The sequence below is a fragment of the Thermobia domestica genome, chromosome 3 (assembly GCF_964235325.1).
Source record: "Thermobia domestica chromosome 3, izTheDome1.hap1.1, whole genome shotgun sequence".
Classification (NCBI taxonomy): domain Eukaryota; kingdom Metazoa; phylum Arthropoda; class Insecta; order Zygentoma; family Lepismatidae; genus Thermobia; species Thermobia domestica.
Window position 1 is genome coordinate 41,982,501 of NC_137456.1, and position 1,137,239 is coordinate 43,119,739.

The following is a 1,137,239-nucleotide window of genomic DNA, read 5'->3' on the forward strand; positions in this document are numbered from 1 at the left end:
CTGTTACAGTACAACTCTAAGCACCAGGTGTCCAGGATGACCCGCGACACCATTCTACGCCTTGGATGTGAAATACTATTGAATCCGACATACTCCCCGGACATTGCACCATCCCATTATAGCCTGTCCCATTCCTTGGACAATCACCTTAGAGGACGCCCGTTCAAATCCATAGTAGAGTTGCAAAATGCACTTGATACGTTCTTCGCTTCATGGCGCATAAAGTTACACTGAGAGAAAAATTGCTGAATTTTAGTCTAGAATATCTGGATTGACGAATTTTAGAAGGATTCTGTATCACACAAATGATTTTCTGCACCTAGGTACGTATTGGTTTGTTGCTTAGCCACGACCAATCTGTACGGCCGCCAATAGACGTAAATCATGTACGTTCCCCGTCCGGACGTGCAGGATACAGAAAGTAATGTGTGTACACAAGAACAAGAGTCTAGTTTTGTCAAGACATTTCACAGTCACAGGCATGTCCCATAATGCTCCAGATTTTCCTTCTACAGGAAAAATGCAAATGGCGGACGTGTAACAAACAGTTTTCGTCTCGTTAATTTTACCTTGAGTAATTTTATAAAAGAAGATTGAACACTGGCAAAATTAGTAACATTGTGAAAGTGAAGTATGGCTGTTGACGAAATTCTACGGAAGTGGAACTTCGATCACCTTATTCCCATATTTGCAGGTATGTTTTATCTACATCAGCTTTATTGTTTTCGCTTGGTACTGTACAAACGTACGTTTTGTAATAAAGAATACTGACTAAAAGATACCAATGAGTAGAAATAGCCTATACTATTACAGTCAATCTAGCATGTGACATTCAGTGTAAAACAGTTTTCACTTTTAGCGCACCATTCGATATTATTGTTGAAAGAGTAAAATCGTTCCGCTAATTTCCTTATTGTCCCCTAGAACATCAACGGCGGGCGACATGAAAATTTGTCACTTAGCATATATAAAATTTAAGAAGGCCACCAGAAGTAATTATTGAAAAATTACATTTCTTTTATGATTTGCGTATAAATACGGCTTCCGAATGTATGGCATAAACACTATATTGCAAAAAAGTCGACCTTTGTTTCGCGATAGGAAGCCAGCTTTTTCACCTACCTTTTTGCGATGTTCTCACATTTGGTCATTTTATGATTCGATACGTTAAATTAGGTTAGGTTACCAATATTTAATTCACACAGTATTGCCGGACGAGCGTCAGCGAGTGGAGATGGGTTAGAACCCCGCAGGGTACGTTGTTTTCTATCTTTGTTACTAATAGTTTACTTTCTTTGCAATATGTTTAGTACAAGGGGTCCAGAAGCACGTAAAAAGCACAAAATTTACAGGAGAAATGAATGATGCAAGTACTTAGACGTAACGGAATGTAACCAAATCTAACCTAAAGTAACCTAAGCTAACCTAAACTAACCTAATAGTAGCAATAAGCGAAATTCTATCATTTTTGGAAAATTATGCTGGACCCATACACTATTATAACATAAACTAACCTAACAAACTAATCGAACCTTACGTAGACTAACCTAACCTACCCTATTCTAACCTAATGTGAACAGAAATTACCAAAATTATAACATTTTTTAGAGGAAAGAGCTGGACCCCTTCTGCTAAACATAGGCCCTTTCTTTTTCCACATAAGCTACTTCTACTTATCTTTACAGTACTGCAATCAGAAAATTGTGTAGGATATATTCTTGAGTAACTGAACATCGAAACAGCAATATCAACTAATGTGTCCTGCAAATCATCCTGTTTTTATCTAATTTCCCTCTCCCCCTCCTAATTTCTGGCAACGTGTTACCAAAAACTCAAACCAACCTGTACTAGGTGGCCACTAGAAAGTACTAATGCAATCTAACCGATTCAGAACAGGGCGAAGCTGGTGGACATGGGCGGGTGTGTATCCGAAGGGAGCAGGCGCGACAGCGATGGTAGGTATACGCATAAGCAAATGCAGTAAAAAATAAAAAGTTGAGTTTTGGCAATGGTATGAGTTTCAGTAGCACTTGTCATGGGTTCATGTTAGTAACGTTCCACTTATTAACATAAAATACAGTTCTGCACATTGTGCAGAAACAAACCGCAGGTTGAAAATAGCATTTAATAGGGTCATCTTTCATACACACACACTTATTTTATCCGCCGTAAAGCACTTGTAATGATTTTACACTGGTAACCCTAGACATGTTAACCTACAATTCAGCTGTATTGCTGTGTATTTAATTCTGTCGTCTGCAGAAATTTGTTTCTTATAAATATGTACTTTTATACAAAGTATTCCATTTTACCTATAAATCTTCGAAAATATGCTGCGCTAACACTACGCCAGCAACATTACTTGTATTCATGAAACAGTATCAATTGTATTTATAAGACAGACAAAAAAGGTCTGCACAACAGAGTGCGATATCTTGAGGGAATGGGTGAATAAAGTGAAATAGTGTCAGAAGTTCGCCAAACATGTACAGTAATTCGGCAGAGGTCTAGAACACTGACCCCGCTCTCCACTGAGTTATAATAAATATAGAAAACAATGTGCCCTGTTGGGCTACTACCTCGCTATCACTCGCTTGGCAATACTGTGTGAATTGGGTATTGAGCTTTGGTACAGAAAGGAACCGACCTGACTACTAACCTATATGGGGGGAGGGGGCAGCGTTCTAGAACCTACAGGAATTCGTGGAGCTCCTTTTTACTAAGCAGTTAGTGTACGCACCTTTGGAGGTAAAGGCCTCGGATTCGATTCCCGCTGGGAGCTCATGTGGTTCGGATACCACGTTAATAAGTAGGTCCACGTCTCATATAGCCTCGCTGCTTAACAGGACATTAAACTTAAAATCAACTCAACTCGGGTAATTCGCATATAATAAAAATGGGCAAAATTTAACTTTGGGTCGCTAAGTAACTTGAACCGATTGTTGGAAGTAGAAAGCTAGAGCCCTGTGGCTCAGATGCAAACGGAATAGTGGATCAGAAGCTGTAGATTCTATTCTTCATCATCCCACTGTTGCATAAGAATGCTAAAACCAAACAAAATTATTTCTTTCCATATGTCTTCTAAGTAAATAAAGTAATTTAGGTTAATGTGGAGTTCGGTCTCGACCTCGATAACTGACCACAACTCAGTACCACTTGAGGTCGAGGTTAAACTAGCTCTTTTTCCGCACATTCGATGACTTTCATTTCAAAAGTATGCAGGCGCTGGCGGTTATCTACTCTTAACTGTAGCTATGTAAACCAGATAACCTTTAAGACGTTTACGATTTTTACCTCATATTACAAATGTAAAGTAGGTTTAATTTCGTGGGAACAATCACCTACAAAATCAATCTGAATATTTGACTATTTATACTAAATTGAAAATATCAAAATCTCATATATTAATTTCCATAACTCACGGTCCCATGTTCAGAGGCGCTGCATCATTTGGTTTAGATCAAGCCTGAGGAATGCTGAATGGGCAGACTATAAATAATTCGTGTTCTACTGGTAAGTCATTTGTGGAACTGGTAGGTCTATACGACCTCGAATTTGACCGAGCTGCGGTCACTTCTCGAGGTCGAGACCGAGCTCAATTGAATCAGCACCCTCAAATTATCTTTATTCATTAAGAAAAAAATAGAGGTTACGGTTACTCCGCTTTAAACTAACGTTAAAAAAAAAAAAAAAAAAAAAGCCGGTTGAAAAAGGCAACCCTGGCTGTAGACACATGCCTCATATCACCAGACTGCTATAAGAGGTAGTAATCTGCAGTCGATTTAATATTAAGATTCCCTTATCCACTATTCAGTGAACTAGGAGTTATACTCAGTTGCAGTGGTGGCTCATGAGGGAAGTCTGTATCGGTGAGGATTATCATTTCTTCGCTATAATCTTAAAGGAAAATATTGCATTATGTACTAATTCTTAAAGTTAGTAACCTCCCTTTGTGGACCGGAAGTAGTTAGAATTTCGTAAACTTACAGGAGAATTTGAAGCAGTAGGTTAGTTTGTAAGCTGAAGATCTTGAATTGCATCGAGTGTCCGGTATCATATTTTTTAGTCTGTTCATATCACATTACTGCAATATATATGAAGAACGAATATTCATTTCATATTTGCATGCTCTTTTATAGAAAATGATGTCGATGTGGAAGCATTAAAAGTGCTAACAGATTCTGATCTTCAACAATTAATTCCAAAAGTTGGATTAAGAGCGATATTCAGAGCAAAATGGAACGAGTGGTTGTCTTCTATGAATGACGAGGTACCTTCCAGTATTGTAAGATTTATTTTATTATGATGTGTATTGTTATTACGTCTTTGTTGGTCGTTTATTGTTACAAATCATTTGGTGTAATATTTTCTGGAAATGAAAATTATTTTTTGAATTGCAACATCTCCTTGATTGCACGGCTTCTGACTTATCTAAAAGAGTCAGGGAATCCAGCGTATGAATATATGCATTTTCCACGTATAATGTCTTAAACTTACGAGGAAGGAATTTTGGAAATTCGACGGCGAAGGAGTTGAAATACAGGTAACAATCATTTTAATATGAGGGCGGCGGTGGCTCAGTGATAGTTAGTTTACCTTTATTTCGTGGCGTCCCTGGTTCGATCCCAGCTGCCGTGAAGTGAGTTTAGTGGTGGACAAACACTGCGTGCGTGGGTTTTCTCGAGCTTTTTCCAATTCCTCCCACTTTCTTGTTCCACCATTTATTTCATTTCTCATCACCACGGTCTCCCTTAACTTTGGTGCATAAACATGGAACGTTAAACTAAGCACTTCATTTCAGTAATTTTATTGTTATCTATGTCACCGATTCCCGTGAGAATAAGACTTAAAATTTTGTTTTTGGACTTCTCTTTTAAAATAATTTGACCTGTGTTTTAGGTTTTTTCTAGTTTTTATTTAGATATGGGAACAAAAGAGGAGAGGAGATATCAATTATGAAAATAGGATACTCTATCTCAGGTTTATTTAAGTGACATGGAATTTTCTATTTAGACTTTATATATAAAAATAAGTTGGCACTGTTTCTTCGTTTTAGTATTAGGAATTATATTTCTGGGCTTTCGGCATCTACGGCCATTTAGCTCGTCACGTATAAGGAATGATATCCCTTGGCGAGCACACTATCCGGGGAAAGGGAAGGAAGAAAAGATTGGGGAAGCAAGGACCTGTATGGTAGGTACTATCCCGGCATTTGCCTGGTAAGAGTGAGGAAAACTCCATTCAGGATGGTTGGCCTGAAAAAGCCTTTTACACTTTTTCGACTTAGTGGCCTCACCGGGAATCGTACCCGCGACCGTTCACACTAAAGGCGAGAGCGTTTGCGACTACGCCACACGGGGCCACTGTTGCTTTATTGTGTCATGTTTCAATTACAAGCGGAAACGAGACAGGCATGGGGATTTCAATTATTATAATAAGGTGTTCTATCTCGGGATCCCTTAAAGACAGAGACATAAGATTTAGTAGGTAGAATTTACGTAAAATAATTAAACTTTTAATGTTTTTTTTTTTTATTTCACCGTAAACAACGATTTTGTCCATTGGCCACTCAGTCCAAAAGTACTTTTCGTGCAACTACAATTTGTCCAACGTATATTTTCTTCAAAGATATTTTTAGCATTTGTATTTCGTGATTGTTGTTGTGGAAATTACAATGTGTTTAGTAATTTGTTACTATGTTTGAAACACCATACATAAGCAGATCATACTACTAAGCGGTCTACTTAAAATTATGCTGATTAAAGCACGAATATGTATAAAAATTGACAGTACGTTTCAGTGACCTTCTCATCTTCATCATTTTTATAAAGCACAGAATTGTATATGTGATTATTCATTTCACTACAGAAGTAAATTAATTTAGAACTCCCTTGAATCACTGCTATAAAAATTGTTTAACGAAAACCACTCCTTCCTCCTGAGTATTTTTTTTTTCAGAACACAAACGACGTATCTTCGTGTTAATAAATAATGATGTTCGGTGATTATTCAAGAAACTTTTAAATTATTTCTACAGTGGAAGCAAGTGATCAGATATACAGTTCTACAAGGAACGTAATTAAGAAAGAAGAAAAAAGTGAAGAAGGTGACAAAAGGTCCTTGAAACGTAGTGTTAATTATCCAACATTTGGGTGCTTTAATCAGTATAATTTAAAAGTATGTATTAATATTCACCTTATTACATCATGAAGTAACAAGGGGGCTCAGTGGTAGAGCGTTCACCTCCGGTGCTTGGGGTCTCTGTTTCGATCCCAGCTCGCGCCTTGTATACTTTGTGGTGGACAAACACCGCGCTCGTGGATTTTCTCAGGGTTCTCCCGTTGCCTCCCACTTTCTTTATTCCACCATTTCATTCATTTCTCATCATCACTGTCTCCTTTAGCCTAACCGGCATGAGAGTGGGACGTAAAACTTAAAACGTTTTCATTTCGTGAAGTAACAAGAAACACACTTGTAAAGTTGTCTTCTCAGCGACATATTGATTTTTTATTTCCCCTTAAAACGTATGCAAAGATTCGCTAGGCATTCTCGTGTCCTTAGTTTTATTAAACACATTAGAAGGATGCTACGCAGATATTTTTTTAAAATAAATTCCTGAAGAAAATTAAGTTGTAGACTTATTTTCTTATTCCAAATGACGATTCAATTTGTTCAAAGAAGTTAATGAGTGTTTCACTATCAATATTTAATAAGCGGGGGAAATACAGTGAATAAACCTACATTCATTAAGAAGAACATGAAGGCATAATACCCTCTTCCTGAATTTGTACGTAAACAAATTATTCAAGTAGTATTGTCGATTTTAACATCCAGTATTGTCTTGATTTCATACTGTACTTGTGCTGGGTAGTGTAGTAACTATTTTGGACCATTATTTCCGATTTACAACTCCACTGTACATTCCACAACAATAATTAGAAAATACAAATACTGAAAATCTCTTCGGAGGACTTTTAATTTGAATACAATTTACATTGGGCATCTTGTTAGCCTAAATGAGAAAATTACTAATAAAAGTAAAAATAAGGTTGAATTTAATGAAATTAAAAACTGAGAGAGAAAAACAACGAAGAAACAGCAAGCAAAACTCGTATCTTGTATACATTACTTCATTAACCCCTTACCGCATGCCGTGCCATATATGGCATATACCCTTTTTTCACTAGATTTTCTGTGATTTATCAAAGGCATCAAATGACTGTTTTGTTTGCTGCGTGAGATATTGACGTGTATGAAGAAGAGATTTTGGTGTCATCTGCCCTGTTCTTTGTGAGTTGTAAGTGTATCATATATGGCACTTACTTATTTCTCTTCGGAATTAAGTGCAAAATCTCAAATTCAAGTTTTAATTCATTTTTCAAGTTCCCATATGAGGATTTCCAATACTGATTATTTTTTTTCGCTAAAAGAAAAAAAATCATGCAGAAACGGGTTAAAGAACACGATTTTTGCAAACCCTTTATACTTATGAATTCGACTTACATATCTATGAAGCACAATGATAAAATGATAAGCAAAAGAAATATGTATTTCTTATCAGGTGATTATTTGAAATTAAGAAACATTGCCTCAGTGCTGTAATTTTCTCAAGTCAGTCTGTAGTTTCCTCTTTGATTAATCTTTTATTATTTCTTTTCAAGAAGTCTTCATATATTTTCGAGAGCAATAGTGATGCAGACATTGCTGAACTAATTGCGACAGCAACAGAAGAAGAAGCAACTTCACGTGAATCAATCGAAATTAGTTCACCTGAGTCGAATGAGGTGTCACTTACATATGAAACGAAAGAATCAAGAAATGGAGATGAAAAAGGACGCACTGCTTTGCTAAAAACCCATGGGCCTTTGGATTGTTGTACATCCATTAGTAACAACCTCTTCGACAAAAATTACGTAAGTTGAGCTTGAGATTATACTGAGTTCAGCACTCAAAGATACAAAAATGTACGCTACGTTTCACTGGCCCTTTTTCATATTTATGCATTTTTTTATTGCGCTCTATATAGAACTACATATCTGATCAGTTTCTTCTGCTGTATAAATATTAAAAGTTCCTTGAATCATCGCTATATGGATTCTTTAACGGGAACCACTCTTTTTAAAGTCGAGATTAACCCTATATGTGCCAAGTTGGGTTTCAAAATCTCAACTGTTAAGAAAAACACATAATGATGTTTCTTTAGTATCATGTCATAACTCAGATTTTGTGTCAAAAGTAATGAAAAGTTTATTTTGTATCTCAATATTTTATTTTCCAGAAAAATAACCCACAGTTTATGCAAAAGGTTTCGTCGTAGACACAAAGTACCCTCCCTTGGTATAAACTGTCACTATACTACATGGAAAAACCAACGCAAAAACAAGATTATTTGATTCAGACTAACCAATAATGACTTTTGAAAAGTAAAATAAGACAAAATGCTTACTCTGTAGCTTGGAACAATAAAATAAATTTATATCTGTAGTACCATAACATTATAATTGTAATTCGGGAAATATTTTAATAGCATTTCCCTAATGTTAAAGTATATTGTGAGAATAGGAAATAGCAAGTGGTACACCACGTAAAGGAGTTTAGTTTTTATGGTGTGATATTTGATCAGTTAACATTGAAACCGGGAGTTGTATTGGATTTGAACCATTTCCAGTTGTAGTTGAATATTGAGGATGGAGGTAATGGCCCTTATGCAGAGTCGTTCTGACGCGTGATTACTGCCATACTAAAGAGTTCGACTAACATTTGTTTCCAGCAGTAGTCAGATCTTTAGAATGACGCTAATCATACGTCTAAACGACTCTACATAAGGTGAAATATGTTTTTGAAATGCTTGATTGATTGCAGAAACCAGTTGCTCGCTATCTATTATAGTTTTTGCTTTGTGGTGATCAATGGTAAACTGAAAATGGCTAACTTCACTTCCGGTTTGAATAGAGTGTTCTAACTTTTGTCTCTCTACCATTTTGTAAAATTTGTTCATGATCCATAAAATAGTTCAGAGATTTCTAACCCTCCCTCGTTTTACGGTGTTACGTGACACACGTAGGGTTAAGAGTAGCGTCCTCTCTAACCAAGTCAAGCAATCCTCAAACATTATAATACATTTTCATGAACATTATTTGCGAGGCTATGTGAGAATCCCGTGTTCCTACACCAAAAGCACAGATCGACAAATAGATGGATCCATTTGATGGAACGTTTCTTTTGAAAAGAGCTGATATGTTAGTAGTAGAAAGATAGTTTAATTGCATCTCGTTGAGTTTTCCTGTCAAGCAGTTCGACAATATGGAAGTTGGTTTCCAGTTGATGTACTTTGTATCCCTTACTCGGATCTTTCTCTCATATTGTGCAAATGCATTATAGCAGAACACACACACACAATATATATATATTATCCTTTAATAGCGGTAGGTGTAAACTTCAATAAACTATTCTTACACTAGTATTTTCTTAATTATGCTTAAAAGCTTATTTATTTAGAAAGTTGGTATGGAAATACAAATACGAAAACTGAAGGACGTGACCATTTATTTGTATTAAACATTTCGGAACCACGATTACCTTCTTCGTACATGCGTAGTGCTTCTTTTTGGAGAACAGTTGCTTCAAGTGGAATTTATATTACTTGAACTGCCGTTTTCATGCTTATTATTACTTACGTTGACATTCAGTAACTTCTTTTATTTCATATAGGTGTCAAGTATCCTTCTAGGATCAATCGATGGTAGAGGTATTCTGAAAGTAGGTGAAAAAAAGGGAGGTCTCCTTGAATTGGCTGACAGACGACTTTTAACAAGACTTATTATCTTACACATACTTACTGTTCACCCAGAGAAGAAAATTGTGAGTGCAGAGTTTGCCGAACTAGCTTCTCAGATTTCCATAATCTTTCCCAAGGAGAGCCCGTCGTTATATTTTACTCCTTCATTGCCAGCGACACAACACCAAAAAAAGAGGAATGCGAGCGGATTATTATATGAAGCCTACGTAACTCGTCGTAGAAAATTGAGAGAAACAGAAGTCAAGTGCCCAAAGGATCGTTCGAGTCCATCTTTACTTCCCTGTACATCGAGCACAGTATGCGAAAATGACGTAGGTAAGTTATATATAGTTATTTACTCTCTTGCTTTTTATACTCTCTTTTACTTTTTAATTTTGACTTTTTTCGTTGTAATGTCGATTATTCGTGTTATCAGAAACGAAATAGAATGGAAAGTAGGCTCTAGCGACAATGTTATAATTGTAAATACTAAAATTCAGTATCTATAGCAGTTCATTCCTTTTGTGAGTCATCTGTCCTTCACTTGTATCTGACAGATATGTGCAAAGGGACATGAATAGATATAGTAAGGAATTGACAAGCAAGTTCATTCTCATATTAGAATGTAGGTTCAGCTAGTTTGGATTATTAAATATACGTTTCAATGCTAATATGTTCTGGAAATTTGACGTTTCATTTGAAGTAAATAATTTATGCTGATCAGGGTGTTTACTGATACTAGAAGTGTTTGAAACACTAGAAATCTACTGGAAATTTGTATTAATACTTGAAATAATGAAATTGTACTGGAAATTGTTGTGTACCAAACTAGTTGTTCTTTTTATTCTTTCATTTGGTTTTGAAATGAAATGAAATTAAATAATTAGTTTAACGTCCCACGATTATGCAACGAGGCTAACGGAGGCTGTGATAATGAGAAATGAATGAAATGATGGAATGAAGAAAGTGGGAGAAAACTGGAAAACTACGAGAAAGCCCACGCGCACGTGTTTGTCCACCACAAGGTCAAGGTCAGGTCAATGATATGTCGTATTTATTAGAGCTTTTTTTTTTAACCTGATTTCTTTTAATGTGTGCAACTTAGAGATTGAAATATTTATGCCGCTAGTGTTTTTAATAATTATGTAAATTCAATGTAGCCCGTGGCATCCATTTAGTGAAACTATAATATAAGTGTGCAAGTGCAAAATTTATTGTTGGGTACAAGGTATGTATGATCGTTGTCTACTGTTCCGACACGGGTGCCATCTGTTAGCCTTCGCTCAATGTTATTGTTTTGTCTTTAATAGAACCATTTTCATCAAACTTATGCGGAGAGCATAAATAAAGGTCTTTGGTTACTTCGAGCTACGAAGTTTTTCATTTTCGTGTATTATGCTGTTGTTGATTTGATGTAGGGATTTAATCTTAACGTGTTGGGAGTGTGTTAGTAAAAGGGAAGTGAGTGTAGAAAAGGTATAAATGCGTTACTAAATTTAAGAAAGGAGTGCTAGCAAATCCAGTGATTTCGAGATTGCAGAAAAGTGAGTGTGTGTTTTCGTGTTGTAAATGCTAACCATGTCATTTACCTGGCTAACATTTACTCACTTACATATTTATTTTAGAAAAATAACAGTGTAGTTTCGTGGCGGAAATTTTTTGCAAGGGGATCCACATGTGTAAAAATGAATAAAGTTAAATTGTGTTTGACTGTGTTGTGGCTATAACGTACTATAATGATAATAAATAAATATAAATACAAATAATTTATCGACGAGTAAGAGATTTTAGACATTAAAATGTCGTGACCCAACACCAATGATAAATAGCCCCATGTTATTTTATTTCAATATAGGCTACGGTTAATGTAAGTACATGTGTAATGATGAGTGCGTGTGAGATTTCGACGTCTTGCGATAACTGTATTTGCTGCTGACGAAATTGAACAAATCGGTACGTGTTGAGAGCGAAAAGTTATTTGGTTCGATTATGTTACAAGTTGCAGTGAAGGAAAGGTAGTCTTTAGATAGAAACCAACAGCATTAGTGAACGTTAGTAATGGAACAACTGCTTATTATTCAGATGTAGTGTTAAAGTAGTTTCTCATCAGTATATACTTGCATGTACATGGATTTTTTTTTTTTTTTTGTTTTTACCCTACTACGTTCTTTATGCACAACTGAATGATAGTATTTCACTGATGCGGATAGTATTTCAACTAAAACTGTTTCATGAAAGATATAACTTACACTTAAGTATTTCTTACTGCCGAACGGCAAGGAAATCTTTTACCCCTTAAGTCCAACAATTATTTCAAGTGGGTGACTTGCGTTGTGTGTGTCTGGTGTGTAGTAGACAACGTGTTGTATGTATGAGTGTGTGTCTGTGTATGTGTTGATTTGGGAGGATGCAATATTTGTTGTTTTCTGCGATTTCGTTTCCGCACTTTCGGAATCTGTTAAGTGCAAGGAGAAAATCAATAGAGACGATATTCAAACTTTTATTATTGACTTCCCACTACTATAAGATAACACGCCTCTCCCTTTACATATATTTCCTCTTACGTTCTAGAAACGCGGCGCATATCTGTGGTGAGCATGTCTTTGTGAGCTCATTTTGGGATTTTGGCAGTTCTTTTTTTTTTTTTTTTTTTTTCAGAATGTCGGAATTGAGGGCTATTCCCGAAGAAGGGCACATAGACCGTTTCCGTGAATGGAGAAAAAGAGCCTTAAAGATTTTATCAGAGTATATAACAATAACATACGCTTGCAAATACCTATAACAGGTTTTTTAATAAGGAAGACCTATTTGACTAATAAATAGGCTGTATTAAATGAAAAAAAAATACTATTTTACATATTTATAAACGTATTTGTATAAAATGTTATGTGCCCTTTTTTTCGAAAATCCTGGTTGGTTGAAGAAACAGCATACTATTAATGCATCACATTAATTACTTTATTCTAAAATAAATCACATAAGCTATTACACATGGTAATAAATGTGTTATGGATTTAGTCCTGTTCGTGCTCATTCAATATGCATTGAATCAGGTCGCTGTCTTCAGCTGACAAAAACTTCATTAAGGGCCGAACATCTTTCTGTTTATGTTCGCTCACTCCAACGAAAGGGTACTTTTTGAAAGATAATAAAATGGGATACATGTTGGCATGTACGTGTTAGAATACAGCAGAACGCCTGATAGAGTGTACTTCATCATTACCGTACATACTGCATAGTGGTATACGTTGGAGTTTTTGGTGTTGGGTTGGAACGAAAGGAAGGAGCAAGAGCTGTCTCAAAATCCTTAATAAAATTTTTATCCGTTGTCAGTTCAAAAGGAGATGGATTCTGTCGAAAGGTAATGATGGCTTTTAACCATGGCATCGATAGTTCTGACCGCAGTCAAACTCCAACACTAAAGGAGATGCACTTAGTTTACCTTCACTATTAGTTGCCTGTGATTTGGAAATAAACTCGTCCTTCAAAGTTTTGCGTCTATCATCTTTCCTTTTGTGAACTTGATAATGAACTTTACGTGAGTCACTAGGATAGCTAATCTGTTTTTCGTCACATTCAGCACAAAAGTCACACTTGTCAGTTTTAGATTTCAAAAATCCATATCTAAACGGCTGCTTAAACATCAGGGTGTCTACTGACCTGGAAAACCTTGAAAACCTGGAATTAGCCTGGAATTTACTTTTGGACCTGGAAAACCTGGAAATAGCCTGGAATTGGACGAGGAACCTGGAAGTTTTAAAATTGATTTTAAAATATTGTTTTTGGGATTGGTATGGAATATTTTTTTTTTTTTTTTTTTTTAATGCAAGAAAGTTATATACTACAGCATAGGTTAAAAGCCAATAATAACTTATTCAGTGGAGACGTAGTTGAGAAAGACAGACGTGAGCAGAGTGCAGGCGGTGAATGTTTTTGGAAAGTATGTTGAGGGTACAAGAAGAGACTGAATAATATTTTATTTGTTTGGCATGGTCGTTGTGAATAACAGTGGCTACAAAAAGAGCTAAATTAGTTGCCGATGATGAGAGTAAGGTAATTGAAAAAGTTAAATTTTATGATTATTAAATTTGTGTCTTACATTGAGGGAATACTGGCATACAAGCCAGAAGCTTTCTCTGTAGTTGCTGCTTATTTGCATAGTATGAATCAAGCTTATTTTCTGCTTTGTGAAGACATTGGTTTACATGTTTCTGTAGCAAGAGTAGTAGACAGGTCTGGAACAACATTCCGCTTATACTCCTGTGCCGAAGCTTTTTAACAGGAGTCCAAGCCCGTGGATGTCACAGTGAACACCATTCCCGGTGGCCGAAAGGTGTATCACCGGAAAAAAGTAAAATTGCCCACATCTTAATGGAATCACTTTTTGTATTTAGGTAAACATTTTACTAGTCTTGCAATAAATCCTGTTACACACTAACAATTAACATTTTATTTTTTAGCCATTAAAATGGGGAAAAGTAAAATTAAATTCCAGGACTCGTGGAAAGGCCAGTGGAAATGGGTTATTAGGTCCAACGATCCATTTAAAGCAGGTTGTAAACTCTGCAGAACTGATTTTGACATTTCAAATATGGGAGCTGGATCATTGAAATCTCATGAAAAAGGAAAGAAACATCAAATAGCTGTTAAAGCTCTTAACGCACAATGTTCGATCGTAAAGTTCTCAAGCAATGTTAACAAGGAGCCTTCCTGTACAAAACATTCTACAGCGTCTTCCACTTCAGTGACTGGCACATCATCTACTCCAGTTGTTCAGGGGAAAAATGAAAGCCTAGCAAAAACTAGTGGCGTAATAAAGAGTTATCTTACCAAAGATCAAGTGACGAAAGCAGAAATAATCTGGACATTGCACAAAGTTACAAGTCATGCATCGGCCAGAAGCCAAGCGAGTGCAACGGGTTTGTTTCCTTTAATGTTTCCTGGTGTGTGATGTCGCTAAAAATATGCAGTTACATAAAGACAAAATAGGTTATGTCATCACTTTTCGATTGGGTCCATATTTCCAACAGACGTTAGTTTGTGAACTACAAAATTGTGAATCTTTTGCAGTATCGTTCGACGAAAGTCTAAACACTATCTCACAGAAAAATTAAATGGACTTAGTAGTTCGTTTCTCGCATAGTGACGAAAATAAAGTTTTAACACGTTATTTAACATCAGTATTCCTCGGACATGCTACTGCCCAAGATTTGTTAAGTGCATTTATAAATACTTTCAAGGACAAGAGTCTCGATTTTTGTAAGGTACTTCAGGTTTCTCTTGATGGCCCCAACGTTAATTTGAAATTTCTGAGTGATTTGAATCCCTTTCTGAGTGAAGAAAATGGTGAAGGTCCACAGCTTTTGGAGACAGGAACGTGCTCTTTACATATTGTTAATGGGGCTTTTAAGACTGCGCATACCAAAGCTGGTTGGAATGTGACAGAATTTTTGAGAGCGTTGTACTATTTATTCAAGGACTTCCCTTCAAGAAGAGCAGATTTCCCTCTTAAATTTTGTTCTATTGGGTGGGTGGAGAATTCTAAAGTTATCATAGTGCCATAACTATGATTCCTGCCTTAAAAGTTTATGTTGATGCAGTGAAAACAAAACCTCCTGGAACATCAAACTCCTCTAAAGTAAAAGCCCACATTTCTGATGTACTGTTGCCTGCTAGATTAGGTTCCTTCAGTTCGTATCTGTAGAACTAGAAGAATTCCTCACTAAGTACCAGACAGACAGTCCATTACTACCGTTTCTATGGAATGACCTAAAAACGTTGATTCGTAGTTTGTTAAGCCACTTCGTGAAAGATGTCTTAAAGTAGCTTAAAAAAAAAAAAAAAAAAAAAAACTCAATAGATGTTTTTGATAAGGACATCTTAAAACCACTTAATCTAGTTGATGTTGGATTTTCTGCGATTACATCGCTTAAAGAAGTGAAGAATGTGAACATATATTGAACTTTAAGAAAGAATGCAGAAGATTCTTACAAGAACTGTGTAAAAAATTTATGCTAAAATGTCCTTTAAAATACAGTGTATCAAGAGCGCAAATTGCTTGTCTCCAGAAACTATGACCAACAAAACCCTTCGTGAATCACGCATCACACTTGCTCTGGAGACATTTGTCTAAATACTGATATGGTGAATTTGGAATATTTAAAATTTTGTTCAGACAAGGACACAGCACGAAAACTGTCAAATTTCAGTTGCAAAAATGACAGACGTTTTTCTCCATGATCTGTTAAGTAAAGAAGGTGTCTCCAATGCATTTAAAACATTCGTGCTTAAGATATGTGTACTTTTCCATAGCAACGCAGCAGTGGAAAAAAGTTTTTCCATTAACAAAGAGTGCATTGTTAAAAATCTCCAAGAGAAGTGCTTGATTGCCTAGAGAAGTGTGTTGGATGCTGTGCGTGTTGCTGGTGACATACGTAATATGAGTATCACAAAGAGTATGATCCAGTATGTGAGGAATGCATCAAGCAGAAGAAATGAATATCTGAAAGACCGCGGTGAAAGAGAAGACAGAGCAGCTCGAGAAAAGAAAGAAATTAAGAAGAAAATAAGAGTTGGAATTAAAGAAGAAAAGAATACTAACTGACGCCGAAGCAGAAGTAGATGCATTGGAAGAACAGGCGAAAAAGTTAAAAGGGATGTTGAACTCTAGAAGTTAAATGTCAAAAACTGTTCACTGTGTGAAAGTTGTTTTCTATATTTGTTCATATAATGTGCGTGGTTCCATAACATTTTCAGTTTTTTAAACTTTCATGTTTCAATACATTTTTAAATAAAATATAACTGATGGCCAGTCCCCATCCAAGAAGAATGTGCAGTAACATTTAACAATATGGACTACTTTGCGTTAAAAATTTGTATTATATATGATCATTTTCTTTTTACTTCTAAACTAATACTAGTTTGACAAAAATGGCGGAAAATAGCTTACTCACCGCTAAGTCCTACCAGTACTTAGCATAAAATACCACAAGAATACTTTAAAGGGGAGTGCTTGTAGTAAAATACTCTTGTAGTATTTTATCCCATAACTTAGCGGTGAGTAAGCTATTTTCCCGCCATTTTTGTCTTTGTTCATCAACACTCATGTGCTACTACTATAATATTAGTTTATTTGAAGTAATGTTTTTGACGGAAATTCACTATTATACAGGGTGAACCTTAACTAAACCGATAAACTTTGGGAGACGATTCTCGAGCCCGAAACAAGAAGAAAATTCCTCTTAACTTTTCTCCACGGTACATAGTTTTGGAGCTACAAGGTGTCAAAAGTGTGAAAAAATGAACTTCCGAGTCCTATATTTCCAAACCTATCCAACGAAGAGAGTGCAGCTTAATATCTCTTTAAGGAAGTCTTATCTGTTCTGAACATATGATTTCCTTTGTGAGATTTTAAGCAGCACTCTCTACTTTGGATAATTTTGGAAATATAGGCGTCGGGAGTTCATTTTTCCACACTTTTGGCACCTTTTAGCTCGGAAACTATGCGCCCTGGAAAAGAGTTAAAGAGGATTTTTTTTTTTCTTTTCTTGTTTGGGTGCCGAGAATCATTTCCCGAAGTTTGTCGGTTTAATTAAGGTTCACCCCTGTATAGTATTCCTACATTAGGATATTTAAAGCTACTGCACATTTTTCTCAACCGGCCTTCTGGTAGGAGATATTTTAATTAAACATTTTCTTGTGTAAAATGTTTTGAAAAACTACATTTCACTCAGTTTTTTCTTTTCATTTTGTCACTTGAAGAAACTATCACTTGCCATATGCATTCTCAAATTATAACCAGTTTTTGTTAAGAGCTATATAAAATTGTATTAACTTATATGTGTTACAATAAATGTCACTCTACTGAATAGACCTGGAAAAAAAGGAAAAATAAACCTTGAAAACCTTGATAAAACCTGGAATTTGAAAATGAACATTTAGTAGACACCCTGAACATTTTAAAGTACTTCACATACGATAGTGTCAATGCTTCATCGGTTTTATCCTTATAGTATCCTTGAAACATTGTGTACAATGCCGTATTGTTAAGCTGTGAGTTTTCAAAATATTTCAGTTTTGATTTATGTCCACAATAATGACTGTAATCACTTGGAAATAACTGCAGGTGACTCTCTATCACTTCTTAGATATGCTTCTTTGATTCTTCACGTTTCAAATTCATGTTACTATAAACTACACGCGTCTTATACACAGGTTTACTTTCAGTATCCATTTTAAATTACTGCCACATTTCTAGGTTAATAATATAGCAAGGAGCACAGTAATAACCGCTGCTAGAGCCTGAATGTAAGCTGTGCGCCAAAATTGTGGTGCAAAGGCTTACAAAAACAATATTGCCAGGCGGCCAAAAATAATGATATTGAGATGAAATTTTCACAGCACCTACAGTATAACATGGCGGTTCGTTTTAAATGATTTCCGGAAAAAGGGCATAGGCCTATGTGCCCTTCTTCCGGAATAGGCCTCAATTTTGAATTTATTTATTTATTTTTGTTAATTGTTTGGATTGGAGTCAGTTCCTTACTATTTTTCTGTCTTCTACGGACATTTAAAACTACCACGAATTTTATTTTGTTTTTAGAATATTTCAAAATTAAGCAGACAAACCACTCCTCCGATGTAATGGGCCGTAACCGACATGGGCGTATCTAGCAGATTACAACGACTAGGGCGCAGGGAACCTAAAGGTGGCGCCTAGGGCGTTTTCTCTTTGTTTTCCATGCTAGGACACAGCAATTCCAGCGGTCATATCGGGACATTTCAATCCGCCCGATGTTTGTTGGCGGTATTCTTTCAGAGTTTATGAAGTAGTTTGGATATTCAGCGAATGTTTAAACGCTTGTTTTTGTTAGCATGGGGAACTAACAATGTCCATTTCTGCTTCTTCATACCCTAAAACTTATGCTAGCGATATTTTGGAATAGGGGTTGGCGTTTAAAACAGTTGCAAAGATTAAAAAAAAAAAAAAAAACGACTCGCAGTTTTCGTTTACTCTTAATTAACTAAGTACGCCTGAATTTCATTCGAATCCTTACTCTTTCTCGTTCTACCTATCTCCTTATTTTAATATCACCCCCCCTCCATTTTCCCAAACATAGTAATATATCGACATAAAAGTTTGAGCGTCAATTCGTAGTGGTCGTTAACATCTTTCTAGCTGCTTGTATGTTGGTTTGTAGTGTACACAGATTATATGTACATATGTCTTTATTTTCAGTTGACGAGGTTATACTGGAAAAACTGCGATGGTTGGAGACCAACGTTCAGCCGTGGACACTGGTCGAACTACACTGGAATGAAACCGTTAAGAAACGAATGCAAGATATAGAAGATAGTGAGTGTACCATTAATGATTATCTCACACGATTTCCAGCATTGCAGCAACCAGAAGGATTTAGACTGGTATGTAAAGCTATAATTGACAATCTTATTAACTTGTAAGAAAGAGGCATTTTACCATTGTTGGTTGATTTAAACCAATTGTTTTCGTTAAAAGAAAAGAACTAATTGGTTTAAAAAAAAAAAAAGATAAATGCCATGCTACAAATCGTGTGAACTTCATTGTAACTTTTGCGTATAACTCAATCTATCTTGGTTAATTGTATCTACTTTCAACCCTGTACTTAAGGGGTCCCATGACCGATTCGCGGTGGGGTCGCGAAATTTATCTACGGTGCAAACTGAGTAGCAGTTCGTATGTTACTGTAAGCAGTAGATTCCGCCCTTTATAACCTCGCTGTTACATAAGAACGTTAAGGTAGATCATTTTTTTCCTACCTATATGTAATCTAAATGAAGAAATATATTTTAAAAGAACCGGGTTAAACCCAAGGCGTATCTTTAAAGAACATGGTTTCTACCAACCTGCATTTTCGTTTGTGCTGCAGTTTTTGAAAATTTACATCAGCTCCGTAAACCTAAATCAACTTAAGGGTCATATGCATAGTCTACCACGTAGGGGTCCCCTAAACAAACTGTGGGATACCTCAACCTTCTTAATTGTGCAATGCAGAAGGCTTCCAAAATGATCAATCAGGTACAGTTAACACTGAAGGCTGGTTGGTCTAGCCACACCTCGGGCGAAGCTAAACTTTTGTTTAAAAAAAAAAAAAAAAAAAAAAAAGCATTAACATTGCAAGCAGCAACTGCATAGATAACGTATATATAAAAACTTAAATAAATGTTCGGAACTTTGTTTTTGAAATATAAAATCGTAGCGGAAAAATAAACGGTGTATATTAGGAATAAGGCTCTTTTTTAATTTTCAGGTAAAGTCTGTTAACTATCAGAAAAAAATAACTAGCAAACCTGTGAAGCTGTAGCTTTACCATAGAGATCCCACTAGAAATAAATTATACATATTGTGCCTTCTTGACAAAATCAGCTTATAGTATTTTCGAGAATATATTCTCTAAACAATTTTCCAGTAAAGGTTAACCTTAGGAGGGCATAAAATGTATGTTTATAAATACGGCTTTTGCTAGCAAAATGTCATGCAAAGAGCGTGAAACTTATTATCTACTTGTGCCTAGTGTTATCAAGTTGCATACAATTTTATAATATATATAGTGAAAGCCACAAGTCTAAAAGCCATGCACCAAACTTTCCAAGGTGCTTAATGCATGTTATTTTTGCATCTATGACGGTTTATGCCAAGGTGAAGCTGGAGGGCTATAGTCGAGGTGCATCCACAGGGAACAGGCGAATTTGTGATGGTGGATATACGTGTAAGCGAATAAATACGAAAAATATGCACCAATCTGCAGTACGTGGTCACTACAAGCTAGTCTTTCATTATAGTTACATAATTATGAACCATACTTTTAAACTGTTTCTATAATTACAGATTATTTATATGAGTAACGAATGTATTTTGAGCAATTGCAGTGCAAAACAGAAGGATATTCCATACTGTTTTCCATACTTGTCTTTCTTTATGCACACACCACCATAGCTAACGTGCCTAACTTCCGCGGACAAAATCACGCGCGATCCCTTAAATTGTGCCGTTCTTGAAATCGGAATGAATGCAAACGTAGCTTTTGTTGGCCACTTAGCACAGATTCGTGCGTGGTTTTCTCACTTATTATTTATAACATAAGTTACAAGCATATTATAAATGTACGCAGCTGGTGGACATATTAGAAACTAAGAATGCAGAAGACGTTCGATGATCATGAGTGAAAAAAATGGATGATAGCGCCCCTCAACTTTACCTGTCCTAACTGGGAAATGTAGACAAACGCTAACAGGGAAAAGGATGTAACAGACATTAAAATAACATTTTCACGATGAAATATGTATAATTGCAGATTCAATTTTTCGCATCAGTGATGATTCCAAACTTTTTTTTTTTTTCCTGGTGGTGTGAAACTTTCTTATACTGGAGATGAAATGTATTAGTAATACTGGAAATCCACATTGAGCGTAATAGGATATATGGTTCCGAGGGAATTTCATGGCTCTCGAGAAGAAACTCCTCCCGGCCGACCCCTGAAATTACCATTGGTCCCCGTTATTCTCAAGCTAATCTAAAATATAATCTAACCAATGTTCCAACACCAAGTATCACTAGCTTATTTTACTTCAGGTAGAATTTATTAGTCCATTCTTTGATATTGTGTTCAATATTTGTACTAGCAGAAGCAAAATATCTTGCAATCTTATTTCAAGAATCGGGATATATTTTTAAAATGCTTACCACAAAATATGTAATTCATTATCGCTTAATAAGCATAAGAAATTCGATAAACTTATTAATATATTGAAATATTTGGTTTGCACGAAGCATACGCATTTTATACAACAGAAACTGCTGTGGGCTAGCAAATGACGCGTTGAAGCACCCCCAGTCATCTACTCGACTTCCGGGAAGGTTGCGGGCTTATTTAACCCTGCGTTAGAACTCTGCAACGCAAATTATCAAGTGTCCCGAACGTAGCCCGTAAGTAGCCTGCAAAATAATTATGCATAAGATCCTAAATGTACGTTTGTACGTATATTAGTATAGACAGTATGTTGATTGTGGTTTAAGTCGGTCTTTGCTAAATTAGGAACATCCGGGCTTATACGAGTATATTCCTGGGAAAGGTTACACAACTTCTTTGTATCAGTAAATAAGAAATAATGTAAAAACAGTGACCGAAATATTCGTGAGTTTTTTGTGCTGTTACTGGTCTTCTTTAAAAACGTAATGGAAATCTCTTTACAAATGCGAAGTTTGCTCTTGTTTTCATTCCTATTAGAGAGACATTCCCTTACTACTGTAAAAATATTGAAAATAGTGTGTAAAAGTGATTTGAATCAATTCACTTAGAGGAGAAACGTATTCAAGTTCGATTACTTTTGAATAGTTGAATCACCACAATTTAGTTGTAGTCCTAGGTTTTTCTTCTTCAAGGAATGTGGGATCAAATTAGGGTAAACGTGACTATATATCATACTTGCTAAATTAGTACATACATGCAGCATAAATGAGGGCATTTTCCCCACACTGATGGAAGTAACTGCATAATCATCTGTACATTCATTTTGACCACGACATTAGACATTTAAGTAGAGTTTGTATATTGCAACTGTCTCACTACGCATATATATGTAATGTTTACTTTTTTAAAAAATTTTGTATTTTTAAGTCTGATTCTTAATATTATATTCGTATGTTTTGCATAATGTTCTTTCCTTCCTTTATTTTAGTTGCTTCAAGATTTCGGTTTCTTGTATCCTGGAAAGGATAATTGCCTCTTCTCAGGTATTGCCCAGCTTCATAGCAACATTATTCAACTAGCAGTTGGGAAGAGTAGGGCGTCGAGAGATGATCAGTTCAAGAGGGAAATTGAGTCGTACATACATTTGATTAAAGGTAAGACCGAGCAAAAATTCTGAAACAAATTTGAATGTGCAATGTTGAACATATATATACCCCTTATGTCTTTAATTGAAAGCATGGGAACTAACAGCAACATACCATACGTGAATTACGACAGGCATTCTAGAAGGGATAACATCCAGAAAACAAACACTTTTTTCTTTCGATTTTCACCCACTGGTGTTTTTGCGTTCTTTTAATTAATATCGTAGTATGTAGTTGTATGTGGCACTGAGTCAACTCCAATAGACACACTGTTGTAAGGTGCACCAGAATGATATCGAAATTGCTTACTTCAGTCCAAACAACTGAAGTTTATTAGCTCTGCCCAACTGGGCTCATAGCTTGGACCACGGTGAGAAATCCTGAGATTGGCAGAAACACCTCCACATAAAAAATTTGGAAGGAAATTTCCGTCCGCTAATAATTTACTAGGGGAGAGTGAAAAAATTAACAGTTCTAAATTATAGTAATTCATATATCTTTCATATATGACTAATATGATATATGAGGGGCCGCGGTGGCTCAGTGGTAGAGCGTTCACCTCTGCTGCATGAGGTCCCGGGTTCAAACCCTGCTCCCGCCAAGTGAACTTTGTGGTGGACAAACATCGTGTGCGTGGGTTTCCTCGGGGTTCTCCCGTTTCCTCCCACTTTCTTCATCCCACCATTTCATTCATTCCTCATCATCACTGTCTCCTTGAGCCTAGCTGGCATACCCGTGGGACGTAAAACTCAAAAATTTCAATTTATTTTAATATATGAGTTTGTTTTTTAAATCTCTCTTTCTCCACTTTTTTACAACGTGGACTGCCCCATCAGGTCTGAGGAGTAAAATCCGTCGATTTTCGTTACAAATTTGTTTATAAATTAAAATTATTTAATAAGAATAGAGTAGGAACCCTATGGGCAAGAAATGAGCGCTGTACCACTAACCCACTGTGGTCCCTAGTGTGGCACGTGAAGTTGGGAACTACGCTTTCACATTTCTAGGTGTGTAACACGGCGCCATGTCGTCGTGAAAAATGTCATCTCGTGTAGAAAACGATGTCTGGACCACTAGGTATACTTGCATACACCTGCTAATCAATTTCATATACAGCAACAATGGGACCAAGGGAATTCCAAGAGATTAGGTAGCTAGGTGGGCACTAACAACCTGCCATCTTTGTGAGTCGGAGAGGTCACACATGTTCACTCACCAACAAAATACCAAGAAAGTACGAATCAACTGAGGCCAGGTGATAAGTAAACACACGCACATACACACAAAAGGAAAAAATCGCAACATGTGACCGACAGCACCCATTTAAAAAAATGCTACCTTAATACTGTTGTTTACATCATTTTCTCTACGCTCTGCACAATCTCAAGCATAATGTTTTGTCCTTAGAACTTTTCCCCACTTCTATTACACACCCATATTGCTTATTTGATCATATTTTGCAGCGTGTGACATTTATTAGGATATTCCCACCGCTTTTTGAAACATTTCTAAGAATGATACACTGACGTGTGATGATGTATTTCAAATGTATCAACTGTTCCTTTTATACGTGATTTTCAAACAGTTAATACAATGGAGAAGCTATAGATTTTTTTTTTATTATTATTATTTTCAGATGATGATCCTGGCACCAGCTACTCAGTAGCACTTCTTCTCTTACCATATGTGCTTACTGTTCCTCCGGCTAGAAAGTGTCATGGGAAGCCGCTGTGGAAACCTTCAAGAAGTGAAATAAAAGAAGCGTTTATTCTTCACGTGTTTGCAGAATCACAAGTACAGCCAGCTATACTAGCAAGAAAGAAAAAGTTAGAGCAGTTGGGAAGGACATTTCAACCGCAAGTCATCGTAGTTGGAGAATCACCAGTATCACCAGTGTGTGCATTTTGCTGCGTAAACAGTATATACTACAAGGTAGGAACATTACTAGAGGCCGTGGACATTACGTTCAAGATTTTCCAAGCAACAGGAGCTAGTTACAGCTATGAAGCGAATCACGTATGGTTAGTAGTGCAGAGAGCACTCTACCAAATTGTAACGCCTCATGATCGGCCGAATCAGTCCGTAAAAAACTTACTTGCTGATATCGGGGTTTTAAGTTAATTCCTCGAGTGAAGTTTTTTTTTTTTTTTTTTTCATATGTCCTATTATTTCTTTTCCATTATGATCGTTTAGTGTGTTAAGTAATATTTTGAAGGTTTTATATGTTACATATTATATGTATATCTATTTGTTATACATTGCGATAGATCATTTAGAGGAAAATATTTCATGTTTCATTCATACAAGGCAACATGTACAGGTGCTACGGTTGTTCACTGACATTTGCAACAGTTTCCATGCTAATAAAACACATTCGAAATGCATGCCCGAAATTAGCTACTTCCAGTGAATTTCACTGTGGTGAAGAGACATGCTGTCGACATTTTACAACGATAGCTGCTCTTAGAAAACATTTGAATAGAATGCATTCAGCCGAGGCTTCCACCTCTCATTCTGTGTGTTCCTCTTCGAACCCAAATCAGTTTCAAAGTGACACCGCTTGCAGTTCAGTTGAAAAGTCGGTGGACCGAGTTACTACTTGTGCCGAGAGTGAACTTCAACACCATGTAGCATCTTTTGTATCTTCACTGTATGCTAATCCGACTATACCGCGTAACACGGTGCAGTTTGTGATAGAACAACTTGATAAATTTTTGGTTATTTCAAAAAACATGTTGCAGTCCAATTTGCATGAAGTAATTCGTAGAGACCATAATTCACCCAATGTAAAGGATGGCGTAAATAAAGTTTTATCTGACTATGCTGACAGTTTATCAGTAGTCAAATCTGAATATAAACGAATGAAGTTTTTTGAAAATAACGGAACATACATACCTCCGGTAGAAGTCACTATTGGTCAACGGATGGATTCAAGAGGTTCACATATTGGTGGGACTTTAGTGCCAGTTCCTTGCACCATGCAAATCATTCCAATCCGGGCTGTGCTGGAAAAGTTCATGTCAGTGAACGATATAGTAAAGGATATGTTTGAACACCTCCATTATTTGAATAATATTGGTAATAGTGTAGAAAACATCATCCAAGGAAAGATCTGGCAAAATATTGTTTCTCAAAATGCTGGGAGTCATTTGAATCTCCCAATAGTAGTTTTTTTTGATGATTTTGAAGTTAGCAACCCACTGGGCAGTCACGCTACGATTCACAAATTAGGGGCAATTTATGTATCCCTGCCTTTTTTGCCTAACCACTATGTCTCACGCTTGAATAATATTTTCTTACTAGCGCTATTCCATTCATCTGATAGAATAACATTTGGTAATAAAGTTGTATTTCAGAAAGTCTTTGATGAACTGAACGATTTACATTATACTGGTATTTCTGTAACAACTAATGTATTCACAGGAGTTATAAAGTTCCATGTAGCATGTTTAACTGGTGACAATCTCGGTTTGAATGGAATTCTAGGTTTTGTAGAAAATTTTAACGCGAATCATTATTGTAGAATATGTATGGCTAATAGACAATTGACACAGCAAATGTACTTCGAAGACATGACTTTGTTGAGGAATTTGGATAATTATGAGACATCTGTCTTGTTAAATGATCCATCAGAGAGTGGTATAAAAGAGAGATGTGCTTTCTTTGGGTTACATGGGTTCAACCCCTTTGAACATGTTTCAGTTGACATCGTTCACGATTATTTAGAAGGATGTTGTACTTACGTAATGACTTACATTATACATAAAATCGTACAAGAGTCCAAACTTGTTGACATACATATTTTGCTCGCTACAATATCTACATTTGACTATGGCCCTGATTCTGGTTCAAAGCCTTCAAATATATTATCACATGAAGGTAGCACGATCAAACTTAAAGCCTCTGCATCGGAAATGCTGACGTTCGTGAGATACTTTGGTTTAATTGCTGGGTACTATATACCTAGAGAACATAACATATGGCAGTTATATATAGCTCTTCGTAGAGTCTTGGACAGGTTACTGAATCAGAGAGTTAGCACCGAAACTATTTCGCAATTGAAATTCTTCATAGCAGAATTGAATGAGTTGTACCACAATCTAACGAAAACTTCATTGAAACCAAAATTTCATTTCCTTGTTCACTATCCAGAAATGCTTTTAAAGTATGGGCCCCTCACTCAAGTTTGGACGATGCGTTTCGAGGCAAAGCACAGAATCTCAAAAATTGCAGCTAGAACGTCTTGCAGCAGAATAAACATATGCAAAACTATTGCCATAAAAAATCAGCTGATGGTAAACGATTTTCTTTTTTCAAATAGTACCTCACGCGTACCTCACGTTACCTATGGAAAGAAAGTAACGGTTAAAGAGAGAACTACCCAGATCATTCAAGATCAGTTTAGTTTGAATGGCACAGTTACAGACTTATTTTCTGTACGATGGGTAAAGTTACAGGGTGCTAAATTGATGATTAAGTCTGTTGTGACAGTTGATCTCGATATCACAACTTTTCTACCTGTGTTCGCGCAGATTCTAGAAATAGTAGTATCTAATGATGAGCAGGTGTTTCTTTTCTGTTCCATTTTTGAAACTATTGATTTTGATGTTCACTTTTTTGCGTTTGAGGTTCGCAAAACGAGTGAATCGTTTTGGCTACGAACTGAAAAACTTCTGACACTCATTCCCAATACGTTAACTATTCACAATGATGGTATATTATACGTTACACTTCGAATGCCTTTAGATTAGATTTCATGTGAATAAAGTTTAAGCAGTCATTCCTGGGCAGCTGAAGGATTTTCATATAATGTTATTTCACGTTTTTTATATGTAAGAAGTGGAATTTTATATTTTCATAAAGTTAAGTTTGTTTTGTCTGTTACAAATTCCATAATAAATTGTAGCTCCGAATTTTCAGACATCATTGTGCCTAAGGCAGGTTAACATGTAATGAGTTAAGCGCCCTAAGGACATAAATACTTAATGATATAACAGGATATATACGAATACTTCATTGAAATTATATTAAATTAAGTACCCAATTGTAAACAAATAATGTACATTTCAGTGAACCCTTGTCATCATCTTCATGCGTGTGTTTTTTAAGTGGTCACTCAAAAATTACTGGAGACTTAAGAGCTAATTTTAAACTAGGTTTTAGAGAAATTTTTGTATCACGGTTCAGTGACTGATTTATTCAAATCAACAGAGATTGGAAACGTCGGAAAATAACACAATTTTTATTAGCACGGGGACACGTCGTTCAGATGCTCCAGCATAACCTTTAGAAGAGTAAGGAGTGATTATCGTTAAAGAACTCTATAATGCTAATTCAACGAACTTTAAATTTATTCGATCAAAATATGTAGTTCTATATTAAAAAAAAAAAAAAAAAAAAAAAAAACGAATCATTGAAACATAGCATCTAGGTCGTAATTAAAATAATAATAATAATAAAAAAAACGCATGAGGAAGACAAGGGGTCATTGAAACATTGCATCTATTTTTCTACATATAGGGTGTTTCATTTAGTGTAATTTCACTACAGTTCCCTACTATATGCCACAGAAGAAAGAATATCTAATGAAGGTTTTTAAACATACACAGAGTGGCCCAAAAGTAGGTATACAGACCCACATATATAAAACATACAGGACTGTATACCTACTTTTGGGCCACTCTTGTATATAGGCTTACAAAACAGTCTAAAAGTAAGTCTTGATTTTTCCATTCTTTAACTTGTCCGCATTCCTTTTCCATCCAAAAATGTTTCGTAAATGTATACTAAGTTTTTGTGTAGCATATTTTTTGTTTTTTAATGTATCTGTTTCACTGCTGTATGAGTTTAATGCAAAAAAAAAAAAAAAAAAAATGTAATGTTACATTATTTCTTAAGAATAGAAAGTATTCATTAACTACACAAGTCTCCACACAATACACAATGTAACTTTTTCTTTTGTCATGTATTTATTTCAACTTTGTACAAGTTTACTTTGAAATAAATGTAAGTGATAATGTCAGAATATCTTGCTTTTAATGTTAACCACTCAATTCGTAATTATATATATTATATTCGTAATTATATATAAACCTTACGTATGTGTTTATAAGTAGAAGTGAAACTTATTAGGAAAATGATAATTACAGCATACTATGCTAATATCGGTGTTCCTAGATCTTGTATTCTCCAGTTTCAGACTACTATTCAAGATGTTTCTTTTTGATGTTATTCGTTTTCGTGCTTATGTTCGTTTGGTAACATAGATTAATACATAATGTATTCCTTTAATATAGTTTAGGCAAAATCTTAACACCCTCTTGGTCTGTTCTATTCATTAGTCTTCGCCTTGACCTGGGGCGGCATTCGGCTCCAGAATCCTGCTGGCTCTTAAATTTTCGAGGGGTAACTGGAACACCCATGGCAAAATAGATTATACTAGGAGACAATTGAAATGTGATTAGCCTCTTGTGGCATGAGAAGGAAGTGTTAAGATTTTGCATGAATTTCTGCTCCACTGGTTTTAAATTATTGGGCGGTTTCAGAAGACTATATTTCCACTATTACTGAACATACGTGCATAATTTTAGTGTCATTAGAAAGAGAATTATTTCGCTTTTTACAGTAACAATAATATCATGTATTCATTTTCTATACTAGTGGAAATACAGCCTTCAGAGATCGCGCAGTAGTTTGTAACTACCCTGTAGCACTCGGAACACAAATGCAATCTTCTTTCCAGGTTCTGCTATGACGGTGTGGATTTTTGTTTGAAGTTCCATATGTTATACATTTCGCTACAGATTCGGTACAAATTGTGGACGGTAGTCTACAATTTCTACATGATATCACAGATTTGAGACGACGGTACTGTTCTTTCTGGATGAAACATACATATACTTGCATACACATATACGGGATAATTCATAAATGAGGAATCACTTCTACATCAGAAAGAACGATTTTCAGATTCGCCTTTTTATCATGATGTTGCTGTGATTCCATATTTATGAATAACTGCTTGTATATATGCATGAAGATGTATGTAAGTTACATTCGGAAGGAGCAGTAATGTCGTCTAGGACAGCTGTGACACCATGCAGAAAATCTGGACTACCATCCACACAACATGTAGCACACTCTAGAAAATCTAGACAATAGTCCAGGCATTCAAAACCAGTGGTCTAGAAAATCTAGACCGGCATCTAACAAATATGTAGCACAGTCTAGAAAATCTAGACAATAGTCCAGGCATTCAAAACCAGTGGTCTAGAAAATCTAGACCGGGATCTAACAAATATGTAGCACAGTCTAGAAAATCTAGACTAGTGACCAGGCATTAGCAAGCAGTGGTCTAGAAAATCTAGACCAGCATCTAGAGAATATGTAGCACGGTCTAGAAAATCTAGACTCGTTTCCAGGCATTAGCAAGCAGTGGTCTAGAAAATCTGCACCAGCATCTAGAAAATATGTAGCACGGTCTAGAAAATCTAGACTCGTGTCCAGGCATTAGCAAGCAGTGGTCTAGAAAATCAGTAGCATAACCTAGAAAATCTAGATCAGCGTTTAGGATACCAATTGTATATACCTGAAATTCTAGACCAGCACCCAAACAATCAAGACTACCATCCTTAAAATCTGGAGTAAAAATTGCGCCATTTTTAACGGTCAAAATTTTCTTGAGTTCCCTCAAGAAAATCTTGTGCAGTGTCCTGACAAGCAGAAGTATCATCCAAGCCATCAGTACAAGCACCTAGAATATTCCTGGGCAACGTGGAATTCATTGAGAAAATCTGTATGTATCCTACGTACCTGGACGTAGCACCATCTAGAAAATCTGTACGGCGTATGTGTGCACCATCTAGGCTGGCATGGCCTTGCACCATCCTTCACATTACTGAAAATCTGTACAAGCGTCTAGTTTTCGCTGCTACTGCATCGGCAGGAGCAGGTACAAGAAAGCCGCCTGTAACCGGAGTCTACGTATTTTCCTTCTAAATGCAGCTAATTTTTCTCTCCGTGTATCCTGCGATGTAATCCATGGCCTTCTAGAACGTTGGCAGAAGGTCATCGATGCTAATGGGGAGTCTTTTTGACCTTCCAGATACGTGTTAGGTGACATATAGATGTTCGAAGATGGTGGGCGAAAAAGCTACAAAACGTTCTTGGTTACCTTTATACTTTTTGAAAAAAAGTCACGTTGTTTTACTTCGATGATCGGAGCATTTTCCCGTAAACTATTTGCTGTTTAAAACAAGCCGAATTAAAATGCAGAACGTATCCATTAACCAATGGAATTCTTTGTAGGTGAACCAGCTAATATAACAACATTTACGTAAGTATAGATCCAACACATAACTTTTTTAATAGTCACTTTTCGTAATTTGTTTAATTTTTCAGAACGTGTTTGAGAGAAGCTATTTTAAATAGCCATTTGAGACTTGAGATTTTTCTATTTCCTTTTGGAATTAAAAATATATGCCGCATTATGGCCTAAACCTGAGCTAAGAGCTCCGGAAATGGGAGGATCAAACTTGAACTTTGCAATCGAGGTTTTTGGGCTGTATTTGATGTCTTAGCATATCGTAATTTCGTATTCAACTTCCTAATATTCTTAAAGTAATAGTTTTGTTCATTATATTTTTGATGTATCGTTATTGATAATTATTTTATAAGACAAGTTTTTTTTGTTTTTATTAAATTGTTTAACATTTATATTGCTTTGTTGGTTTAAATGTATACACATATTTATCATTTGAAAATGAAATATTACAGTTATTTAACCACTTCCCGGTCCACTTTATCCGAAGAAACCAGGTCCTGGCGGAGCAACCCCAGCTATTAAGATTTCCGCATGTGCTTCAATTTGGACCAGGACGAGTAAGTTAGCACTTTGTTTCGTCGACCGTTCTTTCGTGATCTATTGCGAGATATTTCGTGTACAACATAGTCACATTTTGGAAGAAAATTCGACCAGAACTGACCTACTTAGTAAAACGAAATAACTCGGGTTAATCCGGGAAGCGGTTAAATATAGAGATAATGTTACATACAGGCCCGTATCCACGGGGGTCTGGCCCCCGCCCTAAATTTTTCCTGCCCCCCTAAAATTTACACGGTAGGCTTGCAAATGAACTATAATATGCTAATCAACTATAATGTGGTTGGATCGGGACCCCTTAACTTCAGCCAGCCCCTCCCCCCTAAATATTTGGGCTGTCTATCGTCCTGTGTTACAATTTCCTATTCAGATACTGTTCAAGAGCTCCTCCGTGGCTAAGCGGTTAGCGTACGCGCCTTTGGCGTGGGAGACCCGGGTTCGATTCCCGGCGGGAGCTCATGTGGTTCGGATTCCACGTTAATGAGTAGGTCCACGTCTCATATAGCCTCGCCGCTGAAAGGGACGCTAAACCAAACTCAACTCAACTCAAATACTGTTCTTTACCGTCGTAGTGTTTGTCTATGGTTTAACGTTATTAAATCTCGAAAAATCCTCTAATCTGCTATCCAACAAATATATGTATGGGGAACGTTTTTTAAAATCAAAATTCCACTTCCTTCGTAATTTATAGCATTGATTCGACCTTGAAACTGTAACATATATTATTTATTGAGATGTGTCTCATTCTTAAGATAGGCATGAATGTTTTCTTCGAATAAGAGAGCTTCGAGGAGCGGCTTGTCCTATGAATATGTGGACACGCAATAGCAGTAACGGGACTTTGTGATCACTCTGTAGAACGCTGGAATATGTAGAACACACTGTACCGGTATGTTGGCGTGGAAAATTGCCTTGGTTGCTACTGAACGTGTTAAGCGATGTGGTTACGTATGAGTGGGGCTGATGTTTTGTAAGGGGAAATTAAGAAATATGATAAGTTCATGGACAATTACAATCTGTTATGGTGTTCACTGCACTGAAACAGTTCATTTCGCTACAATAGTTATTAAACCTATTACAAAGAAAACTTAAAGAACTGAGGCTTATGTTTAGCAGAAGGGGTCCAGAAATTGTGTCTAAAAATGTTAAACTTCGATAATTTCTGTTCATATTAGGTTAGTTTAATTTAGATTAGGTTAGTTTAGGTGAGTTTAGGTTAGGTTAGCTTATGTTAGTGTAGGGGTCCATCATAATTTTCCAAAAACTAATAAAATTTCGATTATTTCTACTAGTATTAGGCTAGTTTAGGTTAGGTTAGATTAGATTTGGTTACGTTCCGCCTTATGCAGAGTCGTTACGACGTATGATTAGCCCCATACTAAAACACTGACTACTGCAGGAGACTTATGTTAGTCGATCTCTTTAGTATGGCATTAATCGCGCTTCGAAACGACTCTGCATAAGGCCCGTTAAGTCTAAGTAGCTCCTTGCATCATCCATTGCTCCTGAAAATTTTGTGTTTTTTTACGTGCTTCTGTACCTCTTCTGCTAAACATAGCCCAGAACTGAAACAATTCTTTATTATCGCATGTTCACAACTACCTAATTTTAACTTCCAAATTGTATTATTTAAAATGTTTACAAAGAATATTACTTTCGATTTGTAATCTTGTGCCAAACTTGCAATCGACACGCTGCAGAAGAAACTTTCTCGCCAGCGCCATCTAGTAGTTACTGCCATCAACATACGACATTCCAACAGACGAAAGTCAGAATGCAATACCCACACGAAGCAAGCTGCTACGTGAACATTAATTCTATATATCACCCATTGAATGCAGAACATTATTTAGCTTTAAAACAGAATATAGCCCAAAGGATGCTACTATTATAATTACCACGGAGCTTATAAAATAGAGGATCTGCCCTTACAACAAAATCCTGAAACCATACGTCACAGTTTCGCCACCCCTACTCTGCAACTCCGCCCAATAGGATCGCAATGTTTTGAGCCAACAATCATGGCGGAAATGAAAGTAGCCAATCAGGCAATGGCAGAAACGAGAGTAGCCAATCAGACGGGCCGATGCTCGGTTGTTTTTTGGCTTCATCGATTTAATAGGATGAAGATACATATGGTCAGATCCTCTATTTATAACATCCTTGATAATTACTCATAATAGTAGAATACTACAGTATTAAAATATGCATAGAATTTCTGACACAACTTTTAGAGGTTATTTATGTCATATTGGGGCGTATAGATTAAATACAATATATGTGTTCAATTAACCCTGGAGCGGTTGGGTTGGGTCTGTGAGACCCATCTACTTGTATTTTAAATAAAATTTTCAACTTCAAGTTACCGGTTTGAGTTGTAACTTCGTACATCTTCCTGAAACGCCCGATAAGAGACGCTACTGTTGCAAACCAATTTTATTTATTGTTACTTTGCTTTCATTGAATCTTGCGTGGGTTTGTCAGACCCAGCTCGACCGTTCACGTAACTTTTTTGCTAGTGTCAAGAATCTTGGAGGAAGTTACTTTTCTATTGTGATTACCTCTTCGACATATTTTGAGTGTGTATATACGAACAACATTTCAGTTCATATTTTGAGCAATTTTAGAACATAACGTGAAACAGTTTGTGTCAGTGGCGTATTTAAGGGGGAACTTCCGGGCTTAACCCCCCCGAAATATTACTTACTATTGTAAAGTAAATGAAATATCTTGCAGAATTTTCACATTTCCAGACAAAGCTCCCCCGAAAGTTAGCAAAGCCCCCCGAAACAAAATCGTAAATACGCCACTGGTTTGTGTGACTGAAATTCATGGAATTTTATATGATGATGAAACATGAGAGTGAATTGAATGATTCCGATGCAGATCCTGATTTTGAATTATTTAGTGACCATGACAGTAACAGTGAGTGTGGTGAAGAACATGATAAGAGTGCAGAATGGATATCTCCACACATTTTTTATTGTTCTAAAAAGAACTTCAGAGCTAGCTGATTACAGAGAACACTTCCTTTCGTTCATGCGATGATTCTAACTGGTTGAAATTTGCGATTGAATTCCGGTCTGTTACTCGTGCGCTTAAAACAATGACCACCATGTTTGTACGTCACAGGTCGGTACAGGAAAAATGTCTGCGCCGCTCACTAGGCATTCGCCCGGGTTCGATGCATGTTTTTCAAATGTGTACGACGTTTCTAATAACACAGAGAATAAGAAAAGTAACAGAATTTAAAGTTTCTTTGAAAAGAAAGCTACTTGTCTATTTATTTATTACCAAATATTTGAATATATTTGAATTTCTTAGGACAAAGTTGTAGTGCTATATTCTGGACATTGTTTGCAGCCAAAGGTAATAAACTTATTAATATTATCATATTTCGGTCACCGGCCGATCTTACGAAGCAAATTTTACTCACTCTTCAGAAAAAATCAATATAAAAGCATACTTATTTGACAGTAGAATGCAAATTTCTTATATGCAAGTTTGTCGTGGATTCGATAGTTATTCGCTCAGGGGGGAAGCCCAAGGAAATTAATACATGAAAAAACATTTTCCCAAGTAAAAATAACCTAAATTCTTTACTGAGTTCAACACAGGGACGCCCAAACTTACAATGATAATCACATTCATGAGCATTTCTGAGAATTTACTAATGCTATTATCGAACTACTTTACACATTAGCAATATTATTTCACCATAATATCTTCGCGCTTACTGTCGCTTTCAGTAGCTCATGGAAGATACTCGTACTTTGCTTATATTAGTCCATGTGAACATTTACAGATTGACTGAAATGTTTTGAACACACGAGTTAATATTCAAACCAATAAATAAACAGATATGATCTAACAGTAATGGTAACAAACTAGTTACCTTGGTTTATTACTGAATGAAACAAAATATTTTTATATTTCACGAATATGCCAGGGGCCGCGGTGGCTCAGTGGTAGAGCGTTCACCTCTGGTGCTTGGGGTTCCGGGTTCGATCCCAGCCCCCGCCAAGTGAACTTTGTGGTGGACAAACACCGTGTGCGTGGGTTTTCTCGGGGTTCTCCCGTTTCCTCACACTTTCTTCATTCCACCATTTCATTCATTACTCATCATCACCGTCTCCTTTAGCCTAACCGGCATAACCGTGGGACGTAAAACTAAAAGATTTCATTTCATTTTCACGAATATGCCTTATAGGGAAAGAGAGAACGGGTAATTAATGAGAGTGAATGATAAAAGAATGGGTGGAATAGGAGTGGAGGTGAGGAGAGAGAACGTCACGTGAGAGGAAACGTCCGAGTCGCAAGAAAACCCACACATACTATGGGTGTCTATCATAAACTTCTATGGCCTGAGTTCGAACCAGAAACCCTTCACACCTCACATTGGGAGGTGAGGGCTGTTTTTTTTAAATAATGAATGTTTGTGATGTCATGGCTAGTAATGAACACAATAGTCTGTTCCAGTGAAGTTAACAAGATAAGAGAAGTCAATCTACCGGACGAAACTTAACAAAAGGTTGAACTCTTCATTTTTTTTTTTTTTTTTTTTTTTTTTACTTATAGACTTCGGAACACAAAACGCAATACTTTCACGATATAATCTTTTGCAAATGTACCACCATATATCAAACATTAATCACCCCAGAACTGAGGGCAGGCCCGCAGCCAGCCCAAAAATGTCGGGGGAAATCGGTAGAAGTTAGGTGCGTCCAATCCAACTATATTATAGTTTATTTGCAAGCCTACCGTGAAAATTTTTAGGGGGTCAGTAAAAAGTTAGGAGGCAAGCATGCCGTGCTCCCCGTGGATATGAGCCTGGCTGAAGGTGAGAAAGAATATAAATAAACTTATGTTGCTATACTTCGTACAATATTTTGTGTAAGGTTATTGAAAAGTAAAAGTTGAAGTTTCAAAGTAACGACATATGTAATACGTAAGGAATTTGTTAATATTCCCCTTGTTCAGGCTCGAAAAATTCTGAAATATGTAAACAATAACAAATATTTTTTAAAAAATAAGCGAAAGCACCAGTTTTGAGCTGAAATGCATTTTTCTGTTTTAGAAACACTTCTGATTACATAAAAGTATCTTTTTATTAAAAAAAACTATTGATTACAAATTAATTAAGCAATTTTTATTTTCTTCGGTCTTGCAAACCTACCCCGACCCTTTATGAAACTTTTTTCCTTCCGAACATTGTAGGGTTAAGAAACTAAATTAAAACAATGTTTATAATTGATAGTACGTTGAATTTAGTACTAGTAATATCAAGGAAAATATTGTTGAGATGAATGAGTAGTCGCTAACGCTCTCATCTTCGGTGCGAGCGGTCCCGGGTTAGATTCCCGGTGGGGGCACTCGGTCGGAAAAGTGTAAAACACTTTTTCAGGCCAGCCGCCCTGAATGAGGTTTTCCTGGGTTTTCCTCATTCACACCAGGCAAATGCTGGGGTGGTGCCTAACTTATAGGTCCCAGGCCGATTCCTTACTTCCCTTTCCCCGTGCACAATTTAATTCAATTCGGTGCTCCTCTTCTTGCCTTTTGGGCTTCAAATTTCAAAATTTTGGGTGGGGGCTTTTGTCCTCTAAAACCATTTTTCGGCAGAAAATAAAAAAAAAAAACATGTTCATTTATTTTTTGCGTATTGTCCGTACACAATGTTTCGTTGCGATTCTTCATGTTCTTTACACACATCTGACACACTTTTGATATTTTATGATCAAAGGTTTGGAGGGGTCAGTGTCCCACCTGACGATTTTTTCCAGGAAAATACGAAGCACGTATTCCCTCATTTTATGTGTACAATATATGTGTACAATTTCGTTGACTTCGGTTCATTTGGTTTTGCCTTTCGGGCGTCAACTTTTAAAATTTTGTGTGTTGCTTTTGCCCTCCAAAATTGTTTTCCTGCAGAAAATAAAAACACGTGTTCGTTTATTTCATATGTAGTATCTACCTGCCAAATTTTACCAAAATCGGAGTGTTACACTTGGGAACTGTTACTTGTAAGATGAATCTTAGTTGTTTGGAGTGTTTTGCCCAATGAACATCTTATATCACTGACTTTATATAATTGTTTGTGTAAAGTATTTACTTATTACATACTGCATGCAGGAAGAAAGAAATCACTGATCATATACCCTCTTTCTAAAAGAATATACGTATTACGAAGAATTATTTTGTTCAAACTATCGATCGCTGCGCCTCAGCTCGGCTATTGGAGAAACGAATACATAGTCTAGTTTATATTAATAGCCGCTAGATGTCAGTTGTCTTTTGTTTTGCTTGGTAACCGTCATATATTTAAAATGGCTACTCCGCAGCAAAAATTATTTTGTGTTCTCGAGTTTGGGAAGTGCAATTCATTGCGATTCTGTTACAGTGCAAAGACGTTTCAGGTTGAGGTACCAAATTGATCCTCCGAATGGGTGGAAGATTCGTAGATGGTATCGACAGTTTGTAGATACAGGATGTGTATGTAAAGGAAAGAGTCTTGGTCACCCTCGTGTTCCTGAAGAAAATGTTGCACGAATTCAAACTGCTTTCCAACGTAGTCCTTCAAAATCAACTCGTAGTGCCAGTCGGGAGTTACAAGTGCCGACAACAACAATTTGGCGTGTTTTGCGACGTTGGTTATGAAGCCGTACAAGTTACAGCTGTTACAAGCTCTGCGTCCTGATGACAAACGCAAACGTGTGACATTTTGTAACGAGATTCTGGATGTTATTGACAATGATAACACTTTTGTACAACGCATCGTGTTCAGTGATGAAGCGACTTTCCGTGCTAGTGGTCAGGTAAACAAACAAAATGTTCGAATTTGGGACCTTCAGAACACACATGCAGTCATTGAACATGTACGAGATTCACCCAAAGTCAATGTGTTTTGTTATTTCCGAGGCTGCAGGAAGACAGCTTCATTTTTCAACAAGACGGGGCACCCCCTCACTGGAGTCGCCAAGTGCGTGAATATCTGAATGGAACTCTACCGAACCGTTGGATTGGTCGTCAAGGAGCTGGCGACTAAGCATATCTTAGTTGGCCTCCACGGTCACTGGATCTGACACCCTGTGACTTCTTCCTGTGGGGTTTCGTTAAAGACAACGTTTATGTACCACCACTCCCACAGAACTGGAAAAGTTGAAGAACCGGATCCGTACTGCCATAACGTCAGTTACGCAGGACATGACTGCCCGAGTATGGGATGAATTTGAGTATCGATGTGATATTGTTCGTGTCGCTGATGGAGTACATATTGAATATCTGTAATTTAAACTTTGAACTTAAGAGGTTCGTAAATATGTGTGTAAAATTTCATATTCGGATGTCTTAAAGTTTAATAAATATATGCATTCGAAATATATTTATGTATTCTTTTAGAAACACGGTGTACATGAATTAGAAACTCTAGCCTGAAATAAGGTCAAATCTTGCATTCGGTGCGAAATATTGAAAAAATAATCGAAAAATTCCCCCTTTATGGTAGCCCTTGCCGATTTTTATCAATACGTCTTTTGCTTGTGTCTGTAAAGGGACATGTACATATGTTGTGAGGAATGATAAGGAGAGTCATGCTCATACGCGAATGCTGCGCTGTGTAGAGAGCGAGGTTCAGCTAGTTTTCATTAAAAAGGATTTAGGCATCGCTGTATGGTGTTTCCATTTCATTATTATTATTTTGTCTGGAACATGAGAGAAAAAAATGAAAAATTAGAAACATGCAGTGCATTGTCAGAATACAACACATAGGTGAGAATTAATAGAACAAGAGAATTTATCTTCTGTCCAGGGGAAACTAGAAACGTAATGAAGACAAACGTAATGTGTCTAATAAGACACAAGATTCTTACTGTGCAAACAATGAGGGTGCAATATAATGAGAAATGATAGGTTACGAAAAACCTGCAATTGCGTCCAAATCCGGATGATCAGATTTGGAGAGTATGTGTATGATGTATTTTTTGTTAGGTAAAGGATTAGGTTTGCAAAATTTCTTCAGTCATATTTTTGTTCATCATACTTGACTTTATATCAAAATAAGGTAAATGGTTAGTCCTCTCTTTGGCAAAGTTTCCAATACATTTTGGTGGTGCTAATAGTTATAATAGGGAGTGCTGATATTAAAGCGGAGCATCTGCAAGGCATCATCTATGGTGTCACGATAGAATGGATGAGCTTTTGTAATGCGGGATTGAATATACCTTATCCGGAAGGTAGTAAGATGATCGAAAATGTTTGGAAAGTCTCGTGTTCGTTAGTCATGCAATAGGGACATGGTACGCAAATTCGATATGCCAGGCGAATAACATGGCGTTCCATAACGGTTAGTTTCTCGTAGAGTTTAGGTGAAGCTTCGATGCCAGCAATGTGACCAAAGTGAGAAGAGGTCGGAGAAACACTTTGTATGTCTAGTAAGACATCCGCACTTATTCCCCAAGTCGTGCCCATAAGGTTATGTAGAAGATTTAATCTGGTTGATAAGATTCGTACCAGAGGTTGTTAATTGAAGGAAATGCCCGTTAATTGATACGTGAAGATTAACAGGATTTTGGTGTGTATTAGTTCTACTTTAGGTGGGAGGAAAAGGAACTTGTGTTTTCTTAGAATTGATAGTTAATTTCCATTTCCTTCGCCAGGTAAGAAAATTGTTAATTGTCTGTTGTAGGTTTCTGCTGATCTGAAGCATAGTTTTCCCAGGTGATAAAAATGCAGTGTCGTCAGCATATTCGAAAATATAGACATTATGCGATGGTCAGGACATACCTGAGGTATATGAGATATATAATATTGGACTAAGTGCGGAGCCCTGAGCTATTCCTATATGAGAAAAAATAGATCTAGATAGACCCTCCTTACTGAAACATAAGCATTGCGATTACATACAAAGGAAGTAAATGAGACGGATATGACAAGTGGGTAGTCGGAGTGACTGGTTTGTGCAGCAAGCCATAGTGCCATACATATCAAAAGCTTTTTCTAAATCCATAACGACTAAACATGAGGGAAGTGCTTTATTGTACTGATTTGTGAGAACAGTAATCAGGTGTATCAATTGGTCATTAATAGAAAAGGTAGACCGAATGCTGCTTGATGTGTCGGTAACAGATCTTGTTCGTATAGATGAACATGTAGTCTGTTGACGAGAATCTTTACAAATAATTTACTAAAGTCAGAAGTAAATTGAATGAACCTACATGAACAGACATCATGAATTGATTTGTTTGATATATGAAACATACACAGTTAAGATACTTTCCAATGTAGTGGATAATAGCCAGTGTTGAAAATGAAATTAAAAATAGACACTAGTAAAGAAATAAGAAGGGCGGAGATTCTTTCAGTATCCCATAAGATATACCATTCATCCTTGGTGCTGTGTTAATTTTCCACCGGAGTGCGCAATGCAGTTCGGGTGCACTGATTGGTCTGGTAAGAGGATGATTTATGTCAATTTGCTCTGATATAGAGGGTTGTAGAGAATGTACATTGGAAATATCAACACGTTCGCTCAGGCATGGAGACTCCGTTGGAGTGAATACTGTTTGTAGATGGTCTGCGAAAGCAATCACTTTATCTGCCTCTGAAAGAAATTGAACACTATTGAGATTGAGCGTTTATGTTGTAACAGTACTTTTCCCGTTAATTGGTGAAATTTATTCCAGTATCGGATAGGATGTGATTCGTCTCGCAAATTATTGCAAGCATTGATCAAGTGCCTCCGTTTATATGCAATTAGGTAGTTTTTATCTGATCGTTGCCATTGACTGTGACAATGAAGATGTCTCTCGTTTCCAGTACTATGATATTCTTGAATGTACTGCCATGCCCATTTTACAATGGCCAGATATTGAGGCTGTAGCTTTGGTCTATGTAACCAGATTTTTCCACAGAGATGGATGTTTCAGCGTTAGTGGTTAAGGTATCTGTAAGACGGGAAATAGTGGTACTGCGAGATTTGTAATGTCTTTTTCAGTGGTTGTTCTATATGTTTATAATCAGTTTTTATCATAACGGTTAACAGTACGCGTAAGAAACATTGGAGTAATATTGCAGAAACAGCCCTTATTGAACATTAGTTTCACTGGGAAGTGAACGCAACCTATTTTGTCAAGAACCTCGATAGTACAGTTACCGACTAGATTAAGTGGTGTAATTATAACCTCTGGTGTCGTTTGGCTACTTGGCCAGGTATGAGTAGGTAAGTCATGGATATGCAGATGTATCTGTTGAGTTAAGAAGTTTACAAATTATTGTTTTTCTCGGTCGATGCGACTATGGATAATAGGGTGGATCGAAAAAAACTTTTTTTGAAATCGATAACTGCGCACACGGGAAAATTTTCCGACCCATAACAGTAGTTCACTGATTTTTTAAAAACATTTTTCGGATTACGTCTTCTGGTGCCGCAATCGGTCTAAAGTTTTGGAAAAGTGAACATAGGCAACACGCATTACACCGTATGTAGACCGTCTATTTTATCTTCCAATACAGTTCGGAAGTAGCATATTTCTCTACGTGATCGTTCTTGAACTTTATGTGCTGTACTGACATTACCAATATGTGCAATTCTTTGCTTATTTTAACTATAAAATGGCTTTTTAAAAAACCAGAGCTCACTACGAGGAGGTGACTGCACATCGAGCTCCGCGTATCCGCCCACTCAGTAGACAATAGACATATTGTTAAGGCATAAGCTTTAGATGACGAAGTGTTGTTTCGACTCAAAAGTGGGAATATTTTTTCTGGACAGCAGTTTTGCTCGAATGAAGCCGTCTCTTTCTTCAAATCCACATTTCTTCTCGGACGCTGCAGTAACTTTCCGTACCATCCTTTCCACGGCCTGCATATGAAATGGGAATTCCGTTATCGACTTAGATGCGACTGCTGCACTTTTTATGTTTTCTTCTCTTCTTTCGATGTAAGTACTCTAGTCAAGGGTGGTTCGGTAACTTTTACGGAAGACCAGTTTATCATATCATAATAGTTTTCAGTTTCAAAGTTAATGTCAGACGTGACAAACTGTCGAATAGATTTCTTGGATGTCATGGCGCTGGCCTTTTTTATTCGTCTCCATCCAAGAGTCCGAATAACTGGAGAAGAGTCGGTGATCATCGCCAGCAACATATTTTCAGGATGTGCGAAAATGCCGTTTGTTTGGAGCACCAAAAATACTATTTTCTTCAAGTTATCCGGTATAATTGCTGACGAAAGCTGGTCCATATTCCACAGGTGTCGCGCCCCGTCACTGCAAGAAGGATGCCCTCGAATCGCGAACCACAAGAGTGTAGACCTTTACAATGAATTTGACAAGCCAAACTAAAGAAGGACTAGGCGACTCTTCGCTTACTATGCGTATGCGTCGTCAGTCACCGGGAATAATTTACGGAGCCGGGCTTCAGGTCACGTAAACTTGGTGAGCAAATTCCCGTCGACACAGCTCTGCACGGTTCCATCAAGTTATTTTGGTCAGTGCTAAGATCATCTTTTACTTCGTCATAATTGTCCAGGCAATCAAGCGGTACTGCCTGGTAAAATCTTATTGGCTTACTCTCGCACGAATTGAATTTTTACAATATTAGACCTGAGTAAGCCCTCATATCAGTGGTGTCTCCCTCCAAATGTTGAAACAAATGGCGCAGTAGAAGCTCGTTACAATGGAGAAGACATACTAGCCACAGAATTTCTTTTCGAAGTCGTTTTTTCGATATTCACAAAGCTACCAATGTGTTTACCGGTATTGCTTGCAGTTCTATTGCAGCCCTCTGCAACCGTTTTTGACAAGTCCGCTAGTTTCGCCTCCAGAAAGTCGGTTATAGCTGTTGCCGTACCAAATCCGGTACCTGATGGTGGTGTGACAAACAGAATGCAACTGCGCACACGCGAATCACACACTTTTAATCTCAAAGAACGTCCGCTCCGTCAACACTTAACAGTCAACACGTTAATTGTATCGCAGGCGACACTGCACTAAAGCAAAGCACATCCCTTTCCATCAACTCAACCTCCGTTCATTCAACATGAACTCGCCCACTACCAGAAACAAACACTAAGTGTATCTCTATTCTATTCTATTCTATTCATCTCCCTCGCGGGAGATTTTATAATTAAAAGTCACAGCACTAAGGCCAAGTTGACTGCTTCACTAGAATTGTTTTAAATCTTTTTGTTGTTATTATAATTGTAGAAGATGGCCCGTTCCAAAATGGACGAATTGGCCTGTTTTAAATAGTTTTGTTTCCACACTAGTTTGTGAATTAAAAAGGAAGGCAGAAGCGTAGAACATACAAAAAACATATAAAACACTATAAAAATTGTAATACACTAAATTATGTCCAAAATTGAAATTGTTGTTAAAAATTAAATTGAAATAATTGAAGAGCATGACGCTCCATTGTGTAGAACATTCTACGCCATCTTGCCAACAACCAAGTGCATCTCTTTGGGCTGATGCGCACAACAATAGAATCGGGTTTCCATTAATCTCAAAGTACGTCCGCTCCGTCAACACTTAACAGTCAACACGTTAATTGTATCGCAGGCGACACTGCACTAAAGCAAAGCACATCCCTTCCCATCAACTCAACCTCCGTTCATTCAACATGAACTCGCCCACTACCAGAAACAAACACTAAGTGTATCTCTTTGGGCTGATGCGCGCAACAATAGAATCGGGTTTCCATTCATCGTTAATATTCTTTTCGTAGGCTCGACGGACTACACATATTAGTGATATTAATACAGCACATAAACTTGAAGAACAATCACGTAGAGAAATATAATACTTACGAAACGTATTGGAAGATAAAACAGACTGACTACATACGGTGTAATGTTTGTTGATTATGTTGATTTCTCCAAAAATTTAGGCCGATTTGGGCACCGGAAGACATCGTCCGAAAAATGTAAAAAAATTAAGTGAATTACTGTTATGAGTGGGCAACTTTCCCCATGTGAGCCGTTATCGATTTCGAAAAAATGTTGTTTTCGATCCTCCCTAATGGATATTGATATCAGCCATAAAAATATTTCGAAAAGTTTGGGCAATGTAATTGAAAAAATCAAATGGAATTGAATGTAAGTCGGATATTGATTTTAGCAACGTTGAGAACAACGGAGGTCTAGTAAACAGACAACATAAAATGTTCTGGATGATTGAGAAAAGCCTGTAGATGTTATTATCTGAATGGTAGTTTTGGTGAAAGTACTACTGGAACCAGGCACGTAGCCAGGATTTCGTAATAGGGGGGGGTCCGAGACAAAATATTGCGGTTATCACGCCAGGGGTCGATCATTCTGAACTATTTTACTTTAAACATATATTGGTTCGTTTAGCCAGGATTTCGTAATGCTGGGGGGGGATAACATGAAATACTCTGGTTACACACCAGGGCCTCGATCAATCTAAATTATTTTAGTGGCAACACGTATATTGGTTTGTTAGGACAATAAAATGAGGATATGCTAGTAAGTATTTCAATAATGAACTATCTGTCGAGTAAAAGAATAAAGAATCTCGAGTAAAAGAATATAAAAAAATATATAATATTCCGAGTTTCTTAAGTTCTTCTTAGAGTCTATTTGATCGGACCGGTTTCACGATCATCATTTGTTGTCCATAGGATTAGCATGGAGCAAGATGGAATTTGGAATGCTCCGTTACAATAATATTCATTTTCAACTTGATCCCCACCCCCACTCACAGTTTCCTCTACACAAAGCTCCTCATAAGAAAGAGTAACTATACGCTTGCTGTAGCTTTATATTTTTAACGCTGATTCTTCTTTTTCTCGTTTCTCATTGTTTCATCCTTCCTTAATTTTTTACATTTCTGGTTCCGAAGGGGAAGGGGGTCCGGACCCCCTGGACCCACCTCTTGGGTACGTGCCTGCTGGAACTCTACCTTGACCTCTGGCGGCAGGTCCTGTGTAGTCATGTCGGTGAAAGAGATAGCCTGTGATGCGTATCGTGATATTAGGTGTTAGTGTAGTTTCATTGAGAACAAAAATATTTTTTACCTCGAGTAAGAGATATTCTAAGAGAAGTTTGTGCTGCTGGAAAGATAGGACATTAATAAAAAATAAGAAAAGTTTGTGCTGCTGGAAAGATCAGATATTAATAAATAATAAGTTTGTCTTGCTGGAAAGATTCGATACTAATAAATAATAAGAGAAGTTTGTGCTGCTGGAATGATCGGATATTAATAAATAATAAGAGAAGTTTATGCTGCTGAAAAGATCGGACATTAATAAATAATAAATTCATAAATAGGATCAGAAATGAAACGAATTTAAACGATGGTTTCAAGAGGTGCAATTTAAGAATGAATATAATGTATTGAATATGTACTATGCATATTGATGTTAAAGAAAGATTTTGCAATGGCAGTATTAATGCAAAGTATATGGAAGGGTCAAAATGGTAGCACGTTCCGGAGCACTATAGTAAATTAACGAAGAAAATATTCGATACTGAACGGATGCAGAGTAGATTGAGCTAGAGGTGTAGGTTTATCGGAACTTCTAATGGGTGCAGTAAACTCCGGGCTAGTAGGTTCTGCCTTGGCTTTGCTTTGCAGCGGTAGCGTGCATCTTTCCACATGTAGAGCATTTTGGAGGTTGTTGTTGACTTTGATACAATTTAGATTCATGTTGGTTCTCACAATATCCGCATAACGGTTCATTAGATAAGCTGTTAGTGAAGTGATATTTATAGGATTGACATCTCTCGTACCTAAGAGGTACTGACCCAGGATTTTTAGAAGGCTGAACCCTATGGATTGTCTTATTACTAGGTGCATCATACGCCAGAAGGTTATAAATAGCCTGTTGGTTTTGAGATAAAACGCGAAGCACATGTGTTGGTCCGTCGTTGTTTTTTATGCGTATGCATTTTTCAATGTTAATGCCCTCTTGAATCAGCTCTTTGCACACTTTGTCGTCCGTGATATCTGAGAGAACACCACAAATAACGGCAGATAACTTTGGCGACTTCTTAGGAGGTAATGGTTGTTTCGGACTAGAATCAGACATTTGCTTGTTAATGTTGCGTTTTTTTAAAAAGATTTCGTAAGATGCTTTATTACGTAAATAAGTTCCAAAATTAGGAGATTTATTTTATTTTATAATGTATCCATTTCTAGTCTGGACTATTTGCTCAACATTAGCAGGTGGAACATATTTAAGGATCTGTAGAAAGATCATCTATGGATGAGTATATTTCGTGTCAAAATTAGTGAGGAGAAAATTGTGAACGGGATCTGTAGTTATGTTATAAATTGCAGATGATGATTCTGAACGTAGCGATCCAGTGTCCATGTTATTGTCCACAAGAATTGTTTGGATGTTAGAAGATTGAAGTTCACTGCGAAATCTCTTTGCAGACTGATTTCAACTAGTGGATAGATGTCTCTCTTTAGAGGTACTCGCTACTGGTTAACTTCCCCAGGAAAAGTGTCGAGTGTGACTTGTAGTTCCAGTGGGTGAAGTTTGGGCACGTGGACTGCTTGTATTTGTAGGAAGTGAAGCTGGTAATCCTATGTGTCAACCGCGAACCGATTGTCCGATAGTATTGTCAGAGTAAGCCATCGCAATGGAGTGTCCTAGGGCTGAAGCCAAAAAGAATGTGAAAATGAATGAAAAGATCATGAGGTTCAAAATTCAAGTTGCCCTTCGAAAGTGAAAACTTCCGTTAACCCTCTAAGCGTACGCGTGCTCTGCACACAAATTCGTATTACAACGCTTGGTCCTAGCTAACACATTAACTGATACAAAAGAGGTTAGGGTCCTTGATTCAGTATGACGTTGTGTATGGTGCAAGTAGTTCCGCTATTTATACACTATTGCTTAGCCTTTATATAAAATTCCAACACAGTGCTGACACTTACTGGTTATTCTTCAAATTATGTCTATCATAAGAAAACAATAGGGGCTACTTCTAAGTTTCAGATTTTTTTTAGATTTCTTTTGACTCTTACGCTATCAGTGCAAGACATACCGAATTGGCCGAAATATAAGTCGCTTTCGTGTGTAAGCCACAACCACAAAAATTTTTGGAAAAGTTAAAAAAATATATGGTATCCGAATATAAACCGACAGAAGAAAAATGTTACCAGTAGTAATTTAGATTTAAATTAAGGAATATATACTTAACTACTACTCCTTCTCTGCATTATCCTTGATATTGAGGACAGACCAGTAGATGCACTTAAGTAGAAATGAATACCAATACAAATTTCGAGAACAACAAATACTATCTCAATGATGAACTCAATGAGTACATTATACCGATAGTTTCAGCAATGCTTTTGTTAGATAACATTACGACATCTGCATTGCAATTGTTTCCTTATTTCAAAATAAAAGTTTAGCATATTGTTAACTGTATATAATGATACGAAATACTTTGTTTTATAACTAACTAACTCTATGTCCTATGAAACTAAGAGGTTCAATACCGCGTTCACAAGAGCTCTCCATTGACTTCTATCCTCAGCCAACTGTATCCAGCTTCTACTTTGTATTCCTATTTCTGCGAGATCCATCTTAATATTGGCGTCTTCTTAGTAGTCGTTTTCCGATTGGACTTACAGTTAAAACTTTGAAAGTGTTTCTACTTTCTTCCATTCTGGCAACATGACCTATCTACACGCACGTAGCTAAGGGGTGGTTCCGGGGGGTCCAGACCTCCTCCTTCGAAACCAGAAATAAAAAAAAATAAGAAAGGACCAATCAAAAAGAATTTCTAGAAAATTTCTTGAAATATATAGAAAAGTTACGGAATTCTCAGAATTTCTGCTACTAGTCAGAGAATTTTCAAGCTTTCGAAAACATGGTACTGTTCTGTAATAGTATGAAGATTTTTTATCATAATTTTTCGTCATCACGTCTCTGCAGTATCAAACATGTTATTTGAGAAACAGTTTTCTATTATTCCTTTAACTTGTCATTTGGAACAGATAGTAATTGACTGAATAATAAAAACAAAATGTTATGTAGAAAGAAGGTTCTGTTAATATTTGATACAACAGAGAAAGGAATGTAAATATTGTAAAATATTTTACAAGACATTGTTGGATATGGACTTTTTATAATGGGGAATGTATGCTTTTTATAATAGTTGAGGTCATAATGAAAGGAAAATTGTTATATTTGAATGAACAGAGGAAGGAATGTAGATATTGTAAAACCTTTTTCTTTACTTTTTATGTTCTTTTACTCGAGATTTCTTCATAGTTTTTTATTAAAATACTTACTAACATATCCTCATTTTAGTGTCCTAATAAACTAATATATGGTGCCAGTAAAATAGTTTATATTGATCGAATCCCTGGTGTGATAACCATAGTATTTCATGTCAGTCGTCCCCACCCTGCAATTACGAAATCCTGGGTAAATAAACCAATATATGTTGCCAGTAAAATAATTTAGAATGATCAAGACCCTGATGTGATAACTACAGTATTTTATGACACGGACACCCCTATTACGAAGTCCTGGCTACGTGCCTGCTACCTACCTGAGCCTCCTAGATTTGATAACCATAACAATGCTTGCTAAACGGTATAATTTATGTAGTTCCTCGTTATCAAGTTTCTGCTATTCCCCATTCCCATTACTCTTGGGCCCGAATATTTGTCTCTGGCTCTTGTTCTCCAATACTTTCACTCTCTGTTCTTCCCTCAGAGTAAGCGACCATATTTCGCAACCATACGGAACAAAAGACATTATTATTGTTTTACAAAGTCGCGAATATAAGATGCATTCATTTCTTCTTTTACAGTTGAAATTTGGACAAAATGTGCGACTTATACTGAGGCTAATACGGTAAAGGCGGATTTTCATGCAAGCGTCCGTTGTGTTCCTTGCTTGTGATGTGGCTGAATAGCCAATTGAGAAAGTTGTTCAATTACGGTTCTACGAGTAACACAAGTTTCTGTTGGCTATATATAGAAATCGCAAGCAAGGGACGCTTGCATGGAAATCCACCCTAAAAGAATAAAACACAGAATATAATAATTTTTCTCAAATACATGTAATCATTATTAATTTAATAATTTTTCTTACAAGTGCTGTGTGCTAACAGACATGGCAGTGTATAACTTCATTTTTGTTGGTCATATGATATGCAATACCACATGACCTATATGACTATTCATTTACACGTCTTTTTTGTTTGTCTTATCTTCTGGGATTGGGTAGAATAGGAATAATTTTTTTCTGGGAAGATTAAAGGAAAAAACAGGGTTGTTTATGTAACTCTCTTCTTCATGTTTTTTAAATCTGTCTATTTGGCAGTTCTTTCACTAAACTGAGCACATCACAAAAACTAAATCCTTGCACTCAACAATTCTTCTTTGCACTTCATTCATTCTGAATTCTCACTGTTTATATTTTCTTCGTGGTTACTCATTGTTTCCGGGTTAATTATGAGGTATCCGTGTGCTTGCAATAGTCAACACTGTCCACTGTGTAGAATCACTGTCTGTTGTTAAAAATAAAATACATTTCTTATACAATAAATCAAAACATATTTTTTTAAAAAAATGTTATTAAAACAATGTTTACAAGCATTAGTTCTAAAATCTGAATGATGTACAGATCCAAAAGAGTACAAAAAACGAGGAATGTCGCAAAAATACTGTTAAAAACAAATTAAATCATACGAAGGCTCACGTATCTTCGTTTCTACTATAGCGAAACAATGTCAGTTTTATTTCACAAAAGTACTGCTTACGATTTCACTTTTCCACAGTTGTTTCCGAAACCTATCACCAGATAACAGGTATTTCTCTGTTATAACAGTTTGTAACTTTCCTCGTTTTTCTCCTACATTGTCAAATAACATTCTCGAATGACATATTCAAGAAAACAAGTATTTCATATCTTCACTTTGAAATAATTCTGAATAGATAAATGTAAAATTATACGCGAATTGTTAAAGAAATTAATAACAATTTCCACGTTTAATTAAAGCTAGTATAATACATATTACTTTCAGCCAAAGGTGAAATATCCAGTGCATATTTCCGAAACCTACCACCAAATATCAGGTATTTCTCTGTTATAACAGTTTGTAACTTTCCTCGTTTTTCTCCTACAGTCTCAAATAACATTCTCGAATGACATATTCAAGAAAACAAGTATTTCATATCTTCACTTTGAAATAATTCTGAATAGATAAATGTAAAATTATACGCGAATTGTTAAAGAAATTAACAACAATTTCCACGTTTAATTAAAGCTAGTATAATACATATTACTTTCAGCCAAAGGTGAAATATCCAGTGCATTTTTCCGAAACCTACCACCAAATATCAGGTATTTCTCTGTTATAACAGTTTGTAATTTTCCTCGTTTTTCTCCTACAGTCTCAAATAACATTCTCAATAGACATATTCAAGAAAACACGTATTTTATATCTTCACTTTGAAATAATTCTGAATAGATAAATGTAACATTATAAGCGAATTGTTAAAGGAATTAATAACAATTTCCACGTTTAATTAAAGCTAGTATAATACATATTACTTTCAGCCAAAGGTGAAATATCCAGTGCATTTTTCCGAAACCTACCACCAAATATCAGGTATTTCTCTGTTATAACAGTTTGTAACTTTCCTCGTTTTTCTCCTACAGTCTCAAATAACATTCTCGAATGACATATTCAAGAAAACACGTATTTTATATCTTCACTTTGAAATAATTCTGAATAGAGAAATGTAACATTATAAGCGAATTGTTAAAAGAATTAATAACAATTTCCACGTTTAATTAAAGCTGGTATAATACATATTACTTTCAGCTAAATGTGAAATATCCAGTGCATATTTCCGAAACCTACCACCAAATATCAGGTATTTCTCTGTTATAACAGTTTGTAACTTTCCTCGTTTTTCTCCTACAGTGTCAAATAACATTCTCGAATGACATATTCAAGAAAACAAGTATTTCATATCTTCACTTTGAAATAATTCTGAATAGAGAAATGTGATATTATAAGCCAATTGTTAAAGCATTAAATAACAATTTTCGCGTTTATTAAAAACTACGGCGTAGTTTCAGCCAGAGGTGGAAACTCCAGTGCACGTGAATATTTGGCACGTGATTATTTTCTACCATATGAAACACACAAGCGCGGGGCACAGTAACAGCAAAAGTACAGATTAAAAGCTCTTTACTGGTGCGATTAGAACTTTTGTTTGTTTGTTTGTTTATTTTTTATTTTATTTTATTTTTTTATTTTTTTGAAGTTTAGGATTCCTTTACAGCATCAAGGCTACATAAACCTTCAGTTTAACGTGGAACCCGAATCACCATAATACTTTCAGAACTACCAAAATATTTTTCTATTTAATTTTGTTCAATTTCCTTCTTTTCTATAATATTACTGACGTTTTCTTTATCACAATCAATGTTGCTTTCAAACATGTTTTTTTTTTTGGGGGGGGGGGGGACAGTGCGTCCCTGGAGTTCTGAGATTCCCTCCCGGAGGAGATAAGTTTAATACGAAGCAGAATAGTACCAGCAGTGGGAGATAAATAGCTTCCGAATACAATGAATAAATAAATAAGCATTTTAATGTTGCTAATTCACAAGTGGTACTTTACAAGTAATACATTGTGTCTGTAACTGCCAACCTACAACAGATACTGAGTGACAATTGAACGTCTTGTAGCAGGTAATTCAGAAAGACAAGTAACTGTAGGATTTGCTAATACGTAGTTTTAGAGTGTCCACGCCTGGAACAAGTTTTCTGAAAGAAACACTGTTCACATTTATTCACTTTAGGTTGATTACTAACTGCATTCTCAGACTCTCACAAAGTTTCATAAATAGCATATATACATCTGTAGGGTGCGCAGAATTTAATCAAGTAAGGGAGTTCCCAATATGAAATCCTATCAGGATTTCTGTATTTGTATCTAACAATGGAAGGTGTTATTCTTTCATAATATTTTGTTGAAGAGGGAAGGGCTGAAACCTGCAAACCCTACTTTGCATCCGCTACTGGTCCAAGTAATGCCATTACTTTTCATTTAATAATCTCCCGTTTGTTCTCTAGCTTTATTCTGTTTATACATTTGTATAGGGCCTATATGTACATTGTTTTAACTGCAGTTTCATTCCCATCTGAAGATGGGCGGGTCACAGAAGATAACACCTTCTCTGGAATCATAAGCATTAATTTACCTTTAGCTCTATTTGAAGATGGATATCAGATGGATTTTATTTATTTATTGTATTTGTATTAACGCATACATAAGAAGATTTTAGCATGCATGTAATGTGACCGATGAAGTGAAGAGCAGGTAGCGGAATACAAGGACGTGAAATGTTAGGTGCGACGAGGATGTTAATTATCTTCTCTGGGGCTACTCAGAGCCAGTGTTTCTTCCAGACCTGTTTTTTTTTTTGGAGGGCACTGCCCCCCGGAGCTCTGAGAGTACCCCCCGAAGCGGACCAAAATAATACGTCTATGATATAATAATAAATTGAATAATAATAGCAGTGCCCCCCGGAATAATAGGGGTGCCCCCGGAACATTTTTTCTCAAAGAACGACTGCTCAGAGCGGTTTAGATACTTAGCGCCCTGTTAGTTAACGACAAAGGGGACGTTGATGAGGTTACATGTAATAAATGAGGGGTATATTTACATACAGCATTATACCTTTTATCCGAAAGGACTAAATAACTTTCTGCTTAAAACATAAGATAAAATTAACCCTTTCACAGAGGAAGTCGACTTTTGTCTACAGAACCAAATTTCCTTAACATGCGAATGTCGACTATAGTCGACGTGTTAAAATTTGTTTGTCCGTATCTTGGCTTTGTCGAGAGTAGTCGCCAAAGTTGTACCGTTCATTTTTGTTTGTGTTCTATTGTTTTCGATAAACAATAGAAATCACACAGAAAACCTTTGGCGACTACAATCGACAAACCCAAGATACAGACAAATTTTAACACGTCGACTATAATCGACATTCGCAGGTTAGGGAAATATTTTTCCGTCGCCTTCCACAGTGAAAGGGTTAAGATAAATTTTAAAAGCAAATGTCTATTGCAGTACATATTTAATTGTGACAGTCTAGAGGAATAAATAAACGCAAATCTTTCCTACTCTGCAAATGCTAAATCAGTGTTTGGATTTCTTTTTAAGAAATTATGGTTGGTCATTGCTTAACGTGTTCACAAATCCCCTAAAGTGTTTTATCACTGAACAAAATGTACAGAATGCCTCGAAACTATGGTTAATAGGAACTTTCCAAGCATGTTCAAAATGTACCTGGATTTCTTATGTGTTCAATGAATACATGAACAGAAACAACTAGTAAACATGTAAATAGTAATGTGTAAAATATCCTAACACTGTTTAATAGTCGATGTGCCCGTATCATATACTCATTCCATATATAAGAAATTCAGGTACATTTAGAACACTCAGAAACTTCTATTAAGCACTGTTAGGACATTTTTGTTTATTAACAGAACACTTCAAGGCCTTTCTGGACATGTTAAACCGGTCAATTTTTTTTAAAAATGTGCAAATCATGATCAAATATTGATTTATTTTTTGCACCGTACTAATAAAGAATAATGACACCTTATGTCATAAGATAATGCTTTACTCTTTCCGACACATTAATAATGGACATTTAAGCTCCAAACAATACGCAAACCTTAGTAATAATTAGTTGTAACATAGACGTGTGTACAGAAGTACGGGTAATAGTATGATATTTTAGTAAGACCTTTTGGTAATAGTATAAGAAGGAGCTATGAAGAATATGAATTTCAGTGGCGTTCACAAGGAGGTTGCAAGATTTGAGCAACTCTTAAGCAAGATAGCGAGGGGTATATATACTGATCACCAGTTGAAATAGACAGAAAGACAGTTGCAGAAACCGCCCCACAAGGCTCCACATTGCATGTGAATGAAACGCATCACGCGTGTACTGCTGCCGTGTGCTTCCTCTCTTAGTATCCGTGCCAGTGCAATATGTGATGTGCAAGACGAAGGATCTGTGTGCATTTGATTGTGGACAAATTATAGGGGATAGAAGACTGGGTGGCTCAATTTCAGAAGTTTCTGCGGCACGAAGACTTTCAAAGGCACTGTGTCAACAGTGTGTCGTGAGTACCTGACTTCCGGTAAAACCGCACCCGCACAGGCAAATTACTGCGGTCAGGAGGGTATAGATAATAGGGGTAGGCGCCGACTGGCCCTCATCGTAACAGCCGATAGATAGGCCACACTGCATCAAATCGCGGAGAGGTTGAATGCAAGACAACAACATCGTGCTGGCAGCCACACAATCACAACCACCTAATCGCCTTGACATACAAAAGCCATCGGCCCACGTGAGTACTCTTTCTAACTGCACAATACAGAAACGGTTTAACGTGGACAAAGGATACCGCCACTGAACGGTGGAAATGTGGAGAAAGGTTACCTGGACAGATGAGTCATGTTTCACATTTTCACATACCGATGGAAGGGCACAGGTGCGTCGCCAGCCGCACTTGGCAATGGATCCATCGTCCCAGCAGGGAACTATATAGGTCGGGGGTGGTGGTATTCTCATTTCGATCATGTTTACGTGAGCTGAAATGGGTCTTCTAACACATGTAACACGGTCCCTCACAGATGAACGCTACTACGATCTTCTGGATTACTACGTAATATCGATTGCTCGGCTTCAACATTCGGATGGTGACCGCATCTTTCAGCAGAACAATGCGCCGGCCCACCGTTCAAGGATGGCAGCAGACTAGGTTTGAGTGAGCACTCTTCTGATCTGACAACACTTTCCTGGCCATCACGGTCAGCGGTCCTCAATTCCATCAATCACATTTGGGACGCCATGGAACCACAAATTCGGGCTGTGGACCCTCTTCTAACCAACGTGTGGACTTTGTGGAAGACTTTGCACCAGATATGGATTGAGATGTCACAACAAAACTTCAGGCACCTCGTGGAATCCATACCCGGCGATAGCCACTGTTATCAGAGCAAAAGGTGGTGCTACACGATATTAGGTAGGTGTTTCTAATTCAATTGGTAATCAGTCTATATATTCAAACATCACGCTTGTCCTAAAAGGAAATTAAATTAAGTATGTGAACTCCCTAACCAAAATTAATATTGTACCCATTGATGAACTCAAAATAAATGTTAATGAGAAGAAAGCAATGATAATTGAAGCAAAACGATTGATATTGTCCATAGAAGATGAGGAAAGAAAGTGTAATAGTTGACTATTCTTTAGTTACTTACATGACATTACAAGTGAAAATTTAAATTGTAAATGAATAAGAGAAATGGAGAGAAAACGACTTTAAGAGGAATCAAATTGGAATTTCGACTCGTTTGACGAAATAAGTTACAGTACAAAAGACTCATCAAAATTTCTGAAAAAAGTATTGCGTTGCGCGGAGCAGAAATGTTAACACTGAAGAAGAAAATTAAAATGAAATGAAATGTTTAATTTTTACGTCCCACGCTTATGCCGGTCTAAAGGACACGGCGATAATGAGAAATGAATTGAATGGTGGCATGAAGAAAGTGGGAGGAAACGGGTGAACCCCGAAAAATACCACGCACACAGTGTTTGTTTACCAAACACTAAGGAAGAGCAACCAATAATGAATGGAAATATTGAAAATGTGAGGATGAAAAACAATAGAGAATATGGATTTTATGTAAACAAATAGCAGTGAGGAAGTGTTACAAAAAATTAAAAAGAAAAGAATAATGTATGATATAAGCAGGGATAAAGAAACTAGTTAGCACACTAGTGCTTGAGAAGATAATAAATTTATTACGCATGTAATATAACTTGAAGTAGACGATTAACCCCTTGCGTATCAGCAACATCCATGTGGATGTCATGAAAACGTATCCCTTGTTAAGTGTCATATTAATCCTGGAGATGATGAAATCTGTTAGTGGATGCGAGGCCAGACTTTGTTCTACTATTTCTCCCTAGGTGACAGCACCTTACTGAAAGAAAAGACAAACTAATGTTTTGTCCCAGTAAATGGCAGGCCGAAGGGAACATTCAATTACAACCCACATGTGTTTGTTTTGACGATAAACAATGAATAACTTCGATATATATTTCGAGATCGGAAAAGGGAAACTTTGTCTTTGATCTCTGCTCAGTGTTTCCACCCAGAAGCTGCATAAAATCCGTTCAAAACATCAGAATTTCCCTTTTTCAGTCCAAATGTTTTACAAATGGTAATAATTGTTATTTATCAGTAATGTGGATGTTCTTCTCACGTGCGCACAATAACTATGCCCTATATAACGGTCTACACAGTTTCCTAACAGTAAATGAAACCGGTATTACATCACGCACATAGGAAAATGGCACCTGGAACTCAAGGGTTTAAATAAGATGGAATGAAAGATATTTCAGTAGCCAGATAGTATTATAAAGATTAAGAGACTATTGAAATACATGAAGGATTTATTTCAAATTATTTATTAATTATGATAACTAATAATTATTATTTATTATTATTATTATATATATAAAACTTTAGAGTGGCTTGTAAAACCAATGAAATATATATAAATACTTGACGTACCATTGCTTTGTTTTTAATTGGATCCCTTTACAAGGACGATGTCATCCTGCGGAGAACTTGCCACTATTTGAAATGAAAAAAATTAACTGAAGGCGAACGACGTTGTGTTATTTCCAAACTAAAAAGAAAATAAGAAATATAAAATTATAATTTCAAGTGTTCACGATAACTGTTTAATGTTTTAAACAATAATAATAATAATAATAATAAAATAATCATAATTTAAATAATATTGTGTTGTAGTGTTATTTTAGTAACAGCTAGCGAATATTTGTTGTAAAAATACAATTATCCCAACGATAGAGCTTTGTATTGTTCGAACAGCTATCGTAGGTCTGTAAAATTCAAACTTTCTCTCAGAATAAACGATGTATGTTGCATGAATTTAGAGGTGAGATTAGGTATGATCAGTAGTACTGTAAAGAGATTATAAATCTAGAGCTTCCTTCCCTTTCGAAAGGATAATAGAAGCAGTTTAAGAAGAAGAAAACTATATTTTGAGCGTTAGTGAAGGAAGAATAGCAAAACCGGTTGAGTTGATTTTAGTTTAGCGTCCATATCAGCAGCGAGGCTTTATGAGACGTGGACCTGCTGATTAACGTGGAATCCGAACTATATGAGCTCCCGCCGGGAATCGAACCCGGGTCTCCCACGCCAAAGACGCGTACGCTAACCGCTTTGCCACAAGGAAGCTAATAACAAAAACGGATTAAATAGACAAGAAGTACTGTGTAATATGGAACAAAAATTGAAATGCTATTTAAAAGGCCACAGAAATATTCATTATAGAAAACATTTGATAAAATTAGCTGAGTGAAACAGGAAAAAAGTAATAAAGGAATGTTTGGATAGTAATGAAGAAAATGAATATATTTGAAATAATGAAAATCAGGAAAAAAGATTGATTAAAACACTTAGTGAGAGGAAATTGTATTCAGAGGAGTGTAATGGAAGGTATGATTAAAAACAATTCAGCAATGAGGAAGTATCTAAAATAGTAAAAGAAATTAAATATATTTTGAGACAAAGAAAGTGAAAGAAACTGATGAGAACACTATATGAGAAGAAATTGTATTCTGAGGAAAATAATGGAAGGTACGATGAAAGAAAAATTAACCATTGAAGAAGAATCTGATATATAGTAAAATAAATTATATATGTTGGAAAGGGAGAGGAAAAAATAAGAACTAGAGAGGAAATTATAGAAGAAGAAATTGTGTATTCGAAGGCATGTGATGGAAAGTGCAATGGAAAACACTTTTACCAACGAAGAAGTATTTGAAATAGTCAAAAGAATTAAATATATTTGAGATAATGAAGAAAAGGAAGAGAGATGGCTGGAAACACTATATAAGAAGAAATTGTATTCTGATGCATATGATGGAAGGCACAGTGGAAGAAAAATTAACCAATGAAGTAATATCTGAAATAATAAAAAATAAATAAATATATTTGAGATAATGAGAAAAACAAAGAGAAATTGGTGAGAATAGGAACTCCCGCAGAATGTTTTCCAAGGTGGACAAAGGACCTACGCACAAGCAAAGTTTGAATGTACACACCTTAATATTTACGAATAATTCAGGTAAAATTATTATTATTGACGCACAAAATTGCAGAATTTTATTAACTACAGTAAAGATATTAAATATTGTAATGTGTAAGTAAACAAATCTGAAATGTTTTGACAAGCATTTCAAAGAACCGAATCCCTTTGAAATATCTAGAGGTGGCAATACCCTCGCTCTTGTCCTCTGCTACGGGATTCCTTAGTTGAGAACATTGTATAAGAAGACATAGTATTTTGAAGAATGTCTTCAAAGGTACAGTGGAAGAAAAATTAATCAATGACAATGTATCTGAAATTATAATAACTAGTAATGGGCCTTTCCGGTTGCAATGATGTGAACAGACTTTGGTACAGATGTTTGAAATTCATCTCAAATGTACAAGAGACTATGTAGATCCTATGTTTCAAAAGTAAAGTTTCCTAAAATGGATGGAACATAATCAAAAAGGCACGAAGCATGAATATTAAGATCAACAAAATAAAAAAAAAGTCTTTCACATATCTCAGAAATTATAATAAGGAGATGACTAATTAAAAGCTTATTGCTAAGACATAATGAAGAGCTTAAAAACAACGTAAAAAGCACGTTAGGTAAATATGGATAGAACATTGTCAAAAGTCAAGTTGTTTGATTAAAATCGACAATAATGAAGGAGTATATGCATTTTGTGCTAGTTACCCAGGGCGCCCCACGCGGAAGTTACGTGCTTGCAATATCTCACATCAGGATTTGGAATCTCCAGATTCGATTTAGGACACAACGTGACTTTTAACCTAATCACGTGACACAGCCTGCTCCTTATGACAAACTGGATGGAGACTTTATTGATTATTGTAATTAAATTATTTTAGGAACGTGACATACAAGCTCTTACACATCGCTGGCATAACGACCGGTTACGACTGAGTGGCTAAATGACTGTAAGTATCTGTAACTTGACTTATTCTACTACGCAATTGAGTTCCCTGTAGCTATAGTATTTTACATAAACAAAAAATAAAGACATTACGTTCGGAATGAATGTTTTACTTTTTAAAAATATTTTTTCAGGAATAAAGAGCAAATATGTTTTAAAATTAGTAAACTAATTTCCCACTAATTCTGTAAAATAAATATTTAAAAAAATTAAGTTTTTATGAAGTTGCCTTGCCGACATTTATTACCACAGCACACGAACTTAAATGATGGCTAAAAGGCTCGGTTTCATAAGTTAGAAATTATTTTTTTTAAGAAAACATTACAGAAAATATATGAATTATTTAGAAGTGAAGATATGAAATCATAAATGTTTATGCATTCATTTGTCATAGAAAAAGAACGTTCACAAAATATAATATAACTTAGATATTGAAATACTGATAATCAATAATTAATTTTTGATAGACAATAGCTTGAACACACGTTAATTATTCTTTCTTTGCATACGGTAGTTCATCAAAAACCTTAACATTACCAAAGACCAAACTAAAACCAGTAAATCGTGATACCAACATGGAAAGCAAGTTTTCCTCTAAATTACGTCTCGAAATTCTTCCAAAGTTGCTTAAAATCTCCCGATTTTAAACTGAAAATATCACCCCTAAGTTCTGTTTTTATAAGCAAGATCTAGGATCTATAAAAAATAATGAATGCGTTTGTGTATTGTAAGGAGGAATATTTTTTTTAAGTAGCTACTACACTCTTAGGAAAAAGTAGTCTAACCACATAACATGAAGGTATCTCGGGATTAAATAAGAATTTAATATCGAGAAAAGAGAGAGAAATTTCCTGAGAATATCTTGCTAAAAAAAAATTGTTTGTCCTAAATGTTCTCCTGAACCAAACATTTATCCCGAAATGTAGAGAAATTTCCCAAGTTGGTAGCACTTCCAGTAAACATTTAATATCAGATATATATAAAAATGACTTAAAACTTCTAATTCAATATCAATTTTTAATTATTGTAATATTAAATTTCTAAAATTATATTTAACTGTAATACATAATTTGTAACACATAACGTATAACAGATAACATACTTAAGCACTTTATTTTCTTTTGTGTGAGATTATTTCCATGATTAATTATTTAATTTCTTCTCAGAAGGTGAAAAATCCGATGAATGCATATTTCTAGTAATAAGATAAAGCATTTCTCATTTCCAGGAGAAGCGATTTAAAAAAAATAAAACTTAGCATCGATACCTTTAAAAACGTCAGTATATGCTGGTAAGGAAGTATAAAGTAACCTTTATGCAATTACCAAATACTATGTAGTGCAGGTAGTATATATGCTAGATGGGTCAAGAATCGTAAAGCAGTCGAATAAAGTGAAAAGTACGCAACACACAGGCCTCAAACGTCAATGCGTGTTTTAGGTGAGGGGGAAAATGTCACAGAACGTGCCGCGTTTCTAGCGGCCATCTTGAAATCTGTCATCATGAGTTCAAGTTCAAAAATTCAAACGGAAGGGCGTGTGTGACATATTATCGAGTACCAAAATTGGCTCAGGATATCATGCGGTTGTATTTTATCTTCCTCTAATAGTATTTCTTTTCAAGTTTGTAATCCTTTTTCCGTTAACTTCCGTTTCAGGTTCACTAATTGAAGATGTTCCTCACCAAAACTGAACGCATGAAGATTGTTCTGATGTCAGGTGAAGGAAGTGTGAGAGTCATCACAGATTATTTCAACCATCGCCATTCTGAAAGAAATCCTATTTCACCAAACACAGTCTATACCCTCTTATAAAAATTCAGGGATACAGGAGCTGTTAAAGACTAGCTGTGTATGAGTAGGCCTAAAACGGTTATAGACAAAGCAACAACAATAGTGGTGTTAGCGTTCTTCCACAAAAGCCCTCGCAGGACCACACATCGTGTATTTATGAAAAGTGGCGTTAGTCGTACCTCTATAAGGAGAATCTTCAAAATAAACATATAGTACTATTGCAAGTTGCAATTCTTGCAGAATCTAACTAAAGACCACCCTGATCTTCTACAAGACCCTATTCGTCGAGCAGAATTTTCAAAGCGCGCCAATTAACAAGTTCAAGAAACACCACGTTGCGCAAACCAGATACTTTTTTCTTTCAAAGGAACTTCATATTTACTTGAATGCCAAAAATTAAGCAAAACCATTTAATATTGGTTTGATGGAATCCATATTGGATAGTAATCGCAACAGGATGATAGATTCACATAAGATTATAGTATGATGTAGGATTTAAGGAAAGTGAATTTTAGAACCTTTCATCATTGAGGGGACTCTAACAGCAGATGTTTGTACGCAGTCACTGCAGAAGGATATTCTGCCATTACTGTTATCAGAGGATGATAGTTTTCCCACACTCTTTTAAGAAGATAGAGCCCCGTCTCATTATGGAAAGAATGTGAGGATCTGAATCAGCAATTTTCCAGAAAGTTGATTTGACCAGAGGAGTGTCGAGTGGCCACCACGATCTCCTGATCAACCGCCTTTAGATTTTTTATGTATGTGGTCACGTGAAGGCGTTAGTTTACTCAATCAAAAAATGGATATTGAGCATTTTAAGACCCGAATCCGTGAAACCTTGACTTGTATCTAACCTAATGTGCTGTCCAGAATGCATGCAGAGTGGGATTACATATTGTCATTGACCATTGAACATCACGGGCAGCAGGTAGAGCACACGTTGGAAAGATAAGTGATTTAAAAAAATCTCGAAAACTATTAAAAGCAGACAAAAAACGCAGAATAAATTCCTTAGAAAATTTTGGTTCTACATGATGTGTCGCACAATCTGCTTTCTATTTGAAATTTAGAAGTTGAATTCAAATTAACGGATTTCAAGATGTTGCTATGTTGCATGTTTCTTCAACATTACATTTATTAGTCCGCTTCCCTATTATTCTTCTGTTTACGCCACTGAGTGAGGCAAATGATATTTGATATTGAGATAGTATCGTCAGCGACTTGAAGATGTACTTGAATCAACCTAATTTCCCCAACGATTTGCGTTGCTAACCGCAATAGTGAAACGTTAAAAAGTTTAAACTTGAGTTTCAGTTGTCATTAGTGTTATTGTTATATCCCAACGTCCGCAGTAGGTAGAAAGTGCTTTTAATTGTCAAAGAAACAATATGTTGCTTGTCCCAGTAACAGTGTTGACGAAAGAAGTATTATAGAAATTTAAATCAAAGATTCTATTTGTAACTGTGACTTTATTCTAACACATTCCCATGTTTACCGATATCATTATGTTATACATTTATCTTTTGTAATACATAACGTAATAAATATTTACTTATTAGTTTAAGTAAAAAAAGACCCAAACTTCTGTTATCGAGCGTTAAGGAGGGAATATCCAATCATGGCACTATTCACGACTTCATTATACTTCTTAATGAAAGGCTATGTTAACAACACTAACTTGAAGCAATGTACAGTCCGCAGCAAAAAAACTGTAACATGAGCATGTAAATTTATTGTGAATCTACGCCTAACAACCCAGGAAACCAACATAATCAGGAAATTTAAGTGGCACAAATCACGTCAGGACAAACCTCGGCGTCTTCCCCTGCACATTTATTTGGGAACAAAAGACTTTGTCGTTTCGCGATAAACTTACATGCTCATGTTGCAGGTTTTTTTGCTGCGGACTGTACAAAAGAAATATATTTTCCGATTGCTAAGTTCTTCCGGAAACATTGTTGCTCTAACAAACAAACATATTGCTTTTATTTTTACACTTAAATGTACTTAATTTAAATTTCTTAAAAATTTTGCTAGCAAGCAATTGTGCTTGTTGGCTGAAATTCAATGCAAATACAACTCGTTATCGGCTTAACGTTCGGCTGCAGTAATTAATCCTAAAAATCCACATGGGTAGAATAAAGGTCTCAAACAACAAGACATTTCTTTTTTCGAAAGGCAGCTTGAAATTGTAATACGTATAAATTATCATAATACCTACTGTGTATCGTAAAGTATAGTGTTTAAAATTTTGCAAATAAATTACGACTGGCTAAAATTAAGGAAATTTTATTCAGTTTAACATCCCAGGATTAGGCTGAGACGTATAAGTAAGGCATGTAACGGGTGATGGAAAAATTGGTGAAATAAACATGTGGAAGGAAACAGGGGTATCCCAAGAAAACTCACACACATGATGTTTTCAACAACCTTACTTGGCCGGGAATCGAACCAACCACTCGACGTATCAAAGATCGGAGGTAAGTGTTCTACCAATGAGCCAGTGCCCTCATCACTGGCTAGAATATATATTCTATATAATTATGAAATTACAATAAACTGTAAATGCATAATAAATGGTTATTATAATTGTAAATGCATATTATAATTAGGCTGATTTTAATTTATATTATGTAACAATACTCTCCATATTGTAAGACAAAGAAATTGTATTCATGTTTTCAAAACTTATTATAAATACTTGTAAATATAAAATATGTATCCTAAAATATATGCAACACTGGTTACAAATAAAGTACTAAATGAGTAAAAGTAAAAAAAATAGGCTGATATTATACTTTAAGTATATTTTTAATTTAGTAATAATTTATTCTCATTCCACGAAGTTCATTTTTAAATTATATTTCTGTATTTTAATTTTTAGATTTTTTTTTTAAAACAGATATTTATAATAAATAGTGTTAGGATTTAGATGATTCTACATCTTTTTCTCCAATTAATAGATACATTGCTCATTATGGTATAATTCTGTTTCATTAATGACTGGGTAATTTAAAACACATTTTTCTTTTGTATTTTGTTGCATATTACACCAATGTCTATACATAAATGCATCTTTTTACATTTTGGTATATTTACGGGAATTTATAGTATTTTTTCATTATTGTTAGCTTTAAAACATTTAACAGGATTAAATATTTGTAAAAGAAACTTCATTTGTAAAAGAAAGAACACATTGAAGTTTTCCTACTTCGAATTTTGTGTAGTTAACAGTTCCAAATGTATGAATCATGCATTTCCCTTTACACATTCGCCTACACCCATGTGGATATATATTAGATCATTTGTTAGATTGGTTAACTGTTGAGGCCGACAGTTTTGTACAGCGTGTAGCTTTGGTATTACAAAATACATAAAGTTTAAGAAGTACATCTTCGAAACTCAATAGTATTGTATCTGAGTTTGGTGCTGGAAAAGCTTTTACCACAAATGGCTCTTTTTTTTTTACTGTGAAGTGTGTGATATGGCAGTTGTAACTGAAATAAAATGTACTGTGGAACAGCGTGTGCAGAGAGAGAAACACAAACGTGAACCTAAGAAATAATCATCATAGGTATTCTGTCATTATTGGCAGGTCATTTGCCGCGACTGAGAAACTTCCCTCTTGCCACCATACCCTCTAACAGGTCCTCCAAGATACAGTTTCTTCTTTGCCGATATCCCAACCAGTTTCTCTTCCTCTTCTCAGCAACATATAAAATTGTTTTTTTTTTCGCCCACTATTTCTAACAGTCTTTCGTTCGTTTTCCGCTCGACCCACATAATTTGCTCTATTCTTCTCCACACTTACATTTCGAGAGCATCTAGTCGTTATTTTTTATCACTTTTGCGTAATGTCCATGACCTGCCCCATACAGTACATTACTCCACATGTGTAAACGAAGACAATGATCTGGCTAACGTATTTTTGAGTAAAGCTGTCAATGTTAAAGTATGCGCATTTTGAAAAAAGAAAATATGCTAATATATCTTCCAGTGATTATTTGATATTAAAGAAGAACCATGTGAAAAGGTGTTTGAGAAAAGAATGATGAATGTTAGACATGAAGTGGAGGGAAAGAAAATACTTGTGTCTGTGGACAAAACATGTGATTTGCAAGGGACACAATATTGCAAATATTGTTATGGGGGTGCTGCAGCATGGGGCAATTTTACGACGGTGATAAGACGGTAGAAGTGCTTTTAAGGTACTATCACGTGTAAGTGCTTTTAATTCTGGACATCATGATCTCCCTCTACTACTCAGCTCAGTTTTAACCGGTCGGAGAACCAAAAAAACATCTATTTAATAACATAAAGTGCGTTATTTTCTCATGGTTCTCCAATTTCCGCACACGCACTCGTTTTCTCTATAATAAATAATCATTACTTATCGCCCAGTAGTCTCCTTTGGCCTTAGTAACATAAGTGTGACACATTAAGCTAAAAACATGTTTAAAAATTATTAACCAAATATTTTATTTACTTATTTGTTGTAACATATTAGCTTTCAGCAAATATAGTTACTATTGATAATTTTATTTTCATTACTTTTAGCTTGACATCACTTAGCCTAGCTTGGTTAAGTATTTTATTGCGTCTTTTTAGCTTTTAAAAATCAAAATAGTTATTAACTGAAAACCTTGATATAAATATTTTTCTAGAGTTATTTTGCAGGTATAAGCAAATTTGAAACTTTTTGTGTTGTAATTGATATTTTCGTTCCATTTGCACGTCAAGATGCACCCTCTTTCAGAAAATAAAAATAGGAGTATTTTTATTAAATACTTTGTTTTCAGTACTTGAACTTTGTTAGCTTTCAGAAACCGTAAACATTATCTGAAATCAGTGGCGTATTTACGATTTTGTTTCGGGAGGGGCTTTGCTAACTTTCGGGGGGGGCTTTGCCTGGAAACGTGAAAATTCTGCAAGATATTTCATTTACTTTACTATACTAAGTAAGATTTCGGGGGGGGCTTAAGCCCGGAAGCCACCCCCCTAAATACGCCACTGTCTGAAATACTTTGTTTTCATTACTTTTCTAATATAACAATATATCTGAGCTGTTAGGAATGCAGGACAAAATAATGTTCATTTCTTTTTTTTTTTAAATCAAAACTTCATAGCTAGTAGGAAACTCAGACATTATTGCTGAAAGGCGTTGTCATAGAGAGAGAGAGGGGGGAGAGAGAAAGATTTCTTTATTATAGTTTATTAAGATTTCAACGAAGTTAATAACTGATACAATATTTTATTTCCATTATTTTTCTATTATAGTTTAATAACTTTCAGGTACCTAATTAATTGTTTTTTTTAAATAAAGATATTTATTTTTTATCTTTTATGGTTTATTAGTTTAGGAAACTTAAAAATTATGAATGAAAATACATTGCTTTCATTACTTCATTCTATAGTTCCGAAAAAGTTATTTTTATATCTTTGTTCTTTGTTTCTATATTTTATTTGTTCTATTTTTAAAAAATCCCAAAATGAGTTTTGATTACCAAGATAGTATTGTACGTTTTAACGTTTATTATTTTTATGTTAGCCATTGGCAAACATTTTAAAGATTTTTTTATTAAGTTAATTTTTTCACAAAGTTTTCCCTAGTATTAACCTTTACAAAGGGCACAGGTTATTTTTCTAGTTTTCATGATTCATTAAATTACCAAACCTGACCACAGCAAACACTTATTATCATCCTTTACGATTTATACCATTGTCCTCATCAGACTGATTTTCTTTCATCACAATATCTCTGATAAAGGCAATCACAGATTGCCGAAACTTTAAAATAAATTAATAATAATAAGTATTTAATTTAGTGAGATTTTATTTGAATTTAAATAACACGTACAACCAGTGTTAGAATGTTCAATATCTTATAATTCATATAATATATGGCCTCATTCAGTGGTGGTTTGCATCAATGCAACGCAAAATTTGGGTTTTCGTATGGGAGAATCGAAATCACATACTGAATTTGGGGTATGAGATTAATAACCCAGATTTTGAGTTTTCATATCAACTATCCTTTGCATTTTTTCCGCACAATCATTACCACCAAAAGTTCTTAACTCATAGCTCGCGTTGCGTTGTAGTCCTCAAGTTTGCAAAGACTGCTACGGAATGAGTTTAATAGATTTTAAATAGATTTTAATCAGCTTGTTTTTAGTGGTTACATAAAGGTTACTTCATACGTTCAGGCTACTAAATTCTAAACTTTCACAGAGAGGACTAAAAGTTAATAGGGCTAGATATCCTTGGGTTATCTTCTATTTTCTTTACTCGTTTTCTTTGGATTTCATATCACAATTCTTAACCAAGAACTTCACTGACCAATTCACAAAATGTTCACATATATTTTGTATTCAAAAGGCATGGTTTTTCAGAAGAAAAACAAATAATTACTCTTAGTATAAAGTTGAAAAACAGCAGCATAATATGTTCACTCACTCATAAGTTATATCGGAAAAATCAAACGTTCATTCTCTTGCTCTGCACTCATTGTTTATACATGTTACATTTACAGCATCTCACTCCATTTTTCAATTTCATAACAAAACAATTTGTTCTTTCTAACTTCTACAAGATTTTCTTTCCTCGACATGTTTTTTGTGATAACATAGAACTTAAGTCAGAAAAAAATCACATACATTTTGTTTTGTTTATAAGGTAACTCAAGGTCATGAAGTTATGGCCAGTTAGTCACGTCTGGTTGTGAACATTTTTTTTCCATGTATCAAATAACCACTCTGAAGTACCAGAACTGACTACTTGATCATAAGTCCCCCGATTTCTTTCAGCTTCCTTATAAGTAAGAGTAACTCATTACATACATCCATACAAAGTTTTGGCTCATACTTTCTTCCAGAAACTCGCATACAATTCACACATTCTTAAACATTGGTCACCACATAACAAGAAATAAAAATTATTAATAATATTTTATATTTTTTTAATTACTACTCTAACTTAAAAATTGGCACTGGGAGTTTTTCCTTTAAATTTAATTCCAATAAAAATTATGTAAACCATACTTATGATATTTTTTTCTGTCTTGAAAAGACGTACAGTATACGATATATATAGTATGTATATTAATATATGTAATATTTATATATAATACTTGTCTGAAGGGCAAAATGGGGAATCTGTAATTGTGTATATACAAGAGAGATAGGTAAAAAATGCTATATTTTTTTCTTTTTTTTTGTTAAAATCTTTGTTTGTTGAGGTGTTTTTTTTTAATCTGAAGCATCTCTATATCCTGATATAGTACAATACATCCATAGAGATGGTTCGGCAGCACCGGAAGTACAGTATAAATAGATCTTCACATAGTTTTTTCTTTTGCATTAATTATTCAGACATGAACAAACAACTGGCAACAGTCGAAACAATGGAACAAACAATTCAAACAAAATAATATTGTTTCTCTTTTTTTTCTTGTTCATTTGGCAGTCGTACAGCTTTTGGTTAATTTGTTTCCTATGTTTTTGTTTGTATCCCACTCCATATCACTCTATAGTACTGGCATCTTTTTACAATAATACGCAACTTTTTTAAAAGTTAGTTGGCTTTTAATGTTTCTTTCTGTTTGTTTGTAACTACACTCTTTTATGTTAATTAGTTTGTTTCAAATCCGCACATACAGTCCTTTTGTCGTAAATACACACATTCTCCCACACATACACACACATCATTTTTCTATCCAAATTTTGTTTCATCTAATAATTCAATAAGCAATAAATAATATAGTCTTTAATAAACATTGTTTTTCTTTGTATATACATAGCAATTGTTTCCTGTAGACAACTAATTCAACTATGATAAAACAGCATAGGTATTTCTCTTATACTTCCCCTCCCCCTCGACGACTCCTTCCCCAAATATTTTGTTTTCCATAATTGTGTTACTCAATGCTTATAGAACACCCGTTATCTTTAAAAAGCAATTAAAGAAATACATTGTTCTGTACACATTAGTTTCTTAGCATTCCTTCATTTTCTTTATATGTATATATAATATATTACATTATATAATTAATTCTTTCTCTTATAATAAATTAACAACTGTCTGTGGAGCACATTTCTTACGTTTTTGTTAATTTGTTTTACTCATATCAACACGAACATAATATATATTTATATATGTATATATATAAATATATTCGTAAAAGAGAGTCTTGGCTTTAAGTAAACCCCGCGAAACACGCGCGGATAAGGCACCGGTAGATCCTGCAGACCACTGATGTCTATACTAAGTTTCTGCATTGTTTGTTTGATGTTCTTGTTTATGATGATATTTTGTTTATGTTCTTGTGCTAAATGGATCTGACATTATTGCTTATTAGAAGGTCAAGTGAGAAGGTTAGTTTTTTTGTTATATCTCTAAACATTTATATGTAATATATCATACTAATAAATTAATACGTAAGTTAAACCAAGGTTACTAGATCACATATTCACATATTTAATAGTAATGAAGGCATCTTAATAATTTTGAACATGGCAATAATGATAGTTCTGCAAAAACGAGCATTTCTTAACCAAACCGAGAAATTAAGGAAATTCTTTACTTCCCAAACGATAATTATTTAATTTATAGTTAGTATATTTTAATTGATTTTGGTAGATGGTAAATAGAAGAGATATATTCATTTTTAGAAAACATTCGTTTTCATGAAATTTAAATTTAAGTTATTACAAACGTAACTTAGTTTTATTCATCTGTCAATGTGACTAAATAAATTCTACGTCAATATTTTCTGAAAGTTTCGACTTTGAAAAATGCTAAATTTACAAGACATAATAGGGTTCCTACTGACCTGGACAAATTATTTCAATGAATTCTCCCTGACTTTCATGACAGGTGTCGGATGACGTTCATAAGAAATAAATAACAGTGAATCTTTATATATGGGAACATTTACTCTATAGAGAAAAATGGTAATCAATTGCTCATAGGTACATTCCACTTATCTCCCATAAAAATCTTAGCAACATCCCATACTGTGATCATTTGTAGCTACCCACAAACGTCTGACAATCAATTACTCTGAAGAAACGATATTTCTTATGAATTTATTTAGCTGATAATGACTGGCTAAGGTGAAATTGGTGTACGATTAATGCTTGAAGAAATATATTTTGCAAAATTTCCTTGACTTTCCCTGATTTTTGGTATTTTCTCCTGAGCTTTCCTAACCTGCACCATTTTCCCTGACTTCCCTCACCAGTAGGAACCCTGTATAATTATGTTTAATGTTACATTGATTTTCTTAAACAAAATTTAATAAATTCTTTTATACATATAGTAGAAATCAAGTTGTCATTCCGAAAATTAATAATAAAATCACTCAGTTCGAACACTCGATCTTTTCATTTGATTCCCTGTTTGTTATTTGTTTTCCCGTATAGAGCATGAAACCTTCTCCATTAGGCTTCAATCTCGTTGAAGATCAAACTCTACCGTAGTCTGTTGAATGATCCTTTTTAAAAAAGTCATATATAATTTATTTTCTCGGAGTAACTTTTCATTTTTTTATGAATGAAAACAGTAACGTAACTTTCCTAAAATCATATTTTGCATGTTATGTATAGTATCATATCTATTACGAACATCTAAAAAATAGCTAATAACAATATGTTGCGTGCTAGTCCTTAAATTTGTATTTCGCTGAAGTGTTTAGAAAATGAGTTTTTAATACTTTTAAAAACTAAAAATTAAACATAGAAATATGTTGTGCATGTTGAGGTAATATGAGAAAGAATCTATTTTACCCTTATCACTTTCTACGAAACAATAAAAAAGTTTAACTCTGCATAAGTAGCAAAACTAATTATATATAACATGCTTGTTGTTGTTGTTTAAATAGTCATAGTACGTTCGAATTGAGTTAGTTCATTTTTAGCTCAAGCTTTGAGTGAAACTATATGATCTAAGCTCAAACACAAATATAAAATTTGAAAAGGGACTGGGTTAATATGAATCTCCCTTTTCGTGAGCTAAATACTTTTATGTTTACTGACATGAGAATCGTGAGACTAAATTTTCAGTAATCTATTATTTAATATTTGTAATGTAGACTTCATACCCATATCTATGTATAGCACTTAGAAAGTAACATAATACATTGAGTGGCATGTGTGTTATCTTATATCTGTGACACGGTAGAAGGTTCAAGAACTATGATGATATATATACACAGCGCATATAACATAAATATTCAATATTATTTTAATGCTATAAAATTTTTAAGCTTAGTTGTATACACTGCATATGATCATAATATTCAAACCTGCTATCACACAGACAGAAGATTGCACGCGTGACATTTAAAGTATTATGTTAATTTCTAAGTGCTATACATAGATATTATGGAATCCTAAAATATCTCGGAAAAAACCTTTCGTCGATACACCGCACATATATTCATCAATAGAGCTCTTCCAATTGGAAAAATGACATGTTTGAGGGTAGATTATCTTGTGTAGTGTTGTTGAATATCGACATAAACTATGTGGTTAACGTGAAAGTTTGCGTTGTGCGAGAATTATACTAACTATTAAGGACACTCAATCTAAAATATACCACCATCGACGATTTCCTCCTATTAGCGAAACGACGGTACATTCTATAATTATCTTAAAATAATTTTAACTTTTGTTAACAAAAATGTAGTGTAAGCGTAATATTCATCGAAAGATTCCTTAAGCTTAAAAGAATTTTAATAATCCATCATATATCAAAAAAGATTACATTAAGTGTAAGAGTAGAAAATTAAATTTGTGCAAAAAGTGAATAAAGTTTGACAGACATATTTTAGTACTTCTTGTTATGATATGAAATTATTGATTTTGAAGTTATATTAAATTTAACTACCGTACGCAAATAGCCACTATGTTTTGTTGTTTTCACTGTCAATTGTATAATCAACCAGTTAATTTCATAAACTGTAAAAATAGATACTGATGTATATTTATTCAAATGTATGATAAATTATTATTTATTTATTTTTCCAAGCGAGAGTGAGAATGAAAGTAATCCTACATTCTAAAAGAAACATGTTTGGCCTTTTTCTATTTTGATATTATGGATATATATTGTATAGTGAATTGTAAACTTTAAATATTGGTTGTGCTTCTGGGTTATGGGAAGCTCTGTATATCAATTCTGCATTGAATAGTTGATTAAAATTTATGTAACATTATTCATACTATCATATTCCAAATTTTGAGCTAGCTACCTATGTACACTACGTCTACTAATATGCAACATTATATCAACAGGCATTTCACATATAAACACCATTACGACACTTGAAAAAGCAGTGTTTCTGAAAGGATTTGACCCATGTAAGTAAATCGGCAATACTCATTTCAGTCAAGAATTAAAAAGAACTCTATCTATTTAAAAAAAAACAGATTGTCCGTTATAAAAATATGAAAATGGCAAAATACGATGTATGTAGTTGTGTTTGGCTACACTGCAGGTTACAATTTTCTACTCGTCAGAACTTTAGTAGAATGTATTTGTTATGACTTCATTAAATGCACTGGTGACAGTTATTAACAAGGTAATTAACTAGTGGTAGTTGTAATATTTAAACTAGTTACCAATGTTATTTTCTTTAAAAAACTATTAGTGCAAACTCAATATTTTTACTATTGATTAATAGAAAGCTTTTATTTTAGATTTTTTTTTTAGTTTTTAGGTGATAAATATGTCTTTAAAAGTGAAATTTACAATTTTCATAAAGCTTTTACTTCTGGGTTAGTGGAAACTGTTGTTTTTCAGGTTAATTTCTATCGTTCTTTATGTAAGAATTCCTGCAGTTGTATTTTCAGTTCTCTAAGCGATTGTGACGTATTTTAGCGCTGTATCTGTATTGTATTACGGTATTTTCACCTCAATATTTCACAAATTTCTTGCTCGTGGTTAATATTTTGAAGCATAATTCACAATTTTCAAATTTTCGGAAGTAAACTTATTAACTGGGTAACATATTGAATTTTCTGTATTGTTACAGAGGAAGACGAGAAGTTGTTCGAAACGTTAAATGACGAATTAGGGGGACGAATGACAAAGCTAGAAAATAATTTTAGAAAAGAAACTATAGGACATGGAAGAAATAGGAGAAGTAGGATTATAATTACCTTTTCACTTTAGAATCTTTTTTCCTAAATATTATTTCAAGATATTTTATTGTCATGTATGTTTCTAACTTACGGAAAATCTGTTGTGGTGTTCTAGCATAGAACTATGTAAAGTAAGTTGCGGAATATGACTTTCTATGCTGGTATACTTTCATTTTTTCTAAAGCTTTTATGCAACACAAATTACAGTTTGCCTTTAGGTTATGGAAAGTCTCCTGTGGCATATTTTAATATTTTCTTAGAATTGTATTTCTAACAATTCTATATTTCTAGGAATCTTTGTTGTTACCTATTTTACTGTTTTATTTAGATAATGGTTCTAGCTTATACAAAGTCAGTTTTGACCAATTTTGTTTTAGTACTTCCCTCTCCATCTCCAGTTTCTTGTGTTTTTGTCTAGTAGAGGAAACAATAGAACTAACAGTAGCAAATGATAGGCCAGCAAATTGCTAACGTTAAACCTTACGCTTTCCTTGGGTGCTTTGCAGGTTATCTGTCAACCAACTCAATTTACGAACGTAATTCCTACAAAAGAAGAAACATTTGTGAATAGGATTTGCGAGGTCGAAATTGTTGGGGAAATGACGGCGAATTGATGGCCGGCCAATATAAACTTATACTCCGCTAGGCAGAAGTATGTTTCAGTTTTACTTCTGAAATTACATATTGCCAACCATTAGCCGACCATTTATATACGTACGGTCTACCAAATTAACTTGTTGCTAGAGTAGTTCATGTTTCATCAGTTACTCCATTTAACTTCTTAGTTGTTTTTCCCACTTATGCAGAGTTTTTGGGGACAAATATATTACGTGGCTACAAAACAGAGGGGACAACAAAGTCTGCGGCGTAAAGTCTGCTCAATTCTAAAGCTACTTACACTTAGTGGGTTAAGTCTTGTGAAGTGTTACGTCATAAATGGCACTGTTGTGAATGGCATGTGCTGTTGGACGGCAATAGGAGGGAGTGTGAAGTTTGTATTTTTGTAATGTGTGTGTATGTGATTGTGTCTGTGTCTGAACGAAAACGATGAAAACATGTGAAGAATGAGAACTCACATGGATGATTTTTTTCTTTCAAGACAAAGTCTATCGTAATGGTTCTCATTCTTTACATGTCTATTGGTTAAATCAAAGTCTCAGAAGTTTTATTGAATGTGATAGGACTCACACCTTCAATTAACAATATTCACCAAATCAAACAAGAGGAAATCCTAGTATGCATACCTTGAAAGAGCGAGACATATTCAAAATGTCGGTCCAGATTATTGACACAATTTGTAATGAAATAAATGTAATAATCTGAACAATACACCGATCTCATAGTATACTATGGAAAGGGGAACAAAAATTCAAATTGTCCTACATACTAAGTAATACACTTTTATGTAAATTATTTTCGCCAATCATCCTTCTATTTGGTGAAGAAAATCAACTTGACGTGATTCTCCGATCACATCCAATGAGCCTTCTACATGTATAGTGGGTATGTATGCAGTATTGAGCATTGCTTTCTTACAAGTTACCGACGTCAGTGGCCAGCTTGGCGATTTCACGGGGGAAATGGTAATTTTTTTGTCACGAGGGACTAAAGGGGATTTGAAGGGTAATTATTAAGAAGGTATCACACTGTAGTCTCTCTATCAACATGGATGTACTCCACAGACTGTGCTTTATGTCAGGAACCCTGCTCATGCGGGTCAATGAGCAATTCTTCTGTGGGGACACGTCTCGCCTCCTGCTTCTTGCGTCGCCTTACACGGAATTTATGAATTCCAGTGATACAGATGAGCAAGAAAAGGGCGGCAGTGGCGCCTCCACCGACATAAATATAAAGCTCCGGAATAGCAAACCTGGCACAGTTCTCCTCGGATTCATCGTAGCCACTGGGGCAATTCTTCCGCCCATCGCACCAGAGGCTACCACTTATACAAGCATTGAGCTCAGGACATTTGAAAGGGCATTCAATGGTGTCATTAAGCTCAATATGGTTCTCAAGGAGAAGAGGCTTACTTCTGGAGATCTCCAACCAATTAAGAGCATGGATTCCTGATTCTCGACCTACAAACTCTACAAGAAAACTTGGAGGCCGTGGAGGCTGGAGATAATCTCCCTGGATTCCAAACCAATCATCTGAAAATACTTCAACAGCGAAGAGTTTTGAATTTGGCGCAGCAGGACATATCACTCTCTTCAATTGTGTGGGTTTCCCAGAATATAAAAGAAGGCGGTTATTCGTTGAACACCTATCCTCCGGCGTTGGTTCCGTTGGTAAAATGGTTCCCCATGTTAATAGGAACAAGCTTCTGTTGGTATGAGCCTCCACAAGCCAGGGAAGGCCCTCACAATATATATCTTGCCTCCATCTTGGTGGACTTCTAAATTCAATTTCTCCGCCTGAACCACGCAGACGTTGTCTTCTAGTACACTCCGGGACTTTAATAAACTCATATTTGGCGTTAAAATAAAAATCAGTAAAGTCTTCAGTTATGTTAAGGTAAGTAATGAAAAACCTGAGTTCTACTATCCTCGCTGCTGCCAAATAAGGAAGATTCAAAGCTGTTGTATTATCACACACGCAAAGCTTCATAATACGAATGTCTCTCCAGGGTAGTTCCCAGATTTGAACCTCGGCAACTTTACTATCGGATTCATGATGTATGCATTTGTGACGACCCGTGTGAGAATCGGCTTCCGTGTTACAAAGTCTATCTGCAAATGATGCGTTTAAGATTGTAATGCGCACTTTCTCAGCCGGTCCGGCTTCGAAACGAAATGTGCACGAGAGGTTTTGTGCTCCGCCTCGACCGTATAAGAACACATTTTTTGGTGATGAGAACACGGCGGATCTTTTTCTACCACCACCTCTAAAAACACGGCTGCACTGACCACGACGATAAGGTTCTCCTGCAATTCGAGTGTCTACAAATTCATATCTCATTTCGAATGATGTCGGGTGCAGAGCTGTACCGTCCTCCGAGTGATGTTCAACAGTCAATTTTGAACCCGAAGATACGTAACTTTCTTGTAACGAACAAGGGCGAGTAACTCGTGTAAAGTTACTGAGCTGAGCATGATCACATAATCTTGGCGGATCTGAATCACAATGGTCACCCAGGATACTGCCGTCTCCTTCTTCTTCACCAATCACCAAAGGTCCACCACCGTCCCATATTCTCACTCGCGTGGAACAGTTCGTATCAGATTTCCCAGCATCCCTTAACAACTGATGGGAGTATGATAAGAAATATAACCATACAAGGTCCCCTGGATTGCCCTTGAACCTGTATATACAAGTTGTATTTGGCGGAAGTGTGTGTCGCGGACTGACTACACGACCTGACCTCTCATCGGCAGTGCTGTTCACTATAAATTCACATTGATTTGGTTCTCTAGCATAATCTAATGATTTGGAGTCTACAAATATAACTTCAACATCAAGCTCAAAGCCACGCAAAGGGGAAGGTTCTCTAGAATGCAAAGGAATGCTGAAGGGAGACGAATGGAAGGCTACAAGCATCTCAGGACCACGAGATACTACTTTGGGAAGCCAATCACCACCACAAAATTTCACTAACACTGGATCATTAGTTGAGCTACCATCATAAAAAATTAGATGATCACGTTCACCTGTGCAGTCCTGCCAGGCTCTGAGAACACGTTCAGTCTTGTTAAGACTTGCAAGAGCGGCTCGCTTTATCTGCATTTTGTGCTCACTCTCTTGTCTTACAGTTATCATCGCATGCTTGCAAGCTGGAACAGTCTTCTGCCTTACTGTCAGGTAACAAGTAACGTTTCTTGGATACATACCCGGATAATTAGGAGATTGGAGCTTACATTGCTTGCGGTAACACTCATAAAAATTACGATCACAATAAGTATTTGGAACTGTCTCTCCGCGCTCCAGGAGTGCCCCAGGGGCACCAAATCTCACCACAGCTTCGTCTTTATTCACAAATTTATAACGGAGTTGGAACTCAAAATTTTCATTGGGGCGGGAGTGGAATAATTTTAAGGAGACGGTAACTGTAGTTGATTCACTGTAATAAACTGCATAGCCAGTGGAAGATCCGCACCATGAACCACCTGTGAATGGCTTTTTTATTTCAGAGAGTTGCATATAACCATCTGGGCATCCGTTTAACGCTGCGGATTCGTAGCGACCAACATGGAATGCATCGAAAATCAACTGAAACGAGAAAAGGGGAAGAGGAAAAAATTAATTAATGCCTTAAGTTAATTGATAACATATACATATTATACCATCTTACAAACATCAAGAAAATAATGCATTAGTACCTTTCCATCAAATATTTAGTTACACGTATATTTTGGGAAGCGTAGTGGTTAAAGAGAAATGCATTCATCTCTTGTTTTAATGGATTAAATGGAGACAATGTTGCTGATTGTATGTAATTTTTGACACTATGTCCGCAGTGATTAATATCCATAGTTACATTACAAATAAAAAAGGAATAAAACAGTATTGTGCTTTTTAATCAAATACGCTATCCAATATGGCAGTGTACCTGGTACACGGTAAATATACACTATGGTATATTCAGCTTTTCTAGATTAAAATAAGGTATCTTAGATTAAAATAAGGTATATATATATATATATATATATATATATATATATATATATATATATATATATATATATATGTGTGTGTGTGTGTGTGTGTGTGTGTCACCGTCTGTAAAAGAGTACTGTAGTAAGAAAGCCCTCCTTAGCAGGAGGGTGAGACTCTTAAGTTAGGCATCTTGTCCACAAAAGTATACACAACAGTTAAATGACAAATACTATTATTTGCAGAGAAAGGGGAAGGCTAAGTACTACCTAGATGAAAGCGAATACGTACGAATACGTACGAATACGAATACGAATACGTTATGAAAATTTACAGTAAATGATGAAAATGATTATGAAAATTTACAGTAAATTTACAGTAATTTACACTTCCGTCTTGCTGAAATATCACAATTAATTAGATAATTAATAGGGCAACACTCATTAATGAGAAGTGACAGAAGTAGATTATGCCCAGGGGTGTAGCCACGGTGAGGGGCATCGGGGTCAGGCCCCCCAAATGAGTTCTTGGCCCCCCCAAATGACCAGCTTATAAAACATCATCGTAAGATTACCTCGAGTCAGTCACTTAAAAATAGCAAAGTTTACATATGATTAATAATTTACGGTAAAATAGTATGGAAAATACTATTTTACCATACCGATCGAAAAATAGTGTGGTGTCCAGGGCCTTCGTTAAAGGGGGTATGGGTGGAGCCCAACCCAAATTCTCAATTTCTTAACAAGTTGATAAATTAAAATACCTAGTTGGCAATTTGAAGAATGCCGCTTTGTTCGTGCTGCAAATCATTATCACCTCTTTTATAGACTTGGCATAAATTTTGTGTAGCTCCCTATCTTGAAATAAATTGATATATTCGTTGAACGCTTCTTTACTTTTTGCAAGTGATCAGTGCCGGATTTACTTATAAGCTAAACAAGCTATAGCTTAGGGCCCCACTGTCTTGTGGGCCCCGAAAAACTGAAGAAAACTGTATATCCATTTCCAATCTATAAGAAAATCAATCAATAAAATAAAATTTACATATACATAGGACATAGCAACAGTGCTTCCTGTTGTGTAGGCTACTATGATGTAGGTAATGGTGCCCCTTTTGCTAGCCTGCTTCCTAAAATATCATTAGTTTATCCATTTCTTTATATAGGGTGCCTACGTTCACCTGGACACATAAAAAGCCCCATTACCTTCAACAGCTTAGGGCCCCACTAAACCTAACTCCGACTCTGCAAGTGATCACACTTCACTTTTGTTCATTTGATATTACTAAACATTTTGAAGAATCGTTAATGAAAAATCAGGAAATTGTACCGTGACAAAAGCTGAATAGAGGTGGCGTGCAAAATTAAAACAAAGACAGACAGAAGAAGCGTTTCGGTTCCAGCTAGAGCATTGGACGCAAAAGCATTTGATACAAGAGCGTATACAAGACAACACGCAGATTGTGGAGATTAATAAGAATTAATAAAATAAGAACAATGCAGTGACTGGTTAGTATAAACTTTGTACTATGTATAGTATGTAAATTTGACAAATTTAAGAGTTTTTTCCCAATAGTAAAATATCAAAGGGAAGTAGATTTTGATACCAGAGTGAATATATTGTGTAATCGTATCTGCTTTGTGTGTGAATAGAGCTTTCCCTTTGAACGAAAAGTGATCATATTAATACGGAGGAAAACATTAGATTATTTCAGTTGTTTTGCAGCAAGACTCTATTTACAGGGCTTTTCGAGTAGGGAGAATTGAACAAAATGTGTTTTGAAAATGGTATCACAGTAGATTTCTGGGGGTGTTGTTCGGTGGGGAGTGAAGCTACAATGGATGTTAAGCAGTGCCATGCCTTGGGTTGGGGCGAACGCCCCGGGTGCAGATGTAAAGGGGCACAAACTTCGGGAGGAAAATGCATGTGCGTACACATGTATAAAATGCAAGGAAGAAAGTAATTAGAAGTGCTCAAAATCAAGAAAAAGCAGGGCTTAATTTTGAAAATTTTCTACCGCTTTGCGCCAAGCATGGCGACGCTTCGCGGCTGGTCTGTCAATCTCACCCATATGTACGGGGGCACCGTCGTATACTCTCCCCCGGGCGCTGAGTTACCACTGCACGGCACTGGAGTCAAGTCTTTTCGTCGCTTCCGCTGTGAACCTAAGTGTAAGATTCCAAAAGTCACATTTTGGGGTTCAAAACAATACGTCTGCTGGGTGAAAGCATAGACTGGTGTGTATTTCACTCAAGGATGTTATAAAATAGAGGATCTACCCATGCGTATCTTCATCATATGAACTCAATGAAGCCAAAAAAAAAAAAAAAAAAAAAAAACAACCGAGCATCGTCTGAGCCGGCACGTCCGCCATTGGCTACTCTCGTGTCCGCCATGATCGTTGGCTCGAAACATTGCAATCTTAGTGGCGCGGAGTAGGCAGAGTAGGTGTGGCGAAGCTGTGACGTATGACTTCACGATTTTGTTGTATGGCAGATCCTCTATTTTATAACATCCTTGGTTTCACTTCATTTTCATACAAATGTGTTGCCTTTCCTACCTTATTTTTAATCCCGTAATTGCTTCTTTCGAAATTTAAACAAAAATTGCAATTCTTCCTTTCTTTATAGTATTTGTAAGTCAAAGCATTGCATATACTGCTGTATGTTACCTATGTAGCTCACAGGGCCACAACTATGGGGAGGAAGCGAGGCACGTGCCCCGGGAGCGTGGTTGAAGGGGCGCCTAAAAGGGAGGTTATATATTAGTGTTTTTCCTGCTGGTATTTAATATATTTCATCAGAGTGCGAAATCTTGAAATCGAAGTGGGAGGAGACGAGGACTGAAGGGTTTAAAAAAAAACTTTGCCCACTCTTATGCTTCAAAGTTTCGATATAGAAAGTTCACGTATTTGAGCATCCAGAAGTAGTAAACTATCCAAAGTTAGGTATTACGAGTATACCGCTGATCACTAGTTCATCTAATAATACGTTGATTACATATGAATTACGGTAATTACTTTGGAAACTTCTGACATTATTTCAGTGTATTACCCCCCCCCCCCCAGCAAGAATTTAGTGAGGGAATTTTATCCAAACATATTCAGTGGAGGGAATTCCCCTGTTCCCCAAGGATTTTACACCCTGTTTTTTACAATAAATTTCAATATTTCAATTCGATAATAAATAATGAATTTAATGTAGAATCAAATCTCATATTATAATATGTATTATAGTGCATTTTCCTCTTCTCTAACTACATACATTATTCATTTTGGTAGAAAATCATTCTACAAAGACATTCTCTCAGGCTTTCTCCCACTTCTCTGCCAAAGCCTTTTTCTGCACCCTACCTAACAAGATCCGCCGTTTTACCAAACGTCCTTAAAATATGAAGTAGATGAGTAAGGAGGTATTTGTGTACAGGTTAGCCTGGTCTCTCACTGAACCTCTCAATTGAATGTTTATGTAAATTATATGTCCCTATATCACAAACAGTCAATATAGCCTACCTTATTCTACATTTTTTAATGCATTTCTACAACAGATTATAGCTTTAGAGGTTCTCGTGAGGATTGGGTAACGCGGATTATCTAACCTAGCCATAAGTTGTCAAATTAGCAGTTTTGCATCGTGCATGGTGATAATGATCCTGAGTTGAGGTGTAAAATTGCACTCGAAAGCGGAACAAGGGCTGTTAAAATTCGTATCTCAGACGAGGCATGGAATGGGACGAATATGAAAATAAGATTGCTGTAATAGATTTCCACAGGGTTGATAAAAGTGAGACTTAATAAGACTTGGCAATTTTTAAAATCAAGATTTGGCAATGTCAATTTTCATCCCCCCCCCCCAATCTTGTAATGCTCGCTACGCCGCTGATGGTATCTCTTCCTTATCCGATAGGAAAGTAGTATGGTATACTTTTTTTTTTGTGACAGCTGATTACACAATTTACTGCGATTTATATTTCACAGTTTGATGACAAACGTTTTAACAAGGTACTATAAATACTACCGTAAAATATTGGTACTAAATTAATTTGTAAGTACATTATATTTTTATATGCTCTATCTAGTGTTTTATAAAACATATTTTTTATCTGTTAATAAAATAATTATATTTGTTTAGTCACGAATAATAAACAAATATTTTGTTAAGAAATCTTAAAGAAATTAAGTGAAATTTCAAAGCAAATCAATCTTATGTAGATAGGTTCTGTGTACAAAGGCTTAAACTGAAATAGTTACGCACAAAGATATAACATTTAGTCCGGGACAGTAGTTCTGGGTTAAATATAATAAAAACTATCTGGAATATAATTTATGGAGAAAAAGTAAAATAATAATAATAATAATAATAAGCTTAAAAAGCAGTGGTTTTAGTTTTCCGAAAGGAAACAAAATTTTCCGGTCTTTTTCAGGCCTCAAAAACATTAGCTGCAACACTTTTTTTTTGGCTTGGCCCCCCTTCAAAAACGACAGACCCCTCCAACATTAACCTCCTGGCTACACCCCTGATTATGCCTATCACTGACAAGATACATTCCCGAAGTGTCCCCTCGGTTTTCGTGTAAAATTGATTCAAATGCAAAGTTCTCCGCGGCCCAATGTGTATTGTACTAATTTTAGCGGCCCATATCGGTAATTTGCATATTTAGGGACCTTCATATATCCAAAATTCAATCATACACTACTATAACAAAAAGCGCTTTTAGTTTCTTTAGATGGAATTGGACATGAATGTGGGCATATGTTAAACAAATTGGATCAAGTACTGCTTCTCTGACACATGCTACGCACTCCCGCCGTCAACTTGGATCCGCCATATTGGATTTAACTTTCGGTTTTTCAAATGGGAATAGATGCAAGTGTACATCAAACTCATGCACAATTTTCAAGGAAATTCATTGTTGTAGTGAGTTTTACCTTAGCTTAGATCATTTGCAGTTAAACGTCAGGCACTTCACGAATATTGAACCAAATGGAAAGTTGTGAGGGCCCCGTGTACGTAATTTGTTGTTGACGAAATATTCTCTGAACATACATACGTACATAAAGAGACACATACGTGTATACAGAAATGATAGCCATTCACCCAAATCTGGTCGTATCTGGATTTATATTAGGCATTTTGACTGTAAGACTATACTTCCTTGTTATACTATAACAAGGAAGTAATAACAATCACTTACAGAAATGTAATGGGATTATGACATCAATGTTGTAAAGAGTTTGTTTATAGGTACAGTATTTTACCAGTTAGAATTTTTTTGATATGTCAACATCAAAAACGTAAGCATAACTTATATTACTCTGCGATGCTATTCGCGAAGTGACTGGAGGGATTTATTATACAATACCTTCCAAACGGTACAAGCTACGGTAAAATTCACTACACCAATGAATTCCCGAGAAAATGAATTTGATGTATCACTTGCACCTATATCCATTTGAAAAACCGAAAGTTGAATTCAATATGGTGAATCCAAGATGGCGGCAGGGGTGAGCAATCTGTCAGAGAATCAGTATTTGATCCTATTTGTTTAACATATGCCCACATTCATGTCCAATTCCATCTAAAGAAACTAAAAGCAATTTTTTGTTATAGTAGTGTATGATTGAATTCTGGATATATGAAGGTCCCTAAATATGCCAATTACCGATATGGGCTGCTAAAATTAGTACAATACACATTGGGCCGCGGAGAACTTTGCATTTGAATCATTTTTACACGAATCCCGAGGGGACACTTCGGGGATGTACCTTGTGAGTATCTATAACTAATGAAGGTGGAATTTGAAAGAAAAGTTTACAATAATAATATTAACTTATTGTATGTTCTCGAGGGCAACTGAGACCTTTGGAGCCCCGAAAAATTCCTGAGGAAAGGTTAGGGGAAGATAATTTAAGCCTGTAACTGTCCCGGCTTAACCGGTACGTCTGGGAGCCCTACACCAGTACGAGTATTAACGTTTCCTCGACTGGTCTAATAGCTATCGTGTGTTCCTTTGGTGCAAGTGGTCTCGGATTCGATTCCCACTGAGACATCATAAAAATTTAATTTAACAATCATTTACTTTCATTAATAATCCGTCTCTTTTCACATAAAAGGCATAATCGTAATACGTTAAACTAAAAGAAAACATTTCAAGATGTTTGTATATTCGCGACTGCGGTTTATGTCAGACTTTGCCTCCCCTAAGAAAAGTCCTATGGGAGTCCCTAATTACGAGAAAGAATCAGAAACTAACTTTACTAGGCCGATATTTGTGGATTATACGTCTGTTATAGAGGGATGAGGAGTGTACGGTAATTTTAATAGATGGAGTTGGCAACTGTGCAAACGTTCAGCCACCCACAACCTACGGTGCTAGTTGTGGGTAAACACAAATAGCGACTCGTTTGGAAAACTGGTTTCTCGAAGAAAGCTGCTCAGTTGTTCGATTTCTGTGGGCGAAACACGTAAACTCAGATCGATAGTGTGAGACCTTGACACGATTGCGCGAAGCAATCAGGTGTAAATTGCCAGGACTTCTCACCGAGGGCGCCATCTTTCTTCAGGACAACGCGCGCTCACATACAGCCCAGAAGACCACCACACTTTTGAAGCAATTTCACTGGGACATCATTGACCACACTTCCTACAGTCCGGACCTCGCTGCAAGCGACTTCAATCTGTTCCCGCATTTGAAGAAAGATCTCGGAGGCTGTCGCTTCGCTTCAGACGAGAAGGTGAAGCATTTCGTGATAACGTGTCTGAACACGCAAGGATAGGATTTTTACCAGGAGGATATATTCAAACTCATTCCACGATGCGACAAGTACCTAAACAGATATGAAGACTGTGTCAAAAAATAACCTAATGTATGTACTATCTGTTCGCTGTATTGGTTGTATGAAATAGTATATACACGTTTCACTACAGGTTTTGTAACCTTACTTTTTGATCACTCCCTCGTATAATGCTCATCCATTCAGTGTTCTACATACACTGTGTTTCTTTCTTTTATTATTAACATTTTCGTTATATTTTGTCCTCAAAAGTTTATTTTTAAACTCAATATAATTATACAGTAAAACAGCAATTATAACTAGTATGCTTCAGTGAATCATTGCATTTCCCAATTTCATTGTTTATTCAACTAGAATAATTTAAAACGGTAGAAACAGAAAAAAATTACACAATTTCAACTTAATAAATAAATAAATAAAATTTGATAGAAAGCAATTAGATATATATTTCCTCCTTTATTTAAAGAAGAAAAAGACATGAGGAAATTACTAAGAAAAAAATAACACAGAAAGAAGGAAAGACAATTATATACAAAGACAATTATTTTTACTTTTTATTTTCTCTGTTTGTTTTACAAGGACTGATGAAGCAAAAAACATAAGACAAAATGGAGAAGAAAACGCCTCCGTAAAAGGGAAAACGAAAAAAGTGAAAAAGAAAACAAAGATTGAACAAAAAGAATTATGCTAATGAGATTCCTAATTTTTCTCTTTAGAAACTTTTTTTTTAGCTGTTCCTTTATATATCTTTGAAAGTTTTTTTTTCTTTTGAAGTCACATATTTCTTCTGAACATGGCTACTCTGTTGATCTTTTAAGCATGAGGAAACGAAAGTGCAAATAGAGTAGTTTTAATTGGAGGATAATTGTAAAGGCATAGACTATATGTAATTAATTAACGTGTAAACATACCGACTACTTTGCTTTTTCACTTCCATGATTGGAATCTCAATGCCTATTTACGAAAATATTTCCAAAAAGTATTTGGTTTAATACCTAAATATAGCGGCGCTAGTAATAAGCTGTTCCAGTAATAAATAGTTCTAGCAATGCCTGCTGTATATGACGATCTAATAGGTTCCTGTAGTATTTTAATATAAATCTCAAATTTTCGCAATGACCAAGTCACCGTTGTTGAACTATAGACGAGGGTATTACCAGAAGTTTCCATCCTGATCCTGAAACCAGGACCCCCAACCACCAGAGGTAAATGCTTTACTATTGAGCCAGCGCAGGTCAGGGACATATGGACAAACAGCATAAATATATAAATGAGTTTTATTTGGTTTTGGTTTTTGTTGGCAAATTGGATGAATTTTGGTTAGGAAACTTCTTAGAAAATAACTTTCGTTGCACGAGAACTTAAAAATTACTCATTCAATCAAACATGCACTTCCTAGGAAATAACTTTCATTGCACGAGAACTTCAAAATTACTCTTTCAATTAAACATGCACTTCCTAGGAAATAACTTTCATTGCACGAGAACTTCAAAATCATTCATTCAATCAAACATGCACTTCCTAGGAAATAACTTTCATTGCACGATAACTTCAAAGTCACTCATTTAAACAAACATATACTTCTTACAAGTAAACCTTACGTTTGGGTGAATCGAGTTGCTGACTGAGACACATATGAGAAAGTAATACTAAATGTGGTCAGTATTTCAGTGAAGTTGTAGGTGCGAAGCTCCAGGGGTTTAGGAGATACAGCTACCAGAACATCACATGGAAGTACAGAATAGTCTTCATACAGTTGGAGGTAAAAGCTCTGTAAGACCTCTTGTAACGACAAAAGAGGAATAACAAATACATGGGTACATATTAGGACTAGGGGGAAGTCATATAGTAAGAATATACCTGACGGCGGCCATCTTGAAATCCGCCATTTTGAATTAAGGTTAAGTTCTTAAAATAGGAATAGGGTCATGTGATACATGATTTAAGGCTCAAATTTAATCAGAAGAACAATGGTGATGTTAATTTTGATTTACGCGCAGTTGGTAAAAAGTTACAGGGAAATTAAATATTGTTGCAGTATATGTGTTAGTCCTTTACCCCACCTTGTAAATTGTGTGTTAATGATAATAATTAAATAAAAAGCAGGTGAATAAATATTAGGTCAATGGTAAGAGTTGCCTTGATGGCGGCCATGTTCAAATCCGCCATTTTGAATCAGACAAAAGTTTTAAACAAAATGCATAACAGTGACACCTTATCAATAGCAAATTTTACCATAACTCCAACGGTATAACCATTTTGCTTTATCATTAACCAGCACAAAATTAAATGGATCGCTCCTTACGACTACTGCTTTGACGGAATTGTTAACGAAAAATGTCAAGTGTAACTCGATTGAATTTGCCAGGTGTGCTCACTGTGAGCAGAGCATTTGTGCAAGTCATGCACCCTTTTCTGAATTACATATTGATTGTACTAATTGAGGACTTTTCTGGAAGGAAGACCCAAGTTCAATTATGACTCAATTCCACTTTGGTGATTTTCCCTAAATTAGAAACTTGTTTATGCGATAACAAATGCTGGTTAATGATAAAGCAAAAATGGTTATACCGTTGGATTTATGATAAAATTTGCTATTAATAAGATGTCAATGTTATGCGTTTTGTTTAAAACTTTTGTCTGATTCAAAATGGCGGATTTGAACATGGCCGCCATTAAGGCAACTCTTGCCATAAACCTAATATTTATCCACCTGCTTTTTATTTAATTATTATCATTAACAAAATTTACAAGGTGGGGTAAAGGACTAACACACTGCTTTGACGGAATTGTTAACGATACTGCAACAATATTTAATTTCCCTGTAACTTTTTACCAATTGCGCGTAAATCAAAATTAACGTCACCATTGTTCTTCTGATTAAATTTGAGCCTTAAATCATGTATCACATGACCCTATTCCTATTTTAAGAACTTAACCTTAATTCAAAATGGCGGATTTCAAGATGGCCGCCGTCAGGTATACCCTTACTATATGACTTCCCCCTAGTCCTAATATGTACCCATATATTTGTTATTCATCTTTTGTCGTTACAAGAGGTCTTACAGAGCTTTTACCTCCAACTGTATGAAGACTATTCTGTACTTCCATATGATGTTCTGGTAGCTGTATCTCCTAAACCCCTGGAGCTTCGCACCTACAACTTCACTGAAATACTGACCACATTTAGTACTACTTTCTCATATGTGTCTCAGTCAGCAACTCGATTCACCCAAACGTAAGGTTTACTTGTTAGAAAATAACTCTCATTGTACGACAACTTTGAAGCCACTCATTCAATCAAACATAAACTTCTTAGAAAATAACCTTCATTGCACCAGAACTTAAAGTCACCCATTTAAACAAACATATACTTCTTAGAAAATAACTTTCATTGCACGAGAACTTCAAAACCACTCATTCAATCGAATATAATTATTTAATTATCTTCTCATATTGTAGTCGTAGTTATATCTCTTGCTGGCCAGGTACGAGGCGTGAACTTAAAATAAAGGCTTACTTTATCATAATTTACACTGTTATTTGTTTCGTTATTATCACTAATGTTTTATTATAATTACAATTACAATTATAATCATAAGAATCGCTGGATTCTACGGATCAGTTCTCGTAAATTCACTTCATGATTTTTTTTCATTTTCTTAACCAAAGGAATGGCTGTTTCCACAGTTGCCAAACTTTGTACAGTGATAGTAGATATCCATGGTTGTGTTTTAGAGTAAAGAAGTCGGTGGTTAGTAACGTTCTTGAGAGATGATTGCTTACAAACTGTATTTTAGGATGTGACATGTTTTTGTTGTTGTTGTTGTTGTAGGTGAATGTATTTGTATGTTTTGGAGTGTGTACAATTAATAACAGTGCCAAAACTCTGTCACTAGTATTTGTAGCTTTTGTTTTCCTTCATTTCAATCATATTTTCGATTGCTTTCCGGATATTCAGTGACAAAAAATAATTTAAAGCTAAATTTTTCAGTTTAGCACTAAGTAATGTAGTATATACACCTTAAATTAAAAATTGCATTCGCATACCAAAGTAAATCATCTGTTAAATTTAACGATCTCTATATTTAGGTCAATAGAAAAGAAGGTATTCAGTCTTGCAGCAGGGTTGCCAGTTGACTGGTATTTTTATTGATAGAGCAGAAAATAATTTTACTATTTGTGGCGGGTAAAGACTCCTTACTGCGCATATACGCGACAGGTATTTTAATTTTTGTTCGACATTAGCAAATAAAAAATCAAAATATTGATAGTAAGACATCCATGTTACTTAGAAACTTTCATTTCTTTCATCTTTTTGTCAGACTATACATTATAATTCAAGTTTAAAAGACGATTATTCTTCATGGGGGCTCAGTGGCTCAGTGGTAGAATGATTACCTAGCGTGCCTGGGGTCCTTGGTTCGATCCCAGCCAAGTCAGGTTGGGGTGGACAAGATCGTGTCCGTGGGTTTTCTCGATTTCCTCCTACATCTCATTCCACCAATTCTTCAATCATCATCCACTTGCTTTAATCATTGGCTTTCTTAGCCTAACGTCCATAAAATTTAGACGTTAAACTGAAATATTTCATTATTCATAATCTGTTTTGAATATTTTAAAGGAGTATAAAGAGTACTTTAATATTAGTGGAAATATAATAAACTTTTGAATAAGCTGAGCTGTTTCTAGTTTGTTTCTTTGTGTACATATTATTCTGATTAGTGGATTTACAATGCCTCTTTTTTCTGTTTCAAATTGTGTGTACTGAGGACGCAATTGATGAAGCTTCAGAGAGTTGGCAACCTTATTTGGTAGAGTAGTGCAGCTAAAAATATATTTGAAGTATGTTTGAGTCAGGTCTTGGAAGACAGTTAATGGGTGATATGCATAAAGATGAGTAAGTACTAGTGAGCATAATCTCACCTCTTGAAAGAGATTAATCTACAAGTAAGTTCTTACTCGTAATTCGTATGCATAAAAAAGAACGACTAGCGAATGAGATTGTTCTCACTCTGACATGCAGTTCCGTCTCATGTGAACTTGGCTCTGATGACGTTTCATACAGAAATGACTTAATGAAGGCAGGGATGTTTATTTTCTTTGCTTCTCTAAATTAGGAATTCACACGTATGGAGCGAGTGAAAACATTTTATAAAATTAAAATCAGTAGAGTTATTTATCAGCATAAAAGCACGATTTTTGTCTTCTGTTGGAGTACAGATTAAACTATGGCTACTTTCGTTTAAATATTCCAGCAATATAAACAGTGACAATCAACTTCTCAGCACTATACAGCTGCAACTCAGATTCAGATTTAAGGAGCAAATTAACATTGAACTAGCGTCAATTACCTGCTTCTGGTAAAATAAGAAAAAATAGCAATATGTTCCGTTAGTCAGTTACTTTTTACCATTATCGAAGCGGTGTTTGATATCGGTCATTTTCGATTATTTTTATATATCTTCTCCTCTCCCTCTCCCAAGCTGTGGGACTGAATTTGGATTTAAACGTCATCACAAGTGTCAATGTTTATCTCAGTAATATCGAAAACTATCGATTCGACACTAATATCGGTCATTTTTATGATTATATATATATATATCCCCTCACCATCCCACATGTGGGGAATGGCATCGCCAGTGTCACTGCTCATTTCAGCGACCCCGAAAACTATAGATTCAACACTAATATCGGTCTTTTTTCGTTCATTATTAAATATCTCCATCTCTTCCTCCCCGAAAGTTGCACTGTCAAAATGATATAAAAACCATCCCAGGTTCGAACCTCATCTATGTTGAAAATTCGGTCGAGATCGGTTCAGTGGTTCAAGAGTGATGAAGTCACAAAGACAGTTATTTTCATTTTTATTTTTAAAATACAGTGAAACCTCTCTAAAGCGGACAGCCGTGGGGAATCAAAAATTGTCCGCTATAGAGAGGTGTCCGTCTTAGAGAGGTTTCGATATTTTCTTACGTAAATTAGTAAATAAGGTGATATGTAATTACAAACTACTGAAGATAATTTATCAAACCGTTCTATGACTGTGGGCATGTCGACATCTGCGGATTCTCCACAAATCGCTTTGAAAGAAATTTTGTGTCTAATCCGAAACTTCTCTAACCACTTGTTCGAGACCTTGAAATCCAAACATTCATTTCTGTTGCTACCTCCAAATTCTTAGCTTTTAGCATCGACCCTAACACAGGAATTTTTTTTCATTCTGCACTCTACAAAAGCATTCACTTGCACACCAACTTTGTTCAAAGCAATGGGACACTATTTTCATAGTCATTTTCACACCACAACTATATTAACTTGTCTTGCTTTTATTTTATATTTATTGCTTGTGTTTTACTGATACAAAAATTTTCAGCTATGCTTCGCACACCTCAGTATTCGAAAATTCAATCAATTCGATTTTAACATTACCGTTTCTCGTGGCATTTCGAAAGCTCCCAACAACTTACACCTTAATGCTTATTCGATGCAGAATGACTTAAAAAGATTTGCGTCTACAAATAGAGGCAATAAGACAATATGCGAATACGCGGACAAAAAATACCAAACATGTCTCCTGCTTGATTCCAGCGGATCAGTAGAATGACGTGTCATCCCAAATGGCAGGCAACTGTCAATCACTTTTGATTCTAAAACAGGTTGGGTGGGAGTGGAATGCAAGCAAAGGAGGGAGTAGTGTTGTTAAACAAACACGCTTCATCTGAGTTTCTGAACAGCCAGTTGACGAGGAAAAATGTTATTACAATGCTTCCTTGGTGATACATGTATGCATTTCTGAAAATGTATTTTTTCTGTACGTTTCAACTTGTTTCTAGAGAAAGTGTCCGTAATATGGAGGTAAATAATACCTATAAGAGACAGAAAAGACTGTCCGTGTCCGTACTAGAGAGTGTCCGCTTTAGAGAGGTTTGTCAACATAGTTTTTTTCTATTACAATATTTGGGGATTACAAAATATGTCCGTTATGAGAGGTGTCCACTTTACAGAGGTGTCCGTTAGTAGAGGTTTCACTGTATATTTCACCCCTTCCCCCATAAGTTCTAACGTCAAAGTGAAATGATAGAAACTATCCCAGGCCAGAGCCTCATCTATGTTGAAAATTTGATCGAGATCGGCCGGCTGGTTCAAGAGATTAAGAGTACAAACATAGTGAGTTTTAATTGTATATATATAAACATAAACAAGGGAATACTTTCACATTTGTGATGGGTAAACAAAACACAAGTGCTAACTCATGGAACGGTGTTAGGAGTTTCCGGAGATTAAAAGAAACAGCTATCTCGGTTTTCCGAAAACGTCTAGAAGAACTGGAGTCAAAGGTTTAAAATAAGCAGAAAAAAAATTGAGAAGCTCCAAAATTATAAGAAATAGAAAAAATAACCAAGTGCAATCTTTTTCCTCATAAAAAGTTACATCTATTCACACAGAGAGAGTACTAGAGCGCATATGTTGAAATCGGAAGTAGACAGGGCGCCGGTGACCCTAAGATAGTGTTCATTATAAGTTGCTAAAGAGCAAGAAGTGGTTCCTCCTTATATCATCATTTATTTATTTATTGTATTTATTTTTAATATGTTATTTTTATTTATTGAATTTATTTATCACTGAAAGTGCAACGTGATAGGTTTTGCCATTCTAAGCACTGCGTTGTTTCTCCAGTTGTTCCAACTTCCATTATCTGCAACCAACGTACAGTACTTACGCACCTTCTCATTATTCAGAGCCAGTACATCCCAAGAAAATGGTGTGCCATTCATTGTAAATTTTGTAATTCAAACCTATATAGACCTTAATGATCATGCACATCAGAGTCTTTCCGAACTTTGTACACATTTCTCCTTGGCTCCACATCCATAAATTCAGTAATTTTGATCCAACTCTCACACACTGTGAGACAAGTGAAACAAGTACTGAGGTGGTTCACGAAATTTGTAGATTAATCTCAGCTAGTTGAGATTATACTCAACTTTCTGCATACAAATAGTGAGAAATCACAATTTGATTCAAAAGTTCCAAGCATTAGCTCAGGTGCCTGAGATTATACTCAAATGAGGTCACGTTGTCTGACATTTTATGCATACAACCTTGAGATTAATCTCAAAGTCTTGAGCAAAGAGTAAGATTTCATTTTTACGCATACCACCCAATACCCTATAGTCTGGGAATTAATCGACCAAATGAATACAGGTATAACAAATTAAGTACAGTTAATCAATACAATGTGTTAACTTGTTCGTTGTAAACTTCCTTATTTCAATTATGAATTTAATCAAAGACAAATCCGACCGTAATTATAATTATTTACCTTAATATTATATATCTCATCCTATGAATTACTTACCTGTACAAGTTCCCCATACATGTTTCCATTGGCGGTGAATGTAAGTTGACAAAGAAATGGAAGTCGATCGTCCCTTGGTTTGTGCAGCTCCAGTTCGTAAGTCTTCCCAACGTCCCCGTAGTACGTCCGGTTGCAAACTAGAAAGAACAGAACAGAAGATATTCAGCAAAATCCATAAAGTACGACTCTATAAATGGCAAAATAAACATAAGAAAACAATCAAAAAGGCTGTAATTACTCTGGTGGTATCTCCTAGATTCTAATCGTCATATGTTCCTTTTTAAATTTACAGGTACTCAATAGATGGCGTTTATTTCTTACCTATCCTCATATTTTTGGCGCACACTATCATTGTATTAAAATATGAATAAAAATAAGTATTGTCACTTTTGGCAATTTGCGTTACTTGCAAGGGCTTCGATTTTTCTGTAACTTTAGGGTGGCCCATTCAGATGTGTGTTTGGTTGCGAACAAGGGTCTAAGAAGGCATATAAGACAAATTGAATTCAAATTATGCCAAACATTGTATATTCACAAAAAATACATGTAACAACAAAATACATATTCATAACTTTAGCATTGGGGCCCCGGCCAATCGGCTCCCCCAATTCGGCGCCTTTAGATGTCCTCTCTCCTCCTCATCTTTTAGGTCCAAAATTGCATCTTCTAGTGAAAAAAAATCTTTCATATCTACTCTATCTCCTTTTACTTTAAATTTGTGTCCTAAGCTCAGAAACTCAGAAAAGCGGAGGTAATAGATAAACAAAGGGATCTTGTAAGGAAGAGGAACTTTAAAAAAAGAGGAAAAATGGGCTTAAAGAGATTGAAGAAAAGAAAAGCTATTCTTATCGATAAAGCGGACAAAGAAGATGAAGTGGTAGTAATGCAGAAAGAATGGTATGAAAGAAAATTAGATGATATTTGTGACAAGAATTATGAAATCCTAGGAGACAAGAAGATGAATAATAAGGTAATAAAGGAAGTGATGAAAGAAAGAAATAGACAAGGATTTAAGAAGTGGGTAAAACAAGAAGGCAGGATTCAGAGGATGAAAAGTTCACCGAAGAAACATAAAGAAATGTTAAATTAAGGCTAATATTGGATTGCAAGAGCAACTATCTGGAATCATTAGAAGAACAATTAAGAAAAACAGCAGAAGAGATACAGCTAGACCAAGAGAGCCACAGAGTGAGGAATACAGAAGTGGAAAAGACGTTAGAACGAATAGGGAATAAGAGAGAAAAAAATATGTTTAGTATGGATGTTAAAGCAATGTTTTCTAGTATTAAGAGAGATTATGTAACAAAAGTCAAGAGTGAAAGAGAGGAAGATAAGAGAATTGAAGAAAGCAAAAATAGTGAAAGCCTTATAGGTGTTGTGGGATAATAGCCTTTCTACAAGAGAGAACAAACTGGTAAAAATAAAAGAAGGCTTAAGCATAGGTTGAAGAGTAAGTCCAGTACTACCTGAAATAGTAGTGAATAGATGATAACAGAAGGTAATAAAAGAAGATGGAAACAAACTATTAATGTTTTGTAGATACGTAGATGACTGATTAAGAATATAGAAAGGAACAAGAAGACTACTAGAAAAGTTTATAAGGAGCAATGAAGATAAAGAGAAAGGTATAACCCTAGAAACAGAAGTAAAAAAGAACAATATGATATATTATCTAGACATGATAATAGAAAGAAAAGAGGGAAGATTGACTACAAGATGGTATAGAAAAAGAATGTGCGGCAGGTCTACTATCATAAAGGAAGTGATGTGAATAGTAGCACGAAAAGGAACTTCGTAAGGAATATGGAGAAGAGAATAGAAGAAATGAAATAGAAAGAAGACGTGGAGAAGTTTGTAACGTACCCTTTTATGGTACCTCACATTACATTGTTGTTTTCTGTTGTGTTATTTGAGTGGCCCCCGTTTGGTATAGTCGTGCCATTAGTTCAAATACACGTTTTATTTGTTTTTGCGTGTTAGCTATTAACGTTAGTTATTGAAATGTTTCTTTTCTATTAATACAAGTCACTGGATGGCAGGGTTATTCTATAACCGTGCACTATATTCACATATAACTAATATTAATCACAAATAATTTCTAACATTACATTGAATTCTTTTAAATTTTCTACGTAAAAACGTACGATGAATGTGTTAACATGGTAATATTAAAATTTTTATTATCTACATTTACTTACGACATTAATCGTAAACATTCTGCAGCCAATTAGTGATAATTTGGATTTCCACTGTCAAGTGCTGGTGCATTCTAGGTAAAACAGCCAATATGGCGCTGACCGGAGTTTTGGTAAAGAAAGGGTGGGGGTCGGTCATTGGATTATCTACACTTGATGGAACTGAGAAATTAGGTGATATACATAAATATTTTGTTCTTAGCTTGAGGAATCATTTGTGTAGTTAAATATATCATATATATTAATACTTCATTGAGTTTTAAAATTTTAGGAAATTAATTATGATAAAATGTTAGTCTTTATAATACAAAAATATTGTGTAGCCTGGGTTATGTAATGGCCAGGTATTGCATGACGCTTTCATCATGGATGATCGTCTAATATAGGCAACGCCGTCAGAGTCTCAGTAGAAAAATTCAAATTTTGTTAAGCAGAAATTTGCTTGATCAGGCCAACCTTGATAAAAATTTGTTTCTGGGAACATCTTAAATATTTGAGATTAATAATAGAGACTCTGACATCTAAATTAAGTATTAATACCTTTGGGAAAATGCGTTGCCGTATCCAACCACCTACGAATGATATAAGGAATATGTGGCAGGTGGTTTATGAGTTGTTGGTGTGATCTGCAGTGTTCCGGGTTACGCAATTCCATTTGTTGATGTAAGGGCGAAGTCCGGAGGAGTGTGGAGGACACAAACAACGCGTCATAAGGTAAAAATTTTCCTTATTTATTTGTTCTGAACTACCCAGACTGGTGACAACAGGATCTTTGATACCATTTGTGCGAAAAAAATCTAAAACTTTGGAAATTAACGACCGTTCACGAAATTTTCATCAGTATATAATAATAGCATGACAAGCATGTGTGAATAAGAACTCGTGTTGCGTCACGCATCTCATGGAATTATCGTAGTACTTCCACTAATACTATTATTAAAATTTTAGTATGCATTCGGTACAATTATAAATTTAGCTTCCGGTACAGATTTCTAATTACCTGATGTCCTGATGTAGTTTTAAAGGTTAGGTTAGTCCAATTATACTCAACTTGTCGCTTTTTCCTTGAATATATTGATCCATAGAGTAAAATGTCATGTTCGTAGTATAATCAGCAAAGTGCTAAATGTTGTAGATGTATTTTTTTTTTCATATTCATTTGTATATATATATTTCATATTCATTCATATTGATAGTCAATGTAGTGTTTGTTATGCTGTAAGAAAATGTGACCCAGTGTCATAGAAACAAATTTATAATATGCTACAAAAATATAATTTATGGAATGATACCTAAGGAGGAATAATAATAATAATAATGTAGTATATAGGAATGGAGGTGACACAAGTGGGCACATATGCAATACGTGACGGAAGTGCACGGAACATCTTTCTTCTTCATATTTTTTTATTTATTTATGACACTTTCCTGAGTCTCGAGTGAAAAATGGATGGATCAATGAATAATTATAATTAATAGCAATGTTCCATTGAAGCGTAATACTCTATGTTAACCTGCCAAAGAAGCTACTAATAATGTATCATCTATATGTTTATTTTTTTCTTTCTTCTTTGTACTGGCAAGCTATGGATATGTAAATCATGCTACAACCGTAATAATGTTTATCGGAAGTTATGTATTGATCGAATGTAAAACTGAAACAGTGCAAAGAATCAAATTTATTTTGAAACGATAATTCAAAATTTTATAACCGCCTTCTTAAGTTATAATTCGATATTTTTTTATTGAAACAATAAATGATAATTTCAATTTTAATCTATGATTCCATTTCAGAAATTCATATTAAATATCTAGATTATATGATAATAGTAACATAAATTGTAAGTTCATGTCTAACATGTGCTAGATGGCACACTTACTAAGATCTCATTGTTGGTCTACCACTTGACAAGAATCTGCGATTGCTTTTAAAATTCCGTTGCGCATGTAAATTAGAAATTGCTTTCATTCTGAATTTTTTTTATTATTTGTACTTAGTATACAAAATTGGCTTAGTTCAGTCTAAACCTTAAGGTTAATTAACTGTGCAAAATTTAGTCGATTACAAAATTGACGATCCAATCCAGGATTTTTGCTTGGTATGTTTTTACTTAATTTTATGACGTGAAATTGAACGTTACAAGTTTCACAATCTACTAGAGAAGAACTGGTATAACGAAAAGAAGATAAAGAAAAGCAGAATAGGACGTAAAGGAAAGAGAAAAGAGCAAAAGGAAGAGGAAGAGAAAATGGCACGTGATAGAGAGCATTGGAGAGTAGATAGAGATACTGAAGAACCTATTAAGAGATACATGATTGTACAATATTAAAATTTAAAATTATATCCATTTCACTTCAGCAGATGTTTCATCAGTGACAGAACGCAGCCGCAATGAAAAAACGGAAGGCGCTTGTTTGGGATTTCACCCTGTGCAGAAACTTACGTTTCTTCAAATGTACTAGATACATCGACTCGAGCAGGGCTGCTAGCAGCTCGAAGAGAGGTTGAGCAAAGAAATAAATATATCAATCTATTGGACAAATATTTGTTTGTTACAATAGCAATTGAACCGAGTGTTCCATGGGGTTAGGAAGGGTTTAATTTTATCAATGACGTTGGCCAACGAATATCGCTATCCGAGCTAGAGTATTTCTCATATAATGGATTAGTATAACCATTCAGCGAGGGAATGTGCCAGCTATATTGAGAACTTTGTCAACCGGAAAAGAATTAGAATAGATCTTGCTATTGCAGGCAAATTTATGAACTATTCGGGATAAAATTTTCGTCACTTAAATTAATAATAGTAATACGAAGATGATGAAGAAAAAAAATGTTAATAAATAAAAATTTGAATGTTACAAGTTTGAATGAAACCTTAAGTTACAACAATATCCGATTGTTAAATTTGAAATGTAAAATAATTAAGCAAAAATTTAGTGATACCTAACAAGGATTTTTGGGTTCCGTGGAGACAGTGAAAGTGTGAACATCTCAGATAGTGAGCTGCTGAAGAGGAAGTGGATAAAGTGAAAAATATTCATCATATATCATCTACACTCATCACCAGTGGCGTATTTAGGGGGGGGGCTTCCGGGCTTAAGCCCCCCCCGAAATCTTACTTACTATAGTAAAGTATATGAAATATCTTCCAGAATTTTCACATTTTCAGGCAAAGCCCCCCCCGAAAGTTAGCAAAGCCCCTCCCGAAACAAAATCGTAAATACGCCACTGCTCATCACATTTAAACACGAAAACACTTAGACACATTTACAATTACTTTACACGCATTCATTTGATCTATATTTCACTTTATTCAATATTTTCACCCCGATCAACCGGGTAACTGGCTCTCTTCCTCCCACTGGAACTCCTTCCCGATTTTGACTACATTAATACCTAACTAAGACATCATAATTATTACCTGGATTTGACATATTATTACTTTACTTACCTCATCATACTTGACGAACAATTAATACTTTAAAACATATTTAATACTATATGTAACAGGAAATACGACTTGAAAGTCGACCAGAAAAAATGCAAATGGCGGCACACGCCATTTGCAAAAATAGTTACAATTACAAGAAAAACGTTTCAATTTTAATACATTTTTAGCATACTTGGCGAATAATGCTGATGCTTTTATTTAAAACACCGATAGTTGGTGAAAGAAGACAAGACAAGACAACAAGGATTTGGCAAACTTTACTTCTACGGTAGGTAACAATTAATATTTTTATAATGTTTACAATAGTCATCATTATTGTTTTGTCATATATCTATTTGTGCCAATATGTTTATTTTCACTTATATGTACCTTATAACAATATAAATATTATAATGTATGAACTCTTTAAAAAGCAATTGTTATGTTTAAAATATAACATCTGGGATGTGGTAGGTGTTGATATAACGTCCGTATATTATATGTGAATGATGAATACAGATTAGGAAAATCATGTACTAGCAAAAAATAGGTTGAGTATTGTAGAAATGTAACAATTAAAAATTATATCATAGTAATAACTTAAAATGCTATGGAGATATCTCTTCCAGCTAACGTCTGATGAAGATAACGATAAGTTACAGAAATTGTTACACCATAGTTTAATTTTCATAAATAAGTATATATGTTGGGCAGAAAAGTATTAATTATTTAAGTACTAGTTTTAGAGTCATGACGGATAAAGTTATATTCATCTAACATTTTTTATTGTCAAGCATATACTCTCCTTTCAGTAAATTTCCGAAGAAACAAGAGTACACGGGGGTACATTATATTTATGAAAGTAGTCGAGCGTATACCTACTAAAAATTTCTAGCATAGTGTTACTTGCAGAAGCGCTTATGGTACTGTTATCCAGAGAAATATCTTACTTCTATCAGTTTTGCCTATGCGTTCATGACATTTCAAGGTTCTGAAAATCCTTGTATTTCCATGAGCAATTAACTTGTATGTATTGTACTGTACTGTACTGTAATTAACTTGTTTCGAATATATTTTGTTTAGATTACGTGCCATGGTAGATCAACAATATCATTAAAATATAGCCAACATCACTGCAAGAATTGGGCATAAAGGAGAGAAAGATATGCTTATAGTGTAGTCAAGAGATTTTAACACTTTATGCAACGAAGCAGCAAAACGTATTGTAAAGATTTTAAGCCAACGGTGAAAGTGTTAAATTTGAGAATATCAATTTATTTTAAGTTGTGCGCTGGTGTTTGGAAATATTATGCTTACTTTATTTTTTAAATTCTACTAGATATACATTTTGTTATAGTTATTAGGAGGTTCTGTCAGTTTTAGCTAGATCCTATAGGTTATTTAACAACTTTCTAAAGAATTCTGTTGGCAACACTACATACGTGTTGTAAAGTTTTCTATACGTGTATGATTACTCTTATGTGGCTGCCAACACTTTTCAACGATTTTCTTCCTCTGTGTCCATAACCAGTCCTTCCAAATAATTTCAACTTTATGTCTACTTATTGCAGGTATTTTCCTTATGTGTTAATTCGTAAAGAATGAAAAACCGCCGATTCTCTGTAGAATTCAGTCATTTAATCGAATGGAAACCTCCAACGAGGTAAATACTCAGTACTTTACAACGATGTAAGAAGTAATGTTATCTTTTAATTTCTAATAGAGCAGGGATTCTCAACAATTTTCCACTGGCGTACTACCAAAACGTAACAATTATTATTATCGATATAAATCGTGTGGATCGCCACAGGTACAAGTACGTCAGGTTGAGAAATCTTTTAATAGAAGTTTCAGAAATATCACAAATTTTCTATCCACGGAATTATACGCCAGAAAATTCTGAATTAAACAGAAAACGGCCGAACTGAAAAAGTTAAATATTCTGTACATTGTAGAATGTCTGACCACTGACCGTATATTTTTCTGGGATTGGAAAACTTGCTGATTATGGTAGTCTTAATTTCATACCAATGAGAGAATACAAACGTGAAACCACCACCTCTTTTATCTTATGGTAGTGTAATTAAGTTGTACAGTGGAAGTTGCGAACCAACATTCAGCAGCGCTGTCCTCACTTAATAAAAATATAAATTATTGAAAGAAAACTTTGTGCTAACCACGTCTGAGAGTTTCTTTATACTGGGGTCGACGACAACATTTGACACGCCCGTGGATAAAAGTATTTGTTTATTAATTATTTATTTTGAACTTCCATCCCACGCACTCGCTCTTAATTGCGCTCACTAGCCTCATTAGGGGTTTGGACTTGTCCTTAAAATCACTCACTAGCCTCATTGGGGCTTTGTTCTTGTTATTAATCGCATTCACTAGCCTCCACGAGTTTTCATTTGCTCTCAATTGCTCTCACTAGCCTCATTAGGCTTCATGTTCCTTAATATCACTCACTAGACTCTTTGGGGCTTGCTCTCGCCCTTAATATCCTCACTAGCCTCAGTGATGCTGGCTCTTGCTCGTAATCGCGCTCCCTAGCCTCCATGAGGCTCCCATTTGCTCTTAATTCTACTCACTAGCTACATTGGGACTCACATTTGCTCTTAATTGCGATCACTAATCGCTTTAATGCTTGTATTTGCCTTAAGGTCACTCACTAGTCTCTTTAATGATTATATTTGCCTTAATATTACTAACTAGCCTCTTTGGGGCTGGCTCTTGCCCTTAATATCGCTCACTATCCTCATTGGGGCTGGCTCCTATCTTTAATCGCGCTCAGTAGCCTCCATGAGGCTCGCATTTGCTCTTAATTGCACTCACTAGCTACATTGGGACTCACATTCGCTCTTAATTGCGCTCCCTAGCCTCGTTAGACTTGCATGTTCCTTAATATCACTCACTAGACTCTTTGGGGCTTGCTCTTGCCCTTAATATCACTCACTAGCCTCAGTGACGCTGGCTCTTGCTCGTAATCGTGCTCCGTAGCCTCCATGAGGCTCCCATTTGCTCTTAACTGCACTCACTAGCTACATTGAGACTCACATTTGCTCTTAATTGCGATCACTAGTCGCTTTAATGCTTGTATTTGCCTTAACATCACTCACTAGCCTCTTTAATGATTATATTTGCCTTAATGTCACTAACTAGCATCTTTGTAAATCAATCTTGCCCTTAATATCATTCGCTAGCCTCAATGGCGCTGGCTCTTGCTCTTAATTGCCCTCACTAGTCTTCATGAGGCTCGCACTTCCTCTTTATTGTGCTCACTAGCCTCATTGGAGCTCGCACTTGTTCTTAATCGCGCTCACTAGTCTCATTTGGACACGTACTTGCTCTTAATTACGCTCACTACCCACACAGGGCTCGCACTTGTTCTTAATCACGCTCACTAGCCTCACTTGGACTCGTACTAGCATTACACTGCACTCACTAGTATCATCTTTCTCTTAATTGCGCTCACTAGCCTCATTAGAGCTCGACTTGTTCTCAATCGGGCTCACTATTCTTATTGGGGCTCAAACTCACTCTTAATCGCACTCAGTTGCCTCGTGGAGAGTCGTAGTCGCTCTCGATCTTGCTCACTGACATTATTATACCTCGCACTCTGGCTTACATGTCCACACTGGCTTGCGCGCTTCTTTAGTTTAGAAATAAAAAGAAATGCAAATATTTACATGTAGCGTGTGTCGAGGTCATTTTCTGCTAGTAAATCACTTCCAACGATACAAGCAAAGAAACAGTCATAAATTCGTAATGGTTAATCTAGACCAAAACTATAATAGTATTATTTAGTTTCTACAAAACTTAGCTATTAAAATGACACCCCACATGCTACAGTTTTCATAAAAAAAACAATTTCCCACAATTCAAGATGACGTGCGTGATTGCGATGTTCGCTTAACATTTTCGCATCCCTGTTCCGGACCTACATTATTACTTTGGTTATATTTTGCAAAATTTAACTACTTATTAGTGTGTTTACACCTTTTGACCACCCTTTAAATCAATTTTCGACATTACTTTAGCTAAACAGGACCCATGTTTAGAAGTTAATTATAATTTGGACTATTTCTCGTTAATCATACTATCACCTTCCTAGTGTCATAATGAAGAGGTTGACGAGGGTATACTTCAGTATAAGTTTCACCATAATAGGTTGCCGAGAATATACTTCAGTATCAGTTTCACCTTAATAGATTGGCGACGGTATAATTCAGTATCAGTTTCACCTTAATAGATTGGCGAAAACATACTTCAGTATCAATTTCAAATTAATAGGTTGGGGAAGGTATACTTCAGTATCAGTTTCACCTCAATAGGTTGGCGACGGTATAATTCAGTATCAGTTTCACATTAACAGATATGCGAAAGCAAACTTCAGTATCAGTTTCATCTAAATATGTTGGCGAGCATATACTTCAGTATCAATTTCACTTTAAGAGGTTGGCGAAGGTATACTTCAGTATCAATTTCACATTAAGAGGTTGGCGAAGGTATACTTCAGTATCAGTTTCACCATAATAGGTTGCCGAGAATATACTTCAGTATCAGTTTCACCTTAATAGATTGGCGACGGTATAATTCAGTATCAGTTTCACCTTAATAGATTGGCGAAAACATACTTCAGTATCAATTTCAAATTAATAGGTTGGCGAAGGTATACTTCAGTATCAGTTTCACCTCAATAGGTTGGCGACGGTATAATTCAGTATCAGTTTCACATTAACAGATATGCGAAAGCAAACTTCAGTATCAGTTTCATCTAAATATGTTGGCGAGCATATACTTCAGTATCAATTTCACTTTAAGAGGTTGGCGAAGGTATACTTCAGTATCAATTTCACATTAAGAGGTTGGCGAAGGTATACTTCAGTATCAGTTTCACCATAATAGGTTGCCGAGAATATACTTCAGTATCAGTTTCATCTTAATAGGTTGGCGACGGTATAATTCAGTATCAGTTTCACCTTAATAGATTGGCGAAAACATACTTCAGTATCAATTTCAAATTAATAGGTTGGCGAAGGTATACTTCAGTATCAGTTTCACCTCAATAGGTTGGCGACGGTATAATTCAGTATCAGTTTCACATTAACAGATATGCGAAAGCAAACTTCAGTATCAGTTTCATCTTAATATGTTGGCGAGCGTATACTTCAGTATCAATTTCACTTTAAGAGGTTGGCGAAGGTATACTTCAGTATCAGTTTCACCTTAATAGGTTGCCGAGAATATACTTCAGTATCAGTTTCATCCTAATAGGTTGGCGACGGTATAATTCAGTATCAGTTTCACCTTAATAGATTGGCGAAAACATACTTCAGTATCAATTTCAAATTAATAGGTTGGCGAAGGTATACTTCAGTATCAGTTTCACCTCAATAGGTTGGCGACGGTATAATTCAGTATCAGTTTCACATTAACAGATATGCGAAAGCAAACTTCAGTATCAGTTTCATCTTAATATGTTGGCGAGCGTATACTTCAGTATCAGTTTCGCCTTAATAGGTTGGCGACGGTATACTTCAGTATCAGTTTTACCTTAATACGTTGGTGAGAGTATGCTTCTGTATTAGTTTGATCTAAATAGGTTGGCGACGATATACTTCTGTATGAGTTTCGCGTTAACAGATTAGCGGAAGCATACTTCAGTATCAGTTTCACCGTAATAGGTTAGCGAGCGTATACTTCAGTATCAGTTTAACTTTAATAGGTTGGCTAGGGTATACTTCAGTATAAGTCTCACTTTATTAGGTTGGCGAGGGTATGCTTCAGTATCAGTTTGATCTTAATATGTTGGCGACGGTATACTTAAGTAACAGATTAGCGAAAGCATACTTCAGTATCAGTTTCACCTTAATAGAATAGCGAGCGTATACTTCAGTATCAGTTTCACATTTTAAAAGATACACAAAATCGATTCATAAGGTAATGGTTGCCAGATGACTATATTATAACAACCAACTCTACTATATTTATAAACAGAATACATACAACACAAATGGCCCCCAGCACGTTATTGGCTTATTGCATTAGGGGCTGTTAAGACTACAGTTAAATTTATTCAAGTTGAGCTCAAGCTGTAGAGGTAATCTTTGTGTGCTTAGAAACTCCCCAAATGCATTTTCAAAATTGATATGACGTACAATATTTGTACATTAGAATGCCGAACAACAATATGTGTACAATACAATACAATATGTATATGTTTGCCAACATTGAATCTAGGGATATCTTCAGGACCATCATAAAGGTGGTAGCAATCCCGACAAATGGGGATCCGGACCTTCGGAACGGGGCGTAATATTTTTTTTCTTTTAATATTTCAGAACTTTCTTAGATATTAAATTATACAAAATTAGATTTAAATATAAATTTTTTAAACGTCTTTGGTGAGAGGAAGGAAATTTGGCCTATTGATAATTAAAAAAATTAGTGATTTTTGTATTATAACTTGGTTATTTTCCACAGAGATTATTAAAGCCAACAAAGATTATTAAAATACACGGATGAGTAATCCCTTTATAGCCTTTTTGAAACAAGATGGAGAGTGCACGAATCGGAATGAATTTGAGTTAAGCGTCAAGCTCAGCAGCAGACTTGAACCGTCACCTTAACATGGAATCCGAACAACATGAGTTTCTACCGGTAATAGAACTCGGATCTTCCACAAAAACAAACGCATACACTATCCATATAGCCATAGGGGAGCCCATTGTACGATTTGAAACAATGAAACCTATGACTGAAGTAAATGGGCAGATTACGTATCTCTAAGGTTAAACCATTAATTCTCTCGGATCTTTGAAGGTAAATTTTAGACTATATAAATGTAATAAGTTGAATCCTGTAATCCAAAGCTAACTCATTTAATACTGAAACACTTCCAGAAGAAATCGAAGAACAATTTAAAATATTGGTCTTTTGATGTAATTGTAACTTTGAACTTCGTAAGTTGACATATATATACTTGTGTTACAGTCGGTATTTTGTTACTTTTCCTGTTCTTGTGACCGCCTGAACTATTATACACACACACACACACATATATATATATATATATATATATATATATATATATATATATATATATATATATATATATATATATATATATATATTTTAAGTATATAGGGACAAAGGTGACTCAGCGGTAAAGCATTCACTTCTAGTACTTGGGGTCTCTGGTTAGATTCCAGCTCGCGCGAAGTTTTAAACTCTATTAAAAGAAGAACATGTACTTATATCAATTTTCTAAGCTATTGTACCTAGGTAATGCTAATGATATTTTGTGTTGCTTTGTTTGGAGCTTAATGTTTTCTTTCACCAGCGAGTCTAATGAGATATATCTCGTCCCAAAGGCAAGAATACTTACCAATCGTTCCAAGGGATCAAAAACAGAGGTGCCTGGCAACCCTTCTTTTTCTCCAGGTGTGTGTGAATCTTCACGATAATGAGATCTGATAAAACTGGAACGCAATATTGTGGCAAAGTCGTGGCAAACAACACGAAAATCCAGTTATGGCAAACGATATCGTGGCGAACAACACACCACCATGAAAAGAAATACTTGTACTGAAATTACTAATAAAGATTCCAATCGTAAAAATGTATATCAGTATATCCCTATGCGAAATTGTTTTTGACTATTAGATGATAAGATAGGAGATGATTATGAAACAGATGATGACACTGTTTATTTTTAACGTATTTTACAGCTAGAATACATATTAGAATTAATGATGTAGTTCCCAAAGCTTTAATTGACACCGGTGCTACTGCGTCCCTGATTTCTTATTCTTTTTGGGAAAGTCTAACTAAAGATATTCCTAATCCTAAATTGCAAATAGTAGACAATTTGATTCAGGTTGGTTACACGGCTAAACATGAAAAGAAGCTTATGGGGAAGACAAAAGAAATGATTTCTCTACAAAATTATGAAATTTCTCTGCCGATATTAGTTATAAATGAATTGAAAGAAAATATCTTAATAGGTTTAGAATTTCTGACACAATTACGTGCTATGCTGGATTTTAAAAATAAAACTTTTTCGGTACATACATTTCATGACAAGATTTTATTGGATTTAATCCATTCAACTAATACCTTTGCTTGTCAATTTCAAACTTCTATAAGCAATGTCAATTTAAATATATCCGAGATATATGCAGACAAAAATCCTAAATTATCAATTCTATAAGAAAGAACATGAGAGATTCATATAAGAAGATGTTTTATAAACATGTAAAGGTGTTTTTTTTTTCAAATACATTGTTGTTGTAAAAAAAATTCACGTATGCTATTGAAGTAGACACGAAGATTACCATTACTTTATGTCTCAATGCTTGATTATGCAATATTTCAATACATATTCATATATTATAGCAACAATTTTAGTTATATCTCTACTAAACATAAATAAACAGGCACTTAACAAGAGTACCTTAGTAACAATATTATTTTATATCCACTTTTATTTTATATATCATTTTTTTTTGTTTTTAAACTATGAAGTTAGTGCTTGCCAAAAAAGCGATTATGTAGCAAGTAATAGGAAAGACATACAACATTATCGCTGCAATAAGTTGGCGAAGATATACTTCAGTATCAGTTTCTCCATGATAGGTTGGCAAGGATATACTTCATATGTTTCACCTTAATAAATTGGTGGTAATATACTCCAGTATCAGTTTCACCTTAACAGATTGGCGAAGATATACTTCATTATCAATTTCACCTTAATAGGTTGACGAGAGTATATTGCAGTATCAGTTTCACCTTATTAGATTGGCAAGGATTACTTCAAAAGGTTGGCGAGAGTATGCTTCAGTATCAGTTTCTTTTTAATATGCTGCCAAGGGTATACTTCAATATCAGTTTCTACTTTATAGGTTGGCAAGGATAAACTTCAGTATCAGCTTCATCTCAATATTTTCGCGAGAGTATGATTCAGTATCAGTTTCACCTTAAAAGGTTGACCAGGATATACTTCAGTATCAGTTTCACCTTAATAGGTTGGCAAGGGTGTGCTTCAGTATCAGTTTCACCTTAATAGGTTGGCGAGCGTATACTTCAGTATCAATTTCACATTAATAGGTTGGCGAGGGTGTGCTTCAGTATCAGTTTCACCTTAATAGGTTGGCGACCGCATACTTCAGTATCAGTTTCACCTTAATAGGTTGGCGAGGGGTATACTTCAATTTCAGTTTCACCTTAATAGGTTGGCGAGGGTGTGTTTCAATATCAGTTTCACCTTAATATGTTGACGAGCGTATACTTCAGTATCAGTTTCACCTTAATAGGTTGGCGAGGGGTATACTTCAATATCAGTTTCACCTTAATAGGTTGACGAGGGTATACTTCAGTATCAGTTTCACCTTAATAGGTATGCGAGGGGTATACTTCAATTTCAGTTTCACCTTAATAGGTTGGCGAGGGTGTGCTTCAGTATCAGTTTCACCTTAATAGGTTGGCGAGCGTATACTTCAGTATCAGTTTCACCTTAATAGATTGGCCAGGGGTATACTTCAGTATCAGTTTCACCTTAATAGGTTGGCAAGGGTGTGCTTCAGTATCAGTTTCACCGTAATAGGTTGGCGAGCGTATACTTCAGTATCAATTTCACCTTAATAGGTTGGCGAGGGTGTGCTTCCGTATCAGTTTCACCTTAATAGGTTGGCGAGCGTATACTTCAGTATCAGTTTCACCTTAATAGGTTGGCGAAGGGTATACTTCAATTTCAGTTTCACCTTAATAGGTTGGCGAGGGTGTGCTTCAATATCAGTTTCACCTTAATAGGTTGGCGAGCGTATACTTCAGTATGAGTTTCACCTTAATAGGTTGGCGAGGGTGTGCTTCAGTATCAGTTTCACCTTAATAGGTTGACGAGCGTATACTTCAGTATCAGTTTCACCTTAACAGGTTGGCGAGGGGTATACTTCAATTTCAGTTTCACCTTAATAGGTTGGCGAGGGTGTGCTTCAGTATCAGTTTCATCTTAATAGGTTGGCGAGATTATACTTCAGTATCAGTTTCACCTTAATAGGTTGACGAGGGTATACTTCAGTATCAGTTTCACCTTAATAGGTTGGTGTGGGTGTACTTCAGTATCAGTGTCACCTCAGTAGGTTGACGAGGGTATACTTCAGTATCAGTTTGACCTTCATAGGATGCCTAGGGTGTGCTTCAGTATCAGTTTCACCTTAATAGGTTGACGAAGGTATACTTCAGTATCAGTTTCACCTTAATAGGTTGACTAGGGTGTGCTTCAGTATCAGTTTCACCTTAATAGGTTGGCGAGCGTATACTTCAGTATGAGTTTCACCTTAATAGGTTGGCGAGGAGTATACTTCAATTTCAGTTTCACCTTAATAGGTTGACGAGGGTGTGCTTCAATATCAGTTTCACCTTAATAGGTTGGCGAGCGTATACTTCAGTATCAGTTTCACCTTAATAGGTTGGCGAGCGGTATACTTCAATATCAGTTTCACCTTAATAGGTTGACGAGGGTATACTTCAGTATCAGTTTCACCTTAATAGGTTGGCGTGGGGTATACTTCAATTTTCTGTTTCACCTTAATAGGTTGGCGAGAGTGTGCTTCAGTATCAGTTTCACCTTAATAGGTTGGCGAGCGTATACTTCAGTATCAGTTTGACCTTAATAGGTTGGCGAGGGGTATACTTCAGTATCAGTTTCACCTTAATAGGTTGGCAAGGGTGTGCTTCAGTATCAATTTCACCTTAATAGGTTGGCGAGGGTGTGCTTCAGTATCAGTTTCACCTTAATAGGTTGGCGAGCGTATACTTCAGTATCAGTTTCACCTTAATAGGTTGACGAAGGTATACTTCAATTTCAGTTTCACCTTAATAGGTTGGCGAGGGTGTGCTTCAATATCAGTTTCACCTTAATATGTTGGCGAGCGTATACTTCAGTATCATTTTCACCTTAATAGGTTGGTGTGGGTGTACTTCAGTATTAGTGTCACCTCAGTAGGTTGACGAGGGTATACTTCAGTATCAGTTTCACCTTAATAGGTTGCCTAGGGTGTGCTTCAGTATCAGTTTCACCTTAATAGGTTGACGAAGGTATACTTCAGTATCAGTTTCACCTTAATAGGTTGGCTAGGGTGTGCTTCAGTATCAGTTTCACCTAAATAGGTTGGCGAGGGTGTGCTTCAGTATCAGTTTCACTTTAAAATGTTGGCAAGGGTATACTTCAATATCAGTTTCAACTTTATAAGTTGGCAAGGATAAACTTCAGTATCAGTTTCATCTCAACAGGTTCGCGAGAGTATGCTTCAGTATCAGTTTGACCTTAATAGGTTGGCGAGGATGTACTTCAATATCAGTTTCACCTTAATAGGTTGGCGAGCGTATACTTCAGTATCAGTTTCACTTTAATAGGCTGGCGAGGGTATACTTCAATATCGGTTTCACCTTTATAGGTTGGCGAGAGTATACTTCAGTATCAGTTTCACCTCAATAGGTTGGTGAGGATATACTTTAGTATCAGTTTCACCTTAATAGACTGGCGAGGATGTACTTCAGTATCAAATTCCCCTTAATAGGTAGCGCGTAGAGAATCAATTTTTAGGTTTACAAACAAATGTATTTTTCTTGATCTTCTCGAAAAATACGCATGAGGTTTCAGAGTCGTCGATATCATTTTGTTCAGCTTAACGTAGTATATTGATCGCTTTTGCGTTAAACGTTACAGGTGTTGTAGAATTTAAAATTTAACGAACCCCGTTAAGAAGTCAACCTGTACCTAGGGGTCGACCGGGTCCAGACTTACTCGAAAACTTTGTAACCCAACTAGCATTTCTACACTTTCTTAGCATAACTATTCTGGTTTAATAGAGAAGAGTTACATAACTATCCATGTAACCTAAAGATTTGTTTTTACACCTCCCTTTCCTAATAAAAAATAATCTAGTTCTGTCAGATTTTATGAGATCCCGGGGGCATGAGGATGGAAATGTCCCCTCCAATCTTGGAACTGGGGGACTGTTCCCCCCAATAATTCGATTTGAAATGTGTTTTTTGGGGAGAAATGTGATGATTTGGGTCCGATTGCAACAAAGTAAAATGAGATGATACCGATGTCCCCCAGAATTAACCTCAAATCTGCCAATGTTGAAGGCAATTCTGCTCCACTAATCCCCTACAGCATTGGTTTTCAAGTTTATAAATATTTTGAACATCGTTAAAAGATATTATGGAAACGGACTTAACTGTCCCCTCAATGTTGAAGATAGTTTACGCCTCTGATAGAGGGCAGTAATTAAGAATTACTGATCGTCTTGTCGGGTGCAGAATAACGTAGGTTTAATACTAAATAGACGAATTGGACTTAAAAACTTTGGACCGCCCCTACAAGGAATTCTAAGTGTGCCCCTGCCTGTACCTAAGATTCAATACCTCTGGTCTAATGCATTTAGAGTTATTACAAACTATTTTCTAAGTCTATATTAGAAACAGAGGTAATAGAGAAACAAAAGTTACTTCATTAAAATTTGAATTACCTAGTAGTCTATTTTAATATTTAGATTCTCGAGTACCCATTATCCACGATGAAAGATGGGTTTATGGTTTTGGAGGCGAAAGAAGATTGAAGGTTGAAGCTTAAGTTAAGTGGGGAAAAGAAAAAGGTAATAAAAAAAACAAGGAAAGCAAACTCAAAGGGAAAAGGCAGAAAGACTGTGGGATTTCAGACTAGCAAACAAACAAGTGAAACCTGAACGGGGTAGAAAAGAGAGATTGGGTTCGAAGCTAATGAGTTTTTAATATCTTTCCGCCGCAGAAAAAAAAAGAAAGAGAACTCAAAACACCCGTCTGTTACATGTCATGTAAATGCAGTGAGTTTATACTACAGCAGCATGACGTTTCTTTCTTTCTCTCACACTCTCTACCTCATTGTTATGTGTGTGAAACTAGAACCAGAAATAAGGTAAAGAGACTAAGGGATTATACGAAAACAAACAAGCAAATAATGAACAGTAACAAACAAGTAGTGAGTTTTGGTTCACAATGTAAAAACTATGATAAACATTCCAAACTACACAGAATCAATACCGAAACAGGGAATTGTAAATCTATATACCATCAAGTTGCAAGACTGGAACGAAGTTGAAAATGGAAATGAGTCCATATGAAAAAAAAAACTGTTTCTCGCTATCTATTACCATTTTCTCACTGTGGCTGATCAATGTTGAAACCGGAAATTGTATATGATCATTACTTCCGGTTTGAATAGAGTAGATAACGGTCGAGACGAAACTTTAGTGTTGTAACGTTGAAAGCATATCTAAAAGCCGTTTCTCGCTACATTTTATACTATTTTGATCTATGGAGATCCCTATTGAAACGGGAAGTAATATTTGCTGTATTTAGATCCATATTGAATCCTAAGTACTATTTGCTCTATGGAGATCTATATTAAAACCAGAAAGGTAGTAATTTGCTTTACGAAAATCCATTTTGAAACCAGAAGTCTATTTAGTCTATCAAAATCCATATTGAAGCCAGAAGTACTATTTCCTCTATGGAAATCCTTATTGAAACTGGAGGTACTAATTCCTCTAGGGAGATGCATACTGAAACTGGAAGAGCTAATCACTCTATGGAGATCCATATTGAAACCGAAAGTACTATTTGGTGTGTGGAGGTCCATACTGAAACCGGAAGTACTATTTGGAGTATGGAGATCCATATTGAAACCAGAAGTACTATTTGCTCTATGAAGACCCATATGGAAACCAGAAATACTATTTACTCTATAGAGATCCATATGGAAACCAGAAGTGCTAATTGCTCTATGGAAATCCATATTGAAACCGGAAATGTACTATTTGCTCTATGGAGATCCACATTGAAACCAAAAGTACTATTTGCTCAAAAGAAATTCTTATTGAAACCGAAAGTACTAGTAAATTTCAACCACTTTCTGTTTCAGTAGAAAAATACGGATCGGGATATATAAAATGTGTTCTGGGGCTGCTGAATCGATTTTTAAAAATCTGCTTCTTGACATTTATTACCGTTTTAGTTTATGTTGATTAATGTTGAAAGTAAATGGTTGAATTTGTACTACTTCCGTTTTCAATAGAATGGACAAGGTGAAAATTATTCTCTAGGACGCTGAATTCATTTCAGAAAACCGCTTCTCACTATCTATTACCGTTTTTGCTCTGATAATACCTGTCGATAGATAGACAAACAGACATATCCGTTCTATAAGACTTGTCGTTTCTCACTATCTGTACTCTGATAGTACCTGTTGATAAATAGACGACGGATATGTCCGTTTTATAAGATTTCGCATTTCTCGCTATCTCTGCTCTGATAATACCTGTCGATAGATAGACGAAGAGATATATCCGTTCTATAAGACTTGTCGTTTCTCACTATCTGTACTCTGATAGTACCTGTCGATAAAAAGACAGACGGATATGTCCGTTTTATAAGATTTCGCATTTTTCGCTATCTCTGCTCTGATAATACCTGTCGATAGATAGACGAACAGATATATCCGTTCTATAAGACTTGTCGTTTCTCACTATCTGTACTCTGATAGTACCTGTTGATAAATAGACGACGGATATGTCCGTTTTATAAGATTTCGCATTTCTCTCTATCTCTGCTCTGATAATACCTGTCGATAGATAGACGAACAGATATATCCGTTCTATAAGACTTGTCGTTTCTCACTATCTGTACTCTGATAGTACCTGTTGATAAATAGACAGAGGGATATGTCCGTTTTATAAGATTTCTCATTTCTCGCTATCTCTGCTCTGATAATACCTGCCGATAGATAGTGGAACGGATATGTTCGTTCCATAAGACTTTGCGTTTCTCGCTAACTCTACTCTGATAATATCCCCATAGAATGGCTTTCTCCAACGTTTTGTCTATCGACAGGCATCATAGCAAAAAAATGTTAAGAGTTATCGAAACACGGTTTCTAAGCAATCGATTCAGCGTCCCAAGAATACACTTCCGTTAACTCACTATTCACTCTGATAATACCTGTTGATAAATAGATAGACGGACATATCCGTTCTACAAGACTTCTTATGCTTAGGCACTATACATAGTATAGTTTGGAAGTCGAGAAAGATAATACAAATACCTACTTATTTTACTACAACACGAGTAACACAAACGGTTAAAATGTAGATTATACCTCTTAGTCTTATGGCCTCGTGCTTCCCACTTAACTGTACTTGTACTCTACTGTATATGTATACTTGAAAGAGCATGAGTTTGTAATGTGAAACTGGGAGGCACTTTCTCCTTTGTTTCGTTTGTGTATATTATTCGTATGCATATACGAAAGGTAGGTTACAGTATTTGTAGTAAAATGTCTTGGGAGAACACACAGACGCAAAACAGAGCTAGCAACAGAGAGAGAGAGAGAGAGAGAGAGAGAGAGAGAGAGAGAGAAATACCCAACAAACAGAAAAATTAGTGAGAAATCTAATATAATGTAATGTTGTTTTACATACTACTTAAGTGTTCTAATTTTGGAAACCTTGCGCGTTGTTTCATGGATTAAAATTACAATTTAGGGAATTGTTATGAATCCCTGGAACATAGAATTACACACACACTGAGTACATTTTCTGTTTCTAGAACAACACGTTGGTAACTATTTTTGGGGGGGGGGTAAAGAAGAAAACTAACCTACTTCAAGAAAAAGCAGTTCAACTAATTACAATTTTCTGATCACATACAGGGAATGTTAAAAAAACCGTTCTTACCCGAACTACATGAAAAGAGTAGCTGAAAGTGCAAGTAAAGGATTACTTTCCAATATAATGCCCTGACAAATTAAAAGCACTTCTTACATTAATGTTCAAGTGCGTTTATGCCTCTGACAAAAGAAGATTCTGCCAAAACGCTGTCCACCATATCATCTACAATATACATGACGTTATGGATTTGATTTTTAGCATCCCGTCCATCAGCAAGACTAATGGGACGTGGACCTACAGTTTACCGGCGGGATTCGAACCACATGAGTCCCGCTTCTTCCACGCCAAAGACACGTACTTTAACCGCTTAGCCACAAGGGAGCTCGCATGACGTTATCATCGGTATCAAAATCTACACCTTCGAATTTCTTTTTAGGAGTTTGGGAACAGTCAGAAGGTATATCGTTTGTTCATTGACATGTAGTACCCTTTTCAGCAGTAAGGCTACATGGACCTACAGTTTAAAGTAGATCCGAACCAATGTAAAGCAAGGAATAGAGTGAAGTAGATAACCGAACACTGGCCAAATTGGTTATAGTCTGGTTCTCCTGAGGCAAGGAACAACTCAGAAGGTGGTTGAGGGGCCTATTTAATGCTGCCTTATGAACTGCTGTCATAGAAATGGCCGACTTGTGTCTTGGAACACTGCCTTGATGAAAACGGCCGTCCTTTGTTAGCGTTAAAGATCTTTCTCCCAGATATGATCATGCAGCTTTCGTAGAAGGTATGCATAATATTATAATGTCTAGTTACTGTTTGTTCCTTTGAAAGATAAACTACTATCACCACTCTTTCCGAATCCTAAAAAGTAATAGCATCACCTTTTGCACTGACGGTGATATCTTATTCTTCTTCGGAGATGGAGATGAAGGCTGTTTCCTCTGTTTGAAACTTTATTTTGAATCCGATTGGTACTGGCGGACCCACGTCTTATCTGCTGTTATGAATTGAGTTAGAAAGAAAACTTGATTTACCAGGAAAAAGGTGGCGATTATTCCTTGAAATGTAGCATCTGGTCATTTTCTTGTTCAAGGGCTAGAGGTAATTATCTCGCGGAGACTTTCCTCATTTCCAGATACAATGTCACTATTCTGTCAATGTCTGCAGTTGAGAAGCCTACTGTTGTAGCAATCATTTGGTGATCATTTCATGCATTTTGTCAAAATTTTCCTGGATTGCTGCTTAAATGAACATTTCTGGTTTTCAAAGATGGTTTTCCACTTGCTATATTCTGCTATCAATTTCTTCACTGTGACATAGAAAGGGGCAATTATTACCTAATGTAGTAGGTATGTCAGCGTAGCTTCATTTGGTCAAAAGTCAAAAAGAAAGAAAAAAGCAGAAAAGAAAGAAATTAAACTGAATATGGCATGGCATTCTTTGAAGGTAATAAATATGTCCTAAATGTTTTGCATATCTACCAATATAATTCATTAATTAGGCTTAAAACTTATGTAACAACCCTCGTATTTATCGAACAGAAACGAAGAACTTAACTCTTTAACTGGCACTGTTTTCTGTAAATATGTACTGTCAGATGGCACACGTTTTAGTACGTCGTAACCACAAGAACCGCAGAACTATGAAACAATGATGTATGTTTCACACAAACAATAACAGCACACAACAACAACAACAACAAAAAAAAGTTACAGGCATGTCCCCGCCTCACCAAGACGTTTGCTACTGTTTTGAAATACAGTTTCTCTTTCTTTTGTTACAGCAACAGCAAAGGTCTTCTTACGAGCAACAATGTGTCATCTGTTATTCCGAAAGCCAATGTTATTTGCGCATTATGGGCATTCAGAGCCATCTATTTATTTGTCTCCGAGTCAAGTGCAAGAAGAAAAGTTTTCAAGAGAGACCTTCGTCATTGTCACTGAACATTAGTGACTTTTTAGTCAAGACGTAGTACCACGTCTTACATGTTAATCGTTTCCACTGCATATATGGGACGCGAACTTTATCATAATGATGAAATAGCCAATGCTTTTGCACAGTATTTCTCGTCAGTATATGTGCCAGATACAGGTTTCACTGACATTCCTACGAACAATTTATTAACTTATGTAAGTAACAAACTAGAATCACTTACCATTGAGGAAATCACTCAATCTGAAGTAGTAATGGCAATCAAAAAATTAAAGCCCAGAACTGCTGTTGGCCCTGATGGAATACCTCCATATATCATAAAGGGTTGTATAGATGCGTTTACATATCCGCTAAGGATTGCATTCAATCTCGCTTTAAAAACATGCGTTTTTCCGGATAAATGGAAATCATCTATAGTTTGCCCAATACCAAAAACCAATGATAAACACGAAATAAATAACTACCGGCCTATATCAATTTTACCTACTTTTGCAAAGATATTTGAACAAATCTTATACCGACGGATAATTGACCACATCCAACCCGTAATCTCACCTTATCAACATGGCTTTATCCCACACAAATCAACAACAACAAACCTTGCACTTATCACAGACTTTATAGCAAATTCGTTAGATGTAGGATGTCAGGTTGATGTAATATATATAGATTTTGAAAAAGCATTTGACAGAGTCAATCACAAGGTATTATTACATAAGCTAGGCGAATATAATTTCTCTTCTCCCTTGATCAAGTTCTTTTCATCATATTTAAATAATCGTAAACAAACTGTTATCTACAAGGAATATAAATCATCTGATTATATTGCATATTCTGGAGTTCCCCAGGGCTCTAATCTAGGTCCGTTATTGTTCCTTTTATTCATTAATGATCTCCCTGATCATATATTATTAAGTAACAAATTGCTTTTTGCTGATGACCTCAAAATATACGGTAGGATAAAGACCATCCATGACTGTCTCGATTTACAACGTGACATGGAAAATATTGCTAATTGGTGTTCTCTTAACAAACTTAATGTAAACATAAACAAATGTAACATTTTATCGTTTACCAGAAACAAAAGTCAAATAGAGTTTGATTACTCAATGAATCAGATCTTACTAAATAGATTAAATTCAGTCAAAGATCTTGGAGTTATGTTTGATACGAAACTGACATTTAATAACCATGTAGAGAACATAGTTAACGAATCTCTCAAGATGTTAGGGTTCATAATTAGAACTGGAAAGGAATTTAACAATAGTACTACACTAACAGAAATGTATTATGCCTATGTCCGATCAAAACTGGAATATGCTGCTGTGATTTGGAACCCATCACAACAGCAATACAGACACCAAGTGGAAAAGGTCCAATCTACATTTATCAAATACTTGATGTACAAGACAACTGGAATCTATCCATATTATGAAAATTATCTAACATTAATAGACAACTTCTGTATCCCTACACTTGAGCAAAGGCGAAATGTGACAAGATTTGATTTTTCTCCATAAAATAGTACAAAACGAATTTAATTGTATGGATCTCATATCAACATTAAATTTTCATGTCCCGACACTTAAAACTCGTGCTAATAACTCTGGTCTGTTTTATTGCAAAAAAGCAAGGACCAACGTATTATTGAAATCACCAATTTGGAGAATGTGTTCTACTTACAACAAAATATGTATCAAACACAAAGAAATTGACATCTGCAATATGAACTCTATGTTTAAGAAAACTATTGTAAATGTATTATGTAATACCCAACACTATAATTGGGCTTATGCCTGTTGTGTTGATGGCAAATAAATAAATAAATAAATAAATAAATAAATAAATATGCCATGACGTAGTACTACATCATAACCAGTTAAAAGATTAAATTCAATAGCATGTTTTCAAAAACAGTTTTATCTTCTTCTTCTTCTTCTTCTTCTTCTTCTTCTTCTTCTTCTTATTATTATTATTATTATTATTATTATTATTATTATTATTATTATTATTATTATTATAAGGAGGATTAATGCATATAAATCTTTGTATTTAGTATATTTTGGTTCGAGTTTTCCTAAATGAAAGAGATTTCACATTCAATTTTTTAAAGCACATATTGTAACAAGAAATGTATATCCTATAAATAATATTTATTGAACTTTATTCTAACATTTATGCTCCAAGGTTATGAAAGACGGTGATGATGTTAATGAATGACAAGGAGGAATGAAAAAGGCTGGAGGAAATGTGAGAACCTCCTGAAAACTTCCCACGCATGGTGGTTGAGTATCACAAAACTCACTTGGCGCGAGTTGGAATCGAACCAAGGATCCCATGCACCAGAAGTGAATGTTCTGCCACTTTTTTAAAATTTTATACAATATACAAAATTTATTCTATTTTCAAAAAGTATACACTTACAGATAAAAGATGTAGATATGTTTTAAGTACATAATTTTAAAATAGGGGCCCAAAGAATTAGAAAACTTTGCTAGGGAACCCAAACACGCGTACTAATGCTTCCCTCCAGAAAAAATCTGTTACGGCGCTGATTTTTCTGGATGCGCTTAGCGATCGTTTCATACAGAACCGGTAAAATCTATTTCTGTTCTTTTCTGGATTATTTACCCGAAGGTTGGGTCCGTGGTTGAAAAATAGACTTGCACTGTTTTTCTTTCCAAATACGGATTTTTGCTGCCGGACTGGTCATCTCGAAAAAAGGAGGGAGATTAAGAGAGTTTCCTCACACTCTGACATTGTTTTGGGGTAGTTTTTCACAACAAACCCACGTCCAATTTACGTCTAACCATTTGACCCTTTGTCTACACTAACGTAAGTGAGAAACGAATTACATTTGAACTCATTCCACTCAGTTTGAATTCTGATCCACTAAGGTGTTAAAGCTTTAAAAAATTAATACCCAAAAAATACAATAAAATAAAAAAAATATGGAAGGTCGTCTTCTAGCATTTGGCATTCCTTAATTTGACGTGAATTTGACAGCAGATGAATATAGCTTCCATTCCATATATTACAGAAAAGGGAAAGAAAGATGAAATTTCCCCCATCATTTATACGTGTGGGGGCATTGTATTCGAACGTATAGATTTAATATCTCAATAAACTGCCGGACGCGGACACTCCGTTTTCCATTTTTGAATCACTGAAGAAGAAAAAAACAAAAGAAAAAAAAGCAGGATTCCTTGCGCCATGTCAAAACTCTAATTCAAAATAAGGGCTCTAATTCAAAGATATTGAACATTAAAATCGCATTCATTATTATTTACGATGCAATGACGTCATTTTTTAAATTTTTTTTTACAAATATCCTACGCGTCATCACGTAGCGAAAATTTCAGAGATGCTTCGTTGAACGATAGGAGGGAATGAGATAGATAGATAAAAAGAGAGAGAAAGAGAGAGAATGGAAGATAAAAATGGAGACAGGATGGATCATTGAAGGATAATGGTACAGCTTATAAGCATTTTCTATAACAAAACGAAAAAAGAACAGAGGAATTCCAAAAGTTACGACATGTCATTTCGATAGAAGACGATGGTGAAAACGTTGTGAAATTTCATTTTTTTAAAAATTTTTTTTACTCTTACTTTTTTTTAGTAAGGAAAAGAAGGAGATTGTATTGGCTATTCATATCATATGACGCATGATTGAAGCACGATGTTATCTTTAGAAATCGTTTTACCTTCCTATTTTTAGATGGTATCTTCAGATGAATTTCATGAACAAATTAAAAATTTTCCCGTTTCTCGTAATTTTTTTCTTTTTCCGCTTTTGCCTTTAAGCAATAGCAGAAAATAACGTTTCTCGCCGAGAATATTGCCACGCCGGAGTAAATAATGTTGTAAAAACGAAATAAATTCCATATTTCCTAGAAGGTGTCATTCCATCGTTGGTCAGCTAAGGCTTAAAAGTAAAAGTGCTAAAAATTCCTGCCAAAAAGATCTAAAATATCCTATTACTAAAATAGAGTTGAATGAAAAAGTACTTAAATATGTGTCGGAATGGTCTAAAGAGGACCTTCTGATTTTTTATGGAAGTTAAAACAAAAATGTACTAGCCTTCCTTTCTGTTTAGTTACTAATGCGTGGGTGTTCCTTTGGTCCACGTGGTTCTCGGTTCGATTCCCAATACAAAAAAATACAAAAAATATTTTCATAATCATACGTTTTCCTTAATCATCCGTTTCCTTTAGCCTAAAGGGTATAATCACAAGTGAATGGTGATAAGTGAGTCGTGATAACGGTATCCCAAGTAAGATGATATTGTCTAGGGCGCGCTCTTGTTCCACATTTCGATTATCTTTTATCTGTTTGAAGATATCACAGAATTACTGTAAAATTGGCGGTATTTTAATTTTGCCGGGATGAGGCCTCTTAATTTTGAAACCGAATTAAGAAAATACTCAAATCCTCGTCGACATGACCTAACACAGACTTTCTTATAAGAACTACAATTAATAAAAATAACCATAAAATTCTTTTCAGGATAACCTAAAGCACATTTCATTATTAAAACAGGAGCAGAGAAAAGTTTACTAAAATTCTTCAGGATGGTCTAACGCACACCTTAATACGAAATAGAAATTGCAAATGGTGTTTGTTAACGAGATACTGAATAACGATAAATTAAAATGAAATGAAATATTTCAGTCTAACGTCCCAAGATTATGCCGGATAGGCTAAAGAAGATGGTGGTAAAGAGAAATGAATGATGATGGAAGACTGAGAAAGTGGGAAGAAACGGGAGTTACCCGAGAAATCCCACGGACACGATGTTACCCACCAAAAACTTACTTGGCCGGGGATGGAAGAAAGGACCCCACATACCACCACCACTCTACCACTGAGCCATCGTGCCCCCATCCCCCTGCGAAGAATGAAATATGAACAAAAACATCAAAGCCGTTTTCGACAAAAAAAAATGTTCAAATTTTGATTGCCTTATTTTTGGGGATTGATAGAAAATTCGAAAAACACCTCTGAAGTATATTATAAAATGTTAACTATAGACGAGTTAATAAGCTGTATTTACATTGGGAAGGGTGGATGGATGGAAATATGAACAGAATCCAAAAATTCGATTTTAGGGGCCATGAAATGTACAAATCTGTTTAAATGTCGAATTCGAATCTTTTCTTTTTTCGATCACAATATCTTCCGCTCTTCTGTCGACACTCAAAAATAAAAATAAAAAACTAAAATATTATACTCTTGATCATAACGCCAAATTTTGAAAAATAATTGAACTCTGTAATAATAATAATAATAATAATAATAATAATAATAATAATAATAATAATAATAATAATAATAATAATAATAATAATAATAATAATAAAATTAAAGTTCTATTCATAACCCACATGTTTTACACAAATTGTGTGACGTTGGTCGTAATTTTCCGTACCAAAATGGTTAAGCAGTAGCTACATATGACTGTGAATCTTGGTTGTGTGCACATACCGCAAAAACTAATAAATTAGTGTTGTAGAATGCGGGGGGGGGGGATGACACTCATGAAGCAACTTGGTTTGCCACTTGCTTGCAAGAAGAATCCAAACAACTAAAGTTGAACGAAGAAGTTTTTATTAAATTTTGTGTCCTTCAAAGAGGCAAAGACGAACAGCGGCTACATTAATGACAACACTTGTCTGTGTGCGGTTTTTAGTTTTAATAGCATCTCGGCAACAAAATACTATGAAACACAAGACTTTCAGAAATTGTATATATATAAGATGACGATATTGTACAGTACTCTCTAAATGTCATTAACTTAACATTTTTATTATGATAATGCTAATAGGAATCATAATCTACTAATATTAGTACGTACCTCCGTTACTTCACATTATAATCCTTAAACGAAAGCGACGGTAATGGCGACTTTAACTGTGGCTATCCGAACCCCATTGATTCCATTTATTTGATTTAATTTAGATTAGATCGTGATTATCGGAGATTTTGAGTTTAACGCCCCTTTTCAGTAGCCAGGTTATATAAAAGGGGACCTACAATTTAGCATGAGCTCCCTCCCGGAATCGAACTCGGGGGTCTCCCACGTCTTCATCTGATCTAGCGTCCCGTTCAGCAGCGAAGGTATATAAGACGTGGACCTACAGCTTAAAAGTGGAATCCAAAACCATGTGAACTGCTTCCGGGAATCGAACCCAGCTCTCAAACGCTAAAGGAATGTACGTTTACCAGTTTAGCCTCGAGGGAGTTATCTATTTGGAAATATATTATACTAGAGGTTAGATTTTTGAGCGTTGAAAAGTAAAATATTACTTTTTATGAGGTTAACATTTTTTCCTGTGAAAATGGCAACAGAAAATATTGATATTAAAACCTCACATAAGAGGGCATATAAAGAGTATATGAAGGTTATAAAGGGTATTGGAGAGTATATAAAGGGTATGCGAAGGTATATAAATGTTATAATAGGCTATTTAAAGGGTATAACGGGTATAGAAATTATAAACTGTATAGAGACTATAAGGGGTATAAGAGGATATTTAAAGACTGTAAGAGCTATACCCGGATACATATATATATATATATATATATATATATATATATATATATATATATATATATATATATATATACGAAGGATATAAACAGTATGAAAGGTATGAGAGCATATAAAGAGTGACGAGGGTATATAAAGGGTATAAGAGAGTATATAAAGGGTATTTAAAGGGTATAATGGGTATAGGAGGATATATAAAACAAAGAGTATTGTTGTTGTTTGGCAACAGTTGAACTTCAAATATAAAATTTATTTGTTAAATTTCAAAATATACTGGAGATAGAAACTTCTTGTACTTGAGGTATGAGATAATACATAATACTGAATACTTCAACAACCAGCATGGATTAATTCATAAATGTAACTTCCGGGTGATTAATTCACTGTCTGTACCAGAGATTCTTTTTCCAATAACTTGGACGTGAATAGAACCAGGTATTTCTGAAATATGTGCATAATTTTCATTTTTTTTCGAGCTTCATCAGTGTGCATTTATAAAACACTTCACAATACCCTAAAAAATCTTTTAGTTTAATAATTGACAGATGAAATAATAGAACATACATATCCAACATTACTAATATATATGGTTCTATTAGATGATGATAACTCACAATTACTACTCGTCCTATCTAAAAATAAAAGCAAATTCAATCGAAGTACGTTACAAACTAGGTGAAAACATTAACAAAATTAACTTTCAGTCAACTGGTTAAAATTAATTGGTATGGACTAACAGTGTTGCCAACGTGACATAAATATTGACTTCAATGTCTAAATTTTCTACCGTACAGTAAATTGAAAAGTGAACTTAGAATACCAACGAATCTATCTATATGAATTAAAATGAAAGTGGCTATGTTTGTGATTTAATAACTCTTGAACCACCCAACCGATCTCGATCAAATTTTCAACATAGATGAAGTTCGGGCCTGGAATGTTTTTTTTTTCGTCATTTTATTTTGGCGGTGATCGAAATGCAAATGATCGAATATATACAAATTATATAAATGATCGAAAATAACCGATATTAGTGTCGACTCCGTAGTTTTCGGTGTCACTGAGATGAACAGTGACACTTCCGATGCCATATAAACCCAATTTTAGCCTTGCAAATTGGAGAGGATGAGGTGGGAGGTATATAAAAATGATCGAAAATGATCAATATCAGAGAGCGCTTTAGTAATAGAAAAAATGACTGATTAATGGAACATAATACTATTTTTTTCTTATTCTAACCCAGCAGAGCGGGCAATTGACACTGGTTTTAAATAATAATTAAGCAGACAATGATATAATAAACTCATCTATTTATATACAAACTATCATTCAATGTTTACTTTCGCGTTTACATAAGAGTACAGAGAAGAACATGACAACAACTTTAGATCTATCCTAAACGAAGCGCTTTCGACTCGATGCTTTTGCATATATATTCTGTTGCAAAATGCCGTTTACATCGTTTGAGGGATATACACATGGAAACAAGCTAGAAAGTCTATATGTATAAAAATGCTGTAGAGTGCGTCCTTTCCAAGTTATGAGCTGCCGAAATATCGGGAAAATGAACTTTGGGGTGCTATAACGCAAATACCAAGGATGTCAGAGAAAACAGGGTTGTTAATTTTACAGGATGTGATATCTTTCGTTTAAAAAAGAAATTTCAAAACCACGACGAATTGAAACTTGCACACAAGATTCTCCAAAGAAAAGAGTGGATTCCTGAATACTCTGAAAGTAAAAGTAAATGAGCGCATTCCTATGTAAACGAACTAGACAAAGAAACTGTAAGACGTAATTCCTTACATCAAAAATTACAAAATAATAAGTTCACATGGGCAAGTGTGGCAAAGTACATCGTCTCGAAGCTAGAGCCATCTAAAAGCATGGAAAAACGCATCTTAACACACGTTAATTCGAACACGAATAACCGTGGAGTTGGAGTTGAGGTCTATATTAGCGTGAAGGAAATCACAAGCACCAACCAAAAATTACATATTTCAGGACTGTGCAATGGAAGGAGAAAGAATTACCCACAAGTCATATAGAATTCACAAACGAGCTCATATGTAAAATTTTGGGTCCAAAGGTAGCAAAAATTAAGCCTTGATAACAGTGAACATTGAATCCGTCGGCTGCTCGGCCAAACTCAGAATTAGGAACCTCGATTAACCAGCTCGTTTTAACTATCATGATTTATTTGTCAGGGTATAGGCTCAGTTCGTTTGGTGGAGTTTAAACTAGAAACTTATCTATGTTGTGAATATTTGTTCGAGCTTGTGTATATAATTAAGGAGCTTTCTATATGTAATTGATATATTTGGTCTCTCTATCTATATCTGTGTGAACGTAAAATAAAAGGAAGAGATGAGAATGGCGAAAGAAATCTTTAGGAGGAAGAAAATACTATTTTGTCGGACGTTGAATAAAGAATTGAAAAAAGGACTCATCAAATTCTTCGTGTGGAGTATATTGTACTGTATGGGTCAGAGACATGGACATTACGCAAAAATGATGAAAACTGATTGAAGGCTTTCGAAATGTGAATGTGAAGAACGGAGAGAATTAATTGGGTCGACTGGAAAACGAATGAGAGGGTATTAAAAAGGATGGGAGAGTGAAAAACAACTTTAAAAATTATTAAGAAGAGGAAGAGAAACTGGTTGGGACATTGGTTAAGAAGAAACTAAATCATGAAAGACGTGCTAAAGGATATTGTGGCATGAAAGAGGAGGAGAGGGCGAAGGAGCTTACAATGAATGAACGATATCAAAACAGAAAAACCGTACGTGAAGACAAAGAGGTTAGTGGAAGACCGTGGAGCATGGAAGCTTCTCAGTTGCGGCAAGTGTCCTGTCAATAGTGACAGAATACCTATGATAATGATCATCTACATCTATTGCTTCAATAGCGTCTTTTAGTAACAAATCTCGAACAGGGACGCCCAAAATTAGCAGTAAATTTACATTATTTATCACCAATGAGTAAAAACATAGCTTTCAAAATTTCTTGATGGTCAAAAAAGTAACCACATTGCTTTCAGATAAAAAAGATCCTATCATTCATTTTGAAATATTTCAAACAAATAAAGTATTCGGTTTCATTATTTTTGCTTTAAAACAGTGAATAGGAACACTACATTGTATTGTATCGTTTCTATATATCGTTCATCGTTATAATTGGATTCACTCCTTAATAATAGTCAACTCACGTTTGTTTTCCGGAAGATAACCTAATAACCTCAATTATATCAGTTGTACACTAACATAATAAACGCAATTAAATTTCCAGGTCACTTCAAAATGTCTTCTCTATTTCCAACTGAAGTTTCTTTCGAGGAAATCTATACCGTTCTCTGTATATATATATATATATATATATATATATATATATATATATATATATATATATATATATATATATATATATATATATATATATATATATATATATAAATTCAGAAGTAAGGTTTATTTGAAAGCTTATACGGCAAATTCAGGGTCTGAAAGCTGCAAGAGGGAATATTACTTGCTTAGAAAGCAAAGGGGCGAAGAAAGTTTGAATTTGCTAAGCAACTGGCTGTTGAAAAGAACTTATTACGCTCCCGTCATGCAATAATTTTCCAAGAATAATGAGAAGGATAGAAGCTACGAAGAGAGAGAAAAGGGGGAAAATATGATCAAACTTTTTCCCATTCTTTCTTTTTTTCTCGGAGAAATTCTCTTTAGGAAAATTCGATTCAAAATGTTTCTCCTTCTTTCTCTCAGTTTCCATCATCACAGACTTTGCAAAAGCCTTCGACAACGTCTGGGGTTGGGAAAGGAGTATTCTAGTAGTATAAACTTGTTTCTGTTTCTTTATTTGTTCTCTCTCTTTTTCCCTTTCACTCTTTCATATTGCTTCTTCTTCTTCTTTTCTCTCTTATTCGTTTGCTTTTCGTAGCGCTACGTCATAATTCAATATATTTTCTGACGAAGGTGGAATGGTAGGGGGCCGAAAAGTCAAGATGGGAAATTGGGGCAAAAAAATCTTCTGAGATGGGATAAGACAGACAAGGAAGAGAGCTGAGGAAAGGAAACTAAGACGTGTAGTTGGCTCGAATTTAGACAGCAAAAGAGATAGAAAGAGAAAGAGTAAGAGAGAAACAGAGAAACGAAGGATGAATATGGTAATGCCACCGAAAGTGCAAACTACAAAAATTTTCTCTGAAAAGGGCGTCGCAGGCAGGATGGAGAAACAGTGGATAAAGCAGAAGAGAGAGACTCTTTGCATATATGACGCAGCATATTACCGGGATTTTCTAAAAGCAACACGACATGAAGATAGGGGCTGGTGGATGGTAGTAATGTTACATTGGCTTCAAGAGCTCTCAAAGTTAGAAATACAGCATCAAGCCATCTTAGCGCTTTTTGAAAGCTAATTCAAGGGAGCGCAGACGAAAGACATATATATACACATTCCATCCTCCTTTTCACACTTAATTACGCTCAAGAGATGTGTATACAGTATGTGTCTTAATCTTAACTTATTACTACCAGAAAGCTGCATGTTAGTCCCAGGTTTATTATTTAATCTTAGAGACGTATATTATTATGAATACAACTTTATTAAAAGTTAATTAATTTTTACTGAGTGAATGTCTTCTTGCAATATAGAGGTCCTGAGTTGGATTGCAGATATCGTGGCAAACAGTTACTAGGGATTTTCTCAATTTTATCGTGCGAAGAACAGGATAAGTTTTCTCTTGTTGATTACCTTGATAATATTCCAGCGTAAAGGAATTACTTACCTGTATTTGGAACTAGTGCTAATAAATAGAGACATACATACGGACAATTTCAGTTTTCCAATTTTCATCGAATTTACGAAATTACCTCATTAATTTATTAAAAAGTGATATATATATATATATATATATATATATATATATATATATATATATATATATATAAGAATGAAATCGTTTGCATTAGAGTACAAATGGAAATGTGAATAATGGGCTCAAGAATAGAATTGTTGCTCATGGACCAGAAATGGAGTTGTAAGTTGTCGGGCTCAGTAATAGAAATTTGTCTTGGAGCGCAGAAAATGAAGTAAAGGTAGATGTTGGGCTTAAAAGTAGAGCTGTTGGTAGGGTTATTCAGAAAGTGAGACGAGACAGAATTTTCGCGAAGAGACTAATTTTTTTCCCATAGAAACAGACAAAATATTCGGAACGAGACATCTCTTTCACTACAGCTATTCGAGACAAAGTAATGTCATCCTTTGTCTCGTAGCAACCTTAACTGTTACCGACGGAACACATATGGAAATGTAGATATTATAATTGTTTGATAAAAAATATATAAATGTTGACGTTGGAGTACTAAAGGACAGGCACGTAGGCAAGGGGTGGTCCGGGGGTCCTGAACCCTCCCCTTCGAGACCAGAAATGAAAAAATAAGGAAGGATGAAACAATATGAAATGATAAAAAGAAGGATCAGTAAAAATAAACTACAGGAAGCTTTTGGTTACTCTTTCCTATGAGATTTGTATTACTTGCAATACATGGTGGTGATGTGAGCAAAATATCGTGGAAGAGTCAGGGAATTTGAAATTTCTAGAAAAGTTGCGAAATTCTCAGAATTTCTGCTACTAGTCAGGGAGATTTCAAGCTTCCGAAAGCATATTGCCGTTGTGTAACAGCGTGGACATTTTTATCACAATTTTTCGTCATCGCATCCTTGCCGTACCATACATGTTATTTCAAAAACAATTTTCTACTGCTCCTTTAACCTGTCATTTGGAACAGACAGTAGTTGACGGAATAATAAAAACAAAAAATTATGTGGAAAGAAAGTTCTATTAACATTTGATTCAACAGAGGAAGGAACACAGATATTGTAATATATTTTACAAGACATTATTGAGTATGTACTTTTTATAATAGTGAATATGTACTTTTTATAATAGTTGAGGTGATAATGAATGGAAAATTGTTATATTTGAATAAACAGAGCAAGGACGTAAATATTGTATAATCTTTTTCAATACGTCTTTTTTATTATTATTTTACTCGAGATTTCTTCATAGTTTATAATTAAAATAGTTACCAACATATCCTTATTTTATTGTCCTAACGAACCAATATAGGATCTATGTTGATAGTAAAGTAGTTTAGATTGATCGAGCTCCTGGTCCTAGAGAATTTCATGTCACCCCCACCCCCACCCCCGTTACGAAATCCTGGCTAAACGAATCAATATATGTTTTAATAAAATAGATTAGAATGATCGAGCCCTTGGTGTGATGAACACAGTATTTCATGTCACAGACCCCCCCTTCCTTCACGAAATCCTAGCTACTTGCCTGTAAAGGATATGATTTCGGTCACAAGAAGTGATTTGAAAGCTCCAGTTTTACACGTACGTCTAACAAATATTCCGTAGTAGGCTAAAGAAAACAGTAATAATGAGGATGAATGTAATATTGGAATAAAGAAAGTGGAGGAACCCTATAAAACCCACGCACACAGTGTTTATTCACCAAAAAGCCCAATTAGAGTGAGCTGGAATCGAACCATGGTCTCCACACACCAGACGTGAATGTTCTACCAATGAGTTGCTGTAAACCTGTATTTAACACAAGATTTAATAAAAATTTGCTTATTCACCTCAGTAACAGAAAAGTTGACATTGAAGCACAAATGAATACCTGGTACTGCATACTCAATAATAGGAATGTTGCCATTAAAAAATAAATGAAAAAGTTGGTGTTGTGCTCAATAATAGAAATGCTGCCATTGGAAAATAAATGAAAAAGTTGGTGTTGTGCTCAATAATAGAAATGCTGCCATTGGAAAATAAATGAAAAGGTTGGTGTTGTACTCAATAATAGAAATGCTGCCATTGTAAAACAAATGATAAGGTTGGTGTTGTGCTCAATAATAGAAATGCTGCCATTGTAAAACAAATGAAAAGGTTGGTGTTGTGCTCAATAATAGAAATGCTGCCATTGTAAAACAAATGAAAAGGTTGGTGTTGTACTCAATAATAAAAATGCTGCCATTTTAAAACAAATGAAAAGGTTGGTGTTGTACTCAATAATAGAAATGCTGCCATTGGAAAATAAATGAAAAGGTTGGTGTTGTGCTCAATAATAGAAATGCTGCCATTGTAAAATAAATGAAAAGGTTGGTGTTGTACTCAATAATAGAAATGCTGCCATTGGAAAATAAATGAAAAGGTTGGTGTTGTGCTCAATAATAGAAATGCTGCCATTGTAAAACAAATGAAAAGGTTGGTATTGTGCTCAATAATACAAATGCTGCCATTGGAAAATAAATGAAAAGGTTGGTGTTGTGCTCAATAATATAAAAACTGCCATTGTAAAACAAATGAAAAGGTTGGTGTTGTGTTCAATAATAGAAATGCTGCCATTGTAAAACAAATAAAAAGGTTGGTGTTGTGCTCAATAATAGAAATGCTGCCATTGTAAAACAAATGAAAAGGTTGGTGTTGTGCTCAATAATAGAAATGCTGCCATTGGAAAATAAATGAAAAGGTTGGTGTTGTGCTCAATAATAGAAATGCTGCCATTGGAAAATAAATGAAAAGGTTGGTGTTGTGCTCAATAATAAAAATGCTGCCATTGTAAAACAAATGAAAAGGTTGGTGTTGTGCTCAATAATAGAAACGTTACCATTGGATCACAAATAATAGCATGGGTTTGGGGTCAGAAATACCCTTAGACCCATGTTGGCAACGCTAAAGCTTGGAATTGAAGTACTTGACACAGAAGCACTTGAGCGTTTAGTTCAAGAACAGAATTTTTTGGGTAGTGGAGCGCTAATGTATTTATTATGCTCAATAATTGAAATATTAGCATTGGAGAACAAAATAGACATGTAGGCATTGGGCTCAATAACACTAATGTTCAGAATGAAGTATCACTAGGGGAGATGTAAGTGTCGGGTTCAATAATAGAAATATTCGTATTTGAGCCTTAAAGATAAATATTTATATTGGACACAAAAAACAGAAATAGGGTTGTTGGCTTTAGGAAAATAGGAAATAAGAAAGAAGGGTTGACATTGAAGCTATGAATAAAGTATGTTGAAGAATGGAAGTTTTGAAAGTGGAAAACAAATGCAAAAGTAGCAAATGTGGGTGTTGATGTTAGGCATAGATATACGAGGACTAAGAGATAAGGAATGCGATTATTATACCTGCAAAAAGACATAAGAGCAATAATAAGTATCGGGCACACGAATAAAAAAAGAAAACATGAACAACGTAATACAAAGGAAAGTGCAGGTATGGGTCTCAGAAAGAGAAATTTGTAGTGAATTATAAGTGAAAATGATTGTTGATCCCATTAGTGGAAATCGTAAGATTGGATTCATTAACGAAAATGTTATAACTACAATCAATGCACAATACAATCAAAATGTTATAACTACAATCAATGGAAAGGTGAGTAACAATATAAAATTTTGTACATACAAGTAATATACTGAGGAAACAGGAGAGAACATAACCTCAAGAATATGCTTTGGTAACAAAACGTGAAACTAACATTTATGTGGACCTCTCTCGTGGCTATATGGTGAACGTACGCTTCTTGAACGTGGGAGAGCCAGGTATAATTCAAAGTGAGAATTCATGTGGTTCGGATCCCACATCAGATTCTTTGCATAAGAACCTTGAATCCATTACGTTAGTTTGGATTCCACTTTAAACAGTGAGCTCCTTCGTGGATAAGAGGTTAGTGTACGTGCCTTTGGATTCTCGATGGGAGCTCATGTGGTTCGGATTCCACGCTAATCAGTAGGTCCACGTCTCATATAGCCTGGTTGCTGAAAGGGACGTTAAGTTCACAATCAACTCAACTCAACCACTTTAAGCTGTATGTCGACATCTTGTACAGCTTTGCTGCTGAAATAAGACGTTATACTAAGGTAAATAAACATCATTTAGTTGTTTTCTTTAATTTAGAAATAAAATTAATAGAAAGAAACGTAATGTGACGTGTTTAATCTTGCTGTTTTGATACTTATTTAATGACAATTATACAGTTTACGTCTGTATTTAATTAAATATTTTGATAATAAATAATAAATATTTATTTTACCAATTGTAGTCCTTAAAAATCATTTCTGATAATTATTTTAACATTAAATAAGGTTGATTGGAATTTTCTGGGATCATTAGCAGAGTACTTTTGAGAGTATAAACGCGATATTAAATTTTCTTTCCTTCAAATCAATTTCAAATTTGCGAGATGAAAGAAAAAATTATAGAACGCGAGTCTAATTTTAATCTCCCTCTTGGGTAAGCGGATAGCTTACGCGCCTTCCGCGTAGGAGGTCGGAGTTTGATTTCAGGTTGGAGTTTCAGGCCGGTTCAAATCCTACGTTAAGCTGTAGGTGCACGTCTCATATAGCCTCGCTGTTGAAAGAGTTGCTAAACTACAAATTAAACCAAATCGAGTCCAATTTTTTTTTAAAAAAAGTTTTGCTAGCTTTTAGTATTTTAGGCTCAAACACATTTTAATATATTACTGATGACTCTTCATGAAGAAGACACCAGAGGAAATATTAGGATCTCCATCATGTCTAAAATTCTTCACACGTAATTTGTACTCGATTATTTTGAATAACGTTATAATTCGGATTCATTGAGTGGAAAAGAAGTCAAGGAGGTTAGTTATCGCGATAGACACATCGACGTAGGCAGAAAGTTCTCTTTCGACGATTTTTAGAAAATTTTTCTATCTCAATTGAATATTATATGATGTCACAGTTTGTTGCTTCAATTCTTAGGTCACAAGGAGAGTGGAAAGAGCTGGAGTATACCTGATATTGATTTTAAAAAAAAACATTGATTACAGACCAAGAAGAACATTGGTAGCGTAGTCGATGGTTTTGCAGAGTACTACTCGCTTGGATTCGAGACTGTGTGTACACTGCCAACACATGATCTTCTATGTCATCCATTCTTTTCTCCTTTTTTCATTGTTCTAAATTGTACACTGCCAACACTTGCATTCCAACGTCATCTTTTGCACTCCTTTCCTTCTTGTTCCAGACTCTATACTGCCAACACTTACGTTTCTAAAATAATTGTTCGACACAGACTCTTTGTATTTTGAAAAAAAGAAAATACAGATAAAAACGACCAACCTGAATATTCTATTCTATTCATGAAATCTCGTCAGCTTGTTTAGTTCTAGTACATTTTAGTCTAGCACTAAATTCAAAGTACTTCCACAATTGTATTGGATTTCTGATACTCCATACTCTTAGAACATATCTACATCTTTTTTTCAACGAAATCGTAAGCTTTGCGTAAAATGCTTCACACTTCAAAAATTGTCTGTTGGACATTTCCACCAGAACGAAGCTACATGCCACTGTTTCCGGACCTACGAGTATATGGCAGAAACAGAATCTTTTCTCGAGTTTTTGCAAAGTAGATATCTTCTACTTCCTTCTATTATTTCCTTTAATAGGGTTATTTGAAAGATCGAGTTTATCGAAAACAAAATGAGAATGCATCCGCCGGCATTGTAGTCAAAAAATATTGAAATAATTTCACGAAGTTTCTCGGAACACGGTAGCCACAGCTTTCTAGTATTTTGTGCGTATTTTCTAGTATTTTCAGCTGCATCTTAATACCAGCGGTAGCCCATTCCCACACATAGTGAAATAATATTTGCTTTCTTCAGTGGCGGCTTGTAAGGACATAGGTAAAATCACAACTTATTGCCACAACTGAAGAGGAGGAAACTTAGCTAATGTCCTAATTTTGGTACACGTAATATGTCAAAATTAGAACATCAGTGCAGTTTTTCCTCTTCACTTGCAGCAATAACTTATGATTTTTCCGGCGTAACTCTCCACACGAGACGTCACTGGATAAATCGTCGGGATAAGATATCTCGACGTGTGCGTGGTATCTCTACGTGAAAGGCGGTAAACAGTAAACGTACAGAAATAGGCAAAACTGGGATTGAATAAGCCCCCTCGGCAATGCCTGACGCTCCTGGATTGGATTGGACTCTGCCGGGCTATGGTCATTATAACGAAATACTTTAGTTTGCATAATATTTACCTGTACCGTGGGCAAAAAGTGTTCATAAATATGTAATATACTTAGTAGAATGTTTATTTTAAATTAACAGAAAAGAAGAATGTTTTTAATATCTGTAAGAGAGATTATTATGGGATAGTTGTGTCTACGTACATGTTATGTGTTGACCTAGTCAAGTGAATTTATGTATTTTACGGTCTTAAAAAGAATATTAAGACATATCAAGCAATAAAGGTGAGACTAATAATCTTTAAATATCTGAGTTGATTTTTGCATTGAGAAAAGTAATTATCGCTTCGTAATTTATATGTTACAAAACGAACCAGGTTGACGACGCTTTTCTATAGAGTCGTTATAAAAATTTGGTTTACCAAACCCGGGACTTTTGAAAATTCAGTTCCCGAAGAAGGAAAGTAGGGCTGAATTTACTTGGATATTACCATTTATGAATACGAACTTAACCGTATTACGAAGCGGTAAGGTCATCAAAAGAAAAATGGATAGTGAAATAGTGCAACAGGAATCTAATACCAGTAATCCAGATGAAATTAGTGCAACGCCAAGTTTGTCATCTGAAGATCGACTTTTGTTAGCTGTGCAGCGACAAATTATGCAAATGGCGACTGAGATAAAACAAACCATGGAACAGAAGCTCAATGAATCTAACGCAAACATGGAACAAAAGTTCTATGAAGCTAACCAGACCATGGAACAAAAGTTCTATGAAGCTAACCAGACCATGGAACAGAAGTTCTATGAAGCTAACCAGACCATAGAACAGAAGATAGAATTGAAATTCAACGAAGCTAGCAAGCAGTATGAGGAATTAAGTAAACGAATAGAACGGATAGAACTGAAATCAGACGATACGAAACAAACAATCGTTCAGGTGATGAACGACATATCCTCGCAGTTTGAAGAGAAGTTAAAAAGGTTAGCCGATGAATGTCAAGAAAAGCACGATCATCAAAATCATGAAATCTGTGCTGTAAAAAAGGATTTAACGTCAATAGAATCTTCCGTTAAGCATCAAAAGATCCAGTTGGCTACTATGCAGGAAGAAATTAAAATGTTACAGGCTAGAGATAACATCTATTGCAATAATCTGGGCAGTGATCGCTTCGAGTTTCCCCGATCACCGGATATAAATACGCCTTCGCCGGAATCTGAGGAAGATATTATATTAGAGGAAAATTGCCCGAAGATCACTGATGAACGAAATATAAATGGTATCATGACACAGCACGCTACGGACCGGAACAATCACACCACAAGAACAAGGAGTGAGAAAAGAAAGGTTAAGTTAAGTGTCAAGATGAGCGAAATCAAAACCATGAGTAAATTTAGTGGTAAGTGCAATGAAAATGCTAGTTCTTTCTTAGAGAAGTTCCAAGACGAATGTAATATAATGTCTATCGACCGATCACAATACATGAAATTAATACCCCATGTATTACTCCCACCTTGTTCCTTATGGTTTAAGGCAATACGTGATCATATTAGTACATATGAGGAATTTAAAGCGGCATTGATCGCGAATTACGAAAATGACTTTTTGCTGGCAAACAGAGATGCCACTCTTAGAAATCAACATTTCAATCCTCGATTGCACAAATCTATTGTAGAGTTTGTTGTAAATGTCTATAATGAATTAAAGGTTGTTAATCCCTTGCAATCGGAATCAAGAATAATTGCATCGATTCGCAATTTGCTTCCATTTAAATTACAGCAGATCTTATTTTCCACACAGTGTATGAGTTTCAGTCATTTATTAATGCTTGTACAATGCTACGAAACTCAATATCATGCTATGAATATAACCCAACCAGGAATGAGTAAAAATAAGAATAATTCAGATCATTTGGTCCCTGTTCGGAATTTGAATATCCGAAGTGTGAATAATAATGAACCGAACCTAAGACGAATATACTCTAGCAATCAAAATGAACAAAATAGACAAGGTTATGTAGGGAATCCGCCTAACCTAAGCAACCGAAGTAGACACAAAATTAATAGAAATACATATCGAAATCCTAGAGATGCTACCAATCCTATGCATAGATATAATCATTGTTCACGAGATGGTACTTCGTATCCAAATTCAAATCACGATGAAAGACATGTACAACCTAATGTAGAACCTAACCACGATTGTGCGGTACAATGCACTTTATTAGATTCATATGTCAGTGCGAATGTAACATGATTACCGTTAACGAAATTAGGTTACACCCATGTTGATTATAGATTCTTGTGAATTTTCGTTTTAAAGTTTGTGTTAATATTAATAATGAAAACGATGGTTATAAATATTTGAAATGCATCTAGTTAAAGAGTTAGTATCACCCAACATTCTTGATCAAATAAATAAGAATGAAAAATAACAATAATAATGAAAAATGTGTTCATTTAATAACAAAAGGGTGTCTTTTGTTTCTTGTAAAATAAATTTATTTACTTCCATTTGATTATTCAAACGTAGGTTATGTTTAATTTTTATTCTTTCTTATTAATATGAAGAATCATAATTCAATTTATAATTAGTTAAAGACAAAAATTATTTTATATTAGATTGATTTGTGTTTAATTATCAAAGATTATGTTAAGAATAAGATCCATTCTATAAAATCAATTATTCAATGACTACCTTGAGTGAAATTCTTTTTTTTTATTTTGGACATCTTAGTGCTACCATGTATACATTACAATTGCAACATCTAACTTATTTGTTATACAATGCGCCCGAAAAGAACAAATATTATTTGTCATATCATCGTTTGTAATAATGATCGAAACTAGTAATCTTGATAGTTTGTATTTCACCCTCGTTAATTATATTTATAAGCGACGATGTTTTTAATGATAAAGAATAAATAATAATGTAATAAAAGAGAAATATTAATGAAATCAAAGATTTATTGTAAATGTATTTATGTGAATGATAATAACTAATATTTTATATATATATATGAGGGTTAATCAAAATGTAATGTACGAGGTGTGATCGAAATATAAAGAACATACGTAATGTATAAACATTAATCTAATCAGACCAGTGGTTCTTGAATATAAAAGCCAAGCCCACTCATGACTTTTATATTCAGTCCCTTTATCGGGCGACATTTTCTATAACGAAATACTTTAGTTTGCATAATATTTACCTGTACCGTGGGCAAAAAGTGTTCATAAATATGTAATATACTTAGTAGAATGTTTATTTTAAATTAACAGAAAAGAAGAATGTTTTTAATATCTGTAAGAGAGATTATTATGGGATAGTTGTGTCTACGTACATGTTATGTGTTGACCTAGTCAAGTGAATTTATGTATTTTACGGTCTTAAAAAGAATATTAAGACATATCAAGCAATAAAGGTGAGACTAATAATCTTTAAATATCTGAGTTGATTTTTGCATTGAGAAAAGTAATTATCGCTTCGTAATTTATATGTTACAAAACGAACCAGGTTGACGACGCTTTTCTATAGAGTCGTTATATCATACCGTGAAATTCGGTAGCTTCTGTGAGCTTATCCCAGGAATCTGGGTACCATGCCTAGAGAGCATGGAAGGATTGGACTCGCTAACAGGATAGTTCCGACCAATAAGTCAACTAGTAGGCACTCAGGACTTCGGTCTGGTCACGCAGTGTGTGTATGCCACTCCCATAGAAAACAGGGGTAACATCGCTATTTGCAAATCAAGATAAAGGGACACACCTTAACGGTGCACCGCGTCCAGAAGAACAAGGGGCCACGATTGAGGAAGTACAGGCCGGATGCATCTAGCAGTACCGGTTCAAAACTTAGGCCGAATGGCCGCAGTACATCTTACTAGCGTGCGAAGTATGGAAGTAAACTACTTGATCTAATACACAATATGTACAAAAGTATTAGGACTTATGCAAGTTCTATTATCATAGGTTGTGGCGGTAACATTGTAGCTTTTACCGTTGTAACTTTCTTTGTGAACCAACACTAGTTTTCTCACACTCTAATAAGGTAGACCTGTTAATTAAGTTGCGATATCTATATTAGTGTTCAAGTTACTAAGAAATGTCTGGTGTAAAGTAGTAAGTGGAACACTCTGAATAAAGGCAAGTAAACAGGAACTATATGTTTTCCCGCGGAAGAATCTAAATTAAGAATGTTCTCTCTTTATATTTTGTGTAGAGAATTTATTACGCCGCTGAAGAGCAAAAATCAATCCACTTAAATTGTTTTCCAAAATCACACACACACACACACAAACAAACGCAAAGGGAGAGAGGGGGAAAAGAATAATAATGTTGAAGCAGTCAAGGTAATTAAAAACTAGAGTCAAGCAATATTCCCACACTTTATATCGTATTATTACGATAAACTCTCTCCCCTCTTTTCCTTATATATATACAGAAAAGGGAAGTGAAAGGAAGGGAATGAGTGTTAAAGCTAGAGAACTTACATAATTATCTGCGCTTCGCTTGGCGATATTCAATTTTTCGCCCCCTTAAAACCTCCATACCGTATCTTCACTTGCTCTGCTTAACTCAAACAATATTAGATCTAAATACGTATATAGAGGGCACTCGAGTCGCTAGAGACACGTTAGTTATTTTCTTTTTCTCTTTTTAAACAACACCAACCCAAAAACAAGTCTCAGCTGTGTTAGAGCTGGTAATTCGTTTCTTCGCCTGTCCCCCCTTTTCCTCGTGGTTCCAGTTCCTAAGGATTTTAAATATCAGAGCAATGGAGGTATACAGCAAAATAGGAAAAAAAACTGGTTTTACTGGTTTTGTTAGAGTTTTTCACTTTACATGTAGTTAGTGTTTAGAAGCTTCGTGGCCAGTTAAATTCATTCTACCTTGGAAATCGAATTAGTTAAAGAATGAAACTATAAAGAATTAGAATAAGCTAAAAACATCAAGTTGAATGCCTGATTGAATTTAGCTTTTTTGCTGTTAATTGTTGTTACTCTATACGAGAGTTTCTCAATCTAGGAGTCGCGAGATTGTTTCATGGGGATAGCGAAAATAACCGGAAGATATAAATATAATTATAATCTAATAGCGGAAAATATTTTTATATATTATTTTGAATTTTATTCTGATAGACATATTTTTAGTTTTATACATACTGTTAAGAACAACAAAAGAAGGTTTACTAAATATTTTCAACAGTTTTCTTTTATATATCATATGACCCAAAATTAAGGGAGTTAACGAAGTTTTAAAATTTTCAAACGGCCTCCATTTTGAAACAGTATGTCGGACCAGATTCGATATTTGTAATATGAATGAACCTTCTAATATGACCAAATTTGGTTTTAATCCATTTGCTTTTAGAGAAGTTACTGTAACCACTATATACAAGAAATGGATTCTACTATTATAGAAATAGATTAATATCATAAGATCTCCCCAATAGGTATATTAAAAATTCCACACAAGCTTATTACAAAGCTGGCAAGATGATGTGATAAAATGGGGATTATGATAGAAATTAGGTTGAGAACCACTGCTTTATAATGATTAACGTTAAAACCGGAAGTGGTTGATTTATGCCACTTCCAGTTTGAATACGGGATTATCGTACACATCCTTAGGACATTAAATCGATACCAAAAATCCGCTCCTCACTATTACTTATATCTTTTTTTTTTTTTGCTCTGTAGATAAATATTGAAACCGGAAGTTGTAGTGGAGTTCTACGACTTCCGGTTTTAGTATAGAGTTAAAAGATGGAGATGAAATGTATTCTTGGGACGCTTAACTGATTGCGAAAAATCGCTTCACGCTGTTAATGTTTTTGCTGTTTAATGATCAACGTAAAACTCAGACATGGTCTATTTCTACCACTTTCGGTTTGAATATCTTCTCCAAAACCAACTGTAATTCCTAACTTTTGACTCTCTACATTCTCATATAATTTGGTGGTGATCGATCTATAGTGATCGCACGTAGTCGTGAAGCTTGACCCAGATCTACCATGTCATAAACGTATAGAAAAATGAGGGTGTGTCCAAGTCATAAACTCCCATTCATGAAATTTTGCAGGTATCTCCTCTCGCGCTGTACGGAGAACATCTCTTGAGGACACGCTGTTGTCGGATTGCCGCAAAGTTGCGTTTTGTGTACTTTTTTTGTTGTCGTTGTTTTATATTTTTGCTATTATTATTATTACTCTTACCATTTAAATCGAATAACTGTTAGTGTTAGCGTTATAGTTCTTTAAGTCCTTTTTTTTCTTTTTCTTATCGGTCGTTCACCATGTCTTTTAAATTTGGCAACATTATTAGTGTACCTCTGCTGTTTCATGTTTCCTCAAGTGTGCGTTCGGCAGGCAGCTCCACGAATCGTACCGAATTCTCCCGATGCATCACACGTGAAGCGAGGCAGTTCTATGATTAGTGGAGAGTCCATGCTTCTTGAGTCATGGCAGTCACTATACTAGTTCGTGCAAGGATGTTATAAATAGAGGATCTGCCCATAGGTATCTTCATCCTATTAAATCGATGAAGCCAAAAAACAACCGAGCATCGGCACATGTGATTGACTACTCTCGTTTCCGCCATCGTCTGATTGGCTACTTTCGTTTCCGCCATGATTGTTGGCTCAAAACAGTGCGATTATTAGGCGGAGTGGGCAGAGTAGGGGTGGTGAAACTGTGACGTATTACTTCAAGATTTTGTTGTAAGGGCAGATCCTCTATTTTATAACATCCTTGAGTTCGTGAGATATTTTGTCTCCCGATTGTACCAGGGGCGGATCCAAGGGGGGCGATCCTCCCAGTAGAGGAAACGTTTTAATTTTATATATAAACTAGCAGCGTTCACCCCGCTTCACTGCGGTCACCCCGGAACGCAATAAACTTTGTTACTTAGATAATTTTTACTTTTTCGCTTTCAAGTGATATGATAAAAACCATAGAAGATTGCAGTAAATCTTAACATTATATCGCCTGTCATTTATGTTAACCCGCCCCGCTTCGCTGCGGTCATCCCGGTGCTGGCATATTGTAAAAGTGTCTGTAAAAATAAGCAAATCAATTAAAAAATTTTAAACAGAAGATTCAAGCTATTTTCCGCTGTATATCGCCTGTCATTTATGTTAACCCGCCGAGTGACACGGTCATACGGGTTGCATATAAATACGTTTATTTTTACCTATGATGAACTAATAACAAAGGATTTGTACGTTATGGACACTTGAATGGTCAATTATCTCAAGACACTGGTAATTAAAAATTAAAGTGATATGATAAAAACCATCTAGGGTCCAAATCCTAATAACCCCCCAAAAATGAAAGAAATTGGTTCAGCCGTATTAGCGTGATGAGCGGACAAAGGATTTTGTACGTTCTCTTTTATATATATAGATAAAACCCATCCCAGAGGTTGGAGTTCTTAAAAATAGCTCTAAGTAGCAGTATTGCAACCCACCGCCCCCCAGAAGTTCGTCCTGGATCCGCCTCTGGATTGGACATACGGACAGGGTAAACATATCTAGGTACAAAGTACTTTTTGTAGTCAAACTTGTTTAAAATAGTCTGTTATATCTGTTGCAGATTATATCCATTGCCATATGTCTTTAAAGAAAACACCCATACTCTTAACAATGACGTATAGTCTTGCTCAAATAAATTTGATCACCTAGCTTACCTGTCTTTGAGAATCTCTGGAGTCTTATCTACAGTTGGAATTAAATCAAAGTAATGTTGATTTTGTTTTCATACATGAGACCTTTATTTAAAGTGTAGGGTAGAAAGAAAAGTGTGCTTTCTCCATCGCGTAACCGTTGCAAACAGTGGACATTCGCAATAATGGCGCTTAGATCGGCCAGGCTTCAAATTTTCGAATGTGTGCAGCGAAGTTTGTGGAAGTTAAAGAAGTCGCGGGGTTTTATTTGTTTTAAGTGCGGGACGCACCCACGGAGGGGGTCCACCGGATTGGGATCCCCCTACTCAAAAATTCCTAACTCAACACACACTTGCATTGCATATTTTCTCAATAAACTTGTGCTTTTCTAACAGGAAATGATATAGCATGCAAATTTGATCTTATACTTCATTTGCATCCTTTCTGTTATAAAAGAAACCTAGTTCTTTCATTTTTTCTGAAAATATAGATGAAAGTATTTTACAATTGCTTATAGTCTTTTCGGGTGCAGAATAATACCCAATCAGTCCTACATGAACGTAGTGGCTTGTAGTATTGCACTTGCCAAACCTTGTACCACTCCCAACAAAAATTTCTGTGTGCGCGCCTAGTCTCTGTGTGTTCAATTGGTTTTTATTAATCTCCAGTGTGGGTGATACATTTTTTTAAAATTTTGTTTTTGATGGTTTAATCTGTCAAATGTACCAACATGTTTCGTTTACGGTCAGATTACCATGACTTTAGAAAACCTAAACACTTCTTTACTCCTCCCATTGTCGAGACACTATTGTTATCCCACAAAAAATTGAAAGCTAAGCAGTATCGCATTAGGATCTGTGATTTACACTTCACGGGAGAACTTATTGTTAAACCTAATAAATGGAGAAAAAGTTGAATTACCTAGAGGGGGAAATGGAAATTAAACCCTGGCGCAGTTCCTCATATATTTCCTAATCTTTCCAAGTATGAAGCATCCCTATCAAAGGTTGACAGCCCTCTTTTATGAATAGGCAGTTAGGAAATATAACAAAGTACAAAGAAATTGGATCTGACCTGCGGGATTCATTGACAAGTTCTAATTCATCTCAATCTTCACCTGTTTCCTCGGTTGAAAATTATTAACGCTTCAGACGCTTGTAAGACAATTGTCTCCCTCAAAATGCAAATGAAAACTCTCGGCCGAAAATTAGCTACACAAAAACGTAATTTATCCTCAGCTAGAGCAGGGATTAATTTCTTTGGAAGAATTCATAGTCATGTCAAATACAATGGCACATATGGAAAACATTTAAGCAGAAAACATAAGTTAATAACAGATACGGTGTTAAAGGTTTCAGGTGAATGAGGTACACTAATGAGTTTATATTGGAGAGCTTGTTAAAAACTAAATCTCCGAAAGGGTAGCTATAAATCTTGTTTAAAATAATGTTTATATTATTGTCACTTCCATCACTGAGTCATTTTAGAAATCTTTGTAATAAAAACTTAAATGCACATATGGAAATAACTCACATGCACTGAGGGCAATAACGGAATATTTCCAAAGTTAAAATGATGAAAATAAACAGCTAGAAGCTCTTATTTTCGATTAAGTTAAGCTACAAGAGAAAAAGGAGACTTCAATTTATAGTCTCTTAAAGAAGATTGGTTCCTTCAGTGATGATTTCAAGGAGTTACCTCAAGAGAGGGGCATTTCCAGCGAAGCCTGATGATTTCAAGGAGTTACCTCGGGGAGGGGGATTTTCCGCCGAAGTAACGAAATTTCTCCAGGATGATATAACGTGCTCAACGTAGACTCCCAAATTCATTATACTACTTTCATTCAAAGTGTATTGAAGTCTCCTGCCGAAGAAAATCTTAAATCATCACTGGATTCGTTGATTTATAGGATAAAACTCCAGACCTTTAGACAAAATATCACCCAAGAACGCTTTTGTATTTACGCATGTCTTCTCACTTATTAACGGCTGGATTCAATCAATTGTTGTATATGCTAATAGAAATGCTTCCCTGGCAATATTCTAGAAAAAATCTTAATTCAGGTAATATTGTTGTTGGAACAAGCTGGTGCTGGAGTAATATCTTTCACTTATCGGTCGAATAATACAGCAAGAATGTCATTAGTAGTTAGTGGATAAAATGAAAAACAAAGTGTTACCAATAATCAACGAAAACCATAGACAATTTCAGACCCTGTACATATGGACGTATGGAATTATTTCCATGATAAAGATAACTTTGTTATAAAGATACAGCAATCAATCTCTTTTACTATAGATTCCTTTATGCACTAGATATCTCTGATGAATCTGCATGATTTTCCCTAAATCTACTGCACTCATATAGACCCTAAACCATTTGAAAGGACGAATGCAAGGATCGCATTTCATTTTTTTCAGGGACGTTGCTGGTAGTTTAATATTTCTGCGTGAACTTGGATTGCAGGATTTCGAAGATTGCCAAGGTACTGAACTGTTCATAAGGGATTTAAATGGCCCTGCAGATACTCATAATTCTCGTGTTCCTACGAAAGCTTTGTACAGACACTCACATTCCACACCGACAACGCTTTTGTCTGTTCTTAATATTACCAAGAACACTCCGAAAGAAAAATTGAATCTTTGCGAGTAGCAATACAGAGACTTTTAGAAACGTTTCAGGGGTTATGAGGTAGTGGATATAATTATGTTTTAGCTGGGAAGTTTCATGAAGATGCATTAGAGTATCGTTGCGGAAATATTGAAATCTTTAATCTGCGGTGACAATACTTTCACAATAGTTCTTCTTGAGTCATACCTGCTGCAATATATACCTAGGTACATTCTACCAAACAAACATTGACATAAAAACGAAACAGTGAGCCAAAAATTGAAGTCCTTCTAACCACTTTCGTAAATGGAATGCGTCTTCCAGCCAATGAAATAAATTAAAAATAGATTCACTAAAACTGCAGTTGAAGCTTTCATTAAAGAAAATATTATTTTTGAAAAAAAAAAAAAAGACACCTCATGTTCCTTTACTGGGGATGTGGAGTAATTGAAAGTGAAGAAAACAGTATAGTTAAGTTATGCTCAGTCCATCACGTACTTGGGTATCTGTATATTTTAAAATATTCCTCACCATCTCATGTTTAGTTTGCAACAGATCCCTCCGCAGTGGAAATTCACTAATAAAATGTTACGTCTGTTACTAGGATGGAAGATTACAGATCTGACAACGTCCCACTTTTAGCATATCCTTAAGAAAGTCTCTATCGCATTTTCCTCCAAATAAAAAGAAAAAAACTTAGAAGTTGCGATGCTCTTTGAGGGTGATATTTTTCACGAGTGTCTTGACAACATAGGCAATATTTTTGTAGATTGTAGGATTGGACTGTTGTCTTGACCGCAGTATGGATATATTACCTAAATCCAGGAGCGCTTCCAGAATTTTTTGTTTGTTGGAAGGAGCCCAATCTTTGGGGGGGGGGGGTCAAATACTACAAGCAACTACGTCTATGTAATATTGTACGGATATTATTGTGCACCTGAAAAGATGATAGGTAATTGTAAAATACTTCTACATATATTTTCAGGGGAAAAGATAGAACTAGATTGTGTATATGCTGTATATATGCGAGAAAGAGTACAGATGAAGTGTACGATCAAATTTTCATGCTACATCAATCATTTCCCTGTTAAAACAAGTACGCTTTTATTGAGAAAGTGTACAAGTATATGTTGAGTTAGAAAGTTTAAGGCGGGCGGACTCGGTGGACCCCATGATACGGCTCTGTCTAAATCATTGATTCATTATATAAAGTACAGAATCTTTTTTCATACAAAAAAAATTACGAACGAACCTTATTTAAAAAATTGAAATTTTGCGAAGTCAACCCGGAAACTGTCTAAGATGGGTGGAAACTAATTATAGTGAGTAACTTGTTACTGGATATATGTTTTGTTTATCTGAATAATTGTTTAACACCTACATACGCTGTAATTATAAAGACATATATAGTATAGAGGTAGCTTACTGAAACTTTTCTTTACTTAATGAGCAGGGCTGGATTAACCCATCTGGAGGCTCGGGGCTAGTGAAAATATGTGGCTCCTGCTGTCTTCACATAATGCATTCCTGTGAAAGTACAGTAGGAAAATTAAAGGAATATGTTACATATTTTTGATCATATTTTATTTTATGATGATAATTGTAGCTTTATGAGTCATTTTAGATAGCCAGGTGAAATTCTGATCAGAGTGGAGGCCTCTGTTCACCTGGATATCCGGGGCTATAGCCCCCTAAGCCCCCTAAATCCGACCATGTTAATGAGTAAATGAAAGAAAATAATTTCGTTTCTACACTACATAATAGACGCATAGTTACATTATGAGACCAAAGCATTACTAGTACCATCTAAATGACTGTCCACTGAACTACGAAGAGTAATTCCACCAGGCTTGCCAACCATACGATAATTTATCAAGATAGACGATAATTTACGCCTTAATGATGTATACGATACTGCCTTTTGATAATAGGTCAATATACGATAATTTTAGAACCCACATTTTTTTTGCAGTTTTTGAATGTGCAAATATATTGTAGATGTGCATTAAATAATTATAAAACACACAAGCAGAGGTTTTCAGAAGTCCTTCCCGCTAAAATAAATGAATATCAATTTCAGAATTGGCCGGTGGCAACCCTGCATTTATTCTTTAAATTCAATTACGATTACAAGACGGTACAAATATTGTAGTTGTTCAGAGTAGTGTTAATAAGAATTTTGAAAAAATGGTAAGGACCAATGACGCCAATTTGGAGTTCAAAACTGAAGATTACTACATAAGTTTATTATATATTATTGCTATTATTAGCAATATTATATTTATATTTGTATTAGTAGCATTATGTTATTTTGTGTGACCTGGAACAAAGAGTTGAAGAAAAGACTCACAAAGTGCTTCGAGCAGTGTTGCCACAGTCCTAGCTCTAGAGTGGGCTGAAAAATAGCACCAAATTTATACAAAAACGGCTGAATTCATTATTTTATATAGCAGTGTAATGCATTGCTCTATAATACGAAACTAAAATAGGTAAAACTCTAGAATAGTCCCTCCCCCTCTTCCAAGAGTCCTAATCAAGAAAGTATGCTCTTTTTAAAAGCATCCAAATTGGAGGACCCTGAACAACCGTGGAAGTAGATGAAACTTTTCTCGCAAGTAAGAAATACAACAGAGGCCGCAAATTAAAAGGGAAAACAATTATCATCTTCGGCATGTATTGTAAGGGAAGAAAACGCACCTCTATTTCAAAGTGATTAAAACACCAAAACGATATTAGTGCCTTGTATGAAAAAATATATAAAACGAGGAACAAATCAATCATTTCCAAGTTCGTGTGCCAACAGTACGTTATAATAAAATATTAAATTATAAATTATTGCACTTTATTCTCGCTTATTTCACGACTGAAGGAGAATAATAGAATGTAAGAAGAATAACACATGGGCTGAAAAGTCCCGGGCCTAACACATAGATGGCGCTAGTTGTATTGCAGTCACCTTGTTTTCAGTGAATACTAACCTTCACAAGACAGCTGTGAGAATTTCATGATATTCTATTCATTCGTCTGTGAGTTATTGTGCTAAGAGTGATCCTACTTGTGTTAGTTTCAAAACAATGGATCAAAAACAATTTCGTGTTTTAATTTTACACTGCTTCTTGATGGGAAAAAATACCGTTCAAGCGAAGCAATGGCTTGAAAAGTGTTATGGGGACTCCGCTCCATCAGAAACAACAATAAAACGTTGGTTTGCTGACTTCAAACGTGGTCGTAGAGACACCGATGATGCAGAACGCAGTGGACGTCCAAATGAGGCAGTAACATCAGAAAACATAAAAAAAATCCACAAACTTGTTTTGAATGATCGAAAAGTGAAGGTGCGTGAGTTAGCTGACATCGTAAAGATATCAAAAGAACGTGTTGGCTTTATATTGCATGAGCATTTGACTATGAGAAAGCTCTGTTCAAAGTGGGTGCCGCGTTTGCTCACTGTTGACCAAAAACAAGAACGTGTTGATGCTTCTGAGCAGTGTTTGGCCATGTTTAAACGTAACAAACCGGAATTTTTGCGTCGATATGTGACAATCGATGAAACATGGATCCATCACTTCACTCCGGAATCAAAACGATCGGCATCTGAGTGGACAGCAACTGGTGAACCGCGTCCAAAGCGCCCGAAAGCACAACAATCGGCTGGCAAGGTTATGGCCTCGGTATTTTGGGATGTGCGTGGTGTAATCTTCATCGACTATCTTGAGAAAGGACATACCATTAACAGTGACTATTATATAGCGTTATTGGAGCGTTTGAAGGCCGAAATTGCAAAGAAACGACCGCATATGGCAAAGAAAAAACTTTTGTATCATCAAGACAACGCACCGTGTCACAAGTCAATCAAAACAATGGCAAAACTACATGAATTGAACTTCGAATTGCTCCCACATCCACCGTATTCGCCAGATTTGGCTCCCAGCGACTACTGGCTGTTCGCAGACCTGAAAAAAATGCTCGCCGGTAAGAAATTTCGCACGAATGAAGAGGTTATCGCTGCAACTGAGGCCTATTTTGAGGCAAAAGATAAATCGTTCTACAAAAGTGGTATTGAAATGTTAGAGCGGCGCTGGAGTGATTGCGTTGCTCTTCATGGAGATTACGTTGATGAATAAAGCTAATTTTGAACCAAAAAAACGGTGTTTTCTTTGTTAGGCCCGGGACTTTTCAGCCCATGTGTTATACGTTAAGTAATCTGACATTTTTAAGAGTCCAACACACAATATGAGTAACGTGAAATGTAGGAAAAGTCTTACAGACACTTTAGAAAACGAGACAAGTATTTGTTAAATGGTGATGAATTGGGTAGAATTGTACCAACTTTTTCACAAAAGGGGCTGGAAATGCCAGTGTGGTACCAACGGACTGAAAAGTGACAAAAAGGACTCAATTTGGTACGATTGTACCAAGTGTGGCAACACTGACTTCGAGTGCAGGGTTGCCAGATTACCTAATTTAAGCGGGTGCCCCCCCCCTATTTTCAGATCCTATATTCGTCCGCCGCTTAATCATCTCTTAATCATGAAAAACCACCCGCTTTTTCGGATTGGAGAAAAATTTAAGACGACTTTGTTGATAAAGTGTTGTTATATTCAACGTAAACCGCTACATTTATGTGTCAGTCTCAATCGCGATTGAGTTAAATTTGGACTCGCACTCAGGCTTATGCTGTGAGCTATTTGCCCAGTGCAAGTGCACAGAGCCGTTTGCAAATACAACGCACAGTGGTTTTCCTTGTGTAATTCATGTGTGTTTAATGTAATATACTGGAGGTTGTATACGAATGAATATTCACTTCTGGAGGTTGTGACAAACATACTCGAATTACTTTATATAAATTATTTTATGTTTTTAGAGAGCAAACCGTATGAACAATATCTGCCATATATCGGTTTTTCTTTTTCTTTTTGTTTCTTTCTTTATTTTATTTATTTATTTATTTATTTATTTATTTATTTATTTATTTTGAAAACTTCCCTTACAGATATTCTTTTTACAATTACAGATATCATATTGTAATACTTACTTAATACTTACTTTACAATTCGAGATTCACATTTGCTGAACTTAATGAATCATTAAAGGCAGAAACTAAATTTACTTTATGTCAGTTTCGTTAGGAAAGTAGTCCTTAACAAAGGAAGTGTCTCTTAACAAAGAAATCACTTTAAAAAATCCGAAGAATTACGGGTCAGTATTTGTAATACACAAATTCACATCAGCACGTACGGTTTAGAATCACCCACTTTTCTAATTTTAAAATAAGATACACTATTCGAGTGGGGTATTGTTCTGTATGGGTCAGAAACATGGACATTACGCAAGAATGATGAAAAACGACTGGAAGCTTTCGAAATGTGGTTGTGGAGAAGAATGAGAGAGATTAGCTTGATCGAGCAAACAACGAACGAGAGAGTGTTAGAAATGGTGGTGGAAAAAAGAACAATTTTAGATATTATTAAGAAGAAAGAGGAAGAAGAAACTTTCTGGAACATTGGCTAAGAAGAAACTGTATCCTGAGGGACGTGCTACAGGGTATGGTGGCAGGAAATCGAGGGAGGAGATGAAGGACAGAGGCGTACGCAGAGGGTGGGTCTTGGGGGTCCGGATCCCCCTTCCGAAATACCGACTTTTTTGTTGAATGTAGTCTATTTTTAGGAGCAAGTTTAGTATTTTTTATTATAATTAAGCCTTAGATTGTATTTGGACCCCCCAAAATGCTTTAGACCCCTCCCGAAATAAATTTCTGCGTACGTCCCTGCTGAAGGACACTACAATTAATGAATGATATTAAACAGAGAAATCGTACTTGAAGCGAAGAGGTTAGCTGAGGACGTGGAGCATGGGAGCTTTTCAGATGCAGCAAGTGACCTGCCAATAAAGACAGAATAATTATGATGATGATGATGATGATGATGATACTAGTATCTACAATTATCACTTCCATAACGAATATACGCTGATTCTTTTAATATAAGATAATTTTAAAGATGAAAATCGATAATTTTGATCTCTGAGATTGGCAACTTTGTATCAAACTTTATCTTTTACATATTCGCTATGGAAAAAGTATTAGAAATTTCTATGTAAGGTTCTGTACCAATATCGCCTCCTAAAACAAGTTGCGTATCCATGTTTTCTGAACAAGACTGTACACTCATGTCCAAAATTATTGTCGCATGTCTATAAATATGTTGTTGTAGGAATGTAATTTGATAACGAATTCGCCCGGTATTTCTTACAATGTTAGTACGTGTATAATTGGCAAAGACATGTATGTGGCAAATTTCATGTCAAAAGAGCAGTAATTAAGAACAATAAAACAAAAATAAAACTTTCTTGTCCATTTAGCAACATTTTGTTTTACTCACTCTAATTTTCGTATTTATAATTCTATTCCTGTGAAATTTGCCACAAATATACATTTCCCGATTATACACATAGTATCAGTATTAAAAGTATCCTGCAAAATCATTATCTAATTATATTCTTACAAGAAGACAGTTATAGATATGCGACAATCATTTTGGACATGAGTGTACATACTAGTCGTAAATATACAATAATTACGTTTATAAATGTAAAGAAAAGTTACGTATGAAATCCCATGTGCATTAACTGTAGGAAACACATTTTAGACGAATACAAAATTACTATTTGAACCATTCCTTTTGAAAACTGAACATTTAAAAAAAAATCTGTCGCTACAATTGGTCTGGCAGTGTTTTTGGTGTCAGAGAGGCAATTAGGAAAAGGCGGTTTCCCATTACAACTGTCAATGACAATGAAAATGATAATCAAAGTGGTGTTTGTAAGGGATATTCTGGGGGGATTTTCGTATCCCTCGCCCTTCTCCATATCAAATCCCACACACACACACATTCTCTCCCCTTTTCGTTTCTCCCCTGTCCTGAGCTCCTGGTCCCAATACGGTGTGCGTATTAGTGTGTCATTCTTCCCGTTCAAACTAAATGCCATTTAAAGCTCCCCTTGTTAGAGAACGACAATAACAATCCTCACGAGAGGGCGAGTTTGCGGAAGAGGGAAGGAGGAGGGTGGAGAAAATCATCAACTGTTAACACGTCAGTACACGCCCCCCAATTGTAACATGAGAACACGCCATGACGGCAATTTGCTCACGAAAGTTTTGATAGTTAATTTCAGTATTTGTACATTTTTTATTGAGAGTGAGAAATTTATTCTATGAAATTTTGGCTTCTTAGCTTATTATAGACACTTTCAGTACCTAAAAAAGATTAACCTAAAGATTTTGAGAAAATTTTTGTTATGTTTTCACAGTTTTTGAATTTTCTATTACTACACGAGAACACGCCACGTTAGCATATTGCTGCACTCTTTGATTTACAAAGTATCGTCAGAACACGCGCTGTGAGCAAATTGCCGCATTAGCTATTTAGGCTATAGGAAATTTTCTCCGTCATATTGACACACGTTTTATTATTACAAATACAAAAAAAGTACAAAAACATCATTGATGTACTAGAATAGTGATGTTATGAAACTAGTCCAGTGAAATTTAGAACGTATATTTGCATGTCACCTTCTCCGTCCTTATCGTTTGCAGCTAGTCCTTGGCCACCCTCGGTGCAGTTTGTACATGATGGTCTTATGTTCCTTGCATTTCGGAGTGTTGCAGTTGATGCATAAGACAGAAATTTTCTTGTTCTTTCTACGAGGGCAGATACCGCGAACTCTATTGTGACCTCGCTGATCAGGAGCTGCTTGAAGTTCTTGCCTAATTGGCTGAAGTTGGAATATTTCAACTAGCCGGTCCTTTATTGACCTTTCGATTGGATAGTTTGCAGCTATTCTTCTTTGCGCATGATCCAAAATAAGCTGTCGGCCAAGTGATTTCAAGAAGTCTTTTCTTGCAGGCTTGTTGAATTCATTATCTCCCATGTTGTTGGCTTTCCAAATAACAAACGAATTTATTCCACCAACATTCAATTCAAAGAAAAACATTGTTAGTGGCCAGCGATTTGATACACTCGACAACAACAACAAACGGCCCTTAAAATACAACACTTAACACTAGAACACGCCCGTTAGCAGCCTGCTCACAACAATCTTTACGTGGTCACACGCGCCGTTAGCAATTTGCTCACGGTGACCAATACATACCCTTTAACTCCCGAACCACGCGCGTAACTGGCAAAACCGGTCAGGGCCAGGTGGAGGTGGGGTGGATAGGGGATAACTCGGCCCCTCCGCTCCTATTGTCTTAGAATAAGGAAAGTGCAGGTGTTTTTACAAAACTGCGGCAATTTGCCGCGGGTGCGTGTAACGACGTGTTAAAATAAAATACGTTTGTAATGAGGACTAAATGGTTTAATGGGAGCGTTTGGACCACGTATTTTATTGTTCTGGAACGAAAGTAGTCCTTCGTAATTCCTTTAATAAAACTAATGTTATATTTTTTCATCTTATTGGTAAATTACTTACTGCAATGTATATAAAATAAACGAAAATGGTAAATCCTTTACGAATATAGAAAGAAAATCTTTCAGCTTAACGTCCCATGATTATGCCTGTTAGGCTAAGGGAGACGGGTTATTAAGGCAAATGAATGATAATGGACACATTGGTGGAATGATAATGTGGGAGGAATCGGGAGTACCCCGAGAAAATTCATGTTCCCCGAGAAAATTCATGTGTTGTCCACCACAAATTTACTTGGTCGGGGATCGAATCAGAGGCCTGAAACACCAAAGGTAAGCACTCTACCACTAAGTCATCCTCCCTTCCCCCAAGTTTACGAATATAGAATCTCTGTAAATGTGGAGGGAATTCTATATTATCAATGTTTAACGAAAAAGTACTACTCGCAAGGGCATCGATTTCTCTGTAAATTTGGGGGAGCCCATTCAGATGCAGAAGGCATATATATATATGAGGATTTTAAGACAAATTGCATGCAAATTATGTCAAACATTGTATATTCATAAATACAATAGGGGCCCCACATGAGCTTTGGGGGGCCCAGATCCCCAGGATCGGCGCCCTTGACCACTCGAACAAAGATGAAACTTATACGAATCGAAAGTTCCCATCCAGCTGAACAAAATGATATATCTGCTGGTAATTTCTTGTAGAGAAAATAAATTTTAAAAAGTGGTCATTAACTTCTCACCAACCCAAGTTACCCAAGTTACAAAAAATCTGATTTAATCTACATCCTGAAGAATATTCTAGCCAATAGTCATATATCACACTATCCACATATGGTTCATAATTTTAAAAAAAAATCGAATCTAAGACGGCGGCTGTCTGCTGCGTGATGTACTCCTAAAAGTGTCCCCCTGGACCCAATGTGTATTGTCTAGTCTCACATTTACTAAAACTACACCCATGTGTAGTTTAAGAGTATATATATATATATATATTCAAAACAATAACGACAACGTCTGGAAGGTGATTCGTGACACAAAAAGTATGGACCAACCTGGATGCACAAATGCTTCCTTTCGGAGTTATAGGCTGCAGAAAACATGAAAACCCTAAATTTAAGGTCCATAGCTCCAAAACTATGGGACCTACCGTAGTGGGGTGAAAACCTTACTTAGGAATTAGTATGTGCCCTATCCAAATATCCATGTTTCAGTATCCCGCGGAACTTCCTCAATAATTTTTTTATAGAGTTAGTTGGTGAGTACTTCAAATGATATGCCCGTAGCCAAACTCCTACAAAAATTGTTGCGTGAGTACCTTGGGGTTCTGAAATATATATTTTTGGATAGCGTACTAATTAGTTCCTAAGTGAAACCTTGACCCAATTACGGTAAGTCCTATAGGTTTGGAACTGTGGACCTTTAAAGTTCATTTTTTCATGTTTTCGACAGCCTATAACTCCGAAAGGAAGTATTTGTGCATCCAGGTTGGAAACACCCTGTATGTGAAACTAAAACTGCATTACAAATTTAAGATTTTCCGATAAACAACACATCTGGCTAGTTAAGATATATTGGATTTGAGCTTAGCGTCCCGTTCAGCAGCGAGGCTATATGAGATGTAAACCTACAGTTTAATGTAAGACCCGAACCATATGAGCTCCCGCCAGAAATCGAATCCGGATCACAAACACACCCAAGGCGTATACACAAATCTCACAGTCACGAGGGAGTTCTAGTTAAGATATGCGTATGTTGTGTAAGTATATTTTGAAATCATCAGTGAGCAAAGCATTTGGAGTACTGCACACAATTTGATCTAATTACCATTAATTATTTTGATTACTTTCAAATTAGCGTTATTAGGTTAGGTGGTTAGAGGTTTGCCACGTGTTTGATATGAATGAAATGAGCTCTGCTTGGAATATATTACTTCAATATCTGTAATGCGAAACTGATTTATTAAACAAATAACTATTTTCAATTAATCCGGTAAAATATTCGCTAATAATAGCTACGTATTTATTTTTCAATGTAGTTTGTTTAGACGTTCTATAGGAGCACTGTGAAAAATTACTTTGAAGGGACTGTATTTGGTTTTTAAATTTGTAAGTAGTATCGCCGTAACCGTTAGAACTATCAGAAGTATGTGTGTCACCGTTCGAAGAGGACACAATATTAGAAAAAAAATGCATTAGCAGAATAAATAAACTGTCATTATTTATCCAGCCACACACACACACACACACACACACACAAATGAAATTTCTGTGCACTACACCCCAGAGTATGAATTCGATACATTTGATTACACAGAATCCAAATTTCGAAGCCCCAGGGAGGTCAGTCGTGTCAATTTTTTGTTATGGTCGAAAAACTTGAGCGATTTTGGATAGGGAAGATACACGTAAGACAGCTTTACCAAAAAAAAAAAAAAGAAAAAGAAAAAGAAAAAGAAAAATTCTGTGTAGCGGACCAAGGTATGGATTCAATATAATTTCTGACACAGAATCCAAATTTGAAAGATCAAAGCACAGTTCTTGACTTTAAAGTACAAAGAACTAATATCGAAGAACTGACCAAAAGATTGCTTTAGACATCACTGTTTCTACTTTGAATGTTTCTTCATTGTTAATTGAGTGAACGGTGGCTTATTCGTACAGGGGCATGGAGGAACTGAACTGTCGTTTGCTCTGCCATTGCGTACCTCGTAAACACTAGATAGTTAAAATAATTTTAAGAGGCACGTCCAGAAAGTAAGTTACCCCAAAATGACAGGAGTAATAAGAGTAGGACGCAGTTGCGTAGAAGTGGAAAAGGAACACGTGTCTATCACCTGGCGCGGGCGCAACTGTGTTAAGTCAGTGGTGAGTGATCTGCGATATGGCAAACAAATCCAGGCTAAAAAGCGTTTTATTCAGAGATCCACCGGAAGTTGTGTAAAGCGTATGGATCGGATGTCATGAGTGAAGGTATGGTCAGAAGATGGTGCTGACAATTCGTAGAAGGCGGCATCAACATGCAGGACAAATATCAGTGTAACTGACCGTTTATGAATTTGTGGAAAGTGCAAAGACTCCTACCTGAAGCTATTTCTGGCCGGACAACATTTAGACAGCAAACTGAGTTGCAGCCGGTCATTCCGGCAGAATTCTTTAAACCAAGTACACAAAAGATGCTCCCATGACTCCAAATGACTTCACAAGGATGATGCATATGTATCACTAACTCCACAGTAAGAAAATAATTTTCTTCTGATACTCGTGTTTCATTTCAAGCTCGTTGCAACATCTGGATATGTCTCGTATATTACGACTAAACATTAAGGTTAAACGCTCTGCCTAGGTTATTTTAACGTGCAAATGCATGATAATCAATAGTTTCTCACCACGGCTATTTCCGAGTTGTTTAATTGATTTAGAATTTAATCCGTATCAGCACGGAGGTTAAATGAGACGTGAGATCCAAACTACATCAGCTCTCACTGGGAGTTGAACTCAGGTGGTTCGCATTAAAAGGCCTTATTAGCGACAAGAGAAAGCTATTCCGGGTTGTTAGATCATAGTTTCCTTCTTTGCAATGAAAGTGACTCTCCAATTACCTCAGGATCTAGAAATAAGACAGAAAATTTGTCATCATGAAGAGTCAAATCTGGAAATTCGTAAGTCAAAGGCACAAATACTAACCATTATTTTTTATTAAAGAATAAGAAGCTTTATTTATACTATTTTCCCCGTCTTATTTCTCTCCTTTTGCTACTTCTTTGTTCCATCAATTAGGTATACGTTTGCCTTCAAGGCACTGCATACAGGGCACGTTGTTAACACAAAGCTGATTTCCCCAACTGTCATTCATCGAGTAATTGACCAGTAAGAGCGGTACTTGTGTTCAGTGATCTAAATATAAACATCAAGATTGACAGGACTACACATGAGCTCTATTTTTAGAAATCTTGTTTTTTTTTTTTTTTTTTTTTTTTTTACTTGCTGTATAAATGGACAACATAGTGTTTAAAACACCAGTTTGAAAGGTGTAAATACGATTGTTTACGAGGCAAGAGTTGGGGCAGGAGTTCTATTGGAAATCATGCGTCTCGTAAGCTGTATATACCTATGTTTCTATTAGGAAACCTGCGTCTCGTATAATATACATACCTGTTTCTATTGGGAAACCTACGTCTCATAAACTGTATATACATATGTTTCTATTAGGAAACCTGCGTCTCGTATAGTACACATACCTGTTTCTATTGGGAAATCTACGTCTCGTAAACTGCATATACCTATGTTTCTATTAGGAAACCTGCGTCTCGTATAGTATACATACTTGTTTCTATTGGGAAACCTACGTCTCGTAAACTGTATATACCTATGTTTCTATTAGGAAACCTGCGTCTCGTATAGTATACATACCTGTTTCTATTGGGAAACCTACGTCTCGTAAACTGCATATACCTATGTTTCTATTAGGAAACCTGCGTCTCGTATAGTATACATACCTGTTTCTATTGGGAAACCTACGTCTCGTAAACTGTATATACCTATGTTTCTATTAGGAAACCTGCATCTCGTAAACTATATATATGTGTGTTAGTGTGTGTGTGTGTTTCTATTGAGAAACCTCTGTCTCCTCTTGCATCTAATCACAAAAACTTTATTTCATGCCGCCTTGTGGACAGTCTAGGTATGGAAACGCCAGTTTAAACTAGAAGACTATGCTAGCCGCTTTGAAGGTTCCAGCCACCAGAATGGCTTGCTGGAATCGAACTGTGTGAATTTCGCAACGACAAAGGAAAACGCCCTAACCAATCATTATGTTGATTCTTTCTCTTTTTTTCATTTCGTTACATAAAAGCACATAATTTTAAAATTCTTATATGTTTTATTTCTCACTAATTATGCGTTATTAAGAGAACGTCAACCAACTGAGAAGGTTGGATAAAAAAAAAGTCTTCATTTCTTCAGCAGAAGTGGAAAAATACGTGAAGCTAGACTGACGCAAGAACGTTTTTCAGCGAACAATTTGTGTCATGGCGCTGCCACGAAATGTTAAGCTTCATTCATAAAATGAGTGAGTAACAAAAAGAACAGCAAGAAACATAATATGAACGTGGTTAATGTGAATGCACCACAGGAATTTTTTTTAAATAAATGAAATGAAATACAGTGAAAACATTTCTTTCTCTTAACCATTCTTTTTAAAGGAAGAAGGAGGCTGTCATATTCTGTTTCTTCCCGAAAGACGTCAGGCCTAGAGATAATGAAATTTTGTGACCATTGCACTTAGCTAATGGTGTAGCCAACACTTTCTTTTTCCAGATAAACACAGACACAAAGACAATATGTAACGAAAATAGAGAAAAAGAACATTCACTAAACCATGAGAAAAGATGGTTTTCGTGTTATATGGATGGGGAAAGTTCGAAGTAAAGGATTTCTTATGCTGAAAACGAAATGAGCCTTATTACAACTAACGATATCACATCACGGCATAGCACCTTTCACTTTCATCTTCATAGCGTTATCATAACTAACAATCTCACATGATGGCCATCCTGTTCATAGCACCTTTTCAATTGTGTAATTCTGACAAGGGAAGTTCGGAAGAAAGCACTCGCCTGCAGAGAAACTAAGAGTGCCATTTAAAAGACCAATTCACGCTGATTACAACAAGCTAATAAAATTCCTGTATGGTTGAAAACTTCGAGAGATTCAACTTGGAAGTTTATATGAAAAAATGAGTAGTATATATGCGAATTTAAACGCGTTAAGTACAACATTATTAGCAACGAATATTGACATACGAATTGAAATCTACCGGAGGTAACAGAAAAACTCCATTGCATTAAATAATGAGTTTCTTACTTAAAATTAGTCATTGTACTGTTCAAAATAATGATAGGTTAAAGATAAAAAATTGACCACTGTTGTTCTTCTATTCTATGAAGAAATGATGCAAGGCAAAACACTTCCTTTGCACCATGAACATTTTATATGTGCAATTGCGTTGCATCCGTCAAGAGAATAGTTCGCATAACCAAAACGAAAAGCAAATTCGATAGATAATTCAAAAGGTATATAATTTGTTCGGTAACTTGCCTTGTGGAACGCAAACTGAAACAGTCAAATGTATCGAGGTGATCGGAACTGATTCATTAGCATGGATACGATCTTTATTTGATTGTTTAGTTGGTACATCATAACGTTCGGATGAAGAAGTTTGATACTACGTACAAATATTCTGCCATACTTTTTGATTGATCGGTATCCAAACACATCAAATGGTTGTACATATCGTGCATTTAACGTTGAATTCTCTCAAAAAGTTCTCGACAATACAGGAATTTTATTAGCCTGTTGCAATCCACATGAACTGGTCTTTCAAATGGCATGCTTAGTTTCTCTGCAGGTGAGTGCTATTTCCCGAATTTCCCTTTGAGCCGTATCGTAAGTAACTATTTCACTTGATGGCCACCCCGATCATCGGACCTTTCACTTTCATCATTCACAACCTTATCACAAGTAACGATTTCACATGATGGCCACCCCAATCATTGCACCTTTCACTTTCATCATTCACAACCTTATCACAAGTAACGATTTCACATGATGGCCACCCCAATCATTGCACCTTTCACTTTCATCATTCACAACCTTATCACAAGTAACGATTTCACATGATGGCCACCCTAATCGTTGCACCTTTCACTTTCATCATTCATAGTCTTATCACAATTTACGATCCCACATTATCGCCACCCTGATTATCGTACCTCTCACTTTTATCATTCGGAGCCTTATCACAACTGACGACCTCACTTGATAACCTTCACCCCTTATCCATATATATTATTTCTATCATTCAAATGCTCATCATAATTAATAAATAATTTTAGAGGACATTCACACTGATTATCGAACCGTTCATTCACTTTTACGATTCACGTTTCCGTCATTCTTAAATTTATACATTACTAGAAGTGCCCTCTCTTCGCACGACTTGAATAATATGCAACCCACAGCATAATAAAGTAGTTTGGATTGTATAACTTGAGGTTCTTCCAAGAAACTGTATACTTCCTGAACCTCTAGAATGTGTGATCCTTCATTAATTGAGTCAGTTATTCGATACTAGTACATTGTATCTTAAAGTTAAGAACTCTTGTGCTGCAGCTTTGACCTCATAATTGTATACATATCGACAGCACAGAAAGGGAAAATGAAAATGAAATGAAATGAAATGAAATATTTGAGTTTTACGTCGCACGGTTATGCCGGTTAGACTAAAGGAGATCGTGATGGTGAGAAATGAGTGAAATGGTGGAATGAGGAAAGTGAGAGGTAACGGGAGAACCCCGAAGAAACCCACTCACACGGTGTTTGTCCACCACAAAGTTTACTTGGCACAAGCTGGGATTTAACCAGGGACGCTGTGCACCACACGTGAACGCTCTACCACTGAGCCACCGCGACCCCAGCACAGAAAGTGAGTCGTGAATCGATATTAGTAATAATCTCTAAGTCCGGGATCCTATCTATATGCTGCGTTTAGTGTCAGTACAATTTCTTCAAATACTTGTAGCTTATTCTGGGTCGTTTCAGATGTATGAGGCTTTGCGTTGTCTTGAAAAAGATACTAGTTTCATACACCTACTCCAACTGTTCACAACATATATTAGAATTGATGGTTCGACCAGCTGAAACGAAATCGTACTACACTTACATCATTATTTTTTGTAAGAAACACCTGTATTTCGTAACAGATTCTTCTACGCGTCTCTTGTTTAACCCTGTTTTTGCACGTTAGTATTCCGACATCGTACTTTATTGTTTTCTTCAATAAATGCAGATCACGCGGACTTTCTGGGTGCTTCTCTCACACATCCACTCAAGTGTATGCTTCAGCTAGAATCAATTTGTTAGCTGTAGTTTGGTAGTTTCAGATATATTTTTTTTACCGCGATTGAAAACATATACCACTGAATGTCACAAATATAATGTCCGTATGCATTGTTATTTCACAATTCTTTTTCTGCTGACGGAAAAATTTATTAAGTTCATATGAGACAATATTTAAAGTGTAGACCTTTTTTTCTTTTCTTTCACCTGCTCCTGTTATATTTATTTATTTTTAAAATAAATTCCAGATACAGTCAGCGGAAATTTTGGAAAATTTCAGAAAAATTTCAAGCAAAAACTTGGGATCTCCAAATGCAAGAAAGAACTGTAATTACTAGATTAAACTGTTTCGACCCGGACCTCTTTTATTAATCTGTCACAAGTATTGTTGTTTTGATTCACTTTTCTCCGAACACATCCTCATACCACTCATCTAATGCTTTCCATTACTCTCCATCCCCTCATTTTGTTGGACATTAGTTTCTATGCTTCTGTACCATATGATATAATATTGCACACAAAACATTCAATTAGTTTTTCTCCACACATAATTTACAGATCACAAGTACGTTTTGTTCTTTTTAAAGTTAGATTATATTTATGTATTACTGTTATAAGTACAGTAGAACCCCTCTTATCCGCAACTCCGCTTGATCCGACTGTGCTCGAGCCGAACTTGTCCCGACTCGTCGGTGACTCACGACGCCCATTGTCGTTTACTGCCATAGTAGCATTGTTGTTTACTTGCTGTTACCGCATATATATTTTAGTCCTTAGGTCATCTCTTGTATCGTTTCTTTCATTGTGCATGTTTTCTGTAGTGTACTGTGCAGTTTTTAGTGCTTACTGTTTGTTTTTTTTTTACTGTAGAGAATAATACAGTCATTTTTGAGTTCAGAAATTATTTATTTGACTGTAAATTCGTACCTTTCTGGATTTTCTGATAACCGGATCTTTTTCTGCGTTCCGACCATACCTCCAGTCCCAAAGGTGACGGATTAGAGCGGTTCTACTGTATGTAAAAATCGTAGTTGAAGCAGAAAGAAAGATGAAATGCGAAAGGAAACAACGATAAAGTGCATTATCGAAATAGTACGGAGGCTTAAGAGATAAACAAAAATGTGTAGATGGAATAAGAGGAGGAGGAAGAAAGACTGGAACAGAGAAAAGGCAAAAAACAAAAATAAATGAAATAATAGAAAGGAAGAAATGAACTAAAAGAACAAGAAGAAAGGTATGAAATGAAGTAGGAGGAAAGAGAAACAAAGGAAGTGGTAGAAGATAGAAAATAAGAAATGAACACAAGAAGAAAGTATGAAATGAACAAGAAGAGAAAGGGAGAAAGAAAAGAAACAAGAGAGTGATAACGGAAGGGAGATAAAGGAATACAAGTTAACAAAGAAGGAGATATATTGAGAGAAAGGGAAAGGAGAAGAGAGAAGAAAAGGAAAGTACTAAAGAAGAAATAAATTGCAAGAGAGAAAGAAAATAAAAGAAAGATAGAAAGAGTTAACTGCAAGAGCGTAGCGAAGTTCAAACCATGATGAAAATCCTGTGTAATGTACTGACGGTACGAACTGTTCTTAGAATTTAACGTACAGACCTCCTAACCACTTCCCTAGCAACCGTGTTGCCATGGCGACCAGAATCACACATTCCCATCAATCCTCTCTCTCCCCCCTGCCCCGCTGCACATTGCCCCTGTTTCAGCCCCACGGAGCGGTTCATTTCCGCATTGTATTTGTAGCAGCAGGATCTTTCCCTCCTCCTCTGCATTCCTCACCGCGACCTTGTACATACACAAACACATTCCTCTGCCTTCATGGATCACATACGAGGTCACTTCGTCTCATATAGTTCGTGATGTACGGGAATGAAATTGGGAAACGCATCCACCAGCAGTATTCATGCTTCAGTGTATCGCAGAGAGGTTTCTCTTTAATAGTTCGTCTGCTCCCATCGTTGCGGTCTTCGGCGAAGGACTTCCTTTTTATACAGGGTGTTTCGAAACAACACTGACAACGTTTGGGAGGTAATTCATCATACAAAGATAAGACGAAAAGTATAGACCAACCTGGGTACACAAATGTTTCCTTTTGGAGTTACAGGCTGCCGAAAACATTACAAAATGAACTTTAAAGGACCATAGCTCCAAAACAATGATACCTATCGTATTCGGGTGGTGGACACTTCACCTAGGAACTAGTATGTATCCTATTCAAATATCCACGTTTCACAATTCTGTGGTACTTCAGTAACAATATTTATAGAGGTAGTTGGTGAATACTTCAAATTATATTCCCGTAGCCTAATTCCTTCTCGAAAAGTCTGTAACTCTGATCTGCGTTTATCACCTCTTTTGTCTTTATTTTAATTGTTGTTTCTGATGATAATCAATTTAGGTTATTCGATTTACAAAGCAACTTTCTCTTAGGTTGGCAACACAGTTCATCCGGTGATGTTTGTGTCATCCTTTCACTAGTTGCTTTGTGCAAAGTTTCGTTTCTATGTCTCGTTTGGTTCCTTCGTTATCACGGTTGAACATTCTAAATTATATTATAATGTGGAAATGTCATTTCATGACTTTTTTGTCAGGTCGGTTCCCACGCTTTCGACACTCTGTCACTCCTAAACGGGACGGAATTTCCCCTATGTTCACTAGGACTTTTTTGCTTCTTTTTAGATGCACTATCACCCGTTCTACCTTGTCCACTAGTTACCGTTCACCCTATATATATATATATAAAAGAATAAATGATGGATTTGGTCGTGACTTCGTGACCCATGGCGTGGAAAAACAGCAAGTCGCCAGACCCTGCGACCCGGACAGACTTAGAAATCAAAGAACATTGTCATGGATACGGAGAACAGCTTTCAGAATGCAATTATAACAAGCATGCTTCTCCTTTAGTCTTCCTAGTAGATCTGTATAATTTTTTCTCTCGCGCGCGCGTGTAGATGTGAGCAAACAAACAAAAAAGTTTAGAGTTGTTTACCTTAATGCAAACCAAATAGTCTACTAATGGCGTTAATGAGATTAATTGGTACATATTTGAATGTGAAGAAAAATAACATTTTTATAGTTTATAGTAATGTGTAACAAACACACTTGTATAATAGACCGTTGATTATTCACATTGTCACATAAATAAATGTATAAAACATAACAATGGTGATCGCTTAACAAACAAACAAACATAATAGCATTTTATGTGAAAAGGGAGACAGACAAAAGCAATTTAAAACATAAATGGATATGAGGCGAGTCATTCGGGCAAAAATGCTGTTGTTATTTTGATATGTGTGATACAAATATTGTTTGACCTACTTACTCATCTGATTAGCATCCTCTCCCTAACACTATGTACACAATACCCCTTTTTAACATCCTCTCCCCTTTTCCTGGTATAACATTGTAATTATTTAAAGATCTTTCTGATTAGCACAGTTACGTTGAAGTATCAATAAGATATGAAAGACCCTAATTCAAATTGGATGTACTATTTTTTTAAAGCATTCGGAATTTTAAATACAACCAAATTACAGAAGATTGATCGACTTAGTACTTAGCGACGGAAAAATATTTCAGTTCCAACAATAGCCTGCTATCATTCCCGACATTAGCCCATCCTATGAGTGTTGACAGACATGAAGGAATTCTTATTCAAATTGTGAACAAAGACTTATTATTATGTGGTGTGATAAATTTTACATAGTAATGAAAGAGAATAATAACTTGATAATTTTCATTCGTTATTTTATAACCTTCTTTACAGGTTTTGTTCTAATTATTTTCCAGTTTCTATTTTTAGTTATTTACTATTTGGAATGACCGTTCCCTGCACGGGAAGAATAAGTGTGTAGAAGGCATTTGAATTATCTCTTCTTCCCTTTACAATACGCATTTAATATAAGCCAATATTCAAACGAGAAGTGATAGAAATAAAATAGTTTCAGCTTTTATGTTGATCTCTATGGATCACAAACGGTAATAGATAGCAAGAAGTTGTTTTACACAATCGATTAAGTGTCCCAATAACACATTTCTCCTCTATCTTTAAGTCTCTAGTGAAACCGGAAGAGTTAAATATTCACTACAACTTCTGGTTCCAACATTGATCCACATAGACCAAAAAGGATTAGCGATACTGTGAAACTTTATTTTTAAATCGGTTTGCCGTTGCAAGAATACGTATCATCCTCTCCATTAACCTCAGTTGAAACCAGAAGTTGCAGGATATCAATCACTTCCCGCTTTAACGGCTATTCCTAAAGAGTAAAAAAGCAGTAATAGAAGGAGAGAAATAGATTTTTACAATCAATTAAGCGTCCCAAAATATATATTCCATGTCCACTGTACTCTCTCTGCTAAAACTAAAAGTAGTAGGAATCTATCACCTCTTCCAATTTCATTAATTGAGAAAATATTACGCTATACAAACCAAATTCCTTCACGTGGATGTACACATGCTTCTGCTAATTGTTTAGATTGAGTAAATCTAGTTTAGTTTCCTTCCGTTAGATTAGCACTACCTAGGTTAGATTACTTAGATTCGGTTATCTTCGCTTAGAGTTTATTTGTTCTGATTACAGACTTGTTTTTGTAATGCACCATCAAAAATATACGCCTAGCCACAAGATTAGGGGAGAGGGCTTTTCCACTAGAGGCTAATTAAGTTACATTATATTCAGTGAATTAAGTTTAGTGAGCATAGTCTCTCTTCGATGAACGAATATTAAGTTAGCTTAATTTGTTAAGCTTAAAATTCTAGTTTAAATTAGCTTTGCTAATAACTTTGTTTGTACACCGTGTATAAATTATATTTACATGAACTTTTATTAATCATGCATATTAATCTGAATTTAAGGTAATATTAATAATATCCTGTCATTATTTACTTAAACATTTGAAGGCAATACCATTAGTTCTGTATTGTAATATCCCTCGCACGTTTCTATTTACAAAGAACACTATGTGCGTCCTACTATAAACTTTTACAGTTACAGACAACAGAAGCACCAGCGATTCCACTGAGCGTGTAACGGCGAAGAATCACCAGCACCACCAGCACAGTAAAGCACTTATAAAACCAGGAGGATCACAACGATTATTACCAGTCTTTTGTTGATCACCTCCACTCTCTCAGCTTGCCTGGAGCTTTGAGAGGAACCTAACCCAAAGCTCTTAGCTTGTTCAGATCTCTAGGCCTACCTACCTACCGACTTAATTTCCTTGGAACTTCTTGGGACTACTAACCTCGGCCACGTAGCTTGCGTGGAGCTTTGTGGCTTTTTAACCTCCACCCCCTCTGGTAGTGTGGGACATTGGAAATTCTAAATCAACTCCACTTAGCTTAATTGGATTTCTGTGGAGATCGTACCCGAGGCTACTCGGAACTTGGGATATCTTTCTCTATCCAGTTATTAGTGGACTATTTATATTACAGTAATTTTGTATCATATTGTTTATATCAGGAAGACTTTTAATAATTAAATTCGGTCATACGAAGAAAAGTTTCTGTGTATAATTTGCTCTACCTAAGAAGAACTTTACAATATATTTTTTTGCACATCTGAAGTAAACATGATTCAATTATTTAATACAAATTATATTTCCCCTGTCATTCTTGATCGTAATTCAACAATAATTTTATTACAAAATGTTTGACAGAGGTACATTGCAATTTTGTTGGACGTTTTGTACGGAAATCATCTCTTATAGCATAGATCCTCTAATGAAAGAGTGTTAAGGTTTTATTATGAGTAATTGACTTTTTTAAGCTTGGCAATACGACATCCTATCTCAAACAGAGTCTCTGATGAGCATTTAAATAAAGCTCTTTTTCGAAAACCATTTTATTTTATCATAAACAAAACGCTTTCTCCTTCTACAGTCAGAGATTCCTTTTCAACGTTTCAATAAAAGCTCAACTTTTATAACGCCGAATTTCCTTTTTGTTATCGCTGTAAATGGTGTATTTTTTAAAACAAAAAACAACCACAAAGAATACCCACAAGAGGACTCTAAACAAAGTGGTTTCATAAAGTGGACATTAAATATATCATCTGTCCCCGTTTCTTTGTCTGTGGGGTTTTGAGCAAAGACTATAATACTATTTTAACGTAGCTCTATGTTACATTCCACGATAGAACTTTGTCCTTCAAAGTTAAGTTCTTTTTGATAAGTGCTCTCCTCTTTGTGGTTGCGAGTGCTAACTTAAATGTTATAAAGAATTCGTGTTATTCAACAAAGAAAGAGTTTACGGTCGGGTAATTAAAACCAATGCTTAAAAGTACTCTTCTCTAATTTTTTCTTCTTTCATTGAAGCTTTGGATAATGTTGATGAGATCACCAATAGAGTTAGTCACTCTACATTCATTGATACACTGTCGTACCCTTTTACGATTCAAATTGGTTTTAACTTTAAACTCCCATTAGTATTCAACACAAAGATATTTCAAAGTGATTTAAACTTACTGTTCTTTTCAGTTGGCATTTTGTCAAACTGTAAGCTATATTGCGATGAATATATAAGTTTTCATTATCTTCTTGTCCTATCTTTAAAGATGTATTTGTCTATTAAAATTATCTCCGAGGGCACTTATCTTTACAGATATATCTTAAGATCTATTTAAACTTTTTTTACTTATAGAAGCCAACCTTTCAACAACCCATATTATACGTATATAAGATACGTATTTTACAAAATAATACAGGCAGAAGGTGTGTACAGCCTAGAAGAGAGTATTGATCTCCTTGTATTCCTCAATACTCTTGTTGAAGCTTTTAAAACACTACAATACAGAGTGAAGGATCATTATACCGAAAAACTTCGGGAGGTGATCCACCAACTTAAAGGAAAAATTCCAAATGAAGATAGCTCTAAATCGTCTGCACGGTATCTAACCATCAAACCTTAACAGTTCGTTGGGTCGCATAACAACTTTGCGTTTTAACGAAACTACCTAAAATTCCTTGCTACAATAACTTAAAAATTAATGTTAACGTAACTTTAGAATTCCTTGCTATAGAAACTTAAAAATCAATTTTATCACATTGCATCAATGGGCTTCTTAATCTTTGAGTCGGAATCCATAGGGAGCTACGAGAGGGATTAATGCAATACAGAATGAGGGATAATTTATACCGAAAAACTTCGAGAGGTGATTCTCCAAGAAAAAAGTCCAAATGAATATAGGTCTAAATCACACGCAAGATATGCAACCATCAAAACCTATCTGTTGGTTAGGTTGCATAACAACTTTCGGTTTAAACAAAAATTTTCTCAAAATTTCTTGCTACAGAAACATAAAATTAATTTTAACGAAACTTTAAGTTTTCTTGCTACAGAAACCTAAAAAAATTACATTGCATCACTGGGTTTCTTAATCTTGGGGTCCGAATTCCTAGGGAGTTACGAAAGGAATTAATGTAATACAGAGTGGAAGATAATTATACCGAAAAACTTCGAGAGGTGATTCTCCAACTTAAAGAAAAGAAGTCCAAATGAATATGTCTAAAACGCCGACATGGTATACAACCTTCAAAACTTAGCTGTTGGTTGGGTTGCATAACAACCTTGCGTTTTAACAAAACTTTCCATAATGTTACAGAAACTTAAAAGATAATGTTAACGCAACTTAAAGATTCCGTGCTATAGAAACTTAAAAATTAATATCCATTATATCAATGGGTTTCTTAATCTTGGGGAATCGGAATCCCTAGGGAATTACGTGTGGATTTTATGGAGATCGCGAAAGGAGGTGAGAAAAACACAAGTATAATAAGTATCTAGCAGCGGAGAAACTATTTTTTGAAGATTATTTTGAATTTCTCACTTTGAAGGACAAATGTTTATTTCCATACTTACTGTCAAATACATTTAAAATATTAAACAAATGGAGAATCGTTTAGGAAACAAACAGAAATAGAGGAGAAAGAAAACTGGAGAAAACTACTCATTGAAATACAAGAAAAATAGAAATAACCTGTAAACTATAGATAGTTAAAATAATCTAGTAACAATGCCATATATAAAAACCATGGGAAGAAGTTTGATTCGTATAGTGTAATATTTAATCAATTAATACAGAAACCGGAAGCAATAGTAGATGTCAATCACCTCCAGCTTTAGTAGAGAGATTACAGTAAAGATGAAACACATTCTTGGAGCGCTTCTGCAAGAAATTGCAGAAAACCGTTTTCTGCTTTTTATTATCGTTTCGTAGCGATCAACGTTAAACCTGAAGTAGTTGGTTTCTGCCATTTGCGGTTTGTATACATCGTTAAGATAGATGTTATCTATTCTTAGAACGTTACATTGATTCCCAGAAACAGCTTCTCTTCATCTCCTACTGCTTTTGCTTTATGCAGGTCAATATTGAAGCCGGAACTTCCCATGAATTTCTAACACTTCGTCTTTTTGTAAAGAGGTAATTATAGAAATGAAGAATACACCTAAAATGTTTAAGTTTTTGCTGGAAACGACCTTCACTATAATTATTGTTCTATAGTGATCACCGTAAAAGCTGGAAGTAGTTGGTTTCTACCATTTCCGGTTTGAATATCCCCTTCGTTAACGAAGTCGATTCCTAAGCTCTGACCTTCTATATCATGACCAAAATTGCTGAAAAAAATTGATGGCGATGCATCAAATATTCTTTAAATTTTTTCCCTCCCGGACAGATGGACAGAGGAAATACGTGAAGGATTTTTTCGTGAACCAAACTCAATAAAAAATGTATTACAAACCGGAAATTACCTATCGGAACTCGGATGTGATAAAAGAGAGTCGTGATATGAAATAAGTTGTGAAACCTGTTTTACCTTATTCCTGCTTCCTTCTTACTATATAACCTCACGGCTGGATTTGGAGTCATAGTGATTGAATAGTTCACTGTTCGCCTTTGGTCCGAAGGGTCTTTAGCATGATCTCCGGCTATGTGACTTTATGATAGGTAGTATTGTATTAGTATAGATAGTCTCTTGATTTTCTCATTATCTACTTGTACTCAATCCATTCATTATCAATTTTATCCGTTTCCTTCATTCGAAGGACATAAATATGGAACATTGAACTTAAAACTGTAACTTCATTCCAAGATTACACCTACACTACTAGCAGAGACAATTTGCAATTTGCAAGCCGCTTGCTGTAAGCTTACATTGAAAGTCGGTCAAGTTTATATTCCAGCTTGATTGGAAAGTGTGCAAGCATGACGCAAACTGGATTCCAGTAACGAAGTTAGATGGGGGCAACCTTGAATTTAGTGTTCCAGTCAAGCTTGACGCAAGAGTTTTACACTTTCGGCAAGTAAATAGCCAACGAACGGCCAGTGATGACATGACGTACAACAAAAGGCAGACTGTATGAAAGTGATCATTGAAAGGGCAAGCATAGGAAGTCAAAAACCAAGCACACGCCAACTGGCCGAAAGATTTATTACTACTTGGGTAGACTTCATACATAGCGCAGAGAAGCAATTGGGACATTTAAGGAATGTTTGTCATAGGATATCAGGGTACCCACGGAAATTCCATTTCTCCCAGTTGACATTACGTAGATACCCAGTTGAAATCCATATGTATGCTTATGACCCGCTTCTGTGCATTATTTCTGGGATAACTACAAGATAGCTTTTAGATATCCAGTTATTATTTCGTGATAGGCACTGACATCGAAGGGAAATTCTATACATCTATATTCTATATATTAATATCGGTGTCTGTGTATAAAAAACTTCAGATCCAAATTGAAAGTGACTATGTTTGTGACTCCTAATCTCTTGAACTACCCAGCCGATCTCGATCAAATTTTTCACGTAGATGCAATTCTGGTCTGGAAGTGTTTTTAGCTATTCAATTTGACGGTAAAACTTAGGGGAGGGGAGGAGAGGTACATAGAAGAAATAAATAAAACTTAATATAATAAATAAATAAAACTCTTGAACTAACGACCACTCTCGATCCAATTTTCAACATAGATGACGTTCGTGCCTGGGACGGACTTTATCATTTCACTTTAACGGAACAATGAAGGGGATGGGGAGGAGGGGGAGATATACAAAAATCAATAAATATAAAAATAAAAGTGACCAAGTTCGTGAGTTAATAACTCTTCAACCACCCAACCAATCTCGATCAAGCTTTCAACATAGATAAGGTTCAGACCTGGGATGTTTCCATCATTTTAATTTGACGACACAATGTAGAGGAGGAGAAGACGGGACATATATGTGAAAATAATAAAAATAAATAAAAGTGACTGTCTTTGTGACTTCATCACCCTTAAACCACCGAACCGAACTTAATCAAATTATCAACGTAGATGAGGTTCGGACATAGGATGGTTTCTTATCATATCCCTTTGACGGTATAACTTAGGATAGGAGGAGGGGAGGGGAAGAGAGATATAAAAATAAATTAAACTTAATATCTTTTGAACTACTTGACCTATCTCGATCAAATGTTCAATATAGATGAAATTCGAGCCTGGAAAATCGTTTTAATATTTTCACTTTGACAGTAGAACCTAGGGAAGAGGGATAGGAAGGGAAAATTAATATATAAAAATAAATATAACTTAACACTTGAACCATCCAACCCATCTCGATCAAATTTTCGACATTTTGGCCTGGGATAATTTTTATCACGCCGTGCCCTACAACATGGGATATATAAAAATCACCGAAAATGACCAATATCAAAGAGCGCTTAGGTAATAGTAAAAACGAAACATTTTACTATTCTTCCTTTATATTATCCCAGCGAAATAGGGCTGCGTCTTAGATTCGAGGACGTCTTAAATTCGAGTAATTATCAAGAAATTCTTAATTAAAGATGTTAACGTGTTATTAAAACTACTTTGCTAGCCATAAATATTTTTAATTTTATATCATATTCAATCATTCAGGCTACAATAGTGTCCTGCGCTTGCGCAGGACGTGCGGGTTTGCTAGTTTCCATTTTTCTTGAAGTTTCTACTATTTTGAATTTCATATTTTTATTTTCCTTTTGAACTTTCATTGGTTTCGGTACTCCTCTTCAGAAATGTTTCTGTTTGTAGTCTGTTTAGGCTATTTAGTCCTTTATGCAAATCTACTACGAACAGGCTTTTGTAACATATAACATATTTAATCAATTCTAGGAATTTGTAAGATGGTAATTGCATAGGATTCTCAGAAGACAATTGTTTGCTTTTCACTATCTTACATAACATAACGGTGAAAACACAGATGCAGAATGTTATGCAACCAACACAATGCAGGCGTTGGATGGGTTGCATAACATAGCGTTAAATCACTATCTGAGGAAAGTAAGTTCCTAATGAAAACTTCACTACTAATGCAATTATTCGAATGCTTTTAAAAGAATAACATAACAGTATAATTAACATTATTATGTTTCATTTTGTCTACTGAAAGCAGGAAATTCGTGTTCTATTTAGTTCAATGTCTTTCGAAGTCACTAATTCTGTCGAGAAATTTGAAGCTTAAAATATATAAAACAATGTATGCTTGTTGTTTTGAATGGCTGCGAAACATGTTCGCTTACTCTAAGGGAAGAACGCAGACTGAAAGTATTTGAGAACAGGGTCCTGAGACGGATATTCGGACCCAAGAGGAACGGGAATGAGGAACGGCGGAAACTTCATAACGAGGAACTGCTTAATTTATACGGTTTAGCGAACTTTGTTTGGGTCATCAAGTTAGGACGTTCAGGTGGAAAGGTCTTGTAGCCAGAATGAAAGAAAGTAGGAACGCTTTAAAAGTTTAAACTGGAAGTTCAATCGGAAGTCCTAGGCGCAGATGAGAGGACAATATTAAGATGGATCTCATAGAAATAGTAATACAAACTAGAAACTGGGTCCAGTTGGCTAAGACCAGAAGCGAATGGAGAGCTTTTATGAAGGTGGCATTGACTCTCCGGGTTCTATAGGCCATAGAATTAGTTTTTAGTGTTTTATTTCCAAGTTTCATAATCTCTTAAAACCATTGTGCCTTTCATTAACCCAATATCATTTAGAACTGCGCTTACTTATTCATAGTCTGAAATCTCAGCTGTTCTTTACAATGTAAGGTTGTCTTTATTTTAGTAACGTCTTGTATGTGTGACACCATACTATATTTAACCTAAAAAAATAGTTTAGGTTGAATGACCCAACTTCGTTCGATGTAAGTGCAATTTGGTCAGTTTTAACTTTGATGTTTCTCTGTCACAGGAATCATGTCACTTGTGAACTTTGGAATCTTGAGTATGAATCACAGAGGCACAAAAATGTCAAAGGTAAAGCAGTGATGTTAGTAAATGAAAGGATAAGCATACTGACCTGGAGTTAAGAGCTTTTTATTTTCCTAGATGCAAAGAGTTTTTACTTTCTTGGATGCTAAGAATGCCTATTTTCTTGGATGCTAAAAGATTTTTATTTTCTTAGATGCTAAGAGTTTTACTTTCTTGGATGCTAAGAGTACCTATTTTCTTGGATGCTAAGAGATTTTTATTTTCTTGGATGCTGAGATTTTTTATTTTCTTGAACGCTGAGATTTTTATTTTCTTGGATGCTAAGAGATTCTTTTTTTGCACATCCTTTTCCGTGCACCTATGTCACACATTTAGCAGCAAGGAAAAGCACAAGTAAAATTCTCATTTAATATAGTGATGAGCACACGTAGTACTAGTTAATCACTAAACATCGTATGTAGTTCTTCACTTTTGTTATATAGGTGTACGTAAAACTTCAGAGTTATTTAAATGATAATAATAATAACAAGTGAATTTCGTTTCACGGTGTAAAACCACGATACTTCTGAACTGCACGTTCAATACTAAAACTGTAAACAGCACATTTATAATTTCTGGTTGCAATAAGGAATATAATCGAAGACAAAATCCCTTCCTCCGACGCTGCATCCATATCACAATGTTACTACCTGCGATCTCTTTACTCTTAGTCTGCGGAGATCAATATTAAGAACGGAAGTACTAATAAATTCCTACAACTTCCAGTTGTAGTTAAAAGATGCGGTTGAAGATAGTATCTTTCCTTCAAATGCTGAATCATTCCCCTCGCCGCCAAAAAAAAAAAAAAAAAAAACACTGCTTCTCGCTATCTATTATCATATTTGTTCTATGACAATCAACGCTGTAATCGGAAAAGGTTAATTTCTACAAATTACCATTTGAATAGGGGGTTAATGAATGAGAAAGAATCTATTCTTACTACGCACAATAGATTGCACACTAGTCTTCTGTATATATCTAACGTTTCTGCTCTAATACCTTTCAATAAACGGACAGACATAGCCGTACTCTAAGTTTTCTCGTACTTATGTGTTGCATAGTTTGAAAATGTCATAATAGTAATAATGTCTACCAGTTTCAGGTGGAATCAAGGTTTAATGGGAACACGAAACTTATTCGATTCTAGATCGATTCCAAAAGATCTGTTCTCGCTATTTGTCATCGTTTTTGCAATAGGCGACCAATGTTGAAACTGCAAATGGTTCTTTTAGCATATCTGATTCCAATACAAAGTCAACAGAGCAGACGTAACATGTTTTTCCTATGCTGAATCGATTCTGAAACACCGCTCGTCGGTATCTCTTACCACGTTAGCACTTTGGACATCAATCTTAAAACCGGAAGTAGTAGTAATTCTTTTCGAAATCAGGTTTTAGTACGTAAATGCAGGTAAAGAGGTACTTCTCTTCAGACGCTAAACTAATACTACTCCCCCAAAAAATACTGCTGTCGATATACATTATCGTTCTTGTTCTATGGCGATCAACGTTGAAATTGGAAATGTTTAGTTTCTACCATTTCATGTTTGAACAAGGGTTAACGTAGTACACAGAGCCTATTCCTGGGATGCTGAATCGTTTTTAAAAGAACGCTTCTCGATGCCGTTCTTGCTCTGACATTTGTCGACAGAACGATTATAGCCGTTGTGTAACACTTCTGACACTTAATATACAGCATATTTTGCAAATGTATTATTATTATTATTATTATTATTATTATTATTATTATTATTATTATTATTATTATTATTATTATTATTATTATTATTATTATTATTATTATTATTACTCTGAGGGAAGAACATAGACTGAAAGTATTTGAGAACAAGATCCTGAGACGAATATTCGGACCCAAAAGGAACGGGAATGCGGAATGGCGGAAACTTCATAACGAGGAACTACATAATTTATATGGTTTACCCAACATTGTTAGGGTCGTCAAGTCTAGGAGGCTTAGGTGGGCGGGTCATGTAGCTAGAATGGAAGAAAGTTGAAACGCTTTCAAAGTCTTGACTGGAAGGCCAATCGGAAAACAACCATTAGGAAGACCTAGGCGCAGATGGGAGGACAATATTAAGATGGATCTCGCAGAGATTGGAATACGAAGTAGAAACTGGATGCAGTTAGCTAAGGATGGAAGTCAGTGGAGAGCTTTTGTGAACGCGGCATTGAACCTCCGGGTTCCATAGGCCATAGAGTTAGTTATTATTATTATTATTATTATTATTATTATTATTATTATTATTATTATTATTATTATTATTATTATTATTAATAATAATAATAATAATAATAATAATAATAATAATAATTAAAGTTTCTCCTGCAAACTTTGATAATTTAATCGAACTAACGGTTTTCTCTCTTATTAAATATTTCATAAATATAAATTTTTACGAAATATGAAGTGTACACAAATTATCTTAGAAGCTCGTATGTAAAAAAGTATTTTTTTCTTTATAAGTGGCAATCACATAAATCTAACTGCCAAAAGTCATTTGATACTGTTTTTTACTATTATCATTATTATTATTGACGAAGACACTTCTACCATCAATAACTTTATGTTTTCTCCATTTGACGTTACGGGTTCCTCACTTTACTTATCATTTCTCTAGCTTAAGTGCCTTCTCTCTCTCTTTGTATTTTGTCATAAATTTAACTGAGTCCTCCCTCTTTTAGGAAAAAAAACATTTTAAAAAAATCATGTCAACAAAACTCAACTAAAATCCTTAGTAGTCATTAAAAATCATGAAATTTCCTCATAAAAACGAACAAGTTAAGTGCTTTAGGTACACTCGAATTGTTACAACTTCTTTTTGAGTTTTCGTCGTCTTTTCCGTCTTGATGTTTAATGACAAATAGCGTAATCTGGTGTGACTTACTTTTCTTCGAGGTAAAGAAGTAACACTCAGTGTTTCAAACTTTATAGTGCAAAATTTTTGCTAATGAAAAAGGAAACATACTTTTATGCGAGATTAACTTTTTTTAGGTTATACACTAAATTGATTTATCTTTGTGACTATCATACCCATTTGCAGCAGGAATAGCAGTTATTGATTACTGTCACTATGAATGCATATTAATGCACTAGGAATGCATAGGAATGCACTAGAAGATTATAGATCTCTGTTTAGAAAAACAAGTAGCAATATCAAAAGTACACCACGTAAAGGAATTTGGTGTGTATAGAATCATATTATCCCAATTTATATTGAAACTAGAAGTGGTACTAGATTTCGACCACTTCTCGTTTACGTGGAAAGATTAGCATAGAGATGGGATATACCCTTCGGGCGTTTAATTGCTTGCAAAAAAATTCTTCTGGCTATCTATTACGGTTTGATTTCTGGCGCTTCTGGTTTGAATAGAAGGTTAAGAGACAAGATTATACATATTTTCGATAGGGTTAAATCGATCTCTGAAAACCGCTTCTCGATATGTCTTATCGATTTTGATATATGTAGATCAATATTAAAATGGGGTTCGTGGTAGCTCACTGGTAGAGCGTTCACCTTTTGTGCGTGGAGTCTCTGGTTCGATCTCAGCTCGCGCCAAGTGGACTTTGTGGTGAACAAACACCTGGGAGCATGGGTTTTCTCGTGGTTCTCTCGCTTCCCCCCACACTTTCTTCATTCCACTATTTCATTCATTTCTCATCATCACTGTCACTGTTAGTCTAGAAGGCATAAGCCTGGGACGTAAAACTTTAGATTTCATTTCATTTTATTTCATCAATATTGAAATTGCATGTTGTAGTGGATTTTGGTAAGAGAGTTAAGGATGAAATCTCTTCAGTTTAACGTCCCATGACTATGCCATTTAGGCTAAGGAAGACGGATGATTAAGGCAAGTAAATGATCACGAAAGAATTGGTGGAATGAAAATAGAGAAGGAAAACGGGAATACCTTGAGAAAATCCATGGACTTGATGTAGAACCACCACAAACTTAGAATTAAGGATAGACATAAAACGTATTCTTGGAACGCTTTTTGAGCAATTTCTGAAATCCATTTATTATCAATGTTTTGCTTTTATAGTGATCAACATTAAAACTGAGAATGTTCAATTTTTTTACCACTTCTGGTTCGAATATTACCTCCAGCAACAAACTCATTCGTAACTTTTGTCACTCTTTCATTGTGGTTATAATTGATGGTGATGCATCAATAGTTTCTGAGACCTTTTTTTTTCCTACTTCTCGAACGGACAAGCATTTTTTTTTTTTTTTTTTTGTCTTCTAGGCGGATGGAAAGACAGGATCGTACATCCAATGCCAAAACCGTGAATGTGCCAAATTTTACTTTTGGGTTATAAGCATTTTAATATTCAACTTGCCGCGAAAAGTCAGTATATAGACGTGGATTTACTCTTTAATCTATTTATTGCAGATTAAAATTATGCTTATACGTATAAGTTGATGGCTTTCGAGAACAGGAATCGGAAGCGTAGTCACAATCACTTTGTGACTAGATTGTGACAGGACAAGAATTTGATTTCCGGAACACAGCCATGTTGCTTCAAGTTATTATTAATACAGTATTTTAAGTGTGGCTGGCTACAGCGTAGTTTCAAACATGGTAGTTCAGTTATAGAGCGCCCACCTGCAGTACAAAGGGTTACTGGTTCGACAATAGGGTATGTGGGTTTGGGTTTGTTGTGAAGAATTTCGTGCATGTTTTAGGAATTGACGATAACTTCGAATATAGTCTTATTTCACAAATGGGACTTTGGTATTGGAATCTGTGTGCCTCAAGTAACATGAAATTGCACTTATGTGAAAATGGCAAAATTTGCACATTCGCGGTTTTGACATTGGACCGATGAAATGAAATCTTTCAGTTTTGTGTCTCATGATTATGCCCTTCAGACTAAAGTAGTGGAGTGAGTAAAGAAAGTGTATAATTATGAAAGGTTTGATGAGATGATAATGTGAAAGGAAACGGAAGAGTCTCGAGAAAATCCACGGACATGATGTGCACTTTGAACTCGCATGGTCTGTAATGGAACCAGAGACCCCTCGCTCCGACAACAACGCATCATGTCCCTGGAAATATGTTAATATTTAGCTTATTGATTAATTAGACTTCAACTTCTTTTCCTAGCATGGAGAGATATAAAATGAACAAGTGATTGTAGGAGTTTAACTTTCGAGCATGGCGAGCGTGAAAACGAATTAACTATTGGAGTTTAACTTTCTTTCCAGTTCTTCCGTTCCAATGATTATATTGTATTGTTCGTACATAATAAGTCATTCTACTACATTATATTTAATTTTAATTATGTGAAATTTTTGCACTTCACTAAGCACGATATCATACAAAAATTCCTCAATTTGCACTTAACCATACCCAAAAATGTTCAAAATGCATGATTTTGTCCAAAATCGCTCATGCTTTATATCTACATAGTTAGGAATTAGTGCTTTATGTTTACAATTTACTCATACTACAGTAGTTGAATATCAAACCGTAACCTTGAATCCCTATTAATAGTAAAGCATTTAGAGTATTAGATGTTTTGGAGGGATATTTTGAATTAGAGAAAAATGTATCTGTTTCATTTACAAGCAATTGGTTGAATTCATGCCCTTGAGCAGAACTAGTTCTTTTTAAGGAAAAGTAATGATAACATTTTCCTTGAGGGAGAAAGCCCCAAACTTTACTAAATGTGAATCACCATGAAAGGAAATAATTATTGAGTCATATTACGGATAGCCAAGTAATACGTATTATGTACATAATGAACTGTTTCTCTGCTTTCTTGCAACCCTAAACCTAAGCGTCACGTGAAACTGTGCTTTTAAAAGAAATAACGTTGGACGATTATATCCTTTATGCTAGATTATTAATGAAAAAGGATGATTATGATGGAATTAGGGCAATTAGAGTGTAGGAGAAAACAGATGATTCTTAAGAAAGATACAGAGACACGAAATTGTTCACCCCAAACCCACATACCCTATTGTCGAACCAGGAACCCTTTGTACTACAGGTGGACGCTCTATAACTGAACTACCATGTTTGAAACTACGCTGTAGCCAGCTACACTTAAAATACTGTATTAATAGTAACTTGAAGCAACATGGCTGTGTTCCGGAAATCAAATTCTTGTCCTGTCACAATCTAGTCACAAAGTGATTGTGACTACGCTTCCGATTCCTGTTCTCGAAAGCCACCAACTTATACGTATAAGCATAATTTTAATCTGGAATAAATACATTAAAGAGTAAATCCGTTTACTTATTTTCTGATTCAATCACCACAAAATTTTCGAAACCGTTGGAACTAGAAGTTTTAAATGCTGTGAAAATGTTCTTCTTAAGCAATATTCTGTAGATGAAACGGGGCTTTGCGATATATAGGCTTGAAACAGGTTTTCTTCAAAAGCTTTCGGACACAGGAGCTTAGACCTTTTTTCTGTCTGAATGATTTTCTTGAGATCAAGACTGAGGATAAGGCAGAGGTTTATGAATTCGACAGATAAGGAAATGAAGGAAGGCTTTCCGACGTTCACCCATGTCCAAAACTGTGCGAGATAAGAAATTTGAAATCTTATGGAGAAACGATGTAATTGTGTCCTTGATTGGAGAGAGAACTAAGTTTTACGAAATTTAACTGCTAAGGAGAAAGATGAAATTCAAATTATTATTTCCGTTCACGAGATTACTGAAGGTTTTGGGAAAAGGTGGGAAAATTTTCACCTTGAACCCTAGGTGGAAGCTAAATGAAGTTTTGTAAAACACTAATTCTATGGGGAAAACGGGTAGCTTTGAATCTCCCTTTCAAACATTCCCTAAATATCCAATATTGGTGGTATACAAATTTAATATTTAGTTAAAATGTTCTGCTTAAGCTCTAGGCGGAAGATAAGAACAGCTTTTATGAACAAATAAATCTTAAGAGAAAAATAAATTTAGAATCCTGAAATGAGGGAAATAAACTTGTACAAAATGTGCTTTCGAGTATGAAAAGTAGAATTTTAGAAATGAACGTTCTTTAAAATCTAACCTTACCTTTCCCTACCAGAGGCGGCAGTCGTAACTACTACTCATCTATTTTCTTACTAACCTTAAAATTATAAGGAAATTAGTTTTTGTAACATAAATTGGATAATACAAAATAGGCCTAAACTCTTAAAAATATAATGAGACATATTTTTTGTAGCATAAAGTACATAATGTAAAGTCGACTTAAATCTTGAAAAACTTCTTGTAGCACAAATTCAATTACACAAAATGATCTTATAATGATGAAAACATAATTAAGCATATTTTTATAACATAAATTGCATAATGTAAAATGAGTTTTAATTGTAAACATAAGGAAATATATATTTGTGACAAAAATTACATGTAAAATAGGTTTTAATGTTGTAAACTTAAGCAAATATATTTTGTGACATAAATTGCAGAACGTTAAATCGGCTTTAATGCTGTAAAGATAAGGAAGTATATACATTACATGGTGAAAATCAGCTTTAGTGTTGTAAAGATAAGGAAATATATTTTCTAATATAAATTGCTTAATGTAAAATGGGCTTTAATGTAAATATAAGGAAATATATTTTTGTAACATAAATTCTATAATATAAAATGGAATTTATTGTTGTAAACATAAGGAATTTTATATTTGTAACATAAATTGCAGAATGTAAAATGGGTTTTAATGTTGTAAATAGAAGGAAATATACTTGCGTGACATAAATTGCATAACGTAAATCGCGTTTAAGATGTTGTACACATAATGAAGCATATTTTGTGTCCTGACATAAATGAGGTTGTCTTATAACCAAAGTATTAGAGTGTGAAAGATTATATCCTAATTAACTGTTTAATGAATACAATATAAATGATTTATTAATACGTTGACAACTTCAGTATGAAGATACAGATAAAAGATAGATCCTTCCGATCTAGACAGTGGGGAATCCTATTTTATATATAGTACTCTTTCAGAGATAAAATAGTACAAGTAAAAAGATGAATCTGAAAATTTGTTAGATTCATTTCCTCCCTCAATTTTTACTCTTCTCCCAGAAGAAAACTTTTTTTTCTTTTTATCTCTCCCTACCAAAGATCTTTCATTCTTTGGTTTAATAGAACCGAAGAAGAAATGAAGAACAAAAAAGAAGTGGAAAACTCGATGAAGAAGGCTCCCGGTAGAAATTTATAGCCTTTCTTTTATGAGTTCGGTAGGAACCATCTTCCTATCTTCACATGTATAATATAAAAGAAAGTATAAAAAAGGAAGACCAGTAAAAAAAAAGGAACAGATATAAAAAAAACTAACGGAGAGAAATGTCGTTATCTTGTTGAAGCGAGCAATACAGCGAAGAATGGGATGTTAACCTATTTCGTTAGCAAACCGCTTCACTTCTATGATTCAGGTACGTATAATCACGTTCCGTGAAGAACGAGGTCGATTACATTTTCTTAAAAAAAAACTTTTATCCAATATTATTAAAGGAAGTTACGCACTCAGAGAAAAAAGTTCTTGAATATTCTTAACAACTATCAACTACCGTACGCTTTTATTGCATAATACCTATTAATTGTTATACAGTTTTTTTTAAAAAAAAAGATTTCTTATCTTCTTCTTCTTCTTAACATGGTCTTCTAATATATTCTATCTAGTTATTTCATAGAAACACTTCTTGATAACAAGAGTGGTTAACTTCTAATAGCAATAATGAAATTTTGAGAATACATTCATAACACATAGAATATTCAGAACACATTCATAGAAGCTTTTCAATTATGGTGTAACTGGCCAAAATTGGACTAAAATGGGCTACTTATATAAAAATTATCCGAAAAGAAAGATTCGTTCTAGACTTTCAGACTATGTTAAATAAGTTATACATAAAGCATCATAAGTTTTATGAAATGACTAGCATAATGATTGTTCTTCGCACAGCAAGAATAAGGTTTATGGGAAAACAATTGAAAGCTATATACAATATTCTGCTTCCAACTATAAAAGTAAAGGTAAGCTACTTAAGGTAAAAATTTAAAAAGTCTGATTTTCTCAAAAACGGCTCTAACGATTTTGTATATATCTCATAAATCAATTTTTCAAAATGTATCCCCATCCTGTGGTATAAGTCATTTCTCTGGGGAAAATCGAGAAAGAGTAGTTTAGTTTGGAGAGTGAGTTTTCTTTTGGGATAATTTTCTCAAAAACGACTCAGGAGATTTTGCTCATATTTCATAAATAAATATTTCATTAATTACCTAACAATATGGCAAAAATCATTTCTCCTAAAAAATGTACGATCGATAATGATTCTTGGGGACGAGCTCTTTTGGACGATTTTCTCGAAAACGACTAGTACGATTTTTTTTCATATTTCAAAATTAAATATTTTGTTAGTTACTTGATAGTGTGGCATAACTCATTTGTACTGAAAAATCTACATGTAGTAGTTTATTCTCGGAGGTGAGTTTTTATCGGAATTGAATTGGAAAATTTTAAAATGCCTTTAGACACCTGTGTGTGAATGAGGAAACGCTCTGGAAATGCTAAGTATCGATTTTCGGTGAATCTGTTTCTTACAACTTTTAGAAAAGTGACGTAAACTACCAATTTTGCAAAAGTTCCTTTGTTTTAAGCCCAAATGGAAACATGACAGCAGACATTTTCGGAAAGTGTTGCTATTTTCACTGCTTAGCTTCTCAGTTTAGGTAGTGTATATTTACAACGAAGGGGGGTGCACATGCACCTTTGCACACCCCGTAAATCCGGCCCTGAAGGGTATTAACTCTTGGGGATGATTTTCTTTTCAGACTACTTTCTCAAAAACGACACGTGGGATTTTGATTATATTTCATACATAAATATTTCAATATTATTTTTACAATGTTACATAAATTACTTCAATGAAAATATTCCCAAGGAGTAGTTTACTCTTAGGTTTCTTTTTGGCAAATTTGAAAAATATCACTCATGCGATTTTGTTATTATGGAAATGAAATGAAAGCTTTCAGTTTTACGTCCCACGGGTATGCTGGCTAGGCTAAAGGATACGGTAATAATGAGAAGTGAATGTAATGGTGGAATGAAGAAAGTAGGAGGAAACGGGAGACCCCTTAAGGAAATCCACGCATATGGTGTTTGTCCACCGCAAAGTCCATTTGCCGCGAGCTGCGATCGAACTAGGGACCCTACACACCAGAGGTGAATGCTCTACCACTCTGCCATCGCGGCCTCTTTGTTATTATTTTTATAAACAAATATTTCACTAATAACTCTAATATATGGCATAAGTTTTTTTCTTATGGAAATATCTACAAGGTGTAGTTTACTTTTGAGTGGCGCCTCGTAGTATAGTCGCTAATGCTCTCGCCTTCGGTGTGAGCGGTCCTGGGTTCGATTCCCGGTGGGGAGACTCGGTCATAAAAGTGTGAAAATCTTTTTCAGGCCAGCCATTCTGAATAAGATTTTCTTGGGCTTTCCTCATTCACACCAGTCAAGTGCCGGGATGATACCTAACTTATAGGTCCCAGGCCGCCTCCATCCTTCCCTTTCCCCGGATAGTGGGCTTGCCGATGGACGTCATCCCTCATACGTGACGGGCTATATGGCCATAGATGTCAAAAGCCCAAAATCTAGATGCCGTTTACTTTTGAGGATAAAGTTTGTATTTTATTCGTATATCATATGAAAATGTTTCCTAAATAAATGCAGCACAACATGATTTAGTTTAAGAAATTGGAGTGAAAATGTTTAGTGCGGTGTCCCATACCTTTTATTAGTTGATTTTCGTAAGCATTTCGATATTTAGAAAAGAATGATTCATTCAAGGATGTATGTTTAAAACAAATTACGTAATGTATTGAGAAAACTAAATACATTGCTTGTCTTTAGAACCTGTGAAAATATATATAACGTGATATCTAGCTTTTAGATAGAGTTTTGCTATCTTTCATTTTACACAACTCGCTACTTACCTTGCGATACTGTGTTAGTACGTAAGACAGTGGTGCCTCCCGCCCTTATGTCTATGACGCACCCCCCCAATTGTCTATCCGTAGATGTTCTTCCATGAAAAATTTTCTTTTCGATTAATTTTTACACTCCCTCAAAATATTTACATAGATTTTTAACCCCCTCAAATATTTCAATGACGCAGTTTGCGTCATATCCCCCCTCTGTGGGCACCCCTGCGTAAGACTTCTATTCTTTTATTGAGAATCGAACTTGGGCTCATAAGGACAAAATCCATATGAGCTAATAATCTCTCTACAGACGTAAATGACGTGCTTTTACATCATAACAAAACTGTATACAGTAAGAAAATTAAAAAAAAAAAAAAAAACTTTTTATAAAAGGTCAAATTTCACATGACGTAATCGTATACCCTTTGCAGTATTTCTTGCCCCTTCAGGATAGGACCTATAAAGGGTTATGACCATTAAGTGGCTTTATGTCGGATGATAAGTGGTTAGCACATTAGCTTCCTTTCTATTTAGTTATAGTACAAGGAAGTATAGCAATGAAAAGACCTTCTATTGGAGCCAGTTAATAAAATATGGGAAGGTATATTGGATAAAAATCAGCTAAAGTCAATATTCAAGTCATTATCCCAGCGTTCGCCTAATTGAACTGAGAAAGGATATAGAAAATTTCAGTCATAATGGATGACTAAAGGCAGATTCGAGTTACCATATGTTGACCAGACTGGACATATCCTCGGGGGAAGGCCAAAAGTGACATTGTTTTTTTTTTTTAAAAAAAAGTAAAATTGAAAAATATCCTCTTTTCTAAGTATAATAAGTGCTTCGCATGCAAGGATAATGAATTAATATGCATGTGTATAACATTTGCAAATAATTGTTAATGCTAATGATGTTGCGTTATTCAGTTTGCAAGGAAATACAATTAATCCCTCTGTTAAGTGCAAATGAAAGAGATTTTGTATATTTATATAATAAGTATATACTGTAAAAGTCTAGTTGTATAAATTATATATATATTCATGCTATGCCATTAGAAGATTTGTTGAGTAACATAATTCCTTTGTGAAATCCAAAAATGTTGTAGATTTTAAGAAAGTCTGTCACGAGGAAACCCTATTCGAACTCGGGATCTCCCCATTGCGAAGTGAATATCGTAAAAAATTCATCTATGGGAAATTGAGAGATCAGAATTCCTTGTATCCGCAAGGAATTCAAACTTGACATCTCAAGAGCATATTAACACCCCTACACAACCGTGATTTGAAATAAAATATTCATTTTAAAAAAACTACGCTTTAATAATGTGTGATACTGATGGAAGATAAAATTATTTAATGCTGCATCAGGTAAGTATTAATTGTTGAATTAATGAGAATATACATTTTCTTTTTCTTTCTTTCCAGATTTTTTTTTCATTGATGAAATTCCACTTACCGGTGCAATATCGAGGTTCATCGGACTTGTCCCCGCAGTCATCCACTCCATCGCAATACTGATCTAGCCGGATGCAACGACCGTTTCTACAGGGAAACTCTGAGATCCGACAAGCTGGGGACGAGACTACCACCATGACAAGTAGCAGCACGCTCGACCCCAGCTGCCCAGCCACTGACAACATCCTCTGGAATAGAACATACCGAAATACGTTAAAGACAATATCAAGTTGAGTTTTTATAAACATTAATTAATATTTTAATCATATCAGAATTAAAAGTACACACAAAATATCAACATCACACAGCAGCAAAGGAACGGGTTAAATTAAAAATGAATCAATATTTCCATCAGGTAATAAAAGCGTCAAATATACGTATCTTATTCCGCCACGAAAAAGAATGCAAAATTTTGATTTGTTGTTGTTAACAAATTATTTAGCTGTGTATATTTTTTCAGTTGTTGATGCTTCCTTCAGAGGCCTATTAAAAACTTTCTCGTCTACTATCTCTCCAATAACAAGCTACAAGTATAAGTTTCTCAAGTTTGTGCTGTTTCTATTTCATACGGTGTTTACAAGAAACTATAAGCAGCAATATATTTTCGCAAATTTCGTGATCAACTCTACAAGACAGCTGATAAATTGTAGAAATCAAAACCAAAACAGTATTTGTTTTTTTATTTAGCTTATGAATATGCGGTACATTAGTACAGGGTGTTTCAAAATGAATGTTGGGAATTTAGGCTTTGTAGTATTTATTACAATTAACTTATAATTATGAGTAATACATCAAATGAAACAGCAATTTAAACAGTTTTGTGCCCACGCGTGCGCATGCATTGTTTCCTCTGTCTGCCTTTAGAAAGCGCTAGCAGCAAAGTAGACTACTAGTGAGCAGAAAGCGTTTTGTGTTTTACATTTTGCAAAGACTGACTCTGTAGTGACAGAGCAACCGTCTATGTGGAGAATTAAATGGAGATGTTTCCAACTACATACTTATCGTTTGCAGTTGCTACAAGCTCTAAAGCCTATATACTACAGTTTATGTGTCAACGTTGCAAATGAAATGCTGCATAGTGAAGATTTTCTGGATCATGTCGTCTTCAGTGCTGAATCGACATTTCACCTAAGTGGCGATGTGAACATTCATAATATTCGCATCTGAGGATCATCAAATCCCCATGAGTTGGTACAGTTGAAACTAGACTCCTCTAAATTGAGTTTGTTTTGTTCCATATCCATGCGGAAAACTTCTCGCCTATCAACTCGATGTATGCTGTGTGACGAATGGTGTTCACATTGAACACTTTTTTTGTACGTTAAATGTAACAAATACTACAAAGCTTTAAAACTCGGTATTTATTTCGAAATACCCTGTATTTTGTGCAACAGAATCATTAATAACACAAATCAAGTATATATAGATTGAAGTTTTGTCTCCCTTTCAGAACCAAGACTATAGGGTACGTGAAACTACATTTTAAGGTTCTAATCCCAACCACCGTAATGCATTTAGATTTCATGAATCTTCCATTGTATATCGAATCAGAAACTCCCGTGAAAACAAGTAGTCCAGCGGGAATGGTTACGAATCATTTGCACTTGTAATGCTATAGGCAGTGGTCAAAGTGAGACGGTATGGGGTGGTATGTCATACCGCCTCTGATTTTTCAGTAATGAGGACATACCGTCTCTGGTTTTTCAGTGATCGGGACAATATTTAAATAACAGGTATGTTGAGCCAAAATCATAATAAAACATATCGCCTCTGTTTTTTCTTCTTCGAACACTGACTATAGGACAAATAATAGCTTGTATGTTATTCTTGCAGATTCGAGAAACACATTTGTATTTAGACTAGAACGACTGAGATATAGATAGTATTACTAACGTAGTAGCGTTGAAAAAAGGCTCCAGAAACAACCCTAGTAATGCATGTGTAGAATTTGTATTACAAGGATTGTGTTTTACAACTGTAGAGGCATATATATATTGCAACTTCTAAAGCGTGCTTACAGCACTTGTAAGGTTAGAAATCGTCAATGTGAGCAAAAATATATAGGTAGTTCAGAAAAGGATATTATTTTAGGATTGCCTTAGACACAATACACTGATGGGTGATCCCAGACTCCTTTTCTTTCGTGGACTACAGGTGGGTTCCGAAATACTTTGGTAGGCCATGAAATATGTAGAATTATTTTTAGAACAAGATATATATATATATATACGAAGTAAGAAAGTAATACGCAAAAAAATCATACTATAGTAATGTAAAGTATTAGTTTTGCCTCCTTTCTCTGGGCGATGGCGGGTATTTTAGATGCACATTATGAGGAATGAATTCAAAACTAAAACGAAAGCAGCTCAATTATCCATTTCATTAGCGCTGCTTTCTTTTTATTTGGAGGGGTTGTGAACTGGGTATCTTAACAATAGATTGGTCTCAGAATGGATCATAATCTATTTATCTATCTATCTACCTATCTATATACGTCATATTAAGTAGCAGGTAAGTTTTCGAGGTCGGTCCAAGAAACGAACATGTTTGTAAATACTTTATTAGATTTATCTATATTAGTGAGACGAGCAATACATCTTTCAATATACAGTAATTGAAGCGGTGGATTCCAAAAGAGCCTAACTAAGTCAGTTTTTGTCAATTTTGAAATATTGATTCCATTAAGTTCTATTCAGTATCTCCGTATATTGAACAGGGTTTCATGCCAAAACTCAATAAGTCAAATTAATTGTAGGCAAAATAAAACAACAACGTTTTCCAAAATGTCCTTAGTCAGTGGTATTCTCTGAAGTTATTTTCTGACTCATGCCTAAAAACACTTATAAAACTCTTGCTATAGATGATAATTTCACCGTTATCTTACAAAAAGTAGGCAATTACAATTTTCTTTTACGTAGATTACTTTTCTTTTACGGAAATTGAATGATGGAAACGCACACAAAATATCGTTACCTGTAAAACTTACTTTTTTGACTTAGGCTGTTTTGGAATTGAGCTCTACAATTGTAAATTTAAATTAACATTTAGTAGTTAAGATAGTAAGGATAGTAATGGTGATGAGATACTGTTAAAATGCCACGTGTTGACTATCTTTATAACTGAAAGAGATATTTACTATTGTCATACAATAGTTTCCTAGTAATATGCAATCCAAAAGCGTGTGTCATCAGTTTCGTTAAAGTATCACAGCGCTAAGACGATAACAGCAGGACATCGGTGTTTCTAACAGCCTTGTCCGGCCCTGTACCGAATCAACTCTCATATTAAGGAATTCTACTTAAAAATATAACTGAAATGAAATCCTTAATACATAAATAAATATAACATCAATATTTGCTTTAGAGAGAAAACTAAATATAGATATTGTTAGTTTTTAGGCTTAATCGTGACTAAAAGAGACAGAAATGTCTTCTCAGCGACGTGAAGTGCGAAAGATTTAGGGTAGAAAAATAGATTTTACATGATAATTACCAAAATTGGCCTTCCTGACCACGTCAGCAACTTGCTTTGTCCTGTTTGCAATGATAAAGAGATGGAGAGTAGAGAATTTTGTTTTGTTGCACATACTCTGTTATGTGGAATGATCGCTAGAAGTGATATCTACCATATTTTGTTTAATCACTGCTCACAGAAATGAAAACGAAATCTTTTGTTTACTGTCCAATATCGGTGTTTTGTGCACTCATGGAGAGGGTGATAAGTGGGGGTGGAGAAATTCATGGGATAAGAAATTGAGGAGGGGGAAGTGGAGAAGCCGAGAAAATCCTTAGAGACAAAATTGACATTTATCGGGTAAAAGCAGGGATTATTCACACCAACGATCAGCACACTACCGCTAGGCCACATCACCCCTTAGAATAATGTTCCATACCAATGAAGATTTGAAGTGAAAATCCTGTTACGGTCGCCAATTTTATTGGTGAAGTGTACATATAAAATTGACAGAAATATTGATGAAATACGTTTCGATATATATTTTTTCGTAATGGAAAGTCCACGATGGTATAGATGAGAGAAAAACGGAAAGAAAGATTATTGATCACGGCAACCCATAAATACGTTGGATGGTTTTTCAACCCTACTGTGTACATCTGTGTGTGCGAGAGAAGAGGAAAGCGAGGAATGAATAATAAAGATGGCAGTGCATGAGGAGGTAGATGGAAGATGAATTGATCGCTGGAGACAGGTTGTTTGGAGGTTAGAAGAGTTTATCTTCAACAGAGTAATAAATCAAGTCCTGAGAGCCTCGTCCTTTTCCCTCCCAACTTGTCTGCATTTTTTGCAACACTACAATTCTACTATATAGGTATATATATACATTATAAGTGTTTTGTGGTAAAGAATATTCATATATTGAAATGGAATGGAACCGTTTGTTTAATATCTCATGTATTCCAGGGATAGATATTCCATTATTCTCACTGGCGCCGAGTTTTTCAAATTCTATTGGGATCACTAACGTTAACATTATGGCTAGCTTATTTGTGTATGTATGTGTGTGCGCATACGCGCGGGCGCCTATGTATACGTATGTATATTGTATTTACTGTGGGCAATATGATGTGTCAATATAGCCTAAAGACTGAGTGGTGTACGGCCCATAAATGTTCCAAGCTCTGGGGGCCGAGCTCTACGGACATGTTCCTTGGAGACTAAATCCTTGGGACACTCGTCTTTTTCCTTCCATTAAATTGACGCAAATGTCTCACAAATAAATATGGATGATCATGAATACCCATTAGACAAATATACCTATCCACTGGACATCCGCTGGATACTCATAGAACATTCATTGGGCATCCATGAGATATACAGGGAACATCCAGTGAATATCTACTGGATATCCGCTGGACATTCATTGGAGAGCCATTAAGAATTAATTGGGCATTCATGAGGTATGCATAGGACATTCAATAGATATTTACGGGACACCCATTAGATGTTAGATTAATATGCATATTTGGTTATGTTGACATTATTAATGGACAAACTCTGGATGTCCAGCGTATGTAATATAAGCACAAAATGAATGTCCATCCCATCAATGTCGTACATCTATAGGTTGCCCATTAGAATTCTTTGCCAGTTCCACAAAATTTTTGCAGTATAAAATAATATGGAACTCTGTTGATGAATAAAAGAAACTGCTAAGCAGTACTGGCAAAATTATAAACATATTTGATCAATAATTTTCAGAAACATATTGAATAATAGTTTTACATCTCACAATTATGTCATGTATATTAAAGGAAACGTATAATTAATACAACTAAATGATTGTGAAAGAATTAGTGGAATTAGAATTAGAGGAAGCGGTTGAAGCCGGGAAAAGATCTATGGATACGATATTGTATATGCCAAAATCACTTGGCCTAGGACAGTTGCATTAGAGGTGAAGGTGGTAAAAAAGATTCCCAGAAATGTGTATTGTGTTTATTGAAAATATGTTAAAAAGTACCTTTGAGTTACTTCATAAAAAATAAACACCTTACTAAAAGGTATATTTTACGTATACCTATTATATATATATATATATATATATATATATATATATATATATATATATATATATATATATATATATATATATATATATATATATATGTGTGTGTGTGTGTGTGTGTGTGTGTGTGTGTGTATTTATGTATAGTGTTTGATGGTTAAAATCCACTGCTATGTTGTCACGTAGAGGGGTAAAGGGAGAAATATTTGGGTGACAAACCTCAAAATCAATGATCACGGTGTAACGGTATTGGATATTGGGTTGCGGTACCACACACAGGCACACACATACTATGAATGACAAGGGTAAAAATCACACGAACACCATAGCTGCTTATTAGGCGAGAAATGGAAATCGTTATTCAATATTCAAACTATTCCTCTCTCAGCGAAATATTATGTATTTATATATTTTAAGTTTTATATATTCAGATGGAATTATACGAAATAAAGTAATTGTATCCAAGAGCGAATGAATACACTCCCATTCATGCTTACATATAGTCTTAGTGGAAGTGTCCAAGGACGCCCATCAGGGGGGCAAGGTGGGGCGCTCGCTTCCCCAAGAGGAAATTGTACTTGGAAATATCAAAAACCCAATAGAATTTTTACATTAGTTACAGCAAAATTTGAAACTATATTTGAAACGTCGCTTATACTTGCCCCCCCTTGGAAACCACAACATGGGCGCCCTTGGAAGTGTCTATTATTGGTAGCACACCTTATTGGAAGCAGTGCCTTCTTCGACTATTATCCTAGGGCCTCATTCTCTAAAGAACTTTGCAAAATTTAAGGGATCGGAACGCAAATAATGCAACAAGTAGTTGTGTTTATTACGCTGACTATCGCCAACTACGGAGGCATAGTGGCTCATCAGGTGAGGGCTTATTTCTGGGGCGTGAGGTCCCTGTTTCAATTTCCGGGCAAGTAAGTTTGTGGTGGACAACATCGTGTCCGTAAGTTTTCTCCGTGTTCTCGCGTTTCCTCCCACTTTCTCATTCCAGCAATTCTTTCATCATCATCACTCACATGCTTTAAGCACTGTTTCCCTTAGCCTACAAGGCATCATCGTGAGGACGTTGAATTATTATTATTTTTTTTTTTTATCGACAACTAAAACACAAATTTTGAATTGCACTGACACAAACCGACACGGAATGTACCGCTATGTATGGAATGTTTTAGTGCCAAAAATAAACTAGATCCTTTCAGTCTTTGAATATATAGTTATTTTAGGATCTCATTTTGTTTGTTAAGTTACTGTTCTGAATTTTTAACCCAAGACAAAAGAACTTAAAGGAAAATATTTAAGACAAAGTATTGTCGCGTGTTTCAAACAAATGAAATGAAATATTTTATGTTTTACGTCCAACAATTATGCATGCTAGGCTAAAGGTGACGGTGACAATGAGGTATGAATGAAATGGTGGAATAAAGAAAGTGGGAGGAAACGGGAGTAACCGGGAATAACCGGGAGAACCCCAAGAAACCTACCAGCATGGTATTTGTCAACCACAAAGTCCACACCGCGCGAGCTGGGATCGAACCAGGGACCCCAAGCACCGGAGGTGAACGGTCTACCACTGAGCCACCGCGCCTCCACCCCAATGAAATTAGTGAGCACGAGTTCCCAGTAGTCTAGTGAGTGTGATCAGGGCCGGATTTAGGGGGTTGCACCGGTGTAAATATACACTAAAATGAAAAGCTAGCAGTGAAAATAGCAACATTTTCCGAAACTTTCTTCCATTGTTTTTCCGTTTGGGGATTAAGAGAAAGCAGATCTTTGCAAAAGCAATACATTAAGTCGATTTTCTGAAGATTGAAGGAAAAGGATTCACCAAGTAAAACAATATAACATTTGTCAAGTAGGACAAAAAACATGCGACTTTCTTTAAAATAACCGCCCCCTCCCCCCGTTCTATGTGTCAGCGTTGTCAAGGGTAAAGAATATTGTTACATGCCACTTTGAAGAGTTTCAGTATGATTGGTTGGTTTGGCAATTATTGGTGCACCCCTGCTCAGAAAATCCTGGATCCCACCCTAAGTGTGATCCTTATTGGAGGATGAGTCCTAGCCCAAGTGATCACGAGCCTCAACGGAAATAAGAACGCGAGCCTCATTGAAGGTAACGAACATGAATCCATAAGCTGTGCATGTAACCATTTTAAACGTTAGAGTGAATATTTAAATAAAAATAAACGCAATGAACACTACTTGGCATACGGTATACCTAGTTTCGAGCTAGCATTACTGGCGGAAAAGAGAGCAGCCAATCAGGTTTGCGTCGATTATTTTTTTTGACTTCACCGAGTTATGGGGACAAAATGGACAAATCCTCTTTTCTAACATTTTTGCTCGTCCTACAGGATCGGCATCCATAACTCTACTTATTTAAATTTCTTTCAAGTTCTTCAACTTCATATGTTTGAAAAATAAATTATTTTCTCTTAACCTTTTAGTTCTGTTCGTTCTTAACAATTCCATGCCAATTCGATATATGCAGAGAAGAAATTGCATGAGGACGGAACTCTTTTCTTACAGGTAGCTTATGAAGTTCGTTTTGTCGGTAAGAAAGGAATAGAACAAATATTAGCATTGTTTACATCGATTCTGTCTGCGCGTTTACACCGAGAAACTCACTGTCGTTGTACCAACAACATTTTAGAAAAGGGGTGCTATGTTATACATGGAGTCTTCCTTTCTCAGTTCGAACATTGAGCAACAACAAAGTTACAGGTCTGAATAATTACCCATTCTTTAAAAATTTCACGTATCGACACCGCTTACTGTATTTCCTACAATGTGTTTGTTTCGTGCTTTCTTCCACGTTACGTCACGTCGCGCGAGAATTCTGGGTAATTTTTTTCTCTCGATAGCAGGAAATGTGCTATCTGTAATACTCTATATACATTGGCGTTTTTGAACATTTTGGACCTAGAGGGAAAGATAAGATCATTTCTGCAATCCTAAAATTTCCCAGTTTATTCAGAAATTATCAAATATAAGGACTTGGTAAGTTGGAGATGTGAAAGTGCGTATTTGGGCTCTTAAATAAAACAAATTAGTGATATTTTACGGAGATTTCGAAAATTTAGCTCCTAAAAGGGTAAAGTGAGTAATTTCTATAATATTACATTTCCCACTATTTTATACAGAAAATGCCAAATAAAAGATAGTTTGATTCGCGTTTAGCATCCATTTCAGTGTTACGTTTACATGAACAGATTAACGTATATTTGGACTGGATGTGGATCAGTCAGTCACTTATTCACTCAGGACTTCTTGTATAACTTATAAAGAAATTACTCTCTTTCTGTAGTTTGAAATGCTTATATTGTCGTATATTACTGTACTTGATTGTCCTAATGACAGAATTCGTATCTACTCATCAAAGGTAATATGATAATTACATGCTTCAATTAAATAGAGGTCAATATTGCATAGTATATGGGGGATTCTATGCCAAGCCGGATTACTACATTTCTGACGAAATTGACATAGTGTGACATTTGTGGTGTGAATGCCAGGCGAAGTCAAGCCTGTGGCTTCTTTTGTTTGTGACGAATAACTATCTGCATAAAACTGAATGAGAAAAATACATAGGAAAGAAAAAGAAAGAAAGTAGTTGTTTCAAATTAAATTAAGAATCTGAATATTCAAATGGTAAATTTATTTATTTTCAAATTAAGAGTTAGACTATAACTTTTCTCTGACAAGCACATTTGCCGTGAAAAAAAGTAGTGCTTTTAAAACTTTCTGTTCCTACAGTATTAATATGAATACCTTTTTTTTGAACAAACTATTTTCTTTTAAAACAACAACAAAAAAGGATTCAATATATTTAATTACTCAGTCGCAGCTGTTGGTCTGTAATTAACGAATCTTATCTTAAATATTCACAGAATTATTTAATAATATTTCTTTAATTTCAACTTCCTAGTTTTCAGTTATTTAAAATGCATAATGTAATTACGAATATTTCAATATAACGCTATTATATACTGTAAGTAATGGCTTTAATTATTTTTTAAAGCTAATGCCATTCTCGTTAATGATATTATGTTAGATTTTAATTTAATTGATAACAGATGTCCCTACGGAAAGAACGTAAGAATTCGGAAAGTCTTGAGAAGAAATAGATTGTATGGGTCTTTCTTCTTTGAATCTTTTATTCACAAGTAGTTAGGGTAGTTTAATATCCAACACTGTCGAGATCTAAGAGAAAAAATAATAGTGTTTCTCTAGTTTAATTCTATTCATCTTACAGAAGACAGAAATTTTTAACTGAAGAAATTCTTTGAATGTAAACATAGTTTAAAGATACTTTTCCAGAGCTGTGCTCTGAAGCGTCGCTTCTTGCATGGTGACGAATTTTGGAAAAACCTTCCTCTTCCTTATCCTGGGTCTCACCTTCTGTCTCTTTCTCACGAACCGTCTGTCAGACTTATCTAGCCAAGGGCAGCCGGATCTACAGATCGAGCCAGGGGAGTTACCCCACCTGGACAACTATCCAAACGGGTTGTCCCACCTTGCTCATCTCATTCATCGCGCATTACTGCATCATTATTTGGGCTCACGGCTCTCCATTATGTCTGATCCTCCTATTGCTACTGGATCCTCGTTAGATGGACGACATCAAGGCCTTCCTCCTGTGTTTGCCGTTCCCTCTGCTTCGGCTGCGAAAGTGGCCAAGAAGAGGGATTTGAGCAACAGACAGCGTACGCAGTCAGGCAGTTCTACTGCCTCCACAACTTCAAATGTGTCCACGAGGTCCAGATCTCCACACGGTCAACAACTCTATGCTGACTCTGTTAAGCAGACTCGCCAACCGACAAAGAGACAACATCGAGAAAACGCCTCAGATACTTCAGACATGGAAGCCCAGCCAACCAACATCAATAACTCATCTCATCTTTCATCTTCTTCACCGTCTGTCCCTATACTCCACTCTTTTCTGCTTCAAAATTTTGACACCAAGTATAGTAATGAGAAATTCGTAACAATTCAACTCCGCAAGTATATACCGAGTGCTCCTCTTTCTCAAGTCGTAAAATCACGAAACGGCATGATACTGAAATCTCCAGACCCTAATTTCGCCATCCTAGTCCGGAATAAAGCTTCATTTGAGATCTTTGGAAAGCAGGCTATCATTACATCACTAAACTCCGCTAAACGTAAACAAGCGCCTCCCCCAAAACGGCCTCCACTTCTTTCCGTGGTTATTCGTGGCGTTGATCCCTCGTATACCGAAGAGGAGGTTCAAGAGGAACTTCAGTACGAAGGGCATACTGTTCAAAAGGTTGTTCGCATACGAAACAATATTGGTGCCACCTACATGATGCGTGTCCTTACGTCTTCTCAAAGCACAATTGACAACCTGCTCTCTTATGGAGCATATATTTATAAACGTAAGCATCGTGTAGAGCCCTCCCGGTCGTCTGTGCCTCTCCCACTACGGTGTGAAAAATGCCAACAATACAATTCACATCACACATCTGCCTGTCCAAATCCTACAGTCTGCGGCTTTTGTTCTGGCTCTCACCAAACTCGTTCTTGTCCCAACATGGCACAGCCTCCGAAATGTTCTACTTGCACCGAACAGCACCCAGCTTATAGTTATAAGTGCAAAGGCAAACCTTCTGCTCAAGAGTCACATCCCGAACTTGTTGTTCCGCTGAAAACCGCCGAATCATCCACTTCCACCGATAATTCCGTTGATGACCCCGTTACAGTTAGTAAATTACTAGAATTCCTTGCCCTTACTTTGCAAAACATCCACCCTTTTCAACGCCAACACGTTCTTCAACAAATTATTGCCGCTGCCAAATCTACATTTCATGTATCTTTGTTCGCAACTTACTCTAATAACTATGTTCACTTCGACACAACTCGCCTCGAAACCTCAGTATAATCGTACCCAGTATGGATATAGTATTTTTGTTTCTTAACATCCGATCCCTTGTTAAAAACAAAGTGCTGTTCGAAACACTCTTACTCGAAGAACAAGTCACAGCTTTCCTCCTTAATGAAACATTTCTCAAACCCACTTCATCTTGTTCCCTTTCTCGTTTCACTTTACTCCGTCACGATAGTCATATGCCAGCCCTCAGAGCCAATGGTGGAGCTGCAATTGGTTTCCGACATACAATCCCGTTTCGGTCTCATAACTGTCCTCTATTACATCTCCCAGAACACATCATCACCACATTATATTTCCGTAACATCGCCCTCACCCTTGCTACTATCTACGTGCGCCCTGGCCTTCCTATACCTCATGCCTTCTTCTCACATATTTCCAATACTTATAAGCACTTTATTATCCTGGCTGATGTAAACTTTCATAGCCGTTCAGCAGCTGAACAAACCTCTTTCACTGACTTCATCACAGTTCATACCACAGGAACTTCTCTTAATCTCCCTCGCTGTACTCGCCCCATCAGTAATACCACTCCAGATATAGCAATAGTCTCAAACACAATCATTAATCGTTGTACTGTTGATGTCCTTGACCTAATTGGAAGTGATCACGCACCCATCAAGCTCATATACCATTCAGGTCTGACTACTGTTCAATCCTCATTTTCGCCACGCATCTCACTTCGCTATGACAAAGCTGACTGGACTCAATATCGTACCTATCTCTCAAACACCTTAGTTGATTCCACATCTCCCACTACGCAGGACGAACTCACAGATCTAGTTACTCACTTAACCACTTCCCTTCAACAGGCATCTGCACTCTATATTCCGCAATCAGAATCAATTCCACATCGTCCAAAACTACCACCCCAATACCTAGCCTTTGTTCGTCGATCACGACAAGCCTACCGCGAATTTCTACGCACCAGAAATCCCGACGCCCTAAGACTTCATCACCAACTACAACGCACAGTCCGTAACTATATTTCTGCTTACAAATTACGCCAGTGGGTGAAAACTTGCAATCACCTATCCGATACAGTTCATCCTAGTCGCTACTGGAAACGCTTCAATTCTCTTTGTGGCAAGCATACTAAGACCCCATATCCGCTTCTTCTACAAGATACGCCATTACATTCCGACACCGAAAAAGCAAATGCCTTTGCTGATTACCTCCAAACTATATTCACACCCTCAGCATCAGATAACATAGGCAACAATCATCCAGTAGCTCAAGTAGACCTTAACTGTCCATCACTCCAACCTCATGTCGCTCATCCACTACCCAATCATGTTCTTACCAGTCCCATCACAGTATCGGAAATCACCTCTGTTGTCCAGCACAAACGAAATACCTCACCAGGTTTCGACTCCATTACCTATCGCCATATCAAGGAAAGCCCCGCTATACTACTCAGCATTCTGGCGCTCATTTATACATTCATATTACGCACAGGTTTTTTCCCCACAGACTGGAAAGTTTCCAAGACTCTCATGTTCCCCAAACCAGCTAAACCACCGTCTGCTGTTTCTTCTTACCGACCTATTCAATTAACATCTACTTTCAGCAAAATATTCGAGCGCATTCTTGTGAAACGTCTCCACCCATATTTACTAGACCGCCAATTACTGCCGAGTCATCAAGCTGGTTTCCGCCCCTCCTTTTCTATTAATGATCAGCTACTTCGTCTAACAACACTCATAACAAATCATTACAATTCCATCCTACCATCATGTCTTGTCCTTTTTGATCTTGAAAAAGCCTTCGACAAGGTTTGGCATACTGGGTTAATTTATAAACTCATTAAATTTCAGTTACCGCTGTCATACATTCGCATCATTTATCATTTTCTCATCTGTCGCATCACTTACATTGCCATTAACGAACAGCTATCACATCCAATTTTCCTCATGTGCGGTGTTCCTCAAGGCTCTGCTCTTTCCCCATTATTGTACATCCTTTATGTTGCCGACCTTCCACCTCTTCCTACTGACGTCCACCAGTTTCAGTATGCAGATGATACAGCCTTTCTTGCTCTTGGCAAAACTATTCAGGATATCAATCTTTCGTTACAGATAGCCATCGATCGTTTCACCCACTGGTGTTCTAAATGGAAACTCAAGATTAACGCCACAAAAACTCAAGCTATTGTATTCATACCACCACGTAAACGAACTAAAGTCCACCGGAATCCATCTCGTCTGTCACTTCATGTCCATAATACGCCCATTATTCCCACACGAATCGTTACATACTTAGGTATCGTTTTCGACCATCATTTAACATGGAAACCGCATCTTCATCATGTTAAAACTAAAGCTTATAACCGTCTAAACCTCCTGAAGCGACTAACCGGCACGACCTGGGGCCTCAAAGCACCCGTTGTTCTCAACACCTACAAGGCTTTCCTCCGACCCATTCTCACATATGGTTTTCCGGCATGGATTTTCGCCCCTCCCTCGTACTACACGAAACTAGCCATTTTAGAGAGACATGCTTTTCGCATTGCCTTCCGCATTTCTCTCCCCAGCCCAACCCGTGATCTATATTCCTTAATATCATTCCCTATCCTCAGCTACCATCTCGAAACTCTTCGCTTAAAATTCATTACCCAACGTTACACACATCACCATCCTCTACTGTTTGAAACTATGCACCACCTTGCACTTCACTCATCGCCTGCACGATACCATAATACTCCGCTTCATCTCCTCTTTACATTATATTGCTACACAGTCCCTCCAGACCATCTCGATCTACAGATCCTCGAAGACTACCGTTTGCATGTACATCTTCCTCATATCTTCCCATCATATGCACAGTGATTCCATTTCTCTAACAGGGTTCACCACGTCTCCATTAGCCTAGAGCCACCCCTAGGCAGAAGATAACTACATGCGTCTTTCTAACAACCCTCTATTGTGTTGTGGCGTCAAGTGCACTTCACCTCATCCCTCATTTTCATCATGTCTTCTGATTTGTTTCTCTGCTCTTTAACTTTGTATTAGATTTCTCACACCCATTATTTTGACTATATTTTCTACTCTCTTTCTGCCTTATATACTATGTTGTCTTTATGCTCATGTCTGTATATTGTTTATGTTCCAGTGTAACCTCCAGTATGTTTATGATCGCAAAGATCATAATGACCTTTCCTCCAACAGATGATAAGAATAATAAAGATTAATAAATAAATAATACAGCCCATAGCCCAACAACCAATCCTTCAGTCCTCTAGTATTCCTCTCACTTCCCTTCCCTAAAAGAGGGTGTAGCCCTCTTAGAGGTTGCTAGCCTATGGCTAGCATAAAAAAAAAAAAAAAAAAAAACATAGTTTAATGTCAGCATGCAGTACTTGTTCTTTGTATTCAACAGTGTTGCCACACTTGGTACAATTGTACCAAATTCAGCCCTTTTTTGTCATTTATCGAACCGTTGGTACCACGCTGGCATTTTCAGCCCGTTTTGTGAAAAAGTTGGTACAATTCTACCCAATTCAGCACCATTTAACAAATACTTGTCACATTTTCAAAAGTGTCAGTAAGACTTTTACCACATCTCACGTTACTCATACTGTGAACTGGAACATTCGTTCTCTGACATTGCACTGCGTAACGCTACGAACTTTGTGTGGAAAGCGAGAATAAAATGCAATAATTTATATTTTAATGTTTTATTATAACGTACTTTTTACACACGAACTCGGAGATGATTTATTTGTTCTTCGTTTTATATATTTTTTCTTATGTGGCCATAATACCGTTTTGTTTTATTTGTCACTTTGAAATAGAGGCGCGTTTGGTTTTCTTACAAAACATACCGAAGATGATAAAAATGTTTCCCCCTTCTCATTTGCAGCCTCTGTTATACTTCATAGTGCGAGAAAGCTTAATCTACTTGCACGGTTTTTCGGGATCCTCCAATTTGGATGCTTTAAAAAAGTTTTTTTTTTAAAGAACGCTTTCTTGGACTCTTGGAAGAGGGGGGAGTGTTCTAGAATTTTACCTATTTATGAAATAATGAATTCAGCCCTTTTTGTTTCAATTTGGTACTATTTTTCAGCCCACTTCAGAGCTAGGACTGTGGCAACACTGAAGTAGACACAAAGGCAGAAGCATCTAAGAAATATATGTTATTGTAAGACATGCGCTTCGAAAGGATAACTTTCAAAGTGTAGTTTCTAGGCAGTGTTTCCACTTTCTACCGCTAAGTATCAGCAGCGAGCAATTAAGAAAAAATGGCGTTGACAGAAGAATAGAGATCTTTCTGTATGCTTGATTATCATGAAAACAAGTCTGTGATTAATTGCATTTTCGTACCAGATATCGAAGAGACCCACCTATAGTAGGGTAACAAAATGTAGAAATGTGTCACCCACAAAATGTAGGATTCTTATTGCCAAAACTGGCAACTATTTTATATTGATAGACATTAGCATGAAGAGCTAGAAAAGTAATGTTGCCAGCCTCGGCAGTTGGTAGGGTGGCCGTCATGTTGGTTTAAAGATAGCATAAATAATGGCAAATTACGTAATACAAGTTAATTAGAATGCAGTCATGTAGGGTATCAAATGGAAGCTCAGGATGCATACAAGTAAATGAAAATACTTGCGTACATTTTTAAGCCAGTTTTTGTGTTTAAGGGCAAGATTGTTAGGTCACTTTAATAAAGTTATTAGTTTAAGATATTAATGTTAGTGTTTTGTTAACACTTTAAATTAAAAACAATACCAATCGAATACATTACATGAAAGTGGACTGTAAGTTAATTATAAAACTGTAATTGTAAAACGAAAAGAGTTTCATTTCTGAATTCTCACAGTGTCATCTATAGTCAGTACGACTCTTTATCACCCACTTGTTTCTGAGTCTGATAAGTTGTCTTGAGATACATACTCATCATAGCACATTTGATTCTAAGAGTCACATGCTGGAGAGCATGAACGTCTTGCATATTTACACGAACAAGTTGATGATTTAAATTTTGTTTCGCACTTACAGCTTGTGATACGCAAATACTCTGTAGGAACTGGTAGAAGCATTGTTATAATTGGTACGTAGGATGTCCCTTTCGTTTGCCAGCCACAATCTGTAGGTGTTTGAAGCTTCTGATGTTGCTGAAGTGCTCTCTTCCAAAAGATTGTTCAATAGTTTGCTCGATTGACTTGCTGGCGTAAAGCATCCTCTGTTGGGGCAGTTGTTGAATAGTCTTTCCCTGATGAAATACCTTCAATCTAAGATCATTTACTTCGGATACACTGGATTTGTAGTGAAAAAGGAGGACAACGAAATATGCAATTCTCTTGAATACATCAGAAGTAACTTTATTTTCCAGTCCCACAGATATTAGTAACTCATAGTTGTCCTCATATAACTTTCCAAGCTGACTTCTTCCCATGCCTACTTATTTGACTGGTTGTATTACAGCCTATAATGCTATGAAATGAAAGCAGAGACGACCGTATGCCAAGGGCTTATCAGACACAATTTTATGGATTGGTATTAATCTACTTGGATTGCTTCTCTTCATCAATATGCGAGGGCCTGAATTATGCCACACAAGAAGGACGACAAGATATGTAAACCCTTCATCTAATGCATATTTCACATGCAATAATATTCTTGAGTCTGCTTTTCTTGATCTGGATGTAGGTCCAGGATGTCCTTGGCTGCAGAGTGTACTGCTTTACCAGATGGAAGGCTTCCAACAATTAGTACTTTCTTGTCTGACAATTGTTTGAATGTTTAAGAAGTTCCTCATTGAGAAAATTAACAAGGTTCTCTTTGTTCTGCGGTAGCGCCATAAAATGCCTCCGTGATGCTGGAAATGGCGTTCCTCTGTCTTGAATAATTCTTCTAATGCGTGTAGCGTTTCCAGATCTAAAGTTTCGTGTACTTGATTTAGTAGACGGAGAAAGATTTAGAAAACCCTATTTAGAAAACATCAATCCTAGTGAATGTTGCTGAATAATTGAAAAAAAAATATAAGTTCAGTGAAAGAATCTGCAAGGTCACCAAATGTTTTACCATTCTTTGGTTTACCAATCTTGTGTACATAAGCCATATAATCAGGAATCAGTACTTCTAAGCCCTGAATATCATTTATGTTTGCAGTGGCTACTGTACCCTGTGTTAAAAGCTGAAATAAAGCAGCCTCATGTCCAATGATAGCTGAAAAATCCGATCTGAACAGAGAGGAGGATATTCAAACAACTCATGCTGTGGAAGAAATCGAACATCAACATTTGGATATCGGACTATGTGTGTAATCAGTCGCTGATTAACTTCTGTGGCAGACTCCAGATGTCTTAGTTTTGTCCTACTTAGTTGTGACGTTATGTTTTTGAATGTTTCTGGGTTTGATTTTGATATAGTCTCAAACAGATAACTTGGGATTCAGGAAGTAGACAATTGTCCAGTAGACAATTTCCATTAATGCAATACAATTCGTTTTAAGAACGACATTCCCGGTTTTTTTTTTCATTCACCCAAAAGTGTTACATTTATCAAGAACACCTTGTATAGTCTTGTCTATAAGAGAAATAATGGATTAGTTTCAAGCGTCTAGCTAAGTCAGTTCAGTTCATTGGAGGCGGTAATTTGCATCAGTAGTTGTTCGTTGAGCTCGAATACTTCATAACAATACTCCAGTCCGCATGACTGTTCTTGCGGAAACTGGTGCTAAATCTGGGCTGTAGAGTGGGTGCTAATTATCCTGGAAGCCATAATATTCCATTGCAGCCTTGGCAACAACAACCGTGTGGATTCGAGTGTTCTTTTTATGCACAATGAGAGCTCGAGACTGTGACTTATTCAAATGACTATCTCCAAACGCTGTTAGAAAATTGAATCTGATACATTATTTCCTCCATAAATGGCTCTATATAGCATAAACGACTTATTACCAGTGGCGCTATTCTCAACGTCAGTCCGAAAATATTTGGAAATACCTTCGGACGACGGTTTGCATAAAAGATAATTAATACCAGCGAAATCGAACCAGAAATTACCTGCACAGAAGTTATTCATCTCAACTCCGATTATTTCAATGACGTAAATTCCAGTTTAATATTGGATTGGAAATATAAAAGCTTCTACCTGGACTTCAATCCAAATTTCCTGCACAAACGATGCATAAGAAACTCTATATCGCGTAATGAGTTGCACTAGGAAATCGTATTGTAGAATGATGAATAAATTTAACATTTTTGCTTCGCAATTAAGAGGTCACGGATTTGAATCTCGGTTTTGACTACATTTTTAATTATTTTTCCTGTCCGACGAAGTGAATACTGAGAATGTAACTTTAAGTTTAGTCCCTTAGACTTATTGTTTTCGAAATTTCCTTTATAATTGGCATTGCTATTATTGTATTCTGAACTGTGAATGGTATGGTTGTTGCTCCTGAAATTTGTATAAATAAAATAATTGCCATTCAAGATTAGAAGTAACATAATTAGTTACTTAAATTGCATAACGAGTCATTCCTGTACTTACAAATATTCTGTTTTGATATCGTCCATTAATTGTAGTCCCCTTCACCCTCTCCCTCTCTTTCCTCCCATCATATCCTCTAAAACGTCCCACATGATACAGTTCCTTCTTAGCCAATGCTCCAACCAATTTCTCTTCCTCTTCTTAATAATATCTAAAGTTGTTCTTTTCTCCCTCACCATTTTTACACCCTGTTACTCGTTTTTCGCTCGACTTAGCTAATTTTCTTCATTCTTTTCCACACCCACAATTGAAAAGCTTCCAGACGTTTCACATCATTGTTGCGTAGTGTCCATGGTTTTTTTTACCCATACAGTACAATACTTCACACGAAGCATTTTATGAGACTTTTTCCCAACTCTTAATTCAAAATCCCACAAAATAGTTTTTTTTTCCTCCTAAAGGCTTCTTCACCATTTGACAGTAAAACAGGTAAAAATCTCTAGTTATTTTTGATTAGGGATGCGCACGAGACGGGTCGAGACAGAATTTTCCTGACAAAATTCGAGTCGAGACACAGCTCTTCCAATAGAGAAGAATACATTTTTCGAGTCGAGACATGACTTTTACAGCAGATTTTTGAGACGAGACAGCCTCAAATCTTGTCTCGTGCGCATCCCTATTTTTGATCAATGTGGTTTCAATAAAGGTTAAGAATGACACCATAGGTTAAGAATGACAATGTTTAATCTTTACAGAAACAACACTAAGCCACTCGCCCTCGGCTTCGTAATAAATACGATATATGGGAGAAAGAACAGTTAATCCTACCAATGAGGCAAATATCTACGATATATCTACTAGGAAATACTAAAAATTAAATGGCATGACAAACATCTTGGCATTTGAAGGCGGCGCTCCAAGTTCCCTTTAAATGCTGCTAGCAAATGAGAGGCCAGCGTTATTGCCACGTTTATTTTGTACACATCGATATCTATCCCCTATCACCTGATCGTGCTATAGTATGTATGTTGAGACATAGCCACACCCCTTAGCACTCGGCAACGTCGCGTCAGAGCTTGCGTTTTATTTGTTTAGCTGAAATGCCAAGATGTTTGTCACAGGCTTTAGCTAAGCCACCCCGAAGTTTGAATTCATGCTACGCCAATGACAGTATTTGTGTATGTGTGTTTTATTCTAGCCTGAAAGATATTTTTTTTTTTCTATTTGAAATTCCAACAGAATTTCTTTTATTTTTTCCGCTAGTTTTGTTTTTCCACTAAACAGTCAAACAGTGTGGAAACACATATAAAATATTTCAGACACAAGAAACAGAAAACTAAATAAAAGAGAAAAAAGAATAAAAGCTTACCACAAAACATGTGGACACTTGTAATGGTGCGTTATATTGAAACAGACAGGTAGTTCCTCCGCAGGCATTGTGGCTAGCATGCGATTCTGTCTGTCCTGTTCACTTTCGTTTTTAGTGTTGTAGCGATAGTAATAACAACAATACTACTAGTATTAGTAGTGCTAGTAGTAGCAGTAGGAAAAGAGAGCTACAGCAGAAAGCCAACATATTTCTTTTCGTTTCGGACTAAGAGAAAAAAACAAATTTTTTCCGTCTCTTACATTTCTACCTGAGCGATCAGGACAGCCATAAAGAAAGAAAAAAAAGCAGCAGAATATAAAACCGTTTTCGAGTCAGAATCCACTCTCTCGGGTGGCTTTTACTCGCTATGTTATTGATTCCGCTCCTTTTATACTGTATTATACATATGCTTGAAAATATGTATCTGAGTATATATATGACTAAAACTTCACGTCTCTTCCATCTTGTCTGCTTGTCTTTCTCAGATTCTGGCCGATTTTCTGTTGTTTTGAACCTGCGATTTTCACAATACGACCCATTTTTCTCCAAGTTTTGTTTGCAATCTATTATAATTTTCTTCATATCTGTCTTTCTTGAATTACGGTTTCTACAACTGTTATCCAATGTTTGTATTTTTTTAAAATAAGAAATGGCTAAATTTGTAGTTGTACAGTCAACGACAAAAGTTCTTTTCATTTCCTAAAATTTATTTTAGGAAATGAAGGTATGGCTGAAATGTACAGAAAATTACATTCCGTTTAATTTACTGAAAATTGTACTGAAATTGTTCTTTTATTCGGAAGTTATATACGAAACCAATTTCATCAACTGTAAAGAACTTTTGTCGCTGACTGTACATGAAAGTAAGTGAAAGATGTTCAAAGAAAGGCATGTCGAGAATGTGAATGGTCAATGAAGGGCACTGAAACATATTATTAGGCAATCAAGATATCCGAAACAATTCCCATAGATTCTCAGAATGACTATATCATTACTCATATAACTTCCATTTCTACTTCCATACATTCTCAGAATGACTATGTCATTACTCACATAACTTCCATTTATTCTACTCTACGTATATGGAATGCAAACAAAAACCTAACTATTTCATCAGAAGCGAATAAATGGGCTGATGTACAGTAATTTAATAAACGTTCAATCGTTAATTAATAATTAAAAATGAAAATAATTTGTTAATATTATATTATCGCAAAAGTAAAGACGCAGGTGCACACTCAGAAACCTTTGTTGGGTGGGTTCAAGCTTTGGGGCATCCAATACTACAAATGCGTTTGTGTGTGCAGATGCGTCAAAAAGGCCTCCCGTTTTTCGGAGAGGGTGGCGGCGGTGAGCATCACGCGTTTGTTATGGAGCAGTATGTTCATGATGGTGGTTCTCTGATTTACTACTCAGCGGGTATTTTACATTCGGTTCGTTTTTGACCGATATGATTCTGTTCCGAATAGAATAAATAATCAAGTTTCGGTATCAAACTCTGGAGCAACGGGTTCTGCATTGAGAAAAGAATTGCCTGGCCGACCTGTTTAAATGCTGAACGCTTTGGAGATTGCTAGATGAACGCTCTCATACACGCCACATTTTACTTTTTACGGTCCGTGGTCGGAAAAGCGATTTTTTCTTCTCAGTGCAGAATCTGATGCTCTAAAGTTTTGTACCGAAACTTGATTAGTTTTTCTATCCTGCACAGAGTCATGTCGAACAAGTCCGAACCGAATGCCAAATGCCCGCTAAGTAGTAATCACAGAAACACCATTACAAATATACTCCTGCACCACAACCTCACCATGATCACCGCGCCACGCCATTGCGACTACTGAAAATGTCACGTATACCGCTATCGATATCCCTTCCGCTACCATATTCCTACCCCAACTCACACAAAGCCCTCTCTAAACACGGGAGGTCTCTTTGCCGGCTATCTAGTATTGCAAGCGTATTATTCTATATATGCAGTAAGTGATTATAAAATACTTCCACCTACACTTTCAGAAAAAATGATAGAACTTGATTGCTTTTGTAAGAGAAAGAGTACAGATGAAGTGTAAAATTAAATGTTCATGATACATCAATCATTTTCCTGTTAAACAGGCATAGTTTGATAAAGAAAGTGCTCAAATGCATGTTGAGATAGGAAGTTTTGGGAGAAGTGACCGGTCTCTGGACCCCCAGGCGTATACTCCTGTCAGGAAGACTGACTTGTAAGCAGTTATGACATCGGCAACGACCAAAACATCCGTCCCCAAACGGTGTTAAACTATTTGGAGAAATGTGCCTACTAAAATAAGCACGAAGTTTGAGTGCTACATAATCTCACTCAAAAATATTTACTTGATCGAATTTCTACCTGTGAATATTCGACTGAAACGTACTAGACCATTTCTGAAGCTGTTGATGACGCATGATAAAATGGATAGCCTACAACATCAATGCGCATAAAAATATCGTGGTCGAAGCGAGAAAAAGTTTTACAGTGTGTAACAAAGCTCACGCTAACGTCCAGGAAGGTTATGCTGTACGTTTGGTGAGATTGGAAGGTCATCGTACATCACGAGCTGCTGCCGCCAGCCAGATAACCTCGGACCTGTACTGTCTATTATTAGCATGTCTATAATTGACTCTATGCAAGTCAAAAAAATTCCCAGAACTTTTCAACAGAAAGCGTGTGGTTGAAAAGAAACTGGAAATGCCAGCAATATTCTAGTACTTCCGGTTTCAATATGGATTTCCAAAGAGCAAAGAGTCTAACAGTACGAGATAACGACAAACAGGTTTTCTATTTGGATTCAGTGTCCTAACAATAAGTACAGTTTCTACAGAATTCAATCTCTATTCAAGTTGAAGGTTATAGCATACTACCGTTTCCAAGTTCAACATTGACCATCATAGAGAAAGAACGATAATATATAGCATCTAAGTGGCTTCTTGAAATTGATTCAAGAGTCTGAATAATATATCCCCATCTTAGCTCTAATGTTTCTATTGAAACCAAGAGTGCTACAAATCTGCTATAGCTTCCGGTTTCAGTATTGAGTGCCTAGACCAAAACAGTAAGAGAGTGGCGAAAGGTTTTTCATGTTATAATACCCCGTACATAGCTCTACGTACGTATTTATAAACAATCAACATGTATTTTTATTTATAAACAACGTCACCCGTATTTACTAAAGTTACTACGAAAAGAAAAAGACAAATATCAGGGCCAGAACTCATTACGTAATAAAGAAAACACCAGCGTCATCACTACACAGGAGCAGCAATAAAATTCCAAAAATCACCACAACTAGTATCCATTTCAGCTGGTCAACCTCCTCTCCTAGTTTGCAGTAGGGTTCTAAAAAATGCTTACCCTAACCCAAGTTCTTAGCTTGCAGTGGAGTTCTGAGGTTTTCTTTCCTACTTAGCTTGCACCGAAGCTCTGTTGGGAACTTAAACCTTCTCTTAGCTTACAGTGCAGCTTTGAGAAATTCCTAGCCACAAACCTCCTAGCTTCATGTGGAGCTTCGTGGTTCTTCTCTTCCCCACCTAGATTGCTGTGGAGTTCTGTGGGACTTCAAGTCAGCTTGCACCGGAGCTTTGTCAGGAGTCGTTTCCTTGGTTGCCTGGGCCTTGAGACACCTACTTACCTCAATTATCAGTAAACTTTGTACTTATATAGTTAAATTAAATTATGCTGTTTCATATCAAAATGTTTCAACATTTTGGGGAAATAAAGATTTCCATTGTTGATGTATAGTCATGTCCAAAATTATTGTCACATATCTATAAATGTCTTCTTGTAAGAATATAATTTGATGATTTTGCAGGATACATTTAATACTGATGCTATGTGTATAATCGGGAAATGCATATTTGTGAAACATTTCATAGGAAAAGAATTATAAATACGAAAATTGTAATGAGTAAAATAAAATGTTGCTAAATGGACGAGAAAATTTTATTTTCGTTTTATTGTTCTTATTTACTGCTCTTTTGACATGAAACTTGCCACATACATGTCTTTGCCGATTATACACATACTAATATTATAAGAAATACGTGGCGATTTCGTTATCAAATTATATTCCTACAACAACATATTTATAGATATGCGACAATAATTTTGGACATGAGTGTACCTTGTACCTGCTTGCGCAGTATTTTACGTCGTGGATTCACCGACTCAGGAACAGGTTCAATTTCCAACCTTATACCTTGCCTGGAACCGGTGGTTTCACTATTGAATTCCGTAGTATGGTAGTTCACAGTAGCTTCACACTATGAAGCAAAACTCATTTAATTTAATTTACAGAAAATAAATGTTCACGTTATAAACTCTGTACACACTGATGAGAAAAGGTCAATAGACAGTCTTAGGTCTTTGGACTCTGTGTGTTGTGTTCTTATTGAAACCCGTGGAAGGAAGCCTCTTATGCGAATAAAAACCTAACGGTAGAGCAGTTTATTATAAATCCACCTTCTTAGTTAAACAAGAGACTAAGTTTCATTTACCCTTAACAACTCGCCATTTTCATTGTAACTTTAACTTATGAAGAGGCAAACTTTTGGTGTAGTGTGGAAGTTTTGCTAGCAATTTTCTCTCTCTATCTCTGCATACGTTTACACAAGACTCACAAGGAAATTGGAACCATTTACCACCTCTCCTCAGAACTTAAAGATGTATTCATGCTATACAATCAACACGATGGTCCTAGAGTACACTATGGAAATTTCTAGAGGAACGAAAGAAAATATACAAGTTCCTTGCTTCCTAGGATCCTCAAATGTTCCTACATAACAAGGATGTGTTATGAATTTGATAAAAGGAATCGTTTTTGCATTAAAAGCCTTTTGAATAATATCAATTTCACTGTTTTACTGTACTAGGCTGTACATTGTGCGCAGATTTAACTTTAGGCACACAAGAGTAAATACAATAAATGTGTTCTTCGTGGCTTAGATTAATAAGTCGTGTTCGATTAGTTCTCCAGAAGTACTCTGGAGTTCTCCAGAGTAGCCACTAGGTTTGCCAACTTTTGAAAATTGAAATACCGGACACCTTCCTGGAGTACGTATACTCTTAATATTATGACATCCTTCGTTAAAAATTTTAACAACCTGAACGTGGTTACTTCAAATAAAATTGAATGATTTGGAGTTCGAATTTAATAACTTTAGTTACTTTTGAAGCATTTTATTAAACTTAACTATTCCAGTTTTGGTTGAGTCGACACATGTAATTTTTGTAGTCTACTATCAATAATTTTTGTTGTTCTGTATGGTTGTGAAACATGGTCGCTTACTTTGAGGGAAGAACATAGACTGAAAGTATTTGAGAACAGGATCCTGAGAAGAATATTCGGACCCAAGAGGAACGAGAATGGGGAATGGCGGAAGCTTCATAACGAGGAACTACATAGTTTATACGCTTTACCCAACATTGTTAGGGTCGTCAAGTCTAGGAGGCTTAGGTGGGCAGGTCATGTAGCTAGAATGGAAGAAAGTAGAAACGCTTTCAAAGTCTTGACTGGTAGACCCATAGGAAAACGACCATTAGGAAGACCTAGGCGCAGATGGGAGGACAATATTAAGATGGATCTCGCAGAGATAGGAATACAAAGTAGAAACTGGATGCAATTAGCTAAGGATAGAAGTCAGTGGAGAGCTTTTGTGAACGCGGCACTGAACCTCCGGGTTCCATAGGCCATAGAGTTAGTTAGTTAGTTAGTTACTATCAATAATACCTCATATTAAAAACAGAAAAGCAAATATAATTTGCAATGTAATTATGGCATGCACAAATTATACTTGAAAAATAAGTCTTACTAGTTTCGTTGGAACTAGTAATGTCTCATAATGCCTACATACTTTTAGTGGATCTGGATGCATTATTTAATTGGAAGATATAGTTGAGGGTGAACTTTTATTGACCTTGAGCAGTTTTGATAACTTCAGTAAATTTTCCTACTTTCAACTCTTCAGCAAATTCCGTGAACGACATGTCGATATCAAAGCGAATTATAAGCTCTGCTTTGACTATCTTCAATGAGGAATGATTTCTTTCGTGCGTCACTCAAAAATAATTTGAATAGAACAGAGAATAAGACTATAGTGCTGCCAAAATGTCTTGATCCGTGGCAAAAATGCGAACAAAACTCAAACCCTCGACACACCCGCGCGTTGAACCAATAAGGGTTCTGCAGTTGCTCAGCGAGAAAGCCTTGCAGCCGTGAGTGTGGAAGTCCTTCAGCCGATAGCAGCGCTTGTAACAGAAGACTAGGTGTCAAGTCAATGTGGTATATCTTTAGTATGACTAACATTTGCCGGACATTTAAGTCCGGTTTTGAGGTCGTACCGGACACTTGGCAAGTAAGTCAAAAACTGAACTGTCCGGTAGAACACCGGACGGTTGGAACCCTTGTAGGTACAGAGACACAAAATGATTCCTGGCCCCTTTCAAATGGAGTTCGTTTCTTATATGTTTATTATTAAACTTACTTGAAACTTACAGTAAAGGAAGAACGTTTATAACAGATATTAATGTTAAATTATGTCAACACTTAAATTCAATTAAAGCAGCTGAAAGTAATCATTAGATTTGGTTACTATTGTTTGCCTAAATGAGTGTAGGCAATTGTGATTTTATTGTTGTTACTTGACAGTGTCTCAGTTTATCTTCTTCGAGTTTTTTCTCCTTTTTCACCTTCTTTTAAACCATTTGTTCCCATTTAAAATTAAAGTCAAATTAATTGACTTTCATAAACAATTTGTCTTTCTTTATAAAGAATTTATTGGTACATTTCGCACACAGAGAGAAAAGAACGGATTTGGAGTACGTAAAAACGTAGCTCGCATGCGTAAATCCTGTACTTGTTGGACTTAGCATACGACTGTATGTAATATCCTGCAGCAAACGTATGTTTTATACGTATTTTCCGTATGAAAGAATTATAAAGTGTTCCATCTATACGTACTTTCCGTATGAAAGAATTATAAAGTGTTCCATCTATACGTATTTTCCGTATGAAAGAATTATAAAGTGTTCCATCTATACGTACTTTCCGTATGAAAGAATTATAAAGTGTTCCGCCAACTTTTGTTTAATAAGTTTAGGTTCGGCACATTTAGGTTAAGTTCGGTAAGTTTTCATTATGTTGGGGTTAATAAGATTGAAGATATTTAAGATAAACGCCGATGTATCGTAATTGAGTTTGCCCTAGTATACCATCCCTCAATGGTAAAACTCAGATCGCATTAATTTTCAAATTCATCCCATTTTTTTGCAGGCCCTGGGTCACCGGAGGGAGGAGATACCGAGACATGTAAAAATAATCCAAAATGACCGATATTAATGTCAAATTCATAGTTTTCGTGGTCGCTGAGATCAATGGTGACACTTCCATTAGCGATGACTTCCAAATTCAGCTACCATTATATACGGGCCGGGGTTCACTTGTGGCGGAGGGGTGTACTAAGACAGGTGCAAATAATCAAAAATGACCGATATTAGTGTCAAATCCATAGTTTTCGCGGTCGCTGAGATGAGTGGTGATACTCATACAGGCGTTGACTTTCAAATACAGCCTCCATGCGAAGAATGGGTATTTCTGCTTATATATAGATATATATATAATTAGTTAGCTTTATCTATGATTTTTCCTTACACAATTTAATAAAAGTCAGATTTAAACTGTACTTCAGCACGTCTATTAATAGAGCATAGTATAATTACTTGTTTTTATTAGATGAATCAAGAAAGAGCTTGTTTGAAACAAGAAAAACCTGCTTCCTTGTCACCAACGATAAGATTTATTCGAGGCCATATTTTTACCCCTCTCATTCTGTCAAATGTTGAGCGTGCTTTCCATAGCTCGTAAATATTGATGGAGAACAACTTAGTTCACGCTCCTCGTTTTATTTTTCGGAAGAAGAAGAAGAAGAAGAAGAAGAAATGGTGAGAGCCTGTGACAGACGAGTGACTCTTTTCTTTTTTAACGTAAACCCTTCAACGAAGAAGGGAAGGAGAAGAATGACAAGTGGAAAGGTTTTTTTTTTTTTTTTTTGTTTTGTTTCTCATGCACGAAGATATATTAGGTTGGCGTTCCGTCCGTGACGGGTCTGCTGTGGTGTTATCATGGTTTTCTGGTTTTCGTTACTTGTTTTGAATTATCTATTTGAAGATAAAAAATTTAAGAATTTATACGCTAAAACAAATCGCAACACGTAAAGCAAAAAGAAACTTTATGAAAAATTAATATACTTGCTACGGTTGATGTTTAGACTTTTATAATATATGTATTTCTGCTATTAGTACTATTACTGTACAGACGGTTTGTTAATTGATCAACACGTGCTAGCACATCGAATCCTACTTCGTTTATTGCTGATGTTTTTAACTTCAGGATTTCGCTAAGAAGTTAATAGTACTTGGGTATTGTAGAGTCTCCACCACTGATGCAAAGAATTATTAGTTTGATTTCATACGATGTTACTGTGTTATGAACGACAATATCGTAACGAAAGTAGTGCGTATTTGCATGGTCAGAATAGTTTGGAAATTTTAAGTTGTTTTTAATCTGTTTTTAGCTTGTAAGAACAGATCCTGTGGCTTAATGTGTGTGTCACTAACCACTACTTTCAATGTATTCCCCGAGATTCGAATATGAAAGGTCTTGTGACAGAAGAGAGATTCCTAGACATTCAGTTTTTGGATGGTCCAAAAAATGTCGAAGTACATACAGGTTTATTACAAATGTATCAATTATAGAAAAATAATCATTTTGTTCTACCTTTAAATTGTTCGAGAAAAATGTTTCATGTTCAAAATACACGGAAGAGGGTTACAATAACCAATACACTTTACCGATTTTCTTTTACGCAGACTAACACTAGAAGACGTTGAAAGTGTCTATCTAGTGCTAGTGATTTAGACAATTTTTTTAAAAAATATTTTTCGTAGAAATACACAGGTATTTTCTATTAATCATGTTGGCCCACCCGGCAATTCTCAGGTAGCCGGACGGAAGGAAATCTGCTCCGGACAATATTACAAAAGCACTTAATTTTTCTTTTCGCACAGATTCTCAAACCTACTGTCCACCTACTTTTGGTTTACCTTGTTTATTTCTCTCAGGAACAGGGCCGTGCCGTGGAAAATCAGCGCCCGGGGCGAGAGTATATGACGGCGCCCCCATACATATATTCTAAGCAATTTTTTCTACCTTTTTTCCTTTTTTCTCCTGAATTTTTCGCCCTCTTACTCCGTCGCCCCGCTCGCACCCCCACCCCCCACGGCACGGCCCTGCTCATTAGTACGTAAATCTTTCTGTGAAACCTGAAAATATCCTCTTTTTTAAAGTCTGTCATACTGTAAAACCTAGACAAGGGACTTGTGGCTATCTCGTTTCAATATTGTGTAGTAAAAGTGATGCCTCGACTTGAAAAAATGTACCCTGCTTCAAATGAAATAGGTTTCCTCTCATGGGCAAAGTTCGTGGAGAGAAATAATTATTTTATGATCCTTATATGCTTCATTTTTCATTGAAGTTTTGTAAACTGTATTTTCTATTTTGAAATAAATCTAGAGGATGAGCATTATCTATGCCGTGGAGTTTCAAAATCTTTTCTCCGAAATTCAGGAAAAAAGTCGGTAGCCAAAAGGTTAAGATAAGTACTACTTTTTAAATTGTATAAGATGGCAACACTTCACAAAGGAGCCGCGAGGACACATACCAACTGATACTGCACAACCCCCATCGATTTTCACGGTTCTTTTTTTTTTTTTGCTTTTTTTAATATTATTATTCTTTTCAAGTTGCTTTTTTTTCTTTCCTCTCGTGCTTTGTATGCGGGCAGATCAGAGCATCAGAGAAAAGTGTCTCCATAGATGGCGCTGGTGTTGCTAGAAGATAAAACAGAGACATCACGTATAGAGGGAGCGACTAGGGTCGGGGCGCTTTGGATGGTTGAAGTATGAAACAAATTGCTCCCGTCGCTATGTAGTCATTTCCTGAATTACCCAGCTATTTCACAAGAGAGTGAGAGAGAGAGACAGAGAGGTTGGTAAAAAGAACTTTGAGCTGATAAATGATCATCTTATCGTCTGCAACTGAGCCATTCGAGCACGTTAACATTTCCGTGTACAAGATGCAGATTCCGTACTTAGATGCCTTTTCGTTTCCCGCCTAACACAGATATACCGTATATAAAACAAAGGAGCATTGCTAACACTCTTGGTTGTTTGATAGATGACATAACACCCTAAAAGGTTACGGTCTTGTAAAAAAGAAAACATGGCGTAAAACAAATACGAACTAAAGTTAACAACCAAGGAAAAAGCAAGTTATGTTCAATTTTACAGTGTGAAGCTACGGTGAATTACGACATTTATTATTACGAAATTCAATACTTAAACCGGAAGTAGAAGAATTGATAATTTCCGATTGCAATAGAGGAATAAACTTGGAGACAGACATTGGCGTGCCCCGGGTGCAGGAATGGAAGGCGGAAACTGGACAAATGTTTATTTTTACTATAATTCAAGGAAAGGGTTTTAGGAAACTGAAAATCATAAAAAATTGCCACGGAAACTTAACAGGAGAACAATGACTCACCAACCTCATGATCATATGAATAGAGCATAAGTTAACTTCAAAGTTATCTTTTGAAGACATTGTAATAAACTTTGCAGCCAAAAGAGGTCGCAATGTTAAATTTTAGTTTCAGCTTTTTGTGTTTTCATTTAACGTACATCAATTTAAGAGATCTGCAAAATGTCTGAATATATACCCTGGCCGGCTAACGACGATTTCTGACAGCTCAGCTCGCGAGGACGACTAAGGAGTGCGGTGTTGCCATGTGCTTCTCGCGCAAGGAGAGAATCGTCTGCTTCCTCGTTGAGGGTGAGACGGGTGAGTGAAAATTTGACAATGTGCGGTGGTTACCATGGAGACGCGACAGGTCCTGGGCCTAAGGTTGGTTGACCTGCTGTCTTCTGCTCGCTCGCTGTGGCCGTGTGCAAAGCTGTCAGAAATCATCGTTCACCAGCCAGGGTATAATACTCGAGACAACAGCTTGACTGTTTGTCATAATTAACTATTCTATTCCAAAGCAACAGACTTTTGAGTCATTCTACAGATATGCGCATCCCGATTAATTCCAAAAACATTTTGATTTGCAGTTATTATAATAATACTATAAAAGTACGTCATGCATGCTACTCTCAGATTATTTGACCATTAAATACTAATTAGTTTGGTGTTTTATCTTGTACTAAAAATTAAATTGAATACTGCAATTTTGAAATCAAGCTTTACCACTTGAAGAAAAAATGGAATAGAGGAATTACTGTATCATGCCATCAGGAATAGTCACGGAGCACTTTGGTTTGGTTGACCGGGGAAAGGGGGGACGCTAAGGCGAGTTCTTGCACCGGGCGAAACTAGCACATTTGCGTCTTTAGAGATAGAATCTGTTCTTTGGACGTTGAAATCGAACAGTCCAAGGTTCGATTCCCGGTGGGGACACTCGATCTTAAAATAAAGTGTAAAAATAAAGCTTTTTTCATGCCAGTAATACTTCACCGCTTCCTTCCCTCCCCACTCCTTTCTTCCTCCCCAATTCCCCGAACAGTGTGATTGCCAAGGGACGCCATTCCTCATACGTGACGGTTAACATGGCCATAATATGCCGAAAGCCCAGATATCTAATTACTAATCTTAATCCTAATTAGGCGCTGAAATCTACAGGGTATGTCCTGCATGAAACCAGACTAGCTCTGATGTGGCGCCCTCTCGCAGCAACACCACGCACAAGTGTTCAGTCTGCTGCCTGCAGTGGTTCGGTGTGAATCGAGTGTTGAGTGAGAAGTTGTGCGAGTGCTCATCGTTTTCCACGACGCTCAAGGTGTCGTCCACAAGGAATTCGTTCCACAAGGAGCGACGGTGAACGCAACTTTCTACGTCCAGGTTCTTGAAAGACTCCGCAGACGGGTCGTCCGCGTTCGAAGAGACGTCGCCAACAACTGGACCCTGCACCACGACAACGCGCCCAGTCACACGGCAAGGATTGTGCAGGAGTTTTTGGACAAGAAAAATATTTCTACGTTTCCACAACCTCCCTACAGCCCTGATCTGTCCCCGTGTGATTTTTTCCTATTTCTCCGGCTAAAACGAGACCTCAAAGGACGTCGATTCGAGTCTATCGAAGCTGCTCAAGCTGCCGTTACAAGGACCTTGAACAGCATTTCACAAGAGGAGTTCCAGGGAGCTTTCTACAGTGGCAGAATTGCTGTAAGCGCTGTGTAGGTGCCGGTGGGTGTTATTTTGAAGATTATTAGTTGTACTTTATATTACTTTCAATACATCCAGTTCCACAGCCTTAGTCTGGTTTCATTCAGAACAGACCCTGTATATATATATATATGTATATATATCCATAAACAGTTCAGTTTATCTCTATCTATTAGTGCGTCTGCACTATGGCATTCAGTCTTGAGACCAGACATTATAGATTTCCACCATGCCCGGTTTGAATCTGAAGGAAAAGGGTAAGATGACATTTCTTCTGGGAATGCTGAATCAATATCAAAAATATATTTTTCCCTGATCCTTATAGTTTCTTTTGTTCTATGGATATTACTATTGAAATCGGAAATGGAAGTAGATTTTGTCACTTTCTATTTCATTAGCGAGATAAGGATGGAAGCGGAACATATTGTTAGAACGCTGAAATAATTCGTCCTCCAAAAGAAGAAACTGGTTCTCGCTATGTCAAACAGGTTTCCTTCTGATACTTGTTGACAGACTAAAGGAGAACCGACATAGCAGTTCTATAAGATTTCCTATACTATAAGGTCTCACAGTTTGTAAGTCTAAGCAATAGAAAAAATGAAATGAAATCTTTAGTTTTACGTCCCACTGTTATACCGGTTAGGCTAAATGAGACGGTGATTATGAGAAATGAATGAAATGGTGGAATGAAGAAAGTGCGAGGAAACGGGAGAACCCCGAGAAAACCCACGAGCACGGTGTTTGTCTAAGCAATAGATGAAGTTTTTCTTATTGAAACTTGATTTAAAAGAAAGGTATGGAACAACAAAGGTCTGCTGTGTGGTGTGAGGATCCCCACCTTTCAGTGAGCAGTAGTTCATCGAGCACATGTTATATCTATAAAACACGTGTTATTGTTTACGATCACCAACACAAGCAGACGATACACATGAAGGAAACAGGAACGTAGGAAGCCAGTATAATGGAACCCGAGGAGGAACGTGCCACCCAGAAATCGCCTATACAAGAAGGCCAGAAGAGGACCAAATTATCGGTTAACCACTGATCGAATAACCTACACCTGCTCCTGAGTTCGTCCTGGACGAAGGAGTATTACCTTACCCAAATCCCTGGAGGCTGCCATTTGTTATGTGTATTCCTAACTACAACCTAAACCTCTGGAGGCTGCGATGAGCTAAGGAGGTTACTAATACCTTATCATAAAGTTATTGACTCTTGCGAATATACGTTACAATATTCTACATAAAAACAATATATTTTCAGATAAGAACCGAGAAAAGAAAATATTAGTCTACAGTTAGGATAAGGAATAAAAGCAGGAGCCACTTCATGTCTCCACATTATTTAAATTAAATCATATAATGCTACAGCTATGAGCAAATTATCAAGTTATGAAATTTAAACAAGCTCATCTCAGTCGGTTTTGAGAAAATTCTCCCAGATGAAAATCACTCCCAAGAGAAAACTTCCGCATGTGTATTTTTTTTTTTTTTTTTTTTTTTTTTTTTTTTTTTTAGAAGAAATGGCTTATGGAGTATTGTTGTGTTTTCAATCCTTTTAAATTTCAGGGTCTAGTTATTTTAAATGGAAATTCAAGACACCAAATTTCAAGTCTTTAAATTCCAAGATGTAGATATCTTAATATAACAATTGGAACTCATATTTTTTGTCTGTTCATACCTTTTTTTCCTTTCTGAATCGAATATTAAAAAAATTGCCGAAACACTTGTTAAATTATTTTAAATGAAAACTCTATATACTGAATTTTACGCCTCTAATTTTAAAGAATTCCACGATATGGACACCTTATAATCACTCCAATCTATGTACTGTAAAAATATCGAGTTTGTAGGTTAAGTAGTTTGGTCTGCGCATTGATGAATCAGTCTAGATTTCTTTTATATAGAGAGATGTAACTTCCATGTGTTTGATCAATTTACTCGCAGGGATTTTTAAGCGCACATTGCTTTCTATTCTACCACAAGACATATACAGTAGAATAGTTTATAATATTGTAAAATTTTGTCTTTTAAGGTAGGGGAAAAAGTGGTACACGGGAAATTTTGGAGTTTTTCTAATCTCCTTTTATTATAAAAGTGTCATTTTTATAAACAGTAGTAATATGCAGGGTACAAGAGGAACGGGAATGAGGAATGGCGGAAACTTCATAACGAGGAAGTACATAGTTTATACGGTTTACCCAACATTGTTAGGGTCGTCAAGTCTAGGAGGCTTAGGTGGGCGGGTCATGTAGCTAGAATGGAAGAAAGTAAAAACGCTTTCAAAGTCTTGACTGGAAGACCAATCGGAAAACGAAAATTGGGAAGACCAAGGCGCATATAGGAGGACAATATTAAGATGGATCTCGCAGAGATTGGAATACAAAGTAGAAGCTGAATGCAGTTAGCTAAGGATAGAAGTCAGTGGAGAGCTTTTGTGAACGCGGCATTGAACCTCCGGGTTCCATAGGCCATAGAGTTAGTTAGTTAGTTAGTTAGTTAATATACAGGGTGTCTCAAAAGTCTCCTGATATAGGTAACTCTGTTATTATCAGAGTTACAACAAAATGTAAGAGGGGAAACCGTCTCCGAAAAGGATGTTTTTAATCTAAAGTGAAGATTTAAAAAAAATCGGATGAGCCGTTTGGGTTGTAAACTCTTTCTGCTCCCAATGTTAAATGAAAACGTAACGTTGTCATTAATAAAGGGACTGAGAGAGGGGAGGGTGGAGCGAGAGGTAGATAAATTTTGTAAGAGTATGGTTAGAGACGAAAATTTTTCGCAACAATTTTGATATTTTGTAGCATTAATTATCATAATTTCCGCACTTGTGTCGCATTTATTTTTTTAATTATGGCACAAGTTTTTTTAAAAAAGTATGAAAATTGTAAATATTATATTTTTGGTAGTAAGGCATATATCTAATATAAAAATAAATATATACCTTGATTAGGTGCACATTCTAGCTAATGCATTCACTGAAATATAGAAAGTAATGAACAAATTTAAACACTTTCTCTAACCTTATTAGAGTGGTTCGAAAAAAAAAAAATCATTTTTCTATTTCCGGAACGCTATAGTGCGCAAAAGTTGTCGTTGGTACCGTATACACAAGAAAAAGAAACAGAAAATTTTTGTTTACATATCTTTCGGTCCCACGTCGCTGTTGAAATTTTAAAAATGCGGTAAAAACAATACATTTTCAATATTTTTCTAAAATGACAAAAGAATATAGAACGACGATCCTATATGGCCTAAAAGTTTCTTCAAGTATGTAAAAACAACGTTAAAATAAATAAATTATATTTATATGGTATTTTATGGTCAGGCACCGCTGTCAAAAAATTGCAAAATTTGCGAATTTAACAAAATTTAAGACTTTAACATGTTATTTTTTTTTCTTAAAATAAGTCAGATAAGAACGCTACTCACCACGAGGGGGTGACTGCATTTGGAATTTCACTATTCAATCGGCTATCCAATGATTAGGATGTATTATTTACTATTGTACTTACAAGTTTATAATTTTACATAATTCGTCCCCTACAAATTTCCATTTTCCCCTTTATTTTTGTCCATCATTAATGATTTTAAACTCTGATTTATGCGGGGGCAACAGGGGCTCAGTGATAAAGCGTTCACTTCTGGTGTATGGGGACCTTGGTTCGATACCAGCTCGCGCCAAGTGAGCTTTGTGGTGGACAAACATCCAGTGCGTGGGTTTTCTCTGGATTCTCCCATTTCCTCCCACTTTCTTTATTTCATTCATTTCTCATCATCACCATCTACTTTAGCCTAGCCAGCATAACCGTGGGACGTAAAACTTAAAGATTTCATTTTCATTTTTTCTAATTTATGGGAAAATGTAGGCATGGATGATCTTGACAACAGTGTAACTTCGATGAAGCCGTCTCTAGCACACACAATACCAGTTATTGAATATGAACCTATCAATTGTGTGATTCCTGAAGTAGACAGGCAGATACTCAGCAAAGACCGACTATATTTATTGGACATATCAAAAGTCATCCAGTTAGGGCACTGCTCTGAAGACTTTTCAGTTCGTGACTCTGGCCCTTTGTCACATTTAAGATCTCACTACAGCTAATAGAGTTCTGCGGCTATACATTAGTGTGGAGAGTCCTTCAGATAATGAGGCAAATTGTCTCCTTTATCTTGGTCACATATGCCTAGATAGTTTGCCATTAAGTTGGGCAACAATTTGACCGAAAGTCCACAACATGTTTAGACGACCATTCAGAAAACGCGGAATTTTGACAGAAGAGCTGAAATAAGTTCTAGACCCCGTTATAGAACGGAATGCTTACTTTGCTCATCCCAAAAATTTGCTTTTGGCGATGATCATTGATGACAGAAACCACATTCGAGAGCTTAAGTACAGATGACTTTTGAAGGCAAGGAAACCAGCTTTCGAAAGTGATCCTATTCGATATTTTATGCCACCAAACCTGGAACTAAAGATTATACTGAAATAATACAATAGGATACTTGTAACCTTACTTCTCTTTTTACTAAGAGCATTGACTAATGACGAAATAAAACAGTTTATAAGCAGACAGTTTATATAACACATAAATCAGTGTTTAAAATCATTAGTAATAGACGAAAATAAAGGGGAAATGGAAATTTGTAGGGGACGAATTATGTGAAATTACAAACTTGTAAATACAATAGTAAATAATACACCCTAACCATTGGATAGCTGGTTGGAAAAAATGAAATGAAATCTTTGAGTTTTATGTCCCGGTTAGGCTAAAGGAGACGGTGATGATGAGTAATGAATGAAATAGTGGAATGAAGAAAGTGGGAGGAAACGGAAGAACCCCGAGGAAACCCACGCACACGGTGTTTGTCCACCAGAAAGTTCACTTGGCGGGGGCTGGGATCGAACGCGCGACCCCAAGCACCACAAGTGAACGCTCTACCACTGAGCCACCGCGGCTCCTGGATAGCTGGTTGGATATTTGAACTCCAAGGGAACCCATCCTCTCGTGTTGAGTAGCGTTCTTATTTTACTTGTTAAAAAAAAAACATGTTAAACTCTCAAATTTTGCAAAATTCACAAATGTTGCAATTTTTTTACAGCGTTGCGCGACCAGTAGATACTGTATAAATATAGTTTATTTATTTTAACTTTGCTTTTACATACTTGAAGAAACTTTTAGGCTATATACGGTCATTATTCTTTTTTTCTTTTTTCAAAAGAAAAAGGAATTCAATTTAGTTAATCAAAAGGTTACAAAAATATATTTTTTATATTATTAATTAGCAAAAATTGCGTGAGTTTGGTGAATTCTTTATTATTCTATATTATTCGTTTTGGAAAATATTGAAAATTTATTGTTTTTACCGGATTTTTCAAATGTCAACGGCGATGCGGGACCGAAAGATATGTAAACAAAAATTTTTCTTTTTGAGTTTTTTCTTGTCTGTACCAACAGCGACTTTTGCGCACTACAGCGTTCCGGAAATAAAAATGATTTTTTTCGAACCACCCTAAAACTCATCCTTAGTCAAAGAATAACATGCAGCAAGACATTACCAATTCTTCTTTTAAGTTTGTTCTCCTGTCAGTAACAATCATATTATACTTGGAAAAGAATCTCTCGGCATCAACACTCGAGGCTGGTAACCATATTGAAAGTAACGAGCTGATAACAAAGGACCTATGGTTAACTTTTAAACTGTTTAACAATGATACAACGTCAACTTCCTTATCCTCACTGTTGAGAACTTCAATCATACTTTCAAATTCACGGTAAGCAACCAGCAGATCATGAACATTTTCACCACAAAACACAGTCAACGATTTAAACAACAGTTCACTTTTGTTGGTGTCTTCATCTTTATGAAGTGAAACAGTTTCTGGATCAAATAACTCGCGAAGATTTTCATAAATGCAACGTTTTTTTTTTTTTTTTTTTTTTGTTAAATAATATTGGAAATATTAATAATATAAATAATATTTTTTAATATTTTATAGTATTAAATAATATATAATAAATAATAGTTAAATAATATCTTTTAGTTATTATTAGCAATAATTAACAAGAATTCCACTTAATTCGCATTTATCGCAAGTAATGCCGAATTTCGCAAAAAAATCGCGGTAATATAAACGTGATTTCTGGCTCTGAAACGAAACGTTTGAGGTTTTCTGAAACATGTACGCATTTTTTAACGTTTCGCACATATTGGATTAACGAAAAAGTTCCGTCTGTAAGTATGGTGAATGGGGCATGTTTGAAATGAGGGCTGGCCATCGACATGTTAGTGTAAAAGATAGTAAACTTCAATCAGTTATGTTGTGGGTCCAAGTAAATGCCAACGTTTTCATTTAACATTGAGCGCATTAATTTAACAAATGTCTCGTCCGATTTTTAAAACAATCCTTCACTGTAGATTGAAAACATCACATTTGGGGACGGTTTTCCCTCTTACATTTTACTGTAACTGTTAATAACAGAGTTACTGTATCGGGGGACTTTTGAGACGCCCTGTATATTACAGAATAAAATACAAGTTCCCTTTCAGATATTTTGGTGGTTAATTGATGTGTTTGTAGGAACCCAGTGACCAAGTGTCTTAGGGCTACAAGAACCAAGACTCTTCTGGCCAAGGTGTTTGTAGGTATCTTTCAGAGACCAGACGTCCTAGAGAGGGGGGTAAACATGATTCGACAGACCATGGTGCAAGTTGGGTGGTAACCCAGGGCCCCCACGACTCTTAAATCCGGTCCTGGTAAGTAGTGTATATTAATAAAATTAAATATATAAGATCTCGCATTTTATGAATATCTCTTATACGATATTAAGAAACCATTATGCGTCTAGTTTGTGAAATGGGAGCTACTTGTTTGGTTTCTGTAACTAGTCCAAAGTTAACGCTATGCAGCATTCTTCCAGAGAGCGTACTTCGGTTTTCCTCAATGATGTGGATTTATTTACTGTTAAATGCGGTCTTTCATCCACGCATTATTCACTCATCCATGAAAATGTAAATTGCTAGGGGTTCCTCCTTCTTCTTCTCCTTCTTTCCTTTACAATGTCTCTAATTTTGTGGTCTAAGCACTCGGCCTGCTATTTACATGCATTGGTTTATTTTCAGAAAGTTTACTAGATTGAGAAGGTTTCTTGGTTTAAGGAAAAAAGATAATGCAGAGAGAAAAAGGTCACTACGACATTCTTTTATTAAATTGAATGGCTGTTTCCATCACAACCAAAACCCGGATGCAAACTGCTAAAAGTTTAACCATTGGTATTCTTATGGTTGGGAGGAAAGGAAATTCTTTCGTTATTTGGAATCCTGTACTCGGGAAAGTTCCCGCATGAGGGAAATTTAAACAAAGGTACACTTTTTATTCATAAAAAGAATCTCTATAAAGGCGTAACTAGATTTTGTTAAGGGATGGAGAGGATATGATCCTTTACTTCTGAGAATCGAAATCACCTTTGACAAGATTTTGTTACAATAATGTTTATTCTAGTTTTTAGATTAGTTCTGTATTGCCTTTGCCACGAAACGAGATTTTATTCTGTCTTATCGCATAAAAGTGTTCCGAAAGTACTGTTCCGTCTCGAAAAGTGTGGCTTTTCCTGTTGAAAATGTGTTTTGTCTCGAAAAGTGTGGTTGTTTCTATTGAAAAATGTGTTTCGTCTCAAAACGTATGGCTGTTCCAATTGAAAAGGTGTCTCGTCTCGAAACGTGTGGCTGTTCCTATTGAAAAGGGGCTCGTCTCGAAAATTGTGGTTGTTCCTATTGAAACAAATGTCTCGTCTAGGAAATTATGGCTGTTCCTATTGAAAAAGGTGTCTCATCTTGTGTCTTGAAATGAAAAGTCTGTTTCATCTCGTCTTTTTGGCAATACTAATTTCGAATCCCGCCTCCATGCCTTGTCCACAATGCTGGACAAAGTAATAACAATCCCTCCTTCTTTTCACCTGTGTTAAGTTTCATCTTTGGATTAGAAAGGCGTAATTTTGAGCTACTGTTGCAGTGAAACAGCGAGTTTATGATATTCGGATTTCAAAGCTGCATGCATTACAGGAAGAAGGGGAAAGAGTAGGAAACGAAGCAGAGATACACAAAATATATGTTGTTTCAGAGAAACCTGGCCCACATGGATCCTTACCTATGACCTCATTTGTCTATTGTCAAATTTAGCACCAGCAAAATCAGCAGATTTTTGGCTCTTCTCTAAGATCAAAAGGGCTTCAAAGGTAACAATTTTACAACTGTAGAAGACATCCTAACCAACGCGACGGCTTAACTTCGGAATATACCAAAAGAGGACTTCCAGGAATTTCAGGAGCAGTAAAACCAGTGTGTATGTTCTCAAGGAGCGTATTTTGAAGCCGATTTAATGAATGTGTACCTATATTGTGGTAATAAATAGTTACAACTAAATTCCTGGAACTTCCTGACTGCATCTCATACATAGACAAAGTTACTTACACCCACAGGTGTGACAATTTGTATAACATTCCTTCTCAGCATAAAGGTTATGTGCTGAGAACTGGAATGAAATCACGAGCCGTATTCTATCTGGAAAACGTATCCATTTGCTGATCAAATCCGGAACCAAATGTACTGGAGAAATTTATTGTCTTTTTGTACATACATCAAATATAAAGAAGAAGTGTTAGTGAACAATTTTAGGGACTTTGTTATCTTACAATCAATTCAGCAAGGTAATGAACAGAGGTAGGATTTGTATTTATTTTTCACGAGCCCAGCGTTGTGGCATAGATCTTAAAAGCAGAAGTATTGGAGGAAACATCGCTGTGAGAAAAATCCAGTTTTGTGCACAATGTCTTATACTGCTGCCTACTCCTGCGGAATGGATTTCGGTGCAAAGTTCGGAATCCAGATAACTAGTAGAACCTGTTTTATAATTTCGATGTTATATGTGGACGTAAAACAAAATCCACTCATATGTAAGAATCTGATCAAATTCTTGCCAATTAGCCAGGTAATGGTAACAAGTGAAACTCAATTCAACTAGGTAACGAAACCAGGTGGGTCTCAATTAATTTAGATAATGGAAACTAGTGGAACTCAATTTACCTAGATAAAATAAGCAAGTGGAACTCAATTCACCTAAGTACTTAACACAAATGGGGCTCAATTCGTCTTGGTAACGAAAATAAGTGAGCCTCAATTTTCGTAGAGAAAAGAGAGAAATGGAACTCAATTCACTCCACCTAGATTAGAAAATGTATGGAACTCAATTCACTTAGATAACGAAAACAAGTGGGACTCAATTAATTTAGATAACGGAAACAAATGGAACTCAATTTACCTAGATAACGAAAGCAAGAGAACTCAATTCATCTAAGTAATTAACACAAATAGAGTTCAATTCATCTGGATAACGAAAATAAGGAAGACTCAATGAGTGTAGACAAGAGAAAGAATTGGAACTCAATTCACCTAGATAACGAAAACAAATAGGACATATTTCACCTAGATAACATAAACAAGAGAGACTCCATTCATCTAGATTCAGTGGGAAGAAAACCAAGTTGAGTTCAAATTATCTAAATATGTGAGAACAGATGGAGCTTAATCCGCCTGAATTACGTAAAAGAAGAGAAATGAATAATTTTACCAAATTAAGTAATGAGAACAAATGGGAATCCGTTTACCAATATATTGAAAAGAAGATGGACTACGTTTATGTAGTTAATGAACACTTCCAGACAAATTGATTTAATGTTATCGGACTCGATTCAACATTTCCACGAATACAATTGATAATAGGGATTCTCATTGTATATATATATATGTGTGTGTGTGTGATTCTTTGATTGAAGAAGAAGAGGAAGAAGAACAGAGTTGCCAGGTCAATTGTTATAATCAGATGAAGTAATAACAAAAGGGAAGAAGCTTATTCAGCTACGGAAATGACAGTGAGACTAGAAAGTAATAAAGTGTTAAATTGATGTTGGGAGAAAACGAAGGAAAGTTCAATTCAGTAATAAATGGCGTTTGAAGACGGAGCTGACAAACGGTGGGATGGGTGATACGAGAAGAGGAGAGGGGGAAGGAAGTATGAAATGTGAAAAGGGGACTCAGCAGTAATAGGAAGGAAGGATGGAAAACGAAAGTTGTTAATGTAGAAGCAAACAAGGTTAGCAGAATTCGCGTAATTGCAAAGAAGAAGAAATTTCAGAAGTTCTAAGTTGGGAGCGAGAGAATTGCATCAACTGAAAGCTGGTTTCAAATGAGAAATTAAGCCCTGGTTGTACTCAGCGTTCGCTTGTTCGTTCTTCTTTTCCTCCCTCGATTTTAATTTACACGAAACTTGAGAGAGTGTGATTCAATCAACTGAGTCCATCTTTAATTTATTTGACCGCTCATTTATCTTATTAACTTTTCCATAATCTTGTTTTTTATGCTACTTCACGAACAGATGGTATGCTATATAGGAGTAAATGAAAGTTTCAACTAAGGTGAATTGCTCCGAAAGCAAGATGCACCAGTAACTAAAAATGTGGCACAGATTATATAGACTTTGAAACCAAGATGTCTTCAAGTCCAAGGGATGTTAAATACCACTAAACAAAATGATTTATTTGATTATACATACATACATACAGTCAAGCAATGATGGGGCTGATCAGAGAAAAGATGGATGACCATTCGCATTCAACAGATGGTGTTGGCGTCCACAATGCGTCATGAGGGCAATTGAGGAACTACTTGAAAGCAAGACGTTGCGAATTCAGGTCTAGAAAGCCAGTATTAACTGCGAGTCGAGCCAATGTGCTGACACCCCAAAGCCATAAGTGTTACAAACTGGTTTGTAGGGTTCTGGTCCCCCATGCCCTATTGTCCTAGGAGTTCCGTGTTTATATGTACGGATATAAATAGCATAATCACATATTATGATAGGAGCAAACATAATCAATGAAGAAAATTTCATATTGTAAGGCTTCATGCCCTCACGTGTAGGCAACTACTATAAACACAGGCTTCAAACACGTACATGTGCTATTGAATTTATGTAACATAATGACCAGCAGACAATGGAGGGAGTATACCAGGAAGACACGAAGTTTGATCGAAAGGAAAACCAAGATGGCTGACCCTGTCCTCACGGACCTCCCCTTCAGAGGACATCCATGAAAGGAAACCTCAACTGTAAGAGGCATCAGTTCCATTACTGATCCTTAACCTTCCTAAACTATCTTCCGAAACTGCCTTGGGTAAGAGAGGTTTTCTTAAATCCAACTTCTGAAGCGTCCATGAGCAAAGGGGCATTCTTAGAACTTCCTACCCCGGAGGCTGCAATGAGCAAAGGGCTAATCCGTAACTACACTATCTTCTGAAACTATAGTGAGTAAGGGAGGTATACTTTGAATCACCGTTCGACGCTGCTGTGGGCAAGGAGTTTTACCTGAAGCCACTTTTCGTTTGCTGAAGTTTTGTTTCCACACTGGAAAACAAATCTTATAAATTTTGTATTATTTACAAGAACTTTGTAAATTTTATAAGATACTATTTTTTTTATAATAAAACGGTGAAGGGTATCCCAGACTTTTATTAGATTCTACCATGCAAAATATTTCAATATAACATTACATTAGTAAATATTTCTGTAACTACTTTCCTGAAATCGGCTAAATCAAATCAAATCCTTACTAAAATTACTTTAGAAAATGGAAATTAATGAAAAAGCTTTAAAATGACAATGAAACAGAGAAAAATTAAAAGTAAGACGAAATTGAAAGAATTGGAAAATATAGTGCAACAACGAGCTATTTGAAGAGAATGCATAGCCTAATGGTTGTCGGTTACAAAATTGCTGCAAGTTCTACGGAAATTAACATAAATGAACATGCGGAACAATGAGAAATTAGATTCGTTGCAATGCAATGGACACTCTGATTATAAATTTTCTCATATTCAGGGTAAGTGAAATGACTAGAAACCTATTTCAACCCAAGCGCTACCTATGTTCAAAAACTCAATACAAACTGTTCAGTCCCTGTCATGAAGAGGCGACACATAATGTCGAGATTAATGTGCTACATTGTGATCCAGAGGCTAATCCATGAGCTTTTATGAATTTTCAACGTTTATCCAGTATCATGAGATAACCTAGGAACAACTTCAATTTATAGGAAGAATGTCTATGTTTAGGAAAACTGAAATAACAGCTGATATTCATACTTCATTATTACTGAGAATTTGGTATTTTTATGAAGGAGAATGCTTGTTTATGTGACTCATTATCGTGACAAAAACCAGAGCAAAAACAGGGTAATGAAAAAAAGTGAGAAACAATTCACTTAAATAGAAAAACGTGGAACTCGATTCACCTACATAATGAAAAAGTGGGATTCAATTTTAGTAGATATCGAAAACAAGTGAGAATCAATTTAAGTAGATAAAGAAAATAAGTAGGATACAATTCATTTAAATAACGAAACAAATGTGGCTCAATTTACTTAGATGAAGAAAATATGTCAATTCTCCTAGGTACGAGTAACGTTAAAAGTGGGACTCAGTAGATAACGAAACGAATGGAGGTGGACTCAATTTATCTAGATAACGGAAACAAGGGAGACTCAATTTACCTAGAAAACGGAAACAAGGGAGACTCAATTAACTTAGATAACGGAAACAACAATAACGCTAACTTACTGAACTGGGATCGTTACCGGAGTGTAGACTACACCTTGGTCTGGTGTTTCCCGTGGGTGCAGTAATGTCAAGCAGTGAAGGATCGACCAATACTGTCAAGTTCGATTAACAAAATAAGATACAAAAAAGGAGCGAACATTTGACAGACGAGACTTTGTGGTAGCGTAACGTTTCCACAACGTCATGAGCACAATGGGAGACCACAAGGGAAGTTGAGGTGTTCAAGTTTGAGGCGCTGGGCAAGTCAAACACTCCCCTAGGTTGACCTCAGAGTTTAGTTACTACTGTGGGTACCTTATTAGTTTTTGACTCCACCGCCATCCCCACCCATTACTGGTTGGAACAATTTATTATGAGCTCACTACCGTTGCACATACCAAACATTTGCAATTTCTGGCGCAGTTCTTACCATCTTTCTCAATATGGCCATTGGATATTTGTCCAAAGACCATCTTAATCTATGTCTACAGAGCTTATCTAGCATGCAGGTACCTACTGACGTATACAGTGTCGATACTGAAGTGTTAAGACAAGCTCACTTTCATCCAGCGGTGTGAAGACACATTCATATAACAAACACATAACGTATATAATAGTTTTGACTACAATCGGACAGAGTCCAGCAAAATCAGAGAGGTTATTAAAAGCAAGAAGACGGTAAAGACTTGGTCTGATCTTCCATTATTTTTGCCTAATTCTTGTTTAGACAAACCCATTAGATCATACGTTACAATAGATAAATACTAAGATTTGTCTCCGTCATATTTGGCGAAATAAAGATTCTTGGTTTACGTAATTATTGTTTCGCCCAATATGACGGATATATATATATATATATATATATATATATATATATATATATATATATATATATATATATATATATATATATATATATATATATATACAGGGTGTTATATATACAAAGTGTTAATGAACTATACCGACAAACTTTAAGAGGTTATTCCTCAGATCAAAATAAGAAAAAAAGTTCATATGGACATATGGTGAAAAGTGCATAGTTTTAGAGCTATAGGACTGTCCAAAATCGCTAAAAAGCCAAATTTCAAGAGGCCCTATTTCGAATTCGAGAGACTTTGAATGGTGGTCGTTATCAGCGACATAAAGGAAGTCACGCATACGAGATCCAAAAATGTATATTTCATTCATGTTCAACGGGTGTACAGATTATTCCCTGCAGAGTGAAATTCTCAGGCATGCCGTCAGCCGAATTTTGAGATATGCTCTGACTTTATGATTGGTCCATAGTAGGCAAACGATAAACCTTGATAGCAGTGAACACGGAATCCTTTGGCGCGATATCGGAATTGTTAAGGGTCATCAGCAGCATGGTCTCGTACTCGGGAAAACGCATACTGCGATATTTTCTTTCACGTTTATAAGTGAAGAAAACGTGAAATATACCGTGACGAAATACATATCATCACACGTTATTCCGAACACAAAGAAACATGGAGTTGCCGGTTCCTAACACTTCCAACCTCCCTCTGAAGCACTGGATGTCCATTGTTGTCAAGGTTTACCTCCAGCCTAATTTGGACCCTTCTTGAAATCAGGATATATTTGAAAACTCTACTGAAAACATATCTGAGAATTACAACCTGTAGAGAATACCATCTACAGCTATTAAAATTGATGAAATATGCAATTTTGGATTGTGTATGCGTAGCTTCCTTTACCACCATCCATAGTTCCTGAAATTTGAAATAGGGCCTATTGAAATTTAGCTTTTTCGCGAATTTGGACAGCCCTAGCTCTGAAATTATGCACTTTTCGCCATAGGTCGATATGAACTTTTTCTCTTATTTTGATGTGACCTATATATATACATAGGTGTGTGTGTGTGTGTGTGTGTGTAATTTCATTATCAATAATATATAAATCAACCTCACAATCGTCACATAGAAGATAATTTTCTTTACAATTTCCTCATGTTTTAAAATATTTCTTATTGTTTTCCAGGTTTAGTAGTAACGACGATTAGGCATAAGAAATCCTTATTTCACCTAAAATGAAGGGCACACATCCTAACATTTATACGTCTTAACTGTATGGGAAAACTGGTTACTTGAAACTTTGATTAGGCAACACGTCTCGACTTTGCGCATCTCACGTTACGACAGATGTAACACGTATAATAACGTGACAATAGTCTGCATATCTCATGTTACGACAGATGTAACACGTACAATAACGTGACAATAGTCTGCGTATCTCATGTTACGACAGATGTAGCACGTGCAATGTGCAATAACGTGACAATAACACGTGCAGTTCGGCGATTTGGAAGAGGGAGGAACAATAAAATAAAATTAGGACAATATAATTCGATTTTCCCAACTTGTAAAGAATTTCTAAGCACTAGTAAGGGATTTAATACATTTGATTGGTTTTATCGACGGCAGAGCGTACACCCTGAGTGAGCATGAAGGGCAAGAATCACAGCACTACACACATAGAAACACTGTATATGTGTGTGTGTGTGTGTGTGTGTGTGTGTGTGCAGTTCTGTAACAGAAGAAATAAAATGGGAAACGAAGCTAAATTGAAATCGGGTTCTGCAATTTCCTATCATGGCCGTAGTCATGGTCACTTCCATGATTTAAAATGGCTGTTTGGACGAGTTAGACCACAGCAATGGATATACCCTACAATGGCTTTCATTTATTTCCTTTCTCCTTGCTCTCTCAATGCCTTGTCCTTGTGTCTTTTTTGAACAGCAAAGAAGAGAGGAGAAAAAACGAAAAGGAGAAGAAGAACAAGCAATGAACCAAAAAAACCAAAATGGCTACTTCTAGAATTTTCCCATCCCCTTTTGCTAGATATTTTGACGCTTCTCAATGGAACAATTACTTCTCTCTCTCTCTCTTTCTCTTTGTCTGCCTGTCTTTCCTCTTTCTCCTCGGAAGGAAGAATTTTTTGGCTGTATTCCAGTCAAAGAGAAGACACAGAAGAAGGAAACACGAAAGATGAAGAAAAAAGAAGGGCGACAGTTGAGAAGTTATATACTTTCAGTGGTGCCAAATCAACAGACATTTCTCTTACAATAGAGAGAGAGAGAGAGAGAAAAAGAAAATTAATATAGAATATTACGTGTCTCATATCGTCGCATGAGAACTAGAGGAACGTAACTCCATTTTCGTGGGTTTACCAGGCGAGAGGACAAAAATATTATTTTCTTAGATGCTTGTGCTTTTAATGTGCTTTTAATAGGATGGTAATTGACCTTCATTACAACAGATAATGGACAAGGAGAACAGATGGCGTTACGTTCCATTTACACTAAGTGAGGCCAGTGACGACGCCAGCTTTACGTTCTTAGGGGGGCAAAGGAGGGGCAGATACATTTTTTGGGGGGCGGCTATTTGCCATACCAAAAATGACATATTTATTACGTTTGACTTATTTTACATTACATTGTGTATTTCGTTGCTGTTTTTGTATTAGACTTATATGATTAGAAATTAAACATATTTCAAGTAAAATGTGTAACTAACAAATAAGTAACGTCTGCACGTGAAATATTTTTCAATGAAACTTTTGAAGCCTAAACATAAATTGAAATACTTTCGCGTATGCTACAAGCAACCCATTCCTCTAGTACTATATGCTACGTATCTCTCTCTCTCTCTCTTTATATATATATATATATATATATATATATATATATATATATATATATATATATATATATATATATATATATATATATATATATATATATATATATATACAGAGAGAGAGAGAGGGAGACAGACAGAGAGAGAGAATTTACGAGGAGCTGCTGGAAATGTCATAGTTCAATCCAGACGGAGTGTAGGTACTAGGTAGAAAAATGAAACCGTAGTTTAGAAAAACATATCTTTGTATGTACAATACAAATTTTCATATTAATAATGAAATTCTTATTGTTTCTCAGGCCTCTAAAGTGATTATGTATGCCCAAACAGCGAATTTCACGAACGTCCAGATCGTAACTGTTATAACATTTTTGTTCCACCAAGGAAAGTCACCGAAGTAAATTAATTAGGAAATCAGTGAAACACCACGGGACGATGCTTCGTTATAGAGAGTGGTGAAGAAGTGGCTTAGTATAAACGTGGCGATTTCTCAACAAATTATGCTTTACATCCAGGATGATTAAAAGCAATGACTCTTCCCAAAATCATGGATGCAACTTGTGACGTTATTCTTGAAAATTGCAGCATTTCAGCCAGTGGTGGATATTGCCCGGGGCCGGAGGGGATACGCCGCCTAAGTTTTTGAGTGACAAAACTAATTTAAGCTATTATTTACATAGTTTTTAAAGTGTATAGTAAACTCACGATATACTTATTATAGTAGAGGTAGTGGCTGCAGCCCGCTTTCTCAGTTCTATGCATTTCTTTGGAACTCGTCGGTAGCATAATTCAGAATGGCTTGGGTATGCGCAAGGTCTCGGCATAATGGGTTCTCAAAAAATCTGTCAGGAGAATGAAACAGTGGCGGCATTAAGAGAAGTCTTCTTCCAATTTGACTGTAATACTGACCAATTTCGCTCACGAATAGTAATCATAGATGAAATATGGTTGTACCACTATGATCCTGAAACGAAACAACAGTCAATGGAGTAGTAACACTCATTTCTCCCTCGGCCCAAGAAGTTCAAGACACAGAAGTAGGTTGAGAAACTGTTTGGAACATTCTTCTGGGATAAGTATGGAGTCTTACTCATAGACTACCTACGCAACGGTCAGATATTTAATCCAGAATCTCTACATTACTTACAAAACTGAAAGAAAAATTCAAAGTTCAACGCCGCGGAAAATGAAAACAAAGGAATTCTGTTCCTTCAGGAGAATATACCTGTCCATCAAACCCCTGCGAACACAATTGACATTGCATAAACAAGGATTTCAATTTCTAGATCATCATTCTTATTCCGCAGACTTAGCTCCGTCTAACTATTACGTGTACTTATTTCCCAAACTTAAATAACACTTGAAAGGACGCCATTTTAGATCTGATAGGGGTAGTGCTACGAACAGTGGTGCGAGGAAATCTTCAGATTTTTTAACTTTTCTGCAAAAACTGGAGCACTGTACAAGGTAGTATATTGACTCTCGGGGGAAGTGTAGAAGAAGTAAAACTTCACTATTCCACGTGCACTCCTTCTGGCTTGGGCTACGAATTTTTCAGCAGTTCCTAGTCAATATGGTAGACGTCACGTCAGTACTTTGAAACAAAATAAGTAAGCGAGCACTAGTATATACCAATTACTAACGAAAGATAGCACTCTGACAATACGTTTTATTGGGAATCAATTTAATTCCATAAATTTATTATTATCATTTGCAGGAAGGGAAAACACAACTCTTATTATCCCCTTCAAAAAATTAAGCCCTGGTAGTTGAGTATTGAAAACCGAGAATAATGTTTCAGAAAAAAGAACTATATATATATATATATATATATATATATATATATATATATATATATATATATATATATATATAGGGTGTTTCAAAACAACACCGACAACGTTTGGGAGGTGATTCCTGACACCAAAATAAGACGAAAAGTAAAGACCAACCTGGGTGCACAAATGCTTCCTTTCAGAGTTATAGGCTGCCGAAAACATGAAAAAATGAACTTTAAAGCAGAGCCCTGCACGGGCCGGGCGCTCCCGGTTCTCCCCGGAATGTGCCCGGCCCGGCCCTGCCCGTTTCAAGTAATATCAAACTGGACCGGGCCGGGCCTCATTCCAGGCCGAACCGAGCCGGACACATTCCGGGCCGAACCGGACACATGTATTTCCGGGCCGGCCCGGTGTTTGTAAAACTGACTATTCAAGACTGCAAAGTACTATTACTACTGCGACCACTGCTAATACTACTACAACTGCTACGACTTCGCGTCAGAGTTGACATGTCTGGTGGTACAGAATTTACCTTCTATGTACAGAAAAAAACGGAGAAATGCTAGTTATTATGGCCGGTCTGCGTAGAATGTGAACCGATGCTTGATCTACAAGGGACAACAGTGGCTCAGTAGGTAAAGCACTCACATCTGGAGGTCGGATAAATCCCTGCTCGTGCTATGTGAGCTTTGTGGTGGACAAACACCGTGTGCGTGTGAGTTTCCAGGGTAGTCTCGTTTCCTCCCACTGTTTTCATTCCACCAATTCATCCCATCATCATCCATACGGTCTGAGCCGTAGTTACCTAAAGAACGTATGATAAAGTCAAGTACTTGACCTACTAAGTAGAAGTTGGTACGCTACCATTAGACCACGGAGGCCAAAACCGTAAATTGTCATGTTCATAAGATCAGCGCAATTTGTAGAAATGTTCAATTAGCAAGGCAAATACCAAATGGTGTTACATGTTCCTGTATTGTTTATAGTATGATACTTTTGTAAGTATGATACTACAAATATATCAAAATTTAATGATCAAATATATCATCAAGACGCCAGGGTCGATTAGGTGTTCCTGGAATGGTGGCTCAGTGGTTGAGCGTTCACATCTGCTGCATGGGGTCCCTGGTTCGATCACAGCTCTAGCCAAGTGAACTGCCAAAAACAAATTGGATTTGAATAATAGACGGTCAAGTAAACGTAATTTGTAAGGCAAAAGATACGCGGATACATATTGAACTCTGAAAGAAAAAAAAATGTGACACAAAATGCTAATCAATGCTCGGTAACGGGATGTGAAACAGATAATGGATCAAAAATGCCTGCCATTAATATTCGGTTTCGATAACGCCAACGGTGTTTACTCGTTTCTGTGCTATGTAGAGGGCATGGTATGGTGACATGACATGTACTGCAGATGACAACAGAAGAAAGGTCATGACAGAGGTGCATAAGCAGCACTGAACGTTGTGAATCAAGCAAGTTACATGGACTGTGGCGAATATGGGTAGAAAAGGTAAAACACAAGTCTCGAGCAGTGGCAATTGGTGATCTATCATCATGCGAAAGGGCGTAAATACACTAAAATAACTGAAATATTACGCATCTCCAAGAGTACCGTTAGAAACATTGTCAGGATGTATAAAAACTAAAATAGAATAGAATCCATACCGCAAATTGGATAGCCCAGGAAATTGTCAAATAGTGACGAACGTGCTATTCTTCTCAAAATTAAGAACAATCACAGGCTAAGTGCACTGAGTATTGCGTCATCCCTAAACTCCGAGTTAGGCAAGAACGTTATCGCAGAAACAGTCAGCAGAGTGTTGAAATATTCCGTTTTTCATGGTAGGGTGCCAAGTAAGAAACCGTACATAAGTAAAGTCAATAGAAGAAAAGATTTAATTTCGCACGGAAACATGTGGGTAAGTGGTTAAGTCTTATTCATGGACGAAAGTACATTTGTGGTGCTTGGTTTAGCCGTTTTCCCACCAGTCTGCGAATAACCCACATGTTTGCGTGCGAAATTAAATCTTTTCTTCTATTGACTTTACTTACGTACGGTTTCTTACTTGGTACCCTACCATGAAACACGGAATATTTCAACACTCTGCTGACTGTTTCTGCGATAACGTTCTTGCCTAACTCGGAGTTTAGGAATGACGCACTTAATTTTGAGAAGAATAGCACGTTCGTCACTATTTGACAATTTCCTGGGCTATCCAATTTGTGGTATGGATTCTATTCTATTTTAGTTTTTATACATCCTGACAATGTTTCTAACGGTACTCTTGGAGATGCGTAATATTTCAGTTATTTTAGTGTATTTACGCCCTTTTTGCATGATGATAGATCACCAATTGTCACTGCTCGAGACTTGTACTTTTACCTTTTCTACCCACATTCGACACAGTCCATATAACCTGTTTGATTCACAACGTTCAGTGCTGCTTATGCACCTCTGCCATGACCTTTCTTCTGTTGTCATCTGCAGTACATGTCATGTCACCATACCAGGCCCGTATCCACGGGGGGGGGGGGCTAGGGGGGGCCGAGCCCTATATATCCACGTATCTTTTACCTTACAAATTGTGTTTACTTGACCTTTTATTATCTAAATCCAACCTGTTTTTGACAATTCCTAATAAAAACCGAATATTAATGTGAGCGACTGTACATATATTGTAAGGCTCCTCATGTCTTCATATCATGCGATAACCATGTGTGTACTACACGAGTTGACAGTAAACAAATACAAGGCAGACGACAGTACCGAAGAGGAGTCGCCCACAATCGCCAGCAGTCGGCAGGACGGAGATCACCGAAGGTAGCCGACATTTTAGGATAAAAGACAGGAGCACGCCTTAACAAGCATAAATCTATCCAGGTTAATCAAACCACCTAAAGACCTACGGCGCCCGCCATTGGGTTCACCTTACCCTTTCACGACGCTTGGTCAATTGAGAGACACCTATCGTTAAGCCCTAAGGCGCCCGGCCATTGGGTTCACTTTCTCTCTCACGACGCCCGGTCACCGAGAAAGACATCTAATCACACAAAACGTATCCCCTCTCACGACGCCCGGTCAAAGAGAGGAACCTCACCTACAAAAGCCCTACGATGCCTGGTCATTGGGTTCCTTCCACTTTCTTACCTAAAATTATTAGAGGAACTACTTATTGTAATATATTTCTGTATTTAAGATTTTTTATAATAAAAGGTGATGGGACAGTCCAAATTCCAGTGTACGATAATTGCTCTACCTTACATAAGCTGAGAGAATTTTACTATATATATATATATATATATATATATATATATATATATATATATATATATATATATATATATATATATATGAAAATTAGTATGTCTGTAACTTAATAACTCTTGAACCACCCGACTGATGTCGATCAAATTTTCAACATAGATGAGTTTCGAGACTGGGATAGTTTTTATCATTTCACTTTGTAGGTGCAACTTGGAGGAGAAGGGAGATATCTATAAAAATGATCGATATTAGCGTTGAATCTATAGTTTTCGGGATCCCTAAGTTGATTGGTGATAATTTTGGTGCTCTATATGTCCAAAATAAAATGTATTTTTGCCGTGCGAAGAACGGGAATGCTGATAATTATTACCTAAACCAAACTTAGCATAAAGATGGGTATATACAATGTCTCAGTTGTGCGTTAAAATCATTAAGATTCTGCAAAATCTTTTAATATGGTGGCTGTTTTATAGAAATACGTATACCTTTTCTTTCGAGTTTGTCAAAAGATTTAATGAAAATTAAGGGAAATATCTACAGTTATGTGTGCCGCAAGGGGAAGGGAGGAATGACGCCAATATCGTCATTAAAATTGGGGGGATTTTATAAATTTAAAATAATTAATATTACCTCACTTCAAACAAAGACAAAATATATAAAAACAAGTTACTCAGTCAATTACTACATAATTATAACAAAAAGCGAAAATCGTTAGCCTGCAACAAATTTCAAGATGCGGCTATCTGCATGCTTTGTGTGCTATTTGCATTACCAAGAAATCTGACTGTATGGACTACAACGGGATACAAAAGATGGGTAGAAATGATACAAAAGATACAACGTGGTACAAAAGATGCTTCGAGAGATATAGAGCTCCCCAAGGTATCAAAACAGCATTTGGCATGTCAAATTGCAAGAATATAATGGTTAGCAGGAAATTGAATTGATTCAAGTTTTATGGTGCAAAATAATGAACCTGTAAATCACTATCGAGAAGAAATGAAGGTTATTCTTGACTGTTGCAAATACTTAAGCGAGGAAATGCTGGCTTTTCGTAAGAAAGATTGTATGACGAGAAAATTAATGAAACTATTTAGACTCTTTGCAAAACATAACCCTGATATTCGAATCTATTGCGAAAAGATTAATAAAGCTAGACGAGAAGACAGGAAGATGAACTCCAAAGCTACCGAAACATTTTTGACCTCATAGTTGTTATGAGCAAATTTGTTGTCTCTACTATTTCACAATATACTTTTCCCTCAAAATACTACTCTACCATTGTGGACTTTACATGAACGAGTGAAAACGTTCGCTACGTGTACTACTCTTGCGATTCAAATTTTGAAGCAAAACCGGTGGAGCACTTGTTATCGGTTTTCACAAATGGAGACGCAACTGACGGAAATATATATATTCGTTGAATTAACTCTTAAAAACATCTTAACATCAATCTCGATTGGTCAAAGGGTGGACGGAGCTGGTTTCTGAGCGAGGATTACACTGGTATAGCAGCTATTGTTCACAGAGAATGCCCTAGTGCTTTGTATGTGTGATGTTAACGCCCGCCCACAGGTCTGCATTAGTTATTGAAAAATCCACAGGTATTTGTGCAGAAATGAAGAATATATTTTCCTTAATACGAAGAGGTATAACAGCTTTTTCACGCCAGCTACCGTAAATGAAGTTTTTCCTGGGTTTTCCTTATTCATACGAGGAAAATGCCGGATAGTACCTAACATACAGGTCTCAGGCTGTTTCCTTACCTCCTCATTCCTTTCTTCCTTTTCAGGATAGTGTGCTCCCGGGAACGGGATCACACTATCCGTTTATATCTTATACGTGACGGGATTAAGACTGAAGATTCCGATAAAGTTCACACATCTGTACAAATAAATGAAAAAATGAACAATCATAGATATTCCTTAAATGATAAGCAAAATTAAAACTTTAATTATATGCTTCTGTTTGAAAGTTAACAAAAGGTGAGAATCACGAAGTAGCAACTTAATTTAGAAATTTGAGTTGAGTTGAGTTTAACGTCCCTTTCAGCAGCAAGACTACATGAGACGAGACATACTGATTAACATGGAATCCGAATAACATGAGCTCATGCCGAGAATCAAATCCGCGTCTCCTACACCAAATGTGCGTACGCTAACCGCTTAGCCACGAAGGAGCTTATTTAGAAGTTTCCTGGAAAGATAAAAAATATTTTGTACTTAACAATATCTAAGTGGAATATAACGCTCGAAGATGCACATGCAAATTGGCAACATTGCATAAATTAGCCGTAAGAGAGTGAAGACTTAGATAGGAAAAATCCCTTTCTGTACGTAAATTCCCCTTTAACCAGTTTTTGGTCAAATAGGAATTTATGTTTCGCCGAACATGTCGACTGTGCACGTGTGCGATAATTTCATACTTAAGGCTTTCAGCAAAACAGGCAGGAACCCTTATTGTGTGTAAATAGGAGACTGAAGAAGTAGTGCGTGCGGTCGAAATCAAAAACGGATACCAAAATGGAACAGCAAATGAATATGCTTGTGTTTCAAACTTGAAAACTCAACGAAAAGAACTCATGACATGCTGACAACAGTTTATGAAAAACGTGCTGTCACCTTGAAGTGTGTTTTATCGGTTTAAACATTTCCGAGAAGCGCGGGACACCATGGAAGACAGCCTTTGAACTGGTCGGCCTGCAACTAGGGACCTGTATGCCAAACAAGGCGACTGAACTCTGTTCTACGACAATACCCGGTCAAAAACTTCCTTTCTGGTGCAGCAGTTCTTGGCCAACAGCGGAGTAGTGTCACTCAATCAGCCACCTTACTTCCCACACTTGTCTCCTCCGGACATTTTCTTGTTCTCCAAAATTGAAATCAGCCCTGAAGACCCAGAGGTTTTCGGATATTTCGGACATCCAACGTAATGTTACTACTCAGCTGAAGACAATCTCTGGAAACGAGTACGCCAGAAGTTTCCAGGACATGTACAGCCGTTCCCAGAAGAACGGTATCATCAACAGTGATTACTTCGAAGGATAGTAACTGCTGTTTCAGGTAAGACAACAATCCACTCGAACTTTCTGGACAGTATGTACACTCATATCGAAAATTGGGGAGCGCGGTGGATCAGTGGTAGAGCGTTCACCTCCGGTGCTTGGGGTCCCTGGTTCGATCCCAGCTCGCGCCGTGTGGACTTTGTGGTGGACAAACACCGTGCTCGTGGGTCTTCTAGGGGTTCTCCCGTTTCCTCCCACTTTCTTCATTCCACCATTTCATTCATTACTCATCATCACCGTCTCCTTTAGTCTAACCGGCATAACCGTGGGACGTAAAACTCGAAGATTTCATTTTATTTTTCATATCCAAAACTATTGTCACATGTCTATAAATATGTTCTTGTGGGAATATAATTTGATAACGAATTCGCCCGGTATTTCTTATAATGTTAGTATGTGTATAATCGGCAAAGACATGTATGTGGCAAATTTCATGCCAAAAGAGCAGTTAATAAGAACAATAAACCGAAAATAAAATTTTCTCGTCCATTTAACAACATTTTGTTTTATTCATTCTAATTTTTGTATTTATAATTCTCTTCCTATGAGATTTACCACAAATGTACATTTCCCGATTATACACATAGTGTCAGTATTAAAAGTACGCTGCAAAATCATTTTCAAATTATATTCTTACACGAAGACAGTTATAGATATGCGACAATCATTTTGGACATGAGTGTACAAAAAATATACTGTGAAGTTGTAGATTAAGTCTACTGTTTTTTTTATCATCTCCTAACACATTGTTCTAAGAATAAGACACATACTACTCGAACCTTACAATAATCATTTGTATTTACCAATTGTTTTCATCTGTAGTATAAAAATGAACATGTAATAGTCGTAAACTTCAATCAATAAGCTTTAAAGTTATTTGTATGTTAGAACGTTTCATTAGCATTCTGTTGCAAAGTTTACTACCTCCCACCACAAATTAGATTCAAAATATGAAAACTTGTATACATATATGTACAAATATAAAGATTTTGACTTTTTCTTCTAGTTTGTTTATCTCTTGGGAAGAAAGAAGAAAATCTATTTTGCTACCGATAGTAGAAAAGAAAAAAACATACAAGATAGAAAAGCAGCCTCTACAGTTCCCAGATCCTTCAAGTGTGTAAGGAACCTTTTTTTTTTTTTTTTCTTTTTGGCCTCTGCCTTCATCTTTATATTCTTACTGGAACGCATGAATAAAACCCATTTTCTGCAATTTTTTTAGCCGTTATCGTCTTTCTTTTTTTCATAAAAGTCGGTTTCCAGGCAACCGTTGGTCTCCAACCAGACGGTTCGTTGGGTACATGAGGCGTTTTCTTTGTAGAGGTGCGTTTTGGAAGGGTTTTAAAGAGATGGGTATGGGAGCTTTTTTCCACATTTTATTTTTTTTTTTAACTTTTAAATGGAGTCGACTCATTTTGTTGGTAACAACTATTCAGATTTCTTCTTCTGGAGCCAAGCAATCCCTCCCGCCATTTTGCTCAAAGATTTCAATGAAGCATGTATAAAGCGCTACAGATGAGCTGGGTTTCTTTGCTGAGAGACATATATATTGACCTAAACTATGGTGTAAATACAACAAATATTTGGTAATACAGTGAAACTCCACTTAACTGACATCTCCTAATAGCGGACATCTAAATAATATAGAAATATTTATGTATATGGACTGTTGTGGGGGGAAAATCGCCCCCATAACACTTTTATGGACATTTTCAGATACCTGCGCGAGTATCTTCTTACTCCCAAGTATTTAGTAACCTCCTCATGAGGAGGCCATACACGCATAAACTTGCATGACCAACTTGCATGAAAGATTTGTTTCATCATGCATGTTGAAAGAATTTTTTGCCCAGACACGTACCAGCTTGCTGTCCAACTTAGCGAACTTGGTATTACGGAGGAAAGAGTCACGTGATTTCTTCCGCTGTCGTGACTGGCGGACCTAAATATAAAACAACCAACTTGTATGAATGAGCACATACACGGTAAACATGCATGAAGAATGGCAAAAACCGTCATGCATCTTTACAGAAGATTTTGAAAACTTTTAACATTCATGAACGGGGCCATACACGATCAACTTGCCTGTGGTTTTATCATTTTTCATGCATGATGGAAGGTTTCTTCATGCATGTGTCTGTGTGTGTGGGCCGCTATAACCAGAGACGCAGTGGCTCAGTGGGTCGTGGGTCAAGATTTGTGATTGGGCCAGTGGGTCGTGGGTCGACAAGACGCGACCCACCATGACCCACTCTGATCCACCAACCCACTACGACCTACTGACCCGCTCTGGTCAGTGCATTGTGGGCAGCATCTTCTAAGCACTGGTGAATTTATCTACGTTTTACTTTCAAGGCTTCCATTTTTCATCCCTTTTCAATTCTTTCTATTTACTTACATGAAATGAGTATACCTAAATGAAAAAAGAATTTCACTTTTGGATATTCATATTTGTAATTGTAATAATAGCAATAGGACTTATTACTTTACTTTCGAGACACAGTCGAATTTGACACTGTTAGTTTTCCTTTACATTGGCCTACTTGATTTCAGACTGTCAAATTTCATCCTATCTTTCGCTGAAATGTATCTGTAGTTCAACAAGAAAATAATTCAATATAATAATTAAATTGAAATTCATCGTAATATCGCCCATGTGTAATGAGTTACATTAATTTAGGATTCGAAAAAAAAAAAAAAGATGGAAACTTTCGTCAGTTGTTAAGCACTAGTTACTAGTGGCGCCATTAGCGGCGACCGGTAGAATTATTTTGTACTTATAGCGCTTTACATGAGATTATATATTGTCGTATATATTGTCGATAGCGATTATATATTGTCGTGTCCAGCTATATTTGTTGTCTATGGTTCGGAATCTTCAAACTGGTGAGTTGGAATTAATTATTTATTTTGGTTAATGGACCATTTGCTTATGATTAATCAATGTAATCTAAAGCCCTTGTGGCAGTATGTAAGGTCCAATACAGATATTCAGTTGGTTAATTCTTTCTTGTTCATAATTTTGATGCAGTTAAGATTTTTCATAAATCGTTATTTCATTATAATCATTGAGTTTCACTTCTGTATCCTGGAATATACCTATATTTTACGGATAGATGAATGCGAAGATAAGAGGTATCATATTTACTTATTGCAGAAAATTATTGGGTTCGATCCCACTACTAAGGTAATATCGGAATTTTTATGCGCTACCTTCCCAATAAAACCTGCCTTTATTATATTAAATAAAATGGAGGGAGAATTTTTATACCCCCTCTCCCAGTGACGATACCGAACACTAAGTAGTTAGGTAGTAGGTACGTTACACATGCCAAACACTTTACCATTTTATACTCTAAAAGTCAGCTCCCACTGGTATTGTAACAGAGCGATGTTTGAGCGGTTGACCAACTTCCAACTTCAATTAGTGAAAATTGTTAACAGCCTTGTTTTAGTACTAGTGTAAACTGTTTAGTCAGTGGAGATGAGAGCGATCATGGATCAGAATTAATGATAATGGATTATAGTGGGTGGTGGATCAGAATGAATTATAATAGTTTGTGGGTTAGTGGATTATGGGTCAACTTTTCATTGATCTACCCATCCTTGTTTCTGTGTGCTTGAGTATCATGTAAAGAAGCCTGTGATTCGTATGCAATGGCATTTCCGTACCGAAATAAGAGGGAGATCTACCTACAGGAAAAGCCATTCACAAGTGGTCCAAGAATGTTGGATGACCTGCGTGCCAACATCGCTGCAGCCATTCCTGATATTGACCGCAACACACACACACACACACACACACACACACACACACATATATATATATATATATATATATATATATATATATATATATATATATATATATATATATATATATATATACTATGTGATCAAAAGTATCCGGACATCCCCCAAAACATACGTTTTTCATATTAGGTGCATTGTGCTGCCATCTATTGCCAGGTACTCATTATCAGCAACCTCAGTAGTCATTAGACATCGTGAGAAAGCAGAATGGGGCGCTCCGCGGAACTCGCGGACTTCGATCGTGGTCAGGTGATAGGGTGTCACTTGTGTCAGAAGTCTGTACGCGAGATTTCCACACTCCTTAACATCCCTAGATCCACTGTGTTTGATGTCATAGCGAAGTGGAAATGTGAAGGGACACGTACAGCACAAAAGGTACAGGCCAATCTCGTCTGTTGACTGACAGAAACCGCAGACATTTAAAGAGGGTCGTAAAGTGTAATAGGCAGACATCTATCCAGATCATCACACAGGAATTTCAAACTGCATCAGGATCCACTACAAGTACTATGGCAGTTAGGCGTGAGGTGAGAAAACTTGGATTTCATGGTCGAGCGGCTGCTCGTAAGCCACACATCACTCAGGTAAATTCCAAACGACGCCTCGCTTGGTGTAAGGAGCGTAAACATTGGACGATTGAACAGTGGGAAAACGTTGTGTGGAGTGACGAATCACGGTACACAATGTGGCGATCCGATGGCAAGGCGTGGGTATGGCGAATGCCCGGTGAACGTCATCTGTCAGCGAGTGTAGTGCCAACAGTAAAATTCGGAGGTAGTGGTGTTATGGTGTGGTCGTGTTTTTCTTGGAGAGGGCTTACACCCCTTGCTGTTTTGCGTGGCACTCTCACAGCGCAGGCCTACATTGATGTTTTAAGCACTTTCTTGCTTCCCACTGTTGAAGAGCAATTCGGGGATGGCGATTGCATCTTTCAACACGATCGAGCACCTGTTCATACTGCACGGCTTGTGGCGGAGTGGTTACACGACCGTAACAGCCCTGTAATGGACTGGCCTGCACAGAGTTCTCACTTGAATCCTATAGAACACCTTTGGGATGTTTTGGAACGCCGACTTTGTGCCAGGCCTCACTGACCTACATCGATACCTCTCCTCACTTCAGCATTCCGTGAAGAATGGGGTGCCATTCCCCAAGAAACCTTCCAGCACCTGATTGAAACTATGCCTGCGAGAGTGGGAACTGTTACCAAGGCTGAGAGTGGACCAACACTATATTGAATTCCAGCAGTACCGATGGAGGGCGCTACGAACTTGTGAGTCATTTTCAGCCAGGTGTCCGGATACTTTTGATCACATAGTGTATATATAAGGTGTAGCGAAAAGGACTTTACAACTTTGAAAACTCAAATTGATTTATTCATTTATCTTACAGAGACAATTTTGGTGTCATTTTGTAGCAAAATACATCAAGTGTTGACTCACGTAGTACACTAGTTCAGAAACAAGCCACTGCAAGCGCTAGGGTCAGTTGCAGCAAAGATGGCTGCCTTTACTGGTCCCGAGCTAGCTGAGTGTTTTGGTTTGAAGAATCCAAGTCTGCGACAACTGTGCAGAGTAACTTTAGTACAAAGTATGCTAAATATCCTCCCAGTATCAATGGCAAAGAGTTATACACAACAAATTTTCAGATCGTCCCCATACGTCTAAAGACGTTGTAGAGCAAATGAGACTTCAGATGGGATGTGGGTTGCAACTCCAATGGAAGCCACGTTGAACTTCTTGAGTTTTGAGTTTTGTAACCGCCTTTTAGGCATCTGTGGTGTGAATGAAGAGTTACCCTGGAAATGCTAAGTATCTGCTATCCATTAATCCTTTTCCTTCAACCTTCAGAAAATTCACTGAAACTATTGATTTTGCAAAATTCACTGCTAGCTTCTCACTTTAGGTAGTGTAAATTTACAACAAGAAGGGGGGATGTGTACCTTTGCACCCCCTTAATCTGGCTCTGTATGGTATATTATAAAATTGAAAGTGACTATGTTTGTGACTCTTAATCTCTTGAACCGCCCGACCGATCTTGATCACATTTTCAGCGTAGATGCGGTCCTGGCCTGGGAGTTTTTCTGACGGTACAACTTAGGGGAGGGGGAGGAGGGAGACAGAAAAAATAAATAAAACTTAACTCTTGAACCATCCGACTGATCTTGATCAAATTTTCAATGGAGATGAGTTTCGGGACTGGGATCAGTTTTTTCATTTCACTTTGACGGACCAACGTAGGGAAGGGGTTGGAGGGGAAAATAATCAAAAATCAATAAATATAAAAATAAAAGTGACTATGTTCGTAAAATAATTACTTTTGAACCACCCGATCGATCTCAATCAAATTTTCAACATATATTATGTTCAAACCTGGGAAGTTTTTTTTTTTATCATTTCATTTTGACAGTAGATCTTAGAGAAGGGGTAGGGGAGAAGGATAAATATATGAAAATAAATAAAACTTGATAACTCTTGAATCACCCAACCTATGTCGATCAAGTTTTCAACATAGATGACGTTCGGGCTTGGGATAATTTTTATCATTTAACTTTGACGGTCCAACGTCAAGGGGAGGGGGAGGCGGAGATGTATGTAAAAAAAAAAATGAAAGTGACTGTCTATGTGACCTCACTCTTGAACCACCTGATCGATCTAGATCAAATTTTCAACCTAGATTAAGTTCAAACATGAGACGATTTTTGTAATATTGCTTTGACGATGAAGGAGGGGAGAGACATTTACAAATGATCCAAAATGACCGATATAAGTATCGAATCTATAGTTTTTGAGGTCGCTGAGATGAACAGTGACACTTCTGATGCCATTTAAATCCAAATTGAGCCCCGAAAAAATTGTGGGTGGGGAGGGATATATATATATAATCAAAATTACAAATGTCAGTGTCGAATTCATACTTTTCGGGGTCGCTGAGATGAACAATGACACTTCCGATGCCGTGGCCCGTAAACATGGGGAGGAGAGAGGGGATATATAAAAATCATCGAAAATAACCAATATCAAGGAGCGCTTTAGTAATAGTAAAAAGCGACTGACTAAGGAAACATATTATTAATTTTTCTTAGCGGGTAATTGATATATATATATAAGATACGAGAAAATATATTAAAATGATGATATTATAGACAAACACTTCCATTATACAAACCTAATTGTTATTCAGAGATGCTCACTATGTACTTCTACATGTATCCTATATACATATATAGCCGTAAAACGATATGGAGTGTCTGCAACGTTTCCGCTACCCACATGACATACTTATCTCTCTGCATGACACTAATTTACAAACGAACATACGAGTATACGCAATGTAGTTTAGCAAGTAAATTAGAGAGTTCAAAGTTTACTTACAAAGGATTACTCAACGTCAGACGATGAAATTACATTTATTAACTTATTCTCTACAATTTCGCCAAATTGCCTACATTCCTGGTTATTCATATTGTTTCTTTACAGTGTGCTTTTGCTAATATTAATGTAAACAGTGAATTTCGTTTTGTTTAGTAACGTTGCATTCTCCTGGTAGTTAGTCATTATGTATATTTATTTTATTTTTATATTTAGAAGTATTAAAAAGACAAAAAATAAACATCTATACCAACGATGTTATAAATAGAGAATCTGCCCATACGTATCTTCATCCTATTAAATCGGTGAAACCAAAAAGCAACCGAGCATCGGCACGCCTGATTGGCTACTCTCGTCTCTGCCATTGTCTGATTGGTTACTTTCGTTTCCGCCATGATTGTTGGCTCAAAACTTTGTGATTCTATTGGGCGGAGTGGGCAGAGTAGGGGTGGCTAAACTCTGACGTATGGCTTCAAGATTTCGTTGTAAGGGCAGATCCTCTATTTTATAAGATACTTGATCTATTCACATACACACACAACACTCTTACAGAACTAGAATTATTATTATTATTATTATTATTATTATTATTATTATTATTATTATTATTATTATTATTATTATTATTGATAATAATAATAATCAATTCAATTTTTTTTGGTCGTCGCGAATTTAAATTATATAAAAGGATAATCATACATGTTGTCCTGTATGGTTACGAAATATGGTCGCTTACTCTGAGGGAAGAACGTAGACTGAAAGTATTTCAAAACAAGATTCCAACACGAATATCCAGACCCAGCAGGAACGGGAATAGGGAATGGCGGAAACTACAGTAACGAAGAACTGCCTAATTTATATAGTTTACAAAAAAAATTATTAAGGTCATCAAGTGGGCAGGTCATGTAGCCAGAATGGAAGTAAGTAGGAGCGCTTTCAAAGTTTAAACTAGAAATTCAATCAGAAAATGAGCATTGGGAAGACCTAGGCGCACATGGGAGGATAGTATTAAAATGTAACTCGTAGAAATAGGAATACCAAGTAGAAACTGGATCCACTTGGCTAAAGTCAGAAGTCAATAGAGAGCTCCTGTGAACGCGGCCTTGAACATCTAGGTTCCGTAGGCCATAGAGTTAGTTCTAATCCTCCTCCTCCTCCTTCTTCTTCTTCTTCTTCTTCTTCTTCTTCTTATTATTATTATTATTATTATTATTATTATTATTATTATTATTATTATTATTATTATTATTATTATTATTATTATTATTATTATTATTATTATTATTATTATATTCTAAGTTGTTTGGAACTCAAATGATATTAGACAATAAGAAGTATAGCAAATATTATTTACAAAATACATGGTCCGTTCAAAGCTCAAGTGGTAGGTCGTTGGCTTCGCATTCGGGAGGTCGTGGGTTCGAATCCCGCTGCCGACCATCCTGACTGAGGTTTTCCAGGGTTTCCCTCAGTCCTACCAGGCAAATTCCGGGATGGTACCTACTAAACAGGCCCTGGCCGATACCTTCCCAAATCCTTTCCACTGTTATTGTTGTTGTTTGATATCCAGTGTAAAATGGCCTCAGAGCTGTATCTGGTGATTGTTAAATAAATAAATAAAAATAAATAAAAATAAGTTAACGGGCTCTCTGGAAATAATATATTTCACAGTGCTAGAAAAATTTATTACCATGTTGGTTTTCTGCATACATCCCTTCCATCGTGTTTCGTTACATATTTCTTTTATATTTCTTTCGGAAACTATATAGCGCTCTCTTACCTAGCTGGTGACGATACCATTTTAATTTTTAACGTTACGTTTTCCTCCAAGGGCCTCCTTCGCTTATACCTGTTAGAAGCTTCGTCAGTATCTTTGTATTTAATACGCTCTAATTGTTTAGTTTGTTACAATCGGACACTACTTGTTCTGTGCTGGGACGAGACTACAAAAGCTTTACAAGAGAATCGAGACGAGACAAGAAACGAAATCTTCGAAAATCGAGATGATAAAACCTTATTTCTAGCTTCGTCTCCGTCTCATGGATAACATTAATTATATCTATTACTGTTCTCTTCAAGTTGGTTGTAAATATTCACGAGTGTAAGTGTGAGCTCGCACAATTTTACGGTAAATACAGCAACTCTGTTAAAGATAGAGCTTTTACGACTAAGTCAAAAATATAACATAAGTCAAAAATAAAGAGTTGACATAACTCTTTTCACATTGTTTATACTGACATCCATTTCCTTTGTTTATTGTTATGCTTTTGTGCTTATGCTATGAAAGATTGATCCTAATTCCTCCCCTTCTGTTCCTTTTGATCCAGATAGATCATGGCCTCTCCATTAGAAGTTTGCATCAAAGAGGAACAACGAGCAGTGATCCGGTTTCTGTGGTCGGAAGGTGTATTAAAGGCCGCAAGTCTTTCGACATAACATGAAAACAGTGCCTTGCGTTACGGAGTGTTTACGAATGGATTGAAAACAATCAAAAATGGTCGTACAAGTGTTGCATAAGAGGAAGGACAAGGATGGTCATCTAGGGCTACAAATGATGACAACATTGAGCGTGCACATAACATGGTTCTGTTAGATAATCCCTTGTGGCAACACACTGCTCCCGTAGTGTGCCGAAAGTATTGTGGCCCCTTATACACCTTCCGACCACAAAAACCGGATCATTGCTCGTTGTTCTTCTTTGGTACAAAATTCTAATGGAGCAGCCATGGTCTATCTGCAACAGAAGGAAAAGAAATGGAGGAATTAGGATCAACGTTTCATAGCATGACCACAATAGCATAACAATAAAATAAACGAGATAAAGGTCAGTATGAACCATTGGAGCAGCCATGGTCTATCTGCAACAGAAGGAAGAGAAATGGAGGAATTAGGATCAACGTTTCATAGCATGACCACGATAGCATAACAATAAAATAAACGAGATAAAGATCAGTATGAACAATTGGAGCAGCCATGGTCTATCTGCAACAGAAGGAAGAGAAATGGAGGAATTAGGATCAACGTTTCATAGCATGACCACGATAGCATAACAATAAAATAAACGAGATAAAGATCAGTATGAACAATTGGAGCAGCCATGGTCTATCTGCAACAGAAGGAAGAGAAATGGAGGAATTAGGATCAACGTTTCATAGCATGACCACGATAGCATAACAATAAAATAAACGAGATAAAGATCAGTATGAACAATTGGAGCAGCCATGGTCTATCTGCAACAGAAGGAAGAGAAATGGCGGAATTAGGATCAACGTTTCATAGCATGACCACAATAGCATAACAATAAAATAAACGAGATAAAGGTCAGTATGAACAATTGGAGCAGCCATGGTCTATCTGCAACAGAAGGAAGAGAAATGGAGGAATTAGGATCAACGTTTCATAGCATGACCACAATAGCATAACAATAAAATAAACGAGATAAAGGTCAGTATGAACAATTGGAGCAGCCATGGTCTATCTGCAACAGAAGCAAGAGAAATGGAGGAATAAGGATCAACGTTTCATAGCATGACCACAATAGCATAACAATAAAATAAACGAGATAAAGGTCAGTATGAACAATTGGAGCAGCCATGGTCTATCTGCAACAGAAGGAAGAGAAATGGAGGAATTAGGATCAACGTTTCATAGCATGACCCCAATAGCATAACAATAAAATAAACGAGATAAAGGTCAGTATGAACAATTGGAGCAGCCATGGTCTATCTGCAACAGAAAGAAGAGAAATGGAGGAATTAGGATCAACGTTTCATAGCATGACCACAATAGCATATCAATAAAATAAACGACATAAAGGTCAGCATGAACAATTGGAGCAGCCATGGTCTATCTGCAACAGAAGGAAGAGAAATGGAGGAATTAGGATCAACGTTTCATAGCATGACCACAATAGCATAACAATAAAATAAACGAGATAAAGGTCAGTATGAACCATTGGAACAGCCATGGTCTGTCTGCAACAAAAGGAAGAGAAATGGAGGAATTAGGATCAACGTTTCATAGCATGACCACGATAGCATATCAATAAAATAAACGACATAAAGTTCAGCATGAACAATTGGAGCAGCCATGGTCTATCTGCAACAGAAGGAAGAGAAATGGAGGAATTAGGATCAACGTTTCATAGCATGACCACAATAGCATAACAATAAAATAAACGAGATAAAGGTCAGTATGAACAATTGGAGCAGCCATGGTCTATCTGCAACAGAAGGAAGAGAAATGGAGGAATTAGGATCAACGTTTCATAGCATGACCACAATAGCATAACAATAAAATAAACGAGATAAAGGTCAGTATGAACAATTGGAGCAGCCATGGTCTATCTGCAACAGAAAGAAGAGAAATGGAGGAATTAGGATCAACGTTTCATAGCATGACCACAATAGCATATCAATAAAATAAACGACATAAAGGTCAGCATGAACAATTGGAGCAGCCATGGTCTATCTGCAACAGAAGGAAGAGAAATGGAGGAATTAGAATCAACGTTTCATAGCATGACCACAATAGCATAACAATAAAATAAACGAGATAAAGGTCAGTATGAACAATTGGAGCAGCCATGGTCTATCTGCAACAGAAGGAAGAGAAATGGAGGAATTAGGATCAACGTTTCATAGCATGACCACAATAGCATAACAATAAAATAAACGAGATAAAGGTCAGTATGAACAATTGGAGCAGCCATGGTCTATCTGCAACAGAAAGAAGAGAAATGGAGGAATTAGGATCAACGTTTCATAGCATGACCACAATAGCATATCAATAAAATAAACGACATAAAGGTCAGCATGAACAATTGGAGCAGCCATGGTCTATCTGCAACAGAAGGAAGAGAAATGGAGGAATTAGGATCAACGTTTCATAGCATGACCACAATAGCATAACAATAAAATAAACGAGATAAAGTTCAGTATGAACCATTGGAGCAGCCATGGTCTATCTGCAACAGAAGGAAGAGAAATGGAGGAATTAGGATCAACGTTTCATAGCATGACCACAATAGCATATCAATAAAATAAACGACATAAAGGTCAGCATGAACCATTGGAGCAGCCATGGTCTATCTGCAACAGAAGGAAGAGAAATGGAGGAATTAGGATCAACGTTTCATAGCATGACCACAATAGCATAACAATAAAATAAACGAGATAAAGGTCAGTATGAACAATTGGAGCAGCCATGGTCTATCTGCAACAGAAGGAAGAGAAATGGAGGAATTAGGATCAACGTTTCATAGCATGACCACAATAGCATAACAATAAAATAAACGAGATAAAGGTCAGTATGAACAATTGGAGCAGCCATGGTCTATCTGCAACAGAAGGAAGAGAAATGGAGGAATTAGGATCAACGTTTCATAGCATGACCACAATAGCATAACAATAAAATAAACGAGATAAAGGTCAGTATGAACAATTGGAGCAGCCATGGTCTATCTGCAACAGAAGGAAGAGAAATGGAGGAATTAGGATCAACGTTTCATAGCATGACCACAATAGCATAACAATAAAATAAACGAGATAAAGGTCAGTATGAACAATGTAAGAAGAGATATGTCAAAATTGCAAATAATTTTCGACTAACCTTCGTGTATATATATATATATTAGATAGTAAATAAACAATCATGTGACAATAGCACTTAATCCCTCTAACAGTAAAAGGGGAAAAAATCAGTGAAACTTTCCTTTCTTTTTAAACTTTTAGAATTATATTTGTTTTGACTTACTTAAAGTATGTATTCCAAAGCAATTTCTTCCCTTCAGATCTTCGTAGAAGTTAAAACCGAAAAAGCAAAGTTTTCAGACAAAATGGAATGTATCTAGTTTTTAAAAAAAGAAAAAGAAAAGAAAACAGAAGCCGAAGAGGTAAAGATAAAACCTTCTATAAGATTCTGTGTTCTCTTATCCTTCTTCCTGAATCCAATCCCACTTACCTCTTCCAACTAACTTTCTTTCATATATATTTTTCCTTCTTTCTTTTGTCAGAATTCATTATTTCCAGGAATAAAACTTTTTATCGGCAATTCCTTTCCTCTCTAAAAAGTTGAATTTCCTGCTGAGAAATGGATCGAAAGAGGAACGACGAATAATCGAACCGTAGTCACGTTTCCAAACTACTTCTTTAATCTTTTTTTTTTCTTGTTCTTTTGTTAGTTGTAAAACACGTTGGGTTTTATGGTACTCGATTAAGAATATATATACATAAATACATGGTATTGGTTGGGTGGTCTGGAGATGATGGTTTAAAAGGAAGTTCTATCTCATGTAAAGAAACTTCCGAAACGTTCCAAACAAGCGTGTAAGGAAGAAAAGAGAAGGAGACAGCTTTTCATCTTTGTAAAGATAAATTTGAGTGAAAAATCTTCGAAAATTTAGAGAAATGCTATCAATTATGTACATGTTTCTACCACCTGATTACAAATGAAATATACAGGGTGTTTCTAAGATAAATATCGGGGTTATAAGTCTTTGTAGTATTTATTACATTTAACTTACAATAAAAATAAAAGTGACTCTGTTTGTGGCTTAACTTCTGAACCACTCGACTGATTTCCATCAAATTTTCAACATAGATGGGGTCCGGGCCTGGGATGGTTTTCATCATTTCACTTTGACAGTGCAACTTTGGGATGTGGGAAGCAGGAGATACATAAAATAATCCATAATGACAGATATTAGTGTCGAATCCATAGTTTTTGGGGTCCCTGAGATCAACAGTGACATTTCCGATGCCGTTTAAATCCAAATTCAGCCTCACAACTTGGGGAGGGATATATATATATATGTGTGTGTGTGTGTGTGTGTGTATGTGTGTGTGTGTGTGTGTGTGTGTGTGTGTGTGTGTGTGAAAATAACCGATATTAGCGTCGAATCCATGGTTTTTGGAGTCGCTGAGACGAACAGTGACACTTCCAATGCCGTTTTAATCCAAATTCAGCCCCATTAGTATTCCTAAGGGGGATGTTGACATGTAAAAATAATTTAAAATGACCCATATTTGTGCCAAATTCATAGTTTCTTTGGGTTTCTTAGTTGATTGCTGACAGTCTTGGTGCCCTTTGTCTCCAAAATGAAACGTATTCTCCGCGTGCGAGAAATGGGCATTCTGCTAATTATACATCAAATGAAAGAGCAATTCAAACAGTTTTTGGTACAAGTGTTCAATATGAGCACCATTCGTCACGCGGTACACATTGAGTCGATAAGCGAGTTCTTCCCAAACCTTGATTAGTGTGTTTGGATTAATTGTTGCAACAACGGCTTCAGTCCTCTTTCTTAAATTCCTCAATCTCCTTAAAATTGTCCACACAGACGTCTCTGCATATGCTAATTCACGACTAGCCTTTCGAATTGATTTCTTGGGGTTGGGTTACGCGTGAAAGACTTTCTCATTCCTTCAACATTTTCTTCAGTCACGAGTCGTTCTCTCTTACTCTCTCTTCAGTCACGAGTCGTTCTCTCGTCAACTCTTACCTTTGCACAGAGAGCCGGTGTTTTCAAACTGATGATACCATCTACGGATGTTATTACTACTTGGTGGATTGCAATTAAGCTTAATAGGAAAGTACGTTGCAACATAACTACAGATTCACTCTTTCTAAAATGTAAAACAGAAAGAAAGCTTTCTGCTCACTAGTCGCCATATTTGCTACTAGCGCTTTCTAACGGTTGACAGAGGAAACAGGGCATGCATACAAAACTGTTTAAGTTACTCTTTCATTCGAAGCATTATTTATAATTGTAAGTTAACTGCCTTAAAACTTCGATATTCATTTTGAAACAACCTATATATTGATATTCTTGTATTTAGCATAAATACACATGTACTCATGCAAGAAATATGAAAGAATTTCAGAGATAGGTATTATGCATTCTTACCTTTAATAGAAGGGAAGTGGGTTCGATCCTAGTTAGCAGCTAATGTGATTAGAATTCTGCATTAAATCTTAGATTCAAATTTTACATACCTTTGACACAGAAAAATACATTGAGTTTCAACCGACCAACAAAAGAAATAATTTCAAAAATAAAATATGCCGTCATGTGGGTTATACAACTTACTTCTTACTTGATACTTTTGTTTCCTTTAATATGAAAAAAAAATCGAAGTTTATTATCATTAGTAGCTTAGTTCATAACCTAAACGACATTGATCTACGACAGAGGTTCCCAACCTGGGGCATGAAGAGCGAGCAAGGAGAGCGAAATCTACTGATAGAAATAAATTACATTCGTAATTACAAAAATATGAATGTTGTAACAAAGATATATGTTATTATTATTATTATTATTATTATTATTATTATTATTATTATTATTATTATTATTATTATTACGTAATACAAGGTGCTATAAAAAGGAAGGTATACACAATGAAAGATTTAGGCGTAACATTCGACAGGTCATTACGCTTTAGTGATCATATACAGAATATGTGTAATACGGAAGAAAAATGCTAATTGGTTACCTGTTTAATGAATGACCTGCTTTGTGTCAGTCACATACTTAAGTATTCTTATATAAGCTGCTGGTAAGATCAAAACTAGAATATACATTGGTGATTTGGAACAATCTAACAAATACTCCCGTGAACAAACTTGAAATGGTCCAAAAGTGTTTTCTTAGAATATATTGTTTGAAGTTAGGATTGGATTATTACTCTAGCACTTATGAATACTGGAAAATATATTTTAAAGTGGAACCATTGGCTGACAGGAGAAAATGGATTGACTCTGTATTTGTAGAAAATATACTTGACAAGCGATGTAACTCTGACTATATTTTAAAAGAATGTGGATTTTAAAGTCCCAATATGTGTTACAAGGAAAAAAATATTATTGCAACCGCATTATAGGAAATATATTTTAATCTCTAAGCTTTCAACAAGCTATAACAAATGCTTATCTTAAAATGTGAATTTATTTTAAATTTTTTAATATAACTTACAAGGAACGGACATGAACGTGCCATTCGGACATCCGAACCAAACCTAGTCCATTCGATAAACATAACAAAGATATGTTCATGCACAAAGAATTAGGTGCCATGGACAACGAAGTAAGTCTCTGAGGCCCAGTCTCTGTTAGTATAAAGAAAATCGTAGACTCACAGTGAAATAGCTATTGCATCAACACTGTTCATTGGAAAGTCATGGTTTATAGTTCATTCTCTTCAGCATGAAACAAGCTTTCCAGAGGTGCTATGTATTGGAACCCAAAACGTACTTGAACAGAGAAATTTGGAGAATGTCGGGAAAGTTCCCTCCAGAAATCCCTCCCATCAACTTTGAACCCCTCTGGAGTGGCCCCGGGTAAAAGCACACAATTCAAATGTATCTCGAAAAATACTATAGGAGATAAGAAATGTGTGTACCAAGCTTTGTATTGATAAACGGAATAGATATGAGAGAAAAGCTTGTACACCATGTCCGTTCATGCCCGTTCCTTCTTAGCAGTGTTGGGCAAATTTCAATTGAATTAACAATTAACAATTAATCTGTAAATTTAATTGTTAATTGCAATTAACAATTGAAATAAGTAATGGTTAATTGTTAATTGCAGTTGGCCATTAAAAAAGGAGAATCAATTGCAATTGATCAATTGATTGAAAGTAATTGCAGTGGAAAGTAATTGCAATTGAATTCTGTAATTCAATTGCAATTGAAATTAATTGCCAATTGATTCAATTGCAATTGATTTCCACAGCAATTACTTTCAATTGATTGATCAATTGCAATTGATTTTCACTGATTAATTTTCAACACTGTAGTTCAGAGAGGGCGTGGGGCAATGAAAACTTTAGCCACGACCAATTGACTCACCACCCGTCGTGACCCACGACCCACCGTGACCCACTCTGACCCACCACCCACCATAAATCACTCTTACCCACTGTGACCCACAGACCCGCCAAAACCCATTGTCATCAACTCTGACCCATGATTCACGCCCTCTTCTCTACTGACTAAAGAGTTTAAACTTGTAATAAAACAAGCCTATAAAATTATCACTCATCGGAGTTTGAATTTCTACGATCAATCGCTCAAGCATCGCACTAATACAATAACGGCGGATCTGACCTTTCTAATATAAATAAAATAGTTTGTTCGTGTGTCTGTGTGTCTATCTTTGTGCGGCCTGTGGATGAGACGAGTGGAAAGGAACTTTTCAAAATTTGGTCACGGGTAGCTTGGTCTAGGCCCCAGACCAAGACGAAGAGCTTTTTTTTTTAATTCCTTACTATGGGGTCTCCAGGAGACGTTTACCTGGACCGGCCTGGGGACCAGACAAGTCGACCGAGAGTTACCAAATTCTGGTCAAAGATACCTTGGTCCAGGTCCCACACCAAGGCAAAGGTTTTTCGAAAAAATTCGAACCAGGGGGGTCTCAGGGAGGCGTTTACCGGGACATGTAAAAGTAGTAGAAAATGACCGATATCAGTGTCGATTTCATAGTTTTCGCGGTCGCTGAGATCAATGGTGAAACTCCGATCGCATTAACTTCCAAATTCACCGTATTCTGCTACGGGCCGTGGGTCAATGGGGGTGGGATACCGAAACGTACAAGTAATCCAAAATGACCGATATTAGTGTCAAATCCATAGTTTTCGGTGACAATCAATGGTGACACTACCATTAGCGATGACTTTCAAATTCATCCACCGTTGTATGCGAGCCTTGGGTCACCAGAGGGGGGAATTCCGAGACATGTAAAAAAATAATCGAAAATGACCGATATTAATGTCAAATTCATAGTTTTCGGGGTAGCTGAGCTCATTGGTGAAACTCAAGACCGCGTTTACTTTCACATTTAGCCCCCATCAGATAAGAAACGGGGGCATTATGAAGGGGATCACGTGACATGTAAAAATAATCCACAATGACCGATGTCAAACCCGTAGTTTTCGCGGTGGCTGAGATCAATGGTGATACTTTCATTAGCGATGATTTTCAAATTTAGCCACCATTGTATGCGGGCCAGGAGTCACCGGGGGTGGGGAATTGCGAGACATGTAAAACTAATGGAAAGTGACCGATATTAGTGTCAAATCCATAGTTTTCGCTGTCGCTGAGATGAATGGTGATACTTCCACAGGCGTTGACTTCAAAATACAGCCCCCATCGGCTGCGGACCAGAGGCATTGTTTTTTTCAAAATTACTTGTAGATGTGTCTCAATAAGAAAGTCAAAAAATACAGTCATTCTGTGACACCATTATTTTCTTTTTTAGTCAGAAACGGAAAGCAGTCAATTTGACTGCTTCGTGCTTCTAGGGTGTTCAAAATTTCCGTGCTTCTAGTGTTAAAGGCCCGTTTAACTCACTTCCGGTGACGCACAAGACGAGGAAGTAGGCACAGAAAACTTTTTAAAAAATAATCACTAAACGATGCGAAAGAAACGACCTAGAAATTCGATAGTGTCGGAACAATGGGTTATTTTGGTCACACTTTGGACGTCCATTTTCACACACTTCTGGTGACGCGCAAAAAATGAAAATAAGAGCACGAAACGGCACGAAACATTCGCTACTCGACGCGAAAGGAAGGACCACGAAATTCGTTAGGTATAGTGGCGGAGCAGTGGGTCATTTTCGTCCCACCTTCGAGGCCCATTTTGACCGTCTTCCAGTGACGCACAAAACGTCGAAATACGCGCACAAAAGGGTATGCAATGTGAAATTAACGACCTCGAAATTCGATAGTAGCGGAACTCTTGGTCATTTTCGTCCCATCTTGGAAGCCCATTTTGACCCACTTCCGGTGACGCACTAAACGTGGAAATAAGGGCACGAAACGGCACGAAACATTCACTAGTTGATGCGAAAGGAAGAACCTCGAAATTCGGTAGTGGCGGAGCAGTGGGTCATTTTCGTCCCACCTTTGAGGCCCATTTTGACCGTCTTCCAGTGACGCACAAAACGTCGAAATAGACGTACAAAAGGGTACGCGATGTGAAATTAACGACCTCGAGATTTAATAGTGGCGGAACTCTTGATCGTTTTCGTCCCACCTTGGGGACTCATTTTAACCCACTTCCCACGACGTACAAAACGGAAGTAGACGCACAAAACGGCACAAAACGATGTGAAGGAAACAATCTCGAAATTCATTGGTGGCAGAAGAGCAATAACTTGTTCCGCCATATTTGTAGGCCCATTTTGACCCACTTCCGGTAATGCACAAAATGTGGGAATAGGCGCATAAAGCGACACAAAACACGCACAAAAAATACAAAACAAAGTACCTTGAAATTCGTTGGTGGCGGAACAAGTTAATGACGCCGTGAGCACCAATATACTGTAGTTCTTACCAGTTGGCGCGGTGGGTCAGTGGTAGAGCGTTCACCTCCGATGCTTGAGGTCCCTGGTTCGATCCCAGCTCGCGCAGTTTGTACTTTGTGGTGGACAAACACCGTGCTCGTGGATTTTCTCGGGGTTCTCCCGTTCCTACCACTTTCTTCATTTCATTCATTTCCTATCATCACCGTCTCCTTTAGCCTATCCGGCATAAGCGTGAGACGTAAAACTAAAGATTTCTTATCATTTTTTGTAGTTCTTACCATCAAGGCTGAGAACTGCACGGTCCAATTTTTTAGCCAAAGTAGAAGCCCAACCGGAATAGTGATGTCAACCGACTCGGCTTGGTTCAACTGAGCGTACAGCTTGAGCTGGCTTGGTTGGGATTACCCATCGACTGGGCTCAATTGAGCCAATGGCTTGAACCGGCTCGGTAAAGACGAGTCATCGGCTCGGCTCGATTGGAGCCAATGACTCGAACCAGCTCCGTTGAAACGAGTCCATAGGCTGGGTTCGAGTCAGCTCAACTGAGCCGATGGCTCGAACTGGCTCGGTTGGGGTAAGCAATCAGCTCAATTCGGCTCGGCTCGTGTGAGCCATCGGCTGGAGCTGGCTCGGTTGGATGAGCTGTTGGCTCGGCTCACTTCTCGGTTCGGCTCGATAAGTGAATAAACTGTGAGCGAGCCGCTTGAGCTGTTGACAACCCTAAACCCGGGTCGAGCAGTTTTGAACATGTTTGGCTGGAGTCCCATAACTTCTAACAATTTTTGGCTCGAGCCCGAATACTTGCTCCTCCTGAACTCAAACCAAGAACCTCGTGACCGATGTCCTTGCCTCCTGAAGATTTCTTGAGGACCGAGATCGACAGTCAACTAATTTTTAGTATTCCGATACAAACCGCCTATATTCCATGTTTATACAGGTACACGGTGTTATAATGATAATTAATTATAGTAGTAGTAGTAGTATCATTGATTATTATATTGTCTGTGTAGGATACTTGAAGATAGTAGTACTTGGAACTACACAAAGGATTTAGCTCGAATTGGCTCGACTCGACTATAAACTCGATCCGAATTCGAGTCGAGTTGGGAGAAATTTTTCGAGCCGAGATCTCAAGTCGAGCTCAAAGATGTCTGCTTCGAGTCGAGTCGAGTTTTAAAGAAAACTCGCTCGAACTCGCTGGTGCCCATTCCTATTGTATGCATGACGGGCATATAGAGTTCTTTCGAGGGGGATAGAACCATAAACATAATATATTTTAAAAAATACTTAGTTTCCTGGCTTTCTTCCTAGGGGGGGGGGAAGGGATGGTAGATATCCAGCATTTCTTATAAGTACCTTATTTGAAATATGTGAAACAGTAACAAGTGGACAACACAATACACACACATCTTCTTATCTTCAGTTTTAATTGCTGATTTCAATTGCAATTAACAATTACAATTAACAATTACAAGTTTCAATTGTCAATTGCAATTAACAATTAAATGTTTCAATTGCACCCTTTGCAATTGACAATTAACAATTAAAAGTTTCAATTGCCTGGTGACCAATTAACAATTAACAATTGACGAAAATTTAATTGCAAATTTTATGATTGAATTCAATTGCAATTGAAATTAATTGTCAATTACAAATTGAAATCAATTGCAATTGAAATCAATTGCAATTGATTTTCAGAGCAATTACTTTCAATTGATTGATCAATTGCAATTGATTTCAATTGATTTTGCCCAACACTGCTTCTTAGTAGCTGTTTTTAACTTTATTTTTAATTTTTGGTGTCTCAGTGTTTTAGAAATTGACATAATTAATGTTAAAAAGTTAATTCAGGTGTTCGTAGCACGTAAAAATAAAGTTTATTATTATTACTATTATTATTATTATTATTATTATTATTATTATTATTATTATTATTATTATTATTATTATTATTATTATTAGGGGTCTATTATTATTATTATTGATTTGAAAATTCAACTCTGCATCTGTAATCCCAAAAGGGGTCAGACCGCAAAAGAGACAAGGAAAAGGCATAAAGAATATGCAGAGTTCCCGAAGAGGGGCGCTAGGTATGCAAAGTTGGGAACCAATGCCCTACGAGATGATCCCAGAGCAAGATATCCAGCATGTTAAATTAAGAACTGCTGCCAAATCAATATAGCGACAGATTTTGGCTCAAAATAACATCAATTCTGTAATTTTCTTTTAAAAAAATAAGCATCCCTTTGTTATTATGATCGGGAACCAAATTAGCCAACATTCCATTATTTTATGCTTATATGATGGTTTGAAAAGGGTTTTGTAGTGAGAACGACAGGCTTTGTTGTAATGTTATTACGTGACCCCCGACCAGCTGGGAACACGTACCACATTGTCCCCGGCCAAAAAAAAAAAAAAAAAAAAAAAAAAAAAAAAAAAAAGCAGGCGCAAGAGAGAAGTTATGGTGAAAACGAACTGGTCAACTCACGTTGAAACTACAGAAACAACAAATAAATCGTTGTCAAAAATCGTAACGAATTTTGAAACGTAGACGTTTCCTTGTTGTTGTGATAGGGGAACCCAATTAGCCTACATGCAGTTAATTATGCTTCTATAATGGCTACGAGAAGGACTTTTCAAAGAGAAGGACAAGCATTGTTTCGATGAAGTTATGTGATCCCTATCCGCTGGGAGCACATGCCACGTTATTATTGACATAAACCTGTTATGTTGACTCAGCTTAACGTATGTGAGAGGAGCGCTTTTAATCAAAATGGACTCGTCAATTGATATTCTCGCTACAAAATACAAATAAATCGTCATGAATATTAAAACAGACGATTCCTAGTTATTGTTATACGGGAACCGAATTAACTAAAGTCCAGTTATTTTATTTATTTATTTTTTTATTTATAATTGGTTTCAGATACAGCACTAGGCCATTTTACACTGAAACATTTTAACAATTATCTAACATAACAATAGAATAACAATTTGAAATCAAGATAGTACAGTACATTGGCAACATTACAAAGATAGTTTATTTATAGATGATCTAAAGGTATGCTCATTTGAAAACACGTCTACAATTTCTGGTAACATTATACGTATTAACAATTCGGTTTAGAAAGGACCTTTGGACAATATTAACTCTCGCAGTTCGAGTGTGAAAGAGATCACTAGATCGTGTTGTTCTAGCGGGTACGCGAAAATTGATCTGACTTAATAACTGTCCATATGATATATGGCCATTTACAATTTTATGCAAAAATATTAGGTCAGAAATTTTGTTTCTCACTAGGGGAGGTTTGATATTGAGAAATGTTAAAACATCATTTTTTGGAAGTGTTCGAAGGTGAGGTACTCGGTAGGATACAATGGCTAAAAAGGAATTAATTACAGAATTTAATTTTTTCAGATGAGAAGGACAGGCCGTAAACCTGATAGGAGAACAGTACTCAATAGTGGGAGCAACATATGACTTATAGAATAAGCTTAAGGAACTAGGATTTTTTATGTAGTGAAGTGATAAAGAAGTCCTAGTTTTCTCATAGCAGTACAAGATATTGTGCTTATATGATCCGCAAAAGTAAGCTTAGTGTCAATGATAACACCAAGATCTCTGAAAGAGGTGACAGGATTTATGTTCTGACGACCAATTTTGTAGATGTGGTTTATAGGTTCCTTTTTTTTTTTTTTTTTTTTTTTTAGAAAAATCGTAAGAGAAGCACATTTTTCGATGTTTAAATTACGTTTCCAAGAGTTACACCAGTTGAGAAGAATAGAAGCATCATGCTGAAGAGCAAAAGCATCGTACTCTGATCTTGTCTGTAGAGTTTGCAATCATCAGCAAATAGAAAAATTTTGGTAGAGCTGTTTGTGAACAAAGAAGGCAAATCGTCCATGGATAATAAAAAGTAGTTAAGTATACTTCTAAGATTATAATGTTCAAAAGGACATTTTTTAGAGAGAAGAACTAGTTTTGTTTTGATAACGCAATGTGAGACTCTTTTTTTAAGGTTCCTCCTGGCTAAATGATTAGCGTACATGCCTTTATCATGGACTCCTTTATAATTCCTTACAGGAGCTCATGTGGTTCGGATTCCACGTTAAGCTGTAGATCAATGTCTCATATAGCCTCGCTGCTGCAAGGGACGGTAATCCCAAAATCAAATCCAATCAAATCGTGAGATCTCTCCTCTCTGAAAACATTGCTGCGTTGTTGTGGATATAACCATGTATACTGACAGCTTACCGAGTGTTAGACATGGTATATTATATGCATATTATATATATCTCTTCAACCATTCATTTTTTGTTAATTTTATGTAATACATAATGCACTTTCCAATATTACCTTATTCTTGGAATGTAAAATATGATACACCCAAAATAAAGAGGAAAAAACATCCAACTTTCCAGCGGTCTTTTGCAAAGGAACTGATTAGCATCTCTAAAATGACCGACAGACTAAATGGAATGGGTTATGTAACTGATGAGGCGTTGAAACTTCGTCCTATGCTGTCCGGGACGAAGTTCTGCCGTGTCTCTGGTTTGCAAACCGATGCCAATATATCTTATATCTTATACCTTCTCAACATCTTGCATATCTTATACCTTTCTCAATACAAATTAGGTAAGATGAAACAGAGAAATGCGTACTGTGGTTTGTTGGAATATTTCTATTGTAGTTTATTGCCGCTTTTCAAGTCAGTCATAAATTCTTTCACACGAAATTGGAAGTAGTGGTGGGCACAAAAACCGGTTTTCGGTTTTCGGTTTTCTTCAAAACCGGTTCGGTTTTTCACCGAAACCGGTTATCGGTTTTCTCCAAAACCGGTTCGGTTTCTTAGCTGGTCTGGTTTCGGTTTTCTTTAAAACCGATTCTGTTTTTTTTTTAAATTTGTTCTATTTCTGACCAGAATGGTGTTTCGTTGTTCTCCAGAAACCGAATCCATTTCCACAGAAATAGTTTTATGTGATTTCGAAAAGTTTTCACCGAAACCAGTTTCGGTGAAAACCGAACCGGTTTTGGAGAAAAACAAAACCGGTTTCGGTGAAAAACTGAACCGGTTTTGGAGAAAACCGAATTGTCGGTTTTTCGGGTTTCGGTTTTTATAGAAACCGGTTTTGCCCATCCCTAATTGGAAGCAACAACCTTCAGCTTTTTGTCGATTTGCTGAAGCGTGCGTGTGAACAACGACTGACTTTTGTTTTGCAATAAGCAGAATGGAAGTAGAAAGAATCGTCCCAAATACTTCCCAATGCAACCTGTTCTGGTATACCAGCCACCTTGACTTTTTCAATAATTTATGAAATAATTTGTTTGTTCCTTGCAAGTGTATGTTATTACAGTATTACGATGGGGTCAATTTCTCAACATGTAATAGAAATATCGGCGTTTCTCAACATGTGATACAAATATAAGCGCACTTTCGGTACAGTACATATTTTCCACAAACCTATGTGAAAATTAAAATCTCTCATTCTGTGAAACAGGACCAGACGCATTGGGTTGTTTTATGTTCTTCAAAACATGGAAACGCTGAGCGTGAAAAAGCAGTTTGAACCGCTTTCTGCGAAACAGGAGCACATGCTCAACGTGTTAGACGACAAAATAATTGTGCACGATAAACAGGGTCTCATACATTTGTTACGATTAGTGTTAGGAGAAGTCAACGTACAAACTATTGGATAAAAATATAATTTTTGGGCATCAAAATTCTGTGGACTTCATAAATATATACAGAACCTAGTTTAAAACACAATAATGCACTGATCAATGCTATGTGATATGTGTAACAAAACACACAATCACGTAATACTTTCGACACAATAACTGTCTTCATCAGACTTCCATAGTTATTGTGTCGAAACTGTTACGTGATCGTGTGTTTTGTTACATATATCACATAGCCTTGGTCAGTGTTTTATTGTGTTTTAGTACAAAATGGAAACAAGGCCTGATAGATTAGTTACAGAACCTAGTTTGTATACGGAGATCCTTTTTTTTTTATAGAAAAATAGAAAAAATATTTGGAGATTTTTTTAAAAAAAGAACAATAATATTATTATGACGAGTTATGTTCGAACCGCGTGAATCATAAGTATGAAATTTCATATATGGAAGTTACTTGAAATTCAGTCTGAGGTTTGTCATTTACTTGTGCAAATACAGGGTTTGTGCGTAAAGTGCTCAGACTGGGCGCCGCGCGGCACTCTAGTCCGCAGTGAGTTCAAGAACGGTCGGGAGATCTTGAAGATATGGAGCGATCTGGACGCCCTTCAACAAATAGTTTGCACAAAATTGTGGCCAAAGTGAAAAATCTCTTCTCAGAAGCGGTGTTGCCCAGATGAAAGCAAAATAGCGTTGTTCTAGCGAAATCTCCATTTCTCACATTCTCTGCCACAACAGAAACTCAGAAACAGCTTTTACGTCACGCATGATATTCGTTGTGTCGGAGCTCGAATGCGACTGCCGCCTGGTGCATTGCTTAGCTTACAACACCCCACCACAAATCTCCCTGCCATGGAGCGTGCTAGTGGCCAATCTCATTACTTCGCTGACAAACCATATATATATATATATATATATATATATATATATATATACAGATGGTGGTCAGAAAAATGGAAACACCTGTAGTTGGCAACACGTCAGATGTATGGGTTGGCAGTGGTGTCGTGGCGCCCGCAGCGCCGGACCGCTGGTGGTGGTGTGTTAGGTCGGTCTCCATACTACGTCAGGCGCAGTGGAACATCAGTGTCCAGTGGCTGCAGCAGACGGAGGTAGTGTAAAATGGGAGACCTCTCAGATTTTCAAAGAGGGAAAATTGTTGGTGCGCGGTTATGTGGAGTGAGTGTGACGGCAGTGGCTACTGTGTTAGGTGTGTCGCGTGGGACAGTGTCGAAGGTGATGACGGCCTACACAACACACGGGAAAACCACATCGGGGAAGCGGAACAGTGGGCGGAAGAAAATCATGAGTGACAGGTGACGGCGGGTATTAAAGCGCATTGTCACGCAGAACCGTCGTGCCACTGCGGAGCAAGTGACGGAGGAACTCAATCAGCACTCTGTTTCGACAATCACAGTCCGCCACGAATTACATGACATGAACTTACGGGGTCATGTTGCACGGGCCAAACCGCTCATCAGGGACCATAACGCTTTCGCAAGCCGCAAATGGTGCCGCGACCATGCAACTTGGACCGTTGAGGACTGGAAACGTGTGATATGGTCGGATGAGTCATCCGTCACCCTATTCCCAACCACGGGCCGTGTTTATGTGTGGAGAACGCTCAAAGAAGCTTATGATCTGCAGTGTCTCTGCCCAACTGTGAAACATGGCGGCGGCTCGGTGATGCTGTGGGCCGCCATATCATGGTTTTCATTGGGTCCTGTGGTCACACTTAGCGGACGAATCACTGCCAACGATTATGTCGCAATTTTAGGAGACCACTTGCATCCTATGGTCCGGATGTTGTTCCCGGACAATGACGCCATCGTCCAGGATGAGAATGCACCCATTCACACAGCTGGCGTTGTTGCAGCGTGGTTTAAGGAACATCGGGATGAAGTTCAACACCTCCCTTGGTCCTCCCAATCTCCAGATCTCAATATAATTGAACATCTGTGGTCTGTCTTGGAAACACGACTCCGGCGACGATTTCCACCTCCATCCTCTCTCACAGAACTGGCCGATTCCCTGCACGGGGAATGGTGTAAAATTCCACTTGCTACCATTCACGACCTCTATGCCTCCATCCCACGTCGCATCAAGGCTGTTCTGAAGGCCATTTTTCTGATCACCATCTGTATATATATATATATATATATATATATAGAGTGGTAGGTAACTCCACCGAAAAACTTTGGGAGGCGATTCCTTATACGAAATGAAAGAAAAAAGTCCTAATAAACATGGGCCAAAAAACGTCTCCTTTCAGAGTTATGATCCATTAAAAATTCGAAAAATCACTTTTCAAAACTCCCTAACTTAAAAACTATAGGACCTATCCCAAGCGGTTTAAGGTTTACACAGGAACTAGTATGTGCTCTATCTATGTTTTACCATCCTCCGTTATCGGTGAAAGGAACTGTAAAATGGAAGTTGAAGTATAGGGATACTCCTTTAAGTACTAATGGTGCGTTCGTTTCGCTGGTATTGGTGAATTCTGAAACATGGGTATTTAGATAAAGCGTATACCAGTTCCTATGTAATTACTTAAACCGCCTGGGATAGGCCCTATAGTTTCCAAACCAAGGCGTTTTTTGAAACGTGATATTTCGAACTTTCCGTAGTTCATAACTCTGAAAGGAGACGTTTTTCGACCCATGTTTATTAGAACTTTTTTCTTTCATCTCGTATAAGGAGAAACCTCCCAAAGTTTTTCGGTGGAGTTACCTATCACCTGTGTATATACAAAATGTTAATGAACTATACCGACAAACTTTAAGAGGTGATTCCTCATATCAAAATAAGAGAAAAAGTTCATATGGACGTATGGCGAAAAGTGTATAGTTTTAGAGCTAGAGCTGTTGAAAATCGCAGTTAGACTTTTTAATAGAGATGCAAGGGCTCGGAAAAAAACCGGCTTTTTTGGAAAAAAAACTCGGTTTTTTCTGCTTTGCTTTTTTGCTTCGGAAATTTTGGGCTTTTTTCAAAATACTGCTTTAAATTGATAAAACAGACTTTGTATCGCTTCTCTATAACACAAAAAATCATTTAATTAGTGGTTGATGCTGATAATAATATAAAACATCGAAAATAAACTATGAATTTCGAAAAAATATTTCAAACAATTTTTCTTCAACATATTTACATTATGAATTCCACAGGATTAACCAATGTATATAATAAGAATTTTTTAACCTCCTATATACAAAAGTAAGCAGAGTTGGCAAGAACCGTGGTTGTTTTTGAATATGCCAAAAACCCGTTTTTTGGGGGATGTTTAAACCAGGCTTTTTTGGTTTAAACTAGGCTTTTTTGACTTAGATTTTTTGCTTTATGTATTTATATTACATATTCACAGAAATTGCCTAAGTTTGTTTCGCCTTGATGTTATTATGCAAGAGTGGGGTTATGCCGGAAGAACTCCCATAAGCTTAAAGAAGTGCGGTCAGTAAATTTCTTAAGTTGAGAATCTCCCGCCCTAGCCATTGGGAAAATCCCGTCATTACTTGAAATGTAAGACAATAACGGGAAAATCCTGTTATTGCTTTGCATGTAAAATTTAAAGGTCAACGTACCATAATCAGTACGCTAAAACAGGTATTAAATTACAAATTTAGTACCGGTAGGCAATCGATAAATTTTGCCAATTTCTATCAATATATTTAAGCAATATTGGCTTCTTTATAAAACAACACGCATTTAGGCATGTAGAAATATACAATTTGGTTTGTTTCGTATATTTAGGCTTAACATCCTTACGAAATACCGAGGTTATCAAGGAGAAGACTTTCGCTTAAACTGACATCCGAACCGCTACTTGGGTTACGCATGAAAAAAGGATTGTGGTTCGACCGAGAATTGAACATGGGACACCTTGATTAAAAGGTGAAAGGGGAATAAAACTATTGCAGGTGGTTTGATATCTGGAAACGTTACCATGAAGTTCACACGATTCGCATTTTTCATTCTTTTTATTTTTGTGGTTTAAACCAGTTATTAAAAAAAAAAAAGTTGGTGTAAATCAGCCAACCCTAAAAGTAAACACTTCTTTTTAAAGAATACACAAATAACTAGCAAAATAGTATGTAGTATTTTTACTTCAAAATATTCCATACCCTCTTTTTGAAACAAAATAAAATTAAAATAAAACATAAGAGAAATACTTAGATTTATATGATACACTTAAAGGCTGCACATCTAGAGCTTTTGGTTCTGTATATTCTTGAAATTCTACAGTTAAGTTTTATAGAACCACCATCACAGTTTACCCAATCCTCAAGTTTTCTGAATTTTTAACAAGAGGGATTCAACATATCATTACGGAAACCCCCCCCCCCAAAAAAAAAAAACTACGGAATATATTTAAGCTAAATACAACTGCACAACAAACATGACTGAGTGATTAGCTTTTGCGCTTCTATCGGGAAGTCCGGGATTCAACCAGCATTCGACCATTCTGACAAAGCTTTTCTTCATTCCATCTGTGAATGTAGAAATAGTGCGTGTACTGTGAGTTGGGCGATTTCCTTTTTTATTGTTTTTAAATCGTTATTATTACTAATTACCAGCAGTGACGGTTTTGCGAAGGTTAGGGGAGCGGTCTTTCGGACTGAAGCCCGTTCCCCAAAGTTACGGAATGTCTGCAACAAACGAAATATCTATTATTTATGCCTTTACTCATAAACTTTAAGCTCCCGTCAAATAAAAATTACGAATGTTTAAAAAAACCAAACATTAGTAAGAAACGCTTCCCAAAATACTTTTCTAAATCCGCCACTGATTCTCAGTATAAAATGATTTTTAAAGTTGTATCCGGAAGATTATTGCTAAACATATAAACGAAACAAAATATTAGTTATGCCTGTACTCGTAAACTTCAAGCACTTCCCAAATAAAATTAGGACTTTTTAGGAAACGAAACAATCAGAAAAAACCCTCCTAAAGTACTTTTCTAAATCCGCTACTGATTATTTGTATAAATTGGTATTCAAGGTTGTGTCCGGAAAATTATTGCTAAATCACTTCACAGCTACAGTATAACAGAAATGTGGAAGTACGGTTTGACGGATATATTGAAAAACGTACGCATTGACGGATAAATAAAAAAACGGGCAAGTTTAACATTTGCGCTAGAAGCTAGAGTACTAAAAGCTCTTAGAAATGAAACACGGATGACAAACTAGAGAAGAAAAAAGATGTCGATAACTCAAAAGTTAAAATAAAGTTAAATAGCCTCTAAAATTACCCTCAAATACTACATTCTTCATGTTAGCTTTAATTCATAAACATGTGCTCCATCCATCTTGATGGTGAATTTCAGAGCGAAATATCACATTCAGGTCATGGAATTTTTATCTAATTATAGAATATACTATAAGAAAGCTATTTAGATAGAAAAATCATGAAGTTGAAAAAAGCCAAAATTTCCAAAATTCTCGTTTTTTCCCAAAAAAGCCGGCTTTTTATGTGAAAAAAACCATCGATTCAAAAAAGCCGGCTTTTTTGCATCTCTACTTTTTAAACACTGGCGGATCTAGAAGGTAAAAATTGGGGGAGCCAGCCAGAATCCAGACTATGATAGGTATATCATGAGTTTATAATTTTTCATGGAACCGTCAGAAGGGTGTCTTCCCATTCTGCCTAAAGGCCCTCCAGCACTTTGTAAAAAACATTTTAAATGATCATTCCCGTTTTGCCAAATCTTCCGAAATCTTTCGAAATGGGGGAATTCTGTGTAGGGAGGAAATTTTCTAGGGAATTTTTCTTTAGTAATTCTAACAGATTCTGTAAGAAGAATAACTATTTCTGCAAGTATCATCACAAATTTTAGATATTGTTCTAATTGTTCTTCTCAGAAAAAATTACGAGGATACAGTTCTGCTGTTAGCAGTATTATTCACATATTTTGTAGTAAAGATGAATGTGATTTTGTTTTAAAATACCTGCAGGGAAATGGAAAATTAATTGACTCAGTTGCAAGCAAGCCATTTGACAGTTTCATTGAAACGAACATAAAACAAACTTCGGTCCAATATCAAGTCATTTCACAACAAAATTTTATTCGAGTTTCCAGTAATTTATCTCCAGCATGCTAAGGCTTGCAGTACTTAAAAGGTGCCATAGTTCACATCCTCAAGACATGTTTGACTATGTATTAACACTAGAACTACTAGGGAATTAATTACACAAGAACTACCAAAGGGGTCATTTTGACCCCTTGTGTTTTAGAGGGTTTTTTAAGATTGAAATTTAGCGTTCCTTTGGCAACCAAGACTTGATGTGACTTAATATAAAAATTAATATCCTTTAGAATCCATATTAGCTTTAACCAGGTATCAAACCCTGGTCTCCCGCGCCCAAAATGTTGGACAATATGTGAATAAATGTACACTTGAAATCTTTTTAAAGATAACTCAGGAACATTTATTATACCAATAGGTTACGCATTTATTTAAAAATATAAGATGTGAGCATATAAGCGAGTACGAGTTTCAAGAGTAAATCAAAATTTTGGTAATGGTATTATATTGAGGCATATAGGTATAGATTTCAATGCATGTCACGATTTGGCACTTCTTCCTTTTTCCTAAAGTTGTTGATTTTGATGGCAAATCTTTCGAAACACGCTTTTGTCTCACTTTCTCAGAATGTTCCTTTGACAACTTGAAAAAACAGAACTTCTCAAATTTTCCGTCTTCTAATATGCCTATTTGTAATACACTTGTATAAGATATGCGAGTTTATGGCGACCAAACCAAGTAGGTTATAAAAGACCTATACCGGCTATTTTCTTTTAACAGCCTTCTCAGAATATTTACAATCCATCTGGTCTACATTGTCTACACCAATTTTCTGCTGATTGTAAAACAGAACTTTCAGTTTTCTTATTTTCGTGACCAGTGGCGGCGATTGGACGTTAGAAGTAGGGGGGCAAGACATGATCTGGATATTCGACGAAAGGATGTATAACTAAAAGGATACTATCTTTTTAGGTTAAAATACCGTATATCGTATTTCATATTTTATTAAGTAAATTGACAAGAACATCGCAAGTACGTACTAGTCCTTTGTAGTCTTAGACAATGAAATTGTAAGAAGAGATTTGATTCCTTGCTCATGAACATCTTAAAATTCAGTCTGGAAAATTGTGTGATTAGGTTATTTAATAACAAATTTGCGAAACAAATAAATGGAAAGGATAAAATTAATCATAGTAATAAATAATGAAGCTTGTTTTGTACAAGTTATATTGAAACTGGGGATTAATGAAAAACTTACATTTTTAATTCCACGCATGCCATTAAATGTATGTTATTACTCTTAGAAAATGAAAGACAGTAAATACTACAAGCATATGCTACGACATTTAAAGAAATAAGCAATTGCAATATTAATTGCTTTGGATTGCAATTAAAATGCAATTTCTGTGGCTATCTTAACTCCATGGGAAGGCAAATAACCAATATGTACTCACACAACAGTAAATATTATATGGCACCATTTTTTCTATGAACCAGTAGTACATAGAAGAACTTTACATTTCCAAATGAAACTATATACATTACGGAGTCAATTCAAAAAAGGGGGGGCAACTGCCCCCTCTTGCCCCCCATAATCGCCGCCCATGTTCGTGACCACTCATTACATGTACGTTAGTGTGAAGGGTGCTCAATATCAGTACTCTTTGTTTTTCTTGCATTGACATGCGGTGAGTGTGATATCGTCCACGGTTTTGAGTAGTCTGTCAATTACTTTATATTACAAATCTTTACTATGGAAACGTACGGAAGGTGGAACTTTTCTCCTGTTGTTTCTGATAGTACCAAGCAATTTTATTGCGTTAATTTTTAGTTCCCTTGCAAGCTGTAGAGATGTAAAAATTTTGTAACAAGTTACATGCAATCCCGAGTTTCAGAAGATGTAAAACTACATGTTCAGCAAGAGGGATGTTCGTTGGCCTCTTTTCATCTTTTCCTAGATATGGAAAACTATTTACTATATATTTATGGTTCACTTCAACAAGCATTCAAAATTTTTCGCCATATTTATCCGGTTTGCTACCCATGAACTGAATAAATGGACAGCGAGATGTCATTGGAAAGAGCCGCTCACCATTAGTGCAATAAGTATGGGGATTGTAGCACCTTCGGGAATTTTCAATCAACTAATACCAGATATTAGAATATAAGCCAAACCTGTTAGTTTTACGTCTTTCGCCCCTCTTAGATTTGAGATAAACCTTATAAATCTAATTTTTTCTTCAAACCTGTTTCTGGACATGACATTCCGAAAGAAGCTTCAGCCCAAGCTTTCCAGACCAGAGACACTTTACACTTAACGCTCTTCTTCCTCATTGCTCCACGGAAATACAGCAAGACAATAATTGCATCAAACTAACCGAGAGAAACAGACCAGTTAGGATCATCTAAAACCCGACGGGCCTCAACTTCTGTACACTTCTTTATATTTCGCAGTAGAGTATTGGTTACTATCAGTCTGAATGCACTTGCAGAAGCATCATCCATATTATGCGTAACAAGTGATGAGGGTTATGGTTTGATACGAAATATATTATCTTTTTGTAATCTTCCACATGTCTTGTTATTTACATCCACTATCGTCCACACAGTCTGATCCGGAGTTCACTAGGCCTACCAGTAATTTCAGTAGAATTTCCTTGCTCAGAGTCTTCACTTGAATCATTATTACTTGAATCAGAATCAGTATATTTGACTTCTTTGTCATAACTACTGGAAAAAACTTATTTTTCAAGGTCTGTAACATTTTCCTTTTCAATCCAGCTGTTACTGTCCTCATCACCAGAAGCACTATCGTTAATATCCTGTAATTGTGCTAGAAACTCTGTTGCTGCATGTCGTTTACTACCTGAAGACTCCATCATTCGCAAAGAGTGAAACACCTGCTTCAAAACAACCACCACAAATAAATGGTTGTTCACAATTGTTTCGAGGGCATCAATAATACACCTTGATAAAAAGTATAAACAAGAATCAGAAACGACATTTTTTATCCAAGGTAAAATAAATAGGAGATGAACTTTGTGGTGAACAAACACCGTCTGCGTGAGTTTTCTCGAAGATCCCCCGTTTCTTCCCACTCTGTTCATTGCACCATTCTATTCATTTCTCATCATCACCGTCTCCTTTAGCCTAACCGGCATACCATGGAACGTAAAACTCAAACATTTCATTTTCATTTTCGAAGTAAATAGGTAGGTGTCAAAATGACCCCCGTGGTAGTTCTAGGTAAATCAACACTTTTAAAGAAAACCAAAAATAATTGAAATATGGTATTTAGGATATAATTACACTAATTAGAGAGAAGGAAAGTGGTGCCATATGTTTTGCATATTTTAATTAATGTTCAAATTAAAGGATGATGAATGACGGTGAGGGGTCAACCCTTTGGTAGTTCGTGTGTTAAAGAAAATTCAAGAGGATGCATAGAAAGGTCCTTTTGAAAAAAAAAGAGCCTTTGTCTTCTACATTGGAAATCCTTTTCCAGCATCACCTGATCAGGTGATTTGTCTTCTATCCATAATTCTATAGCACCTGCAATATGTCATATATACTTATATTGTCAATGTAAATACTAGCAATACCAAATAGCACATATCGTCAATATAGCCAATACAATTTAGAGCAACATCTCACCATCACTGTTCTAAGTAGCAAAGGTATGCAACCACATCTACGTAAGCTACCAAGTCTATTAGACATGATTCCAGTCTCCTTCTCAACAATTTGATTTTCTGTTCAACTCGACTATATTTAAAATTTAGTTCCTTCAGCTTATTTGGTGATGTCGAAAGGTGTTGTGATGTAGAAGACTAAGACTCTTTCTTAAGGGCTGCTTTATGCATCCTCTTGCATTGTTTACTTAAGAGGCCTCATCCCGGCGAAATTAAAATACCGCTAATTTTATAGTATTTATGTGATATCTTCAAATAAATAAAAGATTATTATTTATCCTTCGATTCGTGAACCGTCAGGCTGTTGTCGTTCCGATGGTAAACGACCTGATGGCATGACATTAATACCCTGGATGAGAGGCAAATCTCTAGTATGGGATTTTACATGTTCGGACACATTCGCCCATTCAAGCCTGCCGTTGACCGTTGTGAATGCTGGAGAAGTTGCTAGACGTAGAGAGGCAGAAAAGGAAAGGAAATACAATAATCTCCTCGATAAATTTATATTTGCTCCAATAGCTATCGAGACCAGTGGAGCATGGGGTTCTAGAAGCCTTGATTTTATCAGAGAGGTAGGCAGACGCATATCTATCGTTTCTGGAGATGTTCGTTCAGCATCCTTCTTATTCCAACGTATATCCATTGCGGTCCAACGTGGCAACGTTTCGTCAGTTCTTGGTATGTTGCCACCTGGAAAGGAACTGGAGGAGGTGTTTCTTCTCTAGTGCAACAGAAACAAGCGAACAATAGAATAATAAAAATAATATAACGCAATTATTATTTAAAAACTAGTTAACAAGGAACACATATATCATGATAAGTCATCAATAAAAGATAATTGAAATGTGGAACAAGAGCGCCCTAGACAATATTATTTTGCGTGAGATACAGTTATCACAAGGCACCAAGTGGCTTTACGTTTCCAGCCGTTTAGAAACGCGAAAATAAATGCAGATTTTCAAAATGGCTCGAAATCGAAAGCAGATAAGTGTGTCGTGATAGCGGTATCTCATGTAAAATGATATTGTCTAGGGCGCTCTTGTTCCACATTTCAATTATCTCTTATCTATTTGAAGATATCACACAATTACTGTGAAATTAGCGGTATCTTAATTTCGCCGGGATGAGGCCTCTTAATATATGGCCAAACATGTCTTGAGGATATGAACAGTGACACCTTTTACATACTGCGAAACTTAGCATGTTGGAGATGAAGTACTGGAAAACTGAATAAAATTTTGTTGTGAAATGAATTAAGATTAGACCGAAGTAGCTTTGCCTTACGTTCGCTTTCCTTTCAATTACAAAGTCAAATGGCTTTTATGCCGCTGAATCAATCAATTTTCGATTTCCTTGCCGGTATTAAAAAATAGCATTCATCCTTACTAAAGTAGATGTGAATAACACTGCTAATAACAGAACTGGATCATAAGAGCTCCTTCGTGACTAAGCGGTTAGCATACGCGCCTTTGGCGTGGGAGACCTGGGTTCGATTCCCGACGGGAGCTCATGTGGTTCGGATTCCATGTTAATCAGAAGCTCCCGTCTCATATAGTCTCGCTGTTCAAAGGGACGTTCATAGTCATTTGTCTGAGAAGAACAAGTAGAATAACGTCTAAAAGTTTTGATGAAACTTGAAGAAATAGTTATTCTTCTCACGGAATCATTTAGAATTACTACATAGGTTATTACGAGTGCAGGAGGAGTGCAGGATCCACGAGGAAAACTCTAGGAAAATTCTGACAAAATTCAAGAGACAGAATTATAGGCCCAACCTAATAAAAGGATGATTATTTTGTTTCCTTCAACTGTCATGCATCTAAATATAATCTATAATTCTTCACTTTATTGAAATAACTTTAAAAAAAATACTGAAAACTCAATAAAAAACTTAAGACTGTTATAGTAAGTATATGTTTCACATTTTGATCTTTGCTTTAAAAAAATGGGATCAGTATTTCAAAATTAAAAAAAAATAAATATTTATACAATACTGAAAATAAAAGACTGATATATACTACCTTATAAGGATGAATATTTTAAAACATCAAACAACATTATAGTTACATTTCGTAATTAAAATGAATGATCTTACAGTAATATGCTGAACATATTTCAAATGTGTTAAATTTATAATAAATAGATTGTTCGAGTACAGGACAAAATCCAAAAGGGCAAAAGTCTAGGAAAATTCTGACTGAGCTTTGCATATGGGGGTGTGTGAAAGTAATTAAAGCCAATCTGCCCTTTTATTATAACATTTTTTAAACATTTTATTGGGTTTTTAGTATTCTTTTAAAGAAAGTTATTTCAGTAAATACGAAAATTACTGATAACATTTTAGAATATATGCCAATTGAAGGAAGAAAATAATCATATAAGTTGTGCACTGGTGCATCCAATATATGCTCCTATGATTCTTTCCCTTGGATTTTGCTGTCTCGTCAGAATTTTCCTTGGATTTTGTCTCCGATCTCGTTATCATGGCCATTATGTGCATGATATTCCGATCCGCATAAAAACATGCTAGGAGTCAAACATTTCTTCTTACAGATTCTGTTAGAATTACTAAAGAAAAAATCCCTAGAAAAATCCCTATCTGCATAAAATACCCTGTCTTCAAAGATTAGGCAGAACGGGAATTCCCATTCTGCCTAAAGATAAGATCATTGAAAATGTTTTCTACAAAGTGTTGGAGGGCCTTTAGGCAGAACGGGAATGAACCATCCAAGGTTTCCAAATTAACTCTCTCCCGATGGATATTATGACTAGGTTTGACATTGACATTGTGGACCTCAAGTATTGTTTTTCAAATTACATAACAGAAGAACTGCATTTGAAACTATATCTAATGTTTCAAAAATATCCAATAAATATTTCCTTTTCAAAATTTACGTCTCACAATTATGCCGGTTAGGCTAAAGGAGATGGGGATGATGAGATATTAAGGAAATGGTGGAGTGAAGAAAGTGGGAGGAAACGGGAGAACCCCGACAAAACACACGTACATGGTGGTGTTTGTTCACCACAAAGTTCACTTAGCACGAGCTGAGATCGAACCAAGGACCTCATGCACCAGAGGTGAACGCTCTTCCACTGAGCTACCGCAACTCCAATGTCTAATAAAAAAAAATAAGACAAAACGCAAACTATAAACTTTCAAAAATTTATAAATAATTGCTTCAATTATTTTCGTCAATCAAACAACTGGGGACCCTAGATCCGCCGCCCCCGAGCTAGACACGTCACTGAATTTAGAAATTAAAAGAGGAATTTTGATATCGTATATTACGTATATATTGCTCATAAAGAGAAGAACGTATTTCCTATATCAGAGTCTAGAGTTTGGTGCAGTGTCCATTTGAGTAGCAACGAGCTTCAAAGTGTCTGCTTCATTGTCCGTGAGAGCCAGTCATTCGCGAAGAAAGGCCTCGTGGAAAGACCTCCTTAGTCAAGCGAGAAGTCTCTGCAATTTCTTGAAGAAAGAGAAAAAAAACAGAAACAAAACAACGATGGAGCAGAGAAAAGTGCTCACATCCACTTGTCCACGTTCTTCGTATCTGTATGTGATGCAGGATCAAGGAAGAAAAGGGGAGAAGAGTTCAATTCTCTGTGGAGCAAAATACAAATTCTCACGTGAGTGCATTGCTGGCATCCAATTGGTTGATGCCAACTTGTGAGCCAAGAGAGAAAGATAGAAGCTAGCCGTTTCTTGGATCACGTAATATTTTTGAAAATGGCCGTGAGAAATGTAGAACATTTGCAGCTTGTGTCCCCCAGAAGAGCAACACGATAACATCTTGTGACACGAAAGACATGCTCTAACGTCTCTTGAGGATACGACATCTTACGCAGTGTAGCTAACTTTTATATTATGTTCATATGTCTGTGTCAAAAGTAAAGGACAATGAAATAAATATGTTTTCAATTATAAATAAGATCTTTTATTTTTAATCCTCACTTAACTTTTGAGACCTAACCCTCACTGAGCATTAACTTTACAGAACCCTCAAAACCTTGGACCTCAATTTTAAAGTAGGAGCTTTCGGAAAAGCACTCGAAAATTGTCATGATTACCCTACTTAAAGAAGTATGTGGTCATTAAAATATAGTTAAGCATCAGTAGTTTAAATTGAATCAGTAGTTTAGTAGGACAAAGGCGGGTCTAGGAGGGCACAAATATGTTTGTCACTCAAAAAACTCGGGGGACCTAGACAACCCGGCCCCGGCCGAGATCCTCCTCTGTAACAGGACTGATGCTTCCTCGGATTAAGCGGAAAAGGACACAAAATGTTTGATTTTTCAGAAATTTTTACAAGTATACGTGTCATATAATATAAACAGAGTGCATTAAATTTTACATCACCATGATACTACAATGTATATACAGTGTTTCTAAATATACCAACAATGTTTGGTAGATTTGCTTGATTCCCAACACCAATCTAAGACAAAAAAGAAAGTATAGACCACCCTGTGTAAGTTTTTTTACGTGCTATGACCAACCGAAAAAAATTGTCAGAACCCCCGCTTCGCCTAGTGGCTAGTACGCTTGACTTAGGTTCGCGTGATCCCGGGTTCGATTTCCAGTGGGGATACAATTGAACGACCAAAGTGGTTCGGATTCTACTACAATTAGTAGGTCCAAGTCTTCTTTAACCTAGCACGCATAAACGCGGGACGTTAAACTAAATCAAATCAAATCAAACAAAACCGAAAATTTGTCGAAAAATGAAAAAATCATAAATCGAGAATTTACAGATAGTTTATAGTTATTTGTTATCTTTATAGCAAGAGTCATTTGTGTGAACGAGTGATGTTCCTCTGCGTGTAAAAAATGATAATCTACGTTTACACGTAAACAACAAGTAGGCAATGAAAATAACGTAGACTACGTAACCTATGTAGATAATACGTAATCAATCTGATATGCCACTTCAATTTTTTTAATAATATAAAAATTCTTGTAGTTGGTAAGGAGGAAATATATAGGTTCAATGATAGAAATTGAGACTGGAATTTCTTTCCCTCTAAAAGTGAAGTCAAAGAGCTTCGTGGTAAGGTGATAAATACATATATCTTCAAATAAATAGACGTAATTCTAAAATAACATAGCGCTATTTAGGATCTATAGTGTCAAGTTGACCAGATATTAGCACTCTCTAATATGTTATAGTAGAAATAGTGTTACTTTTTAACATAATCTTTAATTTTATATATAAACCAAATTTTGTGCACCAAATCTAAGCGCGTACGAAGATGTTCTTTTAAATTTTTGGCTTCGGGGGCGTTTTCGGGGAGAGAAAATTTATGCAACAGCGTAATGCATGTTTCTCGTATTTTTTGAAACAACGCTCGCCTGTATGCAACACCATTTTACATTGTAGATAGGCGGGCTTGCATAACAGCAAAGGATAAATACCTGAGAAATTGATTTCCTCTCTTTTTATCCAGGTACTTAATTATGAACCTGGGAACGACGAGTGCTTAAATCTTTTTTATCCAGGTTCCGAAATAAGATCGGCAATGACGCGACAGGTGCTTACGACAGCTAGTTAGGAATAAAAATAATCCGTAGCAAACTGTTATGTGATTGTTGATACTTCTAGAAAGTTTTATTCATATGAATGTGTGATAATATAGATTCTTAGTTATAATAGAAAAATCTTTCATTAGTTTTCAATATGACCATACAAAGGTCATTTTTTAAATAATAAAATTGGAACAAACGTAGAATAATCACATTTTCTTCCTTCCTATTACATTTTCCGTAAGAATTATTAGTGTTTTGATAAATAATTTGCTATCTTTGATAAACGTTATTTCTTCATTTTTTTTTTTCGAAACATCTTCCGACATCTGTGCATGGGTTATTATGCAATGACTGGCATATATAAAGTCTATTCTTTTAGGAACAGTATATGATACTTTATTAATATCTTAAGAACTCTTATTATATTAGTACATTACATTTTACTTTACAAGCAGCTTGCACAACGTAATAACTTTCGTGTCAGTCCTGGTAGAGTTGGATTCTTAGATAATGAAGGCAGATTACACCACTAAAACTAACTCTATGGTCTATGGAACTAGAAAGTTCAATGCCATGTTCACATAAACTCTCCAATGACATCTATTCTTAACCAATTAGATCCAGTTTCTACATTGTATTCCTATTTCTGCAAGATCCATCTTAATGTTATCCTCCCATCTGTGCCTAGCTCTTCCTAACGATCGTTTTCCGATTAAGTTTCCAGTTAAAACTTTGAAAACGTTCCTACTTTTATCCATTCTTGTTCTCAAATACTTTCAGTCTACGTTCTTCCTAAATGACAATGATTCGCAACTATACAGAACAATAGGCATGATTATCGTTTTATATATTTTAAGTTTCAAATTTCTCGGTAGAATTCGCGAGTGCAAAAGATTTTGAACTGAATAATAACACGAATTCCCTGCTTTTATTCGACATTAAATTTCTTCGTGAATATATTCCTAGTTTTGGTCTGTTAATATTGATCATAGATATTTGAGAGTATCAACTTTATCAAACGTATTATTTGATATTAATGCATCCACAATTTGTAGTGTTACGATCCCGACGAACTTCCATGTATTTAGTTTCTTCTGCATGGGTTAAAATTTTTCATTCCTTTACTGTCACTTACAGGTCGTTTGGTATGATCTGTGCATTAATTATGTTGGTCTGATCTGTGGAGTTGTATGCTAGATTACATAACAGACTATTATTATTATTATTATTATTATTATTATTATTATTATTATTATTATTATTATTATTATTATTATTATTATTATTATTATTATTATTATGCCTTTCAGCAGATCCTAAGAATAATGATTTTTTTTTTAATTTTAGGTTTGGGTCTAAAAATGTTTATTCCATGTTTCTCGATTTTCAGTTTTCTCTTTTAACTTCTCTTCTAGTTTTCAAATCATCAATCAGTTATCTTTATTCTTCTTCCTATTCCTTACTTTCCTTCCATCCTTCCTTCTATGGCGGTATGAAGAAGACAATTTCTTCACAAGATCTGTTCAATCTAATTGCTCATTATACAAAGAATGTTGGCTAAAAGCGTCCTCTTCTCTCCTATCCGTTTTAAAACATCTTTGTCGCGCTTCAGATGACGATCACGAGCCATTTGTCACTCTGTGAGTACTAACCACATAGACAAAAGATGAAAATCATGTAACGTTCAGTGCTGCCAACTTACTAGAACAGAAATGGTGAGTATTTCAAAAGTTGCGTTGTTTATGGGACACCCTTTACTATAATAGGATAAACTGAAGCGCAACATGACTCACTAACACACTGAACGGTGTATGAGGACGAAGTGGGAATTTTTAAATATACAAATGTTGCATATGTTGGTGTCCGGTAGATGGATTATTTATAGAACTGTAATCGCTTTGATTATTCAAGATTTTCCAAGCTTCAGAATTTTATTCAATTACCACAATCTGTTGTTCATAGTAGCGATGGCCACAATGTTCCGGTTCCGGGAGAAACCGTTTCTTGGAGATACGGTTTTCAGAACCGGTTCCAGACTTGAATCCGAAAAACCCGATTTCGGAACCGGATCTTCGGAACAGATTTCAGACCTGGGTCCGAAAAGCTAGTTCCGGAACTGGATCTTAGAGACTGGTTCCAGACTTTGATTGAAAAGCCCGGTTCCGGAACCGGATCTTAGGAACTGGTTCTAGACCTGGCTCTGAAAACCCGGTTCCGGAACTTATAAACCGGTTCCAGATCTGGATACGAAATCCCGGTTCCAGAACCGGATCTTCTGGAACAGGATCCGTTCATAATTCAGAGCCGAAAACCGGTTTCACCAGGAACCGGATCCGGCCATCTCTAGTCCATAACTGTTTTTTAACGAAAAAATATTCTGAAGGGAGGAGCCCAAGGTGATTGCCAGGTTCGCCTCTTGTAAAAGCCACAACTGATGCCAGTCAAGTGAATTTGGAAGTATTCCCCATTCTTTCTTATTGGTGTCACGATTTTTCATAGATAATACTGTATTTTCCGCACTCTCAACAGTTACTAATCTAAGCATGTAGCCTATAATACAAAATATTTTTGTTACTTACGAAACTATTGCAACAAAACTTGCATGCTATTGCTGAAAGATGACACTGAGAAACAAACCTGTAAATAAAAGAAAAAACGTTAATTAACTGAATGTTTTGTTCACAATACATATTAAAGTAAACGGAAATTGAATTATTCAAAAAAAAAAAATAATAACATTTTAGAAAAATGTTGTCCTAGTGATCTTAATTTGTCATAACAAAGTTTATATTTGGTCTAGGAATTAATTCGTGCGGTTGGTACGCACACATTGAAGCTGTAGTACAAACACAAAATATATAAATACCTTAAGAAAAATATTGTCCATCGCTAGCCACCACTTTCGCCCATCTGTCAGGCAATGTACGGATTCCGTGGCGAAAGAAGTCCTCATCCTTGGAAGCGATCCAGTCAGAGACCCATGTTTCGATATCTTCTGAAGAAGTAAACCGCTGTCCAATCAAATCGTTGTTCATGCAATCGAACAAGTAGTAGTCCGAAGGAGCAACGTCTGGTGAATATGGCGGGTGGGGTAAAACTTCCCATCCGACATTTTCTAAATAGGTTTTGACCGGTTTTGCGACATGTGGGTGAGCGTTATCATGCTGAACAATAAGTTTATCATGTCTGTTCTCCCATTCTGGTCGTGTTCTGGCCAGAGCTTCTTCAAACGCATTAATTGTCGTCGATAACGTTCTCCATTCATAGTTTCACCCGGTTGCAGCAGCTCATAGTACACCACACCTTTCATATCCCACCATATGCACAGCATAACCTTTGCACAGTGAATATCTCGTTTTGGTTGTGTTTGGACCTGGTTCACCTGGTTTCACCCAGGCCTTTTTTCGTTTAGGATTCTCGTAATGGATCCACTTCTCATCACCCGTAATAATTCGATGCAGAAACCCCTTTCTGCTCTGTCGTTGAAGCAGCAATTCGCAAATGGTTTTTCGTCTTTCAACGTCTGTGTCTTTCAATTCATGTGGAACCCAATGTGACATCTTTTGAATCATTCCCATGGCTTTCAAGCGTTTGGAGACTGTTGTTTGATCAACGCCTAATGCTGCTGCAAGTTGTTCCTGCGTTTGACACGAATCCTGCTCGAGCAATGCTGTCAATTCTTCGTCTTGAAATTTTTTTGGCTGTCCAGCTCGCTCTTGGTCTGCCAAGCCGAAATCACCACTTCTAAACCATGCAAACCACTTCTGACACGTTCGCTCAGCTAGAGCATGGTCACCATACACTTCCACCAAAATACGATGACTTTCAGTCGCACTTTTCTGCATGTTAAAGTAATGCAGCAGGACACCCCGCAAAAACACTTTATCAGGCACAAATTGCGCCATGTTCACTTAACTACAAACTGGTGTTGTTGACGCTTTAATCCACTGCCCTATACTACGAACGATACGCGATGACAGGGGTTTGCAACACATGTGTGGATACACGGACTGTGGGACGCTCCGTTCGTTGCGCCATCTCTTGTCCACCCGCACGAATTAATTCCTAGACCAAATAAATAACTAATAATTTTTCTAACTTCAGTTAAACAAAACGGACTGGCGTTTTGTTTATCTTAAAAGTAAATTTAGACATATTTCTATAGTTGATCTAAAATGTAGCATTTATTAAATATTAATCCTTTAAATTCTATAGTAATGCATAACAGTAATTCACTCTACACAGTTAGTTATAAAAGAAAAACCTCTTCTAATTAACCAGAAGATAATGTACCTAAAATGGAAGTTATATTTTCTCGTTGAACTCCGGAGGACCCAAATTGGGCAAATATTTGGGGGAGCGTTTTGTTTTAGTTGGTTAGGGAGGCGCTAAGGCGCGTTCTTGCCCCCAGGCGACAACTAGCGTATTTACGTCGCTGAAGGTCATTGATAAACAATTTACCTCATTTTGGTCTGCCTTTTCACTTGGAAGCTCCTAAAACTACATGTAGACTTCCTTTTGTGAGTAGTTCGTGAATCTTCACGTACCAACGTCCAACAATAGTCCGCCAACATTCTTGTTCTCCAACGTTCCTGATAATGGAATTCAATTGTTTTGATGTCCTGGTGAAATCTTTCATAATGTTCTTCACTTTAATCATCGAAGTTAGAAGGAAAGCTGTCTACATGTGAATACATAAAATAAATCTTAAGACTCATTTTGTACCCTAATTTTTTACACTCCTGGAGCATATTAGACATAATATACTTGTAATTTTCGTCTCTGTTATTCCCTAGAAAATTATGACACGTCCCTGAATACACTTCGTGCTTCCTTTTCTACACTTGTCATACAATGTTCAAAGTATGACTGATCTGAGACTTTCTGATCTGAAGATCAATGAATATCCCTTCTTTTAACTTGGCACTTGAAAGTTCTGGGAATTTTGTCACTAGACACTGGAAGCACTAACCATCGTTATTCAGACCTTTGACAAATTGTTTCATTAGGCGCAGTTTAATATGCAAGGTGGTATTATGACTTTTGAAGGGTCTACGAGGCAGATGTTTTTCACATTTTTACTTCCTATATTGCGGCTTTCGCTTACAATCGATTTGAGTCCAGTGTTTATCGCGTTCTATGCTGTTCCATTCGCAAAATTGGCATGGATATTTGGTGTACCTTTACTGCTGTACAAGAAGCAAATATATCATCTTCAGATCGCCACACAATAATCACTAATGATCCTCGTATTTTAGTTTTATTTTTAAACATTTCCATATTTTCGTAAGTCTCCTTTAAATGTACAGAATGAATAATGGGTATACAGAGGGTTGTTGGTTGCCGTTGCGAAGAAGCAGACCGTCCAAACTTCTCTTGTTGGAATCAATGAAAAGCCTTCATTCCTCTGCATTATAGTCCTCCAACTTACACAACGCTGTTATTGCGTTCCCAACGTGTAACGCGTTGTGATATCATTCAATGCTACCAGATCCAGTACATATTTTTTCAATGTTAGCAGAATAAGTAACTGCACGTCTTTTATTACAAATTCAAAAATAATCAGAAGAATATGGCATAGGAAGTATTTTTTTATATTTGTAATTATAATCAGTACTTCTTCCGAAATATACATATATACGGCTATTTTCCTGTCCCCCTCTATTTTAAGAGAACTGTTCGTGATAGGGCAAAACTAACTACATTTTTTGATTTCTCAGGTCAAAAACATTAAGAGCCTTCATCCTGGCGAAATTAAAATACCGCTAATTTTACAGTAATTATGTGATATGTTCAAATTTATAAACGATAATCGAAATGTGGAACAAGAGCGCCCTAGACAATATTATTTTACATGAGAAACCGTTATCACGACTCACTTATCTGCTTTCGATTTCGAGCCATTTTGAAAATCGGCATTTATTTTCGCGTTTCTAAACAGCTGAAAACGGAAAGCCACTAGGTGATTTGTGATAACGGTACCTCATGCAAAATAATATTGTCTAGGGCGCTCTTGTTCCATATTTCAATTATCTTTTATCTATTTGAAGATATCACATAATTACTGTAAAATTAGCGGTATTTTAATTTCGCCGGGATGAAGACTCTTAAGAAAACCTTAATAGTTTCCAAACAGCAAAATCATTGTAGAGCAGTGTAATTAATACAGTCATGACAATAATTTCGTGCTGTTTACAGGAAACATAATACGTTGTACGTTGCTTTACGGTACAAATACCAGAAACCTTTTACAGCTTTGTTTATAGGAAGGAATAACAACCAAACAAATTCTCACTGTTAGTTATTACGTAATTCTGATATGGGTTGCTTACAAGGTATCACGTAACTACAACTTAGCAATAAGCTTAGGAAGTTTCCTATTTTATTATTGTATTTTTTGATGTCATATCACCAAAGATGTGATTGAAAGAATAATACAAATTATTGTAACTAATTAAAAATATGTTGATGCATCCTGTTTCGTTAACTGAGCAGTCGGTTGTTCTAAATTAGTGCTCTCAAACGGGTCGGGTTGACCCGACCCGACCCGTGACCCGACCCGACCCGAGTCGGGTCGGGTCAGATCGGGTCGGGTTACGGGTCGGGTCGGGTCAGGTCAACTCGGGTCGGGTTATCGGGTCGGGTCAGTCGGGTCAGCTCGGGTCGGGTTGCCGGGTCAGGCTACTCGGGTCGGGTTATCGGGTCGGGTCAGTCGGGTCAGCTCGGGTCGGGTTGTCGGGTCGGGTTATTCGGGTCGGGTTGTCGGGTCGGGTCAATCGGGTCAGCTCGGGTCGGGTTGTCGGGTCGGGTTATTCGGGTCGGGTTGTCGGGTCGGGTCAATCGGGTCAGCTCGGGTCGGGTTGTCGGGTCGGGTTATCGGGTCGGGTTATCGGGTCGGGTTGTCGGGTCGGGTTATCGGGTCGGGTTGTCGGGTCGGGTTAGTCGGGTCAGTTCACTTTGGTCAACTGAGTTTAGGTTGAGTTTAAACTCGGCTGGAGTCGAAAGCTGCTGTTTTTCACTAGCTGCCTAATTAAAAATAGCAATTTTCAATTGATTTTATAGAAACCATAAATCTATTTTGAACACTTGCAGCTAGTGTTTTTATGATAAATGCTTATTTTTCTACTTGTGTGTACTTTAATTTTTAAATGTGGAAGATTGATTTTACCAATCGACTGTAATATTAATATCTACGCCAATATGGAGTCTGGATTTAGAAGAAAACTAGAAGTTGTTTAAGCAACGCCAAAAGAGATATTGGATATGGACGACCAAGCCCAAGCAGGGCCGCGGTGGCTCAGTGGTAGAAAATTCATCTCTGGTGCATGGTGTCCAGTAGCGTAGCTAGAGTTTTTTCAGGGGGGGGAAATGAAGGGCCCAAGAGGATTTTGAGGGGGACATCTCCAATATATATATATATATATATATATATATATATATATATATATATATATATATATATATATATATATATATATATATATATATATGTGTGTGTGTGTGTGTATGTGTGTGTGTGTGTGTGTGTGTATTCAAGGTGAATGTTTCCATCTTTATTGTTCATGATTTTACTCTTTGGAAAACAGTGAAAATATAAGAATTTAGTACCTCAAACAACTAGGATTCATTAATGCAATTGATTTCTAATATAAGTAAATAGTTATTTAATCATGGCGTTTAAAATATGTGTAGCTGGTTGACTTAAGTGGAAGCAAATACACTTTTACAGGTAAAGAAAATAACTTATAGGTTCATGCCTCTACTTGAAGAGGATCTTTCTATTCGTGTGGGCAGCAGCAAACATATCCACAACTTGTTAAAGATCTAACGATTTATCAATTTTCTTCTCAAAATAAAGTAACACTAAGTTTTTCAACCTATCATGAGTCATTGAATTGCGTATACAAGTCTTTAATCTTTTCAAAGAAGAGAATGACCTTTCACATGTAGCACTAGAAACTGATATAATCACAGAGATGATACCTAGCTTGTAGGTTTCTAGGAATACGTTTTTGTAGACACAAAGAAGATCAACGAAATTCGTTAAGGAATCAGCTTTCGTTTTCTTCTCGTCTTCATACAACTTAATTGTTAGAGCAACCCACATTATGCTTTATTTCTTGTTTAATTATGCTTTTTTTTAAAATTATGCTTTATTGTTAATTTCAATGATTATTTTACATTAATCGTGTATAATGTATATTTATTATACATTAAATATTCTAAATATGTTAATTTATTTATTGATATTTTTTTGCAACTAGTTTCTCTCATATTTAATGAACTTTCTACTTAATTCATTGTAAAGAGATGTGCTTTGCTCGAATAAATTTTTTCTATCATTTGTGTGCGCCTTACAGGTACATATATACAGAAAGGGAAAGTAAAAGATGCCACCAAAAAGTACAGAAAGTGCTTAAGTTCAAAAAGTAAACATAACAATACAGTGACGACGCCAGAGGGGAGAAGGGGGGGGAGCGCCCCCCTAGTAGCTACTTCTGCCCCCCTGACTGCCACCTAGACTGCCCCTCCAGACTCGTACAATCTTTAAACATTCTTTACGTAGTATTTTATATCAGTATCATAACCAATCTCATTGACAAATTGTAGTCTACTTTCCATGAATTTACTATGTGGCAGATTAATCCTCAAGCTTTCTTCTTTGAGCGTCTGGGTATACACGCATATTTCTGTTTTCTAATTTAGCCCCTTTTGAGGTAAATTTTAGTTATACTTCTTTCTTATGATTTTTAATAATTGTGCCTAGCGAACAATAGTAGATTTGGTCGACTTGTTTTCTTCTCATTGGATCAACTTCGATTGGAAACAAAAGAAAGGTAAAACCAGTTACGTAACTTGTTTGTATTTATCCAGGTTTGAAGTTTTCAGTTTCATATTTTGTTTTATTTAAAACTTATTTTTTCTGAAACATTATTCTCGGCTTCCAATATTCAGAGGATGTGCTTATAACAGCTTAGTTTGCAACTACCAGGGCTTAATCTTTTGAAGGAGATAAAAAGAGTTGTGTTTTCCCTTCCTGCAAATGATAATAATAAAATTATGGAAGAAATTGATTCCCAATAAAATGTATTGTCAGAGTGCTGATCTTTAGTTAGTAATTGGTTTACACTAGTGCTCCTTTACTTATTTTGTTTCAAAGTACTGACGTGACGTCTACCATATTGACTAGGAACTGCTGAAAAATTCGTAGCCCAACCCAGAAGGAGTGCACGTGGATTGGTGAAGTTTTACTTCTTCTTCTTTTCCCCCGAGAGTCAATATACTACCTTGTACAGTGTTCCAGCTTTTGCAGAAAAGTTAAAAAAATCTAGATTTCCTCGCACCACTGTTCGTAGCACTACCCCTATCAGATCTAAAATGGCGTCTTTCAAGTGTTACTTAAGTTTGGGAAATAAGTACACGTAATAGTTAGACGGAGCTAAATCTGCGGAATAAGAATGATGATCTAGACATTGAAATCCTAGATTATGCAATGTAAGTTATGTTCGCAGGGGCTTGATGGACAGGTGTATTCTCCTGAAGGAACAGAATTCCTTTCTTTTCATTTTCCGCAGCGTTGAACTTTGAATTTTTCTTTCAGTTTTGTAAGTAATGTAGAGATTCTGGATTAAATATCTGACCATTGAGGAGGTAGTCTACCACTCCATACTTATACCAGAAGAATGTTCCAAACAGTTTCTCAACCTACTTCTGTGTCTTGAACTTCTTGGGGCGATGGAGAAATGAGTGCTACTACTCCATTGACTGTTGTTCCGATTCAAGATCATAGTGGTACAATCATATTTCATCTATGGTTACTATTCGTCAGCGAAATTGATCAGCATTACGGTCAAATTGGAAGAAGACTTCTCTTAATGCCGTTACCCTTTTATTCTCCTGACATATATTTTGCTTAAATTATTTTTGTCATACAAAAACTGGGGTGGCCTAGGTCCTCCGGCCCCGGGCTATATCCACCACTGGGTGAAATGCTGCAATTTTCAAGAATAATGTCACAAATTGCATCCATGATTCCAGGAAGAGTCATTGCTTTTAATCATCCTGGATGTAAAGAATAATTTGTTGAGAAATTGCTACGTTTATACTAAGCCACTTACTTCTTCACCACCATATATAACTTAGGAGAGTCCCGTGGTGTTTCACTGATTTCCTCATTAATTTACTTCGGTGACTTTCCTTGCTGGAACAAAAATGTTATAACAGTAAGGATCTGGATGTTCGTGAAATTATCTGTTTGGGCACACATAATCACTTCAGAGGCCTGAGAAACAATAAGAATTTCATTATTAATATGAAAATTTATATTTGTACATACATAGATATGTTTTTCTAAACTACGGTTTCATTTTTCTACCTAGTACCTACACTCCTTCTGGATTGGACTACGACATTTTCAGCAGCTCCTCGTAAATTCTCTCTCTGGCTATATATATATATATATATATATATATATATATATATATATATATATATATATATATATATATATATATATATATATATATATATATATATATATATAGAGAGAGAGAGAGAGAGAGAGAGAGAGAGACGTAGCATATAGACGAATGTGTTACTTGTAGCTTACGCGAAAGTAATTCAATTTATGTTTAGGCTTCAAAAGTTTCATTGAAAAATATTTCATGTGCAGACGTTACTTATTTGTTAGTTACAAATTTTATTTGAAATAAGTTTAATTTATAATCATATAGCCTATGTCATTTTTGGTATGGCAAATAGCCCCCCCCCCGAAAATGTATCTGCCCCTCCTTTGCCCCCCTAAGAACTTAAAGCTGGCGTCGTCACTGTAACAATATAGTATGGAGTTCTTGCATACTATTCATTGTTGGCAGAAAAAAATCTTCTTTTACTTTTTTCTTTTCTCCACATCAAAGGATTTTACCGATAAATTTACAGAAATGAAAATAAGCTTTTCATTGTTGCATTGTTATGTTCTCAATGATTTTGCATTGTAAATATTGGCTTTAAAAAATATTAACACAGTATGTTAAACTTTCAGTTAAAGAGAATTTTCCAAGAATTGTGCTATATATTTTAAATTATGCTTTATGCTTTATTTTCTAAAATTATGCTTTTAAAACTAGTTTCCCAATGTGAGTGCATTTTGGCGTTCACCCAGTGTCGTGACCATAGTGCTCTCAAACGGGTCGGGTTGACCCGACCCGACCCGTGACCCGACCCGACCCGACTCGGATCGGGTCAGTTCGGGTCGGGTCAACTCGGGTCGGGTTGTCGGGTCGGGTCAGTCGGGTCGGGTTGTCGGGTCAGGCTACTCGGGTCGGGTTGTCGGGTCGGGTCAGTCGGGTCAGATCGGGTCGGGTTGTCGGGTCGGGTCAATCGGGTCAGCTCGGGTCGGGTTGTCGGGTCGGGTTATTCGGGTCGGGTTGTCGGGTCGGGTCAATCGGGTCAGCTCGGGTCGGGTTGTCGGGTCGGGTTATTCGGGTCGGGTTGTCGGGTCGGGTCAACCGGGTCAGCTCGGGTCGGGTTATCGGGTCAGGTCAATCAGATCGAATCACGGTTCGGGTCAGTCGGGTCGGGTCGGGTCATCGGGTCGGGTCAGTCAATTCGGGTCACGGGTCGGGTCGGGTTGGTCTTCAACCCGACCCGACCCGACCCGTTGAGAGCACTATTCTAAATGCTAACTAGATTACCGGTTAGAGGTTATGATTGGTCGTGGTAACTACGTGACGGTTATCGTATCCCTGTGAGTTATTACACTGTAACCTAGCAATATTAACCTTTAACGCATGGTTGCGATCTCCTTCTCTCGTTAACCTTTTTCGCTTGGTTGCTGAGACACACGACTTTGTTATTCCTATATTGACAAACTAACTTTGTTACTATCCACCCTTTTCTTGTTTACTAGTAACCTTTCTTTTTTTGCGTGCGGTTTTCGAATCCGCGACACTTTCAAAATCTGGTGGGTTTAATGTTTGGGCGGGTTTGAGTTCAGTGTCTCTTTCAACAGAGAGGCTATGTAAGACGTGGACCAGCAGCTTAATGTGGGATTTGAATCACCTGAGTACCAATTGTTAATCGAACCTGGGTCTCTCGCTCCAAATTCGCGTGCGCTAACCTTATAGCCAAGAGAGAGAGCTACAAACCGGATGGGACTTCTAGAATTCCATATGTAGGAAACGACAAAATACACATATGTATACGTTCTCTGTATCTAAAGAAACTCTATAAGACTTTTATCCTCTTTGTATCAAAAGTGATATTTTGTAAAACATAAATTATGATGACATAGTTGACCCTCTCGCTTAAGAGAAAGCGCGAAGGAAATCGCTTCTGCATTGGCCTCATGTTGATGAAAATCAAACCAACCGTAATATCATTAATTAAAACCAGAGGCGTCATTTAGAAGAACAGAGAGCAGTTATTTCCAATTTCCACCAACTCACACTGAAAGGGAAATTACACTATCTAATGAAAAACGTTAAACTTTACTTATAGTGTTGACTGAGTTTAACTCCCCGAATACGTTAAACTGAAAGTTATATTATTATTTTTTGTGCATATATATGTTTTATTTTTCTCCACTATCACTTAGATATTGATTATTCACTTCACTGTGTTATTAATGCTTATTGCTTTCGCTACTTTGTGTGTGTGTGTGTGTGACTAGGACCTTGAATAAAGAGTTGATAAAAAGAGCCATAAAATGTTTCGTGTGGAGTATTGTACTGCATGGGGCAGAAACATGGATGTACGCAAAAATGATGAAACACGACTGAAAGGTTTCGAAATGTGAGTGTGAAAAAGAATTAGCTGGATCGAGTGAAAAACGACTGAGACGGTATTAGAAGTAGTAGGGGAGAAAAGAATTTTAGATATTATTAAGAAGAGGAAGAGAAACTGATTGGGACATTGGCTAAGAAGAAACTATATCATGAGAGATGTGCTAGAGTGTATAGTGGCAGCAAAGAGAGCGAAAGAGGTTACAATTGATGAACGATATCAAAACAGAAAATCGTACGTGAAGACGAAATGGTCAGCTGAAAACCGTGAAGCATGAAATCTTCTCAGTTGCGGCAAGTGACCCACCAATAATGACAGAATAAATATGGTGATGATAATGATGACGATATCGCTACAACCTTTGCAGAATATTAATTATATAAATGCCAAGATTATTTATATAGATTATTTATGCCAAGACTAGTACCTGTGTTTACTAGTGTATTGTAAATACTTCTTTCTTACATTTGCTTTAGTAGGTTAAAGAAAAGTAATGCGACCATCGGATACCCCCCTTATATACTTAAGAGAAAAGTAGGAGAAATAACCATATTGCCTTTGATCAGATATAAGCACGATAAAACTTAATGTTCCAATGAAGACGTCTGAAGCACCCAAAAGAATATTCTTTTTTAATAAAAGAGAAAGAAAGAAAGAAGAGAAAAAAGAAACCAAGAGAATGCTCATCAGACACTATGATATTACCAAACGATTTTCTTCACGAAGTACTTTACCATTACCATTAAAGTGGATTGCGTTACATTTAAGAAGGTGATGTAATAACTTTAATATCATTTCTTTTTTTTCTTAACCTTTAGAATACGTAGCCTCTTTTTTTTCAACACTTCCTCTTGCACCTACATGAAGCATCATGATCTTTCTTTAGGAACAAAAACAGGGTCGAAAAGACCCTTCCGTTTTAAAGCCCTTTTCCGATCGTGTGACATAACCTGCGTTGAAAAGTACGGTACCCTGCAAGGGAAACACGTATGAAACTTTACAGAAAAGACCCATTTTATTTTGTAGCGAAATGGTCAATTCAGTCTTTGTGAGTGTATGTTGCAAGAAAGAAAGAAAGAAAGAAAAGAAGGTAGAAAAAAACGTTGAACCAAGTGAGTTCAGGCTGAATTTAGATCAGGCAAATGATAAAAGCAAAGAAGACTGTGTTCCTTCAAGAACGAACAAGGAAAGAAAAAAAATAAATGTAGAAAAGGAAAACCCGTTAAGTGGGGCACAAGAAAGGCAAGGAACGAAGAAAAAAAAGAAAAAAAATAGTACAGAGAACGGCTGCAGTCTAAAGGAACAATTTTATCTGTGTCAGATCTCACTTTACTCTGGAATAATTTTTTCTCCCTTTCCACTCTATCTCTTATCTCCCATTTTCTCAGCGTACTTCTGCTTCTTTGTAGTACTTTTTTTGTTATGTATATATATACATGAGAACTTGCTTCATGAAATCAATACAATTCAATTCGAAGATGCACACCTTTTGGTACGACAGCACAAGTAAGAACGTATGGTACGTTAGTGAAAAATGTTAGATATTTTTCTCTTATTCTTACACTCTAAAACAACTAAAAGGATATGATTTGATTTTTCCTTATGAGATTATTGAAATGCTATCTAAAAGACTCGTTTATCAGCCGGCAAAGAGATAACGTTTATTGATTCTTTGATTGATTGTAAGTTAATGGGCTTTTCTAAGAGTTTAAACTATAATGGAGGGGACCAACAGTGCATCATCAATCTTGTCCTCATTTTTTTCACAGTGTTTCCAGTACATTACAAAAACCAAAAATAAAGATACTAATCTAGCTTATACCAGTAGTGGAACGGGTTATGGACTTTGTGACCCGTGACACACTATATGTGATGACCAGTAGTGACTCATTGATCGGGTAAGAAGACCCATGATCCAGAATGAGCCGGACAACCACATGATCTGGAGTGACTCGCAGAGGCACGGCGACAAGGACATATTATCAATTACCGTACATGAAGAGTATATGTATATTACATCAAGGGCGCCAATTTTTCTGTAAATTTAGGGGGGGGGGCATTCAGATGCAGAAGGCATATATATGAGGATTTTAAGACAAATTGCATTCAAATTATGCCAAATATTGTATATTCACAAATACAATGCGGGGGCCCACATGAGCTATGGGGAGGGTCCGGGCCCCCTCGGCCCCCCAGGGATCGGCGCCCTTGTATTACATTATTAATGTAGTTCTAACAAACACCGTTTATCTCTCTCTTTTCTTATTAAATCTCTGATATTCTTTTTTCTTGTTGTGTACATCTGTGTGTGCCAAACCATTCCACTGAAAGGCAACTACAAGATTTTCCAAAGATAAACTCTCAAAACTATCAAATTTTGAAAAAAAAATCACATTATTCATCTCTCTCGAGTTGCCCGGAAGAGATGGCAATAGGATACCGTGATAGTTGGCCATCATGTTTTTGGAGGTAGAATTATGGATATTTACTTTTAACACAAGGAATAATAATATATCGCTTCTGCAAACATAAGGGAAATTACAGCTTAAGTTTTGCAAAGAATATATTTATTGCATTATTAAGGAAGTCTAACTAGAAAGCATAACACTACATGAACGACAAGTAAGTTTAGAAGACAAATACTTCTGTCAGCAAAGCACGAAATCGTTTTCCGTTTTTTATCGCCTTCTCACAACGCAAAATAAACATCAATGAATGTATTAAAGCTTTCCTGACGTCAACACATTCCTTCCAATCATCATTATTCCTTGCATTTTTTATTGTCCAGGGCCCGCCCAACACGACCAACACATTCATTAGTAAAACTCATGAACTCATAATTACTGGATTGGTAACCGAATATAGTGCCCTCCTTGGAGTTGGAACTGCTACTGGATGAAACAGTTTTCTAAGAATCATCTAATTTGAAATGTGCTTAGGATGGCACTTACGTCTGCGTTTACTGCTAGTATTTAATGATTTCATATTTCTTTATGTTCTCTGGAGAAGATAAAACAATGGCATGAAGCTTTGGTCTCTTGCTTGCAAGAAGTAAGGCTAAAGATAGTACCTGATGAGATCTCCTCCAACAGTTTTGTAGAAGTATGCTGGATGTTAAGCCCAGATGTAGTCAGTTATGGTTCCGAGTTTCTTGGATCAACAGAAACAAAACTGTCGATGAGGTTCTTGTACTCGTCATTAAGTCGATTAGGCCTATCAACATTATTTCTGAAGGTCCACTTGCAACTGGATGTGCAGCCAGGAAAGCGTACTCTGGAATATTATGTGGTTGTAGGGGCCTAAATCAAGAAATGGCATTTTCTGATGTACCCCCCAAGACTCATTCTGCAATTCTCCACACTGCAATCTTGTTACTTTACGATCAGGGTGATTCTTCATGCACGTTGCTACATCAATGTAGAAATAAGTCTTCAATGATTTAGAAACTATCCTGTCCAATGGTTGAAGATAGTGTGTTGTATGGCTTGGCAGAGAAATTAATATGATCCCTGATACCATTCATCTCTACAAATTCCAGTATCACTTCTGAGTTGCAATGTGATGCATGCTCATTTAATACAAGAATTAACTATTCTTCTGGCTTTCGAGGAGCGAAATGCGTTCTCAGCCACACAGAGAACAGAGTTGTTTGTACTCATGTCTGCTGACTTCTGAGACATGTAGGCAACTGTTCCTGGAGGCATCCTAACCTTGAAATTCTGATTTCTGTTTTTTTCCTTACATGATGGGAATTGGAGGGAAAATGTCCCTTCTGCGTTCAAACATACAAAAACTGTTGTTGTTTCTCCTTTGCCTGAAGAAGTCACCAATGAAACACCTTTGGGCCTCTTCTGGAACTTAATAGTATTAGTTCCAACAAACAACATGATATTACAAGAGTTTGTTTTTCTTTGAAATTAAATATTGTTACACTTCACCAGAATCTATTCAATTTAGCGAAATTAAAGCATCTAATTATAAAGACAACTCATTAAAACATAACTAATCTATAAGTGCATCTAGGAGTGGCACTTATAGAAGTGACTGACATTTATAAGTGCCACTCCTAGATGGCAGTATGGGTAAATAGCTGTAACCCGCCTTTTCTGAATTTCGCGGTTGGTCTTATCCCATGTATTGTTCACTGTATTGGTGTGTGTCATAAATTTGCAATTTTAAGTTGGTAGGCACCAAGGGCACCGATCCTGAGGGGCCGAGGGGGCCCGCCCCCCCCAAAAGCTCATGTGGGCCCCCGTATTGTATCTATGAATATACAATATTTGGTATAACTTGAGTGCAATTTGTCTTCCTCATTTATACTTTCTACATCTGAATGGGCCCCCCAAATTTACAGAGAAATCGGCGCCCTTGGTGGGCACAAGTTGGTAGAAAGTGTAACTGAGACTTAGAAATGTCACTCCTAGATGGTAGTAGAAAAGTAACTGTTAAGTCTTATTCCATGTATTGTTTGTTCACTTCGGTCACTGTAGATTTTGTGCGCGTTTGGAATTTGTTTCTTTTGCGAGATATATTTAATCTTAACAGGTGGATACAAAATAACCCCTCTTGGTAGTCGGAGTTAAAAAAAAATACCTAGGTAGTACAAGGGTTTAAAATTTTACATACGTTGGCCTATTTGCTATGAACATACACTGATACTATACCAGTAAGTTCATGTAGAGCTCTTTAAGGCAATTTTTAATAATACATACACTTTTTAATAAAGCTATGCTGCTAGTGGAAACTACCAATATTTGGCATGAACGTACACAGAGAGACGGTTCTTGGTGTCCGGAACAGCCCCCCCCCTCCTCCCGAAATCTCGACTTTTCCGTAAATTTAGTCTAATTTTGGAGGTGATTTTACACATTTAAATTGATATTAATATTAAATTTGGATCCCCCCCGATCCGTCTCTGCGTACGTGCCTGATATCAAGCAAGGAATATGATGCACATCCCCGATTCAAATGTAAACATCAAAGTCAGAATATAGTAACTATATTACCAAGATTTAAGGTGAATGAGACATGTTTAAAAAAAATAAAACATGAACGTTTTTTTTTATTATTTGATTGTATATACAAGTATCGTTACACTCCCCCCAAATCCATATCTAATTAGCTTTATGTAAAGAACAAAAAAAAAAAAAGAAGAGAGAGAGAGAAAATAAAAGGGAAGAAGGGGGAAACAACGTGAAAATGAGGTAACAAACCTTCTGGAAATCACTAATTTTATTTCTACCTCCAAAGATATATAAAAAAAATAATCAGTTTTACTTAATTAGAAATTTATAGGTCTTTTTCGTTTGTTGTTCTGGCGAGAATAAGTAGCGAATATAATAAACATTGTAGTTGATAATAATAATAATAATAATAATAATAATAATAATAATAATAATAATAATAATATTTAATAATAATAATAATAATAATAATAATAAAACAAAGTGGTAGCAACACTACTGCAACAAACCCATCATAGCTCAAATAATTTACACTAATTATTCATAATATGGGAGAGTTGGATACTTTTGCTTTTCATATATATAAATTACTAAAATTAGTACAGCATGGGGTGGACGAGTAAGACATTTTCCATATATATATATATATATATATATATATATGCTGCCGCGGATCCAGGGTATGATCAAGGGAGAGGCTAAACCATAGTTTTCCGCTTTATCCAGTGTAAATAACGTAGGATTGAAGCCCATTTTATCCAGCGTATACACGAACGTCGGGGGGGGGGGGCTATAGCCCCTATAGCCCTCCCCTTGGATCCGCCTCTGTATGTATATATATTTTGTGATGTTCAAAATATTTATGAAGTTGAAAAACAATGTTGTGGAGGATTAGAGGAACAGAGGGAAACGGGCAAATTTGAGGCTTATTCTGGAAAGGTGGGTCACACTAACACGGAACAGGCCAAATTGCAAAGAAAACTTGCTAGAAGGGGTCACAAAACACAAACTCACAACGTGATACCATAATAGACATATCACAAAAACACTGTGAGGCGCACTGGCGGCATCGAAAACAGGTTAATATAGGATATGGACGCCCCGAAGGCCATACATGTCTGGTAGCAACGTTCCATGCTCAAGATCGGGTTGTTGAAGAGCTCTTGGGGTAGCTGATTCCACTCCTCACCAAGAACAGTACAGAGCTCCTGGCTTATCCTGGGGGGTCGGCTAGCGGGTTGCAACACGTATTCCTAATGCGTCCCATGCATGTTCAATTGGGTTGAAGTCCGGAGAACGTGCTGGCCACTCGATACGTTGGATGTCTTCCGTCTCTAGGTATTCTTCCACCAGTTTGGCCCTACAGGGACGGGCATTGTCTTCCAGAAACTGTGGACCCACTGCGCCCCTGGAAAGCTACACACGGGCTTGCAGAACCTTGTCTCTGTACCTCTGACAATTGATAGACAAAGTTTTGTACACATGTGTATATACCTGTGTTATACAAAAATATAACATGCAATTCACCAATTTAGCAGACAAGAAAAAATCATTAACCTTCATAATAGCTATTACAATGACATCGGATAATAACCTGCACAAGAAATACACGGAAAGGAAACCAAAGAACACTAACCTAGTAATTGAAGTTAAAGATGTGTGGAAACAAGAATCTGTAACGATAATCCCACGACTGAAATTTGCTACAGGAGTTATAGGAAGCACTCTCAAGCCAGAATTAAAACAAACTAAACAGTGAACACACAACACACGCTCCTCCCTAAATTGAATAGGACAGTATTACTATCTGTAATAGTGCTGTCGAATTTTTGTGACATTTGCGGTTTTCGGTTTCTTAGGAAACCAGTTTTCTGAAAACTGAAAACCGCAAATGCGGTTTTCAAAACAGAAACCGCAAATGCGATTTTCGAAACCGAAACCGCAAAAGCGGTTTTTAAAAGCGAAACCGCAAATGTGATTTTCGAAACCGAAACCGCAAATGTAGTTTTCAAAACCAAAACCGAAAATGCGGTTTTCAAAACCGACATTTCAGTTTTATGAAATTCCCTTTTTTCAAAAACCGGTTTTCGGTTTTTTCAAAAAACGATTTCGACAGCACTGATCTCTAAGCAGGATAGTCATCATCATCATAGGTATTCTGCCTTTATTGGCAGGTCACTTGCTGCAGCTGAGAAGCTTCCATGCTCCACGGTCCTCCGCTAACCTTTTCGTCTTCGCGTATGATCTTTCTGTTTTAATATCATGCAGGATAGTAAGCTCCTTTTTTTAATAGGATTTGATCCAAAAAGGACGAAAAAGTGCTAAGATACCCACATCTCGAAATTCTTTTCCATTTGAAAAACAAAATTTATAATTTGCACTTTTCAAATAAGATAGTCAAACACGTTTGTCATTGCTTTTTAAACTGTTCTAGAAGATAAGAAAGGAGGTAGTAGCCTTATCATGAGATGTCCATGTCTAAAAATTCCTTAAGGTTGGAGAAATCAAATTTGGAACTCGAACTTTTCATTTAAAATAATTAAACCCCCTTGCTTCAGCGCTTTTATTGATATTTGACCTACATAGGGAGGAAAAAAGGTGGAGTAGCTCACTAAATTACCATATCTAAGAATACCTTGCGTTTAGGTAAATGAAATTTTAGAGTTTAGACTTTATTTGTGTATATATATATATAGGATAAAAGAAGAAGCCCTGAATGAGTGACATATTGATTGATCAACACCCAGACTAAACCACTTAAGCTAGAAAGCTCAAATGTGAAAAGGGCGCCGGATTTGTGATGTAAGACAGGTGTTACTGGATCCGGTTGCGTCCTTCCCCGATATCTTCCCAATTAAACTACATTTGTACACATTCTCAGTAAAACTATACATGTTTAACAGCGGGACAATTGATGTAGCATAAAAAACTTGATCTTGCATTTCATCTGTACTCTTTCTCCTACAAAATCAATTTAGTTTTATTTTTTCTGAAAATATAAGTAGAAGTATACAGGGGCGGATCCAGGACCGACTTCTGAGGTAAGTTTGTCACACTGCTACTTTTAAGGACTCCAAACTTTGGGTTGGATTTTATTTATCTATACAAAATAAGAAAGCTTCCTCTTCTGGGGGGAAGGGCGATCGCCCCGATCGCCCCACCCCCATGGATCCGCCCCGGGCAAGTATCTTACAATTACTTATCGTTTTTTCGGGTGCAGGATAATACCCATTCAATACCACGCAGATGTAGTGGCTTGTTGAATTGGAGCCCCACGAAACTTGAGCCTCCCCCAACAGCCATTTCTGGGTACGTGTCTGATATAAGGATCCACTAACGAAAAAGAAGGATCTTTTTTGGAAATTCGACCGGGAAAGGATGAGGATTTTAAATAATTAAGTACGTGTTTCAGTGTTCATTTAAAATAATTAAGTACGTGTTTCATTGTTTTTTTGAAATTAAATAAAATGTTTCAGTTTAACGTCCCACGATTATGTCTTTTAGGCTAAGAAAGACGGTTGATTTAAGCAAGTGGATGATGATTGAAGAATTGGTTGAATGAGAAAGTGGGAGTAACCCGAGACATGATGTTGCCTAACACAAACTTACTTGGCAGGGATCGAACCAGGGACACTGTGCACCAGAGGTAAGCACTCTACCACTGAGCAATCGTGCCCGCTTTTATTTAGTGGTCTTTGATACGTAACCTAGAACGGAATGAAGGGAGTAAGGAACGGTTACTTAAGATGCCCATATGACGTGTAGACGTATTCTAAATGAAAGACGAATAAGGAGAAATGCTAAATTGTTGCTCGACCCTATCACGATCCTGCCGCCTACAGTCGGACAATTTGTCCATGCCGACCAGATGCCGCGGTCGGATTGCTGGCGTCTTTCCGCACGATTTTCGACCGCGACGAATAGTTGCCTTGCCGAGCAGTCGGCAAACAGCCGGAAATGAGCATTAAATGCGCCAAAAAGAGGCCGGCATAAGGAGTCGGCAGAGGGTCGGAAAGAGTCCTTTCCGACTGTTTTGCCGACTCTGGCGGTCGGCAAAGAATCGGCAAAGGGCATTTTATTTTACGATTTTCGACCGCTTCCCGCCTCGGCAAAAGGTCGGCAACTTTGAACAAGTTGATCGTCGTGCTGCCACGGACGGGTGCTGACTACCTCCGGCGGCATGCCACCGTCGACGGCGGCAATCCCTCTTTCTGACCGCGACTTCCTGATGGGAGAGTAATGTAAGTGGCAGGCCCGTATCCACGGGGGAGCTAGGGCCGGTTCCCCTAAAGTTTTACTGTCCCCCTAAAATTTTCACGGTAGGTTTGCAAACGAAAATAATGTGGTTGGATCGAGCTCCCCTAACTTCTACCGCCACCCCCCGTACGTTTTTGGGCTAGCTACGGACCTGCTGAGTGGCATTTCCTAGTAATGTAATAAAAATATAGAAAAATATTGCACATGTTTAACAGGATTCTAAACAAGAAGCAAAACTAGTAAATAATATAAAAACTCACCTGTCTTTTGAACAAATCATGAAGCAGCAGATGTTCTCAGCTGAGTATTTGGTTTATGTGTTTGTACAGAGGAACCGCTACACACAGAGAGAGAAAAGACATTTGCAACCACAAACGCAAAGATGCTGTTGAGAAGAACGATAAGAAATATCCGAGAGCGTGTTGTCCCACATTACAGTTCTCCACCACTAAAACAACCAAAGGAAATCTCCTTAGAGATGACATGAATATATAAACAGCTTCTCTCTCTCTCGGTGGGACGTGTTGTTAATGTATGTACTTGAGAGCTAACATTTTGACCAAGAAAAAAAAACATGTGTTCCTCATGATGTTCGTAGAGTTATTGTTCTATTCTTTGTAATTAGAGATGTATTTCTAATAACATTTCCTTATTGAGAAAACAAGAGGCATTAGTCTGTTAATAACGCTAATAAGCAAATCTCAAAACAATTGAGAGTCACAGGTTGCATAAATATCTAGGAATACACGTAAAATTAAATATTCCTAATCTATCTATCTGTTTATATTTAAAAATGAAACTGACTATGTTTGTGACTTAATTATTCTTGAACCACCCCACCGATCTCGATAAAATTTTCAACATAGATGAGGTTCCGGCCTGGATTTTTTTTTTTTATCATTTCACTTTGATGGTACAATCCGCGGCAAAAAAAAAAAAAAAAAAAAAAAAAACCTGCAACATGAGCATATAAGTTTATTGTGAAATGACGAAGTCTTTTGCTTCAAAATAAGTGTGCACGGGAGGAGGCAGAGGTTTATCCTGGCGTGATTCGTTCCACTTAGACGTTATGTTCTGTTCATTCCCTGTGCTGTTAGGCGTAGTTTCACAATAAACTTACATCCTCATGTTGCAGGTTTTTTGCCGCGGATTGTACAATTTGGGTGAGGGGGGAGTGGCGAGATATATATAAAAATGATTGAAAATGTCCGATATTAGTGTCACATCCATACTTTTCGGGGTCACTACGATGAACAGTGACACTTCCGATTCCGTTTAAATCAACGCCATTGAAAACAAATACAGCATATTTCACAGGCACCAAACGCATGAGATAAGGAATTGTGCATTTAAAATATTTATTTTAACCCAGTGAGGCGGATAATGGCTGCTAGTTTTCATGAAAGCAAGACGTTGCAGTATGTTAAGTATGCTAATTCCTAATTGTTCAAAATCAGGTTAATACATGCTGTTAGTGCGCTGCTTTCTACGTGCTGCCAAGAGACGTCGCTAGTGTACAAGTGAGTTCTAGTTTTTCCACAATTTTGTGGAAGGTTCTACAGAGTTGTTTTTTTTTTCAATTTTCTGAACGTTTTACTCGGTTCTATTCAACTTAACTTGATCTTAATTATCATCGGAATGAGTGGTTACCAATCAAGTAAGTAACCGCTAAAACTATGGATTCGACACTAATCTCGGCCATTTTGAACATTTTATTTCTCATTTCAACTCATTCTCCTCTCCAAATGCCAATTTGGCCTTAACTTGGATTTTGTCATCGGGAAGTGTCACTATTCATCTCAGTAACTCGAAAAACTACGGATTTGACACTAGAGCCTGTCTATTCCACTTGTGCCCTCGGAAACTATGTGAACTATACTTCGGCCCAAACCCCACCGACCCTCTGACGGAGGAAACCCTTCCTTTGCTTAGGGAAAAGAAGTGAATGACCTCAGCTGGGTTGCCAATTTGTCATTCAGTCGCTTGATCTTGACGAGTGAAGATCATACGCTACTTAGAGTGGCTGATAAGACAGACCACAGCGAAGCCCGTGAAATAATTAATTGTGGCAACGCTTCCGGATTTAACAATTAAAACATGCCGGTCCAGCAACTTATCCCTCCTCTTTTGAGGGAGGTACGGGAAATCACATAGCGATAGTAGCGCCAGCTGGGGGACAGTTGAGACAGAAAGGCTCTAATATCGGTTGTTTTCGATTATTTTTAAATTTCACCCCTGCCTACCATTATCTACAGGGGTATTAGGGGTATCTTGCTAACACAATATGTTTCCTAGATCGTAAATCATTTGTAAGTTTCTCCATGGATTTTCTCAGGGCACTTGTGTTTCCTTCCACATTATCATTTCAAAAATTCTTCCATTATCATTCACTAGGCTTCCTTAGCCTAAAGGACATAATCATGAGACGTTAAACTAAAATATTTCATTTTCTTTTAATTTTGAATACGCAGCATTTTGTAAATTCTGCGGGAAATCCTGAAAAGCAGTTAACTGCCATAATATGTCAAGACAGACATACTGACTGTGACGATAATGTTCATCAAAGTTTGCTGATCCACTTTAAAGAGTGGTTCCATTAATTGGAATACGTTGTCAATACAAAATGTTCCTGAATTACGACTTAGATACAACTTGTTCCATTCCTATTGCAGGTAAGGGCTATCTTCAATGGAAATGAAAAAAAAAAAAAATGAAAAAAGAACAGGACTCTGTTTTGGTTACATAATTCACTTCCCTTTCTTTGGTGTAAGATATCTGGATTTGATTCATGGTGAGAACTCATTGAGTTATGCTGTTGGATCACGTCTTATATAAAGTATCAGTGCTGAGGAGCCGTCCTAAATACCAAGGAAATTGCGTAGTCTGTTCTAAGTTTCTGTATATTACATCTTTTCATTGAAAAAGTCAATTACAGTGCGTCATTTGAAACTGCTGTAAAGCTTTTCTCTCTCTCTCTCTCTCTGTCTATATATATATATATATACAGTGGCGGATCCAGGATATGATCAAAGGAGGGGCTAAACCATAGTTTGCCGTTTTATCAAGTGTGAAGCATGGTTAAATCCCATTTTTATCCAGTATATACCTTGGCGTCAAGGGGGGCTATAGCCCCTATAAACCCCCTTGGATCCGCCAATATATATATATATATATATATATATATATATATATAATCAAAGGTTATGCTTTCCTCGAAAATGTATTGCAATTGTCTGTTCATAATGTAGATATAATCAATCATTGTTCCTATTTTTTCCGTAGGCTTCGTATACCCAGTGGCGAAGCGTACTATGAGGCTTTGAGGCAAAGCCTACCCTGTTTTCTACCTGATTCATCTTTGGTTTCTCATAAAATAAAGTCAATACTCAACATTTCGGTTTTTCGGTAACAAAATAGTAAGTTGGAAACCCTTGGAGACTCTTCCGTCTGAGCCTCATCAGCTCGCTAGACATGCTTATGGACTATGCTGCTCAGAGAGCGAAGCTATTATCGCTGGGAATTGCATGTATTTTTGGAAAGGTGCGAAAGCTCGCCTCTGGGAGTTTAGTTTTAAAGTTGAAGGCATCTTTCAATGCTAATATGTTATAAAATTATTTCCATAACACAGAGTAAGAAGTTTCTGTGTAGAATTATGTGTTTCTATTAGTGATACTTTGTTTAATTTACATATATACTCTCAGGACTTATTCAGAGTAGCAGTTTTTTCCTCCATGGGGCCAGGATTATAATAAATTAGTCTGATACATTAAAAATATGCATAAATTTACCAAACGCTTCAGTATAGGATAAAATAATAATATTTCTGTGTAATAATAGTTGAGTTTTCCATTTCATAGAATCAGTGGGGTATTTAAGATTTTGTGACGGGGGACTTTGCTTGTTTCAGAAGGGGCTTTGCTAACTTTATTCCTGAAATGTGAGAATTTTGGTACACACACACACACACACACACACACATATATATATATATATATATATATATATATATATATATATATATATATATATATATATATATATAGTGTGGTCGAAGTGAGACGGTATGCGGTGGTATGCCATACTGCCTCTGGTTTTTTAATGATGAAGGCATACCGCCTCTAGTTTTTCAGTGATGAAGACATACTGTCCTGGGATAGTAGATGCTAAATAAATTTAATAAATTCATTTTTATACACAGTAATTGACAAATAGTTTTCCACGTATAAAGATTTTACTTCTTATATAAAAATAATTACCAAGTTGACAACACCGACATCTTCAAACTTTTTCCTACCTTTTGTTTTTAAAATCAGGTGTCTTCAAAGAAATTCATCTAGTTTATATTTTGATGTGCCATATTGAATTGTTTCTTTCGTTTGTACGTGTATCTCTTCTTGTCTTGATTCAAATAAATGTTGTGTTTTGAGCACGAAAGGATTTAGGGGTTGTCTGCTGTTGGGGCGATTCTTCCCGGGGTTTAGAATATCCCTGAGTCGAGTGGGGGATCCTGGAGCTTTCCTGCAGGAATTTTTTAATACAAAAGCTCGGTTTTTCAACATTTTCGTGTATAATTCTCTATAATATAATGTAACGTTAATTCATCCGTTACATTCCCTGGTTCTAAATATATTGAATAGTTGCAAAGAACACTAGATTACAATGAATCACACAACAAAGTTATGCACTTTTGGTATTTTTCAACTTATACTGTTTTGACACATTAAAATAATAAACATCCAATTCTAACAATATGGTTCTTCGTTCTATCTTTTTCTAGTTACCTTAACAATAAGATAAACAAGTTGTCATAGCAACGAAAACAAGAAATATATCGATATAATACAAAATATTTTAAATTATTTCTTTATATATTTTGTTTTTCTTCTTCTTAACCGCTTGTGCTCTTTTAAACAGCACTTTTGCCCGTAAATAGAAACAATACTTTAGAAGTACATTCAAAATATACATTATCGTTGTATGTATGGCTCCCGAACTATAGGACTTCTTGAATTGATTACAATTGAAGAAAGAATCCTGGACCGTTAAGCATTTCATATTGGTTACCTTACTTTTCGAATAGCCTTTATATATATTAATTACAATTCATGAAATAATATATTATTTTCATCTTATCTCAATGTCATTCTTATATTTGTCCAATAATCAATTTTATTTTAATTTTATAAAATTATCAATGACATAATCATAAAATTATCGATTATAAAGACATATTCAAAATATGATAAGTTGGTTGATTGTTTAGGTCCTAAATAAATTCTTTAATTCAATACCATTTATGTTTGATAACAACAAAGTTGGTGTAAGTTAAAATACAACATAACCTATTTCATTTATTCGAGCATAGCTAGCATAAATTTGATAGACAATATTTGTATTGATGCATAGATATGATTGCATAGAATGTGAACGAAGTAAAAATTACAAGGAAATCATAACGATATTCAAAGTGAAACAAAACAAAAACTAATTGATATCACACACAAAAATAATTACACAATAAAGAAATGATTACACTAAGGATTAATCTGAAACTTCGATATTATCTGTATTGATCTTAGATAAAACTTCTGTAGGAACTAACTTTCCAACCAGTGTTGCCACAGTCCTAGCTCTGGAGTGGGCTGAAAAATAGTACCAAATTAAAGCAAAAAAGGCTGAATTCATTATTTTATACCAGCGTAATACATGGCTCTATAACACGAAACTAAAAGTCGTAAAGTTCTAGAACGCTCCCCCCTCCTCTTCCAAGAGTCCAAATCAAGAAAGTGTTACTCTTTTTAAAAAAATTACTTAATAAAAACATCCAAATAGGAAGACCCCGAACAGCCATGAAAGTTGATGAAACTTTTCTCGGACGTAGGAAGTATAACAGAGACAAAGGAAAAGTTATCATCTTCGGTATGTATTGTAAGGAAACCAAACGCGCCTGTATTTCAAAGTGACCAATAAACCAAAACGGTATTTATGGCTATATATGAAAAAATTATATATATATATAATGAGGAACAAATTAATCATCGAGTTCGCGTGTAAACACTACGTTATAATAGAATATTAACACATAGATTATTGTATCTTATTCTTGCTTATTTCACGACCGAAGGAGGGTAATATTCAAGCTTAGCTAAAATTCAAGCTAAAATTTCCACCACACTGTTTGTTTCTCGTCTCCTTCATGTGCGGCGCGGATGCGCTCATCTAGCGTCATTTGTTTCCTGGTATATATAAATTTCAAATTACAAATTTTCCACAAAATTCATAGCGTTATGTGATGCAACGTCAGAGAATGAATGTTCAACAGCATTTTTAAAGAGTCCAATACACAGTATGAGTAATGTGAAATGTAGGAAAAGTCTTACCGACACTTTTGAAAATGTGACAAATATTTGTTAAATGGTGTTGAATTGGGTAGGATTGTACCAAGTTTTTCACAAAAGGGACTGAAAGTGCCAGCGTGGTACCAACGGGCCGATGAATGATAAAAAGGACTGAATTTGGTACAATTGTACCAAGTGTGGCAACACTGTTTCCAACTAATTGCATCCATTTTCTTTTGATATGCTTTGTCGGACGCCATAACTTTACTTCGTCAATAAATCACAATATTGTGGGTTGCTATCATTTAAATGATTTGAAGCATTGCCATTTAAATTTAAATCACGGTTTTTTATATTCTTTGCGGATAAGTTGCTGACGTGGTTTTAACCCGTTTCACGTCAGCCGGATCTAGTTTAAATTGGTATTGTCAAAAGATTCGATTAGGTTGCATTGAATGGCACAATCTTGAGTACAGTCTTGTATGTTAGTTACTTCACCAGTTCTTTGGTTCCTATTCTGAAAATTTCTGCCACCTATGTAATTACTACGAAATCTGGGAGTACATGAAGAATGAGATCGATTATTCACATTATTTCTAAAAGCTGTATGATTATTATATCTGTTTCTTCTAAAATTAGGTTCGGTCATATTGCCATTACGAGAAAATCTAACATTACCTCTCGTATTATGACTACAATCTTCTCTAACATTGATACTTTGAACAGGAATATAGTTAGCTTGATTTCTGTTATTATTACCTTGTAACCTAGACCGACTCTCATAATTTTGAACTATCGTTATTAAGTGATTAACATTAATACATTGCGAAGAGATCAATACTTGCTGTAGTTAAACGGTAATAATATTCTTATTTATGCAATAATGTATGATTCCTGCTGATATGGATTGGTCTGTTTCAAGTCATTATATGCTGAAATTACAAAATCTGTATGACTTTTGTCCACTTTAGGATCAAAACGTTGGTTTCTAATTTGAGCATCCCGGTCTGCTGACATAAAATCGTTTTCAAAATTTGCTAACAGCGCATTTTTAAAACCTGAATAATTACGCAGACTACCTCTGATCGTTTTATACCATAGAGAGCAAGGTGGTAACAAAATATGAAGCAATATTTTGAGGAAATCATCTTTATCTATACCAATTAGTTCGCATTCTTCTTCAATTTTTTCTAAAAAGGTATTCGCTGGGATGTCCTCAAATCTACCGTTGAATCTAATAAGGATCTTATTTCACTAAATTTCACGCGAGTATTAGCACTAAAATACCTTAGATGTCTAGGTTTTACGTGTGTACGGTTCCTTCGACGTGGTCTTCTTTCTTCGTCCTCGATACTAGAGATGGTGTCCTCCCTTTCAGAATAGCCTTCTGATGAGTTTCTGTCTTCTTCACAGGGTCTTGATTCAGTTCTCCTATGTTCCTCATACACTACGTTGAGGAAGGATCAGGATTACACTTTGCTGTACTGATTTTCTCTTTGATGGTATGTACCTCGTCTTGCAGTCTTCGAATTTGGTTCATTGACTTGCATTTCTACTACATCAACGGTACTTTTCACCATTGCAAAACTATGGATAATTTGCTCTATCCTATTGTCGGTTATTCCAGTTTGGTATTTATCTGCTGCGTTACTTGCTCCTATTTGGAATCCATCTGCTGTCCTATTTGTAGATTTGCTAGTTCCAGTCTGGAATCCAAATTGTGTGTTACTTGTTCCAATCTGGAATCCAAAGTTTGTGTTACTTGGTCTAATCTGGAATCCAAATTTCGTGTTACTTGTTCCAATCTGGAATCCAAATTGTGTGTTACTTGTTCCAATCTGGAATCCAATTCTTGTGTTACTTGGTCTAATCTGGAATCCAAATTTCGTGTTACTTGTTCCAATCTGGAATCCAAATTGTGTGTTACTTGTTCCAATCTGGAATCCAAATTTTGTGTTACTTGGTCTAATCTGTAATCCAAATTTCGTGTTACTTGTTCCAATCTGGAATCCAAATTGTGTGTTACTTGTTCCAATCTGGAATCCAAATTTTGTGTTACTTGGTCTAATCTGGAATCCAAATTTCGTGTTACTTGTTCCAATCTGGAATCCAAATTGTGTGTTACTTGTTCCAATCTGGAATCCAAATTTTGGGTTACTTGGTCTAATCTGTAGTCCAAATTTCGTGTTACTTGTTCCAATCTGGAATCCAAATTTTGTGTTACTTGTTCTAATCTGGAATCCAATTTGGAATTCATCTATTCCAAATTTTGTGTCATGGAATTCATCTGCTGTCCTAGCTGTCGTAAAAGATCCATCACATCCGTTGAAGTCTCAGATGCTGCAATATTGACATCTTCAACTCCTGTACTGGTATTCATTTTAGTTCTTCGATATATTTTTCTTTTATTACGTAGTAAAATGTAATCCGTGATGTTGAGATAGTTTACTAAAACTTCTCACTAATCTCAAGGTCTCCATGGTTACGGCACCTTATAAATATGTAACGTTAATTCTTCCGTTACATTCCCTGGTTCCAAATATATTGAATATTTATAAAGTACACGAGATTACAATGAATCATACAACACAGTTTTGCACTTTTGGATATATATATATATATATATATATATATATATATATATATATATATATATATATATATATATATATATATATATATATATATATATATATTTTCAACATATACCGTATTTGTTACATTAAAATAATAAACATCCAATTCTAACAATATTGTTCTTCGTTCTATTTTTTCCTAGTTACCTTAACAAGATAAACAGGTTGTCATAGCAACGAAAACAAGAAATACAGATGATGATCAGAAAAATGGAAACACCTGTAGTTGGCAACACGTCAGATGTAGGTGTTGGCAGTGTTGTCGTGGCGCCCGCAGTGCCGGACCGCAGGTGGTGGTGTGTTAGGTCGATCTCCATACTATGTCAGGCGCAGTGGAACATCAGTGTCCAGTGGCTGCAGCAGACGGAGGTATTGTAAAATGAGAGACCTCTCAGATTTTCAAAGAGGGCAAATTTTTGGTGCGCGGTTATGTGGAGTGAGTGTGACGACAGTGGCTACTGTGTTAGATGTGTCGCGTGGATAGTGTCGAAGGTGATGACGGCCTACACAACACACGGGAAAACCACATCGGGGAAGCGGAACAGTAGGCGGAAGAAAAGCATGAGTGACAGGTCACGCCGGGTATTAAAGCGCATTGTCACGCAGAAACGTCGTGCCACTACGGAGCAAGTGACGGAGGAACTCAATCAGCACCTCCCCCATCCCTGTTTCGACAATCATAGTCCGCCGCGAATTACATGACATGAACTTACGGGGTCGTGTTGCACGGGCCAAACTGCTCATCAGGGACCATGACGCTTTCGCACTCCGCAAATGGTGCCGCGACCATGCAACGTGGACCGTTGAGGACTGGAATCGTGTGATATGGTCGGATGAGTTATCCTTCACCCTATTCCCAACCACGGGCCGTGTTTATGTGTGGAGAACGCCCAAAGAAGTTTATGATCTGCAGTGTCTCCGCCCAACTGTGAAACATGGCGGCGGCTCGGTGATGCTGTGGGCCGCCATATCATGGTTTTCATTGGATCCTGTGGTCACACTTAGCTTACGAATCACTGCCAACGACTATGTCGCAATTTTAGGAGACCACTTGCATCCTATGGTCCGGATGTTGTTCCCGGACAATGATGCCATCTTCCAGGATGATAATGCACCCATTCACACATCTGGCGTTGTTGCAGCGTGATTTGAGACACATCGGGATGAAGTTCAACACCTCCCCTGGCCCGCCCAATCCCCAGATCTCAACATAATTGAACATCTGTGGTCCGTCTTGGAAACACGACTCCGGCGACGATTTCCACCTCCATCCTCTCTCACAGAACTGGCCGATATCCTGCACGAGGAATGGTGTAAAATTCCACTTGCTACCATTCACGGCTTCTATGCCTCCATCCCACGTCGCATCAAGGCTGTTCTGAAGGCGAAAGGTGGCCCGACACCATATTAATCTGGTAAGTTGCAATTTCGTTCAGGTGTTTCCTTTTTTCTGATCGCCATCTGTATATCGATATAATACAAAATATTTTAAATTATTTCTTTATATATTTTCTTTTTCTTCTTTTTAACAGCTTGTGTTCTCTTTAATAGTGCTTTAGTCCTTAAATAGAAATAATACTTAGAAGTACATACAAAATATACATTATCGTTGTAATAACGTAAGGCGAAAGTTGTTGGCGAGGGATCAAAGTCTCTCCACTACTTCCCCCGTAACTAAAGAGAAATTCTGCAATGGTTTTCAGTATTTATGTAAATAGAAATGCAATCTTTTAGGCAACATACCCTCACTGTATTTCAACATTTGGGTAGCCGATATGTGGGGTCAAAATCGTAACAAAGCATACCGTCTCTGCTTTTATTCCACTTCGAACACTGTATATATATATATAGGTAACAATAAAGAGTTGCGATAAAATTTCGGTAAGTGCTTAACCCTGGAAACCAACCCCTTAAATGTGCCACTCCATATAATACAATATTAAATATCTTGCGTTAATTCAAATAAAGTTTCTTCTGAGCATTAACATTTCTAATGAAATCATTATCACGTGATGCATTAATTAAATGCAGTCTTTTACTTACTTTAAAGTGAAAGATGCAAGTAACAAACGCTTATCCAAGAAATTTAAACCTAACTGTAAGAATGTACTTTCTTTTTCTATCTTTCTCTCTCTCTCTCTCTCTCCATTTTCAAATATGCAGGAAAGGTAAACAGCAACTGAGGAGGAAATTCCTCGGATCCCTCTTGCAAATCCCAGACAGAAGAAAATATGACTGCACCTCAAAATATTTGTAGTGGAGTTAAATGGGAGTATTCCATCAATACACATTGCTTGTTTTCCTCCATGTAAATATTTGTTTAATAATAATAATAATAATAATAATAATAATAATAATAATAATAATAATAATAATAATAATAATAATAATAATAATAACAGACTACTTTCCCTCTACTTTTTACTTATATAAATATTTATTCTATCTTCTTAAATTAAACAACAAAAAACTACAATGTAGACATGATATAAATTTAACTCTAAACAGTGTTAGAAATACAACGAAGAAAGTTCTTTGAAATAAATGGATTTGGTAATTTCTTTTGTTTAACTCAATAAGAAAAATAGAATTCTGACTATATTTTTAAACATTTTATGATACATTAAATGCTATTTGTGTTATTAGTTTATCGGATCTACCCTACTTGTGAGATTACGCTTCGCCACTGCGTATACCTGTCCATTAAGTAAAAGTACAACCTTCTTAACTTTTGAATTAACCGAATGAAGTGACACATATCATACGGCTGAACAGAAGAGAGGTGACTTTAAATTTTAGTTATTTATTTAATTTATTATTTTCTTCTCAACAATATTAAGCTTTATATGCAAGATGGGCCATTTATCTACTGATGATAGTTTCTGGTAGCATTTATAGTTAACAGAGCAGAGGGACCAAGCTTATTTATAAAGTGAAAACATCTCAGTCTGACAAGTAAAGGGTCCAAATGGATGAATCGAGTTGCGACTGATACCGGATGTGAAAATATGTGTATGTGCAAAGTTATAGCGGCTGAGCGCCGTAAGAAACGGAAGTGGAGGGGGTAAAAATTGGTGGGGGAAGGCCTATGCTATGTTATAGAAATACATCTAATACACTGTTGAATCGTGAAAATAGTGAAAGATGGACAACTCAACCGGTGGTAGTTTCACATCCTGTATCAGTCGCACTATGTCTCATCCCGCAACTCGATTCATCCATTTGGACCCTTTACTAATGAGGTAAAGCTATTATTATAGAGCACTACTGATAATAACCAAATAATCTAACCTTTTTAACCAATCATTAAGTGTGAATGGTTGTAAGTTCACAACTAAATTCATTATTTTTATTATTATTTTAATAATTAGCAACTACACCATATTAAGAAGCAATTTCGTCCAGCTTTAATTGCATAACTTTTCACAATACAAATAAATACACACAAACAACTTGTTCAGTAATTTATCCTGTCCTCTGATGAATCGTTGATTGCACAGAATCATTCTATTTCAACCAATAAAAGTATTTCACAAGAGTTTAGTTTCCTTTATCATTCTTCTTGTTTATCCTGAAAGGCATAATCGTGGGAAGTAAAACTTGAATGGTCATTTTATTTATTTCTTCCTTCAAATCAGCTCCTTAGCTGCTCCTCTCCAAGTCTTTTTCTTCCCCTATGCCAAGCTGGAGTTCTTGATGTAAAGGAAGAATTGTGTTTGTGCTTCATCGAATGGCGAAAAGCTTTCGACCGAATCAATTGGACGAAACTTCTGAAAAATATTTAAGAAAAAGGAGTCAAGGGGAAAGACCAACGACTCATTCGCAACCTGTACATAGGACAACGAATGTAGTTGCGCTTGAATGAAGGAGAAACCAATAGTGTAGACATTGTGGAAGAGGAGAATGTAGTATGTTGCCCCAATTATTCAACATTTACAGTGAATGTTTAATGAAGGAAGCATTAATGGGAATTGGAGATTTCAAGATTGGAGGGCACATCATTAACAAGATCAAGTGTGCAAATGATACGGTTTTTATATATCTAGAACCGAAGAAGGACTACAGGAGATGATTGACAAAATAGTTGACACTGGAAAACTATATAGAATGGAAATCGAAATCGGAAGTCAAGAGAATATCCCGTGGAAACACGCTGTTACGGGTCAGAGTATAACAAAGAGAACTTGAAGAGGTCCATCATTTCAAATATCTGGGAAGTGTTTTGACGAGAGACGCTTACTGCACCAAAGAGATCAGGTCAAATATTGCCATAGCCAAAGAAACACTCAACAAGAAAAGATCACTCTTAAGACATTCTTTTATTTTGTGATATTAAAAACTGAAGTATTTTCTTAATCTCTCGGGGAAACCAAACAATAAACTAGTATAAGTGAAATATTTTAAATAAAGTATCGAAAAACATCCTGGTAAAAACAGTGAAAGTTAAAAACAAATATTGTAAACACGGAAGACTTTCACAGAAGAAAATGAACAATCCTATTTTCTCAAATCCGAAATAGAAAATGAAAGTATGAAAAATAAATATATATATACTCTAGAAATCTTACAAAAATCATCACTTCACATCGCAATCACAACTCAACCTCAACGCATTCGCACAACATCGTTTACAGTGGCGTTCTACAATCTTAGCGTTAGTGGTGTGCAGACTCAGCTGTCAATTGACTGTGCCTGATCATGGACTTCAGCCAAGTGTAAGTACGCAACCATGAACTCTGTCCGTTATTATAATGAAATATGGATATGGCAGTCTTAACATAAGAACGAGAATATGTAACCCATTGTAAATCAAAATATTATTTATTATCTTCTCCATACTGTCATTTACTTTAAATGTTATTCATTTCTCTCTTATCATTTTGGTGACGGTCATATATTATGTACGCATATGCAATAAATCCACGTTTTGTATTATTCTTTTAAGAATTTATTTGTCTCGTTTCAAGCACTATACTACCTGCCCTATGGCAATCAATCATGTTTTTTTTTCTTTTTAACGTCTTACTCTTAACTAGCAGGCTTAATATTGGCCTAAGGAAGAAGTTGATCAAGTGCTATATCTGGAGCATTTAACTGTATGGTTCAGAAACTTGCACATTACGGAAATTAGAAAAGAAATATCTAGCGAGCTTCGGAATGTGGTGTTGAAGGAAAATGGAGAATATAAAATGGACATAGAGAGCAACAAACGAAGATGTTTTAAAACGGATAGGAGAGAAGAGGACATTTCTAGCCAGCATGCTTCGTAGGAAGACCGATTGGATTGGACACATCTTGCGAAGAAAGTGTTTTCTTCATACCGCCATAAAAGGAAAGATAGAAGGAAAGTGAGGAATAGGAAGAAGAAGAGCACAAGTGATCGATTATTTGAAAAAAGAAGAAAATACTGGGCTTCAAAGACGAAGCTGAGGATCGAGAAACGTAGAAGAAACATTTCCCGACCCAAATCTAAAATTGAAAAAAAAAAGTCCTCATTAGTCGCAGGACCTGCGGAAGGCAGAATACTTAATAATAATAATAATAATAATAATAATAATAATAATAATAATAATAATAATAATAATAATAATAATAATAATAATAATAATAATAATAATAATATCGAGCTGAGCTCTAGATGCCAAAATAATACAAACATAAGAACTGCAAACTTTGCGTCCTATTGTGAAACAATAATTCTGCGGCCGCCCATAACAGGGTTTGAATCTGTGATCAATTGCATTGAAAACACCCGTGCTAGTTATCTGGATACGATCAATTGGAACTGAATCTGAAACCTACATTTGTATGAGTCAATGGATTACAACAGAACATATTTGCCTATAGCTACATAAGGCTTTATTTAATTTTACGAAACGAGTAGTTTTTAAAAAAAAAAAAAAAAAAAAGCGTATGCGTACATAACCCTTCAGATAATTAGTTTAGGAGATCAATATGGGCCGTGGAGTTTCTGTTTCAGCTCTGTTAAATAAATAAATAAAACAGGGCGGAAAAACATGAAAAGAGTTGAGAGCCACAGTATAAAAAAAAAAAAAAAAAAGGACTACCTTTGATTTTCAATTTTCTTCAGCTAGTCAATATTTTACGGCCGACATGATGAATCCCTTTTTATCCGGCGAAATGAAAGCAGCCACGTTGGATCAACCTCTTAAAAGAGTACGACCACCCCTCTGTCTCCGGCCGCTTCCCACGAGGCATCAAAAGCCATTAATAAGTTAATAGAGTAAAGAGAACCGCAAGCAGGATGCAAGAGGTAACTTGACTTGACGAAGGTACTCCTCCTCGTCTCAGATTTGCGTGTGTGGGGCATGGGGGTGTGGGAGCCAGACGGATTTAGAATGGAGAAGCATTTTACTTACATCCTAGTGGCGTCGAAAGAAGTGTTCCGTTCAGAAATGACGGGGGAAAGGATGTTGCAATAAACGTTTGAAGATAAAGTGTGTGTGTGTGTTGTTGATAGGAATGCTCCATAGTTTGAGAGAGGAAGATGGGCCAGAGGTTAATATAATCTTAATGCCTCCCGGCCTTATACTCTTTTGACGTATTCTCATTATTGCGATGAGGGGAGCCACTGAGGCGAAAAGCATGAAAGCTCTAACATTGCGTAACTCTCTGGGTTGTAGACGAGACATAAGTTTTTGTTTTCATCTTTTCTTTAAATGCCTGCTTCCTTAATAAAGTACTGTTCTAACTTCATTACTTAAGTAAGTCTACCACGTACTTAAATTTTTCCCCACCTCATAAAAACAAGTTATAGTGTCATAGTCAGTGGCGTAACTAAATGTCTGGGGGCCTCCCCACAAACAGTTTGGAGTGGGGCCCCTACTCTATGTCCCACTTCACGATTTGGGGTCCACTGATGGCTTGGGCACCCCCGCAATGCGGGGTCTGCGGGGTCCTTATTTACGCCCCTGGTCATAGTGTACGTCCCATGAAGGGGTTTGGTTTGAGTTTTGGAAAATCAAAATCTATTTAAAAAAAAAAAAAGTCAAATTTTACGAAAACTAGACTTAAGTGTAGCATTATGCTTCAACTTAAATGAAGCATACTTTAAGACGAATGGAAAATAAGTCTAGATTTGTCACGTAGTTTCGTTTTAGCGTTGTATTCCATGGACAGAATAGTATTTTGCACCCTGAACATTATACTAACCAGCTAATCTCAATAGCACAATGGGATATTCTATTAAGCAAGGGTAATATCCATAATCAATTTTCCTGGTAGTCTTTGAGCTGTTCGGACGTGTTTTCGCGTCGCTCCGGAGTGCATTCACGTGTAATGGTATGGGTGTTGACATTGTAACTTGGAGAGGCCGGATAGGAACTTTTGTGGCCAAAGTGAAAATCAAGTGTAGCAAACTGTACGGGAATTCTGATTTTAGTGTCTCGGTCCTGAGAATGTTTTCTCTAGGGCTAATTATTGGAATGCTGTTAGTTATAGGTGGGATTGAGATGAATCCTGGACCCAAATCAATAGATGATCTGTACAAAAAACTTGAGGAAATGGATCAAAAAATCGGTAGTATTTTCAAAACGACTAGTGACCTAAGTTCGCAACTTGAAGTGGTAATGACAGAATTAAGTGCAGTGAAAAAGGAAAACGAGAAACTGAAATCACAATTGGCTTTTAATTGTGAACTTTTGGACAAACTTGAGAACCAATCGCGCCGAAACAATCTTATATTTCGGAATATTGGTACATGTAACCGAACTGAGTCATGGGAAGAATCAGAAGAACGTGTAAAGGAATTTGTGGCCAAACAATTAAAAGTTGATTTGGATAGCTTAGCAGTGGAAAGGGCTCATCGTCTTGGACGTGGACCCAACAGTCCTATCATTGTGAAATTCTCGTCGTACAAGAAACAAAGTGAGGTGCTTAAAAATGCCTATCGAGCAAAAGGAACTCCTGTAATTATTACAGAAGATTTCTCAGCATCGGTCAGGCAAACGAGAAGACATCTCCTACGTTATTTGAAGGATGCTCGCTCGCAAGGGGTCCGTGCAAGACTTCAGTTCAATAAACTGTGTATAAATGGGAAATCATACACACTAGAAGAGCTTCAAACACGCAGTGATGAAATAACAGAACATGAGTTGAACCAAAATGCGACAAGAGAGGTTACAACATTGAGTGTGGACAATCAAAGTGCTTCCCCCAAAGGCTTGTCTATGTGGAAGGAACCGCCACCCGCTGAGAAGAGACAACAGAAGAAACCAACCCGCGCGACCTTGAGCCAACCAGCCAGATATAGGGATTGACAGAGGAAGGAAAGTGAAGAAAATGAATTGGCTGTGGGTAAGTCTTCTTTCTCTCAAAACAGTGAAGTGTACAGTCAAGTGGTATGTGAAAACAGTGGTGACACTAGAACAAGGACTGCTTTATGAGTCTATTATCAAAATGCAAATAGTTTGCGTGGTAAAGCCAACATCTTTTTCTGCAATGTTCTGTCGCATGATTATGACATTATTACAATAACAGAGACATGGATAAATGAAAAGCATTATGATGCGGAACTATTTGATAATAGATATACTGTGGCGCGTCAGGATCGCAATGTTGATAAACTAGGCAAATCTAGGGGGGGTGGAGTTCTTGTGGCAGCTTTGCAGAAATACAATCTCAGTATAATAGACAGCTATGATGATGAATTTGATTGTGTTATTGTCAAAATCACGACTGGGGGTAAAACAATTTTTATATGTGTAGTTTATTTTCAACCAAATTCAAGTATAGATGTGTATAATATTTTTTTTGAACGTATTGAAAGTAAGTGTCCCCAAGGCTGTTCTGTTCTCCTGGTTGGTGATTTTAACATAAGAGAAATAGAAAACAATGAATTTAATCTGGAAAATAGTACCGTAAAATGTCAAAATTTACATAATTTCATGGTTTTTTATGATATGAAATCTTTTAACCACATACAAAACAATAATAATCGAACTCTAGATCTAGTTTTATCTACACTAGAATCTGTTGAAATTATCAGGGAATTTCTCCCATTAGTGCCAGAAGATCAACATCATCCCGCTATAGTAATAAATGTGCATCATGAAAGTCGTTCAAAAGTAGGTCATAATTCTAACATTTTTGGCTACAATTTTAGAAAAGCGAATTTTATGAAATTGTATACTAGTTTAATGTGTGTCGATTGGGAATGCCTAAGGGAATACAATAATGTTAATGACCTAGTGAGTAGGCTATATGATATTATCTATGAAATATTCGATACTTGCGCCCCTCGCAGGAAAAACTCTGCCTCGAAATTTCCGTGCTGGTTCACTAAAGACATAATTAATAAATTGAAGGCTAAGGCAAGTTATCGTAGGAAATTCAACTAAAAACTAGCAATAGTACCTCCTATTACATGGAATTTGCTCGTTTGAGAAAAGAAGTTAAAAATGACATCAAATTAGCCTATGAAACATTCTTACATAATACTGAAAATATTATTACTAAGAATTCAAGTGAATTGTGGAATTTTATTAAAAATAGGAAAAGACATCTACCGTCCAAATCATTAAAGTTTCAGGGTCATAATCTGTGTAGTAACGAGGAAATAGCCAATACTTTTGCGAAGTATTTTAGATCAGTCTATGTTTCCTCTTCAGAAACGATAATTGATCCCAACATAGATCTGGGAGATAACATATATGGTAGCATAGGAGCACTAAATATTTGCCAGATAGATTTGAATGAAATAGAAATGGCTATTAAGAACCTTAAGTCCAAAACGGCAGTTGGTTCTGACGGACTTCCCTCCTACATTGTGAAGGGTTGCGCTGATATATTTAAATATCCCCTATTAATTGCATTCAATTTATCACTAAGAACAAGCACTTTTCCAGACAAATGAAAACAGCTTTAATTTGTCCAATTCCGAAGTCCAACAATAGTCAAGATATTACCAACTTTCGACCCATAGCAATATTACCTGCTTTTGCCAAAGTATTTGAGCATATCTTGTATCGACGAATCCTTAATCACGTCAAACCGGTTATCTCAATTAAACAACATGGCTTTATTTCACAAAGATCCACAATAACAAATCTTGCAATTATTACAGATTTTATAGCGAATTCATTAGATGTAGGCAGCCAAGTAGATGTGATTTATATTGACTTTGAAAAAGCTTTTGATAAAGTTAATCAAAACATATTACTAGAAAAATTAAAGCTTTTCCACTTTTCTCCGTCCCTGATTAAATTCTTCTCATCATACCTATCTAATCGTAAACAATCCGTTCTTTTTAATGCATACAAATCTAATGAATATATTGCATTCTCAGGGGTCCCTCAGGGTTCAAATTTAGGACCATTATTATTTCTCTTGTTTATTAATGATTTACCTGACTGTATTCCTGACCATGAAGAATTACTATATGCCGATGATCTAAAAATATATGCTAAAATCAATTCTGCGGACGACAACATAAAGCTGCAGCAAGGTCTAGATCATATTGGTAACTGGTGCTCTTCGAATCAACTTGGGGTCAATGAAACCAAGTGCAAAGTATTATCATTCACTAGGAGCAAATCACCTCGTCACTTTAATTATGAAATTAATAAATATATAGTAAATAGGCATGAATCAGTTAAAGATCTGGGTGTTACGTTTGATTCTAAGTTAACGTTTGACAATCATGTTGTAAATATAACAAGCGAAGCATTCAAGCTATTAGGATTCATAATTAGAACGGGAAAAGAATTTAAGAACTGTTCAACATTACAGAAGTTGTACAATGCATATGTTTGCTCAAAGTTAGAGTATGCCTCTACTATTTGGAATCCGACTCACATAAAACATCGCAAGCAATTAGAAAGAATACAAACAAATTTTTTTAAATTTCTAACATATAAAGAAACTCACATTTATCCTACATTTGACAGCTGTAAAACCATACTTGCTAACTTTAATCTTCCTACACTAGAACAAAGGCGACATATGATGGACTTATTATTCATTCAAAAAGTAACGCAAAATATTTTGGATTGTCCTGATTTAGTTTCTTTATTGAATTTTCATGTCCCCACATTAAAAGTACGTAGAAACACCGGTCTTTATTACTGCAGAAAATCAAGAACTAATATAATGATGAAATCACCAATCTGGAGGACAACAGCTTTGTATAATAGAATATGTTCAAATAACAATGAATTTGATATATGTGATATGTCGCCTAAGAAATTTCGGAATGCCATTATCATGAGTTATCTAGAGTTGTGAACTTATAACAAAATACTTTGGTTTGTGTAATATTTACCTGTACCTTGGGCAGAAAGTACTCATACATATGCACTATACTTAGTAGAATGTTCATTTCATATTAACAAAAGAAGAATGTTTTTAATATATGTAAGTGATTATTATGGGATAGTTGTTGATATGGACATGTTTTATGGTTACCTAGTCAGTGAGTTTGTGTACTTAACAGTTTTAAGAAAAGGATATTATAAGTTATATCAAATAATAAACCAGTTTAACACCGTTTATAGACGTTGTCATTTTTACTGAAAAGGTGAGATTAATGGTATTTAAATATAGAAGCTAATATTTTCATGTCAAAGAAATACTACCACTTCGAATTTTTACCTCAGCAAACGAACCAGGTTTACGACTATCATTTTGATAAGTCGTTGTAAAAATTTGGTTTGCCGAAACCCGGGACTTTGTAAATTCAGTTCCCGAAGAAGAAGAGTAAGGTTGAATTTACTTTTATGAATACGAACTTAACCATATTGCGAAGTGGTAAAGTAATCATAAGAAAAATGGATAACGAAACAATGCAGCAGGAATCAAATACTAGTGACAAAGGTGAAACGAATGTAACACCAGGTTTGACATGGGATGATCGACTCTTGTTAGTTGTACAGCGACAAATAATGCAGATGACTACCGAGATAAAGCAGACCATAGAGCAGAAGTTTGACGAAGCTAAGAAGCAAACAGAAGAATTAAAACAGACCATGGAACGGAAGTTCAACGAATTTAACAAGACCATGGAACAGATGTTCAACAAATCTAACCAGACCATGAAACAGAAGTCCAACGAATCTAACAAGACCATGGAACAGAAGATAGAATTGAGGTATGACGAAGCTAACAAGCAATATGAAGAAAGTTGTCCGAAGAGTATTGATGAGCGAAACATAGATGGTGTGACGACACAGCATGTCATGGATAGGAACTATCACTCAACAAGAACAAGGAATGAGAAAAAGAAGGTAAAGTCTAGTGTTAAGATGAGTGAAATTCGAGTTATGAACAAATTCATTGGTAAGTGTAATGAAAATGACTTTTTGCTGGCAAATAGAGATGCCACCCTTAGAAATCAACACTTCAATCCTCGATTGCACAAATCTATTGTAGAGTTTGTTGTAAATGTCTACAACGAATTAAAGGTCGTTAATCCTTTGCAATCGGAATCGAGAATAATAGCATCGATTCGAAATTTGCTTCCATTTAAATTGCAACAGATCTTATTTTCCACACAGTGTATGAGTTTCAGCCATTTATTGATGCTTGTCCAATGTTACGAAGCTCAATACCATGCCATGAATCCACAATCAGGAATAGGTAAAAATAAGAATAATTCAGATCAATTGGTGCCTGTTCGGAATTTAAATATCCGGAGTGTGAATACTACGGAACCTAACCTAAGCCGAGTATACTCTAGCAATCCAAATGAACAAAATAGACAAGGTTATGTAGGGAATCCGCCTAACCTAGCTAATCATGGTAATTATGATGTCAGATCACTCAACAGCAGTAGATATAAAAATAATCGAAGTACTGAGCGAAATTCCAGAAATGCAGCGAACTACGTGGATAGACGTAATTGGAGATCAAGAGATGGGACTTCATATCAACATCAAAATCACAATGAAAGACATGTACAACACAATGTAGAACCTAATCATGATAGCACAGTACAGTGTACTTTATTAGAACCGTATGCACGTTCGAATGTAACCTGATTACCGTTACTGAAATTAGGTTAAATTCATGTTAGTTATAGATTCTTGTGAATTTTCATTTTAAAGTTTATGTGTTAATATCAATAATGAAAACGATTCTTAAAAATACTTGAATTGCTTAAATAGAGTTTTAGGTAGACTGGAAAATTAATTTTCAAATGATTTTTATTCTTTCTTGTTAATATGAGGAATTATAATTCGATTTATAATTAATTAAAAGCAAAGATTATTTATATTAGATTGATTTGTGTTGAAAACTTAATTGTCAAAGATTATGTTAAAAAGAAGCTCTATTCTATAAAATTAATTATTCAACGACTACCTTAAATAAGATTCTTCTTTATTATAACATCTTAGTGCCACTATGTATACCTTTAAATGCAACATCTGACTTATTTGTTATTTAATGCGCCCGTAAAGATTAATATTATTTGTAACCCACGTTTGTCCTTTACATTTTTTGAAATCGCACTCTTCGACGACTAATTAAATAAGCGACGATATTTTAATAAGAAGATATATTAATAATATAGTGGATAATAATGAAATAAATATAATTAATGTAATTAAAGATAAATATTGATGAAATGAAAGATTTGTTATGAATGTATTTATATATATATGTGTATATGTGAAATATAATGAATAGATATACAAGGTGCGATTAAAATATGTTGGACACAAGCTATGTAAGAACATTAATGTAAACGGACCAGTGGTTCTTGAAGATAAAAGCCAAGCCTACTCATGACTTTTATATTCAGTCCCTTTGTCGAGCGACATTTTTATATAACAAAATACTTTGGTTTGTGTAATATTTACCTGTACCTTGGGCAGAAAGTACTCATACATATGCACTATACTTAGTAGAATGTTCATTTCATATTAACAAAAGAAGAATGTTTTTAATATATGTAAGTGATTATTATGGGATAGTTGTTGATATGGACATGTTTTATGGTTACCTAGTCAGTGAGTTTGTGTACTTAACAGTTTTAAGAAAAGGATATTATAAGTTATATCAAATAATAAACCAGTTTAACACCGTTTATAGACGTTGTCATTTTTACTGAAAAGGTGAGATTAATGGTATTTAAATATAGAAGCTAATATTTTCATGTCAAAGAAATACTACCACTTCGAATTTTTACCTCAGCAAACGAACCAGGTTTACGACTATCATTTTGATAAGTCGTTGTAAACTCAAGTTATGTTATCAAGAGTTACGAACATGTAATTGCGTAATTTACAACACTGTAATTGGGCTATAGCCTGTTGTGTTGACAATAAATAAATAAATAAATAAATAAATAAATAAATAAATAAATAAATAAATAATTACTCTCATACGAATAAATGGGGAATCTATTTTTGAATCAAATATTTCAATGAAAAATGTTCTTATAGCCATTATATCTGGAGAACTACATACAGTGTAGCCAAACCCAAACTATGAGTTAACTCAGTATGATGTGCTTATTCCGTAGAAAATACGAAAACTCGATTTAGAGGTCGTTCAAAAATTTTGTGGCCCCTAATTCAAAAATTAATTATTAGCCCATGAAAAGTTTCTTGTACGTCTTATATCTGGAGAGCTACATATAGTGTAGCCAAACCCAAACTATCACTTAACTCAGTATGATGTGTTTATTTCGTACAAAATACGAAGGGTCGATTAAAGGTACGTTCCAAACTTTTGTGGCCCCTGATCCAAAAACTAGTTATTGGCCAAGACAGCAATCTTTTGATCCTTTTTTTTTGGTTTTCCTAATTTTCTTGTTGTCTATATCTTGAAATCAATTGCATGGATCACGTCCATCAACCAACTGGATTCCTATCTTTCGATCCTCTACACACTGGTTAAAATTGGTGATTCAGCAAGTAGTTCTTGAGATCTCATATCGAGCAAACCGAATAAGTATATAAAGACGATTTTCGTAAACCGTAGCTCTTAATATGTGTTTTTAACTTAAAACGCTCTTGATTTTTGTAATTACATTCTGTTTGATTTTAGGTTTGGAACGAAGGGGTCTGTGTCAAATATAAAAGTGGGAGGGGAGAAAATAGAACAAGTGAATAGTTTTCAATATCTGGGTAGTATTCTTAGTAATAACATAAAGTGCGAACGTGAAATACAAGCAAGGATAGGAATGGCGAAAGAAGCCTTTAGAAGGAAGAAAAGACTGTTTTGTGGGACCTTGAATAAAGAGTTGAGAAAAAAAAACTCATAAAATGCTTCGTGTGGAGTGTTGTACTGTATGGGGCGGAAACGTGGACATTACGTAAAGGTGATGAAAATCGACTGGAAGCCTTCGAAATGTGAGTGTGGAGAAGAATGGAAAGAATTAATTAGGTCGAGCGGAAAACGAATGAAAGAGTGTTAGAAATGGTGGGTGAGAAAAGAACATTTTTAGATATTATTAGGAAGAGGAAGAGAAACTGGTTGGGACATTGCCTGAGAAGAGATAGTATCATGAGAGACGTCCTAGAGGGTATGGTGGCGGGAAAGAGAGGGATTGGGCGAAGGAGATTACAATTAATGGATGATATAAAAACAGAAAGATTATACGCGAAGACGAAGAAGTTAGCGGAGGACCGTGGAGCATGGAAGCTTCTCAGCTGCGGCAAATGACCCTCCAATAAAGGCAGAATATCTATTGATTTTAGGTATTCTTTACGAGAATTGAAAACTATGGAAGAAAAACGATATATATATATATATATATATATATATATATATATATATATATATATATATATATATATATATATATATATATATATATATACTGAAAGATAATTCTTTCGGCACTGGAAGCGAGAAACTGCAAACATCTGAAAGGGTACTCATTAGAATTTGAATATGCATACAAGATTACATACTTTATTTACATGAGAAACATATGAATACTAGATGAGATGCTGGAAATCGCCACCACCGCCCAGACAGAGCTGAACCATCGCATCATGTTTGTGAAATTGGCCTACTAGATATCCTCAATATACTAAGGGACAGCGTTTATGGCATTTCAACATAACGCTTCGAGCTTCCTTTAAGCGCTCCCGAGTTAGCAAATGAGAGGGATGTGGTGTTGCTACGTCTTTGTACACATTCACTTTCATTCGTCTCTGCTTAGCTACACTCTTTCACCAGACGGCAACGTCGCACTACAGCCTTTCATTTCATTTGCCCACACCCTATCGTCTCTGTCACTCAATTTAATTGTTCGTAGACATATGAATAGAATGAAATTTATACCACAGATTCGATACAATACTATTAACAAATGATTACAATTTTAGAACTGTACGATGATTCTAATCTTGATAAAGTAATATGATGTGAAGCCGCAACCAGACTTTACATGCAACTTCGCAACCAGAGACTTTATGTGTACTTGATCGCATCGAATCAAACAGGCAATTGGATATATATCTGAGGAGTTTCCTATCACACTTGTTGTGTGCGACTCAACAAGACACTGGCTTTGTCTCCTGGAAGAGAATGACAAATAAGGTGTCGAACATCCATGTCTCATTTTATGTGTGATGAGCGAGATGTCAGGCGGCTATGCAGGCCAAGAAAGCAGCGCTATCTCCTGATATTCAAAGAACCTTGCACATTCTGGGGTACAAGTCGCTGGGTTTTGTTCTGCTGAAATATGACGTCAGAAGTTGTCTAAAGGAGAAGTATGATCTCAGTCCTCAGAGTGCGGATCGCAGTGGCTCAGTGGCAGAGTGCTTACTTTTGATGCATGTGGTCCCTGTTCGATCCCTGGCTAAGTAAGTTTGTGGTGGACAACATCGTGTTCGTAGATTTTCCCAGAATGCTTCCGTTTCCTCTCACATTCTCCATTTCATCAATTATTGCATCATCATTCACTTGCCTTAATCATTGTCTCCCTTAGCCTAGAGACCATATTCGTGGACACTACATTGGATCGCCGTCGTGCTACTGAAAATAAATGTATAAAATATCAAAATAACTATATTACTTTGTATATTTAAAATCCTAATATTTTTCACTTTTATTGAGCAATTATGCAGTCCTATATTCATTAAAAACGATGTAAATACTAGATAAACACACTAGCAAACAGTATATCATGCATGCTACATATGTATATGTGTGTGTTCGAATATGTTTGTATAGTTGACAGTTGTGTGTATGAGAGAGAGAAAGAAACGTCACACAGAGGAAGGATTGTTATACATCAGGAGATGAAATCCGGATCACAAATATTTATCCCTTCTGTTCAATTACAAATTACGAATCAAACAAACCAATTACGGGTGTTTTGTGCTTCTTTTTTTTTTCATTTTTTCCCCCAAAACATTCCCACTCTGCCTCTATCCTAATAATCGATTTCCAATTAATTTCACTTAAGCTCATCAATTATGTCACCTCTAATTGAAGTCTTACTTAAATTCGCATTTTTATTTCATTTTTCATCTCTTATAAAAAATCTACCCATGAATCATAGACTAAATAAAATTACCACCACAGATAGCAATATATATATCAATAAATAATAATTAATTTATACTCTTTAGCTAGTGTAAATATCGTATCTTTGGTGACGATTTTTCACGTACAAATATTTGTATATATATATATATATATATATATATATATATAAATGTTTATGTGCTAAACCACAAAATGTGCTGTGCAAGTCATTGAAACGATGAAATGTATGTTATGACAGAGTTTTATGATTGGTTAGAAGTATTATGATTGATTTTCCCATTGGTTTCGTGGTGGGAGGCTACGGTGTATCATTGACAGAGCACTCACATCGAGTTCGATCTCAAGCTACGTGAGTTTTGTGATGGACACCATCTGTGTCTGTGTGTTTTCTTACATATTTTATGAAGTTGGTGTGGTGTAGTCTTCACAGTTTGAAGCCTTAGACTGACAGTCGTCGTGTGAAACCCATTAAGGAAGGTTTTCAATTTAACGTCCTACGACTATACCATTTACATTAAGAGTCTTCATCCCGGCGAAATTAAAATACCGCTAATTTTACAGTAATTATGTGATATCTTCAAATAGATAAAAGATAATCGAAATGTGGAACAAGAGCGCCCTAAACAATATTATTTTGCGTGAGGTACCGTTATCACAAGTCACCTAGCGGCTTTCCGTTTTCAGCCGTTTAGAAACGCGAAAATAAATGCCGATTTACAAAATGGCTCGAAATCGAAAGCAGATAAGTGAGTCGTGATAACGGTTTCTCATGTAAAATAATATTGTCTAGGGCGCTCTTGTTCCGTATTTCAATTATCTTTTATCTATTTGAATGTATCACATAATTACTGTAAAATTAGCGGTATTTTAATTTCGCCGGGATGAAGACTCTTAAGGCAGACAATGGTTAAAGCAAGTGAATGATGTTGGAAGAATTCGTGGAATGATGATGTGGGAGAATCCAAGAATCCAAGAACACCATGTTATCCACCATAAACTTACTTGGCCGGGGAACGAACCAGTGACTCCACGAGCTGTAGCTGTAGTTCAACCTCTCATATAGCCTCGCTGCTGAATGGGAAGCTAAACTTAATCCAACAAAATTTGAATTGAATTGAATTGAGTTGAACCTTTCTTTCAGCAGCGAAGCTATATGAGACGTGACTTACCGATTAACATGGAATCCGAACCATATGAGCTCTCGTCGGGAATCGAACCCGGGTCTCTCCCTCAACAAAATTTTTACCAAATTCAAAAAAAAAAAATGTTTGCCAAGTGGCCGTTAAATGACAAAAGTGATATACATTCGGAGCTATTGGAAAGCGATATTAGTTGGTTTGCAAGAAAAATATTCTTAGTATTCTAACACAAAATAAAATTCTTTTAAGGAAGTCAAAATTCCGAAAATTTCACTGATATCGTGTGTGCATAAAATGTTGGTTCACATTAAAACAATACGCAAACATGTCTCTTTTAAGTATCATTACTAGTGATGGAGACAAAAACCTGTTTCTCAATTATATATTTTGTTAAAAAAAACAGTTTCTGAAAACCTATTAAAAAACTTTTCTTCAAAACCGGTTCGGTTTTCAATCAAAACCTTAAGATTCTTTGTTAAATTATTTGGAAAGAATTGCTACCAGTTTCGGCGAAATTACATTGATTTCAGTAAAATTCCGAAGCTCTTTCGGAGAAAATTTAAAATCGTTTCGGAGAAAATCGAACTGGTTCTTAAAGGAGATTGAAACTGGTTTCGGTGAAACCCGAAACAATTTTTGAGGAAACTCGGTCATGCATGGCGTCAATTTTTTTTGTAAAAGCCACCTTGTGGTTTTGTAAAAAAAAAAAAAAAAAAAAAAGTTTTCCCTATCATTAGTTTTTACCGAGAAATTTGTTTACTTTATTACTTTTATGCCGTGTCAGCAAGACTATGCTCTCACTTAACAGACAAATTATCTTAAAAATATCTTCACAAGCGCCTCAATTCCATCAAATTACTGCAACATAAAGAAATATTAAAATACTTAAATAAATTAATAACACAATTTTCTATTTTGTTAAAGTAAATACGTTTTAGGGTTTTCAAAATATAACACTTATTTAATTTTGTAGTCGTCATCATTTACTTACGTGATTCAGTGTTGGTGACTCTTAAGAAAATGTCTTTAGTGCTAATACTGGTTACACGAAATATGTGTAGTACCATCATTTATATATTTATTTATATCTCCATGTAGTATATGTGTTATGTGTACCCCATCTTGTGAAATTGTTTTTACAGCAGCTACTGCAAACATCGCTGCCCTAGGTGTGACACAAATCGGGAGGGGGGGAATAAAAGTTGTGAGGTGAATTTTATGGGTTACAGGGATTGTATTGTTGAACATAAAAACCACAAAATATAAAAATACGAGAGAGAAAAGCGAAGGAGAAAGAAGACAAAAAGTTAATAACGTGGATGACACCAGCTGTAAAATAACTTCAATAAACCGTGTAGTGTGTCAGTGTGGAGCTAGTGTTGCCTTTGGCACATAATCTATAATGCAGTGTACTCCAAAACTGCATGCGTCAATATGGACCAAGCGTCAAAGCGAACATCAGCTGTTGTTCGTGAAAATGGGAGTAAGGGAGAGAGGTGTGAAACTGGAATGTTACATATGCATCCCTCCTCCCCCACACACACTTCTGCATGATATACCTACACTCACACACACTAAACTGACAAATCATATACTTGTATATAGCGAAAGCTTTCGCTTTTTGTACTTTTTTTTTCCTTCAGCGGTTTAGCTTTGATGAAACATTATGCATCGCGCCATTAAAGCTTTGATTTCAACAGATTTATGGTTGATACAGTGATAAACGCCAATTTTCAACAATGATTACTTTCGAGCAAATCCGGTGACTTCCTTTTGTTTCCCTGGAGGATCCTTTGTTGAAATTTATTGTTCAAATCTAGACCAGTAATAAATGATAAAACGTCGAGATTCTCTCTCTGTCTCTCTCTCTCTCTCTTTTTTTCCCAAGTAATCTCAAAATGAAAAGATTTTCGTCATTAATACGAAATCAGATGGGTTTGTATAGGTATATTTGCTGACTGATTTATGATTTCCGTTGTTTACATTTCTGTCAATGCAACAATGTGAGTTTACGACAATGTGAGACTGATTACCTAATAATAGTGAAACATTAAATCAAACCCTCATGTATCTCGTACCTGTAAAGTTTAAGGTACGCTATTGAGTTTCAGTAAAAAATTGATAAATTTTAACTTTATTTCTTTTATTTAATTAATTTGTATTCATAAGGGGAAGACGGTGGCTCAATGATCGAGGAATCACCTACAGTGTGAAGGAATCGTGAGACGTTAAATGCTTAATTTTTCACCGATATTAATAGTGGTGAAGTGAGACGTTAAATGCTTAATTTTTCACCGATATTAATAGTGGTGAAGTGAGACGTTAAATGCTTAATTTTTCACCGATATTAATAGTGGTGAAGTGAGACGTTAAATGCTTAATTTTTCACCGATATTAATAGTGGTGAAATATTCTATCAAAATAAGATAATCAATAATTGGCCCATTACTAAATACAGATATTAATGATTCCAGTGGATTTCCACGTTGAAGGACTCTGGTTTGTAAAATTTGCTCAAGTTAATTTTACAATCTATATATACAGGGTGTTAATAAACTATACCGGCAAACTGTAAGAGGTGATTCCTCACATCAAAATAAGAGAAAAAGTTCATATGGACCTATGGCGAAAAGTGCATAGATTCAGAGCTAGGGCTGTCCAAAATCGCGAAAACACCTAATTTCCAGACGCCTTAGTTTGAATTCCAGAAACTGTCGATGGTGGTCCTTATCAGCGTAAAGGAAACCACGCATACACAATCCAAAAGTGCATATTTCATCAATTTTCAATAAGTGTACGGGGTATTCCCTACACTATGTAATTCTCAGATATGCTGACGACAAACGTTAATCTCTAATCTAACCAACCAACCTAGTCATACATGCTTTAATAATTACATCGAAGAATTTGCAATTATTTGAAAAGAGAATACGGTTCCCCTTGCGTTAAATACGAACGGCATGCATCGTCTGGGTCACTTCGGTCACGATTTATGTCCGGTTCACCCTTTTATGAACGAACATAAACAATGCTAACGAAATTAAATTAAAAGTTATAGATTTTTACTGTCAGGCAACAATGCACTTCAATTTTACATGCACGAGATAATGTGACACTTGATTTAATCATTTATTATTATTATTATTATTATTATTATTATTATTATTATTATTATTATTATTGTTGTGTAAACACTCTCACATTGTTATAATCTATCATTGTTGTACTGACAGAAATGTAAATAGCGAAAATTTTAAATCAGTTAGTAAATATACATATATAACGCCCCCTTCCATTCTTAGACCCAGTATGATTTAAACTGTCTCAGACAGACTTTGTGATTCGGTAACCCGTACGCAGCCGATCTTGAAACCCATCCAATCTTGACCAAACTTACAATATTGATAGATTGTGACAAGTTTAGTATGCATGTGAAATATTGTGGTATCCAGGCATTTCTTTATTGAGTTATGGCTTGTTAAAGTTGGAGATTGAACCTAGTCAAAGAACTAGCGATCATGTCATTAGTAAAAAAATGCTCATACTTCTATACTTTTCTTAATGTCTTTATTCTTGCGAATGAACTAACGATCATGCAACTAGTAAAAATTGTCTAAATTTAGATATATAAATAATAATGATAATAATAATAATAATAATAATAATAATAATAATAATAATAATAATAATAATAATAATAATAATAATAAACTTGTATCTCCTCAAAAGCGAATGAAGTTAGATGTAATAATCTGTTAAAAGAATTACATTCGTCTTCATTACAATATGAGAGAATTACCATCATAGTTATCCGCATTGTTACTATCAAATCGAAGGACATTGGAATTTGCCTGATTTCGTGAAAATTTATAAATATCTTAAATTGGTAGCACTTCTGTTTGTAACTTAATGAAGAGTCGATTGTTTGTACTAACCACCAGCTGCGCAAATCTGTCTTCAACATTGTGGGGACGGGTAAGACCGTTCCCATATATATATATATATATATATATATATATATATATATATATATATATATATATATATATATATATATATATATATTGCAATGTCCAAAATATTTATGAAGTTGAAAATCAGAGGAGCAGAGTTGTCTTCAACGTTGGGAGGCGGACAGATTTGAGACTAATTATGGGGACATCAAATTTCATCTCACGTTCCTTTGTGGCAATCGGACAAAAATCTTCAAATTTCTCCCCAAAAACACATTACAAATCGGATTATTGGGGAAGGAGACAGTCCCCCTCAGTTCGAAGATTGGAGGAGACATGTCCCTCTCATCCTCCCGGGATTTGCGCCAGTGCTAACCACAAGTACATCTCGAATAAAAGTTAGAAAAAGAAACAGTTGGGAATGTACCAAGAGCATTGCCAGAACGAACTTAGAAAGAATTAATTTGTCTTATTAACTTCTACAGATTTAATAAATATTGTTCTATGTACTTTATTATTATACTCATTAAACAATTCTTGTAATATGTATATCCATTTATAATTTCCTTGAGTACTAAAATTTTCCACTTGTTTTGTTTAAGAGTTCTGTTAAAACGTTCTATCATATGTTGTTTCATGAAGACATGCACAAAATGGAGGACTCACAATTGAAAAAATCGCCAAATATACTCTCTCTATCACTTACGGCTCTTACAATCTCCCGAAATCGGAACTTTTTGGCCAATATCTGGGGAACGGTGGTCAGTTGGCCAGTGGCCACCGGTTACTATTTGGTACCAAAATGTTCACCATTCCCTTAGATATTGACCAACTCAATACGATCTCTCTATGACATAAGGTTCCCGAGATATGGATACTTGTATCTCCTGAAATCCGAACTTTTTTGGTCAATATCTCAGGAACGGTAAGAGTGACGCGAAAAATTCCATCACTTCTTTGAGATAGTTTTTGATACTTTATCGAGATAGTTTTTGATACTTTATCGAATGGAGGGCTCAAAATTTAAACTTTCCAAGAACACACACACAGACAGAAACATGGGGAATTTAATAACGAACTTTTCAAGTTCGTTGAAAAGATATCCACTTACAAGAAAGAAACTTTATTTCGAAATTTGTTTTAGTTTGACACCATTTTCTCTCTTCCCCGTGCTGAAACTGTCATGCTTCTAGCTTTTTTAAAAGGATAACTTTACCCAACAAGTCCAAAACATGACTGAAAGTATAAAATATTGTTAGGGATTCTATGGTATGAAACAAATGTTCATATCAGAAGAAGCAACGAAAGGAAGAGAGATAAAATAAAAGAAGAAATGAAAGGAGGTTCAATTTCCTTTGGATGCCATTGGATGCCAATCAAAAGTGAGTTCCAACAGCTACGCAACTGCTTTGGGTTTGGTTTGGGTTTCAACTTCTAGTATGAAATCTTCATCAACTTTCTAATGAATGTTAATAGGAAAGAAGCCATTACATCCAAACTTCTTTCTTCCTGAAGAATTCTTAATGGGAAACTCAACATTGTAAGCTTTCATACTCTCTTCCTTATGAATGCTTAATAGACGAGTCAGCAGTATCAGAACAAGTATATTCTTTCTTTATGAGCTATTGTGGTCCCGTGTAGCGTAGTCACTCCATTGCAGGTAAGGACTTCGGTCGGAAAAAGGTAAAAAGACTTTTCAGGGAAGCCATCCTCTGTGAGGTTTTCCTGGATTTTCCTCATTCACACCAAGCAAATGCCGGGACGGTACCTAACATAAAACTCCCAGACCGTTTCCTTCCTTCCTCACTTCGCCGAATAGTGTGATCACCGAGGGACGTCGTTCCCCATACGTAACGGGTAAAATGGACGTAAATGCCGAAAGCCCATAAATATAATTTACAATTCATAATTCTTATGAACTCTTAATAAAATGTCATCAATTGCAGAACTTCTAATGCAGTCCTCCTTGCGAATTCCAGGTATAAAAGTCATCAACATCTATACCCTTTTCTTATCGTCATCAATAGTGAAGCTTTGGGGATTTTAAACACAACTTTTAATACAGTCTTTCTCGCGAACTTCAAATATAAATCTCAACATATATATATATATATATATATATATATATATATATATATATATATATATATATATATATATATATATATATATATATATATATATATATATAATCACATTTTATCACATTGTAAATTTCTGTAGAAATGCCATCAATATTAGAAATTCCTACACTTACTTTACATCACAACTTTGAATATTGTTTTAACTTGAGAACTTCAACTGCAAATGTAAAACTGAGTACCTCACATTTACCATATTGAAAATTCTTATAGAAATATAAGCACCGTTGTAACATAAGAGTTTTCCCGTAAGCTCGAAATTAAGTTATCATATCGGAACTCCTAACCTTAACATGAATTTTTATAGAAGTTCCAGATTTTCAGAACATGTAGCACTTGTTAACGAGAGCATTGCTATTACTAAGAACTCCAAATGTAAGAATCATCATGTTAGAAAGCCACCGCCTCTTTTAAAATTCTTATATTAGTACTATCAATTCCAGGTCTTCTGACATTTCCTTAACACCATAACTCCAAATATTATATTCGTAGTGAAGACCCTCGTTATGACCTATTAAATTTGAGCCATCGACATCAGAGTTCAAATTTGTTTTCATTTGAAATGGCCTTCAAATGAAATGGCGCTTACAATGGAACTTGTTAGACCTTATTTCTTATTCATTCTTAGTGTGAGTAACTTACGACAGAACTTTTAATACTTTATTTGTTATCCATTTGTGATATAAATAAGTGACAAAACAACTTTTAATATGCTTATGAACAAGTTATAACAAATCTTTTAATACGCTATTTCTTATTCACTGTTAATATAAACAACTTAGAACTTTTAATATTTTATTACTTATTCACTGTTAATATGAATAAATTATAACAGATCTTTTAATACTTTATTTCTTATTCAGTCTTAATATGAACAAGTTATAACAGAGCTTTTAATACTTTATTTCTTATTCACTCTTAATATAAACAAGTTATAACAAATCTTTTTACACTTTATTTCTTATTCATTCTTAATATAAAGAAATTATAACAGAACTTTTAATGCTTTATTTCTTATTCACTGTTAATATAAACAACTTATAACAGAACTTTTAATATTTTCTTATTCACTGTTAATATGAGCAAGTTAGAACAGAAATTTTAATTCTTTATTTCTTATTCACTTTTAATAAGAACAAGTGATAGTAAATATTTTAATATGTTATTTCTTATTCACTCTGAATACGAACAAGTTAAATAGAACTTTTAATACGTTATTTTTATTCGCTCTTAATATTAACAAGTTATAACAAATATTTTAATACTTTATTTCTTATTTATTCTTAATATAAAGAAGTTACAACAGAACTTTTAATACTTTATTTCTTATTCACTTTTAATATGAACAAGTTAGAACATATCTTTTAATACTTTATTTCTTATTTACTGTTAATATGAACAAGTTATAACATAACTTTTTAATACTTTATTTCTTATTCACTGTTAATATGAACAACTTATAACAAAGCTTTTAATAATTTGTATCTTATGCACTCTTAATAGAAGTTATTTACAATAGAACTTTTAATGCGTTCCTTCCTGATAGGAAAGTCACAATTATCAGAACTAAACATTAGTTCCTTGTGAACTCGTAGGAGAAATTTCATGTCTCCTGCATTACGACATGGAGATAATGCACAAATGCAGTTGGTGAACTATTAACAATTTCACCTTTGTTTTATTGAAGATAGTGGAAATGGTAAAACGCTGCAAAACCCTCTGCTGTTCATTATTTACACGACATAGTGAATCTGTAGAACCATGAGGTTTAGTTAAAAATGAACAAAAATAAAGTGCTAGAGGGAAGGAATGAAGGATTATAGTTTCATCATTTAGGATTATTTTTTGTAGAAGTTAGAGAAACAAGAATTTCCAACTAATTGTAACTTTTTTCTCAAAAATAAATATTTTTCTAGAATAAACTTTGAAGGCTAATTAATATGGGAAATTGATTGTGAATAACACTTTTACCTTTCACGAACTGAATAACGAAAGCTGCGTGGGAGGTTACAAAAAAATGAAGTGAAAAACTTTGAGGAAAAAAACATGCTGATTTCAAACGAGCTCTAATGGAGTTTTGTTGTCAGAATTACTGTATTTCACAGCGGCGTCTTTGATGTCGTCCTCTCTTGTTGCTCTCTAACATTTAATACCCCTTTTTTCATTCACCTTTTTTCTCTGAATTCCCTTCAGTACTGCAACTTTCTATTGTCTGTATTTTTTTTTAACCTCATAAAATTAACGACCACAAAATTTAAATGTGTATAGAGAACGAGAGATACAGAGAAAGGCTTAGAGAATTGATGCTTCAGTTCTAGGTAACTCACGCAAATTAATGGCGGGGTCAAATTATATTTTTCTGTTTTTCTCTCTAAGCTTCTTTTTTTCAGTGTCACGTGAACGAAAATTTTGCTGTTTGAAATTGTCTATTATGAGACACTTTAGAATTTGTCTATGATTTTTCTTCATTTTTTTTTACATGCAACAAACAGTTCTTACGTTAGATTATGTTATGCCTGTTGTGCGAGTTTACAAGATTTTGAATTAATTTAGTTCTTTGATTATATTATACGGTATATATATATATATATATATATATATATATATATATATATATATCAAATTTTTTCGACGCTTACAGAGATTGAACATGCCTTGTCCATCAAACGATCCTCAGAAGTTTTCTCATATACACTGTATACACATGGCTGGCTTCAAAGAAAGCGTAATCTTCTAAAACCTGACACTTTTTAAATGTAGTATTATTCTCGGAAATGTAGTGCTATTCTCGGAAACTCTCGTGGCTATAACCTTCAATGTGGAAGACGTAGTTTGATTCTCGATAAGAGTTCATGTAATTCGTATTATCCTGTAGGTCCACGTATCATAACTTCATTACAAAACTACAAATCAGCCAATTAAATTCCCTTAATATGTATGGAAAATAAGAAAAACGGAAAAGTTTCAGAAAAAGGTTCAGGTTAGTTTACGTGTGTCCCTGTTCGGTCAACCCAATTATAAGAGAAAATAAAAGGTTCAGTATGGTATATGGGTGTACCGTCCCTAATCAAGGTTAAAGTTCGGTTCTAGAGTTCGTACTAATATACATTGGTAGTCGTGGTACTAGTAGAATGAAAAACATGATACTTTTAATACGTCAACAAGATGAAAAAATGCCTCCAACTGCGCAGGCTCCAGCGTCAAAGAGAGTCGCATGATCCTTCCGATCTCTTCATTCAACTAGCCTAACGTCATATGAGCAAGTTACCTTCCTTAAAGGAAAAAAAAGTTCGCTTTTAACAGAAGTTTGGAGTCCCGTTTTGATAAATATTGAGAATGTTTGCACTCCTGCTTTTTAAAATCTCAAATAGCACCTGAATATTTACAGTATGTTACGGGCCGGTAGCCAGCCCAAAAATGTAGGGGGGCCGGTAGAAGTTAGGGGACCCTGATCGAACCATATTATAGTTCATGCCCATATTATAGTTCATTTGCAAGACTACCATGAAAATTTTAGGGGGCCAGTAAAAATTTAGTGGGGCCCGGCTCCCTAGACCCCTGGATACAGGCCTGTTATGTTATATGTTCAAATATATTAAAGACCATGCACAGAGTAAAACAATTTCTGAAATAAAAGTAACATTACAAATAATGACAAAAAGACAGTTATTTGCTTCGTAACACATTCTGGAAACGTGAAAATTAGAGTATGCGAGAAACATATACATACCTAGTATATTCACGTGAAATATGAAAAAAGATCTAAATTGTTTAAAATAAATTTGAGGTCACTACGGTCTGGTTCTCGACTTACATGTTTGTAACTATTATGATCACCAAATTCGTCGATGATTGGCACAGTGTAAGTTTCAAATGGAATCACAAAAGAATAACTTAAGTCAATGGACTTTTTAAACTGGACTTAGAACTTAGCATATGACAAATCATAGTTAAATAAAGAATGAGATAAGTTATCCTGAAGAATCGAACTATCAGCCGCTGAGAATTAATCCCATATCTACCGAGCGAAGTAGCTCAAGTGGTAGAGCGTTCGCTTCGCATTCGGGAGGTCGTGGGTTCGATTCCCGCTGCCGTCCATCCTGACTGGTGTTTTCCAAGGTTTTCTTCAGTCCTACCAGGAGAATGCCGGGATAGTACCTACTAAACAGGCCCTGGCCGATACCTTCCCAAATCCTTTCCATTGTTATTGTTGTTAGATATCCAGTATAAAATGGCCTATGAGCTGTATCTGGTGTATATTCATTTAAGAAGAAATGAAACGTTGAACATCTTAAAATTGCAAGTAATGTGTTTTTAATATTATTATCCTTTGTTAAGCAAATGCTCTATTATTCTTATAGAAATATACAAGTTACATTACAATACTTACGTCAAGCTGCGTGTGGTGGACAAACAACATTTGCGTGGGTTTCCTCGGGTTCTCCCGTTTCCTCCCACTTTCTTCATTCCACCATTTCATTCATTTCTCATCATCGCCGTCTCCTTTAGCCTAGCCCGCATAATCGTGGGACGTAAAACTCAAAATATTTAATTTCATTTCAAGCTGGCGACCACACTTTCAGCCAACACTCTAATAATTGTTTTGTGTTCAATTTGTGCTCATTTATGCTGCTGTTCTTACAATTTGTAAATATAAATCTTTCAGTGTAACGTCACAAAATTAAGTTCCCTTTAGGTTAAGAGAGACGGTGAGTAAGGTAAGTGAATGATGATAGAAGAGATGAAAGGAAATTTTTAAGTTTTACGTCCCACGATTATGCCGGATAAGCTAAAGGAGACAGTGATGATGGACAATGAATGGAATGGTGGAATGAAGAAAGTGGGAGGAAACGGAAAACCCTGAGAAAACCCACTCACACGGGTTTGTTTACCACAAAGTTCACTTGGCCTGAGCAGGGTATGAACTCGCGACCCCATGCACCAGAAGTGAACGCTCTACCACTGAGCCACCGTGGTTGATGATGCAGAGAGAGAGAGAATTTAGGAGAATAATGAGAATTTAGGAGGAAAGGAAGTACCGGCGAACTCATGCATATGGTGTTGTCTATCACAAACGTTCTTGTCCGGGGATCCAAACAGAGAACGCATGCACCAAAGTTAAGCGCTCTAGCACAAACCCACCGTGCTCACATTAGGATTAGGATAAGGAATTGGATTTCTGGGCTTTCGGCATCTATGGCCATATTAGCCCGTCACGTTTGAGGGATGACATCTCTCGGTGAGCACACTACCCGAGGAAAAGGAACGAAGGAAGGAAGCAGCCTGGGACTTAGAAGTTAGGTACCACCCCAACAATTGTCTGGTGTGAATGACAAAAACACAGGAAAACCTCATTCAGGCTGGCTGGCCTGAATAAGCTTTTTACACTTTTTGACCGAGTGCCCTCACCGGGAATCGAACTCGGGACCGTTCGCACCTGCTCTCTATTACAATTTGCAATTTATTCTGCAACGGTTACAGAAAAAAAAATAAGAATCAAGAAGATTGGTCCCCAACTTGACGCCAAGAAAGCGACCACATTTTAAGAAAGAACAGCCTGATATTAACAAAATATTTGGTGCTTAATTTGTGCTAATTTATGCTTCAGTTATTAGAGTTTGTGCTGCAATAGTTACTGAATAAAATAAAAATAAATCACAGAAAGGAGGGACCGAATTAAATTTCAATGTTTTTATTTTTCTACTGAACATATATTATAAAAACAATCGTTGTGATGGATTTGCCCTCAGATACTTGTACCTGTAATTATGCAGCGAATACAAAAATTTGTGTTAGTTATAGATGTTAGTTAGTTATAGCTAGAGATGCAAAAAAGCCGGCTTTTTTGAATCGATGGTTTTTTTCACATAAAAAGCCGGCTTTTTTGGGAAAAAAAACGAGAATTTTGGAAATTTTGGCTTTTTTCATTTTCATGATTTTTCTATCTAAATAGCTTTCTTATAGTATATTCTATACTTAGATAAGAATTCCATGACCTAAATGCCATATTTCGCTCTAAAATTCACCATCAAGATGGATGGAGCACATGTTTTACGAATTAAAGCTAACATGAAGAATGTAGTATTTGAGGGCAATTTTAGAGGCTATTTAACTTTATTTTAACTTTTGAGTTATCGATATTTTTTCTTCTCAATATCATTTCAGTTTGTCGTCTGTTTCATTTCTAAGAGCTTAGTACTCTAGCTTCTAACGCAGAAGTTAAACTTCCCAGATAGCACAGAAAATTTTTTTAAAAATTTTTAAAAATTTGCAAAGGCAAACTAAAAAGTTTGCAAAAAACTTGCCTTTTCAAATGAGAAAATTTGCCGAAAGTTCAATGCAAACAACGAAGTTGACGCTGGCTAAGTTTGCAGCAAAGTTGCCTCAGAAAACGAAAACATCTGCTAATACAAACGAAATGTTTGCGACTGCACAGCAAGAAAATTTGCCAGGACTTTGCTACAAATATTTTGTGCAAATTTTCTTTGACAAAATTTCCGAAAATGAGCTGATAAATTTGGTGAAAATATTAAAAGGTTTGCAGCAACATTGCAGAAATTGTTTTCACGATCGCAAGATCATGTTTGCTGCAAATTTATAAAGTAATATTTGTTGCAAATTTATAAGGTAATATTTAGTGCAAATTTATAAGGTGATGTTTGTTTCAAATTTAGAAGGTAATGGTTGTTGCAAATTTAGAAGGTAATGTTTGTAGCAAATTTAGAAAGTACTGTTTGTTGTAAATTTGGTATAAGGCTAAAATATGTATCAAAATTCTGAAACTAGTGACCGAGGTATCAGTCAAAATATTAACTGCTTGCGATTTAATATTATTAAAACATAGGAAATACAATCTACCATTCCGGTTGCACTCATGGAGTAATCATCTGTGACGTTTAGAAGATATTTTTCATTGTTATTTCCAGGTGCTGCCTAAATGTAATCGGAATGAAACATTGTGTTTCGTATGCTTTAATAGTCTTTAAATCCCAAGCAGTTTATATTCTGACTTATACCTCACTAGTTTCAGAATTTATCTACATATCTTAATCAAAATTTACAGCAATTGTCTTGAAACTAGTACAACTATATAAAAAAAATCAAACGAGATGGGCTGATAAGAGTCATTTTTCGTCCATCGAACACCGGAAAAATGAAGAGTTCGATTCAGACAAGTTTGAAACATAGTAACAGTATCAGTAACTCAGTACTTTTAACACAGTCTTTCTCCTGTAAATTTTTAATTTCGTACAACCACCTTATGTAGTTAAGCCAACTCCGACAGCATTGGCAGTTAAAAATCATACTGTAACGGTTCTTAAATTGTATTCTAATAATTTTTCTTGAAGTTCACTGGTAACCAATAATTGACAGTCACGCCAACTGACGAAGAAACTAATCCTAACTATTACCGTATTACTTACGCGAGCGAGACATCGGAGAAACAGTAAAGAGCCAACTACTGTTTGCTACGTTGCTCAGCCTGTAACCGCCAACTCACTTTTGTAGTTTCGACAACTGTCCTCCGTACCTTTCCGAAATTCACAGCCTATTCAACATGTAAAATGATTCCATTTATTAAAATCATCTGCTCATAAGCGAACCCGGCAACAGAAGAAGAGTGAAACCTAACTTTATAAAACATCAAATTTTTTATAATGTGGATCCGTCTTTTCTTAGTGGCAAGCACGAAACATCTTTCGCTACTTGCCAAAAATAAAAAACTTACGAACGATAAACGTACTTAAATTTCAAATTATACTTAACGAATTCGCAATTCATCTACTTACTCAACGATCATATCCCTGTACTTACTCTCACACACATTCACAAAACAACGTCAGGCCGCCTGGATCAACAAAAGCATATGATAAGAGATCAGTGAGTTTATTCTGGAGTCCTCTGATGTAATGGGTTCTTAACGATGAAAAATTATGTGAGTTGCACAGAACATGTACTTACTGTTTTGTCACAGTTGATGTAGCGCAGTGAATTCTGGGTACGATGCGCGCACACTTGGTAATATCATCACATATTTGCTTTCAGCAAATTTTCAAAACAAGTTTTTTAAAGAGTTGCAAACTGTTTGCGACGGCAAACTTTCAACGCTATATTTTCAAAAAAGATGCAAGTTAGTTGCAGTGGTAAATTTATTTTTACAAATCTGTGAAAATTTGCAGATCATATTGAAAGCTTTTAATAAATATTAAGAAATTTTGCTTTCGCAAATTTCAGATTGTTTGCTCCACGAAACGAAGCAAAAGTTTGCCGCAAGTATTTGTGCTATCTGGGTTACGTTTTTCTATATATCCGTCAAAGCGTACGTTTTTCAATATATCCGTCTAACCGTACTTCCACATTTCTGTTATACTGTAGCTGTGCAACGATTTAGCAATAATTTTCCGGATACAACCTTGAATACTAATTTATACAAATAGTCAGTAGCGGATTTAGAAACGTATTTTGGGACGGGTTTCTCTGATTGTTTCATTTTCTAAAATCTCCTAATTTCATTTGGGAGGAGCTTGAAGTTTATGAGTACAGGCATAACTAATACTGTATTTCGTTTCGTTTATATATTTAGCGATAATCTTCCGGATACAACCTTGAAGATCATTTTATACTGAGAATCAGTGGCGGATTTAGAAAAGTATTTTGGGAGGGTTTTTTTTCTTACTAATGTTTAGTTTTTCTAAACATTCGTAATTTTTATTTGACGGCAGCTTAAAGTGAATGAGTACAGGCATAACTAATAGATATTTCGTTTGTTTTAGACATTCCGTAATTTTGGGGAACAGGCTTCAGTCCGAAAGACTGCCCCCCCTAACCCTCGCAAAACCGTCACTGCTGGTAATTAGTAATAATAACGATTTAAAAACAATAAGAAATGAAGTCAGCCAACTCACAGTACACGCACTATTTCTACTTCATAGATGGAATGAAGAAAAGTTTTGTCAGAATGGTCGAATGCTGAGTTGAATTCCGGACTTCTCGATAGAAGCGCAAAAGCTCCAGTCAATCATGTTTGTTGTGCAGTTGTATTTATCTTAACTTAAATATATTCCGTAGTCCTTTTTTGTGTGTGTTGGTGGGGAGGGGAGAGTACCATAATGATATGTAGGGTGTGAGCCAAGAACATGGTAACTAACAAATTTTCAATTGCTGAGTTACGCAGCATCAGATAGGCAGCAACGCATACCGCTTCGTTTAATCCCTCATATATAGACTTGTGAAAAATCAGCTTTCCGACTTTCAAAATGGATTGTGCAGCAGAAAATTTCTAATTTCTTAAAATAGTAAAATTATGGGTTACCATGTTCTTATCTCACACCCTTCATGTTCAATCCCTTTTGTTAAAAATACAGAAAACTTGAGGACTGAATAAACCGTGATGGTGCTTACATAAAACTGTAGAATTTCAAGAATATACAAAACCAAAAGCTCTAGGTGTGCAGCCTTTAAGTGTATCATATAAATCTAAGTATTTTTCTTATGTTTTATTTTAATTTTATTTTGTTCCAAAAAGAGGGTATGGAATATTTTGAAGTAAAAATACTACATAGAATTTTGCTGCTTATTTGAGTATTTTTTTAAAAGAAGTATTTACTTTTAGGGTTTGCTGGTTTACACCAGCTGTTTTTCTTCTTTTTTTTAAATAAACAACTGGTTTAAATCGAAAAAAAATAAAAGGTACGAAAAATGCGAATCGTGTGAACTTCATGGTGACGATTCCATACATCAAACCATCTGCATTAGTTTTATTTCCTTTTCACCTTTTAATCAAGGTGTCCCATGTTCAATTCTCGGTCGAACCACAACCCTTCTTTCATGCGTAAACAAAGTAGCGGTTCGGATGTCACTTTAAGCGAAAGTCTTCTCCTTGATAACCTCGGTATTACGTAAGGATGTTAAGCCTGAACATACGAAACGAAACTAAATTGTATATTTCTGCATGTCTGAATGCCTGTTGTTTTATAAAGAAGCCAAGGTTGCTTAAATATACTGATATAAATTGACAAAATTTATCGATTGCCTACGTAGCTTCCAATATTAGCTTGGATTGTATTTTCAATGATATGTACGCACTAAATTTGTAATTTAATACCTCAGTTTTAGCGTACTGATTATGATACGTTGACCTTTAAATTTTACATGCAAAGCAATAACATGATTTTTTCCGTTATTGTTTTACATTTAGAGTAATGACGGGATTTTCCCGATGGCTAGGGCGGGAGTTTCTCAATTTAAGAAATTTACTGACCGGACTTCTTTAAGCTTATGTGACCTCTTCCAGCATAACCCCGTTGTTGCATAATAACACCAAGGCGAAACAAACTTATTTCTGTCAATATGTAATATAAATACATAAAGCAAAATATCTAAACCCAAAAAAACCTGGTTTAAACCAAAAAAGCCTAGTTTAAACTCCCCCCAAAAAACGGGTTTTTGGCATTTTCAAAAACAACCATGGCTCTTGCCAACCCTGCTTACTTTTGTATGTAGGAGGTTAAAAAAAAACTTATTAAATACATTGGTTAATCCTTTGGAATTCATAATGTAAATATGTTGAGAAGTAAAACTGTTTGAAATATCTTTTCGAAATTCATAGTTTATTTTCGAGGTTTTATATTATTATCGGCATCAACCACTAATTAAATGACTTTTTGTGTTGTAGAGGAGCGAAACAAAATCTGGTTTATCAATTTAAAGCAGAATTTTGAAAAAAGCCCACAATTTCCCAAGCAAAAAAGCGAAGCAGAAAAAACCGAGTTTTTTAAAAAAAAAGCCGGTTTTTTCCGAGCCCTTGCATCTCTAGTTATAGCCATTAAAAGAGAGGGAGATGGAGGGAATTTCAACGACTATACTTTCTCAACTGGAAACAACAAAACAAGTGATTACGATGGATTTATCTTTGGATAGTTGTATTTGTCCAGCACAAACTATCCTTGAACCGTTAATTAGTTATAAGGGTTCAATTAAAAGGAGCACAAACTATCCTTGAACCGTTAATTAGTTATAAGGGTTCAATTAAAAGGAGCACAAACTATCCTTGAACCGTTAATTAGTTATAAGGGTTCAATTAAAAGGAGCACAAACTATCCTTGAACCGTTAATTAGTTATAAGGGTTCAATTAAAAGGAGATGATGATATTTCTTTGATCTTCTGTATTTGGAGATCATAGGGACAAAGCTAAGATTTCAGTGACGACAGTAATGTCAAAATGGTTCTACCTAGCAGCGAGATTACATGCGATGTGGACCCACAGCTTAACGTGAGATCCGAACTACACGAGCTCCCACCGGGATTCGAATCTGGATTTCCCACTCCAAAGACACATCTACCATCCACATAGCCACAAGCGATCTCTACTTCTGTTTTAAACAAGGTGTTAGAATAATGAGTGATTAAACTTGCCATTGGGACTCTAAAACAATATTAGAAAGAAACGGTTGCCCACTATCTATTACTATTATTGCTAAGATTTGATTAACAATGAACCCTAAAATGATAGTAAGTATCCATAACTTCCGCTTCAAATAAGGGCAAAGGTCCCATTTTTTTTTCCTCCTGAATCCACAGTAAAAACTGTTATTCATTATCTACTCCTGTTTTCCCCTTATTGGGATCAATATTTTTTAAAAAGGCATTGAAAGCAGATTTCTACGACTTTTGGTTCCAATAGAGGGATAAGAACGAGAATGTAATCAATTCTTCGGACATTGAGTCCATCTCCAATCATCGTTTCTCATTGGTAACAGTCTTTCCACTGCGGAAGTCATATCGAGTTTGTACCGCTTTGTATCATATCGGATTTCAATACATAGATAGGAGAGGAGAGAGATCCATTTATTAAGACGGTAAATGTATGTCAAAATCAATCTCACGCTTCCTTTAACCCTTTTTTGATATATGAAAATGTAATTTTGAAACCGAAAGTGATTAAATGGACCGTCTGTATAGAGGATGCATGTTGTGCCCACTTGCACATGAAGACTAACTTTGTTTTTATGTGTAATTTTATTTTTTCGCTTCTGATTAACCATTTACTTCAAGCTTGAGTGACTTTTGAATATGTATGTCCAAACATTGTCCCATTTGTTTCAGAGCGATACAATATATATCGCATCCCGAACGATTCTTAAAGATTTTTAATTCACACATAGTGTGCCGTACCCATGCCGTGCTATGGTACACGGCGTTTCTTTTCAGACCTTGACATTGAAAATTCATTGGGTTGTCTTTTTTAATTCACGCATGATGTGCCGTGCCTATGCCGTTTTCACGCCGCGCGCCGACAGGCCGCCGTGAAAAGAAACTGCCCCGGTCGTGGCTCGCCCGGCCGCGATCCTTCGGTTTTCTTCGGAGCACACGAAGCGACAGGAACGTCCTCTTCCTCTTTGCAATCCATCTTGCGGAAGAGTGTGAAATTAGAAGCGACACGACACGACATGGCATGGTGAATGATAGCGGCCGTGGCACAGATGGAGAATGGCACTCTATGTGTGAGTCAGCCTTAAGATTTCATTAAAATCAGTAACTCCTGAAGTCACATCTTTATCAATCCCGTTAACAGTAATAACGTTACATGTGCACCAGTGGAATTGGTAACTGAATTGCCTTGTTGTAACCTGTGGCGTACGCAGAATTTATTTTTGTGTGTTGTTTAAGAGATTAGTTAAACCCCGAAACGGCCATTTTGTACGTCACTGCTTATTACTGTTATGTTTCCTTGTTACTTTTGCTACCAGCAGATAACCTGAAGCTGTTTTATAGATGTCTGTCTTGATTGTATACTTCAAAACCTAACATGGAAAACACGAAAGATACTCGTTTTCTCAATGAGTTTCGTACTAATTTGGGTAAACAGGAAGAAACCGTAATGCCGTTCCAGAAAATATTTGACTTAAATATTCATGAATTAGAGCATGAGCCGTGTGCATTAAAACCGTTCCGGTAAATCTTTTTCCCTACTAAATCATAGGAGTTACTTAAAATTACTTCCTAAAACTAACTAACTAACTAACTCTATGGCCTATGGAACCCGGAGGTTCAGTGCCGCGTTCACAAAAGCTCTCCACTGACTTCTATCCTTAGCTAATTGCATCCAGTTTCTACTTTGTATTTCTATCTCTGCGAGATCCATCTTAATATTATCCTCCCATCTGCGCCTAGGTCTTCCTAATGGTCATTTTCCTATGGGTCTACCAGTCAAGACTTTGAAAGCGTTTCTACTTTCTTCCATTCTAGCTACATGACCTGCCCACCTAAGCCTCCTAGACTTGATGACCCTAACAATGTTGGGTAAACCGTATAAACTATGTAGTTCCTCGTTATGAAGCTTTCGCCATTCCCCATTCTCGTTCCTCTTGGGTCCGAATATTCTTCTCAGGATCCTGTTCTCAAATACTTTCAGTCTATGTTCTTCCCTCAGAGTAAGCGACCATGTTTCGCAACCATACAGAATAACAGGCATGATTATCGTTTTATGAATACTACCTAGTATGAATAACTTTATTCCCTTGTAACGAAAATTTGTTGTTTCTCGCAGTACCTATAGAGTTGAAGTAACGAATATACGGTATTTCGATACAAGTCTACTTTTTTGTTATGCCATAAACCCCCGAACAGTGGGAACGAAACTTTAAACAGCGATCAAGTTAGCCACATGATATCGTGTTGAAGAACGATTAGCATAACATAAAGATTAACATACATAACAGATATTTGTGTGCACGACTCCTGCAGAGAGTTTAAATGAATTGCATAACAAATGGCTGTGTGCACGACTCCTGCAGAGAGTTTAAATGAATTGCATAACAAAAGGCTGTGTGCACGACTACTGCAGAAAGTTTAAATGATATACATATAGCAAATTCTTGTGTGCACGACTGCTGCAGAGAGTATAAACTACTTTCATAAGAGATAGCTGTGTGCATGACTGCTGTAGTGAGTTCAAATGACTTACATAACAAATGGCAATGTGCATGACTGCTGCAGAGAATTTAAAAGACTTGCATAACAAGATTTTTTTACAAGATTGATGCAGAGAGTTTAGATGGCTTACATAACAAATTGTTGTGTGCACGACTTCCGCAGAGAGTTTAAATAACCTGCATAACAAATGGCTGTGTGCACTACTGCTGAATAGAGTTTAAATGATTTACATAACAAATTATTGTGTACATTACTGCTGCAGAGTGTTTAAATGACTTACATAAGATTTGCTGTGCACACGACTTCTGCAGAGAGTTTAATTGAATACATAAGAAATGGTAAGAAATGGCTGTGTACACGACTGCTGCACAGAGTTTGAATGACATGCATAACAAATGGCTATATGTACGACTGCTGCAGAGAATTTAAATGACATACATAAGTTATGGCTTTGTGTACGACTGCTGGCTGCAGAGAGTTTAAATGACTTATATGACTTATAAATGGCGGTATAACGTTCCATATTTCCGTTGAAACAGTCAAACTAACCTACATAGGGTAAGGAAGACATAAGTTAGGCATGCGGGTACCCCACAAATTATCCGCAGACAACAAGAAGAGATGGTTGTGTGCATGACTGTTGTAGGAAGGTTAAATGACTCATAAGAAATGGCTATGTGCACGACTGCTGTAGAGAATTTAAATGACATACATAAGGGATGGCTGTGTGCATGACTGCTGCACAGTGTTTAAATGACTTACCTAATAAATTGTTGTGTGCATTTCTGCTGCAGAGAGTTTAATTGACTAACATAAGGGATGGCTATGTGCACAACTGTTGCAGAGAGTTTAAATGACTTGCGTAACAAATGGCTTTGAGCATGACTGCTGCAGAGAATTTAAATGACATACATAAGGGATGACTGTATGTACGACTGCTGATGAAAATTTAAATAACTTGCATATCAAATAGTTATGTGTACGACTGCAGCAGAGAATTTAAATAGCTTACATAACAAATTGTTGTGTGCACGACTGCTGCAGAGAGTTTAAATAACTTGCATAAGGGATGGCTTCGTGTTATCTTTATCTATAGATAGATAGATAAATAGATAAAGATATATATGTTAATCGATTTACGCGTTACGGAATTATTCGTGAATATTCACACAATAAGGTCAATTAATTAAGATAAATAATGAACAGTATCAAATAATTAGAAGTCATGCCTCAGAATATTTCAGTAGGAGCCTCAGAGGCACCCCTTGGGCTGTCTCGGGTTAACTCTGTCAGCCGTTGGAGAGTTTCATAGTATAGCTCTCAAGATTACAATTAGACCCTTATGAATTTTACGTGGGATTACAAGGAAAAATACTCTTTGAAAGAAAAATAGAATCATCAAAACTGTTGCACTGATGTCTAAGTCATGCGTGGATGTTGCCACGACCTATGTATATAAATAGAGAACCTGTTCCTGTTTTTGAGTTTGGTTAAAAATAAGATCAGTAACTGAGGCATATAGGACCAGACATACAGTTTAAAATGAGATGCAGAAATGAGGTTATATAGGAAGAAACTTACAATTTAAAGTGAGATTCAGCAATAAAGCAAGAGACTTACAGTTTAAAATTACATTGATCAGTAAGCTCTAGCAAGAGGCTTACAGTTTAAAGTGAGATTCAGCATTAAGGCTATATAGCAAGCGATTTAAAGTTTAAAGTAAGATTCAGTAATGGGGATATATAGCAACAGAGTTACAGTTTACAGTGAGATTCAGCAAAGAGACTATAGGAGAAAACTTACAGTTTAAAGAGAGATTCAGCAATGTGGCTGTACAGCAAGAAACTCACAGTTTAATGTAAGATCCTACAATGACACTATATAGCAAAAGACATAAAGTTTAAAGTATGATTCAGCAATGAGGCTATATAGCAAGAGTGTTGCAGTTTAAAGTGAGATTCAGCAATGAGGCTATATAGCAAAAGACTTAAAGTTTAAAGAGAGACTCAGCAATTAGGCTATATAGCAAGCGATTATAAAGTGAGATCAGCAATGATACTATAATGAAAGAGACTTACAGTTTAAAGTGAGATTCAGCATTGAGACTATAGAGAAAGAGACTTACAGTTTAAAATGAGATTCAGGACTGAAGTTAACAGGAAGACACTTACAGTATAAAGTGAGATTCAGTAACGAGACTACATAACACGAGACTTACAGCTTAAAGTGAGATTCAGCCTTGAGGCTATACAGGAAGATACTTACGTTTTAGAGTGAGACTCAGTAACGAGATTATATAACACGAAACTTACAGTTTAAAGTGAAATTCAGTATTGAGGCTATAGAGAAAGATACTTACGGTTTAGAGTGAGATCCAGCAACGAGACTATATAGAAGAGGACTTAAGTTTAAGATGGGATCTGATCGAGAATTGAACCTGATATCCCTACCTCATTTCTCAATTTGAGGTAGAGAAGCTTCCAAAAATAACCAAGCCCTTTCATGACCTTATTTCTTTGTTTAATAAGAAGTCACATACAATTTAAATTTCTTTTCCCTGTGGCGTATGTTCAGGGAAGCCACAGCGGTGGAAGTTAAACATTTATTGCTATAATCTACAGGAACAAAAGTTACATAATTGTTACCTAATAAATTAGGTTATTAGGTAAGTGTTCTTCCTTTTGCTTGTAGCGTTAAAACTTACACCCGATATGATTTCCCTTAAGAGTTGCCACTATATCGATCTTTCATTTCTCACTCACACTTTAAAAATATATATATATACACGTATATTCTTGCTTAAAGTAAGGGAGACATTAATCCACTCTTACATTATTGAATATCGTTTAAAAATAATACCGATTGTGACCGAGAACAAGCGAGCGACGAATCCCAAGATAACAAAGAGGATTTTTCCCTCAGTCTTCATTAACCAGCGTAATCTCTTAATCCAATAATGCAAGATCAGAAACTCCGTTTTCTAGTGCAGCTTCGCCAGACTCTTCAAATTGTGTGAAAGACTTAGTTGAAAATTATTATTAAATTACATGTCTGCGAGAGGAGAGCTTAACTTGTACGGTTTTTGCTACATCTCAACCAAGAGCTTTGTTCTCAGTTCGTGGCACAAGGAAAAGTTTTTCTCTTTTTCATTATGCTAATGTAAGTAGTATTAACAACAACTTTATTGATCTTTCCGTGTTTTGTATTGTGTGATATACACGCTGTTTATTATTACATCTACATCTCTGTTTCTCTGTCGAGGAAGTCTCTTTTACTGTCACTGAAAAAAAAAAAAGATATTAATGGTTATTCTTGCAGAAAAATTGGACACGGTAACGATCTAACTAATTAATTATTATTGTTCTGACTTGTGTCGTGAGCTGAAACGAATAATTGTGTGTAAATTTCTGAATCTCTGCCAAAGGTAAATGTTCACAATTAAGTACAGATATAAACAAAATAAAGACCTTCATTCTTTGGTCTATTGGCTACAGAGCATGGCTTTGACGCACGAAATAATGGGTTCAATTACCGACGCGACAGTGTCGAACGCATTGCAGTGGTTCAGATTCAACTTTAAACCGGTTTGTTTTATCTAAATAGCCTTGCTGCTTAAAAGTGTCGTTTATAAGAGGAATTTTGAGATTTTAATTCCCTTTTAGCAATGTACGAGGGCGATTCAGAAAGTAATACCTCCAAGTGATACCTTTATTTGTGTTTGACAGATAGCACGGATACAGGTATCAATGGAAAGCTTGCAGTGTCAGCTACAATTAGTGGCATCATTTTTTAACATAGTCTTCATTACGGGCAAGACATTTGCGCCAACGCGAAACAAGGTTTTTCAGGCGAAGAATTGTGGTGGTTGCTGGGACACCATTACAGAACTACTGCTTCCACCTTCGCGTTACAACTGTAGCGTTGGCCGTTAAGGTGATCTTTAAGTTTGGGAAAGAGCCCAAAGTTGCAGGATGCAAGATCCGGACTATAGGCAGGATGGCACAGAATGTCAACGACACTTTGCCAGCGGATGTGACAACTTTTTTCTTGCGGAAAAAAAGGTGTGTGGACGTACTCCATCGACTGTCGCTTCGTTTCCAGGTAATAATGGTGCATCCACGACTCATTGTCGGCGATGAATGTTCCTGAGCGCACAACCCTCGGCAGTCAGAAATTCAATGACAGTCCGCTGTTTCAACCGGATGTCACCACTCGATGTTATGGATTCCTCTATTACTCTTGAACGAGACGAGATAGGAATGTGAAACAAGTGAAATTCTATAGCTTAAACATCACTACATTAATGATAGACAGTTCAGAATGTTTGCAGTACTATTGGTCAAGTAGTGGGCTTGGAGGTTTTAGTTTCTGAACCACCCTTGAATTATGCAAAAATAAACTTTCACTTTAGTAAGATATCCATACAAACTCACACATTTCCAAAACGTCTTAACAAATTTCCACTCGGCGAGATTTTTGCGAGATTCGCGCACAGTTTTGTCATGTGCAAATGGTTGGTCACTAACTGGTGGACGATAGTTTTTGGAATATTTAACATGTCACCCATTAAACGAGCATTCATTTGACGGTCTGTTCGCAAAAATTCTTTCATACGAGTCACATTTTCGTCATTTGAGGAGGTTGACGAAGTCTAGCACGGGCTTTATCGTCGACCTCTTCACGGCCTTCCAAAAATGTCTTGTGCCATTTGTAGACTTGCCCTTGTTATAAACACTCGTCCTCAAAGGCCTGTTGAACCACTGCAGATTTGTCGAGTTTAACACAAAACTAGATCGCGTATCTTTGTTCCAGTGAGTGCTGGTGATTGCCCGCTTATCCCGTTTTGCAGATCTTTCCCACTAGCGGCCCGCCAATGACGATAGCAGCTGTTCCACTAAAGTACTCGCGATGCAGTTTTGCAGCTATTTCGCGTGGCAGCCAGCCTGCGACGATAACAGCTTTGCCGCTAAAGAGCCTGATAGGAAAAATCGTCGTCTGGTCGCACTGCATGTATGTTCGGTTGATGTTCTTCATTTGTTACATGGTAATCACTGGCGCAAATCCCGGGGGACATGTCCCCCCAATCTTGGAACTGGGGGCCTCTCGCCCAATAATTCGAGTTGAAATGTGTTTTTTTGGGAGAAATGGGATGATCCGTGTCTGATTGCCACTAAGGAAAGTGAGATGAAATTGATGTACCCCCAGAAAAGCCTCAAATCTGCCGGCCTCCCAATGTTGAAGACAACTCTCCTCCTCAGATCCTCTACTGCATTGCTTTTCAACTTCGTAAATATTTTGAAGATAGCTTAAAAAAAGAAAAAGAAAAGATTATCGGAACGCTCCAATGTTGAAGACAGCTTGGCGCCGTTGATAGTGATGCAGTGTGGGCGGGCTCCTTCAAATGTTTACAAAGAGAGTTTACAAGTGGGAGAAGACGTTTTGTGAGTGTTAAAAATGTGCATACATTATCCTGTAGTGCTTTTCCAGGTGAACAATAGTCTAGCAAGTATACCAAGTTGGTGGTTAATCGAAAATAACAAGAACATGATGTGTAAGTGGTCCCTGGTGGGGAAGACGACGAATAAAGTAAATGTTATATCGTATCCCTTAACTGGTTTCTTCCCAATGACTATGGTTAGTGTAACACATGTGTTGCTGTGTGTTAAGGGGCCTCATAAACCAAATTAAAGTACCACTAATTTTATCATTTTTCTGTAATCAAACTGAAAAAACAATCGAAAAATTGCTTTGTAGGAAAGTAGTGTGCATAAAATACAGTTATCATGAGTCGGCTAACTGTCTCATGGACGCTACTGTTTCTACAAAGCAATTTTTCGATTATTTTTTTCAGTTTGATTACAGAAAAACGGTAATATTTACCGGTACTTTAATTTGGTTCCTCCGAAATCTGGTCCTTGAGACCCAGGCATTTATTCATCCGGCTGCCAGGGTACAAATTTTTAGTCATAAAAAAACACAACTCACTGACCAACCCGTGTGCGACATTTTGGCGGCAGCAGACATGTTATCGCTAAGCGGGCCGCCGGCGGAAAAAGTCATTGGCGTGCCTCTGTCGATACTGGCCCGAGGCCCGCTGTTTGGCCGCTGGCGGCCCGCTTTCGGCCCACCAGCGGATTGTCAATGTGGAAGTCTTTATTATTATTATTATTATTATTATTATTATTATTATTATTATTATTATTATTATTATTATTATTATAGGATACTAAGAGAAACATTTACACATAAAATTATATTTAACAATCTGCATGGAAGACAAGACTGAAAATTCAATTCTTTACGAGACTATATAATTCTTTTTCTGTAGTTTTGCGTCAGCGCTGTGTGTTTACTTGTGAGAACTCATCTGCTTCAAGTAACTAGTAATTATCTCTTTCTGATCGAGTAACTAACACTTGTTTTCTCTGTACGTGTTCCCTGATTTGATTACAGATAAGAACACTAATCTGCAGCAGGCCCGTAGCCAGCCCAAAAATTTAGGGGGGCAGGTAGAAGTTAGGGGGGGCGACCCAATCATAATATACTTCATCACCATATTATAGTTCATTTGCAAGCCTACAGTGAAACTTTTAGGTGGCCAGCCAAAGTTAAAGGGAGGCCCAGCCCTCCTAGCACCCCGTGGATACGGGCCTGGTCTGCAGTACAAATATTAGTAGTGGTTTGGATTATATTTTAAAAAATATGTTTTCCATCTCATATAGTATCTGCGTTGAAAATATGTGTTGAATTGCCATGATCCAAACAACTAATCACCTAATAATAATAAACACCTGCAGGCACTGATTACCCAGATAAACCACTCCCTATATTCCTAATGGAAATTCAAATCGTTCCCACAATGCAACAAAAGTGACTCTGCGACACTACCGGCTAGAGTTGTAACTAACTGCATTGTCTGCTACTGGCAGTAGCTAAGTGTATCATTGGCTAATTCTATCAGACTCACGCGCTCTGAATGATTTGATTCGTTCTTGCTTTTTAGTAGTTCGTAGTACCCAACTTCCTTGAGTGGCGGCGCCACAGTCTTCACAGTTTCAGCGGGAAGAGCAGCTGAAACCTCTTATACTATATTCTTACTTTATACCTGTAGGCAGGTAAGTTATTTTTAAAGTATGATAAACGTAAAATGTAGCTAACAATTTTCCGGTAAAGTAAAAACATTTAAGTTATTACTCTACTCGTACTAACGTTAATTTTCCGGCATTATTTACCTTCTTAAGAAGTTGGTAACTTATGTAATGTTCGGAGAAATTGTTGCCACACACGTTAAAAAAATCATATCCAACTTTCCCCAATCTATGGCATTTCTTTTGAATTTCAGATACCTCCAAAATCGTTTTTACATCTTACCAGGAGTTGTGAAATTGTCATATACATTCCTATTATCATACATATGCTATCGTATATCGTGCAAGACTAAGAATTATCGCATAATTTGATAATTATCATACATTTTGGAAACTCTGCCTCCGAAGCCTCGGAGGCAACTGAGGAATCACTCGTTCGGCGGTTGACTTATACCACCATGGGATTCCGTAAACTCTTTCCAGCCTTAGAACAAAGTAGACATAAACAAACCGAAATGTATTACTCCGCGGCTCACACGTGCTTCGGCAGCCAGAGACGTGAACAGCGAGATCGTCTGCTAGCTTACTGTCGTCGCATAATTTCCACAATGTTAAGGCTATAGTTGGTTGGTAAATAATTAACGCACTGACACTATATTGGAAATATGTATTTTCTTAAATTCTTATATAAACGAGCTTACCGCTGTTCTTGTGTCCTCTTTTGTGTTTTATAACACGAGACGAAAATGGATTATTGTCACATATCGTTGCCACGAAACTCTGCATTCCGCTATAATTTTAAATGAGTGGGGTAGGCGCGCGAACGCATACGCATGCGCAGTAAATACTATATGTCAAAATGCGCGTGAGGTTGAAATAAACCTACATCTGTTGTTAAATATTATATATATTGCGTTTATTATCACAAAATGCAGGATAAATTCAGATATCTTAATTTGAAATTATTATTTTAGTAGGGATTACATTGGGGTAGGATACTAGTACAGTGAGTCCAACAACCAATCACTGGTCATCGACCCACTGGTAGTCAGGTGGGTTTGTTTACATCTACTTGTTTCTAAGGCTGGAAAGAGTATAGGTAGAGCGCACTAAAATGTACAGTAGCTTCACAATAAGGTGTATGACATTGCTTTCCGGATTTGACATTGACCTTGTATTTGAGTTGTAAAATAAGACGGTGCATCATTCAACCACCCAAGTATCATCACTTTTGCTCATCAGTCCCACAAAACCCAACCACTCTTTCACGAAGTCCCTGTACAAGAGGAAAAAAAAAGTAAGAATGTTGGAGTATAGCTGATAGTTATTATGTTTACCGTTTATAAATTATCAAATACGTGATAAGTAATTAAGTTCCTCTACTGTATGGGGCAGAAACATGGACATTCCGCTACAGAATTAAAAACGACTAAAAACTTTATAAATGTGACTGTGGAGGAAAATGGAGATAATTAGTTGGATTGAGTGGAAAATGAATGAGAGTGTGTTAAGAGAAAAAAAAACAAACAATTTTAGGTATTATTAAGATAAAGAAGAGAAACTGGTTGGGACATTGGTTAAATTAAGAAGGAACGGTATCATGAGGGACGTGCAAGAAGGTATAGTGGCAGCAGTGGCGTATTTAGGATTTTGTTTCGGGGAGGCTATGCACAACATGTAAATAGGTACTTACATTTTTTTCTTTTGGGTGCCGACAAATTTTAATGAAAGTATGCATATAACAAACTTATTTCGGGTGGGCTTGAGCCCGATACCCACTCCCCTAAATACGCCACTGAGTGGCAGAAAAGAGAGAAAAGGCTGAAGTAGGCTACTGTACAATTGCTGGACGATATCAAAACAGAAAAATCGTACGTGAAGATGAAGAGGTTAGCAGAAGACCGTATAACATGGAAGCTTCAGAGTTGAGGCAAGTGACGAGTCAATAATGGCAGAATACATATGATCATAATGGTGTAGATATACGTATATAAAATGAATTCTTCAGACTCTGGTTTGTAATTTTGTGTTACTTTGTTAAACATTTTAGTAAATTATCTTCATTAAAAATTTGGTGAAGGATTGTCTTTTAACAAAAACAAAACAAATAAAGCACAAATGTTAAATTTGAATGTATCATGCTGCCAGTTTTAGATAAACAGGGAGTATTACCTAAACACTTACAGTATTATCTTACACTTAACAATAAAAGTAATAAATAAATAAATAAAGTAAAGTTAATAAATATTACTAACATAACAGTAATCGCCAAACCGCCGATCGTGAACTACAAGTAGCTTGGGGAGACGTTTTCGGTAATTTACGTTAACGCTCTGGTAGGCTAACTTTGATTTCAGCACTGAGCTAACGGTAACGACAGGGAGTGCTGACGACAACAACTGCTTGTTTCTTGCTCGTAACTGCTATTGTCAGCCTCATCTTACAGTTGATTTTATACATGTGAGGTTGTGCACGTTATGTTTTTTGTCACACACACTTGCATGACCAACATGCATGAAAGATTTGTTTCATCATGCATCTTGGAAGAATTTATTTGCCCACACACGTACCCACATGCTGTCCAACATGTTAGACATTTTGCTAACTTGAATAATTGGATTTCATATTTACTAGAGATGTAAGTTTATAGGCAATAAACAAATATAATTAAGAAAAAAATGTTGATAGTTCTTGTGGTTGGTAGCTCACAGTAGGATTTAAAAACGGCAGCTTAGAAAATTCATAACTTTGGCGACCACTGATCTACAATATTCTTAACACTTTTTTTTTTAATGTTCAAAGATAGAGAGCTTTATCAATCGATAAATCATTTTGAGTTGAAGAAAATGGTATTTGTGAGTGTAAAATTTCATGTGTAATTTTCGACAAAATCGAAAAAAAAATTTCTTTTGTAAACTTTAAAAAAGAAATACTCTGTACAACAACCATGCAACATATTTAGCTGAAACTGATTCATACATATACACTCATTAACTTCTTCATTATGACCAAAGTAAAACGACAAGTTTAGTTAACGAGATTTAGCTAAATAAATATTTTTTTTTAAAAAAAAAAGTCTCTTTAGCTAAACTACGAGGTGTGTTCAGGAAGAAACCAAACTTTTTCAAATAGCGCGCCAACTGGCAGAGGAAGCGCGCTGCGGATACTGAGCGCATCTACATGCAGGCTTGGACAGCAAACTAGGATTTGACTTATTTCGTTATGATCATTAGTCGTTGAGATACGGCCGCTGAAGTGAACATGTACACAAACTGCTTGTTGGATTAATAATACACTGACAATGAAAGAACTTGAAGAATAATAGGTGTCGTCCCACTTGCGACATTCCTATTAGCGACAGGAACTGTTAACTGTCCTATGAGCGACCGATTCAATCTGTTAACTGCCCTATGAGTCACCGATTCGTTCATACTAAGATAATGGAAGAAGACAAGGTTCTCTCTTCTTTAACTTGTTTCATACTAATGCGATTTAGAACCTAACAAAATGTACTATGAAAAATTTCGTTCTACCTGAATTTAACACGTGAAAATGCTTTCATTACATTAGCAATATTTTATACATTTTTCCTAATATATTTTTGAATTACTTTCTATGAATACACTGACTATTTCAATGGGAAAACTAACTAAATATTTAGAGTAGCTCCGCCTTTGTCTATGATTCTAATATAATTAAAAATTTCGTGTTAAAATGATGCGGAGCATAAGTTTAGATTGAATATGTTTATGGCATAAGAAAGAAATCAGAAAGAGGTAGGGGCGCCAGAAGAAAATTTTCTAGGGAGGAGCATCTTCATGGTTTGCTGTACCATGTCTGGTATATCTGGTATTTAACATACGTGGTTTGCTATATTACGTATACATTTTCGTGAGCCTGGGGGGTGATCCCTGCCTTCCCATCGGGCGCCCATGGAAAGAGGGTGTTCACCACTTAAGGATATCAAAGAAATCTTAAAAAGAAAAGTATTCGAAGAAATTATTACACAAGTTACAAATCTCTCGCAGGACTTAACAGTTCGTCTAGTTATAAGGAATTATTTCAGATTGCTATACGACAAGCTTTTATGTATAAGTGAAAACAAGGAAGGAAGGCAAATTAAGCAATTAGTTTACGTTTTAGTAGCTTACAGTAGTAGAAAATGGATCGATCTGGGCCAGACCTGGCTCAACTTAGGACAACTCACAAGCCACTGAGAAAATGACCACCTTGCACCGTGAGACCACGGCCTTTTACGACCTCCATTTTAGGGGTGAATTCGTGCCCTTTTACGAGCACTTTTAAGGGGGTGACCTCGTTCTCTTTTACGAGCACATTTTAGGGGGTGAACTCGTTCCCTTTTACGAGCACTTTTTTAACCCTTATTTTAATTACGAACACATAGAAGAGAAGATAACACATAACACTACGTAACATACAGCAGAACAGATAACACATAAGAGTACGTAACATAACAAGGGTGTATTCATTCTCTTTTATGAACATATTTTTCAACCCCTATTTTAACATAGGAGATAACACATAAGATTACGAACACATAGAAGAACAGATAACACATAAGACTACGTAACATACAGCAGAACAGATAATACATAAGACTCGTTCTCTTTTACGACCTCCATTTTAGGGGTGAATTCGTTCCCTTTTATGAGCACTTTTAAGGGGGTGACCTCGTTCTCTTTTACGAGCTCCATTTTAGGGGGTGAACTCATTCCCTTTTATGAGCATATTTTTCAACCCCTATTTTAACATAGGAGATAACACATAAGATTACGAACACATAGAAGAGAAGATAACACATAACACTACGTAACATACAGCAGAACAGATAATACATAGCACAGCTAATAAAAGAACATGGCTTATTTTCCAACCCCTATTTTAACATAGGAGATAACACATAATATTACGAACACATAGAAGAACAGATAACACATAACATTACGTAACATACAGCAGAGGAGATAACACATAAGAGTACGTAACATAACAAGGGTGAACTCATTCCCTTTTATGAGCACTTTTCCAACCCCTATTCTGAACATAGCAGATAACACACAGAAGAGAAGATAACACATAGCACTATTTTAACATAACAGATAACATATAAGATTACGAACACATAACATAGCAAGGGTGTACTCGTTCCCTTTTATGAGCATATTTTCCAACCCCTATTCTGAACATAGCAGATAACACACAGAAGAGAAGATAACACATAACACTACGTAACACACAGCATAGCAGATAACATATAAGATTACGAACACATAACATAGCAAGGGTGTTCTCATTCCCTTTTATGATTACTTTTTCAACCCCCTATTTGAACATTTTAACATAGCAGAAATGACACAAGCATGTCCCCAAACTACTGACCATCGTGAACAAAGGTCAAACTCAAAAACAAAACAACATATCGAGGTGCTGTTCTCATATTTAGTAATCGGTCATCAACTAGTGCAATTTCCAAAATAATGATCATCGAGGTCAAAGGTCAAAATACTTAAAACCTAATAACTCAGAAACGGAGCCACATATTGAGGTGCTGTTTCCACATTTAGTAATTGGTCATCAACTACCACAAGTTCCAAAATTAGTGGTCATTGAGGTCAAAGGTCAACATACTTAAAACCTAATCACTCGTAAACGAAGCAACATATTGAGATGGTGTTTCCACATTTAGTAATCGGTCACCAAAGACCACATGTCTCAAAAGTGTCAGCCATCGAGGTCAAAGGTCAAAATACTTAAAACCTAATAACTCGAAAATGGATCCCCATATTGAGGTGCTGTTTCCACATTTAGTAATACGTCATCAACTACTACAAGTTTCAAAATAGTGGTCATCGAGGTCAAAGGTCACAGTACTTAAAACCTAATTACTCGAAAACGGAGCCACATACTCACGTGCTGTTTCCACATTTAGTAATCGGTCACCAACTACTACATGTCCCAAAATTAGTGGTCATCGAGGTCAAAGGCCAAAATACTTAAAACCTAATAACTCGAAAACTGAGCAAAATATTGAGGTGCTGTTTCCAAATCTAGTAACTGGTCACCAACTACTACAAGTTCCAAAATAATGATCGTCGGGGTCAAAGGTCAACATACTTAAAACCCAATAACTCGAAAACTGAGCCACATATTGAGATGCTGTTTTCAAATCTAGTAACTGGTCATCATCTACTACAAGTTCCAAAAATAATGATCATCAAGGTCAAAGGTCAACATACTTAAAACCTAATAACACGACAACTGAGCCACATATTGAGATGCTGTTTTCAAATCTAGTAACTGGTCATCATCTACTACAAGTTCCAAAAATAATGACCATCGAGGTCAAAGGTCAAAGTACTTAAAACCTAATTACTCGGAAATGGATCCACGTATTGAGGTGCTGTTTCCAAATCTGGTAATTGGTCATCAGGTACTACAAGTTTCAAAATAATGATCATCGAGGTCAAAGGTTAACATACTTAAAACCTAATAACACGAAAACTGAGCCACATATTGAGATGCTGTTTCCACATTTAGTAATCGACCACCAACTACTACAAGTTCCAAAAATAATGAATGCCCAATGAACCAACGAACGCGAATAACTCTTAAACAGAGCAACGTTTTGAGGTGCTGTTTCCAAATCTAGGAATACGTCATCAACTACTACATGTTCTGAAAACACTGACCATGGAGGTTAAAGGTCAAATATTTAAGCTTTAATAACTTTAAACAAAGCCTGTGTGACCTATTCAGTTTTGTACCAAGCAGAGAGAAGTGAAGAATGAAAACATATGACTGGCTTACTTCGAGAAAGAAAGCAACGATATACATTTTAACTAGCTGCGTATTTTAAATCATTTTGTACTATTTAAATAAACAATCGGATAAATTTAACCGGCTCAGAAGTTCAATACTATTTTGTACTCTTGAGTGAGCTTTCCAAGGACCATTTTTTAAACTAACTCAGAATTTCATTTCATTTTGTAATACTCAAATTTGGATGGAGTATTTAGTTTTGTTCGAACCAGAAAAATTTGATTGGATTATTTCCTTAGGTACCAACTGGAAAAAGTGAAGGGCCATTATTCAAATAAACGAAGGAATAGAGTATTTAGTTTTTGTACGAACTAGAAAAAAAGAAGTGAAGTATGAATAAAATTTAGGTGGACTATTTTCTTTTGTACCAACTGGAAAAGAGAAGAAGAGCTACTTTAACTAGCTCATTATGTACTGTTTAAGGAAACGAAAATTGACTATTTAACTAGCTCAGAATTTATGTAAGAATAATTTCGATGTTCTACTTTTTATACCAACGAGAAAAAAATGAACTAGCTGAATATACGAAATAATAAATTTAAGTGACCTATTCAATTTTGTACTACTCAAATAAACAATGGAGTATTTAGTTTTGCACCATTTTGGAGTATTCAAATAAACAAAGGAATTATAACTTGTGTCAACTCTAAAATTAATTAAACGAAGTAATGCATTTGAAAAACCGAAGTTGAGTATTTTATACCATTTTGTATTATTTCAACAAACAAAGGAATAAGCAAAACGAAGGCATAAATATGAGTGAGCTATTTAATTTTGTAGCTGAGTATTTTAACGAAAGAACAAAATTGTACTAACCAGAAAAAACCGAAGAAGGCCCATTTTAACTAACTGAGAATTTCTGTACCTTTTTGTACTATTTAAACAAACGATGGAGCAAATTTGAGTGGCCTGTTTTTTGTACTAACCAGAAAAATCGAAGAAGGTACCTTTATACTAGCTCAATGAACGAAAGAACAAATTTCGATGTTCTACTTTTTATACCAACGAGAAAAAAATGAACTAGCTGAATATACGAAAGAATAAATTTAAGTGACCTATTCAATTTTGTACCAATGAGAAATTTCATTTTTAACTGGTTCAGAATTTTACTACTCAAATAAACAATGGAATATTGTACCATTTTGGAGTTTTCAAATAAACAAAGGACTTTTATTTTGTGTCAACTTCAACAAACAAAAGGAAAAGCAAAAAAGGATCATTTTAACTAGTCTAATAAACGAAGGCATAAATATGAGTGAGCTATTTAATTTTGTAGCAACCAGGACTATTTTCTAACTAACTCAGAATTTCATTTCATTTTGTAATACTCAAATTTGGATGGAGTATTTAGTTTTGTTCGAACCAGAAAAATTTGATTGGATTATTTCCTTATGTACCAACTGGAAAAAGTGAAGGGTCATTAATCAAATAAACGAAGGAATAAATTTGGGTAGAATATTTAGTTTTGTACCTAGCAAAATAAGAAAAAGAATTGAAGAACGAATAAAATTTGGATGGACTATTTTCTTATGTACCAACAAAAAAAATGGAGCACCAGCGACAAAAAAGAAACCGAAGGAGGAATAAATTTGGGTGACCTAATGAGTTTTGTACTAAGCAGAAAAAAGCGAAGAATGTAAAATTTAAATAGCTCAGTATTTTTTTACTACTAAAATAAACGAAGGAATAAATTTAGGTGTTCTACAGAAGAAAACGGGGAAGGGCCATTTTATTTAATTTTGTAGTACTCAAAATATACAAAGATATAAATTTGTGTGACCCATTCAGTTTTGTACTAAGCAGAAAATTTGTTGGCTTTTTTAGAAAGACCATTTTATCTTTTTGTGCTCTACAAATAAACAGAGGAAAAGCAAAGAGAGACCATTTTATGTGCCTTTTGTAACGAAGAAACAATCCTGTTGCGAGTAGATCAATATGGCATTATTGCGACTTTCATTTTCGAATACATACGGATTAAGCCACTACGGCAAAAAAATACTACTCTCTCCTTATGCTTATTTGGAGCAGACTTAAGAGGACCAAGCATTAGAAACCCGCTAGTAGGGCGTCGATTCAGTAATCCATATTGGAGTATACCTTTTATACAACAAAACAAGCTTCTTAGCCCCACTCCAGAAATTAGAAAACAAATTCTTTCTTCTACGGTCTTCGGCATGCATTTTAGACCAAGGGCAGCAAGATTAATATTAAATAACACTTCTGCTGGATAGAAATTCGATTCTCTCGATCTTCTGCTTTATCCGGCAGCTTTACTTGGAAATTATCCACATCTAAGAAAAGAAAACGAATAGATAATTTTGAGACAGTTCCATATGAGTAAATACTGTAGTAGTAGAAACGATAGTTTTTTTTAATTAAGTAGAGATAAAGAGAGAGTGTGAAAAAATGGATAATTAAATTTTAAATCATTATTATTATCATTTTAGAGGTCAAAGGGAAGAATAAATGAATTTGAGTGACATATGTACGAACAAGATATGCCATTTTATTATATTATCGTGTGCTGTTTAAACAAATGTATGGAAATGCACTACTCAAATAAACGAAGGAATTTAGTTTTGTACCGGGAAAAAAGGAGTGAAGAATAAATAAAATTTGAATGGAATATTTTCTTTTGTACCAGCTGCGAAAAGTGAAGGAATTTAGTTTTGTACCATTGTATCAATTTAAGTATTTTGTACTATTTAGTACCACCGAGAAGGTGTAGAATATTTAGTTTTGCACTAAGGCTTCTTTACTTTTGTATTAACAACTAAAAACTTTAACACATACTTGGTTGTGTGAGTTACTGTTTTTTCATTTCCCTGTGGTACAACGTAATGGTCTACTATTAGATATTTTCGGTTACATAATGGTATACAGCCATGTTTTGTTGAGCATAATGCACACTATAACGATGTGGTAGAGAATTATTTGATGGATAGATATTATCGCTTCTTTCGCTATGGGGGAACGCAGGACACTTTGGATGAGTTATTAAAGTTTTGGAATCATGTGTGCGAGTTCAGGCCAAGTATCCAGATTGCAGATTTACTTGGTTGCTTTACACGATGTGGTAAAACTGGCCTTTTTGCGGTATCTCCTGATACCTATCTGTTGGACCTCGCGGTATTTGGAAACTTGGTGAAAAAGAATAACAAATGGTATTTCTCACAATAAAGCTATACATACAGAATAATCCATTATGGCAAAAAAAAAAAAAAAATACTACTTTCTCCTTATGCTTAGTTGGAGTAGCCTTCGATAACAAGAATTTCCAATTAATAGTGGTATTGTACTGCACTTATAATAGTCTGTAATAGTGCAGTTTATTTTTCGAATGAGAATAGGTTTTAAAGGTGTATTGTAGTCTACCAGCAATAATGATCTCTAAGAGAGTTATTAGGAAAAGATAACAATTACACCGCCATTCTGCGAACACATTTATACGATCCAATTTCTCAGATTTAAGGCTAAATTAAATGGGCAAGAGATGTACAGTATTTGGGAGATATAACTAAGAAGTACTAGGATGTGCCAATAGAAAAACATGCCTATTAACACTATTTGTAATGTATAACGATGATTCCGTGGGTGTAGATTGTCTCAGATAGAATACAGGTAATTCTTCCATTAAAATTTACAAATATCTAGTTGATTTTCTTCATTGTTCGGACAAGCGTTTACAGGGTATTGCGAGATGGGAAGCAATTATCTTTAACCACTATACTGATGAGTGGATCCAATTTTACACATCAAAGAATATTTACAGATGCTTATTGGAGTTGCCGGATAAAGCAGAAGATCGAGAGAATCGAATTTCTATCCAGCAGAAGTGTTATTTAATATTAATCTTGCTGCCCTTGGTCTAAAATGCATGCCGAAGACCGTAGAAGAAAGAATTTGTTTTCTAATTTCTGGAGTGGGGCTAAGAAGCTTGTTTTGTTGTATAAAAGGTATACTCCAATATGGATTACTGAATCGACGCCCTACTAGCGGGTTTCTAATGCTTGGTCCTCTTAAGTCTGCTCCAAATAAGCATAAGGAGAGAGTAGTATTTTTTTGCCGTAGTGGCTTAATCCGTATGTATTCGAAAATGAAAGTCGCAATAATGCCATATTGATCTACTCGCAACAGGATTGTTTCTTCGTTACAAAAGGCACATAAAATGGTCTCTCTTTGCTTTTCCTCTGTTTATTTGTAGAGCACAAAAAGATAAAATGGTCTTTCTAAAAAAGCCAACAAATTTTCTGCTTAGTACAAAACTGAATGGGTCACACAAATTTATATCTTTGTATATTTTGAGTACTACAAAATTAAATAAAATGGCCCTTCCCCGTTTTCTTCTGTAGAACACCTAAATTTATTCCTTCGTTTATTTTAGTAGTACAAAAATACTGAGCTATTTAAATTTTACATTCTTCGCTTTTTTCTGCTTAGTACAAAACTCATTAGGTCACCCAAATTTATTCCTCCTTCGGTTTCTTTTTTGTCGCTGGTGCTCCATTTTTTTTGTTGGTACATAAGAAAATAGTCCATCCAAATTTTATTCGTTCTTCAATTCTTTTTCTTATTTTGCTAGGTACAAAACTAAATATTCTACCCAAATTTATTCCTTCGTTTATTTGATTAATGACCCTTCACTTTTTCCAGTTGGTACATAAGGAAATAATCCAATCAAATTTTTCTGGTTCGAACAAAACTAAATACTCCATCCAAATTTGAGTATTACAAAATGAAATGAAATTCTGAGTTAGTTAGAAAATAGTCCTGGTTGCTACAAAATTAAATAGCTCACTCATATTTATGCCTTCGTTTATTAGACTAGTTAAAATGATCCTTTTTTGCTTTTCCTTTTGTTTGTTGAAGTTGACACAAAATAAAAGTCCTTTGTTTATTTGAAAACTCCAAAATGGTACAATATTCCATTGTTTATTTGAGTAGTAAAATTCTGAACCAGTTAAAAATGAAATTTCTCATTGGTACAAAATTGAATAGGTCACTTAAATTTATTCTTTCGTATATTCAGCTAGTTCATTTTTTTCTCGTTGGTATAAAAAGTAGAACATCGAAATTTGTTCTTTCGTTCATTGAGCTAGTATAAAGGTACCTTCTTCGATTTTTCTGGTTAGTACAAAAAACAGGCCACTCAAATTTGCTCCATCGTTTGTTTAAATAGTACAAAAAGGTACAGAAATTCTCAGTTAGTTAAAATGGGCCTTCTTCGGTTTTTTCTGGTTAGTACAATTTTGTTCTTTCGTTAAAATACTCAGCTACAAAATTAAATAGCTCACTCATATTTATGCCTTCGTTTTGCTTATTCCTTTGTTTGTTGAAATAATACAAAATGGTATAAAATACTCAACTTCGGTTTTTCAAATGCATTACTTCGTTTAATTAATTTTAGAGTTGACACAAGTTATAATTCCTTTGTTTATTTGAATACTCCAAAATGGTGCAAAACTAAATACTCCATTGTTTATTTGAGTAGTACAAAATTGAATAGGTCACTTAAATTTATTATTTCGTATATTCAGCTAGTTCATTTTTTTCTCGTTGGTATAAAAAGTAGAACATCGAAATTATTCTTACATAAATTCTGAGCTAGTTAAATAGTCAATTTTCGTTTCCTTAAACAGTACATAATGAGCTAGTTAAAGTAGCTCTTCTTCTCTTTTCCAGTTGGTACAAAAGAAAATAGTCCACCTAAATTTTATTCATACTTCACTTCTTTTTTTCTAGTTCGTACAAAAACTAAATACTCTATTCCTTCGTTTATTTGAATAATGGCCCTTCACTTTTTCCAGTTGGTACCTAAGGAAATAATCCAATCAAATTTTTCTGGTTCGAACAAAACTAAATACTCCATCCAAATTTGAGTATTACAAAATGAAATGAAATTCTGAGTTAGTTTAAAAAATGGTCCTTGGAAAGCTCACTCAAGAGTACAAAATAGTATTGAACTTCTGAGCCGGTTAAATTTATCCGATTGTTTATTTAAATAGTACAAAATGATTTAAAATACGCAGCTAGTTAAAATGTATATCGTTGCTTTCTTTCTCGAAGTAAGCCAGTCATATGTTTTCATTCTTCACTTCTCTCTGCTTGGTACAAAACTGAATAGGTCACACAGGCTTTGTTTAAAGTTATTAAAGCTTAAATATTTGACCTTTAACCTCCATGGTCAGTGTTTTCAGAACATGTAGTAGTTGATGACGTATTCCTAGATTTGGAAACAGCACCTCAAAACGTTGCTCTGTTTAAGAGTTATTCGCGTTCGTTGGTTCATTGGGCATTCATTATTTTTGGAACTTGTAGTAGTTGGTGGTCGATTACTAAATGTGGAAACAGCATCTCAATATGTGGCTCAGTTTTCGTGTTATTAGGTTTTAAGTATGTTAACCTTTGACCTCGATGATCATTATTTTGAAACTTGTAGTACCTGATGACCAATTACCAGATTTGGAAACAGCACCTCAATACGTGGATCCATTTCCGAGTAATTAGGTTTTAAGTACTTTGACCTTTGACCTCGATGGTCATTATTTTTGGAACTTGTAGTAGATGATGACCAGTTACTAGATTTGAAAACAGCATCTCAATATGTGGCTCAGTTGTCGTGTTATTAGGTTTTAAGTATGTTGACCTTTGACCTTGATGATCATTATTTTTGGAACTTGTAGTAGATGATGACCAGTTACTAGATTTGAAAACAGCATCTCAATATGTGGCTCAGTTTTCGAGTTATTGGGTTTTAAGTATGTTGACCTTTGACCCCGACGATCATTATTTTGGAACTTGTAGTAGTTGGTGACCAGTTACTAGATTTGGAAACAGCACCTCAATATTTTGCTCAGTTTTCGAGTTATTAGGTTTTAAGTATTTTGGCCTTTGACCTCGATGACCACTAATTTTGGGACATGTAGTAGTTGGTGACCGATTACTAAATGTGGAAACAGCACGTGAGTATGTGGCTCCGTTTTCGAGTAATTAGGTTTTAAGTACTGTGACCTTTGACCTCGATGACCACTATTTTGAAACTTGTAGTAGTTGATGACGTATTACTAAATGTGGAAACAGCACCTCAATATGGGGATCCATTTTCGAGTTATTAGGTTTTAAGTATTTTGACCTTTGACCTCGATGGCTGACACTTTTGAGACATGTGGTCTTTGGTGACCGATTACTAAATGTGGAAACACCATCTCAATATGTTGCTTCGTTTACGAGTGATTAGGTTTTAAGTATGTTGACCTTTGACCTCAATGACCACTAATTTTGGAACTTGTGGTAGTTGATGACCAATTACTAAATGTGGAAACAGCACCTCAATATGTGGCTCCGTTTCTGAGTTATTAGGTTTTAAGTATTTTGACCTTTGACCTCGATGATCATTATTTTGGAAATTGCACTAGTTGATGACCGATTACTAAATATGAGAACAGCACCTCGATATGTTGTTTTGTTTTTGAGTTTGACCTTTGTTCACGATGGTCAGTAGTTTGGGGACATGCTTGTGTCATTTCTGCTATGTTAAAATGTTCAAATAGGGGGTTGAAAAAGTAATCATAAAAGGGAATGAGAACACCCTTGCTATGTTATGTGTTCGTAATCTTATATGTTATCTGCTATGCTGTGTGTTACGTAGTGTTATGTGTTATCTTCTCTTCTGTGTGTTATCTGCTATGTTCAGAATAGGGGTTGGAAAATATGCTCATAAAAGGGAACGAGTACACCCTTGCTATGTTATGTGTTCGTAATCTTATATGTTATCTGTTATGTTAAAATAGTGCTATGTGTTATCTTCTCTTCTGTGTGTTATCTGCTATGTTCAGAATAGGGGTTGGAAAAGTGCTCATAAAAGGGAATGAGTTCACCCTTGTTATGTTACGTACTCTTATGTGTTATCTCCTCTGCTGTATGTTACGTAATGTTATGTGTTATCTGTTCTTCTATGTGTTCGTAATATTATGTGTTATCTCCTATGTTAAAATAGGGGTTGGAAAATAAGCCATGTTCTTTTATTAGCTGTGCTATGTATTATCTGTTCTGCTGTATGTTACGTAGTGTTATGTGTTATCTTCTCTTCTATGTGTTCGTAATCTTATGTGTTATCTCCTATGTTAAAATAGGGGTTGAAAAATATGCTCATAAAAGGGAATGAGTTCACCCCCTAAAATGGAGCTCGTAAAAGAGAACGAGGTCACCCCCTTAAAAGTGCTCATAAAAGGGAACGAATTCACCCCTAAAATGGAGGTCGTAAAAGAGAACGAGTCTTATGTATTATCTGTTCTGCTGTATGTTACGTAGTCTTATGTGTTATCTGTTCTTCTATGTGTTCGTAATCTTATGTGTTATCTCCTATGTTAAAATAGGGGTTGAAAAATATGTTCATAAAAGAGAATGAATACACCCTTGTTATGTTACGTACTCTTATGTGTTATCTGTTCTGCTGTATGTTACGTAGTGTTATGTGTTATCTTCTCTTCTATGTGTTCGTAATTAAAATAAGGGTTAAAAAAGTGCTCGTAAAAGGGAACGAGTTCACCCCCTAAAATGTGCTCGTAAAAGAGAACGAGGTCACCCCCTTAAAAGTGCTCGTAAAAGGGCACGAATTCACCCCTAAAATGGAGGTCGTAAAAGGCCGTGGTCTCACGGTGCAAGGTGGTCATTTTCTCAGTGGCTTGTGAGTTGTCCTAAGTTGAGCCAGGTCTGGCCCAGATCGATCCATTTTCTACTACTGCTTACAATAGGGAGGAAGGTAGTTTAAAGAGTTTGTTTACCTTTTGGATTGTTTAGAGTGAACTGCATTGTAATTGGTGAGATTGGTTGAGAATAGCCAATCAGATGTAAAGAATCTCAAAAGCTGTCTTTTATCATTGACTTTTTTTTAATTTTATTGAGTCTTTGGAAGTCTAAAAAGTAGATAGTTAGCGAAACTGTTTCACGTTTAAGTTTTTCAAAATAAAATATATTACTGTACTTAGTGAGTAATTAGATTTGAATCAAATTAAGTACAGAAACCAGAGCTTTTGAAGAAAGGGGATATTACAACTGGATTTTCAATAATTACATAGGAGTATACTTTTCATAGAAATATCCCTGTTGTCTCGTTAAGTTATTTGATATGTTTATGTCAAATCTAACTCAAAATTAAAATAAGTTTTATTTGCACTCACTGTAGAGGGAAAATACATTTGATGAATTGCATTACTGGCACGTACATTTTTCGTAGCAAGGTTGTTCGGGCGCTAATAACGCCAGATGCAAACATATTTCACGAGAGGGAATCATATCATCTTCCATCATCTCAATGTAAATGAATCGGTCGCTCATAGGACAGATAACAGTTCCTGTCGCTAATAGGGCTGTCGCTCCTGGGACTAATTCAGAATAATGTGTGTGTGAAATTTCGCTACAAACTTGGCACAACATTGACAGAGAACTTTCAATTGCTTTTCAATTCATTGAGGATCTCTTAGCCCCCCCCGGCAACAAAAAAACACTCACGAGTCGATCACGGAGATTTTAGTTGTGTTTCTTGATTAGAAAGGCATTGCACGTCATGAACTTTTATCACGCAGTCAGATGATAAGCAAACAGTTTTACTATGACATTTTAGCAGGGGTGTAGCCAAGGGGGGGCATCGGGGCCAGACCCCCCAAATGGTTTCCTGCCCCCCCCCCAAATGACCAGCTTTTAAAACATCATAGTAAAATTATCTCGCTTCATTCATTTTAAGGTAACAAAGTTTATTGGCAATTAATAATTTACGGTAAAATAGTATGGAGAAGTATTGTTTTTCCATACCGATCGAAAAATAGTATAGTATCTCTTCCTTATACCGATCGAAAAATAGGATACTTTTTTCTGACAGCAGATTACACAATTTACTGCGATTTATATTTGACAGTTTAAAGACAAACGTTTCAACAAGGTACTACAAATACAGCCATAAAACAAAGGTACTAAACTGATTTGTAAGTACAGTATATTTTTATATGCTTTAACAAGTGTTTTAAAAGACATAGAGGATGAAAAATTTGGGGAGAAACAATGTTTTTATTCAATTTATATTTCATTCGCTCTCTCTTTTATTTCTACTCAGTGTAATATAATAATTATTTTTTTTAGTCACGAATAATAAATAAACATTTTTGTCAGGAAACCGTAAAGAAATTAAGTGAAATTTCAAAGAAAATCAATCTTGTGTAGATAAGTTCTGTATACAAGGTCTTAAATTTAAATTCAAAGGTAACCAAGAAAAGTTTTATTGCTTTTTCACCCACCACCTTCGAACATCGACATGTCATCTAACCTGGAAGATCAAAAATAATACCCATCAGCATCGACGACCTTCTGAAAACGTTCTGGAAGACGATGGATCGCGGTAGAACTTGGTGGGCCGTGAAACGAAGAAGATATCAGGTGCATTTTGGATTTTTACTAGGGATTTGAACTGACGTCCTCTAAGGTGATTGTCCAAAGAATGGAACAGGTGATAATCGGACGGTGCAATACCCGGAGAATATAGTGGTTGCAATATTGTTTCTCATCCGAGGCGGAAAATGGTGTCCTGAGTCATCCTAGCCACGTGGGACTTAGCGTTGTCCCGTAAACGAGGACCCATTTGCAATTCAGAAGTGATGGCTCCAGAGTTTTGAGTTTTTCTTGAGCACAGCTCAACTGCTGACACTACACAGTTGCATTGACACTCTGACCAGCTGGTAGCAGTTCCCGATGCACGATGCACCAAACACACAGAAAGACAGTGCTGTTTTCGGCTGTTTTTAAATCGGTCTATGGGATGCTAACCAATGATGACGGCGCCGTGGAGCTTCCTATAGGACCCACTTTTTATCACGTCAACGCCCTGTCCAGAAATGGCTCCGAAACAGTAAATAAACACAGGCGACTGCCGCGTTGCCTTCTGGCCCGGAGTCAAAACATGTGAGACCCATTGACCCAACTTGTAGTGCTTCCCAAGTTGATGGATGTGCTGCCGAATGGTTTCTCCACACACTGGATTGTAGTCCCAGTTCCTCTTTGTACATGTGTTGGTCTTCTGGCACGTGGTGTTTTCGGGTCTTTCGTCATCGTCCTTCCGCGTCGTCACGACACCCTCACCAAAGACCTGGCATATCTTCTATCCTTGTACAGTGGCGTTTGACCTCCATTTGAACTCGTTCAGCTTACATGCTCTTATGACGCTCTGTGGATGTCCCATGTTCCCTCTGTCTTTACGCAAGTTCACTGTGTGTCTGAATTACCACAATCAGGTAGTATGTTGGATATACCCACACCAACAACTGTCGTTCACCTTATCTCCACTCACATTCAACTCACAGTGTGAGGTCCAATTGAACACAGACCTGCACGAAAAGGACAGAACTTTCTTCGTAACCTTTATAGTTATGCACAAAAGTATAGCGTTTGGTCCAGGGCAGTAGTTCTTGATTAAGCATAATAAAAACTATCTTGAATATAATTTATGGATAATAATAATAATAATAATAATAATAATAATAATAATAATAATAATAATAATAATAATAATAATAATAATAATAATAATAATAATAATAATAATAATAATAAGCTAAAATAGTGTTTTTAGTTTTCCAGAAGGAAACCAAAATTTCCCTTTCTTTCAGGCCTCAAAAACACTACCAGCAACACATTTTTTGGTTTTGTACTATGTAGCTGCCCCCCCTCAAAAACGACGCCCCCCTACACAAACCTGCTGGCTACACCACTGCATTTTAGCACGACTAAGGGATGTTGTGCACAGGAAGAGACCTGAATTGTAGGAAAACCAGACTCGAATGGTCCACCGTGCCAATGCGCCTATTCACACTTCGCTTTTCATCCGTAGATATCTAGCAAGACATCAGACAATCGTTGTACCTCATCCACCTATTCTTCAGACCTAGCCCCCAGTAGAACTTTTCATGGTTCCCAAACTTAAAATCACTTTGAAAGGACGTCATTTCTGAACCATAGAGGAGATTTAGGACAATGAGACAAGAGACCTGCGCATCATCCCAGAAAGTGCGTTGCAGGAGGCTTTAGAAAAGTGGAAGAAACGTTGGGAACGGTGTATTACCAGTAGAGGACACTATTTTGAGGTGGGCAGTGCTTGAAATGTTATACAATAAGCAATAAAGATGTTACAGCAAAAGTTCTGTTTCTTTTTAACACACATCGTATCACCGATTACCGTGATGAACCACTTCCTATATAACTAATGGAAATTATTTTTTTCCCACAATGCAATAAAAGTGATTCTGCGACACTATCGGCTAGAGTTGTAACTAACTGTATCGTCTGCTACTGGCAGTAGCTAACTGTATCATTGGCTAATTTTATCAGACTTAGGCGCTCTGAATGATTTGATTGGGACTTTGCTTTTAATAGTTCGTAGTACCCAACTTCCTTGAGTGGTGGCGCCACGGTCCCCACAGTTTCAGCGGGAAGAGCAGCTAAAACCTCTTATACTACTGTATAGTGTTATCAAAAGATATGATATGTATTAATCGGTAGATAGCACCAAGATGAACAAAGTAACATATTTATGGACAATTATCATGCGTAGTTTTCGAGAAAATAAAAAAAGTACTTTTGTGATGGTGAAGAGTGTATCATTTGTTATTGAATTGATGGAAGAAATTGCTATTTATTTATAACTATTCTGTCAGGCCTTGTTTCCATTTTGTACTAATACACAATAAGACACTGAGCAAGGCTATGTGATAATATGTAAAAAAAAAAAAAAAAAAAAAAAAACTATCATGTAACAGTTTCAACACAATAACTGTGTCTTCATCAGACTTCCACTCCTTCTGGCTGCTTGGGAGTTGGTCATCACTTATATACTCTCCGGAGATCAACTTTTAATTAGGCTCCGCCCCTTCATTAAAAAGTAACACTTGTGTGGCTTTCACTTTCACTTTTTAGCTGCACACGTGTCCAATTAAAAGTTTACTTTTTTCGCTGGATACATTATGTTCTCTAATTATCCTTATTATTTTTCTCTTTCTTCCTTCTTCCTTTTCATTTCTTCTTTTTTAAGCAGAATCTTCTCCCACTCTTTATTTATCGAGAATCCTACATTCCAATTCATCACCTTGTTTCCTGTCTTCATAATCTCCCTGATTTCCTTCCATTTTCTCACCAAAGTTCTGTTCTCTACTTCTATGACCTCTGCTCCTTCCCACAATATCCTGTGGAATCAGAAAGAGACAAACCACAGAATATTGTGGGAAGGAGCAGAGGTCATAGAAGTAGAGAACAGAACCTTGGTGAGAAAATGGAAGGAAGCCAGGGAGATTATGAAGGCAGGAGACAAGGTGGTGAATAGCGTTTCGTTGTTCTCCGGAAACCGAATCCGTTTCCACAGAATTTTTTTTGTATGTGTGTTTTCCAAAAGTTTTCACCGAAACCAATATTAAATATGATTTGATTGTTGTTATATCATACCCGGGGCCGGCTCTAAGCAATTTGCCGCCCTGTGCAATGGCATCTTTGCCACCCCCTTTTACCAGAAAGAACAAATCTTTAAGGCCACGATATTAAGTATACTACCATAATGAATACATCATGAATAAGGAAAGCGCAACTCGCATTCAGAAAGACCAGGGCTGGATTAACCCACCCGGTGGCCCGAGGCTAAAAGAAATGTTTTGCCCCTGCTGGCTTCACCTAATACATTTGTGTGAAAGTACAGTAGGAAAGTTAAGGGAATACACGTAGTTCTAGGACATCGATCGTCTAATACATTTCTGTGAAAGTACAGTAGGAAAGTTAAGGAAATACACGTAGTTCTAGGACATCGATCGCCTAATACATTTCTGTGAAAGTACAGTAGGAAAGTTAAGGAAATACACGTAGTTCTAGGACATCGATCGCCTAATACATTTCTGTGAAAGTACAGTAGGAAAGTTAAGGGAATACACGTAGTTCTAGGACATCGATCGCCTAATACATTTCTGTGAAAGTACAGTAGAAAAGTTAAGGAAATACACGTAGTTCTAGGACATCGATCGCCTAATACATTTCTGTGAAAGTACAGTAGGAAAGTTAAGGAAATACACGTAGTTCTAGGACATCGATCGCCTAATACATTTCTGTGAAAGTACAGTAGGAAAGTTAAGGAAATACACGTAGTTCTAGGACATCGATCGCCTAATACATTTCTGTGAAAGTACAGTAGGAAAGTTAAGGGAATACACGTAGTTCTAGGACATCGATCGCCTAATACATTTCTGTGAAAGTACAGTAGGAAAGTTAAGGGAATACACGTAGTTCTAGGACATCGATCGTCTAATACATTTCTGTGAAAGTACAGTAGGAAAGTTAAGGGAATACACGTAGTTTTAGGACATCGATCGCCTAATACATTTCTGTGAAAGTACAGTAGGAAAGTTAAGGAAATACACGTAGTTCTAGGACATCGATCGCCTAATACATTTCTGTGAAAGTACAGTAGGAAAGTTAAGGGAATACACGTAGTTCTAGGACATCGATCGCCTAATACATTTCTGTGAAAGTACAGTAGGAAAGTTAAGGAAATACACGTAGTTCTAGGACATCGATCGCCTAATACATTTCTGTGAAAGTACAGTAGGAAAGTTAAGGAAATACACGTAGTTCTAGGACATCGATCGCCTAATACATTTCTGTGAAAGTACAGTAGGAAAGTTAAGGAAATACACGTAGTTCTAGGACATCGATCGCCTAATACATTTCTGTGAAAGTACAGTAGGAAAGTTAAGGAAATACACGTAGTTCTAGGACATCGATCGCCTAATACATTTCTGTGAAAGTACAGTAGGAAAGTTAAGGGAATACACGTAGTTCTAGGACATCGATCGCCTAATACATTTCTGTGAAAGTACAGTAGGAAAGTTAAGGGAATACACGTAGTTCTAGGACATCGATCGCCTAATACATTTCTGTGAAAGTACAGTAGGAAAGTTAAGGAAATACACGTAGTTCTAGGACATCGATCGCCTAATACATTTCTGTGAAAGTACAGTAGGAAAGTTAAGGAAATACACGTAGTTCTAGGACATCGATCGCCTAATACATTTCTGTGAAAGTACAGTAGGAAAGTTAAGGAAATACACGTAGTTCTAGGACATCGATCGCCTAATACATTTCTGTGAAAGTACAGTAGGAAAGTTAAGGGAATATGTTTCATATTTATGATCATATTTTATTTTATGATGATGATTGTATCTTCATGAATCTTTTTAGATAGCCAGTTGAGATTTTGATCAGAATGGAGGTCCCTGTCCATCCACCTGGAGGCCCGGGGCACCCCTAAGCCTTACCCTTAATCCAGCCCTGAGGAAAGCTAAACACTACAAATACAGTCTCGTTGTGTCTGTTTATTTTCTTTAAATAATAATCTATTATGTTAGTGAAAGATAAAGCAAACACTGCTGCAGAGGAAAGATGGTAATCCTTTTTACAGAACTCAATAACAAGCTTTAATCTCAATATATCAGTTTGGAATTCCAGTGCAACTAGCTCTTTTATCTTTATTTCTTGATTTTCCTTCTACATCTGTTAAACATTTTTTTTTTAAACAAAAACTTGTTTCCACCTTCAATGATAAGGAACTTGTTTGTGACAAAGAAAAGATTAGTTTTTATATCAAAACTCTGATAACTAACTAAATGGAACAAGTGTTCGCTAATATTCGAGAATTGAGATCTTGTGTTTCACAACTACCACGCAATTCATACTGGGATTTGCTTGACCATTTGCTTTAGCACTGTTGTCCATGGGACCCTAAACTAATGCGAACTAAAAATGATTTATGAATGTAATATTTAAATAGAAGGTCAGGTTAGTAAATTTAACTACCATCATCATGAAGTCTGTTTCCAATAAGAAATATTTATTTTAAATAGTATAGTTATGCCAGGTTTTGTCGCCTGTGCAATTGCACACGTTGCACGTATAGTAAAGGCCATATGGTATCACATATTTAGCGAACCTCTTGTCACGAGGATTCTTGTAACTCCCAAATAAAATTAAGAAGAAAACCAGGGCACAAATCGTGTACATAAATTTGCACAACGAGTCGTGAAGAACTTAACCAGAATTAGGACGAAACGAGAAAGAATTGAAGACTTTGAGGCAAATACCCGTCAAGTTCAAAAAAGTGAAAGTGTAAAAGAAATAGCTTCACAAGCGTTTCTCGTCATCCGATTTTCTTCAAACTTGGCACATATGCACAAGACTGAAAAATAAATCGACACGTTTTTTTTGTTTTTGTTTCTTTCGGAAAATAGGTTGAGGGGGGGGGGCAAAGGGTACCTTTTCAGAAAAGGGTCCCCTTCATTAAAAGATTCATATTAAAGAAACGAAACTCTGCCGTTGCAAAGATGACTTCAAAGTAGGAAATACGGGTTTTGTCGTTTTTGCGAGAAAAGGGTTGAAGGGGCCAATGGCCCCCTTCGAAACTACAAAGGACTCCGCACAATCCTCACGGAAATTGAGTTTCAATGGAATTGCTTGAAATTGTGATATATTATAGATATTGTCTAAGGAAATGTCTCAATAAGCAAAACCACCAATCACTAATCGTTTGGCCACTACAGCGTCGCTTTTCTGGAAACAGAAGATAACGGTATTCTGGACGTCGGTGGAATTGCTTGAAACTGTGATATGTTGTAGATATTGTGACTCTGAGGAAAAGTCTTAATGGACACAACTATCACTTATTGACCGTTTGGCCACTACGAGGTCAGTTTTTTGAAAGCAACCGAAGATAGTGATGTTCTGGATTTCGGTGAAAATGACTGAAACTGTGGTATGTTGTAGATTTTGTGATCCTGAGAAAAGGTCTTAATGGGCACAAGCACTAATCAGTGACCGTTTGGCCACTATGAGGCCACTTTTCTGAAAGCAGCCGAGCCGAAGATACGGGTATATTCTAGATTCCAGTCAAAATGACAGAAACAGTGAGTGATATGTTGTAGATATTGTCATCCTAAGAAAAAGTCTCAATGGACATAACCACAAATCACTAATCATTTGGTCACTACAGGGCTACTTTCTTGAAAATAGCCGAATATAACCATGTTCTGGGTTTCGGTAAGGTTGAGTAAAACTAAGATATGTTGAAGATCTTCTCATCATGAGAAAAAGTCTTAATGGACACAATCATCGAATTATGACCGTTTGGCCACTACAGGCTCAGATTTTTTTAAACATCCGGATATAACGATATTTTTGATTTCGCTTCGGTGTAATTGAATGATACTGTGATATGTAGATGTCGTGATTCTGAGAAAAATTGTGAAGGGCTTTCCAGGGTTTACCTTTGTCCCGCAAGATGAGCATTTAAATGTTGTCTACGCTTAAATATGTTGGTCGCTACTCTTTCCATCCCTTTTTTGGGTTGAGGGATACTATTTTTCAGGGTTTCATGCAATTCTACCAAAATTCCGGAGTATCCTTAAATTCTGCTGTTTTAAAAAATGTGGCCCCGTAGTTGCCAGATGGTCACTTATTGATGGTTGTGTTCATTTAGACTTTTTCTCAGGATCACAATATCTACTACATATCACAGTTTCAAACAATTACACCGAAATTCAATTTCCTGTGAGGATTGTGCGGAGTCCTTTGTCATTTCGAAGCGGGCCCCAAAAACCCTTTTCTCGCAAAAACGACAAAACCCATATTTTCTACTTTGAAGTCATCCTTGCATCAGCAGAGTTTCGTTTCTTTAATGTGGTTGAATCATGGGGAAGCTTTTTTCAAGAGGGACCCTTTGCCCCTTCAACCTATTTTCCGAAAGAAAAAAAAAGTGTCGATTTACTTTCGATCTAGTGTATATGTGCCAAGTTTAAAGAAAATCAAATGAAGAGAAACCTTTGTGAAGCTATCTCCTTTACACTTTCACTTTTTGGACTTGACGGGTTTTTGCCCCAAAGTCTTCAATTCTTCTAGAATCGAAATGAGACAAGATGAGAAAATTGTATTTCTTGTCTCGTGTCGTATTGTGGGCAACACTACAGAAGACAGTGCAGTGATCGGCTATTACGACATTTTAAAAAATGATAGGTTTTCGTGTTTTTAGTATCAAGTCGCCGAACTTGCGCTCTCCACACAGAGCATCATTCACAAATGAGAATGAATCTCCTTGTCATTCCTTACATATGTACATGTCCCTTTATAGACACAAGTAAAAGACATCTTGATTTTAAACAAAAAATCGGCAAGGAGTACCATAAAGAGTAAATGTTTTCGATTATTTTTTCAATATCTCGCACCGCTTGGAAGATTTGAGCCTACTTCCGATTGGAGTCTGTAATTCATGTACGATCATTGTTTTCTTTCTTCTTGAATGCAGTATGTAATAAGCAAATACATTACACACCAATTAATTATAATGTCAGTGATACATGGTGTTCAATGGACAAAACACTCCAAACAATAAAGGTTCACGTTAGAATGGAGAAATAGTTATCCTTCAGTTTTCATTATCATTTGGCCATGAAACAAATGCCAGAGAGATATACTAACTCTGTATACAAATGTGTGATGTTGGAATGTATAACTCGTAGGATATGATTCTTTACTTTTTTAAAATTTCAACATTTCCAGTGTAACCTTTAAAAAATGTAATAAAAATAATGATTATTTTAAAGTATTCAATTAGAACTGAACACTCTACACAAAATTTGCAATCCATCAGTGAAAACAGCATCTTTCTAGAGTCTGTGGTTCCCGAGAACTCACTGTCGAAAGGATTGGCCACAAAAAATATAAGCTTTTCTTTGGAGACAAACATATAAACCTAGCATTTTAATATATAGATATTTTGATCTAGCAACACTGGTTGTAATACAGCAGTTCTTTCTGAACGCCCATTTCCTCTTTGCCTTTAACAATAACAAAAAGCATCGGATTACAATCCTAGACAACAGCTACATCTGATATTGATTCAGCGAATCTCCACATTTTGTTCCTTTCTTGCTGCTGCTACTTGTTACCCAGATCTACGTTGTCTCTTTGTCAGGGGTTCCATCCGCGAAACGAATAAAGGTAGCCTAAAATAACATTTTTTTTTCTTTTTGTTGCTTGTGTGTGTTTGTGTGCATTTGTTTTATGTGTGAAAAGCGCGTGAGAGAATATCCGAATCTCTCTCTCTCTCTCTGCTCGTGGTACTACAATACAACCTCGCTGCTTCTGTAGGTATAATTCACTCCCTGAAATAAAAAAAACCCACAAAAAGGAAAGGAAAGAAAAAAAACGACAAATGTTATACATAAAAATGTCAAATTTCCTCTTTTGCTACGACTCTGCGTCGCATTTTTTGATGTCATAACCAGGGGATGGTTCGTTTCTTTTTCTCTCCACTTAGTACAATCCCTAATACACAGTGCAAACCTTGCAGAAAACACAGACACCCACAAACCCTAACAACAGCCCAGAGATATAATAAAAAAAAAAAAGGAGAGTAATGAACTATCTACAAATTACGAGCATTCCTTGTTGTGGAACTACACGAGTACAATAAAACAGTTCCGGTTCGTTCTTTCTTTCACGTGTACAAATCACCTTGTGTATATAGTATGTGTATCAATCGTTCGATCCTTTATAGTATCTTTATTACATTTTTTTATTCAATAAGGCGTCATTTTTTATTCTATTTTCTCTCAAAAAAATTCTAGAAATTCGGCTTTGGCAGTTCATTCATAATTTAAAATTACTAGGTTTGGAGAGTTTATCAGCACCGGTGATCGGTTCCAGAGTACTGAGAGAAGGATTTAATCACTGCCATGTTTGTCTGTCACTCTCATTATGGTTCTTTAAAAGAATATTTTTATTTTTTAAAAAAATTAATGAATAACTTAAAGGACAAGGTGAATATAAAAAAAATAAGCTAGATAGTACCGGGAAATGTTATCAAATAAATGAATAACAGTTTTGAGATCTTTTTTCGTCCTTGACTTGAATTTTCCAAAGAAAACTGGAACACATGTACACTCATGTCCAAAATTATTTTCGAATGTCTATAAATAGGTTGTTGTAGGAATATAATTTGATAACAAATTCGCCCAGTATTTGTTATAATGTTAATATCAGAATAATCGGCAAAGACATGTATGTGGCAAATTTCATGTAAAAAGAGCAGCAAATAAGAACAATAAAACGAAAATAAAACTTTCTTGTCCATTTAGCAACATTTTGGTTTGCTCATTCTAATTTTCGTATTTACAATTATTTTGCTGTGATATTTACTACAAATAGACATTTTCCGATTATACACATGGTATCAGTATTAAAAGTACTCTGCAAAATTAAATTCTTACAAGAAGACAGTTATAGATATGCGACAATAATTTTGGACATGAGTGTACATTTTGTACGCGATCCATAGAACTTATCTTGACCAACCTTTGCCAGATCTTTGCCAAAAAAAAAAAAAAACGTCCAAAAACAAACTATTCCTCGTACATTTCTTCAGCACAAATGAGCTATGTCATGTTATCAGATTATCATTGACTAAATATTTAATTATGAAATATAAACAAAAGTGCTTGAGTTGTTTCTTGAGAAAATCATTCGAAGGAAAACTTACCCCAAGAATAAACTTCCCCTTCTAGATTTTTCCCAGAGAAATTACTTACATCGTATGATGGGGTTGTATCTTGAAAATTGATTTATGATATATAAACAAAATCGTACGATCCTTTTGAGAAAATAGCTATTTTTGATTTTTTTACCTTTAAGTAAACTAAACATATTTTTAGTGATAGGAAGAAAATTCTAGTCTAGTCTTCCTAACGAAATACACGCATCAAAACAGAAAAGCGTGTTTTAACATTCACTTTGTTGCCAAATAGATTAATTCTTTTCCGAAATGCTGCAGATCGTACGGGCAGTGAATGGTGAATGCCGCATTATCAAGAACCCATATATCAATCGTCGCATGAGAACTAGAGTAACGTAACTCCAAAAATACGGTTTTCGTGTTCTTCATGTTTGGACATAATTTTGAAAGCCCCACTTGGTGTAATTGGAACGTAACCCCATCTGTTCTCCTTGTCGATCATCTGTTGTAATGTAGCTCAATTAACATCTTATTAAAAACACATCTTTCTAAGAAAATAATATTTTTGTCCTCTCGCCTGTAAATCTATGAAAATGGAATTATATTACTCTGGTTCTCATGTGACGCAATGATGCAACCGTTTTAAATGTGTACTCTGAAAGGTAGAGGATGATCCAAGATCATAATGCCCTTGGATATCAAGGAGTGAAGAAAATGGTGGAGAATCGAGGATGCGGTATTTAAGCCCTAAAGGGTACAAAGCTGTATACTGAATCTAAAGAGCACTATTCCTAAACGGTACAACACCTAAATTGTATTGAATCTAAACGACACTAATCCTTAACGGCACAATACCTAAATTGCATTGATTTTAAACGGTACAAAACCCAAATTGTATTGATTCTAAACGGCACAAAAACCTAAATTGTATTGAATATAAACTGCACTAATCCTTAACGACACCAAACCTAAATTGTATTGAATCGAAACGGCACAATACCTAAATTGCATTGATTTTAAACGGTACAAAACCCAAATTGTATTGATTCTAAACGGCAGAAAAACCTAAATTGTATTGAATATAAACGGCACTAATCCTTAACGACACCAAACCTAAATTGTCTTGAATCTAAACGGTACAACACCCAAATTGTATTGATTCTAAACGGCACAAAAACCTAAATTGTATTGAATATAAACTGCACTAATCCTTAACGACACCAAACCTAAATTGTATTGAATCGAAACGGCACAATACCTAAATTGCATTGATTTTAAACGGTACAAAACCCAAATTGTATTGATTCTAAACGACACAAAACCTAAATTGCATTGATTCTAAACGGCTCAAAGCTTAAATTATATAGAATCTAAACGGCACTATTCCTTAACGACACCAAACCTAAATTGTATTGAATCGAAACGGCACAAAACCGGTGGCTCAGTGGTAGAGCGTTCACCTCTGGTGCATGGAGTCCCGAGTTCAAATCCTGCTCCCGCCAAGTGAACTTTGTGGTGGACAAACACCGTGTGCGTGAGTTTCCTCGGGGTTTTCCCGTTTCCTCCCACTTTCTTCATTCCACCATTTCATTCATTTCTCATCATCACCGTCTCCTTTAGCCTAGTCAGCATAATCGTGGGACGTAAAACTCCAAGTTTCATTTCATTGTTTTCACCTTACTAACAGAAAATACAAAAATATAATTTAAAAAATGTTGTTTCAGAAGATGGACGGCCTAAAGAAGCATTCAATTACAACACACGTATGTATGTTTTGACGGTAAACAATTAACAACTTCGAGGTCTATTTCGAGACCGGAAAAGGAAAACCTTTCTCTTTCACCTGTCAGTGTTGCCAACCTGAAGCAACATAAAATCCCTTCAGAACATCAAATTTCACTTTCTCAGTCCAAATGTTCCACAATGCAAATAATTGTTTTTATCAGTAATGTGAATGCTCTCCTCACGCGCACACAATAACTATGCCCCGTATAACGGTCTAGACAATCTCTTAACAGTAAATGAAACCGGTATTACAGCAAGTACAAAGGAAAATGATACCGGGAATCCAAGGGGTTAAAATAGACCCGTATGTTGTTCCGTAAAAGGTCTGATAATGCATATGCTAATGTATATTTAAAACAACGCTCCGTCTTATTTGTTGAAGAATACACTACAAATGTATACAATAAACCTATTATGAAAAATTAAATTATAGTAGCTGAACCTGCGCTCTCTCTCTACACAGCGCATCATTCAAATATGAGCATGAATTTCCTTGTCATTCCTCACAACATCTGTACATATCCATTTACAGACACAAGTGAATTCGTCTTGATACAAGTCGGCAAGGGTACCATGAAGGGGAGATTTTTTTTCGATTATTTTTTCAATATCTCGCACCATTAACAAGGTTCGAGCCTACTTCCGGTTGGAGTTTCTAATTCATGTATGACCAATATATTCCTTCTTCCTGCATGCAGTAGATTTACATAATAAGCAAATACATTACATTTACAATTAGTAATAACATCAGTGATATATGGTGTTCGTTGAGCAAAACAGTCCAAAAAATAAAGATTCATCTTAGACTGGAGAAATGGTTATCTTTCGTTGTTCATTATCATTTAGCCATGATACAAACGCCTGAGGGACATTCAACCCCTGTATACAACTATGTGGTGTTGGAATGCATAAGTGATAGGATATGGTGTTTTACTTTTTTTTTCAAATCAACATAAAAACGTAATAAACAAATAACGGCCATGTTTTTTTTTTTAATATTCGATTAGAACTCGACAATCTACACAAAATTTGGAATCAACCAGTGAAAACGGCACGTTTCTAGCACTTACGGTTTTTGAAATCTCATTGTCGAAATGAATGGAGACAAACATATACCTAGCGTTTTAATATATAGATCCTTAATTGAACGTCCAGAGCTACTCCCTCCAGGCTTCAGAAGACGGATGATTAATAAATGTGGAAAATTATGACAAAATTGGTGGAATGAGAGTGAGGTAGGAAACCCAACCAAACCCTATGACGTCATCCTCTAAAAGCTCACGTGTCCAGAGATTCTCAGCACTAAGTGTGAGCGCTTTACCACTGAGGCATAGTGTCCCTCAAAATGAAACTCACATCAGTATTTTCGATGCATTTTAGATGTTACAAGTACACCATCCTATTAGATAGGCCTACAATGAAATATTTGAAGATGACCTATTTAGGATTGAATGAATCAAATAGGAGAGAGTACTTAACATACACACACACTCAATCATTTAATGATTAATTAATTCTTTAATAAAACAACTTTCTTTAGGAACGGACAATCACTTCCGGAAGAAAAAAAGATAGAGTGAATATTTTTTTCAAGGAAAAAGTTTCGTTTGAGTGGAAAATTTTCTGTTTTACATAACTTTTTATGTATGTGGCGTGGTAGGGGTAGGAAATAAAAGAAGGTAAACTAGATGCAAGAAGACTGCAGTGTTACAAGCAACAAGAACTTGTCGACGCAGAATTTTACAAAACATAAAAGTGTCAATTCTGGACGTTTACGGCTCTAGGCGAACTACTCCAATTCTTCTAGAGAAAAAGAGACACAGCATCCTCTTCCGCTGAAATTCGTATACACTGTTCCTATCTTTAAGGAACGTGGTTTAGCAAAACTCCTTTATACAGGGTGGCCTGAAAGTAGGTATACACCTCTGCATTGATTATGTATAACATTCTAGTTTATGGGTTTATTCGCATCGGCTGTTCCGAGCTTAAGATATAAGTAAAACACACTAAGAACAAATAATAAAGAAACTAAGTCTACCTGATGGATAACAACAGGAAAAGATATAAAATGCAATGAACTGATCAGTATGGTACTGTGTACCTACTTTTGGGCCACCCTATATATTTACAGTGTCTGTTCGTACATTCTAATAAAATCTTTCAGCTTTACGTCCCACGGTTATGCCCTTTAGACTAAGGTAGACGGATGATTAAGGCAATTAAATGATGATAAAAAAAATGGTGGAATGAAAAACTAGGAAGAACGGGGGTACCATGAGAACACTCGCGGACACAATGTTGTCCACCAAAAACCGAGGAACCTACCACATTTTTTTTTTAAAAAAAATCCTGATTCATTTTTCTATTTCTGCCACTTTTCAGGACTACTCGACAGGGACATGAACAAGAAATACTGAGGACAATTAAAATTCCGACCTTGCTCTTCAGAGGGATTCGAACCTCCAATGGACTTCACCTTACAATCGTCAGCCGAGCGCCTCAGACAGCTCGGCTACACCCACCGGCTGATTAACCAACCGTACCTCCATGACGGGAAATTAATGAAATGGTAGAATGAACGGGAGAACACCGGGAAAACCCACGCACACTGTGAAAAGAACTCAAGAATTACGTGACAAATCACAATTAATTTTGTCCAGGATGTAGAGGGACAAAAAATGGGAATCGAATTCGGTTTTGAAGGTAATGCATTCACCAGAAACGGTAGCAATCAACTATTTCTAGTTTTAACGTTGGTCACAGGGAAATGATTGACGTAGCATGCGAATTGATCTTACACTTTATCTGTACTCTACTATTTCTCTTATAAAAACACTCTGGGCCTTATGCAGAGTCATTCTGACGCGTGATTAGTGCAATGCTAAAGAGTTCGACTAAAATATGTTGCTTGCAGCAGTCGTTTTTTCAGAAAACAATGTTCCGGGGGGCACTTCTGGTACTATTCTATTTATTATTATATTGTAGACGTATTATTTTGGTCTCCTCCGGGGGGTCACTCTCAGAGCTCCGGGGGGGGGGTAGTGCCCTCCCAAAAACAGGTCTGGAAGAAACACTGGCCTGCAGTAGTCAGGTCTTTGGTATGACGCTAATCGTACGTCAAAACGACTCTACATAAGCCCTCTAGTTCTATCATTTTTTCCCCCTCAAAATATACTGTAGGTGGAAGTATTTTACAATTACTTATGATCTTTTCAGGCGCAGAATAATATCCGTTCAGTACAATATAAACGTAGTGGCTTGTAATATTGGACGCCTCACCCTGGTTTGGATCCATCCCAACAAAAAAATCTAGGTGCGCGCCTGAGTCTACATCTTAACTGTATTACTTGTGCCTCTCCAGGGAAGCTTCGCAAACTAAAGAACATTTAGGGTTTGAATTATTTTCACTGAAGAGTACAGAAAACAAAGCAGGATTGTGTAAAGATGGTGAAGTTGTATCCTGGCTCAACTCGTCGCATTAAACAGATTAAAACAATTAAAAGACAGAAAAGAAATATATATTAAAATTGATAACAGGACAAGTTGCCAGATTTCTAAGTCGCTAAATCGTAATTTAAAAATTTCAGAAAAAATTACCAACTGGAATGGGAAAAAAATTGCTGCATCTTGAAAGTCGAATCCCCTAAATTTAGTGACTTTTACCCCGATTCGGCACTACTGCATCGAGCTGATCATTAAATACTTGCTTTAGGGTAACTTATCATGTGTAGGTTACGAGAAAATTTAAAAAAAAAAAAGAATAATTTTTATGGCTACAACGCAATGTTTCCGTTGTCAAAAGTTAATTTATAGTTTTTTTTTTCCTAATGTAACAATTTTACAGAGTATTTATTTATTTATTATATCTGGTGGATGTAAAAACAGTATACTGTGTTTATTGGGGGATTGTATTTCCAATTATTTGTCTTCTAACAGTGAAACACGCAGTGCTAAGGAATTAGGATTAGGAATTAGATTTCAGAGCTTTCGACATCTATGGCCATGTTAGCCCGTCATTAGGATTAGGATTAGGAATTAGATTTCTGGGCCTTCGACATCAATGACCATGTTAGCCCGTTACTAGGATTAGGATTAGGAATTAGATTTCTGAGCCTTCGACATCAATGGCTATGTTAGCCCGTTACTAGGATTAGGATTAGGAATTAGATTTCTGGGCCTTCGACATCAATGGCTATGTTAGCCCGTTACTCGGATTAGGATTAGGAATTATATTTCTGAGCCTTCGACATCAATGGCTATGGTAGCCCATTAGTAGGATTAGGATTAGGAATTAGATTTCTGGGCCTTCCACATCAATGGCCATGTTAGCCCGTTACTAGGATTAGGATTAGGAATTAGATTTCTGGGCCTTCGACATCAATGGCCATGTTAGCCCGTCATTAGGACTAGGATTAGGAATTAGATTTCTGGGCCTTCGACATCAATGGCCATGTTAGCCCGTTACTAGGATTAGGATTAGGAATTAGATTTCTGGGCCTTCGACATCAATGGCTATGTTAGCCCGTTACTAGGATTAGGATTAGGAATTAGATTTCTGGGCCTTCGACATCAATGGCCATGTTAGCTCGTTACTAGGATTAGGATTAGGAATTAGATTTCTGAGCCTTCGACATCAATGGCCATGTTAGCTCGTTACTAGGATTAGGATTAGGAATTAGATTTCTGAGCCTTCGACATCAATGGCCATGTTAGCTCGTTACTAGGATTAGGATTAGGAATTAGATTTCTGAGCCTTCGACATCAATGGCCATGTTAGCCCGTTACTAGGATTAGGATTAGGAATTAGATTTCTGGGCCTTCGACATCAATGGCCATGTTAGCCCGTTACTAGGATTAGGATTAGGAATTAGATTTCTGGGCCTTCGACATCAATGGCCATGTTAGTCCGTTACTAGGATTAGTATTAGGAATTAGATTTCTGGGCCTTCGACATCAATGACCATGTTAGCCTGTCGTGTGTGAGGGATGACGATTCTCGGCGAGCACACTATGTGAGGAAAGAGAAGGAAGAAATGAACCCGGGACCGTCCGCAACAAACACAAGTGCGTTAACGATTACACTACGTGAGGCCACTGCACAGTGCTAAGAGCTACACACAAACTTCAAACAGAGATTCAAAAACTGAGTAGCATCATTTCCCATTTTGCTTGAGTGTAATACTCTCCGATATAATATAATTTCACATGTTTTCATTCGTACATCATTATTAGAGACCTGATGTTAGGCAAAATGCCTATTCCTTAATATTACAGATATGATCAAATATTACGTTTTAAAGTTTATATGGGGGGGGTTATAATTTCGATTTAAGCCAATTTTATTTTGCTTATTTCGCCCCTTTCTGCCTAAATAATTGCTTTAGTGCCTAATGTTTCTTATTCTACGCATTTTCTTAAAAATAAGACATTACTGGGAAAAAAAATATATACTTTATTATTCAAGAAAGGATTCTGCCTCTTCCGAGAAATATAAGTGCTGTTTGTAGTGATATCGTAAAACTTTGGACTGCTATGTGACCTGATAAAGTGCTGCAAAACTTTGGACTGTTGTGTGTATTGATAAAATTGGTATAAAATTTGGACTGTTATGTGTAGTGATAAAGTACTGTAGAGAATGTATTTATCAAATATACATGGAATGCATGTCAAGCTTCGTTTTCATGTATGCAGTAAAATAAGATATTAACAAACAGATATGTTTCTATGTTCTTTGGACGTTATCTATACGAATTTATTTTTTTAATTGTATTGAGTATTTATCTTAATTACTTTAAGTTACATTTTAGTGCCTATTTTACTGCGTATTTTTTTTAATTTTAAGAGGTTGTTTGCCTGCCTATTTTCTAGATTTTAATGCCTAAATTCCGGTCTCTAATCATTATCCTATAAAATGTATACATACCTAAAACTTAGGAGAGGCAATCGCCCTCCCTATAGGTCTAAGTAGCGCCATAATATCAATAAATACCAACAAATATAATATATTAAACTGTTGTCAAGTTTCCTCTTGTTTTAAAGTCCCTGTGTAATAATGGGGAAACAAACAAGGAACGGGCATAAACGTGTCATTAGAACATCCGAATCAAACCTAGTTCATTCGATAAACATAACAAATGTAAGTAATTCGATAAACATAAGTCGCAAAACAATGTCTTCCAAAATAGCTCTATTGAAAAGTTGTACCTCTTCTGAAGCGATACCGGAGCCGGTAGGAGTCAGTGTGCGAATTAAAGGACATTTTAAGAGGGGGTAAAGTGCATATCCGAGAAATTTAACATGCGGAGACATGCAATTCTTCAGAGGAGGATTTCCACCTCATCCTCCCTGGCAAGTCGCACACTGGTAGGAGTACACAATGCTATGAGGTATACGGATAGGAGATATATCCTTAAAACAAGGGGGAAGATATACCATGACACAGTATACAGCGAATCTACCATCTTCTTTATACGAACAGGCTTAATGGGCTCCAGGGACTTACTCCTTTGTCCATGACACCTAATTTTTTGTGCATGAAAATACCTTTGTTACGTTTATCGAATGGACTAGGTTTGATCCGAATGTCCGGATGATACATTCATGTCCGTTCCTTGTAAGTTTCATGAATAATAATAATAATAATAATAATAATAATAATAATAATAATAATAATAATAATAATAATAATAATAATAATAATAGGTACCAACTTCATCAATAAATATGATAGTAGGGACAGAGCTGCATTGACATGCGGAACATTTATTTTCTCCAAAATTGGGAGTATCCTGACAAAATGCGGACGGATGGCAACCCGAGTCTGGGATAAAAATATCTATCGTGGATGGAAGCTTGTTGGACTCAATAGGCAACCTATACGTGGGCGGCTTTTGTATTATTGATAAGTCTAGCTTTCGTAGAATAGTCTAGCTTAGCATGGAATAGATTTACATTACGTGTAGTACGAAAGGGTATTCGGGAATTAAGCATGGGATGTGGAGAGTGACAGTTTTAATTGGCCATTTTACTATTTTATGAAGAAACCAACCGCTGTGAGTATTCGTATTGCGTAATACTATATTCAGTGTTTTAATGATAATTTTATTACTTAACCTACGTAACTCAGAAAATGTGTGACGAACAATTGTTAAAAATAAAAAGAGAAAAATAGTATTCACCTAGGACAAAGGTGTTGAACATGCACAATACTTCGACTCCAGGAGAAATCAAGAATCTCTAGTAAGTAGTTAACTTCCGTAAACCAATACAGCAGTCCTAACATTTATATATATATAGTGTTTCAAAAGAACACCGACAACGTTTGGGAAATGATTCCTGACATGAAAACAGGACAATAAGTGCAGATCATCCTGGTTGCACGAATGCTTCCTCTCGGAGTTATAGACTCCCGAAAAAAAAAAAAAAGTAATTTAAATGTCAATAGCTCCAAAACTATGGGACCTACCGTAGTCGCATCAAGACTTCACTTGAGAACTTGCATATGCCCTATCCAAATCCAAGTTTCAAATTTCTGCGCTGCACAAATTTTTATAGAGGTAGATGGAGAGTACTTCAAATTTTATGTCAGTAGCCAAACTCCCTTTGTATAAATTGCTTCATGAGTATCTTAGGATTCTGAAACATGAATTCTTGGATAGCACGCATGTCAGTTCTTAAGCAGAATCTTGACCCGACTACTGTAGGTCCCATAGTTTTGGAACTATGGCCCTTTAAAGTACATTTTTTTTCATGTTTCCGGCAGCCCATAACTCCCCAAGGAAGCATTTGTGCGTCCAGGTTGGTCTATACTTTTTTGTTTTATCTTGGTGTCTGGAATCACCTCCCAAACGTTACCGGCGTTGTTTTGAAATACCCTCTATATATATTTTAACTTTAAGAGCCCAAGATTTGTACTTATTGATAAAATATATATTTTAAAGAGAGATGAATGAGCGATATTTTACTGTCAACAGTATGATTTGTTGTTATTATTATTATCATATTATTACCTGACCCGGATAGCAGTGCGGTTTTTGGCGGAGGGCGCTGCTCTTGTGATTATATCAGTTGCTAGGTAAGCGCGGTAGGACAAGGAAGCGGAGAGCGTCATTTTACAGTGTATCCAACGATTTTTGAGAGTTGTAGTTTACGTGTTATAAGTAGCCTAATCTGTTTGCGCTTAATAAAGAACGGCATAAACTATATAGAACTTGTTAGGGGGCGCTGTGACTCAGTGGTAGAACGTTCACCTTCGGTGCTTGGGGTCCCTGGTTCGATCCTAGCTCGCGCTGTTTGGATTTTGTGCTGGACAAACACTATGCTCGTGGATTTTCTCGGGGTTCTCCCGTTTTCTCCCACCTTCATTCCACTCATTTCACTCATTTCTCATAATCACCGTATCCTTTAGCCTAACCGGCATAATCGTGGGACGTAAAACTGAAAGATTCCATTTCACTTTTTTTTAAATACTTGTTATTGAATGCAGGAATGGTTCACAAATCCGGACGCCCGCACTCGTTCGCTGGTCAGGTAATACGTAACCAAAGGACCATTAAACAAGCAAAGACCACTCTTAACTAGCAGGCTTAATACTGAAATAAGGAAGTAGTTAGTCAAGTTCTATGTATGGAGTATTGGACTGTATGGTTCAGAAACTTGAACATTACCGAAGTTAGAGAACAAAATATTAAGAGAGCTTCGAAATGTGATGTTGGAGGAAGATGGAAAAGATAAAATGGACAGAGAGAATAATAAACGAAGATGTTTTAAAACGGATAGGAGAGAAGAAGACGCTTTTAGCTACCATCCTTCGTAGAAAGGAAAATTGGATTGGACACATCTTGTGAAGAAATGGTCTTCTTTATTCGGCCATAGAAGGAGAGATAGAAGGAATACGAGGAATAGGAAGAAGAAGGATGCAAGTGATCGATGATTTGAAATATAGAAGATAAAGTTGGGAGTTAAAACAGGAGGACGAAAATCAAGAAACGTAAAAGAAACATTTCCAGGCCCAAATCTAAAATTGAGAAAAAGAACCCTAATTAGTCCCAGGACCAGCTGAAAAGCAAAATACTTAATAATAATAATAATAATAATAATAATAATAATAATAATAATAATAATAATAATAATAATAATAATAATAATAATAATAATAATAATAATAATAATAAATAAGAAAACAGTAAAAAGATGAGTACCAATAACACAATGTAGATAAAGTCAGTTAAGCAGAAATAATTCCTTGTCAGCGCTGTAAAAATGATCAAGTTCTCCATCTATCTAAAACGACAAGCTAAGAAAAGCAGTCTTAAAATTACATTTTGGTTTAATGTTTCTAAACGTTATTGGTTTAAACCTATCAGTCAAGTCGCATAAAACTTTCACATTGTTTAATACAGTAAGACTAAAATGAGCTTAAAGAATCTGTCAATCTTTTTAAAATTTCACATTTCCAATTCAGAGGAACTAAAATCTTGCTGTTTCTTATGCTATGATTTGGTACTTTACATGTTTTGTAAACAATATTCTCTGATATAAACGTTATCTAGTATTTAATGCGTGCATACTCTGTCGAATTTTTCCTCTATTCATAAGACTTTCCAAACCCCAATAATCATTCCAATATTCATAGCTATGTGAGTAGTAGCTCAGTTTCATCTTAAAACATAGCAGTCGAATAAAACATTTTTGCACAGATTCTATCTTGTTTGTCAAAGTTTTAGAAATGCTGTTCCAAATTACCGAACCAAATTCTAGTTTTGGTATTACAAGTAATTTATATAGAAATACATGTTTAATCTCTTTGAAATACAAGCCACTGTTTGAAAAGAAAATCTACTATCCTTCTGGTACCTGGTACATACAATACAATTTGTGAGGTAAGAAAACTTTAACTGATCGTCAAATGTAATACCTAGGTCTTTAATAATGCTTACTATCTCTATTTGTACACCATTGACCTCATATTAACTGACATAATATTGAGTTTTATTGGTGTGTCATAATTTTTTTCTTATCATTAATTTTTAGAAAATTGTTTCTATACCACGTGTTTACTGCATTTAAGTCTTGTTGCAGTAAATAATTATCAAACTCATTGTTGACTAATCTGAACGACTTCATATCGTCAGCATATAGCAGAATGTTGGAGTATTTGATTTTTTCTGCAAGATCATTTAAAAATAAAGAAAATAAGAGGGAGCCCAACGGCGACCCTTGCGGTATTCCACTTTTTTCATAGCCTACACAAAAATGTACAGGTCCAATGTTAACTTTGTATGTTCTGTTTGACAGATAGCTTTCAAACCAGCGAATGTACAAAGGTGACAAACCAATATTTGATAACTTGCCATGGTACTTATGACTGACAGAATCAAAAGCTTTTGAAATATCTATGTATATTACATCGAATTGCAATTTATTTTTCAGTGCGTGATAGGTAAAGTCTGTAAAATGAATTAGATTTGTTATAATTGACTTACAATAATAATAATTGTAATTCAGCAATCATTGTAAGTAAATTGCAATGTTAAGGCATCAAAATTGCTAGCGATTCCTCATAAATTCACAGTATGATAATAGTAAATTTATATTCTTCGTATAGAGAAGACACTACAGAAGGCATTGTGACTTCTTGTAAATGTAGCTTCATTGTAAAAAAAAAAAAAAGAAAGAAAAAAAAGTTATTTATACACGTAAATTAATATTTATCAGACAGAAAGTATTCAAATAATTTATGTTTTTATTACAAAAATACTTCTTTGCACGCAGTTAAAAGTAGAAGATACCATTTAGCGAATATTTTTTTTTCAATACAATAAAACTTTTAGAGTGAATCAGAATAACGAAATCCTACGTTGTGTTCTGTGCACTTTTCAAGAGAGGCAGAATAGTTGTGTGGTTCAATATTTTACGTGGGATACTACAAACATGGCGTTCTAAAAGGAAAACGAAAATGGAAAATATTTTACAAGGGGAAAAAATTGACCTGACAAAAGAGAGGAAAACAGCCCATACAGCTTATTCATCAGGCTTGGCTCATTCTTTTACATGAGCTAGATGATTTATAATACGTTGCTATAGAAACAGGGAGTTCTTTTCGTCGATTCGCAGTGAAAAAGAATCTTTCTTTTCTCTCTTCTCAAACTGTATGGTTTCCTAAAACATCTCTTCTTCCCATCTGCTTCTTCTTCTTCCTACTTGCTCATTCTACTTTTATCTTCTTTCCTCCTTACGTTCATTCTCATTGGGCGTCACTATAGGCAATAACGCACAAAGACTCTGAGGTAGAAATACACTATGTGCAGTCCCAGAGATGTATGCCTTATTTATTAAAAAAAAAAAAAAAATGGCATTGTTTTCATGCCTGTAGTTTGAATTAATTTAGGCACCTTCTTGAACAAAAAGTATAATTTTCAGACACTGATGGTGTGGTTAGGCAATGAAATTAAAACTAGTGATAAGTTCGTTTGCATAATCTGATCTTCTAATTAATCAAAGTAATGCAAGTTTGATAACCAATGAAAATAGTCAGCCTTGTTTCGAACCAAGGATTTACAAGTACTGTAGGTTGTAAAAATGCACTTTCTTCAAAAGTTGCGTCTTGTTTACGCAAAATCGTGTTCCTAGAAACAGGGCCGTTCTGTCGATATGCAGGGTCGAGGGCGAATTGTTGGAACAATGGTATAATTGAGTCAGAGGCGTAGCCACGGAAGGATCCACTAGACCCGAACCTCCAAAATTTTGTCTCGTATCAAATTCTAAAATGCACTATTCGTTTTTTCCTTGTCTCGTATCAAATTCTAAAATGCACTATTCGTTTTTCCTTGTCTCGTATCAAATTCTATAATGCACTATTCGTTTTTCCTTGTCTCGTATCAAATTCTAAAATGCACTATTCGTTTTTCCTTGTCTCGTATCAAATTCTAAAATGCACTATTCGTTTTTCCTTGTCTCGTATCAAATTATAAAATGCACTATTCGTTTTTCCTTGTCTCGTATCAAATTCTAAAATGCACTATTCGTTTTTCCTTGTCTCGTATCAAATTCTAAAATGCACTATTCGTTTTTCCTTGTCTCGTATCAAATTCTATAATGCACTATTCGTTTTTCCTTGTCTCGTATCAAATTCTAAAATGCACTATTTGTTTTTCCTTGTCTCGTGGGCTGCACTAGTTCTGACTGACTGACTGACCAACGCCTAGGCTAACTTGGTTAAGCTAGAAACTTAAGAAACGTTTTCAGTATATAGAATTTGTAACATAAGGTATCACTAAAGAATGGCTTTTGGGAGCCATAGGCAGGAGATATTAATCCTACCTCTGAGCTGCAATGGGCAAGACGTTCCTTTCAACATAGCAGCAACTGGCATTATGCAAACCTTAAGCCTACGAGTTGCAACGAGCTGGAGGTCCAATTGCAGAGGAAAGGACTTTTAAAGACTTACTTATTTCTAATCCTGTGTACAAACTGTATAATCATATTTTATAATAAAAAAACATGAGAGAAAACCCGTGTACCGTTACTCTACCGAATATTACATAGTGGAGGTGCCAGGTAGTGATCCCGCCGCCTCTCGCATTATAGGATCCACGTACCAAATATTACAATATATATATATATATATACACAGGGTGTTTCAAAACAACACCGACAACATTTGGGAGGTGATATCTGATACCAAGATAAGACAAAAAGTATAGATCAATCTGGGTGCACAAATGCTTCCTTTCGGAGTTAAAGGCTGCCGAAAACATGAAAAAAATGAAATTTAACCCTCCGGCTTTTTAAGGTAAATTATAGACTTTCAGTCAAGCTGCTACAGCATCATCCCTATTCATCGTAGGATCATGGTTTATACTTCGTGTTTTTTCACAATAGAGCAACCTTTCAAATAGTACCATTCACATTTCGCTATCATGCCCCTGAGTCGGGGAAGTTTTAGAGAAATCGGGATTTTCTCTGATTTTTTTTTTCAAATTTTGAGCCCCTCCCCTGGATCCTTCTGTGTCAACGCAGAGATCTGAAAATCAACTGAAAAATACTAAGGGGTGTACTAAATGTGTGTACCAAATTTCAAGCCTCCATCTTGAAGAGTAAGGGCGGGAACAATATTTATCAATGATCGCCACAATGCCCCAGATTACCGCGAAAGACCCTGATCTTAGGTAAAAAAAAAAAAAAAAATCCTGAGACATTCGTATTTATCCTAGGATCATAGTTATTCACCCTAGCATTCTCTTAGGAATAAATTGCTTTTCAAGCGGTACCATTCATATATCTGCATCATGTATTTGAGGCGGGAAAATCGCGAACAAAGGGATTTTTGGTTAAAATATCCATTTTTTTTTAAATATTTGACCCTCTGGACCCTCTTATGTTAGAGCAGAAATCTGAAAAAATCTCATAAATACTAACCGGTGGACTGAATGTTTGTGCAAAATTTCAATCTTCTGTGATACGTGCAAAAGTAGGCCTGCCATAAAATAATAAAAGTAGACCTAACATTTTTTTTCAGGACCCACAGGTAAAAATTTCCCGAGACATCCCTGTTTATCCTAGGATCATGGCTCGGCAATCATTCTCTACCGAATAGAACTGCCTTTCAGACGGTACCGTTCTTATGTCTGCATCATGTATCTGAGGTGAGAAAATTGCGAATAAAGGGAGTTTTTGTTAAAATATATCTTTTTTAAACTTTTCGCCCTCTGGATCCCTGTGTTAACGCAGAGATCTGAAAAAATCTGATAAATACTACTCGGTGGACTGAATGTTTGTGCAAAATTTCAATCTTCTAGTTGCAAATGTAAGTCTGCCAAAAAATCATAGGCCTAACAAAAAAGTTTTTTTTTAATTTATGACATCATCACCTTCTACGTCTCGACGCAGGAAGGCGCGAAACCACACGTAACGTGTTCTACAATGCCTCGAGTCTTGAAAAAACAAACAAAAAAATAAACATCTTCACTGGTTCTTTTTTAATCGAATAATAAAGGTACTACCTTAGTACCTAAAAATAGGTGCTAGAACTCCAAAGGGTTAAAGATCCATAGCTTCAACACTATGGGACCTACCGTAATTGGGTCAAGACTTCACTTAGGAACTAATATGTGCCCTATCCAGAAATACATGTTTCAGTATCCTAAGGTACCGGTACTCGCGCAGCAATATTTATAGAGGGAGTTTGGCTACTGGTATGTAATTTGAAGTACTCACCAACTACCTCTATAAAAATTGTTGCGTAGGATTGTGAAGTATGGATATTTTTATAGGGCACATACTAGTTTCTAAGTGAAGTTTTCACCCTACTACGGTAGGTCCCAACGTTTTGGGGCTATGGACCTTTAGTGTTATTTTTTTATATATGTTTCCGGCAGCCTATGATTCCGAAAGGAACCATTTGTGCACCCAGATTGGTCTATACTTTTTGTATTATCTTGGTATCAGGAATCACCTCCCATACGTTGTTTTGAAACACCCTGTATATATGATTGACAAGGGGGGGGGGAAGACGCGAAAATTTTTTTTTAAATCGTTTCAAATCAAAATTCCAAACACTTAGTTTCATATCTCTAAAATTAGAGGATTTCGAGATGTGGATATCTTATTATAATAACTGTAACTCTTGCTTCATCTTCTTGTACTTCGATTTAGCAAAAGTTTTTCTTTAGTGGTATTTTACGTCACAAAGCCTATATACAGTCCAAAGTCCTAAGTTTCTGACTTAACCACTTCGGCCTAGGTGTTGAACAATCATTTATTATGACACTTTATTAAATATATTTTAAAGGAAATTTTAATTTTCTTCCCTCAAATTACTTTATGATATTTTTTTTAACTTTAAAAATTGCTTCATCCTTAAAACTAATTAATTTTGTTCGTTTAAGACAGACAGTAACGTAACACAGGATGGAAGTAATACGATATAGGGAAAGGGAAAGCAATTTTACGATTAATATCTCGTTAATTATATGTACTTAACCTCTAAAGCTTGCATCCTCTCTAACACCTCCGGTTGCAACTTCTTTTCTTAACATCCCTGCCTTCGGTTTCATCTAAGCAAATATTTGAGACAGTGGGAGTTTGCATCTCTCTCTCTCTCTTTCTCTCTCTCTCTCTTTCCCAGATAATTGCGTGCGTGTGTGTGTGTGTTTGTGTGTTTCTGTGCGTGTGTACTTACCGTTTGTGTTTGGTAATAAGTGGTAATGAAGGGATAGGGTAGGGTATGTTGAAGGATTGGAATCTTCTTTACCGTAGGTAGTTTGTAGGAGAGCGGCAGAAAACATCTTTCTAAAATGAGTTTCCAAATTACTGGAGTCTAAACTGTTTAGCAACCTCTCTTCATATTACACACACACACACACACACACGCACGCAGCACGGACATATATATATATATATATACCACCTCTCTACAAAACCCAAAACCACACAGAGAAGGGACGGAATTTTCCGAGTCTCCACCCCCGCTCCAACGAAACGTAAAGTCTCTACCCCATCTGCTTTGGAATTTATTTAGTCATCGTTTAGCGTCAACATTTTTTGGAAGGGTTGAATTTTGAACTTACCCTCAAACCCCTTTTTCTTGTAATCCCTGTTATTAATTTTTGGTAAATAGGGTAATTCCTATTCAATTTAAAGTCCAAAGGTTTCCCACAGAAATGCGTACAGTTTCTCAAACAAGAATGTTGGGCAAGTCTTCCTTCTTCCCAAAATATTACGTTTTTTATAATACTCCACAATCTATATACTGTAGATTCTGTGGTACTATAAACTTTAACGTCTTCTCACAAAGGAAGATAATTAATAATCCCGTGTCCACTATCCACTGTTGGATTATTTATATTTTTAAAAAGAAGTAATAATAATAGATTGTTTCACTTCAATATGCAAGGATGCTTTCAAAAGTCCTGTATAATATGTGAAAAACAATCTGTTACCAAATATAATTATCGTTTTGTTTCTTTGAATTTTACCATCTTTGCCATCATTTATGCTTTATGAGATGTAAATCTACCATCTAATGTGTGGTATAAACCAGAAACTATAGGTATGCTACTGGAAAAGGTACCTGGATCTACCTTTCCAGAACAGGCGAGATAGTGGCTACGAAAAAGCTTAAAATGGGAATGCGACGTAGGGCCGAAACGACATACAGTCGAAACTTCAGCTCAGAAATCTGTTTCAGCCCTACATCGTTTTAATGCTATGCCGTTTCGACCATATGACGTTTCTTTCCTATATATCTTCAAGAAAATGATTATTACTTAATATTGCGTGATCATAAGATAATTGTTTTTTATTGATTCAATCGTATACAGGTAGGCCAACGTAACTTTTGATCGTATGCCGTTTCCGTCGTACGTCTCTTCGGTTCTCTACCGTTTCGGTCCTACGCATGTAACCTCTTAAAACAAATGAGTTTAGCTTCACACTGTGAGAATACGGTGGATTTTAAACTATAGAGTTCCAATACCCTGAACAAATATGGTGGTGTTCATTATAGCTTTGGGAATATTAAACATGTATTAATAAAACCAAATTGGCCAAAGGACTAAATATAGGGTGGTGCCGAGCTAAGTGTGTCATTCCAAACTTGAATATTGCTCAGGCATGAGAACCTATATTGGATGGCGGCATGGGAACCAAAAGAGGAAAGAACGCCACGTCATATGATCAGTCGCAATGGAACATTGGAGCACGGAACATTTTGTTACCTCAGTTCGTAGTTATTACGAACCTAAGTCTGTGCCAGAAGTGCAAAGTTTTCTTAGACGAAACTTTAATGTTGGTCACATGGTAAGGTTCCGTTTCGGAATGCCATTGGCTCAGGTGAAGAAGTTTGAAGAGACTGGTAGTGTTTTGGATGTGAAACATGAAGCTCCAAAAACAGTGCAATCTCCTGAGAATCAACATTAAAGTTTCGTTGGTTACAGGGTTAGGTTACGTTTCGGAATGCCATATTGGCTCAGGTGAAGAAGTTTGAAGAGGCTGGTAGTGTGTTGGATGTGAAACATGAAGCTCCAAAAACAGTGCAATCTCCTGAGAATCAACATTAAAGTTTCGTTGGTTACAGGGTTACGTTCCGTTTCGGAATGCCATATTGGCTCAGATGAAGAAGTTTGAAGAGACTGGTAGTGTGTTGGATGTGAAACATGAAGTTCCAAACACAGTGCATTCTTCTGAGAATCAACATTAAAGTTTCGTTGGCCACATGGTTAGGTTCCGTTTCGGAATGCCATATTGGCTCAGGTGAAGAAGTTTGTAGAGACTGGTAGTGTGTTGGATGTGAAACATGAAGCTCCAAAAACAGTGCATTCTCCTGAGAATCAACATTAAAGTTTCGTTGGTCACATGGTTAGGTTCCGTTTCGGAATGCCATATTGGCTCAGGTGAAGAGGTTTGAAGAGACTTGTAGTGTTTTGGATGTGAAACATAAAGCTGCAAAAACAGTACAATCTCCTGAGAAGCAACATTAAAGGTTCGTTGGTTACAGGGTTACGTTCCGTTTCGGAATGCCATATTGGCTCAGGTGAAGAAGTTTGAAGAGACTGATAGTGTTTTGGATGTGAAACATGAAGCTCCAAAAACAGTACAATCTCCTGAGAATCAACATTAAAGGTTCGTTGGTTACAGGGTTAGGTTCCGTTTCGGAATGCCATATTGGCTCAGGTGAAGAAGTTTGAAGAGACTGGTAGTGTGTTGGATGTGAAACATGAAGCTCCAAAAACAGTACAATCTCCTGAGAATCAACATTAAAGGTTCGTTGGTTACAGGGTTAAGTTCCGTTTCGGAATGCCATATTGGCTCAGGTGAAGAAGTTTGAAGAACTGGTAGTGTGTTGGATGTGAAACATGAAGCTCCAAAAACAGTGCAATCTCCTGAGAATCAACATTAAAGTTTCGTTGGTTACAGGGTTAGGTTCCGTTTCGGAATGCCATATTGGCTCAGATGAAGAAGTTTGAAGAGACTGGTAGTGTTTTGGATGTGAAACATGAAGCTCCAAAAACAGTGCAATCTCCTGAGAATCAACATTAAAGGTTCGTTGGTTACAGGGTTAGGTTACGTTTCGGAATGCCATATTGGCTCAGGTGAAGAAGTTTGAAGAGACTGATAGTGTTTTGGATGTGAAACATAAAGCTCCAAAAACAGTACAATCTCCTGAGAATCAACATTAAAGGTTCGTTGGTTACAGGGTTAGGTTCCGTTTCGGAATGCCATATTGGCTCAGGTGAAGAAGTTTGAAGAGACTGGTAGTGTTTTGGATGTGAAACATGAAGCTCCAAAAACAGTGCAATCTCCTGAGAATCAACATTAAAGGTTCGTTGGTTACAGGGTTAGGTTACGTTTCGGAATGCCATATTGGCTCAGGTGAAGAAGTTTGAAGAGACTGATAGTGTTTTGGATGTGAAACATAAAGCTCCAAAAACAGTACAATCTCCTGAGAATCAACATTAAAGGTTCGTTGGTTACAGGGTTAGGTTCCGTTTCGGAATGCCATATTGGCTCAGGTGAAGAAGTTTGAAGAGACTGGTAGTGTTTTGGATGTGAAACATAAAGCTCCAAAAACAGTACGATCTCCTGAGAATCAACATTAAAGGTTCGTTGGTTACAGGGTTAGGTTACGTTTCGGAATGCCATATTGGCTCAGGTGAAGAGGTTTGAAGAGACTGATAGTGTTTTGGATGTGAAACATAAAGCTGCAAAAACAGTACAATCTCCTGAGAAGCAACATTAAAGGTTCGTTGATTACAGGGTTAGGTTCCGTTTCGGAATGCCATATTGGCTCAGGTGAAGAAGTTTGAAGAGACTGGTAGTGTTTTGGATGTGAAACATAAAGCTCCAAAAACAGTACAATCTCCTGAGAATCAACATTAAAGGTTCGTTGGTTACAGGGTTAGGTTACGTTTCGGAATGCCATATTGGCTCAGGTGAAGAAGTTTGAAGAGACTGGTAGTGTGTTGGATGTGAAACATAAAGCTCCAAAAACAGTGCAATATCCTGAGAACCAACATTAAAGTTTTGTCTGAAAAAAGGCCACTTGTGGCATGGTTTCGCAACTACTATGTACTGAGATGTTCTCAGATCCAATGCTCCATTGTGACTGCCCATATGACGTGGTATTCTTTCCTCTTTCAGTTTGCTGCAAAATACTCAAGTTTGAAATGTGTCAGTAGGCTCGGCTCCACGCTGTACACTCATGTTCAAAATTATTGTCGCATGACTGTAAATATGTTGTTGTAAGAATATAAATTGATTACGAATTCGCCCGGTATTTCTTATAATGTTAGTATGTGTATAATCGGCAAAGATATATATGTGGCAAATTTCATGTCAAAAGAGCAGTAAATAAGAACAATAAAACGAAAACAAAACTTTCTTGTCTATTTAGCAAAATTTGGTTTATTCATTCTAATTTTCGTATTTATAATTCTTTTCCTATGAAGTGAATACATCACAAGTATACATTTCCCGATTGTACACATAGTATCAGTATTAAAAGTACCCTGCAAAATTATCAAATTATATTCTTACAAGACTGTTATAGATATGCGACAATCATTTTGGACATGAGTGTACATATTAATAATACTTGTGTAAGTGTTTCGGCAATGCAAACCATCTTCATCAGATAAGTTAGTGGATATTTTATCGATGGTTGATATAGACAGTGTATGTGATAAGGGCAATGTTACATTGCCGGAATTGTTAGAGAAGTTTTTGTCTTGGTCAGTTTTATTATATAAATCAAGGATCTTACAAAATAGAGGATCTGCCCTTACAACAAAATCTTGAAGCCATACGTCACAGTTTTGCCACCCCTACTCTGCCCACTCCACCCAATAGGATCGCAATGTTTTGAGCCAATAATCATGGCGGAAACGAAAGTAGCCAATCAGACAATGGCGAAAATGAGAGTAGCCAATCAGACGTGCCGATGCTCGGTTGTTGACAAATAACACATCGAAGAGATTGTCTCTCGTTATCTGTTATCAGTAGATATTGGATATTTATGCAAATACATGTTTTGTTTGCTTATACGGAGCTCCCTTAAACTTGGTAGGGGTTTCTAACAACAATATTTACAGCTCGAATTTGGAGTTTTATAGTGCATATAAATGCATATTTCACAGGTTCATACGTATATTAGTGCTTAAGAGCATATTCAGCATAATCTGTAAGTTTTATTTCAGATATATCCTTATAGCATGCAATAAAACCAATTTTGGTTTTTATTTTTAGTGCGTTTAAATGTCTATATAGCAGGATGGCAATTTACACGGGAGGATGGAAGAATGCCTAGTTTATGAAGGATCAAATTTATTAGCAACCGCTCAGCAGAGCAAAGACGCTTACAATTTCGAAGACGTAACACAAATCTGGTTATAATAGCTCACTTTAATATCGTATCAACCAGTACCGTGCCTTGGGGAAGAGGGGCGAGCGGGGCGACAGTCCCGGGCGCCGAAGAAAGGAGGCGCAAAATTCGGGAGAGAAATGGGAAAAAGAGAGGAAAAAATACTAGGAATGTATGTATGGGGGCTGTACGACGCAGTCTTACATTATTTTATTAATAAAGTTTATATAGTAGAATATTTAAATGTTATCATTAATTCGCATATCAAAATGGAAATGGTTTTCTTTATTTTCTAATATTATTTATATTATTAATTAACTTAGAATCATATTTATTTTATTTCCTAAGTATTGGTAAGATTCAAGTTTATATCGAGAATGTAACTATAGATATTGGATTTCGTATATAGAAAGATAGACTCTAGTGAGTTAGATTTTTTTTTTTGGCAAACTTGTAGAAGACAACTAAGCTCCAAAAGGTCAGTCACCTATGCTTGGTCAGCCTAGCCAACTATATTGTGAGTTGAAACTAAAAATTACTGTTTTATTTCTGTTAAGCAGCTATAAGAATACTGTATAGAACTAAAAAACCATAAAACACCCTGAGTTGTAACTCTACCGAGAGGGCGACAGAAAGACGGATATTTGTCTATTGTCAAAATTTAACACATAGATATAAAAACAGAAGGACAATGATGTGTGAAAATCTTGGGTTAACCGCCGATTTCACAAGAATTCTAGCTGGCGTAGCGAATCTAGCAATACAGGCTGTGAATTCGTTCCAGGTTTACCAGATGAAGCAGTTTGTAATATCAAATAATAATAATAATTAAAATATGTAGGAATTAGTGTGTTTAAGAGTCAATTATGTATTGGAAAGCTACGCGTACCCTTATTGTTTATTTTACCTTTTCCGTTCTTCCGTATATCGTATCATAAAACTTTCTTTTAGCCGTGAGAAAAAAAACAAGTACTATCTGGTATTGGAGGGTGGAGTTTTGGCTTTCTGCTTGGGACAGACGGAACTAGGAAGATATGTATATACTTGTAAGTAAAGTAGATGTATGTTTAATTTCATTCTACAGGGTTTTCATAAAGTTTGGACGGATTTAATTTGCTTATAATTTTCATAAAAATGCTCATAATGAAATCAAATAAAGTGCAAACGGTAGCGGAAGGATTAAATTTTTACTTGGCAACACTGTTAGATAAGCGGCAACTCTGAACACGTTGAGAGAGGGAGAGGGAGGGCAAGGGTCAGTTTCTTACCAAATTACGTTTGGTGCGCTGTGTCCTATGATCATCTGACTGGACCGTTCTTTTTTGAAGAGGAAACTGTGAATGGAGATTCGTACCTGGATATGTTGCAGAAATACCTCATTCCGGAACTGGAGGCACGTGGAATCCAGAACGGCGGAACGCTGTGAGTGGATTCCAGCGCCGCCTACGCGAATGTGTGGACGTAAATGGCGCCCAGTTGGAGGTGTGGCGGTGAATGAACTGAGCTGGTGCAGATTACAGGTAAAAGTTTAATCCTTCCGCTACCGTTTGCACTTTATTTGATTTCAATATGAGCACTTTTATGTAAATTATAAGCGAATTAAATCCGTCCAGACTTTATGAAAACCCTGTATAATTAATAATTTGTAAAATTGTCACCTGGACGCAGAAAACTCCGAACTATTATGGTTGTCCGCGACATTGTTAATTCTTTCCGCTAGAGGGCACCAGTGAGTAGACCAACATAAGAAAAGAAAATGTCAGGTGGTGGAAAACATATTAACCGACCTATTTTAAATGCAAAATTTTAGGGTTATATCAGAAGGGGACTATAACATATTTGGCATCTAATGAAAGGCCAAAGAATGCAGATTTTAGCGCTTGATTCGAAATTAGGTGACAATCTATAAGAAATGAATTATTTGCGTATAAAGTCAATGTAAATAAAAATCAGCATACTTCCTTGCAAAGTTCCGTTAGCAGGTAGATAGACAATAGAAAAGGTTATCTCTATTGAAAAGTCAGTAGCTTTGATGCGAAGCACGACTCTTGGGCGTCAAACCCCTTTTACAAAACCGAAATTCTGGAGAAGAAGAAGGCAGTTGGCGTTTAGATCGGGTCTGTGAAGTTGCTGCTCGTGTGAAAATAGTTATTTTCATGAACACTATAAATTCAACGGTGTTAGTTGCAATGGAAGATAGGTGCATATATTTATTTTAAAAGTGAACTTAATTAAGTGCGATAAGTTGCACCATTGGTGTTCAAAATAAGTTAAATAAACTGTGTCAGTTTTCTAGACTATATGCATTTAGAGATCCAATCTGACACTACTGGAAATGAATACACACATCTTACGTATGCAGCAACAAATCATTAAAATATCTATATATATAGAGAGAGATAGAAGTGCAAATAAAACCAAGTTTGAAGTGGTTACAAAGTAGTGGACTTAAAGTTATAATCAGGCATCAAGGACTTAATCTACTTTAGGATGCTACGGAAACCGTTCTAAAAGAATAATATCGAATGTAAAAGTCAGAGAAAAAGACCAAACACTCCTTGGCTTTGTGTATGAAGGCCTCTCATACTGTTTTATGAAATTACCTTTTGGAACTAAGACTAGTCTAGCCTCTTGCATTAGAGCATTAGATCAAATTTTGGGACAAAAAGTAAGGCCCTATTGTAATAATTACGTAGATGATACAAATATTGCTTCTACAAGCTTTGAAGAACACTTATTACATATAGATAGGATATTAACTTTGCTAAAAGAAGGTGGTGTAACTTTACGCCTAAAGAAATGCGAGTTTGCTAAGCCGAAAACAAAAATTTTGGGTTTTGAATTATCACATGAAGGAATTGGGAAAGATCCACAGAAAATTGAACATGTAATGCAGTTTCGAGCACCACGCAACGTAAAAGAGTTGAGAAAGTTGATTGGATACTTAGGGTTCTATAGATGTTTTAGCCACCAATATTCAGAAGTACTACACCCACTCTTTAACTTGCTTAAAAAGAATACTAAATTCAAATGGACCAAAGAACATCAAGATGCTCTTGAGAAAATTAAATTGATTTTTCAAGAATATATAGTACTCAAGAAGTCTCTTCCTAAGAAAGAGATGATTTTAGAGGTAGATGCCAGTAATGTAGCTTGTTCTAGTCATCTCTATCAAATTGATGACAATAATGACAAACGAATAATAGGCATGTCATCAAAAGTGTTCAATGCAGCACAGAGAAATTATAATACAACGAAAAAAGAATTAGCGGCACTAATAGAGGGTGTTTCAAAATTCAAGCATTATTTGATAGGAAGAAAATTTAAAATAAGGTCTGATCACTTGGCTTTGAAGTTTATTTTGTATTGCAGGTTAACGAACCAACGTTTAGTTAGGTGGTCTTTATCTTTGGCAAATTTAGATTTTATTTTTGAACATGTTCGGTCCACGGATAACTTGGCAGATTTCCATTCAAGATATCCTCCTGATGGAAATTTTACTTCTGAGATAGATGCTAAGCCTGTAATAAAAGAATCTCTAATGGGCATTATAGAGGAACTGCCAGGTGAACTGAGAAACTTCATAGCAATGTTGTCAGAGTTACAGACCTCTGACACATTCTATGGAAACATAAAACGAAAAGTCGAATCAAACGACACATCTAAATGCATCAAGGGGAAACATCACTCATACGAGTTAATAAATGGAAAACTTTGTAAACGTGATACAATAGGAGTACGTATTTGTATCCCTGAAGTAATGGTGTATCCCTTACTCCATTATTATCACGATCAGAATGGCCATCTGTCAGCAAGTAAATTGTTGCCACAGCTAAGTGAAAACTTTGTATGGTCAAAAATGAGGCACAGTATACGAAAATATTGCGGTTCATGTGATTTATGCCAAAAGGCCAATTCACCAACATGCCATTATACAGGAAAATTACACTCTGTAGTTACAGATAGACCTGGAAAGCTGATCTGTATCGATTTTTGCGGGCCTCTTGTAAAAGGCAGTGGTGGATTCTAATATATTCTAGTATTTTTAGATGCATTTTCGAAATTAGTTGGACTTTATCCCTGCAAGCGTGCTACTACACACGTTGCCATTCAGAAGTTAACAGACTTTCTGAAATTATGCCCAAATGCAGAGTTCATTTTAAGTGACAGAGGATCACAGTTCCATTCGAAACAATGGAAAAATCACCTCCAGAGTTTGGGAATAAAACACATTATGAGTAGCGTGTATTATCCTCAAGGAGAGATGGCTGAAACTGCTGTCAAAGCCACTATTCGCATGTTAAAGAAGTACACGAATAGTAATCATAAGAATTGGCCAAAATACTTAAACAAAGTGGAAAAGTGTCTAAACTCAGCAAAGCACCTCAGCTCGGGTCTAGCCCCGTACGAAGTCCATTTAGGATTGTCACAATCTAGTGATATCGCTAAATTATTTGACATCCCAGACGTGGATAAACGAAAAGATATGAAGTACTACATTGAAGTAACACATAGAAATCTGAAGAAAAAGGCTGAATCCCGTAAAGCTTATTTTGACAAGCATCATAAGACAATCGAGTACAATTTAGGTGATTTGGTACTCATCAGACTATTCCCTAAATCCGATGCTTTAGCGGGAATATCTAAAAAGTTGATGTTAATCTATGGAGGACCGTTCCGTATCGTAGATAAAACAGATAAAAATGTCTACACACTTTGTGATGTACCCACAGGAAAAGAGATAATTAAAAGAAATACATTTCTCTTAAAGAAATACCATCTGAGAGAAGACAAAGAAAAGGAAGATAACAAATCCGAGCAACAGACATGAGATAGTCTTGCCTCGTATAAAAAAAAAAGAGAGAGAGAAATAACAATGTCTATGTACATATCTTAAAACTATCAAGTGTTGCAAGAATTCTGTATCGTCAGTATGCTATATATGTAGGTATTGTCAATGTTATTATTGAAAATAAGTTAGGAATATTAATTTGTCAAGTAGTCATTACATAGTTATTATAGTTCTTAAGTAGTGTATCTGTGAGTAATATATTAATTGTCCTGTCCATTAATATATAACTCAAAGGGGGGAATGTACGACGCAGTCTTACATTATTTTATTAATAAAGTTTATATAGTAGTATATTTAAATGTTATCATTAATTTGCATATCAAAATGGAAATGGTTTTCTTTATTTTCTAATATTATTTATATTATTAATTAACTTAGAATCATATTTATTTTATTTCCTAAGTATTGGTAAGATTCAAGTTTATATCGAGAATGTAACTATAGATATTGGATTTCGTATATAGAAAGATAAACTCTAGTGAGTTAGATTTTTTAAAGGCAAACTTGTAGAAGACAACTAAGCTCCAAAAGGTCAGTCACCTATGCTTGGTCAGCCTAGCCAACTATATTGTGAGTTGAAACTAAAAATTACTGTTTTATTTTTGTTACGCAGCTATAAGAATACTGTATAGAACTAAAAAACCATAAAACACCCTGAGTTGTAACTCTACCGAGAAGGCGACAGAAAGACGGATATTTGTCTATTGTCAAAATTTAACACATAGATATAAAAACAGAAGGACAATGATGTGTGAAAATCTTGGGTTAACCGCCGATTTCACAAGAATTCTAGCTGGCGTAGCGAATCTAGCAATACAGGCTGTGAATTCGTTCCAGGTTTACCAGATGAAGCAGTTTGTAATATCAAATAATAATAATAATTAAAATATGTAGGAATTAGTGTGTTTAAGAGTCAATTATGTATTGGAAAGCTACGCGTACCCTTATTGTTTGTTTTACCTTTTCCGTTCTTCCGTATATCGTATCATAAAACTTTCTTTTAGCCGTGAGAAAAAAAAACAAGTACTATCTGGTATTGGAGGGTGGAGTTTTGGCTTTCTGCTTGGGACAGACGGAACTAGGAATCCTTACCCTAAGAAATTGATTCAAATAAAGTTAATAGAGGATGACAACTCCATACCACATATGTATATGGTAGCAAAGATATGTATATACTTGTAAGTAAAGTAGATGTATGTTTAATTTCATTCTATAATTAATAATTTGTAAAATTGTCACCTGGACGCAGAAAACTCCGAACTATTATGGTTGTCCGCGACATTGTTAATTCTTTCCGCTAGAGGGCACCAGTGTGTAGACCAATATAAGAAAAGAAAATGTCAGGTGGTGGAAAACATATTAACCGACCTATTTTAAATGCAAAATTTTAAGGTTATATCAGAAGGGGACTATAACATATTTGGTATCTAATGAAAGGCCAAAGAATGCAGATTTTAGTGCTTGATTCGAAATTAGGTGACAATCTATAAGAAGTGAATTATTTGCGTATAAAGTCAATGTAAATAAAAATCAGCATACTTCCTTGCAAAGTTCCGTTAGCAGGTAGATAGACAATAGAAAAGGTTATCTCTATTGAAAAGCCAGTAGCTTTGATGCGAAGCACGACTCTTGGGCGTCAAACCCCTTTTACAAAACCGAAATTCTGGAGAAGAAGAAGGCAGTTGGCGTTTAGATCGGGTCTGTGAAGTTGCTGCTCGTGTGAAAATAGTTATTTTCATGAACACTATAAATTCAACGGTGTTAGTTGCAATGGAAGATAGGTGCATATATTTATTTTAAAAGTGAACTTAATTAAGTGCGATAAGTTGCACCATTGGTGTTCAAAATAAGTTAAATAAACTGTGTCAGTTTTCTAGACTATATGCATTTAGAGATCCAATCTGACACTACTGGAAATGAATACACACATCTTACGTATGCAGCAACAAATCATTAAAATATCTATATATAGAGAGAGAGAGATAGAAGTGCAAATAAAACCAAGTTTGAAGTGGTTACAAAGTAGTGGACTTAAAGTTATAATCAGGCATCAAGGACTTAATCTACTTTAGGATGCTACGGAAACCGTTCTAAAAGAATAATATCGACATGAAAGAATAGGCACTAAAATTGTGATTAACGCTGTGAAGTAACGGACATACTTACCTGGAAATTAAAGAAGATGAACTGTTCAATAGATACAAATATATATTATTAACTATGAACTAGTGATGAAAATCATAAGATATTTTTTTATTATTATTATTTTAGTTCAACTGTGAGCATATCTTATATCGATATCAATTTAGTTTTGTGGTTTAAGTGATTAAGTGTTGTGTTTAAAATAAAAGTGTTTATTAAACTACATGGAGTTATCACCTTCCCTAACGGAATTTCGGCTGGTATGGTAAGTACCAGAATAATTTGTTTGTTTCTTGCAGGTTTGCTGGATTCCATGTTCTTTAATATCAGATGTTCGAAACTAGTAAGGTAATCACACACCTATTCTTTGATAAACCAAGGTGGCAGATAATTCATGCGTAAGTCCACATATCAAAGAAAGTCCGAAAGGGGCTACAGGACGTTAAATAAGGAACTCACACTTACAGGAATGGCATTATTGAGATTATATAAAAGATTTTTTTTTTTAATCTTAGCTCTACCGACTTTTATCTAAATTTCAGTATTTTCTATTATTTTATTTGGCATATCTTTTGATTTTCTTTAAATTTGGATGATACAACATTCCTGTAAGTAAAGGGGTAGTAAGAGAGAGATTTACATATGAGTTTAATACGGAGATTTCTCTTTTCCTCCCCTGCACTCCACAGGGCGCTGTCGTATACTCTGGCCCGGGGTGCTGATTTTTCACGGCACGGCACTGGTATCAACATCGATTCAAATGACAGAGGAAGCCTTTTTGATATGTTTCATTGCATTGCGTTGCATGGGAATGTTGATATTTGTCTTCAAATTTACTCGAAAATTAGAACAATGAATTATTTCAGTCTTACGTCCCACGATCATGTCCCTAAGCTAAAGGAGACGGTGATGATGAGAAACGAATGAAATGGTAGAATGAAGAAATAAGGAAGAAATGGAAGAACCCCGAGAAAACCCATTCACACGGTGTCGTCCGCCAGAAAGTCCACTTGGATTAAGAGGGAATCAAACCAGCGACTCCACGCACCAGAGGTGAACGCTCTACCACTGAGCCACCGCGACTTCACTCGAAAATCAGAAAATAAGTGATGTCTATATTCCTCCTTAGAGTTCCCAAATTATTTCATTATATAGGTCTAAAGTCATAAAGTCGATTAATTGTATCCACGTTCTTTGAACCGAAAGTAAGTACAATGTTCAAGAAATGAAAACATACTTAAACGAAAAACTTGTTAAACTCAAGCTGAAGGATTAGTTAATTGAAATAACAAGTGACGCAATAAAGATTAATATCAAAACTGATCATGATTGTCTTTTGATTGAATCGAATTAGGCAGCTAAAAGAAAGAAAAGATTGTCATGTGCTTTAAGAGATCAGGTACTCACAAGTCACATAATAAAGTAGCTACATGATATTAAGTAGTCATATAATAAATTTTAAGTCACGTAATATAACAAGAGTAGTCACGTTGTTAATTTCTGGTCACATAATATTAGGAATGCAGTCACATGATGACTTTTTCTGTGTTTATGTTATATATATGTGTGTGTTTGTGTGAGTTTGTGTGTGTGTGTGTGTGTGACTGGCTCCAGTATGAACAGGAGTCATCACTTATGTACCTCTTTGCTGTTCCAACGTTCGTTCGCTCCAGAAAACCTTTTCCCATCCCATAAAACCTTCAACCAAAGTTCTTGGATGCGGAACTCTCTTGACAAATAAATCCTTAACGACGCAACCGCAGCCTCCTTTGTTGCCATGGGAACGTCCTCCTCCCCACTTCTGCCCCCCTAGAAATCCCATCCTCTGACTTTATCCCCCCCTCTCTCTTCTCGCTGCCTCTTCTGTCTTTCGACCCATCCAGCACAAGTAAGAATAAAGCAGTTTGCTCGTAGAATCGCTAATTAAAACGCTGCTCACGACCCTTCGCCCAAAAGTAGAACGGCATTAGCACTCCCGCGCTCTGAATTGAACCGGGTAGAAAAGAGGTAAAGTGTGTGTGTGTGTGTGTGTGTGTGTGTGTGACATGAGGTGGGTGTAGTAGGAGCAGACAAGGATTGAAGCAAGCAAGAAGGAAAAAAAGAAGGCGATGACTAGAGCATGTGTAGGCGGGCAAGAATCAGAGAATAAAAGATATATATATATATAAAAAAGAAGAAGAGAGACATAAAGATAGAGAAAAAGATAAATAAAAAAAAAAGAAAAAAAGAAGAAGGTGATGACCTCTGAATTCTGTTGTGAGGTTTAGGGATAAAAGCTGAGAAAATAAGAACAAAGAAAGATGATCGAATTTGGAATTAGTTCCTGGAGTAGAATTGGCTCTAGACTAAAGGTACCAGTTTTATTTCTTTATTTTTTTCGCTGTGAGGGAAAAAAAAGAGAAGAGGAGAGAAAAAAAAGATTGTCGCCTATTTCAATTGGAAAAGAAATCTGCTCTCCCTGAAATCTTTACATTCAATTTGGAGGAAGCAAAGGATAAAAAAAACGAATAGAAAAGAATAGGTAGTAGCAGGAAAATTCGAAATGAAGTTTTAACTGCCCCTTGTTCGCTTTAAGAAGAATTAGGTTCGCACAGCTTGATAATTTCTTTTACGTACTAAAACTTGTAGAGAGAGAGAAAGAATTTGTGATAAGAATTTTTTTAAAAGATAAAACGAAAAAAGAAGAAAAAATAGGTAGGACTGTAAGAATATTGGACTTCAAAAACTTTAGTGAATTCACTGCGGTATTTTTTTTTTAATATTCCTCCTTTGTACTTTCTAAAAATTCCTAAAAAAAACACACACTGGATTAGGAAAAAATCTCCCGTTCGAAATCATACTGTTTGTAATTACTAAAAGTTAAGATTTTATATTTTGTAGGAGCTTGCTGTGGTTGGTGAATGGAGTGAGATTACACATAAAAAATCAACAGTGTTTGCTGGAAATTTGATGGGAGTTGTGAAACATCAAAATGTTTGAAGGCTAATACCTACTAAACTGCAGAATCCACTTTGATGATTTTGGTAAGTGAATTGAGCGTGGCTTATCTTAGATTTTTATCACACTAGTTTGCTACATCACAACAGTTTCTGCTGCGTTCTTGCCGTATATATAAAACAAAACTTCAGAGATGACGTTGTTCGTGAGAATCTGCCATTTTTTCGTGTCCACGAGTGCACTTACAGACACACACACACACAGAGACAGAACTGTCAGAGAAACCACACGTGTTGTTGTCAGTTGACTCCACTTGGCATACAGACTCAAAAGAAGTCCTCTCACAGCACCCTAGCGGCGCAACCTCGTACTACACGTACATGATGCGAAGGAGTGTGTTTCCTATTAGTTTTGGTCCTTCCTCGTACATACATACATAATATTGAAACTGATATTGAAAAATGCCTTTTCTGAGCTCTTAATAATGACAGTAGCAAAATAATGGTACTTGGCGTAGGTAGCGAGATATAGTCTACAATTATCTTTAAGTATTAACTAATATTGTCTTAAGATGATATAATTTACTTGCGGCAAATAAAGGTGGAAGTAAATAAGGTCCAGTGTAAAATTTCATAGGTTACTGTAGGAGAAATCTGTCAATATCACAAGTAGCGATTACTCACACAATGCCTACTTAAGAGAGTTCATTTTCTTGTATATGTTTAGACGGAATGCTGGCAGTATTGAAGCATCCACAAGCTAGTGTTGATGTGTTGATATAATTAAGGGGTGTAAAGTAAGTTTATTTTTTCTGTGTAGGATAAAGCTAACCCGAAAAATCTTGTATATTTTTGATGATCATGGTGTTTAGTGTTTGTAATAGTAGTTACTTCGTTTTAGTCCGAAACATGTTCGTGAATAATGATTTATAAAATGACGAGTACATAGTCGGTAAATAAGGCCCATCAAAACTCTATTGGCCCTCATTCCCCTACAAAACATGTCTATTGGTAAATACTTAATACCTGGCAACTTGAACATGTGTTAATTTGCTATTCTTTCTTGGCCAATGCCAGTCTCTGTAGTAGGGCGGTCTATCGTGTTCGGCCCTAGTTATTGACTGTGGAGGTTCGCAGGTTCAAGTTCTGCGTTGGTCCTTCATAATACAAATCTCTGTTTTTAATGCATGCTAATGGCTCCTACCACTGGTTCTGGGTATATTCTAAGCATATTTTCATGCGGTTCTGAGTGTTCGAGGTATCATGGTATCGTTCATTATGCGACAAAGAATGGATCTGTAACATGCGAAACTGTAAACAGTGCAGTGTATGGGTACACGACGAATGCATTGGCTTGGTCCACACCGATGATGAAGAAATAATTTGCTACAAGTACTATCAAGTGTAAACATTGCTGAAAGTTAATGTGAAATCTGTTTTCAATGTTGTATTGTTTATTGTGTGTCCAAGCTTATTGTTTAAAATTCAATCAGTTTTCAACAACTTAACTAACGACTGCATATGACACATGGGAGATTACCTATGTCCTTAATATTTCATATTCAAACTAAATATCGTTTTATTATTAGTATTTAAAGTGCTGTAAAAATGTTAGGTGTTAATTGAGTTCCAGTGGTCTCTCATGTCGTAAAATTTTACTTTTCAAACGGTGAGTCGAGCTCCTTCGTGGCTAAGCGGTTGGCGTTGGCATACGCGCCTTTGGCGCAGGAGACCCGGGTGCGATTCCCGGCGGTAGCTCAAGTGGTTCGGAGTCCACGTTCATCAATAGGTCCACGTCTCATATATCCTCGCTGCTGAACGGGACGTTAAACTCACTCAACTCAACTCAACTCAAACGGTGAGCCTTATTTGCCACAACTATCTGTTATATACATACAGTGGCGGATCCAAGGGGGCTATAGGGGCTATAGCGCCACCCCCTTGACGCTCAAATATACACTGGATAAAATGAACTTCAATCCTGCTTTACACTGGATAAAACGGCAAAATATGGTTCAGCCCCTCCCTTGATCATATCCTGGATCCGCCCCTGTATATATATATATATATATATATATATATATCAATTGTTCACATTGAGGTAAACAAAAAGCAATATTTGACTTTAAATTACCATGAATACTTTTTGAAATATAAAAACAAATTTTATGGCACTAAAATGTATATTATTAATTGCCAGTAATAACTAATGATTTTTGTTCTTCTGAGGCAGATATTTTATTTATTGATGTACTGGATACACGAAAGTACGCTGTCAAGTAGAAGATTGTACCATTATTGTGTCATTTTCTAGTAATGACACACACTTACTACATGCAGTTACGATATAGAAAAGAAATAACAGACGATTTGACATTAGATCTGTGGTCAGCACATATGCTGCTGGACTTCTTGGTCAGAATCTGCTACTTATTTCATTCACGGTAGATTCCTAATTGTCCTTACGATGCTGCACTGTCAGTATAATCTGATTTTCCCAAAAATTGAACATAATCTGATTTTTACCCCAGGGGCGGATCCAGGATGGACTTCTTGGGCGGCGGAGGGTTGTAATATGGCTACTTAGAGCTACTTTTCAGAGGTCCAAACTCTGGTATGGGTCTTATTTATTATATATATATATATATATATATATATATATATATATATATATATATATATATATATAACAAGAAAGTGTTCTCTTCTAGGGGGTGATCGCCCTGATCGCCCACCCCCTGAATCCGCCCCTAGTTCACCCAAATATACTGATCAGTCACAATTCTACTTGACATTGTTAGTTTCATAGAAACCGGTAGACTAGCGTAGCTAAACGTTAATATTCCAAATTCAACGCTGACTTAAAAAAAAATGTTCATGTGAACAATCGCTTCATCGGAGAAAGGCTGAATTATTTGAAATTATTCTTTAGTGCAAGCGGCAGCGAGTTCGATCCCCGGTGGGGTATTGGGTCGAAAAAGTGTAAAAGCTTTTTCAGGCGAGCCATCCTGAGTAAGGTTTTCCTACTCACACCAGGTAAATGCCGATGTGATACCTAACACACAGGTCCCAAGACGCTTACTTCCTTCTTTCCCTTTCCTCGGATTGTGTAAGAGATGACGTCCCTCAGAGATCACACAATCCGAGGAAAGGATGTACAGTTGTTAAAATCCTTTCCTCGGATTGTGTGATCTCAAAGAGACGTCATCTCTTATTACGTGACGGGCTAACAAGGACATAAATGCCGAAAGTCCAGAAATCAAATTCATAAATTTCTAATTCTAATCCTGAAATTATTCTTTTGGATATAGTTACCATCTATCTCGAACTCGGAATAGAGGTGATTCAAATTTATGTGGATAGAAAAAAAGTTTCTAATGAATCCATGAAGATAAGATGAAGCTCGGTATATAAACTCCTCATTAAAAATAGGAGGAAAGTGTTTCACCAATTTTGAAATTTTTCATTTTAAAGGGAAAATAGCGGCATTTTCTATAATCTCTTCTTCACATTAAAATTCACGTTGTCTGTTGTTTGCGATAGCATCAAAGGTAAATGGTTGATAAGTTTGAAATGAATTTTAGATCATAGTAATACCTAACACAAACTGAGATTTTTTTAAATCATGTCACTTTCATTAAATGGCGTATCCTAAGGGGAACAGCAGTTCAAAAATTTCTGCGAAAAGTAGAGTATTTAATAGACTTTTTAACTTACACTTTCATTAAAATGCGTTTCCAAAGGGAGGTTCGCTCGTATATTTTCTATAAACGTATTTATCCGTATGAGGAAAAAGTATTTCAGTTAGTTATTAGGGATGGCCACATTAAAAAAATACTTTTTCGAAAAATGGAAAACGACTTTTTCGAAAAACGGATAACAAAAAAATTTTGAAAATAAATAATGATTTTCTTCGAAAAAAGGAAAACGAAAAATGTTTCGAAAAAGAGAAAAACGAATCTTTTTCGAAAAACGAGAAAAAATTCGGGAAACGACGAACAAATCTTTTTTTTTTTTTTTGGAAAATGATAAACAATTTTTTTTCGGGAAACGAAAACATTTTTGTTTTGCAATTAATTTAAAATTTTTCGAAAATTCGAAAAATGAAATTTCCGGAAACCGAAATACAGATTTTTCTTTTTTTTTAAAAAAAAAAAAATCCATCCCTACTAGTTATTCTAAGGACTACTAGAGCACTAAAAACTCAGCATGAAAATTACGATTTCATTCACCATACGAAATTATTTTGCAGTATTTAAAAATGAATTTTGTAAACTATTGGCCTTTAGTGCAGAATCGATTATCAACACATTTATCCTTACATAATAACTCCAAATCATTTTTTGTGATTATGCCATAATGCTACACTATGTAAGCCCAATATCTATATAAATTTTCGCTTTTATTCCACGATATTATACGTATTTCTGACATTTTAAACGTAGCTTAAGTGCTTTTTCGTGGACGGAGAACAATTTTAGCAATATTTCTTAGTTTTAAAATAAGTACGAAGTAACTTCGCTAATAAATAAAGACTAAATATTAACAGAAACATTTATGTAGTTAATCCTTCTTTGTGAGTCACGCAATCACTGAATGTAGAACTTTCAAGTTAATTGCTCGTTACTTCCTTCCTTTTTGCATTTCTTTGAAAATGAGTTATATGCTTAATTGGCATTTTTATCAGATTGAAAACATTTTTACTTACACTTAAGTTGCTAGTGAAGAATCTGCAGTAAATGCAGCTGTTTCTATCTCACGCTCAAGATATAGCCGTAGACTTTAATTTCTTCATTTTACTCACCTGTGGAAAGAAAAAAGAAAAAAATGTGTTTGTTATTCATGTTTACAAATTTATGTAAAGCTGTGTTGCATATTAAAAAATAAAATTAAAAATTATTTATATTTAACATAAACTACAGAGCACCTATTATGAATTTTATTACTTAGAACTTAACATTATTATTATTATTATTATTATTATTATTATTATTATTATTATTATTATTATTATTATTATTATTATTATTATTATTATAGTTAAACTTGAGGAAACAGGACAGGTTCAACTATACTTCTTTACCACTTTAGGTGGAATATAAACATCAACTCAGAGTGCAAATTATTCTAATTTAGGGAGTTCAAATTGATGATATTTGTGGATGGAAATAAGAGATTTGGTAAAACTCATTTAGGGAATCCCTTTCCTTTCTGACCTAAAGGATAAATTACGAGCCTTTGTTGCGCAAGGTTCCGGGCTCGATCTCTTGTTGAGAAAGCATGGAATGAATTAAAGTGCTTTAGATCTCACTTTAAAACTATAGGCCTTGTCCCAAATAGCCTCGTTGCTGTTAAAGAATTGCTTTGTCAATCATTCGTTCATTTCGGGGCTAATTACTTCCACGGATTAATTTACCTTTATAGGAGCAAGAAAGCTTTAACCAAATTTTTGAGCTGACTTTCTCTCTCTCTCTCTCTCTCTCTCTCTCTATATATATATATATATATATATATATATATATTTGAGGTATCAAAAGATTTTTCTAAAATGGGGTGACTATAACGTTTCTGAAATAAATGACATTAAATCTTTCAGTTTTACGTTCCACGCTTATGCCGGCTCTGCTAAAGGGGACTATGATAAAAATGAAGCGAATTGTGGGATAAAGAAATTAGGAGGAAAAGGAGAAAAACCACGCACACGGTGTTTGTCCACCACAAAATTCACTTGGTAAGAGCTCGGATCAAACCATGAACCCCAGAGGTGAACGCTCTACCACTGAGTTACCTCTGCCCTCTATAACGTTTTTGAGTGAGTGAGTTAGAGAGACCAAGGGAGAGAGAGAGAAAGAGAGCGATTGAACCAAATGTTGACCGTGAGTAAATCATTTAGCGCACGTCTTTACTAAGCGAACTCGGTCTCCAAAATATTAAAATACAGTCAAAAAGATGAGTTATTCGAAAGAATGTTAGCTTGGGTTTCTCCAGAGTTCGGTTTTTAGAATTTCAGTTATTTGATTGAATTTCATTTACTTTTATTTAATCTAAATTTACGAATAATCACACTTTATAGATTATTAGTTGTGTTTTTACACTCCCAAACTTTAACACTTGAAGAATATTTACATCATCTACAGAAAAATTCAAGCATCTAGCTATGCTCAGGGGGTTAGGATCAAAAAATAAATTATTTAGTTCACTAGTATGTGGACTATCTGAAGAAATGTTTGGCTTATGCCAGGACAGTCGAAACGTTCCTGGAATGTTATTGTAGTTTTGGTATTTATGATGTAATCACAATGCGTCTGGTACAATACAGTCCTTAGTAATGTGCCTAGGTAATTATAAATTTGACAAATGTGTACAGGTTATAATAGGCAGTGTACGAGACGTGAAGTTAGTCGGAGGAGTGTGTGTGGTAATTAGTTTGCTCAAAGTCCCAGTTCGAGCAACGCTTAAACATCAAGTACATGTGCAAATTGGAGAAATTGCTTCACAGACTTTGATAGCCTTAAAGCAGTTTAAGGTAACAATGTTTTAAGAGGCTTGATCCCGACGAAATTAAAATACCGCTAATTTTACAGTAATTATGTGATATCTTCAAATAGATAAAAGATAATCGAAATGTGGAACAAAAGCGCTCCAGACAATATCATTTTACATGAGATACCGTTATGACGACTCACTTATCCGCTTTCGATTTCGAGTCATTTTGAAAATCGGCATTTATTTTCGCGTTTCTAAACGGCTGAAAACGGAAAGCCGCTAGGTGACTTGTGATAATGGTAAATCGCGCAAAATAATGTTATCTAGGGCGCTCTTGTTCCACATTTGAATTATCTTTTTATCTATTTGAAGATATCACATAATTACTGTAAAATTAGTGGTATTTTAATTTCGCGGGGACGAGGCCTCTTAAAGAAAAAATTGGCCTCAAAGGTACCAGTTTTGCCACCGTAGAAGACATCAAAACTAAACGTGATGGCTGAACTCTGAGAAAATACCAAAAGAGGGCTTTCGTCTGTGTTTCCAATAATTTCAGGAGCAGAGAAGCAAGTGTCTATTTTGTAGGTAATTAAGTAAATGTGTATACTTATATTGAGGCAATAAAAAGCTGCAACAACATTTCGGGAACTTTTTTGACTGTCCTGATATGTTTGATCTCCTGTCGAAACTTATATAATAATAGCGTCCATCCACAGCCCACGTGTCTGGACAGCCACGAACCTATTTGTTTTGGTGATGTGTAATCAATATATTGACTTGCATTACACAGAATTTCTGGCATTAAATTTCAGCTTAGCCAAATCTGAACTCAAACAGTGCTTCGGTTGCTTCTCTACGTTCAATGAACTTTGAAAGTGTCCATGCTCTTATCTGGATCACGTACGCTATAGACACGGATATGTGAGAGCGTAATAATACGTTATTGTTGTTCATATTAATTGTTGTTATAGTACACAATTTTCTCCTGTTTCAGAGGGCGATAAATTTACATTTTACCACATAATATTTTCTATACTACATACTTTTTCTATATATTTCTAAAGTAGTACTTGTATTAGTTACTATTGAACACTCGCCACTATATAGAAGAAATATGAGTTCACCTCCATCTTCATGACAGTTCAGTTATGTTGAGCGCTCCCGTAATTGGACACTTCGACATATACGTCATGTCTCCTGTGACTAATTACCGTGCGGATGGAGCACACCACGCATATTGAACAAGAGGAATGCCTTCTCCTGCATAAATGGTAACGTAAACCTTATTTGTAGTAATGAACAATATCATGTTATAACAATCTATGTTCAGTGTACTAACCATAAAAGGCAATTGTTGTGTACCATGAATGTGGTAAATTTATCAGTGTTTTAGATTACTCTTTCCCATAGTTATTAATATTCATAATACATTCACAATTTTAAAGTAAATTGAAGTACCACGACAAGGTGATTATAATACCTTGTTTTCCTTTTCAAATGCTTTGATTAGATTACTTTTCTGTTTGTTACACTGCTTTAATTAGGTTATATTTCTGTTCGTTAGAATGTTTTAATTAGACTACATTCCTGTTTGTTACAATGCATTAATTAGGTGATTTTTCTATTTGTTACAATTTTCAAATTAGGTGATTTTTCTGTTTATTACAATGCTTTATTAGGTTACTTTCTATTTGTTACAATGCTTTTATTAGGTTGCTTTTTATTTTTGCTACAATGCTTTCATTTTTTTGCTTGTTACTTTTTCTAAATGTTTTCATTGTTCTTTCTAAAAGTTTTTATTGTTACTTTTACTGTTTGCTGCAATGCTTTTATTAGGATAATTTCCGTTTGTTACAAAAGCTTAATTAAGTTAATTTTCTGTTTACTATATTGCTTTTTTAATAGGTACTTTTTATGTTTGTTACAAAGACTTCATATGGTGACTTTTCTGTTTGTTACAATGATTTTATAAGCGAATTTTATATTTGTTACTATAAAATGATTTTATTATTTGACTTTTTTATTTGTTACAATTGCTTATTAGGTGACTTTTGTTTGTTACAATGTTTTTGTCAGGTAACTTTCATGTTTGTCATAGTTCTTTTATTAGGTTAGTTTTCTGTTTGTTACTACACTTTCAGTAGTTGATTACTGGTTAAATGCTTTTATTGTGACTGCTGTTTGTTGTAATGCTTTTATAACGATAATTTCTTCTTTTATTACAAAGCTTTATAAGGTGATTTTTCTGTTTATTACTTTCTTTTCATTTAGTAACTTTTACATTTGTTACAATTATTTTTATAGGTGACTTTCATGTTTGTTACAGTGCTTTATCTATTTATTTGATTTTTCTATTTGTTACAATATTGTTTCATTAGGTTGCTTTTTTGTTCATTAGAATGCTTTTATTAGGTTACTTTTCTGTTTGTTGCAATGCTTTCCTTACGTTACTTTTTGTTTGCTGCAATGCTTTCATTATGCCATTTTTCTGTTTGTTACATTACTTTCATTAGGTTACTTTTCTGTTTGTTACAATACTTTCATTATGCTAGTTTACTGTATGTTACAACACTGTGAGTAGTTGATTAGTCTTTACATGTGACCTTTCAGTTCGTTCCAATGCTTTTGTTAGAAATGTTTTATTAGATCACTTTTCTATTTATTACATTGATTTATTGGTAACTGTTACGTTAGTTACAATGATTTTTTTAAGGTGACTTTTATGTTTGTAACAGTGATTTTATACACGACTTTTATGTTTGTTACAATTGTTTTATTAGGTTACTTTTGTGATTATTGCAATGCTTTTACTAGGTTACTTTTCTATTTATTGCAATGCTTTTATTAAGTTACTTTCTGTTTATTGCAATGCTTTATTAAGTGACTTTTCTGTTTATCACGTTGTTTTTTGTTGGGTGACTGTTACGTTTGTTACAATGATTTTTATAGGTGACTTTTATGTTTGTTACAATACTTTTATTAGTTTATTTTCCTGTTTGTTACAATGGTCTTATAAAGTGACTTTTCTGTTTGTTGCAATAATTTCTATAGGTGACTTTTATGTTTCTTACAACTGTTTTGTTAGGTTATTTTTTTTAGGTTTATTGCAATGCTTTTACCAGGTTCCTTTTTCGTTTATTGCAATGCTTTTATGAGATTACTTTTCTGTTTATTGCAATGTTTTTTATTAGGTTACTTTTCTGTTTATTGCGATGTTTTATTAGGTTACTTTTCTGTTTGTTGCAATGCTTTTCTTACGTTACTTTTTGTTTGTTGCAATACTTTCATTATGCCATTTTTCTGTTTGTTACATTACTTTCATTAGGTTACTTTTCTGTTTGTTACAATACTTTCATTATGCTAGTTTACTGTATGTTACAACACTGTGAGTAGTTGATTAGTCTTTACATGTGACCTTTCAGTTCGTTCCAATGCTTTTGTTAGAAATGTTTTATTAGGTCACTTTTCTATTTATTACATTGATTTATTGGTAACTGTTACATTAGTTACAATGATTTTTTAGGTGACTTTTATGTTTGTAACAGTGATTTTTATACGCGACTTTTATGTTTGTTACAATTGTTTTATTAGGTTACTTTTGTGATTATTGCAATGCTTTTACTAGGTTACTTTTCTATTTATTGCAATGCTTTTATTAGGTTACTTTCTGTTTATTGCAATGCTTTATTAGGTGATTTTTCTATTTATTACATTGTTTTTTATTGGGTGACTGTTACGTTTGTTACAATGATTTTTATAGGCGACTTTTATGTTGTTACAATACTTTTATTAGTTTATTTTCCTGTTTGTTACAATGGTCCTGTTTGTGACTTTTCTGTTTGTTGCAATAATTTTTATAGGTGACTTTTATGTTTGTTACAACTGTTTTGTTAGGTTATTTTTTTAGGTTTATTGCAATGTTTTTACTAGGTTCCTTTTTCGTTTATTGCAATGCTTTTATGAGATTACTTTTCTCTTTATTGCAATGTTTTTATTAGGTTACTTTTCTGTTTATTGTAATGTTTTATTAGGTTACTTTTTTGTTTATTGCAATGCTATTGTTAGGTTACTCTTCTGTTTGTTTGTTAGATTCAAACTTTGCCTCTTTAAACTCACGCAATTCTATACTAACCAGAGCTTTGTAATTTTGTACAGATACATAAACCTGATGACAATACAATATTTACACATAATTGCAGTTTTACCTTATGCTTTTACTTTAAAATTTTAAAATTAAAAAAGTTATTACTCATGTATTTAGATTGTGTGAATGGGTAGGCAACGCTAGTTAATTGTTACTTCTGTAGATGGCAGGGTAGGTCAGTGCAGATTTGAGAAGTGTATGTGACGCCTATAACGACAGCGGTTTGACACTGATAAAGAAGTGAAAACAGTAGTTAAAAATTGATTCTCGGATACATTCGAGTGATTTCTATAACGTGGGCATATGAAAACTTATGTAGAAAAATAGCTTAATGTGTACAAAGGAAATAACCAGAAATGTATGGAACTATTTTACTAGTTTTGTTTTTATTGACAATCGGATCTTATTTTAAAAGTATCCTCGTAAAAGAGGCCCATACACGCACACATATGTATGAACAAATCGCCCGACTTACATGAAAAATGATAAAACCACAGACAAGCCGATCATGTGTGGAATTGTTCATGCATGTTGAAAGCATTCAAAATCTTCTGTAAACTTGCATGTTAGTTTATTATGTATTTATTTATTTATAGTAGGTTTCAGATACAGCACTAGACCATTTTACACTGAAACATTTTAACATTTTGATAACATAACAATTGAATAACAACTGGAGCTCAAGATGGTACAGCACAACAGCAACATTACCTAGGTACAAAAATAGCTTATTTAGAGAGGATCTGAAAGTATACTCATTAGAAAAAGCGTCTACAGTTTCTGGTAACTGATTATAAGTTCTGACAACTTGGTTTAGAAGAGATCTTTGGACAATAATAACTCTCGCCGCTCGAGTGTAAAAGAGATCACTAGACCGTGTTGTTCTAGCGAGTACGCGAAAATTGATGTGGCTTAATAACTGTTCACATGATATATGGCCATTCACAATTTTTTGCAAAAATATTAGATCAGAAATTTTGTTTCTCTCTACGGAAGGTTTGATATCGAGGGATTTTAAACGTCATTTTTTGGAAGTGTTCGGAGGTGAGATACTCTAGTGAGGTTTTGCCGTTCTTCATGTATATGCACCGTGCATGTGCTTGTTCATGAAAGTTGGTTGTTTTATATTTATGTCCGCCAATCACGATTAGCGGAAGAAATCACGTGACTTTCTTCCGTAATGCCTCTTCTAGTAAGTTAAACAGCAAGTTGGTACGTGTGTAGACAAAAAAATTCCTCCAACATGCATGATGAAGGAAATCTTTCATACAAGTGCGTGCGTCTATTCTCTCCTTAAGTTGGATACGTTGGAGAAACCTCAATACATAAGGTATAAATACAGGGGGACCCAAAACCGTACTGATTTGCTCACTGTAGATCATGTCATTTCTTATTGTTATCAAACAAGTAAACCTAGTTTCTTTATTATTTGTTCTTAATGTCTTTTTACTTATACCTTAAGCTCGGAAGGACAGAAAGAAATAAACGCATAAACTAGGAAGTTATACTTGATCAATGCAGGGTTGTATACCTACTTTTGGGCCACCCTGCATTAAGAAACACCTTACACATTTTTTTATTTAGATCACTAATGTTATTGTTCAAACGCTATCGCTCGTTTCATGAAGAGTATATTTTTCTAGGAGATGTAGTGCACTTTCTCTAGTAGTGTTTCTATCCAGTCCACGTGTCCTAGGTTCCAAGACCTGGAATAGTGACATTACATCATCAATTTTGTACTTTTGAGAGCTGGTTCTTTGGCAGTATGAGGAAGGATAGTGCGTAGCACACAAATGTCGTATTTTTGTTTTCATAGATTGAAAGAGAAGTTTGTTCAAACAAATAGGTCCACTAGATTCAAGAGTCGAGATAATTCAACATTTTTACACAGAATGGCACAAAATTAAAAAGCGGTCTTGTTAAAGCGTTCTCCATAAAAAGGGTATGTGTCATTATTAGAGCTAATTCCTTGTCCTTAAGGGCTAGGAGAGTTTTGTATAAGAACATCGCAACGTGAAGTACATACCCTATCTCCTCCCTCAGTTCAGTGGGGACCTTGGTTGAAAAAAATGTAATACGCTTTTTCAGGCCAGCCACCCTGAATGAGGTTTTCCTGGCTTTTTCTCATTCACATGGGCAAATGCCGGAGTGCTACCTAACTTATAGGTCCCAGGCAGCTTTCTTTCTTTCTTCCTTTTGCCCGGATAGTGTGCTCGACGAGGGACGTCACCCTTCATAATGATGGGCTAAATGGCAATAGATGCCGAAAACCCAGAAATCTAAATCCTAAATCCCTCTGCCCCAGGAAGAAACTGTGAAATTTATCCTCCCACGTTAACGTATAGTATTGAAAATCTTCAAATCACTTCCCTGAAATGTTGAAGATACTGAGTTAAATATAATCACTCCTTTCATAGAAAGGGGAAACAATTCAAATTCATCAAAACTTCTCAGGAGAGCGAATTTAATATTTGCACTGCTGTAGTTAACAACCGAAAGACAAATGACACAAAATTGCTCCTGGTAGAGAAGGGTATAATATTTTCCTTTACCAAAAATGTTCTTACAAGAGATGGAGTGGGTCAGTGGATTGTGGGTTAAGAGGACTTGATCAACTCTGACCCATCGAGCCATCATGACCCACTACTACCTACAAACCCACTCTGCTCCGTACATTCTAGACAGGATCTTCTGAACACCGGTGAATTTGTTTGCGTTTTATTTTCAAGGTCTCCATTTTTGTTCTTTTTTCATTTGTTTCTATCTACTTACCTGAATAAGTGAAAAAAAAACTTCAGACAGTTTTGGATATTGATATTTGCAACTATAATAATAAAAATATTACTTACTACTTGGCTTTCAGGACGCAGTCGAATCTTAGACTGTTTCTTTTTTCTTTCCCTTTACTTTGGTCTACTTTCCCTTGATGAGAGACTTTCAAATTACATCCTATTTTCCACTGAATAGTGTCAGCAATTCAACTAGGAAATAATTATATATGATAATTAAATTGAAATTCATCATAAATGGCCCATCACGAACACAACCATTTTATGTCGTAAAGGTCAGATCCACATGTATTGTATCAGAACGCTGCTTGAGCGATTAACAGTAGACATTCGAACTCTGATTAGTGACAATTTCACAGCCTTGTTTTGTTGCAAGTGTAAATTCTTTGGAGAGGAGGACGGCGAATCATGAGTCGTAGTTGATGACGAAGTGTCTTGGTGTGTAGTAAGTCAGACTGAGTCATAGAGTGTGGTGAGTCAGAGTGGGTCGTGGGTCAAAAGTGAGTGATGGGTCAAGTTTTTATTCACCCACGCCAACTCTGGTTGTTACACAAACCTTTATCACCAGTTTCACCATCAAAAAGAGTCATGTCTAAATTTTATATTTTTTTTTCTATTAATGGAGTGATATCAACTTGCAATTGTTGCTCCTGGCGTAATCACACGGAAGCTTATAATTTTATTGCAATTTTAAATGTATGTATGTGGTACTTTATTTCTCGGTAAGTACTGTCTGGATCTGAAAAAAGCTTGGTGCGCAAGTAGCCCGGCAATAGAGGTTATGTTCATACAGCTTTGCACGCCAGAAACTTCTGAATTCGGTTCACAAACTGTTTTTCTTCCAAAACTTTATTTTGAAACAAAATTATATTCCATGAATTTTAAAAAGTATAAAAGTCAATACCAATATATAGAGGAAAAAAGTCAGATAAAATATTATATTTTAACAGTTGTACGTTAATAGCTTTGCAAAAATTTGAATTTATTATGTGTCAGTTGTTTCTTTTTTTAAAAGAAATTAAAAAAGCATATATAGGAACTGGAAAAAAGACAAAAAGCAGCACTGAAAAAATAATAATGTTGTGTAAACTTAATAAATTATTCATAAGTATACTTCTCCCTAAAGACTTTGAAATAGGCATTCTGCGAAACAGAACACCAAATCACGTCATGTTAAATATTTCATTTTTTTGTAGTAGTTTTTTGTAGGAAGTAAAACATGTACCCGTACAGTAAGTAGGGGAGGAAATAGCTGAATATTCGATAGCACGAATTAAACAGGAAGCAAAATCCATGTTCATTCGCTCACACACACATTGTATTATTCACCGCTGAAATTTAAAAAAAAAAAATGTACGAAAGATCATTTTACAATACCACAGCCATAAACGAAAAGGAAAGGTATGTTGTTCTACGGTTGTAAGTAGAGAAACGATTTGGGGGGGGGGAAGAAATGAGGAAATAAATGATAAATTTAATGCTGAAGAACACGAAATAAAAACAAAACAACAATAGAGCATTCAACAATAGAAGCACAAATAGCGAATATTGTACTGAAATAGAACACCAAGAATGGTCAATATAAAATATTAACTCTAACATCTGAGAAGAAAAAAAAAATAATCCTGGAACAAAAGTGAGTATTCAGGGAAGAGGAAAATTAAATGTGAAATGCAATATCATTCGGAATGGTATATATATATATAGGGTGTTTCAAAAGTCCCCTGACAAGGAGTAACTCTCTTATTTTCAGTTACAATAAAATGTAAGAGGGAAAACCGTCTCTAAATATGATGTTTTAAATCTAAAGTGAAGGATTTTTTTTAAAAAACCGGACGAGCTGTTTGGGCTGTACACTCTTTACGGGCCCAATGGTAAAAGAAATAAAATCTGTGAGTTTTACGTCCCACGGTTATGCCGGTTAGGCTAAAGGAGACGGTGATGATGACTAATGAATGAAATGGTGGAATGAAGAAGGTGGGAGGAAACGGGAGAACCCCGAGAAAACCCACGCACACGGTGTTTGTCCATCACCAATGGTAAAAGAAAATGACACGTTGCCACTTACCTGGACCCACCACATAAATAAAATGAAGTTACTATATTTTACGCTAACGTATCGATGGCCAGCCCCCATTCATCTTTACTTACAAAATTTGTTTACTTACCAGTAAATGAACATTGCATTTTCATTGAACATTGGATGCATAAAGAATGTACAACCCAAACGGCTCGCTCGATTTAAAAAAAAAAAAAAAAAATCCTTCACTTTAGATTGAAAACATCATACAATAGTACGTCGATAATCCGGAACGTCAAAAACCCGAACGCGGTCTCAAGAAGCTTTTTACATTTTGTCATAGTGCTAGCGATAAACAAACAATAGAGTTGTCTGTCTGCGTTGTGTGAAGTCAGTGCTTTTACAAAAGTTCATTCATTATGTAATTGTTTGTCATACATATGTTTTTTTTTTATTTTCCCTTAGGCCTATACAAGTTAAGTTTTAAGTGTGAGTTACAAGAACAGTGTTATTTAGTGTACGAGCAGATTCTTCAGAAACATTTAATGTAAGTGTTCTTACGTACAGTATTGTAATTACTGAATGTACTGTAAAACAACTGTATCGATAAGAAAGCATACCGTACAGTATATTTAAGCCTAAATGGCATTTTCTTGGTCATTTTCGAAACTCCGAATAATTTGAAAATCCGTATTACCTTGGTCGCAATTAGTTCAGATTTTCGACTTCCTACTTTATTTGGAGACGGTTTCCCCTCTTTCATTTTGTTGTAACTCTGATAATAACTCAGTTACCCTATGTCAGGGAACTTTTGAGACACCCTATATATATATATATATATATATATATATATATATATATATATATATATATATCTTTGGCACTGTCAAAGGAGCTTAAGTCATTTTTTTCGGACGAGTAAGAACAAAGTTGAAACTATGTCTTGAAACTACTACTTGAAACAACGTAAGTCAGAGACATAGTTATGCATTATTTCTTAAGGGTCTTCACTACAGCGAAATTACACTACCGCTAATTTTAGAGTTTTTCAGTAATATCTTCAAAAAAATTTTAAAAAATATTCGAAAAGCAGAAACGTAGTGAACTAGACAATACGATTTTGCATGCGATACCGTTATCACAACTCATCTATCTGCTTTCGATTTGCAACTATAGATAAATTTAGCATTTTTTTGGGGGGGGGGGTCTGTAAATAGCGGCATACCAGAAGCAGATAGGTGAATTGTGATAAAGTATCACATGCAAAATCGTATTGTCTAGTTCACTACGTTTCTGCTTTACGAATCTTGACATACACAGCAGAGGTTAATGTAAACAATGCGATTGCTCGCCAAACGGAAAAGTGAAGCGGAAAACTCTGACACTGGTGGCAGATCTGGCAGACGACCGGTACCCGGTATAGTTAGCGTGGCGGTCACCGGCTGAAGTGAGCGCTACTGTTACTGCCACTGCGGTAACACTTGCTTTTATGTAGAGGATGCAAAACCAATATTTTTAGCGCTGCATGGAATATATTATCATTATAATCGAATGGATTATCAACTCAATACAATTAGGAAATAACTATAAAATAAGAACTAGCTGCTACTACTTTTTCATGAGTCAAATTAAAACACAAATTTGTTAAATTGATTCTATACATAAAACTGTGCGTGTATAAGTTATTCTTTTGTAAAAATGGCCCTGTAAAATATTAATTAACATTTGAAAATCGATAAATCCGGACAATATGCTTCCCGACGAGTGTTCAGTGGGGACGCGGGACAAATCGGTACAGTTCCGACAGAATCGGGACGGTTGGCAACTTTGCATATAGTACACATTACGAACAATGACAATGACGTAAAATCATGGAGCTATAGCTTTGATTTATTGCGGTCACATCAAGAGGACTTCGACTCTTAGAGATTCGCAGAGACGAACGTTCAAGTTACCGAAGTTTTTAAATATGATTATGAAACCTTTAAAAATCGACTTATCGACGCTGTAATTGTTAAACATTCGAGTTATAGATGCTATTTTAACATTGAGTGCTATGGAGGGAATGTGAAAAAATTCGAGTTATCGAGGTCCAACTGCAGGGGAAGTGTAGCTATTGCCGATCAGTTGGGAATATTGATCACTCCCTTTCCTGTTCTTGTGGACGCGATAGCAATGTATAACTAGTACTGCAATCTGTCACTCCGAAGGAAGTTTTTGCAGTCTTATCGGCAAAGTTGAGAAGATGCAGCAGCAACGATGTTTTGTTTTCTCGTTTCGCTTATAAAAAATGGATGATTTCAAAGGAAGCTATGTATATTTTGTGTATTGCTATGTTGTATATACCAGTACATAGTTACATTCAAATTGTGATTTATGCTTTACTGTATATACTGGCTAAGATTGTATTTGAAACTAATTGCGTCTGAGAACTTAACTTGAACTGTTTTCAAAATGGTGTGTTGTTTTGAATGGCGAGATTGGCTTTCACTTTAAGTTTGGCCGCCATTCCCAACCATCTTTTGTAATGGGTATTTATATCATTTATATACTGTGCTCATGATAATTATACATAATAAACACGCATAATTATAAGTATATAGAAAACTTAAGGTCCTTCAATAGGCACTCACGCATCTGGAGAATTTTGTTGATGGACGAATGCGCCACGTAGTGGCACTTCGTGTAACCCACACAAATACAGCAAACACAGCAAGGGTGCAGGTCAAAACTCATCCGGCCTTACCCCCTGGAGTCACAGATCTTGTCCCTGTGCAGAGAATGGTGGTAAAACAAAAATTCTTGTCCATTATAAACCCTCTGTTCGATGTGTAGCCTCTCTGTCTGTAAACATCGTTCTCTTGCGATGATTTACACTACAAATCAGATGTTATTGGCTCTATATGTAACACGGGTCATAGGAAAATTTTCAATGCATATAGACTTATTCAATATAAAAACTAATAGCAAAACGCTCATCTTTCAAATTAAATCACATTACACAGAGTTAAACCTACGTATATGTGCAATTCTTATGTAAAAATGACTAGAGTAGCAAAGGACCGAAGCACATGAAAGGCTCCAGCCAGTGGCGTAGCCAGAAAACTCGTCAAGGGGAGATTCAGAAAGCATTGCTGGAAGGCAATTCTTGTATTCATATGAAATAATCAATAGTTTTTACTTTTAGTACAGATAAGCTTTCCATTTTATTCTCGTATGAGTCTCCTTCTTCCCACCTATGTTAACTACATAAAATACATTACCCAAAGTTTGTATTATTATTATTATTATTATTATTATTATTATTATTATTATTATTATTATTATTATTCAAGAAAGCGTTGTATGTAATGTCAACCTCCAAATTATCCTTACATACCTTATTCAAAATAGTAGTATCAACTACCAACTCGTAAACTTACCACTGGCGTATTTAGGGGGCTATCGGGCTCCAGTCCCCTCCCCGGCCCGAAAATCGTTAAAATTTGCTGGCACCCATAAGGAAAAATTAAAGTGCTTATTGACATATTGTGCATAGCCCTACGTCTCCTAAACAAAATCCTAAATATGCCATTGAAACTTACTCAATATTTCTGATAAAATATCCTATATCCTATTGTATAAAGTATACTCTTTTACTTTATGAGTTTGATATTTCGACTTTTTTCGTTGCGTCCCTCTTCTAAAATTCACAACGACGCAATTTGAGTCATAATTGCAACTTGTATGTACAAAATTTAACAAAAGTAATAAATAAACTTATCCGTAATGAAAATAAATTAAAATACAATAAAACTCTGTTCATTTGGCTATATAAACTCTTCTATGTGAGGGGAAAATCGTTAGTAAAATTACTGTGGCAATAACAATTTCGTACTTTCAGTGTTCTAGAACTAAGCAGATCATAGTGTCTTATCGATACCAAGAAAATTAATGTGAGATCCAAGTATACCTAAAGTTGTTTTTTTCTCGAAGATCATGAACCTTAGATTACCCTTTTTCTTTCTTTCCTTTTGTTTTCAAAACGTGACATTTCTAGTAACCAGAAGGAAAAGTACATCCCAACGTTAGATTTTGTTGTACAAAAATCTTTGGAATAGATCGATTAATTCAAATGCTAGTTCCATCTCGATTCCTCTAAGCGAGGAAAATTACCCAAATTGGTCTAGAATAAAATCTTGCGGTGGCGATGAAGTTCTACTTCTTGTCGTGCCGTGGAGAATTAGCACCCGGAACGAGAGTATACGACGGCGCCCTCCGTACATATGAGTGAGGTCGACAGACCAGCCGTGAAACGCCATGTTTGGCGGGAAGCGTAAGAAAATTTTCAAAAATAAACCCTGATTTTCATTGGTTTTGAGCACTTTTTATTATTTTTTTCTTCCATTTTATATATGTGCACGCGATGCGGACTGGTAGTTCACAGTCTCTGTCCTTGGTTAGCTGCCAGTCCTGATGGGCTTATCCACGACGATGGATTGTTGGAAGTGAAGTGTCCAAGTTCAGCTCGTGATTATACCCCAACAGAAGCGGCTACAAAATTGAAGAAGTTTTACTTACACATAGACTCTCTCACAAAGGAGCTGAAACTGGAAAGTAACCATAACTATTACTATCAAATTCAGGGACAGTTACGAGTGACAGGTAGACAGTGGCAAGGGTGCCGGTTTCTCTGTAAATTTGGGGGGGGGGGTATTCAGATGCAGAAGGTATATTTTTTTCTATATATGAAGATTTTAATACAAATTGCACTCAAAAATTATGCCAAATATTGTATATTTTACAAATATAATAGGGGACCCACATGAGCTTTGGGGGCCCGGGCCCCCAGGATCGGCGCCTTTGGACAGTAGTGTGACTTTGCTGTTTGGACACCAAAGGGACTATCCATTGAACGTATCCGAAGAGATTATCATTTTTTGAATAAAGTGTTTCCAAAATTACAAACATTTTATATATGTTATATTTTACCAGAGTTGCTGGATCCTCGAGTAAGATGAAGTCAGAAGATACAATTTCGTGATAGGAGGGATAATCTCAAATCGTAGAAGGAAACGTTGTAGGAGTACCAAATACACCCATGTAACTATGGGAAACTCATGCATTCTGCTGTGCATTTCTTCATATTTCTTTTTTTACAAATTATAGTATACCCGTCTGCCTCAAATAAGATTTTAAAAGGTGAAAAATAAGCAACATAAAACTTTACAATTCTTAAAAAGTTATATCTAAATTTTCCACCACGAAACAGTTTACATTTTTCAAAAAAAAAAAAAAGTTGGTAGGCATATTTAATGTAATATTATTTGTAATATCACATGTAGAAACGTTTGAACAATATTTTCATTTGAGAAACAAGTGAGTTTCCTTTCAAAGTGAAAAACTACAATAAGTAGCTTCCGAATTATGGGAATTCAATAATAAAACCCGAAGTAGTACATCTATAACTTTTGTTTTCAATAGAATGATCCTCGTGTTCTCGTTTGGCAGAATCCTGTTTCGCAGATAGGGATTCCAACTGGTTTTCAACGTTCAGTGTTGCCATGTTTCGAAGAACAGAAAATACGCAACGAATGTACATTCCCGTTTTGCAGAATGAGAGATGTAGGTTTTTGGAAAATCTGTACTGCACCTGAAGCACTCCGATATCTTTATTATACGCTGAGAAACGCCGATACTTGTAATACATGTTGAGAAATTGATCCTTCGTTTGGAAATTGATTCCATGGAAGCAAACGTCACGAGTGAAAGATATTTGCTCATTGATGACAGACAAAGGCAAACTCTATTCCGAGTCGCACCTCTTTCTTAGATTTGTTTTCCTTTCACGCGAAAGAGGAGGAAATTGAGGTGAATTACTCGTTGACATTTAGCTGCTAAGACACTTCTTCAGAACGGGAATGAGTAAACTTGGCAACGCTGTACACTGATTCTGCAAAAACACCGAGTAACCAGAGTGATAAGATAAAAGATAGAACCTGTTCCTCCGACTCTGTATCCAAATCAAATCGCAATTACTTACCCGCTATCTTGCACTTCCGGTTTGAGTAAAAGAATATGCGTGAAAGTCGAATAAACTATTGGGACATGGAATCGGTTCCCAAACAATGCTTTTAGCTATTTTACCGTTTCTGTTCTATAGCGATGAAATGGGGGACCGTAAATGACAATTTCTAAAACTACTTGTTGAATAGAGTTTACCTTAGGAGAACCTATTCTTGCGACAATGAGTACATTCCCCCCCCCAAAAAAAAAAAACTTCTTTCTTTCCGTTTTTGCACTATGACGACCAATATTGAAGCCGGAAAAGGTTATTATTTATTTATTTATTTATTACCATTTACAATTTGAGCAGAGGGTTAATGGAGAAGTTGATACCTACTGCTGGGATACTGAATCAAAGGCAAAAATAAACTGCTTGCCGTTGTCTCGTAACAAGTTTTGCTCTTTAGTCAATAGAAAACGGAAGAAATTGGTAATATATTACTATTTACGGTGTTCGTAGGGAGCAGTCGTTCTTTCAGAAAAAAATGTTCCGGGGGGCACTTCTGGTACTATTTTATTTATTATTATATTATAGACGTATTATTTTGGTTTTGTCCGGGGGGCTCTCTCAGAGTTCCGGGAGGGGCAGTGTTCCCCATAAAACATGTCTGGAAGAAACCCTGGTAGGGAGATGCGAGTGAAATTTTATCTTTTCTTGAGACGAAGAATCAATTCTACAAAACCGCTTCTTGCTATGTTACCATTTCTGTTCTATGGCGATCAAATTTCAAATCGGAAATTGTTAATTTCTACCACTTCCGGTTTGAATAGAGAATGAACAAAGAAGTTGAAACCTATTGCTGAGACACTGACTCAATTCCAAGAAACCGCTTATCGATATTTCTTACGGTTCTTGCTCTGATACCTGTTGACAGGTGGACGGATAGTCATTCTATAATACCCATGCTTACGCATAGCATAATTCGGAAGTCTAAACCGTATTTTCGGTTGGGAGGTGGGTGTGGCTTCGAAGACATTTGAGCGAGGGGACATGAATAATTCAAACAAAGCCTCCGTAACGCTATTATTTCAAAGATGAGCAGATTTTTAAAATAATAATAACTCACTTCTGTATGTTCTCTACTCTTCACTATTTACTTGTCGAATGAAGAAATGATAAAAGAAAAAAGGATTTTCAGATTGCCGTAGACGTGAAAAATGAGTAAATGTACTAAACTTCCTCGGAACAAACACATGGCAGACAGTGTCTTGACCTGTTTCTCCTAAAAACAGCCCACCAGCTGTGACATCCCTTGACAAAGAAGGAAGTTTCATTCCCAGACAGGCCCATGCGACTTCTGTGAACTCCCACTGTTTGCAAGCTATGAACAGAACATCTCGATAACAGTAAAAGACAATTTGTTGAAAACATGTCAAACAACTGTTTGCAGACACTAGCGTCATATAATATTTTACTTGATGATAAGTGCGAGGAATGACTCCTATACAACTTGTGTAGATTTTTATACTGTTTTTATATTATTGCATGTGTCCATGTCCCACAATGAGGTAATCGAAATTCCATGTGGATCATGCACTCAGCAGCGTATCTAGGATGTTTTTGTGTGTCTACGTAGGTTCTTAGTACCGGATATACACAAAAATAACCAACATAAAAAATATAAACAATTACAAGCATCAGAGTACATAATCGGAAATTTTTGAGGGGGCGGCGCCGCTGAGCCCCCTTTCCCTACGCCACTGCATGCACCAGATAGTGTAGTAAACGAGCATGGTTTTCGCTTTCAATATGAAGTGTATACAAAAATGAACTTCACAATCCCGTATTAATAATGCAATAGATATTCTAGTAGGATAAGCGCGTAAGTACGGTAACTTTCGACAAATTGCCAACAAAAATAATATAGTTCATTTTTCAACTATAGAAGCTTCTAAAAATGGTAATAATGAAGTAATCGCAATTTCGTATGAACCATGCACTAGATGTTATAGCAGTCAATGGACGTGTGTAGTGTGCCAACATTTTATATCGTAGCCTCCTTTTCACTAATAGAATCCTCACAACAATGGAAAAAAATACGAAATGGCAATTTTCTCGTACATCATGCAATAAATATTGCACTAGTGTGCATGACTTAACACTAATTGAAAAATTTACAACGGAGATATCCTGCATCATATTGTAAACAATGAAATGAAAACAGCAATGGAAATAATGCGGAAATCAAAATTTCATATGGAACTAGTACATACGTCTACGTGATTTGACATCCATTGGTGAATTACTGACTGAGATATAGCGTCCAGCGTTTTCAACAATGGAGTGCTCACAATGGAAATAATTAGGAAATCAAAATTTTCAACGGATAATGCACTAGATGATGTATTAGTACATACGTCTGCGTGATTTGAGATCCATTGGTGAATTACTGACCGAGATATCGTGTCCAGCACTTTCAACAATGGAGTGCTCACAACACTGGAAATAATAAGGAAATCAAAATTTTGCGCGGATAATGCACTAGAAGTTGTATTAGTACATATGTCTGCGTGATTTGAGATCCATTGATGAATTACTGACTGAGATCTAGTGTCCAGCGTTTTCAACAATGGAGTGCTCACAACAATGGAAGTAATTAGGAAATCAAAATTTTGCACGGATAATGCACTAGATGATGTATTAGTATATACGTCTCCGTGATTTGAGATCCATAGGTGAATTACCGACGGAGATATCGTGTCCAACGTTTTCAAAACTAGGGTGCTCACAACAATATAAATAATAACGAAATCAAATTTTTGCACGGATAATGCACTAGACGTTGCATTAGTACATATGTCTGCTTGATTTCACATCCATTGGTGAATTACTGACTGAGATATCGTGTCCAGTGTTTTCAACAATGGAGTGCTTACAACACTGGAAATAATAAGGAAATCAAAATTTTGCGCGGATAATGCACTAGAAGTTGTATTAGTACATATGTCTGCGAGATTTCACATCCACTGGTGAATTACTGACTGAGATATAGTGTCCAGCATTTTCAACAATGGAGTGCTCACAACATTGGAAATAATTAGGAAATCAAAATTCTGCACGAATAATGCACTAAATGTTGTACTAGTAGATTTTCACGCTATACATTATTCGTGTACCTGTTCGCGGCGCCAAGCTTTACCGGGGTTTGAGTCCGACTGGAGTCGAACCTCGGTTCAGCTGAAAACGCTACAGATGCGAGGATTCGTCCGCTGGGCCGCCTGAATATTACTCCCCCTCCTACTTAACTCCTAGACCAACCCCTCAGTATCTGTGAATGCTACGTAGCTTGGTGTAGTCCTGTTTCCTTGGTCATTTGCAATAATTTCTACCTTCCCATTCTGGAAGACTCCAACACAGGAATATGTGGTCCCAAGATCGATGCCTACAGCTGGTGCTTTTGCCATGTTTATTCTCTTTGGTATGTATTACAGACAAAACTCGATGATAGTTTTCTAACGTTCCACACACTATAACATCTTGTGACTGAATATTCCTGTGTTGGAATCTTCCAGCATGGGAAGGTAGAAATTATTGCAAATGACCAAGGAAACAGGACTACACCAAGCTACGTAGCATTCACAGATACTGAGGGGTTGGTCTAGGAGTGAAGTAGGAGGGGGAGTAATATTGAGGTGGCCCAGCGGACGAATCCTCGCATCTGTAGCGTTTTCAGCTGAACCGAGGTTCGACTCCAGTCGGACTCAAACCACGGTAAAGCTAACCGTGAAAAATGGCACCGCGAACAGGCACACGAATAATGTATAGCGTGAAAAATAGCGCATCGAACAGGGACTCGAATAATGTTTACTGCAACAAAATGTCGCATCGAAATTGGGATTCGTGTTTTGGAGACAAAAGTGACGTTGCAATCATTGACCCGGTTCACTTACATTAGATTATTTCACTTCAAATTAAATATTTTTCCTTCCTAATTACGAAATTATGGAGTGTGGCAACACTCATGACATTGAATTTCCATTTCCGATAGTTTGAAATTTTCCTATTTATAGCGGACACAACAGTTTCAGCGGAACAACCCAGAACAACTTTTCAAAAAAAAAAAACTGTCTGCTGCCTAATTTTTGCTTCACGTCCTCTGGGTATTTGAAGCACAGAAGGGAGGAAAACACAGGTCAGAAAAGAAGAAGAAGAAGAAGACTTTACAAATGATGGTTTACACACTAGCCTTTCTAAAACGACAGGGGGTGAACCCTCTGAACGTCGTAAAAAAAAAAGTAAAATGAAAAGTATTGACTACAGCTTAGAAATGGTTTTGTTTTCTTTCTGTCCTTTGCCTGGACTTGACTAAGAAAAAAAAGAAAGAAAATTAGAAGACAAAAATGAACGGGACACCGAGAAAGCAGGTAAAAATAAAAAGTAAATAACGATACCTAGTAGCCTTTGCACTCAGCGAACTTGGTTCTGAAGTACCTCCAACGCTAGGTATTGTCAGTTATTGATATGTCTCCGTGATTTGAGATTTCTTGATGAATTACTGACCGAGATATCGTGTCCAGCCTTTTCAACAATGGAGTGTTCACAACAATGGAAATAATAAGGAAATCAAAATTATGCACGGATAATGCACTAGACGATATATTAGTAAATATGTCTGTGTGATTTGAGATCCATTAGTGAATTACTGACCGAGATATCGTGTCCAGCTTTTTCAACAATGGAGTGCTCACAACAATGGAAATAATTAGGAAATCAAAATTTTGCACCGATAGTGCACTAGATGATGTATTAGTACATACGTCTGTGTGATTTGAGATCCATTTGTCAATAAGTGACCGAGATATCGTGAGTAGCGTTTTCAACAATGGAGAACTCATAACAATTGAAATAATTAGGAAATCAAAATATTGCACGGATAATGCACTAGATGTTGTTCTAGTACATACGTCTGCGTGATTTGACATGCATTGTTGAATTACTGACTGAGATATTGTGGCCATCGTTTTCAACAATGGAGTGCTCACAACAATTGAAATAATTAGGAAATCAAAATATTGCACGGATAATGCACTAGATGATACATTAGTACATATGCCTGCGTGATTTGAGATCCATTGTTGAATTACTGACTGAGATATCGTGACCAGCGTTTTCAACAATGGAGTGCTCACAACAATGGTAATAAAGAGGAAATCAAATTTTTGCACGCATAATGCACTACATATTGTACTAGTACATACGTCTGCGTGATTTGACATCGATTGGTGTATTACTGATTGAGATGTCGTGTTACGCGTTTTCAACAATGAATGGTTGTAAGAATGGAAATAATGACTAAATCGAAATTTTGCTCGGATAATGCACTAGATGATGTATTAGTACATACGTCTGCGTGATTTGAGATCTGTTTGTGAGTTACTGATTGAGATGTCGTGTTCCGCGTTTTCAACAATGGAGTGCTCACAACAATGGAAATAATTAGGAAATCAAAATTTTGCTCGGATAATGCACTAGATGTTGCACTAGTACATACGTCTGCGTGATTTGACATCCATTGGTGGATTATTGACTGAGATATCGTGTCCAGCGTTTTCAACAATTGAGTGTTCACAACAATGGAAATAATTAGGAAATCAAAATTATGCACAGATAATGCACTAGATGTTGCACTAGTACATACGTCTGCGTGATTTGAGATCCACTGTTGAATTACTGACTGAGATGTCGTGTTCCGCGTTTTCAACAATGAATGGTTGTAAGAATGGAAATAATGACTAAATCAAAATTTTGCTCGGATAATGCACTAGTTGTTGTATTAGTACATACGTCTGCGTGATTTGAGATCCATTGGTGAATTACTAACCGAGATATCGTGTCCATCCTTTTCAACAATGGAGTGCTCACAACAATGGAAATAATTAGGAAGTCAAAATTTTGCTCGGATAAGGCACTAGATGTTGTACTGGTACATACGTATGCGTGATTTGACATCCATTGGTTGATTATTGACTGAGATATCGTGTCCAGCGTTTTCAACAATTGAGTGCTCACAACAATGGAAATAATTAGGAAATCAAAATTTTGCTCGGATAATGCTCTAAATATTGTACTAGTACATACGTCTGCGTGACTTGACATGCATTGGTGGATTATTGACTGAGATATCGTGTCCAGCGTTTTCAACAATGGAGTGCTCACAACAATGGAAATAATTAGGAAATCAGAATTTTGCTCGGATAATGCACTAGATTTTGTATTAGTACATACGTCTGCGTGATTTGACATCCATTGGTGGATTATTGACTGAGATATCGTGTCCAGCGTTTTCAACAATTGAGTGCTCACAACAATGGAAATAATTAGGAAATCAAAATTTTGCTCGGATAATGCAATGCATGTTGTACTAGTACATACGTCTGCGTGATTTGAGATCTTTTTGTGAGTTACTGACTGAGATGTCGTGTTCCGCGTTTTCAACAATGGAGTGCTCACAACAATGGAAATAATTAGGAAATCAAAATTTTGCTCGGATAATGCAATGCATGTTGTACTAGTACATACGTCTGCGTGATTTCAGATCTTTTTGTGAGTTACTGACTGAGATGTCGTGTTCCGCGTTTTCAACAATGGAGTGCTCACAACAATGGAAATAATTAGGAAATCAAAATTTTGCTCGGATAATGCACTAGATGTTGTACTAGTACATACGTCTGCGTGATTTGAGATCTTTTTGTGAGTTACTGACTGAGATGTCGTGTTCCGCGTTTTCAACAATGGAGTGCTCACAACAATGGAAATAATTAGGAAATCAAAATTTTGCTCGGATAATGCACTAGATGTTGTACTAGTACATACGTCTGCGTGATTTGACATGCATTGGTGGATTATTGACTGAGATATCGTGTCCATCGTTTTCAACAATGGAGTGCTCACAACAATGGAAATAATTAGGAAATCAAAATTTTGCACGGATAATGCACTAGATGATGTATTAGTATATACGTCTCCGTGATTTGAGATCCATAGGTGAATTACCGACGGAGATATCGTGTCCAACGTTTTCAAAACTAGGGTGCTCACAACAATATAAATAATAACGAAATCAAATTTTTGCACGGATAATGCACTAGACGTTGCATTAGTACATATGTCTGCTTGATTTGACATGCATTGGTGGATTATTGACTGAGATATCGTGTCCATCGTTTTCAACAATGGAGTGCTCACAACAATGGAAATAATTAGGAAATCACAATTTTGCTCGGATAATGCACTAGATGTTGTATTAGTACATACGTCTGCGTGATTTGACATGCATTGTTGAATTACTGACTGAGATATTGTGGCCATCGTTTTCAACAATGGAGTGCTCACAACAATTGAAATAATTAGGAAATCAAAATATTGCACGGATAATGCACTAGACGTTGCATTAGTACATATGTCTGCTTGATTTGACATGCATTGGTGGATTATTGACTGAGATATCGTGTCCATCGTTTTCAACAATGGAGTGCTCACAACAATGGAAATAATTAGGAAATCACAATTTTGCTCGGATAATGCACTAGATGTTGTATTAGTACATACGTCTGCGTGATTTGACATGCATTGTTGAATTACTGACTGAGATATTGTGGCCATCGTTTTCAACAATGGAGTGCTCACAACAATTGAAATAATTAGGAAATCAAAATATTGCACGGATAATGCACTAGATGATACATTAGTACATATGCCTGCGTGATTTGAGATCCATTGTTGAATTACTGACTGAGATATCGTGACCAGGGTTTTCAACAATGGAGTGCTCACAACAATGGTAATAAAGAGGAAATCAAATTTTTGCACGCATAATGCACTACATATTGTACTAGTACATACGTCTGCGTGATTTGACATCGATTGGTGTATTACTGATTGAGATGTCGTGTTACGCGTTTTCAGCAATGAATGGTTGTAAGAATGGAAATAATGACTAAATCGAAATTTTGCTCGGATAATGCACTAGATGATGTATTAGTACCTACGTCTGCGTGATTTGAGATCTGTTTGTGAGTTACTGATTGAGATGTCGTGTTCCGCGTTTTCAACAATGGAGTGCTCACAACAATGGAAATAATTAGGAAATCAAAATTTTGCTCGGATAATGCACTAGATGTTGCACTAGTACATACGTCTGCGTGATTTGACATCCATTGGTGGATTATTGACTGAGATATCGTGTCCAGCGTTTTCAACAATTGAGTGTTCACAACAATGGAAATAATTAGGAAATCAAAATTATGCACAGATAATGCACTAGATGTTGCACTAGTACATACGTCTGCGTGATTTGAGATCCACTGTTGAATTACTGACTGAGATGTCGTGTTTCGCGTTTTCAACAATGAATGGTTGTAAGAATGGAAATAATGACTAAATCAAAATTTTGCTCGGATAATGCACTAGTTGTTGTATTAGTACATACGTCTGCGTGATTTGAGATCCATTGGTGAATTACTAACCGAGATATCGTGTCCATCCTTTTCAACAATGGAGTGCTCACAACAATGGAAATAATTAGGAAGTCAAAATTTTGCTCGGATAATGCACTGCATGTTGTACTAGTACATACGTCTGCGTGATTTGAGATCTTTTTGTGAGTTACTGACTGAGATGTCGTGTTCCGCGTTTTCAACAATGGAGTGCTCACAACAATGGAAATAATTAGGAAATCAAAATTTTGCTCGGATAATGCACTAGATGTTGTACTAGTACATACGTCTGCGTGATTTGAGATCTTTTTGTGAGTTACTGACTGAGATGTCGTGTTCCGCGTTTTCAACAATGGAGTGCTCACAACAATGGAAATAATTAGGAAATCAAAATTTTGCTCGGATAATGCACTAGATGTTGTACTAGTACATACGTCTGCGTGATTTGACATGCATTGGTGGATTATTGACTGAGATATCGTGTCCAGCGTTTTCAACAATGGAGTGCTCACAACAATGGAAATAATTAGGAAATCAAAATTTTGCACGGATAATGCACTAGATGATGTATTAGTATATACGTCTCCGTGATTTGAGATCCATAGGTGAATTAGCGACGGAGATATCGTGTCCAACGTTTTCAAAACTAGGGTGCTCACAACAATATAAATAATAACGAAATCAAATTTTTGCACGGATAATGCACTAGACGTTGCATTAGTACATATGTCTGCTTGATTTCACATCCATTGGTGAATTACTGACTGAGATATCGTGTCCAGTGTTTTCAACAATGGAGTGCTCACAACAATGGAAATAATTACGAAATCAAAATTTTGCACGGATAATGCATTAGATTTGTACTAGTACATACGTCTGCGTGATTTGACATGCATTGGTGGATTATTGACTGAGATATCGTGTCCATCGTTTTCAACAATGGAGTGCTCACAACAACGGAAATAATTAGGAAATCACAATTTTGCTCGGATAATGCACTAGATGTTTTATTAGTACATACGTCTCCGTGATTTTACATCCATTGGTGGATTATTGACTGAGATATCGTGTCCATCGTTTTCAACAATGGAGTGCTCACAACAATGGAAATAATTAGGAAATCAAAATTTTGCACGGATAATGCACTCTAGATATTGTACTAGTACATACGTCTGCGTGATTGGAGATCAATTGGTGAAATACTGACTGAGATATCGTGTTCCGCGTTTTCAGCAATGAATGGTTGTAACAATGGATATAATGACTTAATCAAAATTTTGCAAGGATAATACACTAGATAATGTTGATCTACGATAATGTTCTAAGTTTGGTTTTATTATTGCTTTAAATAATGTAGTTATTGTGTTTCAATCTTTTTTTTATTTTCTAATATACTTCTATTGGCCGAAGGTTGCGCCATCTAATGGCTCAGCTTCAAACTACTTAGAAGTATTGAAGAACCTTAAGCCTAATACGGAAACTATTATGATTTAAAATTATGAAAATCTAGTATTATAGAGATTTAGTGTTTAATTTAAATGACCCATGGAAAACAATTCTGCAGAAAGTGATAGTTCGAGGAAATACAAACATTAAGTGCGTATTGAGCATAGGCGTAACCAGAGGGGGGCCTGAGAGGCAGACTCCCCACAACACTGTTGCCCCCGTCCAGAATGCCGTTGGAATACTATTTAGTAATTGAAAAATACTTCAATTTTCAGAACTAAGGGGTCAGGTTGAATAAAGTGACAAGTGTCTCTTGTATATGGACGTATTCATATGTGGTCGTATTACCACATGTGAATGCGGGGTTTACATTGAGTGTAGTGGTAATGTTTCTGCAAGTTGATACTCATGTGACTTTTGTTTCCGACATCATAGATAGTTCCGTTAAAATTAAAGACACACTACTTTAGAAAGTGAAAATATCAAAATGTTATGAAAATATAAAAATGTTAAGTGTTAGTAAACAAGTTCATCGTGATCGCCATTCCCTAGAAGTATTAGAACGCCGATCAAAGCAGTGTTTTGTTTTCATATAGGAGACGATAGACTGTATCCTTGCTGCGTTTTGTGTACTTAAAAACAGCTAGGCCAGTGACTATGTTAACATTTTTAGTTCAAAATTTTTTACATATATCAGTGAAAGACAATCATTTTTTCCTAGGTGATCGCCATTATTCGTGCCTCCCCTATATCCAGACATAAACCCATAATACCAAACGAAAATTATTATTTTTTCTGATCAATTATGCCTCACAAAGTGCAAAGGCCAAAAATTGGCTTAAACCCTTTTGACCGTATACTTCCGAATAATTCGTTTTGTAATATATGAGGGCCTGTAAAATATAGAAAACCTTTTGAAGAGGAAGGGGGTATCGTAGTATAAGAATCATTGTTGTATGATAGAATTATTGAGATGTTGGTGTGCATCTAATATCGCTCTTTAATGCGCAAGTGCTGCAGAGAATCGGACGAGCGCTCGTCTGTGGTATGGAGGTTCCCGAGTTTCTATATTAGCCAATGGGTATTCATGGATTAACATCGTATCTTTGGTTTTCTTCAAGGTTTTTCTCGTTTTTCGCATACTTTCTTCTCCGGTTATAATTCTTTCATATTTTTTCAGTTATCCATTTAATAAAACTGAAAAAGTTGTATAAAAATGTACAAAATTTCGGCAAAGTTTTTGCTTGTTTTTTGGAGGTCCTAGAACTATTATCAGATTAGCCTTTTACACCTGCCTCGTGTACGGGATGCTGAGAATCAATGAAACAAGATGACAGCACCTTTGCAGATTTGCACCAACGTGAAGTAACGGAATGTCATTAGACTTTTGTTAGCTGAAGGGTTAAAACCAATCGAAATTCATCATCGGATGGTAGTGCAATATGGTGAAAGTTGTTTTAGTTAAACACAAGTGTAGGAGTGGGCAGATAAATTCAAACAGGCGTAACAAGTGTTGCAGATTCGCCACGCGCAGATACGCTCTGTCTGTGCAGTCACGTAGAACAGCATTGCGATAGTTTCTCAATTGATACGGGAAAACAGGCATATCACGGCGAGTGATATTGCAGCAAAGCTGAGCCTTAGTGTAGGATCAGTACACCATATTATTCATAACGTACTGATGTTCAAGAAAGTGTATACGAGGTGAGTTCCAAAAATTTGACATCAGAAATAAGTGGAAGGCACATTAATTTGTGCAGGGAGCTTTTGTGACAGTGAAAGGCTGAAGAAAAGGTATTTCTTACAGTATTGTAAAGGGAGAAGAATGTTTGGTGCATTTTTAGGGTATATTGGGTGCATCTTCAGATTATCACATTTTTAATCCACTGAAAGAAGGTCTAAGTGGCTCAAAGTTTCCTGATGATGAGGAAGTCCAGGCAGCAGTGCACAACTGGTTACACACACAGCTAAGAATTCTTTGCATGCAGAACTGAGAAGCTTGTCCAGCGCTGACATAAGTGCGTAGAACTTGAGGAAAATTATGTTGAAAAATAAATAAGTGTTGTATTCTAATCCCTAATAGATTCTTTTTTAAAAATCCGTTTTTTTTTATTGAATGATCCTTAAATTAATCAAAATAATTCACTGCATTAAGACAGCGAAGTCCTTATGGAGTTCTCGAATATTAGACCTCAAAACTATGCTATAAGTAACTACAGGAAATCTTATAGCATGGCTATATGTCCATTTGTTGACAGGTGTCAGAGCAAAAACTGCAAGAGACATGGAGAAGCATTTTCTGAATCGATTCAGGATTTTAGAAATATTTTTCATTTCATCCGTTAAAACTTTATTTTTTTAATGAAATATTTAAGGTTTACACTCTACTGTTATGGCGGCTAAGCTAAAGGAGACGATGATGGGATGATGAGAAATGAAGGAAATAGTGAATGAATAAAGTGGGAGAACTCTGAGAAAACCTACGAACACGCTGTTTATGCACTACAAAGTCCACTTTAAATGAGCTGGGATCGAACCAAGGACCCGATGCACCAGAGATAAAAATGCTCTACCACTTTTTTTTTTTTTTTTAAAAAAAAAGATCAACAGATCATATCTCAGTTTTCTGAGCAACCCGAGTTTCCTCGTATACAAGGCCTCTTTGGTCATTACTAAATTCGACAGGGACACGAACACACACATATCTAAGACAGTTAAAATTCCAAAGGCTCTCCCACTGGGAATCAAACCCGGAACACCATATACCAAAAACGCAAAATGCTATTCACTAGACCAGCGAGGAGGGCTATCACTGAGCCACCGCGGTCCCGATTTTATTCAAGTTGGAAGTGCTAGAAATTAATAATTTCCAGTTTCACCTTTGATTGTCATAGAACAAAAGTGGAAAAAGAGAGCGACAAATGTTTTCCTTTATTTTTTATGGAATCGATTTATCGTCTGAAGAAAACGTACAAAATTAATCCACATCACTCTAGTAAAAGTTGTAGTAGCAGTACTTCTAATTTTAATATGGATCTTCATAGAGCAAAGACGGTAAGATAAAGCGAGCAGTTAGTTCTTAACATCTCAAAAATAGGTTCTATCTTCTCCACTAACCCTCTATTCAAACCAGAAGTGGTACGGTTTCATCCAGTGATGGTTTAAGAAGATTTCCCTCGGAAGGAGGGAATTTCAATACACTGGGGATGAAAATTAGTATTACGAAAATACTGGGAATCGACATTGAGCATGATCGGATATATTACTCCAAGACAGAAATTTCATGGCTCCAGGGGAGGGGGAATTTCCCCCGGGTGACATCTGAGATAATACTGGTTTCAACACTGATCGTCATAGGATAAAACAGTAAGTTATATCGAGAAGCTGTTTTTTTTTTTTTTAGAATGGATTCAGAATAGATAAGAATAGATTCAATCTCATCTCTTAACCATTGATACAAATCCGAAGTAGGAGAAATTAAGCATTTAGGTTTGAATATTGATTGCCATAGAACAAAAGTACTAAAAGATAGCTGCACGCTGTTTTCTGAACATATTTAGGCTTCAATACTGAATTCACATAGTTTGAAACTTTACTTCACTTTGATAGTGTAAAAGGAACTTACTTGTTTACATCATAAATTTAATACTTCTATTAACCCTTTACGCTCCAGGTGTCATTTTCTTATGTATGTGGTGCAATAATGGTTTCATGTACTGTTCAAAGACTGTCTACACAGTTATATAGGGCATAGTTATTGTGCGCGCGTGAGATCATTCACATTACTGATAAAACCAATTATTTGCATTGTGAAACATTTGGACTGAAAAAGGGTGTTGTGAAGGGATTTTATGCTGCTGCAGGTTGACAACACTGATCGGAGATCAAAGAAAAAAGTTTTTCTTTTCCGATCTCGAAGTTGTAATTGTTTCTCGTCGAAACAAATACATGTGTGTTGTAACTGAGCCATACCTTAGGCCTGTCATCTACTAAGACAACACTTTTTTCTGTCTTTTCTGTCAATAAGGTGCTGTCATCTAAGGAGAAATAGTAGAACTAAGTCTTGTCTTCCATCCACTAGAAAATTTCAGCATTCCCAGGATTAATATGGCCTTTAATAATTGATTCATTTCCATAACATCCACAAGATGTCACTATAGCGCAAGGGCTTAAGCTTCCGTAGCTAGAGTTGTATTAACTAGGGACCGGATTTTAAGGTGCAAAAATGTGGTAGGAAAAATAAAATAAAAAGGGCTGAAAAGTCATTCAAAAAGATACAGAAAAAAGTGCTAATAGGATATCTTGATTAAGTGCTATAATATACAGTTACATGAACATTCTTTATTCATTACACCAGCAAATATTTTTAAAAACCTTGGCTTTAAAAATTGGACATAAATAGCAAAATTGTTTTATTTAATCCTAAATTTGTACAACATTCAACATTCTTGTAAGAAAATTGTGTGTACTTTAAAAAAAAAGTTTGGTTTAACAATATTTTGCCTTGAGAAATCGATACATACTACTGGGTTTTCAGTAACTGGTCATATTTGATTATGCAGAACATTTCTATCATTTTTATGTTTTCGAATGTTAGTTTTTGTCGCTTGGAGCTCAGAAGGGCTCTGTATGTGGAGAAACTTTTTTTTTCGACATCAACGGAAACCAGTGGTTCATAAGCACATGAACAGGAAGTTCAGTTGATGTTGCAAAGGTTTCTACGTCCGATTTCAGTTCAAATTTATCCCTAGCAAGTAAGTCAAGACTGCATCTAAATTTATGGAATGTTATGTGTAAACTAGATTGAAAATAAAACATACTGTTCTGTCCAAAGTTTAAAAAAGATAGAAAAAAGGGACAATAAAGGTGCTGAATGTTAAAAGAAGTACGAAAAAGGAATTTTTAAAAATCTAGCAAAAAAGGTGCAACATTCACGAAAAAGGTGCAAGGAAGTGGGTTCATTTCAGTTCATTTTATGGCCGAAAATACATATTTTGAACTTTGGTTGTTATAACAACTATTTTTTTCCGCTCTCTAGTAATAACATGTATGTCAATTGTTTTGAACTATTGCATCATAAAAAGAATAATAAAATAAAATAATTATTTAAAAAATAGCTTCGTAGGCTCGAGAATAACAAGTGCTATGTCCTGTGTTAAATTGAAGCTCGGAATTCACAGTAACCTTAAATAACTCGTGCACTCTTTTAAGTACGAAGGTTTAATTTATATGGTACGTACAACTAAATGTAATAAATTAGTCCATGATAATTTATAAATATTGTCTTCACTAAATGAACTTCCATTCTCAGATAAGCTTAAGCAGCAAATATTATTTTAATAAATGATCTTTTACTTATACCTTGTTTTAATATTTTTATTATGCACGAACGAATTACTAAAGCACCAGGAAGAAATTATACAAGTGAAAACAAAACAATAAAACAAAATGAAACGAAATTGGATAAATAAAAGAATCCTAAACAAAAGAACGAAAGAAATCCAAAAGGAAAACAAAAAACAAAAAAAAAAAAAACGGTAAATGTAAAAGAAAGACAAATGATCTCACGTTTACATAAATCCACATATCAAGTGTTCATGTAGTCACGTTACTTACGGTACGTTGATCTTAACACAACGTGTTAAACATAAGGAACGTTAATAGCGAACGTTTACTCAAAGTGACATGTTTTTAAGAGCAACGTGTGTGTGCTGTCTACAATTGCGTGCTTTCAACATAATATATAACGTCTATCTACCTTTCCTCTCTCAGTGTCTTTAACGGGTCGTGTACGTCAGTTTGCAACACCCTTGGGGTGTTACATATCAACCACACACACACACACACACACACATACCATGACAAATCGTCATGAGGTGTTTCTCCGCAAACACGCAAAAGGTGTTGTATTAAACTGGCAAGCGGAAGTAATTTCCTTCTTTTATTTATTTTTTTATCAAACTAAACAAAATTTGTTGCTTTTTCAGTTCTTTTGTTTTTAAAATTACATTGTTCATAATTATATATATATATATATATATATATATATATATATATATATATATATATATATATATATATATATATATATATGAACAGAATTTTTCTTCCATTTTATGTTATTATTATGCAAATTTGAGAAGATATGAATGTAGATTTATTAAAAATAATGTTAGCTAGCGACACTTGTAGCATAGAAGTGCAATTTAAATTTTGATACTTTAATTCTTTTTTTTTTTTTTTTGTAATACTTCATTTTACTTCAAACATTATGCTATGCATTGTTTCTGAATAGCATTGTATTTCTGTAGAATGTCTAGTAGAAGGTGACAAGACTTAACAAATAGAAGAACGAAACACTCGGTAATGTGGCATAATTTGTCAATCTATCTAGATATAGCCATTGCTATGTTGTTATTCAGGCCAGTGAGAAAGAAATCTATAGTTTTTTTTTAATATAACCATCTTTAAAATATCTAACCGTATTCCAAAATCAATAAAACGTTAGAAACCTTGAGGAATGGTTGTGACGAATATGGGATGAAAATAAATGTTAGAAAGACAAAAGTCATCGTGGCTGGAATGAAGTGATCGGTGTCAAATACAGATGTAGAACAGATGACTAGTTTTCGGTACCTGGGTAGTATTATTACTAATTACATGAAGTGTGAGCGTGAAATAAAAGCAAGGATAGGAATGACGAAACAAGCCTTTAGGAGGAAGAAAAGACTGTCTTGTGGGACCTTAAATAAAGAGTGGAAATAAAATCAAAATCATAAAATGCTTCGTGAGGAGTATTGTTCTGTATAGGCAGAAACGTGGACATTACACAGAAATGATGAGAAACGACTGGTAGCTTTTGAAATGTGGATGTGGAGAAAAATTTAGAGAATTAGTTGGGTCGAACGGTAAACGAATGAGAAGGTGTAAGGAACGGTGGGGGAGAAAAGAACAATTTTAGGATATTATTAAGCACGGGAAGAGAAACTGGCTGTGACATTGGCTTAAAAAGGAACTGTATCATGAGGGATGTTTTAGAGGCTATAGTTGGCAGGAAACAGAGGGACGGGAAGAAGAAGATACAATTAATGGACAATATTTATAACAGAAGACGAAAAGATTAGCGGAAGGCTGTGAAGTATGGGGGCCTCACAGTTGCGATAACTGACCTGCCAATAATGCCAGAAAACCTATGACGATGATGATGAATCTAAATTTTCAATTCATATAATTTTTTGTATTTTAAATTAATTTAAATTTAAAAACCAGGAACCAGGATCAGATGGATAGATTGTCTCTGGAATTTCACATTTTTTAATGTCTGTATTTCTTGTACAAAGGTTGTTATTTCCTTCAAAGTATTGTAGAAGTTCAAATATTAAATTATCGATATATTTCGTAATTACGAGCGAAAATATTGGAAGCTTGTTTTTCATTTTCTTTAAAAAAGGGAGAATATTCTGCTCCCCCGCTTGCATATTTTTCAGGACACTGGATGACTTCCATAAAAAAATTGATAATACCGTTAAAATTGTTTGAACAAAAATAAGCGCAAACTATGTTTCTAAACTTGGGTGCCGTTCAATAGTGTTTCTTCGGGTAGCTGAATTAAGAGGACACAATCGCTCCCGGTCAATGATCTATGCATAATTATATGAATTTACATACAATACTTACTTAACTACAGGCCCGCAACCAGCGGGGACTAGGGGGCCTGCCCTCCCCCAAAAAACTTTTGGTTTCCCCTCCAGACCTTAACACAAAATGCCATTATTAATACAAAAACACAACTTAGTTATTGGTAAGAGAATGTTTAACGAATTGTTCCCCCTAACATCTTCATGCTGCCCCTCCAAATCTCTGTGGCTGGTTACGGGCCTACTTAACTAGGCTTTTTGTTGCATTGAGAACTCTTCACCCATTCGTCACTCTAATTATATTGTATTTACTCGTATGTGCCTGAAATATCGGGAATAGCGATAGCGGAAGAATACTTTATGAAAAAAAGTTAGTGTTTTAAAAATGGGAATTTTATGAGTGATGAAAAGGACTCATGAAATTTGTTGTGTGAATTACCCCTTGCATTACCAACTGTAAAGTGGTACTTTGTGCCCACAACAGTATGTTTTTGTAATTTTCTCTTTTAATCGTTTCTTTAAAATTGTAAAAAAATAAATAAATATATTATTATTATTGCTCAACATATTTAGCTAAAGCTTATACCTTACGGTGGTGCAAATTGAACGTTAATGTGCCTCATAAATTTGATATTTTAATTTGATGGGCACAAAGTATTGCCCCTCCCCAGCCCCCGTTGGTATAAGAGATGTGACTGCCATTTAGAAATGTCATTCCTAAATGGCAACATAATAAATAGGTGTTAGTCTTATCATCCCGTGTATACTCTTCACCTCTATTGCATCACTTTGATTTTCGGCATTTGTAAAAATTATTCTAAATTGTAAAGTTCAATGTTCAAAGGTCAATTAGACCAATGCACCAGAAAGAAGGAAGAAACTTTGAAAGATAAAACAAAGAAAAGGCATTATACTCAAACTAGACGTCTACACGGGCTCGGGCCTACAAAGCATATATCATTTCGGCCCCGGGCTGGGCCTCACATTGTAAATTCACAGGCCGTAAAGTTTTAAATATACAACCGTATTTCTCGGGCTTTTTCGAGCCTAACTTTGTAAATATATATTGCGCCATTCTTTCTGGAGAAGTTTTAAAGCACAACTGCAAAATTAAACCTCTAATTGCTGTAAATAAAAATATAAGTTACATATTATAGGCTATTATTAAGTTTCTGTAATTCGGACTTATTTCGGACTCATTTGATTACCACACGAGCTCTGGCCTAAATGCTAAATCATATTTCGGACTCGGGTCGGGCCTCACATTGTAAATTCACGGGCCGGGCTAAAAAATTTCGTCCCGTGCACACCTCAAACTCAAACAGAATGTAAATACAAGCGCATGAATATGTTGTAATGCGAAAATGTTAAGAAACAACTGACACGTTCTTGTGTGTTTTCAAAGAACGCTTAGTAGATTCACGTGCTGTCAAAATTTCTTCTTACGTATATACATTGAGAAAGCCATGAGATGACAAACATCTGACGTTAAAATAATAAGGAAAGGAACCAATTCAAGAATGAGAACAATGAATTAAGAAAGTGTTTAGCTCATATAAAATATTAACATTTGGATGATTCGGTGTTCAGTAGGTTGTGTTCGGCAGGAGCGGTCAGTTCAGTCAGGTTCAAACAGAGGTTCAGTCATTCAGTCAAGGTTCAGTCAGTAAGATTAGGTTCAGTCAGGTTGCTCGTCATGAAGTGAAACTCCATCTTGAGAATGGACTTAAATTCTGCCCAGAAGTTCTCAGTCTGTCATCCTGGAATTCATATATCGCCTAGAGCAAAGACAAGAGACTGTAATAGAAACAACCACCAGCATGTAGAAGTCACCAAGATCAAAACCGTAGAATCAAAAGAAGTTTCAGGTTCAACGCCGCCAATACAAAGAAGGATTGTAAGGAGTTCCAGTACCAACTTGAACTAATAGACAGGTCAGTCTTTCTCACTATGTGATCTTACATTCCATGGAAAGTCGCGTGCATTCTACTAGGACGATATGACACACATATCAATCATTAACAAGAAATCTACATTAAACATCATTCATATATTAAATTCACTGTTTTATTTAACAACGTACACAGCCTACCAAAAAAAAAAAAAAAAAAAAAAACGGGGTTAGGCTGGTTAAAGGTAACTATTTACAATAGAGTGTGAGTAGACATTGATGCTTCACTCTGGTATCAGAGAATGAAAGTTTAAGTTTTCACGTTCTTAGGACATACTAGAGTGAGGTACAGCGAAAACTTCTGTCATTGTAGATTTTTATTAGAGTTTTTAATTTGTTTCTTAAAACTTAGGATTTAGATTTCTGGGCTTTCGGCATCTAAGGCCATTTAGCCCGTCACTTTTTGAGGGATGACGTCCCTCGGCAAGCACACTATCCTGGGAAAAGGAAAGGAAGAAACCAATTTGGGACCTATAAGTTAGGCACCACCCCAGCATTTGCCTGGTGTGAATGAGGAAAACTCAGGAAAACCTCATTCAGCTGGCTGGCCTCAAAAAGCGTTTAACAGTTTTTCGACCGAGTGCCCCCACTGGAAATTGAACCCGGGACCGCTCGCACTGAAGGCGAGATCGTTAGCGACTACGCTATGCGGGGCCTTTAATTTGTTTCTTTTGCGAGATATATTTAATCTTAACATGTGGGTACAAAATGTCCCTCCCTCTTAGTAGTCCGCGTTACAAAAAAAAAAAAAAAAAAAAAAAAAAACTAAACATTGTTCAGCGTTAAGCTCTAAACTCCGATAAACAAAATATTTGTATCCTTCCGCTTGTCACAAATACGATTGGCTAGTGATGTATCACTCCCACTCCCCACGGGGAGGAGCAAATTGTGCACGTGCATTTTGACAATACTGTCTCGTGTTGTCCAGATACTTACAGCAGCAGCAGAAAAGAAAGAAAAGAAACTCGAAAGATTAAAAAAAAAAAAAAGTATTTGAATTTCGGTCGTAAACAATTGTTGCTTAGTGAGTAAAGGTTTGCCTTGTTGGTGTTTCACCACAACACTCGTGGAACCGGGATTCATGCCAGCCATGTTTCAGACTTTAAAAGCAGAACACCCGTCCACAGTTGAGTTGGCGCCATAATTACTGCGCATGCTTAGTGTTTATTTCTATTGTGTTATTAGCCACACTCGATTGCAGTATTATTAGACAATCCGTATTATATTTTTGTAATTTATAATTATATAGCAGTTTTATATGAAGCTTCACAGTAAAAGTAATAATGCAATCACATGAACTATTTTGCGGAGGAGTACAAGCGTCGGTAGGACAACAGCAAATCAGCGAGATTTAGTTTCACGTGGCTTTGTTTATCGCAGTTTAGAGCTTACGCCGAACAATGTATAGATAGTGCAAGGGTTAATATTTGTAGTGTATGGAATAGCAAGGTGATTTTTACAAAAATACATAGGGTTCTTTACACTGTGGCTGTGCAGAGGAATGGAAAAATGGGTAGATGGAATTAAAAAGCAAACTTTTGGAGTAAAAGAGAAATGAATAATATAGGGGGAAAAGTTAAAAATGTCAGTAATATTATTAAGATTGGGTTTAATTAGAAATTGTATGCTGAGAGAGGTAGAGACAGGGACGGACTTCTGGGGGAAGGTGGGTCCGTGGGTTGTAATACTGCTACTTAGAGCTACTTTTAAGAGCTCCACACTCTGGAATGGGTTTTATTTATATATAAAATAAGTTTTCTCTTGTGGAGGGGGGGGGGAGATCGCACGATCGCCTCCCCCTGGATCCGCCACTATAGTGCGTCCAGTAAGAGAACGTCTCTGACAGCTCGCAGTGGCATTGCCACTACTCGCGTGTCAAGGTTTTTTTCGGTGCAACTGTAGTGGCAATTTAATTAATGGTATAAGACAGAGTGATCGTGGTTGGTAACACTGGTATCAAAGTAGGGGCTGCAATGTCCCACCGCATGTGGTAAGAAACGTCAGAGACCATCTCTTGTTGGCCGTGCTATAGGTAGAGAGAAGCAAAAAGAGCACTTTAATAGGTGGATGACATTTAATTGGGAAACATTTACGAGATAATGAAGGTTAGCTCAAGACAATGGTGCACAGAAGTTTTGTCAAATTGTTAATTATGTTTAATAAAAGAAACCCTGCAATTGGACATTTGACCATCATATAGGCTACTAAACGGGGTCTGGCAACAATTTGTCGTAGTTAGTTTGACGATATAACGTTGGGAAACACAACTATACATAATGCCACCAACCTCTCTCATCGTTGGCCCACCGTAAGCTACGAATTGGCAAACCAATGAATCATCCAAACATCCGGACTAATATTTGCTGTTCACCCAACCATGTCTGCTATTTGGGATTCTTGTTGACTGAGAACTTATTAACTACCAAGTATAATTGATTGGCAAGTAAACGAAAGGCTTCGACAGTGATTCGACATTCCACATACTTCAGGATTTTGTTCACCGGATAATTAGAGTCTGTGAATTCCGTTGCCGTTTGATCAAAGTCAGTAAATATTACATCATTAACTTTAAGAAGTGAATGTCTCCCTTTGTCTTTTCGATCATTCATTTAGAACAGTGGTTCTCAACCTAATTTCGATCACGACCCCATTTTATCACATCATGTTGCCGGCGACCTCCTTATAATTTCTAGTTTGTAATAAGCTTGTGTTGGATTTTTAAATATACCTATTGTGGAGATCTCACGATATCCATCTATTTTTATAATAGTAGAATCAATTTCTTGTATAGATATATGGTGAATATAGTAACTTCTCAAAAAGCGAATGGATTAAAACATAATTTGGTCAGTTCATTCATATTACAAATATGGAATCCTATCCGTCATAGCTTTTCAAAATGGAGGCTGTTTGAAAATTTTAAAACTTCATAATTCCCTTAATTTTGGGTCATATGATAAAAAAGAAACCTCATTTCTAATTTTGGTTTTTATAAACTTGTGCAGTTGTTAAAAAAAAAAAAAAAGTTATTGAGTATTGTAAATGGCTTGATAATGTGCGTCATGAAGATTGAACCAGACATTGCCGCACCAGTGAAATCACGCCATGCTCAGGTATCTCATTAGCTTTCAATTTTAATCGTATTTCAATATGCATTCGTATTTTTCTGGTGTTTCAATATGTCGTTCTCATTAGTTTCATATCGTACGTCTTTTATATAAATTGATTTTTTAAACAACTCTGCACCTGTTGAAAATGTTTAGTAGACTTTTTTTGTTCTCAAGAGTATGTACAAAAATAAAAAATATGTCTATCACAACGAAATTCAAAAAACAATATTTAAAAATATTTCCCGGTATTAGATTCTAATTATGTTTATCTCTTCCGCTTATCTTCGCGACCCCCAGGTTGAGAAAACCTGATTTAGATACAACGCATTATTTTATTAAGTTGTAATCACTGCACAATTTAAGAATTCTCGAGCCTGTTTAAGATTTTAAAAAAAAAATAATTAATTAATTTGGTACTCTTAAGTTTTCTGATTAAAAAGTTTTTTTTTTTTTAACAAGAGTTTCATTCCCATCCAATGGATGGGCGGGCCGTAGAAGGCAACACCTTCTCTGTGGCCAGAGCTATTTTCAACTGTTTTGATTTATAAGACATGGAGAACGATTTCAGGCTATATAATAATGTGGATGGAAGTAAGGAACTAATAGCGAAATCGAGTTGACGAGGATGTATCAGAGTTGGCTATTGTGTTAAAATGTTTCTTGAGTACATGTACGGAGGTTATGGGCAATATATATGTGGATTTCGGTGTTAGATACGGCGGTCAGGATTATACTGATCTATGGCTTCGGTGCATTCGTATATTGCTAAGAGATGATCCAGTGGTGGGTAGGCATAGCGTGGTACAGCAGGAACTTGGTCTAACAGCTCATGGACGATGGGATGAGCCAATTGGATTCGTGTCGCTATGTAGCATTGGCGTAGATGGTAGAGGTGTGGCAAAATGGTTGAAAATTGCGTACGACGATATATTTCAGCAGTGGGAGTTTTTGAATTTTAGTTTAACATTCGGTGCTTAATTTACTTGTCTGTAGGGCACCTGTATGTCTTAGATAATAATTAAATTTAGAACCTTTTCTCTAGGATATCTAAATTTTTTTAAATAAAATAGATTTAGGAGTTTTTCTATAAGATATCTGCAAGATATTTAGTACATTTTTCTGTTGAATATCTATATGTTTCAAGAAAGAAAGTTACTACACCATTTGTATAACTTTCCTTTGATTATGTCGTGTCTTTGCGTGAATAGTCAGGGTCCAATGTATATAGGAAATAGATAATAATAATGCTTGATGTTATACAAGGTATCTTTTTAAATTCATGGATTTCATTTGGGTCTACCATTTCTAACTGAAGTGTTGCTGAGACAGCGCACATACCTCAACTTTGAGAGAATGCAACGGAATTTCCATTATATTATGTGGATTATTTGTTGCCCATAACCGTGTATACTGCTAATTAATGTATTTACAAAGATGAAACCTGACTTCATCAGTAAAACACATTATTTTGAGAATTTCAGGGTTACGTACAATGAACATTAAAAACCAGTTGCAGTAAGCAACACGTTTATCCTTACCCAGATCCTTCAATTCTTGAACAGCTGCAATTTTGTATGCCCTTAGTTTTTCAGTTTTCGTTGCCTTTTGACTTATGGAGTTGATAACGGACATCTTCCACAACATCCACCTCTGGGGGCCGATGCTTCCCGGTCTCACTCAGAAGAGTCAATCCTTCTAAGTGATCAAGCATTTGCGCTCGACCATTTTCAAAAATTCTCACTCTTTCATGAATGTTTATCCTATATCAGGGTACTTCAAAACCACAATTAATTATTTTTTACAACATCCCATGGAGACACAAGGGCTGGCGCCATTTTGCGTTTTTTTTTTTATCGATTTTAGGCGTTTACGTTGTTTTGAATATTTCAGCATGCATTTGTCCTAACAAATTGAAAACTGCGGGACGTCTCCAACTCGTGCAGACCTAAAACTTTGATTTCTTAACATTTTTGCCTAAAACCACTTGAAAGGGGCGAAATCAGAGTCTGAAGTAGCAACATTTTTGGACATTGAAAACATGTTTGGGAAGAGGAAACAACTGACGTAGAGGTCTGAATTTGTGTGTGTATGTAGTCCGGGGACATAAGATAATACGCAAAAATTTACAGACCCGTAGCAGCTTCCAAAGGTCTGAAAAGATTCTAAAATTTGGGAATTATGCCAATTTAGCATATTTCACTGTCCAATATCTCCAATGGGCCTGAATTAAAAAAATCTGAAATTTTGGGAATGGTTAGTCCTTTAGTATACCATATCTCACAACAAAGCGCGTTTTGTGTTTTTGAGCTCAAGGGGGTCAAATTATTAAGTAATGACGTCATACTCTAGGAGATGTTTTGTTCATAAAATATTTTTTGGACATTGAAAACATGTTTGGGAAGAGGAAACAACTGACGTAGAGGTCTGAATTTGTGAGTGCATGTAGTCCGGGATCATAAGTTAATACACAAAAATTTACGGACCTGTAGCTGCTTCCAAAGACCTTTAAAAAATCGTAAAATTGGGGAATTATCCCCAATTTCCCACTGTCCAATATCTCCAATGGGTCTGAATAAAAAAAATGGGAATAGTTAGTCCTTTAGTATACCATAACACAAAACAAAACATGTTTTGTGTTTTTAGCAGAAGAGGGTCAAAATATTAAGTAATGACGGTATACTCTAGGAGGTGTTTTGTTCATAAAATCTACTGGAAATTTGTGTTTACAGCAAGTAAGTGTTCACTGACTTGAGAATGTAGATCAAAGAAAGGAGAATAGTTTTCTGCATGACTTGACAGTTAAAACAAGAATAAACATGATTGAGTATCATTGATATAGCAAGCAACAAGAGCAAGGAATACATACAGCTTTTTTTTTTTTTTTTTTTTTTTTTTTTGTCAAGGGTGCATTTTGACTTTCCTCGCCTTCTGCTGTGGATCTGATAAGGTAGTGTTACAACTAGAGGAAAGAAACGAAATTGGGAGCGGTGACTGGACTAACCATTCATCCTACTTTATTTTACTTCACAACAACAAATTTCCAGTAGATTTTATGAAAAAAATACCTCCTTGAGTATGACGTCTTTACTTAATACTTTGACTCCCTTCTGCTCAAAAACACAGAACGTGCTTTGTTGTGTGTTAAGGGACTAATTACTCCCAAAATATCAGATTTGTTTATCCAGACCCATTGGAGATATTGGACAGTGAAATATGTTAAATTGGGATAATTCCCCAATTTTACGGTTTTTTGCAGGCCTTTGAGAGCAGTTACAGGTCTGTACATTTTTGTGTATTAACTTATGACCCCAGACTGCATGCACACACAAAAGACCTCTACGTCAGTGGTTTCCTCTTCTCAAATATGTTTTCAATGTCCAAAAAAGATTTTATGAACAAAACACCTCCTAGAGTATGACGTCTTTACTTAATACTTTGACTCCCTTCTGCTCAAAAACACAAGACGTGCTTTGTTGTGTGTTATGGTATACTAAGGGACTAACTACTCCCAAAATATCAGATTTGTTTATCCAGGCCCATTGGAGATATTGGACAGTGAAATGTGCTAAATTGGCATAATCCCCAAATTTTACAATTTTTTTAGACCTTTGGGAGCAGCTACAGATTTGTAAATTTTTGTATATTAACTTATGACCCGAGACTACATGCACACACAAATTCAGACCTCCACATCAGTTGTTTCTTCTTCCCAAACATGTTTCCAATGTCCAAAAATGTTGCTATTGTAGGCCATGATTTCACCCCCTTCAAATTGTTTTAGACAAAAAATATTAAGAGATCAACGTATTAGGTCTACACGAGTTGGAGACGTCCAACAATTTTCAATATGTTAGGACAAATGCATGCTGAGATATTCAAAACAACGTAAACGCCTAAAATCGAAAAAACGCAAAATGGCGGCAGCCGTTGCGTCGCCATGGGATATAAAAAATAATTAATTGTGGTTTTGAAGTACCCTGATATAGGATAAACATTCATATATATTTTTTTTAAAAAAAAAAAAAGGTCGAGCGGAAACTTTTCTTTTTTCTCGATCACTTTGCATGGATTGACCCAGAAGAAATCCTATTTCTTCCAATTTATTCACTAATGACAGGAATATTGTGTTCCTGTCTGGGGCAGGAAGTGTGGCTTTGTTTCTAAATGCCCTTTGCTTAGCAAAACAGATTTTTTTCTTCAAAACTTAAACCATAAACACACGTTGCTCCAAAGAATACACCATTCTCACTGAGTCTTGATCACAATCACACAATAGCACACAACTGTGCAGCAACAGCACAACAATTCGCAATACAACGACGCAGTTTTCTGTTTCTTGTTGATTTTGGCAAGGTTGCCATCTAACGGAGAAAACTCAAACCTCCGCACCACACCGCACTTCATTCCAATTGTAAAGTACACTGGCAAATATTTGCTGTTTTTCTTGAGGCATGGCCGACATTATTCGGGATGAATTTTAACTAGTAAACCAGAGATGCAAATAAGCAACAAAATTTTACTAGCCCAAGAAAGATAACCACTAGCCCACATCCCACAATAGAAATCATTTACTTACCTTCGAAATGATATTAAATACTCGCCCGCACCGATGAACCACTCGGGAACCAAATGAAATCCATGAGTTTTAAAAAAAACATCACCCGCTAGTTCGGTATGATTGACAACTAAAATTTACTATTAGTGTATTCAAATTAATTGCTATGCCTCATGAGCTTTAACGGAGTATTCAAATCAAACATTATGTTTCCTCCGCTTTAACGGAGTATTCAAATTAATTGCTATACTTCATGAGTTTTAACGGAGTATTCAAATCAATCATTATGCTTCCTCCGCTTTAACGGAGTACTCAAATTAATTGCTATGCTTCATGAGCTTTAACGGAGTATTCAAATTAATCATTATGCTTCCTCCGCTTTAACGGAGTACTCAAATTAATTGCTATGCTTCATGAGCTTTAACGGAGTATTCCAATCACTATGCTTCCTTTGATTTAAAGAGTATTGAAATCAATCGCTATGTTTAATCCGCTTTAACGCAGCATTAAAATCAATCGTTATGCTCTCTCCAATTAATCTGAGCGTACCACTACAGAAGTAAATACGGAGTGATAAAATACAGAAGAAGAAAGTGCAATAAAGTCTGGGATATCAATATTAAAACAAACTTTAAATTGGCCGTTTTCCCATTGTATGGGAAGACAATATTAAGGTGGATCCGTCAGAAATAGCAATAGAAAGTAATAAATGGATCCAGATAACTAAGGATAGAAGTCAATGGAGAGCTTTTGTGAATGCGGCATTGAATCTCCGGATTCCACAGACCATAGAGTTAGTCATAATGGGCCTTATGCAGAGTTGTTCTGACTCGTTATTAGTGCCATACCAAAGAGTTCGACTAATATGTTTCCTGCAGTAATTAGTCCTTTAGTATCACGCTACTCATACGTCAAAACGACTCTGCATAAGGCATAATATTTTCAAGAGGTATATAATATTTTGTACTGCATATTTTTATTTGCCATTAAAAATCATCGTGGTCGTCTGTATGTTCAAGCTCGTAGTAAACAGTGTTCAGACTATTATGGAACTTTCCTTGTTTACATATGCTTTTCGAAGCATTTGAAAAATATACTATTTTTTTTCTTAAATTATTTAGTTTTGGAACAACTTGAATGACATTTAATTCTGAAATTGTTGCTATACTTAAAAGGTTTTATCATGGCGAAATTAAAATGCCGCTAATTTTACAGTAATTATATGATATCTTCAAATAGATAAAAAATAATCGAAAAGTGGAACAAGACCTCGCTGGACAAAATTAGTTTAAATGAAATACCGTTATCACGACTCACTTACCTGTTTTCAATTTCCAGCAATTTAGAAAATTGGCATTTATTTTCGCGTTTTTAAATGGCTGCAGACGGGAAGCTACTAGTTGACTTGTGATAACGGTATCTCATGTAAAATAATATTATCTAGCGCGCTTTTCTTCCACATTTCGATTATATTTTATCTGCCTATAGATATCACATAATTGCTGTAAAATTAGCGGTATTTTAATTTCGCAGTGATTAGTCCTGTTAAAAGAGAATACATCAATTGGTATGTTTTCCAATGTTTTGTTTGTTTGCATCGTTCTCTTCCTTTCAGGTTTTCTTGTTCGTCTTCTGTTAAATCTATCTTCGCCTTGAGGGATTCTAGTTCTCCGTCAACCCGGAAGTTTAAACTGTAAGGGACAGAACCCATTATAGCGTTGAATTACATATGCAAAAGGAGAAGAATGGAGGTATGGAAACCTGACGAAAAAGAGTTTTGCTGGATGCTGTCTTTGCAGCCTGCCCTCTGCGGTGCTGTTTGCATTGGCGCTTACGCTACTCCCTCCCCCACCACCTTTCTTGCAAGAAAAAAAACTCTCAGTAAAAGCAACGCTTTTATCAGAGCTGACAACTCACTCCTTTTTTCAATAAATCTACTGATTCTTACATTTTGGCTACAACAGACCACTGTGTTTTACTCAATGTGATGATATTTGAATACCTGAAGAAAATTTTGGAGCTTCTGAATGCGTACACATACGCTCCGTCTTTTCCTTTATGTTGTGTACATATTTAGTTCTGACGGCGGATTGAAGGGTACGAAGCAACAATATATATACGGGATGTGATCAAAAAATACAGTGAATAATTTTATTAGAAACAAAGAAATAAACTTACATTGATTTAATCTCGTTCACAGTACTGTCCTTGATTAGAAATGCACTTATCCAAACATTGCATCCATGACTGGAAGCACTTCTGGAGGGCTTCTTTTGGAAGAGTGTTCAGCTGTTCTGTCGTGGCCATCTTAATGTCAGAAATGATGTCGAAACGTTTTCCTTTAAGCATGTTTTTTTTTTTTTTTTTTTTTTTTAATTTTTGGGAAGAGCTTCAAATTGTATGCTGATATATCTGGACAGTACAGCGAATGAGGACAGACAGGAATATTGTTGCTCTCAAAAACTCGCAAATCTAAAGCAAGGTGTGGCACGATGCATGTTCGTGATAACTAAAAAGCCATCTGCCTATTTATTCGGCGGTCAAAATGCTTTTCACGGGCCCAAACAAGATGTTTAGATTTTCGGAAAGCTCTCAAATAGTCATTCACCTGTTTGAACAAATCATTTGCGCCACTTTTTTTGCACGGTTTCACCTGTTTTTAATGTCAAAGGACGTCTCGATCATTGCTCGTTTCCAACCGACTCCTTGCCGCTTTTCAATCACTCATACCACGTGTAAACAGTCTTCAATGCCACCATCATACACTGATTTTGACATTTCGTGAGCTTCTTTGGCACTTTTTTTGCAGCTTAGAACAAAACTTAATGTTAGCACGCGACAGACACTCTTAACACGTCCTCACTCTTCTGGCTGTGGAAGCCAACTAACATGTCACAACTCGTTCAAACTTGACCCTGACTGTACCAAAGGTTTAAGCTATTGTCTGTTCACTCTAGGATGGAAGATTGTTTACTAACAACAATTTTAGTGCGAGCGTCAAAACCTTGCTTCTCACCCCTACATGGTTAATTCATGGTTGCCAGGCACATGAATTTCCGAACCGAATGTACCTACTTCTGCACAGTCATGGACCAAGTGTTATTACTACATAAATTGCTGCTTTTGAGATGACTGAGATATTAACGTTATGAAAAATTGAGTTAGTTATTATGTAATACAATATTACATATAATGCACACTCAATTTTGTACAAGTGTTCTTGTTCGAAAGTGTGCGAAAACCTTGTACGCCAGGCAATACTGGAAGATGGCAGTTTGTGTTGTAAACAATAAACAGAGGTAGCGAAGATCGTTAGGTTCGTTGGACAGCGTTGTTTTCATGATAAGGCGATAGAAACATATTGTACCGATTGTAAACAAGGGCTGGGAATTTCGATGCGAGTATAGGTAGAAATATTCTTGCCACATATTGCCTGTTGGTGAAGGTTTGCAATGTTGCAAACTGCCAAGTCTAGAATTTCATACTAATTGAACGAGCTTTGAGAAGGATTAGTATGATGCAATAATTATAAATACTAACAATCATAGACTTAAAGTATTAGGAAATAAACCATGCTGCTGTAAGAAGAATATAATACACATTGAATTAAGTGTTCAAAGTACAGTATAAAGCGAATTTTAACATTTAAACATTTTAAAGCTGTACATATTTGCCCTGTTTGGGTGCCCTTACCAGACACTGTGCAACACGAAAAAAGGCATTAAAATAGGTAGATCGAGCGTGGGCATGAACCCAGCTCTGGCCGGTATTCCTTATTAAGGTTTTCCTCAGTCCCACGAGGTGAATGACTAGATGGTAGCTTCAGTAAGGCAGGGGCGGATCCAGGCGGACTTCTTGAGAGCGGTAGGTTTTAATACTGCTACTTAGAGCTATTTTTAAGAGCTCCAAACTCTGGGATTGGGTTTTATTTAAATATATAAAATGAGAAAGTTTCCTTTCCTGGGGGGCAATCGCTATGATCGCCCCCCTGGATCCGCCACTGCTGCAAGGCCAGAATTGGGTCAAACACCGAGGCCCCAGAATTGGCGGGAAATATATTCCTTCAAAATATTATGTTGTCAACACTTCCACAAATATTATGGTGGTGGGTTCCGACATCCCTTTTTCGTTTATTTGTGTTTAAATTCATTATGAAGTAAATGTAGAAGTGTTTCTTTCATTCTCTTTCTTTCTTTCTTCTCATCTTTCTCATCCTTGCTCTCCTTTCCCCACCTTCTTAAAATTTGAATACTATCCTCCTGTAATATTGTTTCTCCCCACGGCCCAAGGTTTAAAGAGACCAACCTGTTATAGTTAACTATTAGCACAAGTGTACCAATAAATTCACATTAGAGACAGCGCCGCAACTTAGATTTTTTTTCTGGGGAGTAAGCATTAATATGCGTATTTGGGTCTCCGAGAAACAGTTTTTCTCATTCTTGCCCCCCCTCTTTCTACCTTTTTCTTATTATTTATGCCCCCCCGGAGCCTGCGGGGCCGTTACTTACGCCCTTGGGCCCGTTCCATACATGACAAATTAATTAAGAGGACAACATTGACAAATCTCAAATCCATACGAATAAATGTTATTTCTAGGGCCCCTAATAATAGACGTTTCTTACTGAAGTGGGCACATGGCTCACTTTTGTTTTATTTACCTTTTGTGCGCTGCTTTATGTAATGTAGTGAAACTGTTTGATGCTTCATTTATAATTTCATGTTAGTATTGTATATGGATTAAGAAAATTTCGTCTCCAAATGGGCCCCTTCGAACGGCGGGGAACCTCCCTGGGGGGAAGTTGCCCTCCCCTGTCACAGACAAGTTACGGTCCTGATTAGAGAAGAAGTAATCTGTTTCGAAATTTACGCAACTTGCAAATACCAAACCCTACTAGTGCTAAAATTGATGAGTTAGTTCCACTGTTACAACTGCTATAAGGGGAAAGTAGGGGAAGGACTGCTAAGATTCGCTGGCCAGGTTTTGTGTCAAAACATAGCGCCAAGCTACAGTGAACGGACAATACCGGGCTTACTAGTTGAAATGGGTACAACATAAATAGATGGCGCTGAGCAACTGCATTTACCGAACCTTTTGATTATATATTGTATATGAGTTTTCTGAGTAGCGCAGAAATCGATGACGAAATTGTTTGAAGAAAGGAGTGAAAAGTTGCAATAATTTACAAAACAAAGAGACATAAATGAAACGAAATAAACACATTTATAGATAAACAACTATAAGACATTGACTGGATAAGAAAAATGCAAAATTTGGAATAAATGGCAAGCGAAAGCAAGTATAAAGAGATATAAAACAAACAAAATGTGTAATTACAAAATACAAAACTCAGTGGTACAGATTGAGAATATCTAGGCCATGATATTTAGTTGTTTCTTCTTTTAAATTTCGTTCCTTAAGAGGTCTAATCACTGCGAAATTAAAATACCGCTAATTTTACAGTAATTATGTTATATCTTCAAATAGATAAAAGATAATCGAAATGTGTAACAACAACACGCTAGACAGTATTATTTTGCATGAGGTACCGTTGTCACAGGTCACCTAGTAAGTTTCTGTTTGCAGCCATTTAGAAACGCGAAAATAAAGTAAATTTTCTAAATGACTAGAAATCGAAAGCAGATAAGTGAGTCGTGATAACGGTATATCATGTAAAATAATATTGTCTAGCGAGCTCTTGTTCCACTTTTTCATTATCTTTTATTTATTTGAAGATAACATATAATTAATGTAAAATTCACGGTATTTTAATTTCGCCGTGAAAGGGCCCTAAGACGTGCTATTATTTAACGCACGGATCTAAGATATGTAACAAAAAATCCAGTTACTAGATAGTCACATGGTAATATTTTACTATGAAACGTGTATTTTATTTTACAATTTTAGTTACTCGTAGTGGGACATTATGTGGTTCGGATTCCACGTTTAAGCTGTTCTGGTATACGTCTCATATAGCATTGGAACTAAACGGGAAGCTAAACTCCAAATTAACCTACCACCCAAATTTTACTGCATAACATTATTCACATTGTGGCCTGACTAACATATTGTCAGCAATTTTGAACATTTACACACAAATTTTGTTCACAGAACAGTTACTAAATAGTTTACGCGTGTGATTTTTGATGTACTGGAATGCTTTCTTATTTATTCAAAAGGCAACACATTCTGTCATTTGCGTTTATGAGTATCGCGACCTAAATTCGTGTGTTGTACTGTAAAATATACGAGGCGTGTTTTCTAAGTAAGTGCCGTCTTGAAATAAGGCGCTGCAGTGCTGTGATTGGCATCTTACGCTTGTGTGCTGTGTACTTACAACTGTTGACAACCCACGGACGCCATTACGGAAACATTCGACCTTGTTTATGTTAATTTTCCGAGAAGACTTCTTTCGGATAGACGAACTTAGTGCCCGGCTATTTGAGGCGATCGCAAAGCGTATTTATTGCTTATGCGTACGCTTGGAATACTCTGACCATGTATTTAAATGTAGATGGCTAATCACAAAAGCGAAAGCAATAAAAACGCGGAGAAAACGTCAGGTCAAGCGTATTTGGTGCATTTCGGAACAATAGACCGCCTGCTGTTTAAAAGTTTTCAAAAGGAATAACACAAATGAAAGACGTGTTGCCAGGCAAGGGGATTATAGCAAGAAACAGCTGCTTGGAAGATGGTTTGTGCAGAGGATTGGAACTCTGCTATTACACACCTGGACCTGGCAAAAAGACCCGGAAATCCTGACTGGCTCACAGTATGATTTACAACTCTGGTGAAACTAAAAATTACTGAATAGCCACCTTGCCCACGTTCGCTACAGGGGGTAACGCATCAAAAACGCTTTCTCAAATAGCCTAACCCTTAGGCTTAAACTATCTTTTTGGTAGGAATACTCAAGAAGCATTTGTGATCACTAAAATTCGACAGGTCCTGCTCCTCGTGATCCCTATGGGGCACCTCGATTATCGGGCCCTTGGCGATTGCTAAGTACCCAACGTGGCCAGTCCGCCATTGTGTACACCCCCTAAAGAAGTTTGGTTTATATAGTAGAGTACTAACTAAACCAACTTCACTTCTCAGTAGCTAGTGTATGCGACCTCAAATTGATTTTCAATAAGTCGGGCATTGACACAGTTAAAAAAAAAAGTTAAATAGATGTCATTGTGCCCAACTGGCATAATATTGAATGATCTGCCTTTCCGTTCAGTTATTAGTCAGTTTTTGACGTTCTAAGAAAAAAAACTACGACATGTGATCAAAAAATACGCTGAGTAGTTTAATTAGAAACAAAGTAATAAGCTTAAATGAAATTTGATTTAATCTATTCAAAGTACTGTCCTTGGCTAGCAATGCACTTATCCCAACGTTGAATCCATGACGAAGCATTTCTGTAAGGTTTGTTTCGGAAGGGCGTTCAAACTGCTCTGTCGTGGCCCTCTCAATATCAGGAATGGTGTCTATACGTTTTCCTTAAAGCACGGTTTTAATTTGGGGGAAGAGCTAGAAGTCGCGTTTGTTATTATCTGGAGAATACGGTGGATGCAGACAGACAGGAATATTTTTTCGGATAAAAACTCATGTTCGTCAGTCAAAAGTGGGGGAACGAATTTGGTAAGATCCGTACAAGATTTAGTTATTTAGAAAGCTCTCGAATAGTTATTCGCCTGTTTGAACGAACACTTGAATAGTTTTTGGCAAGTTTTGCACCTTTTCTTCTGTTTTTTGAAGTTAATGGACACCCGAAACGTTGCTGTATTCTACCGATTCATTTCAGCTTTTACATCACTCATACTACTAATGAACAGTCCTCACAGTTACAGCATTATCGCCATACATGAAATTTCAATACTTCAAGAGTTTCTTTGGCTTTTTTTTTTTTTTCAACTTGAAACGGAATTTACTGATCACGAGTTGTTTATGCGCGACAAACACGGTAAATATAACTTCACTCTAGCGGCTCTGGACGCTGAGTGAAAAGTCAGAACGTGTTCCAACTTGACGCTGCATGTCTCAACGCATCAGCCTATCGGACAAATTACATCGAATGATTGTAGTGCCAGTAGTTGCTGCTAAAAAAAAATATCATTCACCGCATTTTTTAATCACACCTTGTACATGGCATGACATTATCTCAATATTGAAACTGGAAACAACAGAATATTTCTACCACTTCTAGTTTAGTAGATAGTGTAACGTTATTTATGATTCCTTCTGTTACATATATTGCCCACAATTCGAATCACTAGATAAGTCAACACGATTCAGTATCTTAATTTTTACACTTAATTGCAAAAACTAACAGCATACTTTGGAAATTAGGCTCGTCAAATATATAGAACAACTAACTTTTATTCTCAAAACTTCATAAATAATAATCTTTTTGTTGTCATAGCAATAGCCACTACCATTACATGAACATCAATCTATCTCAACATATATTCTACCTTTTTCTTCTTCTTCTTCTTCTTCTTCTTCTTCATAACGTATTATGCACTTTTAAGCACCGTTGCCCAAAATAGCTACAATTAGAAATGAAAGTAATTCACAGATGTCAGATATATATAATATCGTTGTAATAGAATAGAATAGAATAGAGGCTGAATGTATAATTGGTACGTTTACTTGATTGCAAAACTCTGTGTCTCGCTACGTAGTACAGTTTTTACCCTAAAGCAATCAACGTCAAAACCAGAAGTGATTGATTTATGCCACTTCTGCTATGAATAGAGGGTTAACAGAGAATATTGTACCTATGCTTAGAACACTAAATCGATTCCAGTAAAACGCTTCTATCTCTCTCTTATCTCCTTTCCTGCACTGCTAGAAGAGAAATCATAAACACGTCATTTACTGCTCCACACGTACGAAGAAGAGGAATCATTTCAAAATGAATGTACACTAGCATTAAGGAAAAATATTTTGTTAAAAATATATGTTGTTTGAAAAAAAATCCTGTATTTTATTTACATCCTGAAATTCAAATTCAATATTTCTGAAATACATTTCACCAGGTAATTTTTCTTTTACATGCTTCGATTCTCTTCATGAATCAATTTTTATCTGTTGTCCCGTTTAAAGGGTTGTGCCCTTTCTTCGGGTAAGTGGTTTAATTTTTATCTATTGACTTGAAGGAAATCTACGGGGTCTAACAACTTTTCATATTTATTATTTATTTATTCATTATATTAATATTAATTATAGATTAAGTGAAATGATTCCAGAGAAAAACATGAACAGTATTATTTTAGCTGCTATAAGTGAAAATGTTAACCTTGTCAGGTATTACATGAACACAAAGCATGGAATAAAAGATAAATTTGTGAACTGTAAAAACTAAAGAAACAAATGTAGTTAGCGGAATAGATAAGTGCTCTCGAAGCCACATCACAAGATTATGTTAGTGCGGAGGAATAAAGTTATCTTCTGTTCCTGGGGCGATACAGGAAAAGATGGGCACAGAAGAGGCCCATGATAATAAGTACTTGTCCTGAATCATAGTTTACGGGTATATAAAAAAAATCCATCTCACTAAAATTCCTGAGAGAGACAGAATTTTCTGAAATCTAAACTTCCTTGTTTTGCAAAATTTTAAAAGTTTTGAAAAGTAAAAATGGTTCAGATTTTGAATTCAGAAAATTGCAAAAATAATATTTCGTTACGAAACATCAGCACCAGAATTTCAGAAACAGAATTTTCTGAAAACTAAAATTTTGTTCCAAAAATTCTGTTTGAGAATTTTTAAAGATTTTAATCGAAAATTTTCAACAAAACACTTGTGTAAGAAAAAAAGATGAAAAAATCTGTTTTCCTTTTTATGTTTAAGATAAGTGAATGAAATTACTGACTTTTATGCCAACGTGTCGATTTCAAACATGTTCCCATTCACTTTATGTTGTGAGTTCAGTTAAATGACAACGTTGCATTTTCATTTAATATTGGGAACATAAAGAGTGCACAGCCGAACACATGTTTCAGAATTATAAAGTACTCACGCAACAATTTTTATAGAGGGAGTTTGGCTACGGGCAAGTAATTTGAAGTACTCGTCAACTACCTCTATAAAAATTGTGGCAGAAGTACCGCAGAATTCTGAAACAAGGATATTTAAATAGGGCACATACTAGTTCCTAAGTGAAGTCTTGACCCGACTACAGTAGGTCTCATAGTTTTGGAGCAACGGACCTTTAAAGTTCATTTTTTCATGTTTCCGGCAGCGCAAAGTCCGAAAGGAAGCATTTGAGCACCCACGTTGGACCGTACTTTTCGTCTTATGTTGGTGTCAGGGATCACTTCACAAACGTTGTCGGTGTTGTTTTGAAACACCCTGCATATAAACTAATTTTTCGTCACGAAAAACATCTAACTACTCCGACCAAGTGAATCAAATTCATTCTATTAAACATTAATATTGCAATCACAATGTCACTTGTCCTGTGATCGATCCAGGTACTATTAGTACCAGAGGTGAACACTCCACCACTAATCTACCGTATCACCAACCAGCGTTAATAAGGAAAGTGGGAAAAACTTCTTATAAAATGGGAGTTTTGAATAAAATCAAAATATTAAGACATGTTTGAAGACCTATGTTTTAGTTTTTCTAAAATCAAATCTTCGAAAAAACTGGAATTCATGGAGCTACTTTTGGATCTAAACGGTGTGACAAACATCTTGGCATTTGAAGGCGGAGCTCCAAGTTCCCTTTAAATGCTGCTAGCAAATGAGAGGCCAGCGGTATTGCCACGTTTATTTTGTACACATCCACGTCTATCCTTTGACACCTGATCGCGCTGTAGTTTGCCTCCTTAGCCATAGCCACACACCTTTACCACTTGGCAACGTCGCGCGAGAGCTTGCGTTTTATTCGTTCAGCTGAAATGTCAAGATGTTTGTCACAGGCTTTAGCAACAGATGTTCTTCTAATAGGCTATTTTTAATTATATTCTCCTAGTCAACGAACAATATGTCTGTGTGTCTGTTATTTTGATTTTTTAAAAATTTTGAGCCCTCCATTCGTAGAGCATCTAAAACTATCTGAGAAAGTGATGGAAGTTTTCACCGTTTCCCGATATATTGCCCCCCCCCCCAAAAAAAAAGTTCCGATTTGGGGAGATTTAAGGAGCCATATCTTGGGAACCGTAATTCATAGAGAGATCATATTGGTGTTGGTCAATACTAAGAAGATGGTGAACATTTTAATATCAAATAGTAACAAGTGACCGCTGGCTAACTGGTCATCGTTCCCCAGATATTGGCCAAAAATGTTCGAATTTCAGGAGATTTAAAGACCCATGTCTCAGGAACAGTAAGTCATACAGAGGTGATATTTTAAGGATTTTTGAGAGAAACAGAACAAGGTGCGGGTAAAAAAGATTTACATGTAGGAACAATCACATTTATTCTTGCCACTCTATCTCTCCATTCTATTGAAGTTCTCGCCTTTGGCGCGGAAGACCCGGGTTCGATTCCCGGCGGAAGCTCATGTAGTTCGGATTCCACGTTAATCAGTGGGTCCACGTCTGTTATAGCCTCGCTGCTGAACGGGACGTAAAACTCAAAATCAATCAATCAATCAATCTATTGAAGTTCATTCTGGCAATGCTCTTGGAGCATTCTCAACTGGTCTTTTGTTAGATTTTATAGTTGGCAACTCTGCTTTTCTCTCTCAGTTTCTTAGCCCTTTCTTCTCCTTATTTGCTCCAGGGATTAGCATTTGATCCTTTCTTGGCCTAGTCTTTCTCCTTCTCTCTCTCTCTCTTTTGCATCTCTTTTTACTCGACAAAGATTTTCTTACGTTCAACCATTAAAAACACAAAATAAGATTTTAAAAAAAAATGTAAAATAAAAAAGGAAAAAAAAAACCTACGAATAATAGAAAGTGGAAAAAGCATTTTAGCTGAGGTTGGAAGAGGTATATTCTATTTCTTTATGGAAGTTTTCGTTTTAAATAAACTCCAATTCTTGTTTTGCTACCACGTTTTCCTTTACAAAAATATTTATTCAAAAGGAAATTTCCCTGAAGCTATTTGAGGTTCGCTCTTTTTTTAGAGGCTCCTTTAATATTACAGAAGTAATTTTACACTGGTTGTACTCACAAACGTTTTTTTTTTAACATCCACATAGCTATTAGTTTCTAAACCAGTATATAAATATTACATTTTGCAAAGCATTATAAACTTAAATATAAAATATCTTGCATGTTTTCTAATTTTGCGCTGAGTGATTTTTCCCAATAATAATAATAAAAAAAGAGGTCTTGTAAGAACGGTGATGTTTCTATTGTAGACTATCATCTTGCTATAGTGGGATTTAGTCATAAAAGTGGGATCCTGTCATCAAAGTGGCTTATGAAACCTTAAAATGAAATTGTTGTACCTAGGTATTTTTACATAACGTCTTCATTCTGCGAATGTGCTTGTTGAATTGTAAATTAAGATAATTGTTTCCATTTACAGTATATTACAGGTATCCACCTTTTTTTTTTTTTTTTTTTAGCAAAGTTGTTTGAATCATCTTTATACAGGGCGGCTGGAAAGTAACTCCCTATTTTGAATTGTGAATTTTTGTTGATATTATGTAGATAGGATTGAAAGTTATCTTGTTTTATAGACATTTTCCCTGTGAAGTTTTGTTGTTCCTTTGAAGCCACAGAGATGACAGGACGATTAGGCATTGAGGAGAGCCAAAATTATAGCAAGATTTAAGGTGTGGCTATCTGTAATCAGGTTCAACAATGGTGGAGGAATCTACATGGGAGGCAAAGATGTTCTGGATGCAAAAAATACAATTAAAAATTGCACAGATAATTAAAGACACGTGGAGATTAAGAGATCAGGTAGGCTCTCGACTTCGGTATCAGAGGAAAAGGTGGCCACAGTGAGGGAAATGTTGTTTGAAAGAAGCCCTTCAAAATCAACAACGCAGGCTACAAGAGAGAGGGGCACGCTATTCTGTGCGTGCAATTCTCCACAGAGTTACATTACAGACCATGGAAGCCTCATTATGTCCTAAGTTGTATCCAAACGATTGCGATAGGCGTATTGATATTTATGAAATAATGCTCGCTGGCATGAAAATCAGCGACACGTGTTTGAAAAAATCTGTGAAATGATGAAGCTGTGTTTCATGAAGGAGGGTCGTTAATCTTCATAATAACCATTATTGGACAGAAGATGATCCCAAAGATATCTTTGAAAAATTCAAACCAAGCCGAACGTGGCAGTGTGGTGTAGATTGACTTTTCCCGGCATTATTGGACCCTATCTGTCGAGAGACACTATGATCTCTGAAAGATACCTGGAAATGTTAGAAACTTTTGTATAGCCTACATTTTCTGAATGGAATGAGTCACGTGAGCTGTTATTTATGCAAGATTGAGCTATCTCTCATTCAGTGGCGGCGGTTGGACGTTAAAAGTGAGGGGGCAAGACATGATCTGAATATTTGTATATAAATGTTAGTTTTCCTGGTTGTTTCTAACATTTTGTTTGACGAAAGGTTGTATAACTAATAGGATACTATATTTTCAGTTAAAATACCGTATATCGTATATAATAGTTTATTAAGTAAATTGAGAAGAACAACGCAAGTAGATACTAGCCCTTTGTACTCTTAAACAACGAAAGTGTAAGAAGAGATTTGATTCCTTGCTCATGAATATCTTAAAATTCTGTCTGGAAAATTGTGTGATCAGATTATTTAATAAATTTGCAAAACAAATAAATAGAAAGGATAATATTAATCATAGTAATGAATAATGATGCTTGTTTTGCAAAAGTTATATTGAAACTGAGGATTAATGAAAAACTTAATATTTAATTCCACATATGCTATTATATGTATGTTATTACTCTTAGAAAATGAAAGGCAGTAAATACTACAAGCATATGCTACGACATTTAAAGAAATATTTGCTTTTGCAACTTCTTGAAATATGTTCGTTGCCATTAGGTGCAGTTTTCACTTTCTTGGAACACATCAAAACACAACAATATTTAGAATCAATTCACACTTCAGTTATACAAAATAAACTTAAAACCTAGAATTATGTTCAATTTACTAAATTTTATTGTATATACACTCGTACATCCTTCAACACAACACTTCACTCGTATATTACACTACAAAACAATGGAAAAGGTAGAAGTTGTTTCTTATCACGCTCTTTTTAATCGATATTCCTTACTTTAGAAAGAAGAAAAGACATTTTAGGAACTGTCAATTTTTGTGCAATTAAAGAATAACTTGTAAAATAGGCCCTACTTTTTTGCATAATGTTCTTTCGATTAGCTTCAAAACGGCTCACTAACATATCGAGCCCTTGTAAGAAGAAATGAAAGTATGCTGAAATTGTGCTCCAATAGGTTATTTTTTGGGGTTATTTTCTGTAGCGATTAAAACGCAATTACTGTAACTTTCTTTACTCCACGGGAAGATAACCAATACGTATTCACGCAACAGCAAATATTATATGGCAGCATTTTTTCCTATTAATCAGTAACACACACAAAATCGTTACATTTCCAAATGAAACTATGTACATTAATTGGTTACTTCAAAAAAGTGCGGGGCCAACTGCCCCCCTTTGCCCCCCCTAATCTCCGCCCATGCTCTCATTACATCTTGCCTGTTAGACAATGGCTTGATGAACACTTCGCAGAACGCTGGATAGCGGGTTCCCATTGAATGGCCAGCGCAAAGTCCAGACCTTACACCATGCGATTTCTTTTTATGGGGTAGGCTGAGGAAGAAATGTATCCCAGCAAACTACAAACTCTTGGCAAACTTGAGAATAAGGTCCGTGAGGTCATAAGTGGTGTTCCTGCTGCAGTCTTGAAGAAGGTCGTTGCAAACGGACCTGTTCGTTTGATAAAGTGTCTAGAAAATACTGCAGCACGCATTGAGTTGTAACTTTTGAAAAGATAATGGTATATCATAAACTACATGTGTGCAAAAAAATGAGTTTATACGGATAATAATTTAGGAGAGAAAAATATTAAAAATAGGGAGTTACTTTCCGCTCACCCTGTATATAAAAGAAGTCCTGAGTAAGTGAGTGAGTGACTGACTGACTGTGCATAGAATTTGTGACGTAAGATACCACTAAGGAGGGATATTTGGAAATCTGATGAGGACGAAGGGAAGAAATAGAGATGGCAATTGTTATAGTAAAGAATCATATTTCCAAATCTCTGAAGAGTAGAGACACGAAATTTGGTATATGGACTTCCTATTTAAGGTAATTAGACATATGTTTCACCCTCATTTGATATTTCTCCTAGAAGAAAAGAGAATAGGCGAGAACAAGAACAAGAGGGCTACAATTGTTACAAAAGGATAAATATATCTTAAAACCTCTTGTGATTAAAGATATGAAAGACATTTAGACTTAAAAATAATTGAAGACATGTTTCAGAAGATTTTAAAATCTTTTTTCTTCTAGAAGAGGAGAAAAAGGCGGAAAAAATGGGCTTGCAAATGTTAAAATAAGATGGCGATGACTCAAAATTCCTTAACCTCCTGAGACCTGAGAATGTATTTGTCGAGAACTTTTGATGAAATTTTGTATATTGGGTAACAATAGACCCAATAGTACATATTTGGAAACAATTTCGTCATACTGTTTTCCTATTGGTCGGTAATGAGCCGTATTGTATGCAGTACTTTGGGTCTCAAATAGATATGTATTGCATGCAATACACAAGCAAAATTGTATATTTCCCTTCGTAATATAAGCATAAAATATGCAAATCATTAAACCTGAAATTTACTGCACTTTGTTTTATTTTCTGAGAAATTATTCAATCAATGTACGATAGCATATTTATTAATATTTTTGACAATATCTTCGTAAAACTAGAAACATTTAGTAAATTTTAGAAAACTTTTTCTGCACTGCTACAAAAAAGCACTTCTTCACTTCTGGAATTCCTGGGTACAACTTCAAATGTTTAGTAGACATTAAAATCTACTCTCTACGCAACTTCACTTTTGAAACTTTTAGACAAAACTACAAATATTTAGGGAATATTTCAAAACAAACTTTCTCTACACTACTTCATAACATCACTCTCTTAGTTTCAGATTTTCTAGATAAAACTACAAATGTCAAGAAACAAGTTATATCTTATGTTTTGAGTTTGAAATTTTAAAATAATACTGTAATATTACTGCACATTTTCGGGTTTCATGGAGAGTGGAATCTTCTAAAGCAATTCCGCCCTGGAACAATGCACAAAAAAAAAACATTTCAGTCCACACATCAAAACCTTGAATGCTTGTCGCACCCAGGATTACGGCACCTCGGAACCGTTTCGCAATTTTTGAAGTGAATGGTTTCAGGCATATGTTTCCCTTTGCTGTGTTTTTTACGTATGGGAGGAAGGGGATGAACCATTCTTCTTTTTTTTTCCCGACAGGCATCTCATCATCGCTCGAGGCTGAACCATCAGAACGAAACTGAGACTGAATTATATGCTCTTCTCCAAGGTTAAATTTGAAGTCAAATAATTGTAACTTTCTGACATCCCGATCACTAATGCTGTGAGCAGCTATCGCTTCTCTCGATTCGAACCACGAATTCACTACACTCATATCAATAAGGTGCATAATAGCACGAATTGTTCATTTCTTTGTTCGAGCAGCAGTTGGAAAGAAACTAATCATTCGACACCGACCATGTTCTTGTTGTACTCTTGAACAGCCTTAGGAATAGAGACAGAAATGTGCTTTTGTTCGGATTTGGACCGTCTTTCGCATGTTCCCATTGGATTATTTCCAAGGACTGTAGATGCCACTAAAATAGGTTTTCTATCAAACCATTCCATAACCATATTGCCGTCTGAAGTTATCACTTGCAGACAGGTTCCTCTTTCATTTTTTTCTTTTGAGATTGCTAAGGTAGAAGCTTCTTCACTTTAACTGGAATCCTGTTAGCCATAATCGTTCCTGTACTTTTGAAATCAATCTCGGAAAGTGTCTGCAGTAAAGCCAGAGAAGTGAAATACCTGTCAAAATACAAGTAATGGCCGGGATTGAAAGGTTTTATCAATTCTAGCACTGAATTACCACCGATAACAAACTTCGGTACTGGGTTTCTGAAAGTTGTCTTTCCCTGGTAAACCAAGATATTAATCACTTTTCCTGAAGGAGTAGAGATGACAATCAATTTTATCCCGAAAGGATTTGGTTTTCCTGGCACGTACTGTTTAAATTGAAGTGCACCTTGAAATGGAATCATTTGTTCTTCTATCGAGAGATCAGCAGAAGTGTGCAGTTCGAGACGTCTCTTCTTGATCATATCTAATAGCGGTCTTACTTTCCACAAGTGATCCTTCTCTCTTTCTTCTTTAGTTACATCATCGTCATTCAGTAACTTTAGCCTGCTACGTATGAAAAAATAACGATCTTTGTCATGGCTGTTGCTATAACTGGAACCCGAGTTTTCTGTGTCCAGTACATTCTTATTCGTGGATACTGCAAAAGAAAAGAGAAAACACTATAAAATTCAGAATGCAAGGTGTTCGATTTTGTAGTGTTAGCTAAATTACTGACAAATGAGTAGAGAGAAAGTGAATCTCATTGGTGCTGGTCAATCATAAATCCAGGAATTCATAATCGTGCCTGTCTTTCGAGAGAATAATACTAACTCTAACAAGTGTAAGGGTAAATAAATAAATAAATAAAGTTGTATATACTTTTTGATACTCAAAAGTAGTCAAAATTGCTCATTATCTTTATTTGAATTGTTGAAGGTTAACGACTCAACGATAGAAACTTACTGTTAAGACCACTCTTCCCTGCTGTGTGAGAGACAGCATTGTTGCGTTCTAAACTATTCTACAAGGCTCAGGACTGAGTTTTATTATAACTTCAAAGGACAGATTTTCCTTTCGATTGTTTTACATCATTAGCTACTGTTATAAAAGAAAATGAAATGTAGCTATTCTTGTCTTGAACTATTATATTATTTAGATACCAAAATGCCCAGTTTCTGTTGGTATCCAAACGAAGCCTTGTAAATTACATGCATTTTCGCCAGCAATCCATTACAACGTCGACACCAAAGTTGCAAAACTCTTAGCAGGCCAAACCTAATAGAGAACCATTGTATTGCATGCAATACATCAAGAATTACCCCTAATTATCTTGACTAATTTTCAATAAATAAACATGATACTATTTGTGCTTTACTATTCAACATTCTTATTTATAATTCTGCTAACAAAAATAATAATTTTAACCTAAAAATATCAAAAATTTAGAAATTACCTGGATCAGATGCGTCCATGGCGCCAAATTGTCTTCTTCCCGCTTTCAGCAGACAATAGAACCACCTATAGGTAAAAACAAAAACCAGCTGCCCTTTCAGCAGTAATTTCGACACTTCCCGAACACAATAACCGAGATTCGGGCACGTTCGTAAATATTCGTAGCCATGACGGGCGTTCGAAAAATGTATTGTATGCAATACGCAGGGTCTCAGGAGGTTAAGAATTGAGACATGAAATTTGGCATTTAGACTTTTCACCTAAAATAATTAAATCGGTAGTTTTGAAAATATCGTAAGTCAGAAAATGATGATTTTGCTTTACTCCAACGTATCATTTATTATTTATTTATTTATTTATTTTGGAACACCAATTGCTCACAACAGGTTGTTCATTTCGTGCAAAGGCAAGAAAACTCTACTTTTTCAGAGGTCGTTCATTTCGTCTCTGTCTAGATTTTCAAAAATTAAAGGTTTTTTTTTTCTTGTTCGATTTTCTCAAAACTTTACTTTTCTAACTCATGACCTTTTCAAAACTACTGATTTGATTAAAGACGTGTTTCCGAGCTTTTCGATATTTCCCTAAAAAAGATTTTAAAAGGTAAGATTTTTTTTAAAAAAATATATCAGAGTTACAATTATTGTAATGTGTTCTTACCTCAATATCTCTTAAATTAGAGACATGAAAATTGGTATTTAGGCTTTTAATTTAAAACAATGAAAGATGCGTTTCAGCGTTTTTTCGCTAAAACGGCAAGAAAAAAAAGTTGTGTGGGTTTTTATGGAAGTGCGATATTTTGCCAGATAATTTGCGATTTTTTTTAAAAGTCAGGGTTTGGTAACAAGATCCTATACTTATGCTAACATGTTCAGCAACTTCACAGACAGTCAAATGATAATTTGCAAGAATCACATTACTTACAATCTCAAGATGTTGGTTTTCTGTTAATATGGATAGTTGTCCAGTCTTTGGAACTTCAGCAATCGAACTTTTGCCCATCTTAAAACGCTTAAACTAATCACAACTCTTACATTCGGTTCATGCAGTCAATCTTGTATGCTTGTATAACCATTTGTAATGTTTCCGTCGAAGTTTTGCCCAATTTCACGCAGATATGTTGTTTCTCCATCAACTTCAATGTTGCTTTTTGGATCAAACGAATATTTCAATCAAACATTTCCTTGTATATATATATATATCCTCTATGTGGAGAACAACATATAGTGTAGCCAAACCCAAAAGTATCACTTAACTCAGTATGCTGTGCTTATTCCGCATAAAATATGGAAACTCGATTTAGACTGGAGTTCAAAAATTTTTGTTCCCCCCCCCCGATCCAAAACTAATTATTGACCAAGATCGCAATTTTTCCATCCATTTTGGATCACTTTCCTAAAATTCTTGTTTCTTTAATTCGATGAATAGTTTATGTATGATACTACCCAATTGGCAAATACTCGACATCTAACGCATAGATCGGAAACCTGTAAAAAGTTATCTTTTTTTAAAACAAGATGTATTGTTAGATAAACGTAGAACGTCAGCCTACTATTAGCCTACTATTTAAAAATTTCGACCTCCTTTCGAACATGCCTCGTACATTATTTTAATTGATCGAAACACAACATTTACCTTATACATTATGCGAGAATAGAGTCCAACCCCCCCCCCTCTAATTATGATTTTACTCCTGTTAAATAGTACATGTTTGCTTTAGTAGCTTTAATGACATAATCAATATCTCTACATAATACCAACAAGATTCCTGGGAATTATTATTACATAATTATGGCTCGCAACAGAACTGTCAATAATGGAACACCGCAAAATGACAAATAATGGCCAGATTCACGTCCACTCTCGTCCAGCCGTAATATTGTTTCTAAAACTTGGTATATTGTGACGTGTCCTTTCTCTCATTGGAACATTCTATCCTGCTTTTCAGTGTGCAACAAGAAAAGAAAGGGAGAATATTAGAAAAAAAAATGAAGTCGAATAAAGTGAGGAAAAGCTAATCAGCTTAATTGATATCAGTCAGACTGTTATTGGGCGTTAACAAATGTTAGTAAATCGAAATTAACAATTGTCAATCACAATCTGCGTAGACAAGGAACCGCCTCCATAAAACCCTAATTAAATTTCCGCAATTTCAACCGCCAAAAACGAGAATCTAGTTGATGGAACAGCCACGGGAGAAATTAAAACTTGGTCATTTATTACGTAACTAGCCAGAAATAGAAAAACCACCAACTTGCTTTCATTTTGTGTAAGCTGGAAAAGAAGGGGAAAAAGAAAGGTTTTAGTGACGGGTTTACGAGAAATGAAAAGGGATTATATGTTTGTATGCGATAGACAATTCTACAAATACAAATACTGTAGCTACTCTCTATCTTACAAGCTAGCCAGAAGGCTCATTGCTGCAGAAACAAATGATCAAATCTATATTATAAAATTGAAAGTGACTAACTGTGTGACTCCTAATTTCTTGAACCACCTGACTGATCTCTATGTACAGCTCGTAACTCTGCACCGTTGCTGTGTTATAGATCTGAACCTGAAGCTAACAGAACCTTCATAGATGAGGTTCGGATCAACGATGTTTTTTTTTTTTTTTTTTTTTTTTTTTTTACCATATCATGTTGACAGTGTAACTTAGGGGAGGAAGAAAGGGAAGAGACATTTAAAAATGATCGAAAATGACCGATATTAGTATCGATTCTATAGCTTTCGAAGTCGTTGAGACGAATAGTGACATTTGCGATGCCATGTGTCCAAATTCAGCCCCGCAACTTGAGGGAGAGGGAGATACATAAAAATAATCGAAAATGACCAATATTAGTGTCGAATCCATAGTTTTCAGGGTCGCTGAGATGAACAGGGACACCTCTGATCCCGTTTACATCGAAATTCAACCCCTGCAACTTGGGGGAGAGGAAGGGAGAGATACATAAAAATGATCGAAAATGACCGATATTAGTGTCGAATCCATTGTTTTCGGGCTCGTTGAGATGAACAATGATACTTTCGATGCCGTTTATATCGATGCCTCTAAAAACAAAAACAGCATATTTCACGAGTTATTAAGTATCAAGCACATAAAATAAGGAGTTATGCATTTAAAGTTTTCATTTTAACCCATCGAAGCGGATAATCGATAATAGTATTTATATGTATACAGATTTAATGGTGGCACCTAAAGTTGGAGGTACACCTGCTGTCAGGGTTGGCAACTGTCAGGTAGTGTTAGAGCAAATTCCATACTACACCATGAGCACCAGAACTGCAGTGTGCAATGAACTGGGCAGATGATAATAATATAAAATAGGCGACCTTTTTGATTTCTAAGGAGATATGTTTTCTTAAATCAGTTTTATCGGTTCTAAAATACACTTTACAATATTTACTGTTTACTTTTTCACGGTTATCCTTAATTTATCCGGTTATGCCTCACTTCCTTAATTTATTTGCTATCTTTCTTTACATGGGAGCCTTAAATTTTGGAAGCTTTTATTGTAATTACACTTACTCATTATGTTAATACAAGTAATACAGTAACACAATTAAATTTTGCGATGTTCACGTTTGCACAGCTCCGTACCACTATTAGGTTAATGCATTAACTGAGACACAGGCCCGTAGCCAGCCTAGAAATATAGGGGAGCCCGGTAGAAGTTAGAGGAGGCCCGACCCAACCATATTATAGTTCATTTGCAAGCCTATCGTGAAAATTTAGTGGGGGGCCAGCCCACCTTAGCCCCGCCGTGGATATGGGCCTGCTGAGACAGCAAGATGGTCATTTATACTTCTACAGGGCAATCTCACCAAAAATCTTGTGTTGTCAAATGTGGAGATTAAAAAGTACTAAAACTTGAATTGAACTAGTATTGAAAATGTTTGTTTTACTAAAACTATTATTGATTGTGAATAGAATACTTAACAATCAAAAGTTTCATTATATTGTATAAAATAAATAATTTCTGATTTTACATATTTATAAATAACAAAGAAGCGCATTTTTAAGAATTATAGCCTGTAAATAGTTAAAAGTAGCTCAAAAACTAGCTTGTCGCCCAATTTGATATTTAGTAGCAAGGGCACTTAAAAATATCGCCCAATCCGCTACTTTTAGCCCAATCTGGCAATACTGTCTAGATCTCGGTAGTATATATACAGAAAATTAAACTATAAAAGCTCTGTAATTAAAAAGAATAGTAGAATTAATCTATCGGTAGAGACCTATCAATGATCAAGAATGACTACTTCTGAGACAATTGATTATAAATTTAAATATTCAGCTTATAGGGGAAGGGAGTATAAAATGGCCAGAGAGGGTAAGGTAATTATCGGCACTTTTCTCGAAAGTATATGCCTGACATCTATTACAAGTAGGCCCAATCAGTTGCGCTAGTTGCCATTGTATTTCTAGTATAGGGATGCGCAAGAGTCGAGTCGAGTAGAGATTTAAGTCTGTCTCGACTCGAAAATACGTTTCTGTCTCGACTCGACTAGAATTCGAGACGAGACTCTCGAAATTCGAGTCCTGACAAAATATACGAGTTAAAATATACACACACATCAGCCGGAACATTATGACTACCTAGAGCTACCTAATTGTTAGTATGTCCAACTTTGGCACGGATAACAACGGTGGCACGTCTTGGTATGGACGCAATGGTCCTTGGTAGGTCGCTGGAGAGAGTTGGCACCACATGTGTACACACAAGTCACCTAATTCCTGTAAATTCCGGGGAGGGGCCAATGCACTCTGACGTCACGTTCAATTACATTTCAAATGTGTTCGATCAAGTTCAGATCCGTCGAGTTCTGGGGCCAGCATATCGCTTGGAACTCGCCATTGTGTTCCTCGAACCACTCCAGTATACTCCTGGCCTTATGTTATTTCCGCCACAGTTCGCTGTCTGTTCTGTTTTATCAGTCTGCCCAGCCTACGACGACCGACATCTGTAATGAGATGGGGGGGGGGGGCGCCCAACCCCTCGACGTTTGGACGTCGTTTCCCTTTGGTTTCGCCACTTGTTCAAGACACTCACCACATCACTACTCGAACACCCGACAAGTCCTGCAGTTTCCGAAATTTTCGTGCCGAGTCTCCGGCCCATTACAACCTGCCCTCGGTCAAACTCAGATAAATCGCGCATCTTCCCCATTCTACAAGGCCAGCACTTTCACTTGATACTATATGCACCTTACGTTTGTCTGAGTAGCAGGCATTTGTTGGCAGGTGACGCTGCTATCGCCTGGACGAGTTTATATCGATAGTAGGTAGGCGGTCTTAATGTTCTGGCTGTTCGGCGTATAATAAATAAATTTAAAATAAAGGAAAGTTTCAACATTCTGATTAACTTGCAGGAAATTTCACAAGTTACGACAAGAAGCAATAATAGTTTTATACAAACCAGACAATCAATTATTATTATTATTATTATTATTATTATTATTATTATTATTATTATTATTATTATTATTATTATTATTATTATTATTATTATTATTATATTTAAAGTAAATCAAATATCACAACATCAATTATATTAGTTTTAATTAACTGAATTGAGCTGAAAATTAAATCTTGATCTCGAAAGATTAACTATTAAAGTTATGCGTTCTGTATTTTTCTAAAGTAATAAATGCTGGAATTTGTTTCAAGGCTGTTTCTGAGTGAATACTTGCTTCAAAATAAGATTAAAAATCATAGAAAAATTTTCGAGACATTCGAGTCAAGTCGAGATTTTTACGAGCAGTCTCGACTCGACTCGTGTGTCGACTCGAAAATTCGAGTCGATAAATACGTTTGTCTGAACTCGTCTCAAATTTTATAAAGTATGTCTCGACTCGAATTCAAGTCGAGTCGAGTCGAGATTCTAGACATGTCTGCACTCGTGCGCATCCCTAGTTCTAGACAGCAAAGACGCCAGACGCAATTATTCTTCTGCTCGTATGAAGAAAAAGGTGCTTTCATCTATTGTTGATCTATGGATAAGTATTAGTTTAACAATGATTTTCTCCCAATTATATACAACTTGAAGACTATATATATATATATATATATATATATATATATATATATATATATATATATATATATATATATATATATATATATATATATTTAGGGGAATGCTTCTTAATAATTTTTCTATTATTTAGTATTGTTGAAGTTTTGTTATTCAGAGCGAACAAAGAAATATACAGTATGGCGAGCAATCGGGGAAAGCGGTCAGACGCAGAGGCGGGTAAAGTGACCATCTTACTGTGCCTCTGACCACTTTGCCCGACGCTTCCAATTGAATCGAATATTGCTAAGTTATGTAATAAATTAGGTTTAATATTTTAACATTAAAACAGCAGTTCACCTACTATATATTTGCAAAGATGTACTCTGATATATAGTTAGGCCTTTATGCTTGATCGAAATAATACAGAAGTTATTAACAAGGATGTAATAAATAGAGGATCTGCCCATATGTATCTTCATCCTATTAAATCGATTTAGCCAAAAAAACAACCGAGCATAGACAAGTCTGATTGGCTACTCTCGTTTCCGCCATCGTCTGATTGGCTACTTTCGTTTCCGTCATGATTGCTGGCTCAAAACATTGCGATCCTATTGGACGGAGTGGGCAGAGTAGGGGTGGTGAAACTGTGACGTATGGCTTCAAGATTTTGTTGTAAGGGCAGATCCTCTATTTTATAAGATCTTTGGTTATTAAGCTATTTTGTTCTGTTAACAAATAAATGTATTTGACAATTTTGAAAGGTGGGCTTTTGTTAGCTTCTATTTGTATTCAGTATTAGCTAACTTTCTTATGACCACAGGTAACCTACTATAATAACAGTTTTTGACATTCTTTCAGATTAGGTGGACTCTTTAATAGATGTCTATTGAATATAAAGATGCACTTCAAACTTCCTATATTAACAAGTCAATTATAATCCTTAAATTCTCACACCGTATCATGGAGCCACGAGTGATATCCTATAAGCAACAGACATTGTGGGAAGAGTGTCCACTTTGCTCGACTAGGTCGGGTAAAGTCGGCATTTGGTAAGACTTGAAATTAATCAATAACTTTCTCCGTTAAGCTTCTTCAAAGCAGGTTCATTTAAATATACCTTAAAAGTTAAGGACGGAAGTACATTACAAAGCTTCTACTTACTCGCTAGCATGTTTCTATAGGACTGAAAAATGTTAAAATTCCTTAGGATGGCCGCTTTACCCACCCTTCCCTTACATTTCTAATTTATTTTTTCTTAGGCACAACTTTCTTGTTCCCTTTCAATATATAAAATAACTTTGAAACTTCACATGTCTTAAACCGGATAAGTAAATGTGAATTCCGTTGATTACGCAGGTAACCTTTTTTTTTTTTTTTCAACTTTCCTACAAATTTCTACAATCTCTTTAGTACGCATTGTCCTGGACATCCTCATTACCAGAAATAATATATTGCAATGGTCCCGGAATTACCAGAAAGATTAAAAAAGAAGTAGGAAACAATTGATAAATGACTATCGTCTATTATTAATCCCGGCCTCGATACTTAATTAAAGAATAGGGTCTCTCGCAACGCATATGATAAATTGTTGGCCTTCTGTGGTATGAGGAGGATAATGTAAAATTTGATGTAAACGGACGTGTGTGTGTCGTATGAGTGGTTTATATAGAGGAGGTACGTATATGTAACAAAGCGGAGGGAGGGAGAGAGATATGTTAGACAAAGCGAAATGTGGTTACAAAGTGGTAGAGGGAAACGCCAAATGACGTCATCATATGTGAAACCGCAGTGGTATTTCAACTTAATGATGAGGTTATATGCTGTTTGGCTGTTTTGGTTTTAAAGTGGGTTAACAAAAAAGGTTACAACGTGTACACTTAACACAGTTTTATATGAGGGGAAAAAGGTGTTAATGATCACGGTATTATAATAACGAGCTGGTAATTTCAGTGACACTTCAGGGAATTATTTAAATACTTATTTGTTTGACTGGCAGAGCCAGAACAAGTAATTAAGATTATAAATAGCCAAACTGTGTGACTAGTTACTGTGAACACCATACAATTCACTAATTGGTAGTTATTACTACAATCCGTTTTGTTTTTCGATATTTACTCCTTGATGTATTTTCTTACATATATGCTGTCCCACAAGGAATCATTTTTGGCCCTTGATCATTTTTCTGTTCTTTCAATCCAGCATTATATACATCACTTTTATACAAATAATTTCGAAATTTATGTCCGAAGTTAATGTTCTAACTTAGTAACTTAAATTTTTCTTAGGATATATATTATATCTTGAATGACCAACATAAAACAAAGTAACTAGTAATTCATAAGAATGAAAAGTGTATCAAATAGTGGGTTGAGTTGATTTTAACGTCCCGTTCAGCAACGAGGTTATATGAGACGTGGACCTTCTGATCAACATGGAATCCGAACCACATGAGCTTCCGCCTGTAATCGAACCTGGGTCTCCTATGCCAAAGTCGCGTACACTAACCGCTTAGCCACGAAGGAGCTCTATCAAATAGTGGGCAAACAATTGTGTTTATAAAGCAATCGAACTGTGTGACTAGTAACGGTGAATATTTGATAATTTAAAGATATTAGCTTAAAGTTATTAATAGAAATTTTAAGTTATTTACTCCTTGCGTGGTCCCGCGTAGCGTAGTTGCTAACGCTCTCGTCTTTGGTGCATACGGTTCCGGGTTCGATTCCCGGTGGGGACACTCGATCGAAAAAGTGTAAAAGCTTTTACAGACCAACTCTCCTGAATGAGGTTGTTTGGGAGGATTTCCTCATTCACACTAGGATGGTACCTAACATAGAGGTCCCAAACCGCTTCGTTCTTTCCCCAAGCCCTTCTTCGGATAATGTAATCGCTGAGGGATGGAATCTCCCATACATGACGGACTAATATTCCCACAGATGCCGAAATCAAATTTCTAATCCTAATTCACTCTTTGATGCAGTTTTGTTTCTGGTTAAACTTACTAAGGTTATGATCCAGACTAATGAAAATGGTGAAAATGATGAATGAAATGGTGGAATGAAGAAAGTAGGAAGAAAGGACAGAACTGGGAGAAAACACACGCGTATTTATGGTGTTTGTCCACCACAAATCCAACTGGCGGGGATTTGGGACGAACCAGGGATCCCGTACACTTAAAGTAACCACTCTACCGGTAAGCCACCGCTTCTAATATTAGTAATCGTCTTTCTATCCAACATTATATTTTATATGTACACTAGCTGAACCTGCGCTCTCTACACAGTGCATCATTCGCATATGAGCATAAATCTCCTTATCATTCCTTACAACATCTGTACATGTCCCCTTATAGACACAAGTGAAAGACATATTGATTTTAAAAAGCCAAGGGATATCATAAAGGGGGAATTTTTTCGATTATTTTTCTCAATATCTCGCATCGTTTGCAAGATTTGAGCCAGCTTCCGGTTGGAGTTTCTAATTCATGTATGACCAGTGTTTTATTTCTTCTTGCATGCAGTATGTAATAAACAAATACATTACATACACAATTAATTATAATGTCAACTATATATGGTGTTCATTGGGCAAAACACTCCCCCACAAAAAAGGTTCATCTTAGACTGGAGAAGTGCTTATCCTTCCTTTTCCATTATTATTTGGCCATGAAACAAATGACTGAGACATACACAACCCTCATATACAACAGTGTGGTGTTGGAATGTATAATGCTTAGGATGTGATGCTTTATTATTATTATTTTTTTTTTTTTTTTAATTTCAACTTCCAATGTACCCGTAAAAATGTAATAAAGAAATAGTGTCCATGTTTTTTAAATATTCAATTAGAACTGGACATCTACATGAAATTTGCAATCGATCAGTGAAAACGTCATCTTTCTAGAGCCTGTAGTTTCCGAGATCTCATTGTCGAAAGGATTGGCCACATACATATACGCGTAAATTAAAAGAGCTCCAAAGATGGCAGCACAGTTCATTTGCATTTATTTCGGAGAAGGCTTATTAAAGGCAAAGGCCTTCGAACAATAATTTAAAAGGATAAAAATTTTCTGAAAAATATTTCTTTAGGTAATTTATTAAAAATACACTCTTTTAAAAATATTTGTCTTTGTTATAAACGTGAAATCACAAATAACCGTAAATTAAAGGTTTGAAAACTAAGGTTATAAGTTAGAGCTCGATGGCTCTGAATTGGTATTGTAGCATTTTTAATATATAGATAATTAATACAGATTATTTCAAATTTTCTATTGCAAGTCACATAGATCTAGTGAACGTTTTTAAACAAGCAAACTCGAATGCTTTAAGCTGTAATTGATTACATGCTGTACAAGCAAAGTCATTCGAACAATGGACCAGTGTTTGACTAAAGTACATTTTGAAAAGTTTAGTTACAAGATTATTTTGAACTATCTTAACCAAAAATTCTTACGAAGCAAGGAACGGTCTGTTTAACTATCGCAAATGGAGCCATGGTGTAGGATAACATTTTCCAGTGGGTTAGAAGCATGCATGTAACTAGAATCGGTTTGAATTCAAAAATAAGATAGAGATGTCTGGTATAAAATAGCTGAGTCGATAATAACCCAGTTAAACTGATATTCACTTAAGAACTTACAGTATATTTAATATACATAATACATAATGGGGTTTTGACTTCTTAATAGTATGTATAAGGTAAAATTCTACTTCCGAATTCTATTCAAATAATGTCTATCCATACTGAAATGCGTTTTTGTTTAACCTGAAAGTGCAGTATCACTTGCCAATTGTAAAACAATATATTTCAGAAACCACAACTAACTTGTCAGTGAATGTTTATTATTAAGGTTCAGATTGGTTGCCATTGTGGAAGATGTACAGACTTTGTTTCGTTTTCGTTAGTTTTGTGGTATTCCGACATATGAACACCTAACAACTTGCGGTAGATCGTCACGACAGAATTCTCCATTAACAGAAATGGCAAATCCTATGGTTCTCGCTTAGACATTGCATGGTTTATTATTATTGAAGGAAGATGGAAAAGGTGGAGAATTGTGACAAAGAATTATGCAATTGTTTGGAAGATTATGGTTAATTTATTTATAATGTAAACAAAGGAAAAACATTCGTATATATTGTTAAAATGAGGATGGATGATAATGGTTGGAAAATGATTTTATCCCAGGTATAAGCATATAAGCAAAAAGTCTACTTTAAGTAACAGTAATTAGGCATTATCTGTAGTGTTACTATAGTGTTTCTATGTTTGTCGGATCATGTTGGGTTCTTTCCAAGTGAATTATTTTGATTGGGGTAAAGATTGGTATTTTAATATATATCATACTGCAAAATATGAGTCCAAAATATTGTTAAACATATCTTAATATCGACTAACCTTCTTAAAAGAGCATTAGCCAAATTACGAAAAGGCACTGCCAAAATGTCCACCTTTATATACAGTAATAATAAATCCAAACAAGTTACCCAATACTTCTGATTTTCTGTATATTTATTTTCCTTTTTCATTCTAACAATATTGCTCCAATACTTCTGATTTTTTGTATATTTATTTTCCTTTTTCATTCTAACAATATTGCTCCAATACTTCTGATTTTCTGTATATTTATTTTCCTTTTTCATTCTAACAATATTGCTCCAATACTTCTGATTTTTTGTATATTTATTTTCCTTTTTCATTCTAACAATATTGCTCCAATACTTCTGATTTTCTGTATATTTATTTTCCTTTTTCATTCTAACAATATTGCTCCAATACTTCTGATTTTCTGTATATTTATTTTCCTTTTTCATTCTAACAATATTGCTCCAATACTTTTGATTTTTTGTATATTTATTTTCCTTTTTCATTCTAACAATATTGCTCCAATACTTCTGATTTTCTGTATATTTATTTTCCTTTTTCATTCTAACAATATTGCTCCAATACTTCTGATTTTCTGTATATTTATTTTCCTTTTTCATTCTAACAATATTGCTCCAATACTTCTGATTTTCTGTATATTTATTTTCCTTTTTCATTCTAACAATATTGCTCCAATACTTCTGATTTTCTGTATATTTATTTTCCTTTTTCATTCTAACAATATTGCTCCAATACTTTTGATTTTCTGTATATTTATTTTTCTTTTTCATTCTAACAATATTGCTCCAATTCTTCTGATTTTCTGTATATTTATTTTCCTTTTTCATTCTAACAACATTGCTCCAATACTTCTGATTTTCTGTATATTTATTTTCCTTTTTCATTCTAACAATATTGCTCCAATACTTTTGATTTTCTGTATATTTATTTTCCTTTTTCATTCTAACAATATTGCTCCAATACTTCTGATTTTCTGTATATTTATTTTCCTTTTTCATTCTAACAACATTGCTCCAATACTTCTGATTTTCTGTATATTTATTTTCCTTTTTCATTCTAACAACATTGCTCCAATACTTTTGATTTTCTGTATATTTATTTTCCTTTTTCATTCTAACAATATTGCTCCAATACTTTTGATTTTCTGTATATTTATTTTCCTTTTTCATTCTAACAACATTGCTCCAATACTTCTGATTTTCTGTATATTTATTTTCCTTTTTCATTCTAACAATATTGCTCCAATACTTCTGATTTTCTGTATATTTATTTTCCTTTTTCATTCTAACAACATTGCTCCAATACTTCTGATTTTCTGTATATTTATTTTCCTTTTTCATTCTAACAATATTGCTCCAATACTTTTGATTTTCTGTATATTTATTTTCCTTTTTCATTCTAACAATATTGCTCCAATACTTCTGATTTTCTGTATATTTATTTTCCTTTTTCATTCTAACAATATTGCTCCAATACTTTTGATTTTCTGTATATTTATTTTCCTTTTTCATTCTAACAATATTGCTCCAATACTTCTGATTTTCTGTATATTTATTTTCCTTTTTCATTCTAACAACATTCCTCCAATACTTCTGATTTTCTGTATATTTATTTTCCTTTTTCATTCTAACAATATTGCTCCAATACTTTTGATTTTCTGTATATTTATTTTCCTTTTTCATTCTAACAATATTGCTCCAATACTTCTGATTTTCTGTATATTTATTTTCCTTTTTCATTCTAACAACATTGCTCCAATACTTTTGATTTTCTGTATATTTATTTTCCTTTTTCATTCTAACAATATTGCTCCAATACTTCTGATTTTCTGTATATTTATTTTCCTTTTTCATTCTAACAACATTGCTCCAATACTTCTGATTTTCTGTATATTTATTTTCCTTTTTCATTCTAACAATATTGCTCCAATACTTCTGATTTTCTGTATATTTATTTTCCTTTTTCATTCTAACAATATTGCTCCAATACTTTTAATTTTCTGTATATTTATTTTCCTTTTTCATTCTAACAATATTGCTCCAATACTTCTGATTTTCTGTATATTTATTTTCCTTTTTCATTCTAACAACATTGCTCCAATACTTCTGATTTTCTGTATATTTATTTTCCTTTTTCATTCTAACAATATTGCTCCAATACTTCTGATTTTCTGTATATTTATTTTCCTTTTTCATTCTAACAACATTGCTCCAATACTTCTGATTTTCTGTATATTTATTTTCCTTTTTCATTCTAACAATATTGCTCCAATACTTTTGATTTTCTGTATATTTATTTTCCTTTTTCATTCTAACAATATTGCTCCAATACTTCTGATTTTCTGTATATTTATTTTCCTTTTTCATTCTAACAATATTGCTCCAATACTTTTGATTTTCTGTATATTTATTTTCCTTTTTCATTCTAACAATATTGCTCCAATACTTCTGATTTTCTGTATATTTATTTTCCTTTTTCATTCTAACAACATTCCTCCAATACTTCTGATTTTCTGTATATTTATTTTCCTTTTTCATTCTAACAATATTGCTCCAATACTTTTGATTTTCTGTATATTTATTTTCCTTTTTCATTCTAACAATATTGCTCCAATACTTCTGATTTTCTGTATATTTATTTTCCTTTTTCATTCTAACAACATTGCTCCAATACTTTTGATTTTCTGTATATTTATTTTCCTTTTTCATTCTAACAATATTGCTCCAATACTTTTGATTTTCTGTATATTTATTTTCCTTTTTCATTCTAACAATATTGCTCCAATACTTCTGATTTTTTGTATATTTATTCTCCTTTTTCATGGTAACAATATTGCAATATTCCTTCATATTGGAACAATTTTATATTAGTAAATAAAACCACATGTTTTCGCACAAATCCCACCAAGCACCCGATTCCGTCACCGATGGAACACGAAGAGATACGAAGAGAACCCCTTCAACCCCTTCACAGACTCCACCTCCAAACACTGGTTATAAAAACGGACACCTCGAGGCAGAAGTCCTCAGTTATTAACTACCCGTGTCCTACCTATCTCTCGAAGCGGCATTACGGTCAGAGAGACTCCTCTTACTTCAGTTCTGAACTACAATGTTCCTTATCCATCTCTGAGCTGCAACGAACAGGAGATACAACTGTACCACAGAACTGCAATGGGCAATAGGCTCCTTACCCATCTCCGAGCTGCAACGGGCAAGAGATTCCTTATCCAACTCCAAGCTGCAATGGGCAAGAGATGTCAACCCTATCACTGAGCCACAACGGGCAAGAGGTTCTTTCAGACCCAGCTGTAACGGGCAGGGTCATTCTTAACTAGCAAACCTCAAACCTCCAAGTTGCAACAGGTAGGAAGTCCAATTGTAGAGAAAATAACTTTTTAAAGAATAATTTATTTGTAATTTGGTATTTAAATTGTATAACGTCTTTTATAATATAAAGAAGACGAAGAAAAATCCGTGTATCGTTACTCCACTGAATATTACAATATATTCTACGTTTACATAGTTTGATTCATCATGCCAATACCCAGAGATACATGTTTATAATTGTGTGCAGTGGCGTATTAGGATTTTGTTTCGGGGGGCTATGCACAACACATGAATAAGTACTTATATTTTTCCTTTTGGGTGCCTACAAGTTTTAGTAAAATTTTGCATATAACAATTTATTTTGGGGGAGACTTGACCTCGATAGCTACCCTAAATATGCCACTGGTTGTTAGGTCAGGAGATTGGGAAGGCTATTAATACGTCACCAATAGCCAACCAAACGGCCACGAAAAATTTCACTGGCCCTTTGACATATCCCTAATTCATAATGCAATTGGGCGTTGTGTAGTTGAAAGAAAAAAACACAATTTGTTAGTTTGTTATATTGGAGTTTCGCGTCACTTTTTGAGCAGCAAGACTATCTAAGACGTAAATCTACAGCTTAACGCGGGATCCAAAGAACACATGAACTCTCACCGAAAATCAAACCAGGTTCTTCCACGTCGAAGACCCATATGCTAACCACACAGCACCAAGGGACTTGAAATATTGTTTGTGTTTGAATAATAAATGATAATACATATAATGTAACTTGTATTAATATTAATCGAGTATATCTTTCCACTTGTTGTTTATAGTGTGTCTACTGGTGTCCCAGAAGTAGTGACTCACTTGTTAGCTGCAGTAGGTTAGCATGTGTGATTAGTGTTTGTTTGTATGTTGTTTTGTTTGTGTTGTTTTGTTTTGTTTTTGACAATAACAAAGCCTTCGATAGGACTGGCAGTGTAATTGACGTCAAGAGGTCCGGTAGGGCCAGGTTTCTCAACAATCCCGCAAATGCGGCTCGGATACGGGTGGAACTTGCAAGGTCACCGCAGAAGTCGAAATCTATTCAACGGTTGTCCGCACCCTGAACATTCCGAAGTCATCGGTTACCAGGGTTCTCAATGATCTGTAACTGCGCCCGTATCTCCCTTGCCTATTGCACGCACTCAACAAGGACGATCCCGATCGCCGTATCGAGTTTGCTGAGTGGTATCTGAGAACGGTGGATGAAAGTCTGGACTTCGAGAACCACATAGCCTGGACAGACGAGGCAAAGTTCCATGTGTCAGAGTCAGTGAACTAACTATAATAACTATGTGTACTGGAGTCCTGAAAATCAAAATGATGGCGCGAATACCGAGGAATTCAACAACATTCCCGTTCAGATGTGCCTAGATGCGTGCATAAATGTGCGTCTCCGGATGCAGGCATGCATCGAAGTTAATGGCCGCCAGGTGGACCTCTAAATGAAGAATAGGGATTAGATACTGTAAAGCACTTGATTTTTACTTCATTCTTCTGTACTTATAATCTTGTTTCATACAATTCTTGTTTATAATAAAATATGTACTGATCCCTCAAAAGGTGAGTCACTACTTCTGGTACACTCTGTAGTAGCCAGATTTTTGGCATACGCTTGCTTGAAGACAATATTGGTAATATCAGCAAGCTTCTTTAACATTAGAAACATGATGCTTCAGAAGGAGAAATCTTTCAGTAACAAGAAAGAAACGCGTACATCATGATATAGTCAGCCATAAAGAAAAAATAAATAAAATATGAAGTGATATGATGAAAAGAGTGGAGCAGCAAAAAAATCAAAAGCTATTCTTGTCCATCGACAACGTTCCCTGCATTGGGGAAGAGACGGAACTTCTTGTGCCATTGAATTGCTAATAAAGAATTTACCAAACCGTCAATCCGATTTGCCTTTCGTGCCAAGCCCTAAGATGAACAGCAACAATAAAAAGAACGGTAAAAGAAAGAAAAGATGGAAGACGAGAAGAAGGTGAAAGAGAAAGAAGTATAGCAAACATTAAAAAAAAAGCAAAGAAAAAAAGAAAAGAAAAGAAACCAAAGTTCGCCTGAAACCATGCTAACTTTCTTTATACTAAATTATTCAGAACTGACTTCGAATCGAAGCTAAAATGGGAAATAAAAGATGTTCTGTGAACTGCTGAAAAAATCCAGTCAATCCAGCGAATCAAAGATAGCCAAAGACAACCCTACTGAAAAGATATTTTTTGTTCTTTTACTATAAAATTTTCCTTCTTCTTTTTCGTGAGAGGGTTCTTTTTAGAGCAGTGATCGCCAAACCGTCGATCGCGAGCTACTAGTAGCTCCCGGGGACATTTTCGGTAGATCGCGTTAACGTTCCGGTTGGCTAAACTTTGATCTTTCCATTGAGCTGACGCTAACGACAGGGGACATAACTGCTTGTTTCTTTCGCGTAACTGCCATTTTCAGCCATATTCCACAGATGATTTGTATACGCGTGGGGTTGTGCAAGTTATGTTTTTCGTCGCACACACTTGCATGACCAACATGCAATGAAAGATTTGTTTTTCATCATGCATCTTGGAAGAATTTTTTTGCCCACACACGTACCAACATGCTGTCGAACTTACGACCTTGGCATTACAGAGGACTGAGTCACGTGATTTTTTCCGCTGTCGTGATTGGCGGACCTAAATATAAAACAGCCAACTTGCATGAACGAGCACATACACGGTAAACATGTAAGAAGAACGGCAAAACCATCATGCATGTTTACAGAAGATTCTGGTAACTTTCAACATGCATGAATGAGACTGTAGACGATCAACTACCTGTGGTTTTATCATTTTTCATGCATGTTGGAAGGTTTCTTCATGCATGTGTCTGCGTGTATGGGTCCCTTTAGACATTTGGTAACTTGGATAGTTTGATTTCATATTTAAAAGCGACACGATAGCTCAGAAGCTTCACAAGTATGGCGACAACTGTTTTAGAATAAATCAAACCTGGCCTCTATTGTTAGCCATATTATCTTTTTCCATAATCTATTAACCTTTTACATTCTAAGATATTCAAAACAAATTACAATGAATCCCTGACAAAAATATTGTCAATAAATCATATGTAATAATTTGGAAAAAGGCTGTCAATAATGCATTTTAAGAAAGGCATGAGAAACAACCATGGTTAAAGTCACATTGCTACGTTAAACAAATTTTGTAGCTGTCATAAAAAAAAAAAAAAAAAAAAAAACTTGCAACCCGATCTTTCTATTTACTGTGTACATATTACAACTTCTTGAAAGCAAGAAAGGTATTTCCACGTATGCAGCACTGCACTCTAGTGGACAAACAGTGAACCTCCTCATTAAAAACGTGTATTTTCGCGCACTCTCCCTCCCTGTCCAAAAGAATCCGTTGTTTCGGAAGCGGCGAAACTGATTTTTCCTTTATGTCAGCGGGAGGACGATAGCAGGTAGCAAGCAAGACGCCCCAGAAAGTTGTACAGGGTTCAACTCCTTGCAAGATGGAAAAAAAAAAAATATGACCCTTTCAAGACTATGTGTACATGGTGAAATATGGCAGGGTTTCAAGATTTTTTTTTTTAAAGACAGCTATAAGTTCTTCTAACGTGGCAACTCTCTTTAAGCAGCGGAACTATGACGCTGATCAATGATAGAGGAGTATTATTAAAAGCTAAGTTCAGAGTAGGTAAACCATAACAGATTAATGAAATCTATGAAGACGTTGAAAAGTACCAATAGCATAGTCAACCTCGACTCCCGTTTTGAAGTGAAGAAAATCACTCATAATTTTAAATCTCGATCATGGGCTATTAAACAAAATAATCTATGTATTAAAATGCTAAGTTTATACGTTTGTGGTCAATAAAAGTTTATATGTTTGTGGTCAGTTGTTTTGACAATAATATCTCGGAAACCAAAAGCTCTAAAAAGACGTCGTTTTCACTGATCGATTGCAAATTTTGTGACGATTGTTCAGTTCTAATTGAATGTTTAAAAAAATGGCCGTTATTTCTGTATTACATTTTTTTTTTTTAGGGGTATACTGGAAGTGTTGAAACTTTAAAGAAGTAAAGCATATCCTACACGAGTACATTCCAACACCACACACTTGTATGCAGGGTCAGTATATCTCTGCGGCATTTGTTTTATGGACACATGATAATGAGAAACGAAGGATAACCATTTCTCCAGTCTAAGGTGATTCTTTATTGTTTGGAGTGTTTTGCTCATTACACTGATATTATAATTAGTTGTGTGCATAATGTATTTGCTTATTACATACTGCATGCAAGAAGAGAGAAAACACTGATCACACAAGAATTACAAACCAACCGAAAATACGCTTAAATCTTGCAAACGGTGCAAGATATTGAAAAAAATAATCGAAAAAATCTCCCCTTTATGACACCCCTTCCCGATTTTTATTAAGACATCCTTCAGTTGTGTCTGTAAAGGGACATGTACAGATGTTGTGAGGAGTGACAAAGAGATTCGTGCCCATATATGAATGATGCGCTGTGTAGAGAGCGCAGGTTCAGCTGGTGGTACTTTATAATTGCACACTAGTAAAAGACCTGGTGATTGAAAGATGGAGGAGCCACAGTGAGCAAATGCTAAGAAGCTGTCTCCTTATTGGTGCTTGAAACTTTTTTCCCATTTCCTGGTAAACCATGGTTTAAGTACCAATGAAAATATAAATTTGGGTGCTGGAGGGGGAGGGGAGAAAGGTAGTGAAAAATCAGTCATACCACGAAATGTTTCCAATTTGAATGTTCAATAAACAGCAACGCAAAACTATTTTTTGACCCTCTCATTCGATATTCATTGACACTTCCATTGACAACGTAAAGTTTACGGTTATTTTTATCTTGTATTATCTACTTGTATATAAAACACATGATTCATATCAAATGGAGCTAACATCAGCAGAAAGTGGATTAAGGCAGATAGGAGTTGTTCACTAGTGGCGTATAGATGAGGGTCGGGTTTAACCTCATCCTTTGAGCCAGATATTATGCAAAAATGAACATTTATTATATGATTTATATCCAAATACCTGAAATAATGTTAAGTTAGGAAGTTGAACCCCTGTGATCTGTGGTTCGATCCCAATCCTTTCCACCTAATAAGTTCAATTTTACCGGAAATGGCGCTTACCATTCTGTTTCCCCGAGCCTATATATATATATATATATATATATATATATATATATATATATATATATAGGGAAAACGTGTTTGTGTTTAAGTATGTATTCATGTAATAAAACACTGTTTAATGCGATAAAGCTACTCGGAGTACAGAGTGCATGACCTATACAAGTTTTACAGCTGTTATGGGAATTGTGTTCTATAGACCAGGATCGGAAACTTTGCCATACGGAGTCATTTTCCCCCCTATTTCCCCTATCACCAATTTTTACATATACAGTATATAGTGCGTGTGTTGTGTGTGTGTGTGTGTAACAAACTCTCTACTCCAAGTTAAGCCATTTCGTTGGATCAGTCAACAGGGGAGGAGGCGGAATGAAAAAAAATACATATATAACAGAGACCTGAACTGAGGAGAAACTTTTCAATTCCCCGTCGACCAATTTTGTTCTATGCAAACTCCACAAAACATTCTGTTAAAACATCTGCATGTCTAATTAGTGCTATAAACACACACAAAACTGCATACATTATTATTACAATAAACCACTGAGGGTATTTATTACATTGGTTCGTAAGTAACCCCAAATGTGTTGATTTTTTGTTTCATGCTTAGTTCTCGTAACTTTTGAAATTCGCTGATTCCGTATAAACTCTGTTAGTTGTTAAATAATGCAGGCTTTTATGATTCGATTCGACATTATATAGTTGTACGTCCGTATGTTTTACTTTTTACGAAAAAAAAGAGAAACTTTTGGTTCGATTTAAATGAAACTTGGCATGTGTTTTTGTTCAGACTTATACAATAAGTTTGTTGCTTGGTATTCAAATCCATCAACGAACAAGAGAAGAGGAAATGTAAATTACAACTGTAAATTAAACGTTTGGGTTCATATATATTTGATTAAAAAATGTTTTTATTATAACTAAAAAAATTATTCGATTTTAATTAAATGTGGCATATAATTTCTTTAAAACTTCCGCACAGAGTACAATTTATCTATGGGGCGTCATTGGGACGTCTCACATATCGCATATTTGTCTCGATACTACTAAAGAAAAATTCTTGTCCACGAGCTTTCATGCTGAGACTGGCCTGAAACAAAGAGATGCGTTGTTGTCATTAGTATTCAACTTTGTTCTGGAATACGCTATAAGGAAAATCAAAGATAGCAACCATGGCCTAGAACTGAATGGTATTCACCAGGTTATGGCGAATGCTGATTAAGTAAATTGAATAAGGGATGATGGGAGAACAATAGGAAGAAATGCAGAGGTCTTGTTAAATGCTTGCAGAGACATGGGTTCAGCAGTAAATGCGGAGAAAACTAAATACATGGAAGTTCATCGGGATCGTAATATGGCAAATTATGGATGCGTCCAAGGTATCAAATAATACTTTAGATAAAGTGGATACTGTCGTCGACTGAAAGCAGGGAATTCGTGTTATTATTCATTTCAAAATCTTTTGTCGTAGCGAATTCTATCGAGAAATTGGAAGCTAAAAGTATATTAAACGATAGCCATGCCTGTTGTGCTGTATTGTTGAGAAACATGGTCACTTACTTTAAGGAAAGAACGCAGACTGGAACTGTTTGAGAATAAAATCCTGAGACAAATATTCAGACCCAAGAGGAACGGGAATGGGGAATGGCGGAAATTTCATAACGAGGAACTGCATAGTTTATACCTTTTATCAAACATTGTTAGGGGAATTCAAATCTAGGAGGCTCAGGTGGGCAGATCATGTAGCCGGAATGGAAGAAAGTAGGAACGCTTTCAAACTCTTAACTGGAAGACTAATCGGAAAACGACCATTAGGAAGACCTAGGCGTAGGTCGGAAGATAATATTAAGATGGATCTCGCAGAAATAGGAATACAAAATAGAAACTGGATCCAGTTGGCTAAGGATAGAAGTCAGTGGAGAGCTTTTGTGAACGCGGCATTGAACCTCCGGGTTCCGTAGGCCAGAGAGGTAGTTTAGTTAGTTATTAAGAGTTGACCGTTGTTGAGTTTCATTGTTTAACTCTGAAGACTATTATATAATATCCTGATGAAATTTACAGCAGAACACTACTGAAATTTATTCTTTCAAACAAAAGAATCATCACAATCATTGCACCTCTGACGAATTTTATAAAAAAGCAAACATTGTCAGTCATGTAGGAATGCCATACGGTCTAGTTCTAATTACTATCTATCAGATCCTTATACCTGAAATTACCAAGAAAGCATGCTCTAACAAACAGAAAAGAAAATCATTAAAATCGATGCTTCTATCCAAGGGTAAAAGTGGATCTGAAAAGTTATCGGGACTGTAGGTAGCGGCATGACGTCACACCGTCTCTCTGCCTATCTTTGTCTATTGTATTTTTTTTTAAGAACTGGGGTACGCCGTGTATAATTTTTCGGAGCCGGGGAATGGCGTACCGCCACGTTCCCCCTCACTTTTACTCCTGCTCCTATCTAGAAATTATACATGCGTGAACACACATTCATACAATGAAGTCGATTAATTACAATCTTGGTTTCCAAACTTTTTTGGCTAACGGCACACTTTAGTAAACGCTTATGATGTTACGCCACGCATGTTTCATTCTCTGTATTAATAATAATAAAAATTATAATAGTGAAAAACAAGAATTTTGTATAAAATTGTGACTGTATGTTGTTCAGAATATTGTTACTGTCACTGCATGCGTTAACTCATACAGTCTATCTCAAAATCGATTTTAATTTATTATTAACATGTTTCATGATTTTGAAATTGTAAAATTTCGTAACGCGCCCCCTATGAGACTACGCGACACACCAGTTGGGAACCATTAAATTATGGTATTAACTCTGTCAACCCGTTGAGGATTTACATGGCCTAGCTACGAAGAGTATAATTGAATCATGATTACATTTACATGCACTGGAAAGAAAAGGTATGTGGCGTACGTAAAAACGTAGGTTACATACATAAATCCTATAGTTTTTCGACGCGATGTAGAACCCTATGTCATATCCTGCAGCAAGCGTAAAACTGAAACGTATGTTTTATACGAACGTTTCGTATAAGTGTTCCGAGTAAACGTGCTTTGTTTGCGAAAGAAAGTCTGTGTATGGGCGGTCACGATCTCACATACAGATGGACGTATATAAAAATACTTGACGTATGTAACGTGCGTTTACGTATGTAATGTACGGAAGACTGTTAGACGTCAGACATTCTACAGCGGCATCATAAAACATCTCAGCAGGAAAACGGCAGTACATGTGTAGCATTTGGATAACGTACGTTCCGTACAGATTTCCGTAGTAAACATATGGATACCGTATATTCGTACAATATAACGCTGTCCGGATAACGAACTTTTCTCAGTGTGGAATCACTGGGAAAGAATTTTCTGAATACAGACACACGAGTAAATCATTAAAAATTTTATTTAACTCAATACAAAGACCTATCATATTGTATTGCCGCAATAAAATATTTCGTTCATTTGAATACAGAATGGTAATACTCTGGTAAGATAATACAAGTATAAATGAGAATTTTCGAATTTTTTGCTCTCTGCATTCCATCTTTTCGTTCATAAATTACAGCAAGATTTATACTTCTGTAAAAATAAATGAATACAGTATGCGGCGAAACGAACAGTATTGAAATCACATCATTGACTTTGTTTATCTATTTATTGTACAACATAATGACACATAAAAAAAATGTCAAATGAATTTCAACTTAATGTTAATCAACATATATTGTAAATTTAAAAGGAATTGCGCTTGTATATACGAGTACATCATATACTCAAAATGTTGATCATTACGTCGCACATATTTCTCATAGTTGTCTTGTAGATCGATGTACATGTTAATGAACACAGGTTGCTGTAACGACAAACACATGACCAAATCTTTTTCTTAATTCCGTTACAGTGGTAGGTTGTTATCTGTTCGGAAAATCGCTTCCTTCAGCATACCCCATATGTCGACATCTGCAGCCGTGAAGCTAGGAGAGTAGGAAGGGTATGGAAAATCCGTTGCACTGGAAATGAAGCAATGTGCAAACTTTCGTCAACAAAAGGACAAGTGACTCACTTGCGTATGAGCAGTAGCTCCATCTTGCTGCATCCATTGTTGTTACGACAGACTTTTGCTGCTGCAAAAGCTGCGTAAATCATGCAAGAATGGATCAAATCAACTATCGATTGATGTAGCGATCAAGGTACAAATGAATTTCATCACTGAACCATATGTTGTTGACAAAATCTTCTTCTTCATATGTAATAATTAACACTCCAGAGCAATACAGTACATGTGCCCGTTATCTCCTGCACTGACAAGGGAACCTTCCAAAAATGATAGTTGCAGTGAAAGATGTGGCCTATGCCAATTGAAAGAGCTGTAACAGAGATGAGCATTCCCAAAAAATTAGCTGCCCATAGCAATAGGTTCAAGAAATATAAGGGGTGGAAGTTCGGGAAACAGCAAGGTTGGACAAGGGGGGAAAGTGCAAATTCCACAAAAAAGGGGGGACACGGCAAAATACAATGCTGACAAGTGATGTACAGAAATAGACTTGCCACAATAGGGAACAAATGAAGGCCACCAGTGGGGTTAACAGTGTTGCCAACTGCAATGAAAAGTACACGTTTTGCAAAGAGCACTATATGAAGAGAGTGCAATATTCAGTGTCAACCTCTCATGTAGAACATAATATAAGACGTATATAATCAGAGGTACAATCTAACAAAAGAAAATAAAAAAAAAACAGAAGTACGAAAAATACGGAAAAGACGGAGTTGGCCATAATGCGCCACATTTGATCACGAGCTGTGCATATTAGAATGAACAAAACAATGCAGGAAACTAACGTACCTAGAGTCGAAAAGAAAATCGAGTTTCAAAGTTGGTAACACTGGCCATGAACATCCAGAAAAGTCTAATATAGTTAGGCCACTCGCTTCACAAAAAGAAAATTTCGGCAAGAGGCATTAGCCTCCGCATCATTTGTACATTCTCGTCCACATTGTACGTGCAATTGTTCGATGAGACAATGGTCCAGATAGAAGATACATTTGCAGTGAGCACAGCGGAATACTGCCAATCCGTCACACATGGTACAATGATCGCCTGTGAATGTCTCGAAACAGTACTCTAGAGGTGTCGGAAGCTTTGGCGATCTTTGTATTACATATCCACACATGTAGGAAGCAAACATAATCAAAGGCTTGATCTGCTGTGTCCTGCTGTCTGCAGTACTATCACCGCCTATATGATATATCCAGTGTGTTCCACCTAACTCTGCGACTGAAATAGTTTCAAAGCGAAAAAAAAAAGTGACACATCCAGTTGTGCAGGATGTACCCATGTTAGCGAGCGACAAACTTCTGTGATAGGCAAGTGCCCCCAAGTCCCCCATCATAGGGTCCCAGGGGCCAACTTTGGAATTTCAAATAGCACCATCGGTCGAGTTATATTTCTTTCGATAAATCTTGGAATATGCAACAACGCATATCAAAAATATAGTTAATATTTCTATATGTGATTTCAAAATGGCCACCCAATCTATCTGCTCGGTGACAAGAACAACGTGCATTTTTGGCGGCCATTTTGAAACCCGTGTATCATATAGCAAATGTTTCTTATAGGTGGTATTGTATCTATCCAGAGAAATATCATCCGCCCCCTGTTCCCATTTGAAATGTTGCGGTTGACCCCTCGAGCCTTATGATGGGGGCCTTGCTTCTTACAAATTTTTCTTGGCCCTCGACATGAGTGCATTCCTGTGCAATTGAATTTGCAACATGTCTTTTCGCTTAGCAGGAAATTTTAGATCACAATGTTCGATGCCATGTTAAGACACAACATATATTTGTGGCGGCTATTTTGAAAACCATGCTCCATATAGCAAATGTTTCCTATAGGTGTTGTTGCACATTCGATGCTCTATCGAAAGAGATACCACTCGATCCGTGTTGCCATTTGAGAGTTTGAAGTTGGCTCCTGGGTCCCTATGATGGGGATCCTGGGGGCACTTGCTTCTCACAGACTTTTATCAACCCCTGACATTGGTACATTCCTGCACAACTGGATCCGTCACATTTTTGTTCGTTTCGCAAATCTTTCAGGTCACAAAGTTTGGTGGGACACCCTCTATATTCCCTCATACGACCCAACCATGACATAATGTTCATTACTTCTCGGTTGTTGGCTCAATCCAACCATTTCATGTTCCCCAACTTGACATTGCCTCAATCACCCTAGCATTAATGCATTCCGAGTGATGCCTGTTACCGGAATTTTCTTTTTGTGAAGCGAGTGGCCTAACTGTATTAGACATGTCTGGATGTTCATGGCCAGTGTTGCCAACTTTGGAACTCTTTTTTTCCTTTCGACTCTAGGTACGTCGGTTTCCTGCATTGTTTTGCTCATTCTAATATGCACAGCTCGTGATCAAATGTGGCGCATTATGGCCAACTCCGTCTTTTCCGTATTTTTCGTACTTCTGTTTTTTTATTTTCTTTTGTTAGATTGTACCTCTGATTATATACGTCATATCTTATGTTCTACATGGCAGGTTGACACTGAATATTGCACTCACTTCATATAGTGCTCTTTGCAAAACGTGTACTTTTCATTGCAGTTGGCAACACTGTTAACCCCACTGGTGGCCTTCATTTGTTCCCTATTGTGGCAAGTCTCTTTCTATACATCACTTGGCATTGTATTTTGCCGTGCCTCTTTTTTTTTTCTCGGAATTTGCACTTTTCTTCCCTTGTCCAACCTTGCTGTTTCCCGAACTTCCACCCCTTATATTTCTTGAACCTATTGCTATGGGCAGCTAATTTTTTGGGAATGCTCATCTCTGTTACAGCTCTTTCAATTGGCATAGGCCACATCTTTCACTGCAACTATCATTTTTGGAAGGTTCCCTTGTGAGACGCTGCCGCAAACCATATGAGCTGGAATAGTGCTCAACAATAAATACCTTCTCCTCTATTGTGAATAACAATAGCTTTACGCCAACTGCATACTACGCTAGTCCACACACAACTGAGCACATATGTGACGCTCACAGCTCATACCAAATTGTACGATACCTGCGTGCCATCCGTACACGAATTTCAGTAGTGTTTGTTTTGTCGCATACTGTATATAACTAATAAAAATCTAAATCTGAAATGGAGTTTCTAGTTTTACGTTCCACGATTAATGTCCATTAGGTTTAAGGATACAACGATATTGTATATCTATTTTGTCATTTCTTCTATTTTTATATCTTGGTTTTGGGCAACGGTGCTTAAAAGTAGACAATCTGTCATGTAGAAGAAGAAGAAGAAAAGAATTGATATGTTGTTGATTCTAAATATAAAGAAATAAGATTTAATCTTATTAGCTGAAAATATATGTTGATTTTATATGTATAATTGCTACTTTTAGTTACCGTAACATCAAATAGTTATTTATCAAAACATTGCTATGACAACCGAAAAAGAAAAGTATAATTAATGGAGTTTTCGAGAATAAATGTAATAGTGATATATGTTGTCGTGCCTGATTTAATGTAATTGGACCGTGTTGACATATTTGAAAATTCTACACGGACCGTCGGCTGGAATGTAACGTGTAAAATAAGAATAATAATAGGCTACAATCGTTACATTTTAAATGGTGGGTCCTATATACGTTACAAGGAGACAGATTGTTAATGGAAGTGAGCGATTATGCAAGTGATTAGTGAAATTAGAATGCGGGAGGAAACGGGAGAACCCCTTGAATACTTAACACACATTAGGTTGTCCACTAGCATGAGTGTATAGACCAGCGTTTCCCAACCTTTTTCAACTTGCGGCACAGTATGGGTGTAACTTGAATTCTCGCGGCACACTCATAGATATTATTTGTAAATGTAAAATACCGTGGTATTTTTTCTATGATTACTGATCTCCATCCCAGAGAGAAGAAAGCTCTATCATTGGTTTTCCCCCGTGGTAAACCATTATGCTTATTTTCCATTCTAATTTAAAAATAGAAAACAATTGCAATGAAATATTGGACTCAGGTTTGTATATACAAATACGCTTTCTTTTTCGAAAACTGTTTCACTAAGAAGGAAGCACTAAATAACGAACGAACAAATAAATCTCTTGTAGTTTTAAAACACACATGTAGGTAATCTGTATACATGTTTGCTTTGTCGAAAGGACTGAATGATATTTTATCCTCTTCACGGATATGGCATCAAATGATGCCACATATAGTATTTATCGGGAAAATAATTCGATTTTTTTTTCACGAAGAAGAGTGTTAACTGAAGGTAAGTAAAAATAATATTCTGAAGCACTTGTTTTTACTTACCTTCAGTTCGCACTCTTCTTTGTGAAAAAAAAAATCGGATTATTTTCCTGATAAATATATAGCATCATTTGATGCCATATCCGTGAAGAGGTTAAGATTTCAAGTTACGAAATAGCCTGCAACAATAAAAAAGCAATAATGGCCATAACAATGATAACAAATACTTTTTTTAACATTAAAAATGTAGAGAAAAGTTACACAGTATGAAACTTAAAATTATAGATTCATACTAATGTGAAATACGAATATACATTTTTTCCTTATGAGTTGCAATTTGATAGCTATTAATAATTTTGTTTCGATTTTCTCGCGGCACACCAGCGGCCCATTCGCGGCACACCAGTGTGCCGCGGCACACCGGTTGGGAAACGCTGGTATAGACGAACACGAAAGGTGATTTAAACTTCAGGTAAATTAAAATAAAGATTTAATAATCCAAATATTGAATAAACATTACAGTTTTAATAAGCCAAATTGCAAATATAACGTTTATGTATATTTAGTTTTAGGTCAACAAGGACCGGTACCTTATGATAAATCTTGTGGCCAGACTTGCTTAATCTTTTTTATTTATATTGTTAAAGATATAATAAGTAAGGAAGCCATAGTTAACGGAAGTATATTTTTAATTTCTGTGAAATGAATTATAAGTATTAAAGATCTTCACTACAGCGAAATTAAACTATCGTTAATTTTAGAGTTTTTCTGTAATATCTTCAAAACAAATAAAAAATATTCGAAAAGCAGAAACGTAGTGAACTAAACAATACGATTTTGCATGTGATACCTTTACTACAATTCACCTGTCAGCTTTTGGTATGCCGCTATTTACAGAACCCGCATAAAAAATGCTAAATCTGTCGACAGATAAAAATCGAAAGCAGATAGATGATTTGTGATAACGGTATCACATGCAAAATCATATTGTCTAGTTCAGTACGTTTCTGCTTTTCGGATATTTTTATTTGTTTTGAAGATATTACAAAACAAAAACTCTAAAATTAGCGGTAGTTTAGTTTCGCTGTAGTGAAGACCCTTAAGGAAATACAGTTTAAAAGAAATAAAAAATAGTTTAATTTATTGAAATAATTATCGTAGTAAGTTTTAGTGGTTATTAAAAGTAATTTTAAACGAACTGGAACCGTAATATTTAATTGTGTATAGAAAAAAATATGTGTGTTACAAAATGGTTCAGTAGTATAATTATCGTTTTATTGATAGTAAATAGAAAAAGACGCTAATGCCTGGCAACACTACATGAGCGTTCACCCATGAATTGTATGTAGCATTATCAAATATTATTTTCTATAGTTATTGAGAACTGCCCTTTTCAATACAGACCACGATGTCCGCCTACTCTGAGAACCCTTGTCACCATTGGAGCTAGCATTATATAAAAAAGAGAAAGAAAAAACAAATACACAAGAGAGGTTGTCAGTGTTTACATAACAATCAGTGGAATCTTTTCCAAACTCGCTCTGGGATGTCTCTGCAAGTTCTCTCATAGATATTCCTAATTACCATTTATACTATAATAATAAACATTTAAAAAAAATCGATTTCCTTTTAATGCACGTAAAATCATTGTGTTGAGTGTTTTGGTTTCAAAAATATCATACTTTTTGTGTGTGAGTTTTTGAACAGAGTTTTAAAAAGCTTTTTTTCTGGTGGGGGGGGGTGAGGAGTGAAGCAACGAGAAACTTCCGATTGGTTTGTTGTTTGTCCATCTCCCTCCCCGCACTACCAATGTCCTTGTTTGCATTTTAACAAAGCGGTTCTTTGTATGTTTGAACGTATTTATAGATGTATGGATGAGTGATGTGGAAACGGGTGCAGTGTATGTATTTATCTTCTAACACATCACTTGTTATTCAACGCGTTTTCAGCAGCGTTGCTGTCTATATTAAATTTGCATCGTGGTTAGACCGATGCTTTATTGTATTCTAACTTAATATTATGGTCTATACTATATATATAGATATATATACACACACATAACTTGGTTCAGCTTGAATCTATGTCTATTTGGATAAAAATTTAAAATCTTTTTCACACACCACTACAGATATTTTCTCTTTTTTTTTTATGCTTTTGCGGAACGATACGAGAGAAGAAAGTCTGGTGGCCGTGAAAAGAAAATTGAATTTGAGATTTCAATGGACTTTCACTTTTCATGATCCCTCTATAGTTTAGGTAAAATTTCATCAAGTGGGAAAAAGGGGCTTAAGCTTTTCAATCGTTTCAGAATTTTCGTATATACATCTCTATTGGGTCAAGGTTTTTTTTTTTTTTCATATCTTGTTCAAGGGAAGGGTTAAAGCCCGGAAAATCCCTCTGTGTACGCCACTGTTGGCCATACACATCGAAAAAAAAAAAGGTTCATTTCGAAATGTACTTCTATACGTTCGTCATGATGTACTACATGTTACATACACATCGCCTAGAGCAGTGGTTCTCAACCAATGTGCCGCGACACACTGTTGTGTCACGCAGTCCCTTAAGATGTGTCCCGAAATTTTAGAATTTAAAAATCATGAACAATTTAATAATTAGTTAAAATCGAGACAGACTGTACCAGTCAACACTTCCAGCGATAGCAATAATACTCAGTGCTATATAGAGTCATTATAAAAACTAATTGGTTTCACTATTATAATAGATATTATTATTATTATTATTATTATTATTATTATTATTATTATTATTATTATTATTATTATTATTATTATTATTATTATTATTATTTATAACAAAAATATCAACAAAGTGCGTCGCGATGTCCTAGGCGTTCTGTAAAATGTGTCGACAGTCAAAAAAGGTTGAGAACCACTGGTCTAGAGTCCATACCGCTCATCATATCCAGACCAAAGTTTAAGGTGTTAATAAGTTTACCCAGAACTTTCTTTTATCAGGAATAGTTTCCTCACACTCCCTCAAATAAGGGTAATTTACAAGACTGTGAGAACTAATAAAATTACGATTTTATCAAAGAAATAGCTCTGACAAAATTGTTTATATTTAAGGAAGAATCCTATTCTATTGCATAAGCTCTTTCTTTGGGATACTTTATTCTTAGGGATGCGTTCTTTATGAAAGATTTTCTCAAACCCAACTCAGGCAGTTTTATTAATGTTTATTTCATAAGTAATTGTTTCATCAATAACTCTACCCCACATAGCACACGGAAGTCCATGGGACGTCCGGGACTGATCCACAATGTAAAACGGGATCATCCCGGGATCATCCGAATTTGCTCCCGGGACATCCATAGGACCTCCACGGGATAACCAGATGTCCACGAATATCCCGGAAAACGGGATCTCAAAGGGACGTCCACTGATAAATCGAGATAATGTGATCCTAGGCATGCCCAGCGTAGGATTTCACTTCGATCTTCTGTCCCATCAAGGATGTCCCGTGTACGTCCTTCGTGGGAAACCTTTAGTTCATCCCATTCAGGATGTCCATGGGATGTCTACTTATTATCATAATAAACCTGGCAACTATATGGGATAGTTGGTATCAAAATGGGACGTACTAGGGATTGTCGGGTGCTATGTGGATACAATATGAGATAAATGATTTGCCATGAAGAAAGCACCAAGTGGCAGTTTATTCTTGGAGTGAGTTCTTTTCACGGACAATTTTCTGAAAAGAAAAAAAAAGCTACAGACGATTTTGGTCATATTCTATATTTCATTAACAATCGCGTAGCGTAACTATTGCTTCTGAGAAGTTTTACAAGAGATAATTTAACTTTGGAGTAAGAGTACGTATTTCCTTCTTCTTTATGAAAAATTTTCTCAAATACAACACTATCGACTTTCTTTCATGTTTCATTAATTGACCTAAAATGTAGGTCATAAGCCATTTCTGATAAGAAAATCAACAAAGTGTAGTTTACTTTTGAGAGTTTTCTTCACACGAAGTTTTCCGGAAACGCTGTAGAATTTTGTGTAAATGATTCACTAACAAAAAACTAAATGGTGGACGCGAGAACAGGTTTTTCGGATTAAAAAAAACAAAAAACAAAAAAACAAACAGGATTCTGAAATTTTAGAAAATCGTATAGAAAACCAGTTTTTGATTAATATTGGTTTAGTTTCCTATCTAAAACAAGTTTCAGTTTCCTATCAAAAACCGATTTCACTTCTAAAACCGGTTCCGTTTTCCAACAAAACCAGCTTTTGATTTAAAAACCAGTTCAGGTTTTGTATCAGAAACTGGTTCTGTTTACTTTCATAAACCGGTTTCCTTAAAAAAAAAAAAAAAAAAAGAACCAATTTTGGAGAAACTAAAAAGACGATTTTTAGTTTTTGGGTTTTTCTAGAAACCCTGTATATATATATATATATATATATATATATATATATATATATATATATATATATATATATATATATATATATATATATATATATAGTTAAATACTATATACCCTCCATAATCCAGCCATGGTCTACTTTTAAGGCTTGTACAGTAAGCTTACATTTACCGGAAATATCACAATAAAAGATCTTCGGAAACAAGTGTTAAAAATGTCATTTCAGGTTATGAAACAGGCAGAACTTATCATTTCATACTACAATTATCACGTACGGTTTCCTATTTTATACTTCGTTTCATATTTGAAACAATATATACTGTATAGTACACATACAGTAGTGTGTGTATGTGTGTGTGGTCCCGTCTGGGGTAGTCGTTAATGCTCTCGCTTTTGGTACGAGCAGTCCTGGGTTCCATTCTCTGTGGGGACACTCCGCCGAGAAAGTGTAACGTCTTTATTCAAGTCAGCTATTTAAGTGAGATTTTTCCTGGGTTTCCCTCATTTACACCAGGCAAATGCTAGGATGGTACCTAACATAAATTATCCCAGGCCGCTTCCTTCCTTCCCTTTCATTGGATAGTATGATTGCTGAGGAATGTCATCTTTCATACTGACAGGCTAACATGGCCATAGATACCGAAAGCCCAGAAATCTAATTCCTAATCCTAATCTAATCTGGCGATTTTGTAGAGTTGCTTATTCCAGACAAGAGTTGAGGGTGTCTCGTCTCAAAAAGTTGTCGTAAAATTACAGGATTATTTTAGGAGGTTTCAGGATCTGACACTGAAACGTTGTGTCACTGGTTATAAGCCTGTCTGTGTCACGTTAGAAAGGCCCGAGCCAAAAGGGTCATTTTGACTCTAATCCCTTTGACTTAGGTTAATTTGACCCGGATCTCTTTGACTCGGGTCCTTTTGTCCTGGATTCTTTTGACTACGACCCTTTTGACGCGGAGTTCTTTTGACCTGGAATCTTTAGATGCGAGTGCCTGTTGACTCGAATTTTCTGTCCTTGCCCTTTTGTCCGAGCACTTCTAACATTAAATCAAGCCTATCATGTGTAACGCACCATCCTTCCGGATCTGGGAAGAAGAAGAATGGATGGTTACATGAAGGAAAATTGTACATTGAGCAATATATTGTCTATTAAGACTCCTATTGTTAATCAATTTCAATATTTAAAAACGATCTTTTTCTCTTTGTAAAAAGTATTCATTTTAGAAAAATAGGAGAAAGAAAAAAGTATATAAAAAAGTTTGATAGGAATAATGTAAGGAGGAATTGACTGAGAAACTATATGCTATGACAACTTGAGGGAAAAAAGGTTTTGCGCGTGTTTGTTCGGTGGGCGTGGCTTTTCCCTCCAACTCTACCTGGCTCGGTGACTCAGGGACCCGTTATCTTGTTCCCTACTTTAGCCCAGAGAGGATGGAGTTGTTTGGTGGTTACGTGTTCTTGCTTTGCTTTGTGTTAAGTAGGACATGTTTGTGAGTGAATATACGTGGGCAAGTCTAAGTTCCGTGCCAGAAAATCTTTTGCTACTATTTGTTCTTTGCGAGTTAAGCGAAGTTAAATATCACGATGTGTTGAACAAGTTCACAGTGTTAGTGAAAGAAGTTGGCAAGGAAATAGCCTATTTTTGTGCTTGTTACAGAGTCAGAGAGGGAAAGTGTGCATGCAAAGTGAACCCTCAATTCGCTCTATTCAGTTCTATTTGGTGAGTGAATTCATTGTGCATTTTGGTCCTGTTTCATTACTTATTAATCTCTCTGAAATATTTCTTTTTTCTAAAAAAAAAGGAATTTATTAAAGAGAGAGAGAATTCTTGTAGTGTGGGACATTTCTTAGTAGAGTCCGTAGAGATTGCTAGTTTGGATACCTGCTTATTCTGGCAATCCTAAAGATTTGTCCTGGAATTTATCCTCTGTAACAACGTGATGGTATAATTTCTGGCACAGAGCAAGAATTGCGTACGGCATAGTCAATAGTTAGTCAAAGAGGCCAAATACCAAACGAGAGGAAAAAAGGAAATAGGTAAACCATTGAGTTTTCCGACACCTGGTGAGTTAATAATATTATATTTACTTATAGTATTTGTGTTTGTCAAAACTGTTGATTGTGAGGTCGTTGATAGTTTGTTTCCAAAGGGTTTAAACTTCGAGAACCTTTGCCTTCCAACAGTAGTTATTTTTCCTCCCAGAAATTGTGGCGATTATTCTTTCTACTTTGACCTTAATCGTTGAAACAAGATATAAACCACCTGCGGATCCGATATTTCGTTTAAATTAAGTATTTCTTTTTCAGCTGTTAGCCATATGTCAGAAGGAGAGCGTATTTAGATATTATTTTCTGGAAAGAAATATATAAATTTTTTCTCGAAGTTGTCATAAGCTTGAAAGTTAAGATATTGATTCAGATATTAATTTGACTGCTATTAATTTGATAAATTAACTAATTAAGATCAAAAAATATTGTAAGATTTTAGTTCAGAAATATTATTCATGTTTGAAGAAATTTATCAATGAGTAGTTAATGGTCGTAAAAGTCGTTGAGAGATTATTAACTGTTAAAGTCAAGTTTTGAAGAGAATTAGTAATTATTGATTGGAGAAACTGTTTGAAATATAATTGAAATTAAATTTAAAGAAGATAGGAATCAACTAGTAAAGTTTTAATTGAAATTTTTTGAGATTTAATCAACTTAATCATCAGATAATTATTATTAGAATAGTTGTTTATTGCACATTTCAAACGAGTGTATATAAGCTATTCAAACGTTTTAGTTCATATACACCTCCTTATATTGGAAATAAAGTTATCTTAAAACTTGAAACACTGTTGTACATGTTCATTAAGTTTATGTTTAGTGTGTTTCCTTTTCCAACTAGAAATATTGGATCTGCAATTCCAGCTAATACTAGCATAGTTGATTACGCGAAACTGCTCGATTCTCCTCTCCCAAGCCCTCTCTGCCAGGCTTTGTGATCTGAGTTCATATTGACAGTTTGTTTAATTATTGTTTTTTTTTTGTTGTAAACTCTCCATGTGAATTCGATTAGACGAGGCTAGGTGGAAGGGGGCGTTACAATTTCAGTAGGGAACAAGATTTTCATTTTAAGATCTCATATCTAGATCTTTAAGAGAGTAAGTTTATGTTTGTGTTATTTTTAGGATATCTTATACATTTTCATTCCACTAAGAGTTACAAAGTGAAAAGAATAGGAAATATTATTGAAGTAGAATATCCTAATAATATAATTTGGTAATTTATCTTTACCATTAGTATTCTTGTAAAAACTTTGTTGAATTTTCAGATTCCTCCAACTTTCTCATTTCACTTGAATTTAATATTGAATTTAAAGAATAAGATTGTGAATGTGTTGGAGTATTGACTGCTTTAAATTAAATTTGTTGGTAGATTTTCACATTTTTAAGCTGTTAGTTGATACTTTCCTCGAACATTCTCATTCTACAAAAAAAAGTTTGTAATATTGTTAGAACTTTGATGAATGGAATGATAGTTAAGTATATTTATTTGGAATTGAATTTTGCAAGAATTTTGTCCTATTAAAGAGAGATAGTCTTTTCCTCCTACATTTTAGTTCCACTAAAATAAATTTTTGAATTTTTGGTAAAATTTATGAATATTTATAAATCATTTGATGATTATTGAGAAAGACTTTCAAATTTGTGTAGTTAAATTTTCAAATTTCTCATTTTCCTCCAACATTATCATTCTAATTAGAGTTGATAATTGTATCTAACCTAGATAATTTGAATGAAATTGAATTCTAAATTGTTTATGAATCAAAATTTTGAAATTTTGAGGATAATTTTTCCGAATATTGATAAAAATATATCGCCACTCCGTTTTGTGTTCTTTGAATTTGAGGATCATTGATTGGTCGAACATTATTGTTGTTTATGAATAATTTCAGATCTCTTCCAAGGTTTTTCGTATCAATTTCTAGTTTGTGTTCCTAGTAGTAGTAGTAATTTAGTATCTGTATATGACTATTTATAAGTATTGTTTATATATTGTGCTTTTTTGCTTTGTTTATTTTTATCTTATGGATAACCTTCAAAGCGAACGTGATTATATCAGCATTGACATGCCAGACTCAGAATTTGTTACTATTGATGCAACTGGGCATCCGAGTTTAAATTCTAATTTCGGTTCTTTGAGTATGAGTTTAACGCCGCCGATGCATACTAATTCAGGTGTTAGGTTGTTTCCTACTCCAGATAGGAATAATTTGAATTTTTCAGTTAATAGTTCAGCGGAGACTTATGGTTTTAGTAGGATAGCTAATCCTTCTAGCTCGAATATTTCTAGACCAGAACATAGGGTTACATTTAATGAACCGCCTCTTAGAAGAGAGATGGGGACTTCTCCTCCTGATTTAAATTCTTCCAATGAAAATAGATTTCGAAACAGATACTTAGAGTTGGGTAATTATTATAATAGAGTTTCGAATATTCTCAGTTCTACTCCTAGAGTGAGAATAAATAATATGCATGCTGGCAATTCTAACTTTGGTCCAAGTATGAGAAATCTAGACGGTAGAAATATTGATAGGGGAGTACAATCTCATGTAAATTTAGATGATCATCATTCAGAAGCTAATTATGAGCATAAATTAATGTTGAAGTATACCCATACTAGATCTTTAACTTATTTGGAGAATAGATTTATGAATATTAAAAACGTGAATGGTAGTGATAGTTTGCAAATTTTCGAACTATTGTTCAAAATTGAAGAAATACTAATGGAGAGCAGCTATTCATTTAACATGATACTATCAGTTTTAATTCCAAAATGTAATGGGGTTGTTTTAAGAATAGTTACTTCGGCATTGAATGATCATTTAGATTGGAATGTGTTTAAAAATAACTTACTATCTAGATTTATTACTCCTACAACTGTTCATTCATTAGTGAGTGACAGAATTTATAGAAAGCAGAAATTATCGGAACTCATGAATGAATATGTGAAATCTGTAACTATTTCAATGAATGTATTAGGATTAAACATGGAAGAATGTGAATTAGTTAGAATAATATTAATGGGAATGAACCCAAACCAAAGGAATAGGATGCTAGGAAATTATTTTCCTAATAACCGTTTAGAACTATTAGACATAGCCGAAAGATTTATAATGAGTACTCGAGAACAAATTGAGTATAATAGAGCGATGGGAGTCAATAGTAAAAATCAAATGGTTCTTTCTAATAAGTTGAAAGTCAGTGACAATAATCAGAAATATAAGAATTTTTCAAGTAATTATGTAAAATCGAATCGAATGAATGAAAATTCCGAGGTTTCGATACCTTCAGAATTCTCGAAAGTTAATAACAATAGAGATCGTTCCAAAGTTATGGAAAAGACAGTAAACCAGAAAATTCCTTCGGAGATGGACGGATTAGTAGCGACCTTCGTTATTGGCAAGATTAATAATATATTAACTAGTGTCTGTGTAGACGGAGGGTCTAGTTTTAATCTTGTTTCTAGATCTTTGGTTCGTCGCAGTGGTGCCGAACAACATATACGTACTGTGGAAGAAAAAACGGTGAATGCCCCTTCGGGTTTACATTTCTCCACGGGAGAAGAGATTACGTTGAATGTTAACTTATCCGGATATTTCCAAGTGGTGAATTTTCGTGTTGTGGAACAGCTACCTTGTGAGTGTTTGTTAGGAATGCCTTTCCTTAGATCTACATCTGCTGTATTGGATTATGAGAAGCATATTTTAGTTTTGAACGGGGGAAGAAAGAGAGTTCGTTTAACATTTCAGAAGAACGTGTTTAAGAGTGGATTCAGATCTGTAGATCCTCAAGAACAGCGACGATATATAAGAAGACCAGCGGGAAAGAAATCAATAAATCAGACTTCACCGAGTGTTTCTTCGATTTTTATTAGATCGGATTACAATTCTTCGGGATATTGTGATAGGGGAATTCAATGCGAACTGGAACTGAATGCCTTAGAAGATCAATTACTTAGGATTGAAGTTCCTAATTCATCACAATTAATTGAGATGAAGAATTGGATTGAATGCGATTTGTTGAGGGCTTCCAACTCCATGGGAACTCCAGCAAATACAATTAGTGATACATCAAGATCTCCTAGCGTGAATGGTAAAGAATTGGAACTAGAAAGATTTCCAACCACTCATACAGAGGAAACACCTAGTAGAGCAACATGTGTCGACATGGCTATGATCTCGACTGATGTTGATGGTAGAGATTTAGTTCAATCTCAGCCAAATGATGAAGAGCAGATAGCCATGAAGAAGAACAAGGAAGTTGATGGAAGAAGTGAAGAAATGGATCAATCTTCGGGTTGTTTGAAAAAGAAGATTCCTTCTAAGAGGTCAAGAAAGAGGAGGATAAAGAAGAAGAAGAGTGCAGATCTGGTGAATAGGGACGAGAGTCAGGAATCCAAGGTTAATGAATCCAATAAGGAAATTCCTTCTGATTCGAAGGTACGGACTGGACATCATCGCAGTTCATCTGAAGCATCAGATGTGGATATTGAACAGGCAGAAAACTTCCATAAGCTTGTCAATAGAAATAAAAAATATATCAATAAAGATTCTCACCAGGGAGAAACCAAATGTAAACGATCTCCACAGGTGAAAAACCCATCGAACACACAGGGGGAAAAATCAGATGATGAAAACTGGAAGTATCGCAATCAGGATGTTAATTCATTCATAGATTCGATTAATAAAGATTATGCAGATGTTATCACAGTAATAGTTGGATGCATCAAATATGTTATTAGTCTACTCTTATTCATTTGGTCTAATCTTATCCTTTGGTCATATTATAATGTGTGGTCTAATCTTATTCCCGATTTGCAATACACATTAAGTATTGGAGAGTATACTGGCTTGAAGATGTATTCAATCGAGATATTTTATGGACGTCCTACCAACACACCTTTGGAGAACCGATGGAACATCTCAGAGTCAGATATTGGGGGTAAATCAACCCAAGAGCTTTGGCTAAATTCCAGGCAGAATATGGAGAAATCGTGGAATAAAAGAAAGAAATTAATGGCTCAGAGGAGAAGAGAAGTATCCTTTGGATTAGGAGATAAGGTTCTTATTCGATCCCATGTAAAGTCATCTCTAAAAGACAAAATAGCAAAGTCTCTTAGTGACAAATGGGTCGGTCCTTTTGTAGTCCGTCGTTTCCTGACCCCAAGTACAGTATTAGTATCGGATGAAGACAATAGTTTAAATTCCTTCCGTAGAAGTCATGTCTCGGAAATAAAAGTTTATAGAAAACCTAGAGTTATGAATTAATAATAGAAATGGAAGAGAAATGAAATTAATTCTTTTGTGATAAGGAATATTGAATATTTACAACTATTAGTCATATATTTTTATTATTGTTAATTGATCTTGTATATTTGTATATAGTTTTGTTATTGCTAATCTATTAATTTATTTGCATTTATTTACCATGGCCATGGAATAAGGAAAACTTTTGATAATACTAATGCTCCTAGAGATCTCTAAACTTTGTAAATAAATTGTAAATAGTAAATTGTTGATTTAAATTTTAAATTGATTTGTATTCAAAGAATTGTTTATAGGTATTTAATTTATTATTTTTGTAAATATGTTGTTGGACTAATAGTTTGTTTTTCTATTTTGTAGATTTCCTGCAAAAAAATATAGCTTTGTATATTTTTTTTTATTCTAAGGCGTGGCGGATGTAACGCACCATCCTTCCGGATCTGGGAAGAAGAAGAATGGATGGTTACATGAAGGAAAATTGTACATTGAGCAATATATTGTCTATTAAGACTCCTATTGTTAATCAATTTCAATATTTAAAAACGATCTTTTTCTCTTTGTAAAAAGTATTCATTTTAGAAAAATAGGAGAAAGAAAAAAGTATATAAAAAAGTTTGATAGGAATAATGTAAGGAGGAATTGACTGAGAAACTATATGCTATGACAACTTGAGGGAAAAAAGGTTTTGCGCGTGTTTGTTCGGTGGGCGTGGCTTTTCCCTCCAACTCTACCTGGCTCGGTGACTCAGGGACCCGTTATCTTGTTCCCTACTTTAGCCCAGAGAGGATGGAGTTGTTTGGTGGTTACGTGTTCTTGCTTTGCTTTGTGTTAAGTAGGACATGTTTGTGAGTGAATATACGTGGGCAAGTCTAAGTTCCGTGCCAGAAAATCTTTTGCTACTATTTGTTCTTTGCGAGTTAAGCGAAGTTAAATATCACGATGTGTTGAACAAGTTCACAGTGTTAGTGAAAGAAGTTGGCAAGGAAATAGCCTATTTTTGTGCTTGTTACAGAGTCAGAGAGGGAAAGTGTGCATGCAAAGTGAACCCTCAATTCGCTCTATTCAGTTCTATTTGGTGAGTGAATTCATTGTGCATTTTGGTCCTGTTTCATTACTTATTAATCTCTCTGAAATATTTCTTTTTTCTAAAAAAAAAGGAATTTATTAAAGAGAGAGAGAATTCTTGTAGTGTGGGACATTTCTTAGTAGAGTCCGTAGAGATTGCTAGTTTGGATACCTGCTTATTCTGGCAATCCTAAAGATTTGTCCTGGAATTTATCCTCTGTAACAACGTGATGGTATAATTTCTGGCACAGAGCAAGAATTGCGTACGGCATAGTCAATAGTTAGTCAAAGAGGCCAAATACCAAACGAGAGGAAAAAAGGAAATAGGTAAACCATTGAGTTTTCCGACACCTGGTGAGTTAATAATATTATATTTACTTATAGTATTTGTGTTTGTCAAAACTGTTGATTGTGAGGTCGTTGATAGTTTGTTTCCAAAGGGTTTAAACTTCGAGAACCTTTGCCTTCCAACAGTAGTTATTTTTCCTCCCAGAAATTGTGGCGATTATTCTTTCTACTTTGACCTTAATCGTTGAAACAAGATATAAACCACCTGCGGATCCGATATTTCGTTTAAATTAAGTATTTCTTTTTCAGCTGTTAGCCATATGTCAGAAGGAGAGCGTATTTAGATATTATTTTCTGGAAAGAAATATATAAATTTTTTCTCGAAGTTGTCATAAGCTTGAAAGTTAAGATATTGATTCAGATATTAATTTGACTGCTATTAATTTGATAAATTAACTAATTAAGATCAAAAAATATTGTAAGATTTTAGTTCAGAAATATTATTCATGTTTGAAGAAATTTATCAATGAGTAGTTAATGGTCGTAAAAGTCGTTGAGAGATTATTAACTGTTAAAGTCAAGTTTTGAAGAGAATTAGTAATTATTGATTGGAGAAACTGTTTGAAATATAATTGAAATTAAATTTAAAGAAGATAGGAATCAACTAGTAAAGTTTTAATTGAAATTTTTTGAGATTTAATCAACTTAATCATCAGATAATTATTATTAGAATAGTTGTTTATTGCACATTTCAAACGAGTGTATATAAGCTATTCAAACGTTTTAGTTCATATACACCTCCTTATATTGGAAATAAAGTTGTTATCTTAAAACTTGAAACACTGTTGTACATGTTCATTAAGTTTATGTTTAGTGTGTTTCCTTTTCCAACTAGAAATATTGGATCTGCAATTCCAGCTAATACTAGCATAGTTGATTACGCGAAACTGCTCGATTCTCCTCTCCCAAGCCCTCTCTGCCAGGCTTTGTGATCTGAGTTCATATTGACAGTTTGTTTAATTATTGTTTTTTTTTTGTTGTAAACTCTCCATGTGAATTCGATTAGACGAGGCTAGGTGGAAGGGGGCGTTACACATGACATATAATGAAGAAATCTAAGGAAGAAATAATATATCAGTTTCAACTGTCTAGATGTTTCAGTTCGTTGGAGGCAGTCATTTGAATCAACTGATTTACATTTAGCTCGAACAATGATCCTACCAATATGGCCTTTTGTTGCCAAGGCTTCGGTTCCATACCTGAGCTGTAGATTGAGTGGGAGCTGAATCTCCTCGAAGCCACAGTTGTTCACTGCAGCCTCGACAACAATAGGCGTGCGGACTAGAGCATTATCATGCAGGAGGCGAGCTCAACACATAGAAACTGCTTCCAACAAACTGACGTAACTATACATTTGAAACTGATTCATTATTTCTTCCATAGATGGCACTATAGGGGGTCTATATCATGAACGAGACATTACCAATGCCCTGGTATTTGAATGTAAGACCAGAAACTTTTGAAAATAGCCTAGTAATGTCTCGTTTGGGAAACTACATGTCTTTCTATTGCAATCAGCAAATTTCTGTCTCGTGGGCAAGCCTTTAGTACTACATCTCAATTTGCAAAACATCTCACTCGTTATAGGTTACCTGTCAGCACTGCCTTGTCAATGTAAAATTTATCGGCTTGATTCTTACGCATTGTCCATATAGTTTATCTTTAATGGGAAAGGTAAACTTCGAAGTAATAAATAACGGAGTTCACGTCACGCAGAGTGACTGACCTAGAGTTTAATTGTGTATGTTTCGAACAATATGAACTCTCATTGGGGATTCAACTAGGAATTCCTTTCACAGAGTGGAGAACGTCATGCATTTTAGGCACAACAGAGATCTAGAGCATTTGAGAGAGAGAGAGAGAGAGAGAGATGACAGACGAAACGAGACAGAGAAAGTGACAGAGACATCGCACCTCTGACAAAACTTCTATTTTTGTGTGGAGAGAGCTTCCGAATGCATAAAAGGATAATCCTTATAGTCAATGATCGGCGCCAAATTCATGTCAGTACGATATGGAAAATCAACAATATTAAAACTAACTAAACTAACTCTATGGCCTACGGTACAAGAGGGTTCAATGCCACATTCACAAAAGTTCTCCTTTTTATCCTTAGGTAACTGGATCTAGTTTCTACTTTGTATTCCTATTTCTGTATCTGCGCCTAGGCCATCAGAAAAACATTTTCTCCACACATATTTGAACACTACAAAGTCCACTTGGTACGAACTAGGATGTATCCCGGGATCCTACGCACCAGAGGTGAGCGCTTTGTCGCTCAGCCACCGTGGCCTAGTTCAAAGAAAATTCATATTTATTTGATTCACAATTATTTATTAAAGAAGTAGGTGTTTAGGTGATTTTTAAAACAAGACTGTACATTACAGCTCCCTCGTGGCTAAATGATTCACGTTTTCGGTGCAGAAGAACGAGATTTGATTCCTGATGATATCATGTGTTCCTTGTTCCACGTTAAAATGTACTTGTATTTCTCAATAAACCTCGGTGCTGGAAGGAATGCTGGAATCCCGAAAATAAGCAACCAAGTCTATGTACTCACATATTAAGTTATTTCATGAAGACAACAAAATGAAATTAAAAAAAACAGAATTATCACAATGGTTATGGTGCATATAACAAACAAACCAATTACTAATTTCGTTAGTTAATTTTATCTAATCTTCCGCAGATATGAGTACTCATTTGAAATGCAAACAAAAAGCAAGCATAGGCTTTTATCAAATAAAATTTAAAAAAAAAATATTCTGATTTTATTTTTCGCTCACATACAAACAAAATCACATTAGCACACAGCACAATAATACTAACATATCGCACATCACCTGATTGTATGCTGTGAGCTCATGACGGAATCAATGTGTTTCTGCTATTGTTTCCAGGTGTATCGAATTTTGGTGATAAATCATTCATGCGTTTATGTGTAATTGATGACGTTGTATGCAACGACAAAAGAGTACAACACATATAGCAAATTAGTGAGAGATATGTGGGCATAATGTGTGTGTGTGTGTGTACGTGTGTGGTAGAGAGAGCTATAGACGAGATATTCAGAGTTTCCCACTAATGGATAGCAAGAAACGAAATATTCCAGTTTTCAACTTCAGATTTTCAAGTATCAGATGTTGAATCTCAATCATCATAGATTATTAACATCAGTTACCAAATTATAATAAATATCTGAACTGATCGTTCTTGCAGAGGAAATGTGCATCTCTGGAATTAGTATGGCCGAAAAAAAAACATTGAAACCTTTTCCTGCTGTTTCCCGGGTATTTACTTACCTCAATCCTCTATTAGACAGGAAAAAAATATAACTTTTATACATCGGGTAAGATCAAAGTAAAAATGATTGGTGAAAAAACACGTTATGTTTAATCAAAATCGGATTCTTTTTTATGAAAGTTATCTTAAACATTATTTCTTTCTTAATTGCTAGAGGTGAATCCTCTTGCAAATTCTTGATATACTTTAAGCCAAGCACTAAAAGTGGCTGATAATAACAATAAAAAACGAGTTTTGCTTCACCAAAATCAGATAAATTATACAGATGTTATTATAAAAATGCTGTTTCTTTTCTTCTTTAATTGTGAGGAGTGAATTCACTTTCTTATCCTTGATAGATTTTAACCCCAAGCAAAAGAAACAATTGGTTTAAAAACACACGTTATGTTTATCACAACCAGATTATTTTTATGGAAGTTATAATGAAGAATGTTTATCCTTTAATTGTGAGGAGTGAATTCACTTTCTTATCCTTGATAGATTTCAACCCTAAACAATAGAAACAACGCGTTTTGTTTGGTGAAAAAACGCGTTTTGTTTAATCAGAACCAGATTATTTTAATGGAAGTTATAATGAAAAATGTTTATCCTTAATTGTGAGGAGTAGCTTCACTTTAATGTCCTTGATAGATTTTAATCCCAAGCAATAGAAACAATTGGTGAAAAAACACTCGTTATGTTTAATTATAACCAGCGAATGTTTTGATCTTAATTATAAGGAGTAAATTAATCCCTCTATAACTAACTAACCAAATAACTCTATGTTTTGTGGGATCTACCTTGTGGCTAAGCGGTAGCGTACGCACCTTTGGCGTGGGGGACCCGGTTTTTTCCCCGGCGGGTGCTCATGTGGTTCGGATTCTACGTTAATCAGTAGGTTCACGTCTCATATAGCCTCGTTGCTGAAAGGGACGCTAAACTAAAATCAACTCAACTCAACTCTATGCTTTATGGAACCTAGAGGTTCAATACTGCATTCACAAAAGCTCTCCACTGACTTCTGGCCTTGGTTAACTCTATCCAATTTCTACTTTGCATTTCTTTATCTGCGAGATCCATCTTAATATTGTCCTCCTATCTGTCTCCTATTGGATTTCCAGTTAAAATTTTGAAAGTGTTCCTTCTTTCTTTCATTCTGGCTATGTGACCTGCCCACCTGAACCACTTAGACTTGATGATCTTAATGTTTGGTAAACGGTATAAATTATGCAATTCCTCGTTATGAAGTTTCCTCCATTTCGCATTCCGCTCCCTCTTGGGCTCGAATATTCGTCACAATATTTTATTCTCAAATATTTTCAGTCGAGGTTTTCCCTCAGAACAAGTGACAATGTTTCACAACATTACAGCACAACAGGCTTGATTATCCTTTATATATTTTAAGCTTTAAATTCCCGGCCATAGTTCGCGAAGACAAAATATTTTGAGGTGAATAACAACACGAACTCTTTGCTTTTATTCAACATTTAATTTCTTCGTGGATATGGTTTGGTCTGTTAATATTGATTCTAGAAATTTCGAAGTATCCACTTTGTCAAAAATATTATTTGGTATTTTGACGTATTCATAATTTATATTATTATAGTTACGGGGAATTTCCATGTATTTAGTGTTCTCTGCATCTACTTCTAAACCAATGTCCCTGAAAGGGTTCAATAAAAACTCTGAAATTTCCGAAGTTGTTAGCCCTACGCCAAATCCCTAAGCTGGAGAACAACCCTTGTCGTCTGTCCGTCAATGCTTATTCAATATACTGTATTCGCAGCTATCCTCTATATCTAGAGACCTTCTCATTGACCCGCGTCCTGAAGACGCGCCATACTGTGGTGACAGAAGCCCACGCCATGTGGAATTCACCCTTTGATTTCACTTGTACAACTTTTAAACCTAAGGAACTTAAACGATCACTCGAGTCGAAAGTTAAGGCGAAATATGTTGATTTTTTCTTGAGTGTGGGAGGACGGAATTCAGCCCTTTGTTCTTGACAGATTTTAAACTCAAAGAATAGACATTTATCTATTCACTTAAGTTACTCTCAAGTTAGCTATATATCAAAAAGTGGTAGGTAAGCATGACGAAAATTTAACAAGAATTTACCGGAAACATCTGTGCAAATCAACGGCCTGAGCGGGTGCGAATGGACGAAGGACAGGTCTTGTAAACTCCTTATACTTCTCGACTACGTCAGCCAGATGGAAGTCTGTGGTTCTGTTCCGATTTAAAAATATAGGTCCAATATGGCCTTGGTATTGAAACGTAATTAAACAGTCTTTCTCATGATTCATCAATAAATTTATATTAATTGTTTTTATCGATCTCTAGAGGAAAAAAGCGGTATTTAGAAGTAGTCTTTAAATGAAAGAGAAAATTGTAGTTTTAACTGAAATTCAGAGAAATACAGGATCAATAATTAAACCAACAAATGACCGAATTAAATGTGCACCTGCTGGGAATCGAATGGAAATAAGCCAATTACAAAACACAATAAATATGCAAAGACCACTTGAGCTTGAAGAATATTTGATAAATGTAAAGCTTTTTTTTTTCTGAAGTGTAGCACGCTGTGCTTCTGTCTCTCTCTTAGCTTTGTGGTGGCAGGAATATCGCCTGGTGAGTATACAGTCTGGTTCGTCAACTGTCTGTCAGCAACTATCTCAAGGTTATTTTTTAAAATATTGCTTCCCACACATATTGATTGTGAAAACAGAACCTAATAAGCTATATTCACAAACTGAAAGAGCTGATTCCTCATAAAGAAAAAATTTCGCGAGATCATAAGGGTGGTGAGGAGTGCATCAGAACCCATGTGAATGGTAGTACGCGTCCCTTATAATCTCTGCATTGCATAAGAACACAAAAGACAAGAACTAAAGCTTAATATCGTATTTGTATGGGAAATCAGAGTCGGCCTTAGGTGGTGCGGGGTTCGATTTGGAAAATTTTGCGGGGCCTCAGGTTTACAACTAACTTGCACCATGGTCTGTAGAATCTATACACACACACAACCACACACACACACACACACATTTATTGGTTCACCTGAATGGGGTACATTTTATCATACATTTTAATCTTCAATAAGAGAGCAAAAAGTCTTCCCTGTGTTCATCCAACCGAGAAATGTCTTTGGAAGAAATCAGATAAGGAATTTTGCAGGTGTCCACTCAGCCGTGGATCCAACACCTCTCGTTATCTTTCGATCAGAGTTTTCCTAAGTGATTCCTTGTCACGCATTAAAAATAACAGGAAATCACTAACTAGTTCGTTTTTAAAATACTGGTTCCATCTCGCAGTTAATGAGGTATATAAAGGCACAATTATACGTGTTATATTCCTTCTTTAATTTTCCTAATACTGACCATTGGGAAGAGTTTATACAAGTATACAAATGTTTTACCGTTCAAGTTAGACTTTTATGTTCTGTTTCTTAGTCCGATTGAAAGTTTAACTTCTCTTTTCAGCACTGACGAGATATGTATATGAGACGGGACCTTAGTGGGATCCGAACCACTACTCAGGTTTGCATTTTCCTGGTTAACAATTTTAGACATCCAAAGTATACTATACATAAATATAGGAAGTCGTATAGAAAGGTTATGTCCGTCCGTCTGTCCTTTCAACGTTGATCGGCATTGGAACAAAAACGATAATATATAGCAATGATCGAAACGATAATACGTAGCCTATATACTAGTAGCTCCCGGGGACATTTTCAGTAGATCGCGTTAACGCCCTGGTTGGCTAACCTTGATTTTATTTATTTATTTATTTATATTGTTCTTGTTCCTTACACCACCAACATATGTACCAGTAAGCAGGGGCGACGATTAGGAGAACAAGAAGGAGCTGTTGCCCCCACTTTTTTGAAGTGAGCCCTTAATGTATATAGTTTCATTTGGAAATGTGAAGTTTTTGTATGTATTACTGATTTATAAAAAAAAATGGTGCCATATAATATTTGTCGATGCGTGAGTACGTATTGCTTACTTGTTTTCCCTTGGAATTAAGAGACCTACAGAAATTGCATTTTAATTGCTACGGTAAATGGCCCAACAATTAACCTACTGGAGCACAACAATTAAACCGTACTTTCATTTTAAGATGTTCATGAGCATGAAATCAAATCTCTCCTTACACCTTCGTTGTTTAAAAGTACAAGGGACTATTATCTACTTAAGTTCCTCTTTCAATTTATTTAATAAAATATGAAATACGATATACGGTATTTTAACTGAAAAATATAGTATCCTATTAGTTATACAACCTTTCGTCAAACAAAGTGTAAGAAACAATCAAGAAGACTAACATCGATATATAAATATTAAGATTATGTCTTGCCTCCCATTTTTAACGTCCAATCGCCACCACTGCTAGTAAGGGGAAGGAAATTACCATATTGGTGAAACGAAAAATAAATTTTCGTTAATATACAGAATGTTTCAAAACAAAACCGACAACGTGGGGGAGGTAATTTCTGACACCAAGATAAGACAAAAAGTGTAGGCCAACCTGGATGCGCAAATGCTTCCTTTCGGAGTAATAGACTGCCGAAAATATGAAAATAATTAACTTTCAAGGTCCATAGCCCCAAAACTACTATGAGACCTACCGTAGTTGGGTCAAGACTTTACTTAGGAGCTAGTATGTGTGCTACCCAAAAATATATGTTTCAGAACCCTAAGGTACTCATGCAACAATTTTTATAGAGGGAGTTAGACTACGGGCATATAATTTGAAGCACTCACCAATTACCTCTATAAAAATTGTTGCAGAAGTACCGCAGGATTGTGAAACATGGATATTTGGATAGGGCACGTATTAGTTCCTAAGTGAACTCTTGACCCGACCGCGGTAGATCCCATAGGTTTGGAAGTATGGACTTTTAAATTTCATTTTTTTATGTTTTCGACAGCCTATAACTCCGAAAGGAAGCATTTCTGCACCAAGGTTGATCTACACTTTTTGCCTTATCTTGATGTCAGGAATCACCTGCCAAACGTCGGTGTAGTTTTGAAACACCCTGTATATTGCACTTTCCCTGCTGGTGTCTAATGGTTATACCCATTTCCCTTTATAACGTTTTCCCATCTTCAAAATGTTCTGGTGAAAAACGCTCACCTTGTTCATTGCTTATAGCAGCTAATTTTTCACATCAATAACTCAAATGGAAATGCAGACAGTGATGAATTTTAAAATACATATTTCAGCCTTGTGTTTTCTTCCTTTACAAGTAAACCTATCGATGTGGAAATCTAGTTTCTTGACAAAACTTGGAAGAGAAGTGTGGAATATGAAGAAACGAGCGAAGGAAAATTTAAAGTGTTTCCATCCATAAAGACGGTCGCAGTGGCCAAAATCGTGATTGATCAGAATAGGTCATAACAATGTGTTTCAAGTTTTAAAATTTTATTTTATTTGTAAAACGTGTTAAAAGGGTGGAAGACAAAAACAGATTAACCGACACCGAGAATAAGTAGGCATCTATTTGAGCGTAATGGCCGCCATCTTGAAGTCGGCCATCTTTTATCTCACTCGACCTTTTTCAATAGGAAGGGGATCATGTAATATATCAAATTGGGCTAGAGTTTTATGAGAAATAGAATCGTGAACTTTATGTTTCCGTAATTCTGTATTTGTAAGACATAATGAAATGCACATTGATATGAATTCGTTGGTTCAAAAATTTCTTAAAAGTTGCATCTTTTTGAAAAGAATTCAAGTCAGGAAAAACCTAATGTACGCTAGTGAGAACCTCGTAGGTAGCTACTTATGAAAGGTACAATCAGCTTGAAATCGTTATCGACTGCAGACAAAATAAAATTGTGATGAGACGATCACAAACCTTAAGGAACTGATGGAAGATGGATGACATATTTTCCATTGGATTATTCGAGTTAGAAGACAAACCTTCATAAGCAGCCACATATTCAGTACGCACTAGTATACATTCGGTTTTCCTGACTTGTTTTAAAAAAAAACACATCCATGAAATTTTTCTAAGCATAGGGTAAGGTTTGTCCTCTGGTTTCGTATTTTTAATACAGCTATAATAAGAGAAAAGATATGCAAAGAAGTCTCACTGAGGCTGATTTATTTGATATCATCTCCGTATTCACAGTAGTATGACATGACATAATCTGCAAGAACGCCAGGAATTTTACTTAATTGGGTATTCAAAATAAACGACTGTATGCACCCAAAATAATGATACACATTTTTACACAAACTCAAAGAAAACAATATTTTTAGGCCCAGGGGTGTGGTAAGGAAGTTTGAGAAGTGTTAGGGGTGTCGGGGTGTGCAGAATACTCACTGGACATAATATATATTTTTACAACAGAAGTTGTACACGTAAAAGAAAATAAAGAAACTACTACAGTATTAAATTCAGAAAATATTTGCTTATGCCCAGAAACTTAATACAAACTATTCATTTACATGTTAGGGAGATGCTATTCTCGCTTGTGGAGCCTATGGATACCTGTATTGCAGTATGTTGTTGTGTATACATGACAACCGAGAGTAGCAGAGCAATCTTAACGGTACCATAGCAACTTGGCCGGGGACCCCACAAGCATTGGGGGTCCCGCGATCAAAATGGCATGTATTAGAAGCAAAATTTAGTCATAGGGACCACAACACATTTGTTTGCTCTGGGGCCTAATATGCTATTCAAACGCGACTGAAGTGTAGATTGGACAGTAGAGTAGACTGCACTAGTGCGGGCCTCCCTTAGGCGCGAGGCCCTATTGGAAGCAATAGGTCCAATCGGCTTAAGGCCGTTCCTATGTGAAATACAGAATCCATGTGAATGATAGGACCTGTCCTTTATAATCTCTGCACTGTATAGGAACATAAAATAGTCTATACGAAACAAAACTCAATATTTTTTTTCGTATGTGAAATACAAACCAATGTGAATGATAAGACCTGTTCTTTGTAATCGCTGCATTGTATAAGAACATAAAACACAGAACCAAATATAACTCAAAATCTTAATCGTGTGTGAAATACAGAACCCGTGTAAATGTTAGAACCCGTCCTTTGTAATACTTGCATTCCATAAGAACATAAAACACAAGAATTACTAAAACTCAATATCTTATTCGGATGTGAAATACAGAACCCATGTGAATGATAGTACCTGTTCTCTGCAATATCTGCATTGCATATGAACATAAAACACAAGAACTAAAACTCAATATTTTATTCGTACGTAAAATACGGAAATCATGTGAATGATAGTACCCGTTCTTTGTAATCTCTGCACTGCATAAGAACATAAAACACAATAACTAAAACTCAATATCTTGTTCGTATGTGAAATACAAAACCTATGTGAATGGTAGGACCCATTCTTTATAATATCTGCATTGCATAAGAACATAAAAGACAAGAACTAAAACTCAATATGTGAAGCACGTTTGATATTTTCACTGAAAACATTAGTGCTTAAAAGCACGGATTTATTTTTGCGAATATGAAGCTGTTGCTTCTGAGTGCATTCCTACTAGTATTATAGATGATGCGATATATATATATATATATATATATATATATATATATATATATATATATATATATATATATATATATATACATATATACCACCTTCGTCTCGTTTTTGAGACAGGTATAAATTGAGAAAACAAATTTTGTGGACAACACTAGCTCACCCAAATCTTATACTTCAGACACGGGTTTAGTGTTACGTAATTCATAGTATAAAAACTATAAATTGATAAAGTGTTTGTACAAAAACATGGAAGAACATTCATCATTGTTTACACATACGCTAGTCCTTATACAATACATATGAATACTTCAATAATAAATATGGTTTAAATATTATTATATCACACCCTTCCTAGACCTCCCGAGACGCGAAAGGACTCTAGATGAAATTAAGAAAGAAATCACGACCTAAGGTTTCTACATAAATTTACAGAACGAGACGAAAAACTTTTCGAAACAAGACAAGAAAAGATTTTTTGAGAATCGAGACGAGACTATAAAATTTTTTTGAGAATCAAGATGGGACAAGAATTTCAACAAATAAAGAGACTAGAGGTTTTTTTTTTAGAATCGAGCCAAGATTATACAATTTCTTTGAGAATCGAGACGAATCGGAAATTCGACAGAAATATGAGACGAGAAAGGATTCTTTGAGAATTAAGACGAGACTATAAAATTTTTGTGAGAATCGAGACGAGATGATACAATTTCTTCGATAATCGAGACGAGACAAGAATTCGACAAAAATATGAGACGAGAGAAGATTTTTTTGAGAAACGAGACGAGATTAAAATTTCTTCGAGAATTGAGACGAGACGATACAATTTATTCAATAAACGAGACGAAACAAGAATTCGACAAAAATATGAGACGAGAGAAGATTTTTTGAGAAACGAGACGAGACTAAAATTTCTTCGAGAATTGAGACGAGACGATACAATGTATTCAATAATCGAGACGAGATAAGAATTCGACAAAAATATGAGACGAAAGAAGATTTTTTTGAGAACCGAGACGAGACTAAACTTTCTTCGAGAATCGAGACGAGATGAGAATTCGACAACAATATGAGACGAGAAAGGATTCTTGGAGAATCAAGACGAGACTATAAAATTTCTTCTAGAATCGAGACAAGATGAGAAATTCACAAAAAAGAGACAAAAAGATTTTTTTCGACAAATACATACGAGATGATAATTTTTTCGAGAATCGAGACGAGATGAGAATTCAACAAAAATATGAGACGAGAAATTTTTTTGGAGAATTGAGACGTTATGATAAAAAAATTTCTTTGATAATCGAGACAAGATGAGAATTCAACAAAAAAAAATACGAAATGAGACGAGACAAGAAACCCCGTGAACAATAATACCTTGGGCATTCAGACTTGCAGTAGAAAGTTTAAGGATGACATAAATATCCATGGGTTTCTCTTTCGATTTCAGTAAAATTTGCTTGACAAGGGGCAGTATTTGGATGTCTAAAATTTGTCTTGCTATTTTCCCGCAAAGACCTCAGAAAAATCTCCCAGGAATCTCGCAACAATTCCCGTTTCCGGACTACAAGCGGACAAGTGGATTTTCACAATGTCTACTGGACATCCGCTGGGAAAAATGGCACGTACCGCGGTCATTTCGTATCCTGATATAGACATGCCTTTGCCATCTAATGGTTCTGTTTGTGCTATGTGCCTTATCATTCATGAATATGTTGTGCTTCAGATAGACGTAATTATTCACTTCTAATTGCACAGGTTTAACTTGTATGCTTTTTGGCGTGGGAGACCCGGGTTCGATTACCGGCGGAAGCTCATGTGGTTTGGATTCTATGTTAATCAGTAGGTCCAGGTCTCGTATAGCCTCGCTGCTAAAAGAGACGCTAAACTAAAATCAACTCAACTTACCTTCTACCCTTGAGTTTCTTTTTAATTAAAAAAAATGAACATCACTCGTTTTCCTCTATGTTCAGTTTGAACACAGATTTCCTTTTTTTTTTTTTTTTTTTTTTTTTTTTTTTTTTTTTTTGCAAAGTAAACTGTTCAAGTACATATTACGGTTAAACATTTAATAATAAGTACTCGTCAGGGCCGTAATCACAAAGAGGTTTTCACTGAGTCCGAACACCTTAAGGAGACCCATCATTGTGATATTAAAATACCGCTAATTTTACAGTAATTGTGTGACATCTTCAAATAGATAAAAGATAATCAAAAAATGAAACAAGAGCTTGCTAGGCAATATTATTTTACCTGAGATATCGTTATCACGACTCACTTATCTCCTTCCGATTTCCAGCCATTTAGAAAATCGGCATTTCTTTTCGCGTTTTTAAATGGCGGCAAACGGAAAGTGATTAGGTGACGCGTGATAACGGTATCTCATGTAAAATAATATTGTCTAGCGCGCTCTTGTTCCACATTTCGATTACCTTTTGTCTATTTGAAGATATCACATAATTAGTGTAAAATTAGCGGTATTTTAATTTCGCAGTGATTAGGCCTCTTGAAAGTTTCCAGCTCTTTTTAATACCTGGGTTTTGCCTATACCAGGGGCATACTCATGTGTTTCTAATCCAGTCCGGACACCCTCCAACTTCAGAAAATCCACAGACATTTGTATCTTTCTTAATAAAATTGTACTTGCTTCAATAGAGCAACAGTGTAGAAACAATTGATGTGGTTTACATTAGATTTAAAACGAAAATGAAAATGAAATGAACTTGTTGAGTTTTACGTCCCATGTTTATGCCGTGTGGGCTAAAAGAAATGATGAGAAATGAATGAGATGGTGGAATGAAGAAAGTGGAAAGAAATGGCAGAACCCCGAGGAAACCCACGCACACGATCTTTGTCCACCACAAAGCTCAGTTGTTGCGTGCTGGGATCGAAACAGGGACCCGACAAACTACAAGTGAATGCTCTATCATCGAACTACCGAGGCCTCTCTACATTTAATTTGATGTACTTTATCCGTACTCTTTCATTTCGTATAAAAGCAAGTCTTTTTTATCATTTTTTTCTTGGGCACACGCGTGGAAGTGCGTAAAAATTAGTTATCATGTTCTCGAGAGTAGAATAACACAGTTCGATATTACACAGAGATATATTATTGGATCTCTCTCCCTTCAACTTTATATCATTCCTTTAAAAAAATATAAAAAAATCTGAGTGTCCGCTTACTCAATGTATTTCTTGCATTTCTTTAGATGTGAAGATGATCTTAAGAGCTCACACCAAATAACAAACTCAGGAGAAAAAATCTTCCAAGACACCAGAGAAATCAAACACCACTGGATTAAAGGATTTTAGAAACGCACTGAATCTGTAATATTTAGAAAGACAGAAAAAAGAAGAAAACTTACTTCCGAAATGTTGATATTTTCCCCCTCCCTTGTGCGAGAATATCTCAGTCATTCACTGTTTAAATCTAAGAACCTGCTTTGTGAGTGTGAGTGCTTCCCATCGAAGAAATATTGATTTGAGGGGTGGAAGTATCTACGTGTGTAAAACGATACCATCATTCCATAGTTCTTGTTTATAATTTTTCAACCTATCTTCCCACTTTAGTTTCTTATTTTGTAGTTTTTTCTTATAATGCTTCGATTCACAGGGGGAAAGGAACTGGCCACCCTACCTCCTAGTTTTCATAGATTTGGTAAATGGGTTAGAACCTATATTCGAGCAGAAGTTTCACATGAGAAAAAAACGTAGAATGAAAATTATTTCCATAAGCAAAAATCTCTTTCTGGAGTTTCCAGGAATAGCGTTTTGAGAAGGATTTGTAACTCTTATATACGGTAAACGCTCTGATATTTCAGTCTACAAAGGTAATCGTTTCAAATTCAACCAGATGAGTCTCGTTGTGTAGTCAGTACGTGAATTTCCATAAACGATTATTTCTGGCTTTCTAACCTAGAGTTTACTTCCTCTTAATTCATGTACGTAGCTTGTCATCTGTCTCACGACGGATTGAAGAACACCGAAAAGTTCATGCCTCGCATCAAGAATCGAACCGTGGCCCCACGTAGCGTAGGCGCTAACTTTCTCGCTTTTCGTGCGAGCGGTTCCGGGTTCGACCCTCGGCGGGGGAACTCTGTCGAAAAAGTGTGAAAAGCCTTTTCAAGCCAGCCAATCTGAGTGAGGTTTTTCGGGGTTTTCTTCATTCACACCAGACAGACACCGGGATGGTACCTAATATACAGGTCCCAGGCCGCTGAATTCCCTCCCCAATCCCACCCTAATAGTGTGATCGCCGAGGGATGTCATCCCTCATACATAACGGACTAACATGGCCATAGGTGCCGAAACCCCAGAAATCTAAATTCCAAATCCGAATCAAGAATTGAACCCAGGAAACATACATACCAAAAGCACAAGTGTCACTTATACAGCCACACTAGTCACATATTATCCAAAAAAAAATCTCAACAGTGGTCTACTGTCTAGCGCGTGTGGCTTCCATGATCTCGTGTTAAATAGCATCTTGAAATTTAAATGGATTACGATAGTACAATTTATACCTTAAACTTTGGGTTCACGTCCCGTATACACTCGGTGCTGAAGACAAACGCTAAGATTCGAACCAATCAACCAATTCTACAACGGATTGGAAGGATCGCAAAGCGTTTGTGCCAAAATCTCAAATTCGACGAGTGACTCCATTAAGATAGACACTCCTTTTCAGCTTCAATGTTAATGCATTTTTTTTTTTAAAGAAAAAGTACTCTAATAGAATATTTTATCTATCGTAACAGTCAATCCTTTGTAATAATCAGAAGAGTAGGTAAGGAATCACTTGCCTTCTTAGCTTGGTATCGAAACAACACACGGAGATATTAGTGTGCACCATATGTGTAGAAGGGGATCAAACCAGGAACTTTTTACTTCAAACTTGAGAGTTCCAACACTGAGCCATTGTTTGCATCGATCAAATACCGCGAATAGTTTCCCCAAATTTACCGGTCCAACCTCTCTCGTAGGTAGGTGTTTTAGAGGAATTACAGAATAACAAAACCTTTTTGTGATAACTCAAATGTACGTAAGTAGATAATTTAGGGAAATCTTAAAACGAGAAAAAACTTTACTGCGATAACTCAAAAGCATATAAGGAAATGGTTTAGGGAAATTATAAACTGAGATAAAACAAGAACTTCGTGATAACTCAACATTTACGTAGGCAAGGGATTTAGGTAATTATTGTAAAATAAGATAAAACTTTACTGCGATAATTCAATTGCACATAAGGAGATGATTTTAGGGAAATTATGTAATGAGAAAAAATATAAGAACTTCGTGATAACTCATATTTATGTAGGCAAGTGGTTTAGAGAATAATTATAAAATAAGAAAAACTTTACTGCGATAAATCAATTGCACATAAGGAGATGATTTTAGGGAAATTATGTAATGAGAAAAATTATAAGAACTTCGTGATAACTCATATTTATGTAGGCAAGTGGTTTAGGGAATAATTATAAAATAAGAAAAACTTTACAGCGATAACTCAAATTCACATAAGGAATTGGTTTACGGAAATCATAAAATGAGATAAAACACAAGATTTTTGCGATAACTCAAATTTACGTAAATAAATGGTTTAGGGAATTATTATAAAAATGGAGTAAAAGAAGAAACTTTACGATATCTCAAACATGAAAAGATTATCCCATTTTTACAGTAACGTCGAAACAACTGGACTCGAATTTGCTGTCCTCCGCTCCAGATGCAAACACTTAATCGTTAAACCACAACAGCCGCAGCAGCAAAAGCGTTTTATCACAAATTATACAAAGTCCTCCTGGTTACGGAGTTTCTAAGTATCTAAGTTGAAAAATATAGATCCAAAGCACGTGAAATGATTTTATCAAACTTGTATTAGACTTTCTCAAATACCCTTTAATGAATAGCTAGACACTTATCAATTTTTCTTTTCAGATATAAATCCAATATGATAAAGTTGAGAATTGGAGACCTTGTCCATATTGTAATTTAATAACACTTTGGGAAAAGTAACCAATTCCTAACACACAGAGGAAATAAACAAACTTTCAAAACAATACTTTCTTCTGAAAAAGAAAACGAAAATCACATCTTGTGTAATATCAGGTTTCTTGTCGAAGAGCTACAAAATCGTTTGATATAATGAAGGAGAGGAAGATATCTACGGGTAATTTCATTACCGCACTAGGAACAACACTCTTCTCCGTTTTTACATTTTTAATTACCTACCTCAAATCGAGATCCCTGTTTTGCAAAAACCACCACCGCGACCTCTGACCTTCGACCTGTAAGTGTCAGGTTTCCGTCGGTTCATGTCCCGACACACCAACATGACCCGGTATTCACGCTCACACACACTAAAACACGTTTTCCTACACAACTAATTTTTTTTAAACTTTCCTCGATAATATATTTTCTGTTTTGTTTTTTTATTATTATTAATAATAATATTAGTATTTGTTAGTAACAATATTCATAATTTTATTATATTTCTAAAATGTATCCAAATATCCCGAGTTTCTTAGCGGCACAATTAAATGTGATGATTCTTAGGTCACCGTTCGACCCTGGCTACCACCAGCCCTAGCACTTAGGTCACGGGGCGGGGTTCCCCGGAGCAGAGCTGCACGGGAGTGATTGAGCAGACCGTTACGATTACCCGGCTGAACCGAAATGAACCGAATACTTCCGATTCTTGTCGAATACTGCCGAGAGACTGAAACGAATCTCCGGCGAGATCGATCTCCGCTAGGCCTTTGGACAAAACTCTTACGGGTATCTTTCTACACCTAAAAATTAGGTGAGCTGTTTCTTTTTCATTTTTTTTCCCCTAATTTTTTCGTTTCCATTTTTCTTTTATTTCTCCACGGTGAGATGAGAAATTACTACAGTACAAGTGCCTTGTATTTTGTTCTAACAGTTAATCATTAGAGGATACAAAATGTATATAAACATAGTTCGCTAACGTTATTTGATTTTCGTTTCCAGGATGGACTGAAGGAATTCGCTAACTCCAATCTCAAGGACGTCACTTTTACCATGCTCATCCTTAAATCCGCAACATTGTTATTACTTCCACCCATGTTTCTAATTAAAATAATTTACAAACAATCAAGAAACTTTGTTTCGAACAATCAATTTTGTTAGTGAGTTGCATTGCATATGGCTCTTGCAGCGCCATATGGAAGGTTATTAATGTATAGTATTATAATCTGCGTAAGGACTCTGCTGGTCAAGTGGTGTATTGGTTTCTCTGAGATGAATCAACGTCATGAGGATTAAGAGGTTGAGTGACAGATCCCTTAGAAATTCTTAAGCTTACCCTGGATAAAATATAACTAACTAACTCTATGGCCTGTGTAGCCCGGAGGTTGAATGTCGCATTCACAAAAGCTTCTATCCTTAGCCAACTGGATCCAGTTTCTACTTTGTATTCCTATTTCTGCGAGATCCATCTTAACATTTTCCGCCCATCTGTCCCTAGGTCTTCCAAATGGTCGTTTTCGGATTGGATTTCCAGTTAAAACTTTGAAAGCGTTCCTACTTTCATTCATTCTAGCTACATGACCTGCTCATCTAAGCCTCCTAGATTTAATAACCCTAACAATGTTTAGTGAACAATATAAATTATGTCACGGCAAGGTTACAACTAATTTATCAATCAATTCATTTAACGACAATCTTTTTTGCAATTAAAACCAGAACATAATTTTTAAAAAATAAAATTATTATGTTGTCCGTTTGTTACTTTGTTTAACGTATTTTTAAGTTTTTTTTTTTTTTTTTTTGTGTGTGTGTAGCGTACTTTTATAGACATCCAACGAATACTATTCATAGGTATGGGAAGTTGTATAAAATAGAAGAGATTTCTTTTCCTAGTTTCGTGTTCCATGTTTATATATCTTGTAGGTTAAAGGAGACAGATAATTAATGATAATGAACAATTATGATACAAATGGTGGAATAAAAATGTGAGGTGAAAAGGAAAAACCCTAAGAAACCCCCATCACACGATGTTGTCCACCGTAAATTCACAGTACAGTTGTCTATCCATCGTTGTGTTAACATCATCATCATCATCATCATCATAGGTATTCTGCCATTATTGGCAAGTCACTTGCCGCAACTGTCAAGCTTCTATGCTCCACGGTCTTCCGCTAACCTCTTCGTCCTTACTTTCATTTTTTTTTTTTTTTTTTTTGTTCATCAAATCTAGCCTCTTTTGCCCCTTTCCTCTCTTTCCTGGCACCACACCCTCATGATGCCGTTTCTTCTTACACAATGTCCCAATCAGTTTCTTTTCCTCTTCTTAATAATATCTAAAATGGTTCTTTTCTTTCCCACCATTTCTAAAGCCCTCTCATTCGTTTCTCGGCTCGATTCAACTAGTTCTCTCCATTCTTTTCCACACCCACACTGTGCTACATATTTGAGTATTCCAAGAATTGGTTCCGTCATCTCCCATATCTGATATGGCAATCGAAAGTAGAAGTCCATTACCATTTCGGTTTCAATATTATTTTGTATAGAACAAAAACAGTCAGAAATAGAGAGAAATTATATGTATAATCTTTCTTTCTCTCTCTCTCTCTCTCTCGGAATTCTCTCTTTTTCACGAATTATATTTAGTTTTTTTTTTTTTTTTTTTTTTAATGATCAGAGCAATGTGTTCAACTACAATCCACGGGCAGAACACAAACCGAAAAAAAAAAAAACAATTAAGAATATTGTAAATTTAGAAAATAAACCACTAAATTAATCTTGATTTTCGTATCTTTAGGTTGCTCATTTTGCAATTCCTTTTTGGTTTCAATACTGTTTGATGCTGAATCGATTGAAAAAAAAAAAAAAAACGCTTCATTTCAAAGATCATTGAAATGATTTTTTTCCTGTTTTCTTTACTTTACATAAAGACAAAAAAAAAACAAACAAAAAAAAAAAACAAGAAAAATACCTTTATCAAGACTAAATAGTATATTTTTTGTCCTGATGGAAAAGGATAAAAGAAACGATATTTTTCTCTTAAAATATCCAAGGTTTCAATGTTTTTCCGTTTTTATATGACAATTGTTCCTGTCTTAAATAAAAATGTATTTTTTTTTTGTTCTGAAATAATATCTTTACGTCCCACGATTATGCCGGTTAGGCTAAAGGAGACGGTGATGATGATAAATGAATGAAATGGTGGAATGAACAAAGTGGGAGGAAACGGGAGAACCCCGAGGAAACCCACGAGCACGGTGTTTGTCCACCACAAAGTCTGCACGGCACGAGCTGGAATCGAACCAGGGACCCTAAGCACCAGAGGTGAACGCTCTACCACATTTTTTTTTTGAAAAAACATCCTGACTATTTTTTTTTCTATTTTAACCACTTCTCAGGACTACTAGACACGACAGGGACACAAACACAGAAATATCGAGGGTAGTTAAAATTCCACCCTTACCCTTCAGAGGGACTCGAACCCCCAATGGGCTTCACCTCATGATCATCAGCTTAACGCCTCAGACCGCTCGGCTACACCCACCGGCACAACTGAGCCACCGCGCCCCCTTTTTGTGTTCTGATCTACAAGCTTGTTCAATGTTAAAGTTTCGTCGGACAAAGTTGTCCCAAAATGCTAGTATTTCTGTTCTCATAAAAACACGTATATATTTTTGCTTGGAATAATACTTGTAAAGATGAAAAGTGGATACTCTTTGATAATGGTGACCCAATAAATATCCTTATTTTCAGCAAATTTCCCATAATTACCTTTCCATTATTACATTTGTTCAGTAACAATCTAATTTATTTAGGAGAAAATAGTTCAATTTACGATTTTCCAATACTGTTAACTGCAGTCCTTTTTTCAGAAAAAATGTTCCGGAGGACACACGTAGCATTCCAGGGAGGCCATTTCTGGCACTATATTATTTATTATTATACTAAAGATGTGTTATTTTGGTCTCGTCCGGGGAACACCCTCAGAGCTCTAGGGGTTGGGGGCAGTGCCCCCACAAAACATGTCTGGAAGAAACACTGTTGTTAAATAATATACGCACTATTTTCAAGTGCTTGTATCTCATGGGTTCATATGAACTACACAGCCGGAATTTATAATCCATTTTTCTGGGTATGGAATTTATTAAATAACCGACAAATCAATCTCCTTCTCCTCTAGTTAGATTACGTAATATTTTCCTTGGAAAGTGGAATTAAGATATCTATATCTATATCGATCTATTTATACACACACACACACACACAGACACACACACACACACATATATATATATATATATATATAGATAGATAGATAGATAGATAGATAGATAGATAGATACATATAGATATAGATATAGATATAGATATAGATACAGATATAGATATAGATATAATGAAAGTCACTACGTGACTACGCACCTCTTGAAGCATCCGACCGAGCTCAATCAAATTTTCAACATGGATGAGTTTTGGGCCTGCTATGATTTTTATCATTTCACTTTCACCATGCAACTTAGGAGAGGATGAGGTGGAGATATTTAAAAGTGATCGAAAATGACAGCTATTAGTGCCGAATTCGTAGTCTTCTTGTCCGCTGAGACGATCAGTGACATTTCCGATGTTGTTTCAATCCAAATTCATCTTTCATGTCCAAAATGTAGCATATTCTCCCCATGTGAAAGACGGGTAAATGAATATATATATATATATATTCAGAGCTTCAGTGACGGGTTCAATATCCATCTTTATCCATTTATAAAAACTTGAAGTTGTTGTAGAAACTTATCATTTGAGATTTCAATACGGATCACAACAGAGCTAAAACGGTAAAACGAGTAGACTACAAGAAACGATACACTAATATAGGTTCAGTCTTTAAACTTTATCTCATTCTTCTGTTGAAAGCGAAAATGTTCGAAATCGACTATAATTTAAAGTTTCACTATTGATTCCCAGAGAACAAAGTCTCTGAGAGATAGGGAGAAATTCTTTTGAATATGGACTCAGTGTGCCAAGAACAATTTCCATTCCTGATATTCGTCTATTGAAACCGGAACTGATAGAAATATACTACAACTTCCGGTTTCAATATTGAATTACCATAATTTAGAGGTCTGCTGTAGTTTTTACACTATGAAACGAAATCTACTTGTTTCGAAATCTGCTACTAATCAATACAGAATATATAATAGTAGCATGGGAACCAGAGGAAAATAACTCCATTTTCGTAGGTTTACAGGCGAGAGGACAAGAATATTATTTTCTTAGAAAGATATGTTTTTAATAAGATGGTAATTGAGCTACATGTCAACAGATGATCGACAAGGAGAACAGATGGCGTTACGTTCCATTTACACCAAGTGGGGCTTTCAAAATTATGTCCAAGCATTAAGAAAATGAAAACCACATTTTTGGAGTTACGTTGATCTGGTTCTCATGCGACGATATAGGAAGATACATGGATGATTTACTATAATGAAAAAAAAAATTCAAATAAAACAATATTGGTGGTAGTATATCTAGAAATGTTTGTTGCTAGGGTCCAAACTTTGAGACGGGGTCCAACACCACAAGCCACTACATCTATGCAGTATTGAAAGGGTATTATACTGCACTCGGAAAGACGATAAGTAATTATAAAATACTTCTACTTATATTTTCAGAAAAAAATATAGAATTAATTGTTTTTCATAAGATAAAGAGAACAGATGAAGTGTAAGGTCAAATTTTCATGCTACATCAATCATTTCCCTGTGAAAACAAGTATAATTTTATTGAGAAAGGGTACAAATGTATGTCGAGTCAGGAAGTATTTATTTGGGGGAAGGGGTTACGGACCCCCTCGTGGGTGCTTCCCTGTACACTAGTGATATCATTTTTACAAAGTACAACATAAGACTAGATATCACATTTCAGATCGATATACATGTAATACATATGTATAAAACATTCAAAAACTTGAAAGTGCTAAAGGAAGCCAAAACATCGTTCGACTTCCCTTCCAAATACATTAACTCTGCTTTCCATGATTTAAGTAGTTTATTATGCACCCTTCCTGAAATGCTGGTGGAGACATCTGCTGCTTTAAGTGGAAAAAGAAGAAAGTTCTGGAACGAAAAAAAAAATGAAATCTTGTTACTGTGTACGTTGGTCATATTCCCGGGTCGTGAAGCTTGATTTCGTTTCCCATGCGATCATCCCCTTATATTACATTTTAGAAGGGTAAGGAGAGAGAGGGATATTCCTAATACTTAAAAAAAACGAATTTAGGGTTTTTGCTGGACAACGTGGCAACGTGTTTAGAAAGTTAGCGTTTTCCATCTCGGTGTGTCGAAAATCCCGAAACGAAGTGAAGGTGGACGAAGCAAATAATCCTCTTTAGGCGATGCCCACATAGGCTATCAAGAATATTTATCTTCATCGGGTCCTATGGATATGATTTCCCCCAATAAACTTTTAATTCAAGGTGGTATTACGACAATTCAATTTGACATTATAGCTTTCCAATATTTTTCTAAACTATAAGATTTACAGCAAAATTACAAATCACTATCAAATTTTGCATCCATTTTCATTTTCAATGAAAATTTAAGCGAGTACTATTTTTAATTGTACTTTTAGGCTATATCTCATAAAACCTCAGAGTTAATTATACTTTATGCTATATCTCATAAAATCTCAGAATTAATTACACTTTTAGGCTATATCTCATAAAACCTAAGAGTTAATGATACTTTAGGCTATATCTCATAAAATATAAGAGTTAATTGTACTTTAATTCTCTTTCTACCCAAGAAGGTTGTTTTCTTATGTTTATAACATTACAATGAGATAATAGACTTGCTCAAAGCTAATTTTATGAAAATAACTCACTTAGATTTTGAAATATCGCATATTTTAGTACTGGGTAGAAAACACCTCACATCCAAGATTGTGTCATTGGTGGTCATGTGGTTCGGATCCCACTTAAGCTGTTCTGCATCTCATATAGCCTCTCTGCTAAAAGGTACGCTAAAGTCAAATTAAATAAATCAGCAACAATATATCTTAGGTTATAGGTTAATTGTTTTCTATCGTTATTTTTGGTATACATTATAATATTGTATAGTAGCCGATGCAGTGATGTAGCCGGTAATGAGTCTGACTATAAACTGAATGGCTCGGGTTCAATTCCCACTGGAAGCGGGATTTATTCTGTCATTCTACACTCTTCTTAATGGTTCTTCATTGATTACTGAGGAAAACCTGGGGAGTAAATATGGTTCCAATCTAGTGCTGATTATTCATAAAACCAATTGAAAAGAAACTCATTGAAGATGTTTTCTTGGTAGCCTATGTGCGAATTGCCTAAACCTTGCCGCCCCACTACACTGTGCTGCATTCGCCTATTCGTATGGCATAAGGGAAGAAGGAGAGGCGTACTTACAGAGAAAGGGAAAATTCAGGCTAAATACGCGAATATTTTGGAGAAAAAGGTGTTGTGTATTATTGCATAGTGCTTCAAAACAACACTTGGTATAAAGTATAAAATATTAGTGAAGAGTAATACTAGCAAGTTCAGTCTCCGAATGAATTAATCGAGTTGCAAAATAAGACAACACGGGAAAGAAATATAATAATATACATTATATAAATTTGGGGAATAGAAGTTTGGTAGAAGGAAAACATGGCTGTATTGAAATAGTCAAGAGTAACATAGGAATCCTGAAATGTTTTATTGATAGAATAGGATTAACTATTAGTCACAGAGCACAGAAAAAGATGAAACAGGATGAGTTAGCATCATTAGAACCACCTTGAATTCCACCCTTTTTAGGTTCAGCATGAGTTGTTTTAGAGTTCAACGTCTCCTTTCAACAACGAGGCTAAGAGACATAGATCAACAGCTTAACGTGGGACCTGAATAAGATGATCTTCCGCCAGGAATCAAACCCGGGTTCCTTGAACCTAGCTGAGTCTGGCTCTTATCCGGTAAATCAAGCTTGAGTACATTTTAAATCTCCCAGAATATAGACATGAAATAACCTTTGGTTCGAATGAAGAAACCAAGTACACTCTAGTATTTGCAGTGAATAGAAAAGCATCTTAGATGTTTTATATTGAGAGGGCGCTGTGGCTCGGTGGTAGAGCGTTCACCTCCGGTGCTTGCGGTCCCTGGTTCGATCTCAGCTCGCGCCGTGTGGACTTTGTGGTGGACAAACAATAATATGCTCGTGGGTTTTCTCGGGATTCTCTCGTTTCCTCCCACTTTCTTCATTCCACTATTTCACACCTCTCTCATCACCACCGTCTCCTTTAGCCTAACCGGCATAATCGTGGGACGTAAAACTTAAAGATTTCATTTCATTTCATGTTTTGTATTTTCAGATTCTGGTGAAGTAGGTTATGCACTTTAATTTTCAACTTTTATCCCAGTGGCGTAATGAAAGGTGTTAAAAGATTGTCATACAAGATTTAACTTAGATCTAGTGTTGCAAAATTTCCAAAAATTTTTGAACCGGAAGAAACAAAAACGCTTTTTTTCTCTTTTATTCCAGAAAATTTTGAAAAAAAAATAGTGTTTGTACGTAATTTCTATCAATATGCATTACTTTTGCCGAACTTTAATATTTAACTGGAACTAGAAAAACAAATCACTGAATAAATGTAAAGAACTGAAAATATATAATAAATGTGTGACAGTTTCACCAACTAATCGAACATATTGGCTTCATCAGACTGTGTTTGTTCAGTTAAGTTATTTGTTTCTCTAGTTCAAGTTATTTAAGACAGCAAATCCAATATTACTCAGTTAGTTATTTAATATTTAATATTTCTTGCTTCATCAATTACTATATGATGGAATAAATGCTCCCAGACAATAGTAATAGAATTGACTGACAAAAGAGATTTTCACTAAATTTTTAAATCTTTATGCTAATCTTCTGATTCACTCATTATAAGATCTTCAAAACTACTAGAAATAAGGTTTTGAAATTTCGTAGAATTCATCTTTGTACCATAGATTGTAGATTAGTAGGGAGTTCGCAATATTCGGATCCTAAAAGTGGAAAAGGTACTGTTTTCAGATATTCGAATCTATTAAAATAAATTTTGAACTTTCAATTTTTATATAAATTTTCTCTGTGTATCCTAGGTTGTATATGAGATGAAATTTTACGAAATGTGATCCCTTTAGAAGAAACAAGCTGAACGTGTATGTAAATCCAGTGAAATTTGACTTACACCAATAGTTGTTCTGAAACCATAAATGAAATTGCATATTCTTCTCAAATATTTATCATAAGCGTCATTCTCGTCATCTAAGAATGAACACTCTGCTAATTATTTTATAATTTGGACGATGAGAAGATCATTATGGAATATATGAGTTCATTTTTGTTCATCCTGAGTCAAAAAGATTTTTTAAATATTTACCACACTCTATATGACGAATATTCTGTAATCTTTAACTTTCTGAATTATAATTGTAACTTTTTTAGTCCTGTTGATAGCTCCTTTTTAAAACTCAAGTTCATTAGAAGTTACTGTACTCCAGGGCTTTCAGGCGACAGATCGCCATGGTGTTTGGAAATACGAGTCTGGTGCCTAGCTAATTTAAGACCATAACATGTAGGACAGCCATCACTCAATTTGAATTGTTTGCATTATTTCGCTTGCTTCGGTAGTGAAGCATTGTTTCATCTTTTCAATGAGCTAGGCCATAGAAACACGAGCAAAGTACTTTGATCACGTCCAAAGGAGTTGCTAACTATTAAATGTAAAGCATGCTAGATCATAAAACTTACATGTCCAACCTACGGAAAAATATCTTTAATAATGATTTTGCTAGAATGGAGGAACACGTGACTGGAACGTGCTCCGTCGGCTGAGATTCGACTGCAATTATTTAATAATGATGCCCTCATTTAATTACATAGTTTGTGAGCATAATAACAGGGAAGGGGAACACAAAATTGAGAAAACTAAAGATGGGAACAATTAGGGATGCGCACGAGACAAGATTTGTGGCTGTCTCGTCTCGAAAATGTGCTGTAAAAGTGATGTCTCGACTCGAAAAATGTATATTTCTCTATTAGAAGAGCCGTGTCTCGACTCGAATATTGTCAGGAAAATCCTATCTCGACTCGTCTCGTGCGCATCCCTAGGAACAATTAGGTAACAAAATAAAAACTTATAAACAATATTATAGCTTTCTAAGAAGTTATATGAAAATTCATTTTTCATTGAAGAGTATGTGCGTAATGAAAAGAACGTTACTCAATGTGACTCATTTGCTCATGCTGAGTTATTAGGAAAAAGTTAGCAAAGCATGAAATTCAGGAATGTTTTCAACCATGACCACATTTTTGTATATAGGTGCACTGAGGAAAAAAAATGTAGGTGGCGTACTTAAAAAGATAGGTTACATGCGTAATTCCTGTAGTTTTGGACTTAACGTACAGCAGACGTATAACTGAAAGTGCATGTTTTATAATACTTTCCGTATAAATGTTCCATCTATACGTATTTTCTGTATGAAACAATGTAGGCGGTCAGGATCTCACATACAAATGGACCTATATAACATATAGCCGACGAAGGTAACATAAGTATATGTATGATATGTGCTATACGGAAAACTGTTAGATGTCAGACATTCTGCAACGGCATGATGTAACATCTAAGGGCAGTGTCTATGTAGCACACGGATAACGCATGCTTCGTAATGATTTCTACAGTAAGCCAGAGAATTCCGTATATTTGTACAATATACCGCTGTTCGGAAAACGGATTTTTCTCTGTGTGTGTTTAGAAAAAATATTTTTAAAAACCGATTCTACAAAAACCCCAAAGATCGATTGTATCTTTGTAACATTGTGTTCCGGTCATCGAAAATGAGCTTAAACACATACATATGTTGCCCAATTCTCTTTCAATAACAATTCCTCAGAAATTACGGAAATCAATCAGAATCTATTTTCCAGCAGAATTATCTTTATATTTTCCTGAATCAAGACTTCTTATTGGATTCGTTTTTGTAAGAGTATTTGTTACGTATGCTGTTATTGTAATAGTTTATTTGTAAAGAAAACCTTTTGAACAATGATGATTTCAGGAAACGACCTGGGGAAACTTGAGACCACTTCGAGCTAAGAACATTTCTCCGTCGGGGCTATATCTTATTTTATGCTCAATGTGGACTACCATCCCTCCTAATATTAAATATCCCGGGGAAAATCTAATATCACCACTGCTTCTAAATAGTTTTTCATTACAAATCAGAGGATAATAATGAAATAGTGAACATACTTAATATTTTGGATTTTTGCTGTGAATATTACATTTGCAATTCGTTTAATGTTCCTTTCTAATCGAACTTGAAAGAAAATGAGTTTGCAAAGAATTATTCAATAAAATCTTCAGTCTTCGGTCGAAAATTGGAACACACTTAAAAAATGACTTCCTACAGGGTTTGAGAACATAAACATATGATTGACTGATTATTGACCCAAATCGTTCAACCATTTCTTATGTAATCGCAGATCTCTTGACTTTTGTCAAAAATAGTTTTCCGCTTCACACTCGATTTTGTTTAGCCTGATACGACTATGAATTTGCAGTGAGTATTTGGTAGTTACAGCTCTTGCAATATATGAAAATATTTTTCGAATAACTCTCATTAGATTTTACTTCCTAATAGCTTATATAAAACAGATTGAATCCCTGAAATGATTGGGGTTGGAGTGATCGTAAAAGTTTTCATAGTTAGGAGTATGAATATGCAAAGCCGCTTAACATTGGGACGGATTTACTTTCTTGAAATATGATACATGGCTTCTTGTATCGTTAAATCTTCCTTCATTAATATCTTAAATTAAATTTAATTACTAAAACTAAACACTTTTTTAAAAATCTTTTTACAACGTTTGATTTTGTAAATATAGACTACATATCTGAGAGCTCTTCTGATTTTTCGATCTGCAGTGTATCGGGAGTTGAAGATCCGCTGCAAAAGAGTGCACTGAATGCATAACTTCACTTAGTTACTTAGCTCAGAAATTTGCGCTACCGTTAACTTACAAGGACAAGAAAATAGCAGACTTCAGATTAGCTGATAAGGATATATGAGGTCATACTTAGTGTTAACATGTGATACGCTCTTCAAAGGCAGAAAAAGAGCAATTTTCCTTGTTTGTAACTTAATTGAAACAAATGGAGACACGGACTGTTCCACAATGAGTTTAAATACATCAATTAGTGCATGTTTGTTTCTTTTTAGCAGTGTTCTTTGAAATTTACTGTGTATATTTATAGTCTCTAATGTGACATACGTACTTTCATTTTATTATCCATCCATAGAATTTCTGTACGTCAATCTTTTTCTTTCCCAGAAATATATTTTAGACTTTCAAATTACATTATGAGCAAATATGGTAATTCGTGCTTATGGAACTACGTCCGTCCGTCTGTTTGCAAGTATCTGAGCTAAAACGGCAAAAAGTTACAGAAAATTATATAAAATTATAGATATATATTATATAAAATTAAAGATAGATATAGATATTCAGTGTGCCAAGAATATTTCCCCTCACACCCTTATCTCTCTCTCTATTGTAAGGAAAAGTAGTGGATTACTTTCTGCTTCCTGAATTCCCATAAATAAAAAACAGTAAGAAAATGAAGTCTCTCCTTTTAACGCCTCACGATTATGCAAGGTAGGCTAAAGGAAACAGTGATGAGAATGAATAGAATGGTGCAATGAAGAAACTGGAAGGAAATAGGTGAACTCCGAGAAGATCCACGCACACGGAGTTTGTCCACCACAAAACCCACTTGGCGCGAACTGGGATCGAACCAGAGACCCCACAAGCGCCAGAGTGAACGCTCTACAGCTGAGTCACCGTCTCCCCAAAACAAGTTAAATACAGCGGTTTCTGGGTCCAAAAGACAGATTTGTTCTTTGTATGTTTCTATTAAAACATGATGTGGTGCGCTGTTACGTCAGGTTTTAATACTGTATTTCTATAGAGCTAAACATGTGTAAAGTCTAACCAGAAATGTTTATAATAATATATAAAAGATTAAAAACGACTCATTCATTTACGCACAGCATATACTTCTACGAACGGGAAACCCTTTGTTACAAAACTAAGGGAAAAGAAAATATTTTTGAGAAATATCAGGTCGTCTGAAAAGTACTAAGCCTTTTGCGCACGAGATGCCGTTGGTGTCACCAAATCTCAGGGTACATGAGTCGCAGCGTGTCAGCTCTAATGTCATTGTAAGCTGAAGCTAGGAGATCTTCCAAAAAGTGTTGAAATTCCTATAATGAGACGTAAGGTACTGCGTCATGAAGACGAGTGAACTTCAATGCCGCGCTACATTTTACAATTGTATTTCGATAAATTCAGAAAGATTGCGCAGGTATATTTCTGAAACCACTACTACCTCCTATCAAGCTATAACCATCAAACAGCTTTTAGCTTTCAACACTGTAACGCTTCAATAAATACATCTGTTCGCACGTTCTCTAGTCTTGCAACATATGCAATTTACTGTACAATCTGACTTTCACCTCCAATTTCACGCAACTTACAATGGACCAACAGCTTAATTTCATACATTTTCATCTCAATAAAGCCTCTAAACTCCATCACATTATGGGCATTATGGGTAGTCTTTTAAAAAATATTCGCTCTATTTCTGCTCACAAACCACTTTTAGAACATCTCCTTGTGGAAGAAAATAGTCAATGCTTTCCTCCTGAACAAAACCAATCTTACTCCGAAATTACAATTTCAGGTTACACTAATCCGGAAAGATGGCATTCTACTAGCACCACGTCCTAATGGTGGAGTTGTTTTTGATTTCTTATCTCATACATCATTTCGCATACACAAGCCCAGTTCATAATCTACCGGACATCTAATTATGACTCTTTATTACAATTCAGATTACTTGACCATAACATCAATCTACGTCCGACGAGGCTACCAAACCTCTGGGGCCTTCCGTCACTATATTTCAAACTCCTTTCAATATTATATCATCTTAAGTGACATCAATATTCATAGTGGTTCCAACAAAGACCAAATGAATTTCTTGAACTCCATCAGTACTACTACAATGGACACATATCATTCACTGCCAAAACCGACAAGACCACATTCTAATACAACCCCAGATATAGCTATCACTTCAGCTACCTCAGCACAGCACACAATAATTGACGTCTTAGACTCTTTAGATAGTGATCATGTACCAATTAAAGCTATGAATTCAATGTCGCACTCTTCGACTTCTTTATACAACTCCATCTCGCATGATTCCAAGGTATGATAAAGCAGATCTTTCAAAACATACCTGTATGGAATGAATTAATGTGTCTACTACAGAAGATGAGTTATTTTGAATACTGGGGACGATTAAACGCCATATTAATCACGCCTCTGCACAATATATCCCACAATCGCAATATTCACCATATAAGGCCAAACCCCCATGGCAATATTTTGCCATGGTGCAGCGATCTCGACAACTTTTACGTGACTACGTTGTTACAGGTAGATTTGAGGTACTTCGAAATCACAGAGCTCTTCAATGTATGGTCCAAAATTATGTAAAATTATATAAATTACGTCAGCGAGTAAAAACTTGCAACTTTCTCTCAAAGACATACCACCCATCACGTTATTGGAAACACCTCAAAGCACTCTCTGGAAAGTTAAACATAACTTCCTATCCACTAATTCATAATGATTTGCCTTTTCACTCTAATCTAAGTAAAGCAAATGGCTTTGCCACAACCTTCAAGGTATCTTCACACCACTTACTCCTGATCGCCCTGTTCATAATCATTCGGTGGATCGATTTGATTTTTCATCTGCTCATCATCAACCGCTGAATATTTACCGCCCGCTAATAGCGGCCATTACTCTTTTCAATCATTACAAGAAAAGATAACAGAGCCCCAGGCATAGATTCCATCTCTTATCGCCATATCAAGAAGAGTTCTATATGGTTCTCTATCTTCTCTCCCTTATCTATACCTTTATCTTCCACTCTAGATTCATACCTTCAGAATGGAAGACATCCAAGATTCTGATATTTCTCAAACCTAATAAACCCACCGGCAGTGTCTCTTCATATCGCCCTATTCCACACCCGTATTCAGCAAAATTCTCGAAAATTTTAGTTCAACGACTAAATGCCTATCACGCTCATTATAAACTTTTGCCACGTTCTCAAGCAAGATTTAGTGCAAACCACAGCAGATATAGTAATATATTACGTTAATTTTGTCTTACTATATTTGATTCGGAGTAAGCATTCGATAAAGTATTTCACGCAGGTCTTATATACAAACTTTTAAACTTTCGTCTTCCTCTTACTTATATTCAATTCATCTACAACTTTTTGTACTGTAACCTACATACATTTCAATTAATAATACATTTTCTCATTTGATATTCTCTTATTCTGGCGTACCCCAAGGATCTTCACTCTGGTTTATCTTTTATATATAGCTGACTTATCACCATTGCCTACACTCGTCCATGTTTTCCACGTCTGCCTTTTTAGCATAGAAAAACTGTTAACCAACTTGATATTTTAATGTAGTCAGTCAGTGACTCCTCTGTAAATGATGTTAACAGTGGTGCTTAAAGATTAACGCTCTGAAGATCCAAACTATTGTTTTCTTAGGGCTCAAAACGTGCACGAAGATCCAGAGAAACTTCCACCTCCTTAATCTAGCAGTCGACAATACCTGTCTTCAACTCAGTAAATCTGTCAAATACCTTGATCTCAGCTTAGACTCATATCTCACTTGAAAACCACATTTACGGGACATCATTCTTGAGCTTTCAATCGTCTTAACGTACTGAAATATCTCACAGGTACTACTTCGCAAATCAGTTCTACAACTGTGCTAATATTTATAAAGTCATTTTGCGTCCAGTTCTGACGTTTGCTAATCTGATTTGGATCACTGAATCTCCGTCTTTCTACAACATATTAAAGTTCTTGGAACGACATGTGCTCCTCATTGCATATAAGATAAAATTTCCCAGTCTGACATATGAATTGTACGAAAGGGCATTTTTTCCACACATTCTTTTTCATCTTGAATCTCTTCGTCTCGAATACATCGACAAACATGTGGATGAATGCCATCCACTCCTTATAGACACCATGAACACCCACATAAAATTTCTATGTCAGAACCTATTATACATACTTCATTACCCCTTCTCTTCACGATCTATCACCACGCACTACCCACGAACTACAACTACCTCTCCTTACCAGAAGATTTTGAAACCAACAATCACCAGTCTCTCGTCTGTCCATCATGCGTACTGTAACACCTCTGTTACTATCTGGACTTTCCCCTGTCTTCCATCAATGCTTGAAGCAGTCTGCAAACAATAAGTTGTCACGGACTATGTTTATCAAACTCATTTATCAAACTTTTGGCCTCGTCATTGTTTAAGTTCGTGCATTGAAAAACGTGATGATAGAAGTTCATTTTTGTAGGTACATGTACCTACTATTTTCACCACGTGTACAGTAAGTACATGACCTTAGCATTAATGGAAGAACAAAACGACTTGGATTCTCAAAATCGTAGCATTGCGACATTAGACTATAGTAAAAAAGGACATAGTATCCCACCATGGATCCGACCTGAACATTAATGATATAGTAAAGAATACTGAAATATGTCTTATTATGGATCATCAATAACTTTACAATAAAAATAACGTTCATACTCACTTCATATTTGTGAATGTCTAGTCATGATACGATACTTCGAAAATTTCTACAGACACGAATAAAGGTAACTTACACGCATTAAACTGCGCTTACATTTTGTGTAATCCCAGGTTGGATTCCTTGTAGAGGTACACTCATGTCCAAAATGATTGTCGCATACCTATAACTGTCTTCTTGTAAAAATATAATTTGGTAATTATTTTGCATGGTACTTTTAATACTGATACTATGTGTATAATCGGGAAATGTATATTTGTAGTAAATTTCATAGGAAAATAATTATAAATACGAATGAGTAAAACAAAATCTTGCTAAATGGACAAGAAAGTCTTATTTTCATCTTATTGTTCTTATTTACTGCTCTTTTGACATGAAATTTGCCACATACATGTCTTTGCCGATTATACACATACTAACGTTATAAGAAATACCGCGCTAATTCGTTATCAAATTATATTCCTAGAACAACACATTTATAGACATGCGACAATAATTTTGGATATGAGTGTACCTGCCTCAGACACAGACCCAAGTAGTAGTTTGGATATTATTTTACAAAGTACCTCCCGGCATATATTGCCTCGGAGCTGAAAAGGGGTGTTAAACTCAAGTCAGCGAACTTACAACCAATTCCTGATAGAAGATTATATAGTTCCATATGGAAATGTAGGTAAATGACGCAAGTGGTTATTGTTAAAAATGAGAAGTTGAACTCTGAAACATAATATGGGATCGCAGTGGACTAGTCATAGAGTGCTCACCTCTGGCACGTGAGGTCTCTTGTTCGATTCCAGCTTCCATCAAGTGAGCTTTGCGGTAGATAAACACCGTGTACGTGCTTTTCCTTTTGTTTTTCCTACTTTTTTCATTCCATCATTATCATCCGTCTCATAATCACCGTTTCTCTTAGCTTCGGTGTATAGTAGTAGGATGTTAAACTTTAAAAAACAACACAACATAAGATAGGGCCTAATAGAATTAAGAACAATACACATATTTCCATAAGAATTTGTAGCTATACGTTGTCTATGGTTGTGGTAGAAAGCGCCACCGTATCACCTAATCTTTTCTTCAATGTCTTTGGAGGGTTTCTCAGCTCCTCAGGCAGGTGGCAGCATAGAGACCGACCAAGGGGCTATATAATTGCAAGAGAGAAATCCTTCTTGTTTTCCTGCAATCTCCCGAGCAGCAGCAACGAAGACCAGATGAAGCAAGGATCGACAGAGGCTACAATAAGAAGACAGTGATGGAAACTAGTGCACAAAGATTTTCGTTAAACGTTACAGTGACTGATTTAGAACACAAGAGTGAAGGAGTACGGCTGGTGGATGGAACTTTACGTTAAGTATCTGTACAGTCTGAGCCACAATTTGTCTGTATACAATTTCTTTAAAATATAGGAAACCTTTGCGCAACCGAGACGAAATGCACCTTATCATTTGCTCAAGTGCAAATGTGACAGTCACAATGTATTTGTGATGAAAAGAGAAGTTGAAATCTGAAACGTAACACAACAGAACACAAACCAACACAAAGAAGATAACATGACGTAACGTAATGCAAGCAGTGCAATAAAATACAACGAAATACAATACAATAAAACACAACACATAAACAACAATACATAAGTTCGAAAAATACCATCTTACAGCGATTGACGATTTTAGTAGGTAAAACACGTTTAAGGGGTATGAGGCTGAAATACCCTCTAAAAGAGTATCATGACGGTACTATTGCAGTTAAGAGGCCTAATCACTGCGAAATTAAAATACCGTTAATTTTACAGTAATTATATGATATCTTCAAATAGATAAAAGATAATCGAAATGTGGAACAAGAGCGCGGTAGACAATATTATTTTACACGAGGCACCGTTATCACGAGTCACCTAGTAGCTTTCCATTTGCAGTAATTTAAAAAAAATAAAACGCTAAAGCAAATGCCGATTTCCTAAATGGCTGAAAATCGAAAGAAGATAAGTGAGTCGTGATAACGGTATCTTATGTAAGATAAGATTGTATACTGAACTCTTGTTCCACTTTTCGATTATCTTTTATCTATTTGAAGATATCATATAATTACTATATTAGCGGTATTTTAATTTCGCCGTGATAGGGCCTATAAGTATGTGAGAAGTCCCTGTCAATAATGATGGCACAATACATTTGAAAAATCGTATAATAAACGTTTAATGAACTCTATAAATAAAAATAAATAATGAATCACTATTATAGAATCGTTTAGAGAAAAAATATTGTTTTTCAATACCAATTGTACCCTTATTTCTTCTTTGGTAACTTGAAAATAAAGGGAAAACTAAATTTCATTATATCTTTTATTTTTTTTAAAAAAAGGAGATAAAATGCATTTATTTTCACTTGAAAATAACTTTCTTTTTATTACTATTTTTTTTTCAAAAATTGCCTCTCATGTTGTTGACAACTTTGATGTGTATATTCTTTTTCTTTCTTTCTTTCCAGAATTTTACTTTTTTCTGTTTGGTTCGTTTCCAGTTTCCTGTCTTTTGAGAGGTAAAACTCTAAGCGGAAGATAGATAGGTCCTGGAACCTCCAACGTTGCCATATCTCCTCCAACCGATCTTCAAATACACTCTCAGTGAATTTAAAAGAGACCGAGAGGAAAGGATGGATAAGATTGATGGGTGACTATATTCTTAACCATTCTTTTTGATGCATTTGTGCAGAGGAAAGTAAAAAAAAAAGATTCGTGGGTGTTTGGTTATGTTTGTGTTTTTCGTTTTTAAAAAAGGGAAGAAATATTTGTGATGACGCAAGTTTATTTCTTGGCTAGTGATTCATGATTCCAGTTCCAGCTCCACTTTCAATTCAGTTCCAGTTCCGATCAGTTTTGAAAACGCATGGTTCGTTCTTTACATAGAACATATTTAAAAACTAGTTGAAAATGCTTCAAGAGCATTGCCAGAACACACTTAGGGAGAATTAATTCTTCTTTTAACGTCTACATGTTTTATACCAATTGTTCTGCGTACTTTATTATTACACTGATTAACCAATTCTTGAAATATATCGTAGACCGTTCACCTCTGGTGCATGGGATCTTTGGTTCGATCCCAGCTCCCGCCAAGTGAACTTTGTGGCGGACAAACACTGCGTGCGTGGGTTTTCTCGGGGTTCTTTCGTTTCCTCTCACTTTCTTTATTCCACCATTTCATTCATTTCTCATCATCACCGTCTCTTTTAGATTAGCTGGCATAACCTGAGTCGCAAAATTTAAAGATTTCATTTACATTTTCTTGTAATATATTTATCAATTTATAATTTTCTTGAGTACTAAATTTTTCCACGTGTATTGTTTAAGAGTTCAGTTAGAACGTTCTACGATATGTTGTCTTACGAAGACACATGCTCAAACTGGAGGCACAAAATTGAAAAATTCGTTAAATAATCTCTCTCTTTGACTTATAGTTCCCGAGATATGGCTCCTTAAATCTCACGAAATCTGAACATTTTTGGCCAATATCTGGGAAACGGTGACCATTTGGTCAATAGCCACCGGTTGCTATTATTTTGTAAAACAATGTCCATCATCCTGTTAGGGATCGATCAACACTAATATGATCTCTCGGTGACTTACGATTCCAGAAATATGGCTTCTTAAATATCCCGAAATCGGTACTTTTTTGTCCAATATCTCGGGAACGGTAAGAGTGAGGCGAAGAATTCCATAACTTCTTTCGCATAGTTTTTGGTGGTCTATCGAATCATATGGCTCAAAATTGAAAAATAACCACACGCACACCCACCCACCCACACACACCCATACACACACATACATACATACCTTCACCGAGAGAGAGAGAGAGTTTAGTAACGAACTATTTAAAGTTTGTTGAAAATATATGCCTACAGACATTGAGAAAATATTTTTTGCTGCGTAAAGTATCTAGGTTAATTTATTTTTTAAATCTTATCCAACTGATTTACATAAAGAAATATTTTTGCTGTTTTCTTTGAAATGAATTGGACATTTTAATTATGTAATTTTACGGATTCCTTCTTTAAATTTTATTAAATGTGACTTGTTTTACTAAAAAGAATTTGAATTATAGTACATAAATTATATTAAAATGGACGCCTGATTGGCTACTCCTTTCAGCCATATATGTTGGCTCAAAACATTGCGATCTTAATATGTAGACATGTAGTGTGTCTGTCGTTAATTTTTATTCAAATTGTTGCTTCACATTTATATTACACAATAGTTACATGCTGCACGTATGGGAGCGAGAAAAAATTACCCGAAATAACCTTTTACACGTAAGAAAATCACCAATCATAGGATACGTATGGCTTCATGATGTTGTGGTATGGGCAGATCCGCTAGTTTGTAACATCATTGGCGATACCTCCATGTGACGTCACAACTGCAAAGTATCCTGTTAACAATGAAAACCGAAAGACTGAACCAAGAGTTCCCTATATTATAGCACTGTTTAAAAAGAAAATAGGTTTTCAATATTAATTGAACACTTATACCTTCTCCAAAATCTTGAATATAAAGAGAAAAAATAAATTGCATTATGTCGTTCTGAAAAAGAGATAAAATTTATTTATTTTCACTTGAAGAGAACGTTTCTTTGTGAACTTGAAGATAAATTATATATCACATGATTTATTTATTTATTTTTACTAAAGAGGGAAGTTTAAATTGAAGAAAAAATATAAAAAATCAAACCATTAAAATATGAGTTCATTTCAAATGAAACAAAGAGCTCTTCAATCCAATTAAATATAATAATAATAGTAATGCTGAAAATATTTATTAGCCAGTAGCTACAAGTGTGCCAAGATAAATACGGAAAATATACGTAACAAAATGATTCCAATACAAATAAAATAAAAACAGTGTAGACAAATACAATAAAATGATACATTGTAACATTTATGAAATACATTATAAGCTACCATTTACTAGTTTACGTGCTTATTTTTTATGTAAGTTTTATTTACGGTTCTAATTATTCTTGTAACCGTTATAACCTGGGTTCATTGGTACTGATCAAGTGCTTCATAAAAATGGAAATTTTACTTTTAAATTGAATGAATGTGTATATAAAAGTGGATTTTATAGGATATTTAATGTTACTGTCGGAGGAATGTTTTCATGATGTAGGAAGTATGTATTTAATTTTACAAGTGTAATGTTACAAGTGCGAACCCATTGTTAGGGTTAAAATGAACGAGTGCATATGAAATACAATCTTAAATATACTAATTTCCAACAGTGTTTTATTTCTACACGATGTAGGAAACGTGTATTTTATGTTTACAAGTATACAGGTACATATGTGAATCCATTACAAGTGTTCTAACTTCTGTGATTTTATGGGGTATCAAGTATTCTGCACTATCCTTGTTTATGTGCATACCCACCGTAGCTGATGCTCCTGCTTCCTAAGGACGTACCCCCGGACAACACACTACCTCTCCCCTGTATCGTTTCTGTCCTGACTTGGTTAGATAGTATTCTTGCTTTTAGTGGACAAGTAGCACAAGTTGGTTTACTTTTTGCACAGTCGTTTTTATGCCATATGTTCGGGCGTGATGAAGTCCTAAAGTGAAGTACTCGTAAAGTGAATCTGCGCCGATGAATGCAACTTTTACTCTAGGAAACTATTTCTAAAACACTACGAGTTAATTTTGTGCTCAAATAATTGCATATAGTAGGATAGCAGGTAGTCATTTTCCAATCAGTTTGCACACATATCATCAATCTGTACGGAATTATTTCGGTATGTGCCAGGGTAATAACAATAGAGAACTTAGGAGATCATTTAAGGCAAGAAAAGTGAGAGAAAAATGTTTTTATTTTTATTTTGACGGAGTATTCTTAATCTGCACCATAATCTATTTATTTATCATTAATTACTAGAGCAACCCAAAAGCATAATAGCGATTTACACATATGGTTGGTACCTTAAACATGGTTGTGGTTGACTAACAGTCCCAGGGGTGTAGCCAAGGGGGGGCCCATCGGGGCCGGGCCCCCCCAAATGGTTTCCTGGCCCCCCCAAATGACCAGCTTTTAAAACATCATAGTCAAATTATTTCGCTTCATCCATTTAAAAGTAAAAAAGTTTATTGACAACTAATAATTTATGGTAAAATAGTATGGAGAAATATTGTTTTTCCATACCGATCGAAAAATAGTATATTATCTCTTTTTTATACCGATCGAAAAATAGGATACTTTTCTGTGACAGCAGATTACACAATTTACTGCGATTTATATTTGACAGTTTGAAGACAAACGTTTTAACAAGGTACTACAAATACAGCCATAAAACAAAGGTACTAAACTGATTTGTAAGTACAGTATATTTTTATATGCTTTAACAAGTGTTTTAAAAGATATAGAGGATTAAAAATTTGGTGAGAAACAATGCTTTTATTCAATTTGGATTTCATTCACTCTCTTTTATTTGTACTCAGTGTAATAAAATAATTATGTTTTGTTTAGTCACGAATAATAAATAAATATTTTTGTCAGAAAACCATAAAGAAATTTCAAAGAAAATCAATCTTGTGTAGATAGGTTCTGTATACAAGGTCTTAAATTTAAATATAAAGGTAACCAAGAAAAGTTTTCAACCACCACCTTCGAATATCGATATGTCACCTAACCTGGAAGATCTAAAGTAGTACCCATCAGCATCGACGACCTTCTGAAAACGTTCTGGAAGGCCATGCAATCCATCGCGGTAGAACTTGATGGGCCGTGAAACGAAGAAAGTATCAGGTGCATTTTGGACTTTTACTGAGGATTTGAACTGACGTCCTCTAAGGTGATTGTCCAAAGAATGAAACAGGTGATAATCGGACGGCGCAATACCCGGGGAATTTAGTGGTTGCAATATTGTTTCCCATCCAAGGCGGAAAATGGTGTCCTGAGTCATCCTATCCACGTGGGACTTAGCGTTGTCCCGTAAACGAGGACCCATTTGCAATTCAGAAGTGATGGCTCCAGAGTTTTGAGTTTTTGTTGAGCACAGCTCAACTGCTGACAGTACACAGTTGCATTGATACGTGGTTTTGGTGCCGGGTGTTTCTTAGCTGATTTGAAGTAGAATTGGGACGCTGAATCCAAATATGGCGTTAGTTTTCCCCTAACAGCTTTAGTTTTTGAGATATAGGAATTGCAAGACTGACCTGCTACAACGTTGAAAATTGCATAGGTGCTGTTTTACTGTAAGTGAAAAGAAAACTATGACATTTAAATCTGTTATTTGGAACACTTTGAAAATAATGAAAACCATATAAACACAAACATCAAGTACATAATAACTCTGTAACTACATTTTATAATAGTTTTTATGAATAAAAAATCAAATAATTTGTTCAAAACGATCTATTCAACACTTCGGAAGCTTCGTTTTCGTGACATCCTTGAATGTTTCTTTGCACAGTCTCTTTTTAGGTTCCAGCAGTAATCTACCATCATATGGGCATCCCATCTTCCTTGGTAGCGGTCCTCCATTGTTTTAATATCTTGGTGAAATCTTTCACCTTGTTCTTCACTCAGACTGCCTACGTTGTCTGGGAAACGGTCCAAATGGCTGTGCAGGTAATGAATTTTGATACTCATATTACATCCAAGTTTTTGGAATGCATTAAGCATCTGGTTCACTAGCTCAACATAGTTATCAGCTTTATTATTGCCAAGGAAATTCTTGATAACTTCTACAAATGAGGTCCAAGCTCTACGTTCAGTCTCATTCATGGACTCCACGAAAGCCGGATCTTTCATGAGTTGTCTTATTTGGGGACCATCAAATATTCCAGCTTTTAATTTTTCTGTGCTGATCTGAGGTAGCTTGTTTCCCATGTAAGCAAAGCACGGCCCGTCCTTATTTAGCGCCTTTACAAACTGCTTCATCAAACCGAGCTTGAGATGTAGAGGTGGCAAAATGATTTTGTCACACTCAACAATAGGCATGTTAATAATATTTTTCTTACCAACAACCATGTCGTCTCTCTGCGGCCACTCTTTTTTTGACCAATGGTTTGCTTTGTCTCTGCTATCCCACAGACATAGAAAACAAGGATATTTTGTGTAGCCACTTTGCTGTCCAAGAAGAAAGTTCACCATCTTTAAATCCACACAAATCACCCACTGATGGTCCTGATATTTAATTTTTTCCATAACCAAAGCAATTGCTTCATATTCTTCTTTCAGTCGTGTTGAATGAGCGATTGGAATTGAGCCATATTTATTGCCATTGTGTAGAAGGACGCATTTTAAACTTCGCTTGGAGCTATCAATAAACAGGCGCCAATCATCTGGATTGTATTCTGGAAGACCCATGTGTTCTAGGAGACCTCTAACATCGTGACAGAATACGAGATTTGTGTCTTCAGTGAAAAATGGTAAAAACTCCTTTTCCCTTGTTCGGTAGAATGTGATTTTAGTTCCTTGTTCTAGTACGTTTTTCTCCTTCAATCTGGAAGCAAGTAATTCAGACGATTCTTTTGAAAGATTAAGGTCCCTAACTAGATCATTTAGCTCATCTTGATTAAACTGTTGAGGAATTGTTGACATTCCCTCATAATCACTGTCACTTCCATCATCCATGTCACAAGAATGTTCACTACGTTCGTTTTCAGTCTCACAAAGCTCTGGCAAGTGGTGAAACGTTGGGATTGGTATTTCATCGGAATGAACAACTGGACGTCTTGCTGAAGGCAGATCAGGATATGTCCACTTGTTCCGGTTATTTCTATTCATACCCGTAACATTTACCAGGCAGAAATAACAGTCATCAACATGGTTTGTGGGTTCCCTCCAAACCATTGGAACACCAAACTTAAGACTTTTTCTTTTTCCAGTTGTCCACTGTCGCAAGTGTTCAGTACACATTTTACACACAATATGTGGAGCCCACGCTTTATCTTGGTCCCCTAGGCGTACACCAAAATATGCATGATATGCTTTTTTTACAAAGTCACTGATATGTTTTCTATTGTCTTTAAATGTGTACTCACCACATATGTAGCAAAACACATCAGGATGGTTAACACAACTTCTTCGACTTGAACTCATTTTATGTTCAGGCCACTAACACGGATGTTAAATATAAAGCCTTAGTATACGCGATACAAGTTATGATTTCAGAACAAAACTCACATGTTCCAACATGTCACTCCACCTGCAAGACAACAACTACGATCCACTAGCCAAGTAGAATACCAATGCAATCTAGTGGACGTTCCTGGAACTACTATATGACTAGTTTCCGTTTAGTACCGACAGATAGCAGCACTAATGAGAAAAGAGCGCCGTTCTTCCAAATAGAAATCTCTATAGAGCACAGTAGGATTTATTTGAGTTGCAGAGTTTATAAGATCATATTCAAACTTGTTATTACGAGAATATTTGTATTTCTTTTGCTTATTTTGTATACTATTGCAAGAAGCATGCAGAAATAGTGGTTACATCATTTATAATTTACATATTTATTTTGGATTGTAATATTTCTTCCACATACATTGTAACGTAAATAACACTACTGGTACAGTAGCCTGTATCTACCAAAGTAGAGCTGATAGAAAAAACTGCTTACATTATTGGATTCAGCGCCCCACACATAGTTAAAATCAGCTCTAAAATTTTAGGCACCAAGAAAAAAATTTTTTTCTGTAGGCCTGTCCAGCTGGTAGCAGTTCCTGATGCACGATGCACCAAACACAAAGAAGGATCTTCTTCTGGTACAGTGCTGGTTTCTGCTGTTTTGAAATCGGTTTATGGGATGCTTACCAATGATGACGGCGCCGTGGAGCTTCGTATAGGACACACGTTTTATCACATGTCAACGCCCTGTCCAGAAAAAGCTCCGAAACAGTAAATAAACACAGGCGACTGCCGCGTTACCTTCTGGCCCGGAGTCAAAATATGAGAGACCCATCGACCCAACTTGTAGTGCTTCCCAAGTTGATGGAGGTGCTGCCGAATAGTTTCACCACATACTGAATTGTAGTCCCAGTCCCTCTTTGTACATGTGTTGGTCTTCTGGCACGTGGTGTTTTCGGGTGTTTCGTCATCATTCTTAAACTTGTTGAACCATAGCTGCAATGTCCGCATCTTCACGACACCCTCACCAAAGGCCTGGCATATCTTCTGTCCCGCTACAGCGGTGTTTGACCTCCATTTGAACTCGTTCAGCATACATGCTCTTATGACGCTCTGTGGATGTCCCATGTTCCCTCTGTCTTTACGCAAGTTCACGGTGTGTCTGAATTGCCACAACCAGGTAGTATGTTGGATATACCCACACCAACAACTGACGTTCGCCTTATCTCCACTCGCATTCACCTCACGGTGTGAGGTCCAATTGAACACAGACCTCCACGAAAAGGGACAGAAATTTCTTGGTTACCTTTATAGTTATGCACAAAAGTATAGCGTTTGGTCCCGGGCAGTGGTTCTTGATTAAGCATAATAAAAACTATCTTTAATATAATTTATGGATAATAATAATAATAATAATAATAATAATAATAATAATAATAATAATAATAATAATAATAATAATAATAATAGACGAAGAAGAAGAAGAAGAAGCTAAAGTAGGAAACCAAAATTTTCCTTTCTTTCAGGCCTCAAAAACACTAGCAGCAAAACATTTTTTTGGCTTTGTACATTATAGCTGCCCCCCTCAAAAACGACGGGCCCCCCCTACACAAACCTGCTGGCTACACCCCTGAACAGTCCAGAAGAAACTAATTTTAAAAGCATAATAAAGCATAATTTTAGAAAATAAAGCATAAAGCATAATTTAAAATATATTGCATAATTCTTGGAAAACTTGATTTAACTGCAAGTTTTATACTATATGAATATTTTTTTAAACCAATATTTACAATGCAAAATCATTGACAACATAACAAAGCAACAATGAAAAGCTTATTTTTATTTCTGTAAATTTTTGTGTAATCCTTTGATGTGAAGAAAAGAAAAAAATGAATAGTGCACAAGAACTCCACACTATATTGTTATGTGTACCTCTTGAACTTGAGCACTTTCTGTACTTTTTGGTAGCATCGTTTACTTTCCCTTTCTGTATATACGCACCTCTAAGGTGCACACACGTGATTTAAAAAAATGGCTCGAGCAGATATCTCTTTACAGTGCATTAAGTAGAAAGTTCATTAAATATGAAAGAAATTGGTTGCATAAAATATTAATAAATAGATCAAGATATTTAAAATATTTAATGTATAGTAAATATTATACATTATACATGATTAATGTAAAACAATGATTGAAATTAACAATAAAGCATAATTTGAAAAAATAGAGCATAATTAAACAAAAAATAAAGCATAATGTGGGTTGCTCTATTAATCACGTTTATATATATATATATATATATACAGTATATATACAGTATATCAAAAGAACAAAACAAATTAATTTATGCAAGAAATGATGTATTGAAAACGTATATACATTAAGATTTGTTAATTAAAAGGACTTCTATTAGAAAGATAACGTGCACAAATTGAAGGAAACTACATAGAGAGCAGAAAATTGTAAAACACTTCCAAAAGTTGCAGCACACCATCAGGTAACTCTAAGTAACAACTAAGTGCAGACTTGCCCCTCCACTGCAGAAGCATGCTACTTCTATTTTAAATCCAGTCATCAACTCTCTTTTAAAATTGTGTCATTGAAACTAGAAACGAGAATCCGCACCGAGCTAAGAAATCAAAGAACACAACCCTTCCCCTAACCTCCACCAAAAAATATGAAGGCTGGCAAGTAGGGATTCACATTCAAAGCAAGTAGGAATTTTACCGTTAAGATGACCAGTAACAAGGTCCTTGGGTAGGTGTTATATTTTGAACCTGATATAGGTCCATGGAATCACACGAGTGAATGTCCTCTATCGTTTTTCGATTACAAATTCGCCTCGTCGGTAACAACATTCTCCGATAATTCTTACTTATATTCCTTTCAAATATTGTCGTGAGTTATTTTAGCTACTATAAACTTTAGTTGGCGATTAATATGTCATTGTCATTAGTCACCCTCAAGATTTTAGTCTGATTCATATGTCAAAAATATCGGCTAAATAGTGTTATATTAATGAAATTAAAATATTTACATGAAGGTAGCTAATGTGCGGCAAAGATAGTTGAAATAAGCTCTGAATGAAGAAAAATAAATAAAAATTTATATAATATATGCTATAAAGTAAACTAGAAATGAAAATAAACATAAATAAGTAAAATAATAAATTACGAAATAAACCATGCTAAGCGTAAACGAATATAAGAATAAATATTAGTAACATAACATGGCCGATACAAGGACGGCGAGACATAACTGGCAATAGTATTACCAGACAAATAGAAATCACGGTGTAGATTTGTTGAATGGATCCAATCATAAATTCATTGAATATATACTTATTTACCGTCAAATAGAGTGTCTGTAATTTACAGAATAATTTTTGTTGTATGCATTTGCACTCATCGGTTCAGATTCACTTTACGAGAGCTTATGCCAAAACACTTACCAAGTTATGCTAGGCTACCACTAAAATGTACGAATGCCATCAGTTCGCTGCAGAGAGTCCATAAGTTATGATACGATGTTAGTTACTAAAAATATATGTGTCCATGCCTTGCTTCCATTCACACTTTGTACAGAATTTCTGTCATCTCCCCCATTATTTACAATTTGAGCATCAACACGTCATGTTACTTCACCAACACTTCCATGGTTTTGCTTTTTAGCTTCACATATTGCTTTCACATTTGTATACCCTGATTCTCATTACTTTACTTTCTATACTGTACTTCAGTGGCGTAGGGAAGGGAGGACCCAGAGGGGTCGCCCGCCCACAAAGAGGTCCGACAATGTATTTTGGTAATTTAATGTTTGTAATTTTTTTATATATTTTTATGTTTATATATTTTTTGTTTGTAATTTTTCCATATGTACCTATAACAGCACTTGCCCCCCCAAACACACATCCTGGCTACGCTAGTGTACTTCATAACTAAGTTATGGATGAAAAAGTGTTTCGCGGGTTACACTTTCATTAATTGCTTCCTACTACATACTTATCTCTCAGGTAAGAACACAATATATACACTAGTCTATTAAAATGGTATTAAAAAATTGCTCTGTAAATTTTATAAAAGTAACCAAGAAAATTCTGTTTCTTTTTCACCCACCACCTCTGAACATCAATATATCACCTAACACGTACCTGGAAGATAAAAAATAATCACCATCAGCATCGACAAAATTCTGCTAACATTCTGGAATGTAATGAATTTCATCGCGGTAGAGCTTGGTGGGTCGTGTAGCGAAGAAGGTATCAAATGCACTTTGCACATCTACTAGGGATTTAAACTGGTGTCCTCTAAGGTGATTGTCCAAGGAATGAAACAGGTGACAATCGGACGGTGCAATGTCCGGGGAGTATGGCGGATACAATAGTGTTTCCCATCCAAGGCGGAGAATAGTGTCCCAGGTCATCCTAGCCACGTGTGACTTAGCGTTGTCCTGTATCAGGAGGACCCCTTTGCTATTGAAGAGTGCTGGCTCCAGAGTTTTGAGGTTTTCTTGAACACAAGGCTCAACTGCTAACAGTATACAGTTGCATTGATGCTCTGACCAACTGGTAACAGTTGCCGATTCACGATGCCGTGAGCAGTCCACCAAACACACAGGAGGACCTTCTTTTGGTGCAGTGCTGGTTTTGACTGTTTAGGAAACCGGTTCATGAGATGCTAACCAACAATGACGGCACCATGGAGCTTCATATAGAACCCACTTCTCATCACATATTAACACCCTGTCCAGAAATGATGAGTCCGAATCATGTGGGACCCATCGACCCAACTTGTAGTGCTTCCCAAGTTGATTGAGGTGCTGCCGAATGGTTTCTCCACTCACCCTGAATTGTAGTCCCAGTTCCTCACATGTCTCGTCACTGTTCACGGTGTAACTGAACTGCCACAACTAGGTAGTATGTTAGATATACTCACACCAACAACTGACCTTCGACTTATCTGCATTCGCATTCAATTCATATTGTGAGGACCAATTGAACACGAACCTCCATGAAAAGCGATATGACTTTCTTGGTTACTTTTAACAAATATGTCTATCCGTATAATCAATTGGCACCAAAATCTTTAACGATAAACTTAATGTAGTAGAGGTAACTCTCTTCACCTATCTAACAGTGAATACTGTACTAAAGCTAGCTAACATACACCTTAAAGGAATGATAACCGTATTTCCCTGGAATATGAGAATACGTCAACTGGTATCGCAGGAACCAGAAACACCTCAACAGCATGGAAAACCTGAAAATAGGAAAGCCATATTAATAAATATTCAAACTGATGTTTACACTCTTACATATTTGTATTCTATGTCTTGTGTATACTTAATTAGTTTCATAATGTTAATGTGATTCTCTTTTCAGTTTGAAATTCATGTCTTCTTGTAATTTTGTTGTTATATTTGTTTCATATGTGTAATATTATTATGATTTTTCTTTTATTGTATCCGTTCTTTGATGACAGCTTTCCTATCGCGAGACCTGGACATTTTCACTTCTATAGCGTTATTTTCCACAGGGTTTCTCTGGATCGTCTACCATTGGGCTCTGCGTCGCTTAGTGTGTCATCAACGTGGTGCGTCACAGAAATAATTACATCGTTGTGCAATCTGGACAACTTCCCCTCGTTACTAGATGTTGAATGGCGATGAGATGAGATGTCGTATATGGTATGTCCCTAAAGCGGCGAAGAAGGGGTCTTTACGTCAATATAAATATGCAGTATTTATAGAAACATAATGTATGCAAAAGTAAATAAATAATAGAAAGATACTGATAGTACAGAGCATAATATATATGTGATAGTAAGATATTAAGGGTATTGATGATAAACAAAAAGTAATAAAAAGTAATTATTTATTAAAGGTTTTGGTGGTACTTTTTAATGATAATAATAATAAGCTTTATTTACGTGCTGAGAACAGCTGAAGCAGGAATGCAGCAAAAATACAACACTTTGTCATGTACTTCAATATTATTGTAAGACTAATATAGAAATAGAGGTAAATAATAATTAACTTTAACATGAGTAATAAGAAGATAAACTCTGACAGTGCAATATATTTGAATTCCTAAAACTTCGAGGCGTCAAAAATTAAAAGATCAAAACAACTGCTGAATTATATTATAAACTCTAAAATATAGTCACATTCTTAGATATACAACTATTATAGCTTGTTAAAAACCTAGAGGTTAAAATACTATGTGGTTGTAATAAAATTTTAGCTCTTTTAGTATTTATTGGAACTTTAAAATCCCCATCTAAAAATATAGTCTGAGTTACATCGGTTGTGAAGTATTGTTTCTACAAATGCACACTCAATCAAATTTTTCCTGTCAGCCAGTGGTTCGATTTTAAAATATGTTTTCCAGTTTTCAGACATGTTAGAGTAATAATCGAGCCCTAACTTAAAACAAAGTATACTAACAAAACACTTTGTGACCCTTTCAGTTATAATCACGAGAGTCTTTGTTAGGTTGTTCCAGATCATCGATGCATATTCTAGTTTTGATCGTACCAGCAGTTTATACAAGAGTACATAAATATCTAACAAAGAGCAGGCTATTGACTAAACAGGTACCCAATTATTTTTTTTTGTTTCACTACATATATTCTGTATATGATCACCAAAATGTAATGACCCGCCAAATGTTACACCTAAATTCTTCATTGAATCAAGTTCTTGTATTGGAGTACCTTGTATTCCGTACTGACTCACATAGTATTGGGGTTTGTTACAATAGGTCGTACACTTAGTTTTTAAACAATTGATGTTCATACCATTATCTTTACAGCATTTAATGATTATATTTATCTTATTGTAATCTAATGTTGTCCTCAATATTGTTTACTACTCTAAAAAGCGTAATGTCATCAGGATAAATGGAAATATTGTAATGATTTAAAACTGTTGGCAAGTCATTAATAAATATTTAGGAAAAATTGGACCTAGAGTAGAACCTTGAGGAACGCCATTACTGTTAATGGATGAACCTAACAAGACATTTCCAATTTTAATTTGGTATGTTCTACCAGTCAAACAGCTTTAAAAAATAGATACAAAAATTGTTAACCTCTGTCTGACAGTTTCGTTAAGAGTAATTCTATGATCAACTGTATCAAAAGCTTTATTCATGTCAATGTACGTAACATCACATTGTGATCTACCTTTTACTGCAAAGTAATCAAAATCTGTTATTTCACAGAGGTTGGTGATAATTGATTTCTCTTTTGTAAAACCAGTGCTGTGATCCTTGCAATATACTTTTACATAAAAAACTGTTTGTAAACAATAGTTTCAAAATTTTGAGAATATGTTCAATAAGGTTATAAGCCTGTAGTTGCTTGGAATTAACATGTCGTTCTTCTTGTAAACTGCTGCCACATGTACACGTTTCCATTCGATAGAAACAACCCAGTTCTATGAAAATAATAATTCTTTATATTTCAGTTCTGCAAACAGCTTGATAGCAAAATAATAATAAGATATAATAATAAATAAGTAAACGTTAAAACCAGGAAACTTAAAGTAAAACGTAATTGAGATAAAGTCAATTAAGCAAAAATCACTTTCTGATAATGTCGTAAAAATTATCAAGCTTTTTATTTATTTAAAACAAAAAAGAAAAGCTAAGAACAGCAGACTAAATTTTAATTAATGTTGATCAAGTTATTGCTTAAAAACCAGAGAATGCTCAAGGGTGATAAACCAGTATTTGGTGCCTTCCTAGTAAGATATTTATGACAGATAGAATCAAAAGCTTTTGAAATATCTGTGTATATAACATCGAGTTTCAATTTGTTCTTCAGTCTGTGGTAGGCTAAGTTTGCAAAGGAGATTGGATCGGCTACAACAGACTTGTCCTTATAAAATTCATGTTAAAACTCATTTAAAATATTTTACATTAATATATATATATATATATATATATATATATATATATATATATATATATATATATATATATATATATATATCCTTATGTATAATTGGTTCAAATAGCTTCGAGAGTGCGTTGACAAGAGTTATTACTCTGTAGTTGGTGGCATTTTGTCTACCAGTTTATTTATAGATTTTTACAATATACACTTGCTTCCATATTGAAGAATATACAACTGTGCGTAATGAAACGTTAAATATGTTTGCCAAACTAATATAAAGTTCGGTTGCACAAGTTTTAATTACATAATATGAAATATCGTCGCATGAGAATTAGAGGAACGTAACTCCAAAAATTCTGTTTTCGTGTCCTTCATCTTTGGACATAATTTTGAAAACTCCACTTGTTGTAAATGGAAAGTAACGCCATCTGTTCCCCTTGTCGATCATCTGTTGTAATGTAGCGCAATTAGCATCTTATAAAAAACACATTTTTCTAAGAAAATAATATTTTTGTCTTTTCGCCTGTAAACCGACGAAAATGGAGTTACGTTCCTCTGATTCTCATTAGACGATATTATCTAAACCTAGAGTGGTGTGTAGTTTAATTAGTTTAATGGCTTCCATTACATCTATTTCAGTAACGATCGGAATTCCGACTAGGGCACTATTACTAACAAGGTTTTGAGGAGTTACATCTTGACCTAAGTTAAAAGCTTCATGAAACACGTAATTTTAGCCCTGAAACACGATGGTAATAATATTATACCACCTTTTAGAGAATTTGTGTGGACGTTGCACTGTGGTATAAATTTGTGACCAATGTTTCCTCTGGCTAAGTAGGTGCTTTCGTAGGTAAACATATGTCGCTAATGTCAAATTTACAACATTGTTTGGGTTTGGTACCATTCTTATAGTATTGCTGTCAGTGAAATAATATGCGCCATTGTTTGCAGGAATTATTTAGTTTTTTGTGCGTGTGTTTGTGTGTGTGTGTTTGCTTTCTTTTTGCTTCACTTCTATGTCTGAAGCTTAGAAAACGTTTTGTTCATTTTGCAACTTGGTTTGATATTTAGTGTTTCTGTTACGTTCTTTTTATATGGTATATGTTTGTTACTATCGTGCTGTTACTTTGAAGTCCGTGGTCATATATTTTCATCACCACCGTGCAAATTTCAAGCCTGAAAGATGTCAAGATTTCTGCAAAGATGTGAAGACTGAAAGATAGCGACATAAAGAGAATTTTGCGTGATATTCAATCTGATTCCGCATCAGAAACAGAAGTGGAAACAAGTGATGATCCAGATTATGAAACACAACCACAATCATCAGCAGCTTGTGAATCATCAAAAGTGTGTGGATCAGATGGAGCACACGTGCCTACGACATCAACTACAGATAATATTTGAATACCTTCCTGGAGTAATCAGTACAATTTACCCCCTATAATCCCTTTCTCCGCTAAGTTCCTGCATTACAGACATCAACAACACTACTCCAATTGACATATTCGAACAAGTATTTCCAGACGAACTAGTTGATTTGATTGTTTTCCAAACTAATCTGTATGCTACACACGCCGGAAAGCAATTCGCTCCCAATACTGACGAAGAAATCGAGTCTTCTTAGGTATAAATTTGTTGATGGAAATAAAGAAGCAGCACTCTTAAAAGATTATTGGTCCAGTGTGCCGGAATTTCATTATTATTATATTGCTTCCCTAATGACTGTAAACCGTTTCGGTTGGTTTCGAAGGAATTTACATCTCTATGACAACAGTTTGTAGCCAAGGAAAGGAAGTAAAGATTACGATAGTTTGTACAAGTTGCGTCCAATGATCACAATTTTGTCGGATACATTTTTGAAATGTTATCATCCAAACCAGCATCAAGCCATTGTTGAGTCAATGATTAAATTTAAGGCTCGTATCGGAATGAAACAGTACATGAAAAATAAACCCATAAAATGTAGCCACAAAGTGTGGATGCTTTGTGATAGTTTTGCGTACAACTTAACATTTGAGATCTACACAGGAAAAGTAGGGGACACTGTGAAAAAAGGGCTTGGATAAAATGTTGTGCTTCGTCTGTTCTCTATACTCGTCGATCAAGGTCATCATCTTTATTTCGACAATTATTTTACCAGCCACAATCTAATGGTGCTTTTACGGGAAAGATAAATTTGTGCTTGTGGAACAGTGTAGCCAACTAGAATTCATCTTCCTCCATTGGAGACTGACAAGGATTTGAATAGAGGGGACTTTGACGGGAGGGTTAGTGATGAAGTTTTATTCTTAAAATGGAAAGATGAAAGATCAGTGCACATGCTGTCTAATTATTCAGTCCTAACGATGTTGTCACTGCAAAACGTCGAGAAAGAGATGGCACAAGCAAAGATGCTCCATGCCCTCAGGTCGTCAAGAATTACAATGCACACATGAATAATATAGATAGGTTTGATCAAATGAAAAAATCGTAGGCAATTGATCGCAGAAGCAAGACATGGTGGCACAGAATATTTTCCCAGTTGCTCGATGTTTGTGTCTTCAACAACTATCTGATTTGGAAGAAACTGATAGACTCTGAGAAAATGGAAGCCAAAATGTTTCGAAAAAGCATTCTAAGCAGCTTGGTGGCAAGAGCTTCATCCCCAAGGTCATCCAAGTATTCCCGAACACAGGTAAAAATGAAGAAACACAAGCCATACGTACCTCCTCAGACTCGTTTCCATGATTCACGTCACCAACCAAATCCTAAGACAGCTCGATGTTGTGTTCAGTGTAGCACCAAAAGGAAGGCTCATACGAAGTGAAAGTGCTCAGTATGTGAGGTGCCATTATGTATTTGTAAGTCTAAACCATGTTTCCAACAGTTTCATGGATACGAGTGAGAAGAAAACTTCACCGAGTAGGTTTCAAATAAAACTGCACTTTCTTCAAATATATACTGCATACAACAAAGATATAGACAGCAAAATATAGCTTTTTACATTTTTCATTTTCTATAGCGTCAGTTCAAAAGAAAAAAGTGCGTAGTACGTGTAAATTTGATTTAGGTAAAAATTTGTGCTTCAAAGAGTTAATGTAGGTAGAGTTAAATTTACTACAGATTTGAAAAATGCTAATTAAAACTATCTTTTCTGATTTTCATAATTTTCAAACTTCAGCATAAAATCTTGATATAGAAGAATCCTGTTCCAGTACCGTTCACATGACATATGATTTTATTTATTTCGAATAAACTGTGACAAAATCACAGATCTTTTATTTCTTTTTTCCAGATTTTTTTTTTCAAAATTTTTCTTGAAGACATTACTGCTTTGAGGAAAGAAATTGGAAACCTCTACAAAAACAGCCAAAAAGACTATGATATACAGAGAGAAAAGAGGAAGGAGAGAAGGAGAGAAATATGTGGAATAGGTTTGAATAGCTCTGTATATATATATGTGTGTGTGTGTTTGTGAGTGAGAGAGACAGATACAACAATGCATAGAAGAGAGAAATTGTTAAGATGAAGAGGATGCTATTGTAACTTTTTTTTTTACCAACTCGTTCGTTCTCTCTGTTGACGTCTACAGATGCGAGAGATATTGCCATCATTTCGAGATTTTTCCTTCTATCTTCTAACTTGAACGCATCTTTCCCTTTAGTTTTCCCCCTTTTCCCATACGCCCTTGCTACCAATCAACACAGAAACAAACACACACAGATATACAAACAGAAAAGACAACAAAGAACATACAACAAAAAAAAGAAATAGAAACAACTAAAAGAGAAAAATAAAGATAATGAAGTGTACTTTCCTGCCAAATTTATCAACATTATGTCTTCTTTTTACCACAACAGCTCCCTCCCTCTCTCTTTCCAGAACTTATTTCAGTAGTAGTGTTGATAGTTGGCACTGTTTCCTGGCTACAGACAGCGTTGTCTGGTAATCCTTACTTCAGTATAGTATGTACTGAGTAAGTAATCTACGTAAAATTACACTCACATTGATTATTCGCTGTGATAATCAAACTTCGAAGCACGCAAATTTCTCGGAAAACCTAAATACAAGATGAACTATTAAACTTGAAACGTTCTTGTAACTTGTAAACTAATTGATATAAAGTGCAAAAATTTTGCTGTCAATCATTTTAATAAAAGTTTACCTTCCGTTCTGATTTTCTTTGATATTGAACAAGCATTTGATACTGTTTGATATGAGAACCTAGTTTATAAACTTACACATCTGCTTCCTCATTCTTATGTACGATTAATTTCAAATTTTCTCCATCAGCGCCAGGCTATTGTTCAGATCAACATGACCAACACTCGCACCTTTAACTCAGTGCAGGTATGCCACAAGGATCAGTTCTGTTACCTCTACTATATATTCTTTATGCAGCTGACATGCCTCAACCTCAACCTTCACTCTACGCACTACAATTTGCTAATGATACCGCTTTCCCGGCGATAGGATCTTTTGTTGAAGGCATTAATCTACTCCTACAACCAGCTTTAGATACGCTCGTTATATAGTGTCTGAAGTGGAAGCTCAAGGTAGAGCCAAAGAAGACCCAAATGACTCTCTTTGGACTCAAGCACCATAAATACTGTAACATTCTCAATCCAGAGCATTTACATTTACATAAGAGTTAGCACAGAAGATATCAACCGTTGTGGGAGTTCTTACAAGGAGAAGGCGAACTTTGGTAAGTGAAGTTCGGGGCCATTTTTTATGAGTTGGTAGTGCACATTTAAAGAATTAATATTGCAAACTGCGAGAGCGCAATGGCCAAAAATAACTGAGAAAAACCGTCTTAAAGTTTTCTACTCGCTTCATATATTGTACGATGCACACAGTTTCCACACAATGCTCACGGTTCGGGTCATACATGTTTTTTTTTTTTTTTTTTTTTTTTGCTTCAACCAATAAAGTACCATTTGTAACTATAAGTAAAATATTAATTCACTATATGTTTATGATGAATAAAACAATAGAAATTTTCAAATCACTTGTAAAATCTTTCATTGTTCCATGCTAACTACGGTAGGAACAAATTTTAATCTATTCCGTAAATATTATTGTTACCGCATTCGTTGTGTAAAAAATGTCCTTGACGCTTCGTGTCTACTACTGTAGACAGTGTACGAATTACAAGGGGAATGAGGAGGAAATCTCCTTTGGTTATAGCAACATCCAGTATTAGCAAAGGGAATCATCCCCTCAACTCCTTTGTAACTGTCAACAGATGTAGACATGAAGCGCCAAGAACATTTATTACACAACTACTGTCGTAACCAGTGGCGTATTTAAGGGGGCGCTTCCGGGCTTAAGCCCCCCGAAATGTTATTTACAATATTAAAGTAAATTAACTATTTTAGAGAACTTTCACATTTCAGGACTAAAGTTGGCAAAGACCCCCGAAATAAAATCGAAAATACGCCACTGGTCGTAACCATAATATAACTTATGATATCAGTATATTTACGGAATAGATTAAATTTTGTTTGCCAGTTAACATGGAACATTGAAAGATTTTACAAGTGATTTGAAAAATTCTATCGTTTTATTCGTTATAAACATACGGTGAATTAATGTTTTATTTATAGTTACAAATGCCTACTTTATTCGTTGGAGCAAAAGGAGCAAAAGGACTCGAACAGGAATTGAACCTGGGACACTTTACACATACGTTACAGATTTTACTCACTCTGCCACACCGTCACTCAGTAAATTCGCTCGTCATACGATATATGCGGCGAGTAGAAAACTTTAAGACTATTTTTCTCTGTCATTTTTGGCCATTGCGTTCTCCTAGTTTGTAATATTAACTCTAAATGTGCACTACCACCTCGCAAAAAGTGGTCCTGAAGGTCACTTACCAAACTCTGCCTTCTCTAGTTGTGAGAGTTCTTAGTCGTTTACATAATATCTTACCAAACTCAAGTATTAGAGCAGTATACTATTCACTCACACACCTATCCTACATATCGGTAATCTGACAGAATGGTAGGTGATCAGATATAAAGAAATTAGCAATTCTCCAAAAGAAAGCAATAAAGTCAATGTATGAATTTTCCAGCCAAAGCTTGCACAAGGTCTTAGAAGGGACGTATGCAAACCATAACAGCTAGATATTTGTGAAAATTGGTACCCTCACTAATTGTGGATCGCTAATAATCGTGGTGATAGTCACTCGGTGCAGGAATTCCTTGTTTACGCGCTACGTATACTGTAATACATATACCGAGTAGTGACTGGGTGAGACGTACCGAGTTATACCCCAAAATTGTATGCAGGTAACCTGATACCTACGGGAAGGGAACACGTGACCAAGAACACGGCAATAGTGTTGCCAACCTAATAGAAACATAATTTTTTCAAATCTATATATATAAAAGAGAACGCACAAATCCTTTGTGAACTCATCACGCTAATACGGCTGAACCAATTTCTTTCATTTTGGGGGGGTTATTAGGATTTGGACCCTAGATGGTTTTTATCATATCACTTTAATTTTTAATTACCAGTGTCTTGAGATAATTGACCATTCAAGTGTCCATACGTACAAATCCTTTGTTATTAGTTCATCATAGGTAAAAATAAACGTATTTATATGCAACCCGCATGACCATGTGACTCGGCGGGTTAACATAAATGACAGGCGCTATAATTTTAACATTTACTGCAATTTGAAAGCGAAAAAGTAAAAATTATCTAAGTAACAAAGTTTATTGCGTTCCGGGGTGACCGCAGCGAAGCGGGGTGAACGCTGCTAGTAGAACATATACCATTTATGACATTAAAACAATTGGCATAAAACGTGAAAGGAAATAAGTAAAAATGGGGTTATCAGTATCGTCAAGTAAGGAAGATATGAGGCTCTAAAGTTTAGAAATTATAGGGTCCATTAGGGATCCACAGTTAGTCAGTATACCGATTTTTATAAATATCTAGCTGTCACGGTTCGCATATGTTCCTTGTCAGGAATATTACCACTTAATTTAATTACAAAAATTCAAACAAGTATTTTAATCTACAAAATTATAAATTCAGAGACATATATTAATCTGAAGCTTAAAAATATAACGATATTCATGAATACAATAGAAATAGAGATGCATTACGTATCAGAAAAATGAACTCAATTAATTATGGTACAAAAAGAGTTAAATACAGTCCACTCGAAACATATAGAGCATTCACCTCTGGTGCTTGGGGTCCCGGGTTCGATCCCAGCCTCCGCCAAGTGAACTTTGTGGTGGACAAACACCATGCTCGTGGGTTTTCTCGGGGCTCCCGTTTCCTCCCACTTTCTTCATTCCACCATTTTCATTAATCTCTCATTATCACCGTCTCCTTTAGCCTCACCGGCATAACCGTGGGACGTAAAACTTAAAGATTTCATTTTCATTTCATTTCGAAACATATAACTATCTTCCAAATAAATTTTTAAAAAAACATTGTCGTGTGTATATTTTTAAGAAACAGCATTACAGGGAGCAGTATATAACTGATTGTGAGTAACTATCACGCTATATGACATTTTCCTAATTTTGTAGTTAATGTAAATTACATATGTGATGCATAAATATACAGATGGTGATCAAAAAATGGAAACGCCTGTAGTTGGCAACACGTCAGATGTATGGGTTGGCAGTGGTGTCGTGGCGCCCGTAGCGCCGAACCGCTGGTGGTGGTGTGTTAGGTCGGTCTCCATACTACGTCAGGAGCATTGGAACAGCAGTGTCCAGTGGCTGCAGCAGACGGAGGTAGTGTAAAATGGGAGACCTCTCAGAGTTTCAAAGAGGGCAAATTGTTGGTGGTTGGTGCGCGGTTATGTGGAGTGAGTGTGACGGCAGTGGCTACTATGTTAGGTGTGTCGCGTGGGACAGTGTCGAAGGTGATGACGGACTACACAACACACGGGAAAACCATATCCGGGAAGCGGAACAGTGGGCGGAAGAAAATCATGAGTGACAGGTATTAAAGCGCATTGTCACGCCGAACCGTCGTGCCACTGCGGAGCAAGTGACGGAGGAACTCAATCAGCACCTCCCCCACCCTGTTTCGACAATCACAGTCCGCCACGAATTACATGACATGAACTTACGGGGTCGTGTTGCACGGGCCAAACCGCTCATCAAGGACCATAACGCTTTCGCACGCCGCAAATGGACCGTTGAGGACTGGAAACGTGTGATATGGTCGGATGAGTCATCCTTCACCCTATTCCCAACCACGGGCCGTGTTTATGTGTGGAGAACGCCCAAATAAGCTTATGATCTGCAGTGTCTCCGCCCAACTGTGAAACATGGCGGCGGCTCGGTGATGCTGTGGGCCGCCATATCATGGTTTTCATTGGGTCATGTGGTCACACTTAGCGGACGAATCACTGCCAACGATTATGTCGCAATTTTAGGAGACCACTTGCATCCTATGGTCCGGATGTTGTTCCCGGATAATGACGCCATCTTCCAGGATGATAATGCACCCATTCACACAGCTGGCGTTGTTGCAGCGTGGTTTGAGGAACATCGGGATGAAGTTCAACACCTCCCCTGGCCCGCCCAATCCCCAGATCTCAACATAATTGAACATCTGTGGTCCGTCTTGGAAACACGACTACGGCGACGATTTCCACCTCCGTCCTCTCTCACAGAACTGGCCGATGCCCTGCACGAGGAATGGTGTAAAATTCCACTTGCTACCATTCACGACCTCTATGCCTCCATCCCACGTCGCATCAAGGCTGTTCTGAAGGCGAAAGGTAGCCCGACACCATATTAATCTGGCAAATTGCAATTTCGTTCAGATGTTTCCATTTTTCTGATCACCATCTGTATGTTTCTGTTCATGTATTTCACATATTTTATTCTCGTTAATATCCTATGCAATATTCTAAATTTATATTATTATTTCGTGTAATTTCTGTGCAAATGGAAAAAATATCCCGTGTATTTTCAAATTCAATACCCTACACAGTATACTAAATATTTATTATTGTTTTGAGTATTTTTCTGTGTACCTAGGTATATGCAATTTACCCTACTTATCTACATTATATAGCTAATTGCTCTGTATTTCAATTAGAGTTTCTGTATTTGTGTATCTGTTTGCTTAATGCATTGATGGGTACTTAGTTATGATATTTCTTTACTTTTATATAAACAGGATGTCTCAAAAGTCCCCTAACATAGGGTAACTCTTTTATTATCAGAGTTACCGAAAATGTAAGAGGAAAAACCGTCTCCAAATATGATGTTTTCAATCTAAAGTGAATGATTCTTTTAAATCGGAGGAACCGTTCGAGCTGTACACACTTTATGCGCCCAATGTTAAATGAAAATGGAACGTTTCCATTTATCTGTACCCGTAACATAAGTGAATGAAGTTAATGTCTTTTACGCTAACATGTTGATGGCCAGCCCCCATTTCAAACAGTAACTTCATTCATTTATGTTGTGAGTCTAGGTAAATGAGAACGTTGCATTTTCATTTAACTTTGAGCGTATAAAGAGCTCACAGCCCAAACAGCTCGTCCAATTAAAAAAAAATCCTTCACTTTAGAATGAAAACATCATATTTAGAGACGGCTTTAACTCTTACATATTTTGGTAATTCTGATAATAACAGAGTTACCCTATGTCAGGGGACTTTTGAGACATTCTGTATATATGCAGGGCCGGCTTTAGGAGATGCAATAGTGCACGTGCACCCCTCCCCCCTTGTAGTAAGTATACACTATATAAAATGAGCAGCTAGCAGGAAACCGAGGAACACTTTCCGAAACTTTCTGCCGTCATGTTTCCGTTTGGGGTTCAAAAGTAAGCAGAGCTTTGCAAAAGCAATAGTTTAAGTCGATTTTCTGAAGGTTGAAGCAAAAGGATTCACCAAGCAAAACAATATTCCTCATTCACCACAGATGCCTAAAGTCATTAAGAAAAACAAAATTTAATTCAAATGTATAGCCCGACAAGAATGACTTGATCGTTGGGCCAATTAGAATTATAGCTAAAAATACCGTAATAAAGCATCACATAGAGAAACGATGAAAGCAACAGCTACACTGAGAAAAATCCATTATCCGGACAGCGGTATATTGTACAAATACAAGGATTCGTTATGTTTACTAAGGAAATCTGTACGGAGCGTACTTTATCCATATGCTACACAGCTACTGCCTTTAACGCGCTTGGATGTTATATCATGTCGCTGCAGGATGTCTGACATCTAACAATCTTCCGTATTTTATATACGTATACGTATGTTAAATACTTCAGCTATATGTTATATACGTCCATCTGTGTGTGAGGTCCTGACCGCCTATAGATACCTCTTTCTTGCACCATAGATGACGTCATGAAACAACTGTCGTATGCTTGCGAGCTGGTTTATAAACGAGGTTGTTTACAAACGGAAAAGAAGAGCGGAAGGAAACAAAAGCCTGGGTAAGTGCAATAGTAAATTATCACTTTAGTTAAATATTCCATTAATTATATATTCCTTTAGTATAACTTGCTTTAATATAGTACTAAACAAGTAATGTGATTTATGACTACAATTCTTACTATTGTAACTCGTTAATGGTTGAGGAGAAAGAAATGGGTTAATCTGAATTTTGAGAAATCTTTGAATATTAATGTTTTGTAACTTTTTACATTTCAATGTACGCAAAATGAATGTTATGTGTTTATTCATTCCTTTTTATATGTGACGGTTTATTACTTGATGGAGATTTACTACAGGACTGCTTAACATAATTGCTAAGAAACCGTTTTCAGCGCGAACATTTTCTTGTGTAGTGAAGATTTAGGATTTAGATTTCTGGGCTTTCGGCATCAATGACCTTGTTAGCCCGTCACATGTGAGTTATGACGTCCCTCGGTGAGCACACTATCCGGGGAAAGGGAAGGAAGCAAACGGCCTGGGACCTATATGTTGGGTACCACCCGGCATTTGCCTGGTGTGAAATGAGGAAAACCCAAGAAAGCCTCATTCAGGATGTCTGGACTTAAAAGCTTTTGATACTTTTTCGACCGAGTGCCCCTACCGGAATCGAACCTGGGTCCGCTCGTACCGAAGGCGAGAGCGTTAGCAACTACGCTACGCGGAGCCACTTGTGTCTAGGAAACCTATTTTTACTAGGATATTTGCAACAAAATTTATTTCCTTTCTTTCTTTATTTTTCTTTTTCTTTTTGTTTTTTAACAATAAAACAAAACATATTTTACAGCCTCACTGAAATTTAAAAACAGCAGTCAGGGAGAGCTCACGTTTAAGGTTCTTTTTGTTTTGTTTTGTTTTGTTTTGTTTTGCTTGTTATGTTCTCTAGTTAACTAATGTTTGAGTTTCTGAGAATTACATTATTATTATTATTGTTTCATAATTTTCGAACCAAAAATTAGATGTTTTTCCTTTTTTTTCCTTGTGTTGACGTCATTGTGGCAAGTTGGAGTGTTTGTATCGTACCTTGGCATTAATTTGGTTACTAGCACATAGTTTCAAGGTCATAAGTTGTAGGCCGCTTGAAACAGCTATTACACAGTTTGAAGAGTTAGGAGTGTCAGGCGTTTGACTTGCAGCTTTCGTTACAGCGTCTAAATTGCAGTATTGGATTGCGTCCAGCTTCTATGGCTGGTAAAGAAGTTATATCGCTTTCGTAATATGGTAAGAAATACAATGTAACAGTTAGGTATAGTATATATGACTAGTTTAATTAGTCGGAAATTACTCTGTTTCCTTGTCTTATTCTTTCGATTATGTTTAAGTACTGTGTCTTCATAGTATTGTTTCACTATTTCTAGAAGGAATTAAGTATTAACGAAGTAAAGAATAAGCAGAAGCCCACTTTGATTGACGTTTACTATTTCTCATACTTCATTGAGAATGTTTTGATCCCCAATTGCGCAAACTTCTAGTATGTGTGTGTGTTTCTTTTTGTTGTTGTTGCTTACACTGCTTTAGATATGAGCTCCTTCACCGCTAAGCGGTTAGCGTACGCGCCTTTGGTGTGGGAGACCTTTCTATTCCCGGCGGGAGTGGTTCGGAGTCCATGTTAATCAGTAAGTCCCCGTCTCATACAGCCTCGTTGCAGAAAAGGATATTAAAATCAACTCAGCACTGCTTTACAGATGGAGTTGTTTGATTCAGGGTTCGAATGAAGCTTTTTACGGGAAGCAGGCACGCAGCCAAGGGGTGGGTCCAGACCCCCCCCTTCGGAACCAGAAATGAAAAATATTAAGGAAAGATGAAACAGAAAGAAACAGATGAATCAGCCTCAAAAATATAAAGCTACAATAAGCGTTTTGGTTACTCTTTCTTACGAGGAGCTTTGTGTGGAGGAAACGGGAGCGGATCAAGTTGAAATTGGATATTATAGTAACGGAACATTCCGAATTCCATCTAGCTCCATGTTAACCGTATGCAGCGGCGCAAATCTGTCTTCAACATTGGGAGGGACGGGTAAGACAGTTCTCATAATTTTTTTAAGGATGTTCAAAATATTTATGAAGTTGAAAAACAATGCTGCGGAGGATCAGGGGAGCAGAGTTGTCTTCAAAATTGTGAGGTGGGCAGATTTAAGGCTTATTCTGGGGTGGGGACATCAATTTCATCTTACTTTCCTTTGTGGCAATCGGACACAAATCATCACATTTCTCTCCAAAAAGCGCATTTCAAATCGGATTATTGAGGGGAAAGTCCCCCCAGTTCTAAGATTGGAGGGGACATGTCCTCATCCCCCCGGGATTTGCGCCAGTAACCCTATGGACTACAAATGACGATCGATAAACCGGTTCTTTCAGATAGCCTGTCAGAACTTAAGCAATGCCCAGAATTACCAATAATATGAACCATTTTGAATTTCGCGGCAACACTAATCCATTTTATAGGATGTCTTTACTCCCGAAAGAGATCTCGTTGCTATCCTTGACGGCATTGAACTAAGATAAGAGAAATAGAAAGAAGACGAGAAGAACCGAGTTCGAATGACCTCGGAAGACTATGTCTTTGTCAATACTTTTTTCTATTCTTTTACGCAAGATTTCTTCATAATTCTTTAATTAAAATACTTACTAACATATCCTCATTTTATTGTCCTAACAAATCAATATGGATATGTTGTCAGTAAAATAGTTTAGATTGATCGAACCCCTGGTGTGATAACCACAGTATTTCGTCACGGACCTCCCGTATTGCGAAATCGTGGCTACGTGCCTGCAGGGAGGGGGCGACTTTTCAGATATACAATCCAAGCATTTTATTTCTCAGTGATGCAAGATATAATATATAGTATATAATATGTAAAATATGAAATGAGGGAAAATATTTTCCCGGCAAGGGAGAAATTCTTTGGCGAGTTGGGGAAATTACTTGACGAGAGGGAAAATCTTCATCCTCCCGTTGATTCAAATCTTGATTGAAGATCATGCGAGTAGGATTCCATATTATGCTGTAGGTGTAGGTAGTACACAGTCTTGGCGCTGAATAGGACGCTAAGCTTCAAGCCAACCACATGTCTGTAATAACCTATTGCGATTGAATGGTAATGTAACGTAATGTGCGATATGTGCATTTTCTAGATGCCATAATTTTATAATTTTAATTAAACATTCCACGATTATGTACTTCAGGTTAAAGGAGTTTGATGATTAATTGAAGTGAATAATCGAGGCAGTGATTCTCAATCTTCTTGACTTACAACACACTTTACTAAACCCCAGTGACATCGATATATTTGTTTATATTTTGGATTGCTTTCCAACAAGTCGAGCCGCGCCAAAGCTGTGTAGGCTTACTAAATTAAGTGAACTAATCCTAATCTAAATCCATTGTTTTCGGGGGCGCAGAAATGGACAGTGACACTTCCGATACTATTTAAATCAAAATTCAGCCAAGCAACTTGGGAGGGAAAGAGGGGAGACGGATCTTACAAATGATCGAAAATAACCGATATGAGAGAGCGTTTCGTAATAGTAAAAAAAGTGACTGACTAACGTAACATATTACTGATTTTCTTATTTTCACCCAACGAAGCAGGTAATTAACACTAGTACTAGGTATGTGTAGACTAAATGAGGTGATTTGTTTCGTGACCCTTCGAGCAATGTACGAAGCGGATGCAAGCAGTTAATACATGGAGTTAGCTTACCTAAATTTAGATTTCGCTTTCCGAAATCTTAATGGATGTGTTAAGTGATTTCGTTACTTACATTCTCAATCTCTAAATACAAGGATTCAAAACACATTTTCGATTCCAAACTATGACTCTGCTAGACAAAGAAAGCATAGGCCAGTGTATGTTTTACTTCATTTTCATATACGTGCTCGTAGGTGTTCTCGGGGACTTGGTTTCCTCCCACTTTCTCATTTCACCAAATATTCCATAATCATTAACTTGCTTTAATCACCGACTCCCTTAGCCTAACAGCATAATCGTGGGACATTAAACTCAAAGACTTTATTTTTATTTTCAAGTAATTACTTTTCTCTCCCTTATTTATTTTTAATTTAATTTCTCTTTCAATTTCCCTCTTTTAGGAACATGAACATAATTTGCAATTCTTTCTCATTATAATAACACTATTAAAAGTCCCATATGCAGCTCACCACGTTGGAACCCAGCGGAAACAGATGAACAACGAATATTGTCGAAAATATGTATTGCTTACAGCGGCGTAGCGAGCATTACAAGATTGGGAGGGGGATGAAACTTGAAATTGCCAAGTCTTGATTTTTTTCTTAAAAAAAATGTCAAGTCTTGATAAAAAAAAATTGCCAAGTGTTTCGAAAATCTTACAAACCCTATGAAAAACTATTACAGCAACCTTATTTTCATATTCGTTCCATTCCATGCCTCGTCTGAGACACGAATAAGATCAGCCCTTGTTCCGCTCTCGAGTCCAATTTAACATCTAACCTCAGGATCATTATCATCACCCACGAAGCACAACTGTTAATTTGATAACTCATGGCTATGTTAGGTAACCTCCGCCAGCTAATCTTCACGAGAACCTTTAAAGTTACAATCAGTTGTAGAAATGCATTTAAAAACGTAGAATAAGGTAGGTTATATTTACTGTTTGTGATGTAGAAGTGCCTAATTTACATATTAAACATTCAATTGAGGGGTTCAGTGAGAGACCAGGCTAACTTACATCCAGGTCAAGATTGAGATTTTGACGGAACAGCATACTAATGTCATTAATTGACTTTTGCCTCAACCACTTGTCTGTGTGGCTTGTCCTGAGACAAGGGCGGATCCAGGGAGGGTCTATCTCCCCCAAGAAGAGGAAACTTTGTGTATTTTAATATAAAATAAAACCCACCCAGAGTTGAATCTCTTAAAAGTAGCTCTATCCTGTAAGTAGTGGCATTACAACCCACCGCCCCCCAGTAGTCCATCCTGAATCCACCCCTGTTGTATACTAAGCCAAACTATGAATATCAGTCGTATCCTTTGTAACGTGCTGTTTTCATTTGTTTCCTTTTCTTTCAGAAAGTTAAAATTGTCAGTTAGCCTAGTCTCTCGCTAAACTGTCAATTGTGACAAAACACACCAATAATTGTTGATGCCAACTAAAACATACATATCCAAAGCCTACAAAATATATCACATTATTTGTTTTTTTCTTTCTTTTTTTTTTCAAAATTGCTTGCAATGTTTTTCTTCGTGCCAAGCATCCGAATGTCATCTTGAATTCTGACCTTCTCATTTCACTACAATTCTTTGAAGTGTAAGACTGCGCAGCTTTTTTTTCCCTCTCTCTCCCTCTCTTCAGTCCTTCAGTCTCCCCCACTTTGATTTCATGATTTCGCACTCTGATGAAAAGTATTAAACACCAAAATGGAAAAGTACTAATATATAACCTCTCTTTTAGTAGCCCCTCCAACCACACGCCCGGGGCACGTGCCTTGCTTGCTCGCCCATAGCTCTGTGAGCTATATAAGTAAAATACAATGCACGCGCATATGTAAACTTGGTGCCAGCTTTGATTCTCGCTGAGAGAGTAGACATATAATGTTGGTTCGAATTCCATCAAAACCATAGGCTCATTTTTGTGTAACCTTGGTACTGAAGAAGACAGTAGACTTCAACAAATATTCCTGTCGGGTCTCGATGGCTCAGTGGTAGAGCGTTCACCTCTGGTGTTTGGGGTCTTTGGTTTGATCCCAGCTCGCGCCAAGTAAACTTTGTGGTGGACAAACACCGTGTGAGTGGGTTTTCTCGGGGTTCTCCCGTTTCCTCCCACTTTCTTCATTCCACCATTTCATTCATTATATCATCATCAGCGTCTCCTTTAGCCTAGCCGGTATACCCGTCATTATTGATACAACTATTATATACAGGATGCATCAGAAGTCCCTTGTCATCCTTTCTGAAAACTACAGGGATGTAGTTTCATTGATTGCGAGATAAGAGATACACATTAGGCCCAGAGGGATACTTTCGGATTACATCACGCGGACGGTCGCCATCTTAGATTCGAAATTGTAATACGGACGATAAGTGGGTAGTGTGATACGTGGTCATGCACTAAAATGTTCTGAGGATGTCAAATATGCAATCAGATATCATGTAACTTATTCTGGTGAAATGTTATTGGCAGTGAACCAAGTGAGACTATATGTAGTGGTATGTCATACCCTTCTGTTTTTTTTCCAGTGATAGAGACATACCGTTTCTGGTTTTTTAGTGATCAAGATATACCTTCACGGAAGAATAAATGCTAAATACCATTAATAAATCCATTTTTTATACGTATTGACGAATAGCTTTGCACATAAAAAGATTTTATTTCTTATGTAGATTCTAAGTTGACAATACTGACATTTTTACCTTTTTCTACCTTTTGTTTGTAAAATGAGGTGTTTTCAAAGAAGTTCATCTAGTTTATATTTTGATGTGCCGTATTGAATTGTTTCTTTCGTATGTATGTATGTGTCGTCTTGTCTGAATTCTTATAAGCGTCGTGTTTTGAGCATGGGCGGACTTAGGGGATTGCTGTGGGATCAGATCTTACGGGAGTTTGAAATACCCCTCATTCGAGTGTGTGGTCCTGGAGTTTTCCCGCTGGAAATTGTTAATATTAAAAGTCGGTTTTTGAGCACTTTCGTGTATAATTCTCTGATACAAGGTAAGGGCTATTTTTATTTATTTTTTTCCAGAAAGTTGTTCACGATGGATGGATCAGTCTCTCTGTTTTTTCTCCGTAACTAAAAGAAGCTTTCCAGTGGTTTTCAGACATTATGTAAATAGAAATGCAATCTTGTAGGCTTCACACCTCACTGCATTTGAACATTTAGATAGCCGATATGTCGAGTCAAAATCGTAATAAAACACACCGCCTCTGATTTTTCCCACTTCGAACACATTTCCCTGTTATAGTCAGGGGTAAAAGCGAGGGGGAACGCGGGGGACGCAGTTCCCCACCTCGAAAAATATGTAGGGCGTCCCCCAGATCCTAAAATGGTACAATGGGCAGAGATAGGCAGGAGGAACGGCGTGGAGTGATGCCGCTACCTACCGTCCCCCCACCTTTTCAGGTCCACTTTTACCCCTGGTTATAGTATATGTTCCACATGTTCCTACTGAGCAATAAACATTTGCAGAAGCTTCTTCCAATTAATGTGGACACAAAGTAGGATATAGGGTCAAATTTGTGCACAGACGATGGCGATACTTTGTTCTAGATGATAAAAATTATGAATATTTACTGCACAAACCATAGCCTTAACTTTTCCACTTAGCTAGAAATTGAACAGCGTTAGGTCCGGTGATCGAGCAGCCATTCAACTGCCTCTCGTCGATCAACCCATGTTCTAGAGAATTGTTCAAGTAGTGACGCAACACGAATCCATAATGAAGAAAGCGCCATGGTGTTGAAAAAACTGCGAGAATGTACCATCCTCGGGCATCGCAGCTCGCAATATCTATCCCTGTACGAGCGTGAGGTATTATTCCGCAGTTATTTTTATGGAATGAAAAAGTGACTGATTAGACGTATTCCTCATTTGTCTGCCAACACCATAATTAATTTTCTTTGCGCTGGTCATGTTGGAGGGGTCTTGCACGCGGGGTTGTCAGGTGACCAATTGTGCATGTTCTGCCTATTAACCTTCCCATTTACGTAGAGGTCAGCTTCATCTGAAAAGAGTATTTGCATAAAAATGTTAACCATAATTACTCACTGCACTTGGCGATCAACATCGTTCTTGTGGAGATGTTGCTTCATTTGCACCTTGTACGGATGCACTTATACACGCGCAGACCCTATGACTCAACCCACATTTCATTAATAAATGACGTGTGCTCCTCTGGGGCCACATCGAGAAAGAAGTCAGCACTGCCGTAGGCGTTGCTTCATCTGTAGCTGTCTACGATCGTCCGCTACGACGTATGTCCACGAATGTGCCCGTCTCCTCAAATTTAGTTAATTATTGTGACACTGCAACATGTAACACAGTCACATTGTGGATGATTCTGTTTGCAATCGGTAACCACTGTACAGGCACTCCTCCCGCTCCACAGTTTGAATATTTCGATGCATTCCTCACGTGCTAACGGTATGGTTCTACATCTAGAAGAAAGAGGTAAATACAACGTTCAATTGGCAATAACTTTTCACCTAATTAAGCTCCATGGAATCTGATTGCATATTTGACATACTGAGAAAATTCTAGCCCGTGGCCATATATATATCACATTACCCACCAGTTTATAACAAACAAATTTAATCCAAAATGGCGGCCGTCTGTGAGAGTATTCCCAAACGGCCTAATGTGTATTACCCATCTCACATTCAATTAAACTACACCCGTGTAGAATTTAGAAAGGAACTTCGTATGATGTATACAGGGTGTTTCGAAAGTCCTCAGACAGTTAAAATTACAACAAAACGTAAGAGGAAAAACCATTTCTAAATATGTTGTTTTCAATCTAAAGTGAACACAATTTAAAAATCGGAGGAGCCGTTTGGGCTGTACTCTTTATGCACCCAATGTGGAATGAAAATGCAATGTTACCATTTACCTGGACCCACAACATATGTGAATGAAGTTCTGTTTGAAATGGGGGCTAGCCATCGACATGTTAGCGTAAAAATCAGTAACTTCATTCACTTATGTTGTGGGTCCAGGTAAATGGCAACGTTGCATTTTCATTTAACATTGGACGCATAAAGAGTATACAGCCAAACGGCTCATCCGATTTTGAAAATTCCTTCAACTTACATTGGAAACATCATATTTGGAGACGGTTTCCCAATTACATTTTGTTGTAACTCTGATAATAATCGAGTCAGGGGACTTTTGAGACACCCTATATATCTTATGGAATATATGTTTGATGTCCCTATAACTGTAGTATAATTTAGTTTGTTTAAATTTACAAGTTATTACAAGTAGATTCTGACTTACATGCGTAAGAGTTTGTATGTAACTAACTAATGAATTCTATTTCATGAAATTTACATTGAAATATTTAACACAAAATCTTTTATATTCATGCTTAACTTAGTGACTTTGCTTTGGACTGCAACTGATTATTGTACCCCATTATAGCTTGAGAAGAAAACCGATGTCCGAATCTTCATTTGGAGAAACCAAAGAACTATTGGAATGCTGAGGATTGCAATCATTAATTTCTACACTTCAAGGTGCGTAAATTATATCTAGGTATATTCTGTGTTTATTGTTATAATTACTGTTACTATTATTGGGTTTAGAATCAATCAAGTACTTCATGATATTTTAGAGGGATCAAGATGGCTGCCAGATAGATAAATATTTGAGCGTCAGGCCCTTATTTCTTTTCAATTTTATATTTAATCAATGTCTATTTTTTTCCCCCTCATTATTCCACCAAATCGTATTCCAAGATCATCAATTTTCAATACTCATTTGTGACTGTCAGCATACATAGCATAACCGTAGGACGTAAAACAAAGATTTCTTTTTATTTTTCGTTTTCATGTCTTTTCTCCATAGCTGTGAAAAATAACGCCTTCAACATCATAAATTTGTATGCTACTTGCCTGCTTTCGAGCACAATAATCAACTATTTGGACATTACGAAGCAAAGCAGGTCTACGTTGCAGTTAGCATAGTTTTGAAAGGATGTGACATAATGATATTGGTGTTGCGATGTTGAGCCTAAACAGTGCAAGTAAATAAATCTGTAACAATTGTATTGGTGTTTAGCTTACATGTCCTCCAGACGGGCCATTTTTTTTTTTACATCTTGTTACTTCTACTCTATATGAGGGGTCGCGGTGGCTCAGTGGTGGAGCGTTCACCTCTCCTGCGTGGAGTTCCTGGATCGATCCCAGCACGTGCCAAATGGGCTTTGTGTTGGACAAACACTGTGTGTGGTTTCCTCGGGGTTTTCCCGTTTTCTCTCACAGTTTTCATTCTACTATTTCATTCATTCTCATGATTATAGTCTCCTTTAGCATACCCGGCAAAAGCGTGGAACGTAAAACTCAAAGATTTCATTTCATATAAACTTTGGTGCAAAGTAACCCCATAGATGAAGATATTTTGCACCACATACAAAAAAGTATGTTCAACATACTAACATAATGTTTGTTTGCAATGTTTTCTCTCCTGTATTTATACATTTCACTTTTTACACAAAACTGCATGTGTAACGAATTTTTGTTACGAAATTCGAGACGAGACATAGCTCTTCCAATAGAAACCGATACAGTTTTCGAGACGAGACAACTTTCGCGACACCTTTGCGAGAGGTGACAGTCTCAAATCATTTCTCGTGCGTCCCCTAGCCCATATCGTGCGTTATCAAAAAGCATGTTAATGAGAAATAACAACATGTAAATACAATATAGGTAGTTAAAAACATTTTTGTTTTCATTCTTCAGTAATGCATTATTATTAACCTCAGTATTTTATAGTCCATTCTTAATCTTAAGGTGATATATAATTAAGTTTTGAATTCGGTTAACTTATTTTGTTTCTCAAATTGTATTAAAAATGTATGTACAAACATGTTTATTTTCATTCTTGAGTGCTTAAACTCACTATAGTTATTAAACATAGTAATTAATATTGTACTCTTAACGTTAAAATAATATACAGTTAACTTTTGAATTCAGTTAACATTTTTCTTACTGAAATTGCTTTAAAAAGTATGTAAAAACTTTTTTATTTTCTTTCTTGAGTGCCAAAAGTGATGCACAGTTATTAACATTAGTACTTTATACTCTATTCTTAATTTTAAACTGATAAACAGTGCGTTTCTGAATAAATTATGTCAAGTTATTTGAGTGACGAACACTGGTACAAAACCCTAACTACCACTGGAACATTTCGATTTTGAGATGACTACTACCGGTGCAATACAAGGGATTTTAAAATATTGTTTTTCCTTCAACGGCTATTCGATTTTGAATTCTGACTACATGGTCATATATAGGAAGGATCAGTGTCTCTTTCCAACTATGGTACAGCTCCGACCGATTCACGGTGCTCACAGAAGAGACAAAAGAGTATGTTTTCAACCTTAAAGTAACGACCACTGGTGTTTTTGCCCTGGTATGCAAAAGTAAGTGGGTACCCCAATGGGGTAGAGGGGTACTATGCGGTACCTAATTTCTGCATTTTAGATATATGGAAATACATGTGTCTAAAATGTAAAGAACTGATATTGGTTTACCGAAAACTGCAACTCGGTAAGCCTTACGGATACCGAGATATGGGAAAATAAAGAGCGACACGATATGTATGTGGGGCTTGCATACTTGAAGGTACAATTTGGAAAATGAATTCAAATATGACTAACGGCTATCAAGATATTGTCAAATAAAGAGAGGACCAATACAGGTATGGGATTTTCGTATTAGATGATAAAATTTCCGAAACAGGTTATGGAAAGTTAATAAACACTAGTAGCAATTCCATCTTCAAGTAATTAGATATTTCCATGGGGTGTTAGAACATCTTACAGTCTACCAAGATTAAATTTTAAAAGCTTTTGAAAATATAACTTGACATTTGTAAAGAGTATTAGAAATATGTATTTACCTAAAACTTGCAGCTAGTACATCTAACATATAGAGAAACACCGTGAAATAAAAGAGTATGAGATGTTGAAACTTCGGAAAAATTATTGGTCCCAACAAAATTAAATAAGATGGTATTTCTATGGGTTAAGTGAGTACCTCAGTACAATTTCGATGGAAAGATTAGTTCTAGGTTTTCTTCAGGCAGTTCCAAAGGTTCATCGAGCTGTATAAAAGAGTGAAAATTCCCTGTGAATATCTAATATAGTAACCAAAATATAACGAGTCATTTATTTTATGACGTAAAAAAAAGATCTTTAAGGATTTGTACTTCTGGGTCTTTGCTATAAGAAAGAAATTCAAAAACCTACTGTATATACCTTAATATACAATTAAATCAGTGAGGACACAGTAACTTAGTGGTGGGGTGTGTACCTAGTATGTTTTGCAGAAACTACACTGGAGTATTCTCTTAATCCACAGAGATACGATCACACTTAACTGCCCATTTAATTTTAAAATGAAATTAAGGCAAGTGAATGTTGATGATAGAATTGATGGAGTGTAAAGGTGGGAGGAAACGGGAGTACCCCGAGAATACCCACGAATACAATGTCGACTACAAACTGACTTGGACACGGATCAAACCAGGGACCCAATACACCAAAGGTACGCACTCTACCACTAAGCCACCGTGCCTCCACCCATTTAATTGTCTATTAAGGTATATACGGTAGTTTTCTGAAATTTCTTCTTCTTACAGCAAAGACTCAACAGTACAAATCCATGTGGGTCTCCCTTTTTACGACGTCGTAAAATACATAATTACTTATATCTCGGTCGCTATATTAGATATTGACAAAGAATTTTCATTCTTTTTGTACGCTAGGAATTATCACGCTTGGATTTACCCGAAGAAAACTTCGAGCTGAATTAATCTTTCGATCGGAATTGCCCTGACGAGTGTGAGGTACTCACTTAACCCATATAAGTACCATCTTATTTAACTTTTATTAAGATCAAAAGTTGTTTTATGAAATTTCAAGATCTAAAACTCTTTTATTTCACGGTCTCTCTCTAGCTGTAAGATGTACTGGCTGGAAGTTTTGGGTAACTCTATTCTCTTTTCTAATACTCTTTACAAATGTCAAATTATATTTTCCAAAGCTTTTCAAACTTAATCTTTTTAGACCCATGATGTTCTAAAACCCCATGAAAATACCCAGTTACTTTAGGATGAAATTGCTACTGGTGCTTATTCAGATTTCATGATCGGTTTCGGAAATTTTACCACCTAACACGAAAACCCCATAACTGTGTGGGTCCTCCCTTTATTTGACAATATCTTGATAGCCATTAGTCATATTTTCATTAATTTTCTAAACTACTGTCAAGTATGGAAGCCCCACATACCTATGGTGTTCCTATTTATTTCACCATATTTCGGTAACTGTTAAACGTACCGACTTGCGGTTTCGGTAAACACACACCTGTAACGTTCTTTATAAGTTTATTAAGATATATTTTAGAATGTTTAGAAATGGGAGGTCTGCGAATGCCATAGTACCCGAAAACCCCCATAAGGACGTGTGTGTAGTGTATTGAATTGAAACTACTTTTGAGGTTGTTGTTAGCCCTCAGTAATTACGTTTTCGAAACTGCACAATCTAGTACGCAAAACTCACACTTCTATGGTGTTATCCTTTATTTTCCCATACCTCGGTATCCATAAGGCTTACCGAGTTGCGGTTTTCTGTACTAAACAGATATCAGTTCTTTACATTTTAGAGACATATATTTCCACATATCTAAAAATGCAGACATATTAGGTACCCCATGGTACCTCGAACGCCAGTGGGTACCCACTTACTTTTGCATAGTAATACATTTCGAGTTGTTCAGCATCAACAAACACTTTTTTTTAATTCATCATTTTTCTACAAGAAACCCAAAAGTCCATACCTGACCGAACAGATTTTGTCCATTTAATCTAAAAAATGTTAAATATTTTAAAATGTAACATTTTAAATATTTTTGGATTTTTGTTTCAGGTATTTCATGCATCAAAACAAAACCAGGATTCTGCATGAAAGACAAAGAAAAGAAGCAGTGTAATTTGTGGCTAAAAGCACGTCCTTTCTGAAGACAGACCCGATTGTATTTACATTCTTTTGTACAAATATGTAACCTTAATAAATATACTGCTCCGCAAATTATTTCTTTCTTCCATAAATTAGAATAAATGTATGTCTGTTTAAAGAAAATGTTTGTTAGCGTTAAGTCCTTTCAACTCTTTTTCTCTGTAAATAAGAACATTATACCTTGCAACATTTTTTTTATCATTGTGCAATTCCGATTGGATAAAGTAAATCTGCACGAAGCACTATTATTTCAGTCATACATTAATAACTAATGTATTGTTCTGTGAATAAGGCAATGGTATAGCGAATATGTTTTAACATAAAATCTGTAACTCAGCTTTTCAGTAGTCAACTTTATTGAGAATCTGAAGAAAGAAAGAAAAATGTTGGACTTAACGAATTTCAAAATTATTTTTGTTCGAATTCTGTACTAATCCAAATTATCCAGATAAATCATTTATGTTGCTCTCTACAGATGTATCCTTTCTCCAAATCGAAAAGGAGACTTCATACATCGCTATATTTTGTATGTACTATGTTTCGTATTTATTTAATCACTTTGTACCTTTCTCTAGTGTTGACAAGGCCACAAGTGTCAATCGAATAATTTAGTGTTTCACTCATGTAACCTTGTGACTAACGTACGTCCTGTCGGTATATATGTTACTGGGTTCGATTAGCGACAAACAATTTTTAGTGTTAAACAAATACAAAAATCTACACGCAATGAGATACGATGATCTTTGCCTCATAGACAATACCAAACAACTAACGGTACTGAGTGTGGTTGAGTTTACTAGTGGTATTATCTGGCTAAAATCAATGTTCCGAGAGCTATACTTCTTTTTGTGCTCTGAATGCAAACTTTGATATAACCGTTTTAAATTATTGTACATCTATCTATCTATCTATATCTATCTATCTATCTATATATGTATATAATTGTAAACTAGAAACTTCCGAGTAATTCTGAGAATCATCGCTCTTTCTTTAAATAATGTATGAGACTATTACACTGCTCGTTACTTAAAATGTTGAACTAAGAAGGATACATCCAGGAAAGTCCAAATTTGCAGAATGTGTAGAGCAGGGAAGGATAAATATGTTTGGTCGATGGCTGCACAGCTTCTTATACCTGTGAACTCCGCCAGCTACAGTTGATGAGCTGTGGCATTGGATCGTAAGACGCATGGCTTACCATACCAGAAGAGAACATCCTCTCGATGTCTCGCTGTGTTACAGTCGTTCTGGTTGTCAATGTTGGGTCAGTTCTGCTCTGCTATCACCACGTTGTCACACAGCGAATACAGCGGTAAGTTTAACCCTTAACGTACCAAGCCTAAGTCGTCAAAGTTGTTTACCAAGCTGGAGTCTTCTGGGGACCCCAAGTATTATTTTAATTTCTCAACATAGTATTGCAGAGGGTACTCCAACTATTATTTTTTGGATGTCTAGAAGCATACTTAAGTTAAATGAACATTGTTGACGTCAAATATTATGTATATTTGAACACTATTCAGTTCTTCATACAATTTCATACTTTTGTGTTCGTAAATCTGAAACACAGGTTTAACAATGGAGTTTTTACATTTTGAAGTGTGTTTTTATTTTTTGTATTTTTTAAAGAAACGCATCGTTGATCTAATCATGTAATTGATATCTCAAAGGGTTGCAGAATACATATAAAAATCGAGAATAAATTGATTCTTATAATTGCGGCAGTATCACCAAATATTACTCTCTGAGGTCCCTAGAGTACCCCGCTTGGTATGTTAAGGGTTAAGCATATTCGACACTTACTATTAGATATCGGCTTGGGAACTTTGGCGTAGCTACCCTGTCTCCTTGAAGTTGCATTTTTAATGGCGAGTACTGTTTAGGAATCATCTTGTGAGGGAAAACTTTTTCAGCTGACACCATGTTTTTAATTATAGCGTCATTTAAAAAATAACTTATCTGTTAATTAAAATGTGCAGAGAAGTTATTTCTGGAAAATCCTATTCACGCCTCTTGTGGTAACAACTTCTGCATTTTGGAAGAGGATATTATTAAGGAAAAGAATGAGGTAAAGTCGTCTTTATATAGTACACACGGAAAAGAAAGTATTTGACAGTTGACAAATTTTCTTTTGCCAATAGCTCGGCAACAAATTAATTAATTTGGATCTTTTTGTTGTTATTCTTCGAATAGTTATAACTTGACAACCTGACAAAGTCGGTACTCTGATAGGTTAATTTATTGAGTTTTTAGGAAAACAAATTTTGTCAACTGAAGAATATTTTCTTTCGTGACTGTACAAGCAATGGATGATAACGGCTTAATAAATGACTGTACGTAAGTCTTTTTTGAGTTTGAACATAAGATTGTACATGGTTGTGCATTTTGCATTATTATTGAAGTGCTGCAACTAAGTTATTGCAAAAGGTATGATAAATTCTTACAGTAATATTGTCACATATTGATTTACTCTGTATGAAAACTAAAATAGTTTAACATGTGGTTACCCTCCTTTGTGCCAATAATTTTAAAATTAACTCTTGTGCCACTTTTCAACACTTGGCTTTGCAGTAGCTTTCCAAAGAATTAGCAGGAAGTCCAAACTTACACCCTGCAGATAAATACATTTCTCTGGACAGTTTCACTGCTCCAAACTAAGATTGAAAAGTGTAGTATTTTTAATTTTATTATTATTGGCACAAAGGAGATCAACCATATTTTAAGCTTTTTTTGTTTCCATACAGAGAAAAACAATATGTGGCAACATTACAGTAAGAATGTATCATGCATTTCTCAGTATGTTGCAGCACTTCAATAATGGTGCACTATACGTACAATGTAGATCCTGAATAGGTCCAATTCATATATTACAACAAGGCAATACGTATGCGATACAGGTAAAATCCGTATATTTCATATGGACAATCTATAAGCTACATACATCCAATCCATACATTACATATGGCCAGCCTGTACGCGACATACGTGTAATCTATATGCCGCATGCAGCCAGTCTGTAAGCTGCATATGTGCACTCTGTATGGTGCATACGGATATTCTGTATGCTGTATCGGGACAAGCTGTGTGCGACATAAGGAAAATCTGTATAATACATAGGTACAATACGTACACTGTATCTAGTCGTACGTACGGGGCACAAGTACAATATAGATGCTGTCTCGGGCTTGAACGCAAGAAACACACGTACAGAACGTATATTGCATACTTCTTGAAATTATGCTCCGTCCTGATAGTCAGTGAGTGTCGTCATTATTAACCCACATGCTACATACGATCCTGACGTCACAAAGCTAGATATTACCTCCGTATATACTTGTTACTGTAGATGACGTCACACGAATGACGTCATTGCACTTATGTAGACAGTACGTATAATACATACTTTTTCAGCTATACGTTTGCTGCAGGATGCTATATACGGTTGTACGTTAAGTCCAGAAACTACAGGAATTACGAATGTAACCTACGTTTTTAAGTATGCCACCTACATTTTTTTTTCTCAGTGTAGAAAAATGAATCATTGTAGAATAAATGTTGTAAATGGACGTTAATAGTGTTGCGTTAGTTTATACCTTCCTTCAATTTCAAAGTTTCAGACATCAAGCAATTGCTGTCGAGGTATAGTAGTAGTTATTGGTGCACCCCCGTCAGAAAATCCTGGATCCGACCTTGTATATATAATAAATTGTTCTGTATTTCAACTATTGTTTCTAGTATTGTTTCTTTATTTTTCTTTTTTCTTTTAATTTTTAGTGTATGACGAGCACATATTGTCATGTTCTATTATTGTTCAAATATGTACAGTCATGTCCAAAATCTGTCTTCTTGTGAGTATATAATTTGATAATGATAAGGGTACTTTTAATAATGTTACTATGTGTATAATCGGGAAATGTATATTTATGGTAAATTTCATAGGGAAAGAATTATAAATACGAAAATTAGAATGAATAAAACAAAATGTTGCTAAATGGACAAGAAAGTTTTATTTTCGTTTTATTGTTCTTATTTGCTGCTCTTTGAAATGAAATTTGCCACATACATGTCTTTACCGATTATACACATACTAACATTATAAAAAATACCGGGCGAATTCGTTATCAAATTATTATATTTCTAGAACAACATATTTATAGACATGCGGCAATAATTTTGGACATGAGTGTACGCAATGGTATTGTACTGTCCCTTTTTGTCAGTGTTAGCTTATTGGAGCCAATGGAAAGTGAATAAAAAATAAATTTCCTGTAAAATTGTAGGAAATTTACGGTTTTCTTATGGCCTACTACAAAGACATTTTTTCACCTTAATTTCTACACGTTAATAATCAATGTTTATTTTGCTACAAATGAAGAGATAAAGAAAAGTGAAAACTTTGTTCTTTATTAAAAAAAAAAAAAAAAAAGTCACCATAGAGAGAGTTGAGTGGAGTAACGTGAGGATTGTTGGCAGAAAGGGAATTTACACAAACCTTCTGAAAACCAAGTTGGACGAAAAATGTGCGTAGTTTTATTGCGTGTGTGTGTATGTATGTATTCGCACCCTCTGTGGACCATTTTCTCGCTGTCTCTCTTAACGACTTGGAATCCAACTGTCTCCATTGATCAAACGGAGTACCTGCCGCGGTTGGGTAAACATTCTCCGACGTATCATGGGTTTGATTCCATGCAAAGAAGATCAGATTGCAGTCCAACTTGCTTTCTTTCTTTTTTTGTTCTTTTCTATTTTTTTTCTTTTTAGTTTCGACTTTTAGAGGGGGGGGGGAATGCGACAGAAGGAAAGAATGACGAAATGCAGGAACAAAAATTTCGTTCGTAGAGGAATGCAAACACGCTAAAGTGTCTCTCTTTCTGTCACACGAAATCCAAAGTTAACACTGTTGCCTACTCTGTTCTGAATGTTTTAATCCTTTTTAAGATATTGCAGCATCGTATTTTTTTATTTAAAAAATCATGCGTTTACCATTACTAACGACTCTGAGTTGAAGACCGAATACTTTCAATATATACACTGCCGTATTTACTAATATATATATACAGGGCGGATTCAGGATATGATCAAGGGAGGGGCTAAAACAAATTTTGCCATTTTATCCAGTGTAAAGCAGGATTGAAGCCCATTTTATCCAGTGTATACCTGAGCATCAAGGGGGGGAGGCTATAGCCCCTATAGCCCCCCTTGGATCTGCCATTGTATATATATATATATATATATATATATATATATACTTCCTTAAAAATTGCTGTAAATATTATATTATAACAAGAGAATACATACCTATCATTTTTCAACGTAGTCACCCTGACGTTCAAAGTAAGTGTTTCAACGCTTCGGAAGTGTACGGATACCACATATAAAAGGGTCTTTTGGTTGACTGTAGCCGCTCATACATCGCGGTTTTCACCCCTTCATCACTTCTGAAATGCTTACCTCCCAACGCTTCTTTGGCCGTTCCAAACACATGAAAGTCACTACGCTGCGTTTGATACAACTTGTCCTTTCTGACAGTTGCTTTCCTCTGTTTTTTCCTTCCTGCACGGGGTCATAATAATCAGGCAAGAAGAACTGTTTCTATGGCAACAGCACGTTCAGCCAATTATAGTGGCTCATTTATCTCGCGCTGCAATGGCAAACATTTCACCCTTTCCGCACGTTGCAAATTTGAATATAAACAAATTCACATTGTTTTAATCAAATGTCAACTTGAGTAGTGAATGTGGTAGTTATTGAGAGCATTCTTGTTAGTTTTCTTTTGTGGCATTTATTAATTTTTATAAAACTGAGATATACTTGCAGCGAATAATTTCGTGTTTCAATATCCAACGAAAAGCTGGCAACACAGTATTGAGCACCATGTGCGTAAAGCGAGCTGTCAGAAAGGACAAGTAGTATCAATTGCAGTATAGGGGTAGGGGCTCTTGAATAAAGTGGATATGGGAGAAATTCAAATTTCAAATCTTGGATAGTCTCAACTGTCAAACGGGCAGTATGTTGTGCGTTATTGTGTTGCAACAATACGTCTGAAGTCAGAAGTCCTTGTCGTTAACTCCAAATTGCCGGGTGACGTTGGTATGTGAGCAGATATGAATTAGAAGGACTGGTTACTGTAGATCCCCTCTCCATGTAATGTTCCCAAATGACTCCTTTTGCATCCCAGAAGAGAGTGAGCATGATTTTCCCGCTGATGATTGAGTGCGGAATTTTTTGTTTCGGTGATGAACTATGGCGCCATTCCTTGCTTGATCTTTCTCCTTCTGGTTGGTGGTAGTGAACCCAGGTCTCATCACCTGTAACAATTATTTCCAGGAATGAATCACCTTCGACGTGCAAACGATACAACAATTCTTCACAAGCATCGACGCGACGGTCTTTCAATTCAGCTGTCAAGTGACGTGGTACCCATCTTGCAAACGCTTTATTGAACTGCAGCACGTTCTGGATAATGTGCGCTGGATCAACACTAATGTTCAAAATTGTTGCTATTTCCTTCACAGTCATACCCCTGTTATCCTTTACAAGCTCTTCCACTAAAGCACTGTTTTCATGCGTCATTACGCGGTGAGCCTGCCCCGGGCGTGCGGCATCCTCCACAGACCTTATGCCGTTTTTCAACTGTCTACACCACTCATACACTTGCTGCAGTGATTAACACGAATTATTACCGTACTGTGCCGCCATCCCGCGATGAATTTCTGTAGGTTTGACACCCTCATTACTCAAAAATCGTATCACAGATCGCTGCTCTAACGTGGTGCATGTTGCTGGCGACTCGGCCATTTTCATACTAATGTTGTTGCTGTCTCCTCTGCTATAAGTCACCCTGTCATATGTCGGTCATTTTGTGACACTCAAGAACACTATTGTCAAATACCAAATCCATCATACAACTTTTAGGCATTTTATAGCACTTTTAAGCTTTTCATTTGAATCCACCTTGCAATATACATACATGTATACAGTGTTTCTTCCAGTTACAATGTACCGCGGAGGCACACTTAGTATTCCGAGTGGGGGGACACTACTGGTAGTATTCTATTTATTATTATATTATAGACTTATTATTTTGGTCCCCTCCGAGGAGCACTCTCAGAGTTCCGGGGGTGGCACTGTCAACCAAAAAACATGTCTGGAAGAAACACTGTATGTATATATCCTTCTTTACTATAAAGGTAACCAAGAAAATTCTGTCGCCTTTTCATCTACCACCTTCGAACATCGATATGTCACCTAAGACGTACCTGGAAGATCAAAAGCAGTCCCCATCAGCATCGAAGATCTTCTGGGAACGTTCTGGAAGGCCATGGATTTCATTGGTGATCCGTAAAACGAAGAAGATATCAAGTGCATTTTGAACCTCTACTAGGGATTTGAACTGGCGTCCTCTAAGGTGATTGTCCAAGGAATGGAACAGATGATAATCGGACGGTACAATGTCCGCGGAATTTGGCGGATACAATAGTGTTTCCCATCCATGGCGAAGAATGATGTCCCGCGTCATCCTAGCTAAGTGGGACTTAGCGTTGTCCTGTAACAGGAAGACCCCTTTGTGATTCAGAAATTCTGGCTCCTAAGTTTTGAGTTTATTCTTTAACACTTCTCCACTGCTGACAGTACACAGTTGCATTGATGCTCTGACCAGCTGGTAGCAGTTCCCAATGCCGCCAGTACACCAACACACAGGAGGACCTTTTGATGCAGTGCTGGTTTCGGCTGTTTTGAACCCGGTTCATGGGATGCTAACCAATGATGACGGCGCCGTGGAGCTTCGTACAGGACCTACTTCTCATCACATGTCAATACCCTGCCGAGAAATGGCTCCGTCCTTAGACGAGACAGAAAAGAAACACAAGTGTCTGCTCGCGTTTCTTCTGGTCGGGAGTAAAATCATGTTGAACCCATCGATCCAACTTGTAGTGCTTCCCAAGTTGATGAAGACGCAGCCGAATAGTTTTTCCATTCACACTGAATTGTAATCCCAGTCCCTCACATGTCTGGCCACTGTTCACCTCAATTGCTGTCTAAAGATCTTCATTTTGTATATGTGTTGGTCTTTCGGCAAGTGGTGTCTTCGAGTGTTTCGTCACCGTCCTTAAACTTGTTCAACCACAGCTGGACTGTACGCATAGTCATGACATCCTCACCAAAGGCCTGGCAAACCTTCCGCCCCGGGTCTAGCGGCGTTTCACCGCAGTTTGAGAACTCATACAGCATACACGCCCTTATGAGAGGTCCCATGTAACTGAACTGCCACAACCAGGTAGTATGTTAGATATACCCATACCAACAACTGACCTTCGCCTTATCTCAATTCGCATTCAACTCACGGTATGAGGGCGAACGCCGGTTCACTCTGTCCTTAAGCAAGTTCACGATGTAACTGAACTGCCACAACCAGGTAGTATGTTAGATATACCCATGCCAACAAATGACCTTCGCTTTATCTCAATTCGCATTCAACTCACGGTATGAGGGCGAACGCCGACCTCCACCAAAAGCTACAGAGGTTTCTTTGTTACCTTTATAATATATATATATATCTTTCCTTACTAATATATATCCTTGCTTACTGATATATAAAATAACACGTGAGTCTTATTTTATTTTTGGATAGAAAGAAGTCACCTAGAGTCATCTAATTTTGTACTAAGGTAGATTTTCACCAGATCTAATCACGTACGATGCAGTTTCCTTATTTTCAACTCGACAGGCTTTTAGGAAGCTCAAAATTGATATGTAAAATCATTTAGGAAAATCATAGGCCTCTGAAGTGTGTAAACTTAATCGTTTTATTTGTAACGTAAGTTGCATACCTTTCAAATCTTTGGATTCTCCTTGCTTTAACCATATTCTTACCTCAAGAACTAGTACTTCTTTAATATATAACTATAGGTGTTTGATAGAAAGGAAACAAGTCCAAAATCAATGGCGGAATTATCCTGGGGCCGGTGTGGGATCTACCCCCCCCCCCCCAAGTTTTCTGCTGGACAGAAATAATAGAAACTATTATTTACATATTTTTGAAAGTTTACAGTATGCGTTGACTTTTATTATTTATTGGAAATTTTTGAAATACTAGATACATAGTTTTAATTGCAGTTTCTCTGTTATGTGTAAGACAATGCTTGAGGTCCACAATGTGTGTATGTAGATGTTAACGTTATTCTCTTTTCTATCAGTTTCACCACTTACTTGACGCAATATACTTTCACTATTCCTGTTCACAAAATTCACTCATTAGTCAAAAGAAGTAATTTATATGAGTAGTCAATGTAGCAATAGCTCTCTACCACTATCAAGGATACCCATCCGCACGAGGGTTTGGGTGCAATTCTCCTTTACACTACGTTACCCAAATTTACCTTTCTCCCCCAAATTTAAATTTTCACCTTAAATTTACAATTTTTCTCTGTTAAATTTACCATCCTTCCCACCAAATTTAACTTTCTCCCCCTACCTTACTATTCTTCTCCGTCAAATTTACCATCCTTTCTACTATTTTTTTCTTTCCCCTTCAAATTTACCATTTTTCGCTGTCAACTTTACCATCCTTCCCACAAAATTTAACTTTCTTCCCTTCCTTTACTATTTTTCTCCGTCAAATTTAACATCTTTCTTCCCCAAAAATTTACCATTCTTCGTCAAATTTATCATCCTACTCAATAAATTTACTTTTCTCTCAAATTTACCGTTCTTCTCCTTAAATTTACCATCTTCTCCACTAAATTTACCTCCAAATTTACCATTCTTCTTCGTCAAATTTATTATACTACTCAATAAATTTGCCTTTCTCTTCAAATTTACCATTCTTCTTAAATTAACCATTAGCCCACCAAATTTGCCTTTCTCCCCCAAATTTACCATCCTGCTCAATAAATTTACCTTTATCCTCAAAATTACTATTCTTCTCCTTAAATTTACCATTCTTCCCAACCACTTTAACTTTCTGTCACAAATTTACAAATCTTCTGTATCAAATTTACAATTCCTTTCAATCAAATGTACGATTCTCCCTCAAATTTAGCATTCTTCTTCGTGAAATTTAATTTATACTCTCCGAATTTACCTTTCTTCCCAAATTTAGTGTTCTGCCACCCAAATTTACCTTTTTGCTGCCCCCCAAAACATCTTTCTTTCCCCTACTAAATTTACGTTTCTCCAGTTTGATTGTGCCATTCTCAATGATAAATGTTGCCCCTCCTGAAATAATCTCATGGGCACAATTTACACCCTGAAACCTGTCTGTGAGCGCCTCTGAGCACCTCCATTAATGATAATTGCTAAATCTGATCTTTAGCTGCTCTTAAACATTCACAATTTACAACTATGTATATTTTTCAAACCATATAAAAATCAACTATTGAGCAATTATAGTTTTAAAATTGAACTCTGAGCGGCTATAAAGTAATATGAGAATTTTGAAACTACATAAAAAAAATACTCCCCTCTGATACTTGACTGCAAAAAGACGGAGAGACGGCCAGTTTTGCGCAGCATTTGCTTTCCTGTGGCGGGGTAGGTATGTACTCTATCTTAGGCTAGTTTCTTATCTCTTAATCTGGTGGTGATAGCTTCATTCATATTTACCAATACTCAACTGTGTATAACTTTTGTTAAAGACAGTAAACATGATCACACAAGACGTACGTGTATGAGATGAGGACAGTCACCGTTAAAATCACTTTACCTGTAAGATTCTTATCGAATTGACGCCATTTTGACCAAACTTTGCGTAGTGAGAGACGTTCACTTTGTCAGTAAACATGTGAGATATTTTTCAATACAGACCTTTCGTTCTTGAGTTCTTGACCATCAAAGTTGCAGTTGAACTTGATTAAATATTTGCAAACCTTCTCTAGCTTCTTTTTAGAATACTAGAGAAAAAAGCGTAGTTATTAACGCTCTCGTCTTTGGGACGACCGGTCCCAGGTTGAATTCCCACTGGGAACACTCGGTCAAAAAAATGTAAAAGTTTTTCTCATGCCAGTCATCCTTAGTGAGATTTTTCTCATTAAGACCAGGTAAATCCCGGCATGTTACCTAAGATACAGGTCCCAGGCTGCTTCCTTCCTTTAACAGTCCTTTATTCCTTCCCTTTTCTCGGATTGGCGAGGGACGTCATCCTTCATATATCACGGGCTAACATAGCTATAGATGCTGAAAGCCCAAAAATCTAATTTCTAATCCTAATCCTGACAAAAGGAAATAATCTACATTGTCGAAAGTATTATTTTGACGCATCCATAATTCAATATTACCATCCCCGTGAACTTCTATATATTTACCTCCAAACTCAAGTCCCCGAAGCATTTAAAAAACTCTACATTTCATACTATATTTCTCCTATCATCCGTTTTTATATTTATATCATCAGTATACGCCATTACCTGAGGAATACTGTCCGCTCTAGGCCTTAGTTTCTATTTTTGATTTTCTTTATAACGTACTACAGAACAAAGTTGAATAATAATGGCTGTGCCGTAGTGATCTTTACATTGGTATTATAGAGTAAAATGAATGAAAAAGGGATTTAATTTAAGATTAGAAACAGCGCTGTTTCCTTCTATACTGTTTCCTTCTATATTATTATTATTATTATTATTATTATTATTATTATTATTATTATTATTATTATTATTATTATTATTTATTATTATTATTATTATTATTTTGGTAACCTATTCACCTTCCTTTTTCCTCCCTGTATTCCACTACAGTATATTTTTGCGATAGAGAGTTGGTGTTTTCTTAATTTAAATGATCTGGTATTATGGTTAGTCTTTTGTCAATGTCATGTGATTGCTATACTTAAATTTGATTGGTTGTTTATCCTTCCGATGAAGGAGCTTTGAAATTAAGTGATTGGTCCCGTCACTTGTTCTCTCCGCTAGGTATGTGTTACACCATATGTAATATTGTGTATAGTGTATTTTATTTTGTGAATTTAAAGTTATTCTGGGTTTTTCCGTGAGTATATATATATATATATATATATATATATATATATATATATATATATATATATATATATATATATATATAAAACATGTAGATAGAAAATTGATAAATATTCTAATTGAACCATCAGTTCAAATATTGGTATTGAATTTCTATAATATAAATATGTGTATTTCAAATATGGTTTATGCTGAATATGTCTTGTGATAAGGCAGGAGCCATCTTGGACTTTTACTTCATGCAACATGTGCCTGATAAATTTTTCAGTAATTATAAATTTCTTGTGGTTTTTGCATGAATCGAAATTGTTTAAATCTATTAGTAGTTGAAAATATTTTTCAAAATCGGACAAACTTTTACGAACTTTACAAATTCGTTGTTAGATTCAACATTACGTTTATTTAAAATAATAATAATAATAATAATAATAATAATAAAATTTGTTAGTTATCTGAATTTTTTTGTGTTGTTTATCAAGTAGAGTTATGTTCCTGCAACCTTTGAAGACTTATTATTATTTGTTGAACTTTAGCATACCATTCTCTTTCAGTAGCTTACATTTTTACGTGCGTTAAGCGGCGTTGTTAACCACATACCTGGCCCGGGAAACTCTTCTCGGAGGGGCTACTTGTTTGAGTAGAGGGAAGGGAACGTAAAACTTTCTTTCCTGATTTTCAAAGATTTAGTTTTTCTGGGAAGGGACGGTAATGGTAACATTACCCACCTTGGCTGTTACAAAAGAAGAGAACAAGTCATTTTTTTTTTATGGTATGCTTTAAAAGTTTAAAGTCAGTTATAGTCTTCATTGCTAATATAAAGCAGGCGGGATTGAACCCAATTCTTGGCACATGTTAGTCAATATCCTTGCTTACTTGTTTATTTTCATCATGGCTTGTGGTGGTGATAGTTCCTTTTTTATGGATGAGATACCACTTTTTAAGGAAAATGAAAATGTAGAACACGTAGAGCAAAGAAAGGTCGAATCAATATTTTTGAAAGAAATTGCTATAATGAATCCAATTGACCAAAGACAGGTCATAGAAACGTTATCAGAAGGAGAAGCAAAATCACTACTCTATAGATTCCTTGCAAATAAAACAGCTGACCCACAGTTGTCTGTTGACCTTGATAAGCAGGAGGTAGCTAACGTAGCACCTGTGAGTAATACAAACACGGTGCCTGTTGTACCAAGTGTTCATTCACCTTTTGCTGGTTCGCTAGTTGTTAAGAATGTGCAAGGTCAGGAATGTAACTTAACTTCTTCTTCGAATGCTTGTTTTTCAAAACTAGAACAGAATTCCGCAGCTTTGGTACTTCGATCTTTCTTTGATAATTTACCAAGTTGTGACGGATCTAACCCTATAGTATTATACGAATTTGTTAAACAAATAGACGAGTTTTATAATGTAGACCGTTTTCCTTTCCCGACATTACTGTATTCCTTAAGAGGAAAAGTATCAGGTCCTTTAAAAAATGTATTACTGGAATTGCCTAGTCAGCTTCGTACCTGGGAGCTCACGCGAGATTATATTTTTCATAATTTATTATCGGAATGTGCTATACAATCCATAGTTGTTGAATATATGTATAAACCCCAAGGTCAGGCGGAGAACTTGAAAGACTTCGTTAAACGTTTAGTCACAGTGGATCGCTTGCTTAAATTAAATTGTGGTGATGAGAGATTAATAAGTTTCATTACCAGTGGCGTTCTGCCTAGAATTAAAGGGAGGTTATTTTATAATCAGAAACCTAAAACTATGAGTGAATTACACCGACTGGTTAACGATTACACCTTTCATGAACTCTATTCTAAACAATTTGATTTTAAGGTGCGCTCTCAAGTAGGGTTGCCAGTTGTGAATAAAAACTTTACAAATAAACAAAAACAAAAAACTGTTGCGTGTTTTCTTTGTGGCGGTCCGCATTTAAAACGGAACTGTAGTTTAAATAAAAATTCGTCTTCATCTATGTCGTTTGTTGGAAATAATGAAAAGAAAGTGTGCTCTGTAGAAGATAGTGGGGGCGTTGCCTTGGTGAACCTTAAAGTTGGGGATTTTTCAGTCGTCTCTGCCTTAGATTGTGGGTGCACGGCTAATTTAATTAGTTTATACCTTTTTAATAAAGTTAAAAACTTAGATGAAGTCCGTGTTAATTATAAAGACTGTTTTCGTGGAAAAACTATTAACAGAGAAGCATTAGTGTTACGTCCTTCAGTGTTGCTACCCTTGGTTATAGATGGATATAAGTTTCAGTGCAAGTTTTATGTGATGAAAAATCTTGAATATCCAATTCTTTTGGGACTCGATTGTTTTCGTCGAGAGGGATTATGTATTGACTTTGGTAAAAACACGTTATATTGGACCAAGTCAAAAATAGAAGTTCCCTTAGTAAAATCTTCTCCCCCCTCCCCTCTTACTTATAACAAAAGGAAGTCTGTTGCTGGTTTTTATCCTTCCAGGGAGGGGAGTGTGAGCGAAGCTGCCGCCAAACTTTTCTTGGGAGATTCTTCGCCTCATTCCCGTAGGCCCTGGACTTGTAAGAGAAATTTTGACAACTGAAGTAAACATCCTAGTAGGGAAGATTTGGATGCGACCAGGGCACCGCAGATAAGGAGCCGTAAGCCTTCTAAGCCGACCAGGAGCGACACAGTGGGACTACATGGTTACAGGTACTCTTGCAGCGAAAATTTTTCTTCCAGGACATTTCATTTGCCTTCATCAAATTTAAAAAGAAAAACAAATGTTACTTCGGACTATAATTTTCAAAATAATATTTCAATGTTAGAAAATGAGCCCGTGCCTGGGCCTTCTTCGCGACCTGATACTTGTAATGTAGTAAATGACGATAACGTCTGTGGGAAACGTGTGAATTTTGATGTCAATAATGTCAATTATAATAATGAAATAGGGGGCGATCCATTGTTATGTATGTTACAGTCAGGTGATGAGAGTAAGTGGGATATTACTGTAGAAGAGAGAAAGAAAATTATAGATGGTATAGATAAAAAGTTGTTGGAACAAGACAAGAGTTTAGGGGCTTATGTAGATAGGTTATTGAGTAAATATGATAATGTGATCACTCATCGTATAGGCTGCATTAGTGATTTTGTATACCATATCCAAAGAAAATCAGATGAAGTGATACGTGAGAGACAGTACCCTTTTTCGAGAACTCAGCAGAAGGACTTATCCCATATTATTGAACAATTATTGGAAAATAATGTTATTCGTCCTTCACTCTCTGAGTTTAGATCTCCCTGTTTTCTTGTTAAGAATAGGGATTCATCTTCCAGGCTAGTAGTAAATTTCGCTCGGGTGAACAATATCATTTGTGGAGATGGGGTCCCGTGTCCGAACGTCGACGAGTGTATTAGTTCGCTTTCTGATGCAAAAATTATGTCAATATTCGATGCCCGTCGAGCTTTCTTCCAGGTCCAGCTGTCCCCTGAGAGTAGACAGCTCACCGCCTTCGCTGTACAAGACAAATTATATGAATACGGGCGTGTACCGATGGGAATCTGCATTGGGACACAGGCTTTAATGAGGGCTCTTAATGATATATTAGGAGACTTGAGGGGAAAGGGAGTTGAATTCTACGCTGACGACATTGTTGTATATGGACGTTCTATTGAGGAACACAATTCCATGCTTGAACAAGTTCTCTCTCGTTTTTCGAACAGAGGCCTCACTCTCTCTCCCGACAAATGTAAGATATTGAGGACAAAAATTGAATTTTTGGGCTTCTTGATCGAGGACGGTGAGATTAAGATGTTACCCGAAAGGCTACAAGCAATTAGGGATATTAAACCCCCTCAAAACCGACGTGGCCTTGTGAAGATTTTGAGCTTTTTAAACTTCTATTCTCGTTTTTGTAATGACTTCGCGGGCCTTATCGAACCCTTATCGAAAATGCGTTCTCCACGTGAGAAATTTGTTTGGGGTCCCAGAGAGGACTCTTGTTTGGAGCAAATAAAGCGAGCTTTTGAAGAACAGATTATTTTGTCCATCCCCAATTTAAATAAAAGATTTTATTTGCATGTAGATTCTACGTTGAGATCTCAAGCCGCAATTTTGTCTCAGAAAACGGACGAGAGCTTGTTGAAACCAGTTTGGTTTTTCAGTAAGACTTTAAAACCCGCTGATTTTAATAGAACAATATATCAATTGGAATTACTTGCTATATATAATGCGGTGATGCGCTTTCGTTCATTCTTGAGTAACGAATTTACTATATTTACAGATAATAATGCTCTCGTACACATGTTACGTAATCCGAAGAATTTAGGTCGTTATGGTAATATAGTACAGAATTTATTTGAATTTAAATTCAAAATTGTGCACATTTCGAGTGCAAAGAATTTCCAAGTGGATTTTTTGACGCGGATTTATGAAATCAACCCCACGGATGTAGATGTTGATCCTTGTTCCATTAATTCCGCGGAGAATTGTATGTTTAGTCTATGGAGTTTACCATTGTCACATACAGATATTGTACAACATCAACGAACGGAAGCTGATACTAAAGATATCTATCGAGAGGTGGTTGGACATGGTGGGGAATACCAAGATTATAAGATTGTGAAGGATATCTTGTATCAAAATACTAAGGCGAAATATTCACCTTATAAGGTTTTGGTTCCCCGTTTACTTGTCCCTATGTTATTAAGTTATTATCATTCGATGTTACCCAATGGAGCTCACCTTGGGATTTTGAAGAGTTACAAGAAAATTTCCAAGTATTTTACTTGGAAGAATATGTACGATGAAGTTCGAGAGTATGTGAGAGGGTGCCATGAGTGCCAACTCTCGAAGGCTCGAAATTATCTACCTCAAGGGCAGTTGATCTCAGAATATTGTTCTGAGGTGAATGGCCATAACTACGTAGATTTGGCTGGGCCTCTCCCGTGTAGTTATGGATATCGGTATATTCTACTTTGTCTCGATAATGCGTCTCGATTCCTTCATTTAGTTCCTTTACGTAATGCAACGAGCAAGCTTGTTATCAAAGCCCTGAATGATATTTTTTGTCGTTTCGGATTTTGTCGTTCTCTTACGAGCGATAGGGGTCCGTGTTTTTCTTCCGTAGAATTCAAGAATTTCCTTTTTGGAAATGGAATAAAACATATTAGGAGCTCTCCTTACTTTCCTGGTGGAAATGCAGTCGAGAAATACGTGAGATTAGTAAAAACTAGCCTGAAATCCTACTTGAATGGAAAACAGGAGAAATGGGCATATTTTATAAACCAACTGCAGTTTTCTCTAAATACTGCTGAACATTCAGAGTTGAAATTTTCTCCATTTAGATTGTTTCTTGGGAGAGATCCTATTGATACCTTGATGGTTAAGTGGAAAATTTCCTCTGAAGATATTGATGGCCCTAATAATGCCACTATATGGGAGCAAGCTTTAGAAAACATGCACAAAGCTTGGGAAGAGAGACGAAGGATATATAATAAGCGTACTATTCCTGTCACCTTTGCTGTCGGTGATCGTGTTTTGATCAAATCACAGCAAAAGTCATCCCTACAGGATAAGCTTACAAAATCATTAGCCTTTAATTGGTGGGGTCCTGTTACTGTGATTGCTAAACCTACGGCAAATACATTAAAATGCAAAACAAACGATAATAAAATAGTCGTGACACATACTACCTTAGCTAAGCTCTACAGAGAGCCCAGAAATGTGTATGGTGGAACCATGTAAGGTAAATTGTTGTTTCTTGAATTGTATATTTATTGTTCATGTTCATCATCATTCATTCGCTACTAACCCTTTTCATCATCATTTCATCTCATGCTCATTACGATATTGTATTGTACATATGTTTTTTTGGTATAAAATGAAAAATATTCTGAAGATTTTTTTTTTTTTTTTTTTTGGAGGGGGATGTTGTGCCGTAGTGATCTTTACATTGGTATTATAGAGTAAAATGAATGAAAAAGGGATTTAATTTAAGATTAGAAACAGCGCTGTTTCCTTCTATACTGTTTCCTTCTATATTATTATTATTATTATTATTATTATTATTATTATTATTATTATTATTATTATTATTATTATTATTATTATTATTATTTATTATTATTTTGGTAACCTATTCACCTTCCTTTTTCCTCCCTGTATTCCACTACAGTATATTTTTGCGATAGAGAGTTGGTGTTTTCTTAATTTAAATGATCTGGTATTATGGTTAGTCTTTTGTCAATGTCATGTGATTGCTATACTTAAATTTGATTGGTTGTTTATCCTTCCGATGAAGGAGCTTTGAAATTAAGTGATTGGTCCCGTCACTTGTTCTCTTCGCTAGGTATGTGTTACACCATATGTAATATTGTGTATAGTGTATTTTATTTTGTGAATTTAAAGTTATTCTGGGTTTTTCCGTGAGTATATATATATATATATATATATATATATATATATAAAAACATGTAGATAGAAAATTGATAAATATTCTAATTGAACCATCAGTTCAAATATTGGTATTGAATTTCTATAATATAAATATGTGTATTTCAAATATGGTTTATGCTGAATATGTCTTGTGATAAGGCAGGAGCCATCTTGGACTTTTACTTCATGCAACATGTGCCTGATAAATTTTTCAGTAATTATAAATTTCTTGTGGTTTTTGCATGAATCGAAATTGTTTAAATCTATTAGTAGTTGAAAATATTTTTCAAAATCGGACAAACTTTTACGAACTTTACAAATTCGTTGTTAGATTCAACATTACGTTTATTTAAAAAAAAATAATAAAAATAATAATAAAATTTGTTAGTTATCTGAATTTTTTTTGTGTTGTTTATCAAGTAGAGTTATGTTCCTGCAACCTTTGAAGACTTATTATTATTTGTTGAACTTTAGCATACCATTCTCTTTCAGTAGCTTACATTTTTACGTGCGTTAAGCGGCGTTGTTAACCACATACCTGGCCCGGGAAACTCTTCTCGGAGGGGCTACTTGTTTGAGTAGAGGGAAGGGAACGTAAAACTTTCTTTCCTGATTTTCAAAGATTTAGTTTTTCTGGGAAGGGACGGTAATGGCAACATTACCCACCTTGGCTGTTACATGGCGACAACGCATCTCCTTGTTGCAGACCATTCTCGATGTGAAACCTGTTGGACAAGAATTTTGTTAATCTGATTCTACTATGGTTACTGTGGCACTAATTTAAACACATCTTAATTATTCTAACTAGCTTTTTCGATATTTCAAATTCTGTAAGAAAGTTGTACAATATTTTGCTCCTAACCCAGTCGAAGACCTTCCTAAAATCCATAAACCAAGGTATTGTACTCCCATTTCCTTCCGAATATTTCTCGAATGGTAAATATCTGGTCAACAGTTGTTTGATTTCGCCTAAGTCCGTACTGATAATCTCCAATAATTTCATCTGCGTATGGGATCAATCTTGCTAATAGGAGTTGGAGAGGATTTTGTAGGATGTTGACAGAAGAGAAATGCCTCAAAAATTATTACAATAAGTTTTATCACCTTTCTTATGAATTGGAACAATGATTCATTGTTTCAATTTTTGTGACAATTCCTCATCGTTCCAGATACGGAGAATGAATTTGTGTATCTTGTTCCACAATTTTTCCCATGCAGCCAAAATTAACTCAGCCAGAATTTCATGTACACCCGAAGATTTGTGTTTCTTTAGTTTGTTTATAGCTATTTCTACTTCTGTTCAAATGTGCTCTGTATTATACAGTTCTGCTGTGCGCATTTTCCTTTTCCACGAACATTAGCTTTTAGCTGTATGTTAAGTATATTATCATCATCTGCTTTTAGGACTCATCATTAATATTCTGTGGAGTGCGAGCACTTTTTGGTCGACCTATTAGTTTCTTCTTTACGACAGAGCCAGTTTCTTACGACAGAGCCAGTTTCTTTCAAAGTTATTAATCCAACTTTTTATCGCGTGTTTTGATGGAACAACACCATGACGTCCTAAGTTGTAAAAACGTTGGAACTCCTTCTGCGTAGCTTCCAAGCTATCCTTGTTTTTATAAAACATTTTTATGACTAATGCCCGCTGTTGCCCGTTCCACTGAGCCATTGTTACTAAAATGGAAGCTGTTTATTGGTCAAGGTCATTGTCCCGCAGTGACGCTACGTGCTCATGGCTGCCAGCACGAATTTAAAAAAAAAATGAACGTCACGATGAGGAAATTTCGTACTATTCATTATAGAGTTATTGGATGTTGCACTAGTCTAATTTCGTCATCATTACTTTAGTTATGCACATTTTCATTCAATGTAATTGGTTTGAAAATATCATCTTATTCTACCTTCGCGTTGAAATTCGCTAATGGAATTTTCATATGATATAGCGGGAGTTGGTCATACATCAGTTCTAGTATGTTTATGGTGGTTAACATTGTGTTCATTGGTTTTCTCGGAGTACTCGCGTTTCCTCCCACTTACTCACTCCAACAATTATTCCATTATAATTCACTTGCCTTAATTATCCTCTCCCTTAGCCTTTGAAGTTCTTTCTGTGCCAGTGTATCTTTTGCATTGCTATCTTCACATGATTCTAGATCCTTCTTTCCTCTGTATCTCCTGTGTTTCTGGGGGTCGGCCCGTAAAACTTTGGATTTCTCACTTTTCTTCGGTTCTCTATGTATTGCACATTATTTCATTGGGCAATGCTACTATCAATATAAGATGTTCCCTTGTGAGCAAGGGCGTCCATGTTGTGGTTTCCAAGCGGGGGACAAGTATAAGCGACATTTCAAAAATAGTTTCAAATTTTGCTGTAAGTAATGTAAAAATTCTATTGGATTTTCAATATTCTGAAGTACAATTTTCTCTAGGGGGAGGGCGAGCGCCCCACCTTGCTCCCCCTGGTAGTCGCCCTTGCTTGTGAGACTGCTTATTCAATACATTCGCAGGTAACTTCTATATCTAAAAGCTTTCTTCTTGATCCGCAACCTGAGGACACGCCATGCCATGGTGACAGGAACCTACATTACAGTAAAAAAATCTATATTATTTAATAATTAATATCTATAACCTGATTAAAACTCAAAAAGATATCCCTTTCATTGCCCCATATTAATTTTCTCCCTGTACTCGATACATATGGCTGCAGTATAAGTTTCTTCAATGGATAAAAGATGGGGAGAGAAACATTAACTTTCATTGAAGAAGTAAATCGTACGTGTGGTTTTAACGATTCAATAAAATATAATGCAAATTTCTAGTGTATAAAGTTAAATTAAGGCAATATGAAATCACATAAATATTTTTCATATGTATAATTATCAAGACAATAAATGAATATTACACTCTCGCTATTAAGCAAATACATATTTGATTTCAAATACAAGTACTAACTCAATTCAAACGAAGACATTCAAGTCTGTTTACTGTCTGGACTATTTTCTTAGAGGGATTCTTCCCAGTCAATGCAAATCGGTTCCAACCAAAGGTCATAACTCTTATGGGGTAACCTTCGTCTAACTTGCACGTGAAATGAAATGAAATAAGTTGAAACTTTTTTTTTTCTCAAAATTCAGCCTAACCCTTCTCAAAGTTAGCTGTTATACAAGCCAAGGATTGAATGTAGCATTATGCAGTTAGAAGATCTGTCAAATTACGCTATTTATGGAATCGAATAAAGATTTTCCTCTTTTGAAGGGAAGAATTTCATAACTCTTTTTGAGTAATCTCGTCGAGTGCTTCTGTACTCTTTGGCTACATCATTTGGGCCACTGTCTACAAAGTTACTGGGCTATCAGTGTATTCACCTTGTGACAATTTCAATACAATTTAAATCCAAGTTCTGCCCCAATCAAGGTTAAGATTATGTAGCGCACCTAGGGGGAAGTAGAAGGGATGACATGTAGATTGATCTAAATGACCGATATTAGAGTCGAACCCATAGCTTTTGGGGTCGCTGAGATAAATAACGACACCCTTGATGCCACTTAATTCCAAATTCAGCCCCAAATTCCAAATTGGTACTCTTCAGGGGAAATGGTAACATGAAAAATAAGTGACCGATATTAGTTTCGAATCCATTTCCCGAGGTCACTAAGTTGATTGGTGACTATTATGATGCCCTTTGAGTCTAAGTTTAGTACCCAGTGGCGGTAAGACCTCCTAGCACTTGTAGGAGTCGTAGGGAGTAGGGAACGTGTAAAAATAATTTTAAAAACTTAATTTAAAAATAATTTTAAAATCTAACTAGCTTTCTCGATATTTTAAATTCTGTAAGAATGTTGTGCAATGTTTCCTTCTAACCGAGAGAAAGGCCTTCCTTAAATCAATAAATAATTGATGTACCGAGATATTGTATTCACTTTTCCAATATTTGTCGAATGGTAAATATCTGGTGAATAGTTGACCGATTTCGCCTAAGTCCATACTGATAATCTCCAATAATTTCAATTATTGTGACCAATCTTTTTAATAGGATGTTGACAGGAGAGAAATGCCTCGACAATTATTACAATAAATTTTATCACCTTTCTTATGAATTGGAACAATGATTCATTGTTTCAATATTTTGTGGCCATTCCTCATCGTTCCAGATACGGAAAATGAGTTTGCGTATCTTCTTCCTCAATTTTTCCCATGGAGCCAAAATTAACTCAGCCAGAATTTTATCTAGACCCGGAGATTTGTGTTTCTTTAATTTGTTTATAGCTATTTCTACTTCTGCTCGATTGGGCTCTGTATTATACAGTTCTGCTGTGTGCATTTTACGTTCTCCACGAACATTAGCTTTTAGCTGTGTGTTAAGTACATTGTCATTATCTGCTTTTGGGACTCATCATTAATGCTATGTGGAGTACGAGTAAAAATAATTTTTAAAATGACCTATGTAAATATGCAAACTGTAATTTTGAGGATCCTTGGGATGAATAATGACACTTCTTATACCGTTTAACCCTCATTAGCACTCCTAGGGTGGTGGGAAGAGTTTGCCATGTGAAACTAATCAAAACCGACCGATATTAGTGCCAAATCCGTAATTCTCATTGTCGCTGAGGTTAATAGTCACACGTCTCGGTAAGTCCAAGTTCAGCACCTATCTGCATGGGGGATAAGAAGAGGTGTAAAATAAAATATCTTAAGTGATCGAGATTAGTGTTGAATCCATAGTTTTCACCCGAGGGTGAAGTTATGACATGTAAAAATAAACGAAAATGACCGATATTACTGTCAAATCTATAGTTTTCCGGGTCCCTAAGTTGATTTGTGGTAGTTCCAATGAACGACCTTTTATTTTAGCCCCCAGTAGGAATAAGACTCCCTAACACACCTTGCGAGAGTAGAAGGAGACAACATATAAAATGATCAGAAACGACCGATATTAGTGTAGAGTCAATAGTTTTGAAGGACCCTAAGTTGATTGTCAACACTCTCTGTATGATTTATGTTTATGTTTAACCTCCATTAGCACTGCTGAAGTGAAGGCAAGGGTTGATATGTAGAAATAATCAAAAACGGCCGATATTAATGTCGAGTACATAGGCCTAGTTCTCGATGTTGCTGAGATCAATAATCGTACTCCCGACAGCGTTAAAGTACACGTTCGGCCCTCATCGACATGGAGGGGGAGGGGGAACATAAAATGTCTCAAATAACCAAGATTAGGGTCGAATTCGTAGTTTTCGAAGTTGCTAAGCTATTAGGTGACAATCGTGATGACATTTAAGCCCTAATTTAGACAAGAACGGTAGTGTCAGCTGGAATAGGAATTTGCAGGTGGAAAGTCGAAGCCGTTGCTTGTACAGCGGGGGACACTTCTAAATGGTACAGCCATATGGAGATTTACGGCTAAGGTGTACCATTTAGAAGTGTACCCCGCTGTACATCTCAATATATTTGGATATATGTGTATGAGTGTATTATCCGTCATAACTCCGGAACTTCTTGAACAATTTCAACCAAACTTGGGTATAACTTAAAATCTGGAAATAATACTTCGCAAATAAGACACCCCAAGGAGTGGGAGTTGGAAGGAATGACATGTAAAAATAATTCGAAACGACTGTTAATCGGGATACGGACAAAATCTCGCGGCCGAAACATCGTCGCCCAAAATCTCGCCGGCCAAAACCTCGCGGAACAAAATCTCGCCGGGCCAAAACCTCGCGTTGCCAAAACCTCGCCGACCAAAACCTCGCCTGGCCAAAACCTCGCCGGCCAAAACCTCGCGGGACAAAATCTCGCCGGGCCAAAACCTCGCTGCCCAAAACCTCGCGTGGCCAAAACCTCGCCGCCCAAAACCTCGCGGGACAAAATCTCGCCGGGCCAAAACCTCGCGTTGCCAAAACCTCGCCACCCAAAACATCGCGTGGCCAAAACCTCGCTGCGAATGAAAGTTTTCTTTAAAATTTACTCTATGAGTTTCTTAATATGCAATTCCACATTACAAATAATAATAATAATAATCAAAATAATAATAATAATAATAATAATAATAATAATAATAATAAGAAGAAGAAGAAGAAGAAGAAGATACAAAACATCGTGTGCGTGGGCTTTCTCGGGTTATTCCCGTTTCCTCCCACTTTCTTTATTCGATCATTTCCTTTATCCTGGCCATCTACGTCTCCTTTAATCTACAGGACATAATCAAGGGAAGTCGCAAAAACTCATATATTATTTCATACTTTCATAAATATTATTAGATTTTTGTTAAAATTTTAAGTTTCTGGATGTTCCAAAGTTCACGAAACTAACCCCGTTAGTTGTCATTACTTTCCTTATGCAGACTTTCTTTCCCTATAACCAGTTTAAAAACATCATCTCGCCTTACCTTCACATTGAAATCCTCTAATAATGAAATAGAATTTTCATATGGTATCGCGGGACTTGGTCAAATACCCGTGATACTTCTTCTGAAACAGCGTTTTGTATACAGACATCCTTATCATCTGTTGGAACATTTACATTTTGGTCAGGCGAGATTTTGGGTATTGCGATATTTTGGGGCGCGAGGTTTTGGCAAGGCGAGGTTTTGGCCCGGCGAGATTTTGGCAAGCGAGGTTTTGGCCAGGGGAGGTTTTGGCCCCGCGAGATTTTGGCCCGCGACGTTTTGGGCGGCGAGGTTTTGGCCAGGCGGGGTTTTGGCCCGGCGAGATTTTGGCCCGCGAGGTTTTGGGCGGCGAGGTTTTGGCCAGGCGAGGTTTCGGCCCGGCGAGATTTTGGGCCGCGAGGTTTTGGTCCGCGAGGTTGTTGCCGCGAGGTTCTGGCCGCAAGGTTTTGTACCCAAACCCTGTTAATCATGTACAATCCACAATTTTCAGGGTCCCTGAAATGAATACTGACGCTCTCAATACCGTTTAAGTTCAAATTCAGCCCCATTGGCAGAAGGTAGGGGAGAAAAGAAAAGTGAAATTTTCTAAAATGACTTAGATTTGTGTTGAATTTATAGTTTTTGAGGACCGGAGAAATGGCTGATTCGTTTCTTTTAACTGGAACTCCGTGGCTAAGCGGTTAGTGTACGCGCCTTTGGCGTGAGAGATCCGGGCTCGATTCCCGGCCTGAGCTCATGTTCGGATTCCACGTTAACCAGTAGGTCCACGTCTCATATAGCCTTGCTTCTGAACGGGACGTTAAACTGAAAATCAACTCAACTCAATGGCTTTTGGAAGATAGTTAGTACCCACCTCAAGCTAGATTTTAAAAAGAAAAAAAAATCATACCAATTTGATTAAAGACGTATTCTAAGGGGTAAAGTGTTACAATATTTATGCCAAACGTGTCTTCTATATCTACGGTCCACAAGGAACAGTTTCATCTGGAGTTGATTTTGTTTTTTGTTTTTTTCTGACAGTTTACTGAAACAAAACTTACATGATTTTATTGATATTTTATGAACAAATGTTTTATCAATAACAATACAGCGTAAGTAATTTCTTATAAAAAATCCGAAAGAGTTGTTTAATGTGTGGCGAGTTTTCGTTGGGCGAACTTTTCCGAAAATCTCTTATAATTTTCTCTGAAATGGAAAAGAAAATTTCATCAAGAAATTGTAGAATATCATTATCTGGTTTAAGAAATTGGAGGACTAAGGTTTAATGTGCAGGCCTTTTATTTCTGTTGCGTTTTCACTTTTCAAAGAAAACATATTTTAAAATACATTTTTGCTTTTAGTTTTGAATTTTTCGTTTGTTTTTGATCTTAAAACAATTACAATCACATCAGGACTTTAGCGTCTTACGTCTTATGTACGTACATTAGGATATTTATGGTGACCTCTGCAGCTGAGCATTTTTTAAAACCACTCAACTTGTAACAAAAGAAACACTGACAAAAGCTTCAACACACACTGTATTTTAAACTATAATGTATAATGGCTTCGGATATCTAACATATCCTTCATCAGAAACTATAGAACATAAAAAAAACAACGTTTGGGAGTGATTCCTGACACCAAGATAAGACGAAAAGAATAAACCAACCTGGGTACACAAATGCTTCCTTTCGGAGTTATAGGCTGCATGCAAAAATGAAATATAACGGTCCATAGCTCCAATTCTATGGGACCTACCGTAGTCGGATACAGACCTCACTTAGGAACTAATATGTCATATCCAAAAATACGTGTTCCAGAATCCAAAAGTACTCAAGCAACAGTTTTTATAGAGAGAGTTTGGATACGGGCATTTAATTTGAAGTATTCACCAACTACCTCTATAAAAATTGTTGCGGAAGAACCGCAGGATTCTGAAACATGGATATTTGGATATGGCATATAGTAGTTCCTAAGTAAAGTATGTATCCGACTACGGCAGGTCCCATAATATTGGAGCTATAGACCGTTAAAGTTCATTTTTCATGTTTTTGGCAGCCTATAACTCCGAAAGAAAGCATTTGTGCACCCAGGTTGGTCTTCAAAAAAGATTAATACGTACTATCTTGGTATCAGGAATCACCTCCTAAATGTTGTCGTTATTGTTCTGAAGCACTTGTCATTCTTATAAAAAAGTGTAAATTCTATTTTCTGCAGCCTTCACCCAATCCCGTAGATATTCACTTTCCAACCAATCACGTTCCGCCATTTTTGGTCCTTATAAGGGCTTTTTGCAATTTCATCTTGTCTACGCTCTCCAAAATTCTCTACCATAATTCATTAATAGGTAAGCTCCCTGTCCAGTTCATCAGCTTATCTCTTCCTACCTTCTTTATCCAATCTGCTTCTTTCCACTTCCTTATTATCATCCCCTTCTCTATCTTCAATACTTCCGTCTTATCTCAATTAATTCCGTGATTAGTCTTCTTAACATGTTTGTATATCGTATTGGTATCTTTCTTCCTCCTCACATTATCTTTATGTTGTTTAATCCTTTCTTTCTTTCTCTTTCCCGTCTCACCTGCATATTACATATCGCACACCATACCCTGTAGATGAGTCCTTCTTCCTCTTCATTAATCTTTTTTGGTGCCTTTTCTATTCTTCTTCTTTGTTGATCTCAATAAGTTCTGACTCCTTCTTTCTTCAATAACTTCTTTAGTTTCTCCGTTTCTTCTCCCATACTTTCTATGCCATGCCATTTTCCATTCTCATCCTCTTCCTTCTTCTTTCTCCTTCTCTTCCTCTTCTTGAGTTGTTCTTTCCTCTCTCACTCCTTCCTGCTGTAACCGTGAACTCTCTAACACTTGACTTCTTGTCTTGAAACAACCATGTATTTTAAGACTTGCACCTACAGGACATCACGGCTTAGGAATTGTGAGCATTGTGTTCTTGTTCTCCATTAGATTTTAGAAATGTGTATTTTAGGGTAATTGAAGATAGATAAATTTTAGAACTTCTGTAGTATAGGCCTTATGCATAATCTCAAGAATTGGTTTCTCATTTTCTTAAAGTACATGGGTACCTTAATACGGTTTGCAGATGATTTGGCGCTTGTTTCAGAATCTGAAAAGAAAATTAATAAGATGTTAGAAAACGTGAGAAGGGCTGTGAAGAATATGGGATGAAAATGAATGTTAAGTTAGAAAAACAAAAACTATGGTAATTGGAACTAAGGGATCGGTGTCAAAAATAGAAGTAGAACAGTAGTAGGAGAAAATAAAACAGTCGACTAGTTTTCGATAATTGGCTAGAATTATTAGTGATGAAATAAAGTGTGAACGTGAAATAAAAAGCAAAGATAGGAATGGCGAAGAAGCGTTTCGGAGGAAGAAAATACTTTTTTGTGGGACTTTGAATAAAGCCTTGAGGAAAACACTTATAAAATGGCTCGTGTGGAGTTGAAAGATGGTCATTATACAAAATTGATGAAAACCGATTGGAAGCTTTCGAAATGGATGCGGAGAATAATGGAGAGAATTAAGTAGCTGAAGCGGAAAAAGAATGAGAGGTTGTTAGAAATGGTGGGAAAGAAAAGAACAATTTTAGATATTATTAAAAAGTGGAAGAGAAATTGATTGGGACATTGGGTAAGAAGAAACTGTATCATAAGGGATATCCTAGAGGGAGGGAAGGGACGAAGTAGCCTGAAATTAATGGACGATATCAAAACAGAAAAATCGTACGTAAAGACGAAGAGGTTAGGGGAACACTGCGGAACGTGAAAGCTTTTCACAAGGAAGGGTCACGCAGTGGCTTAGCTGAGATCCAAACGAGACAATTGTGTTTGCGTTTGATATGTTATAACTAGACGAATCCCAACGTTATACGTGCCACCGGGCGGAATGTCGCGAGTTACAACATATTTTGTAATATAAAAGCTACAAAGCTTTCAAAATAGTTTGAACCAAGTCATTTGTTCGGAAACGGTTGTGTAAATGGAAAACTCGGACAATACGTATCCCACCATTTTCAAGGGCACACTTTTTCGGATAAAAAAGTTTGTCCCAGGGTCCTCGCAGGGTCCCAGAAGGGGTCCAACTCAAAATTTGCAAATAGCAAGAGGGGTTAAGTAGTATATCGTTTGAAAGCTGTTGTAAAATGAAAGAAAATACAAAAAGTCTCGACTGTCTAAGACAACCCTGTGCAAAATGGCGACGGGTCAAAAAGTAAACAAAAACTTAATTTAAAGTCCATGGTCACTAGGGTGTCCCTTATGCATATCCAAAAAAACGAAATTCGAGATAATCACTGGGCCACCTCTTAAATTTTTTCCTTTCCATATAAAATGAATTTGAGCAAAATTTCAGTTTGATGCGATAATAATTAGAGGTCGCTCAAGCTCAACAAAGTTTATTAGCTTTTTTCCATTATAAGCCATTCATACAATTACAAGAGAGCCTTACCTGCGCAGGTCTACGTAACTGAATGGAAGAAAACATTTTATTCGTAACACATTTGGTGTAAATACCACTTTTTACACATACACACATTATATACAATACATAATTATACACACTCATACATCCCTAGTGATTTTCTTTACTAAGAGTTTGTTTACACACATTATATACAATACATAATTATACACACTCATACATCCCTAGTGATTTTCTTTACTAAGAGTTTGTTTCTTGCAGTTGGGGAAATTTCGTCTGTGTCTGGGGAAGTTTGTCCCAAAATTGTTGTAATGTCTCGAACATGCAACTTTGTTACACTACCACAAACGCAAATTTTAAATACATTAACAAGCATTAATTCCAAAATGTGATGACGACATGGTAAGTTAAGAAGTTTTTTCTTTAAAAGACGCTGTAAGTGCGTGCAAGTACCCGATACGTTCCCTGTATTACTCGCAGTTGTGTCAAAACACAGTGCAGTTACTCTGTCGGCAATTTTCCAGTCCTTTAACAATTCAACAACTGCTGTAGCTTGTGCAAGACCAGTGGTTCTTTCTAATTTTGCGTCTCCTAGCACTTTGTCTTCAGCTTTACCAGACAAATCCCTAACAACCACAGGTAAACGTTCTGTTTTCTTATTGTTGTACTCGTCATCCATTAGCTTGCTGTCCCACTGAACCTGAAGTGGCCCCTCAGGTTGAAATTTGGCTTTCAACATTTCCGCTGATGCTTTACGATGATGTTGCCGACTAAGTGAAACTGTTCAGCGGTTTATAGCTAGTTTAGTTGTATCATGTCCTAAGCTCTGTGCAGTAGCAGTTATTAAATACGTTGCTTTCCTAACGCTCACTTTAGTTCTATCTAATGTTGCTAAACACACTCTGTCTTGCTCGTTTCTTTGGTGTTACCTTCTGTAGAGTTGGTTGAAAGTTGTGAGTAAAAGTGTCATTAGAAATTGCATTTGAGTCGTCACCTTCGATTTCATCAGATCAAATACTTGCATCCAAAGTCACCACTGTTTCCTTGCTTTGACGTTCCAGTTCTTTCTGTTTCATTTTGTTAAATTTTTCCTGTCTATCTCTAGATCTCGACTCTCTCACGGCAAGTGTTTTATCCATACCACCCATTGTTCCTGGACGGCTAGGTTGTCGCTGCGCTATGAGGAAGTCTTTGCCTTCTTTATTCTTCATCACATCCAAAGCATTAGCACAAGCGATATAAAACATTTTTTCTAATTCACCCACAAACTGTTTTTCATTATTCACTTGTGTATTAGTTTTCCTACTGGCATTTTTCTTTAATTTGCACCACTTCTCAAATAACTGTTTAACTTTGGTGACCGTGTGCCTCCTCGCACGAATTGGAATGCGTGCTCTTTCCCAAAATTCCTCAACTTCTTGCATTTCATAGTGTGAACTTTCTCGTACAGTCTTTTTCAACAATAGGTGATGATGGAGAAACAATTTCAGGACTTGTTTATTGGAAGGGAGTTTGCTACCTAGTATCACATGGTCTGTGCTGCCCAGCAAGTAAATTTTACTATTATTCCTAGTCGAGTAGGAGGTTTTCTGTTCCATTTCTCACTCAAAGTTAATGCACCGAGATCCTCTCCAACATCTTACTGATTGATGGTACACCAAACACCACGATTTACTAACGCACGAGATACAGTAGAAAGAGCCATAGCTGCCTTAATCAAGTTTAAATTCCCAGTTTGCCCCTAAACGACAACGGTAGTTTGGTTATTTAATAAGAGAAAGACCTTAAAATTGATATTTAGATATAAATTGGAACAAAATCCTGCACACAGATTAACAAGACGTTAAACAGCAAGGTAATTTTGTGCACATTGCACAAGAAATTATTGTCAATGGCTCTTTTCTTTTGTTACAATAGTGCTGCTATCTGTTAGTCATCTCTTGATGTATATACGAATAGCAACATTCTGTATACCTGATTTCAAAAGGCTTGAGCGACCAGTAAATATTTGAATATTAAAGAATTTTTTTATGTGTAACCTATTCTAACGAAAAAGAAAAAAAATAACGGGTGGCCCGCTAATTTTTCCAATTTTCGAAAATAAGGGACACCCTAATGGTCACCCATATAAATCGGAGACGGTGAGACAAATGTGAAAATAGGAAAGGAAGTGTGGTATTATTTTCAAAGTACAACAATTTAAGATAAAACGTCTAGTCCCAGGTCCCCACATGGTCCCAGGTGAGGTCCAACTAAAACGTTTCAAATGGCAAGAGAGGTTAAGAAGCTCATCGTTTGAAAGATCTTGTTAAATGAAAGTAGATGGAGCAAGTCTTGACTTTCTACGACAACCCTATCCAAAATTGCGGCGAGTCAAAATGTAAACAAAAGCTTAATTGAAAAATTATGGCCGCCTTGAATCTAAGATGGCCGCTTAAAACCTATGTCATTCATAACAGTACAAATCTAAATCTCTATTTTTCTCTATTATGTATTTAGAAACAATAAGAAAACTAAAGAACAATGAATTTCAATTCACTTCAACTATTATTTCATTCGGTAACAACACATATATGTTTTGTTCTTAATGCAAGTTCGTCACGGTTCTCTCGACGTCATTTACTTGAATATAACGAATATGCGATGAACACACAACTCTGATTTCCTACTCATACTGGTAAACAAAAGGTGAATACCTTCGGGTATTTTTCTAATTTTGCAATACGTAGTTCATGCGTAACGGACTTGCTGAACCACTAGGTCGGGGACTCTATTGTAACGTATTCGTGATGATTACATTTGTATGTCATTCGTTGGTTTGATTGCAATACTTCAAGCAATACCAAATATACAAAAAAAAAAAAAAAAAAATTCATTTGCAAGATTGGCGAGTAGTACCAAACCATATGTAAGTCATTCCAGTACATCTAGCTGCGTCAAACTTTGTTAATTTGGTCACAGTATTCCAGTAAATAATATAGGCCCTATTTATATACAAATTCATTTTTCACGCTGGCAGCAATCTTGAATTACAGATTATATTATTTGATAGTTTGTGGATATCTACTATTAACCATAAACGTAAATACCACATTTCGCTTCTCCAACACCAGTGGTGTGAGCTGGACATGCGTTCGATACATAGTGCGGCATTTTGAACTCAAGACGTCGCGTTTTTGAACATTTCGCATATTTTCGTCACTTACTAATCAACATTAATGCCAAATTTGGTTATCCTAGCTTTAGCAGTTTGGTGTGCTTATCCTTTCGATATAGGATTTAAGGGGCCATCTTGGATTCAAAGTGGCTATAGATTTTCAAATAAGCTTTTGTTTACATTTTGACCCACCGCACTTTTGGACACGTTGTCGTAGAAAGTCGAGACATGCTTTCACTCGACGAGAGCTTTCAAACGATGTGCTACCTCTCGTGCCATTTGAAACATTTTAGCTGGACCCCACCTGGGACCATATGGGGACCCTGGGACAATATGTTTTCACTTAAATCGATGTACTTTGAAAATAATGCCACACTTCCTTTCCTATTTTCACATTTGTCTCAACGTTTCCGATTTATATGGGATAACCATTGACTTTTCAATTAAGGTTTTGTTTACACTTTGACCCGTCGCAATTTTGCACAAGGTTGTTGTAGAGAGTCGAGACTTGCTGCATTTTCTTTCATTTTACAAAAGTTGTCAAATGATGTGCTACTTAACCTCCCTTGCTATTTGAAATTTTGAGTTGGACTCCTTCTGGGACCCTGCAGAGGACTCTGGGACAAAGTTTTTAACCCCAAAAAATTTGTCGTTGAAAATGATGGGATACGTATTGGCCGAGTTTTCCACTTACCCAACCGTTTCCGAACAAATGACTCGGTTCAAACTATTCTACCAGTTGATTTTTTGTAGTTCTTACATTACAAAATATGTTGTAACTCACGGTATTCCGCCCGGGGGCACGCATAACTTTGGGATTCATCTAGTTATAACATATCAAATGCAAATACAATTGTCTCAGCGGAGCCACTGCGTGACCAATCCTTGTCAGTTGCCTCAAGTGATCTGCCAATAATGGCAGAATTCCTATGATGACGGTTATTTTGATTCTTGTACCCTTTGGAACCTCTATTGTGACCTGATCTTTCTGAATTATGTGTCATGCGCCTTAGTAACCGCCACAACGTAAGAAAAGGAAAAGTTGTGCAGAGAAATAAATCTTAGTTACTGAGTCTACTCCAGCATATTCCTGTACATGGCGTAAACTTAAAAATGTGTATACGCTAGGAAGCATATCTTTCCTTATATATCCCGATCGTTGTATTGGAATCTTTTGAGCTTCACTGATGTATATATCCCCATCCTCCATGAAATAAAATTCCTTCTATGCATGGTGCGTAAAATTGGCAAATATTATTTAGATATGCTAACACTGTACAAGACTTCAGATCTCTTCGCGCTAAACCGTTGCAGCAGCACCAGAGAGAGATTCTGCTCTCGTCGCAACAAGAAGCATACCACAAAAGAGAACTAGAAGAACCATAAGAAGAATTTACGGATAAGAAAGAGAGATAGATAGCAATGTATGTATTTTTTACCCCCTCTACGGCTTTCTTTTTTCTAAAGGCTCGAGAAAGGAGAATATTCTCCAGAGACAGAATTGAAAATGGGATTCTAGCCCTAAAGATTTTTTTTTATTCGTCAGTTGATCTGGTATCAAAAAAGAAAGAAAAAAAAGTAGACTTGGGTTAGAAGAAGGATGGTGTTGGTGGGACCTATCGTCCACAGCAGGGTTGGAAATTTAGTTGATTCTTAAGGTCTAATAGAATTATCTAAATGTCGATTCCAGGAAAAAGCTCATATGGTCGGATTTGGAGGTCCACGTCTCACTTAAGAGGCCTCATCCCGGTGAAATTAAAATATCGCTAATTTTACAATAATTATGTGATATCTTCAAATAGATGAAAGATAATCGAAATGTGGAACAAGACCGCCCTAGACAATATCATTTTACATGAGATACCGTTATCACGACTCACTTATCTGCTTTCGATTTCGAGCCATTTTGAAAATCGGCATTTACTTTCGCGTTTGTGAACGGCTGAAAACGGAAAGCCACTAGATGGCTTGTGATAACGGTACCTCATGCAAAATAATATTGTCTAGGGCGCTCTTGTTTCACATTTCAATTATATTTTATCTATTTGAAGATATCACATAATTACTGTAAAATTAGCGGTATTTTAATTTCACCGAGATGAGACCTTTTAATTTCGATACTGAAATGGAAGATACACTTCAAATGAACCAACTCATCCCAACTGGTCTATTGACTAGCGTGCGAGCTTTTGGTGGATGCAGTATCATTTTCAACTCTTGATGAGAGAAAATTGAAATTTCTAACGCATTGCGGGGTCCGGTTTCCATTCTTAACTATAGGCCCACGTCTCATATAACATCGGAGCTAAGAAGGACGCTAAATTCAAATCCAACCAACAAATCATCAGTTAAGTAATTCCTGACTAATTATTGTAGTTTCGTTACGCCATATTGAGCACAGTGAATCAGTTATATAAGTAAGGCTTTCCCACACTGTGCGCCTTGGGCTATCTACAAATGTGCCACGAAATATTTGGAAACTTTTGCTAAAATGGCAATGATTCCATGTTGTTCTCGAGTACATTTTCAGTGACTAATAGTCCTATATTTTTAATCTACAATTTCATTCCCATCCGAAGATGAGCGGACGGTAGAAGGTAACACCTTCTCTGGGGCCATGAGCATTCATTTTTTCGTAGTGTCATTGGGAGATTGGTATCAGGATTTATTTATTTATTGTCTGAGCAAGTGTTGATGTAAATGATGAAATGAAGTGCAATGAACAAAACACAAGGAGAAGTGTTGATGTAAATGATGAAATGAAGTGCAATGAACAAAACACAAGGAGAAGTGTTGGTGTAAATGATGCAATGAAGTGCAATGAACAAAACACAAGGAGAAGTGTTGGTGTAAATAATGAAATGAAGTGCAATGAACAAAACACAAGGAGAAGTGTTGGTGTAAATGATGAAATGAAGTGCAATGAACAAAACACAAGGAGAAGTGTTGATGTAAATAATGAAATGAAGTGCAATGAACAAAACACAAGGAGAAGTGTTGGTGTAAATGATGAAATGAAGTGCAATGAACAAAACACAAGGAGAAGTGTTGGTGTAAATGATGAAGTGAAGTGCAATGAACAAAACACAAGGAGACGTGTTGGTTGTAACAATGGTGTTATCTTCTGCTCTGGGGCTACTCAGAGCAAGTGTAAACACTCGGAACCCTGTTAGTGAAACCGAAGAAGTGCAGTAATGAGATCATGCCCTATAGATATATGGATGACGACTATTAATGAGGGTTATGGAAATCTGTGGCCTGTTTACGTTCATGAATTGCAAGAAGACGGTCTACTGGGGAATAAGCTTAACATGATAAGGCTGTAGTCTGCTCGAGAAGTTCATAGAGAATTGAATGAGCATCTCTGATACGATCGATAGAAATGTGGGCAGGCCCGTATCCACGGGGGGGCAAGGGGGCCGATCCCCCCATAACTTTGGCTGGCCCCCATAAAATTTCACGGTAGGCTTGCAAATGAACTATAATATGGTGATGAAGTATAATATGATTGGGTCGGGATCCTCCTAACTTCTACCGGCCCCCCCTAAATTTTTGGACTGACTACGGACCTGGATGTGGGAGAAATGTCGGTATATCGATGCGGCGATAGATCCCTTGTGTTGGAGTGCTAAGTGGTAAAGAGTATGCAAGGCGTAAAGCATGATATTTCCATGATATAAGGCGAGGCGTAGAGTACAAAATTTCAGTCTCGAATTGATACCAATAGTAATATCCCATCCATCTCACTACAAGTACGCAATTAAACAAATTATCTTATCTCAAAGTGTACTTACTTCACTCCTGTTCTGTTAAGTTGTTCACGAATTAAAACATCAATTTTATTTTTTATGTACATTTATAATATTTGCATAAATACAGGCAATATTCATGTTTTATACGTATGGATTTATGCGCTTCTTACCTTAATCTATCTTCCGCTTTAAGACGCCGTGCAGTGGCCACAATAGCCATAAATGTGACCGAAAAGTCGATATAATTTGATTTTAGCTGTGTCGTGTGTACACCACTTGAAGGACTTTGCTTACAAGGAAAGGACATGATCATGTCATCCTCACATCGAAATCAAACCTAGTTCATTTGCTAAACATAACAAATATATGTTCATGCACAAGAAAGTAGGTGCCATGGACAACGGAATAAAGTCCCTGGGGCCCATTAACCCTGTTAGTATAAAGAAAATCGTAGACTCGCAGTGAAATAGCTGTTGCATCAACACTGTTCATTAGAAAGTCATGGTTTATAGTTCATTCTCTTCAGCACGAAACAAGCTTTCCAATGAAACAAGTTGGGAAATAGGTTCGGTTTTGTATGTACAGAGCGTATTGGTATACAACCTTTCCCCTCATACCTAATTTGTCAATAAAAACAAAACTTGTTACACTCATTTCTTATCCCCTATAGTATTTTTCGAGATATATTTGGATTGTGTGTTTTTACCTAGGGCCACTCCAGAGGGGTCCAAAGTTGATAGGAGGGATTTTTGGAGGGAATTTTCCAGACATTCTCCCAATTTTCCCTGTTCAAGTACGTTATGAGCTCCAATACGTAGCACCTCTGAAAAGCTAGTTTCATGTTAAAGAGAATGAACTATAAACCATGACTTTCTAATGAACAGTGTTGATGCAATAGCTATTTTATTGCGAGTCTACGATTTTCTTTATACTAACAGGATTAATGGGCCCCAGGGACTTACTCCGTTGTCCATGGCACCTTTTTCTTTGTATATGAACATATCTTTGTTATGTTTATCGAATGTACTAGGTTTGATTTGGATGTCCGGATGACATGTCCATGTCCGTTCCTTGGTAGTATAGACCCCCTAGTGTACGTTTTCTTGCCATTTAAGGTTTTAGCAGAGATTAGAATGGAAATGAAATATTGGGATGCTTAATTGATTATAGAAAATAAGCTTCTTGCTGTTTAATATCGTTTTCGCTCTATAGCGGTCAATATTAAAACCGGAAATTGTTGATTCCTACTTCTTCCGGTTTGAATATTACGTCCATCAACGATCTTGGTTCCTATCCTTTAATCTTCTACAATCTGGTCAGAAGTGGTGGTGACCAATGAAAGAGTTCCCTAGTTGTTGTTGTTGTTTTTCAAACTCCTTGAAAACTACTATTGAAGATTTCCGCTGATTTTGAATTTCGCGTTACCAAAGAAAATAATAATAAATCGAAGGACCTAATAAATATGGCGGATTTAAAAGACAAATTAATCCGCTTTTAAGAAAATTTGGTATTTGAGGGCTTTCTGAGCTTTCTGATTTTTGAATTATAAATACATTAATGAGAAAATAATTTAATGACATTTTTTTAATTGAATATTTGTATTCATTTTACACCAACTCAAAGAGAAAAACCCTGCCATTCATGTCTAATAGCGAATGAATCTATTAGCGCAGTAAAAGTTGAATAAAACACAATTGTTTAAGCCTGGGCAACTCACTTTTGCCTTACATTACAGTACGTTTGTTTTATCTTGGCACACTTCCCGCCAGTGAACTTGGTTGGATTTTAAAGATTTTCCGCTAGCAATCACATGAACGTTTTAATCCAATAGATGTCTTATTGGCTTTGTCGTGTAGGTGACGTTAGTTGCCAGCCAGCCGATCAAATGAGGTCATTGCTATTGGCGGGTAATTGAAGTGCTTAGTTGCCACACATGAACAACTGTGTTACAGTGATTCACGTAACTGCGGCGTGGCAAGAATGCGTTGCGGACAGATCCATCCTTTAGGCGGGAAGCGTGCCAAGAAAAAACAAACATACTCGAATGGAGAACAAGTACAAAAGAAAAGAAAAAGAAAGAGAAAAATGAAAGGAAATCTTTCGGTTTTATGTCCCACGTGTATGTCGGTTAGGCTAAAGGAGACGGTGATTATAAGAAATGATTAAAATGGTGGAATGAAGAAAGTGGAAGAAAATGGAAGAATCCCGAGGAAACCCACGAGCACGGTGTTTGTAAGAAGAAAAAAGTTTTAATGTGAAATCTCGTAGAACTTCAAAAAAATAAATGAAACTCGAAAGGATAAATAAGCTATTGTAAATGCTCCAATAATTTAATAACAATGAAATGTTTTTGCCTTCTACTATGCGCTTACGGTTTCGTTACGTCGAGTACCGTACTGGTTTGCACTGACTCTCAGAGTGCAGTGTTATGACCCTACAGAATGACTTCAATCCTCGTTCAAGACATTCTTGTGAGATGCCATTAACTACAGTAACAGAGGTCGTGTCGTCGTCCTCTGTTGGGTGCTGGATCATGTCGGTATTCGGGGAAACGAACCAGCTGACACAGCTGCCAAGCACACCGCATTGGCTGCAGTTTCATTGGAGTATAGTCTTCCTCGCTCCGGTTTCCAGACCTTGATGTGCTCTCATTGGCAAGCACATTCACATTAGGCAAATGAAAATAAACTTTACGCAGTTCAGCCACTTATTGGAGAATACCACACATCCTCTCATCTTGGTTGTCGGGATGAAGTGCTCCTGGCGTGTTTGCGTATCGGACATGCTCATATGACGCATAGTTATTTGCTGCGTGGTTTGAATCGTCCGTATTGTGAGGAATGTATTGTCTTTCTGAGTATTCGATACATTCTCGTCGGATGTCCTGAATACTCATATCTCAGCGAGCGTCACTCACTGCTGCTTAAGCTTGATCATGCATTGGGCAATGATATTGATCTTGTTCAGCGTGTACTGGCTTTTATTCACTCATGTAACATTGCTCACGTTCTCTGAACTGTTTTAGTTCTTTGCTTTTTTTTTGTTTGCTTTGCTGTACTTTTATTCTGGCTTTTTATTATTTTTTACTATTTACTGTTATATATTTTATGTCATATATTTATCATTTTATCTCTTTTTCAGGTTTCGATTTCGATTTTCAAGCACTTTTTTGCTTCTTATAATTTGTTATATTCGTTTTTAAATTTTATTTACGGCATTCCGTGTTTGAGCAATAATGTTGATTCTGATGGAGACAAATAACCCTGATACTGCCGTCCCCATCAAACATCAATCAATAAATCAATAAATTTACCTAGTTAAAATTTATTTTATTTCAATCGTTGACTCAATTAGAAAAACAAACATTTTTAAAAGAGGGTACAAAAGCAAGGAAATGGAACGCAATTGAAAACTGCTTTTATTTCCATTCTGAGCAAGATCCCGATGTGACATGCTCAACGCTCAGAATGAATTAGATTTCGACAGCCCGGTATCCGAATCTGGCCCTCAAAAACAGTAGCTCACTATTGAAAAGATGCTAATCTAACTATTTCGTATCTTAAAACTCTCCAAAATTGAAATTTCGATTTACGGGGTTTTGGCCAATTGTTTAGAATCGGGGCCGCTGTGCGCCGTCGAAAAATTGCACTGAAACAGGATCGGAAAATGTTTGTGAGCACTGAAATATGAGAATATATTACTAGAGAGAATAATTATGACGATTTTGTATATTCCTTGATGGGTTGAGTTTATTGGTTTAATAAGCTAGGTTCAGCTCTCAATAGAGATTTAATGGGGACGTCAATATCAAGGCTATTTGTCCTCGTCAAGATATTCTTCTATTCATTGATTAATTGAGGTCTAATTGGGACGTCCACATCAAAGCTATTAGTCCCTGACTGATTGAGGACTAGTGGGAACGTCCGCATCTAGGCTATTTGTCCCCGTCTGATTGATTGAGATTTAATAAGGACTTCAGTATTGAGACTACTTGTCCCGTCTCGATATTCTTCTACCAATTGATTGATTGATTGAGGTCTAATGGGGACGTCCGCATTAAAGCTATTTGTTCCCGACTAATTGAGGCCTAATAGGCACGTCAGCATCGAGGCTATTTGTCCCCGTCTGATTGATTGAGATTTAATGAGGACTTTAGCATTGAGGCTATTTGTCCTCGTCACGATATTCTACTGAAACCTGAAGTAGTAGAAACTAATATAACTTGTAGTTTCAATATTGATTTCTATATAAGGATCATTGTAAAAGATAGCAAGAAACCTGTTTTAAATATGAATTCAACGCCTGAAAAACTGGTTTTATGTTTGCTCTCAGAGGTGGACCCAAGACGGACTTCATGGGGGAGGGGCGGTGGGTTGTAATACTGTTACTTAGAGCTACTTTAAAGAGCTCCAAACACTGGGCAGGTTTTATTTGCATATAAAATAAGAAAGTTTCCTCTTCTGGATCCGATCGCCACCTCCTGGATCCGCCCCTTTCTGCTCTTATTTCCTTATTGAAACCACCAGCAGCTATAGATCCATTATATTCGGTTTTAGCGTTGAATTCGCGTAATTTAGGAAGCCTACCATAGTTTTATCAGAATGTGAAACGAAGCGTTATTTTTCTTTCATGTTAACTAATTTTGAATGGCATAAACACACAGACAATAAAATTTACGTCACATGTACGGTAATTACTGTACAATTTCCATCCCTGTCACCGAAAAACACACACACACAACCACTGTATATCCTGGATAGATGTTTGGTTCTGGGGATGAGGTGAAAGGGAGAGTGGGGGAGGGGGAGGAGAAATGGTGTCAACAGCGCTGCTTGGGGATTATTCAACTTCTGCCAGACTCGATCCGTCAGATCTCTTGTTTACGTTTAAAGCAATGAATCAAGCAGGCCTGGCTGTGCAACGAATAACATCCTTCATCCTCCCGGAAAACACTATAAAGGGGTGGAAAAAGAAGACGAAGAAGCCTCTGTGTGTATATGGCATAAAAGGATGGATGCTTTTTGAAAGCGATCAGAAGAGAGTGTTTCGCGCTCTTCCTTCTAGTCAGAGTAAAAGATCCTCAAAAAGTAGCCACGGAAACATCAGGGGAGAAAACATGGGGAAGAGCCACAAAAGGCGAAACGACCAGTCAAAAGATGAAAGAAGCGGGAACTCTTGGAGGAAACCAATGATACGTTGTAAATAGAAGAAATAATAATAGTAGTAATAATAGTAATAACAAATATAATAATAATAATACTTTTATTTTCAGTGCTGCGAACAGACCACTGGCAAAAAATACAACACTCTGTTAAAACTATCATACAATCATTTAAAACAGACCAGAAAATTTGTAGTATTGAATGAATATTAATGGGTTAAGGGCCTTGTCAGAAGGTTAATATATTCAAAATAACAAGATTCAAGCTGATTATAAAAGAAGATTAAAATAGAAGATTAAAATAGAAACAGTCAATAATATACCGTTTACAAAACTTCATTTAACTATCGTTTAAAGAATGAGTCAATCTTGCTTAAAATTGCATATCCGGTATGCAAAAGATCATGGATACTTATTGTGCACATAAAAAATTGGTTCTTTGAATAAAATATTATATCTAAAGATATTCTGAAGATACATAATAACCATAAAATCAAGTATCTTGTCATAAAGTTAAAAACAGTTTAATTTTTGTAGAAATTGCTCTGTTATTTCTCCCAACATATGTTCATTTTAAATTGTCATAAGACATTGCCACTTTCTTAATATTTCTCGTTTTGAATTTAGTGCTACCAATGTCGATTAACTTCTTACACTATAACTCAGTTAGAGATGCAAAAAAGCCGGCTTTTTTGAATCGATGGTTTTTTTCACATAAAAAGCCGGCTTTTTTGGGAAAAAAACGAGAATTTTGGAAATTTTGGCTTTTTTCAACTTCATGATTTTTCTATCTAAATAGCTTTCTTATAGTATATTCTATAGTTAGATAAAAATTCCATGACCTGAATGTGATATTTCGCTCTGAAATTCACCATCAAGATGGATGGAGCACATGTTTTACGAATTAAAGCTAACATGAAGAATGTAGTATTTGAGGGTAATTTTAGAGGCTATTTAACTTTATTTTAACTTTTGAGTTATCGACATCTTTTTTCTTCTCTAGTTTTTCATCCGTGTTTCATTTCTAAGAGCTTTTAGTACTCTAGCTTCTAGCGCAAAAGTTAAACTTGCCCGTTTTTCTGTTTATCCGTCAAAGCGTACGTTTTTCAATATATCCGTCAAACCGTACTTCCACATTTCTGTTATACTGTAGCTGTGAAGTGATTTAGCAATAATTTTCTGGACACAACCTTGAATACCAATTTATACAAATAATCAGTAACGGATTTAGAAAAGTACTTTGGGAGGTTTTTTTCTGATTGTTTCGTTTCCTAAAAAGTCCTAATTTTATTTGCGAAGTGCTTGAAGTTTATGAGTACAGGAATAACTAATATTTCGTTTCGTTTATATGTTTAGCAATAATCTTCCGTACACAACTTTAAAAATCATTTTATATTGAGAATCAGTGGCGGATTTAGAAAAGTATTTTGGGAAGGATTTCTTACTAATGTTTAGTTTTTTTAAACATTCGTAATTTTTATTTGACGGGAGCTTAAAGTTTATGAGTAAAGGCATAAATAATAGATATTTCGTTTGTTGCAGACATTCCGTAACTTTGGGGAACGGGCTTCAGTCCGAAAGACCGCCCCCCTAACCTTCGCAAAACCGTCACTGCTGGTAATTAGTAATAATAACGATTTAAAAACAATAAAAAAGGAAGTCGCCCAACTCACAGTACACGCACTATTTCTACATTCACAGATGGAATGAAGAAAAGCTTTGTCAGAATGGTCGAATGCTGGTTGAATCCCGGACTTCCCGATAGAAGCGCAAAAGCTAATCACTCAGTCATGTTTGTTGTGCAGTTGTATTTAGCTTAACTTAAATATATTCCGTAGTCTTTTTTTTGGGGGGGGGATTCCGTAATGATATGTTGAATCCCTCTTGTTAAAAATTCAGAAAACTTGAGGATTGGGTAAACTGTGATGGTGGTTCTATAAAACTTAACTGTAGAATTTCAAGAATATACAGAACCAAAAGCTCTAGATGTGCAGCCTTTAAGTGTATCATATAAATCTAAGTATTTCTCTTATGTTTTATTTTAATTTTATTTTGTTTCAAAAAGAGGGTATGGAATATTTTGAAGTAAAAATACTACATACTATTTTGCTAGTTATTTGTGTATTCTTTAAAAAGAAGTGTTTACTTTTAGGGTTGGCTGGTTTACACCAACTTTTTTTTTAATAACTGGTTTAAACCACAAAAATAAAAAGAATGAAAAATGCGAATCGTGTGAACTTCATGGTGACGTTTCCAGATATCAAACTACCTGCAATAGTTTTATTTCCCTTTCACCTTTTAATCAAGGTGTCCCATGTTCAATTCTCGGTCGAACCACAATCCTTCTTTCATGCGTAACCCAAGTAGCGGTTCGGATGTCAGTTTAAGCGAAAGTCTTCTCCTTGATAACCTCGGTATTTCGTAAGAATGTTAAGCCTAAATATACGAAACAAACCAAATTGTATATTTCTACATGCCTAAATGCGTGTTGTTTTATAAAGAAGCCAATATTGCTTAAATATATTGATAGAAATTGGCAAAATTTACCGATTGCCTACGTAGCTTCCAACATTAGCTTGGATTGGACTTTCAATGATATCTACGTACCGGTACTAAATTTGTAATTTAATACCTCAGTTTTAGCGTACTGATCATGGTACGTTGACCTTTAAATTTTACATGCAAAGCAATAACAGGATTTTCCCGTTATTGTCTTACATTTCAAGTAATGACGGGATTTTCCCAATGGCTAGGGTGGGAGATTCTCAACTTAAGAAATTTACTGACCGCACTTCTTTAAGCTTATGGGAGTTCCTCCGGCATAACCCCGCTGTTGCATAATATCAAGGCGAAACAAACTTAGGCTATTTCTGTGAATATGTAATATAAATACATAAAGCAAAAAATCTAAGTCAAAAAAGCCTGGTTTAAACCAAAAAAGCCTGGTTTAAACATCCCCCAAAAAACGGGTTTTTGGCATTTTCAAAAACAACCACGGTTCTTGCCAACTCTGCTTACTTTTGTATATAGGAGGTTAAAAAATTCTTATTATATACATTGGTTAATCCTGTGGAATTCATAATGTAAATATGTTGAAGAAAAATTGTTTGAAATATTTTTTCGAAATTCATAGTTTATTTTCGATGTTTTATATTATTATCAGCATCAACCACTAATTAAATGATTTTTTGTGTTATAGAGAAGCGATACAAAGTCTGTTTTATCAATTTAAAGCAGTATTTTGAAAAAAGCCCAAAATTTCCGAAGCAAAAAAGCAAAGCAGAAAAAACCGAGTTTTTTTCCAAAAAAGACGGTTTTTTTCCTAGCCCTTGCATCTCTAAACTCAGTACTCTTATTCATATAAGGTGTTGCGGTGGCTCAGTTGTAGAGCGTTCACTTCTGGCGCATGAGGTCCCTGGTTCGACCCCAATTCGCGCCAAGTGGACTTCATGATGGATAAACACAGCGTGCATGGGTTTCCTCAGGATTCTCCCGTTTCCTCTCACTTTATTCATTCCACCATTTCATTCATTTCTCATCATCACCGTCTCCTTTAGCCTAGCTGGCATAATCGTGGGACGTAAAACTTAAAGATTTCATTTCATTTCCTATATTCCTATATTTTTCAAGCAATAATTGCTACTGTGTTTATTATCTAATATCATTTGAATAAAGTGTTTATCCATAAATTTCCTTCTTTCTGATACAGATTCATGTTAGCCAACATTCATACTCACGTGAATAATAAATTTTTATTTATTTATTTCATTTTATAACATTGTAGTCGTATAAAATATTTCTGTACAGCTTCGATTTTTTTAACAAGTATATCACATAAACTATTCCAAAAGATTGAACCAAATTCAAGTTTGGATCTAACAAGTGTCTTATATAAGGACACATAAGAACTACCATTTATAAATCAGGCAATTGATTAAATTAAAAATCTATTGTTTTTCTCATTGATTGCACTATACTATTTATATGATTACCAAATTTCAATTATCTATCATAAATAATACCAAGATCTCTACATTAATTTGTTCTACTTTGTTTATTCTTACTCCATAAATTTTATATTTGCTAACAAAATATTGAGTTTTATTAGTAAATCTTATATATTCAGTTTTTTTCAGAGTTAATCTAACATAAATAAAATAAAGAGTTTGTTTGTGTTTGTCTGTCTGTCAGTGTGCGGTCTGGGGACCAGACGAATGGACCGAGAGTTACCAAAATTTAGTCACGGGTACCTTGGTCGAGGCCCCAGATCAAGACGAAGCGTTTTTCTTTTAATTTCGAATCAGGAAGTCTCGGGGAAGGGGGGGTTACCGAGATCGGCCTGGGGACCAGACAAGTTGACCAAGAGTTACCAAATTTTGGTCACGAATACCTTGTTCCAGGCCTCAGACCAAGGCGGAACGTTCATGCCAATTTAATTTATTGGATATAGTTTAGTGTGTTCTTAGATTTGGTCGTGTTTAAATATCTGAAAGATTGTGTATGATAAAAGAAAAGGAAATTGTGGCCAATTAGAATGTCATTCCTTGAGCTCTGCTGCATCCATGTTGTCAAAAGTCCTTCTCTGCAGTTCAGATTTCGGTTATTGTAAAACGTCCTTGGAACTATCAAACTTGCCAACCAAAATACATGATGATAAGAATCGCCCATGAAACTTCTAAACACTTTTCGAACTTAAGCACAAGTTATTCGGACTCTTCACTTTGAAGATAATACTATATCGAAAACATGACCCGTCTTATGCAGAGTCGTTTTGACGTATGATTAGCGTCTTACTAAAGTTTTCACTACTGCAAGAAACATGTTAGTCAAAGTCTTTAGTATGGCACTAATCATTTGTCAAAAGGACTCTGCATAAGGCCCGATATGTTTGACCATGTGGTTAAACTTAGACGCAAACTTTAGAGTTTTACTTTGGTGACGCGACTATCCCGTTCGCGTATTTCTTCGTTACTGTTTCGTCGCGTCCGTCTTCTGCACTCTACTAACTCCCTTTCTTTATTGACTAACTCCTATCTCCAAGGAAACAATTTTATATAACCGAAAACATGAGATTGCAGATTTCAGAGAGACTTCGAAACAACAATGGTCTCAGAAAGCACGTGGAAACTCTTGAGAAAGTTCAGTTGAGAAAGAACATTCTGCTGACCAAACATCCTTAAAATTTCAAGACACAACTTTCCGGATAATTTAAATTTTGTCAACCTAAGAAATTTCTGGAAAAGATTAATACAAAGAGTCTTACAACGTTACAAACATTTGCTGTTACAATTCTGGAATTAAAATGCTGATTTAATAGTAGTTATCTAACAGTTATATAATGGTCTCATTATGTAAATTCTCTTAACGTAATATTACTAGCTTGCAGTATCTGGTTTCATAACAAAGACTATAATTCGTGAACAATGTAAATAATTCTCATGACACAATTTCTTTCTAAACTTTGTCGAGTAATAGGATTTAATAAACACAAGTGATTATGTAATTAAATTAAAATAAATTACTTTTAAAATATAATGTATCATAGCGTTCCAAGATCTAAACCCAAGTACCATAACAATATATATATATATATATATATATATATATATATATATATATATATATATATATATATATATATATATAGTTTAGTGATAGATTTCACTCATCTGCATTAAGTACTGACCACAACACAAAAAAGTTTTCATAAACTCTGAAACATAAGGGCGTCACATTTTGTTCGTTTCCTGAGAAAATTGAAAAATGGACTTTGCAAGTTTCACTTCTATACCCCTGAATTGTATTCTCATATACTTAAAGGAGCAGTTCGAGTTAAAAACAAGTTTGGTGCAATAAAAAGAGTAACAAAAAAATAAGAGACCAGTATTGTTTTTATATCTTGATAGGCCGTCTCGTTCAGCTTCTACAGACATTTGTTTTTGATGAATTGTAAATAGTGACGTCACTGGTGGGATACGCGAGAAACTCAATGTGAGTCAGCAACCATTCCCTTGTACGCAGCTGATAAACCTTTAATAGTGCATTGGATTTAATAGATTGTATTTTGGATTTGTTAGCAGTCTTGCTCTGTTGAATTCTTGAGGGAAGTTTTTGTTAGTTGTCTTTCCTATAGCATTAGTATAAAAAAGAGTAGAGAGAGAGAGAGCAGTAATTACGTTTGTTGTGCGAAACAGTGTTTCTTCCAGACATGTTTTTAGGGTGGCACTGTCTCCCGGAGCTCTGAGAGATTCCCCCGGAGGAGACCAAAATATTACGTCTATAATGTAATAAATATAATAGTACTGTGTAAAAATAATGTGCCTCGCCCAATACTAAGTGTCCCTTTGCCCCGCCCCAACCCGGATTTTTTTTCTGAAAGAAACACTAGTGTGAAGTAAAAAGCACGTGTTAATACAGGGCGTGAACACCTGCTGTGTTTTCGGTTGTAATTCTTGTGCAATTGAAGCTGAGGACGTAAAGTATCTTTTCTTACGTTTCTAAGTCGTGAGAAATCACCAGATCGATATAAACTATGGCTCAAGAAAATCAATGGGAAAAAAATGTACCAAATAAAATCACTCGTGTTCCAAACATCTTGAAGAGCCTGCCTTCGAGAAGTCAAGTCTACTGAAAGAAAAGTTAGTGCCAGTGGCGGATCTAGGCTGGGGCCGGGGCCTAGGCCCCCCAGTTTTTGAGTGACAGAATTGATTTAAGCTATTATTTAGATATTTTTTAAAGTTATTAGTAAACATGATATACATATCATAGTCTGGGTTCTGACTCCCCCCCTGAGTTTTTACCTTCTAGATCCACTTCTCGCTAATGCCAGGAGAATTATTTACACGCAAACTGAGAAAGAATGCTGTTCCAAGTATATTATTGAAAGGTTTAAAATCCGAGCCATTGAACAAGCACCGATCAATGTCCAGTTACCAACGTACAAATATCGTACATGACGCAATAGACGGTTGTAGTCAAGACGAGGCATTAGAGGGTAATAGAGACGATGTCACTCATGATTCTGAAGATACTGCTTTAGAAATAAGCTATACAATGTGAGTTAGGGAGTGAAATATACCGGCTTGTAGAAGGAATGAGTGACGATGACTGTTCCTCAAGACATTGATTGATCGTTTAATTTCTCTGTATCATGTGACAATGATGAAACGGGTGATGAGAGTTGTTCCGCGGACAGCTATGAGAATAAAAGAAATTTAACCGGTGAGGTGTTTTTCGTATTCTGGCAAACTTTACAGATGTTATTTCATTTTTGCCTCATATGTTGCGCTCCTGTACATACCTTGAAGCACAACATTATAGAGTCAGCGTTAAAAATTGCAACAAAACGTGAAAATGAACATACTTATGTTCGGGAATCGGAAGAATGCTTAAAGAAAAGGTACTTAGGTGTTGCAGGAATCTCGTCCGCCATCTATTTACATATTGGTTTCGATTTTTTTTTTTTTTTTTTTTTTTTTTGAAACGCTGAACTCATGGTTTATAGGATACGTTTTATAATATTATAAAAACGTTTGTACAGCCCACCATCAGATATCATTTTCTACATGTAGATGATATTTGTAAGTCTTTGCAATCAGTTCTGGAAAAGGAAACCGCACTTAGTGCCAAGCATTTCGTTTGTGAGAGGTGCGGTGGTACATTCTGTGTAGTGTGTAAGCCTGCTCTCGCTACTTGCCCACCTATGACGTCATCACAAAATCTTTCTTCCTCTGTTACCCGCTAACGACTGAACGTATCGCGATCAAACAAACACCATTCCTTTTAGAATTTTCACCTCTACAAACGGAAATAAATAGTAAAAAATGCATTTCTAAGTCGAACTGCTCCTTTAACAGCAGTATATGCGAGGTCAAGCTGTAAATAAAATTGATTTATTAAACCTGTAGGTTCGGCTATAAATTAAGATTGATTCAATGCTGTAGATAAAGTCGTAAACTTAAGTTTGATTGAAAGTTGTAGTAAGAAGCAAATATTGTGTCTACTACTTTTATTTTTTATTTTAAACATTTATTCTCCTGCATGTACTAATTTTTGAATACGAGAAAGTGCTGTATTTAATTAATTTCGGTTTCTAGTACTATAAGTAAATCTCCATTATTTATTTATTGTTCAGTGTGTTAAAAATAAGCAAGGAATATTGTAAATCTATAACACTGTTAGCCTATAATTTAAAAAATGCCCAAAGAGTAGGTATACACTAATGAATAGTAGCGATGAGCGCAAGATTCTTGCATGCAAGACCAAGACCATACCTGCAAGACCAAGACCAAGATCAAGACCTAGATTATTGCGCAAGAGTCTTGCGCAAGTACCGGTACCACTTGACCTTTTATAGAATGTAAAACGGAAGGGGGGAAATCAATACATTTTCACTAGAATTTCTTGGATCCAGTAAAAAATGCCGCTGGAGTGAATGTGTTCCTAGTAATTTATGCAATCCGTGTGAGTCGATCTGCTTCTGAAGCATATAGCTACAGTATGTCGTTTTCTGAATCATCGGTTGTTCACGTTTTCTATAGTTATTACTCATTTTCAAGGTGCCACAGATGTCATCTTGCGTAATGTGAACTGTTTTAGTGGACAGACATCATGTGCTTGTATTTTCCGGTTTCCGCCTACTTTCTTCATTCCACCATTTCATTCACTTCTCATCATGACTATCTCCCGTACCCTCAGTACATAATCGTGGGACGTTATACTAGATATTTCATTTAATTTCAAAACATATTAGTGGTGGTGTCCAGGCACGTAGCCAGGATTTCGTGAAGGGGTGGGGAATCCGTGGCGTGAAATATTGTTATCATCACACTAGGGGCTCGATCATTCTAAACTACGTATTTTACTGGAACATATATTGGTTCGTTTAGCCAGGATTTCGGGCTACGGGAGGGGGGAGGGGGCATGACATGAAATTCTGAAGGCCCAGGAGCTCGATGAATCTAAACTACTTTACTATCAACATATATTGGTTTGTTAGGACAATAAAATGAGGATATGTTGGTAAGTATTTTAATAACAAACTATGAAGAAATCTCGAGTAAAATTATAATAAAAAAAAGTATTGAAAAAGATTTTACAATGTATACGTCCTTCCTCTGTTCATTCAAATATAACAATTCTCCTTTCATTAAGACCTCAACTATTATAAAAAGTACATATTCACTATTATGAAAATTACATACTCAATAATATCTTGTAAAATATTTTACAATATTGGCGTCCCTTTCTCTGTTGAATCAAATGTTAACAGAACTTTCTTTTCACATAAATTTTTGTTTTTATTTTTCCGTCAACTACTGTCTGTTCCAAATGACAGGTTAAAGGAGCAGCAGAAATTCTTTTTGAAATAACATGTTTGATACTGCAAGGATGCGATGACGAAAAATTATGATAAAAAAAAAATTCCACGCTATTACACAAAAGCACTATGCTTTCGGAAGCTTGAAATCTCCCTCACTAGTAGCAGAAATTCTGAGACTTCCGTAACTTTTCTAGAAATTTGATATTCCCTGACTTTTCCAGAATATCTCCTTCACCTCGCCACCACGTATTGCAAGTAATATAAATCTCTTCATAAGAAAGTGCAACCAAAAGCTTCCTGTATTTTTTTTTAAATTTTTAACGCTGATCCTTCTTTTTCTCATTTCATTTTGTTTCATCCTTCCTTATTTTTTTTTCCATTTCTGATCTCGAGGGGGGGTCCGGACCCCCCGAACCCCCCTCCCTTAGCTACGTGCCTGTGGTGTCCTTCCAAAACTAAAGAGAAATGTAATTGAACATTAATAATACCGTACACCATAGGTGCCGACTACAAGGGTATGGCCTTGGCTCCCAGTCTCAAGTACCCGTTGAAAATTTTTAATATATATTCATAAAATTAATATCGAATTAAGACTTTCATGGCATTGACAAAAACTTAATGCATGTGACCGCAAGTTTCATTTCATGGGCTGATGCTTATACATTGAATAATTATTTATCAATATAACTTGTAGCCTCCTTAGGTATACGGCACATCGAGAATTGAGCGATATAACATTATACAACAATAAATAATCCATATTCACAAGTGAGAATGGTTTTGTACAGTTATTTCAAACAACTTAGAGTTTTATGCCGTTATTTTATATTTCTAATGTAGGTCATAAGTATTTATATAAATTGAGTTTACACAAAAGACATAGACAATTGAGTCGTTTCCAGTTTTCACTCAAATTATTCTAAAATATTAAGATGTATGATTATAATAACTGTAGTTTGCAACACTTAAGATTTATGAAGTGGCACCACCGATGATACGTGTACAACACCTGGTAACTATTAGTAGTTGTGTTAGATAATTTTCACAGTATGATATGCTAGACCCTTTCTATTTCAACTGTACTCTTGCTGGCGCTGCTGTCGATGTACGGTTTTTCGTCCTTCCCTCGAAAGAGGACCGACAAGTTGCTATGGTTGCTAAATTGAACTATTTCATGGGCTTAGCCGTGCACTGACTTATTAGCCATTCTAAGTAGCCTACGATCTTCACTCAGCAAGATCAAACGACTGAATAACAAATTGGCAACACAGGTGAGGTCATTCGTTTCTTTCCCCAAAGCGAAAGGAAGGTTTCCTCCTTAAAAGGATGGCAACGGTGGGCTCGAAGCACGTTTCACATATTTTCCGAGGGCACACTTGAAATAAAGAGGATCTAGGTAAAACATAGGAGTGTATTGAAGCGGTCTGACGGTGATGACGCCAAATGGGCGGCCTTTCTGAATTTCTAAGAGACCAATTATTGCCGAGTGGTTAGTTGGCGCTAAGTGTGTAGCATACTTATCCGGTGTGTTAGATGTGTCGTGAGCTAGAATGCCCAAAATGATAAGAGCCTACAGATCTCATGATGAAACATCAGCGAGCGACAACAGAGGGCAGAAGAGAATCCTGCATGGCATGAATCGCTGAGCATTGAAGAAGATTGTAACCAAAGACAGTGTGCTTCAAAAGTGAATGCGGAACTCAAATTTGAAACAGCTCATTGTCTAACCTCAACAACCTTGGTACGGTTGCTATTTCTAAATATCTACAACAACCGATCACCCAACAAATCTTTATCTTAAGGAAAATGGTGTCGAGAACATGAAAACCGGTTTCTGGAAATGCGTAGTGTCGTCAGATGAGTCCGAACTGTTTCATCCCATGCACGAAACATGGCGGCAGGTTTGTGATAATGTGGGCAATAATTGTTTGGCATATCACACGTTCACAGATTGCATTTACTGCCAATAATAATGTGGACATTTTACGTTGTGAATCCTATGGCATAAATATTTCCGGCCAATGAAGCAATAATCTAAGAAGTCAAAGTGCTAATTCACAATATTGGAGCTGTTGAGGTTTGGTTTCATGAACATCGCGATAAACCAGAACACCTTCCCTGGCCCCTAATCTCTAGATTTCAACGTTATTGAACATTTGAGGTCATTTCTAGGGCTTATGATCCGAAATAGATATACTTTCTCCATTCTTGATGAGGATATGTATTGATAGTTGATTTATGAGTTTAGTATCCCGTTCAACTTCGAGGCTACAAGGTGTACCGGTTCTACCGGTAGTCTCGCTGCTGAATGGGACGCTAAACTCCAGAGAACCATTTGATTTGAGTTTAGCGCCCCTTTCAGCAGCGAGGCTATATAAGACATGAACCAGATGAGGTTAACCATCATACTCTTTTCTGTCAGCGAGGATAGATCATATCTAAGATGCCATAGAAGTGCTGCGTACGTTCTGATGTACTGCTTGTAAAGTACGTATGCAATCGATCGGAGCAACTAGTACTCCGAAGACGCAAAGTCTGGTGAATTCGGCGAGTGGGTTATTACTTGCCGTGCAAGATCCTATAACATATCTTTAACTAGTTTTGAAATGTGTGATGATATGTTTTCATGAAGCAAAATTACTTTGCCGCGTCTTCTGGTCCATTATGCTCGTTTTAATATCAAAAAGTGGTTCAAATTTATTATTTGTTGTCGGTAATGATCACTATTAACGGTTTCTCCTGACTTTAAAAGCTCATAATACACACTATTTCTTAGATCTCGCCATACACAGAGTTCTTTCTGACGTGGTTTGGCCTTGCTGTGGACATTGATGATTGATCTGGAAAAATCCATGTTATTGTGCGTTTACGTTTCTCAAAATAAAACCCACGTTTCATCTCGTGCTATTGAAGCAAGTTTTCACTTATGATTTTTCGGGTTTTCATTTGTCTTTTCGTCAGTTCATGTGGCACCCATTTTCCTTCCTATAAAATATTTCCTATTGCTCGCAAACAACAGGAAATTGTTCGCAGCGAAACGTTTAATCTTTCTGCGACTTTTTTTTTATTATTGTTGTTTTGACACACACCTTCATCCAATAAGGCTTGTACGTAACCGCTGATCTTCAAATTCTTTCGATTGCTCTAGCTGTTCTTCGACTTTAACATGGAAATCACCACTTTTAAAGCGTTGAATCTAGCGTTCACACGTATCTTGAAATGGAGCATGTTCACTGTAAGTTTCTCGAAGTATATATCTTTCAGCAACACTTTTCTTCAAAATGAAGTAAGGAATTAACACTTCTCACAAATGCTATTGGTTTGGTATAAACGTCGACATGTGTTAGGATGCAAACACTTCTGATATTCCCAGGGCCGTAACTTGTGAGGTGAAGGTGGCAACTGCCACTCCCCCCCCCCCCCAGAGAACCTACCAGCCGTTCGAAGAGGGGACATTTTAAGACAAAATTTTCTTACTCCATATACAATACGAACATGAAATTATAACCAAAGCATCAAACAGGTTCACTACGTTACATAAACAAAACATCACACAAAAGGTAAATAAAACAAAAATGAGTCGTGGGCACATTTCAATAAAAAATATGTCTACTATTAGGACCCTAGAAATAATTTTATTCGTATGACTTTGAGATTTGTCAATATTGTCTCCTTAATTACTTTGTTATGAATGGAACGGCCCAGAGGCGTAACTAACGGCCCCGCAAACCTTGCCGTGTATGAGGGACCACAGACTCCGGGGAACCCATAAAGAGTAAGAGAAAGATGGGAAAAGGGGGTCCAAGAATTAGAAAAACAACTTTTTCGAGGGGACCGAAATACGTGTATTAGTGTTTGCCTCCCGCCCAGAAAAATCTAGGTTACGGCGCTGGATATTCCTAACTTGGAACATTTGACTTCTCAGGTTTTGAAACTTGTTGATACTACCAAAAAAAAAAAAAAAAAAAAGCGTACATATTGCATTGCATCTAAAGCACTCTACTCTAGCTCCATCTATTGGCAAAAAACAGTATTAATAACCGGATATAAGACATAGACTTACTGGATAACAAAGAATTCGAACCACGTGAGCTCCAACCGGAAATTGAAGCCAGGTTTAAGGTACCTAAAGCACATATGTTAATCATATAGCCACGGGAAATGAAATGAAATGAAATCTTACGTGCCACGGTTATGCCGGTTAGGCTAAAGGAGACGGTGATGATGAGGAAATGAATTAAATGATGGAATGAAGAGAGTGGAAGGAAATGGAACAGCCAGAGAAAATCCACGCACACATTGTTTGTCCACCATAAAGCTCACTTGGGCGCGAGCTGAGATCAAACCAAGGACCACACACACCAGAGCTGAATTCTCTATCACTGCGCTGCAGCGGCCCCTTCGACGGATATTAGTAAAGAAATGTATGAAAAATGGCATAATGTTGTTTTGGACTTTATGTTTTCATTCCAGGACAACTCAGATGTATTCTGCATTTTAACGGCGGTTCCACGTCATATTGAAGAGATAAGTTCCAGTTTCTTTAATAAGCATTAGTACATATGTAATTAAAATTTTTTTTTTCTTACGCTTCTGATCTTTATTTTATAGTAATGCACATTTATACAAAAAAGTAGATAAAGCCATACAGAACTTGTTAAAGCCTTCCAGCAATGCGCGTCTTCCCAACTTGAATCGGTAGTGTATTGACGAGTATTGATTCCGAAGCTGTGTTTGCCGTATTGAGTAGGTGAAAGGGAAGAGGAGGAATGGGAGATCATTTTCCCTCCAACCAAAAATAGAAAAAAAAAATCCTTTCTTCCAATGTCAATATTTCCTTCCTTCTAATTACGTTCTGAACAAACAAGTCTATTGAGTAGATATACGTGTGTATGTCTATATGTTGGCTGTTAACACGGAGGCTTAAATGTTAGTGTAAGAAGGCGAACTAATTGACTACCTACTTGAGAAATGTAACACACGGAAAGATTCTCGTAAAATGCAACGGAGACTTCCGTATAATAAGAAACAGTTAACGATATGTAGCTTTCCCCTTTTTTCAATTTTCCTCAATTATTTCTGGGAACATTTTACAAATAGTACGAGGGAGTGTCTAAAAGTTTTAATTATCATAGTAAAAAAATCATGATACAGGGATTGTTTTGATTTGAAGTTGTTAACCCCTCCCTACGTAGTTACCACCCAGATTTACACATTTCTCCCAGCGTTTATTCACTTTACAAATACCGTCATTGTAAAAGTCTCCACATTGTGCTTTTAAACCACTCTTCTGCCTCACGAATGACGTCATCTGTGTTATCAAAATGGCGAACACGCAACTGATTCTTCATTTTGGGAAACAAGAAAAAATCACTTGGTGCGGGGTCGGGAGAATAAGGCGGATGCTACAATGTCTAGAAGCCACACGCCCTTGCTTTGTCGAGAGTAACTTGAGAGCTGGTGGTTCTGGAAAGGTGTCAGCAAACGAGGAACCCAGTGCACAGATACCTTAGACATGTGAAGTTCGTCATGGATAATTTTCCACACACTACCAAAACTGATACCAGTCTCAATTATAATCATTTGGATGGTTACACGTCTGTCTTCGAGGATTAAACACTCCTCTTTCTTAACCCTTTTCTTGGCAAGAAGACTTGTATTACTCAGAAAAAATACTGGATGAGACTTCCGTGTCATTATAAAATAATACATAATTTCACATTTTAGTTATATGTTTCATTTAGACAAGGTTGTGACGTAATGTATCGCATAGGATACATTGCCAAGAATAGGTAGTCAAAGAACTAAAAATGTTCAAAAACATTATGTATCCCAAAGGAAACATTGTCAAGAAGAGGGTTAACCATGACAAGATCATCCTTGCTTGAGGGTCTCCTCGCTGGTGGCTCCTCTGTGAGGAACATGTGACCACTTTGAAAGTTTCACATTCCACCGCACAACCGAGTCATATAATGAGCTTTCATCCCCAAGACATGTTTCATTTCGTCGTGGATTTGGCGTGCGTTGTTGCCCTTAAAATAAAGGAACTTTATGACACTTCGTGCTTCAATATTGTTCATTATGCAGGTTGATGTATTTTACAGGATACTTTAGACATATATTTGATATTTGCACAAGTATGCGTAGAAATGATACTAATTATGCACAAAAAGTTTCATGTAAATATCTTTATGATAATTGAAACTTTTGGATATCCCCTCAAATATTGTAAAATTCTCCCTGTCAGTGGCGTATTCCAAAATTTCCAAAATTCTCGTTTTTTTCCCAAAAAAGCCGGCTTTTTATGTGAAAAAAACCATCGATTCAAAAAAGCCGGCTTTTTTGCATCTCTAGTAATTTCTACAGATGGTAACACTGAAAATTCTTCAGGTTCATATTTTCTGTTGTAGAATAACATTATCTATGATTGTGATAAGTTGTATTTCATTATCTCCTTTCACTTATGGCAAAAAAAAAAAAAACAAGCAAAAGAAAAATGGTAAATTTTGTATTATTTTTACTACGTCAGGTTCTTGAGAGCTTTATATTGTACTACAGTACGGAATTGGCCTCTTTTTGTTGTTGTTGTTGTTGTAGTTGTTGGAGAACACGTGAGTCGTATTTACGAAGAAAGTGTACTTTCTCTTCACCTCTTCCCACTCTTTTTTTTAAAACTGATTTTTGTCTGTATATGTTCATTCTCTTTTCTCTTGCTATAGAGATCTATTTTGTTCACGTAAAACCGAACAAGAAGAAAAACTAAATCACGTCAGAAACTACCACGTGGTAACTAAAACTACATAATTGGAAATATGCCAGTGCGTAACATATCGAACGCCAAGCCTCACAAATCACTTGATAAATAGGAATTGCCAGTGGGTATGAGTATTACTCATATATATATATATATATATATATATATATATATATATATATGTGTGTGTGTGTGTGTGTGTGTATGTGTGTGTGTGTGTGTGTGTGTGTGTGTGTGTGTGTGTGTGTGTGTGTGTGTGTGTGTGTGTGTGGAGAAAGAGAGAGAAATTTGCAGGTGTCGTGGGCAACATAATGAAAGAGGAGGAGGGGGAGGGGGGACAAAAATGAAACAAAGTCCTGATGTGGTAAACTGAATTTGACACCGAGGATTTATGTATCACATGGTCTTCCTCTCTTTTCATGTCACACACACATATCTTGTTTTTTTTCTCCTTTTCATCTATTGTTCGGACGTGTGGATTACGTTCTTTTTTTTAAAAAAAAAGGATAAAAGAGAAAGAAAGAGATAGAAAGTGATTGATCACAATTTGATATTTTAAATAGTTCGAAGGAATGTTCGATCAAAAGAAACAAAAAATAATACAAGACTACAAGTACAAGAGTAAACTGATGTATTATAATGCTGAAACAACCTCTAAAAAGTATACAGTTCTCTTCTAGACCGGCGGCTAGGTGAGATCTAGGTTGCTCTACTTTATCAGTTTTGTTCTATGATTGATTCTTCTCAAATTATTACCCTCCGAACAGGCCCGTAGCCAACCCAAAAAATTAGAGGGGGGGGCGGTAGAAGTTAGGGGGGCCCAACTCAATCATATTATACTTCATCCCTATATTATAGTTCATTTGCAAGCCTACCGTGAAATGTTATGGGGGCCTTCCAAAGTTTAGGGGGGCCCGGCCCCCCTTGCCCCCTATGGATACGGGTCTGCTTCCGAAGTCATAATGTTTGATTTCACACCAGAATGAAGTTACTATCTTAATTCTGTAACAAGCTATATATTATTGTTCAAGCATAAGTGGACGTAGTGGTATGATTCGCTCTTCACTAAAAAGATTAATATTGTTACGGAAAAAAGATCTGCTAGTACCGTACATCCGCGCCGCCCACTTTTTCCTGCATGAAGTGTCCCTATATTTTGGTTTGGAAAGGTGTCAACCGTAAATACCATTATAAACTCGAATAGACATTCAATTCGAGATAGAATGCAAAGAAGCAGTAAAGAGGTATCAAACAGAGATTTCAGATAGAGTTAATCAGTCACATATTGAATTAATGTATTTTTAGATTAAAATCAATAGATGACAGATTTGACTGTTTGAGAGAAATGTTAAATTTAAAACTTGCTTGTCAATAGTAGATTTTACCAATGGTCGAAATGAACTACATTGCTAATCAAAACTTGGTGGCATAAGAATTATAGTGAAGTTTCATACAGAATTTATGATAGCAATTAGAATTCGTTATATGCTCGAAGCATTGTAATTCCTTTTGCAAGTATTTAAGTCTGCAATTAAAATCATTAGGAATACAGATAAACACTTTGAAGTGAGCATCAAGCAATTTAGATGGAAGTACAATTAAGAGTACCGACTTCACAAAATCTATGTGGGTGCACATTAATGGCGGGTCTTGTTATAAGTTTTCAGGGGTGTCTCGATAGTTAAAATATTTTATGACTACTCCCATAAAGGACTGTGGTCTGATAAAATAAAATATACCGGTACAATAAGGACAAGTTGGGGCTGCACTAGCTCAGTCGGTAACACGGCTGACTTGAATACAAGACAAATGGGTTTAAAACCGGATTCAAGTTTAAGGATAAGTTACTGCAATGAATATTCTTAACATATGTAATCGTAACATTAAGTGTATACTTTAAAACAACTTACATGGGTGCACAATGATTGCAAGAGGCAATGATATTATCAACATGTTACTAAAAGAAAATACCATATTCATACAAATTAAAATGAAAAAATCTTCATAAAAGCAAATAATTTTAAGATATTACAGAAAAAACTTGCAAGGATCTTGTAGTGAACATAAACTATAAAATGACTTATTTGCGTATGTTGCTTGGTTGAATTTACATAAACACACTTGAAACAAACATGTCTTAGAGATTAGAAACTTTAACTTCTGTCTCAATGTTTTAATTGCTTATTATTTTTTGATATAGGCAAGTGAGAAATATTTATTTTATTTTGTTTCAGTCAAACTAAAAATCTTGTGGGTGCGCAGCACCTACAAGATTATTTGAGGGGTGCTGGAGCCCCAAAGCACAAACGTAGTCGGAGCGTATTAATACAATAAAGTATTATTCAGGTATCATTGCACTTGAACATCCGTATGTGTTTTATCATTGACGAGTATTTCCGTCAACCCTTTCCAATTCTCCACTCCAGCCTTTGGGTTATCTATGGCCTCAGAGGCGGCCTTTAGTATTTTTATTCCCTTAACACGTTCGTTGCTGAGGACTCCCATCGGCGTCCAGTACCGAATTTGGCATATGCGCCGGACGCCTCTTGGCGCTTGTCCCTGCAGCTGATTCACTTTGCAGGTATTGACGGGAAAGTGAATCAGCTGCAGGGACAAGCGCCGAACGGCGTCCGGTGCATATGCCAAATTCAGTACTTGACGCCGATAGGCGTCCTCAGCAGTGAACGTGTTAATAAAGACCACATACCCTATAACTTTTTGATAACTCTTCTAAAACCCTTTCAATACGTCTTTTTCCCCACGAATACGAAAATTGAGACGAAAAGTACATTTAAAAAAAAAAAAATTCGGGACGAGACAATTATCTTGATATCATTTTCGAGACGAGAAATTTCTAAACAGAATGAAGAACATTTTTGAACAAGTCGTAGGTTTCAAACATTGTTCTAGTGTTACGCGATTCATAGTACAAACACTATAAATTGATTAAGTGATTTTACGAACATAATGAAGAGCCTTTATCAACGTTTAAAGATAACCAATATGTTTTAAATGTTGCTCTATCTCATTCTTCGTAAACCTTTTGTGACGTGGGAAAATTCTGATAACTTCTAGGTAAAATTAAGAAAGAAATGAGGATATTAAATTTTCAACATAACATTGTCTGAAATTTAAGACTTCTGGGAAAATGCTCTTTATTCTGTCGAAAAATTTCTCATCTCATCTCGGAAACCTCCTTAAGGGTCTTCACTAGAGCGAAATTAAACTACCGCTAATTTTAGAGATTTTCTGAATTGTCTACAAAACAAACAAAAATTATTCGAAAACCAGCAGCATAGTGAACTAGACAATACGATTTTGCGTGTGATACTGTTATCACAACTCATCTATCTGCTTTCGATTTGCAACTCTAGATAGATTTAGCACTTTTTTTGCGGGTTCTGTAAATAGCGGCATACGAAAAACAGATAGGTGAATTGTGGTAAAGGTATCACATGCAAAATCGTATTGTCTAGTTCACTACGTTTCCGATTTTCGAATATTTTTTATTTGTTTTGAAGATATTACAGAAAAGACTCTAAAATTACCGTTATTTTAATTTCGCTGTAATGAAGACCCTTAAGTCATTACACAATATACTCCAGGGTGCAAATGACAAGGGGGATAAGGGGGAATTTTCCCTCTAATTCATATTTTGACTCCAATCAAGGAGCCTAAGTAAATCATTTGTGGTGGGGATCAAATTCCCTGCTTTAAGTCGACATTGATCCTAGATATTTCAAAATATCCACTTTGTCGAGAGTATTACTTGATATTTTAACGTATCCATAATTTGCAGTATTATGATCCCGACTAACTTCCATGCATGGTCTATTGTTCTGAATCTTGTATTAGCGGAACACTTTTTAAATACTAGTTTGCAAAATCTTTTTCAAAAGCCCTCGTATACATGGATGGCGTTAGTAAGTACGAATATATGGTGGTTATAGAATCCTATAGAAATGTACGTAGTTTTTGTTAACTTGTTTTGGAATAAAAATTAATAGAGCAGTTTCTCTCTTTTGGAATCGTGCCTAATAGTAGCGATTTTTTTTTTTTAGTCAGACAGTAACTGGATTGCATGAGTGTATTTGATTAGGATTGGATGAAGTCTTTCATTTAAACCAGTAATCAGTGTCGTGTCGTGGGAGTTGCGAAGAGGCAACAGCCCCGGGCGCCCAAGAAAGGGGGCGCAAAATTCGGGAGAAAAAAGAAAAGATGAAAGAGAAAAAGAGAATAAAAATTACTTGGAATATTAGTAGTATGTACTAAAATCCTCTTCCTGGTTTAGGAAGTGATCCTATAGTGTTACTCATGTTAGGAAAATGCATGTACACAAATATAAAATGGAAGGGAAAAAAATTATAAAAAGTGTTCAAAATCAAGGAAAAGCAGGGTTTCTTGCTTTGTGCCAACCATTGTGAGGCTTCGCGGCTGGTCTGTCGACCTCACTCATATGTACGGGGACGTCGTCGTATACTCTCGTTCCTGGCGCTAATTTTCCACGTCACGACACTGGTAGAAAATTTTAATACGCAGGGGGTTAAATTAGTACTCTGAAAATATTAGTTCCCATTATTGAACATTATCGAAGATTTGTCCCGACGGGGAGAGGAATTTCGTACCTCCACGGGAAGAATTTCCTCCAAAGTTACCCTCTGGTTTAAGCAACCAATAAATTTCCTTAATATTACTTAAAGCTTATAAAACGAGGTAATATGGTCAGAATGCACCAATAATTTTGAAAATTCTTTTAGTTGTTTAAAGTGCTGCTTAAGTGTATGAATTTATTCCTCGGTTTCTTTTTATTACCTCTTAATGATCTCACTTGTATCCATTCTCTCTGAAATTACTGAGAGGGCTGGAAGAAGTTTGTCGTGTTCATTATGCGAATTCTTTATCATTCTTAATGACCTATTGTTAATATATATATATTTCCAACAATAATTAAGAGGCTAATTAGAGCAATTCCATATTCATGAATATGGCACATTTACCGACTAAAAGTATTGCAGGTTTGCACTTCTAATATTTCACGTAATATGCATTTCTTCTTTAGAAACGCATCCTTGTTACTCGTCCAAGAATCATAATCGTTGTCACCCGAAATTCTCTTAGCCCACAGTTTTGTCTCCCAGCCAGAGACACAAACCACACCTCCTGACCTCCTCATTACCATATACGGTTAACTCATCATACTCCGACCTCTTCTTCACATCTGATCACACAGAGAATAAAAATCGTATGTAGCGTAAGTAGGAATGTAGGTTATAGTGTAAATTCTGTAGTTTTTGGTCTTAAAATACAGTAAACGTATAACTGAAAGAGTGTATTTTCTACGTACTTTCCGTATAAATGTTACGAATAAACGTACTTTCTGTATGAACGAAAGAACTGTATATAGGCGGTCAGGATCAACACATACAGATGGACGTATGTAACATATAACTGACGTATTTAACATACGTATACTTACGTAATATGGAAGACTGTTAGATGTCAGACATTCTGCAACGGCATGATGTAACATCCAAGAGCAGTGCGTATGTAACATATGGCTAACGTATGTTCCGTACTGATTTTTGTAGCAAACATACGGATTCCGTATATTTGTACAATATACTGCTGTCGGTATAACGGATTTTTCTCAGTGCATGATGTCAGAGAATGACAGGGCGTTTCGTGAGTCGTAGAGCTGGGAAATCACCTCATGTTCCTACGTGCTAGCTTACTGAGGAAATCGCAGTTCGAAGCCAAACCTCAACAGATAGGAATCAACAATAAATTCCAACTTTGAAATAAACGCGAAAGTACACTGAGAAAAATTCGTTATCCGGACATCGGTATATTGTACAAATATACGGAATCCTTATATTTACTACAAAAATCAGTACGTAGCATAGGTCATCCATATGCTACATACGCACTGTCCTTACTAGGGTTAGATGTTTCATCATGCCATTGCAGGATGTATGACATGTAACAGTCTTTCGTACATTACATACATATATGTATGTTACATACGTCAGCTATATGTTATACACGTCCACCTGTATGTGAGATCCTGACAACCTATATATAGTTCTTTCGTTCGTACGAAAAATATGTTTATTCGAAAAGTGCGTATAAAATATAGTTTTCAGTTATACGTTTGCTGCACTTTTAGTCCAAAAACCAGGATTTACATATGTAAGCTACGTTTTTACGTACATCACATAGTTTTTTCTTAGTGACAGTTTCTGAAACTGATGAAATCGGTGATGGGAGCTAGAAGAGTGCCAACTGGACGCTCCAAGTATTCATAAATAAGCTTAATATATGAGCGTTGTCCTCAAGCACAGTTTAGTGGCTCGTTGAAGTCGTGAAATGTAGCCAGACACAAGTAGAAAAGAACATATTTTAAAAAGGTAAAAGTAAGGAGCAAGATTGTTGAAACATTATTACAATACTTCTAACAGTGGTGCACATAATCCTAATAGTGACGTAACTCTCCTAACAGTGGCGAACATACTTCTAACAGTGGCGAACATACTTCTAACAGTGGCTTAAAACTTCTAACAGTCACGCAATACTCCTTACAGTGCGTTCATATTCCTAACGGTGACGTAACACTCCTTACAGCGGCGTACATGCCCCTAACAGTGACACAACTTCCTAACAGTAGCGTATATACTCCTAACAGGGACGCGATACTCCTAGTAGTGGAGTAATAGACCTAACAGTGACGTTACACTCTTCTAACAGTGACGTAACACTCCTAATAATGGCGTACATATTCCTAACAGTAACATAACACTCCTAACTGTGGAGTACATGCTCCTAACAGTAGCGTACAAACTCCTAACAGTGACGTAACACTCCTAATATTGGCGTACAACCCCTAACAAGGGTGTATATACTCCTAACAGTGACGTAACATCCCCAACAAATGGCGTACATACTCCTAACAGTGACATAACACTATCAGAGGCGTACATACCCCTAACAGTGACGCAATACTTCTAACAGTAGCGTACATACTCCTAACAGCGTAGCAACAAACGTAACAGTGACGCATATACTCCTATTAGTAAAGCATACACTGACTGTTAACAAATATTAATCCCATATTGACTATAACATATTCAATATTTGTCTACTACAGCAACAATGTTCATCTTCTTATAATAATAATGATTAATATATTTTTTTAAAAAAAATCGCTCTTTCTTTATAATCTAAAATTTTTGCCACCATTTCCTCCCCCTCTGAATCTAAAGAGGCAGAAATGACGTATTACATTATTCAAAAAGACGCGTACGCCAAAGGTATTCATTAAACATTGGGAGCTGACTGTTCCTGAGCATTATGAAGTGCTTGGAGGGGAATGAACAGGCGAGACTCTGAACAGGGAGAGGAGCAACTGGAGCTAAATGAGAATAATAGGGAGAGAGAGAGAGAGAGAGAGGAAAAATATTGGGTAATGCCAGTGGCTGTATATGTTAACTGGAGGTTCATTTAGGTCTTTAATTAAAGCACACAACTTGCCTCATCTAGTGTTGAAATGTTGCTGCATGGAGAATGGGATTGATTTTGCTATTCCAAAACGCGTTGGAGCGTATTTTTTTTACCATATATTTATTTAGTGTACTTTTTTCTTTTATTTTGTTTCTTAATTATGCTTCATGCAGCATTAATTTTTTGTTCCTTTAAAAGGATAGGGGAGACCGGACCAAAATGGTATACATTGACTTTTTGTTTGAATATTTCCTCAGAATAGGTTTAAAACTTTCCCCGTTTTTTGTGAATGCTTCTTTGGAATGTTCTATGACTCTTAGCGTAGAGATCAGTAATGTTGTTTGTTGTTAAAGTTCTTACTTTTAGATTTAAAAAAAAAAATAGTTCCGAAAGTCAATTTTGTCCGGGTAGGCAGGGTAAAATGGCACATTACCTTGCTTCTATGAAACATATAAGCAGAAGTATAGGAAAGTGAATGCTGATTATTAGAAAAACATACAGAATGGCTGAAGGAACATTTTTGAACATTTAAACATATCAATGTAGGCCTAAACTTTATATGCCACCAACGGCGTCGACTTTTCAGAATTTATGTGGGTGCATATCAATGGTGGGACATGTTGTATGTTTTCAGGGGAATCTCGACATTTTTTTGATTGATTTTCTTTTAGTTAAAACCTTTATGAAGACTGTCATAAGAGAGTGTTCTCGATTCTATTCAAAATATAGTTCCATATTTTATTGTGGAAACTGCCTTTGACGAGACCAGAGATAGGCAACAAACGTGGGTATTCCTTGGTTACCTTTGCACAAACAAATTTGAAACAAATAATAATGTTTTACAGGTTAGAAATATTAACTTCCATCTTTATGTTTTAATTGCTTATTATTTTTTGATAATGGCAAGTGACAAATATTTATTTTATTTTTTTTTTTATCAAACTAAAAGTCTCGTGGATGCTGGAACCCTGGAGCACTCACGTTGTCGGCGCGCGTGTTTGCAAAACAACATAAAAATTAAGAATATGTTAAAAGACATTAAAGAATGCTAAAACTGAAAATGAAGCCCTACCTTTCAGGATCCTAAGAAGAGTTTGAAATATAGTTTAACTTTCACAGACTTCACAGACTTCAGACTTGGCTCTCGGATATATATATATATATTTAAATGTATTTTCCCCGTCTTTATGTTTTAAATTATAGATTCTACAGAGGAAAAAAAGTATAAAACTATTTTCGTAAGAAGTTTAATGTTGTTTAATTTTCTACTTGCAATGGTCTTTGGTAAACTCTATTACTTGTTTTTGAATATTTAAGAAAATATTTGAAAATTTTTATTAACTATACCCTCCACCACCCGTCCATCCCCATCCTCGGAAACTTTTCGTGCATCGTTTAGAGCCCTTTCAGAATTATGCCAAATTTCAAAATTACACAATTTGTTTTTCTTATATAATCAACGGTTTGTTTTTGGGCTTTCGTGAACTAGACTAATACTGGAAAATAGGATATGGATAACCACCATTAGATACCGTTACACATGAGTAATATTAATGGATTGAACATGACTGAGATAATGACTCTAGCTGTCCAGTGCTTGTCTCAAAGAACAGAATTTAGAAAAAAATCTGATTTCGTTCAAAAGTTATTTGTGGAATAACGGACGAACGTATCAACATTATATTCGTACAACACAGACCAGGATGATACATTGCTGCAAAAATGAAAGAATGAAATAACGAATTGAGAAAATGGTAAATATGAAGGTACAGATTAGACAACGAGGAAGAGATCCGATTCAGTGGCGGTTCTGAAATGTAAAAACTGAGGGGGACAACGGGAACCCAGAATATGATAAGTATATTATGAGTTTAGAATTTTTCATGAGTGCTGCAGAAGTCCCTAGATAAATTGTTTCGCGTTTGATATTATGGCTAGGTTGGGCGTTGACGTCACTGATGAATCTAGCCCGAAGCCGGAGGGGCCCAGCCCTCCAGGTTTTTGAGTAACAAAAATAATTTAAGCTATTATTTATGGTGTCGTCCCACTTGCGACATTCCTATTAGCGACAGGAACTGTTAACTGTCCTATGAGCGACCGATTCGATCTGTTAACTGCTCTATGAGTCACCGATTCGTTCATACTAAGATAATGGAAGAAGACAATGTTCTCTCTTCTTTAACTTGTTTCATTCTAATGCGATTTAGAACCTAACAAAATGTACTATGAAAAATTTCCCTCTACCTAAATTTAATACGTGAGTCTACTCTCATTACACTATTTTATACGTTTTTCATAATATATTTTTGAATTAATTTCTATGAATACACTGACTATACCAAGGGGAAAACTAACTAAATATTTAGAGTAGCTCCGCCTTTGTCTATGATTCTAATATAATTAAAAATTTCATGTTAAAATGATGCGGAGCATAAGTTTAGATTGAATATGTTTATGGCATAAGAAAGAAATCAGAAAGAGGTAGGGGCGCCCGAAGAAAATTTTCTAGGGAGGGGCATCTTCATGGTTGCTGTACCATGTCTGGTATATCTGATATTTAATATACGTGGTTTGTATATTACGTATACATTTTCGTGAGCCAGAGGGTGATCCCTGTCTTCCCATCGGGCGCCCATGGAAAGAGGGTGTGTCTTCACCACTTGAGGCTATCAAAGAAATCTGAAAACACGGTGTATTCGAAGAAATTATTACAGAAGTTACAAATCTCTTGAAGGACTTAACAGTTCGTCTAGTTATAAGGGATTACTCGTATTTCAGATTGCTATACGACAAGCTTAAGTCAAAACAAAGAAGGAAGGCAAATTAAGCAATTAGTTTACGTTTTAGTAGCTTACAATAGGGAGGAAGGTAGTTTAAAGAGTTTGTTCACCTTTTGGATTGTTTAGAGTGAACTGCATTGTAATTGGTGAGATTGGTTGAGAATAGCCAATCAGATGTAAAGGATCTCAAAAGCTGTTTTATCATTGACTTTTTTTCATTTTATCCAGTGTCTTTGGAAGTCTAAAAAGTAGATAGTTGGCGAAACTGTTACACATTTAAGTTTTTCAAAATAAAATATATTACTGTGCTTAGTGAGTAATTAGATTTGAACCAAATTAAGTGCAGAAAACAGAGCTTTTGAAGAAAGGGGATATTACAACTGGATTTTCAATACTTACATAGGAATATACTTTTCATGGAAATGTCCCTGTTGTCTTGCTAAGTTATTTGACATGTTTTATGTCAAATCTAACTCAAAATTAAAATAAGTTTTATTTACACTCACTGTAGAGGGAAAATATATTTGATGAACTGTATTACTGGCACGTACATTATTCGTAGCAAGGTTGTTCGGGCGGTAATAACGCCAGAGGCAAACGTATTTCACGAGAGGGAATCCTATCATCTTCCATCATCTCAATGTAAATGAATCGGTCGCTCATAGGACAGATAACAGTTCCTGTCGCTAATAGGACTGTCGCTTCTAGGACTAATTCATTATTTATATATGTTTATAGTAAATCATTATATATCGAACATTGTATGGGATCTGGCTGTCTACCCCCCCCCAATTTTTTACCTTTTAGATTCGCCTCTGGTTGACATTGTGGACCTCAAGTATTGTTTTACACATTGCATAACAAACAAAGCCTGCAACTGAAACTTTATCTAATATTTCAAAAAAAATTCCAATAAGAAATAAAAGCAACGCTTGCTATAAACTTTCAAAAAGTATATAAATAATAGGGGACCTAGATTAACATAAGAGAAATATGTAGAACGATAATATAAAAGATAACATTCTGAAGGAAGATAAGGATTCTGAATGGATTGAATTGATACAAAATAGCAAAAATTTGTTTTATGTACTTCACAATAAACCATCGAATCTCTCTCTTTGCCATAGAGCGAAAAGTTGTAGTTTTACGGTAAAAGACAAGACTCATTCAAAGATAATGGTTGGTGTGCTAAATGTGTGAATTCTCCTTATGACTGTAGTATTTGTTGAAAATGATTCGTGTTAGAATTCAGCAGAGGAGAACTATTTTATCCTGATGGCTTGGCACAGATCCAGAACTTGTCTCAACGGTAAAACGTGATACAGGGTCTCTTCTACAAAAGAGTGAAAGAGAAAGAAAATGGTGGAATTCTCAAGAGAAAGAAGGGTAATATACGTACTTCCCGTTAGTAACTAAAGTGACTGCGGTTGCTGCTATCCAATGAGGATTCAGGCAGATAGCAAGCAGAATCCATGACCAAATATGACAGCTATGAAATTCGTGCGATCAATTGTTCACGCACTTAATGTTGTGCACATGGTCTGGAGTCCAAATTTCGTTAGTCACAAAGAGTTTGCAGTAATAATCCAAAATTGTGATGTAATTGGAAGAATAAATAGACATTTATATAAAGCCGCAGTCAATTCTGAATTTTCACCACATACAACTCAATTAACAAGGTGCATTGCGAAGTGTCCCCCCGGGATTCGTGTGAAATTGATTCAAATACAAAGTTCTCCGCGGCCTAATGTAGATTGTACTAGTTTTAGGTACAGTAAAACTAACTACTCCAATCAATTTCCGAGAAAATTGTACATGAATTTGATGCCCTATTTCCGTTTGAAAAACCGAAACTTGAATCCAATATGGCGGATCCAAGATGGCGTCCAGGATGGATAATATTTGTCAGAGAAGCAATACTTGATCCAGTTTGTTTTGTATATGCCCAGATTTATGTTTACTTACATCTAAAGAAACTAAAAGCAATTTTGTGTCTGAGCGTTATAATAGTGTATGATTGAATTCCGGATATATGGAGGCCCATAAATATGCAAATTACCAGTATGGACCGCTAAAATTAATACAATACACGTTGGGCCGCTGACAACTTTGCATTTGAATCAATTTTACATGAATCGCGAGGAGACACTTCGCAAATGTACCTTCTAAGGCCCCTGCGACATACGATGGCTCAGTGACAATTAACTCTACTGGTGTCCATTACCCCTCGTAAGATTCACTCTAAAGTCTCCCAATAAAAGCAATATTCTTGCTATGATGTACTCTCCGTCCTTTCTGTTAGATTGGATTGGAGTTTAGCGTATCGTTCAACAGCGAGGCTAAGTGACCCATGTGGAGATTGGAACCACATGAACTCCCGCCGAGATCCTTTCTGTTAGAGAAATAACATAAATGAATTGAAATCTTTGAGTTTTATATCTTACGATTATGCCGTATAGGCTAAAGGAGACTGTGATTATAAGAACGAATGAGATGGTGAAATGAAGAAAGTGGGAAGAAACAGGAAAATCTCTGGAAAACTAACACATACAGTGTCTGCCCAACACAATGTCTACTTTGCGTGAACTGGGATCGGACCAGAGACCCACGAATCAGAGGTGAACGCTATGCCTAGGTACTACTTAGCCAATGCGACTCTAGATAAATTTCAAATAATAGTGTCATGTGTACACCACGTGAAGGAATTTGGTTTAAATAGCGTGATATTTTCTCTATTAATATTGAAACCGAAAGTAATAGTAGATTTCTATCCTCTCTGGTTTTAGTAAAAATATTAGAGTTAAGATTAAATACATTCTTGGGACTCTTAATTGATTGTAGAAAATAGCTTTTCCCTATTCATTACCGTTTCTACTCTATTACAATCAACATTTAAACCGAAAGTGGTTGATTTATGCTACTTCCGGTTTGAATAGATGATTACAAGAGAAGTGATATCTCTACTCCTAAGGTTAATTCACACAAAGTGTGCCTTTCCTATGCTGTACCGCGTCCGTGACGTGGTTCACTAAGTTTCTTTTCAGACTCTGATATTCAAATTTCATTGGGTTGTCTTTTTTTTATTTAACACGTCCCATGCCGTGCCTGTGCGGTTTCCATGATTTGCCCCAACAGGCCGCCTAGAAGAACCAGTCCGGTCATGGTTCATCGGCGGTGTTCCTTCAGTTTTCTTTGGAGCACACAAGCGACATGAAGTTTTCCTCCTTGCAGTCCATCTTGGGAAATGGTGTAGAAAGCAACTGTGTCATGGTACGGAACAGCATGGTATGTGTGAATCAGCCATTAAAACGCTAAATCGATTCCAAGAAACCCTTTCTCGCTGCATCTTATCGTTTTTGCCTTGGCATAGCAAGGGAACAGCATAGTCACGGCAACCTATGTGTGAATCAACCATTAGAATGCTAAATCGATTCCAAGAAACCGTTTCTCACTACATCTTATCATTTTTGCTTATAATGGCAAGGGAACAGCATAGGCACGGTAACCTATGTGTGAATCAGTCTTTAAAATGCTTAATCGATTCCAAGAAACCGTTTTTCGCTGCATCTTATCATTTTTGTTTGGCTTGGCAAAGGAATAGCATAGGCACGACAACCTTTCTAAGAATCACCATTAGAATGCTAAATCCATTCCGAGAAACCGTTTCTCGCTGCATCTTATCATTTTTGCTTGGCATGGCAAGGGAACAGCATAGGCACGGTAATCTCTATGTGAATGAGCCATTAGATTGCTAAATCCATTCCAAGAAACAGTTTCTCACTGTTTCTTATCATTTTTGCTTGGCATGGCAAAGGAATAGCATATGCACGGCAACCTATGTGTAAATCACCCATTAGAATGCTAAATCGACTCCAAGAAACCGTTTCTCACTACATCTTATCATTTTTGCTTGGCATGGCAAAGGAATAGCATATGCACGGCAACCTATGTGTGAATCACCCATTAGAATGCTAAATCGATTCCAAGAAACAATTTCTCGCTGCATCTTATCATTTTTGCTTGGCATGGCAAGGGAACAGCATAGGCACGGCAACCTATGTGTGAATCTGCCATCAGAATGCTAAATCGACTCCAGGAAACCGCTTATCGCTGTCTCTCTATCATTTTTGCTTCATTTAGATGAATATTGGCAACAGAAGTTGAAAGGAATTTCTGTCACTTCGGGTTCCAGTAGAGAGTTGAGAATGGAAATGAAATGTGATCTTGGAAACGCTTCATCGATTCCAAGAAACCGCTTCTCGCTATCTAGCTTTATCTTTTATGCTCTGTAGTGATCAAAGTAAAAACCAAAAATGAACGATTCATGCCACTTTTGATTTTAATATCACCTTCACTAACTAATAAAATTACGAACTTTTGACTCTGTAGATCATGGCTAAAAATAGATTGTGATTCATGAAACAGTTCCTGAGCTTTTGTGTCTCCCGTACGAACGGACACAGGGGCAAGTATGGTAAATATATAAAGAAGTTTTGGTAAACCAAACTCTTTTTAAAAATGTTCATGAAATAATTACAGAAAAAATCGAACCACAATTATTTACTTGCTAAAAGTTACAAATTGGGATAACAATACATATTAATAAATGGAACACAATTTATCGACATTATATTTGCATTAACTGTGCGATAATAGAAATCTACTTTACAAGAAGATGGCGGAAAGGCAACCTGATGTTTGACATGTTCGAGAACATGGCATTTCAAACGTTTCCTAGTTCGGCCGCAATGTTATGTCAACAACCCACGTGACTGGGTATTGTTATTGGGATGTGCCTATTGTGTTTAGGCATATCTAATATAATCATTTGTATCCCCTTTTATTTTCTCACTTGCTATTCATTCTAAAGTTCTTGTTTATAATCCCTCAATTCAATGGAAAAATACTTTATCTTATTTTCCCTATATTTAAGATACAAAAACATGAACACATTGAATCATGATGTTTCAATGAGAGACAGAGAAGGTAGTCCATTCTGTCTATTACTGCTGCAGAGAGTTTAAATGACTTACTTAATAGATGGCTGTGCTCCTGATTGCTGCAGAGGGTTTAAAGAACAACTTACTGATGCACACAATGAGGGTGGAAAACTATATGATGTTGCCAATTGCGTAAGTCATGTGTTTCGTGAAAGAGCAAAGATTGCAATATTTGAAGTATCTGCTGAGTTTTCTGAAATTTCAAGATCAAGGCCTGGAAAAGTCAAAATACACTTTATAAGTGTATTAAAACATCGATGTTTATAAACTCGCTACTTCACAACAATTGAACAGAAAAGTCTATCTATATACGTGCTGGCTGTACCATACCCAATGAACAGTTTTGTCCTGTCCTCGTTTCATCAGCTCACGTGGTTCTCCTTTGGTGGCATAGTGGAAGTTGATAAAGAATAACCCTCGTATATTGTTGAAGGAATTTGCAATTTCTGACTTTCTTCTACTAAATGTTACATGTTTTATGGTCCAATAAGAATGAAGGACTAAAATTATTTGCATGATTCCTCCATTACATTTCTGAAAACCATGGTTATACTAAATGAAAGGGGGCCATTTATGGTTTGTAATTCTACCAAGAATTATGGCTAGAGTGAAGAGACATCAAACTTCAAACTTCAAGGAAACTCCGAGGTTTTTGGGACGACATGCGTTGTATGAGAGGGTTCGTCCTAATAACATAATTCTCACTGCTTGCTCCTCTGATAAGTGGCTCTAAAATTAGGAAAGACATTTCCCTCTCTTACTATCTATCTCTCCTATATATAGGCCTATGTATATGTATGTGTAATTACATTCTATTCTATTCCTTAGTGAAGATGACTTGGCTAATTATGGAAACGCATCTTATATCAACAGAAATCGCCCCATCTTTCTCAATGTGATATTAAGGAAAAAGAAGAATAATAAAAAAGTCGTTAGAAGTTGGAAAATCTATTTCACAATCTATTTCAAAGATTCTCTTTGACAATTTATTTCTCCATTCGTAAAAATGAAATAAAATCTTTCAGATTAACGTCCCATGTTTACGTGCTATAAGCTTACGGAGACGGATGATTACGGCAAGAGAGCAATGAGAATGTCAGTGTGTCTGGTGGAATGAGAATGTCAGAGAAAACGAGAGTACCCCAGAGAAAACCCATCGGTACGATGTTCTCCATGCTAAGGCTACTTTGCCAGGATCAAACTAGGAACTCCACTTACCAGAGGTAAGCGCCTACCACTGACCCACCTTGCCCCCTACATAACTTTAAGCAAAACTTGCGTGATTCTTAACAATACGTCTAACAAACTCTACAAAAGACAGTGAAAAAAAAACGCCTAAAAATTTTAATTTTGTCCCGTAGATGTCAAACGCTGATCGATATTTGTTGCCATCTCGCGGCTCGATGTGTAAATTTGTAACTTTTAGCATTGTATACAGCTATATAGTACATTTTCGTTTCAATAGGGTTCATAAGGAACTATTTGAACAAACTTCGGGAGCTGATTCCTGACACCGAAATATGCAAAAAAAAAAAAAAAAAAAAAAAAAAAGTCCTCTGGAACTTTGGTCATTAAGGGATAGTTTCGGCGATATAAGGTGCCGAAAGCGTGCTAAAAATGAACTTCAGAGGGTTGTAATTCATAACCAATGCAACGTAGAGACTGCGGTTTAGAACATGACACTCGAAGTCATACCTGCTCGATTGAAAAATATATGCTTCAAACGTCCGCAAGATGTGTGTGAAGGATTCTCCAAAGGAACGTAGAGATTACTTTCCAGGTTATATCGGATCCCTAAGTTCCTTTTGTAAATCCCTCACACACATCTTGTATATGTTTGAAACATACATTTTTCAACCGAGCAGGTATGACTTCGAATGTCATGTTCTAAACCGCACTCTCTACTTATCGTTGTTTTAGAATTAAAGCCCTCTGAAATTCATTTTCCCACGGTTTCGGCACCTTATATCGCCCAAACTATCCCTCACTGATTAAAGTTCCAGAGAACGTTTTTGCATGTTTCGGTGTCAGGAATTAGCTCCCGAAGTTTGTTGAAAAAGTTTCTTACCATCCTGTATATATATATATATAGTCACTGCTAAAATTATTCCTATGAAGATATTAGCAGATAGTAACAGATTGATCCCATTAATAAACTCAGTCTTAACAATTACTCTATTCAATTTATCAATTTCTAGTTGTCAGATGTTTGCTGCCATCTATCGGCTTGATGTGAAATTTCTAGCATTCTACAATTGTGGCCTTGGTTTCAATAGTAGAAAATAGGATAGTGATACCACTGTTAACATCATTACCAAGGTCGAGATAATTGGTGTACCTATGTATCGCATTAGATACCCTACATATTACTGTGAGTTACGTATTTACATTATTCAAACGTGTAATTCTGATTTAATTGTCGGTTCTGTATTACTAATATGAAAATGGAAAACACGATAAAGATAAAAATAACAAGAGTTGCGTGTACGTAACAGAGTTTTAATATTATCCTCCAAGCATAGAATTAACAATGAAGAATTTCCTCGTATATAGTACGCTGAACGCACTGTAGCATGCTTTTTAAAGAATTATTCATTAAATCCCGTAGTTCACGTTTATACATTTTCCCCTCACTTTATGTGAAAGACGGGCTGTTGTAAACCATTGGCATAGAAACCAGTTTATTCTGGTATGTTTCCCCAGTGGGAGCTCTTGTATGCGTTTCATAATGGAAAAGATTGCAGTCACTAGTGACCTCTCGCGGGGAGAGAGAGTTATGAATCAACCAAACTCGGCCGCTCAAGGGAGCTGTTTGCGAACAGACGATTTAGGAACTACGAGCTATTAAACGCCTGGATTATTGGCCTATATCTGAGAGTTTCTAGGAGTGAAGAGAGGATGGAGGGAATACAAGGAAATAATAAGCACACACATACACACACACACAAGTACCTACCTCCATATACTGGAACAAAGAAAATATAAAATATAACAAAATATGTATGGATGCTGCATTCATTTGTCTTAAACTTTGAATAATTAGAAATTCGAAATGAAATTTAATGAAATTTCTACTTTAATGTGCCACGATTATGCATCGAGTGTAAGGGAGACTGCAGTGGCGGATCAAGCCAGGGCCGGGGGGGACTAGCTCTCTCCAGTTTTCAGAGTAACAAAAATAATTGAAGTATTTTTAGTATATTTTTGAAAGTTTATAGTAAACGTAGAATTTTATTCTTGATTGGATAATTTTTGAAATATTAGACATTCCTAGTTCCTGTTAACGAAGTGCGTAAAGGGATTTCAAATCAAAGTAGTTTGCGTAAACTCACGATAGATTGGGTTCTGGCGGCCCCAGTTTTTACTTTCTAGCTCCTAAACTGGGGGACAATGATGATCAGAGATGATTTCAGGTATTTTCCAGGAAATTTCAGTATAAGGTGGTGAAAAGTACTACAAATTAATGGTAATACATATTTAGCAAGCTTACTGATATGATCCTCCAGGGGAAGGAAGCTCCTCCGTGGCTAAGCAGTTAGCATACGCGCCTTCAGAGTAGGAGGCAAGGGTTTGGTTACCGGCGGGAGCTCATGTGGTTCTGAATCCACGTTAATCAGTAGGTCTACGTCTCATATAGCCTCGCTGCGGAAAAGGGACGTTAAACTCAAAATCAACTCAACTCAACTCCCCCAGGGGGAAGGAATTTTGTAGGCAACCCCCTAAAATCATGATTGACGATGGAAATGATGAAGGAAGTACTGGAATTCAGGAAGTGGGAGGACACGGGAAAACCCCGAGAAAAACTACATACATATATTTGTTCACCGTAAATTCCACTTGGCGCCAGCTGGAATTGTACCAGAGACCCCACGCACCAGAGGTGAACACTTTATCGAATTAGAAATTTGAGTCTTAACGGGCATGATTTACTACTTTTATATACTAAGAAAACAAAATGAAATAAAATATTTCAGTTTAACGTCCCACGATTATGCCTTTTAGGCTAAGGGAAGATGATTTTAGTTTAACGTCCCACGATTATGCCTTTTAGCCTAAGGGAAGCTGATTTCAATTTAACGTCCCACGATTATGCCTTTTAGGCTAAGGGAAGCTGATTTCAGTTTAGCGTCTCACGTTATGCCTTTAGGCTAAGGGAAACTGATTTCAGTTTAACGTCCCACAATTATACCTTTTAGGCTAAGGGAAGCTGATTTCAGTGTAACATCCCACGATTATGCCTTTTAGGCTAAGGGAAGCAGATTTCAGTTTAACGTCCCACGATTATGCCTTTTAGGCTAAGGGAAGCTGATTTCAGTTTAGCGTCTCACGTTATGCCTTTAGGCTAAGGGAAACTGATTTCAGTTTAACGTCCCACAATTATACCTTTTAGGCTAAGGGAAGCTGATTTCAGTGTAACATCCCACGATTATGCCTTTTAGGCTAAGGAAGACTATGATTAAAGGAAGTGAATGATGGTGGAAGAATTGGTGGAATGAGAAACTGCGAAGAAACGCAAGTACCCTGAGAAAACCCAGGGACACGATGTTGTCCTCCATAAACTTCCTTTGCCTGAGATTGAAACAGGGATCGAGGTAAACGCTCTACCACTGAACCACCGTGCTCTCTAGATACTCAGAGAGGCACTGTGATCTGTTATAAAGCACTCACCTCTGATAAGAAGGGTGGCAAGTTTAATACCAGGCCAAATGTGTTTATGATGAAAATTGTAGGACGAAAAAGCTTGGAAAATACTTACTTATCCAAATAGCAAGAAAGCTTTCTGCCAGTTGGCATGTGCTTGGCTGTTGGCTTTCTACGCTTGTACTTTCAACGCGTGCTTTCATACAATCTACTTGCCTTTTGTTGTACTTGGAAGCAATGCTTTAGACCCTTCGCAGAGCATCATACAATAACTGGCCGTTGATTGGACATTGACTTGCCGCCAGCCTTAAACGCTTGCGTCAGGCTTGAATGGAACACTGAATGCTAGGTTGCGACTGTCTAACTTCGTTACTAGAATCCAGCTTGTGGCTTTCCAATCAAGCTGGATGCAAGCTTGGCCGACTTGCAATGCAAGCTCACAGCAAGCGTTTGGCAAGCTGTCCCTGCTACTGGAGTATTGTCTAGCTCCATATAGTTAAAGATTAAGAACATGATGACAGTTGTTTATGAACTTGTTCAGAGATTCTGATTGATTGAGCAAGACAAGTCTTGATTAAACGATCATTATAGTATAATGAATGGAATAAGTAATGTGATGTAAATGTGATATAACAGAAATGGCGTAAAGTATTAAGATTGCTTGATAAATGATAGTAAGATTACGCTGATAAATTTAAGTGATAGAAACGTTGTGTGCTAATTAGATGCATTTACGATAGCCAGTTGGAAAGATATATAGTCAACCATAATTTTACAGCCATTTTGTTCGTGGTGTTTCTCGGAATTTTCATATTTCCCTCCATATTCTAATTCCACATTTGTTTGCAAAAGCGTTCACTTTTATTGTACGCCTAGTTCCTTCGGCCTAACGAAGTTAATTGCAGTGATCGCAAGAAGTGGTGAAGCTTGACCTAGATTTACCAATTTCAGCACCCAATAGAACGCGAGAGTGTGTCTCAGTTGCCAATCCTCGTCCATGAACTTTTGTCAGTCTTGTCTCTCGCGCTATATGGAGAACATCTCCTAAGGGCACAGTGTTGTCAGATTACCGTTAAGTTTTGTTTCGTTGTTATTGTTGTTGTATTATATTTTTTAATATTATTATTGTTGCCGTAACTCCAATAATTGTTAGCGTTCGTGTTATTTTTTATTTTATTTATTTATTTATTTATTTTTGTCGCTCGTTGACCATTTCATCTAAGTTTGGCATCTTTCTTGGTGCACTTCATCTGCTTCATGTTTTATAAAGTGTGCGTTCGGAAGACAGTTCCACGAATCGTGCCGAATTCTTCCGATGTACCACACGTGAGGGAAGGGAGTTCTATGATACATATAGAGTGAAAGCTTCACGAGTCGTCGTAATCACTACAGTGATGATTTTAGATTTCCTCCAGGATATGGCGAGACTTTCAACACACAGGGTGCAATTTATTTTTTATTACTTATAAACGAAAACTACTTAACACTTTCACTGCCGCCATATCTGCTGAAAGTTATCACTTGCGTGCCACGGGCAACAGTTCAGTAATACTTTGTTATCGCCTTTGATTTAGCCCCATTAATATATAATTTTCTTTGTGTATGGTTTTGCACGCGGTGTAGACATCAAATTTTGACTTCTACGCCATAAGTATGTAATTGCATACACACCTATAGAAATCATACATGCGGCACTGCACAGGAGAGGCGTGTGTAAGAAATTTCATTCACATGGCAGTCAACGTGTTAAGTAATATTACGTTTTGATATAAAGGGATTAGGGATTTATAGATGGGCTTTCGGCATCTATAGACATTTAGAACGTCACGTATGAGGGGTGACATCTCTCGGCGAGCACACTATCCGGGGAAAGAAAAGGAAGAAAGAATTGGAGAAGGAAGGAAGCGACCTGGGACCTATAAGTTAGGTACCATCCAGGTATTTGCCTGGTGTGAATGAGGAAAAAACAGCAATACCTCTTTCAGGATGGCTGACCTGAAAAAGTTTTTCACATTTTTTCGACCGAGTGCCTCCACCGGAAATCGAACCCAGGACGACTCACACGGAAGCGAGAGCGTTAGGAACTACGCTACGAGGGGCCACTAATAAAATGTAGTTTTCACATCCATAGTAAGGAACGATTTAATAGACCAGGAGAAGAAAATAGTTGAAAGGAACGTTTGAATGGACCGATAGAAGAAAATAGTTGAATCAAACTGTTAAAAATTCCCAGGAGCCGCGGTGGGTCAGTGGTAGTGTCCACCTCTGGTGCATGGGGTCCCTGGTTCAAACCCTGCTCCCGCCAAGTGAATTTTGTGGTGGACAGACACCGTGTGCGTGGGTTTGCTCGGAGTTCTCCCGTTTCCTCCCATTTTCTTCATTCCACCATTTCTCATTATCACTGTCTCCTTTAGCCTAGCAGGCATAAGCGTGGGACGTAAAACTCAAAGATTTCATTTCATTTTTGTTAGAAATCCCGTTCATTTCAAAGAAAATTGAAGAAAAAGTCCTCACAGGTATCAATGAACGCAAAAATAAAGATAGCGCATATATTCTACTACGTTAATATCGTTTTAACTTACAAGGAAAGCTATCCAACTACTCGGCGAGTATCGCATTGAAACTTGCACAAGTGGAAGGACATATTGAAAGATGGAAATATGCTTACTCTTACGATTCGCAACGTCGTTGAACCGGGAGTAGAATGATCGTTCTCCCATAGCCCCTGAAAGTTATGTACTCTAGTCATGCATGCCACAATGTGATACACTGGAATCTATTTTCTCACGAAGACAAATATTATAAACTCAAGATGATAACAGTCGGTAGGGATTGGGATCTCTAATACGCCATTAATGCGAATCGATGTCAAGTGGAATACGATCGTAAGTTCCAAACGAAGACGTTTACCCAGTGGAGAAAAGGGACACGCTGAAACCACAACGGCTTTCTATTATTATTATTATTGTAGTAGTAGTAGTAGTAGTAGTAGTAGTAGTAGTAGTAGTAGTAGTAGTAGTAGTAGTAGTAGTAGTAGTGGTAGTAGTAGTAGTAGTAGTAGTGGTAGTAGTAGTAGTAGTAGTAGTAGTAGTAGTAGTAGTAGTAGTAGTAGTAGTAGTAGTAGTAGTAGTACTATGATTACAATTATTAATATGAGCAGTATGATGAGTAAAAATAATAATGAGAAAAAGACAAGAAATAGACTATATTGTTGGGCCCGTTAAGTAACGAAGGACTTCGGCCCGTCTTAAGTGTCCTCTAGCACAGCTATAAAGGTTTCAAAATCCACAAACAACCATACCCCAGCCGGGATTTGAGATCTGGACCCTTGAGTCGCTGGCTTGGCACCTCAACCAACACGAACATGAGGTCGCCAATAAGACAGAGAAGACGACAAAGAAATAATAATAATAATAATAATAATAATAATAATAATAATAATAATAATAATAATAATAATAATAATAATAATAATAATAATAATAATAATAATCGTATACTAGTGGTTTTCAACCTAATTGCGATCACGATCCTTACATTATCACAACCTCTTGCCAGCGATCCCCTTATAATTTGTGTCTTGTAATAAGCTTGTGTCTGACTTTTAATAGAACCTATTGCGGAGATTTCACTATTATTTCTATAATTGTAGAATCCATTTCTTGTATATAGTGGATACAGTAACTTCCCTAAAAGCGAATAGATTAAAACTAATTTGGTCAGTTCATTCATATTACAAATATTGAATCCGATCCGTTATACTGTTTCAAAGTGGAGACCTTTTGAAAATTTTGAAACTTCATATCTCCCTTAATTTTGGATCATATGATTAAAAAAAATAAAGTGTATATGCATTCTTATGGTATTTCAATATGCAGTTCTCATTAGTTTCATATCGTACCTCTTTCATTTAAATTGTTTTTTAACCAACTGTGCACCAGTTGAAAATGTTTATTAGACCATTTTTTTTTCTTGACAGTATGAATACAAATATGTAAAAATTGTCTATCAGAACAAAATTCAAAATAATAATTATTTAAAATTAGATTCTAATTATTATTTCTCTCTTTCGCTTATCTTAGGGACCCCCCAAGTCGAGAAACTCTGTCCTATACTATTTCTTCTTCTTACAGACCTCTGTTCCTGTGGGTTGAGGCATCAAGCCAACGAATCAAGGGTCCTGAATTCGAATCCCGGCTGGGGCATGGATGTTCGTGGATTCTAAAATCTTTAAAGCAGTGCTAGAGTACACTCAAGACCGGCCGAAGTCCTTCGTTACTTAACGGGCCCAAAAATGCATTTGTTGTCTTCTTTTTCACATTATTATTATTTTTACTAATCATACTGTTCATATTAATCATACTACTACTACTACACTACTACTGTAAAATTTGAAAAATGAAAGAGAGAGATCCCGGTGGTGATCGTTTGTAACGCCAGACTTTGTAATAATAAAAATAAAAAATGAGATGGCGGGTTTCGGGTTCATATTCCGTCTATCACTATTTATTCCCTGTGCACCACCGTTAAAGTCTCCGTTCCCCGAACTAAAATGGTTTGTGACTCGATAAGGACTAGTTTCACGGTTTGGAAATCCTATCTCCCCGCGGTGTCCCAGGGCTTTAGGGAAACAAGATCCCTCTAAAACCGTGTAAGCAACTGAGAATGATATTATTCGTATACGTATCCTGTATTCACATGCTGCAACGCTGAAAGAGAATTTTGCTCTAATGTTTGGTTTGTGTGGACGAACTAGACTGACTTTCACTTTCCAAGTGGACTGAATGATAATAGTAGTAATAATAATAATACCAGAAAATAAACGAATATCTAGAATTTAAAATTTTAGTTGAAAATTCAGAAAATCAGTCTAATCCCCACTAGAATCGAGAAATTGCTTATATTTCCTAATTAGCCTAACAGATCCCTTGGAAACCAATGATATGCTTAAGGTTAGGGATACCTGTACAACTTGTTTGTGAAAGAAAAAGCTTACGAATTTGAGGTTAACAATGTAATAAAAGTTTTAATGCGCAAACGAAAACAACAACAAGAAAATGTTTTTCTAAAAAAAAAAAGAAAAAAAATTAAGCAGGCCGAAAATTAACATTGAATTTTGAGTTTTATGGCAACAAATGTTCAGAGCATGGCATAAGGCCTTAACACAAAAAGAAATCAATTTAAGTAAATTACATCTGGGCTTTCTTTTCTTGACCCATGTAGTGAATGAATTGTTATCATTAACCTGTCACACAAAAACGAACTATGGAATTGATGTCTATAACCAGTGCTAGATGCACTCTTACATTGTTTATATTTTATATAGAGCTTTCATAATTTACATATATGTCATACCAAACTGGTTAAATCACAATCTTGCATTTGAAAAATACCTAATTATTTGACATCGTATGCTAAGTATATAGTTTACGTTGATCAGCTGATATGTTCTGATTATGACCTTTCCAAGATTTACGAGATTAAGATATTATATAGCTTGACGGAGTTTGAATATAACTACCTATATCTTATTTGGGTGAAAACTAAATATTGGGATGATTTAAAATAAGTTGAAACGAGTTGAAGTAAGTGGAAATGAGTTGAAGTAAATTGAAATAAAAAAATAAGTCGAGAAACAAGTCATGACTTTGATTTGAGATTCATGGGAAGTATGAAAGAAACATAGAATGATCTAAAGGAGTTAAGTAAACCTACTGCCTGACTGCTAACCATTTCTAATTATTGAAATTTATAACTGTGAATGAAAATAAGTACACTAAATATGCAATTCGACATTTACCTAACTAACAAGAATACACCATTAAATACATAAAATCAATGAGTGTAGCATTACTATTTGATTATGCATAAAAGCTCTCTATATATATATACATATTAGCACAAGTAGAAAATCAACAGACACAAACATATATAGATATATATATATAAAAATCATAAGTAAAGACATGCATACATACATAAAAATCAAATAAAATATGAATATTAATAGTAAATGCAAAGACGTCTCTCGAGATTTTTAACATGAATATATTGAGTTTTCGTGATTTTCTCTCTGTATCATCAATAAAATTGGTATATGGCCGTATATTTTCATTTATTTGTCTAGTCTATGCGCATAAACTTCTGATCGCTCTATTGTTTAGAGGATCAGAATGACGTAATAATTGCGACTTTACTTAGCCTACTTCGTGTTTTTCCATCTGTCTTCTACCTGACTGAAATAATGTCGGTTCCGCTTTATTTACGGACTACATATGTCTAACCAAGAAAATGATTAATTGTGAGACAAGTCGCATACATATCATAATTACTAATTAATCTTTTAGCTCTTTTACATAACATACTTTTGTTGAGACATTACAGTATTATTTATTAGAGTTTTACTAGTACATAGTTCGAAATAGACTCGTTTAGTGCGTCAACTTCTATGCAAAATGACTTTACCAACACAATAATCTTTGGACAATTGGAGCAATGTCTTGAATATATTTTCTAGGAATACCTATTACGCCTAGTTCCAGATTATCTTAAATTTCTAATATTACTTGTCCATAGCGCAGATAATGCACTTTCACTTCATACAAACTTCAATATGGTAAAGTACATACTTCTTTCATGACAAAATTTCACAGTTCGAGTCGTTAAAGGTCTACAACCTGTTATTTGATTTACATTTAAATTAACTTTCTTGATATATTATTTAAAAAATCCTAAGTGACAAATAGAATAATGACATAAACTACTATCTCTTTAATAAAAACAACGACATATTCACTGAAGTCACAGAATATATATAAGTTCCATTGTAAAAGAAGTCTCTCTATTTTCAATAAGTCTTGCTCAAAAAGAAAGAAAAAAAAAAGAATTCTAATGCTTAGTAATAATAGTTCAAATTGGAAAATCTTTTCTTCACGCGGTGTAAATGCGTTTACAGTTTTCAAATAGTTCCGACTTTTATACCGCGAACGTCTTGCATTTTATTCAATGCCGAAAATTTCCCTTTTAGCATCAACAAAAAATAATTTGGATGGGTCCTACCTTTCGCCGTCCACACTGCTCTCACCACCTTCATAGTCACCATTGAGCTGACCACACACATACAGATGTCCCGCGTTTCTTGGCTTCCTTCTTCCGTGAGAAGTGTCCTGGATCCGGAGTTCCTCTCTTCGATTCCTGCTGCGTCCTCCTCTTAAACTGCAAGGGGCGTCTCTCTTGGGCGTCTCCTGGTCCATCAAAGTGGGGCTTCTGTTGGTCCATTTCTGTTGGTCACTTTCACTCTAAACAGCACTCTTAAACATGTCACTGCACCAACATCACTCTTTGTGTATGAAGTGTAGTGTTACACGGATTAATAGTATGGATTGTTTTTAAGTATTGTTAATAGTACTTCAAAACTGATTATGTATTATTGAAACTAGTCTAAGTGCTTTCGGTGCGTATGTAGGTCATCCTAATTGTCTGTAATAGCTCGTGAATATGTTTATAAGTGCGAAATTCTGTCACTCAAAAAAAAATGTTTGTAAGCGTTTCGCGATATATATATATTAGCAGAGTTAAAAGTTTATATATATATATATATATATATATATATATATATATATATATATATATATATATATAAAGAGGATCAAAGTGTAAGTTCCTATGCCTAAGAAAAATTGCAACTCCGCACACTCGGCTTCGGTTAGTTTAGCCGCACATTATTCTCGGTTGATTAACTTTTGATTATCGGTGTAGTGTGTGTGTAAGTTCCGGGTATATTTTCGTGTTGTGGTGATATGATGTTTCCCGGTGATGTACTTGGATACGACTGACTTGGAGTTTTGAATTTTTAACCTGTCGATCTTTTTGGGTACGCCTCTAACGGTGTCTTGGATTTCGTCTCTGTTCTCTTATTCGTTAGATTATTTTGATGTCCTAAATTTTGATTTTCTTGGTCTCCGCCTATTTACGGTGTTCGAGCGTCGTTTCTCCAACGTACGTGATTTTTTTTAGATTTCACATATTATATCTAAAATTTATATAGGGGTTGATTCGGCGCCTATTAGTCTCGTGCGTGCTTTTGAACCAAGTTACAGACCTGTGTCAAAATTTTATCTTGGTACTGCGTGGCGACATATGGTCTATGTTGTGATTTTGACAAATTCGCAAAGATTATTTTCCATTTGGATTCTATTCAATGTGTTCAGACTTTATTATTTTTCTCAATTTCACAAAAAGATGCTAAAAGCTGTTTTGTTTTCCTTCCTTGGGTTCACGGAGGGTCCTCTGTTGTGTGTGGTCTTCTACGCATGTGGCTTAGACAGCGGTATTAAGAGACAATAGAAGGGTCTTTCAAATGTCCTCGCCGCAACGGCAGGTATACAGAATAAAAAAAATAAAACATCTTACTTTCGGATAGTGAAGGAAAATAGAGAATGTCCTTTGCTTCTTTATACAAACAAAAATGAAAATGAAAATTGTTCAGAACTGAGCGTTCTTCTCAATAAAAACTAACGCCAGTAAGTAAATGAAGAGGCAGCAACATAAAAACTAATACTTTTTCTCCCCAGCAGGGGTGAGAGTGTGTGTGTAAAAACGTGACACCAAGAAAGCAACGGTAGCTACGTGTATTGTGTTAATATCGCATTAATCTACATATAATAATGTTCATCTAGCAACTTTGTTTGTATTTTTTGAATTCATATAATCTTGTGTGTTATAAATGCAAATATATTGAACAGTCTCAAAGCAACGTCAAAAAATTATTAAGAAACCAGCGCCTACACAAGGATTACATCGACCAAATGGTCCATCCACGCCGGATCAGAATTCTACAGTGCAGTTAACAAGGTAGGTAGTGAGTGCATATTTCAATACAATATTATCCTTGTATCACTTATACAAAATAAGCCTGTAATAGCAAAGCCTCATTTAGAACGTAAGTGTTAAAAGTGTATTTAATTTGAGTGAAGCATGACGGACAGAATGAAAGAATTAGTTTTCAAGAGAGGTCAAATTAAGGCCAAACTCACTCGTTTTAAACCTTTTGTAGATAGTTTTACAGAAGATCAGAATATTACGCAGTTAGTGTTACGTTACGACAAAATAAAACAGTGCTATGATGAATTTGATGCAATACAATCCGAAATAGAAATGTTACAGGGTTCATCAGAAATTGATCAGGAAACGCAAGAAAGAGAGCAATTCGAGAATACTTATTTTGATTTAGCAGCTAAGACGGAAGTGTTCTTAAATCAACACAGCTCCAGTGCAAAGAAAAATGAAAACAATGAATCAAGCAATTCTAATCCATTAGTTAGGTTGCCGGTGATAAACCTTCCGACCTTTTCTGGAAGCTACGATGAGTGGTTGTCGTTCTATGACACGTTTCAGGCATTAATACATAACAATAGCACATTGCAGCCAGTCCAAAGGTTTCATTATTTACGTTCTTCTCTACGTGGGGAGGCTCTTGAAGTAATACAAGCCTTGGAAATTTCTTCTGAAAACTATGACGTAGCATGGACTTTATTCAAAGAACGTTTTGAAAACAAAAAGTATATTGTTAACAAACACGTCAAAGCTTTATTTGAAATGCCAATGGTGGAACGTGAGTCGGCTGTTTCGCTTAAATCTCTTTTAGACAGCACAGTAAAACATTTGAGGGCTTTAAAATCATTAGGTCAACCAACAGAAAGCTGGGATGCATTACTTATATATTTGATTGCGACCAAACTAGACAATACAACACATAAGGAGTGGGAGAAAACACAATCAACGAATGAATTACCGAGCATGTCACAGCTGACACAATTTTTACAGCAGCGTTGCCAAGTCTTAGATGCAGTTGATAATAAGCGTAGACCTAAAGAGACACCCTCAGTTCCAAATAACAAATATCAACAAACAAATAAGGCAGGCAAAAAGAGTTCTTACTCAACGACAGCACACGTAACGTATTCCGACAACAATGCATGTCCCAGCTGTAAAGGCTCCCACAAATTATTTCAATGCCAATCATTGTTGAAAAAATCTATAGGAGATAGAATTAAAGAAGTTAAACGTCTTTCTTTGTGTATAAATTGTCTCAAACGAGCGCATAAGGCAAATGAGTGCTTATCAGGTAATTGTAAAATATGCAATAAAAAACATAACACATTACTGCACTACTCGCGTTGTCCATCGCCCACTAGAGCGAATGAACCACAAGATGAAAGGGAAATAGGTCAAGGTCAAAACACGCTCGCTGCGACCACATCTCTCGAGCAGGAATATGAAGGTAAGAATATTCGTTCTACAAACAGCGTACCGCAGAATCTTAGGAGACCACCAAGCATTATGCTATCCACAGCTGTAGTATATGTTAAAGATAAACAGGGTAATTTTCAAATGTGTCGAACACTTCTCGATTGTGCTTCTCAGTCCAATTTTCTAACGAACAGAATGGTTCAATTATTGGGACTAACAAAGAGTAATAGCGTTGTACACATAAATGGTATAGGTAATGCTAATACAAGGTCATGCCATAGCGTTCAGGCTACAATTAAGTCAAGATATAACAATTATTCAGCCACATTAGACTTCATCATATTGCCGCAAATATCACAAGACTTACCTATGGTTCGTGTAGACACGTCATTCTGGGAAATACCTTCCAACATTGAATTAGCAGATCCTAGCTTCAACATACCACAGCGTATTGACATGTTATTGGGGGCGGAAGTATTCTTTGATCTACTTTGTGAAGGGCAAATAAAACTCAAGGCAGGGTATCCAACCTTGCACAAAACATTGTTTGGCTGGATTGTAGCGGGAAAAATAGACAATCAACCACACATTTCGACAAATGTGTGTCACCTCTCCACAACAGAAAAAATACACGAGCAATTACAAAAATTCTGGACGATAGAAGAATGTTCAATGAAACATCCATTATGTCAAGAGCAAGCAGAATGTGAAAGACACTTCAAAGAAACACACCGGAGAGACGAGACTGGGAGATTCGTCGTCAGACTTCCCTTTAAAGAAAATGTGAGGAATCTTGGTAAATCCAAGGAGATTGCAACGAGAAGACTTTATTCAATGGAAAAAAGGCTTATGAAGGATCCTGAGAAAAAAAGGGCATATATAGCGTTCATGAAAGAGTACGAAGATTTGGGCCATATGGAAGAAATAACTAGAGCAGAGAGCGATACAATGATGCCAGACTACTATCTTCCCCATCATTGCGTAATGAAGGAGACCAGTACTACTACCAAACTCAGGGTTGTATTTGATGCATCGTGCAAAACAACTTCTGGACTTTCATTAAATGACACGATGAGAGTCGGGCCTACAATCCAAGAAGAATTATTTTCCATAACAGCAAGATTCAGGCAACATCAATACGTCGTGACAGCTGATATAGAGAAGATGTATCGCAACATTAGGGTACATGATTCAGATGCAAACTACCAGAAAATACTGTGGAGAGAAAACCCTCAAGAAGCAATAAAGATATATCGACTCAAAACTGTAACATATGGTACTGCAGCAGCTCCTTTTCTAGCCACTAGATGTCTTCAGCAACTAGCCATAGAAGAGAAGAAGAATTTCCCTAAGGCAGCAGAAGTTGTAATGAAGGATTTCTATATTGATGATCTTCAAACAGGGACAAACACGAAGAAGGAACTACATGAATTACAAGGTCAACTCACAACTCTTCTGCAAAGAGGTGGTTTTTGTTTGAGGAAATGGTGTAGCAACGACACTTCACTGCTTTCAAAAATACCCAGTGAACTTCAAGAATCAAATTTCACCATTCAACCAAATGATGATTGGATCACAAGAAGTTTAGGATTGTTGTGGAATCCCATTAAAGACACATTTTCTTTCTCTGTCAAACCAAGAAACAACCCTCAACAAATCACGAAGAGGACTATTCTTGCTACAGTAGCGAGCATATTTGATCCCTTAGGATTAATAGGACCAGTTATTCTTAAGGAAAAAATATTTCTGCAACGTTTGTGGGAATTAAAATTGAATTGGGATGAAGAAGTTCCAGCCCCATTGCATTCAGAGTGGGAAACTTTTGAGCAGCAACTTCAAGAGTTTCAATCACTACATGTTCAGCGGAAGGTTATTCAAGAAACACAATCGCAGGTAGAAATTCATGGATTTTGCGACGGATCTCAGAATGGATATGGAGCTTGTATATATGTAACATCTAGTACAAAAAATGGAAAATTCACAGCGAACTTACTGTGTTCAAAATCTCGAGTAGCACCTTTGAAGAAGACAACTATTCCTCGCCTAGAACTTTGTGCAGCTTTGTTACTTGCACAGCTAACTCAGAAAGTAATACAAGCATTACACTGCAAGATCGATAAGGTTGTTTTATGGTCAGATTCCACCATTGTATTAGCATGGATAAGAGGACCTTGTTCTCAATGGAAGACGTATGTTGCAAATCGTGTAGCGGAAATTCAACAGCTGACTTGTAACTATGAATGGAGACACATCAGAACAGAGGAGAATCCAGCAGATCATATATCGAGAGGATTAACACCGTCAGAAATTCTTGATAATGAATTATGGTGGCATGGGCCTTCATGGCTATCTGAGAAATTAGACTCACAGACGAGGGAAGATGTTTGTGACCTAAGCGATGTTCCCGAGCGACGAAAAAATACAGCAGTAATGGTTTCTACAACACCGTGTCAACTCTTAGACAGATATTCATCATTAAGAAAATTGCAACGTGTAACTGCTTATTGCCTACGATTCACACACAACATGAGAAGATCTAATTGTGACAGACAGCATGGACATCTTACAGTAAGTGAATTACATGAAGCACTCGAATGTCTTATTAAACTATCACAACAACAAGCATTTCACAAGGAATTAAATGCATTGAGATCAGGAAAGGAAGTCGACAACCAAAGTCAACTGAGAAATTTGAACCCATACTTGGATGAGAGGCAAATCATCAGAGTCGGAGGAAGATTAAATGCAGCAGATCTTACTGAAGGACAGAAACATCCTATTGTACTTCCAGCTAACTGCAACTTGACAAAGTTAATCGCTCAAGAAGAACATAAGAAGCTATTGCATGCCGGACCTCAATTATTGTTATCATCCTTGCGACAATCATATTGGCCAATACGTGGACGAAACTTGGTTCGTCAAGTTGTGCATCAGTGTGTCACATGTTTCAGAAACAATCCTAAAGATGGTAAACAGATGATGGGAGATCTACCAGCTGACAGAGTTCAACCCACAAGACCATTTCTTCACAGCGGCGTTGACTACTGTGGGCCCATTTACCTTAAATCGAGTAACCGACGGGGAGCCAAACTCCATAAGGCATATATAGCACTTTTCGTGTGTTTTGCGACTAAGGCGGTTCACATTGAACTTGTTAGTGATCTAACTACAGAGGCGTTTATTGGAGCATTAAAGCGATTCATGGCTCGTCGAGGAAAATGCGCTAAACTGTATTCTGACAATGCAAGTAACTTCGTTGGTGCAAAAGGGGAACTACAAGAATTGAAGACTTTATTTGAATCAGAACACCATAAAGAAAAATTACATAATTTTCTAGCAGCTGATAACATCACGTGGGTTTTTATTCCAGCAAGATCACCAAACTTTGGAGGCTTATGGGAATCATCAATTAAATCTCTCAAATATCATTTAAAGAGAGCCGTGGGAAATGCTTCACTCACCTACGAAGAGATGAACACTATTTTGACACTGATTGAGGCTTGCTTAAACTCTAGACCCTTAACACCATTATCAAATGATTCAAACGACCTACATCCTTTAACACCTGGTCATTTCCTAATAGGCGACGCACTCACTACCATGTCAGAACCTAACTTGAAAAATATTCCTGTCAACAGACTTTCGAGATGGCAATACATACAACAACTTCATCAGCGATTCTGGTCCAGATGGTCAAGGGAGTATCTATCAAGTCTTCTAGAACGATCCAAGTGGAGAAGAAAATTCCCCAACCTTCTGGAAGGTGATTTGGTGCTCATCAAAGAAGATAACATTCCACCTCTAAAATGGAAAACTGGACGTATTGTGCAATTGTTTCCTGGGAAGGACGGAATAGTACGAGTGGCGACAGTGAAAACTACCAGAGGTACAACAACAAGATCTATTCGTCAATTGTGCCCGCTGCCTAAGGAGAGTTAATGTGTTGGTGTATTCATAGTGTGTACATTGTGTGATTCATAGTGTTGTGTTGTGTGTGCATTGTTCTGTTTATGTTTATATCATTCATTCATAACTTGTGTTATCTATTGTTGTGTATATTAAGTTCATGAACCAAATTAATCATTCATAGATTTGTTGAAGAAATTCCTTCAAGGCGGGCGGTATGTTCAGAACTGAGCGTTCTTCTCAATAAAAACTAACGCCAGTAAGTAAATGAAGAGGCAGCAACATAAAAACTAATACTTTTTCTCCCCAGCAGGGGTGAGAGTGTGTGTGTAAAAACGTGACACCAAGAAAGCAACGGTAGCTACGTGTATTGTGTTAATATCGCATTAATCTACATATAATAATGTTCATCTAGCAACTTTGTTTGTATTTTTTGAATTCATATAATCTTGTGTGTTATAAATGCAAATATATTGAACAGTCTCAAAGCAACGTCAAAAAATTATTAAGAAACCAGCGCCTACACAAGGATTACATCGACCAAAAATGATATTCACTAATGTTCATAATTATATGCAAAATTGAAATAAACAGATTTATTTAAAAATTAAATAAAAATGGTGATGATGCAACTGTCACACTACTACTACTAATAATAATAATAGTCATACTAATAACAATAATAATAATAATAGAAAGCCGTGTGGTTTCAGCGTGTCCCTTTTCTCCACCGGGTAAACGTCTTCGTTTGGAATTTAGGATTGTATTCCATTTGACATCGATTCGCATTAATGACTTACTAGAGATCCCAATCACCATCGATTGTTATCATCTTGAGTTTGTAATATTTGTCTTCGTGAGAAAATATATTCCAGTGTATCATATTGTGGCATGCATGACCAGAGTACATAACTTTCAGGGGCTATGGGAGAACGATCTTTCTACTTCCGGTTCGACGACGTTGCGAATCGTAAGAGTAAGCATATATCCATCTTTCAATATGTCCTTCCACTTGTGCAAGTTTTACTCGCAGAGGAGATGGATACCTTTCCTTGTTAGTTTTTTTTTTTTTTTTAGTGTATGTTCTCTGAACTTCAACTAGAAATAAATAAATTGAAACAAATGAAATATGAAACAAAATAGCATGAAACGAAGCTTACAGCATGTTAAAGAGAAGAAAGGGTATATTGTGTAGGTATAGCTATGTCTTTAATTACCTTTGAGGCTATCGGTTGTAAGCTGACAGCTCGCAAATGAAACTCTGACATTGAGTGGTCGTGGCATTAGCAATGTCAAGAACACCATTTGATTGATATACCGAACACAGCGTGTGAGTTTAATGAAAACAGAAACAGCTAGTTGCACGTTAGAGTAATCAATAGATTCTGAGAAATACTCACGTTACATTTTGTGCACAATACGTATCGCTTACTCCCTTCGGTGCAATGCACGCAAATGCTCATTGTTAATAGCAAAGGAGCGCTATGGATTGTATAATTGTAGATCAGGTACAATTAAGGATCTTTAATCTTCCAAATTATATTATCTATAAGTTTCGTAGGTCTTATAGAACTAGGGGTGTCCAGAGGGGGAATATCAAGACGCATAGGGCGTCATGAGTAGTGATGGGTAAATTCCCGGGAATATTTTTTCGGAATATTCCCAGGGAAAATTCCCGGGAAGCTTCCCCAAAATGGGAATATTCGGAGAGTTTATGTGTAAACGAAAGAAACTTGCATTCTATTACTATATTGATTTAAAAATCAAATTCCTTTTTTTATTAATAGTATATTTATTACTGTTGTCTCCAGAGGATTCTTTAAAATGTATATTCTGAACGGTACTATGTTATTTTATTATGTTTAGAGAGTACGCACAAATGTATATTTACTTACAATATATTTTATGGGAGTAAATATGTTGAAAAACATTTGGTATAGGAAGTCCACATCATTTTACACTACTAAACAGTTTATATTTATATGCAAGTGGATTTTCTAAAGTTGGCCCTACTACTGATGTTATAAATATATTAAATTTTTAAATGTTATAAACAAATTAAGTTGGGCAACTGCCAGAAAACACATGTCTCACCATTTTATCAGCATTTGCTCATACATATTTGTCCACAATATTTGCAAGATACTGACTTATCTTTAGAATTTTGAACGTAACATTGCCACAGACGACCTTTCTTCCTACCCATATCTCGAAATTCCATGCGTTAATTCACATGTAAGAGAAGCCTGAGTACCCATTCAGAAGCTGTGAGTCAGACAGCAGACAGACACGTCTATTACTAACGGTGATTCGGGGTGTACTGATAGTAATTCACCTCTACCTCCACAGAATTTCTAGATTACTTTACTGAGTTGTTCCTTTTCATTTATAAATTAGTGTTTTGCTTCTTTATAGTGCAAATGTTAGTGGAAATTTAAAAATCATGTTATTAACTATTATAAAAAGTACAGTCAACAAATTTCAATATTTTAACCTCCAAATTATTTAAAACCTGGTAGCAAATGATAATAAATGAAAATAATGTAATCAGTCATATAGTTCTTATAATTTAGAAAATAAAATAAGGAAATCAAAATAAATTTTTTCCCGGGAATTTATATGCCAGGGAAAAAACCCGGGAATATTCCCAATTTTTATTTTCCTCCCCACCGGGAATATTCCCACTGCCCATCACTAGTCATGAGTAATTTGTGGGGGAGGAGACACACATATTTCAACTAATTTTATTTTCTGTCTGATATTATTTTACATTCTGAAATTAAGGATTATAGATAGGAATACGTCGTATCATCTCTAATGGTCGTGACGGGTTACGTTGGCTCAGTGGTAGAGGGCTTAATTCTGGTATCCCTGGTTCGATTCCAGAGTTGGGAATACGTCGTATCATCTCTAATGGTCGTGAGGGGCCACGTTGGCTCAGTGGTAGAGAGCTTAATTCTGGTATCGCTGGTTCGATTCCAGAGATGGGAATACGTCGTATCATCTCTAATGGTCGTGAGGGGTCACGTTGGCTCAGTGGTAGAGAGCTTAATTCTGGTATCCCTGGTTCGATTCCAGAGTTGGGAATACGTCGTATCATCTCTAATGGTCGTGAGGGGTCACGTTGGCTCAGTGGTAGAGAGCTTAATTCTGGTATCCCTGGTTCGATTCCAGAGTTGGGAATACGTCGTATCATCTCTAATGGTCGTGAGGGGCCACGTTGGCTCAGTGGTAGAGAGCTTAATTCTGGTATCCCTGGTTCGATTCCAGAGATGGGAATACGTCGTATCATCTCTAATGGTCGTGAGGGGTCACGTTGGCTCAGTGGTAGAGAGCTTAATTCTGGTATCCCTGGTTCGATTCCAGAGTTGGGAATACGTCGTATCATCTCTAATGGTCGTGAGGGGCCACGTTGGCTCAGTGGTAGAGAGCTTAATTCTGGTATCCCTGGTTCGATTCCAGAGATGGGAATACGTCGTATCATCTCTAATGGTCGTGAGGGGTCACGTTGGCTCAGTGGTAGAGAGCTTAATTCTGGTATCCCTGGTTCGATTCCAGAGATGGGAATACGTCGTATCATCTCTAATGGTCGTGAGGGGCCACGTTGGCTCAGTGGTAGAGAGCTTAATTCTGGTATCCCTGGTTCGATTCCAGAGATGGGAATACGTCGTATCATCTCTAATGGTCGTGAGGGGTCACGTTGGCTCAGTGGTAGAGAGCTGTGAAAAATGAATGTATGTCCATCTGCTCGACTGGCGACAGATACGTGCAAAGTTTCAAAGTTTAATGCTTAATGATTTCAAAGATCTGGTCAGTAGCGAGAGAAAGTATTTAAAAGCCTTCTCTTTCTCATCTTAAATGAAGCTCAATCGAATGCTAAAAATTATTACTTTTTGTAACAAGTTTCTTTCTACGTGGTGGTAAATGGTCAAGAAATTAAAATTGTTAATACAATAGAGTCCTGAAAACTCGGCCTGATGTGGACCGAAGGGTGGTCCAGTTTGTGAAAATGCCGGGTTATTGGGAATGGAGTTAAAAAGTAATAAGTACGAGTGTTTGCTCAGAAAATACAATACTGTACATATATGTATTGGTTGCTTGGAAGTACAACAGAGAATAAACTGCCTAATTACCCCTAAACAAAGGAAAAGTACGTATTCTATGAAGGCATAAAGCCTTTACTATACCTGAAAATTAACGAATACATACTGTACAGTAATTTGTCTAATAAGACAGACCTCAGAAAAATACCCGGCAAGACCTTGAACAGGTTTGCGCGCGGATTTTTTTTTTTGCCCTTCCAGGATGGGCCCGAGTTATCCGGTCTGCCGGGTTGTCGAGTGCCGTGTTTTAGGGATACTATTGTAATAAAATTTTAAAGTACACTCATGTCCAAAATTATTGTCGTATGTTTACAAATATATTGTTGTAGGAATATAATTTTGATAACGAATTTACCCGATATTTCTTATAATGTTAGTATGTGTATAATCGGCAAAGACATGTATGTGGCAAAATTTCATGTCAAAAGAGCAGTAAATAAGAACAATAAAGCGAAAATAAAACTTTCTTCTTCATTTAGTAACACGTTGATTTACTCATTCAAATTTTCGTATTTATAATTCTTTTCCTGTGAAATTTACCACAAATATACATTTCCCGATTATACACAAAGTATCGATATTAAAAGTGCCCTGCAAAATCATTATCAAATTATATTCTTACAAGAAGACAGTTATAGATATGCGATAATAATTTTGGACATGAGTGTACATGTGGAAACAGATTTATTGTGATGCGAAGCCTGCTCTCGCAGCTGGAATTCGGGAGGAAAGCAAAAAAAAAAAAAAGTATGACAAAACAAAAATGAACGTGGAAAAAGCTTTTCTTCAAGTAGTGCTCTGGTAGCAAAACATGAGCAAACAAACAAAACAAAAAAAAGTATGTAAAAATGAAGAGAGAAATAAATTTCTCAGAATTAAAATAAGAGTTCAATACTTTTATTGAAAACAAAAAAAAAAGTTTAAGACCGGTTGAAAATCAATAAATGTGCACTATATGAACAAAGGAATGATTTACATACAGCATTCCAATTAAGATGAATTTTTGGGCAGTCTTAGCTATCGATTTGACAGCCAAACCTCCATATTGAGGTTTTCTAAAATTATGATTCTACAAGGTTTAAAAAGGCAGCGAGCAAGAATGACTGCTTTCAGCAATACGAATCTAACATAAGTAACTTGTATTTCACTTTATTAACAAAGACATTTGCTGTATTCTTTCTGCAATAGACTTAGATTTTGAGAAATGACTCCGCCAAAAATATGAGGTTTCTTTTTGTGATAGGTTGTTTCTCTATATGATCTCTATATGTCAATAATGGTTATCACCTTAAAATATAAGGTTCCGGGTTATTACTTGTAAGGATCATGATACCCATACTGTATTTTGATAAATTTTTCAGATCATAGCAATTATGTTTTAATAAACTTTTCTAATTTGATTTTTGGGATAAAGTATCTCTAGTTTATTTACATATCCCTACGACTATAATTACGGATTATAAATTTACAAAAGAGGGCAGAAAATGTACATGTAGTTGAACAATGAGTTACGAAGGGAAACAGACAGAGCAAGGAAAGAGTTTAATACAAGAAAATAGGAGAACACAGAAGAATTCGAAAGAGTTGGGAATATGAGGAAATGCACAATACGAGGAAATCTATAGAACTTCGGATGGAACAAAAGAGTATTACAATGGCAGCACAAAATAAGAATGGAAAGGTAGTCAGAATGGAGAGAATGAAGTCTTAGGAAGTTGAAAAGAGTATATTGAGGAGGAGAGACAGATCGAGTGACTTATATGTTGAAGTAGAAAATTAAGTACGCGAGAATGTTAATGGGTTTAATATTCCTCGGCTATATCCGAGATTTGCAATGGAAAAGGAACCGGGACAGATAATATTCCAATCGAATTAATTAAGAATATGGAAAACAGGGGTAAGAAACAATTGTTCCGACTCTGTAATGATGTATATGAAACAGGAGTGTTGCCAAAATATTTCCTGAAGACAATCATAATACTATTGGCTAAGATATGGAACCCAAAGAGATGTGAGGTAATAGAACTCTTAGTTTCATATCGCATGTAGCAAAAATGTTGCTTTGAATACTGAACAGAAGGTTGTACGAAAGAAAAAATGCAGAGGCCGAGGAGGAACGGTTCGGGTTCAGGAGAAATAAGGGCACAAAAGATGCAATTGGCTTATTAAAGCTAATCGATGAAACGTTTATAGAAAAAGGAATCTTTATCTATTGATCTAGAAAAGGCTTTCGACAGCATGAATTGGGAATTGTTGGGAGTTCTAAGGAAGGTTGGATTGGTATAAAAAGATCGAAGACTCATAGAAACGTAAATAAAGCAACAAGTAGTTAGAATAGAGGAAGAAATGGCAGAGAAGAGTGCGATTAGAACACGAGTTTGACAGGGATTTTGTCTCTTGTCGACATCATTTAATATCCATCTTGAATAGAAAGTGAAAAAGACCCTACATAATGAGGGAAATGGCGAGGGAGAAAAGAACAAATGAGGGGGTGAGCGCAACCGTGATCTAACCCACATTTTTTAAAAATGGAGAAAAGTCAAACACATGCGCTAAAAGTTAAAGTTAAACACATGCGCTTTTTGTACAATATACCAAAAGCAACCACAAGTGGTTGAATGTGTCATACATTGTACATATATATATATTGTAGGTACAAAAAACCGCATGTGTTTAACTTGATTTTTCTTCATTTTTAAAAATGTGAGTTAGACCACTGTTGCGCTCACTCCCTCAATTTCAGACATAGTTGAAAAGAGGAAGAGTAACCGGTTGAGACAATGGCTGAGATTACTGTATCATGAGGAACGTGCTGAAAGGAATGGTGAAAGGAAAAAAAGAGGGAAGGGACAAAATAAGCTACAGTTGATGGACGGTATAGAAGCCGAAAAATCGTACGTGAACACGAAGAGGTTAGCTGAAGATCGTGGTGCATGGAAGTTTCTTAGATGCGATAAGTGACTTGACAATAATGGCAGAATACTTATAACGATGATATTGCATAATAAATCAGTAGTTAATTAAAATATTTTACTAATAATTATATATTTAAGACGAAAGCATAATTCTAAAGAATAACAACCAGAATATACTGCTGTCTAATAATGTAGGTTTTGGACTTATCGTACGACTCAGGGGCGGATCCAGGACCGACTTCTAGGGGGGCGGTGGGTTGTCATACTGCTACTTTTAAGGGCTCCAAACTTTCGGGTGGGTTTTATTTATATATATAAAATAAGAAAGTTTCCTCTTCTGGGGGGCGATCGCCCCCACCCTGGATCCGATCCCTGGTACGACTGTATGTAACATCCTGAAGGAAACCTATAAGTGAAATCGTATATTTTATAATTCTTTCCGTGTATGTATTCCATCTATATGTACTTTTCGTATGAAACAGAGGAATATATATATATGCGGTCAATATCTTGGCATACAGATTGACTATATAACATGTAACTGATGTAACTAACCTTCGTGTACTTGTATAATATACGAAAAACTGTTAGATGTCTGACATCTTGCAGCGGCATCATGTAATATCTAAGCGGAAGAAGAGTATTACGTATGCAACATATGATGACGTATGCTCCATACAGATTTCCGTAGTAATCATATGGATGCTATATATTTGTACAGTATACCGCATTCGAATATCGGTTTTTTTTCGCAGTGTAGTTCAGTGTTTACCTCTAGCTTTTCTTGAAGGAAGTCACATCAGTGAAAAGCTTTTATTACAACAAGCTGAAGGAAGATCAGCAAGATTACAATTTTTTTTTTTTTTGCTACAAGGTAAGGGAAGATAAGTAAGATTACAATGTTATCACTACAAGCAAAGGGAAGATCAGTAAGATTACAATTTTATCACTATAAGCAAAGGGAAGATCAGTATAATTACAATTTTATCACCATAAGCAAAGGGAAGATCAGTAAGATTACAATTTTATCACTACAAGCTAAAGAGAGATCAGTAAGATTACAATTTTATCGCTACAAGCTAAGGGAAGATCAGTAAGATTACAATTTTATCACTACAAGCTAAGGGAAGATCAGTATAATTACAATTTTACCACTACAAGCAAAGGGAAGATCAGTAAGATTACAATTTTATCACTACAAGCAAAGGGAAGATCAGTAAGATTACAATTTTATCACTACAAGCTAAGGGAAGATCAGTATAATTACAATTTTATCACTACAAGCTAAGGGAAGATCAGTATAATTACAATTTTACCACTACAAGCAAAGGGAAGATCAGTAAATTACAATTTTATCAGTACAAGCAAAGGGAAGATCAGTAAGATTACAATTTTATCACTACAAGCTAAGGGAAGATCAGTAAGATTACAATTTTATCACTACAAGCTAAGGGAAGATCAGTATAATTACAATTTTATCACTACAAGCAAAGGGAAGATCAGTAAGATTACAATTTTATCACTACAAGCAAAGGGATGATCAGCAAGATTACAATTTTATCACTACAAGCAAAGGGAAGATCAGTAAGATTACAATTTTATCACTACAAGCAAAGGGAAGATCAGTAAGATTACAATTTTATCACTACAAGCAAAGGGATGATCAGCAAGATTACAATTTTATCACTACAAGCAAAGGGAAGATCAGTAAGATTACAATTTTATCACTACAAGCAAAGGGAAGATCAGTAAGATTACAATTTTATCACTACAAGCAAAGGGATGATCAGCAAGATTACAATTTTATCACTACAAGCAAAGGGAAGATCAGTAAGATTACAATCTTATCACTACAAGCAAAGGGATGATCAGCAAGATTACAATTTTTTCGCTACAAGCTAAGGGAAGATCAGTAAAATTACGGTTTTATCGCAAGAAGGTAAGGAAAGAACATTTACCTAATATCTAACCTAATCCTTATATAGAACAATTAATACATTAGGTAAGTTTACTTCACTTTGCTTGTAGCAATAAATATTTAATTTAAATCGATGTAACTTCGCTTCTAAGCTGCTACGAATGCTTACATACTTTTAGTATGCTACCTAGAAATTGTGAGATACTTAATTCTGTACATTTTCGCTCATTACATCCAAATTTGGGCAAAGAAATTGTAAACGTAAACATGATGTTTGTCACTACGAAACAATTTTCTGCGTCGCTTCTTGTCATTCGTATTTCATCAACAAACAATTCCACTCCAATTAGAAATTAACAGAATGATACAGCATCTGAGCACAAAGAGATACACGTCAAGAGACGCAGAGAGATGCTGGAAGGAGGCAAGAAGAGAAGAAAGATAGAGCATTAAAGACAATGTACAACAACTACGCAAGATATATATATATATATATATATATATATATATATATATATATATATATATATATATATATATATATATATATATACACTCCAATGATAAAGACATTTCTTCTCCATGTCTTGTAGTTACTTTTTTTTTAAAAAAATATCTAAGACTGATGCAAGAAGAAGATACAAATCTCACAATGTTACCAGTGCAATGTTACCAACTACAGTGACGTTATTTTCCACCAGAATTCTACAGTATAACCCCGCTTTTATAGTTTCCATGTGACAAGAATAGTCATTGTGAACTGGTGTGCCACGAAGAAACTACCAGTGTATCAGAAGAAAGTGCAAAATTCAACTATTCATAAAGCAGAATACAATAGTGCTGTCGTTTCAGATTTATCATTCTTTATAAGAAATAATGGAAATATACCAAAACATGATCCACATTAATTTTGCTTCTCATTATTGGAAGGGGAGTTCGACAAGGATGCTGCCTCTCGCCAACACTATTTAATGTCTATCTAGAAGAGATAGTGAAAAATAGCCTACATGATGATGATGGCATTTCGGTAGGAGGTAGAATGATTAGATACATAAGATTGGCAGACGATATGGCGCTTCTTGCAGAATCTGAAAAGGAAATCAATAAAATGTTAGAAAAAATTAGAAAGGGCTTTGAAGAATATGGGATGAAAATAAATGTTAGAAAGACAAAAGCTATGGTGATTGGAACGAAGGGGTCTGTGTCAAATATAAAAGTATGAGGGGAGAAAATAGAACAAGTGAATAGTTTTAGATATCTGGGTAGTATTCTTAGTAATAACATGAAGTGCGAACGTGAAATGAAAGCAAGGATAGGAATGGCGAAAGAAGCCTTTAGGAGGAAGAAAAGTCTGTTTTGTGGGACCTTGAACAAAGAGTTGAGAAAAAGACTCATAAAATGCTTCGTGTGGAGTGTTGTACTGTATGGGGCGGAAACGTGGACATTACGTAAAGGTGATGAAAATCGACTGGAAGCCTTCGAAATGTGGGTGTGGGGAAGAATGGAAAGAATTAGTTGGGTCGAGCGCAAAACGAATGAGACAGAGTTAGAAATGGTGGGTGAGAAAAGAACACTTTTAGATAGTATTAGGAAGAGGCAGAGAAACTGGTTGGGACATTCCCTAAGAAGAGATTGTATCATGAGGGACGTCCTAGAGGGTATGGTGACGGGAAAGAGAGGGAGGGGGCGAAGGAGACTACAATTAATGGATGATATAAAAACAGAAAGATCATACGCGAAGACGAAGAAGTTAGCGGAGGACCGTGGAGCAACGAAGCTTCTCAGCTGCGGCAAGTGACCTGCCAATAAAGGCAGAATACCCATGATGATGATGATGATGATATTAGAAATAAAAGAAACATAAGGTGTTTATTGGTCTGGCGTAAAATTTTATTTTTAGGTTGAAGTTTTTCAACTCCGAGACCACGAGAGACGTTGGTCAATTTTCAAAGTAGAATTCAAACCATCCTAGTTGGTTCGAATTTGAAGATTCCTCGAAAGAGAATCGAACCTGGAGCTCCGCTCACCAAACACGTGAGCGATAGTTCACTAGACCAGTGGGGATAGCCGTACGTACGATTGTAAATTAAAGACCTTGGTGCCAAGAACTGAAAAAGAAAAAGGGTTTAAAAACTGCTGGGCTAGAAGAAGGCTGGTGTGAATCAGGGGAAAGTACAGATTGTCAGCAAATAAAAGTGAATTCCAAAATATTTCGTGATTCTCTGCCTATTACGATCCATAACTTGTGCATTAAAAAATATTTAATAAGATTGTGTGTATCATTATCATCATTATAGATATTATGTCATTATTAACAGGACACTTGCCGCAACTGAGAAGCTTCAATGCTTCACGGTATTCCGCATAACTTCTTCGTCTTCACGTTCGATTTTTCTGTTTTAATATCGTCCCTCAATTGTAATCTCCTTGGTTTCTTCCCTCTCTTTCCTGCCACTATACCCTCTATCACACTCTCATGATACAATTCTTTCTTAGCCAATGTTCCTACAAGGTTCATTTCCTCTCATCAATAATACGTAAAATTACTCTTTTCTTCCCCACCATTTCTAACACCCTCTCATTCGTTTATCACTCAACCCAGCTAATTCTCTCTATTTTCCTCCACACATACATTTCGAAAGCTTCCAGTCGTATTTAATCATTTTTGTCTAATGTCCATGTTTCGTCCTTTTCAGTACAATACTCCACACGAAGCATTTTATGAGCCTTTTTCTCATCTCATTATTCACAGTCCCACAAAATACATTTTTCTTCCTCGCAAAATCTTCTTTCGCCATTCCTATCTTTGCTTTTATTTCGCACTCGAAATTCATATCATCGCTAGTATTATGGTACTTGTACCGATTATGGCCCGGGTCCATAATATGGCCCACTCACCATATCTGCAGATTTATGTTGGTGCTACTAGATGACAATATAAACTATGTCCTCTGAGCCGCTCAAATATGTTTACGCTTGTCATGAGGAAATAGTTTATATTGTCATCTAGTAGCACCAACGTAAATCTGCAGAGATATTGTCTGTGGGCCATATTAGGGACTCGGGCCATAATCGGTGCAAGTACCATACTACCCAAGTATCAAAAACTAGCCACCTGTTCTATTTTCTCCCCTCTTAGTGTATATTTGACATCAATCGCTTCGTTATTACTTCTGTCTTTCCAATTTATTGTCATCCCATGTCCTTCACAGTCCTAACTAAATAGTATAATTATTTTTGCACTGCCATCTCATAACTTTTTTTCTTTTTCATACGGCGATTTAGCACGAACTGTTGTCATCATTGTTGCCGAAAAGACAAAGCAAGACAACATTTTCGGGACAAGATGCCGGGCGAGACAGACTTTTTCGAATGGAAATAAATGAGAAAACATTTTCACTGAATCTTTTCGAGACGAGACAGCCTCAAATCTCGTCTCGTGGTCAGCACTAGTGGTCATTATTCGTAAAAATATTTTGTTGCTAATGAAACTGGAGGTCTATACAGAAAAATGAAACTGCACGAAGACAAAAGAAAGTACCCTGCAATCTGGAGGGGCCGTACGTTAACCTAATAACTTCCCGTATACAGGCCTGAAACCAGCTACAGAGGGTTAGGGGAGGCAAGTCATTAAAAATCCTCCTACAAATATCTATATTCTGTATTTTGTATTGAGGTCTAGTGGGGCCACGAAAAGTTTAGGGGGGCAGGCCCACCCTAGCCTCCCCTCTGGTTGCGGGCCTGCCCGTATAGGTGGCCATTCGTAGAATACACCTTGAAGTAAACATAGAAAGTTGTTCGTACCCAATGCTATAACAAAACTAGTGCAATCTGTAGTATTCTTGTACTGCATGTTGCATGAAATGTACAGAGTGTAGGACAATACGTATTTTTTTAAAAAAGTGTTGATGGGTCTTGAGATCACAAGAATTCCACGTGCCAGAGGTGCTCTTTACCACATAGATACGGCGGATCACAATAAGCAGATTAAAGAAGCGAGTACTTATAGGCCAATATTCTATTTGAACAGAGAATAAGTAAAATTTTCAAAGAGACCTCCGTGCTATAAAATGTAATCATATCTAAAATGCAACTAGCATATAACACAGAAGACAAGATCGTCACTTGACACTAAACAACACCAAATGATTATCTGTTCCTAACCCAAATTTTTACACATACAACTGGAAGAGGAGTATATTCCATGAAAGTAACAGCCGGAAGAAATGAGGACAAAGGCAACTGTCTGTAGACTACGGTCGTCACAAACATTGTACCTTTCATTTGCGTCCAATACGGCTGTTCCTTCGTTTTTATGTCCAATTACGCTTTCTTCTTCCATGTCAATTTGTCCGTACATTGCATTTTTTTAAAAATTCTTCTCCAATATGCAGAGCTGTAGCTAGAAATTTTCGCACACAGGAGTAAAGTAGAATTTTGTGTCGCCTACATTTGTCTCACCAAGCTATTCCTTTAGTCGTTTTTCTCTCACTTACGAGTGCAGCAACTTTTGCTATGCTACGTTGATTTTTAGATAAGCTGATTGGACAGACCATTCCAACAGCCAAAAGCGATCAATATGCATTCTTTTATACAAATAAGAGCTGTTTTCAAGAGGCTTATTTTGGACTTTTGGTCAAACTGTACAAAACTACTTTTGGTTGGTATGCAGATTCACTTGAAGAACAGTTACGGAAATTTACTATTTATAACGTCTCATACTATTGATAAGAAATGAAATTTCAATCCATTACAAACTACCTGCTTTTAATGTGTTCGAAACAGTTGACATAATTAATAATTGTAAATTTTGGAAATTTTATTATGTACAGTATGTGACCACACGACTAGCATTTTAATTTCCATTCTTTTAGGGTTAAAAAAATATTTTGTGAAATATAACGGAAATACAGAAGGAGTTTTCTTTGTGAATTTCTCAACATTAATCGATGGAGCCGAAGAAGTGTTGTATGCCTTTATTTAAAATCCGAAATATAATTTGGCTACTACATATCTTTGAAATTACAATAATTACTTAATTTTTTTAAAGAACGAAAGATCTGATTTGAAGGTTATACTTATTATTAATGAACATATGAAAAATACGCACATACACACAAACACACACAGTATATATATATATAACTTGTGTATATGTTTTGTATGTATGTAGATGGATAAAAATATCACACAACTAGATACGAATACCCAAAAAGTACTATCCAGGCGATACAAGTAGTTGATGGAGAACAATGATCCCAATAAATTCCTTCACATTGGAAGCATTTCAAATGTCAGTTGAATAAGAAAAAAAATCACTGGTAGAAATCAATCTTTCAAAGAGACGAAATTCATTATGTTAAGTTCTGACCTCTTAAACTCCTATTCTACAACTGCTTCAAGTTCAAAAATGTTATTATTCCCCTTGTTTACTTTCATTTTTAGTATTTCCATGCAAACATCAGATTGCGTGTGTCTTTTTAACTCTCTCATTTTCATACCTTCATTCTCCCCGTTGTGATTAATCCAAATTGGGTAGAAAACTCATCACCATAAAAACGCCGAACACATATTTCTGACTTTGATCGTTTCTCATTTTGAAAACGCTCCTCCGTACACTATAAGTCATTACTTGGCACCTTGTGCATCACATTGTTATTAACAAATCATATATTGTATATTTTTTAAGTAACAAGTAAAAACTTGTGGCTCTAATTGAAACGTTTAAAGTGGAAGCTTTTAGTAAATCTTTGCAAATCTACACCAAAATTGATTTAACAGGGCGTCAATACTTTTACGGGGCGCTGCATCGATAACTCTTTTGTAAACTTTTTATTTGTTCTTGCTCGTTCGATGCCCTCTTGCCATCAACGCCCGAGGCAAAAGCTCTGCTCGATCCCCTCAGTAACTACGGCTCTGACCACATGCTCCCTGTATACATATTCTGTCAGTATCAACAGCATTCTTTGAAAATTACGTGTATGCGACAGCTACAGGATGCGACAGCTACAGAAAAGGAGATACACACCGCAGAACCGTATATTCCAGAACCCAATCGAATAGAAGTGGAAGCCGCTATAAAGAAATTAAAGAAACACAAATCTCCGGGTGTAGATGAAATTCCGGCTGAGTTAATTTTAGCTGGAGGCGAAAAATTGTGGAACAAGATACACAAACTCATTCTCCTTATCTGGAACAAGGAAGAATTGCCACAAGAGTCAATCATTGTTCCAATTCACAAGAAAGGCGACAAAACTGACTGTAATAATTATCGAGGCATTTCTCTTCTGTCAACATCCTATAAAATCCTTTCAAATATTCTGTTAGCAAGATTGACCCCATACGCAGATGAAATTATTGGAGATTATCAATGCGGATTTAGACGAAATCGATCAACTATCGACCAAATATTTACCATTCGCCAAATACTCGAAAAGAAGTGGGAATACAATACCCCGGTACATCAACTATTTATTGATTTTAGAAAGGCTTACGACTCGGTTAGGAGAGAAACATTATACAACGTTCTTACAGAGCTTGGAATACCGAGAAAGCTAATTAGATTAATTAAGATATGTTTAAGTGAATCCCAAAGTAAAGTCCGGGTAGGAAAATTTTTGTACACGCCCTTTCACGTCGAAAATGGCCTGAAACAAGGAGATGCGTTGTCGCCATTATTATTTAACTTTGTGCTGGAATACGCCATAAGGAAAATCAAAGATAGCAACCAGGGCCTAGAGTTGAACGGTATTCACCAGGTTATGGCATATGCTGATGATGTAAATTTAATAGGGGATGATAGGAGAACAGTAGAAATAAATGCAGAGATATTATTAAACGCTTGCAGGGACATGGGTTTAGAAGTAAATGCAGAGAAAACTAAATACATGGAAGTGCGTCGGGACCGTAATACGGCAAATTGTGGAGGCGTTAAAATATTAAATAATACTTTTGATAAAGTGGATACTTTCAAATATTTAGGATCAATATTAACAGATGAAAATCATATTCACGAAGAAATTAAATGTCGACTAAAGCAGGGAATTCGTGTTACTATTCGGTTCAAAATCTCTTGTCGTCGCGAATTCTGTCGAGGAATTTGAAGCTTAAAATATATAAAACGATAATCATGCCTGTTGTTCTGTATGGTTGCGAAACATGGTCGCTTACTCTGAGGGAAGAACATAGACTGAAAGTATTTGAGAACAGGATCCTGAGAAGAATATTCGGACCCAAGAGGAACGAGAATGGGGAATGGCGAAAGCTTCATAACGAGGAACTACATAGTTTATACGGTTTACCCAACATTGTTAGGGTCGTCAAGTCTAGGAGGCTTAGGTGGGCAGGTCATGTAGCTAGAATGGAAGAAAGTAGAAACGCTTTCAAACTCTTGACTGGTAGACCCATAGGAAAACGACCATTAGGAAGACCTAGGCGCAGATGGGAGGATAATATTAAGATGGATCTCGCAGAGATAGGAATACAAAGTAGAAACTGGATCCATTAGCTAAGGATAGAAGTCAGTGGAGAGCTTTTGTGAACGCGGCACTGAACCTCCGGGTTCCATAGGCCATAGAGTTAGTTAGTTAGTTAGTTTTCAACCAGAAGTGACGAGCGTACGTTCAACATTGAAACAGAGGAATTTCCTCCCGATTCTTACATCTGTACATCCCAGTTTTATCCAGACATTACGCACATAACGTTATTTCTCCGTATGGTGTTTTCGCGCGCCAAATGTAGTGAAATCTTATAAATGGCGCCAATAGTCTTTCTTTGGGAGAGGTTATATAGAAATTGTATCAAAAAGATCTACTTATTTCACCGCCTTCACTAAAGAATAACAGCCATTATAGTAATGTTTCTAGACATGCTTACCTGATGATAGTTGAATATTAACTTTGATAAATAATTTACATATTAAGCTACAATAAAAATGACATGTTAAGTTTGTACAAGATTGAATGACTTTCATTAATTACGTACTAGATATTATATCTATATATAATATCATTTTAATATATTCACAGGGAGTTCTGGGAAAAGCCGTTAATCTTTTCGTACGCCTTCAAGACTCTAATACAAGAAAAATATTTACATGTGACTTCGGTCAGAAACGTCTAGGTACGGAGATGGGGTCAATTTAAAACAACCACCTTACGACCAATTCCACTATTTATCTTAAATTTACTTTGTCTCCGTAATTAAGCGTTTCCGACTGAAGTTGCAGGTAAACTTTTATTCTCATATTAAGGTTTTGAACACGTATTCGAACTTTGTCAGTTGTTTTAGCCACTCTATGACCAATTTCATTAATTAACTTATATCGAGTCATCTCTATAATTAGGTGCTTTTGACCAAAGTCGCAGATTAAGTTTTTTAAAGGTATTGAGTTTCTGCACATGTATTCGAATTTGTCACTTTATTACCAGAACAACCTATATATTAATGAAAATGAATGTAGCCTGGGTTGTCATGACATCATGACCAAAAAAACAGCTGAACAGATTCACAGAAATGTTTAAACATAATTTGTGCTTATTTCGAACATTTTGTTATGACAGTACTTTTACTAAAATGAATAAAGTAAGGGGGTAGTGAGAATTCCAAATTTGTGTCAAAAAATATGTATATTTCACACCAAAGCAACAGCTACAGTTATTGTTACATTTCAATATTATCAGGTTCTCATTCTTACACGTCATAAAATATTTTTCACTCTTTACAACATATACTTTCAAAGTAAACCGCACACAAGCGAGGAAGTGAAGAAACTTAGGAAGGAAACGGGGAGGTGCTATGTTCAACGACAGACTTGGAACAGCAGAGAAAAAGGAAACAACGCGGAACGATTAGACAAACAGGAAAACGAGTAATCATGTTAGGACTTTGGTCTAGGTGGGTTCTCATCATTCAATTTCGATTTTTTTAAAAATTCATCATCCTAAGCCGAGGAGAAGAAGATTCACATGACTCTTTTAAATATCTCTTCATCAATGTAATTCCTCATGCGAAGAACTGGTGTTCATATAGTATCAAATAAAGGACAAAATGTCACTTTTAAAATAATGTATTTTTTCTATTTGAATTGCATTTTCCAGTTTAGTACAGTCACATCAATAGCATATGCCAGTAAATATTTATTAAATTTTATCGTTTTTTCTGTAGTTTTACTTCTTGTAATTTTGTATGTTTTTTAAAAATGGAGCATGTTTACCGTCCTGGTTTTTTGACACATCATCATTGGAATTAAGAATGTCCGAAGAAAATATACAGCACATGATGCCATAAAAGAATAAAGTCATCGTGGAAAATTATTTTGAAATCACATTCTGCATTCGCAAAAACTCGGAAAATTGATTGAACTTTTCTCCTTTTATCGCCCGTTTCAAAGAAAAATTCCAGTCAATTTTCCAATAGCAATAAGAATAATTGATCATCCTTATTGAAATCATAGACCATATTACGTCAAAATTACATTCTCCACTTATTTCGATTTCAAAGAATAAAGGTGATTGGGCAGTTTCAGAAAATTCACATAGTATTACATTAGAATCATTTCGTCTCATATAGCCTCGCTGCTGAAGGGACGTTAAACTCAAAATCAACTCAGCTCAAAATAAAATACTTTTTTAAGTGAAGTATAATAGAAACGGGTTTTATAATCCCATTATGTGCATGTGCCCAACCCTCTCAAACTTGTGCCCAAGGCCCTTATACTCCATATGGTGATGTCCGAGTACTCCACGAGGTCGACCGCCCTTCATTGAATCTAGTTCGCTATCCACGTAAAATGAGATGTGATTTTCTAAAAAAAAAAAAAAAAAAAAAAAAAAAAAAAAAAAATATTAATAATAATTTAATAATATTCGTGACACCAGCATGTCTGAACTAACAAGTACGTTCAACATCATTGAGTTGCAAATAACAAAATATATTCAAATAACAATGAAATAACATAAATCATTACCTTGGAAATCATTGACGAAGACAAAATTTAGTACTATATGGTATAGAAAAAAGTGCATAGGAAACTGAAACCAAAATAAGAACAGTGATACTGGACAGACTTCGTATTGAACTATGAGACGAAGACCTACAGTAAACGCATAGATTTAGGAAGTTTAGATTTCTGAGCTTTCGGCATCTATGGTCATTTAGCTCGTCACGTTTGAGGGATGACGTCCCTCGACGAGCACACTATCCGGGGATAAGGAAGGAAGAAAGGATTGGGGAAGGAAGGAAACAGCCTGGGACGTATAAATTAGATACCATCCCGGTATCATTTGCCTGGTGTGAATGAGAAAGATACAGGAAAACTCATTCAGGATGGCTGGCCTGGAAAAGCCTTTTACACTTTTCCGATCGAGTGCCCCCACATGGGACCGCTCTCACAGAAGGCGAGAGTATTAGCGACTACGCTACGCGGGCGAGGCCACAGCAAACGCATGGAGTAGGCAAGAATACACCAGGAACGAATTGCCCTATTGTGTGCAAGTTTACTAGCGAGAAAATAAGACAAACTCTGTGTTAAAGAATAGGAACCAACTTCGAGGTATTAAAATATACGTTGACCAAGATTATTCAAACAAGATGCGTGACGAACGGAATCAATTTCAATTTTTCCTAGGTGCGGCTAAAAGGCAAGGAACCTTTGCGTATATGCAATTTCAGTTTTTATTAATAGATCAAAAAAGAGGTTCACCCATTGGGACTTGAGAGCAAAACACCAACAGCAAACAACTTTGACTGCATTCCAAAGTGATAGTGTGGCATTTGAACAGCCCTGAGATAAGATAAACCAGCAGCTGAGTTCTCAAGACGCCGTAGGGAGCCAGATGAAGGGCTTGTCTCCCTCACTTCATCCAACAACAAACCTATTGTGACAAATCCAATCAAATGAAAAATGTGTTCCAAGGCCTCCCCGTATGTAAGTAAGATAGTGACGCGTTAACATAAATAGGTAGAACAAACTTGCAAAAATATTTCCAAAACGTCCGTGGTTTACGTTCTAAAAGTAATTATTTTAATATATCCACAGGGTGTTCCGGGAAAAGCAGGAAATCTCTGCATACGCCTTCAGGACTCCAATACAAGAAAAATATTTACCAATGACTTTGTTCAGAAAAGTCTAAGTATGGAGATGGGGTCAATTTACGACCAATTCCACTATTTATCTTAAATTTACTTTGTCTCCGTAATTAAGCGTTTCCGACTGAAGTTCCAGGTAAACTTTTAGCGTGGTTTACATTCTAAAAGTAATGTATTTTATACTAATGTTTTATCATCTAACTACGATATTATTATAACTATTGAAAGATGTTTGTGTAACGGTAATTTTAATTCTGAATATTTTGATGATAGATACACAGAATTTTGTTAACACAAAAACTTGGAACTATTCAGAACATTAAAGGACGGGGTGTAACAATAGCAATAAATTCAGACCACAACGGTCAGTTGTTTATTCATATGATGCGGGATTTTATTGTGTTCTAGTCAAACGTATAGAAAATCATTAGTTGTATATATTTGTGCTTTGTATATATGACCAGAGTCAAACGTAATCAATTACGAAAACTTCTATAAATTCATAGAAAGTAATTGCCCAGTGGGAAGCTCTACTCTCTGTATTTGGGACTTCAACCTACCGGAAAATTAACAACTCTACGTTTGATTTCACCCATTCCTTAACTAAGTACAAAATTCTCCTGAATTTCATGCCACTGTGTAGTTTAACTATGGGCATAATAATATACAAAATATCAATTACCGTACACTAGACCTAATACTTTCATATTCATACGGAATTGTAGTAAACCATGAAAATTCACCATTGGTACCCATAGCTCAATGGTTCTCAAACTTTCCGTTAACGCGGACCCCTGTTCATTCGGAAAGTGATCTGCGGACCCCCTTGCAATGCTATCTGAAATTTCACATGATATTAAAAAATATACTAATTAGAATTACCACTGACAAGAAAAATAATGCAATAAGTAATTTATTCTGAAGATACACTGCTGTTTCCTACTGAATACATTCCAACTAAAAAGAATCACAACAATAAAATCTTTTCCGTCTGGTGTAACTCAGAAATAACTCGAAAAATTAAAGAAAAATCATATTAAGTTTGAAAGAATACAATAGAGAATAATTCATATTATCATCATTAATTCTATAATTTAAGGATAGAAGTAAAATCCAAAATTACGGAATCATACAAATAACTTATTTCTATGTAGTATTGAACGGATGTTATTCTGTACCGGAAAAGAGGATAACTAATATTATAAAATCTTCCACCTATATTTTCAGAAAACAAATAATGTAACTAGATTGTTTTTATAAGCAGAGAAAGACTACAGATGAAGTATAAGATCAAATTCTCATGCTACGTCAAACATTTCCCTGTTTAACAAGTATAGTTATATTGAGGAAGTGCAAATATATGTTGTGATAGCAAGTTTGAGGGAGTTCGGACTCCGTACACCCTCCGTGGATGAACCTCTGATTCATATAATATCAATTTATAGATACTGTCTGGCTCCATTTTTTATGTTCTCCACTGTTTTTGAGTTGTTCGCTTATATTTAAAAAAAATTGAAAATGCTCGAAGAACTTTGCCAGAACGAAGTTAAAAACCAAGTATTGTAATACCTAAAGGCGCAATGCTTATTGTATCAAAAACTAATGAGGCAATAACTATTGAGTCAATACTAATGAGACAATAATTATTGAGTCAAAAACTAATAACGCAATAATTATTGAATCAATAACTGATTATGCAATAATTATTGAGTCAATAACTAATGACGCGATAATTACTGAATCAATAACTAATGATGCAATAATTATTAAGTCAATAAGTAATGACGCATTAATTATTGAGTCAATAACTAATGACGCAATAATTACTGAATCAATAACTAATGCCAAAATAATTATTGAGTCAATAACTAATAACGCAATAATTATTGAATCAATAACTGATTATGCAATAATTATTGAGTCAATAACTAATGACGCAATAATTATTGAGTCAATAACTAATGATGCAATAATTATTGAATCAATAACTGATGATGCAATAATTATTGAGTCAATAACTAATGACGCGATAATTACTGAATCAGTAACTAATGATGCAACAATTATTAAGTCAATAACTAATGAGGCAATAATGACGCAATAATTATTGAATCTATAACTAGTTTTGGTACTGAATCAATATCACACCAACAGAAATCAACACCAATATGATCTGTGTATGACTTACAGTTACCGACATAAGGCTTCTTTCATGTCCCGAAATCGAAACTATTTTTTGACCAATATCACGAGAACGGCAAGAGTGACGCGAAAAATTACATCCCTTGTTTCACAAAGTTTCTGATGCTCTATCGAATAGATAACTTAAAATAGAAAAATTCACAAATAAGGTGTAGACAGACAGACAAACAAACAAACAAACACACACACACACACACAGAATTCAGTAACGAAGTTTTTAAGTTCGTTGAAAACTGCAGATGTGCTTAAGAGAGAATTTAATAGTAAGAAATTCTAGTATATAGTGAAATGTATTTCGAAGAACCAGAGAGAGGAACTACGTTCAAAAATCAAGATAAGGTCTATCGTTCTCTTTATGCCTTAACCTACTGGCGGTCATAACTAACAGGAGGTTTTTGAAATATGTTTTGTAGCCGGGCGAAAGTGAATAAATGTTCAACTAAACTTCTTATTGCTTAGATAATTGGTTAATGACTACTGGTTTTGAAGTAGTAATCACATAAGGCCTAGCTTTTAATTTAGCAAATTATATCGCCTGATGTACACACTGATCAATTCCTTCAAGCATTTTGTTGCTATGGCAACAGAAGAGGGAAAAAAAAACAGAAATGAGAGAGTTAGAACAAGCAAATGCGTATTTCCCACTTGAGTATTTATGCCGACCGTAATGGCGTAGAGAGAGAGAGAGAGAGACCAGGAGAGGGAGGGTTGGTAGTGTAAGTCTTAAGAGTACAGACAGAGGAAACGAATATTCCAGGCACATCGTCTAATAGTTGTAGTGTGGTACTTATTTTTCTCTTGCAATTCTTCCTCCCCTGTTAACAAGAAACCGTGCTTAGTGAAAGTTAAAGCAACAGTGGCGAGGCGTGAGAGGGGTTTGAAACATAGACCTTTCTAGTTAGCTCTTTCCTACTTTCTACACCTCAAAAAAACTTACTCTATTTACTCTTCCTTCCTTTCTTTCTTTTTCTTCTCCTCTTTCTTCTTTTTGCAGCTTTTTCTTTTCCCCTTGTACTTTGGTTTTGCTAAGTAAAAGCAGAAACACAAAACAAAATAAACTCCGTGACTTCTTTGGTGTGTTGATGCCCCTCTCTCTTGCGTTAATTATCATAATTAGGATCGTATCTAACCAAGACAATATATACATGCCTCTTATATTTCTTTGTAAACAGCTTAACTAAATAAACTCTAAAGGAAAATGAAACAGATGATTGACATGATTACGAAGAACAAGAACAAACTTTTTGGCATATTTTCTTTCTCCTTGCAAGAGATATGTGAAAACGAAGTGAAACAGATTGACATGAGTTTTTTCGAAAACCAAGGCCAAACTTTCGGGCATATTTCCTTTCTCTTCATTACAGAGAGAGATACGTGAAAACAAAATGGAACAGGTTGCTATAGGCATCACGAAACCCAAAGCCAAACTTTTGGCATATTTTTTTTTCTCTTCATTACAAGAAAGAGGTAGGAGAAAACAAAATTAAACAAAAAAACTGATATGAGTCTCACGAAAAACAAGAACAAATTTTCTTTTTTTTTTCATTACGGAAAGGGATAAGTGAAAACAAAATTGAACAGAACATTGATATAAGCATCACGAAAACTCAAAACCAAACTTTCGGCATATCTCCGTTGTCTTCATCAGAGCAAGAAATAGTTGAAAACAAAATGAAACAGATTCATATCAGCATCACGAAACCCAAAGCCAAACTTTTAGCATATTTTCTTTTTTTTTTCATTACAAGAAAGAGGTACGTGAAAACAAAATGAAAGCAAACATTGATATAAGTTTTACGGAAAACAAAATCAAATTTTGGTAAACTTACTTTCCCTTCATTACGGGAAGAGATAGCTGAAAACAAAATGGAACAGAACATTGATATAAGTCTCACGAGAGACAGGAACACATTTTGACAAATTTTCTTTCTCTTCATTACGGGAAGAGATACGTGAAAATAAAATGGAACAGATTGATATAAGCATCACGAAACCCAAAGCCAAACTTTTGGCATATTTTCTTTCTCTTCATTACAAAAAAGAGATACGTGAAAACAAAATGAAACAGAACATTGATATAAGTCTCACGAAAAACAAGAAGAAATTTTGTCAAATTTTCTGTCTCTTCATTACGGGAAGAGATACATGAAAACAAAATGGAACAGATTGATATGAATATTACGAAACCCGATAACCATCACGAATACGATTCTTCCCTTTCTCTCTCTGTCTTCTATTTTTATTTTGTTAAAGATCCAAATTGTCTAAAGCAAACGTCAACAACTCCTTGTTATTGTGACGTAATATACTCCCTCCGTTTAGAGAGAATTTCTCTTTAACTCATTTACTAAGAACTACAAAAAATGAGTGTTCTTCAATGGCTACTACCCTCTCTTAGTCAGTACCTACATGCAAATGCTCATATAGTTATTGATTACTTTGATGCATTTGGTGCCTATTTACGCTACTTTGTATGCCTAATTTAATCACTGATTTTTGTGTGTTGCTCCATTTTCTACAGTCTAAATATCCACAGCCTACAAAAATCATACCAACATGGTGTCACGATGACCCACTGCTACATCTGATTCCAAGAGTCGGGTATTTGATCTTAGGGCATCTGAGTTCGTAAAGAATAATATTGAGAGAGAGAGAGAAAGAAAGAGGAATACATTCATATGTGCATGATTAGAATTGAAAATATATATATATATGATCGTAGGTACAGTATCCGTATTCTAAAGAAAATTCTGGTTTTGTGAAATATAAGAATTAGTTTCACAGTCGAATGTATAGCAGGGAATGAAAAAAATGGAAATTATTCCTTATATATTAAAGGAGACCGAATGCTTAATAAAGGTGAATAATTGTGAAATTAAATTTTCGTAATTTTCCACTGAGAATCGAACCTGGAATCACGAACCGAATCACCAAAGACACAAGAACTAGCCACTAGACCAGTGAGGAGACGTAATAACGTGCAAATAAGATTTCCTATAGACTACAATGTTAGCTTTAGACCGCTCTTATTCTTGTACTCTTTGATTTCTGCTGCTCAGATTTCGTATTTTTACTAAACCCTGTTTGTATTTTACAAGATATATACTCTGTGTAGATCCCTGATAGTTGGGTAAGATCGTTTACTTGTGAAATCTTGCAGTACTTATGGCTAAACTTTGTTGCCTACTATTCACCTTAAACATTGTTTTTCGCACATTGTAACTTATGTTTGAGTATTTATAATAAATAAATATTCCGAATAATTATAAGAGTATATTTCCAATTTTTTATGCTTTGAAAGTGTTAGTATTTTTGAGAAAGTGACACTAACGTGATTTGCCAAGTACGACTCTCCGTGAGTGATGTCATAACAAAGAGGTTTTAAGTTCGAAACCCGTCTTCTAAAGCTATGATCTTTCTAAATTATTCATTCTCCAAATGTTAAGATCTTTCTTTCCCTGCGCTATTATCTGGTGTTTCAAAAAACAAGTTATCTAATTTAATTCGACAACTGTAGATCTGATATTCACAGATTACTGAGAAACTTTGATTCTCATGTTTCACAAAATCACAGATTTTCTCCGAATATGAGTGATGTTCTATCATTTGTTTCTTCCATCGTAACCTTGTATATGTGAATTGGTCCCTCTTTATTCCCTTATTTGAATCTCTGTCTCAATGTCGTCCGTCACGAACTTACCTGGCCTGGGATCAAATATCCGACTCTTGAAACTAGATGTAAGCGCTCTACCATTGTGCCATTGTAACTCTCTATATTATTGTTGTTAGTATGATGCATATATTTGGTCACTTCAAACAGTGTATTCCCACGTGGCTAAGCGGTTAGCATACGCACCTTTGGCGTGAGAGACTTGGGTTCGATTCCAGGCGGGATCTTATGTGGTTCGGATTCCACGTTAAACTACAGGCCACGTCTCATACAGCCTTGCTGCTGAAGGAGACACTGAACCCAAACTCAAATCAAATCAAAATCAAATTTTCATGCAGGAAAGATAGACACAAAAATTAGCCAAACTGTAGCTTTTGTTCTGAAAATGTCGATGTTCAAGGTGTTCCTTGCAATGAATGACCAATTAAAACAAAAGTGGGTGATATTCTGTCAAGAACTTAGCAAGACCGGTATTATAGAGTTACCACATCGCCAATGAGCTAATAAACATCCATCATCAGTGTTAAATTATTTGAAGAAAACTACCTAAAAGTTGTTCTAACCCCTTTCTTGTATGCAGCCCACATTACCTTGTTAAATTGTGGGTTGCATCATTTTAAGGTTAAGTACTTTCTCAAACTGTAAGAATTATTTGATTTTTCAAATTAATTAATTAATTAATATAGTAAATTAAACATATCAATCGATTAATCAAAAACTGTCAGGAAATTTTATTAGATACTTTCAGAATTATGTAGATTGGTCTGAGATTGCAGACAATAAAATAAAATTTCGGAAGGTTTTATTTAAAAAATTGAATATGAACTTAATTGGAGCGTTATATATCACAACGGCAAACTCTCTTTGAAGTTTTCATTAGAGAATTCAACGAAAAACTGTATTGGAGGCAAATTTCATACACTCAAAAGCTTTTAGAGAAATGTACTTAATTTATTTGTTTATTTTTTGATACATTGTCTTGGTATTGGACATTTCAAAAACAATATATGTCTGTAAGATACCGCCGCCAAAATTGTTAAAGGTATTTATAAGAAAGAACAGGAAAATAGCTTAAAGTTCTATTTGTTATAGGAAAAAATAAGCAAAAGGCAAAACAAAGACCTACTGTTCTACTTTCAAAATTTGGCCCATCTGACCTACTTGACCCGCAACCCATCGACCTATTCCATCTGTGCTGTATAGAGTCGTTGTTTTATTGTAAGAGTACATTCTACGTCACCAAATTTAGAGCCGTTTGGCAATGGCGCCGATTTCTCTGTAAATTTGGGGGGATCCATTCAGATGCAGAAGGCATATATGAGGATCTTAAGAAAATTACATTCAAATTATGACAAATATTGTATATTCATAAATACAATGCGGGGACCCACATTAGCTTTGGGAGCCCAGGCCCCATTGGGCCTCCCCAGGATCGGCGCCCTTGCCGTTTGGTAAAAAACATCTATGACTTGACAACAGGATATGAAATGTGATTGATTCCAACGACTCATCATTCTAAACTAAGCGTAAGCACAAGTCTTATACTACAATTTTGCCCGCGACACCAGTCAGATCATCGTATAAGTTTCTTCACAATGTTATCTCTTGTGTATGTCATGAGGCAGGATCCTCATACAGGATATAACTATGGAACAACACTTACTCCCTGCAAAAGCATAACCATGTGGGTTAACTGGTTCTTGTTTACTACAGAATGCCCAGTATCTTGCAAATTGGTTGACATGGTCGCTAGATGGTACTGTAATAAGACTACTGCTCAAATCATATAGTGTGTCATTTCACCTACTCAGTTATATCAGTAGCTCTTAAAAAAGAAAACTTGAGGGTTAACTCATTTTTGCATAGCACCATCCATTTGTCACTAGTGCCTTGAAACAATGTTTGTATGTGTTAAGAAATTCCAGGAATAATAAAGCATCAAGTTCGTGAGATTAAAACAAGTGATGGTTAATGAAGATTGATAAAGGTGGGTTAGCTAGAGATAAGAAAATTTAAAATGTAGAGTTTAGTTTCCTGACTTAGTGGTAATTTTTCAAACAATAGTGTTTTAGGATTATTCTCAGAAGCAATCAAATCAATGATGCCAACCCATGAGAAAAATCCCATTTTGTAGGATTTCATGGCATTAATATTTCAAATAGGATAAAGTTAATTTTCGTAGAAATTAGCAGGGTATATGGTAATTTTCTCACAAATGTTCACACAAAGTTTCTCGGTATTTCTTCTTTTTCTTCTTCTTCTTCTTCTTCTTCTTCTTCTTCTTATTATTATTATTATTATTATTATTATTATTATTATTATTATTATTATTATTATTATTATTATTATTATTATTATTTTGTAGTGTAAGTGATTATCACCAACATGTCTTAAATATAACAGAGCGCCCCCGCGTAGCGCAGTCGCTAACGCTCTCGCCTTCGGTGCGAGCGGTTGCGGGTTCGATTAACGGTGGGAGCACTCGGTCGAAAAAGCGTAAAATGCTTTTTCAGGCCAGCCACTCTGAATGAAGTTTTTCCTGGGTTTTCCTCATTCACACCAGGCAAATGCCGGGGTGGTACCTAACTTATAGGTCCCAGGCCGCTTCCTTCCTTCCCCACTCCTTTCTTTCTTCCCTTTCCCCGGATAGTGTGCTCGCTAATCCCTCAAACGTGACAGGCTAAATGGCCTTAGATGCCGAAAGCCTAGAAATCTAAATCCTAAATCTTTAAATATAACATAAATTAGGAATACCGTGTAATTTTGTCAATAATTCAATTGCTTCATGTTACTTTCATAACTATCATTTTAAGGCTCTACTAAACGCTTCATCCACATTTCTATTTTTGAAAATGGCTGGGAGAACTGAATAAATATTAGATTTTTGGAAAGTGGCTCATAATATAAGCAATAGAACTCTATAATATGAACGGGAATTTTTTATTTACTCATTTGTAATTGAGATATTTGTTGTCGCCAACTATGACGTCATCATTTGTATCCTATTAAATATCTCAATTAAGTGAGTTATTTAAAATATTTCTTAGTTTAGATCGTAGAGTTCCATGACCATTATGCGGCGCACTTCTCAAACATCTTCTATTTTCTTTCATTTTCCCACAATTTTCAAAAATAAAATTAAGTGGCAACGAACGTTTAAGAGAGCCTAAACAATTTTATCCCATGGACATCTCGTTAATAATCCTATAGGCATCCCGATTGTGGGAGATACGTGGATACTGGTCGTCCCACGAACATAACATGGACTTTTGTGGGACCAAATTTGGAGCTCCATAGAACATAAAACTTTAACTAATCAATGTATCATGAATATATCCTCGCTGGACACTATGTCATCTGATCATAGTCGATTGACGTCCCATTGTTATCCCACAATTTACTAATGGACATCCCTTTGAGGTCCCGCTGAATATTCCGTTTTCCCGCGGAGGTCCTGTGGACGTCGCGGGAGCAAATTCGGATGATCCCGGGATATCCCGTTGTCCATTGCAGAATCTGTCTCGGACGACTTGTGGACGTTCTTGTGTTATATGGAATAATTGGTTGACATTCCATTGTTATCTCACGATTTACTAATAGATATCCCTTTGTGGTCCCGTTGAATATCCCGTATCCCGGGATATTAACGGACATCTGGATCTCCCATGGAAATCCTGTGGATGTCTTGGGAGCAAATTCGGATAATCCCGGGGCCGGGATGTCCCGTTGTCCGTTGCGTGCTCAGTCTAAGACATCCCGTGGAAGTACTTGTGCTATGTGGGAATAAATTATACGACGTACTGTGAGACCTTACAAAAACTTTTCCGTGCAATGCAAAACAAAAGACGTGACATATAGGGGATCGTTTTGCTTCATGACAATTCCCGTCCACACGCGGCAACTCAAACTCAAAATCTCACCGCATCATTTGGCTGGGAACCACTAGATCACCCCCGTACATTCCCGGCCTCTCTACCACATATTCCTGCATTTTAAGAAGCACTGGGTTGTCAGCGCCACAACGACGATTATGAAGTCAAAATGTCCGTGTTCCAGTGGTTGTCAAATCAGGTGGCAGACTTCTATGAGGGTGATATTCAAAAACTTGAACGATACGATAAGTACCCTAATATTGATGCAAAGTATGCAAAAAAAAAACTGATCAAGTTATTGCCTTTCATGTAACAATAAATTTTTTTTACAAAAGTATGCTTTATATATAACTTTATTCCACTATAGGCGAATTTACATTCAACTGAAATATTCTCGGTCCCATCAAAGTGAGTTAAATGAGACTATAGTGTATTTGCTTCAAAAATAAGTTTAGTTATTTTTTACTGCTCTTCTTTTATCTCGATTCTCAGCATTGAAACCGGAAATTGTGTATTTCTTCCGCTTCCAGTTGCAATTAAGGAATTCGAGTCGGAATTAAACGTTTTCTTGGGACACTAAATTCACATAAAAACACATTTCTTGCTATTTATTACTATTTTTCGTTGTTGTTGTTCTATAGAGAACGACATCGAATTCGAAAGTTGCATTGGGTTTCAAGGATTTTGGTTCCAGTTGAGTGATAAAGTCGGAAATACAGTCTATTTTTTTTTATGCTCATACTAAAATACTTTAAAAAAAAAGTTTGTTGAAATCTGTTACCTTCCTCTATATATGACGATCAAAAATAGAAACCGCAAATGGTAAATTTGTACTACTTGCGGTTACGGCACGGGGTTGAGGACGGTTATACAAACCACCGTTGGAATGATGAATCCATTATCAGGTCGTTATTTGTTGCTCTCTCTCAAGGGCGTCGATCCTGGGGAGAAGGGGTGGGTCCCCCCAAAGCTCATGTTGGCCTCCCTATTGTATTTATGAACATACAATATTTGGCATAATTTGAATGCAATTTGTCTTATAATCCTCATATATATACAGTGGCGGATCCAGGATATGATCAAGGGAGGGGATAAATCATAATTTGGCGCTTTATCCAGTGTAAAGCAAGATTGAAGCCCATTTTATCCAGTGTATACCTGAGCGTCAAAGGGGGGCTATAGCCTCTATAGCCTCCCCCTTGGATCCGCCACTGTATATATATATATATATATATATCTTCTGCATCTGAATGCCCCCCTCCCCAAATTTACAGAGAAATCGGCGTCCTTGCTCTCTCTTATTGATTTCTCTTTCATACATGCGCTACTTGGTTTATACTTAGTTATTCAAGGACACTTCATAGTTATACTTAGTATACTTTGGGAGCAGAATTGCCAACCTCATAGAACAAAATTATCGATTTTCGTCTCTAAAATTATCGTATATTACAAAAAAAAAATATGGCATATTCGTTATACACATGATGAATTGTAGAAATAAATATAATGCTACTTATAATAGGAATAATATATAATGAATTAATTTAGTAATATTCAGTTTCGAATTCCAAATCGGTGTAACTGTCCTCGCTATTATTAACCCTACTCTAAAACAACAACAATATTTACATCCTCCTTGTAAACATAATCGGATTTAAAGAATGAAGGGGACGGTTGCCGTTTGCCAATTCTCAAATCGTTACTTATTTATTTTAGCGGGAATAACTGTTAGAAACTTCAGTGTGTACTCGTATGTGTTTTATAATTATTTAATGCTCATCTACAATGGATTTGCACATTCAAAAAGCTGAAAAAAAAGTATGCGTTCTAAAATTGCAGACCTCGGTATAAGAAGGAGATAGCTCTAATTACGGATTTGATTCACAATCGAGAGGAGAAAAAAAAAAGATTTAAAACACAACTTATTTTCATTTAGCTTTCAAACATTTTGTAAAGCAATGTGATATTATAGGGGTAAAACATTTCTTTAGAAAAAGTTTGGAGGTTAGAGTAAATAGATTTCTAATAATATTTTGTTTCAATCCTGAACCAAATGTAAAGGAGTATGTTTAGTACAAGGGGTCCAGAAGCACGTAAAAACACAAAATTTACAGGAGAAATGAATGATGCAAGTACTTAGACGTAACCAAATCTAACCTAACCTAGCATAAACTAACCTAAGCTAACCTGAACTAACCTAATATTAGTAGAAGTAAGCGAAATTCTATCATTTTTTGAAAAATTATACGCAACCCCTACACTAATATAACACAAACTAAACTAGCCTAACCTAAACTAAAATAATGTGAAGAGAAATTACTAAAATTGTAACATTTTTTTAGAGAAAAGAGCTGAACCCCTTCTGCTAAACATAGGCCAATGTAAAATTGGAGCTGTCCCCTTCATGCACCGACGTCTTCAATTATCATATATCCATCATCGTATATTGCAAATGTATTACCGTATGTAGCATTAAGGTTTAATTATCGTAGAGCACGGTAAATTATCATATGGTGGGCAAGTCTATTTAGAAGTGTAATAATAGGATAGGAATAGTCAAGTAAGAACAAATAAATATTTCGTATCTTGTTAACATTAGAACTTAAACTTACGATATTAAAACTACATTACAGATAGATTTGGTGAAATTTAGAAAATAAATGAACCAGACAATCGGATAACTGGTATTACTTGGTAATCCAGCTAAGAATAGTCATTGCTATGTTGTTTTTTACCCAGTGAGGAAGAAATCTCTAGCTTTTCAAATATTTTCAAATTTTTCTTTATTTAACCTTATTCATATTTTTTTTATCTTTCAACGTGACATTTTAACATTTAACATGAATCAGAATTAGGGCCATCTATCCTAAAAGAAGTTAAACAATTTTAATAAATCTCGAAACCTTTTCAAAGACTAAAACTATGGGGTTTAAGAACACGTAAAAATTATGCTACGTGTCTACTAGTCAGAAAAAAAATCGGGGCGCTTTTCTTAAAATAGGGATATTTTGTGTACTGTTTGTATTTTTGACTCAACTTTAGAGATGCCCCTCTAGCTTCAAACTTACCAAAAAAAAAAGAAAGAAAAAGAAAAAAACAAAAATTGTTAGGTTAGGTTACGTTACCTTTTAAAACCATGCTCTTGAAGCATGGAAACTTTCCGCTTCTTGCAAATAGTACCAAATTCTACATATAATTTCTCGCATTAAACATAAATTTTTCCAACCTTACACACCTAAAGAACATCCAAATCACAATTTCTTACCTTCTATCTCCTGAAAATTTTCGATTTTTTTTCTTTTAGCAAAAGCGGAGGGGCACCACTAAAGTTAACTCATATTTTTTTCTCGGGACACGGGACGAGTCTTGATGAAAGGGACAATTCCGTTAAAAACGAGATGTCTGTTCACCCTGAGGTTGCAATCTTTTTTTTTTTTTTTTTTGAGAACCCTTACTTTCTATATCGTTGGCATCAGGAGCTATAAAAACATTTAAAATACTAATGATAATTTGCAACCCCAATGGTGTATTTTTTTTTAAATTTTCGATAGGTATTCACTCAACCGTTTTTTGGGACTCCTTCGTGGCTAAGCGGTTAGCGTACGTGCCTTTGGCGTGGGAGACCCGGGTTCGATTCCCGGCGGGAGCTCATGTGGTTCGGATTCCACGTTAATCAGTTGGTCCCGTCTCATATAGCCTCGCTGCTAAAAAGGGACTTTAAACTAAAACTCAACGAACCAGTCATCACTCAACCGTTTTCAAAAATATGTCTTATACCCACACTTACATCCTCCATTACATTCCTGATTTAAAGGAGTACACGCTAAATTATAATAATAGTAGGAGCGTATATGCCGTATATCTCTGTATATACTCCATTACATCCGCGGTATGAAATATTTGTTCCACACGAAATATAGACGTAGTCATAACAAGGAAAATCGAATTGAGTCCACAAATTTGAGTATGGAAGGAATGTAGAAAATCAACTTGTTCGACCATAAAATCCATTAGAATGGAAGGAAATATTCCTTTATATTAAACTAGCACATGCCCTACGCGTAATAATTTTTATTTTCCTTCTTCTGTGTCTTTCATATCGAATTCCTCTGGTTTCGAAGTCTTGCATGAAATTCGGACACCTCGTATGAGCCACCCCACCTTTTTTTCTCTTCTGAATCAAGTACACATACAGGATATCCCGGGGTGAAGAGATAATACTTTCGGAATTTGTAAAAGCCTGAATGAACTGTACCTACACCCTATACGCGGTCAAAATAAGAGAAGTCCATACGGTTCTGTGAGAAAAAAAATTCACAGTGTCAGAGCTAGGACTCTCCAAAATTACCCAAAAGCTAAACTTCAACATGTGCTAATTCGAGTTCGAGAAACTGTGGCCTGTAGGTCGACATCAGCATAAAGGAAGTTTTACGTACGCAATCCAAAAATTCATATTTCATTAATGTGCAATGCATGTGCAAGATATTCTCTACAAGGAATAATTTCCAAACATGCTCTCAATATATAAAGGTAACCAAGTAAGTTCTGTCGCTTTTTGTGGAGGTATGTGTTCAATTGGTCCTCTCACCGTGAATTGAATGCCAATGCAGATAAAACAAAGGTCAGTTGTTGTGTGGGTATATCTAATATACTACCTGGTTGTGGGAGTTCAGTTACACCGTGAACTTACGTAAAGACAGAGTGAACATGGGACCTCCACAGAGCGTCAAAAGGTCGTGTATAGTTCAAACTGGGGTCAAACGCCGCTGCAGTGGAGCGGACGATTTGGCTGGCCTTTGGTGAGGATGTCGTGACTACGCGGACAATGCAGCAGTGGTTTAACAAGTTTAAGGACCATGACGAAACTTTTGAAGACGCGCCACATGCCGGAAGACTAACACATGTACAAAATGAAGATATTCAGGCAGCAATTGAGACAAAACAGTGGCCAGACGTGTGAGGAACTGGCACTACAATTCAGTGTGAGTAGAGAAGCCATTCGGCCGCACCTCCCATTGACTGACTGGCCAATATAAATGTTTATTTTTTGCTTTATTATTCAGAAACAAAGCAATAACAATAGTTTGTGTGGGTATTCAAAGTAGTATAATTTCCACCCATTGTTGACTGGACGCATTTGTATGTATTTTTTATTTAGAAAAAGTGAATTAAAAGGTAAAAAAAATAGAAGCAAAAACCAAATAAATAAAACAAATGTGGTTGGCACTCCCTTTAACCTTAGCACATAACTTGTCATAGAAACTGGACACTCAACAAACTAGGAGAAAATTTGATAAGAAAACGAAAATTTTTGGATAATTTGAGGGAATTTTCTTAAGGGAACCTATGAACACTGGATTTTGCGACTTTTCCCCTCAAATTTGGTACATTGATTTTACACATGTCCAAAAAAAAGAAAAAGAAAAAAACGTGAAATATACTGTGACAAAATACAGTACAGCACGTGTTACTCCGAATATAGGGAACCGTGGAGTTGGCAGTTCCTAACACTCCTATCAATTTTCTCCATTTTGAAATTACCTTTAAATCAAACCATATTTGAGATTTTTTGTTGAGAGCATATCTGGGAATTATACTCTGTAGAAAATCCTTTCCACATACATCACACATTGATGATATATGTATTTGTGAATTCTGTATTACGACTACAAGCTTGTGTTGTTAAAATGACTTGAAATGGTTTCCGGAAGTTTATTGTTTTATTTATTTAAGGTCGCGAAGAAAAATAGATTTCTTCGTAACATAATTGCATAAGGAATGAAGTGAGATAGAACAAATAACCCCATATCCCCTACACTAACGCCCTGCCCTCTCTCTAGCTCTTTCGTTCGGAGAACTTTTGTTATCTTTCCCGCAGGAATCTTCAGAAGACCATTATTTATTTTATAAACTCAAGATTTTTGACCTCATTTCCCTGTTGTTTAAACTTTTGGGCCAGAAGCCAAATATTGCTTAGCACACGGGATTCAGTTTTGTCCCACAACCTTTTTATTACAAAATTCCTATTATATATAATATGGCACGACGTCACTATAAGTATAGTACTAAGAGCAATACAAAGTTCTCTATGCAGTTTGGTGTCCTTAGGCTCAGGCAGAAAAGGGAAAAATTCCCACAGAGCTTTAGCCAAGCTAAGTAGATGTGGTTTAGGAATTCTCAGTGCTCAAGGCAAGCATAGAGAGGTTGGTGTCCCGTAGAGCTCCAGCGAGCTAGGAGGGAACTAAAACCACAGAGCTCCAGGCAACTTAGGTGGTTTCGGTTGGATCTCTCAGAGCTCCAAGCAAGCTAAGATAGTGATTGAGTTACACAGAGCTCCAGGCAAGGTCGGTGTATAGGAGACCTTAGAACTCCAGACAAGCTAAGAGGATTTGATTGGATTAGATCTCTCAGAGCTCCAGGCAAGCTAAGATAGTGGTTGAGTTACACAGAGCTCCAGGCAAGGTCGGTGTATAGGAAACCTTAGAACTCCAGACAAGATAAGAGGATTTGATTGGATTAGATCTCTCAGAGCTCCAGGCAAGCTAAGATAGTGGTTGAGTTACACAGAGCTCCAGGCAAGGTCGGTGTATAGGAGACCTTAGAACTCCAGACAAGCTAAGAGGATTTGATTGGATTAGATCTCTCATAGCTCCAGGCAAGCTAAGATAGTGGTTGAGTTACACAGAGCTCCAGGCAAGCTAGGTGTATAGGAGACCTTAGAACTCCAGACAAGCTAAGAGGATTTGATTGGATTAGATCTCTCAGAGCTCCAGAGAAGCTAAGATAGTGGTTGAGTTACACAGAGCTCCAGGCAAGCTAGGTGTATAGGAGATCTTAGAACTCCAGACAAGCTAAGAGGTTTTGATTAGATTAGATCTCTCAGAGCTCCAGGGAAGCTAAGGTAGTGGTTGAGTTACACAGTGCTCCAGGCAAGCTAGGTGTATAGGAGACCTTAGAACTCCAGACAAGCTAAGAGGATTTGATTGGATTAGATCTCTCAGAGCTCCAGAGAAGCTAAGATAGTGGTTGAGTTACACAGAGCTCCAGGCAAGCTAGGTGTATAGGAGATCTTAGAACTCCAGACAAGCTAAGAGGTTTTGATTAGATTAGATCTCTCAGAGCTCCAGGGAAGCTAAGGTAGTGGTTGAGTTACACAGTGCTCCAGGCAAGGTCGGTGTATAGGAGACCTTAGAACTCCAGACAAGCTAAGATGATTTGATTAGATCTCTCAGAGCTCCAGAGAAGCTAAGATAGTTATTGAGTTACACAGAGCTCCAGGCAAGGTCGGTGTATAGGAGACCTTAGAACTCCAGACAAGCTAAGAGGATTTGATTGGATTAGATCTCTCAGAGCTCCAGGCAAGCTACGATAGTGGTTGAGTTACACAGAGCTCCAGGCAAGGTCGGTGTATAGGAGACCTTAGAACTCCAGACAAGATAAGAGGATTTGATTGGATTAGATCTCTCAGAGCTCCAGGCAAGCTAAGATAGTGGTTGAGTTACACAGAGCTCCAGGCAAGCTAGGTGTATAGGAGATCTTAGAACTCCAGACAAGCTAAGAGGTTTTGATTAGATTAGATCTCTCAGAGCTCCAGGCAAGCTAAGATAGTGGTTGAGTTACACAGAGCTCCAGGCAAGCTACGATAGTTGTTGAGTTACACAGAGCTCCAGGCAAGCTAGGAGTATAGGAGACCTTAAAACTCCAGACAAGATAAGAGGATTTGGTTAGGTTAGATCTTTCAGAGCTCCGGAGAAGCTAAGAGAAGAGATTTGCCAAACCGAAACCGGTGTCAGTAGAGATGTTACATTGTGTTTTATACCTTCTTCTAGACAGTGGTTGCGCTACTGTTCCTTTTCTTTCATATGATTTGATGATGAGCAGGATTCCTGTAGTCTGCTTCTTGTCCTAACTGTAGTATTTGCAATAAGGGAAAATGTGGTAATGTTTACAAAATAAAAACACATGTAGAAATTACGATATTTATACTTAGCATACTTTGGGAGTGTAATAAGGAGAAAGAAAGAAAACCAACCTAGAACAATCAAACTTTTCGTATCTTTCAAGTATTAGTACTGAAATCTAATGATAGCAAGCTGGATTACAAGTAAACTTAGGATAACGTCGTCAAAGTTAGAAAATAAATGAACCGGACAATCGGATAACTGGTATTATTTGTTAATCTGGCTAGAAGTAGTCATTGCTATGATGTTTTTCACCCAGTGAGAAAGAAGTCTCGGTAGCTTTTCAAAAATCACAAAAATTTGTATTTGTTTAATTTTACTCCAATTTTAATTCTTTTCACATGATGTTTTAACATTTAACCGGATTAAAGCCATCTATTTTGGAAAAAAATGAAACTATTTTAGGAAATTTCCCATTTTTTTCAAACGAAGACTCAACTAGGTGTTCAAGTATACGTAAAAATTATGCCACGACGATTTTCTTAAAATAGGGACATTTTGTATACTGTTTGCATTTTTTTTCTCAGGACACGGGACGAGTCCTAAAAGGAGGAACAATCCCGTTAACAAGACTTCTTGTAACCCTAAACTTAGAAGCTGAAAGAATAAGTTCTTGAAAAAAAAAAAAAGAAATCCTTACTTTTTATATCGTAGAGATTGGCCGCTATCAAAATAATAAGATACTAATGATAATCTGGAACAATGATGTATTTTTAGAATGTTTGGTAGGTATTTATAAGGGCACCGATCCTGGGGGCCTGCACCTCCCAATGTTCATGTGGGTCCTCATGTATGTTTATGAATATATATTTTTATTGTTATATGTATTTGTTATGAACATACAATATTCGACATAATTGGAATTCAATTTGTCTTAAGGGAGGCCGCTGTGGCTCAGTGGTAGAGCGTTCACCTCTGGTGCTTGAGGTCCCGGGTTCGAACCCAATCCCCGCCAAGTGAACTTTTGTGGTGGACAAACATCGTGTGCGTGGGTTTCCTCAGGGTTCTCCCTTTCCTCCCACTTTCTTCATTCCATCATTTCATTCATTACTCATCATTACTGTCTCCTTTAGTCTAATCGGCATAACCGCGGGACGTAAAATTCAAAGATTTAATTTCATTTCATTTTCTATTTGTCTTAAAATCCTCACATATGCCTTCTTAGACCCATGACTGCAACCAAACACATTTCTGAATGGCCCTGACCCAAAGTTACAGAGAAAGTAGCGCCCTTGAGTATTTAGTCGACTGCTTTCAAAAATATAACGTATACTCACCCTGATTTAAAGAGTATAATTTTAAACTAAATTATAAAAATAGTAGGTGCGTATACTCCATATACTCTCCATTACATCCCCGGTGTAAAATATTGTTCTTCACGAAATGCAAACGTAGTCATTGCAAGAAAGATCAAATAGATGCCTCCAAATTTGGGTATAGAAAGGAATTAAGAAAATCAGCTTGTTGAAGGATAAAATTCGTAAGGAAAAGAAAGAAAAATACCCATACATGAAACTGGCAAACGCTACCACGTATGACTAAACGCAATATTTTTGTTTTTCTTGTCTTGTGCTTTTCACATCGAATTCCTCTGGTCTCGAAGTCTTGCACCAAATATTGACACCTCGTTTGGGCCACTCCATATTTGTTCTTCCCTTCTGAGTCAAATAAATATGCAGGATGTCCGGGAAGCAGGGGCGTCATTTAGAGAGGGCAGGAGGGGGCAATTGCCCCCCCCCAAAGTTTTAGGAATACACATACTTTATTCGATTGTTTACTAATATACTAGTACAAAAGGTGAAATTCTTATGTCGGTAGTATTCTTGGCCCCCCTCAAGCAAAGTCTGAAATGACGCCCCTGCCCGGGAGGAACAGGCAATACTTTGGGAAATGGTACAGGTCTTTATGAACTTTATCAACGAACTGTAAGAGATGATTCGTTACATCAAAATAAGAGAAAAAGTCCATGCATCAGAGATAGTTTAAGAGTGATCATCATCAGTATCATAGACATTCTGCATTATTGACAAAGCATTTGCCAAAGCAGAGAATTTTACATACACCATGGTCTTCAGCAAACCACGCCGTCTTCACGTATGATTTCTCTGTTTTGATATAATCCATCAATTGCAGCCTCCTTCGTCCCTCTACTTTTTTTTTTTTTTTTTTTTTGCGCCACCAAATCTTCTAGCACGTTTCTCGTGATACAGTTTCTCTTTCTAGTCATGTATTTAAAATTGTCCTTTCCTCCTCTCTACGATTTCTAATACCTTCTAATTAGTTTCCGTTTGACGAATTTATTTTCTCCATTCTTCTCTACACACACATTTTAAAAACCTTCTGTCTCTTTTTTTCGCTTTTGCGTAATACCAATAATATTTTACGAGCCTTTTCCTTAATTTATTATTAAAAGACACATAAATAAACTTTTCTTTCTACTGTTAATTAAAGAGTAATCACATTTTTTTATTTATTTTTACATTTTTATGTAAATTTTAGACATTATGTTCATATAATGATAAATAAATTAATTGAAATTGAAGAACAAGCCTATAACATTTAGAGAGTAATGGAAGGTAGTATATGACACAAATGTTCAACAGTCCTGTAAGTTATGGAGTGTGTAAATTGGCCCTGTGCTTTCCATTGTTCAAGTGGGGACGCACTTCAAGATAAAATTTTCTAACGCCACATGAAATAATGCGAACGAGATTGTGTAAGTGAAATATGAAACCGGTTCACCCCATCACAAAAGCAACATTAAAACAGTTGAGAACGCTCAAACTGCATTGCCAGAATTGACTTAAAAAGAATGATTGCTTTTCGAGATTTATACGAAATTTTATATTAAATTTATTTGATTAAATTCAATACATAATTATATTAATAATAAACGCAATAATTATTTAATCAATCATTAATGATACAATAATTATTGAGTCAATAACTAATGACGCAATAGTTATTGAGTCAGTAACTAATGACGCAATAATTATAAAGGCAATAATTAATTAGTCTATAACTAATAACACAATATTTATTGAATCAGTAACTAATGACGCAATAATTATTGAATCAATAATAAATAACAATAATTATTGAGTCAATAACTAATGACGCAATAATTATTGAATCAATAACTAATGACGCAATAAATATTGAATCAATAACTAATGACGCAATAATTATTGAATCAATAATTAATAACAATAATTATTAAGTCAATAACTAATGGCGCAATAATTATTGAGTCAATAACTGATATTGATCAACACCAATATTATCTCTCAATGACTTACGGTTCCCGAGATATGACTCCTTGACTCTCCCGAAATCGGAACTTTTTTTTTTGGCCAATATCTCGGGAACGGTAAGAGTGACGCGAAAAATTCCATCACTTCTTGTAGATAGTTTTTGATGCTCGATCGAATGAAGGGCTCAAAATTGAAAAATTCGCAAACAACACACAGACACACACACACACTCTTAAAGAAGTCAATTACGAACTTTTCAAGTTCGTTGAAAATCTCTAAATAAAATACACATATATTCTGAGTATGGATGGCGTTTTTGAAAAAATCTTTCAATTTTCGAAAAATTTTATTTTTCGAATTTTCGTTTTCTGAAAAATTTTCGTTTCTCGTTTTTCGATTTTTTTCGTTTTCCGAATCTTTTTTTCGAAAAATTTGGTTTTGGAAAAGTGTTTTTGAAAGCAATGTGCCTATCCCTAGATCTGTGCCCATTCCCCTAAAATCTCTACTTATGGCTCCCAGAAATATGCATTTCTTAAGGCGTTAAATTGAGTCAAATACTGTTCCCTTCAAAACCTTAAAATGAGCCCATCATATAATTTTGAATCAAACTGAAAATAATGTGTTTTTTTGCCCTATCAACTAAAAAAAAAAATACAGTTTGCCCATAAAAATGCTATAATACTTTAAAGTGGTATTACATCGCTTTGATTAATCGTTTTTAAATGAAATTTGTCACATTTGAATCAAAATCTCAAATATATTTATTATGCCTCATAGACGTTGAATGTGCGCCCCACGAGTTGCGATGCAGACATCAAGACGATATTGCTATTCACGCCACACATGCTTTACCGTATCTGATGAAATGGGCTGGTTGGCAGCACTGATACTACAACGATCTTGTATATCTGACATCTGTGAATTACTTCCATTTCTAATTGTAGCTATTTTGGGCAACGGTGCTTAAAAGTGCACAATCTGTTGTGAAGAAGAAGAAGAAGAAGAAAAAGGTAGAATATGTGTGGAGATAGATAAAATAATCATGTAATGAGAGTTGCTGTAACAAGATATAATTATTTCGCGTTGCTGTGACAACAGAAGAAAGATTTTTCATGGAGTTTTGAGAAAAAAAAGTTAATTGTAATATGCATTTGTGATGTCCTAATTTCTCTTGCAATTATGAGTAAAAATTAAGGTGCTGAATTGTGTTGACTTACTCGAACTGTGAGCAATAACTGTAATAGAAAGATAAAAGAATTTTAACGGTAAGTTAAAAATATAGTTTGAAACGTTACAATACGAACTTCCACTTCTTGTAGGTTTTGAGGCAATGGGGGGTACATAGACAAAATCCCTTAAAGTAACCCCCATAAAAAGAAGTCACAGACGCTGAAGTAAGGTGACCTGAGTGGCCACTTATTGAAGACATTATCATCATTTCCGACACGCTCAATTCATCTTCCTGAAGGCCGCCCATTCAGATGTTTCTGAACACGTAAGTGCCAGTGAGAAGGTGCACCATCTTGTTGGAAAATAAAGTCATTGACTTCTTTTTATTCCAGTTGGGGAAATAATCAATTAGTGAGCATGTCAAGATAAATGGCATCTTGAAAACAAAAATGGCCTCTCGAGAGAATTTACTTTCTTCTGTGTTTTATCATGTCCGTTATTGTCATTTTTGTCCATTGTTGACATGCACAAAAATATTTGAATTTTTCTTTCAAATGCTACCAATTTGATTTAAATACGATTTTCCAAAGTGATGTAATACCACTTTAAATTATGATACTATTTTTATGGACACTCTGTATATTTCCCTAAAATAAACCATAAATGTACTCTGGGCCACTGATTATCCCGATGAAACACTCCCTATATTCCTAATGGAAATCCAAATCGTTCCCACAATGCAACAAAAGTGACTCTGGCAGTAGCTAAGTGTATCATTGGCTAATTCTATCAGACTCACGCGCTCTGAATGATTTGATTCGTTCTTGCTTTTTAGTAGTTCGTAGTACCCAACTTCCTTGAGTGGTGGCGCCACAGTTTCAGCGGGAAGAACAGCTGAAACCTCTTATACTATATTATTACTTTACGCTCTGGCCCTACTTTAGAAAAACGCCAACTTGGGCCTAATAACCCCCTTCCGCGTTGAATTTAAAAAAAAATATTTTCTTAGAGATATATTACGTCACAAGTCATTTAGTATCAACATTGTATATTTGATTATTAAAAGTACAATCTTTTGCTAACTATTCCTTGATATTCGTTATTAAAAGTACAATCTTTTGCTAACTATTCCTTGATATTCGTTATTAAAAGTACAATCGTTTGCTAACTATTCCTTGATATTAGCTATTAAAAGTACAATCGTTTGCTAACTATTCCTTGATATTCGTTATTAAAAGTACAATCTTTTGCTAACTATTCCTTGATATTCGTTATTAAAAGTACAATCTTTTGCTAACTATTCCTTGATATTCGTTATTAAAAGTACAATATTTTGCTAAATATTCCTTGATATTCGTTTTACAAGCTTTTGTTCCTAAAACGACTTGCGATGGTTTCTGGAAGCTTATTTTTAATTATTTAAGACCGTGAAGCCAAATAGATTTTTTTCGTAACGGAATTGCGTAAGGAGTGAAGTGAGATAGAACATGTTATATCCCATATCATCTGCACCAACGCCCTCTCTCGAGCTCTTTCGTTCCAAGAACTTTTGTTATCTCTCCCTCAGGAATTTTCAGAAAACTATTATTTATTTTATAAACTCAAGATTTTTGACCTCATTTCACTGTTGTTTAAACTCCTGGGCCGGGAGCCAAGTATTGATGCACAAACATGCGTTTCTTTCCATTTTTTCTTCTTTTACAGAGATATCTTTTATAACATGCAATATGATACAAGTTATTGTTACGCATTCTGGCGCCATCTAGTGTTAATATTTTTTCATTATGCATTGCCACACTGTAAAAATGATTTTCTTGCGAAGAATTTCTTCTTTTTATTTAAGTTAACTAAAAGTTGTAAAAGAGATGGGAATTTAGTTCATATGGAAAGAAAGGAATACTCATGCGAAGGGGAATAAATAAAAAAAACTACGTCATCGACAGTTAAAATTATTATTATTATTATTATATAAAGCTACTCTCCACTTTCAACATGGTGAACAACTACTGCTCGGGTAATTTTGAAGTTATTTCTATACTAAACGTCCAATGTTAGGTTTTGTTAAATAGACCAAACAGTCAAATACAAAACAGCAGTTAGAGCAGAACACTTAATATACGTAAAATATATGAATGTACTCAGAGCCATGCCGTGGAAAATCAGCGCCCGGGGCGAGAGTATACGACGGCGCCCCCATACATATATTCCAAGCAATTTTTCCTATCTTTTTTCCTTTTTTCTCCCGAATTTTTCGCCCACTTACTTCGGCGCCCGGGGCCGTCGCCCCGCTCGCTTCCCCCCCCCCCCCCGCACACACGGCACAGCTCTGAATGTACTAGTGATGATCACAAAGCAATGTTCGTAGTTTGAGAGAAATTTCCCTAATCTAGAGAAATTTCGTAGGAAAATTTAGCAAAAAAGGGAAAAAGGGAAGTTTTCGATAAAACGTGAAAAATCCAGGGGAATTCTGGGGCTATCTGATTAACCAATATAAGTACTTAAATTTTACTTTGTTCTTCAGAAATAATCCAATACAATAGCAATTGTATTTATTAGGTTGTGTGTGTTCAAAGTAGCATAATTTGTACACATTTTTGGCTCGGCGTATTTGTGTGTGTAATTAAAATCTTTCATTTTTACGTCTCATGCTTATGGCGGCTAGGCTGAACGAGACGGTGATGATGACAAATGAATGCAATGGTGGAATAAAGTGGGAGGTAATGTGGGAACGAACCCCATGAAAACCCACGAACACTGTTTGTCCACCACAAAGTACACTTGGTGCGAGATGGGATGGAATCAGGGACCTCACGCACCAGAGGTGAACCCTCTACCACTGAGCCACCGCGACCCCTTGTTAAAAATAAGGGAAGGAAGAAAAAAGCAAAACCCAAATAAATAAAACAAATGGCGCTTCCTTTAATGTAGCTAAATTAATTTTATCACATAAGTTGTTGCATAGAAAATGAGCACACAACGAACTAGGGAAATTTTGATAAGAAAAGGGAAATTATTGTCAGTCGGGGGAAATTTTGATAAGAAAAGAAAAATTTTTTGTCAGTCGAGATAAATTTTAAGAAAAGAAATTTTGTCAGTCGAGGGAATTTTTTTAAGAAAAGGAAAATTTTTGTGTCAGTCGAGGGAAATTTTGTTAACAAAAGGGAAATTTTTGTGTCAGTCGAGGGAAATTTTGATAAGAACAAGGAAATTTTTGTGTCAGTCGAGGGAAATTTTGATAAGGACAGGGAAATTTTTATGTCAGTCGAGGGAAATTTTGATAAGAACAGGGAAATTTTTGTGTCAGTCGAGGGTAAATTTCGATAAGAAAAGGAAAATTTTGTGTCAGTCGAAGGGAAATTTTGATTTAGAAAAGGGAAATTTTGTGTCAGTCGAGGGAAATTTTCTTCAAGAAACCTACAAACACTGTCAGAAAGTAAGGTTACAAAGCCTGCAGTGAAACATATTTCATACAATCAATTCAACCGACAGATAGTACATAAAACAGGTTATTTTTCGACAGTCTTCATATTGGTTGAGACACTTGTCGCCTCGTGGGATGAGTTTGAAGATTCCCTCCTGGTAAAAATCCCGTTTTTGCGTATTCAGCCATGTTGTCACGAAGTGTTTGACCTTCTCTTCTGCAGCAAAACTACGTCCTCCTAGTGCTTCTTCAAGACAAGAAATAAGTGAGAGTCGCTCAGAGCGAGGTCCGCGTTTTAGGCAAAGTATCCTATGATGAAACTCCAGCGAAACTCTTTCATCAACGTAGTGGTTTTCTAGGCTGTATGCACTCCTCGTCGGTGACGTTTTTTCTATCAGTCGCAAACTTCTGACACCATTCTGCGACATGCTGACGAGACATTACAATCTCTCCGTAAACCTCTACCATTTGCCGGTGAATTTGGCTGCGGTTACGTGTTTCGCCCACAGGAATTGAATAATTGAGCAGACTTCTGCGCGAGACCAGTTTTCGAAACGAGTCGTCATTTGTGTTTAGCTACAACTAGAGCCATAGATGGCGGATGGCTCAAACTCCGCACAGTTGCCAGTTCCATGTATTAAAATTACCCCACACTCTTCGTTCCTCTACAACAAACGAAACTCCAGAACTATTTGTCTTTTAATTTTAGTTTCTGATTCTTTCTAGTGCATAACGCCTTTCTGTACAAGAATTGTATCTCCAGCGGGTATCAAGTTGACTATTCCCATCAAATAGCTCGCCTTCTACCTTAAAAGTGTATATCAGTATCCTTTCATTCTAATTCCTTCTAACGCCATTTTGTTTGTGGGTTTCTGTAACCACGGCATGTTGCGTTCTCGGATTCCGGATCAAGGAGAAGGCCTCTAGATATAGAAGTTAGCTGAGAATATATTGAATAAGCAGGCACAGGCAGACAAGGGGTAATTTTCCATCATAGGGTATGGAATAAGGCTAACAACCCCATCCTGTAAGAAAAAGGCGCCTGTTCAGATATATTCACAGAAGTCTCGGACCATCACTAGTAACTTGGTACGACCTCAGCAAAGTAAAATGGATGGATCTCGCAGAAATCCAAAGAAGAAACTGGATCAAGTTGGCTAAGGGCCGAAAGTCAATGGAGAGCTTTGTGAACACGGCATAATAAACCCTAGATAACTTATCAAAGGTGTGCCGCACGCATTTGTTTGGTGATGAATATTTTACTTTCTCAAAGTATGGTGTGATATCAACATGCATTTTGCTAAGTGTAATACAGAGATATGTATATAACAACTTGTGCAATATAATTCATTACTTCAAGCAACAAGTTACAATACAAGATTCTTTGTCTTTCCAGACAGTAGGTACAAATTTCTTAACACTAGTACCATCATTTAATATTTTGCCAGGAGGATGACGCAAGATGTTCCACTGACATAGGAAATTCACATTTTTATTCGTAGCATACAATCGATTAAAAAGTATGGATAACTCACGGGGGCAATTCCCCCTGCTCTCCCCGAATGAGGCCCCTTCTTAACATTTTAAGCGCCAAGTCCCAAAATCAGAATTTTTACACGAGTCAACAGCGTTAGCGTACGCGTCTCATCTTAATAGCGGGAGATAATGTTTCGATTCCTGGTAGAGCTCACATGTTCGGATTACACGTTACTAGGGATGGGCACGAGTGAGAAGGACATCGGTCAAGAGGTTCTGAGTTTGAGTTCCAGAGGAGCCAGTATTCGGGTTCGAGCCAAAAATTGTTAAAACTTATAGGGTGCCGGTCAAACATGTTCGAAACTTCTTGGCCTGGGTTTAGGGTTGTCAACGGCTCGAGCGGCTCGGCTCATAGCTCATTCACTATCGTGTCGAACCGAGAAGTGACCCAAGCTGGCTCGAACCGATGGCTCATGCGAGCCGAACCGAATTGAGCTGATTGCTCACCCAACCGAGCCAGTTCAAGCCATCGACTCATTTCAACGAAGCTGACTCGAGCCAATGGCTCATCCCGATCGAGCCTACTCGAGCCATCGGCTTAATTGAGCCTTGTCGATGGCTTGTCCCAACCGAGCCGGATCGAGCAGTTCGCTCAGTTGAACCGAGCTTAGCCGGTTGACATCGCTACCCGGGTTGGGCTTCTGTTTAGGCTCAAAAATTGGACCGTGCAAGTCTCAGACTTGATGGTAAGAATACATACTTATATTGGTGCTTACGAGATTTGAGGCTGTCTCGTTATAAAAATATATTGTCGTCTCGTTATCGAGACGACACGAGACATTAAAAGTGCCCCACAAGATGCACTAAAAGTACGAGACAAGATTAACGCCTGTCGTGAGCAACACTAAAAGTATTCCACATACTTCTTACACTTGTCATGGCTTTCGCTTTCCAGTCTAATGAGGCATGGGCGCCCGAAGGGGAGGGGAGGGTGGGGCCCAGTCCTCCTCTGGCTCATGAAAATGTATACGTAATATAGCAAACCATGTATATTAAATTCCAGTTCTAATATAGCAACCATGGAGATGGGCCCCCTTCCTAGAAAATTTTCTTTGGGCGCCGCTGTGTTCAGGCCATGATTTCAAAACGATTTAAAACGAACGAACGAGCCATTTATCAAACTCGACTCGACTCGAAATTCGACCTCAAAACAGTGACTTGGCATGGAATTCGACTCGAGAAAATTGCCTTTGACTCGTCTCGTGCCCACCCGTACACGTTACGTTGTAGGTCCGTCCCTTATGTAGCCTCGCTGCTGAAAGGGATGCAAAACTCTAGTTGAATACAATGCAGTTTTCTTACCGTACAGTTACTAATGAAAAGTATGTTTCTCACTAAACATCAAAACTAGGCATATTGAAGGTTATTAAGTTAGACTAAAGTTGAAAATTTCTTTACTAGATGTCGCAATATAGAATGTAATAACAAAACGCTCAAAACAAATTATAATGATAACTTTAGTACATTTAAATGGGGTATTTTTTTGTTTTATAAGCTTTTAGCTGAACTGGAACTAGTTGAAGGAACTTTAGCTTTTGTAACTACGCACATATTTTTCTTATTGCAGCTTGCACAGTTAGACACCAAAAGTACTACTTATAGTGAATTGCGAGATTATATAGCCAACGAAAACACTTTTTTAAATATTGTTTTCGTTATATCTACACAACTATTTCAACTACAGGTTTCATTCCCACATTTCGGAAGCTCGATAAGATAATAGTATTACGTAAACCTAACAAGGATCCTATACTACTACAGGGCCGTCACATGCCGGGAAGACAAATCAACAAAATTCAAGGAATTCAGATTATGTTGTAAATGATTTTCGTTTTAAATAATGTCAATTGAGATATTTTAATAAGATCAGGCCATGGCTAAGTAAACTAATTATTTATTTCATAAGGACAACACAATAGGCTTAATGCCCAGTTATAGTGTCATGTACATACTTATCTAACACACTATTATACATACACAAATATACGTCGTTTGATTATGCAGACAATTTGTCTTGAACTTGTTTTCAGACATTACTAAATACATCTACTACATGAAATCTAATCATTTCGTTATACGAAGCGCACAGTCTCCACACAGGAGTCTTATGTAATCTGTTAGTTCTTGCTTTTCTACAATAAAATCCCCCAGTGTTCTAGTCTTACCTGTTGGGACTTGTAATAACACTTTTGAAACTAATTCTGGACAGTCAATTTTACCGTATACACATTGTCACAATTCTCGGTATCGCGGTCAGAATATTTCCTGTATCTACACTGAGAAAAAAAATGTAGGTGGCATACTTAAAAACGTAGGTTACATTCGTAATTCCTGTAGTTTCTGGACTTAACGTACAACCGTATATAACATCCTGCAGCAAACGTATGGCTGAAAAAGTATGTATTATACGTACTGTCTGCATAAGTGCAATGACGTCATTCGTGTGACGTCATCTGCAGTAACAAGTATATACGGAGGTAATATCTAGCTTTGTGACGTCAGGGTCGTATGTAGCATGTGGGTTAATAATGACGACATACACTGACTATCAGGACGGAGCATGATTTCAAGAAGTATGCAATATACGTTCTGTACGTATGTTTCTTGCGTTCAACCCCGAGACAGCATCTATATTGTACTTGTGCCCCATACGTACGACTAGATACAGTATACGTATTGTACGTATGTATTATACAGATTTTCCTTATGTCGCACACAGCTTGTCCAGATACAGCATACAGAATATCCGTATGCACCATACAGAGTGCATATATGTAGCTTACAGACTGTCTGCATGCAGCATATAGATTATACGTATGTCGCGTACAGGTTGGCCATATGTAATGTATAGATCGGATGTATATAGCTAATAGGTTGTCCATATGAAATATACAGATTTTACCTGTATCGAATACGTATTGCCTTCTTGTAATGTATGGATCGGACATATGCAGGATCTAGAGTGTACGTATAGTGCACCATTATTAAAGTGCTGCAACATACTGCAAAGTGCATGATACATTCTTACTGTAATGTTGTCAAATATTGTTTTACTCTGTATGAAAACAAAAATAGCTTAAAATATGGTTGATCTCCTTTGTGCCAATAATAATAAAATTAACAATACTACACTTTTCAAATCTTAGTTTGGAGCAGTGAAACTGTCTAAAGAAATGTATTTACCTGCAGGGTATCCTATAAGTTTGGGCTTCCTGCTAATTCGTTGGAAAGCTACTGCAAAGCCAAGTGTTGAAAAGTGACACAAGCGTTAATTTTAAAATTATGGGCACAAAGGAGGTTAACCATATATTAAACTATTTTCGTTTCCATACAGAGTAAATCAATATTACTGTAAGAATTTATCATATGGTTTGCAGTTAGTTAGTTGCAGCACTTCAATAATAATGCAAAATGCACAGCCTTATACAATCCTATATTCAAACTCAAACAAGATTTACGTACAATCATTTATTAAGCTGTTATCATCCATTGCTTGTACGATATAAAGATTAGTTTACCTCATTCCTTTCCTTAATAGTATCTTCTTCTAAAGTGCAGTTGTTACCACAAGAGGCCTGAATAGAATTTTCCAGAAATAACTTCTCTGTACATTTTAATTAACAGGTAAGTTATGTCTTTTCTTTTTTTTTCTTTCTTTCTTTTTTTTTTTTTAATGTCGCAATAATTAAAAGTGTAGTGTCAGCCGAAAACGTATTCGCTTACAAGATGATTCCTACTCAGTACTCGCTATTAAAAATGCAACACCAAGAAGGAGACTGGGTAGATGCGCCAAAGTTCCCAGGCCGATACCTAATAGTAAGTGCAGAATACTCTTAAACGTTCGCTGTATTCGCTATGTGACAACGTGGTGACAGCGGAGGCGTTGTGCAGCCATCGACTAAACATATTTATTCTTCCCTGCTATAGACGTTCTGCAAATTTGGACTTTCCTGGATGCATCCTTCTTAGTGCAACATTTTAAGCAACGAGCAATTTAACAGTCTCATACATTGCTTAAAGAAAGAGCAATGATTCTCAGAATTACTCGGAAGATATATATATACACAATTTAAAACGGTTATTTCAAACTTTGCAATTCAAAGCACGAAAAGAACTATAGATAAAGGAACACTGATTTTAGCCAAATAGTAATTAGTAAACTCAATCACACTCAGTACCATTAGTTGCTTGGTGTTATCCGTAAGTCAGAGATCACGGTATCTCATTTCGTGTAGATTTTTGCATTTGTTTAACGCTAAAAATGTATTTTATCGCTAATTGAACCCAGTACCATATATATACCGACAGGACGTACCTTAGTCACAAGGTGACATGAGTGAAACACTAAACTATTCGATTGACACCTGCGGTCTTGTCAACACTAGAGAAAGTTACAAAGTGATTAAGTAAATACGGAACATAGTTCATAGAAAGTATAGCGATGTATGAAGTCTCCGTTTCATACGACTTGGATAAAGGATACATCTGAAATAGCAACAAAGAAATATATAATGATTTCTCTGGATAATTTGGATTAGTCCAGAATTCGAACACACACACAACACGAACACACACAAGTCCAACTTTTTTTTTTTTTTAACTTCTTTCTTCGGATTCCCAATAAAGTTGACTACTGAAAAGCTGAGTTATAGATTCTGTATTAAAACAACACCTTCGCTAGACATGTTCAGTATACACATTGTCTTACATACAGAACAATACATTAGTTATTAATGCATGTCTGAAATAATAGTGCTTCGTATAGAATTTTACTTCATCCAATCGCAATAGCACAAAGATAAAAAATATTGCTAGGGATAATGTTCTTATTACAGAGAAAAAGAATTAAAATGACTTAACATTAACAATCATTTTCTTTAAACAGAGATAATATTTTATTATAATTTATGGAAGAAAGAAATAATTTGTAGTACAGTATCTTTATTAGGGTTATATATTCGTACAAAATAATGTAAGTACAACTGGGTCTGTCTTCAGAAAGGACGTACTTTTAGCCACAACCTACACTGCTTCTTTTGACTGTCTTTCAAGCAGAATCCTGGTTTGAAGCACGAAATACCTGCAACAAAAATCAGAAAATATTTAAAATGTTATATTCAGTGTGTTTAATTTGGTTGTACTTAACAATACAAAATATCTTAACCTTTTTGAGATTAAATGGAAAAAATCTGTTCGGTCAGGTATGGACTTTTGGGTTGCACGTAGAAAAAATATGAGGTGTTTATTGATGCTGAACAACAACTCAAAATGTATTACCATTCAAAAGTAAGTGGGTACCCCAATGGTGTTCGGGGTACCATGGGGTACCTAATGTCTGTATTTTTTAGATATAATGAAATGTATGTCTCTAAAATGTAAGGAACTGATATCTGTTTACCGAAAACCTCAACTCGGTAAGCCTTATGGATATTTAGATATGGGAAAATAAAGAACGACACCATAGAAATGTGTGGTTTGCGTACTAGATGGACAGTTTCGGAAACGTAATTACGAGAGCTTACAACCACCTCAAAAGTAGTTTCAATTAAATACACTACACACACGCCCTGATGGGGGTTTTCGGGTACCATAATATTCGCAGAACTCTCATTTCTAAACATTCTAAAATATGTTTTAATAACGTTTTAAAGAACCTTAGAGGTGTGTGTTTACCGAAACCGCAAGTCGGTACGCCTAACAGTTACCGAAATATGATGAAATAAAAAGTGACACACCTCAGTACAATTTCGATCGAAAGATTAATTCAGCTCTAAATTTTCTTTGGACAATTCCAAGCGTTCATCGGGCTCTGAAATAAAGTAAACATTTTTTGTCTATCTAATATAGCAAACGAGATATAAGGAATTGTGTATTTTATGACGTCGTAAAAATAGAGACCCACATGGATTTGTACTTTTGAGTCTTTGCTGTAAGAAGAAGAAATTTTAGAAAACAACCGTATATACCTTAATAGACAATTAAATTGGCGGGGGCACAGTGGCTTAGTGGTAGAGTGCTTACCTCTGGTGTATTGGGTTCTTGGTTCTATCCGCGGCCAAGTCAGTTTGTAGTGGACATCGTATTCGTGGGTTTTCTCGGGGTTCTCTCTTTCCTCCCACCTTTGCATTCCATCAATTCTGCCAACAACATTCACTTGCTTTAATCAAAATCTCCCTGAGACTGAAATGCATAATCGTGGGTCGCTACACTGAAATATTTCCTTTTATTTAATTTAAAATTAAATAGGGAGTTAAGTATGATCGTATCTCTATGGGTTAAGTGAATACTCCAATAGTTTCTGCAAAAAAAGATTAGTTAAACACCCTACCACTAAGCTACTGTGTCCCCGCCCATTGAATTGTCTATTAAGGTATATACAGTAGTTTTCTGATTTTTTTTCTTATAGGAAAGACCCAAAAGTACAAATATATAAAGATCTCTATTTTTACGCCATAAAATATATAATTCCTTTTATCTTGGTTACTATCTTAGATATTGACAGCGAATTTTCATTCTTTTGTACAGCTCGATGAACCCTTGGAATTGCCTGAAGAAAACCTAGGACTGAACTAATCTTTCGATCGAAATTGTACTGAGGTACTCATTTAACCCATAGAAGTACCATCTTATTTAATTTTGTTGCGACCAATAATTGTTTCCGAAATTTCAAGATCTCATACACTTTTATTTCACAGTGTTTCTCCAGATGTTAGATGTACTAGCTGGAAGTTTTGGGTAAACACATATTTCAAATACTGTTTACAAATGTCACATTATATTTTCAAAAGTTTTTAAAATTTAATATTGGTAGACTCCATGATGTTCTAACACCCCATGAATATATCTAATTACTTTAAGATGAAATTGCTACTGGTGTTTATTAACTGTCCATGAACGATTTCGGAAATTTTAGCATCTAACACGAAAACCCCTTAACTGTGTTGGTCCCCCTTTATTTGACATCATCTTGATGGCCGTTAGTCATATTTTAATTCATTTTCCGAATTGTAGCGTCAAGTATGCAAGACCCACATACCTATAGTATCTCTCTTTATTTTCCCATATCTCGGTATCCATAAGGCTTACCGAATTGCAGTTTTCAGTTAAAAAAAAATCAGTTCTTTACATTTTAGAGACATGTATTTCCATATATCTAAAATGCAGAAATTAGGGACCGCATTGGAACCCCATTGGAGTACTCACTTACTTTTGCATAGCAGGGTAAAAACGCCAGTGGTTCTCACTTTAAGGTTGAAAACATACTATTTTGTCTTTTCTCTGAGCATTGTGAATCTGTCGGAGCTATACCGTAGTTGGAAAGACTCACTGATCCTTCCTATAATGACCATGTAGTCAGAATTCAAAAAGGAGTAGAAGGAAAAACAATATTTTAAAATCCTTGCACCAGTAGTCCTCACCTTAAAATCAAAATGTTCCAGTAATAGTCAGGATTTTCTATCAGTGTTCGTCACTCAAATAACTTGACATAATTTATTCAAAAACGCACTGTGTATCAGTTTAGGGTTAAGAATACAATATAAAGTAGTAAGCTTAATAACTTTTCATCACTTTTAGCACTCAAGAAAGAAAAGAAAAAAACGTTTTTACATACTTTTTAAAGCAATTTCAGAAAGAAAAATGTTAACTGAATTCTAAAGTTAACTGTATATCACTTTCACGTTAAGAGTACAATATTAAATACTATGTTTAATAACTATACGTCACTTTAAACACTCAAAAATGAAAATAAACGTTTGTACATACATTTTGAAAACAATCTAAGAAACAAAATAAGTTAACTGAATTCAAAATTTAATTATACATCACCTTAAGCTTAAGAATACACTATAAAATACTGAGATTAATAACAATGCATTACTGAAGAATGAAAACAAAAATGTTTTAGCTACCGATATTGTATTTAGATGTTATTTCTCATTAACAATTTTTTTTTTTTTGAGAACTCGTGATCAAGTCTAGGGATGCGCAAGAGAAAAGATTTGAGATTGTCTCCTCTCGAAAAGGTGCCGCGAAAGTTATGTATCGTCTCGAAAACTGGATCCGTTTCTATTGGAAGAGCTCTGTCTCGTCTCGAATTTCGTAACAAAAATTATGTCTCGTCTTGTCTCGTGTGCATCCCTAATCAGGTCCATAGCCAAAAACTTCATTTCCGAAGGGTTCGATAGGGCTTTGCGATATCCGAATTTAAATATAGATAATCGATATCGACAAACTATCGAAACTTGTTCGAAATATTGAAAAATACAGCAATATCGAAATATAAACAATATCAAAAATCGAAAATATAGAAATACGAAAGAGAGAAAAGAATATGGATATATCGATCAAAAATTTCGATATCGATGTTTTGATATTTGAAAATATCAACCGTTCGATTTAAATATCACACAGCCCTAGGCTCCAACTGTTGTCACCTTTAAAATTAATGTGAAAATTACTGACTAATATTCTGTAAGTACCATAAGACGGGATTATTTTGCACTTCAGGATTAACTTTGCACAAAATACGGCAAAAGTTTCACAGTCCTCTGTCGGTAAAATGATGGACTGTAAAGAGAAAGTTTCAACTGTCACCGTAAGATAGAACATTGACTATTTGGTTGGCGGTTAACATCAGTTCTAATTACCTGAAGGGTTTGTTGTTGTAGAGGTATGGAAAGCAGTCACTGTAAAGGCCGACAAAATTTGAAAGATATCACCTACAAGAATTTTCGTCAAAGTCAAGTCAGTTTCGTAGAATACTCTGTGTATAATGGGACTTTGAGACAATAGTTGAAATTGAAGTGTGAAACGTTTTAAAGTCATAGAAAAATAAAACTGGGAGAAGGTTGTTTCAGCCTCTAATCGGGGCTACTTTGCACCGATCAAACGTAACCCCTCAGATAGGAAATTATTACTACGGGTACCTCCTGCCATCTAACTTTAGGAAAATTTCCTATTCAGGTAAATGTCGGGATGGATTTCTTGTTGGAAAATAAATTACGAAAAGCGGTGGATTCAGAAAAATAGTTTGAGAGTGACTTCACACAGAAAGACTTCCTTTATTTAGAAACGGCTAGACTTTTTGAAGGGCTTGAAGCGTAGACGCATAGGAATGACTAACATCAGAATTTTGTAAAAAAGAAATCCTGTAATTTGGGTGAGCTTCAGCCTGAAAGCCTCAAATCCCGTAAATTTTCCACTGATTACGGTTGGGATGATATTCTTGGATATAAAGAGCAACCAAGGCAAATCAGATCTCGAAGATTTTTGCTGTTCTTGAGTTGCCATTTTTGTGGGACATACTAAACTATCAGAACGTGGTTCCTATGTCGGTACCAGAAAATACATAATTTTCTTTACAAATATCAATAATTCGTACTAAGTACTGACACCGGTACCGTAAGTCCAACCTCAATATTTGTAGACTGCATGCAGTTTTGTGTAGGAAGTGAAATGTATCAATAGAAGAGAGAAAACACTGCACAGAAACATTATGTTCGTATGCTGAAAATACTTTTTTGTATGTGTTGCAAAGTATCTTCAGCTATCAGGTTACTTTGCAACAAAGTTTATATGAAATGAAATGAAATGAAATTTTTGAGTTTTACGTTCCACGATTATGCCGGATATGCTCAAGGAGACGATGATGATGAGAATGAATGGAATAGTAGAATAAAAATGTGTGAGAAAACGGGAAAACCCCGAGAAAAATCACACACAGTGTTTCTCCAACACAAAGCCCATTTAGCACGTGCTGGGATCGATCCAGGAACTTCACGCAGGAGAGGTGAACGCTCCACAACTGAGCTACCACGTCCCCCAAAACACAACCTCAGAATATATTTCATATAGAGTAGAAATAACAATATGTTGTAAAAAAAAATGGCCGGTCTGAAAGGCATGTAAGCTAAAAAATTACAATTGCTACTCGATTTGTTTACTAGCATTGTTTAATTATCTACGGTACTGAACATCGCAACACCAACATCATTATGTTATGTCACATCCTTTCAAAACTATGAAAACTGCAAAGTACCTGCTTTGCTTCGTGATGTCCGAAGAGTAAGACGACTGAAGGCGAAAGCAGGCAAGTGGCATACAAATTTATGATGTTGAAGGCATTATTTTTCACAGCTATGGAGAAAAGAGATAGAAACAATAATAACGAAATCTTTGTTTTACGTCCTACGAATATGTTATGTAGGCTGACGGTCACAAATGAGTAATTAAAATTTATGATCTTGGAATACGATTTGGTGGAATAATGAGGGAGAAAAATAATCATTGATTAAATATTAAATTGAAAAGAAATAAGAGCCTGACGCTCAAATACTTATCTATCCGGCACCCATCTTGATCCCTCTAAAATATCATGAAATGCTTGATTGATTCTAAACCCAATAATAGTAATAATAAACACAGAATATATAATTTACGCACCTTGAAATGTAGAAATTAATGGTTGTAATTCCCAGCTTTCCAATAGACCTTTGATTTCTCCAAATGAAGATTCGGATATCTTGTTTCTTCTCAAGCAATAATGGGTTACAATAATCAGTTGCAGTCCAAAGCCAAGTCACTAAGTTAAGTATGAATATAAAAGAATTCATTAGTTAGATGCATACAAAATCCTACGCATGTAAATCCGAATCTACTTATTAAATTGTAAATTTAAACAAACTAAATTATACTACAGATATAGTGACATCAAACATATATTAAATAAGATATACAGGGTGTCTCAAAAGTCCCCTGACATAGGGCAACTCTGTTATTATCCGAGTTATAACAAAATGTCGGAGGGGAAAGCATCTCCAAATATGATGTGTCCAATCTAAAGTGAAGGAATTTTTAAAATCGGATGACCCGTTTGCGCTGTACACTCTTTATGCGCCCAATGTGAAATGAAAATGCAACGTTGCCATTTACCTGGACCCACAACATAAGTGAGTGAAGTTACTGTCTTTTACGCTAACATGTTGATGGCCAGCCTCCGTTTCAAACAGTAACTTCATTCACTTATGTTGTGGGTTCAGGTAAATGACAACGTTGCATTTTCATTTAAAATTGGGTGCATAAAGAGTATACAGCACAAACATCTCGTCCGATTTTTTTAAAGTGTTCACTTTAGATTGAAAACGTCATATTTCGAGATTTTTTTTCCTCTTACATTTTGTTGTAACTCTGATAACAGAGTTACCCTATGTTAGGGAACTTTTGAGACATCCTGTATACATCATAAGAAGTTCCTTTCTAAATTCTACACGGATGTGGTTAAATTGAATGTGAGGTGGGTGATACACATTAGGCCTTTTGGGAGTACGTCACACGGACGACCGTAATTTTGTGTTCAAAATTTTTATGAACTGGTGGGATATGTGATACATATGGCCACGGGCTAGAATTTTCTCAGTATGTCAAATATGCAATCAGATTTCATGCAGCTTAATTTGGTGGAAAGCTATTGCCAATTGAACGTTACATTTACCTCTTTCTTGCAGATGTTGAACCATGCCGTTAGCACGTGAGGAATGGATCGAAATAATCAAACTGTGGGGCGGGAGGAGTATATGTGCAGTGGTTGCCGATTGCAGAGTCATCCACAATGTGACTCTGTGTCACATGTTTCAGTGTCACAGTAATTAACTAAATTTGAGAAGACGGGCACATTCGTGAACATACATCGTAGCGGTTCAAACTCGCGGGACCTTGTTCCTTCCCCATTTTGAACCGGTACATGAAAATGCCATTTACTCCATGTTTGCCTGCGCCGATTTTGAAAATTCCTTCACTAATCGATTTCTCCCGTTGAGTACTACAAGAACCAGTTAAAATCTCGCGGGCCCTTTATTCTTCCCCATTTTGAACCGGTACATGAAAGTGCGATTTTTTTTCATGCTTGCCTGCGCCGATTTTGAAAATTCCTTCACTAGTCGATTTCTCTCGACGAGTACTACAAGAATCAGTTAAAATCTCGCGGTCCTTTTTTCTTCCCATTTTGAACCGGTACCTGAAAATGCGATTTTCTTCATGTTTGCCTGTGCCGATTTTGAAAATTCTTTCAGTAATCTATTTCTGTCGTCGAGTACTACAAGAATCAGTTAAAATCTCGCGGGCCCTTTTTTCTTCCCCATTTTGAACCGGTACATGAAAATGCGATTTTCTTCATGCTTGCCTGCGCCGATTTTGAACATTCCTTCACTAATCGATTTCTCTCGTCGAGTACTACAAGAATCAGTTAAAATCTCGCGGTCCTTTTTTCTTCCCATTTTGAACCGGTACATGAAAATGCAATTTTCTTCATGCTTGCCTGCGCCGATTTTGAAAATTCCTTCACTAGTCGATTTCTCTCGACGAGTACTACAAGAATCAGTTAAAATCTCGCGGGCCCTTTTTTCTTCCCATTTTGAACCGGTACCTGAAAATGCGATTTTCTTCATGTTTGCCTGTGCCGATTTTGAAAATTCTTTCAGTAATCTATTTCTGTCGTCGAGTACTACAAGAATCAGTTAAAATCTCGCGGGCCCTTTTTTCTTCCCCATTTTGAACCGGTACATGAAAGTGGGATTTTTTTTCATGCTTGCCTGTGCCGATTTTGAACATTCCTTCACTAATCGATTTCTCTCGTCGAGTACTACAAGAATCAGTGAAAATCTCGCGGTCCTTTTTTCTTCTCGTTTTGAACCGGTACCTGAAAATGCGATTTTCTTCATGTTTGCCTGTGCCGATTTTGAAAATTCTTTCAGTAATCTATTTCTGTCGTCGAGTACTACAAGAATCAGTTAAAATCTCGCGGGCCCTTTTTTCTTCCCCATTTTGAACCGGTACATGAAAGTGGGATTTTTTTTCATGCTTGCCTGTGCCGATTTTGAACATTCCTTCACTAATCGATTTCTCTCGTCGAGTACTACAAGAATCAGTTAAAATCTCGCGGTCCTTTTTTCTTCTCATTTTGAACCGGTACCTGAAAATGCGATTTTCTTCATGTTTGCCTGTGCCGATTTTGAAAATTCTTTCAGTAATCTATTTCTGTCGTCGAGTACTACAAGAATCAGTTAAAATCTCGCGGGCCCTTTTTTCTTCCCCAAGCCAATATTTTTTTGTATATTTTGAATGCATTCAAGTATGGAACAAAAGTATTATATAATTCCCTTAGTAGGCTTCTCAACTTAATATTTTTCAACTTAAATTTTATTTATTTTAATTATTTATTTTCTTGTGACTCAATATTTAATTGCAATCGTTCATTGGGGAGAAGGGTGGCCATTCTCAAATATATAAATATAGTATTCTTAAAATTTATGTGTTCTCGTACTATTAGTTTCTTCCACTAGACCTGGAAATTGCAAAATTAATACCTGGAAAACCTGCAAAATTCAGGGAAATTGAGTTCCATATTTATGTATGAACACTGCTATTTACAATTTTTTTTTCGAATAGGGAGAACTGTACGAAAGGGTGGTTTGAGAATAGTATAACAGTAGGTTTCTGGGAGTGTTGTTCGAAATGAAATCTTTAAGTTTTACGTCCCACTATTATGCTGGCTAGGCTCAAGATGACGGGGTGTTGTTCGGTGGGGGTCAATGTTGCCAATTTTGGGTAAAGTCGCTAAATAAGGGGAATTCGACCTCAACGATAGCGTAGGGTGACCATAAAATTTTCAGTTAAAAACGGGACAGGTTCTTGCAACCCTAGACTTTTAGATCTACCTTTGTTCTTATCAGTGCCTTGATATCAGAGTTCCCCCTCTCTCTCTTCGTTACAGAGCGGGTACTTATGAAAAAGGAAAGACACGTTGAAGTTTGTTTAACACACAACCAACTGCTAAAACCTCTGCTGCCTTTCGAGCAGTACTGCGAACTATAGAGTATGTTTAATATAGGGATTTTCAGTTCAATTTTTGCCGCTTTGTTATTATTAATACTTTTAAAAGGAGTAAAGGTACTGGGTTTGTTATTTACTTCTTTCATTTACATAAAACGGGACGAATACTACTTTTTCCATCTACTGACGGGACGGCCGCGACACGCCCCTAAAACGGGACTGTCCCGGTCAAAACGGGACGTATGGTCGCCCTACGATAACGACAAAAAAAAAATTCCGATTGGAGACTTTTTTGGGTGATTTTTAAATGACGATTTACCTACTTACACATTTAGCGACTTTTTGCTGCAAACAAAATGTTCATCTGTAGAGAAGCATTATTAGTTCAAAAAAGTTTTTACGTTATTTTTTTCTGTTTGTTTGTTTTAATCAGCGCAAGTGATGAAGAGTTTGGAAATACAGCGTACTCACTACTCCACAATCCTGCATTGTTATGTTACCCTTGCCCTCTAACGAAGAATAACTACAAACTTGATGTCCTTTAGTTCGCAGAGTTTCCGTTGAGAGACACACGTAATACATCATTACCGATAGCAACAAGATTAGCTATAGATGCGTGAAAAAAGGCGAAGAAGGTGTTTGTTATATTTGTCCTCTGGGGTCTTTTAATTATTCTGCACTTTTTCTTTTACAAAAAATTGCTTAACGTAAGTACTGTAGTGTTAATTATTTCGGAACTATTTTGACCACAACATGAACAAAAGTACCCGAAACAACCTGAAATGATCCCTGAATTAAAGGATTGGTTGCGCCCTGTTTACAAAGATGTGAATAGAACCAGCGGCGCAAATCTGTCTTCAACATTAAGGGGGGGAGGGGAGGGTAAGACCGTTACCATACTTTTTTTGGCGATGTCCAAAATACTTATGAAGTTGAAAAACAATGTTGTGGAGGATCAGAGTTGTCTTTAGCGTTAGGAGGCTGCAGATTTGAGGCTTATTCTGGGGGACATCTCACGTTCCTTTGTAGCAATCGGACAAAAATCATCAAATTTCTCCCAAAAAAACACATTTCAAATCGGATTATTTGGGAGAAGTCCCCCTCAGTTCCAAGATTGGAGGGGACATGTATCCGTCATCCCCCCCCCCTGGGATTTGCGCCAGTGAGTAGAACATATTGTTTAGTTTACATCTACAACTTTTACAATGCTTATAGACAATGAATTTCTCGATTATTTCTTATAGCGACTTTTCACCCAAAATTGGAGTCGTCACCTCTCGTTTCGCAAACTTATTGCCAACATTTTAGCAACTGGCTGCGGGGAGAGCTACAATGGATGATTCAAGTTATTTCGTCGCTTCCGCTGTGAACCTAAGTACAAGATTCCAAAAGTCACATTTTTTTGATTCCAAACAATATGTCTGCTGGGTGAAAGCATAGACTGGAATGTGTTGCCTTTCCTACCTTATCTTTAATCCCATAGTAGCTCCTTTCCCAAAGTTAAAAAATTGCAATTCTTCCTTTCTTAATAGTACTTATGACCCAAAGTATTACGTAAGCATTGTATGTTACTTATGTAGCTCACAGAGCCGCAGCTATGGGCGAGCAAGCAAAGCACGTGTCCCGGGCGCGTGGTTGGAGGGGCGCCTAAAAGAGAGGTTATATATTAGTACTTTTCTTGGCGGTATTTAATACTTTTCATCAGAGTGCGAAATCATGAAATCAAAGTGAGAGGAAAAAATGAAATGAAATCTTTGAGTTTTACGTTCCACGGTTATGCCGGTTAGGCTAAAGGAGACGGTGATTATGAGAAATGAATGAAATGGTGGAATGAAGTAACTGGGAGGAAATGGGAGAACCCCGAGAAAACCCACGCACACGGTGTTTGTCCACCACAAGGTTCACTTGGCGGGGCTAGGATCGAATCCGTGACCCCAAGCACCAGAGGTGAACGCTCTACCACTGAGCCACCGCGGCCCTAAAAGTGAGAGGAGACTGGAGAAGTGAAGAGAGAGAGAGAGACAGAGAGAGAGAGAGAGAGAGAGAAGAAAACGCTCGCACTTTTACACTTCAAAGTAAATTAAGTCATTTATTTTTTCTGTCCCCCTCCTCCCCCTCCCCTAAGTTCTACTGTCAAAGTAAATAGCTAAAAACACTCCCAGGCCAGAACCGCATCTACGTTGGAAATTTGATCGAGATCGGTCGGTCGGTGCAAGAGATTAAGAAAAAATGAAATGAAACCTTTGAGTTTTACGTCCCACAGTTATGCCGGTTAGGCTAAGGGAGACGCTGATGATGAGCAATGAATTAAATGGTGGAATGAAGTAAGTGGGAGGAAATGGGAGAACCCCGAGAAAACCCACGCACACGGTGTTTGTCCACCACAAGGTTCACTTGGCGGGGCTAGGATCGAATCCGGGACCCCAAGCACCAGAGGTGAACGCTCTACCACTGAGCCACCGCGGCCCCCGGCCGGGAATCGAACCCGGGTGTCCCACGCCAAAGGCGTGTTCACTAACCACTTAGCCACGAGGGAGCTCATCTGTGAGGCAGTGTAAAACCCCCAAAAAAGAAAGAAAATAAACGCACACTGGATGTTTGCGCAACTGAGGATCAAAACATTCTCAATGGAGTATGAGAAATAGTAAAAGTCAATCAATGTGTGCTTTTGCTTATTCATTACTTCGTTAATACTTAATTCCTTCTAGAAATAGTGAAACAATACTATGAAGAAACACTAATTAAACTAATAACAATTACGTTGTATTTCTTACCATACCGTTTTTACCACCCATAGAATTTCAACCAAGCACTATACTGCATTAGTCACGCCGTAACGAAAGCTGAAATTCAAAGGCCTGGCATTCGTAACTGTTGAAGCTGTGTTGTAGCTACCTGTATATCACGCGGCCTGCGTTGGTACTCCTCAACATAAATACGTCACAGCCCAAAGCCAGGAAACATCACAAACAGAAGACAGGGGCACAAGCAGTGCCTGACACTTCACGAACTCAAACCCACCAAGACTCAACTCAACATGACCTTCAATTACGTTCTAGAAACCAAACCAGTGCTAAGGCACAAACTCACCAACTTCCTATATGAAAACACAAAGAAAAAAATCTAACGTTTTGGTTCCAAAGTGATGACATAACAATAATACTAAAAAGGTTTTAATTTTCAGTAACCCAAACATTAATTAACTAGGGAACATAACAAAGCAAAAATAAATAAATAAAAATAAATTAAATTAAAAAATAAAAACCTGACAAGTAAGCTCTCCCTGACTACTTTTTTTTTTAATTTCAGTAAGGCTGTAAAATATGTCAATATCTTCGTAATATATATATATATATATATATATATATATATATATATATATATATATATATATATATATATATATATATATATATATATTTCATTGTAAACAAGTTCTTTAAACAAAAGAAAGCTCTGAGAGCGCTTACCTCTGACGCGGTAGGTCCCTGAGTCCAGCCATCCTGAATGAGGTTTCCTTGGCTTTTCCTCATTCACAGCAGGCAAATGCCGGAGTGGTACCTAACATATAGGTCCCAGGCCGTTTTCTTCCTTCCCAAATCCAAAAATGAAAATGAAACCTTTGAGTTTTACGTCCCACGGTTATGCCGGTTAGGCTAAAGGAGACGGTGATGATGAGTAATGTATGAAATGGTGGAATGAAGAAATTGGGAGGAAACGGGAGAACCCCGAGAAAACCCACGCACACGGTGTTTGTCCACCACAAAGTTCACTTGGCGGGAGCTGGGATCGAACCCGGGACCCCAAGCACCAGAGGTGAACGCTCTACCACTGAGCCACCGCGGCCCCATTTTTCCCCAATTCATTCTTCCCTTCCTTTCCCCGGATAGTGTGATCACCGAGGGAAGTCATCCCTCATATGCGACGGGCTAACAAGGCCATTGATGCCGAAAGCCCAGAAATCTAAATCTTCACTACACAAGGGAATTTTCGCGCTGAAAACGGTTTATTAGCAATTATGTTAAGCAGCCCTGTAGTAAATCTGCACCAAGTAATAAATCGTCACATATAAAACGGAATGAATAAACACATAACATTCATTTTGCTACCTTGAAATGTAAAATGTTTCAAAACATTAATATTCAAAGATTTCTCAAAATTCAGATTCACCCATTCCATTGTCCTCAATCATTAACGAGTTTTACAATAGTAAGAATTGTATTCATAAACTACATTACTTACTTAGTACTATATTAAAGCAAGTTACACTAAAAGAATATATAATTAATGGAATATTTAACTAAAGTAATAGTTAACTAGTGTACTTACCCAAGCATTTGTTTCCTTCCTATCTTCTTTTCCGTTTGTAAACAACCTCGTTTCGCAAGCAAAAGACGGTAGTTCAATGACGTCAGCCATGGCGAAAGAAAGAGGTGTCTATAGGCGGCCTGGATCTCACACACAGATGGACGTATTTAACATATAGCTGAAGTATTTAACATACGTATACGTATGTAAAATACGGAAGATTGTTAGATGTCAGACATCCTGCAGCGACATGATGTAATATCTAAGCGGGTAAAAGGCAGTACCTATGTAGTATATGGATAAAGTACGCTCCGTACAGATTTCCTTAGTAAACATAACGAATCCTTGTATTTGGACAATATACCGCTGTCCGGATAATGGATTTTTCTCAGTGTATTAGCTACAATAGTTTAAAAGGAAACTAAATGTGACCTCGAGTGAGTACACCATCCCTCTTTATTTTTCTAATGTTTGAAAAGTAAAATTCGTTACTAAATCTTCATAGGGGACATCTTTGTGTAGAAACCTTTTTTCTTGCATGCAGGGATTTAAAAAAATAAACTATATATTGTCTATTGCATTAGAGTATTTAGTGGCATTTAGTGTCCAAACAATATTCTAATTTTGACCTCACATACAAAGAATATAATCTTATAAATATTAATTCTTTGAAGAAATCCTGTCCTATCCTATAAATTAAACCTAGGTTTCTATATGCACTACTCGTTATTGAGTCAACGTTTTGAGAGAAGGTTAATTTGCTATCAAATATAACTCCTAGATTTTTTATAGTATTTGCAGTAGACAAGGAAGTGCCACTTATTGTATAGGTAAAGTTAATTGGATTTTCTTTCCTCGTGAAAGATAGAGATTTACATTTGGACACATTCAGGACTAATTTATTCTTATCACACCGTATTTGAACTCTCTCTACACAGAGAGAAAATCCGTTCTCCGGATAGAGGTATATTGTACAAATATACGGTATCCTCTTGCTTACTATAGAAATCAGCACGGAGCATACGTTATCCGCATACTACATAAACACTGCCCTTAGATGTTACATCATGCCGTTGCAGGATGTCTAACATCTAATAGTTTTCCGTATATCACTTGCATATACTTATGTCACCTTCGTCAGCTATATGTTATATACGTCCATTTGTATGTGAGATCCTGACCGCCCACGTTGTTTCATACGGAAAGTATGTATAGATAGAACACTTATATACAAAGTATTATAAAACATGCTTTTTCAGTTATATGTCTGCAATACGTTAAGTTCAAAAACTACAGGAATTACGCATGTAACCTATCTTTTTAAGTACGACACCTACAATTTTTATTTCTCATTGTAGAGCCTGTTGAAGTTTCACGCAGTCATCGTCGTTCAGTTCCAAAACCGCTCTTGTCCATGTACAGACAATCCCAGAAAACTTTTTAAAATGTAGGATCTGCATGTTTTGTAGAACTGGGAATACTTCAGTGTGTTCATGCAAAAAAAAAAAAAAAAAAAAAACTGAATATCCTCAAATATTTCCAGTTCTACAAAACACATCTATCTACAGTTTTTCTCGATTTTCTGGGATTTTCTGTAAATGGACAAGAGACGTTTTGGAAATGGAGGACTTACTTTTGAACTTACTTATTTGGAGTATAATTTGAGATTGTCAGTAAAAATAACTTTTAAAGTTGCCAAGCTATCTAATTAATCATTACAATAAACGAATGTCTGCTATTTTATTTTCATTTGATATTGAGAGTGCATTCGATACTGTTTGGCATCAGCGGCTTCTCTTGAAATTACTCCGCATTTTACCTCTAAGTTACGTAAGACTTATCACCAAGTTTCTTGACCGCCGCTCAGCATTTATACAAATTAATCAAGCACAGCCCCACCACTTTATCCTGAAAGTCGGAGTTCCACAAGGGTCTGTTTTGTCTCCACTACTCTATATCTTACACGTAACTGATATGCCCTAACCTCCATCACGAATCTATTCTTTACAGTTTGCAGACGATACAGCATACATCGCTCTTTGTTCGTCGATAGATAGTATAAACGTAACTTTATAAATAGCAATTTATAAATTTGTTAGTTGCTTGTTGTTTTACAAGACTTTTCATTAGGAATGTTAACCATCCGGTATTTTACCGGACAGTTCGGTTTTTTACCTAATTGTCCGGTGTCCGGTAGGACCTCATAACCGGACGTTAAATGTCCGGTAATATTTTTTCCTCTTACTAGTCCAATTCTATGTTCAATTTAGATTATTTTGAAGTGACGAAAGAAATTGTTTGTCGGCATGGTTAAAGCAGAGCTTATATTTTGGTTTGAAATCGACCTGTTGTGCGCGGAAATTTGCTGAAGAGTTGAAGACAGGAAAATTTACTGAACTCTCCTGAACTGTTGAAAGTTAATAAAAGTACATTTTCAAGACCACAGCTAGCACTGCTTCAACCTCAGCTATATCTTCTAATTAAATAATACATCCAGATCCAGCAAAAGTATGCAAACATTATGAAACATTACCAGACCCAGTGAAGCTGGTAAGACTTATTTTTCAAGTATATTTTGTGCATACCATAATTATATTGCCAATTATATTTGATTTTCAGTTTTAAATACAATATATTATTGTCAGTTGACTACAAAAATTACATGTACCGACTCAACCAAAATTAGAACAAGAAAATTTAATAAATGCATCAAAAGTAACTAAAGTTGTTAAATTCGAACTCCGAATCGCTCATTTTTATGTGAAGTAAGCACTTTCAGACTGTTAACATTTTTGACGAGCGATGATGTCACAATCTTAAGAGTCTTCATCCCGGCGAAATTAAAATACCGCTAATTTTACAGTAATTATGTGATATCTTCAAATAGATAAAAGATAATTGAAATATGGAACAAGAGCGCCCTAGACAATATTATTTTGCGTGAGGTACTGTTATCACAAGTCACCTAGTGGCTTTCCGTTTTCAACTGTTTAGAAACGCGAAAATAAATGCCAATTTTCAAAATGGCTCGAAATTAAAAGCAGATAAGTGAGTCGTGATAACGGTTTCTCATGTAAAATGATATTGCCCAGGGCGCTCTTGTTCCACATTTCGATTATAATTTATCTATTTGAAGATATCACATAATTACTGTAAAATTAACGGTATTTTAATTTCCCCGGAATGAAGAGTCTTAAGAGTATGCGTACTCTTGGATTGTGTAAGATATTTCCATTTTCAAATGTTGGTAACCCTACTTCCAGGGGCGTACGCAGGGGATGGGTCCTAAGGGTCCGGAGCCCTCCCCCCTTCGAAATCCCGATTTTTTTGTAAATGTAGTCTACTTTTAGGGGCAATTTTAGAAATTTTCATATAATTTAGCCTCAAATTGTATTTGGACTCCCCCAAAATGCTTTAGACCCCTCCCGAAATAAATTCCTACTTCCCATACTTCTGCAAGGAACCTACTGAAAATCTTTAACCTAATGGACAAACTAAACGTCAGCATTTAATTCTACGTAGTACTAATTTGCATGTAGAATGAAATAATAAATAACTTAAAACTAATGCCAATTGAAACTAATGAGTTTTTTTTTTTTTTTAAGTAAATTAAACCATTTTTGTAATTTATTGAAGAAAAACAGCTTGTAATATAGAAAACGTACAACGGAAAAATATTTTGAAATATTTTTGTATGCTTGTTTTATGCATTCCAGACATTCATGACGCCCTTAATTGGCAGCCAAATAGCCTCCAGGTATGCCTGCACTCTCTTGCTATTTCCTCTCTCTCTCTCTCTCTCTCTCTCTCTCTCACACACACACACAGAGAGAGAGACATATATTGTAAGTACATATAGTAACATATGTGTGAGTATTGGTGTAGATACCACAGGTGTACACAATTACATACTGGGAAACAAAAGACTGCTCATGTCAGTTATTTCTGCTATGTGTTTGGATTGTCAAAACAAGAGAGAGATATATATACACACAATACGTTTACTCTTTTCCACATACAATGCCTTGTTATTAGCTTTTTTTTTTTTTAAATTATTCTTACGGTAGGAAAGACCAGTACATATCTCTTTATTAATATAAATACAAGTGAGTGAATATTGTAGTGTTATTAATGATGCAAGGATTAAGCTTCAACAATTTTCATTCTTCTGTAAATAAAACATTAGTTCAACTGAATTAATAAAAAAGTAAACAAACAGTTGAGCTTTGAACTAAAGTACAATTGAATTGATAAGGTAGCAAATGCACAATTGAGATTATAATTACGGATCAACTGAATTGATAAGGTACTAAAAACACAGTTGAGTTTAAAATTACGGTATAATTGAATTGATTAGGCAGCAAACGCACAGTTGAAGTTATAATTATGGTTCAACTGAATTGATATGATAATAAACGCACAATTGAGCTTAGAATTACGGTAGAATTGAATTGGTAACGTAGCAAATACAGAGTTGAACTTATAATTACGGTTCGACTGAATTGATTAACAGTGTTGAGTAAGGGCGTCATCTTTATTTTTAACCTATGAATTTACATGGGAATTGTTTCTTCTATTTTCTTTTATGTAAACTGAAATCCTTTTATAATGCAAAATCAACTCAGTCTGTGAGCAACGCAAATTTTTAATAATAAACAATTGCCACTTCACTACGTTCACTGCCTACCTGCCTTCTTGGTTTTATTTATAGCTCGTCTGTCTAACAGTGGCGGATCTAAGGGAGGGCGATCGGGGCTATCGCCCAACACCAGAAGAGGAAACTTTTTTTAATATTTTATATATAAATAAACCCCTTGTCAGAGCTTCGAGCTCTTAAAAGTAGCTCTAAGTAGCAGTATTACAACCCACGCCCCCCCCCCCAGAAGTTCGTCCTAGATTCGCCCCTGCTGTCTAACAGAACCATGCCACGTGCACACTCAATGTTGTCATCATTTGTGACCGTAAATGGTGGTCTGGCCTCTTCCTCGTGTGAAACACTTGCGCGGCTATTTTTGAATTTTTCAACCCATTCGTAGACACTTTGTTGCGGCAAGACATTGTTCCCGTATTGCACCACAAGTCTTTGATGATTAGCGGCCCCTGACACACATTCCGACCACAAAAACTGGATTATTGCTCGTTGTTCTTCTTTTGTGCGAACTTCTAATGGAGCGGACATGATCTATCTGCAATAAACGGAAGAGAAATGGAAGAATTAGGACAAAACTTTCATAGCATGACCACAACAGCATAACAATAAAATAGACGAGGACAGAAGTCAGTACGAACAATAAGAAGACTTCTGTCAACATGATAATTTTTGACTCACCCTCGTATATATATATATTCATGATTTCAAGAGTACATTCTATGTCAGCTCTTATTCTATTGAAGCAGAAATTGTAAAATCTAGTACAACTTCCGGTTTTAATATTGGTTCGTATAGAACACAAACTGTGGACCTCTCTGTCTGTGTGTGTGTGTGTGCGTGTGTTTCTGTTTAAAAGAGAGAGAGAGAGAGAGAGAAAACCAGTTTTGATATGGACACATAGCGTCCAAAGAACAGGTTTCATAGTCCAATTTATCTCTGTATTGCAAAAGATAAATGAAACCACTTATACAGCAAATGATATACAAGTGATAGATGAAACTACTTCCGGTTTCAATATTATTAAATCTCCTACAGTTTAGAAATCTACTGTAATTTCATAACGAAAATCAAAACTTACGTTTTGTTTATTTTTTAAAAACACTTTTATTTACATGTATATACGTGAGAATCGATGCCATGATCACACATTGCTCAGTCGAAGGCCGTCCGGATAGCCATAGCCTTTTTAATGTAATCTTAAGTTATATCAGAAGTATGTGTGCGTCACTGTTAGGAGTATGTGTGTCACTCTTAGAAAAAGAAAAATGAATAATAGGTGAAATATTTTATTTAATATGTATTTTTTCTACACATACAATACAAGAAAAAAATAATCTTTCAGTAGAATAATAATATTGATATTATTGTTATATTTTTACCACCAAAATTTTTCTCGACTTTCTCGAAAACTGCGTATGAGAATTTATCGTCAAGCATGTCAGTTTGTTCAGCTTCGTGTGATGTATCGTTTGTTATATGTCTTATCTTTGGACAATATTATAATTATCATCGTCATAAGTATTCTACCATTATGGTCAGGTCACTTGCCGTAACTGAGAAGCTTCCACACTCCACGGTCTCCCGCTAATCTCTTCGTCTTTACGAACGATTTTTCTAGTTTGATATGGTCCATTAATTGTAGCCTCCTTCCCTCCTCCCTGTCTTTGCTGCCACCATACCCTCTAGCACGTTCATCATGATACAGTTCCTTATTAGCCAATGTCGCAAACAGTTTCTCTTCCTCTTCTTAATAATATCTAAAATTTTGCTCCCCCTCCCAACATTTCTAACATCATTTCATTCATTTTCCACTCGATACAACTAGTTGTATCCCTTCTTCTCCACACCCACATTTCAAAAGCTTCGAAGTCGATTTTCATCATTTTTGTGTGATGTCCATGTATCTGCTAGGGATGGTCAGAACCGGTTCCTGGTGGAACAGGTTTTCTGGTATGAACGGATCCGGTTCTAGAAGATACGGTTCCGGAACCGGTTCTTCGGATGCAGATCTGGAACCGGTTCTTCGGATCCAGGTCTGGAACCGGTTCCCAAGATCCTGTTCTGGAACCGGGTTTTTGGGTCCAGGTCTGGAATCGGTTCCCAAGGTCCGGTTCTGGAACCGCGTTTTCGGGTCCAGGTCAAGAACCGGTTCTGAAAACCAGATCTCCAAGAACCGGTGCCGCTGGAACCGGAACTTTGTGGCCATCCCTACGCTAAATCCGAGCTGCTGGCAGGCTGTGAACAGTGTGCTAGACGAAATGGTGGAAGCGACAGGCAAGCGCCCAGGCGGCAGCCGCTTGTCTCATTTGGCTAAACAAACTGGGAAACTGGCAAACTCATTGGCTAAACAGCCACTGGTGGACCAAAATTTTTTATCTGCGGGCACAAGCACATGGTCCTCTTTGCAGTGTTTTGAAGGTGAACTTTTTTTCCTCTTTTACGGGTCTTTGGGAGCTTTCGGATCGAGTCTGAAACCCGTCTCTAAGATCCGGTTCTGGAACCGGGTTTTCGGATCCAGGTCTGGAACCGATTCCTAAGATTCGGTTGTGGAACCGGGTTTTCGGATCCAGGTCTGGAACCGGTTTCTAAGATATGGTTTTGGAACCGGGTTTTCGGATCCAGGTGTGGAACCGGTTCTGAACACCGGATCTCCGAGAACCGGAACTTTGTGGTCATCCCTAGTTTCTACCTCATACAGTACAATACTCCACACGGACCATTTTATAAGTTTTTTTTTCCAACTCCAACAAGATCCCATAAAATAGTTTTTTCTTTCTCCTAACGGCTTCTTTCGCCATTTCAATCCTTGCTTTTATTTCACGTTCGCACTTCATATCATCACTAATAACGTTATTCAGGTATCGAAACCTAGTCACCTTTTCTATTTTCCCCCTCCTACTTCTATATTTTACACCTACCGTTTCGTTTCAATCAGCATGGCTTTTGTCCTTCTAACTAAGCTTAATAATTGATAGTAATATTGGCCTTATTCCGTTAACTGTACTGTATATTTTGTCGTTTGTGCTAGTGTCATAATGAGAAGGTGTATAATTCTATATCAGTTCCGTCGAAGTACATGATTAACGTACAGCCAGCGTCGGATCCAGGATTTTCTGGACGGAAGAGGGGGGGGGGGCACCATAACTACCAAAACAACCAGTTTCACTGAAACTTTTCAAAGTGATATGTGACAATATTCTTAACACCTGATAACGCTGATACATAGAACGTGGGAGGGGGAATGTTTTAAGGAGGGTCGCAAGTAATATGCAGGAGAAATTGTTCTCTCTTCCTGGCTTTCTTCCTTACTTGAAAAAAAAAATATATTGCCTTACTTGGTGAATACCTTTAGAAAATCGATCAAAACTATTGCTTTTACAACATAACTCTTTCTTTTAAGCTCCAAACGGCAGAAAATTTTGGAAAGGGTTGCTATTTTCACTGCTAGTTTCTCATTTTAGATAGTGTATATTTACAACGAAGGGGGTGCACTCCCCTCTAAATACGGCCCTGTTTACATCATGAGCATCAATTTTTAGTTTTACAAAACAATTCGCCTTTTTTCGATTTTCTCAAAAACTGCTCATGAGAATTTGTATTTCCCCATATAATTTTGTTCAGCTCAATGAGATCAATCAATTGATATACGAGGTGTAATCAAAATATACGGTGAATAATTTTATTAAAACAAAATAACAACTTACATGAAATTTGATTTAATCTCCTTCACAATGCTGTTCTTGACTAGCAATGCTCGTATCCCAACGTTGAATCCGTGACTGGAAGCATTTCTGGAAGATTTCCTTTGAAAGGACATTCAGCTGCACTGCCTTGGCCTTCTCACTGTCAGGAATGGTGTTAAAACGTATTCCTTTAAGCACCATTTTAATGTTTGGGAAGAGTCAGAAGTTGCATGGTGTTATATCTGCCGAGTACAGCGAATGTGGACAATCAGGAACATTTTTTCATCCAGAAACTCGCGGATCAAAAGCAAGATGTGGTAGAGGAAGCCATTTGCCCATTTGATCGGCGGATAAAATGCTTTCCACGGATCCATAGTTCTTCGGGAAGTTCTCGAATACTTATTCATCTGTTTGAGCAAATCATTTATGCCACTTTTTGCACCTGTTTTTGACGTCGAAGGACGTCTCGATTGTTGCTCGATTTCAACCGATTTCTTGTCTCTTCTGAATTGCTCACACCACTTGTTAACAGTCTTCAATGGTACCGCTTCGTCGCCATAAACTAATTTACATATTTCGTGAGCTTCTCTGTACTTTCTTTGCAGCTTAGAACAAAACTTAATGTTGGCGCGGGACAGGCACTCTTAACACGTCCTCACTCTTCCGTCTCTGGAAGCCAACTAACATGTCACAACTCGTTCAAACTCGACATTGACTGTACCAAAGATTTAGGCTATCTGGCTTACTATAGTGCTGCCAAAATATCTTGAGCCGTGGCAACAATGTGAACTGAAGCTCAGGAGCGCTACACACCCACGCGTTGAGCCTGGTAGTGATTGGCTATCCTCTTACCACACCCCCAGTGACGAGTAGGTCCAACTGCAGGAAATCAACGACGTTGTGCCTTCTGGACTTTAGATCGTTGATAATCTCTGTAATCTATGACTTATTAACGAGGAACAGAAAGTGCTGAAATTGCGGAAATTTCCATCACGACGTTGCCACACAACAGGATTCAGGCAATTGTGTGAAATTTTGCACCGAAATAAAATTTATGAATGCCATTCCTTTGCGAGGTCTACTCGTATTGCATTCTAATATTTACAAAGCAAAATATACATTTACAGAACGTTTCACATTTACCGTTCGAATCCTTGGAAAATGAATCTTACAGCTTTCAAAATGTCATACGTGCCTCCTAATGGCTTATAGAAAGGACAGTTACAAAGATACGTGGTAGACATACTTGAAATATGTAAACAAATGCTTGCTTGTGATAGTTCAAAATTGTAAAATGTAAACAAATTCTTCTCTCTGATTGGTCGAATGCCTTCCGTGATACTTAAAAAGAGCTTCTAGAAATATTTATATTTTTTTGTTTATCTTATATAAGTGTGTATTCCTTACAGTTTTCCAATAAGTATTTGCTCCCAATACTTTTTTCTCACAATTTTAATGTTACAGGCAATCTTACAGTTAGACACGATACAGAAAATTATTGACAGGGGCATGTTCCCCTGTCCCCCCTCTCTAACGACTCCGTGCACACACATAATAGCGATAATTGAAAATTCTATTGTCATCCATTACTGTGTATTTTTCCTCTAAAACAACTTATGGTTTGGTGATCGTTTTTATTAGTCAAAATGCTTATGTTAATGATGGTAATGTTGTAGAATATTTTTTGCGCAATTTCCAATATTGTTGCCTGCTCACTGAAGCTTTATCTGTGTCAACAGATAAGGAAGTGAACGTTTGCGCAATTTCAGTGCACCCTTTCAGCTCTGTGGTATAACTTGCACTAAATTTTGTAGATACAGTGACTCACATTAATATTCGGATACCATAGATATTAGGTCTACACATAATTTGCTTGCTGTACATGAAAAAAGTAATAAATGGGAAACCAACGGAAAACAAGCAGAAAGGCAATGGTTTGGTCGAGTAAATATGTTATCAATTAATTAAATTATGCAAACTAAGTCCACTTTATGAGCATGCAATTGCAATATACCGTATTTTGGACGCCACTTTAATATTCGGACAGTTGTTTTAACGTTTGTTTATCAATAGTAAGCGAGACAGCGGAAGAGTTCCAGTTGCAGTTTAAGTTGTTCCGAGACAGGACATGTGTATCTGCTTAGTTTACGTGTGGTCAGTGTGACCGAAAGAAAGCATAAAGGAAAATGAGGCGGAAGGGACAAAATACAACGTTTAAGCAACGGCATTTAGTAATTTTTCACCATGCGTAAGGTCTATCGTACAGGGAAATTGCAGATCTATTCAATATTTGCTAGACCACCGTTTATGACATTGTACAAAAATTCAATAGAGAGGATTGAATCAAGTCAGTGCTTCAAAAAGGTCCACCTGTGAAACTGAATGATGGAGAGAAAAGCAAATTGTTTGAGAAAGTGAAGACAAATTTCAGAATAAGTGCGCTGAAATGAACCGTAGAGCTGTATGAAGACACAGGGAAGACGGTAAATCCTGAAACTGTGCGGCGAGTGTTGTGAAGTGAAGGGTTTAATGGGAAAATAGCTAGAAAAAAGCCTTCTATTAGTAAAATTAACAAAGATAAAAGAGTTAAGTTCGCTAAAGTTCATATTGAGAAGTCCGCAACTTGATGGAATGGCGTGTTATTCACTGACGAATCAAAATTCAATCTGCATGAGTCCGATGGCAAGGTAAATGTATGGCAGAAGCCAAATACAGACTTAAATCCCGAAAATCTTCAACCTATCGTAAAGCATGGACAAGGAAGTGTGATAGTATGGGGGTGTATTTTTGCATTGGGAGTGTGAGAACTAGTGTTTGTTGAAGGGATTATGACAAAGGAGGTTTATTTGAATATTCTCCGGCAAAATCTCCACCAAAGTGCTGTAAAATTAGGAATTATGGGGATGTTTAAATTTTACCAGGATAATGACCGGAAGCATAAAGCGCATGTGGAACGCGAATGATTGCTGTATAATTGTCCGAAAGTGATTTAAACACCACCGCAGAGTCCCGACCTTAACCCTAGAGAGCATATCTGGGATGAGCTACAGCATAAGGTCAAACGGGTACAAGTAACGTCACGAGACGATTTGAAAAGGGCTCTCGGCGCAACATGGGATAACATATCGCCCCATTCTACCAACAAACTTGTTGGAAGCATGTCCAACCGTTTACAGGAAGTCATGAAACGTCGTGGGTTATCCACTAAGTACTAGTGAAGCGTTTGTAAGAAAGAAACAACACACACAAAACATCTATGTAGTAGGTGTCCGAATATTAAAGTGACGTTGCAAATACAGTGTCATCAGTATCTGTAAGTTCTTTCTGCTTCTTTCGTTCAAGACACCGTATTTGTACTTCTTTTTTTTCTGTAAGTATATGAATATCTAAATACCTAATTTTTTCACTCACACGGCTCTCATTTATTTCAAAATCCTTCCTACTTTTAACAAAATGCAAGTGTCCCAATATTAATGTGAGTCACTGTACATCATTTCTTTCTCCTTTTAAGGAAAAGCGTATAACATACTCCGTTGTAAGCTGTTGAATTATCTCGTAAAGTGGCATTTAAGTTTAAAGAAAGGGAAAAAGAGAGAATATATCCTTAATTTTATCCTTCAAGTCCCCCCCCCCTTTTTTTTCGCTTAGCAACTGGCGGGCGCGTAATTCTCTTGCGGGATTCTATTTTTGCTGCATTTTTTCTCTTTCTTCTTGTGTTTGCTGCTTCATAGCTACCAGAAAATGAACGCCATGTAGAAGATCGTCTTCCGTGCCAAATATGGCGGGATTTCGGATAAAATACTGGTAACGTCGACGATTCTACTCTGACGGTGTAGTTAGTTGGTTGGAGTTGTGATAAACACTTTTACTCTGCGTTTGTAATGCCTCACTCGTATTAAGTGCACGGAGAACTTAATTAACTTTCTTTCTTTTCTTTTTTGTCCTTCTTTTGTCTTGGAAACATAACGTTCCTTGTGTGATTTACACTGTACTGTGCCTACTTTTAAATTATTTTTGAATGAGTTGTTCACTATTTCTATGATAAATCATAGTGTATCATAAACCAGTGATTATCAAACTTAGCTGTGTTTAACAATACTGGCCAAAGAAAAGACAAATATATATATATATATACAGGGTGGGCCATTTTAATTAATCCACGGAAATATCTAAAAAATGATAAAACATAGAAGAAATGTTTGAAGTACACGTTATATATTGCTAAGGGGGAAAACCATTTCCGCCAAAAGTACCCCTCCCCACCCCCCGGAAATGGGGGTAACTGGGGGTAACTTTGAAATGTCAAATGGGAACATGGGTCGAGTAATACCTCGTTCGAAAGGTCTTGGAAAACTAAGTAACGCTGTACCAAAATTTGTTTCATATGGAGCACCAGTTTCAAAATGGCCGCCATGATATAGTTCGGAAACTCCAGTAGCCGTAGTATGAAAACCATGGGAGGTAGATGAATGAAACAAAATTGAAATACGTAAATATCATAGGGCATATCGAATGATGTGACCCCTGCGATCCCAGCGTCTTTCCTGAAGGGATCTTGTGAGCTAACTTCAAAATTTCAATGTCGGACTGGACAACGGTTCGGACGTACGCTTGACCTACTAAATGCTGTTTAGAAGGCAGACTTCAGGGATAGAGAATTAGTGCACTCAGTTAATGCGGATTGCCACAGTCAAGGGCGCCCATAAGGGGGGCAAGGGGGCTCTCGCCCCCCTAGAGGAAATTGTGCTTCGGAATATCGAAAACTCAATAGAATTTTTACATTAGTTACAGCAAAATTTGAAACTATATTTGAAATGTCGCTTTTTCTTGCCTCTCTTGGAAACCACAACATGGGCGCCCTTGGCCACAGTTACATTTTGATTAAATATTAGCACTCATGTCATATTGTGAGCTTGAGGGACGAAACAGTGTGTATGTATATCCCCGAAATGCTTTCCGAATAACCAGCACGCATTGCATAAAAGTTTCTGTGGTGACGGAGATTAGCAAATTCACACGTTTGTAAGTTCCAGCAACAGCATTATTCGACAACTTCTTTCGTATAACGTTCCTTCTGTTTTCGCATCAAATCATACTTAGTCATACAGATATGCGTTACCATTCAAATAAAATTTCACCTTTTTATAGTCACTACAGCGTCATCCTTACAAACAAATGTTTCAACCATACCATACCTATTTGTAAGGTAGCCTTAATTTGCGAATTAAAGTAGAGTTCTCATTTGAACTTTCACTGTTACTTTCCACCCCGCTCACATACAGAGCACAGGAAAAGATTATTTTGCAGGACTTGGATATCTCTCTATACATTATGGCAATTTTACTCTAACATTTTTATCTCTGTTGTATCATTCTCGAGCCTTGGAACGCCTCCGTGGTTTTCCTATTTAATTTTCGTTATTTTCATTTATCTCTACCTGTATTCATACTATGGGCACTAGACGTTTTCTTAGACACATTCACCATGTCTTGGCGATCATTTTGAAAACGGTGTCTCATGTCGAAAATATTCTTACAGAAGCTGTTTGATATTCATTTGTCTATGTAACATGATGTTACTCGCTTCAAGTTGCTATTTGAAATTTTCAAGTTGGCCCCGGAACCTTTCAGTGGAGTCACCCCGACAACACCTCTCGATGTGTCTTACGTCAGTTACCTACTCCAGTTTTTCTTCTGTTGATTTATCTCCAATCGCTTTCATACTACGGATACTAAACCTTTTCTCTGACACTGATACTATGTTTCGGCGGCCTTTTGAGAACACTGCCATTTCACCTCAATCGTTTTCTCCTGCAAGATGTTTGATTTTGCAAGATTTATCGAACGAGGTACCACTCGACTTATGTTACTATTTGAAATCTTGAAGTTAGCCCCCAAGACCCCTTCAGGGAGGCCATTGGGATCACAGGGACCACACTATTCGATATGCCCTATGATATTTACGTATTTCAATTTTGTTCCATTCATTTACCTCCCATGGTTTTCATACTACGGCTACTGGAGTTTCCAAACTATATCATGGCTGCCATTTTGAAACTGGTGCTCCATATGAAACAAATTTTGGTACAGCGTTACTTAGTTTTCCAAGACCTTTCGAACGAGGTATTACTCGACCCATGTTCCCATTTGACATTTCAAAGTTACCCCCCGTTACCCCCATTTCCGGGGGGTGGAGAGGGGTACTTTTGGCGGAAATGGTTTTCCCCCTTAGCAATATATAACGTTTACTTCAAACATTTCTTCTATGTTTTATCATTTTTTAGATATTTCCGTGGATTAATTAAAATGGCCCACCCTGTATATATATATATATATATATATATATATATATATATATAATTATTGAAAATTACCGATATTAGTGTCGAATTCATAGTTTGGGGGGTCCCTAAGTTGATTGTTGACAGTTTTGGTGTCCTTTATGTCCAAAATGAAATGCATTCTCCCTGTGCGAAGAACGAGCATTCTGCTAGTAAGAAATAACTTAAAATGAATACAATGTAAGCGAAATTGCTATGGATATTATGATTAAAAAAAAAAAAGGCCTTGTGTCCATTTTAAACACAAACTAAATACAACTTTCTTACAAGCCTGTCTATAATCTTGTTGTAGTTGGAGTAGTAGTCTGAAGAAGGAAGTGATATACTTCTGAAACTGTAACATTTCTAATTAATTTATAATAAAGATTATACACAGCCTTGTAAGAAAGTTGTATTTAATTTGTGCGAAATTACTAAATTTAAACATGGTACAAATTATCAAAGAATTGTTTTGTTACAGAATCGCTCAATAGATTTGTATAAAAAGCGTTTTTGGTTGAAGAACAAAATTGGAGGTCTACATTACCCGAACTTCCTCTATACGTAAAGCCTTCGTGAGGATTCACCTTCTGAAGAATATATCAGTATTGACCAATGGTTACAATTTGACAAGTTAGTCTTTTTGTTTTAAAATTCATGGAAAGAAATATTATGAGCACATATCTGGTGAGAAACAAAGGAAAAAGATGAATCACACTAAGACAAAAAAAAAAAAAAAGTTTAAGTGAAAGATAGCCAAACTTGGCAACAATGGACAAAAGCAGTGTTGTCTTCCTTCTTGAAACTTCCCGGTTCGTGAGAGGAGAAAAAAAAAAGAGACTAGGGCACGTAGTTTCAGAAGAAAGTCAGAAGAAAGATAGAAAGAAAGAAAAAAAGTTAGAATCTTGGCTAGATTCCCATAGGATTGCCATGGGAACCGGGAACAGCATAACAAACACCTTTTGTGTCATTTGCCGTAGTGTGGCGCTGGTGTAGCACCACTGCACTGCTCTAATCTTTTTGACAACGTTTGCTACATTCACTGCAACTTTTCGAGAGCCGTTATGAAACAAGAGAGGGACTTCAAAGTTTATTCTTTTTACAAAGAGAAAAAGGGAAAGAGAGAGAATCTTCGCGACTTAGCTACTGATACTCAACTAAAGAGGTGCTTCTGTTTTAAAAGCCGCGTCCTCGAAGAACCAGGAATTCTCTTCTATGCAGAGATTTCAGGAAAAAAAGGTTCTTACTGCATTTATAGGACTTGCTCGATGCAGGCGTCATCGGAATTATAATGAATAAAGCCGGGAATTCCACTAGACCATCCCCTCCATTGCAAGTATCTGACACTCCAACGATTACGCCCACTTGATCATCTGCAGTCGATTGGAAAGAAACGGGAATAGGAGGTTACTTTCAAGGAGAACACAGTATATTTTTTGTCATTAATGTCCTTAAATGGAGAAACTTCAATCCGCTACCGTCGTCAGCTAATCGCTTCGTCATATTATAGCATTATCCGTTTCAAACCCGTTGACCAATTTCTCGCAGTCTACAAGGACTGTTCATTTAATTCCCGGGATGCTGCTGTAAAAAAAAAAAAATGCTCGTAAGACTGACTTACCACCTATTCATCCTTGTCCACTTCCAAGTACCCTTCTACAACATTTACACCATAGGTGGTCACTCTCATGAAGTTACTCTTCAATCTCACTCTCTCGTATCCTAGTAACAGAGACAACTTACAAACCGCTTGCTGTACGCTTGCAATGCAAGTCAGCAAACTTGTATCCGCCTTGATTGGAAAGCGTGTAACCATGCCGCAAGCCCAGTAACGAAATTACATAGGATCAACCTTGCATTCCGTGTTCCATTCAAGCAAGATGCCAGCGCTCTACACTGGAGGCAAGTCAATAGACAATGAACGGGCAGTGATACTATGATATTCTGCGAAGAACCTAAAGTATCGCTTGCAAGTACGACAGAAGGAAGGTAGTATGAAAGCATGCGTTGAAAGAGCAAGCGTAGAAAGTCAAAAACCAAGCACGCGCAAACTGGCCGAAAGTTTTCTTGCTACTTGTGAAGTCAATGCATGAGGAAATGAGATGCCCAGAGGGGGAGGACGATTGTGGTAGAGGGATACTGAGGTACCGTGAGGGTGAGGACGAGTAAGGTTGAGGGTCAGTGACCCTAGTAGCAAGAAACCTTTCGGCCAGTTGTCGCGTGCTTGGCTTTTGGCTTTCTACGCTTGCACTTGAAACGCATGCTTTCATACAATCTGCATTTTATCGTACTTGCAAGCTATGCTCTAGACCCTTCCCACAGAGTCATAGCATCACTGGCTGTTCATTGGCTATTGTTTTCACTGGATTTATAAAATACTTGTGTCAAGCTTGAATGGAACACTGAATGCAAAGTTGCCCTCATTTTTTCTTACAAAACAATACACACAAATACACCCAGCAAACAATGGGTGTAAATTATGCTACTTTGAACAGACACACACTGTTACTATTATATTGGTTTGTTTCTAAAGTACAAAGAAAAATTTAAGGGGCCTAATCACTGCAAAATTAAAATATCGCTAATTTTACAGTAATTATGTGATATCTTCAAATAGATAAAAGTTAATCGAAATGTAGAACAAGAACGCGCTAGACAATATTATTTTGCATGAGGTATCGTTATCACGAGTCACTTGGTAGTGTTCCGTTTGCAGCCATTTATAAACGGGAAAATAAATGCTGATTTTCTAAATGACTGGTAGTCGAAAGCAGATAGTTAAGTCGTGATAACGGTATCTCACGTAAAATAAACTTTAATATTGTCTAGCGAGCACTTGTTACACTTTTCGATTATCTTTTATCTATTTGAAGATATCACATAATTACTGTAAAATTAGCGAAATTTTAATTTCGGCGTGATGCGGCCTCTTAAGTATTTATATTTGTCAATCAATCAGCGCGAGAATTTCCGTGAATATTCACATTTTATTGAAACAACCCCTTTCTCCGTTTCTGCTAAATTTAGCTATGAAATTTCCTTAGATTAGGGAAATTTCTATCAAATTGCAAACGCTGATTTTTGCGACCTCGCTGCACAGCGAATGATTCAAATAACTAGGGATGCGCACGAGACAAGATTTGGGGCTTTCTCGTCTCGAAAATGTGCTGTAAAAGTGATGTCTCGAGTCGAAAAATGTATATTTCTCTATTGGAAGAGCCGTGTCTCGACTCGAATTTTGTCAGGAAAATCCTGTCTCGACTCGTCTCGTGTGCATCCCTACAAATAACTATCTCTAACGAACTAACGTAGCAAGACAGTTGAAAGTAATCCAGTATTTCTTCAATAAATGGTACTGTATGCCATGAATAACTTATTACTAGTGGAGTGATAGTTCAGTCAAAGATCTTGAACTTTCAGAAATTACCTAGCATGTGGAGTTTACACTATAGTTTACCTTGTAACAGTTATTTACAATATCTGGACATGATTCTTTTAAGCTATCAAAGGAACTTTACTAAATAGAGATCTTAAGAATAAAATATGTTCAAAATGACTAGAAAGTGGACTTGATTGTCTTGTGCATGATATGTGCACATGCTACTAACAGTTACAAACACACTCCTAACAGTGACATACATACTTTTAACAGTGACACACATACTACTAACACTTACATACATGTTCCTAACAGTGACAAACATACTTTTAACAGTGACACATTTACACCTAACAGCTACATATATGTTCCTAACAGTGACAAACATACTTTTAACAGTGACACATTTACACCTAACAGTTACATATATGTTCCTAACAGTGACAAACATACTCCTAATAATGACACGCATACACTTAATAGTGACACACCTGATACTAACAGTGACAAAAATCTTATAACAGTGACATACATGCTTTTAAGAGTGACACACATACTCCTAAAAGTGACACACATACTCCTGAGAGTGACACACATACATTTAATAGTTACACACCTGCTACTAACACCGACAAACACATTCCTAACAGTGACATGCATGCTTTTAACAGTAAGACGTATACTCCTAACAGCTACATACATGTTCCTAACAGTGACAAACATCCCCTAACAGTGATACACATACACTTAATAAACACACATGCTACTAACAGTGACACACTCCTAACTGACATATATGCTTTTAACAATAAGACACATTCTCCTAACAGTTACATACATGTTCCTAACAGTGACATACAATTTTTTAACACTGACACATATACTCCTAACAGTTCCATACATTTCCCTAACATTGACAAACATACTCCTATCAGTGACACATACACACCTAACAGTGATACACATGTTACTAACGGCAACAAACACACTTCTAACAGTGACATACATGCTTTTAAGAATGACACACATACTCCTAACAGTTACATAATGTTCGTAACAGCGACAGACATACTCCTAACAGTGACATACATGCTTTTAACAGTGACACACACATACCGTACTATTTGTATTGATAATTCAATTTCACATTTCTGATTTCTGAGAAGCTGACGCGGACTCATTTATCATTCTGAATACTGAAGAGACGGATTTTGCGCAATATTCAAGATGGTTTCTTGAACGTCGAAATAACATTGCTATCTTTGTTTCTAGTTGGATATACAGCATGAAACCTCGCTTTGTACCTTTGATGCGCGGAAATTGCTATATTTCTTGAATCATATGGAATCAATTTTACAACGAAGACATACGCTAAAATGTATCTACAGAAGGCAAGATAGTGAAAGATAAAAATTCAGAAAGAGCATGCAAAATTCAAAGAAGGAATGAAAAAACAAAACGGAGACTTCACGAAAAGACAGAATAGAGATCACGAAGTTGTTTCTGTTGTTCTTGTTGTTGTTAGAGAATGAAAAAATAAAGCACAACAACAAAAGAAGCTGGAAGAAGAAGAATGTTCATCTCGTTGCGTTTCTTCATACTTTGTGAAATATTCATGTTCGGCCGAGCTGAAAGAACGGACAAACTTATAGCTGAGAATAAGCGTCTTCTACAGTATTGCATTTATCCATGTCCGATAAAATATACAATTTCGCTTTCTGGATGGGCGAAATAACCTTGAGAACGGGACTACGAGAGCCAAAGCGAAGATGTGAATATACAGAGAAAACCATTTTGCTCTGCGAAGACAAAAACAAAAGCGTCAGCCTGCCTTTGTTGTATTCCTGGAAAGCTAACATAGGAGTTTCAGCTCCTATGTATCCATGGAGACGGTAAAAGGAAGTTTTGAATTGCTAGCTCGAAACTGTCTCCTTGCTCTTGGTGTACCAGTCATCATTAACTGAGCGTTGTCCCTCTCTATTTCTCGTCTTTTGGTATTAAGACTACCATGAGAGTAGGAGTACCACAAGGCATGATGTTCTCTCCACGCATATCCGTTTTGGTCCATAAAAGCTGCAAGTACAATGGAATACTATGGTTTTCATATCCGAAACCTTTTAGACATGAATTCTGATGGGATTTATGTCACATTTAGGCATTAGTCAAACACATATTCAAGGAAAACTCAAAATATATTAAAGCAAATCCAGGTACCTTAAAAGGCAATAAAATCAGCAGTTGAAAGACTTTCATTTCCTTAAGATTGTGTTGTGTAATGTTAAAAAGTTTATTTTTGACTCATAACGAAGCCAACCTAGTTTCAAACCCCCAAAGGTTCAGCCTTTGGATTTAACTAAGTAAGAAGCATGAATGCTTTCTCGCCACTGAAGGAGGTCCGTTGATCTCACAACTGTGCGGGAAGAGACAGCAGAATAAGAGGGAAAAAATTAGGAAAAGATTTTTTTTAAAAAAGTTTATCTATTACAAGGTAGTTACTGATACATGCGCCTAGAACTCGCAAAGTACGTAATGGACTTTGGATACTAGTCGTATTTTAGAAAGAAAAATACAAGTAGCTCTAAGTGGTTTGAATCAATGTAATATAATTGCTATAAGGGAACTTATTATTATGGAATTAAGTATCCTAGAAACTGAATATGGACATTGAAAGTTGTTACATAATACTAATTTTCGTACTATAGTTTTCATAAGCTGGTTAACCTTGAGAATGTGCCTAACGGTAATGTCTACTCCTTTACTACAATGCTAGGTACTGATAGTCTTCAAAAATGATTATATCTCTCAATTTTGTTTTTAAAATGGCACCCTGCAATACTTATATTCAGTTTCACTTTAAAACTTTAAATGATAACGTGACATACCCTTTGAAAGGAATTATTCTCCTCTCTAACACTTTACCAAGTATTATCTTTGAAATTGAATGAGTACTATTTCCAGCTTGGAATTATGATTTCTAAAAATACTTTAACGTAGTGATTAACTTCGTAGAAATTCAAGTTTCAAATACAGTGACCTATCCTTTTCGTCAAGTCATCAAAGTGAAACAAGGTTATTTCCGAAAGTTCACGATCTTTGGCTGAAATATTACCACAGAACAGCGTTGTCATAGTGAAAACTTATTACAGATGATGTGAGGCGCTCCATTCCGACTCGTACACAAAACAGATGATGATCATGCGCTATTCGGTGCTCTGTGAATACTAACTATAAAGGCAACAGGGGGATTTACGATTTAGATTTCTGCGCTTTCGGCATCTAAGGCATTTAGCCCTTCACGAGTTCAGGGATGACGTCCCTCGGCAAACATACTATCCGATGAAAGGATGGGGGAAGGAAGGAAGTGATCTAGGACCTATAAGTTAGGTAGATGAGACCGGGGCTTGTTGTGACAAAAATAAGTTTTTATTTTTTTTTTTAGGATTTCATTTTTATTAAATGTCAGAAAATTTTCTCTTAAAATAAAGTTTGGACATTAGACTACTTCCATAATTTTTTCTGCATCTGTATTTTTCATTATAAGAACAGTACAATAGATAAAACAAACACAAATGTTTTGTCATAACATGCCCCTTGCTGGGGCAGGTTGTGACTTTGATCGGGTAAGTTGTGACAGAAAGAAATGTGCCCGATTTCGCCATTGTAATTTTAATATAAATTGTTTTTTTGATTTGATTTTTAGTTTAGCGTCCCTTTCAGCAGCGAGGCTATGTGAGACGTGGACCTACTGATTAACGTGGAATCCGAACCACATGAGCTCCCGCCGGGAATCGAACCCTTAATATAAATTGTGCTAAACATATCGCAAAAGTAATGTTTCCTAAGAAAAATATTTTGCATACATAAAGAAACTACTTTCAATTTCTCGTGTGAATACTCTTTCTAAATTATCGTTATCGTACACAGTTAAATGCGCCAACAATACTTTCTTCCTAATACTCAGTTTTATAATAGAATCACAATTTCTTTCAGAAATGACTTATGATGCAAACCTAGACCACATAGACCCCTATCATAGTCCGAGTTGCAATTGTGGCATACAGAAATAGGATTACCTTCTGTGCACGCTTCGTGTGACCACTCATTACAGTCAACACATTGAGCCAACGATTCTCTGGGTTTGGAATTAGAAAATGGTTCTAGACACACAAGACAAAAGCAATCATCTTCACTATCATCGTCACGATCATTTTTACGTTTTAAAATTTTCATCCCCTTTTTTAATAGAGCTGTTCAGAATATTACAGCTAATACCCTTCTTCACAGACTTTTCATGTCTTGCTCCTGCATCTGCTTCTAATACTTCTTTAACTGGAGTATCAGTGAGTACAGCGGACACTCGCTTCTTCCTTCCTGTTTAGTTTCCCTGGGTATAGCTTTTGGTAACGGACGAAGGGACTAACATGATGAGGGTTACTGACATTTCTGGACGTTTCGTCTTAAGACATTACTTGCATAGACGACAGTTGTGGTTTTTCTTTACCTGTAGAAGGTCTATTGACAACATTCGATAAGGTTTCAGATTCTTTACGGTTTGTTGCTGGATAAGGCTGGTTTGTTTCCTCACAGGTAAATATGGGAGTTCTGAATTCACTTCTTGTGTAATGTTAGTTGGTCCTTGTTCTTCATTATGACCTGAAAAGTTCGTTGAGGATGAGGATGTTGTTGAACTTGAGTGATGTGCTAGCGAAGTACGTCCTAGTGCTAACTTTATAATGTGGTCATCATCTTCAATGTAACGATCAGTTACCTGCGGTTCCAAAACTTCATCACCTGTTAAAATGTCTCTATTAAAGGGATATATACCAGTTATTCTGAATGCATTAGAAATATTAGATGGATTTACACTAAGAGGAAATATCGTTTTCACAATAGTCGGAATGTCATAGATACTAAATGCACACCCACGATTGTTTTCCATCCATGCATCCATTCCATTTGCAACTAACCTTTTAAATGAAGAATATACTCCTCTGTCCAGGGGTTACAGCTTATGGGACGTGTCAGGTGGGAATGACAGAAGAATAACACCATTTTTCTTGGCATAATTGATTATCTGGACTGAGATATGAGATTCATGGTTATCAAACAACAAAAGGACACGATGTTGAAGAGAACTGCCTGTATTTTTGACAACATGCTCCATGAATTGCACAAACATGTCTCCTGTCATCCAACCTGATGGATTATTTCCTGCAATACTTTCAGTAGGACCTTTACCATGAAAACTAAGTCGGTCGAATCTCTTCTCCATGCAAAATTAAGCTGAATCCTAGGTTCTAATTACCTGCAACAAACTGCTTCTTGTAGAATCTGTACAGTGACTGTCTATTAACCTCATATTCTGCTGCACTTGTCTTGAAGATCCCTGGTTTTCGTGGTATGCTCGTGCTGCATCTATGTGCACTTTAATTGGTATCTGACCTTTCTCTTATATGTTTGTACCATCTGCAACGAGAAAGATTGAAGCAAACTTTAAAATGCAAATTCAAATTGCTGCAAATTACATGCACAAGGATGTTATTGTTAATGATAATATGGTGTTCTGTCCAAAGGCCAGTCTTTGATTCAAAGTATCTGGGCATGGTGAACCCATGGCGGTTTGCCTTTCTTTTCCATGGGACGGTGATGACGTCCTAAGGAGGGATCTACAACTAAGGTGGGATCCGAACCATTTGCGTCTCCACCGGGAATCGAACCCGGGATCCCTTGAGTACACTCATCCACAAGAGACATATGCAAAAGAAACCAGTCTTAAATCTACAAACATTGATGCATATACAATCAGCAGTGTGCTAATGATTTTATGCGTTAGAAATCGGAAATTTCTTCCCAATACTAATAACGTATCCATTTCCTAACAAAACATTAATAATAGCTCTTATGTAAAATTAATAAAATTAATTAGACAATAAACTTCCATTGTCTGGTTTTCTGCGGGGTCAGTTGTGACATTTGTCACAATTTACCCCTAGCAGTTTGTCACAACTAACCCCAATGAGTATTTTTTGCTTTTATTGGCAATTCAGTATTTCAGTTTTACTTTACCAAGAAACAAAACCGTTTAAATGCGTATTATAGTTGCTTTAGTTTTTAGAAAATACCATTAATATTTCCAACTATTTTATATTGAAGAAAACAGAAATCAAACTTACCTTCAAAAATAGATCAAGACCTCCACAAAACCAACATTCTTCTTTGCTCTGGCTCGGCGCGACTCACACTGATGGGAAACAATATACTGTGAATTCGTGACTGTCGGCTTCAATAAGCGTAGCCAAATCGTGTATATTGTTTGCACTTTTAATAAAAACATAACTGTCACAACCTGCCCCTGTCACAACAAGCCCCGGTCTCCTCTACCACCTCGCCATTTGCCTGGTGTGAAAAAGGAAAACTGAGGAAAACCTCACTCAGGGTGGCTGACCTGAAAAAGCTTTTTACACTTTTTCGATTGAGTGACCCCACCGGGAATCGAACGCGGAACTGCTCGTACCGAAGGCGAGAGCGACTACGCTATGCGGGGACACTGCACGAGACAACACATGAAAATCGTGTAACGTTCAGTGCCTCTAACTTACTCGAGCAGAAATGGCGAATATTTCAAACGTTGCACAGTGGGACGAAATGTCGAAAACGTGGACAAAAGTCCAAAAATTAAAAGTTCGATTTAGTGATTTTTATCTTTTGGGTTGGCTACAGTAATGTTGGCACTACTAAAATCCGGCAATGGGATAGGTCAGCTGTTGTTTGTTGAAGGGACGCAGCAGGTCAAATGTGGAGTTCGTTTATTAGTGTCGCGTTAGGATATATCCACGAACAATAAAGTGCATGTTCAAACGTGGATACAAGTTTGCAGTCAACACTGATTCCAAATATTGAAAATGGAGGGTGTTCAGCAAGGTATGTACTGAATTATAAATGCATAGTAACTTGTTATATGATGTATAAACCATTGTTATTTGAATTAACAATTATATTGAAAAATAATTTTAAAAAATCATATAATTTAGTTGAAAGCAAGAGATAAGTTAAAAGTTCCACGGAGTTCCACTCAGTTATCCTTTTTTTTTCTAATCTAGGCTATATTAACTTCAAGATAAAACGACAAACTCCTTCCACTAGCTTCTATTCCGTCAATGAACAACAGATGGAGACCCGGCTGCAATATTTCAATTTTTCATATCTATATTTAAAAGTGCAGGAAACTTCTTAATAATGTTCAATTTGGACGAAACTTGGTTTTGTATAGTAATTGACCTTGCTGATTACGAATATGTCAAAATTTGAAAATTCTAAATGTTGAGCCCAATATGAAGTAAATTGCAAAATTGATATACAGAAGTAGAAATTTGTGGTGAATAATTACGCGATATTTTATTCCGTTTTCTAATGCTATTGATTGTATGTTATGATATGATGTTAAAAGCTTCATTTTCTTTTCAATTTCTACTAGTGACACCATGCAGCATTCCAGAAAAGAAATCTTTTTGGAAATAAAGCAGCATTTAAAGTGCGACATCAATGTCATAGTTGAGAATCTGGAAAAGTCTCTAAGTGAAAAGAGTGGGCATCCTGTTAAAATACCGGAAACCATGAAGTCAACTATTAAAGTGTTATGTACCAAACTAAAGACTAAATTTCGTGAGGCGAAGGGCCGGGAAGATTATTTTTTAACGAAAAACGAGTCATGGCTGGATGCTAAGCTAGACTTCTCTGTGACCAAGACGACTGAAAAGCGTAAAGCAACTGGACGACCACCAGCAGAATTTGATAAGATTTCAGATAAATCTAAACGCAGAAGGACGGAAGATATTCGTGCAAATTATTCCGATAAAGAATTAGCATACGCTGGGCAAATGAGTTTTCGAGCTTCTGGGAACGTGGATGCTTCAAAAATAGTAAAAGATGTTTTATCAGCCAGTCCATCCAAAGTAGCCGAGTTTAGAAAATTGAGATGCCATGACAATTTATTGCATCTCTGAATCAAGAAGGTCCGAAAAACTCAAAAAGCTTACTACCAGAAGCCAAAGCTCTTCTAGTCTCAAGTCCAATTACGGAAGACCGCGAAGGAGATTCAGGAGACGAGGAAACCGATTCCGACGAAGATGAAGGTTCAAGTGGGGACATCAGCGATTTTGGAATTGAAACTGATGAATAATCCCAATAACGACCAGCTGAATACATTGATTCAAAGAAAACTCAGCATGTTTCATTTAAATGTTTTTTTTTTATTATAAAGAAGCAAATTTTCTATTGTTTGTGTTTTATCAATGTGTCTTTCTTTAATTATAAAAACAAGATAAAACGAAATTAAAATATCATATATGACTCATTTTCTAATTTTTGTCGTATTGTATCAATTATTTATCCTTTTGAATTTTGAACATTCGCTGTACGATTCGTCATCACCTCACTTACCAACATATAAACACAAGTTTCGGATTTGATTATTAATTCTTTTTTTTAAAATTTTGACCGCCATATTGCATCCACCGTTTTGAATTCCCCAATTGTAAAATAAAATTCATAATCTGCATGCTCAAAATCATGTAAATACAAATTTTGGACTTATTTATTTGACGTTTTTGAATGTTTCCCGCCATATCAAATCCGCCATCTCGAATTTTGAAATTTGAACACCAAATTCGAAATCAGCATGCTTGAAAACATATATTTACACGTACTGGACTTATTCACACGGTTTTTTTCAAAAATTATGTCCGCCATATTGGTTCCGCCATTTTGAATTTTGCAATTTTGACATCATATTCGTAATTAGCACGGTCAGTTACTATAAAAAACAAAGTTTCGTCCAAATTGCACAATAATTAGACTTTTGTCCACGTATTCGACATTTCGTCCCACTGTGCGTTGCGTTCCTTATGGGTCGACCTTTAATTGTATATCAATAATTGTTCATGTTACTTTCTTCAACAAATATAATGTCGGAATGAATAGTTTGTGTTAGTTAATATGGCTACCATAAAAATTGCTACTTTGCACGAGGTGAAAACAATTCTGCCACATAAATCCAAATGTATCTCATAAAATCTCCGAAGCCTTATGTTCACTATTTTAAATTCTGCTCCTAATAATATTACCTGGTCAATCGCAACAACTTAGAAATATCCTGTCTATTTGCGCAAACTTTATAGCCTAGTAAAGAGTGTCATCTATCCCTGTCCATTGTAATTCAATTTCCAGTTCCCACTATCCTACCAAGGAATATAGTAAAAGGGCTCATGGGCTAATAGGGCGTGTCGATTTTTTCAATTTTCAAAATCTTAAAATGAGGGGTGCTAAAAAGTTGAGACTTAACATTGTATTTCGAAGCATATATTTACAAATTCGATATAATTTTGTTTTGCTAGGTAAATATCAGTCCAAAGTTTTGTAATTTTCGTTCTTTTTTTACAAGTTTACTTTTGTTGTTCATAGATGGCGCCAGCGGTATATTTCATTTATTGAACAGAAATATATGCTTGTTAAGATTAGTTTTATCTATTTGCACTTTGGTGAATTACAGTTTTAAAATTATGTCAAATTTATATTCTACAATCATTAAATTAGATATATTCTCAATTTTAAACGGGTGCTAAAATTTTCACATTTATTATATTGGGTGTTCAGAAAATAACTACCCAGTTCATGACGTCGATTACAATAATGTCACACAAGACGTTGGTCTTCAATCAAACCAGACCTTGAACAAATACAAATACCTGGTCAAATTGGGTTCAAATATAGTTCAAACATGTTAAACAATGGAAAATGTAGTATAACTAATGGACAATCATATCAGGCATCACTTAATACAATATGTTACTGCACAATATGTTACCGTTGTAATAACTCCAAGGGTATAAGGTTGAGAGTTTCAAATTTGAGTGTGTAAACTTTTTCAACTAGTCCTTATATTAACATCGTGGTTTCTTGATGTTTCTTTACAATGACTTCTAAGACACATATGAGACACACATTTACACATATGAGTAATTTGATTCGAACCGGCAGAGAATTGTTACCCTCTGAACTTCCCGTCATTAAGCTATGTTGCCACGCAGAGCATTTAGTATGGTGTCGGCTTGCGTGCCACAGCTGCCATATCTACTGCCGCCCTTATGGATGTTGGCTTTATCATCAACAAAGACCAAAGGCTTGTGATTGATCACAATAAAGTGAAGAGAGCACAATAAAATCCGTGAACCAAGAATTTGATGAAGGTAAAATCGACTGCATCTTCTTTGACGGCCATGAAGGTACTACGAACGTTATGTTGGTAGTACAAAATTCAAATCACCAGTTCCCTGGGATTATAAGAGAATAACACTATTCTATTTACAGCGAGCCAGGTTGACGCTACCTTTATTTCACTCAGAAAATTGTGACAATAAAAAGGAAGCAAAATTTTTGCTGATAATCTTGTACATTTTATGAAGGGCATTGATAAAATCTTACAAGCAGTTGGAGGTGATTGTACTAACGTCAACACTGGTTGGGTAGGTGGTACTATGCATTGGGTAGAAGTCAAACTCGGTCGTAAGATAAATTGGCTAATGTGCGCTCTTCACACCAACGGGTTACCTTTCGATACTTAACCACAACACTGGATGGCATAATTTTGTCTAGCAATCAGTAGCAATGTATTATTACAGATATGCTAAGCGCAGTTACTGAACTTGAAATCGATCCTTTATACCAAAAACTTCCAATTGGAGAGCCTCTTATTGCACTGAGTGAAAATATCGTAAAAGATTTATCTAAAGATCAAGCATACGGATATCAGATTACACAGGCCATTCTCACTGGAGAACCACCATGGGATCTGGCGCTTCTTGAAATTGGTCCAGTCAGTCTTTCAAGATAGTTGACCATAGCAAATAGACGACGTCGTTTCTGGGTTTCTAAACATGGATTTATATCTCACTCTCATAAATCTCATAAATCTTAGGCGGATAGTGGAATACATTGTTGATGTCTATTCCCCTGCTGGTTCAATATCAAAGTCAAGCATTGCTGGGAGAAAGGACCACGCCAAATCTTGTTTCAACTGCAGTGACTTAAAATGCAGAAGATTGTTGTGGATGCTGCACTTCAAAAGATACTTAACTTGAGAGGTGAGGCAGCACAAGGAAATCCCTCTGTACGCCCGCAGAAAACACCCCAATGCCTCGGAGTCATCGATCCCAATGCCTCGTTCGTGCTAGAGATGATCGACTGGTCTAAAGGTGTTTATGAACCTCCCTTGACATTCAAACTTTCAACAGTAGTAGTAAAGAAATTTGCAGACGTTCCGAAGAAAGTACCACAGTCGCCATATTACGCTCATCTATAGAAAGGTGTATGAAACAAGTCTCAGAGGCAGCAGCAAAAGTCTACACCCATGAGGGGTACATGAGAGTTCAAGAAGCATGTCTGCAGATGATGTCCGAAAATGAATCAAAGCAGGACATAATGAAACCTGTTTTGTGAATAACTTGTGCGTTAATAGTATTGCTTACTTGTTGCTGTTTCTAGAATATATTTGTATTAAGTAAAACAAGGACAGCTTTATCACAAAATGTAACACAAATGTAGCATATAGTAATACTGTAGTAGTAAGTAAGAACTTTATGAACTATATGATGCTGCACTTACAAAATAATTCATTATAATTGATAATTAGTAGTTTGTCAATGTGGTTGAGTGAGGTATTTTTAAAATAAATGAAAAATGCGTTTCTCAAGATTCGTAACAGAAACTACACACTTCAAACATGGAGAATATTACATGTTTTTACTAAATCTATATATATAAAAGAGAACGCACAAAATCCTTTGTCCGCTCATCACGCTAATACGGCTGAACCGATTTCTTTCATTTTTGGGGGGTTGTTAGGATTTGGACCCTAGATGGTTTTTATCATATCACTTTAATTTTCAATTACCAGTGTCTTGAGATAATTGACCAATCAGGTGTCAATACGTACAAAAAATCCTTTGTGCGCTCATCACGCTAATACGGCTGAACCGATTTCTTTCATTTTTGGGGGGTTGTTAGGATGTGGACCCTAGATGGTTTTTATCATATCACTTTAATTTTCAATTACCAGTGTCTTGAGATAATTGACCATTCAGGTGTCCATACGTACAAATCCTTTGTTATTAGTTCATCATAGGTATAAAAATAAACGTATTTATATGCAACCCGCATGACCCTGTGACTCGGCGGGTTAACATAACTGACAGGCGCTATAAATCACTTGAAAGCGAAAAAGTAAAAATTATCTAAGTAACAAAGTTTATTGCGTTCCGGGATGACCGCAGCGAAGCGGGGCGGGTTGGGGTGACCGCAGCGAAGCGGGGCGGGTTAACATAAATGACAGGCGATATAATGTTAACATTAGTGCAATCTTCTATGGTTTTTATCATATCACTTGAAAGCGAAAAAGTAAAAATTATCTAAGTAACAAAGTTTATTGCGTTCCGGGGTGACCGCAGCGAAGCGGGGTGAACGCTGCTAGTCAATTATAAAGTATAATACTACGTATTCAAAATAATGCTTTCTTTCTGTTCGTAGTAACTAACTAACTAACTCTATGGCCTATGGAACCCGGAGGTTCAATGCCGCGTTCACAAAAGCTCTCCACTGACTTCTATCCTTAGCTAACTGCATCCAGTTTCTACTCTGTATTCCAATCTCTGCGAGATCCATCTTAATATTATCTTCCCATCTGCGCCTAGGTCTTCCTAATGGTCGTTTTCCGATTGGTCTTCCAGTCAAGACTTTGAAAGCGTCTCTACTTTCTTCCATTCTAGCTACATGACCCGCCCATCTAAGCCTCCTAGACTTGACGACCCTAACAATGTTGAGTAAACCATATAAATTATGTAGTTCCTTGTTATGAAGTTTCCGCCATTCCCCATTCCCGTTCCTCTTGGGTCCGAATATTTGTCTCAGGATCTTGTTCTCAAATACTTTCAGTCTATGTTCTTCCCTCAGAGTAAGTGACCATGTTTCGCAGCCATACAGAACTACAGGCATGATTATCGTTTTGTATATTTTAAGCTTCAAATTCCTCGACAGAATTCGCGACGACAAGAGATTTTGAATCGAATAGTAACACGAATTCCCTGCTTTTAGTCGACATTTAATTTCTTCGTGAATATGATTTTCCTCTGTTAATATTGATCCTGGATATTTGAAACTATCCACTTCATCAAAACTATTATTTAGTATTTTAACGCATCCATAATTTGCTGTATTCCGGTCCCGACGCACTTCCTTGTATTTAGTTTTCTCTGCATTTACTTCTAAAGCCATGTCCCTGCAAGCGTTTAATAAGATCTCTGCATTTCTTTCTATTGTTCTCCTATCATCTCCTATTAAATTTACATCATTAGCATATGCCATAACCTGGTGAATACCGTTCAACTGTAAGCCCTGGTTGCTATCTTTGATTTTCCTTATAGCGTATTCCAAAACGAAGTTAAATAATAATGGCGACAACGCATCTCCTTGTTTCAGGCCATTTTCGACGTGAAAGCTCGTGGGCAAAAATTTTCCTACCCGGACTTTACTTTGGGATTCATTTAAACATATCTTAGTTAATCTAATTAGCTTTCTCGGTATTCCAAGTTCTGCAAGAACGTTGTATAATGTTTCTCTCCTAACCGAGTCGTACGCCTTTCTAAAATCAATAAATAGTTGATGTACCGGGGTATTGTATTCCCCCTTTTTTCGAGTATTTGGCGAATGGTAAATATTTGGTCGATAGTTGATCGATTTCGTCTAAATCCGCACTGATAATCTCCAATAATTTCATCTGCGTATGGGGTCAGTCTTGCTAACAGAATATTTGAAAGGATTTTATAGGATGTTGACAGAAAAGAAATGCCTCGATAATTATTAGAGTCAGTTTTGTCGCCTTTCTTGTGGATTGGAACAATGATTGATTCTTTCCACTCTTGTGGCAAATCTTCCTTGTTCCAGATAAGGAGAATGAGTTTGTGTATCTTGTTCCACAATTTTTCGCCTCCAGCTAAAATTAACTCAGCCGGAATTTCATTTACACCCGGAGATTTATGTTTCTTTAATTTCTTTATAGCGGTTTCTACTTCTATTCGGTTGGGTTCTGGAATATACGGTTCTGCGGTGTGTATCTCCTTTTCTTCACGAACACTAGTTTTTGGTTGCGTTCGTAGTAACTGCAATGCAATAATACAATAAAGTCTAAATACAGTATTTCAGTACGTACGTTTATGTATGCTGAAATTTTATTGAGTGTTTTCTCAAAGTATTGGTTATATACTCTTCCTTATTATACTTCTAGCTTTATCAATATCTTTGATGATTAATAAAGTGTTTCATAAGGAAAAATAATTTATCTTATAGCATTGCATGGCATTTTCGAAAGTATATCAGAATGAAATTCCGAAAATTGCTCTTGTGCTGTATTCAAATCTTGATTTACCTAGCTAGAATTTATTTAATTGCAAAACTAAGTACAGATTTGAATTTCTCATACCTAAAAGCATACTTTTAAGACCCCTCATCATGAAAAATTACGAAAAGTATATTTCGCCCTCTAAAATGACACGTCCTAATGGGCTAATCAACACTCAGGCAGAGTAAGGGTTCATGAACTAATCAACACTCAGGCAGAGTAAGGGCTCATGGGCTAATCAACACTGAGGCAGAGTAAGGGCTCATGGGCTAATCAACACTGAGGCAGAGTAAGGGCTCATGGGCTAATCAACACAGGCAGAGTAGAAGGAAGCTTTCTCACCAATCGATCAACAATCCTTGAGTATATCAATGATAGAAGACTCGAGGATGCGAGAATTTTCTATTATACGGAAAAAGTAAAGGTATATACAGGTAGTGGACATTGAAACTGAAACACACTTAAGCCCGGAAGCCCCCTCTTAAATACGTCACTGACAAACTAATTTTCAAAGATATAGAATCAAATAATGATCTACCTATTGTTGTGACCCAATGTATATTTCTGTGAACTCTGAGCCACCGAAATGTGTTAAAATTTCAAACCTACCTATCTAGAAATAAAAACTGGAACTCCTTGCACCTAAGTGTCCTAGCCACTAGACCAATTGGGAGGATTTCACGTCAACTTATTATTATAATGACTCACGAACATGCTCCAAGGCTAAAGAAGTCGACGATAATGATAATGTGCAATATGGAGGAATGAAGGAAGTAGGAGTAAATGAGTGAACTCCGGAGAAACTTATATATAGTATATTATTAATAGTAATCAGAACTTCGTAATTTTCTTGTATTATCTTATAAAGATTTACGAAAACAAGTGATGCTACTACACAATATTTTATACTTATCATCTATCATTTTGTGTGCACCAGAAAATACAAAAATATGAATTGTATAGGCCTATGTATGTTACAATCCAAAATATTAAAGTAAAATATATCTTAATCGTTTAAAACCACGTTCTTCTTCGTTATTACTTTTTACAGAACAATATGATCTTAAAAATTACATTGTGCACTTATAAGTTTCATGAAATTAAAATGAAATGAAATCTTTGAGTTTTACGTCCCACGGTTATGCCGGTTAGGCTAAAGGAGACGGTGATGATGAGAAATGAATAAAATGGTGGAATGAAGAAAGTGGGAGGAAACGGGAGAACATGAGAAAACACACGCACACGGTGTTTGTTCACCAGAAAGTTCACTTGGCGCGAGCTGGCATGTAACTAGCGATCCCACGCGCTAGAGGTGAACGTCCTACCATTGAGCCACCGCATAATGGTCAATCAATAGGTTCACGTATGATGCAGTTTATGTTATGACTTTTTAAGAATAAATAAGTATCTAGAAACTCTATAACTATAACATGAAACGTATATTTCGGTAAGAAGTCTTTGCATGGTCTATATATTAGAAGTATCGCTTTCTAAAACATTTTCACACAGAAAAGTTTAAAAAAGTTACTTCATTAAGCAAGTACAATTGTAAAGTTTAACATTAGGAATTATAACCATTATTTAAAACACTTCTTTCCAGTGGCGGCTCTAGAAGGTAAAAACTGGAGGGGGGCAACAGACCCCAGATTATGATAGGTATATCATGACTTTATTACAAACGTTCAAAACATAAGTAATAGCATCAATTATTTTTGTCCCTCAAAAAAACTGGGGAACCTAGGGCCGCCACTGCTTCTTTCTACATGTTGTGCAGACATTATAATTTTGCTTGTTTTTCGTCTGATACTTAGAAAATCAATCTACTACCTTGCACGTATTCTACGGCCTCATTCATTTCAAAACTGTAGCATTCGAAATGAAGACATTTCTGGCTGAACCGAAAATATTCTAGTAGAACAACATCTTTAACATATGTTTACCGTGCTCTGAAATGCCAAAATGTTGACACAGTTTCACGTGGTTAGCTTATTATATTAGCATTAACTTTCGAGATAAGAACGGTAAGTTTTACCTTTTGCTTGTGAAACATTACGAAAAATCGATTGAAATGTATGAATAGTAATGAAACAAGAATACTTACACTTGATCATGCTGATTTAGCTATTTTCATAGCAAATCTGAGCATTTTTCAAATGAAATCAAATTAATACTTTTAGTTTTACGTCTCACGATTATGCCGGTGAGACTAAAAGAGACAGTGATGATGAGACATGAATGCAATGGTGGTATGAATAAAGTGGGAAGAAACGAGAGAATCCCGAGAAAACTCACGCACACGGTGTTTGTGCACCACCAAGTCCACTGAGCCAGAGACCCCACGCACCAGAGGTGAACGCTCTACCACTGAGCCACCGCGGCCCTGAGTCAATTTTGATCATTCCCTTTGTGAATAATGTAGCTAAGCATATCTTTACGTGTAAAGTATCTGAAATTGAATTGACAGTAGATTTGAGCTTAGAAAATGCGGACAAAAAAAAAAAAAAAAAAAAAATCGGAAAATGTATGGTACGAAAATTTTTACTTTCAAACTGCGGATGTATTCGCATAGATGCTGTGAAGACAAATAGAAGTTGTTTGCTGAAGGCTAAGGTCACTTTAAGTATCAATATTATGTAATATGTGAGTCTTTTGTTATTTCTTTGGTGTTACCTAACATTATAACAGTTATTTTGCCGTAAGTTCGTTATTTCAGAATATCTTAAACTAATTACAACATAGTGTACTCACTAAATGTTCAATGATAACACAAAAGATAAAAATATCTTTAAATTGATGTATTTTCCGAAGATTCTCTGCATTTACCTTTTTACTTTTACGACGAGAATACATCCACTATTAATGGATTCTCTGCGTATTATATTTGAACTGTACAGAAAAAAACATATTTATACATGTTTGGCCACACAACTTAACAACATAAATGTTTAGGTCTGGCCTACAAGGAAATGATATCATATAAAAATTAAAAAACAAAAAACAATATACAACATACAAGAATATGATGCCATACGATACGAACTATTGTCCATATCGACATATACATATTTATGTGTTATCGTTATTACGTAACGTGTAAATAAACTAGTAAATACCAAAGTATTAAATGAATTCAAACTTCAAGATTTTACTGGGGGCTGGAGATAGTCTAAGATTTGAAACTATAATTGAATCGCTGATTTGAGAGACGTCATAAGTCAATAGTGTCAATAATGCCGTAAGTCAATGATTTGTGACGTTTCCCAACTTAGGGAAACTTGTTGCAGCTCGATGTTGCACGTACTATTAGCGTAATTTCTGACATATCACAACCCAACGGTGTAGCTACCCTTCAAAAATCAAAGTTGCATGTAAACTAAATTTTCGGCATATGGCTGACTTATGACGTTCCTCAAATCAGCGATTCAATTTAACTTGAGATCAGAGCTAACAAAATTGCCAGCAAGAGTCACAGTCAAATATCTTCCATCAAATTCGAGAACTCACGTCTTCACTCACGAGAAAGCTCAGGCAAGAAAACTGTCATTAAGAGATTTCTTAAGTAATATAAATATTTTTGTGAAAATCAAAAAAATGACTTATTTTTTAGTCTACAATATGGTAATCTTAGACACATAGGGCGATATTCAGAGAACATTCGTTAATCAAGCCTTAGCAACGCGATTAGTTAGTGTCGTATTAGCTCTGTACTAAGGAGGATGTACTTTCTGGTATTCAGAGTCTGCTTAGGTCGCGCCTCCATTGCATCAGAATGCGACTGCGAACGCGAATGCGAATGCGAACTGCGAATTTATGTGCCTCTACTACATCCGAAGTTTTGTGAATGCGAATCAAGCTGCAATGTTTCTTTCAAACTTTCAATGTGATATATTTTTGCTTTAAAATTCATATCTTAACGTTTTCAGAGCAATAATAATAATAATAATAATAATAATAATAATAATAATAATAATAATAATAATAATAATAATAATAATAATAATAATAATAATAATAGTAATAATAATAATAATAATAATAATAATAATAATAATAATAATAATAATAATAATAATAATAATAATAATAATAATAATAATAATAAATTTCCTTTGTGTGCAAAATAGAGTGAATGTCGCTCCTGTTATTATTATGCTTCTGTGGTAACCGCTATTTTCACTTTAAAATAAAATTATTAAATAAAATTAGAGATTGCAAAATCAACCAACTTTCTAAGAAAATTTTCTCCAGAAGTAAAAAACCCATTTTTGCTGTTTCACACATATTAGTGAATAATTACATGTATTCGTAAAATCATTATTTGAGGAACGAAGAGGAAATATAAGTTGAATAAAAAGTTGCGGTTCGTGTATTAATTAAATCTTCATATTTTAAAGAGAAAACAAGAAAATTATATATATACCTTCCAAACCAATTTCTGTACATCTGCCCATAATTTGTTCACGATTTGTCGTTTGTGGTAATCTGGATGAGCTTGGTTCACAATGGAACTTTATCAAATACTCAATTTATTAAAGCATCAATATCTATTTCCATTCTTATTTTTATTTTTATCTCCGCACCTCGCAGCGTCGTCTGCTTTCACGCAAAACAAACTTTCTTCTCTCACGTAGCGCTCAATTTCCCTGCAGACGACTCTCCGTTCGCACGAGTTCGGACGAACAATCCCAGCATGTTGGGATCGTTCGCATTCGCATCTTTTCGCCGGTTTTCGCAATTCGCAGGTCGGAACTAGTCGAGGCACTCCTATTTATTTACACGTGCTGGGAAATTCGCATTCGCATTCGCAATCGAATTCGGAAGCAATGGAGGCGCGGCCTTAGAGTTCAGCTAATAAGTTGAGTTGGGTATGATTAACTAATATAACCCCAATACATCGGATGAGAAAAATAAATGTGGAACTACGGATATCTATTAATCCAATGTTCTCGGGATTGCTGCCAGAGTGAGTGTTGCTGTGCTGAGCTTTCGTTACCATACAGCGGCAACATCTTCAGAGCTATGTGTTGGAATGTGCTGGTCGTACAATTTATATTGTGGTCTTTAGGAATTGCTGTGTTTCTATTGGTTGTTTTTGTTGGCCAATGGCGTGCTCTGATTTTGCTGGTGGAAGCTGCTCTCTGATTGGCTGATGGTTCTTTTCGTACTGAGAAGCTGGATCCAGATGTCAGGTAGATGATAACCTTCGTCTCTGTTGATGGATGGCTTGTATGAACGGATGAATAAAGATTCATGTATTTTCCTGTCCCAGAACTGTTTGCTTTTCTTTAGTACTTCAATTTGGTCCCACATGGCTGTATGATTGTATTGCATGCAGTGTTCGGCTATTGCAGATTTTTCAGGTTGTTTAAGTCTGGTGTGTCGCTGGTGTTCTTTCATTCTGTCTTCAATGTTCCTTCCCGTTTCACCTATGTAAGTGGCGTTACATTCACAGGTGATCCTATAGATGCCTGGTGTCTTTAATCCCAATGAGTCTTTTGCAGTTGGTAATAAACTCCTGATCTTCGGTGGAGGGCAGTGTACAGTCTTGATGTTGAATTTCTTCAATAGTCTTGCTAGTTGGTTGGAGGTTTTTCCCATATATGGAATAACTGCAATATTTTCCTTGTCTGCCGTGTTGTCCTCTTTTGTGGTGCAATTCCTGCTACTGTATTTTCTCATGGCTGTCTTGATCTGTTTCGACGAATATCCGTTGAATTTGAATACCGTTTCCAGGTGAGACAGTTCTGTGCTTATATTATCTGGATCTGCTATTTGGTATGCTCTGTGTATTAGAGTATTTAAAACCCCCATCTTCTGTGCAGGATGATGAAAACTGGTCGCATCGAGGTAGAGATCAGTGTGCGTGGGTTTCCTGTAGATTGAATGGCCTAGACTTCCATCTGGTTTCTTGTATACGAGTACGTCCAGGAACGGGAGTCTTCCTTCTGTTTCTGTTTCCATAGTAAACTGGATGTTGCGGTGTATAGAATTCAGATGCGTCAGGAATTCGTCGAGTTTCTGTCTGCCATGGGGCCATATGACGAATGTGTCGTCTACATATCTGTAGAATACTTTAGGTTTGTATGTTGCTGTTTCTAGCGCCTTGTGTTCAAAATACTCCATATAGTAGTTCGCTATTACTGGAGAGAGAGGAGAGCCCATTGCCACACCATCGCTTTGTTCAAAGAAATTGTCTTGGTAACTGAAGTAGGTAGACGTTAGGGTGTGTCTGAAGAGATGTACAATATCCTTGCTGAAATGCGATTCCAGGAGTTTAATAGAATCTTCCAGTGGTACCCTTGTAAAGAGAGAAACCACATCAAAACTGACGAGTATGTCATCTGTGTTTGTCTTGATGCTGTGTAGTAGTTGTACGAAATGGCAGGAGTTTCTGATATGGTGTGTACACTCTCCTGTTAGTGGCTGTAGCAGTCCAGTTAATTTCTTGGCCAGGTTGTACGTGGGGCCTCCTATGGTGTTGACTATGGGTCGTAATGGAACTTCTTTCTTGTGTATCTTCGGAAGGCCATAAATCCTGGGTGGTATTGAACCGGAAGGTTTAAGCCTCTTCTTTTCTTCTTCATTCAGGCTGGAACTTTGTATTAATCTGGAGGTTTTCTTCTCGATGGCCTTGGTTGGATCTCTGTCAATTTTCCTATATGCTGGATCTTCCAGTAGGCATGTCAATTTGGAGTGGTAGTCTTCCTTGTTGAGAATGACGGTCGCATTCCCCTTGTCTGCTGGTAATCTTATGATGCTTATTGAACAAGCAGTAAAACACTTAGACCAAGAAGCAGCAGACCACATACGCACACAAGCCGTTACGGTCCTTATGAGGGCCAAGCAGCAGAAGCCGAAATACAACCTATCCAGAGAAGAAAGGAAAGCCCTCAATGACCTACGAGCAAATGACAGCATCATAATATTACCAGCAGACAAGGGGAATGCGACCCTCCACCGAAGATCAGGAGTTTATTACCAACTGCAAAAGACTCATTGGGATTAAAGACACCAGGCATCTATAGGATCACCTGTGAATGTAACGCCACTTACATAGGTGAAACGGGAAGGAACATTGAAGACAGAATGAAAGAACACCAGCGACACACCAGACTTAAACAACCTGAAAAATCTGCAATAGCCGAACACTGCATACAATACAATCATACAGCCATGTGGGACCAAATTGAAGTACTAAAGAAAAGCAAACAGTTCTGGGACAGGAAAATACATGAATCTTTATTCATCCGTTCATACAAGCCATCCATCAACAGAGACGAAGGTTATCATCTACCTGACATCTGGATCCAGCTTCTCAGTACGAAAAGAACCATCAGCCAATCAGAGAGCAGCTTCCACCAGCAAAATCAGAGCACGCCATTGGCCAACAAAAACAACCAATAGAAACACAGCAATTTCTAAAGACCACAATATAAATTGTACGACCAGCACAAGAACGCATAAGTGAATAAAAGCACAACATAAACTCAATCTCACCCAGTTTTTGACTCAGTACAGGCTTTGGACTGGCACGAACTCATTTGATGCGGCGAGACATCAGCAACCTCATCATCACAAAGAAGAGCAGCAAAACCAGCACAACCAGCATATTGCTTTCCTCCCCCCACCCAATCCCAACTATACCTAGAAAAAGAACTCACTTATTACACAACTGTATTAAATTAAAAAAAAAAAAAAAAAAAAAAAAAAAAAAAAAAAAAAAAAAAAAAACTTACACAGTGCCATTGAAACACGCAGACTTGTAAACACACACAAATATACAATACATTCTTTGGATAAAGTAGCTCATAGCTAGATATCCTTCCTTCTCAATATGAGTAGGAAAACATGACAGTACTTGACTTGACTTGACTTGACTTGACGAATACGGCCACCTGAAATATCAGTGCACCAATAACAGGAGATGCCACAGATGTGGGAACACACACGAAAACAGCTGCAACTTACCAATTAACAACAACTTCTGTGCCACCTGCAAAATAGATGGTCATAGAACCGGCAGTAGCAACTGTCCGCAAAGACCAAAAACATCTCAAACAACAAGACCAAGGCTACTCCTTGGAAGTACACGCAAACCATCTGGCTCTTTTCAGGGACAGAAATCAAACAAAGAAGAATCAGGCAGCACTACACACGAAGAAACAACTGAAACCACGCAGACCATTGAAACAATAGAGGAAGCAATTGATCGAGCCACGTACAAAATACTCACCTGGGTCACATCCATCCTGACAATAATAGCACCGCCAGAAGAAAGAACCAAACTCATAGAAGTAATAGCCACAACCAGCAAGAAGATCTTCAGTCTATCAATAAATGCATTATCAACAACAACAGGTCAGCTGTATGTCACATATCCACAAACAGTTGCTAAGAAGAAACATAGCAGGGGGACCGGCGGAAGATCAAAAAACAAAGAAGATAGTAGCCTGCCGTGACCTGCAAACCGATGACGACTCAAAGCACCGACAATGGACAATGATATAGACAAATTGCATGTTAAAAAAATAACACAATCCCCACTAACAATACACTCCCCACTACAGACAACACAGATAGATATCACTAATAATTCAGATAGGTTTATAATTTAACAAATAAGATATATCAATACAGACATGTTTACATGGATTTTTACCACCCTTCCAATGTGGTTTTGCCATGTAAATTCTTATGCATGCAGCATGACCGATACAGGGTTTTTTCCCCTGGTTTCCAGATTTTTTGTCCCTCTCAAAAAACATAATAAATCTTCTCTCGCGCTTTCCTATCTTCTTCTTTACCCTTCTTTCCTTCTGTCTACACAACTATAGATCCGCGGAAAATGTATCCGTATAAGATAGAAGCCGCGACATACATCCCCAACCGACAGATGCTATAGATTACTAACTGCATGTGAGGAGAGGCATGTAGACAGATGGTTGATGCCTTACTCTCTGTCAGGGCGCGGGCTATCCTGAGGGGCGTCCTTATTTTTAATTTTTCTGTTTCTGTTTCTGTTTTCCAACACATAGCTCTGAAGATGTTGCCGCTGTATGGTAACGAAAGCTCAGCACAGCAACACTCACTCTGGCAGCAATCCCGAGAACATTGGATTAATAGTAGACGCCAGCAAAGCTTCAAGATCATACGGATATCTAGACATCCGCCTGTGTAGTCTGTAATATAAAAACGAAAATATATGAAATACGAAGTTCGAAATTTCTTCTTTGTGGTTTGACACCAAAATAATTTATAAATATTTATTAAATAGAATTATAATTAACTTATTCATTTCTAAGTGATGCATTTACGGGGGAATAAGAAGAAGTCAATAAATATTAGGGACAATAGAAGAATTATGTTGTAATTATAAGCATAGGCGGCGCCAGAATTTAGGTAATGTGGGTGCAGGTTAGGATGGGAAAACACATCCTAACATTGTTGCCAGAACGCTCTGCACTATTAAGCCTCAAGATCTCAAAAATAATCCCTAAGTTTTACTTTTAAAAAAACTAGAAAAACACGGTAGGATAGCAAATAACTTATAAGAGATTTTAGAAGTCACTCAAATATATCCAAAAACAGGAAACAAGAAATATGCAAAATAGAAAGAATTATTGTAGGAAATTTGAAAATCGAAGCTAATGTGGGTGTAGCTGCACCCACTGCACCCACTGTGGCGCCGCCTATGAATATAAGAGAAAATAATTTATCGATTAGATGTATGTATCTCTCAGAAAACTGGAAATTTTTTTCTCATCTCTCACTGTTCACTTTAAGGAACAGTTCTGCTATTGTAGAGGACTCGGTTTAATAGCTGCTTCATAGTTAATTCACCCAATGAGGTGAAAGGAAAGAAAGAAAGACAGGTAATTAATTGCCTTTATATTCGCATAATATAAGTGTATTGTGGCTAAACCATTGTACCCTCTGCTCTAAATTTATTAGTCACATGTGATTAACTTAGTCAACTACTACTTGCTAATCAGAGATTCTGAATACACTTGTGATGACCATGTGTTAGTCAAACCTTTAGTGTGGTGATAGCCATGCGTCAAAATGACTCTGCTTAAGGCCCATAGCATCTTTTTAATGCTTATATCTTTAAAAAGAACCTTGGTAAATGGCATTAGTTGGTTTGGTATAAAAACATTTTCTGCATGTCACATATCACAAAAAAGATAAAAATCCAACAGATGCAGACGTGAAAAAGGTTATGAGAAAATTTAACGGTGAAATTCACGATTTTTTCACTGATTCTTACCCCCGGTAGATGGCAGCAGAAGAAAGAACGAAGGATTACATTTCCAGGAATCCTAGCAGAGAACTTCAGTGGGAAGAGGTAGAGATTGTAGCTAAGCAGGTCGCTGAGGGACAGGAGAGGGAACACGTGCACTGCAGCGGCAAATCGGAAGCCCCGAATGTAGCGGACGGAAGTTCAAACTTGCTTGTTTAACGAACTCGAAATCACTTGACTAAGAGTTAAGGACAACGACGACAGCGCCGCATAGCGGAATGAAGGTAAGAGAACGGAGTTCCTTGCAACGTACAGTAACTGCTGTTACAGGAAACCTGAATTTGGATGTCTACAGAGAAATTACAGTAGTTCCACAAGAAATCAATGTCAAAATGTAAATGTATTTAGATGTTTAGGGTTGACTCATATATCCATTGTAAATACAGGACGCGCATTGCAAAATAAATAAATAAATAAATGTTAACATACACGCAATACATGAGCAATATTGGCACTTAAAATACAGGGTGTTTCAAAATGAATATCGTGCTTTTAAGATTTTGTAGTAGAGCCACTCAAACAGTTTTTGCTACAAGTGTTCAATGTGAGCACCAGTGGCGTATTTACGATTTTGTTTCGGGGGGGGGGCTTTGCCTAAAAATGTGAAAATTCAGCAAGATATTTAAGATACTTTACTATAGTAAGTAAGATTTCGGGAGGGCTTAAGCCCGGAAGCCCCCCTAAATACGCTACTGGTGAGCACCATTCGTCACGCGGTACACATTGAGTCCATAGACGAGCTCTTCTCAAACCTTGATTAGTGTGTTTGGAGTAATTGTTGCAACAACTGCTTCAGTCCTCTTTCTTAAGTTCCTCAATCTCCTAAAAATTCTCCACATAGACGTTACTGGACTTGCTAATTCACGACTAGCCTTCCGAACTGATTTCTTGGGGCTACGCGTGGAAGACTCTCTTACTCGTTCAACACGTTCTTTAGTCACTCTTGGTCGTTCCGTACTGTTCCATTTGCACAAACAACCGGTGTTTTCACACTGGACCCAAGTAGCAAGAAAGCTTTCTGCCAGTTGGCGTTTGCTTGGCTTTTGGCTTTCTACGCTTGCCATTTCAACGCGTGCTTTCATACAAGCTGTATTTTGTTGTACTTACAAGCGATTCTTTTAGATCTTTCGCAGAACGTCATAGCATCACTGGCCGTTCATTGGCCATTGACTTGGCGCCAGCGTAAAACGCTTGCGTCATGCTTGGATGGAACACTGGATGCAAAGTTGTCCCCATGTAACTTCGTAACTGGAATCAAGCTTGCGGCATGCTTGCACGCTTTCCAATTAAGCCGGATACAAGCTTGACGACTTCCAATGTAAGGTTACAGCAAGTGGTTCGCAAGTTGTCTCTACTGCTAAGGATAATACCATTACGGATGTTATTATCAGTTGGTGGATTGCATTTGAACTTAATACGGATAGCACGTTGCACTGTGACTACAGATTCACTCATTGCAAAATGTAAAACACAAAACGCTTTCTTCTCACTAGTCGCCATTTTTGTTACTAGCGCTTTCTAACGGCAGACAGAGAAAACAGTGCATGAGCATGCGTGCATCCAAAACTGTTTGCGTGTTGTTCTTTCATTAGATTATTATTTATAATTGTAATTTAATTGTAATATATAGTACAAATGCCTTTCATATTCACGAAGAAATTAAATGTCGACTAAAAGCAGGGAATTCGTGTTATTATTCCGTTCAAAATATCTTGTCATCGCGAATTCTATCGAGGAATCTGAAGCTTAAAATATACAAAACGATAACCATGCCTGTTGTTCTGTATGGTTGCGAAACATGGTCGCTTACTCTGAGGGAAGAACATAGACTGAAAGTATTTGAGAACAAGATCCTGAGACGAATATTCGTACCCAAGAGGAACGGGAATGGGGAATGGCGGAAACTTCATAACAAGGAACTACATAATTTATATGGTTTACCCAACATTGTTAGGATCGTCAAGTCTAGGAGGCTTAGGTGGGCGGGTCATGTAGCTAGAATGGAAGAAAATAGAAACGCTTTCAAAGTCTTGATTGGAAGACCAATCGGAAAACGACCATTAGGAAGACCTAGGCGCAGATGGGAAGACAATGTTAAGATGGATCTCGCAGAGATTGGAATACAAAGTAGAAACTGGATGCAGTTAGCTAAGGATAGAAATCAGTGGAGAGCTTTTGTGAACGCGGCATTGAACCTCCGGGTTCCATAGGCCATAGAGTTAGTTAGTTAGTTAGTTACTACAAATGCCTTAAAACCACGATATTCATTTTGAAACACCCTGTATCACATTTAGTTAACTTTTTTTAAAAAGGCAAGCTCAGTTATTTAACCATTTTCAATGACAGGCGTTTCATTTCTTCACAAGGCTTTATTAACAACAATCTTCGTTAGTTTCTTTATCCGCTAATTTGAGTTTTCTTAGCAACTATTTGTCCTACAACAATTAGTAAGCAAATACACCACTGATATTAGTGAGCAGATACTGAGCAAATGTGCGTCATGTGCAACTTTGATACAGGATACGAAAAGAAATAGTAAAATATAAGACAGTCTTGTATATGCAGTACACCTGGCAACCCTACAAGTATTTCATGCTTTTTCTAATTACCTCATAGATACTTTAGGAGATAAAAGGGACCAAAACCTTTCTACAGATGAGACGTTACAGGCAAAATTAGTTCAAAATTGTGCGTAATTCTGCACGAATTTTTGTATTAAATTGTTAGAGCAATAAGGAGATGCATTCTTGCATTATTTACCCCGTCCACCAGTAATAACGCCAGGGTTAATTTAGTGAGGATGGCCGAGGAGTGAATATGGGGTAGATACTTTTTTGGGAGAGGGCATGTACACTTTTGTATGCCCAGAAAGGTAGTTTTCCATTACCTGACATATACGTACATTACGATACTGACTTCATTAACGAATTAGGCCAAGACAATTGCTTCAATTATCTATTGCAAGAAAGAAAATTCACAAATTTTCTGACATATGTGGGACATGGACTATATAGAAAACTACCGTTAAAACTACCGTTGTAGGGGAGCGCGGTGGCACAGTGGTAGTTAGCTTACCTCTTGTGTGTGGGGCCTCTTGTCCCCGACCCAAAAAGTTTGTGGTGAAAGCATCGTGGGTGTTCTGGAATTACTCCCGTTTCCTTCCACTTTCTTATTCCACCAATTATTCCATCATCATTCATTTGCTTTAATCATTGTCTCTCTTAGCATAAATGGCGTAGGCGTGGGACGTTAAACTGAAATCTTTCATTTCAAGATTTTCAGTTGCCGTTATCTGCTACCATGTTAGTGTATTGATCCCACTAAGGAACTCAGCAGAGATAATTACTCGAAAACAGAATTAACATATCTCTTTGCGTGATCCTATAAACTCTCCTAAAGACAGTAAAGAGGATCACGCGAGAACGCATATTTGTGAATGAAAGAGGTTGTGTTTATAATCGGCTTTAATGTATTAATATTTGCCATGGATGTTTATACAACTCTGTCATTTAAATGTTCCAAGATTACACAGCGTTACGTGAATCAGAAATGTAGCTCCTACTCTCTATACGTATCTATGTTATCTACAGATAATCAGAAGACAATAGTTCAAGCTCGTTTAGCCGAGTACGAAATTCCTTGAACGGAGTACAGCAAGAAATATTTGATATTACAGAAATATATTTCTTGTTTGAACTGTTTATTAGTCTGAAGTAATTACTGTATATCAAAACACAGATATGAACATACATAAATTTATGTCTAATGTTTTAGAAGACTACTATATTCACTCACCTTCTTTGAGTTTACGCAGAATTACAATGAAATACTTCTCAGTCTAGAATTACGAGTGTCGTCCACAAAAAGCAACATATGATTTCTTTTACAACTGCTTTCATATTTATTTGTCGTAAATGTCTTTGCTTTGAGAAAAAAAAATCCACATATTCATAATAATACTAAGATTACAAACTCAAAATGTTGAACACTGATAATATAAATGTCTTCTTTCTTTCCTTCTAATTAAGATCAACAACGAAATAATTATCAGTACCGTACTATATCACTTCACCAAATAAAACAATGATAAAATAAAATGTTGCTAGTTAAAAGAGATTGTAAATGCTTTGTACAGTTCAAATTCTTAAAACGAGCAGCGAGAATTCTGTTGAGCTACTCCCGAAACGTTACATTTACGTACTAAAACTAAAATAACCATATACATACAGGAAGATTATCGTTCCTGTACATAAGTATTCAAAAATTATGAAAGAAAGAGAAAGGAATACACTAACATGACTAAACATAACCAATGAATATAATTAAAAGGTAGTTACTAAACTATTAAAATATTTGGCTAGGAAAAGTTCCCTTTTATACCACTACGACACTCTTTACTTCGTATGTTTTGTTTAATTAGAAAGTACTTCGATATTCCAATCAACAGATAGCTTCATAATTAACTAATATATTGAATGGGAGATACCAAAAGTAGCAACTGTTTCACTATCTCAAAGTTGACAGTTAAGCATGCACTAGCAAACCTGTACGATACGAAGATAATCTGCATTTAGTCCTCTTATACATAACATGCTCCACTATACTTCATCTGTGCCGGAATTCACCATTGGCAAGTAGTAGATAATACCACTACGAATCTCTGTTCAAGGGATGAAAATTTGTATTATTCCATGTGTCAAGTTATTCTGGATAATAGCCACTATTACTTTACGTCATTCAACCTATTCAGCTCCAGGAGTTGACTCACAAAATCAAACTGTTCACCAACAATCTCCTTTGTTCATCGAACGTACACTGCAACTTATATAAACTGGTACTGGAATGATCCCATTTGAGAATCAAAATACTTCACTTTATGCAGTACTAGCAATACTTTGTACTACAGCAATTCGTACAAATTATAAATGTTACTTTTCTCGATGAGTAATATTCTTCCTTTATCCAAAATATACAATGCACACGTGACCAAGTTGCGAACTATGTCAACGGAATATTTTTATAGTACGTCGCAAGAATTTCAACTTCGCAATTCTTTCACCATAACTACAGCTCAAAAACAAACTGTATATAACAATTCTATAATTATCACTCACAAGAAACTTTGATAATCAAAATTAAAAATTGCAATTGAATAACAACTTCCTTTTGTGTTCATTTTCTTCCCATCAGTGCACAGAATAACGTGCGCCAATTCTCCATTACCAAGTAGAAGAAGAAGACAACGAAAGCTAAATAACTAGCACCAACAAAGAATGCTGAAATGTCCTTATTTAAGGATTAATATAAGTATATAAACTTACTGTTATTTTTGCATCATATTTACCTGCAACTAAAAGTTAAACATAAAATGAATGTCACAAGTAAATAAATATACATACATGGAGTAACCAAAATAGGGTTACTACAGAAATTTATAAATGATTTGGATAAAAATAATCACCATTAAAGTCACTGTTACCTGTTAAGGTGTTAAAGGGGTGTCGCTTTCGTAATTTCAATAAACAAGTTGATTCTCGCAGAAAAAAAATGGACGAAATTCTGTTTAGAATTTGAGAAAGACCGACATGTAAGCAGTTAAAATGGATGAAATTCTGTTAAAAAAAAAAAGTGAGCCAAACGGACATGTAAGCAGTCAAAGAGGATACAATTATGTTTAGAAGTTGAGCTAGCCCAACATTTAAGTGGATTGAAGTATGTTTAAAAGTTGAGCTAAACCGACATGTAAGCAGTCAAAGTGGATTAAAGTTTGTTTAAAAGTTGAGCCAACCGACATGTAAGCAGTCAAAGTGAATGAAAAAATTGTTTAAAGTTTATCCAGATCGACATGTAAGCAGTTAAAGGGGGTAAAATTATGTTTAAAAGTTGAGTGTAAGCAGTTTATGCAATAAAATTATGTTTAAAAGTTGGGTGGATGATTTTTTTTTTTTTTAATAGTTGAGCCAAACCGACATGTAAGCAGTCAAAGTGGATGATATTTCGTTTAAAAATTTAGACAAACCGACATGTAAGTTACCAAAGTGGGTGAAAGGTAGTTTAAAATTGATCTAGGCCGACATGTAAGCAGTTCAAATGAATGAAATTGGGTTTAAAAGTTAAGCGAGATCGACATATAAGCAGCCAAATTGCATGAAATTCTGTTTTAAAATGAACCAGAACGACATTTAAGCAAAGTGGCTAAAATTTTGTTTAAGAGTTGAGCTAGACCGACATTTAAGCAGTTAAAATAGATGAAATTTTGTTTAAAAAGTGAGCCAGAGCGACATGTAATCAGTCAAAGGGGATAAAATTATGTTTAGAAGTTGAGCTAGCCCAACATATAAGTGGATTGAAGTATGTTTAAAAGTTGAGCTAAAACGACATGTAAACAGTCAAAGTGGATGATATTTTATTTAAAAGTTTAGACAAACGGACATGTAAGCTCCCAAAGTTCATGAACTTAGTTTTAAAGTTGAGCCAGACCGACATGTGAGCAGTCAAAGTGGATGAGATTATGTTTAAAAATTTAGCCAGATCGACATGCAAGCAGTCAAAATGGTTGAAACTGTTTAAAAGTTGGGCCGGACTGACATGTAAGCAATAAAAGTGGACAAAATTCTGTTTTAAAAAGTGATTCAAACCGACATATTAGCAATCAAAATGAATGAATCTTTGTTCAAAAGTTGAGCTACACCGACAAGTAAGCAGTCAAAGTGGATAAAATTCGGTTAAAAGTTGACCCAGACCGACATGTAAACAGATGAAGTAGATGAAATTCTGTTCAACAATTTAGCTAAATCAGACCGACATGACATTCATTGCCAAATAGGGGTAAACCATTTGGAAAAAGCTGTCTACAAGAAAAAGATCGACATTTCGGAGTCACATGATCTGACTACAAAAACATGCACTCTAACGAACTCCTATCAGCACATCTCTAATGAGGCGTAACGACCTAGAGCCATTGCTAAAGCAGTTGATCGCGAGTAATGGAAAGTGGATAACCTAACGAAAGCAATATGTGAGGAAAAAAAATGTGGTCGAAGTGAAAAGTTCCACAGTATATGGCAAAGCTCACACTGGCCCCTCAGTGAGCTTATCTTGTGCGTTTGTTAGAATTGGAAGGGCATCACCGCGCTGAACAGTAAATTCGGAAAGATACTCTAGCGCAAATGCATCTAGCAATTTAAAACAAACGGACGGAACTGGTCAATAGAAAGGGTGCCACATAGCACACTGACAACGCTAGACCCATACATGTTTAACAACCCGTCACAAACTAAAAAAAAAAAAAACTTGGCTGGGAAGTTTTAATGCATCTACCGTATAGCCAGGACTTGGCACCTTCCAAATATATTTTGTTTTTCTCTCTGTAGAACTCGCTGAATTGTATTGAATTATTTCCAAAAGAGACCTGTGAAAATCATGTGTTATAATGTTTTGACCACTATTACAATAGGACTGAGAACCATTACAATTAAACTAAATTAAGTACAATTGCAATTGAATAAATCCCATTACAATTAGACAAACTGACATTACAATTGAACAAACCATCATTACAATTGGACTAACCACCATTAGAATGGCATTAGCATCACTACAATTGAATTAACCATTATTATAATTGGACAAAGAACGATTACAATTGAACTAAGTACAATTACAATTGAATTAACTACTATTACATAAATCTGCACACGCATCATTACATGATACATTAAAATAATATTTAACGAGCATACAAGGTAATAATGGTTGTAAGATAACGTAGTAATTTTGAGTTAATTTCAAAAGAGACCTGTGAAAAACACGTGTTATAATTTTTTGATCACAAACCACAGAAATTGTAAGCGATTAGATTATGGTGTTACCGGGGAAATGGCAGAAGGTCATCAACCTAAATTATGAAATTAAAAATGAAATGAAATCTTTAAGTTTTACGTCCTACGGTTATGTCGGTTAGGCTAAAGGAGACGGTGATGATGAGAGATGAGTGAAATGGTGGAATGAAGAAAGTGGAAGGAAACGGGGGAACCCCTAGAAAACCCACGAGCACGGTGTTTGTCCACCACAAAGTCCACACGGCGCGAGCTGGGATCGAGCCAGGGACCCCAAGCACCGGAGGCTCACTCTACCACTGAGCCACCGCGCCCCCAACGTAAATTATGCATACATAGTTTTATAATGCTATTTTCAAGTGACAGTTAATTTTCAATTTTCAATTTTAACAACAAAGGCTCAATATTTTTGACAGAACCTGCTAATATTCTGCTGGTTATATGCGAGGGTCCGTCAAAAAGTTCCCGGAATTCTGTTATAGCTCTTTATTAGCATGATATAACTACACATTTATTTAATCGCAGCAGCAAAAGTGAGGGGAACGCGTGAGGACGTCATTCCCCACTTCCAGGGACGTACGCAGGGGGTGGGTCCTTGGGGTCCCCCCCGAAAATTCGACTTTTGTGTAAATTTAGCCTAATTTTAGGGGCAACTTTAGAAATTTTAATATAAAATACTCTCCTATTGAGTTGGACCCCCCCCCCCGAAGTAAATTCCTCCGTACCCTACTGCCCACTTCCAAAAATATCTTTGGCGTCCCTTCACTTCCTTAAAAAGTTACAATGGGAAAAGATAGGCATGGTGGACGGAATGACGTCATGCGTATCCCTACCTTTTCAGATTCACTTTTACCTATGATTCAAAGTAGGCACCTCAGGAGCACACACACCTTCCACCGTTCCTGTGATTGGGGAAAACACCAAACAAAGTTCTTTTTTTTGGTATCTTCCAAAAGTTCAGGCGTCGCGTTGGTTTCAATCTCTTCTGCGTTGGCGAAACGGAAAAGGCCTATTTTTTAGTTTTTCGGAAAAACCAAATATCCGATGGTGCTAAACTATTTTTAAAGCTATCAAAGTCTCTGAAGCAGATTTTTCTTAAATTTGCACATGAACTTGATGTTTGAGCGTTGCTCGATCTGTGAAATTGCAACAACTGATCACCACATACTTCCCCGTTTTGTTACATTACTCGTCCACTGCCTGTTAAGACGTGTTAATACTTGTCAAATTCATAATTAAGCAACCTTATGACTATACTGTACAAGTTTCATTGTGATTCCATCACAAATGCCAAACCTACAACATTCCAAAAATTTTTTTTTGACAGACCCTCGTATTCAATTCATTAATTACATCATTTAATATCAATATTCAAACGAAATGGAAGAATTATTAACAAAAAAGAGAAAAAAGTAAACGAATCAAAAGTCGAAATATATTAACAAAGTGATTATGATAGTAATTAAATATAAGTAACAGTAATATCCATTATGAATAATCACTTATGTTTTAAAGTTTAATTTGTGAATATGGTATAAATAGCAACGCCCTCATGTAAATATGTTTCATAAATTTACTTAATTTAATGAAAAGGCTAATTATTAATGGATGAGCAAAGTTAATTAAATATGGTCGTTCGTTAAAGAGGTTAGATCAATATGTTAGATCAAGATAGACATCTGAATATTGTACAGGTAGAAGAAGTATCAAAATATCATCTACGGTCTAAGACTCATTATATAAATGGTATTGCGAATTCCTAAAATACAATTTATATAACTTCTATTAATATGTGACTCTTTCTACAACAATAAATAATAATTTATTTGACTATGAGTGCCTAATAACTAGCACCATGTAGCTTACAGTCAAATATTAATGGAAAGAGGAAAACAGTCAAAAATTATAAGTTGTGCTAATAGTATCACTAACGTAATTACTAGGAATAGTATTGTTAATATACAAGGTCGCCCATGTTGTGGTTTCCAAGGGGGGCAAGTGTAAGCGACGTTTCAAAAATAGTTTCAAATTTTGCTGTAACTAATGCAAAAATTCTATTGGATTTTCAATATGCAGAAGTACAATTTCCTCTAGGGGGCAAGCGCCCCACTTTGCCCCCCTGATGGTCGCCCTTGTTAATATATCGTGACTAGGCACGATAATTCTTCTATATTATTATTATTATTATTATTATTATTATTATTATTATTATTATTATTATTATTATTATTATTATTATTATTATTATTATCGTTATTATTATTATTATTATTATTATTATTATTATTATTATTATTATTATTATTATTATTATTATTATTATTATTATTATTATTATATTAAGTTTTGGACATGTGCCAGATTGAACTAAAATTATGTGAAAACGACAAATATTATTTATGTGATATTATGAACTGTGATTTTTTTTTTTTTTTTTTATCAGATGGATATTAAAGTTCTATTTTAAGTTTTCATTTCTTTCAGTACAACTTACAGTTCATTTACACTCTCAGACATAAAGGAGTCATTGTGTTGATTCTTTCTTTTGTATGTGTTTCTTAATGAATAAATATACAGATTGTTCCGTTTTTCCGTATTCCTAAAGATCGCCTCATCTGATGTCAATCTATACATAGTTACTGTCTTTCTTCACACTATCTTCGATTCATTGAACTAGAGGTTCAATGATCAAAGGTCTTTCAACAAAACTAAAGAGCACGTTTCATTAGGATACGTTTGACATTAGCCATGGACAGTGGCGTATTTAGGGCAGTAGCTATCGGGATCAAGTCCTCCCCGAAATAACTTAATTATTATTTTTTGGCATTATACGTACAACACAAATACTTCTTACTGGTTCTCAAGCCCCCCCCCCCGAAACCGAAACAAGATCCTATATACGCCACTGGCCATGAAATGGAGATGTTCGCTTATTACGTCAAGTTTTCGGCGCACCAACTTGGCCTAAGCAAAAAGAAAGGTCAATACGTTGTAAATTACGTGTCTATTTTGGTAGACAACAATGACGAATTTGTTGTCTAAGAGAGCTTTTGTTTGAGATCATTGCAATCTACGAAACTTACATTGTTCATTTCATTTTTACGTTGGTGTTTAGTCTGAAGTCACTAGGCCAATTATAACCTAAACACCAGAATTCAGAGGAAGGATTGCAATACGACGAGAGACCCATCAGTGGAGGATCACTAATTATGCTAGGTAACTATTGTGTACATCTTTTCTATACTAGCCAATCCTTTCGTATTCACTCTTTTTACACCATCCAACATTCACAATCTATTTCTATTCGAAAAATGTTAAGTTTCACTTTATTAAACGATCCCATCGACTTTTGTTATAAAAGTTTTTCTTTTACAAAATCATGGACTAACCACCATTAGAACTGAACTAAACACAACCACAACTGAAATAACCATTATTACAATTGAACAAAGAACAATTACAATTGAAGTAAGCACATTTACAATTGAATAAACGCCATTACAATTGAAGTCACTGCTATTACATACGTAAATCTGCACACGAATTATTGCATAATATATTAAATTAATATTTAACAAGAAGATAAGGTAATAAGATATACATTGTCTTCCCGTTGTGATCATCGATAACAACACAGTTGATAAATCTGATCATACAAGACATTGAAGGGAATTAAATGGCGCGTTGTTTAACGTTGGCATTTTTATCTCAGTTTCAGTGAACTTCCAATAGGAAGAAGAAACAATTAAATGTTAAATTTATAAAGTTCATTTCTATAATTCTAATTACTATGTAGATTTTTATCTCAAAGTTATTAAGAGGACTAATCACTGCGAAATTAAAATACCGCTAATTTTACAGTAATTATGTGATATCTTCAAATAGAAAAAAGATAATCGAAATGTGGAGCAAGAGCGCGCTAGACAATATTATTTTGCATGAGGTACCGTTATCACTAATCGCCTAGTAGCTTTCCGTTTGCAATCGTTTAGAAAAGCGAAAGTAAATGCCGATTTTCTAAATGGCTGGAAATTGAAAGCAGATAAGTGAGTCGTGATAACGGTATCTCATGTAAAATAATATTGTCTAGCGAGCTCTTGTTCCACTTTTCGATTTTTTTCTTATCTATTTGAAGATATCACATATTTACTGTAAAATTAGCGGTATTTTTAATTTCGTCGTGATGGGTTCTCTTAAACCTGCATATACAGTACAGAATACCTTCTTGAGAACAAAATCATTAAAAAAAAAAAAGAAGAAAGAAAATAAAAAAAGCAAGGAACGTTGTATTCTAGAAGCCATAACCAATTCGGTCGACTACTGCTACTTCTTGGAGGTTACGCTATGTTTATTTCCCTCCTTTTTCCCCCTTCTAGCCCCACTTGTTTCCACCGTAATCCGGTTTATTCCAGATCACGGTAAAGTCTCTTCGATTAGGCTTATCTTAGAAATCCAGGACATACCATAAATAACAATTTTCATGGTTAGGATTTCACAGGCTATAAGTGGGGAAGAAAACACGTAAAGTTTTTTTTTTTTTTCTCTAATATGTAACTGTTCCGGATCTTCTTCTTTTTCCTTCTACATAAAGAAACAAGAACTTTTGGCGTTAAGTTTTTTTTTCTTTTTGTTGATATTTTTTCTTCCCAGAAGAAGAAAATCAAGATTAAAACTTTCCCGTTTAGCAGGCAAGTTTGAATAATAAATTCCCTGACATCTACCAGCAGAATGAAACACTAGTTAACATTAAAGAACCGGTTCATATAGGTATCGTTATTAAGTATGTAGTATATAAAACGATTAAATATGGTTTTTCTATCTTCTTCTTTTTTGTGAACGCGCTCAAATGGGAATATCATCAACTTAAATTTAAGTGTTCAACTTTTTAGGTGGTTTTTAGCTGGATACCTGTTTAACCATTACGTAGTCTGTAGATAAAAGTGTATTACACTTGCAGTTTGTAGCGTGGCTAATAGCTTGGAAATGGAAATATGTATTACATTCAAATTTATGTATAGATTGGATTAATTCCGCGATAAATCCTTATGTATTATGGGTATTAGAAGGTTTGCGAACATGGAGGGGAAAATAAACAGATTTAGAATGAAAGTATAACCTATTAGAGCAAACAAATTACAAATTTATGTACTAACTTAGTTTTCGAACAAGGAAGTTTATCAGTTGAAGTTGGTATCATATCACTGGTCAGCATAGTTTGGTTATCTCGCAGCACCTAATTATTGTTTCTTAGTCATTTTGACATGTTCATTCTGGAAATGGAAACTATTCGTTTCCTTCATGTAGAGTTGTTACCAAAAAAATTGCAGTGTTCGCTAACGCTCTCGCCTTCGGTGCGAGCGGTTCCGGGGTCTATTCCCGGTAGGGGCACTCGGTCGGGAAAGTGTAACACGTTTTTTCAGGACAGCCACCCTGAATGAGATTTTCCTGAGTTTTCCTCATTCACACCAGGCAAATGCCGTTGTGGTACCTATCTTTAGGTCCCAGGCCGCTTCTCTCCTTCCCTTTCCCCGGGTAGGGGGCCGCGGTGGCTCAGTGGTAGAGCGTTCACCTCTGGTGCTTGGGGTCTCGGGTTCAAACCCTGCTCCCGCCAAGTGAACTTTGTGGTGGACAAACACCGTGTGCGTGGGTTTTCTCGGGGTTCTCCCGTTTCCTCCCACTTTCTTCATTCCACCATTTCATTCATTTCTCATAATCACCGTCTCCTTTAGCCTAACCGGCATAACCGTGGGACGTAAAACTCAAAGATTTCATTTCATTTTTCCCCGGGTAGTACGCTTGGCGAGGGACGTCATCCCTCAAACGTGACGGGCTAAATGGTCATAGCTGCCGAAAGCCCAAAAATCTAAATCCTAACCTAAAAAATTGCAATATATCAATTTGTTTAAATTAACACAATGAAGGTTTCAGATATTGCCGGTTGATGATGCTGTATACTTGTATGTAAAATTATTACAAACATTACAAACGGGGACAGCCCTAGGCAATTGCCGCCCCGTGCAATGCCCTTTGCCGCCCCCTTTTCTCCATCCAGAAAGAACAACAAATATTAAACGCCACAGATATTAAGTATGTTACCTCTAGGGTGACCAACCGTCCCGTAAAAACGGGATTGTCCCGTTTTTTTACTACCATTCCCGGTGTCCCGAAAAATTCTCCCGGGACGCCAAAATGTCCCGTATTTACGTACATTCGGTACAAAAAACCTTTCGAATCGCTAAAATTTCCTAATTTATATTATTTTTTCTAAGCTATGTGATTATATTGGAGTATGTCGAATTACTGAGCAACGTCATTACGACGTTTGCGATATTGGATGTGGTGGCTGCACTGTTTTCCCTCCTAGGCCTCCCCACTCCGCAGACGACAGTGCAAGGGGCTGAAAGTCTTATGAAGAACAATGAAACCTGTTTTTACTCTCTGTTTGGGCGCATTGAGGCGCTGTCATCAGTGTTTCCGTGATTTGACTAAGATGTAACATACTACGAAAGGGTAACAAAGGTATAAAACTATAAAACTAAAAGTAAAAAGAAAATCAATTGTAAGTGAAATAATGTTTAAAAGTAACAAAATGCAAATAAAAGGAGTTGGAATCCGATGCTCAGAGTAATGTAAATCCTGTCGGTGACAGATTTGAGCGCTCATATATTTTTAGTGATGTTTTGCAAATATTTCACTTTTAGTTGCTCATAGTTACTTGTCATTTAATTAATTCCAGAACCTTTTAAATAGGTTTTGAAACTAAAAAGTGTAAATTTACTCTTTTTTGTGGGGGATACAGAGAGAGAGAGAGAGAGAGAAATAGGGAACGGAAAGGCAAAAATATATATTTAGGGGAGCAATTTATACAGAAATAAAAGGTGTCCCGTTTTTTCTAGTTGACGATTTGGTCACCCTAGTTACCTCATCATGAACAACGAAGAGGAGGGAAAGAGTACTCGCACTCAGAAAGGCCAAAACTCTACAAATACAATTTCGTATTATCCGTTTCTTTCTTTAAATAATTATTTATTATGTTAGTGAAAGATAAAGCAAACACACCCGCAGAAGAAACATGACAATCCTTTTTGTAGAATTCAATATCGAGTTTCAAAATCAATATATCAGTTCGCCGTTCCAGTGCAACTAGCTCTTTTATCTTTATTTCTTGATTTTCCTTCTACATCTATTAAAAAAATGTTAAAGAAACCTTTTTTCCACTTTCAATAATAAGGAACTTTGTTTGTGACAAAAACAAGACTAGTTTCCAAATCAAAACTGTAATAACTAACTAAATAGAACAGGTGTTCGACAATTGAGTTCTTGAACATGACAACACTCGAACAATCCATGCTGAGATTTATTTTACCATTTGCTTTAGCACTGCCCATGTGACCTTAAACTAATGCGACCTAAATATGATTTATGAATGAAGTATTCAAATTAGAAGGTCAGCTTAGTAAATTTCACTGCCATCATTATGAAGTATGTTTTCAACAAGAAATATTTATTTTAAATAATATAGTTATGACAGATTTTGCCGCCCTGTGGAAATGTACGTGTTACACATATAATAGATCCGGTCCTGATTACACACCTTCCATTTTGTAACTGTGCATGAAAAAAAGAAAAACAACAATTTAAATACTTATCCTATCTTATGCTGATATATTGTCGTATAAACCACCGCGCAGATTTATTGTACGGATCCATACATAAATTCATCTCATATATACATCTTTTTTGGTATACTTCGTTGTATGTATCTTAAACGATCGATTTTAAGGTATAGACTGACATTCCTCCGTACATCAGGTGGTCCCTAAAAGCACGAACGCTATCTAAAGTAGGGGTGGCCTTTTTCGAGAAATCTGTTTTAAGTGGTGTAAGTAGGTTCCTACAAAAAGGAAAGACATACAAAGAAACCAGATAAGTCTAGAAAAATCAATATGTTAACAGTGTTGCTAACTTAGCTATTTTATGGTTAAATCTTGCCATTTTCTTACGCTAATTAACCAGGTAAAATGTGATTTGGATAGTAGCTATAATTTTGACCAATCCTGCATACAAAATTGTTAATTTCTAGCTATTTGTTATTAGTTAGCAGCTAAATTACTTTTTATTGATCAAAATTTTTATTAGAAAAGTTACTTTAACTCGTTATTTTTCTAATTCTTCCGCTTCTAGAAGCACGCTTACATTGTCATAATTAGTTACTTTACTTATATTATTCTCGACTATGGCTCACGGTTTGACGGTAAATCAGAGTTCCGGAATATCTTTGTTTATATATTTAGCTTATTTCAAGGCTTATTTAATTTGTATATGATTCATTTCTAGTGCACTTTAGTTTTTAGCTATGAACATTTTGTACTGCGCTAGATAGTTAACGTAGGCAGAAATTTATTTTGAAAAGGGCTCTATGCTTTCTTGGGGACTTCAAATTCAATATGAGGATGAATTATTGTCAAATTTGTAAACGTCAGATCTATATTTTGACTTAATTTACAGAAAAGTTGGGATTTCTGAAGATTTCCAGACCCCCAGAACCCAACTCACTGCGTATGTCCATGGTGCTAAATCACTAATACCAATAAAATATAGTATCGCAAAAATCGAAAAAATAAGGAATTTTAATACTTCTTGCCAATAAGGGAACAAAACTACTGTAAATTATTTTAAGTGTATGTGGTAAGATGTTTCACATGAAAATATCAGGATAAACATTACAATAGGAAGACCGGGGTATTCACGAATACTTAAACTTTGAATAAACTCTTTTGTTTTTAGAGATTATATTAAGATTTCTTGTGTATAGAAAGCTTGGAGTTTTTCCTATTTAAAAAAGTGTAGAGGAAAATCCAAAGTAACATTTTTCAATAAATCAGTGAGATGTTTTAAAAATGTACCTATGTTCGGGATTATCCTAGTGGTCGGGGTAATCCCGAATATTCTGTTTACTTTAAACTTTCCTTTACGAAAGAAGCTAAATGCATTAAAATACATTAGAAATATACCGTAATTTAGTATTTAAATCTTTATTAAGAATTATAATTACAAACATAACTCAAGTTAATGAGAAACATGACTAGACCTCATAATCTTTGAAACTATTACAAATGAAAGCTAATAGGTAATAGGCTAAACAAAATGTAATCTTATGAAACAAAATCAGAAATAAGGGTTGATTAGGTAAAATATTCATTAAAATGAAAATATTATTTGGAATTGTAGAAATCACAGATATACACATTAATGTTTTGCTTCCAAGAACAGTATTCTTTATTAGTTCAATGTTCAAATGCGGTTAATAGGCTGAACAAGATTGGCTAACTGCTAATGGACGCTACTAGGTTAAATAAATTTGTAAAACACTCTGTGAATCACACACAGAAAAAAAAACTTGCAGCCTATGATGAAGAATCATATATCTAAAATAGGGCTACTAACTATAGAATAATAAAATAGGCTACTAATGGCCTTAAATAATAAATATAGCAAACTATTCTAATTAATAAAGCGAATAACACTTATTACCACGACATGATCTATTTGCCAAACCAGTTTCATTAACTTACTACTTACTTTTCAATTAAAAAAAAAACTTTTTTAAAATTTTTGATAATTAATTTCACACCATGGGGGCAACCCCGAACACTCCGGGGTAATGGCAAACATTCTGTCTGGCATTTCACCATGAGACACCATTTTATTGTTAAAGTTGAAACTAATTGTTGACTGCATACAGGCTAGTAAGATTACAAAGAACTAATGCTCAAATATAGGAATATATAGCCTTATTTGCTCAAATATATAGCCTTATTTGTAAGATATATATATATATATATATATATATATATATAGATAGATAGATAGATAGATAGATAAGATAAGAGGCAACTTACCTTGCCCAGATTGTTGAATCAACTTTATAAGTGAATCGACAGAAACAACAAAGTGTCTTCTTCCTGGCAATTCACTCAACTGACTGCCAACAAATTTATGCTACACGTTTCCGGGTCTCTCCGGTAGCATGCACCAAACTCGTGTTTTCTAACAAGCTTCCTTGGGCATTTGGCAATACTCCAGTGTTCGCGAATACCCCAGCTTCCCCTATATTTTGTGTTAGTACACTAATGTTGGGAAGTGTTTTTCTTTTCATATTTTACTGTTAAATTCTGTAAGTTATAAATTTAACTAAATTTAAATTATGTTTAACCATTTTTTAGCTCCATTTTGACCTACTTTCTGAAGCTAAACCTTACCTGTTGATAACAGAAAACGCAAATCAGAGAGTTTGATTTGATTTTTTAAGTTTAACTTCCCTTTCAGCGGCGAGGCTATATGAGACGTGGACCTATAGCTTTACGTGGAATCCGAACAATATGAGCTTCGACCGGGAATCAAACCCTGGTCTCCAATGCCAAAGATCCGTATGATAACTGCTTAGCTACGAGAGAGCTCCAAATCAAAGAGTTATTAAATTCCCAACAGGTGTCAGTGGAAGTTCTAGTGATAAAAGGAAACAGTTCGTTTGTTTATGGATTTATTACGGCACATTTTGTGTTAAGTTCTGTGAAACCAAACAAAATATGACTTACACCATTCTAATTTTAACTTGTCTATTATAAAGTTCACTACTATACGGTGCACTATGAATTACAATGAAAATGATCTTATTGAAATGACAACTTAACTACCTCAATCAATCTTATGTAAATAACAACTATTATCTTTCATTTTATTTTTATTTCGAAGAAATAAACTTATTTTCAGATCGAAACTTAATTACGTTGCTTACAACGCAAAAGAAAAAAATGATTTTAATTCGTTCCACAAAGGGGCCCTAAATGATTTGTGACGCAGGTAGTAACAAGCACATACCGGTACCTTACGTTATTGTATTAATTGTATATTGCAAATCAATGTAATAAAAGCAACGCAATTACGAAAGGTATTTTGACAACCTACAAACAATCGATGTCCATTACTTTATCGAAGGTCATAATGCATTGAAGCTTTCTCCATAAGTTTAATTGAACAATATTAATAGGTTTGCCGGAAAGTGATTCTTTTTCTTTTCAAGGTAAAAGCATTAAGTCATTTAGGCAGACACTAAATCAAGTTGTCAATTTGCTTCCAACTTATAATCAGGGTCCAGGTGGAGTATTGTTTCTTTCGTATATACCTACAGTTAGGGTCTTACAGTTAAGTTCTATATTACAACGTTCGAAAAAACAAAAATCACCAGTTGCTAAGAGCATGAAAGTTGAATATATATAAAATGTTTAAAATTAGTGATGATGTTCGACACTTTTTGAAGGAATTTGTGTTAGGTAAATATGCTTTTTTCAAATCATAAGTAGTACAATGTTTTTCCGGAAAATAAGTCTTAGCATAATTGTTCAGATTGGTCGTAATGTAAACCATGTTCCAAGAAAAAGTCCTACCCCCAATATATACCCCAGTAGTTGTAGAACTGAATGTGTTACTTACACATATTAAATGTATATAGATATTGGTACTTGTATAAATAGATTAGTCCGTTTGAAAAAATGAATAATTTTAAGATCTGATATTATATTTGGGGAAATATAGTAAGTGTGTCACTGTTATGAGCACTATGTCTCTGCTAGGAGAATGTATGTAACTTTTCGAAGAAAACCAACAAAAATAGATAAATCCTTTACTTCAAGAACGTACACAGGGTGATGAATCCTGAGTGTTTGGACTTTCTGCCCCATACCCGAAATCCAAACTTTTCTGTAAATTTAGTCTAATTTTAAGAACGATTTTTTTTTCTTTTACAAATTTTAATATAATTTATCCTTATTGCATTTGGACCACCTTAAAAGTTTTTGACACCACCTGAAACAAATTTTTGCGTACGTCCCTGCGTTACATAACATGCATAGTTTTCATAAACAGTATATAAATAAATAATATATTATGGTAGAATTTAAAAAAAAAAATATGAATTGTATCAGATTAGCAATGACAATACACATTATAATGCTATAAGTAATTCGTTCTTCTCTTGATTTTATCGAAAAATAATGAACAATAATTTACTCTCAAGCATGTAACATTTTTCCCCGTTCACTTTGATCTATGTATTCATTGATGTATCATTCCTTCACAAAATTTTATAGTTAAACAATAAAATTGACGCTTTGAGGCTTTTTTACGCACACTATAAAAACTAAAACACCATTGAAACACTTTTAGTAGAGATGTTGAGGGAGAAATTGATGAAATCGTGTTTATAAAGTGTGCTTCGGATGTCCAAAAGCGTTACTTCTCTGTAAACAATAGCTATGACATATATAAAACACTTCTCGACAATTAGTTCGAAAACAAAATGGCGACATACATTTTGCATATTTTGTACATACATCTGGGGCATACTTTGACAGCGCAGGATCTACAAGGGATGAATATGTGTTATCTGGGGGTGTTCAAAGAGTGTTGTAATGTGCACAGTGCCCTACTGTCTTTAAAAGCAGTTTCTGTATTTTTTGCAGTGCATGATATAATCAGAGGTACCGGTAGCGATTTTTTATCATATGCAAGAGAGATATTTTCTATTTACAAATGAAGCTACAAAGGAGGAGAGATTTCTTCCGCATGGTCAATAGGGACTGACACTTGCGCATGGAGGGTCACGATGTTTGGGTTTGTGTGTGTGTGTACTGTGTCACTTAAGTGACCCATAGACGATCCACGGTTTGTGCAAACACTATGTTTGCGCAAACACTCGGCCATGCATGGTTCAACTGTTTGCACAAACTTCAGTTCAATTTTGAATTTGATCGCGTAAACATGTCCACTGAAGCAGCTTGTTTGCAGACCGGTATCTAAACCAAAAATGTAGGGGGCGGTAGCATTTAGAAGAGGGCCGATCCAACCATCTTATAGTTCATCACCGCATTATATATAGTTCATTTGCAAGCATATCGTGAAAAATTTCGGGGGGGGGGGGCAGTAAAAATTTAGGAGGGGACCGGCCACCCCTAGACCTCCTGGATACGGGCCTGCGTGTTTAGCGATAGCAATTGCTTGTGCTTTGGAAGCAGAAAGACACGCGAAACCAAAAAGGAAGAAGAGGGTGTGGATAAAAGAGTGGTTCAAGAAACGGTCTAAGTTTAGTCATCAAAATTTAATAGCCGAGCTTGAGATATGTTCGATTAAGGACTATAAAGAGTATTGACGAATGGATTCAACTACATTTGGTGAAATACTGGAAAATTGATTTTGTTCCTCACTGACTCTCTATCCGCCTTCTGATCTATTTCCTTTATTTTATTCACCAGTTTCCTGTTTTTATAATCTTTACTCTTTACCTTCCACAGTTCAGGTAAATTTCGATAAAGTTCAATAAATTCTCGCCAGAATTCTTGATTCCTATTCGTTGACGCTGTAGCGCTAGAAATAAGCGACTATACAGTAGGTTTCCTATTCGAAATAAACTTCGTGTTTGCACAAGCATGCCCATACACAGTCCACGTGATTGTGCAAACATCATGTTCGTGTAAACAATTTTCGAACGAGTTCGATGTGAAAAAGGTTTGCGCAAACAGTTCATACAGCACCATACACGGTCAAACTGTTTGCACAAACAGCCTTGTTTCCACAAACCGTGGACAGTGTATGGGCCCTCTTATAGAATGACGATTCCTGCTACTCGCTAATTTGTCTCGCTCTAGTAAAATAAAGAGTTTCAAATGAAAGACAACGATTGTACAGCTTATGCATTTTTTATGTCCATGGCAATGATATCATTGTATTTATATTTAAAAAAGAAAAGAAATAGAAAAGTATGTTAACTATTTAGATACGTAAATACTCGCAAGATCCATTTAGTTGTAGTACGACGTCATCAAATTTGAATTTTAACTAACTCGGAATTTTTGTACCACAGTTGTACCTTTTTGTATTACCACGAAAAAATTTTGTACCATTCAAATAAATGAAGGAAGGCCGTTACAAAATGTGGGGTCCATTTAGTTGTAGTGCAACACCTTCAAATTCAATTTTTAACTAGCTCAGAATTTTATGCTATTTTTATAACATTTTTATAACTTTTTGTGCCAGCAAGAAAAAACGTTTACCATTCAAATAAACGAAGGTGGGCCATTTCAAAATGTAGTACCGTTTCAAAATTTTCTAATTTCAACCTTCATCAATTGTTTATTTCTCTAGCTTACTTATTTCCTTAATTCTTTCTCGTATGGTTTTTGGAATAAAATTCTGTCTTGTAGGCTAAATATTTTTTTTTACTATAAGGTTATATGAGACTGGAATTTCGTCTTTAAAAAAGTGAAAAATAGGAAGTATTGTTTGTGATTTATGTGATTCTTTTTGTAGCTGCTAAAGAAATTACAGAAATTGTCAATTTCTTCATAAATTCAAACCATTGCTATTTAAAGGTACATACATATTAAGATATTATTATTATTATTATTTTTTTTTTTTTTTTTTTTTTTTTGAACATGAGAAATATGAAACCTTCAGATTCTCCAGTCAGCATGTTTAATGCTTTCAGTACTTAAATTCAATTACATTTGTCTCGTAATTCATTTCATCTTAAAGTGATTGTATCATTTTTTTTTTTTTTTTTTTTTACTGCTATTCAATATGAATTTTATATTCAACGTAACCTTCCCGTTTCACTTAAGACAATACGAGCATTTATGTTCGACGTAACATTCTTGCTTCAATTTAGACACAAATAACAGCATTTACGTTCAACGTAACCTTCCCGCTTCATTTTAGACAGCAATAATACTACTCACCAACCTTCTAAATCATTATTTTAAAGCAAAAGCATATCAGTCTGTGAGTAACGGTAGCATGCCAATTCAAATTGAAGAGTTACTGGTTGCATAAACATCTAGGCGGAAACCTTTACATATTCTTAATTTTTCTAAAGGTATGTATGTATGTTCAAGCATAACTCTGGAACGCCTTGAGCTAACAACCAGATTTAGTACACATATTACTTATAGTTCGGAAAAGAGTATTGTGCTAGTAAAATCTTCCTACTGATCTACTGTGCACGTCTGTGCGAGGATGCTAGCACTGCCCTAACTACTTCACGCTCAGTGACCAATCGGAGCCTACTTTCCGAACGCGCCTCGTATTTATTTTAATATGTTCACATTTCCTTTAAAAAATAATTTATTTAGAAGCTTTCATTTAAATACTAATTATTATGCTTATATAGTTGTTTTCTAATTCCAATTTTTAAACAATTCAGTGACGCCATATTCTTTCTTGCAGATTATGACATATGAATACTTGTTTCAGGTTCAACTTAAATATGTCACCTACACTTGTTGTGAAACCAAACAAAATATGAAACTTATTTTGTGAGTAATTAATTGTTTTGTGATTTCTTTTTAAGCTTTATTTTGTGAGTAATTTTAACTTGTAGCTATATTTTCATACTAGTTTTTATTTGAAAATATTAACTTAGTCGTGTAGGTTAGAAAGTTATTTTATAAGCTATTTACGCTTTGATTTATACGTTATAATAGTGTGATCAGTCCCGAGGTACATTCAAATTAAGACATTTCTCAATTGTGTTCAAATTATTGTCATTTGTTTCATTGTTGTTCCAATCTTACATGCATATTTTTTTTGGATTAGATAGACGTCAATGAGTGTGTAGCAAAAAAGGAGAAGAGGAGACGGGGAGTTTCTTATCTCACACATCTCTACCTCAGGATCGGTTTTAAATTGAACGTACTGTATATAATTTCAATTGTAAATAACTACACGTATATCATAAATACAAGACTTAACAGTATGTTAAAATTTAGATTTTTTTATTTACAAAAAAATCGCTTGGTTCCCACTGTGGAAGCTCATGATCAAAAGTTAAAAATGTAAAAGTGAAATTTTCATACAGTATGAATATGAAAATGAAGATTTCACTTTGAAAAGCAAAATACAAAGGATATCAACAAATATTATTTTTAAATCAATAAATGTACTGCATATTTAAATTGTCCTTGTAGTTATTATATTAAAAAAAAAAAAAAAACAGAAGTTTTCATGTCGGTTGTTTCACGCTACGAGTGTATTATTATTATTATTATTATTATTATTATTATTATTATTATTATTATTATTATTATTATTATTATTATTATTATTATTATTATTATTATTATTAAACAATAATATGCTGATTCAGAATGTTTATACTTATTTATAATGTCGTATAAATGTAACTGAAGGATTCCATCGAATAATATTGCATCGTACATTTCGGTGAATTCGAGAAAAACGGGGAAAACTTGTAGGATATTTCTGGACTAAAGCACTCTTCCGTTTAGAAATACGTTTCTCAGGGCATTAGTGCCATCACACTTGCGTAAATGGAGAAAGGAACCTTTAAGTAGGCCTATGTCAGTCATTCTCCGAAGAGCACATTCCAAAGTGTGTCATACAGCGTCAATTATTAAGTAAATATGATGTACGTAAAACTAAAGTTTATTCAAGGAACGTTCAGTACCTCATGTAAACAAATACACGTGATAATTGTTTCATTTTATTAGTTAAAGAGCCTTGGAACATCCATACGGTAGAAGAAAATAGTCCATTGTTAAGCAAACTGTTTTTCAATGTTTTTGTTGCTTATAAGGCTCATTATCAGAAATGCAATTTCCTTACAGTTAAATAACAGAAACAACATTGTATCTAAGAACTAAATTGAATGAATACACTAAAAGAGAATACGCATGCATAGAAGGTGGCTTTGACATATCTTACGCGCGAATCACAGTTTACAATATGGCCGCGTGCGGGAAGTATGTAAAACACGGACAGGATACAAGCATGTGCTTCTCGAAAGAAGCGCTGACCGATAGCCAATCATCCGATGACTGGCGGAGTAATACCATTCTGTAATGTATACTTCTGGATCAAAAGGTTCGTTGGACTTTTTTAAAAACATATTATGAATATCTTATGTACAAAGGCGTTTGTTTGTTTCTCGGTTTTTTAAAATATAAATCCACACCGTTGGCTTGGAATAGTTCTAGATAACTCTAATGCCGAGGTTCGAGATATCGATGTCCAAATGTGTTTTCTGAGAGGGAAAGTAAGTCAAAATTTATGTCAAAAATAAAGCACTTCAGAATCCGACCATGTTAAGAATATTAAACTTGGTTTATAAACTCTTTATGAATACTTGTCCCAGTATTTTATAAAATAACACTTCTGAGGGTGGAAGGGACCACTTTTTATAATGTTTTCTTAATATCTACATAAAAATAATATCCATATTGTCTCGGATTTTTATCATCACGCTGATTGAAATGCTTGTCCTAAGGGCGGAAAAATAGATTCAAATATACATTTAAAATATTTTGCATAAACTTATTTTTTTCATTCAACTTCATTTAGTACGAAGTGAGCCCAAAAAGTAAAATTCAAAACTGAAAATGAAATCTGTAAGTTTCACGTCCCACAATTATGCCGGTTAGGCTAAAGGACACGGTGATGATGAGTGAAATGAAGAAAGTGGGAGGAAACAGGAGAGCCCCGAGAAAACCCACGACCACGGTGTCTGTCCACCACAAACTCCACACAGCTTGGATCGAACCAGGGACCCCAAGCACCGGAGGTGAACGCTCTACCGCTGAGCCATCGCGCTCCCTCCCTCCCCAAAGTCAGATTCAGTTTGGCGGTGAACACAACGACCTTGGAACGTTTATTGAAACAAATAAAGCAGAGCTAGCACCAAGGGCGTCGATTTCTCTGAGAATTTGGGGGGGGGGGCATTCAGATGCAGAAAGCATATATGAGGATTTTAAGACAAATTGCATTCAAATTATGCCAAATATTCTAAATTTACAAATACAATGAGAGGGCCCACTTGAGCTTCGGGGGGACCCGGGTCCCCTCGCCCCCCCCAAAAAAAATCCGCGTCCATGGTTAGCACTATTTGTCAACATATTGATCATCAGAATTGAGACACTTGTCATACTATGGGATCATTTTTTTGTATTCCGATGTCGTAAAAATCAGCTGCCTGAGAGTGGGACCAGTGTATGATAGCCGTATGCAATTGGTTATCACTGGAAATGCTTACCGGACAGGAATGTCTTGAGGTGTAAGAAGGCATGAAAACTGCTCGGACCAAAATCCGCGCTATACAGTGGGTAATCAACAGAGCCATAGCTAGAGATTTTGTCGCCCGGGCGAAGTAGAATTCGGCATACCCCTACACCACTAACGAAGTTTTTATCTTTTTTTAAACAGATAAGAGGAGCAGCTTTTACTGTTATACTACATTAAACTTTTATCAAGCTGCTTGGGCAGACTAGCGCAACAACCAAAAGCGATCATTATGTGTAAGAGCTGTTTTCAAGAGGCTTATTTTGAACCTTTTGTTAAACCTGACAAAACTATCTTTGGTTGTATACAAATCTACTTGAAGAACAGTTATGGAAATTTACAACTATTTACAGCGTTTCATACTATCGACAAGAAGTGAAATTTCAGTACATTAGAAACTATGTACCTTTAAAATGTTCGAAATGGATAACAGCATCAATTTTCAATAATAATTGTAAACTTTTCTAATTTTAATCAATTAATTGCTGTTTGAGACAGGACCTACTGATTAAAATGGAATCTGAACCACATGAGCTCCCGCCGAGAATCGAACCTGTTCTCCCACGCGAAAGATGCGTGCCCTAACCGCTTAGCCACGAAGGAGCTCATATATCAAAAATTATGGACCACCCTAATATATATCATGTGTGTATATGTTTTGTATGAGTAGCTCCAAGAGGTAGAGCATTGGCTTCGCATTCGGGAGGTCGTGGGTTCGATTCCCCCTGCCGACCATTCTGACTGGAATTTCCCAGGGTTTTCCTCAGTCCTACCAGGAAAATGCCGGGATAGTACCTTCTAAACATGCACTGGCCAATACCTTCCCAAATCCTTTCCATTGTTATTGTTGTTGTTAGATTTCCAATATAAAATGGCCTCTGAGATGTATCTGGTGACTGTTAAATAAATAAATATAAATGTATGTAGATAGATAAAAATGTCACAAACAAAAAATATAATACGTGTGCACAAAAGAACTAAAATTATCCTGGCGATACAAGTATGGCGATGGAGAAATGATCCCAAAAATTCCTTCAAATTGGAAGCACTTCATATTTCAATGGAATAAAGAAAATCACTGATTGTCATCAGTCCTTGAAAAAGACGAAATTCGTTCGATTAAGTTAGGACACGTTAAGCCCCTATTCTACAATTGCTTGAAGTTCGGAAATTATTATTCCCCTTGTTTAATTTCACTCTTAATATTCCGGCAAAAACACCAGCTGCCTGTGTCTCTTCATTCTTTCCATTTTTACCTTCATTCTTGCCGTCGAGATTAATCCTATTGGGTAGAAAAGCGTGATTAAGTAAGCCAACCCGCTACCACGTATTTCAAACTTTGACCGTTTCTGATTTTGAAAATGCTTCTGTGTACACTATAAGTCATTACTTGGCAGATTACGTTGTCATTAAAAAATCATATATAATAATTTGCTTTAAGTAAGGTAATAAGTAAAAACGTGTGACTCTTATTGAAACGTTTGGATTACGATAGTAGCAAGCAAGAAAATTTTCAATATATTTCTTTGCAACGCGACAACAACCCCATTGATTTAATAGGGCGTCAATCCTTCTTAGGGTCGATGCGTCTTTTACTTACTTCCAACACTTTTTCTTTCTTCTTTCTTGCTCGTTCGGCACCCTCTTGCTATCAGCACCCTTTGCTACTGCCCCTCCGTATGGTGATCAAACACGTCTCAGTGGGACGACTGCAGAAGATCGGTTTTCACCTGCCGTATAGCCCTAAACTTGCTTGAAGCGATTTTCGTGTCTCCTTACACCTCAAGATATCCCTGTCCGTAAGAATTGTAACAGTGGTAAACAATTGCAGACGGCCGTCTTACACTGATTCCACTCCCAGGCGGAATGACTCCGGTGTACGACTTCGGAACACAAAAGTTCATTTCACCGTTTGACAAGTGACTGAATTCCAATTGCAAATAGGTTGAAAAGTAGTGTCATCTGTGTGCTGTCTGTGGTAAGAAATATTTTAAGGTCATTATGTTTACCGCCCCAGGAAAACTTAGTTTCTGGATGTACCTTGTAATTTGATATTTTGTTGTTGCAGGTTTATTTTGGTTATGGTTGAAACGTATGTGAGTCTCGATGCATTTCGATTTTCTCTACCAGAAACTTATGACCAATATGAAATACCACCAGGAACAAACGGTAAGTATATAATATTACTAAAGAACAAGGAATTATGAATGTTTAATTACAAAATTACTTTGAATATTCTATAATTCTTCCTTTAAGTGAAGTGGCACAGATTGAGAGCTAGAAATGTTTTAACATACTAATACTTCAATAGTATTCACTGTAATATAACTACAATTGTGAAGATATTGAAAATTGGTTGCAAATTATAATTTTGAATTTAATGCTATACCATATTTTTTAAAAAAGGAGAACGAAATATTTAATGTATGTATTATCTTTTATGAATAATTTGAGAAAATTGTGCAGTGCTCATGGCAAGAAGTTACATCGGTAAATAAATTACTTGTTTTTGTCTCTACAAGCTACGGAAAGAAAAACTTACTTTATATCCGAATTCTTGGAAACAACTTACCCAATATTCACATGATTGGTTTGTAAGGTTTGCATTTCCTCAAGTAATATTGAAACCGGAAGTGGTAGTAAGTTTCTACTACTTCCGGTAGACACGTTTGGGTGAAAATTCAGCATATTTTTGGGAATTGACTGCAGAAAACAGGTTCTTTGTTACCTCATACAGTTTTTTGTTTACAGTGATCAACGTTAGAAATGGGAGTGGTTGATTTCTATTACTTCCGGTTTTAATAAGGAGTTAAGAGTGAAGATGGTTTCTGTTCTTGGAATGCTAAATCGATCCCAAAGAACCTCTTCTCGCTATCTCTTATTGGTTTGCTCTATGCAAGTCAATACTAAAACCGAAATTGGTATTTCTATCATTTTTGGTTTTAGTAGAGAATGGAGGATGGACAGGACCGGATTAACCCATCTGGAGAGCCGGGACTTAAAAAAAAAATGTGGCCCTTGCTGACTTTGCCTAAAACATTTCTGTGAAAGTTCAGCAGGAAAATTAAGGGAATATGTTTCATATCTTTGGTCTTATGTTATCTTATGGTGATAATTGTATTTTGTATGATAACTTTTAGACAAACAGTTGAGATTTTAATCAGAGTGGAAGCGAGGGGCTACAGCCCCTAAGCGCCTCCCTTAATCCGGCCCTGAGGATGGAGGTTATAAGTGTTCTTGGGACGCGTAATCGATTACAGAAAACCGCTTCTCGCTTTCAATTACCATTTTCGCTATATAGTGATCAACATTGAAACCGGAAATTGCTTGATTGCTAACCACTTCCGAACTGAATATCATCTCAACCAATTAACTTGGTTCCTAATTTTTAACTCTCTATATTCTCGCCAAAATTCATCCTGATCCATCAAGTAGTTTCTCCCATATGGACGGACACACAGAGTAAATATGTAAAGGAATTCTGGTAAACCAAATGTCTTGAAAAGTATGCTATTAGTTTAGTTTTTTTTCCCTTAGCTTATACCGGCAAAGTTTCATTTTATGGATGTGGCTTCTCTCACGAGACCTTCACTGTTGTGTGAAGAATGGAAATATGACGTTATATACCTTTTATGAAGTTATCGGAAAAGTCATGACTCATTTGGTCTACGTTGTACAACATGTATTTTATGACACAAAAATATATTTCAATCAACGATATATTGCCCATTTTGCTCAATAACCTTGCGCCATCTTTCAGCAAGCTGCAGATTTCCTCGTTCATAGAATAGAAGAAACTGTCTTGATCCACGAAAAACCGAAGAAGGTGCTGGTTTACAGCCTCATTGGAATTGAATGGTATTCCACGCAAGGACTGTTAAAGAGAGCGAAACAAATGGAAGTCTGACGGTATAAGATTAGACGAGTATGTTGAGTGTGGCAACACATTTCATTTAAACTTCGAAATGTTTTGACGGGAGACCAAACATGTGTGGTTTAGCGTTGCGGTGATGGAACAGGGCCTCTTTAAAATTCACGGTTTCCGGCCGTTTTTGGATGATAGTTTCGTTCAAATTGTTGAATTGCCGACAGCACGCTTCGGTATCGATTGTTTGGTTCTTAGAAAGAAGCTCAAAAAACAGGACCTCTTTAAAATCCCACGACGCTGAGAGCATAATCTGTCTCTGATGAATGTCTGTTTTCGATGTCGTTTGAGGCGCATCACTCCTTTAGGACCACGAACGTTGCCGCATCACATTGTTCTACACGATTCAATTCTTAGCATCAGTTATCAATCACTTCAAAAGAGGATCGTTTTCCTCACATACAGTTAGCAAAAATAGTATTCGTCTCAAAGCGCACACAATATAAATCGAATCATATATTAAAGGAACGAAGACTTTATCGCACAATAATATGCCCGTAGGTTCGTCTACACTTCCCAGCATAAAATAAATTAAAAAAGAAATGAAACTTTGTCTTTTGTTTTCTACAGGTTACAATAAAGCAGAGAGAAGTCACATTTACTGCCAAAAAAGTATTCGTCTTGTATCTACCTGAAGCAACATACCCTTCGTAACGCGTGTCTTTTGGTACTATTTGCAGAAGTTTGTGTCAGTTAGTGAACTCTAGTCGAAGTGTGTGTGTGTGTGCTGCTGCTGTTGGAGTGAACAACTAACAGAAATCAACCAGGGGAGACAGAATGGGCCGAAAATCAAAAGAAACAAGTGAAGAGGAAAGACGAATAATGATACGATTGTTTGGTAAGGGTAAATCCTTTAGTGAGATCAGTGATATGATTGGTCGGCCTATTACCACCATTAAAAGCTTTATATACAAGTTTAGAAAGACAAAAACATACAAAAATCTACCGAGATCGGGGCGTCCATCACAACTAACGCAGCAAGATAGACGTCTCATCTTATGTAAAGTTAAGAAAACTCCGAAAATGAGTGCACCCGTCATAGCTGCGGAGCTTGAACAAGAGTCTGGAAAGAAAGTGTCAGGTCAAACTGTGAAAAACGTCCTCCATGAAGCTGGATATAGAGCTCGAACAGCCCGCAGGAAACCACATATCAGCAAAACCAACAGAAAGAAGCGCCAGGAGTATGCAAAATCACACAGAAACGAGACATTCGACTTCTGGAAAAAGGTGGTTTTCACTGATGAAAGCAAATTTAATTTGTTTCAATCAGATGGACGAGTTCTGGTATGGAGAAAAAAGAATTGTGAGCTGGAGGAAAAGAATCTTACAGCTACAGTGAAACATGAGGTCGGATCAGTACTTGTATGGGGGTGTATGAGTGCGAACGGGGTTGGCGAATTGTGTTTCATTGAGGGAATAATGGATCACATAGCATATATCAACATCTTGAAGAAACATCTTCCCACAAGTGTTGAGCAAATGGGCCTAGTAGGGGATTACATATTCACGCAAGATAACGACCCGAAACCAGTGTTGGCAAGGTAATTTACTTGTTACGTATTTTACATAAATTACGCGTAATTTACTAGTAATATACGTCATGTAGAAAACCAGTTTTTTACGCAGACGTAGAAAACTATATTTCTTTCATTAAAACTAAGATCATTTTGAATAATCGGTTATATTGTAAGCTTAGTTTTCTTATTTGAGTTATGCTCAAATATTATTATCTTCTAAACATTATATTGAAAAGTAATGATTTCATGCCAAATCATAGTAATAAAAGACAATTTTGGATAGCCCCTCACCGCCCCACTACTACTTTTCACCTATTAGCGCACACACAAGCACAACCACCCAACATATAAGCACACACATTAAAAATATGTGTTGGTTCGGATATGTTTGAAAGTATCAAGTAACCTTTTGATTATAACAATTTATTGTTACACCTTTGCAGCTTTTAATATAAAACTCGAAACATTTCAGTATATTTTGAGACTTCTATTAGAAAAAAGAAATTGACTGTTAGGCTCATACCAGCTTCATATTACACACTAAAACACACACACATAACTGATACGAAAAATACTGAACAGAATATTGAAACAATGAAATTTTAGAATAAACTGATTTGTTTTTCTTCCACGTCCCAACGATACTATATATACCATTTCACTTAGCACTGGGACATATTGAATTTTCGATGTAAAAGTTAGATTCTCATTTTAAACACACACAACTGAAAAATATAAAAGCACCCAACAGAACATTATACTACATTTTTCGGAATGAACTCATTTATTTTGCTCTTTTCTTCCAAGTCCAATAACAACACTAAATATATTACTTCCCTTAGCACTTGACTATCATTTGAACTTTTAATGTAGAAATTTTTCATGCTCATAATAAATCGACAAAACTGAAGAAAATACTCAACAGAATATTGAACTACTTGTTTCTTAGTTGTTTTTGCAAAGAAACAATTTGTCTTTATTCCTAGTTCGAATACTGAATACATTTCACTTGGTTTCAATAACACTGAGTATATCATTTCATTTAAAACTTAGCCATTATTTTAATTCTAAAACAAAAAAAGAAAAAAAGTACATGCCATTTCCATTAGAGTTTAGTACAATTCGAACACAACACTCTTAATCACACTAATATTCATAACTTGAGTGGTCTTGTAATTTGAGGGTGTAGTATATTTGAAGTAGTTTCTTCGAACGTTCGAAGCTGAGCCGGTTCCTTGTGACGTTATGGACAAAGGACCAATTTGAGAAAAGTCTTTCAATTTGCGCTGAAGATGCTAGGTTGTGCAGTAACTTCATAGCAAATTCTGACAACTCCTTATGTTGCCGAGTAGCAAAATATCAGAATGTGCGTGGTGTTGTAATTCCCTTCTTCATAAGTTCTTCAAATTTTCCACATTTTCCCCGATATTGCTGGTGGCTAGTTATTCCTGAAGGGTCGAGGTTTTCCAAAAGAAACTCCTCTACTTGTTCGTGATTCTTTTCTCAGACACTGCAGAAAGTCGTCACAGTGGAGACCACGAAGGCTTACCATTGTTGTTGTATTGCACAATAATTTCTCCCACGGCTTCTCTAGCATAAAACTTTTCTCGATTACAGAGGGTTAAAAACACGAAACATGATGAAATGGGTTTGGAACAGTCACGCATGCAAACCGTATTATACAATGCTACTTTACAAAGCCAATACAAAATTCCCAGTTTATGCTTACGGATTAAGTTATGCAAAATCCAGCTAGATTCCATATAATTTTAGGAAGAATTTTTTTAAAGCTTAGCGCGTAGAACGTTTTCTTTTAATTTGTAGACCTGTTTCTAATTTTTTACGTACTTTACGTATTTTACGTAAATTACGCGTTTTTACGTGTATTTTACGCGTCAAGTAGAAAACCTTTTTTTACGCGTAATTACCCAACCCTGCCCGAAACACACTGCCCTGAATACGAAGCTGTGGCTCTTATACAATACTCCGAAGTGGATGGAAACCCCTTCACAATCACCGGACATAAATCCAATTGAGAATCTATGGCACACACTGGAAACAAACATACGAAAACACCATATTTCAAATAAAACTGATTTTAAAAACACATTGTTGACGGAATGGAGAAACATTACCAGGACAACAACAGAAAATTTAGTTAGATCAATGCCAAAGAGGTTGCAGGAGGTCATACGGCGAAAAGAAGGACCCACAAAGTATTAAAATTTGGTTGTCGACAATCTAAGCCATAGCAGATGAATAATGTTTCTTTGTAGACAAATACTTTTTTGGCGTGAAATGTGTTTAGTTTATTTTATTTGTACCTTTTCGTATGCTTCGAATGTGAAATAACTTAATTTGTATGTTTAGTAAATATATAGATAGTGTAATGAAATATTTGTGTTTCGTTCTTGCTTTTATTACTGAGTTGAATGCAAATTATATGCGTACAAACACTTCAGTTTTGGCCGAACGAATACTTGTTTGCTCACTGTATATTTTTTCGCCGCCGTCAAATGAACTTTGAGTTCATGAGAAATCAACACATTGAGTTTCCTTATGTATATTAGTTTTTTCAGATGATCATGAACAGTTGAATAAAGTTTATGCAACTTTTCACAGGCATGTCACGCGTTCTTCCATTTCCTAAAGTGAAATAAAATATTACGGGAACGCAACTTTTCATCTTTCATGCGTTGTCAAATCTGTAGAAACAAACCAAACAAAGAGCAATATTGGTACAAATGATGCTCAACCTCTCACCTATTCATGACATGACATGAAAATTCGTACGATGAAGATTAAGCAGCAGCAATCTGTATGAGCTGTCTGTCCAGTCATAGCCACTCCAGTTACCAGAGCCACGTGCAAGATCGAGAGCCACCGAGAATATCTCAAGGCGTCTACACGTGCTTAAGACCTGTTCTTAAAGCTATTCCCTTTCATTCTCCCTCTTTTACCTTCCACTTTCGTGTGTCATTTTCTGTTCTTTTTCCCAATAAACCATTTGGAGTTTTTGAACTACAGAGATGGTATTTCTTACCTGCACAGTAGGGATGTAAACGTCCCATGGTTGTACATGCATTATAGCAACATAAACCCTCATTCCGATTAAAAATATATAATACAAAACAATTCTGGTTAAAATAATAAGATTAAGAGTTACTTGTGTTAGTTTGGTTTCAAGTTGGTGAGAAGTAAGGTGGTGGAAACATTTAATTGACAAGAAAGATAGTCAGTGAACCAAACTCAGAAGTTTCCAGCGTCCAAAGCTGCGGAATATAGCCTTTCTTGCCCTTTATGTCAATTGAAACACCAATTCGCATAGAAAATGCGAATTAAGTATCACATACGAGATAAGCTTGAGCAGAACCTAGCCTGTTCCTTGCCAAGCTCGGCCACCAAATACAGCTATCTTTATTCCTTAAATAATGAGCTACTTGCTCACGACTTTCGTTCAAATCCGGGAAGTAATTACCGAGAAATAAAGAACCATATTCAAGTCAATCAGAGTTTGTCCTTGGCCAAGTTAGGCTACCAATTACAGAGGCCTTTAGTCATTAAACAATGACACACTTGCTCACCAAATTTCGCTCAGATCCGGGCAGTAATTAGCGAGATATAAAATACCACATTCAAGTCAAGCAGTCTGTCCGTGGCCAAGCTCGGCTACCAATTACAGAGGCCTTTATTTCTAAAACAATGAGCTACTTGCTCACCAAATTTCGTTCAGATTTGTGCAGTAATTACCGAGAAATAAAGTACCACATTCAAGCCAAGCCGAGCCTGTTTCTGGTCAAGCTCAGCCACCAAACACAGCTATCTTGATTCTTCAAACATAATTTTGGCCAGTAGTTACAGGGTATTTAAGTACCACATGCCTACAAGTTCGCAAATGGTTATGCTGGAATCTAAAAACAGAACACTCTCGCTTGCTTTTACATTACAATAAGCAGCATCACTAGTATAATAGGCAAATCAGTACTAAAATGATATTTGTTTATTCTTTGTTTTAGGTGGCCCACTTAATGTGAGTTTGTACTTAAACCTGGAAAGAATAGCTGACATAGACACAAAAAATGACGTAAGTGAAAGAAATTTTAAAATTAGTTAAATATTTCCATTTTCATTAAAATCATTTCCACTTTCTATTCTTTATTTCTTTATTACTAGCAGCGTTCACCCCGCTTCGCTGCGGTCACCCCGGAACGCAATAAACTTTGTTACTTAGATAATTTTTACTTTTTCGCTTTCAAGTGATATGATAAAAACCATAGAAGATTGCAGTAAATCTTAACATTATATCGCCTGTCATTTATGTTAACCCGCCCCGCTTCGCTGCGGTCATCCCGGTGCTGGCATATTGTAAAAGTGTCTGTAAAAATAAGCAAATCAATTAAAAAATTTTAAACAGAAGATTCAAGCTATTTTCCGCTGTATATCGCCTGTCATTTATGTTAACCCGCCGAGTGACACGGTCATGCGGGTTGCATATAAATACGTTTATTTTTACCTATGATGAACTAATAACAAAGGATTTGTACGTTATGGACACTTGAATGGTCAATTATCTCAAGACACTGGTAATTAAAAATTAAAGTGATATGATAAAAACCATCTAGGGTCCAAATCCTAATAACCCCCCAAAAATGAAAGAAATTGGTTCAGCCGTATTAGCGTGATGAGCGGACAAAATTTTGTACGTTCTCTTTTATATATATAGATTATTATAATGTGGTACAAGACTGTATAATTACTTTGTGATATCCTCTAAATAAACATTGTTATTACAACAACATTACTGTGAAAAATAGAATACGGGGTATTATGCAAAGTCGCTTTGACGTCTGATTAGTGCCATACTAATGATTTGACTAACGCACGGTGGTACTAATATATTTGTGATACTCCAACTTATGGTGCAGAGCAAATTAGTACGATGATGTAGTTGTGAAGATTTGTAAATACAATAGTGTTATCTTGTTGTCTTTATAGCTGATGACGAATAACATGTAGTGCAGAGTAATTTGGTATGATGATGGATTTGCAAATGTCTCTAAATACAATAATTTTAAGTTAATTTCATTACAGCTGATAATGGTTGGCATGTGGTGCAGAGTAATTTAGTATCTTGATAGAATTGCAAGGGCCTGTAAATACAATAATTTTAAGTTATTTTCTTTACAATTGATAACGGTTGTCATGTAATGTAAAGTAGTTTAGTATGATTACGATTTACAAGGGCCAGTAAACACAATGGGCCTTTTGCAGAACCGTTCTGAAGGGTGATTAGTGCCATACTAGAGAGTTCGACTAACATATGTTCCCTGCAGTAGTCAGGCCTTTAGTATGACGCTAATCATACCTCAAAACGACTCTGAACAAGGCCCATTAATTTTAAGTTATTTTATTTACAACTAGCAGCGTTCACCCCGCTTCGCTGCGGTCACCCCGGAACGCAATAAACTTTGTTACTTAGATAATTTTTACTTTTTCGCTTTCAAGTGATATGATAAAAACCATAGAAGATTGCATTAAATGTTAACATTATATCGCCTGTCATTTATGTTAACCCGCCCCGCTTCGCTGCGGTCACCCCGGAAGTTTTCGCTTTCAAGTGATATGATAAAAACCATAGTAGATTGCAGTAAATGTTAACATTATATCGCCTGTCATTTATGTTAACCCGCCGAGTGACACGGTCATGCGGGTTGCATATAAATACGTTTATTTTTACCTATGATGAACTAACAAAGGATTTGTACGTTATGGACACTTGAATGGTCAATTATCTCAAGACACTGGTAATTAAAAATTAAAGTGATATGATAAAAACCATCTAGGGTCCAAATCCTAATAACCCCCCAAAAATAAAAGAAATTGGTTCAGCCGTATTAGCGTGATGAGGTAACAAAGGATTTGTGCGTTCTCTTTTATATATATAGATAGATTGATAACGGTTGTCATATAATGTAGAGTAGTTTAGTATGATTACGATGTTGCAAGGACCAGTAAATACAATAATTTTAAGTTATTTTCTTTACAATTGATAACCGTTGTCATGTAATGTAGAGTACAGTACAACCCCTCAAATCCGAACCCCGGAAATCCGAAAACCCGGCAAATCCGAACACGTTCTCAGGAGGAAAAAAATAACTACAGCTGGAAAATGAAAAAAATAGATTTAATCACACAAATTTAGTTTTTTTTAAGGTTTTAACATTTTTAGACTTAATGCTTATTCTAAATTATTATCTTATTATATTCTTACAAGAAGACAGTTATAGATATGCGACAATCATTTTGGACATGAGTGTACACCCGCCAGTCAAGGTCACTGCCCTTTCGACCACTGGGCCACCCTGTCTAACCTCAGTCGTTGTTTTACCGCCAATTCAGTGACGAAATAGGTACGTAATATTATTTCCCGGGTAATCCGAACCCCCGAAATCCGAACAGGGTTCAGCCCCAATTAGTTCGGATTTGAGGGGTTGTACTGTAGTTTAGTATGACTACGATGTTGCAAGAGCCAGTACAACTGATATTTTCGTCGCGTGATTAGTGCCATACTAAAGAGTTTGACTAACATATGTTCCCTGCAGTAGTCAGGCCTTTAGTATGACGCTAATCATACCTCAAAACGACTCTGAACAAGGCCCATTAATTTTAAGTTATTTTCTTTACAACTGATAACGGTTGATATGTGTTCTAGAGTAGCTTAGTATGATGATGAAATTGCAAGGACCAGTAAATACAATAATTGTAAGTTATTTTATTTACAATTGGTAACGGTTGTCATGTAATATAGAGTAGTTTAGTATGATTACGATGTTGCAAGGGCCAGTAAATACAATAATTTTAGGTTATTTTTTTTACAGTTAATAACGATTGATATGTGGTGCAGAGCATCTTGGTACGAGGACAGAATTGTTATAAAAGAAGATAACTCTTTGACCGACCGCTTGACCCTTCCAAAGTCAGATCAGGACAGGGTATGGCTGCCATCTGTTGACTTCTGGTTAATGAAAGAACAAACTGAGAGAAAAAGCATTCGAAACAACAGAAAGTTGCTTCTTACAAGGGATAAACGTTTAATTTTTGTCATTGGGTACGCCATTTTGTTAATATGATACTTTGATATTTTGTACGTTCTGAAGGTATATGCACTAGTATATTTTTAATTCCACGATATGTAAATTTCTTTCTTTTCTGTATTATTCTATTTAATTGTGTTACTTTTCACACTGACGCAATATGAGACGAGCTTGTACTCGTTAAAAAGGGGTTCGAACAACTACTCAGATTTTTATGTCCGGGCATTGAAAATTCCATTATTCAGTGTTGCCAACCTGGAGATGAAAATTGTTCAACAACGAAAATCGAAATTCTCCCTTAGCCTCCGTAGGCACTAATCAACATTATATTTGGATGATGTCTTTAGGAAACATTGTGGAATCGGACCATCAGAAAAACATTCGTTACACTTGCGGACGCTGTAACGCGCTAGCTGTTCCCGTTGCCGTACGCGACTCCATGCAATCCGTAAGGTGGAGAAGTAGGACTTGTTGGTGGAACATGAGTTGACATGAAAGGCAAGAATCGCCGATTGAAGATGTGAAGTTCTCTGAGTTCAGGGTATAACCAGAAAATGTTTCTGCTCCGAATTGTCACTTTTGATGAAAAATGTGTCTGCTTTGACAATCGCAAAGGGAATGGACAGTTAGTTGTTGGATCTTGATCAGAGTCTACGATGGTTTCCCAAACCCCTACATGTTGTTGCTGGTATGTTGTTCTATTATGAGGTTGGTCCATTAAATCTTTCTCCGTCGAAGCGAAACCACCTGACCTCAACTCCATGAAATGCATCGTAAACTTCTGCCCGTAAGTATTCAAAAGACATGGTATTCTTATGTTGTTGAACAAGGCATGCGCAGAACTTTCATGAGTTGCAGTACGTAATCTTTCTTCAGTCATCGTATCCTCCTGACTTCTCTCCTACCGATTATGGCAAAAGTGTATGCTTGTACACCACTTTGATTAACCTGATATTGTAATTTTCTGGCTTTATTTCCATTATTGAAATAAAATGCCTGTACCGGACATTTCATTCGCAGTAATCTAACACCTTGTTTACTTCTCTTACAGAATATGTTCATTATCAAAATTGCATCTATTAAGATAAAACTGCCAACATAATTATAACTATATCAATTACTTACCCTAGTGTTGAAAGATCTTCCAGGTTCAAGGCTCAGAAGCAAAATTCTATCAATGTTTCAAATTTTTATCTACTTATTTACGCATTTTTTAAAAATTTTGTTCATTCAACATCGTATTAACTATCTGTCCCATAAGTAGTCTTATACTCTTCTTTTAGTTTAACTACTCAAAAGCTATTTTCGTACCGGATTTCCGTTAAATTCAAACATAACCTTGATAGCTTATAGCTCGCGAATCAGATATCTGCACCCAAAAAAATGCAGATATGATACGCACGACACAAATCAAAATCTATCTCAATATCAAGTTTGGTCGAGATCAGACGATGGGACGCAAAACTTAAAGATTTCATTTCATTTCATTTAAAAATGGAGTTGAAATGTATTCTTGAGACAATTAATCTATTGGAAAGAACAGATTGTCGTATCTACTACGTTCTACCATTTTTGCTCTATATCGATCTAGCGTAAAAAACGGAAATGGTTGATTTCTACCACATCCAGTTCCAATATCAACTGTAAAAATGGACTCTATTCGCCAACATTGACTCTCTACTGGTCAATATTGGCGGTGATTCATCTTTCCTCCCATGATCTTTTGTCTCCCAGACGGAGTGAGTAATGTAGATGCTACAAATAAGATGCATGTTGTCAAAATCTCTGTCAGATCATGACATAATATATCCAACTTCATCAAGTATTGTGATCACCTGTTAATTTAGATGAGCAAGACATTATTCCGGTACCTATTGCAACATTTTAAGAAAATTTCCTGCAAAATTTTAAGGAAGGAATTTAAATTAAGGGTTTAATTACATCTTGAGTCAGACACTTATGTTAAAAATATTCACACATTTGCGTTAACGTTTTATAAACAATATTCTTTTTTGTTTATTCTTAAGAGAAAGTAGTTGTATTTCACATTAAAACTTTGGTTCTCTCTATGAACCATTGTGTTCTCCACAGCTTTAAACAGATTAGTCTATATATATCTGAGTGAAGTGTTACGGAAACGAAATGGTCCATAAAATGTTGAGTTGATTTTGAGTTTGACATCCCGTTTAGCAGCGAGGCTATATGAGACGTGGACCTACTGATTAATGTGGAATCCTGTTTTGGACCATTATATAGTATTATACGGATCCGAAATGTGAACATTACGAAATATCTATGAAAGAGAACTTCAATCTTTGAAACTGTGAGTGTAGAGAAGAATAGAGGAAAAATTAGTCTAATTAGATAAAACTATTAACATAATGCTAGAATATTTGTTTTTTATTCTTTTCTTTCAGTTTAACGTACCAGGATTACGCCCTTTAGGCTAAGACAGACAATGATTAAAGCAAGTAAATGATGATAAAAGAATTGATGGAATGAGAAAGTGGGAGGAACCTAGAGTACCCCGAAAAAAGCCGCGGGCGCAATGTTATCCACCGCAAACTTACTTGGCCGAGGTTCGAACCAGGGACCCCACACACCAGGGGTAAGCGATTTACCATTCAGACCCCTTAGAGTGTTTGGAAGATATAGGCTTTTCCATTTTCAAATTATAGCATACCCCCGTATATGCTCGTTCTTTTGTAAATATACGGTGAATATACGTTATTACTTCACTTTGACGGTACAACGTAGGAAAAGGGAGAGGAAGATAGATAAAAAAAAATAAAAAATGGAAGTGACTATATTTGTGTCCTAATAACTCTTGAACCACCGGACTGATCTCAAGCAAAGTTTCAATATAGATGAGGCTCGGACCTGGGATTCTTTTCGTTATTTTACTTTGACGGTGCTATTTTTTTTTTGGGGGGGGGGAGGAGAAAATATTTTAGAATGATAGAAATTGATCGATATTAGTGTCGAATTCATAGTTCGCGGTGTCGCTGTGGTGAACAGTAACATTTCCGATGCTATTTAAATCCAAATTCAGCCCCAAAACTTGGAGGAGGGGTATATATATATAAACAGGATCGAAAATAACCGATATTAGTGTCGAATCCATAGTTTTCAGGGTTGTTGAGATGGACGATGACACTTGCGAAGCCATGGAAATCCAAATTCAGTCAGGCAACTTGAAGGAGGGGAATGGGAGAGATATAAAAAGGAGTTATGCATTTAAAGTTTTGATTTCAACTCAGCGAAGCGAGTAATCAACGCTAATTTTGTGCAATATAAGTAATTAAGTATAATATAAGACATAGTTTTGAAATAAAGATACTTCAAACAAAAATGTTATTTTGGTTTGATATTTGATTGCAGAAGACAGTCATGGCGTAGTTCGACCACATCACATTCCATCTAATAACTCAATTGAAGACCTGAATTGCAGAACATCCTAAGTCCACTGGAGTACTTTTTTTTTTTTTTTTTTTTTTAGAAGACAAGATTATACTTGGCATGCTATTCTGTTTAGCTTAAATTATTTTGTATTATTTTAAAAATTGATTTGGATTTACATATTATGCAAGTGAATAGCCCTTAAAACATAGATGCTAACATAAAAAGAAAAAAAAACGCAAAATACGAAGAAAAAGGATGGACTCTTGATGTTTTGCCATTCAGGTTTTTTAATTTCACCGGAAGTGGCTCTTATCCCATTATATTTTCAAAAGCTGCTCATATATGGACCGCTTGGATACCAAATGGTGTAACTCCAAAATAATAGAAGTATTTGAAAAGAGAACTTTGAAGCTCAATACCTCTTCCATGAAAAGTTTTTTATTTATTTTATAGTTGCAACCAACAACATAATTATGAAGTTTCTTTTCTAATGCTGATAGTGATAAGCATTATATTCATGCGATTTATATAACATTTTTAAGTTCAAAGTTACCTCCTGGAAAATTTATGTTTTGGAGCTAAACCACTTGAGGTCTCTTTTTTTTCTCTCTTTCTCCTTTCTCTCTCTCTTTTCTTCATCTCCCTTTCTTTTCCTTCTTTCTCTCTTTCTTTTCCTTCCTCTCCCTTACTTTTTTCTTCTTTCTCTTTCTCTGTCTGTCTTTATCTCTTTCTTTTTCTTCCTCCCCCTTCCTCTTTCCTTCTTTCTCCCTTTTCTCTTTATATCTATTTTTCTTCCTCTCCCTTCCTCTTTCCTTATTTCTCTCTCTCTTTCTCTCTCCTCCTCTATTTCTGCTTTTCGTTCTTTCTCTGTTTCTCTCTCTTCTTTTCTCTTTCTATCTGTCTTCCTTTCTCTCTCACTTTCTCTCCTTTTCTCTCTTTCTCTCCTTTTCTCCCTTTCTCTTTTTTTCTTTCTCTTTCCTTCTTTCTCTCTCTTCGTTTCTGTCACTCTCTCTTTCTCTCTTTTTGTGTTTTTCTCTCCTCTTTCTTCCTCTTTTTTCTTTTTTCTCCTTTTCTCTCTTTTACCTGTTCTCTTTCTATATCCTTCTTTCTTCTCTCTCTTTCTCTCCCTCTCGTTCTTTTTCTCTATCTGTCTGTCTATTTCAATATATATTGCAAACTTAATTCTGTTTCTATCAATTTAACCTAGTCCCCCCCCCGGTTCTCTAATCCAGTTCACATAGAGACGAGGTAGAGTGCACGTGCGAGGTTGATCTCGCATGATTGTGCAACCTCTAACTGCAACGAGTTTAAGTCAATTTCGGAGCTACTGTTAATACTAATGTTTTCGGTCCTTCATACCCTCGATGTCACATAAGGACGCAAAAAAAATCAGCTCAATCTGCTTTACCTCTCCTCCTTCAAACAATTATTTATTGAGAAACAATAATCTATAAATACAAGCAAGGCTAATGCAAGACTTTTAGTTTTATTTGAGTTTAGCATCTTTTCAGCAGCGAGACCGTATGAGACGTTAACCCACAGATTAACGTGGTATTCAAACTACATGAGCTCTTACCAAGGATTGAACCTGGTCTCCCGTGCTTAAGGTTATTCAGAACGTCCAAACAGTATGTGTCCAAAACGATAGATGGCGCCACCGTCACCAATGTTAACATATACAACTAATAAAATTAAAACAATCAAATATAAAATAAACAGTTCAAAAATTAAGCAAAAACTGATATAATCTGGCTAATGGACGTTACAAAATCTAGGGAATGGTACATGTCGATTTCAGACATTGTTATTAGTTTCATTGTTAGAGGCCACCATTGTTAAGTAAACAATCAACTTTATCTGCCGTACTTTCTACCAGAAACTGACCAAACTTTGCACGCCCATTTAAGATTGAAATATCTAGGGAATGGTACGTGTGGATTCCACATATTGTTGTTAGTTTCATTGTTAGAGGCCACCATTGTTAAATAAACAATCAACTTTATCTGCCACACTTTCTACCACAAACTGACCAAACTTGGCATACCCATCGGATTACAACTGAGATATCTACTGAATGGTACCAGTCGATTTCACATATTGTTGTTAGTTTCATTGTTCGAGGCCGCCATTGTTAAATAAACAATCGTTGGAATTCTCCATTGTTAGATAAACAATCAACTTTATCTGCCATACTTTCTATCACAAACTAACCAAGCTTGGCACACTCATTTACGATTGAGATATCAATGGAATGGTACGTGTCGATTTCACCTATTGTTGTTACTTTCATTGTTAGAGGCCGCCATTGTTAAATGAACAATCAACTTTATCTGCCATACTTCCTACCAGAAACTGGCCAAACCTTGAACACACATTTAAGATTAAAATATCTAGGGAAAGATATGTGTCGTTTTCTCATATTGTTGTTAGTTTCATTGTTGAAGATCACCATTGTTAAATAAACATTCGTTGGATTTCTCTATTGTTAAATAAACGATTAACTTTATCTGTCATAATTTCTACCACAAACTAAACAAACTTTTCACACTTATGAACGATTGAGATATCTATGGAATGGTATGTGTCGATTTCACATATTGTTGTTCTTTCATTGTTGAAGGCCACCATTGTTAAATAAACAATCTTTGGATTTCTAAATTGTTACATAAACAATCAACTTTATCTTACACTCTTTCTACCAAAAACTAATCAAATTTGGCGCACTCATTTACCATTGAGATATCTATGAAACAATACGTGTCGATTTCACTTATTTTTATTAGTTTCATTGTTAGAGGCCACCATTGTTAAATAAAAAACCAACTTTATGTGCCACACTTTTTAACAGAAACTGACCAAACTTTGCACACCCATATAAGATTGAAATATCTAGGGAATGGTATGTGTCGATTTTTATATTGTTGTTAGTTTCATTGTTGAAGGCCACCATTGTTAAAGAAACAATCAAGTTTTTCTGCCACACTTTCTACAACAACCTAAACAAAATTTGCAGACTCATTTAAGATTAAGATATCTATGAAACGATATGGGTCGATTTCACATATTGCTGATAGTTTCATTGTTAGAGGCCACCATTGTTAAATAAACAATCAACTTTAACGGCCATACGTTCTACCACAAACTGACCAAACTTTCCACACCCATTTAAAGTTGAAATATCTAGGGAATGCTATGTGTCGATTTCACATATTGTTGTTAGTTTCATTATTGAAGGCCACCATTGTTATATAAACAATGGTTGGATTTCTCCATTATTAAATATACAGTAACTTTATCTGTAATATTTTCTACCACAAACTAACCAAACTTGGCACACTCATTTACGATTGAGATATCTATGGAATGGTGCGTGTTGATTTCACTTATTGTTGTTACTTTCATTGTTAGAGGCCACCATTGTTAAATGAACAATCAACTTTATCTGCCATACTTTCTACCGCAAACTGGCCAAACTTGGCACACCCATTTAAGATTGAAATATCTAGGCAATGGTATGTGTGGATTCCACATATTGTTGTTAGTTTCATTGTTGAAGACCACCATTGTTAAATACACAATCGTTGGATTTCTCCATTATTAAATATACAGTCAACTTTATCTGTCATATTTTCTGCCACAAACTAACCAAACTTGGCACACTCATTTACGATTGAGATATCAATGGAATGGTTCGTGCCGATTTCACACATTGTTGTTAGTTTCATTGTTAGAGGCCACCGTTGTTAAGTAAACAATCAACTTTATCTGCCGTACTTTCTACCAGAAAGTGAAGAAACTTTGCACATCCATTTAAGATTGAGATATCTAGGGAATGGTACGTGTGGATTCCACATAGTGTTGTTAGTTTCATTGTTGAAGGCCACCATTGTTAAATATACAATCAACTTTATCTGCCACACTTTCTACCACCAACTGACCAAACTTGTCATACCCATCGGATTACAACTGAGATATCTAGGGAATGGTACCTGCCGATTTCACAAATTGTTGTTAGTTTCATTGTTATAGGCTACCATTGTTAAATAAACAATTAACTTTGTCATACGTTCTACCAGAAACTGACGAAATTTTGCACACAAATGTAAGTTTTAAATATCTAGGGAATGCTACGTGTCGATTTCATGTATTGTTGTTAGTTTCGTTGCTGAAGACCACCATTGTTAAATACACAATCGATGGATTTCTAAATTGTTAAATAAACAAACAACTTTACTGCCATACTTTCTACCACAAACTAACCAAACTTGGCACACTCATTTGCGATTAAGATGTCTATGGAATGGTACGTGTCGATTTCACATATTGTTGTTAGTTTTCTTGTTAGAGGAAACCATTATTAAATAAACAATCATCTTTATCAGTCATACTTTTTAGCAGAAACTGGCCAAACTTTGCATACCCATTTAAGATTGAAATATCTATGGAATGGTATGTGTCGATTTCACATATTGTTTTTGTTTCATTGTTGAAGATCACCATTGTTAAATAAACAATCATTGGATTTTTTCTTTGTTAAATAAACAATCAACTTTATCTTACATACTTTCTACCACAAACTAACCAAACTTTGCACACCCATTTAAGATTGAAATATCTAGGAAATAGTACGTGTTGATTCCCAGAGCCGTAGCTAAGGGGGGGCCAGCGGGGCGCCCGCCCCGGGCGCTGATAGCAAGGGGGCGCCGAACGAGCGAGGAGAAAGAAAAAGTGGTGTTGGACATGAGTAAAATACGAGTCGCCCCCAGAAAGTATTGGCGCCCTATTAGATCAATATTGCTGTCGGTTATCAATGTAATTCGCAGATTTCTTAAAAATTTTCTTGCCCGCTTCGCTCGCAATCCAAAAGTTTAAATAAGTCATAAGTTTTTACGTATTACTTAAAGGGTTTATTATAGATGGTTTCTTAATAACATGTGGTATACAAGGTCCCGAATAATGACTTATAGTGTATGCAGGACAGTGGCGTATTTACGATTTTGTTTCGGGGGCTTTGCTAACTTTCGGGTGGGGCTTTCCCTGAAAATGTGAAAATTCTGCAAGATATTTCATATACTTTACTATAATAAGTAAGATTTCGGGAGGGGGGTTAAGCCCGGAAGCCCGTTAAATACGCCACTGATGCAGGAGCATTTTTAAAATCAGAAAGAATCAAAGTCGTGTTCGACATTTAACAGCGATGAGTTTGCTTAGTTCAAAACGTTTTTTTTTTTTTATCTACCCAATCGGATTAATCATGACGCACAGTGGGGCCAAAGCACTGAATTCTTGGCAAAAATAAGAATTCGCAATATGAAGCAGAAAATTGAAAGAAAACCAATTAGTTCGGTGTGTGCAGTGGCTACAATAATGTTATTTCGACATTATTTCATCAAAAGCATAGTGTTTTACATCATAAAAGGAAATAGGTCTATTCCTTATATTTGCGCCTAAATTATATAACAGATTATATGATTGGCATAAACAAACGCGTGGGCAATATGCTTTGATTTGGCAATTTACGATTGGCTTATATTCTTACGCATGAAAGGAAAAAGTGTACTTATTCATTTTACAACTGAAGAGTATTAAAATTGAAGAAAAGTTCTTGGTTCTCAAAATTATTTCAAACTTGTGGAGGATTCGTTATGACAATGAAGATGCAAGGACGCTTCAATACATAAAAATTATCTCATCAGAAGTTCTCGATAGGGATATATTATCAGATATGTTAAACATATTATGATTTACAAGCATCAGTAATGTGACGATGTGCAGTCTCTTTTTTTATTATTTAGCTCGTTTTATTCCACCATAATGTAGAGATCTGCTCACGCTAATTCTGTAGCGGATGTCACAAAGAAATATACTTAAATTACACCATGATTTTCATGGGAAAAGTGGTTTAATCTAGGGGAATGACAACATTATTTATAAAAGGTAAGTTTATTACATAACTAAAATGGTAATATACAACAATATTTAATTTAGTGATTCAACAAAAGTAATGGAATATCTGATAGTTCATTTGATAGATTGATACCTTAATTTAGTTCGATTAACAGGCTAGGTATTGAAATATTTTAGTTATTGGAGATGGAAGATGAATTACGAGTATGCGACTTTTAGTCTTAGTCGTGAGAGTTTTACTATCGACTGATGAATCATTTTGCAGTGCTGACTGACATACTATTACTTGAACTCAAAATAGCAATTGTGCATGTACATACCTTGAATAGAAGTCTTGTTACACTCTGCAACTTGATGTCCCGAAGGTCTGAGTTCCTATACTCCTAGTCACTACGTCGTTGCCGCCTGAATAACAACAATCTAGACCTTGAGGTCCCTTTTTATTATTTTGCAAGGGCCACTCCCAAACCTCACATCAGTCATCACATCCTGGTCGTCAGATTCACAAATATGGAAACTTGTTGCTCTTTGCATTCTGATTGGCTATTAGCAAGTAACCGCACCCAAAATTATGGTGTGATCCAGCACACACGTGGATGGCGTGACTGTTACCGCCGGAAGATTTCAATAACAGGATTTCCAGAATTATCCACATCTATCTATGACTTATCCAGAGATTCTTAACTATTAACCAAAATTTCCGCAAATGCGGGGTCACGTTGACAAAATCGTAATTGTTCATCCTGTTAGTAACCAAGCATAAGTAAACATCCTATGAATTTTTGCGCAGTAAAACAACTACAATCACCTTCGAGGTTTTGCGTAGTTCCGTTCTCTGTTACCAGCTCATGATAAGCTAAAGGAGAAAACCGTCCTGTGATTGCACATTAATCCAAAATAGCCTTTTTCAATTCCTTCAATAAAGAGCAATGTAACCATATTTTGAATCCGGCGTCACATTCCCACTGCTTCATAATTTTCGTCCTCGAAAATCATCAAGAAGCGAGCGGTAAAGCGGGCTGAAGTAACCATACTTTTCGAATGACCCTCGTATTAAATGAAGATTTTACAAAATATGCGAATTGTATGTCATGCACATAATATGAGTTGACTAAGATGAGTTTGATGTCGTCATAGTCGTAATTCACCTTTTCTATACAATAAAATAAAGAACATTTGCAATATAATGATATTTTCCGTCTCCTCAACAGACGGATACTTAAGTAGAAAAACATCAATCAAGTGAATAATCATAGAAATTGGCATAACATAGCATATTGAAGTGGCACATTATTATAACATAGTGCTGCTGTATTAAGTTAAGGAAGTACGATATTAAGAGTAAAGGTTAACAACTTTTGGAACATTGTGTTGAAAACATTTGGAATTTCTACAACTGTAATTAATGTCCTGAGCAAAATACTACATAGATAATGAAGAGTTGATAATAATTTGAACATGCTACTGTGACTGAATGTCACTGACTTATTACATTAAGGTTAAAAATAAAACAAAAGAACAGTTATAACTTGTTTGCTACATGCATATAAGTTACTGAATGAAATTACCACATTATACATTAATAAAGTTAATAATAGGTCGAATACGCAACCTTGCAAGAAATTACGTAACTGAAATACTATATATATTGAAAATCAATAATATTTTGAATCATGCGTCATTAGCAAAAGTGAATAGTACAATAATCTATTAATGCCCTGGAAGGTCAGTATAGTTAACAGGTTCCATGTCTTCCAAAATTCATTACAACTGATTTGAGAATAATCAGTGAATCGATAAACATTAACATTGTAGTTGAACTGTTCTGTGCATGGAGAGGGCATAGGGCAAAAGTAACGATAATTAATAATTTAGACTAAATAGTAATAACAAGGAACTGTCAGGATTATCGTCCTAACGATACAGTTATAACGCTATCTTAGATTCAAACTTAGTTCTGTTAGAACTGTTAAGTCTGTATACGGTTTTATGTAGGTGAAATACGTATAACTTAGTGAGATGTATGTTAGTTCAATTTAAACGAAATAGGGTCTCATTAGGGTTGAACGATATAAATTAAAGATGAATTAGTATTGTCTACCCAGGAACACAGTTAGTTAATTTTATTTTAACATTATTCCATTGTTTTCATAGATGTTAGTACCAATATCATGATTTATGAAGTTGTTGATCAAGAATTAATAATTGATTAGAGATTAATGACTAATAGATCGATTACTTTAGCAATTTAAATGACACTAGCAGCGTTCACCCCGCTTCGCTGCGGTCACCCCGGAACGCAATAAACTTTGTTACTTAGATAATTTTTACTTTTTCGCTTTCAAGTGATATGATAAAAACCATAGAAGATTGCAGTAAATCTTAACATTATATCGCCTGTCATTTATGTTAACCCGCCCCGCTTCGCTGCGGTCATCCCGGTGCTGGCATATTGTAAAAGTGTCTGTAAAAATAAGCAAATCAATTAAAAAATTTTAAACAGAAGATTCAAGCTATTTTCCGCTCTATATCGCCTGTCATTTATGTTAACCCGCCGAGTGACACGGTCATGCGGGTTGCATATAAATACGTTTATTTTTACCTATGATGAACTAATAACAAAGGATTTGTACGTTATGGACACTTGAATGGTCAATTATCTCAAGACACTGGTAATTAAAAATTAAAGTGATATGATAAAAACCATCTAGGGTCCAAATCCTAATAACCCCCCAAAAATGAAAGAAATTGGTTCAGCCGTATTAGCGTGATGAGCGGACAAAGGATTTTGTACGTTCTCTTTTATATATATAGATTAACAATCTATAACAAAATAACGAGTTTGTTTTGCCTTACAAGGCAATTAACCTTATTCAGTTGCTTACAGGAATGAATGAATATTTACAATATAGTCACCCCAATTGAAGGTGAAGAACCAGGAATATAATAATTTAAAAGTCAATTTCCATAAGTAGATTGCAATAAGAAATTTACAGACTTGAGTTGTCCATGAGGGACGTGAGAGAGTTATTATTATTGATTTAACATGTAGAGTCAAGGGGGCTATGGCAATAGATTTGAATTGCAATTTATATTTCAATTTTGAAAAATTAACAAAACAGACAAAACACAAAGACTTAAAATGAAGTTGGCCCTTTGGTACGCCTTGAGTCTACATGGCATGAGACCCTATTTAGTTATGATTACTCTCCTTTTATACCCAATATAAAGAGTGAGTTCTTCTCTTTCCTTTCTCCTCTTTCTGTGCATTTTAAGAGGTTACAAGTGTATTAAAAAGGAGCGAGGAAAGAAAAAGATTGTTGTTTATTATTCGGGGACTTCGGAGAATTGAACCAATACCTGTTAGATTTGAAAACTCCACACTTGGTGGTTTTACTTCCGCCTGGTCGTAGGTGAGGTATCAAATATACCGAATTTAGTCAATTAGAGAAGTGGAATCATTTACATATTATTTATTTCTTGCCGGCATTAAGGAGTATGGCCACAGGCGAATATCCATAACCTTTTTTTGGGGGGGGCAGGGGGGCAATAATCGGGTTTGTAACTCTCAGTATGAAGGGCAATCGTCTCTCCTTTTTCCTATTCTGTACTTTAAGTAGGCAATGGAACGAGGAGAGAGGATTTTAGCTTGTCGATCTTGTGACGAAGGGGAATCGAACCTCAGAGTACTTGTATTCAGGAACTAAATCGTATCCTTAATATAATTTTGAATCAACATGGAATCAACGTTTCCAGGGGGCTATTTCACTAACATCACGACAATTGAACAGATACTTAGAATAAAAAAAAATACAATTTCATGCATAGACGAGTTACATCAGAGGAAATATTAGATAACAAGTATTATGAGCTACGCCGTGGATAACCACAATGCTTGATAGGGGTTTCCTGCTTACGCATTAAAATGCTATTGCAGGAACTTGTATGAATGCAACGAAGAAAGTTGCAGCAATATTTCCATCTGTAAGTATGAGTTTTATACCAAGATAGGGTATTACATAATTATACAAATTATATTCTTCAAGCTGTTTATGTGCGATATCGATATACTAGTAAAAAAATGTGGGGATGGAACGTTTATTTCTTACTAATGTTAGCAAGCGAACCCATAACACCTAATATGGGTTGAAAATATGTTTTCTGTTATTCGATTGGTGGCTGCGATTTATTAGTGGAAATCCGTTCGGGCGTTGTCCGGAAACGATTCATATCGAAGAATACTATTGTTCTTCAATATTCAGTCCTAGGAATTCAAAAGGTATGACAAGTAGGTGGTGTACAGTGTACAGTGTATTTAGTGCAATTTAGTGCAGTTATTTAGTGAACGATTAAGTGTAAAAAAAATGTTGTAGAATTAGTATAAAAACGAAAGTAATAAAGTGAGAACAAGAAAAGGAAAGTTTCGTTAACCAGGTAAGTAAATAGGCATTTTCGAATGTCTTTTCCTTAGTCCTACCAGACATCATATAGACCACCACGAATAATACATTAGTGATACTGCAGGTGCTCCAGGAATACTATTTTTGAAGGGTGGACTATCCTTGTAAAGATCACAGTCATTCACTTGTCCGTCCAATAGCTGTTCCAAATGTCTGAAGAATTAATCAATTTTAGAAGTATCCCCTTCCAATGCTGGCCGTTAATTTTGAACGAGGTGCCTCTCGAGCCGTTGTCAAGAGTTACTCATGAAAAGACAATTTAAAATATGTTAATTCATAATCTTATTAGCTCTAAATAGTAACTAAATAAACTCTAATTAACAAATCCAAATCATTAATACATAACAATAAATATTAATCACCATTAACGATTTTTAATACATTAATACTTAATGATAACTTCTATAACAACACAACACAATTAATAGAATGGATAGATAGTATGGAAGGATAAATAGTTTATTCTATATTCTTGTATTGCTCTTTTATATTCTTGTTCACCCCTTGTTTTCTTTATATATATATATATATATATATATAAGTATGAAAACGTTGGTAGTATAATCTAAAGTGCATGCGTAACCGCATAATAATGCATTTGTCTGTTCATTCATATGTGTGTCCTTGTTCTGCTGATAGCGAGTCGTTGGAATTTTGTGATGATAAAGTCTTCCGGGCTTCCAACTTTACGTAATGATTTGTTATATAAGATTAAGTAATAGTGAAGTTGAAGAGTATAAAATGTTTGCATGCAAATGTTTGCATATACTTTCTCTCTCTCTCTTTTTTTTTATTTATATTTCTTTTAAAAATAGTAAATAGATAAAAGGAATCCACACAATTGATATTAAGCAAACCCCTGTTCATATGATTAATTATTTATGGTGTTATTTGTCTATTTAACTAATCAAGAGTCTACCTGTGTCTTTTAATAATAGAATTCGTATTAAGAGATAATAGGGGTCTGTCGTCGGCTAGAAACGAGAATACATTTTAAATAACTTGATTGTACTTACAACCTGTGGCAAAACAAGCTTTTATCTGTATAGAAAGGAACTAGATTATTACAAAATTATTTTATTTTCTTTGTTAAATACCATGTTGTACCACATAAATTAGTGCGATAAAATTTATTAGGTAATGAAAATGAATTGAATTTCTTGAATTACGTCCCATGATTATGCCTGTTAGGCTAATGGAGACGGTGGCGATGAGTAATGAATGAAATGATGAAATGAAGGACGTGGGAAGAAACGGGAAAATCTCGAGAAAACACACGGTGTTGTCCACCATAATTATTAAGATAAGAACAATAATGAGTAAGAACTTAGAATATAAGGTTAGAATGCACGTTGAAGAGGAAGAAGGCACTCATCAACATTCAATGACATTTAAGAGGACACACTCACTGGCCGCTCAAAATACTTCCGGAACAATTTAGGAAAATTTACGCCAATTATTTGGGGACGCCGGTAGCAGAAAGTTAAACTATACCATAGATGTTTGCATGATGTAACGCCCTGTCTGGTGTGTGGATGGACCCTTACAGTCTGCAATGGGGTTGATGGCACTATGTTGATTACTAATAACTTCCGTTAGGGGCAACCCTGACTCTAGCGTGATTTTAATTAAACTCCGTTAGGCAGGGGTGTCCCTGGGGGAATGTTGTTAATTCACCTCGCATGCTCTCAGCAAGTGGATGTGAGAGGACTGAAGAATTTCACCAATTAACACCTACACATTGGAACAAGACTTGAATGCATGGAGTCTGAAGTATATGTAGAATTAGTAATTAGAGGGAATGTAGCATGAGTAATGACATGTAATGCATGTAGTAGTGTAATATGTAGTATTGACATAACTTGCTTGATTTCCTTTTCACTTTTCTTATTATCACAATATAGTTTATTATCAGTTATATAACAGATGCAACGCAAAGGTTTTATGCATGTTTCATGTGAAAGGTTTTGTTGAGTTTTTTTGTTTTATTTTGTTTTAGTTTTTTTTTTAATTAGTAGTGCACTCAAGGGAGTTATATCTATATGTGTACTATATAGATAGTAAACATAGTGTTCTTATATAAAATATGGGAACGAAGTCAACACTATATATATATTACACATAAGGAATGATAATGACTCGGTCTTTGCTTAAAATCATCATAAGCTAATAGCATCTTGTGCAAAATATATATATTGACAATGTGCAAAAAAATATATAATAATCTAACAAGTTAACTAAATAACTAATACATATACATATTCAAATAAATCTAGCAATTATATAACGTTACTTCTACACTTCTAATGATAAAACAACAATAATTAATCAATATTAATCAATAATACAAGATAATCAACATTAGCCTGAAACATAACCTGCGCAACACATATAATTATGTACTAATAATATCACCATAACTACATTATCATCTGTAATCAAAGCTCATCTGTAATCAAAGCAATATAACGTTCATAATAGTACCTTAATAAAGAGTAGTAAGGCGCATAACTCAATAACATTTGATATATTCAGATAGTCAGCACAGGTAAGAGTCAAACTGTCTACGAAATGGAAATCACTCTTTGGACTGACGCTTCATCCAACCTAAAGCGGTCAGAGTAAGAGCACTCGTACGCAGAAAGCCTTCTTGGGAAAGGCTACTGTGGAACACATATTCCTTATTAACCAATGGAACAATAATATTTTTTTAGCTAATTTAATGGTGACAATTAGATAACAATTTAAAGGTCATGATTAAAGACAAACGTCTAAACAGAGTTCGAAATGGAGCAGTGGGCGAACAAGGATCAGCCTCCATTTTGTAACACAATATCAAAGGCAATTCCGTGCTCACTCGAGAACGGAAGGCTTCCTATCCGAGGGCATCCTAAATTCTTTAAATTTTCAGCTTTGATTAAATAACTTTAGAATTCATTTAATGTTATTAATTTTCCTTGCAGTATAATTTGCTATTTGGTATGAGTAAGGTGGAAAGCAGTTCCTCTACTGCTGAAATAGAGATCCCATCAGAATAGGATCATTCCAAACCATGAATATAAATGGTCTGAAGGTGAATACATTTTCATAATATGCACCCTTGAGAAAATAAAAGGTATTTATAGTGACTACTGCCTTGTAATTAGCAATGATGAATGAACCATGCCTATTAATGAATGTTAATTAATTATTAATCTTATTATTGTTTCCAGATTATAGAATGCTCATGAGTATTCATTTGTTTTAATGTACGGTACAATTTAGTTACCATTTTATTATTATTATTATTATTATTATTATTATTATTATTATTATTATTATTATTATTGCATGAAAACTTTCTGAGTAAGGCTGCTGCCATTCAACTTAACCTAATTCCAATAGTAGAGCATTTATCTCAATTAGTAATAATGGTGATTTTATAATTTAGAACCTTCTTCTTTTTAAAGTATTGCGCTTTATTGCATGCAAATTGTAGATAAAGATTGTTGTGCTGAGAGTGTGTGCTGATAACAGTTGAGTAAGGAAGTAGATAACTTACTTCCGGAATACAGAAAATACTCAAGAAAACACTATTACATAATAACAGATAATACTGTTATGAAGTGAGATCGTTGAAAAAAAAGAACAATGTTTGATTTAACAATTATGAAGTATATCACAATATATATTTTTTTTATTTTTTTATTTTTTTTTATTTTTTTTAAACAAGTATGAAATATACTTGCTTAGAGAAAGAGACCTTTAACAAAAAGTACAGAACGTTGCTGGATCAGGCCGGAAATAAACCGGAAATAAAAAAAATAAAGGGGAAGAAGGCGTCCTTGCTTCGTAACAGAGTACTATACCTACATTCATGCCAATCCAAAAAAAATAAAGAGGGAGGGGTATACAGGTATTTCGGGGTTACCTATAGTGCTCAAACAAACGGTGAATTGTGAATTGTCATCCATCTGCAGTATCTGTAATACAATGATGTATGTAACTATAATACCTTTTTGTAGAATATACTATAATGCTGCATTGCATTAATACAAACAAAGCAAGACATACTTACTTACGACCAATGACAATTTATAGAGGCATTATCTGTAAAAGGAAGCAAAACATGATTATACAAAATTAAAATTATTGTTGCTCGTGTTCTTTTCTTCTCTGTTTCTGTTTTCAAATGACAATTTCATCGTTCTCACTGCTTCATTATCTAATGCTTTAGAGTAAACTAATACTAATAGAAATATGGAAACGTACACCTTTCTGCTATACGAGGACGAAGCACACAGTGATTCATGATTGGTTATCTTATGATATAAGGGAATATAAATTATTATATCAGTCCCTTTTATATAGTTTTATTTCCTTAGCTATCTCTTCTAACTACTAATTACCTGCGCAGAAATTTAAACAGTAAAAGAAAAGAAAATAAAGTTGAAAGAAATACAATGAATAAGATTAAAAAAAATACCAATGCTCGCTTATTTTTGAGTTTTATCTATAGGTCTTACATTTTGAGAGTTCTATCCTTATTGTTAATCTGTCTATCACGGCTGGCCTCTATTATTATAATGACCTTCTATACCACGGCCTCTATTATTATAGAATCATTGTCCTCCATGATTTATCAGTACACTCTGTCGATTGATTTTAATTTGGGTTGACTGTATTTCACATTATTGAGTTCCAAGGGAACACCAGAAAGAACACGTAAACCTACTTAACCTTAGCAGATCCATTCAACTTTAGTCAATCAACTTTATTTATACACGACCTGGCTTAAGAGTAAGATATTTTCCAACGCGCGGGGTCCAAACCTTCTAATATTTATCGTTTTCACTCATATTAAATCTAGTTTGTTACATACTCCTTGAACTGCAAAAATAATTCGAAAAACTTTCATGACATTTTTTTTTCATCTTGCCAATCAAGGCAAGTGGTTCACTAAGCTCAAATGAGGCTGCGAAGGCAAGAGCCTATCTTTACCTACAAAATACAAAGGCGTATCCTGTTTTTTAATTATTATTCTCTCTTTGTAATTATATTCTCATTAATGCGATTCTCAATTCTTCTAACGGAAGTTTTACCTTTAGCAAATAAAAATAACTTTTGTTTTTCTAACCACTTCTCTCTTTTCTTTCTCTTGGTGTTTTTCTTTTTGTTTGTCTGTCTGTCTGTCTGGCCATCGGTCTGTCTGTCAACACCAGGAATATAATACCTACGCAAGGAATTAAGTTGTTTCCTTAGTTGTATATTTATATTTTCTTCTTATTCTCTTTTCTCTCTCTTTTTTTTTTGTAGCAGGGTTTCCGACCATATATGGATTTAAAACCATTTTGTACTTCTCTAAACTACTCTTTTCTCTATTTATTCCTTTTATACATATAAATATTTGATTGGGTACCCATTTACTTACTTAATTATTTATTTAAGTATTAATATAACATTTCTTTCAGAAAGCCTGCATCAACATTGAATTTCACGTTAGAAGTTCCTACGCCTATCGCGATAACTTAACTTTTTTTTTTTACTATGAAATGATCGAACAATTCGAGCAGGTTGAAACTAGAGAACTTGGACAATATAACTTCGTTCGTTCAACATTAACTTTCTTAATGATGCACGTTGCATACATTTAGGAAATAACCCCGGCTTAGTTACCAAATTTGTAATGAGGTATAATGATTTTTTTTTCGTATGTGCTTTCCTACGCTTATCAATTTTGGCTTTTTGTTTTTACTGCTGACTAGTTAAGACCTTTGTGCTGATTTTCTTTATACGATCAAGATTCTTTTTCACGAGTTTTCCATACGGGGTTCGGCATGGAGTCTCGAGTTCGAGTCCTAATTCAGCCTTTCTACCAAACACCAATTCAAAAGGAGAACAAGGATGGTGTTTGTGTTTTATAGTATTATAAGAGTAACAAGCAGTTCTAACAAATAGAGACCAATCTTTCTGGGAAGTAGACATATATTTCTTCAAATAGTTTACCAAAGCTTGGTCATATTTCTCCATTCGTGAATTTATTCTATGATGGTAATTAATACTAAACTTTTGATGTATACCGAGTACAGTCATAATTTCGCTAGTTACTTGTGTGTGGAATTTAGAACCAAGGTCTGACAATATATGGCGGGGTGGACCAAAATAACAAATAATATCCTCCAATAAAAACTTTGCAACATTCTTGGCTGTTATTGTTCTTAATGGTCGTGCCACTACATAGTTTGAAAAGATATCGACAGCGGTGATGACGTACTTATAACCATTAGAGGGGGGCAGTGGGCCAAATACTTCCAAAGTTAAAGTATGGAAAGGAGCTAAGGGTTTAATTGGTTCATGCAACCGTAATGGTGTAGTGGTTGAGTCTTTACGTTCTTGACATTCGCGACATGTCTTAATATACTGTTTGATATCGAATCCCATTCGAGGCCAATAAAATCGCTCATTGACACGAGAAAACACTTTGCTCTCTCCAAGATGTCCGCCTTCTAGACATGATGTATGGATAGCATATAAAACCTCAGGAACCAGACTTCGAGGAACACATTGTTTTAAATCATTACTAGACTTACGATATAAAACCCCATCTACTAATACATACGGACGAGCCTCATTATTAGTAGGATCAGACCTTACTAAATCACGAATTCTACCAAAATATTCGTCTTCTTTCTGTGCCTTGATTACATCAGTCGCGCCAATTTTCATCATGTTTATACACAGCCCTTCGTCGCGATTGGCGTTTTCTTCCACACTTAAGATGTGCGTCGGATATCTGGACATGCAGTCCGAATGTCGATTAGAGGGGTTACCTCTTATCGCTTTAATCGAGAAGTTATAAGATTGCAACCTGATTAACCAAAGAAGATATTTGCCTTTTAGATTTTTCATGTTCCTTAAATAACAAACACAACAACTATCAGTAAATGCAGTGAAGTGAGGCACTCTTATTAGATATTCATGGAAGTGTAATACGGCTTGTACCAAAGCCATGGTCTCTTTTTCTGGGATCGTTAAGGATTTAGCTTCATGGTCTGAGATTTTTCTGCTATAATAAGCAATCGGTTTCTTCTCTCCATTTTTGATTTGCATTAATACGGCGCCAATTCCGTATTCACAAGCATCTACATACAATTCGGTAGCATCTGCTTCAGGATCAAAGATGGCTAATACTGGGGCAGTAACGAGCTTCTCCTTTAAGATATTAAAGGCTTGACGTTCTTTATCTCCAAATTGAAAGATTACATCAGGCTTAGTCAAATCTATTAAGGGCTTCGCGATAACTGAAAAGTTTTTAATAAATCTTCGATTATAACTAGCCAATCCAACGAAACTGCGTACATCACGAACTGTTTTTGGTTCGGGAAAGTTAGTGATAGCCTCGACTCGTTTAGGATCTATCTTAACCCCTTCGCGTCCTACGACGAATCCTAAGATTGGTAGTTCAGCATACATAAAGTGAGATTTTGAGGGATTTAATTTTAGATTGGCTTCTCGCAAACGAGTGAATACTTTCCGAAGTCTATCTAACTTTTCGTCTATAGATTTTCCAAAGACAATCAAGTCATCCAAGAAGCATGCCATAATATTAAATTTTAACCCTGCAAACACTTTGTCGATCATTCTTTGAAATGCTACGGAGGAAGTGGAGAGACCTTTTGGGACCACATTAAAATTAAACAAACCGGCACTACAAATGAATGCAGTTTTCAATTTATCCTCTTCCTTTAAGGGAATTTGTAGAAAACCAGATCTGAGGTCTATTGAACTTATGAATTGAATATTTGTGAATAAGTCTATTAGGTTGTTGAGTGATGGAAGAGCGTAACTGTCGGGAGATATGACGGAGTTTAATTTTCTATAGTCCACTATGAGTTTCTTAGAATTATCTCTCTTCCTAACTAAAATAACAGGTGATGCGTATGAAGACCGACAACTAGATATGATGTTTTGTTTAAGCAAATTGTCAATCTCTTCTTTCATGGCTCTTTTTGTCTCTAATGTCTCTCTGTAGGGTGGTGATGATACAGGAATGTTTGAAATTAATTCTATGCTATGCGCATATTCGTGTGTTACAGTTATATAATTTATTGTCCACGCAATAATATCTTGAAATTCATTCAATAGATCTACTACCCTTTTTCGATCTTCAGAAGAAAGGTCAGGGGAAATGTCAATTTCTTTGCCAACATCGTATTGTAATTTAGATTTCGAATTTTCGACTTTCTCAGCGGAGAGTGGGCTGGCTTTAACCGTGTTCACTCTTATCTCTGGTGTAGGATTACATTTCTCCAAATGTCCTATGATTTGAGCATCTGGAATAGTCACGTCCCGCTTACTCAAATTAAACACAGGCAGTTTAGCATACCCATTTTCTTCTACATACATTGTAGGTGGTATTAAACATGAGTAAGTTCGATGCAAATCATCATTCGGTTCAACATAATGATCTCCAGTTATAGGATAACATGGCTTAACTTGCACTAAACCAACTTTCCCAGCAGGTATTTGCATGCGCTCGGCAGTTGTGATCAAGTTACGAGATGTTTGCTGCTCAATACAGTTGATTTTCAATATAGGACATTCGTCCTCAGGTTGGGAATCACAATGTGCGTCTTCAGAAAGGGAGATTGAATCATGAAGTTCTAAACTACTTTGAGGCACGTCAATGTTCGTAGGTGATACTGATGTTGAGCTAACGTTTCTATTCGTCCTAGAGTTACCATTTTTGTTGTAAAACTGAACATGTGACAGATTTAATACTGTTTGTTCCTTGCGGCTTGGCAAATACTGAACATAAAACTTCATGTTAGGATGTCTTTGATTGCCATTAATAATTATAGACTGTAACCCTATACCGTACGTGTAACGCTGAATGAAATCTATTCCTAGAACCATTTTCTCGTCTAATTGAGACTGTTTAACTAATGCCACATTTAACCATAAACGACGCGATCTTCGACCATAAGTTCCAACTTGGAAACTTAACCGAACCACTGGGAGTGGTTCAGTTAACTTATCCCCTAATGTGCGCAAACGAATAGTGGCGCGCATTCGCTTAGCTATTGGAAAATTTTGAGGGATCATTTCTTCAGCCAACACAGAGATTTGCGAACCACTGTCTAACAATGCATCTACTTTTCTATTGAAAATTCGAATCGGAATCGTGGGCAATCTGTGATCACACAATTTCGTTCGAGCTCTTTTCACTTCAATTGGCCTACCATCTCTCCCGATTTCACGTCTATATGTCCACATTCTTTTAACAAACGAATTGTTTTTAGCACCCATATAAGGTTTTACATGATGTGGTCTTAATTCTCTACATTTTTTCTTCATTTCCCGATGAGATTCAGTATAAATGTCAGCTAAGTACAATAAACGCAACACATGAATAGCTTGAGCTATTGTCGATACTTCCTTTAATACTAAGGCCTGGACATAATTTGAAGGCAACGCTTTATACAATAGGCGTAACAATTCTCTCTCTCCCATTTCAGGTCTTACGAACTGCCAGTCTCGTATTAAGGTATATGCGAAGTTATCAGGTGGGAAACGAGGAGGGAGTCGTTTTCTCTTTAACTTTTGTTCAAGCTGACCTTTATATAAATCGTCAGGAAATGCTCGAGAAATCATTTGCTTTAATTCTCGAAACTGCAACTGTTGGATGGCATCCTTATGACATAGGAACCAATCAAGGGCCGAATTTTCGAGACAGGCCGCTAGATATATACATTGCTCCTGGTCGAGCCAATCGAGGGCACGAGATATAGTCTGATATTCATCAAGGAATCTTGTAACAGATTCTTTAGGGCTTCCTTTAAATTTCGGCAATTTCAATACCGGGACACTGGCTACTCGATCTTCAGTTTCTTCCCGTGCACTTGATTCATCAGGATCTTGTCTATTTTCTATTTGGGGTCCTTTCGGAGGGAGTAAATTAACATTTATTGCCTTATTCTCGTCCAAGGGTAATGAATCCTCTGAGGGAGTCTTCACTTCGTGATTATCTAAAATTTCTTGCCTAATATTATTATATAACAAAAGTGCAAGTGCGTTATCGGCAGTGGGGGAATATTTCACTTGAGGAGGGTGAGAAGCAATTTGCGGATATTTAAGAAAACTTAGATTTTCAATACACGGTTCTTCATTTATAAACTCTTTGAATTCTTCACCTGAGTCATATGAGAAAGGACTCGGTGTTAGTACGTCACGTGCAGTCTTTTCCTGGTAGAGCTCCTTCTTTGCCAATTGTTTGATTTCGTCTTCTGAATCATATTTACTTAATTCAGATGGTGAACTTTCTGGGAGTTTATTTTTCAAGGGTTCGCCCACATGAGGTGGTATGTCAAATGGAAAATAAACTTCATCTTTGACCGTTTCTGAAGCAACTACTTGCTGCTGTTCTTCTTTCTTTAAAGGTGTTGACGCTAATTTAGGGTCAAACTCAAAATCACTCGTCATAATGCCAGGAGACTCTTCGGATGAACTTTCTGCACCTTCATTAGAAGGGTTAGTAAGTTGTTCTGGCTTAAGGAAAATTGTGCGTTTCGCGACTACTGGTTTATATTGTGTACTGTCCAAAGGAGTCAAGGATGGCATTTTATTACAAGTTTCTTCAAACTTGGCTAAATTTTCCTTATAACGTTGCGTTTTCGTTATCGGTTGCCTATCCACAGGATCTGGAAAACTATACTGCTGTGGATGATTTATCCGCGGTTCAAGAGAAGTAGGCGAACTAGCTACTGGCAAACTAGCCTGCTGCACTGGCAAATTGGTTGCTTCTTTTGCCATGGGACATAACTCGGAACGCAAAGTCTTCGTGAGCGCAGTTTTCTGAGCAAGAGATTTCCTACAATATTTGCAATTTGCCTCACCCGATTTTGTAATATACCAAGCATGAAACTTCGGCGGAGATTTCTTAGGTTTGAAAAAGGGGAACCAATGGGAAGACATTTCGAATTACTGTTTTCACTATTTTTTTTACTCAAATCAAAAAAATAATGGGGGGGGGGTTATTTCACTATGAGCAATATAATCAGATCATTAATTTCCATTAGAATCCAAAATAACACAATTGCAGTAATGCGACAATTTACATAATTCACTTAAATTAACATGCACTATGAACATATTATCAAAACCGAAATATAAGACACAAAATAGAAAAGGAAAGATGTCATAGCAGCACCTCAAAATTTTTTCGTCCCGAAAAATGAAAAAAAAAAAAGAAGAAAAGCTGTGGACGAGCCCCCATTTGTGACGATGTGCAGTCTCTTTTTTATTATTTAGCTCGTTTTATTCCACCATAATGTAGAGATCTGCTCACGCTAATTCTGTAGCGGATATCACAAAGAAATATACTTAAATTACACCATGATTTTCATGGGAAAAGTGGTTTAATCTAGGGGAATGACAACATTATTTATAAAAGGTAAGTTTATTACATAACTAAAATGGTAATATACAACAATATTTAATTTAGTGATTCAACAAAAGTAATGGAATATCTGATAGTTCATTTGATAGATTGATACCTTAATTTAGTTCGATTAACAGGCTAGGTATTGAAATATTTTAGTTATTGGAGATGGAAGATGAATTACGAGTATGCGACTTTTAGTCTTAGTCGTGAGAGTTTTACTATCGACTGATGAATCATTTTGCAGTGCTGACTGACATACTATTACTTGAACTCAAAATAGCAATTGTGCATGTACATACCTTGAATAGAAGTCTTGTTACACTCTGCAACTTGATGTCCCGAAGGTCTGAGTTCCTATACTCCTAGTCACTACGTCGTTGCCGCCTGAATAACAACAATCTAGACCTTGAGGTCCCTTTTTATTATTTTGCAAGGGCCACTCCCAAACCTCACATCAGTCATCACATCCTGGTCGTCAGATTCACAAATATGGAAACTTGTTGCTCTTTGCATTCTGATTGGCTATTAGCAAGTAACCGCACCCAAAATAAGTGGCGTGACACACATGTACATACGTGTACTGTCACAGCCGGAAGAATTCAATAGCGGGATTTCCAGAATTATCCACATCTATCTATGACTTATCCAGAGATTCTTAACTATTAACCAAAATTTCCGCAAATGCGGGGTCACGTTGACAAAATCGTAATTGTTCATCCTGTTAGTAACCAAGCATAAGTAAACATCCTATGAATTTTTGCGCAGTAAAACAACTACAATCACCTTCGAGGTTTTGCGTAGTTCCGTTCTCTGTTACCAGCTCATGATAAGCTAAAGGAGAAAACCGTCCTGTGATTGCACATTAATCCAAAATAGCCTTTTTCAATTCCTTCAATAAAGAGCAATGTAACCATATTTTGAATCCGGCGTCACAGTAACTTGTTCAGTTTGTTTTATATATTGCATCGTGCATTACTTGAGCTCATTTCAGGGCTTGATTGGAACATTCTCAGTTGGAGCGAGCGGAGGCTCATTACAGTTGATTCCAATGTCACTTCTGTGCGCGCATCACAAAAAAACACAATACTAAATTGATCAACACCATTTTTAACATGGTTCTACCTTATAGTCCATAGACTGTTTAGCATTGGCGTTTCAAAATGTCACCACCATTAATCAAATACATTTGACTAGAGTTTAGTTCTGTTGGTGAATGCCAGAGAAGTATGACTAGATGTTGGAAACAAGATGGGTCCTGGAGGCGAAACCCCCAACGAGGTCTGGGGGCAAAATTCTCAGAATCGACCTATATTAAACTTCGTCACTGCGTGTATGGGGATCACACGTCTAATAACCTAACACTTACTCTCACATTCATCCCAGCTAAATTCAAAAGCAGCATTGCATCCAGAATGCGGTTTTCTTCAAACATTTTCATGCGCTATACTTCCCAAAAGTGCAAATATGTGCAGGTTTTCTCTTTGCATACAGTAAGAACAATGTTTCCGCTACGGCATATTAAAAAATCACAGATATTCGTATATGCCATATTTTCTACTAAAATGCCATTCTATCGCTTGACCATAGTTTATATATGCTTTCAGTATCACAGCATTTTCCAAATATGATATTAAGTAGGAGATTATTAAAGGGATATGATAATGATAGTAGCATCATTGCAAATATGACTATTGACTACACATCACATCAACATTCTAAATATACAAAACGATACATACATGTCGGTCGTGTCACCATGTTTACCAGCACTGAATATCTACACGCGATGTAGGAATAGTCGCATTCAAAGTCAATTTCCTATCTTCTGTCGCTAAGCAGCGCCTCTCCGGCTTCGGCGGATAACCAAATTTACACGTCCCATGAGTTCATTGTAAACTGCTATCACTTCTTTTCCTGCACACTATCTTATGTGTACACTATTAAGCTTTCATTATAACAAATCATATCAAGTCAATCTTTTACTTCATTTTTCGAGTTTTTGCTGAGAATTGCCTGGTTTGGGCCCAGTGTGCGATGGTGAGAATGAAGGTATGAAAGTGAGAAGAGTGAAGGGACATTCAAGCTGCTGTTTGCGCGGGAATATTAAAAATAAAAGTAACGAAGGGGAACAATAACATTTTCGAACTTCAAGCAGTTGTAGAATAGGGGCTTATCCCAAGGAAGTTCGACTTTTTCAGACACTAGTCACTACCTATGATTTATTTTAAAATTCCATTGACATATCAAATGCTTCCAATTTGGAGGAATTTATTGGGTTCATTTTTTCATAAACTTTTTTTTTCATATCGCAGTATATTATTTTGTGCATACGTGTTTAGTTGTGTGATGTTTTTATCTATCTACATACACACATTCTTTATATATGTACGTGTTAGTGTATTTTAATATGTTAATTAATAAGTACCTTAAATTCGGAACTTTCATTCATTAAGAAATTAAGTACTAAATAATTACTATAATTTCAGACATATGTAGTAGCCAAAGTATATTTTGGATTTTAAGTACAAACATTGAACATATTCTTCATCTCCATCGATCAATATTTAGAAATTCACAAAGAAGGCTGCTTCTGAATTTCCATTACATTTCACAAAATATTTTTACCGTAAAAAGATCGAAATTAAAATGCTATTGATTTCGTCACATACAGAATAAAATTAAATAGTTTACAATTATTACTGGCAATTAATACTGTCACCCATTTCGAACGATTAAAAGAACATAGTCTAAATGTATTGAAATTTCATTTCTTATCGTTAGTACGAAACATTGTAAATAGTAGTAACTTTTAGTAGTATTAGTAGTAACCAAAGGTAGTTTTAACAAGTTTAACAAAAAAGTCCAAAATAACACTCTTGAAAACAACTCTTATTTGAAAAAGGTACATAATGATCGCGTTTGGTTTTTGCGATGGTCTTTCCAAGAAGATTAATAAAAATTCAACATAGCATAACAACAATAACAACAAAAGCTGTTTTGCTTATATATATATATATATATATATATATATATATATATATATATATATATATATATATAACGATTGGTAAATTGAATGTAGGGGCGCCGAATTCTACTTCGCCCCGGGCGCCGAGATCTCTAGCTACGGCTCTGTTGATTCCACATATTGTTGTTAGTTTCATTGTTGAAGGCCACCATCGTTAAACAAAGAATCAACTTTGCTATATTTTGTACCAGAAACTGACCAAACTTGGCACACCCATCGGATTACCACTGAGTTATCTATGAAATGGTACTTGTCGATTTCAGTTGTTGTTGTTAGTTTCATTGTTAGAGGCCACCATTGTTAAATAAACAATCAACTTTATCTGTCATACTTTCTACCAGAAACTAACGAAACTTTGCTTACCTATTTACGATTGAAATGTCTATGGAATGGTACATGCCGATTATCAAGGGCTAACAAGCCCTAGCCAAATTGTGTGTAATACGTCATTATGCTTGGGATCAAACGATAATTATTCGTGATCAAACGAGCTGGCCAAATTCCGATTGAATTTGTTTTCATGGTGGCTGTGGTGGAGGGGCTAACAAGTCATCGGTAAATGTTATTGTTCGGAAAATGGAATAGTGCAAAAAAATAAACATATTTCATTCAGAACTTCGTTGTGCCTGCTTTGTAACCAGTGTGAATTAGTTGTGTGCCGCCAGATTTCTTTTCATTCTTTTTTTTTTTTTGGTCTCAGGTGGAGCGGGATGGCTCCCTACAGCGTTCCTAGAATTACACTCTAAAAGCCCACAGCGTTCCTAGAGCTGCACTCTAAAATCCCCTCCCATATAACTGACCTTTGTTTCACAGCAGACACCTCACATTTGAACTCTGTTTAGATTCTGTGTAAGTTTGTCGGTTGTACGCACAAATTGAGATTATAAACATGTATTAGGGAATGAGAAGTTCTCGAAATAAATTTGCAAGCTGAATATTTTTTCGCGACATAAGTGAAGAGTAATTGTATATCCTTGAAGAGTACCCTGGAGAGTAAGAAAACTCTAAGCAAAATAATCATTGAATAAATAGCAATGTAATCACAGTAATGTACATATGGCATGTTGTATTTCTACCAGATTGTCAGAGCACTAATTCTCTCATTTTTTGATGTGAGCGGTCTCGCTATCGAATCTCCAGAAGAACATTAAAAAAAAGATGTATTTAGGTCTATTCCATTTTAAACAAACGAAATACGTTGCGTAAAAGAACTTTCCATGTTAAAATATTTGATGGGTAGAGTAGTTTGTGTGGGATTTGATTGTTATTGCATGTATCAATTGCATGCTGATTGGGTAGCTGGGAAGGCAGCCAAGATATTTATTCTGACGGTTGCAAGCCCGTGAAAATACAGAGCAACAGTTACTCCAAGGGAGTAGATAATAGATAAAAAAAATAATAATAATAAAAAAAACAACGTGAGGGAGAGAGCCGAAAAGAGTTTATAGTATGAAATTTTGTCCGCAACTAGGGAAGTTCCGCCAGGAACGCCGGATCACCTGTATATGGCTCTCATTGTTGAGACACTAAAATTTTTCAATTAATCGTATACGGAAGATAAACATTAATATACTATTTTTATTTATTTACTTATTCCTCGGGGGGTAGTATATCTCAGAAGATTACGATTAGCATAATTCTATGTTTCAGGGGTGCGCTTCCAATCCACCTCCCAGAGGCGGTTTTTGGGTGGGCGAACCGGACCTTGTCCTTAGATCCACACATTAATTAAAGTATATGTAACACACAGTACGTATGTGTGTGTGTTTGCGTATGATATGTGTATATGTATGTATGCTAAATGTAAAATATTTTTGAACCAATGTTTCCAATCCAAATAATAGAGCCCCACGGCTCCAACTCGCCAAAAACAAATTCCGCCTGTGTCACCTTCTACACATCAGCGGCTATGCCCATAGTATATTCTATGATAACAATTGACTGAATGTGCTTTTCAAGTTTCTAGCTCATTTTCTTGGAAAGATAATGCGTAAGACTCTCTTAGTGTTGCAACGAGACGAGACAGGACTCTTTGAAGCGAGACACGATACAATACGAAACGTTTCGTAAAACGTCTTGTCTCGTGTCTCGAAAAATACAAACACAGTTTCTGAATTTGCTTAAAAATTTATTAACTCGGAATAAATTATTTGCCTTCGAAATGTATACCATCTTTTATTATTTCAAATGATCCAAATGATTCAACGTTTCAAACCCTACAAAGAACAGGGAATACCTAAAGCACTTTTTAAAAATGATTCTTACAAACAGCTTTCACTTCCATTTTTCAATCGATTCAAGTTTAATTATTTTGTGATAGTGCTCCAGATTCAAATACAATGTAAAGCGTTCATTGAGATCAGTGTTTCAGAAGATTTTATTCCGGGGGCTGGTGGAGATATCTACGTATAAAAATCCTTTAATAGATGTACAAGTATGCGTAGAAGTGGCAATTTTATCAGTAACTAACTATTGTTTCATGGTCTTTCTCGTTCCGAACCAAGACAGAAACGTGTCAGCCTTTCTCGACACTGAGTTTCGAAAAAGATTCTGATTTGACAATAAAATTTATCTTTTTTATTCTTTTATGCTGTTATTCGAAGATAAACCATTTTTTAAATGGGAAAGTTACATAGGCCTCCTTATTTGTTGAAGTGGCGCCAGGGGTTCTGAAAAAAGGATATCAGAATAAATGGGGAAATCTTGCCTTTCGTCTGTACTGACGGTATTGACAAATGTTCCTATCGAAGTAATTATGGGTTCAGTCGAAACTAAGCAGTCGTTGCTGGAGGATTGCAGTCGTGTTTTGTGTTGTGCTCTGTTAACCAAACTAGGTTAAAAGTTATAATTTTAACCACTTGGTTTAACAGCTCTTTTGTGGGCCTCAGCCTTTCTGGTGTTGCCACGAGACGAGACAGAACCATTCGATACGAGACGAGACGGACACATCTTTTCTAGACGAGACGACACAGCCAGAAGTCTCGTCTTGTCTCGTTTCGTCTCGTGGCAACACTAGACTCTCTAGATATATCAGTGCAAGGTATGACAACGTTCCTCACGGAGCACATGTTAGCTCTCAGCCTCTTTCTTTCACTGATGTTTGTTTACGTAGTAGATGAATATATAGAGAGTAACAAAAGGATGAGATATGCAGATTCTCCTGAAACCACATTAAAATTGTAGCAGTATTTGGAGCTTGTTATAAATGGATTTACCGGGGAACTAAAATAATTCTGGGAACTGATCATACAGTATTGATATAAATAAACATGGAAACAAGTAAATACAAAGAACTGAAATCGTGAATTGTTTTCAAAATACAGAAATCTCGAAGGAATATCTGTTTAGGCGGCTTTACTTGTAAAGGAATTTTGAATAAATTTGCATTCCCTGAATTCTTATACATAAAAAATAGAAATCTTTCTTTTAGCGTACAAATGAGATGCTTTAGGAAATTAGGTTAAGGTAATTAAAATGATACTGTCCTTTGCAAAATTTAAGAGGAATACCATGATCGAAAAAGCATGAGTCAAACTATAAAGGTCAGTGGTAGCTTTTGCCATTTCTTACGACCACTATACGCACCTTATTGCGAAAAATTTATTCGTATTATAAAACCGATATCATTCAATAAATGTCAAATTTAACAGATCTTGAGAGATGAAATGACAAAAATTGTCATTACCTCTGTCGCATAAGATATTCTAGCTTTGTGACCCATGTTATTATATGACTTTCACGATAAGTGACAAGGAGAATATAAATCCCAAGTTCAAAACGTAAGGAAAGAAACCGGCTGTTCGCGCTTCAAATTATGAAAAATGTACCAAAATGGTTGAAATTATGATTTTGTATTTCTTTACGAGAAAGAAGAATAAAAATAAAAATTGGAGCAATTCTAATCATGTATGTATAAGTCCACTATCTTCTTCAAGTTACTAAACTAACTTCAAGTGTTTCAACCATTTTTGACACATAACTCGAAAACTTTTAGAGATATTAGAGGCAAGAATACGTGGTTGATAATGAGCTTTTTAATTATGTCACAATACTTTTGAACTTTACCTTATGAGAAATTTCATATTCCAAAATTAATTCAGTACCACCCTAACCTGAATTTTACCAAATGATTAGCGAAAGTGATACGACGTGCATCGTCCAGGGATTAATTCCCGGTGTGGCACTCAAACATTTCTGTGTTGACCAAATATCGAGAGAAAAGTTGGGAAACTAAAAGATAGAGGACTTCAATCTAGACAGCCGGCTACGTTGGGTGTGGTTGTGCTTACTACTAACATAAGCCCGCTGCAGGCTCAGATCACAAGGGACTGTTGCGCCAGGATTATCTCTCTCTCTCTCTCTCTCTCTCTATATATATATATATATATATATATATATATATATTGGTGTTATTATTTTACCTTACATTCTCTCAGTAGCGTAAGTAAGGACGAATGGGCCTCCCGCTCTTTCCACATTCATGAGTCACGTAAAATTTACAGAGAACAGTTTTGACTTTCTATGTTCTATCTAGTGAGTCACAACTTGCTCATATGCAAAAAAATGCACATTATTATTATTATTATTATTATTATTATTATTATTATTATTATTATTATTATTATTATTATTATTATTATTATTATTATTATTGTGCTATAGTTTTCGTCTATTCTGCTATACCAAATTCGAGAGTCTACGACATCCGACATTTTTAATGAGGTGTGGTCGTCCCACTTTTTGTTGTTTGGTTCGATGCTGGTTTCACTGTTCTTTTCCCATCTTTGAAATACATAAGCACGGCAGATCGCGAAAACTCGACAAGTCGCGTTGTTTCCGAAATGAAGCTCCCAGCCACTTAGTCACCCTGATATATCGTCGTCCTTCCCCATTCAAGGCACAAGCATCACACTGACTAATCGAGTGAGATTCTTGTCGTGTTTGGCGCGCGGTTGTGTTATGCCTTGTAGCTCTTATCTCAGTCCGATGATTTCGTTCAAAAAGTAGCGAGTGGTCATAATGTTTTCGCTGATCAGTAAAAGTTTTGTTGGCATTTAATTTACTAAATAATCGCTCAGGTGTTACCGTCTTCATAGGTAAAAATGAGATATAGTTGGAACATCACATAATTTTTAACATCTTAACATTATAAAGTTTAACTTCGAAACTGAAATGGGCCTCTTTCTGTTCTGGGCCTCTCAATGTTGCGGGTCCTGCAGGCCCTTTAGTTGCGCCACATCATTCTCTCTACTCAGAAGGATAGGGGCAAATAGAAAAGTCAAAATTCATTTTGTCCATTTTTCATGCATCATACACTTCAGAAAAAAAATTATATAATACTGATATGTAAGAAAATATTAGTATTGTTTGTCTGTTTTCTTTATACAAAGAACCATTTAGGTTCTTTTTATCTCATATTCTGGTAATAATCAAAAAAAGAAAAGAGTTTCATGTGATAAACGTACGAAAGATAATTTGTCAACGCGATGTGAATGACGTTCTCTGCAACCTAATTCCCGTTTTTCGTACAAAACTCTATTCCTACCTGCAAAAAGAAAAGATTTATGTTACTCATCAATGGTTGAGGTTTTGCCCTGCGGCTGAACAACACGGCTTGTATAAATAGACTCTGACTGACTGCAGGTGCACGAAAAAAAAAAAACTGTTGGATTCCTCTCCCCGCCCACTTCAAGTGTGGATATCCTGGACACATTCAAACTGAGCGGTACGATCTTTCAGTTCTTCCCAGTAGAGGTGCCAGCAGTGATTGCTAAATGAAAAAGTGAGCATCTGGTGGCGAAAAGGCGAAGTGCTCGGACAAGGGGGAGTTCACAGGAACCTTAAGGGACGTAGCCCTATGCTACAGAACTAATACAAAATATTGATTTTCGAACAACAAATTCTTTCTGACAAGCGTAAATCAAGTAGGTAACTTATAATCAGAAGTCACTAATAGATGTAAAAGTCATTTTCATACCTAGTTTATCTTAGTAATTAATCCAATTAGTGATAGAACTATTGTATCATCTCATCTAAATAGATGTCCGCATTTTCTCTCTTCCTTTATGCACAATCTATCATACTTACAGAAAGTATTAAATTAGGGGGTTAGATGGCAGCACGAAACGGAAACTACCAATCCCAGATACTTTCTGAAATAACCAGTAGATGTCTACAGGTGCTGCTCACGGCCAGAGTAAATAGAAGTTATATAAGTAATTTGGGGGGAAGGGGTCTGGGAACTGTTTAGTACATCTTGATTGGCTAATCGTCTGTTTGAGTGTTATTCATTGGCCGCTTCATTCTTCATTGGAGAATGGGTTGATATTTGTCGTACAATTTCCATTTACTCTGCTCACAGCCGGGAATGTAATGAAAGCCTAATTGGAAAAATGTGGAAGTATCATAAAGTCATTTTGATTTTCGTTTAAAAACAATAAGTTTACAAAGTTTGCATACGTGATTTGTGTAATTTTTGTATACACAAATGAATTATGCTGTAAATTTGTTGTATTTCAGTGTTTAAAGTAATTGAAGATTGTTTGTGAGGTTGCTAAATTTTCAAATCTCAAAATCAGGGGGAATTTTAAACAAATTATTATTATTATATAGTTTTCAGCAAGGATCATAGGCGCCGACTTGCAGAAAATATTGGGGGGGGGGGGGCAAAACAATGAATAAATATATAATCATATTCAGCCGTTTTCTACCAACTGCTGGTCTGCTGCATCCGCTCCACTGCTAAATTCATGACCTAAGTCAAATTTGTGTAAACGCATAAAACAAATTCAAGTTCAAATTCTGGGAACTTCACTGCACCACATTGATCTTCACTTCTCATATCAGTGTTACCATAGTGTTGGTTGAAGCTTCAGTGCTCTATTAACTCTTTTAGGATTTTTGGTAACTTTTGTTACCATGGCGTACTATGGTCTTTGACCTCTCATTTAGGTTCTATAACAGGTACTTGAGTCGTTTTTTATTAGTCAAGTCAAGGATAGACCAAAGAACACCCCAGATGCGTTTTTTAACCGGATGGTCAACTTGCTGCGCCAAGTAGGGGCGGAAGGGCGTGCCTTTTTACTTTTTCTTAAGGCAAATTTCAAAAATTTTTCACGCCTATAGTTTTCAAGATATCAGATTGGAATTGTATGTACCTTTGGATATTTCTCAAATTTTCCTGAGATATCTACGTGAAGCCGAGTCTGGACACGAGGGGCGCAAATGTTCAGAGGGGCTGATTTTTTCAGTAAAATTTCAGTTTTCCCGATTTTTCCGGTTTAGGAATACGATATTTACATGTGGGTGGCACCGTTGGAAAGGGCTTGTTATACTAAAGAAAATAACGTTTAAGCCATGACTCTAGGCTAAATAGTAATGACGCAGAAATTTTTTATAATAAGTATATACGTATGTGTATGTATAAAGAGAGAGCCTAAATTCAGACTTTCAACAATTTTTCTGCCCTCTGTTTTTAAGATACAAGATTGGAATTTTACACACGTATTATGTACATAAAATATATTTTTAGAAAAAAAAAATCAGATCCCTACGTCAACCCAGGCCTAGGCCAGAGGGGCAAAATGCTTTGGTTGGATTTGCAAAAATAGGTCTACTTCCGAGTTTTTCCCTAATTCTCTGGTTTAGGTGTATGATACGGACATGTGAGTAATACCATTGGAAAGGGCTTATTATACTGAAGAAAATGGCGTTTCAATCATGACTCTAGGCTAAATAGGAATGACGCAGTACATTTTTTAAAAATATTTTATACCTAGGTATATATAGAGGAAGTTCGGGTATTATGGAATTCCATTTTTGTTTCGCTTGTAACTCAGTTAATAATTGCACATTGAAACAAAAAGGAAAACAAGTATACGCCTTACATATTTGGCTTTATTTATGCATATCTTGATAAAGAAGTTTAGTTACAGGGGTGGGTAAAATTTATAATTTGTAAAGAAACCACTTTGGAGGGTAATATGAAATAGTCGAGCATGGAATACAAATGCTATACACAAAAGAAATGAGTTTTCTGTTGAACATACAATGAATACAATGACAATATATGAAAATTCTGAATGCCAAGCCATAACTGATTGTGATTACTTGCAAAAGTCATAAATATAAAACTCTGCTTCAGGATCGGCACAGTCATTGTGTGCTCACATTAAACATGATGAACGCTAGACCCAAGCTCACCCCTTGTATCATCAGACAATTTGCTGTAATAAAAAATACACTTAGCATTGTTGTCATCATAAATGTATGTTTAATTGCCCAATACCGATAGATATTTTTGTGTTCGGAATACCATACGGAATACGGAATACCATGCTTTTCTTGTGGGTATTCCATATTGCCCTCCACGCCACCTTGGAAACGAAAGAGCTGTTAAACGCATTCGAAGGCGCATAGGATAATGGCGCTTATCAAACTACCACTCTGTATATCCAACGTCATAGTAAATAAAGAATTGTTGTTCTATTACATTTCAATAGGAAAATACAGGTTGTAAACCACTTACCTGTAAAAGTATTCCTGAATAAGAAATCAGATTTTCACGTCTACCAACACAACGAATATCACAATCACATGGAGACTGACTGTAGAGCATCATGGGGACGTGAGGTAGTAGTTTCTTTCCTCTGCGCTTGGAAGCAACACATCACAGGCGAGATAATGAGGTATTCCATATTATCCGACTATTCCATAATACCCCAACTTCCTCTATTTATATACATATATGAAAAGGTGGGTCACCTTCAGACTTTCAAAAATTTCTCCCGACCTCAGTTTTCAAGATACAAGAACGAAATTTTGCGCACGTATTATGTATATAACAAGATTTTTTTTAAAGATTCAGATCCCTAAGTGAACCCAGGCCCGGACCAGAGGGGCACAAAAATTTCGATTTTTTTTCGAAAAATCTTATGTTTTTTTTTTCAATTTTCTTATTTCTGGTGTATAATACGGACAAGAGAGTGGTACCGTTGGAAAGTATGAGTTATCCTGAGAAAAACGAGGTATGAATCACGATCCTACGATAAATAGTAAGGAAGCAGTAGCTGTTTGAGTGAAAGTCTAAAATTTACCTCAAAAACTGGAAATCCTAAAATTGTTAAACGCCGATTTGAAAACGGTGCTTTTTATCGAATAAGAAGGCTGTTCCTAATATTGAATTAAAGGCACGACGTAATTTACGACAGAAATTCTTGCTCCTCTTTGGTAATTCTTCCTCAACTGGATTATATTGGGGGGACGAGGACCCCACCTTTAAATATTGAGGGGGCCAAAAGTGCCCTGCCCCCCCCCCCAAAGTCGGCGCCTATGGCAAGGATGGTGTAAAACAGAGGATGTGTCCGTACTGTAAAATCATAAACACAAATGTCACAGCTTCGCCATGCCTACTACAACATATTTGTTCCCTCAACTTATAATCAATGTTCCGTAAGTTAAAGTTAAAAATTAGAATATCTTAGTTCTATTTTTAGAATATTAATCAAACAATCAGAAATAAGTCTTATCACGAAGCCAATTGAGGTTAGTACGCCCGAGTCCGAGTGATCGCGAGTCTCACTGAAAGTGACAATTCGAACTCCATTCAAGGTAATGACTCCATGTCCGAACGAAATTATTGTGCTTGACCTCGAATGAGATCAAATCCAATCGAAGGTACTGAACTCAAGCCAAAGTGAGCTAAACCACGAGCCAAGGGCGCCGACCCTGGGGAGCCGAGAGGACCCGGGACCCCTTAAAGCTCAGGTGGGCCCCTCATTGTATTTATAAATTTACAATATTTAGCATAATTTGAGTGCAATTTGTCTTAAAATCCTCATATATGCTTTCTGCATCTGATGCCCCCCCCCACCGAAATTTACAGAGAAATCGACGCCCTTGGCGCGAGACCATTTGAGGTTAATGAACCCGAGCCTGAATAAGTCCGAAAGCAAATAAAATTAGTGTATACGATCCAGGAGCGAGTCCAAGGGGGCGATCGCCCCCCAGAAGAGAAATCTTTCTTATATATAAATAAAACTCATCCCAGAGTTTGGAGCTCTTAAAAGTAGCTCTAAGAAACAGTATTACAACCTACAGCCCCCTCCCAGAAGTCCATCCTGGATCCGCCCCTGATACGACCCCGAGTGAGCCTAGCTCTCCACTGGAAGTAATGGACCCGAGCTGTATTGAAACTAAATGACCGCAAGCCCGAATGAAGTTGAGCATGAGCCCAAGTGAGTGCAAGCTCCACTGAGAAGAAAAAGTAAAAATTGATATCAATACCAATAGAGGTCATAATTAGTCATAAATTCGTAAATGTGGATGTGGAGAGTAAAAGTGGTTGAATCTACGATAACTTTGTATTACTTTAATTGACAATTTTTATCTTCATCTTCTACTTGTACCTTCACCATATACAGTGGAAATTAATGGTGTCAATCATTTAAAATATTTTAAAAGCACATAGTTTCTAACGTATTGAAATTTAATTTATTATCGATAGTATGAAACATTACATATAGCGTTATTGTAAATTTCCGTAACAGTTCTTCAATTGGATTTGTATACTACCAAAGGTGATTTTGTCAAGTATAACAAGAAGTCCAAAATATGCATCTTGAAAACAGCTCTTATTTGTAAAAGAATATATAATGATCGCATTTGGCTATTGAAATGGTCTGCCCAAGCTGCTTAATAAAAATAAAGTATAGTGTAACAATAGCTGCTGCTTTTCTTATAAGTAAAAAAAGGAAAAGCTTAGTGTGGTGAGTGTAAGAGGGAGCCGAATTCTACTTCGCCCCGGGCGCCGAAATCTCTAGCTACGCCTCTGGTTATTCTCATAAATATTGTTACATACCATATACCCTGATTTTATATTATGATCTTTAGGGTATAATATAAGATGTAGTTCCTAAAGAATAGTGTGCTTTATCTAAGGTAATAGTGTGCTTTTATTGTGGGAAAACAGTAGGCAGTTTGAGTAATGCTGGTTGGGGAGATTGAAAATTCGGGGCCACACACAATGTATCCGCCTCCGGAATCAACTAATAGCCAGTCCGACCCTGAACATGTATTGGTCTCCTCTCTCTAATAACTCCGTACCGACCCCTCCAAGAATTAGAACGTGGAACGAAGATGGTAAAACTTTCTCTCTATAAGAGATACTGATCACTGTTAGTTACAGTATGAATATCCATTCATCCTGTAAAGAAAGACGTTACCGTAAGTAATTATTAATCTCTGAGGTAAGCACTGGAGGTTTCAGAATTTTTAAACACGGGTACAATAAACAAAACACCATCCCTATCTATTTATACAGGAAATTAAAATCGATTACACAATTTCTTACCGTCTTCTATATTATAATGCTTTTATCAATAACATGACTAATGAGCAATTTACTACAAAAGCAAATGTAAACTATTTTTTTTACGTAAATGCGTAACATATTTTTCTTCACATTGAATTTTAATTGTAAAATTTCCAGATTTTCTGTTGATCCATCGATAAGTTTATGTAATAAAATTTGCTCCAGGGTGTCTCATCTATTAGATACTTATTAGAGTATTGTTTATATAATAATAAAAAGGAATATTTTCTTTAATGATAATAAATAAAATACAAATAATAAAAACAGATTCCATTCTGCTTTTATGTCGCTCCAACGTCCATAAAACAACTGGAGGTACACTTGAACTATCATAACCCCTCTGGGGCCGCCAGTGGTGACAAAAAATTGTCTCTCGAAATATAATATATTGCTTTATCTCGAATCCGGAAGCTTAAATACATCTTGTTCCAACCAATGTTAGTTTACAAAAGGATTTCATTCAGGCACTCAAAAATGTTCAGACGTCGAGAGAGATTCTACGACACATTATGTGGGCTTACATAACAACAGAGGATAAATACCAGGGCAACGAACTTACTATATTTCTTTTTATCTAGGTTTTGAATTAAGATCCAGCAAGTCATGTGCTTGCAGCTGGTATTAAATGATATAGCTTCACTGAAGACTAGAGGTGGTTTCATACGACAAACGCTTACAGATTGATTTTGTGAATTGAAGAAATACCTTTTTTTTTTTTTTTTTACCTGGACAGCTAAAATTGGTTTAATTATAATTCATTCTATGTAGCACATTTCTACGGGATTTCGTACAGGTCCTATATCTAACCTATGGTATTCAGATTGGTAGTAGACATTTTAAGAATGATAGAAATATATGCACGGGATTTTCCTTGAATTTCAATGAGTTGTGCCCATCACGGGAAAATACTTGGATGTCAAACATCGTAACTAAGATATATCTAAGAAGAATCCCTGTCTGAGAGGCATAACCAGATTTATGGGGATTTCTATAGGGTGTGTACGAGACGTCCGTTAATTTCAATGAGACATAGCGTGGACATCCTGATCAGTGAGAACGCCAGAGAGAGGACAAAGGAACGAGCGCTTCCTGGCAGCAACCCCGTCTCCCCCGGTTATCTCCTAAACTTGCTTGTATTGCAATATAAATGAAATGATATAAAATTATTCTATTCGGTACACAAAAAATAGGTAGCCTAAAGTGTTTTTTTCCTTCACCTACTCCCGCCCCCAAGTAAATAAATCTGCCGTCGTCACTGATCATGATATCCCGAGAATGACGCTTCCTAACGTACCAACAATGTTTTTGTGCTATATACGACATAACTCTGCTTATGTATATTTTTTTATAGTTTATGAATTTATTACATTTTGCTTTTGTTTTCTGTTTCAGAATTACCATCCGAGCTCCATGTAACTTTGAATTCAAAAATTTTCCATTTGACATTCAAAACTGTCGGTTGATTGCGCTTTCATGTAAGTTTAAGTTTTGTTAATCTAAAGCCTATTTCTGTACACACTGTACTGTTATATCCTGTATTTCATATTGCTGCTATCGTCATAAAAAAATCCTTTTAACCCTTAGATTAGGAAGTGATTCCGTGTATCTGATACCCGGAAACTTTTCAATTTCCAAAACTGTCTGCAAATCTAAAGAATTTCGTAAATCGAATGAGTCATAATTGTATAAAAAAATCCACACATTGACCAAAAATGATAGTCTAAAGTTAAAAAGCAAATTTTTCAAACAATTAGTAACACTAACTCTCCAACTGCTCTTGCGCGAACAGCAGCAGGCATGGCCCGCCCTTTAGTATTCTTTCCTTCAATTAGTCGAACATAATATGAGAAGAGATACTATCTTAAGGAATTTTGTTTCATGTTTAACAAAGATTTCTTTAGTTCATTCTTCGCACTCCGATTTTTCAATTAGAATAACCTCTAAATATTCAATTTTCAGTATGCCATATGTTGAGATACGTTAAGGGCTATGCATACAGTAAAATTGTTTCAAAAATAAAAGTAACAATATAAATAACAAATAAAAGAAAGTTATTTACTCTGTAATATGATCCTGACAACATGGATGTTAGAGTATTACAGGAACTTTTTGAATTTTAAAGATCCTAGCACATATTGTAAAATTACCTTGCTACGGGACTTTTTATTTTCTCTCACAAACTTTTATTATAGAAGTTTTGTTATATACAAAAATAACGCATAAAAATCACTCTAATTATGGTCCGAGGATCAATACAATTCTTTCTATGTAGTTTATCTGGGTAAAACAAGTGTCCCAAGGCACAAGCCGCCAAGCCAAGGATACCACATAAGTCTACGTCATTAAGGTTAGGAATTCTCAGTGCTCCAGGGAAGCAAAGAGATGTTAAGGTCCCGCAGAGCTCCGAGCAAGCTAAGGAAGTAGGGAAACGACAAAGTTCCAGGCAAGCTGGGTGCTTGCGCTTAGGATCTTCCAGTGATCCAGGTAAGTAAATAGGGAATTGAGTTCTCACAGAGCCCCAAACAAGCTAAGTGAAAAGGAGACCTCAGAGCTCCAAGCAAGCTAAGTTAAAACGAGATCTCAGAGCTCCAAGCAAGCTAAGTGAAAAGGGGACCTCAGAGCTCCAGGCAAGCTAAGTTAAAACGAGATCTCAGAGCTCCAGGCAAGCTAAGTGAAAAGGGGACCTCAGAGCTCCAGGCAAGCTAAGTTAAAGGAGATCTCAGAGTTTCAGGCAAACTAAGATAAAAGGAGACCTCAGAGCTCCAGGCAAGCTAAGTTAAAGGAGATCTCAGAGCTTCAGGCAAGCTAGGTGAAAAGGAGATCTCAGAATTCCAGACAAGCTAAGTAAAAAAGGAAATTTCAGAGCTTCAGGCAAGCTAAATGAAAAGGAGACCTCAGAGCTCCAAGCAAGCTAAGTGAAAAGGAGATCTCAGAGCTTCAGACAAGCTAAATTAAAAGGAGATCTCAGAGCTTCAGGCAAGCTAAGTAAAAAGGAGACCTCAGAGCTCCAGGCAAGCTAAGTTAAAAGGAGATCTCAGAGCTTCAGGCAAGCTAAGTAAAAAGGAGACCTCAGAGCTCCAGGCAAGCTAAGTTAAAGGAGATCTCAGAGCTTCAGGCAAACTAAGTGAAAAGGAGATCTCAGAGCTTCAGGCAAGCTAAGTAAAAAGGAGACCTCAGAGCTCCAGGCAAGCTAAGTTAAAAGGGGATCTCAGAGCTTCAGGCAAGCTAACTGAAAAGGAGACCAAAGAGCTCCAGGCAAGCTAAGTTAAAAGGAGACCTCAGAGCTCCAGACTCCAGGCAAGCTAAGAGACTAGGGTTAGGTTAAATCTTTTAGAACTCAATGATTACTCCTTGTGGCTCTCTCTCTCTTTCTCTCTCCCAGTCTGCTCCTCATGGTCTATCTAATTCTTGTTTTTCTATATATTCTATTTATTTCTTTCGCTGATCATTATGTTCCTGTCTGCTTCTTGTACTTATCTGCCTTCTTTCTACGTTTTTGTCTCTCCATCAAATGTTTCTCTGTTTGTCCCATTTGTTTATCTCTGTGCTTTTTAAGTTTCACTGGCTTCTTATGGCTGTCTGCTGCTTTGTATGGTTTTCTGTCTGTTCATTATGTTGTCTTTCTGCTCCTTATTTCTCTCTCTGCTCCATTTGTTTCTTTATCTGCTCATATGTCTTCGTCATGTCCTTATGATCCTCTGTTTGCTCTGTCTGCTTCTTATGGTTCAGTCAAAATGGAAGAAAAATGTAAATATTTTTTTTGACGTCCCGTAATTATGTTCTACAGTGTAAAGGAGACGGATACTTGATGCAAGCGAATGATATAAAATGAAATTTTCGTGCTCTCTCACCGGGAATCAAATTCGGACCACGCATACTAAAGGCATACCAGAATGGAAGAGGGTAGCTATGAAACTACATACTGTAACATGCTTTTTTATGGAAATGATTATTTTAAGTGCTTACATTCACCTGTAATTTCATTGATATATTCCAGATCCTGACCCATCAAGCAAGTTGCTGATGCAATGGGAAGATCGAGGTGTCATATTCTTGTCAACAATCACAGATGAGACTAAGTCACCAGAATTTTTAATGAAGGCGATGATACGACCAGATCCTATTATCTTGCGTACTGGGTCCAGTAAGTTTGGTGAATGAGATCTAGTGTGTACATATAAATTTATCATTTTACATGTGACTCAGTATTCGAACGTTCTGTTCTATTTCAAGGGTTTACTTTAGGTAACGCTTTTCTGGTGATTTCTCACTTTCTTCCTATTTTTCTTCCTTTCTCTGTATAACATCAACTTTCCCTCATCACGTTCCTCCTTATAATGAATAAATCTGGAACGTTAAATTATATGAACAAGTGAAATACTCATAGCCAGTGGTAGATCCAGTGGGGGCTATTGCCCACCCCCCAGAAGAGGAAAGTTTTTTTTATTTTATATATAAATTAAACCCCTCCCAGAGTTTGGAGCTCTTAAAAGTAGCTCTAAGTAGCAGTATTACAACCCACCGCCCTCCCAGAAGTCCGTCCTGGATCCGCCCCTGTTCATAGCCATAAAAAAAATCCAAGATTCACCATTAATTTCGATTTAAATAGTATTAATTAAATACGAGGGGCAGTCAAAATTTTCCTCGAATTTCGTTGTAACTATTTATTACCACAATATAGGTAAGACATTCACTTAATCGCCTTCACAACAAGACACTTGAGAACACACACACCTGTTCCACTGCTCATGCATTGCTCGAAACAACGCTGAAAGTCCTGTTTTGGCATGTTCCAAAGTTCTAAATCAGCGGATTTCTGTTTCTTCCCCAGGATCAAAAACGGCCTGAAAAGTAACCGTTTTGCCACCGTAGAAGAAATCCAAACCAATAGAACACCTGAAGTTCGGAACATATCAAAACAAGACTTTGAACGCTGTTTCCAGCAATGCACGAGCGGTGGAACAAGTGTATGTGTTCTCAAGTGTCTTATTATGAAAGCGATTAAGTGAATGTCTTACCTATATTGTGGTAATAAATAATTACAACGAACTTCCGGGAACTTTTTGACTTCCCCTCGTATTTATTATACCCAATATTGATTTTAGACTTGTCCATAACTCAGGAAACAAAATCTTGCACACTATGATATTTAACACCTTGAGAAAAAAAATGTAGGTGGCGTTCTTAAAAAGATAGCTTACATGCGTAATTCCTGTAGCTATTGGACTTAACGTACAGCAGACATATAACTGAAAACGCATGTTTTATAATACTTTCTGTATAAGTGTTCCATCTATACGTACTTTCCGTATGAAACAATGTAGACGGTCAGGATCTCACATACAAATGGACGTATATAACATATAGCTGACGAAGGTAACATAAGTATATGCATGTGATATACAGAAAACTGTTAGATGTCAGACATTCTGCAACGGCATGATGTAACATCTAAGGGCAGTGCCTATGTAGCATACGGATAACGTATGCTTAGTAATGATTTCTATAGTAAGCAAGAGGATACAGTATATTTGTACAATATACCGCTGTCCGGAGAACGGATTTTTCTCTATGCATGGTGACATAGTAGACCAAGGTCTACCAACAATCCAAGTTTGATCTCGGACAGATGAGTTCGATGCGTAACTTATTCTTTTCGAAAATATTACTCAAAACTTTATTGCACGTATCTTCCTATCCAAAACCTGGAAAACAATATTTCACACGTTTAGAGCAATGTCGGTTAGAACTGTATAACTAAGAGACTGGAAGGCTACGTGGTTCTGGCTACCAGAAGCTAAAGAGGTGCTATAAAATTGTACATTGGATGTGTACAGAATCACTTTACTGTTATGGGCAAGTTTTTACTTTGACTAGACCATTCACTGGAGCCTAACCTAACCTAACCTGGTTGAAAATGGTAGAAATGCTATATACTTCTGTATCTTTGGTCAAAAGTGATGTTGGACTGCAAAGAAGAAAATAAAGCTCGACTCGGGGAAAATAGTAGTCTAATATTGAAAAGACTCTGTATAAATCGCTCCAAGTTATGTTAATATTATTGTGAAAATTTCTTTTAACTACTATGTAATATTAAATTGCAATACATTTGGGTAACGTTATAAAATCGCGATATATATATATATATATATATATATATATATATATATATATATATATATATATATATATATATATATATATTTAAGGAGTTTCAACTGTGCAGATGTTTTCTTTGCCTCCTTTCTGTAATCAACGGAGAGTACTTCAGTTACTTGTGTATGAGGAACGCATTCAAACAAAAATTGTTAGGTCAATTTTCCAATGTACCACCAAGTTATCCACCAAACTTCCACCAGGCGATCATATTTGGGCCAGCCACGTGCAATAGATACAAACGGTGACGAATGGCACGTATGACGTATGACAGTGAAATAATTGACTCATATGGTCAATTATGACATTGATAGGTCATAATTGATTATGTATGATGTATGAATTAATAGGTCAATACGACCAATTTGTACATTAACCATGCGACGTACGCTGCACCGGCTAGGATACGATTGCCATAGATCAACACGAATATCTATGACAACCCAGCAGAATTGACTGTTACGGATGGAATGGGCAAATGCAAGGTGTCGTTGGACTATGGACAAATAGAATAAGGTCACAATGAATGATCAGCCCCATTTTTACAGAGTCATACCGATGGGGGAATTCGAGATTGGCTTAAACAGCATGACTTGGTATCTCTGGGTTGCACCATGGGAGTTCAACGGGCCAGAGGCGGTGCTGTCAAGGAACAATCTCATAGTCATTATTCATCAAATTTTGAATGGCCAAAGGCATCGCAATCTGTTAGTAGATTATCTACATCCACATCTCCAGGCCGAGTTCCCTGATAAGAGCGGCCATATTACAGCAGGATAACGCAATATGTCATTGTACTGTGATTATTACAGAATGCTTGGTGGAATATGACAAATTAATTTTGAACACTACTCTGGCCTCCCAACTCACCAGAATGTAATCCTACTGAACATATATAGATATATACGGTACGTAATAAAACGTACTGTGCAACGTTCTGCCCAACCACCAATTGAAGCAGCTGTTACAGCAGGCATTGATTGGACTAAACCAGAAGGATGTTCTGCGCTTTATAGAAAATGTTTTTGACCATCTGAACGCTATGATTACCCAAAAAGATAGACTAATACGCTATCAGATAAGTTTTCCTAATTCAATGATCATTCACTGTATAACCAAGAGAAAGCATGCGAGTACAATATACTGTGTGTAAATTAAATTAACGTAGACGTTAATGCCGTGGAAATTCGCAATGTGAACGTACACATTTAGTTTACAATGCATGAAAACGTAGTTTATATGAGACTTCACGGTATATAATTAATTTTCTCTTTCAGGTGAATTATCTGGTTTGACATTTTGTATAATCATGCGAAGGCAGATTGTCAGATACATTTTGGAGTTTTACTTTCCCAGCGGGTTGTTTGTAGTCATGTCTTGGGGTAGTTTTCTTATTGTACCCGAAATGGTTCCTGGAAGGGTGGTTCTCATTGTTACAAACCTTCTGACTGTTGTCACAATGTACGAAGCTACAAGGTAAGAAGTTCGCTTAACTATTTTTTAAAAAATACAGTAAAAGTATATACACAGGGTGTTTCATAAGAACACCGACAACGTCTGGGAGGTGGTTCCTGACACCAAGATAAGACAAAAAGTATAGACCAAGCTGGATGCTCAAACGCTTCCTTTCGGAGTTATAGGCTGCCGAAAACATGAAAAAAATAAGCTTTAAATCACCATAGCTCCAAAACTATGGGACCTACGGTAGTCGGGTCAAGACTTCACTTAGGAACTAGCAGGGGGTCTATGTTCCCTATCCAAAAACCCACGTTTCAGAATCTTAAGTTACTCACGCAACTATTTTTATAGAGGGAGTTTGGCTACGGGCATATAATTTGAAGTACTCATTAACTATCTCTATAAAAATTGTTGCGGAAGTATCTCAGGATTCTGAAACATGGATATTTGAATAGGGCACATACTAGTTCCTAAGTAAAGTCCTGAGCCGACTACGGTAGGTCCCACAGTTTTGGAGCTATGGATCTTTAAAAATCATTTTTTCATGCTTTCGGCAGTCTATAACTCCGAAAGAAAGCATTTGTGCACCCAGGTTGGTCTATACTTTTTTGTCTTATCTTGGTGCCAGGAATCACATTACAAACTTTGTTGGTGTTCTTTTGAAACACCTTATATATATGAGCAGCCTATAACACCTTATATATATGAGTCCAGTACCTCATGGTTTTCTGCAATTTTGTACGTTGTAGGTTATGTCGATGAATATTGAGACATTATCATAATTCTTTAATTGGTATGCAAGCAACATTTCCCAAATTTGGAATCAGGGCTTACTCGACCTTGGGTTCAAAGTCCTAAAAAGGGCTCTTGCTTATTAATCTCAATAAGGCGCATTCAAGTTCAGGCTCGTACTTGCTCGAGAACAGGCTCCGGGTCTCGTGGTTAAATTTGTTTACATCATTGAGAGTGCGCTTCAAAGGGGCTCTGGCGGTAACCTCATGAGTCTAACGCTCACTAAATTGAATGGAGCTCACGCCCACTAAACTCAGTAAGCCTAACGCTCACTAAACTGAATGGACCTCACAAGCACTAAACTCAATGAGCCTAACGCTCACTAAACTGAATGCAGCTCACGCCCACTAAACTCAATAAACCTAACGCTCACTAAACTCAATTGAGCTCACGCCCACTAAACTCAATGAGCCTAATGCTCACTAAACTCAACGGGCCTAATGTTCACTAAACTGAATGCAGCTTACGCTACTAAATCAAATATTGATTGCCTTACTAAACTCAATGGGACTCATTCTCTTTCCGATTAAGACTCTAGCTCACTCTACACATATGGTATTTCCGCTCACACATGCTCGCACTTAATTACTTAGTGCGAGAGCGGGAGTTTGGACATCAATAGTATAAACTAGATGACGCATTAGATGAGAGTGTTCATGCAGATAAAAAAGGATGCTATGGTGAATTTCACTTTCAGATGAAGGGACAACTGATTTCCATATATTATCTCTTCAATTTCAATGATGAGAGTACAGATAAGTGTTGGATGCAAATAACATTTATTTGCCCGGTTGTTACAAAGTGTCTGGAAATGCTTAAAATTTCGTTTTTTCAATATTATTTAAATCATAAATATTTTCACTCCAAAAATACCTGAGTATTTTCTTCGTTGAAGGTAGTGCTAAGTATGTTTTATTTAAATAAATTTCTATGGACGACATGCTAGTGCGCTATCTCTTCTACTCAAGTGTGCCATCCTACCTACTCGGACAAGACAGATGGCACAAAATAAGACTTTTGAAATAACCGTATACAAGTTACCACAAGTAATAATGAAATGTAATTAATTACACGAACTATCCTAACTATATATCTGTCAAGCATAAAATAATTTTATTTTTATTTTTAAATAGTAATCATATCTTTAAGTTTTACGTCCCGTGGTTATGCCGGCGAGGATAAAGAAAATGGTGATGAAGAGAAATAAATGAAATGATGGAATGAAGAAAGTGGGAGGAAATGGGAGAACCCCTAAAAAACCTATGCACACGATGCTTGTCCACCACAAAGTTCACTTGGCACGAGCTGGGATCGAACCCAGGTCCCCCTGGACCAGAGGTGAACGCTCCACCACTGAGCCGCTGGGGTTCTACAGTGTGATCATTTCTGAATTATGAATATTTATTGATTGATTTATATGATTATATATCTATACATCCTTTGTCAGCAAATGTTAGATGGTGAAACCTACAGTTTAATAAAGTAACATCTGGAACAGCATGGGACAAGGGAAGTTAACTGTGCCTATCTCAAATACATTGAAGAATGGAAACAACAACAACTCCAAGAGTTATTTAAAATATTCGACTATCACGCTAATATCGCAGTATGTTTTGTACGTAATGCACACTTAGGGGCCGCGGTGGGTCAGTCGTAGAGCGTTCACCTCTGGTGCATGGGGTCCCTGGTTCGAACCCAGATCGCGCGAAGTGAGTTTTGTTGTGGACAAACGCCTTGCGCGTGAGTTTTCTCTGGCTTCTCCCGTTTCCTTCCACTTACTTCATCCAGAATTTCCTTCGTTTCTCATTATCATCGTCTCCTTTAGCCTAGCCGAAATAATCGTGGGATGTAAAACTTTAAAGATTTCATTTCATTTTATTTTTCAATGTACACTTAGTTGAGAGACAGCTTTCAAATCTGGATTATTATTCTGTACTTTCTAGATCTCGAAGTCCAGTCTCTTTGAGCGTAAAAGCAATTGATATTTGGATGCTGTCATGTATAAGTTTCATATTCCTTGCACTGTTAGAATATGCGTCAATACTGTTAGCAGCGAGACTGCAGGATGACGTCAAAAACACTGTATCACATGTTACTCATGACTCACAAGATTTTCCACGGAGGTTGAAGCTATTTTCAACCAGAAGCTTCGACGAAACTGAAAAGGTAAGAGTTCATGTTTAATACTAACTAGTTTCCATACGTTTCTCAATTATATACACATTAATGATAATAAGGATTTGTTGAGATTCATATTGACAGAGTAACGTCTTTACGCATTACAAGAAAAGTTAGCTTTTTTCGTACTATGTTACGAAAAAAGCATAGTATCTCTTTTCACCAACCAAAGATAGATGAGATGGGAACGTATCCTTAAAAATAAGATCCAAGCTTATAGAGATATGATTGCACATGAAATTAAAAGCGAATCTCCAAATACTGACAAAGACAAATAAATTAATCAAGAATGTATTTTGAAGCTATTGTAAATACAACGTAGGGCGTTCAGTTTGAAAGCGATACGTAAGGTATATTCAAGTCTTGTTTTGTTGTTGTTCAATTTAAAAGCGGTACGAAAGGTATTTTTGAATCTTGTTTTTGTTGTTGTTCAATTTAAAAGCCTTACGAAAGGTATTTTTGAATCTTGTTTTTGTTGTTGTTCAATTTAAAAGCTGTACGTAAGGTATATTTGAGTTTTGTTTTTGTTGTAAAATTTAAAAGCTTTACGTAAAGTATATTTGAGTTTTGTTTTTATTGTTGTTCAATTCAGAAGTAGTACGTAAGTTCCATTTGAGTCTTGTTTTTTTTTCTTTCAATTTAAAAGCGGTACGTAAGGTATATTTGACCTTTTTTTTGTCGCTTTCCACTATTGTCCATTGTTACAGGGAGGGAAGGAGGGAGAGAGGACGACACATTGTCACTTGCAAGTGTTCTGCTGTACTGCTAGCTTATCTTTGTTCTTCGTGTGTTAAGTGAGAAATTGCGCTCTATGGTGCTATTTAGTGTTCAGGAAGGTGCTTTCATTGTTGAACAATATTTCAGACAAATTTATTAAAAAAACACTCAAATTCACGAAAATGTTCGGTAAGTTCGACTGTAAGTTCAAAACAGAAAACGGTCATTAAATTCCGTGAGTCATGGTCTATATGTAACGTGAAACACCAAGGTAGAAGACTGTACTAACACAAGAGGAAGTGATTATGTTAGTGAGCTAATAACAAAATTTCCTCACAAACCTTTACGACGCCTAAAGACGCAAATGTCCTTAGGATCAGCCCATACAGCAATGAGAAAAATGTTGAATTGTACCCGTATCGAATTCACGATTTCTTGAACTAAAATAAATTAACTACCATAATCAAGTTCACTACTGTCAATGGTTGAAGAACTTCATTGGGAGTGACATCATTGTGTTGGACTACGTGTTCTTTTCCAACGAAGCATGGTTTCACCTAAATGATTACGGGTCTTCGCAAAATTATTGAGCCTCGAAGCTCCCAGTCTTTTTTGTGGAATCCCCCTCACCCTCAGAAAGTTGGTGTCTGGTGTGCCATATCCAGAAGCAGTGTGGTAGGGGCCATTTTTGAAAGAAAAAGCACAGTAGATAGTGAAACTTACTAAAACATTGTAATGCAGTTTGTTGCACTCTTGGAACCAGAGGAACGTCAGTACTGGTTTCAACAGAACGGCACAACTCCGCATACTTCCAATGAGATTTTGACTATGTTGAGAGGTTTATTTGGATAGGATTATTTCAAAGGAACTATGGCCTGCCAGATCCACAGGTCTTTCAAATCCGTACTACTACTTGAGAGAGCTTTTGAAGCAAAAGGTATAGAGGTAGAATCCACGCATCTTAGGAAAGCTGAGGCACAACATCGCTGTGCAAATTAAGGGCGTAAGTGTAGAAGTCCTACATAATGTTGCACCCAATATGGAAAAACGTGTTAACATGTGCATTCAAGACCAAGGTCATAATTTTCAATATATGTTTTAAGAATCTTTATTTGTATATTTTGTATATTGTATATTTGTGCTCCATGCCGCTTTTAAATTGACCTGCTACTTGAAAAATAATGCACAGATATCCACTCAAAGTTAATGTGAACATACCTATAACCAAAATCAACCCAAATATACCTAGTCGAAGTATACAAGAGATATCCAATCAACCACTAAACTAGCTGAAAATATACTAACAAAATATTGGAAAACCTAATCTTCTGTTACCTAACTTACACAAACATCGCTATAAGTAAATGAAACCAATTGTCGCTATATCTCTGATAGTAGGTATAACCAAGTGTGGTCTTGTCGTATTACACTTCTTAGGAAAGATGTTAGTAACCACCCTAGGAATGGAAGGAAGTTTATTGTGTTCGATGATACTGAGCCTACCTAAAACTGGCAAAATGTTCCAATAAGTGATGTAGTGATAGAAGGTGGCGGTTGTAGCAAAACCTGCAGTCAACCCAGGGAACATAAATTATAACTTGAATCATCATCAAACTCAAACTGTACTTAGGAGAATCATTCTAGCGTCAATGCTATCTTGCAAAATTGAAGTGTTTACCCTAATATAGCTGCCAAGAATTTTTTTTCACAAAGTTTTAATAGAGTACACATTAATGAAAAGAAGTCTCATTTGCTGAAGTAATCTAAGAAAGACGAAAAAGGAATCAGTTTACATAAAGCTGCCGCCTAGCCTCACCAAGCATCCTTGATGAGTAAAATAGATCATTGTTGAGGATGTTACATTCTAACATCCAGTGAAGTAGTGTGATAAATATGAATCTTCAGATTATTATTAAACTTTTACCATCACTGCGTAAAACGTTTTGGCTTTAATAAATTAGACATGTGAAATATGTTTTTTGCATTTTGCATTGAAAATAATTAAACATGTGTTTCAGCGTTTTTAGAAATTTGACTCAGAAAGGAAGAAAAAAATAAGAGTTTTATTTGTTATAATAAGATGTCCATTTCGCGGAAACTCTTAAGATTAGGGAAATATAATTCACGTTCTACACTTTACATTGAAATTAATTACGTGTTTCAGTGTTTTGTTAAAATTTGATCCAGAAGGTTAGAGAAAAAGGATAGGGAGACAATTATTATAATGATCATATCTCAGAATACGTATTCTACTTTTAGAAGTATGACATTTGGTATTTGGATTTTTCACTTAATATTGCAAGATTCCGTACACCCACATGTACTATGAACACGTGTTTTTAGATTTGTAAATAAATAGTGACAGACGACAAAAGCAAACCACGCCTACTGAAAAAGACGAAGACGACATGGAGAATCACAAAGGACTCCAACGACCCCTTCACAAATTCACCCTCCAAAAGATGGCTATAAAAGAGTGCGCCGAGATCAAGGCTGGTTTGGGCTACGGAGTCAATCTACATCACCTACTCCCGAGGCTAGTTTGGGCTACGGAGTCAACCTACAACACCTACTCCCGAGGCTGGTTTGGGCTACGGAGTCAACCTACAACACCTACTCCCGAGGCTGGTTTGGGCTACGGAGTCAACCTACAACACCTACTCCTGAGGCTGGTTTGGGCTACGGAGTCAAACTACAACACCTACTCCCGCGGACGCTTTGTGATACAGAAACACTGATCCCGTCTGAGACCATTTTGGGCTAGGACACCACTCTATCAACCCGAGGCATCACAGTGTTCTAAGGGGGGCATCTTTATCCGTACTGAAAACGCTCATTTTAAAGTAATTGCGAACGTAGAGAAGATTTTGATTGGGACTTTGTACAAAAAATATATACGACATTTTTTTTTAAATAAAAAGTGAAGGACTGAATCCCACGCACTTTATTAACTCTACCTACAGAATATTAAAATATATTATTAAATATTGTTTCTGTGTTTGTTTTATACTTAACCTATAATGAAAGAGAGGGGAGTGAAAAGGTTCACTAAGACGGCCACACGAGGTATTCGATCGAATTTTGTGTAAGACTTTGAGCTCAGATTAACTTTATATGAAAGACGTAGAAAGAGGAACTTAGAACTTCTGATATAATAATAGGATAGCTATATATTTTTATTATACCTGATATAATATAATCTATAGTATAGTTATTTTAATTTCGTTTACATGAGAAGTAATGTTTCCATACAGTAGATATACTAAACAATATTTTTGTATTTTACTCTGTAGAATGCCACCGAGTAGGTTTCTGTAACCGATAAGTATATATATATATGTTGTCCATAAAGTCCTTTGCCAACCCTAAAACTCGGAAATTGTGAAATATATGTCAAAACGAGAAAACATGTATTTTATCATCATTTCAAAACTACCTCGTATTGAGGGAAAAAAGTTGCCCCAGGATCCGTCAGAGGCTCCCAGACGGAGTGCAACGGTTCCTGCCTGTTCTGCCTAATGACCCTCCAGCACTTTCTAACGCATTTTTGATTTAATCTTATCTTTAGGCACAACAGGAATTCCTGTTCTGCCTAGCTCCTGTTCTGCCTAATTCACACAAAAAGGGATATTTAGATTTGAGGGAAATTTATTAGTACCTATTTCCCCTTGATTTTCAAATATCATTCAAGAACTCTTTAATAAAACTTCAAGGCACGAGTGAGGGTTAGTTAGTTAGATTGAACACGCGAGTAGAACGAAATGTTTCATGTGACCAAATACCCCTAAAAATCATTTTTAGTATGACAAATGTAGGGAAAGTGTCCTGTATAATGTAAAAGGCAAAACACCACAATTACGTTGAGTAAAATGATTACACAATTTATTAGAGATAAATACTTCCGAGTATATACAAAGGAAACTTTAGAAGAACAAAGTTTGCTCTAGAATAACAAATTAAAATATCGGAAAGGAAGTACAGCTTTAACTTCTTAAAGTCACATATATGTCTTTTCAATTTGAGAGAGAACAAAACTTCGAAACACATACTAAACCCATACACACCTTCATTGTTATAAATGTAAACTGCAAACTACAGCGTCTACATAGGAAATCAAATCCAATTGACCCGACTCGAATCTACTTTGCAAGGACTTGATTATCTGTTGAATACGCTTATATTTTAGTTTATGTTCTTTTGGTTTCTTCCCAACTTCTAGAAGCATAATTGAACTTTCATTTTCGTTCTGCTCTCGCTATAAAAGCTGGACAAGGTTAAACATATTCGGATATTCCTTTGTCAGCCTTTTATTAAACTTTGAATGTCAGCCCTCCACTATATTGGTTGTTCTTTCTTCTCCGTTGTCATAATAGTTCCATAGTTCACTAGAAAACATTTAAGAAAGCATTAATATTGAAAAACACTAAGCAAATTGTCTGAAATATCTGTTGAAGTTTCAACGAAAAGCGCATCAAGTTTCTGGGCAAAATGTATGAAATTCAGCGTGCAGTAAACAGACTGAAAGTTCTAACACAGGCTACAAAATCGCAACAGTCAAAGTGGGAGGAGACAGAAGTACAAAAAAAAGGAAAAGAAAAGAAAAGAAGAAAGAAAAACTCTTCACACTGAAATGTATCGAATAGGGAGCTCAGATATTTGAATATCCATAATTATTACACTTACACAGGTAACCATTACTTCAGCTTTTAATAACATATGAAATGTACGTAAATTACTATGAATTACTGTAATTAATTTGCGGGCTTTTGACAATGGTGTCAGTGTCACTTTATTCAGTGACAATCAGAGCCATTTTCGAAAACTATATGTTGAAGGAAACACTGGAATTGATCAATATAAGCAAATATTTTTGTTTCTCTTTTTTTATTGCAATTTCGGACCAATATACTAAACCCAAATCGGTAATGAGGAAAAAATATTGCAATATTAAATTACATATGTTTTATATAATTCTTAAGAAAAAGTAAACATAATTATACAGAACTTACGGTGTGAACTTCTCATCTATATCGTCCAACCACGTTTCAACCAAATAATCGTGAAAATCGTCTTGATTTGGCACTTCTGGTGCATCTTCTTGTACTGTAAGTACATATCATCAATTTTATCAATGGATACAAGTGGTAAAGCACTAGCTCGTCGTATCCACCTTCTAACTTGCATATCTTGACGGTACAATGAAGATAAATCCTGTGACTGGACTTTCCTCTAGGTGCACTGAGTATTGTAAGAAACAACCAGGAATAGTATCATTAGGAAAAGATCTAAATAGAGCAGGGGTGTAGCCAGCAGGTTTGTGTAGGAGAGGCCCGTCGTTTTTGACGGGGGGCCAGCTACAACAATGTACAAAGCCAAAAAATGTGTTGCTGCTAGTGTTTCTGAGGCCTGGAAGAAAGAAAAAATTTGGTTTCCTTCTGGAAAATTAAAAACACTATTTTAGCTTCTTCTTCTTCTTCTTCTTCTTCTTCTTATTATTATTATTATTATTATTATTATTATTATTATTATTATTATTATTATTATTATTATTATTATTATTATTATCCATAAATTATATTCAAGATAGTTTTTATTATGCTTAATCAAGAACTACTGCTCGGGACCAAACCCTATACTTTTGTGCATAACTATAAAGGTAACCAAGAAAGTTCTGTCCCTTTTCGTGGAGGTCTGTGTTCAATTGGACCTCACACCGTGAGTTGAATGCGAGTGGAGATAAGGCGAACGTCAGTTGTTGGTGCGGGTACATCCAACATACTACCTGGTTGTGGCAATTCAGATAGACCGTGAACTTGCGTAAAGACAGAGTTAACATGGGACATCCACAGAGCGTCATAAGAGCATGTATGCTGAGCGAGTTCAAATGGAGGTCAAACGCCACAGCGGGACAGAAGATATGCCAGGCCTTTGGTGAGGTTGTCGTGACGACGCGGACAGTGCAGCGATGGTTTAACAAGTTTAAGCACGATGACGAAACACCCAAAAACACCACGTGCCAGAAGACCAACACATGTACAAAGAGGAACTGGGACTACAATTCAGTGTGTGGAGAAACAATTCGGCAGCACATTCATCAACTTGGGAAGCACTATAATTTGGGTCGGTGGGTCTCACATGTTTTGACTTCGGGCCAGAAGGCAACGCGGCAGTCGCCTGTGTTTATTTACTGTTTCGGAGCCATTTCTGGACAGGGCGTTGGCATGTGATAAAAAGTGGGTCCTATACGAAGCTCCACGGCACCGTCATCATTGGTTAGCATCCCATGAACCGATTTCAAAACGGCTGAAACCAGCATTGTACCAAGAGATCCTTCTGTGTGTTTGGTGCATCGTGCATCGGGAACTCCTACCATCTGGTCAGAGTATCAATGCAACTGTGTACTGTCAGCAGTTGAGCTGTGCTCAACAAAAACTCAAAACTCTGGAGCCATCACTTCTGAATTGCAAATGGATCCTCGTTTACGGGACAACTCTAAGTCCCACGTGGTTAGGTTGACTCAGGACACCATTCTCCGCCTTGGATGGGAAACAATAGTGCAACCACTATATTCCCCGGGTATTGCACCGTCCGATTATCACCTGTTCCATTCTTTGGACAATCACCTTAGAGGACGCCAGTTCAAATCTCTAGTAAAATTCCAAAATGCACCTGATACCTTCTTCGTTTCACAGCCCACCATGTTCTACCGCAATGGATTCCATGGCCTTCCAGAACGTTTTCAGAAGGTCGTCGATGCTGATGGGGACTATTTTTGATCTTCCAGGTTAGGTGAAATATCGATGTTCGAAGGTGGTTGGTGAAAAAGGAACAAAACTTTTCTTGGTTACCTTTATATTTAAATTTAAGACCTTGTATACAGAATCTATCTACACAAGATTGATTTTCTTTGAAATTTCACTTAATTTCTTTACAGTTTCCTGACAAAAATATTTATTTATTATTCGTGACTTAAAAAAAAACAATTATTTTATTGCACTGAGTAGAAATAAAAGAGGGAGCGAACGAAATCCAAATTGAATAAAAACATTGTTTCTCACCAAATTTTCCATCCTCTATGTCTTTTAAAACACTTGTTAAAGCATATAAAAATATGCTGTACTTACAAATCAGTTTAGTAGTACCTTTGTTTTATGGCTGTATTTGTAGTACCTTGTTAAAACGTTTGTCTTCAAACTGTCAAATATAAATCGCAGTAAGTTGTGTAATCTGCTGTCACAAAAGTGTCCTATTTTTCGATCGGTATAAGGAAGAGATACTATACAATTTTTCGATCGGTATGGAAAAACAATATTTCTCCATACTCTTTTACCGTAAATTATTAATTGTCAATAAGCTTTGTTACTTTTAAATGAATGAAGGGAGATAATTTTACTATGATGATTTAAAAGCTAGTCATTTGGGGGAGCAGGAAACAATTTCGGGGGCCTGGCCCCGATGAGCCCCCCTTGGCTACACCCCTGAAATAGAGCATTGATAACAACCCTCTCAAAGTCCACAACAACTTTGGCAGGAATCAAGGTGAAACCATCATCAACAGCCTTCTCTTAACTAAGCACAGCATTCTGTAATAATCGTCCTCTTTTTTGCTTGGCAGTAGACAAAATAGAAATTGAAAGACCTGCCCCAAATATTTCCCATGTAAGGTATAAAGTTGATGAAATAGACGTGGAGCAGCTTTAAATGTACCATCCATAAATAATGTGTCTCCGCCTACAAGCTTCTGTAAATTTTCTGTAAATTCTTTCACTATACTCAGTGCATCTGGAGAAAAGCGCAGTCACTGGATTTATCTTCATTGTGGATACGACGAGCTAGTGCTTTACCACTTGTATCCATTGATAAAATTGATGATATGTACTTACAGTACAAGAAGATGCACCAGAAGTGCCAAATCAAGACGATTTTCACGATTATTTGGTTGAAACGTGGTTGGACGATATAGATGCCAAGTTCACACCGTAAGTTCTGTATAATTATGTTTACTTTTTCTCAAGAATTATATAAAACTTATGTAATTTAATATTGCAATATTTTTTCCTCATTACCGATTTGGGTTTAGTATATTGGTCCAAAATTGCAATAAAAAAAGAGAAACAAAAATATTTGCTTATGTTGATCAATTCCAGTGTTTCCTTCAACATATAGTTTTCGAAAATGGCTCTGATTGTCACTGAATAAAGTGACACTGACACCATTGTCAAAAGCCCGCAAATTAATTACAGTAATTCATAGTAATTTACGTACATTTCATATGTTATTAAAAGCTGAAGTAATGGTTACCTGTGTAAGTGTAATAATTATAGATATTCAAATATCTGAGCTCCCTATTCGATACATTTCAGTGTGAAGAGTTTTTCTTTCTTCTTTTCTTTTCTTTTCTTTTCTTTTCCTTTTTTTTTTTTTTTTTTTTTTGTACTTCTGTCTCCTCCCACTTTGACTGTTGCGATTTTGTAGCCTGTGTTAGAACTTTCAGTCTGTTTACTGCACGCTGAATTTCATACATTTTGCCCAGAAACTTGATGCGCTTTTCGTTTGAAACTTCAACAGATATTTCAGACAATTTTGCTTAGTGTTTTTCAATATTAATGCTTTCTTAAATGTTTTCTAGTGAACTATGGAACTATTATGACAACGGAGAAGAAAGAACAACCAATATAGTGGAGGGCTGACATTCAAAGTTTAATAAAAGGCTGACAAAGGAATATCCGAATATGTTTAACCTTGTCCAGCTTTTTACAGCTAGAGCAGAACGAAAATGAAAGTTCAATTATGCTTCTAGAAGTTGGGAAGAAACCAAAAAGAACATAAACTAAAATATAAGCGTATTCAAACAGATAATCAAGTCCTTGCAAAGTAGATTCGAGTCGGGTCAATTGGATTTGATTTTCCTATGTAGACGCTGTAGTTTGCAGTTTACATTTATAACAATGAAGGTGTGTATGGGTTTAGTATGTGTTTCGAAGTTTTTGTTCTCTCTCAAATTGAAAAGACATATATGTGACTTTAAGAAGTTAAAGCTGTACTTCCTTTCCGATATTTTAATTTGTTATTCTAGAGCAAACTTTGTTCTTCTAAAGTTTCCTTTGTATATACTCGGAAGTGTTTTATCTCTAATAAATTGTGTAATCATTTTACTCAACGTAATTGTGGTGTTTTTGCCTTTTGCATTATACAGGACACTTTTTCTACATTTGTCATACTAAAAATGATTTTTTAGGGGTATTTGGTCACATGAAACAATTCGTTTCTACTCGCGTGTTTCAATCTAACTAACTACACCCTCACTCGTGCCTTGAAGTTTTATTAAAGAGTCTCTTGAATGATATTTGAAAATCAAGGGGAAATAGGTACTAATAAATTTCCCTCAAATCTAAATATCCCTTTTTGTGTGAATTAGGCAGAACAAGAATTCCTGTTGTGCCTAAAGATAAGATTAAATCAAAAATGCGTTATAAAGTGCTGGAGGGTCATTAGGCAGAATAGGTATTAGGCAGAATAGGAAGACACCGAGTGTAACTCAAAATTTTCAAATGACAGGGGGGATCAAGTAGTACGTCGTTTGAAAGCTATTTTCAAAAGAAAGACCATGGAATAAGTTTCGATGTTCTATATTAAACCTATGCAAAATGGCGGCAGGTTAAAATGTTAATACAGTTTACATTGAAAAGTCATTGGCCACCCCTAGAAATCTGAAATGGCTCAACAGATATCAAAATTGAAAAACATGTATGACGTCATTTCAAAAGTAGCACGTATAGAGGGAAAGAAAGTTGCCCCAGGGTCCCTCGGAAGGTCCCAGACGGGGTCCAACTGAAAATTATCAAATAGCAAGGGGGGCCAAGTAGTATATCGTTTGAAAGCTATTGTTAAAAGAAGAAAGATAGAACAGTTTTTATGTTTCAATACCAACCCTGCGTGAAATGGCAGGGGGATTAAAATGTTAACATGACCTTCATCGAAAAGTCCATGTCATTTCCAGTGATCCAAAAACGCTAAAAGATAAGATGTCAAAACGCTAAAAGGGATGTTTCCTTATTAGTAGAGTACAGTTTTTCGATGTGCAAATATTTTTCCCAGAATCCCTGCAGGTACCCAAGTAGGGTTCAACTTAAAATTTGCGAATAGGAAAAGGGTCAAATACCATATTATTTGAAAGTTATTGGTTAAAAAATGAAGATGATACAAGTTCGGAACGGCTATAGAAACCGTGTCCGAAAGAACAGGGATTGGGTGAACTGAGAGATATATAAACAGTCACATCTATCGAAAGGTTTAATTAACTGGATGGCATGTCTCCATGACTAATCGAGACAATACTCTTTCAAGCAGAAGTGTGCCTGCTACTACTTCCGACGCTATTACTAATATTAGTATTACAAGTAGTAATACTATTATTAGTATTACTACAATTTGCTTTACAAGTCTGTGTTAACATTTTCAGTCTCCCGCCATTTCACACAGGGTTAGTATACCCACAAGACTTGGTCCATCTTTCTTCTTTTAACAATTGCTTTCAAAGGGCCATTTAAAACTTTTGCGTTGAAGCTCGTATGCGACCCTATAAGGCACCCTGGGGCAACTTTGTTTCCCTCTGTACGTGGTACTTTTGAAAGGATGAAATACGTGTTTCTCAGTTTTGATATCTGTTGAGCCATTTCAGATTTCTAGGGGTGGCCAAAGACTTTTCAATGCAAACTGTATTAACATTTTGACCTGCCGTCATTTTGTACAGGTTTACTATAAAGCATCGAAACTTATTTCATGGTCTTTCTTTTGGAAATAAATTTCAAACGATATACTACTTGAACCCCTTGCTATTTGATAATTTTGAGTTGGACTCCGTCTGGGACCCTCCGAGGGACTCTAGGGTAATTTTGTTTCTCTCAATACGTGATACTTTTAAAATGTTGAAATACGTGTTTTCTCGTTTTGACATATATTTCACCGTTTCCGAGTTTTAGGGGTGGCAAAGGACTTTATGAACACCATGTAGATATATATATGTCTACGAAACTCTGTCATTTACATACTTTTCAGTTTCTTTTCTTTTTTTACAGATTCAAAAGACAATTGAAGTGAAATGTGGACTCATGATACGTTGCCGAAAGTCAAAATGGCCCATTGTAGATAGAATATCTATATTTCTCTTTCCTTTGGCTTTCATTGTATATAATGCTGTGTATTGGATTATATATATGAACCAGATGGAGACCCAAATGAGAAGTGCCAGATGCATGTAGACCAACCATGCAACACTATGCACACACACACATATATATATATATATATATCAATGTGAGTAAGATTTCAACCAAAACTTACAGTTCCTGCATGCTGTTAGAAAGGATTGAATCATGTGAATGAGATTTATAGGTAGTTTCTATATAAGACATTTATAATTAGATATGTGACATCAGAAAGAAATACACACAAGGAAAATAGAATGCATGGACGTATTATGACTTCAAGAGAGGGCATTTTTAGAGAGTGGCAAAATCTCTATAGAGACGTGTCCAAGATGCTGGCAAATCTCCAGTGACAAACAAGGCAGAGAGAAAAACAACTTTGAGATACATTTTGAGTTTACGGGAGCAGAATGTTTGTCATATTATTAGACTACTAAATACTAAGTACTAAATTATTAGACTTCCAAACTATTCAAATCGAAAGTGGAGCTCCTTCCTGGCTAAGAGGTTAGCATACGCGTCTTTGGGTGTGCGAGACCCGGGAGCTCATGTAGTTCGGATTCCACACTAATCAGTAGGTCCCGTTTCATATAGCCTCGCTGCTGAAAAGGACGTTAAATTCAAAATCAAGTCAACTCAACTCAAATCGTAAGTGGTCCAAATTAGCCATTTCAAGTCTCAACGTGTATCACCATAAAGCAAAAATGGTAATATATAGTGACAACCGATTTTCTGCAATTGATTCAGGGTACCAAATAGCATACCATCTCAACAATCAACGAAAACCGTAAGTGGTAGAAATTTACCACTAGTTTCTGTTTCAATATTGATTTCCGTAGTGTATAGACGATAAGAGATATCGAGATGCAGTTTTTTGCATTCGATTCAGCGTCCCAAAACTAGGTCCCACCTTCTGTATCAACCCTTTACTCAAATCGTAAGTGGAGAGTTACTTCGTGGTTAAGCCGTTAGCATACGCGCCTTTGACATGGGAGGCCCGGGTTCGGTTCCCGGCGGGAGCTCTTGCGGCTCAGATCCCACGTTAAGCGGTAGGCTCATTCTGGAAGAAACACTAAACCCGCAATTACAAGTAAATCAAATTTAAAAAATCGAAACCAGAAGTGGTTGAATTTACTAGTACTTCCGGTTTCAATAATGAATTCAGAGAGCAAAAACTGTAGGAGATATTGAGAAGCAGATTGTTTTCAACCGATTCAGATTCCAAAGAATAGGTTTTATCTTCTCCCTTAACAATCTATTAAAACCGGAAATAGTTCGAATTAACATTTTTTTTTTGTTTCTATCTTTATCGCCATACGGCAAAAACAGTGAGGAATACTGAGTAATGGCTTTCTGATATGTATTCAGCGTCTCAGAAACAGGATCTATCTAGTGGTAGGCACAAAAACCGGTTTTTGGTTTTCGGTTTTTAGAAAAACCGGTTTCGATTTTCTTGAAAACCGGTTCGGCTTTTCACCGGATCCAGTTTCGGTTTTCTACAAAACCGATTCCGCTTTTTTTTTCCAAATTTGTTCTATTTCTGACAAGAATAGTGTTTTGTTGTTCTCCGGAAACCGATTCCGTTTCCACAGAAATAGTTTTATGTGTTTTCCAAAAGTTTTCACCGAAACCTGTTTTGGTGAAAACCGAATCTGTTTTTGGAGAAAACCGTAATATCATTTTTTTCTAGAAATCGGTTTTCGGTTTTTATAAAAACCGGTTTTGCCCATCTCTAGTTCTATCTTTGATCTTATTAATCTGTTACAGCCAGTAGCCTACTTATAGATATACTAATTCCAGTTTGAGCGTTGAATTCTTATAGTTTGGAAGTCTACTGTATTTTCACACTGGAAAACGAAACCCGTTTGTTTTAGTTCAACATACAAACTCTTTATACCGCACCCTGCACCTAAAACGATAGTAATATTAAATTAGAAAGTACGTCTTTATATTAAAACGGCATGAAATGTATCGCTACTCATTTAAAGTGTGTATTGTGACTAGTTTATTTGGTGTTACAGTCTCGTCTTTATTTAGCATTGTCACTTTTATTTATATGTGGTATTAAATATGTTGAATTATTGTTAGTAGGTTCAGGCTTACGTGAAATACTTTACATGTGTATGTATATTGAGTAAATTAAGATAAACGTCGTAATAAAACTGAAGCTGTAATTGCAATGCTGCATTTTATTTTATATCAAACACTGGGAATCATCGAAAATGGCACTCTCAATCTTTTATACTCTCTGTACCATTTCTTAAATCTGCTTCCAAGATTATAACCCTTGTTTCGATAATACCATTGCATATAATAACCCTGAAAAGAGTTGTAAATATAAATTTCAAAATAGTTTACCTTACTTCTTTCGTCGGTCAAAAAAAAACTTCAGTTACTGTCAATGCATCATCCAAAGAACAAATATAATACAGAAACAAAGAATATTCCATCACTAAAGAACATGTTATTTCTTCAACTTCAAAAAAGAAGCTAGGGCCGCGGTGGCTCAATTATAGAGTGTTCACCTCTGGTGCATGGGGTCCCGGGTTCAAACCCTGCTCCTGTCAAGTGAACTTTGTGGTGGACAAACACCGTGTGCGTGGGTTTCCTCAGGGTTCTCCCGTTTCCTCCCACTTCCTTTATTCCACCATTTCATTCATTTCTCATCATCACTGTCTCCTTTAGCCTATCCGGCATAACTATGGGACGTAAAACTCAAAGATTTCATTTTCAAAAGAGATGCTATATATCCTGAGAGGAACTTCTTTTCACAATAATAATACGGCGACTTTCACAGATATACTTGTACATTTCAGATGGAACAAAAATGGAGAGAATTGTAAACACAAAAAGTCAATTTTTTTAAATTGTCAAGAATTAGTACATGTCTTGATACTCTACTATATAAAACTGGGTATTCTTTAGGGACCGGAAACAGATATCTTATATAATATTGTGCCATCATCTGGTCCAGTAATTATAGAACTTCTCCAGTCCCGTTTATGTGCTGGAATTGTTTCCAGTACACTTCTCAGAAACGAGTGTCGGAACAAAACTATTTGCTATTGGTGTGGGAAATCTATGACAGACTCGTAATTGCAGGAGGGATACGGACAAAATCTCGCGGCCGAAATCTCCCCGCCCAAAATCTCGCTTGACTAAAACCTCGCCGCCCAAAATCTTGCCGGCCCAAAACCTCGCCGCCCAAAATTTCGCCTGGTTAAAACCTTACCGTCCAAAATCCTCGCAGATCAAAATCTCGCTTGGCCAAAACCTCGCGGAATGAAACCTTTCCTTAAAATTTACCCAATGAGTTTCTTGATATGCAATTCCATATCACAAATAATAATAATAATAATAATAATAATAATAATAATAATAATAATAATAATAATAATAATAATAATAAGAAGAAGAAGAAGAAGAAGAAGAAGAAGAAGAAGAAAAGAAGAAGAAGAATAAACAAAATATCGTGAGCGTGGGCATTCTCGGGGTATTCCCGTTTTCTCCCACTTTCTTCATTCCATCATTTCCTTCATCCTGATCATCTTCGTCTTCTTTAACCTACAAGACATAATCGAGGGACGTAGAAACTCAGATATTTCATACTTTCATAAATATTATTCGATTTTGTTAGAATTTCCTAAGGTCACCGTCAAAGTGAAATAAAACCATCCCAGATTCAAATCCCATATATGTTGAAAGTTTGATCGAGACCAGTCGAGTGGTTCAAGAGTCACAAACGCATCCACTTTCATTTTTATGTATTTCAATCTTCAACTTCCCTTCAAAGTGAAATGATAAAATCCATGCCAGGCTCTAACCTGATCTGTGTGGCAAATTAGATCGAGATTGATCTCGTGGTTCAAGAGTTATTAAGTTTTATTTATTTTTAAATATATCCCGCTTCCTCTCCCCTTTAAATATCTCCTCCTTCGTTGTGCCGTCAAAATGAAATTATAAAATACACCCCAGGCCCGAACCTCATCTATGTTGAAATTTCATCGAGATCGGACGGGTGGCTGAAGAAGTATGATGTGACAAACATAATCATTTTCATTTTTATATAGGATAGATTTTCAAAGCACGCGTTAGTACTTTTCTTCTCATTATTTTAATGCAATTATGTGTTATTAGCAAATATATACATATAGCAATATATAAAGCATTCTACATCGAAGAAATCGTAGTGTCGACGTTTTATACTGACGACATTTCTTCCCAGATGAGATTACGACCCGCGTAGTTTAGTCCAGGCGAGATTCTGTGTCCCGAGATCAGGACCACGAAGTTTTGGCGAGGTTGTACCCAAACCCTAGCAGGATAAGCTTGTCAAAATAAACACCAATTAATTAAGAAACAAAATATACACGCGGCAGTAATATTACCTGGCTGATTTTATAAAATTAAAAATATTACCTTTAGGAGATTACTGACCTTTTAACTGTTTTATATAATCACCTTGTCTCTCAATATGAAACTTTTCTCTATGGTACACTGACTGGAAGCTATTGGTGAAGTCATCTTTCTCCATTTGCCTCGTCACAGCCGTCTTGATGGCCAGTATGTATGTTATCCTTGAAGTGGAGTTTCACTTTCGAGAACAGGAAACAGACCGCTAGATTCAAATCGAATTATAGATGGAAGATGATAGCGTTCTGTTTGGCCCAAAAATGTACTGACAATGTTACAGTTGTATGAGGAGTTATTCAGGTAGGGAAGAAACAAAGTGGCACAGATAATTTATCACATCTCAACACCGTCTCTGTGTCTAGCCAGTAACACTGGAGCTGTCTTAATCACAACACCAGACTCTTGCTGTTAAAATAACACGCTGAAGTGGTAACCATGCTGGAATCACTGGTCTATGTTAAACGCTTTTGTTGTTTACTATCAGTGACTTCTTACTTTTAATGTGGTTCAGTGGTAGAGCGTTCACCTCCTGTGCTTGGGGTCCCTGGTTCGATCCCAGCTCGCGCCGTCTGCACTTTGTAGTGGACGAACACCGTGCTCGTGGGTTTTCTCGGGGTTCTCCCATTTCCTCCCACTTTCTTCATTCTACCATTTCATTCATTTCTCATAATCACAGTCTCCTTTAGCCTAACCGGCATAAGCGTGGGACGTAAAGCTCAAAGATTTCATTTCATTTTCTAGTACAAATAAAATCATTTACCTTAAACTGGGGGTACTTTACACCTGGAGGGGGAAGTTTACACCAACACTCTTTTCTGTCTTTAAATTCGTGGGAAGAAAACGAAACTTTTCGAAAAAAGTTAAATTTGCCGTATAATTTCATTGACCAGCAATAGGTAAGTTAGCATTTTAATCTGTATGATGTAAATCTTAATTCTACGTTTTATGATGATTAAAATGATATAGAAATCATTTAGGAGCAAACGTGTGTGAAAGGACAGGAATGAATTTAATGAAGTGACACATTATAGATGGGTTAAATTGCACTGTGTCATGATTGGTGCAAAGTATGACCCACTACATTTTAATTTCCACTTCAATAGAGAAATATACATGGTGCAATGTTACCCGCAATGCATCAACAGATGAGTCGTTTTATTAACAAAAAGTAAAAACTACACGCATCGTGAATCCAAGGAAGAAAAAAACTAATGCAAATTTAAAATTCTCCATTAGAAATTTAGCAGTACTCCCCCAAAATTTAAAATTTTCTCCACAAAGTTACGTCTCTATTCCATTAGAATTATCTTTCTCGCCCCAATCTTACTTTTTTCTCTCAAATTTGTCATTTTGCACAAAATTTATATTTCTCCCCCAAACTTACTGTTTGTTTCTCAAACTTGTCATACTCCACCAAATATATTTTTCTCCCGTAAATTTACCTTTCTCTTCGACTTACCGTTCTCCCTAAAATTATCGTTCTCACCCAAACTTACCATTGTCTCAAACTTGTCATACTCCACGAAATATACCTTTCACTCGTAAATTTACCTTTCTGCCCAACTTACCGTTCTCCCTAAATTTATCTCTCTCCCTCAAACTTACCATTGTTGTCTCAAACTTGTCATACTCCACCAAATATATCTTTCTCCCGTAAATTTACCTTTTTCTTCGACCTACCGTTCTCCCTAAATTTATCTTTCTCCCCCAAACTTACCATTGGTGTCTCAAACTTGTCAAACTCCACCAAATATATCTTTCTCCCGTAAATGTATCTTCCTGCCCAACTTACCATTCCCCCTAAATTTATCTTTCTCCCCCAAACTTACCATTGTTGTCTCAAACTTATCATACTTCACCAAATATATCTTTCTCCCGTAAATTTACCCTTGTCTTCTACTTACCGTTTTTCCTAAATTTATCTTTCTCCCCCATACTTACAATTGTTGTCTCAAACTTGCCATACTTCAAATTTACCTTTCACCCGTAAACTTACTTTTCAGCCCAACTTACCGTTCTCCCCTAAATTTACCGTCCTTTTCTCAAACTTGCCATTCACCCCCAAATTTACCTTTCTCTTCAACTTACCGCTATCCCTTAAATTTATCTTTTCCCGAAAACTTAGTTCTCCGCAAAATTTAGCATTCTGTCCCCAATTTATCTTTTGCACCCCAATTTATCATTCTCCAATTTGATATGCCCTCCAATTAGTCTCATAGGATCAACCTGCCTGTGGGTACCCTAATCACAAGATACTGCGAATACTATTTAGGATCAACCTGCCTGTGGGTACCCTAATCACAAGATACTGCGAATACTATTTACATCAATAGAAGATCTGCAGACAGAATAAATCAACTTTGCTGTGACATATCCAGAAGTGCGTCGAAATGAACAATTGTCAACTTTGAACATCTATTGCACATGTTATCAAACCTTTATTGTAACAACAGTTATTATGCAGTTCCGTTTCAGTCTTAGGCTACTGTTTCGTGACTTACTCTTTAAAATCATAATATTTATCCAAGAATATGAAAAATATTGTTCCGTACGCTATTACTAGTTACAAAAATTTAAAAAAAAAAACACCTCTGCAAATAAACTATATGATGTCCCAGCATTGTGCTATAATTTTATAATAAAGCCTGTATTTACGGTTGTGAAAAATAGTAATAGTGCAAGACTGGTACATTTCATGAAACAAACCTAAATGAGATAATGTGAAGAGGTAGTGTTGCCGGATACACAGATAGAGAACTGTGCGGATACAGAAGAAAAAGTATCGCAATATCTCCATCCGTACTCCCAGATATTGACATAACAGATTTGCAGCTTATTCGCTCCACAGCAGTTATAATTTCAAAAGTAATTTCTAACACAATAATTGTAAACATTTATTTATTTACTTCTCCCAAGAGGGTAATGCTTTTTTTTTAATTACTCAAGGTTAATTAACAGTACAGTAAATAACAAATTTTTTATAGTTATAACGTATATATACTACAACTTGCAGAGATTTCATGTTCTGTTGTATAAATAGAATACAAACAGTATATGTTCATAGTTTAATTCATATATATGTGTTTCACAACAACACCGACAGTGTTTAGAAAGTGATTACTAACATCAAGATAAGACAAAAAGTACAGACCAACGTGGATGCACACATGTTTCCTTTCGGAGATACAGGCTGCCGAAAATTTGAAAAAATTAACTTTAAAGGTCTTTAGCTCCAAAACTATGGAACCTACCGTAGTCGGGCAAAGACTTCACTTAGGAACTAATATGTGCGCTATCCAAAAATACAAGTTGTAGAATCCTGCGACACACGCGCAACAAGTTTTATAAAGGGAGTTTGACTCTATACGAGCATATAACTTGAAGTACTCACCAACTACCTCTATAACAATTGTTGCGGAAGTACCGCAGGTTTCTGAAACATGGATATTTGAAGAGGACACATACTAGTTGCTAAGTGAAGTGTTGAATTGTTGGTACTATGGACCTTTAAAGTTCATTTTTTTATGATTTCGGCAGCCTATAACTCCGAAATGACTGCACTCAGGTTAGTCTATACTTTTTGTCTTATCTTGATGTCAGGAATCACCTCCAAAACCTCTAGATTCATTTACATGCGTATATATAAATAGATATATCTATCAATCTATCTTTCTAGATAGGTAGATATAGACATATTTATACATAAACGCACACACGCATACATACATATACTTACAAATACGTAATTTTAAAGAAGAACACGAATCTCTAGATATTCATATATACAGTAAGTACATACAGAAAATAAACATACTATATTCGTGTGACACTCTCAGATCTCTATAATAATCAATATTTCTATTTCTTTTTACATACATCGCAAGAGGAAGACTGAAATCTGATGTTGGACTTCGTTTCATAATAATTCTATTTTGCATACTCACTTGCAGCAATGACGAACTCATACACATCGCAGTTTTTTCTTGTTGTTGATTTGAGTTTAACGTCCCGTTCAGCAGCGAGACTATATGAGACGTGGACCTACTGATTAACGTGGAATCAGAACCACATGAGCTCCAGCCGAGAATCGAACCAGGGTCTCCCACGCCAAAGACGTTTACGCTAACCACTTAGCCACGGTGGAGCTCTCAGTATTTTTTTCTGTTACATAACGCAATAATTATTTGGATCTTAGCACATTCAGTTTTATATTAAATTGTATTGTTTTAGAAAACACAGATTATCCGAGATATTGTAATTAATTTTATAGAAAAAGATTAGTATTTGTATTTCTCGTCTTGCCTTTAATCTGGACTCATTAAATTAATACACTAAATCGAGGCATTTATATTATGTGTTATTTTATAATTAAAGTATTATACAACATTATTTTGAATTGTTTCTATTTTATCTTGATTTCTGTTGTGAGTAGGGTTCCCTCTTTGCGTTTAGATCACACGAAGGCAATGAACAATTTTATTACTTTTATGTAATTAAATTCCTTTATGTTACGTATTAATTAGGTGGTCCAACGCGAAAACGGACTAACTATATTTGTGATGAAATTGAGAAAGAATGACATTTTGTGAACTAAGAGTTTTGAAATTGAGATAGAATGACATTTTGCGAACTAAGAGTTTTGAAATTGAGATAGAATGACATTTTGTGAACTAAGAGTTTTGAAATTGAGATAGAATGACATTTTGCGAACTAAGAGTTTTGAAATTGAGATAGAATGACATTTTGCGAACTAAGAGTTTTGAAATTGAGATAGAATGACATTTTGTGAACTAAGAGTTTTGAAATTGAGATAGAATGACATTTTGCCAACTAAGAGTTTTGAAATTGAGATAGAATGACATTTTGCGAACTAAGAGTTTAGAAATTGAGGTAAAATGACATTTTGCGAACTAAGAGTTTTGAAATTGAGATAAAATGACATTTTGCGAACTAAGAGTTTTGAAATTGAGATAGAATGACATTTTGCGAACTAAGAGTTTTGAAATTGAGATAGAATGACATTTTGCGAACTAAGAGTTTTGAAATTGAGATAGAATGACATTTTGCGAACTAAGAGTTTTGAAATTGAGATAAAATGACATTTTGCGAACTAAGAGTTTTGAAATTGAGATAGAATGACATTTTGCGAACTAAGAGTTTTGAAATTGAGATAGAATGACATTTTGCGAACTAAGAGTTTTGAAATTGATATAGAATGACATTTTGTGAACTAAGAGTTTTGAAATTGAGATAGAATGACATTTTGCGAACTAAGAGTTTTGAAATTGCTATAGAATGACATTTTGCGAACTAAGAGTTTTGAAATTGAGATAGAATGACATTTTGCGAACTAAGAGCTTAGAAATTGAGATAAAATGACATTTTGCGAACTAAGAGTTTTGAAATTGAGATAAAATGACATTTTGCGAACTAAGAGTTTTGAAATTGAGATAGAATGACATTTTGCGAACTAAGAGTTTTGAAATTGAGATAGAATGACATTTTGCGAACTAAGAGTTTTGAAATTGATATAGAATGACATTTTGCGAACTAAGAGTTTTGAAATTGAGATAGAATGACATTTTGCGAACTAAGAGTTTTGAAATTGAGATAGAATGGCATTTTGCGGACTAAGAGTTTTGAAATTGAGATAGAATAACATTTTGAGTTTTATCATACCAGAATGAACCAAATATGTAGCTTCTTTAGTTTACCAAGGAATAGGGTAAGTCTATGCGATGAGTGGATTCTATGGCGAGTGATGAGCTTTTCAGTTCTCAACACAAATGTCACTCTATTTCAATTTTATCAAAAATGTAGTTAGTCCGTTTTGGCATGAAACCCCCGAATTACAAATGCGAGTTTTCATAAGCCTCGTCTATATTATTACACAGACATTCTTTGCTGTCAATACCTGCCTGAGATACGCACCTTTAAACTCATAATTTACAATGGTGTACTGATTGTTAGGAGTAAAATCTACCGAGCAACTTTTCCATATTAAGCCTCAAACGATTATTTATAGAGCATTTACACATATTATTCAAATCTTCTTGCAATTCTGTACCGTCCACATTATTTTTATCTTCTTGTATAATTTTACATTATCAGCATAGGTAAGGGACCAATCCATGCAAAGTGATCGAGAAAAAAGAAAAATTGCCACTCGAACTTTTCGAAAAAATCTATTTTTTCATGAACGTTTATCCTATATCTGGGTACTTCAAAACCACAATTAATTATTTTTTTTTTATAACATTCCATGGCGATGCAGCAGCTGCCGCCATTTGCGTTTTTTCGATCTTAGGCGTTTACGTTGTTTTGAATATCTCAGTATGTATTTGTCCTACCAAATTGAAAATTGCTGAACGTCTCCAACTCGTGCAGAGCTAAAACTTTGATCTCTTAACATTTTTGCCTAAATCCACTTGGAGGGTGTGAAATCAGGGTCTACACTAGCAACATTTCTGGACATTGAAAACCTGTTTGGGAAGAGGAAACAACTGACGTGGAGGTCTGAATTTGTGTGTGCATGTAGTTCGGGGTCATACGTTAATACACAAAAATTTACAGACCTGTACCTCCTCCCAAAGGTCTAAAAAAATTGTCAAGTTGGGGAATTATGCCAATTTAGCATATTTCACTGTCCAATATCTCCAAATCCAATATCTGGGCCTGGATAAAAAAAAAAGAATCTGAAATTTTGGGATTAGTTAGTCCTTTAGTTTACCATAACACACAACAAAGCGCGTTTTGTGTTTTTGAGCAGAAGGGGGTCGAATTATTAAGTAATGACGTCATACTCTATTAGGTGTTTTGTTCATAAAATCTACGGAAAATTTGTTGTTGTGAAGTAAAATAAAATAGGATGAATGGTTAGTCCAGTTAAGGCTCTCAAGCTCCTTTCTTTCCTCTAGTTGTAACACTGTCTTATCACACCCACAGCAGCACTAGTGAACAATGTCACAATCAGCAGAAGGCGAGGAAAGTCAAAATGCACCCTTAACAAACAAACAAACAAAAAAGAAAAAAACGTAAATACTCTTTGCTCTTGCTGTTTGCTATATCAATGATATTCAAACATGTTTATTCTTGTTTTAACTGTCAACTCATGCAGGAGATTGTTGTCCTTTCGTTTGATCTACAGTCCGCAGTCAGTGTTTACAGCGAGTAAGTGTTCACTGACTTAAGAAGTGTAGCCAAAGCCTTACTTCCATCTAGAAGTTATCAAGATCCTTCCGCATCACGAGGGGTCTATGAAAAGTGTGATATAATAACATTTAAACTATATTTATGATTTGATTTCCGTATTCTTAAACCTTGACAAGTGTCTTTCATTATGTTCGTGGAATCCAGTGGCGTATTTAGGGGGGCTTCCGGGCTTAAGCCCCCCCCCGAAATCTTACTTACTATAGTCAAGTATATGAAATATCTTGCGGAATTTTCATATTTTCAGGCAAAGCCCCTCCCGAAACAAAATCGTAAATACGCCACTGGTGGAATCAGTTTATGAATTTATAGTTTCTATACTTTGAATCATGTATCGTTAAAGCAGTGTTCGAGATCTAAAACTTGGGTCAACTAGTGTCGTGAATTTTCTAGTCTAGGTTTGAATTTAAAAATGTACTTCCTATCTCGCCTTACAGACTAGACTTCAGTAATAAAGCATTATTTTGCATTAATTTCGTAATTCGTATCTGCATTGATTTTATTGTATTTTAATTGAATTAGTTACTTAGATAAGTTACAGGATGTACCAAAAAAAACATGTTGGAATAGCTGAGAATTAGGATTTAGATTTCTGGGCTTTCGGCATCTAAGGCCATTTAGCCCTTCACGATCTGAGGGACGACGTCCCTCGGCGAGCACACTATCCAGGGAAAGGGAAGGAAGGAAGAAGCCTGGGACCTGTAAGTTAGGTACCACCCCGACATTTGCCTGGTGTGAATGGGGAAAACCCAAAAAAAACTCATTCCGGGTGGCTGGCCTGAAAAAACTGTTACACTTTTTCGACCGAGTGCCCCCACCGGGAATCGAACCCGGGACCGCTCGCACAGGAATAGTTGAGAATATCCTGGTTTGTGCTCCGAACATATTGTTTCGTACTTTTAAAAATTGGTACTTGTAAAATTGAAGCTTAAATAAATAAAGAAGGAAAAAAGCACATTAAATGGTCTTTAATGGAAATTGTACAAATCATTCTCAGTAGTAAGGGAATACTAAAATCAATAATAACTTTCTCCTAGTTAGTTCAAAGTATTATCTGTCAATACATAATTTTAACAATCATTCACAATTATATGATTCAGTTAACGTTCATGATGAAATATAAGGAATAATCAATTAATCAGTAAATGTTCACTAAGGATGCGTTTCCGATGCGTTAACCCTCGCAGTGAACGCGATCTAGGTGACTATTCGGTAATTTTTACTTTCACCAGAGTTATAAATCATATTGTGAGCGAGTGAGGGTTTCCAGGTCTTTTTTTCCTATGTAACCCTATTGTGTTACATACAGTAAATTTTTCTGTGATTAACCAACTTTTTCGAAATGCCCTTGTATTTTTGTGAATTTTCTTTTGTTATACACGCACATACTTTATAATAGCAGAATTCCAATACTCTGCACAAAGGATCTTCCAAGGATCTAAAATCTCCTTGCCTGGCAACACGTCTTTCCTTTTCTCTCTCTCTCTCCCTCTCTCTCTCTCTCTCTCTCTCTCTCTCTTCCTTTAGGCATCTTTTACTGACTCCGAAACAGCAAGCGGTCTATTGCTCCGAAATGCACCAAATACGCTCGAGCCGACGTATTCTGCACGTTTTTATTGCTTTCGTGTTTGCAGTGCATTGCGATTAGCCATCCTCATTTAAATACATGGTCAGCGTATTAAAAGCGTACGCATGAGCCACAAAAACGTGTTACGAACGCATCGATAGCCGTAGACTAAGAGCAAAATCAGCGCTTAGATTTCGTACACAACAAAAAGAGATTTGACAAAATTTCGAAACGATATAAGAAAAGCTTTTTCTCGCCTCACGTTTAACACCACTGAAGGTCCTCTCATATAGAGATTTCTGACCATAATTACATACAAAATTGATTATACTGTAGCTGTCAAAATAATTTCGGATCACACGCATTGATTTTTTAAACTTCGCTTCTAATAAGGGTTCAGAATTTAAATTTCGAACGAAAAGGTGAAAATAAGATAAAAAATGGATTAATCAGAAGCTACTTTCACGAAAACTTACATAATGAACGAAAGAAAGAACATCTAATCAAACACAATTTTGGTGTTGAACCAAAATGGTACTAAATATACTTTACTACGTAATACAAGAAGTAGTAATTAACAATGCTTCGAGAAATGATTACAAAAATTGCTTCATTTCCCGCGAGCCTCCGTAATTTTAGCAGCCGCTTGACAAGAAAATAAGAATATATCCTCAGAAAGTTATAGTATATACAGGGTGTTTCAAAACAACACCCACAACGTTTGGGGGTAATTCCTGACACCAAGATAAGACAAAAAGTGTAGACCAACCTGGGTGCACAAATGCTTCCTTTCGGAGTTATAGGCTGCCAAAAAAACGCATGAAGAAATGAACTTTAACGGTCTATAGCTCCAAAACTATGGGACCTACTGTAGTCGGGTCAAGACTTCACTGAGGAACTACTATGTGCCCTATTCAAGTTTCAGAATGCTCTGGTACTTCCGCAACAATTTTTATAGAGGTAGTTGTTGAACACTTTAAATTATATGCCTGTAGCCAAACTCCCTCCATAAAATTTGTTGCGGAAGTACCACAGTTTTATTTTCGTTTTATTGTTCTTATTTACTACTGTTTTGACATGAAATTTGCCACATACATGTCTTTGCCGATTATACACACACACTAACATTATAACAAATACCGGACGAATTCGTTATCAAAATGTATTCCTACAACAACATATTTATAGACATGCGACAATAATTTTGGACAGGAGTGTACATACATCTGATCAAAATCAAATTTATATAATCATGACATTTTAAGATGTTGTATTACTTTCCTTCATAAATAACTTTTTCTGTCATTCTGCTGATGTTCAACGCTTTATAACCTGTAAAAAAATATCAAGTATACACTTCTAAATTTTATGAAATTGGCTTTGCAGGGAGGTCGTCAAAGCAATTTAACCACCGAAACTTCAGAACAAATTGTACGATTGTTTCATAATGATAATCCGTCATTCATCAATTAATATCGACAGATTTTTAAACTTTACTAATGAAAAATAAATTACGGTAACTCCTCTTGGCTCATTGTCGAAGTACGTGTACTCCTTATACTTTACCAAAGTCTAGCGCCATTTATGGCGCACCGTGACTCAGTGGTAGAGCGCTTACCTCTGGTGTGTGGGAATAAAATGAAATGAAAATGGAATCTTTGAATTTAACGTCTCACGATTATGGCTATTAGACTAAGGGAGACGGTCCTTAAAGCAAATAAAGGATAATGGAAGAATTTGTGAAATTAGAAAGTGAGAGAAAACGGGAGTACCCCTCGAGAAAACCCACGAGCACATGTTGTCCACCACAAACTTACTTGGACGGAGATCGAACCAGAAACCCGGCCAACCTGAGGTTAGCGGTCCACCACTGAGCCACCCTGCCACCCCTCTCTGGAGTGTATGGTTCCCCTTCTTCGATCCCCGGACAAGTAAATTTGTTATGGACAACATCGAGTCTGTGTGTTTTCTCGGGTTACTTCCGATTTCTCCCACAGTCCCATTCCACCAAACCTTCCATCATCATTTACTTGCTTTCATAATTCGTCTCCTTGAGCCCAAAGAGCAGAAACGTGGGAAGTTAAATTGGAAGATTTCATTTCATTTTCATTTGTAGTGCCATCTTTCACGTAACATATGAAGTATTCTCAAATCTCATTCTATATATACTGCTACTGTTAATTGGTACTGTTAATTGCTACTGTTAATTGTAAACGGTCGCCTCTTTCTTGTAATCTTTCAGCATTTTCCCATTCTAGATATGCAGATTTTGTACTTCATTTCTAGATATGCAGATTCGTGTATAACGTTGCATATACACTCTGTAAAGAAAAAATAGCGACACTTCAATTGTCAAGGTAACTTACACAGAAAACCATAGTTGCAGCCGGCTAGAAGTGGAATAAAAGAAAATTATGAGAGCGATAATTCATTTGCATTATCTGTGACACCTGTGGTGTACAATGGCGCTTACTAATTATTTATGTATCAGTAATATTCTCTCCAGATGGCACCTGAGAGCGTCTCGTAAATTATTGAGGTGAGAATTCTGCATTGTATTTGTGATGTGTAGGCCTAGGTAATTAGCATTTTGTGATTGTTCTATGCTTTGTTATTGTTTGAACAGTGTCAAGTGGCAATATTGTTGTTGTGCAGCGTTGTTTTTGTATGAAATTGTTGCTACATGTGGACTGTAAACAAGTATGATTGGTAAGAAATATGACTTGTCGTCACGTGAACAAGACATATTTCTTGCTTTGCACAGCTTAGTTACATCTGTAAGGGAGATGGCTGGGATCTTCAAAATTCACCATCCGACGGCAAAAAGAGTAATTCACAAGCAAAAATAGTATAAGAAATCATCAATTCGTCAACAGTGTAATATAAAAAAGAAAGCATCACCCAGAGCAGATCGCCAAATAAAATCAATAGCACTGCAGAATTAAGGAATGACTTCCCCAAAAATCGTTTTGATTTTGGACCTGCAGTCACTCGTATGACTGTATTGTCTTAACAGTATGAGGAGGATATTACGAAGAAAAAACCGCCTGGAAAGTCGAAACTAACAAAAACACAGAAGACTTCAACACGTACGTTTGTGCTACTTGGACTTATGACAACTTGAAGCATGTTGTTTTCTCCGTTGAAAAAAGTTTAGAATAGTGGGAAACGATAGTGGTCTGAAGTTGTGGATACGAATGAGCGAGAAACTTGATACGGATTTTGTCTAAGAGATGCAAATATTCAGTTACTGAGTGATGATATGGGCTTGCTTCACTGCCAAAGACGTCAGAACAATGGATATATGTGAAGAGTCATTTGATGTACCAAAATGTCTTCAAATTCTGGTACGTAAAATTCTTACAACAGCTAAAGATAACTTTCCTGAAGAAGATATGAACTACTTCGTTTTACAGGACGTTAATGCTTCATGTCAATGAACGAAAATCGTTAATACGTGGTGCAAGAATATGACTATTCAAAGACTCATGTGGCCTCCAAACTCATCTGACATGAATTCAATTGTAAAGTTTGGGTCGATATGAGCAGAAGACTCAATAGACAACTATCTCGGATAGAATGCAACTCACGGAACAGATAATCCGGGAGTGATTCAGTGCATTTTTCAATAGGTTGCATTTTTCAATAGCCTTGTCACCAAAAGGCCTCGACGATTCCCCTGCACTTCCTAAAGCCCATGGTCCACATACGAAATCTAGTTTGAGGTATTGTACCTCTTAATGTTCGTACATAATTTGTCTTACTCTTAAGAAATTAATTTTTTTGGTGCTATTATTGTTGATTTTTCATACTTTTATGTATAATTCTTCCCACAGCCGTTTTTGCTGAAAACACATATAGCTACTAATATATGCATATAAATTCATTATATGCATATAAAAAACCTGAAACTGCGGCGCAAGTATTAAGAATGAACTGCTCATTAAGAATATGCATTGTAATATTATCAGTAATTCATGTAAAAACTCATGTTGGTTAATGTATGTTGTGAAAACCATATCCGAGCAAGTGTCGCTATTTTTTCTTTACAGAGTGTAGATGCTAATTAATATTTATTACTTCACTATTTGATTGAAAGGTGAATAATAACTCAAATATATTATAATTATTGTTTAATATTCATTATTAGTGGGTTGACAGAAAGTGAACCTAAGCCATGACAGAAAAATAGTTTGATACACAACTAGGCGAACAAGAGAACGTATCTCAGGTGGGAAGATTTGTATATTCTGTATGTTGATTGTGCGAATAAGGTATTCGTTTCCAATATTGACATATAATTGTCACCAAACAGTGATTACTTGAGGATGAGTTACTTCTAAATTTTACTACCATGAACTGAATAAATTCCAGAAAACACATCATTTAGACAGGTACTTTGTATTTCGGCTATTAGTACGGTTAAGTTTGCCCCTGTTTTAAATTTAAGCTGCGATATTTATTGTCCTTTCATATACAAAAAATATATTTTCTGTTGAACTGAGAAAATATTTATAAGCAGTAAATATATTCTTACCAGGAACACTTTTCTGTAGATGTTAACGTAGTTATCTCTCGTTGCTAAGCAACGAGTTTTCCTTTATATATATATATATATATATATATATATATATCAATCTTAAAGTATTCATAGTTGCTAACACCACTGAGAAATTGAATTTATTTCGTAGATAAAAATAACCTGTTTATATTTCAGTATTTTAACTAAATGTCTCCAAAGATATTTTTAAAGCTTAATTCAATTTTAAACTTAGACTTAAATATGTTGATTTTTTTATATTAAGACTTTTTCTTTTATACAGTAATATATAGTTCAATTAATTATAAATGAGTAAACATAAAAATGTAAAACAAAATTTAAAATAACAAAAAATAAAATTGCGTTGTAACATTTGGGACAATACACATGTCGCTTCCTTTCTAAGATAAGAATATCACTGACATTACCTTACAGTAGAACCGAGTACTATTTCATATTTATTATTATTATTATTATTGATTTTGTTTCAAAAGATTTTTATTCGATTATCCTTGTTGCAAGATGAGTTTACAAACTGTTACAAACAAGTTATTCTTTCCTTACATTACCCACAGCAATTGTTTGTACTTGTTTTACTTATTAAAAACATTTAATATAAAACATATAGAACATTTCTATTTTCCGTTAATTTCCTATCGAGATTCACTGTGCGCAGTTCCCAAATATGACCAATAAATAATACAGAATAATATGAAAGCAACTGGGAAAAGAATTAGTGCGCTAAGATCTAAAGGAAGTGCGATAGTCCTTTTCCCACATTTAAGAGTAAATTTTACTTCTTCGTTCTTCTCCATAGACATATCCTCTGGTCTAAGAAACGTATTCACTGCAACAGGTTTCTGTAATTAATAATAATAATAATAATGTTTATTTCTGTGCCATAAATAGCCTAATGGCAAAATTACAACATCTGATCAGAGAAAAATAAACACATATTGCATACAACGTAACCTACCTACAGAAAGAATAAATTAATAATAATAAAATAAAATATTTTCGGATTAAACAATAATTCGTTGTCAAATTATAACCAAATATTTTTAGATTCAAAATAGATACATCTTCAAAAATACTACAAATAATATTTGTCGAACTTAAAAATTTATGCTTCTGTACTGATAAAAGTACTGTAGATATTTCAAATTAGATTTAAAAATTAGTAATTCTTTCTAAAATTCCAGATTGTGTATTCAAGGGAACTAATGTTGACCTATTTCTCATATTATACATTGGTACCTTTATACCTATATTATGTAAGATGTATTCACTATGATATCTAGTGTCTAGTATTTTCTGAATAAAATCTCTTTCAATAAGTTTTCTGCTGTCATTTAATGCTTGTAATCCCCAAAACTGATTCCTGTATTCATAACCATGTGAGTAATAATAATAATAATAATAATAATAATAATAATAATAATAATAATAATAATAATAATAATAATAATAATAATAATAATAATAATAATAATAATAATAATAAAACATTTATAATAATAAATTATAAAAATTATAAGATAGAAACTTCAAAAGTAAACAGGACCAGTTGCTTTTACATCCTTTTCCCCCGGGAATATTCCCGGTTTTCTTCCATGGCCTATAAATTCCCGGGAAGAAATTTATTTCCACTTCTTTACTGTATTTTCCAAATTATAAGAACCATATGAGTAATTACTTTATTTTCATTTATTATTATTTACTTTTAGATTTTAAATAATTTGGAGGTTAAAAAATTGAAATTCATTGACTGTACTTTATATAACTAATAATATGATTTTTTAATTTCCATTTCGATTTGCACTAGAAAGTAGCAAAGTACTAATTTATAAATGATCAAAAGTAACCAGTTTGTCAAGTAATCTAGAAATTCTGTAGAGATAGAGGTGAAGTACTATCAATGCACCTCGAAACTACCGTCAGTAATAGGTGTCGGTCTGTCTGCTGTCTGTGATTCGAATTTCGCTTTCTGAGAAAAAAATCAGATATTGAATAAAGAAATTCCTGTAGTCGTAAATGCATATACTTTTAAAATGTAATGTTTACATATCAAAATTAGGATTCTTTCTCAGGATGTTTCATTAGTACCGATGTTTCGGACTGTGTTAATTAGGATTTCTTTCCTTTCTTTTACGTGTTTAATTAAGTACCAAGCTTTGTTGTCTAATTTTTGTAACACTGAGTATATTGTTCGAAATAGTCTATCTTTTTAAATTAGAGATTTAATAATACACAGTAAGAAGACAGTAACAAAGCACAATGTACCTCAAATCAACATTGTGTATATATGCCATCCCATACACTGGAATTTTTCGAGAGACTACGTATGTTTTCTGGCAGTTAGCAACCTAATTTGTTTATAACATTTTAAAATTTAAAATGATTACTTCTGTATAATATTAGTGGTAGGATCAAGTTTCGAAAATCCACTTACATATAAATCAAAGTGTTTAGCGGTGTAAAGGTATGTAGACTTTCTATACCATATGTTTTTCCTACATATTTACTCGCATAGAATATATTGTAAGTAAACGTACATATATGCGTAGTCTCTAAATACAATAAAATAATAATAAAATGGCATAATACCGTTCATAATATACATTTTAAAGAATTCTCTGGAGACAACACTAATAAGTATGCTTTGATAAAAACATATTTTCATTTGGAATTATAATTATAGTAATAGAATGCAATTTTCTTTGTGTTTGTACATAAATTCCGGGAATATTTCCATTTCGGGGAATCTCCCCTGGGGATATTCCCAAAAAATATTTTCCCGGGGATTTACCCATCACTACTTTGGAGATGGAGCCTGCAGAGTGGTCGAAATGGGTCTTCTTCGTATCTTTTCGTGTCCCATCGGTGGTAATACCAGTTGGTAATGGCATTTGTTGTCAGATTGATGGTGCTACAGGTATGCCGAAGCTCGTAGTTTTGCTTACTAACATGATTGCATATTGTACTATTGTTGTATTATAATAGAAGCAAAGTAAAGCAAGCATTGCTTTAAAAAGTTCCCACAAATACACCATTTTAAGCATTATAGCAATTTTACCAATGTTTTTCATATCTCCGGAACGGCTTCAAGTACCAAATTACTGTAAACTGCATTATGATTTTTTTTTTTTTTTTTTTTTTTTTTTTTTTTTTTTTGTCTACTTAAGCTCATGTACGTGATTGAGTGTGGTACTTATCTCAGAACTTTTTCGAAATAAAGTCCTTTGGAAAACGTTCAATTTTCAATTTCTTCCAACTTCCTTTCTATTTTTATTTTCAAATACGTCATATAATTATAGTATTCAGCTCTAGTGTACTTTAAATGTACATCTCACTTGCGGTTTTACTGTTGTAGAAACGTCGAAAAAGATTTGTTGTTTCTCGTTGTTTATGAGACTGTAGTGTCCTTAAATGTCAATCATGAATATTAAAAGTCATACTGTAAGTTTTTGTTTCATATGCAAGTTTTAATTATGTAATAAACTGGGTAGTGTGATTTGAATATATATATAACCTTTTGTTTTTGTTGGGTTGACAATACTGTAACTTTGATAAGATTGCAGAGTATGTCAAACAATGTCCCAGTGGATGTTTGCATGGTATGAAATTTTAGCGTGTTTTATCTAATAATTTGAAAGTTACAAGGGCCAGCATATATACCGACGAAACCATCCGCTTCTTTCCCCGAAAAGACAAAAATCCACACCTGTCCGTAAGTCACCTGCAGTTTCTTTGAAATCTGACGTGGTGGAAGTCAACATAATGGACACTGAATGGACGGTACTTGACCCACGTAGAAAGGTTCGCTTTAAACGTTAATTTCTGAGTTTCTGTTTTTTTTTAATTTATTGTTCTCAGCGAAGTAACGAGGCTAGTTGATGTTAAGGGCAAGAATTCGCCTTAGAGCCGCCCTGACCAATCAAACCAAAACGTTCCCTTTTGCCCAATTTTGTACCTTCCTAATCCGGCATCCATGGCATAGGCCCCGTTTGCGCCACTCTAGTTACCTCACTGATTCTTCTTGATATACATTATCTCTATTTTTAATATTATTACCATTAATGTTATTATGACATATATTTGCTATTTATTGTTATTGTTATACATTTGTTATGCTCATATATATATTTTTTTTATTTTATTTCTTGTTTTAGGTTTTTCTTTCTATTTTCCAGCAGTTTTCTGTTTCTTATATTTTGATATGTTCGCTTTTAAATTTTATTCATGGCTGTTCTTGTTTGAGCAGTTGTGTTGATAGTGACATGGTCAGATAGCCTCGATGCAGACGCAACCATTAAACTTCAATCAAGCAATGAAGCGCACCAAAACAAATTGTCCACCCTTGCATTCATCAAACATGACATTCTAGCTTATGGGTTTATTTACTTCGGCTGTTCCGAGCTTAAGATACAAGTAAAATGGCTTTAAGAACAAATGATAAAGAAACTAAGTCTACCTGATGGACAACAATAGGAAAAGATATAAAATGCAATAAGTTGATCAGTACGGGACTGTATACCTACTTTTTGGGACACCCTGTATACAGTAGACAGTCTGTAAATCTATGTCAAACAAAATCAGTAACAATTAAGATAAAATAAACAGTATTTTAATTAGGAGATTACTATCGATTATCTTAAAGATTAACGAATTTCTGTAGAACGTTTCAAGTTGAGTTGCTCACAATCATAATTTTCATGTGAAACAATATTTAATTCTTACATATGGTTAGCGTTTACCTGATTTTTCTATTTATTAGACGCATACCAGTCGAGAGATTCGAAAATTACAAAAATATGACTTAAAATTGCTAAAATTGACCTAAGCCTCAAAATTGTCAAAATGTGTAAACATATGCATTTTAAAATTACCTTTTTCAATTTCAGAACGAAGTGTAATATTGTTGTGTATTTGATGGAAATTTTATCCGTGATACCAGAAAAAAAACATTACATTAACTTCCGCTTCCTATTTATAAATCTCACTTTGTGCAAGGGCGCCGATTTGTCTGCAAATTTGGAGGGGGGGGCATTCAGATGCAAAAAGCATATATGAGGATTTTAAAACAAATTACATTCAAATTATGCCAAATATTGAAAATTTACAAATACAGTAAGGGGTTCCACATGAGCTTTGGGGTGGCCAGGCTCCTTGGTCCCCAGTAATCGGCGCCCTTGACTGTGTGATCCTAATAAATTAAGGATTAAAAGGACACCTACCTGTATCCTAGTCCCGGCGCTTCTTGGATGTGAATTCCACAGCCGTGGTGTGCTTAAGTTAATATTTATTTTATCTGGATAAATTTTATCTTTTTTCCATACTTTATTATGTCTTGAAATTAAAAGAATTACGGCATACTCTAAGAGGCCAGCTCCAACAAATAACACACAAGACAATACCCATAATTCATCACTTTTTAAATTTAACGCAGCCGGTGAAGAGGATCTGAAAAGTTACAGTGAATCAAATATTTGGAATAATCATTTATACCTTTGTTGAAATTAACAACAATCTTTGCAGTCTATATTACTTTTACGTTTAAAAAAAATCTTAGAACATTTTACAGTAATAATTTGTAGTAAACTTAAATACTCATTTGCACAGAATGTGATCCCAGAAACAAAGTGTTACACAAAGAACACTTAACTTTCTAATTAATGAATGGATCTTTGAGTTTTACGTCCCACGTTTATGCCGGCTATGCTAAAGGAGACGGTGATGATGAGAAATGAATGAAATGGTGGAATAAAGAAAATGTTAGGAAACGGGAAAAACCCGAGAAAACCCACGCACGCGGTATTTGTCCACCACAAAATTCACTGGGCGAGAGCTGGGAACATTCTAATGAATATCAGAAAATTTTCCAAGTTGAAGTTTTGACAATTCTAAACTAAACGGGCGATATTCAGAGAGAATTCGTTAATCAAGTGTTATTCACGCGAATGGTTAGTGAGCATATTAGTTCTGTACTAAGGGGGAGGGGGTGTACTTTTTGGTCTTGTCAGAGTCTGCTTGAAGTTCAGCTAATAAGTTGATTTGGACATGATTAACTAACATAATTTCAATACTTCGAGTGAGAAAATAAATGTGGCAGCTACAGAAATCTAGGCGTGTGCATGCGTAGGCTGTAAAAATGAAAATATATGAAATACGGAAATCGAAATGTTTTCTTTGTGGTTTGACGTCACAACTTATCAATATTTACGAAATCGACATAATTGTTTATTTCTGAGGGATATATATACCGGGAGATTCAATAAGAACGTACCAGGCCTGTATCGCACGTAGAGCCTTCAAACAAAAAATTGCATTACCAAATCGTATGTGTAGAATGCAATAAAAATAGTAGCGAGACCAGTGGCGTCTCCTGAATACCTCCAGTGGGGGCCAACTTCAAACTTTGCAATGGAAAGTGGTATAACTGTTGGAATCGTTCGAAAGGACATTAAATGTCATGCAACTTTTAGAGGACAAACTTTGTCATATCCTTTCCCATTTAGCCGCTAGAGGCGTTGTTACAGACTTGTATCTGACTACCCGTAGCAGACCTTTATCTCAGCTAATAATGCACATATAGCTGTCAAACAAACAATTGAACTACCAAATCGTATGTGTAGAGTGCAATAAAAATAGTAGCGACACCAATGGTGTATCATGAATATCTCCAACGGGGGTCATCTGCAAAATTTGACATGGAAACAGGGGTTGGTTGTGCCTCCATTGAAACAAGCGCAGAATGGGAGAAACGCCGAGAGGAAACACCCTCGCACCATCTGACTTTCACCTAGTAATGCGACCGTGTTGCTGCCAACGAGGAAGAAATATGCCAAGGTGTTTCCTCTCGATGTTTCTCCCATTGTGCGGTTGTTTCAATGCAGGCACAACCAACCGCTGTTTCCATGTCAAATTTTGCAGATGACTTCCGTTGGTGATATTCACGATACGCCACTGGTGTCGTTACTATTTTTATTGCATTCTACACATACGATTTGGTAATGCAATTTTTTGCTTGAAGGCTCTACGTGCAGTATTAACTGTGATATAGGCCTGGTACGTTCTTATTGAATCACCCGGTATATATATATATGGGGGGGAAATAAGTAGAAGTCAATTAATATTAGTGACAATAGAAGAATTATGTTGTAAAAGGGAAGATAATTCATTGATCAATTGTATATTTCCCTCAGAAAACTGAACGTTTTCTACTCATCTCTCACTGTTGATTTTAAGAAATAGTTCTGCTATTACAGACGAATCGCTACTCCATGGCTAATTCACCCGATGAGGTGAAAGGAAAGAAAGAAAGACAGACAGGTAATTAATTACCTTTGTATTCTCATAATATAGGTAAGTTTACTTCTGGCTAAACCAGGGTACTCTCTGCTGTGAATTAATTAGTCACATGTAATTAACTTAGTCAAACTTACACGTGCTAGTCAGAAATTTTGAATAAACTTCTGATAACCATGTATTAGTCAAGCCTTTAGTATGGCACTAATCATACGTGAAAACTACTCTGCATAAGACCCAATTATCCTTATGCAGAGTCGTTTTGACGCGTGATTAGTACCATACTAAAGAGTTCGACTAACATATGTTCCCTGCAGTAGTCATGCCTTTAGTATGACGCTAACCATACATCAAAATGACTCTGCATAAGGTCCAAACAATTCAAGCTGGACTGCAGTATTTTTAACCCATTTGCCTTCCCGCCTTATATGAGACCCTGATAGATATCTACAAATCTTCCTTTATGTTGCAAATTTGTAGATCTTAACGAGGAAATAGATATCAAATAAATTAAGATTGACAAGGGCTTTGCTTGGGAGTAAGAGCGTATCAAAATCATGGAGGAAATGAGCTTCAAATGAATGCTTTTAGTAATTCTGTAGTCAGGAATGCCCGCAGGATTTTTTTCCCAGTGAAAATGGGGAGCGACAGCAAAATTCCGACACACAAGCGAAGTCGCAATTACACATAACTTGGTGGATAAAATATTTCATGAAAAAAGTGCAATTATTTACGTGCATTACATAATTTTATGGCCTTCAGTAAATTTATTAAGTACAGTAGTACGTGAATAAGCAATTCTATTATATTTTTAAATGTATTTCGTGGAATCAAACCATTTTCGTAAGTGAAGGTGAACAACTTCGCTCCTTTCACCCTTTCGTCTACGAACAGCTATGGCTTTCGTTAAAAAGAAAAATACAAAACAACTTCAGACAATTTATCAGAAATGTATATTTAAGAGACACATTACAAGCGCAACTATATAAAATAATCGTAATTATGGCAGTATATCAACTAGCTGAATAGTGTAATTTAGCTACAAAATCTCCAAGATTTCTCCACTCAAAGACTTCAAGTAATGATATTCACATTGAATCTTAGTCTGATAATCTGTGAATCTAAATTTACCCTCTCTCCCTGGTAATTAGACTTAAAACAGCTTCTAAATTTAGACATTTAGTTTCAAACATTCTTTTTATTGTTACTTATTACAGCGAAGTTTGCTGTCTCTCCTCTTTTGGGTAAAACTCTAGAAAATATCTAGTACTATAAACAAGATAAGTGTAACTTACAACTTTATGCAGTGCGACCCAATAAAAACCTTTCACTTTTTGATAGGCTCTAGTGTTGTCAATAAAGGCGCAAGTAATGTGGAAGTCATTGCTTCCGCTCACCACTCTCTTGCCGTTATCAATCGTTATTATGGTTTGGTCAGAAGCTCAAAATGCGTACACAGTCGAAATGTTTCTCAAAAGTAACAGGTCTATGATTAGAGCACAAAGATTTTTCCGCTTAAAGTTTGCTGTTCCACGTAACGAAAATGTTTCTGATCAGAAGACTATCTTACGATGGGTCGAGAATTTCCGAACAAAGAGTTCAGCGTTGAAAAATACTCTCGCCTACCTGAAAGTATTTGTATGCCTCAGATACTCTCGCCTACCCAAAAGTACTTGTATGTCTGACAGCATTGCTGCTGTGAGACAGTTTGTTTTGAGCGTGATTCAGTTGTTCTGCCCCATCTGAATTGCGACACCGTTTCTTATCCATCGTTTTGTGGTGTTATCCCTTAAATTGTCATTCATGATAGAAGGGAATGCTAGAGTGAACACGCTATACATAAAAGGGTTACTAAATGGCTTCCCTTACCTGACAGCTTCAAGCATTGTAATCAAGGAAAGTAATGTAGTGACCAACAAGACTACCCTTCCTGGTACGATAGTTGGAGGAACGAGAAAGCTGGCCCATGAGATAATAACGAACAGAGAACTTGGTAAATAAGTATTCATCAAATGACTCATGAGCTTACGTTGCAAAGAAAATCGAAGTCGTGCAGCTGAATAAGATGCTAGAAAAGAACATAAACATATTAAGATTGATTATCTCCGTAACCTAGTAGGTATCACAAAACATACTTTAAAATCTTATCTTCTATAGGTAAGTATTTTTTAAAGGTAGCCCAAAGTTACATTTCTTATTTCTATCAGGAGTGGCAAAGGGAGAAATCCTTCGGAGATGTAAAATCATATTCTGAAAATTGTTACATACTATGTTAAAGTTTATTCCTGTTTCGCCGAACACCTAAAGCTACCCAGTTATCTTACATCTGGGCAGTTTTGACATCTACCAGCTTTGGGAAAAAACTATTTGGTTAGAGTTTATACCCCGAAAGGAATTTTCCCTCATCAAACTCCATTTTTATTGATTTGTGTGGTGTTCTTAATTTTCTGTGAAGGATATGATGTCTATTGAAGACAACACTTACTGCGGATCGCTACACTACTCACCGAATGAAATGCGTCGCAATAACCCAGCAACCGTCAATGGACATATAATATCCTTACGTTGGAGGACAACGAAAACGAAAATATCGTTCAAAGGACTGTGTAGCCTTCTCATGAGGTACTGTATAAAATCCTTCGTCACCTATCGTATTCTCTAATAGCCTCTTGAACATACCGCCAGTTCTTTCGCTTTCTCGAACACTTCTTGACAGAGAAGAACCTTCTTGTTGACCGGGTTCTGTAACGTGTAGTTGAGAACTTCTTGTAAATCAAACTCCAGAGTTCTTTCGCCATGCATTCCAATCCATTGGCTGAGCGACGACAAAATTGTGTGGCTGGAACTGGAGACTACTTTAATTACAGGTATTGTAGTTTACCTTTCTTCCTTTTACCTTTTCTTTTGAAAGAAACGCGTCAACCTTACATTTCACTAACACCATACCAACAAAATCAGTTGCTGGTTCTGAAAAGTAGCCTTGAATGTAACAGTGGTCAAAAGACGGTGTTATCAGAACCGAAAAAAGGAAATGCCTCTGTAATTATAAGCTTATTATATACACATTTATTTGGTTGAAAAATCACCACCACACAGAGTTCAATTTAATGTAAAGACAAGTTTTCAATTCTTTGATACTTTCTGTCCATAAAGAACAATATGTTCAACAGTAAATGGAGCACTTAGATGTCAAGTGGTGTAACTTCAAAATTGAAATTTTGTCCAAAAAGGACAACATGTTCAACAGTAAATGGACCACTTGGATGACAAGTGGTCTAACTTCAAATTGAAATTTTGTCCAAAAAGGACAACATGTTCAACAGTAAATGGACCACTTGGATGGCAAGTGGTGTAACTTCAAAATTGAAATTTTGTCCAAAAAGGACAACATGTTCAACAGTAAATGGACCATTAGGATGCCAAGTAGAGTAACTTCGAAATTGAAATTCTGTCCATAAAGGATAATATGTTCAACAGTAAATGGACCACTTGGATGGCAAGTGGTGGAACTTCAAAATTGAAATTTTGTCCAAAAAGGACAACATGTTCAACAGTAAATGGACCACTTGGATGGCAAGTGATGTAACTTCAAAATTGAAATTTTGTCCATAAAGGACAATATGTTCAACAGTAAATGGACCATTAGGATGCCAAGTAGAGTAACTTCGAAATTGAAATTCTGTCCATAAAGGATAATATGTTCAACAGTAAATGGACCACTTGGATGGCAAGTGGTGGAACTTCAAAATTGAAATTTTGTCCAAAAAGGACAACATGTTCAACAGTAAATGGACCACTTGGATGGCAAGTGATGTAACTTCAAAATTGAAATTTTGTCCATAAAGGACAATATGTTCAACAGTAAATGGACCATTAGGATGCCAAGTAGAGTAACTTCGAAATTGAAATTCTGTCCATAAAGGATAATATGTTCAACAGTAAATGGACCACTTGGATGGCAAGTGGTGGAACTTCAAAATTGAAATTCTGTCCAAAAAGGACAACATGTTCAACAGTAAATGGACCACTTGGATGGCAAGTGGTGTAACTTCAAAATTGAAATTTTGTCCAAAAAGGACAACATGTTCAACAGTAAATGGACCACTTGGATGGCAAGTGATGTAACTTCAAAATTGAAATTTTGTCCATAAAGGACAATATGTTCAACAGTAAATGGACCATTAGGATGCCAAGTAGAGTAACTTCGAAATTGAAATTCTGTCCATAAAGGATAATATGTTCAACAGTAAATGGACCACTTGGATGGCAAGTGGTGGAACTTCAAAATTGAAATTTTGTCCATAAAGGACAATATGTTCAACAGTAAATGGACCATTAGGATGCCAAGTAGAGTAACTTCGAAATTGAAATTTTCCAGGAGAGGATTTTGAACATCAAAATCTCATATATAGTGCATGAAGAGAATGTTATTCACTATCAACATTAGAAAAGAAACTCTATAATTACGTATTTTGCTGCAACTATAAATAAAATATGATTTTTCATGAGATATTGAAATTTTATGCTCCCTTCTGAAAAAAATCCATTTTGGAGTTACACCACGTTGCATCGAAGAGGTCCAACTTAGTTATATTATTTGTAGATAGTTATTTTAGCTTTCGTAACAAGTTTTAGTATTACATAGCCAAATTAGGGACTTATCATCGGTAACTAAGTTACAGCTAAAATAAATAATTCTCACGATCGTAAAAGTTCCATTCTTATTATCTGAACAGCAATTAAAACCAAAATACATTCAAATATGGAAATTTTTCAGTCCTTTTCTGTCGTTTTACTTATGACGTGCTGGACTTGACCTACCTTCTGGAAAGTCCTGTTTTGATAACTAAGCTGCAGAGTTCTCTTCGTATTACATTGAGCCTATAGGTAATGTTATTATTTCTATTGTAATCTTGGAATATTCATTCGTAGATATTTCTACCAGATTCAAAATATTGATTACGAAGTTAAATATGTCTTTAAAAAACAAAGTCTTAGATGTTCATCCCTATTGTGAAACATAGAAGCTTTTTAAAGTTTGTTTTCGGGGCAGTAAATACGATCCTGAAAAGCAAAAGAAAGTACCTCTGTACCTCAAGTACAATCCTGTCAATTGAGTAACCTTTCAGACATGATACCTTACACTAGCGTTTCCCAACCGGTGTGCCGCGAATGGACCGCTGGTGTGACGCGAGGAAATCGAAACAAAATTATTAATTCTATAGAAACCAAATTGCAAGACATAGGGAAAAATTTATATTTTTATATTTCACATTACTATGAATATCTACCATGGAAAAAATTACTGTAATTGTAATATATTATTCTACATCTATCACTGTGTAGCAGACAGTATTTCGGCTAGTACACATTTCCACGGTTAGCTGCTATGTTACGCTTCAATTGAGAGTCATACTAACACCGAGAAATGGAAGCACTTGTACGGTACGCGTCAAGTGAACGTTCGTAAAACACTCATTCCTACGCGAATGACAGAACAACACTTTGTTCAACAGCTGTGTTTTGACTTCGACGCATCGCAAGCTGTGTGAGTGCAATAATATGCACCGGTTTTTTTGTTTGTTCGTTTGTTATTTAGTGATCTTCGTTCTTAGTGAAAGGTTGGATACAATTTTCAAAAAAGAAAGCGTATTTCTTAAAATCTGAGTCTTATATTTCATTGCAATTGTTTTTTATTTTAAAATTAGAATAGAAAAAAAGCATAATGAATTAGCATAGGGGAAAACCAGTGATCGAGCTTTCATCTCTGTGAGAAGATGATCAGTAATCACAGAAAAAGAATACCATGGTATTTTATATTTGCAAATAATAATAATAATAATAATAATAATAATAATAATAATAATAATAATAATAATAATAATAATAATAATAATATTTATGAGTGTGCTGCGAGAATTCAAGTTACACAGGTAGTGTGCCGCAAGTTGAGAAAGGTTGGGAAACACTGCCTTACACGCATACAACAAAAATTAATAATTTCACAGTTAATTTTTGCAGTTCTGAATCGGTCCCGAAAAAGTGTGAACTCCTTTTTGGGCCAGCCATCCTGAATGAGGTTTTCATGGGTTTTCCTGATTCACACCAGGCAAATGCCAGGATGGGGGGGCGCGGTGGCTCAGTGGTAGAGCGTTCACCTCTGGTGCTTGGGATCGCGGGTTCGATCCCAGCCCCCGCCAAGTGAACTTTGTGGTGGACAAACACCGCGCTCGTGGGTTTTCTCGGGGTTCTCCCGTTTCCTCCCACTTTCTTCATTCCACCATTTCACTCATCTCTCATTATCACCGTCTCCTTTAGCCTAACCCGCATAACCGTGGGACGTAAAACTTAAAGATTTCATTTCATTTTCAAATGCCAGGATGGTATCTAATATATAGGTTCCAGACCGCTTCCTTCCTTCCTTCCGCAATCCTTTTTTCCTTGCTTCTCCTCGGTTTGTGTGATCGCCAAGGGACACCTCCCTCATACGTGACGGGCTAAAATGGTCTAATTACTAAATCCTGCAGTTCTGAATGTTCTTCCCTATTTCCACTTGTATGAGTATAATATACTCTTCCTCCAGTCTTACCAAGATAATGTCGGGATAGTACCGAATAATAACGCCCTGGCTGCTTCTTTTCAATCTCAGCCCTTTCCATTCTTTTATTACTTCTTGATCAATTTCCTGATATATTGTTTAGTATATGTGCTCAAAACAATGTCGTGACAATGTAATCCAAATCATTCATGCAATCCCACACTAACTGATGTATTTCTTAGTATGTACTAATAAGTGTTGCTACACTTAAGAGTTTTCATCCCAGCGAAATTAAAATACCGCTAATTTTACAGTAATTATGCGATATCTTCAAATAGATAAAAGATAATTGAAATATGGAACAAGAGCGCCCTAGACAATATTATTTTACGTGAGGTACCGTTATCACAAGTCACCTAGCGGCTTTCCATTTTCAGCTGTTTAGAAACGCGAAAATAAATGCCGATTTTCAAAATGGCTCGAAATCGAAAGCAGATAAGTGAGTCGTGATAACGGTTTCTCATGTAAAATAATATTGTCTAGGGCGCTCTTGTTCTACATTTCGAGTATCTTTTATCTATTTGAAGATATCACATAATTACTGTAAAATTAGCGGTATTTTAATTTCGCCGGGATGAAGACTCTTAAACTAAAATGCAGGTTGTCCCCAAAGAGAAATCTTAATTCTAAAATTAACTTCTTCTTTATTATGACAAAGTCATTAATTAACATTTTGAAAGGACAATCAATATACAGTACTTACCATCATGAGTCTTAACAGCGGTAAAATTTTTATCCATAATAAAAGTAACTTCATACTCAGGTAAACGAAGAACTTGAATAGGTCCACTCCGATACATTAATGGTGAATCTTTGCTCCACGTAAATTTCAGAATATTGCTTTGATACGTATCTGTAAATAAAAGTAAAAGATCAATAATTAAGATAAATTTAGTAACATCATTTTTTGTTGATCAGTTTTTCTTTGGTTATTCGTCCACGTCTGAGTTTGGGATGCAAACGATTGTAACGGACCAAATTTTAGATTTGTTCCGTACAGAGAAATAAACTCTGACATCTCCTTGAGTAGCTCAGTCCCGGAGATACGACAATACAAAATGTTAATATTTTTTGTCAAAGGTTATTCGCTACTCAATTAGAGTTAAATATTCCGAATAATTTTAATAAGATCTTAGTAAATCATTATTTATTGTAATTTAAAATGTATAACACATTATATATGTAATCATTCTGGAAAGATATACATTCGAAATCTAATTAGTGTAAAAGAAGAAGAAAAGTTGTTGATTTAAAAAAAGAAGAACAAGATATACGAACCTTGCTTGTCATGATAAATAGTTAGTTATGAATTAAGTGATACTGTTCTAGTGATTTGTTGATCTTATGACGATACAACTAAGTTGTAAGTTAATTAAAGGCAATTAAACATTTTCAGTGAAATTAAATATTATTATTAAAAGATAAAATATAGCTCGAAGATGAACATAAGGGAAATTATGTTCGAGTAAATTAAGTCCAGGGCCCCCCAACTGCTAAAACCTCATCTAACGATATGCTCTAGTTTTATGCCATCATTGTATTTGTCTGTAATGAATGATTTATCAACAATCCATTCTTTTAACTATTATGTAATTTACTAGAACGTGAGTATGATGACGTCGAGATTATATTGTATTATACTAAATACCATATATGAGCTAAGTACAGGAATTGTTTATAAATTTGCATCTGCAACTAACAAGGTGGAAGTATAGTTTACATCGTCACGGTGATTTTATGGAAGGAAGCCGCCTTGTTGATTAATAGTTCGAGCGAGAAATATGCCGAACCTTTTTATATGTGAATCTGGCGTTTGGAATCCTTTTCATTAATCATGTCTGTGGCCCCAAGTATAAATGTCCCCTGTGTTATCAGTGTTGCCTTTTAGATGCCTTCATACACGTGTGTGTACTTCTCATATGATTGGAGCTATATTACTGTATTCCGTCATCCACAGTTTTGTGTATGCTCACTAATGTGTTGAAGCTATGTTATATTGAACTTACGCAATCTACAGTCTGATTATCCAGGCAATAGAATAGTATTTTACAGGATACCTTATACATTCAGGAAACCACATCAGGAGGATCTGGAAAGCGACATCCTGAACCCCAAAATAAAATAGTCTACAGTTTCCCTCATCGTTTGAAGAAGAGGAAGATGGCGATGTGTGTGAGGCTGTGACAGAAAATGGCGACCCAGCCAGGATCGTCGCTAGAGGGCGCTGAGACACTTCAGTGACATTCTTTGATGTTGGCTATCCGATGTTGATTGGTACTTTTTACTAAATGGAATTTTGAAGATCTTTAGCAAAATGGTGAGTGAAAAGTCGTTGGGGGACCTGACTTACAAAAAAATGACGCGTTCAAAAGTTAAGCAGACTGTTTCTGGGAATATTGAAACCCAGATCCAATTCGGATGTAATTGTGATCCTCGGAGATCTGCAAATGAACTCACAGTGAAATGTGATAAGTGTAGTAATATTTACCACCTAGACTGTTTAGATTTGGAACCAGAAGAATATGAACAGTTAGCTAAGCATGAATGCCCATGGGTATGTGAGAATTGTCACCTGGTAGTACAGTCTGATGAATCAATGTTGCCAGTACAGGTCATTGATGGTGAAGGTTCCGGAACTGAAACAGCATTAGCTGGAAGTCCGCAAGTGACGGGTGAATTGCGAGTGCTAATGAAATGGCTGGATGAGAAATTTTCCGAATTCGCTGGCATGAAGACCTTAATGGAGAAGATGAAGAGAGACCAGGAAGAAAGTCGGAGAGAAATTAGGGAATGGAAAGAATCGCAAAGAAATGAAAAAGAGAAACTGGAAGGAAAGATGATTATGAAAAATAGCGATCTCAGGAAGGAAACAGAGGAAGTAACTAACGAATACGAAATTGAGAGACAAAATTTGGACATCAAGGACGGAGGTGAGACTGAAGTGAAATTTGTAGAGTGTCATCATGAATGGTTGAATCGGAAAATGAAATGGCGAATTTCAAGAAAAACCACATCTCCAGAAAGAATCACACATGAAAGGAATCGAAAACGGATAAGGTGGAAAAGTGAAAGTGTAAAAGATGTCAAACTCCAATGTAGTTGGAAAAGAAAAAGAAGAAAAGGATACATGACATACATGAGTCAGAAGAGAAAGAAATTCAGAGGAAACAGCCATCGTAAAGGAACAAGAAGAAGAAAATCTCCAGATGTGAGCGTATTCAGAAAGGATTTAACAAAGAACTGGAAGAAGATTGTGCGGGGGGGGGGATGGGGTGATCAAATGTCCTAAAAGTCTAGGATTGTCCTAATTTTTAACTTTATTTTCAGGAATCCCGGGTAAAAGCTTTCGGGACAATATTCTGTACAGATCTCTTTAATTGACTAATTATGAAGTGCTTTTGGCCCTCTTGACATTCTTTCGCGAAATTTCGCATGATCTAAAGTAACAATTTTTTCTCATAAAACACTGTTGTCATCACTGCCTTATTTAAATAATAGCACATGTTTTTTCACTCTTCACATGGTTTGGCAACATTGCTTTGCTGTTTTATCTGCTTAGTTTAGTGTTTGTTGGTACAAGGTTGATTCATTTAAACTGAACCGAATTTGAATGTGTCACCTACCTAGGTAATGCCTTGTTTCCATCACCCACTGTGTTCGATCTGTAGGCTGCCTCTATTGACTATTTCCTGGTATATGAGTTTCCATTGGAGAAGGTAGCTGGACTATGGGCACTAATTCCAGTCCTCTTTACAGCCTTTCCACAGGCTGGAGACGGTACGGACTCGATAATGGGACAGGCGCCGCTTGAGGAGTCCGAAAACATAATAGTCCATTAGGTTGGCATTTGGACTCTTGACATGAATGTCAGAGAAGGGAATTGCCACAATTCCAGTTTACTGTTCCATATATCTTTAAATATGATCGTGGTGGAACAGCATTATGTTACTCCACCCATTTTGAAGGCCATTTTTGGACAACTTTCAACTTCTGTTTTGTTGCATTAAGATACGGTGTAGATCTCTTATCAATCTGATTCGCGGCTCAGACAGTCTGGTTGTTGTACAGGTGTTCCTTAAACATTCAACAGCTGTGTGCCTTACCAGATTCATGTATAATACTTAAACTCACCCCTCCTTTGTCCGATTTCAAAATTTTTGAAGTGAATAACAATTTTCAGTTTTAGGAAAAAATGTTTCTTTAGAAATTTGGACTTGAATGTTCCTACATTTTGAGATCTTTTGTATCCAAGTTCCATACAAGCAGCCCGTATTTACGCAAGGGTCACAGGGATCCGAGTCCAGAGCGGCATATATGAAAGAAAATGGGACTTCTGTTCCATGAAAACAATATAAGTACCAAAGCGCGACCGAGTTTTGTCATCACATCCCTACGAACGCTAGAAGGAGTTGAGACTATTGCTTATTGGCTGCTGGCATCAAAATTGCCAACCTCAGGAACAAAATTATCGATATTCGTCTTTAACATTATCGTATATTACAAAAAATTATCATATAATATCGATATTATCGTATAATTCACATGATAATTGTTGAAACAGATATAATACCACTAATAATGTCAATAATATATATTAAGAGTCTTCATCCATGCGAAATTAAAATACCGCTAATTTTACAGTAATTATGTGATATCTTCAAATAGATAAAAGATAATCGAAATGTGGAACAAGAGCGCCCTAGACAATATTATTTTACATGAGATACCGTTATCACGACTCACTTATCTGCTTTCGATTTCGAGCCATTTTGAAAATCGGCATTTATTTTCGCGTTTCTAAACAGCTGAAAACGGAAAGCCACTAGGTGACTTGTGATAACGGTACCTCACGCAAAATAATATTGTCTAGGGCGCTCTTGTTCCACATTTCGATTATCTTTTATCTATTTGAAGATATCACATAATTACTGTAAAATTAGTGGTATTTTAATTTCGCCGGGATGAAGACTCTTAAACGTTTTTTTAGTAATCTTCACTTTCGAACTCCAAATCGGCGTCTTTGTCCTCGCCAATTTTTAAAAACATTATTAACACAAAACAATATTTCCACTCCCTCGTAAACATAATTGAATTTAAAGAATGTATGCAGGGTTGTCATTTGCCAATTCTCAAATCGTCATTGAGTAATCGTAGCGGGAATAGTTGTTAAAATCCTGAGTATTTAATACCCATCTACAAGTTATTTGCACACTTAAAAACTGCAAAAGAAATGTCCGGGTTGGACCTACTATATACTTAAACATTATTCGTGGGAATTTTCTTGTTTACTAAACTCAGGAGCTTCATATGGAACTTTAGAGGTGAAACTGCAATCAATAGTATAATAATATTGTAAAGTTGTGTTTGTGCAGGAATAAGTAGAGCATAGGCAGAGCAAATTTCAGTCCGGAATCGTTTTTACCATTACCGGCTTTTGCTACAAAATTCACTATAAACAGTATATCACAAATATCACCATAATGTAAGTTCTCTATCAAGGGCACAGATTTCTCTCTAAATTTGGGGGGGGGGCTCATTCAGATGATGAAGGTGTATATATGAAGATTTTAAGACAAATTGCACTCAAATTATGCCAAATATTGTATATTTATAAATACAATAGGGGGACCCACATGAGCTTTGGGGGCCCGGGCCCTCCAGGATCGGCGCCCTTGTTCTCTATACTGGGTAAAAACAGGTGACCCACGGCCCGAGCAGCCTAGGGCAGGATCTTCACAGAGCTCCGAAGCAAGATAGATGACTGTGGTTAGGAGTTCCAACAAAGCTCCGGTTAAGCTGAATGGAAAGAGAGAAAACCTAGCGTTCCGAGCAAACTAGGTGTTTTGGGATAGGTGTCTCTTAAAGCTCCATGCAAGCTAGAGGAGGGATGACCAGTCGCAGACTGATGCTTGTCGCCAAAATCCTCTGTTATATAGGTGCTCCAGGTGACACTGTTCTTCATACGTCATCACATGACCAGCAGGCCGGTAGCCAGCCCAAAAATGTAGGGGGAGCCCGACTGAAGTTAGGGCGGGCCCGATCCAACCATATTATAGTTCATTTGCAAGCCTACCGTGAAAATTTTACGGAAGCCAGCAAAAATTTAGGGGAGCGACCCACCCTACACACCCCCTTGATACGGGCCTGATGACCAGTGGTATCGCTGTTGTCCAGTTCGTCTGCAGCTATAGTAATCCATAGTAAGACGCACATGGGTGATGTTTGTAAATATAAACACATGTCGGTTGTTTGTAAACAAAACCCATGCGGAATATTACGATGTAGACATCAAAGCCCTACTTATAGCGGATAATCTTGACCTCTTTCTCCATGAAAACTTCAAATGACGAGGCTGACAAAACTCTATTATAGGTTACAAGCAGGAAGTTTGATCGAGTTACACTGAAATGTATAATCGTATCAGAATATTGTGGTAACCTCACTAATAGAATTGAGTATTTATACCTGCTTCAAACGACACTAGCAAAACAACGATAATGGCTTCAATGAAGCGACGGAAGGCTAACGAAACACACGGACCTATTCTAAAAGCTTCAAACCACTGTGACCAAGTTGTTAGTCTAACTCACACATCAAACGCAAACCTGGTAATTTAAGTGTTTTAAAGATGCTCACAATTGGATTAAGAAGAGAAAACTTGCAAGTAAAACTAAGATATGAACCCTGGAACCACTGCGGTACATTAGATACTCTTCACGAACTCAGACCTCGAGCGCCACACGCACATGTACTAGTTGCTAGGCCACCAATGACGACTCTTACAGCATATTATACTTAACCACTAACGAGTTTACAATTTATATTTCAAGTAAAATAAATGAGAAGAGATTGTCATAAATTTAAAAAAATATTACTTACAACTTCCGAAATCAATAACGCAGTGTTGGACGTCAAGTGGGTAAAGCTGGAAATCCATATCACAGCTTACAGTAATCACAGCTCTGGAAAATAGAAATATTAAGTAAAGTAATGGTATAACAACTGCAATTTATAGACAGTTTTTTTTCTGCATCATAATACAAGGTGTCCGGAAAATTACACAACTTCAGTTTTGAAGCATTAGATCTTTTGAACTATAAGTGCGAATAAAATGAAACTTCCACCAAGGAAGATATATCTTGTAAATAGTTTTGAGATCTAAACCATAGCCTGATGTGACATTGTGTGTGGAGAAAAGAGAATATTGTTGGGTAGGCTGGGTGGGAAGGTATGGTTGTGAAACAAGAACGACACATTGACACAAAGTACAGATATTTCACGACCATGATAATGCGTCCATTAAAAAAAAACACCTCTTTTTCAGCATTATGACGTAGTAACATTGATGATACCATACTGTATGAACACATGTGCCCTGGCCACCAATTATTTTAGGGCTAGTTTATTAGAAACAAGCACTGAAACTTGCAAATCACTGAGAAAAAAGTTATACTTTATCTGTCCCTTTCAACCGTCAATACCCATCACTCAAATGATACATAATTGTTAACTTAGACAACAACGTAAAATTAATTGCAGTACACGTCTTACTTTCACCAGGGCTGACACGATAACTAATTAATGTTATTTTAACCGTTCAATTCTTTGAAAATCAATCATATGAATAGTACATATCATTCGTATGCACTCATCCGATCTTAACCAAACTATGCGTGGCAGTAGACCTTCACTGCTTTAGTATGTTTGTGAATTACAGTATGTTCCTCTACAGTCCTTTTCAACCAGTTTCAGCGACCGCCACGGATCCGTTGCTGCCCTTTCCTGTTGCGGTTGTATCTACGGACACAACTGGTAATAGTAAGTAGGCTATACGCAAATACAGTGTTACAGACTTACTCAGTGGAGTTTTGTAACGTTCTGTAATAAAGTCATTTATGCCTAGGTTCGTTCACCTCACACAGCAACACACAACTGAAACTGTAGCTGTGATCGTCGTGGCTTTGCACCACTGTGGATAAAAGCTCAATATGTGACATAATGCAAAACAGAAACCGCCCAACTTAGTTGCTGGCCGTAACTACCAGCAGTCGATGTTCGATATCCGCACCATTGTGGATAAAGACATTTATTTAACATACATAAGTCCTAAAATGATATAGTTGCCCAATTGTAGCACACACTGGATAAAAATCGCTCATATTATCGAGTTTTGGGATGTCCTCAAATTTGGGGTCTTACAGTAGCCATTTTTTTTAAATCGCTAATTGCTGTTTGAAACACCATATTACTTGATTATACATGATGCAAACGCCATAAACGCTAATTTAAGGATAAACATTAACCTGTTAAACGACAAGTAAATGCAATAAAACAAAGATTTGCTAAAACCAGTAAAAGGCGATTTTATCACTAATTACTGTTTAGAGTAAGCATGAGGGGAAATACATGGAACAATGTTGTTAAACGTTAAAATGGTTAACGTCAAGTAAATGTAGCGTATATTTAAAACAAAGATTAGCTAAAACCACTGAACGGTGATTTTGTCACAAATTACTGTTTAGAACAAGCATTAGGGAAAATACATGAAACAAACCTGTTAAACGTTAAAATGGTTAACGCCAAGTAAATGCAGCGTATATTTGAAACAAAGATTAGCTAAAATAAGTAAAGGATGATTTTGTCACTAATTACTGTTTAGAACAAGCATGAGAGGAAATACTTGGAACAATGCTGTTAAACGTTAAAATGGTTAACGTCAAGTAAATATATCGTATATTTAAAACAAAGATTTACTAAAATTATTGGGCGAATTACTTTCTCATTCGGGAAACTCGATTATTTTAAATGTTTTTTTAGGAAAATTTTATACTTCTATTGTGGTTATTTTGACGAATATGTTTATACGATTTTCTTGTGACTTTTAGTTTATTTTTCAGATACAGTGTTTTCTTTTTGATTTTGTGAAAAGATAAGAAAACTGACATGGGCCGGTGCATTTTCTTGTGCTCTGATTTGGGCTAAAAGAGAGATTATTCTGTACGCACATTTACATATCATCCTTTTTAATGTGCTGCATTGACTATATATATATATATATATATATATATATATATATATATATATATATATATATATATATATATATACAGTGGCGGATCCAGGATATGATCAAGGGAGGGGCTAAACTATAATTTGCCGTTTTATCCAGTGTAAAGCAGAATTGAAGCCCATTTTATCCAGTGTAAACCTGAGCGTCAAGGGGAAGCTATAGTCCCTTAGCCCCCCTTGGATCTGCCCTTGTATATATATTTCAAGCATTAACGCTAATGCTCTCGTAATTAATGCCCACACTTGGATAAATTTCTAATTGCAGTTTTTTATATTAATTCGAGGATGTTAATTCAATGAAATTATTTCTGAACATATACGTCCATATAGCATGAGAAAAATGTCAAATTTGGTAAATAAATATCTTAGATATGATGTTATTTTCCTCGTGATAGATATGTTCTAAGGATATTATAAAATAGAGGATCTCCGCATACAACAAAATCGTGAAGCCATACGTCACAGCTTCGCTACATCTATTCTGCCCCGCCAAGATCGCACGCCACGACACTAAGATCGCAATGTTTCGAGTTAACCAATCATGCGTGCCGGCTCAGACGATGCTCGATTGTTTCTCGGCTTCATTGAGTTCATAATGATGAAGATACGTATGGGCAGATCCTCTACTTTATAACATCCTTGCCGTTTACGGATATGTTTTTTTTTTTTTTTAATTTAGACTCATTGGATTCAGAATCCAGAAATGAGTATTAGTGCAGTTAGAAATTATTCGAGGGTGGACACTATTACTAGTGGTGTTAGAATTATTTATTTCTTATAAAATGCAAAACAAGTCCATCAAATTCTGTGTTCAAATGTGGTCCACAGGGGCATACCCACGGGGGTCCACTGGGTTCGGATCTCCCCCTCCCAAAACTTCGTTACTCGTCTAACATTTGTACACATTCTTAACATAACTATATTTGTTCAACAGAGCAATGATTGGTGTAGCCAAAAGATTTGATTTTACACCTTCCTTTCTTATAAAAATAATCTAGTTATATCAGACTTTCTAAGAATATAGTTGGCAGTAAATAACAATTACTTCTCATCGTTTCAGGTGCATAATAACCCATAATATTACACAGATGTATTGGACCCAGTGATGAAAATTTTCCAGAAAATTTTCCGATTCACAAAAATATACTCCACTTATCCCTACATCGTTGTTTAGCCGTGATGTGAGGTGGAAATTTTTCTTCTATATTTTACCAGAAAATTTTCCACTAACAAATATCAGTGATCAAGTAAAAATTCCTCAGTATTCATAAAATTGATTGAAATCATGTATAGAAATGTTAAAAAGTGAAAGACCGTTTAAAGAATCTACAGATTTTCATGGCTCAGACAATTTTCAGTACTATGTAGGAGTCTTATATGGAAAAATTGAAGATTTTTTTATGAGACGGAAAATTTTCATCATTTTGAAGCAAAAAGTACAGGTAAAACAACTTTTTGTGAATCAGAAAGTTTTATTGCTCTGTAGAAACAAGTGAAAGTAATTTTCATGAATTGGAAAATTTTCATCACGATGTAGAAACAAGCGAATAAACTTTTCATAATCCGGACAATTTTGGATATTATGTATAGTGATGTTTGGTGGAAAATTTTCCACTATATTTAATTCCTCATTCAGCTATAAAATTCAATTCCTGAGAGGAAAGTTAGACAGCAACAAATTGTCATTTTCCAATTAGCTCTTGGAAAACAGAAAATTTTCTAATATTTCAAGTTGGGAAGTAAAAATATACAGTGTTTCTCTCTTTCTCTCTCTCTCTCTCTCTCTCTCTCTCTCTCTCTCTCTGTGTGTGTGTGTGTGTGTGTGTGTGTGTGTGTGTGTGTGTGTGTGTGTGTGTGTGTGTGTGTGTGTGTGTGTGTGTGTGTGTGTGTGTGTGTGTGTGTGTGTGTGTGTGTGTGTGTGTGTGTGTGTGTGTGTGTGTGTGTGTAAAGTGCAGGAAACATACATGGAGTTCGTAGAGAACAAATATCCCATTCCAATATTTAAAATGTAACAAGAAATTAAAAAGAAACCTTTGTGAATTTATCAATTTCAGAAACAGAAAATTCCACTATTTCTTCACATGTAGGCATGCCTATGTAATGAAATAACTACATAAAAGTTCCTTCTGAAGATTATTTTTGTAACAGAAAATAAGAAAAAATGATTTTATTGTGTTTAATACCCTAAATCATAATTTCAACATTGGAATTTTGTATAATCAATATCTTAGAGCAGATATTTGTATTGTCAAACTACCATTATGTATAAAAATGTATTAGAAATAATGACGATTCGATAGAACAAGTACATATATTGTTGTGTATATATAAGTACATAAAGAAATATGTTTTTTATTTTGTAAATTAAAATGAAATTACTTGTTGCTTTTAGAACGCAGCGCTAATAGTGCAGTTTTTTATGTTTCTTTTATTATTTTATTGGAAGAACAACTACACAAATTAGCTTGCTTATTAGTTATATTTCATTTTCTCTTCCCAATGAATATATGAATAAATAAATGTTTATTTCCTCAAAATGGTCAGTATTTGCTTTCACGAGTTACTTAAACTCGAATTTTGGGTAGTCAAAAATTTACAGTAGGCACTTTATATTATATATACGTATTTCTAAATGTTGCAGTATGTAAATCTATAAAAGTAGTACAGCTATGAGAAAACCATCTTATGCGTACTAAACTGACGAAATCTAATATTGTAAGATCGAAGGTAGATTCTGAGGGAAGAACACATTGAAGTTTTTGAAACATTCTTGAAATGAAGAATCATTAGATTTTTACTTCATGAAACTTTTTAAGACAATATTTATTACCAATAAATTTTACGGCTAAACAACGATGTAGGAATAAGTGGAGTATGTTTTTATGAATCGGAAAACATTCATGACTTTTAATAAATCGAAATTTTAAATAATAGAATGGGATATTTAAATTTTAAATAATAGAATGGGATATTTGTACTCTATGAACTCGATGTATGTTCTCTACACTTTGCACACACACACACACACGCGCGCGCGCAAAGAGAAGGAGAGAGAGAGAGAGATGAGTTGAATTGAGTTGATTTTGAGTTTAACGTCCCTCTCAGCAGCAAGACTAACTGATTAACGTGGAATCCAAACTACATAAGCTCCTGCTGAGAATCGAAGCCAGGTCTTCCATGCCAAAGGCGCGTATGCTAACCGCTTAGCAACGAAGGAGCTTGCAGAGGAAGAGAGATACAGAAACACTGTGTAAAATTTTACTTTCCAACAGGAAATGTCTGAATCTTTTCTGGTTCCCGAAAGCTAATTGGAAAATTATAATTTGTTGCTGACTAACTTTCCTCTGCAGAAATTCAATTTTGTAGTTCAATGTGCAGTTAAATATAGTGGAAAATTTTCCACCAAACATCACTATACATAGGGGAGAAGAAGGAAATAGCGGTCAGGCGATAATGATGGTCAGTGATGTCATTATATAACGGTGAGTCACAGACAAATTTTGACAGGTGCTGCTGTCTGCCGAGTCCCCAATAAAGCTTGATAAGCATTCCCGCCCAGATCGCAGTCTTTGTTTGAGTACAGTAGTGAAAAGTGTGTTTTGTCATTTTCTGATCTAAAAATAAGTGACATTTACAGACTTGTTGTACCATTTGTTGTTGTTCGATAGTGCTGCAACTTGTACATAGAATACTTTGAAGAGTCTTCTTAAAGGTACGTATTCATTTTTTCTTAATTGAGCTATATGTGTGCTATACACTGAAGGGAATAATAAATGTACGTTTCGGATAATGGCGGTCACTCGACAATTATGACCGGTATTACCCTCTTGAGTCTTGAATAGTATTCTTATGTCTCATTTCAGATGCCCTCCAAGTGGACAAGGAAAACAGACAAAGGGAAATGGTCAACACAGTCGCTGGAAAATGCTATTGCTACCATAAGAGGAGGGATATCGATTCGGAAGGCAGCCAAAATGCATGGAATTCCCTTTAGTACCTTACAAGAGCAAGTGAAGAAAGGTGTTTTTAGCTCTCCAAGGTTTGGAAGAAAAACTTATTTTCCTCCAAATTATGAACATGCTCTTGCGAATCACGTCAAATTACTGCCCAAAATATTCCACGGTTTGTCACCTATTCAGTTGAGACGCATAGCTTTTGAATATGCCAAACGTAATAACATAAAAAATCGTTTTAATAAAGCAAACAGGATGGCTGGAAAGGATTGGCTTAGCGGTTTCCTTAAACGGCATGATATTAGCGTCCGAAAACCTGAAGCTGTGAGTGTAGGTAAAGTTATGGGCCTTAATAAGATGGATGTTAACCGGTTTTTCACCAATTTGGAGGAAGTAATGGAGAAGTACCATTTTAAAGATACTAATATATGGAATATGGATGAGACTGGCATAATCCAGGAGTCGTGATTGCTGTAAAAGGACAGAAAAGAGTTGGCTCAATCACCAGCTGGGAGAGAGGAAAGACTATAACAGTTGTTTGAGTTCCGGAGGTCGGTTCGTGCCACCAATGTTAATATTTCCTCGGCAGCGCATGACACCATTGCTGGAAAAGAACGGCCCACCCGGTAGTATTTATCACTGCAGTAAATCAGGATGGATAACAGAAGAACTATTCGTGTTGTGGCTTAAGCATTTCGCGGACTTCACCAATGTATCGAAAGACAATCCTGTCTTATTAGTCCTTGACAACCATACTTCTCACTGCCCATTAGAAGCTTATGAGTTTTGTAAAGATCGCGGAATCGTTATGGTTTCCTTACCACCTCACTCTTCCCATCGTCTCCAGCCGTTAGATGTGACTTTTTTCTCCTTTAAAGGCTGCATATCGCAGAGAATGTGATTTGTTCATGAAAAGCAGGAATTTTCAGAAGATAACCCCTTATGATGTAGCTGAACTTTTTCATAAGGCATATGCAGTCGTAGCGACTATTGCTAAAGCAATTTCTGGGTTTCAAGCCACAGGTATCAAACCACTTAATCCAAATATCATTACCGAAGAAGATTTCCTTTGCGAAACAATGCTACAGAATTCTTCTAGTACACCTGTTTGTACTGATGATGCATCTCCAGCAGGCGATCACTCAGAACCAGGTTCGCTGTTATCTTCTCGTCTACAAACAGACAACAAACCTGAAGATCGAGTGCAACAAGGATGTTCACCAAGTAAGCCTAGTTCTGCATCTTCTAAAGAACCTGAAATGTTAGTTCCAATAGAAGACATCTATAATCTCCCATCGACGAGCACGGGCTGTCGGGGAAAAGAGCGGGAAAGAACGCATTCTGAAATATTAACATCCACACCAATGAAAGACCGACTTAAAAAGAAGAAAGCAAAGAGACTTCAGAAAGGCCTTAAGAGCTCTAGTAAGATAAAGGAGAGAAATGAAGAAGAAATATTCAAGAACTGTGAAGTACAGAGCAAGAAGAAAAATGAACGTAAGCAGAAAAAATTACTAAATAGAGGCCTACAGAAGAATTTTGATAGCTCTTCAGAAAGCTGTTCGCTTAATGAAAGCCAAATCTGTGACGATGATTCTGATGATGACTGTGAAACAAACATAGGCAAAGATCTTTGCCTCATTTGTGAAGAGTTTGGTCAAGACGGTGAGATGTGGTTTCGCTGTACAGGGTGCGGATTGTGGGTACATCAAGCGTGTAGTGGTTGAGACACTGCAGAAGGATATACTTGTGATAGATGCAATTGAAAAGGTTATCTGATAAAAGAAAACTGTTTTAAGGTAGTAACTTCATGTTTTTGTACATATCTAAATGACTTATTATATTTTATCTGAAACTTCAAACTCATTAAAATTGTACTTTTGGTTTTGAAAAACCTTATAAGGCTATATTAGTACTAATATGCTGTATATTGCTACCGCCATGCAGTTTATAAATACTATAGTTAGGTTCCTATTGTTATTACTAATAATATAACAAATCATTCGATTTGTCAAGAAAGATAGGCAGACATTTAAATAATTAAAATTGTTTTGTACGCTGAAAGTAGGCCTACTGAAGCAACTCCTCTGTAAAAGCAGCTAAGTTTTTATGATTCTTATTGTAAAGACCTTTTATGACTTTCATTTTAACCTAAACTTTGAAATTACATTATGAAAACTACGTTATAACGTGTATGATATTATTAATATTTAACCATATAAATATTTTCTACTCTATGAATTCTATGTAAGAAAAGTGTATAAAAATAAATATTGTTCCAGTGGACATAATTAGTTCTTTCTCTCATTTCCATACAGTTATACATAAGCTAAGTAACATAATTATTATGAAATAAATTATTTTTATATGAAAATTGTATTGTGTAAAAACTGACCGCCATTATCCGCATGTGAGGGAAATCCCGGTCAAAGCTCTTCTTTCACTTTTTCGGGTGTATGTGATAGATGATGCTTCACAGAATATTCAGAGTTGTTGTTTTGCAAAGAGTACATTTCAGCTTAATTATTCCATTTTAAAAAGTTCGAATAACTGCTTCCAATTCTCCAGTATATCGAATTGCGCTTAAGTGACCGCCAATACCCCATTCTCCCCTAATATCCAAAATTGTCCGGCTTATGAAAAGTTTTTTCCACTTGTTTCTATATCGTGATGAAAATTTTCCGATCTATGAAAATTCCTTTCGCTTGTTTCTACAGAGCAATAAAACTTCCCGATTCACAAAAAGTTGTTTTACTTTTTGCTTCAAAATGATGAAAAGTTTCCGACTCATAAAAAGTTCTTCAATTTTTTCATATAAGACAGAAAATATTTCGATTCATGAAAAACTGTTTAACTTGTTCCTACATAGTACTGAAAATTGTCTGAGCTATGAAAATTTTCAGATTCTTTAAACGATCTTTCACTTTTTAACATTTCTATACATTATGTGATAAAAACTTGGATTTCAGACCATTGGCCAGTAATAGGTAGCTTAGATTTAATTGTTATGAAAAATGACAGGTACAAAAAATCTAGTTCTATTCCTCAAGTTCACACTAAGCAACTGGTACGCAACATCACTGATGATAGTAAAGTTACTTTCAGACATCTTTTAAGTAACGTTAATTGGACCAATATGTATTTAGAACCTTCAATTGATTTTAAAATTACGTTTTTGTTAAATTCATTGATTTACGCAGCTGAGACTGCATTTCCCTTAAAGCCATTAAAAGACAAATCGACGATGCCTAAAGCAAACAAAGTTAAAAGCATAGAACTAGATCGAGTTAAAGATCTATGTAACACGTATTATGATTTCTACATAAGCACTGGTGATAAGTCATTTAAAGAACTTCATATAAAATATAAAAAGCAATTTAGGAAGTTATTGAAAGAGACCAGGATAAAAAATAATGGCTCACTAATAAATAATGCTGGAAACAAAAGTAAGGCCATGTGGAATATTGTAAGAAGGGAATGCAATTTAACTAGGAAAAATGAAAATGAACCTACTTCAATTACTGCTACAGATTTGAATTATTTTTTCATTAATAAAATAAATGAAATAGTAAAGAAGATTAAGGCAAAAACTCCTAGTAGAAATTTTTATAATTATCTGAATTCTATTCCTCAACCATCTTGTACTTTTAGCTTCAAATTAGTAACTGTTAAGGACGTTGAAAAAGCAATTTTGAAGATGAAAAATAGTAGTACCTGTGATGTATATGGTCTTAATTCTATTATACTTAAAAGTGGCATACATTTTATTGCTGAACCTTTAACACACATTGTCAACAGTTGCATATTAGAGTCGATATTTCCTGATATGTTAAAATATGTTAAAGTAATTCCAGTACACAAAAAGGGCAATAATTCAGAATGTGACAACTATAGACCTATATCTATAATCCCTGTAGTAGCCAAGCTTGTTGAAATATTACCCAATGATCAAATAGTTAAATATTTTGAGAGTAATTCATTGTTTAGTAGCTCCCAATTTGGGTATAGAGAAGGATTAGGTACAATTAAAGCAACAACTTCTTTAGTTAAAGATCTTTTAGACAGTTTAGAAAGTAAATACTTTACTAAAGTTAGATTTTATGACTTGTCAAAAGCGTTCGACACGGTATCTCATACCATTATTTTAAGTAAATTAAAATACTACGGTTTTCAACATGATGCGTTAAACCTTATAAAATCATATTTATCAAACAGATATCAAAAAGTTGAATTCCATAATTCGAACTCCAAATACTTACAAGTGGGTTCTGGGGTACCACAGGGATCTGTTCTGGGTCCCATTTTATTCCTTATTTATATCAATGACCTTCCCAAAGTAGCTACTATTCCCGCTAAAGGCTATCTTTTCGCTGATGACTTTGGAGTCTGTGTAAGTTCTAAATCAATTATCGAAAGAGAACAATTAACCCAAAATATAACAACCGTAGTTGAGGATTGGTGTACTGCAAACCTTTTGTGTTTAAACCTGAGTAAAATACAAGATCTTAATGTTACATATAACAATCTAGATTACACAGAAAAATATTCTACAGTTAAATTTTTGGGATTTGAACTTGATTCAAAATTAAACTGGTATAATCACATTGAAATCACGGCAGCTAGTGTAACAAAGGGTATATACATGTTGAGAAAATTAAGAAGTTGCGTTAGTTTGAAAATCTTAAGAATTGTTTACTTTGCCCAAATCCACAGCTTTCTATCATATGGTACTATTCTTTGGGGTGGATCTAGTAACATTTATAAGCTTTTAAAGCTGCAAAAGAAAGCTGTCAGATTGTTATGTAGTCTTCCTTCTTGTAGTCACTGCAAACCTAGTTTCAAGCTACTCAAAATAATGACTCTTCCTGCTATTTTTGTTTTTCAATGTTTAATGTACGTAAAAGAGAATAGAGATAACTTCCCTGAACATTCCAGGTATCATTCATGTAACACAAGATACAAAGATAATATAATGGCAGTGTATTACAATTATACCAAAACACAAAAGTGTTTTATTGGCACGTCCGCAAAATTATTCAACTCTCTCCCAAAAGAACTGAGAGATACCGAAGTGGGTACTTTTAAAAGTAAACTCAAATCACTCTTATTAGATAATCCAATATATGATACAGAAGAGTTTTACGAAATTACAAAGCAATTAAAGTTAAAAATTGAAGAACTATGAGAGAAATAAATAGACATGTATAGTACGAGTAGTTATCTATTGTATTGTGTTGTGATCGTTATTCTTTGTATTGGAATTAGAATTGATATGTATTACAGTTATATCTTTATATATTTTTTCTTTCTTTCTTTTCTGTATCCATATCTGTAAATATTATATATCCAATTTTTTCCTTTTGTAAATATTGTATATGCATTTTAATCTGTAACTTTAAGATCTGACGATTGTAATGCTTTAGATATCCTCTGAAGTTTCTGCAATAAAGACGATATGAATATGAATATGAATATTAATTCAACCAATTTTATGATTGCTGAGGAATTGTTCCTTGATTACTGATATTTTTTTAGAACGGAAAATTTTCCGGAAAAATATAGCGGAAAATTTTCCGAAATGGAAAATTTTCCGCGGATAATTTTCCACCTCACATCACTAATTGGACCCCACCCAGTCAGAAAAAAATACTTTGGACTTCTCCCAACAAAAAAATTCTGAGTGCGCACCTGGTGGTCCCCTTCGACCGTAAGCAAACTCTCGTAGAACACTGATCGGAGTTGAGGAGTTCTGTTTGATTGGCGGGAGATGTCTCTACCATGCATAGCTCATCTACCACTAGTGACATCTCTCGCTAACTCATACAACTACAATTACCGATTTGGTTTTCAAGCTATTATTAGACTTCCAAACTATCTTATGCATAAAAGTTGGAAGTCTTTGTTAGAGTATAGAAAGGCTATGTCCGTCCATCCTTTCGTTTGTCTGTCTGTCCGTCAACAGGAATAAGAGAACAAACGGTAACAGATATCAAGAAGCGTTTCTTTTAATTGATTCAGAGTCCAAATAATAGGTTCCATTCATGCGGTTCGCACCGGTTGTTAAAATATTTCGAGTTCGCGGAACCGTTTGTTATACTAGACATAAACACAAACATACATACATACATACGCATGACTTAACCAAGAGTGGAAGAAAGAAATCAAAGAAATTTGTGAAACACCTCTGTACTTTTCCTGCTGGCTTGCATTGTTGTGAAAACAAGCAATTTTGAATAGTTTCAATTCAATGGGCAGAGAGAAATTTGAATGTATGGGCGCCAAGAAATTTATCTGATGCGACCGATAAAGTTTCGCAGTCAAGTTATTAAAAGGTTTTCAGGTCTTTGTTTTTTTATTTTATTTTATTTATTTATTTATTTATTTTGAGTGGTCTATATTTGTGTTGGTGACAATAAACATTTGAAATTTTCAAACAAATGACTGGTTTTAGTAAAGCTTTGAAGCTACATGCACTAAATCTCACCAAGAAAAATACATTATTGTATATTCTGTTATGTTTTCGGGGGGCGCAGTGGCTCGGTGGTAGAGCGTTCACCTCCGATGCTTGGGGCCCCTAGTTTGATCCCAGCTCGCGCCGTGTGGACTTTGTGGTGAACAAACATCGTGCTTGTGGGTTTTCTCGGGGTTCTCCCACTTTCTTCATTTCTCATCACCGCCTCCTGTAGCCTAACCGGCATAAGCGTGGGACCTAAAACTTAAAGATTTTATTTATTTTTTTTCTGTTATGTTTTCCCCTTCAAGTCGGTTTTGTTTGAACGTGCCAATACAAAATGTAATTAGAAAGTTATTAGTTCGAACCCAAGGTGGCAAATACTGTGTATAGTTCGTTTCCAAAGAGAATTACATCTTTCAATCGGAAGAGAACCTGTTGTTAAAAAAAAAAATTAGAATAGCACCACTGCATTCCATCTCCAACGTTAGCGCACTATTCAAACCGGATCAACCATATAAGATTTCATCTCTTATCACCATAGAACAAAACCGGTAATAGATAGCGTCAAGCTGTTTTCTGCAATCGCTTCAGGGAAGATATCGTCACAAAGAACAAACACTGTACCAAAGCCGGAAGTAATTGACATTCCCTAGTTCTTCCGATTTCAATACAGATTTCCATATAGCAAGAAAGGTAAAATATATCGGAGGCTAATAAATATTTGCAATTGATTCAGCATCCCCAGAATAAGTTCCATTGTCTCCGTTAAACCTCTTTAAAACCGGAAGCAGTAGAAATCAACCATTTCCGGTTTCAACTTTCATCGCATAGAACAAAAACGATAACAGATTGCAATCGATTTAGTGCCTGAACAGGACAAATCGCTCGAAATTTACAAGTACTACCGGTTCAAATACTAATTTCCATACAGCAAAAATGGTAAAGAGCAGATCATAATCGTTGGACATTAAACTAAAATATTTCAATTCGTTTTTCTTCTGTTTCTGCAATCGATTTATCATCCCAAGAATAGATTCTATCACCTTCGTTAAAACTCTGTTCAAAGTGAAGTAATAAAATAAATTTTTACTGGTTTCAACATTGAACACCGTAGAACAAAAACGGCAAGAGATAACGACAAACTGCTTTTTCTTTTCAATCGATTCAATGTCTGAAGAAAACATATCAAAACTACTTAACACTCTACGGAAACCGGTGGTGAGATTTACTAGTACTTTCGGCTTCAATTTGATTTCAATAGAGCAAAAAATAAATAAGACGCGTCGAGAAGCTGCTTTCTAGATTGATTCATCGTCCCAAGAATAAAATCCATATCTACCGTTAACTCTATAGTCAAATTGTAACTGGTAAAAATCAACTGTTTTCGGTTTCAACGTGGATCGCCTTAGAACAGAAACGGTGATAGATAGCGACAACCTGTTGTTAGCAATCAAGTCAGCGTCTTAAGAGAACTATCACCATCTGCAACACTTTACCAAACCGGAAGTAGCTGAAATTTACTAATTCTTCCGGTTTCAGTACCCATTTCCATGGAGCAAGAACGGTAAGAAATATCGGAAAACGGTTTCAGTGGTAGAGCGTTTACCTTCGGTGCTTTGGGTCAGAGGTTCGATCCCAGCTCGCACCGTGTGGACTTTGTGGTGGACAAACATCGTGCTCGGGGGTTTTCTCGGGGTTCTCCTGTTTCCTCCCACTTTCTTCATTCCACCATTTCATTCATTTCTCATAATCATCGTCTCCTTTAGCCTAACCGGCATAATCGTGGGACGTAACACTTAAAGATTTCATTTGATTTCATTTTTCGAAAATTAAAGCGTAGCACTTCTGACGTAAGGGCGTAGGTGGTGAAAATAAGTCATGATAGCAACGCTTTGCTGCTTCTTGCTTTTGTGTAAACCTTTCTATACTTTTCATGAACAATAACACTTTTCAGTCCCTGAAGTTGACTTTCCTTTCCATCTTTTACTTTAATACCGCTATCTACTAATGTCTTCAGTCCCTTTTCTTTTATTATATACGTAACATTATCACAGAAATCTCTCACAGATAAAATATTTTTCAGTTGATAACATCCTGAACATAGATGATCTAATAGACCTGATTACTTATCCTTAGTCACACCTACAATGAATGAAAAACATATTAATTTATATTTTGTAAAAAAAAAAACACTAAAACAAAATAGTATCAAAAAGTTTTCGTTAAGGTTCTGCTACAATAGTAATGCTGAAAAAGAAACTGGTATTTAGCCACGCCTATAACATCTAAACTATGCATCATAGAGAAAAAATGAAGAGAACATTTTTTGTGGAGAATTTAATGTAAATTATCTTTTATAGTAATACGTTTTGCTCTAAAATGCTTTCCATGCGAGATATTTACAAAAAAACTAAATTTTGGCGCCATTTTTCCAAGATGGCGGCCAAATCCGTGGTCATAGAGGGGTGCAAAATTAGTATATTATTACTGACACTTTTATGAAGAAAATAAAATTTGTTCCAGCATTCCACCATTTTTTTCCTTATTTGACCCTTCGTTGACTGGCTAATTATTCCTCTACTCCAAACAGTAGTTATAGATGTAGTGCTTAATGTTTCAATATTGAATTTGTATACTTTGGAAGTTTATCGTAATTTCAAAGAGTGGAATGAAACTAACTTTTTTATAATTATTACTCGCATTAGATATTGTTGCAGTTCGCAGATCCTGGGACTAACAGAATATTCTTTCCCTCTTAGGTTCATGTTTTTAAAATTGTCTTTTTCCTTTGTCGACCTTCAGCTTCCTTTACCCACTCCTAATATTTTCTTTTACATCTCAAACCATTAATTTATTTTATTCTTCTTCTTCCTATTCCTTGATTTTCTTCTTAAAGAAGGGGGAAAGGGAGATCTTAAAGGATTATACTCCGTAGCTCATAGTAGCCCCTGGAGTAGGTATTAAGGAAGTCTCCGTAGCCTATGGCGACCTTGGAAGAAAGTGTTGGTAGGTGAATGATCAGCACTGGTACTGATAACGTCTTGGTTTTGTCGTTATCTTTTATAGCCGTTCTCTTGGAGGGAGTATCTATGAAGGGGCTACATCGGCTTTCTTCGTAGCTCTCCGAATCCTCTTCGTTTCATCCTGTAGGTGTAGTCTCCTTCTGTCGCTTTCTGTCGGTGGTTTATTTATAATTGTAAAAATTGTAAAAATTGGAAGAAACATATGGCTTGTAGTGAAAACATATGGCTTGCAGAACGTGTGGGTGTATGGATCGTTACAATATATTCAATAAACCTTTTTTCTTCCTGTGCGAGGACAGGCACTTCAACTTGTTCTATTATATAAGGTGTTTCAAAACAACACCGACAATGTTTGGGAGGTGATTCCTGACACCAAGAAAAGGCGAAATGTATAGACCAACTTGTGTGCACAAACGCTTTCTTCTGGAGTTATACGCTGCTGAAAACATGAAAAAATGAAATTTAAAGAGCCATAGCTTCAATACTATGGGAACTACCGTACGTGGGTCAAGACTTTACTTAGAAACTAGTATGTGCCTTATCCATATGTCCATGTTTCAGAATCTTGCAGTGCTTCCGCAACAATTTTTATAGAGATAGTTGGTGAGTACTTCAAATTGCATGCCGGTAACCAAACTCTCTTTATAAAAATTGTTGCGTGAGTGCCTTAGGATTCTGAAACATGTATTTTTGGATAGCGCACATTAGTTCCTAAGTGAAATCTTGACCCGACTACGGTAGGTCCCATAGCATTGGAGCTTTGGATCTTTAAATTTCACTTTTGCATGTTTTCGGCAGCCTATACTCCGAAAGGAAGCATTTGTGCAGCCAGATTGGTCTATACTTTTTGTCGTATCTTGGTGTCAGAAATCATCTCCCAAACGTTGTCGGTGTTGTTCTGAAACACCCTGTATACATTCTTCATTTGCTGTATTAAACATGTTTAAATATACATTTAACAGACGAATTCCATTTGTTAGACCGGAAAGTCGTTTGAGGAGGCTGGGCCCTCATACATCGCTCCTCCCCCGTGGTTACACAACTTCATTTCTTCCTGCATTCCAGTTACGAAATCTAATAGATTTTTCACTAATATATTCCCTAACACTTTATTCTGTACTATTCTGTGTGGGGACTTGGTAGTTGGCCGAGACGAAGCTCAAGCCTTGACTGTTTTAGCAGAAAAAACAAGTTTCTGTGCCTCACACGTCCTAAATACGACGTACGTCAAATGACTACCAAGCTCTCTGAGTGGGCACTAGAAGAGATGCGATCTCTTATTTGTTTTTTGTGGGTAAAAGAAACAAAATCGGTTTAAATTATTATTTGCAAATTGTATATGCCGCAATAGAACATGATTAAATGTTATCGGAAATACAGTAATGGTTGCGTGAGTATGCAAGATGAACAAAGCGGGGGGTGTTCTCTTAATACAGTAGGGCTTCTTCTGCAGTTGAAGAGGCTGTACGAGCCAATCAACAAACATCACTGTCTGAGTTGGAAATACAGAGTTAAATCTATCACATGGCATAATGTGAGATATTGTCCACAAACAATTTAGGATAAAAAAGTGTGCAGCAGATTTATTCAGCTACAATCGACAGACGATACAAGAAAACCAGCATGGGTTTGTCTCTTTCACAGATCTCCGTTTTAATGAGCATTGGGAAGATTTTTGGGGCTGAAACATTACTAGCGACGAAACATGGGTGTACCAGTACTATTTGGAGTCAAAAGTACAATCAATCGCATAGAAAAATCTAAGATCTCTAAACAGTCGAAAAATTTAAGTTACTATCCAGTACCAGCAAACTGATGGTAGCGGGGTTTTGGGATAGCCATGATGTGTTCCTGGTGTATTTTTGTGCTCATAATCACACAGTGAATTCTGCGGCACGCCAGGCCAATCTTCGGAAAGAGATAAGATCTGTTCAGCACAAAATGCCTCAACTGCTAGGCAAGACGGTGCACTTTTCTCTTCACGACAATGCGCGCCCGTATACAGGTCATGTGACATTGAATCTTCTGTAACGGTGTGGCTGGAAAATTCTAGTCCACCTACCGTAGAGCCCGGATCTGGTCCGGTCTAATTTCTATTTTTCCCCTAAAATGAAAGAACACCTGTATGGTAAACGATTCACATTACCTGATTACGTCAAGCAAGCGGTGAAAACACGACTTGATGGTCAGAATTCCAGTTTCCGTCGCCAGATCTTTTCAAATAGATTTTCCATCTTGACAAGTTGCAACAGTATGTTGTATATTTTTACTACTTATAAATCCTTATTTTATTGTAATTTTGGGGCGTAAGATATTTTAAAATATGTACTAGGCTGATTATGTAATTCGAAGAAGAAAAAGAAAAAGAAATATGTTAGTTATATTATCCATATAAAAAGATATTCATATGTTTTATATGTTTTAAATAATAGGATTTTTGGATGTTGGTTGTCAGGACAAAAGAGATAAATAAATGAAATTATTCAACGGAGTTTGCATTTTAATGGCTCAATAATTAATTATTATAAAAAGGGACCGTTATAAAATTGGTGCCAAAACGACGGGAGTGGTTGTATCGTTTAGAAGTAAAGTAAAAACGAGCAACATTGAGCCTGATATTAATTGTACTATCTTAAGAAGTGGTAAGATAATATATAGAAATATAAATATCATGAGTGATATAGATAACCATAATATATATACTGATATGAGTTTTCCAGAAAACATGATGGATGTTTTAAAGGGAATATCGGAACAAATTAAAGAACAAGCTCGACGAAGTGATGAACAGTTTGAGAAATTAGACCAAAAGATGAATCAACAGATTACAGATCAAGCTCGGGAACAAGCTCAACATTTTTATGAAAAGTTAGAGCAATAGCAGCAATGTAACGATGGCAAATGGGACCAAATACAACAACAATTAAGTCAAATGAACCAGCAAATAACAGTTAGGTTCGAACGCTATGATGAAGAAATTGGCAAGATAGTACAGAGATTCAACGAAGTTCAAGACTGTAGATATTATAGAGACAACAGTAAATGAGCACGCTAACCAAATCAAGCAGTTGCAGGATGAAATGAACTTCATCAAAGAGAAATGTATATACATGAAAGTGCAGTGCATAATGGTGGGCACTCGGATACTATACATCCTACTTTGGAATCTACACGTCATCGTCATCCCAGAGCAACTCTTGAATGTAATGAATCTTCAAGCTGTACTGAAGATAGTACCGAAGGAGAAAGGAGAACGAGGCAATCATCCAGGCAGAAACGTAACCACAGGTATTTGAAGGTTAATACAGGCAAATCTTTGCGATTTAGTGAAGTAAAATCATTTACTAAATTTAGTGGTGTAAATTTAGAAGATATACATGCGAGGGAGTTCCTAGAAAAATTCGAGGATGAGTGCGAATTAATGGGTGTAGACGAGTCTCAATTTTTAAAGTTACTACCACATATATTACTGCCGCCTTGTCTAACATGGTTTAAGGCAATTAGGAATAGCCTCCGTACATATTCTGACTTTAAGAACGCTCTGCTATCTAATTACGAGAACGATTTTATGATAGCCAATAGGGATGCCATACTGAGAACGAAACCATTCAATCCTAAGTTTCATAAAAGTGTGACTGAATTTGTGGTTTCCACATAACAAATTAATATCATTAAATCCTAGTCATCCAGAATCTCGGATCGTTGCTTCTATTCGGATCTTATTGCCTTTTAGATTACAACAATTATTAATGTCCGCACAGTCTGTTAATTTTAACCATTTGATTATGCTTGCCCAAAATTATGAAAGTCAATCTGTAATGCAAAATGGTAATAGAGGGCCGGATAGAGGTCAAGATAATTCTGGTCGTAATCATGTACAAACTGAGAATACGTCTAACTCGTATCGTTTTAATAGTAGAATAAATGGTCATAATGTTAATGGTAATCAGACGCAGCCTAATCGCAGAAATGAGAATAGGAATTTTAGAAATAGTAACCGGAATTTCAACAGGAACAGTAATCATCGCATGTTTACACAAAATCGATTTACAGATGGCAGAAATTACACTAATAGAAATCTGAATGCCGCAATAGTGCATAATGGCTCAGAAAATACTCAAGCTTGTGGAACACAATGTAACTTAACCTAATGTAGGGGCGTCCGAAAGGATATATTCAATTGATTCTTATTTCATTTTACTGTAAATACTGTTATGATTTCGTTTGTTATTTATACTTTATTTGAATTCTATGAAGATAATATAAATAATTGTAACACTTTTTGGTATCAAACAAATTAATACTAAAGTATTTGAACTTATGGATATAAGAACTGGGAAAATTTTAGGGTTACGAAATATTGATGAAATTAAATTATGGCAACCTAGTGAAAACACTAGAAAACTGTGGATGGATTTAGTTAAAACTTTAGTTCATGCAGAAATTATAAGGAAAGCAAATATAAAGAATACTTAACAGAGGGAACTTAGTTCTCAAAAGGGAGGAAAACGAAGTATTTCATGGATATGTAAGTTTGTTTAATGTATTTTATTTTATGTTATTTAATCTTTGAGTTCATGTCTATAATAGCAATTATTCAATTTATGTCAACAGACGTCTTAATGCTATGTGTTTTCTATAATATTCGTATTTCCTAATATTCATGCGTTTTCCTATGATAGCAGAATGCAATATCAATCACATTATCCGCGTTCCATGTTATTGGAATTCATTTAAAAGCATTTTTTATGCGAAAATATATATATTGAAGTTAATAATTTATGATTTTCCTAAAAAATTCATATGCAAGCTATTCTTACTTTTGTGTTCTTGTTATATTCGAATTTATGTAAATAATATAAACGTTAAAGAACAAAAGAAGATATTTTTAATGTAAATATATGAAAGTAATCATTATTATATAAATTTAATGTCATGTATATCATGGAAAAAAGTATGAGTAATGAAAAAGTTTATACGTTGTTCAAAGAATTTACGAGGGGTATTTAAGAAGTATTTAATGTTAACGGTCCAGAGTTCTTTTTTCTTTTTTTGAAAAAGAAAAAAGAAAAGTCCGTCGAGCGCCATAATATACACAGTACGTTGTATATTTTTACTACTTGTAAATCCTTATTTTATTGTAATTTTGGGGCGTAAGATATTTTAAAATATGTACTAGGCTGATTATGTAATTCGAAGAAGAAAAAGAAAAAAGAAATATGTTAGTTATATTATCAATATAAAAAGATATTCATATGTTTTATATGTTTTAAATAATAGGATTTTTGGATGTTGGTTGTCAGGACAACAGAGATAAATAAATGAAATTATTCAACGGAGTTTGCGTTTTAATGGCTCAATAATTAATTATAATAAAAAGTGACCGTTATAAAGTGTCTCAATAGAGAAAGTGTTTACGTTGCAAAATAGTGGAAGAATGTATATCACTTTAAACGTAAGTGTATCTCTTCGTTCCTAACCTCACGTTTTAACTATTTCTCATAATTTGAGCTTATTTCCATTTGTGAAAATAACAGATTGCTTTATTTATGAAAAATCAATAAGATGGTAGAAAACCAGAGGAAGGGCTGTGAAGAATATGCGATAAAAATAAATGTTAGAAAGACAAAAGACATTGTGATTGGAACGAAGAGGTCGGTGTCAAATATAGAAGTAGGAGGGGGGAAGTAGAATAGGTGACTAGTTTTCGGGACTGGGTGATTTGAAATACGAACGTGAAATAAAAGCCAGGATAGGAATGGCAAAAAAAGCCTTTAGGAGGAAAAATACTATGTTGTGGTACCTTAAATAAGGTTGGAAGAAAAAGATTCATAAAGTGCTTCCTGTGAAGTATTGTACTGTATCAGTAAGAAACATGGACACTACGCAAAAATGATGAAAAACGACTGGAAGTTCTCGAAATGTGGATTGGGAGAAAAATGGAGAATTAGCTGGGTCGAGCGGAAAACGAATGAGAGGGTGCTAAAAATGGTGGGAGAAAAAGAACAATTTTAAATGTTGTTAAGAGGAGGAAAAGAAACTGGTTGGGTCATTGGCTAAGAAGGAACTGTATAATGAGGGACGTGCTAGAGGATTTGGTTGGTAGAAAGAAAGAGAGGATAAGGTGAAGGAAATTACAATTAACGGATGATATGAAAACAGAGAAATCGTACGCAGTGTTGCCAATTTGGGGGAAAAGTAGCTAAATCTAGGGGATTCGCCTTCCACGATAGAGACAAAAAATATTTTTTCGATTAGCGATTTTTTGGTGATTTTCGAATGACGATTTGGCGACTTACTTACAAATCTAGAGACTTTTGTGCTGCAAACAACTTGTCCTAAAATAAGTACTATTAGCTCGAATCAGTTCAGATATTTATTTATTTACCTTTTGTTTATTTCAATCAGTGAAGGTGTTGACTAGCTGGGAAAGTACACAACATTTATCTCTATGTTCCCACTTTAATTGCCGTTATATCTTACCTTCTAACTTGGACCAACTCCAGCTTTTAATGCCCTTTAGTTTACAAAGCTTCCGTTTATAGGCATAAATAATACATTACCGATAGCAAACTGATTATCCGTAGAAGCGTGAGTAGAAGTAAGATTTTTTTCTAGACCTTTAATTTTGTTCGTGTTTCTAAACTCATTTTTGATTCCATTGAAACAAAATTGATCATAAAGTTAAAAATATGTAAAAGTGAAATTATTGTTAGTTATATATGAGTCTTCCATATACGTTCTTGTAGCGTAGATAGTACTATAGCTTGAATTGATCACGTATCTTTTATATATATATATATATATATATATATATATATATATATATATATATATATATATATATATATATAAGAGGCGAAAGTCCACGAAAAATATTTTAGCGACTTATCACTCAAAATTGGAGTCATTTCATCTCCTATTTAGCTACTTTTTGTAACAACTTGTTGGCAACACTGATCGTACGTGAAGACAAAAAGGTTTAGCGGAAGACCGTGGAGCACGAAAGCTTCTTAGTTGCAGTAACTGACCTGTTAGTAATGGCAGAATACCTATAATGATTATTTGTGATGTTTTGTTGACTCTAGAAATACTTTTCTACGTTGTTTTTTTTTTTTCGCTAATTTTATTATTAACTTTAGCTTTTTCGTTTGTTTTGTTTGAAAACGAGTAAAATGGATGAATTAACAGTAACGGAAACCTTAACAATACTCCGATTTAACAGCTTCCCTTTCTTTATTAATAATAAGAAGCATGAATACTGCAAGACAACGTTTTAAATATCTCAATAAACGTATCTCTCGATTGTCTATTGAAAAGTAAAATAATAGACAAGAACATAGGTTATAATAACATCAAAGAATTTAGTGACAAAAGACGGTTATAGAATACGTATAAAAAATACGAATGATCGTCTTTTGTTTTGGTCTCATCCAAAGGAATGTTGTTATTAAATATTTATGACAGTTCATTCTGCAATAGGTTCTTCCTGGCCTTGTGCTTGAAAGATCTAATACATAAAACGTTATACTGCAAGCATTCTTTTGTCTTTTGTTCAAAAGCTTTTGAACAAGGTTTTGCAAAAGCATTTAAGAAATGTTCTGAAAGAGAAATGGTAAATCGATATATTTTGTTTTTATCGTTAAAGTAGCTATTCGTGACAAACAAGCGCTGAATGTGATCTTGCGATCAGAAGTACCGTACATATTCATTTCGTTTTAGGAAAACAGTGTCTTTTTATATATAGTACTTGTTCTGCCCAATACATTCATGCTGACTGTTTTAACACAAATAATTGAAAAAAATATAATTAATGACTTATGATATTACCATGGGTAATTTACCTTTCTATCCCCGCCCAACTAAACTACAGAGTGATCTGAAAGCCAATCCTTATAAAACAGAGCCCTGTCCTTAAAGAAGTCCGCTTAAGCCACTGCGCTACGAATACTCACTGGGCAATTGCAGGCTCACAAGCAAGCTAGCGTCAATTGCAATGTTATGCATTTTATAAAACATGTCCGAAATTCTCCTTACCTTTTGAGATTGAGGATTTACCAGTTCGTAAGTAAAGTCGTAAGTATCATATTACTTCATATATTCAAGAAAAAATCCAAATTAAACCTGCATATCTCCCGTTTCAGGCATTAGTCATGTCAAGATAACAAGAACTGCTACACCATTGCCAAACTTTGTATGTACAATGTTTCTATCTCATCAAAGTGCCCATTACAGGAATAAGCCAATTAATTCAGTAATTGTACAACATATAGGCATCGAAAGCCAACATAATTCTTAAAAAATCTGCTGGGTTCTCCCTTCTTCAAGTAAATAATAGTATTTCCCAATTCCAACTACTTTGAAACAACATGGGAAAGTATCTTTCGCGTATGAGCGAAACTAGTCCTTTCTTTTCTAGAGTATGTGCTGCACTCGTAACCTGCAAAGCTTAGAAGGTTCTGCTCATGTCCTTCTCTTTCTCTTTCTCTGTATACTTACTCTCCGTTGAAGACGGACGGTAGAAAGACGCAAGCAATAAAATGTGGACAGAGGGTAACATCAGGCATTGCGGCTTACGCTATATTACCAAACCTCTCATAGATAGCAATTCGAGCTTGAAACTTCATACTAAAATAACCAAAAAATTGTGTTTTGTCGTTCTACATTTGTAACACAGATAAATATCCATTAAAATATATTTTTCCTTCGAATTAATTGGAAAGGCACGTGATTTTATGAACATATGAAAGAGCCGTCCCTGGTTATATGGATAACTATAGAGTAATTCGGGGGGAAGTGAACATAGTAAGCATGAAAGTGAAAAAAATCTTACACAGAAATATTGGGACGGCTGATTGACAATTATATATGAATAGGACAGACCTTCTGCATTCTGAAAATACAAATATGGTTCATATCTTGTCTCAAGTAACGTGTATAGTAAGATATGAATAATACAAGGTAAATTATTCACTTCACCCCACACATGGGGTGAAGTAAATAGACCTACATAAATGGGGTGAAGTGACGAGAAGAAGTGTCCTTGACATAATGTAAATAACAAGATACAAACTGCTATATAATGAATATAACGAAGAAATCTACATGATGTAAAGGCACGTAACCTATTGTTATAGAAATACCTAACAAGCATATAGTCATACGAACCTGAGATCGTGTCCAAAGTACCGTCTTTAAAGCATTCAGTTGTTTGGCCTTACAAAAAAGAGCACAATATTTGAGTACTCAAAAGGTCTTGAATCCAAGTTTCTCCTATATGAAACTGTGGTTTGGAGGACAAACATAAAATAGTTAGATGTAAATATGTTCTATGGTTTATATTGTATACATGGAATGATTATTGATATATGAAATGATTAATAGGACTATTCACATCACCGCACCGTAGTCACTTCACCCTACCTCGCCGTCTTTTTTCAAAACATCTTTTTTAGCTTTATGTTCGCAATATATTGAGGCACATCTATATACATGCGTACCTAATAATCGCCTCATGCTGCTGTGGAAGTATTGGCACAACACGATTACTTCAAGAAAGAAGTAATCGTGTTTTGCTGTTTCTTGCTGTTTCATATTACAATAGCAAAAGAAAAGGCTACAAACCTACACAACTTCCCTGCTGTCCGTGTTCGCTGCATTCAATACTTCGCTTCTTTGCTGTGTACACTACATTCTTCGTCTGTCCCAGACTCAATACTGTACATACAGGGGCTTTGCAAAGTCAGCATCAATCATGCTTTGTTGCCACATATCATTAAGCTTAACTCTATTCACTTCACCCCTATGGTCACTTTCCCCCGAATTACTCTATAGCGCAACTTCTCCCGGGATATTCAGGCTGGCAGTAGAAACTATAAGGACAATGAAAAGATTGAAGGTTTGATTTCAATATGATGTGCCTGTTACGTGAAAATACATTTGTATAATCGGAAGTCCTTCTGTCACTTTCTGGAAAGAGCAAATAAATGTCAATCAGAAAGCAGTATAGCAATGTCTACTCTTGTTTTTAATTTCTTCGGAATGGTGTGAGATATCAAATTGCTGTAAACGGCACTATGACTTTTACGTCTCTTGAAAACAATAACCCCATGCCGTAAACGTAGCCAACACCTAGTGGCCTACTTGCCGGTAAATGTTGATGGTCAATATAGCGACGCATCGTAGGATTGCCGCTAGTGGTTTGGGTATAAAACCTCGCGGCCAGAACCTCGCGGCGACAACCTCGCGGACCAAAACCTCGCCTGGCCAAAACCTCGCCTCCCAAAACCTCGCGGGACAAAATCTCGCCGGGCCAAAACCCCGCCTGGCCAAAACCTCGCCGCCCAAAACGTCGCGGGCCAAAAATCTCGCGGGGCGAAAACCTCGCCTGGCCAAAACCTTGCCACCCAAAACCTCGCGGGCCAAAATCTCGCCGGTCCAAAACCTTGCGCCCCAAAATATCGCCATACCCAAAATCTCGCCTGACCAAAATGTAAATGTTCCAACAGATGATAAGAATGACGGTATAAAAGACGCTGTTTCAGAAGAAGTATCACGGGTATTTGACCAAGTCCGCGATACCATATGAAAGTTCTATTTCTGTATTAGAGGATTTCAATGTGAAGGTAGGGCGACAGGATGTTTTTAAACTGGTTATAGGGAAAGAAAGTCTGCATAAGGAAAGTAATGACAACTAACGAGGTTAGTTTCGTGAACTTTGGAACATCCAAAAACTTAAAATTTTAACAAAAATCTAATAATATTTATGAAAATATGAAACAATATATGAGTTTTTACGACGTCCCTTGATTATGTCCTGTAGGTTAAAGGAGACGTAGATGACCAGGATGAAGGAAATGATCGAATAAAGAAAGTGGGAGGAAACGGGAATAACCCGAGAAAGCCCACGCACACGATGTTTTGTATATTATTATTATTATTATTATTATTATTATTATTATTATTATTATTATTATTATTATTATTATTATTATTATTATTATTTGTAACGTGGAATTGCATATTAGGAAACACATTGGGTAAATTTTAAAGAAAAGTTTCATTCGCGGCGAGGTTTTGGCACGGCGAGATTTTGGGCGGCGAGGTTTTGGCCCGGCGAGATTTTGTCCCGCGAGGTTTTGGGCGGCGAGGTTTTGGCCACGCGAGGTTTTGGGCGGCGAGGTTTTGGCCACGCGAGGTTTTGGCTCGGCGAGATTTTGTCCCGCGAGGTTTTGGGCGGCGAGGTTTTGGCCACGCGAGGTTTTGGCCCGGCGAGATTTTGTCCCGCGAGGTTTTTGTCCGGCGAGATTTTGGGCGGCGATGTTTCGGCCGCGAGATTTTGTCCGTATACCGCCGCTAGTGTGCCACTGGCGGAAGCGTTTTGCCGAATCGAAACAGATATGTAGAGTCGGGGTGTTGAAATTACCAACGCGTAGCAGCGAGAACTTCATTTTGGTCGGCGTTCCCTCGATTTGTCGCAAAAAATCGCGAACGGACCAACACTCGCCAGTTATGTGCATGCGGTTATTATTATATATTATTTTTTCCTAACGAATTGTTCCTCAAGTGAGCTCCGGGGGACAAGAGTAGCTCTTACCTCTACATTATGAAGTGAAAAATATTGATATGAGTGCGTATAATTATATGAATTGAGATGCCAACTGTCGTCGATCATTAGAAAGTGAATATGGGAGAAGTATGAAATAAAGTAAATAAATAGATGCGTGTGGGGACGCGGTGGCTCAGTAGTAGAGCGTTCACCTCCGGTGGTTGGGGTCCCTGGTTTGATCCCAGCTCGCGCCGTGTGGACTTTGTGGTGGACAAACACCGTGCTCGTGGGTTTTCTCGAAGGTTCTCCCGTTTCCTCCCACTTTTTTCATTTCACTCATTTCTCAGTATCACTGTCTCCTTTAGCGTAACCGGCATAACCGTGGGACGTTAAACTTAAAGATTTCATTTCATTTTATAAATAGATTCGCGTCATTTTGTTATAACATATTTTATCTTATCACAAACGGTTATCGTCGAATATACACGCTTAAAGGAGCACACTAATTAGCCAAATTAAAAAGACCTCAACATCCCTCTACAAGTAAAGTTTTTTCCATCGCCTCCGTCGGAAGAACAGGCACCTAGTAATCGTAAGGTAGTAGTGCGTGCCTATCACCTGTTTTTTTTTTAATAGCGTTTTTTAGACCCACCTTAATGTAAACAAATCACGCATATAGGCAATTTAGCATATTTTGGGGGAGTACTTTTCTGGTTCATTGGCGTTTCGTCGCGCCTCTTCCGCTGGTGATACAATTTTCAAAACTAAAGTGGGGTCACCGCGGATCGTCGCTGCGGGGCCCCATTTTTTTTTTCGAAAAGTCGCTAGTTGCCCATTGGTGTCCTACCGACGCTTACCTCATCGGGAAGTTACTTAAAGTCAAGCCATTTTTAAAAAAGTCAGGTTTTCAACCCTTGTATCTTTATTCTTATTTGTTCGACATATAGCATGATAATAGTATTCGGCACTAACGTATTTTTGATGTTAAACACTGCATCCATCTCAGTTGCATTTTTAATCTAAAGGCCTCCAGTATTTGGATATTGTGGATGCTTCTGGTAGTGTAACGTCCTTAGTCTAAAACATTGAATAATAAATGTGATACCATAAGTTTTCTTTTAGTAAACTGAGTTGTAACATGTAGTAATCTGACGTATTGTTATTTGAATAATCTACATGTATTGCAAAATATGTCAAACGATTTCCCCCAGCTGATATTTGTGTTCTATAAAACTTTAGCATTTTCTACCTATTACGAGGGTCATTCAATAAATCTTTAGAAAATGATTTTAAAAACAAATCATTTTGGGTAAATTAAAAAAAAAAATCAACATAATCTCCTTTTTAGCTAGACGTCCGAAATGATGATGTTTTTTTTCTTGGTTTATATCTCAAATGGTGCAATAACGACATATAATACTCTCCATTTATTGTTTGTTCTTTTTCCCAGTAGATGACTCCGTGTGCATCCCAAAACAATGTGGACATCACCTCCTCAGCTGATTTCACCGTCTTCGCCTAAATCGGAGCTGGATCGCCTTTTAAAATCCATTGTTTCGACTGTTCATTTACTTCTGGACTGTAGTAGTGTATCCATATCTTGTCCATTGTTGTATATCGACGCAGAAACTCGTCGGGATTGCGACGAAAAAGCACCAAACCAGCTTCCGAATCGATCACACGATTGTGTTTATTCTCCACTGAGAGCAAACTCGGCAGTCATCTTTCCAAGATGATTTTCAAACCCAGTTTTTCGTTCAAAATTGAAAACACTGTACCTTCTGATATGTATGTGGCCTTAACTATTTCGCGTACTTTGATTCGTTGATCACTCAAAACCATATCGTAGATTTTGTGAATCATTTCGGAGACAGTCACTTTCACTGGACGTCCCGAACGATGTTCATCATTTGTGGATGAAAATGTGTTTTAAGCTCATTTATCCAGTTGTAAGCAGTAACAAACAAAGGAGTAAATGTGTCATGAACTTCATCTAACACGAGTTTGATCTCTTTGGGTGTTAAATCTTTTAAATATAAGTATTTAATAATCTCACAAATTCTTTTTTATTTTTTATTTTTTCTAAATAAACACAAATTTGTTTCTTCAACCGACTATGACAATGAAACTAAGTGATGGATCTTGTAGCTGAAACTTTAATAACAATTTACTGGGAAATCACGCTTACTAAAAACAAACGGTTTTTGATACTACGAGTGTCATCTGTCGGAATTTCTAAGAACTTGTTGAATTACCCTCGTATTTTAAATATTAAAAAGGCATTTCAACATAAATGGTCGATTTTACATATATTCTTATGTCGAAATAATGGGAGGTAATTTTCGAACAGCTAAACCAATCGTTAATAAAGAAAAGATGTTACTTACGTAAATTTATACCGAATTCTTCTTTTCCTCGGGTAAAGTTTTAAAGATAGAAGTGGGAAGGATAGTGTATGTTTCTGTACTGCTGCCATTTGCCATAGGAAGACATCAGGACTCCAGATAAGCTCCAGATATTTAGGGGTAAGTGGCATGGACTCCTTATCAGGTAACTGGCTAGTGTTGAGGCGTGAATCTTTCCAGTACAGCCTTATCGTCACATCCAAACTTACTTCCTAGAATATTCCAAAAAATAAAACGTGTAAATATATATATATATATATATATATATATATATATATATATATATATATATATATATATATATATATATATATATATATATATATATATATATATTTTGTTTATCTTCCTTATAAGGAAAGGTGTACAGATAATGCACAATTTTGTTTAGAAACCATGAACTACTCTGGATTCAAAGTAGAATTACAATACCTTAAGAGTAGGCTCATATAATGATATCTTTGAGTTTTACGTCCCACGGTAATGCCGGTTAGGCTAAAGGAGACGGTGATTATGAGAAATGAATGAAATGGTGGAATGAAGAAAGTGGGAGGAAACGAAAGAACCTCAAGAAAACCCACGAGCACGGTGTTTGTCCACTACTAAGTCCACACGGTATGAGCTGAAATCAAACCAAGGACCCCAAGCACCGGAGTTGAACGCTCTACCGCTGAGCCCCGAAAATAGACTCAGTGGATGATTCGGTCAAGAAGTAGGGATGAATGGGGTTAATTGGTATAATGATCAATTAGCCTCGTTATTTAAGTTCATTTAACTTGACATTGGTCATAGTTTATATAACTACATACTACGCCTTTTACTAGACGTCGTTCCGCATCCTTATGAAGCTTGGGTGATACACTGCCAAAACCATTAAAAAGCATATAATACTTCTCTAAACGGTATTTAAATTATTAGGAAATTTTGTTCAACGAGTTTGTAACACTGTAAGGTACGTGGTGCCGCAAAACTGAGCAAGAAACTAGTTACTATTTAGTAATCATTAAGTAGTGGAGTGGTTTGCATTTGACAAAAGTTTGTTAATATTAACTAAGAGGGTGGATTGACGGTCGTTTCAAATTTTTACTGTATTTTAACGTAGCACGGCATGAACAACTTTTGTTCACTCCTGCAATAAACTCATTAGAATGTAACTTTCAGTTAACTGGCTGGTTTCTGAACAGTGGCGGATCTAGACCAGGGCCAGGGGGCCTACGCCTCCCAGTTTTTTCAGTGACAAAATAATTTAAGCTACTATTTATATATTTTTGAAATTTTATATATACCTATCATAGCCTGGGTATTGGCTGCCCCCCCCCGTTTTTACCTTCTAGATCCGCCACTCCTTCTGAAGAAAATCCTCTGGACAACCGCGCAGTGTTCTATGGATGAGTTAAGTGTGTCTCGAGAATTGCGACCTATGACAATTGCGAATTAGGTAATTTACCAATTGTAGATCTTTTTATTTAAAATGCATCCCTTCCACATCAATATACCGCTGGACACGTTTAACCAATGATATAGATATACCAGATTCACTTGATCCCTAGTCTTCCGTTACAAGCGCTGCTATCGGCTGAAGGTATTCCACTCGCTTTCTCTCGCTTAGCAACAGCTGAACCCTTATTGGCTCAAAGCGTGGATGTGTGAGGGTGTGAGTGTTAGTTCACATTTTTGCCACGGCTCAAGACATTTTGGCAGCACAATAGCAAGAGTTTTTTAATGTCGTTTTTCAGAATCGCGTCAATGACCCTCGTCAGGGCAGACTGAACGTGTGTAACATTTTCATAAAATGTTCTTTTCAGGTCAATATTAATTAGGAAATACACGGTGATAAATCAGGCGAATACGCAGGATGTGAAACACACATATTTGTTTTTTAGCCAAAAAGTTACGAACTGCGACGGTTCTGTGACATGGTGTACTGTCGTGCAATAAGGACCAACTGCCTGACTCTCGGCACTCGGCCTTATGCTAACGATTCTCTTCCACAAACGCCCCATAACACCGAGATAACGCTTCATAATAGTTTGGCCCTGTGGAACGAATTTTCAAAGCATAACACCTTTGGAATCGTAAAAACAAATCAACAGTTTCTTCTCACGTGACTTTTTAAAACGCAATTGTTTCGCTTTCGGAGAACCTGGGGACTTCCACGTAGCACTTTGGCGTTTTGTTTGCGGGTCGTGCTTGAAGTTCCAAGTCCTATCACCAGTGACAATCGATTCCAGGAATGTTCTGTTCCGTCTGGCGGTTTTAATCAGATTCTTGCAAGTTCTTGGTCGTCAGTTTAGGTGAACAGAACAAATCGAACACACACTTTCCATTTCTTTAAATTTTTTGTCCAAATTTCTTGAATCATGTCTTTCGTCGTATTTAATTCCTCCGTCATCCATCTCAGTCAAAAGGGCCGCGGTGGCTCAGTGGTAGAGCGTTCACCTCTGGTGCTAGGGGTCCCGGGTTCGATCACAGCCCCCGCCAAGTGAACTTTGTGGTGGACAAACACCGTGTGCGTGGGTTTTCTCGGGGTTCTCCCGTTTCCTCCCACTTTCACCATTCCACCATTTCATTCATCTCTCATAATCACCGTCTCCTTTAGCCTAACCGGCATAACCGTGGGACGTAAAACTCAAAGATTTCATTTAATTTCCATCTCAGTCAAATTCGCATCGTAGGTGACCATTTCACTCACTTGTTTCACCAAATCATCGCGAGTTTTGCTTCTCTGTCTGCCTGGCTTTGGGTTGTCTTTCAAAGGACTCACAACCGTCCGAGAATCGCGTATACCACTCGAACACATGTGTATGAGATCACTCATCAGCATACACTCCTTTCATCATTTTCAATGTTTGTGTAATTGTTTTACCTAGCTTAAAAGAAAATTTAATATTGGCTCTTTGCTCCATTGTGTTTTTGTGACGAAGTGACACCACATACCCTCACTTTTCTTGATATAACTTGACACTCCGTTAATTGGTTCTCATGATTGTGGCGTGGCCTTGTTCTGTTGAGCAGATATCCAGCTTTCCGATGATATGTTGCTTCAATAGATGGAGCTAGTAAAGAAAAAAGTTCCGCTACTTTTCCGACATACTGAGTATTAATCCATCATCAAATTACAATCGAATTATATTGGGTACTTTTTAAGGCTTGGCATCAGTGGCGGATCCAGCCCGGAGGCGGGGGCATAGGCCCCCCTCTTTTAGAGTTACAGAAATAATTTAAGCTGCTATTTATATACTTTTTAAAGTGTATAGTACGGGGGTTGCCTGTCCCACCTAAATTTACTTTCTAGATCCGCCATTGCTAGGCACGACATTATTTTTTTATAAATAATAGTAATAAATTACTTTGTCCTTTTAAGCGCTTTATTATTATTATTTTCTGCCTTTAAGTGCATCCTTAAATCGGTTAACATTAAAAGAAAATCTTTCTTTCCTGCTCTCTAATGTGGTTTTGAAGTTGGTTATTTTTATTTTAAAAAGTTTTCATTAGTTCCTATTTCACCCTTCTTTTTTATTTTCTTGTATGTGTTTCCTATTTATGGCGCCTCGTATTCACAGTCTACTAACAATTTTATAAGAGAGTCACGATGCTCCATTGGTAGGGCGCTTACATCTCATTCCAAGAGTCAGAGGTTTGATCCCAGCCTATAGTGAGTTCCTGAAGGTCGACATTGAGAGAAAGAGTGTGTAGAGAGAGAGAGAGATTCAAATGTGAAGCACAAGAAGGAGTTTCTCAGTCGAACCTGTGAGCGTACACACGCAGTTGTCGAATTAAGATGGAAAACTCTTTTTTGAATCATCGGAAGGTTGCACCGGTAGTTCAGCGTCCAGCAAACTACCATTATTTTTCGCGAAAGGAAAAACAAAATTAGAGAAAGCTTGAAGGAACAAAACGGTGTAAAATTTGATTTAGATACGTTGAAGACGATGGCCTCTAGGCAAGTGTATGGATATCGCGACGCACAGACGAATTGATAGGCGGCCATCGAGATTCTAATTTTTCGGTACTTAGAAGCCTTGGAACATAAGAATTCATTGAAATTTTGAATTCGATTTTTCTTAAATAATAATCATCATACTTTCTTCTCTTGTATTGTTGTTGAAAAATAAGAAGAGATGGCCGTTATGCTTCAAATAATCAATCAAAAATAGTCCACCTGCTTCAGTCCTGTTTACAGCGTACGGGAATGCTGTCTTCGTGCTTGGTCCCAGATTCATTATCCAATAGGGCTACTTTTCTCGAATGAAATAATGAGTAATATTTTCTACCCCACCAAATACAATAGATCCTGTCATATACTATAACCTGAGTGCTGAAAAGCAGGACCCAAAATTTCAATCAATCGATAAGAAAGAGAAAAATATTCCACACACAATACTTGAACGAAATGAATATTTTGTTCGTTTTCTTTCTTTTCGTTTTTTTTCTTTTTTTTCTTTTCTTTTTTTCTTTTCTTTTCTTTTTTTTTTTGTAAACTGAGGTAACTTGGAAAATCTGGGGCTATTTGGAAAACTGACTTTTTTTGTGTTATATGGTATAATAATGAGAGAACTATGACAGATACGTTTTCTTCCAGACCAACGAAAAGAACGCACCAAAAAGAAACAATATGGATGGTCATAAGTGCTGTGTCTTATTTATAGACAGGTATAAAAATTCTCACAGCAATTGATACTTTTGTGTGTGTGTGTGTTTTAATTTTCTGTAAATTGTCCATTATTTTCCGTAATGAATAGCGATTCTCTGTGTTTCTGTAATGAAAAGCGATTTTTACCCGGTTGTGCTGAATATAACTGCTTTCAGAAGTTTTCCAATGAGACGAATTAGTTTTATATTTCCACTTCCTTTCTGAGACAATCAGTGGCCATTTTTTAAATTTCCATCCGTTTTCCTACTAAAAATGATGATATTTATCATTGGATAGACAACGACGACATTATTGAAGTTTTACCTGAACCTAAGTTGTTTTTTCGTATGACTTTGCAGGGAAGAATTTCAACATGTAAATTTTTGTTCTTATCGTACTGTGCTATATTATTATTATTATAAGTACCATATCATATTTTTGCAAAGAATTAACGTAAATGTACACTTGTAAAAATGGTACCACGTAATTTTGTAAACCAATGTAAGGCAATTACTGATCTGATACACACATAAATTTCATAAAATGATGTAGAGCATGTTTTAGTGTCCTAAAGAAGTCTCAAGAGCTTTTGCGTGTATTGGCATTTGCCAAAATTTGCCTTACATTGTTTGAAAAACTACCTTTTACAAAAGCATATTGCAAAAACTTTTTTTACTGGTTCTGTAGGCCTTCAGGAAGACAAGCTTACTACTGTAGTTAGTTTAGATTGATTCAACAATTTATTGTGTTTAACTAAAAGGTTGTGCATAAAAAAGGCTCTTTTTTATTTAAAACAGCCTAGGAACACATTACTATGAAAGAAACATAGGCATACTGCATATCAATTTTCTCGGGAAAGTGTGATCTTGCAAGTGGTTTTTCTATAAATAGTCCCATCTTTCACACAGCTCTTACTACAATTGAAAAGACATAGATCTATACCGCCTTATGCAGAGTCGTTTTGACGTATGATTAGCGTCATACTAAATACCTGACTACTACAGGAAAAATGTTAGTCGAACTCTTTAGTATGATATTAATCAAGGATCAGAACGACCTTGCATAAGACCCATATTCTCCAAGCAGCCCCAAAAGCGCATATTTTTTACTCCTGGGAGCAAGGGCGCCCATCAGGGGGGCAAGGTGGGGCGCTTGCCCCCCTCTAGAGGAAATTGTACTTCAGAATATCGAAAATTCAATAGAATTTTTACATTAGTTACAGCAAAATTTGAAACGTCGCTTATACTTGTCCCCCCTTGGAAACCACAACATGGGCGCCCTTGCCTGGAAGGCTTCAGTCTCAGTAAAATTTAGTTATGACTGCAGGGAAAGGTAACATGGTCTAAGTTCTAGAAACATCACACGAAGAAAAAAAATTAATTGCAATAAATAACAAGGAATAGGATGAAAAAAAAATCTTTCCAAGTAACTCTAGTTTACAGTACTTTTTTGCCTCCCACGACTTTTCTGTTGTTGGTCACGCTCACGCACCACAAAAATTACCGCCGTTGATATAATTAGATTGATTTTGAAGTATAGTTTGTAAGTAGAGTGTTGAGTATTTCATCACTTTTCCTGCAAGAACAGTTTTCAGAAAGCATGTAGCGTGTTCTGTGTTGATTGTTTTCTAAACAACGAAGGTATATCATTACTCTATACACACACAGATCGCTAGTTTCATTGGAAGTGCCTAATAAGGCAAAATAAAGAAAAAACAATAAATAAAACTACTTTTCTAAGGTCAAAAATTGTTTTCGAAGTGTTAGAATAATATTTGAGTAAAAATAGGCTAGGCAACATATCGACACACCTCCCAAATAATAATCTTTTTTTTAAAAAAAAAAAGCAGAAATAAACGTAGCGGTTTACGTTTTACCTTGCAAGTAATTACAGTAGCATTCAGCATAAGACACGAAGCTCATATGTCTTGACATGGCAAAAACATGGTTTATACCTGGCCAGTCTTGGCAAAGCATTTCCACACACACACACACAAAAGTAACTAAACAACAAATAAAATGATTCCAATTTTAGGTGGAAAGTAGCAAAAAATTATAATATATATTCGTGAAATTCCATGTCTATATACAGGGTGACCCAAAACTAGGTATACACCCCTGCATTGATGACGTATAACATTCTAGTTTATGGGTTTATTTTCTTCGGCTCTTCCGAGCTTAAGAAGTATGTAAAAACACATTAAGAACAAATAAAGAAACTAAATCTACCTGATGGATAACAATAAGAAATAATATAAAGTACAATGAGCCATCAGTACGGTATTGTATATCAACTTTTGGATCACCTTGTATACTTGAAATGAAATCTTTGAGTTTTACGTCCCACGATTATGCCGGTTAGGCTAAAGGTGGCGGTGACGATGAGTAATGAATGAAATGGTGGAATGGAGAAAGTGGGAGGAAACGGGAGAACCCTGAGAAAACCTACGAGCACGGTGTTTGTCCACCACAAAGTCCACACGGCGCGAACTGGGGTTGAACCAGGGACCCCAAGCCCCGGGGGTGAACGCTCTACCACTGAGCCACCACGCCCCCACCTTGTATATTGTTCTAACTTTCAGATGTAATTTATGTGATGGCTTATATATAAAAAACTATTATAACATACATATATGGAGGTAGATCAGTTTCAAGATTCGCATTTTTTATGTTTTTGAATACAAACGTTTTCTGTTGTTATTCCTAACCGATAATACCTTGGAAGCAATTAACACTATGAAGTTTTTACGTTATACGATTTTCAAAAAATATTCAGAAAAAGAAGTAAAAAAGGAAAGAAAGAAAGAAAAGGAGAAATAGAAAAGATATCTATACTTCGATAAATACTCCACATCTAAGCTTCTTGCTATTGGTAATGGTGTATTCAGTGGTGTATTTACGATTTTATTTTTTTTGGGGGGGGGGGTTGCCTGAAAATGTAAAAATTCTGCTAGAGCCCGGAAGTCCCCCTCCCTTAAATACGTCACTGGCTGTATTACTTATGCCTTTCAACAGAATCTCTGCAAACTACAGAAGCTACACTGAAGGTTGAGTTGTTCTTCATTAGAGGGCAAGGAATAACGGAAAATAAAGCGGAATTATGAAGAGGTGGTCACGCTACCTATTGCCCAACTAGTCGCTACAACAAACAAGAGGAAAAAGAAGAAACATACCGAAACTGCTTCGAGCAAATAGTACTTGATTACACGCAGACAAGTGTTTTTGCAGCACAAAATTCGCCAGGCTTGTAAGTAAATTCCTTATCGTCAACTGGAAATCAGTAGAAAAGAAAAAAATCGCCAACCGGAAATTTTTTTTCGCTATCTTGAAAGTCGAACCAAACTAGATTTAGTGACTTTTCCTCGAAATTGGCAATACTAAATCCTACATCTGTCCCATCTTTTCGTCTTAAGTACGATTGGTTGCAGTACTTGTGAATCACTAGCCAATAGTCTACGGCTACAGCAGTTACTAATTTCTCCACTTTGTAGAGCTTTCGTTTAAATTCCATTTATCGTTTCACTACTTGTTTTTAAGCTTTATAGATAAGTGACGGAGGAGTGGGGAAAAAGGAAGCGCTTCAGAAAATAAGAAAACTATGAAAATAGTGATGGTGCATACAACTCAAATAGGCGCGTGTTATTTTCTCAGAAACGTTCTGAGTCTGTTTTTATTCTTCATGTTAAAAAGTAAAATACTATGCATTCTTGTCTTATTTCACTGCAAATGTTTCTGGGAAATAATGCTTTAATGCGGTTCTATGCATGTGAAATAGAGCATACATAATTATTAAAATATAGTTCATGCATTGTAGTACATGTATATTCTATGTTTCACTTTACTAGTCAGTGGCGTATTTACGATTTTGTTTCGGAAGGGGCTTTGCTAATTTTCGGGGGGGGGGCTTTGCCTGAAAATGTGAAAATTCTACAAGATATTTCATATACTTTACTATAGTAAGTAAGATTTCGGGGGGGCCTTAAGCCCGGAAGCCCCCCTAAATACGCCACTGTTACTAGTGCTTGAACATAAGACGAAAGACCGATGAAGAAGTATTGTTTAGAAATACAGTGGAGTCCAGGTAATCCGAACAGGTCCGGGAGGATTTTTTGTGGTGAAAATACGCTTAATAACTAAAGGATGAAAATAGGTTCATGTATTCGTAGAAAACAAAGTAAACCTTTGTTAAATACAGTTTTTTCTTTAATATCTGTATTTATTCCTTAAGCCACATTACGACAATTGCACGAAGTTGTATGTTTTCGCTTACTCGCCATAACAATCGACGCTTGCAGTGTAATACCCAAATGCTCAAAAGAGAGGAAACAATGTTTGCACTGAGACAACAGTGATGCCAATCTGAAACTTTATAAAATCCCATCTCGAGAGGCAAAAATGCCCATTTTGCTCTTGGCTTTCCCACGTTATACTAATAAAAAAAAATTAACTTAGGAAACGTAAATAATAAATTAGTGTGTATCAGTCATTTTCTTTAATATATGAGTGAATTATTCAAAAATTCCGATCATCTACGTTTATCTAACAGTAGTCTATATGAACAAGTATTTTCCTTAATTGAAGGAGAAAATTGTAAATGCTGATGAAAATAACTACATTTTGTTGTGAGCTTGGTACTTCGATCACGCTTTTGCGTGATAACCTTCTATTAACCGTAATAAAATTATATATACTTCACTCTTCAGTCATTTCGTATGAAACGATTTCGAAATTGGACGCTTTTCGTATTTTTTTTCGTTAATTCTGTTCATTCTTTCATCTCTGTTTTTCATTTAATACCACAGTGCAAGTAAATGCATAAATCACTAACATGCATTTCAGGGTCTATAGCAACAAAATTTGACAATTAGCATTTATTTCAAGTTTACTGAAGATTTATTTGTCTACTGCTTTAACAGAGACAATTTTGTTGGCGTCCATGTAATAGATATATTAAAAAAAAACATAAATCCTGCCAATTTTTACGAAATTTCCCTTTATCCCATTTCGAGAAATCATTATCAAAAAATCCCACAATATGAGATTTTTCCCACGGGCTGGCATCACTGATTTGACGACCGCTGCAGAGTGAACTACACAAATATAATAATACCCCTAACGGAAAGTTTTGTTACTACTCTATGTACTGTACGTGGAAAAATAAAGGCATCAAGTTTTTTCCAACATTTTAAACGTTTTTCCAGTACAGTACATATACTGTAGTCAGAAAACATGTTTTGAAATACTATACGCTATGTATTACAACACAATAGACCCGTTCTCCCGCTTCAAACAGCGATTTTACTGTTATTCCGGCTAATCCGAACAGTGTTGGGTCCCAATTAGTTTGGACTAGCGAAACTCCACTGTAGTTTTTCAGCGTACGTTGATCAGTAATTGTCCATAAAAGAAACTACTAACAATATTATAGTATTAAGGGGGCAGACTACTAAATATTTTTGAAAAACTAATAATTTTTCTTTTGCCCGTTTTTCGTAAGTGAAAAGAGATAATAAAATGTATCTTACCACAATAATAGATAATGTTATTCTACACCCAAAAATACGAATCGAGAGAATTTTCAGTGTTGCCATCCATAGAAATTACAATGTGACCAGAATTTGAATTACTCAAAAATCTAGGTAAAGGCAGCGACTAGAAAAATGGACTCAACGGTAATTGATGACTTATCATGCTGTCTATGTTCCTTGTTTACTACTTTTTAAATAATGTTTCTATTTATTTTGTAATAATTTATTTATTTTGTAATAATTTATGTAAGTTTTATAAAATAAATAGAAATATTATTTTAAAAGTAGTAAACAAGAAGCCTAGACAGCATGATAAGTCATCAATTACCGTTGAGTTCATTTTTCTAGTCGCTGCCTTTACCTAGATTTCTGAGTAATTCAAATTCTGGTCACACTGTAATTTCTATGGATGGCAACACTGAAAATTCTCCCGATTCATATTTTTGGGTGTAGAATAACATTATCTATTATTGTGATAAGTTACATTTTATTACATCTTTCCACTTACGAAAAACGGGTAAAAGAAAAATTATTAGTTTTTCAAAAATATTTAGTAGTCTGCCGCCTTAATAGCGAGTTTTAAGCTTAAATCAATAAATATGAAAATAGGAAACATACATTTTTATAAATATTCTAAATATATTTAGCGTTTCCTAAATAAATTGAACTAACACTCGGGGTTAGAGAGCGCTGTCGCGTGCGTTCAAGTGTTGTTGATATTCCAAACGCTGCTTTTACTGTCCACGAAACACTACTGATAATTAGACTTATATGTATATGTAATGTGTAGCTATATAGATTAATAAGTATTACATCCTCCAACAAGTACACAGTTTTCAAGTACGGTAGCGTGTAGCATGTTAATAAGTAGAATGTTTATTCTGTATTGATTTGTATTGATTAAACAGGAAACAAATGAATTTCGTTTCACAATGGGAAACTGTGGTAGACTTCCAAGCTATGAGAATACAATACCCAAATTTTAAGCAGTGGGTCTATATAACTAATAGTTTTAATAGATGAATAAGACTAGAGATAGAAATGGTTTCTCTGTAACTTATCCCATATTAAAGGTCATTACTTGCCATTTATTACTGGTTTTATTCCATAAAAACTTTCAGTTTAACGTCCCACGATTATGCCCGTTAGGCTAAGGGAGACGGATGATTAAGGCAAGTGAATGATGATGCAAGAAATGGTAGAATGATAATGTGGAAGGAAACGGGAGTATCCCGAGAGAACCCACAGGCACGACGTTATCCACCAAAAACTAACTTGGCTCGGGATTGAACCTGGACCCCACGCACCTGAGGTAAGCGCTCTACCACTGAGTGCCTCCTTTATTCCATATTGATTAATATTGATTAATTAATATTAATCAATATTAATATTGAAACTGTAAATGCAAATTGGTTTCCAGGCACGTACGCAGGATTTTATTTCGCGAGGAATGAAAACATTTGGGGTTCCAAATTTAGTGTGAAGATAAACTATATTAAGTGTTATAAAATTAGATTAGATTAAATTTACAAAAGTCGATATTTTGGGGGGAGTTCGAACCCCTAGGATCCACCACTCCCTACATCTCTGTTGTCTACCAATGCCGGTTGCAAAAAAATAAATAAATAAATAAATTACGTCCCATGCTTATTCCGTGTGGGCTAAAGGAGACGGTGTTGATGAGAAATGAATGAAATAGTGAAACGAAGAAGGTGGTAGAGAACGGGAGAACCACGAGGAAACTCAAACACACGGTGTTTGTTTACCAGAAAGCCCAATTGGCAGACCTGGGAACGGAACAGGGACCCGCACACACGAAAAGTAAACGCTCTATGACTGAGCTACCGTAGGTTCCGATAGCAATAGAAGAATGTTGTGAAACACATTGTTGTGGACTGAATCCATGCCAGAAAAAAAAAACCTACTTCCGTTTTATCCATTATGCGATCAGTGTTGTAACTGAACTGAAAAATTATATATTTTCATTTCCGCTTCGAACAGATAGATAAAAGGGGAGACAGAGCTCTAAATCTGTAAAAACAACAACAACAACAAAAACGTTTCTCGATATGTCTTCGCGTTTTATCTCCATGGAAATAACTATTGAAACCGGAATTACTAGTAAGTTTCAATCACTTCCGGTTTTAGTCGAATATTGCGAGTGGAGATGGCATATTCTCTTGAGACGCTGAATCATTAGTAAATAATAATAATAATAATAATAATAATAATAATAATAATAATTTTAGATATTTTTACCTTTTCTGTTCTATGGCCATCAACGCTGAAACCGGAAATGGATTATTTCTACCACTTCCGTTTGGAATACAAGATTACCGTAAAGCAGGGATGCAAATAACCATTCCCCCACTAGCCCGGGGCGAGTGGTTCATCGGTGCGGGCGAGTATTTAATATCATACCGAAGGTAAGTAAATTATTTCTAATGTGGGATTTGGGCTAGTAGCTTATTGCTTGGGCGAGTAAAATTTTGTATTTCATTTGCATCCCTGCCGTAAAGGATGGAACCTCTTATTCGGACGCTGAATCGATTACAAAGAAACGCTTCCCGACATCTCTTCCAACTTTTGTATTGGCCTATAAGACAGATAGACTGACTTATAAGCATTGCCGTTCTATAAGATATTTGACGCTGAATCGCATAATTTGGAAGTCTAAGGAATGTGGACAAGCGGACGCTAGTTTTATTGGAAATTTTCACAAAAGCAAAAAAAAAAGAAAAAAGAAAGAAAAAAAGAAAAGAAACCAAACTTTAAAAAACTTTTTTTTTTCATATTAAAATAATTAAATAATAAACTTACTTTATGATCAACATGTTACGTTTGATAGTAAATGTAGATATTATCAGTATATCAAAGTCAAAAGGACAATTTATAGTGCTTAAAATTATAGTTCCCCTACTTAGGAAGTCCAATATCCTCGGACGGAAGAAGTGAAAAAGACGTAAGTTCCAGAATAGCACAGGCTAAACAAGCATTCAATAGGAAAAAAGGACTACTAACATCAAGAAATATGTAATTGGACGTTCGTAAACGATTTTTTTAAGACACTGGAGCGTCGCGCTGTCCGGGTCAGAGACGTGGACATTGAGAAAAGCTGAAATATCCAAGCTGGAAGCATTTGAAATGTGGTGTTGGTGCAGAATGCTGTGCATATCATGGACTGAAAGGAAAAGGAATGAAGACGTACTAAAGGAAGCTAATGAAAGACGACAGATCATGAAGATAATAGCAAAAAGAAGAAACAGCATACTTGGGCATCTTATTCGACACTCCGATTGGATCACTGTGCTGACAGAGGGAAAGGCAGAAGGAAAACCAGGAAGAGGAAGACCAAGGATAGAATATCTAGATGCAGTTACGAAGAAGAAACTTTATCAAAGTATAAAACAGCTCTCCCAAGCGAGAGAAGAGTTTTAAAATTTCCATGTTGCCCATCAACCTATGGTTGAAATGAACAAGAAGAAAATTATAGTGTCCTAAAGGAAAAACAACACATCGATAGTTACTAAACGTGTTAGAAAGTAATCGGTAAAAAATATATCATAGCACAAAATATTACTTAGAAAGTCTTCTGTTCATATCTTAATCATCTTCTTCGTGGACGGAGTCCCAGGCTCGAATCCGGGTGAGAGGGCTTTGAAATCTGAGTGCATCACAGTGTTTCAATTTTTACCTTAAACTGTAACTTAAAAGTTAATCATGTGTTACGATACATAAACGCGGGAAATATTTCCGTGCTGTAGAAAAAAATTGGAGACCGTACCAGGACACGCTGTAGAGGCACCTGTATGAAACGTACCTCAAAAACTGTTGTTATGTGTCATAGACTATCTATTTGCAAAGTTTCGTTCTAGTACAGTTCCCTGATATCAAGATAAAAGCTTTTCCGAACCATATGCAGAGACTCGATTATCCAAGGCGATTGGCCCTATAACTGTCACCAGGTTATATAAGTAATTTTTGTGGACGCTCTGTATATTTTGGGAAGACAGAAACCACTCTTCGATCTATATTTTTTGCGACACAAATAATTTCTTTTCTTCGATGGGGATCTTTCCCACGAATTAGAACAAAAGAGACTTTCATCTTTCATTCATACATATATGTGAAACGTTGTTTTGGGGTGAGAAGATTTTAGTGAGTAACAAAGACCATGTTCATTTGGTGAGTTATATATATGAACTTCCGTACATACGAAATTCCTTCCCCAGAATTAGGTGTGGACTCTGTCATAACTAAGATCGCTATTAATAATTACATGTCATTAACCCTGTGTTTAGTATACTTTCCCCCTGCTACCAAAGCCTCAGTGTATTTATCATTCATCGATTTTCTATGTACTGTTGTTAACTCAAATGACAACCTTCTCTTAATAGGCGACTGGAACTTACCAGAAATACAAAGCTCGAATTTTGAATTTGACACTGCTACTGGTACCTACAATGACCTTTATAATATTATGTGCTACCTCAACTTGAATAGTATTAATAATATCATCAATTTCTACGGTAAGACGCTAGACTTAGTTCTTACCAATATCTCTAATGTCAATGTTTCTCACGAACAACCCCCCTTAGTCCCAGAAGACCCCCCTTTAGTCCACCCAGAAGCGTGCTGACTGGAAACGGGTAAATGATTGTGCTAATGTTGACCTAGCGGTAGAAGAGTTCTATAACATTTTATACTCAATCTTTGATAAATGTGTTCCATCAAAAAGATATTCTCGTAACTATCCCATATGGTTCACTAGAAATATAATTAAACTTGCGAAAAGTAAGAAATACCACCATAAAAAATGGAAACGTGGAGGTGTTTTTTCAGAATATCATCAAGAAAAATTTTGTAGTATCAGAGCTTGCCTTAACAGAGAAATCAACGAAGCTCACAAAAAATATGTACACGACTGTAAATAAAATATACTAGAAAATCCAAAAGCTTTCTGGTCGTATGTAAAAAACAAAACTAGAAAATCAGATCATAACACTGTTCGATTTGAAAACAATATTTTAAAAGATAACTTAGAAATTGCAAATGCTTTTAAACAGCACTTTCAAAAGATCATCAGCAACTCCTCACTCACCTATATATGCAATACTTAAAATCAAATCGATAAATACATTTTATTTTCTACCACATCCAGGTGATACCTCAATAGTAAACTGGTGTTTTGAAGAGTTTGTTTGTCCTCCAAATTACCCACTCAATATAAATGTATGTGGCTATAAGTATCTTCCTTTGATTATCGTTTTATCAGATGGATCGGAAAAGTTATTTATTTTCTTTGTTACACTAGTATATACATACATACATACATATATAATTATATATATATTATAGTATATACATATATATGTATGTATGTATGTATATACTAGTCTAACAAAGAAAATAAATAAATTTCTGTGTGTGTGTGTGTGTGTGTGTAAAAGTAAGCTCCAAGCACTTCCCTTGGGATTACTATAGATTTTACTATGGTGTCTTATGACTTTTGTCCCCACCGCATCCATGTAATGATGTAGTAGACAAACAGGACATAATTGATTCGCAGAAGAAGTCTAGTGTCCTACCAATTGATTACTAGTTGAAATGTTTTGTGGTAGGCTCTTTACCGTTCTCTATCTCCCATCATTTCTACAGAGCATGCTAATACCTTTCCGAAAGTGGAAATAGGATACAGTCATTGTGCAATTGGCCAAAGGCCATTGATAGGCCTGTACTGTCTACTGATGGAGAAAACTTCCCTACCCAGTCGGGCTCGACCAGTGTCTACCAGCATAACCAGTATCATTATTGGAACTACGAGGGTCGTTCGAAAAGTAACCTCCGATTGGTTAAAAAAAAAGAAAGAAACACCAAAGTAAATAAGAAGAATATATCTGAAAACTACTTCTTTGCTCTATTTCTCAACATATGTAGTTTCCATAAACATTCAAGCACTTACATCTCTACACTAGCTTAGTAATTCTATAGCATAAATATCCCCCGCCTCTGCCTTGAGCCAACCTGTGACTACATCTTTCAGGTCCCCATCATCACCAAAGCGCTGAGATCAAGGTGATGTGTGGAAATTTATCGAAAAGCTCCGAGATTGTGAAACATCGATTTTCACGAACTTTTCCATCAATTTTCTGAACGAGTTCATCAATGACAACTGTTGTTCTGCCACTCCTCTCCTCGTCATGAATATTTGTTCGTCTACTTTTAAATGAACGAACCCATTCACGAACAACTCCTTCACTCATCACACTTAGTCCATACACAGCACAAAGTTTTCGATGAATAGTTACCGCCAAATATAGTTTTGCCATAAGAAAACGTATAACAACTCCCACCTCGCACTTGGCAGGGTTTTCTATTGCAGCCCACATTTGAGACGCTACAAAAATGGGACTAGTGATCAGACAACCTTAATTCTACCACGGCTGGATACAGACTGATCTATCGCACACGTCTGCGTAAAGATGGTAGCTCTGGCCCCACTACTTCAGGCACAGTGACCAATTGGAGGTTACTTTCCGAACGTGTCTTGTATTAAAGTAAGCTCTCTTTCTATAATAACCCCAGGAAGCATCTGAACACCACTAAGTACAAATGCCCACAATTAGATTACAATCCGGCAGAGTTTAACCCAATTTGGCAGAGTTTAACTTCCATTTCAGCACCGAGGTTACATGATACCTGACTCTACAGTTTAAAGTAAAATCCGAACCCACGCAATAAGTTGAAATTTTTCAAGGCTTCCCTACCAGGAATCGAAACTGTTATTCCATGTACTAAAGAGGAGCGAGGTAGCCACTAGGCCAGTGAAGAGGGCTCAATCCAATCTGAGTCCTTCTTGAAAATAGGAAGGGGTCTCGAGCAAGAGCGCCCGAATTAGGGCAGGGGTCTGGGCGGCTTCTGTCTTACGAAAATGTATACGTAATATAGCAAACCATGTATATTAAATATCAGAAATACTAGCCGTAATATAGCAACCATGGAGATAGGCCCTTTGAAAATTTTCTTCTGGCACCCCTGGTCTCGGATCACTGTTCTGCCTATTTCATGTTATGTCAATGGTATCACTTACATTACTGGACCCAATGAGAAATGCAATTTACTTATATTTAGGATGAGATAAACCTTTCTTTATCCAAATACCAGAGGTATCACGTGCATTAGCGGACTCAATGATGCATCAAATTCTCCCATTGGGGTTGAGACAAACCATTTTTTCCACAATATAGGAGGTAATATGTGTATTATCGGATCCAATAGCACATGCAATTCGACATTTGAGTTGAGACACCTTTTCTCCCCAGAATATCACAGGTACCACGTGCATTATTGGCCAAAATGACACATGGAACTCGCCCATTTGAGTTGAAACAAAATTTTTCTCTCTTTAATATTAAAAGTATCATGTGCATTTTCGGATCAAACGACAAACGGAATATGCCTATTCGTGATAGGACCAATATTTCATCCTCAGAATAGATGTATTTCGTGCACTATCAGACCAAATGATACATGGAATTCGCTCATTTTGGTTGAGACAGACATTTCCTCCCCGACGTAGCAGAAGTGCCACGTGCATTATCGGGTCCGATGGCAGAAGCACTTCGCCCATATGGATGTTAGACGAATCTCTCTTCACCTTATATGATTAATTGATACAGTACTATTTTAGTGCAGGTACAATTTGGAACTTTCACATGTTATTACTCAGCAATGGAAGACATGTATATACATAAAAATAAGGAGCAACTAACATAACTTTTAGCGATTTGTAACTAGTTGTTCGTATAGGAATTTTAGTGCAAGTTTCACGATTTAGTACATTTTCTATAGGACTATAAAGAATCATTGCTCAATATGCTATTAAATCATCGTTGTCAAATTACAATCGAAAGTTTCAGGAGATTGGCAATAAAATAATGTTTGTTGTTACTTAAAAAAAAAACAAAAAAAAACAAAAAAAACAAATATCAATCACTACAACGGACGAAATCATTCGGGAAACACATTTGAGCTAAAAGAGCTATTCGTCACTATCACAGTGAAAATTCTGACACATGAAGCTCAAACTATTATGGTTAGTTCGATCAGGAATGAATAGGAGTGTATTCAAATTGGATAATGCTAAGAGTAATATTATAATGGTTTGATCATTTTCACATTGACAGTTTTGCCAGAAGAGATTTTTTAAATAAAATATTTTGTTTGATTTCACATTTCAATTTTTGTTATAACGTTAAAACTTAAAAGGTTAACACTGCGCAACACAATCTTTTAAAGATCGTATAACCAGTAGTGATACGGAGCTTGTAAAAGCAGAGGTTGCAAAATCAAAGGCATGTGCGTCTAGCAATGAGCAAATGCAAGACCAAGACTAAGACCGGGGTGAATGCTATTGCTCCTATTGAAGAACTTCGTGGTGAGGGTAGTCGTAGTAGTGCGTGTCTCAGCTTTCAAGGAGCTTGTGAAGGGCGCAGTAGTAAAGAGAGATCTTGTAAAGAGAGATACAGACAAATTTTTCATTTTCGCCTGTAACAATTGTGTCAAATTGAAAGGCAAGGAAAAAAACACTTGTTGAGCAGGTGACAGTGGTAAAGGAAGCAGAAAGAAAACTTCAAAGTGCTACGGAAAAAGCTGGGGAAAAGTGAAGTGTAAATGGGAAACTATGATTGAGAAAAAAAACCGAGGATTTGATGTGTTGGATCGCACGGCAAAAGTCTTGACGGGGGAGAACGAAATGCTTCCGGAAGAGTACTTTTATCAAATGCAAACAAACGCAAATATGCACCTATCACATCGGTTTCAGTTGAGACATCATTCTCGCAGCGAAAATGATTTTAACAGATAAAAGACACAGACTGACTATAGAAAACTTGGGAAAAACTTTTGGTCATTTGCTGTTCTGTGAACTATGAATAAAATCTCACTATTGTGATATGCACTCTATATGTATTGTTGAAAGACACAAATAAAAATGTCTTCTAAAATTTAAAGTCGAAATTTTCAAGCCTATTTTTTTAATTTTTAGCGTCTATTTTCGTATTTTAAGGGCCTATATTTAGGCGCCTAAAACCTAAGTTTTTCGTGCCTAAAATTCGGAAGTCTAATCATTGTTTATCTCAGCGACCCCCAAAACTAAAACTTCCACTATAATATCGGTCTTTTTCGATCATTTTTAAATATCTTTCCCCTCCCTCTCCCCTAAACTGCACCGTCAAAGTGATTTAATAAATATAATAATAATAATAATAATAATAATAATAATAATAATAATAATAATAATAATAATAATAATAATAATAATAATAATAATAATAATAAACAAGTTCGAACCTCATCTGTGTTAAAAATTTGATTGAGATCAATTGACTGGTTCAAGAGTGATGAAGTCACACAGTCACTTATATTTTTTTATTTTTTACATATATCTCCCTCCTCCCCTCCCCTACTTTGCACTGTCAAAGTGAAATGATAAAAATCGCTCTAGGCCTGAACTTCATCTATGTTGAAAATTTGATCAAGATCGGTCGGGTGTTTCAAAAGTCCTCTTCACTCCTCCTGCCTTAGGTTCTACCATCAAAGTGAAACAAATTCTTAAAAAAAAAAAAAAAAAAAAACTTTCCAGGAAAGAACCTCATACATGTTAAAAATTTGATTGAGATCGGTTCAAGAGTTATTAAGTCACAAACTTAGTCACTTTTTATTTTTTATTTACGTTGATTTTTGTACACCTCCCTCTTCGTCCTATGTTGCTCCGTCAAAGTGAACTGAAATTTAACATTCCAGGTTTGAATCTCATCTATGTTAAAAATTTGATCGAGATTGGTCATTAGGTTCAAGAGTTATTAAGTTTTATTTATTTTTTAACTCCCCTTTCTCCCCTCCCCTAAGTTTTACCGTCAAAGTGAAATGATGTAAACACTCCCAGGCCCAAACCCCGTCTATGTTGAACGGTATTACTGATGTTCAATACTACATTTCTCTTTAGTTTTGGAAGAAGAACACCACTAATAAGTTTTGAAATAAAATGAAGTATCGTAAAACGGGGCTACTTTGACATTTAGGGTTACTTTGACATAGAGTGGGGCTACTTTGACAGATGAGCAATTCGTGCTTCCTGTGAGAATTGTTGCATATACTTTCATAGATAAAGGCTGATATAGTGTCCACGGTGCGAATTGCCGGAGGGGATGAGGGATTTCTCCCATTGTATTTTTACCCCCTCTCAATATCCTTCCTGTCCCCCAATATATAATATAAGGACTTCTAGATTCGCCACTGTTTATTCCCCCCCAAAATGAATAATCTAATTCTCACTCTGACGATATAGAGAGTGGATTCAATGTGTCCTGTGCAAAAAATGGGTGTATGGGTTTTGTAATGTTGGATCAAAAATTCCTCAACATGCTTGTTACGACTGTGATGTTGACGACTAAGGTTTTTCTTTCCATTGTTACATGTAAAGATAACATACCGATACATATGTAATTATGTTAAAAGTAAAGTAAAGTAAAAAAAAGAGTAAAAAATAAAGTAACAATGTAAGGTAAAGCACCGTGTATGTTCAAAGTAAAAGATGTTAAAAGTAAAGCTTTAGAAAAACTTGTATAGTGGTGTATAATGATGTACCACAACAAAATAAAGATTTCGTGCTTATCAAGTATACAGCATACCGTACTTTACACATGACCAAAACAGTGTTTTATACACTTTACATAAATTCCATGTCAAAATAACTCTATACGTTGAGTAACTTTGACCTTATGCAGCAAATACATAAGATGTCAAAGTAGACCCACCCCCGGGGCTACTTTGACCGGTATTTCTTAATTTCTTCCCGCCAAAACTTACTTGTAGAAACTTAGGTTTAGTAGTGTACACATCTAAACTAGTCCAAAACCTGTCAAAGTAGCCCCGTTTTACGGTATCTAGTTTAACGTACCACGATTATGCACCAAAGCTAAGGGAGACGGTAATGATGAGAATGATTGAAATGGTGGAATGAAGGAAACGGAAAAACGCCGAGAAAATCCACGCAGACAGTATCTGTCCACCAAAAACAGCTAACATGGCGCAAGATGACACCTGTGTGGTTTGAAAACTAACAATATCTACAGAAAGTGCGAACAAACAATTCAGAAAACGACGTACTGTGTAGCTGTATGCTATAGGAGCAGATCGACTCACACGGATTGCATAAACTACTGGGAACACATTCACTCCAGCAGCATTTTTACTGAAGCCAAGAAATCTATCTCCTTCTTTTTTAACATTCTATAAAAGAATAAAGTAGAACCGGTACTTGTGAAAGACTCTTGCGCAAGAGTCTTGGTCTTGGTCTTGGTCTTGCAGGTATGGTCTTGGTCTTGCACCCCTTGCTCTTGGTCTTGGTCTTGTATCGGACCCCCGTGAAGTTAGCGACCAAAAGTTTAATAAATCGATATTTTTTTAGAGTTCTGAGTAGCACTCAAAGAGTTCTAGAGTTCTTGATAGGTTAGACCAATAGTTCTGGGTAAATAAAGATTTTATAGGGATTTTAAAATTTTGGTGCTAACTTCACGCAAAACCAAAAATCTTAAAATGTCTTTATTTTTTTAGAGTTCTGAGTAGCACTCAAAGAGTTCTAGAGATCTTGATAGGTTAGACCAATAGTTCTGGGTAAATAAAGATTTTATAGCGATTTTAAAGTTTCGGTGCTAACTTCACGCAACATCAAAAATCTTAAAATCTCTATATTTTTTTAGAGTTCTGAGTAGCACTCAAAGAGTTCTAGAGTTCTTGATAGGTTAGACCAATAGCTCTGGGTAAATAAAGATTTTATAGCGATTTTAAAGTTTCGGTGCTCACTTCACGCAAAACCAAAAATCTTAAAATCTCTATATTTTTTTAGAGTTCTGAGTAGCACTCAAAGAGTTCTAGAGTTCTTGATAGGTGAGACCAATAGTTCTGGGTAAATAAAGATTTTATAGCGATTTTAAACTTTCGGTGCTAATTTAGCGCAAAACCAAAAATCTTAAAATGTATTTTTTTTAGAGTTCTGAGTAGCACTCAAAGAGTTCTAGAGTTCTTGATAGGTTAGACCAATAGTTCTGGGTAAATAAAGATTTTATAGGGATTTTAAAATTTTGGTGCTAACTTCACGCAAAACCAAAAATCTTAAAATGTCTTTATTTTTTTAGAGTTCTGAGTAGCACTCAAAGAGTTCTAGAGATCTTGATAGGTTAGACCAATAGTTCTGGGTAAATAAAGATTTTATAGCGATTTTAAAGTTTCGGTGCTAACTTCACGCAACATCAAAACTCTTAAAATCTCTATATTTTTTTAGAGTTCTGAGTAGCACTCAAAGAGTTCTAGAGTTCTTGATAGGTTAGACCAATAGCTCTGGGTAAATAAAGATTTTATAGCGATTTTAAAGTTTCGGTGCTCACTTCACGCAAAACCAAAAATCTTAAAATCTCTATATTTTTTAGAGTTCTGAGTAGCACTCAAAGAGTTCTAGAGTTCTTGATAGGTGAGACCAATAGTTCTGGGTAAATAAAGATTTTATAGCGATTTTAAACTTTCGGTGCTAATTTAGCGCAAAACCAAAAATCTTAAAATGTATTTTTTTTAGAGTTCTGAGTAGCACTCAAAGAGTTCTAGAGTTCTTGATAGGTTAGACCAATAGTTCTGGGTAAATAAAGATTTTATAGCGATTTTAAAGTTTCGGTGCTAACTTCACGCAACACCAAAAGTCTTAAAATCTCTATATTTTTTAGAGTTCTGACTAGCACTCAAAGAGTTCTAGAGTTCTTGATAGGTTAGACCAGTAGTTCTGAGTAAATCAAGATTTTACAGCCATTTTAAAGTTGAGGAGCTAATCACGTAAAAACAAAAATCTTAAAATCTCTATATTTTTTTAGAGTTCTTACTAGCACTCAAAGATTTTTAGAGTTCTTCCTAGGTTAGACCAATAGTTCTGCGTAAATAAAGATTTTATAGCCATTTTAAAGTTGAGGAGCTACTCTAACGCAAAAAAAAATAAAATGTCTATATATTTTGGAGTTATTAGTAGCACTCAAAGAGTACTAGAGCTCCTGCTAGGTTAGAGCAATAGTTCTAGGTAAATAAAGATTATATAATGATTGAAAGTTTCGGTGCTAACTTCACGCAACACCAAAAATTTTAAAATCTCTATATTTTTTTAGAGTTCTGAGTAGTACTCAAAGAGCTGTAGAATTTTGCTAAGTTAGACCAATAGTTCTGGGTAAATAAAGATTTTATAGCGATTTTAAAGTTTCGGTGCTAACTTCACGCAACACCAAAAATCTGAAAATCTCTATATTTTTTTAGAGTTCTGAGTAGCACATAAAGAGTTCTAGAGTTGTTCCTAGGTTAGACCAATAGTTCTTTGTAAATAAACATTTTATAGCGATTTTAAAGTTTCGGTGCTCACTTCACGCAACACCAAAAATCTTAAAATATCTATATTTCTTTAGAGTTCTGAGTAGCACTCAAAGAGTTCGAGAGTTTTGTAGGTTAGACCAACATTTCTGGGTAAATAAAGATTTTATAGCGATTTTAAAGTTTCGGTGCTAACTTCACGCAACACCAAAAATCTTAAAATCTCTATATTTTTTAGAGTTCTGACTAGCACTCAAAGAGTTTTAGAGTTCTTCCTAGGTTAGACCAATAGTTCTGAGTAAATAAAGACTTTATAGCCATTTTAAAGTTGAGAAGCTACCCTAACGCAAAAAAATAAGATGTCTATATATTTTGGAGTTATTAGTAGCACTCAAAGAGTACTAGAGCTCCTGCTAGGTTAGAGCAATAGTTCTGGGTAAATAAAGATTATATAATGATTTAAAGTTTCGGTGCTTCCTTCACGCAGCACCAAAAATCATTAAATGTCTATATTTTTTAGAGTTCTGAGTAGCACTCAAAGAGTTGTAGAGTTCCCGATAGATTAAACTAATAGTTCTGGGTAAATAGAGATTTTATAGCGATTTTAAAGTTTCGGTGCTAACTTCCCGTAAAACCATAAATCTCAAAACGTCTTTATTTTTAGAGTTCTGAGTAGAACTCAAAGAGTTCTAGAATTCTTGCTAGGTTAGACCAGTAGTTCTAGGAAAATAAAGACTTTATCGGGACTTTAAAGTTTCGATGCTAACTTCAAATAAAACCAAAAATTTTAAAATTCTATGTTTTTTAGAGTTCTGAGTAGCACTCAAATAGTTCTAGAGTTCTTGCTAGCTTAGACCAATAGTTCTGGGTAAATAAACATTTTATATCGATTTTAATGTTTCGTTGTTACCTTCACGCAAAACCAAAAATCATAACATGTCTATATTTTTTAGAGTTCTGAGTAGCAGTCAAAGAGTTCTAGAGTTTTTGCTAGGTTAGACCAATAGTTCTCGGTTTATAAAGATTTTATAGGGATTTTAATGTTTCGGTGCTATATTCACGCAAAACCAAAAATCATAACATATCTATATTTTTTAGAGTTCTCAGTAGCACTCAAAGAGTTCTAGAGTTCTTGCTAGGTTAGACCAATAGTTCTGGGTAAATAAAGCTTTTATAATGATTTAAAGTTTCGCTGCTACCTTCACGCAAAATCAAAAATCATAAAATGTCTGTATTTTTAGAGTCCTGAGTAGCACTCAAAGATTAGTAGAGCTCCTGCTAGGTTAGAGCAATAGTTCTGAGTAAATAAAGATTTTAGAATGATTTAAAGTTTCGGTGCTACCTTCACGCAGCACCAAAAATCATTAAATGTCTATATTTTTTAGAGTTCTGAGTAGCAGTCAGAGTTCTAGAGTTTTTGTTAGGTTAGACCAATAGTTTTCGGTAAAAAAAGATTTTATAGCGATGTTAATGTTTCGCTGCTAACTTCAGGCCAAACCAAGAATCTTAAGATATCTATACTTTTTTAGAGTTCTCAGTAGCACTCAAAGAGTTCTAGAGTTGTTGCTAGGTTAGACCAATAGTTCTGGGTAAATAAATCTTTTATAATGATTTAAAGTTTCGCTGCTACCTTCACGCAACACCAAAAATCTTAAAATCTCTATATTTTTAGATTTCTGAGTAGCACTCAAAGAGTTCTGGAGTTCTTGCTAGGTTAGACCAATAGTTCTGGGTAAATAAACATTTTATAGCGATTTTAAAATGTTTACATGTTTAAAATGTAAAATGAGTAAAATGAAATTCTACTCAAATTGTGCACCGAGATTTAGAATTTGAGCTCTTAGTGGTTAAAGTTTTAAGTGGACTTAGACCTTTTAAATTGAAAGCTCAAACTCCGGGAGTTTTTTTTTTTTTTTTTTTAAAGCTGAAATTCTACTGAATATCTGGACGTAGTTTGAGAAGTTGAGCTTTCGGTTGTCCTGCAGCGTGAAGTTGGCAGTACCACCTTTCACATGGACTAAGGGCCTTTAAATTGAAAGCTCAAATTCTGGGAGTTGTTTTTTCTGAGAGCTCAAATTCTATTCAATATCTGCACGGAGTTTCAAAATTTGAACTGTTGGTGTCCTGGTACGATGTGTTCAAAATTGCAGCTTTTAAGTGGACTTAGACCCTTTAAATTAAAAGCTTAAATTCCGGGATTTGGTTTTTTTGAAGGCTCAAAATCTACTGAATATCTGGACCGAGTTTGAGCTTTCGGTGTTTTTGTAGCGTGAAGTTGGCAGGCCCACTTTTCACATGGACTTAGAGCCTTTAAATTGAAAGTCCAAATTCTGGGAGTTCGTTTTACTGAGAGCTCAACTTCTACTCAATATCTGCACGGAGTTTCAGAATTTGAGCTGTTGATGTCCTGCTACGATGTGTTCAAAATTGCAGCTTTTAAGTGTACTTAGACCCTTTAAATTCGAATCTCTTGTCGTCGCGAATTCTGTCGAGGAATTTGAAGCTTAAAATATATAAAACGATAATCATGCCTGTTGTTCTGTATGGTTGCGAAACATGGTCGCTTACTCTGAGGGAAGAACATAGACTGAAAGTATTTGAGAACAGGATCCTGAGAAGAATATTCGGACCCAAGAGGAACGAGAATGGGGAATGGCGGAAGCTTCATAACGAGGAACTACATAGTTTATACGGTTTACCCAACATTGTTAGGGTCGTCAAGTCTAGGAGGCTTAGGTGGGCAGGTCATGTAGCTAGAATGGAAGAAAGTAGAAACGCTTTCAAAGTCTTGACTGGTAGACCCACAGGAAAACGACCATTAGGAAGACCTAGGCGCAGATGGGAGGATAATATTAAGATGGATCTCGCAGAGATAGGAATACAAAGTAGAAACTGGATGCAATTAGCTAGGGATAGAAGTCAGTGGAGAGCTTTTGTGAACGCGGCACTGAACCTCCGGGTTCCATAGGCCATAGAGTTAGTTAGTTAGTTAGACCCTTTAAATTGAAAGCTCAAACTCATGGAGTTGGTTTTTTTGAAAGCTCAAATTCTACTGAATATCTGGACGGAGTTTGAGAACTTGAGCTTTCGGTGGTCCTGCAGCGTGAAGTTGGTAGGACCACATTTCAAATGGACTTAGAGCCTTTAAATTGAAAGCTCAAATTCTGGGAGTTGTTTTTTTTTTGAGAGCTCAAATTCTACTCAATATCGGCACGGAGTTTCAGAATTTGAGCTGTTGGTGTCCTGGTACGATGTGTTCAAATTTGCAGTTTTTAGGTGTACTTAGACCTTTTAAATTAAAAGCTCAAATTCCGGGAGTTGCTTTTTTGAAAGCTCAAATTCTATTAAAATCTGGACGGAGTTTGAGAATTTGAGCTTTCGGTGGTCATGCAGCGTGAAGTTGGTAGGACCACATTTCACATGGACTTATAGCCTTTAAATTGAAAGCTCAATTTCTGGGAGTTGGTTTTTCTTAGAGCTCAAATTCTACTCAATATCTGCACCGAGTTTCAGAATTTGAGCTGTTAGTAGTCCTGCCAACTTCTCGCACCTGCAACTGTCGATTTCTATCTTTTGGGTAACATTTTTTGAATTTTATTACGCACGTGTTATATACTTGTTAATGATTTCCAAAGATTGCATGTGTGATCAGTAGATTATGACGAAACATTTATTTCCCATTTATTCCCTTATTTTGCGAGAATTGTTCTAACTTTTCACGAGAAACTTTAGAATTCTTCAAGTGCTACTCAGAACTCTAGAAAAATACAGAGATTTTAAGAATTTTGGTTTTGAATGAAGTTAGCAGCGAAACTTTAAAATCGCTATAAAATCTTTATTTACCCAGAACTATTGGTCTAATCTAGCAGGAGCTCTAGAACTCTTTAAGTGCTACTCACAACTCTAATAAACACACATTTCATGATTTCTTGTTTTGCGTGAAGGTAGCAGCGAAATATTTAAATCCTTATAAAATATTTTTTTACCCAGAACTATTGGTCTAACCTAGCAAAAACTCTAGAACTCGTTGAGTGCTAAGCAGAACTCTAAGAAAATATACAGATTTTAAGATTTTTGGTGTTACGTAAAGTTAGCACCGAAACTTCAAATTCGCTATAAAATCTTTATTTACCCAGAACTATTGGTCTAACCTAGCAAGAACTCTAGAAGTCTTTGAGTGCTACTCAGAACTCTAAAAAAATATTGGTATTTTAAGATTTTTGGTTTTGCGTGAAGTTACCACCTAAACTTTAAATCGCTATAAAATGTTTATTTACACAGAACTATTGGTCTAACCTATCAAGAACTCTAGAACTCTTTGAGTGCTACTCAGAACACTAAAAAATATAGAGATTTTAAGATTTTTGGTGTCGCGTGAAATTAGCATCGAAACTTTAAAATCGCTATAAAATGTTTATTTACCGAAAACTATTGGTCTAACCTAGCAAGAGCTTTAGAACGCTTAGAGTACTACTCAGAACTCTAAAAGAATTAAGATATTTTAAGATTTTTGGTGTTGCGTGAAGTTAGCACCGAAATTTTAAATCATTATATAATCTTTATTTACCCAGAACTATTGGTCTAACCTAGCAAGAACTCCAGAACTCTTTGAGTACTTCTCAGAACTCTAAAAAAATTAAGACATTTTAAGATTTTTGGTGTTGCGTGAAGTTAGCACCAAAATTTAAAATCGCTATGAAATCTTTATTTACCCAGAACTATTGGTCTAACCTAGCAAAAACTCTAGAACTCTTTGAGTACTACTCAGAACTCTAAAAAAATTAAGACATTTTAAGATATTTGGTGTTGCGTGAAGTTAGCACCAAAATTTTAAAATCGCTATAAAATATTTATTTCCCGGAACTATTGGTCTAACCTAGCAAGAACTCTAGAACTCTTTGAGTACTACTCAGAACTCTCAAAAAAGTAAGACATTTTAAGATTTTTGGTGTTGGATGAAGTTAGCACCAAAATTTTAAAATCGCTATAGAATCTTTATTTACCCAGAACTATTGGTCTAACCTAGGAAGAACTCTAGAACTCTTTGAGTGCTACTCAGAACTCTAAAAAGCTTAAGACATTTTAAGATTTTTGGTGTTGCGTGAAGTTAGCACCAAAATTTTAAAATCACTATAAAATCTTTATTTATCCAGAACTATTGGTCTAACCTAGCAAGAACTCTAGAACTCTTTGAGTACTACTCAGAGCTCTAAAAAAATATCGATTTATTAAACTTTTGGTCGCTAACTTCACGGGGGTTTGCATCGGGATTCCTGGTCTTGGTCTTGGTCTTGCATGCAAGACTCATGCAAAAACTGCACAAGACCAAGACTCTTTCGCTCATCACTATGTGCGTCCCCTGTTCTCGAATGTTATTTCAATATCTAGAAAATACGGATAGGAAAAACATCTGTCTTTTATATTTATTGGGGGGGGAGTGTTATTATTACTTTAATTATTAGTTATTGTTCATTTTCAAACATTATTTCTACACTAAATTCGTACACCGGTATTAGTAAAAACTTGTTAATGCGTGAATTATGTTTAAGGAATTAAAAACTAAATTATCAGAATCTTCAGGCACTTTGGTAATAAAATAAGACAAAAATAGAATTGCCACATTTAGGTAATCTTAAGGCAGGGCATACTATCGAATACATGAAGATAGCTGTTCCTCATTTATTAATAGTAACAGAAAGAAGTAGATGTATTCATGAATGATAATTCAAATCAAAAACAGCGAATGGAAAATTCGTAGCGCGTAAGCATACGTGAACTAAACAGAAGTTATAAACCATTGAACCGACCAACATAATTGGCTGTGATTTCACTGCTGCCAGTACAAAAGAAAAAAAGTTAGCTACAGAACTATATCAATATCTCTAGTTACACATCCTAGGTTGAAAATCACGAATATAATTAAGAATTTTTGTTGCATATTTTGTGTCTTGTAGAATTTGTCGTTTTGTCACACAATGGAATCCTTCTAGAAGTAATTCGGAATAATGATTTTTAAAACAATCGGTAAGCTATTTCACTAAGAAATCAGTGCCATGGAACGAAGATACAAGGGCAGATGGTCACGTATCATTTTGGCAGATTACTGCTGGATATTTTTACAAGAAATTTCTGCATCTATCCACAGATGGAAATTTCCCAGAAAAGCTTCTTAATTTATAAATACATTTCAAGCTTTTATTTATACGTTTCATAAAGTCTTTTTTCTTCAATTTAAAATATTACTTTTGGTATATGATCTGTATTCTATACATTTACACGTTTCTCCTGTAATGTACCAGAGTCGTTTCTAAGTGTGGCGAAACTTCCTACTTTACTTTTCATGAGTTACAATATATTGCTTACTATGTGAAAATATAGGCTAACTAGTATATGTGGCATATCTTTTTTCAGAAACGTTAGTACGTGACGAAACATTTCTGATTTCATTTTAGTAATCAAAGTACGTGATTTAATAGAGATCATCTACTTTCATCACACGGCAAGACACAAAGTTTACATTTGTTTCACTGTGTAATTTCTGACATGAGAAACAGGAGAAAATGAAATGAAATCTTTAAGTTTTACGTCCCACAGTTATGGCGGCGAGGCTAAAAGAGACTATGATGATGAGAAATGAATGAAATGGCGGAATGAAGAAAGTGGGAGGAAACGGGAGAACCCCGAGAAAACCCCCACACACGGTGTTTGTCCATCAGAACCTTGGTGCGAGCTGGGATCGGAATAAGGACCCCATGAACCAGAGGTGAACGCTCTACCACTGAGCTATCGCGGCCCAGGAAACAGGAAAATCTGAAGAAAAACCCACAAACACTATGTTGTCTACCACTGCTTAAGATTGAACTAAGGTTAGGATTGCCATATGTCCGTATTTTGTAGGGATTGTTTGTATTTTGGGGTCCGTGTCCGTGTCCGTATCGTACAAAGCATGAAATAGGAAAATGTCCGTATTTGACAGTTTTTGGAGCTGTCCGAAAATTTCCGAGTCGGGAATCGCTAAAATCTCGGGCGAAAAGAATTGTGCTTTCATCATATATCTTATATTTTACTTACTATTAATTAAGTACATTATGTTTTTAAAAAGATTCTTATTTTTCCATTCCAGGGTTCTTTTGGTTAGATTTAATAAACGTACTTTAATTACATGATTTAGTAAATTTGTGTTAATGAAAAAAATATAAAACATGTTAGTTTCCAATAGTATTTTAAGTACTAGCAGCGTTCACCCCGCTTCGCTGCGGTCACCCCGGAACGCAATAAACTTTGTTACTTAGATAATTTTTACTTTTTCGCTTTCAAGTGATATGATAAAAACCATAGAAGATTGCACTAATGTTAACATTATATCGCCTGTCATTTATGTTAACCCGCCCCGCTTCGCTGCGGTCACCCCAACCCGCCCCGCTTCGCTGCGGTCATCCCGGAACGCAATAAACTTTGTTACTTAGATAATTTTTACTTTTTCGCTTTCAAGTGATTTATAGCGCCTGTCAGTTATGTTAACCCGCCGAGTCACAGGGTCATGCGGGTTGCATATAAATACGTTTATTTTTATACCTATGATGAACTAATAACAAAGGATTTGTACGTATGGACACCTGAATGGTCAATTATCTCAAGACACTGGTAATTGAAAATTAAAGTGATATGATAAAAACCATCTAGGGTCCACATCCTAACAACCCCCCAAAAATGAAAGAAATCGGTTCAGCCGTATTAGCGTGATGAGCGAACAAAGGATTTTTTGTACGTATTGACACCTGATTGGTCAATTATCTCAAGACACTGGTAATTGAAAATTAAAGTGATATGATAAAAACCATCTAGGGTCCAAATCCTAACAACCCCCCAAAAATGAAAGAAATCGGTTCAGCCGTATTAGCGTGATGAGCGGACAAAGGATTTTGTGCGTTCTCTTTTATATATATAGATTACGGTTAACAATTGTGTGGAAACCGAAAAAGGTGATTTTTAGGTAAGAAATTTCAAAATAATTGTTCGGTGTTTGGGTACCATATCTTTGATAGGTCATCATTTTAAGGACTGTCCGTATTTTGGGTCCAAAAATTATGGCAACCCTAACTAAGGTACCTTCACACTAAAGGTGAACGTTTCAGCACGGTTACTTTCTCTTTCTTATACTGTTACCTTCTCTTTCTTATACTGATATTTTCTCTTTCTTATACTGTTAATTTCTCTTTCTTATACTGTTATTTTCTCTTTCTTATACTGTTACTTTCTCTTTCTTATACTGTTAATTCCTCTTTCTTATACTGTTATTTTCTATTTTTATACTGTTACTTTCTCTTTTTTATACTGTTACTTTCTTTTTCTTATACTGTTACTTTCTTTTTTATACTGTTACTTTCTCTTTCTTATACTGTTACTTTCTCTTTCTTATACTGTTTCTTTCCCTTTCTTATACTGTTACTTTCTCTTTCTTATACCGTTACTTTCTCTTTCTTATACTGTTTCTTTCTCTTTCTTATACTGTTACTTTCTCTTTCTTATACTGTTACTTTCTCTTTCTTATACTGTTAATTTCTCTTTCTTATACTGTTACTTTCTCTTTCTTATACCGTTACTTTCTCTTTCTTATACTGTTAATTTCTCTTTCTTATACTGTTAATTTCTCTTTCTTATACCGTTACTTTCTCTTTCTTATACTGTTACTTTCTCTTTCTTATACTGTTAATTTCTCTTTCTTATACTGTTAATTTCTCTTTCTTATACTGTTACTTTCTCTTTCTTATACTGTTACTTTCTCTTTCTTATACTGTTTCTTTCTCTTTCTTATACTGTTACTTTCTGTTTCTTATACCGTTACTTTCTCTTTCTTATACTGTTAATTTCTCTTTCTTATACTGTTACATTCTCTTTCTTATACTGTTACTTTCTCTTTCTTATACTGTCACTTTCTCTTTCTTATACTGTTTTTGTCTTTCTTATACTGTTACTTTCTCTTTCTTATACTGTTACTTTCTCTTTCTTATACTGGTAATTTCTGTTTCTTATACTGTTAATTTCTCTTTCTTATACTGTTACTTTCTTTTTCTTATACTGTTACTTTCTCTTTCTTATACTGTTATTTTCTCTTTCTTATACTGTTACATTCTCTTTCTTATACTGTTACTTTCTCTTTCTTATACTGTTAATTTCTAGCAAACAGGACAGGGACACGGATACATAAGCAGGGATCTGTACTCTTCAGATGAACTCTGACTCCCGATGCGTTTTGCCTCACAATCGTCTGTCTAAAGGTCAGACTAATGGATTACACCATGCTGTTAACGCGGAGCAACCTTCAACCCCTGAGGATTACGTAATGCCTTATTTCTACATCTTGATCTCGGAATTTGAGCGATCACAAAGCTCCGTAGCTGTTTGTCTCTCAGCAAAATGCAAGATGAAGTTTCTCCTTTGAGGAAAGTTCGTCCGTTTCCTCCTCGTCTACACGGTAGATCATGAATCTTACACTCAATCTTTGCCGTATATCTTTGCAATATCCTGTATAAATTCACCATGTCACAGACAGAAAACATTAATCTCGATTGCTTTCCTATCGACTGTAACTGAAATGCATAGATCTTCTTCTTCTTCTTCTTTATTAAAGAAGAAATATGATTTCACGAAATTTGTGTTATTCCCTTCACATTATGGGTGTTAGAAAATACAACTCAATTGCCATGCTTTTCTGCATATTACGTGATCAATACGAGTACGGAAGGACTTCCGAAAGCTGTCTTTGTTGTGCTAGTATTTTAACATATTCAACCAATCAATCAATGATAAATATACTGATAGGACAATCTCTGAAGTAAATCATTTCTCAGTCAATTGAATGTTCCTTGGAGTACTGACAAGGCATAATTATTAGACTTGTAGCCAATAACATTTTTGTTACGAGAGAGAGGTAACAAGGAGTCAGGGCTTTCTCTTAAGTTCTATATATATATATTGTAAATACATATTAAAAAATTATAAAATTTTTATAAATAATTAAAGTAATTATAATTTAAAATTAAATTTAAATTTAAAAATTACAAAAATGTAAAATTGTAATATGTATAGCACGTGTTATTATTATTGTTTATTATTATTTATTTGTTTATATAATTAATTACACATAATTGTATTTTAATATTTATAAAATTTTATCAAAACACTAACTTACAAAATAATATAAACAAAATTAAAAAAATAAATGCAAGCCTAAAAAATATAACAAAATCATTTATTAATATAAACACAACATAAATATAACATAATATTGAAAATTTAAAAAATTAATAATTTAAAAATTTAATTACTATATAATACAGTTTACAACAAAAATTTAACCAATAACTAAAATAATCAATATCAAATTATAAAATAACAAATTTCATTATTTAAAAAAAAACAAATCCAAATGAGTTTAAAATTAAAATTTTTGTTTCAAAAATTAAAATCAAAAATTAAAATTTAATACAAAAATTTTTAATCTTAAATTATAAATTTTACAAACAACCAACTATTAATAGTTGGCTTTTAATTAACTAACTATAATAAAACTAAATTACCAATACCAAATTATTAAAAAAAATAAAAAAATAAATATTCATTATCCCAAAAAACCTAAACATTTAAAAATATATATACTTTAATTATAAACATTACTTATAATCAAAACTCCAAACATCTAAATACTATAATTTAAATATATTAAATTATATTTACTAATACAACACCATTACACTATTACACCTTTCATTAATTTTAAATACATAAAATTCTAAATGAAATAAAATATTTCTATAATATACAAATTAATCCTCTCACTAACAACTAAATATACTCAAACCTACTCATTTCAAACAATAAATAAAAACAACTTCTTTATATCACAACACAATCATCCCCAAATTCTATAAACACAACACAAAAAATTGTTAATATATATATATATATATATATATATATATATATATATATATATATATTGATTCTTATTAATATATTAAAATATATTGGAACGAATACTTACAAGGGGGTACGGTTTCTCAAACAAAAAGGGTCATCTCTGGGGCTAGGAATCCCTGGTTCTTTCGCAACCCATTGTAAGTTTATGGTGGACATAATCGTACTCGTCATTGTTTAGGGGGTTCTGCCGTTTCTTCCCACATTCTCATACAGTATTCTCACACACGTACATACAGAGTCAAGAAAAAGTCGTCCTAATGTAGACCGATTGGTGGTAGAGTTTGTGAAAAAAAAAAGAATAAGTACAAGGGTTTTCTCAGAAAATACAATACTGTACTTGTATGTATTGATTGCTTGAGAATACAACAGAGAATAAATTGTCTAATTACCCTTAAACAAAGGAAAAGTACGTACATTATGAAGGCATAGAGAATTTACTATAAATGAAAATTATTCAATACACACTGCACAATAATTTACCTGATAAGACAGACCTCAGAAAAATACGTGGCAATGACTTTGAACGGGTCTGCGCGTGGATTATTATTTTTTTTCCCCTTTCAGGATGTGCCCGAGTTATCCGGTCTGCCGGGGTATCGATTTAGCGATTTAGGATTTTGATTTCTGGGCTTTCAGCATCTATGGCTATTTAGCCCGTCACGTTTGAAGGAGGACGTCCCTCGGCGAGCACACTATCCACGAAAAGGGAAGGAAGAAAGGATTGGGGTAGGAAGGAAACAGCCTGGGGACCTATAAGTTAGGTACCACCCCGGCATTTGCCTGGTGTGAATGAGCAAAACCCAGGGAAACCTCATTCACGGTGGCTGTCCTGAAAAACGTTTAAACTTTTTCGACCGAGTGCCCCCACCAGGATTCAAACCGGGGACCGCTTGCCGGGGTATCGAGTGCCGTGATTCACTATCAACAATTATCTGCAACTTATAAAATCGTGTGGAATAATAGACGTACCATAAGCGTTAAACTAACGATTGTGAGGTGAAACCCATGGAAGGTTCGTGTTCGTCTGAAGAGTACAGACCTTTTTAACTGTCTTGCACGTTCCCGTGTTCGTATGTCGGTCGAGTCTGGTAGTCATGAAAAAGGTAGGAAAAAGAAAATAAAAAGCAAAAAGAGTTTATTAAAAATGTGGTATACTTCTCGCGTCTAGTGTGATATGTCCCTGGTTCGATCTCAAGACATATAAGTACGTGGTGGCATCTGTGGGTTTTCTCAGTGTTGACCTGTTTTTTCTTACATTTTCAATACACCAATTTTTTTCTTAATATCCATTTACTTTCATTTATCACTTGTCTTCTTTAGACTATAATTATAACTGTGGGACTCACTAGAAAATGAAGAGAAACCCGCAAATTAAAGCTGATAATGTAGGAAGCCCAGCATTATACTACACACATACATACACACACACACACACACACACACACACTGATAATTGGATGCATTCCTGGCAAGGGGATATTCTACAAGTACTTTAAAACATTTTTAGCTGTATGAACCGGGGGTCGCAAATCAAGAGTAATTCTGAGTAATTTGCACATGTGTGATTTCTTTGAAATTTACGGGCTAACGAGAGTTGCGCGAGAAAGTTTCTCCCTGACCCACTTCTACAACGTAGAGCGATGAAATTTTACATGTGTAATTCTGAGTATCTATGTAGGTAATGTGGTAATATACAGCTTGTAACTCTGCGCTGTTATTATGTGTGAATCTGAAGTAAGGTGCAGTAGTCCAAAAATCCATTACTGCATCTCAGAAAGCAGTAAGGCAACATCGCAGAATTACCTGCCCCTATAGAAAATGACTCCATCATTGGGGAGAGGTGGAATGAAGGTGGTGTGCGGTCAAGACAATACTCGAACTATGAGGGATTTTGTACCTAGGGTTGTGCATCTGTTTGGCCAACTTTTGAACAGTGAACGGGTGCATTTGATTTCGAGGAGGCTGGCACCTTTCGTCAGCATGCCACGCTCTGGGATTTCACAGAATCCAGCAATGCACGCAGCAGTGAGGCGTAGTATACTGTATCTTTAAAATTGTGGTACCCTTTGCCTGAAAAGCAAGTAGTAACACCCCATACTCAACCCAAAAAGAATGATGATCATTTTGGTTGGTCTCTCAGATTTGAACACGGACTTCCTTTCGTGGTGGTATGTCGGCAAGCTGTCATTGATTTGACTTGTTTCCTTCACTCCCACTAGGCGAATGCAGGAATGGTACCTTCTAGAAGGGCAGGACCAGTTCCTTCCCAAATCCTAGACCCACCTAAAAGATCGGAGCGACCACGGAGTTAGAGGTCCGAACATTTTCTTGAGAAACTCCCTAGCATAAATAAATAAATAAATAGAAATCGAATACCTCGCTTTAATAACTCAAAACAAAATTAAGGCCATTGCCGTACCAATTGCTACAATGATAACCTAATGTTTTAAGCTTTCTACAAAGGTAAAAATGTAAAACTTGGGAAGTCAAAAAAAAAAAAAATAGCAATGTTGCACTAAAATAGCAAAAGCTTGTGAAAAATAGAAACAGGGTGTGGCATGCTGACAAAAGGTGTCAGACTTGGGGAGGCGATTCCTTATATGAAATGAAGGAAGAAAGTTCTAATAAACATGGGCCGAAAAACATCTTCTTTCAGAGTTATGATCCATAGAAAATTCGAAAAATCAGTTTTCAAAACTCCCTAACTTAGAAACTATAGGACCTATCCCAAGCGGTTTAAGGAATTACACAGGAACTAGTATATGCTCTATCTAAATATCCATGTTTTACCATCCTCCGTTACCGGTGAAAGGAACTGTAAAGGAAGTTGAAGTATAATAGAGATACTCCTTACAGTACTAGTGGTGCGTTCGTTTCGCTGGTACCAATGAATTCTGAAACATGGATATTTAGATAGAGCGTATACCAGTTTCTGTGTAATTCATTAAATCGTTTGGGATAAGCCCTATAGTTTCTAAGCCAGGATGTTTTGAAACGTGATATTTCGAATTTTCGGTAGTTCATAACTCTAAAAAGAGACGTTTTTCGACCCATGTTTATTAGAACTTTTTTCTTTCATCTCGTATAAGAAACCGCATCCCAAAGTTTTTTCGGTGGAGTTACCTACCACCATATATATATATATATATATATATATATATATATATATATATATATATATATATATATATATATATATATATATATATATATATATATATATATATAAATTAAGATTGATTAATTCGTGTGTCAATTTCATTTGTTCACTGTGCAAAAGTGGTATGAGGTAAAACCGTGCAATTTGGTGTAACTTTAGACGAGGGACATAAGTTTTGTTTCGTCATAGGAGCATGTCACTTGTACTAAAGATTGAAGAGATATAGGGTCACAGGTCAAATTTCGATTTTTTCCTTATGGGACTGCAATGGTAAATTCTGAAAGAGCCTGAGAAAACGTAAATCGAAATGATAACAAAGAAAAAGCTGTATGGTATAATTCTGTGTCGCAAGCAGACTAAATATGCGTCAATCAAGTGTCAAGGTCACAGGTCACGGTCAGATCAAGGTCACAGGTCATCTTGAGAACCCATTTGAATACACTGAAAACAACGCAATGTCCGTACCTCATCACATAAAATGAGTTCTCAAGGTGACCTGTGACCTTGATCTGACCATGACACTTAATTGACGCATATTTGGTCGGCTTGCGACATAGAATCATACTATACAGCTTTTTCTTTGTTATCACTTCGATTTACGTTTTTTCAGGCTGTTTCAGAATTTACCATTGCAATCCCATAAGGAAAAAATCGAAATTTGACCTTTGACACTATATCTCTTCAATCTTTAGTACAAGTGACATGCTTCTATGGCGAAACAAAACTTATGTCCCTCGTCTAAAGTTACACCAAATTGCACGGCTTTACCGCATACCACTTTTGCACAGTGAACAAATGAAATTGACACACGAATTAATTAACACTCTGTATATATATAGCGAGTGTCCAAAAAAAGAATGCACCCTTTTCAAAAAATATTCTCGGGGCCCCTGATGTGCTATGAGAATCCTTTATATATCCCCTATGCAAGGTAATATATCAAATATTTTTTATCTACCTTACAAAGATTCAATACGGTCACCCTTTCTCCCACAGCAGATATCTAGTCAATAGTCTATTTCCCCCCATGCTCCAATCAACATGTATCTTGTAAAGCTTTCTGTCATCCGTTTTCGCAGTTCCGTCAGATCTCGAGGCAATAGCACAAAAATGTGTCTTTGACGAAGCCCAAGGGCGCCGATCAGGGGGGACAAGTTGGGGCGCTCTTCCCCCCCAGAAGGAAATTTTACTTCAGAATATCTAAAATCCAATAGAATTTTTACATTAGTTACAGCAAAATTTGAAACTATTTTTGAAACGTCGCTTATACTTGCCCCCCCCCCCCCTTGGAAGCCACAACATGGGCACCGTTGACAAAGACCCATAAAAAGAAGTCGTATGGTACCATGTCTGGAGACCTAGGAAGTTATTTCAACAACACTTCATCACCAGGACCAGTGCGACCTATCCAACGCTATGGGAGATGTTCATTCAGGAAGGATTGTCGAATTCTACCCACTGTCTCCTCTGAATACGAAAGACGGCTGGTGTTTTTGACTTTACAAAGGCAACTTGCCTCCATGAGTTGTGTATGCCAAAGCTTAATGGAGTTCTTGTTAGGAGGATTGAGGACTACAAACTGTCGCCGAAAGTTTCGCTGAACTGTAATAACGGACGTTGTCTTTGCGTATTTCAAGTCCATAATACAGGGTGTTTATAAAAGAACTCTGGGGTTTTAAAAATTCATATCTTATTAACGATAAAAGAGAGCAAAATTTAGTTAATTTCCCTGAAACGACTAGCTTAAAAAGTTTTAGTCATACTAATTGAAAATGTTTTTATCAACAGGTGGCAGCGCTGCGGAGCGTTGACCTTGAGACGACGTAGCGGCTGCGGTAGTCAGTGAATCAGTGCCGTGCCGTGTGGAGTGTTGCGCTTCGCGCTATGGTGACGCCACAACAAAAGGCTCAATGTGTTATTTGGCTCATAGAAACTAAGTCTGTTGTGTGCCGTGCCACTCACAGGGCTCATATTGAACTTTATTAAATTGTTAAAACAAACGTGAAAATGTAAGCTTTCTAATCATGTATAACACATGTATGTACGTTTTTTTTACTTATTTTGCCTCAAAACCCCAGCGGGGCTCATATTGAACTTTATTAAATTGTTAAAAACAAAACTTGAAAATGTAAGCTTTCCAATCATATATAACATGTATGTACGTTATTTACTTAATTAAAATATTTTGCCTCAAAACCCCGGAGTTCTTTTATAGACACACTGTACTTTCAATTGTTGTGTAGGCGCCGTTTTGAAAAAAAATAGTAGTCTTACTCACACGTACTATAGGACACATGTTTTATTATAAACACGTGTTTTCACGATTTGTAAATAAATAGTGACAGACGACAGATGGAAACTACACTTTCAGAAAGAGACGAAGAGGACGGAGAACAACGAAGAAATCCGACAACCCCTCCACTGGTTCTTCCTCCAAAGGACGGCTATAAAACAGGACGACGGGACTAATAAGTCATCAGTACCTTGCATTTGTCATCCACCTAAAATACCCACTACTGAGGCCGCTATGAGCTACGGAGTCACCAGTTCCGTCTGAGGCCTCTTTGGACTAGGACACCTTAATATCAACCCAAGGCAACATCATATGTCGAGGGGGCTTTCTATCCTACGCTGAAAACATGCATCTAAAGTTATTAGAGTCTTAGAGAAAGATTTTTGTTGGTACATTGTATGATAATTATAAACGAAATTTTTATAATAAAAAGGTGAAGGACTACTCTCCTGTATATTTGACTCCACCCACAAAATATATATATATATATATATATATATATATATATATATATATATATATATATATATATATATATATATATATATAGTGTTTCAATAGAGGTAGTTGGTGAGTACTTCAAATCACATGCCTGTAGCTAAACTCCCTGTATAAAAATTGTTGCGTGAATACCTTAGGATTCTGAAACATACATATTTGGATAGGGCACATACTAGTTTTTAAATAGTCTTGACCTGACTACGGTAGGTCTTGAAGTATTTGAGCTATGGACATTTAAAGTTCATTTTTACATGTTTTCGGCAGCCTATAACTCCGAAAGGAAGCATTTGTGCACCCAGGTTCGTCTATACTTTTCATCTTATCTTGCTGTCAGGAATCACCTCACAAATGTTTTCGATGTTATTTTGAAACATCCTATATATATATATTTGGTCTAGGAATTAATTCGTGCGGTTGGTACGCACACATTGAAGCTGTAGTACAAACACAAAATACATAAATACCTTAAGAAAAATATTGTCCATCGCTAGCCACCACTTTCGCCCATCTGTCAGGCAATGTACGGATTCCGTGGCGAAAGAAGTCCTCATCCTTGGAAGCGATCCAGTCAGAGACCCATGTTTCGATATCTTCTGAAGAAGTAAACCGTTGTCCAATCAAATCGTTGTTCATGCAATCGAACAAGTAGTAGTCCGAAGGAGCAACGTCTGGTGAATACGGCGGGTGGGGTAAAACTTCCCATCCGACATTTTCTAAATAGGTTTTGACCGGTTTTGCGACATGTGGGCGAGCGTTATCATGTTGAACAATAAGTTTATCATGTCTGTTCTCCCATTCTGGTCGTGTTCTGGCCAGAGCTTGCTTCAAACGCATTAATTGTCGTCGATAACGTTCTCCATTCATAGTTTCACCCGGTTGCAGCAGCTCATAGTACACCACACCTTTCATATCCCACCATATGCACATCATAACCTTTGCACAGTGAATATCTCGTTTTGGTTGTGATGGACCTGGTTCACCTGGTTTCACCCAGGCCTTTTTTCGTTTAGGGTTCTCGTAATGGATCCACTTCTCATCACCCGTAATAATTCGATGCAGAACCCCCTTTCTGCTCTGTCGTTGAAGCAGCAATTCGCAAATGGTTTTTCGTCTTTCAACGTCTCTGTCTTTCAATTCATGTGGAACCCAATGTGACATCTTTTGAATCATTCCCATGGCTTTCAAGCGTTTGGAGACTGTTGTTTGATCAACGCCTAATGCTGCTGCAAGTTGTTCCTGCGTTTGACACGAATCCTGCTCGAGCAATGCTGTCAATTCTTCGTCTTGACATTTTTTTGGCTGTCCAGCTCGCGCTTGGTCTGCCAAGCCGAAATCACCACTTCTAAACCGTGCAAACCACTTCTGACACGTTCGCTCAGCTAGAGCATGGTCACCATACACTTCCACCAAATTACGATGACTTTCAGTCGCACTTTTCTGCATGTTAAAGTAATGCAGCAGGACACCCCGCAAAAACACTTTATCAGGCACAAATTGCGCCATGTTCACTTAACTACAAACTGGTGTTGTTGACGCTTTAATCCACTGCCCTATACTATGAACGATACGCGATGACAGGGGTTTGCAACACATGTGTGGATACACGGAACTGTGGGACGCTCCGTTCGTTGCGCCATCTCTTGTCCACCCGCACGAATTAATTCCTAGACCAAATATATATATATATATATATATATATATATATATATATATATATATATATATATATATATATATATATATATATAAAATTGTGTGTGTGTGTGTGTGTGTATGTGTATAAAGTTTGAAAATAAATATGAGAATTATTAATTACTAGCAAATTATTATGTACCGGTATGTATTACAACAAAAGACAATCATTATCGAATTTTGTTATGAAATATTAAAGATAATGATTGTTTATTTTGTATTTGTAATGAAAATTAAACGCATATTTGTGACAAGAGATAACAGAAATTATACCATTTGTTTATCAAGTCACCAAAGTCTCGTATAACCTTGAAACCAAACATTTGTTTCATATTGCTCTGTATTAACAAATATCTTCCATATATGTTTTTCTGTGTATTATCTGAATATATATGTTTCCATTGTTTACTACGATGTTATTATTGTTTTATAACAATAGGGAATGGTACTTACCGAGCGTGACTCGTCCACAGTAATAACACGACGAATGTCAAGGGAGAATTCTACTTCCATTACGGTACCTGCAATTAATTAATCATAAATACATGTTTTCTGTGTAGTATATTGAGAAGCATATAATTGATTTTTTCATGTGTATTATTTTCCTACATAATTTGTCACTAGATTGAAGTAAACCATTTATTTTATACTGTACCTAATATGTTAGTTCTATTTATCGAATATACAGTTTGTACTATTATCAGGGAATAAATAGTTTGTTTCTAAATTCTTCATCCGATTTTAGTTTAATAGCTTGCAAACGGATAATTGTATTTGAATGAAACGTTTACAATTTAAAAACAAGAGTATTCAAAATCTATTTGGATTACGATAAATGTCACTATAGTGTTCCCGATGAGTTGTAAAGCTTGAGCATATATTTTAATGACGCTCAATCCTAGCAATAGGAGCTAAATACACGGTTCTTATAGACTGAAATAGTGATGTCGTCATTTCTTTTCCGTTACCATCAAGGATCTTATAAAATAGAGGATCTGCCCTTACAACAAAATCTTGAAGCCATACGTCACAGTTTCGCCACCCCTACTCTGCCCACTCCGCCCAATAAGATCGCAATGTTTCGAGCCAACAATCATGGCGGAAACGAAAATAGCCAATCAGACGTGCCGATGCTCGGTTGTTTTTTGGCCTCATCGATTTAATAGGATGAAGATACATATGTGTGTTAACTATTGTTAACAACGTTTAAAAAAATATCTATGAAATATTAAAATTTTTATTATTAAAATTAAAGGCATCAAAAACTTTTGATCATGTATGTACAGCAATTTCATATATAGTGTATAGATAGAATGTAAAGAAAACTTTCAAATACAAAAACAACTTAGAAATAGCATTCAAGGATGTATGACGTCCGAGTTGTTTTGTGAAGTACTTTCACTGGCTTTTAGTACAAAACAACTCGGACGTCATACATCCCTGAATGCTATTTCTAAGTTGTTTTTGTATTTGAAAGTTTTCTTTACATTCTATCTATACACTATATATGAAATTGCTGTACATACATGATCAAAAGTTTTTGATGTCTTTAATTTTAATAATAAAAATTTTAATATTTCATAGATCTTTTTTTAAACGTTGTTAGCAATAGTTAACACATATGGGCAGATCCTCTATTTATAACATCCTTGGTTACCATGGTGATCGTCATGTTTTTTTTCTATACAAACGCGTGAAGCGAATGGTGTATTTTAAAGTCTAGTACAAACAGAGCCGTAGCTAGAGGGGGTCGAGCGGGGCGGTTGCCCCGGGCGCTGATATCAAGGGGGCGCCGAACGAGCAAGAAGAAAGAAAAAGTGTTGGGAAAGAGCATACGACGCTGCGCCCTATATGAATATTGGCGACCTACTAAATCAATGTTATTGTCGGTTTGCAAAGAAACAAATTTGTTAAAAAAAATTTCTTGCTCGCTTCGCTCGCAATTCACACTTTTCAATAAGAGTCACAACAAATTTTTAATTATTACTTTGACTGACAATGTGATATACAAGGTGCCGAGTAATGACTTACTGTGTACGTAGGAGCGGTTTCAAAATCGGAAACGGCTAAGTCTGAAATACGTGTTCAGCGTTGTAAGGGTGATGCGTTTGCTTAGTTAATCACGCTTTTCTACGCAATCGGATTAATCACTATGGTGAGAATGAAGGTATGAAAATGAGAGGAGTAAAGAGACACGGGAGCTGCTGTTTGCGCGGGAATATTAAAAGTGTACGTAAACAAGAGTAATAATAACATTTTCGAACTTGTAGAATAGGGGCTTCAGGCGTCAAAACTTAACCCAATGAATTTTGCCACCTATAAACACGTTCTTCACCTCCATCGAAATTCAGAGAGAGGGCTCCTTCTGAATTTCCGTTATTCTTCACGAAAGTTTTTTTTTTTTTTTTTTTTTGCCGTAAAAGAACTAACAGTCTATGGTCTATGGAATCCGGAGGTTCAATGCCGCGTTCAAAAAACCTCTCCACTGATTTCTATCTTTAGCCAACTGGATACAATTTCTACTTTGTATTCCTATTTCTGAAAGATCCATCTTAATATTGTCCTCCCATCAGCCCCTAATGATCGTTTTCCGATTGGTCTTCCACTTAAGATTTTGAAAGCCTTCCTACTTTCTTCGATCATTACCTGCTCACTTGAGCCTCCTAGACTTGATGATCCTAACAATGTTTGGTAAGCCGTATAAGTTGTGATGTTTCTCTTTATGAAGTTTCCGCAATTCCCCATTCCCGTCCCTCTTGGGTACGAATATTCGTCTCAGGATCTTGTTTTCAAATACTTCCAGTTTATGTTCTTCCCTCAGAGTAAGCGACCATGTTTCACAACCATACAGAACAACAGGCATGATTATCGTTCTATATATTTTGATTTTTCAACTTCCTCGACAGAATTCGCGACTACAAAAGATTTTGAACTGAATAATAACACGAATTCTCTGCTTTTAGTCGACATTTACTTTCTTCGTGGATATAATTTTCGTCTGTTAATATTGATCCTAGATATTTGAAACTATCCACTTTATCAAAAGTATTATTTAATATTTTAACGCATCCATAATTTGCTGTATTCCGGTCCCAATGCACTTCCATGTATTTAGTTTTCTCTGCATTTACTTCTAAACCCATGTCCCTGCAAGCGTTTAATAAGATCTCTGCATTTCTTTCTATTGTTCTCCTATCATCCCCTATTAAATTTACATCATCAGCATATGCCATAACCTGGTGAATACCATTCAGCTCTAGGCTCTGGTTGCTATATTTGATTTTCCTTATAGTGTACGCCAGAATGAAGTTGAATAATAATGTCGACAACGCATCAACTTGTTTCAGGCCATTCTCGACGTAGAAGCTCGTGAACAAGAATTTTCCTACTCGAATTTTACTTCGGGATTTATTTAAACATATCTTAATTGCTCTAACTAGCTCTTTCGATATTACAAATTGTGGAAAAATGTTGTACAATGTTTCTTTCCTAAAAGATTCATAAGCCTTTCAAAAATCAATAAATAATTGATGGAGTATTGCATTCCCGTTTCCTTTCGAGTATTTATCAAATGGTAGATATCTGATCGATAATTGATTGATTTCTTTTACATCCACACTGATAATCTCCAATAATTTAATCTGCGTATGGGATCAATCGTGCTAATAAAATGTTTCAGGGGATTTTATATGATAATGACACAAGAGGCCTGTCTATAGGAAAATGCCTCAATAATTATTACAATTTCCTTTGTCGCCTTTCTTGTGAATTGGAACAATGATTCATTCTTTCCACTCTTATGGTAATTCCTCCTTATTGCAGATAAGGAGAATGACTTGTGTATCTTCTTCCAAATTTTCCCCTCCAACTAAAATTAATTCAGCCGGAATTTCGTTTATACCAGGAAATTTGTGTTTCTTTAATTTCTTTATAGCGATGGTTCTGCTGTGTGCAATTAATTCTCTTTCCTCACGGACATTAGTTTTTAGCTGCGTGTTAAGCAAATTGTCAAAGAAATCTTTCCATCTATACAAGGTGCCATCTGTATAAGTGAGAATTGTTCCGTCATCTCTCTTTAAATTATAACGTGGGAATTGATACCCTTTCTTAAATTCGATAATGACCTTATACATGTATCGACTGTTTTTACTATTATCTTCAAGTTCATTAATTTTAGCCTTCAAAAAATCATGTTTCTTTGTTGTATACATTTTGAAAGTTTCCCATCTGATGTCAATGAAATTTTTTGTAGTTATATCGTTCGAATTTTGTACCCAACGCAGTATCGCCTGTTTTCCCTTCTCCGCTAGTTTAATGCATTCCTGGTGGAACCATGCTTTGTTCCTACGTATTTCGGCGTTCCTATTTTTTCTCTTGCTGAAATTTTACTGCTATCCCTAATTTGAACCCAAGTATATCCAATACTAGTGCTCTCAAAACCTTCTAATCTATTCGACACTTCAATCTGGTATTTCCCTCTAGCCTGGTTCTCCTCTTTGAACTAAACCTCTTCATATTTAGATGTGGAATATTTCCATTATTCAACGATAATCTCTGTCTTATTATCGCTGTTACCAGATAGTGATCAGTGTCACAGTCAGATCCTCTGAACGAACGAACATCAATTATGCTAGACTGTGTTTTTCTATCTACTAAACCGTGATCAATTTGAATGTGTGTTCTTCCATCTGGAGAGGTCCATGTGTATTTATGAACATCGCATGAATTTTTACTCTTCACGATAAGGTTTTTGGATGTTGCTAAGATCACGATTCTAATGCTGTTGTCATTACTTTCCTTATGCAAACTTTCTTTCCCTTTCGCATTGAAATCCCCTAATGGAATTTTCATATGGTATCGCGGGAGTTGGACAAATACCCATTCCATTACTTCTTCGTAAACACTGTCTTGTATATCGTCATCATTATCTTCTGTTGAAGCATACACATTTAAAACAATAATATCACACCATCAACTCTTAAGAGTAAAAAAAAAAGTCTATCATTAACAAATTCAACCAGTTTATTTGCTGGTATTAAACGAATAGAAATTCAAATGGTATTTGTGCGTTCATATACAGAATAAAATTACAAAAGTTTACAATTATTACAAGAAATTAATGCTGTCACCTATTTCGAACATTTTAAAAGCACATAATGTATTTACATTTCATTTCTGATCGATAGTATGAAACGTTGTCAATAGCTATTCATAACTGTTCTCAAAATGGATTTGTATACAACCAAAGGTAGTTTTATGAAGTTTTGATTTAAAAAAAAAGCCCTCTTAAAAACAGTTCTTATTTGTAAAAGAATACATAATGATAGTTTATGAATGTTGAAATGGTCTGTACAAGCAGCTTGATAAAAATTCAGCACATCATAACAACAAAAGCTGCTTATCTTTAAAAAATGGTATGGTGAATGTAGGGGGGCGCCGAATTTTACTTCGCCCCGGGCGCCGAAATATCTAGCTACGGCTCTAAGTACAAACAAGGACAATGGCTGTAAATTTATTTACAATTGTGAAATGTTTCAACTAGACCTACTAATAAAGTTCGTGGAGAAGGGTAAAGATTTAACTAACTAACTAACTCTATGGCCTATGGAACCCGGAGGTTCAATGCCGCGTTCACTAAAGCTCTCCACTGACTTCTATCCTTAGCTAACTGCATCCAGTTTCTACTTTGTATTACAATCTCTGCGAGATCCATCTTAATATTGTCCTCCTATCTGCGCCTAGGTCTTCCTAATGGTCGTTCTCCGTTTGGTCTTCCAGTCAAGACTTTGAGAGCGTATCTACTTTCTTGCATTCTAGCTAGATGACCCGTCCACCTAAGCCTCCTAGACTTGACGACCCTAACAATGTTGGGTAAACCATATAAATTATGTAGTTCCTCGTTATGAAGTTTCCGCCATTACCCATTCCCGTTCCTCTTGGGACCGAATATTCTTCTCAAGATCTTATTCTCAAATACTTTCAGTCTATGTTCTTCCCTCAGAGTAAGTGACCATGTTTCGCAGCCATACAAAACAACAGGCATGATTATCGTTTTGTATATTTTAAGCTTCAAATTCCTCGACAGAATTTGCGACGACAAGAGATTTTGAACCGAATAGTAACACGAATTATCTGCTTTTAGTCGACATTTAATTTCTCCGTGAATATGGTTTTCCTCTGGTAAAGATTTAGAATATGGAAATGCGTTTAGAAAACTATGAATAATTTTTTTAAAAATCATAAAGAAAGACTAATATGTAAGGAACTCATTTCTAGAAGCACCACATCTCGAAGTGATCAGGTAGAAATCAATTAAGGTAAACGTCAGTATCATGTGATCCACCTTAAGAAACAATTATACACCGTATAAACTCCATAACGTCCAGATTGACAAACTGTCATCACAAGGAAAACTGTAAAAATATAAGATTTTTAAAGAGAAGATTTTTTAAAGAACAGTGTTAATTCTATTGGTACATTTATTTTTATGTCCACTCTTGATAATAGAAATCTGCAACAATACAAAAGAAAGGGGAAAAAGCAAGCCTTTGAAAATGTTCAACCCGAACCATCAGTGGATGGATATCAAGGATGTTATAAATAGAGAATCTGCCCATATGTATCTTCATCCTATTAAATCGATGAAGCCAAAAAACAACCGATCATCGGCACGTCTGATTGGCTACTCTCGTTTCTGCCATCGTCTGATTGGCTACTTTCATTTCCGCTATGATTGTTGGCTCAAAACATTGCGATCCTATTGGGCGGAGTGGGCAGAGTAGGGATGGCGAAGCTGTGACGTATGGCTTCAAGATTTTGTAGTAAGGGCAGATCCTCTATTTTATAAGATCCTTGATGGATATAGATAAGATTTCTTCTTATATTCCGTATCAACTTTTTCTTTTTTTTTCTTTTTTAAAAGAAACCTTTAGAAACAATACAATAAGAAAACATCCAATTAATAATGGTTCAGCATATATTCTGAACAACTGTTAAACATTAATCCTGTACACGTATGCAATGTTATGATACTTATATTAATGAATCAAAATTTTCCAGAATTATTTAAGGTTAATACCTGATTATGAACAAGACGAATACATTTGTTTCCTCTTTTTCTATTTCTATATCTGTTTTTTTTTTTAGTTTCATTGATTAGAAATATTAAAAAATATATTTCATTCACTCTGTTTGCAATTCCGAAATATTTCATCACTGTTATCACTTTGCATTTAGGTTGTTTAGGTATTTAAGCTATTTGTTGTTTAGAAAATAAAATGGCAACGAAACCGATGTGACGTCACACTATTTCAGTCTATTGGTCGAAGTTATCCGTTCTCGCCACCTAGCATACATATAGCACAAATTAAACTCCAACTGTTGTTAGTCCTGGTGGCCGAGCATTCTAGCGCACGGGTCACAAACGTAAATCGTTTTTGGCGTGGGTTCAAACCCGCTCCAAGGAAAGGTTTTTTTGTTAAATAATAACACTTTCATCACTAAAATAAGATTTAAAAATACTCATTTGCCTTTGTATGTAACATATTATCCCAAAAAAGTTATTTAATTACGTCACTAAATATAGCTGAGCGAGCGTCAGCGAGAGTAGGGGATTAGAACCCCGCCGGACACGTTTTGTTACGCCTTTCCTCCCATTATAATACCAAATGACATTAGGTCACACTCGGGTAGTGCAACTTCGCTGTATATCTACCGTTTTCTTGTGACCAACTTAATACAATTGGCTAGGGTAGAGCGCCGTTTCCTTGTGACCAACTTAAAACAATTGGCTAGGGTAGAGCGCCGTTTCCTTGTGACCAACTTAAAACGATTGGCTAGGGTAGAGCGCCGTTTCCTTGTGACCAACTTAAAACAATTGGCTAGGATAGAGCGCAAAAAACATGGGAAGCTTGACCTGGATTTACTAATTTCACCACTCAATAGAACGCAAGAGTGTGTCCCGGTCGCAATCCTTATCCTTACCCATGAAATTTTGTCAGTATCAACTCTCGCTATACGGAGAACATCTGAAGTGCAGTGTTGTCGAGTTTTGTTTCCTTATTATTATTGTTTTATATTTTTGCTATTATTGTTGATGACGTTTAATTCGAATTATTGTTCCCATTCGTATTATAGTTCATTAAGTGTTTTTTTTTCCTCGCTCGTTTGCCATGTCCTCTAAGTTTGGCAACGTGCGGCGATGGCTCAGTGGTGGAGCGTTCACCTCTAATGTATAGGGTCTCTAGTTCGATCCCAGCTCGCGCCAAGTGAACTTTGTGGTGGACAAACACCGTGTGCGTGGGTTTCCTCATTGTTCTCCAGTTTCCTCCCACTTTCTTCATTCCACCATTTCATTCATTTCTCATCCTCACCGTCTCCTTTAGGTTAACCAGCATAACCTTGGAACATGAACTAAAAAGATTTCATTTCATTTTCTAAGTTTGGCAACGCTGTTGGTGCACTTCTGCTGTTTCACTTTTTCTAAAGTGTTCGTTCTGAAGGTGGCCTCTTGCATGAGAATTTCATAAGTTTCTAAAGTCAGCAAAATCGACCTCTTGCATGAGAAATTCATAAGTTTCTAAAGTCAGCAAAATCGACCTCTTGCATGAGAAATTCATAAGTTTCTAAAGTCAGCAAAATCGACCTCTTGCATGAGAAATTCATAAGTTTCTAAAGTCAGCAAAATCGACCTCTTGCATGAGAAATTCATAAGTTTCTAAAGTCAGCAAAATCTACCTCTTGCATGAGATATTCATAAGTTTCTAAAGTCAGCAAAATCGACCTCTTGCATGAGAAATTCATAAGTTTCTAAAGTCAGCAAAGTCGACCTCTTGCATGAGAAATTCATAAGTTTCTGAAGTAAGCAAAATTGACATCTTGTATGAGAAATTCATAAGTTTCTAAAGTCAGCAAAATCGACATCTTGTATGAGAAATTCATATTCTGTATGTTATTCGTACCCCCTACTTACCCTCTGAACTCGAACACAACATTCTATTTGAGCTTCTTAGCAGTTAGCGTACGCGTCTTTGGCATGGGAGATCTGCGTTCGACTCCCGGCTGGAGCTGATGCGGTTTGCAGTCTATGTTAATCAGTAGGTTCCGTCTCATATAGCCTCATTGCTGAAAGGGATGTTAAACTCAAAATCAACTGAACTCAACAAGATTCTATTTTATATCGGTACTTCTTTGTTTGTCTTTTGAAGTTTATCGTCTCTTTTTAAAAAGCCGAGGCTGTTTTAAAAATCGGAAATCAGGAATTCTCTCATTATCCGCTTTTAGAAGCAGAGTTTCAAATAAATAAATAAATAAATAACTTGTGTTTGCGTATTTGTAATGAAAACTAGGAATTTCAACGAGTTTCACACTTCCAATAGCGAATTCTTATGTTGGGCATTTTATAAGTATAAAATCAAAAAGTAGAATATTACACAAATTTTCTCTTTAGGAGAAGATTTTTGAAAAATGGGTTTCGATCTCTTAGTTTTATCTCCCTACCTTCAGAAAGGAGTTCCTGAGAATTTAACAAGCTATTTATCGTTACTATAGTTGTATCCTGTACAGAGTTATTAAAATTTATAATGGTAAACTCCATTATAGTCACATAGTATAATAGTACCGATATGTGTAGATAATAAATAAATTATTATAATCTTCATTATTCAACAATAATTCTAATAATATGCCGTAACATATATTATAGAAGCAGAACCATTACTTGTGAGGAGCAAGGAGGCAACTGCCTCTACATTTAAGCTCTCCTTATTTGAGGAGACCCACTTCAAGATAAAACTTTATTATTTCATACGATAAGATACGAAGCGTACACACTTTCGGTGTGGGAGACCCGAGTTCGATTGCCGGCGGGAGCTCATGTGGTTCGGATTCCACGTTAATCAGTAGGTTCCATCTCATATGGCCTCGGTTCTAAAAGGAGGAACGTTAAACTCAAAATCAACTCATTAACTTAACGATAAGATACGAACATGAATGTAAAAATGAAATGAAGCAGAGAATAGGTTCACCACATCCCCCCCCCAAAACAAAAATTCTTAAATGGAATAAAAATGTAATCTGGACCCATTTCAGTAAAATGTCTACTATTAGACCCATAGAAATAATAGCATATACGTATATATCGGGTGTTCTAAAAATGGCACATTTTAAGATACGTTAAATATTATTTCCTCAATTTAACTACTGTCTCGTGAAATGGGCTCAACATCCATTTAAAAAAGAACTGAAAATAATTTAAGGTGCTTTTGCTAGTCCATCATCCAAACAAAAAGATATTTCTCTAAGATGAATCAAAACATTAATGCTTGTCCCTGCAAGAAAAGTTTCAAATTATGGCACTGTACATAACTCTTAGATTTTAAATTTTAATTCTCTTCTTCACACGAAGTAGGATAAAAAGCAAAAGTCTAAGTAATATATTAATAAAAATATTTCGTAGTCAGTACTGAACGATAACGCTCCAAATGAAAAATTTCCGTTTATAGTCATGCAAAGTACTTATAGTATATCACGTAGAGTAACAGCACAAGTAGTCGGCCAGTTAAGAAGCCTTATCACTGCAAAATTAAAATACCGCTAATTTTACAGTATATCTTGAAATAGATTAAAGATAATTGAAATGTGGAACAAGAGAGCCCTAGACAATATTATTTTGCATGAGGTACCCATTATCACCAGTCACCTAGTAGGTAGCTTTCCGTTTGCAGCCATTTGAAAACGCGAAAATAAATGCTGATTTTCTAAATGACTGGAAATCGGAAGCAGATAAGTGAGCCGTGATAACGGTATCTCATGTAAAATAATATTGTCTAGGGTGGTCTTGTTCCACTTTTCGATTATCTTTAATCTATTTGAAGATATCACATAATTACTGTAATATTAGCGGCATTTTAATTTCATCGTGATTAAAATCTCTTTCGCTATTTGCTTATTGTCAAAGTTTCATATTTCTTGTTTCACTCTTTTAACACGTTGACTGCCGACGAGTAAATAACGGTGAATTGCATGAGTGGTACGTAATATTTTAGAGTGCTTTTGTTTTACATTAAGATCAATAAAGAAATACATTTTTTAAGTTATATATGATTAATTGAAGTACTCTACGACTTCACTTCACTGCTAGAATTAATTGTTATGAATTCACTTACCAGCTTCAGAAGGCAACTCATACTTATTATAATTTTCTCCAATCAATTCAGAAGACCATGCGTACGAATTCAAAAGTACAAGCCTGTAAATATAAATGAAAATTAATATTAAGTAGGCATTTATACTTTTACTAACAATTAATATGCAAGGTACGTATTTAACAATTTCAGTAGAATGTCAAAGATTCAAAAGTGAATTTAAAATAACTACTTATTATCTTAGTACAGAAATAACGTGCAATAAGGGGAGGCCCAGGTTCGATTCCCGGCGGGAGCTCATGTGGTTCGGATTCCACGTTAATCAGTAGGTCCACGTCTCATATAGCCTCGCTACTGAACGGGACATCAAACTCAAAATCAACTCAGATTTGTCAATATCATTCTCTTAATTAATTTGTCATGTATGGAACGTGCCCGGGGGCGTAATTAACGGCCCTGCATACCTTGCATATTTTCGAATTTTGCGGGAGGACCCACGCGGTCTAGAGGGCCCACATATTAATGCTTGCCCTTCCAGAAAAAAAAAGTTACGGCGCTGTGCACATGAATCTTTTATACTTTGATAGGGGCTTCATATAAAAGATATGTGCAAAATGGCCAAAAGAAGGCTTGATTCTCGTTTGTTCTTTGTTAGGAATTGATATATTTAATAGCACTGAAAGTGTTTAGTTTTCTGACAGTGAGACTAAACGTCACTTGGTAAATTAGTTTGTGCAATTGTTAGTTGTTTGGGTTTGTCAATATTAATAAAAGATGGTGGTTTATGAAGCATTATAATATGCTCGTATTTAATACCTTTGAGCGATACAAGACTTCTCACGAGGATGTAAATAATTGCATATAGTTTTATACGATTTAAGGAGCGGAATAATATATAAATGTGTAAAAGAGAGAGTTGAATAATTATAAGAGTATTCAGTTTAATTGTAACGCTTTTGATATTTATTCATATACATTTGGAGTTTACTATCCAAGTTCCTCAAAACAGCTACAAATGAAATTTTTGTTGTGGTTTTGGTTTAGTTATTTCAATTATATTCAATGTTATATGAAGATGGGTTTGGGTTATGTCCAATTTCTTTGTTCCTATTGACAACACAACATTGCTGCACAAAAAGCATGTAAGTATTTATTTTTTTGAATAATACAATCTTGTTCAGCAGTTCAGTATTTTATTTTTGTTCCCATGTGGAGATGTTTAGAGGCAATTCTGTTCAATGTACCCAGACCATGTTTTAAACATTGTTTTATTGAGGTAACCCAGGAGAGTATTTTCAATTTTCGTCCTACTCAAAATTATGTCTTACGTTATAATTAAAATCATTTGTAGTCTAATACATGTAATGAGATGTGTATGAGATGTACATCTATCTAGGACCAATGATATAGTGTCCTTCTGTGCCGCCACTCTCCCTATAAAGCCAATTCACTCTTGAATTATTTCCTTCCTGAAGAACCCAGAAAGAGTGTTCTGCTGAGAAAGTGAATTTTCTCCGGAGAAATTTTTTCCGAAAACACCTATTACATTTTTGTTCATATCTCATAAATACTGTAAATATTTGAGTATAGATATACCGCATTGTCTTGACACTTAGTCTTCCATTCCAAGCGCTACTATCGGCTGAAGGAATTCCACTCCCTTTCGCTAAGGTTCTCTCGCTTAGCAACAACTGAACCATTATTGGTTCAACGTGTGGGTGTGTAGCGGGTGTGAGCTTTAGTTCACATTTTTGCCACGGCTCAAGACATTTTGGCAGCACTATAGTAATTAAGGCATTATTTTCTCTCTTTGTGGTGTCATTCTTTCACGACTATGTAGTTACGATATGAGACACGAGGAATTCTGTCCGCACAGCAGATAGAAGAAATTTCCAGGACAGCAGTTAGAAGAAATCGCGACTTTAACCTGCGATCAATAAAAAAAGGAAAAAGAAAAAGAAAAACGAAAGGAAAAGGAAAGTCTGTCCACAAGAGAGAAATTTAAGAACGACCTATTACACTGAAAAGAATGTTGACATCACAGAACGACTGACGACGAAACTGTCTTAAGTGTAAACAACCGATTTGGCTGGGGTCCGGATATGTGTTACGGGTGACCAAAATAGGAGACACGTATTTTGGCGTTTGGACCCATACGCAGAAATTTCCGAAATACGGGGCCCCAAAGTGGCCCTACATGCTATAACTAGGAAGCGAATGACGTTACTTGTACACAACCGATTTAGCTGGGGTCCGGATGTGTGTTACGGGAGACCAAGGTAAGAGACACGTAATTTATCGTTTGGGCCCATACGCAGAAATTTCCGAAATACGGGGCCGCAAAGTGGCCCTACCTGCCATAACTAGGAAGCGAATGGCATTACTGGTGCAGAATGTTGGCCTGGGTTGGAATATGTTATAATATATCCAAAGGTATGAGACTTGTGTTTGTTGTTAGGTCCCACAAAAAGGAATGTCGAATGTACAGGGTCCGATATTGGTAGATTTTCAATAAGGCCATGAAGTTGGCGTATGTGGTACCCATGCAATTCTGAACAGATGTTCAGCTGGAACGAGCCGTCGAGGGGGATCTGCTGACCACGAGGGCGTCAACGGAGGGAGAGAATGTTTGCGTTTTTCGCTTGTATTTCTATAGCTAGGATATGTGGAAACCGGGCGGTACACTTTTGTGCAAGAGAGTGAACATTAATATTTAATCGATACGGCTTGTGCTGTCAGGAAACCGGGCTCAGTGGCGGAAGTAAAGTTTGCCGCCCTGTCAGGTTTTGTTGTAAGATAAACTATATGTCTTCGACTTGGGCTAATAATAGCCATATCCGGATCCCAGCCAAACCGGTTGTGTACAAGTAACGTCATTCGCTTTCTAGTTATGGCATGTACAGGGTTTGTATGATAAGTAATGAGACCAGGTCTGGAAACATTGTTTTATTGATCTGATCTGTACAGGGACTTAAAAGCTTTCGAAGTACTCTCCTCTTGCGTCGATGCACTTCTGCAATCCATTTTGGGGTCCCGTATTTCGAAAATTTCTGCGTATGGGCCCAAACGCCAAAATACGTGTCTCCTACTTTGGTCTCCCGTAACACATATCCGGACCCCAGCCAAATCGGTTGTGTTCAGGTAACGTCATTCGCTTCCTAGCTATAGCATGTAGGGTCACTTTGGGGCCCCGTATTTCGGAAATTTCTGCGTATGGGCCCAAACGCCAAAATACGTGTCTCCTACTTTGGTCTTCCGTAACACATATCCGGACCCTAGCCAAATCGGTTGTTTACACTTAAGACCGTTTCCTCGTGAGTTTTCTTGTTACGACGTTACTGGTACTAGAGGTTGTTACGATATAGCTTATTGCTTGGCAGCGTAAAACCGCGTATTTGATTCTGCAACCCTCCCCTTTTACTAGTGACTCAATGTAACCGGCTGCAATTGTATTACTTGAGTACTTAGCCTTATATTGAATATTAACAAATGGGGGGCATGGGAGCAAACAATTCTAAATACGAGTTAATAACACGTTTCTAAATACGAGTCTGATGGAGGGGCATCATTTGAGGAGGAAGCTGGGACAATCCCCCTCCCCCCTGAGTTTGAGATGTATATACATTTTAATCAATAGTATAATAAAAATATACTAAGAAAAATGTAAAACTATATTATCGGAATGTATTCCAATACCTGCCCATATGTATTTACAAACAACTACATGTGCTTCTCCACGAGCATCACCGAGCAGCCAACGAACGCCATCTACGAAAAAGTACGAAGAGGACACGGAGATTCACGAGAAAACCCCTAGAACCCCTCGATAGGCTCCCCTTCCAAATTCGCCTATAAAAGAGCACGTCAAGGGCTAGAAGACATCTGTTCCAGCTGACCATTCCTAACTTTCTCTTCGCGCTGTTCTAGGCAGGAGAGAGTCCCTAACCTTACGTCTGTACTGCTCTAGACAAGAGGTTCCTATCCGTTTCCGCGCTGCACTGGGCAGGAGGTTCCTTTCGTTTCCGCGCTGCTTCGGGCAAGAGGTTCCTTTCGTCTCAGCGCTGCACTGGATAAGAGACACCATCCCACCTCCCCTGTTGCAGAAAGGAGGTTCCTAACCGTCAACCTCAAAGAGCTCCTCGCTGCTACGGGCAGGGAGCCCAAACTCCTACAGAAAGGACTATTATTTAGAGATACCTACTCATTTTAGTAAAGTGTGCATAAAAACTTGTATAGAAGTTTTGATAATAAAAAGGTGAGAGGGAAGAAACAACCCGTGTACAGTCTCCATTTTACATTACAGAATTGCCTCCTCCTCCCCCAAGTAAAGCCTGAAATGATCTTACTGATTCATTGAAAGCGATCTTACATTTCTGAAAGTGTTAAACAAACGCTATCAATATATTTAGTGCTTTCGAGCCTGCTTGTAAGAATAATCGACTTTCTAATTAACAACTAGAACTTAATTAATACTAATACAAGAAACTAGTCAGCTGATTAAAGGATCTCTACGAATTCATTTTCCTGTCATGCAAATAAATAGACCATTATTATTATATCTTGTCTATGAATTACAATTTGCATTGAGTATTGCTAATCCCAATGTTCTGCCGCCTACTACGAAGGAAAAGTAATGGATTTGTCTAGCTAGTTCCTCAGAGTTTACTTTACCTTGCATATTGCTGCTGCCTGTTTAATGTATATGTCACTAAGCAGTGAAATGTGTTTGCTTATATATTGAATAGTATTGAAGAATGTATAGTAATTTGAGTAATCTTATATATAAAAGAGAACGCACAAATCCTTTGTTCCCTCATCACGCTAATACGGCTGAACCAATTTCTTTCATTTTTGGGGGGTTATTAGGATTTGGACCCTAGATGGTTTTTATCATATCACTTTAATTTTCAATTACCAGTGTCTTGAGATAATTGACCATTCAAGTGTCCATAACGTACAAATCCTTTGTTAGTTCATCATAGGTAAAAATAAACGTATTTATATGCAACCCGCATGACCGTGTCACTCGGCGGGTTAACATAAATGACAGGCGATATAATGTTAACATTTACTGCAATCTACTATGGTTTTTATCATATCACTTGAAAGCGAAAAAGTAAAAATTATCTAAGTAACAACGTTTATTGCGTTCCGGGGTGACCGCAGCGAAGCGGGGTGGGTTAACATAAATGACAGGCGATATAATGTTAACATTTACTGCAATCTTCTATGGTTTTTATCATATCACTTGAAAGCGAAAAAGTAAAAATTATCTAAGTAACAAAGTTTATTGCGTTCCGGGGTGACCGCAGCGAAGCGGGGTGAACGCTGCTAGTACTCAATATATTATGTTACCAGCAATATACACAAGTTACACATAAGTGAAATGAAAACGAAATCTTTCAGTATAACGTCCCATGTTTATGGCCTCTTGACTAAGGGAGACGATCATAACAATTATGCTGGAATAATTGATGGAATGAGAAAGTGGGAGGAAACGTGAGTGTCCCCGAGAAAATTCACGGATATGATGTTATCTACCATAAGCTATCTTGGCCGGGTGTCGAACCAAGGTCCCCACACACTAGAGGTAAGCGCTCTGTTACTGAGCCACCGTGCCCCCCCCTCCAATACACAAGTTATACAGTTCCGTCACTAAAGATTAGTTTTTTTTGGGGGGGAGTAGTAGTATGTTGATGTAAAGATTTTTTTGACACGGAGCGGGGTGGACGCCTTCCCCGCTGGTCTAGTGACTAGCGCGTGCACCTTCTGTGTTCCGGGTTCGTTTCCTGGTGGGAAAGTCTTTAGAATTTTAACTATCCTGGATATGTTTAAGATCGTGTCATTGTCCGCTTTAGGAGCTCCTCCGTGGAGTGGGAGATCCGAGTTCGATTCCCGGCGAGAGTTCATGTGGTTCAAATTCCACGTTAATCACTAACTCCACGTCTCACATAGCCTCGCTGCTGAACGGGACGTTAAACTCAAACACAACTCAACGACAACCCTGTCCGCTTTGGTAAGGGTTTAAAAAAAAGTGTACGAGGAAAACTTGAGTGCTTCGTAAACTGAGGGATAATCGGTTGCTTTTGTTTTTAATAAAAGGAAAAACATGTGCTCAGTGGTAGAGCATTTACCTCTGGTGTTTCGAGTCCCTGGTTGCATCCCCGGCCAAGGAAGTTTGTGGTGAACAACATCATGTACGTGGGTTCTCTACGGATACTCCTGTTTCTTCCCACATCATCATTCTACCGATACTTTCATTATCACTCCTTTATCTTAAACATCCCGTCTCTCTTACCCTAACATTCATAATCATGGGACGATAAACTGTAAACTTTCATTTCATTTTTCCACGTGTAACGCATGTTTCATGACATCCGGGCTACACGTGTTACACTCGATCACAGGTGTGTTCTGATCACCGGTATTGACTGCTGTCGAATCACGGATCACGAAGTTTATGATTCGTTCCGTCAGTAAATATTGGAATCTTTTTTTAGAAGAAATGGTTTATTGATGCAACAATTCTTTTGGCACGGGGACACGATGTCTCACTGGCAGAGTGCTTATTTCTTGTGTGTAACATCCTTGGTTCGATCCCAGGCTAAATAAGTTTGAGATGGAAAACATCGTTCGTGGGTTTGGCCAGTCCACTAATTCTTCCATCATTACTCACTTGCCTAAATCATCCGTCTCACTTAGCCTAACTAGCATAAATTTGGGCGAAAAACTGAAATATTTCATTTCATTTCATTTTTCCCATGTGTATGACCAGTGGCGGCGATTAGGGGGGCAAGAGGGGGCAGTTGCCCCCGTACTTTTTTGAAGTGACCCCTTAATGTATATAGTTTCATTTGGAAATGTCAAGTTTTAGAAAAAAAATGGTGTCATATAATATTTGCCGTGCGTTTTAATTGCAATTCAAAGCAATTAATATTGCAATTGCATAATTCTTTTAATGTAATAGAATGTGCTAGTAGTATTTACTGTCTTTCATTTTCTAAGAGTAATAACACACCTTTAAGGGCATGTATGGAATCTCATAGATATAAAAGTTGTTCATTAATCCCCTAGTTTTAATATAACTTACACAAAACAAGCCTCGTTATTCATTACTATGATGGATATTATTCTTTCTGTTTATTTGTTTAGCAAATTTGTTATTAAATAATCTGATCACACAATTTTCCAGACAGAGTTTTAAGATGTTCATGAGCAAAGAATCAAGCCTCTTCTTACACTTTCGTTGTTTAAGAGTAGAAAGGGCTAGTACCGGTACGTACTTGCATTGCTCTTGTCAATTTACTTAATAAAATATGAAATGCAATATACGTTATTTTAATTGAAAAATATGGTATCCTATTCATTATACAACTTTTCGTCAAACAGTGTTAGAAACAACCAGGAAAACTAACATTGATATACAAATATTCAAATCATGTCTTGCCCCCTCATTTTTAACGTCCAATCGCCGCCACTGTGTATGACGATGTTTCACAATCTCCGGGCTACATCGGGTTACTCCGTGTCTGGGTCGTTGGTGTGTTCTAATAACTGGTATGACTGGTGCTGGATCATGGATCACGAATCACGAAGTTTGTTACTCGTTCCGTCATTAAAGTTTAGATTTTTTTTTTTTTTGGAAGTAGTGGTTTGTTGATGTAACACTTCCTTTGACACATTTTTTGTTAATACATTTAGGTCTACTAAGATCATTTACCTTTTCTCTACAACCACAATTTCCGGAGAATATAATTTGCCTTCTATATCAATTTTTACTATTTAACACTAACAGTGAGATTCCTTTTAATTCATTTAAAATTGCAATAAAATCTTTTTTTGTGCTGTAGGACACTAAAAGCCAAATCAAAGACAGCAACGAAGCCCTAGAGCTGAATAGTACCCACCGGATTATGGCGTATGCTGATGTAAATATCATACGAGATAATACGAGAACACACACTCACTCACTCACACTCACTCTATGGCCTATGGAACCCGGAGGTTCAATGCCGCGTTCACAAAAACTCTCCACTGACTTCTATCCTTAGCTAACTGCATCCAGTTTCCACTTTGTATTCAAATCTCTGCGAGATCCATCTTAATATTGTCCTCACATCTGCGCCTAGGTCTTCCTAATGGTCATTTTCCGATTGGTCTCCCAGTCAAGACTTTGAAGGCGTTTCCACTTTCTTCCATCCTAGCTACATGACCCGCCCACCTAAGCCTCCTAGACTTGACGACCCTAACAATGTTGGGTAAACCATATAAATTATGTAGTTCCTCGTTATGAAGTTGATAATACGAGAACAACATAAATAAATGCAGAGGTCTTATTAAACGCTTGCAGGGACATAGGTTAAGAACTAAATGCACAGAAAGTTAAATACATGGAAGTTTATCGGGATCATAATGTTGCAAAGTATGGATGCGTTAAAGTATGAAATAGTACTTTCGATAAAGTGCATAGTTCCAAATATCTAGGATCAATATTAACAGATCATTGTATGTCGAATAAAAGCAGGGAATTCGTGTTGTTATTCTGTTCAAAATTATTTGTTGTCGCGAATCCAGTCAAGGAATTTGAAGCTAAAAATGTATATAACCATAATCATGACTGTTGTACTAGATGGTTACAGAACGTGGTCGCTTACCTCTGAGATGAGAACGTAAATTGAAAGTATTTGAGAACAAGATCCTGAGATAAATATTTGGACTCAAGAGGAACGGACATGGGCAGGTTATGTAGCCAGAATGGATGGAAGTAAGAATGCTTTCAAAGTTTTAACTGAGAGTCCAATCGAAAAAACGATAATTAGGAAGACCTAGGCAAGGGCGCCGATCCTGAGGGGCCGGAGGACCTGAGCCCCCAATTCTCATGTGGGCCCCCATGTATTTTTATGAATACGTATTTTTATATGTATTTTTTATGAATTATATGTATTTATGAATTAAATGTATTTTTTGTGAATATACAATATTTGTTATAATTTGAATTCAATTTGTCTTAAAATCCTCATATATGCGTACTTTGACCCTAGTCTGCAACCAAATACACATCTGAATGGGACCTCCCAAAGTTACAGAGAAATCGGCGCTCTTGGACCTAGGCGCTGATGGGAGGACAGCATTAAGATGGATCTCGCGGAAATAGGAATATTAATTAATTAGAAACGACCCAGCTGGTTAAGCACAGAAGTCAATGGAGGCTTTTATGAAGGTTGCATTGAACCTTCGGGTTTCATAGGCCATAGAGTTAGTTAGAGTCTCTAATCACTTTCTAGCATTTCAAACAGATTTCGACCGTGACCGAACATCATGAACTTCTCAACACACGTGTAACCTATATTTTGACACATAATATTTTTTATTTTCTTTTTTTCTTCTATGATTTTTGTAACATAACAAGAGCTTATGCATTCATGCACAATGTCTGGAATAATGTAACATGCAAACTTGCGTGAAGTCGGAAACAATAACTGCTATTTCTAAGCAAAGAATAACTGCAAATGTGTAGGAATGCTTTTGATTATTAATGGATATATCAGGGAGCAGCACGTTTGTTTTCATCATACCAGTTTGGAAGCGGTATGATCTTGGTTTAAAAGTTCATATTATATTATTCGCAACATAGAATGAGAAACGTCCGATGAAATATAAAATATTTTAGGTTAGGGTTAAATTGTTCACTCAATAGTATGGGGGGGGCCGCGGTGGCTCAGTGGTAGAGCGTTCACATCTGGTGCATGGGGTCTCGGGTTCAAACCCTACTCCCCCAAATGAACTTTGTGGTGGACAAACACCGTGTGCGTGGATTTTTTCGGGGTTCTCCCGTTTCCTCCCACTTTCTTCATTCCACCATTTCATTCATTTCTCATAATCACCGTCTCCCTTAGCCTAACACAAAATGAACATGAGCGTTTCACTTTTGTTGCCTAACACACACTGAGAAAAAAAAATGTAGGTGGCATACTTAAAAACGTAGGTTACATTCGTAATTCCTGTAGTTTCTGGACTTAACGTACAACCGTATATAACATCCTGCAGCAAACGTATAGCTGAAAAAGTATGTATTATACGTACTGTCTGCACAAGTGCAATGACGTCATTCGTGTGACGTTATCTGCAGTAACAAGTATATACGGAGGTAATATCTAGCTTTGTGACGTCAGGGTCGTATGTAGCATGTGGGTTAATAATGACGACATACACTGATTATCAGGACGGAGCATGATTTCAAGAAGTATGCAATATACGTTCTGTACGTATGTTTCTTGCGTTCAACCCCGAGACAGCATCTATATTGTACTTGTGCCCCATACGTACGACTAGATACAGTATACGTATTGTACGTATGTATTATACAGATTTTCCTTATGTCGCACACAGCTTGTCCAGATACAGCATACAGAATATCCGTATGCACCATACAGAGTGCATATATGTAGCTTACAGACTGTCTGCATGCAGCATATAGATTATACGTATGTCGTGTACAGGTTGGCCATATGTAATGTATAGATTGGATGTATATAGCTAATAGGTTGTCCATATGAAATATACAGATTTTACCTGTATCGAATACGTATTGCCTTCTTGTAATGTATGGATCGGACATATGCAGGATCTAGAGTGTACGTATAGTGCACCATTATTAAAGTGCTGCAACATACTGCAAAGTGCATGATACATTCTTACTGTAATGTTGTCAAATATTGTTTTACTCTGTATGAAAACAAAAATAGCTTAAAATATGGTTGATCTCCTTTGTGCCAATAATAATAAAATTAACAATACTACACTTTTCAAATCTTAGTTTGGAGCAGTGAAACTGTCCAAAGAAATGTATTTACCTGCAGGGTGTCCTATAAGTTTGGGCTTCCTGCTAATTCGTTGGAAAGCTACTGCAAAATCAAGTGTTGAAAAGTGACACAAGCGTTAATTTTAAAATTATGGGCACAAAGCAGGGGCGGATCCAGGACGGACTTCTGGGGGGGGCGGTCGGCGGTAATACTGCTACTTTTAAGAGCTCCAAACTTGTTATGGATGGGTTTATTTATATATAAAATAAGAAAGTTTCCTCTTGTGGGGGAAGGGCGATCGCCCCGATCGACCCCCTCTGGATCCGCCCCTGGCACAAAGGAGGTTAACCATATATTAAACTATTTTCGTTTCCATACAGAGTAAATCAATATGTGATATATTACTGTAAGAATTTATCATATGGTTTGCAGTTAGTTAGTTGCAGCACTTCAATAATAATGCAAAATGCACAGCCTTATACAATCCTATATACAAACTCAAACAAGATTTACGTACAATCATTTATTAAGCTGTTATCATCCATTGCTTGTACGATATAAAGATTATTTTACCTCATTCTTTTCCTTAATAGCATCTTCTACTAAAGTGCAGTTGTTACCACAAGAGGCCTGAATAGAATTTTCCAGAAATAACTTCTCTGTACATTTTAATTAACAGGTATGTCTTTTTTTTTTTAAATGTCGCAATAATTAAAAGTGTGGTGTCAGCCGGAAACGTATTTGCTTACAATATGATTCCTACTCAGTACTCGCCATTAAAAATGCAACACCAAGAAGGAGACTGGGTAGATGCGCCAAAGTTCCCAGGCCGATACCTAATAGTAAGTGCAGAATACTCTTAAACGTCCGCTGTATTCGCTGTGTGACAGCGGAGGCGTTGTGCAGCCATCGACTAAACATATTTATTCTTCCCTGCTATAGACATTCTGCAAATTTGGACTTTCCTGGGTGCATCCTTCTTAGTGCAACATTTTAAGGAAAGAGCAATTTAACAGTCTCATACATTGCTTAAAGAAAGAGCAATGATTCTCAGAATTACTCGGAAGATATATATACACAATAATTTAAAACGGTTATTTCAAACTTTGCAATTCAAAGCACGAAAAGAACTATAGATAAAGGAACACTGATTTTAGCCAAATAGTAATTAGTAAACTCAATCACACTCAGTACCATTAGTTGCTTGGTGTTATCCGTAAGTCAGAGATCACGGTATCTCATTTCGTGTAGATTTTTGCATTTGTTTAACGCTAAAAATGTATTTTATCGCTAATTGAACCCAGTACCATATATATACCGACAGGACGTACCTTAGTCACAAGAGGTGACATGAGTGAAACACTAAACTATTCGATTGACACCTGCGGCCTTGTCAACACTAGAGAAAGTTACAAAGTGATTAAGTAAATACGGAACATAGTTCATACAAAGTATAGCGATGTATGAAGTCTCCGTTTCACACGACTTGGATAAAGGATACATCTGAAATAGCAACAAAGAAATATATAATGATTTCTCTGGATAATTTGGATTAGTCCAGAATTCGAACACACACGCGCTGGTAAGTCCAACATTTTTTTTTTACTTCTTTCTTCGGATTCCCAATAAAGTTGACTACTGAAAAGCTGAGTTATAGATTCTGTATTAAAACACCACCTTCGCTAGACATGTTCAGTATACACATTGTCTTACATACAGAACAATACATTAGTTATTAATGCATGTCTGAAATAATAGTGCTTCGTATAGAATTTTACTTCATCCAATCGCAATAGCACAAAGATAAAAAATATTGCGAGGGATAATGTTCTTATTACAGAGAAAAAGAATTAAAATGACTTAACATTAACAATCATTTTCTTTAAACAGAGATAATATTTTATTATAATTTATGGAAGAAAGAAATAATTTGTAGTACAGTATCTTTATTAGGGTTATATATTCGTACAAAATAATGTAAGTACAACTGAGTCTGTCTTCAGAAAAGGCGTACTTTTAGCCACAACCTACACTGCTTCTTTTGACTGTCTTTCAAGCGGAATCCTGGTTTGATGCACGAAATACCTGCAACAAAAATCAGAAAATATTTAAAATGTTATATTCAGTGTGCTTAATTTGGTTGTACTTAACAATACAAAGTATCTTAACATTTTTGAGATTAAATGGACAAAATCTGTTCGGTCAGGTATGGACTTTTGGGTTGCACGTAGAAAAACTATGAAGTGTTTATTGATGCTGAACAACAACTCAAAATGTATTACCATTCAAAAGTAAGTGGGTACCCAAATGGTGTTCGGGCTACCATGGCGTACCTAATGTCTGTATTTTTTAGATATATGAAAATATATGTCTCTAAAATGTAAGGAACTGACATCTGTTTACCGAAAACCTCAACTCGGTAAGCCTTATGGATATCGAGATATGGGAAAATAAAGAGCGACACTACAGAACTGTGGAGTTTGCGTACTAGATGGTGCAGTTTCGGAAACGTAATTACGAGGGCTTACAACAACCTCAAAAGTAGTTTCAATTAAATACACTACACACACGCCCTGATGGGGGTTTTCGGGTACCATGATATTCCCAGAACTCTCATTTCTAAATATTCTAAAATATGTCTTAATAACGTTTTAAAGAACGTTAGAGGTGTGTGTTTACCGAAACCGCAAGTCGGTACGCCTAACAGTTACCGAAATATGGTGAAATAAAAAGCGACACCATAGGTACGTGGAGCTTGCATATTAGACAGTACAATTTAGAAAATTAATTAAAATATGACTATCAAGATATTGTCAAATAAAGGGAGGATCCATATAGTTATGGGGTTTTCGTGTTAGGTGGTAAAATTTCCGAAACCGGTCATGTAAAGTTAATAAGCATCAGTAGCAATTTCATCTTAAAATAATTAGGTATTTCCATGGAGTTTAAGAACATCATGGGGTCTACCAAGATTAAATTTTAAAAGTTTTGTAAAATATATTTTGACATTTGTAAGGAGTATTAGAAATATGTATTTACCTAAAAGTTCCAGCTAGTACATCTAGCAGCTAGAGAGACATCATACAATAAAAGCGTATTAGATCTTGAAATTTCAGAAAATAATTATTGATCCTAACAAAAGTTAAATAAGATGGTACTTTTATGGGTTAAGTGAGTACCTCAGACTCGTCAGTACAATTTCGATCGAAAGATTAATTCAGCTCTAAATTTTCTTTGGACAATTCCAAGCGTTCATCGGGCTCTGAAATAAAGTGAACATTTTTTGTCAATATCTAATATAGCAAGCGAGATATAAGGAATTATGCATTTTATGACGTCGTAAAAATAGAGACCCACATGGATTTGTACTTTTGAGTATTTGCTGTAAGAAGAAGAAATTTCAGAAAACAACCGTATATACCTTAATAGACAATTAAATGGGCGAGGGCACGATGGCTTAGGGGTAGAGTGCTTACCTCTAGTGTATTGGGTTCTTGGTTCGATCCACGGTCAAGTCAGTTTGTAGTGCACATCGTATTCGTGGGTTTTCTCGGGGTACTCTCTTTCCTCCCACCTTTGCATTCCATCAATTCTGTCAACAACATTCACTTGCTTTAATCATAATCTCCCTGAGACTAAAATGCATAATCGTGGGTCGCTACACTGAAATATTTCCTTTTATTTAATTTTAAAATTAAATAGGGAGTTAAGTATGATCGTATCTCTACAGGTTAAGTGAATACTCCAATAGTTTCTGCAAAAAAAAGATTAGTTAAATACCCTACCACTAAGCTACTGTGTCCCCGCCCACTGAATTGTCTATTAAGGTATATACAGTAGTTTTCTGAATTTTTTTCTTATAGGAAAGAGCCAAAAGTACAAATCCGTAAAGATCTCTATTTTTACGTCATAAAATATATAATTCCTTATATCTTGGTTACTATCTTAGATATTGACAGCGAATTTTCATTCTTTTGCACAGCTCGATGAACCCTTGGAATTGCCTGAAGAAAACCTAGGACTGAACTAATCTTTCGATCGAAATTGTACTGAGGTACTCATTTAACCCATAGAAGTACCATCTTATTTAATTTTGTTGCCACCAATAATTGTTTCCGAAATTTCAAGATCTCGTACGCTTTTATTTCACAGTGTTTCTCCAGATGTTAGATGTACTAGCTGGAAGTTTTGGGTAAACACATATTTCAAATACTGTTTACAAATGTCAGATTATATTTTCAAAAGCTTTTAAAATTTAATTTTGGTAGACTCCATGATGTTCTAACACTCCATGAAGATATCTAATTACTTTAAGATGAAATTGCTACTGGTGTTTATTAACTTTCCATGACCGATTTCGGAAATTTTAGCATCTAACACGAAAACCCCTTAACTGTGTTGGTCCTCCCTTTATTTGACAACATCTTGATAGCCGTTAGTCATATTTTAATTCAATTTCCGAATTGTAGCGTCAAGTATGCAAGCCCCACATACCTATAGTTTATTTTCCCATACCTCGGTATCCATAAGGCTTACCGAGTTGCAGTTTTCAGTAAAAAAAATCAGTTCTTTACATTTTAGAGACATGTATTTCCATATATCTAAAACGCAGAAATTAAGTACCGCATTGGAACTCCATTGGAGTACTCACTTACTTTTGCATAGCAGGGTAAAAACGCCAGTGGTTCTCACTTTAAGGTTGAAAACATACTATTTTGTCTCTTCTCTGAGCATCGTGAATCTGTCGGAGCTGTACCATAGTTGGAAAGACTCACTGATCCTTCCTATAATGACCATGTAGTTAGAATTAAAAAAGGAGTAGCCGTTGGAGGAAAAACAATATTTTAAAATCCTTGCACCAGTAGTCGTCACCTTAAAATCAAAATGTTCCAGTAGTAGTCAGGATTTTCTACCAGTGTTCGTCACTCAAATAACTTGACATAATTTATTCAAAAACGCACTGTGTATCAGTTTAGGGTTAAGAATACAATATAAAGTAGTAAGCTTAATAACTTTGCATCACTTTTAGCACTCAAGAAATAAAATAAAAACGTTTTTACATACTTTTTAAAGCAATTTCAGAGAGAAAAATGTTAACTGAATTCAAAAGTTAACTGTATATCACTTCCACGTTAAGAGTACAATAATAAATACTATGTTTAATAACTATACGTCACTTTAAACTCTCAAGAATGAAAATAAACGTTTGTACATACATTTTAAAAACAATCTGAGAAACAAAATAAGTTAACTGAATTCAAAATTTAATTATACATCACCTTAAGCTTGAGAATACACTATAAAATACAGAGATTAATAAAAAATGAAATCTTTAAGTTTAACGTCCCACGATTATGCCGGTTAGGCTACAGGAGACGGAGATAATGAGAAATGAGTGGAATGGTGGAATGAAGAAAGTGGTAGGAAACGGGAGAACCCCGAGAAAACCCACGAGCACGGTGTTTGTCCACTACAAAGTCCACACGGCGCGAGTTGGGATCGAACCAGGGACCCCAAACACCGGAGGTTAACACTCTACCACTGAGCCACCGCGCCCCCCTGAGATTAATAATAATGCATTACTGAAGAATGAAAACAAAAATGTTTTAGCTACCTATATTGTATTTACATGTTACCGGTATTTCTCATTAACTTTTTTTTTTTTTGATACCTCATGATCAAGTGTAGGGATGCGCAAGAGAAAAGATTTGAGATTGTCTCCTCTCGAAAAGGTGCCGCGAAAGTTATGTCTCGTCTCGAAAACTGGATCCGTTTCTATTGGAAGAGCTCTATCTCGTCTCGAATTTCGTAACAAAAATTCTGTCTCGTCTTGTCTCGTGCGCATCCCTAATCAGGTCCATAGCCAAAAACTTCATTTCGGAGGGGGTTCGATAGGGCTTTGGGATATCCGAATTTAGATATAGATAATCGATATTGACAAACTATCGAAACTTGTTCGAAATATCGAAAAATACAGCAATATCGAAATATAAACAATATCAAAAATCGAAAATATAGAAATATGAAAGAGATCAAAAATATGGATATATCGATCAAAAATGGATATATGATCTTGGAATACGATTTGGTGGAATAATGAGGGAGAAAAATAATCATTGATTAAATATTAAATTGAAAAGAAATAAGAGCCTGACGCTCAAATACTTATCTATCCGGCACCCATCTTGATCCCCATAAAATATCATGAAGTGCTTCATTGATTCTAAACCCAATAATAGTAATAGTAATTTAACAACAAACACAGAATATATAATTTACGCACCTTGAAATGTAGAAATTAATGATTGTAATCCCCAGCTTTCCAATAGACGTTTGATTTCTCCAAATGAAGATTCGGATATCTTGTTTCTTCTCAAGCAATAATGGGTTACAATAATCAGTTGCAGTCCAAAGCCAAGTCACTAAGTTAAGCATGAAAATAAAGAATTCATTAGTTAGATGCATACAAAATCCTACGCATATAAATCCGAATCTACTTGTATTAAATTGTAAATTTAAACAAACTAAATTATACTACTTTGGAAAGCGTCTCCAAATATAATGTTTTCATTCTAAAGTGAAGGAATTTTTAAAATCGGATGACCCGTTTGCGCTGTACACTCGCTATGCGTCCAATGTGAAATGAAAATGCAACATTGCCATTTACCTGGAGCCACAATGTAAGTGAGTGAAGTTACTGTCTTTTACGCTAACATGTCGATGGCCAGCCCCCGTTTCAAACAGTAACTTCATTCACTTATGTTGTGGGTCCAGGTAAATGACAACGTTGCATTTTCATTTAAAATTGGGTGCATAAAGAGTATACAGCACAAACATCTCGTCCAATTTTTTTTAAAAAAGTGTTCACTTTAGATTGAAAACGTCATATTTCGAGATGTTTTTCCTCTTACATTTTGTTGTAACTCTGATAATAACAGAGTTATCCTATGTCAGGGAACGTTTGAGACATCCTGTATACATCATAAGAAGTTCCTTTCTAAATTCTACACGGATGTGGTTTCATTGAATGTGAGGTGGGTGATACACATTAGGCCTTTTGGGAGTACGTCACACGGACGACCGTAATTTTGTGTTCAAAATTTTTATGAATTGATGGGATATGTGATACATATGGCCACGGACTAGAATTTTCTCAGTATGTCAAATATGCAATCAGATTTCATGCAGCTTAATTTGGTGAAAAGCTATTGCCAATTGAACGTTACATTTACCTCTTTCTTGCAGATGTTGAACCATGCCGTTAGCACGTGAGGAATGGATCGAAATAATCAAACTGTGGGGCGGGAGGAGTATATGTGCAGTGGTTGCCGATTGCAGTCATCCACAATGTGACTCTGTGTCACATGTTTCAGTGTCACAGTAATTAACTAAATTTGAGAAGACGGGGACATTCGTGAACATACATCGTAGCGGTTCAAACTCGCGGAACCTTTTTCCTTCCCCATTTTGAAGCGGTACATGAAAATGCCATTTTCTCCATGTTTGCCTGCGCCGATTTTGAAAATTCCTTCACTAATCGATTTCTCTCGTCGAGTACTACAAGAAACAGTTAAAATCTCGCGGGCCCTTTTTTCTTCCCCATTTTGAACTGATACATGAAAATGCGATTTTCTTCATGCTTGCCTGCGCCGATTTTGACAGTTCTTCACTAGTCAATTTCTCTCGTCGAGTACTACAAGAATCAGTTAAAATCTCGCGGTTCTTTTTCATTCCCCATTTTGAACCGGAACATAAAAACGAGATTTTCTCTATGTTTGCCTGCGCCGATTTTGAAAATTCCTTCACTAATCGATTTCTCTCGACGAGTACTACAAGAATCAGTTAAAATCTCGCGGAACCTTTTTCCTTCTCCATTTTGAACCGGTACATGAAAATGCCATTTTCTCCATGTTTGCCTGCGCCGATTTTGAAAATTCCTTCACTAATCGATTTCTCTCGTCGAGTACTACAAGAAACAGTTAAAATCTCGCGGGCCCTTTTTTCTTCCTCATTTTGAACTGATACATGAAAATGCGATTTTCTTCATGCTTGCCTGCGCCGATTTTGACAATTCTTCACTAGTCAATTTCTCTCGTCGAGTACTACAAGAATCAGTTAAAATCTCGCGGTTCTTTTTCATTCCCCATTTTGAACCGGAACATAAAAACGAGATTTTCTCTATGTTTGCCTGCGCAGATTTTGAAAATTCCTTCACTAATCGATTTCTCTCGACGAGTACTACAAGAATCAGTTAAAATCTCGCGGAACCTTTTTCCTTCTCCATTTTGAACCGGTACATGAAAATTCCATTTTCTCCATGTTTGCCTGCGCCGATTTTGACAATTCCTTCACTAATCGATTTCTCTCGTCGAGTACTACAAGAAACAGTTAAAATCTCGCGGGCCCTTTTTTCTTCCCCATTTTGAACTGGTACATGAAAATGCGATTTTCTTCATGCTTGCCTGCGCCGATTTTGACAATTCCTTCACTAGTCGATTTCTCTCGTCGAGTATTACAAGAATCAGTTAAAATCTTGCGGCCCTTTTTTCTTCCCCACTTTGAACCGGAACATGAAAATGAGATTTTCTCTATGTTTGCCTGCGCCGATTTTGAAAATTCTTTCAGTAATTTATTTCTGTTGTCGAGTACTATAAGAATCAGTTAAAATCTCGCGGGCCCTTTTTTCTTCCCCAAGCCAATATTTTTGTATATTTTGAATGTATTCAAGTATGGAACAAAAGTATTATATAATTCCCTTAGTAGGTTTCTCAACTTCATATTTTTCAACTTAAATTTTATTTATTTTAATTATTTATTTTCTTGTGACTCAATATTTAATTGCAATCGTTCATTGGGGAGAAGGGTGGCCATTCTCAAATATATAAATATAGTATTCTTAAAATTTATGTGTTCTCGTACTATTAGTTTCTTCCACTAGACCTGGAAATTGAAAAATTAATACCTGGAAAACCTGGAAAATTCAGGGAAATTGAGTTCCATATTTATGTATGAACACTGCTATTTACAATTTTTTTTTCGAATAGGGAGAACTGTACAAAAGGGTGTTTTGGGAATGGTATAACAATAGGTTTCTGGGAGTGTTGTTCGAAATGAAATCTTTAAGTTTTACGTCCCACTATTATGCTGGCTAGGCTAAAGATAACGGGGTGTTGTTCGGTGGGGGTCAATGTTGCCAATTTTGGGTAAAGTCGCTAAATAAGGGGAATTCGACCTCAACGATAGCGTAGGTTGACCATAAAATTTTCAGTTAAAAACGGGACAGGTTCTTGCAACCCTAGACTTTTAGATCTACCTTTGTTCTTATCAGTGCCTAGATATCAGATTTCCTCCTCTCTCTCTTTGTTACAGAGCGGGTACTTATGAAAAAGGAAAGACACGTTGAAATTTGTTCAACACACAACCAACTGCTAAAACCTCTGCTGCCTTTCGAGCAGTACTGCGAACTATAGAGTATGTTTAATATAGGGAATTTCAGTTCAATTTTTGCCTCTTTGTTATTATTAATTATTAACACTTTTAAAAGGAGTAAAGATACTGGGTTTGTTATTTACTTCTTTCATTTACATAGAACGGGACGAATACTACTTTTTCCATCTACTGACGGGACAGCCGGGACACCCACTAAAACGGGACTGTCCCGGTCAAAACGGGACGTATGGTCGCCCTACGATAGCGACAAAAAATATTTTTTTCCGATTGGAGACTTTTTTGGGTGATTTTTAAATGACGATTTACCTACTTACACATTTAGCGACTTTTTGCTCCAAACAAAATGTTCATCTGTAGAGAAGCATTATTAGTTCAAAACAGTTTTTACGTTCTTTTTTTCTGTTTGTTTGTTTTAATCAGCGCAACTGATGAAGAGTTTGGAAATACAGCATACTCACTGCCCCACAATCCTGCATTGTTATGTTACCCTTGCCCTCTAACGAAGAACAACTACAAACTTGATGTCCTTTAGTTCGCAGAGTTTCCGTTGAGAAACACACGTAATACATCATTACCGATAGCAACAAGATTAGCTATAGATTGCGTGAATAAAGGCGAAGAAGATGTTTGTTATATTTGTCCTTTGGGGTCTTTTAATTATTCTGCACTTTTTCTTTTACAAAAAAATTGCTTAACGTAAGTACTGTAGTGTTAATTATTTCGGAACTATTTTGACCACAATATGAACAAAAGTACCCGAAACAACCTGAAATGATCCCTGAATTAAAGGATTGGTTGTGCCCTATTTACAAAGATGTGAGTAGAACCAGCGGCGCAAATCTGTCTTCAACATTGGGGGGGGGGGGGGTAAGACCGTTACCATACTTTTTTTGGCGATGTCCAAAATGCTTATGAAGTTGAAAAACAATGTTGTGGAGGATCAGAGTTGTCTTCAGCGTTGGGAGGCTGCAGATTTGAGGCTTATTCTGGGGGACATCTATTTTATCTCACGTTCCTTTGTAGCAATCGGACAAAAATAATCAAATTTCTCCCAAAAAACATTTCAAATCGGATTATTGGGGAGAAGTCCCCCTCAGTTCCAAGATTGGAGGGGACATGTATCCGTCATCCCCCCCCCCACGGATTTGCGCCAGTGAGTAGAACATATTGTTTAGTTTACATCTACAACTTTAAAACAATGCTTATAGACAATGAATTTCTCTATTATTTTTTATAGCGACTTTTCACCCAAAATTGGAGTCGTCATATCCCGTTTCGCAAACTTATTGCCAACATTTTGGAAACTGGTTGCGAAGAGAGCTACAATGGATGAGTCGAGTTATTTCGTCGCTTCCGCTGTGAACCTAAGTACAAGATTCCAAAGAGATTAAGAAAAAATGAAATGAAACCTTTGAGTTTTACGTCCCACAGTTATGCCGGTTAGGCTAAAGGAGACGCTGATGATAAGCAATGAATGAAATGGTGGAATGAAGAAAGTGGAAGGAAACGGGAGAACCCCGAGGAAACCCACGCACAAGGTGTTTGTCCATCACAAAGTTCATTTGACGGGGGCTGGGATCGAACCCGGGACCCCAAGTACCGGAGGTGAACGCTCTACCACTGAACCACCGCAGCTCTTAAGAGATTAAGAGTCACAAACATAGTCACTTTCAATTTTGTAATATATATAGGTCTATATATTGCATCACTGACTAATAACTAAAATCCTTGGATTGTATATATAAAAGTCGCCCCCTGCCCGTAAAAAGCTTCATTCGAACTCGGAATCGAACAATTGCATCTGTAAAACAGTGCTGATTTGATTTTAACGTTCCTTTCAGCAGCAAGGCTGTATGAGACGTGGACCTACAGATTAACGTGGAATCCGAACCACATAAGCTCCGGCCGGGAATCGAAAAAATGAAATGAAATCTTTGAGTTTTATGTCCTACGGTTATGCCGGTTAGGCTAATGGAGACGGTGATGAGTAATGAATTAAATAGTGGAATGAAGAAAGTGGGAGGAAACGGGAGAACCCCGAGAAAACCCACGCACACGGTGTTTGTCCACCACAAGGTTCACTTGGCGGGGCTGGGATCGAACCCGGGACCCCAAGAACCAGAGGTGAACCTTCTACCACTGAGCCACCGCGGCCCCCGGCCGGGAATCGAACCCGGGTGTCCCACGCCAAAGGCGTGTTCACTAACCACTTAGCCACGAGGGAGCTCATCTATAAGGCAGTGTAAGCAAACAAAAAACGCACACTGGATGTTTGCGCAACTGAGGATCAAAACATTCTCAATGGAGTATGAGAAATAGTTAACGCCAATCAAAGTGTGCTTTTGCTTATTTATTACTTCGTTAATACTTAATTCCTTCTAGAAATAGTGAAACTATACTATGAAGAAACACTAATAAACTAATAACAATTACGTTGTATTTCTTACCACACCACGACCATTTTTACCACCCATAGAATTTGAACCTAGTACTATACTGCATTAGTCACGCCGTAACGAAAGATGAAATTCAAACACCTGGCACTCGTAGCTGTTGAAGCTGTGTTGTAGCTACCTGTATATCACGCGGCCTGCGTTGGTACTCCTCAACATAAATACCTCACAGCCCAAAGCCAGGAAACATCACAGACAGAAGACAGGGGCACAAGCAGTGCCTGACACTTCACGAACTCTAAACCCGCCAAGACTCAACTCAACATGACCTTCAATTACGTTCTAGAAACCAAACCAATGCTAAGGCACAAACTTACCAACTTCCTATATGAAAACACAAGAAAAAAATCTAACTTTTTTGGTTCCAAAGTGATGACATAACAATAATACTAAAAAGGTTTTAATTTTCAGTAACCCAAACATTAATTAACTAGGGAACATAACAAAGCAAAAATAAATAAAAATAAAAATAAATTAAATTAAAAAATAAAGATCTGGCAAGTAAACTCTCCCTGACTACTTTTTTTTTTTTTTTAATTTCAGTGAGGCTGTAAAATATGTCAGTATCTTCGTAAAATATATATATTTCAATGTAAACAAGTTCTTTAAACAAAAGAAAGCTTTGTAGTAGAGCGCTTACCTCTGACGCGTTAGGTCCCTGGTTCGATTCCTGCTCCCGACAAATAGCCTTTTGGTGAACACTGTAGGTGTGGTTATTCTTAAGACTTTCCAGTTTCCTTACATTTTCTTGATTCCACCATTATCATGTATCTCATTGTCACCTTCTCTCTTACATTGATGTACAATCATGGGGCGTTAAACTAAAAGCAAAAAAAAAAAAAAAATTGCAAATATCCTAGTAAAAATGAGTTTTCTAGACTACACAAGTGGCCCCGCGTAGGGTAGTCGCTAGCGCTCTCGCCTTCGGTGCGAACGGTTCCGGGTTCGATCCCGGGGGAGAACTCGGTCGAAAAAGTATCAAAAGATTTTAAGTCCAGCCATCCTGAATGAGGTTTCCTTGGGTTTTCCTCATTCACAGCAGGCAAATGCCGGAGTGGTACCTAACATATAGGTCCCAGGCCGTTTTCTTCCTTCCCCAATCCTTTCTTCCCTTCCTTTCCCCGGATAGTGTACTCGCCGAGGAAAGTCATCCCTCATATGGGGTAACAAGGCCATTGATGCCGAAAGCCCAGAAATCTAAATCCAAAATCTTCACTACACAAGGAAATTTCCGCGCTGAAAACGGTTTATTAGCAATTATGTTAAGCAGTCCTGTAGTAAATCTGCACCAAGTAATAAATCGTCACATATAAAATGGAATGAATAAACAGATAACATTCATTTTGCTACCTTGAAACATAATATGTTTCAAAACATTAATATTCAAAGTTTTTTCAAAATTCAGATTCACCCATTCCATTCTCCTCAATCATTTACGAGTTACAATAGTAAGAATTGTAGTCATAAACTACATTACTTACTTAGTACTATATTAAAGCAAGTTACACTAAAAGAATATATAATTAATGGAATATTTAACTAAAGTAATAGTTAACTATTGTACTTACCCAGGCTTTTGTTTCCTTCCTCTCTTCTGTTCCGTTTGTAAACAACCTCGTTTCGCAAGCAAAAGACGGTAGTTCAATGACGTCAGCCATGGCGAAAGAAAGAGTGTCTATAGGCGGTCTGGATCTTACACACAGATGGACGTATATAACGTATAGCTGAAGTATTTAACATACGTATACGTATGTAAAATACGGAAAATTGTTAGATGTCAGACATCCTGCAGCGACATGATGTAACATCTAAGCGGGTAAAAGGCAGTACCTCTGTAGTATATGGATAAAGTACGCTCCGTACAGATTTCCTTAGTAAACATAACGAATCCTTGTATTTGTACAATATACCGCTGTCCGGATAATGGATTTTTCTCAGTGCACATGAGACAGAACGTCTTCACTGTCTACACGCATGCCATGTTTGTAAAATTAACTTACAAATTGGTCTGAACAAGATTAGAAAATACCGCAGTTAACCTTAATATACCGTTCAGTCAGTTACATATTGCTTTTTGACATAATGAAACACTTGTTAACAGAAGCATTAACCCATATAATGTCCTTATATTTTTTTGTTTTATATTTTGATTTATTTTGGAAAATCCATAGTTTTCGACCTATTTTTGATTAATTTACTGTCATTTCTTTTTTCTGGTCTCGCATTGGCTAATTATGATACTGAGTCGAAAATGACCCGGGAGGCATATATATAAGCTTTAGCAATAACACAAACGTAAGTGGGTCGTTTTCGATCCGGTAGTTAAAAAATATAACAGGTACACATAGTACCAGGAACTGTATTCAAAACATAAATATGCTAAAAAACACGTTCTGTCTGAAAAAGATAGGACTGCTTTTTTAAAAATGTATTTCAGTTCCTCTTTATAAAGACAAGGTGAGTAATGACAAGAACAGTTGATGATTTAGGATCCCGGCATTCGCCTTGTGGGACTGAGGGCGGACATTGGTGCATTTTCTGTTCAGTTTATCTTTTGTTTTCATTCTACTTTCTTTAAAAAAAAAAACTTCTTCTGCATTGGCCATAACAGCGAGCAAAGGCTCCGTCCTATCAAAATCTGATTCACAGGCCATACTCCTCCTGAACTGTAGGGTCCATTATTTCTGATTCCGAACGCTTGCGAAACGAATGCTTCCACGCGTTCTTTTCTATTCCCACTACCTACTCCTACACCAGATTTGGTGCAATTATCTCTGAGTGACATCGTGACCTTCCCTCGTTAGACAAAAAAGACCTCTGGAAGGATCGAAGATTCATAGGAAAATCTTTCTTTCAGCTTAACGTCCCACGTTTATGCCGTTTAGGCTAAGGCGATACTTAAGGCAAGTGATCATGATGGAAGCATTGGGGAATAAGAAAGTAGGAGGAAACGGAAAAAACCCGAGGAAATCCACGGAAACGATGTTGTTCACCATAAAGTTTACTGGACGAAAATTCATAAGAAACGTATATGTCAGTGATCGCCAATCCGTCGATCGCGAGCTTAGTTCGCGGGGACATTTTCTGTAGATTGCGTTGACGCTACGGTTGGTTAACCTTGATTCCGCCACTGATCTGACGGTAACGACAGGAGTCGCAGACGTCAACTGCTTGTTTCTCTCGCACAACTGCAATTGTCAGCCTCATCACACAGTTTTTCATGTGTATATTAGGTATGCTTTGTAAAAGCAGAATACTTAATAATAATAATTTTACCATTCACCTTCAGTCTGTGTTCTCTGAAGAATAATGTTTTATTTTGCACGTCAGACACAAGCCGCCATATGCAGAGTCGTTTTGACATACAATTAGCATCATACTAAAAGTCTGACTACTGCAGGAAACAAATGTTAATCGAACTCTATAGTATGGTACTAATCACGCGTCAGAAAGACTCTGCATAAGCCCCAAGATACCCGACACCTTTGTTTAAATGGTAAATCCTATTTTGAAGAATGTTTGCTCGAAGTCCCGGGAACATCACTTGTTATCGAGTTATAAAAACTCGATATTAAGTCAGTGCACAATATATATATATATATATATATATATATATATATATATATATATATATATATATATATATATATATATATATATATATATTATGATTTGTAATTTTAACATATGAGTAATAGAACGTGTTGTGTACTAACTATTGTACTGAATATGTTGATATTGTTATTGTGTATTATTATGGTTAATGTGAAGTTAAAATACACATTATTATTATTATTATTATTATTATTATTATTATTATTATTATTATTATTATTATTATTATCCATTATTTTATCCATTTTATCCATTTCATCTATTTTTGTATAATCAGTTGTATACTGTTAATTCTATTTGCATGCGCCCTATGTCAGTAAAAACATTTTTCTTTCTTTCTTAGGGGCACCTGTGGCTGTAATGCTGTTTGCTTCCAATAAACATACTTCAAACATTATTATTATTATTATTATTATTATTATTATTATTATTATTATTATTATTATTATTATTATTATTATTATTATTATTATTATTATTATTATTATTAATTTGTTTCATGTTTCTTTTTCACTGAGTAAGTCTGAAGATGTAATGGCATTAAACGTATTCCTGACATAAACATGATGAAATGAATTATGTAGAAATAGATTGGAAGATGATGTTATTATGTAAATGAATCGAAAGCATTTCATACTGTCGATCATAATTGCAATCTGTAATGGATTTACTTGTACTTATATTGTTGTTGGTGCATTTTGTTTGAGAGTTATCTGACAGATCAAATAATATGACAGAAGAATATTACGCACAAACGTAGTTGCAATCAAGAATGGTGTACCTCAAGGATCAACATTAGGAACCTTGTTTGTTACAGTTTTCTCGCGAAATCCTTTCTTGGCATGTGTTTTTTTTTCGAATAATAAAATAATACAATCTCAACTATATATATATATATATATATATATATATATATATATATATATATATATATGTATAACTTTCGACTCATCGTCTGGAGACACAAATTGCACTATGTGGCAACGTCGCAAATAAAGAACCATAGATTAGATGTACCAATCTATCAAATAGTTATATCAATTCTTTCCAGATGACAACTAAAGTTGATATTGATTGATACTAACATCATTTATTAGTGTAGCAATCGATTCAACTGCTTTGTTGAATTCGTAAAGTAACGCTAATGACTCCAAGTTAATTTGCGACGTTGCCACATTGTCAAATTTTGATTCCCCTTAGCGGCTGAAGAAGGCTCCAGAGGGCATTCCATCACATAACATTTTCGCTTTATTTTGACTTGTAGAAGAGTACTCTATGGTCCGTGGGCGCCATTTTTAGAACACCCGTATATATAATGGGCCAATTTTTGTCCTGTTCCGTTCCAGAAAAAATAAATACAGTCTGTAGCTCCGTCCCGGAGAATAAGAAAAATGTTAGATTTAATATTTATTGTCAGGAGCTGTCTGAGGTTATTTATGTTAAGAAAGATCATAAGATGGCATTACACTTAATTAAATTTTGTTAAATTGAAATATTCAAGTTAAATTTTAACAAATGTTTCTTTCATTTACCATTTTAAATATTAAATCACATCGTCGACAGCGTCACAAAGTGTCGTATTTCAAAACAGTCGAAAATTGAGATATTTTACTATGTGGTTGCATACACTGACTTCTACAATTTCCCAAAACGACACATCTGTAATGTGCGTTGTTTTGACGATGGTGATGACGTCATTTTGTCGTATCTCAGTTTTCTAAACTTTTCAGGAGAGCGATTTTTAGGTTTTCACACAACTTTGAACAGCCATAACTCAAAATCTATTTTACCGAAAGGAATAAAAATTTACCAAGTTATAACTTAAATCATAAGAAATCAGTGTTGAAAGTTTTTTGGAATTTGCCTGTAAAACCAATTTATGGAAAATTTGGCGGGTAAAAGATACGACAGTTTGCGACGATGGTAATCCTCTCTTGTATGAAAGATACGACGTATTTCTTATACTGAGAACTACGTTAATAGATGAACAATCGAAATATATCGCACTTTTATTGAAAACCTTCGTGTTTATTACACAAAGTAATTGAACAAACGCTTCCTGAGATTCTTAAGGGTAAAACGAAATTCCTGAGAACACACAAGAAACACATCATTAAGAGCGTACTATCCATAACATAAAATAATGTTATCACGTTGTCATTGCCAGAATATAAAATCTTGCAAAGTAATTTGCAAATTGCATGCTTTGATATTGCACTTGAGAAGGATGACTAATGTGGTAAGTTGCTGTAAAATTGAACATGCTAAGGGGTTCGAATGATTGGAGTTGGGCCCGGACACAATGATAACGAGTCCTCGTACTTCTCTGGAGGTAATTTTGACAAGTCTGCAAAGTAGGAACTTCTATCTGATGGATTCAATCTGCGTTCTTTTCAGGGAAATAGTTCTGTAAAGTGTCCTCAAAATGACTTGTCTTAAACTGAATGCAGTTTGGATAGTCTTTGTTCACTTTCACTTCGCACATTTCCGTCCAATTGATTGGATCTCCATTTTCGTCACGTCTAACTGACAGAATACAAAGACATTGGGACAGAGATCTAGTCTCATACATAGCTTCTGTCAACACAATGAACGGTATATGGGTTCTTTTTCCTTGCCAGTTTAACAATCGGTTCAAGTTGCGAGGGTACAAAATTACTGCCACAGTGCTTAATAAATGTGCTTATAGCACTGTGGACTGCATCTCCCTCATTATGTCCATGCCGAGATTCAAAGAATCGGAGAGAAATTTATCTGATGTTCTTACGTGTTTGCACCGTATACCCCATCCTAGCAACCAACCTGAACTCCTACTAGGTCCACCCTGTATTTCTGTAACTCACTCGTTACGGATTTTAACGCGCCTGCCCTATAAAGACTTCTAATATTCCGTGTTCCAAATCTCATGTCCATTTTCTGTTGCAGAGGTCGTGCCAAGTTATCAGTCCTGGTCCGAGGCTTCTCTGAATGTTTCTGAATATTTTTTTTTTTTTTTTTTACAGGATGAGGTTGTTAGCCTCACCCAAACCCCCAAGCTGGAGGACCACTCCTAGTCGGCTGTCCGCGACTGCTTATTCAGTATATTCGCAGCTAACCTCTATATCTAAAGGCCTTCTCCTCGATCCACAACCTGAGGATGCCCCATGCCGTGTAAATATATCATTATACACAGGCACGTAGCCAGGATTTCGTGAAAGGGGGAGTCCGTGACATGAAATACTGTGGTCATCACAAAAGGGGCTCGATCACTCTAAACTATTTTACTGGAACATATATTGGTTCGTTTAGCCAAGATTTCGTAACTGGGGGGTGGGGGTGGAGTGACTTGAAATTCTGAAGGCCCAGGCGCTCGATCAATCTAAACTACTTTACTATTAACATATATTGGTTTGTTAGGACAATAATATGAGGATATGTTGGCAAGTATTTTAATAACAAACTATTAAGAAATTTCGAGCAAAATAATAATAAAAAAGTATTGAAAGAGATTTTGCAATATTTACGTCCTTCTCCTGTTTATTCAAATATAACAAGTTTCCTTTCGTTATGACTTCAGTTATTATAAAAAGTACATACTGAATACTGTCTTGTAAACTATCCTCTAATATAAATAAAATAAAGAGTTTGTTTGTGTGTTTGTCTGTCTGTGTGCGGCCTGGAGACCAGAAGAGTGGACCGAGAGTTACCAAATTTTGGTCAGGGTACTTTGGTCCAGGCCCCAGATCAAGACGAAGCGTTTTTTTTTTTAATTTGGAAACAGTGGGGTCTCAGGGGGGCGTTTACCGGAACCGGCTTTGGAACCCGACAAATTGACCGAGAGTTACCAAATTTTAGTCACGAATACCTTGGTCCAGGCTCCAGACTTAGAGGCCATTTTACATTGGATATCCAACATTAACAATGGAAAGGATTTGCGAAGGTATTGGCCAGGGCCTGTTTAGTAGGTGCCATCCCGGCATTTGCCTGGTGGGACTGAGGGAAACCCTGGAAAACCTCAGTCAGGATGATAGGCAGCGGCATTCGAAGCCACGACCTCCCGAATGAGAAGCCAACGCTCTACCACTTGAGCTATTAGTGTCGAATTCATATTTTCGCGGTCGCTGACATCAATGGTGAAACTCCAGTCGCATTAACTTCCAAATTCACGCTATTCGCCTCCGGGCCGGGAGTCACCGGAGGGGGGTGAGATACCAAGACCAGAGATGGAGTGGGTCAGTGGGTCGGTGGGTCAGTGGGTCAAGTTTTCTGAGTGGGTCAGTGGGTCGTGGGTCAACAGCATGTGACCCACTGTGATCCATTACCCACCGTGACCCACTGTGACCCACCACCCACCATGACCCACTGTGACCCACCAACTCAGTATGATCTACCGACCCTCTCTGCTCACTGCATGGTAGACAGTATCTTCTGAAGACTGGTAAATTTGTTTTCGTTTTACTTTCAACACCTTCATTTCCCTTCCTTTTCCACTTGTTTCTGCCTACTTACCTCAGGTGAGTATATCTAACCAAGTGAAAAAAGAACTTCAGGCACTTTTTGATATTGATATTTTTAATTGTAATAATAGCAATAGGACTTATACTACTACTTGGCTTTCGAGACCTGTAAGCTTTTAGAGCTAACTACTAGAAAAAATACATTTTTGAATCATTGTAATATATAAATTATTTATAAATATTGAATGTAACTATGTGTGCCTGATCATCACGGTCAAATTGCAAAGTCAAATGAAATTACTTTTGGTCTATAGTTAGACCCTAATCCAAATTGGGATGTTATATTGCTTTTACTATAATGCATAATATTCTAAGGAGGTAGAGAGGATCCAAATTTTTGCGGAAAAAAATTAGTACCTCGCAAGCCGTTAAACTTACGGAGCTGATATTCAATGTATTAACTCTTTATTGAAAATAAATAGAATGTGTCCTAGCAGTTTTTTAAAATTCTCCTTTATGTGTGTGGGGGGAGGCACTTTCTATATATGGAAAATTGATAGTGGGTTGGTTTGTAAAAAGGATCGAAAACGATCGATGTTATTTCAGAAAAAAAATCAGAAACAAAAAATACAATGCTTGGCTTCATATATCCATTGCTTTCTGCTATAATAATTACTGAAGCTTATGTTTATTATATGGAGCGCTTACAGCACAGGGCAATCAACCCAAAAACTTGTGACCAAAATAGGTATAAAATTTGTACTGTAAGCTTAATTACACGAAATTTTAAGTTTGGATTGTACGCATAATTATATAGAAAATTTTACACTTTTTTCCCTTTACGTTGATCTACTTACCTTGATTTGAAACTCAAATTTCATCCTTTTTTCCACTGAAAAGTATTGATAATTCAACAAGGAAATAATTATACTATGATAATTTAAATTCATCGTAATTTCACACATGGCAAACAGCTGTGTGGTAATTGAAGAGGAAGAAGGAGGGTAATTCCCATTCACCTCTGAACACTTTCCAGGAACCTCGTTCCCTTTCGCTTTCTAGATGGCGGAGGGAACTTGGTGATGGCACCAAACCTTCATGTGTAATTACAAAAATTAAATTTATAAACAAATAAGAAATCATCAGTATATCAGGCTTTAATTGATAATTTATTCACAAGATCCCCTATCAAAGGCATGGTAGATGAAGTTTCTGTTCTACATGGGTCGACATTGCCAACTGACATGGTCGATATGGAAAAGATGTTGTATGGTGATAGAGAGATGATACTTCTTGCTGAGTATTTCAAACCTGACCAAGAAAAATCGTTATCAGACTTAAGTCTAACAAGTAGATTGTCGATGAGAAGTTGCAGAAATCGGGTAGAAGTATTATCAATTTCCACGACAGAGTGCGAACGGGGATTCCCCCTTATGAATTTACAGATGACTGATATTAGAAGTAGACTAAGTGCTCAAACATTGTCTAACTTGTTGTTCATCAATGTTAATGGCCCACCGCTAGACAAGCTCAAAGTAGACGAGCTAGTTATTTCTTGGCTGAAGGATGGACATCATTCCGCTGCGGATGGTTTACCGCCAAAAAGTTACCAACAGGAAATAAATTTGATTTCAGGTTTGTTTTAAGGTGGAAAATTACGAGTTACGGAAAAAGTATACTTGTATTACTAATGGCTTATTTGTGTTATTCAACTTGGTACCTATTTTTTAGTAAGTCTCTTCTTTGCTTTAGGTAAACTACTTTGAATAAATATTCATAATAATTGCAATTATGCAGATTTGTAACTTAAATTTAACGTGGTGTTTTAGTGAATACACAAACTACAATTATGAACATACTTTATGAAGATGCTCTCACATAGGGCACCCGAACACCTTTATGCACTATGAAAAACTGATTTTTCAAGTCTTTTGTGAGAAAAATACTGTGAACTGAGAAACCATAACTTTTTCCATATTGTACAGGGGTATTTTCCTGCGAATAGAAGTTTCTTTTGGAATGCGTTCAGAAAGTAACACTTGCAAGAATACTCCCCCCCCTCCTCGAACTGTTTCAATTTCCTCACTGACAAACACTTTACCATTTTATATCATAAAGGTCAGATCCACCGTTATTGTAACAGAGTGGTGCTTGAGCGATTGACTAGAAATTCAAACTCCGATTAGTGACAATTTCACAGTCTTGTTTTATTACAAGTAAACTCTTTAGTCAGTACAGAAGAGGTCGTGGGTTGTGTTCAGAGTTGATGACGATGGATTTTGGTGAGTCAGAATAGGTCATAGTGGATGAGAGTGGTTCATAGTGAGTTTTGGGTCACGGTGGGTCAGAGTGGGTCACCGTGGGTGGTGGGTCATGGTGGGTCGTGGGTCACCGTGGGTGGTGGGTCATGGTGGGTCGTGGGTCAGTGGGTCGTGGGTCAAGTTTTCATTGACCCACGCCAACTCCGACCAAGACATGTAAAAGTAATCCAAAATGAACGATATTAGTACCAAACCCATAGTTTTCGCGGTCGCTGAGATCAATGGTGATACTCCCACAGGCGTTGACTTTGAAATACAGCCCCTGTGCGAAGCTGTGTATATTCAACTTGTTTTACAATATATGCGTTCCTTTCTCTGTTAAATCAAATGCTAACAGATCTTTCTTTCAACATAATTTTTTGTTTTTATTATTCCGTCAACCACTGTCGGTTCCAAATGACAGGTTAAAGGAGCAACAGAAAATTGTCCTTGAAATAACATGTTTGACACTGCAAGGATAAGATGACGGAAAGTTATGATTAAAATGTCCACGCTGTTACACAACGGCACTTATGCTTTCGAAAGCTTGAAATCTCCCTGACTAGTAGCAGGAATTCTGAGAATTCCATAACTTTTCTTGAACTTTCAAATTCCCTGATTCTTCCAGAATACCTCGTTTACCTCGCCAGCATATTGCAAGTAATACAAATCTCCTCATAAGAAACAGTAAGCAAAAGCTTCCTGTAGTTTCCTTTTTAATTTTTAACGCTGATCCTTCTTTTTGTCATTTCATTTTGTTTTATCCTTCCTTAATTTTTTTTTTCATTTCTGGTCTCGAAGGGAGGGGTCCGGACCCCCCGGACCCCCCCTTGGCTACGTGCCTGTTATACAGTCACACAAAAATAATAAAAGTTTTGTATACCCCAGAGTATGGATTCGATGTAGTCTGGTATACAAAATCCAAATCTCGAAACCTCAGGACGATCGATCGTATTAAGTTTTTATGGGCAAAAACTTTAGCGATTTGAGATAGGCAAGATACACGTAACACAACAGAACAAAAAAAAAATCCTCTGCAGCGTACCCGACAGTATGGTTTCGATGTATTTTGGTACACAGAATATTCTTATCTCGTCTCAAAAAGTTTCCTCGTCTCATTTTGGAAATTTATGTATGCACAAAATTCATGCCCTGATTTATTTTTTTCTTTTGTTAATTTCACCTAAGAAGTTATAATAATCCTTCCGCGTCATGATAAGTCCACGAAGAATGTGATAAAACAAATTATCCTATGTTTCCTATTCCTATGTTTCCTATGTTTCCTGTGTTTCCTATGTTTCCTATTAAAGCATTTATGTAATGATTTATTTAACTCCAAACGTTGACAAAATTGTCTTCATTGTGTTCGTAACGAGACAACTGTATCGTGGGCAACATCGGACCTACGGTACCCAAATGGTAGAGCGCTTATCTTTGGTACATGAGGTCCCTGATTCGATCCCCGACCAAGTTAGTTTGTGATGGACAACATTTGTGTCTGTGGATTTTCACGAGCTACTTCTATTTTTTCATTTGACCAATTCTTCCATCATCATTTACTTGCTTTAATCACCGTACCCCTTAGCTTAAAGGACATCATCGTCAGACGCTAATGGCCGCTCTCCGTAAGATTGACATCTAAAGATTTTACGTTTGTCGTGATTTGTAGGGAACGTCACTCAAACATAAATACTAGCCATTCCTTTTAGTCATAGACACACTGTCTCATTTGCCTCACCTGAAAAATTAGTTTAGCATATTTACTGTAGTTCATAAAAGCATTACTTTTTCCAAAAATATGTATATATATATATATATATACAGGGGCGGATCCAGGATATCATCAAGGGAGGGGCTAAACCATATTTTGCCGTTTTATCCAGTGTAAAGCAGGATTGAAACCCATTTTATCCAGTGTATACCTCACCGTCAAGGGGGGGGGCTATAGCCCCTATAGCCCCCCCCTTAGATCCGCCACTGTATATATATATATATATATATATATATATATATATATATATATTTGTTTTACTGTTACCCATTTCATTCTTTATTTCTTTTCCTTGCTGCAATATGTGCTAGTGAACCATACAAGTAAGTAACAACTTATGTCGTGCATTAAACGTACAGTGTTAAACAATAAAAGGTAAAACGAAACTAAAAGCATTAGCACATTTCTCGCTAAAGTGGCTTTGGAGCATTTAAATGTTTCATGCTTTGATATCCTGGCACAATACAAAGCAGTATTTTCTTTGACTTTGTGCTGATAAATTTGCTGTACTTTCGTTTCTTTTTTCTTTTCTATGTATTATTATTACTATTTATTATTTGCTGGTCATATTTCTAGATGTTACAACATAACCAAATAATCTGTAGACTAATGGAAAATTTCAGCATTCAGCAATAAATAATTATTTCCTTTTATGTACATATATATATATATATATATATATATATATATATATATCCAGGGTGTCCAATATACAATGCAACCCGGAGTTTGGGATAGTAGAACTTTTGAACCTGAAGTGATACACAAATAATGGTTATACCAAAATGAAGCCTTGTTCATGCATATAATTTTAAACTAGGAAGTAGCGATTGAAGTATACTAGCAACCACACAGTGTTGCCAGATGTAACCAAAGGTAGATTTACTCATAACTCATACGTATGGATGTACGGTCGATAATTTTCAGTTTGTATAGTTGGAGTACCTTGGAAACTAGAGCCGAAAAAGGAATGTTCCATTTCTAATGATATCCAATCGTATGAGGCCTCTGTAAGGAGTAACTTGGGAAATCATAGTTTTAATAAATTAACATTCTGAATTGGCAACACTGCTGACGTTTCAGTGCATCAAAAAGTGTGTTAAGGATCAGTCTTTATTGTGCAATTCCTGAAATCAATGAAAAAGAAACTTTGAAATTATCATGATGAAACTTTTACTTACGTGCACCCAGCAACACTGCTATTCATCACGAAGTGAATTGTCAGTTCTACAGCAGATTCTGGAAGTGCCCCTCGTTTTGATTTAAACACAAGTTTACACGTTTCATAATTTTGACAGCAACTTTACAAAGAGTAAAAGTGTTAATTTTATCAGTTCGTTAATGGAGTCAATCCGGTAATATCTTCACTGACAACAATAACTTTAAATGTTGCTATTCATATCCCATTGAAAATCTATAAAACTCCCTAGCTTTTATGCAACCTGCACTGTAGGAAAGAAATGTTGTTTGCCTATACTAAAAGCATATGTAGCTTTTCTTATCGCAATTATTTCGACCGACTTCATTAATAGAGTCAATCCATTAGTATATTAAATGAGAACAGTAACTTGAAATGCGGCTATACATATCCCATTAAAAATTTAAAATTCACTAGCTTGTATGCAACCTGGACCGTAGCAAAGAAATGTTGGTTGCCTATACTAAAGGGATATATAGCTTTTCTTACAGCAATCAACTCGGCTCTGTTCGTTAATGGAGTCAACTAGTAATATCTTCACTGACAACAGTAACTTTAAATGTTGCTATTCATATCCCATTGAAAATGTATAAAAAGAATCTAGCTTCTATGCAACCTGCACTGTAGGAAAGAAATGTTGTTTGCCTATACTAAAAGCATATGTAGCTTTTCTTATCGCAATTATTTCGACCGACTTCATTAATAGAGTCAATCCATTAGTATATTAAATGACAACAGTAACTTGAAATGCGGCTATACATATCCCATTAAAAATTAAAAATTCACTAGCTTGTATGCAACCTGGACCGTAGCAAAGAAATGTTGGTTGCCTATACTAAAGGGATATATAGCTTTTCTTACAGCAAGCAACTCGGCTCTGTTCGTTAATGGAGTCAACTAGTAATATCTTCACTGACAACAGTAACTTTAAATGTGGTTATACATTCCCATTGAAAATGTATAAAAAGAACCTAGCTGCTATGCAACCTACACTGTAGCAAAGAAATGTTGGTTGCCTACGATGAATGGATATGTAGCTTCTCTTACAGCAAAGTGGTCTTTCAAATATCCCATACATAGAGTTGAGTTGAGTTGATTTTGAGTTTAACGTCCCTTTCACCACGAGGCTGAAAGGGAGATGGAACATACTGTTTAACGTAGGATCCGAGCCACAAGAGCACCTGTCACACACGTCAAAGGCACGTACGCTAACCGCTTAGCCATGAAGAACCTCTCTTAAACATGCAATCGCATTGTCCCTTTCACTATCTTTAGCAGAATTTATATTATGATCGATTTAGTATTATTAGTTGTTGCATTTTCCTACATATAATACAAAATTCTAACAATTCAATATAGAAATGTGTAAAATAAAACGAATTCATACATAGTCTCCGTTCCTAGTATTAGTGACTGATGTGAGTTTCGGCTCGAGGGCTTTAATTCCATTCTCAATTGGGAGCATCCAATTCATAACATTATCACATTAATCCTTACAATGCAGTTCCTTTAAACACTGCAACCTTTAACACGTGTGGTGATTTTCACAACTATTCGACAGGCTGTACATAACTTAAAATGTCTCAGTTTCTATTTGATAGATAGGCTACACGCAAAACGAAAAAAATCTATTTTATTCTATTTTGCTGGTAGTTTGGCTTATGGATATATCGTTAACCAATTGTACAATTCTTATTTATTTTATTTTTTTTATTATTATTTTATACATGAAAATCAGAAACGTCTCTCTCTGAAGTATTGAAAGCCGTATTGATGTGGGTATTTTCTCTCAGAATCAAAATGTTCAATCCATTTTACAATACACTAGAAACATTCATTCGATTAGATCATTATAAGTTAATTTTCACCTTTAACTGAAAGTGTCATAAATGAGAAAATCCTGAGTTGGCAACACTTTTAATCGATATATAATTTTATTAAACAGGAAATGAACCCTCATTTTTAGCAAATTTGGTATCATTTTTCGAATGTAGACTTTAGAGGAATAGCATACTACATTCACCGAAGAATTATGAAAATTTATACTTTAATACTCAAACAACAACAGGGGGCGCGAGGGCCCAGTGGTAGGGCGTTCACCTCCGGTGCTTGGGGTACCTAGTTCGATCCCAGCTCGTGCCGTGTGACCTTTGTGGTGGACAAACCCCGTGCTCGTGAGTGGGTTTTCTCGGGGTTCTCCTGTTTCCTCCCACTTTCTTCATTCCACCATTTCATTCATTTCTCATCATCACCGTCTCCTTTAGCCTAACCGGCACAATCGTGGGACGTAAAACTCAAATATTTTATTTTCATTTTTTTCAAACAGCAACAGACATTTCGAAACAACACCGACAACGTTTAGGATGTGATTCCTGACACCGAGATAAGACAAAACGTATAGGTAAACCAACCTGGGCGCAGAAATTCGTCATTTCGGAGTTATAGGCTGCCGAAAACATTGAAAAAAAAAACGAACTTTAATTGTCCATAGCTCCGATACTATGGAACCTACCGTAGTCGAGTCAAGACTTCACTTAGCAACTAGTACTTGCCCTATCCAAATATCCGTTTCAGAATCCTGTAGTACTTCCGCAACAATCTTTATAGATATAGTTGGCGAGTACTTCAAATTATATGCCCGTAGCCAAACTTCCTCTAAAAATTGTTGTATGAGCACCGCAGTATTCTGAAACATGTATTTTTGGATAACACACATATTAGTTCCCGTGAAGTCTTGGCCCGACTACGGTAAGTCCCACAGTATTGGAGCTATGGACCTTTAAAGTTCATTTCTTCGTTTTCTGCAATTCATAACTCCGAAAAGAGGGATTTTTGCAGAGAGCTTGATCTATACTATTTGTCTTATCTTGGTGTCAGGAGGGAACGTGGTGGCTCAGTTGTAGAGCATTCACCTCCAGTGCTTGGGGTCCCTGGTTCGATCCCAGCTCGCGCCGTGTGGACTTTGTGGTGGACAAACACCGTGCTCGTGAGTTTTCTCGGGGTTCTCCCGTTTCCTCCCACTTTCTTCATTTCATTCATTTCTCAACATCACCGTCTCCTTTAGCCTAACCGGCATAACCGTGGGTCGTAAAACGCCAAGATTTCATTTCATTTTCTTGGTGTCATTTCATTTCCCTGTATATGTATGTATATGTAACAAACAATACTGAAAACTGAAAAGATAAAACATTAGTGAATTATTAGAGATCAGCAACGGTGGCTTGTACATATGGTGAACTGGATAAACACCTGGGACCTGCAATTCAGACTACCGCTCTTCATTTTTTTTTAAAACATACATGGTCAAGTAAGTACATCATCTAATAAAATTATAAACATTACAAATTCCTGATCAACCCGATAACAGTTCTGTAAGTAGCGCATTTACGTATATATTTAATGTATTGGTAAGTATGGTTGTCCTTCAATTCACCTTGTAGATAAATGGATAGAGTTGTAAAAATTCAAATCGAATTTTATGATCAGCCTTATGCAAGCGACACCTTTCTGCAACGGGATAGTGACATTTACTTTCCAATACTAATTCACATTGCTTTGGTCAAGAGACAATTAAGGGAGTGGGGTAAATCGTTCGCATGCACCAAAGTTTGCTGGAAATTATATTTTATCATAAACTATTATAATCAATTCAGTTACTTGCAACAATTTTAAAAGTAGTTTCTTTAAATGAGTTGCTAACATAATTTTCGAAACAATTCTGCCGTTGGTATAGTGGTTAGCTCGTGTGCCTTTGATGCACATGGTCCCGGGTTCGATTCCTATTCAGAGAGCGTTAGAAAACTTCTACAGATTACGGTGATTCCGATTCCATCTGAATTCCACGTCTCATATAGCCTCATTGCTGAAAAAGTGCGTTAAATTTCAAAGAAATTTGCGGAACAGTTTACGATACCGATTTCATAATACGGTGTGATGTTAATTCTTACCTACAGAGAATAAAACTTCACCATGGTCATCTCACTTCTACTTGTCACTCTCAGAAATACGCAATAGTGGAAGATTTGTCAATGCAACATCTGAACTTTCCGCTATATATATATATATATATATATATATATATATATATATATATATATATATATATATATATATTGTATGTGTATATGTGTGTGTTAGACACACAAAACAAGAAAAGGGTAAATAAAATGATTCTTCAGCACACCTTGTAACAATTTAACATTTTATAAAGGGAACTCAGAAGGTGATTTAGAATAAACAACAACAACAAGAAAGTACCAGTGTTTCTGGCACTTACAAATTTAGCTTAAAATAAACTAGACTGCCAACCCTGTAATAGACGGAGCGCTTAACGTCTTTGGAGGGGTTCTACACAGCGAGTATTTGGCACTTTAATCGCGCAAGGATCGTAAAGAGTGGCACGGAGCCGACTGACACATTTCAAAGTTGAATATTTCTCAGGCGCTATAGTTTGGAGTGGGTTGCGGCTGTGGGATGGAAAGTGGATAGGATGTCTTTTCATAAGAACACTGCAACAGTTACAATGGACCTTTATCGTAATGTCAAGTAACAACGAAATGTCTAAACAATCGTTGCACTTTAGTGACTGACTTCGTTTCGTAGTAAGTACAAACACAGAAAACATTGTTCAACGCTCCAACAATGTCCGTGATAACTGTTATGGTATTCCTATAAAATTGCATCATATTCTCGTCCAATCTCCGCGCCTGCGCAATATTTAACTTTGAAATGTGTCAGTCGGCTCCGCGCCACCCTCTAGCTCTATGTTTCTATATGTTGAATCAAGAAATATGGATCCAACACGGGGTTAATGTTGAAGGTTCCGCTAGACGATAGACAATCTGTCTACTTACATTGAAGCAGGATCTAGAAAAGAATCTAGTTTCAACTTTTTTGTTAAGGAAAACTTATAAGAATGTTATGTTAGAAAAAGACCTGTAAATTGAATCCATATAAAATTCTAAATGGTAGACGCTGTCTACCCTTGCCACTGGTAACAGGTAATCTCAAGGGAGGGGGTCTCATCCAAACCACTACCCTCTTTCCTAGGATATTTATGAACTAGAAAACTAATGAGCTAATTTTCATATCACTATGGCAAATTGTCTAAGTAATCACAAGTAATAAATAGCTTTAAAAAAAAAGAACAATTGGTTGATAACATTTTGTTGGATTTTTAAACAAAAAAAAAAAATAGTTTGTGGATTCCAGGAGCCTTTCCTTGTGATTTCAAGGGTTATGATGCTGGAGTTTATGGAACTAGATTATAAGAATTCTGAAAGGATCACATCATCAGCATCATCACAGTCATTCTGTCATCACTGACAGGGCACTTACACCAACTTAGAAGTTTCCATGTTCCTTGGTCTTCCGCTAACCTCTTCGTTTTCTTGTACGATTTTTGAGTTTTGATATTGTCCATTAATTGTAGTCTCCTTCGCCTCCTCCCTCTCTTTCCTGTCATCATACTCTTTAGCGCTAGGGATGCGCACGAGACGAGTCGAGACAGGATTTTTCTGACAAAATTCGAGTCGAGACACGCCTCTTACAATAGAGAAATATATATTTTTCAAGTCGAGATATCATTTTTACAGCACATTTTCGAGACGAGACAGCCACATATCTTGTCTCGTACACATCCCTATTTAGCGCATCCCTCATAAGTTTCTTCTTAGCCAATGTCGCAATGATACCAGTTTCTCTTCCTCTTCTTGAAAATATCTAAACTTATTATTTTCTCAGCGATCATTTCTAAAATCCTCTCATTCGTTTTCAATACGACCCAGCTAATTCTCTACATTTTTTCTCCACGCCCTCATTTCGATAGCTTCCAGACGTTTTTCATTTTTGCGTAATGTTAATGTTTCTGCCCCATACAGTACAACACTTGACACGAAGCACTTTTATGAGTCTTTGTTTCATAACTCTTTATTCAAGGTCTCACAAAACAGCACTTTCTTCTTTGTAAGGATCACATTGCCACAAATTAAAACATATTAATCATCTTCGTTTCTGTGGCGTTGAACTTTCGATTATCTTATGCAACTGAGGCTCTTCCTTTCTTACTTTTGTACGACTTTCGTTTCAATACATTTACTATGAATCCTTATCAAAATGAAACCACCATCCACGCTGGTTTTCACTTACGTAATGAGATTATAGATAGATATTATATATATATATATATAAGGTAAACGCGCCGGATTTCGACAGGTTAAGGACCTTTTTCAAAATCATATGCCTATTGTGGCCATAATATTGGTCGGTGTTGGCCCATTTTTTTCCTTGAAATGTACAGTCTCTACTAATACTAAAAGTCACTTCAAGGATCAAATGCTAATGTTAAAATTCTTTATGAAACTGGAACTCGCCAATGCAACCCGAATTCGACACACTTCACCTGGTTTCGACAGTTGCGGTACCTGAATTCGACACCTTCAATTATATCCATGTAAAACATTAAGTCGGCATTATTATTAGTAGTAATCTCTTCTCAGCTTCAAATGTTGTTTTATTATTATGCAGAAATTATCAGACGGGCAAAAGAACAAACTTAAATTTTCTGAACTGAGTAGTTACTTCGATGATCCTCAATTCGACATGCAGGAACCTGATTTCGACATTCCATATCGAACTGAGGTTACAACTATCGGAGAATTATGCAACAAATAGCTTTATGAAAGACTTTGAACATACTTGTACGTTTAGTTATTCAGTTAAAATTATATTTGCACTACTGAGCATGAATTCGACAACCTTGTCGAAATCCGGTTCACGTTACAAATAAAGGCTCGTGTTTTCGACAACCCCCCGTTCATCTTACATCACAACCTTTGTCCCCACAGAAGAAAACAAAACGCACTGATTGAAACTCCTTTACAACATTAAAGTACCACTGTTTGCTTGAAGCAAACCTAGCTTTAATAAAAGTCTTACGAAAATAACTTGCCGTCTTATGATTTTCTTAAGATTATGTGTTTTTTCTCGAAGAGTGTATCACATACACAACAATGTACTTCTTTTCTCCATGCGTATGACTCATCTACTGTAACCGCACTTTTGACACGAGAAAAGACACTCCCATAATGTTGCCACTTCTATTCACGATCGCAGGGATGACATCTTACGCTTATTTCATAACATTTAAGCACAGGTATGTCGAATTCGGGTGCCTGTCGAATTCAGGCGCGTTTACCTTATATATATATATATATATTGAACAATTCACTGTTTGCTATAGATTAAGTTGGAGTAGTCGTTATGGATAATAAACCTTAATGTTAATATGTTAACTCAACTTCCAATTAATAGTACTTATTAAATATCTTAAGTACACACTCAGTTAAACTCGTGTATTTGTCATTAAACTAATTACTGCATTAGAAGGTTTGTTTAGAAATACATTTGCATTGTTGACAGACTTATTTTTTAGTGTTTACTGTTTTATGTCTCTTCATCCATTTAACGTTTTCAATGTGGGTTTCTCTTTTAGCAAGTCAGTCACAAAAAAGAGCTTAACATATATACATAAAACAGCCTTGATTAGCTCTTGATGACATGCAAATAAATAGACCTTGACTCGTTTAGAACGAGTATCAAACGCGTTCGTGTGACATATTACGCGTTAATTTGTTTGTCAATAAACAAATAACTAGATATATATAGAGAGAAATGTTTCACTGTCACTCAGGGGCATCATTTAGAGAGCAGGAGAAAATCGCCTCCAGGCCTGAGTTTCAGATATATTTTAATTATGTGATCCCACGCTCACACTCTCGTCTTTGGTTCGAGCGGTCCCGGCATCGATTCCTGAACAGTGTAAGAGTTTTTACAGTCCAACCATTCTGAATGAGGTTTTGTTCATTCACACAAAGCAAATGCCGGAATGGTACCTAACACGTTGTTTCCTTCCTTCTCTATTCCTTTCTTCGTACCTGATTCTCCGGGTAGTGTGATCGCGGAGGGGCATTATTCCTCACACCCATCAGGATTCTGCCGCCTACAGTCGGACAAATTGTCCATGCCGACCAGATGGCGCGGTAGGATTGCCGGCGCCGGACACTTGCGCCTTTAAGCGCGATTTTCGACCGCGACGAATAGTTGCCTTGCCGTGCCGTCAACAAACAGCCGGAAATGAGCATTAAGTGGGTCGGCGGCGCCGTCGAAAAGAAGCCGGCATAAGGAGTCGGTAGAGGGTCGGAAAGAGACCTTTCCGACTGTTTTGCCGACTCTGACGGTCGGCAACAGTCGGCAAAGAGTCGGCAAAGGGCATTTTATTTTACGATTTTCGACCGCTTGCCGCCTCGGCAAAAGGTCGGCAACTTTGAACAAGTAGATCGTCGTGCCGGCTGCCTCCGGCGGCCCGCCACCGCCGACGGCGGCAATCCCTCTTTCCGACCGCGATTTCCTGATGGGGTAGCTAACATGGCCATAGACGCCGAATGCCCAGAAACCTAATTACTAATCCTAATTGTTTTCAACATAAAGTAAAGTAACGCAGTAATGAAAAACTCTACTTCAATCATTTAATTTAATATTACTTTTAGGTTCAGCTTGTCACGAGTATATGCTTCGAGGCTACGGGAGATGGTGATGATTATGATACCCCGGGAAAATCCATGGAGGGCCAGCCCCAGACAATTTGCAGCCCTGTATAATGCATAATAATAATCTATTATGTTAGTGAAAGATAAAGCAAACACACCTGCAGAAGAAAGATGATAATTATTTTTATAGAATTCAATATCATGCTTCAATCTCAATATATCAGTTAGCGATTCCAATTGTGAGCGGGAGGAAGTGAGATTGCATGATTTGAATAAATTACCCAAAATAATTAATATTCGAAAATGCAAATGTGGGAGGAATCTTTATATGTAAACTGATAATTACTTTAAATTAATGCAACCTCCAGCCACAAAGTTAATTTACTAAATTTAGTTCAGTCGGTAGAGTCTTAAGTTAAATAAAATTAAAATTTTGAAAAGCAAAATAAGCTTCCTGTTAGCATGAAACTCTAATTTACAGGTTAACTATGGTTTTAACACCCATCCTGTATGCGAAAGATACCCAAAATACGCTCATCGTATTCACGATTCATTGGTAGACCCAGCTTCTGGCCTGAAAAGGAAACAAGATAGACAAAAGGGTAACACATTACCTTGCGGCCATACTGCAAACAAGAATAGAAGTCAAAATTCCAGTGGTAATCCTGTTTAATGCACCACTTCAATAATTCCAGATGCACAAAATATTTTTATATTACAGCACTCGCGCGCGCGGTCTCGCTATGAGACCTGAAAAAAAATATTTCCTTTTAAAAATTTCTTTAACACACTTTATGAGCTCTCATTTTAATCGTTCGTGCACGTTTATGGTTATTGCGCGGCGCTCTTCTTACTTGCAGTGTCTCTGCTTTTCACCATTGTATACACTTCCTGGTAGGATTTCTTCCGATCTTGGGGACCATGCTCCTTTCCCTCTTGTCGTGCTGCTAGGCTCTTTCAACCGTCATCTTTCCTCTGACATTGGATTTCTGCTCCACCAGTGGCGGTGCAACGGGGTAGTCCTTTGTGCGATAAAACTAGCGAACAGGTTTATATGTGAAGAAAGTTCTCACTAGACTGTCATCATGTGACACACTGGCATTATATTACACTAAAACCCGCCTAATTAATACAAGCAAAAAAACTCAGTTCTTGTATTAAACGGTATTTAAATAAGCTATGCTACGATTTAGCGTCGGACATTGCCTAAAATCAGACATTGAGTTTGTCTTCACTAATGCTGTTACTAACTTTAGTTTTTACTGTAAGTAACGTTAACAGGTGATACGGCGTATGACGTAAAAACGGCAAAAGTTACAACTTGTGCGAAGCACTTCACAAAATATACGGTAAAGCATTGTCTCTTCCCACTAGTAACTATTAATACATGTTGCACTTTGTCTTATATCACCTCATAGACTTTTTGTAAAACGCACTTTTGTAAATGTTAGCGCTACCTCCTACTCTTTCATTCCACCAAGAGAATATTAGTTCGTCGTAAACGAAGAATTACCGGAGGTAAATTACCTGTTAATGCTCATTTCCAAGCACACACGCACTAAGTATATGTTTGTAACTAAAGCACTGTTATTTCGAACACATAGCTGAATGCTACAAAGTTTCAAGTAACTGACGGTTAAACAAGACTCCGAATTTCGTGTTCGATGTTCACTATATCGCGATTCAAGAGGAACTGTCCCTCCTGGTTGTCCCCTGTAATGTTATATTCCTTCAAGGTTCATTGTTTCTTCAGTTTTTGGGTTGGGCCAATCCACTATAGCCCGCTTCCCTGGAATAGGGGTGAAAGGTACCTCCCTCACCTGTAAGCTTCCAGTGACCTAGATAATTCGATATACAACACTTTTTCATATTCTTTTGCACTTTGTAGTTCACTTCAATAACATCGTTGATAGTCACTATGTGTGTTAGATAGCTTAATAATCAGGCTTCAGTTTAGTATATTACACTCACTCACACTGTGCTGTATTTACAAGAAATATTAAAATAAACACCAAAATTATTCAAACTTGGTCACTTGACATGTTTACTTACACGACTTGACGAGTGGTATCACCTAGTGGCGACACCAGGAACTGTTTGTACAAGTGACATTGAATATTGCAAATTACTGAAACTGATGCATTGAAGGATTGTGCTTATTAGTTGATTACTTATGTTAATTAAACAATTTAAATAAGCTACACAAAATGCAAACAAATTAAAAGGACTCTAAGCAAGGCTGAGGTAGCCTGACACATCCTAATAAGCATTATAGAACTGTTTGAGAGTTCGCTTCTCTCTTGCAACAGTATTGCATCTCGTCTAGGTTTTTTTTTTTAAAAACTGAGGTTTGTGTTTAGTCTCTCTGAATACCTTCCACAACCATCAACTAGGCCTAAAACTGCCATTAGTACAAGCCATTTATAATAAACAAAATATATATCGAGCTAAACATATCTAAAACTACGGGAACACCCAGAAAGTTTATTTACATAACATAACACCTACTATTATACAAAGCATATATCAGCGGAGCAGATGACAACTATCTTTTGACAGAGACATCTAGCGGATGTCACGGAACAATTACAAACAGCGTTCTAGACAACAACCACTATAACTCAAGTGGACTCGTCCATAATTTTGAAATTGTCAACTTCCCTTTCTCTGAGAGTGTTCCGTTGACCAAGGGACGCTTCAAGAGTCTAACATGCTAAAAATGGGTGTGTCTTAAAAAAATAACACCTCTTTGTATCCTGCATTCTCTCATCGATACGCTAAAAATTTTATGACTTTTAAAGCATTGTATTTGTGGGCACTGTGTCTCGGTAGTGATAGTGTATGCTCCTACCTACAACAACACTAAGAAATGAGACTAGCTATCCATCTAAGCAAAACCTGAAGCTCATAGGTATTCTATCCTTATGAAGATGGTTACATTGATTCCTAAATCTTCCACGACGTGGGAGTCCAACGCTCCGTTAGGAACACATGCTTTCTTTAAGTTTTTTTTTTGTGTGAGGCCTTCGCTGCCTCTCTGCCAGCAAAATAGCGTATCTAAAATATAGAATTTTCTCTCTTCTTCGAAGTTAATATTAATTAATATCAAAATATCATTGCTTCACTCTGAAGTCCCGTCCTGTTGTTCGTTAATATTCAGTTACATAACAAAATAAACAATATATACACATAAAATACTAATAAAAGTTATATGCTACCGCTGATACGTATGTAAATATCAATAAACTTTATATGCAAATCCCTAATTAAATGGTAATAATATTCATAATTTCACGCAAAAATTAAATATGTAAATCATCTTAAGACACTATTCATGTGACGTTCACACAATGCAACTAGCTCTTTTACCTGTATCTCTTGATTTTCCTTCTATATGTGTGAAAAAGTTTTTAAAAACTTGTTTCCAGCTTCAGTGATGAGGAACTTGTTTCTAACAAAGGAGAGACTAGTTTTTACACCAAAACTGTGATAACTAAATAAATGGAACAAGTGTTTGCTAGTGTTCGAGAATTGAGTTGTTGCATTCCACTACAATCAAGCAATTCATGCTATGATTTGTTTGACCATTTGCTTGAACACTGTCCATGTGACCTTAAACATATGTGACCTAAACATAGTATTCAAATAAGTCAGCTTAGTAAATTTAATTACCATCATCATGAAATCTGTTTCTAACAAGGAATATTTATTTTAAATAATATAGTTATGACAGATTTGGCCGCTCCGTGGAAATACATGTCTTGCACGTATGGTATAGAGCCGGCCCTGAATCCATATGCACGGTGTTTGTCAGCCAGAAAGACCTTTCGGCGAGAGCTGGGGAAAATCAGGGATCTCATACAGCAAAGATGAGTTCTCAACCACTGCCTTTATCTATTGCTACAACATTATATTTAAACACGCTTGTATAGCAGATCAAGGTCTATCCCAATGCCAAGTTTGATCCTAGTTCGGTGAGCTTGTTTTATCGGATTTAGTTTTCGAAAATCAAACTCAAAATTTCAGCGCCTATAATTTTGTAACCCTAAGGCCCCACAATAATATTTCACACGCTTACATAATAGATCAAAATCTGCTTAGTGCCAAGAAGATCCTGATCGGATCAGTTTCGTTTAGCTCGTACGATTGTAATCTTCGTAATTTATCAGGGAAAAGCCAAACGAAGGACGTCAAAGTTAAATGTTGTTAACAAAGATTTACAAATTGCACCTTATTTTCTATTTACAAGACACCTATTATTCAGTGATAGCTTTTATACAGGGTGCCCCATAATTATGTATATAATGTTTGACTGACTATAGTATTTGTAATTCTGGATAAAAAGATTCGATATGGCAACACTGTGTATCCTAAGAGTGGGGAAAACGGTCACTGGACTTAGAACCGTTAGTGTATGCCAAACAGGATGCGGGAACGCTTGTCTCTGGAACAGCGTGCGTTGTGCATTATGTGGGTTTGTATTCTGCAACAAATAACATCGGGCTCGATCAACATTCATTTAACTTCGTTCCCTTATTTTATGTATGGTATGAAGTTATTCAATATATTGACCAGATTCAAAAAAAAAATGTAATCTAAGAATATGACTACTCATCATGCTTTTATTCAGTTAGAGAACTGATCACGTCGTACAAGCAGCAGAAGAAGAGGAAGAGAATACAACATGACGCTATAAAAGAAGATGCATGCTTGGAGAAGAAGCAACGGATAAAGTCTTTGACTGCATAAGCCGAAATGAAGCGCTCTGCAGACCCGTAGCCAGCCCAAAAGTGTAGGGGGACCCGGAAGAAGTTAGGGGGGGGGCGATCCAAACATATTATAGTTCATCATTATATTATAGCTCATTTGCAACCCTACCGTGAAGTTTTAGGGGACTGGTAAAAATTTAGGGGGACCCGGACCCCATAGACCCCCCTTGGATACGGGCCTAGCGCTCTATCAATTAGGTTATTGATGAAATAAGACAACAAATGCCTGACCGTTTTTCCCCAATGCGAGACCTAAAAGATAGATTTGGTTTCGCTTGTTCCTCTGCGATTGTGTCCAACAGAAATAAAATGGAAATGGACAAAAGATGAAACCATATAGTTATGATTTGACATTCCTGTATCCAAATGACCTAGACTGTGTGGAATTATACAAAAATTATAAAGACATCATTCGTTTAATAAAATGCACACAGGAAGTCAAAGATCAGCTAGACCTTTCTTCCATGAAGCTTGAAGCCTCTAAGAGTTTAGCAACTATACTTCAAATTTTGATTACAGTGCTTATATCTGCCGCATCATGTGAAGGGTCCTTCCGTATAATGAAACTGATAAAATCATACTTGTGTTCCACTACGCGGTAGAAAAGTCATAAAGGGGGCGTGGTAGCTCAGTTGTAGTGCGTTTACCTCTGGTGCTTGGGGTCCCTGGTTCAATCCCAGCTCGCGCCGTGTGGACTTTATGGTGGACAAACACCGTGGTCGTGGGTTTTCTCGGGGTTCCCCCAGTTTCCACCCACTTTCTTCATTCCACCATTTCATTCATCTCTCATCATCACCGTCTCCTTTAGCCTAACCGGCATAACAGTGGGACGTAAAGCTTAAATAAAAGACATAAATAAAAGACATCGAGCACAAACCAGCATTCAATTTGGATTTTGAGCATATAATTGAAACTTTCAGTTACCAGAGCACGAAATATTTCATTCAGAATGCTTTAAAAAAAATAAATAAATAAAATAAAAAAACAATACTAGCGAGATAGTAGTACGGTGGTTGGAAAATTCATGCAACAATCATAGTGCACATAAGCCTCATAAAAGTACAGTAGACTGTCGAGTATCGGGCCAAAGTGGCGGAAGGGCAGGCCGGATAACAAAAAAGCCGGATAGGCCGGAGTAATACGAGCTCATTTTAAAAAAAGCATAAAGCATAGACCAAAAACAATTTACGAATACAGTACTGTACGTACTGTACAGTTATAATCAGGAACAGCGGCAAGCGTACTGTATTGAGGTAACTTACACACTGATGTAGAGACATATCAATAATTACACCCTCCATTCCAAAAGAAACCGAACTTTTGAAAACAAATAGTACCACTAGTGCCATCTGGTGTAATATTTTACCGGTAGATGGCGTAGTCCCTCGTTGACAACTGGTATAAATGTCATGACATTTGGATGCACGGCAACAAAGTTATTGCGTTTCAACTGTCAGTGCGTTGTGTACATCGGTCGGAAAATAAGTTTCAAACAACGAGCTGCAATTGAGTTTTGTGTTAAACTGGGTAAAACTTTTAGTGAAACGCACCAAATGTTACAAACTGCATATGGTGATGAGTGTCTATCCCGTACGCAAGTTTACGAGTGGTTCAGGTGATTCAAATCGGGTAGAGAGACGCTGGATGATGACGAAAGATCAGGCCGTCCCAGAACCGGATTATCGAAAGAAAACATCGAAAAAGTGATGAATTCATCAAACATAACAAAAAATCATCGGTGAAAGTTATTGAAATGGAATTAGGCATTCCTCAAACAACCGCATACCGCATTTTGACCAAAGTTTTGGGCCTTAAGAAGGTTAATTCGCGGTTTGTACCACACAAACTCACCGAAGACCAAAAAGTTGATCGACTTGCGCATTGCAAAGACATCGTTAAAAGTGCTCGGCAGGATCGAAACTTCTTGAAATCGATTGTAACTGGTGACGAGACGTGGTGTTTTGAATATGAGCCCGAAAAAAAGCGGCAAAGTGCTGAATGGAGAGCACCGGATGAAGGAACACCCAAAAAAAGTCGCTTGGTGAAGTCAAAAGTTAAGGTGATGCTGATTTGTTTTTACGATTCAAAAGGAATTATCCACAAAGAATTTGTTCAACCCGGCCAGACAGTCACTGGAGAGTTTTACTTGGGCGTCATGAAGCGTTTGCTGGCAAGAATTCGTCGTATTCGGCCCGAATATCGCGAAATCGGCAGTTGGACTCTTTTGGACGATAATGCACCATCACATCGTTCGCGACTTGTAACTGAATTTTTGGTCAAAAATCACATTATTCGGTTGCATCATCCGCCCTATTCACCAGATCTCGCTCCGTGCGATTTCTATCTGTTCCCGAAACTGCATTTGGCGATGAAAGGAAAGTGGCACGCATCGATTGATGCCATTTAGAAGGCGACGACCGCCGTCCTAAAGACCATTCCAATAAAGGACATGGAGAAGTCGTTTGACAACTTGTTGGAGCGTGCAAATATGTGTATCGATGCAGAAGGGGAATACATTGATTAATAAAAATGATTTGTTCCAAAATGTACATTGCTTTTTTGTTTTTTTTAAAACGTTCGGTTTCTTTTGGAATGGAGGGTGTATAATATTTTATTAGGTGATGGGGATAAGTATAATTTAAAAGTCAAACTTAAAACTCAGAATATTACAACGATGTTAAATTGTGACATGTATGGCACGTGTTAATTGTTTGTTATTGTCTATTTGTTTGTGTAAGAAGTTGCACACGGTTATGGTTATGTTTATGTTTTGTTATTCGTGAAATCCTGGCGAGACGCTAACTCGCAGGATTATGTAAATAGAAACTAAGAAAATTATGTCAGCTTGAAATGTGTAATAACATCATTTTGTTAACATTGACACAATTCGGATATGGCATAATATTCAGATTCGCAGAGACTGATAGTCTGGGAATTCGGTCTCGATGTAATACGGTCTGAAACGAATGTTTGACCAATAGCTGAGGTAAATAAAGTCGAATCACGAAATGACGAATTCCATCGACTGCAAGAAGAAACAAAAACCCAGATTTGGATGGAATCAGGATCAGTCGGAGATCAGTCGCCGAAGAGTCTCAGAGGAGTCTCACATCAGTCTGAGAGGAGTCGCAGATGAGCGATAGAACAGTCGCAGTTCAGAAATAGATCAGAAGTTGATCTAAGTTGAAGTTCCAAGTACTACGAATTACTGTCTACTAATGGTTGGTCATTAGTTGGCTAACTGTGGAAGCCGAGTCGCAGATACCAACATCGTTCTGATAGAGAAACAGAGCCCAGCAGAGGAGATTCGTAGTTCCAGTCTGAAGCTTATTTACCAAGGTAAGTGTACCTCAGCTATGTGTGTTAATCGTGATCGAAATTCCAGACATTTGACATACTGTGATCTGAACGATTAGGTTATATCCATCTATTCCACACACTTACACTATGATATTCACTAGTCAAATACATGAAATTTTAAATGAATTAAAGTGTTTCTGTGCTAGACTAGAATAATCCTCTCGCTTAAACAATTACTTGCTCGGTACCTACTCATTTCAGATAATGAGTAGTACCAGCTTCTTTACGTCAACACTTAATTATCCCCAAGCTTAATAGGCACGACGTAAGGAGGTTGTTACGGACGAAACAATGGACAAGGAGCAAAACGCCGCTCTTTTCCTGTCACAACTTGTATTTTGCACATGACATGTAGGAGGATTGTAGCAGACGCCCGCTTCCAATGCCTTGGCAATGTTGCCAATGCAACGCCTTGCCTTCCTCATTTAAGTTCGATAAAATAAAACTTGGCCGGATAGTCGCGAGCCGGATACTCGGGAGTTTACTGTACAAGAAATATAAAAAGAAAAAGAAAACAATTAAAATCTCAGGACAATAAATAAATTTAAAAAACTCATAAAAATAAATGCAGTCAAAATTTGACTACTAACTTCCAAGTGGTGATGATTGGTAATCACGAAAATAAGAATTTCCGTAAATAGTAGCAGCATTTTGTTTTCGCATGCTGATCTTTAAATATGTTTTACTTGCCTGGGCTCCAGATGGGGTTACGCCGCCTCTGTTACGGAATATACGAGAGCAGTCCAGAAAATGCCCAACATTTTGTGCCTATCACGATAGAGTCGCCATCTTGGTGTCAGAACGTTGCCACACTCAATATGCATCCAGTTTTGGCAACGGGAGAACTGTGACGCTCTTACTGTATTTTCTGTGACGTATTACAATGTGTGCTGCAATAGAAAATCTCGCTTCTTGTGAGGTGCGTTCTGTGATTAGGTTTTTGAGTTGAGTTGAATTGATTTTGAGTTTAACGTTCCGTTCAGCAGCGAGGCTACATGAGACGTGGACCTACTGATTAACGTGGAATTCGAACCACATGAGCTCCCGTCGGAAATCGAACTCGGATCTCCCATGCCAAAGACGCATACGCTAACCGCTTAGCCACGAAGGAGCTCTGTGATTAGGTTTTTGTCGGCAAAAAAAAAAAAACACGAGCCAATTGAAATTCATCGCCAACTGTGTGAAGTGTACGGACATGGAATAATGAGTGAAGGCCAAGTGTAGCAATGGTGCATTGACGGCCAAGTGTACCCGAGAGCTTTTGGATGATTTTGGATTAGGAATGGCCACATTTTCCGGAAAAACGGAAAACGGAAACTATGTTTTCTGGAAACCGGAAAATTGAAAACGGAAGACGGAAAATTTTCCGGAAAAGCGAAAGACGAAAAATTTTCCGGATAAACGGAAGATGAAAATTTTCCGGAAAACGGAAGATGAAAATTTTCTGGAAAAATGGAAGACGGAAAATTTTCCGAAAAAACGGGACGGAAAATTTTCCGGAAAAACGGAAACGGAAATTTTTTCCGGAAAAACGGAAAATGGAAAATGTGATTTCCGGAAACCGGAAAACTTTTTCCGGAAATGGCCGTCCCTATTTTGGATGGGAGGTGTTCGAACACCCACCATACAGCCCAGATTTCGCGCCGAGCGACAACCACCTCTTCCCAGCAATGCAGACACAACATAACAATCATCAGTACAAAACGCTTTGATACTGACGCCGAACTGCATGTCGGTGTAAGCCAATGGTTGAAATCGCACGCGGCAGATTGCTACCGCGACGGTATTGAAAAGCTTGTGTCGCCGTGTGATAAGTGCCTTAATTTGCATGGCGATTATGTGGGGAAATAGCTTAAAAGTGTACCTTTCAAATGTGTATAATACAATTTGGTTTGTTCATTCTGTTACTTTTTTTATATTTCAAAACGTCTGTTACATCCTGGACAGACCTCGTACGAAGGAAAACAACAGGAAATTACTACCAACAATATGAAATTAGTACCAACAAAGTCATACACAACTAAGTTATTGATGGTATTAAAATTGAAGTATGTACTTCAAAAACTGTGTTTTTGTCTATAAATGTTTGAGATTGATGGCGTTTAATTTTAACTTACCGGCTAGAGTGGTGTCCGTGGATTTTTCTTTCCAAATTGGTGTGACGAGCCAGCACCATCAAAGAGACTGAATTGAATTATTGGTAGTACGATTAAATTAAAGACTTAGTTCTTTTTGATCACTCCCGGCCTACTATGATTTTCTTTTAGAGTCATCTATTGATATTAAATTTAATTAAATTCCGAGTGTCCGGTTGAAAGATTGTAGTAAAACAAAGTCCGGGCCAAGCTTTATTATAAAAAAGGACAGAATGTGACGAAATTTAAGCAAACTTTACGCGTTAAGCATAATATAACAATCGTTTAAATGTAAATCTTAATATAAGGTTTAACTGTCGGGTTAATTGATATTCACATGTACCACTCATGTTCAAAATTATTGTTGCATGTCGATAAATATGTTCTTATAGAAATATAATTTGATTACGAATTCTCCCAGTATTTCTCATAATGTTAGTATGTGTATAATCGACAAAGACATGTATGTTGGCTAATTTCATGTCTAAACAGCTGTAAATAAGAACAATAAAACGAAAATAAAACTTTATTGCCCATTTAGCAACATTTTGTTTTACTCATTCTAATTTTCGTACTTATAGAACTTTTCCTATGAAATTTATCACAAATATACATTTCCAGTTTATACACATACGTAGTATCAGTATTAAAAGTACCCTGCAAAATCATTATCAAATTATATTCTTACATGAAAACAGTTATAGATATGCGACAATCATTTTGGACATGAGTGTAAAATACAGTATTCAGTTTTATAATACTATCTTATATATTACATATATTTCCTTCTAGGTGATATGGATATGAATAGCAACCGTTACATATATTTCCTTCTTACTGATATGGATATGAATAGCCACCGTTACACATATTTTCTTCTAGGTGATAAGGATATGAATAGCCACCGTTCAAGTAATTGTTACACGAGATGTTAAGAGTTTAACTCTATTAATTCTATTACAAAAAGAAGGCAGAATTCAATTAGAAACAATCATATTTCCAGGTACGGAATGTGGGAAACGAGAAACCATCGTTAAAGTCTTCGTTACCCGTAAAGATGTCAACGGAATTACTCCACTAACAAACTCAGTCAATATTTGCTTTAGCTGTCTATTGCAAAAAAAAAAAAAAAAAAAGAAAAAGAAAAGAAAAAAGAACAGAAAAGAAAAGAAAACGGATAAGAAAAAGAAAAAGTTCATAAATTTACTTTCCTCTAAGAGTTGTCATGTGAAGTATCAGACATACTTATTAACATTACAATCTGATAAAACCAACTAGCGAAATCCTAATAACATTACAATTTTATAAGGCCCACAAGAGTGATCCTATTGCACTGAGAAAAAAAATTGTAGATGGCGTACTTAAAAAGGTGGGTTATATTTCTAATTCCTGTAGTTTTTGGAGTTAATGTGCAGGAAACGTATAACTGAAAACCAGGCCGGTAGTCAGTCCAAAAATGTAGGGAGATGTAAATGTTAGGGGGTCCAACCCAACCATAGTATAGTTCATCAGCATATTATAGTTCACTTGCAAGCCTACTGTGAAAATTTTAGGGGGGCTGGCCCACTCTAGCCCCCCGTGGATACGGGTCTGCTGAAAAAGCATGTTTTATAATAGTTTCCATATAAGTGTTCCGTCTATACGTACTTTCCGTATGAAACAATATAGGCGGTCAGGATCTCACATACAGATGGACGTATATAACAAATAGCTGACGAAGGTAACGTAAGTATATGCATGTGATATATACGGAAAACTGTTAGATGTCAGACATCCTGCAACGGCATGATGTAACATCTAAGGGCAGTGCGTATGTAGCATATGGATAACGTATGCTCCATACTGATTTCTGTAGTAAGCAAGATTCCGTATACTTGTATATACAATATATCGCTATCCAGAGAACGTATTTTTCTCAGTGTAGTATCACAATCTTATAAGGCCCACTAGCGTGATCCTAATAACGTTAAATTTATTATAAGGCCTACTAGCGTGATCCTAATAACATTATAATCTTATAAGGCCCACTAGCGTGGTCCTAATAACGTTACAATATTATAAGGCCTACTAGCGTGATCCTAATAACATTATATTCTTATAAGGCCCACTAGCGTGGTCCTAATAACGTTACAATATTACAAGGCCTATTAGTGAGATCCTAATAACATTCTTATCTTGTAAGCTCTACTAGCGTTATCCTAATAAACTTACAATCTTATAAAGTCTGCTAGCATGATCCTAATAACATTACAATACGAGTATTATAACGCCAACTAGCATGATTTTATTAACATTACAATTTTATAAGGACCACTAATGTGATGCTAATAAATAAATGTATTCTAGTTTATTTACATTGTATTGTAGTTATATGAAAGATATAGAATTAAAAAAAAATCCCTCCTTTCCGTACAATCTGAGAGAGCTCTGAATTATTCAACTCCATACACTGAACTATATAATAGCATTCTTCGATCTAAAATTCATAGCTAGAGAATAATATATTGTGAACTCACCAATTTCATTTTGTGAGAATATAAAAGTTCAGCAATGAACAACGCATATTCCTTTTACAAGCTATTCTCGTTATCAAGATTCCTCTCTGTTGTGGGTTCGATGCCTCTCTCAGGGCATTCTCAGCTCATTAATGATACGTATTTTCCCTTTAGCCATTCATTTCATTGTCATCGTAGATTTCTTATTTTTGTCCTTAGCTAAAATAGTGATGATCAAAGAGCGGCTCGCGAACAGAACTGAGACCTTCTATGTTCCGGAGATATGGCTCCTTAAATTTCCCGAAATCGGCACTTTTTGGCCAATATGTCGGGAACGGAAGTCATCGAGATATGGTGAACATTTTAGTACCAAATAGTAACCGGTGGCCACTGGTTGTATCTGCATTTTCAGTATATATACGGTGATAAAAAGTGACAGCTAAATATAGCTAATTTAATAGATCCCCTAATACGCAGGTACCAAATATGTAAGTGTATTATCTACTAAATTTAATCAAATAAAAATAAACTACAATTTCATATAAATTTCAAAATTTTAATTCTTTTTTAGTTCGTTCTGGCAATGCTCTTGGAGCATTCTAAACTGTTTAATTATGAAAATATGTTCCTAATTGGATTGAATTGGAAAATAGCATTCCTTTAAGCACCAAAATGAAACGAATTTTTTTTTTTTAGTTTTACGTCCCACGATTATGCCGGGGCTACAGCTTATCATGACATCCAAGCGCATGACTTCATGCCAAGAAGACGGCTGCAAGGTAAAATCGTTGATACCAAACTCTTTTACAAGCCTACGAATTAGGGTTGTTTGTACCGGCATTTTTTTAAAAATGAAAATTGCATATACTGTATTTTACTTTCCAATGATACTCGTAGCTCTGATTGGTGCGAGTGGTCCCAGGTTCAATTTCCGGTGACGTGGCTCAGTCGAAAAAGTGTAAAAACTTTTTCAGGCGAGCCATCCTGAGTGAGATTTTCGTCATTCCCACCAGACAAATGTCGGAATGGTACCTGACATCGAGGTCCCAGACCGATTCCTTTCTTCCCTCTCCTCGGAAAGTGTGATCGCCAAGGTATGTCATCCCTCATACATGACGGATGCCGAAATACATAGCCATAACACATAACATGGCCATAGATGCCGAAACCCCAGAAATCTAATTCCTAATCCTAATCCTAATCGCAGCTCAAATGTTGGCAACACTGTACATCATGACTTCACAGGTATGGTTCTACTCATAATTAGATTTTCTAGTTGTTATAATTTGTGTTCCGTGCCATTTAACAAAACTTCATTTTGTGCTCCGTTGGCAACACTGCATTACATATGATGTTATTGAGCATGTCTGTGGGTACAATGCTTCCTTACTATACTGTTATGTAAATGTCATTTTGATTACTTTAATCATTTTGAAGTTCTTTCTGTGTCAGTGTATCTTTTACATTGCTATCTTCACATCATTCTAGATTCTTCTTTCCTCTGTTTCTCCTGTGTTTTTGGGTATCGGCCCTCAAAACTTTGGATTTCTCAATTTTCTTCATTCCCCTATCGATTGGGCAATGCTACTATCAATATAAGATGCTTCCTTGTAAGAAGACATATATGAGGATTTTAAGACAAATTGAATTCAAATTATGCCAAATATTGTATATTCATTAAAAAATGTAGAATACAGTCCTGCATAATCATTATTGACGCCCAACAACGAAACATTATTTTGTTTTCACATCATGAACTTTGCGTCTTCTACCAGGGTGGATACATAGCCTTCTTACACGACTTTAATCTTCCACATTGTAACTAATTCTAGGCCCAACCCTTACGAGCTGCACGAAAACCTTCCTATTTCTGCACACTTTACGTCTTTCTTTATTAAATCTGTAAGGTCTTTCTATTTCTGATAATTTCAAGTTTTGAAATTTTGGCCAGGTTTGGATGGTGTCTGAACCACTGTGCAATGGTAAAAATAGTTTCTTTAAATGAGCTGCTAACAAAATTTTCGAATCAGCTCTCGTGGCTGGTATAGTATAATGGTTAGCACGTGTGCCTTTGACACACATAGTCCCGGGTTCGATTCCCATTCAGAGAGTATTAAGACTTTCAACGCATTACAGTGGTTCCGATTCCACCTTAACCTGTAGTTCCATGTCTCATATAGCCTCACTACTGAAAAGAAGAATTAAACTTCAAAGAAATTTTCGATACATTTTACCATAGCGATTTCATAATACAGTATAATGTAAACACTTATCTACAGAAAAAATAACCTTGCCATAATCAACTCACTTCTATTAGTCACTCTCAGAAATACATAATAGCGGAAGATTTGTCAATGCAACATCTGAACTTTCCGCTAGTTTTATTATTATTATTATTATTATTATTATTATTATTATTATTATTATTATTATTATTATTATTCGTATGTTAGATGAACAAAAAAAAAAGGAAAACTGCTTTAAAAAATCATTCTTCAGCGGCACCTTGTAACACTCGCTATCAATCGCTACACTTTAATGACTGACTTCGTTTCGTAATAAGTATGAACATAGAAAACACATTGTTCAACGCTCCAACGATATCTATGGAAACTATTATGGTATTCTATGGTGTACAATGGCATCCTATTCTCTTCCAATCTCCCAGTCGTAACCCACTCCAAGCTATCGTGTCTGCTCAATATTTAACTTTGAATTGTGTCAGTCGGCTCAGCACCACACTCCAGTTCTATGTTTCTATATGTTGTCAAGAAATATGAATATTTCTTGAATATTTCTATGTTCAAGAAATATGGATCCAATTCGGGGATAATGTCCAAGGTTCCGCTAGACGATAGACAATCTGTCTACTTACATTGAATCAGAATCCAGAAAAGGATCAAGTTTCAACTATTTTTTTAAAAAAAAGGAAAATAACTTCGAGGAAATTTTAAGTTATGAAAAGATTCAATTCACATAAATTTCTCCCTCTCCTTAAAGCCTCGCCACTGGTACTAGGCAACCTCAACGGAAGAAACCTCCTCGGACCCACTACCCTATTTTCTAGGATACTTATGAACTAATTTTTATATCACTATGGCAAATTGTCTAAGTAACCACAACTAATAAATAGTTAAAAAAAAAGAAGAACAATTGTTTGATTACATTTTGTAGGATATTTTAAACAGAAACTACTTTCTGGGATCGAGAAGAATCTCCTTGTAATTTCTTTGGTTATGATGCTAGCTCTTCCAGAATCAGTTTATAAGAATTCTGAAAGGATCACACCATTTCATCACTGCCAGGTCATTTACCGCAACTAAGATGTTTCCATGCTCCACGGTTTTCTGTTAACTTCTCCTTCTTCAGGTATGATTTTTCTGTTTTGGTACCGTCCATTAATTGTAGTCACCTTCGCCCTCTCCCACTCTTTCCTGCCATCATGCCCTCTAGCGTGTCCCTTATGATACAGTTCCTTCTTATACAATGTTCCAACCAGTTTCTTTTCCCCTTCTTAATAATATCTAAACTTATTTTCTTACCGATCATTTCTAAAAATCCTCTCATTCGTTTTCTAATACTTTTCATTCTTCTCCACACCTACATTTCGAGAGTTTCCAGTCATTTTTTTTTATTTTTGCGTAATGTTCATGTTTCTGCCCCATACAGAACAATACCCACACGAAGCATTTTATGAGTCTTTTTCTCAACTCTTTATTCAAGGTACCACAAAAATAGTATCTTCTTTCTTCTAAGAACCACATTGCCATATATTAAAATACATTAATCAACTTCGTTTCTGCGGCGATGAACCTTCGATTGTCTTATGCAATTGAGAATTTTTCTTTCTTTCTTTCTTTCTTTCTTTCTGTCTTTTGTTTGACTTTCGCCACAACATTTTTCCTATGAATCCTTATCGAAATGAAACCAAGAACCACACTGATTTTGACTAAAAATCAATACATTAACTAGTCCATACTTCATTAATATTTTGCTTACATAATTAGGGTACTAGTATATTTCTTATTAAACTAATTACTATATTCATATATTTGTTTAGAAATATATTTGCATTGTTGACACTTACAGTTTCATGCCTCTTTATCCATTTATCGTTCTTGATTTGGGTTTTCCTTTTACTAATCAATCACAAAAAGGGCTTTTATCTCTCTCTCTCTCTCTCTCTCTCTCTCTATATATATATATATATATATATATATATATATATATATATATATATACAACAAAATAACAGCTTTGATTAGCTCTTGATGAAACCTGACATAGAAATAAATAGACCTTAACTCGTTCAGAACGAATATGAAACGCATTCGTGCGATACATTGCCTGCTAATTTGTTTGTCAATATATACATACATATATATATATATATATATATATATATATATATATATATATATATATATATACACAAATGTTTGACTGTCAATCAGTGGCATCATTTAGAGAGCAGGAGAAAGTTTCCTCCAGGCCTGAGTTTCAGATAGGCTATATTTTAATTAAGTGGGTCCACGCTAACACTCTGGTCTTTGGTGCGAGCAGTCCCGGCTGCTATTCCGGAACATTGTAACAGGTTTTTTAGTCCAACCATCCTGAATAAGGTTTTCCTGCTTGTTCTTCATTCACACCAGGTAAATGCCCGAATGGTACCTAATACAATTATCTCAAGCCGCTTCCTTCTTTCCCTATTCCTTTCTTTCTACCTGATTCCCGGATAACTTGATCGCGGAGGGGCATCATCCTTCATACGTGACGGACTAACATAGCTGTGGATGCTGAAATCCTAGAAATCTAGTTTCTAATCCTAATATTTTAATTAATAGCACAGTAACAGTAGTACTCGCAGCACTTGACCGCACTCTTAATTATCCAATTTGGGGCCACCATGGACCATAGTGAATGAATCAGGGATGCTTTGGCCCGGAATTGCGTCACCTATTGAAATTTTGCTTATGCTTATTCAGGGGCCATGCACGCTGGTGCGAATGAATCAGAGGTACCTTGACCCTGCTATGATGTTATTGAATTGGGAGTTTTGGATCAGATGTTATGATGATTCTTTAAAATTACTAAAAACATGGTCTTGATGATTCATTACGTTATGAAATAGTACAGGTTTACGAATGCTTTTTTATTTTTCGTTCCCTTTTATGGCATAAAATTTGGAGATTGTTATCCCTTTGATGAGATGGACTAACACTGGTGCAAATGAAATCTTTAGTTTTACCTCCCACGATTATGCCGTCAAGGCTAAAGGAGACGGTGACGATGAGAAATGAATGAAAGTGTGGGTGAAAATTGGAGTATCCCGAGCATAATGTTGCCCACCCCAAAACTACTTTCACGGGGTTTGAACCAGGGACCCCATACAGCAGATGTGAACGCTTTACCACTGAGCTACCGCGCTCTCTACTGGTACTAATGAATTAGAGGTATTTGGTTTGAGCTAATGTGTTCGTATGACGTCACTGAACTGGGATTTTTAGCTTGGAGGTTATGATGGCTTGTTTTGTTTCCTGTTATGGGTATAAAATTACTAAAACAAGGTCTTTGATCTCTTCCTTGATGATCTATTACATTATGAATTAGTAGACTCCAGTAATAGTATGAATTAGTATTATTATTAATACGAAACTTGAAAACTTTGGAGTTCCTTCGTGGCTAAGCGGTTAGCGTATGCGCCTTTTACGTGGGAGATCATGGTTCGATTTCCGGCGGGAGCTCATGTAGTTCGGATTATAAGTTAATCAGTAGATCCCGTCTCATATAGCCTCGCTGCTGAAAGGGACGTTAAACTCAAAATCAATTGAACTCAATTCAAATTTGTATGTATCTACCTATCACGGGTGGTCTCCCTCATCCGAAGCCGGCAAATATCAATTTTGGAAGTTTTTTTTAGCTTATCCCATTAGTTTTGATGATACATTTTTGTTATATAATAGAGTACAATGGTTTACTTTTTAAATTTGGGAGTCATCGTTCCCTTTGGAGCCTTATTACGTTATATGGAGACGTATTTAAAATTATTCCCTTAAATTTGATAAGTACTTTGTGATCCATTTCGTTCCGCTTCAGGAGTGAACATGGATACCTTGCAATCATCCCGAGTTCGATTCTTGGTGCTAGTTTAGGAAATGTTGAATTTAACGTCCCCAGCGAAAACGATGGTGATGAGAAATGATAGGACGAAACAGGGGAAAACATGAACTTACTTGACTGAGAATTGAAGCAGGAACCTCACACATTAGGGACAAGCGTTGAGCCACCGTGCCCCATTGAGAAATTTTACTTTGTTCATTACTACGTTATAGACAATGCAATCAAAGGTCCAGAGTTTGATTCTTGGTGCCAGTGTTAGGAAATTTTAACGTCCCATCGCGGCTAAGCGAAACGACGATGATGAGAAATGATGAAATGAGAAAACATCATAAATTTACTTGGTTGTGGATTGAAGCAGAGACCTCACACATCAGAAAAAAAATGCTGAGCCACCGTGATCCATTGAGAAGTTTTAATTTTCTGTGCGAGCAGTTTTGCGTATGAAAAGAAGACGAGCAGATTTAAACAGATTATGTTACATTACACATTTTTGCTCGTTGTTAAGCATAGAAGTTTGTTATTGTGAAATTGCGGCATGTGCTTTTACTACATCAGCATTTTTCTCAGCTGACGGACTTTTAAAGCTCAACTTTACCTTTATGTCAAAGACAGTTTCGTAACTTATCGATGAGCGGTACATTTTTCAATCAAGTTTAAGAAAACTGAATCACATTTTAGATGTGGTAATTTGAATGTCGTAAGAAACTAACGAGTCAACGGTATGATGTCATGATCAGAATCGCGATACTAGATGTCGTAACGATTGATGTGTAAGGAGAAAAGAAGTTACGATCGATTGTTACATCACGTTTCGGCTCATGATACATGATGAATTCTGTGTTTTTATTGGTTCTTCGTTATGTTATTTATTAGTTTCCTTGTTTTTGATTGGCTGATAGTGATGTCACTTTATAGTTGAACACGTTTCTGGCCTAAATAAAAATCCATTTTCATTTTTCAAGTCCTACTTCCACGAAGATCGTGAATGAACGAAGGTGTACCTCTAGTGACAGCGTGACTTTACTCCGTTCCTTGAATTTGAGGTAAGTTTATTAAGAGTTTTATTAACTGCGTTTCTTAATATCAATGGAGTGCTTTTGAAATGTATTACGTATAAGGATAACATTGTTATCACTGTTTTATTTTAGCATGAAATATTTAGCAAATGGAAGAATTAGTGGGAGTACCCTCACTTACTTAACCGGGGATCGAATCAGGAATCCCACACATTAGAAGTAAGCGCGAGAAATTTGTTGATTTTGGTTTAGCGTCCCTTCAGTAGTGGAGCTAGGAATACAGCTTAATGTTGAATTTGAGCGCATACCGGGTGTTGAACCCGGGCCAGAGGTGCGTAACGCTAACCACTTAGCTCAGTTTCTGAAAGTTACCATTAACGTATACAAAATTTTAGTTTTTTTCAAAAAACTACGCACGAATTTGTTCCCCGAAAGTGAGACGTGGACCTACAGTTTAATGTGGGATCTGATCTCCCGCCGAGAATCGAATTCGAGTCTTTCTTGTCTTAGCTCGAAAAAGCAAGCACATGAGATTTTGTTTTCGTTTCATGTTCGTTATACGTTTAAAGTTCAGTGTGAGGGTAAAAATGCTTACTACAATGATTCTCTCAGCGCAGTTAGAAAAACAATTTCATTCATTCTTTTTGTCACTACAGAAACTTAGGTCACTTACATATTGATGTTGGTCCCGGGTTTGATTTCCAGTATGACGACAATAAAACATTTCAGCAGTAGGACTATTTGAGGTATGATAATTCTTTTAGGATTGATCGTGTAGTCATTTTGATACCGTTAAACGTGTTAGCGATCTCTGAAATCAATTTTAATTCGTGCTTTTTTTCTCTCTCGTTTTTTCTCTCATGTTTTCTTTGCCTATTCCTTTTTGCTTACCTTACCTTTTTCCTATTTGAATACGGCTACTTCTGGCTTTACTGTCTTGTGAGAAATCAATAGACATTATCGGCGTTTTAATCTCGAAGGACGAATGCTGGAAATTCAGATTAATGCTCCGACCAGTGACACCGATATTGTTGAGTGGATTCAGACCTCCTTTCAACAGATGTTGGATTATTTATTGGAAAATGTCGACGAATTATCGATGGTTGGATTATCGATTTTATCTCATGATAAAAAGAACAAGCCGTTTTATTTATCTTTTCGGCGTGCAAGTAATTTGACACTGGAGACTTTATGGGCTTCCTTTGATCGCATCCTTCAAAGTAACGATAATTTTCTCATGAACGAACCGTTCATTGTACACTTTCATCATGTGGATGTGCCCCGTGGATTTGGAATAATGCGTCGAGGTCTTTTATCAAACGACGAGTTACTAAAAGGCAAGAAAGGCATTTTACGTGTGAAAAACACCGACAAGAAATGTTTGGCTTATGCGATTGTGATTGCTATTGGCCTAAAGAAATATAAAGATACGAACAAGAAACTGTACAGACAATATCAGGACCAAAGAAAGTGTGTCGTTCTTCCTGACGTACATGAACTTTTGTCCAGATCCTCAGTGAGTTTAGAGCATGGGGAATCCGTGGAAGAATTGCGACAATTGCAACGCTACTTGACCAATTATAAACTTACTGTATACACCAGCTTTTCCGGAGAAGATATTCTGTATGAAGGGCCGGGTGGCGAAAACAAAATTCCAGTCAATTTAATGTGCATCAATTCTGATTATGACATCATCACGTCATTAACGTCTGTTTTTTCTACCAACTATTACTGTGCTGCATGCCACAAAAAATATGATCATCGTATTGCGCACGTCAAGAACTGTTCGGCCATGTGTGAGAAATGTTTGCATAAACCGCCATGCAGTAAAACCAATACGGAGAAGCAGTGCCTAGAATGCAATCGTGAATTTTATGGTGAAACATGCTATACAAATCATCTGACTGTACCATACCATAAAGGTCAACCAATATGCAAGATGGTGAAACAGTGTTCCAAATGTTTACGCATTTATTCGTTTGACCATACAGGGGAAAGAGAACATCATTGTACAGATTATTTTTGTAATGTATGTCGTAAACACGTTATGTCTACCCACCAATGCTACATGAAGCCTGATACGACTCAATTGAAATCTGGAGTTCCATCAGTGTTACATGCCAAGAAGGCTATGATTGTCTTCTATGATATCGAAGCCACACAGGATACTTTCTTCGATGAAGACACGTTCATTCATAAGCCCAATTTACTGGTGGCCCAACAAGTATGTTACAACTGTGTTCAAGATGAAGATATACATCATCTGTGTGAAGTTTGTGGACAGCGGGAACATATTTTGTCAAGATGATCCGATCAATGCCTTTCTTGCGTATTTACGTCAACCACGACCCAACATCAACCTTATTGTATCTTTGGCACATAACTCTAAGGGATATGATGGTCATTTTATTCTTAAATCTTTAGTGGAAGAACATGAATTGAAACCTACTTTGATCTTGAACGGAGCAAAAATTTTAAGCATTAAAGTGAATCACTTATCGTTTATTCACTCCTTAAATTTCATGCCAATGGCTTTAAGTAAATTATCCAAGGCATTTCATTTACCAGCAACCAAAGGATATTTTTCACACTTTTTTAATACTGCTGCAAATCAAACGTATGTGGGAAAATTACCGGACATCCATTATTATGGTGCAGATGAAATGAAAGTGGATGAACGAGAGAAATTCATGACATGGTACAACGAACACCAGAACGATACGTTTATTTTCCAAGAAGAATTGGTGAACTATTGTGTCCAGGACGTCAACGTACTTCGAATGGCTTGTATATCTTTCATGACCACTTTTGAACAAGAAACTTACGTCAATCCTTTCCTGGAGGCTATCACTTTGGCGAGTGCGTGCAATTTAGTATTTCGACGAAATTTCTTAAAACCCAATACTGTTATCATTCTTCCTGCACGAGGATACCGTCACAGAAACAATCAGTCACGGATTGCGTTGCAGTGGCTTGCCTACATGGAGGAAAAAGAGGGTCATTCAATTCTACATGCGGCAAAAGGAAACGAAGTTTATGGTGCTGGTTTTCATCTGGACGGCTACTACAAAAATCCCGACACTAAAGAGGAACACGTGTATGAATTTGAAGGCTGCAGAATCCATGCCTGTCCTCTATGCGTCCCTACAGGCCGTGATCAGCCCATTTATGAGAACTCCGAAGAAACGATGAACTATCGCTACGAGAAAACACAGCGTAAAATCAAATTATTACGATCCATGGGATATAAAGTACATGAAATGTGGGAATGTGAATTTCGTCAGGTGTTAAAATCCAATCCAGCGTTGGCCTCTTCTTTATTCACACATCCTTATACTAATAAGACACCATTAAATCCAAGGGACAGCTTCTATGGTGGCCGTGTTAATGCCATTAAATTGTATCACGTCGCAAATGAAAATGAAGGCGAAGAAATTAAAATTTTGGATATCGTTTCCCTGTATCCTTATGTGAATAAATGTGGACGGTATCCAATAGGGCACCCACGAATATATCTACAGGGAAATCCAGAATGCCCGACATTCAAGATGTCAACGGATTAGTCAAGTTAAAGATTTTGCCTAGCAGAAATGTGTTTCATCTAGTACTTCCATTTCGCTCAAATAAGAAGTTGTTGTTTCCACTTTGTGCTGCCTGTGCCACAGCATTAAATCAAGATTCTGAATGTACACATACCGACAGTGAACGAAGTCTAACAGGAACGTGGGTGTCCTATGAAATTCAAAAAGCCATTGAACTTGGGTATCAAGTCATTGAAATTTACTAAATTTGGGATTACAACATCACCGTATATGATCCTGAAACCAAGACTGGCGGATTATTCAGCGAATTCATTAACACATTTCTAAAACCTAAGCTGGAAGCTTCTGGTTTGCCCGCCAATTGCGTCACCGAAGAAGAAAAGCAGCAGTATATTCAAATGGTACAACAACGTGAAGGCATAACTTTGGATGCAGCAAATATAATGACAAATTCAGCACGTCGTAGTCTTGCAAAACTCAGTTTGAATGCCTTCTGGGGACGACTCGCTATAAGAGACAATTTCAGCCAAACAACCATCATTAACGACCCCAAAGAACTGTATCAGAAATTAACTGCTCCAGATAGAAAAGTCAACCAAATTTTACCTGTTAATGATTCGTTGTTATACCATTATTGGCAGTATGAAGATGATGTTCCAGTACAAAATCACAATGCTAATGTTGTCCTTGGGGCATTTACAACGTGTCAAGCTCGTCTGGAACTCTACAAATATTTAGAATTGCTGCAAGAAAGAGTACTATATTTCGATACAGATTCCGTGATATTCACGCAGCGACCATCAGAGCCCACAATAGAACCAGAAGTATTTCTTGGTTCAATGTCAAATGAACTGGAATCAATTGGACCAAAAGCATACATTAAAAAATTCGTGTATGGTGGCCCAAAACAATACGCTTTAGAAATCTACGACCACGACACGAAATCAACCAGTTATGTATGCAAAATTCGTGGATTCACACTCAATTATACAGCAAGTCAAAGGTTAAATTTCAATAGTCTGGAGCAAATGATCGTAAATCAATCCAGTGAAAAAAACTGCATTAGCGCGCCACACAAAATTTACAGAACCCACGATCATCATCTTGTCACAAAACCTGAAGAAAATAAGTACACTTTCAACTATAAAAAACGCCGATTAATACCAGACACATACAAGACATTACCCTATGGGTATAAAAAGCCAAAACAGAATAACAGCCATATTTTTCCCTAATCCCACCAACATCACCTCCCAAAGATGGGCAAAGAATCAACACGAAACATGCTTCAACGATGCACGAGCGGAGACAAACTCCGATGACATCACCTTGCAGAAACCAGTGGAGAAAAAGGAAATCAGGTACGTCACATTTGCTTTTCTTTTTCTCACCTCACTCTCTCTTGATCAGTTAGTTTATGTTCTTGTTCGATGTTAATAATCTGTTTTTTCTTCTTTCACAGGAAACAAAATAAATATTACCATGTATATTCATATGTTTTATTTTCTCTTTACAGAATTTGTAACCGTCACGAACACGTCTTCCTTTGAAGAAAAAGAAATTCTGTATTCTATTTCACATGCTAAAATAAATGTACAGAAACATGAAAAATGTAATTCTGTGTTTTATTTCACATCCTAAAATCAAATTCTTTTCCTGTACTGCGATTTCAATTTCTTTTTTCTGAATCAGTTTACCGGTAAAATAAAATTTCTAAAAATGTTTTACGGGGGAAAAAAATCAAACTAAATTTTTGTTTCAGAACTTTTTTTCGTGTACGAAATAAAAAAAATTGTGTACAAAATAAAATTCTGTTTCAGAAATTTTTTGTGTACGAAACAAAATTGGTTTCAGAAAAATTTTTGTGGACGAAACAAAACTGATTCAGAAAAATTTTTGTGTACGAAACAAAATTGTTTTCAGAAAAAAAATGTGTACGAAACAAAATTCTGTTTCAGAATTTTTTTGTGTACAAAACAAAAACTGTTTCAGAAAAATTTTTATGTACAAACAAAATTCTGTTTCAGAAAAAAATTTTGTATACAAAACAAAAATCAGTTTTCGTCACGAAACTGCTCCGACTAAATGAATCGATTCATTCTGATAGTGTTGGCAACACTGGAAAATCTCGCTAAGTATCGCTCAGGCACTGAGTTACAGCGAACACAAATAGATTCGAACCAACAACCCTAAACGTCTGATTCATACTTCCAACTAAACAATAAGATTATGTTTATATGTTTTAATGCCAATGCTTAGCACTGAGTCAGTAAGGTTTCCTTCAAGGTCAAAGTAAAAAAATGACAACACAGACCTTCTATCTTTCTATATGAAACATAAACCTAGTGTGGAAACTGCTCACACCGAATTATGTAATGTAACATAACCTGTCCATGTTCTTTTCATACGTAAAATTGCTCGCACCGAAGGTGGCATGGTGGCTCGGCGCTTATTTCTGATGTGTGAGGTCTCTGCTTCAACCCGCAAGCAATTAAGTTCATGTTACTACATGTTTCGTCCTATCACTTCTTATCATCGTTTCAAGGGGACGTTAAACTCAACATTTCTGAAACTAACACCAAGAATCAAACTCGGGACCATTACATTGTCTATAACGTAGTAATCAACACACATGTACGGTCGCTTAGCTCTTGTCTCTAATGTGTGAGGTTTCTGCTTCAATCCTCAGTCAAGTAAGTTCATGTTTTCCCCTGTTTCGTCCTATCATTTCTCATCACCATCGTTTTCGCTGGGGACGTTAAATTCAACATTTCCTAAACTAGCACCAAGAATCGAACTCGGGACGATTGCAAGGTATCCACGTTCACCCCTGAAGCGGAACGAAATGGATCACAAAGTACTTATCAAATTTAAGGGAATAATTTTAAATACGTCTCCATATAACGTAATAAGGCTCCAAAGGGAACGATGACTCCCAAATTTAAAAAGTAAACCATTGTACTCTATTATATAACAAAAATGTATCATCAAAACTAATGGGATAAGCTAAAAAAAACTTCCAAAATTGATATTTGCCGGCTTCGGATGAGGGAGACCACCCGTGATAGGTAGATACATACAAATTTGAATTGAGTTCAATTGATTTTGAGTTTAACGTCCCTTTTAGCAGCGAGGCTATATGAGACGGGATCTACTGATTAACTTATAATCCGAACTACATGAGCTCCCGCCGGAAATCGAACCATGATCTCCCACGTAAAAGGCGCATACGCTAACCGCTTAGCCACGAAGGAACTCTAAAGTTTTCAAGTTTCGTATTAATAATAATACTAATTCATACTATTACTGGAGTCTACTAATTCATAATGTAATAGATCATCAAGGAAGAGATCAAAGACCTTGTTTTAGTAATTTTATACCCATAAAAGGAAACAAAACAAGCCATCATATCCTCCAAGCTAAAAATCCCAGTTCAGTGACGTCATACGAACACATTAGCTCAAACCAAATACCTCTAATTCATTAGTACCAGTAGAGAGCGCGGTAGCTCAGTGGTAAAGCGTTCACCTCTGCTGTATGGGGTCCCTGGTTCAAACCCCGCGAAAGTAGTTTTGGGGTGGGCAACATTATGCTCGGGATACTCCAATTTTCACCCACACTTTCATTCATTTCTCATCGTCACCGTCTCCTTTAGCCTTGATGGCATAATCGTGGGAGGTAAAACTAAATATTTTATTTGCACCAGTGTTAGTCCATCTCATCAAAGGGATAACAATCTCCAAATTTTATGCCATAAAAGGGAACGAAAAATGAAAAAGCATTCGTAAACCTGTACTATTTCATAACGTAATGAATCATCAAGACCATATTTTTAGTAATTTTAAAGAATCATCATAACATCTGATCCAAAACTCCCAATTCAATGACGTCATAGCAGGACCAAGGTACCTCTGATTCATTCGCACCAGCGTGCATGGCTCCTGAATAAGCATAAGCAAAATTTCAATAGGTGACGCAATCCCGGGCCAAAGCATCCCTGATTCATTCACTATGGTCCATGGTGGCCCCAAATTGGATAATTAAGAGTGCGGTCAAGTGCTGCGAGTACTACTGTAACACACTAATGTAAAGCTCTACTTCAATCATGTGATACAACAGTCTATTTAGGTTCAATGTGCTATGAATATGCTTCGAGGCTACGGAGGGACACTGATGACTATGATACCCCGGAAAATCCAGGTATACGCTGTTTGTCCGCCACAAAGCCTTCTTGGCGAGAGCTGGGGTAGAACCAGAGATCTCATGTGAGCAGATGTAAGCACTTAACCACTGAGTCACCATGGCCTTTATCTATTGCTACAAAATAATATTTCAACACGTTTATGTAGTAGCTCAATTTCTACCACCATGCTATGTTCGATTCTGATTGGATGAGATTGGTGTATGGGAATTGGTTTTCGAAAATCTAACTCAAAATTTCCCCTTCTCATAATTTGGGGAACTCTAAGCCTGCACAACAATATTTCACACACTTACCTAACAGGACAAAACCTGGTTAATGCCAACTTTGATCCTGATTGGATGAGCTCGGTGAGGAACTAGTACAAATTGTAATGTTCGTCGTACTTTCAGGAAAAAGTCAAATGAAGTACGGCAAAGTTAAATTTTGTTAACGAAGACTTATAAATTACACCTTATTTTCTACTTACAAAATACATCTTATTCAGAGAGGTAACAATTATACAGGGTTAACCATAATTATGCTTATAATGTTTGACTGACTGTAGTATTTGTAATTCTGGACAAAAAGTTTGGATATGGCAACACTGTGCAGCCTGAGAATGGGAATAATGGTCACTGGACTTAGAACCGTTAGTGTATGTCAGACAGGATGCCGAAACGGTTGTCTCCGTAACAACGTGTGCGTTATGTGTGTTTGTATTTTGCAACAAACAACATCGTGCCAGTTAGATCTCCATTCATTTAACTTCGTTACTTTATTTTATGTAAAGTCTAAAATGCTCCAATATATTGATTGGATTCAAAAAATACTTGTAATCTAAAGATATGACTCCTCTTCACGCTCTTATTCAGCCGGAGAACATAGTACAATTAAAACTTGCAAACTCAACCTGTCAGAGGTTCGACTCCCGGTGGGGTCACTCGGTCGAAAAAGTGTAAGACTCTTTTTCAGGCCAGCCACCCTCAATGAGGTTTTCCTGGATTTTCCTCATTCACACCAGACAAATACCGGGGTGGTACCTAACTTATACTTTCTTCCTTCACTTTCGGCGGATTGTGTGCTCGAAGGGGACGTCATTCCTCAAATAGTGACGGGCTAAATGGCCTTAGATGCCGAAAGCCCAGAAATCTAAATCCTAAATCCTAAAAAATCAACCTGTCAGATCACGTCGTAAAGAAAAGTTAAGAGAATAGAACGTGACGCTAAAGATGCATGCCTGGAGAAGAAGCAAGTGATAAACTTTTGACTGGACAAACCGAAATGAAGCGCTCTATCAATCAAGTTCTTAATGAAATGAAACAATTGAAGCAAGTGATAAACTTTTGACTGGACAAACCGAAATGAAGCGCTCTATCAGTCAAGTTCTTGTTGAAATGAAACAATAGAAGCAAGTGATAAACTTTTGACTGGATAAACCGAAATGAAGCGCTCTATCAGTCAAGTTTTTGATGAAATGAAACAATAGAAGCAAGAGATAACTTTTGACTGGACAAACCGAAATGAAGCGCTCTATCAGTTAAGTTCTTGTTGAAATGAAACAATAGAAGCAAGTAATAAACTTTTGCCTGGACAAACCGAAATAAAGCGCTCTATCAGTCAATTTCTTGATGAAATAAGACAATAAAATGTGACTGTTTTCCCCCGATGCGAGACCTAAACGATTGATTTGGCTTCATCTGTTCCGCTGCCGATTTTGTCCAACAGAAGTCAAATGAAAATTGAGAAAAGCTCAAACCGTATTCTTCTGATTTGACATTCTTGTATCCAAATGAACTCGACTGTGTGCAAATATAACAGGATTATAAAGACATCATTCGTTTAATAACATGCGCACAGAAAGCTAAAGAATAGGTGGACTTTCTCTCCCCAAAAAGATAGGGCTGCGGTGGCTCAGTGGTAGAGCGTTCACCTCTGGTGCTAGGGGTCTCGGGTTCAAACCCTGCTCCCGCCAAGTGAACTTTGTGGTGGACAAACACCGTGTGCGTGGGTTTTCTCGGGGTTCTCCCGTTTCGTCCCACTTTCTTCATTCCACCATTTCATTCATTACTCATTATCACCGTCTCCTTTAGCCAAACCGGCATAATCGTGGGACGTAAAACTCAAAAATTTCATTTCATTTTTTCTCCCCGAAAAGCATTGCCAAATATACATCTTCCATGAAATGGATGGATCAAAAGATTGCGATCTTGGCCAAGAATTTTAGGAATGATCCAAAAATGCATCAAAAGATTGGGATCGTGGCCAAAGGCGCCTTGGGGGAGGGGCATTCAGATGCAGAAATCATATATGAGGATTTTAAAACAAATTGCATTCAAATTATGCCAAATATTGTAAATTTAGAAATACAATGAGGGGGCCCACTTGAGCTTTGGGGGACCCACTCAGCCCTCCAGGATCAGCGCCCTTGATCTTGGCAATAATTAATTTTGGATCAAGGGCCACAAAATTTTTGAACGGCCCCCAAATCGAGTTTTTGTAATTTTTTTTACGGAATGAGTACCGGTACTTCGTACTGAGTTAAGTGATAGTTCGGATTTGGCTACATTGCATGTAGTTCTCCAGATGAAAGGCCTACAAGAAAATTTTTGATTGAAATATATTGGATCTTTTGATCCAGAAATCCTAGCGAGATAGTAGTACGGTGGATGGAAAAACCATGCAACAACCATATAGCAGCGTGCGCTCAAATTGATTTCGCAAGCTGACCTCGAAAAATTTTCAAAATTACCCTGGACCCAAGATGGGTTTACGTCGCCTTTTTTTTTTTTTTTTTTTTTTTACGAAATATACGAAGGAAAATAATAGCAATAACAAATTAGTACCAACAAAGATATAAACACTAAAGCATATGACAATGTTAAAAGTGTACAGTGTATTACAAAAATTCTATTTTTATCTATAAATGCTTTAGATCGATGGCATTTAATTTTAACTTAACGATTGAGTTGGTGTTCGTGTATCCTCCTTTCCAAGTTGGTGGGACGACTTAGCACCATCAGAGTCTCTGAATTTAATCATCGGTAGCACAGCTAATTTGAAGACTTAATTGTTTCTTACCGCTCCTGATGTGCTTTGATTGCTTTTTAAGTCATCTGTTGGTGTTAAATTTAATTAAATTCCGAGTGTCCGGTCGAAAGATTGTACTTAAAAAAAACTGCAGTGTGACGAAGTTCAAGAAAACAAATATGTTAAACTTAACATAACAGTCGTTTAGATTTAGATCGTTTAGATAATGTATAACTGTCGGGTTTAATTGATATTCAGAAATATGTTTTTAGTTTCTTAAAACCAGGACTGTAACTTGTGGGGGCAGGGGGCCAACAACTGCCCCCCAGGGAAGCTCCCCGCTGTTCGAGGGAGCCCATTTTAAGACAATATTTTCTTACTCCATATTTTAAAACTTTCTCCCATATAGGCAGGCCCTTAGCCAGCTCAAAAATTTAGGGGGGGCCTGTGGAAGTTAGGGGGGGCCCGATCCAAAAATATTAGTTCATTCCATATTATAGTTCATTTGCAAACCTACCGTGAAAATTTTAGAGGGGGCCAGTAAAAATTTAGGGGGGGCCGGCCCCCCTAGACCTTCCTGGATACGGGCCTACATAGAGGTATAGGTAGAAATAAAAAGAAATAATTTCCATTTCCGGAGCGTTAATAAAAAGAGTGTCCGGAATCGAACTCCCACTATCAATTTTATTATAAAATTTCTCTATAAAAGTATTTTCACAAAATACTATACAAATTAATCTCTCTAATATTAAAGGTTAATTATAAGTGGTCTTTTACCGTAAGGTCGCAGACAGGATCTCTGCAGGGTCCCGAAGCAGGCTAAACCAGGAGAAAGGACAGGCGCAGTCTCGAAGCAGACTAGAGGCCCTGGGGTTAGGTTACTCCTAATGTTCCGAAGCAAACAATAGGAGGGACACCAGAAAACTGGTACCAAATTGCCTTTGTCCATCCAATTTATAGGATTCCTTGGGTAGAGGTGGCGCTGCTGTTCCGATGCCGTCTTCTGCTGCGTGGGAGGGGCTAGAAGCCGTCGTCTGCAAGTGATTGTAGATCCATCTGGTGTGAAAGTCTTCTTGCCGAACCACGTGGTGGTGTTTGTAAATATTGACATGTGGAATTGTTTGTTTACAACATCACATGGGATATTACAATATACTATACGATCGTGAAATTATAAATGAAGCATCAAACAGGTTCACTACATTACATCAACAAAACAGCATACAACAGGTCAATAAAAGAAAAACGACTCATGGGCCCATTTCAGTAAAGAAACGTCTACTATTAGGGGCCCTAGAAATAATATTTATTCGTATGGCTTTCAGATTTATCAATATTTTCCCTTTATTAATATGTTATGTATGGAACGGTCCTAGCGACGTAATTGACGGCCCCGTAGGCCTTGCCGTACAGGAGGGCACACAGTGTCCGGGAGTCCATAAAGAGTAAGATAAAAGTGGAAAGAGGGGGCCCAAGAATTAGAAAAACAACTTATCTAGGGGGACCAAATATGCATATTAATGCTTGCCCCCAGAAAAAAAAATCTAAGTTACGGCACTGCTTAAAACTCTATTTATTTGAATGCATATTTTACCTTTCTTTTAAGGAATTTAGTTGACCGAAACTCCTGTATATATTTACTTTATTTATCCGTAAGAATGTGTTAATAAAACCATCCGGGAGACATAGAACGTCAAGAACTACTCGATGGATCACCATCAATTTTGACCAGGATATTCAAGGCCAAAAAGTTAGGAGCAGAATTTGTTGATGAAAGAAATATTCAAACCGGAAGTGATAGAAATCAACCATTTCCGGTTTTAACTTCGATTACTATAAAGTTAAAAACAGAAATAGATAGCAAAAAACAGTTTCCTCAAATCGATTAAGCATAAGAAGAATACATTTCAGCTCCATCCTTAAGCCTCTATTAAAACCGGAAGTGAAAGGAATCCAATACAACTTCCGGTTTCAATATTAATCTACATACAGCAAAACCGGTAGGAGATAGTGAGGCACTGTTTTCTAAGCGTTCTAAAAATAACTAGCAACTTCTTCCTTAATTCTCTATGTCAACCAGAACAGACAGAAATCAACCACTTCCGGTTTTAACGTTGGTCGCCAGAGCCGTAGCTAGAGATTTCGGCGCCCGGGGCGAAGTAGAATTCGGCGCCCCCTAAACTCACCAATAATTATCAGTTTTTGTTGTTATGATACGCTGAATTTTTATTAATCTTCTTGGAAAGGCATTGCCATTGCAAAAACCAAAAACGATCATTATGTATCCTTTTTCAAATAAGAGCTGTTTTCAAGAGTCTTATTTTGGGCTTTTTGTTAAACTTGACAAAATTACCTTTGGTTGTCTACAAATTCACTGAGAGAACAGTTATGGAAAGTTACTACTATTTACAACGTTTCATACTATCGATAAGAAATGAAATTTCAATACATTAAAAACTATGTGCTTTTAAAATGTTCGAAATGGGTGACAGTAATAATTGTAAACTTTTTAATTTTATTCTGTATGTGACCACATCAATAGCATTTTAATTTCGATCTTTTAACGGTAAAATATATTTTGTGAAATGTAATGGAAATTCAGAAGGAGCCTTCTTTATGAATTTTTAAATATTGATCGATGGAGCTGAAGAATATGTTCAATGTTTGTACTTAAAATCCAAAATATACTTTGGCTACTAAATGTCAGAAATTGTAGTAATTACTTAATTTCTTAATGAATGAAAGTTACGAATTTAAGGTACCGGTACTTATTATTAATTAACATATTAAAGTACTCTAACACGTACATATATAAAGAATGTGTGTACTTATGTTTTGTATGTATGTAGATAGATAAAAACATCACACAACTAGACACGTATGCTACTGTCCTAAGCGAAAAGACCTTAGCTCTACATTTTTCGAAAATCGAGATATTGGTATGGGAATGTTCGTAGTACAATTCTGCATCTATCTAAAGTGAAATTGATGTGATTTGACCAATAGGTAGGGGGTAATAACGTCATGAGTGTTTACCTTATGTTCAAAACTGTAACTGAAAGTAAGCAAAAAGACCTTAAGGGGCAATTCATAAGCAAATATATTTAACTGTATTACCACACATTTTAGATCGTGAATATATATTTAATAAAGTTTTACTGAAATACAACAAATTTAAACGTACAGCCTAAGCCAAAACACGTTTTGCTTATTTTCTCGAAAGTATGTGAAATGGAGTTAAGGCTTTTTCGCTTAGCACGCAGTATGCACAAAATAATATGTTGGCGATACAAAAAGTTGATGAAAAATAACTCAAATAAATTCCTCCTAATTGGAAGCATTTGATATGTCAATGGAATTTAAAAATAAATCTTTGGTAGTGATAAGTGTCTGAAAAAGTCGAACTTCGTTGGGCTAATTTCTGACCCCTTAAGCCCCTATCCTACAACTGTTTGAAGTTCGAAAATATTATTGTTCCCCTCGTTTACCATTATTTTTAACATTCCCGCACAAACAGCAGCTTGAATGTGTCTCTTCACTCTTCTCACTTTCATACCTTCATTCTCACCGTCACACAATGGGGCCAGGCGTGACGTCATATTGTGTGGTGCTCTCGTTTTGTCAACTTAAGATCTCTCAGGCAATTCTTAGCAAAAACTCGAAAAATGAAGTAAAAGATTGACTCGACTTAATTTGTTATAATGAAACCTTAATAGTGTACACATAAGATAGTGTACAGGAAAAGAAGTTATAGCAGTTTACAATGAACTCATGAGACGTGTAAATTTGGTTATCTGCCGAAGCCGGAGAGGCGCTGCTTAGTGACAGAAGATAGGAAATTGACTTTGAATGCAACTATTCCTACATTGCGTGTAGATATTCAGTGGCTGGTAGGGATGCGCACGAGACGAGTCGAGACAGGATTTTCCTGGCAAAATTTGAGTCGAGATACGGCTCTTCCAATAGAGAAATATACATTTTTCGAGTCGAGACATCGCTTTTACGGCACTTTTTCGAGTCGAGACAGCCACAAATCTTGTCTCGTGCGCATCCCTAGTGGCTGGTAAACATGGTGGCACGGCCAACATGTATGTATCATTTTGTATATTTAGAATGTAGATGTGATGTGTAGTCAATAATCATATTTGAAATGATGCTAATATTTATCATATCCCTATGATAATCCCCTACTTAATATCATATTTGGAAAATGTTGTGGTACTGAAAGCATATAACTATGGTCAAGCGATAGAATGGCATTTTAGTAGAAAATATGGCATAATATGTCTGTAATTTTTTAATATGTCATAGCGTAAACATTGTTCTTACTGTATGCAAAGAGAAAACCTGCACATATTTGCACTTTTGAGAAATATAGCGCATGAAAATGTTTAAGGAAAACCGCATTCTGGATGCAATGCTGCTTTTGAATTGAGCTGGGATGAATGTGAGAGCAAGTGTTAGGTTATTAGACGTGTGATCCCCATGCACGCAGTGACAAAGTTGAATATAGGTCGATTCTGGAATTTTGAACCCAGATCTCGTTGGGGGCTTCGCCCCCAGAATCCATCTTGTTTCTAACATCTAGTCATACTTCTCTGGCATTCACTAACAGAACTAAACTCTAGTCAAACGTATTTGATTAATGGTGGCGACATTTTGAAACACCAATGCTAAACCATCTATGGCCTATAAGGTAGAACCATGTTAAAAATGGTGTTGATCAATTCACTATTGTGTTTTTTGTGATGCGTGCACAGAAGTGACATTGGAATCAACTGTAGTGAACCTCCGCTTGCTCCAGCTAAGAGTGTTCCGATCAAGCTCTGAAATGAGCTCACGTAATACACGATGCAATATATGAAACAACTTGAACAGGTTACTGATGCTTGTAAATCATAATGGGCCTTATTCAGAGTCGTTCTGACGTTTGATTAGTTCATACGTTTGATTATGTTTCCTGCAGTAGTCAGGCTTTTAGTATGACGCTAATCATACGTCAAAACGACTCTGCATAAGGCGGCATATGTTTAATATATCTGATAATGTGATTCATATCGAGAACTTGTGATGAGATTATTTTTATGTATTGAAGCGTCCTTGCATCTTCATTGTCATAACGAATCCTCCACAACTTTGAAATAATTTTGAGAAGCAAGAACTTCTCTTCAATTTTATTACTCTTCAATTATAAATGAATAAGTACACTTTTTCCTTTCATGCGTAAGAATGTAAGCCAATCGTGAATTGACAAATCAAAGCATATTACCCATGCGTTTGTTTATGCCCATCATATAATCTGTTAAACAATTTAGGAGCGAATATAAGGAATATTTCCTTTTATGATGTAAAACTCTGTTTTTGACGAAATAATGTCGAAATAACATTATTGTAGCTACTGCACATACCGAAATAATTGGTTTTCTTTCAATTTTCTGCTTCATATTGCGAATTCTTATTTTTGCCAAGAATTCAGTGCTTTGGCCCCACTGTGCGTTGAGATTAATCCGATTGGGTAGAAAAACGTTTTGAACTAAGCAAACTCAATACTGTCAAAACACCGAACACGACTTCGCTCGTTTCTGATTTTGAAAATGCTTCTGCGCTCACTATAAGTCATTACTCGGCAGTGGATTGCGAGCGAAGCGAGCAAGAAAATTTTTAAGAAATCTACGTATTTCATTGATAACCGACAACAATATTGATCGAATAAGGCGCCAATACTCTCTGGGGGCGACTCGTCTTTTACTCATGTCCAACACAATTTTTTCTTTCTCCTTGCTCGTTCGGCGCCCCCTTGCATCAGCGCCCGGGGCGGGCGCCCGGGGCGGGTGCCCCGCTGGCCCCCATCTTAGCTACGGCTCTGTTGGTCGCTATAGAGTAAAAGCTATAATAAATAGCAAAAAATGTTTCTTTTGCAATTAATTAAACGTCCCAAGAATAATATACTCCATCTCCACTCTAATCCGTCTACTAAAACCGGAAATGGTAGAAATCTATTATCACTTCCAGTTTGAGCATTAATTGAAACAATATCACACCATACAAATAAAAAAGAATCGTTCACGTAATGTAAACATTATGCTGGATCTTGTTTAATGGAGTACTAGGATAACTCTACGTCGTCAGACAAATTGATTTAAGAATAAATGTAACTTCCCCAATCATTAGTTAGAGTTTAATATCCCGTTCCTGAACTCACATTATATGAGGCTGGACGTGCTGCTAAATTCGAGATTACAAATTACTTTATTCGAAACTTAGTGTTTTCATTAGGACCGAACCCAGAACCACAAAAACAGAAAACAAATGCTTAGCTACACGTCCACTAAGAAGCAGCACTTTAACAAAAATAAAACTATGATAAAAACAGTAAAGAAAATAACTGCTAAACGCATATGTGTCCTTCAAGGGAAAATATATATTATAAATATGAATAGATACCACTAAAATCAACGTTATACTATAGAACAGTAGTTCTCAAAGTGGGGTCCGTGGGACCTAGCCAGGGGGTCCGCGGTGCCTAAAAATTGAGTTGTGTTCTAATAAAATGAAACTCACAGCTGTTACGCAAGAAGTAATTTTTCAGTTACTAAATAGAAAGCAATTAGAAATTATACCTACCTTTATAAATTTAAATGTTTTCCTACTTTACTAAATTTCTGCCCTGAAGTTGGTCAACCGTTATATAGGATTACTTCAAGTGAGATAAATTTCTTCTTTGTTAGGTCACTTTTTCAAAATCAGTTGTACGTACATTAACTGTACGACGCCTCGGAATTTCAGAGAGAAAATGACAAAAGCCTCCTAAAATATGTTTCTAGATCTGACACTTCGAGTAACTTTTGACTCAGATTGGTTTGAGTGTGCGCTGTGCGTACGAAGAGTTGTCTAAAAAGACATTGCAACATTTGATGCCTTTCCCTACTAGGGATGCACGCGAGACGAGACGAGACGAGAAATGGAAAAGTCTCGTCTCGTCTCGCAGCCTCAAATGTTGGTCTCGTCTCGCAAATGTGAAATCTCGTCTCGCGTCTCGCATAAAATTTTGAGTCTCGTCTCGCGTCTCGCACGAGACTTTCTCGCATCGTCTCGCAGTCTCGCATATATTCTAGTCAAAATTTTGCAATGTGTTATTCTATGGCTGTTAATGAATGATGATGTGATATTCTGTCAGAAGGCAGGTATTTGACCTAAAAGTCCCTTGGCAAGGTAATCCATGGTGGTTTACCATCGCTTTCCATGGGATGAATGTTCATAACATCCTAAGGAGACGGAACCTGGAGTTCAACATGGTATCCGAACTTCTGTCCCCTCCGCTTCAAATTAAAAGAAAAGTGGTGCTGGAATTTGATTCCTGGACCATTTGCTTTCGTCAAATTAACCCTTTCCGGTACCCGGCTTTTTGGGCTATTTTTTTAGACTTTCAGTCAAGCAGCTACTGCATAGGCACTATTTATCCTAGGATCATGGTTCATACCTCATTCTCTTCAGAATGAAGCTGGCTTTCAAATGGTACCACTTGCATGCTCATACCATATACCAGCAGCGGGAAAAAGATGTCAAAGGGAAAATTACGGAGGAAATTTTTTTCGCACTTTGGGCCCCTCTGGAGCGGCCCTGTGTGAACGTATCCATCTAAAAAAAAATCTGATCAATAGTACTTGGTATACTAAATGTGTGTGCCAAACTTCAAGTTTCTATCTTGAATAGTAAGGGCGGAAGAAATTTTATCAGGAATTCCCACCATGCCCAAAATTACCGTAAAACATCATGATCTCAGGTAAAAAAAAAATCCTGAGACATCCCTAATTACCCTAGGGTCATATTTCGCCCATCATTCTCTTCAGCTTAGAACTGCCTTTCAGGCGGTATGACTCACATGTCTCCATCATGTATCTAAGGCGGGAAAATCCCGAAAAAGGGATTTTTTGGGTCTAAATATCCTTTTCTTCAACTTTTAGCTCCTCTGGACCCCCCTGTTTTAACGCAGAGATCTGAAAAATCTGATAAATACTACTAGGTGGGCTGAATGTTTATGCACATTTCCAATTTTCCAGGTGCAAAAGTAAGCCCGCCAAAAAAAATATATATACCGACAATGTCCCATATTCCCGTATACAGAGGGAAATTTTTAAACATTCCCTGAGACATCCCTAATTACCTTAGGATCATGGTTTGCACATCATTCTCTTCAGAATAGAACTGCCTTTCAGGCGGTACCATTCACTTGTCTCCATCGTGTATCTAAGGCGAGAAAATCCCGTGAAAGAGATTTTTTGGTAAAAATCTCCCTTTTTCAACGTTTAGCTCCTTTGTACCCCCATGTTTTAACACAGAAGTACGAAAAAAATCTCGTAAATACTCCTCAATGGACTGAATGTTTGTACACAATTTCAATCTTCTAGGTGCAAAAATAAACCCGCAAAAAATAATACCGAAAATGTCCAATATTCCCCTATACAGAAGTATATTTTCATAAAAATTCCCTGACTCTTCCCTAATTATCCTAGGGTCATGTGTCGCACATCATTCTCTTCAGAATAGAACTGCCTTTGAGGCGGTACCATTCACTTGTCTCCATCATGTATCTAAGGCGGGAAAATCGCGAAGAAATGAATTTTTTGGTAAAATATCTCTTTTTTCAACTGTTTGCCCCTCTGGATCCCCCCTGTTTTAACGCAGAAATCTGAAAAGAAAATCTGGTAAATACTACTCGGTGGACTGAATGTTTGTGCAAAATTTCAATCTTCTACGTGTAAAAATAAGTCCGCCAAAAAATAATGAACATAGACCGGCCCCGCAATATTAAAAGAAAATATATATTTTAGAATTATGACGCCATCACCTCCTATGTCTCGACGCAGGAAGGTGTGAAACCATACTGTAACGGGATATGAAGGCCTGCCCACCAGCCTTCCCGAGATTTCATCTATTCTTTGGAAGTGCTTCAGTCATCGCCCTTGGGAGTTCGTCGCCTGGCAGATGTCAACAACACCAGACCACGTCGCCCGATGTCAGCGTTAGTCTTTTGAATCATTAAAATTGAAAACTGTTTGCTTACTACAAGGAAGCTCCTTGTATGTATTTTGTGTAATAAACAGTGGTAGCAACCTTCAGTACCTTAACCTCTAACAGTCTCATCCGCGTTTGCTATTTTCCGTACTTCTGGTTTGATCAGCTGCTTTCTCAATAAGTTTGTTTCTACTGGACTCTCATAGTCATGCCTTATTGTCGATCAATGGACGCTCCGAACATTTACCCAGGGTCTGACACAACTAGGAAGCATCACTACTAAGTAAGTCTCTCTGAACATCACTACTGTTCAGAGAGACAGTCGGAACAAATAGACTTGAGAAAGCTTGATCTTGGTCATTTTGTGGGTCGACTTGCTGAGAGGAGACCAGTCGATGGTAACTTAACCGCAGTATTACTTCACCGAAGGTTCACTTGGCTGCCGGAGAATTCCAGACCATTCTCAGAAGGACCAGACACCGGCCTGCTCATCTTGTTAGTGTGGGTGAGACTGAATCTTTAGTTGCTATTCCCTTGCTCTACCATCTATCCCTTCACGCACCTTAAGCTACCATTCTCTAATTTGAAACCGTTCTTTTATTTGTTATATATTTGCTCTACCATTGCCCAGTTGCTTTAGCCCTCTCGAGCTACGCAACCCCCCATTTTTCACTTTGTGTTACAATACGTAAGGTCTTCTACAATGCCTCTGGACTTGAAAAACAAACAAAAAAAAAACGGACGAAAAAGCTCAAATAGGAGAGTTATAACGCAATGTACCATGAAACATCCCGTATGGTACAGATTGTACCATGGGATCCCCAAAGGGTTAATAGCATAATTTACAGGAAAACCAGCATCAATTGTTGCTGGATCCAACATTGTTTTCCAGCTTAGAGGTCTCCAGCAATATTTGGCTCTTCTAAAATATCGTCGCCACTATCAACATTTACACGTTTTGGTAGTTTCCTTGAAGGGTGATTTTCCATTATAAAGATGTTTTTATACCACCAAAAGCGCTTGTAGCAATGTTGCATTATCGCATTTTATCAACTTTCGCTTTTAACTTATATAGTGTTGCCAGATCTAGAAAATAAAATTACTGACAGATATAGGGCCATTCATACTATCTCGCATCAAACCTATAGGGCCATCCTACCAAGTCAGTGTTTGAATTAAACTTCCCAACTAGAGGGGGACGTTTTTGATAAATATATAGAAAGAAAATACTTATTCCATGTAAAAATATCATGTTATTTCTGCGAGCCGGACCCGGGATAAACTTTGACGAGAGGGGATTTCCCCGCCATCCCCCAACATAAATCGCTAGTAGTAATGTGAAAAAAACAAAAACAACAGAAATATCACATTTTGCAGCAATAGGGAGTCTCTTGAGCTTTTCAGACCAAAAAACATTCATGTATTCGTGCGCCCCCGCGTTTATGTGTTTGTGTCGCAAAATAAAATCCTAAATCGATGCTGTAATAAATTTCCAATTTACAAAGCTTTTCTTTTTTAATGATGTTTAGAAACTAAAGAAGGCTTTAATTCTGAAAATCAACCTTGAATAATAATAAATCTCATAAAATGTCTATTGCCCCAATCACTTTTTTGCTCCTGGAGGCATTAACGCTCAACTTAGAAAATTCTATAAATGTAAAATCACTAAATATATAATCACATGTAATTCATAAACGTTGCGAGACTGCGAGAAGTCTCGCGAGACTTCTCGTGCGAGACTTAACTGAGTCTCGTCTCGCGTCTAGTCTCGCATGGTTTAGTCTCGTCTCGCGTCTCGCATAAAAATTTCAGTCTCGTCTCGTGTCTCGTCTCGCAAATGCGAGACACGAGACGAGACTTCTCGCGTCTCGCGTGCATCCCTATTCCCTACCACTTACTTATGTGGGCAGACCTTTTCTGCTCTTTGCAGTATTAAAACCTTAAAGCGAAATCGTCTTAATGTGGAATCGGACCTAAGATTGATGGTGACAAAAATTATTTCAGATTTCAATGCAATTATGGAAACACAAAGAATTGCATTCCTCACATTAGTGTCCCCACATTTGAGAACATTGCTCATGAAGTGAATTTCCTTTTTTTTTATAAAAAAAAATAGTCTTGAAAGTTACCGTATTTTCAATTGAAATTTCGTTCACTTGGAAACAATCATGTATCGTTAGAATAAATTACTTATTGCATTATTTGTCTTGTCAGCGATAATTCTAATTAGTATATTTTTAATACCATGTGAAATTTTAGATAGCATTGCAAGGGGGGACGCAGATCACTTCCCGTATGAACAGAGGGTCCGCGTTATCGGAAAGTTTGAGAACCACTGATAGATTTTTTTTTTAAAAAAAAGGATGAAATCTTTAAGTTCTACTCCCGACGATAAGTGCCGACTAGGTTAAAGGAGACAATGATAATGAGAAATGAATGAAAATGGTGTAATGAAGAAAGTGGGAGAAAACGGGAGAACCCCAAGAAAAACCCACTCACAGCACGTTTCTACACCACGAAGCCCACTTGGCACGAGCTGAAATAGAACCAAAGATCCCATGCACCAGAAGTGAATGCTCTACCACTGAGCCAACACGGCCCTCACTATAGGAGATATTAACAGATTAACTCTATTAATGAACTCCGCCGAGGTAATCGTTCTCGCTGTCTATGGCAAAAGAAAATAGAATTCAACTGGAAACGAACATATTTCCATGTATAGGATATGGAATACGGATACCCATGATTAAAGTAACTGTTACATGTGAATATTTTAAGGAATGGGCTCTAATAACGAACTCAGTCACGATATTTGCTCTTGTCTCTATTACGAAAAAAAATCATAAATTCCCTTTATTTCAAAAGTTACCATGTGAAGTAACGGACGGACGTATCACCATTACAATCTTCTAAGGGCAACTAATGTAATCCTAATCCCATTACAACCTTATAAGGCCCACGAGGATGGTCCTGATAACATTACAACCTTATACAGTAAGGCCTAGAAGCGTGATCCTAATAATATCACAATCTTATAAGACCCACTAGCGTCATCCTAATAAAATTACAATCTTATAACGCCCACTACCGTGATCTTAATAGCATTACAATCTTGTAAAGCCAACTAACGTGATTTTAACGTATAAGACCCATTACTGTGTTCCTAATAACTTTACAATCTTAAAAGAGTCCGCTAGCATGACACTAATAAATAAATATACTCAAGTTTATTTATGGCGTAGTGTACTTGTATAAAATATGTGCAATTAAAAAAATGTTCTCCTTTCTGAACAATCTGAGATAGCCCCGGATCTATTCAACTCCATACACTGAACTGTATAATAGTCAAGGGAAAAAGTGCGGGGGGACTCCGTCCCGTCACCTCCAAAAAATATGCACAGCGTCCCCCCAGTTCCTATAAAAATTATAATGGGCAAAGATAGGTCAGGGGACGGTATGCCGCTACCTACCGTCCCCCCACCTTTTCAGATCCACTTTAACCCCTGACCATAATATTTTTCGTTCTAAAACTTACGGCTTCCGAATAATGCATTGTGAACTCACCATATTTCATTTTGTGAGAATATAAAAGTTCAGCAGTCAAGAATACATTTCCCCTTTGCCAGTGGCGTCTCTGGCATGTAAAATTTGAGGGGAACATCAAAGAAAGTGATTTAAATGGTACTACCTAGCCTAACCTGTTTATTAACTTCGATTCCATTTATTACCTTTCTGCTTACCTTCACGGACCCCCTAAGATATATCAAGAACTCGATTACCATTGTTTCACAGCCTGAATATTCTATTCCAAATAAATATAATTATTATTATTTATATGATATTCTGTCGTTAGTAAATAAATTAAATTACAATAAAATATTGAATATTTTCTATTTCAAAATAATCGGAAGACACGTCCCCCTAGTGCCCCCCGCCAGAGACGCCCGTGCCCTTTGCCAGCTATCCTCGTTATCAAGAAATCTCTCTGTTGTAGATTCGATAACTCTCATGGGCACTAATGATATGTATTTTGTCCTTCAGCCATCCATTTCATTATCATCGTATATTTCTAATTTTATCCCTTTTTACCTAAAACAGTAATAGTCAAAGAGCGGCTCGCAAATAGAATTAAATGCTTCTATGTTTCCGAGATACGGATCCTTAAATTTACCAAAATCGGCACTTTTTGGCCAATATATCGAGAACGGTAAGTCATAGAGAGATCGTACTGGTTCTGTTGAATACCTAAGAGGATGGTGAACATTTTGGTACCAAATAGTAGCCGGTTGCTATTGGTTGTATCAGCATTTTCAGTGTATATATATATATATATATATATATATATATATATATATATATATATACGATGATAAAAAGTGACAGCTCAATATAGCTAATTTAATAAATCCCTTAACACGAAGGTTCCAAATATATAAATGTATTATCTATTGAATTTAATCAAATAAATATAATATAAAATTCAGCACCCAGGCTAGAGCTTAACATGAAATTCGAATCACATGACTTCCTACCAAGAATCGAACCCGGCTCTCGTAAAACTTTAGGATCATTCTGCAAGATAAAGCCGTTGATACCGAACTTTTCTGCAAGTCTGCAAGTTAAGGTTGTTTCTTGTGGACATTTGTTTAAATGAAAATTTCATGTACTGTAAATACTTTCCAATGTTTATACTCGGAGCTCAGATTGGTGTGAGTGGTCTCGGGTACGATTTCCGGTGTGTACACTCCGTCGAGAAAGCAAAAAAGCTTTCTCAGCCCAGCCATTCTGAATAAGGTTTACGTCGGGTTTCCTCATTCTCCGGGGATGGTACCTAGAATGGTACCTAGGATACAAATCAAAGACCGGTTCCTTCTTTTCCCAATCCTTTCTTCCTTCGAGGGGGGCGCGGTGGCTGAGTGGTAGAGTGTTCACCTCTGGTGCTTGGGGTCCGTGGTTCGATCGCAGCCGTGTGGACTTTGTGGTGGACAAACACCGTGCTTGTGGTTTTTCTCGGGGTTCTGCCCTTTCCTCCCACTTTCTTCATTTCATTCATTTCTCATCATTACCGTCTCATTTAACCTAACAGCCATAACCGTGGGACGTAAAAATTAAAGATTTCATTTCTTTTTTTTTTCATTTCTTCCTTCGCTTTTCTCAAATAATGTGACCGTCAACGGATGTCATCTCTTATACGTGACTTGCTAAATGACAATAAATGCCGAAAGCACAAAAATCTAAATCCTAAATCCAAAATAAAACTTAATTCGAATAATTTTGTTTCGTACTGTAATTTAACTCTCTTGTAGACGATATAATATGGTAAAGAACGGCCTATACTCTGAAAGTTGATCTCACATGATGATCTGTGCACCCGCCAACTATTTCGAATTCGAGTCCCGGGCCTCATTGACTCGATGTTATATAAGAAGACAAAGCACTAAAAAATTCAAGTCCAACTCAACTTTTGTTTACGTGACAAATAATAAAATTAATAATAAATATAAACTGGTAAAGAAACTGGCTTTCCTACTCCTGTTCTTCTGGCTTAATGACCCAGTAACGTTTCATTAGCTAAATAGGATAAAATCAGAATTTGAGTACAACATTCGCTTCAATCAACATCTAAATATTGTATAAATAATTTCCAAAGCAATGTACGTAAAATGCTTACCCTATGATTGGCAGCATAATTCGTTCGGAAACAGGAATTGTTACGAACAACTTCATCCTTTTGTGCGAGAATGCTGTTTCCCTTGACCGCGCGTGACGGTTATCAACAGTCGTGTGTGATGTGAGACACTTCTGTCTTGTGGAGAACTGTCATATATCGACCCTTTCTTCTAATATACTCTATGAGTTGCCCCTTTTCCTTTTCATACTCTGGCGCATGCACTTCATGTAGTATCCAATAGATCGAATCTATACTTTTGTTTGGTTTTTCCTTGTTCCCTAAAAGAATAACGTACTCACTAATTCATCCACATATTTTCTTCTCTCTCTCTCTCTCTCTCTCTCTCTTTTCTTTTTTTTTAGTATTTACTAGCTGAAATGTATGTTCTTCGCACGGGAAAAACCGTTTTACAGAAACTATTAGAACCTTTTCCCCGTTTGGGATATGAATTTCACTAGAAATGTGAGGATAAAAGTCCGTAATGTAATCCCATCCGTATCCTCACAACGATGAGGATACGAATTTCGATTTCAAAGACATAGAGAGGGTCACTATTCATCGCTGCGACCCAAAAGCTCTATATAGATTGGACACTAACATTCTGTCGTTTTTGATCATTTTTACATTTCGCCCACTTCTCACCTCCACCTCTCCTCATCCCATGCTAATGGAGGATGGATTTTGTACTTACATGGCATTGGAGGGGTCACTATTCTTCTCAGCAACCTCGAAAACTAAGTGTTGGGCACTGTTATTGGTCGATTTTGATCATTTTTACACTATTTCTTACTGCTTATCACCTTTCCTCCCATTCCAAAAGCGGGCCGGGATGAACGGCACCAAAAATAAATTCAATACAAGGATTTAGTAGAAGTTAGCGAACAAACATCATTATCTTCATTTATATTTATGCAAATATAGACAGAATATGCTTGCCTCCCTCCTTTAGAGAGTTTTCTAAAGTACATTTTACACGATTATCATATTTCCTTCTCTTCTTCTTCTGTTCAGAGACAGACACGACTTACTTTGCGACCAATAATTGGGTGTTATAACTCTTTCAAAGTATACACATAGGTTTTGCAAATCTTATTTACATCACGATGGCTAATCTAAAACAGTTTGAATCTACATGAAGTGTTGGGGATTGGAACGATCGTTAATAATAATAATAATAATAATAATAATAATAATAATAATAATAATAATAATAATAATAATAATAATAATAATAATAATAATAATAATAATAATAATAATAATAACAAAAAGGAATAATAGAATTACTATAATAATTACGTGAACAATAAAATTTGGGGAAGAAATTTATTGATGCGACGGAACTCAAACCTGTGTCTGCCCCTTGGCAATTTTGTACGATATCACTACACTACAAATCCTACATGTAAAGAAAGATAACATTAAACCACTAATTACGGAGAACATACGTTCGCTAAGCATGTTTCATATTTCGAGACCTAACTAATATTCCTAAAACAATGTTCCGGCGGGGTCACACTTAGTATTCCTGGGGACACTGTAGGTTCTATTCTATTTATTATTATATTATAGACGTATTATTTTGGGGGGCACTCTTAGAGCTCCGGGGGAAGGGCAGTGCCCCCCTAAAAAAACATATCTGGAAGAAACACTGCTTGATTCAGTTGACGGAATTAGGTAACGTCTGTAATCGTTTTTTCCTCCTAGGCTGTGGGACTAGTGGCGGATCTAGGCCAGGGCCGGTGGGCCTAGGCCCCCATTTTTTTCCGTGACAATAATTTAAGCTATTATTTATATTTATTGAAAGTTTATGTATACCTATTATAGTCTGGGTACTGGCTGGCCTCGCCAGATTTTACCTTGTAGATCTGCCTACTGTTGGGACCAACATTGAAACCTCAACTTGCAGAACATTTCGAGACATTTCCCTGATTAAAGAAGATGTATTAACCCGTTTTAAATTGAAGAAGGAAATGATGTGTGACTCAACTAACGATTGTCTCCTCATACAAGCCTTATTATATGGACTAGTATTACATAAGAAATATGCGACTATCTAATAGTTTTTTCTATAACATCAAATGCGTGATTGGCGTAAGTAGTTAACGCATTGGATTTCTACCCATGTAGCCGGAGTTCGACTCTGAGCAGACACGAAATTTTTAATGTGCTTCAATTTCAGTCCATACAAAATGAAATGAAATCTTTGAGTTTTACGTCCCGCCGGTTATGCCGGTTAGGCTAAACGAGACGGAGATGGTGAGAGATGAATGAAATGGTGGAATGAAGAAAGTGGGAGGAAACGGGAGAACCCCGAGAAAACTCACGCACATGGTGTTTGTCCACTACAAAGTTCACTTGTCGGGAGCAGGGTTTGAACCCGGGACTCCAAGCACCAGAGATGAACGCTCTACCACTTTTTTTTAAAAAAAACTTCCTGACTTATTTTTCTATTTTATCCACTTCTCAGGACTACTAGACTCGACAGGGACACGAATACACAAACATCGAGAACAGTTAAATTTCCACCCGTGCTACTACAGGGGGACTCGAACCCCCAATGGGCTTCACCTCATGATCATCAGCCTAACGCCTCAGACCGCTCGGCTACACCCCCACTGTACCACCGCCTCCCCCTTCAGGCCATACAGCACGATATGCAAGGTCTTATGCTGTGTGGAAGAAAGAAGACTAGAATGACGGAGAGTTGGAGTAGCTCCATAAATGGAGACGAAGGTTTACCAAACCTATTTTCTGCAATTGTTCCAGTTTTTTTTTTTTTTTTTTTTTTTTTTTTTTTTTTTTTTTTTTTTTTTGCTAATATCAACAATTTTCTATCTTACGTATGATTAAGGGTTTCTTTCTTCTCACATGTAGTATGTAATGAAATAATTCATTATACACACAACGAATTATAATGTCATTAATATATGGCACCCTTTTGACAACACTCTAAACAATATAGATTAATATTGAATTGGAGAAATTTTACATACATCCTGTGAACAGCAAAAACCTGTGCTGTTGAATCTGTTCAGTGTTCGACAGACTTACCAACTCAGTCTAGTTGACTGTCGTTTCCTTGTTGAAATATTACGTGTCAGTTGGGTTGCGTGTGTTCAGGCGTTTGCGATACCAGTAAAAGTACTGAACCTCCTAATAGAGTTATAGCAATCAAAGGGGAGGGGGGAATTACTGTCGCTGTTGACTGTACAATGAAACATTACCTGGCCAATTTATGAAAAATGTAATATACGTATCTATATATACCTCCGTAGTGTTGTACTAATTTACCCAAGTACTCCAAGCAGTTAAGCTACAGAATAAAAAGGTATTCTTGCACTTCATGAATTTAAAAATGTGCAACGAATCTACGCACAAATTTACTAAGGCCAAATTATACAGGTGGCCAATTTAGGAGACCTTGATGTAGAGTTAATGATATTGTCCAGCTTATACAAATATCTAAGGTATAAAAGGAAATCGTAATGTGATGCATTTCGTGACTTTAATAACATGTGAAGAAACAAAGCAGTGACAAAGTAATAAAGAGCGCCAAATTGACTAATGAGCTGAGTGTTCATTATGTGGAATAACCTGTTTCTATAATCACAGCTGCTTAACTTCAACAAATGTGGTTTGGCTTACAATTTCGAAACCTTTGAACATTACTAGCAAGTCGGCAACGCTAAACAATGATGCCGAGAACTTATAAGATAGACCGCTAATACCTGGAAGGAACTAATACAGTAAAACGAATTAGGAGTATCATTTTCAAATAAAACACAGTTCTGACCAGAGCAGAATGAAATATATTAAAAACTATACTTACAAGTATAGTTTTTAATATATTTCATTCTGCTCTGGTCAGAACTGTGTTTTATTTGTTACTCTACTTATCCAGAGCCATGGAGTTTGTTCAGTATCATTTTCGTAGTTTCAAACAATAGACCTGTGCATATCGGATGCCCAAAGACGTTTATACTCTAAATTGCCTTACTTCCTATCTTTAATACAGCGGCTTCTTTATGCTTATGTGGACTGCAATTTTATGACATAACGTAGATACTATAGATGACCCGGGTATCATTCCATAACGGTTTGCGTCAAAGCAATGCAAATTTTTCGTTTTAGATTTGCAAAATTCAACATCAGATACTGATCTTGAGCTATGACGTCACTGATGCAAATTTTAACTTAGTGATCATCTTTCCTATTGCATATTCATACGTAAACGATCGTTTAGGGCCAGAAGCTTCGTATTCTTTTCTCAGAGACTGGTCATATCAAAAGCTCAAAAGGTTTCTTTTTTGCTGCGTTACGTTGCATTACGTTGCGGTCCGCAAATTTCGTAACGACTGATACGGAATGAGGTTCATCATCTGGACATTAGCGGCGTCTATGGTCTTTTAGTTCATTAAGGGATTATCTCCATCGGTAATCACATTACCCTGTGAAGTGTGGAAGGCAGGAACCAGTGAAAACTTCACTCATAATGGATGGGCAGAAAAGATCTTTACACATTTTCGATCCAGTGTTCCCACAGGCAATCAAATCTGGGAGCCCTCACACCAAAGGCGAGAGTTAGCGACTACGCTATGCAAAGACACCGAGTTCATTATACGTATGTCCCCTAATCACAACACAGTCTTCTAATACGATAACGCGCTAATGATCAATACCATCTATTTTCAGTTTGGGAGGAGAGATGGGCATAGATAGTGTACTAGCAGCGACGCAAATTTGTCATCAACATTGTGGGGGGGGGGTTAGACCATTCCCATTTTTTAAAAGCGATTTTCAAAATATTTATGAAGTTGAAAAACAATGCTGTGGAGGATCAGGGGAGCAGAGTTATCCTTAACATTGGGAGGCCGACACATTTGAGGCTTATTCTGGGGGACATCAATTTCATCTCACTTTCCTTTCTGGCAATCGGAAGCAAATCATCACATTTCTCTACAAAAAATATATTTCACATCGGATTATTGGGGGGGGACAGTCCCCCAGTTCCAAGATTGGAGGGGACATGTCCCCCTCATCCCGCGGGATTTGCGCCATGTGTACTAGTGTACATGGATGTCGGTACTTGGAAAGTACGGTGTGGGAAGCAGCGAATGAAAGTTTAATTTTCCATTCGCCATTTTATAAAAGAGCAAAGCATCAAGCTTTTTCATGACGAGTTGCTGTTTATGCTATGGTCAGTTTTACATTAGTTTTATTACTTGATATTTTACTAAACAATAAATTTAAAACTTTATAATGAATTTTTGTTGTTATTATTACAATCTTTCGAAAGTAAGATTTCTTTTAAGATAACACAAATACGTATGCTTAACGATTTTCTTGCTTTTGTATGAAACTTGATGTTTGTTTTTAATCGCTAAATGCTACACCAGCACCGCTGTCTAATTTAATCACACAAACATCTGTTTGATAATTCTTGTGGACGGCAGAAATTCTAAATGCTTTTAAAATGAGAACTGATTAAAGAATAAACTAACACGGGTTAAAAAAAATCAACAGCACAACAACAGTGATGACGCAATCCCTTTCTTCAAAGTTCAAACAATACTGTCTTCACCCAATTGTTTGCTTCGAACTAACTTTTAAACTCGTAACCAAAAGATTTTACAGAGAGATATGAAAGGAACAAATTTGAATTCTTGTAATTTACTATAAACCATGGGATATAATTCAATGAGTTGCTCATTTAAAAAGAATATACAGACCGTCTTTTCCCGTTAATGGCTGATATGGTAGCGCAATAAATATTGGCAGTGGCGTATTTACGATTTTGTTTCGGGAGGGGTTTCGCTAACTTTCGGGGGGTGCTTTGCCTGAAAATGTGAAAATTCTGCAAGAATTTCATATACTTTACTATAGTAAGTAAGATTTCTGGTGGGGCATAAGCCCGGAATCCCCCCCTAAATACGCCACTGAATATTGGTAAGTGTTGTAGCAGTTGGCAGAGTACAACTTGGTTAGGATAGGCAAAAATATAAAAAGGAAATAGCGTCCTGACAAATCTCTTCTTCGAACTTGAAATATAGATTACATATCTACCCGAATGAGCTTCCCCCCATTTTTCTTATCAATATGATAACAATACTAACAATAATATCTATTCGTTCCAAGGATCCTATAAAATAGAGGATCTGCCCTTACAACAAAATCTTGAAGCCATACATCAGTTTTTCTTCCGCCCAATAGGATCGCAATGTTATGAGCCAACAATCATGGCGGAAACGAAAGTAGCCAATCAGACGATGGTGGAAACGAGAGTAGCCAATCAGACGTGCCGATGCTCGGTTGTTTTTTGGCTTCATCGATTTAGTAGGATGACGATACATATGGGCAGATCCTCTATTTATAACATCCTTGATTCGTTCCATTTGCTTTTATTCGTTTCGTTTACACAGCGCAAGAAGAAAACGGGAAGAAAAATCTATTCACTTTTTATGTATAACTCCATTTTTAATTTTATTATACAATGCTTTGCCATGAAAGTCTGAAGGTTTTTTCACAAGGAATGGCCAAGTTTGTAGTGCTATGTTTTTCTTTTAATTTGTTTATAGTCTTTTGGCATGTAAGGTTCAACTCGAGATAAGGAAAGTGAAATGGTGTGGCAACGAATCACAATCACAAAGAGGTTGATAGAAATCAATCGAGTAACATTCATAAGTCTTAAACGTAGTGTTGTAAATAGAAAAAAAAGGTTCGTATTTTTTCAGAAATGTACGTTTTTTTTTAGAAAAAAAACATTGGCTCTCGTTTTTTTTTCTAAATTTCGTTTTTTTTTCAAACAGTCAGCATCTTACGTCTATTTAAGTATGAAATATTTTTATGTAGGTGTAATCACCGTAAAATGCAACATAAATTAACCGCTAGATACTGATACGCTACAAATATTTTACAATTTACATGAATACCATACCTATTAACAATTCGGGTTTCAGCAGTTTTCATCAATATCAACTAAGAAATAAAAGTAGAAATGAAATTTTGTTTTTTCGCGAATGCAGACCTTTAATAAGTACGAAAATAATGTCACGAGCAGTATAAAATTCCAATAACTTGTCTAAAGGTAAAAACTAATACTAATTTGCCTAATAGTATTTTCTAAATGTCATACATAAATAATTTGTCGACTAGATATATGAGATATGCAGAGTCGTATGAGAGATATATGAGAGACTCTACCATATATGCCGTGGCGTATTTACGATTTTGTTTCGGGAGGGGCTTTGCTAACTTTCGGGGGGATTTGCCTGAAAATGTGAAAATTCTGCAAGATATTTCATATACTTTACTATAGTAAATAAGATGTCGGGGGGAGGGCTTAAGCCCGGAATCTCCCCTAAATACGCCACCGTATATATCAGAGCTGTCCAAATGGCGGCCGCGGGCCGCATGCGGCCCGCCAGACCATTTTCTACGGCCCACAAAGCTCTCACGACATACGATTGTTATTACTCCTTATATTTATGTTCATTCTTTTAATGTTTCCACTCTTCTTTCGAAATAAGGCATGCATTTAGTGCTTCTGTACAACAAAAAGACCCGGACATCCAAGGCAACACTGGAGTCGGTAATGTAGCTATAGGCTAAAAGGAACGATTACTTCAATTAACCAAATCAAACCAACCATACCAATTCACCATGAAAATTGTGAAGAATCTCTTCGCAAGCTGCCTTGGAGATTCTTCTCTTTTACATCTGCTGCCTCGCAATAACAGGATTGGATGTAGATTAACCAGCCCTTGTCATTTATCCCATTGAATGTAATATTTCAAATACATTTTTATATTTTTCTTTTGTAGTATAATAATAATAATAATAATAATAATAATAATAATAATAATAATAATAATAATTATTATTATTATTATTATTATTATTATTATTATTATTATTATTATTATTATTATTATTATTATTATTATTATTATTAGCTGCGGCCCTCCACCTTGCTAGCAAAGACGGTTATGGCCCTCAGGCTCATTATAATTGGACACCACTGGTATATATGCAACACGTGCATTTGCGTGGAACGGCAAGATTGGATGGTCCGGCAAAATCTGTCATAAGTATATTATTTAAATTAAATATTTCTTGTTTAAAACAGACTTCATGATGATGGTAGTTACATTTACTAAGCTGACCTATTAGAATACTACATTCATAAATTATGTTTAGGTTGCATTAGTTTAAGGCCACATGGACAATCCTAAAGCAAATGGTCGAATAAATCCGAGCACAAATTGCTTGATTGTTGTCAAATGCAAGAATTCAATTCTCGAATAGTAGTGAATATCTGTTCCATTTATTAAGTTATCACAGTTTTGATATGAAAGTAGTCTTGTTTTTGTCAGAAGCAAGTTCCTTATCATTGAAGATAGAAACATTTTTTTTTTATGTTAGAAGATGTAGAAGAAAAATCAAGAAATAAAGATAAAAGAGCTAGTTGCACTGGAATTGCAAACTGATACATTGAGATTGAAGCTCGATAGTGAATTCTATAAAAAGGATTACCATCTTTCCTCTGCAGGTGTGTTTGCTTTTTCTTTCACTATCATAATAGATTAACATTTAAAGAAAAAAACAGACACAACGGAATTGCATTTTTAGTAAGTATTTAAGCCTTTCTGAGTGCGACTGCATTTACCCTCACCTTTGTTGTTCATGCTGGAGTAACATACTTAAAATCAAGACTTCTAAGATTTGTTCTTTCTGGAAAAAGGGGGAGGCGGCAAATTATGCCATTGCACGAGGCGACAAATTGACTAGGACTTGAATACAGGATGACTCACTTTGAAGTAATGCAGGGTGTTTCAAAATTAATATTAGGGTTTTGAAACTTCGTAGTATCTATTACAATTAACTTACAATTATAAATATTATATCAAATCAAAGAGCAACTCAAACAGTTTTGTACGCACGCATGTACATGCATTGCTTCTTCTGTCTGCCGTTAGAAAGAGCAAGTAGCAAAGATGGAGACTAGAGAGCAGAAAGCTTTTTGTGTTTTAATAAAGACTGAACCTGTACAGTGCAACCGTCTGTGTGAAGAATATTAAGGAGACGCTTGCAACTACGTCTTTATTGTTTGCAGTTGCTACAGGTCTAAAGCCTACAGACTACGGTTTACGTGCCAATTTCGCAAGTGAAATATTCCAGCATAACAATGAAGATTTTCTAGATCGTGTCGTCTTCAGTGATAAATCGACTTTTCACCTAAGAGCTAATGTGAACACTCATAATGTTTGCATCTGACCGTCAGCAAATCCTCAGGAGATGGTACAATTGAGACGAAACTCCCCTAAATTGTATGTGTTTTGTGCCATGTGGCGGAAAGTTTATGGGCCTTTCTCGCCTATCGACCAGATGTGTGCCGTGTGACGAATGAATCTCACATTGAACACTTGTAGCAAAGACTGTTTGAGGTGCTCTTTTACTTGATGCATTGCTTATAATTGTACGTAAAATGTAATAAGTACTACGAAGACTTAAAACCCCAAAATTTATTTTGAAACACCCTGCATTTCTCACCAACAGTGTTGGAACTAAGATGTAAAAAGGAGAGAAAATTTTCCTTATAAAGTTATTGTTTACAACGATATTATTGTTAGTCGAGACTATAACTACAACAACAACACGAGTTAGTAGTCAAAAAAATGTAATCAAATGTATACTCGGTGGCCCAGGTGGCCAAAGTGGCACACACAGGTGTGTCACTTGTTTAATCCGCTCCAATGTGGACACTAAGATATCGGGATGTTATTCTTGCAAAATGTGGTTGGACTTTAGTTTAACATATTAATTTCTTTTTCTTCTGGTGTCGAATTTCCTTCTCAAATTTCACCCCAGTCAAAAATTCGAGAATTTTCTAATTTCGAATTTCCTTTACTTTTTCCCCCTGTAGCTTCCTTCGTTGTAGAAAGACATCCTTAAGACTTGCCAGGTAGATACCTCGGATGGATACCTAACAGTTGACATCAAATGGGCGGGCCTGCGCGCAGTGTTGCCAATTAGGGAAATTAAAATTCTCCTATATTTGGGCAAAAAATTAGGAATTTTTGTTTATAAATCCGTACCTATACGTCCGAGTGCAAGTCAACTTACGCCAATCGAACATTTGTTCTCACTTAACAAACGAAAGTACAGATCGTTACAATGGGGTAATTAGGGGGCTCACGTAAAATTCGTATTTAGGTTCTAGCCCTTGATTTTTCTAATTTTCCCTTACTTTTCTGTTTACCGTAATATATTTTTGATAATTAGAAGCTTTGTTCCTTAAATATCGCCATAATACTTGTAGGATATATTAGTGGAGTACCAATGTTTAATTTAAGATAGTTTGCGTCTGTTTGGTAGCAGTGTTGCCAGCTACAGAATATTTTAATTTCAGATTTTAGGGGGAAATTTTGGAAAAATTATATGTTTTGTTTCTATTATTTCCCTCTTGTTGGCTATATCGGAACAAACGTACCAGTATCTGGAAGTCTCATCTTTGCTCTACACAACCCACTATAGAAAGTTTCAATAGGATAATTAGGGGAAGTACACTTGAGGTTTACAGTGGACCTTGTTCTCTAATTGGAAAGATAACTGTGATTTTTTAAAGGTAGAATGAGATATTTTTTATTGACATGCTTACTTTATTAGATATCGTCACAATATTTGTAGGATATATTAAAGGGATACCAAAGCTTATTTTAAGATAGTTTGTGTGTGTCTGATAGTAGTGTTGCTAGGTACAAAAAATTTTAATTCCAGATTTTAGGGGCAAATTTTGGAAAAAAATTCTCGTTTTTATTCCTATTATTTCCTTCTTGTTGGCTACATTCGAACAAATGTACCAGTGTCTAACAGCCTCATCCTTAGCCTACACAGCGCACCATAAAAGTTTTACTAGAATAATTAGGGGAAGTACAGTTGAGGTTTATAATAAACCATGTTCTGGAAATGGTAAGAAAATGGTGAATTTCTGAGGTAGAATGAGATTTTTTTTTTAATTTCATGCTTACTTTGTTCTATATCGCCATGATACTAGTAGGATATATTCTTGCAGCACTACGGTTTATTTTCAGATAGTTTTCGTCTATCTGATGGCAGCGTTTCCAGCCAAAACAATTAATTCCCGCTATTAGGTGAAAAATTCGGAAAATTTCCCTTTTCCCCTCTATTATTACCCTCTTACTGGCTACATTGAAACAAACTTACCACTACCTGAAAGCTTCCTCTTTGCCCTACAGAACGCACCATAAAAAGTTTCAATAGGATAATTAGAGAAGCTGTACCCCGGCATATTTGATTTTTGCTTCTGAGGCGTAAAAAGTGTCAAAATTTCATGTGTATGACAGAATTTTTTCTTTCCCTCTTTGAATGGAAGCCAGCGACTTCAGGATTTCACTGTACCTTGTCAACACACCAAAGATGATTTTTGGTGACTTGAACCCATATAGGAGCAGTGGTGCTAGAAAAAAATTTTTTGAATTTCGTTTAGGGAATTTTTTGTAAATTTTCACCCCTACATTTCCCTCAATAATTTCCCACCCCTTGGAAACACTGCAATACAACTTACACCAAAAGTAGCCACATCCATTTTCTTAAAAACAAGGCCTTAACCATATCAATCGAGTGAATAGTTTTTGAGCAATAAGTCACTAACTGGAAATGTAGGAAAACGCCAAAAATGACCTGGGGTCGAAAGGAATAATCACACAATTTTGCTCGTATAGGTACAAAGAAACAAACGATTTGTAAGTTACGAGGGCTTCGACTCAAGTTCTATTGATTATTTCAATAATCTGCAACATAAATCAATAAATAATAGTTGCCGGAAAAAAAAACAGACTTTTGAAAAAAAAAACATGAAAAAGACGATGTTTTTTATTGAAAAAAAACTTCACAGAAAAAAAAACGTTTTTTTACAACACTACTTAAACGGCACAAGACCTAAAAAGTAGGTACTAGATATAAATTTTAGATCTTGTGCCGTTTAGAACTTCTGCTGCGTTCCCGATTTTATGATAACAAATCATTATTCACCTGGTTTGTGACTGATGAAGACTCTTTGAATTATATTCACAAACAGCTCCAGGGTTTCATTGTATATTGTCAGTATTGTCAATCGAAGAATGTAGGCAAACACTGTTGCAGCACTCAAAATATGATTAGTACTATTTGTTCTTTTGCAGTTTCTTTTTTTAATTTAACGTCCCACAATTATGTCGAGCCTAAGGGAGAGAAATGATTAGATGCATAATAATGATAGAATGAGGGTAGTGAGAGGAAATGGGAGAGCCCCCGAGAAAACCCACGCTCCAGAGGTCACCTCTATACTTCTGAACAACTGCGGTTCCGTTTTGCGATTCCTGTATTTCTTCAAGAGCCCCAGTGATGACGGCATAGTTTTCAAGAGAAATGGTAATGCTTTTGTACTTTGCGTGAAAGTTAGTAACAGGTATATACTTTTAACATAGGAAACGTAAAGGATTGAAGAATATTCTGAAGAAATAAATGTAGAAGATATTTCTCAGAGCCCGGAAACTTAATTCAAATTATTGATCCACTTGAATTATTCCAGGAAGAGGGCCATAGTTCCTACTTACCCTTATTTCGGACCCTCATGTACTTCGTCAAACTGGAATAGATTTTTAAAATCTTTATTCTTATCGCGCCTCAGAACCATTCCTGATTCTTGGTTTCAGAAAGCAACCAGTTTTTATGAGAGTCAGCAACGCTTAACCTCGTTGACAAATCACATCCCAGAATTATCTTCATATAGGAACTAGCTTTGGCTAGATGGGGGCTCCGCCCCCAGACCCCCAAGTCTGCTCGGCCTACGGTGTCGCATTTCTTATCTATTGGCGTTAGCATCAACAATGAATTTCGTGAACTTGCTCTTCATATTTCCTGAATCTGCCCATCCGGGGACTTCGCTCCCCCACACTGTCTTTGCTCGGCCTACGGCCTCGCACCTCTTGAGCCCACAATTCAACCCTTTCTTTTCCTATTTCAACTGTCTAAAAGATAAGATTTTGTATCGCAAGAAAACGCCCATTTAAATAGCATGGGAATTTCTTCATCCCCCTTTAGACACCTAAAAAATTAAAAATATTCACTTTTGGCAATTTTCCTGTCGGTTAGTCCTGGAAGGCTACAATCATGCCAAATTTAATCATTCTAATCGTGCCGAAAGTGAGTAAACATTTTGGGGCGTAGAAAACGTCCCATAAATAACAAGGGAAAGATTTTTCAGTTCCTCATAAAACCACTCTGTGGTTGGAAATTTTTATTTCTGATGATTCACTTAGGTAACACTAACGAATACGTACAAGCATACCGAATTTCAAGTTTTTATTCCAGTTCTAAGTACCTAAAACATAAGATTATAAGTCTTTAAAAAAAAGGTCCATTTAAATAACATGGGGAAGTATTTCATCCCCTCTTTAGACCCTCTAAAAACTATAAATACTCGATTTTGGCAATTTTCATGTGGGTTAGTTCCGGAAAGCTACAATAATGCCAAATTTAATCATTGTAGCCCTACATGAAGTGCTCAATAATTTATGTCAGCTCATGTAGTTTTATATAGATTAAAGATTATTATTATTATTATTATTATTATTATTATTATTATTATTATTATTATTATTATTATTATTTCTAATATTTTATGGAACTAAGAAGGTCTGAATATGAATACCTATCCCAGGCATCTATTAACCTCTTGCGTACCAGTGAAATCCATCTGGGTGTCACTAAAACGTATCCCTTATTAACGGTCGTGTTAATCCTGGAGATGATGAAATTTGTTAGTGGATGCAAGAGAAGACTTACTGACAGAAAAAAAGAAAAAACTGTTGTCTCACTAGATGGCAACCTAACAGAGCATTCAATTACAACACACGTGTTATTTGTTTTTGACGATAAACAACTAGCAACTGCGAGATTTATTTCGGGATTGGAAAAGGAAAAAAGTTTTTATTTGATCTCAGGTCAGTGTTGCCAACCTGAAGCAGCATTAAATCTCTTCAGAACATCAAAATTCCCCTTTTTCAGTCCACACGTTCCACAACACAAATAATTGTTTTTATGAGTATTATGAATGCTCTCTTTATGTGTGCACAATAACTATGCCCTATATAACGGTCTAGACAGTCTTTTACCAGTAAATGGAACCAGTATTACAGCACGCACATAGGAAAATGACACTCGGAACGCAATGGGTTAAATTCATCAGTAGAATAACAAATCCTCAATTTCATATCATGCATTCAACGCAATAGAAAGGTTTGGAATTATTGTAAATAGAGTTAAAATCTTAATATACAACACAGAGTATAAAATCTACCTCAAATGTACTTAGGTGGTGCAGGCACATACTTGGTCAAGTACATTCCTTTCTTCTCCTGTTTTCAATTTTGACCAGATAAGAACCGGGTAAAGTAACTGATAAAATTATTCCTTTCTCCTTTCTTTCCTTCTAACATTGTATCATTTATATGTGTGTTGCTCTCTTCTTTCTACTGTCCATATTGCTCTTATTTTCTTCGGAGCTTTCTTCTCTTTTTGTTAGACCTTCTCTAGTATTTGTTTTTCTTCCTCTTTTATCCCTATTTCCTTCATATATGCTTTGATTTCTTTGAGTCAATTCATTTGTGTTTTGTGGTTTTGATCCAAATAGTTGAGAATCTTTTTGTTAATCCTTCATCAATCATCATATATCCATCATCCTATAACAAACTCTCTTTATATGTCCATAGAACGTTACCCTTCTTTTTCTCATCATTGACACATTTCTCTCTGTTTTGATACACATGGTGACGCAATAAAACTTCACATTTTAAAGTATAGTAAAATAAAAATTATTGCAGATAGAATGTTGTAATATAAAATGATATTGAACACAGTTTGTAATTACTGCATGTCTTCTTGTAAAATTCTTCTTACACTCTCCGTAGGAAGCCCAACAGCTTCAGTTTCCCGATCAGGAACGTGTTCATTACGTAGAATAGCAAACTTTAAGGTCCGTTACACAGTCACGCGGAGCTCCACGCGCGGAGTCCCGCGTGGCAAGATTGTTCTATTGTTTCTTATGGGTGCATACATAGTCACGCGGAGGCCTCCGCGTGGCCCTATCCGCGCTCCGTCCTTTGCGAGGCGGATAGGGCCATTGAGCAAATGGGTGCTTACATAGTCAAGCGGAACTCCGTGCGCGGATCAGCAACTTTCCTTTAAAAAGTAAAGAGCAAGGTGCATAGTAGCAAAACCAACATGAAGATTGATTCAGAAAGACTTGTTACAGAAGTTGAATTAAAAGACTATGTTTATGGGATCCCGCTTGCGTACAATACAAAAATCGTGACATTCGCAATTTTTCCAATTAATTCTTCGAACGACCGGACTGACATGCGAAAATAAGTGAAGAACTTTTTCTAATCTTCTCGCAAACCTACATAAAGAGTCACAAAAGCTCCCTTCAAACTTATTTGAGTAACTAAGGGGGTGACTTTGGAACCGCCTATTTTTCTGTGTTCTTCGTTTTCTTCCCTTACAGAGATAATAAGAAGCCACTATTATCGTTTCGATCTTACTCATGTTGACTCGCAACACTGACTGTGTGAGCACACATGCGTAGCGCGGAGGGCGGAAGACGGAGCGCGGAGCTCCGCTTAACGGGCCTAAGTGAAAAGCTCTCTGCACTTGAATCACAGAACTGCTGCTCTTGAGAAAAACATTCCAAGTTCATACGTGCTATGAGTTCCTAACTAAAGATTAAGCCATAATGACAGCTGACCACGGCAGGAGAGACAGTGTTGCAAACAACGTTAACAATAATGTCACTAAACCTACTGCGAAAAGTCGCTAGAAACCTTCATTGTAATGGGAATAATGCTAGCTAATGGTAAACAAACCAAATCTTGTCTCTAAAATATATCAAATCGCTAAATTTAGCGACAAAATCCCTAAATTGGCAACACTAAGGAGAGTAGTGAGCAGAAGCTACAATTCTCACTTCTCTCGACCTTCCTCTGACAGCGCTAAAGCTGATCAAAAGGGGGATGTTTTATTCCATATTATTAAAAATAATTGTATTGCAAATTGATGAGTCATTTCTTACAACACACAATAGAACAGAGTAATTCAAACCAGAAAAAGTAATTTCAAACTGCTCTCAATACAATTTTTAACTTTTGAATAAACTAGTTTCTATCTGTAATACTTTTTTGGGTTATTAGCCTTTAAAATATGGGTAGGTTTTATTGGTCACCCTGTATATCGCTTTATTACTTCTCAGTTTCCATATTCCATTCAAATAATATGATCCCATGATTTTAAAAGAATTTTCGTTTCTTCTCTCTTCTATTTCATTTAATGGTTTGGTTGTACAGTCAGTGACAAAAGTTCTTTCCATTTGGTAAAGTTTATTTTGGGAACAACCGTGGTATGGCTGGAACATACATAAAATTACATTATTTTTATTTACTGGATATTATGCTCAAATTGTCCTTCCATTCTGAAATTATTCACGAAACTAACTACATCAAACTGAAAGAACTTTTGTCTCTGATTCTACGAATATTTAGAGCAAGATAGTGTGACGCATAAAGATTTTCTGGCATAGTACACTGAAAAAAAACGAAGTTCAGATTTAAGGAGGAAACAAAGATAATATGCTTCGTATTTTTTACGGAAGCACATCATACTGAGTTAAGTAGTAGTTTGTGTTTGGCTACACTATATATAGTTCTCCAGTTATAAGACCTACAAGAAAACTTTTGCCTGAAATATATTAGATCTTTTGACCCAAAAATAAAAAAGGAAGCACAGCTCCTCCGTGGCTAAGCGGTTAGCGTACGCGCCTTCGGTGTGGGAGACCCGGGTTCGATTCCCGGCGGGAGCTCATGTGGTTCGGATTCCACGTTAATCAGTAGGTCTACGTCTAATATAGCCTCGCTGCTGAAAGGGACGCTAAACTAAAATCAACTCAACTCAAAAAAGGGAGCAACCTTTTTCAGACACCCGGTATAATGAAATACTGTTATCTGATTAAACAGTTATATCGCGACTTCTATACGCACATTGCACTCATTCCTTATTACGCTGCAACAGGAAATTAGTTCTTTTATCAGTTACGGGAAACATGCATCAAAAGCTTCAACGATATCCATGATTAATTGCGATCCTTTGTATTTAGGCACTGACAGAATCCAATTGCACATTTATTTTTCTTTTTTCAATCATAGTTCACCATCAACATAATCACTCGATAGCCGACTGATGTGGACAATTCAATATAGCCCATTTGCTCAGCTATGCCTGAACAGCACCGAGTGCTATAGGAAGAATTGTGGGTTTCTCATGCAATTTATTCTAACATTGATAAAGATAACATAATGTGGAATGAGTAATGGAATCAATGTATTAGCAAAAATATACATAATGGATTGTGTGGCATGGCTTCTTTCAAATTCCAGTGTATCGAACCTAAAAGAAAATAAAATAATAAACTCTACTGAAGACAGTAATAAAGAATCACACGAAAATTATATACATGGAACATAAATAACCATCTTTTTCAGTTCTTTATACCCATTAAGAAGTTAGTTAATTGACTCCATTAACGTCTCGACGAAACAAATTCTTTTTCCCGAAGCTTTGTAGCCTTTGTAGACAATGCAGTCTGCAGTGTAGAAGTGTTGCCAACTAATTAAATATAAACTGCCTATACAGGGTGTCTAAAAGTCCCCTGACAGGGCAACTCTGTTATTATCAGTTACAACAAAATGTAAGAGGGCTAACCGTCTCCAAATATGATGTTTTCAATCTTAAGTGATTTTTTTTTAATCGGACGAGTCGTTTGGGCTGTATACTCTTTATGCACCCAATGTTAAATGAAAATGCAACGTTGCTATTTACCTGGACCCAAAACGTAAGTGAATGAAGTTACTGTCTTTTAAGCTAACATGTCGATGGCCAGCCTTCATTTCAAATAGTAACTTCATTCACTTATATTGTGGATCCAGGTAAATGGCAACGTTGCATTTTCATTTAACATTGGGTGCATAAAAAGTATATAGCCCAGACTACTCGTCCGCTTTAAATATTTCCTTCTCTTTTATATTTAAAACATCATATTTGGAGACGGTTTCGCCTTTTACATTTTGTTGTTATGCTGATAATAAGTTACCCTATGTCAGGGGACTTTTGAGACACCCTGTATATATTTTTCTTATTGTGATTAGATTGTAGCTACAACCTAATCTTGTCAAAGGGGCTTATTCTTATGATAGTACTAAGTATTACAAAGTCCCTAGTAATTTCAACCATTGAAACATTTATAAGGAGTGTGAAACAAAATCGGGACTATTTGTAATGTATTCTACAGGGTGATTTTTTTTAAATACTCACGGATTTCATTTGGGTTGTGGCGGTGACAGCCTTCCGAGCCGCCACTGAAATGCATTTCCATCAGTGTTCTCTGTCGAGATATCCAGAGGACTAGAGGATTTTGAAGAACAGCTGGAATTGGATAATAAAATAATAAAAAGAAAGATTAAATGGCGTGTTGTAAAAGCATGATTAAAAGGACTTGTAGCGCGCCTTACAGCCGTTAATCAACAATCGGAAATTTAACTTCCAATAAGGCAAAAAATCCCGTCGTGAAAATTCGGTGTTGCAGGGCGCAATTCGCTAAGATTCCTTGAATGTTATACACTTGAAGTCAGTAAATAATCTTATTCTAAATACTAATATATATTCCAGACGACGATTATTATTAAAGATATTTGAAAATTCAGAAAGATTAATAATTCCAATGAGTAAACAATTTATTTAACAAATTTAGAAAAAAATTCACTCAATAACAATAATTTTCATTACTTTAACAGCAACAATTTTTTTGAACTTGAATAATAAAATGACTAGCAAGTTCTGATAATTACGGTCTGATAATTAATATTCAATTGACCAATTACACAGTTTCATTAAAACTATTATACACAAAATTCTTTCACAAATTAGGAATTTACTCAAATTTCATTTAGTTGAATACCTGCAAATGGAGTACGGATCTTCCTATATCAGTACGAAACAAAATTCTTCGGTCAAATTCTCGTAAATCACGCAATGATCAAAGTTCCCAAAAAACAAATGGCAAATTAAATCGTTAGTCGAATTCGTTTCCAAAGGCTAATGATCCTAATCGAGGTGGATTCAATTGCTTACGAAAATATAAAATATATTTAAATAACAAAACGAAATTTAACCAGTCAAAAATCTAATGAAAGAAAGACTAACAATTTAACCAAAATTCTCGGCTGCCTAAGTCGATCCTATGGACAAAATTAATTAACAAGTAGAATTTAAAGGCAAATAAAAACGTAACCAACAAACCCAAGAGAATTACGAAACATGTACTTACCAAAGAAAATAACAGCTGGGCCAAACCCCTTCACCACTCATCAAACCTCAGCTCAAAGGAATCGATCCAGGTTCAAAAGTCAAGTTCTCCAAGAAATACTTCAATGGCAAAAGCAATTTCGATCAACTTCCTTAACCTCGGAACCCTCAAGTTTCGTAGATTAAAAAAAAGAAAGAAAGAAACGAATACACGGACTGTAGTCAATAAGGAACTTCAGTACTCCATTTTCGCAATTTGATCTTAGCTGCTTTTACAGTTAGCTGCTCACTCAAGGCAGCAACAGCGAGCCGGCAGAAACGAAAACAACAGGCGTTACGTCATACGTCACACGGCTCGCGGCTGCGTGCCTAGAGGAGAAGACCTTGACTTTACACTCATTGCTCTTTACACACACAAAAGTAGAAAAAAAGAACAAAACATTTTTGTTGAACACAAGTTTCCAATGAAAAAGTAATCAACCATACATTTTTATTCTTTTCTTCCCGAATTTCTTTCTTTTTAAAAAAAGTCCTTTTAATCATGCTTTTACAACACGCCATTTAATCTTTCTTTTTATTATTTTATTATCCAATTCCAGCTGTTCTTCAAAATCCTCTAGTCCTCTGGATATCTCGACAGAGAACACTGATGGAAATGCATTTCAGTGGCGGCTCGGAAGGCTGTCACCGCCACAGATCTCCCACCCTCAATGGAAAAATTCCTACAGAATTTTTCTGTCACAATCTGGACTGGGAAATCTATAAGCTGGAAAACTCATAAAAAATTACAACATAAAGACGCATTAGTGATAATTTATCATAATTTTTCATTCACATAAATATTTTTCAATTTTTTTTTCAGTTATAATTTTTACAAATGAATTTGGACATAACTTAAAAATTTTTACACTTTAAAACTTTAGAATTCTTTCAATTTTATTTACTCCATTTATTTGAATTTTCATTTAAATTTTTCTTTATTGTCTTGCGCAAAACAATTTAAAATTCTTCCAAAATTTTACATTTAATATTGTCTTTCACAAATTATTAAGATTCAAACTTTTCAAAGAGATTAAAAAAAATTTTTTCCAAATTTTACAATTAATAAAATACAATTACACTTTAAAATCCGTTATAATTCAAGCATAATACTTAATTTGCTTTACTTCACAATTCTACTACAGATCAATAGCTTTCCGGAAGTCAGTTGTTACCTGCATTTTCATTTCTTCTAGGAAAATATTTCTTAAGTTCAGAGACATGAACTCTTCTGAAGGAGTCTCTCGAATTCTCCAAATCAGAGACCAACACAGTGTTAGGAGTTAAAAATTTTCTAATAATAAATGGACCTTCCCACTTCACACTCAATGACTTCGTTATCTTCTCGGACAAAGAGGATTTAATGTGAGATTTGATCAAAATCTGATCATCAACCTTAACAACAACTGGACCTCTTATCCTTGAAAATAATTTTCTTCTATTCATCCAAGACTTTTCCATATTGACCAGAGCTCGATTCCAAATGTCGGTATTATTAAAGTTTATAATTTCTGGATTATTAATCTTCCATCGAGATTCAAGTGGGGTGTTAATTGGACGTCCATAAAATAGCTCGTATGGTATAGACTTTAACCCAGAATGCTCACACAGGTTAAGAGTGAATTGTAGCTCAGGAATAAACCGTGACCAGCTGACTTGCTTATCATAACAATAAGCCGAAGAGAATTTTTTAAGGTTTTCACGAATCTCTCCGAAATGTTTGCCTCAGCGTGGTACGGGCTTATTCTAATATGATTGATACCCAAGCCAAAAAGGAAAATTTTAAAATGGTTTGATACAAAAACAGAAGCGTTATCAGTAGAAAGTGACTCAGGGAGGCCAAGTCTACTGAAAACTTCAAGAAGATGATTACAAATTGTTTGAGAACTTAATTTCCTTAATTTCTCAAGAAAGACATACCGTGAAGCATTATCCACTCCAATCAGAATAAACTTATATCCATTGGAGGTAGGTAGAGGACCAATTATATCAATCATTATGTTCTCAAAAACTCTCTTTGCAAATTTAGAAATTAAAGGTCCCATTTTCTTTTGATTATTATCTTTTACTAGCTGACATTTAGGACACGTTTTTACGTATTCTTTCACATCTTCTACCATAGTTCCCCATGTATAACGACGCATCACCTTTTTTAGCGTCCGGAAAATCCTTGAGTGTCCCCCGGTCAAATGTTGGTCATGAAAATATTCAATAATCAATTTCTGCAAATGTTGAGGTATTACTATTTTATATGGAAAGGTTAAGGCTTTACTTTTCTTCATCAAAATTCCTTTATTCATAATATAATTTCTAACGTTCTCCCCATATTCAATTCTTTCCATAATATTTCTTAATTCTTCATCTTCTCTCTGCAAAACCTCAATTGGTTCCTTCACGAGAGGAAGATTCCAACTATTTGCAATTTTTAAATTTTTCCTCATAATAGCAAGACCAACTGGACCATCTACTTGCACAAACTCATAGGGATCATAACAACGTGTCAGGAAATCGGCAACTATGTTCTCGTGGGATCTAATATGCTTAATCGTGAAATTAAATTGGCAAAGAGTTTCAAATAAAGGTCCATATTTAAGGAGTCTCTTCGAATTTCCGAGTATCCAGGAAAGAGCCTTATTATCTGTGAACACCACGAAGTCATTGACAAGATAGTGGCGGAATCTATAAATAGTTTTTACCAAACTAATAAATTCTATTTCATAGATACTTCTATGACGGTCCGCTTCCGTTAATTTTTTACTATAGAACGCAATTGGGGCCAAGTTATTATGCTGATCAAATTGTGACACTAGGCCTCCGATCGCTTTCCCTGACCCATCAATATGGACAAAAAACTTCTTCGATAGATCAGGAGTCTTCAACACGACATTTTCAACCAATAACTCCTTCAATTTATTCAATATTTTCTGGTGTTCATGTGTCCAAACAAAAGGTTTTTTAGGCGATTTCAATTCACTAATAGGGGCCATTATTTCTTGCAACCCACTAACAAACCTCGCATAATATGAAAAAAGTCCACAAATTTTTTGAACCCCACGTCTATTACGAGGAGGAGGGATATTCTTAATTGCTGTAACTCTAGACGGATCGAGCTCAATTGTCTCCCCATCAGCTATGAAACCCAGATATTTAATCTTTTTCCTAAAGAAAAAACTTTTATCTGGAGAAATAGTAACTCCATGTTTCCTTAATCTTTCTAGCACTAATTTAAGTACCCTCTTATGTTCTTCTAAGGTATCTGTCGTTACCAGCAGATCATCAAAATAAATCCTTACGCCTTGATCTTTTAAATCACCCAATATTTTCTCCATTGCTCGAGCCAAAATGCAACTACCGGTCTTTATTCCAACTGGTACTCGAGTAAACTGATAACTTCCACGAGGAGTAACAATCGTAGTTATCTCTCTAGAGCTTTTATGAAGGGGGATTTGGAAATATGCCTTGGTCCAGTCAATCGATGAAAACCAACGCTTCCCCGCTAAACTAGCCAAACATTCCTCCAAATTAGGCGAAGGAAACACATCGTCACTTATAAGCTTGTTAACGATCAAAACGTAAGTGAATGAAGTTACTGTCTTTTAAGCTAACATGTCGATGGCCAGCCTTCATTTCAAATAGTAACTTCATTCACTTATATTGTGGATCCAGGTAAATGGCAACGTTGCATTTTCATTTAACATTGGGTGCATAAAAAGTATATAGCCCAGACTACTCGTCCGCTTTAAATATTTCCTTCTCTTTTATATTTAAAACATCATATTTGGAGACGGTTTCGCCTTTTACATTTTGTTGTTATGCTGATAATAAGTTACCCTATGTCAGGGGACTTTTGAGACACCCTGTATATATTTTTCTTATTGTGATTAGATTGTAGCTACAACCTAATCTTGTCAAAGGGGCTTATTCTTATGATAGTACTAAGTATTACAAAGTCCCTAGTAATTTCAACCATTGAAACATTTATAAGGAGTGTGAAACAAAATCGGGACTATTTGTAATGTATTCTACAGGGTGATTTTTTTTAAATACTCACGGATTTCATTTGGGTTGTGGCGGTGACAGCCTTCCGAGCCGCCACTGAAATGCATTTCCATCAGTGTTCTCTGTCGAGATATCCAGAGGACTAGAGGATTTTGAAGAACAGCTGGAATTGGATAATAAAATAATAAAAAGAGATTAAATGGCGTGTTGTAAAAGCATGATTAAAAGGACTTTTTTAAAAAGAAAGAAATTCAGGAAGAAAAGAATAAAAATGTATGGTTGATTACTTTTTCATTGGAAACTTGTGTTCAACAAAAATGTTTTGTTCTTTTTTTCTACTTTTGTGTGTGTAAAGAGCAATGAGTGTAAAGTCAAGGTCTTCTCCTCTAGGCACGCAGCCGCGAGCCGCGTGACGTATGACGTAACGCCTGTTGTTTTCGTTTCTGCCGGCTCGCTGTTGCTGCCTTGAGTTGAAGCCTTGGATTGAAGCAGCTAAGATCAAATTGCGAAAATG

General features: G+C 36.1%; 4 protein-coding genes across 4 annotated transcripts; 2 read left to right on the forward strand and 2 right to left on the reverse strand.

Moving 5' to 3' along the window:
• The first annotated feature begins 241 nt into the window (after positions 1-241).
• LOC145680332 (uncharacterized) lies at positions 242-24,785 on the forward strand. The gene is made up of 7 exons (XM_081750715.1): positions 242-694; positions 4,140-4,285; positions 7,662-7,913; positions 9,712-10,114; positions 19,017-19,201; positions 22,496-22,661; positions 24,289-24,785. The coding sequence occupies exons 1-7, from the start codon at positions 634-636 to the stop codon at positions 24,771-24,773; spliced, it is 1,698 nt and encodes a 565-aa protein (XP_081606841.1). The 5' UTR covers positions 242-633; the 3' UTR covers positions 24,774-24,785.
• Positions 24,786-49,562: 24,777 nt separating this feature from the next.
• Positions 49,563-544,655, reverse strand: LOC145681757 (uncharacterized). The gene is made up of 6 exons (XM_081753370.1): positions 544,268-544,655; positions 185,442-185,628; positions 93,312-93,448; positions 75,437-77,772; positions 57,142-57,259; positions 49,563-50,028 (listed from the first exon to the last, which is right to left on the reverse strand). The coding sequence occupies exons 2-5, from the start codon at positions 185,623-185,625 to the stop codon at positions 57,205-57,207; spliced, it is 2,712 nt and encodes a 903-aa protein (XP_081609496.1). The 5' UTR covers positions 185,626-185,628; positions 544,268-544,655; the 3' UTR covers positions 49,563-50,028; positions 57,142-57,204.
• A 143,495-nt stretch (positions 544,656-688,150) lies between these two features.
• On the forward strand, positions 688,151-693,364 carry LOC145681758 (uncharacterized). The gene has a single exon (XM_081753371.1). The coding sequence runs from the start codon at positions 688,151-688,153 to the stop codon at positions 693,362-693,364; it is 5,214 nt and encodes a 1,737-aa protein (XP_081609497.1).
• Positions 693,365-920,173: 226,809 nt separating this feature from the next.
• LOC145681425 (glutamate-gated chloride channel alpha-like) lies at positions 920,174-929,172 on the reverse strand. The gene is made up of 3 exons (XM_081753071.1): positions 928,859-929,172; positions 924,919-925,144; positions 920,174-920,541 (listed from the first exon to the last, which is right to left on the reverse strand). Exons 1-3 carry the CDS (start codon positions 929,008-929,010, stop codon positions 920,335-920,337), a joined length of 585 nt encoding a protein of 194 aa, XP_081609197.1. The 5' UTR covers positions 929,011-929,172; the 3' UTR covers positions 920,174-920,334.
• Positions 929,173-1,137,239: the final 208,067 nt, after the last annotated feature.

Coding starts and splice junctions, on each gene's coding strand:
- LOC145680332 (XM_081750715.1), top strand. CDS start 634: ATGGCTGTTGACGAAATTCTACGGAAGTGGAACTTCGATCACCTTATT. Junction 695..4,139: donor CCTTATTCCCATATTTGCAG/GTATGTTTTATC, acceptor GCTCTTTTATAG/AAAATGATGTCGATGTGGAA. Junction 10,115..19,016: donor AGTATGCGAAAATGACGTAG/GTAAGTTATATA, acceptor CTTTATTTTCAG/TTGACGAGGTTATACTGGAA.
- LOC145681757 (XM_081753370.1), bottom strand. CDS start 185,625: ATGTTGTCAGTGGCTGGGCAGCTGGGGTCGAGCGTGCTGCTACTTGTC. Junction 93,449..185,441: donor TGAACCTCGATATTGCACCG/GTAAGTGGAATT, acceptor TGTTCTTTCTAG/TTTGCAACCGGACGTACTAC. Junction 57,260..75,436: donor TCCGAGGAGAACTGTGCCAG/GTTTGCTATTCC, acceptor TTTTCTTTTTAG/TTTGGAAATAACACAACGTC.
- LOC145681758 (XM_081753371.1), top strand. CDS start 688,151: ATGACGGACAGAATGAAAGAATTAGTTTTCAAGAGAGGTCAAATTAAG.
- LOC145681425 (XM_081753071.1), bottom strand. CDS start 929,010: ATGAGTCATTTGATGAATACTTATTTACCAAGTTCTCTGTTCGTTATT. Junction 925,145..928,858: donor ACAATGCTTGAAGCTGTCAG/GTAAGGGAAGCC, acceptor GTAACTTTTCAG/ATCCTCTTCACCGGCTGCGT. Junction 920,542..924,918: donor GCGCCGGGACTAGGATACAG/GTAGGTGTCCTT, acceptor TATTAATTACAG/AAACCTGTTGCAGTGAATAC.